Source organism: Lutra lutra, chromosome 4 (assembly GCF_902655055.1).
Source record: "Lutra lutra chromosome 4, mLutLut1.2, whole genome shotgun sequence".
NCBI classification, from domain to species: Eukaryota; Metazoa; Chordata; class Mammalia; order Carnivora; family Mustelidae; genus Lutra; species Lutra lutra.
The window spans coordinates 139,206,720-140,360,152 of NC_062281.1; the positions used below are offsets into that span (position 1 = coordinate 139,206,720).

General features: G+C 35.4%; 4 protein-coding genes, 1 non-coding gene and 1 pseudogene across 19 annotated transcripts; 2 read left to right on the forward strand and 4 right to left on the reverse strand.

The window, feature by feature from the left end:
* Positions 1-1,344: 1,344 nt before the first annotated feature.
* Positions 1,345-45,218, reverse strand: SRSF11 (serine and arginine rich splicing factor 11). 10 transcript variants are annotated; one of them, XM_047727438.1, is made up of 13 exons: positions 45,110-45,218; positions 31,530-31,754; positions 25,071-25,204; positions 21,201-21,310; positions 18,874-18,966; positions 18,129-18,178; positions 16,621-16,748; positions 14,534-14,615; positions 9,818-9,949; positions 6,697-6,786; positions 3,348-3,443; positions 2,815-2,953; positions 1,345-2,708 (listed from the first exon to the last, which is right to left on the reverse strand). In XM_047727438.1, the coding sequence occupies exons 2-13, from the start codon at positions 31,727-31,729 to the stop codon at positions 2,511-2,513; spliced, it is 1,452 nt and encodes a 483-aa protein (XP_047583394.1). In that variant the 5' UTR covers positions 31,730-31,754; positions 45,110-45,218; the 3' UTR covers positions 1,345-2,510. The 10 variants fall into 10 exon arrangements, with proteins under 10 accessions (XP_047583394.1, XP_047583387.1, XP_047583393.1 ...); XM_047727431.1 differs by having other exon boundaries at positions 3,348-3,464; XM_047727437.1 differs by having other exon boundaries at positions 3,348-3,464; positions 31,530-31,751; positions 45,110-45,208.
* On the forward strand, positions 28,022-28,127 carry LOC125099480 (U6 spliceosomal RNA). The gene has a single exon (XR_007127206.1). It is a non-coding gene; the product is annotated as a U6 spliceosomal RNA (small nuclear RNA).
* Positions 45,219-45,311: 93 nt separating the features above from the next.
* On the forward strand, positions 45,312-96,151 carry LRRC40 (leucine rich repeat containing 40). The gene is made up of 15 exons (XM_047725084.1): positions 45,312-45,497; positions 60,809-60,990; positions 62,070-62,143; positions 64,831-64,960; positions 68,571-68,694; positions 71,979-72,121; positions 73,360-73,532; positions 74,830-74,917; positions 75,025-75,070; positions 81,504-81,612; positions 84,935-85,042; positions 87,328-87,438; positions 89,825-89,902; positions 92,187-92,372; positions 94,612-96,151. The coding sequence occupies exons 1-15, from the start codon at positions 45,347-45,349 to the stop codon at positions 94,715-94,717; spliced, it is 1,809 nt and encodes a 602-aa protein (XP_047581040.1). The 5' UTR covers positions 45,312-45,346; the 3' UTR covers positions 94,718-96,151.
* Positions 96,152-106,454: 10,303 nt separating this feature from the next.
* Positions 106,455-681,731, reverse strand: LRRC7 (leucine rich repeat containing 7). 6 transcript variants are annotated; one of them, XM_047725083.1, is made up of 27 exons: positions 681,039-681,731; positions 547,176-547,273; positions 449,496-449,698; positions 407,790-407,907; positions 391,345-391,423; positions 379,548-379,637; positions 376,489-376,545; positions 307,752-307,815; positions 260,138-260,212; positions 253,647-253,791; positions 247,855-247,927; positions 230,890-231,019; positions 229,727-229,842; positions 224,612-224,681; positions 222,557-222,656; positions 219,968-220,092; positions 217,723-217,971; positions 212,747-212,947; positions 203,819-203,930; positions 203,426-203,606; positions 200,051-201,731; positions 196,004-196,144; positions 187,474-187,593; positions 163,580-163,801; positions 150,996-151,088; positions 131,037-131,111; positions 106,455-116,140 (listed from the first exon to the last, which is right to left on the reverse strand). In XM_047725083.1, coding segments are annotated over exons 1-27 (4,728 nt in total). In that variant the 5' UTR covers positions 681,041-681,731; the 3' UTR covers positions 106,455-116,032. The 6 variants fall into 6 exon arrangements, with proteins under 6 accessions (XP_047581039.1, XP_047581033.1, XP_047581034.1 ...); XM_047725077.1 differs by lacking the exon at positions 196,004-196,144; XM_047725078.1 differs by lacking the exons at positions 196,004-196,144; positions 681,039-681,731 and adding an exon at positions 506,643-506,718 and having other exon boundaries at positions 547,176-547,223.
* Positions 681,732-768,442: 86,711 nt separating this feature from the next.
* Positions 768,443-768,977, reverse strand: LOC125098990 (U3 small nucleolar ribonucleoprotein protein IMP4-like; annotated as a pseudogene).
* A 347,233-nt stretch (positions 768,978-1,116,210) lies between these two features.
* On the reverse strand, positions 1,116,211-1,116,725 carry LOC125098078 (40S ribosomal protein S27-like). The gene has a single exon (XM_047726500.1). It carries the CDS (start codon positions 1,116,702-1,116,704, stop codon positions 1,116,387-1,116,389), a length of 318 nt encoding a protein of 105 aa, XP_047582456.1. The 5' UTR covers positions 1,116,705-1,116,725; the 3' UTR covers positions 1,116,211-1,116,386.
* Positions 1,116,726-1,153,433: the final 36,708 nt, after the last annotated feature.

The window sequence follows — 1,153,433 nt, forward strand, 5'->3', positions numbered from 1 at the left end:
GCTAAAACATTTCCCCAAATTATTGTATACTTTTGAAAAGCTCCATGATCAAATGCCAAGTAGCATGTACTGACCCAGGCACGGGGCTACATTGTTAGTTTCTAACGACCAAAACACATGGTAAAGTAGATGCTACTCCCATTTTAGATTGGAAAATGAAGAAACAGGTATCCTACCTATAAATGAAGCCAAAACTCATGACCAGACTCTCATACAGCCTACTTCTCATTTATTGTTGAAGAATTTAAGTAAATAAATAGGACAAACATTTTTCTAATAAAACCACGTTTATTTTTTTATCATTTTTACTACCAAATACAGAACAAAACTCAAGCGTGGAGGCAGTATTCACTTGATTTTAACTGATTATGTGTTAAAAGGCTTATGTCCCAGTACAACCCTACCTTTGTGCATAAAATGTTCACTGAAAAATAACCTAAGTGTGGATTCCCTTCACTGTTAGCATCTTAAGTCCGTGACATTATTTTAAAGCCAAATATTTCTTGCTTTTTAAAGTTAGTATATATTTGTATTCAGAGATTAAGTGAGGGAATAGGCTTTAATATTAGGTTTAACCATGTGAAACTGCCAATTATTACTTATTTTTTCACTTACAAAAATGGCAGGGTCATATGGTTCAAACTTTATCTACTAAAAAAGTTTTGAAAGTTTAAACAAATGTCATTTGTGTTCAATTTTGTGTTTAAAAAAGTGCAATGATTAATAGAGGGCTGTTACTAGAACTTCTTAACTCACTATAGACAAAATTCCTTTTGATAAAATCTTTAAAAAGCTACTTACTACAAACTGTAAAAACAATGCTGCTTTTCTATATGGCATTTCAAAGTTAAAAAAAAATTATACTCAAACTTGCATAAAAGCTACAATTCCAAGTCTCATTTCCTCCCATAATGCCAGCCACTCAAACACTAAAGAGTATTTCATAAAATGAATAAATATACTATTTAGTACTGTACAGTAGATACATACCATTGACAATTTCTATACTATTCCAGAAAAGGCAAATATTTATATTTCACTGAAAATAGAAATTTACTTGATATAGGTGGGATCATTTGTCCTAAAGTTCACTGCTTTACTCAACCCCATTCCTACACCCAGAATATGAGAAATAAAATTACACTAAGACTGCTTTCGATAGAAATAAAGCCAACTTTAACAATTCTGATGGCAACTCATTGCTACAGTGATGGAGTTTATCTTACTATATTTAAATATGTGGATTGAAAGGGGAGAGCTCTTGATTTGTAAAATGAATGAGGTAAATGTCTTACATTCAACAGCGTAAATAAATACAAATACAGTTTTACAGGAACATGAACATAAGTTTAAGGGTTTTATTATCAAAGTCTTGTAAAACAATTTCAGAAACTGTACATCAACATGGCACAGACTGTAGCCTACTTTTGTTTATACTGCACAAAAGTGAAGCTTGAAATTCCTGTAACTAAGAAAACAGTTGCCTAACTACTTTGCATTTAACATGAATCACTGTGTGCATAAGATTACTACTGCAGTAACACAAATTTATTGGTTTTATACAACTTGAGATCAAATAAAAAGTACATTATCAAGTAGATTTGTCTTATTTTAAAAGCATATGAAGGTCAATTTAAAATGCACTACCCCCTTTTTCCAACACTGAAATTAAAACAAATTAATAAAAGAGTGGAAAATTGAAAATCAGGACAAGAGAAAACTTTCTTTTACAGATGGACTCAGGATAGGCAGCTTTCACTGATGTAGATGTGGAATAAATTATTTCAGGAAAAAAAATTCCCAAACACCTTATGAGAAAGTATACAACTCTACTTCAAAATATGCTATTTACTCACTGCCAAAGACAGTTTCATTTGAAATCTTGTTTCTGTAATTAAAGCCTAATTAGCCATCAAAAAAGGTTAGTGCATATATAACCTTTCAAAGTTAAACAAAAGCCACAAAAATTTAGCCACAAGGCTTAAAGGATTATCTTCAGATGTAACTATAAGAATGTTAATCTGTCATGTCAACAAACAAGACCATAAGTAGATCCATCATGTTGGAGGATTTTAATGACATTTAGGATATTCCTGCCACAATGAACATGCAATCAGTGCATTCCCTACATGGCTCTATTACGGCAATGAATCAAATTCTAGAAATACTATAAGTGAACTTACTTAATAAAGGAGATCATACAACATAAACAATCCATGCCTGCTGTAGATGCATGCAGCTTTTCATTTTTGTTCTGAAGCAGCACCAGAATAGTAAAACTGCTTGGTTACTCAATCAGATTTCACCATGTCAAGAATTGGTTACTCATGTATCATTTTCTAAAAGCTTTTGGATGTAAATAACTAATATCAGTATCAGGAGCTTTATAACCATTTATAACTCAGAGCTGTATACATCTAGGTTTGAGATGAACAAATATAGCATTAAGAAATCACACAAAGGAATGACACTGATGCATGTATACAGTTGGATTCCCACAGAGGCAATATTCAGTCACTCATATCCATGTCTTCTTCATGATGATCATCCCCATTCACTTTGGATTCTCTTAGTGAATCACCAGTTCCCTTTTCCACAGAGCATTCTTTTGTTTTAGGGGAACTTGGTTCTGTTGGCTTCTTCTCCTCTTTTTTCTCTTTCTCGCTGTCATACCCTTGTTCCTCTTCATCGTAGTCCCGTGTAACCTGCTTTGCCAAGGAGAATAAAAAAAGTAAACGTCTTCCCAGAAAAATCGCTTCTTAGAAATTACCAGCACTACCCCAAATACCAAAGTAAATTAGTTTGTAAACATACTTTTACATCTTTATCACTCTCTGATTTTCTTTCCCGATCCTTTTCCTTATCTTTACTTTTTTTCTTCTTGCTTGTTGATCGTTCTCTTTCATCTCGGCTTCTTTCTTTGTCTTTATCTTTTTTCTTCTCCTTTTTATGTCTAGAATGACAGTAAAGTATTCTCAAAAAAGATGCTTTAAAGGAACCACTCAAGAAGTTTCACCCTTAAGTGTAGCAGTAGGTTTAAACTTGTTCAGACGGTGACTCTGAGTTCACATGACATGAAGAACAACAAAGACCCGTTTCAAAACGCCAGATACAAGCTGTGCACTAGTGATACAGGCAAGATGACTGTAACTGGTTACAGGTCTAAAATGCCTGATCCTAAACACTTTTTATAATAACACAGTCTCAAGCAGAAAGGAAATGTATCAGCATACTCTTACGCACTTTAATTTTTGAAAAGGAAGAAAAAGCCAAAGAGAGTTTTTAAAACAAAAACTGACAGCTTCTGAAATGTAGAAAGTACAGACCCATAGCACCAACATTCTTACCTCCTAGGAGACGGTGAGCGAGACAATTTTCTTTTAGGTGACCTAGGCTTTTTAGGAGATCTTGTGCCACTCCTACTTCGTCGTCGTCGTCGCTCTCTAGAACCACAAATGTGCAAGCTACATTGTAAAATACAGTATTCTCTACAAAATGCAGACACCTCATGGCAGATGGTGTCTACTGAAGGAGATCCACTAGGAACTTCAACAACAGGAGCTGATAACTAAAAATCCATTTTCTTTTTTATTTTTTTTAGAGACTTCATTTTTAAGTAATCTCTACACCTAATGTGGGGCCTGAACAAAACACCGAGATCAAGAATCGCCTACTCTTCTAAGCCAGCCGGCACCCCTGAAAGACCCATTTTCAAATACTGTTTTGAGCTGAAGAATCAAATGAGTAATTCTTTCACAAACTGTATGATTTTCCTTTCATGCCTTCAAGAAACCCCTAACTTGTGGCAATTCTTAAAGACAGAACTTCTGGGATCCCTGGGTGGCTCAGTGAGTTAAGTGTTCGCCTTCAGCTCAGGTCATGATCCTAGGCTCCTGGCATCGAGCCTTGCATGAGGCTCACTTACCAGGGAGGTTCTCTTCTCCCTCTTCCTCTGCTGCTTCCCTGTCTGTGCTCTTGCACTCCCTCTCCCAAATGAATAAATAAAATCTTAAAAAAAAAAAAAAGATTAAAGTTCTAATTCAGGAAGGAAAAACAGTCTGAAGCAAACTATTTCAGATCTCAGTTTTAACAGTGGCCAGAACAGGTATAAGATAATATGCCATGATATAAAAGTCAATTGCTAATAAAATCCAAAAAAGTTATTAGGTAAAATTCAGGTAGAGTTAGTAGTAACAAAGATCAAACTGACTCCCTTCAAAAAATGATGCTCCCTCCAACCATGCTTTGAGCAATTAGTTTTAAAATGCATATAGCATTTCCCCTTTCCTTAAAACTGTGGCTTTTTCTTTTTTAATATTCTGCTTCTGTCACTATTCTCAAAAATTTTAAAACTTGCAAGATGACCATTATTATAATTTAGGCACAAGGAAATAATAAAACATGAAACCCCACACTTTTGGTTGGTTTTTTAAAGCTTTTTCTTTAACTTACCAGCCCTCTGTGACCTCCCCTGGCAGAAACATTACACACAATCTTGCATTCATCAAATATTAAGTCTGTCAAGTCTGTACACCTCCTATTTTTTGCTACTGCTCTGTGTAACCAAAACTCAAAATACCCTAGATGAAAGAGATGTTTTGTATTTCTGGGTCCCTGTATAGACTGTAGCACAACTGAAAACATATCAAGTACATAATTAACAGAATACACCTTAACTTAGAATAATCCAATTATTAAAGTAGGATAAGGTGCTTATAAAAGTACCTTAAGTAAAGCAACAGCAAAAAAAAAAAAAAAAAAAAAAAAGCCTCCAGTTTTCAAGGTAAGAACATGTATGTTGCCATCCCACCTTTTATGCCCCTTTCCTACCTATGTATTCTGTAGACCTGGTTTAGCATTTCCTTAAGCACTCACACCTAGTTTAATTTCTTGTTTGCATATTTACCTTTAAGAAACTATCACCCTGGTAAGAAACCCTTTAAGTATTCATGCCAACCACTGATCTATTTCGTCTTTATAGATTTAACTACTCTGGACATTTCATATAAATGGAATCATACAATATGTGGTCCTTTGTGACTTTCATCTGTCCTACGTTTTCAAGGCTCATCCCTATTAAAGCATCTATCAGTACACTTTGTTTTCACTGCTGAACAATATTCCACTGTATGAATACATACCATTTTGTTTACCCATGTTAATTAATGGACATTTGGGTCGACTTTTGGATTAACATGAACAATGCAGAAGTTTTTGTGCGGACACTGTTTTCACTTCTCCCGGGTATACCCCTGGGACTAAAACTGCTGTGTCAAGAAATTCTAACTTTAAAAAAAAATTTTATTTATTTATTTGACAGAGAGAGAGAGAGAGAGAGATCACAAGTAGGCAGAGAGGCAGGCAGAGAGAGGGGAGGAAGAAGGCTCCCCACTGAGCAGAGAGCCCGATGCGGGGCTTGATCCCAGGACCCTGGGATCATGACCTGAGCTGAAGGCAGGAGGCTTAACGTACTGAGCCACCCAGGTGCCCCAAGAAATTCTAACTTTTTAAAGAATTGCCAAACGGTTTTCCAAAGTGTCTGTCCCATTTTTCGTTCATACCAGCAATGTACAGAGTTCCAATTTCTCCACATCCTCACCAACCACTAATTGTATTTTTTAAAAAATATTACCATCCTAGTGGGTGTGAAGTGGTTCTGATTTGCAGCATTTCCTTCATGACTAATGCCAAACATCTTTTCAAAAGCTTAGTGGACATGTGCCTATCTCTGATGAAGCTATCTTTGCCCATTTTTATACTTGATTATCTATAATTTTTCAATGTTCTAGATAACAAGTTCCTTACTAGCTTATATATAATTTGCAAATATTTTCTAGCATTCTGGATTATCTTTACCCTCTAGATAGTGTTCTTTGAAACACATGCTTTTAGTATCAGTTTCCAATTTACTTATATTTTTCTGCTTATACTTTTGGTGTCATTTAGGAAACCACTGCCAAATTCAAGGCCATAAAGATTTAATTCTATGTTTTCTTCTAGCAGGTTTTAGTTTAGATTTTATATTTAGGTCTTTCATCCACTAAATTACTTTAACCCACTGAGCCACCCAGGCACCCCAACTAAATTACTTTATATATATACAGTGGGAACCTCCTAGTGAATTTGAACATCAAGATTAAAGAATACTGCAGCAAGTCATGTGTAAATGAGACTGGAAGAAAATGGAAGTAGCCAGCCTTACTACTAGCAAATGAATTCTATATTAAGAGTGAAAAATAGATTTTCTGTGGAGTAAAGTTGAATCACTGAATTTTCACTAGCAGATTAAAGACATAATTACTAGTCTAAGAATGATACAAATTGGAACTTACATGGCCTCTCATTTTATCAATAATGACTATATATGTGGATATTTTAAACATGACTGAGAATAATGAAATGAATTTACTGTAGTAATTCAGTATATATTATTAACCATTAAAACTTAATCAGGATGTGAAATGTATATGGCAAACATAAAACCTGACCTCTGTTGAATTCCATGTCATTTCAATTGTAACACCATAACATATTAAGTAAAAAGAACTTTCGATTATTCTTCACAAATTGCTTTTAAAAAATTTCAACAATGAAGTATGTACTATGTACTGGAAAACATTTAATGCTCATGGCCTACTGACATTCTTGCAAACAGGGTTGTAAAAGGTACCAAGAACTCAAAATGCCACTTCTTACCTGCTTGCACTTCTGGAACGTCTGGCTGTGCTGTAACTTTTTGGTGGTGTTTTGGAACGTTTCTTTTCTTTGTCTTCTTTCTTTTTGTCTCTAATAAATGAAAAAAATTTACAAATGCATTAGAAGATTCAGTGAATATAAATACAGCAACGACAAATAAAAACAGAAGCAGAATGAAATCTAATCCCATTCTTGAAACATGAATATTCTTATAGAAACGTAATAATAGCTTAAGGGCATATTTAGTAAATAAAAATCATTTCCTGCTATTCCACATAAAACTTCTCTCCAAAAGAGCAAAAGAGACTATGTGATGAAAAAAAATATACAAGATGTTGTCCAATTTCTTGGTATGTCTGGCAATAAACACCAACATTTATTTATTTATTTATTTATTTATTATGAAAAGATTTTATTTAATTGTCAGAGAGAGACAGAGGAGAGAACATATAAGCAGGGGGAGTGGCAAGTAGAGGGAGAAGCAGGCTCCCTGTCGAGCAAGGAATTGCGGATCATGACCTGAGCCAAATGCAGATGCTTAACTGAGTCACCCCCGGTGTCCCAACACCAATAGTTTCAATAATTGTCTCCAGGCTCTTCAACACCCCGTCTTCTCTCAGCAGATTACCAATTTCCCCACCTACTATGACTCTGTGTCCTCTACTGTCAGGCCAGAACCCACAAAGCACTACCAGATTTAACGACTACTATTACCAATATTCTTCCAAAGTACATACCCCATTATGTTGTTAACCTTTACCATGGACCAAGACAACTGTCTACTTTTTTCCCCTGCTATATATTCTATGCTATTCAGTACTATCAGAAAAATATCTCATCTCAATGGAATATTACTATACATACTTCAATTCTAAATCTTTTTAGAGATTCTTATAAATTTACTTTTATTTCCTACATCATTTTTTCCTCCTAGATTACCATTCTCCCCAAGACTCTGCACAAAAGGTAATCGATGTATTTGTTGAATGAGAAGTCCTTCACTCCCACAGACATACATACCTATAGTCAACTATAATGGTAGAGATTAAAGTATCCCTTTTGTTTTTCTAAGCTAATCCCTATAGCTCCTATTTCTGTCCTTTTCTTCTTTGGTCACCCTGCTGCCATCAGTTACCCCCTCCCCTTTGTTCCTGTCTTTATAATTTCTGATTACTGTTACTTTCCCTCAAGGATACTCAGTCATGTTTCCACAAACTGATCCTCTATCAGAAATCTTTTCTAAGTGCAAATCTGAAAAGAGTAGTAACTCCCTGTTCCGTAACTTTTCCATCTCTTCCCATTGCTTCCTGGATCAGGTACAAACTCCTTTGTGAGAACAACACAGCCTTCTGTGTGTCATCTGTCTTCCTACACTTTTCCGACCTTATTTCCTAGCCACCCCCCATACCAAAATACTTGCCATTCCAAGAATTGATGCTAATTTTAAAAAAAAAATTTTTTTTAAAAGATTTTATTTATTTATTTGACAGAGAGAGATCACAAGTAGACAGAGAGGCAGGCAGAGAGAGAGAGAGAGAGAGAGAGAGAGAAGCAGGCTCCCTGCTGAGCAGAGAGCCCGATGCGGAACTCGATCCCAGGACCCTGAGATCATGACCTGAGCCGAAGGCAGTGGCTTAACCCACTGAGCCACCTAGGCGCCCGAATTTATGCTAATTTTGAAAACAACATTCTCTACCTGAAACCATGCTCCTAAGTGTAGTTAAATCTATCAAAATTTAATACTCAGTCACTTCTCAATTAATTCTCTTCCAATACTACTAGCAGTGACCCTTCCTTGGCAATCACATTAACCCCCCTTGTATAAAAAAAGTTCCCTGGGGCCCCTGGGTGGCTCAGTTGTTGAGCATCTGTCTTCGGCTCAGGTCATGATCCCAGTGTCCTGGGATCAAGCCCCACACTGGGCTCCCTGTTCTGCAGGAAGCCTGTGTTTCTCCTCTCCCAGTCCCCCTGCTTGTGTTCCCTTCTCTTGCTGTGTCTCTTCCTGCTAAATAAAATCTTAAAAAAAAAAAAAAAAAAAAAAAAAAAAAAGTTCCTTGAGGGAAAGAACACCCAATTCCTCTTTGTATGATATTCATTTCATTATGCAAGCTTGTTTGATTGACTGGATTAAGATTACTCACCCTATAAAATACAGTAACTAAAAGCCTCCTTACAGGCTAAACACTCAGTACAGCTACCCCCCAAATCTTTGCTCCCAGTTGAGTTATATGGTCGTGGAGAATAAACTGTTTTGGACTTTAACTGTCCTTATTATTTTAATTACATAATTAAATATACAAATGGATAATGGATAGCATAAAGTAAAAGGTCTGCTTCTAAAAAATTAGGCAAATATTTAAGAAAGATAAGGACAGCTGCTCAAAAAATAAGCGTTATGAAATTGTATACATGTGACAACTATAAATGAGAAAAAGATAATAAAAATCTAGGTACTTTTTAAAAGTGATAGTTCTCTTGCCACTGTGAAGGTGGTTCAAGTGAAAAAAACAGTGACTTGTTAAATGCTACTCAAGACTACGTATTAATTTAAAAGGGTCTGGCCCTATATGAAAAAGACGGACTACTGTATGAATTCACATTTAAGTCAAAATACAGTGTTAAAATACAATGTTTCTTTAGTGACTCCTCAACTTTAACCTTCTACTCATTCCAAATCATGGGACAGGAGGCTCTCCAAAATATGGTTCAATGTTTGCCATATATTAATTCTTAATAAATGTTTATAAGGTGCTGATACTGGGATTTGGAAAGGTAAATTAAGGCATGCTTGTCTGCCATAAACCAACTCATCAGCATACTGTAAAGAATGGTGGTAGCACTGTATCCTTAGCAGCGTTAAGTGGAAAGAAGGAAAAGAAAGAATGTAGTAGGACAGACAAGAATTTTTACTACAAAGAAATCATCTCAGTTTTCAGCTCTAAGAAGAAACCTTAAGTTTACAAAGGAGCCCAGGAAAACAAATGTCAGCCTCTTCAAAAATTAAATAGTTCCTTCTCCAATCTAGCCCTCTCTCCTTCCACCACCCGTTAAGTAGCCCGTATCTGGGATTTTCGGAACTTTAAAATTTGTCTTCCCACCTAATGTCAATGGTCTACTGTACCTGGTTTTTGATGTGCTCCTTGACCTTCTACCTCTCTCTCTGGAATGAGATCTTCTCCGTCTTGGACTTTTGGATCGTCGCCTACTCCTTGACTTAGAATGTGATCTCCTTCTTGATCTGCTTCTTGACCGCCTAATAATGAAAAAGCCAATACACGCGTATAAAGGCAAACAGACTAGTTCTGTGACTGTTTCACTTAGCACCAAATGATTCCAACATATGGGTTAACAACCATCAACAAGTGGGGGTAATTTCCTTTCAGTTGCTGATATTATTTATTTAGTCCATAAAGCTTTTTCTTTTTTCTTTTTTTGAAGATTTTATTACCTTAGGGAGCAGAAGTGACCAGGGTAGGGGTGGGGAGAATCTTAAGCAGACCCTGTAGCCTGATACAGGGCTTAATCTCAGAATCCCGAGATAATGAGGTAAGTCAAAACCAAGAGTCAGATGCTCAACTGACTTGAACCCCCCCAGGCACCCCTAAAACATCTTTGATTCCCTAGAAACTGATACTTTCTAACACCTAGAATTTCTCACCTTTTAACCTCAATCTGTCAGAATAGTCCTATGCCCTGACACTATAACTCTGAACCTAAAAACTGTACTACAGAATGAAGGAAAACAAAAAATATCTGATTCACTTGCATCATCTTCCAACTATACAGAATTTTAGCAGGTGTCTTATATAATTCCTCACTACGGCAGGTTAACTCTATTGGTCGATTACCAAATACTTAATATTTGCTTACTACATGCTTTATAAGTACTTATTCTCACAATAAACCTTTCAAGTAGGTACTATTATAATTCATTTTATAAATGAAAACCACTTAAGGTGTGTTGTTGCTTTCTATGATTTCTAATTCTTCTCTGAAATATTATTTTACTTCTTTGATTTACAACCTCAGAGATATCCAATGTAGCCCTATATAGGTATATACAACTCAGCACAAACTGCCTCTTTAACTTTCATTTCCCCTCACTATTATCACTAGCTTTACATGATGATCATCTCTTTCCTGTCATGTAACAGAAGTGTTTCTTTCTGCACCGTCTCCCAGCCTTTTCCCCCAGTCCTATATACTTTCTCTTCTAGGACTTAAGAAGCACAATTAAGTTTTTGATGTTGTCACTGATCTTCTTCCTCTTGTATTTTATTCTCTTTTAAGAATAATTAAAAATAAACTGCATCCTCTGCTTAAGACTTTTATCATTTAACTTCTAAGGACCATTCATTCAACCTGTTTCTATTGAAAACTTCTAATACAGTCAAACTTTCTACATTCACTTAAGGTGCCCAGAGAAAGAAAGTTCAGAAATTAGGTAAAGATTTATGTCCAAATCTCAGTTCAATACCAGCAAATGGAGAGCATTCTTTGAGCCTATTACTTAATGAAAAATAATAGCATTTACATTGTGAATATTTGTTATTTAAAATTTAAAATGAAGTTAAAAAGTCAGCTCAGTGCTTAAATGTAGGTATATATATGAACTGATTCCTTTCTTTCCTCTTACTAATGTGCCAATATGGGTTCTGCTGTCTCCTTCTCTAAAACCACTATTTCAAAACCCATCACTAGTGTCTTATTGAATCAATAAACTTTCATTTTAATCATCTCCTATTTTTGACCATTATTTGGAAACTACTAAAACAATCCCTTTCAAAAACATGTCTATTTCCTAGAAAATGTTCATGTAATGCTTACCTACCTTTCTGTAAGCTTCATAAAAATGGAGACTAAATTTGTCTACCTTATTCAACACTACACTTTCGAGCAATCAGTACAGTGCCTGACTCTAGTAAAAGGTACTAATAGTATATTTTAGGTGATAGTGACTCTATGAAATATTTCAAAATCATCACTTTCTTCTTAAGAGTTAAAAATAATTCTGGAAAATAAAACTGATGTTATTAGAATTAAACACTACTCATCTTTTGAGTATATTGGCTTTAAGAAAATTACATCGACCATCATTTTTGCTAAACCGAGTTACTCATTTTTCCTGCCTTTAACGTATACACAAAAAATAGAAGTACAGAAACAATAAATCATAAACATTCTCACAGCTTTTTTCTAAATAAATGATTAATAAAAGATAGTTTCAAAAATCTAATAAGCAGAGGTATCACACCCATCTATTATTTACTATAAGGTCCTTAAAGTTATTTTTTTAAGATTAATGTGCTACAGAGCTACTTTAACACACTTACCAGTTTATATAAGCTCTTTAAAGAAAATCAGAAAAATATATGAAATTAGTATTTTAAGTTGTTGAAAGTAATGGTCATTTTACAAGCCAAGATGCTTAAGATACTATAACCCATAATAATCCATTATGATGTATTATTACAAGTGTCCAAAAACACTCTATTCAAGAAAATAAATGTTTCACTATTATTTCCCACAGGTTGTATTAAAATAATTCAAATTAAAACCTGAAAGAACACTAGTATGTACTTGGTATATACAGGAAAAAAGGACTTAGGTTCTCAAACATTTTAAGTGTTAAATTAAAATATAAGAGCACGGTCCTGGAAACTTAGAATTATAAGTAGTATCAATATTTCACATATTTAGCTGATCCTGAGCAAGCTAACAAAATGGAGTTCCTCAGGTGGAGATGAAGATGTGAGAAAGAGCATTAGGCAGAAAGGAACATTCTGAACAAAAGCATGGAAGCATACAGAAAATCTACATTCAGGCAAATGGTACCGTAATTAACTGTTTTGGAGTGGCAACTGACAAGTGTGGAAGACAAACAGGGTTAAATAGTAAAGAAAACTGAATGCCATTCTAAGGTTTTATTTACCATGTTGTTAAGGTGCTCCTCAAAGTTTAACAAGGCTGTGACACGATCCAGACTTGGTTTTTTGAAAGATATTTTTATTTTTTTTTTTTATTATTATTTTTTTAAGATTTTATTTATTTATTTGACAGAGAGAAATCACAAGTAAGCAGAGAGGCAGGCAGAGAGAGAGGAGGAAGCAGGATCCCTGCTGAGCAGAAAGCCCGATGTGGGGCTCGAACCCAGGACCTGGGATCATGACCTGAGCCGAAGGCAGCGGCTTAACCCACTGAGCCACCCAGGCGCCCCTGAAAGATATTTTTAGGAATGAGACAGGTTGGGGGAAGATGGGAGGCAGGGTGGTGGTGGCGGGGGGTGGGGGTAGGACAACCCTGTAACATTCTGCTACAAACTGAATTTTGTGCACCTTCCAAAATTCTTACGTGAAACCCAATTTCCAATGTGATGATACTGAGGTAGAGCCTTTGGGAGATAATTAGGTCATGACAGTACAGCTTTCATGGGATTAATAAATAACCTTATAAAAGAGATCTAAACCCCTCACCCATTCCATGTGAGGATATAGTTAAAAGACTTACAAACAAAAGTCCTCACTAAACACCTAATTTGCCAAGACCTCGACCTTGGACTTCCCAGTCTCCAGACCTTTGAGAAATTAATTTTCTGTTGTTTGTAAGCCACCGAGCCTATGGTATTCTATTACAGTAGCCAAGTGGACTAATGAAATGACTATGAAAAGACCTGACAATGTCATGGGCTCCAGAGGTCAAAATTATTTAAAAAAATGAAACAAAACAAAAAACCACCAAGATATTATTTGCCCTGCTCACTGTGTTGACATATGAACTAACAGCGCAAAAGCAATGGTGGTGTGAAAGGGTTTTATCATCTTCTTAGCACCAATCAAGGTAGCAGGTACTGGACTGCCCTAAGTTGGTCTCTGTATTCTTCACTGGCATTTACAGTATGCAAGTGCAGTAAAAGAAAAAAACAAAAAAAAAAAAAAGCCATTTTCACTAAAGAGATCATTGATGAAACAGTAAAAAGACTATTTTATTAAACCTGATTCTTTGAATGCTATTAACCTAGTATTATGAACAGTAAATATTAAATCTAGGCCCTTGAGCAACGTTCTGTGCAATGAATACATATATCACTTGTCATATTAAAGTTAAATGACTGTTGTTACCAAGAAACACAACTGTGTGACTGAGCTGTGAGCTTACCTAACTGCTTTTCCCATGAAATAACAACTCTACTTGAAAAAACAAGTATGACAAACTATGGTTGTTTAGACTACGGTATTGGCAGACAGTTTCTGGAAAAAAATGCATGAAGCCTATCATCTCAAAACAAAAACAAAAACAAAAACAAAAAACAACAAAAACTTGCTGCTGATAATAAGATCTGAGGTTTCAAGAGAAAATTAAATTTTAGAACACTTGAATCTACCACTGTGAACGTGACAGATTCCTAATACTTAAAAGGGTTTTCAGATGAGATGTGTGGTGATATTACTGAAAGTTGCCATTTATAAATATTCATGCATCAGATGGGTAAGTTGAAAGAGAAGTCTCAAAAAGTCTAGTGGAAAGTCCGAAGTAGAATTCAAGTCAAAAGTTTCAAGTCTAGTGTTCTTACACAGTCCTAACTTAATTTAGTGTTCCAGTCCCAGTGCCTTCCTCCCATCCCCAGATTTCGGAGTTTTCAAGTTCCAATCGATTGTCTATTTAGCCCATACCTTTTCTCCATGTGTCCACATGTGACCACAAACACTCTGCTAATGGTAACAGTTATTAAAACACCCAGAGCTAAGTAGGTTAACAGCTAGCAAATTAAGAAGGATTTGAGATACAGAAATTATCTTTTTCTAAGGTACAATTAACTACCAATAACCATCTATCAAACCTGTGCCTAGAAGATGAGGGAGTCCTCCTCCTCCTAGAACGTGATCTTGACCTTGAGTGCCTTCGTTTCTCTTCTTTCTTATCTGGATTAAAAAAAAAAAAAAAGGGAATCTGGATTTAGAAACCATAAAATAGAAAGATTATGCCCACTTAGAAGTCATTCTAAGAAATTCTTCATTATCTTAATTTTCATGTTTCATATAACATTCTTAAATGTCGGGGCGCCTGGGTGGCTCAGTGGGTTAAGCCGCTGCCTTCGGCTCGGGTCATGATCTCAGGGTCCTGGGATCGAGCCCCGCATCGGGCTCTCTGCTCGGCAGAGAGCCTGCTTCCTCCTCTCTCTCTACCTGCCTCTCTGCCTGCTTGTGATCTCTCTCTGCCAAATAAATAAATAAAATCTTTAAAAAAAAATTCTCAAATGTCATATGATCCTTTTTTCTAGGCTTTCAGTAGATCCAAATTACATATCTGATTTTCAACTAACCAGTTTCCTTTGACTATTTCATTTGTACCAGATTTGGAAGGCTGTGATGTACTGTCCATAAACAATCTATAAAAAGAATTATCCATCTCATTCTTCATAGGTTTCTAAATGAGGAGTCCCTATTTCCATTCCTGGGTTCTACTTTCCCAAATATAGCTCTAATTGACCCAGATTAAAACTTTATTTTCATGTGTCATATATTAACATCTCCCAACCAGTACTCAGCTATAAGATAAATATATTTAACAGATTTATATAATAAACAGAAATACAGACATTTTAAATCCTTGTTCCATTAAAATGTTCCTTCTTAATCACTTATGCCTATGTGCCTCTGCTAAATAAATTCCTATATATTTATGTTACAGTGGTTGATTAATAAACTCATTATTTGGCCTTCAATTCCAGAGAGTCATGATTCATTCACTGTTCTCACTACACTCTGGCAGAACTGGCTTTTAGTAAGCTAGCTCTCTTTTCTTAATCTGTTTGAACTTCCTCTTGCTCTCTAATTTTCAACTGTGTAAGTCAGGAGACAGATCTAGATGATCTGAGTCCCATTTCCTAGTTTTTTAAATAATACATAAGCAACTCCTTTAACTTAGGACTTAAGAGAAATAAAGCCACTGCATTCTTCACATGTGGTCTACAATTAAAGTGAGACTGAGTTCTTTCACATTTAGATCATTTCATTAACTGGACTCAATTTATTGCAAATGTCAGTAATAAATTCACAAAAATCTTGGGGAGAATTCATAAATAAACCACTTTCAGTATTTCCAGTTATCAGTTTTCAATGAAAACAAAAAGTTACAGCATGGTGTTCTGGCTCTGGAGTCACATACATCCAGTTGTGTATCTAAAACTCTTACTCAGATTGCTTTATGGCCTTGGACTAATTAAATCTGTTGATAAATAACAGACATAAAGCACTTGGTATTAATTTATCCAACATTATAATTATCTTCCTAATACTATACATATCTAAAACCTTCCTATATATTAAGAAATAGGAGTGAAAAATTAGTAAAACATTTATTTGATGTGGGAAAAAATCCAGAACCAAACATCCAATCAATATAGGCAGACAATAGGATAACCATTCACTTCACCTCGGAAAGACAATCTGCAGAGAATAAGGAAATACTTTTAGGTATTTGGTTTTCTTTAAACAAATGTCTTAACAGAAGCATCTTTAGTAGGTTCTCTAGGTCAAATAAAAGACTAAAATCAATTAGGTTATCCCAACATAAGCTAACATAAGTCTAGGCACTACTATTAAGGAATACATCCTTGAGGGATAGAGTAGGGTGTCCTGAAGGATGTTTAGCTATGTCCTGATCCTCTACCCGCTAGAGATGCAGTTGGTACCAACACGACAATTAAATATCTCCAGATATTTTCAAATTATGTCTAGGTGACAAGTCCCCTCCCCCAACCCAGGATCACTCTACTACATGACCTTTTATCAGAATTTGGAAAATTAAAAGATGATCATAATTAAATTTAAAAATGATGATAATATTCCCAAACTCATGCAATAATCATTGTTGTCAACAATCACATAGTTTAAGATTCAACACAACTGCCTAACATATTTTTACCTGGTTCTATAGCAGCAGAAATTAGGGACTGTGCTTCTCGTACTCTCTTCATGGCTTCCTCTATTTCTTTACTAGAGGTATCTGATTTCAGACTTGGTGAAACAAGACCAGCAGCTACATGATTCAACCTGAAACAGAACAAAGAACTGAGATCCAAGTATTTTTAAATGCACATTATTACAAATAAATGTAAATATTTCATGTATCATTTTAGTAAGATACTACTTGAAAAAGGGGTTATTTCATGTTAATTTTGGTAAAACCATGTACAGTATAGCATCCTTTTCAATGTTTACAATCTGCATTTTAAAGACTGAGAGACACCTAGAATAAGAAAAAATACCTATTTTATTTTGCGGAACATCCATTAACTTTCCATAAACTCACGTTGAAAAATGTTATTCCTGGGAATACAAAGATGCTGAAGATTTATGATTAACAGAACTTTCCTTCATATGATTTAAAAACTTTCTACAGCAGAATTTTCCTGGGGAAGAGTATTACTTCTAAGGTTGCAGAAGGGCAGAAAATGAAGCAGAGGCCCATGGCACACCAAAGTTACTCATGAAATTGTTGACTGGAAAGATGAACCTTTTAAAGGTTTATACAGGACAAAAAAAATTAAAGACAACAAATGTTAAAGACAGTTAAGTATTTGTGGAGAAAGGGCAATGTAAACAAGAATGGGTACTGAGGGAACTTCAACTGTACTGGTGTTACATGCTAAGGTTTTATCATATAAATTATCATATAATTTTTAAGAAAAAAGGCACTAACTATCATGGTCAAATAATTCTGTTCTCCCTCCCACCATGCTCTCCCACTTACATAGTGAATTTCACCAAGCAGGAAAAGCTTAAGTTCAAATTTAATATACCAAGAAATTATCAAGTAAAATATTTCATGATTTTGTTACATATCAACTAAAGAATGTAACAGTTACAGCACAAAGAGAACTTTTCAAAGCACCTAAAAAAAGATGTTGGTATTATGTGACATGTACTAGTCTTTTGCTCTGGGATAGTGTTTCCTTCACTTCTGTCTCCCTGACTCCTATTCATGCCCCAGGCTCAGCCTCTGATCTTAAGTTCTCCTTTACAGTTCCCATAGCCCCTGTGTACTCCTCTTGTTGGATGCACATACTTAACTATATTTAAATAATGTCTTCTTTTCTGACTAGAGTATAAATGCTGTGAAGGTACAAGCTTACAGTAGGTACTCTGTATATATATATTTTTAAAATGAATCAACTAATGATAGTATTTTGATCTTTTCCAGTTATCCTGGCAAAAGCTATTCATCAAACTGTTCAGAAAGACTCAATTTACACTGAAACAAAACCCTTTGTAGATGGGCTTACCTCTGAATTTTTCTCCTTGTTTCTAGAAAACAGAATTATGTATTGTGTAACTTGAAATAACTTTCTTTTTAACTATCAAAGGATAACTTCTCCAGACATGCATATACTATATCCGTATCACCAATGAAAACATGGAAAAAATCCTTACTTGGGATCAACAGTACTCATAAGCTTCAGCAACTGATCTGCAGCAAGCGACTGTAAAACAAAAATGCAACATCAGTGAGAATACATAAAATAAATGATTGCTATTTTACTTTTTTCAGTATGTTGAAATGCCTTAGGACAATCTGGCCAACATACAAGAGGTTACATTATTTTAGGCACACTGATGATCAACAGATATATAATGCCAGCAAAATACATCATATCAAGTTAAGCTGCTTTAGCAGTTAAATATGAATATGATTAGCTGCAAGTCTAGGTTTTATAGAACAGTTACCTCCTGCTTATTTTGAGACTGAGGAGCTAATACTTCAAGAAAATGTATAAAACAAAACTCCAAGTGGTTAGGCAGTACAATAAAAGATTTCCACAAAGTTAGGACTTCAGAAAAAAGTCTGGCCAAATAACAATGAGAGAAAACAAAACAAAACAACAAATTATGAACCCACGTTCCCATTCTTTCATGACTGTTTACTCTGACTCTAAAAATACTTATGTATTGGCTTCCTGTGACACTACTCTGAATGACACAAAATGAGAAATTCTTTAATGGTTAAGGGGCTAATAATGCAGTGACCTTTTAAGCTTCTAATGAAGTTTACATAAAAAAACACTATTACTATGCTATAGCAATCAGTTATCTCCCATTCTGGGAAATGCAAACTTAACAGTTAACGGAACAAATTCTTTAATTATAAAAAATGAGATCAAAAGGTATTCAGTTATACCTGAGAGTTCAAGTTTGCTCCAGGAAGCCCAAGTGCAGCAAGGGCAGGATCAAGAGTAGGAGCTCCCAAAGCAGCCAATGGAACAGCGCCAATCTGTGAAATTTCAAATTTTATTTATTTTACATTTAATTTCTAGTTATTTCTGGTATTATTTTTTTCCTGTTGAAAGGCCCATATAATAACCAATTTAAGTCTGAGCTATGTGGGCTCTGCTGCAACGACTCAGCTATGCCACTATAGCTTGTAAACAAAGATAATATAAATAAACAAATGGGCATGTTTGTCAAATCAAAATTAACAAAAATGGGGGTCTGGACCAAGAGCTATAGTTCCTTTACTATCCCTGCAATATACAATGTCCTCATTTTTCACTCATTACAGCACATTTATCCCTAAGCCCAGAAATTAGAAAAACAAAAAAATTTTATATATTCATGTGCCAACAATTTATATTTGTTGCTTCTCAGGTCCAAATCCACTATCCTTTGTCCTGTTTTGTGATAATGAAAATAGCACCCTTAAAAGCACTTCTTCCGTGACAGCTGGCATGCTGTTAAGCTTTATGTGTATGGGGAGCTAGAAGGACACTGTGGAAGGGGTTTCTGTTCCTGGTTCCTAGGTTCACTTTCTGATTGGTACTGCAGTGGGATGCCCAGCAGCCCTCATCTTTTTAGTGAGTTTCAGTACCATCCTCTTGGGCAGCTTCTTACATGTTCTTTGGGCACTCCAGAGAATTTCTGTACTACCCATCCTTTTGAAGGTCTGAAACTTAGCCTTAAGTGGGAAGAGGAATCCCCTTATCTACTGGGTTTCCTGTGTTCTTTCTTCCTCAGATCTAAACATACTAGTTGCTTCCTATACCTGCAATTACTGTATATTCATTGAAGTACCACTAAGTTATCTCCTGTTACCAGTTAGTAATTCTTTGTATTAAACTTTCTCTATTCAAATTACCAGTTTTGTTTTGTTTTTTTTTTGGGGTCTCCGGCCTGACAGAATTCTAACCAACAGATGTAAATTATGCAAAGTCCTATTGCAGGCAGTCTTTCTCCCTAAGAACTGTGCTAAAAGTTCTTCTAGCTTCTAATAATATTTAATAAATAAAAGGTACCAAACCTTCTCTATGTTAACAATTGTTTATGGAGTACAATTAAAACAATGTCCCTATAATATATAATGTCTACCTATAGTTATATATATACCAATATATAATGTCTACCTTAGTTATTACACAATTTTATATAAAGGAATCAATCTATAAATCACCCAGATCCTCATTTTATAGGTTAAAAAAATGAGGACTTAAATGACAAAGTCATACTCAAAATGATGGGAATTCCTGATTTCATCCTTTTTCTGACTTTACAGTTAATGGAACTATTCAGACAGGCGAAATGATGTAACAGAAAAAATGCTCTTACAAAATTCTAGTTGAGGCTTGCTGTTTGCTATTATCTGTGAAACCACTCAATGACCAGTTACAATCTCTTTGAATAAGAATAGACGAAATTTAAAGAGCTTTTTGGTTCTAAAACAATTATGCTTTTTATATCATCTTATGAAGTTAGAAACACTACCCAGCAAAATTTTTCTCCAACTTTATTTCACCTTCCCCATGTTAAAAATTTCCATTAAGAATTCACCTTTATTGCAATCCAAGTACTTAATTCAGACCTCAAGAGCAAAAGCTCAAACGGCATTAAGAAAGAAAGAAAAAAAAAACCACCAAAAAGTCTGAATTTCACTTTTATTTTCTTTCTGGATCCAAATGAACATACTATTTTTTTTTTTTTAAAGATTTTTTTTTTTTATTTGACAGAGAGAAATCACAAGTAAGCAGAGAGGCAGGCAGAGAGAGAGGAGGAAGCAGGCTCCCTGCTGAGCAGAGAGCCCGATGTGGGGCTCGAATCCAGGACCTGGGATCATGACCTGAGCTGAAGGCAGCGGCCTAACCCACTGAGCCACCCAGGCGCCCCTGAACATACTATTTTTAACAGCACATTCAAGAGAAAAAGTCTCATGCCTCATCAAATTCCAGTCCAAACACCCCCTCACCCACATGGTTCCTTATGGGTTATTTTGAGAGCTAGTGGCAAGCCAAATGTTAAGATTTATGATTTTCATCAGAATGCTCTTAAAATGCAAACTCGTAAGAGGTTTTCTTCAGTATTTATGATAACAATATAGCCTTTTACAATACTATGAACATGCAGTATCATTCCTCTGTGAACTCTAATCATTACAGCACTTAAAAAGCTCAAGTATGTTTAGGTTTATCCACAATTCTGTGTTTCTATCCTTTAAGAATTCAATAGAACTAGCAGTACCTGGGTAAGTGGGTTAGGGGTAGGCAGGAGTCCACCACCAGGCAGAAGACCTGCCACTGCATTAGCTGGTGCCAACAGAGACAAAGCCTTAGTCTCATCAGGAATAACTCCTGCAGAGAAACATCCTTGCATTAGAACACACTCTTTTGCAAGACAGAAAACACACAAAAACACCCAGAAAAAGTCTCCCTGATACACCACCTGAGTTTGTTGAAAGTACTTATGTTCGCTAAAATATAAAGCTTGACTTCTATGATTATTTATCATTAATTTTATGTCAGAATGAAACTTCAATGTGTGAAAATTTGTTTCCTTTTTCTCTACAAATGGTTAAGTTTCTAGAGTAAAAAAAAAATAGCACAATACACACTACTTTTTTGTTAACACTGCCAAGATTTCATCACCTGTACTCGATTTTTAAGTCATGAACCAAACGTAAGCAAGCACAGTCGGTTCTCCAGGGGTGTGCTCTCAACTTTCAAAAGCTGTTTTATGAACAACGACTCGTGTCGGCTGCTTCACTATAAAGCACACAGAAAAATCAAGATACACAAGACAAAAAAAGTTTGATTTAGGGGTTAATAATATGGTACAGTTACTATGATTTTCTTTTACACCTACCATACAAATTTTGTAAAAATTAAGAGAAGAAAAGTATGTAAAGGAAATATTCTGTTGGAATCAAGCGTAGGGCTTTTGCTGACTCATGAAAATGAATATGAATGTTTCTGAAGGTCTCTGAATACACACAGGATGTGTGTGTGAAAGTGGGTAAGAGAGAGAGAAAATAGGTAAAACAACATGGCACATTCCTTACCTGTACAGTAAAATGCTTTATGTTCCAACATGTGCCATGCTAACCATACCAAAAATGCTGCTACATAGTGTCAGTTCAAAAGCTAACTTAGCCAAACTCCTAAAGCCAAAAACAACATGTATGTCTGTTTTTAAAGCCTAATCTGTGTATTCAGATAAAATCTAAGGGCCCTAAAACAAATATTTATATGTAGACAATTTAAATTCTATCCAACAGCAAAAGCCCTATACAGATGGATTAATCTGTTAATGTGCCCAAGCCCCCAAAATGAGAGTTCAATAATACAATTAAACTACATATTTGCAAATACCAGTAGTATTTCTGTAATACATATTAAGAAACTGCATCTCATCATAAAACATACAATATGTACAGGGCACTTAAGAGAAACTGGATAAGCTGCAGAAGAAAACTGTTGGGTGGTATTTTCAGCAGGGCCTGGTATATAGTTCAGGCTGAACCAGGGAAAAGAACTGTAAAACACAACAACAAAAAAGAAAAACCACTGTTAAATAAAGGTAATGGTTCCTTCCACCTATACTGAGAAGTGCCGATAATATAAACAAATGTATACTACACAGCACTGTTATCTTGCTTGTGTCAGAGCTGTCATCAATTTAGATACCAAGAGTTATGGAGGGGTGGGGGGAGAAGATCATTTAGATATAGGGCATTAATGCATCAATATTAACAAACCTACAAAGATTATGGGATAATTTTGCATGCAAAATTATGTCTCAAGAGGATAATATTAAGTATCAACATCTTACTCAAATTAGTGCATTTGCAACATTTCTGGCAAACTAAAATCCTCTTGTATTGTGAGACACCTGATAGAAGATCTGCATCCATTAAAAAAAAAGTCATGCATCTGATCCTCTGATTTAAAAAAGACTATTTAAAAATAAAACTACAATTTAAAAATAGCAATGAGGCCCCTCACCAGTTAATTTTCATGCGTCAAGAGTATTTTTTTTACTGCTGCTTTGATAGAACCATGAAATACTGCATGAATGTGTAGAAATGAAAGAAAAAGAAACAGACAAAAGAAACAAACATTAACCAAGGAACCTAAATAACCCCCAAATCCATTACTATTAAGAGTTCCTTCCAAATCCAGCTATCTCAGTTTTACCAATTAAGACTATTCCTTACCATAGACTTTGTGTCTGTTGTTCTAAAACACTGACCAAGAGCCAACACCAAAGTGTAAGAGCTAAAACTAGGGTGAATGGTGATAAAGGGATTGAGTACATCAGTTATTTAGCAGTGGTAACATTAATACAGCATACCATACCCATTATTAAATAAACCAAAAATAGATTCTGGAACTAAATATTTCTGTAATTCTATATACATTCCTAAACATTTCATTTACAAAACAGATCTAGAAAAGTTACTATAGTCTAAAAATACTTATGAAAACCAGTTATATGATATACTGTATTATGTTCAGGACTTGGGAACTATGATACTTAGCCAATAAAAATTCTTTAAATTTAAAGCCTAACTAAAGTTCTGCACATTACTCACATGATTTGAATTTTCTTTCAAAACTGTACTTTACTTATCCTAAATTTGAATTCTTTAAATTTTCTCTTGGTGATAAGTCTTATCCTATAATAGGTACACTGATATAAAAGAAAACTGCTTAATCATAACATACTAACTCATACGTTTATCAGCATATATATTTTAAAACCTTAAAACAGGGCTCACACACTTTAATATCACGGAGACAGATGTATTATTATTATATAGCATGCCTTAATCCATCTATGAATGCAATTTAATTTCTTTAGAAAACCACAAAGGCAATTTTTCTAAGTTTTAAGGACTAGACATTTCAAAACTTTTACAAGGCATGGTGTAAAGGTTCACACTGGTATTCAAAGATCTGAAACAGCATCTAAAATTAACAATATCAAAATTCTGCGTCTACTGACCGGTTTGTTAAGGGGAAAGCATTTAAATTCTGGTCAGCATATATGTTAAATGATTAGCTTAAAATCCAGTAATTTTATCATACTTCAGTGATTTCTTTGATCAAAATTTATAGTTACCAAAAAGCAAATAAAGTAGCAGTACATTGGGAACAAACTAATTATAAAATGTTTCAGAAAATTTTACAAAATGGAATTAATATAGTGCTGTCTTGTCACAGTGGCTTTTTTAGATCCAAAAACCCTGCTCATTTTTTTTTTTCTGTCAAATTACTTTAACAGCCTAAAATGTAAAAAAGAGAGAAAATGTAGTTAACAAATGGTTACACCAGGAAAACACTTGGGGGACTTGAGTGCTTGCTGGCCTTTAGTTAATGTCTAGAATCCCCTGTAGCTGCAGAGGACCCACTGTTTTTCAGTCATCTGGAAGAGTTTTGCATTTGCCTTCTCCACTACAAAAATCACACACACAAATAACAGAGAGAAGAATTTATTATTTAGAGATATCTAGAAAATATAGCAAGAATGAACAAGAAAATCTGGCATAAAAACAAATCACCCAGTGCCCATCTGGCACCTAAGCTACAGGAAATCTTGAACTTTCATAAAAACCGAAATCATTGCAACCCTTGGTATACTGGAATTTAATATGGGATATTTTTAGAAGTTATCTGTGAGAGGAAGCACTACATAAATAAAACTAACCTATTATTTATTCAAAACAGAAATAACATCATGCATTTATTTGAAGGTTTCTACATAAATGTGCATGGAGTGAACTGTTCACCTTCAGGACTTTTTCATAAAACTCAACATTAAATTAACTAAGGTATATCTTAAGAAATTACAATTAGGGATATGGTTTTAACGAACTTAAAATGTTTTAAAAGAAGGCAAAAAAAAGTTAAGTATCTTATAAAAACAGGCCTGATTTCTAATTTTTAGAATTAAAAAAAATCTAAAAGTAAAAATATGGACTGCAGTATAACAAGGGTTTCAAAATGTTAATAGCTTAAACTTCTAACATGCCACTAACGCTCACTCTAAAACTATACTGAGGTAGATGGTCATCATAGGATGCCCTCACAGATAGTTAAACAAAGCACAAACCTTCTGCATATGGTACGACTATCAAAGCTCTGTCAACGAATACAGTGTTTGTCAGATGCTGTGCCACAACTGCTGAGTCCGGATCATGGAACTTAACAAAGCAGACACGGGATGAGACTGGCAAAGGTGAATCACTAAAAAGTAAACATAAAACATAAAAAAAGAGAAAAAAGAATTATCAGTTAAAACACAAACATATGACTCACAAACCAACACTTGCATTCCAAAAGTAAAATAGGTAGATAAAAATACATACCACATGTGTTAGTTACTTTAGTTAACCACTTAAAAAGAAAATGACATTTCAATAAGGTACTGCCCACTGAACTCACAAACTGCATACAGACAAAAACAATCACTGTTGGTAAACTTACAGTGTATCAATTAAAAACAGTTTGAAACTATAATCTCAGAGTTTGAGCAGACCACAAAAGTGTCAACATTTTTTCTACAATACCAATACCAGCTATTTTTAATTATAAGTAAAAATAATTAGTTTTGGTTTAGAAAACTTTTCACTATTGGTAACTTTTCAGAGTAAAAAACACAGAGAATTTCTACTTCAGGGACAAAAAAATATTGTGGGACAGTACATCTATTTGACAAACCATGAGTTTTCTTGACCCGCCTAAGTGTTGTCTTCTTCTACCTACAGCATAACACTTAGGCATTATAAAGAACTAAAGCTATCTTAGATCGCCTTCAGAAAAACAAAACAAAAAAAATGTGTACACATACTGAGATACATAGTACCCGCTAGTATTATTACATAAGGATTCCCTTAGCAAACTGCTTTCTTAAGTAAAAAAAGTGCTAAAATGGAAACTCTGGTAGGGTAAGATAGATTAGGTACCAAGCAGGATTTCTTTTTTTTTAAGATTCAGGGTGGTGCAAATTTCTGCCACAAAACTCCATGAAAGAGAAAGATTAAATAAAAGTCAGGGGTTGCTCCCATAACGCCAAACCAAAAGTTGTTTGAAAACCAACGGCTTAAAGCAGTAGTAATCACATCATCCCTGGCTATGCATCAGAATCACCAGAGGGTTAAAAACCCCCAGATCTCTACTCCACATCAATTAAATCAAGATATTTAACATACTCAGCACCTCCTCTTTTTTTATTTTAATACCCTGTGACCATCTTAATATGCACCTAAGGTAAAGAACAACTGCTGTACTGTAAGGAGCCAACTGCATCTTAAGATTCAATAATGAAAAAGTAAATCCTATAATAAATCTGAATGGCTTTAGAAGAGGGCTTACCACTAACTAACAAATTAGATTTTCATGTATACATAAAAATGTAATTACATCAGATTTTGTTACACTGGTTATTTCAGAGTTAAATACTTGTTGCAAAGAAAATATTCCTCATAATTTGAACACTAATATGAAGCTATTGCATAGCCTAAGACTCAAACCCATTAGAATTTTTAATATTTCCTGAAAGGCACTGCCTGTATACTAAGCACAGTTCCAAACCTAGATTCAAAGCAAAGTTGAAAATATTGTCTATCTAAATGGAATTTAAGCCACCTTGTTATTGGAAGCTTATTGCCAAAATGTTTTTGAGAAGATACAGTGTTTTTTTTTTAATGTGGATATAGTGTATTTTAATGAAGCACTACAGGTCTAAAATTTAACAATGCTGCACCCATATAGTGGAAAGAATGTCATTTCAGCAGGTTTAGAACTAAAGCTGTAGCACTTTGTATCCTTTTCTCACATACCCACACTTTTACCACAAAATTAAAAAAGCTCTTTGGAAATCATGCTATCCTTCATTTTAACACCTAACTTAATGGTGTTTGGTAAGTAACAGGCATTTAAATTTCTAAAAAAAGTGATCTCTACCATTTCTTTGACACTACTGTTAACTGACTCAAGAAAAAAATGACTCTATAATATTAAGTTCTTAAAGAATATCAATACAATGAACAGTTCTTTTTAAAATAAAACTAGGAAATACCGCCTACATATTCAGTGTATTTCCATGAATTTAGCAATTAATATTATTCATATTTTTTCTATCCATTCACATCAGAGCTATTACTGGCAGCTTATTACTTGGTTTTATCAAACCTGTACCATAGTAGGGAGATAAAAACATGCATTAAATACCATGGAAAAGAGAGTCATTGTAAGACAACTCAGAAGGGCAAATAATTCTCTCCACTTCAAACAACCTTGTTTAAAACAATTACTTTTTGGACCCAAAGTGACATTCTTTGATGTTCTCAGAATTTATTAATAGAAGACACATGCTAGTAAGATAGCATGTTAATTTCACTTTCAGACTGATGTCTGAAATTTTCACACCTTAGAATTTTCTACAAGTACCACTTCTAAAAATTTAACTGCTTTTATTCTTTAAGAAATAATATAGATAAAAAATAATATAGATAAGGCAGTTGATGAGAAGCTAAACAGAAAAGAGCAAGCCCTATATGATGTTTTTGCCCTTAGGTAAAGAGTGGCAGTATTTTTCCTTTTTTTAATTTTTTTTTATTTTTTAAAGTGTCCTCTAAGGGTTGTTTCCCAATCTTCTGGGATGCACATGGAAAAATCAGATTTGTTTTCCACCAAGCCCAATGAATGTGAGAATTCCTTTACAGGAGGGCTTTGATTCTGAAGATCAACACTTGGTATTTCTGCCAACTAAAGTTTGAGAACTAAAGTATAAGAACTTTTGGTTTAGACTGCTGATAACACTCTTTCAACTGCCACCTTAATACTGTGTTAGCTATTTCTGGGTGGAGAATTTTGAGCTTATAATACAAACAAAGGCAATACTGACCTGAAAATGTGACTCTGTTCATCTAATATGCCCTCTCTTTCATCGTGTTCTCAGTTATAAGAAATAGAGTAAAATGTGCATGTAATAAAAAATTTTTAAAGATAACCTTACCAATTAGTTACTTATACCTATCATCATTAAAGTATCTATTTTTGGTGCTCACTTCCATAGCACATATACTAAAACGGTTATGATACAGAAAAGATTAGCACGCCCCTGTGTAAGAATAACACTCAAATTTGTGATGCATACCATATTTTTAGTTTTCTTCTAATATATTTTTTGTTAGAATGTCTGCAAACTTGTCCTTAGAAATTTAAGGTAGTAGTTGTTTTGGTGGCTTTTTTTGTTTTTTGCTGTGAAAGAAATTTATACTTTTAGTTTTCCAGCTGGATGAGCAAAGAAGTTCAAAGTCAGTCTGTGAGTGAATTAACTTTCAAGGATTTAAAATATCAAGTATATACTACACTATAGTCTGCTATAGTCATGGGTTTATGGCTACTTGCCTATGCAAGTCTTTTGGTCACTATTAAAAATAATCTATTTTTGGTCACCGAAATAATTACCTAAATAAGTTATTTAATTGATGTAAACCTTCATTTAATGCATAACTTGGGCATATGCTTCACTGGGATCATTAACATTACCCAATAAACACTTTGTTATATTCTCCATTCTGAAATACACTAAAACCAAATATTTAAAGAATACTTGTTACTGTAAAAGAATGATTCCACTCATAAATAAAGGACAATCACAACACTGGGTTGAAATACTAATTCAGACCCTGGTAGAGTGATTTGGAAGTACAAAACTACCTATGTGAATTTCACTTCATCTGATCATTAAACAGGTTTAAGATAAAAAAGGAAAGCATCTAGCATATACCAAACATATATCAAACAATGTTGAATTTCCAAAACACATTTTAGAAACAAGCACAATTAAAATTTTCCTGTAGAAAGAGGCAATAAATAAGGGAACACCAACACCAACAGGCTTTCAAATAGCTCTAAGGGCTGTCATACAAAAGAGAGAATGAGAATATTATTTCTTGTGAAACAGTATGATCACTGGGTGAAATTAAAGGTCAGCAATTTTTGGCTTAAAAGAAACAAGAAAGAGGGATTCAATAATGAAACAAAGGGAGAAACCTTGAGGAGGCTGGCACTGAACTGTTTGGCATAATTCCAGATGCCAGGATCACCACTACACCACCTCCCCCATAGGCATTTATAACTGAAAGCAGCATTTCAGTAGGTGTGGGTTAAGGCTGTCATACATGTATTTTTAAAAATGCTCTGTAGGTAATGTTGCTGACCTAAGGAGCCACATATTCTAAAAGAGAGAGGAAGCTAACCTTAACCATCAGTTGGTGATTAGTGCTTTAGAGAAAAACGAAGTAGTTAAATTGAACAGGGAAAGGAGCAGGAGTGTTTTATTTTCACACAGAGTGATCAGGAAAGGTTTCTCTGAGTAGGTGACATCTGAGTAGCAAAAGGAAGCAAGCATGTCACAGGCATATTATCTAGATCAATGAGTACCTTTGGGGAAAAAAATACAAACACCCCATAAAAAATCAAGTGGCAAATATGTTTACAATAGTCAGAATTTTATATATTCTGAACCACTCAATCTTATTCTAGGAGTAAAAAAGTAGATATTTGGAATGATCAACCTTTTTGGAGTACTAGTTAGCGCTTCACAGCACATTATCCCTTGTAAGCTGCTCCTGAAAACAGTAGTAAGCTGTACAAAGTACAGAAACTGTACAAAGTAGTTCCAAATTATGCAGGCTGGATTAGCAATTGAAACATATTTTTAAAAAAATCGACATTAAATGAACAAAAGTAGGACTCTACAATCTAGAAGGCCATGAAGATAGTATTAGCATCTACTGAACTGTAACCTTGTACAGTTTCAGATGAGAAACTATCCGTAGTCGGAAACATTTACTGAACGTGTCAAAGATCAAAGATGTGACAATTTTTATTTCTTCTTCCCAACAGGGCGGGGAAGGAATCCTCTTAATGCGCAGCACCCCAAACCATGTTATCTGATGCACATCAGTTATCCTGGTTATTATGGAACTACTTCTTTGACAACAAAGCAAAAAAGGAAAAAGACGCTGGTCTATCATGACTCTAAGATAGTGATCATTCATTAGGTAAAGAGGAACCAGTAAAGAGCCTATACCTCTGTCAACTTTTTATAAATGCATCATAAAAAGAGCATCTTCAAAATAAAACATTTTAAAGTCAGGAACCCTAACAAAATTCTTAATAACTTCTTGGGCTGGAAAGAATTATTTCATCAATCAGTCCGGTAGGTCAGGTATTTTGAGTAATAACATTATTATAATAATCACATGTCACTCTCATTTTCTGCCCTTTTGCTGTTTATTAATTTCATGAGCAACTTAATAAAGGGCATGTTGTCAGAAAATGGAGTAACAGTAAAATATTTTTCTATGTTCATATTATGAAAGCTACTTGTCTCATTACTAAAAGCAGTCGTTTTAAAATAACAAAAATGTTTCCAGAATTCTACACTTAGTGAAAATCAGCAACTCTGAAACCTTTCTCTACACGTACATTCCCCTAAAAATTAAAAGCACACCCATTTGAGAACATTAATAGTCATGTAAAAGCAATTTAAGTAGAAAGTCATGAACTACGGGAAATGTTTAATATTGCAGCATGATTAACATCTATTAATTATTGAGTAAAAATATATTTAATGATTTATTACTGCCATCATAACAGTAGATTCCTTGAGAGTTCCAATTTCCTGTTTAGTACTTAAGTGACATCATAAAACTCTCAATGTACACTGGGTACTCGGTGTTTACTTGTAGTGTTACTATAAGTATTTTCACTCTTCACAGAGAGCACACCACTGTTTTATCATTTCAAATGTTTGTTCTAACATTTATCACATCTTACTTCAAAGCTTTATTTTTTTCTTTGCAATTAATCCACTCATTCAATATTTTTTCAGTAAGAATGTGAGACAAGAGAATAAAAACAGCCATACACTCTAAATTAAAAAATTTCACATTCTATAGAATTCCTTCGCAAGAACTGTGAAAATGCGTATGTTATTTAAACAAAAGAAAACCCATGTTTCAGCTCTAACCCATTTTTGTCAGCATAAAAATTAAGTATTCAGGCTCACTGAATTAATCTGTCAGAGTATTAACTCTGAATTATATTCACTGGGCCTGAATCAGCTAACGGCAATACCTACAATTAAGGGGACTGACAACCAACTTCGTTATCAAATTAACATAAGAATTAATAATTGTTACTTTTCAAATAACTGAAACATTTGATTTAAAAAAAAAAGCGATTAAAACTATATACGAAATACATGGAAGTGCGGTTAGCCCTGCTCTAACTGCTCAAAAAAAACGACCACGTTGTCACATTTTAAGAAGAAAACCACCAAATCCCGAGATTTTAAAGGCTGTGTCTCTTTAATATCTGAAACACAGGCCCTGCTTCTCCGCGTTAAGCCTAACTCGTAAGCAAAGGCAACAACAGCCAGCCTCAACTAAAGCAACCTGGTCCAGGGAAGCGTCGACCACGGCCTAGGAAATGGTGTAGGTTAGGCCCCGAATGGGGAGGAGTTAGTAAAACGGCGATGGTGGACGATACTCACTCTGGCGGGAAGAGGCGCAGTTCGTCGATCTTGCCTAGGAAACCGAAGAGGGTCCGCATCTGCTCAGAGCTAGCGCTCGGGGAGACATTAGTCACCTGGATTACCTCGGTGCCGCCGCCTCCGCCACCGCCACCGCCGCCACCGGGCCCGCCGCTGGGGCCCGGGCCCGCAGTACTGGGGACGACGGTAGTGTTGCTCATGGCGCTGCTCGCGTTCTCGCTCCTGCTTTAACACATCAAACACACAACAAACAGTGAGAGGGAGGGGGAAGAGGAACCAATTCGCCGGAGAGTAGACAGGAGGGTGTCCGATGCTACAGCCGCTGCTGCCACCGCCGCCGTTCCTCCACCCCGCCGCTTGTCGGGAGGGGGGGCGGGGGAAGATGAGAACGCGCGAGTTCGAGACCACGAGAAAACAAACGGCCGCCCCCACCTCGCTTCCAACCACCTCACTCGCGGGCCCGAGCTCCCCACAATGCCTTGCGGCGCATGGGCGCGTCACCGTCGGCTCCGCCCCGCGCAGGCCCAACCAGCCTCGCCTGCAGCCAGAGAAACGCGACAGGCACCGAGGTCTAATGGAAGTCGTCACCCCTTTCGCAACACCCCCCCACTTTTTTTTTGAAGAAATAAGTGGAAGGCATGAACTTTTTATGAAACAAACATTAACTCCTTTGCAAAAACACTGTACCCTTAGCAACTATTCTTACTAGAAATGCCCCCCAAATTTATTTCTTCACACATCATCTACAGATCTGTCCAGTTATTACTAAGGAAATTTTCACCCTAGCAACCAAAATTTTCCTCCCCATCACTATAAAATGTTATAGACCTTTACTATATACACATTTGGTAACATTAAAAAAGAGTGGAAGCAGCAGACAGAGGCAGAAGCAGGCTCCCTGCTGTGGGGGTTGCTCCCAGGACTCTGAGATCATTTCCTGAGGCAAAGGCTGACGCTTAACAGACTGGACCACCCAGGCGCCCCGGTAACATTAAATTTGTAACCAATCTGTTTTGTCACTAAAACCTTGAAAAAAGATTTAGCGTTATACTTACTAGTGCTTAATAAGCAAATCTCATTTCACAAACTGACTTCTTTTTTTAAAAAGCACGCTTTACGATACCTAAATATTTTCACGTATATGATCTGAAATTCCTACAGAAAAATTTAATTTACATGCATATTCTTGCTTAAAATAATTTTGAAGCTTTGACTATAAAAAGATTCTTAATTTTTCAACCTCACTTGAACTACTCTATTTTCATCCAATGTTATACAAAGACTTGCAGTTTTCCAAACATGACAAAATCTTTAATCTCACTGTGCCCTTATATAAATTATTAGTGACCAGGCTTCATTTTTTTCTAACTACCAAGCTCTGTTTGAGGCCTGCCTTCACTGCCACAACTTCTGCAAGCAGAGTTAGGGCTTCCTCTTTCTTCTCTGCTCAACAACTGAAAATATACATACTCTATTTTTTTTTTAAAGATTTTATTTATTTTACAGAGAGAGATCACAGTAGACAGGCAGGCAGAGACAGCCAAGAGCAGGCTCCCTCGCCAAGGAGCAGAAAGCCTGATGTGGGGCTCGATCCCAGGACCCTGAGATCGTGAGCTGAGCTGAAGGCATAGGATTAACCTACTGAGCTACCCAGGCACCTTACATACTATATACTTGTTATATTAACATTTATCCTCTCCCAAAGTGGTTGAATTTTCTGGGTCAGTTTAATAAGACTTAGTGCAATGTCTATCACATAGTAAATGTCCAATAAATGTGTTAAACACATGAATAAATATGCCTTAATGATAGAGCTATTTATTCTAAGACAATTGTTAAATATCTAACATGCCCCTGAATATTTTGGAGGCTAAAACCTGAGGCCTTACAAGAATATTTTTGTTAGTAAATACATCTGTGGAATAACGAAGAATGTGATTTGTGAGAGATTAGACACAAAGTTATCAAGACCTTGATGTAGAGGCAGTTAGCTAGGTTTACTTACTGGCTAAGTCACTTCTGCTAGTTGTTATAAAAACAAGGGATAGGTTTGTTGAATGCAAGCCTCAGGAAAATTACAAATAACAACAAATGGCATGTCATTCATCAATGTTTGTGAACATAAAAAATGTGAAATAATTTATCTTCTCATTTTGAATCAAACACATGTAACTGCCAAGTGTAGATTCTTAATTTGATAAAGTTAATTTGTATCAGGAGCCACAAAATGGGAGGGTGCCCTAATGGCCTGGCCCGTTTCACAAATCTAAGTCATTCTGCACTTAGGGGAAACACCTATCAAGAAACCCAACATAGATTAATCACAATCCTCTAACTCAGCTTTAGTTACCTTACCTAGAGAACAGGACCTACTAGCTTTACTTTTTTTTTTTTTTAAGATTATTTATTTATTTATTTGACAGAGAGAGAGAGAGAGAGAGAGAGAACATGACGGCAAGAGACAAGCAAAGTGGGGGTGGGGGTGGGGGCGGGGGTTTTAGGAAGGCCCATGCATGGCTGATCCTAGGATTCTGGGATCATGGCCTGAGCTGAAGGCAGACATATAACCAACTGAGCCACCCAGGAGCCCTGGACTGCTAGCTTCATAAAGAAATACCTCAATCTCCTGCCCAACCATACCCTCTCTCTGTGGTGTCTCTCCTAATGTTCTCTAAAACATGCTCTTGTCTGAAATCTTTTGGGAAGAGTGTTCATCAGCTTGTGAGGCACTGTAATCCCCCAATCCAAGGACTGTCTTCCCTGTAATAAAGGACATCAAATTCACTACTAATTTGTTTTCTCTTGTTTGTCATTTGACAAGTTCCATACCTACTAGAAATGCCTACCATGTGCCAAACATGCTACAGTGTTCTACAATAAAAAGACAACACAAAGGGGGGATTCATTCTGCCCTTTTTTTTTTTTAATGTTAGCATCTTTTTATTCTTTATTGGTGGATACAAAGAAATCTTTTATATTATTCTAAATATATTTGACATATTCATAGTTAAAATTACATTTTCAAAACAAGAAAGAGTTTTGTGATAAGATAAAATCTTTTACATCATCAGAAACTAGTTTATGTATAACTTACTGAATATGCCTATAGATGGTGCCTCCAAGTGGAGAAACAATCTGCAAAAAAGAGTCTTATCTAATAAGGACAATTTTTGAATATTTTATTTTCAACTCATCTGGCAGGGGGAAAAATTACTAGACTTGGAGCCAAGAGAGTGGCTTAGAATACTACCCTGTCATTTATTGTGATTTGAAGAACTTTCACTTCACTTCTGAGAATCTACTTCAGTCAGGAACTTAATCATAATTTCGAAAATCCTTCTAGGTCTAATAAATAGATTAAATAATTACTACTACCTTGAATTACTATTGTCTGTTGCCTATAGAAATAACTAAAGACAAATACATAAAAGCAAAAACAAATATATCCAAACTACAGTAGTTTTAAATCACTTCAGATTCGTTTAGGCTCCTGACTAAACATAACTGTAAGAAATACAGAATCTGGAGATGAGTATCATACTTGTACTTTAACCTCAGTGTCGTAAGAGGTTGTTAAAAAACTTGCAAATTCCTTCAAATGTTATGCACCTGGTAAGATCTGGGATTTTCCTAGACATTAGGAATACAGCAGAAAAAGATTGGCAATGTCCCCGATCTCCCGTAACTTCAGTACAGCAAACTTTCAACAAACATATGCAACATGTATAGGAGTAATGTTTTGTCATGAAAATGAACCAGGATAAAAGACAGGAGAGAATGTGTTATTGAGCTGAGACTTTAATAAAAGGAGGAAGCAAGCCATTTGAATTTCTAGGAGAAGAGCAATCCAAAACAGAGGAAACAGTAAATTATAAAAGGTCTTGAGGGTACAAATAAGTTTGAAATTTTCAAGAAAATTTGGAAGACCATTCTTTATTGAGTGAATGCTTTCCAGTTTATTTTTCAGAGGGAGACTTATACGGAGATTCTCTCAGTATCATATGGAAAGTGAAGTGAAAGAAATATGAAAAGGGAAGGGTCATAGCTTATCTTTGGAAGTGGACTGGGAAGGCCTCCAGCTATATTTGAATGATAAATATTACCAGTCTTACCAAGGGTTAATGCTATTTCTAATCCAAAGCAAAAAAGTAACCTGTCATAGAATATAGTATATGTGTATAGAATATAGTATTCTATATAGTAGAATAGAATTTAGTATATGTATATGCATAATCACTCTACCCACTAGATACCATGTTCCCAGTTGGATAAATCAAGTCACCTGTTATTGTTAGCCACCTTTGTGCACACTGATAGAAGAAATGAGTTCCCCTAATTGACACAATTTTGCAAATCTGAAAAGCAACAGGACTTCAATCAAATTAGTTGTTAAGCAGCAATTCTTCTCTTGCAAATACACTTTTTTGAGGATAGGGAAGACCAGTATATTAGCCTTGTGTTTCCTCACGCCCAACAACATACACGGTATTTGATAAAACTTACTATTATCAATATGCTAAAAACTTCACAAATGCATCACTCACATAGTATACTCAGCAAAGGCTTACTGAATGAAGACATGAATGCATTTATCAGATTTATAAGGAAATATGGTTGAGGTAAACTCTCAAAGTATTTGGCTATACCTTTTTTCCTCTACGGCCATAGAAAGCATACAAAAGACTGAGAAATAAACTGTGGCTTACAAATCTTCAACTTTAAAAAAATTTATCTGCAGATCTATCCTAATTTGAATTTCTAATTCTATAACTGTATTTCTATTTTATTTCTAATTCTATAAATTAGACACTTCTATAAACATTAATGTCTATTTTAATATTAAATTGTAAAGCTCATGCTCCCCTTTTTTTTCCTCTATCTAAATGAAGGGAAGAGGATAAAGGATGAGTTGGCATTAGGGAACTGATAGATGGGCAGATGGACACAGACACTAGAACAGAAATAAAAGTCTACTTAAATTTATTTCCAAATACTAGTTTTATATTGTCTGATTTATATTATCTACGAATAGCAGGAAAATCTGTATTTTTTAATTGACAGCACATGGTTTGTGAATACCTTGAAAATTAACAGAGGGAAAAAGTGGCAGCATGAACATTAAAATACTGTTGCCTACATACATATGTACAGTATTCTCAGCTATAATGCATATGCATTACTTGGAAAAATCGAAATTTGTACAGATTTGTTTGGTTTTTGGATTGAAAGGGGTCAAAATAAGTATCTGGATGGAGAAGCTCCAGTACTGACTACTCAATACTATCCTCTATGTTATATTAAGATTCTTTTGGAGCCTCAACTGAGAAAAGGCCATTCCTTTGAGGGACTGTTTCAGTCTTTTAAAAAATATATCTATATATTTATATTTATATATATTATATTTATATATATTTATTTATATTATATATATATTTATATTATATAGATTAGATATAGATATATATATCTCCAGTAGACTTGTATCTTTATTCTAAGTAAAGAGTTTCAAGCAGTCTAACATTAAATAGTTTTCCCTAATCAAGGAATTAGACATTTGTGTCATTTTAACCTTTTTTTCCTATGGTATAAAATTAATTTTCTCTTCATGAAGGAAAATTATTTCTAAAGTTTGATAAAACTGATAAAAAAGAAAGTGTACTCAACTCAGTAACGAGAAGATCTACACTAACTGAATGCTTTTAAAATGGCTTTTAATCCTCACAACACTTAAAAGGTATGATAGTGATTAAAAACGTAGGCCTAGAGTCAAATGAAAGGGGCTCTACCACCAATTAAAATAATTGTGAGCTCTGGCTCATTACTTTGTGCTTTGAATTTCTCATCTGTAAAATGAGGATGATAATAATGTTCACCTCACTAGGTTATTATGAGGATGAAAATACTAATACAAATGCTTAGAAAAGATGAATGTTAACTTCTATCATTATCCTTACTCTACAAATTGAGTCTTTCATTTTGAAAAATGAATGGGTACCTCAACTGGGTTCCATTTTACACCATCTCTCTATTCTAGGCTGGTACTGTGCCTTGGACATCATTCTTGTGAAAGAAGAATCAGAAGAGCTAATATTCATAGTGAGGAGAATTTCTTAAGATCTCACATTTTAATATAGGCTTTATGGTATATTTTAAAATTATAAAGTAATAAATGCAAAATGTTAAACATTCAAACTATAAGTGCAAAAAAGTACAAATCCCCCATTTCACTCCTCTGTACATGTTCTCAACCACTATAATAGGTGCTGCCCATAATTAGCCACATGAGCCCCAATTCCCTTGTGTGAAAAATGAGGACAAAGGTATGAGTTTTTAAGATCAGAAACATTATGGATATGAAGTACCGAGCACTGTGTCCAGCACAAAGATGCTCAAAAAATGGTATACACCATTACAGGAAAGTCTATGTTCAACTTCCTTATCTTTTCAATGTCTTACCCTAGAGCATTACTGTCAAACGTGAAAATACTTTGTAAATTGTTAAGTGGTAGTCAACAGGCAAAACACACTTATTATTAGACGCCCTTTAAGAGGCTGCTGCGACTGAAACATAACACCAACAGATTTCAAATTTTCATATTCATTTTTGATCCTAAAGCAGGCCTTTACCTATAGTATGCACAGATAGATGACGGCAAAACATTCCTTTTTATTTTTTTTTAAGTATTTTATTTATTCATTTGAGAGAGAGAGGATGAGCAGGGAAGGGGCAGAGGGAATGGGAGTAGTGAACTCTCTGCTGAACAGGGAGCCTGATGTGGGGCTCAATCCCAGGACTTAGAGATCATGACCTGAGCCAAAGGCAGGTGCTTAACCATCTGAGCCACCCAGGCACCCCCCAAACATTCTTTTTTTGATAAAATGTAACCACCCAGGGTTGCCTGGTTGGCTCAGTTGGTTAGGTGTCCAATTCTTGATTTTGGCTCCAGTCATGATCTCAGGGTAGTGAGATGGAGCCCCTGTCGGGCTGGGCTCTGCACTGGGATGGAGTCTGCTTAAGACACTCTCTCTCCCTCTCCCCGCTCCCTCATTTCTCATTCTCTCTCTCTCTAAAACAAACAAAACAAAACAAAAAATCCTCCCCCAAAACAATAAAAAACTACAAATGTTCCATGGAAAAATCTTCCTAGGAAGGTTTCAATTACTTTTCTACATTTTTAGAACAAGATTATTATTCTTATTTTCAAAAGTCATAAGCAATTGCATATATACTTGATTAATCTTAAAAGTACTATGACATGGGTCAGAGCAACAGACCATCAAATGACCAAGGGATGGGGGGAAAAAAAAAAAGGAAAATGTTACTAAGTACACTTGACGATCTAATTTCTGACAGATGATAAAGCTGAAGAAAATAATGCTTTTTCCCAGTCGCCACCCCAGTCACTTGAAGCTATGAACTATGAGCTGGAATTAGCTCACATTGAGGTCTAAAACATGTGGAGATGTTGATCAAATAATTATTTTGGAGGGAAGAGATGGTGGGAAGGTAACTTTCTAGGAAATGAATTAAAAGCAAAAAAGGCCAGAATCTCTAAAGTGGAAAATAATCAAAGTTGTATTAACAGTAAATAAATTCAGCGACCAGAGCAAAACATGTATCTCTAGAAAGATGAAGAACAAACTGGGTTCACAGATTTGCACTGTAAGGACCACATATTTAAATGTTCACTAGTATTTCACCATCCCAATGATGGTACCTTTCATGTTAAAAATATGCAACTGTGATATTTTAAGTGATGGGGAAGAAAACTAATGTGGAAAAAAACTCTGGGCAGTCTTGAAGTTATTCTGAAAGTTAAACTAGATTTAATTTGATTGCAATTGTAAGTATATTCTGCTTTCAAATTTGAGTATCAAATTTTTAAATAAAAATATATTGATTGTGATCAACTATCAAATCATTCTTATATTCTCTTATCAACCTAAGTTGACACTAAGAATAAAGTCTCAGTTGTCCTCATATTATCTTATTAAAACAGTTGGAGAGGGGCACTTGGATGGCTCAGTTGGTGAAGTGCTGGCCTTTGGCTCAGGTCATGATCCTAAGGTCCTGGGATGAGCCTGCACTGGGCTCCCTGCTAAGCCAGGAGTTTGCTTCTCCCTCTTCCACTCCCCTGCTTGTGTCTTCTCTCTCGCTGTGTCTCACTTTGTCAAATAAATAAATAAAATCTTTTAAAAAATGGAACAGTTGGGGGGCTTTGTTGGTATAGAACAATATTAGCGATGTATAATCATGTGATTTCTTTCTTTTTTAAGTATTGAGCAAATGAAGTTGTAAGCCGAATACAACAGAACAAAATTATCAGTAGGGAGTGATATAAAGTCAAATTTTAAAACAGTGAATTTTGGGGCACCTGGGTGGCTCAGTGGGTTAAAGCCTCTGCCTTCGGCTCAGGTCATGATCCCAGGGTCCTGGGATCGAGCCCCGCTCGGGCTCTCTGCTCAGCGGGGAGCCTGCTTCCTCCTCTCTCTCTCTGCCTGCCTCTCTGCCTACTTGTGATCTCTGTCTGTCAAATAAATAAATAAAATCCTAAAAAAAAAAAAATAAAACAGTGGATTTTAATTAAAATCAATTTTTAAACAGATTTGTTAGTTGTTTTGTATGTATTAACACAAAGACAATGATATGAAGTATACTCTAGGGTTTGGTGCCATAATTTTCTCTCATATTACTTTACTACTTTAAAGCAGGCAAATTCCAAAACCCTATAAAATTAATGTTTTCAGTCAGAGAAACTTTGCTCTTGGAAAAATGAGCAAGAAAATAGCTTTCAAAGGTTAGGAGTGGGAATCACTGGGAATAGTGGGAAACATTCTCAGATGATTTTAGAAAAGACAATAAACATTTATTTAAAGACAAAAAAGATGACTCTATAACCACCCATTTCAGCTTTTTATCCCTTCAATGGAAAGAAAATAAACCAAAAAATAAAACTAAATTATGATTTTAAAAATATGTTTTTAAACTAGTTCCTCCACTATTCTCCAGAGGATAAACACTAGCATGTAGAAGACTTTTTATTTTATTCTATTTTTATTTTAAAAAATACTTATCTATTTATTTTACGGGGGGGAAAGGGAAAGAGAGGTCTTTTTTTTTTTTAACATTTTATTTATTTGAGAGAGAGAGAAAGAGAGAAAGCGCTATGGGGAGGAGTAGAGGGAGAGGGAGAAGTAGTCTCCCCACTGAGCCTAGAGCCTGATGTGGGGCTCCATCTCAGGACCCCGGGATCATGACCTAAGCCCAACATAGACACTTACCTGACTGAGCCATCCAGGCAATCTTTTTTTTAAGATTTTATTTATTTATTTGACAGAGAGATGGAGAGGAAACAGAAGTTGGCGACAGGGAGAAGCAGGCTTCCTGCTGAGCAGAGAGCTGGATAAGGGGCTCAGTCCCAGGACCCTGAGATCATGACCTGCGCCAAAAGCAGATGCTTAACGACTGAGCCACCCCGGTGCCCCTGGAAAGAGTCTTAATCAGATTCTGTATGGAATCACATGCAGGGCTTGATCTCACAACCCTGAGATCACGATCTGAGCCAAAAACCAAGAGTCAGATGCTCAACTGACTGGCCACCCAGGTGCCTCATAGAAGCCTTTTCACAAGAGGAAAAATGAAAATGATTATTTTCCCAAAGCTGGTGGACTGAAATTCTTTTGTCTTAAAAGCACAGAGAAATATAAGACCCAACATTTGAACCAAATATTATACTACCTAGAGAAAGCTCACTGCTTTATGACAAAAGTAAAAACAAGGGGCACAATCGGTTAAGCTTACAACTCTTGGTTTCAGCTCAGGTCAAGATCTCAGGGTCATGAGAGATCCAGCGCAAGTTGGGTTCCCCACTCAGCGCAGACTCTGCCTGAGATTCTCTCTCCCTCTTCCTGCCTCTCCCAACTGTGCTTTCTCACTAATAAATAAATCTTAAAAAAAAAAAAAAAGTAAAAAAGAGAAGCACAGGGAACATGCAAAAAAATACAAATAATTATTCTAAAATAAAATGCACTCCATCAGAAAAAGTATCACATACTAACAACAAAATTCAAAGCTACATTTGAAACTATGAATAAAATGCAAAGTATGTACTGCCTTCAATGAAATAGTATAAGAATGTTTCCTACTGACTACTTTTAAAAGTTGGTAGTTAGAGCATGAATGGAAAACATGTGAAACTGCAAATGAAATTTTTAAAGGAAACTAAAAGACATGTAACAAATACCTGAAAAGTTGAATATTTAAAACATGAAGAGCCCCGTCCGACATAATTTTGCTCTCGATTTTAATCACTTAAAACAACTTATTGATATAAGGACAAACATAGAGAAAACTTTGAATAGTAAGTGTATGACAATGTAAAAAATTCAACTCAAAAAAACATTAATAAGCAAGGTTAGGTTCAACAATGCCAATCAATAATGACAGTGTTAAAAAATGAATGTTCTCTCAATAAATAACTACCATAAAATAGCAGTTCCCACTGATTAGGCAACATTCTGAAAAATAAACATAATACTAATTTAAAATAGGCTACATTTACATTTAAGTTACACAAAACGAAACTTCTACAAATGTCTGCAAAGCAAATTCACTTTGCTATTAGTTGATAACATTTTTAAAATAAATCTGCTTAAAAATTTTGCACAAGTTAATGCCTGTTTTCTTTTACTACAGTTTCTCAATTTGCCTATATAAATCTATCCTAACTGTACTTTTCAGTTTTGAAAAAAATGTAACATGTAGCAATGTTCTTTTTTTTTAAGATTTTATTGTTATTATTATTATTATTATTTTTTGACAGAGAGAGAGATCACAAGGAGGCAGAGAGGCAGGCAGGCAGAGAGGAAGGGAAGCAGGCTCCTTGCTGAGCAGAGAGCCAGATGCGGGGCTTGATCCCAGAACCCTGGGATCATGACCTGAGCTGAAGGCAGTGGCTTAACCCACTGAGCCACCCAGGTACCCCACATAGCAATGTTCTTAAGAGTAATATGGACATGTTTGAAAATGTCTTATTAAATTGTAATGGTAGAGGTAAGCCACTCTATCTTACTTTGACAATAGTTTTTCCGTTATGAAACCGAACAGCATTTTTTGGCTGATGTAATTCTTAGGCTCATATATTTTTTGCTTTTTTCGCTTTCTTTTTTTATTTGGCAAAGAAGATAGACCAGGGAAACCTTTCACTACTTTAACAAAATGAATATAATAAATTGTAGCTAGGCAAATTCTGTTACAAAAGGTAGTTACACAGTAGACTCCAGTCACTGCACAGAAGTCATCCATTTCATGTTATTTCAAAAATCCATTTTTTTAAAACATTTTATTTATTTGACAGACAGAGATCACAAGTAGGTAGAGAGGCAGGCAGAGAGAGAGAGAGTGAGGCGGGGGAAGCAGGCTTCCTGCTGAGCAGAGAGCCCTATGTGGGGTTCGATCCCAGGACCCTGAGATCATGACCTGAGCCGAAGGCAGAGGCTTAACCCATTGAGCCACCCAGGCGCCCCTCAAAAATCCATTTTTTAAAAAGCAAATATTTTTGCTATGCTCAACTGAAAAAAGGGTTGGGTTTTTTGTTTGCAATGCATTCTTCCTAAAGTAATAAAATTGATACAAAGTGTTAAGTCCCATAAATATAAATATATATAACTATACTCTCTCATTAAAGAAGCTCAATTCAAGTTGCTTAATCTGTATTTGCTACACAGGTATATACAATGTACTATGGAAATATACTAGTAAAATTTTTTATATATGTCAGTGTGTATCTATCGAAGTTTACCACAAGTATACAGTCACTTGGATTTTCAGAATTCCTTTGCCATTAAACAGAATTATGCTTCACTTACACAAAATGCAGCAATGTTTACTAAAATTACATGCCAATACGAAATATTTATCTTCAAGTAGAAGCACAATAAATGAAAATATTATACCTTGCACATTATTTTAAAAAATATTGAACTAAAAAAAGAATCTATGATGGGGGAGAGGTGGCTACTGTAAACTTTTATACTTGAGCAATTCCTCCTCCAAAGGTAGGCTGTTGCGTCCTACAAAAGAGGAAAGGTTTTTTCTCTAAAAAAAACAAAAAAGACCCTCTTTTTAAACATAGCTGAAGTGTACCTTAAAGTGGTTTTAGGAATAAGGCATTGAAAATGATGAAGTAAGAGCCACTAGGTAAGTCATGATTAACAAGACTTTGGAGACCTAGGTTCATATTCTTGCCTAAACCACTTACAGAAAATTGTGACCTTCATTCATCAAGTTCCTTAATCCCTTTCAGCCTCAATTTTTTCACCTGCAAAATTGGTTATTGTGCTGAATAAGAGATAGCTAAGGAGGTATTATCAGCACGGAGCTTGTCACTTACGGCTGTCACTTACAGCTCAGGAAGGTGGCAATAATCATTACTGTCAAGATAAACTTGGGGTGGGAAGGAGGCCTATTAGTGGCCTTGCAAAAACTAGGGTCCTTGCATTAAAACCCACTCTTCTTGCTTGGTAGTGTAACTACTGGTACCTTTCTGCTATTCGTTTTTAGTGTAAAGAACTCTAAAGAACCAAGAAGTAAAAACGAGAGGGGGTTAAAAACTGAATTTTACAGGTATAAAGAACCTGGATTCAGGCAAAACTCTGTGCTGAGTTTGTCAGTGGGCCATCATCCTATCCTATTGATCCCCAAGTTAATGGAAGATTAGGAGGATATTTCCCGGTATATGCCTTCTGAAACAGAATCACTTCAACACAGTACTGAAGATGATGAGTTCCTAATTATTTGTTGAATGAATCAATACAGGTGTACATTTCAGACAGAAACTAACTATCCCGGAAAACCGACATACTGAACAAAATTTTCATTTTCTATCCTGGAGCCCCTTTCCTCACGAAGCACTCAATATTTAAAGCTCTATTTTCACTTATTAAAACAAAACAAAACAAAACAAAAAAACCAAATGAGATAGGAATTACCCCAAATTCACGAAAAAGAAGTAAGCTTTAAAAACGGCCCAATAAACTCCTAAAGTTAGTCACATGGCTGGTCAGATACAGAAGCAGCTGGAATTCGAACTCAGATTTGGGCTTCAAAGTCCAAGCTGTTTTCGCTACACCAAAGTTTGCATCTCCACTTGTCTCTGTAAACTGTCTAGTGGAGAGAACATTCATCATTAAGCTTTCTTTCTCTGATGCCAGCCCTTCCATTTCACACTACCTCCTATGCTGGGCTATAAACTAAATACAACAGCAGGCAAGGCGAACTAATTCTAGGAGTCTGGGTGTACGCGCCAAGAACCGAAATCTGTTTTATTTGTTACGCCGGACGAAGGTCCCGGCGCCACCTCCAGAAGCGACAAATACACACTAGGGTCCAGAGAGGCTTCAGACCGCGCCCAGGTCTCAAGTTTTAGTCAAGGCCCACGTTCTGGCCAAGCGAGGAGAGAAGGTTACCCTTCCCTGACACCCTCGTCAAGGCGGGAGCGCAGAAGAGAAGGTTGGAGTTGCAATAACAGTACAAACAATAAACCCTCAGAGCCCCTCTTCAGCCCGTTAAACGCACTTACTTGAGCGAAGTAATTGCAAGACACAAGGCCGGCACCGGCAACTGGAAGGGCTCCTCTACCCTCCACCCCCGGCACTGGCGGTGACGACATCGGGGCCGCGCCGCCAAGAGCGAAGGCCCCGCTCAAGGCCACGAGCACAGCGCACAGCGCGCGCTCACGGCAGAGGCGGGGTAGCACGCCGGCGCCACCTTTAAACGTCACGTGCGGCGCTCTGCTTCTGGACTCAAAGGTTTGAACATGTCGCGCCTGAAGGGAGTGGCGGAGAGGAATACCCGAGCGGGTTTTAGAGCTGAGAGGAGAGAGGTCGATGCTTCAGTACCTCAGGGGCTGTTAAAGGCAGCGAGGAAGAGCGGCCAGTTAAACCTGTCGGGTCGGAATCTCAGTGAAGGTAAGATCCAGAGGTACGACCAGATTGCGCTATTAGAAAGCACTTGCCCCTGGCAGGCTTCCTTTCCTTGGCCTACTTCTGACATCTTTGCCACAGTCTCCTAGCAAGGACCCTCGGGCTCTAATTGAGGCACCCATCATATTCCCACTGGTTAGGTCAGGCCCGTTCAGTTCCTACTTTTCCTCGAGGAATAATGAGCATATTTCCTAGATTGAGGATCTAGATAGATGCCATACAAAATAAATTTGGGACCATCCTCAGAAACCTAGTAAAGATCAACAAGCACCTGTGTACCATGAATGAATAGTAGCCAGATGCACTTGTGATTGTGCCAGATGCACAATTGTGCCAGATGCACAATTGTCTCTTGTATAAGGGGAGGAGTGGGAAGAGAGAATATAGCATTCTTCCTGTAATGTTTTTCTCTACTTAAATTCAGGTTTGAGGGGCGGCTGGATGGTTCAGTGGTTAAAGCCTCTGCCTTCGGCTCAGGTCATGATCTCAGGGTCCTGGGATTGAGCCCCGCATCGGGGGGCCTGCTTCCCTCCCCTCCCCCCCCTCCACCCGCCTCTCTGCCTACTTGTGATCTCTGTGTGTTAAATAAATAAATAAAATCTTTTAAAAAAAATCAGGTTTTAGGCTATCTGGGATTGAGACCTTCCATTTTCTTTTTAATGATTGCTTTTTTATTGTGTCATGTATAGAGTGGACCAAGCAAATACTTTCAGAACAAATCAAAGGGTATATGACATTAAATCTCTGCTCTATTTGGAAAAGCTTTTAATCAATGGAAACATAACTATCTTAAAGCTACAGCTGTACATACACATTTGTTTTTCCCAGAGCCTGGAACATTTTCCTTGCTACCTGACTAGGGCTTTTTTGCTTCCTGTAGGACTCTGCTCGAAGGTCACACCTCAGACAGGTCCTTCCTAACTTGCCCTAATCAATAAATATCATTGCTAACACTATGGTTGGTTAGTTTTTGTTTTTACCTGTTTAATTTTTTAATAACATTTCACTATTAGAATTTATATTATGTATTTGTTTATTGTCTTACCTGCTCTCCCACTAGAATGTTGGTTTCATGAAATCAAGGAGCTTTCTGTTACCCATTTTTGTATCACTAACAATCAAAACAGTTCTTGGTTCATAATAGATTCTTATTCAATGTTTGTGGAAGGAATAAGTGAGTGAATGACTCTTTCCAAATACTAAGTGCTGTACTAGAATGTACTTTTTATTGGACCCAGATGATTTTGTCTATTAAAAGTTTAAGGGAGCAAATGAATTTTGACTCTTCACTCCATGTTGACATGACCAGGGCTATTTAGGTTATCATTGTATAAACAGAGCCTACCACAATACCTGGCACATATTAGGTACTCAAAAAATTATGTTGAATGAGTGGATGTATAGTATTTCATAGAGGAGAAAACTATAAATGGGAGAAGCACATGGAATTCGTAGCTTATAAATCAAAAAGAAGTCTTTGTTACCATAATGTAGAAGATGTTTATCTACCTATAGCTTTCAACAGCCCTTGTCATTCAACCTTTGACGCCCAAACCACTGTAATTCTGAACCATGTATAGCCCCTTATGGAGCCATGCTCCTTATCTCCATATCTTTGCTTATGTAACTTTGAGATGCTTAATCTCACTGTACCTTATTTTCTCATTTATAATATGGTAGTGATAATAGGGCCTATTAAGGTTTAATTACCAAGTGCACAAAGTACTTAGTACATAAAAAGTGCACAGTAAAAATTGTTACCATTTTTATTGCTATTACTGTAAACATTGTAATAGCTTCCTAAATACTTTCCTGGATTTCTTTAAGTCTCACACTCTAAATCAGTGTCATTACCAAGAGTTATCTTTCTAAAACCTGGATTCTATTATGTCACTCACATTTAATGACTCCCCATACATCACAAGATTCAGTATAAAATTCTTAGTGCAACATACAAAAACCTTTTGAAATCTTGCCCTTCTGTATTTACAAGGCCCTCCTATCTTTTCTCAGAATCCTATACTTTAACAGCAATAACAGTAATGAAAAATTCTTTTCCCCGAACAACTAACCATTTAAAACGATGTTTAGATTGTAGAACAACAGTCTTTTTAGAAAGTTTTAGGTTTCCAGAAAATTAAACAGATAGTATAGGGTTCCCATATACACCCTTTCTCCAGCTTATGGTTTCTCCTTTATTAACACCTTACATAATTGTAGTGTACTTGTTAAAGTTGATGAGCTAATACTGATACATTAGTATTAATTAAAGTCCAGAGTTCACATTACTGTTCACTCTTTGTATTGTACAGTTCTGTGAGTTTTGAGAAATGCATAATGTCCTGTATCCACCATTATGGTGTTATATAGAATAATTTTACTGCCCTAAAAATCCTCTGAACTCTACCTATTCATTGTGGCAAGACTGGCAGCCACCAATCTTTCTGCTCCTATAGTTTCGCCTTCCCCCAAATACCATATAATTGGAATCACACAATATGTAACTTTTTTGACTGGCTTTTTTCACTAAGTATGCATTTAAGCTTCCTCCATGTCTTTTTGTGGCTTGATAACTCATTTCTTTTTTATCACTGAATATTCTATGGTTTGGATGTACCATTTTATCCATTTACTTTTTGAAGGACATCTTTGTTTTTTCTAGTTATTGGCACTTATGAATAAAGCTGTTCTTGGTGCTCAGGTTTTTGTGTGGGTGTAATTTTCAATTTTCAACTAATTAGGAGTACCATTGCTAGATCAGGTGGTAAGACTACACTTAGCTTTATAGGAAATTGCCAGACTGTCTTCCAGAGTGAGTGTACCATTTTGCACTCTCAGTAGCAATGAATGAAAGTTCCTGTTGTTACACTTCCTTGCCGATATTTGGTATTATCAAGTTTTTAGAGTTTAGCCATTCCAATAAGTATGTAGTCTTAATCTTAATGTTGTTTTAGTTTCCTATTCCCTAATGACATATGATGTGGAACATCTTTTCATAAGCTTGTTTGCCATCTGTTTATTTTATTTGGTGTGGTGCCCGTTCAGATCTTTTGTCCATTTTTAAATTGGGTTATTTGTTTTCTTACTTTTTAGCATGGTCGTCCTTCATCTTTTTATGCTGCATATCTCTGTTCAGTAATTTAGGGTTCAATGAATAAGTGATACATAGACGACCAATGGCCTGTTAGTTAGGATTTTTTAAAGTTCGTGTTATGTGACGTATAGATGAAAGCTATGTAAGTGGTTATGTTTTTTGACATAAAGTAATTGTAGAAAAATGATCACTATTTTCTGATAGACTTTTACTAAGTTGTCCCTTTTACTGGTCTACACATTGTTATACTTCTAAAAATATACTCAGTTTTTAAAAAGTCTTCCTAGGGTGCCTGGGTGGTTCAGTTGGTTAAGCATCTGACTCTTAATTTCTGCTCAGGTCATGATCTCAGGGTCCTGAGATCAAACCCCACATTGGGCTCCACAATGGGCGTGGAGCTTGCTTAAGATTCTCTCTCTCCCTCTGCCCTTCCCCCCGACCCTCTCTCTCTCTCTAGCTCCAAATAAATAAATAAAAATAAAAACGTCTTCTTGTTATTTTTATTATCTTCAAATGTTATTACCTAAAATTATGAATTATGTGCAGAAGCAGTGATCAAACATGGCTTCTTTCTGATTGCTTACAATATGTATGAGAGATCATGAGATATTTTATATGAAAGTATGAGATAATAAATATGAAAGTGTTTGAATGCTGTGAGGAGTTACAGATACTTATTTAAATTGCATTTGTTATATACCTTCTATCTATGTTTCTTCCAGATATTGTGAAGAAGCAAATTAACACTTCAATTTATAGTCACATAGGCACTTTAATGTGTTTTATTCAGATTTATTTATCAAGAATTGCACGTAAAACAAATTTTTGTGTTGTACTCCAGGTCTTTCTTCCTGCCATATTTATGCAGCAATTTAAAATTGCTCATGTCCGTTATTTCTATATTGGAAAAATAAAACCTGGGTTTTAATTTTGATGTATATAACCCAAAGCAGTTAAAATTCTGTTTATTCTTTCTCTTAGATGGTGGCCTTCTTGAATTGATTCTTCTTAGTGGAAGCTCTAAGAGCAGTGAGACATTTTATTACCCTAATAGGGTGTTAACTGTACACATTAATTTTTACCTGTAACGGAAATGAATACTCTTGACAGCTTTTAGTACCCTTTCTTTTGATAGCCCATAGTTCTTTTATGAAAATATCCATTTATCGTTTTCTTCTCTATAAAAGCATTGTATCTATTATAGGAAAAGTATAATCTATAGAAAGCATAAAAAGGGAAAATAGTCATTCAGGGTTAGTCACTGTTGATATTTTGAAGGTTTTTCTTCTAAAGTTTTTTGTGTGAATATAATTTGCCTTTTTTTTTTTTAAACAAACTTAGAATTGTATTGAGTTCTGCTGGACTACTGTTGGGACATTTTTTGGTGTCACTTGAATAATCTGATTATTCTTAATGACTTTAGTATTTGGTCTTATGATTACTATAATTTACTAAAATGTTCAAATATTGTTGGCAGTTTTTTTAAGTTATCATTCTTAAGTGTCAGTTCTGTAACTTCCTGATAAAGGTGTGCTGAAACAAAATAACTGTTAATAACCAACTTCAAAGAAGAATATTAGAAACATTCTGGAAATTTTTGAATGACAGCTCCTTTTCTGAGCAAGTACACAGAAATATGTCATTGCTTGGTTTAGTATAGATACTGTAGCTTTTTCGTTGGACCAGGTAAAAGAAAGATGGAGTTGAAAAGGTGGTATTGATTGTTGCCTTGTGGTTACATGACATTGGTAGGATAGTAGTGTAGAAAATGTTTTTGGGTGATATATCAAAAATTCAATGAAAGTAAAAGGTGCCAGAGTTTGGAACAAAAGAAAGCTGTAAATTTTAAAGGAAACCACATGATTGAACTGACAAGAATATTGGTAAGAGGATACTTTTCTAAACCAATTAAATTTGTTTGGATATCATATTATTTGAAAGGGAAAAATGGGTATAAGGCTATCCTTATTTTGCAGAGAGCAGTTTGGTTAGTTTCCGTTTGTGGAATTAAGTAAATAGATCTAGAGCTTCTAGGCCTCAAGATGTCATGCCATCTGTTTTAAGGTACTGAGAATTTGCCTTTTTTAAAAAGGTGTGTAAAGTTTGTTATGACACAGTAAAAAGTGTAACATGAACCATATATTTCCCAAGTTTTAAATAACCATCCTTAAATGTGTATTAACTGCGTTCTGCTTTACTATTTAGCTTAATGCTATTTTGACTACTAGTTGTCTTAATTGAATTTAATTGTATGAGCAGCTAATAATAATTAACCAAAGTATCAGATTTTAATAATAATTCCAGAAAAAGGGGCACCTGGGTGGCTCAGTGGGTTAAAACCTCTGCCTTCGGCTCAGGTCATGATCCTGGGGTCCTGGGATCGAGCCCCGCATTGGGCTCTCTGCTCAGTGGGGAGCCTGCTTCCTCCTCTCTCTCTGCCTGCTTCTCTGCCTCTTGTGATCTCTCTCTGTCAAATGAATAAATAAAATCTTAAAAAAATAATAATTTCAGAAAGAAACTATTGAGTGGATCATCCAAACAAGCTATTCTGAAACATTCTTAGAAATGAAAACAAGAAGAAAGTGTTTTAATCTGTATACAATGACAGAATCTTGAGGTAAACATTTGGTTTTTAGTATACTGAAATCCAGGGAAATCTGCTTGTTTGGATTATGGAACAAGGAACTAGATGGTTAATTGAAAGTGCCATTCCTATTTCTTTGTCTGTCAAAATAGTTCTGAACTTCATTGTTTCAGTCTCTTGAGAAGTATATCTCAAGTTACTATCAGTGCCAAAATTTGTTTAATAAATTAGTGCAGAACTTAAATTTATGTTTATATTAATATGTTCACTCAGTTGCATTTTAATATGTTTTCTTAGGTAGGAAAGGATGGGAGCATTAGTTGAGTGAATGCCATCTGTCATGGATACTGTCAGAGAAAAAGTACAGATTGAGAAGAATGGAATTATAGTTTCAATGAGTTTTATCTTCACTATAAAACTGAATATACCCTCAAAGTATAAATTTAAACTTGTTTTTCTCTTAAAGTGATTGGTAAAAAAATGTTTTCCTTTTTTATATATTAAGCATTGTTTCGTATTGTTGTTTTTTTTTGTTTTTGTTTTTGTTTTTTTAACAGTATCCTGCTGGACTTCAAGAGAGAACAGTTCTCTTCATACATTCTAATATAACAATGACTCAGGTGTTCTAAAACACAAAGATATTCAAGCTGAAACTGAGTTAATGCTTTCTATATAACTATTCGATTTTACTCTGGTGGTATGTGTGTATATGTGTATGACTATATTTGTTTCTTATTGAACTTTAAAGATAGTCTGAAAGTGACACTGCAGTATTGTGAATAGTCAGTAGGGGATTCTTTCTTTAATGTAAAGGGGCCATTGGTTGCCACGAATAAACTACTGTGAGAAATTTGGAATGTTTATCAGTGAGCTTTCCCTGATCTTTTGCATAGTGCTAGTCTTAACTGGTTGATTCTTGTAAAATCCTCATAATTGGGTAGAGGGTTTAGTGAATGGCATTTGTAGGATAAGCTGATATTAAAATATTATTCTGCACCTAGCAAAAGACTTTTTGTATTACTATTGCTACATCCTAGCATTTAAGTTGCTGTGGGGCTCTCTCATTTAATCAACAAGGAAATTGGTAACCAGAGATGTTGGATTACTGGCCGGTTTGATTAGTTGCACAGTTTAAACCAAGGCTTAGTTCTCTCTTTGGTCAGTGATACATCCAGAATGTCATCATGTGTATCATAGTTTAACATATTCACAAGCTTTTAGAAGATGGAATCTACGTATTTGAGTATATAGACCTTTACAGGAATAATTAATGGTTTTCCACTTTAAGGAAATAGCATATACTATGGGTGATCATTATATATATGAAACTGTTCAAAACTGTCAAAAAAGATTTCTCGATTTCGTAATTTGTTGCTTCTGTAGTTTACTGGCTACACATTCTTTTATTCTTCCATGTAAAAACCATTTTAAACTTTTTAAAAAAATTTCTTCTCTGTTTCTAACCATACCCGCCTCTAAGTGTCTTCCCCAAATTAGACAAGTTCTCTGGCATCAATCCAACGGTAGTCCCTATTTCTATAATTAGCTATTATCAGTGAGTAATATGCCCAAAAAAATATGCAAAGAAATCTTTTTCCAGTCTTTGTTAATGGCCATTCTGTTCATTGCGGAAGCCTCTAGTCATGTATGGCTATTTAAATGTTAATTAACCAAAATTAAATAAAATTAAAAATTACGTTCTTCAGTCACCTTAGTCACATTTTTTTCTTTTTTAATTTTACTTTTTATAAACATATAATATATTTTTATCCCCAGGGGTACAGGTCTGTGAATCGCCAGGTTTACACACTTCACAGCACTCACCATAGCACATACCCTCCCCAATATCCATAACCCCACCTCCCCTCTCCCAACCCCCCTCCCCCCATCAACCCTCAGTTTGTTTTGTGAGATTAAGAGTCACTTATGGTTTGTCTCCCTCCCAATCCCATCTTGTTTCATTTACTCTTCTCCTACCCCCTTCACCCCCCATGTTGCATCTCCTCTCCCTCATATCAGGGAGATCATATGATAGTTGTCTTTCTCCGATTGACTTATTTCACTAAGCATGATACCCTCTAGTTCCATCCACGTCGTCACAAATGGCAAGATTTCATTTTTTTGATGGCTGCATAGTATTCCATTGTGTATATATACCACATCTTCTTTATCCATTTGTCTGTTGATGGACATCTAGGTTCTTTCCATAGTTTGGCTATTGTAGACATTGCTGCTATGAACATTCGGGTGCACGTGCCCCTTCGGATCACTACATTTGTATCTTAAGGGTAAATACCCAGCAGTGCAATTGCTGGGTCATAGGGTAGCTTTATTTTCAACATTTTGAGGAACCTCCATGCTGTTTTCCAGAGTGGTTGCACCAGCTTGCATTCCCACCAACAGTGTAGGAGGGTTCCCCTTTCTCCGCATCCTCGCCAGCATCTGTCATTTCCTGACTTGTTAATTTTAGCTATTCTGACTGGTGTGAGGTGATATTTGATTTGTATTTCCCTGATGCCGAGTGATGTGGAGCACTTTTTCATGTGTCTGTTGGCCATCTGGATGTCTTCTTTGCAGAAATGTCTGTTCATGTCTTCTGCCCATTTCTTGATTGGATTATTTGTTCTTTGGGTGTTGAGTTTGCTAACTTCTTTATAGATTTTGGACACTAGCCTTTTATCTGATATGTCATTTGCAAATATCTTCTCCCATTCTGTTAGTTGTTTTTGGTTTTGTTAACTGTTTCCTTTGCTGTGCAAAAGCTTTTGATCTTGATGAAATCCCAATAATTCATTTTTGCCCTTGCTTCCCTTGCCTTTGGCGATGTTCCTAGGAAGATGTTGCTGCGGCTGAGGTCGAAGAGGTTGCTGCCTGTGTTCTCCTCAAGGATTTTGATGGATTCCTTTCTCACATTGAGGTCCTTCATCCATTTTGAGTCTATTTTCGTGTGTGGTGTAAGGAAATGATCTAATTTCATTTTTCTACATGTAGCTGTCCAATTTTCCCAACACCATTTATTGAAGAGGCTGTCTTTTTTCCATTGGACATTCTTTCCTGCTTTGTCGAAGATGAGTTGACCATAGAGTTGAGGGTCTATTTCTGGGCTCTCTATTCTGTTCCATTGATGTATGTGTCTGTTTTTGTGCCAGTTCCATGCTGTCTTGATGATGACAGCTTTGTAATAGAGCTTGAAGTCCGGAATTGTGATGCCACAACTTTGGCTTTCTTTTTCAATATTCCTTGGGCTATTCGAGGTCTTTTCTGGTTCCATATAAATTTTAGGATTATTTGTTCCATTTCTTTGAAAAAAAAAATGGATGGTACTTTGATAGGAATTGCATTAAATGTGTAGATTGCTTTAGGTAGCATAGACATTTTCACAATATTTATTCTTCCAATCCAGGAGCATGGAACATTTTTCCATTTTTTTGTGTCTTCCTCAACTTCTTTCATACCTTAGCCACATTTTAAGTGTTCAATAGCTGTATGCAACTAGTGGCTACCATATTGAATAGTGCAGCATATAGGATATTTCCATCATTGCAGAAAGTTGTATCGAGTAGTACTATTTGAGACAATTATCATCTTGTGAGAAATATATGTATCTGTGTATGAAGGTGTATATATGTATGTGTATTTATGCATATATATACCTTGATATATATGTATATATACATACACATATGTGAATGAATATATGCACACATAAGATTGCCTTGATACATTACATCACGTTTATCTTATTTTGTGTTAACCTTATTGGGATATAATTTACAAACAATGTGTGCATCCATTTTAAAGTGTACCATTTAGTGAGTTTTGATGTATATATATGCGTACACACACACACACAAATTACACATACATGAAATTGTGTAATAACTACCACAATAAAAAGTATAGAATATTTCCAACACTCAAAAAGTTCCCTTAAGCCCCTTTTTTGTCTGTCAACCCTCATTGCTATTTCTACACAATCAGTGATCTGCTTTTGTCAATGCAGTTTAGCTGCTTCTAGAATTTTATTTAAACGGAATTATACATTTACAATTTTTGTTTTGTTTTAGGCTTCTCTTGCTTAGTATGTTTTCTGAGGTTCCTCCATGTTGTTTGTATCAGTATATTTTTTTTATTGTTGAGTAATAGTCCATTGTATGTATGTGTGTATGTGTTTGTGTGTATATATACATACACATGTATATATGTACATACACACACACACACACACACACACACACATATATATACACCTCAATTTTTTATCCATTCACCTGTTGATCAACATTTGATTTGCTTCTAGTTTTTGGCTGTTATGAGTAAAACTACCATGAGTTTTCAAGTACAGTCTTTGTGTAGACATATGTTCTCATTCCTGGTGAGTTACATACCTGAGAATAGAATTGCTTGACATATAGTAGTAAGTATATATTTAACTTTATAAGAATTTACCAAGCTTTTTGCTCCTAGTAAACAAGAAATTCAGTTGCTCTAGATTACCAACAGTTTGTATTGTCAGTCTTTTTGATATTAGCCATTCTTGTGTTGTAGTGCCTACCTCCTTATGGTTTTATTTACATTTCCTTAATGACTCATGATGTTGAGCATCTTTTTCAACTATTCATTGGCCATTTGTATATCTTCTACCAAGTGTTCAGATTTTTTGTCTGTTTTTAAGTTGGGCTATTTGTATATAAGTTGTAAGTCCTTTTATGTTTTGGGATAGAAGTATTCAGATATCTATCTCTATCGATATCTAATATATTTTCGTGGTCTGAGGATTAATGATTTCTTTAGAAAAACAGAAGTTTTCAATTTTGAAGAAGTCCAACTTATCAATTATTTTTTCTTTTGGGATTTGTACTTTTTTTGTACTAAGAAATTTTATCCATCCAGGAGCTGCGAAGATTTTCTCCTCTGCTTTCTTTTAGAATTTTTATAGTTTTGTCTTTCATATTTAAGACTATCATCTATTTTAAGTTAAGGTTAGAGTGTGTCATAAGGTAAAGGTTGAAGTTCTTTTTTTATCTATATGAATTTACAGTTCCAGTGCAATTTGTTGAAGGAGACTATTTCTTATTAAATTGGCATTTCTGTTGAAAATTGGTTGACAATATATTATTGCATGGAATTTTCCTGAACTCATCTTTTCTATTGATTTATATATCCTTATACTAATACACTGTCTTGACGAGTTTTATAGTTAAGACTTTAAATCAAGTATTGTTAAGTTCTGCGACTTTTTTCTACTGTTTCAAAAATTAATTTATTTTAGTTCTTTTGTGTTTTGATAATACATTTTAGAATCACCTTGTTAATTTCTGTAGCAACGCCATCTGAGATTTTGATTATGACTGTGCTGACTCTGTAAGTCATCTTGGGGAGAAGTGACAACTTAAATTAGTTTATAATTTGGTATATTTGTATGCTTATCTAGACCTTCTCTAAATTTTCACAGCAGTATTTTTTATTTTCATACCACAGGTTTTGCATTGATTTGTCAAGCTTAGCCCTGAGTATTTCATGGTTTTAGATGCTGTGTCTTATGAATCTTTAAGCATCTAAAAGAGTTTTTCATTTATTGATTGCTAATACGTAGAAGCACAGTTGATTTTTGTATATTAACCTTGAATTCTGTAGAATCTCTAAACCCATTCCATATAATTTTCTTATAGGTTCCTTAGGATTTTCTACATAGACGATCATGTTTTCTAATAATAGAGATGGTTTTGCTTTTTCCTTTCCAATCTGAATGCCATTTATTTACTTTCCTTATTGCATTGGTCAGGACCCAGAGTAGAATTCTGAAGTTGTGATAATGGGCATCCTTGTCTTAAGAAGACACTGAGTGAAAGCACCTAGTTTTTACCATTATGTATGATGTTAGTTGTAGCCTTTTCATAGAAACCTGCTATTAGGTCAAAAGAATTCCCTTCAATACTTAGTTTTTTGAGAGTTTTTAATCTTGTCAGATTTTTTTTTTTTGCATTTCTTGAGAATCATTGGTATCTTTTTTCTGTTAATATGACAGATCTCATTGATCTTTAGACGTTAAAACACTCCTGCATTCTTGATGTAATTACCACTTGGTTGTGATGTATTTTTTATATGTAGGTAATTTGTTAAGGAATTTTGGGTCTATAATCATTAGGGAGTTTGGCTTGTAGCTTTTTTCTTTTTCTTTCTTTTTTCTTTTTCTTTTAATGTCTTTGGTTTTGGTATCGTGGTAATGCTGGCTTTATAAAATGAGATAGAGATTGTTCTTTCCTCCATTTTCTGAAAGAGTCTATGTAGAATTAATATCATTTCTACTCCAAATGTCTGTTAGAATTCACCAGTGAAGCCATCTGGTCCTGGAGTTTTCTTTTAAGTATGTTTTAAATATTTAAATGGGAATATTTAAAATAGCAAATTCAATTTCTTTAATAGATGCAAGGCTACTCAGATTTCATATTGTTGTGGATTTTCCCCCCATTTCAGGGAATTTGTTCATTTTATTTAAGCTATTGAGTTTATAGATGTGAAGTTGTTTATAATAGTCTCTTCCTTTTAACATCTGTAGGATCTAAGGTGATATTTCAATTTTCAAAGAACCAGGTATTGGTTTAATTGCTTTTTATCTATTCTGTTTCATTGATTTCCCCTCTTTATTTCTTTGCTTTTGTTTGCTTTGTGTTTAATTTCTTCTTTTTCTAGTTTGTGATTGTAGCTTATATCATTATAAATGAGGTTATTTATGAAGCAAGACTGGAGTTGATAATTGTTATAGGTGGTTGGTGGATAATGGAGTGTACTTCATTATACTGTTCTTTAAATTTATGTATGTATTTGTCTTTTTACATAATACTTTAAATATTACATAAACTAAATGAAGAACACTTGGGTGGCTCAGTTGGTTAAGTGTCCAAATTTCGATCTCAGGTCTTAATCTCAGGATTGTAAGTTCAAGCCCTATGTTGGCCTCCACGCCGGATGTGGAGCCAAATAAATAAATAAATAAATAAATAAATAAACAACCTGACTATATCATAATTTTTGTCACATTTACATGCCTATTGACATTTATCTTTACCTGATAGTATCTGTTTTATGCATTGGTAAGCTATTTTAGGATAACTCTAAAGAATTCCTCTATAATTAGGACTTTTTGTAACTTTTAGTGGTTCTTTCTGTTTTTGGGTAGGAGAAGAAAAGTGACATAAATCTTGATGCTCTAAGCTCTTGAAGAAATTGGGATACCTCACAAACAGTAATGGGGAAAAGTATTTCTGGAAAAGCAAATTGATACATGTTCAGTAACACTGTAGTATCAACAGTTATCCATACCTTGATAGTTCCCACAAGGACAAATTTTGCTAACAGAAAAATCTGAAACAATGATAACATTGTAACATTTATTTAGTGTAGTTGACCGGTAACAGATATTTTCATTATGTTGTCTGTAAATTTCTTGTGCTCCTTGCCTTCATCCCCACCAAAATTTGTTATTACATTGCTTATTAATTATCATCTTAATGTACCTCTATATAAGTATCAGAGAAAAATAGATGCACAAATGCTCTATATATTTTCTTAGGAGTAGAGTGTACATATCATATAGTTTCTTCTGCCTTTTTGTGTGTGTTTTGTATTTTTTGTCTTGCCTCTTTTTTTATTCTGGAAATGTTTGTTGGTAACTAAACCTGGATGGCTCATTGGTAACTTATAAAAAAATTTTTTCTCAAGAGTAACACTGATATTTAGTCAAATACATGAACATCCCCATTTATATGGACTCTTTTGGTATCAATAAATTCACATTCTAATCTGAGTTGATTTGTAATTTCTTATTCTTACTCAACCATCTATATCTATATACCAAAATAATAATAATAATGGTAGCAGTAGTAATAGTAATATTAGTAACAGTGGCACATTTTATGGTGCTTTTGCTCTCGAAAAAGTTGGGGAGAGTGAATTCTTTTTATTTTACTTTGCTTTAAAAATAAACCACAATCCACAAACAGAAAAATAAATGGGCTTATATTCTATAATATTCATAGTAGCTGGATTCATTTGTAGAAGTATAAAGTGACTACCTAACCAGAGAGAAGGGGTAGGAGAGGGATCTTTTCAGTCATTCTAATATGAATATAGACACCCCATTTTTTTTGAAGGAGCATAAGTCTCCTGGATTTCAGAAACTCTGCTTTGCTTCTATAAAACCATTATATCAGATTAGTAATCCTGAATTATACTTCAGTGTCCTGAACTTGAAACTTTGACAACACCTTTCCATTTAGTCTCATTCTGAAATCTTCGTCAGTGACTGCAGGATATAATCAATTGTTGCCTTGATGAAAGTTCTAGTCATACTACTGTATAGTCCTACTTTTATGAAGGAATGAAGGACCCCCCCCTTTTTTTTTTAAGATTTTATTTATTTGAGAGAGTGAGAGAGAGAGCACAAGTGGGGCTGGGTAGGAGCAGGCAGAGGGAGAGGGGGAAGCAGGCTCCCCACTGAGCAGAGAGCCTGATGTGGGGCTCAGTCCCAGTACTCAGGGATCATGACCTGAGCTGAAGACAGAGGCGACTGAGCCCACCAGGTGCCCTGGAATGAAAGACTTTAAAATAGTTTTGGTGTAACACTATAGCAAGTTAATACCTTCTGGAGTTTCAAATTTTTTAGTGGTGAACTTGGACTCTCCCTGTTCAACATATATGGTCTTATTTGCTATGTTTAAGAAGTTACTGTGTTTGCTACAGTAGAATTCACACGATGTTGTGTGATGGAGTAAGAAATAAAATTGTATGTTAGGTAAAATAGCAGCTACCAGAATTAGTTATGCCTTCCAGATGTCTACTGAGAGTCAAGGCAATATAGCTATGCAGGTGTTTGAATCCCATTTCTGCTGCCTACTAGCTGTATAGCCCTGGGTAAATTCTGTGCCCCATTTTTCTTGTCTATAAAATGAGAATAGTAATAGCATCTATGTCACAGAAATATTATGAAGTTTAAATGAGTATGTTAGAAAATTACCTCTTACTTATTAGCTATTACTATTACCAGTGCTTTCTCAGACACTATATACTCCTGTTGTAAAACTTAACATCATCTTATAAATGTTGATTTTCATACTTTTATTGTGTTAGCATAATGGTACAGTCTCTTCCTTATTGTCTTATATATCTACTACAATGTACTATGAAGAGTATGTGTATAGTAAGTATAGCTGAATGAAAATAAAAGTAAGGGACACCTGGGTGGCTCAGATGGTTAAACATCTGCTTTTGACTCAGGTTGTGATCTCAGGGTCCTGGGATCAAGTCCCACATTGGGCTTCTTGCTCAGCAGGGATCCTGCTTTTCCTTCTCCCTCTGCCTGCCCCTTGCCCTTCTTGTGCTCTATCTCTCTGACAAATAAATAAAATCTTCCAAAAAAAGTAAGATTTAATATATAAAATACATACTCTGTTTTTGAATAAAATCAACTTCGGATATAAATTATTGCTTTTTGAATTTTTGAAAAGTTTTACTGTTTCAGAGAATGCTTTTCGATAGATAAACTAAACGGCTATTATAGAGGTATGTCACTTAGTATCTCATTTCTTTTCTTTCTTGGTGTGGTGGTGATGGAAATAGTACCTCAGTGTGTCTGGAGAATAAATGTGGATATTCCTGAGGAAGCTAATCAGAATCTTTCATTCAGTACTACTGAGCGATGGTGGGAGCAGACGGATTTGACCAAACTAATCATATCCAACAATAAACTTCAGTCACTTACAGATGACCTACGACTCCTGCCTGCACTCACTGTTCTTGATGTAAGTTGACGGATACAAATATGGGTCATTAGTTAAAGAGACTCTGAAGGTAAATTTAGGCTTTGATAAGCAGAAGATGTGTTTAATTGGTAGAATGCAAGGAAGAATAAATTACTGATAGACATAGCCTAATGGTTAAGAGTGCACTTATAGAACATCAGGTTTCCAATTCTGACTATCACTTGATAGCTGTGTGACCTTGGGAAAGTTACTTCATTCTACCTCAGTTTCCACATTTATAAACCGGGACTGACACTACTTATTTTTAAAAATTGTTATTAGAATTTAATGTATTATTACATGCAAACAGAATCCATATTTAACAAGTGGTTGCTGTTGCTCATCTCTTTTTTTTATTGCTATTATTTTTCTCTTCATTATTCTGGACATTAAAGCAGTACTTGAAATTACCTTTTTTTTTTAAACTTCAACACTGACTTAAATTATTGAACTTAACTTTTTGTGTGTTTATTCAAGGGCAGTTTTTTAGTCTCATTGCCATGTCATACGGTAAAGCATGAGTAGTTTATTTCACAGTCTCCAGAGTTTGGATGTACTTTACTTAGGAACATCAGAAATCTTCCAATTTATGTCAGAAAGTGTTAGATCTGGTCAAATTTCTAGAGAAGATTTTATTTTCCTCATTTACAAAATGCATGGATTGGCTTAGATGTTCTCTAAGGTTCCTTGTATCTTGAAAATAATATGAGAACATAATAGAGATTCCCCCTCCTCTTTCTTGTTTTTTTTTTTTTTTTTTTTGTATATGTTGACATGAATCATACCATCAAGTGCTAATTGTTTCTAACCCTCTCATCTCTCATGTGAGACTGAGATTCCGCTCAGTGATTTTAATTGTAATATCTAAAATTGATGACTTACCATTTCATGATTTTTGAACAGGAGCTTAGTCAACTTCAAATTTCTTTTCTTCTTCTGTACATAGAACAAATTAATACTCCAACTATGCTATTGAATTAGAATAACAGAATTATTGTTGAAAAACTTTGTACAATGGTAAACTCATATGTGGTTAATTATAAGACTAAGCTAATTTACTTTTTTTTAATACATTTTAGATACATGATAACCAGCTGACATCCCTTCCTTCTGCTATAAGAGAGTTAGAAAATCTTCAGAAACTTAATGTCAGGTAAAATTTAAGCTTATTTAATTTCAATATTGCTAATATAAGGGTGTAAATCTAATATCCTTTAACATTTTTTTCTAATACTAGAAAATATTTTTGTATTATCTCAGAAAGTGGTAAAAACAGTGTAAGAATTTTGTTTTTTTTTTTTTAAGATTTTATGTATTTATTTGAGAGAAAGAGTGAGATAGAGAGCAGGGGAGAGGGGTGGAGGGGGGAAACACACATCCCCATTGAGCCGGGACCTTGACGTGGGACATGATCCCAGGACCCTGGGATCATGACCTGAGCCAAAGGCAGATGCTTAACCAACTGAGCCACCCAGGCACGCCATTAAGAAATTTCAATTTTCTCAGATTATTTTGTTTATTTTTGTTTTAGAATTGCCTGCATGTTTTTCTGATTTTACAAATGTAAAGCCAGTTGATTTTTTTAAGTCCTTTTTGTCTTATTTATTTATTTAATTTTTAAAAAGATTTTATATATTTATTTGAGAGAAAGAGTGTGAGAGAGAAAGCATGAGTGGGCAGGGGCCAGAGAGAGAGGGACAGGCAGACCCCAGTTGAGCAGGGCTCCTCAGGACCTGGGGCTCAATACCAGGACCCCGGGATGAATCCTTGAGGCAAAGGCTGATGCTTAACTAACTGAACCACCCAGGTATCCTCTTTTTGTTTTATTTTTATGTAACAATTTTTACTGGTTATTTTAGTAACCTTTTATTGATACCTCAGGTTTTAAGTTACTTTGATATTTTAAAAAACATCTCGGTTAAGCAATAAGAAAAAATTGGAAATAATTCTTTCATTAATGATGAAAAATGTCATGGTTTTAGTATTAGTAGCTTTTAAACTTTTCTGAGGATTCCTGGAGTTCTACAGATATGCTTCCGGTACCTGTTGATAGGTGTTTTGGAAGCCAGGTGGCTAAGACTCTGGCTAACTTTGTTTGCCCTTCAATACACACCTAGACTTCCAAGAAATAATAAATACCTTAGATATATTTTATATATACAGATTAGGGGAAGGGGATTTGGGAAGATTTCATTTAGGAGATAAAAAGGTTTATTAAGTGTTCAAAACATGTTTTGAAAAACTGGTTTATAAAATTGGTATGGTTACAGATCTATCTCAGTGTTCTGTGATTAAGTCAATTGCTTTGAGGGAGAACATTTCCTTTAGTTAGAGTCTTCATCTGTTGAAAAAATTACCACAAATCAGCAAAAATATCTATACATCAAAGGTGCTAATCGTTTAGAGCTACATCAGAACCTTTTCCCCATACAAGTCCAAGGCATGGGTGAGACCTGCAAAGGCAAGAATGGGTAGGGTTGAGAGAATATGTGAGGAAGTATGGATTAGGTATGGCTTTAGCTTTAGCTTCTAGCACTTCAGACTATTAAGTGTTAGGGTGGAGGAAATAGTTGGGAAAGAAATGGAGGAAATATGTAGCTAGGATTACATCTCTGCCCAACTACATCCCTGTGAAATCTACAAAGATTTCAATTAAGTGACCAACAATAATAACCAATTTTTGACATTTTTTTTAGTGTTTTTTATTTATTTATTTGACAGAGAGAGAGAGATCACAAGCAGGCAGAGGCAGGCAGGGTGGGGGAGAAGCAGGCTCCCTGCTGAGCAGAGAGCCTGATGCAGGGCTTGATCCCAGGACCCTGAGATCATGACCTAAGCTGAAGGCAGAGGCTTAACCCATTGAGACACCCAGGTTCCCCTAGTGTTTTTTATTTATTTTAGATGACATCTTCTGGTATTTTTGTTTTAGTTAGTTTTATTTTTATGTAATTTAAGGTTATTTTTACCCCATTATATTTCTTATTCCACCCTGTTATTTGTTAAGTAATTGTAGATGGCATGAAAATAGAATGGAATTCCTAAGTGAATAGTTGAGATAAATCTGGGAACAAATTAAATCAGGTCATCTCTTAATTATTAGGGAATGTATCATCTTCAGTGACTTGGGACTTCTAAAACAATAAACTGAGTATCTCTACAGAAAGACTGAGCTGAAAAATTAAGACTAAGTACAAAGAAGAGTGGAGTTGCATATTATATTTAGCTGGACATACCAGGCCCTTTAACAGAAATAGCTATTTTTGTCTCGAGTGATAGCTTAAAAACATAATCCCATAGAAGCTGTTAACTCCACTGTAATGTAATGTAATGTGCCCATATCTGTGTCAGAATCCTAAAATTCAGATACAGGGGCGCTTGGGTAGCTCAGTTGGTTAAGTGTCTTAGGCTTACATGATGATCTCGGGGTCCTGGGATCGAGCCCTGCTTTGGGCTCCCTGCTCAGTGGTGAGCCTGCTTCTCCTTTCCCTCTGCCCCTTCCCCAACTTGTGCTCTCATGAGCACTCTGTCTCTCTCTCTTTCTCTCAAATAAATAAAATCTTTAAAGTAAAATAAAATAAAATTCAGATACAATATGAAAAATTAAAATTTATGATTTGGTTAAAAACCTTTGTTCTTTTATTTTCTTTGAAACTCTCAATTTGATTACTTTAGATGACTATAATCTTAATGAGTTGTATGTGAAGTTTGATAAGTTTTTAGAACTAGTAACCATATTTCATTTTTATAAATGAGCCCATGTAGTTGGTTAGCAAAAATACCTTTACATATATTTATTATGTTATTACCAAATTACTTAGCATTTATTTTATCAATCAATAGCCATAACAAACTGCAAATACTACCTGAAGAAATTACAAAGCTAAGAAACCTGAAAGGTCTATATCTCCAGCATAATGAACTAACTTGCATACCAGAGGGATTTGAACAACTTTTCAATTTAGAAGATTTGGTAAGTTGTGATTTTCCAATTTTTATATAATTTGGGGCTGGTGTGATTTCTCATCAGGCTGAGAAATTGGATGTATGATTGAAATCATGAAAAACATGGACAACTGGTTATATGACTAGATTCTCAGAAACTGCATTTCAATAAGATTGCTAAGTTAGTAATTGTTAAATTATTTTTTCCTATTTTTTCTTATAAAATCACGTTAGGTTTTAATAAAGAATAGAGTGTGGGAAGGGGGTGATAAGGAATGGCTGTTATTCAGAGGATTTTATGGCTTTGCAAAATAGGGGAAATGTGTCTTTAGCGTACGAATTCCCATTTCTTTTTTCTTTTTTTTTTTTTTAAAGATTTTATTTATTTATTTGACAGAGAGAAATCACAAGTAGGCAGAGAGGCAGGCAGAGAGAGAGGAGGAAGCAGGCTCCCTGCTGAGCAGAAAGCCCAATGTGGGGCTTGAACCCAGGACCTGGATCATGACCTGAGCCAAAGGCAGCGGCTTAACCCACTGAGCCACCCAGGCGCCCCCGAATTCCCATTTCTATACCCGTTCCTTTTTTTGTCTCTATAACTATCCTGTCCTTTGAATGTCCAAATAGTCCCTTTAAGGCCTGCCTTTTCTTCCCTATTTTTCAAAATGTCCACCTTACCTTGCAAATTTTCATTCCATCTATGTCACATACTGAATGGAGATAACCATAAAGCGAAACACATATTATTATTATTTTTAAAGATTTTATTTATTTATGTGACAGAGAGAGAGATCACAAGTAGACAGCACAACACGTAGAGGGAGAGGAGGAAGCAGGCTCCCCGCTGAGCAGAGAGCCAGATGCGGGCTTGATCCCAGGACCCTGAGTTCATGACCTGAGCCGAAGGCAGAGGCTCAACCCACTGAGCCACCCAGGCAGCCCAAAACAGATTTTATTTTAAGAGTAATGAAAATAATAAGCACTTTGCTTTGTACTTTATATATAGCAAGGTACATAGTTTTATCCCCTAATTCAGATATGGAACTACAGTTTATTTAAAAAAAAAAAAAAAAGTACCTTATCTGAAGCCATGTAACTAATAGGTAATGAATTCAGGATTTTAACATAAGTCAGTTTGACTCCAAAGTGTATCCCTTTTTTTCTCCTACTATACCCCTGAAGGAGTAAGATTCCACTAAAATACTCGATCTGAAAGACTAGCTAGATTAGATTAGTTGTTCTAATATATAATCTATACCGCACATAGTTATTTCCTCTTGCATTCTTATTGTTTTCCCTATTACATGTTTTCAGAAACTTATGTCACTTTAGTCCAAGTTTATTTCTCATTAAAGGGGAAATTAATTCTTTTACCTCTTTTTTTTCCCTATAAATACATCTTTCTTGATATTTCCTTCATCCGTTCTAGTGTTTGAAATCAACATATGTAACTTTCCTTAACTGTTCTTCAGTATCTGTCTTTGTCTTTCAATGTGATCAGATTGGAAATAAGGTTTGGAAAGTTAAAGACATACGTAGATAAGATGAGTGGCTAAGGAAAGGGCCATCAGATTTTCTTATAAAGTCTAATGGTAAAAGATAGCAATTGGTATATAAAAAAAAGAAGAGTGTTTAGATTAGAAAGAAGATCTAAGAAACTATAGCAGTTCTCAGTTGTTTCCTTTTCATGGGTTCCTAGATAGTCATTTGCATAATGAAAGGATAGTTCAGTTGAAAATTGTGTTCTTAGGGACTCAGTATTCAATCATAAATGTAAGCAAAAGTACATCACAACATTAGAAATATAAGCATGTTTAATAATTTAAGCTAGTAATTTTCTTAAAAGTTATATAAAAACTGCTTAGCAATGATACTAAATATTTATTGAAGAAATGACAGCATAAATACTGATTAATTTATGTATAATGTACTTATATTTAATTATTATATTTAATTTAATTATTAGCCACAATAATTAAATGTTTAACTTTATTAGTAATTTTGTTGATTTGGGTTCTCTAAAAGATCTTAAGAATTTGTGAATTAATATCTTTTCTGTATCAAAACTTTTTAAAGTTTTTTATTTTGAAATAATTCTAGATTTGCAAAAATGTTAAGAGATTACAGAGAGTTACTGTATACTCTTCACCTAGCTGTTCTTCACCTAGCTTTTCTTTGATATTTTACATACCGATGGGACATTTGAAAAACTAAGAAATTAACATTGGTACAGTATTACTAACTGCAGTATAGATTTTATTAAGATTTTCCCAGCTTTTCCACTAATGTCCTTTTTTTTTGTTCCAGGATCCAATCCAGAATACTACATTGCATTTAGTGTCAGTAACTTTTGATATTACAAAATATTTATTCAGTAGTAATCTGTTCATTCTTAGTGTTTAGAGTATTGGAGTTGTAGATTGTTGTTTCCTGTTGTTGATTATGATATGTTATTTTGTGTTATTTATAATTGTAGCCCTGTTTTATAAAGAATAGCTGATCTAGAGTTTTTATCTTTTTCTGTCTTCTTAACTGACTTAGAGGTAGAGAATGCAACTGTTTAATGTTAGGCTAAATGAGTCTTCAGAGAACAAGTTCCCTTAAGTCATTTTTTTAAAATTAATTATTACAACTGGCCCTACCTAACAGTTTGCTGATAGCTAGTGGAATACTTCCCCCTAATTCAGATGTCATAAGAGTTATTTGTCTTTTAAACAGAGTTTCAAAAAATGTTCTCTTCAAAACTGTGTTTATGTTTTAAAGAAAGAAACAGAAACAATGACTTAAAAAACAGGTATAGACACTGATTAGGCAAGCTTAAATGAAGGAAAAGCAGAGAGTAAACTTCTGGACTTAGTCAAAGCAGACTTGCCTCGGTCAGCAGAAGAACCAAGAGGGAATATTTTTTTCCTTAAAAATTAAAACATCTATTTTCTCAGGTTTATTTTTTTTTTCTTTCAAGATTTTTTTTTCTCTTGCAATGGCATTTTTCATTTCATACTACAGTTTACCTAATCAGTTTGCTTAATTTATCCTATGTACTCAATAAATATCAGATGGACAGATTTTTTTTTTTTAAGATTTTTTTTTTAATTTATTTGACAGATCACAAGTAGGCAGAGAGACAGGAGGAGGAGGCAGGCTCCCTGCTGAGCAGAGAGCCCGATGCGGGACTCGATCCCAGGACCCTAAGATCATGACCTGAGCCGAAGGCAGAGGCTTTAACCACTGAGCCACCCAGGCGCCCCAGATGGACAGATTTTTTTAATTAAAAACATGATACATGATATAGCATGACTTAGTAATAACAGAAACCTTTATATAAAGTATTTCTGAAGTTAGGATTCATTCTGATTCCTTTGTGCTCCATTACTGGGCACATGGTCTGAGGTAATGAATGACAGACAGCTTGTGAAATTGTGAGTGGATGAGGGTTATAAAAATTACCACCTCTAAAATAGTCTTCGTGTTGTAATCTCCTCAAATCCTCGAATCTCTTTGAGGGATCAATTATTTATTTATTTATTGATAAATTTATTTATTGATAATTTATTGGTAAATTGATTTATTGATAAATAATTTATTGATAAACTGATTAATTGATGGATGGATGGATTGATTGATTCATTGTCTTTCTAAAGGATATTTCCAACAATCGTCTTAAAACTGTTCCTGCTAGTTTTTCTTCTCTCTCCAGTCTGGTGCGACTTAATCTTTCCAGCAATCATCTGAAGAGTTTGCCAGCAGAAATAAGTGGAATGAAAAGTAAATCTTCTCTATTTTAAAACATACATGAATGTGAAGTTGGTGCAACTTATACTTAGAAAAATAAATTTTAATATTGTTAGTTACAGGGAAGTAAAATAATAGATTTTATGTGGGTAAAGCAAATAATAGCAAATAGTAAGATTTTCTCCAGACCATTGTTGTCTAGCTTAACTTCCTAAACAGTTATTACCAAAAGCATATTTTGGCATATCAAAAAGAGGAAAATAAAATATAATTATGAGTTATGGTAAAATTATATACTGGAGATATTGATTAGGATTTTGAGCTGTGTTATCTCTTCATTTATTCAACAATCACTAAGAGGTTATTCCCCTCTAATTGTTGATTCTACTTATGGTTTTGTTATAGTTGTAGCTTCCTCATGGTCCATAAGTAATGATGCCAGGAGATAGTCTAGTTTTGCCCAAATGGTCAATCATGTTTTAAAAAAGAAAAGGTTAAAATAGTGGTTCTATTGAAGTTTACCATTGAACTATCGTATTTAACATATTCTAGTACTAATATTAAGGGATAAAGAAATTGAAGGCACATTTTAGTACCTTTTAAATAATTATAATTCATTATCTCAGAATTCTTGATTTAGAGGGCAAGATCATTTTTTTGTTGTTGTTTAAAGGCAAACTATTATTATTTCTTGGTTGATGAGCATACTGTATATCAGCTATCCACTATTTACTTTATCTGGTCTTTTCTGCTAATCATGTATAAGCCCTCTTCATTTTTTTAAACCTCCCTCTTGTGGAGGTTATAGGAGTGATTTTGTATAGTTGATTACAGATCATTTTGAGATAAATTTGCAAAATTGTGCTGTTTTATTTTAGATTAGTAGTCGTTTGTCATTTGTAATAGGAGTGCAAACATTAAATCTTCCATAAATCGAGTTGATATTTTAGGGGAGCCTTTACTTAGGATCCTGGTAAATAAGACTTTGCTTATATTTGCCATTTTTCAATAAAGGTAGTAAAAACTAGAGCTAAACATAAAATATGTTATCTTAATATGTAAGAAGCTTGAAAATTTTTTTCATAATTTGTATGAACATATCTTGAGAGATGGGAAAAGAGGGAAATCAATAGGAAAATACTTTGAATTTATAGCAGTTTTTCCAATATACTATATAATTAATGATCAGATGCTTTCTTCCTTTAGCCATGACAGTGATAGCCATGACTTTTAAACTATCACCAGTAGGACATTTAGTTGTTACTTCGCTATTAATGACTGGACCCTAAGAACAATATCTAACGTTTGTATGGTTCTTGGGAACTCAAATGCTTTTATGTATATTGTTTTGCCATCACAAAGTTGTGATGTTAGGGGAATGTAAATTAGGGGAATGAGTATTTTTTACATTTCAAAGGTTCATAAACCTAGGCTTAGAAGTTATGTTATATATCATAGAGCCATGGCTGGAATCACAACAGTTCTGTAAGGGCTTGAATCCTTTTACTCCATCCCTGTTGTTCTATCCACTATGCACTGCTTATATTCTCATTCAGTACTCTTAAATGCAAACAATTGTAAAAATTTAGTGTCTAACTTTTAAAAACTTTCTTTATAGAATTTACTGGATTTGGGTGAATCACATTGTGACTTTTTAAATTTTTTAATTTTATTGTTATTTTTAAAAATTGTATTTATTTGAGAGAGAGAGAGCACAAGCAGGGGAAAAGTAGAGGCAGAGGGAGAAGCAGACTCCCCAGTGAGCAGGGAGCCCATATGGCGCTTGAACCCAGGATCACAACCCAAGGTGAAGGCAGACATTTAACCGACTAAACCACCCAGACTTCCAACTGTGACATTTTTAAAAATGCTGTAGCCAAATAAAACATAAATTATTATAGTATTTGTTGAAAGTAGTGCTATTATATTTGTTTTGAAAGCAGTTAGCTTCTTTAAATATTAAAAGCAGTCTAAGGCAATATCAACCCAGTCTTGCATTGTGTTAAAATAGGCTCAAAGTACAGCAAAAAAGTTGTAAAAAGTATATCACCTATTCAGACTAAAGGGTGGAGAATGAATTGTGGAAAATTTATGGTGGCTACTGTAAGTGGAAGAATCTGTGATATATATTAGGGAGAAAGCTGCTTACTGAATTTTTAAGGGAAAGAAGACCTTTACATCTTTCCATTTTTGTTTTCTTACATGCTTTTTTAAGAAAGAAAGATCCAGGAGGTAAGAGAGATTCTGCAAGTAAGAACATCCTTATTGAGCTATAGTATACATTCTTGTTCATAGTGTTAGCTAAGATGTTAGAGAAAGCCTGTAATTTAAACAAAAATAGGTAAAGAAAGAAAGAAGACCAGGGAGGGAGAAAGAGGCCATATGGATAGATGGGAGGAATAGGAAGACAAACATAGAAATCCAAGGCTTTTTTTTTTTTTTTATTCATTTGACAGAGAGAGAGAGATCACAAGTAGGCAGAGCAGCAGGCAGAGAGAGAGGGGGAAGCAGGCTCCCTGCTGAGCAGAGAGCCCAACGTGGGGCTTGATCCCAGGACCCTGAGATCACGACCGGAGCTGAAGGCAGAGGCTTAACCCACTGAGCCACCCAGGTGCCCCAGAAATCCAAGGCTTTTTGACAGAAAGTCAACTGGCCAAATTTAAATACATGTATCTAAGCTACTACTAGCAAATTACTTGACATCCATTCATACAGCTAGTATGCATCCATGTCTATCTTTAACTACCTTGAGCTTTTTCTTTTTAAAGATGTAGAATTACTGGTTGTTGGGTGGCTCAGTTGGTTGAGTGGCTGACTCTTGATTTTGGCTTAGGTCATGATCTCAGGGTTATGAGATTGAGCCCTGTGTCAGGCTCCCTGTGGAATCTGCTTGAGATTCTCTCTCTCCCTCTCCCTCTGTCCTTCCCCCTGCTCCTGCTCTCTCTCTAAGTAAAATATTTTTAAAAATGCATAATTACTGAGGGAAGTAATATCTCATAGTTTGTAGTTTGTATATTTTAGAATACCTTAACAGAGTATTGAAGTATTTTGTTTTTTACCATTACAAAGATGATTTGGACTATTATTAAACATCATTTTTAATGTCACATCTGTTTAGTTATAAATAAATATAAAAGCAATCTCAGTTTATGTGTATTTCATTCAGTGGTATTGAGGATTCTTGATTATTATAGTAGTATACAGTGGCATGGGTTTGTAATTCTTCATGATGATTTACACGTTCTTTGAATGTATATACAGTTATAGACCGATATTTTTATTAAAGAATTTTTGTTTTCACTTATTATGTATTATAGGATTAAAGCATTTGGATTGTAACTCAAATCTCTTAGAAACTGTACCTCCTGAATTGGCTAACATGGAGTCACTAGAATTGCTTTATTTGCGGAGGAATAAATTACGTTTTCTACCAGAATTTCCTTCTTGCAGATTATTAAAGGTAATATTTAGATGATTATTAAATAACTATATATTTTCCAAAAGTTAATTATGAAAATGAAATTTTTACATTGGGAATATGTATTAGTTATAGTGCTATGTTTTTTGTATATTTTTCAGAATTTTAGTATGACTAAATACATTAATGGTGTATTGTTAGCAATAGTTTTTTTTTTTAAAGAAATAATCAACTTAAATATAAGAATTTGTCCATTTCATCTGGGGAGTTGTATATAACTGGAGAAGTTGATGATGAGGCTAAAATGTATGGTGGAGTCATACTGTAGGACACCTGGAGTACTAGGAAGGAATTTATATCTAACTCTGTTTAAGTTGCCACCTTTTATGTTTACCTGATCATTATTGGGTCTGTTTAAAATTAATTACTTTCTTTTGGTTTTAAGTATATAGCATTGTCTTCTAAATTTAACATGTTTTGTTTTCCTTCATGTATACTTTATGTATTAGAGTTAAAAGGGCTTCTCAAACAGAATGGTGGCAATGATAAAAGGAACTGAAAAAGTGATTTAATTAAAGATTAGTTATACATCTAATAATTATAGATTCCATTACTGGGATATCACTATATTTAAATATCACTAATGAGGGGCACCTGTGTAGCTCAGTTTGTTAAGTGTCTGACCCTTGGTTTCTGCTCAGGTCATGATCTCAGATGGAGCCCTGTGTCAGGCTCCCTGCTGAGCATGGGAAGCTCCAGGAGAATGCTGGAGATTCTTTCTCCCTTTCCCTCTGCCTCTGACCTCACTTGCGCTGTCTCTCTCTCTCTCTCTCTCTCAAGTAAACAAAGAAATCTTTAAAAAAATAACCACTAATGAAAATGTTGAATAACAACAAACTGATTGTAACTTTTTATGCTCATTCCGACTTATTTTAAAACTTTAAATTTTTTATCAGCATGGTTCTTGGATTTGTGTTTTTATTATTCTGTAAATGTAACTACTAAATCATTTCTGTGCTTTGGTTTGTAAACTTGGAACTTTCTGCCAGAATAAATCTTTAATTATTTTTTAAATTATCAGAAAATCCTTGAAAATGTTCTGTTTTTACGATTTTTAACTTTGAATTAGCTTACTTGTAATTGAAAACTTAAGCATGTTAGTAATAGAAACTTAGTTTTTTTTCCATGTATTTTTCAGTGATTTGAAATTAAGACTTCAATTTTATTTTTATTATCTATTGAATACAGAAATACATAATGAGTCATCTTTGGTTTTGTAGGAATTACATGTAGGTGAAAACCAGATTGAAATATTAGGGCCAGAACATCTTAAGCATCTGAATTCTATCCTTGTGCTAGACCTACGGGATAATAAGTTAAAATCTGTTCCAGATGAGATTACACTGCTACAGTCTTTGGAGAGACTTGACCTAAGCAACAATGATATTAGTAGGTAAGTTTAAAGATCAAAGGAATAAAAAATCATACCTGCATTTGCTTATAATTCATAAGTTATTTAAGATTTGTAAAAAACACGTAGAGATCTTTTTTCTCAATTGAATTCACTAAACATTTATTGAACAAGTATCATATGCAGACTTAAAAAGAATGGTTAGAGTTGGTCCTTGGCAACAAGCTTAAAATACTAATAGAATCAGATCTATTTACAGGTTACTCTATCTACATCTACTCTATCTACTCTATCTACAGGTTACTTTAGAGCATAAACTAGGAAGTCAGGCTTTTTACCTGTTTCGTTCACTTGTCTACCTCTAACTTCTAGATCAGTGTCTGTGTTTATAAAGGGTACCTGATAAATATTTGTTGAATTAAATGAATGTAAAGCCATGGGAGAGATAGAAAATGTTTTGAGGGTGTAAAGGAAATATAGGCATCAGCAATTTATTGAGAGGATCAGGGCAAATTTTGTGGAAGAGAAAATGTTTTTAGATGATCATTAGGACTGGGACTAGGATGAGGCAAGTTAAGTGCCTAGAGCACAGAATTTAAGAGCACTTTCACCTTCAGGGTCATGCCTCACTCTAGTCCCACCATATTTAGAGGATGACCATGATTTTAAAGTGTGTATGTACGGTGGTGAGAATGATTTACTTGGTGGGACAAAACTGCACAAAGAAAACCTTGAAAGTTCAGAACTGAATTTAGGGCTTGAAAGGTAAATTGAGGCCGTATAGAAAAGGACCTTAAAATGCCTGTGAAGAGTAAGTTTTCATTCTTTAAGAGATGGGAAGCTCCTGAAAGATTAAGAACAGAAGCAATTTGATTATAATGTCATTAAAAAATAAATTGGTATTGTGCATTGATCACAATGTTTGTGGGATAGGAGTGCTTTTGTACATGGGAAATAATATTAGATTATTAGGGAAGAATTTCATTTGCTTACTTGAAGGATGAAATTAAAACATTTAGTATCCTTGAGTATATGGCTGTCTTGAATCACTGATTCATTCAAATTTACTTTTTACAATTTTTTAGCAAGTGTTTTTTGTAGCTCACCTTTTTTATTTTAAGCAATCACAATATGACAATTTCAGAACAAATCTGTTTTTTCTCTTACGTGTTCAGCATTTATTTCAAGGGGAGATATTTTAGACCTATGTTACTTGAGCTCTCTTTGACACTATTATAGGATATATAGTTTCTTATATGTTGTTGTTTTAGAGTCAACTATTGGTTGAATTATACTTACTCTTCATGTTTTCCCTGAAATTGATTTAATCTTTTTGTAGTCTACCCTGTTCATTGGGAAAACTTCATTTGAAATTTCTGGCACTAGAAGGAAATCCTTTGAGAACCATACGAAGAGAAATTATAAATGTAAGCATATTTGGAATTCAGTTCTGGTTTTTAAATTTGAAATTCAAATATGCCTGTTGGTCTCTGAAACTGCAAGGTGAGCATGTGTCTTCTCTCTACCGTTTCAGAAAGGAACCCAAGAAGTCTTAAAATATCTGCGAAGCAAGATTAAAGGTACTTTTCTATTTTTTCCTCTATTTTGAAGGATAATATGAAAGGCAGCGAAGTGCTAACAGTACATAAATTTACATGTATTTTGGGTGTAAATAATTAGAGGAAATGGTCCCTGGCAGGTGTGGTTCTAATTATGAATCCATATTGGTCATAAATACGCTGGAGTTATAAACATATCCTTTTTTTTTTTTTTTTAAAGATTTTATTTATTTGACAGAGAGAGAGAGAGATCACAAGTAGGCAGAGAGGCAGGCAGAGAGAGAGGGGAGGAAGCAGGCTCCCTGCTGAGCAGAGAGCCCGATGTGGGGCTCGATCCCAGGACCTGGGATCATGACCTGAGCTGAAGGCAGAAGCTTAACCCACTGAGCCACCGAGGCGCCCCTAAACATATCCTTAAATTCACAATAATAATGATTTATCCTTAATTTCTTTGATTTGTTACAGTGTGTCAATTGGAAAATAAAACAAAGATTCAATAAGCATCCTAGTGCTTTAACTTTGAAAAAAGAGCAAAAAACTTGACTTTTATAATACAGTATATGAATGCTATTGACTAGGAAGTATATTAATAGTTACTTGAGGGGTGTCTAGGTGGCTCAGTGGGTTAAGCCTCTGCCTTCGGCTCTGGTCATGATCTCAGGGTCCTGGGATTGAGCCCCGCATTGGGCTCTCTGCTCAGCAGGGAGCCTGCTTCCCTCTCTCTCTGCCTGCCTCTCTGCCTACTTGTGATCTCTGTCTGTCAAATAAATAAATAAAATCTTTAAAAAAAAAAAAAGTTACTTGAATATTTGCTTCATGCATAGTTTTGCTAAATTCTAACAAGTATAAAGATAAAACACATTTTCCAGGGTATATTAATTTAGCATGAATGTGTACCAAAAGAGAAAATGATACTATACATTTAATTTTTATTTATCTATCTATTTATTTATTTTTAAAGATTTTATTTTTATCTGAGACAGAGAGAGAGACAGAGCTCAAGCAGAGGGAGCAGAAAGCTCCTCTCTGAGCAAGGAGCCCTATGTAGGACTTGATCCCAAGACCCTGGGATCATGACCTGAGCTTAAGGCATATGCTTAACTGACTGAGCCACCCAGTCATCCCATATACATTTAATTTTTAATGCTTCACTACAATTGTACTATATCCCAATTTTTATTTTATGCATATTATTGTAGGATACACTAGAGTATTAAAGAAAAGTGAGCTATACTAGTGTATTGCTGCATAACAAACACTCTACAACTTAGTGGCTAAATACTGCAACTGTTAATTTAGCTCATGACTTTGTTGGTTATGCACAGCCTAACCTAGCACTGTATTGCCATTCAGTGTATGTTACATGAATAAGATAATTATATATTTCAGCAATTTTCATTTTCCACCTTGACCTTCAAATCAAGTAACATAATTTTCTAAGACTCTTATTTCCTGCCAATCAAGGAGTTCCCTTTCTTTTCTAGATATGCTTTCTCCTCCAGAAAAATTTAATTATTCTGATATGAATCAGTTAGAAGTCATATCAGAATAATCAAAAAAATTTTTAAAGACTTAATTTTTTCAGAGTAGTTTTAGGTTTACAATGAAATTGAGAGGAAGGTACAGATATTTCCCATATATCCTCTGCCCCGACACATGCATAGCCTCTCTCATTTATCAACATCATTTATCTGAATGGTACATTCTTTAACCAAAGATGAACCTACATCGACACATTGTAATCATAGTCCATAGTTAACCTTGGAGTTCACCCTTGTAGTATAGTCTATGGATTTAGACAGCTGATACGTATTCCCCATTGTAGTATCATACAGAGTATTTTTACTGCCCTAAAAATCTTCTGTGATCTGCCTATTTATCCTCTTATCTCCTCTATCACCACCTATCTGGCAACCATTAATCTTTTTCTTGTTTCTGTAGTTTTTCCTTTTCCAGAACATCATGTAATTGGAATCTTTCAGATTGACTTCTTTCCCTTTGTAGTATGCACTTAAGTGTCCTCCGTGCTTTTCATGGCTTGATAGTTCATTTTTCTTTAGCACTGAATAACCTATTGTCTGGATGTACTATAGTTTATTTATTCACCCTACCAAAGCAAATGTTGGTTGCTTCCAAGTTTTGGCAATTATGAATAAATCTATTCTTTTTTGCATGTGGATTTCCTGATGTTTCAGCACCATTTATGCAAGAGACCATCTTTACTCCATTGTATTATTGCCTTTGTTCCTTTGTTAAAAATGAGTTGACTGTATTTATGGAGGTCTATTTATGGGCTCTCTGTTCTGTTCTGTTGATCTGTTTGTTCTTTTGGCAATTTCACACTGTCTCAATTTCAGTAGCTTTATAGTAAGTCTTTAAGTTGGATAGTGTCAGTCTTCCAACTTTGTTCTCTAATCAATATTGTGTTGGCTATTTTGAGTCTTTTGCTGCTTTATGTAAATTTTAGAATCAGTTTGTCACCATCCACAAAATAATTTGCTGGGATTTTGACTGGGATTGCATTGAATTTATAGATTAAGTAGGAAAGAAGGGACATCTTCACAACATTGAGACCTCTTATCCACGAATACTGTCTCTCCATTTATGTAGTGCTTTGATTGATTCATCAGAGTTTTGTAACTTTCCTCATAGAGTTTTTATACATATTTTGTCATATTTATATGTAAGTATTTCATTTGGGGGGATACTAATGTAATTAGTATTGTGTTTTTAATTTCAGGTTCTACTTATTATTGATAGAAAGGAAAGCAATTTATTTATTTGTTTTTAAAAGATTTTATTTATTTATTTGACAGAGACACAGAGAGAGAGAGAGGGAACACAAGCAGAGGGAGTGGGAGAGGGAGAAGCAGGCTTTCTGCTGAGCAGGGAGCCCAATGCAGGGGTCGATCCCAGGACCCTGAGATCATGACCTGAGCCAAAGGTAGAAGACATTTAACCACTGAGCTACCCAGGTGCCCCGCCCGGAAAGCAATTTATTTTTATATATTGACCTTTTATCCTGCAACCTTACATAATCACTTACTAGTTTCAGGAGGTTTTTCTTGTCACATCTTTTCGATTTTCTACCTATGGTCATGTCATCTGTGAACAAAGACTATTTTTTGTCCTCCTTCCCAATTTATATACTTTTTATTTCATTTCCATACTGTATTGCATTAGCAAGGACATTTCAGTATGATGTTCAGAAAGAATGGTAAGAGGAGGCGTCCTTACTTTGTGCCTAATCTTAGGTGGAAAGCTTCAAGTTTCTTACTATTAAGTATGATATGAATTGTATGTTTTTTTGTAGGTACCTTTTATTAAGTTGAGAAAGAACTCCTCTATTCCTAGTTTGCTGAGCATTTTTAATCATAAAGGAATGTTGGTGTTTGTCAGATGTTTTTTATGCATCTATTGTTATGATAATATACTTTTCTTTTTTTATCCTGTTGTGAAGCATTACATGATTGATTTTTGAATGTTGAACTAGACTTATATACCTGGGTTAAATCCCACTTAGTCACCAGTGTATAATTTTTAAATACTTTTTAATATTCAACTTGCTAGTATTAAGGAATTTTGCATATATGTTCATGAGACATCCTTTGCCCAATATTTATTTTTTTAAATCATTTTATTATTGGGGCGCCTGGGTGGCTCAGTGGGTTAAGCCGCTGCCTTCGGCTCAGGTCATGATCTCAGGGTCCTGGGATCGGGTCCCGCATCGGGCTCTCTGCTCAGCAAGAAGCCTGCTTCCCTCTCTCTCTCTCTCTGCCTTCCTCTACATCTACTTGTGATCTCTCTCTGTCAAATAAATAAATAAAATCTTAAAAAAAAATAAATCTTTTTATTATTGAGTTATAGTAATTCTTTATGTATTCCGGATAGAAATGTCTTGTCAGAAGATGGGATCAGGAGGGAGACAAACCATAAGAAACTCCTAATCTCACAAAACAAACTGAAGGTTGCTGTGGCAGGGGTAGGGAGAGGGTGACAGGGTTATGGACATTGAGGAGGGTATGTGATATGGTGAGTGCTGTGAAATGTGTAAGTCTGACGATTCACAGACCTGTACCCCTGTGTTTTCCGTGTTGAGTTTTATATGTTAGTAAAAGTAATTAATAAAAGAATTATCTTGTCAGATGCATGATTTGTAAATATTTTCTAGTATTTTGTGGGTTTGATTTTTCCTTACTTGGTGGTGTCCTTTGAAATACAAAAGGTTTTTTTTTATCTTTTAATTTTGATGAGGTCAATTTATTTTTTTCCTTTTCTTTTTTGCTTATGCTTTTGGCTTCATGTCTAAAAATCCTTTGCAAAAACCTATTTTATGAAAATTGTTTTCTATATTTTCTTCTGAGTTTTATACTTTTGCTCTTATTTTTAAGTACTTGGTTAATTTTGAGTTGTTTTTTATATATGCTATGAGATAAAGATCCAATTTAATTCTGCATGTGGCTGTCCAGTTTCCTTGCACCATTTGTTGAAAATGCTATTCTTTTCTCACTGAATAGTTTTGTCATTTTTGTTGAAAATCAGTTGACCAGAAATACAAGGTTCATTCTGGACTCTCAATTTTATTCCATTGATCTGTATGTCTGTCCTGTGCCAGTACTACAGTCTCTTGATTACCATTGATTTATAGTAAGTTTTGAAACTGGGAAGGGTAAATCCTGTATTCTTTTTTCTCAGTCTTGTTTTAGCTATTTTGTGTTTCTTGCAATCCCACATGAATTTTAGAATCAGTTTGTTGATTTCTACAAAAAGTCAGCTAGGATTCTGATACAGCTTACATTGAATCTGTAGATCAATTTAGGGAATATTGCCAACTTGTATTTTTTAATTAAAAAGTCAGTAAATGTACATGGAAAAAAATTCAACCAATATACAAGGATATATAATGAAAAGAAAATCTGTCTCTTGCATAGTCCCCTCCCAATGGATAATGGACTTCTTGTTTATATTCTTGATGCTGATTATTAAAAGTGGCTCTTTGGGGGGCGCCTGGGTGGCTCAGTGGGTTAAGCCGCTGCCTTCGGCTCGGGTCATGATCTCAGGGTCCTGGGATCGAGTCCCGCGTCGGGCTCTCTGCTCAGCAGGGGGCCTGCTTCCCTTCCTCTCTCTCTCTGCCTGCCTCTCTGCCTACTTGTGATCTCTGACTGTCAAAAAAAAAAAAAAAAAATCTAAAAGTGGCTCTTTGGCAAGTGGTGCGAATACTCTATGTCAATATGTTGTCATGCTAGTCTACATGTATATTTAAAAACTAAAGCCGGGTTTTGTTGCTGGTTTAATGTTGCTATCTGCTGATGTAATTTGGCAATATATATTGCATCTCTTTAAAATGATGTAACCAAAATGCTAGTGTACTTCTAAATACTAAAGCATTTGCTTAATACTAATAAATATCTTGATGTCTTTTATTTCTATTTGATACTGTCTTTTATTCTCTGCTCTTTCTGTGAACAAAATATCCATATGATATTTGCATTAGAACTACTAATTAATGATTATTGATTATTGAATAATTGATGAGCTCCATGCAAGAGAAATATACTTCATAGTATTCAACAAATGTTCATTAAATGCCTACTGGGCTGAAGCAAGATCAGAGATATTACTAACTGTTTATGTTCTTTTGGTATGCCTTATACTCTTAACATATGATGAATGCTAGGACTATTTAATTTTCTTCACATTGTTGAAAATTAATAGTTTTTTTTTTTTTTTTTTTTACTTATGTCTAGATAGTTTGAAGTCTCTTTTGCCAAAAAGTCACAAAGCCATTTCTTTTTGATGTGTATGAGTTGCTTTGTTCTTTATACCATATAATGGCAGTGTTAAATAGTCTTTGGAAACTAGTAAGAGGGTTAATTGTGTGTGAGTAGGCATGTATGTTAGGAAATACCTATTGAAAATAAAGTCTTGCATTTGCTGAAAAAAACCCTCTTAACATAAATAATGTACCAAAAGCTTACCTGATTATGTAAATCCCTTAGTTTCAAGTGATCAAAGATAATCAGTTGCCATATGTCCTAACTTAGAAGATCAGTATGTACCTATTTTGTAGACATTTGTGGGAAGTAATATTTTTCCTTTGTTAATAAAATCCTTCTAATTGACCATAATATTTTTCTTAACAGGAAGGTTTAGTGTCATTGTTTCTTCTGAGAGATTGTAGTTGTTCTTTGAAGGTTCTTTTCTACTCCTAAATTTTCTTGGTAGGATTTATTAAAAGATTTTAAAGCCATATTGTAGTAATTTTATCTATTTTCTGTTAATTAAACATTAAATTCTAGACCTAGATTTGAGTTATTAGAAAAAAACTATATGACTAAAGGCATTCTTACCAGTAACATATAGAAATCATGTATTCTATTTTTATATATTTCCAAGAATTTGTAAATGACTTTATAATATGTATATTGGATTCACATAACTTTTCTCTTGCCAGATGATGGACCAAGCCAAAGTGATTCTGTTATTGAGACTGCCATGACACTACCAAGTGAATCCAGAGTCAATGTACACGCTATCGTCACATTAAAAATATTGGACTATAGGTATGTTATTTTCTTAAACACTGCAAAACATACAGAAAACTTTGAGAATCCTTCAGATAAAAGGAAAGTTGGTGAGGAAGAATTCATCAGAGTATATTTGTACTTAGATTAATAGCAAGTGATGCAAAAACAGTGATGAGATAAAAGCATATTAAAAGTCAGTGAACTTAAATACCATTCCTTCAGTGATTTATATTTATTATGCTTAAGAGATAGATGTTTATTAATATTGACATTTTTATAATAAAGAACATTTTGTTATAAAAAATAAGATGAAAGTATTGTTTGGTAGTAAAGTTTTTTGACTCAGTAAACAGTATCAAGAGGATTTTATATTGGGAAAGACTCTACTAGTAAATAGGAAATTAATATCAGTTAGTTAATGAAGACCTTAAGCAGGCAAAGCTTGAGAGGTTATACCCCATTAATACATCTAAGCCAAGTAATATGCCATAATAATATTATGCTCTAGTACATATATATTAAACTGGAACAGTTGCAATATTGGTGTATAAGTTGATATAAAAGTCTAAAAATGTTTATATTATGGAAATGTATTTGATTGGGGAAAGAAGATACCTATGCAAATATTGTTAAGTATTCTTTCAGTACTATCTAGGCAACAATGATAAAATTAACCAATGCTGTCAAAGCTTCTACAGTGATTAGTTCATGTCTGGATATTGTAATGAAAATACAAAAGGATACAGACTGAAGTTCAAGTCAGATGACCAGAGTTATTCAGTTATCTAACAGTAAGCATTGATGTCTGGCCTCTTTTCCTTAATATGTCAGTAGGACCCACTGACCTTCTCAAAAGTCAGGATACAGTTTCTAGTTCAGATCTATTGTTTCATTCACATTGTTTTTACCTCTAGTCTAACACTCTTTGATGTATGTAGAAATCCCTACTCTAAGCCAGCTTCCTTGTTTGACACTGTAACACAGGATGTACTCTTCCATATTTATATTTGTATCCCTCTTTTCTCATAGCATAGCATGGTAGCTTAGCATGCTTCTCTTCCACATAATGTACCATTTATTAATAGACATTATTGGAACCTACTAGGTTTCAAATCCTATGGTAGGTGTCATAATACACCAAATGATGATGAGACAGACTTGATTCCTGCCTTAGGATTTTTTTTTCTCTGCCTTCATTCCCTCATCCCTGAATGGAAATGATTTATTGTGTCCGTATTCTGTGCTGGGCAATGTACTAGGTATTTTACATATGCTGTTGCTTTTAATCTTCCAAACAATCTATATAGTAATATTGATACAATTTTATTTGAGATAACAGTTCCCACTTTTTAAAGTCACAGATATCAGGGCGCCTGGCTGGCTCAGTTGTTAAGCGTCTGCCTTCGGGTCAGGTCCTGGGCAGGCTCAAGTCATGATCCTAGGTCCTGGGATTGGGCCCTGCATCAGGCTCCCGGCTCTGCGGGAAGCCTGCTTCTCCCTTTCCCACTCCCACTGCTTGTGTTCCCTCTCTTGCTGTGTGTCTCTCTCTCAAATAAATAATGTCTTAAAAAAAATAAAAATAAAAACAAAGCCATAGATATCACAAAAGTGTTTTAAAGATAGCACTGAAGACCATACATCTTAGATTGTTTTGATTCTAAATTTATTATAATTTATTTTCCTCAGAGACTTTAATTGAAAAGGGTTATTCCATTTAAAATATAAATGATTCCTAATATCAAAGCATAAATGCCTTCAACTAAATTTTTTTGAAAGAGTGTAATCTTCAGTGTTCGATTACGATAAATCAGTTCCCCATGATTTGAGCATTTCCGATTAAAAAGATAAAAATCCTATTGACACATAGAAGATAAGGCCGTACAGCAGAAGTAGAAGGTATAAAAACTGAAATTTAGGCTGTCTTTTTACCTATGTGTATTACAGTGCCTTTCTTACAGGTTTCTCTATATTGGACTTTATATGTAATAATTGTTTTCTTGTTCATAAAGTCACTAATTTGGCATTCTAGCAACAATATTTCTAAGTGGATGATGTATTAGGTATTGAAAATTATAAAAAAAGAATGTGGGGACAAATGGCTAATTATAACATCAACAAATTGTTAAATCTGCAAATGTCAGAGTACTACTATACTTTCATTTAAGATTAATTGTATGCTTTATTGAAAATCTTATTGAAAAGGAAATTTATTTACATTTATTTTTGCAAAATAATTTTTTTTTTACAAAAAATTTTTTGCAAAAAAAAATAATAATTTTTGCAAAAGGTCTGGCCCACATAACAATCAATAGCTCTTCAGATTCTAATTTCACAGAACTGAGGTTAAGAGAAAGTAATTTTTTAAAAAGCTCCTTAATGGTAAAACCAGGAATGGTTTAGTCTAAGGCCACTACCCTGTCTACCATGTCACATGCTAAAAGATAAAGAAGTTGGCTCAGAAACTGTTTAGTATAATGTTGAACTTCTTTTTTTTAATTTTTTTGTATTTATTTATTTATTTATTTATTTTAAAGATTTTATTTATTTATTAGAGAGAGAGAGAGCAAGCACAAGCAGGGGGAGGGAGGGGCAGAGAGAGAGGGAGAAGCAGACTTCCCATTGAGTAGGGAGCCCTATGTGGGGCTCAATCCCAGGGTCCTGAGATCATGACCTGAGCCGAAGGTAGAGGCTTTAATCCACTGAGCCACCCAGGCGCCCCTGTATTTATTTTTTTAAAGGTTTTATTTATTTTACAGAGACAGAGAGAACACAAGCAGGGGGAACAGCAGAGGGAGAAGGAGAAGAGGCTCCCTGCCAGGCAGAGAGGCCAACGTGGGGCTCGATCCCAGGCCTGAGCCAAAGGCAGATACTTAAGTGACTGAGCCACCCAGGTGCCACAGTGTTGAACTTTTAGAAATGATTGTTACCTTGCAGTTAACTATATAGCTACATAAAGTTGGCAGATAGTCCCTGAGAAAAGGGATGGGAACAGCTTTAAAATTATAGATTAGTTCTATTCTGAGGTAGAGGAATCCATTTACTAATTACTGTCCATTACTATGTGTTTTCTAAACATCTTGGACTCTGAAGATATATCTAGTTTTATTCTCACTGAGTGTGTGAATGCTCAGAAGGTATGGTACAATGTATTGTGATACGATATGTTGTCTGAATTCTTAATGGTGAATATTTTGTGAGTTTGTAGGTTTTTGTGGCATTCTTCTTCACTGTTCTTCATAAGCAACTGCCTTCTGCGTTGAAAACACAAAATCTTTAAGGGACTTTAAAAGTGAAAAGTAATAATCATATCTTTCTGGACTACTAAGGATGATGCATTTTTAAATCATTTTTCATTTAGTGATAAACAAACAACTTTAATTCCTGATGAAGTATTTGATGCAGTGAAAAGCAACATTATCACTTCTGTTAACTTCAGTAAGAATCAGCTATGTGAAATTCCTAAAAGGTGAGAATTGTTCATGATGTCATTTCTGTTAAGTTGTGACTCATTTCAGTTTTGTTTGCATTTCAGTTGATACAAATAATGATTTTTCATGTTTTTTAATTTAAAACATATGAAGGGTTTTTTCATTATTGATATTTGAGGGATTTAACAAATTACAATTAAGTATTCTCTGAGACATATTAACATCAGTTCTGAGAGGTATATAACTTTTTAAAAATTTGATTTCTTTTCCTTTTATATTTTAAACATGGAAAATAGGTATTAGAATTATTAAAAGTATAAATTTTTCCATGTAATGAAATACTAGAGGAAAAGTTTTAAGATACCATCCAAAGCCAGGTCCATGTGGATTAATAGGAATTTTCATTTTGGGCTGTATGTTATTGAATTGCTAAGCCACTGAATTTTTCACTAATAGTAAAAGCAATAAAAAACAGATAATCCTGTTAATATTTTCCTCCCAGAAAAGGATTCTTTACTATCAAATACTAGAAGTCATGTCCATTGTACTTGTACTGTTCAGTATGGCTTTGTTGATATTAGTTATGGCAAATCTTTAGGTTATGAGAGAAAATTAGTTTAGTATGATATGGAACTTTTAAAATGATTGTTATCTTGCAGTAAACTATATATCCAAAGGAAGCTGACAAGTAAAACAACAGTAGGGAAGACGGAATAGGTAAAGAACTTGGACAATGGAGTCAATTGCTTGTATCTGTAACCCAGATCAGTGAGCTGTGTGGCTTTCAACAGGCTAACTAGCTGCTCTTAGTTTCCCTACCTATGAAGTAAAGATACTAAAGTACATATTTTATGAGAATTAAATTAAATGACATAATCCACACAGAGCATTTAACCAGTGCCTGCACTTAGTAAGCACTTAAGTATTTAAAAAAAAAAAAGTGATTGGGAATATAAAATTTGACTGTCAAAAACATTTTTTCGACATTTAAAATTTTTAAACAGTCAGACAAACTTTAAGTTGCTTTCTGTTTTGCAGGGCCTAGTTTGGAGAATATAGATCTTAAAAGTAAATTAACTTTGAGATTCCATAGCAAAAAGAGATCTATTTCATCTCCTCTCTTGTTTAAAGGGCTCTGAGAATACTTGATAGAAGAACTGAGCAGTTAGATTTGCTCTCAGGATAGGTTTGCCTGGGGGATCCTGGATCAAAACTGGGAATGAAGATGGAAGGAGTTAAAACACATCACCTTACTACTTACTTTCTCATTTTACCTCAACCTGGTAGTTCATATGCAAAACAGTATGGTATTCTGTTACCTCCATTATTTCATCATATTTTTGGCAATTTAGATGACCAAAGAAGAGATAGTAAGGACATAACTTGATCTAGAGAGATTCTGAGTAATTTTCCTTTAATTTTTTTTTTCACAAGTCATACATTTCCTTATATGATTTCCTGATTGTGGAAATAATACTTATAAAATTTTGGACGAAATCAAGGGACAGATCTTTTGTAGTCCTATTGCTATTCATGGCATGTTTTATTTCAAACTGTTTCCCCTTTAGAATTATATATACAATTTGTATCTTAACTGGTTTATTTGTTCTAAGTGTTTTCCTATGTTGTAAATAATACTTTTAAAATCTGTCTATATACTACAGGTTGATTATGGCAATAAATAAAACAAAACATACTGTTTTTTTCAACCAGATTTCCAGAAGAATTACCTAAAGGAGTATGGCTCTCAATACATATATCAAAAAACTTTCCAGTTTTATCAGTTACATATCCAAACTCATCTTTCTTTAACACAGCAGTTGATAGCCTTTCTTTCATATGGTTTCATTTCTTGGCAAATCATATCTAACATTTCTTGTTTTTTTAGTTAATAACATGCTTTAAAATCACTAAGGTTGAGTAGACTTACTTAGCAGTAGTTAAGTCTTTCTCTTTAAGTCTTTGACTTAAGTTGTGTAGTCATGACACTTACCAAACCTAGGAATTAACTTAGTATTCTCTTGAAGTCATGATTAATCTAATGATAATTTGGACAAAAAATACTATACTTTAATAATGTTGACATATCATAGTTAAAAAACTTTCTGAAGTACTCAGATACAGAGAATATTATACTGTGCAACCTAAAAAAAAAACCTGTTATAGAATACAAACTGATTGAAATTGTGAGAAAAGTAAAAGTTACAGAAAATCTTAACTAGCAAAAATAATACAGGATTTTTTCCTCCTATTGTCTGCTTGTAGTTTTGAAGTTCTGACAGTGAATTCAAGAGCTAACATTTTAAAATTATTTTTGTTTCAGAATTGTGGAACTGAAAGAAATGGTTTCTGATGTCAATCTCAGTTTTAATAAGCTTTCCTTTATATCCTTGGACTTATGTATGCTTCAAAAGTTGACTTTTTTAGATCTCAGGTATTTATTGATGTTATTGCTTCACTTTTTCATTATAACTTGTCTTTGAGTTTTGCCTAACATTTACTTGTTCCCTCATGTTTCCTAAGTAAGTGTGGAAATTGCTTTTTAGTTTATTAATTACATCTTAGGACAATTCTAAAATTTAGCATTTAGGAAATATTTTAATCAAATATCTATCATTTGTAGGCAGTTTGTAAGTTAAATAAGAATTCTTTAAAATAGTAGAGCATATTAACACATTCTTTAAATTCATGCTTAAGCAAAATTACAAATAACCCATGGAAAATGTTTGTTTCCTGTTTTTCCTTTTCTGAAAGTAAATAGCATAAAACTGTCAAAAATCCTGTGCTAGCATAGAGGATAGCATGGCTTCTCTTAAGAAGAACCTATTTGGTTTCAAAATATTACAGTAAACATTCAAGGCCAGAAAGAAAGAAAAAGACCCCGAAGACTGGCAACAAAAGGGAAGAAACTATTTAAGGCTCTGCAGAAGTAATAGGAAGTTTAATTTAAATATGTCCTAAGTTGAAGTGACAGGATCAGAATTGCCACAGTTCTTTGATGGTAATAATAAATGACACAGAGGTAGATAGTCAAATATTTATTTGTTTGGGCTTTAAGTCTTTATTCGTAAGCTATAGCTCTATTATCTTCACTTCTTACTCATGTATAATTACTGGGCGTGCTTTTAGTTTATTTCAGCGGTAGCTCTTTTTGCTCTGCTCAAGCAATAGGTAAATAAAAATAAGCTAAGTTATATCTGAGGATTTTTTCTACCTATAGAGGCTTTTTTTTTTTTTTTTTTTGCTTTTGGGATTAAAGCAAATCTACTAATACTCTGCTCCTTTTAAATGTAGAATTGCTTCTGTTTTGGGGTGGCAGTCACACTGGCAAAGCAGTGTAAAACCATATTGTAGGTCAGTATTAATGGAGAGGAGAGAATGGATTAATGCACTCATTACTGCTCTCTTTATTTTTGTCCCATTCTTTAGGGGGTGTGTGTATATGCCATTGTTTATAGTTTTAGGTTTCTAATTAAGTAACTAATGTACACTTTTATTTATTTTATTTTTATTTTATTTTTTAATTTATTTGACAGAGAGGGAGAGAGCACAAGTAAGGGAGTAGCAGAGGGGGAGGGAGAAGCAGGCTCCCCACTGAGCAGAGAGCCTGATGCACGGCTTGATCCCAGGACCCTGAGATCATGACCTGAGCCGAAGGGAGTCCCTTAACTGGCTGAGCCACCCAGGCGTCTCTAACGTACACTTTTTACCTGATACCAGTAGGTATATTAGACTCTAGGAAAAGGATAGAAACCAGCAGTAGGGTATTTGGTACAGCTTAATAAAGACATTAGCTGTACAGAGAAAAGAAAAAAACATAGGTGTAGAAAGTATGACTAACATATTAGTAGGCTTGACTTCTGAACACAAAAAAATTTAGAGAAAATTACCCAGTTGTAATAGGTAATAACCGTCTAGTTGAATATAATTTTCTCACAATATTTTCTGTTACAAGTTATTATATAGGCTCTAGAATCCTTCTGCCTTCTTTAACATTGTTCCCAGATTCTTCTAACAATAAGATTCTGTTTACACCCATGCTTCATTCTAAGAATCTTAAAAAATATATGCATTGGGCAAATTGAAATTTTAAACTTAGTGGAGAAATGGACTTGCTTAATATCTGCAGTAGAAAGCCCCAAATTTTTAAATATATAGAATCTTGTCACTTTCCTCTTTCATTTTTTTTTTTCATAAAATTTTACAGTTCTGCTTAGAGTAGAATTTCATGTCTGTATGCAAGATACATGTGTTAAACACCAATCAAATATTTGTGGAATCAAACAATGTGGCATGATTTCAAGGGCCCTATCTGTGAGACGTATTTCTGAGATCAGTTTGAAAGAAATAAATAATTAGTTTACAGGGTTTTGCCCTGTTAAATGTATTACTAAAGAGTTGGTTGCTTTATAGGTTGTGTATTGGTATTAGGATTTGGCACACTACTCAAATAACTGAGGCAGTTGACTGATTCAGAATTCTCAGGACTCAGCCTTAATGAGATCAGATCAAGGACTAACAGAGCTACGTAATTTTTTGTCTGATCAACACTTTATTTTTTTAAGATTTTATTTATTTACTTTGAGAGAGAGCATGGATCAGAGAGAGAGTACCACCAGAGGGAAGGGGCAGAGGGAGAGGGAGAAGCAGACTCCCAGATGAGCAGGGAGCCTGATGCGATGTGAGACTCGATCTCAGGACCCTGGGATCATGACCCGAGCCAAAGACAAATGTTTAACTAACTGATCAACACTTTAATTATAAATTAAAATTATACATATTTTCAAACTTTGTAAATCATCTTTTTCTTTTCAATTTAGGAACAATTTTTTAAATTCTTTGCCTGAAGAAATGGAATCACTGATAAGACTACAAACAATTAATCTATCCTTTAACAGGTGAGAGACAGAACAGACTAATCTATGACTAAGGATTTTTATGTAGATAATTTGAAGGACTTAGAGAATACACCTAAAAGAGCCAAATAAAAAGGCCCCATGTGTTTACTTTATTTAAATATCCAGGTTTATTTTCACAGCTGATATCCAGTAGACTTTTTGTTCCTTTTAACAATCTTAAGAAACTTGTAGCCAAATAGGAAGACAGATATGTAAATAAGTAATGAGGATTGCTATAGTGAAAATGCAGTGCATAGGTAAAAGTGTTTCCTGAGATTGCCTGAAGGCAGAGGAGATAGCATTGAAACTGAGACTTAAAAATGAGTTATCAGCCAGACACTCAGGAATAGGGCATCCCAGGCGGAGCAACTGGCATGTACTAAGCACAAACATAAGAGCATGGTGTGTTTGGGACAGCTCAAGAAGTTTGCTATGGCTTGGGCCATAAAGGGGGTGGGGAATAAAGGAACAGAAAGAACAAATGAATTTGGGCATGTGAGCAGTAGTGAGTCCTGTCAGAGCTTTGTATGCCAACTAAGATTTTATTCCTCAGTCTGAAGATGCTGCTAATAATTAGGAGTCACTAATATTTATTTAGGACTTACTATCTGCTGACACAGGACTAAGTGCATATATTCTCTCATTTAATTCTCACAAAAGGTGGTTTTCTGTCATTATGAGGATTAAAAGTTAAGGAAATCATCTTGAGTGTCTATAAAATTTCTCCATGTAGGTATTCTTCCTTAGTTCGCTTTTACTTCTTGTGAGACAGAATTACTGCCAGTATATTAAGTAAATATTAGATATTTATGTTTTGCTAAGGTTCATATAAATACAACATTATAGATCTGGGGTTTGAGCCCCAGTGGCTTGCCTCCAGTGGTTGGGCTTTTAACAACTATATCATTTGTTTTGTATAATGCACGTTGATTCTGGTAACAATCTAAATATTAATAGCTAACATTTGTTTACTGTATTCCAGCTGAAATATAATCATTTAGTCCTTATAACAAGTGTGTAAGTTTAGTACCATTATTATTCTTCATTTGCAGTTAAGGAAGCTAAGGCAGAGTGATGTGTCTAAAATATTGCCTATCTAAATTTCTATTCTGTCTGCTTCATTATTGCTCGTGGTTTTTCAAGTGTAGGTTATATCATTTTTGTCATTATTTAAAAATATATACACTTCTCAGATCTCTGCTAATTTTTATTTAAGAACTGATCTATCAGTTCTCTATTGTCTAGTGAGTGGTCAGCCACATTGTCAAGTAATGTCTTAGGGAAGATTGCAAAAGCTAACCCTAACTTCTATGTCAGCAGGTGAGCTACATCTTTGTAAATTACCTTATTCGTGCATTGGTGGGAAGAAGAGGAAGGATTGCTTTGGGGCAGTGTGGTCCCTCTGTACTCCTAGTTATTAACTCTCCAGTCACTCTGGAACTTCAGAGCCGTCTTGAATTTATGCTTGCTATTGATTTTATCTATTTATCTTTCCTCCCTTCCTTCCTTCTTCTCTTCTTCCCTCCCTCCTTTCTTCTTTCCTTCCTTCCTTCCTTCCTTCTATCAAGGCAGCAAAAGAAGGGCAGTATAGGAAAGTAAAAAGGCCACAGCTATAAATCTCTCCTTCAGCTCATCCCTTGTCTTTTCTAGTCCGTACCACAGTTTATCTCACACTGAAACCATGCCAGCCTCTGTCCCCCAAGAGATCCTCAATAATGTTGCATTAATTGCTGAGTATTGCTCTGAGGGCAGTCAGCTTTCCCTTCTTTTTTGTGACATCTTCAGTGTTGCTTTGGATGAGCAAGCAGCAGCCCATGTTAGTCATCTTTTCAAAAACCAAAAATGCACACATTTTGGAAGCTTCCGTCAACGTAAAATATAACTTTCTAATATTTACTTAATATATTGGTAGTAATTCTGTTTCATAAGAAGTAAAAGCAAACTAAGGAAGAATACCTGCATGGGGACATTTTATGTAGAATCTCAGGAGGATTTCCTTATCTATTAAATGTGAAAAGAAAAACATAGGAGAATTTACTCTAAACTTTTGTTGCATTTGCATAATTAATAGAAAATGTTACAAGTCTATGTAGTTAACATATATTTCAAGGTTTCTAAAGTCAGTTCATTTTCTTGAAATTTGAATACAGGACTTAAACCAAATATAAAATAAATTACCCTAAAGGAAACTATATCATGATATCAAACTTAAGATCATCTATTTGAAGGAATGATTTTTGCTTTGATCCCAATATAGTTGGGTGTTCTGTTCATATTTTAATAGGTTCAGAATACTACCTGAAGTTCTGTATCACATCCCCACACTTGAAACAATTTTGATTAGTAACAATCAGGTTGGATCTGTAGACCCTCAGAAAATGAAGGCAATGGAAAATCTGATGACATTGGACCTTCAAAATAATGACCTCCTACAAATTCCACCCGAGCTTGGTAATTGTGTGACCTTAAGGTAACTACACTATTCTACTAAGTGTTTCCATTTATTTGATCAATTTATAAGTTGTTTCTTTTCTCTTGTTGAGGTACTCTCACAGGAAAGTTGAATTAAAAAATTTAATGTTGTGTTAAAAATAACAGGTAACAAAATCCAGAATCCCAATTCCATTTTTCAAGTTTTACCAAATAATATATTTTTAAGCTTGGTTTGTATGGTATCATATATGTGTACATATAGTAACTGTCTTCGGATACTTTTGTCATCACTGTGTATGTGTATAACTTGAAACTCCACTGCAAAATAATGTCAGGGAAATATAAACTCCCCAGTTATGCGTACAAGGTTTTTTAAAATCTGATTAGAGATTATCACCATTTATTTCAAGGCCAGCATGGTCTTTCTTATTCTTTGCGTTGACTGTTACCTTAGCCTCAAATGCCTCTACCCCGCTTTTATTAGTTATCAACCTAAATATCATCTTTGAAAATCTTTCCTCTTCTCCAAGCGGAGTTAGTCCCTTCCTCTGATTTTCCATCCTGCTTTGTTTGGACTCATTTGTATCATTTCTTTTTCCTCCTTTAGAAGAGCATTGTCCCAGTGCCTAGAACACAGTAAGCACTCAATAAGTGCTTGTTAGATGAATATAAAGAGAGTTTAAGATGTCAATAGAAAGCCAAGTACTTAAGCAGAATGTGTCAAAAGGAATTTAGTTATTGAGAACTATATATGATGGGCATATTTTACTAGGGCAGCACTGACATCTGCTTTGGTGCCTCATATTAGTGAATTGTAAGAGCCAAATACAGTTTCTTCTTGTTATTTGCAGTAGTTATATTTTATAAAGTCTCTGTGAACACCAAATTAGTGAATACTGAACCATTATTGCTAGGGGAAGTATAAAGTTAGGCTCTTTCGAGCCTCTGATCACCTTTTCATGAACCAGTCAATATGGAACCTTGTATGTGTGTTTCCGTATTTAATATTATTTATTCATTAACATTAAACTGTGGCCAAACAACACTATAATTCATGCCTGAATGAAGCCTATCTGGTATATATGTTTTCTCAGGAAGGCAAACAACAGCCTTCTTGCGTTTAGGAAAAGTAAACACTTCAGCACTACACTTGCAGGCCATTTTAAACAGTGACATCACCAACACAAAGTACAAAAATGCAAAAACTGTTGCATGACTAAGTAGACCACAGAAAGGACACTTGATTACAGTGTGAGAACTGACACACGAAGGGAGAGTATCACCTTTCTGACCTCAGCTGAGAATGTGCCCGGTGATTGACTCAAATTTTTTGCTCTCTGTGCGTATCCAAAAATGACCTCGAAAGTGCCCTGTGTATTGATTTTGGGGTTACTAATAATTTTTAGTGGTAGGCAAATTAGCACATACGGAGTCTGTGAATAATGAGGATTGGCTATAATTCATTCCTTTTTATAAATTAAGAAAATCAACCTTCAAAAGAATCCCCACAGCCCATGGAAATATTGAAGATATCATTTAGATCTGTTGTATAATATGGTATGAATCCTTTGGCTTTTGTTGATACAAACACTTATAGTATTAAAAATTAAAATAAAAGTCTCTTTATCTTATAATTTATTTCATTAATTTTATAAAGAAACAAGTCAACCAGTCCTCAAATCTTAATTGAACCTCATTTTAGAACATGCAAATAGATTTTCTGTGTGTATCTGGTCAAGGGAGGTAGAGAGCAGGGATTTGTCAATGTTTACCATGGTGGAGGGGGCATATTTTGATTACATTATAGCCCTTGGTATACTGATAAGTATGCTCATTCTAATGTATAAATATAATTCAACCATGTAGTGTATGGTCATTATAAGATTGAGGAGAAGATGGGTAAAATGGTGGCTCACAGCTCCTCAGTTTAACAGTGGTATGATTTTGGGACACGTCTATCTGTCTTCTCTGAACTTATGTTTCCTTATCTACTAAATAGGAATATCCGTGGTGTCTACATCCATAGGATTGTTAAGATAATTGAGAGAGTCAGTGAATATAAATTACTCAGCACAATACCTTTCCTATAATAAGTATTCAATTAATGTTATTTGAATTATTATTGTAGTTCTAATTCCAACTATTGAAATGCTTTGATTTGAAAAGGGACAAATAGAGAAAAATACACAGATTTATTTATAAAATTGCAAATGAAATTAGAAGAAAAGCCTCCCTAATGGAAAATGTTATAATTCTTAATTCTCTCTTTTGTTTAGAACACTACTACTAGATGGAAATCCATTCCGTGTTCCTCGAGCAGCCATATTAATGAAAGGAACAGCTGCTATTCTGGAATATTTGAGAGACCGGATTCCTACTTAAATTGAGAGTTGGTTTTATATCTTGGTTATGTTAATTCTTAGATTTCTTACATTGATAAGTAACATTTTTCTAAGGTATTGTGCATTCGTAATGATGATAGCCACATACAGTGTTCATGCATTTATTCTGAAAGTTTTGCATAAGATTTATCCTACTTTCATTCCTTATAAGATAGGAAACAGTTTCTTCAGAAGTGGATTTTTATTTAAGTTAGTTTGATATTTTTATAATGATAAAGCATTTTTTTAGAAGTGGGATTTTTCCCACCATTTCTGTTTGTGTTACATTTAATGTGACCAGTTGATTTGAATATGATCATCTAATTTTTACCTTTTTGTTAGATATAAAATTGAATTGAATTTTATTTAAAACTGTTCTTTGGCATTTAAAAAGTAAGGCTTTTCCTTACCCATGGTAAGACTTCTGTGATTTGGTTGGTCTTGGTATAAGTTTTAAATTAACAGTCACTATCTTTTTGTTTTAATCTAGTTGCTTTTGTTTTAATCTAGTTGAAATGTTTCTTGTCTAGCCTTTTCCCCACATTTTATGAAACCATTTTGTCATAATTTCTAACGTAACAGAAATGTTACATGAGATGTAGTTATTGGTAGAGAAAACAGTAAAAGTATTGTTTAAGTTACTCTCACAGTTTTGAATTCAAGTTTTTATAAAATAATTTCTTACTATTAAGTTTCCATACAGTAACCTACTACTTGCAGATTCAAGAAATTTGAAGGGGTTGGATCTGCATATTTTTCCCTCAGAGTGCGTTTAAAAATACCATTTGTTCTTCTTTACAAAAGTACTGAAGAACTTATTTTAATTCTATAGATATCAGCAACAAAAAAATAACTAATAACATATACCACATAGAAATCTTTGAAATTTCTTAGTAACTTACTAAGCAGATATTTGTATATGTTATCTACTCTGTTGGTGTGTTCTAATCCAGACTTGTGCTTTTTTTTTTTTTTTTTTTTTCCCATTTCCAGGGCCTTACTTTTCAAATTTACTTCTAATCTTCATAAGACTAAACTTGTAGTCCTATGGAAACTTTCTAAAGGGGAATTTATTACAGGTTAACTTGATTTAGTAAAAAGAAAATAGAAATATTTCTGTTTACACCAAAAATGTCAGAGGTAGGCTGATCAGTCATTATAAAACTTACCATGTGATTCTGTTAAAGCTATAGCCCATCAATAGAGTGTATGTTAATTTATATAGATAGGTAGGTAGCTAGCTTTTGGGTGATTGAAGCATGCTCATATTATGAAAAAGTGCATTGCTAATAAAAATACAACATGTTCATAATATTTCCAGCATTGATTATAATGGTTGTTTTGACTTAAAAAAAAAAAAAAAAACCCTTTTCATACTACAGCTCTGTGGCTAAGAAATCTGCTTCGATATTAAACAAAAGACACTTTACAATAAGGTGACATTTTATTATTTATACAATAAAGAGACTTTTATGTTATTCAAAACACATTTTTAAATACTGAAAAAGTTGAGTACACCAAAGCCGAAAAATGGCTCTGCTATACACTGCACAGCATTATTTTAGTCCCTGTATTTTGTATCTGTACAGAAAGCATCTTCAAAATGCATCCTAATCACATTGTACACCTTTACCAATTAGTGTCAATACATAAAATAAACTGGAGAGTACAGCTTGCATTTGCAAATTAACTGACAAAGTAATTAATTTCACTGATTCAGTAAATTTAAAATATAGATTCATAGGACTCCTTTGCACATAAAATGAAGCAGCTTTCAAGGTCATTATGGTCTCATACTGCAAAAAAACCATTAAGTACATTCACAATCTATGTTAATAAAGTAGTAAATATGTCTTCATTCAGTTTTTATTTACATCAATATGTAGTTCAACTAAAAAGTACTGTTAATTGTGATACATTTTTAGCACATACAAAAATGACAACTTTTTATATATAATTGAAGCTCAAAATCACAATTATCTCAAAATATTAATTACAATACAGCCATTTCAATTAAACATGTCATGATTTAATTTTTTTATAAAATGGTAAAATTTTTTACTAAAGTAAGCAATTTATTTTGAATTGGCTAGAGTTCAACCATGTAGAAAACCTTAAATGTTAAGAGTTGTTTCTTGCCCCCTCCCACCCAAATTTGTATACAGCCACCTAGGCTAGCAAAGAGACAGAAAAGGCCCCAATTTATAAAGATTAAGCCTCTTTTGCTATACTGCTGTGGCTTGTTGTTTCTTCCATAAAAGCTTTACAAGGGGAGTGTCAATAAACTATGCAATGAAATGCATGCATTAATATACAGTATGTCTATGTAAAATGTTAAGTGTTTACCAGTGCACATTAAAATGTTCACAAAGACTGCAAAAGAAGTCATAAAGTAGCATTTATAAAGATATACCAGTTGCAAACTGTGAACTTGAAAACTACTTGATAACATAATGAAATTTCTTTGAGAACAGATCCCAATTCAAGTTCTTTCTCTGGCTAAAGGAGTTCTAGTTACTTGGCCTTAAGATGTCACTGTTGTCCTGCACATATGGTAGTGAAGTCAGATGTTGAAAAAGAATGAGTCTAGAAGACTGTCTTCATCTTACTAAAATAATGGCCCGATGTTGCATCACTACATAGGAATTTTTCTTGAAGAGTGAAATATTTCACTAACTGAATTATATGATCTCAAAGGAAAAATGTATAATTTGTATGTATGCACATGTGTTTAGCATATGAAAAATATTAATATAAATAGGTGGAATTAGAATGTCTTTACACAGGAATAAAAAGATTGAGTCGTGCCCCCCCCCAATAACTAAGATCCAAAGTAATTAATTGTCAGTTACTTTAGGAATGAAAGAACAATTTTCATGGATACTTAAAAGTCTAAAATCCTAGTACCTAATATCCTTATACTTATAATTCTTTATAGACCAATTAAAAATCTATCACTGTCTATTTATAATTGCTGCTGTTAATACTTCTTCTTTGAGTAGAAAGAGACCATATTTCATATTACAGTTTACTTATATACAGCTGGGTGGGGGGTGCTGTTGGATGGTTAAAAAGTGGGAAAAATGAAACTACAGCACTAACAACCTTACTTTTACACGGTTATTTGAGATGGTCTTTGAAATTTACAAACAATTTAGTAGATTCACCTCTGATTTTTTTAACTAGGAAAAAATTACTCCTTATATGAAGACAATGCCATTGTCCTTAAGCTTCCTTTAGTCCCTTCTACACACTGAGTCCAAAAAGAAACTTGACTGGCTTTGAGACAAAAATATCCAGCTTATCAGTTATCTTTCTCTTCATTCCAAACAGAAAACAGTAAGGCTAGCGTTTTCAAGGAGAAAAATGCAGTTGAGGATGTTATAGGGAAATACTTAAACATCAGAAAGCAGTATAAAACGTTTATTGCATTCCATTGACACTAGGTGTCATCAAAGCTAAAACCAAATTTCCTAGAGTAAAACTTAACATACAACATTACTCACTGCCCTGAACAGATGTCTTTTCCACATTCAAGACCAATGAGAGTCCTCTGAGTGGAAAGACTCTACAAGTATTGAATATAAAATTTATTTTGGCATTACATTCTGAAAATAAATTACTATTCTAACAAATATGGGAACCGCTTTATGTTGTATCTGCCTGAGACTTGCAACTTGTTTTTCCTATGGACTTTCCAAAAAATTACATAAGATTTCCTGACTAAATAGATGTTCTTTAGTAGAGCACTGGGGAAGGGGAAGAGAGACGGAAAGATACAAAGAAATATTATGTGATTTCTTTTGTCCATTCATCAAATGCTTTCCTTTATCTAACTACCATAAAAGTTGACCTGCATACCTGGGCATTATTTAATCTCATTATTTTACCTGTGCAAAACAAGTGTGCAAAGAAAAACACCTATATACCTGTGTCTATGTGAGACACAAAACCTGAGTCACAATAAAAAGTTTTTAATATAAGAAAACTTTTCTTAATGTAGGAAAATAATCTTTAAAGGGCCAAAAATACCTTTGTACAATATAATCAGCTGACTTTAAAACTTCACTGTGCTTAAGGATCACCTATTTTTTTAAGACCCAACGAAAAAAAGAATCATTTACATTTGATCATTCATTTTCTTAACTAGAGATACCCACATTTTTATTTCTAACATCTATTTTCATTCCCCTGAATTCATTAACTTTAAAAAAAAAATAAAAAGCACATTCAGCATGTGTTTAATTTCTGATGAACAGTTCCTGATTTTTTTTCTAAGTTCTGAGGACATAGGAGATTTGGGGTTGCTAGGCCTATAACTTACTGCCAAGCCACAGTGGAATTCTAGAATTCAAAATAAAATATATAATCTGTTACTAAGGGGAAGATTCCTTGGAAAAATATTTTGTAAATGGAGTTGGGCCAAAGTCTGCAGAAAGCTATTCACTCATTTGCAGGCTCCCGTTCTGCAGACAGTTAACTCAAAAACTCCTTTTTTCACTACGCTCCATTTCCTTCACGTTTGGTAGGGTTCTTACCTTTTCCTTACTTGAACCCTGAATTGTCCCAACTGTAGCCACATATGAGCCACCACTTCCAAGGTTTCCTTTGCTTCTCTACATCTTTGTTATCTCTTCCTCTTCCTCAAGAGCTCGATTCTCTAGGATGACTCCTTGCCTTCCCCTCATGTGCCACTTAATTACTCATTGGGAGAAAATCTGTTTGTCTCCCATTGTCCTAAAATTAGACACCGATTTAAGGCCCCATTTGGGACCTACTTATTCCCTGGGCTGTATACATCTCAGATGCATACTGAGGATATTTTATAGAAAAATGAGTGCAAGTTGCTTCTCCTGTGTTGCCTCCAAATAGCCATTGCCATTAGTTAAACATTTCTATCTGTAAGTCACTGACAGAAGAGGACGCCATCTGAATAAAAAAGGTTCAGTCTTGGCATCTGTAGTTGGGTAGGAGGGTGCTTCGAATACTTGAATCAAAAGGTGAAGGGATTCTGGGCAGTGGGCCTGGTTTGAGAACAGGGTGGGAAAGAACATCGGTGGTGTAGGGGATTAAAGGCATTAGTCTAGGGAACCATAGTCTCTCTCTCTGCCTTTTCATACAACACTTGCCTGAGGATCACTAGAAGGATTTTGTATTGTACAGAAGGCTAAAAGCAGAGTCACACTTTCTCTGCCAATAGACTCGTTACCATGGGAACCAATGCAGAAAAATGAACATATGACAAGAAGCTGAGGATTAAATGTGGAGAAAATTGATAGGGAGTTGGTTTCTACATGGCAATTTGATCTTCAGAGATTTAAAGAAATAGGATGTTCCTTGTGTGGTCTGACCAATGAAAATGGACAAAATGACTTGCTCGTAGCTGGTCCTGGAGGCTGAGATGTGGGGAATGTGGAGAGAAAGCAGTAAGCATGTTGTAGTTTGGATAAGGGGAGCTCAATAAAATCCAGTGCCATCCCTGGTGAGGTTAAATTCCTCAGCCCAAATGTCGGGTTAACCATATAATCAAAACTGCCCTTTGAAAGACAGTCTGCTGTGACAAATTCTCTTCTCACCCTTCCAAAGCCAGGACACTTTACCTGACAAAAGTATTGCACACCTAATATATTATTGCTCGAAACATTTTCCCAAACATTAAAAAAAAAAAATAACCACAACTTTAAATTTGTGCTTCCCTTCCCCCAACAAGCAGCTACTGTAAGTAGCCTAGAATTTAAATTAGTTTTTAATTAAGGAAATAATTATTTCACTTCACCTGAGACAAGTCCTCTCTGTATATACTCCTCTGTTATTCTGGAGTTGATAATAAACTGATTAAACCAGACTCTAGGATTCCAAGGCACTCTGTAACAAAGACTTGGAAGTTTCAGCAAGGACTTGAAGTTTCAGCCTAATCTGAGAAAGGCAGACCTACACATTGTACTTTTAGAGCTCTAGGGCAACTGCACCATCCTGTCCCAAGCTTCCCAAAAGGCTGTTCTCTGAAATCCTGTGAGTAAGCCTCATTTCTGTGACTTAAGCTTTTGGCCCATATTTAAATGTAATTGTCCTGAGGAGATGAGGGGAAGTCACACTGTAGATGATTTATTTGATCCTACCTGGAGAGCTAGTTTTCAAAAGTAGTAGTGACACCCTTTCCCTGACCCACCCTCCCAACACACACAAAAACTAGAAACAACACCAGCCAGGAAGTAGGAGACAAACTTATTGGTTAGTGGTCTTTAGGGTACATCTAATTGCAGATGATCTGGATAAAATAAGCTCTTTGTGCTTAGTACACTGGACATAGATTTCACTAGAAATGCTTATTGCTTTCTCACTAATGATTTCCTATTCTATTTGTTTGAGTTTCTTACTGAAGCCTTTGATAATCCCAACAATGAGTTCTTGAAATGCCAAAAGCCCGTTAATTTCTGTTTTTCCAAGAGTGGTTGGAGGATTCTGAAATCCCATAAAAATGCCTGAAGTTTCCTCCACTTGCAGTTTGGAGGCAAACTTGATAAACAGAGATTTGAGTACAGTGGTCTTGCTTATGCTAAAATAATTTCTTTGATAAATATTCCAGTGAATTTCAGGATTTGAGACTTGTATGGTTGGCTTTTGCAGGGAGGAAGCAATATAATAACCTGACATAGGACTAATCTTTAAAGCCACATGAAAGACTGCTTTATTCTAGGGACAGGTAAGTGCATCTCTTTCTGAGGGAAGTAAAGCACAGTAGGGTCTTCACAAGTTATGCCTTAGAATTTGACATATGATAAATAAGACACTGCTTCTTTTCATTTCTGATATGGTCTCTAAAATCAGGTAGCAGATGCCTGGAGGAAGACTAATTGGTGTGGATTAAGCTAAAGAATGATTAGTTTCTTTGTGACTTTGTACTGGTCTTGGACAGAGTTGAGTTCCTCCTGGCTGAGAGGCCCCCTGACACAATTGTATTTAATAGTTTTACCACATCCATTCATTCTTCACACAAGAATTTAAAACTGTTGTAACACATGTCATGATGTATTGAGAATTTAAATTTGATTCCTTCAATTTTTTTAGTCAATTTGGTTTCTCCTCTCAGTTTTCTTTGAGGTTGTGTAAGTGATTCCCTGCTTTATCATGTACCCTAAGGAGTTAGAGACATAACTTTCACAGAGTTTTCTCTAGTTTAGCAGATAGTTCAGCACATAGTTCACAAAAGAACCAATCTTGGCACTATTAGGAAGTTTATTGCTTTCAGCTCTCACAAGAATTTGGAAATACAAAAGCTGACTTAATGAGTGGAATGATGATGTCTGCATAGTAGGAATGTGGTAAGTCCAGAGTTCAGGTCCTGACTGTGGTTAATAAAATTGTATTAAATAGTGGAGATTCGCTAAAATGGTAGATTTCGGGTGCTCTCACCACACATGCACACACACACACACACAAACACAAAAGGTAACTGTGAGGAGAGGAGTTAATTATCTTGAGTAGTAATAATTGCACTGATGTATTTATATATCAAATCCTCATGTTGTACACCTTAAGTATACACAATTTTATTAAAAAAACAACTAAAAAACAAGGGCATCACACCCCATAGCTGTTAAATAAACATTTCCATTTAATAGTGCAAAAAAAAAAAAGATGGCTTTTTCATGTTGGCCATTGAATATATATAGAGATATTGGGCTTTTCCCAATAATTTTCTTTCTTTTTTTTTTTTTTTAAAGATTTTATTTATTTATTTGACAGAAATCACAAGTAGGCAGAAAGGCAGGCAGAGAGAGAGAGGGAGAAGCAGGCTTCCTGCTGAGGAGAGAGCCCGATGCGGGGCTCGATCCCAGGACCCTGGGATCATGACCTGAGCCGAAGGCAGAGGCTTTAACCCACTGAGCCACCCAGGCGCCCCTTCCCAATAGTTTTCAAACTTCATGTCCAGCAATATGCCCAAAGTGGTACTTGAGGGTCAGGAGCCCACTGGTTAAGTACTGAAGAAGCACAATCTCATTTTCAGCTGTAAACATGCTTTACAATTCACTGCAAATCGTTTTAATAAACTTACATTTTCTAATTTGATGCACAGAGACACTAAATGGCTCCAAGGGAAAAGCCAGTACTTCATCTGGCAACCTATTTTCCAGACCATGGTTGAACTGCTATACTTTCTGAACTCATCTTTATTATACAGTTGTTTCACCTCTAGGCTAATTCTAACCTGAGTTAAAAAAAAAACAAAAACCTTAATTATAACCTCAAAGAACAAACAAAAACTCTGGGATTTTGTTCGATGTAAAACATATCTGCTATTTCTATTGCAAGTGTCATTCCTGGCGATATTTTTCCCTCAGAATAATTTACGGGAATTTAAATGGCTACTGCTTCCTAGTGCTTAGAGGTGTTGCCCTGTGGAATTGCAGACAGTGAAGGATCTGGGATAGGCTCCAGGGGCACCTCCTCTCTCTCTCTGGACGGCATGCGTGAGACTCGGTCTGTATCTGCATACTTCCAGGCACTCTTTGATGTTTTACTTCCTAAAAATTTTTATTATAAGTGCTGCTCAGGTTGCTTTACTTATCGAACTCTAATGGGTCCTGTTCTGTTCATAAACACAAGCATCCTTCTAATAGTGGGGTGTTTGGTAACAGTAAAGAGTGATCTTTTCCTTGTCTGTAAGTGCATACGTATTTAGAATATCTAAGTTCACCAGAATTATGTGCATTTTTCTTGTGTTTAAAATACAAATGAATTATTTTAGAGCAAAGTTTCTTGAAACACCAAAGGTTCACTGTTCTATTCTCTCCTTTCCTCAGATTGATCTCTTTTAAGCGGCACAGTAGATCTTTGTTGCTAAGGTTCAGTGCTCTCCCTCCAGAAAGGAGGAGACGGGCTAGGAGACGCCCTTCAGCCCCTCTGACTGGCTAATCCCCTGGAAGGACAAAGCCAAGTGAAAGTGGAAGGTCAACTCAATTAGCCTAGTGACGATTCCTCCCTGCTATGGTACATTGTAGATGAGGACTACAGTTATTTCCATTCCCATTGTCACCTGAGACATTGTCCCTTTTTGGAAAAGAACATACATGCGGACAGGAGCCTGCCTTCCTAAGGGAATAGAAAACTTCCACACCCACATTATAAAAACAGTAAAACTTAATGGGTGTTTGGGTGGCTCAGTAGGTTAAGCATCCAACTCTTGATTTTGGCTTAGGTCATGATTTCAGGGTCTTGGGATCTAGCCCCACATCAGGCTCTGAGCTCAGTGGGGAGTCTGCTTGAGATTCTCTCCCTCTCCTCGTGCCCTTCCATCCCCAGTCCTCTTTTTCTCTTTTGCTCTCTAAAATAAATAAACTAAAAAAAAATAAAGCTGAAAGGAAACATTTGCCATCTTATTAGACTAGGAGAGAAAGTGATAATACATTGTTCTTTGTTCTCCCCTCATAATTTTATACCTACGCAGCATGTATTAGACTTTCTGTGTCTGTCTCCCCACTACACTGTTTCTTGAGAGGGGGGACTGTGGCTTGCTTCTGTCTCCTACTGTTCTCAAAATCCCTTGCTCATTAATAATTTTGATTAAATTGGATGGTATAGCAAAACAAAGATAAATTGTTTCAATTACTGATAACTTTTTTAAAAGGATAAGCACAGAGATTGGCTAGAGAGCAACTCTCAGGATGGTCCAGAGGAAGACCTGGGAGAGAATGCTTAAACAGCTCTCTAAGCTAGCTCTATTCTAGCCCACACATAGGCCTGGATGTATCCTCTCAATATGGGTACATATTGGGGGGGGGGTGGTAAACATGCTGGAAGTATTTATGGAAAGTTTTAAAAAAGAAAAGAGAAAGTATAATATTTTAACTTTGAGTAGTTTATGATGATCTAGGTCTCTAGATCACAGGGATAGTCACTATCATTTTTCAGAAATACGTGAAAACCTAAAAAAAAAAAAAGTGACTGACATGCGTGTGTGTGTGTGTGTGTGTTGTGTGTGTGTTTAAGAGACAGAGTCCCCCCCCCCAAAAAAAAAAAAAAAGAGACAGAGTCCCAAGTTTCAATTTCTCTGGGAAATGGTGACAAACCTGTATTTGTAATGTTTGCCAGCAACTTTCATGTTTTTAAAAAGAATATATTTATCATAGTAATGACCTTCTAGAGAAATCTGTCTTAATCATAACAACACTATGTGATTCTATCAAGTGCAAAATAATTATTGCTAAGTTGAATGACACCACAAGTATGGCTGAAGAATTGTGTTCAAAGGTCAATCCCCAAAGAAGGTTGAATTAATTTCCTAAGAAAGAGCACACTATATTTGTGGTTTCTGATCATGGGGCCAGAAGGAAATGGTTTCCTTTGGAGGAAAACACCAGAGGATTTAATAGTTTCACATAGACTTCAGAAAAGAAAAACATGTTTTCCTTCTATTTTTGCTTGGGGTTGGAAGAAGAAAAGATAAATGGCTGGAAGAGAAACACCATGAACCCACAAATAAATAGGGCTTTGATGGAATTAACAAAGGAGAGTCCCAAACAAGGGTGCTGGCTAAGCTGTGAGGGTGAGGATATAATTAGCTTAAAAGAAGTAAACAGTAACATCTGGCTTTTAAAACTATGATCCAACCATCAGAGGCCCTGCAGTTCCAAATATCTAAGAACCAAAATAGCTTGAGGACACATGTCACCCAAACTGCCAGAGGCTCTCCACTGCACAGGCTTTACCTCCAGTACCTAGACATTCTGACTGAAAGAAGGGAGGAGGGGAAGATTTTAAACCACCCTTTGAATCTGATTATCACTTTATGAGATATCTTTTGCAACACATTCCTTAATTTACTTTATAATTAGGTAAAATATGATTATGCTAATTACATAGTTAAAATGGAAAATTAGGAGTTGATATCAGATGCCTATCATTGCCAGATGTCATCTGGAAGTAAAGCCACACACAGACAGACACATATGCAGACTGGACTAGTTGTAGAATTATGTAAGGAAGCCTGTGCTGGGCACATTTAAATCCCAATGTTTAAGTTTTAAAGAGCTCATTTAAAAATATGTATTGTAAATAATTTATAGCAGCTTATCTTTCACATATTATAGAATGAGCATATCTGAAGGAAGCTTGGTTAAAATAATGGCAGATAGGCACAAAATATTTGGAAATCAAAAGCAAATTAGAGGACTATTAGAATGGCAGGTGTAATAACCTGAACAATTGGGAATATCAAAACTAAATCACACATTTCACCAAGGCTTAAAGAGCAGTCAGTCTCTCTCTCTCTTTCTCTCCCCTTATGATTGGGTCTCTCTATGACTGGGATACAACCAGAGAGGTTTAGTCAAAAAATACAGAAACTACTTAAAATAAGCTCAAAGCTCTTACTGTATTGTCTTATATTGTTTAAACCTAAAGGGTTGTTTCAAATTAATTATCTCAATAGAGTATAGAAATGGGTGTTAACAGTTTTATCAACAGTTGATTAACAGTTACTTATTCACAGTTACATCAGCAAAACAGGTATGAGAATGGACTGTCCAGTGTGTGTGGTCATCCAAGCTAGAGAATATTCAAGACAAGAAATAAAATATAAGGGCTCCATCTAGTGGCGGCTTTTCCTAAGTGCAGATATGTCCTAAAAAGTACGTGGCTCTGTCCACCTGTAGATGAGGATAGTATATATCAGATTTAAGCCCAGCAATTGAAATGGAGGGTCTTATTGGGATAAAACACATGTTTTGTTGCTTTACCGGGATGGGTTACTGAGTTAAGTAGCAGTCTCTTCTCTGGAGGAAATTAAAAATAACATTAGTTCTTTTCAGAAGGTAGACAGATGAGCAAGATCCTCTCAAGGTCATTTTTTGTCTTACGACAGAGCAATAATTTTCCTCATTTCCCCCCAGAATTTACCTGTGACTATCTTATTTGATATTAGCCTTTATTTCAGAAAACTACTTTTTTTTTTTTTAATGGGATAACTTTAGTGGGTGATTTTCCTTATACTGTGAAGTTGCATGTCTAAAAAATTATCCACTACATTATGAAAGTAGTTTCTGAAAATAAATAGCAGTGAAATGAAATGTGATTCTACTATATGTCTTATTTTTCATTTTGAATTCTTTCTACTTCTAGAACAGTGGGAGGGAGGCCCGAAACCAAGGAGAGCTGAAAGATCACTCTTCCAGTCAGGGGAGGAGAGGGAAAGATAGGGAGTTCTGGGGCTGTCTGAAGGACAGCTTATTAGAGGTTAATTTCTGTCTTCCAATTTCTCTCTGTACCTCCCTGTCAGCCCTTTATCTCCCTTCTTTTCCCCTTTTTGAGTTCTTCTCTAATAACTTACTAATTTCTCTTGAAGGAATTTCTCTAGAAATCCAGCCCTCAAGTCTACTCTCACTCTTATTTTTCTAAAATACCCTTACTTAAAGTACTCTTACTATTCTGAAACATTCTTACTACTCTAAAATGTTACTCTCTCAACTAATAATTTGTTTTTCATTTTTCACTTCAGTTGGTTTAACAGACCATGACATTCTGTCCATCTGTAAATATATAAACACTGGGCTATAAGACCCAAGTGTAGACCTCTGGAGAGTTTGAGGCACCATACTCTTAATTTGATGATGAAAGTTTCCTTCAAGGTATACTTATGTCTTCTAGAATTTTAAAAATCCTGAAAAGAAGCCATCATCAGCCAGCCTGCAAGTTCTCTTCATGTAAAGAGATAGCAAATTCCCCTCACAAAAAGAAATAATAAAAAAAAAAGAGGCAGATGGAGTAGTTAATATTATTTGTATAAGCATAATAGTAGATGAGAAATGGATTTAAGTTTGGGAATATTTCACTAAATTCTGTAGTCACTGTGCTTTGCAACTCAAATAGAAAAATATGGGAAATATTTCTGAGGAAAGCTAAAGAAATGCTTTTACTTGCAAGGAAATCAGAATCCTATCAGGTAGTAAAGGAGCTGGGGTTAAGAGCGTACCATTTCAGGGCTTTCCCCTCTTACACACTGTTTTTTTTTGTTTGTTTGTTTGTTTGTTTTTCGGGAGCTAGATTCCCCTCTTTCCCTCCTGTAATGGAAGTATCCAGTGAAGTTACTGCTAATGGCAGTATAAATAGTTTTGTCTCTACTTTGATATCAATAGACAAGATTCTGACCTCTATAAAAGTTTGGCAGGGGGCACGTGGTTTTATCAAGTAATCCAGATTTTCTGTGACCTAAGTACTTATCATGTTAATGCTATAGCTTTCTGCAGCTTTTCTTGATAATTTTGGCTGGAGTACATGACATTTTCACTTTAGGGATACAGGTAGTGGAATCTGTCCATGAAAAGATGCCAAAATGCAATGTATAAACATTGTCAGACTGAACTACAGCCAAAGGCCTGCAGACAGACTCTTCCTTATTCTAGAAGAGGCAGCATGAAGCAGAAATTTCAGTAAATTTTAGAGCTAAAATAGGATTGGGGACTCCGTCTTCCCAACTACCTTTCCCTAACCCCATGCCCAACCCAACTCTCTTTACCATTCCTCATGCCTCCAAATTTAAAAAAAAAATAGCTTGCACAAAGTAATCTACCAAGTCACAATGTACAGGTAGAAGAGCCTTAAAAAGGTCTAAAACCAGATATAACCATACACTTTTGTCTTCTCAGTTCACAGAGTCACATCACCTCTCTAGGCTTTGGGCCTCAGAGAAAATGAGGGAACTGGGCTTGATTATCTCTAAGATGCCTTTAAGGTCAAAACCATGGCTCTGTAAATTCAAACTCACGCATTCACTTCTCTGAAATATTTCTGGAACCTATATGCATGACTTCTACCAAGATGAGAAATAAAATCCAAACAAATCAAAAGTATAGATGTTATGTATTCCAATTCAATCAACAAAAGCCACTTGTTAAACTTTTTGGACAGTGTTCAGGTCCTTAGAACACATAAAAGAGAAATTAAACACGATTGCTGATGCACAGCAGAAGAGCCCAAAATGTCTTAGAAGAAATACTGAGGAGGGAAGGAGAATTAGATTAAAAGGGAAAATTTTTAAAAATTAATTAAAAAACAGGCATAGTGGGCGAACTGAGAAAGTGAAATGGCTTAAGATTGTGCAAACTGGACACCAACTTCCCATTTGATTCAATATTTATTGTGTTTATGTGCTAGGCCTGTCATCTGTTTCATCATTGTATAAACATTTATTGAGCACCTACCATGACAGGCACTAATGATACATGGTGAGCAAAACCAGATGTGCCCTCTGGAAGTTCTTGTATCTAGAATGCCTCTTTGAAGTATTGTCTGATCCTCTCAAGGAGTATATAGTTGATATAGTTGATAGGAGAGAAAGCACAAATACCAAATAGCTATGACCTTTGGTAGAATGTGGTTAAGTACTATGAAATTTACCAAAAAATAATATGACTGTATTATCATAAGAGAAATTTCTTCCAGGTAAGATTAGGGAAAGTTTTATGATGGTGGTGGTGATGCTTGGGCTGGACTCTGAAGGCTGCGTCTAATTTTGATACTTTAGAAAGGGGATGGGGAGAGGAAGACATTACAGTGGAGGGACCACTGTGGGCAAAAGCTGAGGTTGAAAAGCACAGGGAATACTCAGGGAAAGTTAAGGATTTCTAGGTGTCGAAAACACTGATTATGTATAGACAGAGTGAAGAAAAAATAAGCAATTCCCAGATTCAGAGGAATCAAGCTTTCCTTGGAAGAATGAAGGGATGTCTGCGGTTTGTAAATCTGTATGACCCAACATGCAAACAGTGTTTTCATGGGATGGGATAAACAGCACACAGTGAGAATGCCCTTCACCCCACTGAGGGAAGTGAAGTAAATAAACAGGAAATGCAGCTGGTGAATGAATATTCAGCTGATTGCATTTCTGAGTGCCTCATTCTAATACTGGATCTTGAGGACTCCAGTGCTCCCTGATAATCTATAAGGGACAATGGTCATAGGAACAACCCTTTGGGTTGGCAGCACAGAAGAACCTCTTTAATCCAGCAGTCCGTGCCTTTTAACGTTCTACCTTCACCTCTTCCCCCAGACATGTCAGGGGCCTATAGATAGAGACAGTGCTGGGCCAGGCAGAACACCACCATTTTTCATTATGTTCTCTCTCTTATTTAGAACAAACCAACTGGCAAAATTCTCTTCTACAGATTCAAGGGACTGTGGTTGCTACTTACTCTGTCCAGTAAGTCTCCACTCTCGCCACTTCTAGCCTATCAAATATTGCCCTACATCTTGGTGAACGTTGATAATGGCCTCCCAAAGGCCCTAAGACCCAGTATGGAGAACTTAGCTCCCAATGGAATAGCCACCCTCAAACCCAGAAGAGATTTGTCTAGATAACGCGGCTACTTCCTTTTGCAATACATGGGCCGAGAGCAGGGACAAAGGGACTCACCACATTGCCTTGTACTGCCTTTTTTTCTGGAAGCTCTCTCATCTTCCCACTTGATTGTGAGACTCTGTGTAGAGGAGATCATGTCATGCAGAGCCTGGTATATACTTGATGCTCAACAAATATTTATAAACATTGCACTTACTGTTTCCATCATATTCTTCAATAAAATGCCCCCCCCAATGTTTTGAATTTTGAGTGACATACCTTAATCCTCTGAGATTCAGCTATAGGAATTGTTTCCCTGTGGAGGAAATATGGAGTTTTCTGGTGAGAATAAGTCTCTGTACTAGGATATTTTACTCCAGGTATAGAGAGACCTGACTGTAGGCTGCTGACTCCTGTTATTTTAAAGATGGGGAAGAAAAAAATAGAAACAAACCTGGCACAACTAATACAACTGTGCAACACTGGTAGTTTTAAGAAGAAAATGTATCTACTCTTCAAACTAGAGAAAGATTGGATGATTTATTTAACTTTTTCCTCAGTAATCATCCCCACATAGGTTGTAAGTTATGCTGGGTTTGAAAATAATACTTGTAAAAGTTAGACCCATGGCTTTTTCTTTGGGCCTGGCCTACACTGGTTCCAACACCAGACTAAGAGGAGTCACAGGGTTTCATTGCTTTCTACATAAACACTGCCTGGATTTCATAATCTTCCACTCTTTGAGGTGCTGCTATTAACAAAATTAGGCCAAGAAAAGGTGTTTGGAGCATAGTCTGGGGAGATATCAGGACAGCTGCAGAGATACCCTTCTCTTTGTGCCTGTCTTACATCCAGCCTTATTTCTCATCCTGCTTCATGCTCAGTGGGTCGTTACAAAGTATGAGCTCACTGCCCTACCAACAAAATCCACTAGGGAAACCCTAGCAGATGGAGTAATGCTTCTAAACCTTCTAAAGCTGGAACCAGTGGATTATTTCCCTCCCCTCAGTTTTTCTCTCTTTACTTCCCCTAGAACTGCTCCCAGGAAAGATCATGATAATCACATAGTCAAGAATCCAGAGGAATTCAATATTCCTAGGTTTTTGTTTATTCTTTTTAATCAAAAGCCGAGTGTATCTTTCCCCTCCATAGATCAGAAATCTCTGAGTTCTCCAAAGTAGAAGTTGTGCAATTTATACCCTCATAGGGGCATGTTTCCAAACCATTCTCTTGTAGATAGTGTCAAAGGTGAGGAAGATTGGAACCTGTCCCAGTAACAATCAGCTGACAGGCTTAGAGAGAGTTGTCAGTACGGCAAAAGTCAACATTTTAAAAACAGAAGTGGAACCATGGTTCTATTAAGGCATTGCCCCCCCCTCGCACACAAGGTTGGTTTGTTGTCAGAGACATAAATGCGCCACCTTTGCACCTGGGTTAATGCTACTACTCCAAGTTCCTTGGTCACCTAAGGAAGTTCTTCCCAAACTGGAAGCTGGAACCATGCATAGATACTCAAGGGTCTCCAGACAATTAGAACTCTAAGGGGGCCTCTTATCCTTGTGTCAGCAGCCATCTGCTGCCTTTGGAACATCATAGCGAGTCCGAGGGACGGGCCTATAGCAGCTACGGCAGCAATGAAGAGAGGTCAGTTTTGCATACAAGAAATGGAAATGCCCCAGAAGGTTCAGAATGCAGCTGCACCAGTCGACTGAATCTGCTTTGAGTTCTGTACAGTGGGGGGTTTCAGAAAACACATTTTCTGGATAGTTTAGATCAAATGAAGCTGAAGGGATGCACAGGAGAGTGGACACCCGTGGTCTCCTATAATGGTGCTTTCTAGAGTGCACGTCTGTTTTCCCCCAGCCCATATTCTATTTTCTTGCTATCGTATGTACCTGGGCGACAGTCTAACTGAGTGATGGGGCCATATTCCGGGCTAAGGCAGGATGCTTTTCATAATGGGAAGCAGTTATATTGCTAAGGAACATAGTTCATGCAGGTGATCTAAAATCTGGAGATTCCCACCCCCCTCAACCCCCAATTCCCAGATGATCCGTTAACTACAACCATAAGACAGGGCGCATCATCAACCCAGTGTTTGAACATTTTATTGAGCCTCAGAAAGATATAGCATTTCTGTGAGAGGAACTTTCCTGGAAACTCAACCCTGCTTTTCTTGATACTAGATAAAGGACCCATCTTCTGAACTGACTGGATTTCCTTATTTACATAACCTTTTACTGACCCAATGTTTCAGCAAGCCCGCTGTTTGGTCAGTATTTCAAGAATCAGTCAAACACATTGCCTGATTGAATTTACCAAAGGCTTAGAGCGGTGGTCCTGTACCAGCATGCCTGTTTATCTGGTTATGGTGTATTGTTGCCTCTTGATTAACAGCAGATCCATCAGAATAGACATTCTTGATCTGGGTGCCGGTGAGGGGGCAGGAATTGACCGAGCACAGCATTAAAAGCCAATGAAAAGACAAGGTGACAAACACACTATATTTTCCAAATATTTAAATTTTGGTGGAGGTATTTGATTTGATGATTTATGGTAAAATGTTTTTCTTGCTCCCTTCATCTAATCATTCTGGCAAATTCAAATACTTTCACTTAATATTTGAAGGTATAAATCTAATTTCTTCATTTTTCTCTGTCTGGGTATACTATCTCTTTAGTTCACCCACTGAAAGATATTTCAGTCCTACTTTTTAAACAAGCAATTATATTAGTAATATGTGTGCAATCATCTTTCAGATTAAAAACAAATTAATGCTGATTTGTCATCCTCTCTGTAAAACTGCTTTTCATCTTGAAAGTGGTAATCCAATGTAAGACCCAGAAACAACTAGGATTGTTTGATGTTTTTATGCAATTAAGAGTTTTAATGAACCGAGACACACATATTTTATAGGTTTCAATGAGCAATAAATTAGCATGATGTAAATATCAGTATGTTATACTGATTTTGAGTATTCCTTGTCAAAGTACACTTATATTTTGAAATTATTCTCTTTGTTAAAGTGAGTTATATTGTCTGGAAGGTGGAAATTATTGTAAGAGATCTTTTGTGGCAATGTATTTTAAGCCATATAAAGTTTTAAAAATTGACCACGAATGTCTATTTGGCTTTGCAAAATCTGCAGGAATTCTACCAGTACTTTTCGCTCCTTGTTCTTTCCACCCTGATCTTTCCCATTCTCCTTCCTTGTGTCTTACTGATTCACCAGATTGAGATAGCTTCCTCAGCAGAAAGATCTCAGTAAAAATCAAAGACCAAGAGGCAAATCTATTGGAATCATCATGAATTTCACTCCTTTGTTGTCGTCGTTTTTCTTTTTTAAAAAGGCACACCTTTAACTTATTTTTCCCTTTCCTTCCTTCCTTCCTTCCTTCCTTCCTTCCTTTCTTTCTTTTGGTGGGAAGGGGTGGTTAACATAAACCAGATTCTAATTTCAGGGAGCAAAGCCAATTACTCCAAAAGTCAATACTCAGAAATTAATGTATTTTTGGTTTTGGTCGCCTATGGAATAAATTAGATTTTTTAACCCCTCGAGTAATTAGTGATTTTTTTTCAATCAATCTAAAAAAAATGTCTCTTTTCATTATTACCTGCCTTTTCTCAGTATGCAGCATGGCAGTACAATTGACAATGAGGTGCTTTGAAACATCATATTTCTTTTCCAGTGGGTCAGGAACCCCATTTCTTTTCCTCTTTTCCTGTAGAACAGGAAGGATGAGAGCCCTGGGCCAGGACAATGGTGTCACATCAGGAGTGGAAGAGGTGTTTACTATGATCCTTGTAGCTCTGTGCCTCAGAAGCCTCTCCTGGAGCCCTGGGTCTGATGGGGAGACCTGACATAAGAGACGAGACTTGGGTGGTCCTCTGTCTGACTCTTCTTCGACCTCTCCCAGAACAGATTAAACAGAACTGATGGGATGAGTTGAGATGCTTCATTGCCAACACTACACCCAGGAGTTTGTTTTTCTTTTAAGTGATCTTGTGAGGCCAGTGGGGGCCTCCATCTTGATTAATGATGATCATCCTATAATAGCAGCTGGAAACCGTGGTACCATGGTTTGGTGTCAGTTTTTGACAAAGGAAATTAGGCTCTGAAAGACATTTCTCATCAGAAACTGTCGATATATTAAAATGCATTTAAAACTTACTTCTGGGAAACGTATTAAATAGGCCAATCATTTAATCATTTGCTAAATGTCAAACCCTATAAAATCATGGTATAATGTCACCCTGACGTAAAGCAACATCAAAATTAGTGCATCATCTATAAAGTGAAGTATCATTTGCCTTCAAGTGACAAATTCTATTGCCAAAAAATACCACTGTACTTCTAATAAGTGACACTCATTTTAATAGACCCTACAAAAATACAGTATTTTCAATGTCCCCATAAAACAGTTAACTTACAAATATTACTCTCAGAGCTTTGGTGACACCAGTACATGATATTATTGTGAAAATCCCAATAGAATACTTGAAACACTACCATGTAAACTAAATCCATTATACATATATATATATGTGTATATATATACACATATATACATATGGCTATGTGGAAATATGAGAGAGCATGCATACAACCAACTCTGGGAAATTATTCTGGAATTTCAAATTAATATTTTAATCAAATTAATGGCTAATATATAAAAGAAATATTTTTAAAGAATTATAAAATGAATTTTGATTATTTATAGAGGAAACAATTCTAATGTAAAAATAACAAATTCTCTATTAACTATGCTTGTCTTTCTCTCAATAAGAGAACCCAGGATTATACTTTGAAACATTTTTGGAAAAAAAAAGTATTTTCTCTATTTTTGCCCACAAAAAACAGGCACTGAACTTAATAAAACAGGTAGACCACAGCTCTGAGAAATTATATTTGAAGTTTCATATTTAAATGCCAAAGTTTTTTAATCATCCACCATAACTTTCTAACAACGATCTTCCTTAATGATAAATTTTATCAATCTCCAAAACTCATTTTAAATTATTTAAAAGTAGCAAATTAGATAAAGCAACACACAAATAAATTCCACATTTACAAGTAAAGAAATCACATGGGCTACAGTTTATAATCAACATAAACTTGAAAGAAATTAAGCAATATCTTTCCTGCCACCCATCATTCACTGCTTAAATTTGTGGTGAAAAAGATTTATCTGTAATGAACTTTAGTCTGTTTCTTAACTCTTTGTGTGTATTGTAATTAGCTAAAGGCATTGAACAAATTAGTTTGTCCTATTTTTATTCCGGTCCCAGAGATAAATGGCTAATTTATGAAATATTTCACTCTGTATAATGAGAATTTAGCAAATGAATATGGAACCAAATATAAACACTTTATACCATATGTACAGTTACTTTCATAAGGCATTATCATGTAATTTTTATTGAAAAAGATTCAATATAGTAAAGTCTTATTTTAAGATATAGTTTCTTTCTCAATCCGAGATGTTTAGTTTATGAAAATATTGTTTTTCTCTATATTCTTTTTGTATATATGCCAACATATACCTGTGCTAGAAATATTTTATGGGAATTACAATTCTTTATATTTGTATTTTCTATATAAAGGCATATACAACTTTGAGGCAGTGTTTCTGATGGAGAGCAGAATTCGTAAAGAGCTTGTATGTGCTTCCGTGCTCCGAAATTATATGAAATCCACTTCGAGAAGAAACTTATTTGATTAAAAAACAAAAACAAAAACAAAAACAAAACTGCACCAATGCACAGCCAGAGGCTGACAAGTAAAACTAATACATAACCACATGAACATCATATTTATATAGTTAACATTTTTAAGGATGATCAGTGCTAACATATATTATTATACATTTGGCACTAATGTTTGCCATTGGTCCAGCAAATGGCAAAATTTGTTTCTATGTATAAATTTATTTTTGAACATTAGGTCTGGCTAGACGTATCTTCACTATTTATAAAAAATATTTAGACAGTAAGCTCACGTTGAATAACTAGGTCTACTGTGTTCTGGAAACTCTTCAGTAGTAATACAGCTTTTTCATGTTCCATATGTACAAAACTATGTCCATTTGCCTGTAAACACACAAACAAAACAGGGCAATCAATGCAAGATACTTGTTTGTAACCTCGTCATTTTTTCTAATCATAAGATTAAAGGGACTCTTGAGCAACCAAAAACTATTGGTTTTCAAAATTCATAATAGAATTGTAACTATGGAAACAGTTAATTAATTTCACCCAGCTATGATTCAGTTTATTAACTCAACAAATATTTAACAAGCTTCTAGGACTTCCTAACTAAGACTGTCTTAGCCACTGTACTAATCATAGAGATGCCCTGGTGAATAACAGATAGATACATTTGAAATAAGGCAGTTGTTCTGTGGTCATTCTTTTGATTTGTCTTGTTTTTACAGGTACTTAGTTGAGATGTTTTGGAAGTGTCCACTGGACCGGACCATTGCCTTCTTGCTATATAATTACTGAAAAGAATAATCCCATCAGCAAGGTGAAATATTTCACTCATGACACACATGGTTGCACACTTAGGGTCTTATTAGATCTTATTTTGGCTCATTGAAAAGTTCTTAGTTTATACATTTTTATATTTTTTTACATTCTTTTTTTTTTAAAGGTTTTATTTATTTGGGGGAGAGAGAGGGAGAGAGGGAAAGAGAGAGAAAGCACAATCAAGGAGAGGGACAGAGAGAGAAGCAAGCTCCCCGCTGAGCAAGGAGTGAGAGAGAGAGAGAGAGAGAGATAAGCAAGCTCCCCGCTGAGCAAGGAGTCCGACGCAAGGCGCCATCTCAGGACCCTGGGATCATGACTTGAGTGAAAGGCAGATGCTTAACCGACTGAGCCACCCAGGCACCCCTACATTTTTATATTAAAGAGATCATTTTTACTTCCCCCATTGCTAAATGCAAGTATACCGGTGGTTCTCAATGGCATCCAATATACCTAAGAGATCCATGCCTCAGAGGTGAAGCACACTGATATTATTAACAGTGAAAATGCCTGTCATCTTCTAGTTAAGAATCATCAGTCTAAGTATTCAAAATCCATTTTAAACACAGTTAGCCTAAGGTTAAAATTTTGGGATTCAACTGGTTAGTATTTGACTCTTCACATGCTTTTCTGTTGCGAGTGCTCTTTTTTTCCTGTATTAAATTACAGCTTCTCTTGATTGGAATGATTTCTACTATTAATGTATAAAGAAGTGGATCCCATAAAACTTCACTGTCATTAAGGCCCAAATAAAACACAACCTTACAGAAACTTGGTAGGAATAATTCTTGGAAATTCCATGACTAACAATTATGTAAGTTTTCCTTGCATTTGGGACTCAGTTGATTTGGAAGAGTCAGCCAAACTGACTAGGTGGCAAAGTATCGATAACAGAGCCGGTTAATTGGTTGACGTTTTCAGTTTTCAATTGACTGATACTAATTTGGGGAACCCATTGCCTTTGTTGTTTTACTTTTTTAATGCTTTCTTAAAATATGATTAATATTTCAAATAACCACTCTAGATATTTCACTGCCTTTGGCTTTTTAAAATTTAAAACAACAGATCACAGTACTGTATAGTCTTTATAACTTAGATGAAAGTCATCTGACACATTGTATTTTATCACTATTTGTTAAAATTGGTTGACTGATGATATGATGAAAAAAGGTCCTAAAATATTGCATTTCTTAAACCACAGTACATCTAACAAGGAAAATACGAGGACACAGAAATGTAAAACCATAAAAGCCCATAATTCTAGAAGTATAAATTTGTTTGTTTGTTTTAAAGATTTTATTTATTTATTTGACAGACACAGCTAGAGAGGGAGCAGAAGTAGTGGGTGTGGGAGAGAGAAGCAGGCTTCCCGTGGAGCAGGGAGACCAATGTGGGGCTTGATGTGGGGCTCAATCCCAGGACCCCAGGATCATGACCTGAGCTGAAGGTAGATGCTTAACAACTGAGCCACCCAGGCGCCCCCAAATTTGTTTTGAATAGAAGAATCTCCTTCTCTCTCCTAACCTCCCTCCTCTCTCTCCGTCTCTAAATATATATATATCTCCTTTAATGTATATAATAACATTTAATTAATGGAAATGCTTATCAAATTAGCATCAGCTGTTTTGGTGGCAGAAATTATAGTTGGGTAGAACTTTGGGTTTGTTCCACAGCCCACATTTCTTGCTTCAGTTGTAGTTAAAACCAGAGAATTGGATTCCATGTGATGTTATTTCTGGTCAGATGAAGATGTGGGATAGAGAACACAGCATATGGTGCATTCTTCTTTTTATTCTCAATCTGTATCTGACATCAGGAAAATAGCAAACTTGGGTGAAATGTATGCTTCTTCCACTGTATTTTTGAGGAACATACTAACTGCCTTAATGTCCCCAATTTGACCAAAAGACATACCTGAATTGTGAATTAAATTTATTTAATTATGTATTTACTTACTTATTTTAAGCAAGCTCAATGCCCAACGTGGGGCCGGAACTCACAACCCAGAGAGCAAGAGTTGCATGCTGTACTGACTGAGCCAGACAGGTGCTCCTAAATTTAACTTTAATAATGGAATTCTTAAATGTCCTTAATAATAATTTTGTGAATGTTCAGATTTCTCTATCGAAAGACTCAAAATCTCGAGTTGCAATGAACTCCAAACCCACCAAGAATTTTCAGGGAATTGTTTGAATTTTCAGTATCTTAGTGTTTCAGAGAAAAGGAATTCTCTAGGATTTGGAGGTCATGAATGGTATATTGTCCACCATTAGACCTCACCATTCTTGGTTTTAGGAACTACCAGTCCCAAAATAATATCAATTTTAAGAGCACAAATGGCAGAGAGCCCAGATAGCAAATGAATCACAGCTGTTAATTTTGAATGATACTTTTATCAAAAGGTCTTCAGAAAAGGGTGTTTCACTTCTATCATTTTTTTTCTTTCTTTTTTTTTCAATCAAAAACGTCAGTTATATTAACTGGGCTCAAGGCATTGTGCCTGGCACTGGGGATAGGAGTAAGAAAGAGATGAGACAGGGAAGGCTCCCCTCAAAGAAGTAACCCTCCAGAAGGGGAAATTAGCCATGGACATAATGTAAAATAATGTAGAAAACGCCTTACCTGTAGAAGGCACTCAACAACGGCTGAACTGAATTATCACCAGAAGAGATAAATAAAGTACTAGGGTAGCTCAGTGGAATGGAAAGGGAAGAGGGAAAATTTTCAGGGACCCATTTTCTCTGAGGTGAATTACAAGAGTTTTCCCCATACTCACACCTGGCAAGAGTGTGATTAGCGAAAGGGCCACAATCTTGTCTCACTCAAGCCTGGAGCCTCGTCCAGCTCTAGACATGTGAACAGTTGGCTATTTCAAGTAAATTCTTCAATAATCCATGTAAGGAAAAGAGTTTTAAGATGATCTCAGTACGTAATCATTTTTATGAGAATTTAAAAATAAAAATATCAGTGAACTTAGACCCTAGGCTTTAGCGTAGGAAACAACCATAAAAATAAACTAATGGGTGTGTGTGTGTGTGTGTGTGTGTGTGTGTGTGTGTGTGTGTGTGTGTGTGTGTTGGGGGGGCGACGTTGATGAAAGCTGGGGTTAGTTTGTAGATTCTTTTCTTCAAAATAAAGAGAGATAACCCAATATGTGAAATATTTAAACAAAACTCTGGAGAGATAGAAAGAGGCAGTAAGAGTGAGAGAATGAGAGAGTGAGAGCAAGCATGATCTAGGCTAATGCTCTTATTTTGTAAATGAAAGAGATAAACCTCAGAGAGGCCAAGCTACCTGACTAAGGCCACACATCCAGGGCTGAATAATCGGACACCGTAATATTTGTTCTTATTATTTCTTTCAATACTTCACTAAAATAATAAGACCACGGTTGCTTCCATTGATCTGAACTGACATTTCATTGATTATGATAAAATAATGACCATTTCCCCCTTAAAATTGTTGCTATATCATCTCTTGACATAATTTGTTCTTTACAGTGCTTGCAAAACCTTCATTCTCATTCAAATTCCTCTCAGGATTAACATAAGTCATTCCAAAAATACTGGTAGAAATAACATTTGGTCCTAAATTAGAATCTCCAGAAATGCTGAACCTCTCATTCTTATTATAGTGTTAACTCTGGCTTAATTGGGTTCTTGTAGCCATATGTGAGCTTTCTCTCTCAAAAGTGGAAAGACTAAGTCAAGCTATCTGCTAGGACAGTGCCAGGAAACTTGGGAGGAAATGGATTAAAAAAGGAGAAAACTTTTAGGGTAGAATCTATAAATCTGGCATTTAATTGAACAAGGGTAGAAGAAACAAAGAAGAATCAGATTGTGATATCATTAACGGAAGATGGAAACAAAGTAATAGCTTAGTTGGGAAGACAATGGGGTTTGTGGCCATGGCAATGCATGCAAAGGAAATGTTGATCATATATTTAGAAACAAGAGACTGGAGTTCAGGAAGGAGGTCAGGGTGGCAGCATTAGCGACAGAGGTTAGGCTTTACTGCCGTTGGTATTCACCACAGGGAATGCTGAGAGATTTATCAGAAGATAAATTTAAAAGGGAGCATTGTGAAAGAAGGGAAATCAAATCAGAGGAGTGGGATGGGGTTGCAGCTTGTGACATTTAGTGCAAAGCTGAAAGATAGCATTTGCTGTTGCCCTGGGCATCTAGGAAAATCTGCCTGAGGTAAGAGGGCCTAATCCTTCCTGCAGGAGGATGGCAGAAAGCTGGCTCCAGCTCAGTGGCCGAATTGAAGAACAAGGATCTCAGGGGACAGAGGCACGGAGGGGAGAGAGCAGGACAGAGGGGCTCCTGGGACATCCAGATGGAAGGATAACGGGGAAGAGTCGGCACGAAGGGGATCATGGTACTGTGCTCACAAAAGCTGCAGAAAATCCGAGAGAATCAAATCTTTTCCAGTGGCCCCAATGAACCCTAGCTTGCTGCAGCCAAGAGGGGAAAAAGCAGGGAAAAGACAAAGCTTGCAGAGGTCTGGCTTTGTATCTGGCTCTGTTTCCAGTAAAACTGGCTTCAAGATGTTCTGAACCACCATCCAGGCTCTGATTCAAGGCTAGAAAGATCCCGCGTATAAATTAGCTTTAATATCACTTTAAACCATCAGCTTTTAGTTTTCATGCTTTGTAGTGACAAATGAGAATTATACAGTTGGAGACTCAAGTGCAGAGCCGATTTCCCAGAAGGAAATAAGCACGTTGATAACTTACATCACTGAGTCAAATAAACATCAGGACTATACCTGTAATTTTAGTCCCCAGAAATATTTAGTATCTAAAAACCAGAGCTTTCGGAAACCTCAAGAGGCTTATTTAAAACGCCACAACGAGGGACTGTCTGGGAATGTCTTCATACCAGGAGAACTCTGAAAGATCAGAAAGTACGTTATCTTAGAAAGTTTATTAAAGATTAAATGGGTTAATGTATGCAAAGGCATACATCGGAACCTCCAGCTGGTCTGGCACACTTTGCCTGACACACTATGAACCAGTGAAATAAACCCACTACTAATTAATATTACTTCACTATTACTTTCTTGAGTTTTCATTAAGTCACAAGAATAGAAGGACAAAATGTCAGATGGGACATTCTTTTTCTTGTTTAGTTAACCCTATTTTTTTTTTTTTAAAGATGAAAATGTCAGGATCGGAGATAGTACATGAACTATCCAAGCTCACAGAGCTAGTGACTAGGTGGGCATTTATGTTACAGTAGTCAGCTCAGTAACTTGGCACAATCCGTTTCATTGGATGTGGTGAGATTGTTAATGAATGTTTTAGGTTCATTAAATGAATTGAATTTTTAATATGAATTGAGCCATTTCTTGACATAGAACATTGGGTTAGGCCTGTTGCGGGGGGAAACAATGACAGAAGGGGTTGGAAGAGGGGTTTGAATGAAAGGAGATAAAATCTTAGTTCAAGAGAACCTTCTTTTTCCATTGTTAGGACTGAAGAGCAAAGGGAATTTATATTGTTAAAATGAATTTGGCTATCTGGCTCACATCTTGGACAATTCAGACAGGAAATCAGAATATTACGTTACTACATTTGTGTAGGGCTTTTCCAGTTAAAATGAATATGAGAAGAATCATAATATTTCACCTAGTAGTATTTTGTGGTTGTCTTATGTGTGTGAATGGAAAAAGAGCTGAGGAAGTAGAGGTCACTACTAGGCAATATTTTTGAGGGCAGGTTATAAATCCAATGATGCTTTCAAAAGTAAATGTAGGGGTGCCTGGGTGGCTCAGTCGGTTAAGTGTCTGCCTTTGGCTCAGGTCATGATCTCAGGGTCCTGGGATCAAGCCCCATACTGGACTCCCTGCTCAGTGGAGAGTCTGCTTGTCCCTCTCCCTCAGCCCCTGCTCATGTGTGCTCTCTCTCTCGCTCACTCTTTCTGTCAAATAAATTAAAAAAAAAAATCTTTAAAACATTTTTAAAAAAGAAAAGAAAATGTGTATAATCTACATTTGTGCATTTGATATTTTGAATATATGAGTATTATAAGTGCAAAAGATAATTTGAAGAATCAATGCTAAATTAATGAAATTTTAAAATACTTGTCAAAGTTGGTCACATATATGTTTTATATAAACACAGTCTATTATAATAAATGTGTGCACTTTAGGGGAAATAGCAATTTAATGAAAAATGAGAAATAAATGAAATGGCTTATTAAGTTAAAATGAAGTTAATAAGAAAAAAATTCGGGTAGGAAAAGATATTCTGAAAATTTTATGCTTCAAGAATATATAACTAATGGGCTTGGCTTTAGCTGATTTGAAAGTATAAAGGAACATTTTATTGTATAATCTTGCCATTGTTTCTAGGAGATATCCTTGCCTTTTTAAAATTCCACTTGACATTGGTGCCATAAAATGTTTTTTAGTTGTCCCTTTGCATGATTTAGACATGGAAAGATGGAAAGTTAATGAAAATCATATTTACAATTACAACAAAAAGTAGAGCTTTGCAATTATGGCTCATCAGTTTACTGTAAAGCCTACTTGGCTTTTGGATTCCATCCTCTTGTTCCTTCCAAGATTTATCTTTGATTTCCTTCTGGTAACTGTTTTGTTAAATGGGTAAATTATGGATGTTTATACTACAGAAATTCTACAGAGGATGCTGTAATTCTCCCAGGAATTTTGTTGTATCCTTATTATTCAAAGTTTTAACTTTAAAAACTAATTGCTAAGAAGGCTTGGCCACAGGGTTGGTGGTATTTTCCAGTAAGAAGGACAGCATGACTCCTTTAGAATCCAAAAAAGAAATGGGATTAGGGACTAGGTGAGTGATTCTTGGTTGATTGAAACTCACCCTCAGGGACAAACATTTAAAGAGGCAGTAAACATGTATTTTGTACATAGATATACATTAGTACATTAACATCTCTAAAAGCCTATAGCTCTTGGAAAGAGGGAAAACTAGAAAATACAGCAATCATATTAGAGCTACAAGGGCAAGCCTTCTTGGTGTTTGATCCTGACAGCCAGACATTATGAGGAACAGTGGGAATCTTAAATAATCATAATTACGTTTCACATTAGCTACCTGGAATTCATTCTCATTTCAGAGTTTTAATCTGATAGAGTACTCTCATTAAATACTGGCATATATTTGGGGCTGAAAATACTGCATAATCAATACTACCTTGACTTTAAGCCAAGTCATTTGAAAAATTTTCCTTTCTATCAAAAACCTGAACTACAGACCTTAAATTCTTGGAGAGTTCCCATGAAAAATTTACATTGCGCTTCTTAAATGTGAGAAAGGTTGAAGTCTTAATGGCCTTTACTGAAGTATTAAAAAAAATCTTCATAGAATAAGCACAGATAAGAATTTTTCTTTTATCTTAAGTGCACACACGTACTGCAGTTTGAATGTTTCATGAATTCTGGCTCAAAAAAGACATGGCAAACTAGAATAGACTCAAGTACAGACTTTGTCAATTATTTGTTTAGGAATTTGGGCAAGGAACTGGTAATAAGTAGTAATTCTGAAGACATTTACTTATTATTTATCTGCTCTGATTTTAGAATGCCTGTTTTCTTCTTATCAAGTGTGTTGAATGAACATCTCTAACAAATGAATTCCCTACCTAGGTTTGCAAAGCAATTCCCTGACAAGCTATACTTTATTTCTTTTTAAAGAAATAGAAACTGCAAAATGAACAGAACTGCAAAATCAATCTCTCATTTTCAGGAGGCTTGTGTAGCCCTGTTGGTCTCTGTGGGGTAGATCACTTGCTCTTAAAAGAAGACAGACTGGAAGTTGCTTTTATTAATGTTGAAGTCATCTTCTTTCCTTTCTTCTTCATTCATTTTCTGCTCAGATAATTTTGGGCATGTCTAGTTCCTGGGCTAGGTTAGGTAAAGCCCGTGACTTAGCTATAGTCTATTACATTGTTCACATTGCTTGGCACAGTACTTCCTACACAGTGGGCATTTAATACATGTTTTCCAAATATGTAAATAGAAAATCTGATGTATATGATGCTATCAATCAAATTTGTTCCAGTAGAATCAGTACTGTATAATGGAAGAAGCTCAAAGAAGTCATTTAGCCTCTGTCAACAGTAGATACCTTGCAGAGTTGTTGCCTGATATAAATGGCACAATATAGGTGCTTAACTGTTATTTTTATTTCAGCCAAATTATGGAAGTTAGAGCCAGTCTAATGAACTTAACCTGTTCTTATTGGTTTTCTTGTTTTACTTACTCTGTATAATAATCCTGCTTTGATTTGCAATATATAAATTAAACTCAGTCTTTTATTAGTACACTGTACTGAATTTCACAAATTAAATGAGATATGTAGTGAAACTCTGGCATATAAAACCATACACATTTTTAAAAAATTATTTATTGTTGTCTTCTAATCAAATTGCATTAAAAATCTTATTCTTCAAATGTATTATATCATTAAAAGCAATAATTTTTCTGAACATTAAGAATTATGTGATTACTGACCCTTTCCCCCAACCTTTTCCCCAACCTCTCTGATGTTTTTGATTTTCAACCACCAAGTAAGATCACCTAAAGAAAAGCATTAACTCACTTGACTTTGTTGGAAAATGCTTTAATGAAATTTCCAAATAGCTTAAGTTCATTTTTTTAAGGGTCCCATACTTCATTTTAACCATAACGAAAATTTCTCACTTGAGTTTTTGTAGCTTTTTTGGGAGAAATTTTTAAAAATTCAGAGACATGAATATACTCTAACCCATTCCAGATGACTCATAATGATAATTATGAACATGAACACTGTGGGATAAAGCCGTGGGCCCAGTTAGAAGCTTCTGTAAGAAACATTTCCCAAAGTGTATTCTGTGGAGGTAGTTAGTTAATGTTGTTCGTAAAGAGGGCTGTATGATTAAATATTTTGGGACATGTAAGTTTGTAAGATTTCTCAGGTTCTGAAATTCTTAATACCTTGTGAAATCCTGAAACAAGGGATAGAATCTGAGATGGCTCTGAAACTTCTTTGAGTAAGGAACTCCTTTCAAAAAAGATATTGTAAGGGGTGCCATTGGGAAACACTCTATAGTCTATACTGAATGACTCTGCTATACTCTTTGAATTTTGGTTCTATCTTTTAAAGGAAGTTTCTCTCTATTCTTGGACAATGAAACTGTTAGCTATGACTTTTGCTTCTGGCTATGTGCCTGGATCCAGAGGCCTTCCCCTTGGTGGTCTGGAAAGCTAGGTAAGAGATTCCAAGTATGAAATAAAGTCTTTCTTATGAGTAAAAGTCATGAAATTTAGTGCATGGACTTTGTGACATTAATTAAGGCTTCTCGGAAACACTTTGCTTTGAGATTGTTGAAGAAATAAACTTTAGCTAAGTAAGATAATACTGTTAGCAGCTAACCACACCTACTGGTCATTCGAAGAAGCATAGAACTTCCATTCAGACAAGGAAGGCTTGATCCAGTGGCCAAATACAGACACAGTACTCTTTCTCTGTATATAGTAGATTCAGGCCTCTGCGGACGTTTTAGTTAGACTACAGGGAAGTCTACACTTTCTTCTCACATTCTCAGCCTTGAAAGCTGTGTCTTAGTACCTCCTCCCCACCTGCATCCCCATTCCAAGCCCCCTGCAGGTTTCAGTTCTTCACCTCAGGGCAAAACCTTTTCTTTTTTTATGCCTGAGGTCTCCAGTATTCTCTCTTTGAACTCCACACTGGCTCATTCTGACAGAAGTCTCTCCCGTCTGCTCCTGAACACTGCTGCCAGGCTAACCCAGTTAGTCCTTCTTCTGCTCATCCTCCTCTCTCCTCTCTGTTAACCGTGGAGTAACTCCTGCTCCATCAAGAGTAAACTCTCTTGATAAGGCACTCTGAGCCAACAACCTACCAACAGCTGACTAAAATTTCAGACAAGTATTCATTCAGAGTGGGTTCTTGATTTGTCTGAATTGTAGAACCAGGTTTTTTTAAGACTAGAAAAAAAGGGGAAATACCTGATTTGTTCAAATTACATCTTTTGATTATTCTATTTGGGTATCTTAGAGATATAGTCATCGATGAGGAATATATTTTGGAAAACACTGAAAATTATGGTACAGTAGAAGAGACTCTGAAATGATCTTCAATTAGGTATGATATTAGTATACCTTATATGAGAAAACTCTGTTTTGATAACTGGTAAAACCTGGATGTTATTACAAGTATCTATAAATCATTTACTTTTGTTTCTCCTGCCAAATTAGTCTCCTGTCCAGGGAAAAGGGTGGGCAGGTAAATGAAGAGGATAGAGTTTGACTACAATGATATAATAGAATATTATATGTATAAATATGATATGTAACATAATGTGTAATGTACTTACAAATGAGCGTTAGGCAATAACTATGAACCATGTTAACTATCAAGTACAATAAATTCCTTTTTTCCAGTCTATTCATCTTTTCAACAGAGTAACTATAATTAATAGATTTTCTGTATTTTAATATATTTTGAATTTAAAATGCATAATAAATTAGATTGAATTGTTTAACTGGAAAGAACATTAGAAAAAAGAAACTATAATGTTAAACCAACAAAATTACCACTTCAAAAATGGTCAAATATTGGCAAATTCACGTGGTTCAATCTAATAACATTTTTTTTTTATGATGCATGTGCTTACATTTGTTCTCTCTCACCCCTGTGTGCTTTGACTTTGTGGAGGAGGGTGGGGCTGGGAGGGATCAGTTTTCCCAGCCTGATGGCTAGCCTCTCCTCCAAAGGGTCTTAAAGCAACATGACTCACTAAACACAGTAGGTCCTATGAATATATTCATTAATTATAGTGTATTTATTCTGGGAAAATGAACAGTAAAAGGACGGAAACGTCATGTGAATATGTCTTAATTAAGATTATCTTTTTTTAAACTAACTCATAATTTTAATTTAAGGTTTCTGTTTGAAGTATATTTATAAAGTGATTTGTGAAAAATAAAAGTCCTTAAAGTGTATATGTGATTATTTGATTGTTTGAGAACAAAATATTTCTTTCCATTTTTATGTCTCTCTTTCTTTTTTCTTTTTTTTTTTTTTAAAGATTTTTATTTATTTATTTGACAGATCACAAGCAGGCAGAGAGACAGACAGAGAGAGAGAGGAGGAAGCAGGCTCCCCACTGAGCAGAGAGCCCGATGTGGGGCTCGATCCCAGGACCCTGGGATCATGACCTAAGCCGAAGGCAGAGGCTTTAACCCACTGAGCCACCCAGGTGCCCCTATGTCTCTCTTTCTTAATGATGCTCTACTGTTAGATTATTCAATTTATTCTTGAACTTGTAATTTTTCAGTGTTCCAAGATCCATTGTTTATGCACCACATCCAGTGCTCCATGCAATACCTGCCTTCCTTAATACCCACCACCAGGCTCACCCAACGCCCACTCCCTCCCCTCCAAAACCCTCAGTTTGTTTCTCAGAGGCCACAGTCTCTCATGGTTTGTCTCCCTTTCTGATTTTCCCCAACTCACTTTTCCTCTCCATCATTATCTCTTAAAAAAGAAACAAGATTATCTCTTAATGCACACCTCTTTATGTAATTCCAGTAACATGTTCATGATCCCATAACAGAATAAGAAGAGATAGTGGGTATAAAGAGTTATAGACAAAGAAAGAGAAAGCTCTTCTATAATAAATTTGGGGCTTGGGGGAGATATGGGAAACGTGTATCTTTTTTGCTGTTTGCTACTGGGTTAGATCAAACCTGGTAACTGCCATCACTTAGGAGGCTCATTCATTGTGGGGTTTTTTTGTTTGTTTGTTATTGTTGTAGTTGTTTATTTCTTTGTTCCTTTTACCTTGATTTTCTAGGCTGTTACATTGTCATCAAAGCTAGTAAACAAATTTGCTCCAGGGATCGCATATTTTAAGGATCTTCTAAATGAGAGGCAACTCATTTTTTCCAGTGTTCTTTAAACAAAGAGCCAATAGCTTTATAGACAAAAATATAATTTGCCCTCTTAACATCTGATGCTGACAATGATTTCAGTTTAGAATTAGCCATTCTCATCTCTTTCAGAAAGTATAATTAGCCACTTGTGCTTTTTAACTAGTATGAGTGAAACTGTAAATATAGTAATTTGTCTGATTATGGTCTATGTGCATTTTTCTTTTGCTGAAAATGGACTTTGATTTTATTGTACTAGATACAAATGAGTTCTAGAGCAAAAATAAAGTGCTACACCTTTTCTAGTCATTTGTGGAGTGAAGAGCCAACCCAGGTGCAGCTCTCCTGCAGTTTTGTGGTTTTTAACAGATTGAGTTTATAATTCCTTCCTACTTCTTGCATTAGGAATTGATTTCTTGGTGCGCTTTGCCATTGCTGTATACCTCTTAGGGACTAGAAATACTCAAACCTCATGTTCCCCCATGAAATCCTTCTAGAATTGTACAGTCAGGAAAGAGTATTCTAACCCTGCAACTAGACACTAACTGAATTCTCATTTCCCTTCTCCAGGATATCTATATTCATCTATACTGATTATCTATCTATCATCTATCACTTGTCTATAGATATATGGATATATAACATTTTAACATATAACATATACATTTAACATTCATATATATATACACATATTATTCACATAGATATACACATATGTGTATGTATGTGCATATGTGTGTGTATATATACACACACATATATATGTGTATGTGTATATATATATATAATATTTTCTGAATCCGAGAGAAAAACCTTTCTTTTGCCAACTCTGTCATGGATGAAGGCTACTCCCAAACTGTCTCAAGCTATGGAAGGCCTCTCTAACCAGTATGGCATTCAAATAGATCAGAGATCTGAGATTAACTGGCTACATTTTTTTTCAGACTCAGAGATTCAAAATAACTTCTTTGAAATTCAGTAGAGGAAAAGACTATCCACTTCCTTTGCTAAACAACAGCATTTACCAACTGTTAGGGAACTACATTGTGAATTTATTCTTGACCATTTTTCATGGAAATTTATAGAATTATTGAACAGTTGAATTTTTAAGCTGAGGGGATGTCAGTTAATATAATGTAATGTAATGTAATATAGTATAATATAATATAAACCACAGTTCATTTACACATAATAATTGTGAGTCCTATAGACATGATATAAAATGCTTAAGATCAGAGAGCTAGTTAGGAAATAAAAAATATAGAACTTCCATAACCAAATGGTAAAAATAAATTCAGAATATTTTATGTGTCTTTTATGTTTCAAGATTTTTAACTCTGAAGATCAACTGCTGGCTTGGTCTTCTGCCTGCATGGAATGGACTCAAATCTGCTGGATGCTATTTCTACTGTGACATTGTCACAGGTTCAAGCAACCTGTGGTCTTCAAAGAATTATTATTTTTGAAAACTTGAGTTTTCATGATATTGTTAGTTCATTTAAAATATTTCTGAGAATAAAATATTAAGGCTATATATATAATATATAAAAATATAAGTATATACGATTATATAGGATTTCTACTTCTCTAGGACTTTTTGAAAGTGTTCAGTAAATAAAAGATAGAATATCTCCGTAGAGCTGACTTGTGTGGGGTCCTTGCATTCTGTAACTGTTTGTATTCTAACAAGAATGTTCCTTTCCCACATGTCCTATCTTCTCAATGTCCCTATATCTTCAATATATTATGTGGAACCATTTCATAATTGCTTCAGTGGTTCAATATCTAAAATGTCAGATAGTTCCACCTAGTTATATAGTGGATAATTTCAGGGCAATAAGTCAAAATACTGAATCTTAAATAAACTGATGATACTTAAGGGCTTTTCTCTGGAATATAGGAAATGACTAAGCAGAAGTGAATTCAAAGAGAATAAAGACAGCAAAATGGTTACACCAAGAATTTTCTTAACTGTTTTCTGGAGTGACCCTTTTCTGTTACATAGAGCTTTAAGTTAGAGAGAAAGTCCTTTCCATCAGACAGTACATTTTAATAAGTCACCTTATATTTGGTAAACATCTGTTCAAGTATCTGAGAAGGGGGAGTAGGGGTGTAGGGGCATACAATCATGCATTTCACAGTATTCAAACTGTAATAAGCTTACTGTTGAGAAATTAAATACGGAGGAGTCCCTTCCTCATCCAAAGTCACACAGATACCCTGGTTTAGTACTCCAGTACTCTTACTTATACTTGATAGCTCTGCATAGATCTTGTGTGTTTCAGTTCTTGTATCACCAAAACCCCCAGTATTTATATAAACAAAAATACTCAGAACTTTCTACCATGTGCCAAATACTGGAATATACAGGATTATATCAGATTGACTTTGCTTCTGATTTGCTTCTTAATCCCCCAAAATAAAGGCAAATAAGAAATGTGAAAAGGACTTATTTCCAATCATTTAATTCAAGTTACTCCATAAGTGAGTACATATTTGTTTTAGTGCGGCATTTGAAAACAGTGCTTCTTGTCTCTCTTACCTGAAGGATCTTATCACCAGGCTGCAGCAGGTTGGATGCTGGTCCATCAGGCTGAACCCTAGTAACAAAGATACCCTATAAGTCAGAAGTAACAGAGGTTAGGATTGTATCATCAAGAACTAGGCCTAGTTAAAAAATTTTTCATTCACATAAAAAACAATGAAAACAGACTAAAAACAATTTCCACATATAAGCTTCAAAGATTTTTATAGTATTTTAAGCAGCGCACCACTCTTCAAGTCAAGTTTAAGAACAGTAACATCTTTACTTGCATAACAAAAGCTGATCTTGTTTTTAAAGTGCACTTATGATTTATAAAGTAATCTCATGGCATAGTCTTAATTTCTTTCTTAAATAATTTGAAACACGGTATTACACCATCTTTTATATAATTCTGAAACCATCCTAAGTTATTCTTCATTGAAAATGTCTTCTATTATGACAGGTTGTAAGTTCAGTGTACACTTTAAAAACCTTATCAGGATTACATACAGATGCTAGTTTATTTTAATCAGTATTACTTTGTATATTACTGGTAATTTTAATATAAAATATATATGAACAAATTAAACATAAGAAAATTCCAATATGCAATTTAAACATAATGTTTCTGCCAATTTAGTTACAGAATCCTGAAACTGATTAATTTAGTTAATAAAAAAGTCAAATTAATTTTGTTGCCCATGTATATAAAGCAAACATTTATTGAATGCCTACCATATGCTAGGGCTTGATTACTAGTGTTACAGAGATACACAGAATATAATTTTTGGCTTCAGTGAGCTCATAATATAGTAGAAGAAAAGTCAAGAAACCAACAGTTATGAAATATTAAAAATATAAATAATCTACATAACAGTATGTATTAAATAATAAAGATGATATCTCAATACAGTTGACATTATTTTTTTCGTTCCTAAATAAGTATTAATAGAATAGAAGATAATATTGTAATGTCATTGCCTCTTATTTAGGGAATCATCTTATTTGTTGATTTGTAAACTTAATAACTCTCACTTAAACCCATTAAACTTATGCATGTGTATTTGAATTGTTTAACAAGAAGGCCCTAGTTGAAATACTTCTATGTGTGTTTTCATTTAGCATTTCAGATCTTTATGAAAGTTACTAATTTAAAGATGTTGAATGATTTTTATCTTTCTGATTTTAATCTGTTTTCCTTCCCATTTAAAGATGAAACTATAGACACCCATTAAAATCCTTAGAAAACTGTGTAACTTTTAACCAGCAATTCAACTTCTAGAAATTAGCTTAAGGGCATAACTAAACAAGTTGCAACATTCATTTACTAATATGTTCATCATAGTATTATTTGTAATAATAAAAGTTACAAACCACACTTAAAAGTCTAATAGCAGAGAACTGATTAAATAAATTACAGTAAAGTCACACAATAATATGATATGTGATCATTAAAAATGAAGTTCTAGGTGGCAGCTACAAAAGTATACTAGTCCTTAGTGAAACAAGGAAGTTATAAAACATTATAGTCTATGATGCTATTACTATATTATCATACTATTTTTGCTGAAACATGTTTATATACATATTTGTGTAAAGGGTATATTCCTAAATATTAGCAGTGGTTGTACTGGGTAATGAGACTTCATTGTATATATACATATGTATATACATATATGCATGTATATGAAATAAAAAGGAAAAAAAACATATGTATATATATATACATGCATATATGTATGTATACATACATACACATATATACATACATATATATACACATATATATACATATGTTTTTTTTCCTTTTTGCTTTCTGTCTTTTCTAATTTTTCTACAACGATTATGTACTGCTTTTAGCCTTAAGAAAATAATAAAAACTAAAAAAATTTTAGATTAACAGTGTCACTATTCAGATCATGTTCAGCTTGTTAATTTTGTCTATTCAGTTGTACAAATGGTCAATTCAAAAGGAATAAGAAAACAGGTTATTTGGAAAGGACATTAACATAAGGAATGATGGTGAATCCACCAGACCAGGGAATGACACTGGTTATGAAAACAAAAATAATCCCTATGGCCCTTTACACACCGGGCACATAACACTCATTGCATCTGTCCAGGAGACTGTATGTGCTTGGTCCTCCTGGCAGTCCCCCTCTGCTATTGGGTCTCTGTACAACAGACAGAATGCCACTGTTGCTCAAAATAAGCCAATACATCTCTGGGTGGTAGAGATGAAGTTGTTCTGACTATTTATCCCAGCAGTCAACATCTGGGCTACCTAGTTAATATTGATTGCTTTTCTCCAGCTTATTCTGCGAGAACCATTTTAATAATGTTTGTATGAATCCAGACCATAGGAGCTAAATTACGATCGTGTCTACAATGCTTGGAGGAACAGGTAATGCTCCACAACCTGACTGCTGAAAGAATATGAGTGTAATGTATGTGGCAGGTTTAATTTCATCCATCACAAAGCTCTGTGGGATTCAATCTGTTCTGAAGACTTGTTTTCTTGTTGTTGTTTTTAAAGGTTTATTTATTCTAGAGAGAGAGAGAGAGGGAGCAAGCATGGGGTTGGGGAGAGGGAGAGAGAGAGTCTCAAGCAGACTTCCTGCCGAGCGTGGAGCCTGATGCGGGGCTGGATCCCATGACTCTGAGGTCATGACCTGAGCCAAAATCAAGAGTTGGGTGTTTAACCAACTGAGCCACCCAGGCGCCCCCTGAAGACTTGATTTGAAGCTATTCTTAGGATGGCCTGAGTCTTCCAAAGCATTTATTGCTGCTTTCTAAAGCTATAATATTTCTTTTCAATCAATACATTTCAGCAACTAAGAAACTGCTACTGCCCCTTGGTATAGTTTTTTTTTTCTATATTTATACAGATATACAGATATATCTTACCAGGCAGCAAACTGCCACTTTAGTCAAAGCAGATAGCAATGAGTGTTACATTTGATAAGGGTCTGTGGCATTCATAATTTGTGGAGGTGGAATGTTTCCCAAAAGACTGCCTGCAAAGGCCAGTGCCTGACTTTTCACTGTATTTGTGTATATAAATACAGCCATATGAGAAAAATAACTCAACCCATTTTGTGGTATCTGTTATGGTGACTATTGATGACTTTGGTACAGTTTTGGAAAAGCTCGTTGTAGTAATGTGTTAGTCTCCCTTTTAATAAATTCATTTTATTCTGAGACTTCAAAAAATACTTTGGCCCTGATGACAGAATTCGGTGAGGAATCAGATTATTTGTATTCCTGAATGTTAGAACAGTAACTTCCCACTGTTTGGTAAAAAGCCATCATGTATGTTATCAAAGATCCATATCATGGCATCTGGTCAGTTGTATATAGCTCTGCTGCAAGACTTAAAGTATGCTCAATTTCTGTAACATTTGGTTGAGTGTTAAATGTGGGACAAATAACCACATAATACGTTCAAAACAAGAGAAACAACACATAAACCTAAGCTTATAGTAAAACCATTTTGCCCAAGGAAGGAAAATGCCTCAGTAACTCTTTTTCAACAGGGTAGTATTTATTAGTACTTTTCTGCTGCTGTCAAGTTATCACAAATTTAGTTGCTTAAAACATCACAAATTTATTATTTTATACTTCTGTAGGTTAGAAGTCCAAAACCAGTTCTGCTGGGCTGAAACAAAGGTGCTGGCAGGGTTGCATTATTTTCTGGAATCTCTAGGGGAAAATCTGTTTCTTTGCTTTTCCCAGCTTCTAGTAAATGTCCCCATTCCTTGGCACATAGTCCCCCTTTTTCAACTTCACAGCCAGCAACTGTATATCTCTCTGACCATTCTTCTTTATTCACATTTCCTTCTGACCAGAGCCAAGATTCTCTATCTCTAAGGATCTATGTGATTAGATTTGGCCCACCTGGATCCAGGATAATCTCCTCATCTCAAGGTCCATAATTTAAACTCACCAGCAAAGTCCCTTTTGCCATGTAATGTAACATATTCACAGGTTCTAGGCATTAGGATGAGGCTATCTTTGGGGAGGGGGCATTTTTTTTCTGGGTGTATAAGAAGAAAGAGCATAGCTCTGGAATTAGTCTGTGTTCCTCACTTAAAAACTGGGCAAGTTAATTAACTTTTGTGCACTTAACTTTCCCTCATCAGTAAAATGGGTATAGTAAAGGCACATACCTCATAGTTATTACATTGAGTAAATACATACAAAAATACTTAGAACAGTAGATGGCATTCAGTGTAGCAACAATAAATGTTATCATAATTATTGAAAGTCTGAAGGTTGAGCTACAATCCAAGGTCTTTATATTCAGTAAAACCCATATTGAAGTTTTTGAGTCTCTAACAGTTCCATATTTATTGTCTGGAAACATTCAATCTGGAATATATTGAAAGGCCAACATTTGTTATCTTTCCCTCGAATGCCCAGCAGATAAAAGGATTTGCATCTCCTATTTAGGGAAGATGACCGGAAGAGGGCTGGGAAGTCTGCTATCTTATCTGTGGTTTTCTAGTGGTGGCTCTCAGTGATAATGGTTCTAATTATTGTTTGCTCTCAGCAGTGGACATGGGTCCCAACTAGAGGGCTTTCTGATAGTGCTTAGTAACTTTCAGGGGCTACTTCCTTTGGTAGCTCCAAGTCAGGAGCATTTGCTCTCTACAGTAATAGCTGCTACAATCTAGTTATGGCATCTCTGAGTATATTTTTCTAATGTCTGACATCTCAAAATTGGCACAATCATTTTCCCCTAGCACCATCTCTAGAGAGCATCCCACAACAGAGCAAAATATATGCTGCAACCTTTTCCAAAGAATATATGTTTGCTTTCCTCAGACACCAATACCTGGGTGTGCTTGAGTCAGACACAGACCTCCTGGACTCATGCATTACAGAGGGACCCACACAAGTTTGCACCAACGGTAATCTAGAGAGGGCTGGCCAGGTGTTGCTAAGAGGCAGGACCTGTTGCCATTTCATTTTTCTTCCCCATTTTTTTAAAAAAACAGTATTTTGTTAAAGATTTTATTTATTTATTTATTTGTCAGAGAGAGAGAGAGAGAACACAAGCAGGCAGAGCAGCAGGCAGAGGCAGAGAGAGAAGCAGGCTCCCCACTGAGCAAGGAGCCCGATGCGGGACTCAATCCCAGGACCCTGGGATCATGACCTGAGCCAAAGGCAGCGGCTTAACCAACTGAGCCACCCAAGTGTCCCTAAAAAACAGTTTTTATGCAAGTCCTCAATGGTTTTGTTTTTTTAAAAGTATCCAGAATAGGTTCTTTTTTTTTTTTTTTCACTTCTTTCTCTTAGTAATATGGCCAGAAGTGCCACAATTTTTTTTATAATCATTTTTTTACATTTATTTTCATTATAACAGTATTCATTGTTTTTGTACCATACCCAGTGCTCCATGCAATCCGTGCCCTCTCTAATACCCACCACCTGGTTCCCCCAACCTCCCACCCCCCCACCTCTTCAAACCCTTCAGATTGTTTTTCAGAGTCCATAGTCTCTCATGGTTCACCTCCCCTTCCAATTTCCCCCAACTCCCTTCTCCTAACTCCCCATGTCCTCCATGCTATTTGTTATGCTCCACAAATAAGTGAAACCATATGATAATTGACTCTCTCTGCTTGACTTATTTCACTCAGCATAATCTCTTCCAGTCCCGTCCATGTTGCCACAAAAGTTGGGTATTCATCCTTTCTGATGGAGGCATAATACTCCATAGTGTATATGGACCACATCTTCCTATCCATTCGTCCATTGAAGGGCATCTTGGTTCTTTCCACAGTTTGGTAACCGTGGCCATTGCTGCTATAAACATTGGGGTACAGATGGCCCTTCTTTTCACTACATCTGTATCTTTGGGGTAAATACCCAGTAGTGCAATTGCAGGGTCATAGGGAAGTTCTATTTTTAATTTCTTGAGGAATCTCCACAGTGTTCTCCAAAGAGGCTGCACCAACTTGCATTCCACCAACAGTGTAAGAGGGTTCCCCTTTCTCCACATCCCCTCCAACACATGTTGTTTCCTGTCTTGCTAATTTTTTCGTAAGAAAATTTTACTTTTCACAAGTAATTTTAAAAAGTAGTGAGTATGGGAGGTTTTTCATCGTGTTATGATCTGATTTTGTCTAACTGGTTACCCAGTCTATACACCTCTAGATGTAAACTTTAATGGACTCAGAAAGTTAGCCTACAAGGCCAATGTTTCTAACTTTAGAGGAGAAAGGAACTTTGTATGGCTTTTTAATGATGAAGGTGAATGAGTGTGACAGTCTCAGCTATTGTAAATGTAGACCCCAAAATAGAACTTGTCTTAAGGGAACTGCAACTTCAATTTATGAAATATGTTTTTCTTTAAAATTCTGAAAAATCCTGGCTCTAGCTGATGCTAAGAAATTGGTTTCTAGGAAGGCCATATCTCAAATAAAAATTGTACACTGTTATCATTACAATTCAGAACACATTGGTTAAATATTATAGAATAAAGTATTTTATGCTTTCATATAATTATGAAAGTTCAAAAGTGTTTCTGGAGGAAAAACTGACTCATAAAGAACAAACACAGTATAGATTGAATAGATTTTAAAGTTTTTTTTTGTTTGTTTCTTTTATTTTGTTTTGGGTTTTTACTTTCTGCCAAAATTGTGCAAATAATTTGTTTTTTCATGGGTCAGGAAGGTTAATATGAACCTATGTTGTGGCTTATGGAAGCAGAATTGGATCTACATAATAGACTGCATTTACTTAACTCTTGTGATTGTAGAAGACTTGACACATCAAGGATATAAAGGTATTATCGATAGTTCTCCTCTCTATGAATCAGAAATGTGATCACAAAATATTTTAAGATTAATTTCTGACACTTTGGAAAACAGTGTGGAGATTCCCTAAGAAATTAAAAATAGAGCTACCCTAAGACCCTGCAATTGCACTACTGGGTATTTACCCCAAAGATTCAGATGCAGTGAAAAGAAGGGCCATCTGTACCCCAGTGTTCGTAGCCGCAATGGCCACAATCACCAAACTGTGAAAAGAGCCAAGGTATCCTTCAACAGATGATGGATAGAGAAGATATGGTCCATATATACAATGGAGTATTATGGCTCCATCAGAAAGGGTGAATACCCAACTTTTGTATCTACATGGACAGGTCTGGAGGAGATTATGCTGAGTGAAATAAGTCAGGCAGAGAGAGTCAATTATCATATGGTTTCACTTACTTGTGGAACATAAGGAATAGCATGGAGACATTAGGAGAAGGAAAGGAAAAGTGAATTGGGGAAAATCAGAGGGAGAGATGAACCATAAGAAACCGTGAACTCTGAGAAACAAACTGAGGGTTTTGGAGGTGAGAGGGGTGGGGGGTTGGGTGAGCCTGGTGGTGGGTATTAAGGAGGGCACATATTGCATGGAGCACTGGATGTGGTGCATAAACAATGAATCTTGGAAAAATACAGAAAAAATAAAATTTTAAAAGATTAATTGCTAAGTGCCAAATCTTAGGCTTTGAACAGTTTGCTACCTTAACAACTGAGGAATCTATATGTAGCAAAAGAAGATATTTATCCATGGCCATTAGAACCCAAAGGAGAGTGGGGAGGGAGGGAGGAAGAAAAAGGGATATTAGCAGTGACTATGATGCTTCTGTGTATTAATGAATTTTAGTCACCAAAGCAATGAGATATAAAATCCATAAGCGATGAATAGAAATAATTGTTTAGAAGCCTAGGAAATTTGACCATCAAAAGACAGAGATATAAATATGCTACAACCGAGCAAAGTCCTCTAAAATTTCTCAAAAATCTTTTGCACAGATGTTCAAAGGAATAACATATAGTGTATATATTTATTTATTAAACTCTCTTTCACACATTTTTAAATAATGTAAACATTAAAAAAGAAATCACCTGGCTACATTTGTAAAAAAATTTATTAATAATTCACTGGAGCAACAAGGAGACTGGTAAAACTCATAGAAATTGACTTACATGATTGCAAATACCTTAATGGCAATATAATGGACATGATCTTTTTTTTTAAAATTAACATATAATGTATTATTTGCTTCAGGGGTACAGGTCTGTGAATCATTAGTCTTACACAATTCACAGTACTTGCCCATAGCACATACCCTCCCCAATGTCCATAAACCAGCTACCCTAACCTCCCCTCCAACCCTCCACAGCAACCCTCAGAGTTTGTTTCCTGAGATTAAGAGTCTCTTATTGTTTGTCTCCCTCCAGATCCCATCTTGTTTCATTTTTTTAACTGCCATGATCTTAATGGATGAACTATAAGTTGTTTAGGCTTGCATCTTTCTTTTAGGTCATTTTAAAGGTTTGTTTAGTAGCCAAATTAAAAAAAAAAATATATATATATACACACAAAATATATATATATATATATTTATATACATAAAAATATATAAATATATATATTTATATATTATATATATAAACACCAATGTAGATAATAAATAAGTATATATACTATACATATATATGTTTAGTAGTTAAATAACATAAATATATATAGTTTTCAAGATACTGCTTTCTGACTTGCTAAAAGTGTCCAAAAAGTAAGCTGTTTATTCCTCTTTATTTGAGATTCCTGTAAGAAATGACAAATTGACTACTAGAATAATTTTTATAGTTTCATGCTGACATAATGCACTATTCTTTTTTGGGGGAAATTTGAATGTAAGGGCTAAAATTATGTTTGGCTTTGGTTACATTATCATTATAATTTTTCTTTTATTAATTGCTCCAGTACTCCAAGTATTAACAAAAAATGAAACATCTCTGGGATGTCTGTCCATTATGACTGAAAGTACCTTTGCCTCCTATTCATTTCTTAATGAAATTCTTTTCTTTTTATTTTATTTATTTTTTTAAAAGATTTTATTTACTTATTTGACAGACAGAGATCACAAGTAGGCAGAGAGGCAGGCAGAGAGAGGAGGAAGCAGGCTCCCTGCTGAGCAGAGAGCCCCATGCAGGGACCCTAGGACCCTAGGATCATGACCTGAGCCGAAGGCAGAGGCTTTAACCCACTGATCCACCCAGGCGCCCCTCTTAATGAAATTCTTGAACTGAGTAAAATTTTCTTTCATTTGATTTTCATATTTTCTCTTAAAGGTAAATGCTCATACTCCTTTACATATTGTATTTTCAGATTTCTGCCTCTTTGGAAAAAAATTTTAAAAATTCCATTTCCTTTATTTCATGAATGCTTTAAAGCCTATATTTAATATGCCACCTCAAGCAGTAGTGAATTTTTAGATTGCTGGGCTTGAACCGTTTACTGATTCTGTTAGAGCCCTTCGAACAGAGGGTTTTCTTTTCAGCTTCATATAGCATAAAGAATGGAAACTATCAGAAACAGGAGTAGGGGACTATAGGTGGCTGTGGATTCTTCTTTGTAGCAATTCCCAAAATAGTACTGGTAATCAGCTTCCTGGTTATCATCACTGCAGGCTTCCTTAAAGCCTCTACAATGGTATAATTTTTTACTCTATTTCAAAATAATGAACTTCAAAGTGAAGGATTCAGTGAAAACTTTTTGTCACTTATGCTGAAATAAGGTTTTTGAAGTGAATTATTTTGTTGGAAGCTAAATTCAGTCAAACTATGATTCTTTTAGACTTAGGTTTTGGTTTTATTTAACGGCTAACACATTGTTGTGTAGTTAGACACTGCTAGAAGTATTGTTCAGAGGTGGCAGGGAACTCAGAGGTCAAAAGGGCCAGTGATAAATGCCCAGAAGGCACACGGTTGTGAATTCCTAATAGACTGACCTATGAAGTGGCTCTTAGGCCAAGGCTGTGCATTGGCTGTATACTGGGGAATGACAAAGATGGTTGTTTGGTTTGTTTTTTTTTCCCACTTTTGAGATGCTCTATTCATCCGTTATTTGAAATTTTATAGTGGCAATGTTTTCATTTGTTATCTGTGTAACTTTTTAACAAGTATAAGTTAAGGAAAAAGGACTTTGCTGTTGTAGACATTTGAGACTAAGAATGTGGTACAGTTTCACAGGATGATGACTGATGTCACCCCGAGTAAATGCACTGAGACAGCCACGTGGCTGATGAATGGAAAGGAAGCCGTTCACACTCAGTCAGAATGCACCTAAGAAAAAGTGGTTCTTGATTCTCTGTCTTTTTGACCACTAACATTTTAGAGTTCAGAGATGGAGTCCTTCAGAGGACTGAAGCCACCCCAGCTCGTGTGTCAGACAAAACCAAACATACTGTGGAGTCTTTCTTGCAGTAAAAGAACACGTCAGTCTTCCCACGTCTATATTATCTCACTAAATATGCCATTCAGAGTCACGGTAGAAACAATTTTTTTTTTTTTTGGGTCAAGGAGGAAATAGAGTAAACATATGATTTTCCTCAGTCAGAGACTTTGGTATACTTCAGTAAACAAAGAGACAAACAAAAGTAAGACACGATTCTTCTTTAATCAATTTAATGTTTAGTCCAACACTAAAAGAGGTTGCTTCCTACCTCCTATTAATGAGTGTCTTTGGGGGTTCAATGACAGTACCTTGTTATGGAAATGTCATTTGTATATGGTGATGTGGTTTGATCAATGAGGTTTCAAATATAGGAAGTAGTTTTTTACTCCATTATACTTAAGACAGTAGAATTAGTTACTAAGACCATGTATAGCTGTACTAATTATATTGTAAAGGTGACAGGCAATTAAACAAATGCATATTTGCAGAGACAATTATCATATGATCTCACTGATATGAGGAATTTGAGAAACAAGACAGAGGATCACAGGGGAAGGGAGAGAAAAATGAAACAAGATGAAACCAGAGAGGGAGACAAACCATAAGAGACTCAATCTCAGGAAACAAACTAAGGGTTGCTGGAGGGAAGGGAAGTCGGAGGGATAGGGTGACTGGGGGACGGACACTCGGGAGGGCATGTGCTATGGTGAGTACTGTGAATTATGTAAGACTGATGAATCACAGACCTGTACCCCTGAAACAAATAATACATTATATGTTAATAAAAACAAAACAAAACAAAACAAAAAAATGCATATTTGCAATTTTGTGTCTCATATAATAACCCTTAACTGTTATTATCTACTAACTGCTTAATCTAACTCTGGATTTATTTAAATAATAATTTAAGTAATAAAAATAAATAATTACTTAAGTAAAAATATATTTTAAATATATTATTTTTAGTTAATTTTTAATATAAAATATTTTAATATTTAAATTTAATACTAAATTTAAATATTTATTAATATATTTCATGTAAAATATGTAATATATATTATTACTTAAATAATAATAAAATATATTATTACTTCGATAATACTTAAAAGTAAAATAAATATTAAAATATTAAATATTAAAAAGTAAAATAAATATTACTTAAATACTTAAATAATATTACTTAAATAATATACTTAAATAATATTAATTTATGTAATAATAAATAATAAATAAATGGTTAAATAAAACTATTTTAAGTATATATATTTTAGTTAATTTTTTATTCTTAAAAAATAACACACTGTAAATTCTGATCTACAACTTAATTTTCTGGCATAGTTCTAAAACTTTCAGGTTAACTTGTCTTAGTTTCTCCTGGAAATCTATTCTCATCTGTCTGTGGCTTTCTCCTGATTTATTAGAAGGATCTTAGGGAGAATTTAAGTCAGAATTTGCAGAACTTAAGAATCAGCTCTTTGAGTTTACATGATTTCTTCACACACCCAAAGAGAAAACTAAGGGTGTTAACTCTGAACTTCCCTGCTCCTTTTGATCTAGTTTTGCAAACGTTTTCTTTAGTTATCGAAGAACACAGATTTGTTCCAATTGGTGATTACTATCTCTTAGGGAAACTGGGACTATATTTGTAGAATACAGCAGTGTCTTTTTTTTTGGTAAGAAAAAATATTAATCAGAAAAATGACAAGGATTTAAAAGCAGATTTAAATGGGTCTCACTGCAAAAAGCCTGACATAGTCAATTTCTGGGTGCATACTGAAATACCGGTTGCTTTGGCGATCTCCGTTAGATGCCGTGGTTGAAAGCATGCAGCTTCTAGGCAGTGCCTCTTCTAGATGCAAGCATGTTGGAATCTCTAGTACTAAGGGGCTTTCAGTTTGAAAGATGAAAAAAATCTACTGTTTTCATGATAGTATAATAGAGACTTTTGGGGACCTGCCCAGATTCTCTTTATCAAATTGGTGTTCTTATCCTACAGGTGTTCCTGATGGCTCACATCTGACACTTCTCTTGAAAATTACCATCAGCTGGAGCCTACTTACTGTGAAATGCTTGGCAGGTTATACCATCGCCTCTTCTCTGGGAATAACTATATCCAATCCCTGATACCGGGGCACACAAGGCTGTTTCCTTCTTCAAGGTGAGACATCTAGTGGAAACTACTCATCCCCCTGAGCACTGTGCCATCACAATTCCCAAGTCTTTGGCCAGTTTCTTCCCCACCCTATCCTGCCTCAGGCCTTTCTTTAAGATTTCACTGGAGAACATCTCTTTCATTAATTGCTTGTATAACAATCCCCACCTCGAGTTTTGCATCTAGGGAAACCGACTTTACACAAATGCAAACTACGAAAGTTAAAGCTCTGCAGTATCTTCTTGCTTGGTAGGGGTATGTAGAGTCTATTATTCTGCTTACCAGTGATTCTTTGGAGGTCAGAGTCAGCATAGAATAACTTTGGGGTTGGAATGGAAGAAAAGTGAATGATACTGTTTTTAAATACATATTTTTGAGATATATCTCAAGTATTATGTGGGTAAAAAACATTTAGATAGTATTGCTACAGGAAGAGACCTAGTAACTATTCCTTTTTATTTATTTTCTGTTTTATTTCTCATAATATTTCCAAGAATTCTAGTAGGTTTATAAGCTTTTCAAGCAAGAAAAGAGAAATACTATGAGACTCTGGAATACCACTTAAATCACATTGGAGTAACTTTATAAAGGGAAAAAGACTTCACACTTTCCAAAGATCTGTTTGACCCTTAGTAATTAACTTTCTTTCATTGATGGGTCTGTCAATTCTTGTTAGTTATCACAGGTATTATTTATGAATTAACTTTACATGCTTTCATATTTTGATGAGAAGTGTCTGGCACTTTTCCAGTAAATAGTAGCAAACTTGGACATGTCTAAATCTTTTCCCACACCATTTTCTGCCTGAATATTTTACTTACTTTACTCCTTACTAAATGACTAAAATGATGCAGCAGATGGAACATAAATAATGTACAACTCTAGCAACCAGTACAGCTACTAATGTAGTAGCTATGTACTTCGGCTTTAATTTTACTGATTGTTATAAAATACCATAAAGTGATAGCAATCTTAATTCCAGTGATTTTTCTAAATCTATTGTTGAATTAAAACATCCCAACCAGTGTTCTTATTTAAAGTGGTACTTTTTAATTGCCTTATATTTTTCACATGTATACCCCAGTGATATTTCTGGGAAGAACCAAGCCTGTGTTGAGTTTTATTATATTCTTTCAGAAGTGGAATCCATGTCTTGTCTCTCTATATTATAATGTCTCAAAGCTACATTGTTCTTTTGGCTAAAGCACAGTGCCATGCCTTTAGAAAGTTTCATTTAAGTGAAATACCTGTAGGAATCCTACTGATAGAAGACTGTGAAGACTACTTTTCTATCAATATTTCTGAATAGATTCAAGCTTTTTCCAACACAAAGAACAGAATATGCAAAAATACACTTTTTATTTAAAAAAAATTTCACTTTTAATGTCCTCAAAGTGGCATTCTGGACCTCAAATTACAATTTGACTAAGATACAGCCGAAATAATCAGTTATGTTGTAAAATAATTTATGCTTGGTATTTATTTTTTAAAATTTAGTTTTATATCTGGGCCACCTGAGTAGCTCAGCCAGTTAGGAGTCCAAAGTCTTGATTTTGGCTCAGGTCATGATCTCAGTGTTGTGATATCCAGCCCTGCATTGGGTTCCATGCTAGAGCCTGCTTAAGATTCTCTCTCTTCTTCTCCCTCTGCCCCTCCCCCCCCAAAGAAAATAAAAAAGATTAAAAAATAAAAATTTGGTTTTATATCTAAAAAAAAAGACGATTAATCCTTCCTTAGTCCAAAATTCGGTATGTAAACAGAATTATTTCTATCCCTTGCTCCTGACTGTTACTTTCACATAATTCATAGAGTCTTCAAATTACTTTGTGTTACATAATCACTATAAGTAGAATTAAGGATAGGACAGGTATATAAGTTATAGTATAAAGTTAATTTCTAAATATATAAAATCATATGTATCTGGTAGATGTACAAAATAAAGGAAATGTATTACATGCAGTTTAATAATTATGCAGTAAATATAAATCATATGCTGTGTGGAGTTCTAGACAAATATGTTTGCTATTCTTGATTTTTATATCTATGAAAAACACATGACAAGAAATAGACATGTAGCATGTACTTTTTCATACGTCAAAAACATATCTTCTGCCAATTACCCAATGGCACAAGGCTGAGCAAACCTGGAAGATTATTCCTGTGCTTTTCTAACTTAACACTGCCAAGCGTGCCTCTGGCTGTTATTATTCCTGGGTAAAGGTATCAAGTAAACGCTTTGATTCCCAACATCTAGTACTTCTTCTCTTGATATTAATCATATACAACATATAAACTTTTATTTGATGCAATACCCATCTCCACACAAAGAAAAAGTCCCATTGTTTTTCTAGGTGAGGAAGGAAGGGTGTAAAGATGTTTAAGTCCTGTCCGCAGGCTGTTCTGGCATCTGGAGTCAATCTTTTAGAAGTCATATAGGATAAAATAGAGTAAGGTATTCTAAATTCCAGGGCGTTTATTTAGGGTTTATTGGCAGTTATATTTTACATTTGCCATGACTCTAGTATTTTTCCTGTGCTTGGGATTTTACCTGTACTGTAGGCAAAGACACTTAAAAAATTTTAAGAACATGGATTTATTCTCCTATCATTTCTGTGTCTACATGCAGATTGGTCAAATCAGGAGAAATATGGCATCTGCTGAATGTAGTGATTATGTTCAAACTGTGGAGAATCGGTGATTGTTCAGTCCCAATGCCCCAGTATGTATGTTTCCTGATGTCCAGTGTTTTGAGGATATCCATAACATGGCTTTTATTTTGATACTATGACTAGATAATTGTTCATGGAACTGTTCAGTACTATACTTTTAGAGCATATAGGGAAAGGGGCTATGAGTTTTCTTTAATATCTTTTTTTTTTAAGACTTTACCCATCTTTTGACAGATAGAGAAAGAGAGAGAGAGAGCTCAAGAAGAGGGAGAGGCAGGCAGAGGGAGAGGGAGAAACAGGCTCCCTAGAGAGCAGAGGACCCAACGTGGGGCTTGATCCAGGATCATGACCTGAGCCAAAGGCAGGAGCTCAACCAACTGAGCCACCCAAGTGCCCCTCTTTTATATGTTTAAGCTTTAGGAGCTTAGTCTTTTCTCCTTAAATGAGGCAAGGAAGGCTATCAGTCCCTGAAAGATGAGCTATGTGAATGCATCATTAAAAATCCACTCATCTTCAGGGTCTTGGGCTGACTTGTGAAGTCACTACAATAACATGGTATCAGTCGTCCATTTAATCCAGTCTCTTCTTTCTAACAACACGGGGTGGAAATTGCATTGGTCAATTATTTGAATTTTGTAAACATGGATTATTATTCATGAACATTTAAAAATGGGCAAAGATTTTGTGGTTTATTCCATTGGCAAAATCACAACTATAATGATACTTTAGTCCAAAAGTTATGTAATTGCTTAGTAATCCACTGTGTACAGTGCTGTTCTAATTATCTAGATTCAATAGAGAATACATGCTGACTTCCAAGGACTTGTTGAAACAAATATCTAGACTATGACTAATTAGAGGATTTTGTAATACTTCCAATATTAGAATATCATATTAGTCTCAACTCTACAGGGTATAAATTTGTCATGTGGCTCTTCTGCTAAGTGGCATTTGCAGATAGAGGCATGCATCAGAGTGTTTATTAAGAGAAGAGGATTTAGAGTCAGATCAATTTGTGTTCAAATCTTGCCTGCCACAGATCACCTAAATGACCTTGGACAAGTTAATTAACCCCTCTGGGCCTCAGCAAAATGAGGGATAGTAATACTCAACTAACACAAGTTGTTATGAAGATCAGATAAGCATGTAAAGAACCTAATAGAGTGACCAGCACATTATAGACACTCAATAAAAGGCTACTATTTTTATTACTGTTATTATTATCATCAGATATGTTAGATTAAAATCTTTCCTCTCTCTCTAGCATATGGCTGTCCTGACAGCCAAGTTTCCTATGGTAATAGACCAGATCATGGCTTCCAACCACTTTACTGGAGGGCAGAAGCAAGCATAACGTAGGACCATATTCCTCTGGTTCTCTGAAATTTTCCCTTTCCAAGTATGTAAAAGCAGTTTTCACCTGGCAGTGAACCCAAAATAATGAACTCCATGGCAAGTGAATAGGTCTGTTCAATTATTAAACCTTGTTCTGTCAATGACATGAGCTGCAGGACTAACTGTGTTCCATCCATTTAGTCCCAGAAGACCATATTCAATTAGGACAACCTCCGAGTCTTTGAGAGTAGTTAAGATGTAAGACCAGATGCTGTTAGAAGCTCTCAAAGTCCAGTATAAAACAGTCTCCATGTCTGGCTTAATCCTGACTTCCCTCTAAAGTCTCAGTTAACTTTTGGACTGTCTTAAGTGTTTTCTGCATAATCTCATGCTACCCCAGAATTTAAATGGGAACTTCTGCCAGATGAATGACACAGCTCACTTTTGCCTCATTCCCAAACTCCCAGCCTTTTTTGAGATGACTACTTCGTACTTCATGTTTTCTCTGTCTGACGATATAGCAGGTGATCAGTTTGGATCCTATCTCACAATGGTCCTTGGCATTTGGTGAAATGGATCATAATCATAATGAATCAATCATAATGAAGAGGATGGGATAAATCTACTGGCTACTTTATATATAAAGTCCTGAATGCCTCAAAGGCATTCAGTTATCTTGCATACTTAGAATTTTACAAAGCATTCGAACATTCCTGAGCAGTACGTAAAATAATATAGTGTGCTTCTGAGAATATAGTAATCCATGAGTTGTTTATTGGAAGAGAATATATATCATATTAAAGTTTAAGCTTTTGCTTGACTAGGACTCCTTATAAAACATCCAACTCTGACTCAGGTAGTATCTGTTCAATTTAAAAATCTGTTTAGTTTTGTTTTCCTCACCCTCAGCTGTAAATTAGCCAACTCATGAAAAAAAACAAAAACAAAAACAAAAAACAGTCTCTTTTTCAGCAGTGGAAAGAGGAGTATTTTTTAAGTTCATTTTCTTCCTTTTTGGCATTTTTAGTTAGTTTAGGTACTGGATTCTACTCTAAATTTTATGCAATGGCTAAATGAATGGGACATGGGGCTAAAGAAATGCAACTGAATTTCCAAGAGATTAATCCCTTTCCTTGTGAGTGAATTAAGTTCTTGTAATAATTGTCAGACCCAAGGTCTTCAGATCCTCTGTACACTTTTAACTAAATATCCACCCTATGTTTGCCGTTACATCAAAAGTGGTCAATAAATTAAGAGCAATCTTTAGAGTCTTCTGCAGATTTGCAATTTTTAATTACTCTCATCGATTTTGCAATAATAGAGATTCACTTTTTAGATTGTGAAGTGTGTTTTAGAGAGTAATCAGGCGAAGAAAAGTGCTTTTGAGGGGAAATCTTTCAGTGGACACATTATCAATTCAAACTTTATATCTGTTGCATTTAACCAAAAGAGCAAATTATAATATCATAGAAACAGTTCAGTCTCACTAGAATCATTAAAATGTTACAAATGCGAAATTAAATTAATAGTTCTAAAATGTTCATATTTGTCATAGTGGAAGAATTACAGGCAATAATTTTAAAACCTTGTATTTATTCTCTCCTTGAGTTGAAAATAACAGCAGAAAAGCAGTAGCATTCAGGCTTCTTGACTATTTAGCGATCTGTTCATCCTTAGTTTAAACAGTTATTACCCTGTGCCTTCCAAAAATAAAATGAAAAGTTGTATGTGCTGGTGAGAAAGGAGAGAAAACATGTTTTTTGGATTTTAACTATCTTAAGAATGATATGATTAGTAACTTCTCATTGAAAGAACTTTGGTGGAGAAAATGTGAGACCGGAGAAAAAGAGAAGGGTCAAGATGAATAAAACATAATGATTTGAGGCTTTTAAAAATACCATCATATGTTTCTGATAATTTTGAATTTTCATGCTTTTTGTCTTAAACTATACTGATAATTTGTTTAAAATTAAATAAACACTTGATCCTACAAAACCATGAATATTTTAATTCTACTATATCAATGGTTATCTTCAACATCATTTCAAAATAGAAAGGCACTAGTCACTTATGAATAGACATTGCTAACTGGCATTCCCCTAATTATATAAGGCTGCCTCATGCACATTTCTTTGTAGAATAGCTTCTCCAACCAACCAGCTGACTAAGGTACTTCCATCTATAGCCACTGGGGATTTCTTTCTAGTCCCTACCCTCTAAATATGTGTGGTGTGAAAAATTCTACCTTCTAGTCCGCTCTTCTTCTTTTCCAGAAAGGAAAGGGTATAAAGAATGTGAGAAAACAAGAATATTGGGAAGAAGTAGAGGAAAATAGGGATTAAAGGCTCTGTTTCAGGTTATAGAAATCTCCAGGGTAGGGACACCCAAGTGTTTTCAGAATGAGGTTTCATGATCAGAAATTGATGTGTGGGTTATTTTTTATAATAGTGGTAAGTTGAAAGAATCTGTCCCAGGTTGTAACTCAAAAGTAAATCGAGAACCTGTGGAGGTTTTACTCATATCTAATTTCTGTCTTTTTTCATTATCCCAAAGTTTTGTGATGTCACTTAATGCAAATACATTTGATGAGGTCAAAAGTATATAGTTTCAGTTATTATCAAATTATAATTACTAATTGATTCAAAGCTGAGAGCATTAAACACTGATGGTAGCAGGGTAGGTAATATAACTCGGGGTAAATTGTTTTAAATAAAAAAGTCAGGGGGCACCTGGGTGGCTCAGTGGGTTAAAGCCTCTGCCTTCGGCTCAGGTCATGATCCCAGGGTCCTGGGATCGAGCCCCGCATCGGGCTCTCTGCTCAGCGGGGAGCCTGCTTCTCCCTCCCTCTCTGCCTGCCTCTCTGCCTACTTGTGATCTCTGTCTGTCAAATAAATAAATGAAATCTTTAAAAAAAAAAAAAAGTCAGGTAGTCCAGGTCCACAGTGGGATCAGACAGGCCAGATGTCAGTATGGGCACACGTAGGGTGTTCAGCATGGAGGTGGTGGTGACCTTTTACCCATGGTTTGAGAGACAGGTAAGCATGAGAGGATGCCTTTAATTTTCTGCCATGGCTAACTTTGATTTTCCCATAGAATGTTTGTTTTCTGTGGTCTTTCAGTTCTATACTTCTATTAGTGAAATATTTTATCAACATAATTACTTAAAGAGATTTCAGTCAGCTGGCCCTGGCAATAAAGCATTATTTAATCATTCTGTTACCATGAGAAAACATTTTCCCAGATAACTGATCTACAAGGAAACTTTTGGAAACAACTTGTTATAAATTGCATATATAGTTTTCTTAAAAATATATACAATTATGAGCAAAACAAAAAGCAAAAAAAACAAAAACAAACAACTTTCCTTTGAAAGAGAATGCTGATTTTCCCCCCCTATTCTTAGGATTTGTCAAGCACTGCAGTGAATTTTTTCCCCTGTGCTGAAAGTGTATCTAATTGGCTTCATAATTAACTATTTTATTAAAGCCCAGTACATTTTTTTCTGACCTTTTTTTATTTTCTGCAGTAAAAGACAGTGTTTTTCTAATTAAAACCATCAATAAGAAAGTCACTTCTTACCTTGTCAGAAGGTTTAAATGGATTTCCTTGTCCACTAATTCCACCACTGATGCTAAATCCAAGGCCAGGATTTTTTTCTATTCTCACACAAAACTATATAAAAAAGATACAAAAAAGTGATCAAATATATATGAACGCTAAATATTTTCAAATAACTGTATCACAGTAGAAAAGATCCACATTTCACTTAAAGTTCCCAGGGTTAGTCTATATTATCTCAGTACACAAAAGACAAAGTACTTAGTGCTTCTATAGGCATAAGTCATGACTGAAATAACCTGAAATTACCTGGGCAAGCAGATATTTACTTACTCATTATTGTGGGTAGAAATGCACTTTGATTAGCAATTTTTAAAAAATGAAAAGCTATAGTTATAACAATAATAAAATTATGCATTATTTCAGTTACCTACTTTAAATGCACATATATTCTGACCAAGTAGAAGAGACCGTATGAATAAGTGAAAGAATATTTGCAAATGTTCAGTGAGGGAAAATATGGCTGTTTAAATAAGTTGCTACTGCTTGCTAGGAGAGTAGCACAATTCATCTCCTTGGTAGGTGATTCTGTTGTTTAGAAATAGCAGGGTTTTTATTTTAAGAAAGGGGAGAACTTTTGATCAGAGCTCAAGTGAGGGTGGAACAGTGAGAAAATGAAATACTCAGTAATAGAATTTTTGAGTTTGTCACCAGCTCCTGCAGAGGCAGTTAGAAGCCTTGGAAGACAGAGGAGAACACTGAAAACAGAAAGAGGTCAAGACTACGGAGAAACTGACAAGGAATAGTTAAGTATTTAGAACCGTGAGGGCTAATATTCTATTATTCTGTGCTGTATTATCTCCCCAAACCCTAAACCATCAATGAAAATCTGTTAAACACAAGAGCCTTGTGTGTTAAGACCTACGGGGAAATGATGGCATGGGAGTAGGTCCATGTCACGCTAAGGCTGTAGTATAGAGGAGGCTATTATAAGAGTGAATGCAGATCAAGAATTCAGCAGAAGGGAAGTCATTGCCAGGAATGATCTAGAGAGATGATAACAAACCTAGGGATGCTTTTTTTTTTTTTCTAAGATTTTATTTATTTGTCAGAGAAAAAGAGAGAGAGAGAGTGTGTGTGTGCACGAATGCACAAGCAGGGGTTACTGGCAGGCAGAGGGAAAAGCAGTCTCCCCACTGAACAAGAAGCCTGATGTGGAATTCTATCCCAGGGCCCTGGAATCATGACCCGAGCCAAAGACAGACTCAACTGACTGAGTCACCCAGATGCCCCCAAACCTAGGAATTGTTGATGATCCTGAGCTGGGATATGTATGAAGGCCATGGTAAAAATGCTAGCTTTCCATGTAAAGTGGGATGGGGTGACCTGAGATGATTGAAAGACTTGCGACCCTAGTGGGTGCATACATTTTTGTTACAGAAAGAAAGAAAGAAAAAAGAAAAGAAGGGAAAAGAAAAGAAAAAAAAAAGAAGGAAGGAAGGAAGGAAGGAAGGAAGGAAGGAAGGAAGGAAGGAAGGAAGGAAGATTTTATAACTTTTAAGTACAGAACAAATACTGGAACTAGGTGAACCAAGTCTTACCAGAGATTAGCAGGCCAAAGATTAATAAGGAGTTAAGAAAAAAAAAATCTAAAGAAATACATTCACATATATTTTGTATTTATATAAACATATTCTGAGAAAGTTCTTAAAGGTGAGTGTAAATGTTTGCTTTCTTAGGTAGTGTAATGTCTTCCCCAGCAATCTTGCTTAGTTAGACTATTAATTTCCTTGTGGACAAATGTAAATGCCTAGATGCTCTCTATATTTTTATTTTCAAGATACCTTAATCCCTACCTCTTAGATAGTTCAAGGCAAATTTGAGTACTGTTCCTGGCTTAATTAGCATATATTAAGAGTCCATGGGAACTGGATTAATTAGGTTTGGCCACTTAATGAGACTATCTTTAATTTACTATCATATTTCTTAATAATAAATGTAATGTTTAACTATTACATAGTTCACTTGCAACACAAGGGCAAAATACTATCCACTAATGGGATTTTTATGGTAGAGTCTTTAATGAATAGTTTTTAAATTATGGGTAACTGCAATTACCATAAGTACTTTCCCATATTTTTATTTTAAAGATATGTTTAATTATAACTTTTCCTCTAATTGAGCTAGGTTTGTTAAAACCTGTTATCATAGGGTAATAGCAACAACAGTTTATAATATTTTTGTACTTACATGGCTCACCATCTGTGGATATGAACATAAAATAGCTTGATATAGCTCAAAGGAATATTTTAGTTTTATTCAATATACCAGTTTACCTTGTATCCTTTTTTGTTATCAGTGGTTAATTAGAAAATAGTAAGGGAGGAATTAATATGGTTTAAACATTTTACCTTTGTGCTTCCCCTACACGTTTCCAATTAAATTATTTGAAATTTGGGTTATATCTTTCTAATGTGAAAATTTTATATTGCAAATGAAATATGTGGAAAGTATATACACTTCTGGTTTTCCCCAGGCCTTTCTAAAACCTGAAAGGAAATGTATGCAACAGATTTTATTTACAAATTAAATTGCTGAGAGTACTTTTTAGTAGTTCTCTTTCAAGGCACTGACTATATCTATTTTATATTATTGTCAATCTGGAAGGCACTAAAAATCTAAGGGAAACAAATTTCGTATGTGCCAAGTGTGTGAAGAACTGCCTCAATATATTTTTTAATAATAGAAATAATAAAGATGACACTGTGGTTTTATAAATGTGACAAACAACCATAAATTCTGATCTGAAGCTAGACCACCCTTGGGCATGCTATGGTATGGCTAATAGGTTGCGTTGTGATCGCTGCGTCCCATAAAGCATGTCACAGAGCGTATTCATCCCACATAGAAGGAGTTCCACCTGCCTGGTAATGGGGCCATAAAATGTAAGAGGATTGAATAGCTCACAGCCGAGAAACAGTCAGAAACTAACGAGAATTATCAAAGAGGAAATGCAGTGTTCTAGCAAAAGGTCAGAACTAAGAGGCTAATAAATAGCTTATGTAATGAAAATCAGCATTTCAATTTTCTATTAAGATACTGATATCAAGGAATGAAGTTTCTGGCTGAAAATACAAATAACGGGCTGGAAGTCAAAGGTGTATTTGCTTCTTTGAGAGTCTGCTTCCATCATCTGACTTGACTTCATGCTTCTGGTCTATGTCAATCTTGCTCTATTAAAATACTGGGTCTTATTTTAGAGAGGTCTACGATAAAATGGGTTGTTATGTAGCAGCGAGGCCCTGTGAAGTCATAACCTATAATCTCTAGAAGGCAGTAATATGGTCTTGCAATGCTCTACAACCTAGTGGCAAGAATAAAGGAGATGGTAGCTCTTGTGTGTACATGTGCACATACGAACAACTTATGTGTTTGTGTGTGTGAGTGTGTGTGGGTTGGGAGGAATTAGGATTAGGATCAGGATTAGGGAATTGCATTGCAGAAAAATATTTGGTGGTGCTGTAATGAATTGATGTGCTATGATATGTCCTAATTATTATTATTATCTTTCCTAGGAGTGTGTGTAAAAGCTTTTAAGGGATACCTTTGTTTTTGCTGTCCAAGATCCACTCATCCTAATTCTGGTAGCTATAACCTTAATTTCTCTCTGAATAACTCACCAACTTCTTTATTCTCAGCCTATATACTTTAGGTGAATCATGTTATCTAGGCCTCAAACAAAGCACTGTATGCCATAGATATGTGAATGTTTATAAGATGGGCAGGTAATCCAATTAAAAAGGAGTAATGAGATGCCTACTATGATTTCCAGGAAAGAGAATCTTGCTCTCTCCTGCTAGTTTTAAAACTACCATGAGGAGAAAGCCTTTTTTGAGACAGGAACCAACCCATAGAGAGGTCATGAGCCCACTTTAAGCCTCATCTGAAGCTTGCCCATTCCTGTAGTTTTAGCTAAGTATGTATGAGTTAAACCCATGCCCCCTCTCCCTTTTTTTTTTTTTTTTTTTTTCTGCTTAAGTCTTATTAGGTTGAGTCACTTATAATCAAGAGGGCTACTTGGTAAAAATTCAAGGGGCATTTGCTTATTTGTTATAAAACAATTGACTTTTCTTGTCTTTTACTTTAAAAGAACCAAAATGTAGTTGCTTGTGGAAAATCTTTTTGGGAAGTGAAGTAGGCAGAACCTCAAAAATTCTGTACTGATTGAAATTCAAGGTGAGGTTTTGATCTACTAGAGGGTTGTTAATTGTTGAAGCATCAAGAAGGAACTTTGTAATCAAGTATATTAAGCTTCTGAGGCCATTTCTATGCCTGACTCCTGAGAGTATTACCAGAGAGTATTAGTGAAGACGTATCCACATCCACATGGATTTTTATGCAAGTAGGACACTTGGATCACCTGTATTAATCATATCTATTATGTTATCTCTTCATTGACTCTCTAGGACAATGGCTGGCACATGCTTAGCACTCCACTTTTATTTTTATAACTATGTGCATATATGACAAAAGATACTTTCAAATATACGTTGTCAAAGGTATATAACGACTCCTTTTGAAAATATGTCATGAGCTGTTAGAAGGTATGCCAGTTGTTCAATGGCATTCTCCAATTATGTAATTAACTGCTTGGAGAAACCACTATAGCTTTGAAAATGAAAATTGTTATAGAAATCATTATTCATGCCTTTATTCCCCAAATATTTACTGATTTCCTACTAAGAGCCAGGTACCTTGTTAGACAGATAAAATATCCTTGCCGTCATGGAACTTACATTCTGATGAGAAGACATATTAAACATGTAAATAAGAAATAATTTCAGATAGTGAGATGAGCTGTGAAAAAAATAAAGCAAGAAAGGTAGTAGAGAGTGATGGATCAGAAACGTGGAACTATTTTAGGAAGAATAGCCAAGAAATGATATTTCAAATACTCAAGTGACATTTTAGCAGAAATACAAATAATGTAAAAGATCATGCAACAGACAAAAAGAAACATGAGAAAACTGCCAGCCCATAAAGTCAATGATTTTAAATGCCCTGAAGGTAGATGGGTCTTTATAAAATCAAGAAACAACAAGATGGCATAAGGATAGATGTATAGATCAATGAAATAAAATTGAGAGTCTAGAAATAAACCCCAAAATTTATGGCCAGTAGATCTTCAACAAAAGGTCCAAGGTAATTCACTGAAGAAAGAACAGTTTTTTCAACAAATGGTACAGGGACAACTGGATATTCACATACAAAATAATGACTTTTATCCCTACCTCACACCATACACAAAAATGAACTCAAACTAAACCAGAGACTGAAATGTAAGAGTAAAAACTACAAAACTCTAAGAAGAAATACAAGAGTAAGTCTCTATGATCTTCAATTAGGTGATGATTTCTTAGATATGAAACCAAGTATGATTAAATGGTTGATTGATTTTATAAAAATTAAAAACTCTGATGCTTCAAAGGAGACTATCAAGAATTTGAAAAGACAACCCAAGGAATGGGAAAAAAATATTTGCAAATAATATATATGATTAGGGTCTTATATCCAGAATATATGAACAACCTTAAAGTTCAGAAATTGAAAACCCAAATAACTTAATTAAAGAATGGGCTGGGGCACCTGGGTGGCTCAGTCAGATGAGCATCTGACTCTTGGTTTCAGCTCAGGTCATGATCTCAGGGTTGTAAGATCGAGCCCTGCATCGGGCTCTGTGCTCAGTGTGGAGTCTGCTACAGATTCTCTTCCCCTCTCCCTCTTCCTCCTGCTTTTTTTCTCTCTCTCTCAAATAAATGAATAAGTACTTTTAAAACAATATAAAAAATGGGCAAAAATTTTTAACAGACATTTATCCAAAGAAGACATATGAATGGCTAATAAATGCATGAAAAGGCACCCAACATCATTACTTATTGAAAAAATGTACATTAAAATCATTATGACATACTACTTTTTTTTTTAATTTTATTTTTTTATAAACATATATTTTTATCCCCAGGGGTACAGGTCTGCGAATCGCCAGGTTTACACACTTCACAGCACTCACCATAGCACATACCCTCCCCAATATCCATAACCCCACCCCCCCTCTCCCAACCCCCCTCCCCCCATCAACCCTCAGTTTGTTTTGTGAGATTAAGAGTCACTTATGGTATGACATACTACTTTATAGGATGGCCATAATAAAAAAGACAGACAATAAATAATGGTGAGAATGTGAAGAAATTAGAATACTTCATTCTGGTGGGAACGTAATATGTGGTATCCACCATAGGCAGAGGTTTAGAAGCTTCTCAAAATTACAAATATAATCACCATTTTACCAAGCAATTTCATTCCTAAATAACTACCCCTCCAAAAAAAAACTACCCCCCCAATAAAACTACCCATTCATAGACTTGTATATGAATGTTCATAGCAATATTATTCATAATGGCCCTGAAGTGGAAATAATCCAAAAGTACATAAACTGATGGATAAACACTTTGTGGTATATCCATATGTTATTTGGCAATGCAAAGGAATGAATTAGTAATACATTCTACACTTAGCACATTATGTTAATTGAAATTAGTCCAAAAAAACCTCACATATTATATAATCTCATTTATATTAAATACCCAGGAGAGGCAAATGTATGGAGACACAAAGTAGATGAGCGATTGTCTAGGGCTGGGGGAAATGAAGGGAAGGGAGTATGGAAAGTTACGGTTATTGGATACAAAGTTTCTTTTTGGAATAATGAATCTGTTTAAATATTACATTATGGTTGCATAATATGGTGCATGGTTGCACAATTGTATAAATATATAAAACCCACTGAATTGTACACTTTAAAGAGGTGAACTTTAAGGTATGTAAAATATATCTATACTGTTGGCAACAATAACAACAGTAACAACAGCATCAACAAGTTCAGCATGACTAGAGAAAGAATAGGTGAAGGAAAGAGTAGAAAGCGAGGAGGCAGAGGCCAGATCTGTAGGGACTTTATGACATAATAAGGATGTATAGGATTTCAGAAATTTCAAAGCAGAAGAGTGACATGATCTGATTTATATAATGACATGATAATATATAATACATTATCTATAATATGTAAATTTTGTTATAATATGTAATGATATAATAGATTATTATATGAAATAACTATATAACAAAATATAATTATATAATATCTAATAATAGAATCAAATATATAAATGCTAATATTCAAGAATAATTTTTAAATTCTTCTATTTTCATACCTTCTTTTGTTGTGAATTAGAGCTGCAAGTCCAATTCAAAGTATTAATTAAATCTTTTGAAAAGACATACTAAAGACTAAAGAATAAAATCCTCCGATGTGCCATTTTCTAGATCTTTCAGAAAAAATTAGTCAACTCTGTATGTATCTAGGAAATAGAAACTCAAATGCTTTTTGTCTGTAAGTAAATTAAAAAGTTATTAATTTCACTGCCTTCATTTTCTACTTAAGGAAACCGAGAAGATGATACATTGATTTACTGGAGTACTGAGGGAGTCCTTCTGTTCCTACTGCAGTGCTTACTGAATTCTACTATTTGACTGTACAGAACTTAGAAAGTCAATTTGTAGAATTTGTGGTGTTGAGTTACACATTATTGTTTCAAACTGTAAATTATAACTTCAGAGTTGCAATATTATTTTAGTTACTGAAGAGTAAAATTTTAGGGGAAAATATTTATAAATAGTAATACTTTAAGTAGGTAGAATGAAGTATGGAGTGTCCCTGAAATCAGTTGAGTAAATAACATATATTAAAACTTTAATAACTATTTTCTAACCATCTTTATCAAATTACTGCTTATTAAATTAAAAATCCATAATTTAAATAAAACAAAATTTTCCACATTTTTATCATCACACACTCAGAATAATGTTTTCTTCACTTGGCCTCAACAGATGAAAGCCTCACCTCTGTGAGCCCTTCAGGCAGCTGACCAGAGCATCTAATCTAAAGAAATGTCTGAAATCTTGTCTCTTGGCCAGCTCTTTCATATACTCTACATATTCTTTTTTTTAAAATATTTTATTTATTTATTTGACAGAGATCACAAGTAGGCAGAGAGACAGGCAGAGAGAGAGAGGGAGAAGCAGGCTCCCCGCTGAGCAGAGAGCCCGATGCGGGGCTCGATCCCAGGACCCTGAGATCATGACCTGAGCTGAAGGCAGAGGCTTAACCCACTGAGCCACCCAGGTGCCCCTACTCTACATATTCTTAAATAGGAAAATAATTTCTTCCAAGGAAGAGTGGGAAGATTTTGGAGTTTTGTTTTGTTTTTTTCCCTTGAATATTTTGGATGCAGGTCACTATGTATAACTCACAGAGGCTAATTCCAATGTAATTCAAATCTAATAAATTCTCTGTCAGGAACAAACTTTAGTTCAGATGCATCACCTCACATCACCACAGGAAGGGTGAGTATAAGATATTTTGAGAGACAGAAACTCTATTAACATAACTTTTATAACAGTGTATTGTTATAATTGTTCTATTTTGTTGTTATTGTGGTTAATCTCTTACCATGCTTAATTTATAAATTAAACGTTATCATAGGTTTGTATGAATGGGAAAAATAGCATATAGAGAGTTCCATATTATCCATGGTTTTCAGGCATTCTCTGGGGGAATTGGAACACATCCCCTGTGAATCGGTGGGGGACGGCTACTGTGTATCCCATACATAGTGTAACAGACACTAACTGCCCTTTCTTTTCTTATTTTCATTCAGACTTCTTTTCCTTAAATTAAAAAATGTGTATTCTTTGTAACTGGATATTTTTTCAACTATAGCATTGCAATAAGTGATTACTTTTTTTAAATGTAAAATCTCCTAACTTTAATAGAAATTAGTGTGCTTCATCATGCTGTGTAATCTCTCCATACTATGTTTATAATGTCTCTTTGCACTTAAAAATTGTGAACAATTTAGGTTTTTTTCCATATTGTACAGATCTTCCTTGACTTACAATGAGATTATAGGCCAACAAACCCAACTTATCTTGAAAATATTATAAGTCAAAAATGTTTTGAATATACCTAACCTACTAAACACCGTAGCTTAGCCTAGCCCAATTTGTATGTGCTCAGAACACTTACATTAGCCTGCAGTTGGGCCAAATCATCTAATGCAAAACCCATTCTATAATAAAGTGTGGAATATCTCATGAAATTTATTGAATGCTGTACTAAAAGTGAGAAACGAAATGGTGGCAAGGGTACAGGACAGTTATAAGTGCATTGGTGTTTACCTCTGTGATCCTGGGGCTGACTGGGAGCTGCAGCTCGCTGCCACTGCCCAGCATCAGGAGAGAGTACTCAACTGTGTTTCACTAGCCCAGGAACAGATCAAAATTCAAAATTTGAAGTACAGTTTTTTACTGAATGTGTCTTGCCTTTGCACCATCGTTAAGTTTAAAAATCTTAGTAAAACCATTGTAAGCTGGGAAATGTATGTACTTGACCAAATTAACATTGTTGTGATCACTGAAGAAAACTTTGTTTTTCTCTTTATGGCTCTTTTGTTGCAGCACTAGAAATGCCTTATTAAAATAGAGTGTCTTGATTTAAATGACTGAAGCCCACATTAGAAATTTTCAGTGACTTCCTTGGTCTTTGCACTTCAGTCACTACTCTATAATTTTCATTTGAAACTGTGTAGCTTTAAAATATTTCTTTAGTGCTCCATATTGCGTGGAGCACTGGGTGTGGTGCCTAAAAAATGAATCTTGGAACACCGAAAAAATAAAATTAAATAAAAAGATAATAAAATATTTTAAATATTTTTCTCTATTTTTTCCTTGTTAAATGTGGGATAAAAGTCTTTAATGTGTGCATGCACACACATATTCAAAAGGTCTGTTTTTAAAAGAAATATAACTTAGGAAAGTAAAAAATACAGGCAATATTTTCATTATGAGAGTGATATTCATAAACTTTTTTTCAGGCTTTCTCTCTCTTTTGTTTTATTTTGCTTTACTTGCTTTTCTATTTGAAGATTAGGAAAGTTGGAACTGATAACCGTGAAGTTTCCTCTGATATTTAAATTCTTAAAATGTTGTATTTCTACTTCTTCTATTGCCTATGCCTATACTCACAGAGCCAGACTTAACTGTGTGTGTGTGTGTGTGTGTGTGTGTGTGTGTGTGTGTGTGGTGTTTAGAATTGTATCATTTGACTCTTAAAAAACTTTCTGAATTTTGTTTGTGGGTGGTAATGTTCTCATTTTATAAGGAGGAAAACCGAACCCCCGAAAGAGTTAAAGACTCGGCCAGGGTCACACAACTTAACATGAGAGTTAAAATCCAAATTCTGAGACCCACCCCCTAGGTATTCTCTTTCTTGAATGCTACAGAGCTAAATGGAAAAGTGGGGAAGTTATGGGGGAGTGGGGAAGAGAGATGAAAGAAAATAGAGTAGAAGTTGGTGATGATGTGCTGGGAGATATTTAGGAGCTGCCTGGGGGTAGGGAAGAGCTTGGTTTATAGTGTTTGTCAATTTCCCTGATGTAACTTTGCCCACAGTGTCATTCTACTGTGTGAGGTCACTAAAGGTGGAGTTGGGAGGAAAGACACACAGTAAAGGGCCATATGAGTCTAGCATGTCACGAGTGGCGGACAAATGTTACCCTGAACTGTGAAAAAATTTTGAGAATATGTCTTCAGATTCGTAACTCTGGAGAATGGGCGGCAGAGTTTGCAGACTAGTACTCATTGTTTAAAAGCTCCTTAGGCTTTCTCATGGTCTCTCCAAAGTGCTTTCTGCTTTGGTATCTGTTTGTTCCACAAATATAAATATACTTCGTCATGGATTATACATTGGCAAAAGAGAAAAACCAAGTTAATGTCAGTTATTTTTGAAAATAGCAAGTTATGAACAAGTTATGAATCAAATTAGTGATAATAACAATATATTCTTATTCACCTGGCAAATTTTTACCTCAGCATTCCAAAGCATTTCCGCCTGAAACCAAGGCAGGAAAAAAACTGGGAAGCCGAGAAGAATTTACTTAAGTCCCTTTCTTAACACAGCCATTGCATGTTTCAGTTTTTACCTCTCAGATTGAAAGGCACCTGATGTTGCAGCTGTGGATCAAAACACCTGTCAGTGATGACAAATACCTTCTCTGAAAGAATCATGATGTTTTAAGTTTAATAAGTATGTAAACTTTAGAATTTAGTAATCCTCTCATTAGTCAAACTATACAATTGATGTATTTTGAGAAATAATGTAAAAAAAGGCCCTTAAATTTAGAGTACTCAAACCTACTGTTCAAAGTAGGTGAAACATAGGGCACTGATCTCAGTTGATTTTTCAATGTAGCTTCTAATAGGAATCATGAAATCCAAGAGCTTCACTGAGGTTGTGATATTTTGCGGGGGGGAGGGAATATGAACAATCTTTAACCTTCTAGGTGCCTGTAGTAAAACATAATTTAAAACTTTACTAACTTTAAAGACTGTTTGGAGAGTTAAAAGCCTTATATCATTACCTGATTAAAGGCACCTGATTTCTTTATCTTAAATCCAATACTCAACCTAGATCAAGGTAGGACAGGAAAAAAGTCGTCTTCAAGCCTATGAGTCTGAGAATGATTAATACCTAATCTAAGCCTCAAGAAGGGTATTAAGAAGTAAAGGCAATGTCTAGAGCAGCTGGGATCCAAATAATAAATGGCTCTTAACAGTGTGAAAGAGAAAACTGGAGAATGGTAATGTCTGAGATGTTCAGAAAATAAGGCAGGGTGATATCTGAAGTAGGCAATACTAAGGTGAAATCTTTATTAACCATATTAAGATGTTAGTGAAGTCGGTAGGAGCTTCACCCAGTTATCTGAAGAATGAAATAAGAGAAATTAATTTTATGGGAGTATTAAGATCTTAATGCCTTATTTTCTAAGCATAATATAAACCAATAGATAAGACTCTATTTGGTATTCTGGTTCTAAGGAAGAAAACATTCTATAATGGAAAAGTAAATCCCAATTTTAGATAGGTCGGGAGAGCAGCATTTTTTTTTTTTGCTACAGGATACTTATCAGTGGTTTTGGATCATTTCAGAAGTGTTTCCCTTTTACCTGTTCTTTATCATTTTCTTCAAGCAAAGCTTTAACTTTGTCCTATTCAATAACCAGAAGATAGGATTTTTCAAAAAGGTTCCCACCAATAGTTTACTTTTTACACTGTCAGTTTCACCAGAGGCCTTGGTAAACATGCCTAATCCACTGAAGCTCCGTATCATTCAAAAGCCAAGCTATAGTGCTAAATTAGAGTTGAAAATGGATAGGAGAAGGGATAGGATATACTAGTAAAAAACTTTCAATTCATCAGTTTCTCCTTATGTGAAGTGGGCATTTTACCAACTATCAGTTTTTATATCTTGTAGTGTTTAACCACTGAAAATAATGGTAAGACCCCTAGAAAGAGTGCTCCACTCCATTCAACATGGTAGCAACATTAATTTGTCCCAGACTGCATTAGTGAGGGAAGGTAAACCACGGATCCACTGGATTTCCCTGAACATTTCCTGAAAATTCATCAACGATCACAACTCTTCTCACCTGCTCTGGATAGCCATCCATACTCCTTTGCCCTTTAGTTTGAATTAAGCACCGTCCAGGCTGAGGTCCCCGGGTGGCCTGTGAAGAGGGGATCTGAATAGGCAATGGTGACTGAAATTGCTGGATGGTCACTTTGTTTATATTTCCCTCATATGGCTGCTGCTCCCGGCTACGGTGCTGAAGGCTTTGGGACCCCATCAAAGTCTGGATGTGGCTGCCTGCCTGTGGAGAAGATAATTTGTCAGACAAAGATTCGTGGTGTTGAAAGGATGTGATTAAAGTCAAACACACGTACAGAATACCTATCTGGTAAAGTGGCATCACTTGGGCTCTCAGCCACTGCTGGAAAGGATAATGAAAAAACAGTAAGGGTTTGCCTACTGTGGTTTGTGAAAATGTTAATACTGGAGCAAGGTTGCATTAAATACATTCATAGTCATCTAGTGTCTTGCCAAAGATTATTTTATCCCCCATTTTAAGAGAGCAAAAATCTCTCCTAAAAATCTCAAGAACAAAAAGAAGTCACAGCTTAAAAATAAAGTGGAGTTCTACCTGGCGTTTTATTTTGACTAACAGCAGGGAGAGAGATATAATATAGGAAACATCAGAGGGAGAATGATAGAGGCTGGATCCTGATTCTGAAGCAAAAGAATCAAAGTGTGTATTTTCCTTTATGTCAAAAGTGCATAGTGAGGTTGTTCAGGTGAGGTTAACCAATATTCATTCATGTTCTGCATTATTAGATCAAGAGTATGGTTTTTGGAATCTTTAAGTCACATTGAAAATGAACCATGTGATAAACTCCTGTGAGAATCTGTAGCTCATGGAGGCACAGATGTGGAAGGGTCTTCCAAGTGAGCTCTGTATGTAGATCATCCCACCGTGAACTTTCAGAGACATTCATGAGTATCTCATTGAAAGCAATGATGACCATTTCTCAGTCCTTAAGGGTGGCCGTCGGAGGGAGAGGGCAGGCTCACTATGTCTTCCATCTTCAAATGCTATGGTGCGCACCACTGTTCCTTTACTCTGATTTTCTCAGCTTTGTCTTATCATTGGTTTTTTGAGTCATTCTACTTGATATCTTTTCCACCACGCAAGTGGTTCTGCTTGTGGGCTGGTAATCCACAACATGCCTTTTATAATTATGGATGGTTTAACATGGAGGTCTTACATGGGAAGTGAATGCTTATTAATACATTTAAACATATATTCCACTTCTGTGCCTGGTACTCTACCTATTACTACAGAAGTATCAGAGGGGTTACTTCCTGCATTCATTTTCTTTCTTGTTGATCTTTTAAGGGTAGATCATTTGGAATTCAAAACTGAATTTCACCTTTGAATTCATTCACTAGGAAAGCCTGTATTTTGCTATTTGTAACAAATTTGTAATTCATTAGCTAGGACAGTCTGACTAATCAAGATTTCTGATTAAAAATTCAGATTGGAGGAATAAAGGAAAAATTATTAAACATGCATTCAAGGAACAAATTCATTTGGATTTTTAAAAGCTCCTTAAAAAGAGCAACATTAAGAGAAATAAGGAAATGACAGTGATCATGGAAAATCATTTGGAGAAGATGGGAGGCATAATGGTTCCAAACAAGAGGTGATTTCAGTGAAGAAAATATTTAAAATTATTATTTGGCAATACATAAGGGAAAGTAAACAACCATTTGATTATATTTTTAGATGCCCAACTGGCTGTCTTGTTATCGTGTTACAATGTTTACATTCAGAAATAGTAAAGATATTTCAGTCATGAGAAATTGGAGGAAAAGATGCAAAAAAAAAAAAAAAAAAAAAAAAAAGAAGAGTCAGACTATCCCAGCACAATGTGAAAATAATGATCAATCCAACACTACCCAACACAATTAAGCAGCAATGGCAAGGCTATAATATCATAAACACAACTAAGATAACTTCATAAAGGACTAATGTGCATTTCTTTATTGCATCTATGCCCTTTTCAGAAATCTAAATGAAAGGAGGTGTTGCAACTTTGAGGACTGCTCTGGATGGTCAAGTTTTTCCCCTTAGTTTGATTCTCTTCAACCTCCGTGGAATCTCATGTTCTCTTGTTTGGCAGGAGAGAAACACCATGATAACTGTGTGACATTTTGAGCGGCTATACTCTGAATGAACTTACTAGCATGCTAAGGCATAGTTGGAGACAATGACTTCTTAGAGTCTGAAATGCTGACAGTGGAGGCTGACCAAAACTGACTAGCCTGGCTATGAAACAATAAGTTGATTTACATTTCAACCTGTTCGTTACCTTCGCTGGCATCATACTTATGGGTCTTCAGTCAGTGCTTGAGCCAGTGTACAAAAGGAAGACCAGCAGTTTAATTGAAAGTGATCATGTAGACAAGCAAAGAATTGTTAACATTCAGAAAAACTTAGAGGGATCCAGAACATGGATACATAATCTACATGAGAAAATTAATAAGGACCACTTAACAATCTCTTCATTGATTAGAATATTCAGGTAATGGTGTATCCAAGGGTGAAAAACTGTTTGCATATATTATGTAACTATTATAGCCTGTAGACTTATTTTTCTGGTTTAGTTTTCCCTTCTGATGAGACAGTTGGAGCCCAGAATTATGCTTTGATTTGGAACTCCTTGAAGGCAAGTAGCATAGCCTACTTAACATCTTTAATGATGAGTGCAGTAACTGGTATTTAATAAATAATGGCTACTATCGAAACACTGTGCCAAACAATGTGTTAAACAATGTGCTAATAAAACTTACCTTACATGTATTACCTCCTTTAGTCCTTACAACAGTATTAGAGGTTAACTATTATGAATTATTATTATCTGATTTTACTAATGAGGAAACAAAGGCTTCTAGAAGTTAAATAGCTTTCCCAAGTAGTTTTCACTACTGGTAAACTGACAGGATGAGGATTTGAACCAAGGCTGTCTGATGATGAAAGATCATGCTCTTCCCACCCCTTCCATTTTTTTTTTAAATTATGTACAGTTAGCCAACATAGAGTACATCATTAGTTTTGAAAGATCATACGCTTAAACCCAAAATGGTACTGCAATCCCCTAATCACCAAATTGACTCTCTCTCCCAATAGGTGAACTGTGAATTGAAAAGAAACCATGAAAAGAACAAAAGAATCAAATTGTACGATATATTACACTTCTTTAGCAGCTCTTTAATTTGCCAAAGGGCCATTCCTACTTATTGCATTAGATCTGTTATCTCTTTTAGATCCTATGGGTGTGACACAGAGCATTATAGCTAAACAAATAAGTGTATTTAGTAATCTTCCCACAATTATGAAGTGACAAAGCTCATGTTCTCAGTTTGATAAACCATCAAGTGGGCATGGAAGGAATGTGCTATAAAATGATTCTGTTTGCAGTACTGTTTTTTCACTCTTTATTGGGATTACAGGCTGTACTGAATGGGGATGGGGGGTGACAGCTGTAGAAAGCCAAGAATTAACACTAAATTTTGCATGAAGTTAAGCAAACATAAATGACACAAGACATCTAAAGGGACAATTATGGTGTTGGAGGGACTGTAAAGGGGAAGTGTTTTTTTGTTTTGTTTTGTTTTTGTTTTTGACTGGCACAAAGGCTTAAGAAAGGTAATAAGGATGCTCATGATGAAGTACAAAGGGCTAATGAAAATGTAGAAAATGTCAGAGGCTGGATTTGTTCAAGCAGAGGGTTAGCTTTGAGAACACTGACTCATACTGAAGGGGAATTTGAACGTAAAGGTTTCTGTAAAGACTGTGCTACACATTTTGAATGATAAAAAGAAATAGAGAAGATCTGACATTTGTTTTGAACTTTCAAGGGGAGGTTGGACAAAATAACATGTATTTGAGAGGAATAGTGATGAAATATAGTGTTTTCAAGTTGACCCAAAACCATACTGTCAAAATTTACAGAGAAAAACTCCAATATCCATAGGACCCAAGGAAACATCAATGTCAACATCACAGAAAAGAAATATTGATTTGATACCAAAGGGCACTATTCATGCAAAATTCAGCCCACAGCTAATCAGGCTTATTATGTAGAAGTTTAAAGTGTTTGGGAAGTTTTGTATAATAGAAAAGAAATGACTTTCTTACTATAAAATACTTTGGTTCACACTATTCTCTTAGAAAAGACTGTTAGACTGAGAAGTATATTACCCATTTTGGTCATCTGTTTTTACTAGCCATCTTGGGTCTTGAACCACTTGGGGTTGCTTCGAAAAATCAAACGCAGCTTCAAAGGATGACAGTTTATGCCAATGAGAATATTCAAAGGGACACAACTCATTCTCTCAAATTAGAGTTCCATAGAGTTCAAAAAATGTTTGGGAGCAGTGTCAACAACACAGAATTACCTACAAATGATAACTCAGTAACTAATTTCAAGGAACCAGTGACACTCATTTAAATGAATCAGTTTCAGTAATTTTGTAAAGAAACAACAATAACAACAAAACAGTCCCATTATATTCTCTTTATACCATGTGTTCTATAGTGACTTTTTTTTAGTAAGCAGGTTAAGTTTTAAAAATCTAGACAGTTGGATTTCTGATTTTAGGTAGATGGAGTAGACATACTAGTTCCCATTCCCTGCAAGAACAACTAAAACCTTGGATATTTTATGTAAACAAATATAAGGAAACTCTGGAAAGAAGACAGAAGAAAGTAGATCAACTCAGATATGGAGACCAAGTAACAGCATGGCAGCGAATCTCTTAGGTTTTATTTTTGGGTCATATATCCCAGACTTGGAGCTGAGGAAGTAGGCAACCCCAAAATGCCACCAGATGCAGAAGAGACAAGCTCCAACAGTATCTTTCTCTCTTTAGCCAAGGGACCAGAAAAAGGACAGCCTAGAAAAGCAAGACTTTTAGACAACGACTATTCTCCTATAACCAAACATCATGGAAAAAACTGTCGCCCCACCCTGACAATGCCAGCCAGAGTAAAGTGTGGACCCTAGACTTCTACTCTTATAAAGGTGTAACAAAGCACACTAACATTCCTGCCTGGGTAGTGTTCAAGAAGGCCAAGTTAGATACCACTGCATTCATTCCCATCTGCCTGTAGCAAGTCTTCCCTCACCTCAAAGATGCCAATAGAGATCACATAAGGAGCCTGGGCTTCCATACCCACCCAGCAGTAATGAGGCAACCCTCTACCTTAGCAATAGTATGATTAGAGAAGTCCTAGTAGAGAGTCAGGACCTTCTCTATCACCCAGTGAGGCTATCCCCACTGTATCACTGGAGACCATCTGGGGAGATGGAAATTCCATTCTCACCTAGCAAAAACAAGAAGATTTTGCCTTAAGTGTCAACGGAGACTGAATGGGAAAATTGGACTTCTCTCTACCTGGCCAGAATGAGGCAGTGACACATTCTCCTCCAACTGGAGTGGTATTAGAAGAAGCCAGCTAAAACAGAAGGTTTAAGTACAATCCAGATTTTATAACATTATATGAAAATGTCCAGGTTTCAGTCATACAAAGGACCAGGAAAATGTTAAACTGAATGGGAAAAGATAATCAGGAAATACAAACACTGAGAAGACAGAGATGTTAGCATTATCTGACAAAGATTTTAAAGTAGCCATTAAAAAAATGTTTTGATGAACAATTATGCATGTGTTAAAAACAAATAAAAAAAATAGAAACGCAACAAAAATAATAAATTCTCAACAAGTAAATAGAAGATATTAAAAAGAAACAAATGGCAATTTTAGAGCTGGAAAATACAGTAAATGAAAAGTCCAGTGGAAGGGGTTAACAGAAGAATGCAGAGAGGAAAGGAGACAAATGTGAACTAGAAGATGGGGCAATAGAAATTATCATGTCTGAATTACAGAGATCAAAACACACTTAAAAAAAAAATGAACAGAGTATTAGGGACATATGAGACCATACAAAACTTCTGACAATCATATTATCAAAAAGAGAGAAGAAAGAGAATGGGGGTGAAAATTAAATGAAGAAATAATTGCTGAAAAATTCTGAAATTTGTCAGAAGACAAAAACCTATAGATTTAAAAAGCAGAGAGACTAACATTACACAGATTAAACCCAAAGAAAACCATGCATAGACACATTGTAATTAAACTTCTGAAAACTAAAGAAAAAGAAAAATATCTTAAAGGTAGCCTGAAAAAAATGACATCTTACCAGAGAAGAACAATTCAAATGACAGTAGATGTCTCATCAAAAACCATGGAGAAAGGAAAGAAGTGGCACAATATTTCAAGTGCTGAAGGAAAAAGAACTGTCAACCTAAAATTCTATACCAATGAGAATGTTCTTCAGCAATGAAAGGGAAATTGAGACATTCTTAGATGAAGACAAATGAAGAAAATTTGTCACCACCAGACCTATCCTAAAATAATGGCTAAAGGAAGTTCTCTAAATAAATGGAAATAATAAAAGAAAGAAGATGGAGTAGAACTTCAGGAAGGAACTTTAGGAAGGAAGAAAGAACATGGCAAACAAACATATGGGTAAATATAATGCACTTTATCTTCTTGAGTTTTCAGAAATATGTGTGATAATTGAAGTAAAATGCATTATCTGAGGTGGCCCTAAATGTATGTAGAGGGAATGTCTGAGACAATTATAAACAAATCCACAATTATAGTTGGAGATTTCAACACTCTTCTCTCAACAATTGATAGAACTACACTAAAAATCAGTGAGAAAATAAAAGAATTCAATAATACCATCAACTAACCAGATCTAATTATCATTTATAGGACATTCTACCTGACAGCAGCAGAATACACAGTATCTTCACATTCCCATAGAATATTTACTAAGAATATGTCATGAACCAGAGAACAAATCTGAATAAATTTAAAAGAATTAAAATAACACAATGAATTCTCCAACCACAATAGGATCAAACTAAAAGCCAATGACAGAAAAATAAAACTATCTGAATACTTGGAAACTAAACAGTGCAGTTCTAAACAATCCATGGGTCAAAGAAGTCTCAAGAGAAATAATACATTGAACTGAACATAAATGAAAATAGAGCACATAAAAATTTGTGGAACACAGCTAAAGCAGTGCTGAGAGGGAAATTTATCACCCTAAATGCATGTATTAGAAAAGAAGAAGTTTCAAATCAATAATTAAGATCCTACATCAAGAGTCTAGGGAAAGAAAAGCTAAATGAATCCAAAGCAAGCAGAAGGAAGGATATAATAAAAAGAGTAGAAATTAATGAAATGGAAAGTGAGTAACAGATAAAATAGATGAGAAAAAGGTAGTGCTTTGAAAAAAATCTATAAAATTGACATGCTTCTAGTAAGATTGCAAAAGAAAAAAGAATACACAAATTACCAAAATTAAGAATTAAGAAGAGAATATGATTATAGATCCTGTAAACATCATGAGGCTAATATGGTAATACTACAAATAACTCTATACTTGTAAATTTGAAAATTCACATGAAATGGGTCACTTTCTTGAAAAACCCAAACTACCATAATTCGTCCAATATGAAATAGATAATTTCAACAGCCCTATAACTACCAAGATTGTAATCTATAATTTAAAAACTTAAGAAAGAAATCTCCAGGTCCAGATGATTACACTGGAGAATTCTACCAAACATTTAGATGAGAATTAACACCAGATCCCTGGGTTGCATAGTCTGCTAAGCTTCAGGCTCTGCTCAGTGGGGAGTCTGTTTGAGATTCTCTCTCTCCTTCTCCCTCTGCCCCTCTCACTTGTGCACACATGTTCTCTCTCTGCCTCCCTAAAATAAATAAACAAATCTTAAAAAAAGAATTAATACCAATTTTACACACTCTTTTCCAAAAAATGGAAGAGGAAGGGACACTTCCCAAGTTATTTTATGAAAATAGTGTTACCCCAATAACAAAACCAGACAAGGATAGTACCAAAGAGAGAGAGAGGGGGGAAAAAGAAGAAAACTACAGACAAACAAGGATAAATGCAAAAATCCTTAACAAAATACTGGTAAACAGAATTCAGCAATATAAAAAAGGAATTCTATACTGTGACCAAGTGGGGCTTATATCAGTGGTTGAAAGCTTGTTCTATATTTCAAAATCAATCAATGCAAAGCACCATATTAATGGGCTACAGAAGTAAAATCATGTGATGCTATCATTGGAAGCAGAATAAATTTGACAAAATTCAGCACCCATTTATAATAAAACCCACCAGAGACAGAGGGATGGAGGGGAACTTCCCCAGCTTGATAAAGAACATTTACAAAAAACATACAGCTAACATTATACTTAATGTTGTAAAACTGAATACTTCTGCCATAAGATGAAGGACACACAGATGTCCACACTCACCACTCTTTTTCAACATAGAGTTGGAGGTTCTAGTCAACAAGATAAGACAAGAAAAGGAAATAAAAGGCATACAGAATTGAAGAGGAAGAAATTAACTGTTCTGATTTGCAGATGACATGATTCTCTACATTTGAAAATCAGAAGAAGCAACAAAAATAAATTCCTAGAACAAACAAGTGAGTTGAGCAAGTTTGCAGGATACAAGAGCAAATTATACTTATGTATGTTAGCAACAAATATGTGCTCATCAAAATTTCAAGCAATACCATGTACAACCACTCAAAAAAAGTGAACTACTTAGGTGTAAATTGAATGAAGCCTGCACAGGACTTCTACGCTGAAAACTACACAATGCTGATGAACGATATCAAAGAAGATTTAAATAAATGAACACATACTTGTGGACTGGAAGACAACATAGTAAAGATGTCATTCTCTCCAAATCGATACACAGGTTAAACAAATTCTGGTAAAAATCCCAGCAAGATTTTTTATGTACCTGGATAAGATTATTCTAAAATTTATACTGAAAGGCAATGAAACTAAAATAACTCTAATGATTTTGGGAAAGAAGAAGAAAACAGGAAGAATAAGCCTATCTGATTTCAAGATTATTATAGTTATCATAATCAGAACTGTGTGGCATTGGCAGAGGGACAGACAGATTGATAAATGGAACAGTTCAGAGAGCCTATACATAGACTCACAAAAATCTGCCCAAATGATTTTTGGCAAAGGTGCAATAGAGGAAAGAGCCTTTTCAACAAATGGTGCTGGCTCAAGTGGACATCCATCAGCAAAATTAATGAAACTTGACCTATATCTCACACCTGATATATATAAAAATTAGCTCAAAATAGATCACAGACTTAAATGTAAAACACTGAGAATGAAACACAAACCACAGAGTTTAAGAAAAGATTGGCCAGTCACATAACTGACAAGAATAGTATTAGGAATAAAGAACACTCAGAAGGCAGAAGTTAAGAGACTAAATTATCCATTTGGAATAATGTCAAAAGATATGAAGAAACATTTCACCAAAGACAATAGAGACAGCAGCAAATAAGCACATGGGAAGATGTTCGATATCCTTAGCTGTTAGAAGACTTAAAATTAATACCACAATGAACTATCACTATCAGACAGCCTAAATAAAACATAGTGACAGCAATGAATGTTGACGATGATGAGGAGGGACTAGATCGCTCAGAGGCTGCTGCAGGAAATGGGAAATGGTAGAATCACTCTGGAAACATATTTGGCAGTCTCTTCAAAAACTAAATACACAAGTGCCATATGATTCAGCAGTTACATTTCTGGACATTTATCCTAGAGACGTAAGACTTACATTCAATCAAAAACCTGTCCATGAATGTTTAGACCACTTTTCTTCATAACAGCCCCAAACTGGAAACAACCCAGGTTTCCTTCAGTGTGTGAATGGTTAAACAAACGGATACATCCTTACCATAATACACTCATCAGCAATAAAAAAGAAGAAACTACTAACACACACACAATGACGTGAATGAATCTTCAGGGAATTATGCTGAGTAAGAAAGCTAATCCCCTAAAATTACATACTGTAGGATTCCATTTGTATGGCATTCTTAAAATGACAAAATTATAGAAATGGAGGGTTGTAGAAATGCCAGAAGTTAATTTAAAAAGTAATAGAGGCAGTGCAGATAACACACACAGTCTTTGGAGTCGGATAACTCTGGGCTTTATTTCTCGCTCTATCACTTTTTAGTTATGCAATCTTAACGCAAGTTACCTAAGCCCCCTCTGCTTATCATATGAAAGCGATAGATAATGACAAGTGTTTCACAGAATATTGTGAAGATTAAAGGTAACATAATAAATTGAGCATATTGCTTGGTACATAGTAAGTACTCAATAATTGCACTGAGAATAAAAAATTCTCTGCTAAGTAAAGGTCTGATTGCTCTTTGGACATAGCAATAAATAATCATCCACGAAAACTCTTCTTTAAACCTGTTACAATTAATGACAATTTGCGTTAGAAATTGCTCCTGAAAATTAGCCAATCAGCAATAGTCTCTTTCAAATAACTATGCTTCACCAGTTCAAGGTCAATGAACCCCTAAGTATTCCAACTTTTGAAAATCCATCAATCCTTGAACTCTAGGCTTCCCTAGACTCCAGTTTACTGAGATTGTGTCTTACAAGTTATTTGTTAGCAAGCTGTAAGTCATGCATTTTGCTTCAAATATTGAAAAATGACCTCTTTTATGGAGGGGTACAGCATACACAAATTTAAAAAACACAATTCTGCCATAAGTAGAGATGATACTACTCACTCTTCACTAATATTGCTAGTATTTTAAGTTGAGGTGATTCACCTTCATTTTTTCGCCTTAGACACCTCCATCCCCATTATTTATATGATTTCAAGAAACTGTCCAGGTGAAGAGTGCAGCCTGTGTTCATATATAGTAATTCAGAAGGGATACTAACTAACTTATGACCTTGGTCTCATTAACAGGCTATTGTTAGGAATAACATTAAGTGAAAATTTACCTTGCCATAATTAACTCTGTGTTAATTGTTGACAATGATGTCAGAGTTTTATCTAAAATAACAAATATCATAATATCTACCAATAATTAAACACATATGACAGGCACTGTGATAAGTATTTTATATCATGATCTTATTTTTTAGAACCACTCTAGAAGGTACGCATCACTGTCCTTTCTTCCCCAAGATGGAAACTCAACAGCAAAGCTTAAAAATCATGGGGTGCCTGGGTGGCTCAGTGGGTTAAAGCCTCTGCCTTTGGCTCAGGTAATGATCCCAGGGTCCTGGGATCGAGTCCCTCATCTGGCTCTCTGCTCAGCAGGGAGCCCGCTTCCTCCTCTCTCTCTGCCTGCTTCTCTGCCTACTTGTGATCTCTGTTTGTCAAATAAATAAATAAAATTTTTTAAAAAATAAAAGCTTAAAATTCCCAAGGGCCAATTAAAGATAAAGTTAGGCTCACAGTTTCTTTTGCACTCCTGCCAAAAAAAAAAAAGAGAGAGAGAGAGAGCACACAAGATCTTAAAAAGACTGAGTTTTTTTTTTTTTTCCCCTGCAGGTTAGTGCATAGCTTAGTTTTTATGTTTTAGTGTAATTGTCATTTTCCAGTGATTGATTCAATATTCAGTGCAGTTTTGTCACTTTTACCAGTCATTTTTGGTGACAGGATTTAGGTTATTTCTTGGAAGACAGAGACAATATTAAACAGGAGGTGGTGGTTGGAATCTTAGATGATATAATTAGGAAGTCTGACAGGCTAAATCATTGAAAAACAAAATTAACAAAATGAACTAAATTCAACATGATGGAAGAATCCCTAGGTAGTTTTCGGTCATGCTTAGGATTCCTGATCTGTTCCTTCTGAGATTCACAAAAGTAAAGAATTTGCAAATGTGTCAGATTAAAGAAAATGAAGATTTAGTAAACAAGTGCATTTGAGAATAACTAAAATACTGACAGGGTCAAAAAAAAAAACAAGTTGAAGAGGACTCAAAAATCATTTTTAAGCACAAAACTGGTGCCAGAGTTTCTTTCTTTCTTCTGAACATGGAACAGAAGAAACAGTACCAACTTGTGGCAAAAAGTCCTAGCTAACTATATACCAGATATATTCCTGATATTGAGGGTTATTTACTATTGCAACAGGGCTATGTTATAATGTTTTCTGAATTTTTTTGGTTGAGTGGAGTGGGAGGGATATATTAAGAGTATAACATAGTGATTAGACCAGGCTGTAGAAAAAGACATTACTGGGCTCCAGTTTTGCGTTCCTCAATTCTATGCCTCTAGCTCCTTGTCTAATAAGGTTGTTTTGAAGATGATGTGAGAATGTCTTGTTAAGAATGTCTATGTTAAGCATCATGATACAGTCCACCGTGTATTAGGCATAATTGTTCTATGATCATGATAACCAAACTATTAAGCATTATTTTTCCTTCTCTCTTTCTCTCTCCTTTTTAATATTCAGTTAGGGCAGTTCTGATGCCAAAAATCTATGTTCTCCCATTTGGGCATTAGCGGACAACTTGGAACGGAGCTCTGAAGCTTAAAAGAGAGGAGGCAGGAAGATGTTCTTTCCTCTGCCCTGAGGACTGTGTGACATTACATTCTGCTAGCACAGTGCAAAATTTTGGGAGGAGCATTACTCAAAATATTCGTTGACAAAATTTTTTAGAGTCAAAAACCGGTCATATACAACTATCATATGATCTCCCTGATATGAGGGAGAGGAGATGCAACATGGGGGGTTAAGGGGGTAGGAGAAGAGTAAATGAAACAAGATGGGATCGGGAGGGAGACAAACCATAAGTGACTCTTAATCTCACAAAACAAACTGAGGGTTGATGGGGGGAGGGGGGTTGGGAGAGGGGGGTGGGGTTATGGACACTGGGGAGGGTATGTGCTATGGTGAGTGCTGTGAAGTGTGTAAACCTGGCGATTCACAGACCTGTACCCCTGGGGATAAAAATATATTATATGTTTATAAAAAATAAAATAAAAAAAAAACCCGGTCATATACTTCAGTGCTCCAAATGACAGATAAAAATATAGGGCAGTAAGGCCTTTCCCTTCAGTGCATGGGCCTTAGGATGAGAGCTGGCTGATATGTGCAGACAATCTTTTCCTGCTTATTGAATCTCATAAGCATATTCTTTTATGATTAAATGTCAATTTACAAAACACAGCTATGGAACTGGAAATCATTAACCAAATGGGAAAAACAACAAAGGATCCATAATAGCAAAAATGATGACATTGGAGCTACCTGACATTTTCAGCCTACATTTTGTTTTGTGATGGTGCTAACTTACACATTCCTGAAATGAAATAAAAGATGTTAATAGTAACAACAAAAAATTGACAATTATTCCTTTCACCCTTAAGACTTCTAAGAAACTTTAGATAGTAGACTAAATCAGATAAAATCCAAGTGGCAAGAAATGGAATCTTAGTATTTTGACATCTTCTATTTGGCAATAATCCTTGATCATTTGCCAGGTGTCATGTTGTATAGGTCTTCAAATTACATGCTCAGTCATGGACATTTTTATCACATTGGGTTAATTTTGCATTTTTTTTGCTTTTATATTTCTTCTAAAATGAAGACAGTATAAATGTTATTGAGTTATTTCAATTTTTGGAAGTAGAACAGTCATTTGTCTGAAAGAATACCTATGTCAGGATTTTAAGAAATAAATAGTTTTAATCTGCTATTCTATTGTTTTAATTTGTGGCAAGGTTTTTTTTTTTTCCTCCTTTACTTCTGACTTAATAGTCATTTGAGACACTCTTTGGGTTTGCACTTTAATAGAGGAAATAATTTAGGGTCAGTCCGGATGAGAACAATCTCTTGATTTTATGACAGTGATGTTGTGATGTCTTTCACTACTGGAGACAGCTGTATTGTGGCACTGATATTAGGAGATAGAGGGATGTACTCTGGAAGTTAAAGAACTAATGCTGTTTGAGTAAAAAAATTTTAAAAAGCAACTGTGAAACTGAACAGTGTTTTATTCAACTGTCAATTTTACTTTAAGTTAGAGACTTTTTTCCATTCATATTTCCACAATCTCCTATCTGCATTATTTTTGAGAACAAACTTCATTCCATAATACTAATAGAGTAAGTTTAAAAAATCTGAGTTAAATAGTACTAAAATTAATTGATTAAAAATACATCATCCGGGGCACCTGGGTGGCTCAGTGGGTTAAGCCTCTGCCTTTGGCTCAGGTCATGATCTCAGGGTCCTGGAATGGAGCCCTGCATCGGCTCTCTGCTGGGGGGGGGGGGGGGGGAGCCTGTTTCCCTCTCTGTCTCTTTCTGCTTCTCTGCCTACTTGTGATCTCTCTCTGTCAAATAAATAAATAAAATCTTTTAAAAAAGTTAACCATGACAACTAGTTCAGAATTAATCTGAAAGCTCTTAAAATGTTTTTTGTTTAAATACATCATCCTGTTTGCATTAATAAAATAGATATTTTAAAAGGGTCATTAAATAGAGGAAATTATGTCAGTGATTTCTTCAAATCCTTCTTCCTGATTCAGGTGTTACCAAGGACATGGTACTGCGTCTGGTGCATGCCTTTTTCATGAAATTTTTGATTTCCTACAGGCCACATACTTTTGCTTTGACAATTAGTTATTGTTTAACAAGCAAATCTTTATATTTATTTGGGCTTCTTTCTCTTATATGAATAATTCGCAATTATGGGGGGCATTGAATCTCATAGGATATATTCATTCTTATTTCTCTAATTTAGGGAAAGACATGGCCACCTTGATTTACTGGAAAAGGTAACATGTTAGTCAATCAATAAGCTGGGTTTTAAAAGAGTCCATCTGAATAACAGGTCTGATTCTGGTGACATAAAACGAGTGCAAAGTGAAATTCTCAAGACTAGATTTGAGCCCTTAGCTTATAACTCCTATTATTGTTCTTTGGATTGTCGTACGTATTTTAACTCAAGCTCTAGTAGTGCATTTTTATCCTGTTCTGGAAAAATAACTAATAGCTATGTCATTAAGACCATGTTGAGACTATTCTAGTAGAGAAAGAAGCATATATGTGTTAAGCAGGGGAAGATAGTGAATGTTCTCAATATAGTCACTAAATATAAGCATCAGAAATTTCAAAGAGCCTCCAGTGAGTAACTGGTGGATGCCTAACAATATTATCAATAATTGCTATCTAGCCACAAAAGCCATATAAGAGAGAATTTTTACCTATCTACTTCTACTCCTCACCCCTTCTAACCTGGAAGGATATTTGTGTGAGGGTGGGTATGCGTGCCTCCCAGGCAACTGGTATGTTGCTTAAAACTCGTTTTACAATCAAAGGGTAAAATTAATGAGTGGCTACTTACTGTTTACGCAAATAATAAGTTTCAAATTATTTCTGGACACCAAAATTCTAAGAAAAGCAGGGTTGCATTACTGTAGATCTAGACAGTCATTTTCAGGGTCCTGCTAGGGATAAAGGTTCATACATTTGGTATCTTCCCACTGCCGCCCTCTCCTTTTAAAAGTTTAGTTCCCTGAAAAAAGTGGATTTTGGTCAAGAGAAAAAATGCATATATTAGCGTAAGAAATGTCTCTCTGAGGGCAACAGACTGTGCTAAGAGGTTTTTTTGTTTTTGTTTTTGTTTTCATTTTTATGATTTAAAAATCTGTAATTGTATGACTTCATCAATTTCCCCTTTCAATGACTCAATTCTTGTTTGGGCAGAGCTCACTGCCAGTGGATGGGTTTGGCTGCTACTTCTTCCTGAAGCTTAGCAGCCCTTGTGGAAGACTGCCATCACCGTGGATATCACTGCAGTCTTCACATTGCTCAATACAGAGCCCTAAGTGATGCCACCGCCCGTGAAGGAGACAGGAAGAGGATGAGGGAAGCAAGGAGAGTCTCAACCTACCAGGTGACTCAGAAAGACCTTTTCCTAATGTTCAGAAAAATGTCTGGAGTTCAAAATGACTATATAAAGGAGTTGAATCTGTTTTTGAGTTTCAGTGATGGCCCAGTCTACCAGAAAAATTGAAGAAAAATTTACTCTAACCAGTACAAAATTTGTTCCTAGCAGAGGAGAAAAATGAGGACTGGGAAAGAGAAGCAGAAAAGTGGGAGCCAGGATTGTGCTTGGCATTACTCACAGTGATTGGGAAAGTTGTTCTCATTTGCTTATGGACTGATGAAGCCAAGGTATTGCTCCTGGAGGTTCTTCACTGTCAATAATGTACATTGTTTTGGGAGGGAAAAATACAAAGTCTCAGGCAAAACCTACTCTACCTGATATATTTCTTTCTGTATAAAAGGAGAGTTTAGCTATAGAATTGACAATTACTAAGGTTTCAGAATTTTTTTTTCATTTCAGTTTTATTTTAGACTAGAACAGATATTTCTGACTCTGACGTAGTTGATGGAAATGAGAAACATTTCTATTTCTCTGTATCTTATTATCCCTTATATGCAAGGTTTACTGGGTTGATCTTCCTGTTTCTTCCACATCTTGACTGGCTCTCTCTCTCTTTTTAAAGATTTATTTATTTGGGAGAGAGAGAGAGGGAGAGCACACAAGTGGGAATGTAGAAGGAGAGGGAGAGAGAATCTCAAGCAGGCTCCATGCTGAGCACAGAGCCGGTGTGGCTCCATCCCAGGACCCTGAGATCTTGACCTGAGCCAAAACCAAAAGTCAGATGCTTAGCTAACTGTGCCACCCAAGCACACATTGACTCGCTCTCTTACAGTGTAGATCTTACTCTACTTTCTGCCATCTCTACTTTTTCCAGTATTTAAATATTCAACTTTCTTACCTATTCTAGACTTTCCACTATTTCCATGTAAGCGAGCTATATCCACCCTCTCCCTTGCATTTGATATAGGGGATTCCAACTGCACTATGACTGTGTCTTAGCAAAATTACAAAGCCAAGAATTGTTGTTATTTTTATTTTTGTTCCATATATATAGAGTGTGGGTAGCAATATTTGCTTTTAATACAAAAGTTCTGGCGCAAGTTACTTGTTAATGACTACAACTTAATGGCTATATGATTTAAATAAGATATTTGTGGCATAACACTAGGATGCTTTTATTTAAATTACTAAATGTATAGGTTAATTTTCGTATGTCACATTTTAAAATATCTACTTCTTATTTAAAAATGATCAATTTATTTTCACTTTTTTGAAAAGTTCTATAATAGATTGACTTTTGTTACCAAATGAAAAACCAATTCTAATAGAAATTTGATTCAGTTTTTTTTTGTTGTTGTTGTTCTTTGGGGGGCAGGGAAAGGGCAGTAGGAGAGGGAGAGAGAGAATCTTAAGCAGGCCCTGAGATCATGACCTGAGCCAAAATTGAGTTGCTTAACCAAATGAGCCACCCAGGTGCTCCTAATTTAGTTGTTTTAAAACAAAAATGATGTCTTGACCATATGGTCAACAGCAACACAACATGAGATTTTCAGAAGGTATTTTGAATCTTTTCTTTCTAAATATGTATAGAAAGAAATGGTAAAATATACTAAGATATAGGAGAAATGCCAAAATTAAAATAAGGAATGAATATTCCTTCCCAGAAACTTAATTAAATAACTTTTTAATAGTTCATATGATCTGAAAAAGCAAAAATTCCAGTTTGGGGTCCTGGGAAAGAAAGGATAAAAAGGACATGAAAATGATCAAAAAGCCCATATAATTTCTCTTACATTTATTTAAGTTTCTCCTAATGAGTTCCTGGGCATTCCTCAGAGATGACAAGCATCTGGCAATCATGAAGCCCTTAATGGCTGGGCTGGCATTGTAGAGGGGAGAAAATCACGGGCAGATTCAGCATGAGGGATAAGTTTGTGAGTCAAGACTAAATTAGCTGCGTTTTTATGCTTTTCTTTTCAACTGTGTCCATTCTGATGTTGACCCTTGATGCCTATCTTTATTATCCTAGCTGCCAAGTCATTATCTATTTAACCTAGGAAAACAGACACATGGGGAGCGAATAGTTGCTAATATTAAAAGAGAATTTTGAATGTCTATTCTTTATGTATAAAAATTTTTTTTTCAGATTTAATATCAGTAGGATTTTAAAGTTTCTTGGTTATCCTTTTCAGGAGGAAATGTTTTAAGTTTCATTTGTTTTAATACGCTGCTTTAGCCTTTTTGCTGCAATGCTTTTCTGCTCCAGCATTGTTTTATCCTTCGGTTTTATATCTCCCAGGGATATTCAACCTTAAGACTCTCCACATTTTTTTAAGACTCTCAGTATTCTCAAAAGAGTTTGTCATTTCAGAATTAAAGAAAAACAACCTTGTCATTCCTATGGAAGGATTCTGCCAAATCAGGGTATAATGTCTGAATTTATTTTTTATTTTTCTTTAAAGATTTTATTTATTTATTTGAGACACACAGAGAGAGAGAGAGAGAGAGAGAGAGAGAAACAGAGCAAGAGCAGGGGGAGGAGCAGAGGGAGAGGGAGAAACAGACTTCTGCCTGAGCAGGAGGTGGGGGCTCGATTCCAGGACCCTGAGATCATGACCTGAATGGAAGGCAGGAGCTTAACCGACTGAGCCTCCCAGGTACCCCTAATGTCTGACTTTAAAATGAAAAATTTTTCACTTATGTTTTACACTATGACCTTCCTACTGTTTTTTCTTATGTGTAGGAGAGTAATCTAAAATATTTAGTCACCTGTGAAATCTTGGCAAGTAATGTAACCTAAACTCCATGTCTCTGAGAAACTCAGTTTCTTCATACAGTGGATAAAAATAATAGTACTTATAGGATATGGTTGTCATAGGGATTAGATGAAGAAATACATGAAAACATCTATGCCTGACACAGAGTAATATTTAATATATGGTACATAATAGTTCTTACGTAGGATGACTTATGTAGTTCTTATGTAGGGTGACTGCAGCATAATCCCAGAGACTACAGCAGTTAATGCAGAGATGTGGTGGGAGTCTAACATACAAATGCTCCTGAAACCACTGTTGTTTTCAGCCACTGAAGAGTTTTTAATAACAATTCTTAAAGTGCTTGAGTAGTACGACTTGGAATTCAGAGGGAGATTTACATAGCTCTGACATGTTCTTCTAGTAAGGACTCCCAGACTTTCTGAATTAATGGACATTTAGAATTTGAGATTTTGGACACTGACAGGGCAAGAGAGAATTGAAAACTACCACCTACTATTACATCATCAAAAAAATAAGTCAATTAAATCCCACCTCTTGCCACTCAGAAAAAAAGAAAATGAATAAACCAAAAAACCAAGCCAGGATTTAACACACTCAACATTAGCCACGCTCGGGTACTCAGGACAGAAACAGCCAATAAAGAACAAAATTTTTCTGATTGACGATCTTTGTCTAATTATTTGATGTGTCTAAAAAATGTTATGTGTTGGAGGGTACCCAAATTTGTGCTCCTTTAGTGCCTGGAGTGCTTATAGGCATATCCATGAGTACTACCAATATTAGATCAACAAAAGAGGTATGATAACCAGAACAGAGAGCCACAGTTCAATCAAAATCTTTCTAAAACTGTGTTTCCCACCGAATCTCTAAAGCATCACGGTGGTTTCTGAGCACAGCAGTATCACAGCACTAATGTCACACTGTTGGAGTATCACAGTAGTAACAGAGGTGTATCTCTAGGCATAGCATGGCAATAACATGAAAAAAAGTCTAATACAGAGACTTTAAGAAATACACTCTAATAGAGTTGGCTAATACTTCACTACTTATTCTCTTTTGATTCCCCATTCTATTTGTAGTTCAATTTTTAATTTTCCATTCTCACTCTGTCTAGCTTAATGACTACTCACTTCAACTGCAAAATATTGATTTTTAAAAACATTCATTATAAAATGAAATATAAACCCAATAAATAAGAGTATAATTTTCATAGCTATTTCAGTAAATTCTGCAGCCCAGACTAATAATTCCATTACCATTTTCATTTTTTAAGGTTGTTTTTCACTGAATATTAACTTACTATATTCAATTATTATATAATAAAAAACTAAATTTGAAAATTTAGAGCATTCTTTATATTTTCTACTCTGTATGATAATAGGTAGACACATCTGTATGTTCTACAATCTCATATTTTAGGCCAAAGAGCTATAACGTGGAGGTAGTCTGAAAATGCACATTGTGATAGTAAGAAGAAGATACAAATGAGTTTATATATGAAAGACATGCTACATATTTCACATCTGACAAGACATATAAAAGTTATGAAGTTTTCAGATAGATTAAGCAATTATTTGGTCTTCAAATAATTGAACAACAATAATTCAATAATTGAACAACCTCACAAATGTTTAATCAATATAGGATTGCATGGGATTCTTAAAGTAAGTAGAGAAGCAAACAAATGATCATTATGATTTGTATTGATGATATGATTAAACATAATATTAGGGAGTTTGAAGATAGATTTCAGGTAAAATGGATATATGGAGGATAATGTAAACATCTGTTAATTCCATTTAGAGTAATAAGTGAATGAATCTTTTTCTTTTATGGGAATATTATACTAGAACTTTGCAACTAGACAAGTGGATATAGTTCCCGCCTTTGGTCAGGCAACCTGCCCTTGACTCTGATAGGTATCCCTTCAACTTTCTGCCGTCACATTCATCCTATTATCTTTCCTCATAAATAAGCAGATTCCCCTCCTTTCTTCTCTGAGATTTTCAACTTCCTCTTCATCAATAGCTTCTTATCGGCCTTCAAATATGATCAGGAGTCTGTCATCTTAAATATTCTTTCTGGCTTCCTTACATCCTTTTTTAGTTCTACTATAATTGTCTCATTCCTTTCAAGTGGAAGCTCCTTTCTTGAATTTTCTAGGTTTCTATGTTTATCTGCTCCTTAATGTAAGTTCCAATGGATTCCACTCCATCAGTTAAGTAAACTGCTTTTGCCAAAGCCACCAATGACCTCTCTGTTTCTAAATCCAAAGAGCCTTTAGTCATACTTACCTTGCTTGACTTTTTCACATCATGTGAACTGCTGACCACTCCTTCCTTAAAACATTTCCTAGTTTTTTAGTGGTCACTGGAGTTGAGAGCCCTATGTATTCTACTCCAACTGATTAGTCAAAGCCAATCATATAATACCATAGACTTGCTAGGGATAGGAAGTCCTTAGCTGTTTTGGATCAGTGAGATATAAGAAGAGGTTTGTTGAGAGATTTAGGGTTGAAATGTTCCACTTGTAAGAGACAGCTATTGGGAATTTGGTTCTCTCCCTTGATGGATTTGAAAACGGAAGCTTGTATCTCCAATTGTCATTGGTAGCCAACTTAAAATAATGAGAGAAACCAATTTTAGGATAAAACCAACAGTATGGATATGAGTGGAGAGGGAAAAAAGCCCTAAGTATTTAGATTATAAAACTGAAGACTAGATCTGAGGCTTATTCTAGATATTGATAATCAGCTAAGTATTTAACATTCAAGGCTATTTCCCTTGAATTTCCTATAACTTGTGTCAGAAAGGACCCTATTGATAAAATCTTTAGTTATTCCTTTCCTGTTCCTCCTAAGAACATCCCTTAAATGTTGGTGTTCCATGGAGTTCGGTTTCACCTATCTGTCTCACTCATAGCTAATTATGACATGTATCTGATGATTACTAAGTTTGTATCTTCAGCTAAGATTTCCCTTTGGAACTTTAGATAAATATATCCAAATAAGCAGTAAACATTATCTCTCAGATACTCTACATATACCTCAAATCAACATATTAAAACTTAAGTTAACCTCCCCTCCTCCACTTCTACCTATCACTCTTTTTGTACTTCCAATCTCAGTGCATGGCACAATATCAATCCCTTGTCCAAATTAGAAACCTGTGTATCAATCATGGAACTTATATCTATCTCCTATATCCTATGTCCAGTCAATCACAACATCATGTTGGCTCACCTTTGAAGAAGATATTGAATCTATGCATTTCTTGCCACCACCCATTGCTTCCATTTACTCTCCCCTGTATTAGAAAAGAACTTTCCTAACTGGTTCCATCGCCTTCAGTCTTTCTCCTCTACAATTCATTCTCTGTAAAGCTATCAAAGTGTTATTTAAATGAAAATTTAATCTTGGCTTTCCCCTGTTTAAAACACTTCACTGTTCTTCTTATTTCCTTCAGAATAAAATGCAGCATGATCAAACTTCTACTTACCCTCCAGCCTTATTTCACATCACTCCTCTCAACTTCCTTTAGTTTCTTTAGGAATAGGTGCTCTTTCCAGATTCTTTCATAGCCCTAGATCCCAACTTCATAGCACTAATCACACTACATTATGTTTATCTTCTATGCTTAATATTGCCCAATAGGCAGATTAATAACGTATAATACATGCAAATCAGGTCATTAACAAACATTTTAGGTAAAATAATGTGATAGGTAATATATATGTATATGTAAAAAAACATTGAAGGAGTCATCAAGAGGAAAATCATCACCTAGGTTACAAAGAAAGTATGTGATTATATATGCAAGTTATGAAACATAATTATAAAATAAATACTCATGTACTTAAGAACTAAGTGTAAGATCCACAATTCAATTTAAGAAATAAAACAGCAGCAAGAATAATACAAATTTCCTCCCTAATCCTACCTCCAACCTTCCCTTCAGAGATAACCATAATCATAAATTTTGTTAACCATTCCCTTATAAAAATAGTTTTCTGACTCATGTACTTATGCCTAAACAATATATTTTTAGTTTTGCTTGTTTTTGAGATTTATAAATATGATAGTTTTGATGTGTTCCATCTTCTGAAACTTGTTTTTTGTTCAAATTATGTTTCTAAAGTTTATACACATTATCATAATTATGATTAACTGATTTCATTGCTTTAAAGTACTTTTCTGTGTGAATAGCAGAGTTTATTTACATACTTTCCTGGTGGTAGGCATTTGGGTTTTTCCAGTTTTCTACTATTATAAATATTACAAGTGTCTTGAATAATATCTCGGGAGGGCAATTTTTGGATAGTAGGATATATTCATGTCCAGTTTTATAAGATAATTTGATACCAAAGTGATTGTGCTTTTTATTCCTGTGAGAACTATAAAAAGGTTTCCATTGCTCTTATAGTTGCAAACAACCTACTTTTTTCAGACTTCTTAATTTTTGTGACTACTAGCTATAAAATAGCATCTTTTTTTTTGTATATCTGATTGACAAAAGTATTTAGTTTTTAAAAATGTTTATTTACTCTCCTAGTTCCCCTTGTATTTTACCATTCTTTTGTAGTGTTGTATGTCTTTTGTTTTTGACTATATGAGTTTTAAAAAATATATTCTGGGATACCAATCCCTTGTCCTCATATATGTTACAATTATCTTCCCAAGGTTGTGGCTTTACAATTATCTTCCCAAGGTTGTGGCTTCTTTTCTTCCCTTCATGGTGATTTAATATGTGATATTATAATTACCTACCTATCACTTAGGCTACCTCACTAGACTAAAAGGTCTTCAAGGTAAGACACCATCTTACTCATTTTTGTTTCCCAGTATCTAGCAAGTGCTCAACACATAGCTGAACACATACAGTTGCTCAGTATTTATTGAATGAATGATTAGATGAGTGAACTGCTATGACTTTTAAAAATGGTAAATCGAACTTTTTTTAGTCAAATTGCATTTTACACAAGTTGACTGCACCAGACTGCTAAACTAAAGAGGATCAGAAGTATGCATTACCCACAATCCTGTGCTTACACTTCAAAGGTGGGGCACCCAGAAAGAGGTGACAGTATCTGCAGAGAGGTGGCAGGATGTTGCTTACAAAAATTTGTTACCACTTGTTAGCATTTGGTAGTGTTCATTTCTCATCCTTTTCAATGCACTTACAGTTAACTGAACTCCCTATAGTGGGATAATATTTAGCCTAAACTTATTACAAAATTAGAAATGATGTTAAGACACAAGATAAGGATTACATATTACAATGCATGTGCAAGGTTCATGGTTTGTGTCATTAATTTGAAATTGGTTACCTTTTTAGTAATGGTGTCCGGAGGTACATCCCGCCTCCCAAGAGGATAAGGATTCCATTGGCCACTAGGAGATACATCTTCTTGTCCATTGTCTAAAATGTTGCTTTGCTGGGACGGGGTCTATTGCGAAAATGGTATGGCATTTCTTTAGTGATGAAATAGACGTTTATCATAGTTTTCTGAAAAGAGTCCCTAGTGACTATGATAAAATTAATTTTGTTTAATTGCAGAAACACAATATATCCTGAACTGGAAGAATTATTATACACTATTTACTCAGTAAGTATTCTAAATTGACAGCTTTTTGGAAGCCGTGAGAAATTCAATTAAAATAACCACCTTAGAGTTATTTACTGAATTTTAGAGAAAAGTTTAGGTTATTTACAGTACCTGAATAAAAAAAATCAGAATAAAATTAACCAATTGTTAAAAAACACAACATATGAAACTTGCTTAATTCAATTTTTTAGTATGATCTTACCATTTAGAATATAAACAGAAACCATATAATACATAGGATGTAGCTTTCAATATTTCAAACCATAACCTAAAACAAATTTTATAAGGCTGTACTGATTCTCCTAGAACATGCCTTGCACTACCCAACATATTGTTAATACTAACATAGTGTAAGATTTATGGTACTATGACATTATCTACAGATTGCTTTTAGGGAAATATGAAGGAACATAAAAAATATTGTGCTATTAGAATCACAGTATAAATAAATGGCTGTTTTGATTTTAAATTTATTTGTATAGATCATTTATGATTTAAAGTTTAAACTCTTCATATAGTTTTAGCTGATTTACTGCTTATTATTTTTAACAAATAATAATACCTCTGTCATTATTATTATTAATATTAGATACCAGGGAGGGCTCCATTGTCTGATCTGAGTAATAGCAAGTAATTATACACCATCAGAAAGACAGCCTCCAGTGGAGGATATAGTACTGGTATATTTTTCCTGTGGAAACAGATCAACTTTCCTGAAAGACTTTCTCCTCCCCTAACCTACAGGATATCCAGGTACTCCTTGATTTCCTAGGAAATTTTATATAGGTGGGAAATTCTGCCCAGTTTTTCCTATGCCATTTTCTGTACATGTTTTGAAGTATCCCTATAGATAAATAAAGCCTAGTTAGAGGCTGTATGTACAGCTCTACTCTGTGTGAGGAATTGTCCAGCCCCAAGATGGAAGAACTGGGCCATTCTCTTCACAACATGGCACAGATGGGCTGCTTGGCAGCCCTCATCTGTTACACAGAGTGGTCCTAGTTGTTTTTTAAAAAACAATTATATAACCGTGCAATCTGCATTCTGACTGCATGCATTTTTTTAAAGAGATTTCTTAGAACTGTTTTAAAATAAGATTATGACACTAGATGAATTTTTCCCAAGGTTTAATGGATATAATGAAAGGTAAGGAGATAATTCAATTTTCTTCTTATGGTTTGGCCACAAGAATTCCTTTTTCATGAGTCTATCAGAAAGTATGAAAAAAGAGAAAACAGGTACTGAATTGAAGCATCTGGGTTAGAGGAATGAATTCACTTGCGTTTGTTTGAGAAATTACATGTAGGTAACACATTAAAACTACATACTACTTGAAATAAAACCAGATAACTATTTAATGTCTGTTTGTCTGTTGTTAGGCATTAATTTTCTGGTCTTTTCGTTTTTCAGATTAAAACATTTGCATATGCCCACACACAATTTTTCTACATATTAAAATAAGACAAGTCAAATTATTAAAATTAAGCACTTAAAATATAAATTTTCAGCGTAAGCACTACTCACCGGTGTTTTTTGTTTGTTTGGTTTGGTTTAAATTAATGATTTAAACTAATATCCATACCTTTCTGGCTTGATTTCTTTGCCAGGGAAGTAGGATAATGAATGTATTCATCTGGTTAGGTATGTGTGCAAAATCTATTTTTGAGAAGAGGACAGAATGTAACAGAAGTATTTTTTTTTTTTCCCTCCATATCATCCTCCTTGCCTTCCTATTTCCTCCACTAGCCTTGCTTCAGTTGCCTAGACAGGAGTCCTTAGTTGCTCACAGAGAGCAACTAAGAATTGCAGAATTCTTTCTGGTGTTTTTTTTAAAAAAATCCTTTAGTCAAAATCCTAATATCATGATGGTGTAGGCTCTCCTTAGTTTAAGAACCAATCTTTCTCTTTTTAAAATTAGAATTAACAACCACACCGCTTCTACAGTACAGGGGTCAGAGGAAACATAAACATGCAGACACATGAAAAAAATACTTTCACTAGACACCAAAATTAAAAGAATTTCCTGAACGCAATTTCCTTTCTTCATTTCAAGAATGCTCTGGACTTTTTGTTTTTCATAAGTGAGACTCCCTGGGGCTTAAGTTTGGAGAAAGAGAAAGACCACGAAAACCATTTATTAACATTGGGTGGGGAGGTGGTCCAAAAGAAAACTATATAGTGGGTTCACATTCTGTCTCAAAAGATGTATAGCTATTTACAAAAAAATTATACTTTAATAAAGTGTTACTGACTTGCATATAAATGCAGTTGCTTTGTTGTTAAAATTCTATAAAGGATTAAAAGGAACAACTGAAAAATATAAAAAAAGTAATGAAGCTATCACTGTTGAAATTTGTTATTGCAGAGATAATAAAATTGAGGTTCAGTTATTTACTCAAATATTTCTAGCACCACATGCTAGATATTTTCTTTAGATACTTTAAAATAGTAAGAATGTCTTCTTTTCCTTGGCATATATAACTAATTAAATATAAAAGACATGGAAAATCACCACAATGCATCATTTTCTCAGCTTCTAAACTCTGTAGGTCTTCAGATTTTTTTTAAAAGAATAGAGAAAATGGTCATTATAATTTAATGAACACCCACAAATTATGTTTGTTAAGAAATACACTAATGTTAAGAAGAAGTTTTGCTGAAGGGATACAGTCCCAGAAATGACTGTGGACGTTTATAAATTTAACATTTATGTTTTTGACTACCATAAAGGATCACAAGTGTCTACTGCAAGAAGTAATTTCTAATTTTGCTGAGGCATAAATGTGCACGAAAATCTGTGATATATATGTGCATGTGTGTGAGTGTGTGCTTATGATGTGAGTATGTGTGTATATACAGGATTCACAAATATGAATAAATGAGCTTAGCAGATCTAGTAGTTTTGCTTTGGTTAGCTAATTAATGGGTGCACTGAATGCTTGACAAATTATACTTACTGCATTTAGCTGGAGAAATTATATGAGGGTGGTATTAACATTTGGCACTTTGCAAAGCTCTTGGGATATATGCCTTAAGAACTCAAAGATCTATTTTGCTTATAATTGGCATATAGTTCATAAAAAGCATTACCATAGATTTAAAAATGTTTTAAAAATAATCTTCCCCAAAGTATTTCTCCTGAAAATTATTGTTAGATTATTCATTTTCTGCACATATTTTTTAAAAAATAGGTATTAAAAATATATGCCAAGTTTCAATATAAATGATTATAATGTCAAGGGGTTTATTCTGAAGGTCACAATATAATGTTCAGATGATTTTTTAAACCAGCATTTCATTGTCATCGTGAAAAAGCGTCTGAATGAATACTAACATTATTATTTTGGTAATTTTAGCCATTGTCCATAAGGATTCATGTGAATTTACAGGCTGGAGGGTTTTTTTTTTTTCATAATTAGGAGGATAAGTGAATTTTTCTTGAGTGATAGGTAGCCAGTAATAAGTGCAGCAGAATCAATAGAAGCTATAATGCCCCAAGGTGCTGCATTAATCTTGCTTTGCTTTCAGCGGAAAAAAAAATGGAATTAAGTAAGTAACCCTTGAGATTAGGGTGAATAAATGCATATCAAATATTGGTACTATTTGATCCTGAGTCATCTACATAGATGTGGTAAGATAAGACATTAGAAATTTAAAAATAATTTCGGTGCACACATTTCTGTCCAAATTTTTCTAATCCAAAAGATAGTGGGATGAGTATCAACTAATAAAACAGATAGCAAGGCCATCTTCTTCCAGGCAAAATTCTATGAAAAGATTATTTAATACATATATTTCCATAATTTCCTGAAGTTGTAATTTACATTAGTGTCTATTTCAATAAGCCAATAAGCAGTAGGTGCTATGGTATAATATTATGGTGGTAGAAGTTAAAAAGAAAGGAACAAGAAAAAAAGTGTCACTTTCTCCAGCATGTAAGAGATCACACTATACTGTCAGGCACACACCTGCAGAGGGGATCTAGCAGAGGCCAGTGATTTCTTCCCCAGCCCCACTTGTCTCTGGGGCTGCAGCAGCAGGAGTGATTAACTGGGGTTCACAATCTTTGACTTTTCACTGCCTTCAAGCGTATTTTTGATAATACCGAGTGCCCAGGAAATGCAAGTGAATCTTAAAAAGCGTGAGGTAACTGTGAGCATTTATTAGGTTCTGCTAACTGAGAGAGCCCTGTATCTGTAGCACATGGGGAATGATTTGGGTCATGATAGGTTTTAGATCAGTTAATATACTCTACTGTGTAGTCTTTTCTCCATCCCATAAGATCTGTTTTTCTGGATTATTATGAAGATGATGTAAGATAATAATGTACATGAAAGAGCTCTATCAAAAATGATGAGTTATGTTCTCTGAAAATGTCAGGTTTTATAAATAGGTGAGAAAGCTTCATTGTATGGTAAAAACAGCAGGAAACCTGGTGCCAAGCAGAGTCAGATTCAGATTCTACCTACTACTACTTTTAGGTGCAAGGGTAACAATAGGAAATTGGTAGAAGTAGGTAAATTCCTTTGTGTGACACATGAGCCTCAGTTTCCTGGTCTGTACAATGGAGATAAATACTTCCTTTGAGGGTCTGTGAAGCTTGTGTGAAAAAACATATTTAAGGTACCTAATGGTACCAGGGACAGTGTAGATTCTTAATAAATCCTTGTCTTAATTCTCCTGGTGATATATTTATTCTACCATTAATCTGCTTGACATTTTGACATTGAATTGACATTTTACAATATTATATTTCTCCCTAATAACATAAAATTTCAAGGCAATAACTAAGCTCAATTACAACAGAACACATCCGGAGAAGCACATGGAACCATTAATAATGTCATAGAAAGTTGCCTTAAATGCTTTTTGGAGAGGCAGGAAATAAATGATAAATGAATGAGTGAATGAATAAATAAATGGATAGATAGAAAATAGTAATAATTTTATAATTTAATAATGATTTATACATGTTAAGTGCCTGGTTATAAGTACTACTAATTTTCTTAGGAAATTAGAATAAACATCAGTAAATAAAAAAATTAAAGGAAATTAAACATTAAAATAATTTTGTTGTATATCTTGACATTTTGTTAATATGTTGCCTAAAATTACCATAGAACATGTAATTTACTGTTTATAGTATCGGGAGCCTATGTGGAGCTTGTAATTCATGAAAAATGTACAAAACTTGACCTGGCATGTAATAAATACGAACAAATTAGAAATATTCAAAAACACAGAAAAATCTGGGAGAGTCTTCTCTCTTCATCTACATCAATATTCACTTTGTAAATAGAAGAACAGATTCTTCAGTCTTCATTTACAAACAACTACCTTCTTTAATTAGTTTATTATAAATTTGTTTAAAACATTTGAAAAAAATAACTAGATACGTTTGGTAACCAAACAGAAACTCAAACCAGAAAACAATTAACACCCTGAGTTAGGACCTCAGCTAGTACAAATAGTGCCTTTCCGTCAGTTACCAATATGGAAATTGGGAAAGGTTAGAATCACAGAAAGCTGCCCTTTCTGGGTACACAAGCTGCAAAAATAGCATCTCTGTGTGACAGAGAAAATACGAAAAACCGCCTCTCTTAATTGCAAGAGGTACGGTTTGCCAAGCAGAGTATGGGGGAAGGAGATGTGGAGTTCAGCCCCTGAACGTTCCCTGAGGAGTCTTTGTAACTCCATTTCTAGCACTTAACTAGTAATACGTGAAAATGTTAATTTAGGTTCCTCAGGACATCCAGAGGTATTTGCCACAGCACCTACCTAAAGATGGCTAGTATTGTCATTCAGAAATTTTATAAATTAAAAGAGCTCCCATATTTCCATGGGAGAATGAACAGTTTTATCAGTTTTATCTACAGAAAATACTTCTTTATAAATTGATCTTACTTTACATTTTCACTGCAGTTCTCATGGCTAACAAGCATTTAGAGACCGCAAAGAAATCTTAAATTGCTGGTACAAATTTTTATTAACTTAAGTAGCAAGACAAAAATGTTGTAATAGGTTTTTATGCATTTGTAAGTCAAAGGAAAATAATTTTTGTCTCTCTCCTCTCCCAGTGAGGACTCAGGGAAATTGAACCTCGACCATAAGACCTGTTAGCGATGGTCAGTGGAGCCAAGAAAGGAAAATTTTAAGAGAGGGTGACTCTAAAGCTTGGCAGAAAAAAACAAAGACATTTTCAAATTAAAGCAGCTCTGCAGAAGAGCTGCCTGAGCACAAAGACGAGGGGGCGGAGAACTAGAGTGGAATCCATGGGAATAAGTAGAGTCTGGAGTATTCCTGAAACATCAAGCACCCAGTGCCCATACCTGACAAGGCTCCTACACTGGCAGCAGGATAGGAAAGTCGCCCCAGATGCCTAAAGCTGAAAGTTTATATGCTTTAAACTGGTAATTTGGGGTCATGTAATCTTTTAGGAGTGATGGAGCCAACTGTCCTGTCTATATTCCTTTTCCCTCCCTTGCTTTCTCTTCTCTCTCTCTCCACACTCCCTGCTTCGTGTGGATAACATATTGATGATAATTCATTTTAAGATGGAGTCTTTCAATACTCAAACTATTTTTGGCTTGCAATTTAATGTACCTTCCAAAGAGAATTCCTTTAGGTCATCTAACTGAGGAAGGTTGAAAAGTCTCTAAATATTAGAACTCTGTAATATTTCTGATATAGATTCTCTTAGGGCTATAGTAACAGTTAATGAATCTGTTCCCTTGGGTACCCCAAACAAGATTAGAGAGTTAACATAGCAACATAGAGGCACCAAATTGATATTTGGGGAACAATTTAAGCATTGAGAAACAGCCTTTCAAGTATATTACCATTTTCAGACACAGAATATATCCATATTGTTCTATAGATGGCTGAGTTTAATAGGGCTAAACATTAGCAAAATAAGGGCTTTCCATACAATTTCAAGGGGTGCAAACAACAACTCCTTCCTATCAAGATCTTGCTAATCTGCTCACTAAATTTTGAAATTCCATCCTATTAGTTTAAGGGCTTGATTCCTATCAGTTGCCAAGCCCATCAGGAGAGGGGCCTAGTTAAATGGTGTCTTATCTATTCCTCAGTGCAAATCCAACATTCAAAAGTTCTTAACTTAATTAGTTTTTTCCCCCTAAAACAACTGTGGGTGATGAAAAAACTGTGAATATAGATGTCTCTTTGGTTTTATTCCTCTATGACACTATGAAGAAAACTATACAGAGTTAGGGATTGTTATTAAGACTAATTTAACAATAAAACATGGATTTGAGGTCTTTGGCCTTCATTTTGCTGGGATGGGAATTTGTTCCTCATGTTCATTAATTTTATTATGAGAGAAGTATTTGGAGGCTACTGTCACTCTGGTTATCCCTACTTTGCATTGTTTTTCTTCATAAAACTTACTAGGCTAATGACTATATTAATAATATAGTCATAATGACGTATTGCATGAAAATGACTCATTAGCCTCTAACAGAATATAACTAAGATAGAGGCGTTACTCAATCTAAACAGGTAAAATGTGCATTCTCACTTTTGCCTGAATTAAACAGCGGAAATATTCCTTCGACAATGGAAATGTTTCATCTTCCACTATATTTTATTTCAAATGAGCCTACAATTATATTGAAAGCCCTGTTAACGTGTTCCTTTTCCATTAGTCTAGGATGAGTAACAATTTGCTAGCTAAGCCACGTGGTTGTTTCTCAGGTTTTATTTCCGTGTGATATTTTCCACAAAGACAATGGGCTGAAGAAGCATTTAGGAGTGCCAACCACTTCATTTCCATTGTAATTTAGGTCTCTATGTCTTTTCCAAAGGGATCAGCTGAAATCCAACAATAATTTCTAGCTCTGTTCTCAGAATGCATCAGCAAGGGAAGAGAGGGCTATCTCCAAAAACATTTAAAAAAATATACATTTATATATCTACACACACATGAAAGGAAAACAAAGAATAAAAGAAAAAGAAATGAGTAATAGGAAATGAGCCTTAAAGCAACTCAAAAAGCCATGTACCTGCTCAATCCAAAAAGCAAGCTGTTCAGCAGGAACCTGAGAATCATTCTAGCTCTCAATATTCGTTTAGCAGCTAAGAGTTTGGGCTCTACATTATTTGCCCTTGTGCTTTTTGGACTCAGGAGAGTCTATAAGCAGGGTCGTATGTACAGCCTAAACACATTAAGTGAACAAACAACATTAATTGGCTTTGGTATGCTGACACATGTAAGGCAGTCCATACTTACTTTCTGAAGAGGTAGTTCTTGTAGATCAAATTTAGACTTAGTCTGCAAGTTTAAAGTCATGCTTCTGCCTGCATGCATTGCTGAAATACCTCCATAGGGCAGCATGCCAAGGTTAACTGTGTTGTGTTTGTAAGCAGCATTCTGAGTAGAGGAAATAATCATGTGACAGGGTGTGAACACATGCTCAACAAACTGATTATTACATGAACATGTTTAAATTTATAACATTTAACTTTAAGCGGGCAAACAGTAACTTTCTTTTAAACATGCACTTGATCAGACAGAAGCATACAGTAAACAGTGTTAGTTATGCACATAATGAGTACCATCCAAAACTACAGAAAAGACAAAAAGCAAGGATACATTCTGTTTTACATTTGCTGCTAACTCAAGGGCATAGAACCTATCTCTCATATATCATGATTGTAGTGACTTTGGACAAATGTTCTCCTGTGGTAGTCTATTAGTTAAAAAAAAAAAAAAATTCAAACAGTGAGATCTTAATCAAATTTTGCCAGCTCCAGATCTCATGGTCTCTTTCACATTGTGAGATAAACACATACAAAAGACAGATACCAGCTTCTAATTCTGCCCTAAAACGAAGGCACTACAATGTTAAAGCCAAAATCAGTGTCCATTATTGCTCAGTCGATAGACATAAATACAGCAACTCAGAAAAAGAGCTGGTCAAAAAAAGTCATTCAACCTGACCATTGGCTCACTGAATTTACTGATTAATTAAACCAGTCAAAAAAATTGTATGTGGATCCAAAGTTTCTGACTTTTTTTGTTTGTTTCTTAAAAATTACATTTTAAACTGGAGAAATTTCACAGTGATACTAAAGGAAGTATGATTTGAGCTATTAAGGTTATTTATCTAATATACCTAAGTACCTATAGAGCACTGTGGTGATATCTGCATTGTGGCTATCTTTCAGCAGGTGCATCTCAGGTTACTCCAGGGATTTGAGAGCTAGTTAATTTTTCTTCTACAGAACTTCATTTAAATTAAAACACTTTGTATGTCCCGTCATCAAATAGTTTCCATTAGTACAATCTCCACTTTCTACCTTCCATAAAAAAAAGTAGGAATTGACAGTATTTGGTTCCTTTAAGTAATTCTCTTATTTTGGGAAAAAAAAATTTACACAAATTAACTTAATAAACTTTTTAAAACTGAGTGTTACTGAACAATAACCGTAGGCAGCTATTCTAGTCTAAAGGCAGTGTTTGCAAAGTAATGATTTTTAGCATCAGTTTCCCTAAACTCAACTGAACGACAGTTATACTCCTGACAGTGTGCTGTTCTACCAATCATACTTGTAATGGATCCTTGATTATTTCATCCAGTGATCTTTCATTGTCACCATGCCAAAGTTGAAAAGGACACCGGACATTTCAATCTAGCACTTGAATGATTCCTTAAAGTTTAAGATTATTCCAGGGTAGTGTCCTCTTAGCTCCTGTAGAAGGGTAGCAGTCTCGGACATACGCATTCATGTTTTAAATTCTCTCACAGTGGGGCTCTGTTGTGGAAGCATGAGCCTTGAGGTTAAACTACAGGAGAAAACAGCATCTTTTATCTATGGCAGTACTGGGAGCTGCCTCTCCAAGGTCAACAGCAGGCAAGATCTTTAACCAACATTATCTTGGGCGGTTAAGCTTATCCAATGTCCAGGCCTCTGGGCATTCTCTCTTATGAAGAACGGACAAAGGGCTTGTAATTTCTAGTGTAACTATTTGATTTCCAGGTTTACATCCTCAACTAAATTTCACTGGGAAGGAAACAGACCGTATCTCCGGTGCAGTGTGATTTTGAACACTATGTTAAGAAGCACAGCTATGTCAAAACTAGTCTTACATAAAAAGTCTTTGCTTCCGTACCCTGAATTAATCTTTTTTGAGTAGCTGGGAAGTTCTAAGTAAGCTACAGCCCGAATAGCTCAGTCATGCACTTGAGAGGGGGAAAGAAATGTTACTTGGAGAAAATAAGAGGACAAACTTTCAGGATCTACTGCCTTGAAGCAATACTGTCCGGTAACTTAATTTCTTGGAATTAAATAAGAAGCTATAGACTATACATTGAAATTGCTCTGGGAAATGAAAGACAGACTAAGGGAACTATAAACGAAGAGGGGAAGCATGGAAACTAACTGAAAAGGAAGGTGTTGTCACAGTAATAGAAAACACACATGAGTTTACTTTTAGTTTTCTGGATCTGGGCCGGGCAGGGCTCGCAGACTTCTGACAATCTAAATCCCCCTCCCCTGGTCCTATTTTCCTCTCTCCAAATTCCTGCTCCAGCTAGAGGAGTAGCTCCGATCAAAGGAGAGGAACCATTACTGAGAAACCAGTAAATACATGATGGTACCAAATGCTTAGCATTTTGTCTTCTTTTTCATGCTTTGTTTTCACTCACTCCTCTCTTACCTCAAATTACTAGTCATGTACATATGCTCTGAAAAGCTTCTCATAACCTTTCTTGACTAGTTCATCTTACCCTGTTACGTATGGTCGTGTCTACACGAGGCCAGAGTTCCCAAACTGTACTGTATTATTTGGCCCCAAATATTTCCGCCCTCCAAGTTATCTGTCTACATGGAGGGTATAAGTTGAGGTAAGGCATGGTGACAACTGACCAGGTGTCTCCCACTGACAGCCAGTCATGAGGCTTTGATGAGGCTCCCTTCAATGGGACTGAGCACACCTATTTGAAACAGACATTCTGATGAAATAGTTTGCAAGGCAGAACCAATCTCCACATTGAAAAACTAACACCCACACCCACATTTGTTAGTTCACTTGTTCCTAAAAATAATTGTTTTCTTGTCATGTAGACACGACCTACAAACAATGTAATTATTTAAAAAGACTATACCTGAAAACACAAAATTCAATATTAAGGAAATATATAATAAATGCCGTGGCCTGTGCTTTTAGCAGGACACCAAATAAAATAATAAAACTATTGAGCAAAACTTTCTAAAGGTATATTATTACCCAGATCCCTATTTCACACTAAGTCTTTAAGCCCTAGAAAATGAGAGCAAAAGGCCCTATTGACAAAAAGGACCTTAAGGTTCCAAGGTCAATGCAGAGTACACAAGGCCCTCTACACCAAAGCCATAAAGTACATTCAACGATAAGGGTCAATTGATCATAGTTCTAGAAAATGAAGTATCAGTCTCTTAAGGAGATATAAATAGGCAACAAAAAGTAATTCTAGGCTTTGAAACAAAATATATTTATATATATTTTTATCCTCCTCAATCACTATGATTCCATGCTGTATTGTGACTCAGTCTGTAACTGAATTGGGATTTTCTTTTTTTTTTTTGGTTGCAATATACACACTAATTTGTGCCTTTGTAGTCTTCATAAAGACATCATCTATTTTTGTTGCCTATAGCATGATTTGAATTTAAACATTTCTTTTTGTATAAAAATCAACATTCTAAGTGGCAGGATTTTTTTTTATTAAGTCAAATAATGTGTAGGAGGGCATTCAATCTCTGCTTATTTTATTTTTTGTTTCTTGCTGGGAAGATTATTGCTCATTAGAAGTAATAACTTTAGTAGTCCCATAGCAGTAACTGTATGCAAATTTTATAAACAAATTAGGCCTGACTTTATTATAAGTGAGTCTGTGCAGAAAGGGGCAAAATACTCACTTTTTATAGATTCAATAAAAATCATAATCTTTAGGTCGCTAGAGAACAGTTCTGTGTCCTAGGAGAGGCATTCCACCTTAATGGCTAGAAAGCAATTGAAGCACCATCCCACATAATAGAGTCAAATTCTTTCTTACTAACAATATTTAGGCTAGATTTGATAAATCATTCACCTACAGGTTATGGACTCTCGAAGAGCATTAAACAATATCCACGAGAAACTATTATGATCCATTTCCCCACAATAGAGAGAGAAATAAAATGCTGATCATCTATTCATTCATGTAGTTCATGCTTCACTACATGTGCTTAGAAATGCCAATAAAGGAAAACTAAAGGCAGGAGGGATATTCTTACAGAGAAATGCCAGACATACCCTGTCTAACCTTCTAGCTTCTATATGTCTAAGCAGCTGTTGTCTCCAGTCTGCAGGCATTTTACCACAGCTTTCCTCTCCCTTCACAGGAGTGGGCCTCGTCTTTATATCACTGTTATCTGATGGCTTGTCACCATAGTTACCCAAGTTATAGTCAGATGGTATTTTTTCCAAAAGAGCTGCCATAGTAGGCCTAGCTGAAACTGGCCTGGTTTGGGAGGCACCGTAACTCTCTGTACTGTAGCTTCTTGCAGACAATGGCCTCCTCTGGGTAAGGTTTTTAACTGGAAAACTTCCCGCCTGAGCTTTCACTTCTTGATATGAAGGGTGTTCATCTTCATACCTGCCATTCCTTTTCAGGAACTGGGACTCAGTCACTGAAACGCTGCTTTGGCGATCCAGACCGCCCCTATATGGAGGTCTGCCGTACCTATCGCTCGGAGGCAGCTCATGAGGTTCACTGACCCTTCTAAACATGGCCATTTCTGTGGAGCTCGCCAGGGAGTCGGCTCTTCTCAGGAAGCCTGCCCTGGCACCTTGGCTTGCAAACTGGGCATTCACCACAGCATCCTCATTCACAGATGGCTGAGAAAATGAAAACATTTGCTCCATGGGTGGGTATCCTCTGTAAGCTCTAGGACTAACCAAATCCTTGGTGATGTTTTTGCCGGGCTGTTGCACGTACTCGGAATTGTGTTGAAAGGGGGGCGGTATCCTCTTCTCGGCTTTAACTTCCACTGCTCCTTGGGGATTGAAGCTTTGGTCAAACTGATAGACTTTTTTGGTCATGGAAGCTTTTTGTTGCTGTGGCCCTTTACTACTTCCATAAGTGAGCATCTCGTCATCCAGCATCGGCACTGACTGGCTTCGAGACATACTGGACATACCATGCTCCGGTCCCAACATTTTATCTGGCCGTTCATGACTTCCTAAGTGATCACTCCCAGTAGCATAGTTTTCTAATGGTATATTATACACCTTGTATGTACCAATGTCAATCTCATCGATACTCTGTGACTTTTTGAACTTATTGGACTTGATATCTTTCATGAGTGGGGAAAGCCTCTCTGTGCTTTTACTAATGGAAATAACACCTTTAGATGATTCTGGGCGGCAGTGGATCTGAGAAAAGACATTGCTAAGACTCCTGTTGGGATTGGAATCGTGATACTCCCATGGTACTCCTGGAGAAAAAGGACTAGGTATTTCAGCAGATTCTTTTATATGCTCTTTCCTTTCAGGCAATGGGCTGGTGGTGGGGGTTGTCTCTAATTTGGAAGGGAAAGCGGTCCTGTCTTCAAAAGGACTAGGGGTTCTGGTCCAATTCTGCCAAGGATTGGAAGGAGGCACTTCTGTTTCTGGCGTGTGTCTGTGTGTAGACTGCTCAAGTTCCAGGGGAACACCAACAATCCTATCCTGCCTAATCAAAGGCCTGCGTCCGTGAGAAGATGTGCTTCTAGATTTCGAACTTAAGAGAGGATTGTTGTTGGCATTCTCGCCTGTGGTCTCCTCTGCAACAAACCCTGTGTTATCATAATGTGAACCGTCAGTCCAGTTGTCAGTGAAGGCGTCGCCCATTGGCAGCCGGTCAGGACGCTGTGGTAGATTCCCTGGGGGAACAGCCTCCCGCTGGGTGAGCAATGGCTTTGAATCAAGAGGCTGTGGGAAAGATTGTGCAATCCTGTGAAGACAGTGGGAAGAAGAAATATGAAAACGAGGAAGAGCTGAGTCTTTGCCAGAAAGAGAACAAGCAGCCCAGAGTGCCACAATCCTCTAACGGATGTTTAACGGGTCATTCATCCATACCTCATTTACAATTAAGGTGGCACTGTTATTTCATGTCCCGCCCCCCCCCCCCGCCAAATCCACCCCTTTACCTTGCTCTTTTATTTTCCCCTTGTAATCATTACCTTATAACATAGTATATCATTTACTTACCTATTTTATTTATTGTGTATTGTCGTGTGTCCTCTGCCCTCCTGAGGGCAGAGATTTTTTTTTTTTTTTTTTTCTCTTCAGGCCTAGCGTAGTGCCTGGCACATAGTAGCCATTAAAATACATATTTGTGGGATGATTAGATGAATGAAAGAAATAGATAGGTCTTCAGTAATGGTCCTAACACTTGTTTGATAATTAGAATCGCACGATTCTTGGTCCTCATTCCTGCAATTTCTGATTCAGTACTTTTCCAAACTATTACTGGTCAAGAGTACCTTTCCTATAAATATTTGATATAGCCACTGAACCCAAATTGTCTTCAAGTAACATTTATTTGAAGGCCAGGTATTGAAAACACTGAATTCATTGTTTAGGGAACATGTTTTCCTAGAATATAAATTATATATTATGACTTTTGGTCATTGGTTTGTTTACACCAGTGAGCACAGTATTTCTAGAAGATGCTCATTTTTCTAGGCTTATTCTAAACTGTTTGCACACTAATAACATTAAATTATATATATTTTTTATCAGTGAGAGAAAGACTTTTAAGTGCTCTTGCTAATTAAAAAATTGTACATTTAGAGAGAACCTTCCAAAGCACCTCATTAATCTCAGCTTCTATCACAAATAATGAACTTATAAAGTGAAAGAGTTAAGAATTTTATCATGGGCACTGACAGGGAGAAATAGTTATCCATTAGTTAACAAAGAACGTATTGCTAACAGTACTGATATTATCAATAAAACATGAGTGATAATCATTGACTACCTATATCATATGATGATTTGTATTTGTTGCCTGTACTGTAAAACATAGCCACAAGGTACAAAACAAGAGAATAAGAACTGGGTAATTACTACCTTATTGAGTCGCTTTATTATGCTCTTTGGCTTTTGATTTTTATCTGTAAAATGGAAGTAAAATAAGGTAGGAACCATTTTGGAAAGAGTAAATACTTTTGCTTACAACCTAACTTTTGCATGTGGTAATAAAATGATGATGATGATGACAATGATGATGATGATAACAATGAAAATTTTACTAAATATTTACTTCGTACTAGGCACACAACTGCTTTCCATGCATCTTAGTTTAATCCATAACCCCATTTGGGGTAGTGAGATGCCCACGTGTGTCATAAATAAGTATTGGACAAATAGGATTTTTGGTTTCTGATTTTTAAAATTCTGCTTCTATTATCTCAACCTGATAATCTCTTACCATCTCTCCCTTATACAAAGGTTTTGCTGTATAAAATGGATTCATCGTCTCCTGGAAATCCCGGGGGGACTGTGTTTGCTTACCTTCCCCATCCATCTGTCTTCTACACCATTCATGTGCTGAATATAATTCAAAAATTAAGATCCCATTTTTAAAAAAAAGTTGCTGAAAGTAAGCACTTGGGAACAGAAAAAAGGGAATTCTAAACACACCTGTTACCCCATAAAGAATTATGTACTGCATCTTTAGCTGTTGTCTGCAAGGACCCCACTTTAACCCGCGTGTTAGAGGATCCTGAGGAAGCCTGGGAAGGCGAGTAGTCTGAGTAAGTGCCTGAGGAAACACTGTTATTCAGACAGTGAGTTTTGTCAACTTCAGACTCATCAGTTGATTCTGAAATGTAAAGGGGAAAATGTTATAATGCTATGAACATTGACAATAATGAACACAGAATAGCAAGTATGAGAAACAGATAGTATAACAATGTTAGGAATATATATTTGTAAAATATTTCCATAGACTATGATGAATCATAAGTTACGACTGGAGATTAATCATGCACATGCATTTGTGGCATATTTTCCACATCAGGTTCGCAATGTTACCTTTTTTGTCCTTCCCTAGCAGAACAAGTTTGGGTGGGTACAGAGGGGTCTCAGCTAATGAAGGGTGAAGTTCCCCAATCCTCATTTCATTAGCTGGATGAACAAAAGAATCCTGAGAGATATAATAATATAGGACAAGGAAAGTAAACATTTAAACATTGGTTAACCAAGATGGCAATATCTTTATTTGGCTCAGATTTAAAGATGGGGCTCTAGACTATAGGTCACTGTGGAGCACTAGGAGAAGTGAATCACATGTTTCTCTGAGGTAAGTACTAAAATGTTTTGTTTTTCTAATTTAAATGAGTCCATTTGTTCATCAGACATATTTTGAATGCCTTTATATATGCCTGGCACTGTGCAAAGAACTGTAGAGTTTCCAAAGAAAGACAAAATGTCACCCCTGTCCCTCAGAGACTTACCATCTAGCTGGGGAGATGAGATACATCTTTATAACACAGGACCGAATTCTGATAAGCTGTATGTGAGTAGATGATACATACATGTATATATATGTTATACATATAAATTTAAGAATCTAAGGGGGGGAGCTCCATTAAGAGTTCTAAGAGGAAAGTCCATCACTGACAAACTAAATTTCTTTTCATCCTCAGCTGTCCTCACGCACAATTGGGTCCTTTAAATGCTACTTTTATTGCCAGTCCCCTCTTAACTTCTGTTTCCCAAGTGATTTTATCCTCAATTTCTTTAGTTCTATGATGACTTCTTCCTAAGGTTTCTAGTTTTCTCATTATTAATCTAGCTTGCTAAATCTTCATTCTAAATCCATTCATTGAGTGTAATGAGCAACATAGGTACAAGAATATAACTTTATAAAGACAAATGAACATGTTAAAAAAGCCCATGAATTTTAAACTTCTATAATTAAAATTATTATTTCCAGTTAACCAGATAGTGAGAGAGCACTGGGGGAGGTAAAATACCAAATTCTCACTTTCTTATGCATATAAAAATGTCTTGTCTATGCCCATGGGTAGATAGTGATAGAAATTTATGCATGGCAATTATCTTTATGTCTTTTTTTCTTAACCTTAGGTTAATTTGAATTAAAAAAACTAACTTTCAGTATTTTCTAGTTTTCTTATTAATTAGTACTTGTTAGTTTAAAACATTAATGCAACATATTTAGAAATATTTTATTAAATCAACGAAAGAATATACTTGAGCACAAAAATATAGTAATGAAATGTGTCCTACTTTCTAACTAATTAATTACAAACAGAAAATCTTATTATATATTTTAATGTCCCACATAGTGAGTGACAGGCTCACGTCTTTGGATATTACAAATAGCCATTTCTTTAATTCCTGGCTTAAGTTCAATTTTTTGGTTTGGTTTTGGTTAGGTTTGTATAAGAATATTTGCCTGTGAAAAGCCTGGTTATATATATCTGATACTTGTTAATTATTTTAAAAAAATATTTCTAGTCGAACCTTTCATTTCCTACAAGTGAATTTTGAAACTCAGCAAGGTCCATGCTTATAGAGATAATTAGACCAGATCCAGCATAGAGGCAGAATTCTCAGGTTCCTGTCCAATAACCTTCCCTTATATTGAGCTGTCTTCTAGTGAGCTCAACTGTGAGCACATTACAGACATTTAAAATCCCATTCCAGATTTGAAGAGAGGTAGGAAAGACAGCAGGATTGATGGAAATTCTGGAGATGAAGAGGGAAATCTGTTTTCATGGATTTTGAAAAGTATTTCAAGATATTATGATAAAGTTTTAAGGTGACAGAATAGAGGGTAAAAGCCTTTACACATCTTTGTAGAAATTTCTAAGTAGAAGCAGACACAAGTTTGAGAAAAGTCATAAAATATGTTAAGGTTTATAAAAAAGTATTCAATTACAAGGTGGCATATTTCTATTCCATTCCTGTCTTATCATTTATTAATCAGGTTATCTTGGGCAAGTCAATGTACCTCTTTGTACCTTATTCAATTAGTTAGTAAAATGAAGGTAATAGATGAAGGCAATAGATGGAATCAGTGCTATTTTCTGTCTAGTATTAACATTCTATGAATCCAAATGTAACTTATTTGTTGAAATAATACTTTAAAAAGGAAATATTTTTATGATACCTGATACTGAAGTACAAGAATTTTGTTTTAGTCAACAAAAGAACTAAAAGAGCTGTACAAGCGTAGAAATGTAAATTAAAGGTTTCATTACCTTGTTTTCCTCATGATTTATACATTTGGTATGCAAGTTAACTTGCATGTATGGATCAAATTTTCAAATTTGTTTCCCAAGACTGTGGCTGGAGCTTGTCATGGTAGCTGTGGTATGACTCGGATCCAAGTCTCTTGTTCTGCTCAAAAATTTCTACTTTGAATCAAAAAGAGCTCTAGTGACTAGGAAGAGACTCTGATATCAGCTAATCATGATTTTGCACCTTTTCTCCAGAGTTCTGTGGCCCTCCATGTAGGAGGAGTAACACTACTGAAGCAAGAACAGTGGGTTCCCACTTACCCAGTTAGACACTTATCTTCATGAGCAAAATGATAATAATGATGATGATGATGTTGAAGATGATGATGCCATTAGTTATGGAGAATCTATAACATATCTGCTACTGCACTACTATGCTCAACACTTAATCTGTATCATCTCTGTTAATTACTTAATTGCTAACCTAGTTCTTTACTGTTATTTATCATTTTTAAGTTATTCATTATCATCATCTTTGTTTTACAGTTAAGGAACTGAAGGCTCAGAGAGGTAAAGTCATAATTCCCAAACTCAGTGAGAGGTAGAGCCAGTATTTTAACTGAGATTTGTTCTACTGGAAGGCCTTCTGTGTGATACTACGTATGCTATATTGTCTACCCTAAGAAAAGCTCACCTCTCCTAATTGGACTTCACAGAACAGACAAGTTAACTGTCCAAAGAAGGAAATTAATTGTTGATTTCATCTCTATAAATTCTTTTATAGAGGCTGGAGGAATTAAGTTCATGTCGGAAAAGTGGGTGAAGCTTTTGGGGTTACTTCTATGGTGAAGGCAGTGGAAGTTATTGGTCATGAGTCAAATATAATGAGGGTCCCATTTTAAGCACATTGAACCATATTTGCTTCTGGTAAGGAGACAGAAGAGAGGGGGAAAGAAAAGGTATGATCTCTTTTTTCTTTAACCCACTGACCTTGTGTGGTTCAAACTAAATCACAGCTGTCACTGCTGTAGGGAAAGGGAGCCTAAGGTAGAAGTGAGAGAGGGAACAAAACTTGTGACTGAGCTTTCAAGAGTCCAGGTCTTTATTAATAAAAGCATTTAAGGACATTTACCCAATTAAAGGTAATTACTCTATTACCGGGAAATAGATGTGTTTCCTCTATAGAAAGAAATTGGGCAGAGTCTCCTAACAAAGGAAAAAGTCCAGAACCTTTATGAACATGGTGGACATAGTAAATAGGTATCTGGTGAGAAATTTTCTGTAATGCAGAGTAATGGCTCATAAAAGGACTAAAGGCAGATGGGCAGGATTAGCACATCATTCTCTTGTGGAAGGGAAGGGAATTATAGCTTTCCTCTTTGCCAAGAACTGTGCTTGCAGCTATGTAAAAATACTTGTTTTCATATCTACAAAACTCTAAATGTTATTGTTACCTGCATTTCTAAAGATACACAAAGCAAAGCTCAGACAGTTTTCAATGACTTGTCAAGGTCACAATATTGGTTAAAACGTAGATTCAGGATTTGAATTAACGTCTGCTAGACTTGAAAGCACTTCCTCTTGTTCCCAAACTGTGCTCCAAGGTACCTGTGATGCTGTTATAAATTCACAGGGGTATATGAGTTATTTTAAAAATTTGAGGGAAACAAAGCAATACTTGAAATCAGTCAGATACTATATGAATTGGTGGCTCTCAGTTTCAGTATTAGATTGCACTTTCCTTTTGATGACAGTCTTTGTGAAGTTGGGTTTTTGTGTTGCTGTGATCAAAAATCAAGTGCTATTTGAAAATCAATGTGAAACAGAATTGTAGTACCTGATATGATTCAAGGTTTGAGAAGATAAGTGGTGTCCCACAGGTGCACAAATTTCATTAATCAGTTTTGTTATTTAAACATGAAATAAAACTATTATTTTCCCTTTAAATTTATGTGCACTATTTTTCAAATGACCACTGGACAGGGCATAAATATGTATGAAGTTGCTCAGACCTAATACTTAATGAATGGAACTCTTTGGTACTTTGGTACTTTTTTGGTCCATGGTCCTTGCAACGAAATTACTCAGGCACTAAGTATTTGTATACCAAGATTTTTAGAACCCCTTGTCTTTACTTATTTTAAGTTATAACTTTATTTACCATTCCATTCTCCTTCCTTCCTTCCTTCCTCTTTCCTTGCTTTCCTCACTATCCTAATATTCTTCATCATGATATTTTGCCTTTACTCATAATATTGTATTAATATATTAATATGGTAAATTGTTGTTTTTAAAATACATGCTATTCAACATATAGGTGATAAAATATAACCAGGTATGGCAGCCAACACTCAATAATGATTAATTTGACAAAAACTTAAGAGAAATTGTTCTTCCCTCAATTAACTTCTAATTTGACAAAGAGACAGACACGTTATCAGTATTACAACACTAGACTCTATCAGTTGTTCATGTACTCAACAAATATTTATTGTGTCTGACTCTGTACTAGGCATTGTGCTAGACACCAGAAAGACAATGATAGACAAGACATACCTGGTTTCTGCCCTCATGAAACTCAGTCTGAAGTTAATAAACAACATAATCATAAATGTTTTCATTATCTTTAACATGAATTAACAGGATGATGTGATAGAGGAAATCAGAGGTTCTACTGACCATGGTGCTCAGGGAAGGCCTTCCTGTTGAGGTCATCTTTAAACTCAAATTTGGAAAGATGCAGAAGTGCTAGTCCTATAAAGAGCTGGGTGCTAAAGACTGAATGCTTGTGTCCCCTCAAAATTCATAAGTTGAAACCTATATGATGATATTTGGAGGTGAGACATTTGGGAGGTGATTAGGTCATGAGGATAGAACCCTCACAAATGAAATTAGTGCCATTGTCAGAGACCCTAGAAAGCTCCCTATCTCCTTTCAAAACTGTGTGAGGTCACAGAGAGAAGATGACCATCTATAAACCAGGAAGTAGGTCTTTACTAAATGCTGAATCTGTTAGGACTTTGATCTTGGACTTCTTAGCCTCCAGAACTATGATAAATAAATGTTTTTCTTTTTTTTTTTTTTTTTTAAGATTTTATTTATTTATTTGACAGACAGAGACCACAGGCAGACAGAGAGGCAGGCAGAGAGAGGGAAGCAGGCTCCCCGCTGAGCAGAGAGCCTGATGCGGGACTCGATCCCAGGACCCTGAGATCATGACCCGAGCCGAAGGCAGCGGCTTAACCCACTGAGCCACCCAGGCGCCCCATAAATGTTTTTCTTTATAAACCATGTAGTCTATGGTATTCTGTTATAGCAACCTGAATGGACTAAGACACTGGGAAAAAGGAAATGTAAGCTTCATAAAACTTATATAAAGGAATATGGAGGTAGAAGACAACCTTCATACCTCCCTGTCCTGCTTATTCATATGCCCCCTCCCCACTGTTTTCTTTGTCTAGCATAACATATGCTAAAACTCTTGGCATAGGGTTGGCAAATAGAAAGACATCAAGAAATGTTGATTTATTTTTCCTTTTCCTTTTCTCTGCTGCATTTATAATCTATTTACCTTGTTTATTCTTATCATTTTCTGCTTCTGTTCTACTTACCTTATTCTTTTTTCCTTGGTTTTCCATATTTAATCATATGGATAAATGTATCATGAAATATGTGATATTTTCTTCCACATTCTTGACAGTATGAACTAAATAATTACTTTAAAATGTCATACAAGTGCAAAACATACAATAAAATGCTTAATATACACTGATCAGCTGGACACTTGGCTATCTATGCTTATTTTATCTGGAAGTTGAAAATATGGAGTGTGGCCCCTTTATCTGGGTGAGCAATTCAAAAAGGGAGGGTGATAAAAAAGCAACAGCTTTGCTTTGTTCTAGGATGGGTAAAAGTTGGGGAAAGAAGATCTAGAATCTCAATTTTAGAAAAAGTATTGATATTACCAGTGAAATTTCTATTCAAGAGAAAAGGCCAGGAGAAGAAGAAAACTAAGAAAAGTTGGGGTAGGGGTGCCTGGGTGGCTCAGTGGGTTAAAGCCTCTGCCTTCGGCTCGGGTCATGATCCCAGGGTCCTGGGATGGAGTCCCACATCAGGCTCTCTGCTCAGCAGGGAGCCTGCTTCCCTCTCTCTCTCTCTGCCTGCCTCTCTGCCTACTTGTGATCTGTCAAATAAATAAATAAATAAATCTTTAAAAAAAAAAAAAAGAAAAGTTGGGGTAAATCACTGAAATAATTATAAAGCTTAAGACTGAGTTTCAATTAGATAGGAAACAAGTGTTTTTAAGAAGGGAAAATTAGATTTGGGCCTTAAAAAGATCATTATTAGGAGCACCTGCGTGGCTTAGTCAGTTAAATGTTAACTGAACTGGACTGAATTAAAAATTTGTATTCTCTGGGGTGCCTGGGTAGCTCAATCAGTTAAGCATCTGCCTTTGGCTCAGGTCATGATCTCAGGGTCCAGAAATTGAGTCCCTCATTGGGCTCTCTGCTCATCAGGGAGTCTGCTTGTCCCTGTCTCTTTGTTCTTCCCCCTGCTTGTGCTCTCTCTCACTCTTAAATAAATAATATCTTTTAAAAAAACAGTTTATTGGGGTGCCTGGGTGGCTCAGTGGGTTAAGGCCTCTGCCTTCAGTTCAGGTCATGATCCCAGGGTCCTGGGATCGAGCCCCGCATTGGGCTCTCTGCTCAGCAGGGAGCCTGCTTCCCCCTTCTCTCTCTGCCTACTTGTGATCTCTGTCTGTCAAATAAATAAATAAAATCTTTAAAAAAACCCCAGTTTATTGACAAAGTAATGAGGGGCTGGGGACAACGTGAGCCAAGAAGTTGACAGTTTTTATAATAATGCAGAACAGAATTGAAGGCCTGAGGAGGTTGAGGAGATACACTTAGATGAAAATACATAGAATTAGGTGACTGGAGAGGCAGTGAGTAGAGAGAAAGAACGAAAAAGAAATCAAGATACCTTCCAATTTCTAGTTTGAGTAAGCTAACAGATAATGGTGTTAGCAGAGATCAAGACTGGGCATATAGGAGCAGAAGCAAATTTGGGGAAGAAACATTAAATTTAATTTTGGATTTTTCTAGTTTTAAATGCTTTTGGAATAATTTTAAGATTTATTTTCTCTAGTAGGGTTATCACTAAATTTATGGCCCAAACCATCTTTTCCTTGCTTCACCTATCCTAACCCTGTATTAAGCAATTTTAGAATCTTCTTATTTAAAGTAAAATCACTCAGTTTATGGGTTAGCATGACCTCACAATTATTTTAATGTTAAACTGTGATTGCATGAGGTTTAAATATGAAGTGTAGTTGTATTTAGTGTGTACTCCTAAATGTCGGCTTTGTGCCTTTTTATATTATTGCAGTGTCTTAGAGATAAAAGAAAAGTCTGTTTCTCTTCTATCGCCTGTGATATTTTAAAAGGAAAAAGTACAATAATACAATAATATTGATTTCATTCATGTCATTTGCTTATTTTGCAAAAATCCCCCTAAAAGAAGGGAAATGAGTATTTACCTAAGTTTTCCTCCCTGGATACCAAGCTGTAATCTTCTTTTCTGGTGCAGGCTGATCCCTCCACTGGCAGGTATTCACACCGTGCTTACTTTTGCTCAATGTTTTTTCCCTTTGTCTGGAATGACTTCCTCTCTTTCGACTTTAAAAGAAGCACCCCATTTTCAATATGCACTGCAACCTTAAACTGTTTCACACAACTTTTTAATTGAGTGGCAGTGATCAGGTCTCTCTCCAATTTCTTAAAGTAATATTGTATTCTCCATCTCACAACTAATCAGGCGATCATAGTTCAGATACTGTGTTCTCTAATCACTGCATCTGTGGTAATTTTACCTGGCAAGGCTCTAAATTAGTTGGCGACTGTGTGCACATTTTATATTTCTTTTCTCTCTCTCACAGTGTTTAGCACAGTGCTAAATATACAGTTGGTGTTTAATCAGTGCAACAAATTGACGCTGTGAAATGCAGATTTGTAAAAGAGTTTCACGAACTTAGATTTTTGAGAAGTAGGTATAGTAACTTCTAGATGTACTCATACCAGGTATGTCTCTAATGAAAATAAAAAGGTGATAACCAAGTTAGCTGAAGAGTGGATGAGATAGTACAGAGGTGGCATAAATGTAGTTGAATTCTTTTCAGACCACACAAATGGGTAAGGATGAACATCTAGTTTATCCTAAAATATAGGAATTAAGTTTCACAAGGCTAGATCTAGAAAAGCTAAATTTCAAACTTATCTCCTCTTTGTCGTGTTTAGTGTTTCTTATAAAGGTTTTAATCTAAACACAGAAACAAACAAAAAATGGCTCTGAATCTGATCGAGAATTTTACTGAGATTTGCAGAGTTAAAAAAAAAAAATCTTCATTTAGTCTTTTCTAATGACTCATACAATAAAAGTTTGGGGTAGCCAAAAGAGTATAGTGAAAATGATATAACGCACTTACTGGCCAGGCCTAGGTGAGTGAGCAAGTTATTCCTTCTGTGTGTATTGGAACTTTTGGAGCTGTATTAATAATTTCAGACCATGAGGGTGTCATTTACCTATAATTGATTAAATGCAACCCCCATAGTTTGAAAAAGTAGAGAGACTCATTTGTATTTCAGGGGAAAAAATGCACTTATCAGAGAAGATCTAATCAGTTAAAAAAACCATATAATTTAGTAATTCCAAAAAATCCAAACCACACTGGCAATTACCAATAACCTTGAAATACCTCCACTGTTATCTCCTTTGGGGCTACAGGCCACTTGTGTTCATATTTTTCTTTCACAGTTTGCTCCGTGTTAGCAGTTGGATTTGAATTCTCAACACGCACTCCATGGCTTGGCTTACCCACCAGATTTTGTACAGATTTTACCATATTCTTTAAATCCTCTGGGTAAGGAGTTGGATATCGTTTTAGGTTTATTTCAACCTAGAAGTTTATAAAAAGAAATTTAACATAAAAATACCTTCGGCAAACATATTCATAAAACTACTCCATTTTATGTGCAGTAGTAAAACCAAATGCAATATAGTGAGTGTTGAGCTGGCTGAGAAAATGTAGAGTAGAGCACATAGTGTTCTTTGCACATTTTGCCCTCATGGGGCTTCTTCCCACCCTGACACCTTCTAGATTAAAAACAATTTTTGGGTTATATTCTATCGTTAGACCTACCCTGCAGATGGTTGCAATAGCGGTAGGTCAAATACATAAGCAACTGGTAATCCAAAGATTTTCAGCGTTCTATTAGGTGTTTTTACACTTTAGAAGCTATTCCTTTCCTATCTTAATTATTTATTAGTAGTTATTTTCATGTTAAAGCTGTCTTTGGAATATCAACATAGATGATAAGAGGAGACCCCAAAAGATTTACAAGAAGAGTTTATCATGGATTAAAAAATGGGGAACTGACAGTATCTGCTACCAAATATTCATTAGCTCTATGTTAATTAGCATCTTATATCAAAAGGTCAGGCAGCTACCTCTTGTGAATACCTAAAAAGAATAGGCTTCAGGGTGACTTTTACATTTAGCTTTTACCCTGATAAAGTGACATGCTTTGTGGGTAATGTCTTAAAATAAGAGGAAAGTTAAAAATTGAGGAGATTTTCTAAAATATTCTAGATAAACATGTAAATTTTCGTTTATATTACCCAGTTATTTATTTCCATTCTTGAATTCATTTTTGTTGTGTCAAGCTGACTTTAGGGAACATATATGTTAATGATTATTCTTCACATTTAATTCAGAGAGAGAAAATATGAGACATTTCCATATAGAAAATCCCATTATCAGAATATTTAAAATTTCCTTAAATTGGAATAAATACAAATTATCCATGGTGAGTAAAAAGGAGTGGGAAGGAAAACAAGGAGCAGATTTATTTGTCCCGGCTTATTCCAACTGTCATGTCTTTTTGCATCTGAGTAGAACCAACTTTACAAAATGGAATGGTTTATGTGATTGTGGTGACTATGTTTCTGTGGAAAGTGTGTGTGGGGGTAGGTTGGGAGGAAGGGAGAAGAAAGCAAATCTGAAGAAGGAAGGAGTGGGAATGAGAGGAAAGGAGAAATACCACCCACCCACACCCATGTAATTCATGGGATGTAAGAAACTATGGTGGTGGAATAGATCTGAGGATTATAAATATGAATTCAAACACTTTTGCTCATCTGCAGTTTTAACGAATCCACCAACTTTTTACATTTATTCTTCCTTGTGGCTCATTTTCCATATCAAATACTGGGATTGGACTCCACTTGATGACTTCTAACATTCCTTTCAGTATTAAACATACAAAATTCTTTTTCCAATAGCTTTTTGGAAAGTTGAGGAAAACCCAGATAATTTTACTAGTATAAGTACTTTTGTAGTCTTTTACACTCCCAAACAAGAATGAAATTAATAATATATAGAAATAAAGCTACCGTTTAAAAATATAACCCAAGAAAAAGAGTTCTCAGAAAAAAAGTGTAAGTTGTTAAAATGTAATATAAATATAGCTCAGGGTACTTAATTTATAATGCATTCTTAAATAAACATAAAAAGAATGATATCCATGCTAGACAAAGTCCATTGGGATGCATGCATTCTTGGATCTGCTGTTTAAGTTGGAATTAGAAATGTTAATCACAGATTAAGTCTAATTTTAAATTATATTGTTGAACTCATTTAAAAGTACTTGATAGCAAAGGCCTAAAAGTCAAAAAACTACATTTAAAAAAATATAGATTGTGGAGTGGTATGGCTATAATGCCAATTAAGAACATCTTTTAATTTTTAATGACCAATGGTATATGAATGAAAAATAATTTTCATGTAAGACAATAGATTAAAATTTTATGTACCTTAAAAAATCCTCATTGCTAAAATTACACTTCTAAATTGAATAATGTAATTTATTTTTTGTAGCTGCTATGTCTCATCTGACACAGTGAGATGACTATTTACTAATGGTCACAGTGCCAATATTTTCTGGTTATTTTATAAGCAAGTTAATATAATATTTTAGTCACATCATCAGAATATGTTTGGGTACTTTATCTTTGAAAAATATTTAAATATAGAAACAGAAGCAGATTTGTCAGGCTAATGAAGCTTAAGCTTTAGAGCCTATCACCTGCGTATGCTCTTTCCATAGTCTTGTGAGGGGCCCTACTTTTTTATTTACATGATTATTTCATATTCTTTTCCTTAAAGAAGCCCTTCTCTGAACTGTGGGGATTTCAGGTCTTATAAAACTTGGATTTGTTCCACCTAGACAACAAGCTCCTTGCTTCCCATTTACTAGTCTACCAACAGAACTTGCTGGACGTGGAGTCAGGAGACCTAAATCTAAGCCACAGATTTACCCCTGACAAGCTGTCAGCCACTAATTTTTCTGTCTAGTTTCTGTTCGTGTAAAATGGGAATGATAATATCTTTAGTTAATCTAGAACGAAAATGAGATAATAACTATGAAAATCTTTTGGAAATGTATAAATTCTATACAGAGATTAGATACTATTTTCTAAAGTCAGATTCTACTTAGGTATTTTTAAAATCTGAATTTTCTTGGCAGTTTAAATTTTACTATATTAACATATATATGTATATATATAAATATGTTTATATATATACATACATACACACACATATAAAACTCCATACTACCTGTAACAGTTTGGACTTTTTCCAGATTGCATATAGCAACAACTATCATTTATTCAGTATCTGCCATCTGCCAGGCACATGCAAAATGTTTTATAAAGATATTTAAATTATTAATAGTTATTTATATAATAAATAATTCTTATTTTATTGTTTATTGTTTACCATATATTTGAATATAAATAAACTATAAATAATTATAATTATTAACATTCATTAAATATTTATAATTAATTATAATTAAATATAGTTTAAATTTTATAACCCATTGTAGCAGCTGTTCCTTTTGCCCTGGGAAAATATGGGCTCAGGCACTGAATAGGGCTCAGGCACTATAAGTTCCTTGCCCAAAGTCATACAACTCAGGTCTTTGACTCCAAAGCTTATGTCGTTTTACTCGGCTCAAGGCTATTCTCTGATATAAGTAAAGCACATATTTGTACAATCTTGTAGAAAAGAGTGTGTGTACATCTAAAATATAAATTTTATTGAGTTAAATAAGATAATTTCAAATTTTTAAGCAGTTATTTTTTAATTTCTTCTTAAAAGAAACTATAATATTTTATAATTGCTATGTTTGTAAACTCTGTCAAAGCATATTTTATACCCTTTTACAGATTGTTTTGCCTATGCCTTCCTACTTTTTAACTCTTATGCAATGCTTCATAAATACAAAAACATGATCATAATACAATATTATTAATACTTCAGTCATGCCCAAATAAAAATAGTTTCTTTATATTTCTAAATACATAGGCTAGAAATATTCCCTCATTCTAATATGGGATGGAGAAATAATGTAAATTCATTTGTGGTATAAATAGGTGGGAAAAAACTGTCAATTGTTCTCATGAAAATGTTGCATATATCACTCACCATAAAGTATTTGTTCATTTTACATATACATTTTATTAAAATGCAAGATTTTCACTGCAATGTTACTTCATTTTAATTTTAGAAAAATAGAAATGTTTTGCAACATTCTATATATCTCAGATTAAAAAAAAAAAAGTGCAGTAAATGCAAATAGCAGCTGCAAGATGTTGGAGACTCCCCCAAAGGTTAGCAATAGAAGAAAGAATTTGTGTTCATAGCTAGGGCATTTAGAGATGGTATCTTGAATTCTCAAAGAACTGTGGTTTTCTTATATAATGATGAAATTCTTATTTGGTTTGATTATAAATTCCAGTAAGAGAAATAATAGTTAATGCTTTGATTACTGATCATTAGGGATCTTATTCTGGGAATTAATCAGAACATTTTACATAGAAAGGAAGCCTATAGGAGTTTTAGTTAGGATTCTTAACTGGCCTTATATTGCAGAAATAATATAAGACACAGAGTAAGAATCTAGTCCATTGCATGTGGATGGTAAAGCTTACCAAAAATGTAGTGTCCTTTCACATCCCATGAATTTTTTTTTTTCATTGAACTTTTAAACACCCAACCCACTGAGATAAGGAAGCCCTATTTGCCACAACTCCCAAACCAATCTTCTCTTACAGGAATTGTCATCATCTGTGCCTTCAAATTAGAGGGAAATTGATGCTTTTCAACAGATGTCCATCTTTGTGCTCAAAGTCCACTCTAAGCAAATCTCAATTCAAATCTCATGCTATTTTAAGAATCAGGTTTTAGTTACTTAATCTCCCTCTGAATTGATAATACAAAAATGTGTGTATGTATGGGGGCAATTTAGATTTTATCAATAGTGTCATCAACATTCTGCCCAACTATTGGTATTCCCACACTTTAAAGAAAAAAAATCTTTAAAAATAAAAACATAAATAAAAATGAAGCACCCAAATAAAAAATCATGCCATATCCCACCATTAGGCACCTCATTATTGATGTTCCCTCCCCTCTGACCTGGTCTTCCCATCCATTGCCAATGTCAGCGAACAAAAACTTAAATTGAGGTCAAACATTGGCAATTGGATGGTTCCTACAGGATCAACATTTCTTACCCCAAATCATGCAGAACATACCCCATAAAACCACTGTTCCAAGGTTGCCTCTACATGGGGGATTCTCCTACCCCAAACACCTAGGCCTACCTGTCTGCCACTTAGAGAGGGAAGAGTGGTGGATTGTGCTGCAACTGGCAATGGAGTACACATGCTCCTTTCCTGCTGGAGGCCACTTATACAACCCCATGCCAGCTGTGGGTCATTCTGGGGGACGGGCATATCTTGGATCTGCTGATCACACCTGGCCCATGGTGTGCAGCAATCGCCAGACAGTCTGGCAGGTTGGAGAGTAATCCCACGCTGGCCCCTTTCCCAGGGGGCTTGGCAGGGGTGATCCTGTGGGAGAAGGAATCTCCATTTTCTGGGAGAAAGAGGAGCACTGTAGCAATACTTTCACTTTATCATTTTTCTACTCTTGATTTTTTTTTCACTCTGGGTAATGCATTTAAAACAACCATCAAAAAATTAGTTCAAACTCTCTGTAATAAAACAGTACCAATATCATATGAAGCTAATGGGTCACAATTTTTTACACAATGCAGCATTCACACTACACTATACGCTCTATAAGTAGGGCATTATACTCTAGTCCGTTTGGAAGCTGATGGCATAGGTCAGTGGTTCCTTTCTTAATTTTATATAAATGAAAGGTAAAATGGTGCTAAATTTAATGTATATGTAATGAACCAGAAAAGTGTGATTGATTTGGTGTAAGATTTCTGTATATTCCATTCATCATGCTTCCATGATGATTTATTTAGAAGTTTGTTTGTGTTCTAATTTGTCCAATAGCCAATGGCATTGGAAATATTCAAATTAGTCAAAACCAAGTGTTTGAGTTTTCGAAACAAATATTGTTTCACCAAAATATAAATAAATCAAATATAAATAAGCACAAAGAAAATTCAATCTAAAGTATAATGAGCCTACTCTGATTATAAACAAACCTGACCACATAACACACAAACAGGGCTTCTAAATAAACTGTTTGCCTTTTATGTTTTCATTGACACATATACCAGAGTATATAAGTATATAAGAGTACTATTTTCTTGTTAGAGCCTTTGAATATGGATTTTTAGGAATAAGCATGTAGTTTTTGACATTCAGTGAGGTAAAAGAATGAATCAGAGGTCCAGTATAGAATGCATCATCCATTGGTTCTAGATTTAACGTATGAAATCTTAAAAGTGGAACTGAAATGCTGTAAGGGTCTTATTGTTTATTTTCAGTTTGGCAATGCTATTTCTAGAAATTCACAAATTAAAAAAAAATGTTTCTTTGGTTATTAGATAGCATTAACCAAGCATCCAGAAACATTTTTTTAAACCCAAATCATTAACAAAACTATCATTTTGATTTGGGAATCCATTTTGGATTTTCCACAATGATGTAGAGGTAAGCCTTGTCAATTACCTTACTGTTTAAATCTAGTAAGGTTCCAGGGTGTGTTGGTTTAAGAAAAAAGTTTAGAAAATGTGGGAATGAGGGGACAGAAAAAACACATTACACAATTTAGGTCTGTTAATAGGATGCACATACATTTACTTAGGCAATTAGTCACTCAGAATGAGAGCTGTTAGTATTCATGATAGAAAAGGTACACAAATATTGCTATAAAAGATTAGAGATTCAAGATGTTGCCATGATGACAATATGATGATCTGATGATAAAATCTCTTTAAATATCAAGTTTAAATAATGAAAAAATATGGATTTTAAAGTTCCACTTTGTTACTTGACTTAGATTACTTCCAATAAAGGATTTTTAAAAAGATGTTTGAGGTGAAAAAATTGAATATCACCTGCTATTAGGCACTTGTCTCCTTTAAAACTTGTTTTCTCATTAAGAAAACTCATAAATTCTTCTCAGATACCCCAGAGACCAAAAATCTTTTGGATATTTAAAGCCAATATAACATATTAATCCACTGGCTCTTCCATAAATGTATATTTTGGTCTCATATGGTCTGCCTGGTGCCTTGCTTAGTGATTAAAAGAAAACAATTTCAGTGTTTCAAAAATATAATAAGGTTCGTAGGTAAAGCCTATCACCCAGATTCATTTGTTTTGGTTTTCTCTCACCTTGAATCTCTTTCATGTTGTCACTCTGTAAGATGGGGTGGTATATCAAATTTGCTCAGTCAGAATTGGGACATTCTGAAGGACACAATGCTTTTCAAATTACCGTCATGCTCTAATGAAGGAGACACAAATATGTATCTGACCTTTAAGCAGAGGTCACTCAATTTGTCCCAAAGTCTATTTTAATAATAACAATGGACAAACAAAAATAATGAGAGGAAAGAAGAAACAAAATGAAAAGTTTCACCTTAACTTTCCCAGCATTTTCGTCATCTTCCTTTTTTTCTTCAAATTCAAAGGCAACAGTCATGCGTTGTTGTCTCTGCTCTTCCCACAGTGTAGGGTTAAAGCTGTCACTGTCTGACTGGAAATCTATAGTTAGATTCCAAAGTATTATTGCTTTTTTTTACATGAAGTGTTATTAATAGAGCTTAGTACACTATGCAAAAAATGGCAATAGGTACTACAAACAAGTACAAAAATTTTAAAAAAGGGGAAAATAAAGAGAAAGAAAGAAGGAAATAAAGGAAAAAAGAAGGAAAGAAAGAGAAGAGAGGGAATAAAATTCCCTTGATATTTGTTACGTGTTTTCTTACATCTTAATTCAAATTCAGCTTTCCTAAGTACATATAAATTATGTTCTGGGATTGGGAAGTTTTCTAGTGTGGAGAACGGGTTCTCCAAAGGATAATAATAATAATAATAATAATAACAACAATAAAAAGAGAGTTGGAATATACATTTTTAAAACATTATTTTTTAATCTTCACACTAGCACACCAGTGGTAGTACTAATATATCCTCAGTTTGTTAACGAGAAAACTCTCACTAAGTTTAAGAGATTTGCTCAAAGTTGTATAGCTTCTCTGGGTCAGTGCAGGATTCTGTTCCAAGTCTGTGTGATTACAGAGCCTTTACCCATATCTGAAGCCACTAACCTCTATCAGGATTTTATAAAAGATACTACATAACATTGGCTTTTCAGTAAAATGTGTGTGATTGCAAGCTTTTCTTTTTGGTGTGTGTATGTGGTTGTGGGGATAATGGAGGGGAGCTTGTTTGTAGGGTAACATTAAAATTACAGTCTCAAAATGAGTCTAAATATGTCTCAACAAGGAAAATAAGTGGCTTATAAATCTTTAATTTATATCAAAATATAGGCTGATAGTAATATCTTCCTTACCAACATTAATTGTGAAGATCACATGAAAATGCAATACAAGTACTTAGTTTAGCCTAAATTCTTTCCCCAAAGATGAACTTTATCATGTATTTCCTTTTTTGCTTGCAAGGGATTCTGAAAATTCATTTATTATACTTCTGTCTGAAAAGCCAAAGGGTAACTTACTTAAAGTTCAAGAAATTTTTCTATTACCACTCTTCTTTTCTCAGAGGAAAACAGAACAGAACATAAATCAGGCTAATTCCTTAACATCATGCCTTGCCTGACTAGATCTACCTCACTCCCTGCCATAAATGAGGAATTTAATCTACGAGACTGTATCTCAGAAATTACCAGGAAATCTGAGACTCTTTCCACTTTTCCCTACATTAAAAAAAAAAAAAACAACTTCCGTAATCTAAGGATACTAATATGAAAATATAAGTAAAGTTACATGAATAAAAACAATCCTTACTTAAGGTTTTTCTTAGAGCATAAGTAGACATGGTGACTTCTCTTGTATAAATTTAAAAGCTCAGTTTTACTGAAGACTGAAAAAAATATGAAAACAATCTATCCCTTTCCTACTTTTGTAAGTCAAAATTTGAATAAAATATTCTAATGTATCCCAAAATGATTCACTTATATTTACAAGTCAAAGACTAAAGATGTTTATCATAATTATCCCTGAAAATAGAACCATAAACAATGAATTCTGGACACTGAAAAGAAATAAATAAAATAAAATGAAAAAAAAAAGTTGCTCTCATTCAAGTGGATTGGGTGGATTTAATCCATGGGTGTATTAAAGTGGGTCTACTCTTCTAAGAATTACCATTACTGTAAGACTGTAGAAAACACGTGTGGCTGCCTGTTCTGGCTTGGGCTAAGGAGCCTATTTGGAGTTGTAAATGGTAAAGGACAAACTTCCTTTAAAAATTTTGTGAAATTTGTCATCAGAAAGTATAGAAGATTAATTTAAAAAAAGGTTTAGATTTGCGATAAGTATTCCTATCAGAGCTACTGATATCACTTAGAGAAATTCAACTTGAAAGAGAAAGAATGGTCATTATTTTCAAGTCATCTTTTTATGGTTGACTGTTAACGTGAAATGATTTGGGACCTGCAATTACTGGACAAAATGTTTAAATTGTGTTCGTGAAATTGGTGAACACAGAAAATAAAACGGTTTGTTGAACCTTCCTTAAGGTCTGACTCTTCTTAGCTCATTTCAGTTAGCTGGATACTCTAATGACCTAGTCTTGCAACCCACCAAGGGAAGTTGTTCCTAGAAATCAACATTTTCATGTAAGATATGAAGAGGGAGAGTTACATTTTTGGAATCTTATTTAAAATAATATAGTTGATGTTGATTTTGTATTGTGCAACTTTAGTGAATTCTTTATCATTTCTAGTAGTTTTTGGTGGAGTCTTTCAAGTTTTCTATGTAGGTATCGTGTCATCTACAAATAGTGAAAGTTTGACTTCTTCCTTGCCAATTATGTAAGATAAGATTCATGCTTAGGGTTAACCCCTGGATGATTTATATGTGCGATGTAATTATTTTTATAGCCTTGCCCATGGGCCAGGATTCCTGGCCAGAGATCAGAATAAAATTAATTCCTTTAATCCATAATTGTGAAAGCATAAAAGAAATTTTTCCTGACAATTTACCTTCATCACCACGAGGTTGCTGGGGAAACATGTAGTTAGTCAATACTCTTTGCTTTGTTTCTGGATGGGCTTCAGTTTGTAAAGGGATAAGGGCTTTGGACTAGAAGCAAAGAACACATAAATTAGATTAATAAAATAGCAAATATGAAGAATACTACTTTTATAGAAGATAATGGTCAATGGTCTGGCCTCAGTGAGCTGAATGAACAATTAAAAGAAAGGCAAGGAAAAAAGTAATGAAACAAGAAAGGATTTCATAAAATAAGACTATTGCTGAGGAATATCTAAAATTTTAAGGTCTTCATATTGAGAGTTTCTTTTTCTCTAGTATACTCTTTTACAAAACCTATTCATCTTCACTGGTAATGTCACTTTTAATCTTAAAGAGACCCAGATGTATTACATTGGTTCAACTAAGTAAGCTTTTGGCGTGGTTCTATACGCTCGTTCATTTTTACAAGCTGTTGCCCTAAAAAGATAAAAGGAAATTGCTATCAAATTGATGCTATTGCAAAATCATCTATGAGTTTAATTAGGTTAAAACATAAGCATTTTTTAAGAGAGATTTTTGTAACCAAAGCCAGAGTCTGTGTAAAAATAAACACCTGTAGTTTTGTATCTACTATATCAACAATATATTTCTTATGGATAGTAAGATTCCATTCTTTATTATTAATTTGATTTTAGAAATACTATCTGAAGGGTGTTTTAGAACTCTGATATTATACACTATACATATTAATATACTACACATATAAATATACTGGAAATGGGGATATCTAATGTTCAAAAAATCCACTTATTTCATGACATTTATCAATAGGAGTGAAGCACAAAGGGGATTTGGGATGACAATTTGCCTCATGAAATGGAGTCAGAAACACATTAAATCATTGTTCTAAATAAAAGTTAAACGATGCAGTCACTGTTCAGTTCATTCTCTCACAAGAATAATAAATCATGATATTAGTGGATATTTTTTCACAATGCAGGACTCTAGCATTGACTGTTCTATTAGCATAGCTCACATTGAATCCAGAAATGATTTATTTATAATGATACATTAATGCCTTGAAAAATCTATAGTTCATTGATAAGATTTGAATTTGAATGACAATCTAATGTTTTCACTGAGCAGATGGAAGCAAGTGCTATAATGACTATAGGAACACAAACATTCTAGCGCTTACATTTTGTAGAGATTTATTTTATTTTTTCACAAAAAAAGCCCAACACCTAGAAGTCTGAACAATTCATTTACCAATAATGCTGCTTTTATCCTCAGGAAATAATGATAAGAAACTAAATTCATGATGATTTGTTTTTATTTGGTCATTCATATTTGGGGATAGCTGTTTCAAAATTTAGGATTATAAGAAAAAAGTAAAAAAGACCAATAAACTATGTCAAAATTTTCTATTACCAGTTTTTTTTCTGGTGGCAAATCAGATGTCTTCAACTGTTACTTGTTATTTTCCTTATTAAAATCATTCATTAACACTCAATTATGGATTCAATTATAACCTACTTTCCTGAGTATAAAAATAATATAAAATCAATTTTACAGAAAGTACTCATAATATTTGCAAAAACTATCTGATAACTTCTTGTATAAAGTTTTAGAATTAAGTTGATTATAATTAAAAGTATAAAAAAAAGGAACATGCAGGATAATAATTCCCTCTGTGGGGACTGCGTTAATGATTTCTTATTCTTTACCTTCAGAGATATAATTAAAGAATGTCCCCTCAGGACACATATGTACTATCAAAAATAACAATGTATGAAAATGATCATTTTGTGTAATAGATCTCTCAGAATGAAATAGATGCTAAATCAAAGTATTTAAAGAGGGTGGAGATTATAGTACTGAATTTTCTGTAGCAATGAAATACATACTTCAATTGCTATCATTATAAAAATCTCTCTTCTAGAAGATAATCTATATTTTGTAGTAATTGTCAAGGGTATCTATGGGGAATAAGTTAGTAAGTCAAAGTTTCAATTATAATTTATCTTAATAAATAAAATAACTCAGGTAATAAAATTTTTTACCTGATTGTCAGAAAGCCACAAAGCTGCAAGCTCTTTCAGTTTGGTAAATGAGAATGGTAAATTCTTCAATCTGCAAAACCAAGAAAATTCTAATAGCATTGGTGAAGGTGGATATAGTTCATTTTTATGAAGAATTATTTTTAAAATAATGTAACTTATTCATTTCATTCTTCTGAACAATCTTTAAAAAGTGAAAATTTCCTGCTTATAACCTTTTAAACGCTTCCTATCATATCTAGGATAAAATCCAAAATTGTTGACATGCCTTGTCAAACCTTGTAAGATCTGACCCCTCAGGCCTCTTCAGAAACTTCTGCGACTTTTCCTGACTTAGTCTTCCCAGTGCCACTGATGGGCATTCTATCAGCCCACCATGAAGATTAGCCAAACTTCTGTCTGTCTGGAATAGTCTTTCTCCCCAAGTTCACTAAACTAAATCACACATATCCTTTAGCTCTCAGCTTAAATGTAATTTTCTCAAAGAGGCTTTTCCTGACTCTTCATTTAAATTACTTTCCCCAATGTAGTCTCAAAGCACCTTATATTTTCTTTAATGGAACATACCATAGTTTGTAATTATAAATTTATTTTTGTGATTATCTTTTTTACTGGCTGATAGCCCCACAAAATTGTTGCCTCCATGATAGGAAGGGGTCATGCCTGTCACACTACTAAAGGTATCTACAGCTCCCAATGTTATCTTGACTCCTGAAATTGTGTCCTTTTGTTCTCTCACCCTTTGTGTATTGTGTAGTAAATATTCCTAGAGGAAATCTTAAAAAATGCATTTTGAGGTACCTGAAGTTTGGCATAAGCTTTGGTATTAAATTGAAATGATCTAGTTTTGGCTTCAGCCTTTGGAGGACCAAATTGGCAAATGCCTACTTTCACATACTATCTGATATCCCTGAAAGTGTGCATGATGAATGAATTGTGATTACACAGGTTACCATAATAGCTACTCAGCAAAGTGCTAATACAACCAAAGCATGCTGATGGACATATTGTTAATTTCTGCATGTTCACTTTTGAATATAGATACACACTTTAGAGAGAACTTGGAATAAAAATTTTCTTAAATTTTTAATATGTTGGAACTCTTTCAGCCAACTGATGAGTACATATATTTTGATAACGGAAATGAAAAATGTTATAATAATTAATAGGATGAGGGAAGTAACTTATATGTAAAAGCTGCTAAACATTTTTAAATAATTTAATAAATATGAAAAGATATTGATAGCCAATATGAATATCAACAGTGTGTATTAGCCAGAAAACTTTGGGAAGAACACAATAACCTCTCTGATCTCATAAATATTTATAAGAATATAAAGAGTAACTAAGCTAACATATAATTCTCCTTTTATAGAATAATTTGTTATATTAGTATTTGTAGCATGAAAGCAAATTACAAAAAAACCATTTATAGTTTTTAGTTATTTAATTTCATTTAAGCCAGGAATTATGAAGTAAGGTCTTACAGGAAGAAATTTTCACATTGTATGGAGATGAATTATAGGCAGCATATAAATTCCACCACATCAAAATTACATGAGGGGGACCTCTACAGAATCATATGCAATAACATGTAAGATAAATCATCAATTCAGTTATAAACATAGAGCAAAAAGAAAAGAAAGAAACTATTAGAGAAGGATGAGTTATACTCATTTCTCCTTGCACTTCCAGTAACCTGCATTGAACATAAGCCTCTGTTTAATATCACAAATGTGCAATAAATCGACCATAGGAACAATCTTGCAGTTGACAGTGCTAAGGCATAATTGTTCTTAAAGTGTACAAACTTTTAAAATCTAGTCTATTCTAAGTATGAAATTGTGATAGTCAAGGCATTTGGATAGCATTTCATATTTAATCTTTTATTTAGGCAGTTCTTTCTCTAATAGTAGTGTTCAATTTTGGCCTCAGCTTCGGCTAAATATTGATTTTTAACTCAAGGCTAAGATTCATGGATTAATTCATTAACTTAAAATATTAATTTGGCTCTACACTATGTTCCAGTCACTGTACTAGGAAAAAAAAATTAGCTAATATAACTGGTCTGACAAAATATTTTAAGTTCCTGATATTGTGGGATTCTCAATGTCTTACTCATATCTTTTACCCTAGCATCTAGCAACATGTCTGTCCCATGGTAGTTACTGAAATATCTTTTATTTCTTAAATAAAGAACTTCATTAGTAGCCCTTCTATTTTCTTACACCATACCCCAAAATGAACTCAAAATGGATCAAAGACTTAAATGTGAGGCCTGAAACCATAAACCTCCTAGAAGAAAACAGACAGTAATTTCTTTGACGTCAGCCGTAGAAACATTGTTCTAAATAGTTTCCTCAGGCAAGGGAAACAAAAACAAAATTAAACTATTGGGACTACACCAAAATAAAAAACTTTTGCACAGTGAAGGAAACCATCAACAAAACAAAAAAGCAACCTGCTGAATGGAAGAAAATATTTGTAAATGATATACCTGATAAAGGGGTTAATATCCAAAATATATAAAGAATTTATACAACTCAACACCAAAAAACCAAATAGGCCAATTAAAAAATGGGCAGAGAACCTGAATAGTCATTTTTTTTTTTTTACAAAGAAGGCATACAAAATGCCAACAGACATATGAAAAGATGCTCAATATCATTCATCATCAGGGCTGCGCATCAAAACTACAATGAGATATTACCTTATACCTGTCAGAATGGCTAGAATCAGAAAGGCGAGAAATAACCAGTGTTGGTAAGGATGTGAAGAAAAAGCAACCCTGCTGCACTGTTGGTGGGAATGCAAACTGGTGCAGCTGCTGTGGAAAATGGTATGAGGTTTCCTTAAAAAATTAAAAATAGGGGTGCCTGGGTGGCTCAGTGGGTTAAAGACTCTGCCTTCAGCTCAGGGCATGATCCCAGGGTCCTGGGATCCAGCCCTGGGCATCGGGCTCTCTGCTCAGAGGGGAGCCTGCTTCCTCTTCTCTCTGTCTGCCTCTCTGCCTACTTGTGATCTCTGTCTGTCAAATAAATAAATAAAATCTTTAAAAAAGATTAAAAATAGATGTGCCATATGATCCAGTAATTCTACTACTGGGTATCTACTCAAAGAAAATTAAAACTCTAATTAAAAAGATATATGTACCTCTACGTTTATTGTAGCTTTATTTATAATACCAAGATATGGAAACAACCCTAGGGTCTATGCATAGATTAATGGATAAATATGATTATAATAAAGAAAATGTGTACATATGCTGGAATATTACTCAGCTACAAAAAAAAAAAAATGAGCTCTTGATGTTTGCCAGGTCCCACAAGGATGGACCTAGAGCGTATAATGTTAAGTGAAATAAGTTAGACAAATAAAGATAAATACCATATCATTCCACACATGTGTGGAATTTTAGAAACAAAGCAAGCAAAGGAAAGAAGAAACATTAAAAAAGAAGATCTTTACATACAGAGACCAACCTTGTGGCTACCAGAGGAGAGGCAGGTGAGGGGATGGGTGAAATACATAAAGGAGATTAAGAGTACACTTATAGTGATGAGCACCAAGTAGTGTATGGAATTATTGAATCAATATATTGTATACCTGATCTAATGTAACACTATATGTTAATTGTACTTGAGTAAAAGGAATAAAAAATAACTTCACTTGTAGTACTACTAATTTTGGGTCATTTTAAATATTTCATAAGCATATTTTCTATATCATCATGCAGATTATTAACAAATAAAAGTTGAGTGGACTAAGAATTTAAGAGACTTCGTAACTCATCATGAAAACCTCCCTCCAGGTTAACAGTAATGGAGCTCAGTCCTGTTGTTTATTGTAATGGAATCTACTGAGAATCCATCTCTTCTTATGATTTCTCCATGACCATATTTCCTAATTTTATTCATAAGAATATCAGTTAGCACATTTTAAAAATGTTTTGCTGAGAGTCAGCAACATTCAATGCATTTCCCTCATTTTCCCGTCTGGTAATCCAGTCAAAACAGGAGATAACTGTTGGTTTGATATGACTTACTCTTGTTTTACCAAGCTATGAAGCTTCCTTGTCATCTTGATTTTAAAAAGGAAAACCCAAACCTTTCAATAAAATGTTTTATTCCCTCACATGGGAATATTATTGAATTACTAAGTGAATAGTCTTTGAAAATCACATTATTATTAATATTTGTCTTAAACAAATGAGAACTCATACACTTATCTTGAAACTTATAGATTTGAATATTCTTAATGATTCCGTAAAAGTTATCTTTGACTGTTTTATTGCAGGCTCTCAGTTTCTCGTTCTATCATTTGTCTGACTGAAACTTACTGAAAACCGAGTTCATACATTCTATTCTGTAGAATCACTTTGTCTACTTAGCAGTTATCTTCAATCAATATTAACTTTTTTTACTTCCCTATTTGAGAACAATTGTGGAAACAAAGATGAATTCAGTTTTGCTCTTTCTTTTTTGCCTCTCCACCACTATAACACCTTTGTCACAAGAAGGGCACCTATCTTTTGGGGTTTTTTTTTTTGCTCTACTCTGAACATGACTAAATAACCATTTGGTTGACCTTAAAATTATGTACAAATTTTATGACTTTTGAGTATTACCTAATTGGCAATATTCTTACTGGCATTCTGGTGGTGCTGACAATATACTCATTGCCCCGTTAATTTACTGGAGACATAAATGTGTACATGAAAACACACACACACACACACACACACATATATGTGCATACATGCATTCATACCAACATACATGATTTTAATTAATATGATTTATAGCTTTTTATTACAACTTTTTCAGGTCTTCATAATATGCTTTCTTCATATAGGAGGGTTTTGGTATATAAATTTGGTGTATAGGTTTTATATAATTTAAACATACAACATAATATATGATCTGAATTTACTCAAAAAATAAAATTTAGAAATATCAGTTTGTAAATAATTTGGTTTCTGCCATTTTCTCAATAAAACATTGATTTGCATCCTATATACTTCATAAGACACAGAAAATGTTTCTAAAATCATTAATAATGAACAATGATTTGCTTTCAGTAAATAACTAATGTCATTTTGAAATGTTGCAGAAATACCTGTTGTCACTCAAATTTAAGACTCTTAGCTTCTGCATCTGTCCAATCTCTTCAGGAAGAAATTCCAGTTTATTGGAACGTAGAGACATAACTGTTACATTCTTACAGCTTCCAATCTGTGGGTAACAAAAGAAAGTAAATAAGGAAATACACAGTAAACTATTTTTGTATTAATTTTTAATATTAAAATAACTTAATTTACAGATTTCCTTATTACTTTTAAGACTCTCTTAATATGTCTACTGCTTTATATTTTATAATCACTCTTTAAAATATATGTATATATTATATATATTCCTTTAGATGTTAAGACACTATGTATCTCATCTTCTTTTGCATATTAGGAAGGAAGAATTTTCTTTATAATTTTATTGTTAGAATGCTCATTAGCTTCATTGTTTTCATTAATAACATTATTTAACATTAACATTAATAACATAATAACACAACCAAGTGAATATGAATATATCTATGTTTCTAATAGATCACTCATTCACAAAAGATGAAATATTGTTGACATTTCCATGGCCAAGTTAGTTTTATTTTGTGTTACAATGATACATTGTAATGTATGTCATGTCATGGTTATTTATAACTTTTTGCTCTAAAATAATGACATATTGACTACTGTTCCTTCTTTATGGAAGTGGTTAGTAGAAAATATTAAATTGAAAATATACTTTGCATTTTTTCTTGATATTAATAAATAAAAATCCCACTTAGAAATAAAAACTAACAGAATCTTTTGGTGAATTCTAAAATAAAAATAATATTATCATGCCACATGATAGTTTAAAAAAGTTATTTACATTAAAAGTCTTTCACTTCAGAAATGGAAATGTAATTATCTCAGAATGTCTTATTACTGTTCTTAAAAGTGAAACATTTAAATTAAATTATTTAAAATTGTATTTCTTAGCATTGATTAACTTACAATATTTTATTACTTTTCTTTGCTAGTAATGTTTAAGTCAAATGGGTTTTCTGGGTCAAATATAAGAACTTAGCACTTATCATTTAAAAAAACAATTAACACATACATATGTAGATAATTCCTATACACATTGACAGCTCAACTCATGAATCTACATTGCATTTATTAAGTCTTAATCCCAAAACATATTCGTTAAAAGTTAATTAACAGAAACAAGTTTATTCCTCACTTCTCGGGGTAATTCTGGAAGGAAATTCTCATCGACTGCTAACGTTCGAAGACTATGAAGGTAGCCAATAGTAGAAGGTAAAGACTCCAGTTCATTACAGCTACAGTCAAATTCTTCCAACAAAGATAAACTGAAAAGTTAAATACATTAGTTAGATATATTAAAAGGTGAAATGGTGAAAGAGCTTTGAAAAGACACATATCCAAGTTCACTGAACAAAAAATCCTTATTCATTTAGTGACAATAGTATCATATAAATTATTTTATCCGTTTAGCCAAGTCGTTCAATACCATTTAATGAGTGGTTCGATTTAGTAGAATAAATTTGGCTTATTTTTTCCCTTTCTAAATTCCCCTGCCATTTAACTGAGCCACTGAAAATGATTCAAGGTTTTGTTTGTTTGTGTTAATACAACGGAAGTGTCAGTTATAGCCTAATGTTCATAATGCGTGTCCTTGGAATGGATGCATATAACTGGAATAGCAGAATTTTGTAGAGAGCAGGTCCACAAAAGGGAGGATAAAGGGGGCAAAATATTAACAACAAATCATTGGTTAAATTTTAGGTATTTTACTAAGCATTTTAAAGATAAAAATAACTAATATTTATCTTATAACAACTCTATGACATAGTCGCTCTTTTTAAAAAATTATTTATTTATTTATTTGAGAGAATGAGAGAGAGAACATGAGAGAAGTCAGCGGGAGAAGTAGACTCCCTGCCGAGCAGGAAGCTCGATGTGGACTCCATCCTGGGACTTCAGGATCATGACCTGAGCCGAAGTCAGTTGCTTAACCAACTGAGCCACCCAGGCACTCAAGATAGTCACTATTTTTAAACCCATTTTTGCAGATAAGGAAATTGAAGCCTACTGAGGCTAAATAACTTGCCCAAGGGCACACCAAGTAGGAAAGCTCGGACCCAAAATGCACAAAGTGTGCCTCCACTGTATTTTCTTGCCTCTTAGCCAGTGCGTCTATAGCAGAGGCTATGGATAGGGCTCATTTCAGCCAGCAGATATGTTTAGTTTGATTTACATAGAGGAGCAGATGGAGAGAATCTCAAGCAGACTCTCCACTGAGTGCAGAGCCCGATGCGGGGCACAATATTATGACCCCGAGATCATGACCTGAGCAGAAACCAAGGGTCAGATGCTTAACCGTCTAAACCATCCAGGCATGCCTACATAATATTTTAAAAAGTGGTAAACTCTACATAATGACCCAGATGTTTGGTGCCTCTTGAAAGAGGGAAATCTGGTATTACCAGTCTGGTATTCTTCCATGACAAGCAACAGAAACAGAGTAATGGCTGCTGCCTTCACATCAACACAGTTCTTTAGCTGGTCACAATCCCTACTACTCCACATATGGCCAATTTTAACCCACATCTACAAACAGAAATTGTATAAATGCACATTCATGTTATCACCAGGAAACAAGACATTTCAATTATCTGGTTTGAGATAGCTGGGAAAGAAAGACGGCCCGTCACTGAGGGAGCACTATCTGTAGTTAAGTTGTCATTTATATTGTTGTTAATATTATCACACTGTTATTACCATTCATATTATCGTTATTACTGTAACAGGAAGTGTGAGGATATCGCTGTTGTAAAGGGAAGAATGAATTAGAGTTCGTAAGAGAGCTGTAGAATCAGCTTCCTTTTTTTACATCTTGGAACTAGCTGGCTGGAATGCAATTTATTCCCATCATTTAATTAATGAGTAAACATAGAAATTAAGCATGTGGGTTTTAAGTCAGTCGGAACGGATTTGTGCCCCAGCTCAGTCACTTACTAAGTGTGTTATCTTGGGTATCAAACAATAAAACAATGACCACAGCTCAAAAACTGAAGCTGATTTTATTTACCTGCCAGGCAAAGGAACATACTGGGGAAGAAATTCACTGAGTAGTGCTCTGATGGGGAAAAGTCAGTGCCAAAAGGAGGGTAATCACAGTGGAATAAGCCCATTAAAGATTAAACATTTGCATTATGGATTGGGTGAATGAGTTCACAAGTCTGTGTACAGTTAAGTAAATCAAGTCCTATGAACCACGGGTCAGGAAGGAATAATTTGGTAGGTCAAGTCTGACTCTGACTAAGGTAACTCGTGGTTCCTGGTTTTTACCATCTTCAGCTGGTTAGAACCAGTTGCAGTGAAACATGGCATTCAGCTTTGAATAGTATCTCATAAGCAAATACTGCTTTAGTGAACAATTGTCCTTTTACATAGACAAGGCATGTAGCTTTTTTCTCTGAGTCTTAGTTTCTTCACATTTGCAAAAATGATACTAATAATTCCTGCCTCATGTAGTTGCTCTGAGTATTTTATGAAATACTGTTTAAGAATTTAGTACAAGACCCGTCATAAAATACATGCTCAGGAAATATTTTCTCTTTGTATTAGTGAACCCTGATAAATTCATTTCTAAATCCTTTGAGGCCCCCTTACACAGGGATGAGTATATTGCTGGGTGCCAGGTATGTATGGCTGTGTGTGTGTGTGTGTGTGTGTGTGTGTGTGGGCAGAAATCAATGTATGTGCGAAACCCAGTAATAGTTTATTTCTTAGAAAAAAAGTCTAGCCCAGTGCTTCACATACATAATGCACCTAATACATTTGGTAGGATTGAATAAACCATTTGTCGGTGGTTTAAGATTATGTACTCAGCAAATGGTCATAAAACTACTGGAGACGTTTAAAAAGAAAAATTTCAAAAAATGCATGTTCAGAGGTAAAAGTCAAAGACTTAGTTCAAAAATGTAAGGAAGTTTTCTCATTTTTCCTTTCTTTTATAAAAACATTTTAAAAAATAAAAACATGTGTTTTTTTTTTTTAAAGATTTTATTTTTATTTATTTGACAGAGAGAGATCACAAGCAGGCAGAGAGGCAGGCAAAGAGAGAGGAGGAAGCAGGCTCCCTCCTGAGCAGAGAGCCCGATGCGGGGCTCGATCCCAGGACCCTGAGATCATGACCTGAGCCGAAGGCAGCGGCTTAATCCACTGGGCCACCCAGGCGCCCCTAAAAACATGTTTTGAGGTTAGTCTTGAGTCCCAGTTAAGCAGCCCTTACTTTGCATAGTTCTGATGTGAACGCATTTCAGTCATCACGGTTTCATTAGATAACATTATTCCCCCATCACCAAAGCTCAAACTTCAGTATATTAACTGTGAGTAACTGCATAAAACATAAACTTTGCTCTTAATTCTTGGGCCCACAAATCACTATGTAAATAACGGATGCACATCATGTGATTCATCACATTCCCTCTTTCTAAGGCTGTCAATGATTCATCCCTAAACATCTGTCATTGGGTTCACACCACAAATAGTACAACATGTGGTTGTTTTGCCTTCTTGTCAATCAGTAGAGAGATACTATAGGTGCACTAATTTAATATTTATAGCACTATTACTGTTGGAAAATGCTCTTGGTCTCCCTAATTCTCTTGGTGATTTAAACGAAAATGTGAAAACTTAACTTCATTAACCCTGCCAATGGACCAAGGAGTTATTTCAACTCTGAAGGCCTGTTAGCTTACACAGACTTTGGAATAGGCTGTCAGTGCTACAGCTGGAGATCATATAATTTTTTTAGCTGAGTTGTGGAAAAAATATGACGTAAAGTGTACAAATAAAAATATGCAAGCATCATGGCAGGAAGTCCTGGCAAGTACTATGTAAGCATTACAGCAGAAACTTTCACCACACCATGCAGACAACATTGCAGGACCTGCACAAACATAACTGGAGTTACAGAAGAGGCAGCTGACTGTGGGGATGCTGAATGCCACTCTTCAAAGGACCGTACACGTGCTGCTGGAGGAACTTAACAGCAAGCTTGTTGACGTAAATGAGGAAAGTGGTTGTAATGAAAAGGACGAAGATGTCTTAGAGGAAGTGACGCTGGTAATAAACTTCACATTAAAGGAAGTCTCAGGGATGTTTCATGACATGGAAAGCACAAAGGATAGAAGTCTGGATGCTTCTTTAAGCTTAAGACAATTCACCAATGTACAGGAACGATGTTCACTCTGAAATATGATTTACATGATGAAAAGAAGGCAAGTACGTTCAAAATAATCTTGATAACTTTTTTTTTTACAAAAAGCCCACTTTAATTCTTGATGTTCATATTGTCTACAAAGACAGCGAACTAGACGAATATTAGTTTTACTATTTTTCCATTTCCTTATACACTTATAACCAACCTTAATAGTGTTTAATGTTTTAAAAAAGGTTTTAAAGACCTTCAGACAGAACTATCATAGTTTTGCCTCTTTGATTTTTTTTTTAAAGACGGTATTTATTTATTTATTTATTTATTTATTTATTTGACAGAGAGAGAGAGAAAGCACAAGCAGGGGTAGTGGAAGAGGGAAGGGGAGAGGGAGGGGGGGGATGCAGGCTCCCCGCTGAGCAGAGAGTTGACCCATGGGGACTCTATGGCAGACGCTTAACTGACTGAGCCACCCAAGCGCCCCTCCCTCATTGATTATTAAGACTGTTGCTTGGTTTTAGCTTGAATGGTTGTTTTCACAGTCCTTCACCTCTGTGCAAAGTGAGAATTTCCTGCATTGAAAAAGACAACGTTTTGACTGCACTATGGGCTGTCCTCAAAGAATTTTACATCTGAAAGAATTGTACATCTTCGGGTTATAGAGAAAACTATTAGATGCAAAATACACATTCTTCAATGATATCAGAAATTCAAAAGATTTAAACTCATAACATTCCAGCTGATTTTGTTAATGGCAATCTTGTTAGGAATCACTTAAAGTATTTTAATACGGGATCCTTGGCAAAAACAGTTACATCACATTACTCAGATTATCACTGGCTTTCAAAAAATAGAGCAAAACAAGTGAAGTTAGTCACCACAGAAAGACAAGTACTGTATGATCTCACTTATATGTGGAACCTAAAACAAAATGAAACTGAGCTCATAGATACAGAGAACAGATTGGTGCTTGCCAGAAGTGGGGATAGGGAATGGGAGAAATGGGTGAAATGTGGTCAGAAGGTGCAGACTTCCATTTATAAAAAAAGTAAGTCATGTGGATATAACGTCCAGCATAGTGGCCATAGTTTGCAATACTGTATGTATTGCATATTTTAAAGTTGTTAAGAGAATGGGTCTTAGACATTCTCATTACAAGCAAAAAAATCAAACCTATGTATGGTGATGAATGCTACCAGACTTATTGTAGTCATCATGTCACAATATACACAAATATTGAATCATTATGCTGTATACCTGAAACTAATATGCTATGTCAGTGATATCTTAATAAAAATACATTCATTTACTTTTTGCAAAAATAAGATAGGCCTAAAGGTCCTCCTTTTTTTTTTTAAGAATTGTTCTCAGAAGTCTATAATTGTACACATTAAAAGGAAAAACACACTGCAAAGAAAGTGTAAAATACTTTAAAACAGCACTTCCCAAACTTCAGAATGCCTATGAATCAGCAAGAGAACTTATTAAAATTCAAATTCAGAGTCAGCCGTTGTGGTGGGCCTAGATCCTGCATTTATAACAAGTTCATAGGTGATTAAATTCTGCTGGTCCTAGGAACACACACTGAGTTAATTGTAAGGCTTTAAATAAAGTCCCTGAAAATATTTCAAGAGTAGCATTTAAACACACAGACATACACACAAAATAGACATGCTTATAAAATCTAAAATCTATATAAATATTATAAGAATTGTGTGCAGTAAAGCTTTGCCTTAGTTCACACATAAGTACAACTACTAAAGTAGGCTACTGAAGGTAGTAATGCTTGAAATTAAACAAAAATAATAGTATTGACTTAATTTTCTAAAAATACTCTCTACATTTTTCTCTAGTTTAGTCTTCATGAATTAGTTTTGGTTGGGAAGATATTATTATATCATTAACCCTCAATTACCTAGCTAGTAAGTAAGAAAGATTGTGAATATATTACATGGATAATCTGTAATTTCAGTTTAACATCATTCATGACTATGAAAAACCATTAGATACTATTAAATGTTCTATTAACATAGATGCTAATAAACGTAAAAACAAATGGATTTGGGCTTCACTTTCTTTGTTTAGTTTTAAGTCAATAGAAATAATGTAATTCAGTGGAAAATATTCAGACAGGCTTGGGTTCCAATTCTAGTGTGACCACTTAATAGCTGAGCAAATTTTGTTTATGATTAATTCTTGTTTTCGCATCTGTAAGATTGGTTGATAATGTCTAATACTGATAGTTTCAAAGAAGATTAAATGTATGCTAAGCCTATAGTATATATATATGACACTTCATAAAATGACCTGTTCTAAGGTGGAGGTACCCTGAAAAAAAATCTTTTTTTTTTTTTAAAGATTTTATTTATTTATTTGAAAGAGATCACAAGTAGAGAGGCAGGCAGAGAAGAGTGGGAAGCAGGCTCCCCAATAAGCAGAGAGTCTGATGCGGGGCTCCATCCCAGGACTCTGGGATCATGACCTGAGCTGAAGGCAGAGGCTTAACCCACTGAGCCACCCAGGTGCCCCTGAAAAAAAATCTTGAATGATATTTCTGAAATATGTGAAAGTTATCTTGTGATATTCCCTTTTTTTTTTTTTAAAGATTTTATTTATTTATTTGACAGAGAGAGATCACAAGTAGGCAGAGAGAGAGAGAGAGAGAGGAGGAAGCAGGCTCCCTGCCGAGCAGAGAGCCCAATGCGGGACTCGATCCCAACACCCTGGGATCATGACCTGAGGCAAAGGCAGAGGCTTAACCCACTGAGCCACCCAGGCATCCCGATATTCCCTCTTTAAAATACATTGTTTCATATAAATAAAACCTTCTAGTAGGTAAAATGTAAAACTACCTGCAATTGATTAGTAAGGCATTGGAGATGCCTTAATTTAAGATGATGTGTAGAATTTAATTGTATTTGCAAAGATTTAGTAGAAAGGGATATATAGGAATAACTTGGAGATACTGTGGGTTTGGTTCCAGACTACCAAAATAAAATTTATGTCACAATAAGGTGAGTAAATTGAAGATTTTGTTTTTTACATAATATTTTGGTACATGTAAGTTATGTTTATACTAAATTACAGTGTACTGTTAGGTGTACAATAGCACTATGTCAAAAAAATGTACATACCCTATTTATTTATTTATTATTTATTTATTTATTTTTGGCTATAAAATACTAACCAACATCCGAGCTTTCAGTTAGTCATAATCCTTTTGCTGAGGGTCTTGCTTTGATGTTGATGGCAGCTGATGTTGAACAGGGTGTGGTTGCTGAAAGTTTTGTAAAATTTCTTAAAAGAAGACTACAGTGAAGTGCTCCATATCAGTTTACTCTCCCTTTCATGAACCATTTTTCCGTAACATATGATGCTGTTTGATAGCAAAACTTCTTTCAAAATTGGGGTCAGTCCTCTCAAACCTTGCTGCTGCTGTATCAAATAAGTTTATGTAATATCCTTTGATGTCTTTTCAACAATCTTCACAGCATCTTCACCAGGAGTAGATTCCATCTCAAAAAGCCAACCTCTTTCCTCATCCATAAAAAGCAACCCCTCATTCACTGAATGTTTTATCATGAGAATGCAACAATTCAGTCATATCTTCAGGCTCCACTTCTAATTCTCTTGTGACCTCTACTACATTTGCAGTTACTTCTCCACTGAAGTCTTGAACTCCTCAATGTCATTCATGAGAGTTGCAATCAACTTCTTCCAAACTCCTGTTAATCTTAGTATTTTGACCTCTTCCCATGAATAACAAATGTTCTTAATGACATCTAGACTGATGAATCCTTTCCAGGAGGCTTTCAATTTACTTTTTGCAGATCTATCGAGGCATAACTATCTATAGCAACTGTAATCCTTACAAATTGTATTTCTTAAATAATAAGACTTAAAAGTGAAAAGGACTCTTGGATCCATGGGCTGCCGAATGGATGTTGTGTTAACAGGCATGAAATCATCCATCTATTGTACATCTCCATCAGGGCTCTTGGGTGAAAAGGTGCATTATCAATGAATGAGCAGTAATATTTTGAAAAGAATCTTTCTTTCTAAGCAATAGGTCTCAACAGTGCTCTTAAAAGATTCAGTCAATCATTTTGTGAATTGATGTGCTCTCAGCCATGTTTTGTTGTTCCATTTATAAGCACAAGCAGAGGAGATTTTAGCAAAACTCTTAAGGGTCCTAAGATTTTTGGAATGATAAATGAGCATTGGCTTCAACTTAAAATCACCAGCTGGGGGTGCCTGGGTGGTTCACTCAGTAAGCATCTAACTCTTCAGTTTGGATCAGGTCATGATCTTCTTGTTGTGGGATTGAGCCTTGCCTCAGTCTCCACACTGAGGGGGAGTCTGCTTCTCTCTCTCCTCTCTGTCTCTCCCCTCACCCTGTGTGCATGTATGTGCCTGTGCTCATGTGCTTGTGTTCTCTCTCTCAAGTACATTAATAAATCTTTAAAAAAATAAATAAAATCACAAGCTGAGTAGCCCCTAACAAGAAAGTCAGCCCATCTTTTGAAACTTTGAAGCCACACATTAACTTCTCTCTAGCTGTGAAAGTCCTAGGTGACATCTTCATCCAATAGAAGGCTGCTTCATCATTTTCACTGAAAATATGTTGTTTAGTGTAGCTGCCTTTATTAATTGTTATAGTTAGATCTTCTGGATAACTTATTGTAGCTTCTACATCAGCACTTGCTGCTTTACCTTGCATGTTTATGCTATGGAAACAGCTTCTTTCCTTAAACCTCATGTAATGACCCCGCTAGCTTCCAAGTCTTCTTCTGCACCTTCCTCACCTCTCTCAGTTTTCAAAGAATTGAAGAGATTCTTGCTCTGGATTGGCATTGTTGGGGCAGGGAATGTTGGGGTTGGTTTGATCTTCTAACCACACTATGAAAACTTTCTACATATCAGCTATAAGACCGTTTTGTCTTCTTATCATTCATGTGTTCACTGGAGTAACAGTTGTAATTCCCTTGAAGAACTTTTCTTTTGCATTCACAACTTGACTATTCAGCACGAGAGGCCTAGCTTTTGGCCTGTCTTGGATTTTGACTTGCCTTCTTTGCTAAGCTAAATCATTTCTAGCTTTTGATTTAAAGTGTGAAATGTGCAACATTTTCTTTCACTCGAATACTTAGAGACTGATGAAGGGTTAGTATTTGGCCTAACTTCAATATTGTTGTGTCTCAGCAAATAGAGAAAGCCGAGGAAAGGGAGGAATATGGGCAAACAACTGGTTGGTAGAGGAGTGGGAACAAATGACATTTATAGATAAATTTGCTGTCTTCCACAGAGGCAGTTCATGGTGCTCCTAAACAGTTACGGTCATAACATCAAAGATCGCTGATCACAGATCACCATAACAAATACACTAATGATGAAAAAAATTTGAATTATTGTGAGAATTACCAAAATGAGACATAGAGTCAAAAAGTGAGAAAATGTTGTTGGAAAAATGGCACTGATAACGCTGCGCAGTACAAGGTTACCACAAACCTTCAATTTGTAGAAAAACTCAGTATCTGTGAGGTACAATAAAATGAGGTATGTCTATAATAACTAAAGGAAGAGATATAAAATTTGTTTGGAAAAGGCAAGTTGCTCAAATAGCTACTGCCTGAAAGCATCAGGATACCCCGGGAGTTAAGAAACCAAACTGCAGCCAGTCAGCTGGGATTAGAGTTTGGACTCGAACAATTACTAGCGGCAATATCCTTGTCAAGTTACTTAATTACTCCGTACCTTAGTTTCATCACTAGGCACAAGAGGGTGATAACGGTAGTTAACCATGTGTTACGAGGACTAAATACAGGTAAAACACTTAGAATGGGCCCATAATGAATGCTAAGTAACTTTGCAATTATCCTTATTTTCAGAGATTGTAAAATCAATTTCATTTAATGTAAGCCAAGAATCAAGTTTTAGACTCTACAATTAATTTTGTCATTAATATTAGGTAAGTTGCTTGTGCTGCTTCTAAACAATGCAAGAAATTAACAAAATTGAAACAAATTCTTTTCTGTAATGTTTACTCAATGAAACCACTCAGTTTTTGTTCTAAATCCTACAGTCTAAGATGAATTCAGTCAAATCATGGTGGAAATTTGTTGGGAATAGTCAATCATTTAGAGGTTTTACCCATGAAACAACCATGTTGACTGATTTTGAACAGAGTTACCATCATTGTCAAGACAATATACTTTTCCTTTGACCTATTTTCCCATTCTTCCAAAGTAATTACTGATCTTCCCCTTCCTTTGGACGCTTTAGGAAGTTAATTAGGTCGATTGAAAAGAATATCTGTAATTTTTTTTATTATAGGAGAAAAATATTACCTAAATGTAAAATTCTATTCAGTATTTTTTTAAAGTGAACATTTCTAAAATCTATGAGTAGAAAAAGCTTTGTTCATTGCAAAAGAAAGCTAAAAAAGATTCTATATGCCTCAAGATAGGATACTGATTTTTTTAACCAACCAAAATATAGAGACATTTATGTTGCATGTATAATTTGGCCACAACACACAAATGGTCACAGTCCTAAAATACCGAGGCAGGGAGTGCAGGAGAAAATAGGCAATAAAAGACAATGGCTTTTAAATGGAAATCATTGCAGGTTTTATACCTTAACTTATACAATCCGTGAAATTCCATTTGATCATTTCTCTGTACCTTTCTCAATAACTTTACTTTTTCTATAAGGATAATTCTGTCACTTTGGGAAATACATGACAATCTTTTTCTTTTGTGTTTTAAATTCCTCTCTCTAGATCCTTAGACTTTACAGCCAAATACTATGATTCTAAAGGCTTATTCTTGAGGACTCTGCCAAAAAGCTCAGAAACAGTTTCAAACAGTGCTTTTCTTGAGAGTATAATTTTATAAGTTTAAATTATGTATATCATGGACTAAATCTTTGTGTCCTACCTCCCAATTCGTATGTTAAAGCCTTAACCTCCAGTGTGATAGTATTTGGATAGGTAGGGGCTTTTGGGAGGTATTAGGATTAGATGAAGTCATTGGGGATAGGGCCTTTGTAATGGGATCAGTCCCTTATAAGAAGAGACACTAGAGGACTAGTCTCTCACTCCCTCTCTCTCTGTCTCTCTCTTTATACATAAAGAAAAGGTTGAGTGAGCACACTGAAAGATGGTAGCTGCTTGTAAGCCAAAAGCAGAGTCCTCAGAATGAAATCTACTTTGTCACCATCTTGATCTTGGACTTCCTAGCCCCCAGAACTGTGATACATAAATTTGTGCTGTTAAAGCCACCTAGTCTGTGATATTTAATTATGGCAACCTGAGAAGACTAAGATAGTATATTATTACATTTGAAAATCCATATAAAACATTTTTCTTTTAAAACACTAGATGTTTATCCATATTATATTACTAATCCTCACTCAAATGAACATAAACAATAATAAATAAGTGTCTTTTTAATTGTTCCTATTAATGACTATTATAAGTCTCACAATAGCATCTGAAGTAAATTACTATTTCCATTTTTCAGATGAGAAAACTGCAGTTCTGAGATGTGAAGTAACATGTCCAAGGTCCATTAGTTAATGAGTGCAGAAGCCAGGATTGAAATCTGCCTAGTTCCAAAGCTTGCAAATATTCCCCTCTGCCATAGTGCTTAGTTACATACAATGAAGGAGATAAAATGTGTTCAAGACATGATTCCAGACTTTAATGAGTCTATATTCTAGCTGGTAAGACATGGCAAAATAATGGAGAAGTTAAATGATGACACAAAAGATAAATAAGAACCTGATATAAAAAATGGAAAAATAGGGGCGCCTGGGTGGCTCAGTGGGTTAAAGCCTCTGCCTTCAGCTCGGGTCATGATCCCAGTGTCCTGGGATCCAGCCCCGCATCCGGCTCTCTGCTCTGCGGGGAGCCTGCTTCCTCCTCTCTCTCTTTCTCTGCCTGCCTCTCTGCCTACTTGTGATCTCTGTCAAATAAATAAATAAAATCTTAAAAAAAAAATGGAAAAATATCACAAGTTAGAATGTTCTCTAACTTATATACAGAGTTCCCAAGACTTATTTGTCCATGAAACTTATCTTTATGTCACACCTATTAAAATCTCAAGTAATAACTGTTTTGAGAAATATAATTCAGAAAATGCTGATCTAGTTTGTAGGTATACTACAACTTCTCAGTTTAGGGGAGGAAACTGCAGTGGTCTGGGTGGGCAGAAGAAAGAAGAGAGAAGAACTGAGTTGTAAAAATAGTAAACATATTTCTTGAATCCAAATCCCAGAAATATCAATAACTTTTTACTTTATCAAACTATTTTTTGAAAACATTTAGTGACTATGTAGCACTCTCTATTTATTAATACATTTAATCCTCACAACATTCTTATGAGGTCAGTATTATTATTATTACTTCCATTTTATGAGGAAGGAGCTAAGGCTCTGTTACCCAATAGCAAATCAAAGAGCCAGATTTTGGGGACGCCTGGGTGGCTCAGTTGTTAAGTGTCTGCCTTCAGCTCAGGTCATGATCCCAGAGTGCTGGAATTGAGCCCCTCATCAGGATCCCTGCTCAGCGGGAAGCCTGCTTCTCCCTCCCCTGCTTCCCCTGCTTCCCCTGCTTGTTCTCCCTCTCTTGCTGTGTCTCTGTGTCAAAAAAATTAAAAAAAAAAAAAAAAAAGAAAGAAAGAAAAGAAAAAGAGCCAGACTTTGAACCCAGAAGGGCTGGCTCCAGAGCCAAAGCAACCAGCCACTATGGTAGACTTCCTCTCTACCGCAGCTTCATTTTGTTTTGTATTTTTGTATTATTTTGTTTTATTTTAGATTTAAAAAAAATTTTATTTGACAGGGAGAGGGAAAGCACAAGCAAAGGGAGAAGTGGGCAGAGGGAGAAGCAGGCTCCTTGCCAAGCAGGGAGCCCAATGCAGGGCTCTATCCCAGGACCCCAGGACCCCAGGACCACGACCAGAGCCGAAGGCAGTTGCTTAACTGACCGAGCCACCCAGGGGCCCCTAAAGCACCTTCATTTTAAACTAGCCTTTCAGGTAATTCTGACAACAGGTTCAGGTTTGAGAAGATAGCTAATAACTGAAAGCTGAATCTAGATAGTTCTCAATCTTTAGCATACATCAGAATCCCCTGAAGGGCTTGTTTACACAGAGCCTGCCGGCCCAATGTCTAAAGTTTCTTGATTCAGTAGATCTGGCTTTGTCTCAGAACGTGCACTGCTAACTAGTTCCCTGCTGAAGTTGATGTGACTGATCACACAACCACATGCTGAGAACCACTGGTTTAAATGAGACTACGGAAAAACTTGAATATTGTGTAGAGGAATTTGAGTTTTACCCAGTGAAGGGTGTGTATGTGTGTGTGTGTGTGTGTGTGTGTGTGTGTCTGTGTTTTGTCTTTAATTTCTTAACTAGTATAACATTTCATAATAAAAAATTCAAAAACTACAGAGAGTATATAATAAAAAGAAGTCTCTCTGTTTGTTCTGTTCACCAGCCCCCACATTCTCTTCCCTAAAGCTGTGTACATTTCTAGTTTCTTCTGTATCCTTCCACGATTAGGAAACAGAGGGAAAAATGTTTTTCAGCATCCAGGTATCTAGAATAAAGTTCACTTATTTTCTTGTTATAACAGTCTAGTACCTAGACTACTGGAATTTACTATCTAGGGTATTAACATCATACAGGCTAAAGATCTGAATCAAAGAACTGGAAAATTATAGATGTAGGTAGATATTGTAAATTAGGAAACTAAGCCAACAGAGAGGTTAAATAACTTGTCCAAGTTTACATAGTGAGTGGCATAGCCACGGTTCACACCTATGTTGTTTGGCTCCAAAGCCAGTGCTCCTTGCATTATCCCTCAGGAATTTGAGGCTCAAGAAGAAAAGGCTTACCCAGCTTTGCTTAGTTACTTAGATTTTCTGATTCCCAGTCCAACAGTCATTCTGTTTACTATACTCAATGAGGGAATGACTTTTTTAAATTTCCATTCAGATTTTTGAGTTTTTATTGCTTTGACCAAGGCTATGAAGCTAAGAAAGAGAAGGTTTAGTATGTATTTTGTCTTCCTGTGGAAAATCCTTTGCTTCTAGAGCAGTGGGACCCATTAAATTACCAAGTATTACAAAATGTGTGACTCAACTACCATGTATAGTAAGAGGCATCATAGGTCAACTAACAGCTTAGCTTTGAAATCTGTTAACTTTTCTCAGCCTCAGTTTCTAACTGTTGATAGTGAGAGAGAGATAATAATACACATAGAAGATGATTAATGGGGGCTTTAACTAAACAGGAATGTGTGTAAAGCATCAAACATGGTATTTGGCACAATGCGAAAAAAGGTTATTTATTATTTTTCATTATATATTCAATTCGTAGAGTGGCTGGAACTTCTGTGTACAAATTAAGGTTTGACAACAAAATAATTTTATGTCATTTCACACAAAAGTCATGGAATCTACTTCAACTGTGAAAAATGTTCAAAAATTAATCCTAGCAGTTTTTAATATTGGACTACTAAAAATGACCTAAGATAATTCAAACATTGAAACGTTCTAAGTGCAGAATGAGAATATAACTATAGCAGGTCATAACATATCTAGGATTTTGATGTCCAGAGTTCTAGGTAGAATGTTTCTATCTATACTATTCTACCCTTTATGAGTAGAATAAATGCAGACTATTCTACTCTTTGCGAGTAGAGTACTTTTTGCATGTGACTTGGGGTGCCATTAAATAAGATCATAATCAAATTTTACCTTTGGGACTTGCACTAAACCTCTGATCTATCAATTTTGAATTCTCTAAGAAAAACAAAGCTATCATGGCTATTGTTATTATTTTTACTTCATACAAATTGCTTATTAAGGTATTCTATAAAATTCTAGATATTTAGTTTATTTTATGCCATACGTGCAAATACAAAACACTTGTATTCAGGTGTTACCTTGAAGTAAGAATGTAAGTTAGACAATGCTCTCATAATTTTACTATATAAAACATGATGTGATATAGAACAGATATCTTCAAAATTGGTTGGTCTTAGGACCCACTTACTCTCTTAAAAATCATTGGTAACTCAAAGAACGTGTTTATTTTTTTTATATCTATTGGTATCACTATATTATAGATTAAAACAGGAATTTTAAAAAATAATTAGTATCTATTAAATAATAATAGTAAACCTTTAACATGTTAATTAACGTATTTTTATTCCAAGTAACTATATTTTTTCTAAAAAACATTTAGTGAAAAAGGTGACACTTTTATTTTTGTAAATCCCTTGAATATTTGGCTTAATGGATGGTACTGGATCTCTTCTCTGCTTATGTATTCGATCTGTTGTGACATATTGTTCTGACTGAACTATATATAACAAAATCCAGCCTCACACAGATTTGTAGTTGAAAAAAGAAGGAATTTTTCAACAGTCTTTTCGGATAATTGTGATTTTTTTCTTTGATACTACACCAAAACTCAACAATCACCAGTTTTTTAGGGGATAACTGCAATGTAGAATCTGAAATTATATCAATGAGTTTTCTTATTCTTCATACCAATACATTAAAATCAACCAGTCTATTTTGCATTTTGAATGGGTCATTTACTCATGTCTGATTTTGTAATTCATGCATTGGTCATTTGGAAATACTGCTTCACTGAGTTATACAGATTTTCAAGATGTTCACACATTTCATAGCACAATATCAACAAATTACATTAATTTATATCACACTAGTCTTATCAGAAAAGCTTGTAAGTATTGGGAAGCTGTCAGGTTATCAGTGGCAGATAGGAATTTTCCAAAATTCCAATTTTTGCTTGATAGCTCAAATTTTACTGTGAGTGACAAATACTGTCAAGTTGTTCTTGAAGAGACAAGCTCACTTAGTTCATTTTTGACAAAATGTCTGCCCAAACCCCAAGTTTAAATAACCAGTTTGTGGGGCGCCTGGGTGGCTCAGTGGGTTAAAGCCTCTGCCTTCAGCTCAGGTCATGATCCCGGGGTCCTGGGATCGAGCCCTGCATCAAGCTCTCTGCTCAGCGGAGAGCCTGCTTCCTCCTCTCTCTGCCTGCCTCTCTGCCTACTTGTAATCTCTGTCTGTCAAATAAATAAATAAAATCTTTAAAAAAATAAAAAAATAAATAACCAGTTTGTCAGTCATTCTTCTTAAAGACTATTTTTTTTTTTTTAGAGCTGTCTTAGGATCACAGTAAAATGAGAAGAAGGTACAGAGATTGCCCATACAATTCCCACTGGCTTCTTTCTTTCTTTCTGTTTGTTTGTTTATTTTTTTTCACCAGTTTTTGTTTTGTTTTGTTTTAGTTCATTCCTCTAACACTTCTCTTTCATTTTTCCTGAAACAATAATCAAAGGAAGGTAATGGCACTCAAAGAAATCTAAAAACATGAGCTTTATAATAAGATTCTTAACCTTTATCCCTGCAAGCCAGTAATCAACCTAATCAACCTTGAATTGAATAGGCCCATTTATCTTTGATGAATCATTTTCATACTTTTAAAGGCAAATAACCTTATTTTTTAGAAATAACATTTACAGTACTATTTTATAGTACTACTACTATAAATAACAATTACTAAATATAATATATAAATCACTTATGGTACAATGATAACATATTATAAACTATAGAGCTTTATACAAACTGATTTGACTTCACAAGACATGTTCAAGTGAATTTTGAGTTGCTACTCAGTCAAAAACATCAAATTAATAGTATCTGGAAAATTACAGGCAATAACATAATTAATGATCTGGGTAATCCCTTTGCTTATGAAAGAGTCATAACTATTTCTCATGATATTATATAGTGTCAATGCAATGTTCAGATACAAAACTAAATTAAGATAGGAAATGTTTTGAAGTAAAAAGATTCAGCATATCCTTTTGTTTCTGGCTAAGAGGGGCTGACTGGTATGAAACTTTGGCACTTACTTTCCAATTGTGTTGGGTAGTATCGTAAGTTGATTGTCATCTACTTTTAGAGTTGTTAATTTTTTCAACAGTCCTAAAACAGAGAAGAAGCTTTATTAATACACAAGAACAGATCTCTGACAGGAAATACAATAAGAAAGAAAAGAATCACTTGTGATGACCATTATTATGCCAACTGGCTACACTCTGTATAAACTTACAGCTATATTTGTGTGCAGTCTAATCTTGACTTTCCAGTTTTAAAAACTTCACTTGCATCAGTGGGAGTTCAGGTTCATCAATGCAGACAAATAAACACAACATAGGGCTCCACAGAAACCGAAGACAGCAACACTACCACATTTCCCATATCTAGTATACTACAAATGGACCAGATGAAAATTTTTGAGCCAGCTGTGATTTAATATTTAATTAACTCCTAAGATAATAACTAACATCCCTGTTGTGATACAAATTAAAAAGAAATCTGAAGTAAGCCTAATATCAACGAATGGGTACTGAAATATTGCGATGCAGCGGTTATAATTATGTACTTGGAAAATTACAACATATGATCTTATACTCTTTGCTACCATAAATCCTCAAGTTGGATCCGCAGAAATCACAAAAACTTGCAATTTTAATATACAGAACAGAACTGGCCAAGAATCGAAGTTTCAACTATTTATATTTCACTGTCAGATTTACGCTTCCCATACCCTTACTGACTGCTCTATTCCCAGGGTTTTAATGAGTAATAGCCACAGAGTAATTGAAGACAGCTTCCTTTACCCAGCCACCATGTAGCAGCAGTCTGGCTTAAATAGCCAAGGCCCAAGGGCAAAGCGTGGTTAATTTTTGTTTTGCATTGGAAATATGCATATATACTGTAGGTTACTTTTTTTGCAGAAAACTTGTGTTCATGGATAGAGTGGGTTCCATGGTCAAATGTGTTTGGGAAAAGCTAAATTAAACAACATTAAACATATTTCTTTAATGAAGTTTTTCTAGGACATTTTAATATATTAATGTAGCAATGTGACTTTCCGAAGTTACTGCGGAATGCCTGTGAGTGTGCGGCATACCTTGTACAGCTAGTGTTTTGTGAATATGCTTTGAGAAGCACTGCCATGGACCGCGCCCACCCACCTCATGTATTCTGCAGATTCCTTAAAGCCATAGAGTAAGTGAGAATAGATCTGAAATAAAAAGTGATTATTGCACTTTAAATTTCAGTGTGCTCAGTTACATATTCTGTAGAAGCACACAGAATCTCTGCTCTAGTGGGGAGAAAGGTTCTCACTGTCAGACTGCTGTGAGAAAATATCTACAAAATATTGGAGCTTAATACATCAGCTTGTGCCCTCAAGATACACTGCTGAAAACAGCAGCACCTGGGAAAGAGGACAATTCTCACCGGGGTCATTTATCTCTGAAGTTTGCTCCCCCACTGCCATATTCATCTATGTTTCAAGGGTGACTGAATCACTTCAGCTTCGCTGGTATGTATGTAAGAAATATGAACCTTGGAAATAGAAAAGAGCTTGTTTGTCAATTGTGGCAAGAAAACAGGGGGTGATGGATTAGAGCTAAATTTTTTATGACTTGGTAGCCCTTATCAAGCTACTGCACCTGCCCACCAGTGAAGCTAGAGGAGGTTTGGCAGTCTCAGTGTCACCTGACTGGGGCATAGCAGGTTTCAGGTGGGGTCACAGATCACTGTGCAAATACAATGAAACTGAGTTGCTAGGTAGACTTTAAGAGAATCACAGCACCAAAGTCTGAAAGTAGTGGTGAAAAATCTTGAGGCATGTTAGGGACAAAAACCAAAGGTTGATGCAACAGGGCTTTTTGAAGAATGGAGTGGTGGCTCTGTCACCCCCTGGAAGCTTCTGCAGCTTTACAGGTGGAAGCAAGTTGGTTCTCTCTGCTTAGCTCCATGTCCGTGGATTTAAAGGAAGCTTGCTCAGTTTTTTTCAGATTTGTGCAGCTTCTATAGGAATATGGTTGTTCTTGGTGCAGAAATAGGGCATCAACCTTATCTTCATTGCTCATGACTTCTTCCAGCAGATAATTCCTTTACTGCATTTCTATACCATATCTGTTTGGACTTTCTTCTTCTACCCCAACAGGAATCAAAGATATTCTATTCTCTTCCTTCCCTCTATTTGTGTCCTTCCCTAACTCCCTACTTCTTTATTCTATACTCCCAACTAAGGAGTATTGAAGGGAAAGAAAAATGAGGCCTTTTACTATGATCTTTAGCTACTTATATAAAAATATATAATAAGCAGCTATGTATTAAACACTAATATGATTTGTTATAGAAAATAGCTAGTATTTTCATGTTATTTACACACATGTAATAGAATTCTGAAAGCCAAATACCTGTGCAATCATGAAATTTAAGATTATAATAATCATTATATTATTATAATAGATGCCATGAGCACTTACTATGTGCCAGGTACTATTCTAAGCTGTTTTACATATATGAATTCATTTATTGCTGAAAATAACCCCATGATGCCTACTGCCTACTGCCCTACTTAATAGATGAAGAAACTGAGCACAGAGAAATTAAGTAGCTGGTCTAAGGTCTCAAAGCTAGCAAGGTAGAAAAGCCAGAATTTGAACATAGGTAACTTGACTACAAAAACCTGTGTTCTTAACCACAAAGGGGGTAAGGTAAAGTATTTTAGAAAGTTAAAAAAATATATATATATACACATATATATATACATATTATTAAAGCTTTATGTATATATGTGTGTATATATATATATATATACACACACACACACAAATTAAAGCTCTATCTAGAAAAGGAAAAGAGCCCCTGTCATATTTCTTGGAACCAGACAAGGAAAGGGACTCAGCACACAGGTTTTGTGGAGTGTATCACTCCATTCAAATACCTCGTAGCTGCAGAAGGACTAAAAGAGATGTAAAGGAAGTAAAGATTTTAATTTTAGTAGCTATTTTCCTTAATTGATACTATGAAATTTCCTATCTTTTGTTCTCTTAAATGTTGGTGGTCCAATAATGTCCAAATAAATAAAATAAGATGCAATTTCCCATCCAATCAGAATCAATGAATTATTTTAGGGCCTTAGAACACAGCTCTCAGTCTCTTATCCCAGATCTTTCTCTTGACCAAGAGGGGAATTTTTGGAGTAAAGTCAACCATTCTACATGTATAATCAGGGATTCTGGAAGCTCTGCAGTGCATAAATGTAATTTTCAATGAAAGGTCAACAGGGCCCAAAGGTAGAGTCTGAGGCTGAATAAGTTGTTATAACAAAGTTACTTTCCTCATTTGAGAGCCATTCAGATTCTTAGTGAAGGTGTTAAATATATAGTACCACCTATCTATCCTAGTCTGCTTTATGCCAGCCAAATACCTAATCTAATGTTTTCTATCACTCATCCATGCTGTCTTCCCCAGAGCAGAAGGCTAATTTCCTAGTCTGCTTCCTTAAAGGAAGATATTTTAAACAAATAATTATATCATCTTTTATTTTACTATGGGCCATTTTCATTTCCAGGATTTCTAATTGTTTTTTTTTTTTTTTAATAACCACCTATTCTTAGTCATAGTTCTTGTTTTTTGTTTTTTACTAACATATAATGTATTATTAGCCCCACTGGTACAGGTCTGTGAATCGTCAGGCTTACACACTTCACAGCACTCACCATAGCACATACCTTCCCCAAAGTCCATAACCCATAGTTCTTGTTTTTGTTTTATAAGTTATTATTTTTAGGACCCTTATTGTAACTTTTGTCTATTTGAGGATCTACATATACTTAAAAATCATTTTTTTTTATACTGTTTGATGACTTTGGTTTTTTTCCTGGGTAAATTTTCCTATTTGAGTTTTTTGTTGTTGTTGCAACATTAGTTTTCCTTTGAGATTTCTGTTTGCATGCTCATTTGTGAGTGTGACACTCCTTATCTGTGCTCATCCCTCCCTGTCTGGCAGTTGTGTGGTCACCTACGGCTGACACCAGGTTTCTGGAGTTCAGAACCAGGTCTCATATTAGCAACACAGCACTCTCATCCGATGTGGGTAGTGCAGATCCGATCCGGTCACAATAGCTGGGACTTGCCACAGTTTTCAGCAGTGAATCTGTATCTGTTCTCATCAGTGTCAGCTCCACATACTAGTTGTAGATTGTTTCAGGATCTCTTCACAGAAAAGGAGCTGCTGCCTCAGTTTCCTGTGCATTTGGATTCTGCTGCTATGCTTAAGTTACTCCCCACCCCCTGCATAAATGGAACTCACAACACCACTGCTGTTATGGTCTGGAGCCTGTCAGGTGTGGGGTCATTGCTCGATTTCCATTCTAGCTCAGGTTCGTGTAGATGTTTATTCGTCTTAAGCATGGCTAAATTATTTTATTTGCTGAATATTTAAGGAACCCTTATTATAAACTAGACACAGTTCTTGGTACTGAGGAGGCAGGAAGGAACAAAAATATGTTCTTCAAATATAAATCATTTTTCTATTCTCATTATGTCTTTGAAGATGTATGGAGTGGTGATTGAGTGGGAGTTCAAGGCCTGTAATTTGAGTGGTTATCTTGGCCAGAGAAGGTCATCTCTGTCTTCTTAATCCAAGGATACACTTTTAACCATTATACTTCCTCACCTTCTATGACATAAAAGAGTATTTTCTAAACTCATCTGATTATAAGTTTCATCAAAGATTTTAATAAAAACAAATCAGAGGGCCTATCACAAATGTACTGAATCAGAATTTTCAGAGAAAGAAACTGGAAATGTATAAGTGTTCAATAAAGCTCTCAGATAAGTGCTACAATGGAATGAGCTGGAAAAATACTGTTATAAACTATGTGGTTACATTAAAAAATTATCAATTAGAAAGAAAAAAAGCCTAGCCTGCTTTGTTAAAACTAGTATTTTCTATCAGCAATGAAAGAATGATGAAAGTAGAGACAATAAAATATTGAAAAAAATTTGAAATACTGCCTTGTTTTCTTGCTTCCTTTCAATCAGAGTACCTAGGTTGTAACTTAATTTTCAGTGGCTTTAATAAGTTCCAGAATATATGACACATTGAATTCAAAGAGTGTTAAAAACTAATTTCTGAAGTTAAATAATTGGCTGATTACCCTCCTGAGTCCTCTCATAAATAATAGTAAGATGTCCATACAAAAAGATTTGCTCATTATTAAATTAGAAGGAGTCTTTAGTTATTTTACTCATATAAAAATTTGTAACAAAAATGGATTGTGTGCTTGACATATATAACACACAAATTCTCTACTGTCATGAATCTTAACAGCGTATAAAAGACAATGTATCTGTTTTAATAATAGAATCACAAAGAGATTTTATATTTATTATACATCTTTATGTTATTTCTAGATTATAGCAGTATTATGATAGTATTGAAAATAGCATATGGCAACACTCTGTGGATAGAAGCTAATTCTATGGTGATAAAAGGAGACATACATGGTTATCAAATTACTCTAAATCTAAGAAATACACTTTTTACAATAACATTTTACAACTTAAAAGATCTGAATTTTAAAAATATGTTAATTTGGTAAGATCGTTTTAATGAGAGAGCCTTCTTGAATTTGACAACTAGTATTACCATTTCATTTCAAAATATTGGTAAAATACTATTATTACATCTTGAATCATGAACTTGATAATTTATTAATATCAGTCAGGCTAACAGTATATTCTCTATATCTACTAATAAACTAGGACTATGACAAAAAAAGCAAATGATATATTTTATATAAACATTCATCACATAATAGAATATTCTCACCTATAGAGTCAGGCAATTGTTGCAACATATTGGATGACAGTAAAAGGTCCTCAAGGGCTTCACATCCAGAAATGTCCATGTCAACAGTTTCTATTCTGTTTTTTGACATATCCAGGTATACCAACATCTTTAACTTCCCTATAGACTTAATAACATTGCATAAACTCAGGATTAGTTGAGAAACTTTCATAAGACATTTAAAAGTTATTAAAAACCACAACACTGTAAAATTAATTTTAAAAGCAACTACAACAAGCATTGGCAAGAACATGGAGAAATTGCAATCCTCATACACTGCTAGCAGGAATTCAAATTGTACAGCCACTTTGAAAAACAGTTTGCTAGTACCTCTAAACGTTAAGCGGAGAGTTACCATATGACTGAGAAATCCCTCAGCATATCCTCAAGAACACATTATATGTTCACCCAAAAATGTAAATGTTCGAAGTGGAATTATTCACAACAGCCAAAAATTGGAAATAACCAAAATGCCTATCGATTGGAATGGATAAACAGAATGTGGTAGATCTACGTATTGTAATATTATTTTGCAATAAATGCAAATACATGCTACAAAATGGATGAGCCTTGAAAACATAGTGGTGAAAGATGCCAATAGCAAAAACACCTGTTGTGTGATTCTATGTACATGAAATGTCCAGAAAAGGCAACTCTATAGAGTAAGAAAGTAGATCAGGGTTGCTGGACATTGTGGGGAAGGGGACATGGAAGTGACTGTCAATGGCTTCAGGGTTTCTTCTGGAGATAATGGAAATGTTCTATAATAAGACTGTGGTGATGGCTAGACAACCATGTTAGTACACTAAAAGCCACTGAACTGTATGTTTTAAATGGGTGAATTCTGTGGTATCTCAACACAACAATCTCAAAGCTGCAGAAGAATAAATAAATAAATAAAGATAGATTACTACCAAAACAACATATGTTGACATGTTGATTCTTACAACTTCAAATGCATAAGAAAGGTTTTAAATCATGATTTGGACTTTATCCTACTAAAGAGATTCAATATTTTGTTCATTCACCAGTTCTTTTTGAGAGTCTACTATGTGTCAGGGCTTGTGTTACACAGGGTTTGTGTTACACATGGAGAACAATCATGAATAAGTCAACTAAGTATGAGAAGAGACTTGTGATACAGACAAAGTCTTTATCCTACGGAGCTCTAGTAGTGAAGGAAACTGTCAAATAAACAAATAAGTATAATACCCTATAATATATAAAAGAAAACAAAGCATGTGGAGAATGCCATTGACACACGGGGCTGCAAAATGCCTGGAAGAAAAATCTTGTCAGGGGGTGCTTGGGTGGCTCAGTAGGTTAAAGCCTCTGCCTTTGGCTCAGGTCATGATCCCAGGGTCCTGGAATCCAGCCCCGCATCAGGCTCTCTGCTCAGTGGGGAGCCTGCTTCCTCCTCTCTCTCTGCCTGCCTCTCTGCCTACTTCTGATCTCTCTGTCAAATAAATAAATAAAATCTTAAAAAAAAAAAGAAAAAAGAAAAAAGAAAAATCTTGTCAAGAAAAGGAGAACCTGGGGTGCCTGGGTAGCTCAGTCAGTTAAGCTGCTGTCTTGGCTCAGTTCATGATCCCAGGGTCCTGGGATCTAGGCCCACATCGGGCTTCCTGCTCAGGGGAGAGCCTGCTTTTCCCTCTTCCTCTGCCTGCTGCTCTGCCTACTTGTGTGTGCTCTCTCTTTCTCTCTCTCTCTCTCTCCCTGCCCCCTTTCAAATAACTAATTAACTAAATATCTAAAAAAAAAAAAAAAAAAGAAAGAAAGAAAAAAAAAAGGGGGAACCTATACCTGGAAGAGAAAACAACATGTAAGTTCACAGCCAATGTGAAAAATCATGGCATGTTTGATGAAGAGTGGGAAATTCAATTTGTAGGACTATAAGAAGCCAGGCATTAAATGTCCTTACATGTTATGTAAGAAGATGTCAATTCTACCGTACAGGCAAGGAAAGCTGTTCAAGGTTTTTAAGATGGAGAATGACACAATCAGATTTGTGCTCTAAAATATCAACATCAGGAAACTGTGGAAGAAAGATTCTTTTTGGGAGTGGCAGAGATCCATCACAAGGATCCGGAAACCTGTAGCTACGGACATGAGAAGGACCTGAACTAAGGCAGCAGAAATGAAAATGAAAAGGCGGTGGGCTCAAGAAAAATTTAGAAGTGGGGGAAATCGATGAGCAACCAATTACTGAGGACAGGGAGGAACAAACTCATATGGTACGATAACAGGAGTAACAGGGGCTGCTTAGCTGGGACAGGAGTCAGAACAAGATGAAAGTCCTCATTTTCATTTTCTTTCAGGGCATGTTTTGCAAACAAATGCCCTACACATATCCGTGTTTACTGGGTTATCTGTTCATCTAATCTACCCATGTACGCTTTAATATATTGTCTCTAATTATTTGACAATATAAATAAATAAACTTACTACACACACAAGCACAACCTTTGCACTGTGCTAAGCACTTTATATATATTATTTGATTTAAGACTTCATATCCTTGCTACTCAGAATGTGTTTTGCAGACCAGCAGCGTTGGCACTACCTACAAGCCTGTCAGGAATGTAGAATCTCAGACCTGTTCCGGACCTACTGAATCAGTCTGCACTCCAACACACATTATAGCTTAGTAATTAAGTAATGGCACACGTTCCCTGGGAAACAGAGACAAAGAGAAGCTTATGAGAGAGTGTTCTTAGGATCAATGCCAGTGAAAGACAGAGGGGAGAAAGGAAGCACAACTGGCCAGATGAAGAAACTGAGATGATGTCTTGAGAAGTCTGCAGCTGGCCCTTTAAGACTCACGAAATTGGGATTGCCTTGCAATTGTCCTGAGGAAAGGAGAGGAGCCAGACCTTTATCACTGGTCATTGGGTGGAAGTCTTAGGGAATAGGAATGTGACCCTGGGTAGGGAAGTTCTCTTCAGCTGGAAGAACTCCTGAGGAGGCTGGAGAGCTGCAAGTAGCATTCCCAGAAGCTTCAGAAATAGTCAGTTCTTCATTCCAGGAGGATGATGCATGCCAGCATCTATTATAAGTAACTTTCCAAGGTTATCCCATCAATAAGGGGTGGAGCTAAAATTCAAGCTCACTTTTCCCAGATTACAGACTACAAAGTCTATTGATTATCTTGTCAGTTACTGAACTCTAACTCCCTAATAAACCCAGCACACATTGCTAGCCCTGCTCCCTCACTCAGTGTGGAGGCAGAGAATGTGAGCAGGGTCTCGGAGTAGATGAAAGGTTGCTAAGCTAGGAACTGAGTATTTTGGGTGACTAGGTCATAGCTCTGAATTCCCCCCATGCCTGGAAATAAGTCACTTGGAAAGATACTGTCACTTTACTTACAGATTTCCACCCTAAGGAGCTATTATGTTACCATGGCTCATTCTTCTCTTCTGGTGAGAAAAAAAAAAAAATGATGTATGTGTTTGTGTGTGTGTGTTTCTTTTTTGTTGCTTTATCGTGAGAAAATATCTTTACCCCTTGAAAGCTCCTTCATTGTTATCTGCAGTACAACTCAATATTTTGGTGTAAAATTTCTAAACATCCTTTTTAGAAGCAAAATAACACTTTGGTGTTTATTTTTGAGTCTTTCTAAACCCTCACTTTCAAACACCTTATAAGGGCAATAGTAACCTGGAGTGATAAAGGCTTTCGAAGTCCAATGTCTCAGAGTCCTTGGGGGATACTGAATCTTGCTCCAACACCCCTTGACAAAAAGGGGTCTATAAGTGAGCAGTAGACAGCAAACGAAAGGAATGCAAGCCGTCACAAACAAAAGAAGATACTGAAGTTTGTTTAAAAATAAACACAGGTTCAATGGGATGTTTAGTCACATGTTGACTGATCTTAGAGGGACAGTCAAAAGACAGCTATGTAGAAGACTAATTTTTTTTTTTAAAGATTTTATTTATTTATTTGACAGAGAGAGATCACAAGCAGGCAGAGAGGCAGGCAGAGAGAGAGGAAGAAGCAGGCTCCCTGCCGAGCAGAGAGCCCGATGATGCGGGGCTCAATCCCAGGACCCTGAGATCATGACCTGAGCCGAAGGCAGCGGCTTAACCCACTGAGCCACCCAGGCGCCCCTAGAAGACTAATTTTTCATCATCATCTACTTGCTTCTCTGATTTATGAAAAACAGAGTAGCAAAATGATAGATCAGGCTTCCAAAAGTATTTTACAAGTAATTTAATATATTATGATACATGAATAAGAAGATGAACTTGCTTTTTTCCCCTGTGTCTTGTGACACTAAATATTTAGGAATGATCATTCTGTGAAACTGATAGACACGGGATAGCTAAAGCTTGCATTCAAGATTAGCTTTTCAAGGACATGTGTTTCTAAGTACTTGCATAGCAACTATTTGCCAGCATAGACATTCAGAAAACTATGCCTCTTTATGGCAAGGAGGTGGGGATATTCCCACAAGGAACAGAGCAAAATATGAAACTTAAGTGTACTAACTAAAATGAGAAATCTACTTTTATGGGGCGCCTGGGTGGCTCAGTGGGTTAAAGCCTCTGCCTTCAGCTCTGGTCATGATCCCAGGATCCTGGGATCGAGTCCCGCATGGGGCTCTCTGCTCAGCAGGGAGCCTGCTCCCCCCCCCCACCTGCCTCTCTGCCTACTTGTGATCTCTGTCTGTCAAATAAATAGTCTTAAGAAAAAATAAAATGAGAAATCTACTTTTAAAGTAGTGTATAAGAAAAATCTACTCTTGAAACAGACAAGTTAGGCAGCACTATCTGTTTCATGGACAGTTTGATCACCACTTTTCCATTTAGATAATAAGCTTACTAAAGAATTTGAGGTCTGAGCTGACTTTCAAGGTTGGATTTTGGGAATGTCATGACTATGAAAAGTAAGATGAACGTAATTCCCATTTTGCCTTCTGTTGATTCTAGAGCAGTGGCATTCTGGAACATCATATTGAACAACAGCTTCTGTTTCTGGTTTGAATTATCATCAACTATCCATAACATGGAGATGGTAATAAACCCTACTTCATAAGCTCATTATGAGGATTTAGTGAATAAATATTTGTAAAACACCTAGCATTTATCATGAGCTAGGCATTATCTAGGTGTTTTTGAATTAATAAATATGTCAAAGAGGCAGGTATAGACTTTTCCAGCTAGACACACATTTTGATCCTCATCTCTGCATAGGGAATCGATAAGTGTCTTACCTGTATTGCCCCAGGATCTGTACATGCCTTGAATATGGCACAAATTAGACTCTACTATGTGTAGTAGAATCTGTATCTATCTTTCCTGTTATGTGTGAGCTCCTCAAATAAATATATTCAAAGTCATTGAATATATTAGCTTTGTAACCCTAATATTAGCTTAGTTTCTGGTTCATAGAGGTGTATTTATAAATAGTTTTTAAATAAGTCAATATATAAAGGATGTGCATGCTTTTTTGTTTTGTATCTATGATGATAGTATAAATGTATTCTTTTGATAAGAGAAGAAAGCATTTTCTTCCTTAATCTTTTGCCAGATTTTCTCCTTTATGTGGCTTCATGCTTGTTCAAAAAAGAAAAACCTCTTGTTCTAGTTGCTTTCGCAATCATTTTAAGGAATTTTTAATGTCGAGTCAAAAGAAGAATTAAACTGGCTTTGACAACACACATCTAAATCTCAGTGGCTGAAGAGTTATTAAAAATCCAGCTGCCCTGTCTGCTTAGCCCAATGCAAGGGATTTGGAATTGGCTATTACCAACAGGAACACTGTGGCTGATGTGCATATGTGTATGCTTATTTGAGTGCATATATTATGAGTGGCAAGAGGCAGTATTTCATGTGGCCATTCTTTCTCTGAATGGAAAAGGCAGGAACGTTCACACTCAATGAGTTGACTGGTAAACCTTCTCCTTGGGAGATATTACTGGATTGTCTATTAGTTGAAAAAAAAAAAGGACTCTAGTTTAATGGTCTATTTTTAACTTTTTGTAATTTGTCATATACCATTTTCAAAAATTTAAATGTATTCTATTGGAAATCATCCAAACTGAGAGAAAGATTTTTATTTTGTGGAAGAGCTCTAACAATATGAGCAGAAACAATTATCTAGTTACCTATAGGACTATGTTTGATTCTGTAAAAACAAGACTTGGATTTTATATGTAGCATTTTCTTTTTCCATATATAGCAATATAAATTTTTCAGCTTTTAAAACTCAGTATGTGGAGAGATGAAAAATGTAATCCTGTGAGAACAAGAAAAATCTTTCACACATTATATGTACCTACATCATTTACATAAAGTATGTGGGGGAAAAAAACAGAAACAAAAAAACACCAACTAATGAAAAACACTTGGTGACCAAATAAATGTTTTACATTGAAAGGCAAACACTGAGATTTATAAATGAAGATTATTATTAATTACAACTAATATATAACATAGATTCTAGACAACATGTCATAATAAAAACTTACATACCCCAGGTAGCACTTGTAATGCATTATTATCCATCCACAACTCTCTTAAATTTTGTATTTGATCCAGAACTTCAGGCTTGGAGAGAGATAGGGAGAAAGAGAACAAAATTAGCCTTTTCTTAGCACAATATAAGTGTAATTTCTTGAATCTGGAAACTTTATTTGGGAATCTAATATTAATCCTCCAAGCAGTCCTAAATTTAACAGACCTCCATCAAAACTGGTAGTCCCTGAGGCAGTCAACCTAGAGTTGATCTGGAAACAATCAGAACAACAATCTGGAGGGAGACAAACCATAAGAGACTCTTAATCTCACGAAACAAACAGGGTTGCTAGGGGGAGGCGGGGTATGGGTAGGGTGGTTGGGTTATGGACACTGGGGAGGGTATGTGCTATGGTGAGTGCTGTGAAGTGTGTAAACCTGGCAATTCACAGACCTGTACCCCTGGGGCTAATAATACATTATATGTTAATAAAAATAATGGATAAAAAATTTTTTAAAAATCGATTATTCTTTCTTAATACCCTATAATCATCATTTAGAGCATTTATTATACTCTAATTACTCAGTGTATTTGTCTTCACTAAAATATAAGCTTTTGAAGGGCAGAGCAATGCTTGTTTTTTAAATACTATTCCTCATCCCCATTGTTTGCCATGGTACTTAGCATACAGTTTTTATTATGTGTGTGTAGTAGAACCTTACACACATACTCCCAATAGGGATTACATTACATGAAATGATGATAGTATGAATTAGACCCACTCATTTCTTATCCCTTCATTTACTTGACAAATTATTATTGGTTGAATACTGGGGATGTCTCATATGTGAAAGGCACAAGGTAGGATCCACAATTTTCAAATCTGGGTCCTGCCTTGAGGTAGCTGATGATATAATCAAAGAGACAAATACATATAAATAACTGAAACAGAAGGTAGCATATGGGAGAAAAGAATAATGTAGTGAAGTTCAAAGAAAGGAGAGAGAGAATATGATCTAGGTATAACACACAAGGGATAATGAAAAATTCTAAGTCCCTAGATTGAAGTTGTCTCTAAATTCCAGCAAAATATATAGAGAGGATAAAGGAAGCCATCGCTACCAGCATCACCTCATGATTTGTGATGAACTTTTTATGATTTCTCTCCAAAAATTTTCCCATTAGGCTCCTTCAGGCCACCTGTGTCCCTTGAAGTTCATTCCTTTTTGTCACTTCAGGGAAGTGAGAATGCCTAAGCTAATTAGTGCGTTGTATTCACTTGGCCCCAGGGGTTGGCTCAAGGATGGGAACAGGATCCATTCAGAGCAGATGAGAATCAAAGTTTCTTTCACTGAGACTTCAGGGGCAGAGACTCCTGTTCTTTTCTGCTGGATTAGAAACTGGAAGGGTACAGCCCTGGGAGCTTTAGGCATGCAAAGCAGGGAAAAGCCTGTTTGATTTAAAAGATGGATCCTGATAACATATTAGGCTGAAATTAAGCCACACCTAAAGTCAGATGTTTTGTCTCTTTCAACTGAAAAAAAAAAAATCACTGAAAAAAGATACAACCATAGTTCAATAATATTTGAGACCTAGTTAGGAAAACCAGTGTATTTTATAGGATAATAGTGGAAAAGAATAGAATTATTCCTATGTTATGATGAGAATATTGGTAATTGCCGGTTAGCAGAAGTTATATGCACACATCTTTGACACTTTAGGAAGGCTTCAGAGACTGCCAGGACTACTTTGGAGAGAGTCTCTGATGCCCTTAGACTGCAATTGCAATGGAATATGTTACTATTCTTTGGAGAAATTTCAGCTATAACAAGGATGAAAGGATAAGGAAGGTGTAGTGTATATATATACAATTGACTATTACACAGACATCAAAAAATTGAGATCTTGCCATTTGCAATGATGTGGATGGAACTAGATGGTATTATGCTAAGCAAAATAAGTTAGCCAGAGAAAGACAATTTCCATATGATCTCACTGATATGTGGAGTTTAAGAAACAAGGTAGAGGATCATAGGGGAAGAGAGGAAAAAATGAAACAAGATGAAACCAGAAAGAGAGACAAACCATAAGAGACTCTTAATCATAGGAAACAAACTGAGGGTTGTTTGTGGGTGGGGTGTGTGGAGGGATTGGGTACCTGGGTGATGGACGTAGGGGAAGATAAGTATTGTAATGAGCACTGGGTATTATATAAGACTGATGAATCAGACCTGTACCCCTGAAACAAATAATACATCATATGTTAATTAACTGAATTTAAATTTTAAAAAGTTAAAAAAAAAACTCTCAATAAACAGAAAAAAAAAGCCCAAGGATCAAAATCTAAAGTTAGAGCATGGCATTCAGCTATAGACTCAGAGGCATGTGTGAATAAGTGTGGGAGATTTTTTTGTGTAGGAAAATATTCTTTTACTTAGATGAACTACTCTACCTGTATGTTAAGCTGGGCAAGAATGGAAAACAAATCAAGTGTGAAGCCCACTTTGATGTGCAGAGGCTTTGAGGCAGAGGGCTGGCTAGGAACAGTCAGGCTAGTTGAGAAGTATCAGTCACATGATGCAGATTTCCCTAAGCCTACATATCATGCAGACTTTAGAAAAAGAGTTTCATACTGGTAACTTCAATAGAACCTTATGCTTGTAATAAGATGGACATTAATTTATAAATGTTGAACAATGAGCATTATTTAAGATAACCTCGATTGTGCTGTGGTAACAAATTAATCCTGAAATCTCAGTGGCTTGACGCCACATGGCTTAATTCCCACTCCCATTACATGTCCATTGTCCTGGGTTTCTGCCCCCAGAGCATTGTGTTGCCACCATCTCGAGACTTCCAGAAGAGTCAAAGCAGAGAAGAGAGTATAGAAAACCAGCCACTGCTCTTAAAGATCTCAGACTGGAAGTGACCCATATCACCTCTGCTTAGAGCCCCATGTCTAGAACTGTTTATAAGGCTGCAAACTAAGTTCAAGAAAGGCTGTGAAGTATAAGAGAAATTCATGGAATATTTGGTGAACATTACTGTCCATGCTACACAGTAGTATTAAAAAAAAAAAAAGAATGACCAGAATGGATACAAAGTACTTTAATAATTTAGTTATCCCTTTATTCAGTAAATACTTACTAAATATCTCCTCAGTTCCAGGCATAACACTAGAGTCATAATGCCCTCTGCCCTCAAGAAACTCATGTTCTATTTCTAAGGCAAACACAGAAAAAGTAAATACATCTTATTATGGAAATATAAAGAAAGGGGCACCTACATACTGTAGTAATGAGGAAGGCACATAAGTATTCATGAAGCCACATACATATTCATGAGAAGGAGTTGGTCAGTAGAGAGGAGAGGACAGGAAGCACATTTTAACAGAGGTGAGAAACAGCATGATGAATGAATGGCAACAGGCAGTTTGTTAAGTTTGGAATAGAATGAATAGCAGAAAATGAGGCTAACAAAAGAGAGTGGGTCTATGAAGTCCTTATATTTTGTTAAGGAGCTAGAACTTTATTTTAGAGGTGAAAGAACATTACTATGCTATTTTTAATAGGAAGTGATTGTGGCAGATTGGTGTTTTATGTATATCTGTCCTGGTGGGAAAAAGAAAAGAAAAAAAAAACTGGGAAAGTTAATGGGGCTAGTAATGAAAGAGATAATGAGTAATAAAGAGAAGAAGTCGAATTAAGGAAACATTTAGAAGATGAAAACAGTAGGACTTGGTGCTTTGATATAGGGGTGAGAGTAGGGGTCATGGGTGTCCCCCAGTTTCCCAGCACCTGTGGTGCTGCCAATGGAGATTCAGGATATCGAGATAGAAACCGATATATGGGAGAGACTGAATTCAGCTTTGACCATGATTTAGCTTTAGGTCCCTATGGGACACTGGTGGAGATGTCCAGGAATTGGTTAACTATTAAAATCTGAAGCTTAGGGAATAGGTCCCAGCTGAGGATACAACTTAGGCATCTTTTGGGAGTCGAAACACATGAGGACAAGTTCCCTGTGGGGGAATGGGAAGGAATCAGAGGTGCTGAGGGAAGAACCCTGGGGGAACACTAACGTTTGAGAGCTAAAAACAGGAAGAGCAAACTCAGAAGGCAAGAAGGAATAGAGTCCAGGAGAGTATGGGGTTACTAAAGTCCAATGAATAGTGTTGTATTAAGAATAAGGAAGTGTTTAAGAGCATCATTTACAGCAGAGGTGTCCAGTGAAATAAAAGACTGAAGATGCCCATTCAATTTTGGAAACAGCAATATACTGATAATCTTAGCGATAGAAATCGAGGGACTAGGATGAAATCAAGGAAGTCAAGCTGATAAGAAGACACTAGCAAAGAGGTCCAGATGAAAGACAGATAAAACACTTTAAAATTAATGGAGTAAATTCTAAGAGGTGACCAATAAGATGAAATTGATAACACAGGAAAAGGAGCAGGCCTTGAACAGAAGTAGGACACCTCTTTCACGGAGACTCAAGGGAAGATGTTAAGGATGATTGTAAGTGAGCTTGATGGGGGGAAGAGAAGAAGTAGAGGGGGGCATGTCTGAAAGTCTCAATGTTTCTTGATGAAGAGAGAGGAAGGTAATCTGTTGAGGAGGAGAGGTCAAGACTTTTGTATATATAGAGCACTTGGGGAGAATGGTACATACTAGTATAGTTTGAGGGGACTCAAAGAGCAAGTTAAGGGCAATCAAAAGAGCTCTATCAATGGTAATTATTTTAAGTTTTTTTGGGACCAGGTGCGGGACTGATAGGCTAGGAAAAAGCAGAAGAAGCAAGAGATTTCAGGTTTGCATGAGGTCAGCGAGGAGTGTAGTACAAGGAGTGATTGAGAGAACTAGGAGTGTGAAAAATTCTGAGAGAAGAATTTAAGAGTTTAAGATTTCAAGATTTCTGGAGTGGTTCCAGGCAATGCCAGACTTGAAGCTCTGGGCAGTATGAAATGTTGGTGTGTGGGCAGGGGAGGATGCTGTGGAGACAAAAGGCCTTGTGTGGTCTCTAAAAATTTGGGTTGGCTCTCATGCACTGTATAATGTGCTCCCTTGGCTGTGTCAGAGAAGGTGGCAGATAAAGCTGACCAATTATACCTGTAAAATAGCTCTCACAGTGGGTTCTACAGGGAATCCTAGACATCTATGACTACTTGAAAGGGATAACTAATGCTAACCTCTATATCTACTTTATTTCAAAGGTTCTCATTTAATTTGTTTAATAACACCATAAGGTAATAATAGTCCTACTTTATGGGTGAAGAACCTGGTAATAATTTCCTGGGGGAAATGAGAATGATTTTATGAGGGTTGCATAACTGCAGCTGGGATAGTTCCTTAGGTCTTCTGGCTCCAAAGATGACATCATGTTACAGCTTAAAACTGAAATTCTGAAATAACGAAGAATGCTGGTGATCACAGATGCCCAATAAAGAAAGTAAAGCATATGCTAGATTAAAAAAAAAAAGATAATATTTTTATTACTGGATGTTATATTAAAATGTGCCACAGAAGAAATTTCAGCCAGTTCCTAATAATAGCAGAGAGAAAATAAATTTATTAGATCAATACATGACCTTGCTGAAACAAAATCCATAACATGAAGATGATGAAATGGCATTTCACGATCAATAAACAATCTTAAGTGGATCTTTGAACTAAACTAAATGACTTACCCCACCCAACCTAACACATAAATTGTCCTTTTTCATACTACAGATCTTCCTAGATTTATAATGGGGTTACATCCTTATAAACCCATCATAATTTGAAAATATATGTCAAAAGTGAATTTAAAGCACCTAATCTATTGAGAATCATAGTTTAGCCTAGCCTACCTTAAACATGCTCAGAACACTTACATTAGCCTACAGTTGGGCAAAGCCATCTAACACAAAGCCTATTTTATAATAAAGTGCTAAATGTCTCTATTGAATACCATATTGAAAGCAAGACAGGTTGTAAATGTATCCGGTTGTTTACCCCGGTGATCCCCTCAGTGACTGGGAGCTGCGGGTCACTGTCACTGCCCAGCATGGCAAGAGATCATCCCCCTGCATATTGCTAGTGGTATGATCAAAATTCAAAATCTCAAGTCCAGTTTCTACTGCATGTGTACCATTTTTGTACCGTTATGAAGTTGAAAAATTGTATGTTTAAACTTTGTAAGTCAGGGACCATCTGTAATTAATTTCATAGCAATGTCAATTGTTTCCATTAAAAATGAATGAATTTACTCAAAATGGCTTCAGGTATTCAAAGCTGGTGAAAGTGTGTGAGCTGGGCACTATATATCCTCAAAGCACTATAAAGTGCTTTGAGGATTACAGATTAGCATATTCTTCTAAGGTAAACATTTTCAAATATGCTTCTTATGTCTCAAAAATATTCATATTTGCTTTCAGGCAACTATCCTTATTGAGATACTCTGAAATATAGAAAAATATTATGGTAGAAAAATTTCATTGTAAGAAGTTGGTCACATTCTAAGTAAACAATAGCCTACGGGAACAGATAAGCAAATTATGATAAAATCATATGCTGGTATAGAACACAACAATAAAAGTGAATAATCTATATTTTTAAGTATGCTGATGGATAAATCTTGCAGACATATTGAATAAAATAGGTATAAAAATTCATATAGCACAAACTGATTTCTATAAATTACAAAATAGTGATATGTATATATATATATATATGTGTGTGTGTATATATACATGCAGTTAAAATAGGAATATATGGATTTTTAGAAGCACATCAAATTCAAAGTTGTGATTGTGCTGTGATGGGAACAAGATTAGGACAGACAGCATAAAAGACTTCCATTTGATCTACAGTGTTTTATTTATTTCAAAAAAAGATTAAACTCAAATATAAAAAGTAGTTAATGTATTCATTTTGTTTAGTAGGAGTTTGATATATTTCTTTAAAATTTTATATTTTATATCTTTATAAAATATGCATTTTAAAATATAAATACTTATAAATGGTACATTTTATAGAAATATTTATATATTTTACAAAAATATCCTTTAAAAAATGTTTTTTCCTCTCTTCCTCTCTGATCCTCTGTTTTGTTTCTTAAAATCCACATATCAGTGAGATCCTATGGAAATTATCTTTCTCTGATCAACTTATTTTGCTTAGCAGGTATACTTTTATATGTTTTCACTTTTTTTAAAAATTAGAAAAATATCAGAAGAAACTATATAAAAATGTTAATTTAAAAAATATCAATGGTGGGCTTATGAATAACTACACTTTCCTTCTTCACATTTTTTCCAAATTTTTTTTTATTTTTTCCAAATAATTTCCAAATTTTCTATAGCATGCAGGCATCACATTTAAATAATAAAATATATTAGAAAACATTTTAGTCTTCTACATTTATACCCACCTAAACCACTTTAGAATTCTTTTTGAAGTGACCTTAATTTGAGTTGTTAAAATGCACTAAGAAAATGATTATATCAGTATTAACATAAAAGGAACATATGTTTCGCACAACTGCGACAAATTGCAATAACTCCTGTCCTGTATACACAATTTTAGGCTGTTGCATGTGTTACTTTTATTCCACTAATTTGCATAATAGTTTGACTGTATTTAAACATCTATTAATTTTTTTTCTTCTGAGAGGTTAAGAGAAATATTAACTGAAAAGTATAATATTTGACACTTATCTAATTTTATCAAAATTTAATTAAGAAACCTTAAAATTTTAAATTTTAGAAAAAAGACTTTAGGGAGTCCCTGGGTGGCTGGGTCTGTTGGGCATCTGACTCTTGATCTCAACTCAGGTCTTGATCTCAGGGTCATGAGTTCAAGCCCCACCCTGGGCTCCACACTGAGCGTGGAGCCTACTTAAAAACAAATTTAAAAAAAATTAAATTTTAATTTTAAAAAGAACTTTAAATTTTAAGTGTCTTAATGTGATGAGATGATCTGGTGATATAATAATAACTTGTTATGCCAGACACTGTGCAGAACTCAAAGGCAGTAGGATAGAATCTGTTTCAAAATGCGGATAAATAAAAGGCTTTTTCTCAAATCAACCAATGTAAAATACCAAATGCAATTCTGAAAAATTATATTCTCTAACCATAGTGATGTAATTATCATATTTCATTGAGATATTTCAGTTACTACATTTTTTCTTAATTTTGAGATCAGTGCTTAAAATTATTATTTTTTTATGTTTGCCTTCTTTGATAATCTTTAGAGTTTGCAATTTGCCAAGGAACCAAGATGACATTCTGAGAAACTTTCTCCAATTTCTCTTTAAATTTTTTATTTAATAATAATCTTGGTGTACTACAGCCCTTTAGCTCTCATAACTAGGAAAATTTCCATTCATGCATTTCATAGTGCACAGCTGAAACCCTTTCTGATACACAAAATTGCATGATTAAAATTGTTCTGCTCTAATGACGAGCCTGCACGTTCATTCTCTCAATTGTTCTGTCCTACATGCCTTGAGACCGTTTAACTTCTTCAGTTAATTTCTTTGGAGACGAAGCTCCACAGGGTCAAAGCTTATTTCCACTTTATGTTAGTTTATGTTTCCCAATTTTATTTCAGATGTCATTCCCACTAAAATGTTCATGTTTTAAAGCTTTATTTTTTATTTTTTATTTTTTTTAGATTTTGTTTATTTATTTACTTGACAGACAGAGATTACAAGTAGGCAGAGAGGCAGGCTGAGAGAGAGGAGGAAGCAGGCTCCCTGCTGAGCAGAGAGCCCGATGCGGAGCTTGATCCCAGGACCCTGGGATCATGACCTGAGCTGAAGGCAGAGGCTTTAACCCACTGAGCCACCCAGGCACCCCTAAAGCTTTATTTTTAATTTAATTACTGCAATTAGTTAACATTTAAGAAAGTATATTTATATTCTAGGAATTATCAAATGAATAAACAGGTATTCTTAACAATTAATAATAAGATGCACTGCTGAGAAAATGTGATTAATTTATAATTAATTGAAACACTTTCAGCCATAAAGTTTAATGAATATTTTAATATGAATATGAATGTAATATATTCCATTTAAATACTCAGATGAGTATATTGATGGTACACAGGAAGAAAATCTACAGATGACATGAGGTTGAGAGGGAGAGACAATATATGAAATGATTGAATTAGTGTTCAAAATGATCTGAAAATGTTAGAAGACTGGATAGCTCTAATCATGTGAAGTTTAATAGGGACAAATATAAAATCCTGCCATATGTCTCCCAAAGCAATTACACACATATAAATTAGAAGCAGAAGTAAATGTGAAGAAAATTGTGGATTTAAGTCAAGAGTAAGCTCAGTGTTGACTAATTCATTTCTTTATAGGTACATTGATTTAGTCAAAAAATACTGCCTGCCCCATGCAAAGACACTACAATGATCTCTGGGAATATGACTCAGAATGTGGAGGGCTGTTCCAAGATTGTTTCTGTCAGTATCCTGCTACATATATAACCATTAGCCCACAGAAGGACTACAGTATTCTGTACCCCTCTAGGTGTCCAAGTGTAAAGGTGTCTTCAACAACGCAGAGCCTGTTTAGAATAAGCCATAGGAGAAATGGCAGAAATGATACAAACTGTTTAGACTGGAGAACAGAAGATGTAGGCATAAAAGATGCCTGTCTGAGTATCTGAGGGGTGTTGTACAGAGAGGAGCTGGATTTCTCTTATCTTTATCCCCAGTTCAGAATTAGAATCAGTGAGGAAAGTTGCAGGAAGGTAGATGTAAGTCAGCATCATAAAAGGAGTGAATTTTTCTCTCTAATTAGATCTAAAATGAAATAATCTAATTTCCTGAAGGAGAGAGAGACAGATGATCAAATAGCTCCCTAAGAAGATAAAATTAGTAAGAACAAAACAATAACAACAGCAAAAGTTAACCTTTTTTGGTCACTTATTACAACAAAGCACTTTTCAAGGTGCCTTTACTAAATTATTCTTACTGAATCTTGCCACCTATCCAATGAAGTAGGCATGATTATTGGACAAGTAGTAAGCAGGGTGATTAAGAGCACGGCTTCAGGAGCTAGACAGAGTTCAGCTCAGGGTTTTGTTGACTATGTGCTATAAAATCATCGTTTGGGTTCCTTGTCTGTAATAGGTGGATGACAGTGGCTCATTAATGAGGATTAACTGTATTAAAGTATTTAAATGCTTAGAACACTGACAGGTTTTAAGTGCTTGTGCTCAATGCTCAAGGAATATTAGCTATTATCCCTACCTTACAGACAAGGGGATTTAGGCATAAAGAAGCAAATCACTGTGCCCAAAATTTTATGACTAATATATACAGGGAAGGCAAGAGCCTCATCTTGAAGGTTTGTTAGATGATGAATAAAGATCAAAAGGTGTATCCCAGAGAAAAATACTAAGTGGTTCATACTTAGCATGGTGCTACTTGGGCAAGGCAGCTTTAAGATGAAAGTGCCAAAGGAAGAGATCAGATGTTCAAGAGAGACTTTAATTCATTCAACACATGTATTCCATCAGTATTTATTAAGCATCTATTTTGTACCAGGCGCTGGAGAAACAGCAGTGAACGAAACAAGCCCTACCAGAGATTACATTCTGGTGTTGCATATTCCCTGGGGTGAACCCCATAACACGTTAACAATTAGGTAAGGGAAGCAATTCTGATTACATGATTTCCGTTTTAATGTACTATCTGCTCCCGCACAGAGATTATAAGGTTGGATGATCTTGTCTGAATCTAAATTTGAGAGGGAAAATTGTGTAACACATACGCACTTATCTCATAATTCAAACCGGTCTTCTTTCTAGCCTTCTCCAAAAAACCACATCCCTTCCTTCCTCCACCCTGTCTCTACACTACAGACACTATGTCCACTCTTGCTTGAAACAAAGTTTTCCCGCTATCCAAAGGATACAAATTCCAGATGCCTTTACCATATGATACAAAACAACTTTCATGGGACCCTTTTCTTTCTCTACACCCTCATTCAAACTTGAGCCTCAAGGAAAACCTAACCCTGCAGTTCCTAAAGGTATCATGCTTTATCTTGCGATCAGGTCTTGGCAAATGTTGTTCTCTAAGCCTGCTGATCTGATCATTGATTGGGTTAGGTATCCTTCCTTCCGTGTAGGGATTCTTTCTAGAGCATGTTCTATATTTTACTGTGAGCTCTTTGAAGCAGGGACTGAATCTTGTTTACCTTTGTATCTCCAGCTCTTTCCAAAATAATATGCTAGTGCTTTACACATTCCATCTGAATTGAACATCACCAATCCACATGCAGAACCAATCTCTTCCTCTACTTCATTTCAGTAACTCACTCCCAAAACCCCGCTTAAACTGTCATCACAATTATCTGTACCAACTCTGAAATCTCAATTGCAACTATACCCCTGATGACCACCAGTGCCTAAACTTTCAGTCTCTTATGTCAGTACCCTAGAACTCCCTGGAGCAGCTCCTGGTATGACTGATATGCTGCATCTACCTTCATTCATCCATCTTTCCTTCCTTACTAAGCTGAGAGTCATGATTAACACTCCACCATTATAAATAGTTTCTTGCAAATATCACTTGGCAAATTTGTCCTCTTTCCTTTTGCCACATTCACCCAACCGAACTTAACCTGGGGTGAAGCCAACTTTCTGTCTTTTCTGCGACTGCACTGAGCTTTGTTTGGAAGAAATCATAAGCTGGCTGATTGTCTCACTTTAAATTCATGACAAATACCTGAAATGGGGACGGAATACTGCCAGACAACCATATTACTTTTCCTTGAGAAGTTGCTTTTCAACTGAGACTATTTCAGAGCTCTTCAATATTGTCAAAGACTGTATCCTCCTTTAACCCCAGTTCATAGCTTACCTTATTGTTCACTGAAACAAACAGGCAAGCAATCAGAGGAGGATTTGGTCCAAAGGTAATGAAGCTTAAACTTCAAGGCTCTCCCATGCATGTTGAGGCAAATTTGCAAAGGAATATATTGTAAAGACAATCGCTTAAGATTGCTCTGGTTTGCCACACAGACTTCCCCTCCATCATACTTCTTTGTGTATAATGGGGCACATTTGAGATCTGGCTTAGTTGAAATTGAGTTGGGGATACAATTTGGATTTAGCTCAATATGTTTATATGTTTTGTAGTCACCTCTGTGGTTCTCTGGCCCTTTCAAATGCATATTCCCTTCCTGCCCATTTGAGCTCTAGATCACATCTCTCCCATTTCTTCTTATCTTTGCAAGGATCCAAGCCTGGACTTATCCCCTTTCCCACACACATCAGTCTCTGTCTCCACTGGGCCATACAAACATGCTTCAGTTTCTTTGATCGTTAAAAAAAAATACTATTTTCATTGCCTTTCTAGCCTCTTCCAGTTACTTTCCAACTTGTTGCTCTTCTTCACAGAACAACTTTAATTTTTTTTAAAGATTTTATTTATTTAATTAGAGAGAGAGATAGCAAGAGAGAGCATGAGCAGCAGGGAGAGGGAGAATCAGGCTCCCTGCTGAACAGGGAGCTCAACATGGAATTCAGTGGGGGTCGATCTCAGATTTTGGGATCAGGACCTGAGCTAAAGGTGGGTGCTTAACCAACTGAGCCACTCAGGTGCCCTAACAGAGAGACTTTAGAAAAAGTTTGGTCTCTATTTGCCTTTGCTCCCTTATCTCCCATCACCCTTCAAGCCACTCTGAGGTAACTGAAAACTGCTCTTGCAAAAGTCATCATGACCTCTACTTCAGAGCTGGGGTCCCTAAAATATGGCTACATAAGTCAGACTTAGTACTTAGTTGTTAAAGTCAGATGATATAGGACAAATAGCAAACCAGGGAAGAAAAATAATATTAAATGTACAAATGGAGCTCAACTGACTAAAGGAAATTTTGTAGTTATAGTTATTTTCAAGGCAGAAAAAAAATTGCAACTGCTAAAGCAATTTCATATTCTAGAATCTTTAGGTGACATATAGGTGTCCTTAAATCAAAATTACAGTAAATTGTTATACCTATTTTCCATGTTATGCCTATTTTCTCTATGTCTTATTAATGTTTGAAGTGTTGACAATACATCCATACATTTTAGTTACAACATATTCTATAATTTACACATTTATATGAGCTAATCTCTGAAAATACCTAGAACTATTTTTATTTCTTTTGTATCAGATAAGTATCTTTCCAAAATAGATATTTCACTGAATGAAAAACAAATCTGAATTACTATATTTTATTTACCACTGTTGACCAATCCCCTGATATGAATTAACTTACAATAGTGAGAATTTTTTTAAAGATTTATTTATTTTGCAGAGAAAGTACATTTGAGTGGGGGGGGGAAGGCAGAGGGAGAGGGAGAGAGAATTTCAAGCAGACTCTGTGATGAGCACAGAGCCTAACGTGGGGCTCAATCTCATGACCCTGAGATTACTACCTCAGCCAAAACCAAAAGTGGGATGCCTAGCTGACTGCACCACCCAGGTGCCCCACAGTGAGAAATGTTTTTAATGAAGCTGCTAAACTGTACATAACAATCTATTACAGCATTACTCTTATTTTCTGTAGATACTGGAAAACTTCTTCTTGTCTTGGTTCTTCATGATATCATTATTGGATTTTACTTAAATATAGTAAATGTTAGTTTATCTAGCAAACCCCAAACCTGAAATTTCTTTAAACTTTTAGTTCTACACTTGCTACTGTAAGCTTCTGGAGCGGGTCTTGAATCTTTGAATCCCTAACACTTAGCAGGGTGCCTGTTGCAAAATAGTCCACCAATGACCCTTGAATGTCATAAGGATGTATTGCAAAACCAAAATACCTTCTGAATCTAAGACTACTTCTATTCAGAGTGTTTTCAGTGAAAATCGGTAATCAAAATCTGGTATAAATGGTAATTAGTTCTCCATAAACTGTAGAATGGCCAATTCCTTGAACAGAAAATAACAAATTGCTACTAATCTGCTGAACAGTAAGAGTTGTAGCAAATAAGAAATGGAACTGTCAAGTGTGTGTGCATTATCTTTTACTGCTTGGAAGTCCATAAATGATAAAGAAGATCATTATGTTTTATGCCAGTGTCTTAAATTTGTTCAGTGGAAGTGGAGACCTATATTAAAACCTGTAAATCTTTCCACAGGAAGACCATTTCGTTGTGTCTTGTAGCAAGAGTAGTGTGTTAGAGGCAGACAAGAAAGGAGTAAAGACAAGATCCATTCATATATGGGTTCCAAAACCATTCTGTCTTCAATTTATAACAGTTACAAAATTCTGAAACTGAGTAGTAACCATTGTATCCTTACCACTTAGCCTAGTGGATGTTTAATAAATATTTGTTAAATGAAGACTGAGAGTATTATTGGCGGAAACCTTTAATCTTGCTGTGCTTTAATTTTCCCATTAGAGAAGTGGAGACCCTTATATTTATCCTGCTTTACTTCACTACATAGTAATGTTATGCACATCAATCACTTCTTGCATGTTATGCCTCATGGGATTTTAAGCTACTTTTTCTTTTTTTTTTTTTTCTTAGAGAGAGAGGCTGGGGAGTGGAGGGAGAGAGAGAGAGGGAGAGAGATTGAGAGAGAGTGAGAGAATCCCAAGCAGGCTCCTTGCACGGTGCAGTGACTGCCATGGAGCTTGATCTCACAACCCTGAGATTGTGACTTGAGTCAAAATCAAGAGTCAGATACTTAACTAACTGAGCCACCCAGGCATCCCTAAACTACATTTTGAGAACACAAATATTTAAAAACATTATTAGAATTCTATGGGTTATTTTAAGTAGAATTTGAGTTATTAATTATGCATATTAGTCCTTCATATATTAGTGTTTAGTTATTACTCCTGCATATGTCATCTTCTACTTTTAGAATATATTCTGATATTTATTCTCTAAGTGTGCATTTAATATCAATTAAGAATCAGATCAGAAAACAAATGGTAGAAGGGTTGCTGGATATTTATTATATTTTTCCATATTCTACATAAATAATATAAACTGATAAAGAAAATATGATATTTTATAACATCTATCCCTAAACATGGTTACTGTAATACTTATTATCTAAGTAATAATACAAATAAACTAAACCTAGTAACTTATTCTACCTCTCATTATTAGTATTAAAACTTACACTATTTATTTATAAATATTCTAACTGGCCACCTCTGAAGGTTTAATAAATACTTATCAAGCACTCTCTTCATCTCCAGCACCATGGTATGGGATATAGGAGCAAGTGCATGTGGGGGAGGGAAAACTAAAGAGTATTACAATATAATCTCAGACAAAATATAGATATAGGTTCATGGAGAGAGATATAGGATCCCAAGATAAATACTGTGGTAAAAATAATAAGTAGTAAACAAAGCCAAAGAAAAAACAAAATGAACTGAGGAAAATATTGGTCTCCCTGACCAAACAATTTATAGGAACTAGTGAGAATATAAAGTCACTTATAGGGACGCCTGGGTGGCTCAGTTGGTTGGACGACTGCTTTCGGCTCAGGTCATGATCCTGGAGTCCCAGGATCGAGTCCCGCATCAGGCTCCCAGCTCCACGGGGAGTCTGCTTCTCTCTCTGACCTTCTCCTAGCTCATGCTCTCTCTCACTGTCTCTCTCTCTCAAATAAATAAATAAAATCTTAAAAAAAAAAGATATGCATTAAAGTCACTTATATCTTTAGTCAGAGTTTAACATTTTAATTGTTTCCACACTTGTTCTAAAGCTCTTTAAAAGTCTCAGCTTAATCTTTCTTGCACAAATTCTATCATGTGAACTACACCATTAAATTATATATTTTTTATTAGTTTTATACAACAATTGAATGAGCTGTTTGCCAGGGTATATTAAACTGTCAATACAGTTCTACATCAGTACACCCAAATTATTCTTATGGTACTGTGTTGATTCCTTTTATTAACCCCCATTTGAGGGCTAATTGCTACTATGTAATTTAGTAAAATTATAATATTTATTGGTGCAATCTACAGAGATCACAGCTATGTAATTTGAAATTACATGCTTGATTGCTTTGCTTGTCACTGTAAAAAATTAGTACGTTTTATTGGAGGATTTTTTTTATATTACAAATGAGCAACGAGTTTTGAGGTTGTAATTCGAAACAATTTATATTGTATCAACTTTAAATAAGATATTTCCCTATCTTTATAATCTTGCCTACTATTTATAATTTTGGAACTCCTTAAGAGTTGTCATAACATACTTTCACCTTACCTACCCAGCTTTCCACCCACAGTTTTGTGAGTCCCTGTCCAACTATATTGCAGTCACCATGCTCCTTCCTGTCCCCTCTTCTGCCTAAAGTGTTTTTTCTTCCTTCTCTTTGCCTGGTTAATTTCTAATCACCCTGTAGATTTCAATTCAAGATCACTTCTTCAGGAAAATCTTTGGCCAAGTTCCATTATAGACTCCTCAACACTTGTCATGGATGGAATTTTATATGTGTGAGTGTACTTGATTATTTGTTTTCCGTACTAGACTATAAACTCCAGGAGGGCTGGGATAATCTTTGTTTTTACTTTACTTTTGTATATGAGAGTTTGATAGAGTGATCCATTAATGTATTCATCCCAAAGATATTTATTGACCACTTAACATATATCCAGCACTGTGCTTAGTGTGGGGGAATATAACAGAGAAAAAAATAAACTCATAGAGCTGCCTTCATTCATCGAAGAGTTGTTCAATGAATGAAGGAATGAATGATAACTTGTTGAAATAAATGATTCCATATCAACCTTTCTTCCATGTAAGGATGAATCTTTTAATTTGTATCATATGCATGGTGCTTTACTATTAACATTTTGTGTACAGCACCTTGCAAGTAGTAGACTGCTAATGACAATTTGCCGGATTGGCGAATGAGTTAATTTCCAAGTGGGTTCATTTTAGATACATAGTTGCTGCTGGCTATGTTATAACACCAAAGGAATATATTTTAATTGCAAATTTATTATCCACTTAGTAACAAGTTAATCTTTTCTTCATGTGTGAACAGAATGCTTTTTTAAAAATCTTGCTTTATCGTTATTATGATTATTTAATATTCAAATTCACTTGAACAAGTCAATAAGGGATTTAGCTAAAAATGTGAATTCCAATTAACATAATATGAAAAAAAAGTTGTCCAGACTTCAACTTGTAACATATGCTTCGGTCTATTTTTTTCTTTTTCATATGGAGTTGTGAACAGATGCTTGGGCAGGTTAGTTCTGTATTAAATCTTGTACTTCTGCACGTGTTATGGAGGTGGATGCTTGCCAAGTCAGCACTGTATCTCCCTTGTTGGTCATTAATCACATCAGAACCACTTATTTTTGCTTTTATTAAATTAAAATGAAAATGAGAGTTCTGCTAACAAAGGTTTATTTTATAGAGTGGGGAGGCGGCCTCATCTTTCATTCCTCTGCCACAAGAACCTCTGCTCTTATTAAAATAATCTAATAACCAACCCTCAGCATGCTTGTGTTTCCTCATCTCCGTCCATTCCTATGATCTTGTCAATCCTCTGGCTGGGATGCTCTCTTCCCTCCCCACCTATCCAAATCCAACTCATTTTTCAAAGCCCAGCAAGTCTTCTGTCTGATGGAAACTTTTAAAAATTATACCAATCATCAGGAATCCCATTAACATACACCAATCCACAGAGTTTGAGAATCTACTATGTTCAAATAGGTAGGCCTCAGACAGGAGAAACACAAACATTAACTCTTTCCTTTATGATGCTATAGCTTAAGAGAGAAAATAAGTCATCATTCATTAAACAAATACTTATTAACCGCTAACCATTTTCAAATTTACTGTGAATAAGAATCATTTAGAAGTTTGATAAAATGTAGATTCCTGGGTGCCTGGCTCAGTGGTTTGAGCCTTTGCTTTCGGCTTGGGTCATGATCCCAGAGTCCTGGGATCAGGGTCCGCCTCCGGCTCTCTGCTCCTCGGGGAGCCTGCTTCCTGCTTTCTCTCTGCCTGCCTCTCTGCCTACCTGTGATCTCTCTCTCTGTCAAATAAATAAATAAAATCTTTAAAAAAATGTAGATTCCTGAGCTTCACATGAAACCCACTGAATCAGAATTTCTAACAGTGTGATCTAGAAGTTAAGTTTCTAAATTTGTAAGTGTTGATGGTAATTTGAGAGTGTTTCTTTAATATACACTGCTTATACATAGGGGTTACTAAGATGATTGTACATATTCTCTGCCCTCAAGGAGCTCACCTCCTAGTTAGGACAGATGGTGAGTCACAATAAAAATGAAAATTTTGTAACTATTACATTAAAAAAATAGAACAGGCTTGTGAAATGGTTTCAGGGACCAGAGAGGATAGAAAGAGACAATAGTGGATGCACTGCAACCACATGTTAGCCTCACTGGGTTCTGAGGGATTGAAAAGAAATCCTTTTTAGGGGCCATATTCACCAAGCACTGAGGGTGGGAGAAGGGAAGGTTTTGTGTTGTTATCACGTACCTACATAGACAGGGATGACTATAACATAAGAAAGCAGTGAGTGTAGTGGAGATCTCTTTATAGAGGAATTTACAGGAGGGGAAGATAATTTCTAGCCAGTAATATTGGAGAATTTTTGAGGAGGTGCTATATTTGAGCTGAGCTCGAGGAAGGGTAAGATTTATAAACTGTAATATAGAGATGGAGATGAGGGAAAGCAATGATTTTCCAGAAGGAAGGATTAGTACAAGCAAGGATAGAGAGGCAGGAAAGCAAGCTGCATGTAAGAAGAGCAAGCAGTTCATTTTGGCTTAGTGAAAGGTACAAGAAGGACAATTTTTATTTTTCTTGTAGTTTTAGATTAAAGAAAACATATTAGAAAGGAGAACTGGACCAGAGATCTTCCAAAACCCTGGATGCTAGAACTCAGAGTAACATTTATTAATTAGATAACTCATCTGACACTTAACATATACTACTTTTTATGCTTCGTCTCCAGGAAGCTTACTTTTCTTTCTTTCTTTTATTTTCCTTTTCTTTTTTTGAGAGAGAGAGAAAATGCCTGTGCACATGTGTGCATGCACACGAGCAGAGGGAAGGGCAGAGGGAGAGAAAGAGTTCCCAAGCAGGCTCAACGCTCAGCACGGAGCACAACATGGGGCTCAATCTCAGGACCCTGAGATCACGACCTGAACCAAAATCAACAGTCAGTTGCTTAACTGACAAAGCCACTCAGGTGTCCCAAGCTTACACTTTCCTTGAAGAAAGGAAAATGTTGCATACTCGTTTTAAGTCCTTCAGAAGGTAGTGCAATGCTTGGCACACAGGAGGAGTTCAAAAAACTTTCACTGACTGATTAAGAGCGATTGCTTTTGTCTCCACAAGAAGGCTTCCAGGGCACACAGGAGGACCATGCACCACTGGGATTGTCTCTATTCTGTTGGTACCACACAAGGCATATGAGGAGATTGTGACCGTCAACAGTCACAGAGGTCATGCTAGGAGGATGTTGGAGGTGTCTAAACATGAATAATGACATTCTAGCCTACTGGAAACTTTATACAGATGCATGCTCCTTTTTGTTTTTTCTGCATCAACTATAAATATTTTCTTGAATTTATATTTCTGTCTTATTAGCATAGTATAAAAATGTGTTCATGGAATGAAAAAAGGTACCTATTCTGTAAAAATGAATTGTTCTAATATTTTAAAAAGTAATTTCTGATTGATGTAGCTTTATTTGGACTACATATTTAAGGAAGAAATGTTTTGTTTTGTTTTGTTTGGAGTTTTTTTGTTTTTTCAAAGTTAAAGAACTGGTTTTCAAATACTTCATTGATTTTTGACTACTGAAGAGGGTTAAAGAGGCTTCATCCAGAAAAGCCATGATCCCTAATCCATCCTCTAACAAACACATATGTTTAACACTTTCAATAAATGCATCCAGACAAGGAGATAAACATGTACTAAAAACCTATCCCTTGTTTGAAAATGCTCTAGGTTCTGCAAAATGCTGGTAAACAAGGGAAAAAAATGCTCTGATTTTGTGAAACTTAAATTCTAATAAGATATAGTAGTTTGGTTCAATTGTCCCACTAACAACAATAATAATAGCAATAATAATTATTATTATATTGCATAATATCTTAAAGTTTGCAAGACTTTAATTGTTGTGCTATTTTTCATAGCACTCTTCCCTTCTGATTCTATACATTCTCCTCACTTTTGTTTTTTTTTAAAGATTTTATTTATTTATTTGACAGACAGAGATCACAAGTAGGCAGAGAGGCAGGCAGAGAGAGAGAGGGGGAAGCAGGCTCCTTGCTGAGCAGAGAACCTGATGCGGGGCTCCATCCCAGGACCCTGAGATCATGACCTGAGCCAAAGGCAGAGGCTTTAACCCACTGAGCCACCCAGGTGCCCCAATTCTCCTCTGTTTTTAAAAAAATCACTCATTTTGCCCCTCAACCCTCCTCCCTTCTGTCAACCGCAAATTTATCTCTGTATTGGTGAGTATGGGTTTTGTTTTGTTTTTCTTTTTAGATTCCACATATAGGTAAAATCACACATTATTTATTTTTCTTTTGGACTTATTATACCCACCATAATCCCTTCAAAGTCCAACCATGCTGTCACAAATGGCCAGATTGCATGCCTTTTTTTTTTTTTCCTATGGCTGAGTAGTATTCCAGGGTGTGTGTGTGCGTGTGTGTGCGTATACGTGTGTGTGTGTGTGTGTACCATATCTTCTTTATCCATTCATCTGCTGGACACTTAGGTTGTTTCCATATCTTGGCTATTGTAAATAATACTACAGTGAAGATAGGGGTGCTTATATCTCTTCAAATTAGCCTTTTCATTTTCTTCAGATAGATACCTACAAGTGGAATTGCTGGGTCATATGTAGTTTGAATTTTTAACTTTTTGAAGAATCTTCATATTGTTTTCCATAGTGGCTGCACCGATTTTCATTCCAACCAATGGTGGAATTTTTTTTTAATTTTTTTTTTTAAGATTTTATTTATTTGACAGAGAGAGAGAGATCACAAGTAGGTGGAGAGGCAGGCAGAGAGAGAGAGAGAGAGGAGGAAGCAGGCTCCCCACTGAGCAGAGAGCCCGATACGGGGCTCGATCCCAGGACCCTGGGATCACGACCTGAGCTGAAGGCAGAGGCTTTAACCCACTGAGCCACCCAGGTGCCCCCCAATGGTGGAATTTAACCTTTTAACCCCATCCTCATCAAGACTTGTTATTTCTTGTTTTTTTTGATAATAGTAATTTTGACAGGTATAAAGCGATATATATCTCATTGTGGTTCAACCCTCAGTGCTCAGCACAGATGCCATCCTTAATCTCTGTCACCTATTTCACCCACACCCCCACCAGTCTCCCCTCTGGTAAGCATCAGTTTGTTCTCTATAGGTAAGAGTATGTTTCTTGGTTCTTTTCTGTTTTATTTTCCCCTATGATCATTTATTTGTTTTGTTTCTTAAATTCCACTTGAGTGAAATCATATAGTATCTGTCTTTCTCTAACTGACTTATTTTTGCTTAGGAGAATTCTCTCTAGCTCCTCATCCCCCAAATAAAGGCAACATACTTGATTCTTTTCCCCTCTTAACCACCCCAACCCTTTTCTGTCAGTTCGTTTTTTCTTAAACTCAACCTTTTGTTGCCTTCATTTCTTCCATCTCCATTTCTTACTTCTGGTTATATAATCTGTTTCCTAAACTATTACAATAATTTTCATGTATCATTGTTTTTAATCTGTTCTTATTGAAGTTCTAGGTCTTATCAAAATTTCTGACACATAGTAGGCTATCGATAAAATATCGTTGATTGAATGATTAATTCAACCTTCATATCAGAGGTAAATTGTAAAATTTAGACTTGAGTATTGTAAATATTGTAAATTGCAGGCATGAATTATTTTCTTGATCCACAATTTTCAGGCTATCTCTCATTTATGAGCTGAATACCAGATTCTTAGCATGACATTCAAAGACTTCAGTGCTCTTGCTTCAGTTCATTTTTCTAATCTCACCTCCCTTTATCCTACAAAAGAATCTGTACTCCAGCCATATTTGACCACTTCAAGCTTTCCAAGTCTATTCTTCTAACTTCTACCCTTCTGTAACTTTCATGAGGTGTCCTCTTGCCCTTACTTACCTTTCAAGTCTTTCCTCACCTTAAACCTGTCTTTCCTCCCAAAGTCACTCTTCAGTTATATTTTATAATCCATTTCTCCATCTATCTTTTATTTGCTAATTGTGGGGCTATCATTTGCACTTTCAAAATTTCTGAAAGGTAAGTTTATGTTTTATTCATCTTTGTATTCTCAGTACCTGCAGTGCCTGCATAAATACAGAGTAAATGTATGATGAATGAATAAACACAGTAAGTTGATGCAGATGTGAAAATAGGTTTTTATCTCCCATCTCTCCCCAAGTTCCACTAAAATGACAAAATAGAAACAAAACTGAAAACAAATGAAAGGGAAAAAATGGTGCTGCAAGTAAACAGGAAAGGGTAAAAATAGGAAGACAGAAACCTAGAGAAATTTGTAGAAGATACAGAATAAGTTCAATTATATTTTAAAAAAATTCAACACCAATCACCTGTGACTTAGTACAAACCAAAAGGGATCACTCTGGGAAGTTAGAATATCTCGGTTTCTCTAATGAGTTCCAAGTTTCTGTAAATTAGTACTGCTTTTAAGAGAGAAAATTTGCAGTACCTATTAAAATGAAACATGTATAACCAAAGATCAAACAATTCTAAGAAGCTGTGTTTTGCAGATATTTGCATGCATATATAAAAAGTTGGTCATTGCATTATTAAAATAGCAAAATAGTGGAAAAAAGATAGATGTCCATCAATAGGTTATAGATTAAATAATGTGATGCCTACTATAGGAAACCTTTAAAAATATAAAACTTGTATAATGCTCATTTTATTTTCTTCAGTGAAAAAAATGTGTATGCTCATGCACTTTTGTGAATGAATAGAAAAAGAAGAGGCAGGACAGGCATTAAATTGTGTTTACCTCTGGGGAATGAGACTGTGAGGTTATTGAGGAGGAATTTTCTCTTTTTGCATTATATACCACTATATTAAGATCACTTTTGTAAATAAAGAGTAATATAAACAGTTTAACAATTTAAACAAAGAAAATTTCCAGATGTGAAATAGCAGGGGATGGGAGAGAAATAGGCCATTGTCAGTCCATAAGGAACAACTGAAGGACTTCAAGATACTTAGGGATTAGTACTTAGGGTTATTTCATCAGCTGGAACTGCTCATTAAAGATCTACCCACTGGCTCCTCCTAGCTAACTTCAGGCTGGCACAATCAAAACAACAGTGAAATTCCATATTGTGTCTATCCTTACCAATAATTCTTCCTCCACACCTTGCTGGCAAGTGCAGCTGTACACCCTAAGTATCCTCTGACAGTGGCTAGAAACGAAGGTGGGTTAAGGACTGCTCTGAAGACCTAGTAACTCAACTAAAGTATCTCATAACAGGTGGCTGACCACAACATTATCTCAGCATGGGCAACAGACTTTGAATTGGAGGTTTATTACCTGAAGAAGGACCTTCTGCTGCAATATATCTTTCTTGAAGGCCCCAAGTGATATCTGCTTATTTGTCTACCTACTTGCTCACTTACCATAGCCAATATGTAGTATCTTGCTTGGAGTGAAGAAGGAGAGTGAAAAAAAAAAAAAAAAAAAAAGAAGGAGAGTGAAGAAGGGAAAGAGAAATAAAATTCATGGGATAAATTATTTTACAGTGGAAGTGGTTCGGCTCTATGTCATCTCTTGGGGAAGCACTGACCTTTGGCTGAGATAAGGGCAGTGAACTAATTAATGATTTATAATGTACTTTTTAAAATTTGAAACTCCCCTGGTGGTACCCAGGGCTGATTTCTTTTTTTTTTTTTTTTAATTGGGGCTTATACCTGGCATCATCAGTTAGATAGCCTGGTTTGGCTACATGAAAAGAAGGGCACAAAAAGCATCACTGGAAACTTATAGGGAGTTTTCCTGAAACTAAGATTTATCATGTAAATCATGATGCTTTTATTTGGAGATGAAGCACATCCTTGCATGAATAAGAAGGATCTTGGGAAGCTGTGTTTGAAAGGTTCTTGGTCCCCTGATGTTTGTCTGCATTATCTTTCTACTGCTCTGCTGTATCATTTGCCTCTATTGAAAGTCTTAATTGCGTATGCTCTGTGGAGACTTGCAAATCCTTTCAATTATCCAACATGTTGTAATATTTGCAAAAACAATGAATACAACATAGCTGTATTAGTTTTTCAATGCTGCATAACAAGTTACTGAAAACTTCATAGCTTAAACCAGTATTCATTTATTAGTTCTCAGTTTTGTAGGTCACGAATCAGGGCATGGTGTGGTTGTGTGTTATGTTTAAGGTCTCAAAAGCTAAAGTCATGGTATTGACATGGCATTATCATCTGGAGCTTGGAGTCCTCTTTCAAGCTGATGTAGATGTGGCAAGATTCAGTTCCTTAGTGTTATAAGAGAAAGGTCCCAGTTTCCTTTCTTCCTGTCAACTATTTCCTTGCTGGGGTCACAGATCACAGAAGCTAGCTACATTCCTTGAAATATGGCTTCTTCCACTGGCCCTCTCGTACTTTTAATCTCTTTAATTAAAAAGAGTCCATTCCCTTTTAATAATAACTTCATTAGGTTAGATCCACCCAGAATAATCTCTATTTAAGGTCAGCTGACTTGGAACTTTCATTATATCAGCAAAATCATTTCCTGGCTGTACTTGTATAGTGTTTGATTGAATAACTGGGAGAAGACATCTATATTCCAGGAGGTGAAGATCTTGGGGATCATTTTGGAATTCTGCCTTTCATAATGGTCCCCAACTATTAATTGAATGTATTAATACAAACCACAAAAGAAAGTAGGAGACTGTTGGGAACTATATACACATATATATACACACTGACTATATACACATATACATACACACTGACATTTCTTAAATATATTTATCTGGCCTGAACTGCCTAGATTCATAGTTAACAGACTTCTTGACTTTCCCACTTGCATCTGTAATAGTATTAAACTTCAGATTTTCAGAATAGAACTTCTGATCTTTCCCTTTAAAACTATATCTCTTTTCCTCAAAATTTCTAGCTGGGCTGACTGGTGAAGGTCTTCCCCTTTACAAAACTAGTCTGCGAAAAATGGGAAAAGGAGGGGGTTTTCAAATGTTCAGACACCAAAACAAAGTGTCATGGAGCATTAAGAAATAAGGATTATAGCTCAAACAAAGGAACAAAATAAGTTTCCCCAAACCAATGCTAAATAAATGGGAATATATTAATTAACTGACAAAGAATTCAAAATAACCATCATAAAAATGCTCAGTGAGTTTAGGAGAATAAGATATGAATAAAATGGATATTTCAAAAGAGAAAATATAATTAACATAAATATATAAAATATTATATATATATTTAAAACCCAGAAATTTTTGGAGCTAGAGAATATAGTAATGGTACACAGTAACTGAAAATTCTCTATAGGGTTTCAACAGCAGACTTGATCAAGCAGAAAAAAGCAGACTTGTTCAAGGAGAAGAAAAGAAAAGTCATTTGAAATTATCCAGTCAGAGGAGAAAAAGAAAAAAAAAAGAGTGAAAAACTCTATAAAAGCTTAAGGGACTTTTGGGATACCACAAAATATATTAATATATTCATTATGGAAATACCAGAAGAAGAATAAGAAAGAGGGCAGAAAGCATATTTAAGGAAGTAATGGTTGAAAACTTCCTAACTCTGGGGAAGGAAATGGTCATCCAAATTAAAGAAGACATTAAAGAAGAAATAAATGTCCAAATAAGAAGAACCCAAAGGAATTAATACCCAGGCACCTTGTAATCAAAGTATCTAGTCAAAGACAAAGAGAGAATTTTGAAAATAGCAAGAATGAAGTGACTTGTCTCATATAAGAATACATCTATCCATATGACTGTAATGGATTTCTCAGAAGAACTCTTACAGACCAGAATAATGTGTGATGGTATATTCAAAGTGCCAAAAGAAAAGAACTGCCAACTAAGAATACTATATCTGGCAAAACTGCACCTCAAAAATGAAGGAGAAATAAAGACTTTACACAAAAAAAGTTGATAGAATTCAATACCTGCCTTACAGAAATCCCAAAAAGAGTCCTTTAAGTTGAAATGAAAAGATGCTAACCAACAACATTAAGCATACAAAATATATACATACAAAAGCATACAAAAATATAAGTCTTGCTGATATACAGAAATATATCGGTAAATGCAGAATACTGTAATTCTGTAACAGTAGTGCTTAAACCACTGTTAATTCTGGTATGGAAGTTAAATGGCAAAAGCATAAAAAGTAATTAACTATAAAATATATTAATAGATACACAATATAAGATGTAATTTGTGACATCAATAACAAAGTATAGGGAGGGAAAATAAAAATGTAGTTTTTTTGTGTACAATTGAAATTAAGAGGCTATTAATTTAACATAAATTCTCACAATTATAAGATGGTTTTGTAAGCTCCATAGTAAAAACAAGAAAACACCAATAGTATACACACACACACACACGCACACACACACAAGAAATGAATCAAAATATGTCACTACAAAAAAAATAAAAGACACAAAGGAAGACCACAAGAGGAAATAAGACAAAAGAACTACAAAGCAGACGCAAAAAAATTAACAAAGTGGTAATAGTAAGTCATTCCTGATCAATAATTACTTTAAATGTAAGTGGATTAAACTCCCCATTCAAAAGACACAGAATCATGGCTTTTGGGTTTATTTTGGTTTTGCTTTGTTTTTCGACTGAATGGATATAAAAACTAGGCCCAACTTTATGCTGTCTACATACGACTTATTTTGGATTTAAAGACACACATAGGCTAAAAGTGAACGAATGGGAGAAGATATTCCATACAAATGGTAACCAAAAGAAAATAGGGGCAATCATACATATATCAGACAAAATAGACTTTAAATTAAATACTGCCCAGAGACAAATAAATAAGTTATATAATGATAAAAGGGTCATTCCACCAAGAAGATACCATAACTATAAATATATATGCACTCAATAGCTGAAAATCCAAATGTATAAATAAAATATTGAATGAATTGAAGGCAGAAATAGAAGGCATTGTAATAATTGAGGATTTTAAAACCCTACTTTCACTAATGGATAGAACATCCAGACAGAAGATCAGTAAGGAAACACAGGACTTAGACAACACTATAGACCAAATAGATCTACCAGGCATATAGAAACATTTCACCCCAGCAGAACCCATATTCTTCTCAAGAGCACATGAAACATTCTCTGGGATAGACCACATATTAGGCAACAAAACAAGTCTTAATAAATTGAAGAAGATTAAAATAATATCAAGTATGTTTTATGACCATATGGAATGAAACTAGAAATTGACAGCAGGAGGAGCACTAGAAAATTCACAAATAGGTGCAAATTAAATAACACTCTGAACAACCTATGGGCCAGGGAGGAAATTAGAAAATATACGGAGACAAAAATGAAAACATAACATATCAAAACTCATGGGATGAAGCAAAAGTAGTAATATGAGGGAATTTTACAGTGCTAAATACTCATATTAAAGAAGAAGAAAGATCTCATATGAACAACCTACCTTCACACCACAAAGAACTATAAAAAAGAAAACAAAGCCCAAAGTTAGCAAAAAGAAAGAATAATAAAAATTAAAGCAAAATTAAATGAAATAGAGAACTGAAAATAATGGGAAAAATCAATGAAACTAAAAGTTGTTTTTCTGAAAGGATCAACAAATGGACATCTGTTTGATTAGACTAAAAAAAAAAGAGAACAAATAAATAAAAAATGAAATGAAAGAGGAGACATTACAACAGATGTCACAGAAATAAAAACAGTCATAAGAGACTACTATGAACAATTAAACCCCAACACTTTGGATATTTCCTAGAAGAAATGGATAAATTCCTAGAAACATAAAAACTACCAAGACTGAATTATGAAGAGATGGAAAGACTAAACAGACCAATAACAAATAAGGATATTGAATCAGTAATCAAAAACTTCCAAAAAAGAAAATGCAGGATCAGAGAGTTTCACTGTTTAATTCTACCAAACATGTATAGAAGAATTAAACCAATCATTTTCAATCTCTCCAAAAGACTGAAAAAAAAAAGGAACACTCCAAACTCATTTACGAAAGCAACATTACCCTGATGCCAAAACCAGGCAAAGTATACTGTAAGAAAAGAAAACTACAGGCCACTAGATGTGATGAACATAATTCAAAAAAATCCTCAACAAAATACTAGTTTAACTGAATTCACTAGCACATTAAAAGAATGACAAACCATGACCATGTGGGATTTATCCCAAAGATCCAAGAATGTTTTTGCATATGAAAATCAATCAGTATGATACACCACGTTAGCATAACAAAGAATCAAATAAAACTCATCTTAATAGATATAAAAAAGGCATTGACAGAATTCAACATCCTATTCTGATAAAAACAGTCAACAGACTAGGAATAAAAAGGAAGTATCTCAGCATAATAAAAGCCATATATGAAAAGCCCACACCTAACATTATATTCAATGGTGAAAAACTGAAACTTTTCTTCTAAGATCATGATCAAGACAAGGATGCCTGCTCTCACCACTTCTATTTAACATAGTACAGGAACTATTAGAGGATAGGCAAGAATAAGATTAAAAAGCATTCAAATCAGAAAGGAAGAAGTAAAATTATGTTTTCAGATGACATCATTTAGATGTAAGAAACCTGGACTCCATCAAAAAAGCTGTTGCAACAAAGAAACAAATTTGACAAAGTTGTAGATACATAATCAATATTCAAAAATAAGTCAAAGGGTGGCCTGGCTGGCTAAGTCATTATGGCATATGACTCTTGATCTTGGGGACTTGTGTTTAAGCCTAAGTTGGGCCTAGAGCTTACTGAAAAAAATAAAACCCTTAAAAAAAAGTTGCATTTATTTACACTATCAATGAAATATCTGAAAAGGAAATTAGGAAATTAACCCCACTTAAAATTGAATCAAAATAAATAAAATAATTAGAAATAAACTTAACCAACATAGTGAGATACTTCTATATTGAAAACTCCAAATAAAATCTTTAAAAAAAAAAAAAAAAAACCCTCTCCAAAACAATGATAAAGGAAATTGAAGACAAATAAATGGAAAGACATCCTGTATTATTCATGGATAGCAAGACACAGTATTTTTTAAGTGCCCATACTAACCAAATTGATCTGGAGATTCAATGCAGTCACTATCAAAATCACAATGACATTTTTTACAGAAATTAGAAAGCAATCCTAAAATTTCTATGCAACCACAAATGATCCCAAATAGCTAAGACAATCTTGAGAAAGAACAAAGTTGAAGGTCTTATACTTCCTGATTTCAAAACATTATGAAGCTATAGTAATTAAAACAGTAAGGTATTGGCATAAAGAGAGACATATAGACCAAGGGAACAGAATAGAGAGCCCAGAAATAAATCCACTCAAAAATTATTGTCAAAAAGTGCTTAACAATGTACAATGTAGAAAGGATAGTCTCTCCAACAGAGGGTTTTGGGAAAACTGGATATCTACATGTAAAGAGTGCAACTGGATGTTTATCTTACACTATACACAGAAACCAACTCAAAATGGATTAAAGACTTCAATGTTAGCCCTGAAACAATAAAATTCTTAAAAGAAAACATAGGATAAAAACTTCATGACATGGGTTTTGGCAATGATTTCTTGGATATAATATCAAAAGCACAGGCAACAAAAGCAGAAACAGAGAAAAGGGAGTACATCCAAGTAACTGTGCAGCTAAGAAAACAATCAAAAGCATAAAAAGGCAACCTAGGAAATGAAAATGAGTATTCACAAGTCACATATCTGTTAAAGAATTACTATTCAAAATATAGAAGGAATTCCTACAACGAAATTTGGAAAAACGACCCAATTAATATATGGGTAGAGAATTTGAATAGACATTTCTCCAAAGAAGACATATAAATGTCCAGCAAGTATATGAAAAGATGCTCAACATCACTAATTGTCAGGAAAATGCAAATAAAAATCATAAGGAGATCACCTCATATGTATTAAGATAGCCATTATCAACAAAACAAAAAAATTACAAATGTTGGTAAGGATATGGAGAAACTAGAACTCTCATGCACTGTTGGTGGCAATGTAAAATGGTGAAGGCACTATGGAATATGGAAAACAGCATGGAGGTGCCTTAAAAAATTAAAAATAGAAAAGCCGTATATATGATCCAGTAGTCCCACTTCTATATATATATATATATATATATATATATATCAAAAAGAACTGAAATCTCTCAAAGATTTATTTACAGACCCAAGTTCATCTCGGCTCTACTCCTAATGGCCTAAATGTGGATAACATAAATGTCTATGGACAGATAAATGAATAAGGAAAATGTGGTATATTTGGTATAAATATATATATCTATATGGATATATAGATAAATATATATTTATGTAAATATTAATCAGCCTTAGAAAAAGGAAATTCTGTAATATGTGACAACGTGGATGAACTTTGAGGACATTATGCCATGTGAAATGAGTCAGCCACAGAAGGACAAATACTACATGATTGTACTTCTATGAGGTATCTAAAATATTCAAGCCCGTAGAAGCGGGAAGTAGAATGGTGGTTTCCAGGGGGAAGAGTAATGGAGAGCTGCTGTGCACTGGATGCAAAGCTTCAGTTACAGATGAGAAAGTTCTAGAGATCTGCTGTACAACATTGTGCTTATACTTAATTATAAATATATAGTGAAATACAGTACTATATACTTAAAAATGTGTTAAGAGGGTAGGTAATGTTATGTGCTTTTCCCCATAATTAAAAGACAAAAAGATCTGAAAAAATAAATAACCTGGCATCTGGTATAGTAGTCTACTGCAGTAGAAATTTTGTCTTTTAGTTGCTTAGGTCTCAAGTCATAAAGTCATTATTAACTCCTATCCCTCTCATTCCTGACATCCAATCTATCAACAAATCATGTTGTTTCTGCCTAGAGGCAGATATACTTTAAAGTTAATGAGGTTCAAAGTTTCAGGCTCTTACTTGCATGAACTCCTTCCCAGATCCTGGAAGGAAGCCTGGCAGTGTGTTCACCTGGCTACATTTTGTAAAATTGGCAAAATTGAGATTGTTTTCTTTTTTAAGATTTCAAAAATGGAAACATAATTCACATACCATAAATTTCACCTTTTTAGAATATAAAGTGTAGTATACTTACAAAGTTGTGCAATCATAACAACTATCTAATTCTAGATCATTTTCTTCACCTCCCCCAAAAACCCCATACTCAATCTCTCCACTTTCCCTTTCCCTTATACCCTGGAAACTACAAATCTATTTTCTGTTACTGAGGATTTTTCTATTCTAGACATTCCGTATAGATGCAATCATATCATACATAGCCTTTTGTTTCTGGCTTCTTTCACATACCATATTGTTTTTAAGGTTCATCTAGATCAGTCCTTCCTTTTTTTTCTTTCATTGACAAATATTCTGTTGTATGGGTAAACTGCATCATGTTTATTCATTTATTAGTTAATGGAAATTGGATTTTTCCACATTTTAGCTATTATGAATATGCCGCTATGAATATTCACATATAAGGTTTTATGTGGACATGTGCTTTAAATTTTGGGGGGTAGTGTGGTCAAGTGAATAATGGCTCCCTATAGATGTGCACATCCGAATCCCCAGAAACTGAATATGCTATCTTACATGGAAAAGGAGAATAGAGGTATGATTAATTCAAAGATCTTGAGATGGAGAGGATGGGTTATGCAAGCGGCCCAATATAGTCCCAAGTGTCCTTATAAGAAGGGGACTGGAAGACCGGAGAAGGCAAAAATGGAGATATGATGACAGAAACAGAAACTGAAGTGGCAAAAGGAAGTGGTTATGGGCTCAGGAATACAGGTGGCTTCTAGAAGCTGGAAAAAGAGAGAATACTGATATTTCTCTAGCCCTTCCTGAAGGAACACAGCCTTAACAACACCTGCAGAACTTTAAAATAATAAATTTGTGTTGTATTAAGCAACTCAATTTTTCATAATTTGTTACAGTTGAATATTGGGAATCATATGTTGGAACTTGGAAGTGGGTGACTGTCATAATAAATAACCAAAAATGTAGAAGTGGCTTTGGAATTAGGCAGGCGATGGAAACTAGAAAAATTCTCACCATAAATTTGTGACAGAAAAACCTAGATTGCCTTGAACACAATGTTAGTAGAAGTATAGATGATAATAACTCTCTGCTAAGGAAGACTCTGAAGGAAGTGAAGGAAGAAAACATGGTTAAGAAAATCTGCATCATCTTAGAGAATACCTAAATCATCATGAAAAGACTGCTAGAGCAACATGGACAGTCAAAACAATACTAGATGAGAGCAAAGGAAATGAAAAAAATGTGTTAACATGAGAAATGGAGGAAAAGGGGTCTTTGTTATATAATGCTGAATTGTGTCATACAATTATGTGGAAAGCAGGGCTTGCAACAGGTAAACTTAATTTTTAGCTGAAGAAATTTCCAAGCAAAGTTTTGAAGGTGTGTCCTGGTTTCTACCGCTGATTACAGTAAAATGCAAGAAGAAAGAGATACACTTAAAGAATGGTTAAGCAAAAAGAAACCAGGATTTATGACAAATTCTCATCCTATCCAGATTACAAAAAAAAAAAAAAGCTAAAATTAGATCCACTGCCAGGAAATAAAGCCAAGGATGTGTCTGGGAAAACTTTTGCTAGTGCCTTATAAGTATTAAGAGGTCAGATCATTCATTCACACAGAGGTTCTGAAGAGATTAGGTAGATGTTTCATGGAACCTGTCAGACATCTTAGAAGAAGCCAGGAGTAGAGATAGGATTATCCAAGGAAGATTTGTAAAGGAACTTCTTGTACAGTGAAGAAATTGTCAAGATATATAAGAGAGACCCACAAGGTTCTTAAAACTATTGCATCAACAGAAATACTGCCAGCATAGGCTGGAAGGGATAGAGAGAGGACAAAATGAGAGAAGACAGCAAGATCCTAAAATTCTAGAGGTAGGAAACAGGTTGTTCAATCCACTTGACTGCAAAAACTTGTGCACCTTCCTGGAAAAGGAAGGATGACTCAAAGGGTGGAGTTGTAGGCACAGAGCAATAAATCTTGAACCCCAGATGTTATTCCCAGGCCTTGAAACCTAATGGAGTTTTCCTGGTTGGATTCTGAAATGGTTCTGAGGGTACACTCCTTTTGTACTCCTATACCCCACTCCTCTCCCTTTTTGTATGGGAATTCTATAACTGTTATCCCATGCCAATTCCACAATTGTATTTTGGAAGCAGATGAACTGTCTTCTAGTTTCACAGGTCTACAGATGGAGAGGAGATTTGCTCCAGGATGGATTATACCCGAAACTCACCCATGCCTAATTTAGATGCTTTAGATGATGAAATTTAGGACTTCTGAACACATGAGATTTAGATGAGATTTTGTACTTGAGTCAAGTTGTGATGGATGAGACTTCTGGGGAACTTGGGTTGGCTTGGGTGCAATTTCATGTGGGTCAGACATGAGTCTTTGCGAACAGAGGCCAGACTATAGTAACCTGAATAAAAGACTTTGAATGATGCCCGTGTCCTGATCCCCAGAATCTGTGAATGTGTTACCTTACATGGTAAAAGAGAATTTATTGTTATGATTAACTTAAGGCTCTTGGGACAAAGAGATTTTCCTAGATTATTTGGGTGATCCCAATGTAACTGCAAAGGTTCTTATAAAAGGGAGGTGGGAGAGTCAGAGAAGGCAGAGAAAGAAATGTAATAATGGAAGCAGTCAGAGTAGGAGGTGTACCGTCTGATACAGAGAATGAAGTGATGTGAGAAAGGGGTCACTAGTGAGGGAAAGTAGGCAGCCTCTAGAAGATGGAAAAGACAAGGCACAGATTCTCTCATAAATCCTGGAAGAAAAAAAGCCATGATGATATGCTGTTTTTAAGACATCTGACCTCCAGAAGTATAAGATAATAAATTTGTATTGTTTTAAGTCACTAAGGTTTGTGGTCATTTGTTACAATTCAACAGTAGGAAAGGGATACAGGTATATGCCTCACCCTGGAATAATGGGTTGAAAGTAAAACACTTTAACTACAATTTCTATCTTGACTTTCCCTATGTTGTGGTTTTCCTCATGTCATGTCATGATAGAATGGCCACAGGTATTTTGGGGAGCTGGATACAAGGAAGTTGCCTAGGAATATAGGTTTGGTGGAATATATTTATATGATTTTCAATCTTTGCATATAGTTACCTTGTTCCTAGCTATCTGGGGTAGAAAACACTTTCAGTAATTCTCCTGCCATTGTGCAAACTCCCTTGACCATCATGACATGAAAATGCAGGGCCAGAAGACATATTGAATGTGAACATTCCCTTTGGTTCCCAGCACCAGAAGTGTGTTGGTGGAGGAGGAAGAATGTGCTTGAAACGTATGGAGCCAGAGGTTTTCCTAAATTTGGCAACAATCCTAAAATTTTATAAGGCGTATCAGTGAAAAATTGTAAAGCTGAAATGAATGTTTCTGAACTATCAGTAGTAGAAATCATGCTAAGCATTGGATTATTTTTATTATCTTCATAGAAATGATATTATAAGATATATGTAATGTGAAGACTGTCAAGGAGTATAAAGTCAAAGCATATGGAGAAAAAGAGCATTATAGATGTTTTACTATGCTATTTTCCTGGACTTAATGATGTTTACAGCATTTGTTAGCCTTTTAAAATTTCATTAACTTCAATTTTGTCATTTAAAATTCATCATTTCTTTTTCCATCATAATAAGCATTTCACTTTTGTAATTAATTATGTATTCCTAATTTTTGTATTACTTATTGAATGGGAGCATCCCCAGTTTACAAATTCAGATCCTATTTCTGGCTATATCTTTCAGATTTACCCAGAAATCAACTCCTTGCCACCTCTGCTGCTACTACCTCAATCTAAGAGACTATTATTTCTTGCCTATATATTGCAATAGCTTTCTAATAGGTCTCTTGACTTCATCTTGCCCCATTTTCCATTTATTCTCAACACAGTGGTCAAAGTGATCCTGAGAATGGAACAGAATGGAATTCATGAAACATATAATGCAACATGTACTGTAATATAATGCAATGTAATGTAATATAACTTAATATGTCAGACCACAGATTTTACTTGTTCAGAACCTTCCAAAGGGCTTCCATTTTACTCAGAATAAAATGCAAAATCCTTAAAATTTCTTATAGGATTCTTTTTACCCTTCCTTCACCTTTCACCTTTCACCTTCACCTTTCACGTATTCTTTTTTTTTTTTTAAAGATTTTATTTATTTATTTGACAGACAGAGATCACAAGTAGGCAGAGAGGCAGGCAGAGAGAGAGAGGAAGGGAAGCAGGCTCCCTGCTGAGCAGAGAGCCCGATGCGGGGCTCGATCCCAGGACCCTGGGATCATGACCTGAGCCGAAGGCAGCGGCTTTAACCCACTGAGCCACCCAGGCGCCCCAACCTTTCATGTATTCTTCTAACTTACTCTATTCTACCCATTTTAATCTTCTTTGCTGTTCACATGTTAGTTTTGCTCTCATCTCTGGTGCTCATAATTTCTGTTTCCTCTGTCTAGAACTATCTTCCACCCAGATATTTGCATGGTTCACTCCCTCATCTACTTTAGGTTTTTACTAAAATGTCACCTTCTGAGTGAAGCTTCCCTAGCTAACCTAACTAGTTACACCTTCCATAAACACACAACTCTATCCATCCCCCTTTCCTTTATGTCTCCTTGATGTTTTCATTGTCTTTTAGTTTTAGTGAGACCTGAAATCAAATACATTTTTTCTATTAATTCAATTTCAGATCATATGTTCAAATATTACCCTTTCAGCACATAAAGGAGGAAGAAGTAAATTTTAGTTTAATTACTTCAAATACAGTTTTTTGTTATTTTTTGGGTGATTCACAATCCCTATTCAAAACTCAAGAATATACTCTTGGGTTTCACTTTTGTAATTAATTATATGCCATGTATAATTTGGGTATACGCCATGATTGCCTAATACTTGTGTTTTCTTTGTAAGCCTTGATTCTAAATGTATACTCTCATTTAATGTAGTTTGCCCTGGTTCAATTAGGGAATATTTCTTTTTTTCTTTAATTTTTCTGGTAGAAACTGTTGACAGAAACACCAGGATACTTGACTACATTGAGACGTATGCCATTCTTAGAAAAATCTATTTATGGAAAGGTAAAAAGAGCTAATTAATTTCAGTTATGGTACCTAGTCGTGATACTGCAGTAACGAGAAATGGCAATGAGGGAAAAACTGCTTCCTTTGAAAACAGGCAAAGATGAGTTATATTATTGCTAGGGAAGGGAAAGTTTGAAAGCAAGAAAAAGGGTTTTTTTAAATTTGCTTATATAACATTGGAGTTTGCTTATTAAAGCCCTAAGTCAACAGATGTTGTATTTATAAAAGGGGAGACCCCAATCTGATCGTCTTATGAAAAGAATCCTCCATAGTTATTTTCAGTCACAAAATACATTTTAATTGAATGATTCATAAAGGATTCCTTTCAAATTCCAGAATTAGTGGAAAGAGTATTATTTACTTATTGATCACAGTGTTAAATTGTGTCCTTTTGAGTTTCATAGAGAAACTCATTTGGAAGTTTGTCTCAGAGTGAATTGAAATGGATTTCTTAAAGGATATCTAATCGTAGAATGATTGCTTTACAGGTAAACTAAAATAGTTCTCCCACTTCTATTATTGTTTAGTTTGAATTAAAAACTTCCAGTTTATATAGGTATGATTCTGATGATGAGAACTGACTGAACTGTTCACTTTTTAAAATCAAATGACTCATTCATTCACTCAGAAACATTTATCAATTTCCAGCTGGAGACATAGTGCTCCACTAAGTGCAAGAAAAACTATCCAGAGGAAATGATGCCAAAGTGGAGTCTGCAAAAGTAAACACTTACTTTATTTTATTTATTTATTTTCAGTATTTCCTTACATTTGTTTTATTTTAAATGTGTAAACTCTTGCCTTTCAGCAGGTAACTCATTTTTCTATAATCTACTTCGCAACTCTGAGGTTAACATTTCTATTTCAACAGGAGACTCTGTGTTAGGAACTGACAACTGGGTGGTCTGGAGAGAGACTTGGAGGCTAGAAGAAAGAAGATGGGGCTGCTTCTTCTATTTAATTCCTGGTCATTTTAGCATTTCAGTAGCAACAATTCTCTGTGTGGTGACACTAAGTTTCAACAACAGCAACAGTCCTCAGTCTGTAGTTTTCCCACACACCTAGAACCAGCCTTACCATGGCCCCTCAGAGACACCAGTACCAGCCTCTTAACAGGTCTGAGTCCCGTTCACTACCTTCTTCCATTTGATCCTTACCCTACAGGTGCTAGCTGCTTCCTACAATTATCACCTCTGTGATCCCTCAGTGTCCCCTTTCTGTCCTTTCAGTTTTCTAATACATGAGTTAACTGTTCTTTATATTAAATTTCCTTTGCTAAACAATTGATGTAGTTTCCATCCCCTGACTGGGTCTTGACTGATGCAGAAATTGATGTGCCTCTAATAATTAAAAAAAAAAAAAAGTTTCACTTCTCAAGTTTCTTTTGATATATTAATAACCTCTGGCAATGCCTGTGATGAACATCTACAATCAACATCCTAAGTAATTTTACAAATGCAGGAGATGGAGGAGTTAATAATTAGGATGTATCAAATATTTTCCCTAAAACCTTTAGAAGATTGTAAATTGTATTGTGCTATTTTGTTCTTTTTAATATTTTATCTGAAAAAAATAATTGACAAAACTTGATTAGTAGGTATGGCAAACCTATGCTGTAATTACTTATGAAGGAAATTGCTGGATATGCAAATATAGTGCTTGCCTCAGGTAAACATGCATCCTAGCTAATTAAAAATGAGCACAGCTTGGGCAAACTATGGAGGTGAAGCCAATGGCAGCTATGCTTTTAGTAGGATGAGTTTAATTTAATTCTAGTCAATTTAAATTACAAGTTAAATCATTAGCTAAAGTACTCGATTATTTCAAATTTCTATGAAAACACATTTGTATTATTTATATTGTCCAAATAAATATTCCATTGTAGAAGACAAAGGGAGGTAGCTCAAAATGTTTACTTTGGCATATTTTGAACTAAAAGTTACTTAAGTGTGGGGCACCTGGGTGGCTCAGTGGGTTAAAGCCTCTGCCTTTGGCTCAGGTCATGATCCCGGTGTCCTGGGTTCAAGCCTCACATCGAGCCCCACATTGGGCTCCCCGTCTCACTCTGCCTGCCTCTCTGCCTACTTGTGATCTCTGTCTGTCAAATAAATAAATAAAATCTTTTTTTTTTTAAAGTTACTTAAGTGCTAGGGCGCCTGGGTGGCTCAGTGGGTTAAGCCTCTGCCTTCGGCTCAGGTCATGATCTCAGGGTCCTGGGATCGAGCCCCGCATTGGGCTCTCTGCTCAGCAGGGAGCCTGCTTCCTCCTCTCTCTCTGCCTGCCTCTCTGCCTGCTTGTCATCTCTCTCTGTCAAATAAATAAATAAAATCTTAAAAAAAAAAAAGTTACCTAAGTGTAAAAACACTCCAATTCCTATTTGTCTCTAGAAACCAGGAGATAAATCTCCCATGTGAAAGGTACTCCCCCTGTACCAAGAGGTAGAGACATTCTTATTATCAGAGATAGGGAATTCAGAGCCAAGAAAGCTGTATAAACTAAGCTTGTATTTTTGCTAATTTACTATTTCAGCCTAGCTCAAATTCTGTTTAGAATTCCTTACTTACTGAAACCCCCAAACATAAGTTTTCTTTGTCTTGCCAATTTTATACAGATTTATTATCTTTTCTGTCTAAAAAGCATAAAAACTGCTTGCCTTGGGTCTCTTTGGGTTTCAATTTCACTATTGGGACTCTGTACACAGTCAATTAAACTTTTTCTTTTTCTCCTCCCATTAATCTGTCTGATGTCAAATTAATTCTTAGACTAGCTGGAAGAATCTCAAAGGCTACAATAAAATCTTTCCACCCCAACAATATACAACTGTTGACATTTCTTCTCAGTGTCTCCATTCTTTATTTATCTATTTGAAATTTTTATTTAACCCTACAAATAAGGTGATAAAAATCAATAAAAATAAGTCATTTTTAATATTGATATTAGAAATTCTTGCTTATGGTGATCTGTAGCCTTAGTAAGCATTCAAAATGGTGATTTGCAGAGTACAGAATATTTTTCAAGCTTCTCTAAGAAGTTTTATGAGATATCAGTCCTCTAATATAGTTCATAGATAGCTGAATTTATGAAATGTTTTTATAAAGATGCTTGACACACTGTCTCAAATATTAGTTAGAATGATACTGCTCATTTCCTGATGAATTCCTTAGACTTTAAATGCAATCAGTCTTTGCATTATCTTTTAAAAATTAATTTTTTATCACATAAAATATATATATATATATATATATTACTCTTTAAATATTTTTTATTACAAAAATTTAGGTGTTTGTTTTTTAAAATTCATGTTGTGTTCTTTAATCCAGAATGAATGGCCCATAATTTAGAGATGTTTCTGTCAGTAACTGGCACATTAACTAGTTCAAAGAGTTGACAATACTCTTAAAAAGATCTAACTATCATACCTCAATTTTGGAAAATTAATACTGGATAATTTTAGGTAGAGAGGCAGAAAGATTTTCTTTAAGGAGATGACATAAATATCTCTTAAATTACCCCTTATCTTGTTACTTTTCCAAAAAAAGACCTTACTAAATAATTATTAAAATAGGACTTAATATGATATGTATATGATATGTATGTATATGTATATGATATCATACTCATATTCATATTTAGTCCAAATTCCAGATGAAGATACAGAACACATAAATAAAAGGAAACATTTGAAGAGATAAGAACTGATAATTTTCTAAAATTGATGAAAAAAATTAACCCACAGATAATGAAAGCACACAAGAATAATGTATAAAAATCAAATACATGAGCATAGATTTTTTTAAAAATCCCAGAAAAGATTAAACTGAATGCAGTTTATATAGAAGGTCAGGATCATCAACATATCTTTATTGTGTTGCATTTCTTTCAGAGATGCAAAAGCAGTTTTACATTAGAAAACCTCTATATAAATAAAATTAAAAAGCATGGGAGAAGATATTTGCAAATGATATATCCAGCAAAGTGTTAGTATCCAAACTATATAAAGAACTGATGCAACTCAACACCCAAAAAACAAATAACCCAATTGAAAAATGGGCAGAGGGCTTGAATAGACATTTTTCCAAAGAAGATACACAGATGGCCAAGAGACACATGAAAAGATGTCCAATGTCACTTATCATCAGGGAAATGTAAACGAAAACCACTATGAGTTATCACCTTACAGCTGCCAGAATGACTAAAATGAAAAACACAAGGAACAACAAATGTTGGTGAGGATGTGGAGAAAAAGGAGCCCTCTTGCACTATGGGTGGGAATGTAAGCTGGTGCAGCCACTGTGGAAAAGAGTATGGATGTTCATAAAAAGTTAAAAATAAACCTAAATTATGATCCTTCAATCACTACTGGATATTTACCTAAAAAACACAAAACCACTAATTCAGGTACACGCACCCCTATATCTATTTCAGCCCAATACAGCCAAATTATGGAAGCAGCCCAAGTGTCCATTGATAGAAGAATAGATAAAGATGTGGTATATATACATGGAATATTATTCAACCACAAAAAAAGAATGAAATCTCACCACTTGAAACTACATGGATAGCTCACAAGAGTATAATGCTAAGTGAAATAAGTCAGTCAGAGGAAGACAAATACTATATGATTTCACTCATATGTGGAATTTAAGAAACAAAACAAATGAGCAAAGGGGAAAAAAGAGGGACAAACCAAGAAACAGATCCTTAACAAACTGATGAACAAACTGATGGTTGCCAGGAGGGGGGCAAATTGGGAGATGAGGAAATAAGTGATGGGAATTAAAGAGCACACTTATGATGAGTGCTGACTAATATACAGAACTGCTGAATGACTGTATTGTATACTTGAAACTAGTAGAATATTGTATGTTAATTATACTGGAATTAAAATTAAAACTTAATAAAATAATAAAATGATACATATTAATATCTTAAAAATCCTCTATATAATTTACAGCATTAATAGATGAAGAAAAAACATTATCATTAGAAAAAATTGTTACAGAGTTTGGCATCTTCTCAGATAAATTTTCTCAGTACTGTAGAAATAGGAAGGTACAATCTGAACTCAAGAGTATCTATGCAAAACTTATAGTAGAGAATATTCTTAATAACAAAATATTTAATGCATTCATATTAATATCAAAAATCAGACAGTAACATTTGCTTCTCTAGTCATCTATTCTCAAATTATTTGATTACCTATACAGAAATCTCTAATCTATAGACCAATTATTTATATTAATAAGAGGGTTTAGATGGTAGTTAATATAAATTTAAAAAAATCAAGTGGGTTACTGTATACCTGCAATAAAACATTGGGACTATAAGTTTCGAAAATGTACATTTATAACTACAACAAAATGATGAAGTACTTAGAAATAAACTAAAAATGTATAAAGCCTTTTTTGAAGAAAATTTTAAAACTTCACTGAAAGATATTAAAATGGACAAATGGAGATATGTCATGCATAAAGAGACTCAATATCATAAAAATATCAATTCATCATAAATCAATGAAAATTAATTTATAAAATCAATGAATTTCTAATAAAATCCCAATGACATGTTTTCCCTTTTAAAGAACTTCATAAACTAATTCTAAAATTTATATAAAAACTAAGTGTCCAGATGCCCAAGTTGTAGAGATTTACTCTATCAAGTATCAAAAACATTGTGTTACTTAAGATGGTGTGATTTGGTACCCAGATCATAAACTAACCAATGAAGCACATAACCTTATGAAATATGGAAATCATATTTCGTTAAGAAGTTGCATTCATTCATGGGGAAAGGCAGGGCTGCTTATAAATGTGGCTTGGAAAACTATCTTTTCAGAAAAAAATAATACATTCAATTTAAAGTAATTAAGCCCAGATGGAACTACACCTGACTATACATAATGAAACCTTCAACCTTTTAGAAGAAAACATATGAAAAGATCTATTTGACTTTGGGGAGGCAAGATCTTCTCAAGCAAGACACAAAATATGCTAGGCATTAAAAAAAGTATGCATTTTATTACATTACAATTAAGAACCTCAGGTCATCATGAGACACCAAGAAGAAATTAAAAAGAAAACTGCAGAGACTGGGAAGTATCTGTAGCACATATAACCAACAGCAGATTGGCATCTAGAATCTATAATAGATCTCGGTACATCTACAGGAAAAAAACATCCAATAGATAAATGAGCAAAATACCTAAACGGGCATTTCACAGAAGTGGAAACACAAACTTCCACCAACATATGGAAAAAGCACCAGTCTCAAAAGGGATGAGGGATAGGCAGATTCTGGTCACAATGAGATGCTGCTGTCAGCCATTATACTGGAAAAAATATGAAGGCTGTCAGTATAGTGTGGACGAAGATGTGGAGCTTGGGGGCTCTTATAAAGAGCTGGTAAATGAGTACAACCATTTTGAAAAAAAAAATACATTATTTTTCAAGTTGAATATGTGTACAATTAATGACTGGGAAATTCTACTTCTAAACATATGCCTTAGAGAAATTCTTATAGGAATATTCATAGTAGCAATGTAATAAAAAACTGGACAAAAATGATCGTGAAGAAAAAAGTAAATAAGTTGTAGTATAGTCATATTTTTAGAAAGCCTGAGAACAAGCAAAATGAAACTGCAATATTTAGACATACATATAAATGTAGGGTATGTTAAATGTAATTCAGGATCGTACTTGTCTCTGGGAATGAGGCAGAATTAGGTAAGAGCCTACAGGTAGTGGCAGTACAGGACTGGTGAGACTCTAGTTCATAAAAATACGGCAGTGGGTTCACAGAGACGCATTTTATTATGTTTTGTAACTTAAACATATACTACATATATCATTTTATAAGTATCACATTTGATATAAATGAAATTTCAAACCTCTCTGCACTATTTTCTCTTAAGTTTGAATTTCAATTCACTACTTATTTTTTGGGTACCATTTGACGGTCTTCCTAATTCAGCTGCAGAGAAAGCTTCTAAAACATAATGTTTGTAAAGAATTTATTTGAATTTGATCATCATGCATTAATATAAAATAGAATGCATCCTATAATTCCAATTTGGTAAACAGAACTACCTCTATAAAAACACCCAGAACCAGTACGTATTATGCGGCAGTTACAATGCAATTTCAAATCTCACTTCCCTGACCTCCCTCCACTCCAGCAGCAGGAGATCAAGAAATCAGGCCTTTCCGGGGATCCTCCTCCCCAGTCATTCCTTTTAGGAGTGTTTTTGTGGCAGGGAGGTGTGTAGAGACCAGGAAACCTCCCACATAATGGGAGCTTCTGGTCCAGTGACAACCATTCTCTGTTTTCCTTCACCACTGCCAACAGTGTCACTCACCCTGCTGCTGTCAGCAGGCTGTAGGCCATGCCGGCCTGCATTACGTGGCTGCACCCTGAGCACACACAGACCACTTTGCAGTCCACTCTTTGCCTCCTCCTGGCTCAGCGCTTTTCTCTTTCTGGTTTGCAAAGAAGCTTTCTTGTTTTGTTTCTTAGAGCTGACACTTGATGAAGGTTCCCGTGGCAAATTTTGGGGGCTCTGAGTGACACTTTCCTTATTATCCTTCAATACTGGGAGGGGATAGGGAAGGGAATGAGAGGTTGGGAGCTGGAAGTTGGGGCTTGATTATGGGGATAGTCATGTGTCCTGACTGTTCTTGGATCCACTGATCCCTTCTTTCTCCAGGCTCTGCTGCTCAGTCGGCTTTGTTTTCCAGTATTCTCTCTCATGGTGATTTGCTCAGGGGGCCTTCGTATTTCCACTACCAGTGCTTAATTGAATACGACTCTTAGTTCATTGTATAGATCTATATATACGTAAAATACATACCTATCACAGGGCTCCTGGGGCCCATGGCAACCGCTGAATCTGTTTTAGTGTCCCTGACCATTCAATGACTTTGGAAAGCTCCTGATTATTCTGTGACAGTTAGAAGGCTGTCTACCCAGAGTTTACAGAGGAGTTTTAAGAACTGATGCTACCCAACGCATCAACCTAATATTTCCCATCTCCGACCTGGCCCTGAATAATACTCATTTGAGCTAACCAAAAAAGAAAATGGTGGTGGTAGGGGAAGAATATACCAACAGTATCGATAATGGTTATAGAAGGGGAGAGATCATGGATGACTTTTAGTATAATTTTTATAATTTTTTTAAACTTTTTAAATTAAAAAAAAAAGGACATGTGTTAATTTTATACTGACAAAAACAAGCCACAATAAAAAAAAAAAACAAAACTCTGAGAATCTATCATGTTCTCAGAACTTTGCCCAGTATTTTCTGGTGGTTACTGCTGTTAGAAATGTAAAATAATTCTCTCTGTTTAGAATCTTTCATTAAGACAGAGGCATCCTTAAGTAAATCATTCTACTTCAAACTTAATTTAGGATATTTACATTGAGTCTCAAGCAATGAAACTTCTGTTCTTTTTATTAGACTTTCACAGTGTAAAATTTTTTTTGGACTTATTATCATCTTCCCTCCATATCTGTCTCTTTAGAATGTCACACAAAATGAATTCTCTAACAGTAATCTCCTAGGTGTTAATACCTAGCTACAGAATGGAACTTATCCCCTTCCATACACATGACATTGTTTCTGGAGGCCTCTTATCAAAGCAAATTCTCTTATTTTCTTATTAAAAGTTGTTACTTTCAGAGAAACAATAGATAGTCCCACACATATGACTAATAAAAGCCAGACATCTGATTAAACTGAATGACAGAAATGTGAAATTCCATAATTATACTCCCCAACTCTCCTCCCTGCTGTCAATGCCAAGTAACTCAGTATTATTGAATAAGTGGTCCAGGAACAAATGAAAAACTTTTTTCTTTTTCTTTTTTTTTAAGAGACTTGCTTTGTGACTAGCATGGAATATTGGGAGTTCAAAAACAAACAAACAAAAGTTTCTCCTCAATGATGATTTCTTAGATACCATAAAGCACAAGTTATTATGTTTTTAAAGGTTATTTTTACTATGTCTGCTTTCAAAAACATATAAATATATCCTACTCATTTTTTGGTCCAAATATTTATAGATTTGATTTCCAAAGTCATATACCTGACAGAATCAAAATTCATAGAAACATATATTGAGTGTTTATTATAGATTCTATTGCATGGAATTTTCCCAAAAAGCCTATGAGCCAAATAGCTTTTATACCCTTATTTTAATGAAGAGGACATTGAGGATAGAGAATGAGCTACAGACCAAATGCACCTGGCTAGCTAGTGACAGAATTGAGAATCAAACCTCAGTTGTCTGAATCCACGGTCCATGTTCTTATAACCACTAGACCTAGCTCCTGGGCAGATTTTAGCTTTTTAACAACTGATTTCTAAACTCCCAGTACAAAACAGTTTTGCCATAGCTATTCCCTACCCTTACCAATCTATCTACCTATATTATTAATAAGTATCTACCTTAAAAAAGCCTGAGGTACATTGGATTGTGTACTGAATCATTTTGCCCTCATATCTGTGTTGAGGTCACCTTGCAAACTGCCCTGTAACAAAATTGAGTGCATCCAAAATAGGGCAAACCTGGTGGTATGATGTAACAGGAGGAAGGAGGCTCCAGAGTCCATTTTCCCTGGGCCTCTCTCAGTTTACACATCATGTGCACTCTCAGAGCCTGCATGTGGGCTACAGGGTCACTAATGTATTAAGGCTAGAGAGGAATCTTCACAACAGAAACTGGGGATGGATGACATGCCTGACGCTGGAGAGGAGACAAGATACAGACTAATAGATCTAACAGCCAATGACAGCTGAGTGGTGACACTGCAAGCAAGGGGGAGCTGGCCAGTACTCACGGGGAGTAGTACGTGAGCCCAAAGAACAGACTACGGTTTCAAAACTCCAGATTTAACATAAAGGGCAGGATCAGCTGTAGACATCAGGCCAGAGGCCAGCATGTCTGGCAGCACACTTCTGAAAGCCAGGCTGAGACCAGGGAGTCCCCTTTCTTCAGAAAGATGGATAGCCTCCTTTGTACATGCCTAAATTCCATGTTATGAACAGAGGCAGGGGAAGGTATGAAGATACACGACAGAATTGTTATGCGAGGAATATGAACACAACCCAAAGGGAACTTCTTAAATCAGAGTACACTTTTAATTTCAGAAGAATAATTGTCAGCTTTTACCCTCAAGAAACAGCTGATAGAGGCTCGGATAATAATGGCCAGATTAGTTATGGTCAAAGTCAAGCAAATTAATTCTTTGCACATTCAAGATGAAGGATGGATTATACCATGTACACTGGCGTTTACTGAGAATCCCTTTTTTCCAGGCCCTGCACATGCATTATCTCATTTAATTCTCACACAAACCCTCTAAAGGAGGAGCCATTATATTTCCATTTTAGAGAAATCGAAAAAGAGGCTTTGAGAGGTTAAGTAATTTGCCTAAGGTCATATTATTAGCAACACAGCTGGGAGAGAATAGTTGATTACTTAATTAAATGTTTTAATTTAAAAAGTTAAAATGCATTTTAGATGAATTGCATTTCTGAAATTTGAAGATGTTCAAGAGGAGACTTCTGAATTAGAAACAGTCTACTTATGAAGGACTCTTTGCTTTCTAATTTGCATTTGAGATTTTGGTCTGCAGGCATATTTTAAAGAAAACTTAAGCCTGAAAGGAGCAGTAAAAATTCTGTCAATTTTGGTGGCAACGAGATGGAAATATGTGTTCACTAGAAAGAAACTTTCAGTACAATTGTAAATAGAAGGTCTTTAACCCCTTCCCTTCACTAAGGAATTCTCAAAGGCAGAAGTCTTCGAGGTATGAACTTTGAGTTAATCAAGTCTTTAACTCTTGTCCAACAACATAAAAGCTGTGTAAATTGGTGACCACTTTGAGCTCATTTTCATAAAGTTAACATGGCAACATGTCAAATAAGGGTTAAATGAGATAACATATGTGACATACTGAACTTGGTGCCTGCTCATATCTGGTGCTCAAAACTGTCAATTTGCATCTGCTTACCTCGTCCGCTTCTCTCTCTTCCTCTCCTTTTTTGTGAATCTAATACTACCTAGTTCTCTATGGTTTATCATATAGTCAAACAATCACTTTATATCCCGGGTTTCATTTTATTTTTATATTTCAAAATGCAAACGTGCACTTGGATAATTCAATACCTGGGGTTATAGAGACAAAAGAAATAATCTCCTACAGCATATTTATAAAGTTTAGAAAATGCATTCGCTTACCAGCTCACTGAATTCATTATTGCCTAGGTCAAGTCTTTCCAACTGGGCCAGTTTGTGCATTGACCTATAACAGATGGAGAAAAATACTATTGTCAGGCAGTCCATGACACATTGCTCCAAAAGACATTCCACCCACCCTCTGTCAGATTTACCTGGCTTTATAGTGCACAGAAATGGGAGTATTTTATAGAGAGGCATAAACTGTAAATATATAACAATATATGCAAACTGCCACCTGCTTATCATATTTCCAAAAGCCATGGTAGGAATACAGAGCCGGCTGCTTAAAACAAATGCAGGAAGCTTGTAAATATCTGTACCAGTAGGAGGTATAGGGTGGGTCCACAACATCTACATTTTTAAGAATATGCACAGATTTGGGAACCAATGGGTGAAATCAATTCTGAGCAAAGCATTCTAAAACCCCACAATAGGGCTATCATTTTATCATCAATCTTGTCATTTTCTACTTCCCTAAATAAGCTTCTGTTATAGACAGATTCTTGGATTCGTTGTCTCCTAAAGATATTGGCTGGGATACATCTCTGTAAAACAGTAAAACCTTTAGCAAGAGTTGGTGCCAAAAGCAGAGGTACATTGGCCTGTGCCACATGTAATCAGCACTTCTTAAGCCATTCTCAAGTTGAGCATACCATGTAAGAAAAGAGAATGTTTTTCTGAGTTCCAAGTTTTTTTTTTTTCCTCCCACTAAGCAGAATGCTATCCTTAAGTCCTGACTATACAGAAATTCAGGAGGCATCACTGACTCAAACCTTGGAAATTTTAGTTCCTTTATCTTTAAAATGGCTACTGTAATTATCTCATAGTGGTTTTTTTTTTTTTAACATTAAAATACTACTATAATACAGACACTGTCAGGCACTCAGAAATGCAAACGTGTGTATACCCGTTGTTCATTCAGCAACTATTATTGAAAGATTATGCACCAGGCAATCTTTTGGAGTTTGGAGGACAGCAGTAAACAAAAGGAACAAAAACTCTTGCCCAAAGGGATTTCACGTGGCACTGGTGGGAGAATTACAATAAATAATTAAGTATAAGTATTAAAATAATTAAGTATAATAAAATAATATATTAGAAGGTTATAAGTGCTATGGTGAAAACTTCACAGAAGAGAGAGATATGAAGAATGGATATGGAGGGGGCGCCTGGGTGGCTCAGTGGGTTGAGCCGCTGCCTTCGGCTCAGGTCATGATCCCAGGTCCTGGGTTCAAGCCCCGCATCGGGCTTTCTGCTCAGAAGGGAGCCTGCTTCCTCCTCTCTCTCTGCCTGCCTCTCTGCCTGCTTGTGATTTCTCTCTGTCAAATAAATAAATAAAATCTTTGAAAAAAAAAAAAGAATGGATATGGAGGATTGTAATTTTTTATAGGCAAATCCAGATAAGGCCTTATTAAGAAAATAAAATTTGAACCAACTCTTACAGGAAATGAAAGAACATGCTAGTGCATGATCTTTAAAGCAGGAATTTGTTGCTTCTTTGAAGACATTCTAGAAGACTGTGTGGCTAAAGCAGAGTGAGAGATGGGGGGAGTAAAGAGAGGATAATGAAGAGTTAGATGATATTCGGTCTTACAACCCCATGTTGAGATGTAGGCTTTGATTTTGACTTAAGATGAAGGGTCACTAAAAGGTTTTGGTCAAGGTTGTGACTGAAGTGACTTATTGTAAAAGGATTTCTGTGATTGTGGTCTTGTAAATAGACTGAGAAGGACAAAAGTGGAAGGCAGGAGATCACATACAAGGCTAATGGAAGAAGCCAAATGAGAGGAAATAAATGGTAGCTTGGAGCAGGGTGGTGGTAGTGAGGTGGTGAGCAGTGGTTGGCTTCTGACCATATTTAAGTTTAGAGTTAAATGTTCTGTTGCTGAAATGTCTGTGGGGAGTAGGAGAAAGTAAAGTCAAATATAACTAAAAGTGTGTTTTGTTCTGAGCAACTACAAGGACGAATGAAGTTGTAATTGATGAATAAGGAAGACAGGGTAGAACAATGGGTGTTCTACTGGGGGAAGAGCGGGCTTCTTAATTTACAGCATCAAACAAAGATCAGAACTTTGTTTTAAATGTTTTCCACCCCACCGCCACACCTTGCCACAAACAAAAAAGATAAATATTCGAGGTGATGGATGTGTTAATTAACCAGATGGGAGGACTCCTTTCACAATATATGTATACATCAAATAATCCAAGTGTAGACTTGGAATACCTTACACTTATTTGTCCATTATACTTCAATAAAACTGAAGAAAAAAATGTTGAATTTGAGATTTCTATTATAAAGTCAACTAGAGATGTCAAGCACGCAGTTATATACACATGCCTAGAGTTCAGAGAAGTCCAGGGAAGAGAGAGAATTTGAGCGTGGTTGGCAAAGAGACAGCATCAAGTCTTGAGAGTCTGAGATAACTAAGGGACTAAGTGTAGATGAGATCAGAATAGGTCTAACATGACATGAGGATGAACCAACAAAGAACACTGAGAAGTGACAAAGGACAATCAGAGAAAAACCAGAGGAGTGTGAAATATGGGAGTCAAGTAAAGAAAGTGTTTCAAGGTGAAGCAAGTGACAAAAACTGCTGATAGATTTGAGAACTGACCACTTGACTTAACAAGATGAAGACTGATAGTCACTCTGGGAAGATCAGTTTTCTGTGTTAAGCCTTTGCTAATGACATAAATATATTGATTTCTTATTATCTCTCAAGTTTTAGGGTTATCAAGATGAAAAGTATTATTAATATTAACGAGTAGCTCATAATCTTGAGAGATATAGCTAAGACAATGGGTAATTTTTACCCAGTGGAATAAGTGTCATAGGAAGTGTATGTGTAGGTTTCTAAAGAGCACAGGGAGAGGTACTTTCTCAGTGTTGGGAGTAAAAGTTTCCACTGACACCTCATTTTGGAACACTAATCGGGTGATAAAATCAGAGGAGATGGTCTTTTTAGAAGGAAATATCAAAGGGGTGTGTTGAAAGAGATCATAGCCCATTTCAAGGAACTATAGGTTAGTAAAAACAATAAGAAAAATAGTAAGAAATAAGAAATAATATGTAGGCAGCAGTCATATCATAAGGTCATCCATGTCAAGCCAGGGAGTGTGGTTTTAGCTTGAAGGCAATGGAAGACTTTAGAATGTAGATTGGAAAGATTTGTCAGATTTGTACTTTAGAAAGCTCACTCCGGCAGCTTCAAATGGTGTGAGAAATGGAGGGAGGATGTGCTAGCAAAGGGGCCCAATAAGGCTGTCCTGAAATGGATGTGGGATATAACTGGGGCCAGAAAGAAGACAAAGGGAATATGGATGGCACTGTGGGCAATGAAAGGTGCTCTGCTGAAGACATAGCTTGGTAATGATGATGACTGACTGGTGTGGGAGGTAAAGGAGAGGAAGGAATTTAAAATAGTTTCGGATTGAATACTAGTGGGAAAGACTGGAATGGAATTAGAGCAAAGTGTGTGTGTGTGTGTGTGTGTGTGTGTGTGTGTGTGAGAGAGAGAGAGAGAGAGAGAGAGAGAGAAAGTTGGTGGTAGCGGGAGAGAGCCTAGAGCTCAGGTAAAGGTCTTGACTGGAAATAAAAATTAAAAAATAAACAAGGGATATTTTTTGTCTATTCCACCTGAAAATTATCCCTCTTTTTTAGTTCACATACCATTTGTTTTCTTTTTCATGATTTACTTGATATTTACCACTTGCTTCCTTGAACTGTCAGTTTTTTTCATATGTATATCCCTCCTTTCTCCACTCAGATCTTAAAATATGTTTCAAGGTGACCAGCAGGGCCTGTGTGGGACCACTAGTCCAAAGATGGTTTTGAAACTGTGGCCACCATTATAAGAAAAACATCTGCCTCACCTCTTGCCAGATCTATACCACTGAATAGGTGCTTCTAGGAAAGGGGGTGTTCGTGGCTGGGCCCCATGAAAAGAGAATTGGATTTTCTTCTGAGCCTGGGAAAATCGAGGAATGGCAGATTCTTGCAAATCTTGCTCCTAGACCACACAGCCCAGTAAGAAAATGATGAGCACCAAAGTCTTGAGAGCCAATGTGAAGGACCAAGTAGCCATGTGTGACAAATGAATGAGAATCAATCAGAGGAGTACCAGAGTCACTTGCATCAGACTTAACCATGTAGCCTTAGGCAACAAATATTCTAGTAAGAACCACCATGAGCTGAAGACCAAAGGCCTTTCCACAATTTCCTGGATTTATGAATTCTGTAGTTCTCACTGATCCCCAAGGAAAATATCACATAAGCCCAAGAATAATTTTTTCCCAGCTTTAGTGGTGGAAAACCAAGAAAAAATTAATTTTGTTAAATAAAGAGATGGGGATGTCTTACACCTGAGTGTCCTAAAACAAATTTTATTCATTCTAGAATGTATATTTTCTTTATGCTAAATAATAGTGACTTCTTAAATCATTCCTGGATTTCCAGGCCCCTAAACACTGTGATTATATTTATCAATATTTCTCATCTAAAACAGGGCCAGCTCAAATCTGGCACCTCTGTTTTTTGTATGTAAAGCTTTATTGGAACACAGCCATGCCCATTTGTTAACATATTACCTATAGCTGTTTTTTTGTTTTTTTTGTTTTTTTTGTTTTTTTTTTTTACCACAGCAGTGGAACTGAATAGTTGAGACAGAGATCATAAGGATCACAGAACCCAAAACATATCCTATTTCTGAGGGCCAACTGGCACCCAGAATTGAACACTACTCTCTAGATGTGGGCTGATTAAGACAATGTATTAAAAAAAAACTATTATTTCTTATCTGTATCTTATGTGTAGTATAAGTTTGGTTTCTGTTGTGAAATGATAGATAGCCGCTATGTCACTGCTAAGCATTTTATTCTTCCTGTGCTACTTAGGCTACTACTTCTGAAACCCTTGGTTCAGAAATTCATACCTAGAAACCGTATCTTAAATGTATAACACAGTTTCCTACAATTCCTTTGCCATTCTTCCTTTTTTTTTTTTTTTAAAGATTTTATTTATTTATTTGACAGAGAGAAATCACAAGTAGGCAGAGAGGCAAGCAGAGAGAGAGGAGGAAGCAGGCTCCCTGCCAAGCAGAGAGCCCGATACGGGGCTCGATCCCAGGACCCTGGGATCATGACCTGAGCCGAAGGCAGAGGCTTTAACCCACTGAGCCACCCAGGCGCCCCCCTTTGCCATTCTTCTAAATGGACAGTATTTTTCCTTTTTCCTTGTTGTGGAACAAAAGAAGACTTCCCCATGATGTTTTCTGAACTTTTCTTGAAGCTTAAGTTTTGTTATGTAAAATAGCATTTTTTAATCTTAATTTTATCTTGGTTTATTTTTCTGATCCTTGTTTCCATCAGTGTTTATTACTGTCACCAAAGTTTCCTTCCATTATTATATTCTTCTGTTTTCTAGTAGTCTTTCCAATACATGATTTCTTATATTTTATATCTTTAAAATGATTATACTCTTATTTCTGTTTTTTGACGTTATTATTGAATATTAGTTCTTACATTTTTATACCTTTAAAATTGACTGCCTCTACCCACAAGATTTTAAACAGTCCATAACACGGCCTACTGCTTTTCTTCTTCCTGTGGTAGTTGTTAAACTATAATTGTTCTGTCAAATTGTCCAACAAATGATTCTTTTAGCTGAATATATGTAATGGGGTTTAAATTTCATCAGGATATAAACAAGTAAGATGTTGTGAGAAAAAGAAAATAGAATCCATGGTATTTGGCATTAGTAGTTTCTTTGTTAGTCCTCATTCATTCACTTGTTTGTCCTTCTTATGGCAGGCACCATGTGGACATCGGTGCTACCAAGATTTCTGTGAAGTTACAAAGATTTCTGGGATAAAGAGTTTCTCAACTTGGCACTACTAACATTTTGGACAGGTAAATTCTTTGATGTAGGGGCCTACTGTGTGCACTATAGAATAGATTAGCACATCCTACACAGTCTCTACTCCAGAAAGACTTCTTTTCTAAATGGGGATAATCTCTTAAAGCATAATTAATTCAAAGTGTTGTAAGTGCTAAAGTAAAAATATGTATAGACTGCCATAGGAGCTCAGAGGAAGGAACATCTAACAGTTCAGTAATTAGGGAAATTTTAAGGAGAGGTGACCTTTCAGTTGGGTTTTAGAGAACTCTGCTATATGAATCATATATATTTACATATGTGAAAAAGAAACAGTGAAAATACTAAACAATTAAAATCTAAAGCTGAGGTTCTGAGATTGTAGCTTAAATCCACAATATTAACATGTATCCTTGAAGGATATAAAAAATTTTGGTCCAAAGTGAAGAAACTCTAAAAATTCCCTTTGCAGTTTGTTGCAGAAAACCCTATATCCTACCCTCATGGCTGGACACAGGGTCTTCTAGGATACAGCTATCTTGTGCATTGAGGGATGGTTAGCAGCATATCAGCAGCACCCTCTGCAGCTTTCACAACCAACATATTTCCACACATTGTCAAATGTTCCCTGGTTGGGAGGCAGGATGAGGCTGGAGGGTGGGAATCGTCTCTAGGTGAGATCCACCATGCTAGGGGAATATTTCAAGTCTTTTATGTTCTCTTCTTACTGATTAGTAGGACGGTGAGCATCTTATCTTCATTTGTTTACCTCCTTACTGTACCACTGGGTTCCCCTGTGGGCTGTCCCTATGTAGTTCACACCAGCCTGCTTGAGGGAGGCCCTCCTTCCTTACCATAAGCACCTGTGGGTCAAGGGGAGCCTATCTCTCCATCCATTCCCTCAGGGGAATCCAACTGGTGTGATTTCCCCTTACAAATGGCTGGCCTTGAAGACGTGATTGCTATCATAGGTGAGAGAACAATGTTAGGACTTGGTCACAAGTTTGGGCCACATTCTCTACCGGTAATGCTGGCAATTTGATCCTCATCTGCCTGAATCAGATATCTTGCTGATTATTTAGATTCATTTGTAAGTTCACCTAGGAATTTAAAGGTGCAAGTTCCAAAATAATTGGTTGTATTAAATAATGTTAACAAGCTATGGTCCTATTGAATAAACAAAAATTGTAGAAATGTTTAAATTTCTGTGATTGTTACTTTTATCATTGTTGTTTCTCTTGACTGTCATGTTCTTCGCCTAAATCTTCCAAAAGGTGGTTGCTTTTCCTCCACTCTGCTTATTTGTTTTTTCCTCACAATAGTCCATTCCCCATTACCCAAAATAAAATCTCCTTTGTACTTTCACCTTCTGTTATTTTTCTCTTAACACTTACCACTGAAAGTATTTAATTTATTATTTAATTAAATACTTTATTTTACTTAATTAAATGTTTAATACTAAAAATTAAAATCTTTTTTGTTTGCTTACTCATTATTTTTACCCTACTAGATTAAAACTCCATGAAAGCAAGTAACTTGTTGGTCTTATTCACAGCATAAATAGCTTTTCAATCAGGGCTGTTTAATGAAGACATTCACCCATGCATGAATGAAGGATTCTTTATCAGTGAGAGGTTTGAGTTCCAGAATATTTACCAAGACAAACCGCTCAATTTTTATCAGGTATCTACAATTAATTAACATTTGCGAAGGGAGCAGCTACAATTAATTAACAGTTGCCAAGGAGATATTCTGATAGGTCTGTTTCAACAAATACAGTAATGAACATACATTAGTACCTTTATTATGAAAATACAGATAAAGCTGAGGTTCGCTAGTCTCTGGATATGTAAATCTTGTGTTAAGTTGACCTAAGGACATTTCTAATAATAAGGGTTTTTTTGAAATTCAAATAATAAAAACTTATTCTGTGAAATGTTTAGGTAAGTTTTTTGCACTTTTGAACATCTGAAACTTAACAACAAAACTATGAATGTGGAGTACTTGAAGGCATGGAATCTGGATTTGGACTACCTGGGTCTGTATCCTGATGCTCACTCACTAGCTGTTTGATTTTGAACACATTAAAGCACACCTTTCCACTCAGTTCTCTTATTCTGTAATAATCCCTACTTCATAGAGTTGTGATGATTAAAATAGCTAATGTAGGAAAAGCACATAGATAGTGCCTGGTATGTGGTAAATGCTCTATAAGAGTTAGCTATTAAAATAGGGAAGGTTTTCAGAGTTGGAAATAAGAGATTTTCTAGGTCAGAGTTTTCGAAAGTTTTCTTAAGGATTTATAGATGTTGCATGATTTAAAAAAATTTTCAGATGTCCAGGACATTTTGGCAAAGCTTGCTAAAAATGTTAAATGGAATATATCTTAAAATCTGGGATGTGATACCCACAGGTTGTTTCATAATTCCAGTAAAATTAATGGACAGTGTTATATTAGTTTCAGGCATACAATTAGTGATTTAATAATTCTATACATTACTCTGTGCTCATCATAAGTCTACTCTTAATTCCCCTCTTCTATTTCACCCATCCCAACCCCCGCCTTTCCTCTGGTAACCTTGGTTTGTTTGGTACATTCAAGCGTCTGTTTTGTTTGCCTTTTTTTTTTCCTTTTATTTCTTGAATTCTACATGCTAGTGAAATCATATGGTATTTGTCTTTCTCTGACTGATTTATTTCACTGATACCTCCAGTTTTGTTCTTTCTTCTTATGATTATTTTGGCTATTTGAAGTCTTTTGTGGTTCCGTACAAATTTTAAGATCAATTATTCCACTTCTGTGAAAAATCCTATTGGTATGCTGATAGTGATTGCATTAAATCTGTAGGTTACTTTGCGAGTATGCATTTTAACATTTGTTCTCCCAAATGGAGAACAAATCCTTCCATTTGTTTATGCCATATTCAATTTCTTTTAATGTTTTTATAGTTTCACTGTACAGATCTTTCACTTCCTTGGTTAAGTTTATTCCCAGATATTTTATTATTCTGGTGCAATTGTAAATGACAAGGTTTCTTAATTTCTCTTTCTGCTACCTCTTATAGTGTATAGAAATGCAACAGATTTCTGTATATTGTTTTTGTATCCTGTGACATTCCTGAAATCATTTATCAATTCTAGTAGTTTTTTGGAAACTTTAGGGCTTCCTATATATTATGTCATGTCATCTGCAAATAGTGAAAGTTTTATCTTATTGGCAGCACTTCTCAGATGAAATGTACAAAGGTTCATTGTGATTCTCCAAGAGATGTAACTAATTTAGACTTTTTCCTGTCTATGTGACCAAGGGACATTTATTTTTTTCTTTCCTACAGACTAGGAGCGTACTTTGAAAAACTTCTTTTTTGCAGATGATGGAATTGAATTTTTGTCCATGAAAACACAGGGCTATTTATTTGAATATTTAAATGTGATCAGATCATCTTCATTTGTCTGCTTGAAATTCTGACCTGTTAGACTCTGTACCTCAGCTCCCAATATTCACTTTAGGCTCTCTTTCCATTTCTCTGGACTGACTTACATATTTTCCTTAAAGACCATGCTGTTTCTTGCCATTTGACCTTATGTTCCACAACTTCAGTAAAGGGATATGCTCACTTCTCACTAGAGGAGAACTGGTGACTTGTTCAAGGTCACATGGAAAGTTAGTAAAATGGCTGACTAAGAATAATAGAGTCATTCTTTTCCCAGCACTGGGCTGTCATCTATATCTGGCCTGAAATATTTAGATTAACCATTGTTTAAATATGAATGTTTTTATGAAAAGCATGTGCTCTACAGGTCCCCATAGTCTGTGCTAAGGGCCAGCAAACTTTTTATGTAAAGGGCCAGACTGGAAGTGTTTCAGACTATATGATCTCTGCTTCAACTACTCATTTCTGCAATTGTAGTGCAATTGTAGTGCAAAAGTAACCACAGATAATATGTTAACACATGGATATGGCTTTGTTTCAATAAAGCTTTGTTTATAAAGAACAGGGATGCCAAATTTGGACCTTAAGCCAGTTTCCCAACCCCTGATCTATATTGCTCTTCAAAAACTCACATATAGATGGTTTTATGGGTTTACAATTTAATTCTGGTCCCTAAAAACAGTGAAGTTTTCAAACCCTTAAACGTAAATATGATAAATTAAATTAAGAACTGAATATTAGGGAATTTCCAATAGGTAACTATTTATATTAATTAACTACTTGAAATTTTCATTTCTTAGTGTATATGCTATTGGAATCCAGGGACATTTGTTCTTAAGACTGTCATTTTGGTTGCATTTATGAAAATTAAATCCTTACTAGCATGTTATTACTTTATAGAATTTACCCAATTGCAAATCTGGAAAAAGATTCTAACTGAAGTGGAATTTTCCAATGATGGAAAATAATGCAATATCTTAGCGCATCTGCATACAGTGTATGATTTTCTTTTTATCAGATTCAGAGGTTTTATTTATTTAAATGTACAATTACCCCCGAAGCCACATAAAGTTGGCAGGACTATTGTTTCCCCATAAATTCCCAATGTAGTAACTTAGGTTTGCTGACTCTTGCAGAATTCTGCCAATTTTTGGCATGGGTTTATGCATCCCAGCTTTTAACTTGTCTTTCAAATGTGCTCAAACACTCTGTCTAATTAGTGGCTATTCATGGCACAAGGATAGGAAAAGTCCTCTCGGTTGTTAATGTCCAATGTCTCTCTCTTATTGAAATAGGGAAAGAAAATATTACCTTTCCATTTTGCTTAATCTGTGTCTTCTGTTTAGTGAACATTTGTATTTTACAATTTAGACCTGCCAAGTTAGCAACAACATCACATTCTTCCCTTGTTTATGATTTCTTTTTAAGTGACCCTCATATTAAAAATTTTTGAAAAAAATCATTCTTACAAGATAAATACTAAACACCGGAAGGCCTAGGAATTGCCATTCTTTAGAAAGGCAACTCTGTGGGTGCCTGGGTAGCTCAATGGGTTAAGCGCCTGCCTTTGGCTCAGTCATGATCTCAGGGTCCTGGGATCGAGCCCCACATTAGGCTCCCTGCTTGGCAGGAAGCCTGCTTCCCTCTCTCTGCCTGCCTCTCTGCCTCTTTGTGATCTCTCTCTCTGTCAAATAAGTAAATAAATCTTAAAAAAAAAAAAGAAATGCAACCATGGGCACAACTTATTTTGAAGAAAGATAAAGTTATTATCTTTACAAAACAGGAAAAATTAAAATATAGTGTCTGACGGCAGATAATACAATTTCTATGATCAAATGTATTATATAAAAATTCTGCCTTAATTATTACTATACCTTAAACCAATGTCATAGCTACAATTTTTATTGCTCCCCATCATTGCAATTCAACTTCCTCCTATGATTGAGAACAGCAAAATGCTAAACTGGCTTCCTGGAATTTTCCAGATGGATATGTAGCCAAACTAAACATCTAATACTTTGTCAAAGAATATTGGGAAGACCATTTTTTAGACACGTTTGTTAATAATTCTCATTTAGGATATTCTTCCCTGCAGTGTTTAAATTATTAGAATAAACATTTGAAATATGTAATTGATATAAAGCTGTCACACATTTTGAGCATTTCCTTTGGAAATATATTTTCCTTGTAAACATTCAACATTTAAAGGCTAATGTTGATTTTATGATGACTTATTGGAAAAATTCTTTCCTGTAATTACTTATCTCTATTTTAGTGCAGAACATGAAAGAAAGATTCTGTATGAAGAAATCGTCCCTTAAGTAGCATCTCAAGAGTACTTCTAGTTTATACAGTAAGGTATACTTGTCCAGTGAAATAGATTGAAGTGAAAAACAATTATAAGGACAGCAACTGGCTATATAGGACAAATTCTGCACTGTTCCTTTCAGTGAAAAGTTTGCTTGGGTAAAGGAGAGACCCACATTTCATTCTTCTTATTCTCTACAGTCTACTTGGATTTATAATCAGAACTAATCATTTATTCATTCTTTACATGAATTTTCCCACTGGCCCAAAATTATTGGGCATTCCTAACTCACGACAATGTAGATAGATGTAATGTACTTGTAAGGTTTTTTGAGCTCTTCGTGAGGGAAAGGCGCCATATAAGCAAGAACTATGACAATTATCTCTGTGGATGGCTACCTGTTGGAACTGACACTTCTAGTTTGCACTGCCACAGTCCAATCAAAATGTTATGGAGAACAGAATCAGCTATGAGGGTGCTCATCTTCACTACCATATAATTGCAGCCTACATTGTATGGTTATGAAGAGATTTTGAAGGCTACTGAAAAAATACTTAGGCAGGCATTAGCTATTTTAACACTCTTAGAGATAACTGAGCAGGGAACAACAATGACACGTTCCTTGCCTAAGAGATTTCTTTAACACATACACATGTGTGCGTGCATGTGCACACACGTGCACACACACAACACACACACGATTCAGGCTCATAGTTTCCTGGCTATACTTCATAGAAAAATTTATCACTAGTTACACTGGACTTTCTAAATATTAATTCATGTACTTTTAAAAAAAAATTCATGTACTTTTACATAAACTTGGCCTTAGTTTATTGATACCCTGATGTATAATATGGATGGATGTAACCCTGCCATGAAGGTGTCAGAGAATTTGAACTTCAGAGGATAAAAGCCTTTGAAAATAATATGCCAAGTTAGCCATGGCTGGCAATTAATCCCAAACAACTGTCATTATCCTCCTCTTTCTTCCTTGCCAGCGGTATCTGCTCTGCATCAGAGACTGGAAATGCCAGATAATCACTAGGCACACCTCCTATGAAGCTAGGAAGTGAACACATGACTCAGTTTTGGTCATTAGCTCAGAAAGAGAAGGAGGAGAGATTATGGGGTTGATTGCTGAGGGAGATTCTGAGAAAAATATTCCTCCTTGATTTAAAAAAGAGAGCTGAAGGAGTAAGATGGTGGAGAAGTAGGAGACCGAGTTATAATCAGATCCCAGGAGTTCAGCTAGATAGTTACCAAGCCATTCTGAACACCTACAAACTCAACAGGAGACTGAAAAGAAGAGCAGCAATTCTAGAAACAGAAAATCAACCACTTTCCAGAATGTAGGACGTGTGGAGAAGTGAATTCCAAGTGATGGGAAGATAGACTGTGGGGGGAGGGGCTGGCTCCCGGCAAGTGTTAGAGCAGCTGAGCACAAAATTGGAATTTTTAGAAGTTGGCTTCATTGAGGTACTTTGCTCCAGAGGCTAAGTGAGGGCTGGAGCCCTTGTGGGGACAGTATGGTCTCAGGACCCACGGGGACACAAAAAGACCAGGGGTGTCTGAGTGACAGAGCTCCCAGGTGTCGGACTGGGGAAGCTGGCTATAGATACAGAGCTGAGCAGTGGGCTCTCAGCTCAGGATTACCTTAATTCATACCCAAGGCACAGTTGGGCTACTGCTCTTTGAGCAGGGACCCCACAAGCTGCAGATCTGGGGAGACCCCCTCCTTCTTCCTCCAGGTGCAGGAGCACGCTGCAGGAATCTGTTGGGTTTGGAGACTCCAAATGGGGGCATGCGCCAGAGGTAGAAATGTTTGGTCATAGGCTGGGTGAGCTCAGAGTGCGGATGGAAACCAGGGAGCTGGGAGGGACTGACTGCTTTTCTCTGAGGGCACCCTGAGGAGTGGGGTCTGAGCTTTCGCTTCCTATGGGGTGAGAGATTGGGAGGTCACCATTTTCATTCCCATCCTTCAAAGCTGTACGGGAAGTGTTCAGGGAACAAAAGCTACAAGGGAACCCAAGTAGATTATTTAGCCTGGCCCCTGGCAAGGGCAGTACAATTCCACCTTGGGCAAAGACATTTGAAAATCACTGCAAAAGGCCCCTCAGCTAGAAGATCAACAAGAACTTCCAGCCAAGACCAAGTTCACTGATCAATGAGATCTCCAATAAGAGAACTCCAGGGCTAGGGTAAAGCAAAACACGGAATTCATAGCTTTTTCTCCCATGATTATTCATTCTTTCAAAGTTAAATTTTATAAATTTCATTTTTTTTCTTATATTTTTAAATTCTTTCCTATTCTAATGTTTTTTAACTATTTTATCTTACCAAAATACCTTTTTGAAAATCTTTTAAAATTTTCTTTGTTATAGTCATATTTTATGCTTTCATTGTATTTAACCTTATTTCTTGTATACATGTAGGTTTTTTTCTTTCAAATTCTGAGATAAGTGATACCATAAGATGAAACAATATTAGAATAATTGGGATCCCAGAAGAAAAAGGGGGGTATATTGGAGCAAATTATAGCAGAGAATTTCCCTAATTTGGTGAAGGGAAGAAGCATCAAAATCCAGGAGGCACAGGGAATCCCCCTCAAAATCAATAAAAATAGTTCCACACCCTGTGATCTAATGGTAAAACTTACAAGTCTCAGTGACAAAGAGAAAATCCTGAAAGCAGCTTGGGACAAGAGGTGTGTAACATACAATAGTAGAAATTTAGATTGGCAATAGACCTATCCACGAGAACCGGCAGGCCAGAAAGAACTGGCATGATATATTCAGAGCATTAAATGAGAAAAATATGCAGCCAATAGTATATACAGCTAGGCTGTCATTGAAAATAGAATGAGAGATAAAAAGTTTCCAGGACAAACAAAAATTAAAAGAACTTGCAAACACCAAGCCAGCCCTACAGGAAATATTGAAAGGGGTCCTCTAAGCAAAGAGAGCCTAAAAGCAACAGACCAGAAAGGAACAGAGACAAAATTATACAATAACAGTCACCTTAAGGGCAATAGAGACAATATACAATAACAGTCACCTTAAGGACAATACAATGGCATTAAATTCATATCTTTCAATAGCTACCATGAATGTAAATGGGCTAACTGTCCCAATCAAAAGACACAGGGTATCAGAATGAATTGAAAAACAAGACTCATTAATATGTTTTCTACAAGAAACTCATTTTAGACCCAAACACATCCAGATTTGAAGTGAGGGGGTAGAAAACAATTTACCATGCTAATAGACATCAAAAGAAAGCTGGGGTGACAATCCTTATAGCAGATAAATTAGATTTTAAGCCAAAGACTATAATAAGAGATGAGGAAGACACTATATACCATACGTAAAGGGTCTGTCCAACAAGATCTAATAATTTTTAATATCTACACCCCTAACATGGGAGTAGCCAATTATATAAGTGAATTAATAACAAAACCAAAGGAACACATCAACAAAAATACAATAATAGTAGGTGACTTTAACACCCCCCTCACTGAAATGGACAGCTTTGCAAAAGATCAACAAGGAAATAAAGGTCTTAAATGATACAGTGGAAAAGATGGATATCGTGGATACATTTGGAACATTCTATCCCAAAACAACAAAATACACATTCTTCTCTAGTGCACATGGAACATTCTCCAAAATAGATCACATTCTGGGTTACAAATCAGGTCTCAACCAGTACCAAAAGACTGGGATCTTTCCCTGCATATTTTCAGACCACATTGCTCCGAATCTAGAAGTCAGTCACAAGAGGAAGTTGGAAAGAACTCAAATACATGGAGGCTAAAGAGCATCCTACTAAACAATGAATGGGTCAACCAGGAAATTAAAAAATATTTTTAAAAAATCATGGAAACAAATGAAAATGAAAATACAACCATTTAAAATCTTTGGGTCACAGCAAAGACGGTCCTGAGAAGAAAGTATATAGTAATACAAAGCTTTCTCAAGAAAAAAGAAAGGTCTCAAGTACACAACCTATACCTATACCTAAAGGATCTGGAGAAAGAACAGCAAAGAAAGCCTAAACCCAGCAGGAGAAGAGAAATAATAAAGATGAGAGCAGTAATCAATGGACTAGAAACCAAAATAACAGTAGAACAAATCAACGAAACTAGGAGCTGGTTGTTTGAAAGAATTAATAAGATTGATAAACCCCTAGCCAGACATATCAAAAAGAAAAGAGAAAGGACCCCAATTAATAAAATCATGAATTGAAGAGGAGAGATCACAATCAACACCAAAGAAATACAATTATAAGAACATATTTAAGCAACTATACACCAGCAAATTGACAATCTGGAAGAAATGGATGCATTCCTAGAGACATACAAACTACCAAAACTGAACTAGGAAGAAATAGAAAACCTGAACATTCCCAGAACTATAAGGACATTGAAACAGTCCTCAAAAATCTCCCAACAAACAAGAGCCTAGGGCCAGATGGCTTCCAGGGGAATTCTACCAAACATTTAAAGAAGAATTAATACCTATTCTCCTGAAACTGTTCCAAAAAATGGAAATGGAAGGAAAACTTCCAAACTCATTTTATCAGGCCAGCATAACCTTGATCCCAAAACCAGACACAGACCCCATCAAAAAGAATTACAGTCCAATATCCTTGATGAACACGGATGCAGAAATTCTCAACAAAATACTAGCCAATAGGATCCAACAGTACATTAAAAGGATTATTCACCATGACCAAGTGGGATTTATTCCTGGGCTTCAAGGTTGATTCAACACTTGCAAATCAACCACTGTGATACAATACATTAATAAAAGAAAGTACAAGAACCATACGATACTCTCATTTGATGATGAAAAAGCATTTGACAAAGTACAGCATCCTTTCTGGATCAAACTCTTCACAGTGTAGGGATAGATGGTAAGTACCTCAATATCATCAAAGCCATCTATGAAAAACCCACAGCAAATATTATTCTCAATGGGGAAAAACTAAGAACTTTCCCCCTGAGGTCAGGAACATGGCAGGGATGTCCACTATCACCCCTGTTATTTAACATATTACTGGAAGTCCAAGCCTCAGCAACCAGAAAACAAAAAGAAATAAAAGGCATCCGAAATGGCAAAGAAGTCAAACTCTCACTCTTTGGAGATGATATGATACTTCATGTGGAAAACCCAAAAGGCTCTAGAACTGCTAGAACTCATACAGGAATTCAGTAATGTGTTAGGATATAAAATCAATGCACAGAAGTCAGTTGCATTTCTATACACCAACAGCAAGACAGAAGAAAGAGAAATTAAGGAGTTGATCCCATTTACAATTGCTCCCAAAACCATAAGATAACTAGGAATAAAGCTAACCAAAGAAGCAAAGAATCTATACTCAGAAAACTATATAGTACTCATGAAGAAATCAAGGAAGACACAAGGAAATGTAAAAATGTTCCATGCTCATGGACTGGAAGAAGAAATATTGTGAAAATGTCTATGCTACTTAAAGCAATCTACACATTTAACACAATCCCTATCAAAATATCATCTATTTTTTTTCAAAGAAATGGAACAAATAATCCTAACATTTATAACATTATATGGAACCAGAAAAGACCCTAAATAGCCAAAGGAATGTTGAAAAAGAAAACCAAAGCTGTGGCATCCCAATTCCAGACTTCAAGCTCTATTACAAAGCTGTAATCATCCAGACAGTATAGTATGGTTCTGGCACAAAAACAGACATATAGATCAATGGAACAGAATAGAGAACCCAGAAATGGACCCTCAGCTCTATAGTCAATGGATCTTTGACAAAGCAGGAAAGAATACCAATGGGGGGGAAAAAAACCAAAAACAGAAATTGTGTTGGGAAACAAATGGCCAACAGATGAAAAAAGTGCTCAACATCACTCGCCATGAGGGAAATATATATCAAAAACACAGTGAGGGGCGCCTGGGTGGCTCAGTGGGTTAATAAGCCTCTGCCTTCGGCTCAGGTCATGATCTCAGGGTCCTGGGATCGAGTCCCGCATCGGGCTCTCTGCTTGGCGGGGAGCCTGCTTTCTCCTCTCTCTCTCTCTGTCTGCCTCTCTGCCTACTTGTGATCTCTCTCTCTGTCAAATAAATAAATAAATAATAATAAAAAAACACACAGTGAGATACCACCTCACACCAGTCAGAATGGCTAAAATTAACAAGTCAGGAAATGCAGATATTGGCCAGGATGTGGAGAAAGGGGAACCCTCGTACACTCTTGGTGGGAATGCAAGCTGGTGCAGCCACTCTGGAAAACAGCTTGGAGTTTCTCAAAAAGTTGAAAATAGAGCTCCTCTACGACCCAGCAATCACACTACCGGATATTTACCCTAAAGATACAAATGTAGTGATCTGAAGGAGCACGTGCATCTGAATGTTTACAGCAGCAATGTCCACAATAGCCAAACTATGGAAAGAAACTAGATGTCCATCAACAAATGAATGGATAAAGAAGATATATATATATAAAATGGAATACTATGCAGCCATCAAAAGAAATGAAATCTTCCCATTTGTAACAATGTGGATGGAGCTAAAGGGTATCATGCTAAGTGAAATAAGTCAATCAGAGAAAGACAATTATCATATGATCTCTCTGATATGAGGAATTTGCGAGGCTGGTGGGGGTTTGTGTGGGGAGGGAGGGAAAAAAAAACACGATGGGATCGGGAGGGAGACAAACCATAAGAGACTCTTAATCTCACAAAACAAACTGAGGGTTGCTGGGGGTTGGGAGGTAGGGATAGGGTGGCTGGGTGTGGGCATGGGGGAGGGTATGTGCTATGGTGAGTGCTGTGAAATGTGTGAGCCTGATGATTCACAGACCTGTACCCCTGGGGCAAATAATACATTATATGTTAATAAAACATAAATAAAATAAAAGAGAGAGAGAGAGAGTCATGTGATTTTTTTTAAAAGATTTTATTTATTTATTTGATAGACAGAGATCACAGATAGGCAGAGAGAGAGGAAGGGAAGCAGGCTCCCTGCTGAGCAGAGAAGCTGATGTGGGGCTCGATCCCAGGACCCTGGGATCATGACCTGAGCCGAAGGCAGAGGCTTTAACCCACTGAGCCACCCAGGTGCCCCATTTTTTTTCCCTGTCCCTTTTATTCCTCTTTTTTCATGGCTAGATTAGAACATGATGTCTAGAGTTGCAGCAGACATTGTGCAACCTTATGATGTAACCAGTCCAAGGATGAAAGCCAGTGTGATGGGGAGAGCAGCACAGAAATATGCAAAAAGCCCAGGCGTTTGATAAAATCATTATTACTGAAACCAACTTTGGAACTATTTACCTTGAAACTTTTTAATGAGCAACAATGTACTTACTATTCAATGGGTCACTTTTACTCGGAATTTTGTTTCTTATAGTCAAAAGTGTACTTTCTACTACACTCATTCTATCATTTTAGTGTTTGGGGAATCAAGAGATAAATTACATTTTAAATAATTTTAAAAGAAATAGAAAATATAAAGGAAATAATGTGCATAGTTTTACATGTTGATCACTAAGCTTAAAAAAAAAAACACTTCTACAAGTTATTCAGGGTTTATGGCAGTTGATGTTTTTCTTCCTGCCTCTGACCTCAATACTCTAGTGTTTCATTTTTACAATTTCACTTTTATAAAGGATTCTGTGTATTTTTGTGTGATGTCTGATGTTTATAATTTCTGCCTTTCAGGAGCCATGACTGTGATTCTACATATATTCTTTTCTTTCACTTTTTATTACTTTAAAGTTTCAGGACTCAGGTAAAGATGTTAATATTTTTCTAATCTGTATTCCTTTTCTTTTTTATATTTATTATATCTTCAATGAAAATTACTCCATAAATAATTTTCTCTAAGTTCATTTGCTCTTTAAAATAATGTGTACCTCAGACTCAACTAGATATTTCTTCTTTGTAGTTATTGTTAGAGAGTCTTCCCTAAGCATGTGAATGCTAAAACCTGCATTAGTGCTGTATTTTTTGGTAGTGTCTGTCAATACAAAGAAGTAAAATCAAATTTTATTTAATAATTGGAATGATGCATGCTTTCAGCTGTATAGTAAACTTAAAATAGGAATTTGAGAACAAATTTCACTTAGGATGACTTTCTGGTTGGCCTTCACCAGGACTAATCCCGCCCCCCCCCGCGCGGGTATAACTTGACATACAGATTATCACGCTAAAATATGATTATAACAGTCAGCACTAAGAAGTTGTGAAAGAAAGTATAATAGAATAGCTATCAGAAATAATGGACTACACACTAGAAATAACAATGGGTAAGAAATCTCTTCTAAATGAGACCACTGTGAAATGTGCCTCATAATGGAAACTCATTTCAATCAAAGAACTGTAAAAGACACTGAAGTCTAACTGCATTACTTCTTTTGGTTAATTATACTTATCTAAAGTAAATCTAAATCTTGCTTTGAAATAGTCATAAGTTCAGCCATTGCTTCTCTACATACTCTCAATAACAATTATATTTCTGAACCTGAATTTTATTGAGGAAAGATTAACTTTTCGTTAACATGATAAAACACTTAGCTAATTGTCCAAAGAAGAAGAAAGGCCTAATTCTTCATATCCTTCTTGTCATTGTGGAGAAAGTAAGTTTATTATCTAAACTCTTTACTTTTTTTTTTTTTTTTAAAGATTTTATTTATTTATTTGACGGACAGAGATCACAAGTAGGCAGAGAGGCAGGCAGAGAGAGAGTGGGGAAGCAAGCTCCCGGCTGAGCAGAGAGCCCCATGTGGGGCTTGATCCCAGGACCCTGAGATCATGACCTGAGCCGAAGACAGAGGCTTTAACCCACTGAGCCACTAAGGCGCCCCAACTCTTTACTTTTGTACTACACTGATACTTCACTTTACAAATGTTCTGTAAATTAAGCTTTTAAATTCATTAAGCAAATAATTCTTTCTTTAATAACAAATATCTACTGAGCACATATCAGATATTAGGCTAAGGCCTAGGGCTAAGATGGGATTGTTGCCTTCATGTACCTCACAACCCAAAGGAATGATCATTAAAGGTTGTAATTATTTACATTAGTTATGTTATTATAAGCTACATTATTAGTTATACTATTAATTATAATTAGTTACATTATTATTAACAATAATAATACTGTGTTTTTATTATGTGTGTGAGTGTGATTCAAGGATTAACAAACACAATCACTGTCCTGATGGAGATTACATTCTCTCAGAAAATGCAGAAGTTAAATGATTATGAAGTTAATATACTAATTTATTAAGCCTTGGATTCATGCTACCCAGAAGATGTGAGAATGCTATGGGAACTTATGATTCAGAGCCCGATCTAGAGATAACCTCATGTCAGGTAATGCCAGAATTGGGGTTTAAGAGAAGAGTTTGCCAGATGAAGAAAGCAGAAAGGATATTCCAAGAAAAGAAGATAATGCTAGTATCAGTCAGTATAAACCTAGGTGTTTAAAGTATTAGATGTGTTCTGAAATAGCAAAGTATTTTCTCAATAAAATTCTTTGTAACATGGAGGGGATCAAAGGAGTTCTTTGTTTTCTTAACTAATGCCCAAAGAAGAGACAGAAAGTTCTTTCTCAAGAGCAATTCACTCATACAGGTGACCTTTGACCAACATGGGTTTGAACTGTGCTGTTGTACTTATGTGTGGACTTTTTTTCCTATAAATACAGTACAGCACTGTAAATGTATTTTCACTCATGATTTTCTTAATAACATTTTCTTCTAACTTACTTTATTGTAATGTATGCACAAAGTACATGTTAACTGACTATTTATGATATTGGTAAGGCTTCCAGTGAACGTAGGCTATTTATAGGTAAGTTTTTGGACAATCAAAAGCTATATGAAGATTTTCAACACCTGGGGTGTTGGTTACCAAACCTCTACCTTGTAATTTGACATCACCTTGCCTTTGTAATTTATACATATTATAATCTACAGCCAAAATAAGCCTTTTATGGCATTCTAAGAGTTAGGTTTTCTAATGGAGCCATTCTCTGTTAGATTTTGCTTTGTATGTCATAAGACTCAATTTGGTCCTTTTAATGCATCTCAGAGGACTCCTCAGATTACAAAAAATGCATTTGGGAATAATTGTATTATACAAAGAGAAATTTTTAAAGAAAGTGTTATGATTTCACTTCTTTAAAGATTATTGTTATTAAAGACTCTCATAATTTTTATAGACCACAAACAAGAAACCCAAAGCTTTTGGTTTGTATGTATCCCATATGAAGTAGCTCATGGGAAGCCGACCAATAGAAAATAATCTTTACAAGTTTATGTAAGGGATGTAATGCAATATGATGACTTTAGTTAATAGTGCTCTCTGGTATATATGTAAGTTGTTAAGGGAGTAAATCCTAAAAGTTCTCATTACCTGGGAAAAGAGTTTTCTTTTTTTTCTCCTTCTTTTTATTGCTTCCATATTAGATGATGCATGCTAAGCTCATTGTGATAATCATTTCATGATAGATTTAAATCAAACCATTATTTCAGATACCTTAAACTCACATGGTGAATGCCAATTATATCTCAATACGACTGGAATAAAACTGAAGAAAAAGAGCTTATTATAAACATGAATTGTATTATATTCAAATAAAAAAAGAAGAACTTGAAAAATTTATGTAAAGAAATTTGTCCTCGAACATCAGCAAAATAGTAGGTAGAGTCTGTCAGAGCTCTCCCTCTCTCTGCTGTGTGGGGACACAGCAAGAAGGAGGCACCTGCGAGTCTGGAGGAGGGCCCTCTCTGGGAAAAAAGAATCAGCCAGCACCTTGGTCTCAGATCTCCCAGCTTCCAGTACCATGAGAAATAAATTCCTGCTATGTAGGGCACCCTGTCTAAGGTATTTTGTTATGGCAATGCAAGCTGACTAATACAATACCTAATAGTTGGAAATTGTAGGCTTGAGTAATTTTTTAATTGGCAGACCAGCCTCTAGTGTTTTGGTAATTGCTGCTTGAAGAGTCCTGGTAGGAGGCAAACCTTACTTACTGAGAAAGGAGAAGGCAGCCCTGACAGCTGACAGCTGGTAGCTAGCTGGGTTACTACCCACAGGCCATGTTATTTCCCTACCGATCACAAAAAATTTCATGAAACATCAACTTCAGTGGAGGGCTCTTCATGGTCATGATGGAATAAAGCAAAAACAAGGCATCTACAAAATCATACCTGAATAAAGACAAAAGCAAAGACCTTCTACCTCCACTATTCTGAGGGGGACTACCACTTCCCCAAAAGCAGCTCCAGAACTCTTCATTCCCCTGGTCTCACAGGGTAAAATACTAAAATCTTCAATAACCAAATGTCCCAATTTTAGAGAATTCCTAAACCAGAAAAGAAAACCATGTTCTTGATCCTTCTCCAAAATCACCTACCCAGCTGTTTCTAACTCCCCCTCTCTGACATGATCCATGGTTCTCCATGGTGTGCAGCCACTCTTGCTGCAGCAATTAATAACCCTAAGGTTGGTGAGGAGGTTCATTTGGTGTTCTTCACCTGCTGGTTATTAAAATCCCTTCTGGAAGCCTCTAAGCTGGTTTTCAAACCTCTTTGGCATCAGTGAATTGGACGCCTGGGGTAGGCAAGTCAGACACATGGGCTACTCCACAGTAGCAGCCTGTGGATAACATTATGGTGGGGCAGCAGCAGCAGCAGCAGCAGCAAGAGAGGTGACAGCAACACCAATGGCAGGCCGCTAGTGCAGCAGCCCAGGACAGCACCTGGGCCGGCAGAGGACCAGCATGGGCAACTTCATGCATTTGAGGACTGAAATAGAACTCTCCTGTCACACAGATGCTCTTCTAAGTTCCAGGTCGACATTTTTTTTTTTTTTTTAATTTACTGAACAGCACCATTAAATACACAACATGAGTTTACAGTTTATCATACTGAACACAAAACTAGTCATATTCCAAGACCCCCTCTATTTTCTGTTTATGTAGTTGATACTATGGAAATCAGAAACCCTTGACTAATTATTCACTAAGGCTTATGGATTCTGTCTCTAAAATCTATTTCTTTTCATTTATAAAGTTACCGTTATAGCTCTGGTTCACAACTCTATTTACCCATGGGTTATTTCCATGGCTTCATTAACTGGTTATCATGTCTTCTATTGTGGTCTCCATAATCCACTCTCTACACAGAAATCAGAAATTTTTTTAAAAATGCAAATCATATGATGCGTCATATAAAAACTCTTTGGTTCCCCTTTGCCAGAACAAAGTTTCTTTGAGAATAAAAATTTACATGACACTAGAATGTCCAGAAATGCTCTTGAGTTAAGACTTCCAGGGCATGTCCCATTGAATATAGAACATAGAATGGAATGTGTATTGGTGTCCATACTTTTGTCTAATGGAGATCTTTTTTGGTCTCTATTCTAAGTAGAAAGTAACTTTGCTAAAAGGGATTTTAAAAACTCTTTGCCATTCCTGTACCATAGTGGCTCAGCATAGGCTGATTCTATGAAGCATTTATTCATCCATTGAACAAATATTTAGAGTAAGTATCTACTATGTATTAGACCTTATTTGAAGACAAAAGAATATAACAAAGTAAAACAGATAAAAACTTTGCCCTCACCGAGCTACCACTTTAGTGGGGAGAGATGTATAAAGAGGAAATAAATACAAATATATAAAATATCATGGGGTGGTAAGTGCTATGAGGAAAATACAGCACGACGAGAATGAGTGAGAATATTTGGAGGGCTGCTATTTTGTAATAAAGTGTTCAAAGAAAGCCAGTCTGAAGAGCTAACATTTTATCAAAGGTCAGTAAAAAATGAGGAAATGTAATGACATAAGGTAATATATATAAATACAGAAATCTATACTGAATAAAAGCATGAGTCTGGTTTAGGCTGGAATCAAACATAAGCTCTGTGATCTTGGGCAGGATATTTATCTTTTTGGTGCCTCAGTTTCCCTGTTTGTGAAATGGAAACCATGTGAATACCTGTATTGTTTGAGTTGTGCATCTTGAAAAAGTTAGTAGATATAAAGTGTTTAGAGCCCACAGTGAATAATAATAGGAGATATTATTATTTTGAAAAATGTATGCTAAAACAAAGAGTTGAATGAAGTTAGGAAGAAGGAAAAAATTTCAATATCACAGAATCAAATCAATAATTAGTAGACCATAAGGGAAGCAAAGCTTTTAGTAGAAGCCAAATAATGAAAACTCAGACGATAAGCTTTGAGCAGGCGCATAAACAACCATTTATCCCATCATCCCAGTATTCATTGGATATCTACCCACCATGTTCCAAGCATCTTGCCAGGAAATGAAAGTGAGAAAGGTAGATATTATCTTTTCCCCCCAGGAAGTTTATAGCATAACAAGAAAAATAATAAAACAAACAATTATAGTAAAAGGAATAAAGGTAATGTTATAGGATGTAATCCTAGAGTATATAACTGGAATAGTAGTAAGGGCTATGAAATTAAAAAAAAAAAAAGACAAAAACAGGCATGCCCAACAACATATAGAAAATCTTCTAGACTAAACCAAACTATTTCATTAACCTCACTTTTAACTTCTAATCCAAGTATAAGATACCTATAGAAAAATACATATCCAAAGGATAATGCTTACTGAATTTTTATACAGTGAAATTGTTGCCCATGTAATCAGTATCAGGATGAAGAAACAAAATATTCTAGAGTCCAAAAGCAGCCCCTCTCATGACCCCACTCTTTTAGTCACCACCTTACCTCCCCAAAGATAACCACTATCACAATTTCTGATAGCATAGCCTGGTTTTGTCTCATGTTGTATTCTACATAAATGAAAACATATATTCTATATTCCTTGTGCCCAGCTTCTTTTCCTAAACATTCCTACAGAGACTTGTACAGACTATTCATAGCAGCCTACTTGTGATAGTCAAAAGCTGCAGGAAAACAATTCATATATCCATAGAGAGGAGAAGAAATAAAGCATAGTATATTCATACAAAGGAATACTATCAGCAATAAAAATTGATAAACATTACAATATGGACAAATAAAATAACTATGCTCCCAAAAGAAGCCAGACTAAAAAAGAATATATTCTATGATTGCATTTATATAAAATATTTTGAAAAATTCAAACTGTAGTGAGAGAAAGCAGAATAGTATTTGTCCACGTGGGGCATCAGTGAAATCAAGGAAACTTTTGAGGGGACAGACATGTTCATTATTTTGATCATGGTGATGCTTCCATTGGTGTATATATTTCAAAACTTATCAAGGTGGGCATTTTAAGTATGCACAATTTATTGGATGCCAATTATATTTAAATGAAAAAATTTTTTAAAAGGAGATTTGGGCATTTTATTAACCAGTATTAGCAAAATCTTCCTGAATTCAATATGTATTCAAACCTCTAAAAAATACATCATCACATATCTTCAAAACTTTAGTCTACTTTGGATGGATTCTACTCAGCTGTGCCAAGGCTTCTGATTCAGGCTGCCAGGGTTCAAATCCTTCCCCCTCACCTTATCAGCATTGTGACATGGGGCAAGTTATTTCCTTATGTTTCTTTCAGTTTCGTTATTTATAATAGGGATAACAATAATACCTATTTTAAAGAGTTAATGTGAGGGCTGTATAAGTTAGCATATGTAAAGGATTTAAAATTCAATAATTATTAGCAATTATATTATGTATGAAAGTTAAGATTCTGGTAAAATTAAGTGGGTATAATTCCTTGCAAAGTTGACTGAATTGAGCATATTTCCTTTATGGATCTTACTCATCCACAGGCATACAAAGACTTCTTCGAATAAACTCTCTTCTACTTTTCAAATCTCATCTCAATCTCATCTCTTGAAATGCACAAGCTATGCATCCCACCCAAATGAATCTCCTTGTACTTTACATAATTCATCAGTTTCTCTCTCATCTTTCTGCTTTTGCACATGACTTTTGTTTGGCTTAGAATATCTCTTTCAGAGAATCAAGAACTCATTGAGAGGACCAAATATATTTCTGAAATTCTCAACACATGGTATAGCTCTCACCACATTGTAAGTTCTTAACAAATGTTGGACAAGTTTTCCCTGATTCCAATTTTCATTCTTTTATTGAGTTTTCTGTCACTAATGTTAAATACACTGATTTCCTATCCTGTCCCCTAAGCTTAGTGTTGACTGAATGTACAATTTTGCACTTCTGGTAGAATGACTAAGTGATTGAAATTACAATGACAGTTTACAGATCTGCATCTCACTGGGTCCACATTTACTACTCTTTTTTAATCCTCTTTTCCCTCCAGTCTTCCTTTACAATTATAGGTGCCCACATAAGGCTATTAATCACAGAAGGCTGATAAGAATGGTGTTCTTTTGCTTTTCCCTAAAATTTTATTGTTTCTCTTTATTTTTTCCCTAAATTGCAAATGCATACCGATTATCTGCATCACAGAAAATGAGGGTTTGATTTTCAAGTATGAGAAATTTTGTATTAAGAAGAAAATTTAAGGGGTGCCTAGGTGGCTCAGTGGGTTAAAGCCTCTGCTTTCTGATCCCAGCGTCCTGGGATTGAGCCCTGCATCAGACTCTCTGCTCAGCAGGGAGCCTGCTTCTTCCTCTCTCTCTGCCTGCCTCTCTGCCTACTTGTGATCTCTCTGTTAAATAAATAAATAAAATCTTTAAAAAAAACAAGAAGAAAATTTAAAAATTTTATAGAAAAACAAATGCCTTGACATGAGAAGCTACATAGATTTTGTATTTATCATATCAAGGAATACTGAAAGTACATTGTTCAGTCAATTACTATATAGAAACATCCTGGGCTGCTTAACTGTATTTTATGGTAATTACTGTATAAAACAATTTATATTTCAAAGTTTTACCAGTTTGTGTGAAATCCTTCTCAAAGCATAAACTTAAAATAAAAATTATAATTCTAAACATTTGTCCTCAAGGGGAAACACAGTATAAAATTAATATACATCAATAAATAGTATAAGCTGACACAAAAATTAGTCCCTTGCCTGTGGCACGAAGAATATTATTTATATGATAGTAAATAACATTAAAGTTCTTATTAGCTGAAAGGGAAATATTTTTTATGCCTTCCTTACAAGGCTAATGTGCAGGTCAGAAAAACGTATTGTTAAAAGCATTTTTTAATAGGCTTTGAAAAATGTAAAGCATGTTAGCTGTATGATGTATTGCTACCTTTGCAATCTTGTATCTTTGGAAATGACAAAAAAGAAACCACATTTATTTTAAAAGTTTGAAAAGATAAAATTGATAGCTATGGACACTGAGCCATAAAACAAAGGTAAGATTATACAATAATCTTACATTATTACAAATAATCTGGCACTCTTATAACCTTATGAAATTCACTGATCATCTCCTCAAGGTATCATTTTGAGGACTGAACACAAAATGTACCCTGACATACATTTCAAGAGAATAAACAATTCTTGTCAGTGTGACAAATATCTCTAATGTACTAGAAGTATTAATATAATTTGATTTCTAATCAAGTGTGAAGGTAAACCAATCAAATGAGCAACATCAGCATACATAATTTGAGGTTGCTAAAATATAATTTAGGCAGAACTATAATCTATAGGTAAATGGTGAAGATGGTATATTATGGAGTACTAGAAAGAGAAGTGGGTTTGAATGGAGGTTTATCAGAGTGACATCAGTTTTCCCATTGGTAAAAACGTGGGAACATCAACCTTTCACAGTTGTTACAAGGTTTAATGAAATCATGTTTGTGGGTAAAGGGTCTTGCATTTCCACTAAGTAAATATTAGTTTCTCTTCATTGTCAAGGAATACATGCCCACTTGTAAGCCAAATCAGTTTTGTGTAGGTTAATGTTTTATTAGAAGGGAAGACAAAGTTTGAGTTGTAACGCAGATGACTTCATGCATCTTCAGGTCTATCAAAGCGCCAGATGCTCAGAAGAGATTTAAAAATAAGTATTGTACCATGTTTAAATACACCAATTGCTTATTTATAGGATGTTGCATGACCATGTATTTTCTCGAGTTTTTAACTCCTGCCTTAAATACCAACTCTTCCTTGTTATATAGTCAAGAATCCTTTAATAGCAAGCAATTATTCAGATCCAAATACCTCAGGGTACCTTTACACTTCTATTTCACTGTTCCTTTTGACTTATTTCAACCATCCGCAAAATCACGGCTTTCCTTATTCCGTAAATTGGGCTTTTCGACATCTGTCATTTCCTCAGACTGGGAGCCTCTGCTTTCCCCCCCGACGTTGGAAATGTAACTTTCCTTTTTTTTTTTTTTTAAATTAAATAAACTTATTTATTTTGTTTGTTTGTTTGTTTTTGTTTTTTTTTAATTAATTTTATTTTTTATAAACATATATTTTTATCCCCAGGGTACAGGTCTGTGAATCACCAGGTTTACACACTTCACAGCACTCACCATTGTAACTTTCCTTTTAAAGCCTAGATCAAATGTTCTCAAATCCGCCCTCCTTTCCTCCCAACAGAAGTAATCTTATTCTCTCTCTCTTTCTTTTTGTAAGTGGTACTTCCTTTCTTTCCTTTCTTCCTTCTTTCTTAGCTTTAACCGTCATTTGCAAGTCACTATGCTAGGTACCCTTGAGGATGGACTAAAACGCCAACCCTGTCCTCAAGAAACAATTAGAAAATACAGAAGGAAAGGACATAAATAAATAACTAAAATCTAAGTGGGATACAGAGGATGGAAGGATAGATGTGTAGGCTAATATATGGGAAGAAGTGCTGGGTAAATCCCACAGTGTGCGCTACTACTGTGTCACGTTCCCTCACCTCCAGCTTCCACAGGAAGCCCACAGGGGATTACAGTTCTCCTCTGATAACTTTTCTTTGAAAGTACCTTCCAGTGACTATTATCTTTTTCTCCTCTCAGAAAACAGTGGTGGAGGAAGAGGCCAAGTGGGCAAAGTGGAAGAAAAATAGGGAAAATGTCCATCTTATCTCATTCCATTTTAATGAATCTCTTTCTCTCCCCAGCCCCAGAGTATGCAAGTATTTGTCCAACAGCTCTGGACCTTTCACAAAAGAATATCAACTTCTTATGATTTAAGTACGTGAATTAGTAGTTGATCTCTTCTCTTTTTAAGACCAGAGTTTGAGTTTTGCAGTTGGTAGATGCTCCTTATTACTCTAAAAGAAGCAAACCAACAACATTTAGGGTTCTGGATTTGTCTCATCCACTCTGGGCTAAGCCAGGAGACTAACTCTGTGACTTAGGGATTGAGTCCCATTCCTTAATCTGGGATGGGTCCACAGGGTCTCTGGCCAGAGCCAAGAAGTCACTCTTCACCTCCAGAGACCACAGTGTACCACAGAATCCCTCCAACAGTGGGGTATGGCAGGGGTACTTTTGGCTTCCAGGGACACAAAGATGAGGTCTCCAGGAAGGGATTTTTTTTTTTTTTTTTTTTTTTTTTTTTTTTTGGTAGGTCCTCTGGAAAACTGTTTGTGTTGCTTTGTTCTGAGATTCCAATCTTGCTTTGTTCACTTGCTTCTTGGCCTGAAGCCAACCATGACATTAAACCTGGATATTCTTGTCAGGCTCTCCTACCGAGTTATTTCTTTGTTTCTGAGCTTGTCCTTCCTGGTACACCCAAGTGGTGGGCATATTCCAGTCAGCACTCAGTCTTTTTATTTCATCAGCTGTACTATAATACTGCGTTTTTTTTTTTTTTTTTTTTTTTTTTTTTTATAATTAGTAGTCCATACAAGTAACTCCAAAACTTGCTTTATGTTCAATCCCATAGCATAGTCAGATCAGCATGGCAGCCCTTCTCAGCTAGTGAGGTAAAGCTGGAAAGTAGGCCCAGAGAACGGGCCAGAAGCCTTATCTTTCTACCCTTCCTTTTGCAGAAAGAACTTTTAATTTTCTCAATACTTGGGTGGCCTCATCATGCCACCTACGTGTTTCTCCAACTGAACAAGAATTCCGAAACCAATCTTGCCTTCTCTAAAAAATTGGAGTTCTAATCTCAATGTAACAATCGCATTTGTCCCAAGTGGTTTTCCAAGGAAAATACAGCTTGTTCTAGATTCACTTTTGAGCTTTTGTGCTTTAACTGCAGATGTCAGTCTGTCACGATTTCTTGGTTTTGTCTAAGGTATTGCATTCTTCAGGGAAGGGATTTTAACTCAGGAAACTAACAAAGCTTGTGCTATCTATAGATACTAACAAAAAAGTCCTATTTACAAGTGTTTACAGTGTTTACAAATACCTGTTACAAACCTTTAAGATAGGGAGGAAACAGAAGTTCAAGATTAAGTCTTCAACAAATTTTATTAAAATATCTTGACATGTTTTCTTCTACTTTCACATTACTGTGCATTTCTGATACTTCCACCCTGACTGAATTGTCTTTCCATGCCATCCTATCCTCATCATCTTGGTCCCTCTCTCCTTTGTATCCTCTACATAGTGGCCAGGCTCACAGGACCTCCTTCTTATACCTCTTGTATTCCCAGTATTCACAGGCTCTTTGGGAGTGACATACTGCTGTTCTGTTTGTCTCATAACAATCGGATAAAAATCACAAAAGCATTATGTTAAGTGAAAGATGCCAGACACAAGAGACTACATACATGATTCCACTTACATGAAACGTTCAGGGAAGGGAATTTATAAAGACAGTAAACAGGTTAGTGGTTGCTTGGGGCTGCTGTGGGAACTGATATCAAAATGAGGATAGGCTGTAAATGAGCACAAGGAATTTCTGGTGGGGGTGATGGAAATGTTCAAAACCGCATTGTGCTAATGATCACAAAACTGTATATTTACTAAAAAATTATTGAATTGTACACTTAAAATGGGTGAGTTTTATGTTATGAAATATATACCTCAATAAGCCTGTAAAAAAAAAAAAGCATCTACTGAGTGGCTTTTTTTCTTTGCTTCCTTATAGGGGCAGCTACCTGTGAATTCTTACTTACAGTTTATCCCATTATTCGCAAATCTAAATTACCATTTCTCTGCTTAAAACTTTTTCATTAAAATGTTATCACTGCCCACAAAATAAAGTCTAACTATGGCATACAAGCCTCTTTGTGATTATCTCCTCTAACCTACCTTATGGCTATTCCTTCCTCATGCATACTACTTGCACATTTGATCCCTTGATATATTCCTCTTCAAGTAAGACTCCCTTTCCTACTGCCCACTGTTTAAATTACAATTTATTGTCCAAAAAAATCCATTTCTAATCCATACATTTCTATAATCCCATGTAATACACTGTCTTGTATTAATTCATTGCTTGTCTAGACTGTAATCTGCCTAACAAGGGTGTCTGCTGTACTTGGTGTCTCTAATATTAGTCCCAAGTCTAATATGAGTCTAATATAAGGCACAGAGTAGGTCCTCTATAAACGTTAACTGAACTGGACTGAATTGAAAATTTGTATTCTCTGAGGTGCCTGGATGGCTTAGTTGGTTAAGCATCTGCCTTTGGCTCAGGTCATGATCCCCGGGTCCTGGGATAGAGTCCCGCATCAGGCTCCCTGCTCAGTGGGGAGCCTGCTTCTCCCTCTCCTGCTGCTGCTCCCGCTGCTTGTGCTCTCTATCTCTCAAATAAATAAATAAAATCTTTTTTAAAAAGTTTGTATTCTGTCCAAAATTTGCCCAAGCAGAGAGGTGACTAAGAATTTGGGTTTCAAATGTTAAATCCATATGTATCATACATCTGAAATCAAAGCAAGTTGTTTGTGGGAGGAGGAGGAGGCAATTATTGGTATGACAGATTTCTACTTCGGTGAGATTTTGAGCAACTGTGTAGTCTGTACATCCGCAGGCTGTTCTAAACCACTTCTGTTCTGAACGTGTTATTTTTTACTGTAATGACATCCATTTGCTGTACTTTTGCCCTACTAATATTTGCTTTTTGTGCCAGTAAATAAATATAAACTATCTGTCTTTATCCAGTTTATGTTAATTGCTAGTGGCAGAAGCAAGCAATATAAAATAACACAACATCTACAATGACTTCTTTACCTTTTGTTTTTGACTAAAAATTGATAGGAAAATCATATTTTTTGTGACACAATTGAGATCTGCCTGTTTTGCTCCAGAAAAAATTGACTTGATTAAAAAAAAAAAATAGAAAATGGCAGAAATCTTAGTAAAATTTGATACGAACAGAAAAACAGGGATGGGAGAGTATATGAAATTCTTAATGAACTTGCAGGAAAATAGGAAGATGTACCTTATTTTCTGAGGTATTCCTAAGAGCCACAAAAATTGACCTTCACTTCAGGAGATGTCAAGAGGTTGAAGGACAATTCAGACTGTTGCCTACATGGTAGTCCAGGTTTCTGGAAGTGTCACTTATCTCACGAGGTAGGAAAGAGCTGTATTGTACTCTGTATCCTGGAGAGTGGATAAGCATATATTGTGCTGCCTTCTTCTTAAAGGGTATGTTTTTGTTTTTATTATTAAGTACTTTTAAGTACTTAATAAAAATAATTAAGTACTTTTAGTCAAATTCTGGTTTAATATTAATATCCCACTACTCATGAATTTAAAATCAATATATTTTAAATGATTGCACAATAGGAAATTATTATTATTTCAAGAACTCCAAATGCTTATAAACACATGTTGTCCTTTTACCATTTTACCTCGTTTAAAGATAACTATCTTGAGGCTAAACATTATCTAACTACAAAATGAACATATTTAAGATTTTTGTTAAGGTGGTATGTGTGACTCCTCTTAGGAGAAGATTAGAGTGACATAAACATTATGAATGAATTTGTAATCATCTGTACTTGTTGGAACATTAACAGTGATGAAGAACAAGCACTAACAGTGGGCAAAAATGGACCAAGTGTTACATTCAGTGGTATTAGTTTAAATTTTTACTTTTGTAATCACTTTTGCTGATGCAGTTTTAAACCATTCCAGTTTTGACAAGTTATTCAAGTTACTTGTTAAATTTCTTCTCATTAAGAAAATTTCCTCCTGGGGAGCCTGGGTGGCTCAGTTGGTTAAAGCCTCTGCCTTCGGCTCGGATCATGATCCCAGGGTCCTGGGATCAAGCCCTGCATTGGGCTCTCTGCTCAGCAGGGAGCATGCTTCCTCCTCTCCCTCTCTCTGCCTGCCTCTCTGCCAACTTGTGATCTCTATCTGTCAAATAAATAAATAAATAAAATCTTAAAAAAAAAAAGAAAATTTCCTCTATCCTACAAATACAAGCTTTAAACTGTAATTATCATAAGACCAGAAACTCAGCATGGCTTACTGTAGTAAGATCATGCCAACAAAATCATTATCCAACAGAACTATTGCACATTGCTGCAGACTTTAATCGCAGCTTCATAAGACTTTACAGTTTTAACTATGGAAAGTCCAGTTTCTCCCTCAGAACATGGTAGAGGCAGAACAGCAGTATTTCTTTAATCATTAAAGCTACTTTCATGCAGAATGTTTTAAAAATCTCTAAAATGGCATTTGAAGGACATGGTGAGAACCTGTTATAAACCTATGCTAAAGTAGCACAATTTACTTTAAAGCAGAATCAGAGATTTACTTTTGTATTCTTAGAATAGCAGCATACCTTTCAAAATACAGTTTCTAGAGATAGAGGCAATATATGTAAGAATGACAAAAGTCAATTAACATATGGCACACACAGCTAAAAGTAATGTTGTACAATTAAGTAGATTTACGAATTTTTACATACAGATCTTCATAAGTACTCATGAAAAAAAATCAGCATTCCCATCATTTTAACTAAAAAAAAACCCAACATACTTTCATACGTATTTGTGCTTTTAACAAAGGGCTAGCATTTTAGGACATAATTTTATTATTTTATATATTTTGTGTAGTTAAAATACATTAAAACAGAAAACAAATATTCAGAGAAGTGCATTTCAACTCTGTAGGGTAGGTTTTATAAAAAAAAATGGGAGTTTGTAATTTACTAAATGACAAAATGGAATAAAAACAAAACAAAAAATGAAGAACTATTAAGCTGAATGTTTCCTGCTCATATGTAGTTAGAAAGAACTTTCTAATTATATTTAATCAAGCAATAGTTACAATAGAAAGAGTATAAATTCTTTGTTTCTTGCTTTGTTCCAAAAAACAAGTTAAGATGGGGTGAAGAATGAATATGTCGTACTGCACCAAGATGAAGCTCTCTGTAAGTTGAATTTCAAACTCTTCAAAATTTCAATAGGAAACCTAGCCCTACTTCTAAGTCATACATTTAAAGAGTTAAAAGTAAATGCACCCATTATGTCGATTATTATTTACTTTGCAAAACATCATTACAAAGACTCATTTTACATGCAAATTGAAATTCTATAAGTCATTGAACTGTACAGATAAAGCCAATGCGGTTAATTAACAAATGTGTTTTATAGTTACAAAATTAACTGTTTCACATTAAATTACATAAAATGAAAGGATACCAAAACCAATCAGTCACTGGCTTTTCATATTTTGACTTGGGGCTATCTGGGAATAATCTTTCACTTTGCAAAATAAGCTCACAATGGAACATTTTTAGGAAGTACGGCAGAAAAACTGGGCAACCATATTCAGCCTCTGGAGAAGATAACTGACTAGAAATGTTCTCCTTGTTAGTGCATTAGGATGGCTTCTAAAATGACCAATTATTCTGATCTATTAAAAAACACTTATACAAAAATTATATGTGACAGCAGCTTTAGATTACAGAAAATGAAATAAATTTGATAAAAATATGGTTAATAATGTTTTCTAAGACTGATAAAATTGTGTATTTACTGAAATTTAAGGCAACTGAACACACTTGTAAAAAAAATCAAGTTTCTTTGTATTAGTCAGAAATGTCATTGTTAAAGTTTAACAAAGACCAAACATTTTGCATAAATCTAGGGAGTAAGAAGGCAGCCCCCATCAGCAGGTAGCACACCAAAAATGTTTGGTTTCAATAGTACAGTTTGGGAGAACTACCTCTACAAAGTCTATTCGTGCTGATGCTCCTGATGCTGCCATTTCTGGTGCCCGAAAAGCTGCTGCCTCCACATCCTCTGTTGTAGGTGTCACTCACTGTATAGTCTCAGGCGATTGGGCAAGGGGCACACTCTGGATCTTCAGATGCTAAGATGAGAAAAATCAATTTCAATGCCCAAAAGATGGAACTCCTAAGGCAGAAGGTGACTAAAATAATTACCAACTGGTCTACAGTACAGGGAAGGGGAATGTCTGTTTGTTTTAATGCAATTCCACAGAAATAGGTTTTAAACAAGATTTTTGTAAGGAGGTACAGCTCTAGGATTAGGAAGAATATTATGTAAGATAGAAACAAAATTAAACTGAGTGGAATTGGACCAGATAACTCAAAACATGTAAACTTCCTGAAAGGAGAAAGCAAAACGTTCACATAAAGATAATTGAGGGATATTTTCTCAAAAAAATAATCTGCTTAAACTTTCATTTCCAAGGTTATTTCTGCACATTTAAATTAACTCTTTTCAATAACAAGCATTATTGATGCATGCCCTTAAAGGCAGGATATAAATGCTCCCATTGGTATTTTACATCAAATTTCAGCATCTTTTTTTTTCTCTCTGAATATAACAGACTTTATTATTATTACTTTTTAAAGATTTATCCATTCATCCGAGAGAAAGAGAGAGAGAGAGAGAAAGAAAATACATGGGAGTGAGAGCGGGGGTCAGAAGGGCAGAGGGAGAAGGGGAGAGAGAGTTCTCAAACACACTCCCTGCCTAATGGAAGCCCTATGTGGGGCTCTATCCCATGACCCCATGACCCAGAGATCACAATCACAAGATCAGGACCTGAGCCAAACCAAGAGTCAGATGCTCAACCAACTGAGCTACCGTAACATTAAATTTTTTTCTCAAATAGATCAGTTCCCATTACACATAGAATAATTCAGCTTAATTGTATAATTTTTGAAAAAAGCTCTTATATGAGAAAATATCACTGAAGAAAAACCAGTGAGAGATACATAAGGAGGACAACATGCGGTAGAAGACTACATTTTATAAAACAAATTTTGACTGGAAGAATGTTTTGGGTTATAAAAAACAATCATTCCTCCCAATTTATAAATTAAATATTTAAACAGCAGATTTTGCCCAGCATGTTTTAATAAAAATATGTGTAATTTGTATCTTGAAGCATATTTGAAAAAATCATTGACTTGAATGCAAAATGATAAGTGCACATATTAGAACAAAATAATTTACAAAATATTTAGCATCTCTGGAGACACAGCAGTAGCACAAATTAATATACCATGGCTATTTTGAATTAAATCAGTAAAGTAACCATCTTTTTTTATCTAAAAAATGGCATTTTTATGACAGTCATTTATACAGCTTATGCACCTGAATCCATTTTATATTTGATATACTATAAAGGGACAAATGATCACAAATTATAATGACAGATACTTATTGAACATAATTTTTCAGCAGGAGCCATCAGAATCAATTAATCATGCTATTACTCTGTTTCAATTTTGTTCTCCATTTTTTCCAGAAAAGCCACTAATCAGATTTCACTTAATGACTTATACATATTTTATTTACAATTTTTGATGTACTACATTTTTTCAAATTAATTAAATGCTTTACTAACACATAATGATTTAAAAATGGGATATGCTTAAAAAAAGCAAATTATAGCTTCTCAGACAAATGCAATTACGGTTATACATAATATTAAATGATAACTGAATACCGTAGCTACAATATAAATTTCTCTTTGCTCCATCTAAAGATATTTCTATATTTTCAATTAAGAAATAAAAATATAATTTTACATTATAATACTTTTACATACAACTGAATATAATGCACATTAATATTAAAACATTTTGACAGAAGGCAAGAAATAGAGTCCTCAAATCCATATAATTATTAAATATATTAGAGCAAAGGCTCTAAAAGTTGAATAATTCCAGGCTTACAATAGGTAGATTAGGAATGCACATGAACTATTTGAGTAAAAATTATCTATCTGCATGTTTAATTGACAGCCAATACATACACAGTTTCTTTGTGAAGATATTTTGTCTTACAGATTCTGTTAGAATTTTAGTTTCCTTTACTTATTTTTTGGTGTAAGATTAAGTAGTTACTTAAAAGAGGTGTTTATTTACAAACTGACATATCTATTTCACATCACTAACTCTCCCAATGTATATTTATTAAGTCCATATTCTTAACTTTAAAGATCTAAGGAAAATAACAGCATATGCAAATATTACAAAAATATTATATTTTATATTTTCTCCTGTATCTTATAAATTAGATGCAGATAATACTATGTAGCTCAAGTTCAAGCTCAAGTTAAAGATAATTGTGCACTTTATGTATTTTTCTTGGATAATTTGAAATATGCAACTGGATAGCTGTCAGACTCAAAACAATTAAATCTTAGTGTTTTGTCTCAGAGCTCTCTGCCTTATCATTTGACCTTCTCAAAGGGCATATAGATTGCTCAAGAATGAATTTGTGTAACAGAATAGTAATATAGCAGTCACTATTCTCATTCCACTATTAAACCAGCTAAAATTCAATACCACCTGAAAGCTTAAAGTATCACAGCATACGATTTGCCTTTAAAGATAGGGCACAAGTACAAATCATTTTTTAAACATCAGAGGTGATCAATAGAGACATCTTTAGAATGGCAAGTAACATTTTATTCTTTAAATACATTGGATAAATTTTTCCAATATATGTGTCATTTGCAGCATAAGCTTATTAAAACTTAAGGAATAAAGAATATACTTTTACTATAAAATGTAGTCATTTGACAAATAAGAAAATTTAAGTTGTATAGATATTATTTGTATATGAAAGGTTGAACTAAATAAAACGCAATTGTGTGCAAGCTAAAACAACTTTTTTGTTTTTGTTTTTGTTTTAATTTTTAAAATTTAAATTTGATTAATTAACATGTAATATATTATTAATTTCAGAGGTAGAGGTGAGTGATTCATCAGTCTCATACAACACACAGTGCTCATTCAACTTTTGAAACTCCTTTGCTCTAAAATATACCTTATAACATTTCAAAATATTTTATTGATATGCTAAGGTATTTCAAAGGAATTTAATAAATGAGTGGAAGAGTGTTTTATCTCTGGCCTCCATGTCACTACAGAAGGTGCGTATTAAGAGCTATAAATGGGAGGGAGTGACAAAATTCTGTTTGGGGAATTCAAGAAATACTATGAAGAGATAATCTATGATCTGAGTATTTTTCAATAGGAGACTAGCATACAGTTAAAAAGAAGGTATTCTAGGCAAAGGGAATTGCATGTATAAATATATAAAAACTTTAAAGCAGGGGCGCCTGGGTGGCTCAGTGGGTTAAAGCCTCTGCCTTCGGCTCAGGTCATGATCCCAGGGTCCTGGGATCAAGCCCCGCGTCGGGCTCTCTGCTCAGCGGGGAGCCCGCTTCCTCCTCTCTCTGCCTGCCTCTCTGCCTACCTGTGATCTCTGTCTGTCAAATAAATAAATAAAATCTTTAAAAAAAAAAACTTTAAAGCAAATAACTTAGAAATGGTGAGATACTCTTTTATAAGGGAGCTTAATATGGAGGGAGTTGTTGGAATATGAAGCAGTTTATCGTAAGTCTTTATATATTTATTTCTATACCCCATTCTTTTTGTTCAACCTAAAAATATATTTCTTTACCTATTCAGGTCAAATTCTTACTTCTGTACTTGATCCCAGACCCTCTCAACATTTTTTAGGAAGGATCTGGATTCTTTTTTTGTTTTGTTTTGGAAGGATCTGGATTCTTAAGTTTTCTTCTCTTTCTTCTTCAGTGTGGTTCTCTCTACTGGCACCTTACTTTTGGGCTGTGTGCAAACTATGGCTCTGCTACCTACTCTCCTACCCATAGCATATATACATTTGTGCCTAGCTCAAGTTAACATTTATTTCTTGTTCGCTGAACTAAAATTTACTGAGCAGCTACTTTGTGTCAAGCAATGTACTAAACAACAGAGAGCAAGATGAGCTGGTCTCTGTGTTCCTCTCTCCTCTTCTGAGAAAGGCAGTCTACCTGACTTCCTCATCAAACATTCAGTCATCAGCCCACTGCTCTAGATTTCTTGCCCCTCTGACTTAATGAACTTGCCTTGCTCTTAGGGAGCTCTTAGTTGTCCTAGTAGTTAGTCATGGCAGTTCTGAGGACATAGAAAGCAATCTAGAATTGACTCCCACATCTGCTGCTGTCTGCGGACCTGACACTAGTTATTTGACTTTTCGTTGAGTCATCATTTTCTTAATCTATAAAACAGATACAGTGACACTTATCTCAGTTTGCTGAGTGAAGCTCAAGATGAAATACAATGCATGCTTTACAGCTCTTTGCCCAGTGCCTGGCACATAAAAGTTCAAGGAACTCTTGTTAGGTTCACAGTCCAAAAATCTTTCTAATTCCAAATCCAACAAATATTTCTCAGTCTTTATCTTCTTTAGGATCTCTTCACTTTCTTAGCTTATTAATTATTCCCTTCATTAAAGCGTTTCCTTAAATTCTACAAAAGGCACTCTTCTGCTTCATTTCATGTGTTAATGCCTCCTTCATGAGCTCATTTTCTCTGTTCTATAAATAGTTTTTTCTGTTCTAAGTCCATTGCTCTTATCACTTAATACACAGGATCTGCTCCCATAACGTATTTACTAATGATGCCCAAATCTAGACTTCCAGTCCAATTTTCTTTGAGCTTCAGATTCCTACATTTAACTGTAATCTAGACAGAGAATTGAATCTTCCCAAATTGAATTCATTGTTTCTCCTTTAAACCAGCTGCCCTCTCTGGATTTTATTTTTTAAATGGTCATTTACCTTCACTGATTTACATTAATAATTCTGCAGAACATTGTGATTTCTTACCTGGATTATTACAACAGCCTGTTAATCCATTCCTTCTTCCTGAAATTCATATTCCACATGGTTGCCAAAGGAAATTTAATCATGTCACCCCCTTATGAATTGAATTGCCCTCCAGATTCAGATGTTGAAATCTTAATCCTCAGTACTTCAGAAAGTGACTATATTTGGAAATAAGGTCTTTAAAGATATAATTAAGTTAAAGCGAGGTCACTAGAGTGGAACTTAACCTAATATAACTTGTGTCTTTATAAGAAGAGGTGATTAGGATATAGATTCACAGAGGGAAAACCATGTGAAGACATAGGGAAAAGATAGCTATCCACAAATCAAGAAGTGAGACTGCGGAATAAACCAATTCTGCTGAAACTTTGATTTTGGATTGCTAGCTTTCAGAATTGTGAGAAAATAAACTTCTGATGTTCAATACACTCTATTTGTAATACTTTGTTATAGTAGCCCAGCAAATGAATATACTACCCTGTGTATATTTCTTCAGTAGTTGTTCAAAGTACATGGGATAGAATCTCAAAGTAACAAGCCTCCACAGAGCTACTATACCTTACTATTTAGTTTCCTCTCTGACCACCTTGTGTCATCACATTATGCTTCAATAACCCTCCACTGCTTATAGTTCCTTGCACACATTGTGTTCTTTACCTTTGTACCTCTGCTACAAATTCTTTGTACCTCTGTTACAAAGTGCTTTAAATTCACCTTAATCAGGAAGCCATCCTTTACCCTAAGTTGATTTTTAAGTAATAAATAAAGAAAAGTTGGAAAACATAGATACATAGAAAAAAGGGGGGAAATCACTATAACCTTTAACACTAATATGACCATTATAACTCTTTAATACTTGTCCTTCTAGCCAGTTACACATTGAGAATTTTACACAACTGAGATTTCACTGTACAAGCAATTTTGTGTTCTGCTTATTTGTTTGATATTTTCTTTTGAGCATTTTCTATTATTTAAAAAACATAATTTTAATGACTCTATAATATATTTTGCCATGTTGGTACACCTTGATTAATCTAATCATTCTTCCACAACTAGAAATTCAGAAGTTTTCATTGATTGCCCCAGGCTTGTTCATGAATTTTATGTTATGATTCCCAAAGTTTTAATTCTAGACTTCTCTCCTGGTCTTTGCATCTGTGTATCAGTTGGACCTCATTACCAGAGCATTTTACCAAAACTTAGTCCAAAATGAAGCTCAGTATTTTTACCTATTACCATTCCAACCCTTCCCATATCTCCCAAACCTCTTTATACCTATCTATTCACAATAATTTACCAAGTCTCCCAAACTAGCAGCCAGTGGGTCATCCTGACTTTTCTTTCCATCAGTCTTTCCTAATTCAAATTCAAAAACTAAAGTGTTTTGACTCTGTCTCCTAAGTGTATCTGCGGCTTTCCTCTCCACTCCACTGGCATTGATTGAAACTGGTTCACATGATCTCTAAGCAATTGAAATAGTCCCTAAATCTTCCCCTCAGTCCACAGACTCTTCAATTCTATCTTCCTCATATTTGCTTCATAACTTTCACTGTAACTGTTAAAGTTGCAAATCTAATCATGTCACTCCCTAGCTTAATTTTTCTTCAGTGGATCACTGAAAACCATGTTTTAACTGAGATGTTGAGTAAATAACTGAGTTATTTACTGAGATGTTGCCTTCTTGACTTTATAAATACTTTGGAACGCAAATGTGTTTTTTGCTTCCATGAGGATTAATTTTGAAAGGTTCTTAACTGCCCTATTGACTTCAGAGTGTGCTTGAGATTGATTTCAATAAATTGTTCTGTATTCTAAATTTAAAAACAGATAAACCCATGCTCCAACCATTTCTCATGGCACTGTAATAAGTGTTTTATACACAAATGCACACACACATATATATATATTAGATTATTATTTATTTATGTGTTATTCATTCCTTTTTGCAACCCTCTGAGGATATCAGCCTGACTTTTCCATATCAGTGTTTCTTAAAGAACTATATTGTGACTATTTACCTAAACGTGTGTGTGCCTGACTCCATCCTTAAACTGGGAACTTGGGAAAACATACTATAAAAAGTAAAAATTGTTAAAAGATTTAACTATCTGCACAGTAGGTTCAAGGTAGGAAGAATATCAAAAGAGTAAGAGGAGACTGAAAAATAAGGACCTCGTACAAAATCATAATCAGAACTGAAATAAAAATATTTTTTCATTTCTAAATTCTTTTGGCATGGGAACATAAGGTAATTCTGTGAAGTTCTCTATAATGTACATCTTACTAAAATCGGTTATTTAAACCAATGTCCCAGGGGTGCCCGGGTGGCTCAGTGGGTTAAGCCTCTGCCTTCGGCTCAAGTCATGATTTCCAGGGTCCTGGGATCGAGCCCCGTGTCGGACTCTCTGCTTAGCAGGGAGCTTGCTTCCCCCTCCTCTCTCTGCTTGCCCTTCTGCCTCCTTGTGATCTCTGTGTCAAATAAATAAATAAATAAATAAATAAATAAATAATATTTAAACCAGTGTCCCAAAGGGCCTTAGAAAAAATGTGACTTATTATTACTACTCTGAGTTTGTTTATATATATATATATATATATATATGTATGCATACACACACACACACATATATATATGCATATATATATATATATACCCCTCAAGGTTTAGTCAATTTGCAAATATTGGAAAAACAATGAACATATTGCTAAAAACATTATTATCTCAAGAATAACTCATTAAATCACAAGCAATAATCAATAAAAGTACACATTCATCATCTCAAACATGGAACTTAATGGAGCCTTGATGGTAAGCAATAATAACCAAAGAAGCACTAATGCAGAACTGATATTCAGCACTAACAAATTAATTTTAAAGGTAATTGAAAAGAAAATTTGCTTTGAATAATACTACTATTTTTTATAAAATTTTTATTATATTTTTTAAAGAATGTTCTGATGCATTCGTTATATGGGACACTTGGTTATATATATGTTCTTAAGGATTATAGTAAGAAGTTTTGTAAAGAAGAAATGGTGAGTAATCTTAAGAACCAATGAAGGTCCATGACTGAGAAGTGTGGATGCCATCTGAGCTTAATCTCTAAGACTTATTAAATATACTTTGGGAGAATAAGATATACCTTTCAGATATCTAGTCTGCTGCGGTGTGTGACACATTGCTGGTTCTCCACAATCTCTCCAGTTTTTGTTCTACTTTGTGAAAATTGATAAAGGGAAACTTCACTAAAATGGGATAGGAAGGAAAGAGGGGGAGACAAAGGGGGACACCACTTAACAACAATTATGGCAGGAACTGTCAATTACCAGACCTCAGCAGAAGAATCATCAACTGGAAGGAATCACCAATTGCAATGCCCTCCTCGCTGGAAGGGAGGATGTACACTGCATCTCCTATAAGAAACTGACTACCTAGGTGGCTCAGTTAGTTGAATGTCCAGCTCTTGGTTTCAGCTCAGGTCATGATCTCATGGGTCATGAGATGGAGTCAGAGCTCCATGTTGAGCTCCACACTCATCAGGGAGTCTGCTTGAGGATTCTCACCCTCTGCCTCTCCCCCTTGAGCATGCTCTCTCTTTCTCTCAAATAATAAATAAATAAATAATTCTTAAAAAAAAAAAAAAGAAAGAAATCGACTACCATAATCACCCCTGGACTTAGGCTTTTCTCCAGTGGACTCATGATCAAAACAGCCTCTTCCAAATTCCTCCTTCTTCTCCATTAAATAATGTACCTTGCTTTTGTTTGTTGGACTTGCCTATGGTTTTGCCATGGCTTATGTGTCCTGATTTGAAATTTCCTGTTAATCCCAAATAAACCTATCTTTACTGGTAAAATTTTTGTTTTGTTTTGTTGTTTTTTAAGGTTAAATAATGTCTAGACTCTAGACAACAACATTGTCCCAGGTCTGGCATAACAGCCCTGTCTCCCTTGAAAACCACATCTTCCATAAAGGACGTTTAGCTTTAATAGAGAGGAAGCAAGTAAAACATTCCATTTTCTCTCATTTTCTCCATCTGTTATTTTCTTTTTTTCAGATGCAGTGACTCAAAAAAATTTTTTTAAACACAGCAAATCTACTTTTTCCATTAGAATGCTCATCCACTTGGGCTCTTCATTCCCCAATTTGAGGGTTAAAAATAACAATAGAACTAAAGCAAAAGCATCTTGTTGAATTTAACTAGGATTTCATTCTTTTGCCATTTGAGAATTTGCTATCTTAACAACGACAGATATACTCATGACGAAAAGTTGGATGAGGTACATTTAGGACAAGTTTTCCTTTCCAAACATTCCATCTCTCACTAAATATTCTTTTCCACTTGATGGTAATACCAGAGAGTTATATCTTCACTCATTATTGCTGGTGAATCTAAAATTATCTTGGTCACAGGCTGGTTTTCAGGTCACTCTTGAAGCAACAGGTGCTTTGTTTAGTAGCTCGGTGTCTGACATTTATATAAAGGGAACTCTCTTTGGTGACTCACTTTTCTGATGCTCTTGAGGTCCTTAACTCCTTGGCTATTGGAATCCAGTGGCTATTAGTGTTGACTCCAAAAAGTTCACTATGTCTCCATCCCATCAGCTACTCTTAGTTCTTCCTTTTGACAGTTAGTGCCTGACACAGAACACGTATTTAATGAGTGTTTGCTGAATGTTGGACAGATGTTCTGCAGGTGCTCAAATGACATCTCAACTAGGATCATGGGAGGTATGAAAGTACTTACACTGGTGCTTAGGTAATCCGCTTCAGGCAAGGGAAGTTGTTTTCTGCAGGGTTCTTGGGGCTAAGGTGGAAGTAGTTCCTCTCTGCTAGGATGTTTTCCAGAGAATAACTAAAACCACCTCATTTTAATATTTTGGTCTCTACTCATTCTACCCCTAATGACTAACTAAGGCAAGTAACTCTGGTTACAAATAGATCCTGAAAGATTCTCAAAAACTATTTTATCTTTGTGTCCTCATACTCCTCTTCTCTAGAAAAAATAGTCAACTTCCCATGAACAGCAAAGATTGTCATATATTTATTAGTAAGTGTCAGCCTGCCTTGTATGTTATTTATTAGTCTAAATATTCAAGTTTCCCTAACATATAATATGGTATTGCTCAGGTATTCTATGTATCTAGTTTACAAAGAGATTGCAATCACACCTTTTCTTTGGTTATAAAGTTCCTCACTGAAGACCACAGGATGTTAATATCTTTTGTTTTAAGCAGTATTTCATTAGTAGTAGAAATCCAGCAAGCCGTCCTTCAGTCTGATGATGTAATTGCCATGCTACCTTCTCTCCCAGCACTTCAAATATATGGCTCTAGATAGGTGATGTTTTTTCTTAATATCAACAAACATGGAATAAAATTAGTGAATAAATTACTGAGTGCTACATGGAAGATCCAAAATGGATTTCACTAGCCTTCCGTCGTGAACAGTATATTTTTTACACACATTCTTAATAGTATATGTTTGAAGCTGTGTTGAATGTCATCCTAGGTTTTTATTTTTAATTTTGTCATGAACCCATTCATCCAACAATCATTCTATTTATTCTACACACACTGTACTGCTTTAAGTAGTGGAGAAGGAAATATGAAAGACATTCTGCCATAAAGGAAATCATAGACCTGTGAGGGAAATAAGCAAGTGAACCAAAAATATATATATTAAGAGATATAGACATATATATATATACATATATTAAGATATCTAAATCTTATATATATGATATACTTTCAAATTTTATTTCTTTTTATTGTGAGAACATAGAAAAGGGATAGGTAGGACAGTCAGAGTGGGTTCAGAAAAGGATTTCTGTAGGAGTTTATATCCATTGAATTATAAAGAATAAGCATATTAGTTAATCAAAGAGTAAGGAAAGCTATACTAGACTGATGAAATAATACACACAAAGGCCCAGAGATAAGAGTGTATAATTCAAAATGACAGGAGCATGGAGTGCTACCAGGGGAAAGAAATGGTGACGAGATAAAGGAGAGATAGTTGAGGGGCAGGTCATGAAGAGCCTTTATCTTAAAGAGGATAAATTTTTTTCTTGAAGGTCATTGAAGTTATTAAGAATTTCAAGGTAGAAAATGACTTAAGATTTGCGCTTCAATTTTGGAAAAACAGAGTGGAGTGAGGCAAGAGTGGAGACAGGAAAATGGATGATTTTAATAGATGAGGCATGAGATTAACAATAACCTGAATTAAAGCAATAGTAATGGAGATAAAGAGAAGGAAGAACTTACTTGAAAGTCACTACTCATAGTTGTAAATTTACATTGACTTATGTGGTTATTTGATCAGTGATTGTCTCTTTTATTAAATATAACCTCCATGAGTACAAAGATAGGATTTGGTTTTGCCCACCCTCATGTCTTCTATGCATAACACAGTGCTTGACGAACAAGGGCTTAATAAGTATTTGTTGAATGAATTCTATAATGAGTAAATTCAAAAAGTACATTCATATTAAATGTATACAATGAATTGGACAGTAAACTAGGCAGTGAGAATACAGTGATAAACAAACTAGGCAAGATTCCTATTCTCGTGGAGAAATTTTAGAAAGGTAAGAATAAGGAATATATAAGAGAATTTGCGATAGTAATCAGTGTTACCAAGAAATTAAAATAAGGTTTTAGGAAGTGCTACAGTGGGAGTGGCTACTTAAAATTAAAGGGTCATCAAAGACTTTTGGAGAAGGGACATTTGATTTAATATTTAAATGATAAAAAAGGAGCCAGCCACGGATGGATCTGGGAGCAGAGAGTTCCAGACAGAAGGAAATGAATAAGCGAATTAGACAGATTTGACAGAACTTGTTGACTGATTGAATGTGGGAGTAAGAAATAGGCCTAGGATGATGATTCACAGGATCTAGAAAATGTTATTTCTATTATTTCTAAATGAACTTGGGGATACTGGAAAAAGCACAGATAGTGATGTAAATGATGAGTTCATCACTCATCTGTTGACTGTTGACTTTATGGTACCTGTGATGCACTGAAATACATAGATAATTCATATCTAAGATTCATTCTACGAAGAGGAAGAATACACACCATAACTCTCTAGAGTTATGCAATAGTATGCAATAGTGTATGCAATAGTGTTCTCTAGGTTGAATTCCTTATTTGACAGTATCTTCAGTTGATGACATTCATTGACAATCTTCCCAATACCTCCTGCTGCTATTCAGAACCAGGAGATGCACTTCTGTTTCAAAATTTTCTGTTAATGGTGTCATCCAAATACAGCAACACTGTTAATTATTGGTAAGCTTTAGACAGGACTAATTATTTCCAGGCAGATCCAAACTCTGCCACTACACTCTTCACTAGAATATTCAATAATGTTTTAAAGTCTGCTTTCTTATAAAAATAGATTCCCTTCTGTTAAAAAAGGCCCAGATCTCTTGGTATTTCATCCAATACTTTTGCCTAGCAAAATAACCTGTATGTCTTATTTAAGGATCTACTACCACTTTTCATGTCCAACATAGACTACATGGTTGAGTTCAGACCCGTGTTTCAAATACTGTCTTGCGCTATAGGTAGTTCCCATTGTGTGAGAGATGAGAAGGAGGAAAATTAGACTTTTTTTACTGAGGATACTTTGTGGTTAATTTTTGAAGGTGTTGTACTGACTAATGTCTATTCAAGATGCAAAATGCCCTTTGTATCAAACATGCCAGAGACTGCCATTCTATATAAATACATAGACACTGGAACTTCACAATGAAACATTATCTCAAAAGAGAAGGTTCAAACTCAAAGAATTTGATCTGATAAACCTGTCCTACTTGTCAGATAACTAAAAATGCCAGAAAACTAGACTATCTCATATAAATTCCAAGATTATTTTGTCCAATTGAAAGTCTTTGGAATTACAAGGAAAGATAGGTTAAACAAATATTGAACTTCATTAAGGAGTAATTTTTGGAGAAATAACATTTTTATGATATTAATCTTCACATGAAAGAAATGACATATCTTTCCATTCATTTAGATCTTCTTTTATGACCTTTGATTAGAATTTTATAGTCTTCCTTCATAAGCATTATGCCTTTGTTGTTAAATTTATTCCTAAATATTACTTAATCTTACTTTCTATTGAAAATGGAATATTTATTTCGGTTTCTTTCATCTTTTTTTTCTAGAATGGAAAAATATTGATATTCATATATTTATTTTGTTTCCAACCATGTTGAAAACTTTAGTAGTATATTAGGGTTTAGATTCGCCAAGTGTACATAAGTATGAATGTATGGTTAGCAAGTATTATAACTGTTACTATCAATTCTTTTAATTGATTTATGGGCAAGACAGCTCTATCTTTGAAACCTTATCTACCTTTAAGAGTTATACAATATTGGACAAATTGTTCAACCTCCTTTAGTTTTATTTTCCTCATCTATAAAATGCAAACTGATAATGGTATCTATATTACTGTTCATACTATTTGGATTAAATGTATCAATAATATAAAACACTTTTGTACAGTGCCTGACAGGTATAAAACCCTGAGAAATGTTGGCCGTGATTATTACTACTGCTCCTGAGGAATTCATAGGCAGAAAATCAGTTTTTTTTAAATTTTTTTTTAAAGATTTTATTTATTCATTTGACAGACAGAGATTACAAGTAGGCAGAGAGGCAGGCAGAGAGAGAGGAGGAAGCAGGCTCCCTGCTGTGCAGAGAACCCTATGTGGGGCTAGATCCCAGGACTCTGAGATCATGACCTGAGCCGAAGGCAGAGGCTTTAACCCAGTGAGCCACCCAGGCACCCCCAGAAAATCAGTTTTAAGTAACAACTATAAATTGTCCAGCAGTATTGCTTCTTAATAATATTTAGAGGGAGAATAGCTATAAGATTTTAAATAGGTCAGCTAGAAGGCCATGGATTCTTTGGATAGCAAGAGGTTCTCTGGGTAATATGGAAAAAATGATCCAAACCAAAAAAATACAATGACAGCCAACCATTTAGCAAAACAGAATCTAACAAAGAATATATATTTCGTTCAATGAACCTTCTCAAATTAAAAACAACAGCAGCAACGAAACAATCTAAAAAACCTCTTATCAGAGAATCAATGTCTGCATGAAGAAAGAAAAATAACAGAGAAATAGAATGGTGAATTAAATTTTGTGAACTGTGGGAAACATTGGAAAAAAGAGAATTGAGCTTGTAAATTGACTATAGCTTATGACTATGAAATAAACACATTCAGTATAAATGTTTACTCACATCATTTAGCTCAATTTAATTTATTAATAAAAGAAGATGAATAGTTTCTTCAAATATTAACACATCTTATTAAAATCTAATTCTCTAGGAAAGTTTTTTGTTGATTTAAAAATGGGTCAAAATTAATGCATTGTATTTGTCAGTTTAAAAAATCTTTCTGTGCTGTTTTGGAGCCCTCATTCCTTTCCCAACTTTGCTAGCTCTTAACAAAATCATTACATTTAGAGAAACACTGACAACATTTAAGTTTTTATAATTTAACTAAGAAATGCTTCTCCAAAAGTGATTAATTTACCTTGTCAAAAGAAAGAGACTTAATATAAGAATTCGTTAACCTTAACTACCACCACAGAAAAATAAAAAGGAAGAAAAATTCCTGGCTCAACTTATAAAAAAAACTTGTACTAAATGAAAAGAGAAGACAGAATATTCAGATTAGCTGTCACTTAATAGAATATTGGATTTGGGGATTGTAATTAATATAATAATGATAGTTTTATAACATATATATAGTAAATCTACTATATAGGTATGTAATATTAGTATAATATGTTAGAAAAGCTAAAGGATAAACTGTAATCTGGATAATGCAAGAATCACAATGGATTTGTTGTCTGCAAATTAAAAAGTACTTAAATTTGTCTGTATCTAATTGTTGGAAATGATCAAAAATCAATTCTGATACATTTACTCATGTAATTCTCATATACATAGATGTTACAAACTGAGCCACTCTCAGCAGAAACATGCAATATTATGGGTTGTATATGAAGCAGTGGATTTGGGTTTGGGTTGACCCAGCAAATCTTTTTGGGGAGGGGGAAACAGTGGAACTTATTTTTCTTGTGAATAGTGACTTTTATTTCCTGATCAGTTTCCTAGGGTTTAAAGTCACTTTATAGCTGCAAAAAACCACTTCCTTAAACTTCATCCTTTCCAGATCTTTATAAAGTTAGCCCTTGATTGTTAGTGCCATTTTCTATTGAGCACTTGATTGGAATACAGATACAATCTAAGTTTAACTTTTCTCATTTCTGTGTAAAGGGGTTCTTTGTTGGATGTCAACATAGAAATTCAACTAAACTGAGTTTTGTGGGTACACTAAAAAAATTATAGTCTCCCTATAAAAAATAATAGTAAGTTATCTTCAAAGCTATAGTGGAGCAGGATTATCATTTTAATAACTATTTTTTTCTGTGTCACACAATCAGGAAAAGGGATTTTTGTTAAATGTCTTCCTTACTACCAGTGATCATTTATTGAAATTGCCTAATAGGAAGACTCACCAAGCAATAGTTGCAGTAGAAAAGAATTGGATTCTTTTTTTTTTTTTTTAAGAATTGGATTCTTAAGTCAAACATACAGAACCACTTCTTAAATTTTCATAAATTTAAATGGATTATGTTATGCAGAAGTTTGTGTTTTCTCTTTGTATTCTCTATAGGTTTTCTCACACTATAAGCTATGGTGGCATGCTCTGAACATATTAAAAGATTCATGGAAACATTAAACAAGTCAGGAATAATTCAAAGCAATAACTATAAGAGTGTAACAATATCACACTATGTTTATGAAAGCATCCATAATATTATTCCTTATTCATCCTTATGCATTTTTCTCTTTTTGAATAAGATTTTATTGCTTTTACTTGAATTAGAATATATTCAGAAGAAAAATTATCACTTGTTTCAGCAGGCGTACCATCTTCTTTTGGTACTGGCTTGACTGACTATATGTCTGTCCTCTTATTGACAGAACTTATACCCCATTCCACCCACTGTCAGAGTCCCCAGTCAGGACAATATTCTGCCTGACATTCACTGCCATAATTATAAGAACATTTGACCAAGGCAAAAATAACATTTATATGTTAACTGCATTTGGCATGCTTGTGAAATGTTGATGGGGTTTTCATGTGCCACAGCATTCTAAGAACAACTTTTCTAAATTAGCCAAATATAATTCTAAATGAAGATTTTGAATTTATTTCTATATGATTTTCATGAGTATTCAAGTAATTACATTGTATTTTTAGGACAAAAAAAGTTTGAAAACATGATAGATCTTAAACCTGACATAAAACATGCTATTATATTTACTATCACTTAAGCACAGAAATCACAAAGAGAGCTGAATATTTAACCTTAAAAATATCACAACATGTACCAATATTAGCAGTACGTAAGTCCACAGATCCTCATTATCCACCAAGTGAAACAAAAACAATAATTTGAAAAATTTCAAACATTATTTCTACAAATAAACACATCTTTCCTCAGTCACATTATTGACCCATAGATCTACTCAAGGAGTTGGTTGATTACTTTTTGATCTGGGTGAGTTTGCAGGTGTCAGTATGAGACTATGAGACACATGCTGTCTGATTTGGAGTGTGGAGTATAGGGGAACACTGACAGATAGTCTCTGGTTGTATTATGTTGTAGGTGTATCACTAGGACTTCTGGTTCCAGGTTAAAATATGTGTTCTGTGAAAACAAATGACATTTGTTTCCTCGTTTATTTAACAATTACTGATCAGTTGTTCAACTCCATACCAGGAAGTGAACCATACTGAAGAGGTTACTACAATAAATATAAGGATTCAGAGAAGAGTTCCCAAAGAACAAGAGGTCAGATAACTCAGGAAATGCAAAATGGACACTTGTGCCATAGCAATTTAGCAGAAATACCTTATGACTTGAGGTTAGTGGGCCAGAGGGGGTGATTCTATTATCAGTGCTTTGGCTTCCTGAGCAGTCATTACCTGGCTCCTGCTATGTGGCTACCACTGGGAGGTACAACAGACCAAGCAGGAGCTGAATAGGTAAACTTAGAATCCAGAAGCCCTGTCAGAGGATGAAAGGGAAAAGAGAAAAGAGAACACCAGGAATGATCCGGCATGGTAATACTGGTGTAGCTTACATGGGTATGGCTCCCTTCGCTCTGAATTTCTTTTTATCTTGAGCAAAGAATACTGTGATATTTGATTCCCTGTGAGAAGTTTCTCTTGGCTTCATTTCCGTTCCTTTCTTCTGAAGCCTAAGAAGCACTTTCATTTAGTGTGCATCAACTATGTGCAAACACTATTGGTTATAGTATACATATTACATTATCTATAATGTCTAAGTACATGATACATAAAGTAAACTGAAGTTTAAGGAGGGTAAATCATTCGCTCTAATGGACACACATACTAAGTCATGAAAGAGATTTGAATTCATGTTTGCCCACTTTGAAGTCCAAGTCTCCTCCACTTGGCCATGGTGTTTTTCCTGCGCCTGAGGGTGAGTTAAGGAAAAGAACCCAGATTTGATTTTGTAAACCTAAAAAAATATATCATCAAGAGAACTTCTGGTTTTTTTAAATACGGGTATATTTTGGAAATTTACATTTGATTTTAAAAGATTTTTGATTTTACTATTATAACTGTTGGAATAGCTCATCTAACAGCTATTTGTTTTTCAAAACAGTAATTTTTTAAAAAATATTTTATTTTTATTAAAGAGAAAAAGCCTGAGTGGGGAGGAGGGGCAAAGGGAGAGGGAAAAGCAGATTCCCCACTGAGCAGGGAGCCTGATACGGGCTTGATCCGAGGACCCCAGGATCATGACCTGAGCCAAAAGCTGATGCTTAACCAACTGAGCCACCCAGACACCCTGTATTAATTATTTTTTAATGCATACTTGCAAAGAAATAACTTTATTCTTTGTGAATTTACCAAAGATTTCTGGATTCCCACTGTATCAGGTCATCCCAAAAATGATGGTTAAAAAATAGTTTATGATATATCAAAAAATTCATATTCCTATTTCATCTTCCTTGTCTGGTAATTACAGATTAAAAAGTCAGTATGTATTTCTATTTTAAAATACAGATGGAAAAAAGAAACAAACCAGTTGAAGAAACTTAGGGAAGTTGATTATCCTTGTTACAATTATATCCAAGGTCTCAACTTATAAACAGGCTAGAGTTAAAACAAAACTATGTTGATTTACTCATTTAAAATTTATTTTGCTGGTGGAATAGGGATAGCAAACATAATCAATTTATTTATTGGGATTTTGTATCATCTTTCCAAGGAAAGATAAATGGAATGTCTGCTAGGTTTTATAAAGAAGTAAACTTGACTTATGAACCAATATGGAATGTTAATCATTATATTTAATAAAGAATATACAAAATATTATGTAAATTACTGAATTACAACTGAAGCAAGAATTCCAGGTTTTTCATTGTTACTGTAAATAGTAATAGCTATCCACTGCTCAAATCAACTGAGTTTATATTTCTTATCTACTTTATCCCAGTTTGCCAAGTTTTAGTTCTGCCTTCATCTTAGATTTCAGCGTACTTCTTATGACAATTCAAATACTTATTTTAAATGCAAAATTTTCTATCAGGAATTATATCTAAAAGAAAAAAAAAGTTGGTAGTTCCATGCTCATGGATCAGAAGAATAAACATTGTTAAAATGTCTATACTGCCTAGAGCAATCTATACTTTCAATGCCATTCTGATCAAAATTCCATCGGCATTTTTCAAAGAGCTGGAGCAAACAATCCTAAAATTTGTATGGAATCAGAAGAGACCCCGAATTGATAAGGAAATGTTGAAAAAGAAAAACAAAACTGGGGGCATCATGTTGCCTGATTTCAAGCTTTACTCCAAAGTTGTGATCACCAAGACAGCATGGTACTGGCACAAAAAGAGACACATAGACCAATGGAACAGAGTAGAGAGTCCAGATATGGACCCACAACTCTATGTTCAAATAATCTTCAACAAAGCAGGAAAAAAATATATATAGTGGAAAAAGGACAGTCTCTTCAATAAATAGTGCTGGGAAAATTGGACAGCTATGTGTAGAAGAATGAAACTTGACCATTCTCTTACATCATACACAAAGATAAACTCGAAATGGATAAAAGACCTCAACGTGAGGCAGGAATCCATCAGAATCCTAGAGGAGAACATAGGCAGTAACTTCTTAATAATTCAAGTAGAAGACAATTCCATAAAAACATGGCTTATTTTACAATTTCAGATAGATCACGAACCACCAAATAATGGTTCCTTCAACACAGCAATGGAACACACTGTGTTTCATCTATTAGTGGTCTTTTTGTTTTGTTTTTATTTTTCATGATATCAGCTCTCTTCAAGGGGATGTGCAGTAGTTGCATTTGGGTAATGTGCATGATTTAAAGATTTTGTAAACAATGCATTTAGTAGGTCACAGAAACTTTGGTAAAATGTGTCTATCGCAAATTATCATTGCATTTAGATATTCAGATACGAAGTGTTTTAAATGGTTTGCTTCCCTGGCAATAACATTTGGCAATCTACAAGAGGCCATATTGCCTCACAATACTCTGTGCCTTCATTATTTCTTTCTTTAGAATACATTTTCATTTTACATAATGCTATGGAAATTCATTCCATAAAAAAGTGTTATAATAAATTTTCTTATAAGGAAATATAATCAAAGAACATACTCAGAGTTGATATTTCTTTTTCTTCCTTTTTTTTAAAAGTTTATTTATTTGGGAGAGAGAGTGAGAGAGAGAAAGAGCACAAGAAGAAGGAGGGTCAGAGGGAGCAGCAGGCTCTTCTGAGTGGGAAACCTGATGTGGGACTGGATCCTGGGCCTCTGGGATCATGACCTGAGCTGATGGCAGTCCCTTAATGTACTGAGCCTCCCAGGTGCCCCCCAGAGTTGATATTTATTTTTTCAGTAGAAATAAATAATGTATTACACTAACTCAAGAAAATAAAGTCCTTGTATAACCAATAGTGTCAGTTTAAGCCATGTCTTTAAATTGCCATCATTTTTTAAAGAAACAAAAAAATAGCAATACCAATTTGACATCTGTAACGCACTCTTTTCAAGGCTAAGGATGAGTGGAATGATGAAAGGGTACGTAAGCAGAATGAGAAAAAAGAAAAATAGTGCGCATTATGTGTGAATTGTTTTCAATAATCAAGAGCCAGCCACAATGTGCAGATTACTTAATAAAAAAACACTGCAGACGTTAAGTTTCTATTCATTTCTGGTCCTTATAACCAATCAGGTATTTGCCAGGTGCCCACCAAGTGCTTGGAACCATTCTAGGCACTGAAGCACTCCTTTCTTAGACAAGTGCAATATAATGTGATAAAGGCTATTATAGAGGAATGTACACAATGCTATGGTAGCAAAGAGAAAGGAATAACTACTTGTGCTCTAAGTGTTCAAAGATACTTGCTAGAAAAAGTGGCAGAGGATTTTTATTACTTTTTAAAAGATTTTATTGATTTCTTTGACAGAGAGACACAGCAAGAGAGGGAACACAGCAGAGAAAGTGGGAGAGGGAGAAGCAGTTTCCTGCAGAGCAGGGAGCTGGATGTAAGGCTCAATCCCAGGACCCTGGGATCATGACCAGAGCCTAAGGCACACATTAATGACTAAGCCACACAGGTGCTCCTCGGATTGTATTTTAAAGATTAATTTTGATTGTATTTGAAAAAAGAGAAGAACAAATAAACATTCCTTTCTGTTTCACATCCTCGTCCACCTCTATTCTTTCTCTGAGATTCTATAGTCCCTGATCCTCGACACTCTCCTATCATCAGCCGTGAGTTCCCTTGCTCCTCTCCTCCTCCACTGGGAGTACCTGGCAAAACCCAGTCAGCTGTTTCCTGCTGTGCCTGCAGCAAAGTATCTGACTTTCTGAAGAAGACTGCTCAACTTTGCTGAATGGATTTCCTTCAAATATATAACTTTAAATTTCAAATGGACAGTCAACACTGCCAGATGATTCTATGACATCACCCTTGTATATTTGCTTTCCCATTCTATAAGCCAACTACCTTTTCACACTTTCTCGCATCCCCTCAAATCTCCAACATTTCCTATTCACTCTCAGGTGATAGCTTTTCTTCATATTTCATAGAGAAAATCAAAGCAGTTAGTTGAGAATGTTCTTTTTTTCTTTTCCCAAGCCAGCAATCTATGTTTATATCCATTTTCTTTAGGACCTTTATGTTTCCACAATAGAAGGATTTTTGCTTCTGTAGCTACATCACTCACTTGTGCTCTCCATCCCATTCCCTCACCTCCTCAAGCATTTGGTCTTACAATCGTTTCTCTTCTCTCCTGCACCTTTGTTTTCTCTTTTTACTAGATCCTTCCCATCAGCTTGCAAATCTGCTTTGACATTACCCATCTTAAAAATCCTTTCCATGACACCATATCTCAATCCAGTTACTGCTGGCTTTTTACTGTTCCATTCTGCAACTAAACTCCTTGAAGGAATTGTCTGTACTTGTCATCTCTTTTTGTTAATCCCTATTCTCTCCTAAACTACTCCAATGAGGCTTCACATAATGCATTACTGAAATAGCTCTTATCAATGATCTATATCTCGCTAATGCCAATGCTTAGTTTTCTATTCCAATTTTACTTGACTTCTAAGTGGTGATGCAATTGACTCCTCTCTTCCTCTTTTAGACATCTGTGTACTTCTCGCATTTGTTTCCTTCTTAACTCTCTGGTTGTTCATTCTGAGGTTCTTTTGTAGGGTCATTTTCCATGCTTAAACTATAAATGTTAAAGTGTTCTAGATCAGTTCTGTGTTCTCCTCTCTTTTCTATATTCTCTCCCTTGATTACTTCAACCAGTGTCTGAATTTTAAATATTCTCATGCAATGAAAACTCTTATAATTGCATCTCTGTCTTCCCGAGCATATGATTTATGTACCCAAATGCCTACACTTGATTGTCTAATAGGCATCTCAAACTTCCCACTACCAATATCCAATTTCTGATTCCCTTTATCTGCTCCTTTTTGAATTTTCTCTGTATGAGAAAATTTTGCCACTATCCATCCTGTTAGTCAAACCCAATCTTTGGGAATTTTTCTTCATTCCTATTTTTTGCTCTGACCACAAATTCTTTCCATCAGTAAGGCTCTTTTCTCCAAATGGCTCTCAAATTTGACCATTCACCATTTTTTACAGATATAATTCTAGACAAAGCCATCATTATTTTTTATCTTTCCTATTGTAATCATTTCTTAATTGGTGTCCTTCTTTCATTTTGTCCACCTAAAACCCCTTCTCTGCAGAACTGCCATACTTTGTAAAGTATAATCTTTGTAAAGCTTCAATCAAATCACACTTCTCTCTTGCTCAAATCCTCAAATGGCTTTCTATTTCAATTAGAATATAATCATAATTTTCTTTTTTTTTTTAAAGATTTTATTTATTTATTTGACAGACAGAGATCACAAATAGGCAGAGAGGCAGGCAGAGAGAGAGCGGGGGGGGGGAAGCAGGCTCCCTGCTGAGCAGAGAGCCTGTTGTGGGACTCTATCCCAGGACCCTGGGATCATGACCTGAGCCAAAGGCAGAGGCTTTAACCCATTGAGCCACCCAGGTGCCTCTATAATCCTAATGTTCAAACATGACCCATAAGGCACTTTATAATTTTGCTCCACCTGACTCTAATCTCATCTCATACCCTTCACTCCATGCTCACTATGTTCCAGCTACATTGGCGTTTTTATACTCAAGATACATTGGGCTTACTCCCATCACTAGTGCTTTTATGCCTACTGGTTTGGTTTGTTTTTACTTTTCCTTTAGAACTTGAATCATTTTCATTATTCAAATTTAAGAAAAAAAAGGCACCTTTTTTTTACAAAGGTCTTTCCCGACCAGCCTAACCAATAAACAAACAAAACAAAAACCCAAAAGCAACAATCCACCAATTAAATATAAACCCCCTAAGCCCAAACACTTTCTATAAAAACATCCCATTTTCTTTAAAGCAGTTACTTATCTTATTTCTTACTTGTGTTTATTGTCTCCCTCCATCAGACTTGAAAGTATTGAAGAATAGAGAATCTATTGTTCATTTTCTCTATTACTCATTGTCATATCCTCTAGCACCTACAATAGTGTCTGACACATATTAGATACATGCATATTTAATTAAGAAGATTTTTAAACTGACTGTTCATTATATAAAGTGAGAACATACCAGTAAATGTGCAGAAGCACAAATCTGCAAGTCGTATTTAGAGACTTAAGCAGGGAGTGTTTGGAGGGAAGGTAGGGGTCAGACTGCAAAGGGTCTTGAATGCTATATTGAGTGGTTTGCATGTTACTGTGCAAATAATGGAAAGCCAAGGGTTTTAAATTTTATGTTCTCCTCTAAATAGAGCCTTCAGGTATGAGATCTTTCTTTCATAAAAATAAAGTATATATTTTAAAATGCATATCCACTTAGTTGGATATAATAATTAAAGAGATGTTTTTTATGATTCTATTTAGGGTAAGAAATGCCTTTTCTTTTGCTTCTGAAAATTTCAGGATACATTCAATCAAAGTTTTCCCTTTTAGAAATTTGTTTAATTTAGAAATGTTTCATTGTAAACAGAAGAATCAATACCCTTCATACCATTTTAACATAATTAAAACACATAAATTCATTCATTTATCTAAACTGCTACTGAACATTTCTTAGTGGAAAATGTATTCTTTTTTAAAAATTTATTTATTTATTTTAAAAAGATTTTTATTTATTTATTCAACAGATAGAGATCACAAGTAGGCAGAGAGGCAAGCAGAGAGAAAGGAAGGGAAGCAGGCTCCCCGCTGAGCAGAGAGCCCCATGTGGGGCTCAATCCCAGCACTCTGGGATCACGACCGGAGCTGAAGGCAGAGGCTTTAACCCACTGAGCCACCCAGGTGCCCCTAAAAATTTATTTTAAGAGAAAGCACATGCACATGAGTGGGGAGAGGGACAGAGGGAGAGAACTTTCAAGCAGACTCTCCATTAAGCTCAAAGCTCCATGCAATGCTTGATCTCAGGACCCAAGAGATCATGAACTGATCAGAAACCAAGAGTCAGACCTCAGCCAACTCAGCCACCTAGGTGCCCCCCAAATGTATTATTCTTACCTTTTAACTCATATAGCATAATATTTTCTATCCTATTTTTTTAGAACAAATATAAATCTGAATACTAATGCTTGGTAAGTAAGAGTTTTATCATTTTAATCTGATTTATTTTATTTCTAATCTTCCTTATAAAATTATAGGGCATTTATTTTATACCTTTTAAGTTTATTAATTGTGTGGTAAATGTTAACAGAAGTCTTTTTAACATATTGAATAAAGTTTAAATATAAAGAAAAAATGAATATAAATACAATTCTGTTAGGTAAAGTTTTGGGATTTTTTTGAGGATAAGTAATATAAAACTAAATACAATGGAATACTAAGTTTGGGAAAGAAGAAATAATAATTATTAAAAGCCATAAAAGGACAACTAAAATCTTATATTACTAAAGAAAATATAAAACACACATTCAAGGAAGTTAATGTCATGAAGTTAATATCTTATGTGAATTTTTATTTTATTTTATTTTATTTTTTAAAGATTTTATTTATTTATTTGACAGACAGAGATCACAAGTAGGTAGAGAGGCAGGCAGAGAGAGAGAGAGAGAGAGACGAAAGCAGGCTCCCCGCTGAGCAGAGAGCCTGATGTGGGACTCGATCCCAGGACCCTGAGATCATGACCTGAGCCGAAGGCAGCGGCTTAAACCACTGAGCCACCCAGGCGCCCCTGAATTTTTATTTTTAATATTGCTCAGGCACTGAACTTAAATGTCATAGAAACTGTGGAAGACATACCAACTCAGAAATATTTCTCTTGTGTCTGTTCAGCAGAAAATCAAGCTTTTTAAGGATCTATTTTGCATACTGAAAGACCTGAATTAACCCTGACTTGAGTAGGAGAGTGGAAACATAAAGAAAGCAAAAAAATCTATAAAGAGTTAGATACATTTCATCTGTCTTATTGGTCTTACTGAGCCAACTATGGTTTGTTATTTACTCGTCAAGGATCCACGTTAGATGAAAAAATCAAAACGCGGGGGGCAAGGAAATCTTTTCAAAGGCTGGAGTAAAATCTATTTCCCAAAGTTCAGTTTTGTTCTGAACTTACTAGAATACTGTAAAAGGGCCATAGCGAAGATCAATTCACTGGTACCATTTGAATGTCCCTTGTTGCTGAGACTGTATGCTATTACAAAATTTGTAATTGGGAAAGAAAAGCATATTGCTTAGCATTGCTTACTTGATAGCTGGGCTATGGAATTGAAGCATATTTTTTTTTTTTTAAAGCATTTTATTTGTTTATTTAACAGAGGGAGAGAGATCCCAAGAAGGCAGGCAGAGAGAGAGGGAGAAGCAGGCTCCCTGCTGAGCAGACAGCCCGATGTGCATCTTAATCCCAGGACCCTGAGATCATGACCTGAGCAGAAGGCAGAGGCTTCACCCACTGAGCCACCCAGGGGCCCCAGAATTGAAGCTTATTATAAGGTTTTTGAGTCAAACTATAATCAGATCAAAATTTCTGTGAAAACTTTGCCTTGGAAAATCTCTAGCAGATTTTCTAAGCAGAAATGCAGAATCTATGGCTAATTTCATGGTGAAAGTAATGGGAATATTAGGGATGATTTGATTTGGAATTTTTCAGACAGAAAAGGGGAAGATTCCAAGAAATGCCTGGAAATACAAAGGTGCATTGTATACTGTATGTAGCAAAGAGATCCCGTGGGACGGTAATGTTGAGAGTTAACAACATTAGAAATGTTGACTCCAAACCAAGAAAAGTCTTGACATATTTGTCTTCTGTGACCTGTGAGCAATCATGTGAGCTTTTAAACTGACATGTATCATGGTGTGTTTTAGTAAGGAAGCACTAACAACAGGAGATGAATTCCAGTGGGGGAGATAAGAGGAAGAAGGAGTTATTGGAGGCTAAGGCAAGAAATACTAAGGACCTCAAGTTAGGCAGTGACAGAACGAAGGAAAGAGTTCTTGTGATGAAATAAGTTGATGGCCAGTGGATCTGGGGACAGTAAAACAAGAAAAAAAGGACTGAATTTTCTAATTTCTGTAATTAGGTGGATGGTATTGTTATTAGGCAGCATCTAATTAAAAACCTGGGATTTCTGTTTTGTTTTGGTTGGTTTGGTTTGGCTCTGCTATCAAGTGATGGGTGGAAGAGAAAGATAAAGATAATTTGGATTTTGATATTGGTGAAAATTCCACTTGAGATCTGGCTATTAGAATATGGAGTTGGAATTCATGTAAATATTTACAATTCACCACCACAGAGGTAATATCTGAGACCATAAGGATAGATCTGTTAGCTAGGTCTTTTGTGTCTTTGTGTATTTTTTTGGCCCAAGATTCTGAAACCAAGATCAATACTTGGCCTATGATGTTCAGAACATATCTTTAGGAAAGACACTACATTTATCCATAAATCAAGAAGCAATCATCCATATTAAATGGCTTGAATTTGCAAATATGGATTTATAAGTACAGGAAGTCATAAATAGTGGATTTTTTCCTCATGGTGCTTTTTGAGAGTTTTTATTAATTTTTTTCTTGTGTATTTTACCATTTGAGTTCAATTTACCCACTTTTAAAATTTTAGAAATCTTAAAAAGAAAAAAGTCTTTAAGAATTAATAACTAAATATTTAAAGTTTTTATATACTTTATTAAAGTATATATACTTTATTTATATATTTATATATATTTATATATTTATATACTTTATTAAATCATTTATATGAGATCCATTATAGTACTGCTTGAAAAATAAGAAAGACATACTAGCATCCCACGTAATTTTTAAGAATTTGTTTAAAGTAAATTAAAAAAAACACCATTCCCTTTCTAATAAAGAGATTGTTATGATACAAAATAAAAAGTATACAATTTATGTATTTTTTAAATACACTCAAGTTTTCTAACTGCCATGATATAGCTACTTTTGTTTAAATATGTCTCTAGTATTAAATGATCACAAGACTCATTTCATCAACTGTTACCCAAAACATATTTTCCAGTTTAATGGAGGTAATGACCACTGAGTATTCTTTAAAAATGATGACACTGAAGTTCTTAGAAGTTAGATAATCCATAAACAACAAGCAGCAAGGGCTTGAACAGAAACCCAGGTTTGTCTGACTATAAAGTATATACCTATTGCAGTACATATGGCTCTTCTCAGGTGAAATAGAACCACATATAGGCTAATTGTTCTGTGAGAGACTAAGCCTCAAGCTCTTATGAAACTGAAGCCATACCACTTTCAACCTCACTATTATACCAGGCAGTTTTCATCTTTTGGTAAAGTTACTCATTAAGGATTGGAGTGGCTGTTAATGGAAATACTCTGAAACACAAAAAATGATTTGGTTCCATGGTTTTATTTGCCCTTTGTGCCCTCTCCCTAACTCTTGACTGGACTTGACATAACCTTAGCTAACCATAATATTCTAAATCTTAAATTTACATCAAGAGTATAAGGCTAAATAGAAGTACAGATTAGTTCAGAAAACAGAGAGCTCACAGCCTTTCCTTTGGTAAATCTTGGAAAGTGTATTTGATATTTTAGAAGGGACTCTCATAATTGCATTGCTATAATGTATCATAATTTATAGAATGCTTCTAAGCATAGAATGTCATAATTATTACTCATTTCATTTTATTTTAAAATACAAGAACAGGGGAGAAGAATAAAGAAAATACCTTGTTCTAAATGCAACTCTCTAAAGCCAGAGGTCACTAATATGGTTACCCTTGGTTCGTTAGCTTGTCATAATGTCACTTTTGATAAAGATCACCTGGAATGGGATGGTACCATGTGTTTAACAAAACAGCATGCCTTATAAATTGATACACTTTCCTAATAGCATAAGGTAATATAATGATAAAAATACATTTTATTCAGTTATGTATTATAGTCACAAAAATAGAGTTAATAGAAACATCAAAAAGCTATTCTGTAAGCTGTGCCTGACAATGGAATTTTTTGTTACAATAGTGCTAAGGAACTTATTGATGTATTTCATTGAAACAACTTGTACAGTAATGCCAATTGAGATAATTCATTAAAAGGATACTGAAATGAAAATAGAAAATGATTTAGTCACACCTGTCCAGTTGGAAAGCATATTATTTTATGACTTTTTCTTCATTATTCTGACAGTGATAACTGGCAGTAAAATAGATAACAAAGGAAGAGACCTTTTAAAAGAGAAAATGTGACAAGTACATTATATTTTTCTAATCTGACTATAATCTAAATTAAAAAGAAAAATGAACATACATGACAACTGAAAACATGTATTTGCAAATGAATACAAATTTGACTGGTAATTATAGAGTATTTATTACCATTCAGGTTGGAAAATACCATATACGGAGAAGCTTTATCCCTAAAATGTTCATTTTTATAGAGTCATTTTAGTACATAAATAAAACTCTCCCCTTGTCCTCAATATATACATGTAGTTCAAGAATGACGCTGATCATTTTCTCCAAGGCAATAGTGTTTCTTTTTATTTGAAAAGGTTTCTATCTTAAAACAGCTTTTTAAAATAAAGTTTTATGTTAAAACAATCATAAAATTTTAAGTTCCAAAGTATCATACCAAAAATTTTTCTGAACTACTTGAGAATAAATTGCAATCCTGGTACCCCATCATTTCCAGATATTTCAGTGTTTGTTTCCTACAGACAAGAACATTCTCCAACCAAATCAAAACACAACTATCCAAATTAGGAAATTTGCATTGCTACTTGGCTACCATCTAATCCTTGGATTCCATGCAAGTGGATTGATTGTCCCGATAATTTTTTTAATAGCAAAAGAAACAATTCAGAATTACTGCTTTTAGTTATATAATGTCTCCTCAGTTTGAAATAACCCCTTAGTCTTTTCTTGACTTTCCTAATCTAATGTCTCTCATTTAATAATGCTTTAATGTAGCTCTGGTTTTAATTTAGATTTATAACTCAAGGGATCTTTTGTCTTAGAGAATTTCAGAGAAGGTATATATTTCAATGCCATTTATGAATAGTTATATGTATGTTGTATGTGGGTCCTTAAGGCATTCTCACAAATATGGGGCATTTTTATTTAAGAATAAAACTTACCATTATCACTATTTATATGCTGTTAGATTACTTCCTAAATAATTCCTAAATTTCATTTCATTTTTTTCTTGAGATTTATTTATTTATAGAGAGAGAGAGGGAGATTGCATGGTAGGGAGGGGCAGAAGGAGATGGAGAGAAAGAGACTCTCTAGCAGATTCTGTGCTGAGATGGAATCCCACGCAGGACTCAGTCTCACACCCTGAGATGATGACCTGAGCCAAAACCAGGAGTTGGACGTCTAACTGACGGAGCTACCCAGGCACCTCCTGAATTTCATTTAAATATATTGTTCTATCCTTTCATTTTTATCTTTACGAATATTATGTTTCTTGACTAAATGTATAACATTTTAATAGCAAAAGCAAAGAAATAAGTTACACTACTTTTGGAGTTTCTTTAGTTGTTATAAATATTAATTTCCTTAATTTGAAATTATTTTCCTCCCTTGATGTGCCTTAGATATTATGTGTAACTTAAAACCACCAGAGGGAGCATGTGTGTGTGCGTGTGTATGTGTGTGTGTTTATTATGTGTAGGTTTAAAGACCTAAGCTCAGCTATCAGCTATTGATAGACTCATCTGATTAAAATATTAGATATTTCTTATAATTTTCAATGGAGAAAAGTAATCAAGTGACACAAAATGTCCAGGTCATATAACAGATATTTCTAATTGTGAATCAATATATTGGCATTCTTATTTATTTATTATTAACTATTTACCAGATACTGATTTAGGCACTGGAAATCCAGCAGTAGCAAAACAGAGAAAAAAAAGTCTTCATAACAGAACTTATGTTCTCCTGAGGAGATCATCTCCAAGTAAACAAAGAGTCAAAACAATTCAGAGAACCATAAATAATATGAACGAAATCAAAAGGAATAGTGGAATGGCATAAAGGCTAAGAAGGGACAAACTTATGCAATGTACTCTGAAGAGGTAAGATCTGAAGAAAGATATAAATCATAAGTAAAGTCTAGCCACGCAAAAATTTTTGGTGAGAGAGTTCCAGATAGACAAATAGGTTGTGTAAAAACTCCAAAATGGGAAAAACTCATTTTTTTTTGCTTCTCCTCAAAAAATGTAATTTAGGAGATAATTCTGCTATGAGGACAATTATACCGTGAAATCTAGAAGTTTTCTTTTTGCTTATTTGTATTTTTCAGATGTTCAATATCCTCAATTATTACACATAAGCAAGACCTACTGTTTCAGGGATTTTTAGGCAAATGTGTATCTGAGAAATTTAATTTTCTCACTCATTCATATACCTAGAAGAATGATCATAAAGAAACAGTTTATAATAGTAACTTGTATGTAGTAACAAAAAGAATTTGTCCTAGAATCTACATATATCAAAATATGTTGTTATGTCAAAATATTAGTTTATTTAAAGGATACATATTTTAATGTAGGTTATATTATAATTCTGACACATTTTCACATTTGCACAGATTGACTTTTAAGACAAAATGAAAAGAAGAGAAAATCACTGAGGATGCAATATAAAGACTTAGCATCTTGTTTGTATCTCTAAGGAAAGCATGAGCTATCTCTTGTTGGAGTAATCATTACAAAACTAAAACTGTGAAATGTGTAAACCTGGCGATTCACAGACCTGTACTCCTGGGGATAAAAATATATGTTTATATAAAAAATAAAATTAAAAAAAAAACAACTAAAATTGTTGTTCCTAAAACGACATTTTTCCTTTATTTTCTTTGGGAGTAAAAAAATAAAGGATAGTAGAAAGCTCTCACATTTCTCCTAGTTACAGGTTTAGATTGGTGATTAGAAGGTGTTATATTTAATATATTGAAAAGTTTATTTTTATTCAAGACAAAACTTTATGCAATTCTCATTTTATAGACAGCAAAGCTAAAATATATTCTCTGTATTTTATTCATGGCCTTGGTTATTTAGATTATTGTCTATAAGTTAAAAAATAGCATACTAGTTCAGATATAACTTTGAAAATGATTCTTTTAAATGCAAAACTAAAATAACTATACAACTTATGCATGCATAACGGTCTGCCAAGGAGACCCAATGTCATTTCTACACATCTCTACAATGTTTTTTAATGCCAGACATAATTAATATAATTATTATATTATATTAACTATATATATTATAGTATATAGCTATATATTATATATAATATATCACCATATATTATATAACAATATATATTATATTAACTATATTATTATATTAACTATAAATATAATAGTTAATAGTCTAGTATTTTTATTCTGTTTGATAGTGTGCCACAATTTAAAATCCTACAGAATGCCCTTGCACCAACTATGAGCATCATTACTCATCACTATGAACTGTTAACAGAACTACCTCATATTAAGTGCTTATTATCAATATATGGTCAGATTTTAATTTGTATTTAAAATTTCCATTTAGAAATATATATATTTAAAAACCCGACAATCTGTGTCAGATTTATTTTATACTTACATCAAAACTATTATTTGAAAGCAGACGGGAAAGGATTTTCCTCCACATACTCATATTTTCTCTTTGATCTACACGTATACATTTAGATGAAGGGGACAACTGTTCTTTTACTGTCTGTGATTTGGTTTTTACTTAGCCATATATCCATTCTATTTTAAATGTAGACATTTAAAGCATTACGGATGGCAATGTTGCCAACTAGCTGCATTTGCAGAAGATTACTGCCAAACAAGTAACACTCTCAACCATATTCCCGTCATTGTTTATGCCCCCAACCTGGGAGAGGTGCCCTCCATTAGACCTATATTGTATAATGGCTTGGCTTAGAGAAAAGCTACTCAAAATTGCAGGGTGTCCAGGTTTGGAGACATCTCCTCCTTTTCATGTTCTCTCTTTGTCTTCCACTTATGGGAGAATTAAGATGTTTTATCATATCATTATTGAAACTTTAATATTGCATTGACAGAATTTTCATATATAATATCATATATGAATGTATTTTAAGGTTTGTATTGATATTTTGGTTAAAAAAATCAATGAAATTCAGTCTAGTTAGCTTAGGGAAAGAATTTAAAAAACTGAGTTTTGGTCCTGCAGTAGAAAGGTCTCTAAGTCCTGCTTATATGTTGGAAAATTAATCACTGTACATCACTTTCTGCAATACTGTAGGAGGGTAATAATAGCAGTATAGTACTTTCAATAATTTAACTGTAACATATACAAGTCCTTTTGATTTATTTGGGTAAAAAATTCCCCATTTTAAATAATTTTTGACTTTCAAAAATGTTTTTTTCTGTACAAGACAAAATTCTATTATTAGACATGAATAAGGCAAGGCAGGATGAAACAAAGTATTTTGTTAAACTAAACATTGCATACAATTTGGAGGATTACTTTTCCCATAAAAATATCCTGTGCTTTTATATAAACCAAATTTTAAATAGACTAGTAAAGAGGGACAGTTTGAAAGAATGTATAAAATTTCTGACAAACCATTTTGGATCTTTAGAAAAATTTTAATCACTTTTATGAAATGTTTTTTCATATTCTTGATTTAAAAATTGAAACCTATCACAGTCCATAAATTAACTTGAAGAATTAGCAAATGATTAGATTGAACCTTTTGAAACTGCTGATTGTTTTCAGCTATAAAAATGTCAGTTTCATAAGTTTCCATGCGGTAACTTCCTGGTGTGCATGTTCTGCTATGAGAAGAACTCTAAACGGATTCTGCCCGCATTGACTTGTAATTACACAGTTTTATAAAGCACAATATATTCTTACTTAATATTAATCTTATAGTGTACTGTGCTTTTTAGGCTCTAGGAAAAAACTGTAGAAAGATTAACTCAATCAAAATGGCTAAGCACAGCCAAAATAAAAATAGTCCTTTTTTTCCTACTACTTAAAGTCACAATTCGAAATTTACAAAATACACAGTCACTTACTTTGGTAGAGTTTTCAAATGATTTTCTCTTAACTCCAAGATGCGCAATTTGACAAGTCTGTAAAAGTGAATAAAAAAATTGCTCCTTAATATTTCTGTATAAAACAATATTCCTACGAGAAAGTCAGTTATCATTGCATTATCCAAACAACTATGTCTGAACTTTACATATCATGGTTACAGACTTTAAAGAATTATACAGATCAATTATAAGTAGGGTTGTATCAACATTGGACAATGACAAATACTGGTTTACTAAAAATAAAGATCATGCAAAGAGATCATTAGGTCCAAGTAAATTTCATGTTTTATAAAAATATATACTCTGATGTTTAATTGTAGGTAACAAATTCTTTAATATCTACTTAATAGTAGGTCCTGTGTTCACTGGAATATGGCAATACTCTCCCTCAAGAGACTCTAAGTGAACTTGTAAAGCAAATAATACAGCACACTAGTTAAAAGCTTGAGCTTTGTGGTCAGATGAAATCTGGGTGAAATCCAGACTGTCATATTCTATCACTGTGACTCTGGTACATTAATCAAACCCTCCTATTTAGGTTCCTACGTCTCACACTTACCTACCTGTTAAGTTCTACAGTGTGAGACACACTATTGTTAAAATGTCTATAACTGAGCTTTAAAATGTACTCCGTTGAGGCGATGTTAGAACAACTGTTAGGGGTGCCTGGGTGGCTCAGTTGGTTAAGTGTCTGCCTTCAGCTCAGGTCATGATCCCAGGGTACTGTGATAGAGCCCCGCATTTGGCTCCCTGCTCAGGGGGACTGCTTCTCCCTCTCCCCCGGCTTCTGCTCTCTCTTACTATCTCTTTCTCTCTCAAATAAATACAAAAAAATCTTTAAAAAAAGAACAAATATTAATTGGATTCTGTGAATTCTTGGTGTTTGGGAATATTTCAGCATTTGAACTATTTCTCCCACATTTACTTGGCTTTTAGATATTCATCTAGGTCTCTTCCTCTTTTCTTTGTGTTTTGACTGTGACCAAGTTTCTAATTTAATTTTAATTTTAAAACTTTTAATTTCTATATTAAATAAAATGATTCAGTTATTCAGAGCATGGGTATATTGCTAGTAAAATAGGTTTCTTAAACATCAGTATGTCTCACCTCTTCTCAATATCTGTACTAGTATGAAGTTATTTTGTGACTTACTTTGGCTTTTAGGGGCACCAAATCTCACATTTTGGAAGGAAATTTAATAATTCTCCAGCTGAAGGTTAAAAATCGTTTTAGACTATAATAGGGCGTGGTAGACTAAAGTAGACTTTAGTCTTTAAAGTAGACTTAAGTCTTAAAGTAGACTTTAGTAGACTAAAGTAGAGCATATCTTGGTAGACAATTTACACAAAATTAAATTCTAATTCCAAGTGGTTTTGGTACTATGTTTTCTGTTTGGCCAAATATCTTCCTTGACATTAGGACCACTAAAAGAGAACTGAGAAAAATTTAAGACAAAGAAATATGGTCTAGGGTGATAAATATTCTCCGATTTGATAATTCAAAAGATTTTGTATTGTTACAGTCAGTACTAGAAAAAAATGACAGTTTATATGAACAGATGTTGAAGTGTCAATTCATTTAGAAACTTGGCAAATGCTCTTTTGAAGATCTGTGAATTTTAAAAACCGTCTAACTATATGGTGTTCCTATGTGGTATGATATCATGATCTGCAAAAGTAATGGAACTTGGGAAATGTTGATATACTCTCTGCATATAAAATGAGGCTACTACATGTTAAGAGACTTAATTATTCTACTGAGCTCTTCTTAACACCAACAGATAGGTATTGAGTTATACCCAATTTATCATTTGAACAATTTCAAAAGTGATCACTTAGAAAAATACAGTTGATGATAAATGTAAAATGTCTTAATTTTTAAGATGTATCTTTTAAATATAAAAAATAGTTCATTGTAAAATACCTGGAAAATATTGAAAAATTTGAAGTTGAAAAATAACAAGGAACCAGTCTTTTATCTCACTCATATATTATATTCAAATTGGTGAAATATAATTTATATATTTTATTAAAATATGCTCCTAAATATAACTTATCAGAATTAAAAAAATATTTCCCTAAACCGGATTATAAATTGACATACTATTATCATGGAGGTACCATAATATACTCAACTAATCTCCAGGACAGATTCGTGTTTCCACTTTTTTTCATATTATAAATAATGACAAATATCCTTGTTTATAAATCTTAGCGTAGTATCTAATAAGGATATCATACATTTCTAGAAATAAATTACAAAGGCAATAGTTATAAATATTTTCAAATCTTTTAAAACATACTGTTATGCATGAAAGTCATAACATTCTGAAATTCCATCAGCTGTGTGAGACTACCTTTTTTCCTTGTACTGTATAAAGAATTTTTGTAATATGATAGAACATAAAGCTCTTTATCATTTTAATTCATATTATTTTTATTGTTTGTGAGGATAAACACTTCATGTATTCACTACCAGTTTGTACATTTAATCATGAATTCCTTGTGGATGTCATTTACTCACTTCTTTTCTAATGAGAACCTTGTCTTACTCATTTGTAAGAGTTCTTTATATCTTAAGGATATAATTTGCTTCCATATATAGTGGAAATGTTTTCCCAGTTTATTGTTTTACCTTAATTTAAAAATATTTTCTGATATTATTTTATTTTAAATGTATTTATGTAGTCAAGTCTATCTACCCACTTATTGTAATTTTCTTTGTTTCTAAACTATAGAGGTATTTCCCAACCCAAGAGCCAGAAATATTCATGTGCATTTTTTCCAGATTATCTCTGACGTTATTTTTTGTATATTTAATTCTTCAATTCACCTGGAATTCATTTGATTATTAGTGACATGTAAAAACCAAATTTTACTTCATTTTGGAAAATGTTTCATTAAGTAACATCGTCTCACTTAATGAATAATAATGACTCTTTAATCATAATTGTTACCTTTGAAGCCTCAACTACTGGCGCTGGTAACTACTCATCTAAAGTAAAATAAAATTTCATCATTTAAATTTTGTATTCTTACCTTCCAAAATTAGCTGGAAGAAATTCAAGAAAGGCGTCATTCAGGTAGAGCTGGGTCAGATTTAGAAGCTGCGTGAAGCCATCGGGGAGTCTAGAAAGGAGTTAAAGGTTTAGTCACTGCATTGATGTTGCCATAGAAACAGAACAAAAATATTTATCTCTAAGGAGAGAAAATAGAAGTGTAATACATTTTTCAATTCTCCTTTGGTATCATAGTAATGGAAGAATTTATTGAGCATGTTGTTACAGCTTGAAAATTTTGCCTGTTATTAAAATAAATGGCATTCACCCACCTCCACACTGTTCTCCTAGGTGGAGATTTATGTCACAGCGACATCATCTCCTACAGTTGCCCTAACCTTATGCACACCAGTGAGAAATTTTTTCTAGAAATTTCAAGTTGTATGCCATGTTTTGTAATTTTAAATTTAATATTCTTTCTCAACAGAAAATTCATATTTATGGTCAGGCAAGGATATCTACTTACTCTTTCATGAAATCATTAACATGTGTCTATACTTTTTGCAATGATGACTAAAACTGCCCAAGAGGAAGGGATAAGTATTCTGACCCCCTAAGTGATAATGCATGTACACTGCAATTCAAATTTGTTCAATTAGTTTTCCACAAAAATGACCAAGAACATTGAAACTCTGACTACACAGAACCCTAAATGCTTTGAGTCATTAAAAGAGTTGAAAGAAATATCCTTTGCAAAAATTTACCAGCTGGATGAAATAATTATTTGAAATATTTAAATATTTTTCACCAAAAAGATTTAACTGAATTTTCCTGGAGACTTATTAGAATATTTAAATTTTTCCTATAATTTAAACATTTTTAAATGCCTTTATCAATGGTCTAGACACTACTATGTTCTTTTACAAAATACCCCTAAATAATGTTCAAATTTGTCTTCATCTCAAATTACAGCCTACCTCCCTCCTTGAGTTTACTGACAAAATTATTTAAAGACTTGCCTATACTCACTGCTCTTTATTACTCCTCAAGCCATTGTTTTCTGGCATCTATCCCAACTCTATTACTGAAACTGCACTCACCAAAGCCTCCAATGACCTCTTAAGTCCCAATTCCATTAACTCCATTTCATTTTGTATCCAGCACTGCCTAGCAACAGTTGTCACCAATGTTCTCTCTGTCTTGGCTTCTGGTACACATTTTTCCTATTTCCCCTCCTCCTCCTCCTGCGATACTGTGAGTTTCTCTTCCTATGCCCAATCTTCTGTTGTGAAAAGTTATATATCTAAAAGAGTACATGTGTATCTCACAAGCAGTACCGGGAAAGAACCTCTGAATGCCCTTCCCTAACTACCTCATCCTATTTGTTCCTCAAATTCCTGAATGATGTTAATTATTCTGTTTTTTAGTTTTACTATACTCCACCTACTTCAATCCCTAAAGGAAAGTGTGGTTTTTGCATGTTTTTAAATATTATATAAATCAAGTCACACAATGAATATTTTCCTGAAACTTTTAAAAGTTAGTATTATTGTGAAATTCACCCATTTTGATGTCAATGATTGATCATCATAGTATTCCACTGTATGACTATACCACAATTTATTATTCTCCTTTTAATGAACATTTCAGCTGTTTTTATTTTATTATAAACGTTGTTTCTGTAAATATTTTTTAACATATGTCCTGGTATATAAAGTTTACTTAAATTATATCCCTCATCATAAGAAATTAATGTCCCTCAGGAACAGCCCTAATGACTAACAAAACTATAAATACTTCAGCTCCTTCACCCATTATGTGTGCCACCACTTTGATACATGTTTTATACTGTTTCCCAGAGTTCCCCAGAGAGCTTAAGGTCCAGTTGTCCATACTAGTAAATAGTCGGATAACACACCCTCGACAAGGATTTCTTGAGACCATATCCTAAATCTAGTGCTTAGATTCTTTCTAAACACCCACTTCTGAGGAATCCAAACTAAACGCAATTAATATTTTTACCTTACTTTGTACGAATTCTTTACACACTGTTAGGGTACTCTTCTATTGATTATTTTTGTTGCAAATATCTTGTTCCAGTTTGTATTTTGAAGTTAGATTGTTTTTTATGGCTTCATAGAAGTTGTTTCCACAAATTTCCTTTAAACAGAGGTAGGATTCATGAAAATAGAAAAAGAGAAAGAAGGCAGAGGAATAATGTAGAGGTGAGAATTCACCTTAAGAGAGTAAGAGAAGATGAGTTCTAGAGAAAAATACTTTCTGTACAACAGTGTTGGGCATTAAGATTTGAGAGTATCAATAGGGGACAGGGTTTAGAGGACAGGGTTTAGAGGGTACTAAAAGCTTAACTCCAAGGTTTGAATTTTATCCTACAGGATTAAAAAAAAATCTATGAGAGATTGTTGTTTTTCTCTAAGTTATCCTTTGTTGAAATATATTAGTTCATATCCTCAGAATATAACAGTTTTTATGATAATGATCCAGATGTCCAACAGATTTCAATATACATTTAATTACTGTCTTACCCTAATGTCCTTATGGTTCTCATACTCATTGGAAAGAAGGTATCATTTATGAATCTTTAAAAAAGAAGACTAATACATGTAAAATGACAAGAATGCTAAAACCTTTGATCTAATAATTTAATGTGGTAGCTATTAATACATAAAAAAAGCTTTAAAATGCCAATTTCCTAGTTTTAAGGACAGTTTGAACTAGTCCAGCTTCCCTTAGTCTACTATTCTGCATATGTATGTACAGTAAATGGTATTATATTATACTACTTCTTTGATCAAAAATATATTTGTTTATTGCTGCTTCTCAGACAAAAGCTTTTTCTTATGCTACAAGGAAATCTGGTTTCTTGTATAGAACACTTTAAGGATTTAAGAATTGGCCACACTGTACAGGTTCCAATGTAAAACTGGACTGCTAAAAATAAGTTATATGAAAAACCAGAATACAAAGTAAGATAGTTTTTTCAGTCTGGTAATAAACAAAGATGTGTTGACATTTTATATCAAACCTTTCTTATTTAAAAAAAAGATGTAGAATTAAAGTGCTTATTTATACAGTATATTTTATTTAATACTATGTATATTTTTATTTCAATTCACTTCAACAGAAATTTATTGAATAGTTACTCTGTACTTACATTCAAAATTAGTATCTTCTTTCTCACTTTCTCTACAGAATTCTACTCACAGATTTAGCAAAATTTTAGCCAATTATTTTATACCAAACACTGAAACCAATTGCTTTATAGAAGTGTTAGGTATTTTCTATTCCAGGGATAAATTATAAATTGTTTGAAGACAATGAGTTTTAAGAATGTCCTCAATGAGCTAGCACATATTATTTGAAAAATAAATTCAGTAAGTATGCAAAAGAAAATAATTTCATTTATTTTTAACTTTATGGTACAATTTTGTAGCTTCTAATAGAGAAAATGGCCCCACTTATCAATATTACCATTTCCAGAGGAGTTTACAAGGAGTGGTGAGGAAGATACTAGTAAGCTATCTAACTATCCAACTATCTAGTAGCTATCTAAATATCTAGTAAGCTAGATAAACTTGATGAAGATGACAATCACGGGTTATCCTCCTTCAAGTTCTCCAGTGAAATCCAATATTTTAAACTAAGTTAGGGAGTTCTCAATAAGGAAATGATTTTACTATCCAAAAGTAATTGGTAAGGCTCCTGGGTGGCTCAGATGGTTGGGCATCTGCCTTGGGCGCCAGTCAGTCGTGATCCCAGGGTTTTGGGAATGAGCCCTACATCACCACACTCCCTGCTCAGTGGGGAACCTATTTCTCCCTCTCCCTCTACTCTTCCCCCTCTTGTGCTCTCTCGTTCTCTCTCTGTCAAATAAATACATAAAATCTTAAAAAAAAAGGAAAAGTAACTGATTACTTTCCACATTTGACTGATCTAATAAAGAATTCAAACAAGTTCTTTATGTATATTGGCAAATAATTCTCTCACCACTAAAGAAACACATTCATTTTATTAATCACTTAAATTCAAATGGTATATTCAAACTACACAAAGAAAGTATAATACAACAGACACCCATATATTTTAGTGGTTGAGCATACGGGCATTGATGTTAGAAGACCTGGGTTTGAATTATAGTTCTTTCAATAGTTATCTCTGTGACCTTTATAAATCTTTGCAAGACTCAATTTCCTTATTTGTAAAATGATGATACTATTATCCACTTCCAGAGTTTCTTTAGTGATTAAATGATTATTTCTTCCATAGTAATTACAAACTCTACATATTTTAAATGTATAAATTATAAAATTAATAATATTATAGAATATTTGGAATAAAAAGAGAAAAGAAAAATATTGCTCATAATTCTACTTTCTTAACACAACTCTCATTACCATTTCATGTATTTTAAATCTGGTTTCCAATTAAATGTTTTAACATCACTGCAAAATTGTATCATGTTTTCTCCCTTTACATTGTAATTATCTTTCAATTTTTCTGTATAATCAGAATGACTACATTATCTATCATTCAAACTAGGACATTTTTGAGAATTAAAAATGAGCTATTACTGGGGCGCCTGGGTGGCTCAGTGGGTTAAGCCGCTGCCTTCGGCTCAGGTCATGATCCCAGGTCCTGGGTTCGAGCCCCACATCGGGCTTTCTGCTCAGCAGGGAGCTTGCTTCCTCCTCTCTCTCTGCCTGCCTCTCTGCCTACTTGTGATTTCTCTCTGTCAAATAAATAAATAAAATCTTTAAAAAAAAATGAGCTATTATTAATCATGTCACATCAAGATGTATAAACTGGGATGACTTGAGCAAATGGAGACATATGGTTACCCTATATATAATCTTTGTGTCCATCCAGTGGATGTGCCATAATTTATTAGCAATGTCATTATTATTATGCATTAAAATGTGTCATATTTTCAAAATGTATCTTTTAATTTAAACCAAAATCAAATGTTTTTTCAGAATTGGTGAAAGGATCTCAGGAATTTAAATGCTATCTTCATGTGTTTCTATCTGTAAAAGGGTATGTAGATAATGTTTACCTACTTTATGAGGTTGTCCTAAAGATGAAAATGAGATAATGCATCTCAAAGTCTGAGACACGATGGGCTTTCAGTAAATGCTGGTTCATGCTTTTCTCATTAAGTAGTTGTTTTCAATTTTATTATGATAATTTTCACTAATGACTTAGTTAAGGCATTCAGACTATACTATAAAGTTCACATCTAAAACTAAAGCTAAGATGAATAATACTCAGCACTATATCTATTATATTCCAGGGTCTTCATGACTTACTACTTTGTAGACTTCTTAAAGTCAAAAAAATGAAGAGAAAAGCAAAAAAAAAAAAAAAAAAAAACCCCAATGAAACACAAATATGGTTTTTTGAAAAGGGCAATTAAATTGACAAATCTCTAGTCAGACTGATCAAGCAAAAAAAAGAAAGAAGACACAAATTGTGGATGCTAGGAATGAAAGAGAGAGCACCATTAGAGAACCCATAGATGTTAAAGGGTTGATAAAAGAACACTATAAAAAAATTTGATCCCAGAACATTTGAAAACTTATGTAAGTGTACAAATTCTTGAAAATCACAGCTATCAAAGATCACTCAAGAAAAAAGTTAATTCGAATAACCCTTCTGTTATTATGGAAATGGAATTAAAAACTTTCCCTTCAAGAGAAGTCCAGGCTTGAGGGTTGCACTGGCAAATTCTATCCATACTTAAGGAGGAAATAATTCCAATTCTATACAAACTCTTATAGAAAATAGAAGAGAATGTCTCCCAACTATTTTTATGAGACTAGTTTTATTTTGTTACAAAACCAGGCAAAGAAATTACAAGAAAAGAAATTTCAGACTAATAAGCTTCATGAATATAGACAGGAAAATCCTTTACAAAATATTAGCATATCACTAATTAATTTATTAAAAAATAATAGCCATTAATTTATTTTAAAAAGTAATACATCTTGATCAAGTAGTGTTTATTCCTGGAATACAAATTTGGATTAACATTAAAAAAAATTCAGTGTAATTCACCATATCATTACACTGAAAAAGAAAAAAAAAACAGCATATCATCATGTCAATAGATGTTTGGGGAAAAAAAGAGCTTTGACAAAATTCAATATGTCAAATTGATAGTAAAAGTCTCAGCAAACCAGGTATCAAAGACATGGTGGATAAGATTACAAGGTGGCCTCCATGACCCTCACTTCCTGATGTTCACGACCTTGTATGATTTTCCTTTAAGTGTGATAAGACTTGTGATTTGCTTCTAATCAATGGAGTATGGAAAATATGAGATGTCACTCTCATAACTATATTACACAATACTGTCTTACTAGAATATTAACTCTACTCAGCTGCTGACATTAAAGAAGCAAGCTGCCACTAGTGAACTGTTTATGGAGAAGTCAACATGGCTGGGAACTCTACCAACCTCTAGGATCCAAGTATGGCCTTGAGCTGAGAGCCACCAAAGAGCTGGGCTCTCAACTGTATAATAGCAACTAAATGAATTCTGCCAATAACCTGAATGAAATTGAAAGTACATTCTTTTTCCATTGAGCTTCCAGATGAGAATACAGCTTGACTGATACCTTGATTGCAGCTTGGTGAAACTATGAGGCAGGAAATCATGTTACAATATGCCCAGATTCCTAACCCACAGAAACTGAGGGATAATAATGTGCTGCTGAGCCACTAAACTAAAGGTAATTTCTTAGATAGCATGAGAAAACTAACACAAATTATGGTATCTGGACCTGGGATTCTGCTGTAAGAAGTTCCTAAAAATGTGGACTGGTGTGGGAACCAGCTGGTGGTCAAGAGACTCAACAATTGTTAAAGGACCTCACAGAGAAAGCTTAGATTTCCTTGTAAAGATTGAAAGTAAAAACCTAAAAACTTAGAGTAACCTGCTGGGGAGAGCTCAAAAGGAGATGAGGAATGGATTATTGAAAATTTCCCCAACCTGATAAAGGCATGACTGAAAAAACAACAAGTAACAATCATACTTAATGGTGAAAGTCTTAGTGCTTTCTCCCTAAGTTGGGAAAAAGGCAATGTCTCTTTTAACCTCTTCTATTCAGCATTGTACAGGAGGTCCTGTCCAAGACAATAAAGAAAGAAAAGGAAATAAATAAAAGACACACAGATTGAAATGATGAAAAAAAACAACAACACCCCAAACCTGTCGACATTCACAGGTGACATGATAGTCTACATAGGAAATCACCCCAAATCTAAAAAAAATCTACGAAAATTAGTGAATTTAGTGAGATTGCAGAATATAGGGTCCATAAAGAAAAACTCTTTATATTTCTATATATATTTAGTATATATATACTATAGTATATATTTCTATATACTAACAATAAACAATTGAATAATGGAACAATCTTTTGCAATTGCACAAAAAACATGAAATATTTGGAATAGTTTGAATCATATAAAAGATTCATATGTTGAAATCTACAAGGCATTGATAAAAGAAATTTTATTTTTAAATTTTTATTATTATTATTTTTTAAAGATTTCTACTTATTTAGTTGACAGAGAGAGAGCATAAGTAAGCAGAGCAGTAGGCAGAGAAAGAGGAAGAAGCAGGCTCCCCACCAAGCAGAGAGCTGGAACAGAGAGCCTGACCTGAGGCTCAAACACAGGACCCCGGGATCACGACCCAAGCTGAAGGCAAATTCCTAACCTACAGAGCCATGCAGACACCCTGATAAAAGAAATTTTAAAATATCCAAGTAACTATAGAGATATACTATTCTCAGGAATAGGACTATTCAATATTTTTGAGATGTTAATTCTGCTCAAATTGATTTATAGATTCAATATAATTTCTACTAAAATTCCAGAAGGATTTGTTATTTTTGTAGATATTAGAAAGCTGATTAAAAAATTTATATGAAAAAGCAAAAGGTATAGATAGCCCAGGTAATTTTGATAAAGAAGAATAAAGTGCAAGGACTCACACTCCTTGATTGTATGAATTACCATAAAGCTATAGTAATATAGTAATAGTAGACAGTATGGAACTGATATAAGAACAGGCATATTGATTAATGTACAAAATGGGCAATTGAGAAATGGATCCAAACACATGTGATCAATTGATTAACAAAAAACAGTACTCGGTGGGGTGCCTGGGTGGCTCAGTGGGTTAAAGCCTCTGCCTTCAGCTCAGGTCATGATCCCAGGGTCCTGGAATCAAGCCCTGCATCGGGCTCTCTGCTTGGCAGGGAGCCTGCTTCCCTTCTCTCTCTGCCTGCTTCTCTGCCTAGTTGTGATCTCTGTCTGTCAAATAAATAAATAAAATCTTTAAAAAAAAAAACAATAGTACTCGGGTCATTTTATGAAGAAAGGATAATTTTTTCAACAAAAGGTAGTGGAATAAATGGTTAACCATATGCAAATAAACAAGCTAGCAAACAAGTCGGGGGAGAGGCGGAGAAGAGAAGAACCTGTTTATTCTGGGCCGAGGACTGAGCCTGATGCAGGGCTTGATCCCAGCACCCTGAGATCATTACCTGAGCCGAAATCAAGAACCTGATGCTCAACAGACTGAGCCACCGAGGCACCTCTAAAAATTAGCTTTAAATAGATCATAGACCTAAGTGTAAAGCCTAAGTTCCAGAGGAAAGCATAGAGAAAAATCTTTAAGACTATGATAGCAAAGATCACTTATATAGGAAGAAGAAGCATAAACCAATATAATAATTTATGAATAGCTCTTCATCAGAATTAAAATCTTCCTTTTGGAAGTCACTGTTTTAAAAATGAGAAGATAAGTCAGAGAATAGGAGTAATTATTTGCATACAAATAAAGGACATTTAGCCAGAATATATAAAGAATTTTTTTTAAGATTATTTATTTGTGAGAGACAGAACACAAACAGAGAGGAGGGACAGAGGGGAAGGGAGAAGCAGATTCCCCCACTGATCAGGGAGCCCAGTTGGGGGCTCAATTCGCTTGATCCCAGGACCCCGGGATCATGATCTGAGCTGAAGGCAGAGGCTTAACCAACTGAGCCACCCAGGCACCCCTAAAACTCTTATAATTCAATAATAATAAGATAAAATAATAAAAATGAACAAGAGATGCGGGCACCTGGGTGGTGCAGCTGGTTAGGCATCTGAGTCTTGTTCCCTTTCAGGTCATGATCTTGGAGACATGAGATGAGCCCTGTGTCAGGCTCCTTGTTGAGCATGGAGTCTGCTTGAGACCCTCCCTCTTCTTTTGCCCCTCCCTCTGGGTGTACACACTCTCTAAAATAAATTAATTAATTAAAAAAAAATGAAAACAAGACTTGAACTTTTACTGAAGAAGCAATAAAAATTGTAAATAAATACATGAAAATGAAAACATGTTACCTGGATATTAAAGATATAAATTAAAACCACAGTGAAATGCCACAGTGAGGTACAACATCTGCTAGTATGGGTAAAAATAGAAAACAACAACAACAGCAACAGAAACCTGATAACACCAAATTCTTTTTTTCTTTTTTAAGATTTTATTTATTCGTTTGACAGCACAAGCTTGGGGAACAACAGAGGGAGTAGGAGAAGCAGACTTCCCAATGAACAGGGAGCCAGACTTGGGGCTCAATCTCAGGACCCTGGGATCACAACCTGAGTCGAAGGCAGACCCTGAACCAACTGAACCACCCAGGTCCCCTGATAGTACCAAATTCTGACAAAGATGAGGAACAACAGAAACTCTAATAAATTGCTGATGGGAAAGACAATGGGACAGCTGTTTTTGAATAGGGTTTGAAAATTTCTTATAAGGTTAGACATATACACACCGTACTACCCAGTATACCACTCCTAGGGGTCTACCCAATAGAAAACATATGCTGACACAAACATCCTAAATGTCTATCAATTGATGAATAGATAAATAACTTATGGTATTTCCATACAATGGAATATTACCTAGCAATAAAAAGGAATGTAATACCACTTCTTGAACCAATGTGGATAAATCTCAAAATCACTGTGTTAAGTAAAAGAAGTCAGACACAACAGTATGATATTATTTATATGACATTTGGAAAAGAGAAAATCATAGAAATCAGAGAAATGGATGATTGAGCTGAGGGAACTTTTCGGGGAGATGGAAATAGTCTCTATCTTATTATAGTTGTGGTGCACAACTGTATACATTTGTCAAAATTCACTAAGCCATATAGGTAAAAGGTAAATTTTACTATATATGAATTATATCTTAAAAAACTTTTAAAATTAGTATACAACTTAAATTGACTTTTATGTAATTTTTTATGAATTCCCAAACTACTTAATCCTTTTAGTGTCAGACATTTTTTAATGAAACAAGTCATATTCATCTTTTAAAAAACCAAATGTACGGAAGGAATTCAGAGATACAGCCAATAAAACTATAGTTTTGAAAAACAATTCATTATCTGTCCTGGACTATGACTTAAGTCAAGCATATAGCTGTGGTCTTTATGTGAAAAGCTAGCGATGTCTATTTGTTGAGAGGACTGCATTCTAGATTAAGAGTTTTGGAAAATTCTTTTCATAATTTTTTTTTCTCTTCAATAATCTACTTTTGAGGTAGAAAATTTGTTCTCTTTCAAACACATTTTATTTCTTGATGTTCCACACTTTCTACCAAAGGCCATAAGTTATTTTACAAACAATTCACTGTAAAGATCTCCATCTAAACTTTTATCTCCTTTTATAATCTGTTCCTAGTCTCATCTACAGCCTCTTCTCATGACCCTTAGAGAAACCATCCTCATTACTCCCTCTTCTCAACTATACTGATGAAAAAATTTCCCTTCAAACTCCCTTTGATAAACTTCCTTTGTTCTTCTAAAAGACACTACTTATTAGATGCCTTTCCAGTGGGCTTCAGTTTCTCCCAGTCTCCCCAATTTAATATAAACCAATGACCTAAGTTTTTTCTCAAATCCTACTGTCAGTTTTTGTATAATTATAATGTCAGTCTTACTGAGACTCATTATCTGCATCCCAATACCACTGATTTGTTTCAGCCTTTCCCAGATATTGCTGCTGTCCTTCCAGGTTTTATGTTCACTGCTATTGTTAAGTGAATTTAACTTTCAAATTCATGACTTTGCCATTCACTCTGTTTTTTCTTGACCCATTTGATTGCACAGCGCACACTATGCCTATGACATAACCATAATTTACCAACATTGATTGATACATGTTGGGTCTCATCTTCCCATGCCATTTCTCTACTAATAGATCGTAAGCCACAAATGCCCCATTTCTGATCATAGTATCTTTACCATCCAAGTCGCCATTCTGTTATCCTCATAGAACTGTGTTTTTGCTCTTCCCTAAACACAAATAGTCCCTTTTTCTGGTCATAATTCATTTTTCAGCTAGAATTACATGATCAGCTATTTTCATGTACTTATCAATATCTCAAACTCTTGTACTCTCTTGAACTTTCATTAGATCCTTGATGTTAATTTTCCACCATGATCATAACTATTAACAGTTTCTTTCAGTGCTCTTTCATGGAATATTGCCTGAGAGCCAAAGAATGATGACATAGTTTACTTCAAAGTAATGCAATCCTGTGCCAATTAGGCCTTCATCACTATTCAGCAGTGCTTTTAATCATCTTTTGTTAAACTATTTTGATTATTTTCCTCATCATTCTATTAAATTGAATTTTAAATGAACCATTTAAAATTCATTTATTAGGTGAAGTTCCTTTATCTGTGTACATTATTATCCAATGGAAACATAAATACAAGTAAAATATAAACACTCATACTCACTTAGAAATGGGATTGACACTGGCTTCAATAATTGTTAAACACTTACAACACTTAATGTTTTCTGGAAATTCTTGTACACCTAAAATGTAAAGAAAAAAAAAAGCACATGAAAATGTCCCAGCAAAAATTCTTTAAGCTATAGTTCTAATATTAAGAACAATTAATCAAAGCTATGAACACAGTATAGATATAATATCAATACACCTTTAGGATAATCATTTAAATAAGCATAATAATGTAATAATATACTAGTGTTATGTAAAATATACACTTTAAATATACACTTTAAAATAAATTTTAATTTATTTATTTTAATTTAATTTAATTTAATTTAATTTTAATTTAAATAGTATTTTATCACAGTAATAAGTAATATAATAATAAGTAATAATAAGAAATTGGATATAAAATTGAAGACATATATATATTTGGCATGAGATGGATCTTGGCTCTCTACAAATTTAAAGCAATAAAAATAAGTATTTGGTCAGTAAGTGCTGCTTCTAGGGGAAGGGGATATCAGATATAAAGAAAACGGAAGATAAATTTTTTCTTTTATTTTATAAGATGGGAAGATTGAACACATATGTGTGAAAAATATCTAAGGATATATCACAAAACCAATAGATTCCCAAATTACTGTGGGTCTCTAACAAATTTTATGCAAGTCTTCCTTGTTAGCTGCACATGGTGTGCCTGAAAGAGCAAAGAGGTGAGCAGCTCGTCCTTGGGTCCTCTCTGGAGTGTCTGAGATAACCAGCCTGGCTCAGCGCCCTTAGAGAACTGCTCATCTGCTGTCAAAGTTGTGCTGTAGGCTATGTGATAGAAAAACATAGGTCTTTCTACAAAACTGAAAATCAGCAAGCCACACACCTAGCCCATAAATGTGAGGGTCAGAGAAATTAAAGATATGGAGGATATTCCAATTGATATAAGTGAATCAAATACAGTAGGCCCTATAAAAGAAAAGAAGGCAGAAATATGAAGCTATTCTTATACGCCTGCAGTACTACGTGCTCTAAATTTTCGAAATGATTATTAAGGGTGTAAAAAATTTCCATAAAGTACTAGTCCTATTCACTGCTTCATATTTGACAAAAAGATAAGGAACATTTTGCAGTAGGTTTTTGTGGAACGTTTTAATGATAGATACACAAGAAAGAAAACCCTCCCATTGACCTAGACAACATGTCCACAAAACCTTGAAGTGCAGTAAAGCAGTAAGGCTAGTAAAGCAGCAGGAGGATAGTCAAACCAAGGCGGGTCACTTACCCACTGCAAATGACAGATATAAAAGATTACATGGGGATGTTTCTTTTTTTTTTTTTTTTAAAGATTTATTTATTTATTTATTTGACAGAGAGATCACAAGTAGGCAGAGAGGCAGGCAGAGAGAGAGGAGGAAGCAGGCTCCCTACCGAGCAGAGAGCCCGATGCGGGGTTCGATCCCAGGACTCTGAGATCATGACCTGAGCCGAAGGCAGCGGCTTAACCCACTGAGCCACCCAGGCGCCCCACATGGGGATGTTTCTCATGCTTTTTCTCCCTACGTGAAATTTCATCAGAAGCTATGCTGTCCTAAAGTTATTGCTGAAGTATTTCAGCTTCTTAATAAAAACTGAAGGACGTGTAAAAGTTGCATTATGTACAAATTGAATGGGAAAAGCCAATTTTCTTTTTTAGAAAGACCATAATACCTAGAGATGCCCTCACTAACTAGACTTTAACAAAACGGCAAAGAAGTCAATAATTCAATCCTTGAGATGTCCTCAACATTTTCCTTTAGTATTTATATTTACTTTGGATATCAGCAACTAAGAGGGGAATAAGACTTCATTTACCCTTTAGCTTTTCCTGTTTGGTCACCAATTTGTGCTCATTGCATACTGGAGAACCTGGTGCCTTATCTCTACAGGTGCTTTCCTTGGGATGAATTTTCCTTAAATTACGTGTAAACCAAGACATGAAAATAGAAGCAAATTTAAAAATGATTTTAAGAAAACACTGTAATTCTTTATCTTCTACTGAAAATGGAATTCCCTGCTGTGGTGAAAATACTACTAAATTACTTATTTAAAAACTTTTATTAGTTGTTTGCAGTTCCAACTTAAAGTTTTTCAAAGAAGATTCTATTGAATTAAGGTGGAATCCCAACTTCACACTTACTGGCTCGGTAATCTAATACAAGTCATTTAAATGTTCAATGTCTTAGGGGACGCCTGGGTGGCTCAGTTGGTTAAGCGGCTGCCTTCGGCTCAGGTCATGATCCCAGCGTCTTGGGATCGAGTCCCGCATCGGGCTCCTTGCTCTGCAAGGATCCTGCTTCTCCCTCTGACACTCTGTCTGCCTGTGCTCTCTCTCTCTCTGACAAATAAATAAATAAAATCTTTAAAAAAAATAAAAAAAAATAAATGTTCAATGTCTTAGTTTCCTACTTTGAAAGTTGGTGATTATACAAATGGTTTCAAAGAGAGTTGTGATGAGAACAGAGAGAGAAAGCAGATTAAGTAATTGGCACAAAGTGCCTTATGAATGTTATCTATAATTATTAGAAATACAGTTGACCCTTGAACAGCACGGATTTGAACTGCAAAAGTCCACTTATCCATGGATTTTTTTCAATAGATACATGCAGTATTGTAAATGTATTTTCTTTCTTAACATTTCTTTTCTCTCACCTATGTGGTTGTAAGAATACAGTATTAATATATTTAATACACAAAATATGTGTTAATCAGCTGTGTGTTTTTGATAAGACTTCTAGTCAACAGTAGGCCATTAGTTAAGTTTTGGGAGAGTATAAAGTTATATGTGGCTTTTTGACTGTGCAGGGGAATGGCCCCCCTTAACCCCAGTGCTATTCAAGGGCTGCAGTAAATAGAAGCAGATTGTCTCAGTCAAGAAAGGAACAGAATATCAAAATGACCTGGCTTGAGGTACTACATCTATAAAATTTATCCACCTAAGAGAACAAAGCAAATAAGTAGGAATTAGTATGCTGAATGACTATTCTAATATCTAATTAACATATATCTGAGATAAATGCTCTAAAACTTTTTCAGGGGAACTTTACTATATGTACTAATATATGGGCCCTAAGGTTTAGGAAAAGTTCTAGAGCATATCTTTAACTCATAGTTCAAGCTAAACATGAAGAGGTAGTTTAGCAAAGAGTTAAATGCACAGATTGGAAGCATGACTGTATCTCAGTGTTGTTACTTAACTAGCCCTATAATCTCATGTGACATAATATTTGAGCATCACGTATTCATTTCTTGTCTAATTCACAGGGTTGATCTGAGTATTAGATGGTAGAAAGGTAAAGCAATTAGTATCATGTCTGGCACTTAAAAGTACCTAATATATACTAGATAAAATTCATGTATTAATATGCCACAGTATAAAATAATTTAATTCTCTTAATAATCTTATGAGGAAGATATATTAGGCAATATTGTTTTCATTTTATGGATGAAAAACCATACATTAACAAAGATTAGGTAACATATAAATAACTAAAGGGTGTTTATAGATGAGAACGGACATAGGTAGGAATTAATTCAATTTTTTAACACTACATCTTTTATTCCTTTTTATTTCATTATGTTCCTTCCTATTAAGATTATGATAGATTTGGTTATAAAATCCACACCTTTATTAACAAGTCTTTGTGGCTGATCTGTCTGGTCCTCTGAAACACAGTGTTTTCAATTTAAAAAAAAAAGTTTATGTTTGTAACACACACACACACACACGCACACGCACACACACACATTTTCTACCATGAACTTTGTTTTGATTTTCAAATGCATTCATCCAGAAATAGAGGGATACAGACCCTCCACTTTAACAATATACCTATTTCAACCATTTTTACTTGTGATAACTCTAGGAAATGAGGAGGTCAAGCATTTGTAGACCATTACAATTCAAGTTCTATTCCCTGGTTTTCAGTTGAGACAACACATAAACATTCTAACACAAGCCTGTGAGGAACTCTCTTCGAAGGGTATTAAGAGTTCACTTTCCTGACTCCCCGAAGGTTCAAGCTCATTATATTTAGACTAGATTCAAACCTTGGCTGAAAAACCAAAGAGAACTGTGCTATATAATTACATAATTACATGGCAAAGTACAGTCAAAATGGTGTATTTAGATTTTAAAATAGACTAAGATCTATTCACAAAAAGTTGGTGATACCAATAAATGTTTATCTGCTCAATGAAGACACTATGGTAATATTTTCCCAATATGTTCACTTCAGTAACCATATCACAAGACCATCTTGAATATGTTCACAGAAATACCTTCAAATGAGAAATGACATTTCTGTATCCTGAACTTAAAACAGAAACAAAACTTTTAGTGTAATGGAATCAATCAAAGTTGCATTAACAGAATATTAATAACTTGAAGTAAAAAAGATATGATTGACTACTTTATCTGATTAATTGTTTTCTTTGCCCTTCCATTTTTAAAAGAAGTTAGATTGAATAAGTTCCTGCTCAACTTTCAATTATTCAAGAACTTATCCACTTTGTGGATTATTCATTCTTGTTCTCTTTCCCGCTTCCTCCATTTGATCATTATACATCTCTGTCATTCTTGCAGAGGATGTGCAGAAGAAGGGAAAGAGGAGAATTCCCAAATCAGTCAAATATGGATCTTTCCTGCTTAGCATGGGAGAAATTGAAAAATCACAGCTAAGTTTAGATTTTAGTATACCTGGTTGTTTTTATTTGGACTATCTCATCTATTACTAATGCAGATGACTACCTCTTGACAGAATGATCTTAAACCTATAAATATAATATAGATTTCAACCTTATTTAGTTCTAAAAAAGATTATTGGTGTCAAAATAAAACAAAACTAAATTGTCATTAAATTTTTGGGTTAGACTTTAAGTTGGTTTTAAGTTGATATTAAAGAATGAAAGCAAATCTTTTTCCCATGCAATAGATAAATACAGAGTCCAAGCAAAGCAAACAATTGTAATTATCAAACATAGAGCCTAACAATAACAATAGCAACATTGATCCTTATGATCATAAATGAAAGCCAAGCTGGAATGTGACATTTTTATAACATATAAACCATTTTTAACTTTTATTTTCTGAATATATTTATTTAATGTTATAATTTTTACCTGTCCTCATTCACTCCCTCACCTAAATCCTCAATATAAATATAAATAAAAACACATTTAAATTCTATCATCTGCATGAAAATTTATTCAACTATTTTAGTCCATGTCACTCTCTCCTCTTAATACCTAGTATTTTAGATTATACTATGTCTGAAATTAAATATCACTGAGAAGTGAGACATAGTACTTCTTTACAAGTTGAGGAGTCACTGCTTTACCATTTTATTATATATAGTTTTCTGATATTTGACTCACTAACTGTGATTATAATGTCCCCGAGAGAAAAGGGCCACTCATATATTCGACAAATATTTGAGTATCTGTTAGGAACTATACTAAACATTGGGGACATAGCATGATAAAAATGGATACATTCTCTTCATTTGCAGCGCTTTTATTCTAGCAAAAGAATTTGTACAATAAAACATAGAGAAAATTAATGTAAATATATAAAATTATATAGTATCTTAGCAATAAGGAATGCTATGGGAAAAGATTAAGAGCAGAATGAAGAAGGATCAGAAACACCTGGGAATTTTGAAGTTAACTAGGGTGATTAGGGTAAGCCTCATTATTGATTAGGAAGATGGCATTTGAACAAGGACTTAAACAAGGTGAAAGAGATAAGATACAGATGTCTGGATTTCTGAGAGTGGAAAGTCAGAATATTCCAGGCACAGGGAATAGATAGTGAAGATGCTACGAGGCCTGAGTATGCCTAGTGTATTCTAGAAATAAGTAAGGAATCCAGAATGGTTAAAATACAGCAAAGAAGAGAAAAGTAGCAAAAAGTTAAGTCATAGAGATAACAGGGGTGTGGATATGGGGGGTAAGATGAGAGTAGCTACACATATAGGGCTTCTCAAGCCATTGCAAGGACTTTGGTTCTTACTCTAAATGAAATAAAGAAACACTGAAGGACATAAGGGTAATTTGGTCTGATTTGTAGTTTAAGAGGATCATTCTGGTCCCTGAGTAGGGTGGCGTTTCTAGGAGGAAAGCCAACTGGAGGTTTCTGTAAGTAAAATATGAAAAGAGTTGATGGTGGCTTACTCTGGGTGAGAGCAGTGGAAGGAGTGATAAGTGAAATGGAGCTGGATATATTTTGAATGTAAGACCAATAGGATTTCCTGATAGATTAGATCTGGAGTATGAAAGAAAAAGGGAATCAAGGATGACTCAGCTTTTTGGCCCAAGCAACTTGAATGAAGGGGTTCCCCTTAATTTAGACGGAAAAAGCAGTGTGTGAAATAGGTATTGAAGAGAAGATAAAGAGTTCACTTTTGGACTTATATAATTTGAGATGTCTGTTAGACTTCTAAGAGCGCATGTCAGGTAGGTATTTGTTTAAGAACCTAGAGTTTAGGAGATAGGTCTGGACTGCAGGTCAAAATTTTGGGGAGTCATTAGTATATAGATAGTATTTAAACCATGGGACAAAATGTGAACACCAATGATGTAAGATAGTGAAGAAAAGAGGACCAAGAACTGAAGCACGGAGGACTCCAAAATGAGGATAGGAAGAATCAGCATACAAGACTGAACAAAGTCAGTCAGACAGATGGGTCAAAAAATAATTAAAAATAGAACTTCCCTATGACCCTGCCATTGCACTACTGGGTATTTACCCCAAAGATACAGATGTAGTGAAAAGAAGGGACAGCTGTACCCCAATGTTTATAGCAGCAATGGCCACGGTTGCCAAACTGTGGAAAGAACCAAGATGCCCTTCAACGGACGAATAGATAAGGAAGATGTGGTCCATATACACTATGGAGTATTATGCCTCCATCAGAAAGGATGAATACCCAACTTTTGTAGCAACATGGATGGGACTGGAGGAGATTATGCTGAGTGAAATAAGTCAAGCAGAGAGAGTCAATTATCATATGGTTTCACTTATTTGTGGAGCATAACAAATAGCATGGAGGACATGGGGAGTTAGGAGAAGGGAGTTGGAGGAAATTGGAAGGGGAGGTGAACTATGAGAGACTATGGACTCTGAAAAACAATCTGAAGGGTTTGAAGAGGTGGTGGGGGTGGGAGGTTGGGGGAACCAGGTGGTGGGTATTAGAGAGGGCACGGATTGCATGGAGCACTGGGTGTGGTACAAAAACAATGAATACTGTTATGCTGAAAATAAATAAATTAAAAGAATGAAAAAAAAAAAGAAATCTACAAGAAAAAAAAAATAAATAAGCGAGTATTGACTCCTAAAAGCCAAATGAAGTAAATGTGTCAAGTAGGAAGAAGTGATCAGTTGTTTGAAATTATGCTGATAGGCCAAATAAAATGATGGCCAAAACCTGACTGGATTTAATAATGAGGAGATCAGGGTGTCCCTGACTGGAATGATTTTGGAGGAGTAGTGGGCTTGAAGACTGGAATGGTCTAAGAGAAGATGAGGGGAAAGAAACTGTAGATAGAGAATACAGACATTCCCACCTAGACTTTGGCTACAAGGGGGAGGGGGACATTCAGGGAAGAGGAGACAAGAAGCTTTCTTTAGAATGGAAAAAATAACAGCATGTGTGTATACTAATTAAGGTCAACAAGCAGAAAAGAAAATCTTAATGATGTAACAGAAAATAAGGAGAATTGCTGAAATGGCATCTATGGGTAGGAAGGAGAGGGCGATTATTCAGTGGAGAGACTGGCTTCAGAGAGGAACAGGAATATTTCATCTGTGCTAACAGGCAGGAGTCAGAGACTGTGGGTACAGATGCTTATAGATGGGTAGCTATGACGGTTAGTGTCTGGGGAAGTTATCATCTGAGAGCTTTAATTTTTTTAGTAGAGTAGAATCAGTACCCACAAAGATGGGAGAGAAGGCATGGTAGGAGTTTGAAGGCAGAGGAGAACAAACGAAATAATCACCAGAAGAGGAGACTCAATGGACTAAGGAAATGTAACGTGACATTGGGGAAGTGTGTTAAGGCTTCACTTCAGATTTTTGATCATAAATTTAAGTGACATCAGTCAATGTGGTTGAGTGGTTTTTCCAGATCCTTTTAGCAATAGGTGGAGAGTTGGATTCAGCCAGGTTTGTCATTTCACTGAGCAAACAGATGGATATGAAAAGGGAAAGGGTATCAAGGGTATCATGTGATGAGTTACCACAGAATTCAAGCCATGCAAAGAAGGCAAAAGCAAAAAAACAAGCAAACAAGGCAAGGTTGGAAAGATATGTCAGAATATTCATTGATTGGTGGTTCTGATAGGTTAAATGATGATTGGAGTTGTATAAGAAAGTGATCTGCAAAGAGGATGGAGTCGGAGAATTAGATTCATCAGCTGATATTCAATTTCTTGATACTCCTGACAGTATCTTGATCAGACTAAGGAAAACAATGAAAACTCAGCAAGTGTTTATTAAATTGGATCTAATTATATTTTCACATCAATATTTGAGACAATGAACTAAAATATTTTAGAAATATGGAAAGAAATATTTGAGTTTAGTACAGAGGCTTAAGATTCAAAAGTATCTCTTTCTAATCAAACATAATATAAAAAACTTCCTACAAATATCAAATTTTGAATGAGTTAGTGCTCTCTCTAAAATGCATTAAAATTTATGTTTATTACTTATAACTTTTGTATGAATCAGTACACATGATAATAGTTGTGGATTGTTGACAAGCTTATTTTCTGAATTTCACAGATATCATCTGTCCAAATGGTTCATTCTGTGATATAAGTGCCATATGCTGATAAAAGACAAAAACAAAATGTTATTTCTTGTCTAAAATAAAGGAGGAAATACATTTAAGAGATTTCGATATTTTCATCTAATATTTATTTTCACTGTGACACTGATTTTTATAATTTTTTTCAATTTTGAGAAAGCAGGCAGGCTATTTGTATATATCTAGTAAACTAGATTAGATTTAGGAACAGAAAAAAATGGAATTTACTGAGAAAATGTTATAAGCACTTTGCTTTATTTCATCTTCACAACAGTTTTTTAAAGTGGTTTATTACTCCCATTTAACTAATGGAAAAACTGAACCTCAGAAGCTAGCCAGGATTTGAAACCAGTCCAACCTAATCCCAAATACTATCAAATCTTACCTACGTTAAGCTGCCTCCATCAAAACTAGGATTTAAACTACTTTGGGGCATAAGTCCTAGCTACCCAAGATTGGCAATGTAGGATTTATAACAAAGCAATCTATGTTGCATTTGTTCCATACATACTCTCTAGGTCAAATACAAACAACCCCACCTTTCTGGAATTCTGAGTTTAGTGCACACTCAGGATTGACTATGCAGCATTTTTACATGGAGCATATGTAAATTGCATTTGTTCTTTAATTACCTTCAGTCAAGTTTCAGATGGTATCAACTTCCTGAAACTAAATTGTAGTGGTCAGGAATAAAGTTCCTTATTTCTGATTTTAATATATCTGCAATATGTGCTATAAGCCTAATTCAGAATATTTGTGTTCTTTATGTACTGCTCAACTGATATTTATTACAGGGAAAAAACAGGGGCTACTCAAAATAGGCAAAGTTTAAGTATGAATAAATTATAATAATGTCTGACAATAGAAGGGTGATGGGGAAAACTACAAAATTAATAAAAGAATTCTTCATGTCTATCATTCTTATCATGTGTAGAGGTAAGCAGCTACACCTAATGAAAAATTTCAGTTAGACAGCCAATGAGGAACTCAAGTCAACCTGGAAAGGTTAAGTTGCATTAATTATACCCATTTAAAGAAGATAATGCAATATGAAACATTCTTGGTACAATTTCTAACCAGCATGATTAAAATAAAATACTTTGATATATAAAAGGATAAATTATGATATTATTTTGGAAAAATAGTTTGTGTATAAACCTACATTCCCCAAAGATATTTGATCAATGGGGCAATACTCTACTGAGTAGGAAGTAGTGGTTACAGGGAGATTTCAGAGGGAGCAATCTATTGCATATGAGAAAGCCAAAAGCATTCAGCAAGTAGGTTAGTTGGGAGAAAATGTACAGGTATTTACACCTTAAAAGAAAGAGAGAGAAAAAGCAAGAAAAATAAACAGACTGGAATGGTTTGCTTTAGCTCTAATCGCTCTAGTGAAGAGAATCAAGAACTCAGTAGGAATGCATGCAAGGAGAATCTAAAGGTCTCCTGCAAGACTCTGCCTACTTTACTGGCATTATAAAGAGAAAAACCAAAGGCAGGTAAGGTGATCAATAATCTGAGACAGTCATACGATTGATTCTGCCTTAGGGATATGTCTGGCAAAAATTTTGAGAAGTCTTTGTGACCTTGACCAACAATGAGTTGATTCACAGAGGAATCAATCTGACTTAGACAAAGTGAATTAAAAAGTGATACCTGATTGCCTCTCCCTTTTCTCTCTACTTCAGAAACAAACATTAAGAAAAACACAACATTCATAATAGCAAAATAAACTATTTAATAATCTTGCTTCATATTTGACCAATGAATTTTTCCTTCATTATCAATCAAGCACTTTATTGAGCACTTACTACACCTGCATATTGATAGTGGCTATTGAGAATCTAGAAACAGTGTATAGTGCAGCAGTTCTTGTTCTCAAGGAGTTTATACTGATGCTGGCAGGGAGTACAGAGTAATAGAGAGAGGGCTCACATGCATCATTACCAGTTCAATTTTGTTCTCTTACAATTTTCCAGGATTTACAGAGACACAGAAGACAGGTTAATCACTCAGCTCAGAAAAGGCTCTGTTGCAACTCAAGGAAAAGTTATCAGTTCATGTGACAGAGCTCAGAACAGACCTCAGAAGAATGAGGGTGTGAGGGAAGGTCCTTTTTTAAAATTTATATTTAGCTATATAATCAGATTGTAAACCCCATCCCCTGACGAGTCAAGTGTTAGTTATACCTGTAAGCATTGCTTATTGCTTTTATTTCTTGATGAAGACATCAAAAAACAAGTGAGAAGTCCTGGCATGATGCTGAGAAGGTGGCAAGAGAACAGACCTGGTACTCGTTGCCATCATATCCTCTAATGGAAATACAGGGAGTCAATTCTCATTTCAACACTATAACCTTGGGTAAAAGTAGATTCTATAGAAAGGAAAGGTAGTCTTACAGTAAGGAAAGAGCTAGTGATTTTCAGATAAATAACACATTAAGAGTGTTGTAAGAGAGCCATTTAATAGGGCAAAATACTAAGCTTTACTCTAAATAAAAGGTCTCATGATTTGTCAGACACAAAAAAGAGTATTTACTGTTAATTGATAACAACTGCATGGTAACATTTTCTCCCCAGCTCACATAAGGTGACCCAAAATAGATTTCCCCAGGAATTTATATACATACTACTAGAGTTTCTGTTTCTCTCATGCTCAAATTTTAAAGATTTTATCATTTAATTGGTTACTCATATCTTCTTTTTCTAGTGTGTTTGAGAGAAACTCCCTTTCCTCACTGAATGTTGAGGATATTATTTGTTGTCACTGTTTTGCATGCATTTGGGGAAAGGGCGGAATAATTGGCAAGTTAGTAAAACACATAATAATGCCTTCAACTCTGATTGCCTTTCATTTTAACTAACAATAGTGATTTTGCCCACTATGATGCTACTCAGATCTGTTCTTGTACAGAAATAAGTTTTAGATGATGAGAGAAAAATCACTTAATTGCTGCAGAATTAAGAAGGGCTTTCATGTTAATTCATTTTCATTAAAGTTCTTAAATTACAGTATCAGTCTCTCTGAAGCAGTGACAAGTCAACAATCAGACTTAAAATTGAACCACTGCCTAATTAAACCTTATCATTCATTGTCTTGCTTTATCATATAAAACAACTTATTATGACTATGTATCAGCTCTACAAACAGGCATAGGCTATTATTCAGAGATCACAATATCATAAAATGCATTGATCTCTGATACATGGGATTTTTATTTTACTTTGAATTAAGATCTGAGGAATAAATGATAAAAGATCCATTGGCATGGAAGGTGACACATTTATCCATGGATTGCTGCATGTAAATTTGGTAACGGAAAGACTTAAGAGAGGAAGGGTGATCTACATGCAGCATGAATGTTTCTTTACTTGTCTCTCTCCTCTCTCTGTCTCTTTCTCTCTTTGTATATGTATACATGTATCTTATGTAATTCTTTATTGTAGTATTAGTAGATCCTTAGTGTATACTCAATAACCAGAGAATATGTAGTTTTAGTTTTTATTATAAACAAAAGGTAATATTTTAAAAACTGACAATATACTTGGCCGCAATGTGAAAGCCAATAAGTAAAGAGATCAGTATCATCCAGACCATGTAGTCTACAATATAGTTCAATAAAAATCATGTGATGACTGAAAAAACCCCTAATATATTAGAATACAAAAAGCAACTGAGTAAATCTTAAGAAAGTAGAATAAGCATAATAAACATTGCTGCAGTAGGAAGTGGAAAAGTAAAAATAACAATGGAAAATAAACCAACCAATACAGAGGCAAACAAGGTTTATTCGAAAGACTAGTAGAGTAGAAAAACTTCTGATTGGATGGATGGTAAAAAAAAAAAAGAAAAAAAATGGCATGAGCAAACAATACTAGAAATAGAAAGGGAGAAATAGGCACACATACGGTAGAGATTTATAAAATGTGAGAGAAGCCTATGGGCAATGCATGACAATACAATTGAATATCTAAATGATGGAATAGGTAATTTCCTAGGGAAGTATAACTTTTGAAAAAGTAACACAAAAGATATGAAGGTATAAGGATGGGTTAGAAAAAACCATCATATGCGGAAAATATAATTTATACATAAAAATTCAAAAGAATCTAGTGGTCATGTATTTAGCACCATGATTGAATGTAAGGTCAAGATATTAAAGTTAGTAATGTTTCCAAGCGCCTGGGTGACTCAGTAGGCTAAGCACCTGCCTTTGGCTCAGGTCATGATCTCAGGGTCCTGGGATCAAGCCCAGCATCAGCTCCCTTCTCCGTGGGGAGTCTGCTTCTCCCTCTGCCTCTGCTCCGACCCCTGCTGTGCATTCTCTCTCTCTCTCACACACACAATAAATAAAATTTTTTTTAAAAGTTAGTAATGTTTCCATATAACATCAACTAAAATTTTAAAAAGTACTTAAAAATGAACACAATGTAAAACTAATAAACTACTTAGAAATAACTCTAACAAAATGTGTGCAAGTCTCTCTTGAAAGAAATCACAAAACCTTCTTGAAAGACACAAAATAAGACCTAAGTAAAGGTGAATAGCATGCTCATAGATTACAACTAGTTCTCTCTGTGTAAAAAGGGTCAGGAAATATTTCTCAGAATAAGTGACATCTTAAATGTCTTTTAAAGGTGCTGAAGACTCTAGCTGAGGAGGACAGCAATGGGGAGGAAGGAATATTTGGGGCAGAGAAAACAGTATTTTTGCTGTGCCACAAGTAATCAGGCTGATGCATTTGGGAACAACAATTTGGTATTACCTGAGAATGAAATGGAAGGGACATGAGTCGGTTAGAGTTGTGGTTAGAGAGATAGATGAAAGTCATTCACACAAATTATGTAGATAACTTTTCTGTACATAATAGTTCACTTAAATAAAACTTTTAATATAAAAGAGTATTTTTGAATTATGGAGGGAAAATGGTGAATCAAGATGTCAGGTGGCAGAAATGGATATGAAAAGTAAAGATTTGGGGCCACATGGACAATCAAGATCAGACTTAACCCCAGCCTCCAAGTGAGTTAGTTTCATCATAAAAGGTCACTTATCAAATTCAAGCACATTTCAAGCAAATTTTTGCCTCGACTGACTAGTACTTGAGTGAGTCACTGCCTCAAAATTAAACATTCTACTGTCAGTACCTAAATGCCAATACAGATTACATTCTCGCATACCTTGACTTGTCCACCAGGACTATTCCAACCTTGTCAACTGTGATGCTGACACTGCACTTATTTTTTCCTATCTACTGTTTCTTCCCTTGACAGATTCCTAAAGGATGTATTATGTTCTTTAAGTGACAGTCTAGGTCTCTGCCACAGAATTCAGGGACAGCTTTTTAAGGTATAACTTTGTGAAAGGACTAATGTCTCAAAATCTTTTGCTGTTTGTGTAACTTCTATCAATGGCTGATATATCATCATGTTCATCAAACCTTTTGTACTATACTAACTTTGCTTCAACATGTCTAGCACATCATTTTGCATAGATATTTCCAGAATATAGAGATCATAAGCACAGCAAAAACTCCCTAAATAATATTCACAAGGACTTCTAAGGATGCTCATGGACTTCTTTCTGAATCAAAGAAGTATAACTTGCAATTCACTTTCTGGCAACAAATTTCTTGGTGTAAGAGGCCCACTAGGAGACTATTATAAAATAAGGTGTTTCTTAGGAGTTTTGTGCTTATTATTTGGGGATGATTTTTTTTTCTAATCCTCTTGAAAAAAAAAAACAGATATTTATTTATTCAGAATACTCAGTTAAACCTGTCTGAAGACCAAGGGATGTGTTATTTTTGGCAACGTGATATCACTCAGAATTGTAATTTGAAAATAGAATTTGATATGTGAATGTATTTAAATAGGTAAGCAGCGTAAGTACAGAAATATCTATCCACACAAATATGTGGCCTCTAAATCTATTCTTAAAATAAAGGTAGATAATGTCTTCTTTCAATGGGTCTAAATCTAGCTGCCATTTTCTCTAAGTCAGCACAGGTACCTCTTAGAATTGTCTTTCAGAAAACCCTCTATGTGGTAAGTTAGACTGGTGTAAAAATATGTGTGTTCCTGTTTGTACTCTATTGTTTTCTTCAAATGAAATGTTCTCCTTTATTCAAATGCTACTGTGCCTCATTGAATTCCTCAAGCCATAGCATTTATTGAACTATTCCCTAACAATAAAATAATATTGAAGTATCAATGATACATAAAGAACTACATGTATTTAATGTATACAACTTGATGACTTTGGACACATGTAAATACCAATGATACCATCATCACAAACAAGATAATAGACATGTCTCAAACCTCCTAGGATTTCCTTCTGTCCCCTTACTCTTTGTTTTTTTGTGATAAGAACAGTTAACATGAAAATTTGCCCTCTTAACAAATTTAGAGTTGCACAATATTGTATTGTTAACTATAGACACTATGTTGTAAAATGGATCTCTATAACTTACTCATCTAGCATAAATGAAATTTTAAACCCATTGAAAAACAACTTCCGTTTGTCCTGTCTAGGCTTAGGTATCATTTCTTAGGGTAATTTTCCCTAACCACACCAAATGGATTTATTTCACTAGTATACATGACCTTCACTCTAATTGTTTATTTAATCATCCATAATTCCTTATTTAATATTTAATGCATCTACTAGAATGTAAGTTTCATGAGGGCAGAGGTCTGTTTTCATGCCTATTCCTTTGGCACCAAACACATTACCTGAAAAGTAACACACACATGCACACACACACACACACACACACACAAAGTTTAACCAACTTGCTTAAGAAGGGTCATGTTTTATATCCTAATAGTGCCTAGACATAATCCCTTTTGATTAATCATTATTCTAATAAAATGAGGAGACACATTCATTTGGAAGGAAATCAAGATTAATGAATATCTGAGGACATAGGAGACTCCCACAAACATTAAAAAGAAAATGTCATCCACAAGAATATCAACATCAGCATCAGCATTTAACAACATCACCACACATGTAAGTTTGGGCCAGAAATATAACAAATATTACTGAGCACTTATTATTTTCCAGCCACTGCTCAAGACATTTGAGATAGATATATCCATGACCAAAACAGAAAATTCCTCCTATACAATAACAGAATTTACATCCTGAGGCAGGAGAAGATAGGCAATAACCATAATAAATAAGTAATTTCTGCAATACTGAGAAGATGGTCAGTACTATGGGGAAAATAGAGCAGAATAAGGGGAATTGGGAGTTCAGTTCCAAGTAGGGTGAAAAGGTAGGTCTCATTGAACACGTGGAAAAAAATTTTACTCTGATTATGAGGAAAATAAAAAGTGTAAAGGTAATAAAATGTTCTAACAAAAGATTAAATCAAATATCTGAATACAGAGAGGAAAAAAGACCTGAGTGAGTCAGGGACTTTAGTGGAAGGGAGAGAGATTTTCACTTTGGTTTATAGTTTAAGATTTAACTTTTCAACAAAATTAACTTTGAGTTACAATAAAATTGAATAAAAAGTATTATATCATTTGCTAAGAGAAAACAAAGCATATTTTTAGTTAAAAATTCAAGTTATTTGGAGATAAGATGAGAATCTTACCATTTTTACTGATGTCGAGTTCTTTAAGATTAACTAAACTAGCAATAGTGGTTGGCAGATTTGAAAGATCATTATCAGGAATACTTAGTTTTCTTAGAGCTTGACAGTTGAACAATTGCTGTAAGAGAAAATAATGATTAATTAGATCTCAATTTGGTTAAATCCATTCATACATAAACTCAGTAACAAAATCCACTGTCTTTTTAAATGTCGTAATAAAATGGCCACCTCCCATTTCCATATTCTCAATTCTTTTCAGAATGCTTCACATACCATCTCCATGTTCATGCCTCACTATTCTGTGCCATCCAAATTCAAAACACAAGGTATTCTATCTTCCCCTTCTGTTTACTATTAATGTAAAATTTGCCCAATCCTACTGATTTTTTTTCTTTCAAATACTTTCTGGAGTTGTCACTTCCTTTCTATTCCCACAGCTACCACAATAACCCCAGTTCTCCTTCATGTATCACTTCCATTTAATCAAGTTCAACAATTGTTTATACAACATTCAAGAACTGCAATACAGCTGAATATGTGGGCTTACATTTCTTTTGTGTCCCTCCACACTGCTTCAAGACTCTAGCAAATGAAACACTTAACTTTTGATATTGTTTTTTAAAAATTTTTTTTTTTTTTAGATTATTCATTTATTTATTTATTTATTTGACAGAGAGAGATCACAAGTAGATGGAGAGGCAGGCAGAGAGAGAGAGAGAGGGAAGCAGGCTTCTTGCTGAGCAGAGAGCCCGACGCGGGACTCGATCCCAGGATGCTGAGATCATGACCTGAGCCGAAGGCAGCAGCTTAACCCACTGAGCCACCCAGGCGTCCCTTGATATTGTTTTTTAAAAAAAAAATCACTAGCGATTGGTTCACTTCTACCATCAGTCCAAAGTGTTAAAATGGGGAAGAGTCAAGTGTTAAACCAATGGTTCTCAAATCCAGCACGGTTTTAATCATTGCTAAGTGGAGGTGTTTATTTAAAATGTGAATTCTTGGACTTGACCCAAAGAAGTATTGACAAGGCGGGTCTGGGATGGGAGTCAAAATCTGCATTTTTAATCAAGCAGTTCAGTGATCTAATTATTTTGAATTATTTGTTTCCAGTATTTTGGGGGAATACTTTTTGGGGAACAATATTAGATTTTTTAGCTATGTCAATCTTATTTTAAATGCCCAAGATATAAACAGTTGGGACAGAATTTCTTATTCATTTCTGGAAAAATTATCTTAATGGGATCTCTTCTATTTGACATTTCTAATTCTATTTTGCTGATTTCCCATAGATAAAGTGTCTGGATCTATGACTATGCAATTGGCTCACAGTACATTTAACCACTTGTTCTTTCATGTAATTCACTATTTATAGGCAAAAACAATGTAGTACATAGTTGTTATTTCTTAAATCGTTAGTTTTCTAAAAAGTAGATTGTGCTTACTGTTTATTAAGATAAAAATATACAATTTCTTGCTTTTGATAAGCCATTTTGGCTCCTTACAAAGATTACTTCCAATACTTCACGTAATGCTAGAATTTCAACATGCTATACAGAAGTGTTTCTACCTTTTTTTTTAAAAATAAAACCTAGAAAAGAGGACTTTGATGCATTTTTTTCACTAACTACTAACTTTCCCTTTAAAAAAATAGAAAAATAGATGTCTATATTCATTGTAGACATTAATTTAAAAGTTTTCTCAGTCTCTATAATTCTCTGAGAACCATTAGATCCACATGCAATGTGGTTAGTTATAGATTTATAGATTTTAAAAATTCAGTCGACTCGTGACTGATGTTGGTAAGACACACTAACAACTCTTTGATCTGATTACTATAGCAATTTTATACAAAATTCAGACAAATAATTTTCAAAACAGTTTTTTTTAAATCCAAGTTTAATCATCTCAGCTAAATTCTCAATTTTATTCAAGAATTAATTATAGGTCCTGGTTTTGTCAAAGATTAATTGACCCTATAGTTGTGGGTTCACTTTGGGGTGTTTTATTCTGTTCCATTGATTTATGTGTCTGCTTTTGTGCCAGTACTATACTGTCTTGAAGACTAAAACTTCGTAATATAACTGGAAGACCAGAATGGTGATGCTTCCACCTTTGCTCTTCTTTTTCAAGATTGCTTTGGCTTTTTAGGGTCTTTTGTGCCTCTATACAAATTTTAGGATTGTTTGTTCTAGCTCTGTGAAAAACGCTCTTGGTATTTTGACAGGGATTGCATTAAATGTGTAGATTGCTTTCAATAGTATAGACGTTTTAAAAATATTTGTTCTTCCAATTCCTTAACAGTGAATGTTTTTCTATTTCATTGTGTCATTTTCAATTTCTTTCATCAATGTTTTACAGTCTTCAGAGTAGAGATCTTTTACCTTTTGGGGTTAGGTTTTTTCTGAGATAGCTTATGGTTTTTGTTGCAATTGTAAATGGGATCAATTCCTTGATTTCTCTTTCTGCTTCTTCATGATTAATGTATAGAAATATAACTGACTTTTGTATATTGATTTTGTATCCTACGACTTTTCTGAATTTGTGTATCAGTTCTACCAATTTTTTGGTGGTGTCCTTTGGGTTTTCTTTAATGGAAAAAGTTTCTTCAACAAATGGTGTTGGGAAAACCGGACAGCAGCATGGAAAAAAATGAAACAGGACAACTTTCTTACACCATACACAAAAGTAAATAAATTCAAAATGGATTAAAGATCTAAATGTAAGACAGGGAACCATTAAAATCCTAAAGGAGAACAGAGGCAATAACCTCTTTTACATTGGCCATAGCAACTTCTTATTATATATGTCTCCTGAGGCAAGGGAAACAAAAGCAATAATATGCTATTGAGACTCTATCAAAATAAAAAGTTTCTGCACAGCAAAGGAAGCAATCAACAAAACTAAAAGGCAACCTTCAGAATGGGAGAAGATATTTGCAAATGACATTATGTGATAAAGGGTTTGTATCTAAAATATATTAAAAAAACTTAGTAAACTCACAACCCAAAACTAAATGATCCAGTTAAAAATGGGCAGGAAAAAAAAATGGGCAGAAGACATAGATAAACACTTTTCCCCCCAAAAAAATTCAGATGGCTAACAGACACATGAAAAGATGACCAACATCACTCATCATCAGGGAAATATAAATCAAAACTACAATGTGATATAGCCTCACAGCAGTCAGAATGGCTAACAGCACAAGAAACACAGGTTTTGCAAGGATGTGGCAAAAGGGGAATCCTCTTGCACAATTGCTGGGAATGCAAACTGTACAGCCACTCTGGAAAACAGTAGGAGGTTCCTCAAAAAGTTAAAAATATAACTACCCTAGGATCCAGCAATTGCACTACTAAGCATTTACCCAAATGATACAAAAATATTAATTTGAAGGGATACATGCAACCTGATGTTTGTAGTAGCATTATCAACAATAGCCAAATTATAAAAAGAGCCCAAATGTCCTTCGATTGAAGAATGGATAAAGAAGATGCAATGTCTACACACACACACACACACACACACACTATAATATTACCAGCCATCAAAAAGAATGAAATGAAATCTCGCCATTTGTAAATGATGTGGATGGAGCTGGAGACTATTATGCTAAGCAAAAAGTAAGTCAGTCAGAGAGAGACAAATACCATACGATTTCAGTCATGTGTGGAATTTAAGAAACAAAATAAATGAACATAGCATGGGGGAGGGGGAAGAGAGAGAGGGAAACCAAGAAACACACTCTTAATTATAGAGAACAAACTGATGGTTACTAGAAGGTGGGAGGATGGGTTAAATGGGTGGGTATTAAAGAAGGCACTTGTGATGAGCACTGGGTGTTGTACGTAAGTGATGAATCACTGAATTCTATATCTGAAACTAATTTACACTGTATGTTAACTAGCTGGAACTTAAATAAAAACTTGGAAAAAATAAAATTAAGGAAAAAGAACTAATAGAGATCTCTATATTCTCCTCCAATATTATTTTATTTTATTTTTTTTAAAGATTTTATTTATTTATTTGGGAGAGTAAGAGTGTGAGCATAAGTTGAGGGGAGGGCAAGGGAGAGAGACAAATAGAATCCCCACTGAGTGGGGACCCTGATACGGCCTTGATCCCAGGATCCTGAGATCATGACCTTAGCCAAAGGCAGACACTTAACTGACTGAACCATCCAGGCACCCCAGTTCTTCTCCAATTTTAAATTAAGTTATTCAGCAACAAAAGGTATAGAAACTCCTGAACACCCTATTACATGGACAATCTAAGACTCCTGTGGTATGGAGGCTAAGAGCATGGCATTTGGAATCAGCTTGATGTGGATTCAATTCCCATGCATCTAGTTATTAGCTGCGTGATCTTGGGCAAGTTACCTAATGTCTCTGGACTTGTGAATTTCCTCACTTGTATAACTAGGAAAAATAACATTCTCTAACTTGAAGGGTGTTGAGATGATTAAATGAGTTATTTATTCATATTCAAATATTCACATTCAAATATCTCATCAGTTTTAAGTACTGCATTTTTTCACATATTAACATCTTTGATATTTGGAATGACTCTTATAATCAAGAGCAAGTTATAATTTGGGGGGTTCCTGGGTGGCTCAGTCAGTTAAGTGTTCAACTTTTGGTTTCATCTCAGGTCATGATCTCAGGATTGTGAGATCAAGCCCCAAGTCCAGCTTTGTGCTCACCACAGAATTTGCTTGAGATTCTCTCTCTCCTCTTCCTCTCTCCTTCCTTGCACCCTCTCTCTAAATAAACAAATAAAATCTTCAAAAAAAAAAAAGAGCCATCAAAGATGGCTTTTAAGGAGTGTATCTTTTAAGGAATGTACACTTTTAAGGAGTGTATCTTCCTTAGTGGTACAATAATGACATATCTTATAATTATTAACCTTGGATTAATGAAATGAATTACTTGTAAAAGTTTGGCACATAGTGAGAGCTAATAACTGTTGGCTATTCTGAATATTTATATACACAAATACAGAGGCACACCTATGCAGTAATCTATTTCTTATTTTTCTTTTTAAAAAATATTTTTTAAATTTATTTGACAGAGATAAAGACCGAGAACACAAGCAGGAAGAGTGGCAGGCAGAGGCTGAGGGAGAATCAGGCTCCCCACTGAGCAGAAAGCCCAATGCAGGTCTTGGTCCCAGGACCCCTGGGATCATGACCTGAGCTGAAGTCAGGCACTCAAGAGCCCCTATATCTTATTTTTCTAGATGATGAGGACTTCGAAGCCTGGAGTCAAGTCTAATTCATCTTGGCATTAATTTGTTTCATCTCTGCACATGCCAAAGTGGCTAGCACCATATCTTGAACATGGTGTATGCTGCATAAATATCTTTGGAAGTATACTTAGATAAGTCAAGGGAAAATGAGGACAGTGATAGATTCCAGCTGAGAGTGGTACTTCACTGAACTGGAAGTTTCAGATAGGTAAACAATCTCAGTGGAATTTAAATTTCCTAAACAAAGCAGTGAACTTTGAATATGAGTCATGATGTCTAAAAATTGGCAAAGAAATTAAGAAAGCATTTTAATGATTCTTTCAAGATTCAAGCTTTGAATGAAAATGAAATAAAGAAAGATTATGAACTAGCTGTGATTCTTTCATATAGTACAAAACAGCAAATATAATTAATAGCTAATTAGAGTAAGACTGTTAATGCTAATGGTTATCCTGTCTTTCATTTGCTAATGATATTTCACATTTCAAAAACATTAAAACTATTTTGAGTCTTAAAATATTTTTGTACTGAAGTATTCTCTTTCTTGGGAGAAAGGAAGCAATTTAACTCTGACAGAAATTGGTTTTAGAAGAGTATGCAATTTAAACTATTGACTCCAGAAAGCAATGGTTAGATATTTTCTAAGGAGCTGCCACAGAAGATAAAGGCTTGAGTGAGGAAAATAAAACATATTCAGACCCCAAAATGTATATTCTAAGAGGTATATTATTCATTTATTCATGGAAAACCATGAGTTGATATTTGATATTATGCTAAGTGCAAGGGACAAAAAGTGAGTAAGACACAGCCACTGAGTTCAGATTGCTTATAATTTAATATTTACACACTCAATTAATTGCAATGTGAAAAAAGATTCCATGAAGATAAATAACAGGTGTTATGTAAACACAAAAGTAGGATATCGGCACCAAAGGATGTGGAGGATAGTGGTGGGGTGGATTCATGAAAGTATACCTAGAAGGGGGGATTAAAAAATGAATCACCCAAGAGCAGGCAAAGTTAGACAGATGAAGGCTAAAGGGGGATAACTTTGTAACTTTCTGTAGCATCTGAAGATACTCCCAACTCAAAAAATGTGTAACTTAATCTAGTTTCAGATGATTTGTTTTAAAGCATGAGGAGACTTGGATCTTGGAGTAAATACTCTGAGTCTACAATTACACGCATTTAAAACGTATTTAATGAATACCTATTGTATGCTATGGTCCATGGTCCATGTTGAAATTAAAGACATCAAAGGAGGGACACCTAGGTGGCTCAGTTCGTTAAGCATCTGACTCTTGTTTTGAGCTCATGCCATGATCTCAGGGTTGAGGGATTGAGCCCTGCATGGGGCTCTGCTCTCAGCAGGAAGTATGCTTGAGATTTTCTCTCTTCCCCTTCTTCTGCCCCCTTTCCACCCATACATACTGTCTCTCTTTAAAATAAATAAATCTTTAAAAAAGAAACATAAAATGATCCTGTCAATTTCTGGTTTTTAGCAGTATGGTGGACTAAATATTGAAAGAAAAACATTTTAGAGCAGCAAAGCTACACACACACACATGCACACACACTCCTTGAATGCATAACTAAGCTCTGTCTGTAAAGTACAAAAATCCTCAAATCCCAGAATACCAAGAAAAGAAAATAATACATAGAGTTAAGTAGGTCTACATTTAACTTTTGCTCTGGTGATATTTGTTGGTCTATGGTGCCTGAAGGCTTAGATACTTTTGTAAAAAGAGGGATGGAAAATTCCTTGGGGTCTGAACAGAGTGGGAAATTGGCTTATAGACCACTACAGTTAGATTTGGGATTTCCTAAGGGTGACATCCTCTGTGAGTGAAGTAGAAAAAACAGTCCTTAAAAGAAGGTCATTGCAGAATGCATGCCTTTCTCAGTTTTGACTCTGTGTGAAATAAGGAGAAATAAAGAAAAGAAAAAAAAAGAGGGAAGGGGAGAGTAAGAAAGAAAGAAAGGTAAAAAGTAAGAAAGAAAGGAAGGAAGGAAGGAAGGAAGGAAGGAAGGAAGGAAGGAAAGAAGAAAGGAAGGAAAGAAAGAGAAGACAGGGAGAGAGAAAGAGGAGGGAAAGAAAAAATATAGGAAAGATAAAGAAGAAACAAATAAGGAAAGGAAAGGAAAGCAGGAAGGCCAGGAAGAAGAAAGGAATGAAGGGAGGGAGGAAAGGAAAGGAAAGGAAAAGTGTACCAAAAAAGAATAGGAAGAAATAAAAACAAAAACAGAAAGAAAGATGAAAATTAACCTTCTAGGGCTTACCAGCCACAGCCTATCTTCTTCCCCTGAGTTAGAGTCTGGAATTCACAATATCTATAAGGCTCCCTAAAACCCAGTTCAGAGTTACATGTGGTCCTGGATTACTATTGCCCCAAATGCCTGGTAAAAGTAAATACAGATCTCCTCCGAAGGAACACTTAAATTAAGACTTCAATGAATTCCCACAGACAAAGTTCTAAGAAATATGGGATCATTTAAAAAAAAAAATCACTAAATATATAATTAAATAATCAACTGAATGAGATGATGCAGAAAAACAAATAATCCTGCCTCTAAATAAAGCAGATGTTAGAATTATAAAATGTAAACTACAATTTATATGTATTTAATATGTTTAAAGAAATAAAAGTGTGATTTGAAAGCATGATGATAAAAGAGGAGATTATCACAGAGAGGTCACAGATCAGAATAAACATTGCTGGAGAAGGCAATAGTGAACTAGGTGTTAAGAAGAAATTAACTGAATTTAAAAACAAGGGGATGGAAAATAGAAAAGACTGGTTATATAACATGAAGAACACAATAAGAGCTTTTAAAATTTAAGTAAAACTTATTAGGGAAAAAGAGGATGAGGTGCCTGAGGAATTCCAAATTTGTTCAGAAACCCTTATCTTGATTGATGAAGCTCAAAAAAATTAGAAATAAGTTAAATGAAAGATAACCGACATTTAGACTTATATGAATTTACGGAGTATCAAAGTCAATAGATCTTAAAAATTACCAAAGGAGAGATTACCTTCTAAAGATTGAGAATGAGAAAGACAGAAGATTTAATAATTAAAGCAAAAACTCATTAGATGTTATTACTAAAGTACTAAGAGTAAATAATGTAATATTTGCAACACTTTTTTAGGAAAAGAGCAAAATGATAGCATTTTTAGATAAAGACAAACTGAGTTTACTACCAAGATACTTTCATTAAAACAACCACCAAAAGATATATAATTTTTTAAAGATCTATTTATTTACTTGAGAGAGAGAGTGGGCAGGGGCAGGGGACAGAGGGAGAGAGAAAGGGAGAAAATCTCAAGCAAACTCACCACTGAGCGTACAGCCTGACTTGGGGCTCAACCTCAAGACCCTGAGATCATGACCTGAGCCAAAACCAAAAGTGGGATGCTCAACTGACTAAGCCACCCAGGTACCCCTCAAAAAATATCTTTTAGGAAGAAGGCAAAGGACTCTAGCAGACACATTTGAGCTGTAGGAGTAATAGCATTAAAATTTTTTTTAATTAAACAGGACATGTGGTTTAAAACCAAACAAACATTAGCTATATAAAATAATGAAAAGATTTCTAATTATAGTATTAAAAATCAATGTAGGTCAAAACAGTTTGATAGTGGCATAAAACAGACATTTAGATCAATGGAACAGAATTGAAAACACAGAAATAAACCCACTCATATACATTCAATGGATATTTTACAATGGAGAGAAAAAAAAGCAAAAAAGGGTAGTCTTGTCAATAAATAGTGATGGGAAAACTGGATAACCACATATAGAAGAATGAAATTAGACCCCTATCTTATACCATTTATAAAACTTAATTCAAAGTGGATTAAATACTTAAATGTAAGATACAAAACTGTAGGACTACTAAGAAAAAACTGAACATAGGTTAAAAAGCTCTTGACATTGTTTTTGGCAAAGATTTTTGGGACATGACATCAAAAGCACAACCCATAAAAACAAAAATAAACAAGTGAGACTATATCACACTAAAAAGTTTGTGCACAGAAAAAGAAATGATCTGTAAAATACAAAATTAACCTTTGGAATGAGAAAAATATTTGCATACCATTTGTCTAATTTCAACAGTAAATAAAAACAAAGCAAAACAAGAAGCAACCTGATTAAAAAATGGGCAAAGGACTTAAACAGACACTTTTTTCCAAAGAGGACATACAGATGGTCAACAGGTACACGAAAATATGCTTGACATCACTAATCATCAGAAAATGCAAAACAAAACCAAACGACACATCATCTCACACCTGTCTGAATGGTTATTACCAGAAAAACAAAGAACAAGTGTTGGCAAGGCTATGGAAAAAAGGGAACCCTGGCACTTTTGGTGGAATTGTAAACTGGTACAGTCACTATGAAAAACAGTATGTAGATTTCTTAAGAAATTAAAAATAGAACAACCATAGGATTCAGCAATCCCACTTCTGGATATATATACAAAGGAAATGAAAACACCTGTTTCAAAGAGGTGCATGTTCATTGTAGCATTATTCACAATAGCCAAGGCATAGGAAACAACCCAAGTGTCCATCAACAGATGAATGAATACAGGTATGGTGTATATGAATATTTAGATATAATGGAACGTTATTCAGTCATAAAAAGAAGGAAATCTTGCTTTTTATTACAATATGGATGGACCTTAGGGCATTATACTAGGTGAAATAAGTCAGAGAGAGAAAGACAAATATTGGATGATCTCAATTATATGTGACATCTAAAGAAGTTGAACTCAGAGAAAGAGAGAGTAGAATGGTGGTTGTCACGGACTGTGGGATGGAAGAGATGGGAAGATGTTGGCTAAAGGGTACAAATTCCCAACTATGAGATAAATAAGATCTGGAGATCTAATGCACAGCATGGTGACTATAATTATGAAAACTATATCATATACTTGAAAGTTTTAAAGAAGGTAGGTCTTAAATGTTATTACCATGCATACACACACACACTCACATACTCACAACTCCTAATTATGTGAAGGGATGGAGATGTGGTACCTTACTGATACTTAATTACTTTATTGTGATAACTATTTTGCAATATATGCATATATTTAGTCATCACACAATTTGCATATGTTATATGTCAGTAATAGCTCAATAAAGCTGGGTAGAACTAAAAAATCTGAACAACAAATGCATATGTATCAGGAAAAAGCTACATTAAGACAGCCATATGTTAAAAAACACTAGCTCACCAGGAATATATAAATCTGAACTTGTATGTACCTACTATCATTATCTTTAGAACATTTAAAGAAAAATTTCATTTATCTACATGGAGGTAACATCATAACAAGGTATTTCAACAAATTTGCCTCAGAAATTGATTAAAAACAGACAAAAAGAAAAGCTATAGAAGAATTTATGGCAAGTAGATTGTCCTGCTGGACACAGAATACTGAACTCAAGCATACATAGTACATTTTTAAAAAAGTACATATGAAAAATTTGCAATTAACCACATACTAGACATAAAGTCTCAACAAATGTCGAATAATTTGTAACAAAAAGACCAAATTCTTGGATCATAATGCAAGTTATAAATTATTCACCAAAAGATAACTTTAAAAGCTTTGTAAAAATTTAAATTTGATAACTCATGGGTTGGAGGAGAAATCATACTGGAAATTATAAAATACAAGTAAGCAGGAATAAATTATTGCGCATTAAAAATGGCAGGATATAGCTAGAGAAATTGGGAGTGATTTGTCACCTTAAGGGCTTACATTAAGAAAAAAATAGAAGGCCGAAATGAATGAGTTAAGCATGCAGTTTAAGACGAGAGAAAAATGGTAACAGAATGTAGAAAGGAAACAAAGATAAAGGAAAGAGTTCTTCACAACACATTCGTCTATGAAGGAAGGACAGAGATTCTGAAACAACCAGACTGGGAACTCCTTAAGCTAAGGAAGCATGTATTTTGTGGGTCATTATATGCATCTTATGATTGTTTTGTCTTTTTAAATTTTTTTTATTGTGGAATGTGAATATATAAGCGTATATATAATATGTATGTCCTTTTAAAATTATGATGATAAAACAAAGACCCTTATCCCTCAATCTAGCTAAACAAAGCTACTTTATGCCCCTCCCAGTCATGCTTTTGGTTCCTACCTGACCCATTTTGAGGCAACCAATTTCTTGAATTTTATTTTGCTCATTCCCTCACTTTTATTTATATTTTTGCCACAGTGCCTACCAATCCTAAATATATATATTGTTAAGATTTGTCTGTTTATATGAATGGAATAATACCGTATGCTTTGTTCTGCAACTTGTTTTCTCATACAATATTGTGTTATCAACATTATTCCATGTTGAAGTATATCATCTATTTATTCACTTTTACAACTTCGTGCTTCATAAAACACAATTGTCTTATATATTCTACTCTTGATAGACTTTTGGGCTTTTTCCACTTTTTTTCTAATATAAGCAATGCTGCTAAAAACATTCTTATATATGTCAGCTAGTGCACATGTACAGAAGTTTCTCTAAGGAGGTAGGCATATGCTCAAATTTACTAAGTAAGAGAATTTTTTTCCCAATGTACCTCTAACAATTAAATTCCCACTAACAAAGATAAGAATTCTTATTTCTTCATACAAATTTCTAAACTTTGGTACTGTCAGACTATTTCATTTTTCCCCAATCTGTGGTATGTACCATGGTACCATATTTTACCTAATAATTAATAAAATTGAACATATTTCCTTGTTTTATTCATTTAAAAGAGCTCATCACATATTCTGGATACTGATTCTTTGCCAGTTCTCTCAATATATGGCTCATCTTTCCATTCTTTTTATGGTATCTCTTGATAAAAAGGCATTTATAGTAGTCAAATTTATCTCTCAGTTTTAATATGTACAGATGGCCTCCTACTTTTTTTCTTCCAAAAGTTTTAATGCTTTGACTTGACTCATTTGGAATTTATTTTTGAGAAGGATATGAAGCAAGGATCCATTCTTTTCCTTTTATAGATGACCAGTTATTCTAGCATCATTTTTAAAATAGTCCATTATTTCTCCACTGATTTACAAGACAAGTTCTGTTTGTATATCTGATTTCCACATAAAGGTTTCAGCCAGAATGTGAAAGGGTCTGAGTCAAGGCTTTATCCTACAGGAAGTGCTCTAGTTGTAATCTTTAATCAATTGAGTCAACTTTACAGTTGCTGTCTCCAGAAGCACACACGTGCGTGCGTGCGCACGCGCGCGCACACACACACACACACACACACACACACACACTCATTTGCATCCAATTTCGACAACTTGCAAATCACTAGAAGCCCATGCTTGGATTTGTGGAGCAGGTTAAGGACCTTGTAATAGGTCATAATGTGTTATTTCCAAAAAAGCAGATGGGATTGGGTCCATCTGCTTTTCGTTTTCATCATCTTTCTGCTCTCTTCAGGACAAAGCCCAAACTGTATTGTGGCTTTCAATGCCCTTTACCTCTCCAGTTTCTCCTCTGGTCATTCTCTGGTTCCTTGTCTCTTCCTCACACCCTCCTCTCTACTGGCCTGCATCACATCTCCTGCCACACTCAGCAACTCCAGTTTCTGCACCCACCATACTCTGCCTTGCTTTTGCCAAGCCAGGTCTTTAGCTGAAGCTTTTCTCCATCCCACCTCATCCTGCTTCCCCTCTACCCCATCTCCAAGATGAGGCCCTCCCATCTTTCAGGTCACAGCTTAAGACACGTTGACTTGCTCCCCTTGTGTACTTTCATAACATTGTGTTACTTATTCCTATCGAAGCCTGGATGTCAGTGTTTTGGGACTGTTAGACTGTAAGCTTCTCTAGTTCTAACAGCATCTATAGGGTATCATGCAGTGCCTGACACATTGTCACCTTGTCTCCCTCTGTAAATCCCTTGTTCTTTCATGAATATTCTTTTTTTTTTAAAGATTTTTATTTTATTTGACAGACAGATCACAAGTAGGCAGAGAGGCAGGCAGAGAGAGAGAGAGAGGAGGAGGAGGCATGCTCCCTGCCGAGCAGAGAGCCCGATGTGAGGCTTGATCCCAGGACCCTGGGATCATGACCTGAGCCGAAGGCAGAGGCTTTAACCACTGAGCCACCCAGGCGCCCCCTTTCATGAATATTCTAATGCAGGGGAATTGCAAATAACAAGATAGTTCAGGTACCATTTCCTGTGCCTGTTATATAGATTTTAAAATACATCATCTTTACTTCTAGATTTTAAACTAGATTTTAAAAATATATTTTAAAATATGTCATCTAGATTTTAAATTAGATTTTTAGATTTTAAATTTTATTTATTTATTTTTTAAAGATTTTATCTGTGTACTTGAGAGAGAGAGAGTGAGAGAGCGAGCATGAGAGGGGAGAGGGTCAGAAGGAGAAGCAGACTACCTGCTGAGCAGGGAGCCCAATTCAGGATTCCATCCCAGGACTCCAGGATCATGACCTGAGCTGAAGGCAGTCGCGCAACCAACTGAGCCACCCAGGCTCCCCTAGATTTTAGATTTTAAGCTATATTTTAAATTATATCATCTCTACTTCTTACAACAATGTTGCATGTAAGGTATTATTATTCCTACTTTGCACATGGGAAAACTCAAGAGGCTAAATTTTATAATATCATAAACCTATGAAGTGTTGAAGCCAGCACTCAAATTCAGTTCTGCCTGGTATAAAACCATTCCTACTGCAGTGCCCTGCTTACTCTTCACCATCAGATCTGTGTTTTGGAAAGATAACAGTGACAACTGACAACCTGGTTGGCAGCTGCCTAGTAGGGGAGAGTAAATGAGACAGTGGGAACCTTGAGCTGATCAAAATGGTCCTAGGAGGATTTAGGGAAGAAAACTCAGATTCAATGACTATCTTTGACAGCAAGGACCTAAATTAAAGTAAATATGAGTATATGCTATAGCACTTTGCTATCCCTGGAATGCTATATAAATGCAAACTACTATAATTTGGATTAGCATTTTATTACCACCTTTGTACTCAGGCTTGGAAAATTAAGGACACAATAAAAATATCGTGAATGTAAATGACTATATCTGCAAACATAGTTCCTTAGGAAAAATAAGATATAAGATGTTTATTTTTCCACCACAAACAAAAAATATTAGTTGCTTGTGAGTTAAAAAAAAAAAACAAACACTTTTCCTGAAAAGTTTCATATAAGATCATAAATATTCAAGGAGAGGGTTATTGATGCCATATGTTGGCACAAGTGGATTCCAACAGGTAAAAGGACTATCTAATGAGCTGGCGTTGCTGAATTGCTGATTTCTTAGTTCTTCCTTTGAATCCCTTTAAAAGTGTTCAGGCTATGTAATGTTTCCAAGTTCTTTTGAAAGCTCTTTCAAAAAATAATTATTTTATGCACATGATAATAAAACGTTTTAAAATTCTTCAGTTTAATACAAATGTTAATTATCTTTAGAAAAGAGCCAACTTAAAAATAATAGAGTAAAAAATGGTTTTATATAGGTAATTGGTGAAATGGTAAGCTTCTAATTATGACATTCATTTGCTTCTTTTTTTTTTCCTTCCTCTCTCTCTTCCCTCCTCTTTTCCGTTCCTCCTCCCCTTTCTCTCCTACTTCTTCCCTTCTCTCCTTCTCATTTCCCTCCTTCCTGACTGCTGGCATTCAGAGAGCATCTCTTGAACATCTACTCAGTAGACAGGCACAGTGCCAGGACCCAAAGATAAATAACAAAAGTATCTGCTTCCTCAAGTATACAGTCAGCTAGTGGTTATAAATTCAGAAAAAAAGTGCAATGTAATAAATACTAAAATGAAGAGGGGGCTTTGCGAAGTGCATTTTACTCCAAAAGAAACATTTCTAGACCTTGCCTTTAACCTAGAGAATTTGGATGTGTGGATTCGCATGCCTTTCAAACTAGTCTACACTGTTCCCACACATTTACATCCACTCCATAAATGTTCATGAGCAGGGGAAGTGACTGACTCAGGTTGTTATTTTTGAGAGACAACTGGCACCTGTGACCAGAAGCAGGCGTGGGTGATCAGAAAACAGGTGAAAAATAATGAGAGTCTTAGTTAAGGCAGTGTCAGGAGGGGTGAGGAGGGAGATGCATCAGGAGGGGAAATCTTTCAGATATGGTGTGAGTAGTACACAAGCAGTCAAAAAAGGGAGGGTTTTGTGCAGTAGTGGAGCTATAGGTTGATGTGAATGGTGTGGGGCTAGGTGGTGCTGATAGCATCAGATAAGACTGCAGCTATAGCTAAAGGGAACACTTAAAATCCCTTCTAGGGCATTTGGCAGTATTGAATGTGCATCAGAGAAGAGCTCTTTTCTTCCTCACATAAAGATGGCAACAACAATAAATACCTAAACATTATCCCAGAAAACAGTAAATGTCACTGCTGTTGTTTTTGAAATATGGATCTTTTCAGCAACAATTTGTACAAGGGTGTTGTTGAATCATTTCTTCCTTTAGAACAGCAAGTTTATTTTAGCATTTGTCATTGCCTTAGAAGGAAGGAAATATAGATAAGTTTTATTGGAATAACAGCTGTCAGTTTGAATATACAAGGCATAGCAATCTTGCCAAACCCATTCTACTTGAGAAAAATATGCATTTAAAAGTTTTTAAATGAAAATGGTTTCTAACTTATAAGCCCCTAATTACTTCACTTGATGGTAGCAAGCTAATAACACCAAAAAAAGAAATAGGAAAAAAGTGAAAGCTGAATTTAAAAGTAACTCTTCAAATGTTTTTACCTTTAACTCATCTTAATTGCTGCTAGACATTTGGGGCAAATTCCTGATATCTTTATAATACTTATGACAAGTGATGTTTGTGTGTACGTGTGTGTGTATGTTTGTGTGTGGACATGTGCCCACAGATGTACCTTTTGTTACCTTTTTAGTAACTACTCGTTAGTAAAAAAAAAAAAAACAAAAAAACTGGCTAATTGACATTTATAAAAGTATTGGATTTGTCTATAGAGAGAATGATCAATATGGTATGCGAGCAATTGGGTTAAATGGTATTCATTTAGACATTCATATATATACACAATGTTCTTGTCTATCTATGCTTTGATCAGTTGTACGTTACTGATCCAACCTGGGCTAGCTAACCGTGCCCAGGTCAGCAAACCAGACAGAAGATGGTATAGCTGGAGTCTCTTTTCCATTTGTACTGATAGTGGAAAAGTTAATAAGCTTTGGAATCAAACAAACTTAGATTTGAATTCTGACTTCACCCTAACTGGCCACATGCTACTTAGCAAGTTCCATACATATTCTCTAAGACTCAATTTAACATTTAAAAAGCTCAGCTGGACTGTGTTAATAATGCACTTCTGCCAAGCAGAATTTGCTGACACACACAATCCCCAGCAAAATATGATTAGTTGACTAATCTACACAGTAGATTGTCTACTGTGGTTTTAAATAATCGGTGTAATGGTTCTACAATCCACTTTTACAAAATCATATTATAATTATTTATGCAACAAATATTTAGTGAGACCTGAACTTTGAACCAATGTGTTTCCTATTGAAACAAAGATTAAATAGACATAGTCCCATATCCTAGAGTCTTTCTTCCTCAATTCCATTTCCTTAGAATCCAGTAGGTATTCAGTAAATAAATAGGTATTGGATGAATAATGGCCTTAGGTTTGGGAAGTGTCACTTAGAACTGTACACGGGGTAACATGGAGGCAAAGTGGAGAGTGAAATAGCTGTGTATGAGTGAAGGATGAGGGTTGTGGGAAGACCTGACAACTGGGAAGACTCTGAAGGGAGCATATGAGGCAGAAGAAACAGCATGAGCTTAGAGGCAGGAAAGAGTTTTGTGTGTGAGGGGCACTTCAGAAGACAGCAAAAGTAAGAGACTGGAGAGGTGAGCTGTAGGGAAACAATGCCTCACATTAGCATGATATACTCAGCAGTGCGCTTTTATTCTGTAAGTTAAAGAGAAGACATGGAATAGTCTTAGCCTACATTGCGGCCCAGTCATAGTAACATTTGGATATATTACTGTTGACTGTGTGAAGAATAAATTTAAAAAAAAAAAAAAAAAAAAAGCTGGCTTAAGACCCATCAATAGGAGACTGTTCCATTACTCTGCTAAGAGATGCTGAGGGACCACCGACAAAGGCTCTGTTGATAAAGTGAAGAAGTAAGACTAGATTTAAGAAATATATAGGTGGCAAAATTGACAGGACTGGCTGTTGGTCTGGTGCAGAAGGTAAATAAATAGGGAGGGAATGACTGGGTCCTGCTAATGCTACCAAATAGACAGTCACCAACTGAAACAGAATATAGAACAGAAGATGGGTTTCAAGGGGGAAAACTAGACTTACTGAGGGGCACCTGGGTGGCTCAGTCAGTTCAACATCTGCCTTGGGCTCAGGTCATGATACCAGGATCCTGGGATCAAGCCCCACATCGAGCTCCCTGCTCAGCAGGAAGACTGAGTCTCCCTCTCCCTCGGCCCACCCTCCATGGGTGCTCTCGCTCTCTCAAATAAATAAAATCTTAAAAATAAAAACACTAGACTTGTTGAGTATGAATATTTAAGTAAATCCAGAAAACACATATAAATCTGAAAACAGGGCTGAGCTGGCAGAGGGCACTTGAAGTAATAAGCACTTGGTGATGAATGCAGCTGAAGAATCACTAAATTCTGCCTCTGAAACTAATAATACAGTAGATGTAAATAAAAATTTTTTTGGGGAAAAAAAAGCTTTATTGCCAGCCCAATGAATTACCTAGTTTTTGCTTTCCTTGGCTTCTCTATTCCTCAACAATTTCATTATCCCCTCATTAGAACTCCTCACTCCCTTGTTCTTATGACTCTGTTCTAAATAGAGTTCAGACTTCAGTTAATATCTTCCATGCCCTGCCCTGTTGGTCTCTGCCCTGCTCCATTGCTACAGAAAACTAGAACTTACTGGGCAGGCTGGTGACAGTGCTTCCCAGGCAATGACAGAAGGAGACATCATTGATGCTAATGAGTAAGTTCATATGGGGAATGTATATTACAAGCTTTTATGTAGTTAATTCTTAATCATTTAGAACAAAGAAAGAGAAACTTCAATCTTATTTAAGGCCACTGACATAGATAAGAGACAACTGAGAGCTCTGGGAGTTAAATTTAACACAATTAACCTTTATTACCACCTCAAAATGAGAGAACAAATGTTTCATTAATTTGCTTAAAATTTAAAGACAACAGAGGTAACTCTCTAGGCAATAAATACCACACACACACACACACACACGCACACACACACACACACACACACATTCACTCATGCCAAAATGAAAAATCAAGCAAGGCTAGCTGTCACTAGGAAATCAAGCAAAAAGATTCTAAAGAGATATATAGAGGGAGGAGGAGCAAGATGGTGGAGGAATAGGAGACCTAAATATCATCGGGTTCAAGGAGGTCAGCTAGAGAGCTATCAAACCATTCTGAACAGATACAACCTCAACAGGAGAGAGAAGAGAAGAAGAGCACCAATTCTAGGAACAGAAAATCAACCACTTTCTCGAAGGTAGGATGTGCAGAGAAGTGAATCATAGGCAACATGCAGAAAGATAGACCTCTGGGGGAGGGACCAGCTCCTGGTAAGTGGTAGAAGAGTGGAGCACAAAATCAAAACTTTTAGAAGTCTGCTCCACTGAGGGATATTGCTTCAGAGGCTAAGCAGGAGGTGGAAACATCATGGGGACAGTGTGGTCTCAGGACCTGCATGGTCACAAAAAGACCAGAGGTGTCTGAGTGTGGGCAGAGCACCCAGGTATTGGAGGAGCGGGGAAACCAGCTGTAGAGATGGAGCCGAGAGGGGCCTCTCAGCTCGGGATTACCTTAAATCATGACCTGGGACACAGTCAGGCCACTGCTCTTCAGGCAGGGACCCAACAAGCAGCAGATCTGGGGAGACTCACCTTCTTCCTCTGGGAGGAGCGGTGTGGGAGCATGATGCAGGAATTAGCTGGGTTTGGAGGCTCCTAATGGGCCATGCACCAGAGACAGAAATGCTTGGTCATAGACTGGGTGAGCTCAGAGTGCAGCTAAAGACCAGGGATATGGGAGGGACTGACTGTTTTTCTCTGAGGGTGCACTGAGGAGTGGGGCTCTGAGTTCTCGGCTCCTACAGGGCAAGAGATTAGGAGGCCACCATTTTCATTCCTGTCCTCCAAAGCTGTACGGAAAGTGTTAGGGAACAAAAGCTCCTGAAACCAAGAACAAGATTACTTAGCCTGGCCCCTGACAAGGGCAGTGCAAACGTCTTAGGCAAAGACATTTGAGAATCACTGCAACAGGACCCTCCCCCAGAAGATCAGCAAGAACATCCAGCCAAGACCAAGTTCACTAATCAATGAGAACTGCAGAACTCCAGAGCTAGGGGAAGGCAACACACACAATTCATGGCATTTTCCCCATGATCCTTTGGTCTTTCAAACTTAAATTTTTTTTATTTTATTTTTTTCTGATTCTATTCTTTCAATTTTTCTACTTTCCAATTTTAACATTTTAAACTATTTTATCTTATCAATACCTCTTTAAAAATCCTTTTAGATTTTCATTGTTATAGTCATATTTTATCCCTTTATTGTATTTAACCATATTTTTTGTATATCTAGAGATGTTTTTTTCCTTTAAAAATTTGGGATACAATTTCTTCTAATAAATCAAAGCACACCCTAAATTTAGCACATGGCTTTGTTCTAGTCTTCAGCCCGATCACATTCTTTCCTCTTTTTCTTTTCTTTTTTCAATGAACTTCTTATCTTATCAATTCCTTTTACAGAATCTTTTTAAGTTTTCAACCTTACAGTCATATTTCATCCCTTCATGCCCTTATTTTTGTGTATATATAAGTTTTTCTTTCTTTAAAATTTTGGGTGGCAGCTTCTTCTAAGATATATATATTTTTTAAAATTTCTTTTTCCTTTTTCCCCATTCTTCTCCCCATGGTTTCAGATCTCTTCTGATTTGGTTAGTGTATGTTTTTCTGGGGTCATTGCTACCCTTTCAGTATTTTGTTCTCTAATTCATCTATTCTTATCTGGATAAAATGATAAGGCAGAAAAAGTCACCACAAAAAAAAAGAACAAGAGGCATTACCAACGGCTAGGGACCTAATCAATATGTACATTAGTACGATGTCAGAACTACAGTTCAGAATGACGATTATGAAGGGGCTAGCTGAACTTGAAAAAACCATGGAAGATATTAGAGAATCCTTTGCTGGAGAAATAAAATCCCTTTCCAGAGAAATAAAAGAACTAAAATCTAACAAAATTGAAATTAAAAAAAGCTATTAATGAGGTGCAATTAAAAAATTGGAAGCTCTTACTGTTAGGATAAATGAGGCAGAAGAGAGAATTAGTGATATAGATGACCACATGATGGGGCACCTGGGTGACTCACTTGATTAAGCAACTGCCTTTGGCTCAAGTCATGATCCTGGAGTCCCAGGATTGAGTCCTGCATCAGGCTCCCTGCTTGACAGGAAGTCTGCTTCTCCCTCCGACCCTCCCCTTCTCATGCTCTCTCTCTCTCTCAAGTAAATAAATAAAACCTTAAAAAAAAAGACCAAATTATGGAGAATAAAGAAGCTGAGAAAAAGAGAGACAAATAACTACTGGACCATGAGGGGATAATGCGAGTGATAAGTGATACTATTAGACAAAACAATATTAGAATAATTGGGATCCCAGAAGAAGAAGATAGAGAGAAGGGGGACAGAAGGTATATTGGAGCAAATTATAGCAGATAATTTCTCTAATTTGGCAAAGGGAACAACCATCAAAATCCAGGAGACACAGAGAACCCCCTTCAAAATCAATAAAAATGGATCAACACCCAGTCATCGAATAGTAAAACAAGTCCTAGAGACAAAGAGAAAATCTTGAAAGTAGCTTGGGACAATAGGTCTGTAATATACAACAGTAGAAATATTAGACTGGCAGCAGACCTATCCACAGAGACCTGGCAGGCCAGAAAGGACTGGCATGATATATTCAGAGCACTAAAGGAGAAAAATATGCAGCCAAGAATACTGTATCCAGCTAGGCTGTCAATGAAAATAGAGGGAGAGACAAAAAGCTTCCAGGACAAACAAAACTAAAAGAATTTGCAAAGACCAAACCAGAACTAAAGGAAATAATTGAAGAGGGTCCTCTAAGCAAAGAGAGAGCTAAGACAGACAGAAAGGAACAGAGACAACATAGAGTAACAGTCACCTAACAGGCAATACAATGGCACTAAATTCATATCTTTCAATAGTTTGTAGTCTAAATGTAGTCTAAATTCCCCAATGTAGTCTAAATTCCCCAATCAAAAGACACAGGGCATCAGAATGGATAAAAAAAAAAAAGACCCATCAATACGCTGTCTACAAGAAACTCATTTTAGAAACAAAGACACCTCCAGATTTAAAGTGAGGGGATAGAAAACAATTTGCCATGCTAACAGACCTCAAAAGAAAGCTCGGGTGGCAATCCTTAGAGCAGATAAGTTAGATTTTAAGCAAAGACTGTAATAAGAGATGAGGAAGGACACCATCATACTTAAAAGGTCTGTTCAACAAGAATATCTAACAATTTTAACAATCTATGCCCCTAACATGGGAGCCGCCAATAATATAAACCAAATAATAACAGAATCAAAAAACACATCAACAATAATACAATAAATAGTAACACCCATTTCACTGAAATGGACAGAGCATCTAAGCAAAGATCAACAAGGAAATAAAGGCTTTAAATAACACACTGGACCAGATGGACATCACAGATATATTTAGAACATTCCATTCCAAAACAACAAAATACACATTCTTCTCTCGTGCACATGGAACATTCTCCAGAATAGAAATCCTGGGTCACAAATTGGGTCTCAACTGGTACCAAAAGATTGGGATCATTCCCTGTATATTTTCAGACCACAATGCTTTGAAACTAGAACTCAACCACAAGAGGAAAGTTGGAAAGAACTCAAACACATGGAGGCTAAAGAGCATCCTACTAAAGAATGAATGGGTCAACCAGGAAATTAAAGAAGAATTTAAAAAGTTCATGGAAACAAATGAAAAAGAAAACACAACTGTTCAAAATCTTTGGAACACAGCAAAGGTGGTCCTGAGAGGAAAGTATATAGCAATACAAGACTTTCTCATGAAACAAGGTCTCAAGTATACAACCTAACCCTACACCTAAAGGAGCTAGAGAAACAACTGCAAAGAAAGCCTAAACCCAGCAGGAGAAGAGAAATAATAAAGATCAGAGTAGGAATCAATGACATTGAAACCAAAAGAATAGTAGAACAAATCAATGAAACAAGGAGCTGGTTCTTTGAAAGAAGTAATAAGATTTATAAACCCCTGGTCAGACTTATCAAAAAGAAAAGAGAAAGGACCCAAGTAAATAAAATCATGAATGAAAGAGAGAGATCACAACCAACACCAAAGAAATACAAACAATTATAAGAACATATTATAAGCAACTACATGCCAGCAAAGTTTACAATCTGGAAGAAATGGATGCATTCCTAGAGACATATAAACTACCAAAACTGAACCAGGAAGAAACAGAAAACCTGAACAGACCCATATCCAGGAAGGAGATTGAAGCAGTCTTCAAAAATCTCCCAATAAACAAGAGCCCAGGGCCAGACAGCTTCCCAGGGGAATTCTACCTAATATTTAAAGAAGAATTAATACCAATTCTCCTGAAACAGTTAAAAAAAAAAAAAAAGGAAGGAAAACTTCCAAATTCACTTTATAAGGCCAGTACTACCTTAATCCAAAAACCAGACAAAAACCGCAGCAGAAAGGAGAATTAGAGTCCAATATCCTTATAAACATGGATGCAAAAATTCTTACCAAAATACTAGCCAATAGGATACAACAGTATGTTAAAAGGATTATTTACCACAACCAAGGCGAATTTATTTCTGGATTGCAAGGTTGGTTCAACATCTGCAAATCAAGCAATGTGGTACAATACATTAATAAAAGAAAGAACACAAACCATACGATACTCTGAATAAATGCTGAAAAAACATTTGACAAAGTCTTTTCTTGATCAAATATCTTCACAGTGTAGGGATAGAGGATACATACCTCAATATCATCAAAGCCATCTATGAGAAACCTACAGCAAATATTCTCAATGGGGAAAACTGAGAGCTTTTCCCATAAGGTCAGGAATATGGCAGGACTGTCCATTATCACCACTGCTATTCAACATAGTACTAGAAGCCCTAGCCAGGGCAATCAGACAACAAAAAGAAATAAAAGACATCAGAACTGGCAAAGAAGAAGTCAAACTCTCAGTGTTTGTAGATAATATGATACTTTATGTGGAAAACCCATAAGACTCCACTCCAAAACTGCTAGAACTCATACAGGGATTCAGTAATGTCTCAGGATATAAAATCAATGTACAAAAATCAGTTGTGTTTCTATACACCAACAGCAAGACAGAAGAAAGAGAAATTAAGGAGTCAATCCTGTTTACAATTGTCCCTAAAACCATAAGATACCTAAGACTAAACCTAACCAAAGAAGCAAAGAATCTGTACTCAGAAAACTATAAAGTACTCAAGAAAGAAATTGAGGAAGACACAAAGAAATGGAAAAACTTTCCATGCTCATGGATTGGAAGAACAAATATTGTGAAAATGTCCATGCTTTTCTAAAGCTATCTACACACATAAAGCAATGCCTATCAAAATACCATCAATTTTTTTCAAAGAAATGGAACAAATAATCCTACAATTTACATGGAGCCAGAAAAGACCCTGAATTGTTAGAGGAATGTTGAAAAAGAAAACCAATGTTGGCAGCATCACAATTCCAGACTTCAGTGTCTATTACAAAGCTGTCATCATCAAGAGTGTATGGTACTGGCACAAAAACAGACACATAAGTCAATGGAACAGAATAGAGAGCAAGGAAATGGACCCTCAGCTCTATGGTCAACTAATCTTTGACAAAGCAGGAAAGAAAGTCCAATGGAAAACAGACCGTCTCTTCAACAAATGGTGTTGGGGAAATTGGACAGCCAAATGCAGAAGAATGAAACTGGACTATTTCCTTACATTTCCTTCACACACACTGCTTTTTAATGTATAACAATGAAGAAGAATTACAAGGTTAATAAATGACAAAAATAAAATGCTGACCAAACAGTCCAGCAAGGCAGGTGTTTGATCTTTAAATAGGGGAGAAAACAAAAAGGGAGAACCTTCCCCTGTCTGTGATTCAAATTCAAATGTGCCTGATTCTAAAGGCCTAGCACATTCTATACCAGACATTTTACTTCTAACTTTTCTTCTCAAAAACTAGAGGCTTTTAGTGGAATTTTGGATCTGACCTTCAAAGTTAAGTAATACCAGCTAGCAGGCGATAAGTGTGAATTTACATTATCCGTGTCCTTTTTTCTCTTGTTTCCATTATTTCTCAGCAGTTGGGGAACAGTTCATTATCTCTGAAGTCTAGTGGAGGCTCTATTCAACTCTTCCCCTACAGTACCTCTAACAACAAAACACAGAGAACATGACTTGTTATCTTTGCAATGTAGATGAATTTTGCACTTGATTCCATAACATATTCATGTTTCTGTCTTTAAAAATCTTTCTTATTACTTGTCTTTCTAGAAAAGTGTAGCACATGCATTTTTTTATTATGTTATATTAGTCACCATACAGAGTACATCATTAGTTTTTGATGAAGTGTTCCAAGATTCATTGTTTATATGTAATACCCAGTGCTCCATGCAATACATGCCCTCCTTAGTATCCACCACCAGGCTCACACATCCCCTCACCCCCCTCCCCTCTAAAACCCTCCATTTGTTTCTTGGAGTCCATAGTCTCTCATGGTTTGTCTTCTTCTCCGATTTCCCTTTTTACTTTTCCCTTCCTTCTCTTAATGTCCTTCATATTATTTCTTATGTTGCACAAGTAAGTGAAACCATGTTATAATTGGCTTTCTCTGCTTGACTTATTTTGCTCAGTATAATCTCCTCCAGTCCCATCCATGTTGATGCAAAAAGTTCACATGGTCATTTTTTATATATAACTAGAATCTAGTTCTATGGAAATTCAGCTGCGTAATCACACTGAAGTAATCCCATGTCTCCACAGCAAGCTGAGAATGGCCTGACTTCCCAGGATTCCCTGGTCAACAATTGGATCTTGAAGTGCTTCTAAATCAGAAAGGGCATTCTACTAATACAAGCAATTTGAACTCACTTTTGGAACAAAATCGGCCTTTGGGGAACTGACAGAGGATTATTTCTCTAGAGTGTAATAAAACAGTTTATAGAAAATTTATGCTTTCTCTAGAAATTTGGGATAAATATATTTTAAAAAAACAAGAAAATAAGAGAAGAAGCAACTTCATTTATGCTCTAGAGACAAAATCTTCCATCAGTTCCCTAAATGCTGATTCCGCTCCAGAAGTGAAGCCACTTTGCTGCATTAGTAAAATACCTTCTCTGATTTAGAACTACTTTACACACTACCACAGACTGAACCAGGAAACGAATAACATTAAAACATGTAATAATCAGTTAACAACTGTTATTAAGAACTAGTGGAAACAACAGATAGCAGATATTGACCCGCCTTTTTACATTTATATTTTTAATTTTTCATCATTTAATTTTCTCAAGTGATACTTTATAATTTACTTGAACACTGGACATTTACATTCATCACTGCATCTTATAGATAATTTTCAAAAGAAAGGACCACAATATGGTCAGATCCAGCAAAAGGCTAACCCCTGGCTTTCTCTTCCACTTCAATTCTCTTTCTTCTAATTTTTTTAAAATTAATTTTTTTATAAAGCAAAAATCTTTTTTTTTGTTGTTTTTTTTGTTTTTTTTTGTCTTCTCCTTTGCCTCCTTCTAGAGGTAGTTGCTGTCATCTTTTTAAGTTATTATTTCTTTTATTTTCTTCTATATTTCTAGAGAATACACATGTATTTCTACTTATTGTCTTATCAATTTTAGACATTGCTTATTTACAGTTAACCTTGAGCAACATGGTTAAACTGCACACGTCCACATATCTGTGGGTGTTTGTCAATACAGTTCAGTACTTGTATTTTCTCTTCTTTATAATTTTCTCAATAACATTTTCTTTTCTCTTATCCTGTTATAAGAATTCAATATGTAACACATATAGTATAAAATATGTTGACCAACCATTGTATTATTGGCAAGGCTTCAGGTCAACAGCAGACTATCGGTAGTTAAGTTTTGGGGGAGTCAAAAGTTATATGAGGATTTTTGACTTTGCAGGGGTCGGTGACCCTAACCTCTCTGTTGTTCAAGTGTCAAGTATATTTCATATTATGGCAGTTGAAAAACCATTATCATTTCTCAGTATCCCATCATTACTCACTTTCTTTTTCCTCATCTCCCCAGTATACCCACATCCAAAGTTCTTGTTAAATCAGTAGTTAATGCTGATATTAATAATGTTTATTTGTACACTGTTGTTTACTCATAAGCAATTTTTTTTTTGCTGAAATTGCTTCATGTTTTATTTGCTTGGTTTTCAATGCATTTATCCTTAATTTTTTCCAGATGCTCAAACAGCTCTGTCAAATGCTCTGTAATTATAGTTCCAAATGCTAAAGCACATCAGATAAATTTTATCTTATTTTGATTCTGGAGGAACTCACTCCTGCACCCTGTGTAGCGGGCTCCAGTCTGGACAGCTTGCTCTCTCAGTGTGATATGCATATGGCTTCCATAGATATTCATTTGCTAGTCCTCTGAACTGGTTCTTATTTCCCAAATTCCATACCTTCTGTCTTTTGGCTTACTCCCACATCCTCTGGTAGAAACCTGAGAGTCACCTGTGACTCACTTTGCCTCTTCCCTCAAAATATAAATATGAAACAGATGACCAAATCCAGTAAATTTTGCCTCCAAAAAGCATTTCCAACCCATGTCCTTTGTTCCATCCTCAGCATTTGTAACTGTCCCTCAGAACAATGTACTGTTTAAAATATAACCTATGAGAAACTATACTAGTTATCAAGCATGCTTAGATATAGCCTGAAGAAAAACATGTACTGGCAACAGGCCTCTGGGGGAGAGGACGATATATGTCCTTACAGCTGGGATCACTGGGCTTGCTCAGGATGGAATGTTGCCCACTTCATTTTTCCAGCGTCTCCCCTTCCCCAGAGAGCATCAGCAGTTAGTCTGACAATCCTTTCATTTGAGCTTGTTCACTATAGATAATGTACTGTGTAACCAGACATATTTTGCCTTTCTTCTTACATATCTACAAGACTCATGGTCAATGTGTAATCTACACTGGCTTCTTTGTTGGTTGTTACTCACTTTCTAATAAATGCGAGACTGAGGAGTTGTTCGGGGCGACAGTCTTTTCTACTGTCATCCCTTGCTCCCATTCTCTTGCAGCTGACTTACTTGTGCTTCATTCTTCTCCTGTGCGCTGTCAGGAGGCTGCAAGTGTTACTATGGGAGGCCAGGTCATCATCACCTCTCACAGATTTCTTTAAGTTCTGCCTAAATGGTCTCTCTGCCTCTGGGCCTATTCTTTTATTCTTGGTGCAGCTAAAACTTTCCAAACTATATTTCTGATCTTGCTATTGCCAAACAGACCCTTAAATGAATTTCCACATATTTCAGGATAAAGTTCAAACTGCCTATCTTAGTGTGAAAAGCCTTCATAACTCTCCAGCCTTGTTTCTCATTGTCTCTCTTGCACTGTGTTTAAGAAATACTTAACTTTTTTCAGTTCCTTAAATATGCCTCATTTGCACTGTCTCTGGAAACACAGCTCTCTCCTCTTCTGGTGAACCTTTACTTAAGGTAAAGTCTTAATTGCAATGGCATTCCTCAGGAAAGATGCTCCAGTGAATGTTTCCAAAACACCCACTGCTCCTCCACCCATCATAATAAACAGCATACCTGATACAATTACTTGTTCAATGTCTGCCTTTCATGCTACAGAGCACATACATCTGTTCAACAGCTGTTTTCCTAGTGACTAGGGAAGTATCGGGTACAAAGTAAATGTTTTTTCATGAAAAAATTAATAAATATCTATAGTAGGTTGCAAACTCCAATTTTCTGTAGGAGCTAGATAGATAATTTTAGTGTTAGGGGGCAGCTTGGGTGGAATCTGTGCCAAACTAGATCTGTTTCATCAAAAGAGCCGAACAATCCTCAGTTCTACTTAATTGTTACCAATTAGGAATATGGACTCCCTTCTTCTTTCAAAAAAAAAAAAAAAAAAAAAAGAGATAAACCCGGAATCTGGACTTTTTGATAAAATCTGGTATTTTATAAATCGACCACTAATTCATTAAGGAAAAAAGAAAAAAAGAAAGGAAAAAAGAAAAAAAGAAAAAAAAAAAGAATAGGCAGGCCAAGCAAAACATGGCTGCTTGTTTCAGATCTCTGGGTAAATAATAAATATGTATTTCTAGTCTTGATCTGATGAGGCTGTTTCAGATCTATCACTCTCTTGTATCTTTTTGAGAACCTTAGCTGATAGCACATAGTATGCCTCTTAAACACAATTTGTCATGTTTTTCTACATAGTAACCACTTCCAATATATTTTTTAATAGTGTTACTTTCCCAAGTCTCCAGGATGAAAATCTTACCATCTTTAATCTCTCTTTGTTCATCCCTGAATCGAGTAAAATGCCAAATTCTGAAAGGTCTTCCTTCGGATTAGTGAACAGAAAAGGATTTGGAGTGATATAGGCCAAATTTGTATTTTTTAGTTGTACAACCTTTGGTAAATTCTTCAACCTTACATTTAAAATGTAGAAAACAAAACATGTTTGTCAAGATTGTGCTGAGGACAAAATAGCTATTATTGCATATGAAGCAGGTGCTCAATAAATGTCCATTATACTTCCTGCTTTCTCTTTATTTGCTCTGTCACTTGTTTTCTTCTTTTCTGTTTCCACAGCTAGCACAGTGGTCCAGGCACATAAGCTAATGTAATTTTATCCTGCCTCTTACATCTGCTTTTGAACTATTCACCATGTCAAGAAAAAAACTTTACAAAATATAGCTACTTTATACATTTAAGGCCCTCAATTCCCTTTGTAAATTATATTCCTCTGTAATTTGAAATATGCACCCCCATTCTTCCACCCTTTCAGCTCAACAAAGGATTGACACTTCCGATGCTATTAATTCAATGGTTCAAGCATTTCTTTAACACATTGAGACCTCTACCATTTGGATCAAATTTCAATATCGTTCCTGTCCCTCAAGTCCTACAAACTATCATCTGTACCTATATTTCCTTCTTTCTTTCTCATTAAAATGGAGGAAGCATGCCTGTGCCTCTCAAAGCAACCCCTTCATGCATTTTGTAAATCCTATATGTCCTTTCGCTTTCAGGACTTGGAATTATTTTTTTCTAATTTATTCTCATTAGTGTACAAATGTGACTTAATGTCATTGACCTTGGAAACAAACAAACAAACAAAATATTTATTTTTTTTAAACATTTTATTTATTTATTTGACAGACAGAGATCACAAGTAGGCAGAGAGGCAGGCAGAGAGGGGTTGGGGGTGGGGGAAGCAGACTCCCTGCTGAGCAGAGAGCCAGATGCCAGGCTAGATCCCATCATGACCTGAGCAGAAGGCAGAGGCTTTAACCCACTGAGCCACCCAGGTACCCCCAAAATATTTATCTTAACCTCAAATTTCTCTCTAGCTGGTCTCATTTCTCTGCTCTCCCTCACAGTATAACCTTTTAAGAAAGAAGTTTATCTCCACCATTTTCTTTTCAATTCACTTCATTGGGTTTTTGCCCTACAACTCTTATCAGAGTCACGAATTACTTCCACACTAACAGATACATTGGTCTCTCCTCTGTCATTTTAGCCAATCTCTTAGTTTACCACTCCCTCTTCTTAAAACACTTTCTGTTCTCTTCTGGCTTCACACGGTTTCCTTCTATATCCACAGCTGCCTTTTCTCTCCCTGTTCTTTTCCTTTAGCAAGAGCAACTCTTTCTAAATCTCTATGCAAGTCCTTCTCTCCAATCTCTCAAATCCATGCAATTAGCAAATCCTATTAACTTTACTGATAAAGCTTAGTCTAAAATGCTGCTTTTTCTCCACTACTCTCAACCTAGTTGAAGCCACCAACTTCTCACCCAAATGATTACTGCAGCCTCTAATCTCACCTTCACTCTCCACTAGCCACAGTGTATTCCCACATTGCAGCCAGAGTGGTATTTTACAAACATAAGTTATTTCACATCACCCTTTTCCTTAAAATCCTTCAGTGGCCCCTGATCTTACTTACTATGAAATCTTAAGTTCTTCCCTATCTCACCTGAATTTGCATGATTTAGCCCCACTACCTACCTCCCTCTCCTCCTGCATCTGCATCTTGCACTGTCCTTCCTCTCACTCCTTATACCCCTACCTTCTTTCTGTTCCTTGAACATGCCACTCTCATTCCTGCCCTAGAGCATTACTTCTCCCGGGAATGGTCTTTCTCATATGTGCATAGTTGACTCCTCTCTGTCATCTAAAACTCGACATAACTGTCCTCGTTATTTTCACCATGGCACTTCCTATTATCTAACATTTTCTTCCAAAAATTACTTCCATTCTCTCTTCGCAGCAATGTAGATTTTGTGAAAATAGGAACTTGCAGGTTTTGCTCAATAATGTATCTCTGGTACCTAGAACAGTTGTCTCAACATAACTGGTACTCAAGAGATGTTTGCTGGATGAATGAACAAATTAATGAATATATTTTACCTAATATTTGTTTTTTTATACCATTTCAAAAAAGTTGGCAGTAAAAATCAGCAAATGGGTTGGGTTATCAGATCTCAACAAGATTTTATACTGGGTAAAAGATAGAAATAAATGATTAGATGAAAAAAATGATATGATGAGTAAGACTTCAGTTGGAAGACTATAAAAGAGTTCAAAAAATGACTGGGGTACTCTGGATGTCCTAGTTTTTCACTGACACATGAATAAGAGATGTTGATACTATAAACCTTTGAAACAGTAAAACATTAAACAAAAATAGAACTCAGAGTAAGACAAAAATGATCTAAAATTTTCCACATATAAATTTTTTTTTTTTTACAAAATTTGTTCTTCATCTCACTTTTTTCTTGAACCCCTATGGAGTCCACCTACACTATTTATTTATTGGAAAAAAAAAACTATGCATTTGAATACCAAAATAATTGCAATAGAAGAACACATTTGGAGAAAGATACTTCAGGCAAGAGATTAAACAGAGTCAAATTTTGATTATGTATGCATCACTCACATGAGTTTCATTCTGGAGGTGGTTTTCTATACTCAGATAAATTCTATACCTTTGGCACCAGAGAAGAGTGATGTACCATGAATATCTGAGGGAGCAACAGAGTGGAAAAGGTCTTTTTCCCCCCCATCCTTATTTAAGCCCAGGGTCTTAGGAGAACCTTCCATAGATATATGTGGTGCTCCTTATGTAAAATGCCAAGGTTCTGGATAATTCTGAGTTTCTGAAAGACAGACACTTAAGGAATATTTATTAATATGCAATTTTAAAATTGCAGTTTTCATGTTTTCCACTCGTAAATTTAGGCCATGTTTAATCTAGAGCCAGGTTTTTCATATTTCTCAATCATGACAATTATTTAATCAGCAACTATAGTGATGTAAGTAGTGCCTTTCACTTTGAAAGATTCTTTTTGAGAAGAAAAAAAATCAATTATCATTCAAGTTTTGATAAACTAAAATCAGAATTAGGAACTAATATCTCAAAATTTGTCACCCTAAAATATTTTTTCTGCGGCTCCTTTGATCTCATGACATTTCTCACAAAACTAGCAAGTGATCTTGATTTCAAGTAATTTTATTTAAAGGCCTGAGAGAAACATGCCCTCAGACTCCTAAATTAGAGACAGCAAATATCAGTGAATAAAAAGAAAAAAGAAACAATTAAATTGAAGATATATGATATGTATAACATTGGAGGACACTGTTTTTTGCTTGTTGAGCATCCATTCCTCTCCTTCCATTAGAACCTTGACCTTTCTTTTGAGGACATCTCTCATAGTGTATTAATTGGGAGGCAACATGTTTACATGGGGTTGTCTGGAGATTGCATTCCTCACAAGAGCAGCAGCATGTGGCCCATATTTCTACTGTGCTGAAGATTTTGTGCAGCAATCCAGAGCTCTCTTATTTCTTAACGTTTTCCCATGTAAAGTTCTCTAGTATCCTATTAAATTAATGAGCCCATGATATATTTCAATAAATATTCATCTTTACCAAAATAAGCCATTTCTCTTAACTCAAGAGTTATTTTTCATTCTACTGTTTTCATAGAGTTTTCAGATACTTTGTATTATTTGATCCTTACCACAATCTTTAGAAATGAACAGAAGCAAATTTGTTAGCCTCTATTGCACATGAAGAAGCTAAAGTTCAAAGAGGTTAAATAATATGTCTGAAGTTTCATGGTTAATTAGTATCAGAACTTGTGTTAAACCTAGGACCTCTTTCTCCAGACCTCTCTACATTGTATTGTAGTACTTACATGATACTAACCAGTGATAGCAGTCACTACTCTGTCATAATGCTTCCTTCAGTGGCTTATCATTTTTATCTATTTTTTTCTTCCCTTCTTTTTTTTAAAGGTTTTATTTATTTGACAGAGAGAGAGATCACAAGTAGGCAGAGAGAGGCGGGGAAGCAGGCTCCCCGCCAAGCAGAGAGCCCAACACAGGGCTGGATCCCAGGACCCCGAGACCATGACCTGAGCTGAAGGCAGAGGCTTAACCAACTGAGCCACCCAGATGCCCCTCATTTTTATCTATTTAAAAGGAATCTTGGGGCCGCTGGGTGGCTCAGTCGGTAAAGCACCTGCCTTGGGCTCAGTCATGATCCCAGGGTTTTGGGATCAAGCCCAGCATAGGGCTCCTTGCTCAGCAGGAAGCTTACTTCTCTCTCTCTCTCTGCCTGAAGCTTCCCTTGTGTGTACTCTCTCTCTCTTTCTCTGTGTCAAATAATAAATAAATAAATAATGTTCTTAGATAGAATTAAATTATATTATAAAATAAATAAAAGGAATCTCAAATGAGTGAATCACAAGACACTAAGTTTGAAAGAGCTATTAAAGGATTTATTCCTTCTCCATCCCCATACATGTAAAAGTATGCCCCATGACATCCTTCCTTTGTTCCCTTTGTTTTAAAGTCAGAGTGTACATTCCTTAACTTGAGAAAATATCATGTAGCAGATCTAATCTATATGGACAAAGTACTCAGAGTTTGATAGGTTAAAAAAATGCAGAATGCATGGTATTAGGTCATGGATTGCAGAGGAGGCACAAAAATTATCCTGCCTCACTTCAACCCCACCAGAATTGCATCAAAAATTAAACAAACCACCATTAAATGAGAGAGTTTTATTTTCTGTGTCCTGTACTGATAAGCTCTAACTTTTCCTGTCCTTCCTTACCTTTGGCCACTGTCAAAAGTCTTATTCTTTGTAAAATAACAGATATCATATTGGAGAAAGCTATCTATGCTGTTTTATAACAATGATAAAGTATTAAGGCAGTATTTGAATCCTGGTTAACACAACTGAATTGTATAAGAAATCCAGAGATACACCTAAGTCTTAAATTTTGTTGGGAGGGACAGTGGTGGTGGTGGTGGGTGTTATTATTTCATATAAGATAATGGGAAAAACTCTGGTAAGGTGATGTTTGAGTAGAGAACTGAAGGAAATGAAGAAGGCACAGGCCATGTAGAATGGTGGCAGAGGGAAAAGCCAGGGCCAAGTCTCTGTGCACAGAGTTTGCTTGGCTTTTCTGTATAGGCTCAGGATAAACAGCTACAATACAGTTGTCATAGCCCATTTGCCGGTCATTAACTTTGAGCTCTATTTTACCTGCTGGCTGCTGGCACAATTCAGGTGCATTTTTGCTGCTCATTTATTTTCTGAAGAGTCAATGAGGATTTCTGCTATTCATGGCTCAGTGACTGGAGCCACGCCATGGCAAAATTTTCATCAGTCTAAAATATCCTTCCTTTGATAAATTCCTGACTGCTTCATATTGGATGACCAATGCTTCAGTTACACAACCTTGTATGAGTGGAAACCATGGAGCAGTGGCCACCAAGCAATGGTTTTTAATGCAGCCTTTGCTTGGCTCCTAGCTCCCCAGTGTCTGTCTGTTTCCCCAGAGAAGCAACTGTAGATATGGGAGGCATTTTTTTCTGGCATCCCTTACTGTTAGTTTACTGACTATATCTTACATTGCATGTATATTGTTAAGAGTTTACTTTCATTTTTTTCTATATACCTCTATGAGCTTGAATTTAAACAACTGCTTAATTAAAAACAAAATACTGAAAGAGATTGGATTCTGGAGCTCAATGTCATGTGTACTATGGATTATAAAGCTCCAAACTGATGCATTTGTATTGAGAAAATAATTACACACATGCATTACAGAAAAATATTTTTAGCAATTTGGCTGCATTTCAAAAGGTGTTATATCTTATTTTTTAAATGTGGCATATGATATATCCATACAAAGTTATACTATTTGGCAATAAAAAGGGATGAAGAACTGATGCATGCTACAAGGTTGATAAAACTGGAAAACCTTATGCTAAGTGGAAAAAGCCAGTCACAAAAGACCCTATGTTGTATGATCCCACTTATATGAAATGTCTAAAGTAAGCAAATCCATAAAGAAAGAGATTTTCAGGGACTAGGGGAAGCAGAGAACGTGGAGTGACTGCTAATAGGTATAGTATGTTTTGGGGCAGGGGGGTAATTAAAATTTTCTATGATTAGACAGTGGTGATGGCATTATAGTTCTGCAAATATAATAAAACCACTAAACCGTACATACTTTGTAAGGGTGAATTTGGTAGGTATGTAAATTTTATCTCAATAAAACTGCTTTATTTTTTAAAAAGAGTATAAGTTTACTATCTTTCTTGTGAAGGAATACCATTTATTCTGTGTTTATGAATGTTTTTCACATTTGGCTATGAAAGTATTCTTTTACAGTAAATTAATAAGTTTTGCATGAGACTTTTTAAAATGCTTACTTAGGGGTGCCTGGGTGGCTCAGTCGGTTAAGTGTCATGATCCCAGGGTCCAGGGACCGAGTCCCGCATGGGGCTCCCTGCTCAGCAGAGAGCCTGTTTCTCCCTCTCCCTCTGTCTGCCACTCTGCCTACTTGTGCTCACTCTTTTTCTGTCAAATAAATAAATAAAATCTTTAAAAAATTATAAATAAATAAAATGCTTATTTAGCAAAAGAAAGGGAATGTCAGTTCCCACACTTCGCTGGATTTTGAAATCCAGAAGTGTGGGATCTACTGATCCGTATCAGGCTGAGGCAACAGAGGCCAGATGAAGACATTATCAATATGCCCTAGAAAATAAGCAAGTTTTGAGAATGTATAGTTAAATATTCAAATGAATACTTGCTTCTTTGGTATTCTTCCTAATTATTTAAAAATAGTTGTATGACTTCCCTGTATCTCACCTGTATTGAGTCCCTCTGAGTGTCATATGGCATTCTGATAGGAAGCTAGAACCTCTCCTTTCTCATATATAAAACTCATATTTTACAAGTAAAATGACCTTAAATTTTAAATGACTTGGAAGATTGGAAATTTCTATAATTAGCTTTGATAGCACCACTTAGTTGAGGCTATAACCTTCTATTTATTATGAGCCAATAGGTTTTTGTAAGCTATAGGCATCCAGATCAAAATTAATTAGGATTCCAATTATGATATGAGGAACTTGAGAGGCAGAGTGCGGGGTTTGGGGGGTAGGGAAGGAGAAAAATGAAACAAGACGGGATCAGGAGGGAGATAAACTATAAGAGACTCTTAATCTCACAAAACAAACTGAGGGTTGCTGGGGGAAGGGGTGTTATGGAGAGGTGGTTGAGTTATGGACATTGGGGAGGGTATGTCATATGGTGAGTGCTATGAAGTGTGTGAGCCTGATGATTCACAGACCTATATCCCTGGGGCAAATAATACATTGTATGTCAATAAAAATAATTAATAAAAAACATAATAAAAAATTAATTGAGATTCCATATTTCTCTTACTCATGGAGTTTTTACCTACATGAGCATTATAAAATTTCCCAATTTTATCCCAGTCACACAAGTAACTCCTAGGCAAGTTCCTATGGTGGGTTTGTACTAAGCTCCTTAGATTATCAAGGCATGCCCTCTCTGCACAAGGAACTATGCTTCTGGCATTACTACCCTGATCCTTCAAATGTGTTAAAGGAATTCATATACTTTGCCTTAAAGTTCTGTTTTTCTAAGACAAGTTTCCAAATTTTTTTGACCATTTTTCAAAGACATGCTTTCTATCACCATCTTAGTTACACTTCTCTGAACACATTCTAATTATTAGCTTGGTTTTAGACATTTATATATCAAATAAAAATGTCTGTCCACATGGAGGTATTCAACAGATGAATAAGCAAAATGTGATGGAACTCAAGAGAGAGGTCAGAGTTGGAGATGGATTTAAGGGTTATCTACTTAGAGGTGAGAATTAAAACCAGGAGACAAGATAATGTCCCTCAGAAAGAAAGGAAAAAGAAAATTGTTGAGAAACAAATAATTAAACTATAAAAAGCAAAATGATAGTACAAACCCACCATAGGAACTTGCCTAGAAGTTACTTGTGTTTTCCCCAGTAGTCATGGCCACTGTGTGTACAGGGATAAAATTGGGAAATTTTTTTGTTCAGTTACACACTGAGCTTTTGACTTGTTACTGTAGCATAGCCTATTCTATCCTAATGAATGCACAGTCTTTGGTAATAATTTTGGATAGGAACCTAACATCCCATGTGTCCTAAAAGAAGTTAATTAACTTTTCTGGCCTGGGTTTGCTTATTAGTAATAATTGAGGGGTATATTAAACAATCTCCAAGGTTGCATCTATTCAAATATAATACAACATTGTGATATCTTTGAGCCAGGGAAATTTTCTGTGTAAACCATGGTGTTATCACAAATGTGTTGGTGCAGCTGGTAGAGTCAAAAACCTACACCCATTACAGACAGGGAATTGATTTCTTAGAAGTTGTCTTTGGAGATTTTAGAGATAAAGTCATGCCACACGATTTTTTTTTTTTTTTTTAGAGATCCAATGCCCAGAACTATCTTGGGATATTACCAAAATCTTACTTTTGTTTTACTCAGGATAATTAACATGGGGATTATCCTTCTTCGGTGATGGGAGAATGATGACTACTGATCATTGCGTATTTCTTTATTCCAGGTATTCCATATGCATCATCTCACCCAGTACGCACTTATCTATTTATCTGCCCATCATCTATCTAATCACTAGCAACCTCTATTATTTTCCCATTTTTTCTAATGAAGAAACTGAGACTCCCAGAAAATAAAATATCTTACCAACCAAATAGCAGTGCTAAAATCTAATCCCACGTTTGTCTGGGTCCAAAGGTCAGGTTCTTAGTCTCTAAAATGTCTCAAGGGTAGATTGTAAAGTTTAGTATGGAGAAAGTTTTCTAAGGTTGCTACCTTCAGATTTTGTTCCATCCCCTTTTACATGTGGTTAAATTGACCTCATCTGTCAAATTCACTCTATATGTCTCTCAATTTTGGTCACATATTAGCTTTTCCAAATTACTTCTATTCTTTTTTTTTTTTAAGGTTTCTCTTCTGTTTCAAGAAGTTTCTCAGCAATTTTTCTCTTTATTGCCTTTTTTTTTTTTTAACTTTTGTCTGCCCACATTACTTTACATATAATATGTTATGGTCTATTATTCTGTCTATAATTTTAAGTTCCTGGTTTAAAATAACAAGCAAAACAGTACTAAATTATAAGCTGTGCGGGTTTTCTATTATTGCATGAAAGGCATGTCATTTTGTATTTTTACCTTTTACTATAGCAAATTAAGTAACACAGATTGAACCATTCCTAATCAAAAACCTTCCTGTTCTTTCATTTCTATTTTTGCATCTTTTCTGACACAGTCTCGACATATCTTTTTCTAATGTCATTAACCTTCACTCTATTCTATACCTGTTGTATAACATTTTAGAGTAGTAATTCTTGGTCACCTAGAATAGGCTCTGAATAAAATATCAGAAAGAAAAATTTTTTTAAAAAATTACAAAGGTAATTCTTTCCGTAATATAATGTCAAAAATACAAATAACTATCTCATTTACTCAACAAATTTGGAATTACCATGGTAACAATGCCAAGGAAACATAAAGAAAATAGTGAAATAAAATGGCAGACAAAAAAAAATTATTTAATTTAAATTTAAAGATTAAACTCCCTAGAGACTCAATACTTCATCTACTTTTCCTCAGGAAACAATGACTATATAACATTTTGTTTGTAGTGTACACTGTGGTAATCTCCGTACAGTCCTTGTACGCCTTCCCTTTATGTTGTGACCAGCAATCACAAATCCACAGAGGTGGCCTACTAGTGTTTAATTCAATCAAAGTAATCTCATATTCCTTGTCATTGTGGATTCTATAGCAAAGGGATTGGATCAGCAATGAACATATAACACAATTAAGGCCAATGAAACCTAAGAACAAGTTGAAACTTTCTTATCCTTCTCAGAAAAACAGAGAGCTTTTGTTTGACTTCCTGTTTTTCTAATATGCACAAATATATCCAGGTACTGTTATAATCATGTCTCAATTTCAGATAACTTAGATCATATCTCAATATCAAATACATTAGAAGAAAGTAACACAGGGCTGTTTTATGAAAGCAACACCTTGAATTTGGGAACTCAAAGAAACCTTGAGAGATTATGTGAAAGATCTTTGAAATATATAAAGCATAACAATAATAAAAGATAACAATTTCTCCTCAATTCAACACACTGGGAAATTAAATTGTCTCTGGTTCACTTGTATTATTTTTATGTACCGTTAATCCAAGCTTACATAGGCTACTGGTGACATACATGACATATAAGACTCTCCAATAACACTATCTGCCTAATTCATTGAGTCAAACAATGCTGTGTGACTCTCAATACCTTTCATAATCTGTGTCCTCTACGCTCTCCCTCCTCTACTTACATGTTGTTGGTACTCCCTCATGTGTACCTGCATTTCCAGACTCTTCACAGCTCTACTGTGTCTCTCCTCACCCTCTCCATATTGTACCATCTTAATTTTTGCATTTTTACCTTTTGGTCAAATCCTCCCCCACCCCTGCAACAATGAAACCCTTCTCTACAGCAGTATTTGACTCTTTGGCTCTAATTACACATTATCATGCTTCTGCCTCTAATGCTTTAGTTTTCTCTGTGATTAGGTGGTTAGATCCTTGAGAATAAGGATTGAGGCTGATTTCTCTTTAACCTGCCTAAACCTTCAAACACTGTGTAGTAATATAGATATTAAATAAATACTTGATTGATAAACCATTTTTTACTATTTGTCTTACAGAATTTGTTGCATAGCTCTAGAAAAAGATGTTAAATAACTAGATTGGTTTAGGGCTCCCAAGATTCAGCAGATAAAAATACAGCATGCCAAGTTAAATAACTATTTTTTTTAATATATCAAATGCAATATTTGGGGCATAATTATGCCAAAAATTCTGGGTTTTAGTTTAAAATTTAAATTTCAGTGGATGTCCTTTATTTATCTGGCAACATTAGATGAGGCTGCTCTAAAAAAATATTTATTTTTCTAAATTAGAGCTAAATGTCACATTTGTGAGTCACTTAAACTTTACACCATTTTGCTAATCAAGTCCTATAGTATATGAAGTTCTCTTCATTGTTCTACCTGGCAGGACAAGAAAGAGATTGAATATCCATTATGTGAAAGTTGTAACGTGTACAAGGAGGCAAAGATGAGTAAGATGACATCTCTGCCCTCAAGAAGTTCATAGTCTTTGGGAGAAACAGCCCATTTCATGCCAGCCTCTTCTTGATATGCATCTACATGGCAATCAATACAGTTAAAATTTTTTTAGGCCTGACCCAGATCTCCTGACCCCAAATCTAAGACAACATTACATAGTTGAGTTGTCAAAAATGAAGTATATTTGTTTTGGAGTACAAATTAAATAGTTCCTGTCTCTGAAGTATTATATTAATAATAATTAACATAATTATATATTATATATAATTCTATATGATATAATTATAATTCATAATTTATAATCCTAAGTGAAAACAATTATTCATAATTTGGTTTGATCAGCACATTATTCTCAGAATTTGATAATGAGGTGAGTTTTTATTATGGAAGTTTCTTTTTCTGGTTTCTGGGTATTTAAATATGCATTTTTTAGCATATTCAATGGAAATGTATAGTAAGACATTTTTTCCCTCTGAGCCACTGTGTAAATCCTTCACAAGTAAATGCTATGCCTACTATTTAACGTGAGTCATTTATTTCAATGGTCATTAATATATAGTGGTTTAGATTTTGAACCTCTCTGCTGTGTGGCTTGGTCTGTGTTAGCTAATCTTTTATCATCCAGTCTTTTCTGCAGTGGAGAACAGGAGACAGGAGAGATTTTCTTTGCCTAGCACGATGTCATAATGGCAGTGTGTGTGCAAAATTTGATATTAGTTAAATTTTTAGCTCTACTCTGTTTATACTTACATGCCATATATTCAGTAATGACTGTAATAATAAAAAATTCCAAATTCCAGAAATAATAGCATGTTTTTCATAATAGTATTAAACATGTAACAGTGCATGTGTGTATGCATTTCTCAGACTTAGAACATAACAATTCAAGGTTTTAAAACAATGTCTCCTTAATGATAAAAATTTCACTTCTGGAATACAGTGTCATATCTTTCCGTCATTTTCCAAATATAAGCTATTGAACTCAACTCACTGATATTGATCTCAGTCTATATTTTCATGGAAGCCATTTTCAATTAAAATAAGGTGTAATTCAGGGGCACCTGGGTGGCCCAGTCAATTAAGCCTCTGCCTTAGGCTCAGGTCATGATCCCAGTGTCCTTAGATAGATCCCTGTACTGGGTTCTGCACTCAGCAGGGAGTCTGCTTCTCCCTCTCCCTCTGCTTTACCCCCCATTTGTGCTCTCTCTCTCTCTCTCATATAAGTGAAAAATAAAATCTTTTAAAAATAAATAAAATAAGATATAATTCATAAAATGATGATTTTTATGGAGTTCAATTGGTCATTAACACATCACATGAAGTTACAAATGAAGTGGTATTAAAAGGTACCAACAAGAATACTGGGGAAAGTTATATCAGTTTGAACAACCTGCCAATTACTCAGAAGAAAGCTGTAATTAACATTATCATTATGCCAAGTTTTGGATATCATAAAATACTCATTTATGGTGTATATTTTTGGTTGTCAAAGATTACCTTGGGTAGCTCTTCAATTTGATTGGCATCTAGATAAAGCTCCTCTAATGTCCTCTCAAAGTTAAAGACCTCCTTTGGCACCTGCTGAAGACTGCAGTGGGAGTAGTCTAAAACTGAGATGATTTCTTCTTCACCTCGGAAACATCGGCACGGCACCAGTCGGCCGATGATTTTCCGTTTGGTGGTCATCTCCAGGCACTGCACTAGAGAAAAAACAGAAAAAAAAAAACCAACAAACCATGCTTAATTGACTGAATTTGGAGGGCATTCCTGTAATATTAAAACCTTAGAAATTTAATTTTAGTATACGTTTTATAATTATATAATGTTTTCAAGTTTATATAGAACATGTACATGCATTACATCATTTAATACTTGAACAGCCCTGCAAGGTATGTGAGATTGGTTTTATTTCCATTTAACAAATAAAGAAATGGAATTCAGAGAGGTTAAGATATTTCCCATCATCACACAGTTTTGGAATGGCAGAATCTCCCCAGAATACAATCCTGACTCAGTGCAATGCAATTACCATGCTTACTTGATACACAGAACTATAATTTTTTTTTAAATTTTACACAAATTACATGGCAGAACAGAAATATCTGGAATTTGTTGGAAAAATTATATTTTTTCCATTTCTGTAAAAATATTCAAGTTTCACTTCTAAGGTTTATGATGACCTCTTTTTGGCCTACAAATTCAATCCACTAATGAACATATATTTATTAAATAACCCCTATGTTCCAAGCACTGATCTAGTTACTGGGATAGAGTGATGAATTAAACAAAGTCCCTGTTTTCATGAAGCTTCTATTCTATTGGAGATACAGATTAGAGATGGATTGGTTTTTTGCTTCAGAATGAGAACATATCTTTATGAATCGTTTGATTTTAATGGTAGAAAGCAACTTATGATCATGGTAGAAATTCCAATATCTTTCTCTAGGTTAAACTGACCAAATGACATGAAATCTTGCACAGGCTTGTACCATGTCACTTACAACACTTCATTAAATCTATTGATTTTCATGTTATTCTTCTAGACGCTAAGTCTTTTGAGAGTAGGAACTATGTTTTATTTATTTTGCATTTGTCTTAAAGCTTGACATACAGTAAATATTTAATAACAAATGTAGAGTGAAATAAACAAATTTGTATGGAAGCATAAAAGACCCCAAAATTCAAAGCAATCTTGAAGAAGAAAAGAAGAGCTGGAGGCATCACAATTCCAGACTTTAAGTTATATTACAGAGCTGTAAGGATCTGGTGGATCAAGATCCTTGATCAAGGATCAAGACAGTATGGTACTGACACAAAAACAGATCTATAGACCAATGGAACAGAAAGGAAAACCCAGAAATAGACTCACATGATATGGTCAATTAATCTTCAACAAAGCAGGAAGAAAAATAGTCCCTTCAACAAATGGTATTGGGAAATTGTATGTCTTCATGCAAAAGAATGAAACTGGACCACTTTGTGAAACCATACATAAAAATATATTCAAAGTGGATGAAAGGCCTATGCCAGAGATAGGAAACCATTAAAATCCTAGAGGCGAACACAAAGAGGCGGTAACCTCTTTGATGTTGGCAGTAGAAATTTCTTACTAGACACATCTCTAGAGGCAAGGGAAACAAAAGCAAAAATAAACTATTGGGTCTTCATCAAAATAAAAAGCTTCTGCAAAAGAAACAATCAACAAAACTACAAGGCAGCCTACAGAATGGAGAAGATATTTGCAAATGACATATATGAAAAAGGGCTAGTATCCAAAATCTATAAAGAACTTATAAAACTCAACACTCAAAAAACAAATATTACAGTTAAAAAATGGGCAGAAGACATGAATAGATATTTTTCCAAAGATATCCAGATACCTAATGGAAACATGAAAAGAAGATAAACATTACTCATCATCAGGGAAATAAAAATCAAAACTACAATGAGATATCACCTCATACCAGTAAAATGCCTAAAATTAACAACACAGAAAACAACAGGTATTGGAGAGGATGAGGAGAAAAGGGAACCCTCTTACACTATTGCTGGGAATGCAAACTGGTGGAGCCATTCCAGAAAACAGTATGGAGTTTCCTCAAAAAAGTTAGAAATAGAACTACCCTACAACCCAACAATTATACTAATATGTATTTACCCAAAGGGTACAAAATATTAATTTGAAGGGATAAGTACACACCAATATTTATAGCAGCAGCATCAACAATAGCCAAATTATGGAATGAGCTCAAATGACTGATGAATCAATAAAGAAAATGTGGTGTGTATCTACAAAGTGCAATATTACTCAGCCATCTAAAAGAATGAAACTTTGCCATTTGCAATGACATGGATGGAGCTACAGACTATTGTGTTAAGTGGAATAAGTCAGTCAGAGAAAGACAAATACCATATGACTTCACTCATATGTGGAAATTAAGAAATAAAACAAATGAACATGGCAGAGTGGGGTGGGGAGGAGAGAGCTAACCAAGAAATAAACTCTTAACTATAGAGAACAAACCAAGGGTTGTTAGAAGAGAGGTGGGTGGGAAGATGAGTTAAATGGGTGATAGGTGTTAAGGAGGGCATGAGCTGTGATGAGCACTGGGTGTAATATATAAGTATTGAATCACTAAATTCTATACCTGAAACTAATATTACACTGTATGTTATCTAACTGGAATTTAAATAAAAACTTGAAACTAAAAAGAAACAAACATACAAACAAAAAAATGAATTCATGAATGAATAAATGAATATATTTAGGGCTCTCCTCCCTCCCTCCCAACCACCATCAGCTATTGACAATTTATTTGAAAAACTTGTCATTCTAACTAAAAGGTCACTACTTCTGTGAATGTCTTTCCAAGAAGAATGATTGGAGTCTTCCTCTGAGTTCCCAGAACACTAATCACATTGCTTCCCAATTACATGTTCTATTTTCCTCCGAGGTAAGTTCTTTGAAGAAAATATCTTGGTCTTATTCATTTTTGAATTTGTAGACATGGCATAGTTTGCTGGCTACAGAGTAGTACTAAATGAGCATTAATTTGAAACATGAGCTTTTTTGGTTAATTTATTTGACTTACCAACATAAGTTTATTACTAGAAAGTAGTGTTAATTTATAAAAACAACATAGCATTTTGTTTTTTAAATTGCTTAGGTTAAGTCAAATTTGGAAGGAAGGGAGTAGAAAATGTTTAAGAATTGTTGGAAATTCAGCCCAAACCTCCTTATCCTTTCTTTAACTTCCAAAATTAATAAAATGATATTTTGAGGACAGGTTCATGAGTCAGCACTTTCAGATGGTTATTTGCACTTGGCATTCTGTAGAAAGCCAACCAAAATCATTAAAAGAATAACCTTTCTTCATTACTTTCTATCTCTTGAACTCCTACACTTCACATTTCTAGGAGCCTGAATCTCAAGGTTTTTTAATGCTTATTTTAGTTGATCTTACTTGAAATCCCTGATTATGGGTTGGTGGTTTCTCAGTCTCTACCTGGGACCTGGCATATATTAGGTAGCAAGTAAATGCATCTAGTAAATATCTGACATACTTAGGCACCTAGTAAATGTCTGTGGTAGTTATTACAGTTGTAAAGCTAAGTGATGATGTCTTAGCCATCATCATAGTGATGATGAGCCACCCTATTCCTCCCCCTACCACCCAGCAACCCTCAGTTTGTTTCCTGAGATTAAGAATCTCTTATGGTTTGTCTTCCTTCCCAGGTCCCATCTTGTTTCATTTTTTCCCTCCCTAACCCCCATGACCCCCCACCCTGCCTTTCAAATTCCTCATATCAGGGAGAGCATATGATAATTGTCTTTCTCTGATTGACTTATTTCACTTATCACAATACTCTCTAGTTCCCAGGTTTTTAATTTTAGTCACTGGTAGTCACATCAACCACACAGCTATAATGTCACGTCCTGTCTGCCTCCCTGACCCACAGATGAATACACAATCAATTTCTGATGCCTATGTTGCCCAGTGCCTATCACTCACCCTATTGTGTCGAACCATATAACTATTTCTTTATACCTGTCTGTTGCCGCCACTGTAAATTTTTAAATATAAATTAAGAGGAAAAAGACTATCCAGGCTTGTACCTAAACCATTTGGCCAGAGGGTCCACTGTCCACTGAGACTTTTGGAGCTCCGTTCACTTAAGACTGTTTTCCATTTCATTGTCCCAAAACTTAGGCTCTTCTGGTCATCTTTTCTGTCCCTTCTCTCATCCCCACAATGTACTGAAGTTTTCCCCTGGCCCAATTTCTCTCTTCTCTACTCCGTTTGAACTCAGAATATGTCTTATATCATGATCGACAATTCCACTGAATTTGTTGTCTTCACCAAATGCTCCCTCATAGTCTCAACTGAAACTTGATTCACTTGTAGCCTTTAAAAGTGAAGCATGCTGGGGCGCCTGGGTGGCTCAGTGGGTTAAGCCGCTGCCTTCGGCTCAGGTCATGATCCCAGGTCCTGGGTTCAAGCCCCACATCGGGTTTTCTGCTCAGCAGGGAGTCTGCTTCCTCTTCTCTCTCTGCCTGCCTCTCTGCCTACTTGTGATTTCTCTCTGTCAAATAAATAAATAAAATCTTTTAAAAAAATAAATAAATAAATAAAAGTGGAGCATGCTGACATTCTCATCCCATAAATACTTCAGGATTGAAAAGTGGAATCGTTATCCCCTTTGCTCTCTAAAAACTATTATTCTTCTCTCCTGTAAAACCTCTCTTCCTTTGATGGTCTCTTTATATAATAACATCTTCCTCTCTCAGGCCATTCATTTACCATCTCTTTAACACTCTTCTGCACCCATTGATAATTTTGGTATCTCATTTCTGAACTATCTCAATCATAACTCCTTCTAATCTTGATTTATTCTCCCTACATTAATAACTTCCAATTTTAAAGCTTTTCTTTAATCTAAATTTCTAAATAAATTGATTATAATGCTACTCCTTAATTTTTCAATTACAGGTTTGTAGCATGTAATGTGGTGGTTTAACTTCCTGCTAACAAATTTCAACACACTTCTAATCAAGCAAAATATATAGAAAGCAATATTGCTTTAAATTAGTAGTATGTAGTTTATAAATAAGGAAATTCTTATTTCCTTATTTATAAAAATAAGAAAAAATAAGGAAATTCTTAAAGAAACAAAAAAATGCACAAGAAATAAAATGTGATTATAGTACTACTATAGTCATATATATATATGACTACTACTACTACTACATATATACTACTATAGTCATATATATAGTCATATATAGTAGTATATAGTCATATGTGATAATTTGATCACATTTTATTTCTTGTGCATTTTTTTGTTTCTTTAAGAATTTCCTTACTTTTTCTTTGCTTTATTTTTCTATGTACCTTTCATTAATTCAATTCTCTATTTTCTCTTGATATAGTCAAGTGAATATAATATCTCATTTTACCCCTGGAATAATCCTTAAGGAACACTTGTATTTTCTTGTTCTTGTCTGTAATGTTTGTTTTTCTAGATCTGATATGTATCTGCTATCCTAAAATATCTCTTCACTATTATTCTGTGAATTTTCCATTTCTTTCTTGTGTTACATCTCCTATTTTCTGAGTCACATGTCTTTTTCTTTCTGGGCTTACTGGAATAAAACATCCAAGGTGAAATACAAGATCTAGTAATTTATTGAGGAAGGATTTCTGATATGTGAATCTCTGAACATGATTTCATTTCACCCAAAACAAGTGAAAGTTTGACTGGCTATATATTTCCAGGTCAGAAATAATTTTCTTTCATAAATTTGAAGACCTTTTTTTTTGTTGTTGTTATTTTCTAGCTTTTAAAATTGTTGCCAGGAAATCCAATTCCATTACTATTCAAAATCCTGTGATTTTCCCTTCCACCTAAACATCTTAGAATTTTTATGTTGTCTTCAGTCTTTTGAAATTTCGGGTAATGTGTTCTGATGTTTTTTTTTTAATCTATTATACTCGGTACTTGAAAGACTCTTCCACTTTGGAACCTCTTATCTTTTAATCTTGTTAAATTTTCTGTCATTATTTAATTGGTAATTTTCTCCTCTTTGTTTTTATTTTCTCTTTCTCTGCAATCTCAATTAGTTGGATGTAGGAGCTATCACCTACTTTTATCCTGTAGTTCAATTATTTTTTTCTTTTGTAATTTCTGTGTCTTTGCCTTGTTATTCTATTTGCTGGGAGATTTTTCTCAGCTTGATCTTCTAAATCCATCTTCTGTATCATCTTTTATCAGAGGCATATTTTTACTGCAAAAGTTACTTGTTGCTTCCTGAATATTACTTTTACATAGTATCTTGTTTGTATTTAAGGGTACCATGTCATTTTCATTTCTCTCAGAAGATATTAACTATAGGCTTTTTGTCTTTGTCTCCCTGCTCCTTGCATTATTTCTGAGTTCTATTTTCTGTGTTTCTTTTGATCTTTATCTTTCATAATAGTGGTTTTCCGCAAATATCTGGTGATCCCTGACTGTCCTTCGGAATTGAAGAGTGAAGCTCTCAAATGCTAATTGGAAGTTTTATATGTATGATAGGTTTCACCACAGGATGATCTGGCAGCAAGCCAAAGAATATTCTGGACTTATGCCTGGGGCATAGCTATGTAGCCATATATAGTGAGTATTTTGGTCAGTTTTCCTGTTTTTAGTACTAAGTATCTTCTGTTTCTTGCCTGGTACCTGTTGTCTCCCAGACTGTAAGGAGGTCTGTGCATTAACTCAGTTTTCATACCCCTTTCATACCCCATCTCAAAATTTGTTGAAATTTCTTATTTCCTGATGCTTTCTCTTCTGTTTTCTCTGTCCATATGATTATGCATATTTTATTTTATTTATTTATTTTTAAAGACTTAATTGTTTGAGAGAGAGAGGGAAACAGTATGGCAGGAGAGACAGAGGGAGATGAAGAGAAGCAGATTCTATTAAGTGTGGAGCCAGACACAGGGCTGGATCTCATGACTTGGAGATCATGACTTGAGCCAAAATCAAGAGCTGGATGCTTTATCGACTGAGCTACCCAGGTGCCCTGAGTATATCTACTTTAAAGTTCTTTTTAGTTTCATAGAATAATCTGGGTTGTAAGAATAAATTTATAAGGAAGGCAAGAGATTAACTTCCATGTTTAAAATAAAGTTCTCTTTTAATCCTTTTCCTTTCTTCCTACCCAATCTATTAGGAATATTGGGCAGAGAACTACATCTTTCTTTTGGAACTGCTCTTTCTCTGGCTCTCCTGACATCATACTCTTCTGACATTTATTCTTCCACTTTGGCTCTTCCATTTCAGTCTTTTGAGAAGGTTCCATCTTCTCTAACTGAACACTGAGATTTATAATATTAGGTACACTCCTACATCCCACCCCTCTGCCCTGTCCCAGGCATGTTGCCTTTCTAACTCTACACTCTCTCTCTTTACAATCTTCATTCACCCGACTTCATTTAACTTTGATAATAAGTGGTTGTAAAATTTCTTTTAACTCTACTCAGATTTATTTCCCTCATCATTTCCACTTTATGTTTTAAGGGCATCTCAAACATAACATGACAAAATTGATGTGATGCTCTTCAAAGGTACAGAGCACATCATCATGGTCAAGAGCTTGGACTCTGGCTGTGTGTTTTATCCTTATGTTTAGTCATCCGCCAAATAACAGAGTACATACAAAGCACTTAGAATTGTGTCTTCAGGTTTTAAGCATTCACTAAGGGTTAGCAATTACTGCTTTGTCCAAACCTCCTCCTCTTCCTGTGTTCTCAATCTCAGAGAACAGCAATCCCATTCACCCAGCTTCTCAAGATAGAAACCTTGGTATTGTTCTTGACTCCTCTAGTTCCCACACTCCACATCCCTAACAATCACCAAGTAACAACGATTAAATAGCCTGAATATTTCCTCAATCAAGCCTATTTTTCTTCATTTCAAGTGCCCAGCAACCTAGCTCAAAATATTATCTCTTGCATTCATACTTGTCTATTATTCTACCACAAGACAGCCGAAGTGACCTTATGTAACACAAATATTATGTCACCCTCTTGCTGCAAATACTTCAATGACTCGTTTCTGCCACTTAGGCAAAGCCCAAAGTTTTTACTGTGGCGTGCCAAGTATAATATATTCTTGTGGCCTGACTCCTACCGTCCACACTCACACTCAGCCCCCTTTGCAACCAGCCCAGGTAGGTACCACTTCTGATTGCTTTCTGTGTTCTTCACATTCATAATTTCCTTTGCATTTCTAAGACTAAATTTTCTTTTTTTACACAGGCCCTCAGAAACAAGACTGCCTCTATAGAGGACAATTTCCCTTGCCTTATAAAAAAAATTACATTACAGGAAAATAGCCTCTCCCTATTCAATAAAGCAGGCTGAATATGTTCCAACTATACACTGCAATTCTCTTTGATTACATTTCAGTAATGTACTCAGTATCAATCTTGTTCACTAGATTGAAAGCTCTGTGAAGACAGGGACCATGTCTAGCCTATACAACAATGTATATTTCCAGTCACTTGTCTAGTATCTGGCTTAGAGTACTTTAAAAATATTAACAAGTAATGAATATAGGAGCTAAAGATAATTATAATGACTTCTGTTTGTACATATTTTTGAAAATTTCAAACCAATTTATAATCTATTACCTTATTTTTCATAAGACATAAGTATCATGTATCGTTTTCCGTATTTTAATAGTGAACTAAAGTTTAGTGAGTCTGTGATATATGTACAGTCACACACAATAATTAGTAAACCTGAAATTGGATCTCATATCTCCTTACTCCAAAGCCATTGATTGTTTTTCTCCTTTAGCAGACTGTGTATTACATTAACAGTCATGTATATAGATTAGCATATGAGAACTTACAGAGCCATGAATTTGCCAGCAGTTCTATCACACACATACATACACACACTCACACATGCAGGCATGCACACTTGCACGTACTTGACAGTGATTTACCCAAAAAATATTCCATAGGTGCAAAATGGAACAAAGAGTAGCAGTGAGGGAAATATCTAGCAATCAATTTTAAAGACTTTCTTGAACATCAAAGGGATAAAAATATAGTAAGATAGAATGGAAAAAGTGTTTCAGGAATTGAGTAGAGCACAAAACACAAGAAAGCACGTGTATGTTACATACATGATATACAGAAGCACACATAGGCTTTTCTCTGAAACCTGACCAGTGCCCAGTGTACCACAGAGGGTGTGTAGCTTCACATCCAGTGTTTAAACTTTGACTCAGAAGCGATCTGACTTCTTGTGTTAACATAGATCCTTAGTACACATCCAAAAAGTAATTCTTAGATTTTCAGTTTATCAAAGAGATTTAAAGGGCGAGAGGAAAATAGGTAAACAGGTATTCATCTCTTTCTGTTAAAGCTCTACCAGTAAATTCATTGAAATATAAAAGCTTCTCAGGGCACTGAATAGATTCTCCTCTCTCCCGAATCACATATGTATGTATGTGTCTGTGTGTGTGTGTGTATATATATATCTATATAGATATATATATATCCTAAATTGATCATTGAATTGATCTAAATCAATCTAAATTGAATTGCTATTTTTTCTGTACCACAGTATGCAGTCAATAACCTCCCTTTCAACACTCTCCCAGAGCCAAATCCATTTATACATTAGGGCTTGCTAACCTTGACTAGGTGAAGTAACAAAAAGATTCGTCTTGCTACATTCTTCAAATCCTTTTCTATTGATTAAATCAAAGATAATTTTTACCACTTGAGAATTATGCCTGCGGTAGTTGACTCAAACAATATGTGTATCAAAATACATGAATTTCAATACCTTTGTGTTCCCTAGGATTTTAGACCTATGTTTGTCCATGTTATCCTTACCTAATATTACCTAATATCCCATACCTAGAAAGATAAAAGGACAAAAGGAAGTCCAATCTTTCCAAGATTTGTGATAAATACTCTGGCTGTTCTCATTCATTGGCACAGCCTTAGATTTTTGAAATGACAAATGTTTCTAATTTATTTGCTGAGAAACCTTTTGCTTCACCAAGTGTGCCACCAGGGATATGGAAACCTGCCAAGCTCTCTCCATGTCCTACTTCAAGAAACATCTTTAAAGCCATTACATAACCTCAAGTGTGCCTCTGAAACCCCCTTATCCAGACAACACACATGGCGATTCTAGGACTCTAAGTGGAATATCTGAGGCTTCTTTCTTTGTTTTTTGACTGTTGAAATAATTATATTCCAAAAATACTCAGATTTCATGGGTTTGTTTTCATTTTATCATTATAATATCTGAAAGCCTGCAACTGTTACACATGGTTTGATTTGCTATCAGTACAAGGAAACCAGTTTATCCTCATGACGATCAATGGACTGCTATTTGGAAAAACCCCCTTCTGGTCTTTAATGCTGCTATTATCATACCAGCAATCAAAACACACAGAAATCAAGAAGGAAAGCATGATGCCTGGTACCAAGAAGAAGCTTATTAAATATTTCTAAGTTCTGCTTTTAGACAAGTTATTTATTTTAAGAACAAATGCTCAAATGCTTAAAATGTTCCCTTCTCTCTCTGCACATTGTTTCCAAGAATTTTCATCTACTGACTTCAAAGAGACTTCAAAGGGTTTCTATGAATGATTTCTAATATAAACCTTTATCCTGGATGTAGTTCCTAACTGCTTAATGATCTACCAATCTTTAACTAACACTCAACTTGTCTAAGGCAGAATTTGGAAATACTTATTAAACTCCTACTCTGTACCAGACAGTGCTCTCTTTCTTGATTTCTTGTTTTGATTAATTGTGTTTTCATTCTCTCAGTTTTGTACCTTCGAATCATCCTTAATTTCTCCTTTCTTTTCTTCTGTATTAAACATTTCACATCTTCACCTTCCTTCTTTTACCATGCACTCAATCTAGTTCAGATCCTTGCCATCTCCTAGGAGTATTACTGAAAGTAATACTACATGAAAGTACAGTATTTCCAGATATCTTTCTTCTACAATCATTTATTCAACAAATACTTATTAAATGTCGGCAATGTGCTAGGTACTGGCCTATATGCTAGGAAATAACAGTGAGTAAAAGAATTCTGGTCACTGATCTAATGAATTCACTGGATTATGAGGGAGATGAATATTAAATAAAAAGTTTTTCAAATAAATCTGTAATTGCACATTATGATAATTGCTATATAAGAAAATATTAGTGCTTTATCACTTTATGTATTGACACTTACATTAAATATCCTGATTAATTTTCTAAAAGGTATGTCCATTCCCCTGTTCTAGAAGCCTCACTGCATCTACATTTTCAACAGCAATATTTCCAGCCCATGTTCCTGGGCTGTATTTTCCTCCAGGAAATAAGCAGTGTGCATTAGCATATTAAGGGCTCAGAGGGATCTTGTGATAAAGAATTATGTTTATCTTTGTTCAAACCAGTGTTTCCTAAAGCACTTTTTTAAAAAATTAAAAAGTTAAAAATTTTATCACTATAATTAGAATTTAGTATTCTGAATCAAACATTTTAGGAAAGGCTAGTCTACAAGATTATTTAGCTTGACATTCAAGCTGTTTTCAACCTAACTTTTCAGCTCTTTTACTTCGACAAGTGTGTTTTTCCAATTCTATGTTCTAGCTTACACCACTCCCAATACTGAATGTTCCTTATCCATTTTCTTCATCTAAACTCATCCAACCAATCTATGGTAACACCTTTATTTCTTTATAAATCATGTTGAATGATTTTATTTGTTGGCTATCATAATTTGTTTGCAGATCTTAAAACGTCATAGTACCAGATATAACAAAAATCTGTGAATTGGAACTTCTTGGAATAATAAATGGAATATTTTATTTTACTCTTTATTTCCTTGCCTACTAGTCACAGTGTGTGCTGTTAGAAAAACATTCACAGAATATGAGTTCGGATCACATGGGAAATCAAATTTTTCTTTATAAAGTCTTCTCTAGCTGTTACACACTATAAATAAGGCTGCTTTCCTTGGCTTCCTTCTCCTTACCATTTATATTGTCATCTTAACACTAACTACCCTAAAAAACATGACCTAAGGATTAGAGAAGCGATCTGGAAAAAAAATCTATTGAGAGAAGTTTTGTAGTAAGTGATGGCCTATAGAAGCTTACTCAAAATTTCTCCTTATTGTCTCACATAGATGAATAAAAATATTTTACTACTTCTATCCTTTTCTGTCCACACATCCTGTATTGGAATTTTTATCTATTGATTTACTTAAATATGTAAATATAACTATAGAAGACAGTAAAAAGCAAACTTCAGCATTAGATTAAAAATAGCTCAAGTTCAGGGAAAAGTTCTAATTCTTTAAAAAACTGCTTAGTTATATTTCTTAAAGAAAGTTGCTTTCAGGCCAAGTTGTGAACCTCAGCCAAGATTAGTATGAAGAAACAAATTTCTTAGCATTAGGACACTCTCAAAGATTTAACTTTCTTAAGGTGATAAACTAAAATAATCAGTTTCTAGGAATAGCATCTGAAGACTTGTTTATATAGAGATACAGAGTAAGAGAATAGAATGGAAATAGTCATACATAAGCTATTGATTACTAGAAAGTTAGGTTCAGTTGGAACCTTAGTCTAATCATTTATCTCACCCTTGAAGAAATTATTCAGATGATGGTTTTATACCTTAATATCTCCTGAATTATTTTTATACTGTGGTATAAGAGAATGGTTTATGTTCTTAATGATGACTGAGTTATTAAGAAAAGATCTGTTATTCAGCATGATTTACTGGACAGCCAGAGATATGTATAATGCATTTAGATGTAGTTTAATTAAATATTTTACTTAATGAAAATCTGGGTATATGATCAGCAATATTTATTTTTGTAAAGTATCAACTTATGTGAAACCCTTCACATCCTCTTGAGTAAAAGCTTTAGTAGGAGTTAGTAAGAAAGTATTTTGCATGCAGTTGTCTTGTTTCAGGGATTCCTTGTCTTTTGTGATGGTTACACAATGTCAATATGGTGCCCTTCGCAAGACATGATAAAAGACCTAGAATTTTGATCTGATATAGACAGATGGAAGACAGCATTTTTAAATAGTATTTCATGCTGCTTTATACTCATTCTTCAATCATAACTATAGATAACTTCTAATATTATCTATCTTTATTGATATTTTAATTAATGCTAATGATGGTTGCACTTGTGCCTTCAGGACAGAGAAAATGCTGCAATTCTGAAACTCAGCTAAATAAACAGGGCTTGTAATGATAATCTTTTAATCAATTAAGTTGCTTTGGGTATAAATCTAGGCAGTTACTTTATAATTAGAAAGATTTTAAGAGAGTCATGAAACATATAAACCTACTTGATGTCACCCTAAGGCTGAAAAAAGAGTTAATATAAAAGGAAAATTAATTTAAGAAGCTTTCTGCAAGGAAGTTAAAGACATGTGATAATGCACTCAGAGATTTAATAATTGTTAAATGAAATGTTCATGAAAGTTAACATGGCAGAATCAGACTCATTTTAAAATGGAACTACTTTGTTATGATTGAGATTTTTTTCATTGTTAGCCTGTGATACGAGATTAAAAGTGCAATTTCACACAACAAATTAAAACATCTTGAGTATTTAAATACTTACCTTTATTCATGTAAGTAATAAATACTATATATGTGATTTTTGCTGTTTGTTTATATTCTTACTGAATTAAGTTATTTAAGAAATGGTGAAAGGCAACAGGATTTGAGAAAATTAAGAAAATAAAATCAGGAGCAAAGTTCTGCAAAGAGAATTAGGGAAGGTTTTCAAAAGTTAAGAGAGCTCTTGGAATGAAAGAGCCTACCTAAATGATGGGGTCCTTTTGGTAGACAGAGTATATTTCACAAAGATCACAGTGCTATCAGAGTAAACATTTTAAAAATTCAAATCTAAACACATGTAAAATTCTTCATAGTCCCTCTGCTACATTCACTATCAATCTTGTATGGCTGAGTCCAGAATATACAAGCCTCTGCCAAAATACACAGTCTCCTTCCAAACCACACTCACGCCTTACGTTCCATGCTTCTGTGCCTTTGTATTTCCTGTTCTCCTGACCTCTCTTTTTAGGTAATTTCTTCCTTATCATTTTCAACTATACTCAGGGATTATCCTTGTAGAAGAATTTTCCTCTGCTATCCCTGTTATAAATGAATTGTATCCTCCTAAAATTCACATGTTGAAGTTCTAACCTTAAGCACCTCAGAATTTGAAAATAAGGTTGGTGCAGGTATAATTAGTTCAGATGAATTCACACCAGAGTAGGTTAGGACCATACTCTAATATGACTGGTATTCTTATAAAAAGAAGACCATGTGAAGAGAGAGATGCACACAGAGAAAAGAGGTGAAGGTACATGGAGAAGACAACCATCTATAGGCCAAGGAGACAGTTCTGGAACAGATCCATCCCTAACAGGCTTCCAAAGGAATCAACACTGACAAGACTTGATTTAGTATTTCTAACCTCCAGAATTATGAGACAAATTTCTTTTGTTTGGGCCATCTAGTTTGGGGTCTTTGTTAAAGGAGCCCTAGCAAACTAATACAACCCCCTTCTTTGCTTTCTGTTCAAAAGTTAGGTGGTTTTTCTCCAATGTCTATAAAACTCAGGGCCCAATAAGGCAAACACTTATTACAATTGTTCTCTTGCCAATCTCTTGAGTTAGTGAGAGTTCTTAATTAGACCATAAACTCTGTCTTTTGTTGCTGTTGTCCTCCTAATCCAAGACAAATATGCAATATGAAATTCTCTTTGTACAGTTTAATGAATAGAGGCAAAAATGGAACTTTTGCTTGGTCTTAAATTCACCAACTGTCTGAAGAGTTAAAACTGCAATTTCAGGTGCAGCTAAAATTGTCCAACAAAAGTATAAAGTTAGACACTCTGAAGAAAAACATCTGTGACATCACAAAAAGAACAAAATGGATAGGTTACCCCCTCATCTCAGAAATAAATATCCTGGAAAAGAAATGACAATGTCTTTCATCAATACACATTGTAAGTATAATAAGTATAATAAACTACTTGAACCTAAAAATTTAAACCGAAGACTTAAATAAGAATTTCAGATGTGTCTTGAAAAATTGATATGGTGGTTATCATTGAAAATTGATGGGCATATCTTGTTTAGAAGGAGCAGTTCTAATAGAAAAAAGAGAGCACTATATGTCAGTATAGACATCCTAAACTGATAATGGAAATAGATTGAAGAACATTTGAAAGAGAATAGAAATACAAATTATATTAACTTGAAAATACACTATTAACCACCAGATCATGTGAAATATATCTGAGTGATATTTTTCTAATGAGCATTATTATACTGGCAGAGAGAAAAAACAAGAATGAGAAAAGAACTGTTTAAACATTGTAGGCACATAATGCTGCTCAATCAAAATATTGTTACTTAAAATCTCCCTTGTTATTTTCTTCAGAATTTAAAAGTAATGCATATTTATTATTAAGAATTTGGAAGACATAAAAGAGTGGAATAAAATTCACTACATTCATATCTTTAGGTCCCACTACATTCCCATCATCCAGAAATCTATCTATCTATAGTCTAATCTATCTATACACAATCTATAGTGTATCTGTCTAATCTATCTATAGTATAATCTAAACTAAACAAATTGGAGTATTTTCTATCACTCATTTAAGGTTACACTCTAAATACATGCATACATACATGTACACACATTCACAAACATACAACAAACATGTATAGTATTAAAATTAAACATGTAAGGGAATGAGTCAAGATGGCGGAGAAGTAGCAGGCTGAGACTACTTCAGGTAGCAGGAGATCAGCTAGATAGCTTATCTAAAGATTGCAAACACCTACAAATCCAACAGGAGATCAAAGAGAAGAAGAACAGCAATTCTAGAAACAGAAAATCAACCACTTTCTGAAAGAACTCTACGGAAAGCTCTCAGGGAACAAAAGCTCCTGAAAGCAAACCCTAGCGGATTACTCAGCCCGGCCCCTGGTAAGGGCGGTGCAATTCCGCCTGGGGCAAAGACATTTGAGAATCACTACAACAGGCCCCTACCCCAGAAGATCAACAAGAAATCCAGCCAGGACCAAGTTTACCTACCAAGGAGTGCAGTTTCAATACCAAGGAGAGTGGCGGAATTCCAGAGGAAGAGAAAGCAAAGCACAGAACTCATGGCTTTCTCCCCATGATTCTTTAGTCTTGCAGTTAATTTAATCTTTTTTTCTTTTTCAATTTTTTCTCTTCTTCTGCTAAATTTTTTTAACTTTTACCCTTTTCTTTTTTAAAATTTTTTAACTAGTTTATCTAATATATATATATATATATTTTTTTTTTTTTTACTTTTTATATTTTTCTTTATTCGTTTTCTTTTTTTAATTGTTTCTTTTTTTTTTCTTCTTTTCTTTCTGAACCTCTTTTTATCCCCTTTCTCCCCCATCACGATTTGGGATCTCTTCTGATTTGGTTAAAGCATATTTTCCTGGGGTTGTTGCCATCCTTTTAGTATTTTACTTGCTCCTTCATATACTCTTATCTGGACAAAACGACAAGGTGGAAAAATTCACCACAAAAAAAGAACAAGAGGCAGTACCAAAGGCTAGGGACCTAATCAATACAGACATTGGTACTATGTCAGATCTAGAGTTCAGAATGACGATTCTCAAGGTTCTAGCCAGGGTTGAAAAGGGCATGGAAGATATTAGAGAAACCCTCTCAGGAGATATAAAAGCCCTTTATGGAGAAATAAAAGAACTAAAATCTAACCAAGTTGAAATCAAAAAAGCTATTAATGAGGTGCAATCAAAAATGGAGGCTCTCACTGCTAGGATAAAGGAGGCAGAAGAAAGAATTAGCGATATAGAAGACCAAATGACAGAGAATAAAGAAGCTGAGCAAAAGAGGGACAAACAGCTACTGGACCACGAGGGGAGAATTCGAGAGATAAGTGACACCATAAGACGAAACAACATTAGAATAATTGGGATTCCAGGAGAAGAGGAAACAGAGAGGGGAGCAGAAGGTATGTTGGAGAGAATTATTGGAGAAAATTTCCCCAATATGGCAAAGGGAACAAGCATCAAAATCCAGGTGGTTCAGAGAACCCCCCTCAAAATCATTAAGAATAGGACCACACCCCATCACCTAATAGTAAAATTTACAAGTCTTAGTGACAAAGAGAAAATCCTGAAAGCAGCCTGGGAAAAGAAGTCTGTAACATACAATGGTAAAAATATAGATTGGCAGCAGACTTATCCACAGAGACCTGGCAGGCCAGAAAGAGCTGGCATGATATATTCAGAGCACTAAATGAGAAAAACATGCAGCCAAGAATACTATATCCAGCTAGGTTATCACTGAAAATAGAAGGAGAGATTAAAAGCTTCCAGGACAAACAAAAACTGAAAGATTTGCAAACACCAAACCAGCTCTACAGGAAATATTGAGAGGGGCCCTCTAAGCAAAGAGAGGGCCTAAAAGTAGTAGATCAGAAAGGAACAGAGACAGTATACAATAACATTCACCTTACAGGCAATACAATGGCACTAAATTCAGATCTCTCAATAGTTACCCTGAATGTTAATGGGCTAAATGACCCAATCAAAAGACACAGGGTATCAGAATGGAAAAAAAAAAAACAAAACCCATCTATATGTTGCCTACAAGAAACTCATTTTAAACCCGAAGACACCTCCAGATTTAAAGTGAGGGGGTAGAAAACAATTTACCATGCTAATGGACATCAGAAGAAAGCAGGAGTGGCAATCCTTATATCAGATCAATTAGATTTTAAGCCAAAGACTATAATAAGAGATGAGGAAGGACATTATATCATACTCAAAGGATCTGTCCAACAAGAAGATCTAACAATTTTAAATATCTATGCCCCTAACGTGGGAGCAGCCAACTATATAAACCAATTAATAACAAAATCAAAGAAACACATCGACAATAATGCAATAATAGTAGGGGACTTTAACACTCCCCTCACTGAAATGGACAGATCATCCAAGCAAAAGATCAACAAGGAAATAAAGGCCTTAAATGACACACTGGACCAGATGGACATCACAGATATATTCAGAACATTCCATCCCAAAGCAACAGAATATACATTCTTCTCTAGTGCACATGGAACATTCTCCAGAATAGATCACATCCTCAGTCCTAAATCAGGTCTTAACTGGTATCAAAAGATTGAGATCATTCCCTGCATATTTTCAGACCACAATGCTCTGAAGCTAGAACTCAATCACAAGAGGAAATTTGGAAAGAACCCAAATACATGGAGACTAAACAGCATCCTTCTAAAGAATGAATGGGTCAACCAGGAAATTAAAGAAGAATTGAAAAAATTCATGGAAACAAATGATAATGAAAACACAACAGTTCAAAATCTGTGGGACACAGTAAAGGCAGTCCTCAGAGGAAAATATATAGCAGTACAAGCCTTTCTCAAGAAACAAGAAAGGTCTCAAGTATAAAACCTAAACCTACACCTAAAGGAGCTGGAGAAAGAACAAGAAAGAAACCCTAAACCCAACAGGAGAAGAGAAATCATAAAGATCAGAGCAGAAATCAATGAATTAGAAACAAACAAACAAACAAAAAAAAAAACAATAGAACAAATCAATGAATCTAGGAGCTGGTTCTTTGAAAGAATTAAATAAGATCGATAAACCCCTGGCCAGACTTATCAAAAAGAAAAGATAAAGGACCCAAATAAATAAAATCATGAATGAAAGAGGAGAGATCACAACTAACACCAAAGAAATACAGGCTATTATAAGAACATACTATCAGCAACTCTAGGCCAACTCTATTTTATTTTTTACATCAGAATGTTGGTGTAATGCAAGACTGTCCCCAAAGCCAAAATAACTTAGACTCAAAGTAACTGAGTTCTATCAAACAGCAAAATTCCTCTTAACCATGCATAGGTAAGTGATTTTGCTTTAGATAGTTGGCCCTGAACAAAAATCACACAACTATACAAGCAAAGTGGAACCAGGAAAGACAAAGTTTAAAAATAACAGAACCACCAGCAAAAGAACCCTAATGTATTCCTTACTTATATCTGCTAAGGATGTAGAGATGCTTTCATTTGCATTATCTCAATTAAGCCTCAGGACAAGGCCTTTAATATCACTGTAAGGCCTGACAAAAGCAAGAAAAGAATTTAGCACGGAGTAAAGAAGCAACTGAGTACTAGGGTAAAAATTCACGTAAGAAATAATTAGGTAAACTCTACGCCAACAAATTTGACAATCTGGAAGAAATGGATGCATTCCTAGAAACATATAAACTACCACAACTGAACCAGGAAGAAATAGAAAGCCTGAACAGACCCATAACCAGTAAGGAGATTGAAACAGTCATCAAAAATCTCCAAACAAACGAAAGCCCAGGGCCAGACGGCTTCCCGGGGGAATTCTACCAAACATTTAAAGAAGAACTAATTCCTATTCTCCTGAAACTGTTCCAAAAAATAGAAATGGAAGGAAAACTTCCAAACTCATTTTATGAGGCGAGCATCACCTTGATCCCAAAACCAGACAAGGATCCCATCGAAAAAGACAACTACAGACCAATATCCTTGATGAACACAGATGCACAAATTCTCACCAAAATACTAGCCAATAGGATTCAACAGTACATTAAAAGGATTATTCACCGTGACCAAGTGGGATTTATTCCAGGGCTGCAAGGTTGGTTCAACATCCGCAAATCAATCAATGTGATACAACACATTAATAAAAGAAAGAACAAGAACCATATGATACTCTCCATAGATGCTGAAAAAGCATTTGACAAAGTACAGCATCCCTTCCTGATCAAAACTCCTCAAAGTATAGGGATAGAGGGCACATACCTCAATATTATCAAAGCCATCTATGAAAAACCCACTGCAAATATCATTCTCAATGGAGAAAAACTGAAAGCTTTTCCGCTAAGGTCAGGAACACGGCAGGGATGTCCGTTATCACCACTGCTATTCAACATAGTACTAGAAGTCCTAGCCTCAGCAATCAGACAACAAAAGGAAATTAAAGGCATCCAAATCAGCAAAGAAGAAGTCAAACTATCCCTCTTCACATATGATATGATACTATATGTGGAAAACCCAAAAGACTCCACTCCAAAACTGCTACGACTTGTACAGGAATTCAGTAAAGTGTCAGGATATAAAATCAATGCACAGAAATCAGTTGCATTTCTCTACACCAACAACAAGACAGAAGAAAGAGAAATTAAGGAGTCAATCCCATTTACAATTGCACCCAAAACTATAAGATACCTAGGAATAAACCTAACCAAAGAGGCTAAGAATCTATAGAAAACTATACAGAAAACTATAAAGTACTCATGAAAGAAATTGAGGAAGACAAAAAAAAATGGAAAAATGTTCCATGCTCCTGGATTGGAAGAATGAATATTGTGAAAATGTCTATGCTACCTAAAGCAATCTACACATTTAATGCAATTCCTATCAAAGTACTATCCCATTTTTTTCAAAGAAATGGAACAAATAATCTTAAAATTTATATCACTTTGTGAAGATAATGAAATATTCTATTGTGAATATACCTACCAATTTATTTGACCAGTCTATATTATCTTATAAATTTATAAATTTGTAGCCTAAATTTATATTAAATATATGAATTTATAAATTTATAAAATCTTATACATTTCCTATCATAAATTTTCCAGTCTTTTTCTTATCTTACAAATGTATACGTTTGCCATTTTCCCCAATTATAACTAATGCCTTGGTAAACAATTTCAAATACAAGTTCTTATGCATTTACTAGGTGAAAAGGATTTAAATATTTTTACACTTCTTCATAAATATTGCAAATTTGCTCAATTATTGTACTAATTAATACTACACAGAGTATCACATATGAATACTTATTTCCTTGCATAGCAGATGTTATCAGTTTATTTTCAATCATTGTCAGTTGGATAGATAAAAGTATAATTTGAAGTATTTATAATCTTTTCCTTTATTTCCTCCTTCTTTAATTTATGCTTATAAAATCAGTTCTTTGAATGAACTTAACTCAATGGCTTACAAATAGGAAACAATTTATTTTTCACCAATCACTGTCTTTAAATATCATCTTTGGGAACTCCCTTTTCCCCTCTTGGATAAGGGATTCTGCCAATTCTATAGCTTTCTCATTTTTTAGTCACAGAAACAGTCTCCTTTAGATAATTAGTCTCATTCTCAGGTATAGTTGCAGAACAATGTGTGAATAAATTTCCAGATATTTTTGCTAAGTCTCTGATTGGCCATGGTTTTTGAACATGTGGGTCCACCTCAACAGAATGATATAAATGACTATAAAGGATACATCTTTATACATGAAGGGTTAATAGAATTTAATGTCCCACTTGATTGTGTTTTCATGAAAGGATTTTTATAATAACAGGAATAAATGGGGAAGAAAAAATTCCAAGATTTTGTTCTCCATTGTCATTAATATATCCCTTCAAATGGAAATGCCTCTTGATAACACTTCTGTTAACTGACCTGGAATTTTGCACCAACCTTAAATCAAGAATATTTACTTTTCTTATGAATATAGAATGCCACAGAGCAAATAATTCTTACAGTAATATAAATTCAATGTTTTACTTTGTTTCATGAACCCAGTTAGAGTTCAATTCACCTCTAGCAATTATAGTGATATAAACATATGAATGTGGTCAGAACAAATCTTTCTTCTATTTCACATTTTCTCGATGTATGTAGAACAAAACAAGGTATGGCAATGAGCATCAATGGAGACAAAATGCACCTAGTTGCTCAGTGAGTAGCAACAACTGTCTTCATAGACTGGCTCTGAATCAAGGGCCAAATCTAATCTGAAGCAGAAAAGGAACATAATTTCATTATTCTTCTGGGCCATCTGCTTAGTTTTTTAAAGACTATTAGAAAGGAATTCATTAAATGAATTTATATGCATCATGTTTGTGTGTTTGTATGTATATGCTGAGGTTAAGAGCATGCACAATTCAGAGCAGGGACTAAGATGAACACTGAGATAAATGAATATAACAGATAATTAGAGTAATCTTTTTACCTTCTTAGTATAAGCATTTCATTTATATTTTTAAAATATTTTCCCCATAGTAAAGAGAAAATGTTTAGAATAATTATTTTTTTTCTGCTTCTTGCAGAGTTATCATGAGAACTATGGTCTGTTTTATAAAGATTATAATAGATATAATTGAGGAGAGTATAGAAATTAAAAATAATGCAGTCATATATTTTAGACATTTTCTACTTTTAATTCGAAACAGAATAAACATATACAACTTTACTACCTCAATATAAGAGTAAAATGAAAAGACTATTTTTCTTCTTAAAAATACCATTGACATTTTTTACAGAGCTGGAACAAATAATCCTACAATTTGTATGGAACCAGCAAAGACCCCAAATAGCCAGAGGAATGTTGAAAAAGAAAACCAAAGCAGGTGGCATCACAATTCTGAACGTCAAGCTGTATTACAAAGCTGTGATCATCAAGACAATATGGTACTGGCACAAAAACGGACACATATACAGAATAGAGAACCCAGAAATGCACCCTCAACTCTACAGTCAACTAATCTTCAACAAAGCAGTAAAGAATATTCAATAGAAAAAGAACAGTCTCTTCAACAAATGGTGTTGGGACAATTGAACAGCCACATGTAGAAAAATGAAACTGGACCATTTTCTTACACCAAACACAAAGATACACTCAAAACAGATGAGAAAGGACTCCATTGAAATCCTAGAGAAGAACACAAGCAACAATCTCTGCAACCCAGCCACAGCAACTTCTTGCTAGACATGTCTACAAAGGCAATGGAAATAAGCATAAAAATGAGGTAGGAGGAAGCAAGATGGCAACAGAGTAGAAGGCTGACATATTATTACGTCCCATGAGTTCAGCTAGATAGTTATCAAACCATTCTGAAAACCTACAAACTCAACAGGAGATAGAAGAGAAGAAGAGCAGCAATTCTAGGAACAGAAAATCAACCACTTCCTGGAAGGTAGGATGTGTGGAGAAGTGAATCCAAAGCAACAGGAAGATAGACCATGGCAGGAAAGGCCAACTCCTGGCAAGTGAGAGGGCAGCCAAGTACAAAATCAAAAGTTTTAGAAGTCTGCTCCACTGACGGATGTCACTCCAGAGGCTAAGTGGGCGTGAAAGCATTGCAGAGACAATGTAGTCTCAGGAACCACGGGGTCACAGAAAGACTGTTGGTGTCTGAGTGTGGCAAAGCTGCCAGGTATCAGAGCAGGGAAGCCGCCTACAGAGATGGAGCTGAGGAGTGAGCTCTCAGTTCGGGGTTACCTTAAACTGTGATCTGAAGCACAGCGGGGCTACTTCTCTTCAAGCAGGGACTCCACAAGTGGCAAATCCGGGGAGACTCCCTCCTTCCTTCTCTAAGAGTAGTGGCATGGGAGCACATGCAGGAATCTGATGGTTTTGGAGACTCCAAATGGGTCTGTGCACCAGACATAGAAACACTCGGTCACAGGCCAGGTGAGCAGAGCATGCACCGGAGACCAGGGAGACAGGAGGGATTGACAGCTTTTCTCTGAGGGCGCATTGAGGAGAGGAGCCCAAGCTCTTTCCTCCTCTGCTCGGAGATTGGGAGGCTGCCACTTTCATTCCCATAATCCAAAGCTGTACAGAAAGTATTCAGGGAATAAAACTACCAAGAGCAAACCCAAGCAGATTACTTAGCCTGGACCCTGGCAAGGATGGTGCAATTCCACCTTGGGCAAAGACATTTGAGAATCCCTGTAACAGGCCCCTCCACCAGAAAATCAGCAGGAACATCCAGCCAAGACCAAGTTCATGGATCAACAAGAACTGCTGAACTCCACAGTGAGGGGAAAGCAACACATAGAATTCATGGCTTTTTCCCCATGATTCTTTAATCTTGCAAAGTTAAATTTTTTTAAATTTTATTTTATTCTTATTCTATTTTTTTAACTTTTCCTCTTTTAACATTTTTAAACTATTTTATCTTATCAATACCCCTTAAAAATCTTTTAAAATTTTCATTGAAATAATCACATTTTATCCTTTCATTGTATTTAATCACATTTTTTGTATACATATAGGGTTTTTTTCCTTTAAAATTTTGGGATACAATTTCCTCTAATAGATCAAAATATACCCTAAATCTAGCACATGGCTTTGTTCTATTCTCCAGGCTGATCACATTCTCTCTCTCTCTTTTTTACAATTTCCAACCAACTTATCTTATCAATTCCTTTTTTGGAATCTTTATTAATTTTCATCCTTACAGTCATATTCCATCCCTTCATTGTGTTTACCCTTATTTGTGTGTGTGTGTGTGTGTGTGTGTGTGTGTGTATACACACATACATATATGTTTTACTTCCTTTCAAATTTTGGGAGGCAGTTTCTTCTAACAGACCAAAATATACCCAAAATCAAGTGTGTGGCTCTGTTCTATTCACCAATCCTATATATATTCCCCCCCCCACCTTTCTTCTCCCCTGGATTCAGGTCTCTTTTGATTTCATTAGTGTATATGTTTCTGGGGTTATTGTTACCATTTTAGTATTTTGTTCTCTCATTCATCTATTCTGATCTGGATAAAATGAGAAGGCAGAAAAACTCACCATAGAACAAGAGGCAGTATCAATGACTAGGGACCTAATCAATACAGACATTGGCAATATGTCAGAACTACAGTTCAGAATGATGATTATCAAGGTGCTAGCTGGGCTTGAAAAAGACGTGGAAGATATTAAAGAATCCCTTTCTGGAGAAATAAAAGAACTAAAATCTAACCAAGTTGAAATCAAAAAAGCTATTAATGAAGTGCAATAAAAAATGGAAGCGTTTACAGCTATGATAAAGGAGGCAGAAGAGAGAATTAGTGATATAAAAGACCAAATGATGGAGAATAAAGAAGCTGAGAAAAAGAGAGATAAACAACTTCTGGACCATGAGGGGAGAATGCAAGAGATAAGTGATACCATAAGATGAAACAATATTAGAATAATTGGGATCCCAGAAGAAGAAGAAAGAGAGGGGCAGAAGGTTTATTGGAGCAAATTATATTAGAAAATTTCCCTAATATGGCAAAGGGAACAAGCATCAAAATCCAGGAGGCACAGAGCCCTTCAAAAACAATAAAACTAGGTCCACACCCCTATTACTATTATCTAACAGTAAAACTTAAAAGTCTTAGTGTCTATATGCTGTCAACAAAAATTCATTTTAGACCCAAAGACACCTCTGGATTTAAAGCAAGAGGGGAGGAAAACCATTTACCATGTTAATGGACATCAAAAGAAAGCTGGCATGGCAATTCTTATAGGAGATAAATTAGATTTTAAACTGAAGACCATAATAAGAGATTGGAAGGACACTATATCATACTTCTTGTCTGTCCAACAGGAAGATCTAACAATTTTAAATATCTATGCCCCTAACATGGGAGCAGCCAATTACATAAATGAATTAATAACAAAATCAAAGAAACACATCAACAATAATACAGTATTAGGGGATGTTAACACCCTTTTCACAAAAAATGGGCAGATCATCTAAGCAAAAGATAAAGGAAATAAAAGCTTTAAATGACACACTGGACCAGATGGACATCACAGATATATTTAGAATATTCCACCCCAAAACAACAGAATACACATTCTTCTCTAGTGCACATGGAACATTCTCCAGAATAGATCACATCCTTGGTCACAAATCACGTCTCAACTGGTACCAAAAGATTGGGCTCATCCCTGCATATTTTCAGACCACAGTGCTTTGAAACTAGAACCAACCACAAGAGGAAAGTTGGAAAGAACTCAAATACCTGGAGGCTAAATAGCATCCTACTAAAGAATGAATGGGTCAATGAGGAAATTAAATAAGAATTTTAAAAATTCATGGAAACATATGAAAATGAAAACACAATTATTCAAAATCTTTGGGACACAGCAAAGGCAGTTCTGAGAGCAAAGTCATAGCAATACAAGCCTTTCTCAAGAAACAAAAAAAGTCTCAAGTACCCAACCTAGCCCTACACCTAAAGGAGCTGGAAAAAGAATAGCAAAGAAAGCCTAAACACAGCGGGAGGAGAGAAATCATAAAGATCAGAGCAGAAATGAATGAAATAGAAACCAAAAAACAGTAGAACAAATCAAAGAAACTATGAGTTTATTATTTGAAAGAATTAATAGGATTGAAAAACCCCTGGCCAGACTTACCCAAAAGAAAAGAGAAAGGACCCCCATTAATAAAAATAATTAGTGAAAGAGGAAAGATAACAACCAACAGCAATGAAATACAAACAATTATAAGAACATATTTAAGCAACAATACACCAGCAAATTTGAAAATCTGGAAGAAATGGATGCATTCCTAGAGATATATAAACTATCAAAACTGAACCAGGAAGAAACAGAAAACCTGAACAGACCCATACCCAAGAAGGAGATTGAAGCAGTCATCAAAAATCTCCAAACAAACAAGAGCCCAGAGCCAGACAGCTTCCCAGGGGAATTCTAGCTAATATTTAAAGAAGAATTAATACCTATTCTCCTGAAACAGTTAAAAAAAAATGGAAGGGAAACTTACAAACTCATTTTATAAGGCCAGTACTACCTTGATCCAAAAACCAGACAAAGACACCAGCAGAAAGGAGAATTACAGTTCAATATCCTTAATAAACATGGATGCAAAAATTCTTACCAAAATACTAGCCAATAGGATCCAACAGTAGATTAAAAGGAACATTCACCACAACCAAGCGAATTTATTCCTGGGTTGCAAGGCTGGTTCAATATCCACAAAGCAATCAATGTGACACAATACATTAATAAAAGAAAGAACAAGAACATGATACTCTGAATAAATGCTGAAAAAGCATTTGACAAAGTCTTTTCTTGATCAAATCTCTTCACAATGTAGGGATGATATATACCTCAATATCATCAAAGCCGTCTATGAGAAACCCACAGCAAATATTCTCAATGGGGAAAACTGAGAGCTTTTCCCATAAGGTCAGGAACATGGCAGGATTGTCCACTATCACCACTGCTATTCAACATAGTACTAGAAACCCTAGCCTCGGCGATCAGACAATAAAAAGAAATAAAAGACATCAGAACTGGCAAAGAAGAAGTCAAACTCTCAGTGTTTGCAGATGATATGATCCTTTATGTGGAAAACCCAAAATACTCCACTCCAAAACTGCTAGAACTCATACAAGAATTCAGTAAAGTGTCAGGATATAACATCAGTGCACAGAAATCAGTTGCACTTCTATATATAAACAGCAAGACAGAAGAAAGAGAAATTAATGAGTCAATCCCATTTACAATTGTCCCTAAAACCCTAAGATACCTAAGACTAAACCTAACCAAAGAGGCAAAGAATCTGTACTCAGAAAACTATAAAGTACTTAAGAAAGAAATTGAGGAAGACACAAAGAAATATAAAAACAGTCCACACTCATGGACTGGAAGAACAAATATTGTGAAAATGTCTATGCTACCTTAAGCAATATACACATTTAATGCAATGCTTATCAAAATACCATCAATTTTCTTTCAAAGAAATGGAACAAATAATCCTACAATTTATATGGAACCAGAAAAGACCCCGAATAGCCAGAGAAATGCTGAAAAAGAAAACCAAAGTTGGTGGCATCACAATTCCAGACTTCAATGTCTATTACAAACCTGTAATCATCAAGACAATATGGTACTGGCACAAAAACAGACACATAAGTCAATGGAACAGAATAGAGAGCCCAGAAATGGACCCTCAGCTCTATGGTTAACAAATCTTTGACAAAGCAGGAAAGAATGTCCAATGGAAAAAAGTCTCTTCAACAAATGGTGTTGGGAATATTGGACAGCCGCATGCAGAAGAATGAAACTGGACCATCTCCTTACACCACACACAAAATAGACTCCAAATGGATGAAAGACTTCAATGTGAGACAGGAATCCATCAAAATCCTTGAGGAGAACACAGGCAGGCACCTCTTTGACCTCAGCCGCAGCAACTTCTTCCTAGAAACATTGCCAAAAGCAAGGGAAACAAGGACAAAAATGAACTATTGGGACTTCATCAAGATCAAAAGCTTTTGCACAGCAAAGGAAACAGACAACAAAACCAAAAGATGACTGACAGAATGGGAGAAGATATTCACAAGTGACATGTCAGATAAAGGGCTACTATCCAATATTTATAAAGAAAATATCAAACTCAACATGCATAGAAGAAATAATCCAATTCGAGAAATGGTCAGAAGACATGAACAGACATTTCTGCAAAGAAGGCATCCAGATGGCCAAGAGACACATGAAAAAGTGCTCCACATCACTAGGCATCAGGAAAATACAAATCAAAACCACCTGTGAAATACCACCCCAGACCAGTCAGAATGGCTAAAATTAACAAATCGGAAATGACAGATTTTGGAAGGATGTGGAGAAAGGGGAAATACTCTTAAACACTGTTGGTGGGAATGCAAGCTGGTGCTGCCACTCTGGAAAACAGCTTGGAGGCTCCTCAAAAAGTTGAAAATAGAGCTACCCTACCACCTAGCATTTGCACTACTGGGTATTTACCCTAAAGATACAAATGTAGTGACCCGAAGGGGCATATGCACCCAAATGTTTATAGCAGCAATGTCCACAATAGCCAAACTATGGAAAGAACCTAGATCATCCATCAACAGATGTTGATCCATCAACAGATGAATGGATAAAGAAGATGTGGTATTATATATATACAATGGAATACTATGCGGTCATCAAAAGAAATGAAATCTTGCCGTTTGCAATGACATGGATGGAACTAGAGGGTATTATGCTGAGTGAAATAAGTCAATCAGAGAAAGACAATTATCATATGATCTCTTTGATATGAGGAATTTGAGAGGCAGGGCAGGGAGTTGTGGGGGTATGGAAGGAAAAATGAAACAAGATGGTATTGGGAGAGAGACAAACCATAGGAGACTCTTAATCTCATATAACAAACTGAGGGCTGCTGGGGGGTGAGGAAGTACAAATAAGGTGGTTGGGTTATAGGCATTGGGGAGGGTATGTACTATGGTGAGTGCTATGAAATGTGTAAGCCTGATGATTGACAGACCTATATCTCTGGGGAAAATAATACATTATATGTTAATAAAAACAATTTAAAGAAACATAAAAATGAACTATGGAGGCTTCATCAAGATAAAAGTCTTTTGCACAGCAAAGAAAACAGTCAACAAAACTAAAAGGCACTTCTGGAATGGGAGAAAATATCTGCCAATGTCTTATTAGATAAAAGGCTAGTACCCAAAATCTATAAAGAATTTATCAAACTCAACACCCAAAAAACAAATAATTCAGTCAAGAAATGGACAAAAGTCACGAACAGATATTTCTCCAAATAAGACAAACAAATGGCCAACAGACAGAAGAAAAAATGCTCCACGTTACTCAGCATCAGGGAAATAAAAATCAAAAGCATAATGAGATACCACCTCACACTAGTCAGAAGGGTTAGAATTAGTAAGTCAGGAAATAACAAATGTTGGCAAGGATTTGGAGAAAGGGAAACACTCTTACACATTGTGGGAATGACAGCTGAAACAGCCACTCTGGAAAACAGTACAGAGGTTCCTCAAGAGGTTCCTCAAGAAGTTGAAAATAGAGCTTTCCTATGACCCAGAAATCACACTATTGGGCATACGATCCAGTAATACGAGGTATTTACCCCAAAGGATACAAACGTGATCCGAAGGGGCACCTGCACCCCAGTGTTTATAGCAGCAATGTGTACAATACCCAAATGATGGAAAGAATTAAGATGTCCATCAACAGATGAATTGATAAAGAAGATATGAATCACACACACACACACACACACACACACACACACACACATATTACTCAATCAGAAAAGATGAAATCTTACTATTTACATTAATGTGAATTGAACTGGAGAGTATTAGGCTGACTGAAATAAGTCAACCAGAGAAAGACAATTATCATATGGTTTCACTTGTATGAGGAATATAAGAAAGAGGATCATAGGGGAAGGGAGGGAAAACAGAATGGGAAGAAATAGAGAGGGAGACAAATCATGAGAGACTCTTAATTATGGGGAAAAACTGAGGGTTGCTGGTGGGGAGTTGGATAGATGAATGGGGTAATTGGGTGATGGGCATTAAGGAGAGCACATGATGTAATGAGAACCAGGTGTTATATGTGACTGATAAATTACTGAGTTCTACATCTGAAACTAATGATATACTATATGTTGGCTAATTGAATTAAAAAAAAATAAAAAATGTTAACATTTCAATCTATTCTAAAACAGCAGAACACATTCTTTTCAAGTGCACATGAAACATTCTCTAGTGTAGAAAGACCACATATTAGGCTACAAAATAAGTTTCAACAAATTCAAAAAGGGTGAAGTAATTCCTGTATCCTTTCTAACCACAACACTATGAAACTAGAAATCAACCACAAGAAAAAAAATCTGGAAAGAGCACAAATGAATGGAGGTTAAATAACAGGCTACTAAACAATAAATGGATCAGCCAAGAAATCAAAGAGGAAATTAAAAAAAAAATACGTGGAGACAAATGAAAATGAAAACACAGTGGTCCAAATCATTAGGATGCAGCAAAAGCTGTCCTAAGAGGCAATTTTATAGGTCATACAGGCCTATCTCAAGAAGCAAGAAAAATATCAAATAAACAACTTAACCTTATATCTTAAGAATCTAGAAAAGTAAAAACAAACAAAAAACAAAATCAGCAGGAGGAAAGAAATAATAAAGATTAGAGCAGAAAAAAATGAAATAGAATTTAAAATGGTAATAGAGTAGATGAATTAAACAAGAAGCTTGTTTCTAGAAGAAATGGGCAAATTCCTAGAACATATAACCTCCCCAAACTAAATCAGGAAGAAATAGAAAACTTGAATAGACTGATTACCAGCAATGAAATTGAATCAATAATCAAAAAACTCCCAAAAAACCAAAGTCCAGAGTGAGATGGTTTCATAAGGGAATTCTATTAAACTTTAAAGGAAAGTTAATACCTATTCTTCTCAAATTATTCCAAAAAATATAAGAGGAAGGAAAGCTTCCAAAACTCATTCTTTGAGGCCAGCATTACCCTGATCCAAAACCAGATAAAAGACTGCAAACAATAAAGAACTATAGGCTAATATCTCTGATGAACACAGATGCAAAAATCTTCAACAAAATATTATTAGTAAAGCAAATTCAATACATTTTAAAAAGATTTTATTTATTTATTTGACAGAGATCACAAGTAGGCAGAGAGGCAGGCAGAGAGGGGTGGGGGTGGGGGAAGCAGACTCCCTGCTGAGCAGAGAGCCAGATGCGGGGTTCAATCCCAGGACCCTGGGATCATTACCAGAGCTGAAGGCAGAGGCTTAACCCACTGAGCCACCCAGGTGCCCCAAATCCAATACATTTAAAAAATTATTCACCACAATTAAGTAGAATTTATTCCTGGAATGCAAGGGTGGTTCAATATTCACAAATCATTCAACATGTTACACTGCATCAATAAAAGAAAGGATATGAGCCATATGATCATTTCAATAGAGGCAGAAAAAACATTTGACAAAGTAGAACAACCTTTCATGAAAAACCCTCAACAAAGTAGGTTTGGAAGGAACATAACTCAACATAATAAAGGCCATGTATGAAAAACCCACAGCTAACATCATACTCAATGGTGAAAAACTGAAAGCTTTCCCTCCAAGATCAGGATCAAGATAAGGATATTCACTCTCATCACTCCTATTCAACAGAATCCTGGAAGTTCTGGCCACAGCAATTCAACAATGAGAAGAACTGACAATAATAAAACACATCCAAATTGGTAAGGAAGAAGTAATACTTTCACTATTTGCAGATGACATACCAGTCCATACAGAAAATCCTAGGGGCACCTGGATGGCTCAGTAGACACTCCATTAAGTGTCTACCTTTAGCTTGGGTCATGATCTCAGGGTCCTGGGATTGAGCCCACTATGGTCTCCCGGCTCAGTGGGGAGTCTGTTTCTCCCTCTGCCTCTCCATCCCCCCGGCTTGTGTTCACTCTCTCTCTTTCTCTCAAACAAATAAATAAAATCTTAAAAAAAGAAAAGAAAAGAAAAGAAAAGAAAATCCGAAAGAGTCCACCAAAAAACTATTAGAACTGATAAATGAATTCAGTAAGTCCACAGGATACAAAATCAATGTACAGAAATCCATTGCATTTCTATACATTAACAATAAACAACACAAAGAGAAATTAAGAAAGCAATCCCATTTACAATTACACATAAAAGAATAAAATATCTAGCAATAAACTTAACCAAAGACATGAAAGACCTGTACTCTGAAAACCATAAAGTACTGATGAAAGAAATTAAAGACAACACAAACAAATGGAAAGATATTCCATGCTCATGGATTGGAAGAACAAATGCTATTAAATGTCCATACTACCCAGAGCAGTCTACAATGAAAGCCCTAACAAAATACCAAAAGCATTTTTTATGTACCTAGTATTAATAACCCTAAAATTTGGATGGAATCACAGAAGAACCCAAGTAACAAAAACAATCTTAAAAAAGAAAAAACAAAGTTGGAGGTATCACAATTAAGATTTCAAGTTATATTATAAAGCTGTAGTAATGAAAACAGTATGGTACTAGCACAAAAATAGGCCAATAGAACAGGATAGAAAGCTCAGAAACAAACCTATGATTATAAGGTCAGTTAATTTTCAATAAAAGAGTCAGGAATATGAAATAGGAAAAAGACAGTGTCCTCAATAAATGGTGTTGGAAAACTGACTGGCTTTACGCAAAAGAAGAAAACTGGGCCACTTTTTATACCCATTGGTATAAGATAAATTCAAATTGGATGAAAGGCCAAAATGTGAGAACTGAAACCATCAAAATCCTAGAAAACAGGCAGCAACCTCTTTGACGTTGGCAGTAACAGCTTTTTTCTATATATGTCGCTTGAGGCAAGGGAAACAAAAGCAAAAATAAGCTATTGGGATTTCATCAAAATAAAAGGTTTCTGCACAGGGAAGGAAATAAACAACAAAACTAAAAGACAACCTACCGAATGGGAGAAGATATTTGCAAATGACATATCCAAATAAGGAGGATTAGTATTCAAAATACATAAAAAATTTATTGGGGCACTTTGGTGGCTCAGTTATTTAGGGTCTGCCTTTGGCTCATGTCATGATCCCAGGGTTCTGAGATCTAGCCCCACATCAGGCTGCCTGCTCAGCAGGAGGCCTGGTACTCCCACTCCCCCACTCCCACTCCCTCTGCTTATGTTCCCTCTCTCACTGTATCTCTGTCAAATAAATAAATGAAATCTTTTAAAAAAAGAATTTATTCATCACCCAAAAAGCAAATAATCCAGTTTAAAAATGGGCAGAAGACAAGAAAAGACATTTTTCCAAAGAAGACATACTGATGGTTAATAGAAATATGAGAAGATGCTCAACATCACTCATCATTAGGGTAATGCAAATCAAAACTACAATGAGATAATACTTCACACCTGTCAGAATGGCTAAAATTAAAAATACAAGAAGCAAAAGGAGTTGGCAAGGCTGTGGAGAAAAGGAACCCTTATGCACTGCTGGTGGGAATGTAAACTGCTGCAGGCACTCTGGAAAGCAGCATGGAGGCTCCTTAAATATTAAAAATAGAATATCTTATGATTAAGATTTTCATTCATTTCAATTCTTTGAGTAAAATGAAAACACTAATTCAAAGGATATGTGTACCCTTATGCTTAGAGCATAGCATATTTACAATGGCCAAATTATGGAAGCAGTGTCCACTGATAGATGAATATATACATATATATATATATATATAAAATGTATGATATATATTATAGGATATATAGTATATATGATATATATCATCGATGATATATATATTACGATATATATAGTATATATAATGGAATAATTACTCCAGCCACAAAAAATGAATAAATCTTGCCATTTGCAATATGGATGCAACTAGAAAGCATAATGCTATGTGAAATAAGTCAGAGAAAAACAAATAGCATATGATTTCAGTCATATGTGCGAGTCAAGAACCAAACAAATGAGCAAATGGCAAAGGAAAAAGAGAGACAAACCAAGAAACACTTTTAACTATAGAAAACAAACTGATAGTTACCAGAGGTGAGACGGGTGGGGAAATGGGGAAAACAGGTGATGGGAATGAAAGAGTGCACTTATCATGATGAGCGCTGAGTAATATATACAGTTGTTCACTATATTGTATACCTGAAACTAATATAACACTGTATGTTAACTACACTGGAATTAAATTAAAAACTTAATAAAGTTTTTTTTAATTTTTTCCATTTTATTTTATTTCTTTTCAATGTTCCAGCATTCATTGTTTATGCATCACACCCAGTGCTCCATGCAATACGTGCCCTCCTTAATACCCACCACCAGGCTCACCCAACCCCCTACCCCTCTCTCCCCTCCAAAACCCTGTTTGTTTCTCAGAGTCTACAGTCTCTCATGGTTTGCCTCCCCCTCCAATTTCCCCCAATTCATTTCTCCACTCCATCTCCCAATGTCCTCCGTGTTATTCCTTATGTTCCACAAGTAAGTGAAACCATAAAGTTTTTAGAAAACTTTACATTTCAGGTAAGTATCTCAGATTGTTTTCCCCTGTGAATTTCTGCTCCTGTACAGATTTTCTGACAACTACCCTCACTGTCCTTTAAACTTATGCTCTTGTTATTCTTCCCCCAAATCTGATCTTTTTAATGTACTGCCATCTTTCAGTTACTGAATTAATATTCATCCAGTTTCCTAAACTAAATATTCAGAACCATCCTCCACTCTGTATTTTCTGCCACTTTTCTCTTTCAATGTCACAAATGAAACAGATTTTCAAATGCGGCTCCTCCTTCTCTGTAATCATTGCTGGTACGTTGGATCATGTTGTCTTCCCCTCTTCCTTTGACTTCTTAAGTAGCTTTCGAGTAGGTTTCCGCATAGCCTACCATGTAAATGTTGTTCACTTCAACCCAACACATCCACGATGCCTCTGCATTCTCCATGCTTTTGCAAGTTCTTTTCTCTGCCAGGAATGATATTCACTCTTTTGTTTTTTTAACTTGGAGAAATCTTAATCATTCATCCTCAAGGCAGCTCAAATGTCACTCTCTCTGCAAATCTTTTCCAACTTCCTTATGATGTAAGTTACTTTTTTCTTTTGCCCTTAGAGCTCTTTCTAGCATTGATTGTGGTAAGTTGTCAAAGTTCATTGTAAAGATTTATCATCACCCAAACCTGCTCAGCCCTTACAAAGACAAGCAATTCCAATTTTTTTTTAAATATCCATCCCTAAGCAGCTAACAAGTCAAATTTCTTTTTAAATTTCATCAGAAAGGCAAGTCACAGCACTTTCATGTGGGTTTTACTAGACTTACATATGGATGACATCTAAGTGATGAATCATGTTTCTTATGAAATGTCTTCTCTAATAACATTTATGTTCTAAAGAACACCCTGGCAGGTTATAATAAATAAGACCAACTATGCTTTCTTTAAGAGTAGAATATCTTGTATACTTATTTGTGGCTCAGAAATGCTATTCTGCTTTACGCACAAAATAATGCATATGTTTTAAAAAATTCTTTGTCATTTATACATTATAATTATGTCCTGTAAACAATAACAAAATGACAAAATTGAGAGCATTAGTATAATCATATTTTCTATCAAGAAGATATAAAATAATTAAGGACTATGTCATAGCTTGTGAAAGAATGGTCACCTTATTTTTCCGCTTTAATCTGAGAACGGTTGGCCATGCTAGGGCAGAATCTGGCTAGTGAACATTATTAAATAAACAGGTCTTATATCCCAAATTATTCATTATATATTCAGCTATTACTGAGCTAGCTCACAAAATCACACACACACATACAAATATACACACATATACACATACATAAATATCTTTTAATGACCATATATAATCTAAAGACACTAAACACATCCAAAATTAATACATAAAAATATAAAATATTTTACTCATAAAAATACTTTTGCCTTTTTTTTTAAAGATTTTATTTATTTGACACAGAGAGAGAGAGAGACAGTGAGAGAGGGAACACAAACGGGGGAGTGGGAGAAGGAGAAGCAGGCTTCCCGCTGAGCAGAGAGCCCAATGCGCGGCTCTATCCTAGGGCGCTGGGATCACGACCTGAGGGGAAGGCAGATGCTTAATGACTGAGCCACCCAGGTGCCCTCCAAAATACTTTGCCTTTAAATCACATTGGTTTGGAAATCTTTCCATGGGAAATATTCTCTGTTAGTTGGTTACACATGAATTATTCAAAGTGGAATAAGTATACTGCATTAAAATATCAAGAAATACGCATTCTAATTCTAATTCTGAGGCAACAAATAAGTTTAAATTATTTCATGTTTAGTTCTACACAGGCAAAATAATAATTTTTGACTGGAATTTCTCAGTTCTTTAACAAAACTAATAGCTTATGATTCTTATTATGTCATATACCTGCTCTGTTTTACTCAATTTAGAATCTGTAAGAATACTTGGCAATTTTCCCTTTGAGATTTTGGTCACATAATTTGTATTAACACATACATACACACATATATTTTTATATTCCTGTTCTTGCTCTTTTAAAATTATGTTCAAATCCCTATTAGCTTTTTAAATCTTAACATCACTTTCTGAATAATTTGTATGGCTTAATGAGATCAAAATCATCTTGAAATTGTCCTGAAGGTTCTAAATGGAAAGGATCTACTCAGATCTTTTTTTCTATCTTGCTATTCAGTAAAGAATAGTTTGAAGAAGACTGAGAAACCAATCAGGAGGTTCTGTGGTCAAAAAAGAGGTAGAGAAGAGTGAAGTAAATATAGTAAACATAAAGTAAATAAATAATTTAGAGATACAATCAGCAAGACTTGGTGATTGGTCACAGTTGGTAAATCTCCTTTAGTTTGCTCCTGTATTAAAATACCTCTGGGGGCTAGGAGAACTTGGTTATTATTTTTTCTATCTCCTCCTCTGTTCGTTATTCTCAAATGCCTGCTTCCCACCACTGGTTCTCTCTACTTTGTATCTTGGTGATTTCTCCCTTCACTGCTGGTCTTTAGCATCTTTATTTTGCCAGGATTCTTTTCTTCTTGGCTTTTCTTTTGGTTTCTCATTCTCCTAGTCTTACTTATTCCCTCAGGTCTCAGGTTACATGTTACTTCTGTGGAGCTTTTCTGGTCCTCCTGGCCTGTAGAGTTGCCAGATTTAGAGAACAAAATAATAATAATAACAAAGCAAACAACAAACACAACCAAAAATAGGATGCCCAAATAAATGTAAAATTCAGATAAACAATGGATAGTCTAAGTATGTCCCGTGCAATCTCTGGTATAGGTTTATCCTAAAAAAATTATTTGAAATTCAAATTTAACTGGGCATTCTGTATTTTATCTGGCAAGACTGAGAACTGCTGTTAAATGCTACATAGTTCAGTGAATTTGGCACTTTCTACCCAATGTTTAAATGGTTCCCTTCACCACTAATCTACAGAATAAGATCTTAGTCATATTTTCCTTACTATAGTTCCTCTAGTGCCCAGTGTAGGATCAAGCACATAGTGGATATTTAATAGATATTTGTTGTATAAATTTATGGAAAGATATTTGCTTGCTCTGTTTTGGGGGCTGGCAATGCTATGAAGTGAACTGTGTTCCCCTAAAATTCATAGGTTAAAGCCCTAATCTCAAATGTCGCTGTTTTCAAAGAGAGGGACTTCATAGAAGTAATTAAAGATAAGTGAAATCTTCTGAGTGGGTCCCAATCCAACAGGACTGGTGACTTTATAAGAAGAGGAACAGACACCAGGGACCTGCACACACAGAGAAATGGTCATGTAAGGACATAGCAAGAAGGTGTTGTCTGCAAGTCCAGGAGGGAAGACTCAAGAGAAAGCAAGTCAGCTAGCACCTTCATCTTGGACTTCCAGCCTCCAGAACTGTGCAGAAATAAATTGTGGCTGATTAAGTAACATATACATGATATTTTGTTATAGCAGCCCTAGCAGATGAGTGAATATAGATGAACAGAGCAATCCCTGGTATGTGTAGCCATCATCAATCAATATACTTTTTCCCTTCTGTTTAGAAAATTGACCAATCATACAATAGAGTTGATAATCTCTCATTTATTTTCTCCATTTGGTTGCTCTTTGTCTTAGAGGTCTTTTCTGATATTACTCATATCATGAATGCTGGATAATTATGAAACTAGATTCTGACTAACAGCTGACAAAGGCTTTTTTTTTTTAAATGAATTTAGTTTACCTAGCGATTGTTCTTTGTTTAATGGCATAAACCAGTAGCCAGGTTCTCCTCTGGTGATTGACATCTTGAAAATTAATACTTATAGCCTGAATAATTTATTGTATACAAATTAAACTTTGTTTTTTGGCAAAATATGATTTTATATCTTCATTAACTTGTTCTTCATTAGATTAAACTGAGGTCTAAATTATCTAGTACAGCTAACCAGTAAACTATCTAGTTAACCAGTAAATACCCTGCTTCTCCTTTGATAATAAAAATACAAGTATTCAGAGCATTGGGGAAAAAAATGAATGCACAGGCCTATAGTCAAATTAATTAACTTTCCAAAAGTGTACTCCCAATCTTATTTCAGTCTTGTGTTCTCTCATGTTGTATCCCTTCTGAGACTGTACAGTTTAAATCATCCTATGTTTGCTAAGCAGCCTTGGCTGTAAAATGATAGCCTCAAACCATCCTGATCCTTGTGAGTTGGAAGCATTCCTTCTACTATATTCCTAGGCTTACAGTGGACTTGCTGAAAGCCCACAGCTGTCCCCCTCTATGACTAACACCTTTAATTATCACGCTTACCCTTATCTTGGTCTGCCTTCTGCTAGCCTGTGAGGGCAAGGGAAAATATATAATTTAAATTATGATATTTCCTAGCTAATGTCTATCCCTTTATCTTTTCTTTTCCAAGTCAGAAAAAAATAGATGGAAAAAACCAACCTGATCTGCTTTCTTTATGGCCCTTCTACATAAGCTCAACGTAATCTCAGCAGTGTACTTTGCCATCATCATTATTTCACCTCTGCTTGCTATAGTGACCAGCTATGGCTATCTCGAGTCAAGTCTCAAACACTCTTTATTGTTCAGTATGGGAATTTTACATTATACCCAGTAACCCAAAAACTGCAGTTCGGGGCATAATTATAGTTTGTTTTTCCTCTCTTAGGAATTTCTCACTTGGCAACTTTTTTTTTTTTTTAAGTCCTGTTTTTTTCCAAGCTATTAGGAGTCCCCCAAGAACTTACTCCTGCCTATCTACTTTTTACTGCATCTCTGGGGTCCACTTAAGTCTTTTTTTTTTCTTTTCAAGCTGCCAAGAATCATATTTGTAATTTTTGATAGTTTATTAAGTAAAGCAGTCTAGCTCTTTCTGTGTCTTATTTCTCTCACATAAACTACCCTGGGGGGGGGGGGTCTTGCCTTTTACAACTAACAGATCCATCAATGTGTTGTTTTTGAATAAAAATAGCATTTTTCCCTCTCTCTCAAAGGGGTACTATTCAATATTTCTCAGCAATTGGCTCACACAGCAGCCTACTATTAAACTAACACTTTGTAAAACAAGAAAAACACATTAAGACAATTTTTAAAAGGTAGGTCTTTGTTTTAGAGTTCCAGGTTTCAATTTTATTTTATTTTATTTTATTTTTAAAGATTTTATTTATTTATTTGACAGACAGAGATCACAAGTAGGCAGAGAGGCAGGCAGAGAGAGAGAGGAAGGGAAGCAGGCTCCCTGCTGAGCAGAGAGCCCGATGCGGGGCTAGATCCCAGGACCCTGGGATCATGACCCGAGCCGAAGGCAGCAAGGCAGCGGCTTTAACCCACTGAGCCACCCAGGCGCCCCCAGGTTTCAATTTTAAAAGATACTTAATGAAGTGAAAGTAGAAAAAAAGAAAAGAAGTAAAAACTGGCAGAAGAAAATTTAAAAAATAGGTTTATATCACTATCAAAGGTCCCATAAAACACTCAATTACAGATTAGTGCTAGCTCAGGAGTAGGTAAAGCAGAATGATGAGAAGTCAAGAACATGGACCATGAAATTATGAGACCAAGGTTCAAATTCACAGCTTTACCAATTACTACCTCTATCATTACAGTTACCTTCACAATAAAATAGAGATATACTCTTCGAAATAGGACTGAGTAAATAGTGCAAAATTTCTCATCAGATCTCAATATGTTTTCCATTTTCTATCATCTCAGTGAGACAAAGATGGCTTTCCTCAAGTAATTCAGCCCTCATTGGGCACCCAAAAAAGTTCTCAGTAAGCCCAGACAAGATATTTTTCCCTCTGGAATAAAATAAGGCAGTTTCTGCCAAACACAGTCATACTCCTTGTTGGACAAATGAAATGTGAATCTACAAATTCCCTGGGGTGAGGGTGTGAAATAAAGGCAACCAAAAGCTCCTTCTTTTCCTTCCCTCCTGTCCTAAAAAAAGGAAGAGTAAATTCCAGACCTAATATTAAAAGATTCAGCTTCTTAGTCTTTGATCCAAAACTCTAATATAAGACTGTGGTAAGTTTAAATATATCAGGGTTGATCAAGGGAAAGGCACAACCAGAATAAAGCAGTATTTTATAAGCTTTACTGGGTAGCACATGGATAGGTTTGCAAGAATGTTCCGGGAAAACCCTCTGGAAAGGAAAGCTTCCAGATGCCAGAGACAGTTGTGTGGAATCACCACCCAGAAGGGGAAGAGGGCAAGGCATCTCCAGTGGAGAGGGGAATTGAAGAGGGCATTTAAGTCTAGAGTATGTTGCTCAGCAGCAAAATAGGGAATCTCTGAGTTGAAAAGATGCAAAGAGTAGCAGCCATCTGAGGTCTTTGTAACCATAAGGTTTGTCATTTTCTATAGGTGGCATATATTGGGTGCAGTTTTATGGGGCATGCAAAGCAGGCAGACTTGAAATGGCTAAAAATACACTTATTTGGGCTCTATTTAAAGCAATTGGATATGTAAGAATTTGAATTTGGCTCTGGCAGGCTTTGAGCTAGCAGTCCTAGCCTGCTGTGAAGAAATAAATATAGACGCCAATACACAAAGGTCATCTTTAACTCATTTATATAACAAAGATTCATACTTTCAGAACCTTTGTTTACAACTTTGTTGTCTCCAATCAATTCAAGTGCTGATAATATCAAAGGCAAGGTAAAGATAATGATGATGATAATAATAATCATAATGGCTACGTTAATCATGTGAGGGCCTACCATGAATCTCATAAGAAGAAAGAGCTGGAAGATTTTTCCTTCCATACTGCAGATAGGGAGACTATATCCCAAAGCAGTGAATGTGTTGAAATTCAAGCACATGAAATATGTTTAACTACAAAATCTGTATTTGCGCTCTACATACACTCTCTACTTATCATGAAAATGAACTTTTTTTTTTTAAAGATTTTATTTATTTGACAGAGAGAGATCACAAGTAGGCAGAGAGGCAGGCAGAGGGAGAGAGAGAGAGAGAGAGGGAAGCAGGCTCCCCGCCGAGCAGAGAGCCCGATGCGGGACTCGATCCCAGGACCCTGAGATCATGACCCGAGCTGAAGGCAGCGGCTTAACCCACTGAACCACCCAGGCGCCCCAAGAATGAACTTTTGTATGAAAATTAACCGGTAGAAATTGTTTTAGAAGATGTTCTACTCTTCTGAAAGAGGTTCATTACTTAACTTATTCACACACATTAATGAACTATTTTTGAAAATAAGCTTCTGGTGACCAAAATGTTTCATCGTCATTGAAATACTGGATTATGTTAAAACATGATAAAAACATAAAAAACATGAAATAATTTTTATTTGTGTAAAAAACTAAAAATAGAGAAATAGTAACTATAAATATTTTCTTATTTTCTAAGAGGTGAGGATCCAGCAAAGTGACTTAACACATGTTCCAATATTAAACATCGTAGAGCTATTGAATAAATTAATAATTGTCTACTTTTAGTGAATCAGTCAGAAAAAGTAGTCAGAAAAAGAAAATCTTATGGGAAATAAAAAAGAAGCTATGTAACACTTTTCTGTACTGTTTAATCTCAAAAATTCCAAATGTCATTTTTCAAAATAGAAAATTGTGGAAATAATTAATTGCAATGTATGTCGTGGTGAGACTTGCGGAAAAGCAGCAAAAATTTTGTTTTAAAAATAACAGAACAATGCTACTGTTAATAAATGTATATATCTTCCAAGCACCAATTCTGAACATTTTACCAGCAAAAAAGTGAGCAAGTCTTAGAATTGAATTTCTATTATTTTTATCGAACTTAAAAAATACATTGAGTTAAAAATAAACTCGTGTAAGTCCCTAGTGAAGAAAGAGAGAGAGATCAAAAAGGGAACTTCTTAAAAGAATGCTAATACAATGTAGAAAAATGACAGGATATGCCCATTTTGCAATCCCTAATGAGAATTCAGTTAAGGATCATCAGTGGATGCTGCAGCTACTGGATAAAAAGTTGCTGGAGTTAGGATATTCATATGCTTTCAGATCCTACACAGTAATCACCAGATGCAAGGAGAAAATGTATAATGGAGGGATCTGACACCACTAAATTAAATGGCCAAATTTAGTATCATCAGTGGTGGAACAAAATGACATTATATGCATCCTGATGTGACAAAAAGCATACACTACCAACAATCGGGTAGTCTTGCCCAAATGGATTACCTAAATATAATAATGAAGAAAAGATTAGCAAATCCAGTATTTGGATATTTTAAAAGATGACTGGCTAAGGCTTTCTTAAAAGTCTAGGTGGTCATAAATAGAGTAAAGCTAAATGACTTTGAACAAAATGACAATTTAGCAAAGACAGTATTTCTCTGCATAAAGAAAAAACAGGTCTGGTGTTGAGAAATCTGTGGATGAGGTTTTTTGGGCTAGCAAAGAATGGTTTGATATCTTAAAGAAGAGAACGCTGGTCATGACATATATGACAAAAGTTCAGAGGAAACCTGTAAGAATGGATGTGGGAAGCACCATTTACAACAATTTTTCCACTATTGTTCAGAAATAAAATTAAAAATAAATTGGGAGTCACTTGTGCCTAAGATAGATGAATCAGGGTACTTAGTTAATGCAAATAAAGAAACATGAACAGAAAATAAATAATCAAATCATGTTAGTATTCTTGTTTTCTGAACACCTTAAATAAAATTACCTTGCGGGCGTTAATTTTTACACTCTCATTCTCTGTCCCTGGGTGAATAATGTGCCATCTTATGGAATCTGAAGAAGACATATCCACAGAGAAGTGGAACAAGGACCAATTATAAGCTTAATTGCGTGTCTAACAGGGAACTCAAGTATCATCAGGAATCCTTGCCAGCATTCCATTTAAAAAAGCTTCAGATAAGAGTCAGGAGACCTGAATTCTAGTCCCAGTTCTGCCATTAAGTAGCCACATGAGCTGAATCAAATCACCTTTTATTTTTTAAGTGTCTTTACTTATAAATACATTGGTCTCCATTGCTACAATTCTCTAAATTTACCATGTCTTTAACAGTTAAGAAAGTACATGTTCCATATTTTTTCTTTATTTCTACTAAAACCCATCTAGATCTTGTCCCACACTGAAATCTCCTTTAGGAATTAGATATACCTTTAACATCTAGCTGGAACCAAGTCCCTAGATCATTTCCTCAGCCACCAACAAATTCCCTTCTCAGGAATGTATGGAGCCCCATTAACCATAAAAAATGCTTTATTTCAGTTCATCAGAGAAAGACAACTATCATATGATCTCTCTGATATGAGGATTTGAGAGGCGGGGCAGGGGGGTTGTCTGGGGTAGGTAAGGAAAAAAATGAAACAAGATGGGACTGGGAAGGGAGACAAATCTCCCTTAAAATGAAGGAAATGCAATTAATTTTCACAGTTTCCTTGGCTAATGATCACGGAAGGAGCTGGAATTTGCAGTCTGGTGTTCTGTCTCCAATTCCCTTATTCTCCTACATCCTTATTTGATGTAGCAACAACTATCCACTCTGTCTTGTTCACAAGGAGAGCCCTACAAAGTAGATAAAGCCAGTGGACTGCAGGATTGTTTTACCCTTCTTTCTCTTGCTGCATATTTTATGGTCTTTAACATGCAGCTCCATCCCTTGTTAAATGCATTCTCCAGGCAAGAGGACAGATGGGATGGGTTTTGTGTGTGTGTGTTTATATGGTATTTTCAAAGCAAGAACAAATCCACCTTTTCAAACAGTCTCTTGGATTTTTTGTTTGTTTGTTTGTTTTTGGTGGGGAAGGGTGTTTTTAATTAAATGGGAATTTAATATATCAGAACTTCACAGTTCCACCTCCCCCTCAAAAGAAAGCCAAGCCAATACATCATAAATATTAAACTAAAAATATGGCCCTATATATTCTGAAAAAAGTAATAAAGCTGTCAGTAAATACACATCTCAGGTGACTGCCAGGGGCAGCTGATATCGCATTAAGCACCTACAAGAACACAAGGATGCAGGATGATTAAAAAGGGGTTGACATAATGATATAATTGCATGCTGATTCAAATTCCTCCTGGGAACTATTTTTATACTATACTTACATCAGAGCTGCCATATATAAATAATCATCAAAATGATTAACAGCTTTTATTTAACCTTTTCTATATTCATGAGTATGAAATGATAGTAAGAATTCATATTTATAATTGTATAGTCTGTTTATTTAGTGTCTTCTAAGGAAATGCAAACCCCTACACGGTATGTGTAAAATCAAACTCTTCAATACAGTCAGAGCCCTGCAGTAATACATCAATTCTTGGTATATAATTTCTAAATTCCTTAACTTAGAGCTTCCATGGAAAAGCTTCTTTGTAATGGTAACCGATCTAGGCAAAGCAACTTTGTAAAATACGGTTATTTTTCACATACCATGTATTAATGGAGGTGGCTATAGAAATCCACTTAGCTTACTTCTGCCCCTATGGTAGAGGAGAGGCTAAGAGTAACCATGAAGAATAGTGAAAGAAAGAGAGCTATTTAATTGCAGACCATATGAGTAATGAAGCGTCTAAGAAGAAAACCTGTCAGTAAAGGAGTCAGCTGGCAGGACAATGGTGGTGGAGAAGAATTTGGAAGAGAGAATTAGTGCTGCAATCATAAAAATATCTTACCGCAAAATATTAAAACAGAAGCTTACCCTTCCTATTTCTTTCTTCGACTCTCTCTGGGTGAGGGAGCGGCCCAACCCAGATCCTGTTGTGGATGGAACCATTCATTCTCCCAGCTGCTGGAAGGTTGCCTGTAATGGTTCACAGGTGCAGCTCTCTCTCTGTACTGCCTTTTATCAAAATGACCTATCTTATCCAGGTTATAATTCTGTGATAACTGGTTTATGCTGGTTAAAAACCCAGCCACCTTATCTTACTTATCTTACCCAGCCTAATTAATTCTGAAGGCTTCTCCAGTTCCAGTGATACACATGGGCTTTCTGGAAGTCTCTGCTACAACTCACTGTAGTTTAATTTCTCTCTCTACCCAGCACTCCCAATAATCCTTATCTTTATCTCAGAGCCTATTTCCAAGGAGTCCAATCTACAACACATTTGAAACTTACTCTACAGTGTTACGAGGTTCTTCCACAGGTTCCCAACAATGTCTTAACTACCAGATTCCAGGGAACCCTTAGACTTCTTGGCAGTTTATAGCTAACCCTGTTGATTTTTTTCCCTCTTAGCATTTTTTACTCTCTTGCTTCCATGAATCTGCTTACCTTACTCCTCTTTCTACCTTTCTAAGGTTTTTCATTTTTGGTTTTGGTTTTGTTTTCAGTTATACTCTTACCTCTTGCTTAGTACTTTTTCTTGGGAAATCTCATTTACACCCTTGGCTTTAGTTCCCATCTTCATGGTAAAACCTCCTGAATCCAAATATTTACCTTAGATCTCTGTCCTATATTTTAAAAATCCAGTAGGTATTGTTCCCCAGATACTGCATGGCTACTCCTGATAGACATTCTTCTTACCTCCCAGCATGATCCCCTTACACTATAACCAGAGGTAACATATTCAATGCATCAGTACTTACTGGCACACCATTGCCCCCTATTGTTGCTTTAAGAAGATGTTATTCATTTAATAAAACTAGGACTCTACAGAGTTTTATAATGGTAATAAAATTTTCCGATGTTCCCTCCATCCAACTGGTCTCATGTAAACTCTTTCTTCCTGGCAGTATAGTAGAAAAAGAATGGTTCTTTGAGTCATATAGAAATAGATTGTGATACTGATTATCCCTTTAGTAACTGTGCTAACTGTAGAAGTTACTTAACTTCTCTGCAGCTCAGTTCCTCATCTCTCTTACAGAGGTACAATGAGGGCTAAGTGAGAAAATGTGGTGTATAAATACACTTGGACTGCATAAAAGTTACTCAGTAAATGTCATCTTCCCTCCCTTCCGCCCTTTCTTTCCTCTCCAGGTTATTGTTCCAGCCATGCTTTAAACAACTAAACCCAGTTTCTAAATTCCACCTAAAAGTGCTTAACCAGACCATAGGTAGGAAGAGGAATTTTTGTTTAGCTTAGGTAATTTAGGAACAAGTCAGACAGACATGGCAGCTTTGCGAACTCATTCACCTGGCATCAGAACACCTCAGAACACAGAAGCCAGGTTGCTGGGCCGTGCAGAGATCCCCAGGGCAGCACACGTCTGGCCAGGAGCTTGGGGTATACAGCTGGTCTTAGTCTCTCTCTGCTTATCTTGGCCTCGACAGTCAATTACGATTTATGTCAACTTCACTGCTTTCCTTTAGCTTCCCTCTCCCAGGATCGCTATTTTGTGGCTCACCCCCAGCATTTAGTGACTTCTTTCCTGTCATAATATTCGTAACCTTTAGACATCTAAGTTACATACAGGAATTATAGGATTTGGAGAATCATGGCATCAATTTCATCCTTCAAATTTTAAATTTCTGTCCCTATAGTTGCCACCTGTAATCTGTAATGGTTGGTTATCAATTTCAGGTTCTCAATGGATAATGTTAGATTATTTTTAATTTCTCTCTGATTATCTAGCAAAAACTACTGATAGACTTTCAGGAGGATACTCATTTGGAGGTGGTTTGGGGTTAGAATTATTTTTTTTAAAGTAGAATAGGCTTATTACATTTTAAGGAAACCAAATCTATAAATCAAATAAAGGTATAAAAGGACTTATTTAAAAATAGCAAATCCCCATAGTACATTGATATGATTTATTTACAGAAATTCATTGTATAATTTTTGTGCATATCTCTGCTATTCAAAAGTATAGGCCTTTGACTTCTCACCTAAAAAAAGAAACAACCCCTTGAGTGATTTCTACATCTCCTGTTTCTCTCTATTCCAATCCATATTTCACACAGTTGTCAGGATTTATCTTTCAAATTCATAGGCCTAAACCATTGCTCCCTTGTGCAAAACACACACATTCATGAGGATGTGGATTTCATCTGTTTTGTTTACTGCTACAACCCCAGGGTTAAACATGCAGTAGATGCTCAATAAATATTGGTTCAATAAATAAATCTTACTGTAAAATAACATAAATTGTCCTTTTTTGGTATAATTTTCCAGTGTTATATTCTCCTTTACAAACTCTAAATGAAAACTCTTTTTATAAAATAATTTAGAACATGTTAACAAGTTCTGAATATAAATTCTGCTTTAAATATACTTTCTTTAAAAGAAATTTGTTTAGGGGCGCCTGGGTGGCTCAGTGGGTTAAGCCGCTGCCTTCGGCTCAGGTCATGATCCCAGGTCCTAGGTTCGAGCCCCGAGTCGGGCTTTCTGCTCAGCAGGGAGCCTGCTTCCTCCTCTCTCTCTGCCTGCCTCTCTGCCTGCTTGTGATTTCTCTCTGTCAAATAAATAAATAAAATCTTTAAAAAAAAAAAAAAGAAATTTGTTTAAATGTTTAGTTTGATTTCTATTTATTGACCCTAAAATAATTAATTTATTGATTGATTTTAATTGATTTAAAAAAAAATTTTTTTAATCTATTTACAGATCACAAGTAGGCATAGAGGCAGGCAGAGAGAGAGAGAGGAGGAGAAGGAGGCAGGCTCCCTGCTGAGCAGAGAGTCCGATGTGAGGCTCGATCCCAGGATCCTGGGATCATGAACCAAGCCGAAGGCAAAGGCCTTAACCACTGAGCCACCCAGGCGCCCCTTAAAAAAAATTTTATTTTTTTTAAATTTTTTTAATTTTTTTTTTTTAAAGATTTATTTATTTGTCAGAGAGAGAGGAGAGCAAGCGAGCACAGGCAGACAGAATGGCAGGCAGAGGCAGAGGGAGAAGCAGGCTCCCCGCCAAGCAAGGAGCCCGATGTGGGACTCGATCCCAGGACACTGGGATCATGACCTGAGCCGAAGGCAGCTGCTTAACCAACTGAGCCACCCAGGCGTCCCTAAAAAAAATTTTAATTCAAGTATAATTAATATACAATGTTATCCTAATTTCAGGTGTACAACATAAATACTCAATAATTCTATATGGTACTCAGTGCTTATCACAGTAAGTATATGCAATCTTCTTCACCTATTTTACCCATCCTCTCACCCACCTCCCCTATGGAAAACATGTTTGTTCTCTATATTTATTTATTTATTTATTTATTTATTTTTTAAAGATTTTATTTATTTATTTGACAGACAGAGATCACAAGCAGGCAGAGAGGCAGGCAGAGAGAGAGGAGGAAGCAGGCTCCCTGCCGAGCAGAGAGCCAGATGCGGGGCTCGATCCCAGGACCCTGAGATCACGACCTGAGCGGAAGGCAGCGGCTTAACCCACTGAGCCACCCAGGCGCCCCTATTCTCTATATTTAAGTCGGTTTCTTTTGTCTCTTTTTTCATTATCAGGATCTGATGTGCTTACTATGTGCCATGTGTCCTGTTGCTTCTTAAGCCAATCCGTTTCTCGTACTGTTCTCAAATTTGTATTTTATTTGAAGAGATCAATCACTTCACTTATATGGCATGAGTTTTGTCATTTTCATTTGTTGCTTCATTCACAACACCGAGACAATCTTATGAGGCAAGTACAGTTATCATCCATTTTACAGATGAGCAAACGGAGGCAATAAGAAGTTAAGGAATATGCTCTACTTCATACAGCCTTAAACGGTAGTTCTGGGCTTTAAACTAGAAGATTTAACTCCAGAACATGCACTTCAACCACTAGACTCTGCAGCCTTTATTACATATACATGTTTGCTACCCTTCGTGCCTATCTAACACTGTAACTTTAAATAGGGGACTCTAAATAACGCATAAAATAAATAGGGACAAAAGGAAAAGCTTTAATTTCCCAGTAATCTCCCTAATAATTTATGGGAACTAGCTGATAAAACATGGAGATAAGCAAGTGATAGCCCAAGAAGACTTTTAGCAACTTATTTAGCATCAGAAAAATTGAAAAACACCAATATTCTTCCCCCCTTCTTGGCATTTTGTGATATTTTTTTCTCTTAACCCACTAAATCTCAAGTGAGGTTTACCAGCTTTCATTTATTGACAAATCTTATCTAGAAAATAACATTTTCAGACAGCTACAAAAAAGTATGAAATGATCTTTGTATTCCACATTAGATAAAAAATGTTCCATAATTGTAAAAACTCTTTCATAATCACAAGTAAATTAAGATTAAAATAAAAAAATAATTCCAGAAGATGGACTTCCTGTCATAACCTATAAAAACTACCCACTGCTTCTAGAGAACTAAATACCAATATAAATTATATGTGGAAGAGTTCCAGCAAAAATGAGTTAATTCCACTACAAAAGAAAATGTGTATTTTGCCTCACACTAAAAAAAATGACAAAAATTCACATAAACAAAATCAGATTTTAAGAGAGGAAAATATTTGCAATATATTTAAGAGAAAAAAGGCTGGTTTTCGCGCTATAGAAATATCAGTTACAAAGTTTTAAGAAAAATCCAACACAATAAAAAGGTAGGCAAAAAAAAAATCACTATGTAAACTACAGAAGAGTATGTGACTAATATCCATATGAAACAATGCTTAATCTCTCTAGTAGCCAGTAAAATGCAACCTGAATTTATATCCAGCAGAATGAGAAAAATAAGGAAAGAGTGACTGAAACTTATTTCTGGTGGCAATGTGGGGAATGGATATTTACATACCTATGGCAATCTCAATCATCATAGCTTTCCAGTACAATATTCACCTATTAATTTTAGAAAGTCATATGCATCACATTATGGATAATGGTAAAAATTGGAACAAGCTCTATGCAGGGCAATTTTACAAATTCTACCAAAATTACAAAAGGCATAACAGTGTATATAGCATTTCCACTTGGCTTATGATATGCTTGCATAGATGCAAACCAATCTATACTTATCGTCATTTAGAGTAGCATTGTTTGTGATAGCAAAAGACTAGAAGTGATATAAATCCATACAATAGGCTATTAAGGAGTTTACAGAAAATGAAAATAAAATAGGAAAGTTCCTCACAAACAGATATAAAATTATATCCAATATTTTCTACCAGGCGAGAAAAAAGGTATTAAACTGTTCCCAAATATGTTATTATGTAAAAAATAAAAAGAAAAGAAAAGAAAAGAAAAAAATGTATGGGTGTGTACATATATATACTGGGAAAATATCTCTGAGAATTTATGTAATTGATAATACCAGTTACCTCCTTCTAGAGAGGGAAACTGATTGGTTGGCGGTAGAGTTGGAAGAAAATTTTTCAATTTATATCATTTAGAGGCTTATGACTTTTTAACTATATAATGTCATATATTAATATTGATTATTTTTTGTGTACGACAATGCTAATGTACTTAATGTCAGTGAGCTGTATACTTAAACATGGTACATTTTATATTATGTATATTTATCACAATAAAATGATTTTAAAATTACATGCTATATGAAAATAACATGATTTAAAAATTATATATATAATATATATTATATATAAATTTACATATATGAAGTGTATTTATATCCCAGCAAGCTTATATCTGTTATGTATCCTTTTGGAAATTTTTTTAATTTATTTTTTTAAAGATTTGTTTATTTATTTTATAGAGAGAGCATGTGAGCAGGGAGAGGGATAGACGGAGAGGGAGAGAGAGAATCTCAAGCAGACTACTTGCTGAGCATGGAGCCCAACACGGGGCTCAATCCCACTACCCTGAAATCATGACCTGAGCTAAAATCAAGAGTCAGATGCTTAACTGACTGAGTCACCCAGAGGTACCCTTGAGTATGTATCCTTTTGGAAATACAAGTAAATAAATGAGGATATTCAAGTTAACTCATACACCATTATATTAAGAGGTGAAAATTGTAAATAGAGTAAATCATCTCTAAGTGGGGATTGTTTAATAATCAGATATTATAGAATCTAATACAACCGTTAAAAAGAACACAGTGTAGGGACATCTGGGTGGATCAGTCAGTTAAGAGTCAGCTCAAGTCATGAACTCAAGGTCTTGGGATCAACCCCCACATCGGGATCCCTGCTCAGCAGGGAGTCTGCTTCTCCTTCATACTCTCCCTCTGTGCTCTCTCAATCTCTCTCAAATAAATAAATAAAATCTTTTTAAAAAAGAATACATTATAAATGGATAAACTATAATATGTCTGTACAAGGAAATATTACTCAATGTTAGAAGAAAATAAGCTATCAAACCATAAAAAGACAGGGAGGAAATTTAAATGTATATTATTAAGTGAAAGAAACCAGTCTGAAAAGGCTACATACTGTTTGATTTCAACTACATGACATTCTAGAAAAGACAAAACTACAGAGATAGTAAAAAGGTCAGCAGTTGTCAGGGATTAGGAGGCATGGAAGACAAAGGAGTTTTAGGATAGTGAAACTATTCTGTATGATACTATAATAACGAATGTCATTATACATTTATCTAGACCCATAGAATGTACATCAAGAGTAAAGCCAAATGTAAACTATGAACTTGGATGATAATAATATGTCAACACTGCTTGTAACAAATGTACCACTCTGGTGAGGGATATTGATGGTGTGGGAGACTATGCTTGTGTGGGGTCAGGTGATATATGGGAATTTTCTTTACTTTCCGCTTAATTTTGTTACAAATCTAAAACTGCTGTAAAAAATAAAGTCTATTTTAGGAAGAATTCTAAGAGAAAAAAGTGGAAGAAATGAAAAGAAAAAAATACATTATTCTATGATAGTTGACATGTAGAAGTTTCCATTGTACACAAAAACAATACACAAAAAGTGTTTTTTGGCAGCACCAATATTTCAACAGACAGAAGCTGGAAAAGCCATATAAATTTAACACCTGCTTTAAAGCATTAGAGCTGAAGAACCTATAAAACTAGTTGGGCTAAGTTTTCAGAGTGAGGAGAACCAAAGAGAAGTGAGCTGAGCATCAAAAGATCCTTTCTCTAGAAGCATTTGTCAATTTTATGACAGAAAATAAGAGTCTGAAAATCTGGGTTAAGTTTGATCAGAGGGCCACAATTGGAGAAAAACAAATAACAGGATTGGGTGGTCTGGAGATCCTACAGTAAACACTGGAGAATTGAGAAACCTTAAATGTACAGCTGATCCTTCCTTTGAATCATTTGGTGTATTGTAGTGCATCATGGCACAGAAAACTAGAATTTTAGATAAAAACCTCTGAAACACAGAGTAAAATGTCCTGCCTTATCAATAAATTCATGAGGGGGAAGAATCATAGTAAACACACCAAGATTTCAGTTGAAAATCTTAGTGAGCTACATATTAGAAACAGAAAACAACCAGAGATAGACTGAAAACCCAAACTCTACTCATCTTAATCCCTGAAAAAATTAGGTGGAATATTTTTTCTACTTTCCTTGCCAAGATATTATCACCTCAAGACTCTAAAATTACTTAAAGAAACAGATTCAAAATGACCAAAATATAAGAGAATAAACAGACAGTAAGAATAGATGTGTAGGTAATCAATGTACTAAAGACAAGAACTTTAGAATAACTATGATTGATATGTTAAAGAAAATAGTGGAAAAGGTGGACAAGATAGGTTGGATGAAAATAAATAGAATTTCAGCATAAATTAGAATTTATAAAAAAGGACCAAATAGATATTCTATAATCAAAAATGTAGTATCTGAAATTCAGAATTCAATAAATAAATTTAAAATCATATTAGAAATTGGATAGTGAACTGGAAGACAGGTCAATAGGAAATATCCAATTAAAGTAGAAAGAAAAAGAATATAAAGAATAGAGTATAAGAGAAATGTGTGCACAGTGAAAAGATCTACGTAGCTGAAGTTCCAGAAAGAAGGGAGAAAGAATGGGATTGAAACAGTATTTGCAAAGATGATGGCTAAGAATATACCAAAACTGATGAAAGCTCTAACTCAGAAATTCAGGAAAATTTGCAAACTATGGGAAAACAACTGGAAAGAAAACCACACTTAGATGTATCATAAAGTGGTGAAAATAAAAAATGAAGAGATAATCTTAAAAGGCTATAAACAACAACCAAAAACAGCTCAATTAAAAATTAGGGAAAGGATTTGAATAAACATTTATCTAAAGAAGATATATGCAGGGGAATAAGCACATGAAAAGATGTTCAAGCACTCATCACTAGATAAATGGAAATCAAAACCACAATGAGATACTATTTCATATCCATTAAGATGGGGACCATGAAATGGGATATTATTCCACCTTAAAAGGAAGAGAATTCTGACACTAGCTACAACATGGACAAAGCTGAAAGACATTATAAGCCTTTCACAAAAGTACAAATACTATATTATTTGATTCCATTTAGTCTACTCCAGAGTAGTCAGATTCAGAAAGACAGAAAGTAGAATGGTGGTTTCCAGGGGCTAGAAGAAGGGAAGGAGAATGGGAAGTTAACTGCTTAATGGACACAGAGGTTCAGTTTTGTAATATGTAAAGAGTTATGGCCATGGTTGGTGGTGATGATTGCAAAACAAAGTGAATGTACTGAATAACACTAAACTGTCCCCTTAAAAATGGTTAGGATGGTAAATTTTATGTTACGTGCATTTTACCATCATTTAAAATCAACTTTTAAAATATTTTTAAAATCCTTTAAACAATAAAACAGTCATCAAAGGAGCACCCATAAGACTGATGACTTTCCTCCCAAAGTAAAGAATGGAGCTACAACATAATGGAATGATAACCTCTGAACCACTGAATAAAATTCTATGACCAGTAAAAAATAATGTTCAGAAACAAAGATGAAATAAAAAGTTTCAGAGAAATAAAAACTGAGAAAATTTATTTCTAGCACATTGGCACTAAATGAAATGCAAAAGAGAGTCCTTCAGGCATGAGATAATGTATTCCCTAAGGGAAACACAGACACATAGGAAGAAATGAAAAGACAGACTGGTGTCAGAATTGTTCAAGTATGATAGCCATGTGAAAGCAAAGAAGGAACACAGGAGAAGGACTGCGTTTCTCCCAACAGAGGCAAATAAAGTATTTGTCAACCTACTATGAGAAATCATTTATGAGATTACTACATGAAATAGTAATAGGCCATATATATTTGATAGGATTACCCAGTAATAAAAATTTCCTTAACCAAGATACATTAAATTGAATTAGTTATTCAAATTAGGGGAAGTTTCGGGGAGTTATAATGATATTCTGAGAATAAGTAAAGCTGAGTTAAAAATATGGAACTATGCAAATTAATCTGAAAAACAATTCTATTATTGGATTGATATATGAGAAGATAAGGTAAAGAAAAAAGGAACTATATGAAAAAGGATTCACAAATTCATTTGGCCTCTAAAGTTGAGTTATCTCCATCAGGGCTCCCAATGACTGACTGACAGAGATATCTAAAAGCTTTTTCTCCCTCAGTCATCCTCCTCCCAGGCTTTTCAGCAGCATTTCACATAGCCAATCTTTATGAATCTTCCTACTCTTTAGTTTCTTTAGAAAACAAGAAAAAACAGAAATACTGGAAGCCATTTTTCCTTTTACTGCTGACTATTGCTTAGTTTTTGTGGTTGATTTCTCATTCTCTAAACAGAATTTTGATGACTGAATATTGGTCCTAGAAATTGTACCTATGGCAATATTCCCCTTCCATTCTGTACATGTTTTCTGCCTGGTGTAATCCTGGTGGCTTCAACCACTATGTCTATTCAGAGAAATCTTCTAGTCCTACCTCCAGTTCTGTATTTCCACCAATCCTGCTATCCTCAACCTTTTGCTATCCTCAAGGCACCTAAACTACATATTCCAAACTAAAGTTACCATTTTCACATCATCGACTTAAAGTTAACTGCTCTTCTCTTAATGTTCCAGATCTCAAATAATGGGGCCACTACTTATCCAAAGTTCCTGTAGAATCCAGCAAAGAGGGTGTTGGTTTCAAATCACAGTCCTATCCTTACTGCCATCATTTTAGTTTGAGTCCTCAATTCCCCAGTTGCATGACTGCAACCATCAGTCTCCTGGGCTCTCACCCCCAGACTTTCTCAACAGCCTTCCAGATGTTTTTCCTTTTTAAAATAATTCTTCTTTTAACTTTTTCAATACCTTTCAAATTATGGTCTTCTTCATTTCCTTCTGAGCTAAAATTGATGCTGATGCTGATTCTTGCCAAGGTGTTTCTAAAGACATTTTTAGATTTTTCTCTCCTTTAATACAGGACAGGCCAACTAAACTATTTTAAAAGTCTGAACTTGGAATTCCAAAATTCTTTCACCTTAAAGTATAAGCTTGTGTATCACTGTATGACATCCCAAGATAAAAAGTCTAAATTTATAAACCAGATTCATTAGGCTTTCATTCATACTTTTTATCTGAGTGTTTTTGAGTTATTGTTTGGCATTCTTATTAAAGTGTGTGATTCCAAATGTATAAACATTTGATACAGTTTGCATGTGAGGTGTTTTTCATCCATGACTTGTCATTTATAAAGCCTTAAAAAAAAGGGAAGAAACTACATTTGGCTTATAAAGTTCTTTAGGAATCTTTACTGTTAAGCAGCTGAAACACAATTTTAAACAATATGTATAATTATAGAAATTTCTACTATAATAAGATTTTAAATATGAAGATATGTATAATTTCTAAAATATTTTTGTGGATACTGCCATCATTCCATATAGATTTTTCTTTGCAGAACATTTTCTGACTCTGTTACAATCTCCAAGATACATTTGAGGACAAAGAATCAACTCCAAACACTTTAATACTGAACAATGAGATTTTCAAAGATTCTTCTTGCCATTCAAATAATCTTATTTACCCTTTTCACATTCTTAAGTCTTTTTAAAAATCCATTCACCCAAACATTACATGTTCTTATCATTGACCCTTCTGTTTCATTTCTTGAAAATGTCAGTGAGTACAGATGAATGGAAAGTTCCTGCTTAATGTCTGGATTTCATTTGATATCGCCTTGAAATTTTGAAATGTAACCTTCAAAAGTGAATGTAATTTCATTCTATTTCTTAAAAGCATGATTATAATATAATTCCTATTAATGGTTTATGAGAGGAATTAACACATTTTTTCAGTGGTTTAATGTGTTACCAGGTATAGGGAGATTCTTACTCTTTTTAGAAAGGAATATATTGTTGAGTTAGGTCTCTAAGTATAAGTCCTAGAAAAGATACAATATTTAAACTCATCTTTCTGACCAAAATCATTTCACTATTATTGACAGAAAATTTGTTTCCTGAAATCCATAGTCACCATTTTTCTTCCTAACTACTTTTGTGATGTGATATAGTTAACACAAATAGTACTAAATATGAATTTTAAATTACCAGACTATTTTGTAATTATATAGTAAAATTCCCAGAACACTACTGAATTCTATATACTTAAGCATAGTAAAATAACATAGTATCTACTTGCTAGTTATTCCTGTCTCTGCAGACTTCTAGGTTGTGACCACTTTGACTTGCATTTTTTTCATGTAGCGGGCTCCTTTAAAAAAAAAAAAAAGAAAATTTAAAAAATTTTAATTAACTGTACTTATAAATTGACAAATGCATCTAAATGAACATAATAAGCAAGAATGGAATGTGAAGAGCTTAATCAAATGTAGTTCTGATTGTCAGGTTATACATCCTAATCAGAATAATTCCACAAACACTACCATTTTAAATATTTGAGCTGTGAATATATAAACTCAATGTGGAAAAGAAGGGTGATATTATTGTCCAATATTCCTTCTAAAAACAATTAAGTATCTGCAAGGAAAATTTTTTGCATAGTGATCTTCCTCCTTGCCTCTTTTATTCCTAATAACTGAATAATAAATGTGAAATGTTATTTTCACTTGTTCTTAAAAATTATAAAACAGAATTTCTTTTAAAATATTTCATAATTTAGATTCTTACAGGTCTGATTTGCCTTTCCTCTAATTATTCTGAATGAATAAAATTTATGCTCTCACTATTACACCTTAAACCCTGATTTGGTAATCCCCAGTGATCATTAAAACAAAGTGCTTTGACACTGGCATTTATTATGTGCGTGTGTATTCATAGCTAAATGTGTTCAATATATTACAATTAAAATAACTGAGCCTAAAATATCCATTCGCATTTGTAATAATCAAATTCATTTTTAAAAAGTGACTATAGTGAGATTAATGCAGATATGCACATTTATTTAGTATTGTAGTTTGTACTCTGTAACATTACAACCCATGATTGACATGGGGGATAAAGAAGAAAATGACACTTTGAAGTTATTTGTTTGAATACTTAATGTAAAGTCTTTATATTTATAAAACCGAAGAATCTCAGTATAATTATTAAATATATGTTAGGACAATAGAAAACATCCATTTATCAATGGAAGAGAGAGAAGTATCTAGATGATACATAGAGTCAGGCTGAGCCTGGTGTGTTTTAGGAATCATACAGGAAAGCTTTATCAATATTATTTAGTGCTATTTCCTAAAAAGAAATTTTAAAAAGGGAATGAAAGGACCAAGAAAATATTCAGAATCTGCTTAATAAAGCCAAATGTACATAGTAACACACACACACACACACACACACACAAAAAATCTTTTTCTTGAAATTAGGACTCTAAAGGGTACTTTGGAAAATAAAAACTGAATTGAAAATACATAAATCACAGTTAATATGCTGGAGATTATGTTTATTTAATTGATGCAATTATTTACTTGTATAAAATGCACAATCTTAAGAAAAGCTTAGCAAACCACGTGTTTAGGCAGAAGTAATTTTCTGATTACAAATGCATTATTAAAATGAAATAGGAATTAATAATTTTTATAGTTAGTCTTAATACCTTTGTCTTTTAACTTTTATACTAAAACTAAAAATGATTTACCTATCACAATTACAGGTTACATAATGAAATGCTTACAGCCTTATACATTATCCTGAATTTCATAGAAATACAAAGATACAGTCTGGTTAAATACCATTTAATATAGTCTAGAGTCTAGATTAGAAAACTGGAATCATCTATTGTAACTTCTTAATCTGTAAAGTGGCAATAATAATTAACCTTAAGTGTCTCATAAATAGTCTTAAAAAATAATATAAAATAAGTTCTTTTTTGTAAGATTTTATTTATTTATTTGACAGAGAGAGCAAGAGAGCACAAGCAGGGAGACAATGGGGAGAGAGAGGGAGAAGCAGACTCCCTGCTGAGCAGGAAGCCGGATGTGGGCTCAATCCCAGGACCCTGGGATCATGACCTCAGCCAAAGGCAGGCGCCCATAAAATAAGTTCTTAACAGCTAAGTACACTTTTTAGGAGAACATCTTCGCTCTTATTTTGTTCTACTGTAACAAGTAAAATTACAAGCCTAACATATATTATTCCACTGCCCAAAAAAGTGATATACACTTAAAAGTAAATTATTATATTCTTGTTTTCTGTTCTCGTTGTTACTTTGTTAAATGAAAGCAATATGTCTGAAGTATTAATATTATTATTGTAGTTATATTATTACACTATATGATATTATACTATGTATAGTATACTGTATTATACTATTTTAATAGTTATATTAGTATATTATAATTATATTATTATAGTATGATATATAGTTACACTATTTTAAGAATGAATAGACTTGCTTTTATTATTTGCAAATCACTGGAATTGGGCCTTGTCTTGGCAAGTGGACAAACACTCATCAGGGAAGGGAAATAATGTTAGGAGGACACACACTCTTTTAAACACAGTTTATTTATCTTTTACAAGAGACCCAATGTATATATTTACAGGTAAGACCACATTTTTAAGGCCAGTGTTGAAGAGGAAAAAAAACTTTTGGCTGCAACAGAGATCAGCATAGCAGCCTTGAAGATAACCTTTTACTTAATAACTTAAGATGCTTAAAAGAAAAATAATTTTCAAGAGCTTTTTTTTCAGCATTATCACTGTTACTTTTGGTCCAGGGTAAGCCTGGCTAAGCGCCTAAGGCCCCAGGTTAAAGTCCATTTTAAAAGCTTTAGTGGGAGAACTTATATATAGAAGCATTGTGTGCAAGTCTTTTGAAAGTTTTCTTGCTTTGGGCTACACTTATTTTATGGTATTTCTGGTTTCCAGTTTTTTAGTCAACAGTCTTGAAATATTACCTCCTCACTTGGTACCTAAATTGTATGTAAATGATGACAAAAAAAAATCATGTTATAAATTAAATAGATGTTAATTCTCACTAGCTAGATCTCCTATTACAACACTTTTCTTCCCAAACTTTCCATATCTTTTGATGGCCTGCGCTGCATTTAATCCTAGCTTGACCTGCCTCTTCCATCTGCTACTCAAAAGTAGAAAGTGCACATCAACAGTCCTTAAAGTATAAATTACTACTTAAAACATGGACTCCCGCGGGGCAAGTCCTTGTTCCATCAGGCTTCTAACCAGTGTCTGTCACTCTGTAGATGCTCTAATATTTAACAAGTGTTGATACAGCACTTGGGCTATGACAACATAATAAATAAGCCAGATTCGGATGCCAAGCACCACAACTCCAAGCTTTAAATTTCAATTATATTTAAATGAGATTGCCTAATGTGTTTAAATGTTCATTAAAATTAACCTTTCATATCCAAAGGGCACAGTGTGTGTTCCTGATAACACTAAAATTTTAGACTTAAGTTTCCAACTACGACTGAATAAATGAAACACTTAAAGGACTTGAAATGTCAAGAAAGCTCTGAAATAGTGTTTCTGTGATGTGATTACTAATAGTCATGGACTATTTAATGCCAATAATGTTCTCAGAGCTAATGATGTATAGGTGCTGCATATCAAAGAAACTTGATAATATTAATCCAGGCAAGAATTACGGCAGGGAACGTATTTAGGTTAAATTACAAGGTTGAAAGAAATTTTAAATAGCCATAGTCTCTTCATTATCTTAGGGGGAATTTCACCAGAGCCGTCCTTAGCAAGTGAGGATATTTTGAAGGTCACCAGTATCTTCAGAAAATTCATTAGAATTTGTTGTCACATCCTACAGGTATTGATCTATAAGAATTAGAGAGGGAGGGCTTTCCAGAAAATGTGAAACTAAACACCCAACACTGGATTTGTGAGATCTGAGTAGAGCAAAGGATGTCTTAGTAGTGGCAATGTAAGTCATTTGGTTTTAAAGACAGAGCTTGAAAGTCCAGATATGAAGACATTTCAGAAACTAGAGAGTAAAACAGAATTCCCAATATGAGGCTAAGGCTTTCCAGGTGCTGCCTGTATAGCCTCTCAAATAAATTATGAATAAACTCCAAAAGAGCTTATCACTGAAGGCCAGAGATCGAAAGCAGATTTAAGCATAATCTGAGACAGGATATGACAGAAGTGTGCACATTTTACTACAGGAACCAGGGTGGGGGAGCAGTCAGCACACTGTGTAAATTTGGGAAGCCTTCTGAATCAGCGATCAGTCAGTGCCTTAGATGCCCTAAGGACTTTATACATTTTATTCAATTTTAATTGAATTTCAGTAAACAAAATCAGGATTCTTTAAGTTTCTTCCATGCACATATTTTACTTTAAAGTCTGGTAAAAAGACAGAAAAAATGGCAGAGCTTCATATCACTATAAGCCTTTTGTATTCTTTTTATATTTACTCCCCTCTCCAAATCCCTTAAACTTTCCAGGGAGGGGAAGGAATAGACAAGTATGGAACTGCTTACATTTGAGGTTTAATTTGTTATGCCATCTAGTCCATTCTTTCTTTCTTGTCTAATATAAAATTTCATCGGTGAGACAGACACAAGGATAATTGAAGACAAAAAACAAAATTGCTTGGAAAGCAATAAACTGAGTATTTTGAATCAGAATAACAAAGGAGACCTTTTGCAGTATATTGGATCATAAATATTCAGAAGTGTCCCCCCCCTCCCCGCCCCAGTATTTCCATGGGAGGTATATACCACTGATATTGCGTTTGACTCTGTGACTTGCTCTGGCCAACAGAACAGGGGCCAAGTAATGGTGGACCAGTTCTGATCCTAGACCTTAAAAGGCCTGTGTGTTTCTGACCATACCATTATAGCCCTGCCATGTTTAAGAACTATGCATTGAACATGTCCAGATTAGCCCACTGGTTCTAGGAGTAAAATGAGAGATTAGAGCAGAGTTATTACAGCAGAGGCATCATAGATCAGCTGACTTCCATCTGACCTCCAGACATGAACAAAACCAAATGAAATCAGCAGAGCCACCCAGGGAAGCCCAGCCTGACTTGACAGATTCCCAACCAAGCCCCAGACACTTGGGTTACATAAATGCTTATTACTGTAAGCCAGTGAGATTTTTGTTGCTGTCTGTTTTGCAGCATTATTATAGTAATAGCTAAGTGATACATCTCAGATAAGGGGGTCAAGAAAGGCCTCACAGAAAAGGTAACATGTAAGCAGACACCTAAGGAATAAGAAAGACCTGTGTATGTAAACAGCTGATAAATTTGAGGAACAAAGATTGACATTCAAAACGGCACTAAGCCATATAGTGTACCAGAGGAACTAAATAATGTCCAGTATGGCTGAGCCTAATCAGCATGGAAAAGAGTAACCCAACGATAGATTAAGACAGAAGGACGTGACAGATCAGACCTTGTATGCTCTGGAAGGAAATAATTTTTTTAAATTTTCAAGAGCCAACAGAATCTTCAGATTACCTGTTTAAGCCTAACTTAAAAGTGGAAAATGAGTTAGAAGAGAGGACAAGGAATACTTTACTTGAAAATGTACTTATATGGCAAGCATATTGGTTTTACTTTAATTTTATGCATTATATGCGCTGTTGAACAACATAGATTGAAACTGTGTGGGTCCATTTATATGAGGCTTTTTAACAGTACAGTACTGTAAATGTGTTTTCTTTCTTATGATTTTTCTAGTAATATTTTCCTTTCTTTATTGTGAGAATAAAATACATAATACATATAGAAATATGTATTAATCAAATATTTACATTATTGGTGAGGCTTCCATTCACTAGGAGGCTACAGTAGTTATGTTTTGGAAAAGTCAAAAGTTACATGCAGATCTTTTTTAATCTTATTTATTTATTTGAGAGAGAGAGAGAGAGAGAGAGAGAGAATGAGCCGTGCGGAGGGGCTCAGGGAGAGAGAGAAGCAGACTCCCTGCTGAGCAGGAAGCCCAATGTGGGGCTTGATCCCAGGACCTGGAGATCATGACCTGAGCTGAAGTCAGATGCTTAACCGACTGAGTCACCCAGGTGCCCCAAATGTAGATTTTTAACTCTATGGGTATAAGGTGGTTGGTGCCCCTGATACCCACATTGTTCAAGGGTCAACTATCTATTAGCAGCTTTGAAAGTTCTGCTGCAGATCAGAGACCCTTTCATATTTCCCCAGTACTACTACCTGTGGGTCTGGTGTGACAGATAGGAGGAGGAGCCCTTGCAGTCTAACCAGTTTTATAGAACATTTTGCTGATCTCTTAGTCTACTTTTATTGGTGTAATAGTGTATATAATTTTCCTTCCCCGGTGGTATCTTTATGGCACTTCTACTCTCTTTTAATATTCCATTGAGTGACATAGTCCAACAGAGTATATAATGTGCAGTGAAGGATACAAAAGAATATAAACAGGCCACTGTAACTAAATTTCACTGGCATTTCACATCAGCTTGTCCAGGTTTTATTGCTTTTTGTCAGTACTAAAGTGGTTGTCTGCTTCCTCACTAGTCTCTAGGACTCCGATTTTAGTTACTTCCAAAGCTGTAGTATAGTCTAGAGATAACTTTCTAAAACAATTCATCATGCATGCTTGACTTGGGGGAGCAAGGGTGCAGAAGAGGAGAACTAACATTTACTGAGTGCCTATTATATTGTAGATATCATCGTAGGTGGTTAGAGATGATACTTCTCGCAGGTTGGTTTCCCCTGCGGTAGATTCTGCCTAAGACATAGATTTGAGAATAACTGCTTTATTTGGGAGGCAATCCAATGGGACACCAGTATAAGAGTAAAGAATTGAAACAGGAAGTAATGAAGCCACTGCCACTCTGGGCAACTGAGACTTTATCTACATGGAATATAACTCAGGGGGATGAGAGAGGGGTGAGGAAGGTGAGTTATTTATTCTCCCACTCCCACCTATCAGTGACTGCAGCTGCACCTGGAAGAGTTAACATTCAGGCTGCACTGAACATCAGCTGAAAAAATGTTCTCAAGAGGATTCAGCAATGCTTGTGCTTAGATGCCATGGGCACACAGTAGAATGTGAAAGGTCAAGAGGACATGGATGGGCCCCCAACAGCCACAGAATCATCTTCTTATTTATTCCTTATTCATGTCACCATTTCAAAGAGACTTTTTCTGATCAATTAATTTGAGAACATAAACCCCAATTCTGTGTCACTTGTTCCTTTGCTCTTGAGCCTATATCACAATTCTTTACTATTAATTTGCTTCTTTCCTTACATATTTCCACATTTGTTCCTAGACTGAGCACAATGAGGTCAATAACTGAGTTGGTTTTGTTCAACATCTACTACAAAGGAGGAACCCAGTATTTTTTTGAATCAATTATTTAATGACAGCCCTATGGAGTAGGTGGTGTGCCTTTCATTACTGAAAGGGAACCCAAAGGCCATATTGGTGGTGACAGTATTCTAATCCAAGATGGTCTGACATAAAATCCCATACTCCTAACCACACTGCGATAATGACATCATGCCGTTTTCCTATTTGCTGCCTCAGAAAACTCAATTAATTCCTATTTGCTACATCATTAAATTTAAATTCCTCTGCCTAAATTTCAATTTCTTCAATAACCTGGCTAGTTAGACTATTCTTGTGTCTTAAAAACTTGTGCACAAATATAATATGGGATGAATGAAATGTTGCTTAAAACCGTATGTTAAAAGGACTTCCAGATTGTTTATTGTCAATAACTATTTTAATATGAGAAAACAGTGTCATCTGGTCTCCAAAATGTCCAACGTAAAGGCTAAATGAATGAAATAGATCAATCTGAGGAGGGTGTGACTTGTCCAGGTTTTTATTTTATTTTTTACATCAGAATGATGGTGTAATGCAAGACTGTCCCCAAAGCCAAAATAACTTAGACTCAAAGTAACTGAGTTCTATCAAACAGCAAAATTCCTCTTAACCATGCATAGGTAAGTGATTTTGCTTTAGATAGTTGGCCCTGAACAAAAATCACACAACTATACAAGCAAAGTGGAACCAGGAAAGACAAAGTTTAAAAATAACAGAACCACCAGCAAAAGAACCCTAATGTATTCCTTACTTATATCTGCTAAGGATGTAGAGATGCTTTCATTTGCATTATCTCAATTAAGCCTCAGGACAAGGCCTTTAATATCACTGTAAGGCCTGACAAAAGCAAGAAAAGAATTTAGCACGGAGTAAAGAAGCAACTGAGTACTAGGGTAAAAATTCACGTAAGAAATAATTAGGTAAACTCTACGCCAACAAATTTGACAATCTGGAAGAAATGGATGCATTCCTAGAAACATATAAACTACCACAACTGAACCAGGAAGAAATAGAAAGCCTGACCAGACCCATAACCAGTAAGGAGATTGAAACAGTCATCAAAAATCCCCAAACAAACGAAAGCCCAGGGCCAGACGGCTTCCCGGGGGAATTCTACCAAACATTTAAAGAAGAACTAATTCCTATTCTCCTGAAACTGTTCCAAAAAATAGAAATGGAAGGAAAACTTCCAAACTCATTTTATGAGGCCAGCATCACCTTGATCCCAAAACCAGACAAGGATCCCATCGAAAAAGAGAACTACAGACCAACATCCTTGATGAACACAGATGCACAAATTCTCACCAAAATACTAGCCAATAGGATTCAACAGTACATTAAAAGGATTATTCACTGTGACCAAGTGGGATTTATTCCAGGGCTGCAAGTTTGGTTCAACATCCACAAATCAATCAATGTGATACAACACATTAATAAAAGAAAGAATAAGAACCATATGATACTCTCCATAGATGCTGAAAAAGCATTTGACAAAGTACAGCATCCCTTCCTGATCAAAACTCCTCAAAGTATAGGGATAGAGGACACATACCTCAATATTATCAAAGCCATCTATGAAAAACCCACCGCAAATATCATTCTCAATGGAGAAAAACTGAAAGCTTTTCCGCTAAGGTCAGGAACACGGCAGGGATGTCCGTTATCACCACTGCTATTCAACATAGTACTAGAAGTCCTAGCCTCAGCAATCAGACAACAAAAGGAAATTAAAGGCATCCAAATCAGCAAAGAAGAAGTCAAACTACCCCTCTTCACATATGATATGATACTATATGTGGAAAACCCAAAAGACTCCACTCCAAAACTGCTAGGACTTGTACAGGAATTCAGTAAAGTGTCAGGATATAAAATCAATGCACAGAAATCAGTTGCATTTCTCTACACCAACAACAAGACAGAAGAAAGAGAAATTAAGGAGTCAATCCCATTTATAATTGCACCCAAAACTATGAGATACCTAGGAATAAACCTAACCAAAGAGACTAAGAATCTATACTCAGAAAACTATAAAGTACTCATGAAAGAAATTAAGGAAGACACAAAGAAATGGAAAAATGTTCCATGCTCCTGGATTGGAAGAATAAATATTGTGAAAATGTCTATGCTACCTAAAGCAATCTACACATTTAATGCAATTCCTATCAAAATACCAGCCATTTTTTTCAAAGAAATGGAACAAATAATCCTAAAATTTATATGGAACCAGAAAAGACCTCGAATAGCCAAAGGAATATTGAAAAAGAAAGCCAGAGTTGTGGCATCACAATTCCAGACTTCAAGCTCTATTACAAAGCTGTCATCATCAAGACAGCATGGTACTGGCACAAAAACAGACACATAGATCAATGGAACAGAATAGAGAGCCCAGAAATAGACCCTCAACTCTATGGTCAACTAATCTTCGCCAAAGCAGGAAAGAATGTCCAATGGAAAAAAGACAGCCTCTTCAATTTTCCTCTGGGAAAATTGGACAGCCACATGCAGAAAAATGAGATTGGATCATTTCCTTACACCACACACGAAAATAGACTCAAAATGGATGAAGGACCTCAATGTGAGAAAGGAATCCATCAAAATCCTTGAGGAGAACACAGGCAGCAACCTCTTCGACCTCAGCCACAGTAACATCTTCCTAGGAACATCGCCAAAGGCAAGGGAAGCAAAGGCAAAAATGAACTATTGGGATTTCATCAAGATCAAAAGCTTTTGCACAGCAAAGGAAACAGTTAACAAAACCAAAAGACAACTGACAGAATGGGAGAAGATATTTGCAACTGACATATCAGATAAAGAGCTAGTGTCCAAAATCTATAAAGAACTTAGCAAACTCAACACCCAAAGAATAAATAATCCAATCAAGAAATGGGCAGAAGACATGAACAGACATTTCTGCAAAGAAGACATCCAGATGGCCAACAGACACATGAAAAAGTGCTCCACATCACTCGGCATCAGGGAAATACAAATCAAAACCACCATGAGATATCACCTCACACCAGTCAGAATGGCTAAAATTAACAAGTCAGGAAATGACAGATGCTGGCGAGGATGCGGAGAAAGGGGAACCCTCCTACACTGTTGGTGGGAATGCAAGCTGGTGCAACCACTCTGGAAAACAGCATGGAGGTTCCTCAAAATGTTGAAAATAGAACTACCCTATGACCCTGCAATTGCACTGCTGGGTATTTACCCTAAAGATACAAACGTAGTGATCCGAAGGGGCACGTGGACCCGAATGTTTATAGCAGCAATGTCTACAATAGCCAAACTATGGAAAGAACCTAGATGTCCATCAACAGACGAATGGATAAAGAAGATGTGGTATATATACATAATGGAATACTATGCAGCCATCAAAAGAAATGAAATCTTGCCATTTGCGACGACGTGGATGGAACTAGAGGGTATCATGCTTAGCGAAATAAGTCAATCAGAGAAAGACAACTATCATATGATCTCCCTGATATGAGGGAGAGGAGATGCAACATGGGGGGTTAAGGGGGTAGGAGAAGAGTAAATGAAACAAGATGGGATTGGGAGGGAGACAAATCATACGTGACTCTTAATCTCACAAAACAAACTGAGGGTTGATGCGGGGAGGGGGGTTGGGAGGGGGGGTGGGGTTATGGACATTGGGGAAGGTATGTGCTATGGTGAGTGCTGTGAAGTGTGTAAACCTGGCGATTCACAGACCTGTATCCCTGGGGATAAAAATATATTATATGTTTATAAAAAATAAAATTTTTTAAAAAAAGAAATAATTAGGTAATAAAATGACTTTTTTTTTTTTTGAGAAAAGGGGTTGTAGAATGCATTGTTTGATCAAAATATTTGAAGCATTTTCCCATGCTATCAGGATCCTATAGGTGTCTTTTCTTTGGGACGATCATAGCTCTTGTCCCAATGTTAGCTGAGGCCATGTGACTTACTTTGGCTAATGGAATATAAGCCAAGGGAAAGTTTTACATCAGCCTCTGCTGCTACTAGTACTATTTGTTGTCTGTGGCAAACCCTAGCTTTAAGCTCCATTTTCTTTCTAGATTCTGGAACAGAGAGAATTCAGAGCAGAACCCCAGCCAATATGTAGCCAACATGTAATAATAGTGAAAAATAAATTTTGCTATTGAAAATGCTAAGGTTTGGGGTTACTACTATAATGGTAAAGCTGTCTAAGAAGTAGGTATAAGTGTCTTTCTAATTCTGGGAAAATTTACAAATTAAAAATTAAGATCATGCATGGACGTTGGGGAGGATATGTGCTATGGTGAGTAATGTGAAGTGTGTAAACTGGCGATTCACAGACCCGTACCCCTGGGGCTAATAATACATTGAATGTTAATAAAAAATTAAAACATTTTTAAAATTTTTAAAAATTAATCATAATTTTGAGTTTAACTTAAGAGAAATTTATAAATGATATTATATGTTTATAATATTCAAAAAAATTGACATATGAGGGCATAAGAATGTGTGATTCCGAATGAAATGAGAAATGAATTGTAATATGAAGGGGAGCAGAATAACAACCCCAAAATATGACACTTTGGCATATTGATTATTTCGAAATAAAATTACTTCAGAAACAGCTGATACAAAAATGGCCTTTGTCCCCTAAAGCAGGAAACAAATCTCCCATGTGAAAAGTACCTTCCCTGTACCAGGAGAGTAGAAGGCATCTTTATCACCAGAGACAGGGAATTATGGGCCTGAGAAGGCAGTGCAGACAAATATTACTACCTTTTCAATAATTTACTACTCTACGCCCAAACCTCTTTGTCAATTCTTCACAAATTTATTCTTTCTTTGTTTATTCTTTCGTCTACAAAATTAATTGTTTTTTGTTAATCTGTGTCAGTTTAATTATTAGGCCAAACAAAGCACATGGAAGGGAAGATAGGGAAAGTTTTCTGCCCCTACAGATGTTTATCTGAAATTGGTAAGGGAATTTTATTTAGTTGGTTAACAATAGTATTGTGATGCCTAAAAGAACTTGAAATATACCATATTTATACATTTAATCGATTAGATCTGCAAGAGTGGTTTAAGGGAGGTTTTGCTTGTTATATCAGGGCTTGAAGACCTGATAAAGAAGATAAAATGTATTAGATTTATGAAGAAAATAAAAATATTTTTAAAATTTAACAGATTTTAGGGGCGCCTGGGTGGCTCGGTGGGTTAAAGCCTCTGCCTTTGGCTCAGGTCATGATCCCAGGGTCCTGGGATGGAGCCCCACATCAGGCTCCCTGCTCAGCAGGAGCCTGCTTTCCCCTCTTTCTCTCTCTACCTGCCTCTCTGACTACTTGTGATCTCTGTCTAATAAATAAATAAAATCTTTAAAAAAAATTTAACAGATTTTAAATAATTAAGTTTTAAAAAAAAGATTTATTTATTTACTTGAGGAGGGGGCATGTATGGGTATGCACAGGGGAAGAGGCAGAAGGAGAGGCAGAGAGAGAATCTCAAACAGACTCCTTGCTGAGTGGGAGCCCGACTTGGGGCTCAATCTCACCACCCTGAGATCATGACAGGAGCCGAAATCAAGGGATGCTTAACTGACCAAGCCACCCAGGCACCCACTAAATAGTAAAGTTTTAAAGTGATTGTTGGAATGTACCAGATTTATATATAGAATAAGATTTGGATATTTAGTTTTAAAAAAAATTACTGAGAAACTAGACTTAAATGTAAAAAATTTAACTCATAAAATAAAAATTAATTTAAAATTACATATAGCTATGAATAGTCCCAACTGTGCAGAAAAGTCTTCTTATAACATTAAAACTCACAATAACAGAAGCATTATGAAGCAGTACTATATTTCCTATTCTATGGATGAGGAAATAGAGACATAGAGAAATTAAAGTTGTCCAAAGCCAAAATTATGGTAATTTATTTGATATAGTAATTCTACAATTTCCAAAATAGCTTTCAAATGCTTCCTAAAATGTATTTTATTCTCTTTTTTGCCTTTAAAATATTAATGTATGTTTACTTATAAGTTTCCTAAATTTTTAAGTATAAATAAAGTTCTAGCTATTATAGATATTTGTTTATTGGAAGAAAATTATTCCTTGATTGATTTTTCTTTTGAAAAAAGAGTAAAAAAAATAGAAATCATAAAAAGGAAAAGAAAAGACTTATTAAGAGACTAGAATTAATGTAACTTTTTGCTTCCTGGAAAAGAGGCAACAAAGGAAAAGCATAGGCTACAAATTTTTTTAGCCTGTTTTAAGGAAGCTCGCTAATTCTGATATAAGATTCTCAAAGGGGGTTAATTAATTTATTTATGTATCTTTTAACCAAGAATACCTTTAAATAAGACCACTGACCAAACACTACTTTTTCAAGTTTAAGAAGAATTGGAAGACATTTTGGTAAACATAAGTGATTAAGTCAGGTGCATGATAACCTCTATTTATACTTTTATGTTCATAGCCTTTTATGATAAATCATTGTTGTTAAGTGAAAAACAAGGCTCACAATTAAGTTAATGTATGTTAACATATGCATTATATATATAGTACATATGTTTACATACACTTACACACATTTACACAATTTTGAGAATTTGAAGCAACAATTATATAATCTGTTGAATAGTTTCCATATATCAGATTTCAAGTTATTCTTACATAGATATGTAAATATGTAACTTGTGTGCTATCATAAAAGACTATAAAAGTATGGCATCCTTGGATAAATAAGGTAACAAGTGCAATTTAAGATTAAAAAGTAACTTCAATTCTCATAGTCCCCTTTAAAATTTTTAAATGTCTAAATGTTTAAATGTCTAAATGTTTAAAGTCTAAAACATCTAGACTTGAAATTGGAAATCTAAAAATAGAGTACCAATTTTATAAAACAAAGGGAAATAAGATTTATTTGTTTTTGTCTTGAAGCATTAAACAATTGGAAATAGTAAATTATCAGCTTTTAACCATGTGTAATCTTTAAAAATGATGTCATGAGAGAATGTTTTTGTGAGATTTTCCAAAAAATAAAATCTTTTTTTCCAAGAAAAAAATAAATCAGGACAAGGTAAAAATAAACTGTGGTTTGTGAATATAAAGCCTTCTGTATTTAAAAGTTTTGGTGTTTTTCTCTCCAGAATCTTCTAGGGTTTCACAAGAGCTAAAAAGCATTAAGTAATTAAAGACTGTATTCTATGAAGGAGGATCAGTAAGCCAGGGAATAGGTCATCTAGTGAACTTTATTCAGTGGTGGTATACATAATATGTAACACCAGAAATATAAATTACATCTATGTAATAAACATTGCAATTGATCCTAGAAGGGAAAAAAAAATTGTCTGGATAATGCTAGTCATAAAACTGCTCGTCCTTTCCTGACTGTTACTGATTTTTTTTTTAACATAAAGGTCATTATGGCTATTAAGCAAGTATTATACTATGCCTGGAATACTGTCTATATTTCACATATCATCAAAATATTCATCTCAGTAATAAGTGTCCCAAGTGCTATAATTATATACCCAAAAATCATTTTTGCATTATTTATAATTTTTAAGTTCACCTTTCTATCATACTGAGTCTTAATACCCTTCAGTATGCACCATGTTCCTTAAAAATTGGTAAATATAGCCTTTGAGTCAAGAATTTAAAAGTGAGCTTTTAATAGTCACTTTTCCCTTCTTCCCCTTCCCAATTACTTTGTAACCAGTTTAGTTAATTGCTTGCCTGAAGGGGGAAAAAAAAACCCTTGAAAAACAAAAAGCCTTTTCTGAGGCTTAAAAATCATTTTGTGACCAATGATGCAGGAGCTATCATTCCAACATGGATTATCCTTGGTAATACAGTCTAGCCAGAGTATTATTAATAACAGGATGCCAGCAAAAATGTTGCTGATCACAAAAGATGTCATATTTACTGTCATCTGCAGTGTTTGGCTCCATAAGAGAGCAAAAAGAACTGACACCCTTTATGATGTGTTCTATCTTGCCTGACAATAAACTGATAGGCATGTGACATGTCAAATACCAGAGGTGAAAATATGTTCTTGATTAAACATGGTGTGTGATGACCCATGAACACATAGGTAACATTAGTCACTCTCCAGGCATGCAGTCGAATGACACAAGTCACATATATTTTTACATTTAAAATTAAGAAGAATATTTAGATTTAGTCTTGATGGCGGGATGTTTAAACTCACATGAACTAAAGCAACACAATGCCTGGTTTTAGGGCATTTGTTATAAAAAAACGTAAATTAATTTAAAAACAGAAATTAGGGGGCACCTGGGTGGCTCAGTGGGTTGAAGCCTCTGCCTTTGGCTCAGCTCATGATCCCAGGGTCCAGGGATCGAGCCCCGCATCGGGCTCTCTGCTCAGCAGGGAGCGGGCTTTCTCCTCTCTCTCTCTCTGCCTGTCTCTCTGCCTACTTGTGATCTCTGTCAAATAAATAAATAAAATCTTTAAAAAAAAAATCAAAAAACCAGAAATTAGAGCAAGACTTTCTGCACTTTGTACCATATGGACACACCATTATTTGAAACAGTTAAAACATATAAAATGTACTTTCTTTTGGCCTGTACAACACTGACTTTTGTAGACAAAAGAAAGAATAAACAAATGTCATTTTAGAACCTTTTAGAACATTTTCTTCTTTTTTGAGAGAGGTAGGGGGGTCAGACAGAGAAGGAGAGAGAGGGAAAATCAAGCAGCCTCCATACGCATGGAGCCCCACGCTAAGCCCATTGCTGGGCTTGATCTCATGACCCTGAAATTATGATCTGAGCCAAAGTTGAGTTGGACACTTAACAGACTGACTCACCCTGGTGCACCCATTTTAGAATCTTTAAATATGGATACCCTCTGTGTATCAATTTGAAAACAAATTAAGCCAACTTTTTCAAAAAGTATGCTCTGATTAAATATTTTTCTTTAATAAAACTGGAGAATCTTCCAAAGGGACTAGAATACATTCCTTGCTTTTGGAACTTTTACTTCATAGAAACAATTAGTCATTCTAAATATAAAAACAACCTCATGTTTTCAGATGTTTTAGATATTAATCAGAGTTTTAGATGTTAATGAGTCCATCAGTAAACTCCAAGGAACATGAATCCGTAAATATACCACTGGCTTTAACATGCTATCAATTTAATGATTTTCTTTTTCATTTTAGCATCAGTGATAGATTAAAAAAACAAACAAACTGAAGTGTCTGTATTTTTTTTAATGCAGATGTCTTCTGCTGCTCATTAATTAATTCATTTAATAAGTAAGCATTTACCAAACATCTCCATGTGTCAGGCACTGGGCTCAGCATTGGTGATGCAGACAGAACAGACACACCATCCCTGTCTCCACAGAACTGAGAGTCTAGTGAAGCAAATTTCACAAATCAACATTCTACAAATACTATTTTTGCTTTTGGGGGGTATTTTATGCTAACTTCATTCCAATAAACCTGAAACATTTAAGCTGCATTGATTTTCTAACTGATATGTTATTCTCTTAATACTCTTCTTGGTTCCTTTCTTATTAAGTCTGATTTGATGATTCAGAGAGGAAGTTTCTTAAAGGTTGGTCTGTATCTTTTATCCATAATTTTAAAACCACAGGTACAATTTTATCTGGTACAATTAAAAAAATTAATTTGATGCTGTATTTTATCAAACACTTTTTCTGAATCTATTGAGAGGATCATACGGTTCTTATCCTTTCTTTTATTAATGTGGCAAAAAACCCTCAACAAAGTAGGGATAGAGCGAACATACCTCAACATCATAAAGGCCATAAATGAAAGACTCACAGCTAATATCAGCCTCAGTGGTGAGAAACTGAGAGCTTCTTCTTTATGGTCAGGTACAAGACAGGGATGTCCACTCTCATCACTGTTATTTAACATAGTACTGGAGGTTCTAGCCTCAGCAATCAGACAACAAAAAGAAATAAAAGCCATCCAAATCAGCAATAAAGAAGTCAAACATTTACTATTCACAGACAACATGACATTCTATGTAGAAAACCCAAAGACTTCACCAAAAAAATGATAAATCTGATACATGAATTCAGAAAAGTTGCAGAATATAAAAATCAATGTACAGAAATGTGTTGCATTTCTATACAACAATAATGAAGCAGCAAAAAGAGAATTCAAGGGATCAATCACATTTACAATTACACCAAAACCCATAAGATACCTAGGAACAAGCCTAACCAAAGAGATAAAAGATCTGTACTCTGGAAACTATAGAACACTTATGAAAGAAATTGAAGAGGACACAAAGAAGTGGAAAAACATTCCATGATCATGGATTGGAAGAACAAATATTGTTAAGTATCTACATTATCCAAAACAATATACCCATTTGATACAATCTGTATCAAAATACCACTAGCATTTTTCACAGAACTAGAACAAACAATCCTAAAATATTTATGGAACAACAAAAGACCCTGAATAGCCAAAGCAATCTTGAAAAAGAAAAAAACTGGAGGCATTACAATGCCAGACTTCAAGTTATATTATAAAACTGTCATCATCAAGACTGTATGGTTGGCACAAAAAGAGACATAAGTCAATGGAACAGAATAGAAAACCCAGAAAAGGACCCACAACTATGTGGTCAACTAATCTTCAACAAAACAGAAAAGAATATCCAATGAGAAAAAGACAGTCTCCTCAACAAATGGTGTTGGGAAAACAGGACAGCAACGTTCAGAAGAGTGAAACTAGACCACTTTCTTGGACCATACAAAAAATAAACTCAAAATGGATGAAATACCTAAATGTGAGATCTAAAACCATCAGAATCCTAGAGCAGAACACAGGCAGCAAACACTTTGACTTTGACTGTAGCAATTTCTTACTAAACATGTCTCCAGAGGCAAAGGAAACAAAAGCAAAAATATACTATTGGGACTTCATCAAAATAACAAGTTTTTGCACAATGAAGGAAACAATCAACAAAACTAAAAGACAGCCTACAGAATGGGAGAAGATATTTGCAAATGACATAGTTGATAAAGAATTAGTATCCAAAAAACTTATAAAGAAGTTCCATAGAACTTCTACAGAAGAACTATAAAGAACTTCTAAAACTCAACACCCAAAACAACAAATAATCCAATTAAAAAATGGGCAGAAGACATGGATGGACATTTTTCCAAAGAAGATATCCAGAAGGGTATAAGACACATGAAAAGATGCTCAGCATCACTCATCATCAGGGAAGTGCAAGTCAAAATCACCATGTGCTATCACCTCACACCTGGCAGAATGGCTAAAATTAACAACACAGGAAACAACAGGTATTTTATTGAGAATGTGGAAAAAGGGGAACCTTCTCCCACTATTGGTGGGAACGCAAACTGGTACAGCCACGCTAGAAAACAGTAAGGAAGTTCTTCAAAAAGTTAAAAATAGAACTACCTTATAATGCCAGCAATTGCACCTGGATGTAATTACTCAAAGGATACAAAAATACTGATTCAAAGGGATATATGCACCCCAATGTTGATAGCAGCATTATCAACAATAGCCAAGTTAGGGAAAGAGCCCAAATGTCCACTGACTGATGAATCGATAAAGAAGATATGGTATAGGGTGCCTGGGTGGCTCAGTCCATTAACATCCAACTCTTGGTTTCGGCTCAGGTCACAATCAGGGTAGTGAGATCGAGCCCCACCTCTGGCTATACCTTGGTTGTAGAGCCTGCTTACAATTTTCTCTCCCTAAAAAAAAAAAATAAAAATAAAAATAAAAGATGTGGTATACATATATACATATACAATGGAATATTACTCAGTTATCAAAAAAATGAAACCTTGCCATTTGCAATGACCTGGATAGAGCTAGAGTGTATTACACTATGTGAAACAAGTCAGTGAGAGAAAGACAAACACAGTATGATTTCATTCATATGCAGAATTTAAGAAATTAAGCAAATGAACATAGAGGATGACTATCCCTTTTTAAAGGGATAGAGGGAGACAAAAATACAGTGGCATCTCAATGATGTCATGAAATATGGTTGCTCAAAATCTTAATTATAGGGTTGTCTAAAACAGAAATAGAATGCAACATACTTGGTTTTGGGGATAAGAAAGGATTCTAGAAATTTTCTGCAATTTTCTATATGTTCCTGGAGAGCAGATATAATAATAGGAGAATCAGATGGGATTATCAAATTATGGGAGACTTCTTGTTGATTTAGATAATGGCAGCTTTGCATAGAACCTTTGCTTTCTGAGGCATGGTTTGGAAGTCATTCTGGATCAAGTATTTTGATAGGGGATCAATTTTGTTAGGTACCAGGGAGGTAGCATCAACATTAGAAAATATGGGGGTTGAAAACTAAATTTAACTAATACAGGACAATCTGCATGTAGTTATGGTACCACATGGATGTGTAAATTCTATCAGGAGAAGCTTTCTGTGTTGCCTTTCATTCTGAAACAGATGTTCTAGGTATTGATGTATAGTCACATCATGGCAGACTGAGCCCACAAAAACTTTTGTCAGAGATGTTAAGGGTTATGTGTGACACAGAATTGTGGTAGGAGGAGACAGACTTATAGCTTACTTCTCAGGATTCCATGAGGAGGCATTTTCCCTAAACTTCCTAGGCTCTTGCCTGTGCTCTCTTTTCCATGGATATAGAAAAAAGTTTGCTAGGTTCTGAAGAACTGAGCATAAATGCAGAGCTCAGGCCCTTACTCTCTCTTCCTCCTGGAGTCTGCCTGTGAACATTTGGTTTTACTCTCCAAGGCCTCAGAGACTAGGTGGGCTAATTTTCAGACTGTAGCCATATATTTGATTCACATCCTCCAATGTTGGTTTTATCAGCAATAAGCATAAGTAGACAAAAAGTAGATTTGGTGATTCAAATTATACCTGGAGAAGTTTTTGATGGGACCAGGACATATGGCTATGGGCTTTCAGCTTTAGCAAGTGCGCCACGCAGGATTTGACTCAGGTGTTTCTTATAGTTCACAGCAGTTTTATTCTCAAGCAAGTGGTTGTTTTCTGGAGCATGGTTTGGAAATGGGACTGTATTGGCCTTGTTGACTTTAGTGAATAATAGCCAGTGTCAGAGTTACTGCTGTATGACTGTGAGCTTGGGCTGAATAACCCCAAGAGAATTGTCCTTGCCTTATAATTCAGAAAACACTCATTGTGGAAGCACCCATAGAAGGATAGTGAATATGACTAGTAAACAAATGAAAAATTAAAGTGAGCCCTTACAATGATGAAAATATGCCCTCTCCTAGGTGGAACTGAAAAAGATAATAAACAAGTCATTTAAATTACTGTATACCTAAAGGATATACAAGGAAATAGTAAAGCCTGTGTGTGGAGCACTTAGCCTTTAGAAGTTGAATTTGTGTAGGGTGTTCAGAAAGAATTAGGGCTGTGTGAAAAGAGGGTTCAGTTTTATTATCAGAACAGAAGCAATAGAAAAATAAAAACAAAATAAAGGAAAACTGGCTGATTATTTTGGAGAAAAAAAGGGATTTATTTAGGAGAAATACTGAGCGTATGAAATAGATTAGGCAGCTATGAAGCAGAAAATAGGATCTTGAAGACTGAAAGAAACAAATACTAAAAGGAAACGGCTAGACCCAACTCTGACTAAATTGAAAGAGATAAGTAGAAAAGTAGATGTTTCAGCTATACTAAGTCAAACAGTTGTGACTGGAACCTAAAGAAATCTAAACAAAGCGGAGTGAGGGAATTTCAGCAAGCAATCTAGAATGAACCCCTGAGAGAAGGCAGAATCAGAGAAATGGAGGATGTGGCCTTTTACAGCTGTGGATAAAAAGCCCAGAGTAACAGCACTTAGGAATCACAACTTGAAGAATAGAGGACTACACCAACGGTCCAGCGAATCTGACAAATTTAAGAGTAGAAGGCAGAAAATCAACACAAAATATTTAAAGCATTCTTAGGTGAGTTTCAAAGTGATGAAATCATTAGAGGTGGTGGTACAGTATTGCTTTGCCTTCAGGTAACATTCCAGAAATTTATAGAATCAGCATTTCAAAGAAAGATCCAGTGAAGATAAGACATATTAAAGGGGACATATTACAGGAAAAGGCATGCGGAATAAGAAGAGATCAAGTCCAGGTTTGAGCCTGTGTAACTTCACGGGAATCTTCCTGGGGCGGCGGGGGGGGGGGGGGGGGGGGGGATTAGCCAACCCAGGAAGGAGAAGATGGATATAATTCGTTTAAATAGTAAAGACTTTGAAAGACTGATTTCCTATCTCATATGGGAGATCTCACAGGACAGCAGTTAAGAAAATATATTAGAAAAATATATGTTTGCTTCCAAAGCAATGAAAAAAACAAAGCAAAAAAACCATACTAGTAAATAGTACTAGTTTTACATTGTTAAAGAAATAGATCAGTTAAGGAGGCAACTTAAACTCTTAGAAACTCAGTTGAGACCCCTGAAATAGGGTTGCCAAATTCAGCAAATAAAAAATAAAGGATACTCTGATGGTTAATTTTCTGTCAACCTGACTCTCAACCTAGTCACAGTACCTACATATGTGGTCACACATTATTCTCGATGTTTCCATGAGGGTGTTTTTAGATGAGATTGACATTTAAACTAGTGGGCATTGAGTAAAGCAGATTACTGTCCATAATATGAGAGGGTCTCATCCAATCAATTGAAGGCTTTTATAGAAAAAGATTGATCTCCTGGGGCGCCTGGGTGGCTCAGTGGGTTAAGCCTCTGCCTTCGGCTCAAGTCATGGTCTTAGGGTCCTGGGATCGAGTCCCACATGAGAGCCTGCTTCCCTTCCTCTCTCTCTCTGCCTGCCTCTCTGCCTACTTGTGATCTCTGTCTGTCAAATAACTAAATAAAATCTAAAAAAAAAAAAAAAAGAAAAGAAAAAAGGAAAAGATTGATCTCGTCTAAGTAAAAACAAATCTGTTAACAGATGGATTTTGGACTTGTTTTGCAATACTGTCTCCTCTCTGGATCGCCAGCCTACCAAACTACCCTGCAGATTTTGGACTAGTAGACCTCCATAAGCATGAGAGCCAATTCTTTTTTTCTTTTTCTTTTTCCTTTTCCTTTCTTTACTTTCTTTCTTTCTTTTTTTTTTTTTTTAATTTAGAAAGATGGGGAACACACAGGCAAGGAAGATGGTAAGGGTGGGAAGAGGAGCAGAAGGAGAGAGAGAGAGAGAACCTTAAGCAGGCTTCAGGTCCAACATGTAGTCTTATACGAGGCTCGATCTCAGAATCCTGAGATCACAACCTCAGCAGAAATCAAGTGTTGGATGCTTAACCTACTGAACCACACAGGCACCCCAAAATGTTAGTCAATTCTTTAATATATACACATACATACAAAGAGAGATAGGCCTATATTTAGTGAGAGATCTCTCTATTTCAATTTATAGGTACAGATATCTATGCCTGTATTTATAATGAAATATAGTGGGGTTTTTAATGGTTTATTTACTTACTTGAGAGAGAGAGAGAGCACAGTGGGAGGGACAGAGGGAGAAAGAATCTCAGACTTCACACTGAGTGGGGACGTGGAGGCAAGGGGGGAATCTTATAACTTGAGCCAAAACCAAGAGTCAGATGCTTAACCAGCTGAGCCACCCAGGTGCCCCAAGATGTAGTGTTAAAAAAAGAAATAGCAAGCCCAAAGTGGAGTCTTTGCCCCCCACAATAGCAAACTAACACTTTAAATATAAAGTTTCAACCTCTTCCAGGAATGTGAGCTTTTACCAATCAGTCTAAAATTTCCTGAGCAGCACTAATGAGGTAATCTGCACGATAAAAACCCTGCCATTCTCTCCCCCCCCACCCCCCCACACCCCCCACACCCCCGACCCGGCAAAAAAAACTTGTGACAATGAGGTAATCTGCATGATAAAAACCCTGCCATTCTCTACCACCCCCCCACCCCCCCGCCCCGGGCAAAAAAACTTGTGACAATCCTTTCTTGTCTTTTGCTAACAACTTCTTGCCCGACCCTCCTTCTTATAAAAACCTTCTGTTTTGTACAGTTCCTCAGAATACCTCTTTACTTGCTAGAGGAGAAGATGCCCAATTCAGGATTCACTTAGCAAACCAATTAAACCTTCAAATTTATTTGGTTGAATTTTGTTTTTTAACAATAGATAGATGGATATCCGCTATTTCTGGCTTTTCTGGAAAATCATAATACAGACACTCAGTTACATGTGAGTTTCAGATAAGAAATGAGTAACTTTTTTTAAGATTTTATTTATTCATTTGACAGACAGAGATCACAAGTAGGCTGAGAGGCAGGCAAGAGAGAGAGAGAGGGAAGCAGGCTCCCTGCTGAGCAGAGAGCCTGATTCGGGACTCGATCCCAAGACCATGAGATCATGACCAGAGCAGAAGGCAGAGGCTTAACCCACTGAGCCACCCAGGTGCCCTGGAATGAGTAATTTTTAATATAAATGTATCCTAAATATTATCTGAGACATATTTACACTAAAAAAATTATTTGTTAAATATCCGAATTCAAATTTAACCAGGTGTCTTGTACTTTATCTGTCAAACTTCCTCTAAAAATTATAGAACAATAGGAGATAAAACACACCATGAGACTATTTCACTTCTATAAAAAAGATACAGTAGAAAGAAATTCTACTAAACACCCATCTGGAACATTCTAATGTGGAGGAAAGCAAGTTTTTTTGTAAGAGTAGATATTTCCCTTCCTTAGGTCCTTACAGGCACATAATCCTCCATTAACAATAGATGCTTTTGGTCAGGAACATGCTGAGGTTAATTCTCCAGATGAGACAGACAAGAATGACATGACTAAGCAATTCCACAGAAATGCATGTGGCAATAGTCACTAGGGTTCTAGGACCAAACACACCCTCTCATCAGACTGTAAAAATCAGGCCATTAGACAGACTCCCATTCAGTACACTGCTGGCACTCAAAAGTCTGGAAATAGTTTATGGGAAAGAAAGGCACTCTGATGATTAAGATGTTCATTAATACAAATTTCTAAATTTTGCAAAAAGGCAACACTATCTTCATAGCCTCTCTCTGAGAGGAGACTGTATATATAGGTGACATATCATAAATGGATCAGGCCAAAATAACATCTGAATCTTCAAGTTCTCCCAGTTGAATTTAAATACAGAAGTCCTGGATTCTAGATTGCTTGTAGAGCCCTGTGGCTAACTCCTCCTCCTTGCTCATCTGTCATCGTTTGTATGAGGTCTAGTCTATTCTCTCCACTTAAAATTGTACCGAAATCTCTCTCTAGTCCTAACCCCCATAATTTTTCTTGTATTTTTCCACAAAATGAATCACCTTCTAATAAATTATTACTTATTTATTTTGTTTAATGTCTACTTTTCCCAACTAGAACATAACTCTGTTGAATGGGAAAGTTTCCCTTTTTTGGTTTTTAAATATTTGCTCACTATGGATCACAAGCACCCAGAACAGGGAGAGAGGCACACAGGGCAGGTACTCAATCAGTATTTGTTGAATAAATGGGTGAATTTAATCATACTGCAAAAGCTTTGATACTCATGTAGGACATTACTTGGGATGAGTAGAACATGAAATGAAGCGTCAAGACTGGTTTCAAGTAATCTTAGAGTGAAATCTATATTGCTTCTCCTCTCTGCCCCCAATGATCCCAGAAGGATCCACAAAAGAGTAGCAGTTGATATCTAGGTTGAAACTGCCCTAATAAATTTCCACCTAGTTGTCTAACGGCTTAAAATTTAAGCCCAGTAGTTTAAGAGATAAAAATTCTTGGGGACACAGTAAATGGAGATTCTTTCCATGCACTCATCTAATTTCTGTGTGGAGACATTTCCCCAACCTTCCTGACTTCTTTTTCCTTTCTAACTCTTGTTGGGAAAAGCAACAATTTACTTAATTCATAAATTTTGAAGAAGAACTAGGTATGTGCGGCTCAGTTCGTTCCTCCATCTTTCTTTGTGATGAAGCTGCTTCAGGAGATACATTACATTGATCTGTTCCTCAGTGCTATAAATTTTGTAAGCAAAATTCCCCATATGAAGAAGCCTGCGGTTTTTCCTTATTGCTGTGGCTAAGTAAGTAAGTATGCATACACCTGGAGTGTAGTATGAAGTAGAACATTGTTGCCAGACGTCTTAGCTATGACCCCCAATCTAGCATCTAAAAGTAATGAAAAACTGATTCTTGATCTCGGTCTGACATCTTGTCAATATCTGAATTGGTTCCAAAATTATTCTAGAATACAGAAGTTATTTATCGGATGCCTTTAAACTCTAGTAAGTTTCATGACATGAATCGAATTGTTTATTTTACAATTCCTTGCTTTCTTTGTAAATTTTTATTGGAGTAATGACTACATATCAAATATTGTGCTTAATGCTAATAATAGATGAATAAGGCATGCCTGCTTACCCTTAAGCTACTTATAACCCAACAGGGAGGAAACAGACATGGAAGCAATAGGATAAAATACCACACTCTAAGCACTGCATTAACAATCTGTACAAAGTGTTCCAGGGACACATAGAAGGGAGGTCCTGCCCTCTGCCAAGGATAAGAAGAGAAGCTTTTGTAAGGAGGAATGAATTAGGGGGGTTACCACAGAAATGAGAGGAAGGATGTAGAAAGGGCTGAAACGTTATGTGAAAAAGCCTTTCACCAGATAACAGAACCAACTTTAAGCAAAAATACATAACAGGTCAAATTTGTTTTTCAAACTCCTCATCTACATATTTGTTTTCTGACTTTTCCTTTTCTTCCTGGGCATCCAAACATCTCTTGATGTTTGATTCCTTCTAATTCTTGAGGTCAGTGATCTAAAATCACTTTTATATTAAAGAGTTTTATGATCTGACTGGAGTTTTCCCTCAGAAGAATTTGCATTTTAAAAGAAGTTCAGTGGAGGTTCAAGCCCTTACACAAATGAGGAATATGTTAAGCCAGAGGTACTACAAAAATAAGTGCTGAGAATCTTTTCTTTTTCTTTCTTTCTTTCTTTTTTAAAATATTTTATTTATTTATTTGACACACAGAGAGAGAACAAGCAGGGGGAACAGCAGGAAGAGACAGAGGGAGAAGAAGGCTCCCCGCCAAGCAGGGAGTCCTATGCGGGGCTAGATCCCAGGACCCAGGGATCATGACCTGAGCTGAAGACAGATGCTTAATGACTGAGCCACCCTGGCACCCCGCTGAGAATCTTTTCTAAAATTGTATCCTGAGTAGAATCTTGGAGGAAGCTGTTTGCAGAGATAACTAAGCAAGCTGGCTTAAACCTATGGATTTTCCAGAGAAGAGCTTAAGACATTTTTTTTTAAGTTATTTGCCTGGATTTTTATTACAACTTTGAAAACTGTCTAAAATATATCAGCACTATACTACATTTACATGAACCTGATTTCAATTTTCTAGTGTCTAATAATGTTCTGGTTGTGAATCAAATTTAATCTAATCTCCCTTTAACCTTATTTTTTATCATGCCAAAATAATTAGTCAGTAACATGTATTGATTTCAGCTGTGATGATAAAATTCAACAGAGTGCAACTTCAGTTTTTGTTATGGCACAATCTAAGATATTAATACAAAGTGTAATATTTAGTAAGTTTTCCTAGCCAATGAGAAATCACTGACCACTTGTTTCTCTTGAGTGATCTTTCACTACAATTGTATACATTATTGGCTTTGTTATAGGACTTAAATGTTCACCTTAAAGATGGACCTAAGCAATAAGGAGTAGGGAAAACTGGTCTTCTGGAATGGAGTTACTGAACTAAAAGAGATGATCACTGTTGGGTAGGAATGTGCAATTCAACAACTCTGATATTTTAGGTACATGAATGCTAATTTATAATTCTTTAAACATGCAAATATGTTAAGTGCATTTCTTTGTATGTATGATATTTTATGCTTAAAAAACTTTTAAGGATTAAGGAGAAGATGAATCCTAAAGAACTAAAATGAGGACGTAGCACAGTAGAGTTATATAGAATGGAACAGAAGAAATGAGGTGGTTTGGGGAGCCAAATTTAGGTTTGTATTCCAGCACTGGCACTTACTAGATGTGTGACATTGTATACATTACTGAACATGTCTGAGGTTCTATAGCCTAATCTATAAAATGTGACTAATAATTATTTAAGCTTGAAAGAGAGATGCAGGAGAAATGGGTCTCATTCCGAATCAGAAGAAAATGGAAATGTTTAAATTAAAGGAAAAGCTGAAGATAATTCTAATACATACTGCCCACAAACTACAAGGCATAGATAGGGAAAAAAGGCACTGAATTACATATGCAGGCCCTTTACTATCAATGCCCAGATTCCTGACCTCTCAGGTAACAACATCTCTTCTATCCCTTATTCCTATTCCCCACCTTAAAATATTTTAGGATAGCTGAATATATATAGACAAATAGATACTACAAGCAATAGTGTGGGATATATTGCTGAATAATTGTATGATAGGACAAGTGGCAAATACATTATCTAAGATTGTTTTTAATACTAAATCAACTCTTTAAAATGATTGGTGCAGTATAATAGTCCTAAGCTAATGAGTGCATAACTTTTTCCTGGAATATAGTCATGGTACACGAATAAAGATATAACACAGTTTAGAACAGTGAAATGATAGGGAACATTTTCCAAGAGCTTCTTGGAAGTTTTCTAGCATAAAAAGAAGTCCAGGAAAAGATAATATTTCTTCCTTTGTACGTTGACATTGCTATGCATATGTACCAGGTCTGTAAGTGTATAGACTGAGGATTTCATTAGATTTCTTTATTGGATATGATTTTCATTAGATTTCCTCTCCATCCCCAATGTGTAAATCCCTAATCAAATGAGTGAAATGACAGTAGCTCCAGGTCACCAACATCATAGTTGAGTCACTACAACAACCTAGTAAAAGGATCCAGTACAGACCTAAAGTGAGGTCAGGTAGAGAAAGGGATCTTTTAAAATAGAGCATCCCACTTCTGCACTGATGTCCCATAGTTCTTTATCTTGTTTATCATACATCATCCAAGGCTTGATTAGTTTTCAATCCCCGATTCATTAGCACTTATTTATTTTATAATTCTTAACAAGGGTGGTTTCTCACCTTTCTGAAGAAGGAAAGGAAAACAGGAAACAATATGTCAAAAGAAGGGGTAGCTTAAAAGCAAGAATAATCACAGCAAAAGTGACAGCTGACAACTTGATAGGAAGGAAAGCACAGATAGAATTCTATTACCACACTTTACAGTAATGCATGTTTACAAAACTGTCCTTGAATCACCAGGAGAAGGTTAAATCATGTTGAGAAACTTCTAACATGAAGGCAAGAACATGACTACTCATCATGATTTTCACCAAACTGGTTAGTAGAAGAATTTTTTGACATTTGGAAAGGTAGCATTCAGTTATTTGAAGACAATATAATTTTAATATTTATTATTTGAAGTTATTTAAAGACAGTATAATTTTATATTTAATAAAATAATTTGATAATATCAAATTATTGTTTGCAATGGGAAGTATAGTATGATTGCCATAAGGATAGAATTATGTTATAAAAAGTCAAATAGAAAAAGAATCTCTTCAAAGAATTTTTCTTATTATTCTAAAACTCAATGGATAGGCTTTGTGGAATTTTAGTTTCCATAATATTGACTCAGTATAATTCTAAGGGAAGATTACACCTTCATAAAAATTTCTCTATACAAATGCAAGTGATTTTTTTAAAAGATTTTATTTATTTATTTGAGAGAGAGAAAGATAGTGAGAGAGAGCACAAACAGGGAGGAGAGGGAGAAGCTGGGAGCCTCAGACATGGGGCTGGATCCCACCGCCCTGAGATCAGGACCTACGCCAGAGGCAGATGCTTAATCTACTGAGACACTTAGGCAACAAAAAACAGTGTCTTTTTTAAGCAGGTCACAATCATAACTATGCTACCAAGAATTTCTTAGCTATTAGAACTAAATTGTTAAAAAAAAATATAACAAAGCTAAACTAAAGGGGAAGTATATATAGCTTGAAGTTACAGGGAAAGTCTAAGAAAATATAAATTTGTAAAAATAATTTGAGGATTGCTGTATTCTCCTGATGAACTGACCCCTTTATCATCATGGAATGCCTTTATTATGTTTTACTTTGAGCTTAATTTTCCTGATATAAATATAGTCACTCTAGCTTTCATTTACATAGTGTGACATATCTACTTTTTAAACTTTTTATATTTAATCTTTCTACATCTTTACATTTTAAAAAATTTCCTATGGGCTGCAAATGGTGTCTTGCTTTTTTATCCTTTATCCTTGCCTTTAATCTGAAAAGTTCTGCGTTTTTAACTGAAGCATTTACATTCTTTATAATTAATGCAATTATTAATATCCTAAGGGTTAAGTTTACCATTTTATATTTTGTTCATTCCCTTGGTTTCTCATTCTTCTGTTTCTTCTTTCTTGCCTTCCTGTAGGTTATTTGGATGTATTTTTAGCTCAATTTTTACTTATTTATAATTTATTTTTATTTATTTATAATTTTAAACCTGTCATTTTAGTGGTTGCTCTGAATATTAAAACATACTTATATAACTCCACGCAATCTACTGGGTTCAATGTTATTACCACTTAAAGTGAAGTAGAGAAATCTTATTTACATTTAGGTCCCTTTATTCTCCACACTTTATATATGTACTTATCTTAATTATTTCTTCTATATACATTGTGCACCTTATCAAGTTTTGTGACAATTTTTGCTACAACTATAAAATATGAAATAAAAAATTCCTATGATGTTTAGTTCTATTTTTATCCATTCTGTTGTTCTTTCACCATTATTTGAATTTTTCGGCTCGTCTTTATTTCTCTCTGGCTGTTTATAAGGGTTTCTTCTTTAGTTTTCAGAAGTTTGATTGTGACACACCTTGGTGGAGATATTTTAGGGTTTGTCTTATTTGGAGTTCATCTAGCCCCCTGAACATCTAAATTTATGTCTTTAATCAATTTGGGGAAGTTTACAACCAATATTTCTTCAAATACTTTTTATCAAATGCTCTTTCTCTTTTCTTTCTGAGACTCTAATGATAAAATACTAGATCTTTTGTTATTTTTACACAAATCCTTGAAATTCTGTTCATTTTTGTTAAGAATATTGTTCTTTTTGTTGTTCAGATTGAGTAAATTTGAATAATCTGCCTTCCTGCTCACTCTATTCTCTGCCATTTTCACTCTACTATTAATTCTATTCAGCAAGATTTTTATCCTGGTCATTAAATTCTTCAGTTGTATAATTTCTATTTTTTAATAACTTTTATTTTGTTGTTGAGATTTTCTATTTTTTTGTTTCAGGAGATTATGTAATTGCTTATTGAAGCATTTTTGTAGTGCCTGTTTCAATTCCTTGTTAGATTATGTCAACATCTGATTCATTTTATTATTGGTGTCAGTTAATTGTCATTTCTCATTCAGATTGTGGTTTTTCCTGGTTCCTAATAGAATGGTATAATATCATTTTTATTGTCTTTCTTTTTTTAAGATTTTATTTATTTCTTTGAAGGAGAGAGCAGGAGTGGGGGGAGGAGCATAGACACAGGGCTGAATCCCAGGACCCAGAGATCATGACCTGAGCTAAAGGCAGGCAGACACTTAACCATTGTGCCACCTAGACACACCAATACCATTTTTGTCTTGCAAATGCATAATAATACTATTGGTATAATACAATTTTCAATTGTATTTTGGACATTTTGGTTATTACATTAGGAGACTCTTTAATGTATAAGAATCTTCTACTTTTACTAGACCATAGGCTCTGGCCTACTTTTGTGGGCTTCAGTTACAATGACAGTTTTCTAACTCCTTATAATGATAATGCTAATCTGATCTACTTTATTCTTCCGGCATTGTTGGGCTATCGCTCAAACCCTACTGGTGACATCTGCCACAGTGAAAGTAACTTTCTGGGCTCCCTAAGGTCACTGAGTTATTTTCTGGGAAGACAGAGAAACTGTTGTGTCTAGGTCTCCTTATGCCACTGGGTGCAAGGTAGGGAGACACAGGGTTTCACTGAGACCAGATAGGTCTGTGTGCCAGGGATAGTAGGGTTGGATGGCTGGGCCCTTACTGATCTGCTACTGCAGATGGATTAAACTGCCTGTCAGCTAGGATTTTAAAATAAAGATTAGGGCTCTCTACAAGGTATCTATTGTGCCTCTCCTATCCTATTCCTTTGGACTGGAAGAGCAGACTTTTCTTGATAGTGATGATGATGACTAATGTCTTTTGATAGTGCCAGTCTGCAGTTATCTCTGGTGCCCAGGGTATATGGATAAAAAGAAATACTCAAAGATATACAATGTAGTCTTTCCTTAATTACTGAAGTCCCAATTTCCATTCTTCTTTTAAGCTTTTAGAGCCCTTTCATCATGGTCCATTGAAAATTTTCAAGGTATTCAGTTGCATTTAGAAGGAAAGAACAAGAAAAATGAGTTCATAACATCTGCTTTAAAATAAAAAAATTTGTTCTTCCATTTTTCTTTCCTCCCTCCCTTTCTTTCCTCCTTCCGCACATCCTTCATTTCTCTCTCTCTCTGTGTTTCTTGGTTTCTAATTCTTTCTCTTTTCTTCCCCTCTCTTTCTTTCAGACAGATTCCTTTGGTGTACTTTTATTTTAAAAGTTAAGCAATGAATTTCTTCACTCTTCTGAAATATTTGTTAAATATCTCCCAAGTTCCAGCCACTACACTATGTGCTATTGATATAATGGTAAATAAGACAGATATCTTCTTGTCAAAGAGGTGATAGTGTAATTTGAAAATGTTTGTCTCGACGTGTTTGGATGCAGATCTCATTTAAGTGATTGTATAGTACAGAGAAAGACATTTTAATATGTAGTCACCTGTTTTTACTGCCTTGAAAAGTACATTCAATTAAGTCTGTGATGACTTTTTCCTTTGAATCAGTTTGACTTCTTTCTTGGAACAATTTGTAATTCTTAGGTTGGTTCTCATTTTTTAATTTCTCCACATTTGTCATTATTTCCTTTCATCTTTTGTTGTTGTTTTTGTTGTTTTGGTCATATTTCCTTTGTATTCATGGGTTTTCTATATTTGTTCTTCAAATATCTTACATTTTTACAATGTTAATTCTTCTTTGACTGACTCCAGTGAAGATTTTGTCTGGTTTTCATGTTTAAGTTTTCTGTAATATCTTTCCTCATCAATGTTGATTTTTATTTCTCTTCTTTGCATTTTGAAAAAGAATGATGTTTTTCCTTATTGTTACTTTGCAGTTATTTCAGAGTATTCATCTTCTTGTGATTATTAAAATTTTCATTCAACTTAAAAAAAATTTTTTTCTACATTCAATGTTGTCCAAAAGTATACTCTTCCTTTAAGGTAATTTTTGTCATTCCTGTCATTCTGTCATTTCATGTCATTTAAAGATATGTATATTCTGTTCCCCTATTGCTGAATATGTTCAGGAATCAAAAGAAAGTCCAGGTAGTTGGAATACATAGAGTGAGAGAATAGACTATGAGATGAAGCTGAAGGGATAGATTGCAAGTTAGACTCTGCAAGGTCCTATCAACTGTAGTAAAGCTTTTGTCTTTCTTGAATGAACAATGGAAAGCCATAGGATCATTTTAAAATGAAGGGTTTTCAGAACACTATGTAGGAAAACTACTTATAGGAGTATCTGGCAGAATCTTAAAATCTTTGCAGAAATGATTTGTGAATAGATTCACATCATTTTCAGAAGGTAAAATTAAGAAGCTTTGATATTATGGTGGATATAAAAGGAAAAGGAGAAGATATGAAAAAATCACTCCAAGATTTGTGCCTTTCAAACTTGGATGATTAAGAATATATAACATTCAGACAAAAATAGGAAAAAAGAAACAGTGGAAGAAGTTCAGGTTTTGAGGGAAAGATAGTGGATTTGGAGACTTTGAGGTACTTTTAAGACAACCAAGATGTATCAAGTAGACATTTGGATATATGGGGAGAGGTCTGAGTTAGAGTTAACAATTTGTGAGACATCTGATTATAGGATTAACTGATGCTGTGGATGGGTGTAATGAGATTGTTCATGGAATGAGTATACTTGGAAGAAGAAGACTTCAAACAGTATGTGGAAATTTTAATATGTAATGGCTAGAAAGAGCAAGTTGAATATGCAAAAGAATAACCAGAGAGATGGAGGAAAATGAGAAGATTATTATATTATGATAGCCAAAAAATTAGAAGATTTTCTAAAACAAAGAAATAATCAACAGTATTGATTCTTGCTAAGAACTTAAATGAAAAGAGCATTATAAAAATTGCCTGGTGGATTTAGTAAGTGTTATGCAGAATTCCAAGATGGACCCATGATCATCATACCTCCAAGTGCTCAAGTCCTATAAAATCCCCTTCCCTTGGATGGGGGTAGGATCTAAGACTTGCTTTTAGCCAACAGAAAATGGAAAAGTTGATGGTGCAGGTAAGGCCCCAAATCAGTTGACAGTGAATTAAACAAAAATAGATTTTTTTGGTTTAATTACTGAAAGCCCTTAAAAGAAGGGCAGGGACTTTCCTGAGGACAGGGTCTTCTTGTTGGCTCAATGAAGTGAGCAGCCTTATTGAGAACCTACATATAGTAATAACACCTCCAACACCTAAAGGTGGCCTTCAGCTATAAGTCAGCAAAAAGCAGGGCTTTGGGTCATATAACCATAAGGAAACAGAGTCCAGAGTGCTCACCATTACACTATGGAACTGCCAACCATGAGGAAACAAATCCTTCAAAACAGCCTGGGTAAGCTCAGAAATAGATGCTTCCTCAACTGAGCTCAGGATGAGACTTCACCTGGTAAGACCCTGAAGGAGAGAACTAGGCTAAGCCCAGCCAGGACTACAGAAACTGCAAGATAATAAATGAGTGTTGTCTTAGTCACTAAGTTTGTATAATTTGTTACAGGACAATAGAACACAAATAACAACACAAAGTGATTATTGGTGGTCTGAATGAAAGCTGTTTCAGCTGAGTGGCTGGGTAGGATCCAGATGGTATGGCTTTGGAGGAATGAGTGGGAGATAAGTAGGTAAACTCTTTACAGAGGCTTACACAGGAATAAAACAAGAATGTAGTGCTGTAGCTGAATGGGGCTGTGGTTTGGAGAACAAAATTTATATATTTGTTTTTTTAATGGGATGTAACTTGAGCATGTTTCAAAGTCAGTCTTTTATAGGAAGCAATTTATTTGTACTGAAAGTCTGCTTGACTATGCTAGATGTAGAAGAGCGAGATATAATTCACATGAAATAACTGTTAAGAGCTATGTCTGGTGACCTAATGTTGATCTTCACATTGAAAATACTGCAGAAAAGTATAAAAGATTATAAAAGTGGGGTGCCTGGGCAGCTCAGTCGTTGTCTGCCTTCGGCTCAGGTCATGATCTCAGGGTCCTGGGATCGAGCCCCACATCGGGCTCCCTACTCGGCAGGAAGCCTGCTTCTCCCTCTCCCACTCCCCTGCTTGTGTCCTCTCTCACTGTGTCTCTCTCTGTTAAATAAACATTTAAAAAAAAAAAGATTATAAAAGAGAGCAGTATGAATTTTGCTAATGAAAGCGGGCTCTCCTTGCATCTGAAGGAGTCAAGTTTTACAATTCCAACTCTCAGTAAAGGGAAGACACTATCATTTGGCTTTCTATGATGGTTTTCTAAGATGGCAGCTTTCCATGGGAGTTGACCAAGCAAGTCTTGGTCAAGATCCCATATGGAATTTGTAGAATAACAGAGAAAGAACTATGTCATTGTGTGAGAAAATTACTACCTAACATGAATTACTATCTAACACTATTGCAAGAATTTCAGATTTATGTCATTTGTGTACAACCTTTGCTTGCTATGCCTTACTGTTTTTAAAAATAGTGGTGGTAATTTCTATTAATTTCCATTTCTGATTTATTATCTTCACACAAATACTTACTTTAGAATAAGAAGAACAATAATAACAAGTGAAAGGAAGGAAGGAGAAAGAAAAGAAAACTTGCTATGTCCCAGGTTTTATACCAAGTACTTGTTACAGGCATACCTCATTTTTTTCCCATTTTATTATTTTTTTTCAGTGTTCCACAATTCATTGTTTCTGCACCACACCCAGTGCTCCGTGCGATACGTGTCCTCCATAATACCCACCACCAGGCTCACCCACCCCCTACCACCCTCCACTCCAAAACCCTCAGTTTGTATTTTTTGCACTTCCCTTTATTATGCTTCACAGATAAGTAAAGGTTTGTGTCGAGCAAGTTTCTCTGCATCATCTATAAAACAATATTTGCTAATTTCACATCTCTCAGTCACATTTTGGTTATTCTCACAATATTTCAAACTTTTCCATTACTACTATATCTGTTATGGTTATCTGAGATCAGTGCTGTTTGCTGTTGCTATTATAATTGTTTTGGGGAGCCACAAACTGTGTCCATATAGGATAACAAGTTCACTCTGTAAGTATATGTGCTATGACTGCTTCACCAACCACCATCTTTCTCTCTCTCCCCAGGTTTCCCTATTCCCTGAGACACAACAATATCAAAATTAGGTTAGTTAATAACCCTATCATAGCCTCTAAGTGTTCAAGCAAAATGAAGAATCTTATGTCTCTCACTTTAAACCAAAAGCTAGAAATAATTAAGCTCAATAAAGAAAGTATGCCAAAAGCCAAGATAGGCTAAAATTTAGGCCTCTGGTGCCAAATAGTTAGCTAGGTTGTAAATGCAAAGTTAAAGTTCTTGAAGGAAATTCAAAGTGATATTCCAGTGAACACATGAAAATGGTAAGAAAGTGGAATAACTTATTGCTAATATGGATAAAGTCTTCATGGTTTGGATAGATCAAACCAGCCTCAACAATCCCTTAAGCCAAAGCCTAATCCAAAGCAAGGCCCTAACTCTCTTCAAATCTATGCAGACTGAGAGAGGTGAGGAAGCTGCAGAAGAAAAGTCTGAAGCCAGCAGAGGTTGTTGGCACATGAGGCTTAAGGAAAGTAGCTGTTTTCCTAACATAAAAAGTGCAAGGGGAAGCAACAAGTGCTGCTGTAGAATTGTAGCAAGTTACCCAGAAGATCTAGCTTCGATAATTAATGAAGGTGGCTACACTAAACAACAGATTTTTAATGTAGATGAAACAGCCTTTTTTTTTTTTTTTGAAGATTTTTTTCATTTATTTGAGAGAATGAGAGAGAGCAGAGCGAGGAGCAGAGGGAGAGGGACAAGCAAACTCCCTGCTAAGTGCAGAGTTCAACGAGCAGCTCGATCTCAGGACCCTGAGATCATAATCTGAGCAGAAATCAAGAGTCAAAGCTTAACCAAATAAGCCATGCAGGCAGCGCTGAAAGAGCCTTCTATTGGAAGAAGATGCCAGGTAAGACTTTCCTTGCTAGAGAGGAGTAATCAATGCCTGGCTTCAAAGTTTCAAAGGACAAGTTGATTCTCCTGTTAGGAGCTAATTCAGCTGGTGACTTTTAAGTTGAAATCAATGCTTACTGACCATTCCAAAAGTCCTAGGGTCCTTAAGAATTATGCCACATCTACTCTGCCTATGCTCTATATATGGAACAAAGCTTGGATGACAGCACATCCATTTATAGCACAGTTTACTGGATATTTTAAGCCCACTGTTGAGAACTACTGCTTAGAAAAAAAAATTCTTTCAAAGTATCACTGCTCACTGACAATACACCTGGTCACTGAAGAGCTCTGATGAAGATGTACAATAAGATTCATTTGTCTTGATGCCTGCTAACACAACATTCATGCTGCAGTACATGGATGGAGGAATCATTTAGACTTTTAAGTTTTATTACTTAAAAAATACATTTTATAAGATTATAGCTGCCATAGATAGTGATTTCTCTGATGTATCTGGGCAAAGTCAATTGAAAACCTCTGGAGAGAATTCAACATTCTAGATGCCATTAAGAAAATTTGTGATTCAAGGAAAGAAGTCAAAATTGTCAATTTTAACAGGAGTTTGGAAGAAGTTCATTCTAGCCCTCATGGATGACTTTGAGGGATTCCAGACTTCACTGGAGGAATTAACTGCAGATGTGATGGAAATAGCAGGACCATTAGAATTAGAAATGGTGCTTAAAGATGTGACTGAATTGCTGCAATCTCATGATCTCATCTTAGAAGAGAAGAAATTGCTTCTTGGGATGCCTGGGTGGCTCAGTGTGTGAAGTGTCTGCCTTTCGTCAGGTTGTGATCACAGCGTCCTGGGATCGAGTCCTGCATCAGGCTCCTTGTTCAGTGGGGAGCCTGCTTCTCCCTCTACCTGTTGCTCCCCCTGCTTGTGCTCTCTCTCTCTCTCTCTCTCACAAATAAATAAATAAATAAAATCTTTTTTTTTTTTTTAAGTGTTTCTTATTGATGAACTAAGAGAGTGGATTTTTGAGATGGAATCTACTCCTGGTGAAGATGCTGTGGATATTGTTGAAATGACAACAAAGGATTTAGAATATGACATAAAGTTAGTTGATAAAGCAGCAGTAGGGTTTGAGAGGACTAACTGCAATTTTGAAAGAAGTTCTACTGTCAGTAAAGTGCTATCAAACAGCATTGCAGGCTGCAGAGAAATGGTCCATGAAAAGAAAAGTCAATCAGTGTGGCAAAATTTTTTGTCGTCTTCTTATAAGAAATTGCCATGGCCACCTCACCCTTCAGCAACCAGCACCCTGACCAATCAGCAATCATCAACACTGAGACAAGATCTTCCACCAGCAAAAAGATTACAACTCACTGAAAGCTCAGATGACAGTTTGTAATTTTTAATGATAAAGTATTTTTTATTAGGGTATATACATCACTTTGTTAAACATAATGTTATTGCACACTTGACAGACTACAGTATAGTATAAACATCACTTTTAATATGCACTAGAAAACCAAAAAAAATCATTTGACTCATTTTATGGCAATATTTGTTTTACGGTATTTCCATTGTCTGAAACCGAACCTGCCTATCTCCATATAAGTATCTTCCTTTAATTCTCAAAGCAACCCCACAAGGTAGATTCTATCATTATCCTCATTTTTCAGATAAGTAAATGGAGTCTTAGATTAAAAAAATAATACCCAGTTTCCTGCAGCTGGTCGCATTAAGTGTCACATTGGAGAATAAACCCTTCTGTGTGACTTTAAAGTTAATGTCTTAATTAGCTAATGTGATATGCTGCTTCTGTTCTGAAAAAGAGCCTTCTTACTTAGGGAATTAACACTGGTCTGTAACAAGGCAAGAGGAACTACTCATTATACTAACAAGGGATAATGAAGACCTCTCTGAAAGAGAATAGCATTTTATAAGTTTCTTATTTCTCATTATGTCTTTCCATGTTCAATAACTCAGTCAACCCAACTGAGTTCCTGTAATGATACTTGAAAAATTGCCCTGACTGCCACAGTCCAATTGATGAGGACTTGTTTTGTTTTAATCCCAGCATCAGTTATGTTATGTACCTTAATTAAACAGCAATAAGACTTAACTCTAAAATATGCCTACCTTTATTAGTCGTTTGCATCCATGATGATTTACTATTGTTTGCAGCCAGTTATTTGACTTAGGCTAGAGAGTTTCAAGTTTGAGCTTACATCAGAGTGTCCTGCAGGGTTTACATAGATTTCTGCGCCCCACTCTCAGAGGTCTTGATTCAGTAGATATGGATTAAAGCTCTTAAAATTTGCATTTCTAACAAGTTCCTAAATGCGGCTACTGTGGCTGATCTGAAGAGCACACTTTGAGAAGCAATGGCCCAGAGCTGGGTTTAAACCCCTTCCTGTAAAGAGCCAGGTAAATACTTTTGGCCTTGTGGGCCATATAGTCTCTGTCCTAACTACTCAACTTTTTCTCTGTAATATGAAAGCAAACATACACAATACCTAAATAAATAAGAGATAGCTATGTTTCAATAAAATTTTATTTACAGAAACAGGTGTCAGACTGGATTTGGTCAATGGACCCAGTGGTCAACCTTCAGTCTAGACTAACTCAGAGTTTTAAGAAATCACTTTATCTATATTAAATAGCAGTTCTGAGAGAATCAATGATAGATTTATTCACAAAAATCCCTTACAAATTTTAAAATTAAATCTGAAGACATATACCAGAGACTAAGCTAATTGTGTTAAAACAGTATAAAGGAAAACCCCACAGCTTCCCTATGAACCCAATAAAAAAGCAGTACTTTTGGGCAAGAGTCTGCATCTTATAGTTTTAGTTTTATGATGCCCAGAACTCAATCTTCATTTTCAAATTTTAGTTTTAATTGGGTATTTTATTTATAGTGTTAAAAGTTGTAATTCTATTGATTAATAGAAAACCAGCATTAAGAAAAAGGAAAGAAAACTAACACTATACTGAATGACATAGATTATAACCCAATCAAGTTGCCTATTAACTCTATTATCAAACAAAATATAATGAAAAGACTCTACTTGCCATGAGTGTGCCCAGCTTTAATGTACTTCATCTGTACTCAGAATGGTGTACTTCAAACTAACTTAAAATGTCAATATAATCTTAAAGGTGTATTAAACTATATATGCCAATAAAATCATGGCATTAACTCTATCCTTATAAAATGTAAGTTTCTGTAAAAGGACAAAATTCACATACATTTTTGCCATAACAGAATGTGCTTTAGTTCCCTGAAAATAATTATTTGCAAACAGCATGAGGAAAGTTAGTATTATTGGTCATCTCATAAACTTAAAATGAAAATATTTTGTCAAATGTCTCCAAACAATGCTACAGACTAGAAATATTAAAATAAAGTCCTGAGAGACAATTACATATTTGAATATTTACTAACTTGCAGATGGAGTAAAATGATTTTATGGTAAGATATATAACTTCCATCTTTCAAAATCTTTTCCTAAATTTGATTAATCAAATGTTTCCTTTTGACCCATGGCTTATGTTTACCATTAGATATTTATTCTTTAGTCTAATGCAGTGGTTTTCAAAGAGTCCTCAGGTTAAAAAAAATGTTGAAAGAGTGTTGTGGTCAAATGAAAGTGGAATCTATTGAATTTAAACACATTTCAAAAGTTTTCTTTTACTTCAGGACTCCTCAGAATTATTAATATTCATGGTAGGAAGATACAGTAGATTATTTAGCAGTTTCCAATTTTATTTGAACATGGAACTCAATTATTAGTAGAAGATCTTGAAGTACAAGAGAAACACTTAAGAAAACAATGTTCCTAGTGTCTGAATCTAGGTATCATTTATCATATGTTTTGAAAAAATAAATTAAATTTAACAAATATTTATTAAGTACTTCTATCATTTGATTAATCACTTAAAAGTTAATCCTTTATTTTAAATGTTACTCACCAAAATCTACCTAGAACTTATTTTAATCCTATTAAACATACTTACACTCTTCTTCAGGTCTCTTCCGAAGTGCTGCACGAACTTCTTTACAAGGACTTCTCTGATATTGTGGGGGATTCCTTCCCCTTATTAGGTTCTCCATCCTATAAGAGCAAACCAAAACTAAGTCTTAATACCAAAATTTTGATAAAATTTGACTTTTTAAATTGTCTAAATCAAGAATCAATAGTTCAGGAATCTATTGAGGTTCAGTACACAACACTATTTAGTACCTAGCAAAGAATAAGACAGTAGGGAGTGGCAGGGAATCTGGTAAACTGGAGAGTGACTTTTCCAAGGAGTTCTAAATTTAAAAAAAATAAAAAAATTAAAAACACCACATAGACAAAATTCAAATGCCCATTCTCCAAGTAGATTGCTATGAATGGAAAGTTTGTGTCTGTGTCCCCTATCCCCAAATTTGTATGTTGAAGCCGTAATCCCTAGTGTGATAGAACTCAGTTACTAGCAACATTAGCGATGCTGAAAACATAGCAATGATGACAACTAGAAAGTAACAGTAAATGGATCAAATTCAACTGAGTTAACATATTTTATAGTACATTCTTTGTGATTTTTTTTGGTTTCAGTAAACCTTACAGTTTTGTGTCACCAATACATAATCTACTCATTTTGATAGCCCTAAGAAACTACTGAGGATAGACAAAAGGAAGCTTTTTTATGTATTATTTTTCCTTTTGTGTTTCTGACTACCGATGATGTGACATTGATTCCATATAACCTTGTTTGCTTTCATATAACAAGTTAGAAAGCACTACTAAGACTCCAAGAGAATTTTACTATTATGGTTTCTATTGGAATCAAGTATCTGCAGGTCAACTCCCACATGAATTGTGGGGCCCAAAGCTTGCATTCTGAGAACACTCACAAGCAGATCTGTAGGATCAGATGCAAAGAAGTGTGGCTTAAATGTGATAAGCCTAGGTTCTAGAAGCAGACTGCCTATGTTCAAACTCCCATTTAGTCTCTTAAAGGATGATTTTAGAGAATGTTATCTGCTTTGGGGCCTTAATTTTTCCATAAGTAAATGGGGAAAACATAAGCCATCTCATAAGACTGTTATGAGGATCAAATATGTTAAAACCTGTAAAATGCTTTACATAATTGTCCATCACAATTTGAGAGTTCAACAAATGTAACTATTGTTTATCAAAATTATCTCAAATAAAAATGAAATCATATACTAAATTTAAATATCCAGTATGTTAGGAAAACTATGAAAGCTGGACTTTTTTTCAATAAAGAAAAAGAACAGATAGCAGTGTTGAGGAAAAAAAAATTCTGATTAAATTAATGTCCTGATTATTAGAAAAACACAAAACATCCATGCACATGAATTGCCAGTTTTCAGAAATAAATAATAAAATATACTTCATTTTATTTAATAAGATTTAAGATTTACTATATGTTAATCTTTCAAGGATGGTGAGATGGATAAAAGTGAGTTGTTGTCTTCATGAACTAAGTCAAGTGTTACATGCTATAATCTTTCTTAGAGAATTTAGAAGATATTTCAGAATTATATAGTGCCCTGTGGCCTTAGCAACAACAATAAATATTTTTTAGAATGTATTACCATTTATCATTTATTACATTTTTTCTTTACAAAAACCTCCTGAAAGATCAAATTGAAGATGAGGAAACTAAGGCTCAGAAATATTCGGTGACCTGGTCATGGTTACACATGAAATAAAAAGCTCAAGTGATATTTAATCAGGATTCTTGGACTTTTCATATTTTTCTTATTGTTTCTTAATCTATTATCATGAGTTTTTGATTATTATAATTCTACTAGGAGACTGATATTTGAGATTCTACTGTGTAATGAATAATAAATGATGAAATTCTTCCTTTTTAAATATTTATTTATTTGAGAAAGTGTGAGCGGTGGGGAGTGACAATGGGAGAGGGAGAGAGACAATCTCAAGCAGGCTCCCTGCTGAGCATAAAGCTGGTTGCCGTGCTCAATTTCACAGCCCTGAGATCATAACCTAAGCTGAAATCAAGAGTCACTTAACTGACTGAGTCACCCAGGCGCCCTTAATGAGGAAATTCTTCTTAAATTCAATAATATATTAATCTATACCTATATATAAATGGTATACATGTTAGATATTTATATAAATATAATACTATACAAATCTATAAGTTTGTCTATAAGGTTATTTGCTAATTACATGTTGATTTTTGACCATTTAGCTATTTTCACTGAAATGTTTGTTCTGTCAGTGACACTTTAGAAGGCAGATATGCTCAACACTATATCACCAATGCTGTACTTGCCAGTGACATTTTAAGATTTTGAGAACCACCAAAAAGGTAACTGGGACCAAAGAAACTCACTATAAATTTTATATACAACACACTAATAGACAAAAAAAATTTAAAGCAGCTTTAAAAGTTCTCTTTTCCCTGGAATGCCAAACATTATGCCCACTAGAAAACACACTTTGAATTCATGTCCAAACTATTACTTTCATCTTCCTGAGATTACACTCCTGGCTGCTTGAACTCTTCCACCAGTGTCATCTATGATCTACAGTTTGCATTAAATGGTTAGACAAAGAGGCCAAAAATGAAGTTTTGGAGCAAAGCCAGGACACAGCAAAGGAGCTATTCTTGCTACTTTCAAACTTGGCAAGCCACCAGTGGGAATGTGTTAACAGTGCCAGCAAGGAGAGATTAAGTGTGATGACCACAGGCAAGACAGATGTTCTGACAACTCATTGAAGAGCTCTGAAAAGTGCAGCCTACATGTCAACTGCTGGGAAGAAACAGAGGCAGCCACATTAATAATAAAGAGCATTAAAAAGCAATCAGAGATTATGAGTAAAGATATCTACAACTCTCTTGTGGTATCTCCAAAACTTAGGTCATAATAATAATCTGAGGAGTCTTAAACAAGTACAAATTCTGCCACTCCCAGTACTAAAGATTTTCATTCAGTAGGCAACAGTCAGGTCCCAATAGATGTACTTTTTAACAATCAAATACTTCTGAAGTAGCCTTACATTGATCCCAATACTGAAATTTGGCAACCCCTACAAATAAAAAAATACATCTAGATATACAGGAGAGGTTAGTTCAGTGAATTCATTCCAGGATATAGTCATTTAGAGATACAAAGGTGAAGAGAATGCAGTTAGGACAGATACTACAAAAATGGAAAGATTAGTCAAAGAAGCATTGTCAAAGTCTTGCTAAGTACACTGGTAGTCTACCAGATGAACTGGGAGGCTGCCAACCGATAAGGCTGATAATCTCAATAGTGAAGTGATTTTTTTTCCAACAAGATTTGGCAGATTCAGCTGGATAAGAGAACAAGTTTAGATTAATCTAGAATTGTGGATTGGGTTAGGAGTATGACTAGTTAAGAAAGGAAGTGAAGTTGGGTGTAAATATGGTTGAATGAATTTATACTGGATGGAGGAGGAAGAGGAAGAACAACTGAGTCACTGGTAGACAAAGGTGTTGAGTTAAGAGAATAAAGGTATCAGGGATAAGTATTTCTAAAATACCTATTATGTGCCAGGTGCTATGTTAACTTCTTTATATGCGCATTATCTATACATTATCTATGTCATTCTTATTTTATTTGGACTCAAGAGCCCAGGCTATTGGCTACACTGTGAACTATGCAAATAGAACTTTCTGTGGTGATGGAAAAGTTCAGCATCTGTATTGTCTCACACAGCAGCTGCTAGCCTTATTCAATTGTTGAACATTTAAAATGTGACTAGAGTGACTGAGGAACTGAATTTTTGATTTTTAAAATTTTATTGAGTTTAATTTATTTAAATTTAAATATAAATAGCCACATGTGATTACTATAGTAGGCAACACAGCATGCCTAGAAGTCTCCATATAGCACATGACTGGTAAAGATATGATTCTCCACTGAAGAATTCTGAATTAGCCAACAAGAGCAGAGAAGTAAAGTTTTGGGGAAGTGTTCCATATGAGGGTCTTTAGAGACAAATGAACAACTTACTCCTCAGTGGAATTGGTTCACAGTAACCTCCTAAGAGCTCCTTTGCAGAAACAGTTTTTCATGCAACTACAGTTTTCAACTATGGAGATCTGCCTCTAGTACTTCTAAGTGCCTTGAATATACACTTAAAACTCATTACTCTCTCAGCCTCTATGTATAATGCTCCTTTTGACTCAAATGAGTCCTCTTCCTACTCTATCTGAATTATACTTAGTCATCTTCCAGGCTTCATTATAATATCACTTTTTGAGATAATACAGGATCACTCTGACATCTTAATCTAATGAGGTCCCAAATTATGGCTCCACTTTACAGCCTAGAGTTTTCCATTCTAACAGCTATCACAAATAGCAATTATATATTTACTTCCAGAATTTCTATTTAATGTCTGCCTTCCTCCTGTACGGTGAAGTTCCATGAAGGCAGGATTGATACTGATTTTATTCTCCACTTTATCAGTGGAATGAAAAAGTTGTCATAGTGTTTGGCATTCATGAATTATATGTTGTTTGAATGAATGAATGAACCTATCTCTTCTAAATCTGCCATGAAGGAAACTATATTCTGGGATCACTGGGTGTGAACCAGGTAGTTGAACTGGTGAGTGACCTTCTACATTTTGTTGTTATTGCCTTACCTGCAACCTATGTCCTGGCACTTCCTGATACTTTCCTAGTAAGCCATTGTCTTGCACTCAACAGTAGCCTCTCACAACTGCACTTTCCACATGCTACCAGACACCAGAGAGAGAGGCAGATGATCCCTGATTTCCTTTGCTGCAGGGCCTAGGGATGGGAGGAGAGGAAGAGGGAGCTGCTCTCCTTAGTGTGATGCTGCTCTGTGAGGACTTTCCTCAGCAGAACTAGGTGTCCTGATTAGTATGTGTGGAGGAGGGGAGTGATTTAATTGTGACATAAAAGAACTGGATTAAAAAGTAAAATCAACTTGTTTTGCTCACAAGATACCAAACATACTGAGGCTATTTTTTCCCTTCTCATTGAGCTTTTACTGTATTTACTGCTTTGTAAGCACAACCCAAACTGGAAAAATGTAGTGCTTTACGGGTTTACTTGATGACCAGACAACTTAGATAAGCCCCTAAATGAAGTTCAGTGCATAAGCAATGAGTTGACTATTAGCAAGCCCCATTGTTTGTGCTCTATAGTCTCTCTAAGACTCCTAAAGGAATTTTTTAAAAAGATTTTATTTATTTATTTGACACACAGAGAGAGAGATCTCAAGTAGGGAGGTCAGCAGGCAGAGAGAGTGGGAAGCAGGCTCCCTGCTGAGAAGAGAGACTAATGCAGGGCTCCATCCCAGGACCCTGAGGTCATGACCCAAATTGAAGGCAGAGGTTTAACCCACTAAGCCACCCAGGTGTCCCTTGAAGGATTTTTTTAAAGTCAGCTAAGTAGATAGAAAATAAATTATAAAAAATATATATCCTTGACTTAGTATCTAAAAAAGTAAACATTTCAGGTATGTTTTTAATGACTATTGTTAATTAAGCCATCTTGAACAAATGCAAACTTTTAAAAAAATCAGACTAGGTAAAAGAAGAAAGATGGCAGAGGAGAAGGAGACCTAAATATCGCTGGGTCCCAGGAGTTCAACTAGACAGTTATCAAACAGTTCTGAACACCAACAAACTCAACAGAAGATCAAAGAAAAGAGTATCAATTCTAGGAACAGAAAATTGACCACTTTCCAGAAGGTAGGATTTGCAGAGAAGTGAATCTGAGGCAATTTATGGAAAGATAGACTGTGGGGGAGAGGCCAGCTCCCAGCAAGTGGTAGAGCAGTGGCACACAAAATCTTAACTTCTAGAAGTCAGCTCTACTGAGGGACATCACTCAAGAGGCTAAGCAAGGGGTCGAGCCCTTGCGGACACGGTGTGGTCTCAGGACTTGCGGGGTCACAAAAAGACCAAGGGTTTGTGGGAGAGCTCCCATGGAAGTGGGCTGGAGAGGTGGAGCCAAGGAGAGGGCTCTTAGCTCAGGGTTGCCTTAAACTGTGATCCGAAGCACATTCAGTCCACTGCTCCCCACAAGTGGTAGATTCAGGAAGACTCCCTCCTTCCTCTTTCAGAAGGAGTGATGCCAGAATGCACTGCAGGAATCTGCTGAGTTTGGAGACTCCAAACAGGGCCGTGTGCCAGAGATAGAAACACTCGGTCACAGGCTAGATGAGCACAGAGTGCCACCAGAGACCCGGGAGATGGGAGGGATTGACTGCTTTTCACTGGAGGCACATTGAGGAGTGGAGCCCCAAACTCTTAGTTCCTATGCAGCCGAAAATTGGGAGGCAGCCATCTTCATTCCCATCCTCCAAAGCTATATGGAAGTGTTCAGGGAACCAAAGCTACCAAGAGCAAACCTGGCAGATTACTTAGCCTGGTCCCTGACAAGGGCCTGAAATTCCACCTTGGACAAAGACAGTTGAGAAGCATAGCAACAGGCCCCTCCCCCAGAAGATCAAAAAGAACATCCAGCCAGACCAAGCTCACTGATCAATGAGAACTGCAAATGTCAAGCTATGGGAATACAACACATAGAATTCATAGCTTTTTACCATGATTCTTATGTCTTCCAAAGTTAAATTTTTTTATTTTATTTTTTCTTATTCTATATTTTTAATTTTTCCTCTTTCCTATTTTAACGTATTTTAAATATTTTTCCAATACCTTTTAAAAAATCTTTTTAAACTTCCATTGTTACAATCATATTCTGTCACGTAATTGTATTTAACCTTATTTTTTTGTATACATATAGGTTTCTTTTTCTTAAAAATTTTGGGATACAGTTTCTTCTAACAGATCAAAATATACCCTAAATCTAACACATGGCTTTGTTCTAGTCTCCAGTCTGATCACATTTTTTCCTCTATTTGTTTTCTTTCTTCAACCAACTTATCAATTCCTTTTTTAGAATCTTTTAATTTTCATCTTTACAGGCATATTCCATACCCTCATTGTGTTTACCCTTATTTTTGTGTATATATATGTTTTTCTTTCTTTCAAATTTTGGGAGGCAGTTTCTTCTAACAAACCAAAATATGCCAAAAATCAAGTGTGGGGCTCTGTTCTATACACCTGTGTGTGTGTGTGTGTGTGTGTGTGTGTATAAATAGTATATATAAATATACTGTATATGTTTATATATTCATATATTTTTACATTTATATATATATTTTTTCCTCCTTTCTCTTCCTCCTGATTTTGGGTCTCTTCTGATTTGGTTAGTGTATATCTTTCTGGCGTCACTGCTACCGTTTTAGTATTTTCCTCTCTCATTCATCTATTCTTATCTGGATAAAATGACAAGGTGGAAAAACTCACCACAAAAAAAAAAAAAAAAAAAAAAGAACAAGAGGCAGTACCAATGGCTAGGGACCTTATCAATATGGACAGTAGCAATATGTCAGAACTAGAGTTCAGAATGACAATCATCAAGGTGCTACCTGGACTCAAAAACGCATGGAATATATATTAGAGAATCCCTTTCTGGAGAAATAAAAGAACTAAAACCTAACCAAGTTGAAATAAAAAAAGCTATTAATGAGGTACAATAAAAAATGAAGGTTCTTACTGTTAGGATAAATGAGGCAGAACAAAGAATTAGTGATCTAGAAGACCAAATGAAGAAGAATAAAGAACCTGAGCAAAGGAGAGACAACCAACTACTGGAAAACAAGGGGAGAATTTGAAAGATAAGTGATACCAAAAGATGAAACAATATTAGAATAATTGGGATCCCAAAAGAAGAAGAAAGAGAGAGGGACAGAAGGTATATTGGAGAAAATTATAGCAGAGAATTTCCCTAATTTGACGAAGGGAACAAGTATTAAAATCCAGGAGGCACAGAGAACCCACCCTTCAAAATCAATAAAAATAGGTCCACACCCCACCATCTAATAGTAAAACTTACAAGTCTCAGTGACAAAGAGAAAATCCTGAAACAGCTCAGGGCAAGAAGTCTGTAACATATGATGGTAGAAATATTAGATCAGCAGCAGACCTATCCACAGAGACATGACAGGCCAGAAAGGACTGGTGTGATATATTCAGAGCACAGACGAGAAAAATATGCAGCCAAGAATACTATATCCAGCTAGACTGTCATTTAAAACAGAAGGAGAGATAAAAAAGACTTCCAGGATAAACAAAAACTAGAAGAATCTGTAAACACCAAACCAGGTGTTTACAAACAGGAAATATTGAAAGGGGTCCTCTAAGCAAAGAAAGAGCCTAAAAGTAACAGACCAGAAAGGAACAGAGACAAAATATAGTAACAGTCACCTTATAGGCAATACAATGGCACTAAATTCATATCATTCAATAGTCACCCTAAATGTAAATGGGCTAAATGCCCCAATCAAAAGACACGAGGTATCAGAATGGATAGGAAAACAAGACCCATCGATAGGTTGTCTACAAGAAACTCATTTTAGACCCAAACACCTCCAGATTTAAAGTGAGGGGGTGGAGGGGTGCCTGGGTGGCTCAGTGGGTTAAGCTGCTGCCTTTGGCTCAGGTCATGACCTCAGGGTCCTGGGATTGAGCCCCACGTCGGCCTCTCTGCTCAGCGGGAAGACTGCTTCCCTCTCTCTCTCTCTCTCTGCCTGCCTCTCTGTCTACTTGTGATCTCTGTCAAAAAAATAAATAAAATCTTTAAAGTGAGGGGGTGGAAAACAATTTACCATGCTAATAGACATCAAAAGAAAGCTAGCATGGCAATCTTTATAGCAGATAAATTAGATTATAAGCCAAAGATTATGATAAGAGATGAGGAAGGGCATCCAAAATGAAAATCTAACAATTTTAAATATCTATGCCCCTAATATGGGAGCAGCCAACTATATATACCAATTAATAACAAAATCAAAGAAACACATTGACAATAATACAATAATAGTAGGGGGCTTAACAGCCCCCTCACTGAAATGGACAGATCACATAAGCAAAAAATCAATAATGAAATAAAGGCTTTAAATGACACATTGGACGAGATGGACATCACAGATATATTTAGAACATTTCATCCCAAAGGAACAGATTACATATTTCTTTTCTAGTGCACATGGAACACTCTCCAGAATAGATCACATCCTGGGTCACAAATCAGGTCTCAACTGGTACCAAAGACTGGGATCATTCCATGCATATTTTCAGACCAGAGTGATTTGAAACTAGAACTCAATCACAAGAAGAAAGTTGGAAAGAACTCAAATACATGGAAGTTAAAGAGCGTCCTACTGAAAAATGAATAGGTCAACCAGGAAGTTAAAGAAGAATTTTTTAAAAATTATGGAAACAAATGAAAATGAAAACACAACTGTTCAAAATCTTTGGGACACAGCAAAGGCAGTCCTGAGAGGAAACTATATAGCAATACAAACCTTTCTCAAGAAACAAGAAAGGTATCAAGCACACAACCTAACCCTACACCTAAAGGAGCTGGAGAAAGAAAAACAAAGAAAGCCCATACCCAGCAGGAGAAGAGAAATAATAAAGATCAGAGCAGATATCAATGAATTAAAAAACAAAAGAACAGTAGAACAAATCAATGAAACTAAGAGCTGGTTCTTTCAAAAAGATTAATAACATTGATAAACCCCTGGCCAAATTTATCAAAAAGAAAAGAGAAAGGACCCAAATTAATAAAATCATCAATGAAGGAGGAGAGAAACACCAAAGAAATACAAACAATTATAAGAACATATTATGAGCAACTATGCACCAGCAAATTTGACAATGTGGAAGAAATGGATGCATTCCTAGTGACATATAAACTACCAAAACTGAACCAGGAAGAAATAGAAAACCTGAACAGACACATAACCAGTAAGGAGATCAAAGCAGTCATCAAAAATCTCCCAACAAACAAGAGTACAAGGACAGACAGCTTCCCCGGGGAATTCTACCAAATATTTGAAGAATTAGTACCTATTCTCCTGAAACTGTTCCAATTATAGAAATGGAAGGAAAACTTCCAAACTCATTTTATGAGGCCAGCATTACTTTGATCCCCAAATTAGACAAAGATCCCATCAAAAAGGAGGATTACAAACCAATATCCTTGATGAACATGGATGCAAAAATTCTCACCAAAATACTAGCCAATAGGACCCAAAAGTACATTAAAAGGATTATTCACCACAACCAAATGGGATTTATTGCTGGGCTGCAAGTTTGGTTCAACATCTGCAAATCAGTGTGATACAATACATTAATAAAAGAAGGAACAAGAACCATATGATACTCTCCATAGATGCTGAAAAAGCATTTGACAAAGTACAGCATCCTTTCTGGATCAAAACTCTTCAAAGTGTAGGGATAAGGGGTACTTACCTCAATATCATCAAAGCCATCTATGAAAAAGCCACAGTACATACCATTCTCAATGGGGAAAAACTGAGAGCTTTTCCCCAAAGGTCAGGAACATGGCAGGCTGTACACTATCATCACTGCTATTCAACATAGTACTAGAAGTCCTAGCCTCAGCAATCAGACAACAAAAAAAAATTAAAGGCATCTGAATTGGCAAAGAAGTCAAACTCCCACTCTTTGCAGATGATATACTTTACGTGGAAAACCCAAAGACTCTACTCTAAAACTGCTAGAACTCATACAGGAATTCAGTTATGTGTCAGGATATAAAATCAATGCACAGCAGGGCGTCTGGGTGGCTCAGTGGGTTAAAGCCTCTGCCTTCGGCTCTGGTCATGATCTCAGAGTCCTGGGATCGAGCCCCACATCGGGCTCTCTGCTCAGCAGGGAGCCTACTTCCTCCTCTCTCTCTGCCTGCCTCTCTGCCTACTTGTAATCTCTGTCAAATAAATAAAATAAATAAAATCTTAAAAAAAATTAAAATCAATGCACAGAAATCAGTTGCATTTCTATATACCAACAGCAAGACAGAAGAAAGAGCAATTAAGGAGTCGATCCCATTTACAAGTGCACTCAAAACCGTAAGATACCTAGGAGTAAACCTAACCAAGGAGGCAAAGAATCTGTACTCAGAATATTATAATGTACTCATGAACAAAAATGAAGAAGACACAAATAAATGGAAAAACATTCCATGCTCATGGACTGGAAGAACAAATATTGTGAAAATGTCTATGCTATCTAAAGCAATCTAAACACATAAAGCAATGCCTATCAAAATACCATCAATTTTTTTCAAAGAAATGGAACAAATAATCCTACAATTTACTTGGAGCCAGAAAAGACCCTGAATAGTTAGAGGAATGTTGAAAAAGAAAACTAATGTTGGCAGCATCATAATTCCAGACTTCAGTGTCTATTACAAAGCTGTCATCATCAAGACAGTATGGTACTGGCACAAAAACAGACACATAGATCAATGGAACAGAATAGAGAGCCCAGAAATGGACCCTCAACTCTATGGTCAACTAATCTTTGACAAAGCAAAAAAGAATGTCCAATGGAAAAAAAGACAGTCTCTTCAACAAATGGTGTTGGGAAAACTGGACAGCCACATGCAGAAGAATGAAACTGGACCATTTCCTTATACCACACACAAAAATTGACTCCAAATGGATGAAAGACCTCAATGTGAGACAGGAATCCATCAAAATCCTTGAGAACACAGACAGGAACCTCTTCGAACTCAGCCGCATCAACTTCTTCCTAGAAACATTGCCAAAGGCAAGGAGAGCATGGGTAAAAATGAACTATTGGGACTACATCAAAGCTTAAAAAAAGCTTTTGCACAGCGAAGGAAACAGTCAACAAAACCAAAAGACAACTGACAGAATGGGAGAAGATATTTGCAAATGACGTATCAGATAAAGGGCTACTATCCAAAATCTATAAAGAACTTTCAAACTCAACACCCAAAGTACAAATAATCCAATCAAGAAATGGGAAGAAGGGGGCGCCTGGGTGGCTCAGCAGGTTAAAGCCTCTGCCTTCGGCTCAGGTCGTGATCTCAGGGTCCTGGGATTGAGCCCCACATCAGGCTCTCTGCTCAGCGGGGAGCCTGCTTCCCTTCCTCTCTCTGCCTGCCTCTCTGCCTGCCTGTGATCTCTGTCTGTCAAATAAATAAATAAAATCTTAAAAAAAAAAAACGTATTAAAGAAATGGGAAGAAAACATGAACAGACATTTCTGCAAAAAAGACATCCAAATGGCCAACAGACACATGAAAAAGTGCTCAATATCACTTATTAAGGATTAGGGAAACACAAATCAAAACCACAGTGAGATACTACCCAACAGCAGTCAGAATAGCTAAAATTAACAAGTCAGGAAAGGACAGATGTTTGCAAGGAAGTGAAGAAAGGGGATTCCCCCCTACACTACTGTTGGTGGGAATGCACGCTGGTTGCAGCCACTCTGGAAAACAGCATGGAGGTTCTGCAAAAAGTAGAAAATAGAGCTACCCTATGACCCAGCAATTGCACTCCTGGGTATTTACCTAAAGATACAAACGTAGTGATCTGAAGGGGCATGTGCACCCGAATGTTTATAGCAGCAATGTCCACAATAGCCAAACTATGGAAAGAACCTAGATGTCCATCATCTAATAAATGGATAAACAAGATGTGGTATATATATACAATGGAATACTATGCAGCCATCAAAAGAAAACCACAAAATCATGTCATTTGCAATGATATGGGTGGAACTAGGGTATTATGCTAAGTGAAATAAGTCAATCAGAGAAAAACAATTATAATATGATCTCTCTGATATGAGGAATTTGAGAGGCAGGGCAGAAGGTTTTGGGGGGTAGGGAAGAAAAAATGAAACAAGATGGGACCAGAGAGGGAGACATACCATGAGACTCTCAATCTCAGGAAACAAACTGAGGGTTGCTAGGGGGTGAGGAGGGAAGGACAGGGTGACTGGGTTATGGACACTGGGCAGTGTATGTGTTTTGGTGAGTGCTGTGAATTGTGAAAGTCTGCTAATTCATAGAATTGTACCCCTGAAGCAAATAATATGTTATATGTTAATTTAAAAAATAAAAATAAATAAAAATAAATTTAAAAAATTAATCAGATTTATCTTCCACTGACCTTTTATTTAACTTGATCATAAACAGAATTAGACACAATAAATTACATACCTATAAATAAACACAACCCCTTATATTTAAAATAATAATCAGTAGGATTAGGAAGCTTAGTAAAATACATTGTAAAATGGTAGCTTTTGTTGCCTTTGAATCTAACCTGAACACACAAGGAGCATTTCTGTTAGAGTACAAAGCCATACGATATTGACTATGATCTGAAAACTCATCCAAAAATTTTGTGATAAAGAGGTTAATACCTTTTAATTCATCAGAATCCAAGGATTAAAATGTGTATCATGTGACAAAAGTTAAGCATCTTTTTCATTCCATAGCCACTTATCTTCCATGGTATCCCTTAGCACCATGCCTAGACTATAGTAAACAATCCATAAATACTTAACAAATAATATAATAAATGATGAATGAAGTCTGCTCTTCTTAGCAGGAATGTTTAGAAGATTGTTCTTTCTCATTGCAAGTTTTACCCATTCTTGCAAGGCTATTTTTAAGAACCAGTTCCACTCAGAAATAAATCCAACCATTTCAAATATACTCAGTGCATCCTGCTGAATTTTCCATATTATATCTATTAAGCTTCGGAAGAATAACCGGCAATTTTCAAGCTAGTATTAGTCTCCATGTCAGTTTTTGTGCCCTTTACTGACATAGATTCTAAACCATTTGAGGGCTTTGACACAGTGCACTGCAGTTGTCAAAATACTTTCTCATAATTTATTTCATTTCATTTTCATGACAATTCTGAAATATGTATTAGCACCTCACTGTTTTATAGATGGGACAAGTGGAAACCTGAGCAATTAAGTGACATATGCAAAGTAACAGAAAGGCCAGAGTAAGGATTTGAACTCTCTTCCTTTAACTCCCAAATCCCAGTCTTCATTTCAAATGCCCCCATGCATAGAAAATATTTATTCTTTTCTTTCTTCTAGTGTCGCATGTGGTAGGATTCATAAGAAGTGATTCATAGATGTAAAAAAAAAAAAATCTTAAAATATTGAATATTTACAAGTAATTATCGCTTTGATTTATGCTTCTGTATGGCTAAGAACTTAGCAGAAGGAATTCATGGCAAACTAAAATAAATACAAATAATGAGGATTAAAAAATAAAACTGGGCTTAAGCATACATATGGAAAAAGGAAGAATAAGATTGTCATTATTTTTGGAAATAATGACTAGCAGTCAGTCCTGCAAGGGGGAATGAAAAGAATAAGGGAGTAGCGTTCTGTGACCATCCATCCTCACAAATTTTAAAACCAAGTAACCCCAAGTGAAGCCAAGCTTCGGAATTCCTTATTTGGCTTAGAATTCAAGAAAAAAAAGGAATGAGTTGAAGAAGCAGTGGAAGTGCTCTTGCTTTATCACCGAATGGCTATTTTCTTTTAAGTGAAGTGGAGCCTGAATTCAGCACAGTGAACCAAACCCCAGACTGAAACTATGCATGTTGAGCAAACAACTGCCATTAAAAAGTCTCAAATGTTTATAAAGATCCAATTTGAACTGCAAATGACATTGCAAAAATAATCAATACCCAATTATCTCAGCCAAATGTGTTGAGATGATAGTTAATAAGGACAAACTGAAGTTGAGCAAGATTACTGTGAAAAGAAATCACTTCTAAACTACACTTGAAGTGCTTGAAAAGAGAGCAAAATGCTTAACAGAACAGAAAGATAGACACTGTATGGTTGAGTCAGAAAAGTAGACACACCAGATTTAAGGGCCAGTGATAATTTACCAAAACTGCAGGGATCATCAATAGTTTCGGAGAAGAGAAACTTATTTTTACATTGCCTTGTCATACATTTAAGGGATGACAAATGCTGTAGTATATTGTTTTCACCTTTTTCCAAAGAAACAGAATTCAAAGTAGATGGGTATTATTATGGATTTCTTGAAAATCTAGAGTTCACCTTTTGTAAACAACAAATCAGGAATGGGAATGACATATATAATTTACTCTATAGAGGTTGTCGCAGACAACTCTTCCATGAAAAATCTCTGAAATTAATGGAAAGAGCACGTGTAGCAATGGGAAAAAAAAGTCAAGCTCCTCATAAATTCAGGAACCACACTGACAAAATTCTAGTTTAAACTGATTCACTTCTCATTTTTGTGTTTTTTACCCATACACAAAATAATATTGCAAAGTCTGTTACCTATACAATGGTATTTTATTGACAAATTGACAAATTTTATTTGTTATTTATTGACAAAATTTATCTGTTAAAATATTGACAAATTTTGCTGACAGTTGGTATATGGAGTAGCAAGCTTCCCCTAGTGAAAGTCCTTCCAGAAATTAATAATTACATGCAAGATTTAGGAATATGTTCATTAATGAAATTACAAAGGGATAATCAACAATGTTCACTACACTCAGTTATTTTTAAAAAGTCCCTTAAAACTACATAAATTAAGTGACTAATAGAAACATTTGCATACAAAAATGAATGACATTCACAGGATGACAAATATGCAGAGAAGGCATAAAAAGAAATAAATCAATACATCCAAAATGCTCAAAAAATGTATATTTTACTCTCAAGGGCAAAAACAGAGAGCTGGCAATGAGGAAGAAATATATCAATTAAAAATGGTAAGAATTCTTAAAGAAGTCTTAATGTTCAATCAACATAATTATGCAAAGATGAAGTTGATACTAAAAAATACCCTAAAAATGATAAGTTCTTGAATATTACCACTTAGATTATGATAATATTACAAATTATATCTGAATCACCCATCATTCTTAAAATTTCATAGCATATGGAAATAATTTCTTAAAAAATTTGTATTTTAGTTATGGTAAAATCCAGATATACAATATAATTATCTGTCATCTAGAAATTATTACCATTTAACACATTTATAATCCTAGTATGATTCCTTTTCTACATTCTCTTTTCTTCTCCTCATACTTTGACTTTAAAGGAAGAGAAAAATACCCAAGTTAACATTTATGAAATGAGAAGACTAATCCCACCGCAATACAGAATTACCTCTCTTCTGGAACACCTTCTGATTTTGCCCGCTTCCCCAACTATCCTGTCTCTGTCCTATTAAGGGTCCTACACATACATCTTGTCACCCCAGCCTCCAACAAAAACCCTTGAAGACAGAAGTTATCTCATCTGTGAGGATCTACTATAATTCACAGAATACAACAGAAATTAAATATTCCTTTTTAAATGATTAAATGAATAAATCTGTCAGAAATAAATGTATGCCTTATACAGCTCTAATGTGATCTATGGTTATACTACATCTTCATATATATTATTTATTCCTGAGGCTCTTTTGTAGGAATTAGCCTAGGAATACTAAGCTCACAGGCTTAGTATCTTATAGATGAAGAAATTGAGACTCATTTAGCCAAGGTCAGCACAAAGCCAGACTCATGTCCGGATTTTCTGATTCCTGCTGATCTTCCCACCTCCGCACAGCTGCCTAAATGAAGGAACTGCTCTGCTCATTTTCAGATTATTCCACTTTGACATGGAGCCCTCTTAAGTCTCAGAAAAGGGCCTCCTATCATATATGGTAGTTGTTCAGATGCAGAAAAAAATGTGTGTGAAAGCGCTGTAATTATTTTGTAAGAAAAGCATGTATTCCTTTCTCAAAGTAAAATGGGGAGAGTTGGCAAACATGAATACATATTATTCTTTTCAAAATGAGCATAAATATCTAAACATGTATTATAATACATAAATTAAGACATCATAGTCTTTATAATGGAGGGATGTAAAGACCCAAGTTCTTCCCTGTTGCTCTCTGCCTTCAGTCTGTTCTTCTGCATCCTATTCCTGATGAATCTCTTTTAATTGCAGTTATCTCCCACAGGCCGATGGTTCACAGCGACTAACCTGAGATTTCTGAATATGAGGACAATGTTGTCCTAGTAACTTCTCTAGATTGTTGCCTATGAGTCACAGAAGATACTCAAAACTTTCAATAAATGAACTGCTATGATAAATCAAGTGAATCCTGTTTGATGGTCATGCTCTTATCAATGACAAAAGCAGGTAACATCATAACCAGAACCACATTTATAATTTCTAGACTATTTTGAAGTACTAACACTTTGAATCTCCTAGTATCTTATACTAAAATGAAAAAAAAAGGAACATGTGGTATGTTTTACTAAGAAAGAGGAGTCAAGATGATTCATCTAGGAAGATAGATTTCTGGGAAAAACCCAATTATGTTCCTATTTGAGGCTGAATGAGTACCCGAACAGCCTGAACTACTCAGATGGACATCACATAATTATGTGCTAATTCTAGGAGCATTTAAAAAATCTTTCTGCTTTTTCTAAAAATTTATGGGATCACAGGAAAGGATCACATCACATGGTGTTATGGCTATTTCACCTCAGAACTCCTCACTGGGCATTTCATTCAGTGTCTTTGCCCTACAAGTCCAGAGGGGTTTTTTTTTTTTTTTTTTCTTGGTTTCCTTTTGCTTTTCTTCTATTGGCTTCATTTGTGGGTATGTAAATATATCATCCATTAAAAGAATAGGACAGCTCACATTCACAGTCTCTGTGGCACAACCCTCCTTCCCTATGGTCTATTTCCAAATCAGCAGCCAGGGAGTCTTTTCGAATCAGGAGTCAGATCTTGCACTGCACTGTTCCTAGCACTCTGAAGACTTCCATTTTACTCAAAGCAAAAGCTCAAGTCTTTACAATGGCCCATGTGGCCCTTTGTGTTATGCTGCTTCATTAACATTTTCTTCCCCTTTTAGTCAATCCACTTCACTATATACAGTATGCTCCTGCCTTGGGCCTTTACTCTGGCAGAGTCCTCTGGAAACTCTTCGCTTTGGTCAAACCTCTATTTAGAGGTTACTATTTCAATAATGTCTAGCCTAGCAACCACATTTAACACCATACTTTGAGTAGCTCTCCCAATATTTCCCTCCTGTACCAATACTTCTTGCTCTATTGTACTTTACCATTACCTTAGTGCTTATCAACTTCTAATATAACCTCTTAATCTACTTATTTATAGAATTCACTGTTTATTAACTATAAAGCTCACATGTGCTCAGAAAAGAATGTATATTATCCAAATGTTGATGATTTTTATTTTTGTTTATATATTAATTGGTGAGAAATATATGAATACTTTCCTAACATGCTGTGAATTTGTCTGTCTTTGTACTTCTGTCATTTTTTTGTTTTATATAATTTCAGTCTATAGTACTGAATATATAGAAGCTATAACATCCTGATGAATAGGACCTTCTACCATTTTGTGGTGATCGTAAGATCTAATAAGGCTGTTTGCTTCAAACTCTGTTTATCTGATAATATAGTTGCAAGAGCACTCATGGATACCAATCACCTAGAATATAATTTTCCATAATTTAGATTAAAATTTTGGGTCCTTATACGTGAATTATGTTTCTTGGAAAGAAAATACTATTGTATGTTTTAAATCTCGCTTTTTACAAACTCATTTTTAAGTCAGAACATTGTATTTGCATTTATCTGATTTTATTGATAATAATTTGGATTTATTTTTTTTAATAACTTGGATTTATTTCTGTAATTTTATTTTGTGTTTTCTATTTATACGGAGTTTCTATTTTCCATTCTTCTTTCAAATTAAGGGTTTTTTTTTCCTGTTTTCATTTTATTTTTGTCTTCTATTTTGGAAATTATGATTTCTATGTTTACATATATCCACATATTTAATGTTTGCTTTATTATTCTTTATTCTATCTCAAACATTCTACCTTTGATAAGTATCCTTCTTCCTAAAGTTCATCCTTTAAAATTATCTATGAAGTGAATCAGGACATCTTAAACTACTTACTTGTTCATGTGCATTTTGTACCTCATTTTCAGAGACAGCTCTATAAGATGAAGAATTAAATGTGGAAAGATGACTTGTAGGTCTTTAGAGGTGTAATTTCTAACTTGTAGCCCCGCTGTTGCTGTTGAGAAATCAGTTATGACTTTAGCTACTTGTCTTTGGGAAGTAATCTTTCTTTCCTATCTAGCTGATTTTAACTTTTTTTTAATTGTTCTAGTTTTCAGTTTTACTATGATATGTATATTTGTAAATTTCTTTTTATATTGGGCCTGCTTTTTGATTCAAAATGTATTGTCTTTTAACAATTCTAAAAATTATTCATTGTACTTTTGATTATTGCTTTTTCTTGTTTTTCTCTTTTTATAACTGTTTAAATGTAACTTAGGCCTTTGCACTTTAACCTCAATGTCTCTTAACTTCTTGTGTTGGGAATTCTCTCTTTGCCCTGCTAAACCTCCTTCTTCCACTCTATTCTGTGTCCTGGCACACCAGGATGTGTAACCTCTATGTTCTGCATCAACATAGTTCCCTTGCCTTTGAATCCTGGTATGTTTGAGCAGTGAAAGGTATTAGGAGGAAAAATGAGTGGGAGAGGACAGAGGTAGAGGTGTTTATTTTCCCCACTGCATTCTTCTACCAAAGTTTGCAGTCCTCTCAGATGATACATTGCTATAGCTACAATGACAGCTCTTAAGTTTCTCAAAACCTGTCCTTTTCCATGCTACTTTAGAAACACAGTGGTGAAAATGGTTCTTTGCTGTTGTTAGCCCCAGGATGCTTCATCATACCTTGTTGGTTTCTTTAATTCTGCCAAATGTTTTTAATAATGTTAATAATTTATATATGTTTTATATTATATATATATGGATTTATTTATAAATTTACACAATATATAATATTGTACAAATTTATACAATATTGTATAAATTTATACATATATAATTTATGTTCTCATAAATCCACTGATTATTTTTATAGACTGCTGTTCTTTTCTCACATTTTCATGTCTTGTTTCTTAAAACACGTAAATTTAAGGTAATTCTAATACCTGAAAACTTTGTGATCTGATTCTTTTGGTTCTTCTTTCTGCCGATTCTGACTCATAGTGCCATGCTTTTTATGGTTTTGTTTCTTTATGCATATTGTGATTTTATAAGATAAGCTCATTTTTCTTGGAAATGTTATCTTTAAGGTCTTTGAGGTCCTGATTAAATATCTAAGCTTTACTTTCTGACTGCGTGGCCATTTCCAGCCACCAAAACAAGAGCTCAAGTTTCCTATAGTTTAGCAGATGGTCCCAGGGCAAATCTAGCTTCAAATCTTACCTACCTTCCTTGGTTTTCTCCTTCGTTTAGTTTTTGGCTACTTCTTTATTATCTAGACAGCTCAGCAATTCATTTAAAGAAATGTAATTTGTATTTCAGCCAGATTTTTTAGTTGTTTTCATGGGAAGGTACTTTCAGGGTATGCAGTGCTTCTCGCTAACAATAATATAAGTTACATTTCTTTTTAAACAAACACCTGGGTGGCTCAGTGGGTTAAAGCCTCTGCCTTTGGCTCAGGTCATGATCCCAGGGTCCTAGGATGGAGCCCCGCCTGGTGCTCTCTGCTCGCAGGGAGCCTGCTTCCTCCTCCTCTTTGTCTCTCTCTGCCTGCCTCTCTGCCTGCTTATGATCTCTATTAAATAAATAAATAAATAAAATCTTTTAAAAATATAAATAAATAAAATAAATAAATAAACAATCGTTCACTTGTTATGATATATTTTGGAAGGGTAAAAGCAAACCAATAGAAATTACTTAAAATATTACCATTGTATTCAAAATGTGAGGAAATTGAGCCTTAGAAATGCTAAGTATGTGAGCTTCAGGAGATGACACAGAGGAAGAAGTAAAGATAGGATTCAAATTCACATTTCTTTAATTCCAAGATCTCTATGCTATAAGACTTCTGTTGACGCTGGCTTCTTTGCATTATATCAAAATAATACTGTTAATAATGTGTACATTCTTAGCAATATTATTTTGATATAATATAGTTATATATATAACTATATATATAGTTACTTTAAGTAAGAGCCATTAAATGCTCATGCTAGTAGTATAAAAGTGATGAATTAAAAAAAGTTACTAAAAAGTATACTAGAGAACATTAGTAAAATAGTATACAGAAATTTTTAAGCAACAGATTTCCATAATTTTCAATATTAACAAATCAAGGAATTTATTTCACTTGATAGAATTGATAGAAATGTTCTATAAACAAGCTTGGAAGATAAATAAATCTTTTTATTTGGTGAAGAACGTGAAATAAATGAACAACCTGCAAGGTAACATGATAAAAATCCAAGATTATTCCTAGAGAAAAAAATCCATGTGCATGAACCCCCAAATAACTTTTTGTTTATTTTCCTCATTTCCCATGCTTTCTCTGCCTTTATTCTATCTATATTTTCTGTGGATCTAAAGGTGAATTATCTTATGAAGAATTCATTTAATATTACTCCTTATAATATTTTATAGAGAAAAAACCTATTAGGGAAAAGATATTATCTATGCATTTTACTTATGGTTGTTCAGAAACAGCATCTGGATGAAGAGGATCCTTGGGAATCTTTACTTTTTAAATTGGACAACAAAGATATCCTTCTAATCTGGTTCCACATGTAGTTCTGTTGTCATTCTGAAGTAATTCTACCTATAAGAATTTTATTGAAGCACTGATATTTTTTTTAAAGGTTTTATTTATTTATTTGAGAGAAAGAGAGTGAGTGAGAGAGAAAGCACAATCCAGGTGGGAGAGGCAGAGGGAGAAGAAGATTTCTCCTGAGCACAATCTGATGCAGAACTTGATCCCAGGACCCTAAGATCATGACCTGAGCCAAAGGCAGACACCCAACTGACTGAGTCATCCAGGCGCCCCACATTGATAATTCTTTACATAAAATCATCTGGGCAAAAGACAGTGCCATTAAGAATCAAAGAAATTATTGTTTTAAACAAATAATTATAATGTTATTGACTAGTCCTTTTATTTTAAAAATATTAAGTTTTGGTCTTCCAGATTAATCATATAGTAATAATATCTCAGGAATATTTATCACTAAGAAACATACAAGTGCTGGTGAAAAATTAGGTCATGTGAATTTGGGTCATTAACCAGTAACTCTCACATGCACACAGACTCACAATGCAAGTATCTAATTTGGGGTCTATAATTGAGTGTAGATTTTTATACCTTTACAAATAACTATGATTTTTTCATTTTTTGTTTCTAATTGAAAATTTATGTCTTCTTTTTTCCTTTCCTTTCCTTCTTTTTTTTCATAATTATGATGTAGGAAAGGATTATAGTAGTTATTTCTTGATGTTTTCCATTATATTGTCACTCTAATTTATCTCTACTATCATTAACATCATAGACATTTATCAGTATTTAATCAACCTTTAGGATCTAAAAGTTCTGTTTAGCTAAAAAGTTATATTGAAAATCTACTTTTTATGACAGAAATGTTTGTATTATAAAATATCTTCAATAACCTGAAAGATCTTTTTAGGAAACTAAAGTCAGAACTAGACGACTTCACAGTTTGTTTTTTTTTTAATCTTTTCCTATTTACCTATTACTATATACCAAATAAGCTAAAAGTTATTCTTTCAAATGTTACACAGTAATAATTTTTTTGATGTTTTAATTCAAAAATCACTATGTTGAGAAGGGGTGCACTATTCTATACATAGGCCTTTAAATAGTTCTCTTGATATTTACTGCTTCTCTTTCCTTCTGTTCTGTTTTCCCAAATTTTGGACAATGGATGACAAAGATTTCACTGGGGAAATGAGAATAATAAAGTTTTGAGGTTTGCATTGAGCAATCTTTTTGGTGTTGAAATGTTCTTTCTCATAAAAAGGCATTGATAATAAGTGATAAATTTATCATTATTCTAATAAAATGTTCCAACTTTTTAAAAAAAATACCAGTGCTCTGTGAAATTCCAGTATCTGGAGACCACTGAATTGCATGATCTTGGAAAGGATCTTTTGGGGAAACATGGTATTCTTGACCAACATGATAAATTAGACATTGGTAATACTCTTACGTAGGGAAATAATACTAAAAAGCAAGAGGAAGAGCTTAGCACTGTGCTTGGCACATGGTAGGTATTCAAAAAATAGGACCTGACTGCATGTCTAATGAATGAAAGTACAATTGGAATTATAGGTGGATATATTTGAATATGTGTTACCAATCAGAAGTTTTGCACACTGAATTGATTTGGAGGACTATGTGCCTGGCAGCACTATAATGATAAGCACATAGTAGGCACAAGTGAATCCTGAAGCAAACAAATACCAATAACCAATAGACAGCAAAATACTCTTAACCAAAATTTATCTGAAGATGTAGGAGAGAAAAAAGGTAACTTCCTTTGTAAATCCAGATCAATTTCAGAACAAAATTTAGAAGTTAATAATCACAACAAATAAAATATTCTTTCTTCCTTTTTTAAAGGTTTATTTGTTTGTTATTTGACAGAGAGAGAGTGGGGGGAAGGGGCAGAGAGAGAGGAGAGAATGAGAGAATCTTAAACTGGATCTCACTACCCTGAGATTATGACATGAGCTGAAATCAAGAGTAGGCTGCTTAACTGACTGTCACCCAGGCACCACAAAACAATCTTTCTTGAATGTACTATCATACATATAAAAATATTTTCTCATTTTTAAGCAGTATTATTTTACATAGGAGTCTTTAAAATAATGAATCAGAACTATTTTGCTAATATAGAATAAAAGTTATGTTTGCTAGCAGTGAATGATACAAGTCCTAAATTTTTTTTTAATTTTTTTTTTCTACTAAACATTTATACTTCTTTTTTTTTAATTTTTTTATTTTTTCAGCATAACAGTATTCATTATTTTTACACCACACCCAGTGCTCCATGCAATCTGTGCCCTCTACAATACCCACCACCTGGTGCCCCCAACCTCCCACCCCCCACCCCTTCAAAATTCTCAGATCGTTTTTCAGAGTCCATAGTCTCTCATGGTTCACCTCCCCTTCCAATTTCCCTCAACTCCCTTCTCCTCTCCATCTCCCCTTGTCCTCCATGCTATTTGTTATGCTCCAAAAATAAGTGAAACCATATGATAATTGACTCTCTCTGCTTGACTTATTTCACTCAGCATAATCTCTTCCAGTCCCGTCCATGTTGCTACAAAACTTGGGTATTCATCCTTTCTTTCTTTCTTTCTTTTTTTTTTTTTTTTTTTTTTACAGCTTTATAAACATATATTTTTATCCCCAGGGGAACAGGTCTGCGAATCACCAGGTTTACACACTTCACAACACTCACCATAGCACATACCCTCCCCAATATCCATAAACCCACCCCCTCTCCCAACCCCCTCCCCCCATCAACCCTCAGCTTGTTTTGTGAGATTAAGAGTGACTTATGGTTTGTCTCCCTCCCAATCCCATCTTGTTTCATTTACTCTTCTCCTACCCCCTCAACCCCCCATGTTGCATCTCCTCTCCCTCATATCAGGGAGATCATATGATAGTTGTCTTTCTCCAATTGACTTATTTCACTAAGCATGATACCCTCTAGTTCCATCCACGTCGTCGCAAATGGCAAGATTTCATTTCTTTTGATGGCTGCATAGTATTCCATTGTGTATATATACCACATCTTCTTTATCCATTCGTCTGTAGATGGACATCTAGGTTCTTTCCATAGTTTGGCTATTGTAGACATTGCTGCTATAAACATTCGGGTGCATGTGCCCCTTCGGATCACTACGTTTGTATCTTTAGGGTAAATACCCAGCAGTGCAATTGCAGGGTCATAGGGTAGTTCTATTTTCAACATTTTGAGGAACCTCCATGCTGTTTTCCAGAGTGGTTGCACCAGCTTGCATTCCCACCAACAGTGTAGGAGGGTTCCCCTTTCTCCGCATCCTCGCCAGCATCTGTCATTTCCTGACTTGTTAATTTTAGCCATTCTGACTGGTGTGAGGTGATATCTCATGGTGGTTTTGATTTGTATTTCCCTGATGCCGAGTGATATGGAGCACTTTTTCATGTGTCTGTTGGCCATCTGGATGTCTTCTTTGCAGAAATGTCTGTTCATGTCCTCTGCCCATTTCTTGATTGGATTATTTATTCTTTGGGTGTTGAGTTTGCTAAGTTCTTTATAGATTTTGGACACTAGCCCTTTATCTGATATGTCATTTGCAAATATCTTCTCCCATTCTGTCAGTTGTCTTTTGGTTTTGTTCACTGTTTCCTTTGCTGTGCAAAAGCTTTTGATCTTGATGAAATCCCAAAAGTTCATTTTTGCCCTTGCTTCCCTTGCCTTTGGTGATGTTCCTAGGAAGATGTTGCTGCGGCTGAGGTCGAAGAGGTTGCTGCCTGTGTTCTCCTCGAGGATTTTGATGGATTCCTTTCTCACATTGAGATCCTTCATCCATTTTGAGTCTATTTTCGTGTGTGGTGTAAGGAAATGATCCAATTTCATTTTTCTGCATGTGGCTGTCCAATTTTCCCAACACCATTTATTGAAGAGTCTGTCTTTGTTCCATTGGACATTCTTTCCTGCTTTATCGAAGATGAGTTGACCATAGAGTTGGGGGTCCATTTCTGGGCTCTCTATTCTGTTCCATTGATCTATGTGTCTGTTTTTGTGCCAGTACCATGCTGTCTTGATGATGACAGCTTTGTAATAGAGCTTGAAGTCCGGAATTGTGATGCCACCAACTTTGGCTTTCTTTTTCAATATTCCTTTGGCTATTCGAGGTCTTTTCTGGTTCCATATAAATTTTAGGATTATTTGTTCCGTTTCTTTGAAAAAAATGGATGTTACTTTGATAGGAATTGCATGAAATGTGTAGATTGCTTTAGGTAGCATAGACATTTTCACAATATTTATTCTTCCAATCCAGGAGCATGGAACATTTTTCCATTTCTTTGTGTCTTCCTCAATTTCTTTCATGAGTACTTTATAGTTTTCTGAGTATAGATTCTTAGTCTCTTTGGTTAGGTTTATTCCTAGGTATCTTATAGTTTTGGGTGCAATTGTAAATGGGATGGACTCCTTAATTTCTCTTTCTTCTGTCTTGTTGTTGGTGTAGAGAAATGCAACTGATTTCTGTGCATTGATTTTATATCCTGACACTTTACTGAATTCCTGTACAAGTTCTAGCAGTTTTGGAGTGGAGTCTTTTGGGTTTTCCACATAGAGTATCATATCATCTGCAAAGAGTGATAGGTTGACTTCTTCTTTGCCGATTTGGATGCCTTTAATTTCCTTTTGTTGTCTGATTGCTGAGGCTAGGACTTCTAGTACTATGTTGAATAGCAGTGGTGATAACGGACATCCCTGCCGTGTTCCTGACCTTAGCGGAAAAGCTTTCAGTTTTTCTCCATTGAGAATGATATTTGTAGTGGGTTTTTCATAGATGGCTTTGATAATATTGAGGTATGTGCCCTCTATCCCTACACTTTGAAGAGTTTTGATCAGGAAGGGATGCTGTACTTTGTCAAATGCTTTTTCAGCATCTATGGAGAGTATCATATGGTTCTTGTTCTTTCTTTTATTAATGTGTTGTATCACATTGATTGATTTGCGGATGTTGAACCAACCTTGCAGCCCTGGAATAAATCCCACTTGGTCACGGTGAATAATCCTTTTAATGTACTGTTGAATCCTATTGGCTAGTATTTTGGTGAGAATTTTTGCATCTGTGTTCATCAAGGATATTGGTCTGTAGTTCTCTTTTTTGTTGGGATCCTTGTCTGGTTTTGGGATGAAGGTGATGCTGGCCTCATAAAATGAGTTTGGAAGTTTTCCTTCTATTTCTATTTTTTGGAACAGTTTCAGGAGAATAGGAATTAGTTCTTCTTTAAATGTTTGGTAGAATTCCCCCGGGAAGCCGTCTGGCCCTGGGCTTTTGTTTGTTTGGAGATTTTTGATGACTGTTTCAATCTCCTTACTGGTTATGGGTCTGTTCAGGCTTTCTATTTCTTCCTGGTTCAGTTGTGGTAGTTATATGTCTCTAGGAATGCATCCATTTCTTCCCGATTGTCAAATTTGTTGGCGTAGAGTTGCTCATAGTATGTTCTTATAATTGTCTGTATTTCTTTGGTGTTCGTTGTGATCTCTCCTCTTTCATTCATGATTTTATTTATTTGGGTCCTTTCTCTTTTCTTTTTGATAAGTCTGGCCAGGGGTTTATCAATCTTATTAATTCTTTCAAAGAACCAGCTCCTAGTTTCGTTGATTTGTTCTATTGTTTTTTTGGTTTCTATTTCATTGATTTCTGCTCTGATCTTTATGATTTCTCTTCTCCTGCTGGGTTTAGGGTTTCTTTCTTGTTCTTTCTCCAGCTCCTTTAGGTGTAGGGTTAGGTTGTGTACCTGAGATCTTTCTTGTTTCTTGAGAAAGGCTTGTACCGCTATATATTTTCCTCTTAGGACTGCCTTTGTTGTGTCCCACAAATTCTGAACCGTTGTGTTTTCATTATCATTTGTTTCCATAAATTTTTTCAGTTCTTCTTTAATTTCCTGGTTGACCCATTCATTCTTTAGAAGGATGCTCTGTAGTCTCCATGTATTTGGGTTCTTTCCAAATTTCCTCTTGTGATTGAGTTCTAGCTTTAGAGCATTGTGGTCTGAAAATATGCAGGGAATGATCCCAATCTTTTGATACCGGTTGAGACTTGATTTAGGACCAAGAATGTGATCTATTCTGGAGAATGTTCCATGTGCACTAGAGAAGAATGTATATTCTGTTGCTTTGGGATGGAATGTTCTGAATATATCTGTGATGTCCATCTGGTCCAGTGTGTCATTTAAGGCCTTGATTTCCTTGTTGATCTTTTGCTTGGATGATCTGTCCATTTCAGTGAGGGGAGTGTTAAAATCCCCTACTATTATTGTATTCTTGTCGATGTGTTTCTTTGATTTTGTTATTAATTGGTTTATATAGTTGGCTGCTCCCACGTTAGGGGCATAGATATTTAAAATTGTTAGATCTTCTTGCTGGACAGTTCCTTTGAGTATGATATAGTGTCCTTCCTCATCTCTTATTATAGTCTTTGGCTTAAAATCTAATTGATCTGATATAAGGATTGCCACTCCTGCTTTCTTCTGATGTCCATTAGCATGGTAAATTCTTTTCCACCCCCTCACTTTCAACCTGGAGGTGTCTTCGGGTTTAAGATGAGTTTCTTGTAGGCAACATATAGATGGGTTTTGTTTTTTGATCCATTCTGATACCCTTTGTCTTTTGATTGGGGCATTTAGCCCATTAACATTCAGGGTAAGTATTGAGAGATATGAATTTAGTGCCATTGTATTGCCTGTAAGGTGACTGTTATTGTATATTGTCTCTGTTTCTTTCTGATCTACTACTTTTAGGGTCTCTCTTTGCTTAGAGGACCCCTTTCAATATTTCCTGTAGAGCTGGTTTGGTATTTGCAAATTCTTTCAGTTTTTGTTTGTCCTGGAAGCTTTTAATCTCTCCTTCTATTTTCAATGATAGCCTAGCTGGATATAGTATTCTTGGCTGCATGTTTTTCTCATTTAGTACTCTGAATATATCATGCCAGCTCTTTCTGGCCTGCCAGGTCTCTGTAGATAAGTCTGCTGCCAATCTAATATTTTTACCATTGTACGTTACAGACTTCTTTTCCCGGGCTGCTTTCAGAATCTTTTCTTTGTCACTAAGACTTGTCAATTTTACTATTAGGTGACGGGGTGTGGACCTATTCTTATTGATTTTGAGGGGGGTTCTCTGAACCTCCTGGATTTTGATGCTTGTTCCCTTTGCCATAATGGGGAAATTCTCTCCAATAATTCTCTCCAATATACCTTCTGCTCCCCTCTCTGTTTCCTCTTCTTCTGGAATCCCAATTATTCTAATGTTGTTTCGTCTTATGGTGTCACTTATCTCTCGAATTCTCCCCTCGTGGTCCAGTAGCTGTTTGTCCCTCTTTTGCTCAGCTTCTTTATTCTCTGTCATTTGGTCTTCTATATCGCTAATTCTTTCTTCTGCCTCATTTATCCTAGCAGTGAGAGCCTCCATTTTTGATTGCACCTCATTAATAGCTTTTTTGATTTCAACTTGGTTCGATTTTAGTTCTTTTATTTCTCCAGAAAGGGCTTTTATATCTCCCAAGAGGGTTGCTTTAATATCTTCCATGCCTTTTTCAAGCCCGGCTAGAACCTTGAGAATCATCATTCTGAGCTCTATATCTGACATATTACCAATGTCTGTATTGATTAGGTCCCTAGCCTTTGGTACTGCCTCTTGTTCTTTTTTTTGTTGTGAATTTTTCCGCCTTGTCATTTTGTCCAGATAAGAGTTTATGAAGGAGCAAGTAAAATACTAAAAGGGTGGCAACAACCCCAGGAAAATATGCTTTAGCCAAATCAGAAGAGATCCCGAATTGTGAGGGGGGAGAAAGGGGATAAAAAGGGGTTCAGAAAGAAAGAAAAAAAAAAAAGAAACTATTAAAAAAAAGGAAGCCTATAAAGAAAAAATATAAAAAGAGGAAAAAAATATATATAGGAGATAAACTATTTAAAAAACTATTTTAAAAACTATTTTAAAAACTATTTAAAAAACTATTTAAAAAAAACTATTTAAAAAACTATTTAAATAAAACTATTTAAAAAAAGAAAACGGTAAAAGTTAAAAAAAATTCAGCAGAAGAAGAGAAAAAGAAAAAAAAATTGAAAAAGAAAAAAAAATTAAATTAACTGCAAGGCTAAAAAATCATGGGGAGAAAGCCATGAGTTCCGTGCTTTGCTTTCTTCTCCTCTGGAATTCCGCCGCTCTCCTTGGTAGGTGAACTTGGTCCTGGCTGGGTTTCCCGTTGATCTTCTGGGGGAGGGGCCTGTTGTAGTGATTCTCAAGTGTCTTTGCCCCAGGCGGAGTTGCACCGCCCTTACCCGGGGCCGCGCTGAGTAATCTGCTCGGGTTTGCTTTCGGGAGCTTTTGTTCCCTGAGCGCTTTCCGTTGAGTTCCGGAGGATGGGAATGAAGATGGCGGCCTCCCGGTCTCCGACCCGGAGGAGCCGAGAGCCCGGGGCCCCACTCCTCAGTGCACCCTCAGAGAACAGCGCCCAATGACTCCCGCCACCCTGGCCTCCGGCCACGCTCCGAGCTGACCAAGCCTGCGACCGGTTCAAGGCAACCCCGAGCTGAGAGTCACTCCTCGGCTCTGTCTCTGCAGCCGGCTTCCCTGTTCTAATACCGGTAAGCTCTGCGACACTCAGACACCCCCGATCCTTCTGCGACCCTGCGGGACCTGAGGCCGCGCTGACCCCGCCTGGGCTTCCAGTTAAGCCTCTGGAGCGATGTCCCTCAGCGGAACAGACTTTTAAAAGTCCTGATTTTGCTCCGTTGCTCCGCCGCTCGCCGGGAGCCGGCCCCTCCCCCCCGCGGTCTATCTTCCCTTCGCTTTGGATTCACTTCTCCGCCAGTCCTACCTTGCAGAAAGTGGTTGATTTTCTGTTTCTGGAATTGCTGTTCTTCTTCTCTTCAATCTCCCGTTGGATTTGTAGGTGTTTGCAATATTTAGATAAGCTATTTAGCTGATCTCCCGCTACCCGAAGTAGTCTCAGCCTGCTACTTCTCCGCCATCTTGACTCCTTGGTCAGTCCTAAATTTTTTATCTAGGATGACATTCTTTTCCTACACTGGCTAGCATTATTAAATTATTAAATGTATTAAATTTATTAAATTATTAGATATTGATAAAAATATAGTTAGATTAATAGATGCATTAATAACACATTATATGTCAATACAATGATCTTATCTGAAATAGATTTTATCACAAAAACCAAGATGTTATTAGACCTTGTATTTAAATAAGTTGCCCTCTGTATTTATTAAAATAATAGCATATTCTTGATCAGAAAAACATGGTGTATTACTAAAATATGAAAAGATATTTCATGTTATTACTTGTTTTATACATTTTAGCTGAAGTCTAATGTCCAATAAATAAGAAGGTTTGGAAGAAAAGTGCTGTTTAAATAGATTGTGTTATGGTCTGAATTGTGCCCTTTGTCTTTAAAATTCATATTGGGGCACCTGGGTGGTTCAGTTGGTTAAGTGTCTGACTCTTGATTTCCACGCAGGTCATGATCTCAGAGTCTTGAGATTGAGCCCCACTTCTGGCTCCACTCAGTGAGGGGTTTGCTTGAGATTCTCTCTGTCCTTCTGCCCCTCGCCCCCTTCGGTCTCTTCTCGAATAAATAAATATGTATTTTTTAAAAATAAAATTCATATGCTAAAGCAGTTATCCCAAATATGCCAGAATATGACTGTATTTGGAAATAAGGTCTTTAAAGAGTTGCTTAAATTAAAATCAGGCATTAAGATGGGCCTTAGTCCAATATGAATTATGTCCTTATAAGAAGAGGTAGTCTGTACATTACAAAGATATACCAGGAGCATGCACATGAGGAAAGACCATTTAAACATTTAAGAACATGGTAAAAAGTTAGCAATGTGCAAGCCAAGGAGAGAAGTCTCAGAAGAAATCAAACCTACTGTCAATTTGATGTTGGGCTTATAGCTTCTAGAGCTGTGAAACAACAATTTTCTGTTGTCTAAGGCATCTAGTTTGGGATAGTTTGTCATGACATCTTCAGCAAAATAACACAAATTCCATCTTTATTGGTCTTTTGTGTTAAAGGTTAATTGATTATTTTATTAACTCAGATTTTGTGGTCTGACTACTGACAAATAAGAACTGTTTACTGTACTTGCCTCTGTCACTCTGGATTGAGATCAAGACAGAATGACTTTATGGTGTGGGTGTAGGACAGGATTTTTAAATATTAGAATCCTGTGTTAATGCAAAAGCTTAACTCTTAAACAATCTCCTCCATAATTTTGGAATTTTATATAGATATTAAATAATTTTCCATGGATGGGAATTTTTTTAATGAAGTACTGCACTGGTCAATCATAATTTTTCCAAACACCATGAGCAGTAATTTTCATTAGGGAGCAAATCAAATAGCTACAGTCGGGGTGGGTGTGGGTAGAGTTAATTTTTTAGATCAGAATCATAGCTTCTCTTTCTACGGGGAGATATCTATCCTGGAAAAAACACAGAGAAACATTATGCTAGAATGTTTCTGTGGGTTTAGTTAGCAGTGTTCATTGCAAAATACTTAAAATATTCATTTTTACTTATCTTGTTTTCATTTATTTAGAAGTCTCAACTACATGAATTATAGCAGAGACTATGCAAAGAAGCCAATAACAAAACAAAATAAAACCTCTAAATTCATAATAGCAAACTTAGTTCTGAGACTTAAGTGATATTATACATGTGATATTACAAGTGATATTATACATGTGAGATGTTTACATGAGTCCTTGCGCTCAGTAAGCAATCAATAGGGGCACCTGGGTGGCTCAGTCGGTTAAGCGTCTGCCTTTGGCTCTTGTCATGATCTCAGGATCCTGGGATCAAGTCCTGCATCAAACTCTGCTCAGCAGGGAGTCTGCTTCTCCCACTCACTCTCCCTCTGTTCACTGTCTCTCACAAACAAAATCTTTTTTTAAAAAGTAAGCAATGAGGGGCGCCTGGGTGGCTCAGTGGGTTAAGCCGCTGCCTTCAGCTCAGGTCATGATCCCAGGTCCTGGGTTCGAGCCCCGCATCGGGCTTTCTGCTCAGCAGGGAGCCTGCTTCCTCCTCTCTCTCTGCCTGCCTCTCTGCTTACTTGTGATTTCTCTCTGTCAAATAAATAAATAAAATCTTTTAAAAAAAAAGTAAGCAATGAATAAGTGTGAGCTAATTTTATTGTGGTTAATCAATATTTGTAGTCATGGTATTTAAATATGAGGAAAAGTTTAAAAGATATTTATTTTATTAACAAAAGCAAAATGCATAAAACACCTATGAAAATGACTATCAAATACTGCTGAATAAAATGGATGCTGAGTCTTAATAATAATTCAGCTTCAATTAATAGGCTAATAACCAAAAATATTGAAAATGTATGATTACAGGAATTACATAGCTCATTTATCCTCACAAGAACCCTAGAAGGTCAGCAATTCATAGAGGACATTTCTCAAAGTCATTCACAGCTAGAAAATGATCGAGCGAGGATTGGAATTCAGGCCATATGGCTCTTGAGTTCACATTGTTAATGAAGAGAACTAAACTTTTCTTATAAAACTAAAATTTACTGGGCCTATATAATCTTCATATGTTATTTTATTTAATCCTTCAAACAACATTATAACATTTTTCCCCTCCAGAAAAATCCCATTTCCCAATTATGGTAGAAAACTGTGAAGTTATTGTAACATGCATGTGGTTAACCTGGAGCCTTCTCCTAACAACATGGGGGAGGCAACATTCACTTAGAGTACAATGAATGGTGGCCTGTGGAATTGTGGATCTTGGCAACCATGAGTTACCACTGGCATCCACTAGATCAGACTATCAGCTCCTGAGAACAGAAAGTAAGCTACGTTCACTACTATAGACTCAATACCAATCAAAGTGGTTGGGATAAATCAGCATTCAATTTAATGAATATTAAATAAACAAATGCTGTTATAAGTTTTTGATAACATAATACCTGCAGTTTTTTTAAATTATAAAGCATTATTTATAATAATATAATAATATAATAATAATAATAATAATAATAATAATATAAGGGAGCGGTTACCTAAAAATACATGAGTCATTGAACAAGAAAGTCATTATTCCACATAAAGTGAATTAAACCAACTACCACATTGTTGCAAAAAAGCATTAGTTAGCCCTAGTGTTATAGAAGCTCATTTAACAAATGTTACATAATACTTTTTATTTTCAGGACAATTCATCAGGCTTTGTTAACATTATTGAAACACTTGTAGTTTTGTTCATGTTATTACATGGTATATTGTTATTACAAAAGACATTATGTCAATGTACAGCTTATATACCATCTCATTAATATGAGAACTCAAATTTGTAGCAATTCTTAGAGTAATATTTGTAGGTAACATTTCAAAATTTGACAAATAAGAATGTTTCCATTTTGGTGATTACTGTACCTGGGATGCTTCAAATATTTCTTTTAAAAAATTTTTATCATTTAAAAAACAATTCTAATATAATCAACACACAGCATTAGTTTCAGGTGTACAATATAGTAATTCAACAATTTTGCACATTAGTCAATGCTCATCATAAGTGCACTCTTAATTCCCTTCACCTATTTCACCTATCCCCCCACCTCCCCTCTGGTAACCATTGTTTGTTCTCTATAGTTAAGAGTCTGTTTCTTGGTTTGTCTCTCTGTCTCTTGTCTTTTTCTTTCTGCTAGTTTGTTTGTTTCTTAAATTCCCCATATGAGTGAAATTATATGGTATTTGTCTTTTCTCTGACTGACTTATTTCAGTTAGCATTATATTCTCTGCTCCATCCATATTGTTGCAAATGGCAAGATTTCATTTTTTATGGCTGAATAACATACATACATGTATCTCACACACACCACATCCTCTTTATATACCTATACATACACCACATCATTATCCATTCATATACTGATGGACACTTAGGTTGATTCCAAAATTTGACTTTTGAAAATAAAGGTGCAATAAATATAAGGGTGCATATGCCTTTTAAAATTCATGTTTTCATATTCTTTGGGTATATATCCAGTAGTGGAATTATGGATCATGTGGTAATTCCATTTTTAATTTTCTGAGGAACTTCCATACTGTTTTCCACAGCTGCTGCACCAATTTACATTCCCACCCTCAGTGCATGAGGGTTCCTTTTTCCCCATATCCTTGCCAACACTTGCTGTTTCTTGTGTTTTTAATTTTAGCCATTCTAACAGGTATAAGATGATATCTCATTGTGTTTTTTTAACTTTTACTTATTTATTTATTTGACACAGAGAGAGAAAGAGAGAGAGAGTACAAGCAGCAGGAGCAGCAGAGGGAGAAGGAGAAGTAGACTCTCCACTGAGCAGGGAGCACGATTCAGGGATTGATCCCAGTACCCCAGGATCATGACCTGAAATGAAGGCAGAGGCTTGACCAACTGAGACACTCAGGTGCCCCTCTCATTGTGGATTTAACTTTCATTTCCCTGATGATGAGTGATGTTGAGCATCTTTTCATGTGTCTGTTGGTCATCTGTATGTCTTCTTTGGAGAAATGTGTGTTTTGTTTTCTGCCATTTTTTAATTGAATTATTTTTTGGTGTTGAATTGTATTTATTTTTTTTACTATAAACCCTTCATTAGATATGTCATTTGCAAATATCTACTCCCCATCAGCAGCCTCTTTTTTAGTTATATTGATTGTTCCCTTCTCTGTGCAGAAGGGTTTTTTTGTTTTGTTTTGTTTTGTTTTGATGTAGTCCCAATAGTGTGTTTTTGTATTTGTTTCCCTTGCCTTAGGAGACATACCTAGAAAAATGTCCTTACGGCCCATATCAGAGAAATTACTGCCTGTGCTCTCTTCTAAGATTTTTTATGTTTTCAGGTCTCACATTTATGTCTTTAATCCATTTTGAATTTATTTTTGTGTATAGTATAAGAAAGTAGTCCAGTTTCATTGTTTTCCATGTAGCTGTCCAATTTTTCCAATATCAATTGCTGAAGAGATTGTCTTTTTCCTATTGCATATTCTTGCTTCCTTTGTTGAAGATTAATTGACCATATAATTGTGAGTTTATCTCTAAGTTTTCTTTTCTTTTCCATTGATCTAGGTGTCTATTTTTGTGTCAGTATCTATACTGTCTTGATTACTATAGGTTTACAGTTTGTCTTGAACTCTGAGATTATGATACCTCCAGTTTTGTTCTTCTTTTTTAAGATTGTTTTAGTTATTCAGGGTCTTTTGTGATCCCATACAAATTTTAGGATTGTTTGTTCTAATTCTGTGAAAAATGCTGTTGGTATTTTAATAGGAATTGCATTAAATCTGTAGATTCCTTTGGGTAGTACGGACATTTTAACACTATTTGTTCTCCCTATCCATGAGCATGGAACATCTTTACATTTGTTTTGTCATCTTTAATTCCCTTCAACAATGTTTTATGGTTTTCAGTGTATAGTCTTTTACCTCCTTGGTTAAACTTATTCCTAAGTATTTTAATATTTGTGAAGCAAATGTAAGTGGAACTGTTTTCTTAACTTCTCTTTCCATTGCTTTATTATTAGTCTACAGAAATGCAAAGGATTTCTATATATTGATTTTGTATCCTGTGACCATACTGAATTCATTTTTCAGCTCTAGTAGTTTTTTGGTGTATCTTTAGAGCTTCCTATATATAGTATCATGTCGTCTACAAAAAGTGAAAGTTTTACTTCTTCCTTGCCAATTAGGATGCTTTTATTTCTTTTTCTTCCTGTCTGATTGTTGTCACAAGGACTTCCAGTACTATGTTAAGTAAGTGTGGTGAGAGTGGGCATTTGCCTTGTTCCTGATCTTAGGGGAAAAGTTTTTAGTTGTTCTTCATTAAGAATATATATTCTTTATTTTGAGGTATGTTCCCACTAAACCTACTTTGTTGAGGGTTTTTATCATGAATGGATGTACTTTTGTCACATGTGTTTTCTGTCTCTATTGAAATGATCTTATTTTTTAATAGGATGTTGTAGATATCCTATTTTTTGTTGTTATTATGTATCATTTTAATTAACTTGCAAATATTGAACCACCCTTGCATCCCAGGAATAAATTCCACTTAATTGTGGTGAATAATTTTTAAAATATATTATTGGATTTGGTTTGTTAATATTTTATTGAGGATTTTTGCTTTTATGATTATCAGATATATCATCCTGTAGTTCTCTTTTGTTTAGAGTCTTTCACCTGGTTTTAGCATCAGGGTAATTCTGGCCTCATAGAATGAATTTGTAAATTTCCTTCCTATTTGTGGAATAGTTAAAAAAGAATAGTTATTAACTTTTCTTTTAATGTTTGGTAGAATTCATCTGTGAAACCATCTCATCCTGGACTTTCGTTTGTTAGGAGTTTTTTATTATTTCTTCAATTACATTGCTGGTAATCCATCTGTTTAAGGTTTCTGTTTCTTCCTGATTCAGTTTTAAGAGGTTATATGTTTCTAGGAATTTATCCATTTCTTCTAGGTTGTCCATCTTCTTGGCATATAATTTTTCATAATATTTTCTTTCAATTCTTTGTGTATCTGTGGAGTTGGCTGTTATTCCTCCTCTTTTGTTTCTGATTTTGTTTGAGTCCTCTCTCTCTCTCTGTTTTTTTGTTTGTTTGATGAATCTGGCTAATTGTTTATCAATTTCTTTGATCTTTTCAAAGAAACAGCTCTTGGTTTCATTCACCTGTTCTATTGTTTTAGTTTCTATTTCATTTATTTCTTCTCTAATCTTTATTATTTCCTTTCTTCTGTTGATTTGGGGTTTTGTTTGTTGTTCTTTTTCTAGCTCATTTAGGTGTAAGGTTAGGTTATTTATTTGATATTTTTCTGCTTTTGAGGTAGACTTGTATTTCCATAAACTTCCCTCTTAGAACAACTTTTACTTCATCTCAAAGATTTTAGACCATGTGTTTTCATTTTCATTTGTTTCCACATTTTTTTTTTTATTTCCTCTTTGACCTCTTGGTTGTCCAGTGATTGTTTAGTTACATGTTATTTAACCTCCATGTGTTCTTTCCAGATTTTTTCTTGTGGTTGATTTCTAGTTTCATAGTGTTGTGATTGGAAAAAAAAAATAAATGGTATGGAACTATTCTCTTTTTGAACTAGTTGAGACTTGTTCGTGGTCTAACATGATCTGTTCTGGAGAATATTCTATGTGCACTTGAAAAAAGTGTGTGTTATGCTGTTTTAGGATGGAATGTTCTGAATATATCTTTTAGATCCATCTGGTCCAGTGTGTCATTCAAAGCCACTAATTCCTTATTATATTTCTGTTTGCATGATCTGTCCATTGATGTAAGTGGGGTGGTAAAGTCCTCTACTATAATTGTATTACTACTGAGTACTTTCTTTATGTTTGTTATTAGCTCCTTTATATGCTCGTGTACTCCCATGTTGGTGCATAAAAATTTATAATTGTTATTTTTTTATTATTACCTGTATGATTATATAGTGTCATACTCTTTGTTGTAAGGTGTATTTTGTCTAGTAAAAGTATTGTTGCCCCTAGCTTTCTTTTCACTACCATTTGTGTGATGAATGCTTTTCCATCTCTTTACTTTTAATCTGCATTTGTCTTTGGGTCTGAAAGGAGTCTCTTATAGGTGAATGCTTCAAATTCTCAGAAGCATTCTAGTACCCATATCCCCCCTTCTTTACTAATAGAGTTCCAATTTTGTTCAGGGTAGTAGTTCAATAAATATTAAAATCCTCCATCTCCCAAACTCCTTTGAATACAAGGTTGGCAACGTGAGCCAAACCAGGCTAAAGTTCTGTAAGTCAATGTCACTAGGGGCTTAACTGTTTAAAAGAGATGGGTACTGTTGCCCTCTTCTCCATGCCTTGTCCTTCCGCCCTTTCTCATCGTTCTGATTATAATATTAATATGATGTTAAAGATGGCACATGCAACATGCTGGCAATAACAGGACAAAATCCATATGGCTGAGTAGACAGTTGGAATAAGCTGGTATTTCTGGTGACATCTCTGAGCTACTTCACCAGCCTGATATTAGCACTTATAGTGGAGATAAGAATAGGAAAATAAAACACCTATTCATTTAAGTCAGAGTCAATTTTGGAGGACTTGTATTATAAAAGTTGAGTGCATTCCATAACTTACACAAATATCTTTTAGTAATAAATGTATTCAAGTAAGTATATATCTCTGTGAATTCTTTTATTTAACTTCCTTAAATATTTATCAAATAGAATTTTATTATAGAAATCTGAGCAAGTCCATAGCTTTCTCAACCTGCCTAATTGCTCTAGGGATTCATCTGCTAACTGGCTTGAAGAGACAAATTAGTTGTGAGATATGGAATATTTTTTCCATTTTATTTTTTTTTATTTATTTTTTTTTAAAGATTTTATTTATTTATTTGTCAGAAAGAGAGAGAGAGAAAGCACACAAGCAGGCAGAGGCGGAGAGAGAGGCAGGCTCCCCGCCGAGCAAGGAGCCTGATACGGGACTCGATCCCAGGACCCTAGGATCATGACCTGAGCCGAAGGCAGTGGCTTAACCCACTGAGCCACCCAGGCGTCCCAATATTATTCCATTTTAGAAGAAAACCTTGATCATGATGAATGGCAACAGGGTACACAAATTGAAACCAATCTGTTTAAATACTGGCCAACATATCATATGGTAATTCTGACCATTTTTTCACAAAAAATGTATACTTTTTGTTAATTACACTTATGAGAAGTGCAACCCATTTATGTTATTAAAATAATTTATCACTTATTAATGGTGAATAAAATGGCAGGCAAATGGCCATATTCACTATTAACTCGCCTTAACATTTCTCTCACTTGTTTGCAGAAGGATAACATGTAAAGCTTTTCTTGTAGGCTAAATAGCAGCTATCATCTTTCTAAAATGAACCTGTAATACATAAAATAAGTACATTCAGCAAGGGTTCAGAAATGACTTATTAAATTTGAAAAGTTAGATGTTCTGTTTTAAGAATCGTAGCTTGTTGTTTCATTATACAAGTGCACCAACAGGGAGTCATCTGGAGGTCTATTTGGCACATACTCTGTGTGATAAGACTGACTGCTTCAAGAAAGGTTATTGTTTCTTCAAGTATCTATTAGGAATTTAAAATGGAATAACCACCATTAAAATATATATTTTCTCATGTGGATGTTGTTGAATAAAATGTAAAGATAATAGAGGTTTACATTTTCATATTTCATTTAAAAATGTTCTTTGAATCATATATATACAGTTTTCTTTTCTTTTTTTTTTAGATTATTTATTTATTTGAGAGAGAGAAAGAGACAGGACACAAGCAGTTGGGAGGAGAAGAGGGAGAGGGAGAAGCAAGCTCCCCATTGAGCAGGGAGCCGGACACAGTGCTGGACCCCAGGACCCTGAGATCATGACCTGAGCCGAAGACAGTTGCTTAACCGACTGAGCCACCCAGGTGTCCCTACATACAGTTTTCTTTAGCAAGATGAAGAAGATATACTAAAAACAAACAAACAAACAAAAAAAAAAAGAAAGTGAAGTAACAACCTAACTAAACCAGTAACATAAATTTAAAACTTCCACATTCTGGGAATTTTTCTCAAGTTTTTAATGCTGCTATGTTTTGATAATTTATCCTGTTTCTAAGATAAACATGTGGTTCTTAGTATCATATTTGTGCTTTTCCTCCTGTGCTTCTGACTTTTAAGTAAATCACCCAGTTAATTTCAACTGCAACTGCCTTTTAAAATAACTCTGATAGATGTTGTGAAACAAAATAAATAATCTTTGAATTGACAGATGTTATCGGATTTTCAAAATTTCATTATGACCAAAAAGGACTCTTAATTTTGGTCTCAACTACAAAGAATGTTAGTTACTTTTCTTGCAAACTTTAATTTTTTTAAATCAATATCATAACAATGTATAAACTAGGTCAAACTTACCTCAGCAAACAACTTTTGTAAGTATACTTATTTCTTTAAATAGACTTACATATTTAAAACTACATACAACAATGTGAATAAAATATTTTTAAAGTTACCATTATTTATGTTCTCTTAAGTTTATTCCAGAACTTAGCTATACTCAGGGGGTACCTCTGGCTTGTCACCTAATTAGAAAGAGTTGACATTCATCACTTATTTTTACGAATCTAGATGTGCCAAACTGTCTTGGGGATGATTTAGCTGGAGGCCTCAGTCCATAATTCTGGAATTAACATCTATACTTGTCATCACTGCTGTAACTTTCACATAAGGATACCATTCCTATCTGTGGCAGCTATAATCGAATGAAAAATGTGCTAAAATATACCCATTAAATTAGGTAAGCTATTGACAGTGCCAAAGTAATGATGCTTGCAATCTGCTCCCAAATTCTGCCAAAATGTTCCTGCAAATTTGAAGCATTCAGAATACATTTAAAAAGAAAGAATAAAAATTTTCTGATTATAAGAAACTACACATTGCATCTTATTCAGAGAGAATGGTTAGAATACAGAGCTTACAGACATGCATGTATAAATCAGTCAAATACTTCATAGACAACCCACAAAAGGTGGTTGATAAATATCTGCTTTGTGTATGAAACAATGTATTCCTGTATAACAAAGGAGATATATGTTTGGCTTTCTATCAGAAAGTTTTTTGACGGTACTCCAAAGCATTTTTTTTAGAAGTAAATTTGCTCTTTTTTTTAAGAGGAAGAAACAGAATTAGCAGTAAGGTGACAGGGAAAGAATTTGCCTTGAAGAAGAAAAACACAAAATAAATAATAAAGTAATATTTTTACTGTTGTGCTATGTCCTTGAGTTTCACTAGCAGTGAGTCACACTGACTTTAACATTTGTATGCGAAAAACTGATAGATTTTTTTACTATATATATGTAAAATCAATGGTATGCTTGCCTGTCATCATTCCTAAAGGATTCATTTTTTGTTCTGAGATTAAACCTCCTTGAGGAATGAGTCCCATCCCCATGTGACTATCACTGAAAGGCAAGAGTTAGCCTACAGGGGACTCGTTTTGAAATCCAACTTATGGGGCTCCTGGTTGGCTCAGTCAATTAAGCGTCTGCCTTCAGCTCAGGTCATCATCCCAGGGAACTGGGACTGAGCCTGGCTTTGCACTCCATGCTCAGCAAGCAAGGAATCTACTTTTCCTTCTGCCCCTCCCTCTGCTCATGCTCTCTCTCTCTCTCTCATTTCTCTCTCCCTCTCTCTTAAATAAAATCTTTGGGGGGAAAAATTGTTTTAAAAAAATGAAATCCAACTTATTCTTTATTCATTCTTAACCACTTCTGCCAGGTGCTAGGTAAAGTCTGGGGTGCTTACAGTGTAAACTGGGGCAGTTTGTTAACTGCATAAGGATTCTTGGCTTGGAAAGTCTGTTCACCAAACCATATGCTCCTGCATGACACTCCATCTGCATGGAGAAAGGGGAGTGTCCTTTCAGTTAGCACAAAGACACCATATGGGTTAACAGCGCCTTTCCTGATATCTGTACTGAAGGGTTTCTAGAGCTTTCTTACACTCCTCTCAATTTCCACTCTCACCTCCTTCCAATTCCATTACCCAAAGGCTTCAGATTATTCTCTTAAAAAATAATAATTATAAAAAGATGAATGTAATTATTTCCCTTAACCATTGATAGTTCCAAACCTCAAGATATTTAATGAAATTTTATGTCATACAAGATTCTTCAAAACCTTTGCAGCATTCACTTCCATTTATTTTTCCACAGCCCTAAAAGACTGCTTAAGGTCTAGATTAGGCAAAGCAAAAAAAAATCCTCACTTACCAGAACAAAAAGTAGTTTCCCTGCCTTTAAAATTGGCAAGTAACAACAATAATAATTATTATTCATAATTTTAGTGCACTCATATGCTAGGCACATCGTTTTAAGCTCTTTATGAGGTAAAGTAAATAGTTACTATTATTATTTCCATTTTACAATTGAGTAAACTAAGGCACAGAGAGGTAAAGTAACTTAACACAACATCAGGTAACCGGTAAGTAGTGGAATCAGGATTTGAAGAGTACAGAGTCATGGTGAGACAGAGAATCCAAGAATATCTGTGTGCTCACATTCCAGTAAAAGTAACCTCTTAAAAAACGAAAATTTTGAAAAACTGCAACTTAAGATTCTTAATAAGTATTTACATCTGCGTCAGTACATTATCTTTTTCTCAAAATAATAATAATATATGCTCAACATTTTCCGGTGGCTTTCTATAATACATAGAAACAGTATTATATACTCTGTTCTACCTAGAACATATCTCTTTGTGCTATCTAGAACATGTCTCATTGCCTACTTTTTACCTGGTGTTTCATGGTAAACAAATAAGCAAACAAACACCCAAACCAAAAAAATCCCACTTTGAATGTTTATGACAAAGAAAACAGAGCAAAGAGAAATTGGTTGAACAGAAGGTGGAGAAGCTGAGAAGCCCTACAGGGGAGGGAGATTAGCAACAGGAGATAGCCACTGTCAACACTAGTGTGTAGTAAAAGAGGAAGAAGGCATGTTTGTGAAGCCCATGATATCAATTCATCTGGCAGAAGCTGGAACTACAGTAGGCCTATTTAGCACAACCAGATGAAGGAAATGTAGCTGCCACCAGGTAAGTTCTTTTGGCAGAGGAGTGGAAAAGAACTACATTGGCTTCTTCATTTCCCCCTTCTCTCTTCTCCAAACAGAATCTCCCACTGGTTAACTCCTTTCAGAAATCAGCCAACAGGGTGCCTGGGTGGCTCACTCGGTTAAACGTCTGCCTTAAACTCAGGTCATAATCCCAGGGTCCTGGGATCAAGAAGTCCCACACAGGGCTCCCTGCTCAGCAGTAAGCCTGCTCTTCACTTTCCCTCTGCCTGCCGCTTCCCACTGCTTCTGCTCCCTCTGTCTCTGTCAAATAAATAAATAAAATCTTTAAAAAAAAAGAAAAAAGAAAAAAGAAGAAGAAGAAGAAGGAAAAAAGAAACCAGCCAACAGGTCATTCCATGGAGCATGGAACAATGAATAGGAAGAGCAAAGACTGACTCTAAGCGCACATAAGCCCAGGCCCTGAACATTCAATGATGCCTCATTCTTAGACTTTCCTCAGAGAGATCTCTCTGTTCCTTGTATATTCTTCTACGAAACCATACAATTCACTTCTCATAACACTTTGTGAGTATTATTTTTTAAATTAATAATAGTTAACAATTTGTGAGTAATGGACATGGACAGACACTAAATCCTATACACATTCTCCTCTAAACCTACCAACAATCACGACAAACAAATCTGTATTTTCTTCTAATGGGTAAGTTCCACGAGGGCCAGTACATGTCCACCTTGCTTTCTATTACTAGCTGAGCATTTAGAATAGATCCTAACATGTAGTAGGGAACCCACAAGTTTTTATCGAATCATTAAAGTTCCTTGAAATAATCTGGGGAAAAAAAGGATTATAGGTTAAGCTTAAAATATTTTTCATATTAGCTGAAGATATTTTCATTTATATTCAGACAAACTTACTCAAAGAATCACTGAATTTTATAACTTAACCTGTAACAAATTAGTGTGCAGGATACTTAATTCAATTCCAGATGATAAAGCTATGTATTAATATTTGAGAAAAAAAATTGTCAAAATGTGTATCTTGATGTATGTAATTTGACTGTTTCAGAGTCTTTCTGAAGCAAATTTTTGTATAAAGTTTGTGACTATTGGTTTTTATTCCTCTTTAAAATTGATGGAATTTCTTCAAGTGCTTAACTCATTTTTATTATTAACACCTATAAGTATGTAAAGGATAGCAAAATCATTTCACAAATAAAGTTTTCTAAGTCTTAAACAGTTTTTCTTTAGTAGATTTTTATCTAACATATTAAAAGAAAGCCACAGCTCTTTTGATAATCAAGAAGCCAAAAAAATGTGAGTCATTAAGTACAGGAAACCTTATCACTTGCCAATTTAGCAGCTATTCTCATTTCTTTAAAAACAAAATTCCAAATTGGTTTGGGAAAGTGACATGCTTAGTCTCAGGATATAAACAATGTTTTTTTAAAGCAAATATGGAAATCCAATTCTTTCCCAGGTGTACATTTTCCAAGCCTCTTTAGGTATTTGCATGTGGACTGATTCTGACCTATGGGTGGTAAAACTATTGAGGGGTTTCTGGGAATGATATCCCAACTCAAAGAAAGAAAAATCCTTTTTCTTGTAGTGATACTCAGACTAAGGAACCTGTATGAGACTTAGATTCAGAAAGGCAGAGAGAATCATAGAGTTTTGAACATCACTAAGCCCCTAAAAACTGACAAACTGCAGATTCTCTCACCTTCAGACCTCTTGCTAAGTTAGTTTAAGCTCTTGTTTGGTTTGTCTTGTTTTGGCTGAATAAGAATAAACAAAAGTTGCATATATTCTAACAACCAAGTTCAGAATAATCCTTAGCCAGAAATGTACTTTATATGAAAAAAATAAAGGAACTAAGTATATGATATACAGAGAATAAATGTTGGGAGTAGATATAACTATTCAATGTAAATTCAAACAGAAATCATGTTTGATACATTTTTATTATAAAATATTGCGAACTAATAAATGCTGCCTGATCAACAAAAATATGTGAATTACAGTGACTGTAACCTTTCATTCTTTCATTATTTCATCAGTATTTATTGATAATATATCAGGCGCAGTTCTATATGCTGAGAATACAGAGGTAAACAAAGCAGACAAGATTCCTATTCTCTTGCGCTATTTCCAGGAAAGGTGGAATTAAGCATCTAATGACTAGAGGGTAGAATTCAGCGCAATGCATATAGTTGGAAACTATAAAAGCTTTCTATTTACGAGACATGGAATGGCTTTTTGCTTTGGCCTGGGGATGTGACAAGCTCTCCATCCAGGGTAGTAGTGGGAAAAAAGTACAGTGAAAAATTAATAGCCTAAGCCTTGAATCGAGAGGAAATGGGATCACTCTGTTTTAACTTAAACCTGGGCCAATATATTTATGAGACATGAAATATGAAAATAATGACTCCTGGCTTAAATAAATGCAGAACTGCATACCATATAGAGTGGTCTGTCATCCAGAACACATGAAACAAGTGAGATTCCTGTGGACAGTAACTCCAACTGAAAATAAACTCAAAGTCTAAAATTCCTCATTTCAAGAAGAAACAAACTACCATATGAAAGGTCTGCAAACCAACAAATGGCACAATTTACTCCACAAGAATTGTAGATAATAGAAGCCGCAGAGTAAGAATATTTTAGTGTTCAAGAAGATAAAGATATAAAGGAAAAATATTATTTCAGAAAGCAAGAATGTGTGTGTATCTAAACTATATCTAGCCAACTATTTAGCTATCTTGGATGATTTGGAAAAGTCAACAGAAATTAAATATATATAATCACTGAAATACACAAACACCAATGGAAAGTTAAGCAGCAAAAGAAAACTAGCAGAAGAGAAAAACTAGTACTTTATAAGTACATTGTTCTAAAAAATCACTCTATATGCAGCATGCAGACTAAAGTACCTGATAAATATTAAGGAGCATGGATGATTGCTTGGATATAGTTAATAGACATATAATGGGATTTTAAAAAGAAGAGAATGAGAGAGAAACAGTACTTGAAGAATAGACAGAGAGTTTTCCAAAAGTAAATGCATGCAATAAGTTTCATGTTAAAGAAGTCCACAATCTCTAAGTAAAATAAATTTTTTAAAATCTACACCTAAATAAATTGTAGTGTGAATACAAAACATTAAAGAGATAAGTTCTTAAAAGATACCAAGGAGAAATCAATACCAATCAGAAAATCAGTAATTAGAATGGTAGCAGACTTCTCATAAGCAAAAATGATAGCTAGAGTTAAATAGTTTCAATGTCAAAAAAATTAATGTGAAAACTTAGAATTTTGCTTTACATCCACTGTTAAAACATTCAAGCCTAAGAGAAAAGTAAAGTCACTTTCATTTAAAAGTTGTGATTCTTCTTCAAAAACATCTAAAGAATAAACTGCAAGAGAAAAACTAAATTTAGTAGGGGAAGTCAGATGTAAAGAAATTTCAGTCAGCAGAAAAAAAAAAAGATAAAATATATTGGTAAATCTAAAATGTATTGACCTTAAAAATTAAGCAAGACAAAATTGGTAGCCTTTCAGACAAATAATGGAACTAAAATGCTGAGGAAACATTAACATGCAAAATTAGGTAACAATTATTCTAAAGAGGTTTTTTTTTTTTTTTTTAATTTCAACCAAATCTTACCCTGAAATTTTCTCCTTCCTTCCTTCCTTCCTTTCTTTTTCTTTCTCCTGCTTTGAGAGAGAGTGAGAGCACAAGTGGGGGAGTGGCAGAGGGAGGGGGAGAATCTCCCTGCTGAGCAGGGAGTCAGATGCAGGACAAGAAACCAAGACTCTGGGATTGTGACCTAAGCAGAAGACAGATGCTTAACCCACTGAGCCCCCCAGACACCCCTCTTCTTCTATTCCTATAGGCCATAACTCTTCAATCAATATTTGACAATAAATTTTTTTTATTGTTTTCACAACTAATCATTTTCTGAGTTCTTCTCCTCTACTGAATATTCAAAATGATATTTTCTCTCATATTTTCTAATTTATCCTTCCCATCCCCATCCCATGGGCCTCATCCAGACCTAGTGTTGATCAATCAATAAATAAAATGTGTAGATGACTTTTGGCCCATTTTTTACTCTTGGATACAAACCCATTCCCCACCAAAGACCCCACCAAAGGCCCATTTTCTGCTGTTTGATACAAACCCATTCCTCACCAAAGATGTCTGCCACAATGAGGTAAAATTTCTCTTACCCTCAGCTTCTGTTCCTTCAATTAATGGAAGAGGTGAAGGACCTGAAAATTTGCTATTTTACATTTTAGCATTAATAACAGAGGTGTTTTTGTCTCTGCCTCCAATGCCTTATATGAAAAGACATACATTCTAGGATTCTGTTCCCTACTATGACTGTTCTTTATTTCTCCCCAGATTTTTCTCTGGGAATTGAGGTCTTTTAAATTGATGTGAAGAGGCTCTAAAATGTGGCTGGTGGACTGGACTCCTGGCTGCCTCAAAAAGGAGCACTCATGTTATGTAGTTCTCAATGTGAATGACCAGCACGACTTCTGAAGAACAGAAATACTTAAGCCCCATTTCAAACACACCAGAAAAGACTGGTGGCATCAAATCCTTTCAGGAGCATCCGCAATATTTTAGAGTACCCAGGATTGAAAACCACTACTCTAGAGGTTCAGCTGCACTGATTTTAGATGGATACAGATTTTTCAGAACCAAAGATAACATGGGGGAACCATGAATGTGCACTGCATCAGGGAGCACTATGCAGAAAACCACAAAGATGAACATTCCTGCTTTTCAATAGAGTGGTTTCTCTGTAGCAGCATAGCATAGCAGCCCATGAGAACGACTTCCTTTATAGAATATGAGCACTAATTTTTTCGTATTTCAAATTTCCTTGTCTTCATAGCTAATTTGTGGTATGTTTAAGGAGACTGCATGAAGGACTACTAGCTAGATTAGAAAACATTGACATTCAAATTGGAAGTCAACATTTAACTTTCATTATGCCAAGAAATTGCAAAGCCAAATGTCTCGTTTCTGTATCACTGCTATTCTAAATGTTAAATATGTGCCACTTGTTATTACAACTGCTTGAAAAATAATAAATGTTTATTTACACTATTTTATTACTTTAGACCAAAAAGATGAAGAAAAATAGAAAATAATGGCTTAGGTGGAAATTTATACAAAAATACTCATCAGACTTTCAGATCTTTTTAAAAACACTCCTAAGGGGCACCTGGGTGGCTCAGTGGGTTAAAGCCTCTGCCTTCGGCTCAGGTCATGATCCCAGGGTCCTCAGTGGGGAGCCTGCTTCCCCTTCTCTCTCTTTGCCTGCCTCTCTGCCTACTTGTGATCTCTGTCAAATAAATAAAATCTTTAAAAAAATAAAAAATAAAAATAAATAAAAATAAAAACACTCCCTAATGGGTAGAAAAAAGAATAAAATCAACAAATATATAAGGCTTTAGTACTTAAACATAAATTCTAAGTTATTGTTATAGATACAGAATAAAAACATACGGCATATATTATCCATACTTCTGTTTTTAAAAAAAGGGGAGTAGAGTTAAAGCATAATTCCAAGTATGCTAATTGGCTACTGTGTATACTTTTTAAATCATTAACATAAGTACTATAATTTCCAAAATCTCAGAATATCAATGATGCAATATTCATAGGGAACGATAATAGGGTATCCACTACGAGTTATGAAACATTTTGTAACATGGCTTCTGAGCTTGAAGATTTTGCAATCTGGGTTAAGAAAAAAATTTCCCACTAGATTTTATTTTAAATGTTTACTAGGGGGGCACCTGGCTGGCTCACTCAGTTGAGTGCCCAACTCTTAGTTTCTATTTGGGTCATGATCTCATGACCCTGAGATTGTTTCTCCCACTACCCCTCCTCCCGCTCCCACTATCTTTCTCTCTCAAGTAAATAAATAAATCTTTTTTAAAAAAATATTCACTAGAAAAATCTTTTGGGCACCAAGATTTATCATAGTTCTAAATCAAAATGAGCTGGGACCTTTAATATATGATTTCTAGAAAATATGCTTTTTAATATAGCATTACAAATGCATAGTAATATCTCTTTGTGGGTTCTCTTCTTGATAAGACATATTTCTTAATTAAACATCAAGTTATGTATTACAAAATATTTTCTCTAAAAGACACTAGAATGTTTTTAGTTAAGATTGCGTGCTCCCGAGTCAACACAGCCGGATTTCACATAGCAGTTCAAACACTAGCCGAATGATCTGAACAATTACTTATGTTTCTGTGCCTCACTTTCTTGATCTATAAACAGTAAAGAATAATGAAAATCATGAAGAAATTGTCCTAAAATCAGGTTGAGCAAGTACAGAAAAGAAAATCAGATATACCAATTTTGAGGGATAGGTATCCTGATTTACTGAAATTCCATACAGAACACACAAAATAGAGAACAATTAGAGGAAGACAAGGCAATTTTCCAGAACTGAAGACTTGAGCTTCTGTGTTGTGAAGGCTTGCCATATGACTAAGTATTTTATGATGTCTGGTGCTATAGTAAATTTAATTTTAAAGCTTTTCATTTTGAAAAGCTTTGTGGGTAGTACATAGAAATGTAATTTAGTTTCATATGTTGAACTTATATATTTTGAACTTGCTAACTTTTATTAATCTAGTAGTTGTTTTTATAGATTCCTTCAGGTTTTTTTTTTTTAAGCTTTTGATTCTTTTTTTTTTTTTTAAGATTTTATTTATTTATTTGACAGAGAGATCACAAGCAGGCAGAGAGGCAGGCAGAAAGAGAGGGGGAAGCAGGCTCCCTGCTGAGCAGAGAGCCCCATGCGGGGCTCGATCCCAGGACTCTGAGATCATGACCTGAGCCGAAGGCAGCGGCTCAACCCACTGAGCCACCCAGGCGCCCCTCCTTCAGGTTTTTTATAAAGTCAATCATGTCATCTGTGAATTAAGAAAAGAGGAAGTGAGTTTCACTTTTTTCCAAACTTTATGTCTGCCTTTACTGCAGTGACTAGAATATCCAGTACAATGCTGAATACAAGTTATGGAGAGGGTATTCTTGCCCTGTTCCCTATTTTAGGGGGTTGCATTTAATTTATTAAGTATAATGTTTGCTGTGGAGTTTTATGGGTACCCTTATTTAATGGAAGAAAATTTTCTTTCTATTTTTTTTCTATTTCTTTTCTTTTCTACTCCAGATTTCCTAAGGATTTTTACGATTAAAGGGCATTGAATATTATCAAACACATTTTATGCACCTGTTATGATGGCCATATGATTTTGCTCCTTTATTCTATAATATAATGTGTTATATTGATTTTTTAATGTTAAGTCTCAGATAAGCCTCACTCATTCATGATATATTCTCATTTTTATATATTGCTAGATTCAATTTGCTAACACTTTGTTAAGGATTTTTTGTGGTCTATTCCCTAGGGAGGTATCAGTCTCTTATAATATCAGATTTTGGTATCAGGATTAGTTTGAGAAGTATTTCCTCCTCTAGTACTTTTTGAGAGTCTGCTTAATACTGACATTATTTCTTCTTTTAATACTTCATAGAATTTGCCAGTCAAACCATCTGGTTAAAAAAGCAAAATCCAATTTTATCTGTTTATAACACACCTTTGAAAGATAAAAACACAGTACACTGAAAGTAAAAGGATAGAAAATGATAATCATGCAAGTTGTAAAAATAAGAAAGCTTGTGGAACTAGAGTTACATCAAAAAAAGTAAAATATGAGACAAGAAATAAAACCAGAGACAAAGAGAGACTTTTGATAATGATAAGGAGGATGATTTATCAAGAAAATATACAAATCCTAAACGTGCATGCACCGAGAGACCTTCAAAAGCATGAAGCAAAACCGACAGAATAAAAGAGAAAAATAAAGCAATCCACAATCATAACTGAAATTTTAATACCCCTATTTCAGTAACTGAATAAGTGGAGAGAAAATCAAGAATACAGAAGATCCAAGGGTGCCTGGGTGGCTCAGCTGGGGTTAACCATCTGAATTTTGGTTTCCACTCGGGTCATGATCTTATGGATCGTAAATAAATATTTTTTAAAATGTACTGAATTTGTTTTAAAATTAAAAAAAGAATACAAAAGATCTGATCATCACTCCTAATCAACTTAATCTTATTGACATTTATGGAATATTATACTCCAAAACTTCAGAATACATCTTCTTTCCAAGTGCACATGGAACATAATTCAATATAAACCAAATACAGGGCAATGAAATAAAATCTTTCAAAGCTTAAAGTTTTGCTCTAAGCACTGTTTTTGCTACATCTCACAAAATTTGGTATTTCTTTATTTTCATCCACAAAATAATGAAATATTTTCTAATTTTTGTTTGTAATTTCCTTTTCATCATTTAAAATATTTGGGGATTTTCTGGTTTTAATAAATTGATTTCTAAATTAATTCTGCTATAATCAGAGAACATATCCCATAGACCAAAAAAGGGTTATGAATTATGACAGTTTATAAGTAGAATTAATTATAAAACAAAATTTAATATAAAAGCTGTAAAATGGTATAAGAAAATGGTGTAAGAAAAGATCAATTTTACTCTTATACGGGGGAAAACTGTGCATATGATTATAAACACATAATCACATCACCAATTAAAGGGAGAAAGAGCTAGGGGCGCCTGATGGCTCAGTGGGTTAAGCCTCTGCCTTTGGCTCACATCATGGTCTCAGGGTCCTGGCATCAAGTCCTGCATCATGCTCTATGCACAGCAGGAAGCCTGTTTCCACCCCCTACCCCACACCCCCTCCTGCCTCTCTACCTACTTGTGATCTCTATCTCCCTCTGTGTCAAATAAATAAATAAAATCTTAAAAAAAAAAAAAGAAGAAGAAGAAAGAGCTAAATCATCTTTGCTTTTACAAGGCATTTCAGTAGAATTTTGTAAATGCTATCCCATGCAATTTTCAGTAACCTTGTTTTATCCATTAAACAGATGAAGAAATAAAGCCTCAGAAAACTTAAGTAATGAAGTAATTAAACCTTAAATTGGAAATGGCAGGACTGGATTTGAATGTTCACGTGACAGATTTTAATCTGTGCCCCTTGACACTGTATATTATTTCTATATGTAATTTGGAAAGACATGTTCCAAATTGTTTAATGTGTCATTAACTACTCTGTTAGTTACTTAGTTTGTGGATCTTTTTAGTATATATAATAAGCCAAGTTAGATCTTTTGTCCCTTAGATAAAAGATTTAATTTTTTCTTCTTATAGGAATTAAATATATCACTCTGTACATTGACAGTTGATTTAACAATTTGTCACCCTCAGTCCACTAATTGAATTAGAAGCTTACTATTTAAGGACTATCCTAGAACTACCACTCAAACATCAGTTTAAAGTGAAGCTTCTCCTACCACTCATTCTGGAGTGGTATTAAGAAACACATTACTAATTTAGGATAAGTGGTGGGATTGTTGGTACAGCATATCAATTAGTGGCAGATTGCTAAACCAATAAGCATGTCAAACTGCCCAGTGAGTAGTTATTACAACTATTAATAAAATAAACCCAATGTGATCTACTATAAGAAGCACCACATTGTTTACATTCCAATATATCAGGGTTTTGGGTTATAGGTTGATTTACAATGTAAAATCTGCATTTTAAATAATTAAAAAACATTTTCAGTATTACTTTCACATTATGTTGAACTTAAAGAATATATTTTTCTGTTAAAAGAATGAAATTCATGTGATAGTGAATAATTTTCCTTGTTAATAAAAGAAAGAAATAACAGGCAATTCAAAAGTCATTGAGATTTAAATTAAGATTACATTAAATTATTATTATTATTATTTTTTTTTTTTTTTTGGTCAGAGAGAGAGAGAGGGAGAAAGCAAGCACAGGTAGACAGAGTGGTAGGCAGAGGGAGAAGCAGGCTTCCTGCCGAGCAAGGAGCCTGATGTGGGACTCGATCCCAGGACCCCGGGATCATGACCTGAGCCGAAGGCAGCCACTTAACCAACTGAGCCACCCAGGCGTCCCAACATTAAATTATTTTTAACAGATTGGTCTTCTAACATAGATATACTTCCACTAATGTTCAGAATGGAAACCAACATAATTTTCTATCTCTATGTTTAACAATTCTGGGTGCAGACATATCTTCCTGTCCCTATGTTAAACAACAACAAACAACTTGTTACAGGAAATAGTTGCCATTATAAAATGAGACTGTGAATAGTAAATGACGGGGTGCCTGGGTGGCACAGTGGGTTAAGTGACTGACTCTTGGTTTCGGCTCAGGTCACAATCTCATGGGTTCTGGGGTAGAACACTCAGTAGGGAGTCTCCTTAAAGATTCTCTCCCTCTTCCCTTCCCCGCACTTGTGTACATACACTCTCTCTCTCAAATAAATGAATAAATCTTTAAACATGAAATAGTAAATGAAAGTAGCTTATATATCAAGCCTATCAGCTTACTCATCAAGACTGATTCAAAACACTTGCTGTACCCAATAATTTAAAGCTATTGTCATAAACTGACAAACTCTAATCAATTCTCCACCTTGTAATTCACTCTAAAATTAGAGTAATGATTACTCTAGTTAGATTACTCTAGTAATCATTAATCACTAGTAATGACTAATCCAGACCTGTACTTCTGTTTGATGGCTTATATTGCAGTGTAGGGTTAGAAATGACCAAAAGAATGTGACTAAAAACTGCAATAAGTGTAACATCTTGACATTGTGTTAATAATAGGAGTAGGAGTACTTTCGTGTATCTAAATTAAGCAACGTTGAGATACTGTGTAGTTTCCTGTCCCTGTGTTAATATTAAGAACAAGCAATAAAAACCTTGGTTGTAGTTCTAGGAAATACTTAGTTTTAAAACATAATTCTGTGGATTAACCAAAAATTTTGTTTTTCAAGGTTACTATATTGTTTACCAACACTCACTTCATTTTGTGCTCCAATCCCAACATTTTTCTCTGCTTGCAGAACCTACCTGAAAATCTCAGACTAGTATCTTAAAACCTGAAAGATCCCACCCTGACCTCCCTATTCTGAGACACTACTAAGATTCTCTCAAAGTGGTATTTTATTATTTATTGTACTTAAGCTTAAGAAAGTTAGCTTTGTTTGATCAAGACATACTTTTGCTTATCTTTTAAGAATGTCTTTTAGAAAATCAACCACTGGGGTACCGGGGTAGATCAGTTGGTTAAGCATCTGCCTTTGGTGCCAGTCATGATCCCACAGTCCTGCAATGGAGCCCTGTATAGGGCTCCTTGCTCGGTGGGGAACCTGCTTCTCCCTCTTCCTCTGCCTGCCTCTCCCCTTACCTGTGCCCTCACTCTTGTGCTCTCTCTCTCTCTCTCTGTCAAATAAATAAAATCTTAAAAAAAAGAAAAGAAAAGAAAATCAACCACTCGCATATTAAAACTATTCTATGTATCCAATTATAAATACATAAGATGAAAGAAATAGACCTGGAAGTATGGTGGCTATAGGGAGTGGGATTTTATAAAGTAAAGAAATCAGTAAAGGTAATTCACAGAATAGATATCTGCAAATATCCATAAAAGGGAAGAAAAAGGGAGAAAAAGAAAATTAACATGATTGTTGATCACTCTCTTAGAGTCTGATACTTTAAATGAATTATCTTATTTAATTTTCAGAACTAGATCAATTTTCCAAAATTTTAGATAAGGAAATAGAATTGATGAGATTAAATATCTTGCCTAAGGCACCATGTATAGTTAGTGACAGAGCAGGTCATATAAGAAATCAGGTCATATAACTACCAGTCCCATGTTAGTATTTTCCTGCCTAATTCTGCAATACTGAATTGTTTATTGAGAAATAACCCCAAGATTACAAACAATATTGTTCTTTTAAATTTAAAATGTAAAGGAAATGACCATTTTTATGGAAGATGCAAAAAATTCCAGGAAGAATTAGAAAATCTAAATTTATTTAGACCTATAAAAACATCCATACAGTAGTTTAAAATCAAACACAAAATCAAACAGACACCAGGACAAAACCCCCACTAAGCCTAGCTGGTTTGAATGACCTACTTTACCCAGAATATTCCAGGGAAAGGAAAGAGAGGAAGAGAAAGTAAGAGAAAAGGGAGAGAGAGAAAGAAGGGAAAGAACAATGAGGAAGAAAGAGAAGAGAAAATATTCCCCAATTAATATGAATTCCCCATAAACTTTATGTCAAGGAACAAGACAAAGACAATATGAGAAAAGAAAATTAAAGTCTTATTTAATTCAGAAGCATAGTTGAAATATGAATAAAAATTAGCAAGACAAATCCATTAAGATATAGATATTTGAAACTTTATGATTACTCTGTTTATTCCAAGAATGCATTGTTGACTCCATTTTATACTGTCTATTATTACAGTTTCTCCCAATGAACATATTAGAGGAGAAAACCACATGACTACTTCAATAGTTGCAAAAAATTCTAGATAAATTTCAACTCTGAGTTTTTCATATGTCAACAAACTAGGAATACCAAATTTATTCAACTTGAAACAGGTATATATCTAATACCTTCAGCAAACATCATGCTTAATGGTAAACATAGGAAAATTTCCTTTGTACTTAGAAACAAAACAATATATATCCACCATCAATATTTATATTTAACATTGTACTAGAGCTCCTCAATATCCCATAATAAGAAAACAAATGATCAAAAGATTCAAGAAGTTCTTTAGATAACCACAACTTTCTTCCTCCTACAAAATTTATTTCTGATTAAAAAAAAAAAAATTATGTGTGTATGTGTGAGAGAGAGAGGGAGAAATCCATTGGATCTATAGTGATGTTATATTTCATATAGTTAGTTAGGAGAAGATATTCTGAAGTTTAACATAGATTTACATTCTCTTTTTGCCTAAGAAGAATGCAAGCTTCCTAACAGAAGAAACTGTCATATGCCAGGAAAAGAAAAAGCATTCAATAGATTTGGAGTAGCATAGAATTAAATAAAATCATATACATGGTTGCATGAATCTGGCCACTCTTTTTTCAAGAAATGCGTAACTCTACACCTTTCCTAGGTAGTACTAAATTGGTGCATGGTGAATTCTTTAAAACCAGGAAGTAGGCTCAGCATTCATTCATTTATTCAAGCACTAATAAATATGTTCCCCAAAAAAACCTACCACTAAAATGAGAAATTAATCCTACATATTAAGGGAACTTTTTAAAATCCAGTTCTAGTATCTGCATGGTTTGTGGTTAAAAACTGATATGTATTGTGCTCATTTTCATAATACCCTCATTGGATTCTTTAATATGATTCATGTTGTCGATATTGATTTGTATTGATATATTGTTGACCTATAACAGTGTATAAATTTAAAGTAAACAATGTATTGATTTGATACAGTTGTACATGGAAATATGATTATCACCCACAGCATTAGCTAACACCTTTATCATGTCACATAATTAGTATTTTTTTTTATAATGAGAACACTTAATATCTAGTTGCTTAGCAATGTTGACAGATATACAGGCATACATTGGGGATATTGTGGGTTTGGATCCAGACAAAGGAAATGTCACAATAAAGTGAGTCAAATGAACTTTTTGGTTTTCTGGTTTGTATAAAATTTATGTTTACACTATGCTTTGGTCTGTTAAGTGTGCAGTAGCACTGTGTCTGAAAAAACATGCACATCCCTTTGTAAAAAAAAATACTTTATTGCTAAAAAATGCAAAATATCATCTGTTTTCAGTGTATTGTAATCTTTTTGCTGGTGGAGGGTCTTGCCTCAGTGTTGATGGTTGATGACTGATTAAGGTGGTTGTTGCTGAAGACTGGGGTGGTCATGACAACTTTTTAAAATAAGACAACAGTGAAGTTTGCTGCATCAGCTGACTTCCTTCCATGAACCATTTCTCTATAATAGGCAATGCTGTTTTGATAGTGTTTTACCCATAGTAGAACTTCTTTTAAAATTAGAGTCAATCCTCTCAAACCCTGACACTGCTTTCTAAGTAACATTATGTAATGTTCTAAATTCTTTGTTGTCATTTCAACAGTCATCATAGTATCTTCACCAGGAGTAGATTCCATCTCAAGAAACCGCTCTCTTTGCTCATCCATAGAGGCAACTCTTTATCTGTTAGGGTTTTATCATAAGATTGAAGCATTTCAGTCCCATCTTCAGGCTCTGCTTCTAGTTCCCTTGCTATTTCTATCACATCTGCAGTTACTTCCTCCACTGAAGTCTTGAACCCCTCAAAGTCACCCATGAGGTTGGAATCAATCAACTTCCTCCAGACTCCTGTTGAGTCAAGCATGTTCTTAATGACATCAAGAATGGTGAATCCTTCTCAGAAGATTTTCAATTGACTTTGCCCAGATCCATCAGAGATATCACTGTCTAGAGCAGCTACAACCTCATGAAAGGTATTTCCTAAATAATAAAACTTGAAAGCGGAAATTACTCCTTGACCACAAGGAGACCATTCTGGGCTGCAGAATGGATGTTGTGTTAGGAGGCATGAAAACAAGATGAATCTTGTTGTATGTCTCCACTGGAGCTCTTCAGTGATCAGATGCAATAAGCGGTAATATTTTGAAAGGAATCTTCTTCTCTTTTTCTGATCAGTAGCTCTTGACAGTGGGCTTAAAATATCCAGTAAACCGTGATGTAAACAGACGTGCTGTCATCCAGGCTTTGTTGTTCCACTTAGAAAGCAGAGGCAGAGGAGATTTAGCATAATTCTTAAGGGCCACAGGATTTCCAGAACAGTTAATGAATGGTGGCTTCAACTTAAAAGTCACCAGCTGCAATTGTCCTTAACAAGAGAGTCAAACTGTCCTTTTAAGCTTTAATGCCAGGCATTGACTTCTCTCTAGCTGTTCAAGTCCTAGATGGCATCTTCTTCCAACAGAAGGCTGTTTCATCTATGTTGAAAATCTGTTGTTTGGTATAGTTGCTTTCAGTAATCATCTCAGCTAGATCTTCCAGGTAACTAACTGGCTGCAGCTGCTACATCACCATTTGCTGCTTCACCTTGCACTTTTATGTAATGAAGATGGCTTCTTTCCTCAAACCTCATGTTACCAACTTCTGCTAGCTTGAGACATTCCTTCTGCAGCTTCCTCACCTCTCAGACTTCATAGAATTGAAGAGAGATGGAGCACCTGGGTGGCTCAGTTGGTTAAGCATCTGCCTCTGGCTCAGGTCATGATCCAAGGGTCCTGGGATTGAGCCCCATGTTAGGCTCCCTGCTCAGCGTAGAGTCTGCTTTTCCCTCTGCCCCTCCCCGCTGCTTGTACACACAAACACAAACAAACACACACACACACACACACACACACACACACACACACACACACGTGCGCGCATGCGCGCGCACGCGCGCGCTCTCTCTCAAATAAATTTAAAAAAATCTTTTTTTTTTTTTTAAGATTTTATTTATTTATTTGTCAGAGAGAGAGAGGGAGAGAGAGCAAGCACAGGCAGACAGAATGGCAGGCAGAGGCAGAGGGAGAAGCAGGCTCCCCAATGAGTAAGGAGCCCGATGCGGGACTCGATCCCAGGACGCTGGGATCATGACCTGAGCAGAAGGCAGCTGCCTAACCAACTGAGCCACCCAGGAGTCCCTAAAAAAATCTTTTAAAAAAGAAAAGAATTGAAGAAAGTTAGGGCTCTAATCTGGGTAAGGCTTTAGCTTGAGGGAAAATTGGGGCTGCTTTGATCTATTTAGACCACTAAATCTTCTAAATCTTTTCTATATCAGCAATAAAGCTATTTTGCTTTCTTATCATTCATATTTCCCTGGAGTAGCACTTTTAATTTCCTTCAAGAACTTTTATTCTGCATTCATAACCTGGCTGACTGTTTGGTGCAGGAGGCCTAGATTTGAACCACTTGACTTTTGACATGCCTTCCTCAATAAGCTTAATCATTTCTAGCTTTTGATTTAACGTGAGAGACATTTGACACTTCCTTTCACTTGAACACTTAAGAGTCCATGGTAGGGTTATTCACTGATCTAATTTCAATACTGTGTCTCAGAGAAGGATGTCTAAGAAAAGGGAGAGAGATGGGGAAATGATCAGTGGAGCAGTCAGAATACACAGATACTTATTCATTAAGGTCACTATATGGTGTCCCCAGGAACAACTACAATAGTAACGTCAAACATGACTAATCACAGATTAGCATAACAAGTATAACAATAATGAAATATTGCAAGAATTACCAAATGTAACACAGAAACAAGAAGTGAGCCATTGAAAAATGGTACTGATAGACCTGCTCAACACAAGGTTGTTACAAACCTCCAATGTGTAAAAAATGCATTCTCTGTAAAGTGCAATAAAATCAAGTATGCCTGTAATATAGTATTGTTGACTATAATCTCTATGTCATACATTAAATCACCAGAACTTCTTCTTCTTCTAATTGCAAGTTTGTACTCTTTGATCAACATCTCCCCAGTCCCCCCAGCTCCCAGTCACTGGTAACTACCATTCTACTTTCCATTTCTACAAGTTTGCCTCTATTGAATTATACATATATGTGACATCATACAGTATTTGTCTTTCTTTGTCTGACTTATCTTACTTAGCATACTGCCCTCAAGGTCCACCTATATTGTTGCAAATGACAGAATTTCTTTATTTTCATGATTGAGTACTATTTCATTGTTACTGTGTGTGTGTGCACATGTGTGTGTTTGTGTGTACACACATATCTTCTTTATCAATGCATCCACTGATGGATCCTTAGGTTGTTTCCTTACGTTGGCTGCTGTAAATAACCTGCTAGACTGGCTATCATGAAAAGACAAGAAGTAAGTATTGGTGAGGATGTGGAGAAAAGGTAATCTTTGTGCACTGTGGTGGGAATGGAAATTGGTGCAGTCACTATGGAAAACAATACGGAGATTCCTCAAAAAATAAAAAATAGAACCGTCCTATTATACAGCAATGCCACTTCTGGTATATATCCAAAAGAAGTGAAAGCAGTATTTCTAAATGATTATATCAAAGATCTTTGCATACCACATAGTAATTATGTAAGGTACTGTCTAAAGTTTTCAAAATCAACATACAAATACATGATAATAGAGCCCAGTGGTTAAAGCAGGCTCTTCTACCAAACTGCATAGATATACTTCTTGACTCTTCTATTTTTTAACCCCTGTAACCTTAGCAAGTCACTCAGAATCTTTTTGTCTCCCAGTAAAATGTACATATTAATTAATGTGTATATTAATATATCAATCTGATTGGGTTATTATAAGAATTAATGTGTTATTAAATAAAAGTATTTAGAACAGTACAAGATATCTTAAGTGCCTTTAAATTATTGATTATCATTAGACATTAGCTCCTATGTCATTAATTATAAATGAGTTAAACCCTATTATACTGCAAAGACTCTAAGATTGGCTCACAAGACAAAGTCTAACTGAAAGCTATTTAAGTATCCCACTCAAAGAGAAATAACAGAAAGGATTCAAAATAAAGTATTTGAAAAGTGAAATCCAATAAATAAAGTATTAGACAAAAATATTCCAGAAAACATGAACAAAATAAATATTAAAATAATATAAAAATATTTTATTAAAGAAAGTAGCTTTAAATTGGACAGATGTGGTGAGTTAACTTTGATAAAACATATAGTCCATAATCACAAATCTTAATGTAACAAATAACAGGATATTAATATATAATCTGCAGAAATGTTGGAAATGCAAGAAAATTAAAATAAATGGGATAAAAGAAGGTAAAACTCCTTTTTTTAAATTTCTTTTCAGCATAACAGAATTCATTGTAAAACTCCTTTTTGAGAATTTTTTTCCAGAACAACAAAGCAAAAACTGAGTAAGTAATGAGATCTGAATTCTGTATTAATGATTTCATAGTTGCAAGTTAAACATGGTAACTTATGGAGACTTTATATTTAAGTAATGATGTTAAGCTTTAAAAAATAATACTTACCAGATGGGTGCCTGGGTGGCTCAGTGGGTTAAGTCGCTGCCTTCGGCTCTGGTTGTGATCCCAGGGCCCTGGGATCGAGTTCCACATCGGGCTCTCTGCTTCAGCGGGGAGCCTGCTTCCCCCTCCCTCTCTCTGCCTGCCTCTCTGCCTATTTATGCTTTCTGTCAAATAAATAAATAAAATCTTAAGAAAAATACTTATCAGATACTATCCCACAAAGAAAGCCCCAACAAATTTTCAAAAGCACAAATTGTAAATGCTTTATTTTTGTGATTTCATTGCAGCAAAATGATAAGGTAATAATACAAAATAAAAAAGAAAGAAAGAATTCTCCACTATTTGGAAATTATATAAATATCTCACTTAATTCTAGGAGTGTCTGCGTGGCTCAGTTAAGCATCTGACTCTTCCTCTTGGGATCCAGCACCCATTTGGACTCTGTGCTCAACGGGGAATCTGCTTGAGAATCTTTCTGCCTCTCCCTCTGCCTCTCGCCCCCTACTCATGTGTGCTCTCTCTCTCTCTCTCTCTCAAAAAATAAATAAAATCTTTAAAAGAATACTTAGCTCTTAAGGTAGAGAGAAAATTAAAATAGAAACTTCAAACTAGTTAGTAAAATTACAGCCTTAAAATTATGTATTTATTCATTAATTCCATATATATTCACTATTCTAGTCACTGAGGTTCCAGTGATGAACAAGACAAACACAGTTCTTATGTCAAAGAGGGAAAAAAAAAAAAAAAAAACCTTGTGAAAAGCAATACCAAAATACAGTGACTAATAAAACAGTGATTTGGAGTACCAAAAGATGTAAAAGTGAAAAATAAATATAAACGGCTTTTTGAAAAATAAAAATCAGGGGCACATGTGTGGCTCAGTCAGTTAAGTGTCTGCCTTCAGCTCAGGTCCTGATCTCAGGGTCCTGGGATCGAGCCCCACTTTGGCCTCCCTGCTTAGCAAGGACTGTGCTTCTCCCTCTCCCTCCCCCACTCAGGCTCTCTCTCATGTTCTCTGTCTCTCTCTCTTTCAAATAAATAAACAAAAATCTTAGAAAAATCAGTAAAATGGGATTTTACAGAGGAATTATGTAAAAAGATTCATCAAAAGCATGCAAAATTAAGAGTAAATGATATAGAAAATTTTAAATACTGTAAAGGGATACTTGGCACTCAGTTATTTTTAATTCTACAGATATTTATGGACGACATAATAGTCTCCAGATACTATGTTAGGTGTTGGGGATGCAATGATGAAAAAAACTGATTTCCTCATATAGCTCAAAATCTAGTGTGGGGGCTACAAAATGTGTTCAAGGAAGAAAAATAAAATGTACTAAGTGTTAGAGGATGGAAAGAAGCAACAGATGCTATGCACACACCTAAGGGTGGCCATTCACCCTGTCTTTGAGATCCAAGAAAGGGTTACAGAAAGAAATGCATGGGGTCCAGGCTGGAAGGAGCAGCTTGTGAAAAGTCCTAAGGTTAGAGAGAACACATTTTCTATTAAAAATTTTAAACAAGATTCAGACTGCCTGCTACACAGAGAAGAAAATATTAAGGAAGAAAAAAAGGAAACAGAGGTCAATCAGAAAGTCTTGTAAGGCATGATAAAGGTTTCAGATTTTAACCTTAGGTCAACAGGAAGTCTTGGAGTGACCTGAAAAGGAGACAGACACGATCAGATTTAAGATTAAGATGAACAGGGGCGCCTGGGTGGCTCAGTGGGTTAAGCCGCTGCCTTTGGCTCAGGTCATGATCTCAGGGTCCTGGGATCGAGTCCCGCATCGGGCTCTCTGCTCAGCGGGGAGCCTGCTTCCCTCTCTCTCTCTGCCTGCCTCTCTGTCTACTTGTGATCTCTCTCTGTCAAATAAATAAATAAAATCTTTAAAAAAAAAAAAAAAAGATTAAGATGAACACACTGGCTAGCTACAGAACTGAAAATAGGTTGTGAACACACTGAGAGAAGGTTGATCTTCAGGTTGAGTTTCTTTCCCAAGCAGCCAGCTAGAGCACAGTAAGATACAAAGGTAGGGATTAAGGTTTTGGGGAAATGTGGTGGCAGAAACCTAAACAACCCACTGTTACCTAACTTAACAGAACTCTTTACTGAGGAGTATCTGACATCTTTGATTACAAAATGGCATCTTCTCTCCCCTTTTTTGGTTCTTGTTCTTTGTCAAAAGCTCTCTCAGAGCATTATAGGGAAAGGAAAGAAGGGAAACTGGCAGGGTAGGACCTTGGCGTTCCTGAATCTCTGGCCACTATGATATCAAACAGAATAAGGACATCAACTTGATTGCAAATCATCAAAATAACATCAAACTCAAGGATGATTATTACTGTCATAGGAAAGAGTGTGTGAAATGAGGACAGATGAGGTCCTGTGGCAAAACTCTGAGGAATATCAACAATTCAGAATTTTGAGTTAAATTAGTGTATAGACAAGTAGTCAGAAAGCAAGGAGCAAAATAAGTAAAATATGGTATCATGTGAAAACAGCAGAAAATGGGATTTCATGAAAGCTGTAGTTACTGTGGCCATTAGTCATTTGACATGAGCAAGTTCAGTAGAGTGAGATGGAAATCCACACTGCTATAGGTTAAGCTATAATGAGGTTTCAAAAAAATGCAGGCAATCATTGTAGACAATTCTCTCAAAGAAAGTGATTTTTGAAACATGTCACCCAGGAGCCAAAAGAAAAGAGAATCACAGATTTTGCTACATAACTATCAAGCAATTTATAAGCCAAATAGATAAGTATTTATAGTTCCTATTTATGCATTTACTAATATATCCTAGAAACATAAAAATAAAAGGCTAAAGGATATACACAACTGATAGAAAAAGAAATAGCCAATGAATATTTCAGAAAGTACCAACATCATTACTGGGAAAAAAAAGTACAACATTCAGCTTTCAGTTTAACCAAAATTAGTTATTAATAACAATGTTAAGTGTGGCAAGTATAGGTAAATAGAACTGTTTATGGGTTGGTAGTTGTTACAGTTATTTTTCTAAGTCAATTTGGCAGCAGCTATAAAACCTTTAAACACTAAAATCTCACGGCTTATTGGTAGCAATCCTGTACATCTACCCTACACAAATATGTACTAATTTCACTATTGTCTGGATCACACAATATTGAAAATAGTCCTCAGTGTGGAACTAATTTACCCTTTGAAGAAGGTTTGTTGTAGGGATGCCTGGGTGTCTTAGTTGGTTGAATGGCTAATTCTTGGTTTTGGCCCAGGTCAGGATCTCACAGTCATGGGATCAGCCCAGCACTGGGCTCTCTACTCAGCACAGAGTCTGCTTCAGATTCTCTTGTCCTCTCCATCCAGCTCACTCTCTCTTTCAAATAAATAAATAAAATCTTAAGAAGAAGAAGAAGAAAAAGGAGGAGAAGGAGGAGGAGGAAGAGAAGGAGGGGGAGGAGGAAGAGAAGGAGGGGGAGAATGAGAAGAAGAATGTGATTTGCTGTAAGAGTGTTTGGGTGGCCCAGTCAATTAAGTGTCTGACTCTTGATTTGTGGCTCACATCAGGACTGAGAGTCAAAAAATCAAGTCCCACATCAAGCTCTCCACTAAGTTGAGTCTGCTTGAGATTCTCTCCTTCTCACTCTGCCCCTATACCTTGCTCACTCTCTTTCAAAAGTTAATCAGTAAAACTTAAAATAAAAAGTCTTGCTGTAAACAGGAGAGAAATAGATGGTAAACAGTAGGGACAGAAACCAAAGTACTGAAGGACAGTTTGTCTTTTTTTTTTTTTTTAAATATTTTATTTATTTGACAGAGAGAGATCACAAGTATGCAGAGAGGCAAGCAGAGGTGGGGAGGGGGGAGGAAGCAGGCTCCCTGCCTAGCAGCAAGCCTGATGCGGGACTCAATCCCAGGACCCTGAGATCATGACCTGAGCTGAAGGCAGAGGCTTAACCCACTGAGCCACCCAGGCAGCCCCTTGTTTGTCTTTAATGAAAAATCCTCGTGGAAGTTAAAAGAGGAAGGGAATAAACAAGAGAGAGATGTTAAAATGCAAAGACCACAGGTAATGGATGATGGAGGTAGAAGATAATATAATCTCAGACATGAGGAGAAAAGTCACTTTATAAGAACTGTGATGTAAGAAGGAAGAGAAGAGAATGAGTACACATGCCAGTGTGATTATAGATTTAGTAACAAGGGTTTGAAAAGCTTCAATCTGATGATGTCTATATTCTCTCTGATTTAAGAAGAAAAGTTGCTGAGAGTTAGAAGATAGATAGTCAAGTTACATTTTGGGGAGGTAAAAATGATAATAAAGAACCAGTATATACATAATGATAACAAGACCATAATAGTAAAATACAGAAATGTTAATTCTTATGGCACCATGGGGTTATTTACTTTTGACAGTAGTTAATAAAGGCAGAGAGACTGCCTGCCTCTCTGCCTATTTGTGATCTCTGTCTGTCAAATAAATAAATAAAATATTAAAAAAATAAATAAATAAAGGCAGAGAGAGAACTTGTCACTGACTAAGAAGAACAAAGAAAAGGGAACTGAAGATAATATTGGAGAGACAGTGATTAAAGGTTACAAAGAGATGGCATTTCCAACTCATAATGCTAGTAAAGGTATGAATAACATACTCTTTGAAAGAAATTACTCTACCAAATATGTAAAACTGTCAATCAATCTTAATGTACAGTTTTATTTAAAGTTTAAACAAAATTCTTATGCAACTAAAAATATTTTCAAAGTAGTTATTATAAAGGCTTTTTGAGAAGAAAAAATAGATTTTTATTTCAATAGATTTTATCTTTTAGAGGAGTTTTAGGTTTACAGCAAAATGAGCAGACAGTGGAGAGTTTTCATACTCTTGCTGCCCTGATGTAACTACAGTCTTCCCTACTGTCCTCATGCCACACCAGAATGGTACATTTTTTACAACTGATGAACCTATGTTGATACATTGTGATCATTACCACCCAAAGTCTATGATACACATCAAGGTTCACTCTTGTTACTGGATAATGTGTAGGCTTTGACCAACAGATAATACATATATTATTATGTAGGCATTTTGTATTTTTATATAAGTGTATAACACAAATGTATAACACATGTATGTACCTACCATTATAGTATCACACTGAATAGTTTTGCTGTTCTAAAAATCCTCTGCGTATGCCTATCCATCAGTTCCTACACCCCCAATAGCCTGGCAATCATTGATCTTTCACTATAACCACAGTTTTGCCTTTTTCAAAAGGCAAATACAGCCGTACTCATACAGTATGTAGCTTTTTCAGACTTGTTTCTTTGAATCAGTAATACTCATTTATGTTTTCTCTGTATCTTTTCATGATTTGATAGCTCATTTATTTTTAGCACTGAAAAATATTTCATCATCTGGGTGCACCACAGCTTACCTATTCACCTCCCAAGAGACATCTTGGTTTGTTTGAAATTGTGGCAATTATGAATAAAGCTGTCATAAACATCCACATGCCGGTTTATGCAGATATACTATTTTCTGAAGTGGCTATAACATTTTGCGTCCTCACTAGCAATAAATGATAGTTCCTGCTGCTCCACAACCTCAGTTGTCAGTGTTTTGGAATTTTGCCTTTCTAGCTAATGTACAGTGCTATCTTACTGTTGTTTTATTTTGCAATTCCCTAATGATATATGAGGTTGATCATCTTTTATATACTTATTTGATATCTGTATACTTTTTTCAGTAAGGTGTTTTTTCAGGTCTTTCGGCCAATTTGAAATCTGGCCATTCACTTTCCTACTGTTGGATTTTAAGAGTTCTTCATATATTTGGATAAAAGTCTTTTATCAGGGGAGGTGAACCATGAGAGACTATGGACTCTGAAAAATGATCTGAGAATTTTGAAGGGGTGGGGGGTGGGAGGTTGGGGGCACCAGGTGGTGGGTATTGTAGAGGGCACGGATTGCATGGAGCACTGGGTGTGGTGCAAAAATAATGAATACTGTTATGCTGAAAAAATAAAAAAATTTAAAAAAAAAAATAAAGTCTTGGCCAAAAGGAAAAAAAAAAAAAAGTCTTTTATCAGATATGTCTTTTGCAAATATTTTCTTCCATCCTATGGTCTGTCTTCTCATTCTCTTGACAGTGTCTTTTGCACAACCAATAGAAGATTTTAATTTTAATGAACTCCAGCCTATCAATTATTGCTTTCATGAATCATGCCTTTGGTGATGCACCTAAAAGGTCATCATCAACTGCAATGTCATTCAGATTTTAATCTATATTGTCAACTAAGAGTTCCATACTTTTGCAGTTTACGTGTAGGTGTATGACCCTACATTTTGAGTTAATTTTTGTGAAGGGTGTAATATCTATGTCTACCTTTCTCTCTCTCTGGTTTTTTTTTGTTTGTTTGTTTTGTTTGTTTGTTTTTTGCATATGGGCTTCCAGTTGTTTCAGAATTATTTAACAAGAATATTTGAGTATTCTTTCACCAATACCACATTGTCATGATTATGGTAGCTTAATACTAAGTTAGAAGTTTATGGTGCCACTCCTCTAATTTTGTTCTTCAAAATGGCATTGGCTAGGTAATGAACTTTAGAATCGATTTGTCAATATCCACAAAATAACTTGCTGAGATTTTTATTGAGATTGTGTTGAATCTGTAGATTAAGTTGAGAAGAGCTGACATCTTGACAATATTGAGTCTTCTTATCAATAAACAAGGAATATATTTCCATTTATTTAGTTCTTTAATTTCTTCAGAATTGTAGTTTTCCTTGTATAGAACTTACACATACTTTGTTATAGTTATACCTAAGTATTTCATATTTTGGATGCTAATGTAAATTGTAAATTGTGCTTTTAATTTCAGATTCCAATTCTTCATTGCTGTTATATAGGAAAACAATTGACTTATGTGTATTATCTTGTATCCCACAACCTTCCAATTATTGCTTCTTAGTTCCAGGAATGTTTTTGTTGATTCATTTGAATTTTGTATATAAATAATTATGACGTCTATGAAAAAGGTTAATTCTTCCTTTTCATTCATTCTGTATACCTTAATTTAATTTTCTTGCCTTATTGCATTAGCTAGGGTAACACTGAAAATGAGTGGTAAGAAGGGACAACTTTCCCTTGTTCACAGTTTTAGCAGTTTCTCACTATTGAGTATGATGTTAAAGAATCAATTGTTTGTTTGGTTTTTTAAAGTAGGCTTCACTCATGTCCCTGAGATCAAGAGTCACATACTCGGGGCGCCTGGGTGGCTCAGTGGGTTAAGCCTTCAGCTCAGGTCATGATCCCAGGGTCCTGGGATCAAGCCCCGCATCGGGCTCTCTGCTCAGCAGGGAGCCTGCCTCCACCTCTCTCTCTGCCTACCTCTCTGCCTACTTGTGATCTCTGTCTGTCAAATAAATAAATAAAATCTTTAATAAAAAAAAAAAAAAAGAGTCACATACTCTACTGACTGACCCAACCAGGTGCCCCCAGTAGTTTTTGAAAAAGAAAAAATCCCAATGAGAAAAGTCAAACACCAAATATATTAACTGTAACAAAGCTAACATATTAAACTGTGGTTTTTGTACAAAAATATAATAATGAACAAATATATAAAGCCAGAAATAATCTGAAAATATTAGTATATATTAATATGGGTTATAATTATGAATTAGTATATTTATACTAATATAAATTTAGTATATACTAAATAGGGGTTTCAAGTCAATGAGAAAACAAAATATCATTTAATAAAGATATTGGCAAAATTACTTTCCTTGGAGAAAAATTTAGATATTTACTTGTTAGAAAAACCATAGAGTAACATGCAGAAGAATGAAACCGGACTACCTCCTTACACCATATACACACAAAAAAAATTCAAAATGGATGAAAGACCTAAATGTGAGACAGGAAACCATAAAAATCCTAGAGAAGAACACAGGCAGCAATCTCTTTGACCTTGGCTGCAGCAACTTTTTACTAGACACATTGCCAGAAGTAAGAGAAACAAAAGTAAAAATGAACTCTCAGGACTTCAGCAAAGGAAACAATCAACAAAACTAAAAGACAGTCTACAGAATGGGAGAAGATATTTACAAATGACATATTTGATAAAGAATTAATATCTAAAATCTAAAAAGAACTTAAAAATCAACACCTAAATATATATATACTCCAGTTAAAAAAATTGTCAGAAGACAAGAATAGACAGATGGCTAACAGACACATGAAAAGGAGCTCTTCACTCATTATCAGGGAAATGCAAATCAAAACCATGATAAGATACCACCACATGCCTGTCAGAATGGTTAAAATTAACAGATCAAAAAACAACAGGTATTGGTGAGGATGCAGAGGAAGGGGAACTCTCTTGCACTATTGGTCGGAATGCAAACTATGAAGCCACTTTGGAAAATAGTATGAAGGTTCTCAAAAAAGCTAAGAATAAAACTACCCTAGGATCCAGCAAGTGCAATACTAGGTATTTAGCCAAAGGATACAAAAATACAGATTCAAGGGGTACATGTACCCCTTTATAGTAGCATTATCAACAATAGCTGAATTATGGAGAGAGCCCAAATGTCCTTGGACTGATGAATGCATAAAGAAGATGTACTGTATATATATTTAATGGAATATTACTCAGTCATCAGAAAGAATAAAATATTGCCATTTGCAATGATATGGACCGAGCTAGGTTGTATTACACTAGGCAAAATAAGTCAGAAAGAAACAAATCCCATACGATTTCTCTCATATGTGGAATTTAAAAAACAAAACAGATGACCATATGGGAGGGAAGAAAGAGGGAAACAAGTCGTAAGACACTCTTAATGATAGAAAACAAACTGAGAGTCAATGAAGGGAGGTAGGTGGGAGATAGGCTAGATGGATGATAGGTATTAAGAAGGGTACTGTTATGATGAGCACTAGGTGTTACAAGTAAGTGATGAACCACTGAATTCTACTCATGAAACCAACATTGCACACTATTTTAAACTAGAATTTAAAGAAAATTTTGAAGAAAAAAATCTTTGAATGATAAAGGTGATGAGGATTGAGAAGTGCACTTGCTATGATGAGCACCCAGCAAGTGTTGTATGGAAGTGTAGAATCACTATACTGTACACCTAAAACTAATATTACACTGTATGTTAACTAACTGGAATTTAAATAAAAAAACTTTTTTAAAAAAGGTAAGCATTTTTACAATATTTATTCTTCCAAAAAAAAAAAAAAAGGTAAGGCAGGACTAGAAAGCATGACAACAAAAAAATGAAAATTCTGGAGAAAAAGACGGTATCACCATAATAACATGGTAACATAATAATATGGTAACATAATATAAAAACAAATCTTTCAATATTAATAGTAATAATCCATACCAACCCTTCTAACTGAAAACAGCCAAAAAATCTGCCCAAAATATTTTTAAACACCTAATTGAAGTACCATAGAACTAACAAGGCAGTAAAGAAATAAGGGGTCAAGATCTAGAATAATAATGATGCAGACAGATGAGTCTAGCCTTTGAAACAACTTTTCATTAGGGGCAACTCTAAAAAGGGTCAGAAAATTGAATAGAGTATTTTTGGTAGTCCCTTGAGGCTAAGAGGAAAAATAAGATCATGGTCCTCAAACAAGGTGTTCTTGGGGGTTAAATCCTAGGAATTAAGGGCAAATCAAATATAGACAGGCCTCAGCAGAGACTGAAACCCATCCTCGAATCATTTCATACTTTACGGAATTAATAATACAGCGCCAAATAAGTTATGAAAAAGTTGGAAGTTCTAGAGGCAAGAAGAGTTAATCTGCAATCACAGTGAGAATTTTTCATTCAACTCTCTCAGAAATTGATTGAATAGGAAATCAGAAATCACTCTTAACTATAGAGAAGAAACTGATGACCACCAAAGGAAAGGAGGGTGGCTGGATGGGTGAAATAGGTGATGGGGATTAAATCATCCATTTACCAACAACAGAATTTGTTGAATCACTATATTATACACCTGAAACTAATATAACACTGTATGTTAACTATACTGGAATTAAAAACCATAATAAAATTTTAAAAATAATTGAAATACACACCAGAAAAATAAAAAATCAGTAAGTATAGAGAAGTTTTGAAGAATATTATTTTTAGATCTTATTTACATTTACAGGACACTGTATCAATAATTGTACAATATACATTATTTTCAAATATACATGGAATATTTACAAATTTCTTCACATTTCAAAGGATTGAAATCTACTATTCCCAGCAGAATTTAGCAAATCATTAGCAGGAATAAATAACTGAAATAAATTATTGGAATAAACAACTAGTGCTACCCCATCTCCACTTTTTCTTTCTTTGAAAAATACCTAAACTATAGACTTTTACATTTTAGTGCCTGTGACAGGTGTAAAATGTCATATCACTAATTTTTTAACAAATTGATTCAATAATTCTATACTTTTGCAATGCTCATCACAGTAATTATAGTTACCACACAACATTATTACAATATTATTGACTATATTCCCTATGCTGTGCTTTTCATCTCTGCCACTTATTTATTTTATAACTGGAAGTTTGTACCACTTAATCCCTTTATCTATTTTACCCATCCCTCCCACCCACCTTTCCTCTGGCAACCAACAATTTGTTCTCTATTTAAGAGTCTATTTGTTTGTTTTGTTTTGTTTTTAAAATTACACATATAAGTGAAATCATATTTTAAAAAAATTCTAGATGCTTGCAAATTCAGAGTAAGTATTCTAAAAAAAACCCATGGGTCAAAAAGAAATCAAAAATGGAAATTAGAAATATTTTAATAGACTAATAAGAAAAATGTTACATGCCAAAACTTATGAAAAGTTTGTAGATATACTTGCTTATAGCTAAACTTATGTATAGCCAAGCTTGTGAGGAATTTATACCCATGAATTAATGTATTAATTAAAAAGAAAGACTAAAAACCAATACTCAAGCATCCATTTACAGAAATTAGAAAAAGAACAAGAAATTAAACTTCTGCAAGTAAAATTTTAGAAATATTAAAGGGACTAGAAGAAATTATTGAAATATCAAGTAAACACACAGTTAGGAAAATTAACAAAGCTGAAAGGTGGTGCTTTGAAAAGACTGACAAAATTGATATAGCTAACTGAGACTGATTCAGAAAAAACAGAGAAGACATATATAATACCAGGAATGAAAATGAAGGCATCACTAAACATTCTATAAACATTAAAATGTGAAGGCTATTATGAACATAATATATTATGCTAATATATTTGTACTTAGAAAAAAATGATAATAATTGTAAGAGATGGTATAAATGTAGATGATATAAATCCCCCCAAACCTAGAAATAAATCTAGAAATAAATGATTTTAATTAATAAGAGAGCTTATCGAGGTTGCTGGATATAAGATTAATATTCAAAACTCAATTTTATTTCCAAATACTAGAAAAAAATTTTTTCTTACCTTGTGACAGTATAAGTGCAACTAAAATATAAATAGTTACAGTGAACACTTTTGTCTGGTTTTTAAGAATCAGAATAAAATTTCCATATTCCACCATTAACTACGATATCTGAAATATGTCTTTTGTAGACATGCTTAATCAGATTAAGGAAATTCTTTGCTATTCCTACAAATAGCAATCAAATCATCATATTGTATATTTTAAATACACAAATGTTTTGTCAATTATACCTCAGAAAAATGTTTTAAAGTACCATTCACAATAGCATACAAATACATGAGATTAGAATGAATTATGCATGTAATATCTTACAAAATACCATAGAACATTATTGGGGAAAAGTAAAGAAGATCTATAGAGCTAGAGGATATATGGATTGGAAGATACAATATTATTAAAGATGTCAATTCTTCCCAGATTTATTCACAGACTCCATAAATCTTAATCAAAATCAAAGCAGGTTTGCTTTTTTAAAGGATTTGGCAAATTGTTTTTAAGATGTATATGAAAATGGATCTAGTATAGTTTACTCTCATGTAATAGAGATAGGGGCCTCTGCAAGTATAGGCAATTATAGTCTACTATATAAAGTATACAGCCAAGCCAATATAGAAGAACAAGAAAGGAGGGCTATTCTCACAAACAGTATGATTATAAAGCCACAGTATTAAATATGTAGTAATGGCTGAAGGATATAGAAATAGATTAATGGAAAAGAATAGAGTTTAGGAACAAATGATGCCTATGTGGACACTTGATTAGTAATAACTGCTAGATTAACTAGGTAGTCATATAACAAAAAATTAAATAAAACTTGATATCTACTTTATAGTACATATACAAATAAAATCTAGATGAGTATAGATTGTAATATAAAAAGCAAAGAAATAAAACTTCTAGATTGTAATATAAGAGAATATCTTCATGAATCTGATAGCCACATATTTCTTAAAGAGAATATAAAATGCATATTCTACCCAAAAAAGACTGGTAGAAATTAGATTTTAAAATTGTAAAAACATTCTGCTTACTAAAAGATTAGTGGAAAAACAAACCATAGAGTAGGAGAAGATATTTAAATAACATATAATCAACATAAAATATTTATACAGAATATTTAAAGAAATCTTACTAAGAAATAAGAAAAGGATGACCTATAAAAAAATACATGAATCCTGAGCAGGTACTTCATAAATAAATATATCCAAATGGCTAATAAGCATACAAAAAGGTACTCAACATCATTAGTCATCAGGAAAATGTTAATTTAAATCACAATGAGATTCTATTACATGTCCACTGGAATGGCTAAAATTAAAAATGACTGACAGTACCAGGCATAAGGGCCAATAAATAACCACAGGAATTCTCTGCTGGAGTGACTGTAAATAGTTCAGCAAATTTTTTTTTTTTTAAAGATTTTATTTATTTGACAGAGAGAGATCACAAGTGGGCAGAGAGGCAAGCAGAGAGAGAGAGAGGAGGAAGCAGGCTCCCTGCAGAGCAGAGAGCCCGATGTGGGACTCGATCCCAGGACCCTGAGATCATGACCTGAGCTGAAGGCAGAAGCTTAACCACTGAGCCACCCAGGTGCCCCAATAGTTCAGCAATTTTGAGAAACAATTTGGCATCATCTACTGAAGTTGAATACACATACTTCTTATTACCAAGCTATTTAACTACAAGGTGTCTATACCCAAAAGAAATGTGTGCACATATCCCACTATTTTTCCTTTCTCAAAGGTCCAAAGAGCAGCAAACCTGGACTTTGACTTAAAGAGACTGAGCACTCTCAGAGATGGCAGACAAATTGGTTTCTGCCCTGAGGTAGGCAGACCAAGAACCAAAGACTTAAGATATAGCCTTGAGTTTTCATTTGCTAAATTGAATAATGGTATGGTCTCTGATATGTTATGGGGAGTTTTTTTTTTTTTTAAGATTTTATTTATTTATTTGATAGAGAGAGAGATCACAAGTAGGCAGAGAGGCAGGCAGAGAGAGATGGAGAAGCAGGCTCCCCGCTGAGCAGAGAGCCTGATGCGGGGCTCGATCCCAAGAGCCTGGGACCATGACCTGAGCTGAAGGCAGAGGCTTAACCCACTGAGCCACCCAGGCGCCCCTGTTATGGGGAGTTTTGAAAAGATCTTTCCTTTACTTGGAAAAGCAATGCATATGATTAACATATTGTTCTTTTCCCTGAGACACTGGGCCTTTTCAAAATCCATTATGGCCCATTTTACCACCACTTCAAGGTGGATTTCTGTACAGTTCTCCAGAATTTCTTCATTGTGAACATTATATCAGGTCTTGGGTTTCATTGAGAGCCAGTGTTTCCTAGGAGTCCACACCTGTGGATACTGATGTATAAAGTACATCATATCTTCTTCCAGTTCCAGAATGATAATAGGTTGTCCTAAAGTCCATATCAGAGATGTAAAGTCCAAACAGAATTATACATTATCATCAAGTTATAAGAAGAAAGACAGATTTATGACTTTTTTGAATAGACTAGCATGTAGGAAATGGTCCTGAACTAATGAAAAGCCACATGCAAAGAAAAGTCATTTATAGAATAACTATGGTGAAAGTGTGGTCCACATGTGAACAACAGTTTCTGTCCCAAAACCAGTACCAAGAAAAGAATTTTAAAATTTAAAAATAATTTTTAAAAATAAAATTGGAATTAAAGATTTTAAAATTTAAATTTAAAAATAATTTTTAAAATCATCTACTTTCTATATGATGTTCATTCTCATGGAATTTTCCACCTATATTAGATAATTAGTAAACTTAGAAGAGTAGAAAATATATTTACCTACAGCTACACAGAATGAGGAACTCATACATAAGGCATTATTAAGATAGAAGATGAGTAAGGCAGGATTTCTTTGTTCAAGGAAGTTACAAGTGTAATTTCAGAGTAAGCCAAGTACACAAACAGATGAAGTAAAATAAAACATAATAGAGGCTCTCAGAAAGATACAAATAGAAAACTGGGAGTTCAGAGAAGGAAAATATTAAATATAATAGTCTGATAAAGCTTTGGGTAAAGGTCAGGATTCAGAGAGACATTGAAGAATCAAAAGAATTTAATTGGGTCTGAATAGGTTGGAGAGGACATCCTATTCTCCTGATGAAAGAAAAGACATAGGCAGTTAAAGGGCTGAGAGAGGACAACAGAAGTTAGAAAAAGAGTGGTCTATGATAAGGGCTTAGAAAAAGTCAATGGCAGTAAGGGAAGAAGTGCCAAGGCATGCCACGAGGCTTCAAATACATTCCAAGTTGGAATTTGTACTTAATTCAGTAGACATCTGAGGGGCACTGAATGTTTGAACCATGGAAGTGGTTCCATCAGTCACTAACGAGTAGGAAGAGTTGGAGTGAGAAAAATAGAAAAAAAAACGAGGAAAAGCAGGTGAATTGTATAGTATACTTACTGCAACAGTTCTAGAGGATAGTGATGAGATTCTTAACAGGCAGGATGGCAGCAAATAAGGAGAGAGGTGGTAAATTTACCTCTTCCAGAGATGGAACTTGCCAGGGTGGCTGCTACTATACTAGTTAGAAAGTCTGGTACAAACATCTTTAGAAATAAAAATGATAGAAACTGACAAGGCAATTTGCAAGTTCAGACTTTGAAAGTAGAAAAATAAATGTCAAAGTCTAGTGAAGAGACTGAGTATAATTATTGAACAACTATGATATTTCAGCCAAGATATTTTCTAGAGAGAGAAAAATCTCTTGTATGTATCTGAGATAAGAACATGTTATGAATTAAGTTCTAAAGATGTCCTAAAATCCCAAGATTCCAGACAATGTGTGTTAAAGTTGAAAATCTATCAAGACAAAAAAATTTGACTTGCAATAGTCATTTTTCTATAACGGAATATAAGAAAGTGGAAAGTACAGAGAAATGGAATTGAAATAAATCTAGATTTGAATTCTGGTTCCAGAGGATGTTAGGTAAGTTTCCTCACCATCTTGCACCTAGATTTTCTCACCTGTAAAATGGAGATAATCCTTCCCCATGGGAATTTTGTTCAAGTATTTAAATATAAATGTAAATCACCATGTCAAGGCCCATTTATAGTGAAGGTTCAATAAATGGTAATTACAGAAAAAGAGGACACATATTTATAAAACAAGCAAATAACTAGTAGAAATGAATAGAAAAAGATGAGAACAATCCTTGTAATAGGAGGAATATTGTCAAGAACCTTCTAATTGCAGCCACATTAAAAATAACCATAATTGCAAACACACAAAAAAAATGTTGAGAAGAGTGTCATTACTTGCAATTTTATGAATTTATTTAATGTTGGCCTAATATAACTATATTTTCATATCTGATTCTGCATATGAAAAAATTTGACCTCATGTAGACAAGTGTTTGGAAAAGGAAGTATTTTAAGATGACTGAATATTCTTCTTTGATACTTCACAAATCTCCTGGTTTCTTAGGGCCTCACTGCAGACTTACAGCCTCAAAATACAGAATTTGAAACTATACCAACAGACTTGATATTCACTACATTAAAACCCATGGCTCTATGTTGCACTCTGAATGGACAGTTTACTGCTATATGATTTTGCAATATCAAGCGTTAGTCCTTTGGAAAACAATGGATTATTGAGTTGTACAGTATCTTCACAACATTGATACATCTCATTATACAGTATGAATATCACCACCAATCTCATCAGAAAAGTCTTTAAACATTGGGAAGCCTTCAAGCTCACCATGGCACAAATTTCTAAATTCTGAATTTCTAAAATTCTAATTTTTACTTGAAACCTTGAATTTTACCATTTGTGACAAATACTGATCATTATTGTCTTTGAAATAATTGGCTCATTTTGTTCATTTTTGAGGAAATTTCCACCAAATACCAAAGTCTGAATTGTCTGTTCTTTCAGGCAGAAATCATATTCTAGAAAAAAAGACAAGTCTATCTTGAAACTCAAATAGAAAAAGAGCTTTTCCTTGAGACTGCCATTGTGCTTTGGTGCACAGCAAAACTTGCTTTATACACACACCCACTCCCTCATGAAGAATATGAAAAAGATTTGCACTCAAAAGTCAAGATTTATTAAAATAATTATTCTTCCATCATCAAGGATGTTCTTAAGAAACTGATGATGTTTTGCCTGTAAATGAGTGGTGGTGAAGAAGACAGTGACTACAATTCAATTTTGATGCCATTGCTTTGATTCATGTGAAGTCACCAGCAGTCCTTTCACCATTACTTTTTTACATCAGTACAAATGCCAACATATTGAAAAAGGAATTTAATGTCCACTAATAACTTAAAAAAAAAAGTTTGGCCTTCTAGGCCATCACCTTCCTACAAAGGTCCATGGACCATAATTTGAGAACTGCTAGTCCAGGAGTAAGAAAATAACTGGGATAGGAATCTCTGAGGCACTAAAGCAGAGCTTGCACACGTGTCAACCCCTCCACCAAATAAAAAGATACATTGAATTGTGACAGGAGTGAGAAATAAACTTTTGTTGTTGAAGCCATTCAATGTTGAGGTTGTTTATTACAGCAGTAAGCCTCTGAATGTAGAGATTGAGAGTTGGGTGCTACCATGACAAAAACTAAAATATGGGGCATTAAGCTAATGTTAGGTATGTGGGCCACAGATGTCAAGGAGTCAGAAGCTACAAGGCTTGAAAGCCTTATTCTGCTTTTCAAACATTTGGTAAATCTATCTCCAGGATAACTTGGAAAGCAGGCACATGTTCACACAGCACACAGCTCTAAGAAAGTAATGAGAAAGAATCAACATGACCATTGTTGATTGTTATTGCTTTTTAGCAGAATCTTGAGAGAAAGAGATGAGCTTAAAAATGGGCAGGTTTGTTAGCAGAAGTGATATTTAGGAGAAAGTCCCCAAATTTGAGGCCTTGAAGGAATGCTAAATTTAACAACCACTTCTAGGTTCCAGAAAATAGGAAATAATTTATCTCTGGGAGCCAAAGGCCAACTAAGTCTTAATCCTTATGGCAAAGATCAGATTCAGGATATAAGCTCCCAAGCCTTGTCTGATCACCTAATGTAGCTACCATCTCGTGGAGAGAGACCAACATGCACAATAAAGAACTTTGGGTGTAGTTACTGACATAGAATTGACTAGAATCAAATAGATCAAAGCCTAATAAGTTTTCAAGAAAATTTTACAGCTAAGGAAACCAGAAGCCTAAATTTAGTTGATATTTAAAATAACTGTTTGGGACACCTGGGTGGCTCAGTGGGTTAAAGCCTCTGCCGTCAGCTCAGGTCATGATCTCAGGGTCCTGGGATCAAGCCCCAAATCAGGCTCTCTGCTCAGTGGGGAGCCTGCTTCCTCCTCCTCTCTCTCTCTGCCTGCCTCTCTGCCTAGTTGTGATCTCTGTCTGTCAAATAAATAAATAAAATCTTAAAAAAAAAATAACTGTTTGGCCCCAATACTTGCAAGTGCCAGATAATGCTGTGAACATGGGGCAACTATCAAAATAGGCTTACTCTGATCTGGCAATGGAAGCTAATGCAAGAGGAAGAACTTCCTAAAGCCTGAAGCCAAGAGTCAGGAAAAAGTGGATGAGTATGTTCTTCTTAATAGAAATGGAGTCTAATTAAGGAACATCTCTCCCACCCACACCACAGTAGGGGTCTTCACCTCCTGCCTACTCATACTTCATAATTGTTATGGACAAGAGTCTTCTATTCTGTCTCTCACTAAAAACAAGTTTCTGGTCTGTTTTCCTGATTATGTTCAAGCACTGCATATTATCGTGTATGAAAGTGTGGATTACTTTTCCTTTTAGTTTTTAGGCTGCTGGCCCACAGGGAAGCACATCCAGATCTACGGAGAGCATTGCCTACCACCCAAGTACTGCTCCTGGCAGTTGACCTGGATCCAGTGACTAAATGAGATCCTTTCTTGGAGAGAAATTAGTATATTCTATGCATGGGAAAACAAACAGATATGTGATGTTCAGAAGAGAGGACTATATAGCAGATGCCGCTGAGGCTGACCAATTTGCATGTTCTATTCTTGTTCCTGAGCAAAGTGAGAGTACATTTTCCCTACCCTTTAAATGTGGCCTTGTGACTTGTTTTTAAACAATGGAATGTGAGTGAAGTGATGTGCACTAATTTCTTAGTACATGAATACCTCATTCTCTTTCTTCACCTGCTGGCTAATGGAGAAATATCTAAAGATTTAGAGGAAACAGAAGCAGAACAATAGAAGGAGCCTAACTCTGGATGACTGCTTGCACTGAGTGCATCCTATGGGCCCACATGGAACATTCAAAAGAATGTGAAATAAACCTTTTATTACAATTATCTGCTGAGATTTGAGGAGTCTTTTGTTACAGCATTCAGCTACCCTGACCATAAGGGCTGAGGCGCTGAGTTCTGCAGACAAAATAATTTTCTTCATTTGTAAACTTAAGCTCCAGCAGCTCTCAGAGTATTTTTGATTTTTGACTCAAAGAATATAAAACATCTTTTCGCTTAAAAAGATTTTTGCACCACATTCTATCCTTGTTGCTGAGGTGTTCTTCTAATAAATCATACTCCCTCCCACGATATTTCTGACCTTGGTTTTTTTGTTTGTTTGTTTGTTTGTTTGTTTTCTAAACTGGAGTTTCAATAGCTATTGATTGGGAACCTACTATGTGCCAGGCATTGTAGTTGGTGCTGTGATACAATGATAAGCAAGTCAGATGTGATCTATTCTCTCATAATAAATGGTATGCTTGCTCTGCTGATTTATTTGCATTTGACTTATAGTTTCTTGATTTATGTTAGAGGCCGTCCTAGTCCTTCCTGGAGCTGAACTCTAATTTCTAGCTGCTGCCACCCATATTCCAATGTAACTGGGACATCCATTCAATCGCCACAGCTGTGAGTAAAATGCATTTTAAAAGGGGCACTGACAATGACACTGGACACCAGACAACTGCTGGTTGTGTTACTGATTGGAAATTGAATTCTTTTGTCGTGTAGCTTGAAATAGATGGAGGATCAAAAATGCAAAAACAATATGGAAATTAAACTCTTCTCAAAGAACAATGAATAACTTTGACCTCCAACATTTAAATATTATCAAGTGGCTTAAAGTTAAACACAAGTTCTGACAGAATTTCTTCAGGAACACATGTTCCTCTCAATTTCCTGCAGTACATTACATTATGAACATGGAAGTTTCATTGAGTATAAAGTAGTTCATTGAGGAAAAATGCTTCAATTACTCTCTGGCCCATCTCTTCCCAGTCTAAATGTGTCCCTTCCACTTTGAAATACAGGTCATGTCAATTCTCTGAAAACTTGGCAAGGCTAACATTTTTGACTACGTATCTTTAAGGTTGAAGTCAGACCAACATTGGTTATTCATTAGCAATATGGAGTATTTTAAGTGAAATTTCTTTTCAGATGGTCTTTCTAGGCTTTAGATTATTTCCCCTTATCATAAAGTCCATGAATGTATAAAGTCATCAAGCCTTTGGAAAAATTCTTTCCCACTGAATTTTCTATAATAATAACTCTAAATAAAAGATTACTAAATTAATCAAGAAAGCAAACACAAAGGACTTGAAGGCTTCAGTATAGTACAGAGTATTTTTATTTTATTAAAAATTTGCTTATGAAGGTGCTCTGGATTTATATGTGCTATGGTATTACTAAAGATTTTTTATTTTAATAGAGAATAATTGACCTATTTTTTAAAAAAGATTTATTTATTTATTTGACAGACAGAGATCACAGGTAGGCAGAGAGGTAGGCAGAGAGAGAGACGGAAGCAGGCTCTCTGCTGAGCAGAGAGCCCGATGTAGGGCTCGATCCCAGGACCCTGGGATCATGACCTGAGCCAAAGGCGAGGCTTTAAACCCATTGAGCCACCTAGGTGCCCCTTGACCTATTATTTTATTTTATTCATTTATTTTTTAAGATTTTATTTTAGAGAGAGCACATGCAGGAGCGGGGATAGGGGTAGAGGGAGAGGGAGAGAGAAAATTCCACGCAGATTCCACGTTGAGCACAGAACATGATGTAGGGCTTTATTTCATGACCCTGAGATCGTGACCTGATCTGAAATCAAGAATCAGATGCTTGACTGACTGAGCCACCCAGACACCCCTCTATAAATTATTTTAGAATGTAAGCACAAAAGGTAGGCATACTTTTTTCTTTTTTGACAAAAACAAAAAGGATCTTTTTTTAACTAATAAAAAACTAATACTTTTACTGATTTAATCTTTTTACTAATATACATTTTACTAATAAAAATCCACTTTCTAAGTAGCTGTAATAGACATTCAATTTTATTTACTGCACCATAATTACACTAAAGGTTATTTTAAATAGATTTGATGTTTACCATAAGCTTCTTCAAGGCAAGTATTAAGAATTATACTTTGGTAAACATTGCCCTGTGAGCACAGCACTCCTTTCAAAGATGGCACTTGAGAAACATTTATTGAATGTTTTTGATAATCACATTTAAATTTTGCTTTGTCTTTTAAACATAGTACATTAACAGTTTCATTAATAGGAATCTTGGTAATACATAATCAGTGATTAAGTCCCATCCTCTGATCAACCCAAGGGAGTAAAAATTCTTACCTTTTGTGTGGTTAGGGTGTGAAGAAGGGGTGCCATGAGATGTTAGGAGGTGATAGCTGCTTGATCAGTGGGATTTTCTCAATGCAGTGTGTAGTTGACAGTATTTATGCTATTTTTGCTAAAATAGTGATTTTCATTAACTTCATAGTAACCTGCATTTCATACAATTAATTTTTTTGCACCCTCCTCAAATGTTTTGCTTCATTAACGTATATATATTCATATATATAATATTGCATGCACATTTATACTCTTTCCTTGTTTCAGGAATGTGTACTGTTTAAAACAAATCTACTTAACAATGGTTTAAATAAATAACGGTTTTTCTTCACGTTGTTAAAATTCTTAAAGTAAGTAGCTCATGACATTGATTTAATAGCTCAGCAAAGTCAGCTCCTTGTTCTTTGTTATTATTTTGGTCTTTTCCTCAAGATGGTTAATGGAGATTTCTTTCAACATGATAAAAAGGCTATCAGTAGCCTCTGCTTCTTTTACTAGAAAATTCCCAAATCATTTCAAGAACCACCCCTAGTAATCTGCTGTTTTATTGATCAGAATTATTGTTACAAGCCTCCCTAGATGCAAGGGAGGCTGGGGAAATGAGAAATTACATTTTTAACCCCTATAGATATAAGTGGCAAGAGAGAAGGGAAGTAAGAGTTTTTTTCTACAAAAGTGTTTATAAATTCTTTACAAAAGGATTACATTGTTGGTAAAACCTAAAAGGATACTAAAGCAGGAAGAGTAATTACATAGATCTATAGTCCAGCATATTTATATTTAATCTGAATATTTGATGACAAATATTTGGCTAAAAGAATGTGCTTAGTTTAAAACAAAATATTTGGCTATTAAGTAAAAGTAGGGGAAACTACTCCAGGCTCTTGCCAAAAGACAAATACAGTATATCTGAGCTAGTTTTTAACCTACCCAGTGGGGTACATTGTGGAAATATCTGTATGTTACATATAGAGACTTTTTATATAACCCACGTCTAGTCTCCAAATTTTTGGCAAATTGTTTCCAGTAATTTAAGTAATTAGAGTTGCCTGGTATTATTAGGTATTCTGCTCATTCCACAGTAAGTAAATTAGTTGCATTTTACAAATGAGAAAGATCAAGCAAGTTGTTAAATTTCTGTATCCCTCAAGTCACACAGAAGTGAATAGGAGAGCCAAGATAAGTAATCAGTGCCAAGAAAGGGAACATGAATGAAGACAATGAAAGTTGCCTAAGGGTGATTTAAATTGCTCCAGTTCCTTCCTGCACAAAAGGACACAGCCCAAATTGGTGTTTGGCCAGTGATCTCAACAAGCCACAGAGGCCAGGACAAATGAGTTTTATCTGCCTACAGCATTGATAGGTAAAAATAAACATATTCCCTAGCTAGTTTGCCTTCAGTTTTAGTGGCATTAGAAAAGAGTGATATACTGTTATCACATACTCCAGTGTTGTATTCCAATTGCATTTAATATTGCTTGAAATATGTTGACAGTGGAATTGGGTTTGGAAATTGTTATAAGGAACAGTTTCTTATTGTGCTCCTGGGTGTTTGTCTTAACAATAAAGTTCTCTGAGAAGAGGATCTGCCTCTATCACACTTACTTCATGTTGGTGTCCCTCCCGTTGCCATTTCAAGCACAAAAGTGATTAACAAATACTCATAATAAGTGTAAATAAGCCAGTAAAATTTTACAAAAAAGAGCTTATGTGTATATATATATATATGATATATTCATGGATCTATCTTAATTAATATAAAATAAAAAGTAAACTAACTGGTTTGTCAAGAAAAGAGCTATTACTAAAAGATAAAAAAAAAAAGAAAGAAAAGAGCTATTAGGTATCTTGTTGATGAGATGAATTTTTTTCTTATTGCTAAAGTTTTATAAATGATATATTGTGTTCTCACAATCATATGTCAGATAAATATTTTTGCACATTAGTTTTTACTGTTTTCCAGGCTTCTAATGAAAAGCCATATTTTTTATTATCCTTTCCTCTTGGATTATGTGTAATTATATATATATATATATATGTATATATATATATATAATGTTTTCTGTCATTTAACTGTAAATATAACTTAACGACACTAGAAAGACATCTTTCCAAAATAATTCCTGTCCTTTAGCTTTCTCTCATAAGTCAATTATAATAGTTTTGGGATATCCACCATCACAATACTTACAGAAATGCTTACATTTGCTGAATCTAGAAACATGTTGCTTTGCTCAATATTTAGAAATATATGTTTATTTAAGCAGAAAATATTTCAAATCAAATGGGCTCACTATATGCTAGTCAATGTGCAAGGGATTGAGAATACAACAATGAACAAAACCTACTACCTGACCTCACTAATTGTACATACAAGCATGAAAAGCCCAAACTTAATACAATGTGGTCAATATCAACATGAATGTGCTAAGTGTTTAATGTCTATGCTTGAGAGATATCTCACACAGACTGGAAGATGATGCTTGGGCTGAAAACTGAAGGACAAGGAAAAGAAAACTGAAGGATGAGTAAAAGTTCAGTAAGGGAAGTTAGTGGGGGAAGGTAACATTGTTTGAGAAGAGGAACTAGCATATGCAAAGGCCAAAAAGTGAGAAAGAATATGCCAAATTAGAGAACATAAAATTGTTTAATATGACTAGACCTGATAGTATGTAGGATGAAAAAACGTCTTGGTTTTAGCACTTGCTATGTGATCTTGGGCACTTAATTGACTTGGGTAAGTTCTTTAAGCTCCTGAACCTTACTTTCCCCATTCATATGGTAGAAATAATGGGTTTCTTCAATACAGAGTTGTAAAAATGACTATGTGTGTGTATACATATATTTATTTTACATAATCAAGTTAAAAACATTAGGAATGCTTTACATAAATTACATACCTGTTATAAAATACACAAATCAATTTAAGAAAAGAGTTCCTCATAACAACATTCTAAAATTCCTGATGTGTTCCTTCGTCATTATAGGAATGCACGTAAGGCAAAAAGAAGCTCAAGTAATAAGAGTTTCAGAATAAACATAAATTTCTCATTATAAATTTTTCACTAAGGCTTATTTTCAAGCCAGGATGAGACCTTTTCTAATAATTAAATTCTGTATATTAAAACATAAAATAGAACATCCAAAAACCAAATTCTTAAAATTCTCATAAATTTAATTTACATGTAATCAAATGTTTTCCAAGTATTGGAATATTAATTCCAACAAAAGACTACAAAAAATTATATAAAACATAAGTGTTTCTGATTAGAAAAAAGCATGAGTGATAAATTTTTAAATCTCATATCAGATCAAGATTTGATGTAGTCACTTAAATTTTTAAATTCTTTTTTTTAAAGATTTTATTTATTTATTTGACAGACAGAGATCACAAGTAGGCAGAGAGGGAATCAGAGAGAGAGGGGGAAGCAGGTTCCCCGCCAAGCAGAGAGCCTGATGCCGGGCTCGATCCCAGGACCCTGAGATCATGACCTGAGCCGAAGGCAGAGACTTTAACCCACTGAGCCACCCAGATGCCCAAATTTTTAAATTCTTAAGAATCTATAATACACTATTTTATTGCAGAAAATACTGATTTGACCTTACACCAGTTAGAATGGTCAAAATTAACAAGACCGTATACAACAAGTGTTAGAGAGGATGTGGAGAAAGGGGAACCCTCTCAAACTGTTGGTGGGAATGCAAGTTTGTGCAGCCACTTTGGAAAACAGTGTGGAGATTCCTTACAAAATTAAAAATAGAGTTACCCTATGAGCCTGCAATTGCATTACTGGGTATTTACCCCAAAGATACAGATGTAGTGAAAAGGGCCACCTGTATCTCAATGTTCATAGCATCAGTGGCCACAGTTGCCAAACTGTGGAAAGAACCAAGGTGCCCTTCAACAGACGAATGGATAAAGATATGGTCCATATATACAATAAAGAAGATATGGTCCAAATATACAATATATACAATACCTCCATCAGAAAGGATGAATATCCAACTTTTATATCAACATGGACAGGACTGGAAGAGATTATGCTGAGTGAAATAAATCAAGCAGAGAGAGTCAAGTATCATATGATTTCACTTACTTGTGGAGCATAAGGAATAACACGGAGGACATTGGGAAAAGGAGAGGAGAAGTGAGTTGGGGGAAATCGGAGGAGGAAACAAACCATGAAAGACTGTGGACTCAGAAACAAACTGAGGGTTTTGGAGGGGAGGGGATGGGAGACGGGGTGAGCCTGGTGGTGGGTATTATGGAGGGCACGTATTGCATGGAGCACTGGGTGTGGTGTATAAACAATGAATATTGGAACACTGAAAAGGAATAAAATAAAATAAAATAAAATAAAATGAAAAAAAACAACAAAAAAGAAAATACTGGTTTGGTATATTATTTAAATTGCAGTTCACTGAAATACAATTATTTACTTTTTTTTTTAAAGATTTTATTTATTCATTTGACAGTCAGAGATCACAAGTAGGCAGAGAGGCAGGCAGAGACAGAAAGAGGGGAAAGCAGGCTCCCTGCTGAGCAGAGAGCCCGATGTGGGGTTTGATCCCAGGGCGCTGGAACCATGACCTGAGCCGAAGGCAGAGGCTTTAACCCACTGAGCCACCCAGGTGCCCAATTATTTACTTTTAATACAAGATAAGTCAATAACAATAGACCATGTTAGGATTATTCAAAGACATCATTTAAATGTGGGTGACTCAGAAAAGCAAAGGAAGAATCAAAAAGGAAAATATAGTCCATCCTCACTATTTGGATATTGTGATTTTATGAAGTTGCCTTTTCACACACACACAAAAAAAATCGTAATACCTAAGCCTTTATGTTTTTACCATTCATGATCATGTGGATACAGAGTAACAAAAATTTTGAGTTGCTCACTGTGGACCATTTCCACCTGAGGTAGAACAAGGCAATGCTTTGCCTTCTTGTTTCTCTTTTCATATTTCAAACAAATATCCTTTCTGTGTTGTTTTTTTTTTTTAATTTTTTATTTTTTCAGCATAACAGTATTCATTATTTTTGCACCACACCCAGTGCTCCATGCAATCCGTGCCCTCTACAATACCCACCACCTGGTGCCCCCAACCTCCCACCCCCCCCCACCCCTTCAAAATTCTCAGATCGTTTTTCAGAGTCCATAGTCTCTCATGGTTCACCTCCCCTTCCAATTTCCCTCAACTCCCTTCTCCTCTCCATCTCCCCTTGTCCTCCATGCTATTTGTTATGCTCCACAAATAAGTGAAACCATATGATAATTGACTCTCTCTGCTTGACTTATTTCACTCAGCATAATCTCTTCCAGTCCCGTCCATGTTGCTACAAAACTTGGGTATTCATCCTTTCTTTTATAAAAGAAAGAACAAGAACCATATGATACTCTCCATAGATGCTGAAAAAGCATTTGACAAAGTACAGCATCCCTTCCTGATCAAAACTCTTCAAAGTGTAGGGATAGACGGCACATACCTCAATATTATCAAAGCCATCTATGAAAAACCCACCGCAAATATCATTCTCAATGGAGAAAAACTGAAAGCTTTTCCGCTAAGGTCAGGAACACGGCAGGGATGTCCGCTATCACCACTGCTATTCAACATAGTACTAGAAGTCCTAGCCTCAGCAATCAGACAACAAAAGGAAATTAAAGGCATCCAAATCGGCAAAGAAGAAGTCAAACTATCACTCTTTGCAGATGATATGATACTATATGTGGAAAACCCAAAAGACTCCACTCCAAAACTGCTAGAACTTGCACAGGAATTCAGTAAAGTGTCAGGATATAAAATCAATGCACAGAAATCAGTTGCATTTCTCTACACCAACAACAAGACAGAAGAAAGAGAAATTAAGGAGTCCATCCCATTTACAATTGCACCCAAAACTATAAGATACCTAGGAATAAACCTAACCAAAGAGACTAAGAATCTATACTCAGAAAACTATAAAGTACTCATGAAAGAAATTGAGGAAGACACAAAGAAATGGAAAAATGTTCCATGCTCCTGGATTGGAAGAATAAATATTGTGAAAATGTCTATGCTACCTAAAGCAATCTACACATTTCATGCAATTCCTATCAAAGTAACATCCATTTTTTTCAAAGAAACGGAACAAATAATCCTAAAATTTATATGGAACCAGAAAAGACCTCGAATAGCCAAAGGAATATTGAAAAAGAAAGCCAAAGTTGGTGGCATCACAATTCCGGACTTCAAGCTCTATTACAAAGCTGTCATCATCAAGACAGCATGGTACTGGCACAAAAACAGACACATAGATCAATGGAACAGAATAGAGAGCCTTTCTGTGGTCTTTAGTGCAATTGTTTTTCATTTTTGTACTTTTTATCAGTAATTTTTATCTTTAAAATGTTCTACCAGCATAGTGCTGAACTGCTGTCAGCGTTCCTAAACAGAAGACTGTCATGAATCTTAGAGAGGAAATGCATTGGATAAGTTTTGTTCAAGCATGAGTTAGAATGCTACTGGCTACAAATTCAATGTTAATGAATCAACAATATATATCAACTAAGGTTGTATAGTGATTGGTGAATAAAACTGTGACCAGAGGTTCACAGAAACCTAAACTGGTATTTCCACTAGGAGCAATGATTTAATATTCATTTATTCTGTGTTTGCAGCAATTTAATAAGAACATACCTACTTGAAATAAAGAAAATCAACTGTCCTGACATATTTTACTTCCTATATTTTAAAAAGTATTACAACTCGAAAGGATGGTAAATAAGGTGAAAGGCCAATGACAACCTAGGAAAATAGTCACAGTACTTAAAGCAGCAAAGGTTTATTATCAATAATGTATAAAAAAAAAATTAGAAGTGTGAAAATGAAATATATTAGCTAAATGACTATAATCTCAGTTTTGTTAAAATTATACAATAACATTGGTCACAAATTTTGAGAAATATGAAGTTAAAAAAAACCTGTTGACACTGTGTTTTGAGAATAAAAGCACAAGGTTACTCATTACCTTCTTTTGGGAAAAAAATAGCAAATAGCTATGTATATTTTCCATAATATTTTAATTAAATTTATGCTTATTTTAAACATTTCTATCATAAGTTGAATTTCTTGCTGAAGTATATTAAATAAGACAAAGATATTTTCTGTAGTCAGATTTAAAAATTCAAGAAGTATTGATGCATAACTGTGAGTCTGAAGATGTTTGTTATAGAAAATTATACTTTTGGGCGCCTGGGTGGCTCAGTGGGTTAAGCCGCTGCCTTCGGCTCAGGTCATGATCTCAGGGTCCTGGGATCGAGGCCCGCATCGGGCTCTCTGCTCAGCAGGGAGCCTGCTTCCCAATCTCTCTCTCTCTCTCTCTGCCTGCCTCTCTGCCTACTTGTGATCTCTGTCTGTCAAATAAATAAATAAATAAATCTAAAAAAAAAAAAAAAAAAAAGAAAATTATATTTTTAAAAATATTTCTGTATAGGGGCATCTGGCCAGCTCAGTACGTAGGTAGCTGCCTTCAGCTCAGGTCATGATCCCAGAGTCCTGGGATCAAAACCCGAGTCGGGCTTCCTGCTCAGCTGGAAGCCTGCTTCTCCCTCTCCCTCTGCCTGCTGGTTCCCCTACTTGTGCTTTCTCTCTGTGTTAAATAAATAAATAAAACCTTTAAAAATATATTTCTGTATAGAAAACTATATTTTCCCTTAAATTTGTGAAATATTTTTGTCTTGAAGATTGAATAAATTTACCAGTGTTGTACTAGCTTAACCACTATGTGTTATAATAAATTAAGCCATATAAGAAAGGTTTCTTGTTAGATTAGAAGCAGTTTTAAAGCACTCTTAAAAATGTCATATGTAAAGGGGTGCCTGGGTGGCTCAGTGGGTTGAGCCACTGCCTTTGGCTCGGGTCATGATCCCAGGTCCTGGGTTCGAGCCCCACATCGGGCTTTCTGCTCGGCAAGGAGCCTGCTTCCTCCTCTCTCTCTGCCTGCCTCTCTGCTTACTTGTGATTTCTCTCTGTCAAATAAATTTAAAAAAAAAATCTAAAAAAAAAAATGTTATATGTAAAAAAATTAAATATGTCTCTAGTCTAGTTACATTAAAATTTAACAAAAAACTTGTTCATTCTTCCACAATGGCAAATAGCACAATGAACAGAAGACAAAGAAGCAATTTATTAAGGCAGTTCAAAAGGCCAATCAATAAATGTGAAAAAAAATCATTATAACTAGTAATCCTGGAAATGGAAAACAAGTTACTAATCTCAAGCTATCAGATTGCAGTATACTAAAAAATAAGAAAGGGATGGGCAAGAAAGGAAGGAAATAAGGAAGAGAGACTAAAAGACATGTGCCTGAAACCAATGACCAATCTTGTCATTGCTAAAAATGGGGCAACCTGAAATTTTATACTTCCTAATATGGTACACAGTACCATATTCTTGCCAAAAAAAGTATTCTTGCCAAAACAAAACAGAACAAAACAAAAAACCTATACTGAATTTCAATTTCATAAAGCCTTTAAATCTAACCACCAGTTCACAAGGGACATAAGGTGGGGAAAAAAAAAAAAGATGGAAAATGAACAGGCTAAACAATACCATAATAGATTAGTAAAATCTAGGTCATAGAATTTTCTTGAAGAAAAATGATTTTATTTCTTCAACACATGAATTGCAAGAGGAAAGAGAAAATCATTACGAAGTTCAATTTTTTTTTTTTTTTACAAAGTTCCATTCTTATCTGTTGGGGATACACACTGAAGTCTTCATATGTAAAGTGATATATTATTTGAATTTTCTTTAAAACCTATGTAAACAAAATAAACAGTATAAATGAAACAAGAGTAGTAAAAATGATGACCACTGTTGAAAGCTAGCTGATGGGGATACATTGGGGTTCATAATATTCTTTTTATTTTTTCTCTATATATAAACAGGTTGTGGGAAATTATTTACAAAATGTCTTTGTAAAAATTCTCTCATTTTTAGGCATTTTTCTGTATAAAACTGTGGCAAGATGTCCAGTGTTTACTGTTCCATTGTATAAGAAAAAAAAAAGTAACAAACTAAATATCCAAAAATGGAGTACTGGTTAAATAAAATACACACACACACACACACACACACACACACACACACCCCATAAGAAACCATAATATATCTTTAAAAAAAAAAAGAAAGAAAGAAAAAGGGAGCTCCTGGGTGGCTCAGTGGGTCAAGCCTCTGCCTTCGGCTCAGGTCATGATCTCAGCGTCCTGGGATCGAGCCCCGCATCGCGTTTTCTGCTCAGCAGAGAGGCTGCTTCCTCCTTTCTCTCTGCCTGCCGCTCTGCCTGATCTCTCTCTTGGTCAAATAAATAAAATAAAATCTTTAAAAAAAAATAAAAAGAAACCATAATATAGGAACAATTATTCACCTTGGCTTGAAACAGGGCTTTGAAGTAGACAGGTTCAAATCTACACCACTTACTATCTCGCCCCACTGTATAAGTGGCTTAACACATCTCAGCCTCAATTTCTTCATCCATACAATAGAAATTATAATAGTACTCAGATTAGTGAGGTATTTTTAGTATTAAGTGTTATTAGTGTTTATTTCCCGGTGGTAGGATCAGTGTTGATTTTTTTTCTTTTTCTTCAGTTTTAGTTTTATCTATTATCTATGTATATGCACAAAAAATTAAGAGTCTCATAAATTTATCTAATCTTTTTATTTACACAGTAAAATTTTTCAGCTAAGATTAGAATAATGTAAAGATTAACATATTTAATAATTTTCTATCATTGTTCTGTATAACTAATCATTTCTATGAATATGTAGAAGTGGATTAGATTTGAATAATGAGAGGGTAAAATATACTATCTGGCTGAATTGCAGAATAGAAGCAATATTCTAACAATTGTAATGAAGCAAGGTTGATTCAAGGTCAAATTGTGAAGTCCAAAGTCTCCTTCCATTCTCCTTTGTCTTTTCAGCCTGATTATTTCTCATTACAACTAAAAAGCCCAATGTTTTCATGCTGCCTCTGTTTATCATCAGATATCCCATTTATCTGGAAATATGGAAATATGGAAGAATATCAATTTCATAATATTTATGTTATGTTAGACTATCTGAACATGTTTTCTGATAAATTCTATTTTTTTTTCAAGTATGTAAAGTTGAAGATATACATGGCAGCTTAGATAAAATCCCACTTTTTATTTTAAAGCTATTTAGGTAAAACATTTGGTAGAATATACATCTCTGAGGACAGGGTCTTACATATCTTGTTCATTTCCGTACTCCATCACCCAGCAATGTCCAGTACATTCTCTAGTACATTGAAAATATCTAACGAGTTTGTCAAAGAAGCTGAAAAGAAATTAAATTACGGACTACATATGGCAAGGTAACTGGTGTGTGAAATTTTTATTAAATTATTTTAAGGTGTGATGGGATGCTGCCTGGCAGTAAAGGACTCCCCCTGAGTGACTGGCAGCACCTTCCCATCATGTGATGTGACATGATATCCAGACAACCAATGGGTGAGTGAAACAGAATATCAAATGTGATTGCAGAAGTCCCAGGAGACAGGAGATGGTGTCACAGTCTTTGGGGGTGAGGGCCATGCCAGCAGCCTCACAGAGACTTTGGATGTGAGGAGGATGGCTACAGCAGACATGATGACCAAATACAAATTGGATAAAGAAAGGTGCCTTAAAAAGTCTTTTCAGGTTAGTCTTGAAGACATAAATGAAAAGAGAAAGGAATAATAACTTAGCAGAGATCAGGAAATTCCAATTCATAGGTAGCTGTGCTATACCAAATAATCACTAACATTTCTATAATGTTTAAAAATGATCTGAACTATAGGGATGCCTAGGTTGCTCAGCCATTTGAGTGTCTACCTTTGACTCAGGTCACAGTCTCAGGGTCCTGGGATCCAGCCTGAGCCAGCATCCAGCCCCACGTTGTACTGGGCTCCCTGCTCAGTGGGGAGTCTGCTTCTGCCTATTCCTCTGCCCTCTCCCTTGCTGATGCTTGCATGCTCACTCTCCATCTCTCTCTCTCAAATAAATAAATAAAATCTTTTTAAAAAGTGATCTGAACTACAATAAAATGTTTTAAGATTTGGAAAATGAAAAATCTAAAATGAGAGAAGCCCAAGATATCATCTTACAGCTGAGAAAAGAATGTTACATCTTGAATTTCAACTATTTACTTTGAAAGAAAAACATATTTCAGAACAAAGAGAACCTGCTCAGGACCAGTCAATATGTCCTTTTGGAATGGGCTCCAATAGAAATGATGACTCCGAGACCTTATTTATGAAGGTGTTTGCATCAAGTTCACCCTAAGAAAGCTGACCTTCCAGAACAAGGAGAACCATTACAAATAGAAGAGCTAATACCAGCTATTGCTCAAAACAGTCATTTTTGTTTTTAATATTCCAGCTCAACTGAACATAATCTACTAACAATTTCTCTCACAGAACTGGATCTGTCCATCCTTCATTTGAAAGCAAAGTTTTCATGATCTTAATAATTTTGATAACTTGGATAACTATGAAATTACTTACTTGTCAAGGGAATCTTTTGAACTGAAAAGAATTATATTTGCAGACCCTCTAGTAAACATACACATACCTGAAAGTGTAGAACAAAATATTTGTTAATGTAATAAGGATGAAATTATCTAATTACCAAGGCTTATTCACCTAGAAAAAATTACCAATGCAAAAGAAGCTATCTCTAAGACTATATTTGGGCAAACTAAAATGAAACTTAGAAATTCAAAAGGAAGAAAAATAGAAAAGAAAAGCTAACAGAAGTAGAAAATCAACGCATATATCAAGGTTTAGAGGGAGCCAAAATGAAAATTTAAAAAAAAAAGAACTATTTCTAAAAAATATTTGGGGGTACCTGGGTGGCTCAGTGGGTTAAAGCCCCTGCCTTTGGCTCAGGTCATGACTCCAGGGTTCTGGGATGGAGTCCCGTGTCGGGCTCTCTGCTCGGTAGAGAGCCTGCTTCCCCCTCTCTCTTTCTGCCTGCCTCTCTGCCTACTTGTAATCTCTGTCTGTCAAATAAATAAATAAAATATTTAAAAAAAAAAAAGATATTTGGATGGCTCTTTCAGTTCCAGTAATGCTTACAATTTTAATTTAGTTTTATGTTACTACTTTCTGACAAAACAAAACAAGAAATGATTCTAAAGAAAGGCAGTAACAATGAGTCTGAAATGAGCATTAGTGAATTAAGTCCAGGAGATGATTATGATGACTTCTATTCGTCCTCCACAATGCTTGCTAATACTTCAAAACCTTGCCAATAAATCATAGAGCAGCCTGATCATCAGGTCTCTATCAAAAGAGAATAAAACATACCAAGGAAAAATAAACTAAAAATTCCAAAACAACACAAATTCTTACCACACACCACCTGAAACTCTTCAGTAACCTGGTCTTGTTCTGAGAGATATCATCAACGTCTATTTGTCTCCTTTAGTAAAAATCAGAAAATTAAATCTTTTTCTAAAAAAAGAACAAAGAATAAAAAAGCACAATATTGACCTTGCTGAAGTGTAGGTACACATCCAGCATGAACTATAAGGCTCTAACTGACTTGGAAATAAAAAAGAAAGGTAACTTATTTAGGTGTGTGTTTCTTGAAATCTATTTCTCGATACAAAAAACCCACCACTCTTAAAAAAATATAAATCAAATAAAATGACACTTTTGTTGGATGATTGTTGTTGAAATATGTACTATATCTCTCCCCTTCCTTTGCTCAAGAGATAATCTGTAAGATGGTATGTAAGTGGGTAAAACTGCCATGGACTCTATAGATTATGAAAATCTCCCAAAACTGCACTGAAAATATGATGTTTTATTTTAAGCCTTCAATAAAGTTAGGCTTATTTTTTTTTTAAGATTTTATTTATTTATTTGACAGAGAGAGATCACAAGTAGATGGAGAGGCAGGCAGAGAGAGAGAGAGGGAAGCAGGATCTCCGCTGAGCAGAGAACCCGATGTGGGACTCGATCCCAGGACCCTGAGATCATGACCTGAGCCGAAGGCAGCGGCTTAACCCACTGAGTCACCCAGGCGCCCAGGCTTATTTTTAAAATATACATAACTGGACTTGAGTACTGTTGTAGTACTATAAATAGATTTCTTATAGTCCCTAAAACTTTATTATAGTCAAAATGTATATTACACTTCATTGGAAATCATAAGAAGTTTTATTTATTTTTTATTTACTTTTTAATTTAATTTAACTTAATTTTTAAATAGACAAGTTTATACATTATGTTATGTTCACCACAAGTGTAACTACCATCCGTTACCATACAATGTTGTTACAACATCATTGACTATATTCTTTATTTTGTGCCTTTTATTTCTATGACTTATTCATTCCATAACTAGAAGCTTATATCTCCCATATCCCTTTATACATTTTGCCCATCATCTGTTTGTACTTTGTTATCTCTATATGTTTTAATTGTTAGGGTTTGATATCTTCATTTTTTCCTTAAGTGAGAAATATGAGAGTGAATGACTTTTTTAAGAAAGATGGAGGATCTTTTGGAATTCCTTACTTTAATATTTGAATAAAGTAATTACTGGATGTTCAGAGTACGGTACACTGTAAGTTTCATGTAAATCCCTTATATCACTGTTGTACTTAATTTTTTAAATAATACATGTTTGAGATCATGGTAAGAGAATTGATTTCTCAGGCTCAGGAACTAGGCAAATGACTACCTTTGAATTAGCTCCAAATATAGGTTAAATTATGCCTCAGCAAAACCACAATTTAAAAAGTGCTGCAGACTTTCAGGATACCACTTATCAAGTCAAAAATCTAAAATGTCAAATGTATGAATGTCAAGGACACTTTGTTCTTGCTTTATATGATTTTTTTCCATCAACCAATGAGAGGGAATTAGTTTAGTTCGGAAAGTTTGAGACCTACACAGACACACACACACACACAAACACACACATACACACACACATACATACTTCTCTAAGATTTAAAGCAACTATTGCTTGTCCCTTTACAATAAAATTTTTATAAGATAAAAAATAATTTTGAGTTTGATTTAAATTTAGTTTTTAGATAATTTTACTCTAGATCTTTGCCTAGCATTAAGATAATTTCCTACACCTGGCACACTTATTTTTTCAGCTGTAATCCTCAGTGAGCCTTACATTCTAGGCAAAACAGATTTTCTTTCTAAATAAACAAATAAGTAAATAAATAATAAAAACCCTTGCCCTCCTACTTGTGTGTGTGTTTTCATACCATGTCTTTATCTCATCTTAAACTACTGAAAAACTTTCCATCTTTCAGGACCTACATCAAAATTCCCTTTTCCAAGGACTATCCTTGAGTACTTGAGTTGGTAGTTGTCTCTGTTTAATCAGAATTACAGTCACATAGCACTTAACTATATACTTCAGTTAAGACTATCAGTACACAAATTGCACACCCCTAATAGACCTAACCATTTCTAAAGAAGATATTTTGTCTTATTAATTTTGCCATCCTCTACAGTATATAACAAGGGCCTTACACAAAGCTGGTTGTCAGTAGTTTTGTTGAATGCAACATATACATTTAACAAAACAGTCCAGTTCTATCAGGACAATCATCCTCACTAAGGTGAGAACACACCTGCCTAGCTATCCAATCAGGCAGATACCCAATGAGGTGCCCTATGTTAAAACCAGATTGTTTTCACACATTTCCTGAATGATTGATTTTTAATATTTTGTTATTAAGATATTTTGTTATCATATACATTAGGTATCTTTTCTACCTTCTCTGTGTAGTACCACTAGCAGTATAAAGGGTTTTGTTTTTTGTTTTTTGGGGGGTTTTTTGGTTGTTGTTGTTGTTTTTTTTTTTTTTTTAGATTTATTTATTTCACAGAGAAAGAGAGAGAGAGATAGAGCACAAGCAGGGGGTTGGGGGATAGAAGGAGAGAGAGACAAGCAGACTCCCTGTTGAGAAGGGAGACCCATGCTGGGCTTGTATCCAGGACCCTGAGATCATGACCTGAGCCAAAATCTAGAGTTGGAGGCTCAACCAACTGAGACACCTAAGTGCCCCAGTAGTAAATTTTTGGCTTTCCTTTACAGAGTACACATCACTAATTTGTATTATCTCTCAAATCCTGAAGTGGCAGGAAGTTTCTTAGCACTACCCTATACTGGCTGTGATAAAAATGTTGGCAGATTTAAAACTAATTATAGCGAAACTCATGAAACAATAAAAAGTGACGCCAAAGACATCATAGTCCTTCATCAAAGCCTAATCCATCATGCATGTAATTCTCTAGGGGTTCTGTTCTCTACTAGAGCTAGTCCAACAAACCAAACCACTAAATCAAGTTAAGGTGTTACTGACTTAATTTTTTTCTATTTCCACACAGCACCTGAATCTTAACAGAAGACTTCTGTAACACATCTGTCTCTCACTAACCAAGAGGATTATTGGGGGATTTTACAAATTTTAAATTATTTTAAGTTATATTTTAAATTTTTAAAGTAATTTTTAAAATTATTTTAAAATAAAACATATTATTTTTAATTGACACCTAATTAAAATTAAAAATGATTTTGTTTCAAAGACCACAAATAAAGTTATGGTATTTAGCTCTGTGGGCTAGGATCAAATCCAGAATGATTCAGCCAAATAAAATAAAATCAGAAATTATATAATTTTTTAGACGTTTTAGATCTTGAATTGAAAGCAGCATCCCACCTATGTAAAGTCCTAGAAAGAACAATAGAAAAGTCATAATTTTCCTTCCAAAAAAGTCCTGGATAAAATTGGCTTCTCCAGGTAAAAAGAAAAGAAAAAAAAGATCTTAAAATATTGAAGAACTTGATACAGGTAAAAAAAAATTACAAGGCTGCTATAAATTGAATTTTTTACACTACTAATATGTTTGAAAAATAATGCATTTATTTTGTAACCAAATTTGGGGGAATAAGAAAAGGCATAAGTAAAGTAACTACAAAGGACAATGGTTACTATATTTCCTAACTTGTCATCTACAATCTGATATTCCAGAGCATATACAGTAAATTTAAATTTAAAAACATATTTAAATTTAAAAACAAATCAGACAGTTGAATATTATTAAAGAGATATAACATAAACATAAAAAAATTAGAGCTCTTATAACAAATATCTAGCCCCTAGGATCTAAAAAGCAACAAAGGAAACAAAAATTTCTGCTTATTTTTTTGCTTAATTTTTACTTATTTTCACTTTTAACTTGCTTCCATTAGTCTTTTGGGTTAAGATATTAGTCCAAAAGAAAAAAAAAAAGATGTTAGTTCAACAGAAGTTATAATGTGTAGTAGATTGGCGTTTCAACAATGAAATATATTTAATATGAGTTACAGTAAATGTAGGAGTTACATTTTTATGAAATGAAGGGTTATAAAATATAATTATTACTACATATCAAATTATTTTCAACATACGTAAGCTCTTTTCCTAACAAGCAAGGGAGCTCTTTCATTTATCACATCCATCATCAGCATTACCAAATTTCACCAGGCTGGCATAACTTACAAAGTTTACTGATGTTATTCTAAGTCATCCAAATTCTACTATCTCAGCCAGGTACTTATAGTAGACTGAATACTAGCTTCAAAAAGATATGTGTAAGTCCTAAACATTGATAATCATGAATGTGACCTTATGTCACATTCAGGCAGGAAGGATAATAGGGTCTTTGGCTTTCAACATGATGCAAATTGTGGGTAGGCTTTGCAACCAACCATGAGCGTCCATGGAACAGAAACAGAAAAAGAGAAAAGAGACAATGAAAAAAGCCATGTGAAGATGGAGTTAGGTACTGGAGTGATACATTGTATAAACCAAAGATTGCTAAAGGCTGCCTGGGTGTCTGATTTTTCTTTTTTGCCTCCAGGAAGGAGCCAATCCTGCTAACACCTTGATTTCAGACTTTATTGTCTCCAACTATGAGAGAATAAATTCTGTTGTTTTAAGCCACCCAGTGTGTGGTAACTTGTTTATGGTAGTGCTAGGAAACTAATATAATACATAGGATATGTGTATGGTCTAAAAATGATAATGAATATCAATAATTTTTAAGTCAATTTAAATTTATTTTAGCAAACTCCTTCTTATTTGAAATTTTCCATTTTAAGTCTTTTTGAAAGTCAGAATATATATCATAACATCTAGGTATATAACATTTGTAAGAATCATGGTTTATTTCAAAGTATATTTACTCTTGTATCTTAGTTTGTTTATAATATTCTAATTATTAAGCATTATAATGATCAGTCTTAGACTGTTGACTAGGAATACTGCCTATGTCATTTATTTTTTTTAATTTTTTTATAAGCAAGATTTTTTTTTTAAGATTTTATTATTTTAAGTAATCTTTACACCCAAGCTGGGGCTCGAACTTACAACCTCAAGATCAAGAGTCACATGCTCTACAGACTGAGCCAGCAAGGCATACTTGCATATGTCATCTAATACCATCAATTAATTATGAAAATGTAAAAAAAAATGTATGTATTAGAATGAATCCATTTGGAGATGACAAGAAGATACTGTCAAAATTTTAACTGAACCAGGAGACAGAAGATCTGGGTTTTGTTTCTGGCTTTTGCATTTTAAAGTTTTAAGGTAACATAAACATGGAATTAACTAAATCTCAGTTTCTTTATTTGTGAAGTAAAGCTGAGAAAACTTGCCTATCTAACCCCTTAAGATTCTCTCTGAAATAAACTTAAATGTATATGAGCATGTTTTACATATTATTGAGGTTGTACACTTCAGTGTTTTCTTATTTAGGTCATGTTTCTGATCATAAACTGCAAAGAAACTAGGAGTGTGAACTAGTGGAACTAGTGGAAGTAAACTTACAAAACTGAATCTAGCTGTTAAAACCAGCATCCTCTTCTAATGGTGTAAAAGTAATACATTGGACCAACAAATTTTAAGTTGAAAATCATTTGGGCCTCAAGACATGCATACTCACATCATTCTTATAAATAAATGAAAAAGAAGACAATATGAAAGAAGTTGGTAACATAACCTAACATCTGTATTTTGATCTGGGAAAAGTTTGATAAATAGATACGTGTTTTAAAGTATCAATCACAAACAATTTGAAGATTATATCATTATGTTAAAAATGACTATATTGGCAGGGAAAAGGTGCTAACCTAAGTAACTTTGTAAATAAAAGGAGTCTATTAACACTAAAGACAAAAGCAGTTTCACAGAAATACTGTCCTCTAGCTGATAAAACTGTTTTCCATATAGAAATGCTTTAGCAGTTCTGAAGCCACTATGTCTATGTGCATATGTGCACCTATAGTGCGACTGAACCATTAAGTAAATGGATAGTGAATGGAGGAAATCAATTTTCTTACTATTGCAATGGGAGATCTCAGAAATACAAGAGGAGGAGGTTAGAATGATCCATGTGGTAATGGGTTAGAGTTGGGATATAGCAAGAATTCATGTTTAACTTAATATAGATACAGAGAGTAACACACAGATATATTTCTGGAGGTTATATATATATATGTATATATATATAGTATATGTATATACATATACATATATATGTATATACACATACATACATACATACAAGTTGTATATATTTGTTAGTATTACGCATACATTTCCTTGCTCTGTCAGCTGAGAGAGCCCAGAGGCAGTAATACCCCCAGTAACAATAAGGCAAGTGCCTTATTTTAGTGCTCTGATTTTGCTGATACCATTCTTTTTCTTTTTCTTTTTCTTTTTTTTTTTTTTTTGGTAGATTTTATTTATTATTTGAGAGAGAAAAAACACAAGCATTGGGGGAGGGCAGAGGCAGTGGGAGAGGGAAAAGCAGACTCCCTGCTGAGCAGGGAGACCCATGACTCTGACTCAGGGCTTGATCCCAGAACGCTGAGATAATGACCTGAGCTGAAGGCAGATACGTTTGACCTGCTGAGCCACCCAGGTGCCCTTTTGATACCATTCTTTACAAAATGTACCAGAGCTCCTTAGAAAAATTGCTGTTTCTATGACTGGGACAGAAAATATAAAAGATAAGCCTGGAGTATCTGGTAGGGATACAAAGTCAAGAAATGTTTAAACGCATGTCAAAGGAACATAGGAGTCCAGTGAGAGTACCTAATGGTTAAAGCTGAAACAATGTGAACAATAAAATAAATAAATAAATAATAAATAAATAAATAAATAAATAAAAATGTATTCTATAACCCAAAGTATAAAAGAAAGAGCTATGAGTTCATACTGGTACTTACAACTGTATTCTTCCCCCCAAAATCCTATAGACCTAGGCCAATCATAAAAAAAAAAAAAAAAAACCACACAAGTCTCAATGGAGGGATTTCTAGAAAATACCTGACCAGTGTACCTCAAAACTGTCAAGATCATCAAAAGTAAGGAAAATCTGTAAAAATGTCACAGCCAACAGTAACCTAGGGAGATATGATGATTGAATACATTGTGGTATCCAGAATGATACTCTGGAAGAGAAAAAAACATGAGGTAAAAACTAAGGAAATAAGAATAAAGTATGGGATTTAATTAATAATAATATATCGATATTGATTAACTAATGGTAAGACATGTACCATTCTATAAGGAAAGGAAAAGTGGCCAAGGGAATATCTTGGAATATCTAGCCTTCTGTAATATCTCTGCAATTTTTCTTTAGAGGTTAATATACTTACTGTTAAAAGAATTTTAAAAAATTATATTTATGACATTCTAGAGAAAGAGGCCTATTCAATAAATCCCCCATTCCAAAGACCTCTCCTTATGTGGGAAACTAAGGCATACATTGGCTCATGGTCACAAAAATCATTAAATGAAATAAACTGAGAATTTATACTTTGTTCAATATATTGTCCTCTATACTACAGTATAAATTTATTTCTCTAGACAAATATAAAATCTATGGGTTTAGTTTTCTATTACTTGGTGATCCCATTTCATAGACTCTGAACATAATTCAACAAATTTATCTACAAGGCAGCATTTCAATGGAGCTCACAGTGATTCGTTACTACTATATATATGTATATTTTTAAAGACTTTTTATTTATTTATTTGACAGAGATCACAAGTAGGCAGAGAGGCAGGCAGAGAGAGAGGAAGGGAAACAGGCTCCCCACTGAGCAGAGAGCCCCATGGGCTCAATCCCAGGACCCTGGGACCATGACCTGAGCTGAAGGCAGAGGCTTTGACCCATTGAGCAACCCAGGCTCCCCTCGTTACTAGTATATTTAACTGGAAAATACTAAATAGCATTTAGAAAATATCATATTTATATGTTACTTTTTTAGTTAACAGAATACACTAAACACGATCTTTTCTAAACATCATATATGTGACTTTTCTCTAACTCAGTGATTCCTTAAGGAGAGTTGTGTGTGTTTTTTCTTGCAGTTCTAAACCTGGTTCTTGCAATCACTTTGTGGTGATCATCTATCTGTTCCTCCACGACATTTCTAGTTTTCATTTTGTCATATACTTTGCCTCCCTTCAGCAGTCAGTTCCCTTCTTCAATCCTGTTACTCTGGGAACTCTGTTATATTGTATGAAGAGCACAAACAGAGTTAGAGGTCTTGGGTTCTGCCACTTTTTCACAATTTGAAACAAATCTGTAACTTTTTTGAGCTTCTAAGGACTGTATAAAGGTACAGTCAGATACATGCTAAAGTCTGTATACAGATACTTTGCTTTCTATAGGAAATGAAAGATAACTAAGCTTTATAAGAAAAATTTTTGAAACAAAAAGTACAGTAGAAATTAGGAGTACAGGCAGCCAATAAACATTTATTGAGAATTAGACTTTATGTAGAGTTTAGGATGCATAAAATGGGCTTAGAGCATAAGATGTCCAGCACTATATTAAAGTGTTTTATATCCATTATTATATTAAATCCTTACATAGTAGATTTATTACCATTTCCTTTGACAGCTAAAGAAATTGAGCCCTAGAGAGGTTAAATGTCTTGCCCATATGAGCTTTGGTGCTGGAATTACGGGGGAATTATCTTTTCAATTTGGAGTAGTATTTTATTTTATTTTATTTCATTATTTTTTGCTAAATTTTAATTTTCCTAATATATCTGGAAAACAACAACAAAAGAGAGAGAAATAAAAATGATATAAGACTCATATAATCACTCCAAAGAAGTGGTTGTTTCTTCTTCATTAAAGTCAATTGTATCACTTATAATGTATTTGGCTGAAAGCGATAGAAAAGTTGGCTTCTTTGGCTCAAACAATAAAGAATACTGTTTTAAGCTGACATATAAGGTAAATCTACTAGACTTGGTCTGAGCAATGTCTTGGAAGTGTCACCAAAGAACTGGGGATCTTCTATCTCCCTATTCTGTCAACTCCTAAATCAAATTAATTCTAAGATTGGCTCATTTTCTGGTTAGATATGGATGCATCAATTTCAGATATAATATCTAAATAGGAAAATATGCATAAGAATAAAAGGGGCAGTTTTTCTTTTGTGTATCTTCTTAGGAGTGAGGAATTTTTTTTGCAGACCTCCTTTCAATGTCTTATTGTCCACAACTGGGCCACTGATAATAATCACTGATAATGAGATTGAAATGGCCACATAATTGGGCTAGACCAATCATGACTGACCCTTACGCTGGAAAGAGCTACATCTCTCCTAAGATTTGTGTGGGAGGGCAGACACCTAAATAAAATACTCAAATAAAATCAGGGCTCTGCCAGAAAGAAAGAAAAAAGGGACTGGATGTCAAGTATATAAATAGTCATGTGTGCTGCCATCCCAAAATCATGTAAATGGAAGAACCAAGACTAAAAAACCCCAGGCTCCAACTATCATTACTTTTCATTTGTAGCTTGTTGCTTCAGTTTATCATATGTGACTTGATGAATGAAATATTATTTTCTGAAGCTTAAATAATCAAAAGTCTTATCATAGTTTTACTGTATTAAATTTTTAAAAAATGATGAATAACTTACAACATGGCTTAGGACGCAGACTGGAGTTCTTTCTATATTCGGTCTAGTCTTCTGCTATAATTTACATAAATTATTTCATGAAAATAGAAGGTCCAAAGCAACGCAGTGAAGCTCTTGGTGAAAATTTAGCCTGTGTATATGCTCACAGATTAAAGAAGCACTGTAGCAAGATAAATGATCAAGAAAGCTGCCTATGCACTTCCTCAAGTGTGTACAATTCTTGGTAATTGTAACAAATTCTTGGTATTTGTTTGGTACCAGTTCTTGGCAATGGTAACAAAATTAACAGGACATGTATGCCAAAAAGGAATTGGTATGAACCACATCCTCACTCCAACCATTTGTGTAATCCTCTCTGGTCCCTTGATCTTCCTTTGTAAACTGAAATCATTTCTACCTCACACTTGTGAGGTTCACATTAACTAAATGTAGGAAATGAGCAAGACTTCTTTCTTTCTACTTTCACTATAGAGACTCTTCCTAAAGTTTCAGACACATTTGTGGCAATTATTAGGCTTCACTTGCCATGCCAGTTCAGATTTTAAAAAGTGTGTGAACAAAGTATATGAAATCCATGGTGATTCTGAAATTGTTGGAAATATGGGACTATGAGAGAGAAAGAGGGAGGGAGAGAAAGAGAAAGCACTTTTCAGTGGAACCAAAGTTAATAATGTTCAGTAGACCCCTAAAAAAAAATGTTCAGTAGAATACTGAAGAATGTGAAATTTGTAGGATATTGGATCATTGACTTTGATAATGGCATCCTTGACTTAACCAGTTGTATCCAATATCCTTTTGTGCATTTTGGCTGAAAACACCACGGTATTTGGGATGGTTAATTTTATGTGTGAACTTGGCTGAGCTACAGTGCCCAGATATTTAGTCAAACATTATTCTAGATGGTTCTGTGAAAGTGTTTTTTGAATAAGGTTAACATTCATTTAAATTGGCAGACTTTGGGTAAATAGATTACCCTCCATAATGTGGGCAGACCTCATCTAATCAGTTGAAGACCTTAATAGAAAAACACTGACCTACTCTCCAAGCAAGAGGAAATTCTGTCAGAAATTGGCTTTGGGCTCAAATTGAAACTCTTCTCTGAGTCTCTAGACTGCTGGCCTATGCCATGAGATTTTGGACTCACTAAACCTCCACAATATTCATGTGAGTAATTCTTTAAAATCAGTCCTTTCTCTCTCAATGTGTGTGTACACACACACACACACTTATGTGTATGTATACATATATATACATATGTATACATATATATACATATATATACAACTATCTATCTATACATACGTACATATATCCTGTTTGTTTGCTTTCTCTGGAGAACCCTAACAATGTATGAATCCTGAGACTGTCTTAAACATTTCTTGATATGGGTGGAAAGGCACATATAATAGGAACAGAAGACTTGGTTTCAGTTGGAGCTCTGCCATTTCTTAATTCTTGGTAAGTCTCTTTGATTGCTTCTTGGTTGCTTTACTCCCCTGGGCTTCTATTTTCTATATTTAGTGCATGGTGGTAATCCCCTCTACCTTACAAGATAGCTATAGATATCAATGAACATGAAATTCCATTTGCTGGCTGGGAAGAGTCCCTCAAAGAACATTGTCTACTCATTGTTTTTTCTGTCACGTATTCCTTGCTTTCTTTCTCCCTGTTTTCGAACATTATGATTAAAGTAAGTTCACTGAGTCACAAAACTATTTGCAAAAATGGGAATATAAAAGTGATCACATTGCTACATGTTTTTATATGATATTGTTTTATTCAATATGCTAGTAGTCTACACTGAAGCAAAAAGCAAATGGACATCACCTGAGATCGTTAATCCAGTCTAGTGGATTGCTTCTCACATATTTCTTCTTAGTATCTTTTCCACACTCACTTACTTTGGGGTTTCAAGTCGATAACCTCTTTCCAGTACACAGTAATTTACTGAACATTTATTATGGATCTGGTATTTTCTTAGGTGCTAGAGACACTGTGCTTGATGCTGGAGTTCGAATTAAATCTGGAAGATTTATTACTTAAATTTTAGCTAGTGGGACCAGTCTCATTTAATGGAAATTTTATTTATATTCTATGGTAGAAGGGGACAGAAACTAGAAAATGTGGGAAAGACAGTAAGTTTTCCTACCTTATAAAGGCCCTAGGAACCCAAACCATTTAAAGGATGATGGATTCAAATCATTAAGAAAATCAAAGATAATCTTAGTAGTCTCTGAACTTTTATACACACTTTTTTCCCCTAATATATGAGTGTTTCTCCAGCTTCCTCCTCTTCTCTTCCCAAAATGTAAATGTCACTTCCTCCCCAGACAATTTCCTCTCTTTTTGAGTCTTGGTTACTTGACTATGTTTCCTCTCTCACGTCACCATGTACTTTTCCCTTAAAATTATAATGCTTGCTTTGGTTTTATTTGTCTTTCCCTCAAAACTGTTAACATTCTGACAGCAGGGGCCATGTACATCTTGATTGATGTTTATGTCCAGGGCACACAGTAAGTACTCAATAATTATTTGTCAGATAAATACATGAATGGATCAGTTAAGCCACAATTGATGTAGAAATTACAGATGCTTTCCCTAATTCTAATGATTTTCATGTCTCTACTTCATTCATTCTTTCCTGTCATTCAGCAATTATGTAATAAGCTTCAAGTCTGTATATCAAAATCAGAATTAAATACTCAACATGTTCTGCTTATGAAAGCATATCTGGATATGAATTAAGTTACTAGTTATTGATGTTGAAATACTTATTCCCAATATCCTCTATAAATTACTTGTGTTTTTTTTTTATACTCATCACAATAACACTATGTTCTTACTATGAAAAAAGGATTAGACTCAAAACAGAAAACAAGAAAGTTTTTGCTTTAAAGTACCTGGACAGTCCTTCACCTACAAATGCAGACCCACAGGTATGATTGATTGTCCGTGTGTATGGTTGATGATAAATTCTTACTTAGAAAAATAAAGTAAAAGGTAATTAAAGCAATTGTCAAATAACACAAGCTACTCTATATGAGACTGTTTGGTAGCCTAAGGGGAAGCAATCACTTACTGAATATTATTACTAAATACATTTTTAGAATAACAATATGTGTTATATTAGAAAAGCTAAGCAAGTTAAAGAAAATTTGCTGAGAATGTTTTTTAAAAGATCTTATTTATTAGACAGAGATGGCACATGCATGAGAGAGAGAGAGAGAGAAAAGCAGGAGCAAGGGAAGAGAGAGAAACAGACTCCCTACTGAGCAGGGAGCTGGACTTGGGCTAGATCCCAGGGTCTTGGGATTATGACCTGAGGTGAAGGCAGATGCTTAACCAACTGAGCCACCCAGGAGCCCCTAAAACTTAAATAGTATATCATAGCTAAATATTGTTAAGAAGAGGCAAATGATGGAATACCTATATAGATTTCATAATATGCCATCATATATTATTGAAGTGCCATCTGGCAGAGTTAATTGTTGTTGGAATGAGTAATGTGATACACAATTTCGTCATATCTGACATGCAGTGAAGCCAGAATAGGTTGAACTTTACTAAATGACTACACTTAGTCTTTTGCACTTGTCTATTGCACCATTAGAGCAAGGAAACCTAGTTAAGGGAAACAATGTTGTAAACTTACCAGCTGCAATAATAATTACTGAAAGAAACGAGTTACCAGGCAGCTATCTACCCTATAGTGGTTAAAAGCCAAACTTCCTAGGATTGAAACTCAGCCCTATCCATTACTAGCTGTAAACCCTGGGCAAGTTACTTAACCTTTCTATACCTTACTTTATTCATTTGAAAAATGGACACAATGATAGTACCCACTTCATGAAGCAGTTGTGAGGTTTGAATGAATAAATCCATGTGAAATGTTTAACATAGTGTCTAATACATGATGAATACTAAAAAAAAAAAATGACAATGATCATTTTTTATAAAATTCTCTTTAGGTTCAGTGACATCATCTTCTATGTATGTTGATATTAAAAGGGAATGATGTAAGACTCCTTCTCATCTTCCAAGATAGTTTAAGTAACACCTCCTCCAGGTTGAGTAGGAGTTAGCCAGGCAAGCTGGTAGCAAAGTCACTGAGGAGAGAAGCAACATAATGAATGAAAAGGAAATGCAGGATTTGACGAGATCTAGGTTTTGGAAAGATACCTGTTAGCACCAGAGACTATGACTTGGGGGAGGGAGGAGATATGGGTGGCAGAGAGCCCATGTAACATGCTAGTAGAATATGTCAGGCCAGAAATTATGAGGATCTATACTAGGACACTGGCAACAAAAAGAGAAAAACAGTGGTGAGCATGAAAATTTGCAAGGAGGGTATGGACAGGACATAGCAATGAATAAGATATAGGATGCTAAGGGGAGGGAAAATTCAATAGCAAGTTCTGAGAAGCAGGTAGCAAGAGTAATTCTGAAGGCATTTCAGGACCTTTAGGAGCCATAACAGAATTGTTAGCATCAGAATAGGGCCTTCCTAGGGGTTCTTTTCAAGAAGAGAGTATAATCGCATTTATTGTTAGTGTTTGTATTCTAGAATGCTTGCCAAATAAAACTGGTCACAGTAAGCGCCCGACATTAGTATAATCCATTTGGAAAATAATTTGATGGTATGCATAAAGAGGCATAAAACTATTCATAATCAATCATATAAGACTTTTACTTCTAATAATCTATTTCAATGAGTTTAGTCAATAATGGAATAAAAGTGTATATACAAAGATGTACTTTGGACGTAATTGATACTAGGGAAAATGTCTGTATAGCCCGAATGATCTTCAGGAGACTAGTCATATTGCATATCAACTTCAAAGAATGTCATACAGACAATAACAATTATAGATTGTAATAACTCCTACTGCTTTCTGAGCTTATTGTACTTTTATAGGTTATCTCATTTAACTGTCATAATTCGCAACAGTAAGTACTATCATCCTCATTTTACAAATTAAAAAATTAGGCTTCAGAGAATTTAAGAAAATTTCCCAAGGTCGCCCAGCTAATGAGTGGCAAAGAGACTGGAGATGTTGCCTGTGGATAATTGCATTAAAGGATAGGGCCAGTTGTGGTGTTCCCGGATGTAAGAAGCTCCCAGTCTCTCCTTCCACCAATGAAAAATAGCACAACAAGGATTTAAGTTCAGATCGGTTTTATCTGACTACAAAGCACTCTGCTCTGAACACCATGCCTACCAAATAGTGTTTAAATAAGAAGAGATAAATGTCATGCACAGTCTGTGGTTTCAACTGTAAAATGTGCATGCCCAAAAGGTAAATAGAAGAAGGATAAAGAGAAGAGAACTACTGTGTTTTATAAGTTTTAACAATTTCCTTAGGTTGCAATTTGGTTTTACAAAGAAAGGATATTAAAAATAAGTGGCTATTAGGGAAACCTGGGTGGCTCAGTTGGTCGAGCAACTGCCTTCGGCTCAGGTCATAATCCTGAAGTACCCGGATCAAGTCCTGCGTCAGGCTCCCAGCTCCACGGGGAGTCTGCTTCTTCCTCTGACCTTCTCCTTTCTCATGCTCTCTCTCATGTCTCTCTCCAAATAAATAGATAAAATCTTAAAAAAATAGGTGGATATTAGAGTTAGGAAAAAAATCTTTATATTCCAATTTACGCACCCAAGTCTCTTGATGACATCTCAAATTGTCAGTACATTTTTTTTAAAAATCAAAGGATAGAAGCCCCCAGGTGGCTCAGTCAGTTAAGCCTTTGGCTCAGGTCATGATCCTGGCCTACTGGGATAGACCCCTACATCAGGCTCTCTGCTCGGTGGGGGCGGGGGGGAGACTGCTTCTCCCTCTCCCTCTGCCTGCCTCTCTGCCTACTTGTGTGCACTCTCTCACTGTCTCTCGCTCTCTTTAATAAATAAATAAAATCTTTTTTAAAAATTAAAAATCAAAGAACAGTTATTCAATATCTACTATTTGCTTAAGAATAAAAAAGAAACATTCTTTTAAATACCTGTGAATCATTTCTAAAAGCAGAACAATACAAAGCATGTGTTAGATGTCCAAGTATAGTTTTATTATTAAAACCACTGGATTCTATTGTGGGTTTTTCATGAACTTAATTATTTTTCACTAATTTGCTTATACTAGAGTATGCTTCTTTATTTCTCAATTAACTAAAATTCCAAGAATCAAATTTCTAAATGATCCAAATTAAAAAATTCTCATTTTCTATGCTGCATTACTCAGCCTTTCTTCCATGCTACATACTATACACCTAAAATAAACTTAATTCTCCAAAAACCTGATTCTTTGAAAAACCAGTATATAGAATAAAACAGATATTAGTTAGAAATATTACTAAAAATTTTAGAAAAAGAAACTAAAGGCTTTATGAGCATTAAAAGGTAGCTTTTAAATGTCAGGATTCCTAGGTTGGATCATAGCTTTACCTCATAAGACCCTGAGAAAATCACTCATCCTCTCCAATCACACATCTACACTTTCTTCATTTATAAAACTGGGAAGATAAATTCCCTTTCTCCTAGAGATGCTATAAAACTTAAATACATGTTGGTCAGTAAAGTATGCCTGATAACTGAAATATATTAGCTGCTATTTTTAAGTCTAGAATGCCTACATTTATATTTCCAATATAAGTTCTTCTATTTCTACAGTGTTCCCTAATGCTCACTGCCATAAATTCAGTCCTGACTCAAATCAGGCAATCTTTGCCCTGTAGATAGAAAATTTACAGTGGTGTTTGGCTAGCATCAGTGCTTACAGTGGAATGACTCAAAACTCAAAAGTTATGAAAATGAAAAAGTGTTGCCAAAAAGTCAGCTTTTCTGAGGAAAAAATATTACTTTTTCTGTCTTCTTTTTCCTTTTTATTCATTAGAAATAAAATATAATCCCTCTAAATTTTTTATTCTTAATCCCTTTCAAGTAATGTTCTTATGTTCTTTTGAATCAGCGATTTTATATAATGATTTAATTTCATTTAAAACTTTCATTAAATTGGAACATCTCCATTTTAAAGACTGAAGAGCTATGGTATTTGTGGTTTGGGATGTGTGTGTGTGTGTGTGGTGTGTGTGTGTGTGTGTGTGAGGGAAGAGGGAGGGGAGCTGGAAGAGTTTAAGGAGGGAGAAGAGAGGAGACTATAAAGCAAGATAACCTATGCCACCCTATTGTATCATGTGGCACAAAGTAACCTCAATTGTCTTTATTCCTCTAGACAATAAGGTGTTTACGATAAGATATTAAGTCCATCCCCAGCCCTTGACATAGTGTCTTATACACAGGGAACATAGATCAATGTATTTTTAAATAAGTGTTTACAGGATAAGAAAGGGAAAAAAATAAAAGAAGAACTGATAACACAAAGATATGAGGAAATTTTTGTGTATTATTGAGGTAAAATGGTAGATCAACTTTAAGAGATACTGTATAAATAGATGGGATAAATTTGCTAATGTCTTTTAATGAAAATAAAAGTGTCCACTCCGTGCTTATCTAGTTTTTTTTTTTTTCCTAATGGATGAAGAAATGGGTAGTTAGGATCATCAATCTTGAATCACAGATTTCTGGTGAATTTCCAGAAATATAGAAAAATAAAGAATATTTATCCTCTGTGATACTGGGTTATGAAATCAGAGGGAGTTGTCAAAATACTAAGGATCAGATATATAAACGTCCATAGAGTAAATCCATCATAGAAGCTACTGTTTTTTATGCTTTTCTATAAGGAGATTATTTGAGAATCATATGGTTTTACTTCAAAGCATGTATGATTTATGTTTGCAGGTAGAGTGATTTTTCCTCTTGACATCTATGAGACAACCGCGTTCAGCCCAATAGTTCTTACCCCAAACCTTTCTATGTGGCAGCAATATAAAATGTTCCCAACATTAGATATTAGTGTTAACAAACAGAACTAAAACTTATGTAAAGTGGCCCTCCCGTGTTAATTGGACACCCTACATTTTTTTTCTCTTTGTCATTGATTATCACTGTTTTTGGTTTTTGCCCTGTTTTGAGGAAATCCTCAGAAAATTGCAAAGACTAAAGTAAAGGAAGACCTATAACTGCTGAGCACAGCATCTCCCTCTGGTATGCTATCCCGAATCAAAGGTCAAAGATTATATCTGCTGTTTTCATGGGATTTTTTAGAGTTTATTTTCCATTTCAATTAATCATTATCATCCTCATCAAATGGAAATTAAACTTTAATTTATGTATGACTAAGGTTTTCTACATTTAAACAACAATACCTATAGTTTCTAAACACCACTTTCTTATATAATAATTATAAATGATTATCTATGATATTTTGTGCATCTTATATTTTTAAATGTTTTCATATTTATTTTCTCTCCATCTTTACATCTCTGCAGGAGTAACAGAATGTAAAAAGATTAAATTTCTATAAATATCATATATTTATGGTTTTTTATATCTGCAGCTCATATTTGATATTAGCTTGGACTAATCAGCTGTCTAGATACACATGCTCAGAGATAAACAGCACATCTGTGGCAGATGCAACTAGGTCATTGGTTGGCATTGTCAGGATTAACTGGACACACCAATCAATTAGAAACCTAGAACATGATGTCCACTACTTCCTAATACTCCAAAGACATATCTTCACATGACATTCCAGTCAATTTAATATTAGTTTACAGCTTCTCGTGGTAGTGAATTCTAGAAGCTTTTCAGTTCCCACTGTTGCCGACAATTTGGGGGGTGAAGTATGCTTCTTTTGTGCAAAATGTCATATTTCTTAAGCTTCTGCAAAGTTTGCAAAAGTCCACCACAGCTGGCTGATAAAGCTATAATTGTTAGTGGACCATCATTGTTAATATTATTAGACTTTGCTAATTCGATCAGTAGTTAGCTCTGTTAAGAGCTATAGAAGGAAACAAGATGAAAGAAAGATTAGAGACTAATTTATTGGGAACACTGACCACATGCTAGGAATTAACTGGGTGTTCCATGTATATTATCACATTTAATACTCAGAGTAACTTGATTAAAATAGACATTATTAGCCCCAGCTTGTTGACAAAGAAAGTTAAGTATAGCTTTTGTCTCAGTTTCTACTCTAGTTGGGGATACAGAACAAATAGAACAAACAAATTTGTTACCTATTTTGGGGGGAAATTTTAGGATATAACTGGTAGTTTATTTTAAGAAACAGTAGAAAGTCTAAATTGCACAGACTAATAATATTATGGCTATATAATATTGGAATATTTTATGGATATAATCTTTCCTACATTTTCTTTCTATACCTCCTATGTCCCTTGAAACTGTGGAGCCACTCACCTGGCCTTCATTATAGGGGAAGAAGATGAATATGGCTGAAAACAAAGAAGTTATTGTTCACCCTTAATTTCAAAATAGAGTGTTTAAAGCCCTTGTCTGGCACAATAGTGAGAAAGCCACATACTTGTTGAGATAAAGGTTCTTTTGGAATTTCAGAAGCTGGACATTAAGTATCAAGGATAAGCTAGGAGAAATGGCAAAGTTGTAACTGTCAGCCACAGAATACAAACAAATATTTGACTACTTAATATTTGACTTCCTACCCCAAAGGAAACAGGCACTTTACCATATAAGAAGCAAGAAGACTCAAAGTGAACAAAACCAGTGTGGTGCACACCACAGGTGGCTAATGATCATCCCCTTACTAGGATTAAAATCTCAGGTGATATGAAAGAAGTATCCAAATACCTATAATAGCATCTTTTCAGGGCTTGTGCTTCTCTTCCTAAAAATATAACCCATAAAGTCTAAAAGCTTCTTAAAACATCCCAAATCTACAATTGGTTTCTGAGCAAAAGACTGAAGGGATCTCTACAGACATTGGGCCAAGGACCACCTCATAGAGTTCTTCATACCCCCCAGTTCTTGTGAAAGTTTCTGAACTTAAATTCTCTGAGGTGAGCATGAAGTGCTGAAAGGATGGTATGTCTGTAGAGATGGAGAGCTGAGATTCAGAGAACATAAAATGTAGATACCTGAGCTATTAGTAGTGCAGGAGGAGACACAGAATGTTAAAGGCAACCATAATGAGGGCAATTACCCAGTGGTTGGAAACCTCAGCTCAGCGGAGACCAGAGAGACACAAACACACTTACACACTCACATGCACACACACCAGCAGTAGCAGGCATAAAAAGAAAAGAAGATATACTATTTAAGACAAAACTGACTTGGTAAATTTGTCAAGGAAATATAAAATTCAACAAACACAAAATGAGACCTGTGAGATGTTTGACATAAGGTGTGAGTCGATTTTAAGAGTTATATTTTGGCACATCAGAGTTTGTGAACTGTAATTACAAATTTAAATTCATCAAAATATTAAATTAAAATACCTAGTTTTAATAGTTTCTAAAACACTTTAATATATTAATCTTATTTGAGACTTATGCCAAATGGTGAGATAGATATTAATATCTTCTTCTTACACAGATGAAAAGACCAACACTTGGAAAAATTATGCAGCCTGTTCCAGACTAGTAAGTCCTAGTTATAACTTAGTAAGCTAGAACCCAATCCCAGGTTTGCAATGAAAAGCTCATACTTTTTCTCCACGATTCTATACTGGCTTTATTTTACTTAATGTTGATATATTACATGTAGAAAACTAATTGTTTAGTATATTCTTTATCTGCATCTAATAACAAGAAGAAAAAGGCAATTTAGAACATAGACCTGATCACATTATGCCTGAAATGATTATTAATATGGTAGACAGGTTTTAGTTGTCAATTTTTATCAAGTTCATTTATTTTTTTACTATCTATTACTCTTCAAATATTTATTGATAGGTACTGTGGTCCCAGAGCTGAGTGTACAAAAAAGAATAAGAAGCTAGTTTTGATACCATAACCCTTCCTACTGGAAAAAGACACTTAAACAATTAAAATATAACAGAATTACTTTCTGATAGGAGATATGTGCAAATTACTTTCACAAACACAGGGAAAAAGTCACTAATTTTCTCTGGAATGGTAGAAGGAGAAAAGTATAGAAAGCCTTCATGGAGAAAGTGACATTTGGAACTAGAATATAAAAAATAGGTATGAAGAAGTTATTCCAGTGTTTCTGGCAGATACCTGGCTAGGCAAGCACGGTAAACGTTTTTTGCAGCTTCTAGTAGCTCAAAATGGTTCAGAGATATTAAAGGCATATGGGAGAAGAGTTAGGGCAGAAGAAGTCACTGGGTGTATCTGCAATCCATGTCAAGGAGTCTGAGCACAGGGAGTCAGGGATGGTTTTTAACCAGAACTCTCCTAAGTTCGACCCAGGTATTTCACAAAATCTCAAGGCCAGGGAGCCCCGCTGAGGTTGGAATGGAAGAAGAACATATAGTCGAAAGTCAGGGCCACTGCAGTAGGGCATGGGAGACCTAAAGAGGCCCTGAACTAGAGAGCAGTATTGGGACAACGAGGGGAAAGGAACTTGAAAAACTATTTAGGGATTAGAAATCATAAAATTGAAAGATAAAGCAGATGTGATAAGGGAGAGAAGAATTAACGGGAGGAAAGAGTAAGGGATGTCAGGTTTGGATAACTGAGGAAGCAATAGAAACAATAATTAAAGAGAAAGTGATTTAAGACAGAAACATTATCTATTAGTAAAGTAGTCTAGGATATTATACCATATTTTAACACATGCAAACTTAAAAACATTCCAGACAATAGACATCAAGGTATACAAATATGTACAATGCATTCCTTCAGGTAAACAGACTAAAGGCAAGAAAAATAATACCTCCTACAAATTACATTATTTAGATACAATTGTGAAGAGGGCATGACTGTGTTAGGAATATTAGAATCACTCACTTTACATTTGTTTCTCAGAATTCAGAAAATGATAAATCCAATGTTTAACAATGAATGGGATTTTTAGGATCTTAATTTTACTGCTTAATAATGGACAATGGACTATATTTTAGAGAATATGTAATATACATGAAAGCTTTAAGTAACACTTGAAATGCCAAGAATGGCATTTGTTAAAAAAGATCTTTTTTACACTAATAGGTTTGACTAAAAAAAAATCAACCTTGGCATCTACTAAACTGAGAAGACTATTTTTCAAGTACAATGAAAAATATATAACATATATCCAGACTTATTGGAATTAGTTTAAGTAAGTGGCATGCATTATGTCATCTAATCCTCCCCTAATACACTATCAGAACAGGATTACTTTGCATATTTTACAGATCAGAAATGGTGTCTCAGAGAGACTAATCTGTCCATTGTCTCACAGCTGGGGAGAAGCAGCACTAGAGCCTGTTCCAGACCAGCCAAAGCTGAAAGCCTTGCTCCTAACCACAAAATCTACACAATCTCTCTTCTCATGTTGTCTTCATAATCAATAGAATATGCATCTCACTATGACCTTGAGCAACTCACTGGTACTTTTAGGGAAAGCATGTACTCAATAAAGCAAGAGGTATGAGAAGAAGCATCAATTAAGACTTGACTAGCAGTGCTGGGCTCTTCACTTGTTACTCTGTATCTATTATACTATATAACTTTAAAAACATTCCCATGAGGGAAGTTATTATTGTAGTTGTTCTCATTTGAAAGAGAGGGAAACAAAATCAGAGGGGAATGGAGAAAGCTTTGGACCTACAAAACTCACACTGTAACTGGTAGAGTAGAATGGAGAACCAAACGCAACTGCACAGCCTTTGTCCCACCCACGCCTCAAAATGTCTCCTTGGGGGAACATAAGCAAGGTCTCTTGGGAGAACTCAGCTCAGTTTAAACAGAGAGCAATATTTGTATAAAGAAGGAGCAGAGGGGCGCCTGGGTGGCTCAGTGGGTTAAAGCCTCTGCCTTCAGCTCAGGTCATGGTCCCAGTGTCCTGGGATCGAGCCCCACATCAGGCTCTCTGCTCAGCAGGGAACCTGCCTCCTCCTCTCTCTCTCTGCCTGCCTCTCTGCCTACTTGTGATCTCTATCTGTCAATAATAAAATAAATCTTGAAAAAAAAAAAAAAAAGAAGGAGCAGAGATAAGTTTGAGAACTTGTAAGTGGAATCTGAAGGTTTGTGAGCTTCACTTAAGATATTAAGACTTTTTAATAAACAGTGGGAATTACTGGAGCTCTCCCAGAAGGAAAATTAATTTTGCAAAGGAGGCGCTCACAAAGATGACCTTGACGATGGGTGAGGGAGACTAAAGTCAGAAAGACCAAGTACAATAATACACTAAATTGCTTACACACTAGGAAGTAGGCAGGCAGAACAAGGACAACAGAAAACAACTTCTGGGGCACCTGGGTGGCTCAGTGGGTTAAAGCCTCTGCCTTCAGCTTGGGTCATGATCCCAGGGTCCTGGGATCTCTAGCCCCCACATCAGGCTCTCTGCTCAGCGGGGAGCCTGCTTCCTCCTCTCTCTCGCTCTCTCATTTCTCTCTGCTGCCTCTCTGCCACTTGTGATCTCTGTCCTGTCAATAAATAGAAATGAAATCTTTAAAAAAATAAATAAAATAAAACACTTCTGAGTAGGGCAGTATTTTAAACTGACAAAAACTTACATTTATTTTGGGTTTGTTTATCATCTAATAGAAGGGAGACAGTAAGCCTGGCTGAATGGCAGATCAGCTCTTAGCACCTCCGCTAAACAATAGGAGATTGAGTCCACAATCACCCTCCATTCTCTACAAAGTCATATAAGAATCCACAGTCCTTCATTTTAATAATCATTTTTGTAAGCAAAGATTTCCTCTAGTTTACATTACCATATTTGTGGTATAAAGAAACCAAAGCCATTATCTCATAAATATATAAGATAAACAATGGAACAGTTTGCTAATTAAAAATTTTAGAGGGATGTATTTCCTGGTAATAGTTCATATAGCTCTTTCTGAATTCCCCGGTGGCTGGCTATGTCATTCTGACAAGGTACATGCCCTCATTTAACAGCTGCAAGTGCTTTATCACATATTGTACTTCTAAAGAAATGTTTATTACTGTGATGGGCCCACAACTTATTTATGACCTCCGTAGCTTCTTTCAAGCTTCTCTTTTATCTTTATGTGCAAATGAATGTCTTATCATAGATACTTCCATATGTGATGGGAATTATTTTTATAATAGCTGCGTTATTTACAAATATATAGTATATATACTATGCACAAGGAATAGACTATCATCTTTGCAAAAGCTTTATATTCATCTAGTCTGAACTAGTGGTAAATATATCCCTGGGAAAAAAAGAAGATTAAAATATTCTACAATATGAAATTTTCCTTATGTATAAAACTTTCCTGTAACTCTCTAGCTTTTCAACAAGAAACAAAGTACTTTTTTATTTTATCCCAAAAGAAATGGAAATCAATAAATTATTGTCATGGGAGGAGATAAGGAAATGTGACTTACATGTCCAAAATATCACTGAAACAGTGGTGTGCTAGATACTTTCTATTACATAAATTATTAATCACTACAACTATAACTACATTGGGCAGTTTACATTCGTTTTCAGGATTAATGAATTATGATGTAAGAGTTAAAATAATTTCCTAAGGTTGCCTAGAAAGGAAGTACAGAAGAAACTTTAAAACCGATATATTTGTTCTGCCTGCAATTCAACTATGCATGGTCACGAAAACCACAGATGCCAGCAAAATTAAATTTTGACAGGTATCTAAAATAGAAGACCCCAGGGGCGCCTGGGTGGCTCAGTGGGTTAAGCACCGCTGCCTTCGGCTCAGGTCATGATCTCAGGGTCCTGGGATCGAGCCCCGCATCTGGCTCTCTGCTCAGCAGGAGCCTGCTTCCTCCTCTCTCTGCCTGCCTCTCTGCCTGCTTGTGATCTCTCTGTCAAATAAATAAATAAAATCTTTAAAAAAAAAAATAAAATAAAAATAGAAGACCCCAGAAAACTATTAAATATTTTTGGCATATGTGATAGTAGAGAAAGGAAATAATCATTCTGTTTACCTTTGCCTCTGAAGCTCTTTTTGCTGCTCAGCCTGGATCCACTTTCACAAAAACGGAAAACTGCCTCAATAGGACATTTAGGATGAGAGAAGTCATCTCAAGGCCCAACAAGTACAAAACCAAAACCATCCTAATGAGCTGGAGTCAACAAAAATGAAGTCTTGTTCATCTGCTTCAGATTATCCTGGAGTTGTGTTTTCTCTACAGTTTGCTTATTTAGCTGGGCACAGAAGATATTCATTAAGAGGCAGAATTGGGCAGTCCCAAATACTTTCTGTCCTTGAAGCCTCAAATACACACTGATAATTGGTGTGATAAAGTGAAACCCTCTTGAGAGTTTTTGTGTGGATATTATCACCCTTTGACAATCGAAGAAAAAAAATGAAGAGGTAATGCAACACAGCCCTAACTTATACTCACTGAACAGTTCAAATGACTTTGGCTTGACTCTAAATTTGTTGGGAATCTGCAGCTGAAATTAATAATGTCTAACATTTTCTTGTAATTTCCTCAATTGGGGGTAAAGTATTTTTTTTCTGTTAAAAAAGGAAGTGAGGAATTATAATTATACTTTGGCATGATAATTCTTGAATATAAAACATAATTTTCAAGCACAGCAGTCTTACTTGTCTTTTATGCATTGGGGGTTGTTTATGCTATTTCATTTGCTAGAAGAGTGCCACAATTATAAAAGTGGTTTGAAAACCACTCATCTAGTGGAGATTGTGTTTACCATCCAAAGTAGGAGTCCAAGTGATTTCAAAAAAACACCCAAGGAAGTTAAACGTGAATGATTTAATCTGTTTATATTTTGAGAATTTATTTTAATTAGAAATACTCTCAATTTAAATGATCCACCTGTCAATACAACAAAACAAAAACTAAATTTTCTTGTGAAAAAGATGGTTTCATGAAATAATGGTATTAATTCAAGGTGCTAGGTAAAGTGGACATGAACAAAATAAATATATAAGGTTTGAACATTAAAGAGAATTTCAGATTATAGCTTTATTCAACTGCGTGTTATCTCAAAAACTCCAAAGTAATCCATTCTTAAAATCTAAATCATTCCACAGATCCTCCAGGTTTTTCATTAAAAAATAAAACTTTAGGGGCACCTGGGTGGCTCAGTGGGGTTAAAGCCTCTGCCTTGGCTCAGGTCATGATCCCAGGGTCCTTGGATTAAGCCCCGCATCGGCTCTCTGCTCAGCGGGGAGCCTGCTTCCTCCTCTCTCTCTGCCTGCCTCTCTGCCTCCTTGTGATCTCTGTCTGTCAAATAAATAAATAAATATTTTAAAAAAATAAATACATAAAAAAATAAAACTTTATTTCATAACTAAACTTCAGGTACTTTGAAAGAAATTCTGTTTCCCAAGTTAAAACCAAATTAGTATTAATCTAAATTTCAAGATGAATGCTATTTTTTTCCCAAGGGCCACATGCTAGGAAAATAGCCCATGCTAGGGAAATAGCAGGACAGAGTAAAAGTAATCCATATCAGAAATTTATAAAATACATTTCAACTCAATCAAAGAACTAAAAACCCAAAACATATTTGCAAGTACTACTGTATTAAATAGATCTTCATGCTGGCCAGATAAACACAAAAAACAAAAAAAAGGGCGCCTGGGTGGCTCAGTGGGTTAAAGCCTCTGCCTTCGGCTCAGGTCATGATCCCAGAGTCCTGGGATCTCCTGCCCCGCATCGAGCTCTCTGCTTGATGGGGAGACTTGTGTCCTCCTCTCATCTCTCTCTCTGCCTGCCTCTCCGCCTACTTGTGATCTCCTCTCCATGTCAAATAAATAAAATCTTAAAAAAAAAAAAAAAAGAAGAGAGAGACTAGAGAACTCACAGTTGATACCATTGTCGCTATCATCTTTGGTGCCAGTCCACCTGAAGGCCATTATGTTAAGGTAGGAAAAACTCAAGAGTGTAGTGCTGAGAACAATATGAAGGTAGGCAATAATTGGAGAAGACTCAGAGTTCCTAAAGGCATTACTGAGCCTTAATCCTAGTGTGGATGTTTAGGACCGTCTATTCTCTTTCCACACCACTCTTGATTGTGTAACTTGCTGTGGCCAACGGAAGTGAATGAACACAAAATTGCTGTGTGAGAGTAGAAGATTTCATTGAACTTGATGGGTTGGTATGGCCTCCTGTTCCAGCCCTCTTCCAGAGGAACAACACATCCCAGATAAGGGCTACTCCTTCAGGCTAGATGCTGGAGGTTGGAAGACTGGGTGAACACAGCCAAGCAGGATTGTGGCTACCCACACATCTCCAAGTGAGAAATAAATCTCTGTGGTTGTAAGCCACTGAAAGTTTTGGCTTGTTGGTTACCGCTGCAAATGCTACTGGAAGAAGGAGTAAAATCACTATCCTCACTCAATTAAGCCACTAAGTGTTGGTTACCTGCAGCTGAACACATTCCTAAAGAATGTATCCATAATTATACCATGAATGAATGATTAGCACCATACATGCACTCTCCGGGCAGCAACTTACAGTGTGTCTTAACTGACAAAACTTCATGCCAGGAAATCATAAAGGTAAAGGCCTCTAGGAAAGGGACGGCACACAGAGGATAACTTGCAAATGAATGGGGCCTTGCCCGGAGAAGTCCACAGTATGGATACCTGGGTAGTTAGAGAGCTGCAAGGTGCTACAAAGTACTTGAGATGAGTTGTTTAAACAAATGCTACCAATGGGTCACAACCTTTTGTTCATTTTAGGAAACCAAATATAGAAGGATCAGAGTAAGATGGTTCTTTCAAAACTTTAAAGCATAAGGGAGAAAGATGGAGAAACTGGAATTCAGAAGGAAAGGATATGCACTGATGTTTCTTTTCATGCCAAAGAATAATTAGAAGAAAACTATGGTAGCAATATAAGGTGAGTCACTCTAATGCATACTCAATGATTATTTATTTGAAAATATTAGCTTTCTTAAAAAGAAGCTTTAATTGTTTCCACCACAAAAGTATTCACTGCATTTCCAGTAATTTTTATATAGGGATTTTCATTTTATAAATTGATGCACTGATTCGTGTGCATCATGGCTGACTCTCAATATGTCAGCCACTTATTCAGTTTCCTTTATATTAGTGTCAATATTCTGGTTGTACTTGAATAGATTAGCTCCCTCTCAAGTTTCCCCAGACAAGAAATTGTTCCTGTGTGTATCCAGTGGTTCCTGTCAGAAATCTTACACTAAGTCTAATACTACACTTTTACTTACTAGCCGTCTCCCAATATCAACTCAGCAACGAATCTAATAGGTTGTACAAAGCACATCTCAGCTCTAGCCCCCTTTTTTCCTTTCCACTACCATAATCCTAGCTTGAGACACCTTAAAGTCTTGCCCCAACCTACTGTAAACATCTCCTAATTTACAAAGCCCTACTTCTACTCTGTAAACATAGCTTCTACATTGTAACATAGCTGCCCAAATGATCACTTAAATATAATCAATCAGTTCATAACCACTCTTCCACTTAAACATGCTTCATGACTTTGCATAGGATGTATGATAAAAAAAATCTTACACTTTTAACCTGGTCATAAATCCTGAGATCATCTGGCTCACCCTGGCTCATTTTATACCAGTCTTCATCTGATCCCTAATATCCCAGCCACACCAGCTTCTTTCCAATCACTTGCCCTCCAGCACCATCTCCTCCTGACGTACAGTCCTTGCATATGCCATTTGCTTGGCCTAAAATTTTCCTGATTCCTCCCTTTGCCTGGCTACCTTCTATCATCTTCGAGTCTTATGTTAATAACAGCTCCTCAGAGATGGAACTTCTCCTGCTCGACTTTATTATATTCATTCGCAGTACCTTGGTCTTATCCTTCTTAGTTCTTTGCATACTTGAAATTCTTATATCCCTAGAATGATTATTTAATGTCTGCATACTCTAATAGTGCCATGGAAACAGGGGTCACATTTTAATCAGCCTTGACTAGAACAGGCTCTGGCACAGAATAAGAGCACAATAAATATCTAGAATGAATTAGTTAATTAGACATAAACAAATAAAAGTTATCAAATGGAGAAAATTTTGCAGATTCCAATGGATATGGTATATTTTTACTATAAATATTGTTCCAACCATCTGCAGAATGGGAAAATATATATCAAATATTAAAAAAAAAAATTCATTTGTTTACAAACCGGAGGAAGGGTGACTGCACTGTACAAGAATAGTAGCAAAGTTCTTGGACTTCGGTGTACCAAAATATGAGTGTATACTAAATTAAAAATGAGAAAGTCAAAGTGCTTGAAACCTTAAAATTTCTCAAGTAGACTGCCCTTTGTTTTTTCAAAAATAACTTTGCTAATTGTTATAATTTTAATCAATCATTAAATAGAATGCATTTTAGTATTAAATTCTAAATAGAGGCATGTTCGAATAATGTCCCTATAATTGTAATTCCATAAATTGGACATCAGGATTTCACCTGCCCTAGAATTTCATTCAGTAAATGAGTGAAAGGTTAACAATACCCCCATTTCCCAAATCTTAACACTACTTTATTTCTTGTTCATGCTATGTATTGAATACATGGTGCAGGATGACTTTATTTGGTGGTGTTGTTCAGGGACCATGCTGATAGAGGGTACATCATGACACATGCCTCTATAACTGCTATATCAGGGAAAAACAAAGAGCATACAAGGTCATAAATTCTTCTATTCAAGAGACTCCTCACTTTTTGTTCCTATTGCACTGGCCAAATTAAGACATATACCATGCCTCACATCAAAGATGAACTGGGAAGTATAATCCTATGATACTGGGTGACTTGGTGGCTCAGTTGGTTAAGTGTCTCCTTTGGCTCAGGTCATGATCCCAGAGTCCTGGGATCAAACCCCAGGTGGGGTCCTTGCTCAGTGGGGAGCCTGCTTCTCCCTCTGCCTGTTGCTCCCCCTGTTCGTGTGCTCTATCTCTCTGAAAAATAAATAAATAAGAACTTTTTAAAAATCCCATGATGGTCTTAGAAAGGAAAGAGAAAAAGAAATCGAAGGGAATACCAATGGCTACAAGAGTCATTTAGAAGCATTCAGAAGCATAAGTGAAACCATTCATTTGCACAACATGCACTTTTTCTGTGCTATGCTGTGAGCTAATTTACCAGGGATGAAAAAAAAATCAAGTAAGCTACTATATAGGTGGTGGTTTTGGAGACAGTCATTCAAGAAAACAATTACTTAACAATGCTAAGAATGACACATATTCACATATTGAATTATCCTGAAAAGACCAACTACACACAAAACATACAATTTTTAAAAAGAGGAACCATTTTAGAAAGCTTCATCAAGGAACTCTGTAGTTTCATTAACTACATTACATCCTATATATTTCTCATTCAGACAAGCACTCTAAAAGAACTGATCAACTTTACAATGATCTTTTCTCAGCTAAAGGGTAAATTTCTAATTTGATTCAGATCCAGAGAGACCACAAAATGCTTCAAGCAGTTCTTCAAGTAGCAGCATAGTTTTTTATCTTCCTTTTCAGTGCAAATACCAGGAGCTATCATATTAGTTTTTATAATGAGAGCATCAGACTATAATTCTTGACTCCCGATAAAATATTCTATCTTCTATACCAACTAATACACTATTCTGCCCATTTTAAGCAATAATATGAAAAATATTAGGTGACATTTAAGAAAGAATGTTCATCCATATTCCCCGAATCCACCACGTTCAACTGTCTTTTTCTGCATTCCTATTTTTCACACATGATCATATAAAAAGAAATTCTATCAGGAAAAAGGGGAAGAAGATTAAGAACACATCACATTCTTAACATTATGGACAATTTTATACATGCAAAGAAGACAAGCACCCTCAAGGCTTGTGGCTATCCTGGCCCCATGCAGAGCCAAAAAGAGTGCTAAGGGCATCCTCAAGACTGATCGCAGAGAGTTATTCTGTTAGCAGTCACTGTTCTACCATGTCTTCAGGGCTGAATTTATGTTAATTTTTAAATATTAGAGAAAGTATACCTTATAACTGCTCCAGAAAACAAGTGCCCTTGACCCACTCAGAAGACAAGTGCCCTTGTAGATTACGGAGGGATCTACAAAAGTGTACCTGGAACTAAGAGCTTGACATATATACCATTATATTTAGGAAAACAGACATTAAACACTGTTTATACAAAGATTGTTCTAACTTTTTAGACCACCAGCACATTTTAGACTTCAAGAGAAATGATCCTCAATTACCATCTCCCTAGTTTTTCCAACATATTTTCATAAATTAGCATGTACCCTATGCCAGGACAGAATGTGATCCTGTTAATCCATAATAACTATTAATAAATACTGTTTTCGTTACGATTTTTACATAGAAAATGGATGTGCATTGCAGTTCTGGTAGTTTCTTCCTGTTGCAAAGTACAAAAACACCTCACCTCTGCACCTCTTCTCCTCTGTTCATATCCTACTTAGTGTCTAGTGTTTTTTAGTTTGGGCAGCGATGTGGAAGTCGAAAAAGCAAGAAAGCAGGTTAAGTAAGCAGGTAAGGAAGCAAACTCAATCACCCATACTCCTTGTATTACACGTCTAAATAACATCTCTTTAAATAAAGTTAGATACTTGGAAAGATAAAACAGTATTATTATGGAGGCAATTCACATCCTCTACTGGAGAAGGTTGACATCTTGTCTTATCTTTAACACCAAGTTTTAGGACATTCAGATTTTGTCATGTAAAATGGTGTGTGGGATTATATTCACAGATACAGAAATATGTTCCGTTCTATCACACCCACGAGTCCCAGAACAGTACACTGAAAGCTAGCATGAATAAGAACCATTCTACAAATGAAAAGCATAGCTATGTGCTGATATGTAATGCACTAATTTAGTCATCATGGTTTTCTTCAATTTTAAACATCATTGCGGCACTAAAAAGTTCTAATTTGTCTTTAAAGAGGGTTCTTAGATGTGAAGTATGTAGGTATAATCTTGTTAAATCAATACTTTTGTTTGTAAATATTTCTGTACGTCATTGCTTATGAACCAAAGGCATATTTTAAGAGATGTAGATCATAATTTCCAAGGTGTTTTATTATTTTTGCAAATACGTTTTGGCAGTAAGTTAAAAAAAAAAAAACTGCCCTAAATTTCCCAGTAACCAAACTTCCTGATAAAGTAGACTCAGAATTTAGCATTAGAAAAAAATTGAGAAGTATTTATTTCAAAATTTGTTTCATGAAAGAGAATTAAGCCATAAGAGTTATATAAACAGCTATTTAACAGTAATAGAACTTGTTATTTCAAAGGACACTTCAAAATGTAATTTTGTAATGCAAAAATATTCACAGAAATGAATATGCATCACAAATTCCAATTGTATCACATTTTGTTTTCTTGACTAAAATGTTTTCCTAATCAAAATCTAAGGGTATATTATATAGAAAGTCCTAACCTCCATTCAATCATTCTTGTTTTTTGGTAAGAAACCTCAGTGATTGATCCTTAATGAAATTAGCAAATTTAGGAAATAATTCATTTTTGTAAAATGAATTAAACCTTTCTCCATCATCCAACACTAATTTAGTGGGTATTATATTTAAAAGATCAATAATTTAAAAGAACACTTTAATTTTCATTAAAAAGGACATAGCATCCAAATTTAGAATGGTTTAATATGAGTGAAATTAATTCCATATTTCTTAAATAAAGGTATCTTTAAAAAGTAAAATAGCTAATAGACATTAAATTTATAGTATTAAACTGCCTAGACAGTCAAATCAAAATGGTAAGATAAGATGATCATCCAAAACACGTAGCCCAAAATTCAGGCCAAAAATAACATGGGAAAGAGATGCATTTTGGACAGGGTCATCATATTGGCTGGTTTCATTAACTGGATTTATTTGGACTAAGCTTCTTTTCCCTATTTCCTTTTTCTCAAATGTAAAGGACTCCGATTGTTCCAAGAGTGTGGTTTTACTGGCAGAGGTTGGGAGCCAAGAGATTGGTTCTATTTCTATTTCTCTAACTAACAGCTATGTGCCCTTGAGCAAGACAACAAACTTAGCAGGGCTCAGTTTCCTCTTTTGTAAAATAGGACCAACTAGCGACCTTGCTATCTCTCAAGTGTTATGAACTCATGAAATAAGAAGATTATAGCTCTGTGAGTGTGTCTGCGTGTGTGCATGTGTCTGTGTGTGTTGCAAAATGGAGCAATTATAGCTGTATGTGTATGTGTGCGGTATGCCAATGTTCAATATGGTATTACCCTAAGGACATTGCTAATATTTAACAATCACTCAAAGTTTAAATAGGTATTTGATTTAATTACAATAGCTTTTATAATTGTCTTAAGAAATTAATCACACTTGAAGTAAGGAAGAAAATTTTTCATGTCTTGAATTACACTGACTCAGAATAACACCAGAGTAAATATCCAATGTGGTATCAGTGCTCAGAATATGTATTCTGAGGGGTATCTTCATCCCACATGACTCTGTAAGATGCCCGTTTGTGAAAAGAGCTACAATGTTGAATATATTCACTGCAGAATACTCAAGAAGTCTAATTATTTGCACTTTTAAATAATTTTAGTTTCACTGTCACCTTAATTTTTTTTAAATTCACCGGACACATTTTAGGTTTGTGTCCACTACTCTCCTTTTTGGTGCAACACAGTCTTCATAACACTTAAGCACTATCTCAGGAAAGTTTATTTCTTGCCTTGCTATTACCAAAAAATTTGATAATGCAGCCAGACATCTATAAGACATTTTGCCACTACACAAAATTATCTTTATCTTTCAATATGATAATAGTATTTTAAAAACTGTAATTTTTCTTGGTGAGTTAAGCCAAACAGCTCATTTTCAACTGTTTTTCTCACCATTTCCTCTGCGAGGACTGTGTTTCACCATACTACCTGTGAAAATTTCCTCTTGCCCTGTGAAAATTTCCCAATGATACTGATAGTACTTATACTACCAGTACTTTTCTTTTCAGGTCAGCTACCTCTTTTCGATAATTGAATTGAAACTTATAATGTCTCACGTGTTTACCTCTTGGATAACACAAAATTCAATTATCTCTAACTGAACTCTCTGTCTCTCACACACACACACACACACACACACACACGTGTTCTACAATTCCCTTGTTCTTTAACAAATTTGTTATCCTACTACTTTGGGCATGGTATCACTATCTTCTGATGTTAAATATGCTCTCCATCTTACTGAACTTCAGATAGGGCAAAAATACCCTGGCACAACTGAAGAAACCACATCTTTAAGAAGACAGTAAATGAGTTCCTTTTAACAATGTAAGCATTTACTCCATCGTTAAAATATTTAAACAGATCATGTCAATGCTAACATAAATTCCAATACTTCATCTGTGGTAACTGCAATTGCCTTCATGTGTATTAAAGTAAAATAATAATTTTGTATAGATTTTAAGTAATTTATCAAGCAGTGAACAATGTAATGAAAATAAGTATATGCAGGAAATCCTTTGGGTTATTAAATTTATTTAATATTTTTTCCATGTGTCATTGAATAACAAATGATAATTTTCTATTATGGTTAATAATTTAAATAGCACATACCTCTTCAGGGGATTATATATCAAATATATCATCACGGTTTCAAAGTAGAGATGATAGCTCTTGACTTAAAACTTGCTTTATTGAAAACCTCCTTAATATACATTTATATGACAGATTCTAATAGCTTATTAAATGTTTCTGTCATGAATTAATTACCAGGAAGATAAGCAGCAGATCTTCTGTACCGTATTAAATTGTGGTCACAAAAGTAATATAGTGCTTTATCACCAAATATGTAAATATCTTTGAAAAGCTTTTTCAAAATATTAATTTTTCTTTATTTACTAGGAATAACTCTATGATCTATAGATTTCAGTCATTTAACAAGTGTTAATTTATGTTTATGAGGGAGAGAGCATAGTATAAAGAAAAAGGTATAGAGGCCAAATCTAGATATAAAGCTCTATCACTTTCTAGCTGTGTGATGTGGACTTGTCATTTCTGTTACTGAACCTTAATTCTGTACTCTTTCAAATGGTGATAATAATGCATCTTATGACTATGTTGAAGTAAAGCATCTGAATTATGATAGGTGTTTAATAATTGGTAGATGCTATTATAATTATGATTACAGTTCATGCACTATGTTAAGGGAAGCAAGATGACAAAGAATGGCTTCTGATGACCAAAGCTCATGGATTTCTGAGCATAATCACTTAATTCCAAGATAGGAAATAGATATGTTTAACTTTTTCAATGGCACACCTTAAATATATACTATGCCATCACAGTATACAACACCCCCCACACAAACATTACTATAGAAAGAACTGATTTGTATCAAAAAGTTTATGTCCCACTCCTCTAAAGTATTTCCAAATCACTCCTCATGCACCACTTTGCCTTATTATTGGCTATGCACTAGAATTATAAATCAGCGATTATTACTACCCTCAATTTTATAGCATTAAAGAGACTAATTATATTACCAAAGATCACATGTTAATTCTGGAAGTAAGAAAACTAGTTTTCTAAGGTTTTCTTACTCCTCTTTCACTACTTCAGGATAACTCACTAGAGCATTTTCTATAAAATATGACTATTTGTAATGATTCTAACCTGATTAACAAAACATGCCTAAAAACTTCATAAAGGAAAAATATTATTGATTTGGGGTCATCCTCTTCCAAACACTGTTGATTTACAGTGCCACTTTTGAGTCTTCCTTGACAATTCACAATTCAGTATTTTAACAAACATGCAGAATCTACCATCTTTGCCTCCCCTGTCTGCTTTTGTGTGTGCTCAGAATAGAATTTAATTGTTATACTATATGGTCAAATTGACATTTTAATATTAAAATTCAATTTTTTTAAATCCTGAGGTACTAAAATCTCTCCATTAAATAGTGATGTGGCCCCTAGATTTAAGAGATGAAACATTTAAAAAAAAAAGAAGAAGAAGACTTCAGGGTTCTCAGAAGATCCTAGAGTCATCTCCAAGTCCTTTGCTTGGAAATATGAACTACTTAATGGCCATTTGGCTTGGCACAAACTAAAGGTCTGTTCTGTGTCACAGATTTGAATTAATGATCTTCCTGGAGACATTGCAAATTCACATGACTGACTAGAGTGGCCCAAAAAAGAATATGGGTAGTACTCTACAAAGCAGTCATTGTTACTGGAGAGAACAAATGTTTCAAATAATGTCTTTTATTGATGGTGTGATTGCTACAACTGTTATACTCAATGAAAAGCATATATTTTTTAAATGAAGAATTTTCTGAAAATTATAAAATAATTTATCAAAAGAAGAAAATGTAAGAAGAATCCAGAAATAATTCAAGTGGTAATTCACCAATAGTTAGTCTTTGTGTATTCTATTAATTTGGACATGGAATGAAGTTATAATATCATGGAATGTGTGATCCATTCTTTTGTTAAGACCACAGTCATCCTACGATGTAATTTTGATACATCAATTATCAAGTTATCAATTAGTCAAGTTAAAATGTAGCTTATCTTCAAATTTTTAAAGGTTGTAAAGGACAGACATTTTAAGTCATGATTAAAGAGACCAAGTTTTTATATCAATATTACCATGCACTATGAACTGCAAATAAGAGAGAATTAAGAAACACCCCTGGGAATTAACACCATATGGGTAAGATAGTTTTTTAATGATGTTCATAAATATAAAAATTCATAGTATATTTACATGTATCTTCACAATTTTTTTTAATTCCAAAGCAAACAAAAATTTAGACACACAAAAACTTCAAGCTATGTTCTGTATTTTATAAAGGAAGCAGAAAAATTAAAAGAACAAAAGGAATACTTCCTACAAAAGGAAGTATTATAAGATTTTAATTAAGAAAATTTTAATGCCAGCCTAAAGCAGTGCTGAAATTCTGAATAAAACATGGCTACTGTAACTGGACCAGGTTTCTTTCTTTAAGAAGTTGTTTCTAATTCTGAAGCTGCATATGTGCAGGCACACGTGATGGAGAATAGAAGGGTTGCCATGGTAAGTACACATCTTTTCTTGGACAGTGAAGTATAAAAAAATATGTATAAAGAACTCTCACTTCATAATATGTCATGGAAATTGACTCTGCTTTCCCTACCACCACATATTATATGATGCAATGCAGTATAGTACAGAAATAGCCCACATTTTAAAAACTTCATCCCATTAAGATGGCTTATAAAACACGGAGCGAAAAAGGAAATAAGAACTCTCCAGGTCAGGTAACTATTTAAATGGTGGGTCTAGAACAAGTTCTACTTCCATTAAATTAATAAATAATCACACCTCGGGAATATTTCACAGGCCTTCAGACATCACCGCGGGAGTCCAAGTGCAAATATTGCTACCCACTCATTTCAATATACTTTAGCCCTACGACTCTTATTTTCAAGGGAAAATAAAAGCATTCTAACATCCCTACTTTCTCATTCTTGCCCAGGTGCGATTAATGATTTTCAGGAAGCAGAGATTTGACCCTCGTCTACTGTCTTTTGCAAAAAGATCTTGGGGTGATTCTCCTGGAGTCGGTGAAGTCACCTCGACGACGCCTGGATGGAGGCGTGACACGGGCTGGGGAGGTAGCAGAATCTGTTGCGAATAGCAGCAGGTTCTGAGGCGCTGGAGAACCCACGTGTGCCGGGGCTGAAGAACTTTTCTGCCACGTCTCCCGGAAGGAATGCCTCACTTTTAAATAGGGGACTAGCTGGGGCGAGGGGTGGGACGGGAAGTGGGCGGTAAAAACGGAGAAGTGGGCGGCAGAGAAGGTCCAAGCCCTTCATAGGTATGTGTTTACCTGTGCTCTTCTATCTTATATTCTCGCCCCTGCTCAACTTTATTATTTTTCCCTCTAATTGGAGGACTTAAGAGACCGGATGCTGAGCATCACATAGGCTCAGCCTGGAACAAAGAAAATCGAGTTCCTAATACTGTATCTCTCCCATCGGAGAGATCACGTGTCCTGCTTTCGCTGGAATGCACTCTTCTCGCCCACGCTATAAAATCTCTATTGTGCTTAGAAATTTTGCCAAGGTTAAAATGCGATCACATACGAATTGTTTTTCATTTATCAAGACAGCCACATTTCATCGTAGACAGGTACACATATTTACGTACTGACCCAGTTACCACTGCAGGTAAACTCAATGTGTTTAAAGTGTGGTGGGAAACTTAATCAAAAAGAGCAGGTGGAGGACCTTTATGCCTCCCTGACCATCCCCCCCACACACCCCCTGCATCATTTCTAATCCCTTTTGAAGGAGAACTTCTAAAGGAACGTGGGAGTCGCAGATGGTTCCATTCTGAAGCCGATTCCCGGGAGTTGTGAAAGTGACCCCTTCCCTTTTCTGCCTGGCGCTGCGCCCTTTCGCCCAGCCCGCTAGCTTTGTGACTTGGTGGGGAGGAGACAGTGAGGGAGAGGGCGGAGGCGGGTCCTTTATTCAGCTCTGATGGCCAAGAAGTAGTATAATGAAGCAGTTTTGCAGCCATCGCCGTTATGAAGTCACACTATTTTTAAAGGCATTTTGTTCAACCCTTATCCCCTCACCCGCATTCTTGACTCGGCAAACAGTAAGACTAGAGACCTTCGGGAACCAATCTAATTGTCTGTGAGCCAGAATGACATGATTACCGTAATGTTAATGTGCTCCCCTCTCTCTTTCATCTTAGGATCCGAAACTAGTCCTGCATCCTTAATGAGTCTTAGAGAAGGATGCAAGATGCTGAAGGGGGCCCAGCTCTGGGACTGGGCACCAGCTTCTCCTTGCAACACAAAGGAGATGTGTGAGCAGGAGTTGTCTGGCTTAGGGGGAGAGAGGTATCGTTCTCCCTGACTCTCTGGAAAAGCTTTCACTCCATTGCTCCCCCACTTCTTTCTGTCCTCCAATCTGTCATACTCCTCTTTTCCTCCATCCTCCAAACCCCACCCTTTCCCTTCAATCCCCAAGGCATAAAATCTTCTAATTGCATTTTCCAAACAAACGGACATCAAACAGTAATGCTACACCGTCCAAGATAAAGGAACAAATGCGACCTGCCACAAGTGTGTGTGTGTGTGTGTGTGTGTGCGGTGTGTGTGTGTGTGTGTGTGTGTGTGTGAAAGAGAGAAAGATAGCGAGAGACGATCAAATGGGAGCTTCATCCTCCAGACACCTCCGAGAAAAAGCTCACTGAAGATACCCAAGATAATAAAGAGGAGCTAAGACTACCTCAGCTAGATCAATGGTCCCAGTACCGGCGCCCAACACTCGCTCTTTACCTTTCCTTTTCGCAGTATGTAACCCTTTAGGGTCTCCCACCAGCCCAGGCCACTCGGTGCTCCCATGCACCCACACAGCTAGCACCCATTTCCAAATGCTCCGCAACCTACCACATCCCCGCCGCCTCCGCGGGCCACCTCGCGAGCAGCTCCCTTGAGAGCGCTGAAGGCTCTTGTCCTCTCACCCCCGCCCCCCTCCCCGCGGACGCTTGTGTCCCACACCTCGGGCGCTCACTGTCACCGAGGCCACAAACGGCGACCCCCCCCCCGCAACCCCCCTCCCCGACACGAAACAAGAGTGTGCTACTCACATCGCCGGGAGAAACTGCCCATGAGGTTTCGGAGAGAGTGATTCGTGCAGCTGCCAACGCTTATTCCTTAAAGTGTTTGGGGGTCCGCAGTGGAGTGGGCACGAGGGTCCTCACAGGAAGAGAGGAGGGGTGGAGTAGGTGGAAGAAGACCAGGAGAAAGGGGATTCCAGGCAGGTGCCGCGTTAGACCATGATGCTGGTGCCCTTCAGGTGGACCGCTGGAGAGGTTCCGGCGGGAAGCGGCCGAGGGGAAGCCCAAAGCGCTGCCCGGGAAGGCAGGAGCGCATTCACTCCCTTGCCTCCGCCTGCCCTGCGCGCCGCGCTAGCGACCGCAGCGGCGGCGGCGGCGGCGGTGGCGGAGGCGAAGCTCCCTCCCCACCCCCAGAAGGCTCCACAGACAATAAATTCCAGGCGGAGAAAAGACGAGCTGTAAAGGCGAATCTTGCACCCAACTCTAACACACCCTGCCTGCTGCTGGGCGAGAATCCCCGGGGACCCGGCGCAGCCGCGGCTCTGAGGAGCCAAGCGCTCCCGGGTCTGCAGGCGACCGCGGCGGTCTTTGTAGGTGGCTGCAGGTCCCTTCGGCGAGAACCCGCTGCCCAGAGACTGGGTGTCGGTGGCTTCAAGCCCGGGGTTCGCCCGGAGTGGGGGTCCTCCTGCATGCAGTGGCTCGGCGCACAGGTGCCAGGCTTGGCAGGCGAGGAGACGCTGCTCGTGGCTCTTGGCTGTCTCCCCGCTCTCCCCGCCCCCTCTTTTTTCCCACCCCCTTTTCCGACGACACCAGCTGCAGCTGCTTCAAAGTGTGAAAAATGTCAAGGAGATTTTCCAGCGATAAGAGGGGGTGCCCACTTTCACAGCCCTCGGCCCCTTTTTGAGATCCTCCCCTGCCCCTCTGACCTCTACTTGGGCTCCCCCAAATTGTGAGAAGAAAAATCCCAGTCCCGCGGAGAACTGAAATGCTCGCCTCCTCAGGGCTTGGTCACAAGCTGCTTTTAGAGAACGGGACAAAAGGCCGAGCTCTCTGGGTTCCTTTCGTCGCCCACTGCGCTCCAGGCAGGTGCTCGAGGCACCGTGCCTGGCAGCGCTCCGCCACCGGCTCCTCCTGCTGCCGGACCGGCCCGTGGCGCTGGAGTGGCGCGGCGCGGCGTCCTGCAGCGCGGGCGACTCCGCGGCTGTAGCGGCTCCGGGCCTCTGCGCCTTCCTGAGCGCCCCTGCACCCGCACCAGCTCAGTGACGCTGCGCTCGTGGCTCCGCAGGCTGCTGCTCCTGCTATCTCAGCAAAGAGGCGGCCGGGAGCGCCTCCTCGGGGTTTCCTCCCCCGCCCGCCTTTCCTGCTGCAGGTTGTTGGCTGCCAAGGAGAAAAGTCTCTGCTTGCGGGTCGGTCACTTCATATCAGTCAAGCCAGCGACCTTTGTGCCTGCTCTGACATTCCCTTCTCCTTCTGGGGCCGCGGATGCTAGCCTGAGAGTGCGCAAAAAGAGAAGGGGTTTTCCAACTACCCTTCATGGTTTCACTGCCACTCCTCTTGCTGTGAACACACACACTCTCACTCACACACATTCATATGCTCCTTTACATAAAGGCACACAGAGACACTTCATTCTCACATACTTCTCTTCAAACTCTTATAAGCAGCAATATGTTAAGAAACATAGAGATGAAGCTAGTACTGCATTTAGACTTTTCTTTTATTCTCAACACCCATCTGATGAATTCTTTCTTTGACCCTGGATTTATTGTGTTGGAATCATTCTTTTGTGAAATATAGGCGATAGGATTTGTTTGTTTGTTTCCTCCTTATGGAAGAGAAAATCTCCCTTTCCTAATACAGTCAGACCACATGGCATTCAATTGCCACTCTGGGTGGATATAAGCTCACAGCCTGTTAAAAAGAAAATGCACTTGCTTATATTCTTAGATTTGCAATGCTAAAATCTTCAAGGTCAAAAACCTTTCTGGCTGCTAGGGATTATCTAGGGAGAGATTTTGCAGATTATAGATTTAATTTGCATAGCATCAAGAATGAGGATTATTTCCCACATTACCTGAGGCATGAAGATGGGCTGACTTATAAGGACAACTTCCCAGTATTTCGTATCATTTGCATGTGGAAGGGAAAATATATTTTTAAAAGTCTTATCGTTTTTTACAATGTATTATAAAACACCACGGGGGGGGGGGGGGGGGGGGAAACAGTCCTGAAATGGCAAGGAGATTAAAAAGAAATTGTTATAGTGATATATTTTTGAGCTGACCTCTGTGGAGCTCTGGGGTTTTTTGTTTTGTTTTGTTTTGTTTTGTCTTTTTTTACCAATAGTTTTGTCCTTGCAAATATATTATCACATCTCAGTGTCTCAGCTGGATGGAGTGAGATGAAAAATTTTAGGTACTGATTGAAAATATAAAAAACTAACCTCACACAACAATTATACAATTGTAGCAATCTTTTATAAACTTCCAGTTCTTTTAAATATAGTTTACATAGAATTTTCACTTTTCTAAAACTACCTGGTGGATAATGTTATCTACACTTATAGGAAGGGAACAAAGGTTCAACCAGAAAGGTACCCAGCTGCCTTGTATTTGAACTCAGAATTTCTTATTTTAACTCCAGGATTCATTTCCTCATATCAAAATATTTGAGAAAAGGTCTTCTACTTAAAATCATAATTAATTATAAGTAACTGCAGATCCTTACAAACAGGCAACATACCTACCAATGAAGTCACCTCCCATGTGTTAAATGGAACTGTTTTCCTAACTTGTGAGGAAATGCCTTTCCAATGGGGAGAAATATTTTTTGCAACTCCAAATTAAAAATTGATGATGTCTTTATAATTATTTCAAACTATATGTCCTCCTTTTCCCTTTATTTTATGTTAGAACCTTGATTTCAGGTCATAAAAACTCAAATGGATAAAAGATTTAAACTATGCACAGATGTGATGTAGTGCCTATGGTTTTTAACAACATGATTTTAGCATTAAAAAAAAGGAAAAGAAGGAAGTAAAATATTTTCTGTAGAATAGGCTTTGGATACAATGGTCCAATTTTTTTTTTTTCTCCCTAAGATTCATGAATCTGGAACAAAATGTGGCTACCTTCACTATTTAAACAATGAGGCATACTGAAGAGATTTCAGTGCTTTCATAGAATTATGGAACTATTGAAATGCAAATGCAGATGCTGTCTTTAAACTCCAAGTTGCCCTGTCATCAACCCTCTGGAAATGCAGATGACTGTCTGAAAGTTGGAGAAAGAGGAATGAATATCCTCAGGCTGTCATTCAAGCAGAGGTCTAACACTAAAAATAGCAACAACTTCAAAAGTTAGACCAAGGAAGTTTTAACAGATTAGCTGTTCAGATTACATCTATGAATGGCTAGACATTACCCTCCATAAAATTTTGTAAATTGTTCATCAATGCCTTTGACCCACACTACTACAATTATTGAAATGATCATCTATTCCCAAGTCTAAAATACCTGAAAATAATAGACATGTGGTGATATTAAACAATCAGGTGCCAACTATCTTCCTAATGTTTCTCTTTGGAGGCCTGAAATGTCACCCTGTCTTAAATATTTCCTCTCTGGCAATTCCTGAGTAAAGTAAAACTACTTAGGGAAAGCACAGCACTTTTTGCTTTACCAACTGTTAATATCTCAGATACTGGTTAGAGACTGGTCCTTGGGGAAATAGAAAAACATTGTTAAAAATTGATGTATGGAAATACAGATCTGAAAAGCTCATTGCTGGTAGAGTTTGGTAGGACAGGATCTTTATCAGTGGGGTACTAGAAGGGTGGGGAATGCTGCATTGTTGTGGTCAATCTTTGAAAAGCCTGGAGAAGCTATGGATAGGAAGTAGGCATCATTAAGTTTCTTTCTCTTAGAAAGAATTTGTTAGATGGCCTTTACTGTGAAACTAACTTCCCAGATTAACAACCTGTCTAGCTAAAGAGAATGCGTCTTTATTGTGTTTTTAATTTATCTGGATTTTTTAAAATTTTTAAACCTTAATTTGCACACTTAAGATATACAAAATACAACGAACACCGATGTACTCACCACACACCTTAAGAAGGAAAGATTGAAGTTTCCTCTCCCACTCTTCTATTTCTGCTCCCCTCATCCCACAGAGGTAATCTCATTCTTAAATTATGTGTTAATTAATATGTCATTATTTAACTAATTTCATGCACTTTTACTGCCAACAACATTTTTGCATTGCTTTGGAAATTTAACCCTTACACAAATGACATAATGGAATATGTATTCTTTTGCAACTTGCTTTTGATTTTTAAAAACACATTATGTATCTAAGACTAATTGATATTCATGTGTGTCACTCTGGTTCACTAATTTTTACTGTTGCATGATAGTAGATTGTATGAATTTATCATGTTCACATTCTGATGACAAGTTTTGCTTTTATAATAATGCTGTTGTGAAAGTGTTTGTATCTTTTTATGTATGAGTATAAAAGTTTTTCCAGTTCATATAGCACTTGGGAGTAGATTTCTTGGGTTGTAGAATATATTCAATATTAAATTCTTTTCAGTTTACATTTCTATTATGATTTATGAGAGTTTCACTTGAACCATATCTTGGCAGTTCTTGGAATTATCAGACATTTTCATGTTGCGCAATCTTAGAAATATGAAATGGTATTTCATTATGGTTTAAATGCATAATTCCCTGATTACTTATGAGATTATTTTTAATAGGTTTATTGATAATTCACATTTCCAATATGAATTTCTTGGTTCATATATATTTCACTCATTTTTCAGTTTGGGTTTTCTTAGGTGTGTGTGTCCTGTATTATAATCCTTTGTCAATTATTTTTTAATCTTTAGTTTTCACTGTTAATATGGTGTTTTTATGAAAAGAAGTTTTAATTTAAGATAATCAACTTTATCAGTACTTTCCTTTATGATATGTGCTTTGCTTTTATTTAAAAAGAAAAAAAAAAAACACCTTTGCTCTCCCAACATTAAAAATATATTTTCCTCTATTTATTCTAAAAGCTTTATAATTTTAATTTTTTACATTTCAGACTTCAAAGATTCTGAAATTATGCATATGGTGTGAGGTAAGGGATCAATTTTTGTTTGTTTCCATTTTTTTTCCCTCATAAAAATCTGATGCTTTCTCTGTCATAGGCCAGCTCATTGGTCAATTTTTGGTCTATGCATTTGGTTCCCCCTGTCTTGTTATACTGTCTCAACTGGAAACTGCTCTAAATTCCTTCAATGCTTATCTATAGGAAGAACATGGCATTTCATCTTGTTCTTCAAAATGTCTTTGAGTTTTCTTCATCCCTTCTCTTTGGGCTATTGATTTGTAAGCATGGTGTGGATCCATGATAGCTTCTTTAATTTTTTTCACACCACAGATCTCTTGAAAACAGACTGTGAAAACATAAGACCTTGCTCTGTCTAGTACTACATCCAATTGGCAATTCTCTCTCACAAGCAGTTCCAACTAAATTTATCATGCCAGTACTCTAACAGGAAGGTTATCTTAGATAAAATATGAGTAAAAAGACAAGCTAACAGGAATGAAATATCTTTTTTAAAAAGTAATGCATATGAGTTCACTAACACATTATAGTGTAAAAATTTCCTAAGAACTTTGCTTTCTCTAAGTAGGTTCATATCTATATAAAAATTTTAAAATACAGTATTCATTCTAACATTAATACGTGTTGTTAAAGTATCCTACAGGTCTTCCTGATTCTAAAATTGCAGTATCCTATGTTCTTAAATTTTAATATAGTACATTATTATTAACTTGAAGAGATAAGAATTCTAAAAAAATAACAGGTAGGAAATTGATGTTTTTTTCTAGCAAAGTTTTTTTTAATCTTTTTAAAGCTTTTATTTATTTATTTATTTGACAGATAGAGAGTATAGCCAAGGGGAGCAGCAGAGGGAGACAGAGAAGCAGATTCCCCGCTAAGCAGGAAGCCCTGCAGGGGACTGGATCCCAAGATGCTGGGATCATGATCTGAGCTGAAGGCAGATGCTTAACCAACAGAGCCACCCATGTGCCCCACAAAGTTTTTTTTTTCTTTAATACAACTATAAACTACCAAAGAACTTCCAGTGATTTGCAAATATATTAATTCAAACTGCATAATTAACTGGAGTTCAGAAGATTGCATAAACACACAATCCAGAGCATATGCGACACTCAACTTCCCTTAGATAACATAACTCTTTAATCTAACAATCTGTTCATTGTTAATATTAATTTTTTTCTATACTAAATCAATCAGTATAGAAACACCAATTATCTTTCCTTAGAAGTTAGGACAATGGGGCACCTGGGTGGCTCAGTGGGTTAAAGCCTCTGCCTTCGGCTCAGGTCATGATCCCAGTATCCTGGGATCGAGACCCACAATAGTCTCTCTGCTTGGTGGGGAGCCTGCTTCCCCCTCTCTCTCTGCCTGACTCTCTGACTACTTGTGATCTCTGTCTGTCAAAAAAAAAAAAGTTAGGGCAAAATAATATTTATTGCTTTTTTTTCTGCTTTGTTCTTTGTCCTAGCTTCAGATGGATAACTGAAAAATTAGCTACCATTACAGTCTTCCAAGTTTTACTTTTTCAAATAACTGCTAGAAGGGTGCCTTGTTAAGGTTGTTATTATGCAGTCATATTGGTCCATCTATAATTGCTTTCTTTTTTTTTTTAACATTTTATTTATTTATTTGAGAGAGAGACAGTGGGAGAGAGCATGAGCGAGGAGAAGGTCAGAGGGAGAAGCAGACTCCCCACGGAGCTGGGAGCCCGATGCAGGACTCGATCCCGGGACTCTGGGATCATGACCTGAGCTGAAGGCAGTCATCCAACCAACTGAGCCACCCAGGCGTCCCTATAATTGCTTTCTTCTTTAACACAAGTCTTGGACTTCAACTATAGTATCATGAATTTGCTTTGGTCCAGAAAAATAATTCCTAGGAAAGAATATCTTTCCATTCAATGATGAGAGAATAGACAAATCCATAAAAATATTATGAGTACATTTTTTTCAATATTTAAGATAACCCTTAAATATAGATGGAAATGATGAAGGTAAATACAAATAGGATTAAATCCTAATTTAATTATGGCAAGATATACTGAACTGTGATAACTCTGATAGTTTTGTTTAACAAGTTTTTTCCTTTTCCATTCTGCACAATCTTGTCAATCTCTTTGCCTGAGAGAATAGTCAAATGATGATGCCAAACAATTTAATGAGTTTATTAAATTACTTATTTTTAGTAAAAGCAGCATGATGGTTTAGATATCTTATGTAGTCAGGAGCCCAGGACTTTTTGGTTAGATTTCACTATTTTGCTTACTTCAAAGCCAAAGAAATGTCTTCCAATCATCCTGGAACATGGTATGCTTAAGAATGGTGATATTTGGGGCGCCTCGGTGGCTCAGTGGGTTAAAGCCTCTGCCTTCGGCCCAGGTCATGATCCCAGGGTCCTGGGATCAAGCCCCACATCGGGCTGTCTGCTCCGCAGGGAGCCTGCTTCATCTTCTCTCTCTCTCTCTCTCTGCTTGCCTCTCTGTCTACTTGTGATCTCTGTCTGTCAAATAAATAAATAAAATCTTTAAAAAAAAAAAAAGAATGGTGATATTTAGCATGGAATCTAATCAAAGTTCAAGGTAGAGACTTGATACTATTGATTAAGATTAACTTCCTATTACCAGATTTTCTTTCTTTCTTTTCCTTTCTTTCTTTCTTCCTTTCTTTCTTTCTTTCTTCCTTTCTTTCTTTCTTTCTTTTAATATTTCATTTATTTATTTGACAGAGAGAACAAGAAAGCACAGGCAGGGGGAACAGCAGAGGGAGAGGGAGAAGCTGTCTCCCCGCTGAACAGGAAGCCTGATGCCTATGACCAAGGTCAGTCCCAGGTCCCTGGGATGATGATCTGAGCCAAAGGCAGACGCATAAATGACTAAGCCGCCCAGGTGCCTCTAATTTTATTTCTTTAAAACATCTCTACTTTATCATCAGAAAAGAATAGTGTTTGTTGAACATGAAACAAGTAGAGATTTATTGAGATTCAGAATAACATTTTATTTTAGTGAATTTTTCTCTCCAACAGTTTTCAGCTGATATCTTATAACCTATAGCTATGAAAAACCCAAATTCCAATATTTTATGTTAAATGAAAATATTTTTCACACCTTACTCTTCGATAATAACTTAGCTAGTATACAATTCAAAGTTGTTATTATTTCTCAGTATTTTTAAGATACTGTTCCATGGGTTTTGGCATTCATTGTTGCTGTTGAAATATTTGCCCTCGGTTTAATTGCCGTTTCTTTGTAGCCAATCATTTCTTTCATTGTTGTTATTGTTAGATATTTCCTGTCTGTGAGTACTAATGTTTTTAGGAATGATTTGATTCCTTTTATTTCCTAATTTTTATCTGATTTTAGTTCCTTTATTTCTTTTTATGCTGCTAGGAATTAAAAATTCATTTTGGGGAAAAATAATTAAGCCTTTATCTCTTTATATATTATCTCTCCCTCATTCACTGTATTGTCCCCTTATTTTACCTTCCAAGTCTCTTAACCACTTTTTAACATTTTTCTCCTTTTGTGTCTCTGTGCTACATTTTATGTAAACTTGTGTGCTTTATCTTCCAGTTGACTAATTCTCCAACTATCTAATGTAATGTTTTTAATCTCATTAACTATATTTATATTTCAAATTCTATTTTATGTATCAAAATTTTCTGATCTTTTCTGAAAATGTCATGTTTCTCGCTAACGCTTTTGATTCTCTCTTTTATATTACATGCTATGTCTAATAATTTTAATATCTAAAGTTCAAGGCATCTAATTTGGGGTGCTGACTTTTTTTTCTCCTGATGCTTGCTAATGGTGTTATATTACCTTGGATTCTGAGCTCATTTTCAGTTGGATATTCTGTATGGAAATAATGTAAATCCTGGGTTGAAGATGTTTTCCTCCAAATGGATCTGTATTTGTGTTTTTTGGCTGCCTTGGAGAGTGAGCTTTCCAAATAACTTCAATTTTTAGCTGTGGGTTTCCCAGGCTACCCGAGTGATAAAAAAGACATGCCTATGATTATAAATTCTCAGAGAAAAACTTTCTTCTCCACTCCTAGCCAAGGGTAAAGCTGATAATGTACCTTGTAATTTCTATACCTGGGTATTTACCAGGGGTAGATAATTTTAAATTAGCCTTTTAGTGAAAATGTAGGTCTTCATGTTTCCCACCTTTAAGTAGAGGTCTCAGTTAACTCCCATCTTTCTTGGGTGAAAAGTCTAATATTCTATTCAGCTGCCTGTTAATAGACATATTCTAGAATATTCAGTGTCATGCCTTCAGAGAAATTACATATTTAATTTTGTTTTGTTTTGTTTTGTATTATCTACATCCAACATGGGGCTTGAACTGACAACCACAAATCAAGAGTCACGTGTTCTGTGACTGAGCCAGCCAGGCAGCCAGGCAGCCAGGCAGCCCCAGCTCTTGAATTTGATGCTTCTTATCACTGTGATTTTCTGTTTTCTTTTAATTTTTTGGCCTCCAGGAATCTTCTTTTTGGAATTTCAGTGTCCATAAAATAATAAATAAAAGCAGTTTGTTATTTTTATCCAGCATTTCTACATATTTTTTTTCTAAAGCTATTTCCATGATATTTAGGCTGCCATAGTTTGGAAGTAGAACTAATTTATCTGTTTACATCACAATTTTTGAGGTGATATTTTTCACTGTCAAAATGTTGAAGCTAGCTGAAATAGCATTTGTGTATTTCCTTTTTGTAGAGCATGCTATTATTCTAAATGGTGGCGGTGAGAATGAGCCTTGCCATCATGAAGTTGTTACAAATGGCTCTGCTGACTTTACTGATTGGTAGCTTTTAAGTAAAACAAACAAAAACATGTTTGGTTATCATTTTTTGATGTCCCTAATATATTTTCAGGGTCAGTGTAGGCAAAAATTTCAATACCCGTTATCATCAGTTAGATAATGAATACATTCATCTAAATGAGTTATTATTATTGTTGTTGTTATTATTATAAGACCCACTATTAGATAGCATTCATTGTTATTATTTGATAGCAGTAACACAAACAACTCAAATTACAAATATTGTTCATCTACCAATTAAAAATTCAAATATGAGACATAAGAAAAAAAAAAGAAAATTTACCTCCTTTTGGAATAGATGGACTCTTTGATAAAGAGCAGTGAATTAACTAAATATCTTATATAGTAATATAAATATAATAATATAGGAAATAATTATGTCATGATTATTATATTGTTACTGAAAACTATAATGTGTGAAAATTGATAGTACCAAAATCCCTCCAAAAAAATGTTAAACTATTTCTTGTTATCATAAATCGTGTATCAAAATTCTTGTTTTTCCACACAACTACTGACCTTGGGTACTAGCCATCTTTTAAAACTTCCCAATCTAATAGAAAAGCATGTTTCATTCCCTCACTTGTTTATCTGCAATAATTATTAAGTTGAGGTTAAGCATGTCTTTTTATGAAATTTGAAATACAGACGGTTTACCTTATTACTTGTAAATGGATAAGATGATCTTGTTTCATCATATCTTCTACCTGTGGCAAGAAAATAACCAGAAATAAGGTAACAGAATAGAAATCAAAGTCTTTCTTACAAAAAAATCAGTTTTTAGTTAAGTCCCATGAGACTTTAGTGGTAAAAGGAAAAGGTGTTGAAGTTTTCTCAATTCATTACATATCCCCACAATCCCAACCCCCAGTTCCTTCTCATTTCTCTACCAAGAAAAAGGTCACGGATCTGAGAATGTCTGATATCCTCCTGGATTTAAACCACATCAATAAACTAACCTTCACCTAGTTGACTGAAAGGAATGTTTTAGTGTTCAGACAGGAATTTGGACATTACATAGATGTAGCCAAAGTGTTTTTGATAACCTTATTCTTCTTGCAAGACACTGACAGTTCACATTGTGTAATCTTCAAACTCAATAGCATTTCCCCAGTTTCATTGCAAATGCCATAGACCGGTATCTCTGAGCATGGGTTACTTAGTGTATTTGTTCCTGCATAGGAAAAGAAAATGAAATACAGTTCACTGTCAGGCATTTTATCTTAAACTTGATTATTTCAAATAAAAAAGAATAATATTTGTTTCTATACAGTTTCTTTATGCAATATAAGGCATTTAAAAAATAAGTAAGAATCTGGGAAGGTTTGAAATAAATAGATAATATGAAAATCATTATGAATGTAATTTATTTATGTTATGCCCAAATTTTCGTGTCCGAGAGACCACCAAGGAGCCAAGCACTGATGCAATCACATGAGGGTTTATTTGACAAGCTTAATCTTGGGCCCAAGTATATCTGACACAGCAGAGTAGGGACTTGGACCCCGAACCAGATTACAGTCAGAGTTTTTAAAGGCAGAGTAGGGGTGGACTCGGCAGTGGGTGAGGACAAAGGGGATTATGGATGATGTAAATCTCCAAGGATTTTTGGAAGTAAGTTCTCCAGGACCTTGAGGGGCTAGCTATTGTTGGGAGAAAGGTTATTTATTACCAATAATAAAAATCTTCTCGTGAGACCCTTTAGATGTATATCAGTGGGCCATATACTTGGGAATGATTCTTGACACTATCTTGGAGGTTTAGAGATAAAGGAATTGTTAAAGTAGACTTACAGGATCCTGGTCGGACCTGTTGGGGTAGAAGGTTGGTCAGGCTAGGATTGTCCTCAGCAAAATCTCGAGGTGAAGGCAGTTAAGTCCCCAGGGGAGAGCCACTCTGTCTGTTTCAAGGGCTTGTCAGTAAGTAAGGAATTTTAATGATTTTCTTCTGCCCCTGTTTCCCACATCAGCTAAACTTAAGGTGGGATGGCCTTAATTTTCTCGGCCTCCACAATTTATAGTATTAAAAGAGTGAAGATATGTTTTGTTTTGTTTACTTTCATTATATAAATAGATAATGGATCGCTATGGAGACACTATCTTCTTAAAGCCCAACAAGGTTTTACAATGTTAAACCCATATCTAAAATGACCGGGAAGATTTTACCATTGTTATTTAAACTTTCTGTATTGTATACCTTTAAATATGTCAAGATAATATTCCTGTTTCTCTAAAGTACATACCTGGATAATTTAAGATTTCTATGCTTATGATAACATCAAATTTAAAGAGATTATTTTACTTCCCTGGAAATAACTCAACATTTTATACAGGTAGCAGAGTTGTTACATTAAAAACTCCTTAATTTAAAATTGAACTTGATGGCTTATATTACCCACAATGTGTGTTTAAATATCTTTGTAACTGTAATCTGTACCAAAATTATTTAACCAAAAAAAATTCCTTTTTATACTTCTACGATTGTTTTTTCTATGCCTTCTAATATGCCTATTTTTTAGAAAATATATTCTGTTAGTTGATTTTCATAAAAATGACTACAAAATTAAAACTTTCAGGTCTGTTTTCAAATTCTACTTCATACTGGATGTACAGTGAATTATGTAAAATGATATTCAACACATTTAAAGAATAGCTATTATATCCAAACACTTTAAGTGCAAAGGAGAATATAAATCACAATATCAATGCTCCCTGATGGGCAATGACTACTGTGGGCATTTGACTCTTTTAAAGAATAGGAAGAAGGTCAAAAACTCCATTCAACTGATGAGGTTTATTCAACAATCTAAACAGTTGATACCAATATCTGTTACCTTGCCCCATTATAATGTGGAGAATTTGAAACTAGAAGGTAGACTCCATTTTAAATTTGTTGTTTTCCAAGAAGGAGTCCATTATTTCCACCTCCAGCCAGCTGCTCTTGGATGCACCACCTCCTGACACCTGTTCTCTGATGATGGCACCACAAGAGCTTAAAGATTTTTTGCCTTAAATTGAATACCTTCTCTCACAGGCAAGGTAAATCAAAGTGCAACACAGATACGCTTTTAAACATGGGCAGAACATGTGCACGTACCCTTACTCTTCTTGTTTCCCATCTTGGTTTTACTTTCCTCATGACACAGCACAGCAGTCATGTAAGATTTATCTTTCATAAACCACATCCATTATGGATGTGTCTATCAATTCTTGCGTCTAAATTCCCATGACCTTTCACAGTGAAGATGAAATAGACCAAGACTCTGACTTCCAGGAGCTTAAAGTCTAGTAACTTCACATAGATATTGTTTGAAAAACTCCTAACAAAAGGGACTACTGGATTCTCTCCCTTTCAGTACATCAAACTCAATAATTCACCCCTTCCCAGAAGTGTTGGAGATAAGGAAATCTTTCCTTTACTAATTTACCTCACCTGGTGGTCTATTCTATTTAAGCAAACTAAATAATATATAATACAGTGTTTACCCAGTGCAAGGAATTATGGATAAGATAGAAAAGTAGAGTGAAATCTTTTGAAGTATATTCAGTCTCTCTTTCCTCCTTCTCTTTCTCTCTCTCCATATGTGTGTGTGTGTATACACATACATATATTTGATATTTGAAAAATATTTATAATTCTCATTGTTTTCCCAGATCTGATGATTCATAATAGCTAAATAAGTTTATTATTATTGTCATTTTTCTGAGGACTGGAATGGGCATGGGTATAAGAGCTAAGGATAGAAGCTAATATGAGATACACTGTTCTGTGAAGTAAAGCAGGTATTGGCAGTGCTGACAACTGATATAAACAGGAAATCAAAGAAGAAGGTAGAAGAAGCTAGGATATTGGCCACTATTTGGAATAGAATTATAGAAGAGATTCCAGGGAATGAGATACTGTGGGGAAGAAAGAAAATCAGATGGTGAAATTATGGGAGTCAAATACCAAAACATGATTCAGCTACATGACTCCATCAAGTCTTCACAAAAGAAGCTGAACTGAGGAAATGCTGACTGTGTTTAGATTTCTCATAGCAAGCAATGAAGGGACCAATGACCACATACTGACTTCTGGAGGGAGGAGACAAAATCAGCCTCTGAGCATGATCCACTTATCTGTGAACATGTAAAGTAATAATTGATGAGGGAACACAGCCACTTCTGAAAGAATATATCAACAGGAAGTATTTTATGAGTTCATAACAAGGGTGGTCAGGAAATTTTTCAGACAGGAGGGAAGGTTTCTAAGTCCTTGCCAATTTATATTGAAAATCTCCCACTGCTAAATAGTAACTCAAGCGGCACTTTCCTATATGGCTTACAAAGCTCAAGAACTCTTAAAGCTCTTTAGGAGAGCATGCTTGTGTACACCTATAGAAAATATGCATAACAGAATTTATATTCTAGAGAGAGAGAGAACATGAGAATATGTTCCAGCCTTGTTCATAAACTAGGCATCAGAGACTAATTATGATTGCTGTGCATGAGACAAGTGTCTATCCCAGAAATCATTATTAGCCTCTTAAACTCTGACATCAAAGCATTTCCTTTAAGGTGTTTGGCAGTTCCTTGTCTACATCATGGGGTAGAGAAGCAGACTGAGTTGTTTTATTTTTCTTTTGGAGTTCTCAGAAGCATATGTTATCAACTTAAGAGGTGGTCTCTTAAATTACATTCCAATTATTTAATTTAATTTAATTGATCCAAGCAACCACAAAACGTTTATAAAGGAATATGAAAAGAGCCTCAAAACAACAGCTAAGCTTATTATCCTCACTAAAGTATTACCTAAAGTACTAGGTATTATATTTGGTATCCTCACCAAAACTTAATATGCTTGGACTATCTTTGCATTGTCCTAGGTCCTTCTTATACTCTTTTCTGCCCTCTTGAACTATGATCATTCACATAGTCATTTTCAATATCTTGGTAACTTCGATGCTGTAAGGACATTTGTAGTCCTAGTCATTATGGAAAATTGAAATATGACAAATCCCAAACTTTTCCCTGCCATATAAAATTAATTAATAAATAAAAAATTCCAGAGGATACACTAAAGAGGATACCAGTTGGAAGTACTCTGGTTAGGAGGTTAAAAACAAGACACTAAAGTCAGGCAGATCTTAGTTTTGCTCCTGGTTCTACTATATATTGCCCATATTTTGGCATTTTTAAAAGATCCGTCAGTGCCTCAGTGTCTTCTATAAAATGGAAATGATATCTGATTATCTATGGTCTATGAATAGTGAATAAAATAACACCTAAAAAGTGCTGAACAACTACTTGGCACATAAGGATTCATAAATGGTAGTTATTACTTATCATTAACTGACATATTTCAATGTTAATTCAGTTAGAATAAAAAATAATCACTTTTGTACAAGAAGCACTATAACTACAAATAACAAGTGCCTTTCCCACTAGAGTATAAGTGTTATGCAGACAGGGAGGTTTATCAGATTTACCATTCTATCCCCATAAGCCTTAGCACATAGATGTCATTGAATTGTACATGTTGACTTACTGGAGATACACACACACACACACACACACACACCTACCTGCAGAACTTTTATGGTACATTAATGGTCCCAAACCAAATTTGGAAAACTGTATATCTGCAGAGAGTCAATCAGGTATTCAGACTATGACTGAATACAATCTGTCAAATTTCACCAAATACTGCTTTGGCTCATGTGAAGGTGGAGCCAGGTTTGTGGCCATCTGTTCATGATAAAAATACTAACAAAAGTCAATTCAGTCATTTGGATTTATTCTCATATATTTATGAGCAGCTACTGCGCAATGTAATATTATAAGGTACAAAATAATAAATAAGATTTATTTTTAAAATATTTGGTTTATTTATTTGAGATAGGGAGCAACAGGTGGGGGGGGCTGGGGAAGGAGAAGCAGACTTCCTTCTGAGTAGGAAGACAGATACGGAGCTCAATCCCAGGACCCAGGGCTCAATCCTAGGTGCCAGGGCTCAATCCCAGGACAGAAGGATCACAACCTGACCCAGAGTCAGATGCTTAACGAACTGAGCCACCCAGGGGTCCCAATAAATAAGATTTAGTCTTATAATCTAATAAAGAAGAGAAGCACTGGTAGAGGAAAAGAATGATAAAGACAATTTAAAAAGTACTATTAAGGAAGTACCGTCAAAATGTACTGTGAGTGCTCAAGTATGGAAATATTTCATTATTAATTATAAAAAGTAATTACTAATAACTGATTAACACATTTGGTAAATAAATCTTATATGATCTATATATCTGTTCTCCTGTGACTTCTTGATTTCATTCTCTACTTACTACCCTTTCTGACAATTCTGTGTAGTAGATAGAATTATTTTGAGATAGAAAAATCACTGAAAACTTCTTATGAGAGCTAGCTCATGAATAAGATGTTGAGGCATGAGAAAGTTAGCTGGAGAATAATATAGAAAAGACTACCTTTCAAAATTAAAAATATTATTTAAGAATTTTTATGGATTCCACCATTTGATTAGAAAGAAGTGTTATCTATGTAATTGTGATTATTGTTTTGATAGTTCAGGTATATTTTTCATTCATTTGTGCTTGTAAATCAACTTCTGCTCCATGAGCATGTGACATCACAAAAGGTCCTGATTGTACTCTGCATGGCTTTTTACTCTTCCAAGCATTTCCTCCAGTTTCTCTATTCCCTGAATGACTTTTTAACAGTAAAGTATTATATACTTTTTATTTTGTTTTATTTTCTTACTTTTTAAAAAGATTTTATTTATATATTTGACAGAGAGAGACAGCAAGAGGGAGAACATAAGTGGGGGAGTGGGAGAGGGAGAAGCAGGCTTCCCTCCTCCCACAGAACAAGGAGCCCAATGCTGGGCTCAATGCTGGGCTCAATGCTGGGCTCGATGCTGCACTCAATCCCAGGACCCTAGGATCATGACCTGAGCTGAAGGCAGATGCTTAACAACTGAGCCACCCAGGTGCCCCAGCTTTGATTTTAAAATAAATCAGTTTCATTATGTTTAAACTGTATTTAAAATAATCAAAGAAAGATGATATCCAGAGAGTGGTATGTATGAGAGATCAGTCCTGTTAGACACCAGTGTGGCCTGTTTTAAAAATCAGAATCAATTTTTTTTTTTTTTTTTAAAGATTTTATTTATTTATTTGACAGACAGAGATCACAAGTAGGCAGAAAGGCAGGCAGAGAGAGAGGAAGGGAAGCAGGCTCCCTGCTGAGCAGAGCCCGATGCGGGACTCGATCCCAGGACCCTGAGATCATGACCTGAGCCGAAGGCAGCGGCTTAACCCACTGAGCCACCCAGGCGCCCCCAGAATCAAGTTTTTAAATGTGATAAAATAAGTTTCATTGTACTGTGAGCTCCTTGAGATCACAAGCTTTATCTTTCCATTGCCTGGCATGTAGCACATGCTCACGCAATCTTTGCTTAATGAATATTTATAGTGTTAATATACATTATCACTGATTAGTGGGGAATGGAGAAGTTAATGTTGAATAAGATTAAAATTCATTCACTATTCCTTCAACAAAAACTAGCTCAGTTCTGGGACACCTGCGTGGCTCAGTTGGTTAAGCAACTGAATCTTGGTTTTGACTCAGGAAAGGATTTCATGGGTCATAAGATGGCAGGCCATGCTGAACACAGATTCTGCTTGAGGTTCTCTTTCTCTTTCCCTCCCGTCCCATCATGTGCACACGCGTGTGTTCTCTCTCTCACACACAAATAAATAGATAAATAAATAAATAAATAAATAAATTCTTAGACGATGACAACAACAACAAACTAGGTCAGTTCTAACAATTTTTAAAGAACTGTTCCTGGTACTGAAGATATGATAATGAATAGCAGGTTTCAGTTGTGCCCTCAAGGACATTCCAGGCTAGAAGGAAAAACAGACGTCAAGCCACACTTTAAGTCTTCTTGTGGCAAGTCCTATGAAGGAGAAAGCACCCAGAGCAAATGACAAGAGTCTGTTTCTGATTGTAATGCTGACATTAAAGTTAATTTTTTAAAAATGTTCTTCTAAATATAGCAAAGAACATGCTTATTGTTAGAACTGAGAGCAGATTTGGAGTAAGTAACATAAAAAAAAAATGAAACAGGAAAAACTAAGATGAAAAGTACCTCCTTTTCTATGATAAGTTTTAGGGAAGATTTTTTTTAAGATTTCATTTTTTTTTTTTTTAATTTGAGAGAGAGAGTAAAAGTGGAGGGGCTGAGGGGCAGATGGAGAGGTAGAAGTGAGAAGCAGACTCCCTGCTGAGCAGGAGCCCAATGCGGGGCTCATTCCCAGGACCTGAGCTGAAGATCTGACATCATGACCTGAGCTGAAGGCAGATGTCAAACCAACTAAGCCACCCAGGCACCCCTAGGCAAGATTTATAATACCTGGAGGAACCTGCTGTAAACCTGAAGGGACCTGAAGAATTGAGGAATAAGATAATGGGGAAGGTAATTAAATGGACTGATTCTAAACATTATATTGCTAAAGCACTTGTCGCTATGCTTTACATGCAATATGTGTTCAAATATGTGTTAAGAGACTAAATAAATTAATCTATGAATAAAACAAGATGATGGATTAAATGACACTTGGAGGAGACTACCAAAGTTAGATTATTTTAATTAGGAACCAGGAGTGAATTTAAAAAGAAATGACATGACAGGGGCGCCTGGGTGGCTCAGTGGGTTAAGCCGCTGCCTTCGGCCCAGGTCATGATCTCAGGGTCCTGGGATCGAGTCCCGCATCGGGCTCTCTGCTCAGCAGGGAGCCTGCTTCCCTCTCTCTCTCTCTGCCTGCCTCTCTGTCTACTTGTGATCTCTCTCTGTCAAATAAATAAATAAAATCTTTAAAAAAAAAAAAAAGAAATGACATGACAATGACTTGGACAAAGGAATTTGTATTTCTTTTAAATCTTGCTCTTCGGTGTTTCAATTTGTTCAGATAATACTTCTAATGTTCCACAGCTTACTTATACTTCTAGGCTGAGGGTCAGTGCTGGTCCAGAAGGATTTTTTTTTTTAAAGGTTATCTATCCATCTACCTAGTATCAATGTAGATTACAACTGCACTACTCTTCATTAAAACTCACATTTTGAGATTATACTGTTTCTAAATTTTAAGTGAATATGTCATTTTTAAAAGAAATATGCATTATTTATTAAATCACAAAGTGTTGACTACACTGGATTAGGTCACGGTGACTGATTTGTAGAGACACTTTTTTTTTCTTTAAGATTTTATTTATTTACTTGAGAGGGAGAGTGAGAGAGTACAAGCAGGGTGAAGGCCGGGGTGGGGAAAGCAGGTTATTTGCTGAGTAGGGAGCCCAACGCAGGGCTTGATGTCGGGACTCCAGAATCATGACCTAAGCTGAAGGCAGATTCCCAATCCACTGTGCCACCCAGGCACCTCCAGACACTGATTTTCATACAACTCTTCTCCCCTTCCCTGCTTTGTACTAACAACCTGCTTGCCTTCAGAAGTAAATTAAAACAACTCTGATTTTCCCAAGTTAAGTGGTAGGTTGTGGGGGGAGCAGAGCTGTTCAGAAGAAAAAGGGTTAAATTACATCTCATACAGGAGATGGAAAGGGATATATATTGTTGGTTTCCTTATGCTCAGCCATTATCTTCTTCTACTTATTAATGCAATGATTTTAAGTCACTTTTAGTAGCACATTCTCTAACCTGAAATCATAGTCATTCTGATTAATGGGAAGTTTGTGTGGATCTGGTGTAAAATAAATTACGCCGTTAGTTTATATTTTAGTCTATTGATACAATATTCTGATCACACAGCAAATATTATATAGAAAACATAGATGGTATACTTTTTTTTTTAATAGTAACATCCTTGGATAGTCATCAATGTAATACTTGGTTTGGTATAATAGTACTCTCAAAGTTCTCAACAGTGCTGAAAAGATAAGGTATTTGTTAAAGCTATAGCAATTGTAGTTAAACAGCTCATCTGTTAGTGCAGCATCATAAATTTTTATTGCTATGAAAAATATAGAGCCAAAGTTTTAAAAGACCTTACCTGAGGCCTGAATCAATCAGCCAAATGGGTGGGGAGGGTGTTCTAGACAAATGGAAGAATATGAACATCAGTTGCCCTGCAAATTATTCCCTTTGGCCAGAAAGCAACAGATGAAGGTGAAAAATCTATAGCATTCTATTTAATGGGAAGTTTGAGAATAAAAAACAGCTATCTTATTGAACTTAGGATGCTTTTGGCTACAGAGAACAGAAAATATGACTCAGATTAGTTTAACTGATAAGGAAAGTCATTTGGAGCTCAAATATGAGCTCCAGATGGAGAGAAGTTCTCAGGGGTGGTTGACCTAAAATGTCAACAGTGTTATCAAAAACACAGGTTCTTCCTGTATCCTTCCTCACAGCACTCTAGATGACTAGGTGGTTGCTAATGGTTACTGAGGCTGTATTCTTTCTTCTTCATATGCAGACATGGAATGAGAGGAAGAAGGGCTTTTCATGACTCTGTTTTAAATGTTAGGAATCATTTTTCAAGAAACTTCTATCAAACTTCTCTGGTTCTTACCAACTTGAATCAAATCACATGTCTATTATATGATTAATTCCAGAGAAGGGGGAACAGGTCTTTTAAAACAATCAGGATTATCATAGAACTAAGAGATAGGGACATTTTTTCCTGAAGCATGTGAGCTGCATGGAAAGGATTACTATACCTGAATAAAAGTGAGGTTCTGAGAGGAAGAAACAAGAGATAGTTGACTTAGAATAAGCAACAAAGGAAGCCAATTGCTTTTTATTAATCAAGAGCATACTATATTCAGATAAGCTAGTAGGAATTTTTATTTAGTAAATTATTTAATTAGCATATTATCTACAAATAAAAATGGTATTCTGTGGGGGAAGAAGATTTTTTTTTAAAAGATTTTATTTATTTATTTGACACACAGAGAGAGAGATCACAAGTAGGCAGAGAGGCAGGCAGAGAGAGAGGAGGAAGCAGGCTCCCCACTGAGTAGAGAGCCCGATGCGGGGCTCGATCCCAGGACCCTGGGACCATGACCTGAGCTGAAGGCAGAGGCTTTAACCCACTGGCAACTTAAAAAATTATGTAAGTCCTTTTCATAATAGAAATATATTTTGTTGGGGTGCCTGGGTGGGTCAGTCATTAAGCACCTGCCTTCAACTCAGGTCCTGATCTCAGGGTCCTGGGATCAAGCCCCACATTGGGATCCCTGTTCCATGGGAAGTCTGCTTCTTCCTCTCCCACTCCCCCTGCTTATGTTCCCTCTCTTGCTGTGTCTCTCTCTGTCAAACAAATAAATAAAATCTTAAGAAAAATACACTTTGTTGTTATGCAGAAGTGTTTTGGCACACTTCATGTTTTTGTTACACAGAATATATTTTTAAAAGTATATTCAAAGGTTGAGATTTAATTTAATAATTTTTATTTCTGCATCAAGAACAGTATTAAGTAAAACTGGAATTCTTTTTATGTTTTATTTTTAAAGATTCATTTATTTGTTTTAGAGAGGTAGAGTGGGGGTGAGAGACAGAAGAAACTTAAGAAGAGAGAAACTTAAGCAGACTCCCTGCTGAGCACAGAGACTGATGTGGGACTCTTGATCTCACAACCATGAGATCACAATTGGAGCTGAAACCAAGATTTGGACACTTTAACTGACTGTTCTACCCTGGTGCCCCTGGAATTCTTTTTTTTTTTTAAATTTTTTTATTTTTAAGAGTGTGAGTTCTATATTTAGTTATTATTTAATGAGAGTAGTGAAATACAACTGACAGTACAGTTTAGTGCCACTGCCCTGATTCCTGCTACAAGGATGGCAATTTTACCCACCGTTCAGTGTGATATTCAACAGTCTGAATAAAACAAATAATGTCTTCATATTACTACAAAAATATTTTTGTCCTTATGGAATCCTTATAAAAGCTTTAAGACGCTTGGATTCAAGGGTCTACAAATAAGTCTAAGAACTACTATTTTAGGGATGCCTGGGTGGCTCAGTCAGTTAAGCATCTGCCTTTGGCTCACGTCATAATCCCAGAGTCCTGGGATCAAGTTCTGCATCAGGTTTCCTGCTTCTCCCTCTGCCTGCTTCACCCCTGCTTGTGCTTTTCTGCTTGTGCTCTCTTTCTCTCTCTCTCTCACAAATAAATAAATGAAATCTTAAAAAAAAAACAAACCTACCTCTCTATAGAGACCTTATAAAGTCGGCCAATTAAACTTACAAATTAAGGTTAGTTAAAAAAAAAAACAAAACTGTAACCTTGTTCTTCTCTTGGCACTGTGGTAGGTGTTAGTGCAAAAAAGATGTAGAATATAATGTTCCAGCTCTTAAGAAGCAGGGGTATTCAAGAATGATTCCAGGCCTGGGAGTTGAATTATGAACACATAACTACCTCTCAGTGTTCTAAGTATTCTGATCTTTCTCGCTCATCTTCACTCTTCTGGGTGTCAGGGGGTTGCTTTTTGTTAAAAACAAAACAAAACAACAACAACAACAAACCCTACTTTAAATTTTTAAAGATTAGCTAGTTGTAATAATTTTCAATTTAAGTTAGTCTCTTACTCATAGAAACTGTTTTCTAAACTTTTACATCCTTCCTCTGCTCTTCCCCAAAATGGCATTTGGAATTCTTAGGGAGATTACTGTGTCCTTGTGGTGCTAACAGTGGTAGAAAAGTCGCCTTGTATCCATAGGGCAATCAGGAGTCTTTTTGAACTCTGTATTGACTATTTCCTTGTTCATTTGGTCATTGCTTTTGTAGCTGACATTCAGTGACCAAGTTGGAATTATGTTTTGCCTGATTAAGGGACTGTCATCCTCCCAGATAACTTGGCCCCACCTTAGTCCTCACTGGCACTTGAGCTTTGGATACAACCTAATTAAACCCTAATCTATAGCTTTAGAGTTATTTTATTCTATCTCAGGAATGTTTGTAGTAAAGGCACCAGCATGTTACTTTCTGTGCCCCTGCAGGGGATGTCTAGAAGCTTGTGAAACCCCAGAGCATTTCTGGACACTGACATTCTGGGCAAGTAACCAGTTAGCATCTGTCCAAACACACCTAACATTGCCTTTATTTTGTTTGACAGGGTTGCCTCTGGTTGTGCAATATCATTCTGTGAAAGGTTCACCTCACCAATACTAGGGAAGGAATACCTTTCAGACCCAGAACTGACACTCATCTATATAGCAAACAGCCTGGAGATGAAAGATCAGGACACACAGGTCCTATTGCCTAATTCCTTTACTTTAGGATTTCTGCACTTTTCCAACATTCATCTGAGGTCAGAAGAGGTAAAATTTCCACTTACCCCAGACTTCACCAGGATTTCTGCTAAGTCACTGTACAGTTCCTGAAAAGCCATTTAACCTCTACTCCCTCTCCAAGGCTATACCAGTGGAAAGACTGCATTGAGCACAATTTATATGACAGAAGAGTAAAGACATTCCCTCTTACATTTTGATATGATAATGTATTAGAAACCCCAAGAAAGAAGTCAGTCATGTGGAGTTTTTTTTTCTTTCTTTCTTAAACTTGGCCACAAACCTTTAATGAAAAGAATATTTCAAGAGATAAATTTTCTTGAAATTTTGGGAAACACTGGAGACTTTAAAAAATGAATAAATTAACCATAAGATCAGATCCCGGAGAAAAGTCCAGAAAGATGAACACTTAGAATGCATCACCTACTGATCAATGGGGAGTTTCCTGGAGATGTTAAGAAGTTTTTGTTTACCTTTTTAAAGAGATTGTAGAGAGCTGAGGAATAAGCAGGAGATAAGAAAATGGCAGTAAGTGACACTATACTTTCCAAGGAGATGGGTTAAGAAGCGAGTGAATTAGAGCATTGGCTAGAGGAAAGACCCATTCATAGAACTTATTTTGGTGGCTGAGGCATGAGCTTGTCCACACTAAGGTCAATGAACTACTCAGAAGAAGTTATTGAAGATTGAGGAGAAAGGAGAATGAAGCAAGGCCCCAAAAGCCATAAAGATGAATCAGATAAGGATTACAGTTAGAGGGTTACTGTGGAAACAGGATGAGGGCCACCTGAGCCCTTGAAGCAGGAAGGATGGAATTGTGAATGTGTGTAAATATCCAAATGTTTCTACATAGAGAGAAGAGATGATGGTGGTTTAGGCCAGATTGCCTTAAGTTTTGTGAAAGTAAGAACCAAAGATATTTGCTGAGAGTAACTATCATAGAGGGTTTGAAGAAAACTGGAAGGAAAATATTGAGGATCTGGAAAGTTCTGTAAAGGAAGTGACTGACGTACTAGTTGAATATAAAAAGTGATTAGGTGCTGAGACTCGAACCCATGAATTTGGTGGCACCAAGGTGCATAGACATAGAATTTTTATCAAGTAGCACTCAGCAGCCTGGATCAGAGAAAGTCAACTGTGGAAGTAACCAAGAGTTAGGATTTTCCTATACGGATGACACAAAAGAACATGAATTTGAAGAATCTGAGCATTTTGGCAAGAGAACAGTTGAAGTAATCAATTGAGAAATCCAGGAAAGAAATTGAGGTCAGAAAGGGACAGATAAAATAGGTAATATAAATAGAAGGATCAAGTATCTCATTGTATTCAGAAAGAGGTATAGTGTAGGCCAATAGTAATAATAAAATTAAAAAAAAAAATCCAAGTTGAAGGGACACTGGGTGATAAAAAATACCTAGAATGAAAACAACTGAAGTGTGTTCTAGGTGAGTTTTTCTGGCAATTAGAAGTAACAATAGTTCATTATTGTCCCAAACATATAGCTGGTTTTCCCAGGGCTATGCATTGACCACTTGATCTTTACCCTACTGATTTCCAAAAGTTTTTATAAATCAAGTTCCCCTGCACATGTGAGTCCACTTCTGTTCTACTCTCATGATTGAATCCATGTCAAATGAGTCTATAATAAAACAAATATAGTGGGTTTCATTATCTGATAGGATAAGTTCCCTTCCAATATACTTCAAAATATTCTTGGCTCTTCTGGTCTAATCATATATATATATATATACATATATATATATATATATATGTATATACATATATATATATACATTTTTTTTAAGTTAAGCTTTTCAAAATCATTGAAAACCATGATGCAATTTTGATTGGAATATTATTGAATGTGCAGATTAAGTTGGGAGAATTTATCTTTTAGCAAAAGTGAATGTACCCATTCATGAATAGTTTGCTAGATTTATATTCTTATAAGTTCTTCATGACCTTGCTTATCACTGGGATTTATTGTTTTTTTTTTTACAGATTATTTTTCATATTGTGAATACAACTATTTCTTTAAAACTTATTCTCCAACTGATGCTGATATTGAATGGAAATTATGGAATTTTTAATGTTGATCTTATATTTAGAAGCTTATTGATTAATAATTAGAAGCTATTAAGTTTTATTTATTAATTCTCAGAGTTTGTAGAATCTACTAGTTTTATATCCAGTTATACTGAAGCAGAATAATATGAAATTACTTTTTTCCACCCAAATACCTATATCAGTCAGTTGGGAGGAACATTTGGGTAGAGAATAAATATAGTCAAGAAGCAAATGGTGTAGGTATTTGGGGGAAGAACATTCTAGAAAAGTGGGTTTTATTTTACAGTATTATTTTTATAGTCATTTTCTTTCCAAATATTAATATTCTCTCTCTCTCTCTCTTCTTTCTCTCTTTCTAACCATAGCTCTTTGTCAACTTTCTCATTTTTTTTGTTGTTTAAATATCTAGTTTTTGCTTTCATTAATTTTATGTTCCCTACTCAATAATTTCTCTCTATATTTTCATTATCATCTTTCTCTTATTTCCATTTGCTTTGTTCTTTTTATAATTTCTTGAATTAACCTCTTACCTCATTAATTTTCGATCTTTTTACTTTTTTAATGCCATTGATTTCCCAAGGTATCTCATAAATTTTGATTTTTAGTGTCTTTTTATTTTCTTTTTTTTTTTTTAGATTTTATTTATTTATTTAACAGACAGAGATCACAAGTAGGCAGAGAAGCAGACAGATAGAGAGAGAGGGGGAAGCAGGCTCCCTGCAGAGCACAGAGCCTGATGTGGGGCTCGATCCCAGGACACTGGGACCATGACCTGAGCCGAAGGCAGAGGCTTTAACCCACTGAGCCACCCAGGTGCCCCGATTTTTAGTGTCTTTATTGTCAAATTCTTAACATTATGCAACTTATATTGTGATTTCTTCTTTGAGATATTTTGAAAAGATATTTGAAAATATGTTTTTTGATTTAAATCATGTGAATGTTAGGGTGTGCTTTCTTATTGACTATAAGAATGTTTTATGGTCAGAAATCATTGAATTTTTATTTGATTTTTTTGGAGATTTTCTTTCTAGTAGATGACCACATTTTAAGGAAATTTTAGATGAGCTTGAGAATAGAAATTCTCTAATTGATGAATTCTATGTTCAATTTAATAATTATGTACCTTAAATCTTCTATTTTTTCACTAATTTTTTATGCTCAATGCATGTTACTAAATAAGTCTATTGAAATTTATTATGATTATAGATTAACCATTACCTTTTTTGTAATTTTCTAATATTACCGTATGTATTTTGAAATGTTATTCCATGTGTTTACATTTAGAATTATAGTATCTTCATGGTGAATGTTATCATTTTTCCAGATGCTTCTTTTCCCAAATAATATTTTTGCCATTATTTCAGTTTGTTCAGTTTTAGTATGGCAAACAATATTTTTGCCATTATTTCAGTAATGGAACCATACCATCTTTCTATCACTATTTGTCAGCATACTATTTTTCCATCTCTTCATTTCCAATTTTTGTCAACCTTTATGTGTTCAGTGTATGTCTGAAACAGCAGATGTCCTGCTAAGAATCATGTATTGGATTTTAGCACTTTTAATACATCCTGAGACTGTCTTTTAATAAGTTTATTACATATATACTTATTGTCATTACTGATAAACTTTGACTTACATTTAACATCTTACTTGTGTTTTCTTTTTACCATGCTTTTAGCTTTTTTACTCCTTTCTTGCTTTGTATTAGATTGCTCCAGTTGTGTTCATAACCATTTTTATTTTCCTCTCCTCTACTGATTGGAAGTTTACACATTACAGATTTTTTCTTTAGGTGAATACTTGACTTAATAAGTTTCTTCTTAATTCATATTTCTGGCTTACTCCAGAAGACTACTGAAACCTTACAGTATTTAAACTCTCCTCTTCATATTCCATGCTGATATCTAGTATTTTAGTTCTAATTGATCTTATACCTTCAGAATTAGACATCATCATTATTGTGTTTTATATAATCAATGCTTATTCAGATTTGCTAATGCCAATTACTATGTTTATCATATTTCTCATATCACGTTCTTTCTTTCTGAATTTGAATTCCTCCATAGTAAAGGATAGACTTTGGTGGCTATTTCAAACAGGGTCTATAAGAGGCTAAGTCTTTAGGCTTTGTCTGACATGTACTTGTTTTCATTCTTTTTTTTTTTTAAGATTTTATTTATTTATTTGACAGACGGAGATCACAAGTAGGCAGAGAGGCAGGCACAGAGAGGAGGAAGCAGTCTCCCTGCTGAGCAGAGAGCCTTATGTAGGGCTTGAACCCTGGGATCATGACCTGAGCCAAAGCAAAGGCAGAGGCTTTAACCAACTGAGCCACCCAGGCGCCCCCTTGTTTTCATTCTTGATTAACAATTTATATGGAAATGGGATTTTCAATTAAGTTATTTTTCAGCAGCATTTCAAAGAAGATACTTCAGTATTTTTCTGTCTCTATGACCATTGTTATTATTGCTTTCTGCCTAAATATCATTCCTTAAAGGTAATCTGCCTTTTGTTTAAAGTTATTTTTAAGTTGTACATGCAATTATAAAAATTAAAGAACTTAATGCATATAAAACAAGTAGAATGGAATACAGCACATAGTTCAAAATAAGCCTTAATCACTGTTGTTATTATTTAAAGAGAAGTATTTTTTTTGCTTGAAGTTTTCTTTCTCTTAAGTTCTTAAGTTGCAGATTCTTTTGTTTATATTTTCTGCTAACTCTCCCTTATGATGAATTGTTTCCTTACATGATAATGTTTTATCAGTTATGTTTTGTTTTCTTGGGGGGAGGGGTACAGAAAATGACTGGAGCCATTTCCCAGTAGGAACTTCCAGAACCGGTTGGTCTTTGTTTTGTTTTGTTTTGTTTCTATTGAGTTATATTTGACATACAATATTTTGTAAGTTTAGGATGTACAACATATTGACTTGATGCATTTATACTGCAATATGATTGGCATGATAGCCTTAGCTAACACCTCCATCAAGTCACATACTTATCATTCTTTTTAATGTTGGGAACAATTAAAATCTAGTCTCTTAACCAGTTCAACATTTATAATACAGTTTTGTTGTCTATAGTCACTATACTGTGTATTAGGTCTCTAGGATTTATTTATCTATGAGTTGCAAGTATGTATCCTTAAACAATTCTCTTGTCCCCCATGCCCCAATCCTGGTAACCACCATTTTACTCTTTGCTTTTTTTAGATTGCACACATAAGAGGCATCATACAGTATTTGCCTTTCCACATGTAGGAAGTGTCATATAGTATTTGCCTTTCTCTGATTTACCTCACTCAGCATAATATCCTCAGGGTTGGCCCATATTGTTGTAAATAGCAGGATTTCCTTCTGTCTCATGCCTGAATAATATTCCAGTGTGTATGTGTGTGTATGTGTATATTGTATATTTGTGTATGTGTGTGTATATATATATACACACACACATAGGTGTATATATATATATATATATATATATATCTTTTCATTCATTGATAGTCAACTAGGCTGTTTCCATATTTTGACTACTGTGAATAATGCTGCAATAAACATGGCAGTGAATAAGTCTCTTTGGTAATCTGTTTTCATTTCCTTTGAGCATATACACGGAAGTAGGATTGCTGAATCTTATGGTAGTTTTATTTTTACATTTATTATTTATTTAAGATTTTATTTATTTGAAAGAGAGAGAGAGACCACAAGTAGGCAGAATGGTAGGCAGAGGGAGAGGGAGAAGCAGGCTCTCGCTGAGCAGAGAGCCCCATGTGAGGCTTGATCCCTAGACTCTGAGATCATGACTTTAGTCAAAGTCAGATGTTTAATGGACTGAACCACCCAGGGACCCCAATTTTTAACTTTCTAAAGAACCTCCATACTGTTCTCCATAGTAGCTGAACCACATTACAATTCAACCAACAGTGCACAACGGTTCCTTTTTCTCCACATCCTCACCAACACTTATCTCTTGTCTTCCTAATGATTGCCATTCTTAAAGATGTGAGGTGACATCTCATCTTGGTTTTGATTCGCATTTCCCTGATTATTAGTTATGTTGAGCACCTTTTCATGTACCTGTTGGCCATTCGGAGGTCTTTGGAAAAATGTTTAGTTCCTCTGTCCATTTTCTTCCTTTATCTATTTTTTTTTCAGATTTTATTTATTTATTTGACACAGAGAGAAATCACAAGTAGGCAGAGAGACAGGCAGGCTCCCTGCTGAGCAGAGATCCCAGTGTGGGGCTCAATCCCAGGACCCTGAGATTGTGACCTGAGCCGAAGGCAGAGACTTAACCCTCTGAGCCTCCCAGGAGCTCCTTCCTTTGTCTATTTTTAAATCATATTTGTGTTGTTGTTATTTAGTTGTAATGAGTTCTTGGTAAATTTTGTATATTAACCCCTTTCAGATATATGGTTTGCAAAACTTGCCTCCCATTCTGTAGGTTGCCCTTTTCATTTTGTTGATTCTTTTCCTTTGCTGTGCAGAACCTTTTAAGTTTGATGTAGTCCCATTTGTCAATTTTTAACTTTCTTTTTTTTGTGTGTGCTTTTAGTGTTATATTTTAAAAAAATCATTGACAAGACTATGTCAAGGAACTTCTTCCCTATTTTTTTTCCTATGAGTTTTAGGATTTCAAGTTTTCTGTCAAAGTCTTTGATCCATTTAGAGGTAATTTTTGTGAGTGGTATAAGATAAGCGTTTAATTTCATGCTTTATCATTTTTTTTTCTGTACTCACCTTCTGTGGAGGTTTTGTTTGTTGTTTTGTTATATTGTTTGTTTTTTCTTTCCTGTGGGGAACCCATGAGTACTAGGTTTTCAAACTTTCCGTAATGTAAAGCCTTGCTTTTTTTGGACTCCCTAGAGTCTTCCTAGTATTGGGCCAACTTTTATACTTAAAATCTTAGAATTCCTATTCCATAAAAGTAGTGTCAATATGAACCCCACACCATGTAAGACTCAGCATAGGATAGGAGCTTTTCTTTTTCTTAGTTTTGAACAAAGACAAACTCTAATGGGATATCAGCTCTTTTTAAGTACCTAGGTTTCAAATCCTCACCTTACTCTGGTCCAAGTCTCATCTGCTTCCTGTTGTTTGTTAAAATCACACAGCCTGACGCCTAGGGATTATAACTGATGAATACCTGTCTAAATTCCCACAGCATCAACTGATGTCCATGTTGAAATGGCATTTGGTTACTTCTTTTCTGTCATCTGGGATTTTTTTCATCTCTTCCATTAGAGGTTGTTTATGTATTTAAAAATTGTTATATTTCATCAAATATTGCTACATATTTGGGCAGGAGTCTTTTCCATGCCAACTCAGTCTGCCATAATGTTGGAAATCTGTTTTTCCTGTTTTTTTCTGACACATAATATATGTGATAAAAACAGATTAAAAAAACAGGTTTTTGTCTTATTATTGAGCAGCTGGGTGGATGTAGAAATCTAGTGCTTAAGAGAGAGAGATCTGTATTCATTTATTATATTCATTTACGAAGAAGATCATACATTTTTAGCTAATCAGGGACTTCATAACAACAACCATGCTTGACAAAGATCATCCTTATCTTCTTTTTATAGATGAGGAAACCAAAGATGAGTAAATGAATAACTCAGAGGCAACAGATACAACCAGGTTAATTATTCAAGACACTACTTCCAAATACAGAGTTTTTTTTCTTCATAAGGCTGCTTATAAGTTTAGTTGAAACTTCTCAGATAACACAACTATTATTCTGTGTAGTGACAGTTTGAGTCATCACCTCAATGAGTATTATAAAATATCAAAGCCATATCAGAAAGAAACCAAATTTCTCTCAATATTTTGTGTGTTGTCTATTTAACCTGTTCTGAGATCTAAAATGTGGTCAAAGCCTTTAGGTCAAGGTCAGTTCATGATAAGCAACTACGTGCATTAGAACTCTATAAGAGAAAATAAAAACTTAATGTGTGATGATTTTGTCCTCCAAGTCAAGAAGTTAAATTAACTTTTTCTTATAAATTGACTGGAATCAAAAAAGGGAACCATAATCGAGATTCAAAATCATATAGCTGTCTCATATTTTTTTTTGAATATTAGTAAAACTCTTTGTTTATAAGACATTTACTCCAACTTTGGGTATAAGATAGAGAAAGCAATTTGTTGAAATAATACATCAATACATTATCAGAAACAATATGTGTGTGTGCATATACACAGACATGCATACATGTACATTAGATATATAAACATATATAAATGTATGTTTTAGATGTCTAAAACATAATCATGTTTTAATTTTATTCAAAACTAAATGGTAGGAACTAAACTGTACATTTTAAGATATTTTATCAATTTTCTATTTATGAATGAATGTAAGAGCTAGAAGCAAAATTAGAGATAATTTAATTCTCCTTCTTATTTCAAAGATGAAATAATATCAAAACAGAGCCAAGGCTGAGATGTTAGTTTTAGCACCTTTCAAATATATTATCAGTCTTCTTAATATATTGAAATATGAAGGGTTAAGTAATTTAACAAAATAAAATGTTTATTTTATTCATTCTAAACCTGGGTGTTTAAAATAACCATTACTACTGAGTTCATTTATTCCATATCTTATTAGATCAAGTTGTATCTATTTAGACAACAGAATTGATTGTTTGAAAATTCCTTATTTTTCATGGGGCTGCTTGACATGGTGAAATCAATAGAGCTAATGATACAAAGCTCACATTAAAATATTTTTAAAATGTGAGACCTAGCATTTTTGCTTCAGTGTTTGTCACTAGATTTGAAAATAGAAACAACACAAATATTGACTTATTCTCAAAATAATTCTTTTGAGATTAAAAAAAATAATGAAATGCGTAACAGTTTCCCACTAGCAAAGCAATAAGGATTATGGACTCTGGAGTGAAGCCATCTTGCTTCAGTTCTGGGTGAGTTATTTAACCTTTTTGTCCCTCAGTTCCATCTGTAGAATGGACATCCTAACTAACACCATTGTGAATATGTATTGAATATGTATAGTGCTTAGAAGAAGAGTACCTGGCACAGAGTTAATAGTGAATGAGTTAACTATTATTGTTATTGTTGGTGATGGTTTTTATTTTTAATTAATAAATTTTATTTTGGTAAGAACACTTAACATGAGATCTACCCCCATAACAAATTTCTAAGTGTACAATAATACATTATTGTTGACTGTAGCTACGATGTTGTACAGCAGATCTCTAGAGCTTATTCATCTTGCTTAAGTGAAAATTTAACCCCATTGATAAACAATTCTCTATGTCCTCCTCCATTTCCTCCTCTCCCCAACCCCCAGGAGGCACCATTCTATGCTTGGAAACTATGATTTTGACTATTATTTTTACTACCAGTATAATAACTCTGACAGTAACGAGTCTTCAAGATAGGTTAGACCATCTGATAAGTTGGAGAAGAAAATGTATATTGAATTGTTTAGACCACTAAGGTTTATAGGGATTTATAGGAATTTAAGCTAATGTAGAATTTATTAACCAAATCAAATATGCTGTTTTAAAATAGAAATTTAATTCCTGGTCAAGAACAGAATTGAAAAATTGTGATTCCAGATGATCAAAGTCTCTTTTCATGTTCTCTATATTAAGAAAGAGGTTAACCTAATCAAAGATGATATCAATACTATAGATCACTCTCAAGCCTGAGTATTTGGTAAAGCCCAAAGTGAAAATAATCAAAACTTACTAATTCGAAGATGGTATAACCGTGATGGACTGAGACTTACTAAGACAGCCTTCTCTGCAGTATTGCCTAATTGACTTGTAAAGTATGAATAATAAACTCTTTACTTAAATTATTATATACGATTAGATCCTTCTTATTTTCTTTTCTCATACTATATGTGACTTTGTGTGCCAACCAAAAAAAGCATTCATAAATGGCAATTGGAGGATTAGCAATTTTCATGGACTATATTGTGACAATTTAGCTTATATCTGACTATATTTACTAAGGAAGACATAGGTCTGTGGTTGAAAATAATTTTTAGAACACAGAATTATATTTGTAATAGAATTTGTGTTTTCCTTGCTAGTATCTATTTTACCCCTTTTGTGGCCACCATGCTAGTCAAGTGATTCTGACCACACCATGAGCAGTAGTTGGGTTGAACAATCAGAGAAATTCTGTTTCCTGCCACAGTTAAATGGTTTGGGAATGGGCACATAACTCATGCCTACACCATCTTGTGTAAGATATTCTCCTGATTACAGTAGATGTAACCAAAGTTATTTCATTCAGAAAGGGAGCTTAGCACATTATTGGCAATGAGTTAATGAAAGAAGCCCACTTTTTCTCCTGGATGTTATCAAGGAAGCATTAATCTGTTGTTTTTCTACCATGGGGAAAGCACTCTGAAGAAGCAGCTAGTCCATAATCATGGCTAAGTTGAGAGAATTAAAAAGAAATGTAGCTGCAAAGAAATGTAGATGCATTTTAAAGATATTTGTTCTTTAAAAAAAAGTTCCCAGGACATCTTTTGACTCTATCTTTAAAATGTACTTGGGATCTGACCAACTTGTACGTTTATTACCATGGCTCAGTCTATGCTACCTCCATCTCTTCTTGCTTGGCTTATTGCAAGAGCCTTCTAACTTGTCTCCCTGCTTCTACCCTTGTCCCCATTTAGTCTATTCTCAGCACAGGACCCAAGTTAAAGTGTATGATCTGGCCAGTTCTCTACTGAATGTTAGCTAATAGCTTTACATCTCCTACAGAGTGAAATCTAAGCTTCTTACAATAGCCTCTAATGTTCTATGTGCTGTGAACACTCTTCGTGACCAATGCTCTCCACCTTAACACTCCCTCACTCTGCTCAGACCAAAGTGGCCTTCTTCCTGCTTCTTAGCATCCCAGGCAAATTCCTACCTTTTATTACTTATTCCCTATGCCTGGAATGCCTTCCTCCCAGATATTCTTGTACATATTCTCATGGATCACCTTGTCATTTTGTTCAGGTCTTTACTCAGACGTTACTTTTTAAATGAGAACTTTCAAGACCAAACTATTATTACAAGCACCAGTGCTTGCCACATGCGTACACTCACCACAACTCTACGTGATTATTTTTCCCCATTATCTTCATTATCATGTATTGCTATTCATTTACTTATTGATTTTACTTTTTTGCCTTCTCTTAATTGAATATAAGTTCTAGGAATGTTTCTGTTTGGTTTGCTGCTTTATCACCAAAACAGAGTACATTTCCTGGCACAGAGTTGGCACTTAATAAAAACTTTGTTGTTGAGTGACTCATGAATCTCTGAATGAAATTTTGCCTAAAGTCTGATCTTTTTTTGAATTTTTTGTTTATATAAAGCAATGCTTTCCTTTTGTTATGCAAGTAAATTTAAGTTGAACTATCTTTTCTTTGCAACTGACAGCATTGTAACTGAAACAGTAATTAAATATTTGATGGACAGAATGAGCCTGCCAGAAGCAAACCTCGAGACAGATAAGAATTCATGTGAAAGTGATTTATTAAGAAAAACTTTGTTGTGGGTTGAATTGTGTCCCCTCTACCCCCACCAAAGATGTTGAAATCCTAACCTCTGGTACATGTGATGTGAATTTGACCTTTTGGGGAGTAAGTCATTACTCATGTAATTAGTTAAGGTGAGATCATACTGGAATAGGGTGTGTTTTTAATCGAATATGCCTCGTGTGCTTGCTTGTAAGAAGGGAAAATTTGGACATAGCCATGAATGCAGGGAGAATGCCATGTGAACACAAAGGCTGAGATCAAGTGATGCTAACACAAGTCAAGGAACAACAAAGATTGTCAAGAAACCATCAGAAGCTAAGCCAGAGGCATAAAACAGATACCTTCATAGTCCTCAGAAGGAAGTAACCCTACCAAAACCCTGATGTTGAACTTCTAGCTTCCAGAACTGTGAGATAATAAATTTCCACCCAGTTAGTGGTAGTTTGTTAGAGCAGCCCCAGGAAACAAATATGAACTGCTGGGGGATTTAGGAAGTAAAACTGAGATGGGAAGGAAGGCAAGCAACGAGACAAAGGTCCACAAAGGGTGACTTTGGTTCAATCTCACAGAACTGTGTAAACACTGCAAGTGCCACTTCTGAGTTATCTGGGGCAGAGGCAGGAGAGCAGGAGTTTTGAATTCCTGTACACATCTGTTATTGATTAGGTTTACCTGAAGGCATTGGGTAGGCGGAAGGGGCACTTCTGGTTTTCCTTGTGCTCAAGGAAGAGCTGGTTCCAGCAGTTAAGCAGGCAGCCTGTGAATAAAGATCCATGGATGTTAACTGCTAGCTTTTGGAGGAAAAGAACAACAGCAAGTTCTATGTGGAAATTTGGTAAAGGGCCCTGAGGATGGGACACCTCAGTGGAGCATCAGTTAAGCATCTGCCTTTGGCTCAAGGCCTGATGCTAGGGTCCTGGAATAAAGCCCTGAGTCAGGCTCCCAGCTCAGCAGGAGAGTCTGCTTCTCCCCTTCCTTCTGTCACTTACCCTGCTCATGCTGTCTCTCTTGCTCACTCTCTCTTGCAAATAATTAAATAAAATATTTTTTAAAAATAACATAAAGGGCCTGAGGATGTAGGCAAAACCTGAAATCATCTGGCACAGTGGGTTAATGACAATCAATGAACATTGAATAGTTGAAGAAAAGGGGGGAAGTAAACCAGACATTGTTTTTCTGTATAGTAAGGTTTGGGTGGTTATTTTTATTTACATTATTTGAGGTAATAAACTTTAAAATGACTATTATAAACACGTGTATTGAGTTGATAAATAACTTCCTGATGTTTAAAATAATATTTGATTTGCACATCATGGAATAATAAAAATAAACAAATAGGAAAGCAAATATTAAGATACAACAATGAAAATTGTATGAAGGGCACAACAGTCCTTTAAATGATATGTGTGTGTGGTGGTGCCTGGCTGCCTCAGTATGTTAAGCGACCAACTCTTGATTTCAGTTTAGGTCATGATTTCAGGGTCCTGTGCTTGAGTCCTGCACTGGGCTCCACCGCAGGTATAGAGCCTGCTTAAGATTCTCTCTCTCCCTCTGCCCCTCCCCCTCACACACATAGGCATGCACTCTCTCTCAATAAAATAAAATGAAAAATATATGTGGTGTGGATGTGTGCGTGTGTGTGAATCTGTGTGCAATTTGAAAGGATTCACATTTAATTTGTCTGCAAAGCCTTAGAAACCAGAGTAAGCAAAAAGAACCCAATAGATGGTATGCTGATTTAATAAAGTATGTATGTTGTTGGTACTCAGGTACAGAGCAGTTTCATTTTGAGATATTTTCTTGCCTGCCTACAACTGAGAGACCAAGAGGGATAGGTCTCTAAAAGTTACACAAGAAGCTCTTGATTCTGCTGCTTATTAAAAGATAATCTGTTTCTATGTGTATCTAAATCCAATAAAGTTAAAGAATTATAGTAGCAAAAGATATTGTTACCTACTGTAAGGTGATCTCCTTTATGCAAGAATCCACTGTCTTTTCTACTGCACTCGGGTCAAGATTGCATTTTAGTTTTCATTGTGACTTTCCTTTAGAACTTTTTATTTCATGGAGGTCATTATTTTTTTTAATATTTTATTTATTTATTTGATAGAGATTACAAGTAGTCAGAGAGGGAGGCAGGGAGAAAGGAGGAAGCAGGCTCCCCGCTGAGCAGAGAGCCTGATGTGGGGCTCGATCTCAGGACCCTGAGACCATGACCCTAGCCGAAGGCAGAGGCTTTAACCCACTGAGCCACCCAGGTGCCCCGAGGTCATTATTTTTGATACATTTGATCAAACCCATGAACTGACTCAGAATTCTGACCCTAATATTTATACAAATAAAAGTTTTTGTAGTTATCCATCATTGCACTGTTTTATTTCTTTGTATTATAAGGTATCTATGTATAAAGAGCATAAGAAATATTTGTTTTTCTATTATTTTGGAAGATTTTATTAGTGGCTTAACCAACAACCATTTATCCTTTCCTCCTTTCTAGTAAAACCATAATTTTGTTCAATGTGTCTGGCTACATAAATGAATCAACATTTGTCCAAGCCTATCACAATTTGAACAATCCCATTCCTCTTGGTTACTATTTTGACCAATGAAATGCAAATATCTATGAAGGGACTTCTGGGAAATATTTTTCACCCTGGTAAAAACTTACAAAAGGGAGAAAGAAGAACCCTTCCCTCTCTTCCTCATTTAGACACTTGTGACCTTGAGAAAACAAAGACAAGAAGCTAGCAAGGCATATATACATAAGAGGAAGAATTGGAAACAAACAAACTCTGGGATCTTAACAATGTTGTTGAGCTGCTATAAACAAATGTGGGACCATCCACTTTTAGCTTTATTAATAAATACAAAATGTCCAGTATAAGCTACTATCATTCATATTCTCTTTTACATTGGTCTAGGTGAGACAATTATCTTTTTACGTATTTGTCTAAAAAGTTTCTTTTCCTCTGATATGTAAACATGAGGTTTGTGCACCTGTGTTTATTTTTCAATATTCTGGCTATGAGTTATTCCTTGAAGCATACATTTGGGGTGCATGTGTGTGTGTGGTTGTGTATGTGTATGTGATCATCGTATCATTTTTTTACATAGTCTCTCTGTTTTAGCTCACCTTCTAAACCTACTAAATGTAGGTTGGGCTCTTGAGATAGACAAAGTTGAGGTCAAGCCCTTATTGTGCCATTTAAGAGCTGTGTTAAGTTAATCAAGGGACTCAATCTCTCTTAGGCTTCAATTTTCTTACCTGTAAAATGAGGAAAACAATGGCATCTTCACTATCTTTTATTATGATGATTAAAAAAATGCTCAGTCCATAACCAGCAATGCTGCTTACAAAGATAATACTTCTGTCCTAAACATATGCATTAACCATAATCTTGTTAGTGTTTGCTTGTTTGCCAATGGACTCGGTTCCATGAGCACAGAGATTTTGTTTACTTTCACTACTGTATCTCTAGTACCTTGAATAGTGCCTGAAACATGGTAGGCACTCAATAAATGTGTTAAAAGCTTGAATGGACTTAGTTAATGACCTTGGTTTTGGTAGTTCTGTAATCTAGGGCTAACAGTCTTAGAGAAAATTGCACAGTTTCATGGGAAATAATTTACCTATATAACAGCATTGATATACAACAGGCACTGTGAAAAGAAATCTGAAGATCAGGGGTTGCCTAGCTGCTGGATGGGGCTGGCAGAGAAGTTTTGTCTGTCTTAAAAATGTTTCAACATTTTTTGCAATTAATTGTCTTTTTTTTTTTAAGAGAGAGAAAATCTACATAAAATAAGTTTCTCTTTGAAATGAGAAGATTTTAAATCACTGAGTGGCAATGAGCTAAAACATAGTAGCTGTTTGTTTTAGATTGAATTCTGCTCCTCAGTCCCATTTTTCTGACACTGGTGGCCATCCCTCAGTTCTCTTGCACGGCAGTTTTTTTTTGTTTGTTTTTTGTTTGTTTTTTGTTTTTTCTTTGTTGTTTAAGCTTTGCTGAGGCATAACTGACAAAGAAATTTTCAGGCCCTTTTAAGTGTACTTCTGTGGTACTATAATGATTTGCTATATGTATACATTGTAAAAGAACATCTCTTATCTAGTTAATTACACATCCATTAACTCACCTATTTATCTTTGGGGTGGGGGTTTTTGTTTAGGTTACCTTCCTTCATTAACCTCCTATTATCTGGTCTGGTAGGTACCTGAGTTTGCAACTTTTGCAGATCAGACTCTTGAAACTTACCTGGGGCTTGATGCTTCATGAAATGTATCATTTCCAAGTCTTCCTTTGTCAGGAAACTTGACTAAAAAGACTCAGGATCAAGAACTATTATTTAATTTTTACTGTGGAGTCTCATTAGTTTTCCTTTTTAAACAAAAATTAACTTTCATTTTTGATCTAAATTTTAAAAAGTGCACATAATTTAAAAAATGGAACTAAAAAGTTGGGCATAAATGACAAAATTAAACTTCTTTTTCAGTTTTATTCAATGTCCAAATAGCCTTGTATTCTAAATCTGCGTATTGACTTATGTTCTATAGGCTAACCAATTGTGGAACTGATTCTCCCAGCTTTGATGATCCCTTCACAGCCTGCAAGAGAGGGCAGGTTAAAGAGTTAGGAGAGAGAATTCCTGGAGAATGCTTTTATGTGCTGTGTAGTTTTTACCTTTAGAAGGTGGAGGGTGAGAAATGCCTCCCTCTCAACTCAAGATGAATGAGAGGGGCTTTGAGAGGGATCACTTGGACAACTTGCATATTATCTTTTAGATTTTACAGGGATGTACGTCCTGGTAACTGACTCACGTCTAGGTTGAAATAGAAAGTGGTGTGTGGAGTTGCCTGCCAGGCTGCAGAGCAAACAGAAGAGGTTTTTCCCATTTTTTCTTTCCTTGGGAGGAAGCCGCATTTCCATTCTGCTTGGTAGGAATGTGAGACTTTCCCAGGAGCCCAGTGGAACCGTAAGATGGACATGCTCAGCAGCCAAGTTAAAACAGTATATCTTAAAGGCTGAAGGTGTTACCGGATTCCTAAACAGAGGGTATCAACCTAAGAGGGCAATAGTGGAGAACCACTATTGTCCACAGCAAAAAAGGGAGCTTTTATTGAGCAAGCCCCAGGAAAAGCATCCTTGAGAAACTCACAAAAGTGCCATCACCCACAAGAGAAAAAAAAAAAAAAAAAAAACATCAGAGGGTAAGGAAAAAGGAAAAGTAAGAAATTGAGAAGCTTTCCTTTGTCTCCTGTTACTGTTTCCCAGCCTTCCCTGTAGGCTTCCCAGCCTAAAACATTCCTGAAGATGAGAGAAAGATTTTTTTTTTAAAAGATTTTATTTATTTGACAGAGAGAGATCACAAGTAGAGAGAGAGAGAAAGAGAGAGAGGAGGAAGCAGTCTCCCTGCCTAGCAGAGAGCCTGATGTGGGACTCGATCCCAGGACCCTGAGATCATGAGCTGGGCTGAAGGAAGAGGCTTAACCCACTGAGCCACCCAGGCAGCCCCTGAAAGAAAGATTTTAAAATGGGCTAGACGCTGGAGATCTGCAATAATCACTTGAGTCTGGACAATGTAAATTCTATGCTTAGATCTAAAAATGACCAGAGAGGGGCGCCTGGGTGGCTCAGTGGGTTAAGGCCTCTGCCTTCGGCTCAGGTCATGATCCCAGGGTCCTGGGATCGAGCCCCACATCGGGCTCTCTGCTTAGTGGGGAGCCTGCTTCCTCCTCTCTCTCTCTCTCTGCCTGCCTCTCTGCCTACTTGTGATCTCTGTCAAATAAATAAATAAAATCTTAAAAAAAAAATAAAATAAAACTATTTAAAAAAATGACCAGAGAACATGTTATTGTTAGAGAATAACCTAAAATAGTTATTGTATCTACCAGAAATTTTACCTGAAGGAAGAGAGAAAAAGAGACAATAGATAGTATTTGAAATAGGAGGGGAGACATCAATTTGTTTTCCATTTGCACCTTATTGAATCTTGCCCATATATCCAAAATCAAATAGTCACCCTTATATCCAAAAGTATCTGTGCCCAGAATGTCTTCTCTGTTGTCTATATTCCTCTAGTCCCAAAGGCAGCCACTTGTCAAGCATCTTAGCTGCTTCTTATTTACATCCATAGCTGCTGCTGCTTTTTTTTTTCTTTTTAAGATTTTATTTATTTATTTGGCAGACAGAGATCACAAGTAGGCAGAGAGAGAGGCAGAGAGAGAGGAAGGGAAGCAGGTTCCCCATCGAGCAGAGAGCCTGAAGCGGGACTCGATCCCAGGACTCTGGGATCATGACCTGAGGCTTCAACCCACTGAGCCACCCAGGCACCCCACATCCATAGCTTCTAAATACAACTCTGATTTCTCTTGATTGATTAATTTGGATAGAAGCTATTGAACTTTTCATTATAACAGGTAAGAGTTTGGATGAGCTAACCTTCCTTCTCTTATATTCTCAATACAACTACATCATAATTTTTAGTGAAATTGTTAGTATTTACATTACTAGAATTAAGCAAATTGCTGAGCCAGGTAGCAGACTCTGAATATGTTTCCTTTTGGCAAAAACACATTTAAGTTGACCTAGAGCTAATTATTGTCTTATTTTTATTCATTTTCTCAGTGTTACATGTACCAATTTTTTTTTTCCTAAATTCTCTAACAGGTCTGCCAAATACCCGTCAGTAATGTTCATAAATACTGCTAAACATCAGATGATTTATCTTTTCTATGCTTTTATTTTCATCTGTTTTCTCTCTGTTTCTCTTCCCTCCTCCAGTTTTCCTCATGCAATTCTTAGTTTGCTGTTTTTTATTTGTTTGTTTTTTCCTGCTCCTATTTAGACAAATTTCTTTCTCAGCTGTCACCCAGGAACTTCCTTCACTTTTCTTTTGGAAATGCCCTTTGCTTAACTTCTTTGTTGCTTAGGGTTTTTTAAATCTCTCTTTATTTCCTTGTTCTGCTGAGATTCAACAATCATTGGTCTCCTAAGAAAATGCATTAGATATATATTTTTTTTTACTCTTCACACATATAAAACTTTTATCCTCACAATTCAGAGCTTGGTTAGGTATATTATTTTAGGTTGGGACTAATTTTCTATAAATACATTGAAAATACTGCTGGTTGTTTCTGGTGTCTGGAGCTGCTGTTGAAAGTTTAACGCCACGTTTTCTTGCTTATTCCTTTGTATCTGACCTGTTTCTCTCATCTGAAGATTTTTAGGCTCTTCTTAGTATCCAGTATTCTGATATTTTATAATGCTGTTTTGTTACAGATCATTTTTATCTGATGTGTTAGATCCTTGCTGAGTCTTATTAATGGAAAGACTCAAGTCTTTTGGTTTTGCAAATCTAGTTTTATTATATTTTTGATAGTATCTCCTGTTTTGTCTATTCCATCAAGAGTTTCTATTATTTACATGTATAACCCGTTATACTGACTCTAATTTTCTATCTCTTTCTTCCTGTTTTTGAAATCTTTATCTTTTTATTTTCCTCCTACATAATGTTCTTTGTCAATACTTTGAACTATTATTTTTTGATACTTTTATTTTGGTCATCATATTTCTCATTTTCAAAAACTCATTCTTCTTTGCTCCATTTTTATAGAATTCTCTTTTATCAATGCAATGTGTTATCTTTCTCAAATTAATTATAGTTTTTCATTGCTTTTTTTTAAAACAAATGGGCCATAAGATATAAATTAAGAATGATTTCCTCAGTGATCATTTCTTGATTGCTATGCTTTAATTTGAAGGTTTTCATTTTAAAAAATAAATAAAACTTACCTGAAAGCTAAAATGTCTACTCACTTCATTCTATTATTTTTATCTAACTATAGGACTGTTTATCATACAGACAATGTAAGTAATACAAGATAGCATTTACTTACATCGTTTAATAACATGAATTATTTCTTCCCTTTGCATGTATTATGTTTTGTGGATGAGACCTTCGGTGTTCTGGTCACAAAAACCACTATTTTCACAAATTGAGATTAACATCTAAGTTTCATTCAGAATCTATATTTAGGTCATGGATAATATAGGATAATGAAATTTTCTTGCAGATTAGCATATGTGGAGAATTATTGAAATCTTCCATTTATAGACTATCACAACTGTTACAATCGTACTTGTGTTTATGTTTTGTTGCTGATTTGGGGACCATCCTTTCCCAAAAAAACATGCAACATTTCCCCTTTGGATAAAAGAGCAACATATATTTGCCATTTGCTGAAGGTGAGAGATGTGAAAGTCTGCAGCAGTTGTTGCCAATACACTGCCGATGCCACAGCGGCAGCAATGTATTCATGATGTAAGCAACTACATTTCAATAGCAGCAGTTTCTAGATGTTTAGTCAACTTTTGGCCTTTGCAAGGAACATAAATATAGATTGCTTCATACACAATGCACATCCATCAAATTGGAAATAGAATGGACTCTTACAAATGGTAATATAAAAATCCATGATGTGATGGGGAACAAAGTAATAAAAGTTTTATTCATTATAATTTGAAATCTGGCGGGTAACCTATGAAGTATTTATTGTTTGGATGTAGAGTGTCTACTTAATTCATGCTACAATCTATTAGCCAAGGAATCCAACAAGTCAAAAGTGTTCCATATAATATCTAATGCTAAATATACTGTAAGGTGAGGTTAGCCCTGCCCCCAAATCAATGTGATTCTTTAGATGGTTAATGGAACTAAAGTTTATATAGCTTTAAAGCTTTTAACTGTGATATAATTGATAGATTTTAATGACTATAATTATGAGTATTTTCTTTTATTTATTTTTAAAGATTTTATTTATTTGAGAGAGAGAAAGTGAGCGAGCGAGAGAGAGCACATCAGGGGGAGGAGCAGGGGAGAGGGAGAAACAGACTCCCTGAAGAGCAGGGAGCCCACTGCGGGGCTTAATGTCAGGACTCTGGGATCACAACCTGTGCTGAAGGCAGATATTTAACTGACTGAGCCACCCAGACACCCCAGATATTTTCTTTATAAAAAGTGTAGTATAGACTTCCAATTTCCGCTTGTATTTTTTTCTCCCCTCTTCCAAAGTAATAGAGACTTTAGCTAGGTAGAATGAAACACAATAAAGATGATACTTCCGAACCTCCATTTCAGCTAAGTTGTCCACATGACTAAATTTTTGACAAATGGAGTGTTCATAAAAGTGATATTTGTGATTTTTCAAGCCTTGCCCAGGAAGAGATGATCCACATTACCCTCCCTTTACCTTTTCAGTAGCTGCAATGTTAGCATAATGGTGAGACATCTACTACTCAGGCAAGAATAATACTTTACAAACCATGGAGCCCTTGATGAAGTCATGCAATAGAGTCAACAAACAAATTCACACTTTTGAATAAACAAGAAATAAAATACTTCTGTTAAGGTCTTTCACACACAATCTTGCTTGGTCCACCATACCAGAATTAATTTCTCCCATTCTTACCGTCCCTTATCATATAAGCAGAGACCTTCTTTTATTTTATCTTGTTCTGTTTGGCGTTCATTTTTTTCACCTGTGTGTATTTGTTACCCTTTAATATAATGACATGGCTTTTCCTCTATCGATTCCATTAAGAAACAACTAGCAGATTATACTCAGTCCCACTGCACTCCTTGAAAAAGCTAAGAATATTTTTCTTCTAGCATCTTTGCATTTGTTATCCCCACTCTTTGGAATACTATTCTCACAGATATGTTATAAATACCATATAAGATGTTATGACCCATTTTAGGTCTCTGTTGAAATGTTACCTCTCCCAGATGTCTTCCCTCGTCCTTTTTCATTTTAACCCCTTACTTGCCTTACATGCAATCAGCAAGGACACTAGACCAAAAACCTTGAGGAACGGCTGAGCTAGAGAGAGGACATTATCAGGGAAAGATTCCTGGGGTGATTTTGGGAAACCGAGCTCAGAGCACATGGACAGAACTGGAGAAAACAGAAGTTAGGGTGATCTCTGAATAAGCTGCATTTGAAGCAGTCAAGGGATTGTCTCATGGTTGGCTGAGTAGTTGGTGACTAGATTATTTGCCCACAAGTTTAAGGGAATAAAAGTTGAAACCTGGGGAACGGAGAGTACCCACAGTAGCTAATAACCCAAACTGGAGTTTGGCACCCAAACTCTAAAGACAAGCTTCTAGTCTACCTAACCCAGTATTCCATCACAAGTACCACCGGCAGGCAGGCAAAAAGAAAACCTCAACACAAATATGAGAAAATAACCAAGAATCATTGACAATTCAAGAAAACTGACACCATGAAACAGACACCAAACTCAACATCAGTATTAATAAAACAGAAAAATAAATGTGTATATTATATATTTTGTATGTACATATATTTATGAAGATACAATATAATGGACAGTATTTCTGAGCCTACTATGTATAATTAGAAAAAAAGTTGATGGGTACCTGAGTGGCTCAGTGGGTTAAAGCCTCTGCCTTCAGCGCAGGTCATGATCTTGGAGTTCTGGGATCTAGTCCCGCATCAGGTTCTCTGCTCAGCAGGGAGCCTGCTTCCTCCTCACTCTGCCTGCCTCTCTGCCTGTTTGTGATCTCTCTCTCTGTCAAATAAATAAATAAAATCTTTAGAAAAAAAAAAACGTTTCCTGTTTGAATAAAATATTTTTTAAAAAAATTGAAATGCTGCATATCAGAGAGAAGGCAGATAGATACAGACTAGAACAAAGAGGGCTTTCATTGTTCATTTTAAGATAGAGATTTAAATTCCAAATCTGGGACAATGGTTTTAAGGCCAAACATTTGATTTTAGTTGAAAGGGAAGATTGTCCTTGTTTTCATAAGCTGAGTTTTAATTATACGGAACAAAGTGTAGAGGACTGAAAAAAAAAATTGCCATAGAGCAAAACCATAGAAAGAGGAAACTCAGAAGGGAGAAGCTTATCAATTATTAGCTGGTAAATGTAGTAGCAATCTCTGTACTACCTCCTGCAGTTCAAATCTCAGTGTGCATGCGTGTGTATGGGTGCATATGTATTTGATAAAGATGCTCTGAGACCTCCCAAAATGTTCTTATACAGAGTAGCAGGGATTTGGATTCACATTTCCAAATGCAGAGAGGATGCAAACTTCTTAGAGATGCCCAAGAAGATTAAGGAACAATGGAGGGGGGATATGTAGCTAGACGATAATCTGAAAAGAAATGTCACTTGGTGAAATCAAGTAGGCAAGTAGCTAGGAAATTCCGATACCCCCTTTCCTTCCAATCTTTCTACCATCAGCAGTGGTAGAAGGACAAGGATATTGAAAGGGCAAAGGAAGGGGATATAGAGTCTGTAGAATATGGAACAAAAGCTCAAGTGACACCAGACAACAGCAGCTGATGTCAGTGCAAAGAGAGATCCAAGTTTAGGTGTGACGTATGTGTAGCAATGAAGGTCAGTAAAGACAGGGTGACATTCATAGCAGATTGCACTTCCTTGATACATTTATATGACTCTGTAACAGTTTTCAGTTGTATAACAGAAACTCCCCTAGCTAGTTTAAGCAGATTAAATTATATTCACATTCTGTTTTATAGCTACAATTGTCATAATGTTAAAATTTAATTCTTAAATAGAATTAAGAATAAATATTTTATGAGTAAAATAAATATAACATTCCATCAATAAATATTTTATTTTTTCAGTATTTTACTTTACAATTTTACTACATAAATTCTTTATTTTGATTTATCTCTCATTCAACTGGATTACTTCAAATATTTTTAAAAAATATTTATTTATTTATTTATTTATTTGAGAGAGAGAGCGAGAGCAAATAGTGGAAGGGGCAGAAGGAGAGGGGAAAAGAGAAACTCAAGCAGACATCATGCTGAGTGTATTTTAAAATGTCTTTTTATTGCCAACACATGTGAGTGACAATCTAAATGGCTAAAGCTCTTGATTTGCAGTTATCCTTATCCTTATCCTTCAGCTTTGGACACTGCTCTATTGTCAACATCTAAAGTTGCCGAAGAGAAGTATGAGTAAATCTATTGTTTTCCTTTGTAAGAGACCTACTTATTTTAGCTTTAGATAAGATAATATAAAATTAATGACAAATAGAATTTGCAACTGCCAATTTTTACAATTTCTTTCTGACAAGTAGACTTCAATGAATCCTTTCAAGGTGCAGATTTATGTCATTTTTTTTTTTAATTTCAGGGACATTTTCTTTCATTAATACTTTGACTTTTTTTTCTTGTTTACTAGATCAGTTCTTTTCTCTAAGCATAACCATAATTTTTGTGTTGGATATCTGCTGTCTTTTTCACCAGTTACCCTTCTTCCAGAGTATTGTGTGTGATTTTCTAAAATCTCTATTGCATGCCATTGATTTGATCTGAAATGTGACTGTTCTTTGGCTTGTCTATAAGTTCTGGTCTATCTTTCTTGTTCTCTTTAATTTTTTTGTCTTTATTCTGCTTTAATCTATTTCATTTAATTTATTACCATAACTTCTATTATATAAAATCTGTCTTCCTCAATGCCCTTAATTGCAACATAAATATTGCTTTTTAAATATATGTTGTCAGTTTTTTTGCTGAAGTCCTACTTTTTTTCTGTTTATTTTTGTTTAAGTAGGGTAAATTCTATTTAAATCCATGTCACAAAGTCACAAGTAGAAACTCCTTGACTATCTTTATGTTTCATCTGTTCATTTATTTTAGAGATTCATTTATTCCAGAAAGTGAGAAAGCAGGCGTGCGCATGTGCACACGCGTACACACACACACACACACACACCTAAGTAGGGGGGAGGGGTAAGGGAAAGGGAGAATGAGAATCACAAGCAGACTCTTCATGGAGCACAGAACCGAGAAAGGGGCTTGATCTGGTGACTTGAGATCACGATCCCAGTGGAAACTAAAAATCAGAAGCTCAATGGACTGAGCCACCCAGGCACCCTTGTTTATCTGTTCATTCAATGCACACACATTTATTGAGTGTCAATGCTGTACTAGGAATTCTTTTTCACCTTGGAGACATAAAAGTTAACAAGATGGGCAACAGACCAGCTCTCTAGGAGGTTATATTCCAGTGTGAAAACTTAGGCAATTAGATAAATACACAGGATAATTTTTAACATCAGTAAATACTATGGAGAAAATGACATGTGGGAATGTAGTAGAGCATGACTGTAGGACTGATTCATATTTAGGTAATATTAGATAAAGCTTTCCTGAAGATTCTAGAAACTAAATTATGAATTCAGTGTTTAGTATTTTGGCTGCTGATTGAAGTCTCAAGGAGCTGGGACCCTGGGCAATGCAGTCCAGCTTCTCTCAGTTTTTTTAATTATCAGATTTGTTTTACTAAACCAGGAATATATTTTTCCCATTGATGGTGAGTTACCTTGAAATTCAGTTTTGTCTTTCTATTGTGACTGGCCCAGTTATTTCACTCAAAATTTAAGTGAGGGAGATACCTCGTAATTAGTAAAACTTTTTAGTATCATAGTCCAAATATTATTTATCTCTGTACAGTTATTTCTAGAAGGTGTACCTCTAGTTCTCATTTTTTTTTCATGAAAAGGGCAGATTAGATAATAAATGGTCTTCTAGTCCTGTCTGATTTGATGACTTAAAGAAGTATGGATCTTCTACATTCTACCACAAAGCCCACTTTTATTTTTAGCCTTCATCTATTGGAACCTAAAAGTAGAAATTTCTAACCTATCCTTTATAACACTGCCCCACACTCATGAAGAAATGAGATGTACATTGGTTCTCAGCATCCTTCCTTAAGTTGGTTCACAATTGTTTTGTATCAGGTGGGTTTTCAACAAAATTCGTGGCAGGAGGTTGAGCTCTTTACTGATTTTAGAATAGATAATATTTTTATCTAGTACTTGGACATTTTCGTTGTTGTTAAATTCCTTGGTTTTTAAGGAGGGTTATCTGTTAACATGCACTTATTCCAAAAATTTTACCATGTTTGTTGAAAGTCCTCCCTTTCAGTGCTCTTCCCTGTACATTTAGAATATTTGCTATTATTTTGTATTTTACATACATGTTACTTATATATGTCATAATATATATAATATATGTTTTGTACATATGGTATTCTAAGATTTAATTACCAAAATATACCTATTGGTCATATAGGAAGAAATAAAGCACAATATTGTCTTCCCTTTATGAAAAAAAAAACAGTTTATTTGTTCTATCTGCTTCAATATGCTACAAGAAATATATATTAAAAAAACATCAGAAGACAAACACTTTATAGTAATATATTTAGTTCAGTAAACTCTCATCATCTTTCAGCCCTACTGAATATTAAAGTATGCATACATGTATGCATACTGTGAACAAACTATAACTCTCAATCACTATATATTCTGCAGGGAGATATAATGAAGAAAGTGTGAGGGGAGACTGATTAGGAAAAAATGTATGTTTTGCTTTTCTGTGCTCTTAACACTACAACACTCGTCACACATATTTTAAATATAATGAGCAAACTCAAGATTCCTCACATTTCTTTTGCCTCCAGAAACTGGTTAAAGTTTCCACTACTAATAATACAGAAAATATTCTCTAGAGAATTCTAGTAGATTCTAATACTGTGAGAATATCATTTATATTATGTAATCCTTTGTAATATTTGAGGGCAGTGATTTCAGGGAACAAAATAAAACCAAAAGTGCTACTAAAACAAAACAAAAGAATCCTTTAAAAACTGCTTTTTGTTTACAATTGGCCATCATCAGATGGTGGTTCTTGCATCACAAGATGATTCACTGCAGTATAGAAATAATTCTTTAAAATCCTTAATTATATATATTTTTATCTTATACTTTAAAAATTTGTATAGTTGGCTTGTGTTCTTCATAAAAAGTTAATGTAGTAGAACACACATTTAATTTATAAATAATTAAATGGGTCCACAAGTCTTAGAGGTACATGGTCAGACATTTTTACTAACAGAGTGCATAATGAGGAAAAAAATGGATATCCCTGGAAGCAGATCAGACTGCTCCTCCATCCTCCACTGAACTGAAAGGTGTTTGTACCTTTGCCAAAAACAATTTACTGTACTTGTGTGGGCTTCTTCCTAGATTTTCTATTATGTTCCATTGACACTGGAGTCTATCCTGATATCAGTATCATACCATCCTCATCAATGGAGCCATGTAACATGCCTTAATGTCAGATTTTTTCCACTTTATTTATTATTTCAGCTATTCTAGAGATCATATCTCCTGATATCCATTTTAGAATAAGCTTGTCTATGTCTACGAAAGAACACTGAAGGATTTTGATAAAAATTGCTTTAAACCTATGGATCAACTAGGGGAGAATTGACATCCTTAATATGAATATTCCAATCCTGAACACGGTATTAATCTTTTTCCCTCAATTATTTTTTCTGTAAATATTATTGAAATAAAATACTAAATTAATATGCATATTATTCACATAATATGGTAACAAACAGAAACTTGGTCTTATTAATTTAGATTTCTATTTGTCTTTTCCCCACTACTTTTCCCATCATTTTCTCTATAAAGTTACATTCAGATTAGTTTTTTGTTTTTTTCTGTAATTGACATACAAAGTGCTATATATATTTCATGTATACAGTTTAATGAGTTTGGAGATAGGTATACACCCATGAAACAATCACCACAATCTATGAGTCTCTGTATACTTTGGCTATTACTCCTTATTCTCCCCTAACCCCAGCCTCTAGCAACCACCATTATACTCTACTTTTTAGAGTCTATTTTACATTCTTTATATAGTGGTATCACATGTGTTTGCCTTTTTGTGTCTGGCTTATTTCACTCAGCAAAATATCCTCAAGTTTCCTCCACATTGCCATAAATGGCAGGATTTTCTTCTTTCTTAAGTATGCATAATATTTAACACTGTATGCGTATACCACATTTTCTTTATCCATCATCTACCAGTGGACATTTAGGTTGCTTCCATGTCTTGGTTATTGTAAATAATGCTGCAATGAAATGGGAATGCAGACATCTCTTTGAGATTCTGACTTCAGTTCTATTGGATATATACTCAGAAGTGAAATTGTTGGATCATAGAGTAGTTCTATTTTTAATTTTTTGAATAATCTCCATACTGTTTTCCATAGTGGCGGTACCAATTTACATTTTCACCAACGGTATACAAGGGTTCCTTTTCCTCCATATCCTTCTTAGCAATTATCTTTATATATATATATTCTACATGTGTATGAATTTATAAATATTTAATTTATATATGCTGTATATATAAATTTATATGTACTATACATAATTAAATTACTATATATAACCATTCTAACACGTGTAAAGTGCTATCTCATTGTAGCCTTTTTTTTTTTAAGATTTTAAAAGATTTATTTATTTGATAGAGATCACAAGTAGGCAGAGAGGCAGGTAGAGAGAGAGAGGAAGGGAAGCAGGCTCCCTGCCGAGCAGAGAGCTTGATCCCAAGACCCTGAGATCATGACTTGAGTGGAAGGCAGAGGCTTTAAGCCACTGAGCCACCCAGGCGCCCCTCTCATTGTAGTTTTGATTTGCATTTGCCTGATGATAAGTGATGTTGAGCACATTTTCATATACTTTTTGGCTGTTTGTATACCTTCTTTGGAGAAATGTCAAGTTCCTCCATATGTTTTTAAATCAGATTTTTTTTAAACTATTCAGTTGTAGGAGTTCTTTGTATTTTTTGCATAGTAATTTTCGATTTTTTGGATAGTAACCCTTTATTGGATATATCTTGTAAATATTTTCTTTCTTTCTGTGGGTTGCCTTTTATTTTGTTGATGGTTTACTTTGCTGTGTAGAAGCTTTTCAATTTCATATAATCTTGTTAGTCTAATTTTGCTTTTGTTACCTGTATCTTTGGTGTTCTATCCAAAAAATCATTGCCAAGCTAGTGTTAAGAAGATTTTTCCTTATGTTTTCTTCAAGAAAGTTTAATGATTTTAGGTCTTACATTTAAAGTTTTAATCCATTTTGAGTTTATTTTTGTGTATGGTGTAATAAAGGTCAATTCTTTTGCATGTGGACATCTGGGTTTTCTTAGCATCACTTATTGAAGAGATTGCCTTTCCCCATTGTGTATTCTTAGCACTCTTGTTGAAGATCAATTGACCATACCTGCATGACTTTACTTCTAGGCTCTCTATTTTGTTAAATTGGTCTATATACCTCTTTCTATACCTGTACCTGTTCTGATTACTATAGCTTTGTAACGTATTTCAAATTAGAAAGTGTCTCGCCTCCAGATTAGTTTTTCTTGATCAGATTACTTTGGTTATGAGAGAGTTTGGGGTTACAAAATAATTTTAGGATTTCTTTTTTCCTGTAAAAAATCCCATTGTGGTTCTGATAGAGATTGTATTACATCTCTAGATTGTTTGGGGTTGAGTGGACATTTTAACAAATAATTCATCTAATCCATTAACACAGCAAGTTTTTCATTATTTGTCTTTTAAAATTTCTTTCACCAATGTTTTATAATTTTTGATGTATATATCTTTCACCTCCTTTGTTAAGTTTGTTCCTAAGTACTTTATTATTTTTTATGTGTAAATAAGGTTGCTGTCTTGATTTCCTTTTCTAGTTTGTTGTTGCTAGTGTGTATAAATGCTACTGACTTTTTAAGATATTGGTTTTCTACACTGTAGCTTTTCTAAATTTATTTTTTTATGTGAAGTCTTTAGGGTTTTCTACATAAAAGACCCTGTCATCTGTAAACAGAGATAATTTTACTGCTTCCTTTCTGATTTGGATGACTTTTATTTATTTGTTTTGCCTAATTGCTCTGGCAAGGATTTCTAATACTGTGGGCATCCTTCCCCTTGTTCCAGATGTTAAGAAAAACAAGTTTTTTGCCACTAAGATGTTAACTGTGCCCTTTATTGTTGACATAAGTTTTTTTTTTTTTTGAAAATTTTTATCATGAAAGGGTGTTGAATTTTGTCAAATATTTTTCTGTATTTGTTGATATGACAATGCTATTTTATCCTTTGTTCTATTAATGTGGTATTATCACATTGATTAATTTTTCCATGTTGAGTCATACTAGTATCCCAGGATAAATCTCCCTGGATCATGGTATATGATTCTTTTAACATGCCGTTGAATTTTATTTGCTAGCATTTTGTTGAATTTTTTGCTTCTATGCTTATCAGGAATTTCAGCCTGTAGTTTTCTTTTCTTTGTCTAGCTTTGGTATGAGGGTATGCTGGCTTCATAAAATGAGTTTAGCCCTCAGGTTCCATGGTGTAGTGATTAGCACATCTGCCTTACATAAAATGAGTTTAGAGTTTAGACGTGTTTCCTCTTCTATTTTTTGGAAGAGTTTAAGAAGGATTGGAAATAATTATTTAAATGTTTGGGAGAACTCACCTGTGAAACTGCCTGAGCTTTTCTTCGTTGAGAGGTTTTTGATTACTAGTCAATCTTTTTATTGCTTCCTGATCTCTTCAATTTTTTTATTTCCTCTTGATTCAGTCTTAGTACATTACATATTTCTAGGAACTATGCATTTTTCCTATGTTGTCTAGTTTGCTGGCATATGATTATGCATAATGATCTCATGATTTTTAAAAATTTCTGTGGCATCAGTTACAATGTTTTCTCTTTCATTTCTGATTTTATTTATTTGAGTCTTTCTCCTTTTATTTTTTCAAAGGCTTTTTTTATTTATTTGTCAAAGAGAGCAAGCACTAGGGGAGCAGCAGGCAGAGGGAACAAGAAGCGAGGAGCAGAGCAAGGAGTTGAGCAAGGAGTCTGATGCAGGATTCTATCCCAAGACCCTGGGATCATGACAGGAGCCAAAGGCAGATGCTAAACTGATTAAGCCAACCAGGCATCCCCAGTCTCTCTATTTTTTCTTATTCTTGCTAAGGTTTTGTTGATTTTATCTTTCAAAATAATCAACTCAGTTTCATTAATTTTTTGTATTGTTTTCTAATTTTCTATTTCATTATTTCTACTCTAATCTTTATTATTGCCGCTCTTCTGCTAACTTTGGACTTAGCTAGTTCTTCTTTTTCTCGTTTCTTGTGGTGTAAGTTTGGGTTGTTTATTTGAGGTCTTCTTCTTTTTTAATGGAGGTGTTTATTGCTGTGAACTTGCTTCTTAGTATGGTTTTTGCTATTATCACATATATTTTGGTATGTTGTGTTTTCATTTTCATTTGTTTTGATATTTTTGAATTTCCATTTTGATTTCTTCTTAGATCCAAAGGTTGTTTAAGAATGTGTTGTTTAATTATCATATGATTTCTTTGATATAAGGAATTTGAGAGGCAGGGTGGGGGGTCACAGAGGGAAGGGATAGAAAATTAAAACAAGATGAAACCAGAGAGGGATACAAACCATAAGAACTCTTAATCTCAGGAAACAAATGGAGCGTTGCTGGAGGGGAGGTGGAAGAGGGATAGGGTGGCTGGGTGATGGACATGGGGGAGGTTATGTGCTGTAGTGAGTGCTGTGAATTGTGTAAGCCTGATGGTTCACAGACCTATATCCCTGGGACAAATAATACATTATATATTAATAATAAAAAAACAATGTGTTGTTTAATATTCATTTATTTTTAATTTCCCAGTTTTTCTTCTGTTGATTCCTAGCTTCATTCCATTGTGGTTAGAAAAGATTCTTGGTATAATATTAATATTCTTAAATTTATTGAGATTTGTTTTTTAACCTAGCATATGATCTATCCTGGAGAATGTTCCATTATTGCTTGAGAAGTATGTGTATTCTGCTGCTGTGGGATAGAATGTTTTCTGTTTTTCTTAGGTACTTCTGGTCTACAGCGTCGTTCAATTTATTGTCTCCTTATGATTTTCTACCTGGATGTTCTATCCATTATTGAAAATGGGATATTAAAATCTCCAACTATCGTTATCTATGTCTCCCTTTAGATCTGTCAGTGTTGTTTTATATATTTAGTTGCTCCAATGAGAGAGACCATCTTTGTCTCTTATGACTGTTAACTACTTTTTTTTTTTTAAAGATTCATTTTTTTCTTTGAGAGAAAGAGAGAGAGTGAGCAAGGTGGGGGAAGGGGCACAGGGAGAGAATCCCCAAACAGACTCCCTGTTGAGTGTGGAGCCCAATCCTGGGCTTGATATGACTCATGAGATCACAACTTGGGCTAAAACCAAGAGCTGTATGTTCAACCGATTGAGCCACCCAGGCACCCTTCTTATGACTATTTTTTACTTAAATTCTATTTTGTCTCATTTAAGTATAGCCACCCCTGCTTTCTGTCAGTTATCATTTGCATGAGATATCTTTTCCCATTTTTTTCACTTTTAGACTATATCTATATACTTAATTAAAGTGAGTCTCTTATTAGCATACTGCTGCATCCTGCTTTTTTTTTTTTTTTTAATCTATTCAGTCACTCAATGTCTTTTGATTGTAGAGTTTAATCCATTTACACTAAGAGCAGTTATTGGAGTGCCTGGGTGGCTCAGTCAGTCAAGTGTCCAACTTGATTTTGGCTCAGGTCATGATCTCATGGTCCTGAGACTGAATTCTGAGATGAGGTCCAGGCTCAGCATGGAGTCTGCTTATCCCTCTCCCTCATCCTGCTGCTTGTACTCTCTCTCTTTCTCTAATAAATAAATAAGTAAATAAGTAATTTTTTAAAAGCAGTTATTGATGGGTAAGGACTTACTAGTCCCATTTTGTTCATTGTTTTATGTTTTTGCAGTTATTTTGTTCTTCCTTTCCTCTCTTGCTGTCTTCCTTTGTGATTTGCTGATTGATTTGTATTGATATGATTTGATTCTTTCCTATTTTTCTTTTGTGTATCTTCTTTAGGTGTTTTCTTTTTGGTTACCATGATGCTTACATAAAACATTGTATAGTTAGAATGTTCTATTTTAAGCTTTTAACAGATTTAGATATGTAATTCTCTAAGTATTCTCAAAGCCACATGCACACCTTATTGTGCTTCCTATCATATTGTATTGCCAGTGTTTGTTTCCTTTATCATATCTTCATTTAGGCTGAAAGAGTCTTAAAAGAAGGGCTTCTGTCTAACTTTCTTCATCTCTTGAATGGTTGGCATATAATGTGTGTTTGGTGTTTGTTGATGGCAATTAAGGGGGTTTTACAGTTTTCTAAAATCCTTTATACTTATTATCTTACTTGTTATCTCAATTACTATCCACTCCTGCCCTAATTCTAAGAAGTAGATTGTTTTAATCTCATTTTCTAAGTAAGGGAAATGAAATTTAGAGAGTTTCAGTGCCTTATTCTTTGTTATAAAACTTACAATGATGTACTGTTTTCCTAATCTGAGACGATGTGTTCTGTGTTCATATTTATTTTGAGACTAGAAAGATAGATATTTTACAATTTTTGTTTTTTCAACAAGAGAAAGGAAAAAGGAGATGTAAATCAATTAGAAAATTCATATTACTGAAATGTTTCCATCACACTAGTTAAGGGTCTCTATATGGAAAATAGGAACAATGGTAAAGAAAGTTATAATCACCATTGCTAAATTATTTTCTATTTCCAATCCACTATATTTAAGATGGAAAATCTCCTTGTGGCAGAAAGAAAAAAAATGAGGTATTGATTTATATTGTGCTGCCTTGGTTAAAGTTGTGTCAATAAAATGCCACAGATAAAAGTAAAACACATATTTCATTTATATTCATAATGGAAATCTCTCATCTGAGTTTTGATAAAAAGCTGGATGCTCTAGAACAACTGAATGGTTGGTATCCTTCAATATAAAAACTCATAGGGAAATTCACTTTCTTTGATGAAAAATCTGCTAACATTGAATTGTTGATTTGAGGTAGTATTTGCAATGTCCCTGGCTCATCCAAATTAACTGAACGTTTGACCTCAATATGGGTGCTGACACAGTCTAAGTGGAATGAATGCTGCTTGATTTTGATGAAATCAAAGCAATGAGCTGAAGGTTTTTTTAAATTCTTTTGAGACAACATTTTAACTAAAACAAATATAAACCATTATATAATATATGAAACTTGTGGTCTGCAAGTGTTCCAGCAATAAGCAAACTAAAATATCTTTCTATTGGGTCAGAGAACCTTACATTGAAACCAAACAAATCTTTGAATAAGCTTTAAACAAATATAAAATCTATAACCAGGTTTAAAAGATATAAGCTTTAAAGAGATATAAAATATTATGGATCTAATATTTTCAGTTAATAGCTTTCAAATACAATATTTTATCTCTGTAAAATTTCAACCTAATAATAATAAAATCTTTAAATGAGGCATAAATAGAGCTACTATGAAGCACAGAGTATTTGTTTGCTATAATTTTTTAATGATTAAATAATTACCTTCATAAAATTTCTTAGAACTTTTGGTTACTGTGTATACTTAACTTTCATCTGAATGGCTTTTATGATCTTATAACCCTAATTATTCTTAATTTTTTAAAAGACTTATTTATTTATTTGAGAGAGAAGGAGTGCGTGCCCCAGCTAGGGGCTGAGGTAGTTTGGGGGTTGGCAAAGACAGAGGGAGAGTGAGAGAAAGAACCCCAAGCAGACTCCACACTGAGCACAGAGCCCGACTTGGGGCTAGATCCCACAACTCTGATATCATGACCTGAGCTGAAACCAAAAGTCATATACTCAGTTGACTGAGCCACCCAGCACCCCTGTTCTTGATTTTTTTTTAACCTTTCTTTTAAATCTGTTCACCTGTCACCACAGTCCAAATCCAAGCTTCATTCCAAGTGCCTTCCCTTTTCTCTGTATTACTTATTAACTTCCAAGTACTAATCTAGCCTGATACTTCCAGGTATTTTAACGTATCTTTTCTCTATCACCACATCTCCTCTTAATTCAGTTCTTATCGCTTGTCGGCTAAAACGTCCCAATTGTCCATTTCCTTGTTGCTAGTCCTGCTCCTACCAAAACAACTTCCATTTATTGCTTCTGAAATTAGGATCTGTTCATCAGAGCATTGGACTCATATAGGATTTTTTTCACCTGGCTTCACAAAAAGATAAGTGTAGAAGTAGAACATGCCTGCCAAAACACACTGACGTGTCTTCAGATGAATAAATTTCTTGTGAATTAACAAAGTGCCAAGTCTTAGAAATATATTTAATTATATATAATTATATATTAATGTATATAATTTATAATATGCAATATTTTATATATATAACCTATATTATATATCACAAAGCATATATTTATAAATGTGATTTTATGTATTCAATATACATACATTATAATCTATATGTTACTCATATAAATATCATAATTGTCACTGCATTGCAAATTACCCCCAAGGGACAGGATGGACAATTCACTGCAGCTTGGTGACTCAAAATTCTGATCCTTAAACCTGGTATTTATGTTTTCTCTTTGCTGTCTGAATTTGATTTTTTCTTTGAACACTGCTTGACTTAGTATTTACAGCTCTTAAGTTCTTATTCAATTTCTAAGAAAATAATAAATATTACTTCTTTCAAAGGAAAGTAACAAAGCATAGTATAGTAAAAATTTTGGTTTATAAGTCAGACAAAAGTAATCCAAACTTTTCAGAACTGAGTGCAGAACTCCTTCACTGTCCACTGTCTGCACATTTAGTTTTCGGTCTAACAGATTAGGTTCCTTTTCCCACCTCTCACAAGAGAAGGGAGGAAGCTGGAATGCTATAACAAAAGTCACTCAATAAAAAAAAAAAAAAAAAAAACCCACACACACAAAAAAACCACTGGTCTCTTTAACAATACCATATGAAAAGCAACCAAAGCCAAAATGTATGAGAAAGCAATTACTACCTTCTTTTCCCAATCCACCCAGGATACAGAATATCCAACCAGCCTCTTCCTAGAAGCGAGGTACTGTTTCAATAATCATTCTATAACAATAATTTTGCTTAGGTGTTGTGGGAAAGCAAGAGACAAACAAAAGAAGACAAGAATAAGAACAAGAAATGATAGGAAAGCATGACACATTTGGATTTCTAGACCGGGTTTGAAATTCTGAATCTTCAATTCCACTTAGATTTTTTTAAGTTACCTAAAATCTTTGAACTCTGTTTTGTTACTGATATGAATGGACTTAAAATACCTACAGCTTCAGAACTAATTAGTCATAACAACAATAATAGCTAATATTTATTTACTGATTCCTCCATATCAGCATAATCTAAGTGCTTACATACCTTATTTTATTTCATCATTCATTAACATTGAATAGGTTCTGTAATTATGAAAATGGAGAAATTTAGTATTATTTTGCCTATAGTAAATTATACAAAAATTGGTAAGCAGGCAATTCAAATCTAGGACTGTCTGAATCTGGAACATAAGCGTCTACCATCATACAACACTGCACTGGATTAAATGAAAATATGTGTGTGAATGTAACTGACACATACATGTGCTAATTATATGTCAGTTTATCTTTCTATTTTATATTTATAGTATTCACTACTCAGCAATGAAATCATAATGGTATTAATTTTGCAGACCCCAGTATCAACAAGTCTAAAAAGTTTTAAAATATTTTCAAAGCATAAAAAGTAGAACACAAGGTTACAGTAAATAATCAAGGAAGGCCTCTTAAAGAAGATAAAAATGTAAGATGACTTTAAAAGAGATGGTACATATAGACCAAAAGGAAGGACGTGAGAAGGTAATTTGCCCTCCACATAGATCCATATGTAAAAAGTTATTATTTTAGGCAGAACTAGTTTTATTATTGTTTTCATTGATTTTGCAGTCTCTGTTAAGTTCTTCATTTGCCATTAGAAGTTAAGTGCTTTATTTCCCCAATAAAATTGGCTTTGAGTTGTAATAACCTATTTGAGTTCTATGAGCCATATTCCTGTGAACTCTTTAAATTTGAGTGTTCAGTTCTTCATTAACATCCTGATTTACATGTCCCTAGCGCTGCAACGGCAGCTTGACTCAGCATAGGCCCGTTAGTGGAAATGCTTTGATGGAATCAGAGGCAAATATTCTTTTGCTTCACTGGGCATATGTTGAACAACCAGGGGTATTCATAAGCAAAAATGCTTAGTAAGTAAAACGCAGGGAACAGAACTAGACATTCACAATTTTTTTTTTGGCAGAAATGATATATTGCTGTGAGACCATTTACCAGACTATAGAACTTGATTTATTGTCATTTTATTAACTTACTTATGAGTAGTTTGCTGTCTGAATTGGGCTGGATCGATGTACATAAATTTATCACACTTAGTCAAATAATAGTTTCCTCTCTATCCATATCCAGACATAATAAGTGTTTGAGTGTAGACTCCATATTAAAATTCTATATATAATTAAATCATGAAGTGTACCACCATTTTGTTATGGCAATAAATTCAGCAAAACACCAGGTTAAACGTTTGTACTTATAAAATGTTCCTGAAACTTTGATATAGATATGTTGATAATCACCAAGGAATCCAATTTTACTATATACTTATGAATGAAAACCCAATATGTTTGCACTTTTTTTTTTTAAGAGTTTATTTATTTATTTGACAGAGAGAAATCACAAGTAAGCAGAGAGGCAGGCAGAGAGAGAGGAGGAAGCAGGCTCCCTGCTGAGCAGAGAGCCCGATGAGGGGCTCGATCCCAGGATCCTGGGATCATGACCTGAGCCGAAGGCAGAGGCTTTAACGCACTGAGCCACCCAGGCACCCCTGTGTTTGCACTTTTAAGTCAATAAAGTCTATAAAGGATGAATAAAAGGAATTCCTGAAAAGCGTAATTAATGGAACTGATGATTAGCATTAATATGGACCACGTACTGTGGTAGATGCTGTGATGGAGACTGAAACTCTCTTGAGGCTCATTTTTTTTCTCTTATTTCTTTTGGCATTAAAAGAATGCCAAAACTCCAAATAAGACTGAAAACCAGGCTGCTGCTAGAGACTATAATAGCCATGTGACTAAATTTGGATCAGCGGGATGGAAGTTGAAATAACGTGTACAACCTGTCCTAACTTCCTGAAGACAAGCATTCTGACCTGGACTTCTACTCTCTCTTGTCCCCCAAAACATGAATGAAGACGCAGAGGTCAGCCAGCTTGAACCAGGAGCATGACCTTGCCATATTATATGAGAAAACATCAACATGGAGAGAACTGAAGTCCCTGAACGACCTTGCAAAGCAGGCCTCACCTACCCATCTTGGCCTCTCAGATGGCAGAGAAATACATGTCTTTTTTGGAAGTAACTATAATTTTAGGAGTTTTGTTATAACACCTCAGGCTGTACTGTGAATGATAAATGGGCTTTACGTATTAGTCCCTTGATTTGATCTTTAAAACAACCGGTTGGCATGGGCATTATTATTTTTATTATTATTATTATCTCTGTATTAATGATCCAGTCTTCAGCTTATACATAATTTTAAAAAAATTTGAGTACACAACTTATGCCTTTTAAACAATCATTTGTTTATTTGTTTTTTTTTTTCTGGATTCATATCCCCCTTCAATGCCCATGTAATTCGCAACTGAATGCCTTTCTCTCCTCTACTCCTAGGTGTCTGGCTCCTCCGTGACTTCACTGGTGCTGTCTTGCTACTCAGCAGCTATTCTCAGCCATTTCTGGATTCAGCATTTCCCAGAACTGTGGTTGTGAGGTGTTTTGGTTTGCAATGTGTAAATTTTCAGTATACATAATTGAAAAACTATATTGAAAAAGTTCCATTTTTCATGAGTTCATGTTAACCAAAGAAAAATAAATCGGATTACATTAAAAAGATCAATTCAATGAAAGAAATGTGCTCTGCATCTTGTAGGTGTAGTGACAGAAATCTGCTTTACTGCACACATCTGAAAACTTCCATTCCTGGCTCACAGTCTTCTTCTTCCTCTCCTTTATCCTCAGTGACCTACGTATCAATGATCTCTATGGAAACTGGAATCTCAGTTGGTTTTGTTTTGTTTTGTTTTTCCCTCACCACCTCCCAATGACATTTCTTCCACTCCACCTCAGCCATCTAGTCTTCTGGGTGCACCTGGGTGCTGTCATCAGAAACCCAGTCTTCTCTTACATCTGGGTTTCAGATACTCCAATATTTCATCATAACTTTCTATACTTCTAAGACATTTGTTGTAGAACCACAACTTCTCTAATTCAACTTCCATGAGACCTAAAACAGGATTTCACATTTTCTCACTACCTCTTTGCCTTTTCCCTCTTGTCTTTACTACATTCCTTGTTCAGGTTAAATTCCCTGGTCTATAATTATAATCACACCTTGGCAAACATTCTCGGCTCACTTGCTCTTTTCTCCCTCTTTTGTTATCACATGATATATCCTCAACCCTAGAGAAACCAAATTATTTTCTCCTCTTTGCCTGTACTCAAGGAAGTGAATGTTGCCAGAGAAAACCACAGAGCACTGGTTTCAGTTTAAATTCATAACCACAAACCTCAAACATGTCCCTGATTCTGCACATCAGTTCTGCTTTGTTTTTCTATAAAATTCATTTCTCACTCTCTGAAATAATTACTTCACACACTGTCCCATCTGTTCCTGCTTTCCCCGGTTATGGTAGATAAAGTCTCCCTCCTCTTTGTTTTCTATATCCCACCCTTTCCGTCTTGAGCAACTGACTCCTTCCTTTCACCTTTAACTTTTCATTCATCACCTTGTTCCTTCTTTATATCTCTACTTCAGCCAGGTAGAAGGATGCTCTGACAGTAACCCCACTTTTCTGAATCATCATTTCTCTCTTTCTTTTGTATATCATTCTAATCAGTATATATAAAGCTTCCAGAGCCCTTTTCATCTTACAAAACAAAACAAAACAAAAACTTCCCTTGATCCCACTGTGCTGCCTAGTTTCTCCACATTTCTTTGTTTCTGTTCATAATAAAATATTTTGAAAGTGTCTACAGTCTTCCTTTCTTCACACCCTTTTTGTTAACCTTTCTAATCAGTATTCTATACCCACCAAGCCACTGAAATTGCCATTTCCTAAGCTTATCATAACACACCTTGAAGAATCTTTCAACATAATCAGACCACCCTTTTTTCGAACAGAACTTTTTCTCAGTTTTTATAACACTATGCTCCATTGGTTTTCTTACAAAGGTTTTAGTTGCTCTTTCTATATACAACTATTGAAATTCTGCGTGGAGCTCGGATCTTGGTTCTTGTCTTTACATTTCCTTGCTATATGAGGTCATCCATTCCTATGACTTAGAAAATTATCTTCCATACATATATCTATAGTCCTGACATTTTCTTTTGATATCTTGACTTCTTTAACTGAAGAATATTTGCTTTGCCACTTACGTATTTAACAAGCCCCTTAGAGTTAACATAGCCTCCACTAAAACTATTACATTTTCCCCAAAACCTATTTCATCCCCAGGCCTTCCCCATCATACTAAAAGGCACTAAAATTGAATTAGTTGCTCAATTCAGAAACCTGATAGTTCTTCCTGATATCCCCATCTCTTGTAGAGTGCATAACCAATTCAACCCTGTTCCACTGGTTCTCTATAATGTATTTAAAATACGTTTGTTCCATTCTATCATCATTGCTTCTCCCCTAGTTTATATCATCATCTCCAATTGGAATGATCTCTTAACTTGTCTCCACAGTTTCACATTGTACCCTTGCAATCTACTCAGTAAACCTTCATACGAGCAGGGTATTTTCTTATTTTTTTTTTTTAAAGATTTTATTTATTTATTTGTCAGAGAGAGAGAGAGGGAGAGAGAGCAAGCACAGGCAGACAGAATGGCAGGCAGAGGCAGAGGGAGAAGCAGGCTCCCCAATGAGTAAGGAGCCCGATGCGGGACTCGATCCCAGGACGCCGGGATCATGACCTGAGCCGAAGGCAGCTGCTTAACCAACTGAGCCACCCAGGCGTCCCGAGCAGGGTATTTTCTAACTTAATACTCTTCTATATCTTCCCATTGTCCTTGGCAATAAGGTTTTTTTTTTCCTTTCATCATGGCACACGTTGCCGGCCTGTAGGTATGCCCTGTTGCTTGCCTACCCACCAAACCCATGTTGTATCACCCTTCCTCTTGCTTCACTTCTGCACTTCAGCCACATTCAGGTTTTGATAGTCTCTGTATACGCGAAGCTCTTTCCTAGCTCAGACTCTACACTCCTCTTTTCCTATAACTAGAATCATCTTCCTTGGGTTCCATGAAATCTCGTTGCTCATAATTTAGGTTTAGGTTTAAATATCTCTGAAAGATACTACTTTTTCTATGTATTGATTTATGTAAAAAAAATAGAAGATTTTGTGGTTGCTGCTGTTGCTAATGCACATCAGCCTGCCCAATTACTTTCAAGGTATATAGCATTTAATATAGGGGAAGTATTATAGAATTTGCCCTGTGTTCAAAATAATACTAGGAGAGTGCTAATGAAGAGAAGACTTTATGGGCAATTTTTTTTTTTTTTGATAAATAAAACTTCTCCATAGTTATTCAAGGTGAAAATTAATGCAAGTTTATTTTTTTTGATTATTCAGGTCACAGTCAAGTTGCTGCAGCTTGTGCTTAGCTGTGAAATAGCAACAAAACTCAGTCTGTGCTATGGTTTGCATACTACTATGAGACAGTGTACTGTGTTGTTTATCTACTCTTACATGTTCTCACTCCAGATTCAATGCTGGAAAGAACCCTAGGGAACAGAGCTAAAGCCAATATGGATTAAAGTCCTTAGAAAACTATCCATGACACAGAGTACATAATCGAGTGTGTATTCTCTACAAAACACTCTTAAAAATTCAATTTGATTTATAATATGTGTTACTGAAGGTTATTTTGGAATGGTGCTGCTCTTGTGATAATAATTAAATATCTGCCTTGGTTTTACAAAACCTTTATAATTTGGTTGGAAAGAATTGTCTAAAGGTAAAGCTGGGCTCAGCAGGACAGTAATTTTATTTTACTACCTTTCAAAAAATATAGTTAGCTTTCTGTTTAAAGTATAAACAACATAGACAGTGATGCTTCAAATGCGGTCTTTAACTAAAGGAGTTTTGCTTAAACCGGTTTGGATGTATCTTTGCATAACAATGCCCTCCTGCCCCATGCCTGAATATTTGGAATCATATACTCCTACTAAAATTGGTTATGAAGAAGCCATATGTTAAAAGGTATCTAGATATTTCATGAACCTTTCTCCTCGTTTTCCTATGATTCTACCTTATAAGGATTTCATCTCTTTGAAAGAAATTCTATGAATTCCATTCCTTAATGGCTGTGATATTTACTATCTACTAATTCAACATTAAATAATAATGATGTTATGTCATCACAGCCTTTAATAGCCACAGGTTCTACTCAAGACCTGTTTTTATAAAGCTGTTTTGAAAAAAAACAGTTTCTATAATTTGATTTCTATTTATGAAAGAGCAATGCTAAATGGGTAATCTTAAATAATATAATGTGTGTTTTAACTAGAACAGAAAAGCTTTTATTCCTTTTATTCCTTCTATTTGTGAATGTACTAATATATGCAAAAATCTCAATTCTAAAATGATTGTAGCACATACTTGTACCAATCATTTCTTAACAAAATAAACACAAAGTTAATTTGCTCTTTGAACCCATATTTAGTCAATGCCCACTGAACATTGTGCTAAGCGTAGAATCACACACATGATGTTATTACATGATGTCAAACACAAAAACAATTATGCAAAAAATTATAGGTGACCACAAAACCTTTGACATTCCTCCTATTGCATATTCTGTGTAGGATAGATAATTGCTTTTATCAGTAGAATAAAACGGAAATACGTTGTACCAACTTCTGAGTATACACCCCAAAACTGCCCAACCATTGGGCCATTTCCTGCCTCCTGGTTTTCTTGCCTCTTATTTCTTTGGAGACTTAGTCATCATGCTGTGTGGAAGCCCAAACAGGGTTATCAAAACACACAGGTACCAATACGTCATCTGTGGTAGCCAGCTTCTAAAGTGACCCACAATGATCCTTGCTTTCCTGGTATTCATCGCCTTATGTAACATCCTCCCACACTGAATAAAGTTGAACTGTGTTTGACTAATCAAATATTACAGGAAAAACAGTGTGTGACTTCTTAAGCTAAACATTAAAAGCCATTGCAACTTCTGTTTTGTTCTTTCTCAGAACCACACTGGGGAAAGCCAGCTGCCATGTCATAAGATCATTCAAGCAACCCTATGGAGAGGTCCACAGAGTGAGGAACTAAGGTTTTCTGCCAATAGCCAGTACCAACTCGCAATAGATGCGAGTAAGCCACTTAAAAAAAGATTTTCCGGCTTCAATCAAGCCATCAGATGACTGCAGCCCTCGTCGATGTCTGACTGTAACATCATAAGAGACCAGAAGAAAAACTCAACTAATTGTCTCTCAAATACCTGACCCACAAAAACTATGTGGAACAAACAAAAAGATCCACAAATATTTTTGTTTTTCTAAGCTGCCAAATTTGAGTTAAGTTGTTATGCTCTAATAAATAACAAATATATCAGACATTCATAAGACCATCTTGGAAATTTATTTTCCTGCCTTTGTTCAGCCACTCCACTGCCACTTTGTGAACAAAAACAAACCATCCTTGCTGAGTTCTGTCCAAATAGCAGATTTGTGGGCAAAATAAAAGATGATTGTTTTAAGTTTTAGAGTCATTTGTGCAGCAATCAATAACTGGAACATATAAGGATGGAGTAATATATATTCCTACCATCTTACTTAATCTTACAGACTTAATCTTACAGATGCAGGTAAATAAATTCACAAGTCTTATAATGGGGTAATAAATTGTGCCACTGGAGCATACAGCACAGACCTAACCTAAGCATAAGAGTAGGGATTTTGAGAAGGCTTCCCAGAGTAAATAAGTTTTGCAAGTTTGTCTGGTAAGATAAGAAACTTTTATTCTGATATTTGGAAATGTGGCACACCCAGATGGATATTATTTACTTCTTCATTCCTCATTATCCTTGGAAATCCAAGTTTATGGTCTTCTATAAATATCAATAAATAATAACTACAACTACTTTAACAGAATACAACTCTATAAAATTGGTCAGTATTATTGTCATACAAAAAATAAAGCCAATATTTGATAGGAACAAACACATTTAATATCTTTGATTAAATGATGATTTGTGTTCTAGCTGTAATTAATCATTACCATGTTTATAGAGAGGACAGTCCAGTCCCTTATCAAAACAAAACCTTTTTATGCTGATAACAGATCTGGATTCAGACTGTTTGGTTTTGGAATCTGTATTAAATCCTTACAATTTCCACAGAGTGTTGTCTCTTTGTCTTATTCCCACTGTCCTTCTGGGCCATTCTCATCCCCCTGGTTGATAGCGATCTGTTTGAGGAAAGCAATATAAACAGCAAGATTCTACAATCAGTTTGCACAGGTTATCAAGAGAAAGAATTTATACCATTTCTCAGTTTTAAAGGATTTTTAAGGCAATGAGACCAATATATAGAATTGAGACTACATGAATATGCAACTACATATCTATTATATACCTTAACTTTTAGCAAAGTCATAAGGAAAAGTAGGTATGCCATTCAAAAGATTTTTTCAAGCACAGACTCAAATTAGCATTCTGTATACAGTTAAAGTTCTTTTACTCATGACCTTAGTTTTTGTTGACTATTCTGACATGGTGATGATTAGACAATGTGTGGCTAGTTCTATCTCTAATTTACTTTGTTTGCATATAATATTATTCACCAGAATGGCATTAGTCTAGACAAGTCCTACTTTTAGGGCAATCAGGAGGGGTACAAGGGCAGCACAGCTTTAACTCATATTTTAAGATACTTCGTGAAACATCCACTGTATTATTTATTTACTTCATTGTTGTGGTATTAAGAGCACATAAAATTTGTGCAATTTTCCCCTTCCTGTCTTCTTTTCTTTTCCCAAACAGACTTTATTCCACTGAACTAGATAGACAATTAATCCAAATGTAGTATTTTTTTTTTAGGATAAAAAGATACAGCTTTTATTATTTTAGTACAAGCCATAGGAGCATAATATAACTCGAAGAAGTAATCATTTACAATTTCAACATAGTTTAGTTGATTTCCTATATATCCAGAGGTATAATTTTTTGCCCATTGCTTTCAACATTTTGCTGAAGTATGCACTTGGTACTAAATTCCAAAACTAACTAATCTTATTTAACCTAATTACCTTTAATAGTTTTCCTTCCTCCTTTTAACAGACTCCCCTTCTCATCAAAACTGTCTGTTTGTTAAGATAGCTCTTTGGTTGTTATAAAAAAGGTAAAGTAACATGGCTTAGATAACATAGAAATTTCATGCAAGAATTCAAGTATAAAGAGTCCAGATCTTAAATTGAAGATCCATAATACCAGAAACTGTCATTATCATAGTGAAATTACCATGTAGCCCAAGATGATTGCTAATATGAAGGATACCTTCCAGCCAATGGAAAAGGGATAAGGAGGAATTGGGAGCATGTTCCCTTCTGTTAGAGAATCAGACTGGAATTTGCACAGATCACTTTAATTTACAATCCTAGCTTCACCTAGTTGCAAGGGAGATTGAGAGATATAGAACTTGCCTGGAACATGTGACATAGCAAGATGTGGGAGTTCTATTTCTAAATAGAAAGAAGTGATGATGGATGCCATCCAATTTTGTGAAGAAATACAAAATGGGAATATTCTACTTCTATTTATGATTTATGGGGAGATTTTTGTTTATAATAGACACTGAATAAATATTATTTTGACTAGTTATGTAGAATATATGTTAAGGTGTAATACAAAAAAATGTAAATATTCTTCCTTCTGAAGCAGAGACTTAAACTCATAAGACTTTTCTTGTATTAAGGAGCAGAAAACCACTCCAGAATCTAATGCATCTTAGAGGTGAGAGTGGAACTACGAATTTCAAACTAGAAAATTAGGAGCTTCCTCTGCGTCTCTCAAGCACTGTATCATCTGTCTATATTCAGCTATGCCCAGAGCTGGCTGCATTGTCTCCACACCAGTCCCCACCACATTCCGATTTGATCAATTTATACACATGCATATATTCAGGTAATGGCTACAAACTTCAGCTTTATGTCATGGCATCCTAGCTATAGTGTATTTTATTAGCAAAGCCTTTCAGGTTCCAAATTCCTAAAACTGGAATCAGAATGAACCAAGTTCAATTTTCCAACAATTCCGCAAGTCACTGTCCAACCTATATGTGTTTTCTCTGAGTCAGGTATTCAACCATGGCTTCATCAACAATATCAGATGTCATTCTGTTTGTTTGTCCATGTTAGAATAAAAAGCAAAGCTCTGAAGCCCATGTTTTTCAAAGGGAGCTATTATATCAAGATGAGAGAGGATAGGGTAGGTAGTGATAACTGCCAGTAGTTCACTCCGCAAGTCATTTGCCATTATTATCATCATGACATCAACATTATCATCATCGACAACCATCATCATCTTTATGTACCTGAGATTAACTTTACACTTGGTCAATAGACATTTACACTTCCTGAATAGACATTTAGATAGAACTCTAGAACTTTAGATAGAACTTTGAGACAAACACAAATGCAATTAGCAAGACAAATGAGTTTAAAATCACTGAAAAGCTTGAGAACTTCTTAATTTCAAGTGCTTGTAAGAAGACTAAATAATACAACAGGGGATAGGAAAGGGTGATGTCAAGCTTAAACATGGCAAAGTTAAAAAACAGAAATGAGAACTATAAATAAGAAAGAATAGTAAGGAAAAAGAAGAAGATGAGTTAGAAGAAAGGAATACATTATAAAGAAAACAGAAATGCATAAAGTTGTGTTGAGAATCAGGTGAGTTCAGGCATGTACTAAGAGATGAATTTCAAAAATTAAAAAAAAATGTTCAATATATCAAAAAAACAAAATCCAGACTGATTGATTGATTTATGTAAGGTATTCATACCAGTAACATCAAATTTTCAGTAGGTTTGGCTTATGCTGTTTCAAGAAGCAAGGAAGAACGTATGCTATTCATAGCCATCTTCCGTTCATGTATTCCTTGTGCATTGATTGCATGCATAGTATCTGCCAAGTACTACTAGCCTTCAAGTTGGACTCCTCACTCAGCAATTCTTTCGATAAACTGGCATAGCATGTATGTCAAATATTAGCAAATGCTCAAGGTGCTTTGAACATAAAGTTATATGGAGAAAGATGAATTTTTCAGGAAATAATCATCTCTCATACTCACTTTCTATATTTGTTAAGCAGAGACATAATTCTGTAGCAAATTTTTGACCTAACTTACTGACCATTCAGAAAATGCCAGAGGTATGTATATCTGAAGTACTGAAACTAATGGGGCTGTGACAAACTTATATTTATTTAATAATTATAGGCAGTCAGTGAAATATTTTGTATTTAGGAGGTCTTTTCTCACAATATGTTTATGATTTTGGAAAGAAAACCTGAATTTCAAAAATCAAAGGATTATCTTTCTCTGATTGACTTATGATATGTGGTGAGTGCTGTGAAATGTGTAAGCCTAGCGATTCACAGACCTGTACCCCTGGGGCAAATAATACATTGTATGTTAATAAAAATAATTAATAAAAAATTTTTAAAAATCAAAGGATTGTATCGATACTGTGATGGCTAATTTTATGTGTCAACTTGGCTGGACCATGGTATTCAGCTATGTGGTCAAACATTATTCCAAATGGTTCTGTGAGAGTGTTTTTGGAGGATATTAATATTTAAGTCATTAGACATTCAATATTTAAATTAGTAGACATTCAGTAAAGTAAATTGTCCTCCTTAATTTGGATAGGCTTCATCTAATCAGTTGAAGATGTTAATATCTCCGAAGCAAGACAGAATTCTCCCAGAGATTGCAGCATTGGCTCTTTCTTGGTTCTCCTGTCTGATGCCCTTTCGACTTGAACTGCAACATCAGTTCTTCCTGAGTCTCAAGCCTGTATACACACCCTGCAGATTTTAGACTTGCCAGCCTCCATACCATGTGAGCCAATCCTTCAAATAAATCTCTCTATAAATGTGTGTGTGTGTATGTGTGTGTGTGTGTGTGTGTATCCTACTGGTTTGTTTCTCTGCAGGATCCTGATTAATATAGAATACAAATACACTTTCTATTGATATTTTTACTTCATTTACATGATATATATTTTAAAAAATAAGCATTTTAAGCTTGAAATCTGCATTTCATAAGTCTTCAGTTCTGAGGCATTTTTCAGTTTGTCTAAAGAATTTTTTTCTGACACCATCTCCAAAAGAAGATATTTTGTCTTCCCATTGAATATTACACAAAAACTTGCAGGATAACAAATGATGACTTATATATTCCCTAGGAGAAAACACTGAAGTATTTTTATAGTCCTTTCTGAAGAAGATAGTCTTGGAAAATTTCCTGTGAAACTGAACTGATATCGACCAAAGATAGATCCACATGTTAGATCTAGTACTTAAACCTCAGTTTGGCTGATCTTTCTTTATCTTTTGCTGAATTAAGAAAATTAAGCATTAATTACTTAAAATTTTATTTAGAGTTAAGTAAAACAATGTGATGTTTATAAATTCATGAATCCTCACTGAAGAGATCTATGTATTTTCACATTCTTTTGCTTTTAGCCTTATGACTGTTGATTTCTTTCTTTAAGAAACATTACCCACCCACCCCCCCAACATATCCATTTGATTGTTTTTAGGTGTATTTATTTTGTGTCTCTTGCATCTTTGGAGCATACCATTTATGAAGTATGTGAATAACAGGAATGGTTTGAAAAAGCACATTTGGCTCCAAGTTCAACACAGTGAGAAAAATGAGACTCAGGTCTCTTTATCATCCACCATTGTCTCTGGTAAAGTCTCCTTGTCCCCCATTTTTGCCACATTTATCATTCATATTGTTATCCACTCTATCCTAATGACCTAGAAGTGTCACTGTTATTCTTCTAGTTTCTACTGGTGACCTGAAGTGTTTAATGTCTTTTGTGAGGGTAATTTTCTCAAAATTCTACCTGGGGTCCCTTTCCTCCATATTAGGATCTTCAAAAGATGGCCTTGTTAATTCAATATTTTTGTCATATCATCATGTATTCTACTAAAGTTTCAGAAAGACTCACTTGAAGCTTCCAGTTTCTTCTAAGACCCCTCACTCTAGGTACTTGGGGCAACTCCCAAGGAAGCTAAAACAAAAGTATATTTGTGTGATACTCATTTCCTGTCAATAAATGTCCTTTGCCACAAGCACACAAACTCTCAAGATGTGTTAGGATGTGCTTAAACGTCCTGAGCTTTAAATAAATATTTACCTATTTTGGGCCCTTTATGCCCCACTTTATTAGAAAGTTTTAATCCAGGCATCCTGGAGCCCATTGTCTATATTCTGGAGCCCCTTTTCCCAACAGTATGTCCCTTTTGGCAAGTAGATTCCTGTTGAGATGGAAAATTTCTCTTAAGCAGCTTTATTTTTTAGGTACAGGTGTTGGTTTCACAAGATCTTTGTTCACTTCAAACCACTGAGCTTCTACAGGACCTCTAAAACTCTCGAAACACTCATTAAGAGAAAACCAAACACCAGTTTTGTCAGTTTGCCTCCTATCCCTCTACATTAATACTATGATCCAGTAAGATTTTGATTGTATAATAGCCCCTCATTATACTTGAGTTATATTTGTCCATACGTTCTTCTCCTTTAATATGCTTGGTTGTCAGAAAAAATGTTGGACAAATAATAAACTGAGGCACAAAGAGGCTAAGTAGCTAGGCCTTACACAACATTAAGTATTAGAATTGGGAAATTATTTTCCCCTACAAAGGTACAAGGCACTATTGTTGAATAGAGTGAAACTATAATAACACACACACACGCACACATACTCTCTTCTCTCTCTCTCTTTCTCAAAAACAATATGCTCCTTCACTTCTATGGATTATTTTAAGACTTCTAAAGCCCTACTGAGAGATTATCTCTAATCAGATAAATAGCAATGAACTGTCCATAACCAAAGAAAAATAAACTGGCATATAAAGAATATTCTTTGGGGCACCTGAGTGGCTCAGTGGGTTAAGCCTCTGTCTTCTGCTCAGGTCATGACCTCAGGGTCCTGGGATTGAGCCCTGAATTGGGCTCTCTGCTCAATGGGGAGCCTGCTTCCCCCCTCTCTCTGCCTCCCTCTCTGCCTACTTGTGATCTCTCTCTCTGTCAAATAAATAAAATAAAATCTTAAAAAAAAAGAATATTCTTCAATTTTATCAGTTCTGGTAAAAGTGGTGGATCATTCACTGAGAGTATGACCTGCCAATTTAATGAGAAAAGTATAAACTGCTGAATTGTGGTTTATGAAAATAGTTGCCAATTGCCTGTCCTTTTTGGGAAGTAAAATTATAAATGCTTCCCTAGTCAAAGTTATCATCAAGTGAAATAAGCAAACAACAGAGTAAGGTGGCTTAAAATCACTTTGGCCAGGTAAGACACAGATCTAAACAAATTCACAGTCAATATATCAATGTGTTCCAAATTTTGAAAATTATGGGTATTTCTACATATTATTTTCACATTTACAGAATAATTTTGGCAATTTGACATAACAGTACACATGGTCTGTGCTTATTTTTTTAAAGTTTTTTAAACTTTACTTTTTTTTAGAATAGTCTTAGTTCCACAGGAAAAGTGAGTGAAAAGTATGGAGTGTTCCCATATACTCCTTTGCACATGTGCACAACCTCTCACACTACTGACATCCTGCATTAGATTAGCACATTTGTTATACTTGCTGAGCCTACACTGATGGATCATTATCATCTAAATTCCATAGCTTATATTAGGGGTCACTTACAGTGTTAGATGTTCTATGTGTTTCGACCAATGTTTAAAGACATGTATCTAGCATTTACAGAAGAGTTTCACTGTTTTAAAAATCTGCACCCTGACTGTTTATCTTCTCTCCATTCCCTATTCCATGACAACCACTGATCCTTTTACAGTCTTCACAGTTTTGTTTTTACCACAGTGATAGATAGAATTATATAGAATGTAGCCCTTTTGATATGTATGTCTTTTTAAGAGCAGTGAGATCATGACCAGATACCTCTGGCACACCTTTGCTCATATGTCATTGGGTAGAACCAAGTCACTAGGCGGACCCTAAACAAACCCACGGGAGGTTATCCTGCTCAGTGTTGACATGCACTACATGAAGATGAAATCACAAGTGAGGTGTCTTGTGTATAATATGACACAACGAAATGAATAGGGGCTTTCAAGTTACTTTGACCTGGATTTTGCCCTGGGTTGGCTATTTACTTGAGCCACATTTTTCTCCTTTGTAAAAAGCAGATATAGATACCTATAGGATACTTGTAATGATTGGATAATCATGTAATGAAACTGACGCAATGTTTGGCAAAGAGTTAGTGCTAAGTAAACATTTCTTTCGCAGGATACTCTGCCTCTGTACATGCTACATTCACAATACAATACATGTGATTGAATACAACTTAGAATGATGGAACCGATTCAACTAGTCATATCTATAGCAACAGATTTGCATAGACTTACAAAGGAAAATTATTTGGATTATTTTAATTAAAATGGGTGGTCTCTATAGATTGTTACTAATAGGTTATTTTTTTTTCTTTTTTTTTTTTAAGATTTTATTTATTTATTTGACAGAGAGAGATCACAACTAGGCAGAGAGGCAGGCAGAGAGCGAGAGAGAGAGGAGGAAGCAGGCTTCCTGCTGAGCAGAGAGCCCCATGAAGGGCTTGATCCCAGGACCCTGATATCATGACCTGAGCCGAAGGCAGAGGCTCAACCCATTGAGCCACTCAGGTGCCCCACTAATAGGTTATTTCTAAGTAAAACAAACAAACGAACAAAAAACCCATGCGTTGTTTTTACAATTCTCATTGGCAGCATTTTTTAATTTTGCTGCGTGAAAAAGAAATAATGCATGTGATTGTGGGTATAAAGTTGGGATGATCCTATGCAGAGAAATATCTTCTCTTTTTTCTCCTTAATCTAAGTGGCATACGCCCTGGTGGAGACACTAATTTCTTTCATCCATGTTTTTTTTTTTTTTTTTCTGAACTTCATTAGATTTTGAACCAGATTTGTGAAGCTTTGCTGAATTTTCCTTGTGAGAAAATTATTTTGAGCTTGTCAATCCATCAGCATGATGACTGGGAAATATTTTTAAAGAAAATATGAACTGTACTCACCAAGAGGCTGAAAATATAAAACAGTGGTTTTGACTTGTCACTGTAAAAGAGCATGACAAATTCATTGTTATCCTGACTTCACAGTCATCAACTGTTCTACATACAGTGGTCACATAGGTGCTATGGTTGTCACTAGAAGTAGAGCTCGATGTATCTTTACAAAAACATCAAACATTGCTACACTAACACAAAGGGGAATACCCAGTACTCCTGGTCAGACAGGGGATAGCAACAGATCTCTGCCTAGTTGTGATCTCTCTCTGTCAAATAAATAAATAAAATAAATAAAAGTCTGTGATTTAGTCACTACGTGATCAGACAATTTTAGCAATGAGGTTAACTGTGTTGTTTTGATAGGTATAGGGGGTGGGTAGGTTTGTTTCTCTCAAATGCCATGTCAGTTTCTTGTCAGTTTTCCTACAAAGGTGTGCAGCTGTTTGAAAAAAGGGATCCTATGAAAGACCATTTATCAATTATCGAAGTAGAGGAGAAGAAAAATACATTTTCCAGGGAGACTACCATATGCTAGGCACTGTGCAAAATGCTGAGGATACACAGGTGGATACAATAAGATCCTCATTCTTAAAAACAATCTATGGGTGGGCAAAACTGAAGCTCTGATACAAGTGTGGTTTTTGCTGTCACCGAACTGCACACAGAGCACTGTGGTAGCGCAGAGAGGAGCAGCAGTTAGGGGAAGCTTGTTTGATAATTACTGGTGTACATAATGCAGGAGAAGTATGGTAGGAAAGGGCATTTTAGGCCAGCACAAGGCCACAGAGGTAAGAATGAGAGGGGGACTTTGGGGAGCTGGTGGTTCAGTGCAGTTGCAGTTTTCAGTTGCAGGGGTGGGGGTCATGGAGAAAGATCAGAGATCTTGAAGATAGGGCAGGGAGGAATCAGGTCAGGAAGTTTCTCTAGGCCCCAAAGATCTTGTATTTTACCCTGAAAATTACAAGATGCCAGTAAAAAAAGCAATGGGCATATTTGTAGAGAAGTTTTGTAGCAGCATGGAAAATAAATACGCTGGGAATAATATTAGAACTAAATCCCTTGGTTAAGTACTCTAATACTGTTACTCAGCTCTTACTCCCCCAGAGTGATTCTTACAAATGTTGCAGAAGGAGGATGTTAAATTACACAGGAAAAGATCATCACTATTTCTGTAACCAAGGACAAATAATACAACTCACAAAAGCAAGCAAGATTCATGTCTGCCTCCAGGGACACTTCTCATTAGATAAGGGCTACGCTATTATGGTCCTCAACAGGAGAGAAAACCAGGCTGCACAGGAGAACTCATGGTGGAAAGGTATTTTCAGCAGTTAGAGAACAGAGTACACTGTTAGCTCTTTGATCTGGGAATTCAGTCTCAGATACTGCCAAGAAAAGCCTTCTGGCACTCTGTGGGTAAGGCCTCTGATTATTGCCTCTTGCTTCAAAGATGTTGGCCATCATCTTAAGCTCACCTATCTGCTTGAATCCAGACAAAATCAAGAAATGAAGGGGCCATTAAATTAAAGAAAGTTGCTTTCAATATATTCAAGCTTTGGGTTTCAGAGTCCCTGAAAATGATAAAATGTGGCAGAAAGACATCTGGAAAATACTAATCTGATTTTAACCTTTTAACTTCAATAATAATAATACGTTTTCTGTGGCTGGAGGTATTTAGATTAGGTATATGTTAGTCTGGAATTGACTCTAGCCTATGAAGTTCTTTTTCTTTTAAAGATAATTTTTGTATTCTGAGGCAAAGTGAACCCACCCTATAACCAATGCTTAGTTCTAGAAATAAACTATTATATGATAAAGCTAAAATTGAAAAAAATAAAATCTAAAAGCTATAATTACTTTTCTACAAAGTGAAACATATTCAATAAAAAGCCTTTACTGAGATTGCATCTTTTTCTTTCTTTCTTTCTTTTTAATATAAAATATTCTTTTTATTGAGAAATTATATTTGTAGATCTTAGGTTTTCTTACTTGATGTTTTTATTGTCCTCAGTTTGACAAAATGATAAGGTAGCAAAGTAACACTGACTTCCCTAGATACCTCTTGAAATGTATGTCTTTCACCAGCCATGAAATCTCAGAGTATAGATAACTACATAAAAGAAATGATGCAAAGAGTATATATTCATTGAATAGTGGAGGAATAAAACATTTAAATTTTTTTCTAGTCTGAAAATAAAACCAAATAAATGCAATTTTATTTTAAGAGTTAAAGGACTTTTTTACTGTTTTTTTTTTTTTTTGGCTCATTAAAAAAAGTTATTTTTTACCCATCTGTTTCTCTGGAAAAGTACATATTCTTTTTTCAAAATGTTTATTTTTATTTAAAAATATGTTTTCTTTTTTTCACAAATTTTAGCTTCCTTCTCAATACCTCAAGAGATTTTGAAATCTTAAATGTTAAGCAACTTATGTTTTCAGATCTTAAAAAAACCAACAAGACTGCAAGAAAATTTAATTAGGACATTTGTAGTTATTGCTTAAATAAACTATACTTCTAAATTTAATATAGCAAATATAATGGTTTTATGAGAAAATTGAGATGCATGTATTTTATGCTTCCAAGTAACTTTAAACATATTAAGAATTTTTAAAGGGTATTGTATATTGTACATTTTAAAGTATTTTGTGAAAATGTTTTTTCCTGAAAATATCATTAATAACAATAAACTACTTTGCCATGATTTCAGCTTGCCGAGAAATTTCACAGTATAAGAAAAGATCATGGCAAATTGATTACTACTTCCAAAAAGGCAACTCAAAACCATATTACTGGGCGCCTGCGTGGCTTAGTGGGTTAAGCCGCTGCCTTCGGCTCAGGTCATGATCTCAGGGTCCTGGGATCGAGTCCCGCATCGGGCTCTCTGCTCAGCAAGAAGCCTGCTTCCCTCTCTCTCTCTCTCTGCCTGCCTCTCCGTCTACTTGTGATCTCTCTCTCTGTCAAATAAAAAAATAAATAAATAAAAAATAAAAAATAAAATATTAAAACCATATTACTGATGACAAGTTGGCTACATTAGTTTTGCTTACAAAAAGATAGGAGTTTAGAGAATGATGGCCGAGCAGAACTGGCTGTTTTTCCAATCAAAAACTCAGGCTGACATGCTTTATCTAGCAGCTATGAATAATGTCCTCATTTTTCAAAACTGTTATTATGTGCCTGCTCAAGTCCAGGAATATAGTTGTGTCCCCTTTGCAGTTTGTTACAGATAAAAGAAAAACCTACCAATATAATTCTAGATAACAGATATATTCTAGATAACAGATATACAACTAATGAATATTATTTCTCATGATGATAAAATAGATCAGAATGAGGCATCCAGGAAAGAAAGATATTAGACATATGGTAAATGGTTTAAACCGATAAGCCACAATTTTATACAATGTACAACTAAAGCTTCTGAAATGTTACTCAAAGGCTGTCTAAAATTATTAAAAAAGAAAAATAAAGATGTATTCAGGTTAATAAATGTTGACTGGGTACATCTTATGTCTTAGATGTTGTACAAAATTCTGAGAAGAATACAATGGAAAACATACCACAAACAACTGGAGAAATAGATTGATCCATTGATATAATTAAGGATATTAACCTAACAGCTCTATTGACATGCAGTCCTTGAAATTACTCCTCATGCCCAAATATAACACAATTTTTAACTTTATAAGTGATCAAAGAGAATTCAAATTTATTTATATTTTTAAGTAGGCTCCACACCCAATGTGGGGCTTGAACTTATGACCCTGAGATCAAGAGACTCAGGCTCAAGAACTGAGCCAGCCAAGGGCGCCTGGGTGGCTCAGTGGGTTAAGCCGCTGCCTTCGGCTCAGGTCATGATCTCAGGGTCCTGGGATCGAGTCCCGCATCGGGCTCTCTGCTCAGCAGGGAGCCTGCTTCCCTTCCTCTCTCTCTGCCTGCCTCTCTGCCTACTTGTGATCTCTCTCTGTCAAATAAATAAATAAAATCTTTAAAAAAAAAAAAAAAGAACTGAGCCAGCCAAGCACTTCCAGTGATAAAAGAGAATTCATATTGAAATAAGATGTTATTTATAATTATTAAGTCATACAAAATTAATTATTATAAAAGTCTTTAATGCTGGAGAACTAGAAATAAAAATGCAACAATTACACTTGTAAGTGGTATTGCAGATGGCACAATATTTTTGAGTTAATTCTGAAAAAATAATTCTTCAGAAAAAGCTATATAAATTTAGATGTCAACTGCAGAAAATTTTAAGGGACATCATCATACATATCATAGAAGGATATTGAGAAAGTTATAGAACATCAGTTCAATGAAATATGATGTGACCATAAACATCTGTTATAAAATTAAAGATATACCTTGGAGATATTGCGGGTTCAGTTCCAGACCACTACAATAAAGCAAGTATCGCAATAATGTAAGTGAAATGAATTATTTGGTTTCCCAGTGCATGTAAAAGTTATATTTTCACTGTGCTGTAGTGTATTAAGTGTGTAAAAGCATTATGTCTAAAATCCAATGTGCATACCTTAATTAAAAAATACTTTATTGCGAGGAGGAGTCAAGATGGCGGAGAAGTAGCAGGCTGAGACTACTTCAGGTAGCGGGAGATCAGCTAAATAGCTTATCTAAAGATTGCAAACACCTACAAATCCAACGGGAGATTGAAGAGAAGAAGAACAGCAATTCCAGAAACAGAAAATCAACCACTTTCTGCAAGGTAGGACTGGCGGAGAAGTGAATCCAAAGCGACGTGAAGATAGACCTCGGGGGGAGGGGCCGGCTCCCGGCGAGCGGCGGAGCAACGGAGCACAAAATCAGGACTTTTAAAAGTCTGTTCCGCTGAGGGACATCGCTCCAGAGGCTTAACTGGGGTGAAGCCCAGGCGGGGTCAGCGCGGCCTCAGCTCCCGCAGGGTCTCAGAAGGATCGGGGGTGTCTGAGTGTCGCAGAACTTACCGGTATTAGAACGGGGAAGCCGGCTGCAGAGACAGAGCCGAGGAGTGACTCTCAGCTTGGGGTTGCCTTGGACCGGTCGCAGGCTCGGTCAGCTCGGAGCGCGGCCGGAGGCCAGGGTGGCGGGAGTCATTGGGCGTGTTCTCTGAGGGCGCACTGAGGAGTGGGGCCACGGGCTCTCGGCTCCTCCGGGCCGGAGACCAGGAGGCCGCCATCTTTATTCCCGTCCTCCGGACTCTACGGAAAGCGCTCAGGGAACAAAAGCTCCCGAAAGCAAACCCAGCAAACCCGAGCGGATTACTCAGCGCGGCCCCGGGTAAGGGCGGTGCAACTCCACCTGGGGCAAAGACGCTTGAGAATCACTACAACAGGCCCCTCCCCCAGAAGATCAACGGGAAACCCAGCCAGGACCAAGTTCACCTACCAAGGAGAGCGGCGGAATTCCAGAGGAGAAGAAAGCAAAGCACGACGGAACTCATGGCTTTCTCCCCATGATTTTTTAGCCTTGCAGTTAATTTAATTTTTTTTTTCTTTTTCAATTTTTTTTTCTTTTTCTCTTCTTCTGCTAAATTTTTTTTAACTTTTACCGTTTCTTTTTTTAACGTTTTTTAAATAGTTTATCTAATATATATTTTATTTTTCCTCTTTTTATATTTTTTCTTTATCGGCTTTCTTTTTTTTAATAGATTAATAGTTTAATAGTTTAATAGTTTTAATAGTTTTTTAATAGTTTTTAATAGTTTTTTAATAGTTTTTTTAATAGTTTAATAGTCTTTAATAGTTTTAATAGTTTAATAGTTTAATAGTTTTTTTTTTTCTTTCTTTCTGAACCCCTTTTTATCCCCTTTCTCCCCCCTCACAATTCGGGATCTCTTCTGATTTGGCTAAAGCATATTTTCCTGGGGTTGTTGCCACCCTTTTAGTATTTTACTTGCTCCTTCATAAACTCTTATCTGGACAAAATGACAAGGCGGAAAAATTCACAACAAAAAAAAGAACAAGAGGCAGTACCAAAGGCTAGGGACCTAATCAATACAGACATTGGTAATATGTCAGATATAGAGTTCAGAATGATGATTCTCAAGGTTCTAGCCGGGCTTGAAAAAGGCATGGAAGATATTAAAGCAACCCTCTCAGGAGATATAAAAGCCCTTTCTGGAGAAATAAAAGAACTAAAATCTAACCAAGTTGAAATCAAAAAAGCTATTAATGAGGTGCAATCAAAAATGGAGGCTCTCACTGCTAGGATAAATGAGGCAGAAGAAAGAATTAGCGATATGGAAGACCAAATGACCGAGAATAAAGAAGCTGAACAAAAGAGGGACAAACAGCTACTGGACCACGAGGGGAGAATTCGAGAGATAAGTGACACCATAAGACGAAACAACATTAGAATAATTGGGATTCCAGAAGAAGAGGAAACAGAGAGGGGAGCAGAAGGTATATTGGAGAGAATTATTGGAGAGAATTTCCCCAATATGGCAAAGGGAACAAGCATCAAAATCCAGGAGGTTCAGAGAACCCCCCTCAAAATCAATAAGAATAGGTCCACACCCCGTCACCTAATAGTAAAATTTACAAGTCTTAGTGACAAAGAAAAGATCCTGAAAGCAGCCCGGGAAAAGAAGTCTGTAACGTACAATGGTAAAAATATTAGATTGGCAGCAGACTTATCCACAGAGACCTGGCAGGCCAGAAAGAGCTGGCATGATATATTCAGAGTACTAAATGAGAAAAACATGCAGCCAAGAATACTATATCCAGCTAGGCTATCATTGAAAATAGAAGGAGAGATTAAAAGCTTCCAGGACAAACAAAAACTGAAAGAATTTGCAAATACCAAACCAGCTCTACAGGAAATATTGAAAGGGGTCCTCTAAGCAAAGAGAGACCCTAAAAGTAGTAGATCAGAAAGAAACAGAGACAATATACAATAAGAGTCACCTTACAGGCAATACAATGGCACTAAATTCATATCTCTCAATACTTACCCTGAATGTTAATGGGCTAAATGCCCCAATCAAAAGACACAGGGTATCAGAATGGATCAAAAAACAAAACCCATCTATATGTTGCCTACAAGAAACTCATCTTAAACCCGAAGACACCTCCAGGTTTAAAGTGAGGGGGTGGAAAAGAATTTACCATGCTAATGGACATCAGAAGAAAGCAGGAGTGGCAATCCTTATATCAGATCAATTAGATTTTAAGCCAAAGACTATAATAAGAGATGAGGAAGGACACTATATCATACTCAAAGGAACTGTCCAACAAGAAGATCTAACAATTTTAAATATCTATGCCCCTAACGTGGGAGCAGCCAACTATATAAACCAATTAATAACAAAATCAAAGAAACACATCGACAAGAATACAATAATAGTAGGGGATTTTAACACTCCCCTCACTGAAATGGACAGATCATCCAAGCAAAAGATCAACAAGGAAATCAAGGCCTTAAATGACACACTGGACCAGATGGACATCACAGATATATTCAGAACATTTCATCCCAAAGCAACAGAATACACATTCTTCTCTAGGGCACATGGAACATTCTCCAGAATAGATCACATTCTTGGTCCTAAATCAAGTCTCAACCGGTATCAAAAGATTGGGATCATCCCCTGCATATTTTCAGACCACAATGCTCTAAAGCTAGAACTCAATAACAAGAGGAAATTTGGAAAGAACCCAAATACATGGAGACTAAACAGCATCCTTCTAAAGAATGAATGGGTCAACCAGGAAATTAAAGAAGAATTGAAAAAATTTATGGAAACAAATGATAATGAAAACACAACAGTTCAGAATCTGTGGGACACAACAAAGGCAGTCCTGAGAGGAAAATATATAGCGGTACAAGCCTTTCTCAAGAAACAAGAAAGATCTCAGGTACACAACCTAACCCTACACCTAAAGGAGCTGGAGAAAGAACAAGAAAGAAACCCTAAACCCAGCAGGAGAAGAGAAATCATAAAGATCAGAGCAGAAATCAATGAAATAGAAACTAAAAAAACAATAGAACAAATCAACGAAACTAGGAGCTGGTTCTTTGAAAGAATTAATAAGATTGATAAACCCCTGGCCAGACTTATCAAAAAGAAAAGAGAAAGGACCCAAATCAATAAAATCATGAATGAAAGAGGAGAGATCACAACGAACACCAAAGAAATACAGACAATTATAAGAACATACTATGAGCAACTCTACGCCAACAAATTTGACAATCTGGAAGAAATGGATGCATTCCTAGAGACATATAAACTACCACAACTGAACCAGGAAGAAATAGAAAACCTGAACAGACCCATAACCAGTAAGGAGATTGAAACAGTCATCAAAAATCTCCAAACAAACAAAAGCCCAGGGCCAGACGGCTTCCCGGGGGAATTCTACCAAACATTTAAAGAAGAACTAATTCCTATTCTCCTGAAACTGTTCCAAAAAATAGCAATAGAAGGAAAACTTCCAAACTCATTTTATGAGGCCAGCATCACTTTGATCCCCAAACCAGACAAGGATCCCAACAAAAAAGAGAACTACAGACCAATATCCTTGATGAACACAGATGCAAAAATTCTCGCCAAAATACTAGCCAATAGGATTCAACAGTACATTAAAAGTATTATTCACCATGACCAAGTGGGATTTATTCCAGGGCTGCAAGGCTGGTTCAACATCCGCAAATCAATCAATGTGATACAACACATTAATAAAAGAAAGAACAAGAACCATATGATACTCTCCATAGATGCTGAAAAAGCATTTGACAAAGTACAGCATCCCTTCCTGATCAAAACTCTTCAAAGTGTAGGGATACACGGCACATACCTCAATATTATCAAAGCCATCTATGAAAAACCCACCGCAAATATCATTCTCAATGGAGAAAAACTGAAAGCTTTTCCGCTAAGGTCAGGAACATGGCAGGGATGTCTGTTATCACCACTGCTATTCAACATAGTACTAGAAGTCCTAGCCTCAGCAATCAGACAACAAAAGGAAATTAAAGGCATCCAAATTGGCAAACAAGAAGTCAAACTATCACTCTTCGCAGATGATATGATACTCTATGTGGAAAACCCAAAAGACTCCACTCCAAAACTGCTAGAACTTGTACAGGAATTCAGTAAAGTGTCAGGATATAAAATCAATGCACAGAAATCAGTTGCATTTCTCTACACCAACAACAAGACAGAAGAAAGAGAAATTAAGGAGTCCATCCCATTTACAATTGCACCCAAAACTATAAGATACCTAGGAATAAACCTAACCAAATAGACTAAGAATCTATACTCAGAAAACTATAAAGTACTCATGAAAGAAATTGAGGAAGACACAAAGAAATGGAAAAATGTTCCATGCTCCTGGATTGGAAGAATAAATATTGTGAAAATGTCTATGCTACCTAAAGCAATCTACACATTTAATGCAATTCCTATCAAAGTACCATCCATTTTTTTCAAAGAAATGGAACAAATAATCCTAAAATTTATATGGAACCAGAAAAGACCTCGAATAGCCAAAGGAATATTGAAAAAGAAAGCCAAAGTTGGTGGCATCACAATTCCGGACTTCAAGCTCTATTACAAAGCTGTCATCATCAAGACAGCATGGTACTGGCACAAAAACAGACACATAGATCAATGGAACAGAATAGAGAGCCCAGAAATAGACCCTCAACTCTATGGTCAACTCATCTTCGACAAAGCAGGAAAGAATGTCCAATGGAACAAAGACAGCCTCTTCAATAAATGGTGTTGGGAAAATTGGACAGCCACATGCAGAAAAATGAAATTGGATCATTTCCTTACACCACACACGAAAATAGACTCAAAATGGATGAAGGATCTCAATGTGAGAAAGGAATCCATCAAAATCCTCGAGGAGAACACAGGCAGCAACCTCTTCGACCTCAGCCGCAGCAACATCTTCCTAGGAACATCACCAAAGGCAAGGGAAGCAAGGGCAAAAATGAACTTTTGGGATTTTATCAAGATCAAAAGCTTTTGCACAGCAAAGGAAACAGTGAACAAAACCAAAAGACAACTGACAGAATGGGAGAAGATATTTGCAAATGACATATCGGATAAAGGGCTAGTGTCCAAAATCTATAAAGAACTTAGCAAACTCAACACCCAAAGAACAAATAATCCAATCAAGAAATGGGCAGAGGACATGAACAGACATTTCTGCAAAGAAGACATCCAGATGGCCAACAGACACATGAAAAAGTGCTCCATATCACTCGGCATCAGGGAAATACAAATCAAAACCACCATGAGATATCACCTCACACCAGTCAGAATGGCTAAAATTAACAAGTCAGGAAATGACAGATGCTGGCGAGGATGCGGAGAAAGGGGAACCCTCCTACACTGTTGGTGGGAATGCAAGCTGGTGCAACCACTCTGGAAAACAGCATGGAGGTTCCTCAAAATGTTGAAAATAGAACTACCCTATGACCCTGCAATTGCACTGCTGGGTATTTACCCTAAAGATACAAACGTAGTGATCCGAAGGGGCACATGCACCCGAATGTTTATAGCAGCAATGTGTACAATAGCCAAACTATGGAAAGAACCTAGATGTCCATCAACAGACGAATGGATAAAGAAGATGTGGTATATATACATAATGGAATACTATGCAGCCATCAAAAGAAATGAAATCTTGCCATTTGCGACGACGTGGATGGAACTAGAGGGTATCATGCTTAGCGAAATAAGTCAATCGGAGAAAGACAACTATCATATGATCTCCCTGATATGAGGGAGAGGAGATGCAACATGGGGGGTTGAGGGGGTAGGAGAAGAGTAAATGAAACAAGATGGGATTGGGAGGGAGACAAACCATAAGTGACTCTTAATCTCACAAAACAAACTGAGGGTTGATGGGGGGAGGGGGTTGGGAGAGGGGGTGGGGTTATGGATATTGGGGAGGGTATGTGCTATGGTGAGTGTTGTGAAGTGTGTAAACCTGGCGATTCGAAGACCTGTACCCCTGGGGATAAAAATATATGTTTATAAAGCTGTAAAAAAAAAAAAAAAAAAAAGAAAGAAAGAAAGGATGAATACCCAAGTTTTGTAGCAACATGGACGGGACTGGAAGAGATTATGCTGAGTGAAATAAGTCAAGCAGAAAGAGTCAATTATCATATGGTTTCACTTATTTGAGGGAAATTGGAAGGGGAGGTGAACCATGAGAGACTATGGACTCTGAAAAACGATCTGAGAATTTTGTTAAGGGGTGGGGGGTGGGAGGTTGGGGGCACCAGGTGGTGGGTATTGTAGAGGGCACGGATTGCATGGAGCACTGGGTGTGGTGCAAAAATAATGAATACTGTTATGCTGAAAAAATTAAAAATTAAAAAAAAAATACTTTATTGCTAAAAGATGCTAAACATCATGAGCTTTCAGTGAGTTGTAATCATTGATCACAGACTACCATAACAAAAAAAAATTAGAAAAAGTTTGAAATATTGCAAGAATTACTAAAATGTGACACAGAGACACATATGAAAAAATGCTATTGAAAATTTGTGCTGATAGACTTGCTTGACATTGGGTTTCTGCAAACCTTCAGTTTGTAAAAAATACAATGTCTGTGAAACACAATAAAGAGAAGCTCAATAAAAAAAAAGTATGCCTGTAATTAAGCGATTTCTTAGAAATATTCATTCTGAGCCTCCTGGCTATGATGGTTAATGTGTAGCAGACCAATACTTTCACCTATAATAATTAAAAAACAAAACAACATCGACAGAGCTTCTAATGTACCAGTGTGTGAGGGGCCATATGAAACAGAGAAGGGAAATTTATTAAAGTGTGCCTAATTTTCTGCAGGAACATTTGTTCATATTCTGCATAGATCCAGAGACCAAAACACCAAGAAGCTTGCCAGAGTAGATACTAGCAGAGAAGCCAGTGGAATTTCAAATGATCTCTTCAGTCTTGGAAGATAAAAGTTGAGTTTGGGGCAGCCAAAGCAGCCTGAATTTGAAAGTTTAAGATCTCAGTGAGAAGAAAGGTGCAAATAAGTCATCTTGACACCAGGTACATGTTTATTACCCAAAATATTTGCTATTTCAGCCCACATGACAAGAAGCTAAGAAATCAAGCAAAAAGTGATTGTGAAGCAGAGTAGAATTTTGGTAAAACAAGAAAATATGACCCAATTGCAAGAGAAAAGACAAAATGGAGTCTATCTGCAAAAAAGACCTAGATGTTGGAGTTACCCTTCAAGGATTTTATAACGAGTATAAAGCTATCCTCATTGATGAAAAAGAAATGCCACTGACACGTGTGTGTGTGTGTGTGTGTGTGTGAGAGAGAGAGAGAGAGAGAGAGAGAAAGAGACAGACAGACACAGAGTTTATCTTGATTCCTCCTTATCTCCTGGGTCCGGGTCCAAGTACTGACTGGTAAGTGGGCTCACTCAGTGCTCAGGAAGACGCTTTTGTGTGTGGTGTTAGTATAGGAGTACAAGATAATTCCATGTTTGCTGTGGTCTCTTGCTCCACTGTACCCAGGTGGATCATATGCATGAAAGGAGATGTAATTATATTGGTTTAAAATGGTGATGACCAGGTGTCTGTCATCTTTGGGCACAGGGAACAGGTACCAGAATATGTCAGGTATTCTCTTGCCCAGGTGGAGAGAGAAGCCACATGTGATGAGATAAGGCTTGGCCTGACATGGTGTCCAGGTTGGGGACATCATGACACATGATCACATTCACAGTATGGAATAAGCAGTGAGGCTGAAAGGCAAATAGCTGACAATGAACCCCACAGGTGTGTCTCTAAGTTCATGAACAACCAGCATGTTGGTGACCTTGCTGGTTTTTCAGGCTTATGCCAGTGCCTCCGTCTCGTGCCAACCACAGTTCATGCACTGGGCATCCCAGAACACAACTTCAGCTCCTTTGCAAACATCTTGAGGTGGGACCTGGGGAGATAGTAATCATGGTCTCAGAATTCTTGACCCCTCACTATCATTAAAAACTATGGAGTCAAGAAGATAAAGGGTAAAATTTTCAAAGCATTAAAAGAAAAATAAAATTCACCAAAGAATTCTACAGGCAATGAAAATATTCTTCAACATAAAAGGCAAAATGAAGATATTTCAAAATAAAAGATAACTAAGAGAGTTTATCACTGACAGATCTATATTATAAGAATTTTTAAAAGAAGTCTTTCCAGTTGAAGGGAAATTATACCAGATGGGAATTTGGCTCTGTAAGAGAAAATAAAAGCATCACAATTTGTTAACTATTTGGGAGATTGTAAATATCTTATAATTCCTTTAAAATAACACTTACCATATAAAACAAAATTATGACATTTTCTAGTGGAGGTTATAATATATGTTAGAAATATTACTATAGCATAAAGGATGAAGGTTGATAAGTGAATATGGTTACAGTGTTTCTACATTTTTTTTTTGTATGAAATAGTACAATATTAATTCTAAGTACACTACATAACATTATGGATGTATATTGAAATACCTTGAGAAGCAACCAAAAATAACAACACAAAAAGTATAACTAAAATACCAACAGAGATTAAAGTGGAATTCTAAATAAATTCAACTAATTTAAACAAAGGCAAGAAAGGAGTAACAGAGATAAAAATGCAGAGTGGGAAGCAGTGTCAAACAGCAAATGAAAAATAAAACATAAGGCCTAAATTCAATCACATTAATAATTGCATTAAAGTTTAATGTAGTAAACACTCTAATTAAAAGTCAGAGATTATCAGAATGGATTTAAAAAAGCAAGACCAAACAATTTTTGTCACAAGAGAAGTACTTTAAATATATAGACAGAAAAAAGTTGAAAATAAATAGAAAATATATAGCATGTAAAGATATATTATGTAAAAAGATATATGTAAAATTATGTTATATAAAAGATATGTAAGCATAAAAAGTCTAGAATCACTGTATTAATATCAGATAAAATGGACTTCACAATAAAGCGTGTTATCCAAGATAAGGAAGAACACTTCACAATGATAAGAGTCAAGTCATAAGGATAAGCTAACCATCATATGTGTCTCTGCAGCTAATACCAAATCTCGAAATACTTGAAATAAAAATTGACAAAATTAAAGGGAGAAACAGACAATTCTGCATAATGCCTTTTACTTTTTTCTTCTGTCGATTCATATAATATTTAGACAGAAAACGCAGTAAAGACATAGATGTTCTGAACAGCACCATCAGCAATCTTGACTTAATTGATATTTATAAAACCCTGTATCCAGCAATTGTACAATATACTTTCAAGTACATATAGTGTGTTCATCAATATAGATTATATGTTAAAATAAGTCTCGATAAATTAAAACATAATTAAAATTATAGAGTGTATACTGTCTGACCACAATGGAATTAAAGAACTTAAGAGGTATTAGATAACAGTGAGATATCTAGGAAAAACTCATATACTCAAAAATTAAATTACATATTACTAAATAATCCATGGGTCAAAGAATAAATCCAAAGGAAATTATAAAATATGTCCAACTAAGTGATAAGGAAAATCTAGTATATCAGAATATATGGGATGAAGCTAAAGCAGTGCTTAAAGAGAAATGTATAGCTTTAAAAAGAAATATTAGAAAAGAAAGATATTTAAAATTAAGCACCTAAGTTTCCAACTTAAGAAGGTAGAAAAAAAAAAATTAAAGCCAAGGAAAGTAACAGGGAAGAAAACAAAGAAAAGGGTAGCAATAAAGAAAAGTAACCAAACTAGACTTAGCACAAAAGAGATAGTACAGACTCTCAGTATCAAAAATTGGAAAAAAAAGATCATCATCATAAATTCTATAGATACTAAAAGTATAATAAGTGTACTTTACGCCAAGTTTGTAGGAAGAAATTTGCTAAATTAGATGAAAAAAATGAGTATCTGAAAAATTTAACTAGCCTAACTGACGCAAAATAACACACACTCACACACACACACACACACACACACACACACACACACACATCTTTACATACTTTATACTACATATTTTCTAAAGGTATAAAGGTATCAAAGATGTTTAATTTCTTTTTTTTAAGATTTTATTTATTTATTTGGCAGAGAGAGCACAAGCAGGCAGAGAGGCAGGCACAGAGAGAGGGGGAAGCAGGCTCCCTGCCAAGCAGAAAGCCCAATGCAGGGCTGGATCCCAGGACCCTGAGACCATGACCGAGCCAAAGGCAAAGGCCCAACCCACTGAACCACGAAGGTGCCCCGATATTTAATTTCTTATCCAAAATCTTCCACAGGCACTCCAGGATCACAGGTTCTCACTGGAAAATTTTCTCGAGTATTTAATAAAGAAATATCAGTCTAAACATTTTTCAGGAAATAAAATAGTAGGGATCAACTACCAACTTATTTTATAATATTAAAATCTTATAAGGAGAACTCAAAAAAGAAAATTCACCCCTAAATCTTTATTAATATTGGTAAAAGTACTACCAAAGTACTAGCAAATCAAATATAACAATATATTAAAATCATGACTAAGTAGGCTTATCCCAGGAATGCAAGATTGATTTAAAATTTGAAACCAACCATTTTAATTTTCCATTTTAATATTTTAATAAAAAAGAAAAATATATGGTATATTCAATGCTGTAGAAAAAACACTGACAGGGGCGCCTGGGTGGCTCAGTGGGTTAAGCCTCTGCCTTCAGCTCAGGTCATGATCTCAGGGTCCTGAGATGGAGCCCCGCATCGGACTCTCTGCTAGGCGGGGAGCCTGCTTCCCGCTCTCTCTCTGCTTAACTCTCTGCCTACTTGTGATCTCTCTCTGTAAAATAAATAAATAAAATCTTTAAAAAAAAAAAAACACTGACAAAATTCAACACTAATTTAAAAAAATAACTGTCAACAAGCTAAAAATAGAAAAGAATGCCCTCACTCTATAAAAATATCTTTGAAAAATTATTTGAAAAATATTATTTTCAATAATACAATATTTAACACTTCCAAAATTGAGAACAAAGATTTACATTCTCATGACTTCTATTTAACATTGTAGTAGAGAAACTAGCCATAAGACAAAAAAGAAAAGTAACAGGCACAGACCAGCAAGGAAGAAAAAGGGTGTTCTTACACATAACATGATTACTTATGTGGAAAATCCTATGAAATCTACAAAACAAATATAGAACTGAATATTGAATTTAGCAGTGTTGTAGGGACACAGGATAAATACAGAAAAATCAATTTTATTTTTATATGCCAGTAGCAAACAATCAGAAAATAATATTTAAGAAACAATTCCCTTTACCATAGCAACAAGAAACTCAGTAGTTTATGCATTAAAAGATGTACAAGATTTCTACTCTGAACTAAAAAAGAAAAAAAAACAACTTTTGAGCAAATTTTAAGAAGACCCAACCTAACAGACAACATGTCTGTCATTCATTGATTGGAAATGTGTAATTTTATGTGGGAATACAAAAGAAGGAATATCCAAGGTATATTGAAAAAGTACAAAGGTAGAGATCTTATAGTACTTTCAAGTGTGGTGCTCGTATAAGGATTGATAAATACATCAGTGAAATAGGATAAGGAGCTAAGAAACAAATCCCCACTTTCAACAAAGGTATCAATTCCAATGGAGAAAGGAAAACATTTCAGCAAACAGTTACCTAGATATATATGGCAAAAAAAAAAACCCAAAAAACAAAAAACACCACCTTTAAGTCCTACCTTATATCATAAACACAAATTAGTTTGGGATGTATTGTAGACCTAATCATTAAAACTAAAATTTCAAAGGGGAAAAATATTTCAAAGAGAATATAAGAGGATATATTCTTTTTTTTTTTTTTTAGGTTTTATTTATTTGTCAGAGAGAGAGGGAGAGAGAGCGAGCACAGGCAGACAGAATGGCAGGCAGAGGCAGAGGGAGAAGCAGGCTCCCTGCTGAGCGAGGAGCCCGATGCGGGACTCGATCCCAGGACACTGGGATCATGACCTGAGCCGAAGGCAGCTGCTTAACCAACTGAGCCACCCAGGCGTCCCAGAGGATATATTCTTAAACAATAAGTGGGTAGAAGTTCCTTAGGCAATCACAAAAACTTAATGACCACAAAAGAAATTTTAATAAATTAGACTTTATTATCACTAAACATTCCTGCTCATTGAAAGATACTATTAAGAAAATAAATAGACAAACTAAAGACTAAGAGAAAAATTTTTTTAAAGATTTTATTTATTTATTTGACAGAGAGAGAGAGAGAGATCACAAGTAAGCAGAGAGTCAGGCAGAGAGAAAGGGGAAGCAGGCTCCCCGCTGAGCAGAGAGCCCCCTGCGGGGCTCTACAGGACCCTGGGATCATGACCCACGCCGAGCAGAGGCTTAACCCACTGAGCCACCAAGGTGCCCCTAAGAGAAAATATTTCTAAAGCCATATCTAACAAATAAGTGGTATTCAAGATACAGAAAGAACTTCTACAACCCAATAATAGAAAGGCCAACAATCCCTTTAAAAATTTTGGTAAAGAGGGGCACCTGAGTGGCTCAGTGGGTTAAGCCTCTGCCTTCAGCTCAGGTCATGATCTCAGGGTCCTGGGATAGAGCTCCGAATTGCGCTCTCTGCTCCACGGGGAGCCTGCTTCCCCCCTCTCTCTGCCTGCCTCTCTGTCTACTTGTGATCTCTGTGTGTCAAATGAATAAATAAAATCTTATAAAAAAATTTTGTGTAAAGAATTGAACACTTTGCAAAAGATATACAAATGGCCAGTAATTCTTATTTTCAGTATTTACTCAAGACAGATATTTAAAAACATGTCTATGAAAATATCTGTACTAGAATATTTACAGAAACTTTATTCATAATACCCAACAAATGGAAATAAATCAAATGTCCTTCACTAGGAAAATGGATAAACAAACTGTGGTACAGGGCTCCTGGGTGGCTCAGGTCATGATCCCAGGGTCCAGGGATTGAGCCCCATGTCCTGGGACTGAGCTCCCCGTCAGGCTCCCTATTCAGCAGGGAGCCTGCTTCTCCCTTTCTTCCCTACTCATGTTCTCTCTCACTCTCTTTCTCTCTCTCTCTTTCATATAAATAAATAAAATAAAATAAAAAACTGCAGTTCATTCAACAACTGAATGTTACTCAGTCATAAAAAGAAATAAATTGATGATATCAACAGTGATATGAATGAATCTCCAAACAACATACAATTTCATGGGTTATGTTTCAATAATATAAAAATATCAATTGTCTCTAAATTATTCATAGGTTTACTGAAATCTCAATCAAAGTCACACTAGGATTTTATTTTTGTGGAAACATCAGGTTACTCTAAAATACAATGAAAATGCAAAGATTAAATAATAGACAACACAATCTTCTTCTTCTTCTTTTTTTTCTTTTCAGAGAGAGAGAAAGAGCAACAGAGGGAAAGAATCTTAAGCAGGTTCCATGCTCAGTGCTGAGCCTGAGGCAGGGCTCAATCTCATGATCCTGAGATCATGACCTGAGCCAATATCAAGAGTCGGTTGCTTAACTGACCAAACTCAGGTACTCCTAGCCAAAACAATCTTAGGACAAAGCTTCAGGTCTACCACGAGTCGAGGTTTAATATAAAGGCACAGTCATAAACAGAGTACCAAAAAGGTATTCTTGTATCTTGGACAAACAGACCCCGTGGAATAGAGTCCAAAAGCTGATTGATATATACATGCTTATACAGATGACACTAGCAGCATGGAGAAAGAATTTTTTTTTTTTTTAATAAATGGTGCTAGGCCATTTGTATAGAAAACAATGCAACTTGAACTCATCCTCAAATCATACACAAAAATTCATTCAGAATGTACTGTTGAGGGACACCTGGGTGGCTCAGTCAGTTAAAGCAGCTGCCTTCATCTCAAGTCACAATTCTGAAATCCTAGGATGGAGCCCCATGTGGGGCTCCCTGCTCAATGGAAAGCCTGCTTCTCCCTCTCCCTACACCTTCCACTCTGCCTACTATACTCTCTCTCTGTCAGATACATAAATAAAATAAAATAAAATAAAATAAAATAAAAGAATTACTGTTTATATAAAGCAAACTTTAAAACTTCAAGTTCTAGTCATGATATATTTTAGGAATATCTTTATGTCTTTAAGATAAGCAAAAATTTCTTAAATAGAATTCAGATTCTTATCATCAAAGGAAATGCCAGATAAATTAGATGAGATTAAAATTAAGGCATTTTTTTCTCCAAAGGACATCATTGAGAGAGAGAAAGCAAACTGTAGAGTGGGAAAAAAAAAACTAGTGGTGCATATATCTGGAAAAGATTTGGACCCAGAATTAAAACAAGAATAAAATAAAAAATAAAAATATTTTTACAAGTGATTAATTAAAAGGGGCAAGAAGCCAGACAGAAAAATGAAAAGTATTACACATACACCAGCACAATTAAAATGAAAGTGATCAGTAACACCAAGTGTTGGCAAGAATGTGAAGAAACACGAATTTATGTTCACTCACATACATTGCTTATGGAAATGTAAATATGTAAAACCACTTGGGAAAACTGTTTGATAAGATCAGGAGGTGAGAATTGAGTCAGATGGTGGAGAAGTAGCATGCTGAGGCTACATCAGATAGCAGGAAATCAGCTAGATAGCTTATCTAAACATTGCAAACACCTACAAATCCAACGGGAGATTGAGGAGAGGAAGAGCAGCAATTCTGGAGGCAGAGGGTCGACCACTTTCTGAGGGGTGGGACTGGTGGAGAGGTGAGTCCAAGGCCACGGGAGGATGGACCTCGGGGGAAGGGGCCAGCTCCCGGCGGGAGGTGGAGCAACGGAGCACAAAATAGGGACTTTTGAAGGTCTGTTCTGCTGAGGGACATCACTCCGGAGGATGGACCGGGGTGAAGCCCACATGGGGTCAGCGTGGCCCCGGGTCCCACGGGGTCACGGAGGGATGGGGGTGTCTGAGTGTTGCAGAGCTTGAAGGTATTGGAGCAGGGAAGCCGGCTGCAGAGACAGAGCTGAGGAGTGAGCTCTCAGCTCGGGGTTACCTTGAAACGGTCGCAGCCTGGGTGGGCTCAGAGCGCGGCCGGAGGCCAGGGAGACGGGAATTATTGGGCACTGTTCTCTGAGGGTGCACTGAGGAGTGGGGCCCCAAGCTCTCGGCTCCTCTGGGCCAGAGATTGGGAGGCCGCCATTTTCATTCTCGTCCGCCGGAACTCTACGGAAAGCGTTCAGGGAACAAAAGCTCCCAAAAGCTGAACCCGAGCGGATTACTCAGCCCGGCCTCTGGTAAAAGTGGTGCAATTCCACTGGGGCAAAGACACTTGAGAATCACTACAACAGGCCCCTCCCCCAGAAGATCAAGAAGAAATCCATCCAGGACCAAGTTCACCTACCAAAGAGTGCAGGTTCAATACCAAGGAGAGCAGCGGAATTCCAGAGGAGGAGAGAGCAAAGCACTGAACTCATGGCTTTGTCCCCATGATTCATTAGTCTTGCAGTTAATTTAATTTGTGGTTTTTTTTCAATTTTTTTCTTCTGCTAAATTTTTTTAAACTTTTACCCTTTTCTTTTTTAACGTTTTTTAACTAGTTTATCTAATATATATATATATATATATATATATATATATATATATATATATTTCTTTTTTATATTTTTTCTTTATTTGTTTTCTTTTTTTAGACAAGATCGGGCGCGTTCAGGGTAGTATGGCCGTAGACTGTAATACAATGGTAAAAATATTAGATTGGCAGCAGACTTATCCACAGACACCTGGGAGGCCAGAAAGAGCTGGCATGATATATTCAGAGCACTAAACGAGAAAAACATGCAGCCAAGAATACTATATCCAGCTAGGCTATCATTGAAAATTGAAGAGATCAAAAATTTCCAGGACAAACAAAAACTGAAAGAATTTGCAAACACCAAACCAGCTCTACAGGAAATATTGAAAGGGGTCCTCTAAGCAAAGAGAGGGCCTAAAAGTAGTAGATCAGAAAGGAACAGAGACAATATGCAGTAACAGTCACCTTACAGGCAATACAATGGCACTAAATTCATATCTCTCAATAGTTGCCCTGAATGTTAATGGGCTAAATGCCCCAATCAAAAGACACAGGGTATCAGAATGGATAAAAAAACAAAACCCATCCATATGTTGCCTACAAGAAACTCATTTTAAACCCGAAGACACCTCCAGATTTAAAGTGAGGGGGTGGAAAACAATTTACCATGCTAATGGACATCAGAAGAAAGCAGGAGTGGCAATCCTTATATCAGATCAATTAGATTTTAAGTCAAAGTCTATAATAAGAGATGAGGAAGGACATTATATCATACTCAAAGGATCTGTCCAACAAGAAGATCTAACAATTTTAAATATCTATGCCCCTAACGTGGGAGCAGCCAACTATATAAACCAATTAATAACAAAATCAAAGAAACACATCGACAATAATACAATAATAGTAGGGGACTTTAACACTCCCCTCACTGAAATGGACAGATCATCCAAGCAAAAGATCAACAAGGAAATCAAGGCCTTAAAGGACACACTGGACCAGATGGACATCACAGATATATTCAGAACTTTTCATCCCAAAGCAACAGAATACACATTCTTCTCTAGTGGACATGGAACATTCTCCAGAATAGATCACATCCTGGGTCCTAAATCAGGTCTCAACCAGTATCAAAAGATTGGGATCATTCCCTGCATATTTTCAGACCACAATGCTCTGAAGCTAGAACTCAATCACAAGAGGAAATTTGGAAAGAACCCAAATACATGGAGACTAAACAGCATCCTTCTAAAGAATGAATGGGTCAACCAGGAAATTAAAGAAGAATTGGAAAAATTCATGGAAACAAATGATAATGAAAACACAATGGTTCAAAATCTGTGGGACACAGCAAAGGCAGTCCTCAGAGGAAAATATATAGCGGTATAAGCCTTTCTCAAGAAACAAGAAAGGTCTCAAGTATACAACCTAACCCTACACCTAAAGGAGCTGGAGAAAGAACAAGAAAGAAACCCTAAACCCAGCAGGAGAAGAGAAATCATAAAGATCAGAGCAGAAATCAATGAAATAGAAACCAAAAAAAAACAACAGAAAAAATCAATGAAACTAGGAGCTGGTTCTTTGAAAGAATTAATAAGATTGATAAACCCCTGGCCAGACTTATGAAAAAGAAAAGAGAAAAGACCCAAATAAATAAAATCATGAATGAAAGAGGAGAGATCACAACGAACACCAAAGAAATACAGACAATTATAAGAACATACTATGAGCAACTCTACGCCAACAAATTTGACAATCTAGAAGAAATGGATGCATTCCTAGAGACATATAAACTACCACAACTGAACCAGGAAGAAATAGAAAACCTGAACAGACCGATAACCAATAAGGAGATTGAAACAGTCATCAAAAATCTCCAAACAAACAAAAGCCCAGGGCCAGACGGCTTCCTAGGGGAATTCTACCAAACATTTAAAGAAGAACTAATTCCTATTCTCCTGAAACTGTTCCAAAAAATAGAAATAGAAGGAAAACTTCCAAACTCATTTTATGAGGCCAGCATCACCTTGATCCCAAAACCAGATAAGGATCCCAACAAAAAAGAGGACTACAGACCAATATCCTTGATGAGCACAGATGCAAAATTTCTCACCAAAATACTAGCCAATAGGATTCAATAGTACATTAAAAGGATTATTCACCACGACCAAGTGGGATTTATTCCAGGGCTACAAGGTTGGTTCAACATCTGCAAATCAATCAATGTGATACAATACATTAATAAAAGAAAGAACAAGAACCATATGATACTCTCCATAGATGCTGAAAAAGCATTTGACAAAGTACAGCATCCCTTCCTGATCAAAACTCTTCAGTGTAGGGATAGAGGGCATCTACCTCAATATTATCAAAGCCATCTATGAAAAACCCACCGCAAATATCATTCTCAATGGAGAAAAACTGAAAGCTTTTCCGCTAAGGTCAGGAACACGGCAGGGATGTCCGTTATCACCACTGCTATTCAACATAGTACTAGAAGTGCTAGCCTCAGCAATCAGACAACAAAAGGAAATTAAAGGCATCCAAATTGGCAAAGAAGAAGTCAAACTATCACTCTTCGCAGATGATATGATACTATATGTGGAAAACCCAAAAGACTCCACTCCAAAACTGCTAGAACTTGTACAGGAATTCAGTAAAGTGTCAGGATATAAAATCAATGCACAGAAATCAGTTGCATTTCTCTACACCAACAACAAGACAGAAAAAAGAGAAATTAAGGAGTCAATCCCATTTACAATTGCACCCAAAACTATAAAATACCTAGGAATAAACCTAACCAAAGAGGCTAAGAATCTATACTCAGAAAACTATAAAGTACTCATGAAAGAAATTGAGGAAGAAACAAAGAAATGGAAAAATGTTCCATGCTCCTGGATTGGAAGAACAAATATTGTGAAAAAGTCTATGCTACCTAAAGCAATCTACATATTTAATGCAATTCCTATCAAAATACCAGCCATTTTTTTTTCAAAGAAATGGAACAAATAACCCTAAAATTTATATGGAACCAGAAAAGACCTCGAATAGCCAAAGGAATATTGAAAAAGAAAGCCAAATTTGGTGGCATCACAATTCCGGACTTCAAGCTCTATTACAAAGCTGTCATCATCAAGACAGCATGGTACTGGCACAAAAACAGACACATAGATCAATGGAACAGAATAGAGAGCCCAGAAATAGACCCTCAACTCTATGGTCAACTCATCTTCGACAAAGCAGGAAAGCATGTCCAATGGAAAAAAGACAGCCTCTTCAATAAATGGTGTTGGGAAAATTGGACAGCCACATGCAGAAAAATGAAATTGGACCATTTCCTTACACCACACATGAAAATAGACTCAAAATGGATGAAGGACCTCAATGTGAGAAAGGAATCCATCAAAATCCTTGAGGAGAACACAGGCAGCAACCTCTTTGACCTCAATCGCAGCAACATCTTCCTAGGAACATTGCCAAAGGCAAGGGAAGCAAGGGCAAAAATGAACTATTGGGATTTCATTAGGATCAAAAGCTTTTGCACAGCAAAGGAAACAGTGAACAAAACCAAAAGACAACTGACAGAATGGGAGAAGATATTTGCAAACGACATATCAGATAAAGGGCTAGTGTCCAAAATCTAGAAAGAACTTAGCAAACTCAACACCCAAAGAACAAATAATCCAATCAAGAAATGGGCAGAAGACATGAACAGACATTTCTGCAAAGAAGACATCCAGATGGCCAACAGACACATGAAAAAGTGCTCCATATCACTCGGCATCAGGGAAATATAAATCAAAAGCACAATGAGATATCACCTCACACCAGTCAGAATGGCTAAAATGAACAAGTCAGGAAATGACAGATGCTGGCAAGGATGTGGGGAAAGGGGAACCCTCCTACACTGTTGGTGGGAATGCAAGCTGGTGCAACCACTCTGGAAAACAGCTTGGAGGTTCCTCAAAATGTTGAAAATAGAACTACCCTACGACCCAGCATTGCACTACTGGGTATTTACCCTAAAGATCCAAATGTAGTGATCCAAAGGGGCACGTGCACCCGAATGTTTATCGCAGCAATGTCTACAATAACCAAACTATGGAAAGAACCTAGATGTCCATCAATAGATGAATGGATAAAGAAGATGTGGTATATATACACAATGGAATACTATGCAGCCATCAAAAGAAATGAAATCTTGCCATTTGCGATGACTTGGATGGAACTAGAAGGTATCATGCTTAGCAAAATAAGTCAATCAGAGAAAGACAACTATCATATGATATCCCTGATATGAGGAAGTGGAGATGCAACATGGGGGGTTAAGGGGGTAGGAGAAGAATGAATGAAACAAGATGGGATTGGGAGGGAGACAAACCATAAGTGTCTCTTAATCTCACAAAACAAACTGAGGGCTCCTGGGGGGAGGGGGGTTGGGGGGGTGGGGTTATGGACATGGGGAGGGTATGTGCTAAGATGAGTGCTGTGAAGTGTGTAAACCTGGAGATTCACAGACCTGTACCCCTGGGGATAAAAATGTATTATATGTTTATAAAAAATAAAAATTAAAAAATTAAAAGAAAAAAGATCAGCAGGTGAAAGCATGCAGGCCTAGTAACCTGGCAATTCCTTTCCTAGATATATTGACAGAAACTCGTTCATATTTGCTGCAGAGTCATGTACAAGAATATTCATAGAAGCTTTATTTTTAATAGCCTCAAGCTTGACACAGCTAAAATATCCACCTATATTTAATGAAATAAATTTTATGTTCATGTAATATAATATTATTCAGTAATGTTAATGAACAAACTGCTCATATATGCAAGACATGTATGCATTTAATGTGCATAATGTTGAACAAAATAAGCCCAACACAAAATAATATATTTACTCTATGATTCTGCTTACATATATTTAAAAAATAGAAGAATAGAAAAAGCTAATCAATGGTGATTATATATTGATTACCTTAGCGTTAAGGACTGAGTATAAGGAAACTTTGATGTGTTTGATAATTAAATCTATGGAATAGAAAGATGATGTGTGTATATTACTCAATGAACAGTTTAGTGGCTAACAGCTCTCTGATGCTTTTAAACACTCTACTCATTCCCCCATCACCTATCTTACCACATCTTCTTCAGTGCAGATGATGTTGCTTCTGATTTTATAGAGATGACTTAAAATATTGACAATAATCTTCTTTAGCTTCTTATCCCACATGTAAGAGCACCTACATATGTACAAATACCAGTTTTCCTATTCAAACTAATCACACCATTTATGTTCTCTATCTGATACCCTTTATATTCACCAGGATATGGAATTTGCACCAATCATTTTTTCCTGTTCTTTTTTTTTTTTTTTAATTTTTTTTTTATTTATTTGACAGACAGATCACAAGTAGGCAGAGAGGCAGGCAGAGAGAGACAGGAGGAGGCAGGCTCCCTGCAGAGCAGAGAGCCCGATGTGGGACTCGATCCCAAGACCCTGAGATCATGACCTGAGCCGAAGGCAGAGGCTTTAACCACTGAGCCACCCAGGCGCCCCCATTTTTTCCTGTTCTTAACATGCATCATATTACATCCTATATGGCTCCTGGTGATCTTATTTTAATAAGCAAAGGAAAAACTGAAACATTCTTGACCCTCTATCCTCATCTGGTTTTAATTTCTTTTTCTCATGTAATTCTTTGATATTAACTACTTCCAAAGAATAATTTAAATTTATGGTTTCTTTCCCTTTATGTCTACACAATTTACTATGGCTGTGTAAAATATTATCCAAAACTTAGTAGCCTAAAACCTCTAGAACATTTAATCTACAATTTGAGAAGGGCTCAATGGGGATAGCCCATCTCTGCTTCAAATGTATCAGCTGGAACAGCACAAAGCCCAGGGGCTAAAATCATTGAAAAGATTGCTTACTCAAGCAGTTGGTGCTAGGGTTAGCATAGTGCTGTTAGGTAGGTCTGTTGGCCAGAATACCTATCAGGAGAATCTTCATGTGACCTATGCTTCCTCACAACATGGTTGGTGGGTTATAAGAACTAAGGATGAGAGAGATAGAGAGAGGGAGAGAAAGACTGGGGGTGGGGTATGGGGGTCTTTATTTCCTTTATGATCTAAACTTGGAAATCATGCCCAACCCCTCGAGTTCATCCTGTTTATTGAAACAGTCACAAAGTCCTACTCTGATTCAAGGGAATAAGAAATAGGCTCCACAATTGATGGGGTATATCAAGATTCTGGGAGAAGACTTGGAATCAAAACTATGTCTGTGTCCAATTTTGGAAAAAAACATCTACCAGAGTGTTTCATTCATACTTCAACCTTCTACAGTCTGGTTACAATGCCCATTATTGCAATAAAACTCCTCTGCAAATATCACGAGCAACCCAATAATTGTCCAGTCACATGGTATTTCTTCTGTTCTTATCTTACTTTACTTGCCCACAACATTTAGCAGGGTTGACAACTTCCTTCTTCTTGATAGACTTCCATCTTTGTTCTGTTGGTGTCACTATCTCCTGATCTCTTGGTACTATATGGATGTGCCTTCTCAGTCTCCATTTTAAGTCCCCTTTCTTCTGCCTTTTATATTTTGAGGTTTCCTAAAGTTCAACTCTTAGCTCTCTTCTCATCATTCTATCTAATCTCAATAAGCAAAGTTATTTATGGTCTTATAACTTCATTTACCTAGTATATGTCCTGAACTCCAAGCTGAAACTAGTGTAACAAATTATGTGATAGATTTCTGTGCTTTTATGTCCTACAGGCAGCTTGAACTCTACTTCTTCAAAACCAGCTTTACCTTATGCATCTAGTTCTACTCTTTCCCCCTTGCACCTTCCAACCTGGACTTTCTTTTGCATTTGCCATCCTGACCATCTTTTGGGAGGCTAGGTGTCATTCTTGGCTCCTCCCTTTTCCATGTGGCAAAGTTATGTTAGTAACAGTGCTCCATTATTTCCAGATCCTTATAATCTCATACAGATTCTATTCTCTCCATTGTTTTTGTGGTTGACTTGTTTCAAGCCTTTATTATTTTCTCAAGGACTATTGAAAAGGTCTTGTAACTGCTTTCCTTCCAATTCACCCTCTGTACTGTAAGCAAAATGATTTTTTAAAATGCAAAGTGTATCACAGTGCTCTTCCGGGTAAAATTCTTCCATAGCTTTCTTTTGTCTATCACAGTATGAAATCTAAAGTCCTTACATGGCATAACACATTTTGGAACCGGTGGCTCTGACTCCTCTGGTTTAAATCTGATTTTTAATCTAACCAAAGTAATAATAGTATCTACCACTTACAACGCAGAATGTGGAGATAGAATTCATTATTTCATATTAGTTTTTAACATTCCTTTATATTGGAAACTAAGTAATATTTATAGATAGTAATATATAATTTTAATGTATATTTCATAATTACTATTTATAATCACTATGATTTAACATAAATTTACATAAATTGAGATTAAGAAAAGTGAAATTATTAGCCCATTGTCCCATAATGTGTTAGTGACATAGCTGAGTACAATTCAGATACAAGTTAGCCTACTGTTAGAGCCCAGGATCATATGTTCCACAGAGTGGCCACAACAAACTACTTGAAGTGCTCTGAATGTGCTGTTTTTAATTCAGGTATTATTTACACTGCGTTGCTGTTTCCTTGCATTTATATAAATAAGAGAGAGCTGAATTGCTTTATTTTTAGTTTGCAGAGTTTGTATTCAAAGGAAATTTAACTGACATGCAAGAATTTATTAAATTTTAGGCAGTAGATCTAAATCCTAGAACAACTGAGAAGTGAACTAGAAGGTTTTCTTTGTATTCATGATAATTAATGCTGGATACTTTGAATATAAACTTGGATTTTTCTTGACAATTAGTTGATGGGTTGTCAACCTTTACAATGAAATAAACAGTACCTGATGCATTATAAAGATTTTTTTCTCAAATAGATAAACTAAGATGTGGAAGATTTCAAGATGATAATTACAAATTCATGACATTTATTTATTTTGTTCTGTGGAGACAGACTCTTTGCAAGCTTCTTACACAGAAACTGAAAAATAATGTATTTTCTGTTAAAACTTGAAGGTGTTGGAGTGATTTCAAAATATGCACATAGGTAGGAGGTATATATTTATGCTGTTTGGAGGTTGCTCCATGTCATTTTGATAGGGAGACCAGATGTAAGTAGATACAATAAGAAATCACTATAAATTTTCCTCTGACAGTTCCTATAATTGCAGCAGTGGCTCAAAGGCCTATGCTTAGTTTAGAGATGTTCACATACCTGCATGGGAAATACCAAATTATATAAATGTTCATTTCATAATTGTTTGTCCTATTTAGTACATACTAAAGCAACTTCCCCATGTTTTGTACTTGAGATAAACGAATACATAATTAGCCTTTGCACAGTTAAATGAACATTAAGAAAAAATTCCCATTAAAGTTTGTTCTGAATTATGTTTTGTTTTTCTAGATCAGCACTAGAGACCTTCCTGCATTTGATAACTTCATATGTGTCTACCATTACTGCTAACATTTCTTTCTCTAGCCTCAGTGGAAAAGGTATGGGTATTTCATGTTCAGATTATATTTTGGCCCATTTTTAAAGAGATAAGTGGACTATTTTCATTGTGGACATGAATAAGTAAATTAACCTCACTGACCTTCAATTTGCTTCTGTAACACAGAATAATAAAAGCAACTTCATGGGGTTGGTGAGTATCAAAAGAGATACCACTTTTGATGTATAAACTGACAAGTTGTGACTATTCTTTATCTGTAATCTATGAATTATTCTTTCCAGCTGTCCCATCTTAGAAAGACTCCTGTTAAAGGACTATTTTCTATGTTGAAAGAACTGAAATATTTCCAATATTTTTAAAATATTTTAAAACTCTAAATTTGCTTAGCAGTAAGAAGACATTTTTCATTATTTTTCCTTCTATAAAAAAGGTATAACAATACCCAACTTGAGGATTCTTATAAGAATTCAGTGAAAAAATTACACTAAAATCAATAAGAAGAGCACAGGGCATATGGTAAGCACTCAGTAAATATGCTGTTATTATTAATATTGAATAACCAAGTCCACAAGCAAACATTTGGAGGCAAAAGGGACCAATATAGAAAATAATCTGTTATTCTCATTACATAAGGGTAGTTGGTTTTCTCCAGTAAACATGCCCCAAGATATCGGATATGAACACAAGTTGAAGATTGTGTTAAGAAACATTTTCTCTTCTCCTTTTATTTATTCACTCCACAAACACATTTTGTTAATTTCCCAAACATGATATTTAATAGGTGTCAGCCCAGTGAGCTTGAATTTGTAAAAAAAATTAAAAATGGATTTCTTAATTGGAAGAAGGTAATCCATCAACTATGAGACCCAACAAAGACAAAGAATTGTGAGAATTATTTATTCATACACTTAAGTACTTTTTTCTTAGGTGCTACCCATTGTTCCAAGTACTTTAACAATACTAATTTAGTGATTATGATATGTGATTATGGGTGCTTCTATTACTATTTCCACCTACATATAGCAAAATTTAGGCACATAGAGATTAAGCAAAATTTTCAAGGTCACACTTGTAGTAACTGGAGTTGATTGAAACACAGGTAGTCTAGGTTCACAGCTTTTGTTGTTAACTACTACATAGGGTTTTTCTAGAAAAATTTGTTGCCCTTTTTATGACAGCTTCTTTCTTTGACTTACACAAAAAAGGTCAATATGCCACCTTTTGGTCTGTTGCCTTACTGGGCCATGGACCTAATCTTCATGGGAGAATAACTTTACATTCTTTTCATTACTTGGCCAGGCAAGTACAGTTAGTCAAGAGCACTCGGATTTCAGAATAAAAACTTGGGTGTTATTTTCTTTGCTGTGTGAACTCTAACTTAGTCCACTGTTTTCCATAGTATATTATTTGTGTGTGTGTGTGTGTGTGTGTCTGTGTATTTCACAAGGGAGGATCTATGGTTAAATAAGTGGGAAATGTTAGACTAAACAAACTTAAATAGAGTTTTTAAATCAAAGGCTCCTCAAAAGTTTTGATATTTCATGCATATTGGGATTATCCACAGAGGGAATTAAGGAATAAGAAAAAAGTATTCACAAACTCATTTTGATTTAAACTTTTTTACAAAAAATTTAAAAATCTCACACACATAATGCTTTGAAGAAAAATTTTTGGAAATGTTTTGTTACTTTGTCGTGAGACATAGTTTTTAAATTTTTATTAAGAAGAATTTATTTGGGGGGGCGCCTGGATGGCTCAGTGGGTTAAAGCCTCTGCTTTTGGCTCAGGTCATGATCCCAGAGTCCTGGGATCAAGCCCCTGCATTGGGCTCTCTGCTTTGCAGGGAGCCTGCTTCCCATTCCCCTTTCTCTGCCTACTTGTGATCTCTGTCTGTCAAATAAATAAAATCTTTAAAAAAAAGAAGAATTTATTTTTTATATTTAAACTGGGCAAAAATCCTATAATTCTGAAGAAGAAGAAAAAAATTGTATATAGATTACTTTGATTCACTGTTATGATCTGATGTAAAATCTGTTAAAATATATAGAAAACTTCTTCCTTGGGAACCTGGAGATAAGTTAGAATACCAGGATGAAATTCATATTTAAACTAATACAGTGCATCCTCTTGCAAATTTATGTTTCATTTCTTAATGGCAGGAAATCTATATTACTCATCTTTGTATCCCTTGTGCCTAACAGAGTTCCTTGCACAGAACAGCTCTGGATGGAATGAAAATAACAAGGCAAATTTTAAAAGAAATTCCAAGTAGAAATGCCCATTGAGAGTGCCATAAGATTATTTTTTTTCCAAAAACATTGTAATCCTTTTGTAATACAAAAACACATACCTCTTAAATCCAACAAAAACTTGACTATTGACCAAATACAAAAGTAATTATCCTTACTGATAAATAGAAAAGAACTTTTGAAGACATGAATATAAGTAGTCAATATGAAGTATTTATGAAGTATTTTTAATTTATCATTTTCTTATCTTTTCCTAGTCTTATAAAATAATTCTTATTCTAAAAATTAATTTTTTAAAAAATAGGTTAATTTTCTCATGATAGTGTGATGATTTTTATACCTGAAATGCCTCTTGAAATGTAGGAACTTCAGTCTATAATGCTCAATGCTTTATATGTAATTTCTAAAAGCAACATCAAAGATTTACTTAAGATTTATTGGGTGTCTATCTTGTAATCATTCACTCTCTTTTTTTCTTACCAAAGTTCAATATTTTTTAGAAATCCTAAAGTTAACAATCAACACCTTGACACATAATCATGTTAATTTAGACCATCAGAAACATAACTTTGGGTTTTGGAAAAAAAAAACTGCTTAGCTATTTTGTAGGACTTAGGATGACACAGAACATTAATTTTATTCACCTAAGTTATGTCATTGTGTAATTAACAGTATTGCTACTAAAAACATTAAGATCCTGCAATATCCTAGTCCACTGTCCCTAAAGCCATATAGGTCAATGTCCACTGCCTAACCATTGAAACATTTGAGATACTCCAAAGGAGAGAGTAGTTGTTAAGATTATATTGCAGTAGTTCCAAGGTGAATCAACTCGGGCTGACAGTGCTGCTTATGAAAAGTGCTGCTTATCTACACCCACAGAAAGAATAGATATAGAACTAGAACATAGGAAGAAAATACCTTCTTCCTGACTCAAATCTGAAGACTGCCTCTGTTAACATTCAGGCCCAAACACTTCTACTTTAATACCCTGTTTTCAGCATACTGAATTGTTCTATTATATTTAGATATGACTGGTACAAATATAACTCTTTCCCAATGGTGTTCATTGAAATATTTATCTTTTGTTATATACCCTTTTCTTCTCCCTCTTTCCCCATCTGTATTTCTCTTTCTCTCCACAGATGTTTAAAGATTTTTTTTCTCCACAAGTATTTTTTCAAAATATAATGCTCTGACTTTAAAACAGTAAGTGATGATGACAAATACCCCAGCTTTAAATATCTATCAGTGACCTATGTGTTACTGACTTAATAAAGACTATAAAAATTTTAAATCCTTGGTAGATTTATATTCATTTTAATAGCAATTGTTAGACTTAAAACATAATTATCTGCTCTATATTTATATCATGAATGCCTCAGGACAAAAACATATCTCTTCCAAATGTAACCTACTTCCTTAATAAAGATGATATTTATTTGAGATTCCTTTGGTCGAGCCTTTCAAAAAATGCATTTCATGCAGTCTTAGATAGAAAGGCATTATAAGATGTCAAAATAAAATAATAAAGCCAATAATGAATATATTGTGGTCAAATACTAACTCTAATTATACACTTTAATTCTAGAATTATACCCTATAATGAAGTACACATACCAAAACCAAATGTATACAAGTAAACTTTCCTTTCCTTTAGATATAGAATTTTTACTTTATTTTGAAGGCAATGCAAAAATAAAAAAATAAAATAACAAGAAGCAGAACAAAGTGGGCACTATAATTATTTTATAAAATTTCTGATATTTAATTTAAGAATTAATAGACATTTCAGAAAGAAGTACTAAATGTCCAAGAAAGTTTGAAACAGAAATAGACCCACACATGACCCAGATATTGAGGTAATGGGACACAGACATAAAATAATTATTATTGATATATTTGTGGAAATAAAAGAAAATGTTGAGAGAGAGCTGGTTTGTGTAAAAAAAGAGATTCTTATGGAAATGTTTCATGTGAAAAATATAAGAATTGAAATAAAGAACTTGACAGCTTTGTTTTTTTTTTTTTAAAGATTTTATTTATTTACTTGTCAGAGAGAGAGAGAGAGAGATCACAAGTAGGCAGAGAGGCAGGCAGAGACAGAGGGAGAAGCAGGTTCCCTGCCGAGCAAGGAGCCCGATGTGGGACTCGATCCCAGGATGCTGGGATCATGACCTGAGCTGAAGGCAGCCGCTTAACCAACTGAGCCACCCAGGCGTCCCGACAGATTTGTTTTAACGACAAATTAGATCAACAGAAGAAAGCAATAGTAAATTAGCAGAGTAATGAAAGTTTCCAATTGATACACAGAGACAAAAAGAAAGGATGAAAATACACAAAAGAGTGAAAGGATCAGAGTGAAAAGATTTAATGTAAATATAATTGGATTCATAAGTAGGAAAAGGGGGATTTGAGAAAAGTAATATTTGAAAAAAATAGTGGTTAAGAATTTTCTAAAACCAATTAAAGATATCAGGCAGTGCGATTCAGGGATTTCCATGAACCTAAGAAAAATGTCAAGCAGACCATTGTTAGGCACATAGTAGTAGAATCCACTTCACACACACACACACACACACACACACACAATTTAAAACCTTAAGAATAACCAGAGAAAAGGGACATTGCTTTCAAAGAAACATGAATGAGATGAACAGCTTACTCATAAATAGAAATGATAAAGCCAAAGATAACAAATTCCATTGTTAAAGTGCTGAAAGGAAGGTAGGTTCAACCTCAGATTCTACACAAAGCAAAATTATTCATTACTAAGTAATATATAAAATAAAGCATTTTTAGACAAAGATTGAGATAATTTATTTTCAGCAGACTTGCAGTTTGAAAAATACTGAAGGGTGCTCTTCAGACAAAGAAAATTATCTCAGATGAAATCACAGAAAGGAATAAAGAACATCAGAAATGATAAACAATGGGAAGCACTACTGGGAATTAGAGCATATTAATCAAGATCAAGCCAGAAGACAGAAACCAAACCAGTTATTAGAATTGAGAAAGTTTAATGTAAAAATTTGTTCACTAGTCAAAGATAGCTAACTATTAAAAGAAGCAAAATAGGTCCATAAGTAGAATGTGCAAACAAAACAAAACAAACAAAACAGCTGCTGTTTCTAGGCTGAGGGAGAATGAAAACTAAAAGAACAGAGGACTTGAGTCTCTCCCTACCAGCCCCTGTTTCAGCCCAAAGCTGAAATTCAGGCTTTTAAAAAAAGACCATGGCTCCCATAGGAACAGGTTACATCACAGTGGTGAAGAAAATTTCCAGAGGGCACAGACCAGAACTGGTCTTTACAAATGATCAACCATGGTTAGAAAACATAAGCAGGTTAGAGTTCTTCTATGGAGCTTAGATCTCTATGATGGAAAAAGTTCCTTGAGGATGTAACCATTGCTGCTATGCAAGCAGCCCACAGGAACTTCTCAGGAGCAGCCATTGGGTGGGGCGAAATGGATACAGAGAGGGTTACCAAAAAAGCACAATGGGAGCTCTGAGAAATAACCAGTAGGTGGGGAGAACAAGAAGGTGTGGTTGAAACTGGTCTGTGAGGTCTATAGGAAATCTATGCTAAATATAAACATGAAGATCCTGACCCAGAAGGAAAGTGTCTTCTTTTTGCTTATTGCCTTCCGTTGTCACTAGGGCTTATGTCCTTGAAAATGATAAACAGAACTTAAAACCATTTCCCAAAATTGATATGAGGTAACCACTAACCAATTCCTTACCATTTAAGAAAATTCTGATATTATAATCAAACACTGTGAAGAATAACAGTAAAAAAAAAAAAAAAAGAATAAACAGTCACTGCCTCCACACTATAAGTTGTATTATAACAACGTTTTATAATATACTTTATACTCCTGAGCTTCATTCTGTGTTTTGGTATGAGTGCTCCTGGTTTGCCAAGTGCCTTTTTGGTGGGTGCACAGGACACTTTTATGAATTACTACTTTGGTGATTCATATTTTTACTTCTGTTATTTCTGAACTTTTGATAGAACTTACTAAAAGGGTAACAAAAGTCATTATGGCTGATAAGCTCAATAAGGGAACAAATAGAATAATGAAACATGATTGATCCTACAAATATTAGAAAATGAATAGAAAAAAAGAGATTGGACAAGAGCAAGAAAGTAATATGGTAGATCAAAACCCAAATAGAGTATTATTTATACATGGGTAGAAGCCAAATGCCCAGTTTTAAAAAAGATTTTAGAACTGGAATGAAAAATACAAAGACAGGCCAAGATTGAAAGTGAAATGAAGAAAAAAGCATTACTGTAAAAACTGTGAGTAAAAGAAAGCCAGGGATACTATAAAACAGAAAACTTGCACTTGGAGGCATAAAGTATTATGAGGGCCAAATGGGACTTTTTACAATAACTAAGGGTTTATTCAACAGAAACATAACATTCCATAATTTATATTATAATGCAATTAATAACATGGATCCAAAATACCACTAGCAAAAAGCCTCAGAATTATATGAGATATAGGAAAACATTTAATTACAGCTGGAGATTTTATCATACCTCTGCCACTAACTAAAAGAAAAAACAGACCAAAATTCAGTAAGGAATAAAAGATTTAGATATTTTGATTAACAAAATATCCTAATTTACATGCTGGTAGTGCAGCATCAACAAATGCAGAATACATTTTATATTCAACTACACATAGAACATTTACTAAAACTGACCAATTATTGTGCTGTAAGGCAAGTCTCATCATAATTCAGAGCATCTGCTGACCACAGAGAACTTAAGCAAGTATTCAATAATAAAAAGATAACTAGAAAATCCCCAAATACTTTGAAGTTAAGCTATATACTTGTAAATAACTTATGGGGTATTTTAAAATGAATATTAGAATGTATCTGAATAAATTATATTAAGATTCCATATATCAAAACATGTGGGACCAGCTAAAGGGATATGTTTATATATAAACCCATAAACTAGAAAATAAGAAAAGGTGAAAATTAATTATTATAATCCTCTACCTCAAAAAGTTACAAAAAAGAACAGCAGCAAATTATCCTCAAAATATGGGGAAAGGGAAAAATAACAATATGAGAAAAATTCAATGAAATAAAAACAGACATACAATAATAGAAGTAAAAAAAAAAACAACATACAAGTTGATTCTTTTTAAAAACAAATACGGATGCCTGGGTGGCTCAGTCAGTTAAGTGTCTGCCTTTTGCTCAGGTCATGATCATAGGGTCCTGGGACTGAGTCCTGTATAAGACTCCTTGCTCAGCGGAGTGCCCACTTCTCCCTCTGCCTGCTGCTCCCCTTCATTGTGCTCTCTTTCCCTCTTTTAAATAACTAAAATCTTAAAAAAAAAAAGCAAATCAAATTATTTATCTTTTAGCAAGACTGACCAAGAGAAAAAGGAGAGAATGAATGAAAAACCAATTACAGGAATAAAAAGGAGGATATTAAAAAAAAGAAAGAAAAAAGGAGGTTATAATCACATATTCTACAGATATTACAAAGTTTACATGAGGATAGTATGGAGACTTTATGCCAACAAAAGTGAAACTTAAATAAATGGAAATTTTGTCCAAAATATTAAATCAAATTAAAATAAGAAATCTTAACAATTTCATATTCATTAAAGAAATTCAATCTATAACTAATTGCCTAACAATGAAATCAATTCTTTCACTTATGATGTAACAACAATCTTACATAACCTCTTTCAGAGGATAGAAAAAGAGGTAAAACTTCCCAAGATTTTTTTATGAGATCAATATTATGTTTATAAAATTCCAAACTCATTCATAATAAATACTGTTAGCAAACTAAGAATAGATGAGCATGTCCTTAACCTAATAATCTGTAAAAAAAATTTGGCAAAAATTATCAAAAGATGAGCACTTTCAGTGTATTTCATCAACATAGTACTGGAAGTCCTATCTACAGCAATCAGACAACAAAAAGAAATAAATGACATCCAATTTGGTAAGGAAGACGTAAAACTTTTACCATTTGCAGATGACATGAAACAATATAGAGAAAACACAAAAGACTCCACTAAAAGCTGCCAGAACTGATAAATGAACTTAGACATAGGGTACAAAGACAGGGTAAAGACACAGGGTACAAAGCAGATCTCCAGAAATCTATTTCATTTCTATACAACAATAATGACACAGCAGAAAGAGAAATTAAGAGTATTAATAGTATTTATAATTGCAACAAAAATAACAAGATACCTAGGAAGAAACCTAAACAAACAGGTAAAAGACCTATACTCTGAAAATTAGAAAACACTGATGAAAGAAATTGAATATAATGAAAAGAAATGGAAAGATATTCCATACTCATGGATTGGAAGATCAAATATTGTTATAATGTCTATACTACCCAAAGCAATCTACACATTTTTTTAAAAGATTTTATTTATTTATTTGACAGAGAAAGAGAGAGCAGGAGAGGAAACACAAGCAGGGGAGTGGGACAGGGAGGAGCAGGATTCCTGCTGAGCAGGGAGCCAGATATGGGGCTTAATCCCAGAACCCTGGGATCAGGACCAGAGCCCAAGGCAAATGCTTAAAGACTGAACCACCCAGGTGCCTCACAGTCTACACATTTAATGCAATCCTTATCAAAATATTAACAGCATCTTTTACAGATCAAGAATAAGCAATCCTCAGGCACCTGGGTGGCTCAGTGGGTTAAAGCCTCTGCCTTTGGCTCCGGGCATGATCTTGGGGTCTTGGGATCGAGCCCCACATCAGGCTCTCTGCTCAGCAAGGAGCCTGCTTCCTCCTCTCTCTCTGCCTGCCTCTCTGCCTACTTGTGATCTCTGTCAAATAAATAAATAAAATCTTAAAAAAAAATAGAATAAGCAATCCTAAAATTTGTATGGAAACACAAAAGACTTCAAATAGCCAAAGCAAACTTGAAAAAGAAAAGCAAAGCTGGAGGCATCACAATTCTGGACTTCAAGTTATAAAGATGTAGTAATCAAAACAGTTTGGTACTAGCACAAGGACAGACACATAAGTCAATGGAACAGAATAAAAAAATCGAGAAATAAACTCACAACTATATGAACAATTAATCTTTGATAGTAGGAAAGAATATCCAATGGAAAAAAGACAGTCTTTTGAAAGAATGGTGTTGGGAAAACTAGACAGCAACATTCAGAAAAATTAAATTGGACCACTTTCTTACACCATACACACACAAAAAAATCAAAATGGACTAAAGACCTAAAAGCAAGATCTGAAACCATAAAAATCCTAGACAAGAACATAGGCATTAACTTCTTTGACATCAGCCATATCAACTTTTTCTACATGTGTCTCCAGGCAAGGGAAACAAAGCAAAAATAAACCTTAGAGAAACATCAAAATTAAAAGTTTCTGCACAGTGAAGGAAACAATCAACAAAACTAAAAGGCAATATCTGGAAGGGGAGAGGATATTTGCAAATGACATTTCTAATAGAGGGTTAGTACCCAAAGTATATAAAGGATGTAGCAAACTTAATACCCCAAAAACCAAATAATCCATTTAAAAATGGGCAGAAGATATGAACAGAACAGACATTTTTCCAAAGAAGACATACAGATGGCCAACAGACATATGATGATGGTCATCATCACTTATCATAAGGGAAATGCAGATCAAAACTACAATTAGATATCACTCCACACTTGTTAGAATGGCTAAAATCAACAACACAAGAAACAACAGGTGTTAATGAGCATGTGGAGAAAAAGGAAACTTCTGAGCTGTTGGTGGGAATCAAATTGGTGCTGCCACTCTGGAAAACAGTACAGAGCTTCCTCAAAATGTTAAAAATAGAACTACCTTATGATCTAGCAATCACATTACTGGGTACTTAACCAACAAATACCAAAACAAAACACTAATTCAAAGGGATATATGTACCCCTATGTTTATAGCAGCATTATTTACAATAGACATGATATGGAAGCAGCCCAAGTGTCCATCTATTGAAGAATGGATAGAGATGTGGTATGCATCTACAATGGAATATTTTTTTTTAAAGATTTTATTTATTTATTTGACAGAGAGAAATCACAAGTAAGCAGAGAGGCAGGCAGAGAGAGGGGAGGAAGCAGGCTCCCTGCTGAGCAGAAAGCCCGATGCGGGGCTCGAACCCAGGACCTGGGATCATGACCTGAGCCGAAGGCAGCGGCTTAACCCACTGAGCCACCCAGGCGCCCCTCTACAATGGAATATTATTCAGCCATAAATGAAATGAAATCTTGCCATTTGCAATGACATGGATGAAGCTAGAGAGTATAATGATAAGCGAAATATCATATGATTTCACTCATATGTGGAATCCAAGAAACAAAACAAATGAGCAAAGGGGAAAAAAATAGACAAATCAAGAAACAGACTCCTAATTATAGAGAACAAACCAGGGGAGATGGATGGGGGATGGGTGAAATAGATGATGGGGATTAAATAGTGCACTTGTGATGAGCACTGGGTGTTGATGAATTACTATTTTGTACACCCGAGAGAAATATAACCCTGTATGTTACCTAACTGGAATTAAAATTAAAAACTTAAAATATTGGATACCTAGAAATAAACCTAATGGAAGACCTCTATAGATAAAACTACTAAATACTGAGAAAACCAAAGATCTAGATAAATGAAGAGGTACTGCGTATCCACGTATTGGTAAACTCAATGTTCTAAAGATGATATTCCTTCCACAAATAATCTACAGAATCGATACAATCCCTATTAAAATTCCAAGAGGTGTTTTTTGTTCATTTGGGAGGGAGGAGGGATAGAAACTGATAAGGCAGTTAAAATTGTTTATGGAAATCAAAAAAGCCAAGGATAACAAGAAAATATTTTAAAAAATATTTTATTTATTTATTTGACAGAGAGAGAAAGAGAGAGAGAGAACACAAGAAGGGAGAGCAGCAGAGGGAGAAGGAGAAGCAGACTCAGTGCTGAGCAGGGAGCCCAACATGGGGCCTGATCCTAGGACCCCAAGATCATAACCTGAGTGAAAGGACAGACACTTAACTGACTGAGCCACCCAGGCATCCCTAACAAAAACAATATTAAAAAGAAAAAGGCAAAGTTGGGAAAGAACTTAGACTACCAGGTATAAAAACTTACTACAGACGTACTGTAATAAAAAGAGTATGGGTACTTGTGCAAGGAGAAACAAATAGTCGGATGAAAGCAAACACTGCAAACACTGAGGTGCAATGGAGGAGGATGGTCTTTTAAGTAATTAATACTGTGTTGACTGATGTCATTATAGGAAGAACATGAACCTTAACCTCTAATTCGCACATACAAATACAATTTTACATGGTTTGTAGACCTTACATGTGAAATTTAAAACAATAAACCTTCTAGAAGATAACATTAAAGAACATCTTTGTGGCCTTGAGATAGGCAATTTTTTTTTAAATGGGAAACCAAAAACATTCATCATAAAGGAAATGACTGACATTGAACTATACTAAAATTTTAAAAAGTTCATCAAAAATTCCATTAATAGAGTGAAAATTCTAGGCACAGACCAGATAACAATATTTGGAGTACATGTATTTTACAAAAAACTCATATCTAGAGTATATACAAAATTTGTATTAAGCCATTAAAAGGGGATAAGTGGCACAATATTAGAAAAGACCAACGAATATAGTGGCTTGACTGTAAACATACTAAAATGTGTTCAGTATTAAAAAATGCATTCCATGTCATTAATCATAAGGAAAATATAAATTACACTTTCAATCAGATGCCATTCCAGTTAAAATAGTTGAAAAAGTCACAATCCCACTGTTGGTGCAGATGTGGATCAACTACAGCTCCCATATATGGCTAGTGGGGAATTATAAATTGGATCAATGATTTTGAAAATGGTTTAACAACATCTACTAAAGCTGAAACTGTGCACCTTATGGTCCTGCAATCCTAGACTATATATAGGTATAAACACAACAAAATGGAGAATAAGACATGTATAAGAATGTTCAAAGCAGCATTATTCAAAATAGTCCCAAACTAGAAATAAATGTTCCAACATTTAACAGAAAAATGCTATCAACAAAAGAATGGATACAAAAATTTTATACTGATGTAACTCAGAAATAAGAATGAACAAATTGCTGCTTCAGGCACTGACACAAAGAAATCACAAATATAACCTTGGGAAAAGAAAGCGAGACGCAGAAGAGGACATATACTGCTATTCTATTCATGTAAATTACCCAAACAGATAAAAACTAACTGATGGTGATAGAAGTAAAAATATTATTTCCTTAAGACAGTTAAGACTTGGATGAAAGCATGAGCAAGGATTTGGGGTACAGATATCCTATATTTGAGTGGCATCTACATGGTTGTGGTCATTCACTTTATCAAGCTGTATACCAAAGATTTTTGAAGTTTTCATTTTATATTTAATTAAAAACTTTACAACAACAATAGTAATAGCAACAACAATAAATGTGACTATCATTTGTGAACACTTATTCTAAGTTAAGGACACAGGGTTTTAGGTAACGGTTTCACTTAATTCTCCCAACAGTCATATAAGATCGTGCACTAATTTTAGTGATAAGAAATTGACCGTAGAAAGGTTAGACAACTTCCTTGTCAGTGGCAGAGCTGGTATTAAAACCCAGGTCTGCTGACTTCAGAGAGTAAACTCTAAATCACTCCAAAGTACCATTCTCAAGTGCTATATTAGATTCTGCACATTGAAGGGTACAGCTGCATGCTGAAGATCTGTCTATCTTAGAGAAGATACAAATAAGGAGAGTGATTAAAAAAACATTTAGGTTAGAATGACTGAGTACCACTTAGGACACAATTGCTGCAATCAAGTTATGAAAGAAACCATATAACACTGGCAGGATTATTTCCATTGACTCGGATGAAATGAGGTCTGAAAGAGTGTGTCATTGGTTATTTTCTAATGTCATCTGGGCATGAAAACCATCCAAAGGGTTTACTGAGTCACAGCAAGCAAGGTAATCCAAGAGGTAGGAAAAATGGCAAGAGTCAGTGAATGTTAATGAAACATTTGCCGGCAGCACAAGGGTGTAAGTCGATGGTTTGTTTTCATCTCCTTCAAGCACTTTTTCATCTATTTGGTCCAGGGAATACCCAGAGTTTTGAGTCGTTTTACAGGTGGAGAGTGAGAAAGGCAAGAAATAGAGAATGTGACTTGAAAATTTTTAAATACTTATCCCACTACCATAAAAATCACCCTGATCCACTTAGTAAAATTAATAGTTTATATAACTCATAGGCTTCAAAGGAAATAATACATATCAGTGCATTTCAATCTTTCTCCCTAAATGCCCTCAGTGGCTGAAGATAGTGAAGGCAAAACCCCCGTGGGATCTGGCTAAGCAGCACAAATTAGCTGAAGCAAGTATAATATTTCTTTAAAACTGGATGTTTCATTTAATTTTTTTTTTTACATTTAATAAATAGTAGCTACTTATATTACTTTCTGGCTTTATTTTTCCAAATTTTCTGAATCAGCATGTTTATTAATGGAATGTGACCAGCAAACATATTTATTCTGTTATTGATTAAATCTAATCATTACCAAATCATAATATACATGTGTCTATTATCACTTAGCTGTGTGCAAGCATGTGGACAAGAATGCCATTTTACTGTCAGTGCAGTAGCTAATACTGTGTAATTATTGAGGGAAAGTCTCAATGAAAAGTGCCTTGGGGAGTAAGTATGGGAAATGAAGAGGTAGATAGGCATCTGTCCCCATGGAACTAAGGATGTTTTGTGTGGAAAAAAAAATGTACATTGCATGAAATAAACCATAGCTATACATAAATAAAAGAAAAGCTGAATATGGAGAGTGGTCTCATGAAAGATAAAAAGGTAAATTTGATCTGATTTAGGGAAGAAGAGACAGTTTAATAAGGGATGGCATTTAAGTGGGGCAGCAGAATTTCAAAGAACAGTGAAAATTGTATACATGCATTTTAGGTGGAGAAGACGTGTCTAAAGGCATAAACACAAGAAAACTATAACATTTGCATGTAGAATGATAAATTTTGGCCAAGATACTGTAGAATTTGGCTCAATTATCTTTGTATACTGAAAAAACTAAACTAGTAGGAACAGAGTAGGATGGTGCTTATCATGGTGCTTCCAGGCTTAGTAGGCCTGGAAGGTGGAATATTTGGGGACATGTTAAAAGGCATAAACCCGAAACTGGAGGATAAGTTCTGGACAGCAAAGTGATTATAATCAATAATATTGTATTATAAACTTCAAAGCTGCTAGGAGACTAGATCTTTTTTTTTTTTTAAAGATTTTATTTATTTATTTGACAGAGATCTCAAGTAGGCAGAGAGGCAGGCAGAGAGAGAGTGGGAAGCAGGCTCCCTGCAGAGCAGAAAGCCCGATGCGGGGCTCGATCCCAGGACCCTGGGACTCATGACCTGAGCGGAAGGCAGAGGCTTTAACCCACTGAGTCACCCAGGCGCCCCAGGAGACTAGATCTTAATCGTTCTTACTACAAAAAAAGAAATGATAATTATGCAACATGATAGAAGTTTTAAATAACACTACGTGAACGTGGAGAACATATTACAATATATGTGTATCAAAACAACACCATGCACACCTTAAACTTACACAATGTTGTATGTCAATTACATTTCAATAAAAAAAAGAAATTGTCTTCCACAGTGTTCAAGTGGTCCCAGTTTAGTTTTACTAGAGCCCAAAATGTGTGTTTTTTGTTTAGGTGAAAACTGAACCTAGAAAAGTAAATTAGCGGCAAAAGAAAAGGAGGGCTAAAACAATAATAATAATGAGGCCTTACTTCAATGTTAAGGGATTTTATCTTTTTAGTTTTTTTTTTTTTTATAGGCAGTAGGAAGGTTTGAAGGTCGTTTTTAAGCAAGGGAATGACAAAAATGGGTTTGAATTAAACACGACAATATTTATAATATATATAATTTATATATATTTATATACATTTTAATATACATTTATATACATTTGTGTACATTGTATACATATAATATACAATTTATATACATTTATAATATATATAATGTACCAGGAACTGCACTAGACACTAGAGGTATAAAGATAAATGAGATCTGAATCTCGCCTTCATTACACTTAGAATATAACCACAGAGACAAGCATACAGTAATTGCAAACAGTAATTGCAAAATAAAAGTTTAGATAAGTGTCAGAGACTTCATTGATTAAAAAAGGCAAAGCATTCTATTGGGAGTATGAATGTATGGGGCAAGGTGGTGTTTAAAAGATGAAAGTGCTCTCTGGGCTGATATGGTAAAGTAAAGCCTACTAAGGAGGAGGATGCAAATGCAAAAAAACATAAGTAGGTATCAGTGAGTTGTGTTATGAGAACTACCAGCAGTTTTATATTTCTGAAGCCTGAAGAGTGTGTATGTGTGTGTGAGCATATGTGTATACTCACATACATTGGGGAAGCTCAGTAAAAATGAGAGAAGAGACTGGAGAGTAGTTATGAATCCAAAGTATGAAACTGAATTATAAACTATCCACTAAAGTGGATTAGAAAATTATAAAATATTAGCTTCATAGGCAGCATAGCATCTTGGTTAGTAGCCTGGCCTCTGGAGTCAGTGATTTGACTGTAGCTTAATCAGTGACCTTGGGAAAGGAGAGGAGAGGAAAGGAGAGGAGAGGAGAGGAGAGGAGAGGAGAGGAGAGGAGAGGAGACAGGACGGGAGGGGACAGGAGGGGAAGGTAAGGGAGGGGACGGGAGGGGAGTGGAGAGGAGGGGGAGGGGGAGAGGAGAGAAGAGGGGAAGAAGGAGGGGAGGGGAGGGAAGGAAAAGGGGAGGGAAGGGAAGGGAAAAGGGAAAGAAAAAGGGAAGGAGAAGGTAAGGGAAGGAAGGAATAATTTGTGGACAGAAGAGGAATGGTCAGCAAAGACATATTGAGTCCAGAGAAGCCGTGAGGATTAGCCTTTATTGGTTGTGCTAAATTAGCAGAATCACAGCAAGAGGAAGCTCTGTGTAGACCACTCTAAAACAAATATCTGTAACTGGATATATTGGAAACCTCTCTAGACTCTTACTTCTTTAAACATATCGCTAAATTTGAAAAATACTCTAAGAAAAAACCAAAAAATAAATGCTGTGGAAAAGCATTTCTAGAGACTGTGGGAGGTACTTCATTGAGATTAGAAGATGGGAAGATGTAGAAGCCATCCTTCTTCTGTAGGTGGCAGCAGCAGGAGTTCCAGCAATGCCCATTTTAAGTAGTGGTTCCAGAAGTAGCAAAGGTGAGTGAGAGACAGCTGCCGCTAAGTGCCAGAGAGCGCAGCTTAAGGAGTATCAGCTGTGTGTGAGCTCTTGGGTTTCTGTGGAGTGATGATGACTTCTTACAGTTCTTAATCTAAGGGTAATTACACAAACCTTTCTGTTCCTCCAGATCTTTCAACATTTTCATTATCTAATGGCCCGAATTAAATTCCTGTGTACTTTAGAAACCTTTAGTTATTTCTGCTTTTCTCATCTGGTGCTTTGCTTAGGACCAATATTCTTATACCTTGGGTAGCCAGGCTTTTTGTGTTTTATCCCACTCTGTTAAGCAGTAGTTATGATGAAGGACATCTTGAAAGACTCAATAGCTACAACACTGAGGATATCACGGACCTTAACATGTTATCAAATTACAACATAATTTAAATTCGGCTTTTCTATATTGCTGATATTTTTTACAGTGTAATATTAGTTTCAGGTGTAGACTTTAGTAATTCAATACTTACATACAACACTAGGTGCTCATCTTTATCCCCATCAACCATGTCTCTGATATTAAGAAAATGACTGAAGAAGTGGGACCCCGAGGAAAGAATAATTTCATTTGGGTGGATTTGGATGACTTTGAGAACTTTGAATGCCCATAATATCACAAGCCTTACCTTTTAGGAGCAGCCCTTTATTTTCTATTTGAGGATACTAGACTTTGCTTGAAGAACATAAGTGACCTTATTTATCTATGTCTATTCACCTCAAACTCCATTCTGTAACCTGCATTTCCACTTGTCTCTCAAATGCCCAAGATATGTCCCAGTGGAGTAAGTATGGAGGAGAAATGTACCCACTAATTAGTTTTGCAAAATTCTGGTTTATATCAGTAGAGACTGGGAATCAAGAAACCATAAAAGACTCTCAATCTCAGGAAACAAACTGACAGTTTCTGGAAGGCAGGGGGTGGGAGGGATAGGGCAACTGGGTGATGGACATTGGGGAGGGTATGTGCTATGGTGAGTGCTGTGAATTATGTAAGACTGATGATTCACAGACCTTACTTCTGAAACAAATAATATATTATATGTTAATAAAAAATAAAATAAATTCCTAAAAAAAAAAAAGAATGCATGCTATGCTAGATCAGGGAGAATGAAACCACATTACACTAGGATGATTTGGCTGCACTTACTTAGCTGTTATGGATTGAATTATGCTCCCTCTACATACATATGTTGAAGTCACAACCTCTAGTACCTTAAAATATAATCATATAGACCCTTTACAGAAGTAATTAAAATTAAATAAGATCATTTGGATAGGCCCTAATCCATGTGAAGGTAGCTGAGGATACAGCCTTCAAAGGGACAACTGAGTTAAAATGAGGTTATTAGGGTTGGAATCTAATCCAATATGATTTGTATTCTTATAAGAAGAGGTACAGACACTAGACATGGATGTGCAAAGGCCATATGAGGACACAGTGAGAAGGTAGCCATCTGTAAGGCAAGTAGAGAGTTCTCAGGAGAAATCAAATTTTTAACAGCTTGATCATGGATTTCTGGCTCCAGAACTGTGAGAAAATACATTTCTGTTGTTTAAGACACCTAGTCTGGGGTATTTTGTTGTGACAGCCCTAGAGAACTAATACACTGACATTCAGTATTTAATGGGTTCATCTAAGCAGCCATGAGTGGATGGAGGAGTTCATTTGATTGATTTGAAACCTTTGAGCTCATTTGATACCTCAACCTAATCATGACCTAAATTCCATACCAAAACTTTTCTGGTATAACATAGAATGATGGTCCTTGGGGTGCATATAAGAATCACCTGGAAGACTTGCTAAAACACAAATTCCTGGGACTCACTCCCAAAGTTTCTGATTTAGTGAGTGTGGGTTGAAGGAAGAGAATATGCATTTTTTTTTTTTCTTATTTGACAGAGATCACAAGTAGGCAGAAAGGCAGGCAGAGAGAAAAAGTGGGGATGCAGGCTCCCCGCCAAGCAGAGAGCCCAATGCGGGGCTCAATCCCAGGACCCTGAGATCATGACCTGAGCCCAAGGTGGAGGCTTAACCCGCTGAGCCACCCAGGTGTCCCGAGAATATGCATTTTTAACAATCTCAAATGGTGCTGCGACTTTTGGTACAAGGACTTAAGTGAGAATCACTTAGGCAAGTACACAGGTATTTCTTTCATCAAGGAACTTCTCAATTCTTTGGTGAAGGGAGCGTCGGCATTCATTAAAATCTTTAGAGTGAATTTCCTCTGCATATCAGGAATGATTTTGGAGACCATGGAGATAATAGGATGCCAGAGGAGTGAAGCCCTGGTGCCAGTATTTAAAACACCAGGTATGAGATGGGATATAGTTAATATAATAGGCAGCAAAGTTAGAGAACTATCAAAATGTTTTACCCACAGAGAGTTTTAGAAGTGGCTAAGTAACCACTTTGTTCCTAGGAATGTAAGAGAGGGACAACCTATCAAAATATTACTTGATCTAAATAACATAAAAATAAAACTCTTGATCTGATGGCCAGAACTCCAACTTGAGTTGTCACAAAGGGTTATCCCCCACCTACCCCAAGTTGCCATATCTAAGCCAATTCAGAGATCAGGAGTCACTTTATTGAAGGAGAGGTTAAGTTCCCTTGTACCAACACAAGTAATACTGTAAATCTTTAAACATTTACTAAAACAATCAAGGAAATGGAGGGAGATAGACTTGGAGAGGGTCACAAACAATGGCTCAGGTTTGACACTAATCCCCAGACCTAAAATGACACTGTGGTCTAATAGTCTAACGAGGTACTTAAAGAGGTCAGGTATTAAATAAAATTTTGGTTTAAGACTTTCTCAAAATAAGCCCCAGTGATGAAACAGACATAATCAGTTCCTGGAAGTATAGTTGAAATAGACTTTTTTTTTGGCAGATAGTAAGACCCTGTATTGGCTTCCTGACTTGAACAGTAAGGTCTATCATATGAAACAACTAAATAGAGGCCACTGAAATGTCAATAACAACCAAAACAGAAAGTCAAATGTAATCCTGCATCCCTGAAGGCATTTCAGAAAGCAGTATCATTATCAAATATTTGAAAGATGCAAGGTAGTGATTCCTGTAACATCTTCATTTAATTTACTTTTAGAATTATGAAAAAGATCAATGATTCCTGGAGAATGACTATGCATTATCATAAACCTAACCAGGTGGTTACTTCAATTGCAACTTCTGTTCCAGATTGATCTCCTAACTGGAATAATTCAACATACTCCCTGATATTTGGTACAGAGTTATTGAACTGAAAAATGCTTTTCTTATACTGTTTAGTAAGAACAATGATAAGTAGTTTGGTTTCATCTGAAGTGACATTTGTACACCTTTCCTGTCTCATGTCAGGGTTATGTCAGATCTGTAGCTTTCTTGTAAAATCTAAACTACAGGAATGTTGACCGGTTTGCCTTTACAAAAAAATCACACTGGTCACCCACTTTGATGACATCATGCTATTTGGACATCAGAGCAAGAAGTATTCTAAATGACTTCGTAAGACATAAAAATCCTAGTGTGGAAGATACATTTATGAAAACTAAGGGACATTACATAAATTTTCTTCCAGTTTAATAATCTGGGACATGAACACGTTGAAAGACAAATTTTACTTCCTACATAACCTAAGGAAGAGGCACAATGCTTGGTGGAACTATACAAATTTTAGAAACAACATATAATTGCATTTATGGCTTCTTCTTTGATTCAGTTACTAATTAACCCATATACTTAACAGTTTTGAGAAGAACCTAGAGAAAGAGAAAATTTGCAACAAATCCAGTATGCAACGAAAGTCTTCCTCAACTTGGTCCATATGACCCAGTAGATTAGATGATGTTGAAAATATATATGACAGAGATTATATTGTTATAAGCCTAAATGGGGTGAATCACAATGTTTAAGGAACAAGTCCTTTTTATCAACTATTCCTTTTTAGAACAAAAGCACCTCACTCATTATTGGCCACAAGTAATGTATAAATGTTAGACCATGGGACAAGTGACAAGAATTGGGCTTATCTAACCCATCAACCCAGTGAGTGAAGCAACATATCATCATCAAGTGGATGTAACTAATACAAGGCTGGGTTTGAACAGGTATTGAAGGCACAAGTAAACTGCATGATTTTAAACCATTATTGTGGCTATATTGTTTACTCTCTTCCAATAATTTCTATGATCCCATGGAATAGAGGTTGGCAAATTTTTCTCTGTAAAGGGCTAGATACTAAATAGTCTAGGCTTTGTGGGCCTTAATGGCCGTAATCATACCTATTCAACACTGCCAATGTAGTGTGTAAGCAGTCAGAGATAATATGTAAACAAATGAATGTGACTATGTTTATATAAAACTTTATTTATTTATTTGACAGATGGAGATCACAAGTAGGCAGAGAAGCAGGCAGAGAGAGAGGAGGAAGCAGGCTCCCTGCTGAGCAGAGAGCCCAATGTGGGGCTCGATCCCAGGACCCTGGGATCATGACCGGAGCTGAAGGCAGAGGCTTTAACCCACTGAGCCACCCAGGTGCCCTAAAACTATATTTATAAAAGATGGCTGGATTTGGCCCCTGGGCCATAATTTTCCAATCTCTGTTATAGACAGTTCCTTACAACTAGTTGACTAAAGGAGAAAAATTTTAGGCCTGGGCTTTCTAATCACTCTGCACAATATGCTAGAATTAGCCAGAAGAGAACTATTGCAACATGATAGGCTTACTCAAGGAAATTCCTCAAACATAGAAAGTAGAGAATTCCCCCAAAGAGCAGAAATTCAAGCAGTTTATCTAATTGACATTTTATTTTAATAGAGAAATGATAGATATACATTGTATGTATCTTTACTGATTCATGGAGCATAGCTAACAATTTGGCCAGATGGTCAGGATGGTCAGGACTTGGAGATAAAAGGTTGGCAAATTGTTAACAAAAAGATGTACAGACAAGGTATTTGGTAGACATTTTAGGACAGGCATGGACTGTGATGATATTTGAGTCTCACGTGAATAACCAACAGGGAAATTCAGAGCAGAGGAATATCTCAATAGGGAGGTAACATGTATCTTGTTGTGGCCAGTCAAGTTCAGTCAAACTGTTTCTTTAAGCCACTGTGTAGTGTATTGAATTGTGTCCTGAAAAATATATGTCCAAATTCTAGCTTCTCAGTACCTATAAATATATCCTTATTTGGAAATAAGGTTTTTGCAAATATAATTAAGCTAAAGATCTTGAGGTAAGATCATCCTGTATTTAGGGTGGTCTCTAAGAGAAAGTGTGTCCTTATAAGAGAAAGAAGAGGAAGATCTGAGACACAGAGACAAACAGGGAAGAAGCCCACATGAAGATAGAAGCAGAGATTGGAGTTTTTGCCAAGGAACACCAAGGGTTGCTGGCAAAGTTCAAAAATAGAAAAGAGACATGGAACAGGTTTTTCCTCAAGGCCTCCAATAGGAATCAACCCTGAAAATAACCTGATTTCAGCCTTCTGGCCTCCAGTACTGAAAGAGAATAATTTTCTGTTGTTTTAAGCCACCCAGTTTGTGATGTTTTGGTGGTCCCAGGAAACTAATATATGGTGTTTGCTTAATGGAAAAGTGGACTTGGCATCAGGATTGAAGACTTTGCTCAACCATCAAGGCTGATATGGTGACTGCTCATGCAGAGTTTCCAGCTTGCCAACAAATGAGACCAATATTGAGTCTAGAACACAGCCCAACATTGGAGAGAGATCAAGCCAGCCATGCAGTGACAGACTGATTACATTGGATACTTACCCTTATGGAATGGGCAGTGATTTATCTCAACTGGTTAGACTTTTTCTTGGTGTGAACATGTCTTCCACACTTGCAATGCTTCCACATGTGAACTCATTGATTACCTTATTTATGGTCAAGAAACATTGCTTCTGATCAAACAGCTATTTTTACATCAAAAGAAGTATAGTAATAGTTTTACATTATGTAATTCATTGTTTCTATATTATCCTGTTGAACCTGGCCTTATAAGATGTAGGAATGGCCCAGTAACTAATCAATTACGGTGTAATGTGGGAGGCAAAACCTTGTAAAGTCAGAGTGTTGTCCTGTAAAATCTGGAATATGTTTTGAAACATGCTGCTGTTGTTTCCATGGCCATAATTGGACTTCCAAAAAAAAGTTGAGGAAGGGGGTAGAAGAATTAAAGTTCACTAAGATTCTATAAGGAGGGATAGCATATGTTGTAAATGGTAAAATTTCATTTCAGCACATTTGCTCTCAGAAAATTTCACAGGGACTCTTGTCTTTAAAAGAAAAAAACAATCTTCCTATTTTTAAAGAGGTGGAAGCTAAGGTAATTAAAAAGAAAAGAAACACTTTCAAAATTAAATTAGCATAATGAAGCAGAATAGGAGTAATATTCTATCCAGCAGATGTCAATCCCTGTTAATGTAAATTTCAAGCTATTCCAATATCAACAGTTGTGTGAAGTAAAAGGGTGTTGTACTTTGGTTAAGTAATGAGGGCTTGGTAAAATATTACATTAGAAATCATATTGCCAATGATGGCTTTTCAGTATTCTTACTCTACTTCTAGTACCATTATTTTTTTATAGTTAAACTCAAATTGTATATAGTTTTCTATCTCTTTCCCTTGATTTTTTTTATAAGCTGCTACATTCTTGTAATATTGAAACTTGGGAAATTTTATTTTCTGGTTTTCTTTTTAATTTTTATTGTGTACTCTATCCTCATTGTTATAAGCATAGCTACCTCTATTCTTTAAGACAATGACAGCTCAGATAGAGAATGATGAAGCACACATATTACCAACTGTAAATATCACTTTCGAAAAGTTATTGCGTTACATTGAATATCAAAGTGTTTCTAATCACATCTATAAATCTTAGGGGTATGATTAGAATATACAAGCCCAAAATAATGATTTCCATAATATGCCTAGAATTGGAACATAATGAAACATCCAATTTATAAACTTACAGAACCTAAACATTCTGGTATTATATAGTAGAATATCAAGCCAAAGAACAATACCATTTTTTAAATTATGCTTTAAAAATGAATGTATTGTATGCTGCCTTGTACAGCAATACCTCAATTAAGAAATACTCTGGAAAGAGAACTGCTTTAACGAGAATCATACAATTGAAAAAAAAATGTCATTAATCATGCTAAATAGAGCTGCCTATGATTCTACCCACCACACAAAAATCACCCAGTGCTCACATCTGTATGTCAGGGCCCAATTGAAGGTAAGTAAAACAATTTTTTAAAAGCCAGTATAACATTTGTATTAGAAAAATTTTTATAATTTTTTGTATTTTTCTCTGCAAATCCTGAGGGACTATTCCCGAAATTCAAGTGCTAATACCTTATATCGCTACCTATTAAAATTAAGAAAGTTATGATGATTGGTGACTTACTCTTGTTGTATTGACTGGATCCTGTGACTAAATCTCAATCATCATGCATATTATCTTATTATCACCTTTTATGCATATGCAATAATGCATATTATCACATGCATATTATCACCTTTTAACTCAATTTCCTCCAATTTTGTTAAAGTAGAATGACTAGCACATTCCTTGGTCCATAGCAGAAACCCTACTCAGTGAATGATAGGTACTTTGTTACTCCCCTCATCTCTCTGCACTTAATAGATTTTCATGAAGACAAAGGTTCTGATAGTTCTGAAAGTAGTAACTACTGTAAAGTATCAGTGTATTTGGAAAAGAAGAAAACTATGATTTTCTTTTTATCTTCTTTTTTGCTTTGGTGAATGGGGAGTAGGATAAGCAGGTGAGCATGACTGAAGAGTTGAACAGAAAATGCCTTTCTTGCAATTAGCCGTATTTTGGGAGAAGTTGTTAACTGATGGGGGGCGGGGGTGGGGAGAATTCTCCAGGTTCCAATGAAGAAGTTTAAGCTCCCAGTGCTTACTTAAGCTCAATGGTAAGCCAAATTCAGGGTCCTGGGGGGAAGAAGAGAAGCCTGGCTACAGTTTGGTCAAATTAAATTAGTGGGCATTTTGTCCAGATTGGTCAGTAGAGATGAACAGATTAACTAATCATTTATGTGACAGATAATGGGAATTTGGAGGTTGTGTCTGGCCTTGTTGTAGATAAACAAGGTGGTCATCTGGGAGCTTTATCTAGGTCAAATGGAGAAGAGTGTCTTTTTGCAGTAAACCATTTCCTGGAATTAAAAAAAAAGAAAGAAAGAAAGAAAAAGGTAAGGGAATTTCTTAACCATTGCTGCTTTCTAGGAATGCAGGGCTCAGGTAAAGCTGAACAATGTCAGTCCTTACTATTTCCTCTAGGTGAAATAGTAAAATATTGGGGAGGAATCCAGGCCTTCTTTGAATGGTCACTCTGTTATGCAAACAAAGTTTGGCTGCAAATCCCAGGTAAATCCACAAATCATCCACTCCCATAGACATGTGAATTGTACCAGCTGTAGCACACAGGAACTGTCTGGGATAGAGAATTCTACCTTCAGGCAAAGTTACCAACAGTTCAGGTGATACCTGGGTTATTCTGGACAGTGTATTTAAAAGGGAGTAAGTGAAAATGAAGCCCCTTTTCACCTTTGACCTCTTCAATATCTTGTAATTTCTGTTTAATTGAAATAAAATAAACAGAAAACAGGTCAATTTTGTCAGTTTAACATTTTCAAAATAACATTAATAATATTGATCTATTAGCCTTACTATGAAGATTTGAGATAATATCCAATGATAGTATGTCAGATAAGAGCAGAAAGCTTGTGGAGGAAATATTTTGTCACATAGAGGTGACCTAAATCCTTAAATAATCCCAAGTAAGTGACTTTCTAACATTCACTAGTTTCTTCTTCTGGCCAGTGAATACTTACTGAGTACCTAACGTGTGTCAGGACATGGATAATGGTAATACAGAAATGATAGGGATACTTTTCCTGCTTGCCATGACTTTATAGTCTAGTAGAGAGATATAATATTTAAAATTTGTTTATAACTTAATGCTGCAAGTACATGTACAAGTCAGTACAGAATCTTACTAAAATACAGAAAATATAAGAAACTGCTGTCTGGGAAAACACAGGAATCTCCTCACATAAGAATGATATTTGGATGAAATGCTGAAAGATGAATGAAATTAGCAAGACAGAAAGTGTGGAAGGACCTTCTGGGAAGTAGAAATTAGTGGTTGTAGAGGCAAAAAGGCCTCTACAAAAGGAAAAAGGGAAATATGTCATATTTGAAGACCCACCTGTTATGTAGATAGGGTGGACAGAGAGTGAGATAGTGGAGAAATGGCTATGGGCCATAGTACAGGATGTGTCTCAAAAGGAGATCTCAGAAAACTTGCATCAGAATTTCCTGGATTGACTGCTGAAAATTCAAATTTGTGGTATATATGTATGTATGTATGTATTTAATTTCGATTTATGGTCTTTAGTTGAGACCTACTATACAAGACTGTTCATGGAGCAAGGATTTAAAATGTGCATTTTTAATGAACAATCCAGGGGACTCTGATGCATTCTGAAGTTTGATATTCACTGCTATAGAGGTTTGCAAATTTGAATGACAAGGTTCATATTTACTAAACTGTAAGGTTACATTTTACCCTATATGTATTTAAAGGTTTTAAGTATTTTAAAATGAAGGTTTTAATATTGAAGTTACACTGATTACATTTTCCATAAAGGAAGATCATTGGTTGCAGTGTCAGTGAAAAATGGGGAAAGGTACGTGTGGACAACACAACGATAAAAATGAATTAAGATGTGATTACCCCTCCAGGCAGGAGATACTATTGAAGATTTAAACTAAAGTAGAGTGGAAGAAGATTTGAAAGACATTTAAAATGCATAATTGTCCAAGTTTTGTGAGCAACTGGACATGAAGGATGAAGTGGAGGAAAGAGCCTGGAATGAAAGAAAACACATTCTTGTTTTGGTGACTGATATTTCATAAAAATGTATTAATGCACACATTTGTGTGTGTTTAAGTGCTTTACACACTTCACCTTAATAATGCTTTTAATAACTCAAAGGGAAGCAAGATATCTGTCTTTATTTTATCTCTTACAGTTCATGAGACAGAACCTTAGAAATGTTGTGTAAAGATGTCCTAGATCTCAGATTACCGCAAGTGTCAGTGACAGGATACAAATGCAGGTAGGCTGAGTCTAGACTACACTTTTACCCACTACACCCACCATTTCTCCATTGAATTAACCAAAACATTGTTTAGGAATGGAAGCTTGCTATTGTTCTACTCATACATTTCACTGAACACTTCTCTAAGGAAGTCTGTAGTGTCCTGGCCAGATTATTAAACTAGAGACAACAATAATTTGTTTCTCTGTACACTTTACTTTTCAGCTTGCTTCTGTATTAATTACACAGTTCTCTCTTTTATGAGGTTAAGATCTGAGAATTAAGGAATTGTTCTTTCTTTGAATAGCATAGTACCAAACAAATTGGTCTAAAATCACAATATTGGCCACCCCTTCTGTCCCTATGGGAATGGCATCATTTTTTTTTTTTTCATAGCAGATGATCTTTTATTTAACTAAATGTCTCTGTTCCACAGTGGCTGAGTATTTAGGAGTCACATTCTCCAGTTTTCTTGATTCCAGGGTTTAGAATACAATTTATGTTCTACCAATGAGAGACATTTGAGCATGATTTGAAGGGTGGAAGAGAGACAGAGCCATATTCTCCTCTCCACCCCCCCCTCCCCGTTTGGCAGTGGCAGGCAAGTGCATGGGCTTTAGCAGATGTAAGATGCCATAGAGGTTTTGTTGTGATTATCAAGAATAGCTTCCTATAGTTTTCTGTCCTCCTTGGCAGAACCCAGTTGCCACCTGGTTCTCCACACTACACCTGTGGTGTGGTAAAGCTAAGAGCTAGTTAAGTTTCCTTTGGTGTTTCTATCATCAGCCCTTTCAATGGTTTTGTAAGCAATTAAGTCCCTGTGTTAAGTCCCCTTTTTGCTAAAAATACTTAAAGTGATTTCTATGTCTTGACTGAAACTTGGATTTGGAATTGATGATATTGAACTTCATCTAAGCCCTATTTGCCTAGAAGGGAGAGGGGGTGGGGGGATGGTTGTGCCTGGTGATAGATATTAAGGAGGGCACATATTACACGGAGCACTGGGTGTTATATGCAAACAATGAATCATGGAACACTACATCAAAAACTAATGATGTACTGTATGGTGACTAACATAACATAATTTTTAAAAAAAGAAAAGGAAGAAATTTCCTGACACCCAGATGTAACTGTGGGTTCAAATGACATCATGATTAAGAATTTATTACAACTTATTCTAGGATAGGAAACTTACTCCAATCTTTAGTAATAATAATAATGATAATAATGATAGAAATATTAATAATAATGGTCTACTATACTAAAATTGACTTTTGCATATCAGGAAGCAGATTATTAAAATAAAAGCCATTGAGATCTTGCTATTTTTGACAACATGGATGGATCTTGAGAATATTTTGCTAAGTGAAATAAGTCAGCCAGAGAAGAACAGTATATATGATTTTACTTAGATTTGAAATCTAAAAAACAAAACAAATGAGCAAACAAATAAAAACAGAAACAGACTCATACGGAAAGCAAACTGGCAGTTGCTGAGAGGAAGGGGTTGGGGGGATGGGTGAAATAGGTGGAGGAGATTAAGAGGTACAAACATTCAGTTATAAAATAATTAAGTCATAGGAATGGAAAGTACAGCATAGGGAATATAGTCAATGAGATTGTAATAATGTATGTGACAAATGGTACTTATACCTGTTGTGGTGAACATTGAATAATGTAGAGAATTACAAAGTCACTATGTTGTACATCTGAAATTAATACAACACTGTAGGTCAACTATACATCAATAATAAAAGATTAAATAATCTAAACACATCAGTTAAAGATCAGTGATTTTCAGAATGTATTAAAAATAAATATGCTAACTATAAAAAGGAAAAAAAAGAATTCAGAGCTTCTATCTTTAAAAAAATAACATAGAAAATAAAATAAAAGCCATTCTGAGACAGTCATATTATTTTTAAAACTTCTGTTACTTGCACTTGGGTCCTAGAGCAGGTCACTTACCTCTAAAGTTCAGGTCCTTTATAAAAGAAAAATAATTTCTTAAAAATTTGTGATAATATATGACAAAGGAGCAGTCTTCTTTAGAAAGGTATGTTTCTATATATTGTATATTAATATAAATTTCCTCTGTGGGAATGCTTATCTAATAAAAGTACAGATTTTAACATAGAAAAGTTTACCTTTATAATCATAGCCTGAAACCCAAACTTTTTTATTAGTTGCATTCATCATCTTGTCTTTATTTTATAAATAATTCTTGAAATAAACAACACATGTCTATAGGAATTTGAGACTGTAGTATAACATTCATGGCATTTTACACTTAAAATAAGGTTAAATCCTTTATTCTTTTCCCAAGAAATGTATTCTGTTATACCTCTATGTTTTCACTGAATAAGCCTACCTCCATATTCAATTCATAATAGCTAATTTTCCCCATCAATGATTTTTGTCTTCTTTTTGCATGTGCATAAATTATGGCTGATGTTCTAAGTATGAGGTACAGGAAGTGTGATGCAAAGAATAGTGAGAAGTGAATTACTGTAGAGATTTTTTATTAAACATATTAGGCTGGCTATATTGAAAAGAAAACAAAGGTACTATCAGAATAGACTGGTTTATGCTGTGATAACAAATGACCCCAGTTCTCAGTGGTTTAAATACCCATGGTTTTATTTCTCATTAATATAAGTCATCAGGGAACTATCTTCACCATTATGTCTGAGGGACCCAGAGGATAAAGCAGCAGCATCTCAAATTCAGTAAATCCTCATACTAGAGTAAAACAAAAGACTCCCAAAGTCTTACTTACATAGTCAACTAAATGCTCTGGCTCTGAACTGGCCGTTGTCACTTTCACTCAAACTCATTGGTCAAAATTTGTCACTTGGCCCTACTCAATCTCAAATTGTGCCTAGAAGGTAGATGGAAGAAAGCCAAAAATATTTGGTACACAGCACCAGTAATGACTACCACAGAAACTGAAGGAGGTGATCAATTCTGTAAGATTTTTGTGAATGGTATTATATGGGTTGGCCAATTTGGTTTATACTCATAGGTGGTATTTGGGTTATATCTACATGAAGCAATTTAGAAAATTTGACACCTTTTATTTGAGAGAAGATTGATATACACAGGTAGTATTTAATAAGATTGCTTTTGCTTTTATAACTATTATATCCCAGGATTTTCTCATTGTAAGATCATCCACATATTAATTAAATATATACTATATATAAGGTACTCAGAGAATATGAAGATGAATCAATGTATCATATACTTGTGGAACTTATAGTGTACAAAAAGAGATGACACATACATATATATTACAGATGTTATAAAACAATAAATGTGATGTTTGAAGGATAAAAAGATTACTTTGGCATAGGCAGGAAAATGACAGTAGAAAAAATCATGTTTTTGTTGGATCTTGAAGATCCCACCTACACCTCTCCTGCCTTCCCTTAGTATAGATAATAGAGACAAAATTATAATCCTAAATTGGATATAAACAACATTAGAAGGATGTAAATTATGTTTATTTTTCCCTAGAAAGTCCTCCTTTGACTCTTAGATCAGGTCAGGTACCCAAGCTATATGTTTCTATAGCATGTCCCTTTCATAAGTTACCAAGAAGCTAATAGTGAGTAGTATTTGAATACTTGTAGGAGGAGGAAATAAGTATTCTATGGAAAGGAATGGTATGACTAAAGGTATGAGTGAAGGTAAGGTGGTTGAACATGGTGGTCTGTATGAGAAACAGAGTAGATTAGCAAAGAACATGTGGAGGCAAGGAGAGAGAATATTGGAATGCAGTAAAAACATGGCAATAAGATAGCACTTAATTGTAAACATCATCTAGGAATTTCATCTGATAGTATATCAAATGTTGTAAAGTTTGGAAAATGATCTAGGGTATCTCAGGTAGGCCCAAAGATGAAACAATATCTATAAGGCAACAGAAACAAAAGCAAAAACAAACTTTTGGCATTAAATCAAAATAAAAAGCTTTTGCACAGCAAAGGAAACCAACAACAAAACAAAAGACAACCTTCTGAGTGGGAGAAGATATTTGTAAATGACATATCCAGTAAGGGAATAAAAACCAAAATAAATAAAGAACTCAGAAAAATCAACACCAAAAAACCAGCCAAACAAAAAACAAACAAAAAAACACAAACCCACAAAAAAACAAAACAAAACAAAAAAACCAATACTATTAAGAAGGCAGAGGACCTGAATAGACATTTTTTTTTTCCAAAGAAGATATACAGATGGCCAAGAGACATGGAAAAATGCTCAATGTCACTAATCATCAGGGAAATGCAAACCAAAACTGCAATGAGATATCACCTCACATCAACTGGAATGGCTAAAATCAAGAAGAAAAGAAACAAGTGTTGGTGAAGATGTTGAGAAAAAGGAACCCTTGTACACTGTTGATGAGAATGTAATTGGTATAGCTACTGTAGAAAAGAGTATGGAGGCTCCTCAAAAATTGAAAACAGAAATACTACATGATCAATAATTTCACTATTGGGTATGTACCCAGGGAAAATGAAAACACTAACTCAAAAAGATATATGCACCCTTAGGTGTACTGCAGCATTACCTACAATAGCCAAGACATGGAATAAATCTGTGCCCATCAATAGACATATGGATAAGGAAAATGTGGTATATATACACAATGGAATATTACACAGCTGTAATAAAGGATGAGATCATGACATTTGAGACAACATAGATGGACCTAGAGGGTATTATGCTAAAGGAAATAAATCAGACTAAGAAATAAATACCATGTGATTCCATTCATAAACAGAATCTAAAAAATGAATAAATAAGTAAAAGCAGAATCATAACTATAAATACAGAGAATAGATTGATGATTGCCAGAGGGGAGGGTGGAGTGGGGTTCGCAAAATGTGTGAAGGGGAGAAGGAGATACAGGGCTCCAGTTATAGAATGAATAAATCATGGGAATAAAAAGCACAGCATAAGGAATACAAAATATTGTAATAGCAATGTAATGTGATAGATGGTAGCTATACTTGTGGTGAACACAGCATAATGTGTAAACTTGTCAAATCACCAAGTTGACATTACATGTCAACCATACTCAAATACAAAAAAAGATGAAATAATAACTCTATTTTTATATGACTTTGAGGAAATTAGGAAATTAAGGTGTGAATGAATATTGAAATAGCATTCTAGGAGAAAACCTTCAAAATAATCTAAGAAAACGTTAACTCTAGCACATTTAACATGTGTAGCTTCCCAAAGGTGGTCACAATTAATTACTATGTGGGACCAGAACTATGAAAAAAGTAATAATATAAATCTATTCATCCATTCACTCACACATTCATTATTTCAGCAAGCACTTAAGAAACTCCATTGATGTACCAGGTAACTAATTTAAATGCTGATGATATCTGTAGACAAAAAAGACTTTGAGTCTAGTAGGAAGGGACATGCTATAGAAACATGTTGCTTGGGTACTTAATATAAGAATCAGAGGTAGCCTTTCTAGAGAGAAATAAACATATTTTACATCTCTTCTAATGTTGTTTACATCCAGGTTTAATGATCATTATTTTGTCTCTATTGTCTAAGGTAAGGGAAGGCAGGAGAGGTGTAGGTGGGCTGGAATCTTAGAAAACAATTTTAACTGTACTGTGTGTATCAGTCAGGGTTCTTGATTACACACAATAGAAAGCAAGTCTGGTTAATTAAAGCATTAAATGAATTCATTGGAAAGTATTCAGATAACTAAAAAATCACCAGGTAGACCAAAGAAACAGGCAAATAAAATAAGCAGAAAAAATGGAGATTTTATAGCCCAAGTTATAAACAAAATCATGCTATAGAACTAGTGTGATGACAACACCACTTGCCCTGCTGATAACCACAATTCTCAGTAGCATATCTACCAAAAACTGGTAACACTGGATCCTGCAGACTGCCTCTGATGGCTGTCACTAGAACCCGATGCTGCTACTACCACTACAACTTACTCCAGAATAGATTTTGCACTCTCTCTGATTCTTCATGTCACCATTCCCCAATTTAAAGAATAGGTGTGTCTGATTGCCTATGCAGACAGACTCTAAGGTGGCTCCAACAATCCCTGCTTTCTGGCATTAATGCCTTTGTGTAATGCTGTCATCTTCAGCATGGACAGGACCTGATACTTGCTTGTAAGCAACAGACTAGACAAAAATCACAGATATATTGATTGCATGTACATGATTATGTTATATAAGATTGAAATACCCATTTTCTATAGAAATACTCTTCTTTCCTGGCTTTGAGGATATAGGGCCATATTGGAAAGGCCCACATGGTGAAGACTGAGGGTTACCTCCAGCTAATAGCCAGCAAGAAACTGAAGCTCTCAGCCCAACAATTCACAAGAAATGGAATCCTTCCAATAACCTCATAAGCATGGAAGCAGAACCTACCTCAGTCAAGCCTTAGATGAGATTGCAGGATATGGAACAAAAAAGGGACCTTCATATACTGTTGATGGGAAAAAATTAGCAATTTATTTTGTAAATTTTGGAGGCTAAAAGTCCCAGCACAAAACTCTCTCCAAAGACTGTAGGGGAGAATTCTTTGGTTCTTTGAGCTTTTGGTGGCCTCTGACACCCATTGGATTTTTACAGTATAACTCAATCCCTGTCTCTCTCTTCAAATCACCTTCTCTGTGTCTCTGTCATTTTCTGTGATGTATAAGACAACTCTTACTAAATTTAAGGCCCACCAAATCCAGTATGATATTATTTCAATTCTTACCTTAATTATCTTCACATTAAATTCCCATAAATGTGCATTCTGACTATGAAGTAGTACTCCAAAAGCCTCGCCATGAAATTAGTTAACTGTATCTTGATTTATCTGGCAAAAGGTGACCTGGCCACTTTCTTCAGTGTGATTTGAACTACTTGTCTATAATTCAGTCAAACCACATTTTGAGAGGACTTAGGTGAGATTCATCCCTGCAGAATAAAATGTCTTAGAATCTAATACCAAACCCATGACTTTTCTGTTTTACAGTTCCCACCTTTGCTTTACCTATACTTATAAGTGAAGAAAGAATTCACATTGAAGTCCACTGAAATAAAGAATGGAGTAAAACTCTACACCGACAGGAAGACTGAAAAAAATGCTCTGAATGAAAAAAGGGAATGGAAGATTTTTTTTGTGAGTAAGTTGTTTGTATTCTGAGGTTCAAAATTTTGCAAGAGCTTTTTGAAGTCAAGTGATTCTTTTGCTTGTGAATTATGGCCAGTAAGGTCATGTTTATTGTTTTAAACTTCAATCTAGATTCTTTTTTTTTCTTTCTTATTTTATTTATTTGAGAGAGATAAAGAGAGAAAGCTTGAGCAGGGGGAGGGGGTAGAAGGAGGAGAAGCAGACTCCCCACTGAGCAGGGAGCCCAACATGGAGGTTTGATCATAGGACCCCAAGATCATCACCTGAGCCAAAGACAGATGTTGAACCAACTGAACCACTCAGGTGCCTCTAATCTAGACTCTGATAGCAAGCCCTGGTAAAGAACTCTCCATAAATTTTCTTCTGAATTTCTACATGCTCAGCAGGATTGAGTTCTGCAGGGGAGGAGGAGTTTATAAAGGAAAAAAAAATAATTTGGGACATGGTTTACTATAAGACACAATAGAAAATTTTTGTTATATGAAAGAAAATCAATTTCAGAAATTCTACACAAAGTTTTATATGAATTTGGATATGAATTCAATAGTCATAGGTTGACCTTACAAGAAGATGTTGAAGATGGATATGACCAATCCCCAAACTGCCACCTATATACCCAACCATTTCTTAATGGCTGTCTTTTCTACATTCCTCTTTATCTGATGTTGGGTATTATCTTCTGTTTATGTAACAAACTCTTGAAAGTAATATTGATTTGCAGTGACTAAATGTCAATCTTCCTTCCACATAAAATGATCCTCTGCTTTATTTTTTTTAATTATTTTATTTATTTATTTGAAAGAGAAAGCAGGAACAGGGGGAGGGGGAAGAGGGAGAGGGAGAAGCAGACTCCCTGCTGACCAGGGAGCCCAAACTGGGGCTCAATCCCAGAACACTAGGTTATGACCTGAGCCAAAGGCAGGTGTTTACCTAACTGAACCATATAAAGTGTTCCTGATCCTTTGTTTATTTAAGTATTAAATTAAGAAATATTTCTAGTATCAATCAACATCATCCTATAGTTTAATGATTAACAAACAGAATCATGATATAGCAGGGAGCCTTTACATACACAATTTTGAATTTCCTGTATAATGTTGCAAGTTGTTAATATATCCTACTATCTATATATTAAGCTCTTAATGCAAATATTCAGAAGAAATATAATCTTGGATCACAGAAGACAAAATGGTCATTGGCAAATAAGCATTATAGAATCATATCAGCATCAAATTTGATGTTCATCACCAGTTCATCACCAAGTTTGATTTAGTACAAAATTACAATTTTGTAGTAAATCACAATACCTTAATTCTAGTTCAAGGGAGAGAAGCCAAATCCAAGATGCGGTTTCAGTCATTTGGTTTAGACATAGACATAATACTGACTTCTAAATTGATATTTGGACTGGTACCAAATGTTCTGATCACCAATAGGATTGTTCAGAGATAATCAGTCAACCCAACAAAAACTTAGTATCATTCAGATAAGCTTCTTAGAAATATGTTTTATTCACTCATTCAAAAAAATATTTATTAAATTACCTCTATGGATCAGACCCTGTGATAGGTGTTTTTATCCTGTATTAGGTGTTTTATTGCTCTTTGTCCTCATAATTCTTCAGAGTAGGCCATAGAGATAAGATACGGAATTCAGCAAGTAAATTATTTGACTTTCACCAAACATTCTAAGAACTTTTAAATTTTTTGGTAGCAAGAAAATAAAAGGGAAGTAAGCAACTTGAGATTTACTTTTGTCATATAATTGGTTATCTGGAGATACATAAAATATCTGCTGATATTGATTCAGTAGCTCAAATACATCAAAACCAGTATTCTGAAATTCTCTTGATCTATCCCTACCCCACACCCCTACCCCAGCTAAAGCGTCAACATAACCAGGTTCAAGGAAGAAGAAAATAGAAAGAAAGTAGTGTGGGTGATGCTAATCCAATGGCTTTAACCTAGAAAACAAAATCTTTCCTAGGAAACATTCTACCAGATTTCAGCTTATATACCAAGATCTGTAGCACATGGTACTTTCTATTGCAAGAGAATCTGAAAAAGTGATTATTTATTCCTTTCAGTCTCTGTGATAGAAATAGCAGAGAAAAGAGGTGTAGGAAATTGGTGTTGGATTTCCCATACAACGCAACCAGAAATCATCACAATACTTTATTTTTTTTTAAAGACTTTATTTATTTATTTGACAGAGAGAGAGAGATCACAAGTAGGCAGAAAAGCAGGCAGAGAGATGGGGAAGCAGGCTCCCTGCTGAGCAGAGATCCCGATGCAGGGCTTGATCCTAAGACCTTGAGATCAGGACCTGAGCCGAAGGCAGAGACTTAACCCACTGAGCCACCCAGGCAACCCAAAACTATTGCCCATATTCTCATGACAGGAGAAAACACACACACACACACACACACACACACACACACACACACACACACACACACACCCCTGAAGTAAGCCAGTCTGGAAAAGAGCTTGCCAGAGTGTATGTACACGTGTTCACTATATATGTGCACATGTTTATATGTATGTAGGAAGGGTAAGTGAAATACGGAGATCAACATCTGGAACTAGATAAAAGATACAGACATGGGAAACAAGACCAATAAAGAATAGTAAGACTTAGTTTTTATATGTAGCCGCTTATTTGTAATCCAGAAAAAGCTGTGGAAAACACATTCCACATGGTATCATTCCCTCAGTGGCTTCTCATTGCTTAAAAATTTTGGTAGATCCTCTTAACTTGATTTTTAAAGTCCTTCACTATCTGGCTTCAGACCCATTGTTTAACTTCTGATCTTAATAACTGCATTCTAGCCACACAAGTCAAACCTATTCCTTAGTTATGCCCCATATTTCTCTAACTTATTCATGCTATCTCCTATCTTAATGATCTTTGTTTATATTTTCTTTTTACTCACAATTTCCATTGTTCAAAGTCATTTTTTTCTTTTTCTTCCTTTCCATTCTTTCTTTTCTTTCTTTCCTCCTTCCTTCCTTCTTCCCTCCCTCTCTCCCTCGCTCTCTCTTTCTCTCTTTTCTTTTAAGAGGAAGAGAGCATGAGTTGGGTGGGGGAAAGAGAAAGGATCTTAAGCAGGCTCTATGCCCAGTGCGGAGCCCCACATAGGGCTCAGTCTCACTATCCTGAGATCATGACCTGAGCTGAAATCAAGAGTCAGAGGCTTAACCAACTGAGCCACCCAGGAACACCTGCTATTCAAAATCTTAGGCATCTTCTAAAAAACATCTTAGATGACAACTTCCCCATAAAGACTTTTGATTTCTTTACCTAAGTATAAACATTCAAACAACTGAACCTTCATAACACTTAAAAAAAATACTCCTTATATGATGTCTGACTTGCATTTTTAAAATTTAAATCTGTACTTGTTTTCTTTTCATAAGAATGCTTTTCTTGACCTTTTGTTACCTTTAGCACCAGTGCAATATCCTAGATAGAAAAAGGAAATGAATGAAATAAATGTGTTTGAGGAAAAACACAGAATTTTCTCCTGATTACTTCTATTGATACTTAGTTATATCTCATCACACCTTAAAGATTATCAAGAATCTTTAATAAAGGTAAGCAGCATTCAGAGTGGCTGGGTAACCTTAAACAAAATATTTAAGTGGAATAATAGATTTTGAGGATAAGAATTGTACAATGGACCTATTGAAAACATAAATACCCATTTATAAGCATGAACTTGTAGGAACAGTATTTGCAGCATCCTAGCTCCTTTCTCTCCCAAATATCCTATGTTTGATATAAATTTAAAATGCATATAATGTTTCAGGGGCCCCTGTGTGGCTCAGTTGGTTAAGCATCTGCCTTCAGTTCAGGCCATGACCTCAGGGTCCTGGGAATGACACCTGGGTTGCTTGGGATCCTGCTCAGTGGGGAATCTACTTCTCCCTCTCCCTCTCCCTCTGCTTCCGCTTGGACCACCCCCCACTAGTGCCACCTTGTGCTCTCTTTAATAAATAAAGTCTTAAATAAATAAATAAAATGACTGTAATGTCTGAAGTCTATGGAATAAGATCAATTGTTTAACATAAAAGAAACAGAGATTTTATTTTAACAGTGTTTTTCCAATTAAAAGGTTTTTATTAGGTTTTAGGAGGAATTTGTTTTAGGCGAAAAAATCTTTCAGCTTAATTAATTCCTACCTGAAGGGCAATTTCATATAAAATTTATGTATCATCACAATGGATTCCATAGTCTTTCTGTTACATGTTGGAGGGGCTACCAGTTACTTATTAAGTATGTTTCTCTGTTGCAATTAATGTTAACATCTGCACTATGCTCACTAGAAGAGTCAATTACTGTAACGCTCTTGATTTTGAATGACTACACGTGAACCTTCCTCAACAATAGCAGTTCAAATTGGATTTCATCCTATTAAACTAGCTCATTCTTTGATCCATAGTGATTGTTTGGCATTAAGCATATTGATAGCATTTCAGAGTTTATTATATGCTCCTGAAGCTCATATGATATTGAGTGTAATATGATTACATGATAATTCTGCTGGGCTACCAAAGCCAATAGGATGAGAGTGTGTCAGAATGGAGAATGTTTAATGACAGTTTAGTCAGTATCACAGTGTAATATTTATTCCCAATGTTTGTGTCTGTGTGGGGGCAATAATGTCATTAATAGAAAACTGAAAATCAGTTCTTTCATAGGAAAAGTACGTTACCTCCTCTTGCCTTTTATGTAGGAAACAGAGGCAACTGGAGGAGATATACACACATATGAAACAGTGCTGGAAGGCACAGCAGGATGTATGCAAAGCATTTTAAAGGAAAGTAAATATCAGGGTTAGTATTGAGATACTTACCAAGGAGTTTTCTTAAAATTGTTTTGTATCCTTTAAATTTCCTCCTTTTGGAGGTATGATACAACACAAGAGCATGGAAAATAAATCATTTAAGTTTATAAAAATCAAATCCTTAGCTTTTCAAAAGCCTAGACTTTAAAGAACTCAGATATATCATGCCATGGATGATAACTTTGAAAGGAAAAGTGAAGAAAGAGATTATCACCTCATCTCTCTCTAGATTAGATGGATGTTCTCTGGAAAAAAAAATGAAAACACAACAGAGAAAACAATAACTTAGTCTAAGGTGTCTCTCCAAGATGTAGATTTGTACCTTGCCCTTGTCTCACCACATACAGAATTCTTGAGGAAGAATATGGGAGAATATTATGGATATATTTAGAGATCTAAGAGAAGAGAGGAATTATAATTTCTTCCTCAGAGTAAAGCCTTGAGCAACTACACAGCAAGCACACAGCGAGAGCAAAAGGCAAAAAAGTACTAAGCTAACATCTTTCAAACTGGAAGTACGAAAAGTACCCATAGCCTGATGAGTTTATAGTTAGCAGACTCTATCTTTTGTACATAGTAAGGCATAGGTGTTAGTGCCCTAAATTTGGAACAAGGAGAGAGAACAACAGACTGTATTAATCTATAACTATACATCAGATGGGCACACATGTGTGTCAATGGTTGCCAGAATAAATAAATAATAATGTAGACTTATTGTGCTAGCCTACTCCTAATATGGCCAGACCACAGTGCTACAGAATCCCCTCCTCCCATAGAATTTGAGAATAACCACTGTGGAAGGATGGTAAGACTCCAAATTATCTGCATATTTCTGGAGGAATATGGATTTAAAATAAAGTTCAAAAAATAAAATGAAGTCCATTCATACAAAACCTAAACAGTCCACTTTTACACACTTCCATTTATGGCCTGTTCATAAATATAATATACCACTGATAGGGACTACTTGGTACTCAACCTGAGTTTTAATGATAGATAATATGCCTTCTCTACTTAGAAAGTAGAGCCACATATAAGGTATTAACATTCTAACGCAAGCAGGTTTAAACAAGAGTATCCCATGATTCAGAATATAGACCATGTAGGCAGGAGAAGAATGGGAAGATCACTAAGTAGTCCTTAGGGTATTTGTTATCATTTTCTTAAAAAAGAGAAATTTAAAAATATTTATTGTAACCCAAATTCATGTTATTTAGAGTAAACCATATGTAATTACATACAGTAAAATACACTGACTTCTATTTCCACATTATGAATTTCTTAACAAATCAGTTTCTCTTCAGATGTCCTGAGATTAAGAACAATTTCAAGTATTGTTGCAGATAGGTAATTGACCAATGCCCTCTCCCAGGCTTTTATAATTAGGAAATCCCTGGGTGGGCAAAATAAGTTAATAATACACTTTACTACATGTATTTTATCAAGATGTCCTTCTTTCTACATTTTATGAATACTAAATATCTATTCTGGAGTCCTTGGATTTTACTTGTCTGACATAGATGTTGGGCCATCCTGACCTTCTAATTATATATGAATGGATATAATTTCCCTTAACTCTTTATGAAGTACATATCTGAAAACAAGCAGAGTTCATAGGTCATTAAAAATGGCATAAATGTTCCATCTCCCATCAACCCTTCTTTAACCTTAATCTGTTGAACAAAATATTTTGATACTTAACCTACATCCCTCATGTAGAAACCTATATTTCCTCAAGTATATTCAGTGTGCAGCAAAGATTAGAAGAAAAAAATATATGTTTACTGAATATACTCTTCCACTTAGGAAATGAGGTGGAGGGGAAATACAATTTCAAAATGTAAAAGAAATTAGAAGAATAGACTGAACCGTCCACGTGTTTACTCCCAAATAAAAGGATCCCAGTATAAACAAAATGATGTCCAACACAACACATGGCACACTTGTTTAAACCAGGAATATATTAACATAGGACTGAGGGGTGATTGGAGGCATTAGCTGGAGTATGCATAACCAGATAAAAGAGATTATCTTTTTTATTCCGTATCTTAAAGTACAATTTTGAGATTGAGAAAAACGGTTTTGAATTAGTCTTGTATTCAAGGTTTAAGTAAGTTATCCTTGGAGAAATTTTTCAAAAAATTCTAAAACCTACTAAATAAAGGAGAACAGCATCTTTACATTTGTTTTTGTCATCCCTAGGGTAAGTACATGATTTCAAAATTTTCCACAAGCTAGAAACCCATAGAAAATGTATTTTGCTATGAAAGTTTGGTATCAGAATCCGTTGACAGCTTCTATATTCTAAGGCAAGCAAATAGGCTTCTGTTATGGACTAACTGTTATGGACTATATGCTTCTGTTATGGTTTGTATCCCTCCCCCATCCCCCAATTCATATGTTAAAGGATTAACCCTGAATATGATGGTATTTGGAGATATGTTCCCTTGGGGGATAATTAGGATTAGATGAAGTCAGAAAGATTGAAAGCGCATAATGGGATTAGTGCATGTATAAGAAGAGACATCAGAGATCTTACTCTCTGTCAACAAGCATGAAGAAGAGATCATATGAACACATAGTGAGATAGCTACTATCAGTAAGCCAGGAGGAGACCTTCTACCAGAACCTCACATGCTGGCACCCTGATCTCAGACTTCTAGCCTCAGAACTGTAAGAAAATAAATTTCTATTGTTTGAACCACCCAGGCTATGGTATTTTGTTATGGCAGGCCCAGCTGACTATTATAGGTTCTAAAGTAATGAGTGGGATCAGAGCTACAAGAGTTCAGAGGAGGGATGGAAGTATTTTCAGTCGTAATTTCCTGTGTTGTCCAGGCCTAAATCTTCTCAGTCCTTAGAGTCCTACACAATCACCTCTTCTATTTCTACCTAAAAGTCTCCTTCCCTTTTCATTTTATGACTTTTGGCTTCTGATCTTTGATGATAGTAACCAACAGGTGTTCCCTTTTAATATTGCTACTTATGTCTCCAAGACCTAAGGTCTACTCTACTTTAGATCATGCAGCCATCTGTCCATTGTTATTTCACTGAAGAAGCAGAAAGGGACTTTGCGTATTTAATGGGATTTGAGATTGGAAGTGAGGGTGAGGAGAAAGAAAAAACTGGAAATTAATATTATTAACTGTGTATGACATGAGAGAGGGAATTTGAGGAGGGACACACTGTTCTTTAAGGATGATTTAATAGGAGATAAATAAACAAAAGAGCTGCAATTGTAACATAGTTCAGACTAAAATCATTTGGGTTCTCAGAGATTGGGTTGAGTTCCCTGCCCACATTTTAGGGGTATGACCTTGATATGATCTGCATAAGATCACATCAACTCTCTGGGCCTCAGTTTCCTCATTGGTAAGATTATAAGTTTGAACTAGATGAATTCTAGGATTGCTTTCAAATCTCTTTGGAATAAGATGCTTTTATTTTTGCTTTGAATTCTGTCAGAGAAAGTTTCTATTTCAAAAATAATATAGGTCACCTTTATTCATTTTTTTTCCTGGCACCAGCTGGGTTTCTTTACATCAGAAACCCAGAATCCTAGACTCTGAGTTCAAAGGAAGTTTAAGTCATGTAGCCCATTTCACCCAATGCAGCCACACAAACATTGCAGTCTCAATATCTAATGGAGACTTGATAGGTTCTTAATAAGGTCGCTTAGAAAATGTTCACAAATCATTTAGGAGAAATAAATTTATTTTGTTGAACAAATCAAGGTCTTAGAAATGCCTTGCAAATAGTGATTTGTATTTAATGTCTACCTATTGGTACCAGTCCATTAGTGAACACTAAATATGCTTCATTTCCACCTAATTAAATGTCCTTCATTTCTTTAGTCATTCCTCATATAACATGGTCTCGAGATCCCTCAGGTCTATGTCAAAATTGCTATAAAAATGTACTGTTCTTGAAACTGATTTCTAATTAATTGGATGGTCTATGGTTGAGTGCTTATGCCAGAATTCAAGAAACTATATAGTCGATGGAGCCTAGGAAATTCATCACATTGTAAGTGCAAGACATGCTGTCATCAGTTATGATGCAAGAGGCCATCATTTGCTAAAGAAACCATGACAAGGTTTTGGGGATTATAAAGCATGTAACTCTGGAGTTTGTTAAACAAAGAAAAAAATGACCTTATTATAACTGAATATACGGTACACTAAAATTCTGTGATAAATGACATCCTTTGCAGTTAAAATAAGGGATAATTCATGGAAAAAAAGGTTTTCCTAATTTGTACTTTAAAAGTTGTCATAGGGGCACCTGGGTGGCTCAGTGGGTTAAAGCCTCTGCCTTCTGCTCAGGTCATGATCCCAGGGTCCTGGGATCGAGCCCCACATTGGGCTCTCTGCTCTGCAGGGAGCCTGCTTCCTCCCCTCTTTCTCTCTGCCTGCCTCTCTGCCTACTTGCGATTTCTCTCTCTCTGTCAAATGAATAAAATCTTTAAAAAAAAAAATAAAAAAATAAAAGTTGTCATAGATGCAGTATTGATGAGACACTTGCCTTATATCTGCAAGGCATAAATAAATAAAAATATACCTTCATTTAGACATCCTTCCTTGACATAATGGGGACAAAGCTAGTAATTTATAAAACATCAAAGAGTTCCTCACAAATATTTCCAACCAAAAAGGCAAATTCCAAAATGATTAACGAAGAAGGATCTTTCTATTCCTCTTCAGAGGATCTTTACATCTGTAGGATCAGCCCTGACAAGAAACTAAATCTCTTTGATATCGAGACCATTTTATAGTAATTTTTTTCATTTTCTGAAGGATGTTTTATTTCACACACAAAAGTCCTGAATTACTGTGTCACAGGCTCTTCCATTAGGCATTTCTTGAACTTTGTCATTTTTAAAAAATGTATAAATTCTCTGTGATTCCCCATTGCCTATGGAATACCCACTTCTTATCCTAACCTTAAGATGCTGCACATTTTCAGTCTACCCTATTCCTTCCCCTTCTACTTCCCAAGGTGACTAGAGGTCTCATCCCATAACAGCATCAGTTTAAAATCCAAAATTGCATCATCTAACTTATCTAAATAATGTACCAGTGAATAATCAATTAAGATGAAAGTTATGGCAACAATTCCTCTCCATCTCTGGACTTTTGAAATGAATGAAACAAATTATCTTCCCTCAACACTCCTAAAGTATAATCAGCATGCAGGGATATAATAATTATCGGCATTACTGTTTAAAAACAACACAAAACAAAAGACTTCCACCTTTAGAACAGAGGCACTAGCCTAATGTAATTTTGAATCCAGGTGGGCAAAGTCTAGCTAGACTTCCTTGATTAGGCTTCATGGCCTAGATATAATCCTCTGTCGCTCTCAGTTCTGCCTTCTGGGCACTTGGTAATATCCTTGGGCTCTTGCTTCTGCCCTCTAAGTCATCCTTTCTTTTTCATAAATAATAGAAAGTGTTTACAGCTGAGAATTTCTATCAGTCTGCCAGTAGAAACTATGGGGTTCAAGAGTCTCTTTTAATTTCACACTCTTTCTGTTTTTTTGTAGTCCAAGCTGGAAGTGTTTCTGATGACAGAATTTCTCAAGAATCTTGTGGGTACATATGTGTCCTATGTAGATTTCACAGGGATTCATTTCGTTAGACAAAAGCCACATCCACAGATTTTTAAGACAATACCATTTCTACCTTGGCCTCCTGTTGAAGTGGCTTAATGACAACACTCTAGCTTCCTAGGGGCTTTCTGGTTTGAATGAGAAGATCTGCAAGGTATATCCTTAAGTTCTTGTGAATGAGTCTTCTGATCTTTCTGAGCTTCACCAGAGGACTGGAGAGTCACTACCTTAGCCTTTTTTTCCCCAGAGTATGCTTTCTAGACAGTGAATCTTTCAGCTATATAGTTCTTCCCTTAATCTGTCTCCTCTTCCATTTTATTATAAGTAGCAAGAATAAGTAAATAAAGAATAAAGAATAAAGTAAAAAAAGAATAAATAAACCTTTACATCTTGCTTGGAAATCTCCTTAGCTAAATACGCAGGTTCATCACTTAGAAGTTCTGCCTTCCACATCACTATAGGACACAATTTCTACCACTACATAACAAGGGTCCATCCTTCTTGCTTTAATTTCTAAAATACATACCCTCACTTCTTTCTGAGCCTTCAGCAGCAGCATTTTCAATGTTCATGTTTTCCCTAACTTCTGTTCAAGGTAATTTAGGCTTTGTCTTGTATGACCCTCAACATTCTCCTCAAACTTCTTCCAGCTTCTGGTCATTGCTCAGTTCCAAAACGAATTTTAGATATTTGTTATAGTAGTACCTCCATTCCAGGTACCAAAATTTGTATTCGTTTGCTTTGGTGCTGTAACAAATCACCACAATTTAGCAGCTTAAGACAATACCCATTTGCTAATTCACAATAATGTAGGTCAGATGTCTGGATATAGTATGGCTGAATTCCCTGTTTAGAGTATCACAAAGCTAAACATCAGGTTTTTACTGGGGTTGCAGTTCATATCTGTGGCTTGAGGTTCTCTTCCAAGTGATCACTGGGAGAACTCATTTCCTATTTATTGTAGGTCTGAAATCCCCCTCTCCTTGTTGGTGGTCAGAGGGGGCCACCCTCAGCATCTTGAGGTCAATCCTCTCCATAAGCCATTTGGAACGTGAATATCTGCTTTCTTCCAGGTCAGCATGGGCACATGTCTCTTAACATTTTCTGCTACCAGTCAGAGAAAACAGTGTACTTTTAAATGGATTATATAATTATGTAAATCCACCTGAATGATCTCCCTTTCTTAAAGTCAACTGTGTTATATGATATAACCTGATCACTGGAATAAAATATATTATCCTCATTATAGAAATATAATTTAAAATCCCTAGGATTATACAGGACATATACACAAGAAGGGTGAGAAATTGTGCAGTTCTTCCTACCATTATGGTAATACTTAAATAACCTTAACAGTATCATCTAAGCCAAAGTCTGTTTCTAAAAGCCCAATATAAATCAGTTTTAATTATTTTTTTCCATCCGAATGTGTATCAAGGAGACAATAATAGTTACAATATTCCTAGAATTATTGTATTCCCAACTTTATTATTTTAAGTAATACTTGAGATATCCCAGGAACTCTATAATATTATAAGACCAAATTTACAAAATATAATATAATAAAACCTAAATTTTATATATAAACCTTTTATTAAGGAAAAATATTTAAGCACAGGTAAATCAATTGTACTCAAAGATCAATTATCTTTTCCTGTAAAAATTGAGCTTACAGAATTCTTTATGGAAAGAATTATGGATGTTCTCATACTATACATACTTGTATATTAATCAATATAAATACAACTATTGAGTACCAAATGGGAAAATAGCTTTGGTATATAGATGCAACTGAGAAAGACTTGGAAGGCTTTATGCAGTAGTTCTCAATCTTGGCTGCCAAAATGCACCCAAGGAATTGAAGAAAATAAACTCCTGGGTCCTATCCCTAAAGATTTGAATTCAATTGCTGGTCATGGCTATAATAAATTTTATAAATGGCCCTAACTGTGATCCTCAGGGCTTTGACATCTAAAGTGACGAAAAGGTACTTCAAAAATCAGCTGCTTTCACCAAGGATATAATGTTAACTTTAAAAACTGAAGTTTCCTATAGAGAAAAGTACAAAGTCACAAATAAATAGCTTAATGAATGATCAAAAAGGAGGACACCTGTATAATGCCCACTCATGTCAAGAAATTGAAATAACACAGAATTGGAGCCCCCTCGTGACATTTCTAAAGTATTAAACACTTTCTTCCCCAGGGTAACACTTTTTTTTTTTTTTTTGTATTTTAATACCAAAGATTTATTTTGCATATTTTGGATATCATACATACAAAATAATAGAATATTTTTAAGAATTTGTATTCTTTATCTTAATATTGTTTTTGAGGTTCATCCATACTATTACATATAGCAGAGATTTTACTTCCCCCCACACTCTATATTTTCTGAATTGCACAAATATATTCTAATTTGTTTATTCCTCAATTTGTAACAATTATAAATAATGCTGCTGCTATAAATATTCTTGAATTATTCATACATGTCTTGGTGTACCTATGTACACATTTCTAGGTCTGGGATTTCTGGGCCATTAAATATGCAGATGTTCACTTTAATAGCTATTTCTATGTAGTTTTCTTAGTGTAATTGTACCAATTTATATTTCTGCCAGCAGCATGTGATAATTCTCATTGTTTCACATTTACCAACGCTATAGTCAATTTTTTAAGTGTTTAGCTAGTATTGTAGCTGTGTAGTGATGCAATGAAGCATCATTTCCTTAATGATAGCAATTTGGATATCCTCCCATGTAAAGTGCCTGTTCAGGTCTTTTGCCCACTTTTCTGCTGGTTGTCTGAATTTTTCTTATTTATTTGCAGAAATTCTTTACATAATCTGGCCACAAGTACCTATTTGGGCATATATTTTTCAAGTTTTAAAAACAACATAGATTGTTTTTGCCCTCTTTTAAAAGTTTCTTTCATTTAAGAAAATTTTAATTTTAGTGTAGTCAAAGATGTTCTCTTTGATAGTTATCTATAGCTATGTTATATTCTATACACTTTATTTGCTTGCCTTTACTTTTAGGTTTATTAAACATTATTTTTATATGTAGATCATGAAATATCTTGCAATTGTTTTTCTGTATGGACATCCAATTATCCCAGCACCACTGGTTGGAAACATTAGATGATATTTTCTAGAGATCATTTCACATTCTAAATAATGTTATCTTATTCTAGTAGATTTGCTTCTGTCATATCCTAGGTTAAGGGCATTTAATGTTAAAGGAAAAAGGCATTGAGATTTGAAGCCCTAAGAGAGCTAGTATATTTCAGATTGACTATTAATCCTGAAGCATAAATTTTTGTTGTCCAATTTGGGACCCCTCACTCTTGGTGGGCTCTGACCTTTAATTTTTACTCTCCTAGTCTGTGAGCCTTTTCTGACCACTTTCTTAGCTTCTCAGCTACTACTTTCAAATTAGCAAATGCTGTGAAGGGAAAAATTGCTCTCAGTGTCAGATCTATATTTCTGTGTTTTCTTCATCTTTGGGATCTTAGTCTGATGAGCCTATTTGTTTGGTAGCTTATAAATAATACTTGTATACAGACCTTACTTGATTATAAGGAGAATTGGCTTAAAATAGTCAACATTGTCTGAAACAAAACTTTAAAAATGTAATTTAAAGTCTCTAATGGCTATCTAACTTCCTAAAACAAATAGGAAACCAGTAAATGTCTGCTTACTTGACTCCTTTTGATATGGATGAAATACCTATTTAATTTAATTCATTATAAGTACTGAGTGACTTCTAAATTCTATTTTTAAAAAGGCTATGTAGAATCAGCTGGTGGCAGATTTGTGTCACCATTTTTAGCCAGAGCACCAAGTCTTTTTAGGCATCTTTCAAATGATAACCCAGAGATAGATACTGACTTTGTCTCTGAAAAGTCTCTCTTGGTAATGGGGATGGTAGAAATTATCTGTGTTTGTAATAGTGGTATCTGGAAACTAATGACAACAGCTTTTTCTGGAGTATAATCTGTACAATGACAACTATGGTTCAGAATTTGACTTGGGGAAAAGAAAAACACCATGATATCCTTACACATTTTGGTTTTCCCCCATTTATTGTTTTGTCTCATGTCTTTGATATTGGTTAAAAGAAACAGGTTGGGGACGCCTGGGTGGCTCAGTTGGTTGGACGACTGTCTTCGGCTCAGGTCATGATCCTGGAGTCCCGGGATCGAGTCCCGCATCAGGCTCCCAGCTCCATGGGGAGTCTGCTTCTCCCTCTGACCTTCTCGCTCATGCTCTCTCTCACTGTCTCTCCCTCAAATAAATAAAATAAAATCTTAAAAAAAAAAAAACCTTTAAAAAAATTTAAAAAAATAAAAGAAACAGGTTGTTTTGGGGGATATAGCTATATGGTTAAGTGGAAGTTACAGATCTGTGGCACTAGCTAGCTTACTCAGGCCAAAACAAAGATCAATTTTGTATGTATTGCTCTATGTTCTTTCTCTCCATCATTCTATTCACATCCAAGCCTTAAGTATGTTTAACCACATGACGTTATGGTGGTTAGGGCATTAGAATGGGTCTTTACTTATTGGCATGTTCATGTTTTCATCCCTTGTTTCACTCTAGATAACATTAATTATGCTGAAAATAGTTGTGGCGGGGAGGACATTATGAATCCATACATTTCTCTCAGGGGTTTTCACATTTGGTATTTTCAAAGATTACAGAAAATAATTTGTGACTCTTCCTTCTTTTATGATCATCAGTGGGACTAAACAACTTAAACGTATGTGGTCTACAAAAATTAAAACATTTCTAAAAGTGTGGTCTATAGCTGACCTGAAGAGGGTCTGAGGATCTTTAGAATGTATGTTCAATATTTAGGTTTTTAGGTCTTACCCCAGATCCAAGTCCAAATCTCTAGAGAAGGGCCTAGTAATTGGCATCTAACAAGTTTTCTATGCAAACACAATTCTTATACCCATTAACTGATGTTTACAGTAAGAAAATCTGTCACATACATACCTCACAAAGCCTTCTACAATAGGTATGATTATCTCCAATTTCCCAAAGAGGAAACTAAGACACAGAGAAGTAAACCACTGGAACATATTCACATGAAAATGGAGCTGGCATGCCACCCAGTTCTCCTGACACTAACTTCAATGCTTGTCTCACTGCATTAGCTTTATGCTCTAGAAAGAATCTCTGTCTCAGAAAAGAGGTTTTCCCCCCCACATATAGCCTCCTAAGCTGCACAAGCCCAAACAACCTAATATTTGCTCTGTGACAGCAATTATTGAAATAGTGTATGGTTAACGACTTTCAATACATACCCTGGGCTTTTAATTTTCAGAGTGCTTAATTTTGGCAATGCACTTCAGTGCTCACTTGAATATTCTGAGTATAAAAGCTCTGCCTTGGAGAGAGCACATTTAACACCCATGAGTGATAGTGCAACGTGAGGTTACCAGGAGCAGGGATGGTGCCACTGTTAGAGCAGATTTAGATGATTTCTAACAGCCTCTGATGAATGATTCAGCCTCAACTCCAAGGAGGTGAAGCTCATCAAATCCACTTACAACTACCTTCTATAATGGACAAGAAAAAGGGACATTTTTCCTATCCAAGGTCTTGAGCATTTTTTTGGCCAGCAAATTACTGATGAAGACTTACGTTCTATAATTTATCGGACTGACTGGAATTGGGGGTATTTTTTTTGTTTGTTTTTCTCCCAAGCAAATGCATGAAGAAAATAAGCATGGCCACTATTGACATCTCCTGATATTAAACACTTACTATATGCTACAGAACTCAGCCTAGAGCCTCATATAAACTGCCTAACTTTGCTTATCACAACAAACTTATTCTTTGATTTCATAAGAGAAAACTAAAGTCTAAAGAAGTTAAGGAACTTGCCCATTCATCTTGGCTGGTAAACCCTTGTCCATCTGAATTTTAACCACTGTATTACATTTTCTTCCTTGATGTAGTAAAGATCTACTTTTAAGAGATATACATGTGTCATAATTTAAAACAAGCAAAGAGAAAGACCATGGAAGCATCTCTTATTTTTTTCCCATTGCATGAGAATTGTTCCAGTAGTATAGTAACAAACAAATATTCTCATTGAATCACAAGGAAGATGGGGGGAAGAGAAGTCATTCTTTAGTAATTCTGCCCCTTTTGCATTCCTGAAAATCAGAGTAGTTTGACATTGGATTAACTGCTCCCTCAGACTAAAGAAATATACTGGCCAGTAATGGGCTTGTATCTCTATCAGGCCACTAGAACAAGTAGAGTTTTAATATGGTAGACAAGGCAAGGGAACTTAGAGGTTAAAGGAGAAGGATAAAGACCCTTACAAGCCCAAAGAAAAAAGCACAGTTTTGAGAGTATGTGCCACTAAACTCAGGACAAAAAAGAATGCAGGGAAACTGAGTCCTGCATCGCTGAATCTAACCCTCAGATGTGCAGAGCACAAAGGAATTAGAAATGCAATGAATGTAGCCCAGGTAACAGTGTCAATAAAAGTATTTTGGGGGGAGTTTCCCAAATCTGTATTAGGAGGCAGAACCATATCTTCAGAGGGAATTAGTTATAATTTAGGAGCTATATCTCCTGAATGGCTCTGATTGAAGCGTGCAAAACAACTTTGCAATCCTGCTGGGCAGCAGGAGGTTTTATTCTTTTATAGTATTATTCTCTGAACTTATATAAAACTGTCTATTTGATAATGTTATTCATATCTGTTATTTATATCCACACTTCACTTTTTCCTAAGTTCACAATGACCACTGTATCACTTAGTCTCAGTTAATAGTTTTATATAATTATATTCATGCATATTATTTTTTCAGGTAAGAAATTAAATTAGCTTATATTCTTATCATTATAAAATAGTTGAGCAAACAGGAGAATAAAATGTCTTAAAATGAATGTGGATAAAATATTACCTACTGGCACTCTACTAATAATATTGGGGATTGTGCTCTTAAGATATAGCATTACCAAAGACTACCCATGTGTCAGTTAGCTGTACTAACCACTCCAGAATTTAGCAGATTAAAAAACTACCTTTTATTTGTTAGTGGTTTGTTAGGTTCCCTGGGTGGTTTTTCTGGCATGCATTCACTGACACAACTATATCCAGCTGGTAGGTTTGCTGGGGACTGGGCATTGTAGGGATGGCTGGAAAGCTGGGCCTCTCTTTGCTTGTAGTGATTCATCAATGGAGACTAGACCGACTTCTCTCTTTTTTAAAGCTTTAATTCATATTCTGGTTAGTCAACATACAGTGTAATAATAGTTTCAGGTGTACAATATTCAACACTTCCATCAACACCTGGTGCTCATCACAAGTGCACTCTCCTTAGTCCCCATCACCTATTTAATCCATCCACCAACGACCTCTCCTCTGGTGACCATCAGTTTGTTCTTTATAGTTAAGAGTCTGGTTCTTGGTTTCCCCCATCTCTCTCTCTCTCTCCCTCTCTCTTTCTCTAGGCTGGGCTTCTTAAAATGCAGTTTCAAACAGCATTGCTAGAGTGTAATCCAAAATTCCTTTTCAGGAACTACTACGTCCAGTGTGTCCTACTGGACAAAGCAAATGACGAGGCCAAGACCTGTGCCAGTAGTGACACAGAGTATGAATACAAGGTGTAATTCATTGGGGGCCTTTAACATAGCAATCTACCATAATCACTCTCCTTTCTGTCTTCATAGGAGAGTTTTAACCTAGCATTTCCACTTCAAACTCCAGAGTAAGTCATGATTAAAGACTGACTACTGTCCAAATAGAAAAGATAAAAGTCCCATGGCTGAGGCAAAAGTTACTTCATTTGTCAAAGTTTCACCTGATTATTCTTGCCTCTAATCCAGTCCTTGGTTCCTTTATCTAACACTTCCCTCCCACTGACTTATTTCTTGCTATGAACATCCTTTTCCCTGTCTTCTCTCTTTTTTTTAAATTTTAATTTAATTTTTTTCAGTGTTCCAAAATTCACTGTATATGCACCATACCCAGTGCTCCATGCAATACATGCCCTCCTTAATACCCACCACCAGGCTCACCTTACCCCAACCCTGGTTCCATACAAATTTTAGGATTGTTTGTTTCAGCTCTTTGAAAAATGCCGGTGGAATTTTGATCGGGATGGCATTGAAAGTATAGATGGTTCTAAGCAGTATAGACATTTCAACAATGTTTATTCTTCCGATCCATGAGCATGGAATGGTCTTCCACCTTTTTGTGTCTTCTTCAATTTCTTTCATGAGCATTCTATAGTTCTTTGAGTACAGATCCTTTACCTTTTTGGTTAAGTTTATTCCCAGGTATTTTATGGTTCTTGGTGCTATGGTAAATGGAATAGATTCTCTAATTTCCCTTTATATTTTTTCATTGTTAGTGTATAAGAAAGCAACTGGTTTCTGTACATTGATTTTGTATCCTGCCACATTACTGAATTGCTGTATGGGTTCTAGTAGTTTGGGGGTGGAGTCTTTGGGTTTTCCACATAAAGTATCATGCCATCTGTGAAGAGAGAGAGTTTGACTTCTTCTTTGCCAATTTGAATACCTTTTATTTCTTTTTGTTGTCTGATTGCTGTTGCTAGGACTGCTAGTACTATGTTGAATAACCGTGGTGAGAGTAGACATCCTTGTTGTGTTCCTGATCTCAAAGGGAAGGCTGTCCGCTTTTCCCCATTGAGGATGATATTCACTGTGGGTTTTTCATAGATAGATTTTATGAAGTTGAGGAATGTTCCCTCTATCCCTATACTTTGAATCATTTTTTTTAAAGATTTTATTTATTTATTTGACAGAGAGATCACAAGTAGGCAGAGAGGCAGGCAGAGAGAGAGGAGGAAGCAGGCTCCCTGCCGAGCAGAGATCCCGATGCGGGGCTCGATCCCAGGACTCTGAGATCATGACCTGAGCCGAAAGCAGTGGCTTAACCCACTGAGCCACCCAGGCACCCTACTTTGAATCATTTTAATCAGGAAGGGATGCTGTTATCTTGTCAAATTCTTTTTCTGCATGAATTGAGAGGACCATGTGGTTCTTCTCTCTTCTTTTATTGATTTGTTCTATCACATTGATTGATTTGAGAATGTTTAACCACCCTTGCATCCCATGGATAAATCTCACCTGGTCATGGTGTCTTCTCTTTTAGTACTTGTATTAGTTAGAGATCAGGCAGAGAGGCAGAACCAGTAGGAGACACATATATTAAAAGATTTACTGCAAGACTCATGCTGATTGTGGGGGCTGGCTAGAAAAGTCAAATCCATAGAACAGGCCATCAAGAAAGGCAAGCTGGCTCTCTGCGACATGAGATGAATCTACAGTTCACAGATGGAATTACTTCTTTAGGGAAAATTCAGCTCTTATTGAATCAAGCCCACCCAGATTATTTAGGATAATCTCCTTTACATCATATCAACTAATTAAAGACTTTAATCACATCTATAAAATACCTTCAGAGCAATATCCAGATTTGTGTTTGACAGAATCACTAGAGACTGCAATCTAGCCAAGCTGACACATTCAAAGACCACCACATTACTTTTCAATACTTACTTTATAACAGCAAATTTGAAACTTTGTAGGCCTTAGTCACTTCTTGCCCCCTCCCCCGCAAAGAAACGTGTGTTTTCTCTAAGTTCTACCCTGGTTGCCTGTGACTCACAGTATCTACCTAACCTTATATTCCTGCAACATTTTATTCTCACAGATTTAGTGGCAGAATCTGATCATATAAATTTCTAATTTTTAGGTTACTTTACTGTTTTTTTTTCTTTTCCAGTTTTCCAACACCTATAAGTGATTATAATTGCGTAACTGATTCCCTACATAAAACACCCTCTCTTTAAATACTTGATATGTTTGTTCTTTTCATGACAGGACCCTGACTAAGACAGTATAGTATAACATCAAATTCAAATATAAATATAAAGTATATAGTGTGTGTATAAATATATATATATATATATATAGTATAACATCAAATTCAAATATAAAGCAAAGTATAACATCAAACTCATTATAGCAACTCAGTACATAGTAGTTAATATATATGTATATGTATGTATATATTATCTGAGTGCAGCCTTGGTAATGCATATGTACATGCTTTCATTTTTTTTCCTCCATAGATATCTTTCTACTGATGCATCAATCCATCTGCCTTTCATTCTGTTTTTTCCCACAGAACCTAATCTACTACAGTCTGCCATCTCTGTTAACAACTACTCCATTTTTATAGTTACTTTGGTGCAAACACTGGGATTAATCTTGACTTCCCTTTTCCTCCAATGCCATACCCAATATGTCAGTAAATTCCATTTCTCTCCTTTCAAAATATTTGCACCTCTCAACACCTGTCCTGTCCTGTCACTACCTTGGTCTTAGCCACCTTCATTTTAATTCTTTAGAGGACATTGCTTGCAAAGGTCATGGTACTCTTTTAGAAATTAGTAAAAAAAATCATGTAAAACCTACATGAAAATCTGGCTTTTTTTTTTTCCTGTGTCTTCTGGCATTTGCTTTTCCTTCTGCCTAGAATGTTCTCTCCTAGAACTCACCTGGCTTATTCTCACAATTCCTTGAGTTCATTACTCAAAAATCTGCTTTTTCAGTTTAGCTTTCCTTAGGGTCCACATCTTGCATTTCAACTACCAATCATTTCCTGCTTCCTTTTTTTTCCTTTAGCATTTTTCTTGTTTATTATCTGTATTCCCCTCATATAGCAAGTTAGCTTCATGAGGGAATAATTTTGATGACTTTGTTCCTTGCTAAATTCCCCAATCCCAGAAAAGTGCCCATTATGGAAAAGATGATTTTCAGTATTGGTGTAGTAGTTAAGATCCTCTCTCTTCATAGAGCAGAGAGGCTTGAAAGATCTAAGGCTAAGAAACAAATTAGGATTTTGCATGAAATTTGAGGGTATTTTAAAATTCCTGAAATTCAACCAGGGACTATCCTCTGCACCACAAGTTAAAATTTGAGGAATGGAAAAAAAAAAAAATGCAAAACCCTATGTCTGTTCTTATCTAATTATGGAAACCAGTCTTAAAGCCATGAAAAATTAAGTAGCAAGGGGAAAACAAATGAATGGATTAATGAATGAAAGAATAATTGCACACATATATACATGCATATGTACAAAATTTCTAGAAGGGACTATACAGTTAATAGCTGTTAATAGCTAAATGAGAAGAACTATATTAAGTGCTAGCAAATTAGGTAACAAATACACAAAAAAGCAAAGTTATGTGTCAGTTAGTTGACCTATAAAATAAATTAATCCAGCATATCAATATTAAGCTTTAAAAAGAAAATATACCCCAAACAGTACTTGAAGTCCATCCAAACTTCCTGGATATGATAATTCTACTCTGTTGTCCTTGTTGATATTGCTGTATGTAGAATATACAGGGTGACATAATAATAAATGAGCTTCCCAGTCAAGCCAGTATTTGGTTTTGAAGTAGTATGACACAGTGGCAAGAATTTGAAGTAAAAACAAAAAACAAAAAACAAAAACTAAATTTTAAATATTTTCTATCATTTGTTAAATGTTTTCTTGGAAAAATATTGACCTTTCTGAGCCTTGTTTCTTTCTCTATAAAATGGGGATATTCTAGCTATTTATCGCTGTGTAGCAAATTAATTTACTCAGTGGCTTAAGACAAAAACCATTAACTATTTTATTTTATCTTATGCTTTTATGTGTCATTAATTTGGACAGGCTCAGCTGGATAATTTTTCTGTTGACTCCCTCAGTGTTGACTGAGATCACCCACTGGTATTGATTTGGGAAATGGTTTTGACTGTAGGGTCCTGGATGGCATCATTCCCTTGTCTGATACCACGTGGTAAGTTTGGACTCAGCTGGTATTAGTTGATTGGAACGCCTACATGGTAGTCTCTCTAACATGATACCCTCAGAGTAGCTGGATTTCATTGTGGTTTAAAACTGGAGTGAAAATTTCCTAAGAGAAAGGAAATGGAAGGTGTTAGTGTTTAATGAGTCAGCCTAGAAACTGGTACAACATCACTTCTGTGTTTTCTTTCCATTATGGCAATCACAGAGATGACCTACATTCAAGGCAAGGACACACAAGCTCCATCTCTTGATGAATGGAATGTCAAAGGGTTTATGGTCATCTTTTATCTGTTTCAGGGAATAATATTTCCTACCTCATTAAAGTTATTGTGAGTTAAATAAAATTTAATATATATGAATCAAGTTTATTGAAATACTAGAAAAAGTTAGAAAGTAAGCATACTGCATGATTATCTCCCAACAACTGCTTCTACAAACTGCCATCTTTTCTAAGGTTCATTTTTCCTCTAATTCTGCAAAAAATATTCAGCAGATATCATAGAATGGTCCCTCTTAGGTATTCCAAGAATACCTTCTGTTCCCAAGTTTTAATAACAAGTCAATCCACAGGCATTTGAAACATTGAATTTTCATTCAATTAAAATCTTTTCTTTTCCCTTATCCTCTAGTTGGGATGAAGGGAAGACTTCCATTCTTATTTTTAGCTGACACTTTCTCTTACCAGATTGCTGTTTTGGGAGACAATAGAAGATAGCAAAAGTATGAAGCAAAGAAGGTCTTACTTGTACTTGTAATTACTGTTAGTGATATTTACCAGATGTTGTAAATATTCATAGTCATTTCCTATGTCACTTCTGTGGATCTCTGACTTCAGTTCCTTGATGCATGTGATAATTTTCAGTGGGCCACATCCATCTCCATTTAGCTTTTTCCTCTAACACCTCTGGCTTCCTTATCCCAAAGTGTCCTTAATCTTTGAACAAAGGAGATTGGCCTAGAGTTATTTTCAAGACAACTTATAGCTATCTCTTTTCTGGTACATGGAGATCACATAGGAATCCTTGCCATGGTGAACTCTGGAACTCTGGAGGTATATCTTACTTACAGTGAAGACTTTTTAATTCTTCTGCTCTGGGCTACTTTAGTTAGTCAAAGCTCTCAACCTTTAGACTTTTTAGACGTGAGTCAGATGCCAGTCACTGCATCCTTCAAATTTCAGGACGTGCATTCAGACTCTCCAAACTCATATAACATCTCTTCTTCTCATGTGAGACCAAAGTAATCTCCTCCCATTCCCCGTTTTTCACAGTGATTGACATGGAACAGTGGAATACAGGACATACTGACAATTTCTTTAAAGCAATCCCAAGATCTGCTTTCTCTAATTCCTCACATCTCTTTTTTTATCCTTGACTTCAGTAATGAGCTAAAAATTTCAATGCAATTTTTACAGTTTCTTAAAGCATGTTCTGCCTATGTAATCTGATATTTTTGAAAACATAGCACCACAAATTTGACTCCCATTAAAAGGAGGGTCTATGTTATCTCCTTTAAATGTGAGAAGTTTTAATTAATAAAATATGGTGGAAATAACATCATGTGGCTTTTGATGCTGGGTCATAAAAGATGATGAAGCTTCAGCCTTGTTTGCTGAAATATTTGCATTGGAATTCCTGAGTTTCCATGTAAGTGGTCCAAATACCTAGAGGCAGCCAAACTTTGAGGAAGCCAGACTCACCTAGAGTGAATACATGTAGGAATTCCAGTCTGCAATTCTAGTTTTTGAGTTCTCTCAGCTCAAGTGCCAGACATATGTGTAAGTAAGACTTTAGATGATTTTGGTTCCTAGTTTTTGAGTCATCCCCAGCCTTGGAATCAGCTGAGATATCATATATTGGATATAAATTCCTGACCCACAGAACATGTGAGCATAAGGAAATGGTGTCTTTTTGCTTCTGAATTTTGGATTATTTTGTCAAAACTGTACTAACTGGCACAATCACTTGACGTATGTGTGTGTATGTGTTTTCCCCAGTGCTGAGATCTCATCCAAACCTGAGGAAGAAAGAGTTAATGTACTGTTTCATAAAGCATTTGGAATACAAAATGTACTTAATAAAGATAGTTGTTATTCTTCTTGAATAGCACAAAAAATAAAAGCTCTACGGGACTCCTTTACTCTCAGTATGACAGGATCCAAAAATCTTTAAAATAATTTTTCTAATACATGCCAGTAGGACTAAAAAGGGGCTACCCAGCCAGTCTGTATTGTTCCGTGTTTTGCCAAAACATTTGCTTGTTGGTATGTCAGAATACTGCACCATTCATATGTAATCTGACCCATGACTAAGGATTATATGTATTTCTCCTATCTACAGCCTGTCAAATGCAGATGATGGCATCTGGGAGAAAGCTGCAGAGCTCCATCCAAAATTAAATATTAGAAAATCTCATTAAATCAGAAATCAAAATGCTAAAAATAAATAAAATGCTTAAACAGTATCTGCTCCCACCCATCACTTCTCCTAACTCAGAATCATGAAATCATGGAGAGCTCTGTGGGACCAGTATGGTATGAGAATCGGTCAAGTCTTCAGACTTGGTGGCAGAGTCACACAGAATAAAAGGACTTGACTCATCTGTTTAAGAAATTCATCTTGCTTTCACAGTGATTTTGCTCCTGAGAAGTTGTAAGCAAATGGATATATTGCAAATATTGAACACACTAGAAGAGCACACTAGTTCAAGAAGTATTTTTTTCTTTAGCCAAATGAAGGTTTTTGACAGTTTGATAAAGCCCGTATTTTTATGTACTGGAGGCCAAATTCCTCAACGCTGTTTACTATATTGTAGTGGATTATCTACAGAGTTGTTTGCATAGCCCCTCACCTTATCCTAAAAGAACTTCCTCTATAGTATTCATGGTGATATGCTGGTCCTATATCAATCAAGCTTAAATTATTTCCGTTCAAAAGACCAGCCAGGGAAAGCATTCTCATTATCTTATCTTGCACCAACTGCCTATTTGCAACAATTAAGTACAAAATGAATACTGGGGCTTACCATGCCAACTGTGTAAGAAGTTTTTTTTCACTATAATGACAGGGACTGAGCAAGCAACTTGAGTATCTACTCTGTGAAGCAAAGAAAGCAAAATTATAGCCTATCTAGTAGAGAAAGCATTAGCAGTGAGCATGGAGTATGAATGAAGCCAACAAAGAGAACAAAGATGAATGATAAAGAGGAATCCTAGTATCATTTAAGTTCTGAACTCCCTCCTTTCTTGAGGGCAAAGAGATCCCTGATCCTTGGTTCATGGGAGATCACATTAGGTGTATAATATATCCTTCCTTTACTTTCTTAAACTACTTACTTAAGCTAAGAACAATATGTCTCTGCATGTTGTTCCAACAAAATCCTAGAACATTACAGCTTCATCTTTTAACATTGTTTTCATACTCTGAACTTTAGCTATACAAATGTCTCATAGATCTCTGAATTTCAGTCTTTCCTCTTGCTAGTTATTTTTTGCACATATTATCCTTTCTGCCTTCTCCCTTCCTGCCTCTACTGGTCTGACCCAGCCTATTCCTGTATATACTCTAGCTCTCAGCTTAAAAAGCATTTATTTTAGAAGCCCTTCTTCACCCCTCACATCAGGCTTAAATTCTCCTCAATAATCCTAAATTCCCAGTATACCTCCTATCACATGAGGTACTTCACTAAATTTGTCTGTGTCTTCCAACAGACTGTTTAGTCTTTAAGACACAGGGACCTGAGCCATTCTTGCTCACCATCTTATCTCTAGATCCTATAGTATTGTCTATCACATGGAGGTTTTCAATGGCAATCCCTCAAATAAATGTATAGGTTTACATAAAGCAAGCAATACACACACACACTAAAGATATATAAATCACATTGGTTATAAGGGCAAAATACATAATAAAAATTGTGAAGCAAACAAAATGATGTGTTCTTTTTTTTTTTTTTAGATTTTATTTGTTTATTTGACAGACAGAGATCAACAAGTAGGCAGAGAGGCAGGCAGAGAGACAGAGAGGGAAGCAGGCTTCCTGCTGAGCAGAGAGCCCGATGTGGGGCTGGATCCCAGGACCCTGGGATCATGACCTGAGCTGAAGGCAGAGGCTTTAACCCATTGAGCCACCCAGGCGCCCGCAAAATGTGTTCTTTTTAATCTGAATAGTTTGTGGTTATCTCTTCTTCCAAGTGTGGTTTCCTTACTTTCTTCCAAATGTGGTACTTCATTTTTTTGTTTGATTTCTTGGATCTGCCTTTAAGAATTTTTTCATACTCGAGACTCTTTCTTTTCCCTTTTTTAAGCAAAATGTAACAATTTTTTGTCCTATTTCTTCATATCCTACTTTGGGCTGGGCACCCACTGACACATTAGCACAATAGCCATTGTTAACATGCAAATGAGCTTTCCTTTTCCAGTACGTGCATAGTAAGAATGACTTCTGAAGAAAATGTCTTAACCAAAAAATATGGCTTTCATCATAAGAAATTCAGGCAAAGGCAGTCCAGAAAGAAGGTAATATTTTTTAGTAAGACTATATTCCTCAAGTCAAATTAATAGCTGCCTATCTCCCTCTTTCATAGAGTCAATCCTACACACACATAATTATCAGTATATCTCATATATGAAAAGAGAATTAATCAATTATCCCTTTTAAGCTCATAAGAATAAGCCCCTTGTAGATGATTAAACAAAATAATATATAACATAAATATATATGATGGCAATAATAGGACCTAAATAATCCTTCCACTGCTTCTACTCTATTTAGTGAATTGTCCTTTCTTTCCAATATCTCTTAGTATATAGCTTAGTCAAAGAAATATGGGGGATAAGGAAGAGACAGCCAATAAAACTTGCTACTTCTAGCTGAAGAGAGATGAATAGTGGCTAAAACTCTTTCAGAATGGGTCATATTCTCCAATCTCTTTACTAAGCTCTTTGAGAATTTTTTCTGGTGAATTTTAAGGTTATCTCTGCTTCACTTTATTCATATCCTTTTACATAATTTTACCATATCATGTTATAATTTATTTCTGTGTTCATGTCCCTTGTGGAATTGCTCTGTATTCAAAGACAGGGTTATTGTTTTGATCTGGTATACCCAGAGTTTGTTACTGTCTATGAAGTCACTAATGCTGTGTGGTACAATAAAGAGAATACATTCTCATATTACTATTTACATGGGTGCTTTAGTGACTTAAGTCTAGACCTCAAATGATCTTTATTGCTTCCCCTTAATAATTGTTTCCTTCTGAAGATGCAATGGAATGTTAACCAGGATTCTGTTACATACTATCCAGAAAGGAATTAGCATGCACACCTCACTTAATGTTAAAAAGCAAAGGCCAATGGTGAGGCTTTCTCACTTTCTTCCTACCTATGAATAAGTTTACTTTCATAATTTCTACTTACTCTCTTAGGGCTTCCTTGAAATGGCTATTTGCAATTGTACACATATGAAAACTGTTTAATTAAGAAAGGTGCCTCTGTAAGATTTAAAATTGTCAGACCCTTATGGCAGTTTGAAATTATGAAATTTTGAAACTTGTTCTCCAATTTAACCTTTATCTACCCACTTGTTTGTACCTTTATTTTGTAATATTTATGTTAAATCCCAACAGTTTTTCTATATTTTTATGTATGGTTGTTTTAAATTTGCAATTAATTTTAAATTAGCTCCCATACCTTCTTCTTTATTATGTTCCACAGGCACATTTGTTCACCCACCTTTCTGTTCATTCACTCCTTTTAAAAAAATTAATTTTTAATTTATTCATTTGAGAGAGAGAGAGAGAGAGCAAGAAAAAACACGGGCAGTGGGGAGAGGGAGTGGGGAGAGGCAAGGGGCAGAAGCAACGGGGAGAGAAGCAGATTTCCTGCTGAGCACAGAGCCTGATGTGCAGCTTCATCCCAGGACACGGGGATCACAACCTGAGCCAAAGGCAGAGGCCTAACTGACTCAGTCACCGAGGTGCCCATGTTCATTTACTCCTTAAACATTTATTAAATACCTGTTTTTCAAACCATAAGAGACTCTTAATCTCAGGAAACAAACTGAGGGTTGCTGGGGGGTGGGGAGGAGGAATTTGGTGGCTGGGTTATGGACACTGGGGAGGGTATGTGCTGTGGGGAGTGCTGTGAATTCTATAAGACTGATGATTCACAGACCTGTACCCCTGAAGCGAATAATACATTATATGTTAATTTAAAAAAAATATCTGTTTTGCAGCTGGCATTTGGGCTACTTGTTCAGGATATAAAGAACACGATAGCAGTCAAGGAAATTGCAGATTTGAAAAAAACAAATAAATGCACTTCAGTGTTTATATATTTTAGAAGAGTTTTTTGTGGTTTTTTTGGTCATGAAAACTCAGCTTGAACTAGTGTAAGCAAAAATGGGAACTAAAGTATGAGTGGCCCATTCTGGATTGTGTGCCCATCCTGAAAAGATGAACTATATCCCAGTGGCAGCAAGTGCATGAGAGCTTCTGAGTCATGAATCACTCCTCATCAATGAACTGTGACCATTGATTCATGTCAGTGTTGTGTAGAATAGCTATTTCCAAGGTAATCATATAAATGGGTAAGGAATAATTACTAGAAATGAGCATGTGTAAATAAAACTACTTTCCCAGCACAGTGCTTCAGTGATATTTTAGGAAACTGGTGTCACAGTAGCTTAAATATTAGGAGAAGGAGTCAAAAGAACTTCATAAATATGGTATATCTAGAGTTTAAAATCTTTTTTTTTTTTTTTAAAGATTTTATTTATTTTTTTGACAGACGGAGATCACAAGTAGACAGAGAGGCAGGCAGAGAGAGAGGAAGGGAAACAGGCTCTGCACTGAGCAGAGAGCCCGATGCGGGGCTCAGTCCCAGGACCTTGGGATCATGACCTGAGCTGAAGGCAGAGGCTTTAACCCACTGAGCCACCCAGGTGCCCCTAGAGTTTAAAATCTTAAGTGATGAGGAAGTATTTGTTAGTTGGGTAAAGACTGAGAGTAGAAAACTACTCCAGGCAAAGTAGCAGCTGGGAAAAAGCCTTGAAAGTAAAAGAGCCTGAGGAGTTAAGAGCACAATGTGTGGTCAGAACATAGTTTATAATCTGTGAATGGGAGAAGGGTAATTGCAGAGGGGGATTCAAGAAAAGACACAGGTTGGATAGGCAGGGGTGGATTAGCTACTTTCAAAATTTTAAGCAAGTAACTTTTCTTTCTGAAATTAAAAGTTTACATGGAATTCTAATACATACAATAGATAAAACACTGGTTTGTTTTGATTGAAAGCAGAGAGGTGAGTACAGAAGCAAAACTGGTTCAACTTACTCTTGCAATCCCTTTAGATTCTATTATAATACCTTGAGAACTACTGAGGTGGGCAATTTGGTGGTCGGCCTGGGGCTGACAAAATTCTATTTTCGAATGAGCACTTTTAAACCACATGGTTAGTATGGCTGAGACTCAAAATGAGGGTATTAGTTAGGAGACAATTTTAAAAGCCCAGTCTTAGTTTTTGAATAAAAAATTAAAACTGTTTAAAGTTGGATAAAGGGGAAGAAGCACTATAAAACTGTTCCTTAGAAATAATAATTACCTAGGATTCAAACATCTCAGTTCATAATGATAAATACAGCAACATGAATGAATCTCGAAAACATGCTTAGTAAAAGAAACTGCACACAAAAATGTAAATATTGCAAATATTCATTTGTATGAAATTTTAGAAAAAGCAAAACCAATCTCTAGGAACAGAATTCACATCAGGAATTGCCTAGAGCCCTGTCTGCTTGTGATTGTGGGGAAGGCGGGGAGGCAGTGGATTGACTGCAAAGGGGCACAAAGGAACTTATTGGATTGATGTAAATGTTGCATATTTTGATTGTGGGGGGGTAGTTTCATGGAGGTATAAAAATTTAAAAAACCTTCAAATGGTATACTTCAGATTATACCTCAATAAAGTTGATTAAAGAAAGAAGAAACTCTTAATTCAGATTTGGGTCTATTACTAAATAACTGGGTGACTTTAATATATCCAGTATATCCTCTGAACTTCATTATCTACAAGTGCATGAGAGGAATAATGAATAACTGTCCAGTCTACCTAACAAGTTTGCTTATAAGCTAAAGTCAAATAGATAAAGAATGCAAAAGCAATTTTTTAAATGTAAAGCACTATAACATAAGTTATGAGATATTATTATGAGATAAGAATTTTTTAAAATGGGATTATTCTTATAATAATTGTTCTTATAAAGGGTCTAGAATTAAGTATATTTTAGAGAGCAGGTAAAGTGTTTGCCTACAAATCCTGTCACAAACCCCCGCTATTGGTTCAAAACTGCATCAAAATTATTCTGATCTTTAAAAGAACTAAAAAGATTAAGTGGTGAAAAATATGATTCATTTTCCTCAAATTCAGCTACAGAGTAAAATAATGAAAAGTACAATTCATATATTATTATTGTTAGAAAAATTTTGTTTCACCTTTATCAAGAAGCATTTATAAATCATTTACTACTCAGAAAGCACTGTGTGCTTAAAAAGCAATATGAACTGTTTTAAGTTTAAATTAAATTTCATCTTAGCATATTCATGATTTAATGTTCAAACTATCAGGAAGCATTCAGGACCCTATATCTAGAATAATGGAATCGATGTCAAATATTTACTGTCATTTTCAACTACCTATAATATACCTTGGAATAGCATGGATAATTAGAACCAGATTTCAATATACTTGTACAAGAAAAGGAGTTTGGACATAGCTTTAAAACTTCAGAAATTCAGGGGTGCCTGGGTGCTCAGATGGTTAAGCCTCCAACTCTTTGTTTCAGCTCAGGTTATGATCCTATGATGTTGAGATCCAGCCTTCCATCGGTCTCCGTGCTCAGCTCAGAGTCTGCCTCAGATTCTCTGCCCCGCTCCCTCTCCCCCTGCCCCGCTCCCTCTCCCCCTGCTTTTTCTCAATCTCTCTTCCCTCTCTCAAATAAATAAATTAATTAAAATCTTAAAAAAACACACCAAACTTCAGAAGTTTGGATGAAATGGGTAAATAGAATAGGAGTTCTAGGAGTTGTTCTCTTATGTTCCTGGAAAAGTAAAACTATTGTAAGAAACAAAGACAAACAAATCTTTAATTCTACTTGTGGTCATATATAATGTCTGGTTTGTTTCTGTTTCCTATGGAAAGGTGCATTTGTTATCTGAGAAGAGGTATTGCAAGCTGGCATTGGTAAATTTCCCATTATCCAGGCAGTAACCTTCAGTGTTTACAGTCTCAAAACTTGGTCTCATAAAGAAATTAAGAAGTAATGTATTTTGTAACAATAGATCCCTATAAAGTGAGTTCAAGAGTAATGAATGGAGCAGGAATACCCATATCAAAGTTTATTATAAGAAGTAGAACTACTGCAACAAAACAGATAATAGGTGAACATTATCAGTCCATTTCATCCAAAACATAATTAGAATCTCAGTTGGTGGGCATGGAAATAGAATAAGAGGCATGGGGAAAAATGGAAGTGTAATAGTATCAGGCTAAAATAATTTGACATGACTGTGTGATAATGAGAATGGTCTTGTCAATGGGATAGAAACCAGAAGTACTACAAGGCCCCTCTATTTAGGCCCGTGCTTTAATGAGATGGACACTCTTGTCCTTGCGAGCCTTCTTTTGTCATCTGCTGTGGCAGACCAATCTCTCACCACTTCTAATTGATGGACTTTTTAAATATAATTAATATATTCAGTTAGATAACTTAGAATATGAATATTCTGAATCATGATATATTGGACCTTACAGATCTTTGTGGAGGGCGAACATTTCTGTCATTTTTATTTATTTTCTTTAAAATGACAACAATTACAGGTTTTTAGGGAAGAAGTTTCGCTTTTGTTTACCACAAAGCAGCTACCCCACAAATAAATGAAAATTTAAACCTTTTCTCCATTTTAAATAAAAGACAATTGTTATCACCTATAGATACCCAAAAGAAAAACAAATACTCTGACACCATAACATTCAGTAATCTGCTTATTTTCTCTTTGTTCAAGAATGCAAGTAGCCATAGAAACATGGTTACTAATCAATCTAATTCATGTTATCACTTCTAGTTACTCTATTTATCATAACTAAGAAAGGAACTATATTCTCCTGTAATTGAGAGAGGCATTTCTCATAAATGAAATGTCAAAAACAAACAAACAAATAAGCAAACAATCATGATTCAGTCTTTGTGCCCAGCCAGAGAAAACATAATCAGAAGAAATTGCTATAGTTTCAAAAATAGATATTGCCAGATATTTGGATACCACTGAAAGTTTATTGAAGTGTTTTTCCCTTTTGACAGAGAACACTCAGAGAGTTCACCTAGGATAATAATAAACACAAAGAGAAGACAGAATCAGGTCTATTTGCTTCTAAAGTAATATCTCAGTTGATCTATAGGCAGAGATCCATACTCAAGGGAAAATTCTCCTTAATAAGGCATTAAGAAGAAAAATATGCATATTACATATTAATAATTCTTTTTAAAAAGATTTTGTTTATTTAAGAGAGAGCAAAAGCGAGAGAGATCACAGAGGGAGAGGAAGAGGGAGAAGCAGACTTGCCATTGAGCATGGAGCCTGATGATCATGACCTGAGCTGAAGGCAGACACTTAATAGACTGAACCAGGTAGGTGCCTCAATTGCCAATACATTCTTGTGGCAATAAATAAATAAATAAATAAATAAATAAATAAATGGAGGAAGGAAAGGTAGGAAGGAAGGAAGGAGAATGAGGAAGGAATACAGGAAGTATCAAAGTGAGGGTGAGAATTGAAATTTTAGGTGAGGTATCCTGACAAGGTATTACTGAGAAGGTGACTTTCTATTAATAACCTAAAGACTGAAGGAAGAAGAGGTAATCTATGCTGATATCTTATGAAAAGGGGGGAGAATTCAACAGAACTAAATTACTGAAGCAGAAGCATGTCTGGAGTGTTGCAGGAGTAAAAAAAAATTGGTGTGCCTGGAGTTGTGAGTGTAAGTTGTGTAGTAAATGAGATAACAGAGCCAAAGCCTGGGAGTCTTTGGCTTTGACCATTTGTAAGAACTAGTCCTAAAGGAAAAAAAAAAAAAAAATCTACTCAGGACTTAAATAAATAGATCAAAAAAGATTGGAACTTCTTTAAGTTGGAAGATTGGAACCCTCAAAAATATCTAGAGCATGTATCACATTTAAAGATGAAATGTTAAAATCATTCTCGTAAACAACAGGGATGAGTCAAGGATGTGCATTCTCACATTCTCACCACTTTTCCTTACACATTGCACTGGAGGTCCTAGTCAGAACAGTTAAAAGAACAAAACAATCACAAAAGAAACAAAGGTATAGTGATTAAGAAGAAAAAAAGAAAACTATCAATATTGTGAATGATATGATTGCTATTAAAAATCACCAATGAGAGCCTATGGACTCTGAAAAACAATCTGAGGGGTTTGAAGCAGCGGGGGGTGGGAGGTTGGGGGAACCAGGTGGTGGGTATTGGAGAGGGCACGGATTGCATGGAGCACTGGGTGTGGTGCAAAAACAAGGAATACTGTTATGCTGAAAATAAATAAAAAAAGTTTAAAAAAATCACCAATGAATCCACAGGTAAAATACTAGAATTAAAAAATGAATTTAGGAAGTATAATGGATATCAAATCAATATACAAAATAAAGCAATGATTGGTTTAAAAATATAATTTAAAATAAGTCACTTACTACATAAGGAAGAAAAAAACATATGTCTAAAGATAAAAAAGTGTAATACTTTTATGAAAAAGATTATGACATTTATTTGAAAATGACACAGATTTACATATGATGATATATCCATGTCTCTAGTGAGGAAGATTCACAGTAATAAAAATGTCACTTCTTCCTAGACTATTTCAAATCAATATTCCCACAGGTGGGGATGGGTGAAGGGAGTCAAAAATTAAAAAAAGAAAAATCTTCACAGAATCTTTGTAAAATTTTATCTAGTTTTAAAAATTACTTGGAGTAAAGGGCTCTCTTCTTCAGTGCTGCCTGTGGAGGTGGCACCCATCTCCTACTCAGCATCATGGCCTCCCTCAGACCCCTGGTGAAGCCCAATATCATTCAAAAAAGGAGCAAGAAGTTCACCTGGCACCATTCAAATGATAATTCTGCAACTGGGGGAAACCCAGAGACATCGACAGTAGGGTGCACAGAAGATTCAAGGGCCAGATCTTGATGCCCAACATTGGTTATCGGAGTAGCAAGATAACAAAGCATGTTGCCCAGTGGCATCCAGAAGTTCCTAGTCCACAATGTCAAGGATCTTCAAGTACTGCTGATGTGCAACAAATCTAACTGTGCAGAGATCGCTCACAATGTCTCCTCCAAGAACCACAGAGCCACTGTGGAAAGAGCAGCCAGCTGGCTATCAGAGTCACCAATCCTAATGCCAGGCTGTGCAGTGAAGAAAATGAATAGATAGACAGCTTGTGTGCATATTTATTTGTGTCAATAAAACCATAAAACTACAAAAATTATTTGGAGTAAAGGATCAAAAATAGTCCTGAAGAAGATTTTCTTTCCCATAACAAAAATTACTATGAAACTATGATTATTTTAATAGTATAGTATTGGCTCAAGGATAGAATTCTAGATAAATGTAAGCAAATAGAAAAGTCCATAACTGATTCTATCTACATATGAAAATTTAATTTAATTTATGACATAGTTGTCAGCGCAGATCAGTTAAAACAAATGGTTTTGGATCATTATTTATCCATTTGGGGGAAAATGTCCAGTTAGCTCTCTACATCAATTCCAGATAGATTTAAATGGGAATGGAAACCTCTATAATTATTATAGAACATTTGTGACCTCAGGACAGAAACGAGTTTATTAAACAAAATTCAGAAAATCCAAATCATAAAACAAAAGATTAATAAAATCTATTATTAGATTAAAAGAACAACTTCTGATCATCACAAGACTTCATAAAGACCAAAACATACAAGCTAAGAATTGAGAAAATTCTCACCATATACAGCTTACAAAGTATTATTACCATACCAATCAATCAATAAGAGTAAAGGAAATACCCAATTAAAGTTGAACAAAAACCACAGAAAGACATTTCATAGAAGAGGTACACGAATGACCTTTGAATACATGAAAAGATGTGCAAACTCATTAGCAAACCCAGAAGTGCACTGATTTCTCAATAACTCTTCATTTTAAAACACAGTGTTGGCAAGAATGTGGAGCAATGAGAATATTCGTCCATTACTCACGAAGTGAAAATTTTTGCAAACACTTTGGAAGAGAGCTTGCCAGGGTGCTGTAAAATGGAACAGGTACATTTCCACTTTCTTGGTATACATACTAGGGAAAATTCTGCACAAGTGCAGAAGAAGGTAATTATAAGGCTTCTAGCAATGTTCACAAAAGAAAATAAATGTTAATATTTTAAATGCTGATCAGTTGTAGAATAGATTAACAATTGTATTATATTAATACAGCATTACTCAGTAGTGAAAATAAATTAACTACAGCTATAAACTGGGTCAATCCAATTGCCCAAATATAATGGCTGTAGAAATACACCACAGAACCACACACAGCATGATTCTATCATTAAAAAACTTTAAAATAGGAAACTCTAATTATATATTCTTTAGAGTCATTTATATATGTGACAAAAACTATAAAAAAATTTAAGGGGCTGATTAGCACAAAAATTAAAACGATGTTTCTTCTTGAGGTGAATGAGGTTGGTGTGATTGAGGCGGGACACACAAGGAGCATCAGTGAAGTTTTTAAAATACTAGTCATCTCTTACCTTGGGCTGTGGGTTCTAGTTATGTCTTTACTTTTCTTTAAATTTGAATGTATGTTTAAGAACTCTCTAAACCTCTAAACTGTCCACGCTATAATAATAAATGACATTTTTATTCATTGATCCTTGTATCATAAAAACTTTGAGGTTTCTAAATTACCTAAGCACACTTTTATGATACAGACTCACACATCTCCAGCTTTATTTGATTAATTTACATAACAAAATTTTTCATATTTCCTCAAAAATCTCCACCCATGTATACAGCTGTACTCTTTGATCACCTAAGAAACTCATCTGTTAGAGGAAAAGTCAAATGAAATAAATTTTAGGCATATAATTATCCTCAGTTTTGCCTGACTCAGCAGAGTCTAAGAACTGTTGAATTTTGGATCAGATGCTCTGCCAGCTGTTTACGGATTGTATCTCAATTAATTCTCATGAACTCATGAAACATCTGTTATCACTTCTATTTTGCAGGTGAGAAACAGTCTCAGCAATGATTAAGCTATTTATGTATCACTACCCAGCTAATAAAGTTTAGAAGAGAGAATTAATCCCTGGTCGTCAGATTCTGAGACCAAGACTCTTCCCATTACACCCCATAAGGAGAGTGGGATCGCCAGGTACCAGAGACATCAAGCACAGTACCTTCAGTGGAAATAGAGCTTAATAAGTATTTGAGGAATGAGGGATAAATAAATGAATTTCCTGCAAATATGGTTCTTACTTGAACATTGATTATTTTGTTTCTACTCTCTGAATAATTATTTTTCCACCTTCAGTTATGTCTCTGTATAACTCTGGACTACAAAAATTCATTTAATAATTGCAAATCACTTTCTCATAAGTGGAACATTTTAGACAACATGCTAAGTAAACAATCTTACCATAATCCAATTATTTTAACTCTGTTTTCTTCTTTCCTTTTTTTATGATATTGTATTTTGCCTAAGAAAACAGGGCGATAGCAACACACTTTACTAGTAGTTACTACTAATGATAAACTCTGCTATGAAAATTTCACAGGATAAAAATTTAAAGTTATAAAAAATGAATTAGGTCTTTGGGTTATGAATTCTGTAATTCCAAAATGCTGCAAAGTCATTTTATAAAAGTCACATTGTGCTACATGAAGGAAACTTAGTTTTTAGCAAAATTCTCAATCCCCAACTATTCTTAGTTTAAGAGTCTAGAGACTATAACTCCCTCTCCACTGAAGTATCTATGCATGTTAAATAATCACTGTGTGTCAACAGCTCCTTAATTTCTAAGCAAGATTAATTTGATAAGCAAGCCTCTATACTATTCCTCAAGATCTCTATCCATCAGCTTGGGAATATTTTGCTAATAGAATCACAGAGTTTTTATTGTAGAATTCGTGAAGTGGAGAAGAACATTTATTTGCATGTCATACATGTAGTATTTTTATACCTTACAAATAATGAAATAAAGTACTTAGGTTTTATCTAAAAATAATTTTTGGATGATATAAGGGAATTGGTGCTGAGAAACAGCCTGCTCTAGGATTTGCTGATAGTTTTCATGTATCATAAAACAACTACAGATTTGGTGTCTTCTGTGTTAAACAGTGAAGAAAGACAGACTTTTCATTTCCTGGGTAATTTATACTTAATGTTGATGGAATAATAAATCTCAACAATTTCACAATTCCTTCCTTTCTCCCTCATCCCCTCTCTTTTCTACCTTACTTCTTTCCCTCCTCATCTCCCTGTCTTCTTTCATCCTCTTGCCTTTACTCACTCTTTCCTTTCATTCTATTCTAAGGCAACAAAAGCAGAATTTTTAAACCCTATTATTGCAATAGGAAAAATCTCGAGGTTTTGAATAGTGATGTAGCTTTAATAAAAATTTAATACTTAAACTATTGTCTTAATTTGCCATAAAATTTAAATTTTGCCATAACATACTCTGAAAATAATAGGGAAAATTCAATGTACAGAATACCTCTAGAGTAGGAAGTGGAGCTGACATCTAATGCTGGCCATAGACTCATCCTATCTCTATGAAATAGAGTGTTTATTAAAGGAAACTCAAATGAGATTGCTCATGTCAAACCAAGTTAAAAAATGGCAAAGCTTCATATCAATTGAGAGCAAGAGAATGTTTCTTTCCTACCCTTCAGTGTTTGGCGTTACAATGTCTGTTACATTTCCTGGATTTACTATAAATTCTATTTGGTTATTTGGAGAAGAGGAGTAATTTGTAAATGGAAGTCTTCCAAACTGGTCTCCTGATAACAAGTTGATATATTTGATGTTGGCAGGGGTGGGGGGAAACTCATGAGAATGTCATTTTACTTAAGACAAGCCCGCAGAATGCTTTGCCTTATAGCGGTAACCATATTCAGTATTCAACTTGTCAGCGATATCACCACAGGGAATATTTTAAACTGATTTTATATTAAATTCAAATGCATAATGCAGAGTACAAAATATTTACCCAAGCTATCAAATGAACCAAATTCTTAGAGTGACAGTAAATATATACGTGTATATCTTAAAAGATTAAGCCTATTCTGGCTTCATTTTTACTGTGTTTCCATAATTCCCTCTCATGTAACTTGCTTTGTTGGTCTGTATTTATAAGTAAGTGTAAGCTTCCAGACTGCATGGGCTCAAGGACACCAAAATGTTCTGTTTGCAAATTTTACTTGCTAATGGAAGCAGACTGGTGGGGTGGGAATGGTTGTGGAAACAAGTCAGAGATGAGGTGTCAAAAAAGGATTATGGAGATATTTAAGGCTTTACTAAGTATGTCAAAAATAATTAATTATTTGTAAAATATTACCCAGATATTCACCCATGATGGTATTTACATTGATTAACATGTTGGAATACCATTTTCTCCCCTCGCTACTGATGAATTCTTGTGTAGATTCTTATTTTGAATTTTAGTTTTATTACTTATTCCCATAAGATTAGGTGAATCCTATAGGCTCTCTGAACTTCAGCTTCTTCTGTAAAATTATAATAACACTAAGCACAGGAATGCTGAGATTTCCATTATTATTCTTTTTTTTTAGATTCCACATATAAGAGATATTATACAGTATTGATATTTCTCTAACATTTCTATTAGCATATGCCTTTAAGTTCTATCCATACTGTTGCAAATGGCAAGAGTTCATTCTTTTTCATGGCTGAATAGTATTCCAATATATATTTCTTTATCCATTCGTCCATCCATAGACAATTAGATTGTTTCCATATCTTGGCTATTGTAAATAATGCTACAGTGAAACAGGGGTTCAGATATCTTTATAAATTAGTGTTTTTGTTTTTCTTCAGATAGATACCCAGAAGTGAAATTGCTGGAACATATGGTAGTTCTATTTTTAATTTTTTTGAGGAGCCTCCCCACTGTTTTTCATAGTACCATTCTAACAATTTACATTCTCACCAGCAGCTGACAGGGGTTCCCCTTCTCCACATCTTCACCAATACTTGTTATTTCTTGTCTTTTTGATTATGAGCATTTTAACAAGTGTGAGGTGATATCTTATTGTGGTTTTGATTTGCATTTCCCTGATGATTAATGATTCCGAACACCCTTTCATGTACCTGTTGGCCATCTGTATGTTTTCTTTGGAAAAATGTCTATTCAGATATTCTGCCCATTATTTAATTGGAATGTTTGTTTTTTGCTATTGAGTAGTATGAATTCTTTATATATTTTGGGTATTACCTCCTTATCAAATATATGATTTGCAAATGTTTTCTCCCATTTAGGTTGCTGTTTTATTTTGTGGATAGTTTCCTTTGCTAGAAGATTTTTAGTTTGATATGGTATCACCAGTTTATTTTTGCCTTTGTTGCTTTTGCCTTTTGTGTCAGATTCAAAAACTCATTTCCAAGACCTATGCCAAAAAGCTTACCATCTACGTTTTTTTTTTTTCCCCTAGATTTATGGTTTTAGGTCTTATGTACAAGTCTTTAAACCATTCTGAGCTAGTTTCTGTGCATGAGGTAGGATAGTCGTCAAATTTCATTCTTTTACTTGTGGCTATCCAGTATTCCCAACACAATTTACCAAAGAGACTGTCTTTTCTCATCGTATATTCTTGACTTCTTTGGTATAAATTAATTGACTGTATGTGCATGAGTTTATTTCTGGGTTCTCGATTTTGTTCCATTGATCTATATGTCTATTTTTACACCAATGCCATGCTGTTTTAATCACTATAACTTTGTAATATAGCTTGAGATCAGGTACCATTGTGTCTCCCGCTTTCATCTTACCTATAAACACTTGAGGTTTTAATAGATGAATAATTTTTGCTTAATATATTTTATTTTATTCTTATAAATAAGTTTTAGTCCTCAGGAATCATCAAAACAGCATGCTTCATTTATATGAACAACCATGCAACTTTTAAGATACTTTATAACTTGAACCAAGTGTGTAGTTCCTGTTTGATTTATCCATGAAACAAAAGAGTGGCAATGCAATGATCTTGCTAGTACAAAAGAATACACAAATCAAGATTACAACACTTCTGGGTATTTAAAAAAGAATCTGTTGTTATGACTGCCCTTTCTGCCTTGGTGTGGTAGCAAGACTCCAGTTTGTCACCACCTCTCTCCCAAAGCAGTTTTTAGTGAGTGAGTGAGCCATGACTCCTTCGTGGGTTAGTTCAAATTGATCAGTTGAGGGTTGTGAGTGGGACCTAAGTTAGATAAAACAGCCTTCTAATAAGATAGGAAATTAAATATAACCTGAAGACATTCTAATACACCATATTCATGTCTTTAGAAATTTCGCACTAGCCTCCGTATCCTAGAGAAAATAGAAGATTGAAAGAGAGATATCTGATAACACTGGCATCAAGAATGAAAAATCATGGTTAAAAGACATTGTTAGTAACTGTTGTATTCCATTTATAGCATTTTGAAGTTTCATTTCTATGTCACATATATTTCATTACATTAATTTCTTTGAATGAACAAAACTAATTTATTAAACAGAGAATGTCTAAGGTGCTTGCCTTAAGATTTCCCAGGTTAAGGAAGTAGCCCTTGGCCTTGAAGTCATATGGGAAGAATAAAAAGCATCTACCACAAGTGAGAAAGAGAGGTAACTAATTCTTGTTCTGAAAGATTATATCCTTATTTAGAACTCAGTGTGCCCAGGTGGAAGAAGAAGAAGAACAATAGTCCATATCCAAGTTAGCTAGAATTCTACGTGCTTTCCAATCTCCATCCCAGAAACTAATGTCCTCAAACTTAAGTAATATCTTAATTCATGCAGAGGAATTGTCTTGTTTAGCTATAAATTCTTTCCTGGATTATGATAAGCAAGAGAAGGAAAAGGCTTGATCTTCTCTAACAGCAAATTAGTTTCCCCCAAACAACCATCTTTTACATATTCCCAGCTTAAGTACTGGGAGATATCTCTACCTACACTTTTTTTCCTTGTGATCTCATTAGTTGTTGCTTTTAAATCTTACCTATATACTGACGAAATTATACTGCATAATTCATAATTATGAATTATACTGCATAATTCTTTTTTTTTTAAATTTTTTTTTTTTTAAGATTTTATTTATTTGTCAGAGAGAGAGGGAGAGAGAGCAAGCACAGGCAGACAGAATGGCAGGCAGAGGCAGAGGGAGAAGCAGGCTCCTGCTGAGCAAGGAGCCCGATGCGGGACTCGATCCCAGGACACTGGAATCATGAGCTGAGCCGAAGGCAGCTGCTTAACCAACTGAGCCACCCAGGCGTATAATTCTTAATTCAAGATTTGAGTGTCCAACTTTCTATATTTCCACTTGGATGTTTAATATTATGTCTAAAGAAGAACTTCATTCTCCCAAGTTTTCCTTTGCAAAGTAACTACCTTCATGTTCATGCTTATTTTGGGAAAAATCTTTTATTTACCCATTGAAGTCCATTAGTCCTATAGATTCTGTGAGATAAAATTTTCTTTTATGTCACCATCTCTTTTCCTCCCTCTGCCTCTGTCTCTCACCCTGTGCCTCTTTCCCTCAAACACTTTCCCAATAAAGGGAACATCATTCTTATTATCTAGATTTTGTAAGCTTTCTAATTGCTTCCATTCAATCTAATTTCCTCACACATTCACCAGAGGATTTTTTTTGTATATGATATGATAAAGTATATGATATATGATATGATATAAAGTATATGATAAAATCCAAATTCCTTAAATTGGAATGCAGTGCCCCTAATGATTTACTTTACCTTCTCTTTAACAAATATTTTTCCACAAATACTTTTCCACATGACCCATAGTGTTACATTGATTGACTCTTCCTTTCACAGACAATTTCTCTGGAGTATGCTATGCTCTTTGATAGCATATGGCCCATAGTAGAACTTCTTTCAAAATAGGAGTCAAGCCACTCAAACCCTGCTATTTCTTTACAACTAGTTTTATGTAGTATCCCAAATTATTTGTTGTCATTTCAGTAATTTTCACAGCATCTTCACCAGGAGTAGATTCCAGCTCTTTGAAACCACTTTCTTTGCTCATCCATAAGAAACAATTTTTCATAGTTAAAATTTCATCAATAGGTTGCGGCAATTTGGTCACATTTTCAGGCTCCAGTGCTAACTCTAGTTCTCTTGCTTTTTCTACCACAACTGTAGTTACCTTCTCTACTGAAGTCTTGAACCCCTCAAAATCAGCCCTGAGGATTGGAATCAACTTCTTCCAAATTTCTATTAATGTAGATATTTTCACTGCTTCCTACAAGTCATTAATTTACTTAACAACATCTAGAATGGTGATCCAAACTGTTGTTAATGTTGACATTCTGACTTCTTTCCATGAATCGTAGATATTCATAATGACATCTAGAATGGTGAATCTTTTCCAGAAAGTTTGCAGTCTACTTTCTCAGACCCATCAGCAGAATCTCTAACCATGGCACCTAGAGCCTTATGAAATGTATTTCTTCACATTATGAAATGTATTTCTTCAATAATAAGACCTGAAAGGTGAAAGTACTCCTTGATCCATAGGCTGCGCAAAGGATGTTGTGTTAGCATGCATGAAAACGTTAATCTCACTGTACATCTACATCAGAGCTCTTGGGTAAAAGGTGCATTATCAATGAGCATTAATATTTTGAAATGTATTTTTTTTTCTGAGCAGTAGGTCTCAACAGCAGCCTTAAAATGTTCAGTAAACCACATTGTAAACATATGTGCCATCATCCAGGCTTTATTGCTCCATTCATAGAGCATTGGCAGAGAAGATTTACTATAATTCCCAAGGGCCATAGGATTTTCAGAATGGTTAATGAAATGATGACTTCATCTTAAAGTAACCAGTTGCATCAGCCCCTAACAAGAGAGGCACCCTGCCCTTTGAAGCTGGGCATTGATTTTTCCCCTCTAGCTGTGAAAGTCTTAGATGGCCACTTCTTCCAAAAGAAGGCTCTTTCAACTCCATTGAAAATCTTGTTGTTGTTGTTCAGTGTAGCCACTTTCATTAATTATCTTAGCTAGGTCTTCTCAATAACTTGCTATAGTTCTACATCAGCATTTGTTGCTTCATCTTGTACTTTTATGTTATGAAAAAAGCCTCTTTCCTTAAACCTCATATATCAATCTTTGCTGGCTTCAGACTTTTCTTCTGCAGCTTCCTCACCTCTCTGAGCCTTCACAGAATTGAAGAGAATTAGGTCTTTGTTTTGGATTGTGTTTTGGCTTAAGGAAATGCTGTGGCTGCTTTGATCTTACATCCATACCACCAAAACTTACTCTATTTCTGCAATAAGGCTATTTCACTTTCTTATCATTCACGTGTTCACTGGAGTAGCACTTTTAATTTCCTTCAAGAACTTTTCCTTTGCATTCACAACTTAGTTAACTTGATGCAAGAGACCTAGCTTTCAGCCTATCTTGGCTTTTGACATGCCCTCCTCACTAAGCTTAATCACTTCTAGCTTTTGATTTAAAGAGAGAAATGTGTGATTTTTTTTTTTCACTTGAACACTTAAAGGACACTGTAGGGTTATTAATTGGCCTAATTTCAATATTGTTGTGTTTAAGGGAATAGGGAGGTGTGAGAAGAAGAGACATGGGAGAATGGTGGTCAGTAAGGCAGTCAGAACACACAGACCATTTATCAGTTAGGTTTGCTTTCTTATATGGGTGTAGTTTGTGACACCCCAAAACAATTACAATAGTAACATTAAAGATCATTGATCTCAAATCACCATAACAAATATAATAATGAGAAAGTTTGAGATTTACAAGAATTACTAAAATGTGACACAGAGACACAAGGTAAGCAAATGCTATTGGAAAAATGGTGTTACTAGATTTGCTCAGCAAACAGATACCACAAATCTTAAATTTGTGAGAAACAAAATGTTTTTGAAGCATGATAAAATAAAGTACGATAAAGTGATATAGGTCTGTAGTGATCATCCTAGGCAAAATAAAAGGTTAGAAATCTAAATCTGGAAGAGGTCCATATGCTAAGAAAAATATTTTAAAATATTAATGAGAAAATAGAAAAAGCAATTTGAAAAAGGAACATAAGGGTAGAATTCAGTAAGACCCTGAATCAGCACTTTGCCTTCTGGGGGAACTTGTGCCAAATCTCCATTTGCCCAAAGGACCTGGATACAGTAGATAGATCTGACATCACTTTCTACTTCACAATGGGCAAAGGATAGGTGGGAAAATAAGTGAGGAGACAGTTTTTAAAAAGGGAAGCCCTCTTTTACCTCATGCAGTTATTATTTTATTAATAGCATTAATAATGGAAGTAAATAGATTAAAAAGAAAAGCAATATTAATAAAATAAAATAACCAGTGATGGTGCTCAGGTTTAGGGTGAGCCTGCCAATGGATACCAACTTTAAAGGGCAAGTTGCTCCCCAGATACCTGAAACTGTATTTCTTACCTTTTCCATCCATTTGTATTCTGTTATACATTCAAATTCAGATCAAGTTAGAGTTATTGGGCATTTTAGAAGTCATTATCTAATGCTCCTTTACTTAATAGCAAAGGAAGTATATAAAGACCAGAAAGATTACATAATTTGCTCTAAATTACCCTGCTGGAGAGGAGTAGCACCACCAGATCATATATTTGCCAACTACCAATTTGATACCATTTTTGCCCCATGAATTTTCCAGTCTATTTCCAGCATGAAGTCTGACCACTTGAGTGCACACAGCAGAAGACTACAAGTAAGAATTAAATCCCATCTCTGTTACTGACTACTTGACATAGGCAAATCATGTCTGTGAGCATCTACTTCTCATTTGTAAAGCAAGAATAATAATAAATGGAAAAAATTAAAGATATTTATAGAATGCCAGATTCTGTGCGTGGTTCTAGAGATATAGAATTGATTGGAACATAGACCATACTCCCAATGACCTCACAACTTTTCAGTACCGCACTTTCTAAACGTGTTCTGTAGCATTCTCATCTCATAGGAGGTTAATGATGTTTTGATGAAATGGTATGGGAAATGATTAATTTTATGTCATCGTTTGGAGATTTGCAATGCCTATTAGCATATTGAAGGCTTTCAAAAATTCTGCTTAAAATCGGTTTAGTATTAACAAATACATATCTGGGGCACCTGGGTGGCTCAGTGGGTTAAGCCGCTGCCTTCGGCTCAGGTCATGATCTCAGGGTCCTGGGATCGAGCCCCGCATCGGGCTCTCTGCTCAGCAGGGAGCCTGCTTCCTCCTCTCTCTCTGCCTGCTTGTGATCTCTGTCTGTCAAATAAATAAATAAAATCTTTAAAAAAAAAAAACAAATACAGATCTGAGATAATGGTTATGAAAGTGCCTTGTTAAGTGTACAATAGAAGACAGATATAATGTTCATCATACCTTTTTCCAAATTCTTACTAGTCTATTCCACTTGACTTTTTTACTTCACTATTTTTTTTCCTATCATTACTTAATTTCTCCTAAGTAGTTAGTCAGTTATAGGTTCTAGAGGCAAATTCAGATTCAGCTAACATCATTTGCCAGGCACTGAGATAAGCACATTCTCTATGCTTTCTGGCTCAGCATATAATAACCAGTGTAAAAATATTGGCTGCTGTGAGGATGATATTGAACTGCAGATTCTTCTGGTCACCCATGAGCTGGTGATCACTATCCATGGTATCACGAATGAATCAGAGCAGTTACCTTAAATACCTCTCAGAATTAAATTGTTATTCATTTTCTGGGGTACCTGGGTGGCTCAGTTGGTTAAGCGACTGCCTTCGGCTCAGGTCATGATCCTGGAGTCCCGGGATCGAGTCCCACATCAAGCTCCCTGCTCGGCAGGGAGTCTGCTTCTCCTGCTGACCTCTCTCCTCTCATGCTCTCTCTCTCTCTCTCTCAAATAATTAAATAAAATCTTTTTAAAAAATTACAGGGACACCTGAGTGGCTCAGTGGGTTAAAGCCTCTGCCTTTGGCTCAGGTCATGATCCCAGGGTTCTGAGATTGAGCCCTGCATTGGGCTCTCTGCTCAGCAGGGAGCCTGCTTCCCTCTCTCTCTCTGCCTGCCTCTCTGCCTACTTGTGATCTCTGTCTGTCAAATAAATAAATAAAATCTTTAAAAAAATTACAAAAAAAATTTAAAAAATAAATAAATTGCTACTCATTTTCTCATCAAAGTTTATGAAACTTGGTCCTTAATGAAATATAAGATTTTGTTCTGAAAGTCATAATAAAATAAGAACAATAATAAGGTGAAATAAAGGGGATTAAGAGTACACCTATGGTGATGAGCACTGAGTAATGTATAGAATTGTTGAATCGTTGTACACCTGAAATGAAAATAACACTGTATGTTAATTATACTTTAATTTAAAAAAAAAGAAAAAGAAACTGCTTCAGAATGTTTAGTAACAAATGCTGACATTAAATAAGCACTTCTATGTTCAGACTCTGTATTATACAAGAGACATTATAAATGTATATATGAGCATTTATTCCTTTCTATAATCCTATTAAGTTACTGTTGGGTTTTCCCATTTTTCAGGCAACTATTGAGATTACCTTTTGGGGGGGTATATCTCATTAACATGGTAAAATAGATTTATTGATATTTAAATGTTAAGCCAAAGTTATATAACTGTAATGAAACCAGTTTGTCCATGATGTATTTTTCATTTATTTCTGGATTTGGATGGCTACTATGTGCTAAGAAAGTTTATAGCAGTGTTCATGAAGGATACTGGTTTGTATTTTTCTTTCCTTAGGATGTTTTGCTAGGTTTTAGTATTGAAGATAGGCTGGCCTTATAAGTAAACTGGGAAATATTCCCTGGTCTTCTATTTTCTCAAATAGATTATGAAGATTGTTATTTTTTCTTCCTTAAACATTAAATAGAATTTCATAAGAAAATCTTTTTGGACTGAAGTATTATTTAGGGAAGGCTTGGAGAATGAATTCTTTTCACATATATTTGTTATTTGTATTTTCTATTTCAACATCTTGTTATCAGTTTTTTTTTTTAATTCTGTGCTTCAAGAAATTTGCTCATTTCATCAAATCAAATTAATTGGCTTTATGTTGTTCATAATATTTTCTTATTATTCTTTTAGTATCTGCAGGATCTGTAGAGATGATCCATTTTTTTATTCTAGACATTTGTAATTTATATTTTCTTCTATTTTGTTATTTATTGATCTAACTAGGGTTTTATATATTGTGTTGATTTTTACCAAAGGATCAACTTTTGCCTTTGTTATTTTCCTTAATTATGTCTGTTCTATATATCACTGATTTTTTTTGTTTTTAGTTTCCTTTTCAATTTCCACTTACTTTGACTTAAATTTTCATGGATTTTTCTAGCCTCTTATGCTGGAAAATTGTAATACTGAATTTAAACCTTCTTCCTCGCTAATATAAGCAATCAGAGCTATAAATTTCCCTCTAACCACCGCCTTAGTTGTCTACCACCAATTTTGATATGTTGTATTTTCATTATCATTCATTTTGATACATATTCTAATTTCTTTTGTCATTTCTTTTTTGACCCTTGGCTCATGAAGAAGTGTATTGTTTACTTTTCAAATAAATGAAGATTTTGCAGATATTCCAGATACATTTATTGATTAATTACCAAATTAATTTAATTCTCCTATGGTCAAAAAAACTCCTCTGTAAGAATTAGTGTTTTTATATTAATGAGAGATATTTTATGGCCTAGCAGGTAATTTATCTTGGTAAATGTTTCATGTGCACTTAAAAAGAATGTGTATCCTATAGTTGTTGGGTGAGGTATTCTATACTAATTAGATTTAGTTGCTTAATTTTAGTATAATTGTTCTGTCAATTACTGAGAGAATGGCATTAAAATATCCAACCATGATTGTAGATTTTTTTCTCTATTTCTGTCTTTTATTTTGCTTCATGTATTTTGAAGTATGTTATTACATATAACATTATTATATACATATGTATTTGTATAGATATATAATATGAGAGAGACAGGAAGTTGTGTGTGTGTTTGTGTGTGTGTGTGTGTGTACCTGTTTTCTTGGCATGGTGTATATTTTCTATTCATTTACCTATCTGTGACCATGTTTAAAGTACATCTCTTACAGACAGCATATAGTTGGGTTACAAAATTTTATTCAGTTTGATAATCTCTGGTTTTTAATTAAAAGGCTTAATTCATAAATTAAATGAAGATATATTTAATATAATTTTTATATTGTTTAATTTTAACATCTAGCCAAATGCATTTTTTGTTCTGTGTTTTTTCCTCCTTTGTTTCTCCTTTTTTATATTCTGTTCAATGAATGAATAATTTTGAGTATTCTATTTTAATTCTCTTAATGAATTTTTGATTTTCATTACTGTTCTCTAATATGTTTACATATTGTACTCCAGTATGCATCTTTGACTTATCAAGTATTCCTAGAGTTAATATTTTATCTTTCACAGTAAGTTATAAAAAAACCCTAAAACATTGAGATCCTTCATCCATTTTGAGTCTATTTTTGTGTGTGGTGTAAGGAAATGATCCAATTTCATTTTTCTGCATGTGGCTGTCCAATTTTCCCAACACCATTTATTGAAGAGGCTGTCTTTTTTCCATTGGACATTCTTTCCTGCTTTGTCGAAGATGAGTTGGCCATAGAGTTGAGGGTCTATTTCTGGGCTCTCTATTCTGTTCCATTGATCTATGTGTCTGTTTTTGTGCCAGTACCATGCTATCTTGATGATGACAGCTTTGTAATAGAGCTTGAAGTCTGGAATTGTGATGCCACCAACTTTGGCTTTCTTTTTCAATATTCCTTTGGCTATTCGAGGTCTTTTCTGGTTCTATATAAATTTTAGGATTATTTGTTCCATTTCTTTGAAAAAAATGGATGGTACTTTGATAGGAATTGCATTAAATGTGTAGATTGCTTTAGGTAGCATAGACATTTTCACAATATTTATTCTTCCAATCCAGGAGCATGGAACATTTTTCCATTTCTTTGTGTCTTCCTCAATTTCTTTCATGAGTACTTTATCAAAATCCTTGAGGAGAACACAGGCAACAACCTCTTTGACCTCAGCCGCAGCAACATCTTCCTAGGAACATCGCCAAAAGCAAGGGAAGCAAGGGCAAAAATGAACTATTGGGATTTTATCAAGATCAAAAGCTTTTGCACAGCAAAGGAAACAGTTAACAAAACCAAAAGACAACTGACAGAATGGGAGAAGATATTTGCAAATGACATATCAGATAAAGGGCTAGTGTCCAAAATCTATAAAGAACTTAGCAAACTCAACACCCAAAGAACAAATAATCCTATCAAGAAATGGGCAGAGGACATGAACAGACACTTCTGCAAAGAAGACATCCAGATGGCAAACAGACACATGAAAAAGTGCTCCACATCACTCGGCATCAGGGAAATACAAATCAAAACCACAATGAGATATCACCTCACACCAGTCAGAATGGCTAAAATTAACAAGTCAGGAAATGACAGATGCTGGCGAGGATGCGGAGAAAGGGGAACCCTCCTACACTGTTGGTGGGAATGCAAGCTGGTGCAACCACTCTGGAAAACAGCATGGAGGTTCCTCAAAATGTTGAAAATAGAACTACCCTATGACCCAGCAATTGCACTGCTGGGTATTTACCCTAAAGAGACAAACGTAGTGATCCGAAGGGGCACGTGCACCCAAATGTTTATAGCAGCAATGTCTACAATAGCCAAACTATGGAAAGAACCTAGATGTCCATCAACAGACGAATGGATAAAGAAGATGTGGTATATATACACAATGGAATACTACGCAGCCATCAAAAGAAATGAAATCTTGCCATTTGCGACGACGTGGATGGAACTAGAGGGTATCATGCTTAGCGAAATAAGTCAATCGGAGAAAGACAACTATCATATGATCTCCCTGATATGAGGGATAGGAGATGCAACATGGGGGGTTAAGGGGGTAGGAGGAGAGTAAATGAAACAAGGTGGAATTGGGAGGGAGACAAACCATAAGTGACTCTTAATCTCACAGAACAAACTGAGGGTTGATGGGGGGAGGGGGTTGGGAGAGGGGGGGTGGGGTTATGGACACTGGGGAGGGTATGTGCTATGGTGAGTGCTGTGAAGTGTGTAAACCTGGTGATTCACAGACCTGTACCCCTGGGGATAAAAATATATTATATGTTTATAAAAAATAAAATTAATAAAAATTAAAAAAACCCTAAAACTATAACAATAAAACTCCATTTTCCATCCCATTCATTGCTTTGTTGTCATCATATATCTTACATTTGTAAATACTAACTTCACAAGGCAATGTTGTTTTTTAAACAGTCATTTATTCCAAAGAAATGAAAAAAATGTGGTAGTCCATTATATTTACCCAGATGTTTATATCTCTCAGTGTTCTTTAATCCTGCTGGTTATAATTTGAATTGTGACTCATCAAATTTCATATGTTGGATTCCTAACTCCCAGTACTTCAGAATATGACCTTATTTAGAAATAGGGTTGTTGCAGATGTAATTAGTTAAGATGAATTATTAGAATGGGCCCTATTTCAACATGATTGGTGTCCTATGAAAAGGGGAAATTTGGACACACACATACAAGGAAACTACCATGGGAAGATGCAATCAGAGATCAGGATGATAGTCTGCACATCAGGAAATGCCACCGATTGCCAGAAAACCACCAGAAGCTAGGAGAAGTCATGAAACAGATCTTCCCTCAGAGTCTTCAGAAGGACTCAATGGGCTGACAGCTTGGTCTTGGATTTCTAGGTACAGATCCATGAAGCAATTAATTTCTCTTTCTTAAGCCACTCAGTTTGTGGTACTTTGTTACAGTAGCCCTAGCAACTAATACTCTGCTCTTAGGTCCAAGTTTCCATCTAGAGATTTTCCTCAACTTATGATGGGGAATACCCTAATAAACCCTTAAGTCATAATACATTTAATACAACTAACCTACCAAACATCATAGCTTAGCCTAGCCTACCAAAACATGCTCAGAACACTTACATTAGCCCACAGTTGACAAAATCATCTAACACAAAGCCTATTTCATAATAAAATGTTGAATATCTCACGTTATTTATTGAATACTGTACTGAACATGAAAAACAGAATGCGTGCAAGTATATCTGTTGTTTATCCTTGTGATTATGTCATGGACTGTTAGCTGCATCTCACTGCTACTGCCCAGCATCATAAGAGTGTATCATACTGCATATTGCTTGACTGGGAAAAGATCAAACTTCAAAATTCAAAGTACAGTTTATTTTCAATGTGTTATTACTTTTGCATCATCACAAATGAAACCATCATAAGTTGGGAACTGTCTATAGTATCATTTTCGTTAGCCTGAGAAAAATGTCATTTGGTATTTCATGCAGTGTTAATTTGCTGAGTCCAACACTGCAAACTGGGTCCCTCGGCTTTTGTTTATCTGAAAATGTCTTTATATTACTCTTATTTTAGGAATATTTTCACTACATACAGAATTCTTCTGGGGGATGATTTGGTAGATAATATGTTGTAGAGAGTCTAAATTATGATGTCTTCCTATAATGGATAGGGAGTTTTGTTCTGGCAGATAATTAAATTGTTGGCAGATACTTAGTTGAGCTTAGTTTTACTGTTTTTTTTAGGGGGATAACTTATTTCAGTTCTGTATTTTAGTCCTATGACATCGGCCATTATGTTAGGGTTGGGTTCTTACTCCTCCCTACTTACTGAATATCTGAGGTGCCTGCCCTCGCTGTCTAGTCTCGAACTGCAGTGTCTCCCAGCAATGTACTACTTCAGGTATCTCATTCAACCCTCAATTCTTGGACTCACAGCACTTACTCTCTGACAGGCATTGGAAATCTTGCAGTACGATCCTTGTCAATAAATGGCATGGCATTCTCTTCCGACTTCTGGGGCTTCTTCTCTCCACAGCTACCTTTGTTTGGTTCTCTGCCATGCATGTTAGAAGTGTTTCAGAAGCCTCAAGGCCAGGTCTCTGCCTCCCCCTGTGCTTTACTTTGGGCCCATCTCCAGGGCCCACTCTCTGGAGAATGCCCCCAGGTAGAGAGCTTTGGTGAACAGAGGGCTCCCTTACCTCAAGTTTTATCTTACTTTAAGAACCCAGTCCTGTACTGCCTGTTTTACACTGCCTGAAATCAATTGCCTCACATATTTTGTTCAGTGTTATAGTTGTTTACATCAAGATGGCAATTTCAGTCTACTTACTCAAAAATTTCCTGTTATAGCTAGAAGCAAAAGTTCCATGATCATTTATATTTTACTTACCTAAACATTGGCATTTTATTTTATTTTATTTTTTTAAAGATTTTATATTTATTTATTTGACAGAGAGAGATCACAAGTAGATGGAGAGGCAGGCAGAGAGAGAGACAGAGGGAAGCAGGCTCCCTGCTGAGTAGAGAGCCCAACGCGGGACTCGATCCCAGGACCCTGAGATCATGACCCGAGCCAAAGGCAGCGGCTTAACCCACTGAGCCACCCAGGCGCCCAACATTGGCATTTTAAATTGATTCACTGAAAGTCAAGGGTAACAGTACACTCAAAGAATGATATCCTAGCTTCTAAAATAACAGATAATTGGAAAATCCAAATGATTTCAAATTTGATTACTTTTTGTTATTAACAATAGAAGAAAAACAATTTAATTGCTGAACATGTGACCATGTATTCATATTTTATAAAAACAGATGGCTCAAACATGAAGTTATACATAGACTACAAGTGCTGTTTGGTAATTACACTAAAGAAGCCAGTCAGTTTTCTTAAATTTGGCATATCCATCCTGGGTTTTGATTATGTCTTATCTTACAGTGTTTCCATCAAAACATCTATACTTTGATTCATTTATTCTTCACTAAAACTGCCTTCCTTTCTTCTTTTTATTTTTCAAAATCTATCTCAACCTAATATTGTCCCTTTTTATATCTGCATGCTCCTATCCTCTTCCCATATCTTGCTTTTAAATCCACCCAATAATTTTATTTCTATTTTCCAGAATTGTATGTAGAATCTTTTTCTCTAGAATGATATTTCCCGGTCTGATTACAAATTGTACCCCGCCACCTCACACATTTATAGCTCAAAATGCTGTGGGCTTGCTGTCTGTATTTTCTGTAGGTACATCCAGTTCTTTAAAATTAGTGGAAAGCAAGTTTTCCCACAGTCCTTAATGCCCCCAAATCTAGCCACTCCCTTTTTCCTGTAATTCTTTCTGATCTCTTTTTGGGAATATTCCTGACATAAAAAAATTAATCCCAGAACGTTTAAGAACGTCATCTCAGAAAACTGGCCAGAGCTGCAGTTTTAAATTAACCTTCTGAAACTTATTTTACAGATGAATATTTAAATAAATAAGTCCAAACTGGAGGAAATGAGCAATCTTTTGAAATGAGCTTTACAAATAATGATAATAATAAAAATGACTTTCGTCCCCTATTCCTTTGTGTACCATCCATGCAGGCATTGAAATTACTGCTGTTAACTTAGGTACACACTAATTTTCAGAAATATTTCCTTTATAAAGAAGCAAGAAAAGTCCTACTTCCTGATAAGTACTTCAAATTTCCAGTTCAAGTGAACAGAAATTGAATGGAAATACAGTTCATAAAAAATGTAAGCTGAAAATAAGTAAGTTCCTGACATTCAGTAGAAATGGCAGTTTAGATGAAAGAAAAAAATTTTGTTCATACCCAGCATCAAATGTATCTGTAATATGTTTGAGGAAGTAATGAGAATTTATCTCCTGAGGTCATATAATACCCGTTACTAAAGAAGTTTCAATTACTTGTTCTGTGGGCGCACACACACTAGGGCCTTTAGTACATATACCAAAAGAAACGTAATTGTGTGAATCATCTTTTCTAAGCTTAACATCATGTCACATGGTCTGATAACAATATTCAATACTGCAATCAAGATTATTTTATAGAATAATGTTATGACCATAACTACATATATGTTTGTGTGTGTTTGTTTATAATATATAATCAAACTGAAAGTGTAAACTAACATAAGTGGATACTATTATGCATTAGACATATTGTATATTGATTTCTAACAATAGTGTTATTCCTAGGTAAGAATTATTAGTCTTTCTTAAATATAAAACTTTAAGATACAACAAATAGGGATGCCTGGGTGGCTCAGTCAGCTGAGTGTCTGCCTTTGGCTCAGATCATGATCTCAGAGTCCTGGGATTGAGCCCCACATCAGGCTCCTTCTTCCATGGGAAGCCTGCTTCTCCCTCTCTCTCCCTGCCTGTTGCTCCCCTGCTTGTGCACTCTCTCTCTCTCTGTCAAATATATAAATATAATCTTTTAGGAAAAAGATAGAACAAATAAGTAAAAAGATAGAATATGAATCTAAGTCAATATAATTCCAATGCCTGTATTTTTTCATTTTATTTTATTTTATTTCTTTTCAGTGTTTCAGAATTCATTGTTTATGCACCACACCCAGTGCTCCATGCAATACGTGTCTTCCATAATACCAATGTCTGTATTTTTAAGAACCTCACCTTTCAAGGCAAGATTAATAAGGAAGTCATTGAGCATTCAGATCAAGAACATGGAAATTGAGATACAGGCAGTAGTAATTAAAAAACATGATAGAATAATCATGAAAGTAAAATTTATAGAATTTGGCGAATATTTGCATGTTGCTAGATGAAGAAGAGGAAGAATTTAGAGATTTTATGTCAACAGTTCTCAATTCTCAGACCCCAAACTCCCCATATATAAAAATATTACTAGTAATTCCCCCTTGTTTATGATGAAACAAAATTTCTAGATACTTAAAAACTATGTGCACCCATTCATTAAACAAAACCAGTGTAATGATTTAGTTATAACATATAAAAGAGAGATTAAAGAAAAATAATTTTAACAAATGTACTTCAATATGTAAACCACAGCACAATTACCTTGGGAAGGTATAATGAAGCTGTAATGTCTTGAATGAATGAATGAATGAATAAATGCAGTGACTCTTCAGATGTTCATAGCCATATGAATAATCACTTCAACTGCTATGCTATAAATGAAGATATATGGGATGGTTGTGTATTGGTGACTCAAACACTATGAGCTGTGTTGCTAACAGTGACATAATTTTCCATAATGGTGAAAAACTTTTGGCAGTGTTTAGGAAAAAGGACTCTTTACATAGTGTATGAATTTCTGGAAATTCAATATATATTAAACCTGCCAAAAATTCTTCCTGTTTAATGTAAAACAGAGTTGAATTCTAAGCTGTAAAGAATTTTTTAAAACATTTTTTTACTTATCTGAATTTCTGGTAGGACATTAAGAATTCACTCAAGATGTCGGACAATTTTGAGAACATGATAGCCTAATCTGCAGGCTATCTAGCATCTCTAGCCCCTACACACTAAGTAGTACTAGCAAACTTCAATCCTTATATCAACCACAAATCAAAAGGCTCCACAAATATCCCAAATGCCCCCTCCAGAGAGTTCCTCTCTTTTGAGAACTGCTACACTAATATTTTGAGTCTAGGTATTGGGGATTATGTAGATGCCATTAATGAAGACAGGAAACATGTAAGAAAGAACAAGTTTTGGAGGGGCAGGTAATAGGACCAGTTTTAGATATATTGAGATGGAATTAATATAGTATATTCATGTAGGGCTATCTATGACAAGGTGAAAATGTAGAACAAAAATTTAAAAGAGATTAGACAATAGTTTGAAACTATAGGAATGGTAGCTGGTCAAAGGGGGAAGATGTAGAAACTAGAAGGAGAGAAATATGAAGACAGATCCATCATAAATTACATTTAATGGAAAGATAGTTGAATGGCAAACAGCAAATGAGACAAAGAAGATACAGAGGGATAACAGAAGTTGGACATATACATGTTAAGGAAGAAAAACAAAATGATTTAGAAAAAATAGTGATTGGAGTTCTCAAATACTCGGAAGAAGTGAGGGAGAATGAGCTGAGCAACTTAGACAGTTGGGCAGAATTTGGTAGTGTGATACAGCTAAAAGCATATTTGCAAAGGACTGAGGAACAAAAAGTGAAGACTTGCAAACAAAAAGATGCATTGCTTTCTTCATCAGTTCTACTTGGCATCAGAATCTGGTAACATTCGAGCTTAGTTTAGGGCAGGCAAATGTTAAGAAAATCTAGACCATTTAGAAATAAAAAATCTGGTAATATTATAGAGCCCACATTTCCTTTGGCATATGCATTTGGAATTCATCATATTATCTTTGCAGTCTTCAATGGATCACAGATGTGCAACTGGTCTCCACATCATGTAGAGACAGAAACTCTTCCTTGCCATGCTTACCTAAGCTCCTGTGAGTGCTCAGCTTCCAAAATCAAACCATTTCCAAAAACTCCAGTGCCTGATTCGAATACTGGTTCTCACTGAAAGGACCTTGTGGTATTCTATGGGCCTGGGTCCAAATATCACTACTACCTAAAGGCATCTCTGAAACTCTGACAAGGCCACATCATCAGGTAACATTAGCATTTTTTCAGCTCCAGTAGCAAATGCCCTTGTGGACGTTTATATTTGAATGTCAGCATTATACCCAGAATTTTTGCATCTTGTTTTTCTCTAATAGCCCTTGTGCTCTAGCAAAAATTGGGACCATTCATTGATGAATGAAATCAGCTAAAGAAAAAGAACTAATGATAGAGAATAGCCATTCAAGAAATTTGGAGGTAAAAAGGGATAAGGGGGAATGCCTGGGTGGCTCAGTCAGTTAAGCATCTGACTCAATTTCAGCTCAGATCATGATCTCAGAATTGAGCCCTGCCTTGCTCAGTACTGGTGGTGGAGACTGTTTAAGATTCTTTCTCTACGGGGGGCCTGGGTGGCTCAGTGGGTTAAAGCCTCTGCCTTTAGCTCAGGTCATGATCTCAGGGTCATGGGATCGAGCCCCACATCAGGCTCTCTGCTCAGCAGGGAGCCTTCTTCCTCCTCTCTCTCTCTGCCTGCCTCTCTGCCTACTTGTGATCGCCATCTGTCAAATAAATAAATAAAATCTTTAAAAAAAAAAAAAAAAGATTCTCTCTCTTCCTCTCCCTCTGTCCTGAGCCCCCCCAACAGACCCCTGCTCCTGCACTCTCTATCTCTTGCTCTCTCTCTCTCTCAAAAAAAAAAAAAAAAAGCCCCAAAAGGGATCCATACAAATTTTAGGATTGTTTGTCCCAGCCCTATGAAAAATGCTGATGGTATTCAGAGTACAGACGCTTTATCACTTTGGTAGGCTTATTCTTAGGTATCTTATGGTTTTTGGTGCAATTGTAAATGAGACTGATTCCTTGACTTTTCTTTCTTTTGCCTCATTGTTAGTATATCGATATGCCACTGACTTCTGTGCATTGATTTCATATCGTGCACTTTTGCTGAATTCCTGTTAGTTCTAGAAATTTTTGTGTGGAGTCTTTTGGATTTTCTATGTGGAGTATCATGTTGTATGGAATCAGAAAAGACCCTGAATAGCCAAAGGAATGTTGAAAAAGAAAATCAAAGCTGGAGGCATCACAATTCCAGACTTTAAACTGTACTACAAAGTTGTAATCATCAAGAGAGTATGGTACTGGCACCAAAACAGACACACAAAAGCAGACAGAATAGAACCCGGAAATGGACCCTCAGTTCTATTGTCAATTAACTTTTGACAAAGCAGGAAAGAATATCCAATGGAAAAAGGACAGAACCTCAACAAATCATTTTGGGAAAATTGGATAGCCACATGTAGAAGAATGAAACTGGATCACTTTGTTAAACCATACACAAAAATAAACTCAAAATGGGTGAAAGACCTAGATGTGAGATAGGAATCCATCAAAATGCTAAAGGAGAACACAGGCAGTAACCTCCTTGACCTAGGCCACAGAAATTTCCTACTAGATATATTTCCAAAGGCAAGAGAAATTAAAGCAAAAATGAACTATTGGGATTTCATCAAGATAAAGAGCTTTTGCCCAGCAAGGGAAATAGTCAACAAAACTAAAAGACAACCTACAAATGGCAGAAGATATTTGCAAATATCTTATCAGATAAAGAGCTAATGTCCAAAACCTCTAAAGAACTTACCCAACTCAACACCTAAAAAGCAAAAAATCCAATTAAGAAGTGGTCAGAAGACACAAACAGGCATTTCTCAAAAAAGACATACAAATGGTCAACAGACCCATGACAAAATGTTCCAAATCACTTGGCATCAGGGAAATACAAATCAACACCACAATGAGATACCACTTCATACCTGTCAGAATGACTAAAATTTAGAACTCAGGAAACAGCAGATGTTGGCAAGGATGCGGAGAAAAAGGAACCACTTTACACTATTGATGAGAATAAAAACTGGTGCAGCCACTCTGAAAAACAGTATGGAGGTTCCTCAAAAAATTAAAAATAGAGCTACCCTATAACCCAGCAATTGCACTACTAGGTATTTACCCCAAAAGTTACAAATGTTGTGATCTGAAGGGGTACATGTACCCCAATGTTTACAGTAGCAATGTCCACAATAGCCAAATTATGGAAAGAGACCAGATGTTTATTGACAGATGTATGGATAAAGAAGATGTGGTATACATATACAATGGAATATTACTCAGCCATCCAAAAGAATGAAATCTTGCCATTTGCAATGACATGGATGAATCTAGAGAGTATTAAGCTAAGTGAAATAAGACAGTGGAATTTAACTTAAAAAAACAGATGAACATAGTAGAAGGGAAGGAAAAATAAAACAAAAAAAGAAAGGGAGGCAAACCATAAGAGACTCTTAACGTTAGGAAACAAACTAAGGATGGCTGGAGGAGAGGTGGGTGAGTGGATGGGGTAATTGGGTGATGGGCATTAAGGAGGACATTTCAGGTAATGAGCACTGGGTGTAGTATGCAACTGATGAATCACTAAATTCTAGCTCTGAAATTCATAATAGAGTATATGTTAATTAAATTGAATTTAAATACAAAAATTTTAAAAAAGAGAATAAGAGAGTTTTTATTCACAAATCATTACTATTAATAACTGAGAGGATATTCTGTGACAAAAACTCAGATACTGAATAAACGAAAACATTTTTTCAAATGCAACAAGAGAAAAAGAAGGAGAGAGAGACAGAGAGAGAGAGAAATAAACCAGAAATTCAGAGTAAGATAATTCTTGGCCAGTAGCAGTGGAGAGGGACATAATTGTGTAGTGTTGTCAAAGGCAGTGGTCATGTTTTATTTCTTAAAATAGGTGGTAGGCAGGTGTTTATTTTGATATGTAAAATACATATATTACTTAAATATATTTAATATTTCACACGAATAGAAGATATATTTTTAATGGGTTGATAACAACTATAACATCATCAACAAAGCAGTCATTTGTTAATTGTACATCATGTTCCTGACATTGTGCTACTTTCTATTAATTTTTACAGGAACTCTGTACAGATAGTGATTATTACCTGCAAGCTATATAATCAGGTAATAGTGATTATAAGCAAGGGCTCTGGAATCAAGTTTATAATTTGCCCCCTACCAAGTGTGTGTTCTGAAGTAGTTTACATACTATCTCCATGCCCTCATTTCCTTTTCTGTAAAATGGGGATAATAAAGCCATCTACCTCAAAGACTGACTATGAAATAATCAATGTGCAATAGTGTTATTATTCTTATTTCTTGGATTGTTCTTAACTAATGGTGTCAAGACTTACAATTCCAAAGTCCTTGATACTGCACTGTTTAATTTATGGGCTGAGACTTCTAGATAGCAAAAAATAGATTATTTAAAAGAATAAAGATAATAAGTCAAAGTCTTAGGTAGTAGGAAAGAATAGAGCAATCTCACTACTTTTTCAGTTTAGGCTAATATGTAAAATAGTACAGAACAGCTAATTTACTTTCCAGAAATAATTTTTAAGCTTTCTCTGCCCTTTGTAAACCCAGAGATTTCATATGAGATACCTCTAACAGGCTCTGCTTGGCACCAGGAATTAGCATATTTAATCAGTTTTAACAGGAAGAATAGCAATTCCTTTGCTGAGCTCTCAGTCAGACCATATTTTTCCATTCTTCAAATATCATATTTAACACTTCATCCTACCAGAAAAGAGATGTGCAGTTTTCCATATCTTAAACACTGTGTATGAAACCAGTCTATGTTCCTAGTATGGGCCACAGGTGGCCATTACTTCCACCTGAAAATATTTTATTTAACCTAAAAAAATTCTGCAAGAACTTTACAAAAATTGGAGAAAGGTTCTTGATATAATTTGAAGAATGCTGAAGAATACCAAGTGTCTATAACAATCAACAGATAAACTAGGTATTCATACCATGATGGGTGTTTTAGAGGCAGTGTAACATAGTGGTTATTGATATGGGCTCAGGAGAAAATGCATTTAGCTTTGTGAACCATTTCTGTCTCTTACTGGCTGTGTGACCATGGACATGCTACTTAAACTCCTATTTATGAAAAAAAAAGAGACAAAATGTACAACATAGAGAATATAGTCAATAATATTGTAACATCATTATATGGTGACAGATGGCATATATACTTATCATGGTGAGCTCTGCATAACGTCCTGAATTGTCACATCACTATATCATATTCCTAAAAATTCTAATATGTTGATTATCCTTCAATAATATACTTTAAAACCAATAAGGGTATTAATTTTGAAAATGTAATATCCAAAATGAAAATAAAAGTAAATATAAATATGTTTTCCCCTTGACAATTCAACAAACATAATCCAGATGGCTTAACAGTTCCAAAGATGACAGAAATTTTAAAGTAAATAATTCATTTGAAAAGCATCATATGCCTAAACTTTGAAATGGATGAATATCACTGGACATTAGCCACTTTATGAATTTAACTGTGATTTTATTATTCATAATAAAGGATAACACAGTTTTATGCAAATTATTATGTGGATTATTTGTGTGCTGAAAATACTGATGTTCATTTCATTACCTGAAACTTCATCTATTAAAAATGTGAATATTGTAGAAGTCCTTTATACTTATTGATTCATGTTTTCTCAAAATCATTTACCAAATACTTTCTAAATTATTAAGCTCCTAGACCAGGCAATTGAAAGAGCAAAATGAATTGCATGGTCCCTGCTATAGAGACAAGTGTATATAATGTGCTGCAGTACACATTGCATTGTGTGTGTATTATAAATAACAGGTGGTATGTAGTTGTATGTAGTTATAACACAATATGTTGTGTCTGTGTCAACACTTAAAATGAAATGATTTTTGCTATATTGCATTCACTTGTTTTAGAAGCCCGCATCATTAGTACTGAGAAATTTGATTCAACTCACTCAATAACCACATCCAAATAGATATATTTATGAAATGTATGATACAGTGATTTTTAATATTTGAGAGTCAAATATTCTTTCCTTTATCATTGCAATTCACCAAAATCAGCATTAACCTACTTCAGTAGTTATTAGTCACTTATGGATATGGAAAAGTACTTCTAAATTGATTAAGAGAATGATACCTGAAATTCTAAACTGAAATGAAGGAATAATTCTTGTCTATAACCCACTGGTTTTACATTTTCTCTAGCTCTTCACTTCGCATGTAGATGTCTAGGAGCTTGACATAATCAGGATTAAATGTTGTAAAGTATAAAAGGATGAGAGTATATTTGGATTTTTATGTCATTGACATTCCATGGGATAAGAGTACACAATCAATCAGTCATCATTTTGAGTTGGAAAGAGATTTTGTGATTCAAATCAGGAAAAAAAAATTCACTGAATCATCACAAATATAGAAGTGGTTTTGACTTTAATGACACTCAAAATTAGTGAGTTAAAAAAAAATCTCAAAATCATGTGGTAACATCAAAATATTAGCATTGCATCAGCCAGCATAGCTGTCTACCTATTTCAGAATTGTGTTAGCTTCATATTTCAGAAGAATTCATAAGCTGTTATCTGCTGAGTACACTATTTAAACCTTTCTGGGTCTCTGCCAGTCCGTTGGATGGACCTGAGCTGATTAATGTCCCTGAAAGTTGTAGCCAGAACAGCTCACAGCTCAGAAGCAGTTCTGCTACCTTGAATACAGTTATGACAAACTCCAAGTGTTGTGGAAGTAGAAAAAAGAGAATCAAGAATTCTTGATTGCTAATGGACAAAATACCTCAATGAAAAATAACACACAGTAATTTTGATAGACAAATCTTTCACTATGTTCTGCTTCTCACATCCTAATCAATTTTCCATGTCTACTATCTAAAGGGACTATGGCCAGAACTAATTGGCAAGCATATTAAAAAACACACCAAAGAAGCTCCTGGGAAAGGAATTTATAAGAGCATGAAATAAAGTGGCTAACCTCAAATAAAAAAAAAAAAAATCTGTTTTCTGGCTTCTTCAAAGAAGGCCCTACATTTGAGGAGAAGATGATGATGATGAAGGTGAAAATAAGCATTTATGTAGTTCTCACCAGCTGATAAGTGCTGTTCTTAACATTAAGTAAAGGGGATCCCACCATGGTATTTGCTCTATATCTTACTCTTAACCCCTTTGTTTTACTATCAGGAAATACAGAATGGAACAAATGGAAATTTTTGCAAATATTTCAAATATTATGTAGCAAAATCTTTTAAGAACCATGTATACACACACACACACACATTCGTAATACACACTAAAATTGCTGCAGTTCTTAGCCCTGTCTTTTAGAGACCTCAACAATGATAAGCAATTTATAATCCACAAAATCTAATTTCAAAAACAAGAGAGAAGAAACTTAAAGCCAATACAATGTAAGTGTTGCAAATGAAAAAGAAAATCATTGCAAAATGATGTCAATAGTTTTGCAGCACGTTTAATTACTAAAGGCAATTTTAAGGATCCATCCTTCAAGTTTCTTAATTCTCTAGGAAACAAAAGTTCTCATCAGTGTCTCTTCCTCCAGCTGACAAGGAATCAGCCATTGTCTGGTGGGGAAAAGCATATCAGACTGTTGGGATCACCCTCTGGACTTTCTTTTCCTCTGAGATCTCAGTCTCACAAGACTTGTGTCTTGGTGGCCCTCTGATAACTAAAAATAAAGAATTTAAAATTCTTTTAAAATATTTTTTCAGGGGCACCTGGGTGGCTCAGTGGGTTAAAGCCTCTGCCTTCGGCTCAGGTCATGGTCCTAGGGTCCTGGGATCGAGCCCTGCATCGGGCTCCCTGCTCGGCGGGGAGCCTGCTTCCTCCTCTCTCTCAATCTCTGCCTGCCTCTCTGCCTACTTGTGATCTCTGTCTGTCAAATAAATAAATAAAATCTTTAAAAATATATATATTTTTTCAGTGACCCCCAACTCTTCTAAATGGGAAGATCATTTCAGTGCAAGGCGAATTAGTTCACCATTGTGGACTGAAGACCTGCTCTTCCACCTAACTTCAAAGGGAGATTTTTCCTCCTCCAACACAGAAAATATAGACCATCAATGGAATACTATTGAGCCACTAAAAAAAAAAAAAGAAAAAGAAATCTTGCCATTCACAATGACATGGATAGAGCTAGAGAGTGTGATAATGCTAAGTAAAATAAACCAGTCAAAGAAAGATGAATACCACATGATTTCACTCATCTGTGGAATTCAAGAAACAAAACAAATGAACAAAGGTGGGGAGGGACAAACCCAAAACCAGACTCTTAACAAAGAGAATACATAGATGGTTACCAGTGAGGAGGTGGGTAGAGGATGGGTGAAATAGGGAGAGTGGATTAAAAATACACTTATCTTGATGAGCACTGAGCAGTGTATACAATTGTTGAATTACTATGTTTTACACATGAAACTAACACTGTACGTTAACTATACTGTAATTAAGAGAAAAAAAAAAACTGGAGACCTTCAATCATTTGACTGGTAGGATAAGTCTCTGACTCTCAAATGCTCACAAACCAGTCCTGGGCAGCTAAAGGGGTACATCATTGAATACCACTCTAAACTTTTTTTCCTTCTTTTCAAATAGGCATCTTTTATGGCAGATATTCTTTGGAGTTTATAGATTATGTTAATGGTTGCTTAACTTTATTTATCTATTAGTCATGGAGTTCTGGAATATGAGACCCAGCACGAGAACCTTATAGGAGTAAGGTACATCATTCAAGGGTGGTAAATTGGCAATCAGATCCAACAACTGCATGGGACTTTGGTTATCTCCTTATGGAGAGAGGGAGGCCATTTTTAGTTAAAGAAGGAGATACATTATACTACTTAGAGCATTATTTAAATTGTAGGTTTGAGACAAGATTTTTGTGTATGTGTACATGTGCATGTGTCACCCACAAGCTTGATTTAATGTTTCATGTTTGTTCCTTTTGCAGCCAGTCTTCTTGTGCTTCCTTCTTTAACTGAATACAAAATTTTGTTTGAACACACCTTTCCCCCATTCTCCCAGTTCAAGTGATAATGGTATAGCTAGTTCTAACACTACTTACCAGCTCTAAGGTGGACATAGGTCCAAGCAAAGCAGAAAACTTTCCAACCACGGTGATTGATACAATAGCTGGACCCAGAATCCACACTTTGACCCTGACAGTCAGATGCAGGACCCTTGCTAGATTTGTTTAAATTAAAAAAAAAAAAAAAGCAGCACTCTGTCACTGCCATTGCTACGTTGGGATGATATAAGTTTGAAAGTATTGTGGGCTACCACAAAAACAGAGCCTACCTGTGAAAGAAGCAGAGTTAGGAACCATCATCTCAATGATCTGTGCAGTTTCTGATATCCACTTTTACCTAAAGGAAAAAGGAAATATTATTATATAAGGATCCCAGGGACTAAAAAGAGTAGACTGCATATCATCAGGATTGATACATTTCCTTTCCTTTTTCTTTTTGCTCAAATTACTTTGAATTGGATTTCTATTATTTGTATCGGAAAGAATCTTGTATAATACAGCTCAACACTTAATGAGTAAGAATTAAGATGTGTAAAGTCACGCTAAAGCTAGAATTTGGACTTCATACTGGTGTATATTTTATAAATTTAAAAAAAAAAGAAGTCTATGGATTCCTCTTTGTCGGGTTTGACATTGTATAGGGTTAATAAGAATGCCACACAAAACACTTTCACTGGTGTTCTCTTTTTCAATCTGAGGAATCAGTCTCAGGCCATTTGATGTAAACATCATACCAGTAGTCACATCCTTTTCACTTTCGTGCTTGTAAAGTGAGGCATTCTATTCGTAAAACTCTGGGAAGAATGCAGAAGCTCAATGAAAAAAGAGAGAGATACATTCCTATAACATTTTGCAAATCCACCAGGGTTCCGGGACCCACGTGAGGAGAAAAGAGGTTGAATAAGGTTATTTTCAGTGAGCTGAAAACATTGTACTTTAATTATAAAATTGCAGGTTAAATAAGCTAGCAAAAAGGAGGACAGGAAATTAAGACAGAGGCAGTTTGGGAACCAAGGGATTTCTCTAGTCGCTGTAGCAGATGCGGGATTTCCCGCTGAGTTCCCTCAGAGATGTCTGCATGCATAAAGTCAGATTTCTTGAATAAGCTCAGGAATTCCATCACATTTTTTAGATATATACTACACATAAAATGATTCTATTCCATTCTGGAAAAACAAAGTTCAACGGAGCCAAACAATTCTTTGGTCTATAAAACATTGGTTTGATTGCTTAAAAATGAAACAACAATTTCAATTTGTTGTTTTGGTATCACATACAGTTAATATCTTTGGTCCCTAAGTCACAGTGATTCTATATTTCTTTTAAACAGACAAAAAGTAAAAATGTCTCACAATCTTCCTTCCAAACCTCAGCCTGCTTGCTTCAGCAGATTTGCAGATGATTTTATGGAATTAACTAGCCCAGTAAGTCAAAGGTTTTACTCAGGCATTTTGTGTAAAGCTGGCCACGTGTTAAGGTAAATGATTATAGCACAGTATTGGAATAAAAAAACAAGAATAATACAAATTTTTCCTGGAAAAGAAAAATTCCAAGAAATGTCTACAATTAAAACAAAAATAATACAAATTTTTCCTGGAAAAGAAAAATTCCAAGAAATGTCTACAATTAACTGCTTCTATTTTGTGATGCAAAGATAAAAACAATCTGGATCACACAGGAAAGGATGTATTTCTATTCCGTTTATATTATTCCTCTGGGCTTTGCAAAGTTTGTCACAGCTTTTAATATGCAGGTTGAGAAACAATTTTTAGAACTTGCAAACAGAACAACTTTAGCTTCCATCAGACCCTCTACTCTTTGAAGTCCACATAGTGGCCATATCAAGTGCCCACAGCATTATGTTTGCAGTCTGTTTTCTCTGACCCATGGAAACCGTTGCAATGATGATGTTGGCCCTTTGATGTCTACTCTCAAACTTTTTTATCTTGAAAATAGAAAATAAAGGCAACTGCTTATTTCTAAAACCATTTTCACACAAGAAGCCTGTATTCACCTGCTGTTTATTTACTTGAATGGTTTTGTTTCTATTGAATATTTTCTATTTATAAAATGCAATAGAATCTAACAACTGTGTTATGATCTTTTGGGTTTCTTTTAGCACCCCAGTTAATTGGCTAGCAGCAACAGCAAGGTATTTGTGGAGTCAGAGCTAAGGGCCCAGAAAGAAAATCAAAGGACTGCTTAAACAAGAAGTGTTAACAAAACAGTATTCCAAACAGTGTTTAGGATCAGTCCGGCAGGAAGAGGACAGAGACAGCCTAGAAACCACATTATCATCCAGTTTGAACCTGTGAGGGTTGTGTCAGCTACTTACCCTAAAGGGGCCAAGGGTAGGCCACCACAAGAATGTTACTTTGGAAATATTGATTATTTTGAATCAAAAGATACTTAAGAAACAGCCAGTGCAAGAGAAACACTCTGACCCCCTCCACCCCCACTTTGTCTTCAGGAAGCAGGAAATAAATCTACCATATGAAATGTACCTTCTATATACCAGGAAGTAATGAGACATCCTTATCACCAGAGAAGGGAATTCATAGCCAAGAAGGCTATATAAACAAACCTTGTTACTTTTTACAAATTTATTACCCTAACCCAAATTCTACTTAAAATTCCTTACTAATTGAAGCTCCTAAAATCAAGTTTTCTTTGTTCTATCAACTCCTCATAGATTTATTGTGTCCTTGTCTAAAAAGTATAAAAACTGTCTGCCTTGATTATTACTTTAGGTCTCAATTGCAATACTGAGCATTTGTGCACACATACTTTTTTTTTCCTCCTGTTAATTCATTTCATGTCAATTTATTTCTTAGACCACATGGAAGAATCTTGAAGGATAGAATATTGAGTACCTCCATCCTACTCTGAGTTGATGGTCGCTCTACTGAGAAACCCAGAAAATTAGACAAATTAGTGTCTAACTAAACTAAAACAAAGTACACCCACATAAAGGGAATCCTTTCCATTGCACCAACTATAGAGAATTAATGAGTTCAATTTTTAGAAGCACCTGACATGGAGGCTTAAGATTATTTGCAAAACAGATCTAGAATCCAGGAAGATTTGAGATATACTAACAAATAATAATTTCCAGATGGTACAATCATGACCTTCATACACATATAGAATGAAGTTGTTTCCAAAATTTATTTCACTCAGTAATTGATTAAGGACCAGTATGGCAGTCATAGTAGCTCAAAGGATATTTTAAGAATTGGATATTTATAGGGCATTTTGATAAAGAAACTTTAGAAAAGATTACTAGGTTAGATTTTTTAAAACCTGGTGAATATTATATAATTCACCTCTAGGGTTGACGTTTTTACAAAAGAAATTATTCATGTGTCTACAATATAAAAACCTCCAAGTTCACATGTATCTTCACAGTCTAAACTCTTAATAAATAATAAATAACAATGGCAAATAATCATATAGTCTCCTAAAAAATTAACTGTTAGATTACTATGTTAAGCAATGTTTCTTTAAGATATTGAAAAGATATGTATTCTTTTGCCTTACTTACAGGTTTTGGGTGCCTTTTCCCAACAATACGAAGCAGATAGGCAAGAAATAATCATGTTTATAACCAAGAAGTGCCGTTATAACCTCAATGTGTAATAACCATAAATGATTAGTCACCTCATTTTTCCTGTTGTGTTAATTAATAGTTTTAAAAGACTGCTCCTAGAAAGACAACTATCATATGATCTCCCTGATATGAGGGAGAGGAGATGCAACACAGGGGGTTAAGGGGATAGGAGAAGAGTAAATGAAACAAGATGGGATTGGGAGGGAGACAAACCATAAGTGACTCTTAATCTCACAAAACAAACTGAGGGTTGATGGGGGGAGGGGAGTTGGGCGAGGTGGGGTAGGGTTATGGACATTGGGGAGGGTATGTGCTATGGTGAGTGCTGTGAAGTGTGTAAACCTTGTGATTCACAGACCTGTACCCCTGGGGATAAAAATATATTATATGTTTATAAAAAATAAAATAAAAAAAAAAAAGACTGCTCCTATTTATCACATGTTTCTGGCCTAAAATATTTTATAACTCTTTGAGGACAAAGTTTTCTCATTTTGTAATATTTGAAATCTTCAAAGGCTTATAGATGAACTTGGTGCTAGGATATAAAAAGTGGACCATGTAATTTCAGATAAAAGATAAAGAATATAAACATTATTTTTTTTTCCTCCTGTTCTAGTGAATGTAATAGGAGAAACAAAAATTTGAGAGACACTGGAGAAGAATGTAACTTTGAAACCCAAAAACTTAGTGAAATATCTTTCTCTAAGCTAGATTTGGATTGAATATTATGACTTCTAATAGCAAACAAAATTTCCCATGTTCCTTTAGATTGAACAGTCTCTACATTCTCTAATTGTACTTTTTAGGTCCTACGTGGCCATAGCTAGTGCAAAGAAGAATCCAGGGACAAATTATATCCAGACACTGACTGACAATGATGTCTTGTGTGGCTGATTAATTTAAAGATCTTCTCAAAGGGAGCCTGGGTGGCTCAGTTGGTTTAAGCAGGTGCCTTAGGCCCAAGTCATGATCTCAGGGTCCTGAGATGGAGCCCTGCATTAGGCTTCCTGCTCAGTGGGGAACCTGCTTCTCTCTTTCAGTCTGCATGCCACTTTCCCTGCTTGTGCTCTCTCTGTCAAATAAATAAATAAAATCTTTAAAAAAAAATTATAGATTTTTTCAAGAAGATGTCAATTTCATCTTTGAATCTCCCTGGGATTAAACATGAGAATAAGCATAATGATTTAAATCTTACTGGAAAAACAAAAATAAACAAAATCATCCAGTAAACCTTGTTCTTATGTTATTGAAAACAAATAAATAGACATGATTTTTGTCTTTATAAAGTTGACATTCAGCAGCCAATTGATAAGGCAGAAAATTTCAAGTCCTGCGTTTAACAAATATGTAAATCAAGACAATACTTCTTGTGTCTCTAAAGATAATCAGTGAATTAGAATTTTACATATTGTTATGTAAAAATGAATTTTCAATTTTAAAAATGTATTAGTCAATCACACCAACAAGAAAAAGTATAAAATACATGTAATCATTTCAAAGGATACAAAAAATGCATTTGACAAAGTACAATACCCTTCATGATAAAAATCCTCAACAAAGTAGGTTTAAGGAGGGACCATACATCAACATAATAAAGGCCATATATGAAAAACCCATAGCTAACATTATTCTCAATGGTGGAAAACTGTAAGCTTTCACCTAAGGTGAGAAACAACACAAGTATGTCTACTCTTACTACTTTTATTCAATATAGTACTGGAAGTCCTAGCCACAGCAATCAGAAAACACAAAGAAATAAATAGCATCCAAATTAGTAAGGAAGAAGTAAAACTTTGACTTTTTGCAGATGACATGATATTACATATAGAAAGCCCAAAAGACTCAAACAAAAAACTACTTGAACAGATAAATGAATTCAGTAAGTTTGCAGGATACAAGTTGATATACAGAAATCCACTGCATTTCTATGCACTAACAATTAAGTAGCAGAAAGAAAAATTTTAAAGCAACCTCATATACAACTGCATGAAAAAGAATAAAATACCTAGGAACAAACTTAACCAAGGAGGTGAAAGACCAGTACTCTGAAAACTAAAATACTGATGAAAGAAATTGAAGCAACACAATTGGAAAGATATTTCATGCTCATGGATTTGAAGAACAAATATTGTTAAAATGTCCACATTACCCAAACTAATCTTTTTACCCAAACTGATTTTGTGAAATCCCTATTAAAATACCAACAGCATTTTTCACAGAATTAGACCAAATAATCCTAAAATTTGTATGGAACCTCAAAAGACCCAAATAGCCAAAGCGATCTTGAAAAAAAACAAAACTGGAGGTATCACAAGCCCAGATTTCAAGATATAGTACAAAGCTGTAGTAACCAAAACAGCATGGTACTGGCACAAAAACAGACACATAGATCAATGGAAGAGAATAGAGAGCCCAGAAATAACCCATGATTATATGATCAATTAATCTTCTACAAAAGTGGCAAGGGAGAAAAAAAAAAAAAAAGGAAGCAAGAATATGCAGTGGGGAAAAAAACAGTCTCCTGAACAAGTGGTGCTGGGAATGCTGGACAGGTACATGGAAAGGAATGAAACTGGATCACTTTCTTACACTATATGAAAATAAACTGAAAATGGATTAAGGACCTAAATATGAAATCTAAAACATGAAAATCCTCAAAAAGAGCACAGGCAGTAATTTCTCTGACATTGGCCACAGCTATACTTTTCTAGATATGTGTCCTGAGGCAAGAAAAACAAAACCAAAAATAAACTATTAGGACTACATCAAAAGAAGGAGCTTCTGCACAGTGGAGGAAGCAATCAACAAAACTAAAAGACAGCATACTGGATGGGGGAAGATATTTGCAAATGACATATCTGGGTTATATCCAAAATATATAAAGAACTTATACAACTCAATATAAAGAACTTGTACAACTCTACTCCCCCAAAACAAATAATCAAATAAAAAAAAATGGGGAGAAGACATGAACAGATATTTCTCCAAAGAAGACATACATATGGCCACAGACACATGAAATGGTATTCAATGTCATTCATCATTAGGGAAATGCAAATTGAAACCAAGTGAAATATCACCTCACACCTATCAGAATGGCTACAATCAACAACACAAGAACAAGTGTTGGTGAGGACGCAGAGAAGATATTACCCTAAGGCACTGTTGGTGGGAATGCAAAATGGTGCAGCCACTGTGGAAAACAGTATGTACATTCTTCAGAAATTAAAAATATAGACTTACTATATGATTCAGTAATTCCTCTACTGGGTATTTACCCAAAGAATATAAAAACACTAATTTGAAAAGATTTATGCATCCTTGTGTTTACCATGGCATTATTTATAATAGACAAATTATGGAAGCAGTCCTAGTCTCTATTGATAGTTGAATAGATAAAGAAGAAGTGGAGTATGTATCTAATGGACTATCACTCAACCATAAAAAAAGAATGAAATCTTGCCCTTTGCAACAATATGGATGGATCTAGAGAGTATAATTTGAAGTGAAATAACTCAGCTAGAGAAAGACAAATATCATATTATTTCACTCATCTGTGGAATTTAAGAAACAAAATAAATAAATGAGGAAAAAAGAGACAAACCAAAAACAGACCTTTAACTGTAGAGAAGAAACTGATGGTTCCTACAGGGGAGGTGGGTGGGTGGGGAATAGGGAAAGTGGTACAGAGGATAGAGAGTACATTTATCATAATGAGTACTGACTAATGTATGGAATTGTTGGATCACTATATTGTACATATAAAGTCACTATAATACTGTATGTTAGGGCGCCTAGGTGGCTCAGTGGGTTAAAGCCTCTGCCGTCGGCTCAGGTCATGATCTCAGGGTCCTGGGATGGAGCCCCCCATCAGTCTCTCTGCTCGGCAGGGAGCCTGCTTCCCTTCCTCTCTCTCTCTGCCTCCTCTCTGCCTACTTGCGATCTCTGTCTGTCAAATAAATAAATAAGATCTTTAAAAAAATACTGTATGTTAATTATACTGGAATTAAAAAAAAAACACTTTTGTTATTAGAACAATAAAAATAAACAAAAAACATTAAACATTCACTTATTTGAAGCAGTATTTACTGTCTTAAAAGTAGTTTATTAATCCTTAGTCTTTTCTAAGAAATAGTTCCTGTGTGCAATTGTGTTTTTTAAGTCTATGTGTGAGAAAAAAACAAAACTTTATGTTTTTCTTTTAGAAGGTAAAAGTCAGTCTGGGTAAGGTCAGAACTAGGAAAGCCAATTCAACTTAAAAGAATATCTGAGCCCTGACATCCCTGACCTGTGACCTATGATCTAGAGGAGATCGCCTCAAAGGACTATATGGCCTAATAATTCTCCAGTGGGAATGTAGAGCCTTGAGAAGCAGATGTGAAGAACATCAAGAAAGAAGCAATGTTTATTGCAGTTGGATTGCTACCATGCAGGGAAACTGAGTTCAGCAGGATATTCAGAGTACCAAGTGTAAATGCTAAAAAAATGAAAGAAAATGTTCAAAAAGTAACATAGAATAGTATGTGTGAAACCAGAATTTTTGCATAACAAACAGCAGACTTTGAAAAATCCTGAGGAAGCCTGATTAACTACTATAACCAGGATCACTCTAGATTCTTTTCAGCCAAGCCCATGAGGATAATCAGAATTCACAGAGAAAAAAAAAAAAATCCAAATATCTGTTCATCAAGCCTGGAATGTACCTAGACGGGGAAGAAGCCAAGTAGGTGACAGGAATGGGTCAGTAATAGAGATAGGTTGGGTGACATGATGTTGAAAGGACAGGAGAAGAAATACAAACAGGGGGCGAAATCAATTGGTAGGATCTGTGTAGACTTACAAATGAGCCACTTGAAAGATAAGACAAATGATGATGTCACCAAAATGGGGATGGCATCAAAATACTTAAAGACAAACCTTCAAGTACACGGATAGATAAATAATAACTGATACTACAGGAGTTCTAGGAAAAGAGAGACCATCTGGGCTAAAATATTTGAGAAGGCTCATCACAGTGGATGCATCTTCAGGTTTTGAAAATTGTTAGGACTTTACTAGGCTGAATAGGAAAATTGCTACAAAACAACTAACATTGAAACCTCTCTAAAACAAATAGCAACTATAAAAAGCAATAAACTTGCCAAATTTAAAATAAAATATACAAGAGACGATAGAAAACCAGAAAAGTGTAAAATAGGAATTTTTTTTTTTTTTTAGTTTTGTACATCTCTTTGCTTCTATTAAGTGTATCTATTATGCTTGCAGTGGGATGCCTCAGAGATAGGAACTTTTTTCAAATGCCAAAAAAATCCTCTAATTGCTAAGTATGTCATAATTAATGTAAAAGAAGATTAAGTCCAATAAAATATTTCAAAAAAGGATATTCTGAGATTTGATCTAAATGATAGCTACATGCATTGCAGTTAAACAAGCCCAATCACACCTCTCATTTAAGATTGTGAATACCTGCCCTTCAAGGTATTTTCACTTCACAGTGGTTACTTAAGACCTTTAAAAACTGTTAAGTCAATGTTGATGGAGAATGGTATTAGATTTTTAAAATTTCCATTGAGATTGAGGAAAAAATTCAGTAAAGCTATGACAAGTCTGTTTTTTGGATCTTAAGTGTGTTAAAAAATAACAATTTTACTGCATAAAAGCCCTAATAAAGTGCTTGAATCTATTATGTTAACTAAGTGGACTAAGTTAACTAAGGATAATGACTTAATGAAATTTTAGGTAGGGTTCTGAAGGAATTAAATATTGAGAATTAAAGTACACTTAGTGAAATTTAATTCCCAAAATTATACCATATAAATGACAAAAATATATAAACTAATAAAAATAATTTATGACCCCTACATGCTCTTACCACATTCCTACCTAGAAACCTCAGATTAAACAGAATTACCAGGAAAAATAAGGAAGAATGACACTATTTTGGGGGTGACAGGTTCTTTTTTTAATGAATTTCAGTTTTTTTCCTAGTCCTTGTTATTTTTTAGTGTACTTTATGAAGGATGAAAAGTTAAGTTCATTTTCTCATTAGATTCATTCTTTTCCATTGGCAGACATCAACTCTCCCCATTACTGAGCCCTCACTTCAGATTTAAGTGTGTGGGGGGGGTTCTCTTGTCCATCAACTATCTGTTAAAGTTCATGATTCTTCAATCAGAGAAACTGAGTATCTACTTAAAGCTTTAAAAAATTTGTGTGAGACAAAAGTGAATTCAAAGCAAACTGAATGATACAGAAAGTACTGCTTTATAATTCACAAGTCCACAATGAGAACATAGTTGTCATAAATATTTAAATATCATAGCATCAAAATACTTATAGACAAATCTTCAAGTGCATGAACAGATAAATAATAATAGATACAGAAATGGGGATGTATCTCTTTTTACCTCATGTTAGATTGTCTAACCAAAAATAAAAGTAAGAATAGAAGGGATTTTAACAAAGGTATTGATAAGTTAAATGGATATGATCTATAAACATAGGTAGTACAAAAAAGAACTCATCTATGGAATAGTTGCAAAGATGGACTACATATTGAAGTCAAAGAAAAAGTCATTTAATTTCAAATTTGAAATAGCATAGACTACATTATCAGATGATAATATAATTCAACTGAGGCTGCCCTTCTGGGACACTGTACAAAATCCACATCCATACCTTGCTCCTGTTGGTAGGATTCAGGAGTCCAGGGATTTCTTTAGGTGGAATAGTGAGAGGCTGTTACTGACCAAGTTTTGGCAACACAGTTTGCTTAAGATCCTAAAAGGCATCAAGATTTTTTACTCTGGTCAATTCCATAAGAATGAGGAAACTGTATACAGAGACAAAGATCTTAGCCTAAGAAATTTTATCTTCTGGCTACTCATCTTTTTCTCAACCCATTTGTCAGTTTGGAAAATTGCCACTGATGTTGCACTCCTTTTGTTTGGCAGGGAAAGCTTAAAAAAAGTAGTGCTGGGGAAATTTTTGGAACATCAGTGTTATCAGTCTCATGTTTGCTAATTTTACTGCTTCAATAATATATATAATAGATTAGGGTTCATAAAACAGAAATCACTCCTGCTAAGTTAAATAGAAAGGGATTTAACAGAGGGAATTTGGTGCTTACGTAAGCAGTGGGAGAGCGAAAGTTGAGTCTGGGAGGCTTTAGGCTGAATTTCTAGGAACGACTCACAGAATAGCACTGCAGAACTGGCCCACAAATAGCTGCTACCTTTGCTGCAGCCAGGAAGCTGAGGGACCGGAAGCCATCATTACAGTAGGAAGCTGCAGGATCTTGCCATTCTGACACAAACTGGCCTGGCCCAGGTAGTTACTTACCTCTCAACACTTACAAAACAAAACAAAACAAAACAAAACAAAACAACCCTAACTAATTAAAGTCACTTTATACTGTGTTTTTGGCAAGTAGTGGTTGTATTCGAAATTAAATATCCCCTCTCCTGCAACCATGAAGATTTCCTTCTAAATAGTAGTCATGTAAACCTTAACAAAAGGGAACAAAATATTTCAATCACCAAAGAAAAAAATTAAAAAGCACCATGGCTTTGATTCATGATTTTATTTATTTATTTATTTATGTGAGATGCATTGCTGTTGTGTGGTTAAGCAAAAGGCTTTGAGGTCATACAACTTGAGTTCAAACTCCATTATTAACTGTGAAAGCCATGGGCAGTTTAATCATGCTAAGCTTTAATTTCATTATCTATAAAATAGCATGATAATAACAGTGACACCTCATGGAGTCATTATATAAATTAAATAAAATGGTGTCCTGAAGTGCTTAAAAATGTTACCTGGCACATCATAAACCATCAATGATGGTGAGACAGGTTTTATTATCACCACCTTACTACTTGCTGTTCCTTCTTTTTTCAAGTACACCATCTCTTTAAGTCAAAATCTCACATCTGCCATGATGATTCCAGAGGCAGTTGACTTCCTAAATAACAAAATCCATTGATCTTTTCTCAGTCCACGTGATTTTGTTGTCTCTCCCGACTTTGACATTGTTCATCATTTTCATCAATTCTCATCACCATTGACAGTGATGGCATTTATCAGCTTTCATTCTTACCCCTGATTCCACACTTCATACTCAATCTGTCCGAGTAACTACAGTAATGTATGTCGTTATATTTTCCTTTTCCATCTATCATCCTGGTGCCAACCCTCATTATCTTATGCCTGTGCATTTTTTTTAATTCACTTATTGACAGCTTACTCTTTTTCATTATCTCTGCTTCAGTTAATTTTGCATACCGACTGACAGATGAATATCTTTAAAATAGTGACTATGTCATTCTCATACTCAGATCAGTGACTTTCTATTGCCTTAAGTTCAAATACATTGGTCTGCTTTTCAAAACATTTCTCAATCTGATGCTTCTCATCTTTGTATCCAATCGTTTTATGAAACATGGTGCTCATTAAATATTATGCTTTTTTTGAGGCCTTTCTTCATACAGAAAGTTGCCTAGAATGCACTCTCTCTAGCAATTTCCACCTCCTAAATTCTTACTTATCATTCAAGGTCTAGTTAAAATGCTTTCTCCCCTTGGAAGATTTCTCTGCTAACTCCAATTAGGAGCGATCCCTCCCTTTACACAACACTAAAGATTTATATCCATCATCGAGTGTGTCATATGTGTATCCAATTTTTGGTAAACATGACCTAACTACCATACTATGCCAGAGTCAGAAAACTTCCTGAACGGCCAGATAGTAAACATTTAAGTAAATATGGTTTAGGGACCATATAATCTTTCTCACAACTACTCAACTCTGTCTTCTTAGTGAGAAAGCAGGTATAAAAAATATGTTAAAATGAGCATGAGACTTTCAAATAATACTTTATTTACACACCAAAAAAAAAAAAAAAACCAAACAACCCCACAAAAAAAAACAAAAAACCAAACAATTGACCAGCCCAAGCATTGTAGTTTGCCGACCACTGCATTAGACGATCAGCTTCTGAAATACTCAAACCATGCTATTGTTGTTTGAACACTGCTAAAACTGCTACTAAAAATTCATTCAGTACCTCTCTACGGTCTACACCAGGCACTATGCAAGTGCTTTTATGCATATGTTTATAAATCACTGCTGAGCCTTTAAAAGAAAGTGTTGTTATATTCCATTTGCAGATAAGGGGATTGAGGTGCTTATCACAATTGAAATTGTTATATATTTTTTTTAAGATTTTATTTATTTATTTGTCAGAGAGAGAGAGGGAGAGAGAGCGGGCACAGGCAGACAGAATGGCAGGCAGGGGCAGAGGAAGAAGCAGGCTCCCTGACGAGCAAGGAGCCCGATGCGGGACTCGATCCCAGGATGCTGGGATCATGACCTGAGCCGAAGGCAGCTGCTTAACCAACTGAGCCACCCAGGCGTCCCTGAAATTGTTATTTTTATGTATATGTTTACTTGTTTATTTGTCTTTCCCTCTAAAAGGAAATTCTGCAAAAACAAATAACAAGTTTGTCTCATTTGCTTTTGTGTCTGGCAGAGTAAGATATTCAACAAGTGTTTATCTAGTAAATGTCGAGGGTCACACAAAAAGTAAATAATGGAACAGGAATTAAAGTTCACATTTTTCTTTTTTCAACATTACTTCATTTTGTTCCTTTAAATATTCCTTGAGAACTTACCACATGCTGTGGGTTTATGACCTCTCAACTATGCAAAACTGCCTATTATATTGTATACCATACAACCAATGCCTCTAGATCTCTGTTCTGAGTACTTAAAATATAGGTATTGTTATGATCTCTACAGATAAAATTTAGACGCAGAAAACTTAAGCACCTCACCCAAGGTCGAATATCTAGTATGTGGTAATGTGGTATAATCCAGTGCCTTTAAAATAAAACACATTTTATTTCTTTTAACAACTAGTTTCTATATACTAATAAATATTTGCTTTATTCTTACCTTTTCTTTTGTCTGTGTTAAGACCTTATGTTTTATAATAAGCTGCCTAACATAACAATAAGATCCATGTTTCCTGAGAATATTCCTCCCTAAAATTCACTTTTAATTCTGGTCATACAAACCATCTCATTTTCACCTTTTCATTTGCTCAAATTGCTTCCACAATCTAGAATACCTTTCATTTCTTGTATGTCACTCCAAACTCTAAAGGTAGGAAAATTTTAATAAATATCTTTTAAGTTTAATAACACCATCTCCTAAAAGGTAGAAAATATTCACTTAGGTTCTAAACTATACCTGAATTTAGTCTGTACCTAGTCTTCCTAAAATGAATTAGCTTGTGGGTCAAACCCTAATATTTGACATCTTACACCAATGTCCCAATTAACATAATAATGAGCTAGTAAGGAGGAGGAAGCAAGATGGTGGAGGAGTAGGAGACTGAAATATCATTAGGTCCCAGGAGTTCAGCTAGATAATTATCAAACCATTCTGAACAGGAAGAGAAGAACAGCAACATCAAAAAGAAGAAAAGCAGCAATTCTAGGAATAGAAAATTGACCACTTTCTGGAAGGAACAGGAAGAGAAGAGAAGAAGGAACAGGAAGAAAAGAAGAACAGGATCATCAAAGAGAAGAAGAGCAGCAATTCTAGGAATAGAAAATTGATCACTTTCTGGAAGGTAGGACTTGTGGACAAGAGATTCTGAAGTGATGGGAAGATAGATGGTGGAGGGGAGGGGCTGGCTCCCAGCAAGCGGTAGAGCAGTGGAGTACAAAATCAGAACTTTTAGAAGTCTGCTCCATGGAGGGATGTCACTGCAGAGGCTAAGCAGAGTGGAGCCATCCCAGGGACAGTGTGATCTCAGGACCTGTGGGGTCACAGAAAGACCAGGGGTGTCTGAGTGTGGCAGAGCTGCCAGGTATTGGAGTGGGGAAGCCAACTATAGAGGCGGAGTGAGGAGTGCACTATCAGCTCAGGGTTACCATAAACAGTGATCCGAGACACAGTGAGACCACTTCTCTTTGAGCAGGGACCCCACAAGAGGCCCATCCAGCCACTTCCTCTTCCAGGAGGAGTGGCATAGGAGCATGCAGCAGGACTCTGCTGGGTTTGGAGACTCCAAATGGGCTGTGTGCCAGAGATAGAAATACTCAGTTATAGGCCAGGGTGAGCATGGAGTGAGGCCGGAGACCAGGGAGACAGAAGGGATTGACTGCTTTTCTCTGAGGGTGCACTGAGGAGTAGGGCCCTGAGCTCTCGTCTCCTCTGGCCAGAGATTGGGAGGCCGCCATTTTCATTTCCATTCTCCAAAGCTCCATGGAAAGTGTTCAGGGAACAAAAGCTACCAAGAGCGAATCCAAGCAGATTACTTAGCCTGGCCCCTGGCATGGGCAATGCAATTCCACCTCCAGCAAAGACATTTGAGAATCACTGCAATAGGCCCCTCCCCTAGAAGATCAGCAAGAACCATCCAGCCAAGAACAAGTTTACGGATCATTTTGAACTCTGGAACTCGAGAGCCAAGGGAAAGCAATGCATAGAGCTTTTTTTCTGATGATTCTCTAGTCTTTCAAAGTTAAATAATTTTTATTTTTTCTTATTCTATGTTTCTTAACTTTTCCTTTCCTCTTTTAATGGTTTTTAACTCTTTTATCAATACTTTTAAAAAAAACTCTTTTAAAATTTTCATTGTTATAGTCATATTTTATACCTTCATAGTATTTAACCTTATTTTTTGTATACATATAGAGTTTGTTGTTGTTGTTGTTGTTGTTTGTTTAAAATTTCGGTATATAATTTCTTCTAATAGATCAAAATATACCCTATATCTAGTGCATGGTTTTGTTTGAGTCTCCAGCCTTATCACATTCTCCACTCTTTTTTTTTTCTTTTTAAAACCAAATTATCAATTCCTTTTTTAGAACCTTTTTAAATTTTTACTTTTACAGTCATATTCCATCCCTTCATCATGTTTACCCTTATTTTGTATATATATAAATTTGTCCTTCTTTAAAATTTTGGGAGGTAGTTTCTTCTAAAAGACCAGAATACACCCAAAGTGAAGTGGGTGGCTCTGTTCTATTTGCCAGTCATATATGTATATGTATATGTATATCTATATCTATCTGTATCTATGTCTATATCCCCCCCTCACTTCTCTCCCCCCAGTTTTGGGTCTCCTCTGATTTGGTTAGTGTATATTTTTCTGGGGTCTGTGCCACCCTTTTAGTATTTTCTTCTCTCATTCATCTATTCTTATCTAGATAAAATGACAAGGCAGGAAAACTCACCACAAAAAAAGAACGAGGCAGTACCAACAACTAGAGACCTATTCAATACAGACATTAGTATTATGTCAGAACTAGAGTACAGAATGATGATTACCAAGGTGATAGCTGGGCTCAAAAAAAGAATAGAAGATATGAGAGAATCCCTTTCTGGAGAAATAAAATCCCTTTCTTCCTGGAGAAATAAAAGAACTAAAATCTAACCAAGTTGAAATTTAAAAAACTATTAATGAGATGCAATAAAAATGGAATCTCTTACTGCTAGGATAAATGAAGCAAAAGAGAGAATTAGTGAAATAGAAGCCCAAATGATGGAGAATAAAAAAACTGATCAAAAGAGAGACAAACAAATACTGGATCACAAGGAGACAATTTGAGAGATGACTGATACTATAAGACAAAACAATATTAATGTAATTGGGATCCCAGAAGAAGAAGAAAGAGAGAGGGGGGCAGAAGGTATATTGGAGTGAATTATAGTAGAGAATTCCCCAAATATGACAAAGGAAACAAGCAACAAAATCCAGGAGGCAAGGAGAACCCCCCCTCAAAATGAATAAAAATAGGTTCATAACTCATCATCTAATAGTAAAATTTACAAGTCTTACTGACAAAGAGAAAATCCCAAAAGCAGCTCAGGACAAGATGTATGTAACATACAATGGTAGAAAGAGTAGATTGGCAGCAAACTTAACCACAGAGACCTGGCAGGCCAGAAAGGACTGGCATGATCTAGTCAGAGCACTAAACAAAAAAATATGCAGCCAAGAATACTATATCCGGCTAGGCTATCACTGAAAAAAGAAGGAGAGAAAAAGCTTCGAGGACAAACAAAAATTAAAAGAATTTGAAAATATCAAACCAGCCCTACAGGAAATATGGAAATGGGTCCTCTAAGCAAAGACAGAGCCTAAAAGTAATAGACCAGAAAGAAACAGAGAAAATATAAAGTAACAGTCACCTTACGGGCAATACAATGGCAAGAAATTCATATCTTTCAATAGTTACCCTGAATGTAAATGGGCTAAATGCCCCAATCAATAGACACAGGATATCAAAATGGATAAAAACAATAAGACCTATCAATATGCTCTCAACAAGAAACTCATTTTAGACCCAAAGACACCCCCAGCCATAATGTGAGGGGGTGGAAAACAATTTACCATGCTAATGGACATCAAAAGAAAGCTGGTGTGGCAATCCTTATATCAGATAAATTAGATTTTAAGCCAAAGACTACAATAAGAGATGAGGAAGGACATTATATCATACTCAAAGGGTCTGTCCAACAAGAAGATCTAACAATTTTAAATATCTATGACCCTAACATGGGAGCAGCCAATTATATAAACCAATTAATAACAAAATCAAAGAAATACATTGACAATGTGTTTGACACATTGACGATAATACAATAATCATAGGGGACTTTAACACCTCCCACACTGTTATGGACAGATCATCTAAGCAAAAGATCAACAAGGAAATAAAGGCTTTAAATGACACACTGGACCAGATGGACCTCATAGATATATTAAGAATATTCCATCTCAAAGCAACAGAATACACCTTCCTCTCTAGTGCACATGGAACATTCTCCAGAATGGATCACATCCTGGGTCACAAATCAGATCTCAGCTGGTACCAACAAATTGGGATCATTCCCTGCATATTTTCAGACCACAATGCTCTGAAGCTAGAACTCAATCACAAGAGGAAAGTTGGAAAGAACTCAAATACATGGAGGCTAAAGAGCTTGAATCAACCATGGAATGGGTCAACCAGGAAATTAAAGAAAAATTTAAAAACTCATGGAAACAAATGACAATGAAAACACAACTGTTCAAAATCTTGAAGACATAGCAAAGGCAGTCCTGAGAGGGAATTACATAGCAATACAAGCATTTCTCAAGAAATAAGAAAGGTCTCAAGTACACAACCTAACCCTACACCAAAAGGAGTGGGAGAAACAACAGCAAAGAAAGCCTAAACCCAGCAGGAGAAGAGAAATAATAAAGATCAGAGCAGAAATCAATAAAATAGAAGCAAAACAAAACAAAACAAAATAAAAGCAGTAGAGCAAATCAACGAAACTAGGAGCTGGTTCTTTGAAAAAATAATAAGATTGATAAACTCCTGGCCAGACTAATTAAAAGGAAAGAGAAAGGACCCAAGTAAAAAAAAAAAAATAAAATAAAAAAAAAATAAAAAAAAAATCATGAATGAAAGAGGAGAGATCACAACCAACCCCATAGAAATACAAACAATTAGAAGAACATATTATGAGCAACTATATGCCAGAAAATTTGCCAATCTGGATGAAATAGATGCATTCCTAGAGACATATAAACTATCACAACTGAACCAGGAAGAAATAGAAAGCCTGAACAGACCCATAACCAGTAAGGAGATTGAAGCAGTCCTCAAAAATCTCCCAACATACAAGAGCCCAGGGCCAGATGGCTTCCCAGGGGAATTCTACCAAACATTTAAAGAAGAATTAATACCTATTCTCCTGAAACTGTTCCAAAAAGTAGAAATGGAAGGAAAACTTCCAAACTCATTTTATGAGGCCACTGTTACCTTGATCCCCAAACCAGACAAAGACTCCAGGAAAAAGGAGAGTTACACACCAATAGCCTTGATGCACACAGGTGCAAAAATTCTCACCGAAATACTAGCCAATAGGATCCAACAGTACATTAAAAGGATTATTCACCACGACCAAGTGGGATTTATTCCAGGACTGCAAGGCTGGTTCCACATCCACAAATCAATCATTGTGATACAATACATTAATAAAAGAAAGAAAAAGAACCATATGATACTCTTAAGAGATGCTGAAAATGCATTTAACAAAGTATAGCATCCTTTCTTGATCAAAACTCTTTAAAGTGTAGGGATAGAGCATACATGCCTCAATATCATCAAAGCCATCTATGAAAAACCCACAGTGAATATCATTCTCAGTGGGAAAAGCTGAGAGCTTTTCCGCTAAGGTCAGGAACAAGGCAGGGATGTCGAGTATTACCACTGTTATTCAACATAGGACTAGAATTCCTAGCCTCAGCAATCAGAAAACAAAAAGAAATTTAAGACATCCAAATCAGCAAAGAGGAAGTCAAACTCTCACTCTTTGCAGATGATATGTTCCTTTATGCGGAAAACCCAAAAGACTCCACTCCATAACTCTAGAACTCATACAGGCTTTCAGTAAAGTGTCAGGATATAAAATCAATGCACAGAAATCAGTTGTATTTCTATATACCAACAGCAATACAGAAGAAATAGAAATTAAGGAGTTGATCCCACTTACAATTGTACCCAAAACCATAACATACCTAGGAATAAACCTAACCAAGGAGGCAAGGAATCTACTCAGAAAACTATAAAGTACTCATGAAAGAAATTGAGGAAGACACAAAGAAATGGAAAAATGTTCCATGCTCATGGATTGGAAGAACAAATATTGTGAAAATGTCTATGCTACCTAAAGCAATCTACACATTTAATGTAATCCCTATCAAAATACCATCAATTTTTTTCAAAGAAATGGAACAAATATTCCTAAAATTTATATGGACCCAGAAAAGACCTTGAATAGCAAGAGGAATGTTGCAAAAGAAAGCCAAAGTTGGTGGCATCACAATTCCAGACTTCAGTAGTTACTACAAAGCTGTTATCATCAAGACAGTATGGTACTGGTACAAAAACAGACACATAGATCAATGGAATATAATAGAAAGCCCAGATATAGACCCTCAACTCTATGGATAACTAATCTTTGACAAAGCAGGAAAGAATGTCCAATGGAAAAAAAGACAGTCTCTTCAACAAATGGTGTTGGGAAAATTGGACAGCCACATACAGAAGAATGAAACTGGACCATTTCCTTACACCACACACAAAAATAGACTTTAAATGGATGAAAGACCTCAATGTGAAACAGGAATCCATCAAAATCCTTGAGGAGAACGCAGGTAGCAACCTCTTCCACCTCATTAACTTCCTCTTAGAAATATCACCAAAGGCAAGTAAGGTAAGAGCAAAAATGGACTATTGGGACTTCATCAAGATCAAAAACTTTTGCACAGCAAAGGAAACAGTCAATAAAACCAAAAGACAACTGACAGAATGAGAGAAGATATTCACAAATGACATATCAGATAAAGGGCTAGTATCTAAAATCTATAAAGAGCTTAGCAAACTCAACACCCAAAGAACAAATAATCCAATCAAGAAATGGGTAGAGGATATGAACAGACAGTTCTGCAAAGAAGACATCCAGATGGCCAACAGACACATAAAAAAGTGTTTCACATCACTTGGCATCAGGGAAATACAAATCAAAACCACAATGAGATACCACCTCACACCAGTCCAAATGGGTAAAATTAACAAGTCAGGAAATGACAGATGTTGACAAGGATGCAGAGAAAGGGGAACCCTCCTACACTGTTGGTAGGAATGCAAGCTGGTGCAGCCACTCTGGAAAACAGCATGGAGACTCCTCGAAAAGTAGAAAATAGAGCTACCCTATGACCCAGCAATTCCACTACTGGGTATTTACCTTAAAGATACAAATGTAGTGATCCGAAGGGGCATGTGCACCCGAATGTTTATAGCAGCAATGTCCACAATAGCCAAACTATGGAAAGAACCTGGAAGTACAACCACAGATGAATAGATAAAGAAGTGTTGTATATATACAATGGAATATTATGCAGCCATCAAAAGAAATGAAATCTTGCCATTTGCAATGACATGGCTGGAACTAGAGGGTATTATGCTGAGCGAAATAAGTCAATCAGAGTCATATGATCTCTCTGATATGAGGAATTTGAGAGACAGAGTGGGGGAGGTTGGGGGGTAGGAAAGGAAAAAATGGAACAAGATGGGATCGGGCGGGAGATAAACCATAAGAGACTCTTAATCTCACAAAACAAACTGAGGGTTGCTGGGGGTGTGGGGTAGGGATAAGGTGGCTGAGTTATGGTCACTGGGGAGGGTATGTGCTATGGTGAGTGTTGTGAAATGTGTAAGCATGATGATTCACAGACGTGTATCCCGGGGCAAATAATATATTATATGTTAATAAAAAATAATATCAATGAGCTAGTAATAGATACAATAGTTTGCATCCAAGTTTTATTTTTTGTACACTATTTATCAAGTTTCTCATTAGTGAGACATTAGCCATCATTTATCTTTCATTCCACATATTTAAATATGCCATTCTTCCATTTCTAGGCTGTGATTTGGCTAAGACTAGGAGCTGTGACTGATTCCTCATGGTATTTTTAATAAAGAGTTATCAGTAGACAATTGTGAAGTGACTGAATGAAGGTGTATGTACACATGAATATGTGAACATCTACTTTATCTAATTCTAATTAGAACTCATCTTAAATTTACCTCTTAAATACTTCTCAAACCTTTACTCCTATCCTTATTCACCACAACTGCTTTAGTTCAGGTCCCCAGAACCTTCCACCAACATTCTCATAATAGCAGTGTCCCTGGCCTCCTACATTGCATTTCCTCAAACTTTTCAGTCTGTCCTCCTCTTTGCTACCAAACTAGGAAATGTAGTTTCCTTCATAGATTATATACTTTTCAGTGTCTTCCCATCCTATACTACAGATGTGAGCTAAAACTCTTTAGAACTGCATATAAGTCCCTCTTGCCCAGTTCTCCTGGCTCATTTCTCTGTTCACATGCATTCTGTACCCTAGTCACACTGAGGACAGGACTTGGAAGTTTCTGAAACATATCATACTCTTCCACCTAAGCCTAACTGCAGACATGTATTTCCTTCTGGGCAGAATCCACCCCCTCCCCACTCCTTCTGTGAAACACACTTTTCTCCTAGTGTGGGATTCTTTCTTGACTTTCAAGGTTGAATATAAATATCACTTACATTATGAAGGCTTTATCCATGCCCAAAATGGAAATTAATGCTCTTTCCACTATTTCCGTAGCCCCCACCCATTTTTTTTCTGAATACCTTTACACTGATTATAATTAGATTATATAGCTTTTTTTTTTCCATTGAACTAAAAAAATCTTTGAGGGTAGCAGCCTTCAGACATCTGTACCCTTATCATAATGCCTGCCATATAGCTGTCCCCAAAATATATTTTTTTAAAGATTTTTAAAATTTATTTGACAGACAGAGATCACAAGTAGGCAGAGAGGCAGGCAGAGAGAGAGGAGGAAGCAGACTCCCCGCTCAGCAGAGAGCACAATGTGGGGCTCAACCCCAGGACGCTGGGATCATGACCAGAGCTGAAGGCAGAGGCTTTAACCCACTGAGCCACCCAGGCGCTCCTTAGCAAATATCTTTTAATGAATGACTTAAACAATCAATCAATACATTTATCTTGACATTAAAGAAGTTGTGCTATGGAGATAATGACCATTCAAAACAAAATTTTGGTATTATAACATATATAAAAAGATTGAGTACAGCATTTTTAAAAATCATGATATGTTATATATTCATATACTTTATTTGGAAAGAAATTTCACATGTAGGCATTAAATTGCTTAAGCAAATAATGTCTGGTATTTAAAAATGGACAACCTGCCAATTGCATTATAAGACGTTCCTAATTATAAAAGGATATATAAAGGAAATTGGATTGATTTTTGATGGCTATAGTATAAAATTAATTATATAGTTATACTAAATGTACCATGAATATATTAATTTTCCTAAATGATATTTAATTTTTGGTCTCTAGTTTTCCTATTTAATTACTGCTAATTACAAATTTGGTAACTATTTTAGGTTTTGAGGACAATACAAGAAAACCTTTCAAAAAAAAAAGCTAATTTAAAAATTGAAAGAATTCTTATTTTTTTACTTATAATTTTTTATTTTTTATTAACATATAATGTATTATTAGCCTCAGGGGTACAGGTCTGTGAATCACCAGGTTTACACACTTCACAGCACTTACCGTAGCACATACCTTCCCCAGTGTCCATAACCACACCACCCTCTCCCTACCTGCCTCCCTTCAGCAACCCTCAGTTTGTTTTGTGAGATTAAGAGTCTCTTATGGTTTGTCCAAAAGAATTCTTATTTTACTGATGGGGCCAGTAGAACAACATTTTAGTAGACCCCCCACATCGCCATTATGTGCTCTAGAATGTTTTTGTGAGAGAAATTGCAAGCCAATATATTATCTGCTTTTACCATCCAAAGCAAAGAAATTCTCTGGTTTAACTCACTGCCCGAGTCACTGGAATTTGAGGCACCTCTAGTTGTTCAGTGGGACATTTGACCAGAAACAATCTCAGGAGACTATCATATTATCAATCTTCCCAGAAGGAAAAATTTGACATGAGGGGTAAATAAAAAATATCATTATACTAATCTTGGCAAAAACATTTTTCCTTGTGGCTCCAGGACCTGTTATGAGCCCAAAATGTCTCTGCCTTAGACAGTGGGGTTGGGGTTCATGTTGATGCAGAATCAGTTTTCTGGGGAAAAAAACTGATGTTTAATTTAAGCAAGATGAAGAAAACCCAGTCATATCAATAAAAAGTAGAAAGGAATGGTCAAGTGAGGTACATTTTCCTAGCAACTGGTAAGTGTTTTCTGGCAAAAATAACGTTTAGAGCTAGGACTGAATTCAGTAGACACTGGTTGAATGAATGAATATTGCAATTCAAGGTGTAAACATCCTATGAAATAAAGCACTACTTTAAAAAAAAAAGAAGGGATGACTCCTAGTTAGAGAATATACAATTTTGGATACATTTTGCCATACTAAAATTGGATATTTTAGGATGGCAGAGTATATCAAATAAATGCCAATTCATCTATACAGTAATCCCCAGAGAAGCTTCCCACAATTTTTCAATTAAATGTTCATTTGGGATGCCTGGGTGAATCAGTCATTAAGTGTCTGCCCTCCACTCAAGTCATGACCCCAGGATCCTAGGATCAAGCCCTGCATCAGGCTCCCTGCTCAGCAGGAAGTTGGCTTCTCCCTCTCCCACTCCCCCTGTTTGTGTTCCTGCTCTAGCTGTGTCTCTATCAAATAAATAAATAAAATCTTTTTTAAAAATTAACTAATTAAATGCTCATAAAGAACAAGAAGAGGAAGAAAAAGACAATGATGAAGAGATGAAGACAAAAAAGATGACAATGACAAGAAGAAAAGAAGCATTATAAGAAATAATAAGGGCTCTGATTTCAGCAACCAGCTGATGGTAAAAAGATACTTTATCTCATGAAAGAAAACCATTCTCTTTGCTTAAAATAAGAGTAGAAACTACTGCATCACTCTGCTAAAATATATCCCTTTCATAAGAGAACTAAGGTATTTGTAAACCACTAATATTTTCCAGCTCCCTTTCCACTTTGGAATGCCATTAGCTCCATGAAAACAAAGTGTGTTTATTTCAGTTCACCACCGCATTAAGTAGAACAGTACCTGGAACCCAGTTTTGTATTCAATAACTACATTTGAAATGAATGTGTGTTGAATGTTTTTTTTTTTTTTTAGTATTATTTCTCCAATTCCAACTTCTTCCCTTTTCTATCTTTTGCTCACCCATCTATCTATCTATCTATCTATCTATTTATTTATTTATTATTTTTATTGACATATAATGTATATATTATTTGCCCCAGGAGAACAAGTCCGTGAATTGTCAGGCTTACACATTTCATAGCACACATTCTTTCCCAGTCATTTGGATACTGCCCCTATGGAACAACACATTATGTTCTGACACATGTGGACTCCATAAAGAAATTATGAGGAACCTTATTAGTACAAATTAGATAATGTAATTTTCTTTATAAACCACTGATTCAGTGACACAGAGCCAGGCAAAATGGCTGGGAGTATATCCAATTTTAGGATGGCAGTTATGTTCAGTGAATGTTAGCTAGACTACAAATTTTGTTCAAGGAAATGCATTTTTACCTAGCCCCTACAGAGTGGATGCTGTATTAAACTCTACTCTGCTATGTTAAACAAGTTTAACAACTGGTTCTGGAGGAAGGGAATAATTCTGATTTGTGGGCTTTGCTTGATTTCTATGATGTATTTTAAGACCATATGAATTAATGCACAGTTATGGAGCTGGCTCCAAGATAACACTATCTCTAGGTACTTATACCTCAAAAACAAACAAAAAATAAAATAAAACTAATAGAATAAGTGGAATAAAATAAAATAATAATAAAAAATTCATTCCTTATTATTTGCAAAGTACCATATAACTTCTTTATTGTCCGTATATTAATGTGTCATGTATTCTTTCTGTGTTTTATTAATTATGAAAATGTTGTGTCCATGGTGATTTATGAGTTCCTTACAAGCAGAAAAATTAATTCAGTTATTTATTCAGCAAATGTTTATTATTTGCAACTATGTGAATTCTCTGTAATAAAACACATAATGGACTCACAATAAAGTGGAATTCAGAACAAGTTGCTTAATAAACTAGATTTTCTCAGGATTCTGTGTAATTCTGTCAGCTTTCCAACTTCCTTCTGGACTGATAGGCTGTTATGTCTCAAGCTTTCTCATGCAATATTTGTTGTCTGCACAACCTAGACATAATTTCTTTTTTGTATGTATCTTTGAATATATTTACATATAACTATCCAAGGGGTGCCTGGGTGGCTCAGTGGGTTAGGCCTCTGCCTTCGGCTCGGGTCATGATCTCAGGGTCCTGGGATGGAGCCCCACATCGGGCTTTCTGCTCTGTGGGGAGCCTGCTTCTCCTCTCTCTCTGCCTGCCTTTCTGCCTACCTGTGATCTCTGTCTGTCAAATAAATAAATAAAAACTTTGGTACATATAAATAACCAAAATAAAAGAAGCCTCTTCTAGGTAGAGATTGTATCTGATTGTTCTGCATCTTTAGAAACCACTCAAAGAATTTTTATGACTCTGTAGTTCTTCTCTATATCCTGTATTTTCTAGCAGACAGATTACATTCTCAATAAATATTGGTGGCATTTATTTTTTATTTATTTATTTATTTTATTTATTTATTTGACAGAGAGAGATCACAAGTAGGCAGAGAAGCAGGCAGAGAGAGGAGGAAGCAGGCCTCCCGCTGAGCAGAGAGCCTGATGCGGGGCTCGATCTCAGGACCCTGAGATCATGACCTGAGCCGAAGGCAGAGGCTTTAACCCACTGAGCCACCCAAGCGCCCCTATTGGTGGCATTTAGTGGAATGATTTTGTCAAACTCATATAATTCTTCATTCAGTTTCTTGGCGTAGTTACACAATTTATGTAAAGACTAAATATGTCACTATTTTAAAATACTGAATAAAAGCTATATTTACCTCTCTATTTAAAAAATACATTAAAAATACATTAATTTTTGGCATACTATGACAAAATAAAATTTTCCTGACTAACCATTTGAATCTGGATATAAATCATACCATATTGCCAAACTATGACAGAGAAAAAAATCACATTAATAAATGTGATTCAATTTCAATGATTCAATTAAATCATTGAAATAAAGTTCCTAGCCTTTCTATTATTATAGTTAGGAATAAAACAACTGATTCTCATAAAATCTTTAAGGTTGCAAAGATATTAGTACTATCTATATTTTTCTGAAAACATAAAAGACTGTTAACCCTAAGAATATAAACAAAGAGTTAGAACTAAAGCATTTTTGACTTTTCATCCAGATATAAAATACTTTATAAACATAGCTACTCTTAAAGAACATGTCTCTGTAGTATTTCTTTTAAATTATGAAAAAACTGGAAAACACAAAGGGAAGTATAAATTGACTGTTTGATAGATAATCTATTTTCTTCTCAATTCAATGAATAAAGAAGTAGACATGATCTTAAATTGACAATGACATGGTCCAATAAATAAGCTCACAAGAGTATTCTATATCCTATTAGGCAGGAACTATAAAACTGCCTTTTTCTGAATGTCTTCAATGATTTATTAAATCTCACACTTAATGATATAAGGTGTGACTTTAGAATACCACATGGGTGAAGAATCCAGGTAAGAAAATTCACTTCCCTCTGTATTTATAATTATTCTGTGGTAGCATATGCATATTTCCCTTCCTTATGAATTGATTTCCATTTCCATGTATGTTGTATTTTTTTGAAAAAGTAATATATTTACCTATTCAAAAAGACCACAAGGGTATACTGTAGAAAGTCTTTCTACTAGTTGTTCATTATTGACTCTCCTTCCTAGAAGCATTAAATATTATAAATTTCTTATTCATCCTTTCTTATGTGTACACAAGCACTTATTCTTTTAAAATAAATGGGAACAGGCCATTCAGGCCTCCTATACTTCACTATTTTTTTTTTTGGAAATTTAAAATATATATCTTGGGATTTGCTCCGTATCAGTGAATAAAGCCTTGTGCATTTTTTTTAACTCCATAATTTTCTATTGAATCACTGTTGCCATAACTTATTTAAAGAGGTGTTTATTGATGGCCTTTGAAGTTGTTTCAATTTCTTACAAATACAAACAATGCTGAAATGAATAACTTTGAACACACATCATTTTGTTCATGCATTAGAGTATCTGAAAGAATGTATTCTTTGGAGCAGATTTGCTGGGAAAAAGAATATGTGCATTTTTAGTTTTGATATTTGATATGATAAAAATTGCCTTCCATAGATGCTGCACTAATTTACATTCATACCATCACTATAAGAGAATATTTTTCTTTTTATTCCCCAGCCAAAATACTTCCTAATATTTCTGCCACTCTCATAGGTGAAAAGCACCATCTTCACTTTTTAAAGTGAAGCATAGCATATGTACAGAAAAATGTACAAATGTACAAAATCACAAATTGTGTTTCACAAACTGAACAATTCCATGTAACCTGCGCCTAGATCAAGAAAAACAGAGCATTACCAGAATCTCAGAATCCCTCCTCCAGTCCCTGGGAACAACCACCAATGCCCACCCAATGGTACCCTCCATCTGACTTCTAACACTACAGATTAGCTTTACTTGTTTTTGACCTTTCTGTAAACTGAATCAATAAGTTTTATACCAAAGTCTTTGATTCAACGTTCTGTGTGTATGTGGAATTTATTCATACTTTATTATGTTGATGTAGCTTTCTCACTTTCATTGCTATATTGTATTCTGTTTTATGATTATTCCATAGTTTATATTCTATCTTAGGTATAATCTGAGAAGTTTCCAGTTTGGGGCTTTTAGAAATAGCGATTCAATGAACATTTATTTCATATATGTCTTTTAGTGGGCCTATAGCTGGATCTCTTTTACAAATTTAGGAGTAAAATCTCTGGGTCATAAAGTGTATATATATTCAGCTTTTTTATAATTTCTGCTGCAGTTTTCCAAAGTAATCTTACCAGTTTACACTCCTACCACCAGTATACCTGAATTTGAGTAGTTCCATATCCTCACTAACACTTCAGATTATTTCTTCAATTTTTGGTATTCTGGTGGGTGCATTGTAGTGATGTTTTAATTTGAATTTCCCTTAATATGAATGGGATGGGTTTCTAATGTATTAGCACTATTTATATTTATTTTTCTTAATTCTGTTGCTCCACCTTCAATACATGGAAATAATATAACCACTTCTTACCACTTCTGCTACTACTACTCTGAACAGAGTCACTGATATTTCTTACTTGGATAATAGGAAAGCCCTCCTGACTCAACCTGCTTCCTTTCCTGCTCTCCTATAGTCTAATCTACATAACAGAGTGCTCTTGTTAAAGAGTGAGTCGTGGGGCGCCTCGGTGGCTCAGTGGGTTAAGCCTCTGCCTTCGGCTCAGGTCATGATCTCAGGGTCCTGGGATCGAGTCCAACATCGGGCTCTCTGCTCAGCAAGAAGCCTGCTTCCCTCTCTCTCTCTCTCTGCCTGCCTCTCCGTCTACTTGTGATCTCTCTCTGTCAAATAAATAAATAAAATCTTTAAAAAAAAAAAAGAGTGAGTCGTATCATGTCACTTATTTGCATAAACTCTTCAATGCTCATTTTACTCAGACCTAAAATTTTATACATGATCTGGCTCCCTTTCCTTCTTAGACTTGATAACCAGCTACTCTCTTTCTCACCTATTTTCTCTAACTCAACTGATCTCCTTGTGTTTTTCAAATATTATAAGCATCTTCTTGTCTTCAGATATTTATACTAGCTCTTCCTTATAATATTCTTACAATATCCTTAAGATATTCTTATGGCTAACTTCCTCAATATCTTGAAATTTTGTTTAAATGGCATCTTCTCCATGAAGCTCATCTGACCATGCTTATTGCTATCTCTAGCACTCCACATAGAGATTATTCTGCTCTTCTGCTTACATAAAATTATCATCTTCCAATATACTACATCATTTACAGATTTATTATATTTATTGTTTTCTGCTGCCAGAATGTAATCTGAGAGCAGTGTCTTCAGTTTGTTAACCTTCTCAATTATCCCATTCAAGTATATCATCTATGTCTTGCTGAGACCCTGACTGATACATCATTTTTACTTCTATTTATTATCAACTTCACATAGTATTCCTTTACCTTTTGCTAGTAAACATGAGGAAGTCAGCAGGTTTATATTCTTCCCATCATCTTTCTTCCTTCCACTCTCCGTTTCCCATTTCAAATGATCTAATTTCTGTATTGTCTCAATTTATATTCCACTTTATAAGCATATACTTTCATTTACTTAATATTAGACCCAATCCCAAATAGATGCAGCATTCATTACCAGTTTATCTGCTATAATATTCTAGCCATCCTTGGCTATGAAAATATATCCTATACTGCCCTTTTTTTATTAACATATAATAAATTATTTGTTTCAGGGGTATGGGTCTGTGATTCTTCAGTATTATATAATACCCAGTGCTCATTAGAACACATAACCTCTCCAATGTCTAACACTCAGGTACCCCATCTCCCCACCCTCCTTCCCTCCAGCAACCCTCAATTTGTTTCCTAAGATTCTCTTTCTTAAAAAAGAGTTATGAGAGCATTATCTCTGACTTTGTCTTGCATGTTGAAAATATCTGTGCCTTCACAAATATTGAATGATTATAGTTGAGTACAAAATTCTTAGGTCACACTTTCATTCCTTGAAAACTGTAGAACCCTGCCCTCCAACCTTGTACCTCCCTTCTTTATGCCCACATCTATATTTCTCCATTTAATTCAATTCTTTTGTGAGGGAGACTAAGATCTCCCTCAGAGAGAGGGAGGAAAATTTTAAGTCAGGAGGAAAATCTTAAATATGACTTAAGATTTTAAATCATCAGCTGTGCCTAACTGCCAAGGATCCACCATAGGGCTTGGCAATGCAGAGGTCACTGGTGACATTGACAAGAGCAGTCTGACCTTGGAGGAGCAGTAGAGAAGAAGCCTCATTAGAGTGCATTTAAAAGAAAATGAGAAGTGAGCAATTGCGGAGGTAGAGTATTGAATGTTTTCCTCCATTTTTGCATCTTACACGTCTTTTAAGAGGCTTATTTCTTTAGACTTGATATTTAACAGTATTCACAGTTTGGTACCAAATATTGCTAGGTAGGTCCTTTCAAGCCTTTTTTATTTCTTGAATATTTCCTCTGTTCTATTATTTTGCTTTTCTTTTTTGTGGACTCCTATAATTTATATCTCCTATATCTATCATTTTCTCTATAATTTTGATCAAATATTTATTACACCTGTGTTGTTGTGTTTTTTTTTTTCAGTTTTATCAGTCCTGTCTTCTATGTTCTTTACTGTGTTTTCAGCTCATTTCTCCTACTATCTTTACCATTTCTTCCCTGAACTCTTGCATCTCTGCCTTGTATTCTTTTTTTCATAAAAATTATTGAATCACTGATTTAAAAAATATATATAACCATATTTGAGTACAATTTTGATTTGCTCCATAAAAACATTTTTCAGGTAGGTGATATTTATCTGTGACTCGTTATTCTTGTTTCTTCCTTCACTTTTTCTTGTAACAATAATGTGCCCATTCCTTTTGGATTCTTTTTATTTGAACAAAAAGACATTGGGTATTTCCCCCACTCAACTAATTATTTGCAGAAAATTCAAGTTGGCCAGATGCCATAGCTATATTTTGTACTTGAAGGAATTATTCTTGAGATTTTGTGAATTCTTTTAGTTTTAACTTCTTCTTGCTGATAGATGAAGGTAGGTGTAAGCTTGCTCATAATGCAGACTTTTCTTCCCACTCCGGTACTTAGAACCAAACCATACAGAGAATCCATTGTTAAGACTATGCATCCTATTCCCTTCATTGTGAATGTGAGACTTTGGTTTTGTACTGAGAGTGTTTCCTTCTTGGGCACCTGGGTGGCTCAGTTATATAAGCAACTTCCTTTCTGCTCAGGTCATGATCCTGGAGTCCCTGAATTGAGTCTCACATCGGGCTTCTTGCTCAGTGGGAAGTCTTCTTTTCCGTCTGACCCCTCCCCTCTCATGCTCTCTCTCTGTCTCTCAAATAAATAAATAGAATCTTTAAAAAAAAGAATGTCTCCTTCCTTGTGATGCGTTTACTGTGAAGTTTTTCTGAGATCTATAATAACTGTATTTTCTCTCTTTCTCTTTCTCACTGTGATAAACTATGCAAAACATTAAATTTACCATTTTAATCATTTTTAAGTGTACAATCAATGGCATGAAGTATATTCATGATTCTGTGAAACCATCACCACTATCCATTTTTTTGAACTTTTTTACTATTCCAAACATTCTGTACTCATAAAATAACTCCATAATCTCTCCTCCTCACAGCTCCTGGTAATATCTATTCTTTTTCTTTTTCTATAAATTTGCCTATTTTAGATACCTAATATAAGTGGAATCATACATATCTTTATTTTTATGTCTGGTTTATTTCACTTGGCATAATGTTCTCAAGGTTCATCCATGTCACAGCATCTATCAGAATTTCATTCCTTCTTATGGTTCAATGTTCCATTGTATGTATACAACACATTGTCATTACTCATTCAAGCATTGATAGACACTTGGATTGTTTCCACCTTTGGGCAATTATGAATATGCTTCTATGAATATTGGTATACAAGTATCTGAGTCTCTAATTTCAATTCTTTTAGACTAGGAGTGGAATTATTGGATTGAATTATCTTTTTAATCTTCCTTCACCTTTGTTGATGTTCATTGCTTGTGGCAATGCTTCCACATATTTTATGGATTATAAGACACCTCATCGTTTTATAACAAAGCATGTTTATGTTTCCAGTTTTTATTTTTCTTGCTGATTTTATATGGTATCTGAGAAGAAAATGAGATGATGCTAGTTTTACTCTTATCACTTTGAACTAGACATATTTAAACAACTTACACTGTCAACAAATTTGCCTAGAGATTTTTATAATATTAGTACTAAACTGAAGTTTATTTCTCTTTCTCATATATAAAAACTTATACTAATAGAGGAAAAAAGCACAACTGAGCACCTACTATACTCTGGGCTTGGGGCTATTGCTTTAAAATCATATATAATTACTTAATTTATTTAATTTAATCATTGGAGAAAGCCTGATAAGGTGATTTTTACTCCATTTTATAGATTAAAATTTGTGCCATAAAGCTTGAGTCATTTTTCAAAGCTATAGATTTAGCAAGCTACCCAGTTGAGAGTGTACTGAGCTCTCTCTAACTCTATATCTCACATTCTTTTCTCTTTACCAAATTTCTAATGACTGAACTTAGGTTTGATAAAACCAAATAGCTCAACTTATAGCACCAAAAAATTGTAAATGTAGACATTAGATAATTGAAACATTTAAATGTAAGTGTTTAATCCATTTGGTTCAATTCAGGTATATCTAAAAACTACAGATTGGGAAGAAGCAGAATTTTTGGCTTAGCCATTGTGTGCTTATGTGTCCTCTCAAGAACCCAAAGTCCCACTCCAAATAAGACAGACAAAAGTTCCACAATTACCTGGTAACTACAATGAAAAGATTGCCTCCATCTGCCATTCTTTTATTTCTTTTCTTTTTGTGTTTCTCTATTTTTTTATGTACATCACAGCAAAATGCTGAATACTGACATGTCTATAGTAAGGGGTAGCAATGCACACATTTGTGAATACCAACTTTGCTAAGAAGATTATGCTTTTTTTGGCTTAAGTAAAATTTTGTTACTCTCTTGATGAAGGTCATTAATTAATGTCTAAGTGAAAATATGTTTTCAACTTCAAAATTTCATTTACACATTATATACCTTGCATGTACAATATGAACACTTAACTCAGTGAAACTTATGATTCTAACACTAAACTACTGTTAATATAGACATAGAATTATAAAGAAAATTCTAATTTCAAATATCATTTGATATTTGATATATATTATATATATTATATTATATTGATATATTCTAATTTCAAATATCATCAAATTACATTTACACATTATATACCTTGCATGTACAATATGAACACTTAACTCAGTGAAACTTATGATTCTAACACTAAACTACTAAGTTAATATAGACATAGAATTATAAAGAAAATTCTAATTTATTATTCTAATAATAATTCTAATTATAAAGAAAATTCTAATTTCAAATATCCTCATTGGTCTTCCTTATTATATGTTAGTTGGTGTTCATATTTTGTTGTTTATTTGGATAAGAAATATATTATGCTTTTATATACTGTCTTGTTTCAGAAGTGATTTAAAGCAATGTATAAGGGAAATGTAAAATAAAGTAAGAGAAAATAAATTAAGAGCAGGGAAGATCAAAACAAAAAGAACGGGTGTGTGTGTGTGTGTGTGTGTGTGTGTGTGTGTTTTATAGAACTTGGTGTGATGAATTACTTCCCCAGGAAGATAACCAAGGGTATAAACACAAAGGAAAAATTCTTACGAGTTTAAATATATTATAGAAACAATTTAAACATCTTCATATATGAAATTAAATAAAATAGGTTGAAAATATATATCATAGATAAAGCTATCAAATGCCTATAAGAGATAAACCCAACAGGAGATCAAAGAGAAGAGCAGCAGCAATTCTAGAAACAAAAAATTGACCACTTTCTGAAAGGTAGGACGTGCGAAGTAAAATCCAAAACAACAGGAAGATAGACTGCAGCGGGAGGGGTCAGCTCCCAGCAAGCAGTGGAGCAACAGAGCACAAAATCCAAACTTTTAGAAGTCTGCTCCACTGAGGGACTTTGCTCCAGAGGCTAAGCGGGGGTGGAACCCTCACAGGGATAGTGTGGTCTCAGGTCCCACGGGGTCACAGAAGGATCTGGGGTGTCTGAGTGTAGCAGAGCTCATAGGTGTCAGAGCGGGGAAGCCAACTACAGAGACAGAGCTGAGGAGTGAGCTCTCAGCTTGGGGTTACCTTAAACTGTGATCCACGGCATTGTCAGGCCTCTGCTCTTTGAGCAGGGACACCACAAGTGGCACATCTGGGGAGACCCAACTTCCTCCACCGGAAGAGCAGCACAGCAGGAATCTGCTGGGTTTGGAGACTCCAAATGGGGTCATGCGCCAGAGACAGAAATGCTCAGTCACACTCTTGGTGAGCTCGGAGCACAGCCAAGAACCAAGGAGATGGCAGTGATTGACTGCTTTTCTCCAAGGGTGCACTGAGGAGTGGGGCCCTGAGCTCTCGGCTCCTCCAGGCCAGATATTGGGAGGCCAGATATTGGGAGGCCACCATTTTCATTCCTGTCCTCCAGAGCTCTACCAAAAGCATTTAGGAAACAAAAGCTCCCGAGAGTAAACCCGACAGATTACTTAGCCTGGCCCCTGGCAAGGGCAATTCAATTCTGCCTGGGCAAACACATTTGAGAATCACTACAACAGGCCCTTCCCTGAGAAGATCAGCAAGAACATCCAGCCAAGACCAAGCTTGCTGATCAAGAACAGCGGAATTCCAGAGCTAGGGGAAAGCAAAGCATAGAATCCATGGCTTTCTTCCCATGATTCTTTAGTCTTGCAAAGTTAATTAATTTTTTTATTTTATTTTTTTCTTATTCTAATTTTTTTAACTTTTCCTTCTTTCCGCTTTTAATGTTTTTTAACTAGTTTATCTTAACATTTCTTTAAAAAAATCTTTTTAAACCTTCATTATTATAATAATATTTTATCCTTCATAGCATCTAACTTTATTTTCTGTATACATATAGGCTTTTTTTTTTTTAAATTTTTGGGATACAATGTCTTCTAATAGGTCAAAATATACTCTAAATGTAGCACAGGGCTTTGTTCTAGTCTCCAGCCTAAGCAAATGCTCTCCAGTTTGTTCGTTGTTTTTTTTTTCTTTCTTTTTCCAACCAACTTATCTTATCAAATCCTTTTTTAGGATTTTTAAAAAATTTTCATCTTTACAGTCATATTTCATCCCTTCATCCTGTTTACCCTAATTTTTGTATATATATATAAGTTTTTTCTTTCTCTAAAAGTTTGGGAGGTAGTTTCTTCTAAGAGACCAAAATACACCCAAAATCAAGTGGGTGGCTCTGTTGTACTCACCAGTCATATATATATATATACATATATATATATACATACATACATATATATAACACATATTTTATATACATATACATATATATATATATAAATTTAAATTTTTAAAAATTTCTTTTTATGCCCTTTCTTCTTCCCCCAATTTAGGGACTTCTGATTTGGTTAGTGTACATTTTTCTGGGGTCTTTGTCACCCTTTTAATATTTTATTCTCTCCTTCATATATTCTTCTCTGGATAAAATGACAGGGTGTAAAACTCAACACAAAAAAAAGAACAAGAGGCAGTACCGCAGGCTAGGACATAATCAATACGGAGGTTGGTGATATGTCAGATCTAGAGTTCAGAATGACCATTCTCAAGGCACTAGCTGGGCTCAAAAAAGGCATGAAAGATATTAGAGAAACCCTGTCTGGAGAAATAAAAGACGTTTCTGAAGAAATAGGAGACCTAAAATCTAACCAAGTGAAATCAAAAAAGCTATTAGAGAGGTACAATAAAAAATGGAGGCTCTTACTACTAGGATAAATGAGACAAAAGAGAGAATTAGTGATATAGAGGACCAAACGATGGAGAGAAAAGAAGCTGAGCAAAAGAGAGACAAACAACTACTGGACCACGAGGGGAGAATTTGAGAGAAAACTGATACCATAAGACAAAACAATATTAGAATAATTGGGATTCCAGAAGAAGAAGAAAAATAGAGGGGGGCAGAAGGTATTTTGGAGCAAATTATTATAGAGAATTTCCCTAATATGGCAAAGGGAACAAGCATCAAAATCCAGGAGGCAAGATCAATAAGAATAGGTCCACACCCTGTCATCTAATAGTAAAATGTACAAGTCTTAGTGACAAAGAGAAAATTCTGAAAGCAGTCCAGGATAAGAAGTCTGTAACATACATTGGTAAAAATATTAGATTGGCAGCAGACTTATTCACAGAGACCTGGCAGGCCAGAAAGAGCTGGGATGATATATTCAGAGCACTAAATGAGAAAAACATGCAGCCAAGAATACTATATCCAGCTAGGCTATCATTGAAAATAGAAGGAGAGAGAAAAAGCTTCAAGGGCAAACAAAAATTACAAGAATTTGTAAACGCCAAAGCAGCTCTACAGGAAATATTGAAAGGGGTCCTCTAAGCAAAGAGAGAGCCTAAAAGTAGTAGACCAGAAAGGAACAGAGACAATATACAGTAACAGTCACCCTACAGGCAATACAATGTCACTAAATTCATATCTCTCAATACTTACCCTGAATGTTAATGGGCTAAATGCTCCAATCAAAAGACACAGGATATCAGAATGGATAAAAAAAAAAAAACCAAAACCCATCAATATGCTCTCTACAAGAAACTCATTTTAGACCCAAAGACACCCCCAGCCATAATGTGAGGGGGTGGAAAACAATTTACCTTGTTAATGGACATCAAAAGAAAGCTGGTGTGGCAATCCTTATATCAGATAAATTAGATTTTAAGCCAAAGACTACAATAAGAGATGAGGAAGGACATTATATCATACTCAAAGGGTCTGTCCAACAAGAAGATCTAACAATTTTAAATATCTATGACCCTAACATGGGAGCAGCCAATTATATAAACCAGTTAATAACAAAATCAAAGAAATACATCGACAATAATACAATAGTAGGGGACTTTAACACCCCTCTCACTGAAATGGACAGATCATCCAAACAAAAGATCAACAAGGAAATAAAGCCTTCTAATGACACACTGAAGGAGATGGACATCACAGATATATTCAGAACATTCCATCACACAGCAACAGAATACACATTCTTTTCTAGTGCACACTGAACATCCTGGTATATATATACAATGGAATACTATGCGACCATCAAAAAAAATGAAATCTTGCCAATGCAATGACATGGATGGAGCTAGAGGGTATTATGCTGAGCGAAATAAGTCAATCAGAGAAAGACAATTATCATATGATCTCCCTGATATGAGGAATTTGAGAGACAGAGTGGGGGGTTTGAGGGGTAGGGAAGGAAAAAAATGAAACAAGATGGGATTGGGAGAGAGATAAACCTTAAAAGACTCTTAATCTCAGAAAACAAACTGAGGATTGTGAGTTGGGGGTGGTATGGAGAGGGTGGTTGGGTTATGGACATTGTGGAGGGTATGTGCTATGGTGAATGCTTTGAAGTGTGTAAGCCTAACGATTCACAAACCTGTACCCCTGGGGCAAATGATACATTAGATGTTAAAAAAAAAAAAAGCCTATGAGAAAAAGACAAATACTTAATAAGGGAGTTTCAAAAATTCCTAAGTATCTAGTCCAATTGCTAGCTCTTAGTATTCTATTCTCATCTCAATTTATAATATGATTTTTTGTATCACAGCTTGGCAAAGATTCCAAATTTTGAAAATTTCATGTGAAGGTGTGATATTTTAGACAGTAACCAAAGAAAACAATACAAAAGTAGAAGTATGGATTGATAAAATATTCCTCAAAAGAAATTTTAAATTGTGTATGAGGGTAAAATTTAGAAGAAATATATAGATGTCTGAAAAAGAAAATACTATTAGATGAATAAATTATAGTATAACTGGAGAGTAAGTTGTTATATAACTACTAAAATGTGCCAATAACATGTAAAGATAGGAAGATACTTATGACATATTGAGAAGGGACTATCTAGTTAAAAGGTAGTATTTAATTTAAAAACCTATATCATTGCCTTTTAGAATAAGATACAGCCTTTATGATCATTTTTTTAAAGTAATCTCTACACCCAATATGGGTCTCAAACTCATAACCCTGAGATTAAGAGTCACATGCTCTACCAACTGAGCCAGCCAAGTGCCCCTAGATGTATCCTTTATAATATGATCTATATATTTACCATGTCACTGATCTGGCTTGCTATTTTCAAATATATGGGAGGGTGAATGGTCTGTTTACCTTGCACATAATTCTTCCTATGTATTACATACCACAAATGAACACTGGGAAAACTACTAAGTTACAGTGAGCTCAAATTTGTTTTGTTACTGACAAGGTCCTAGCACACAAATATTTTATGCTACCAGTTCTATAAAGACTGACTCACCTTAAAGATCACAGGAGATATTGATAAACATCTGTTTTGAGAGTTGTCTGAAAATTTGTTCATAAGACCCATTCTTTTCTTTAAAATATTTTTATTTCATCATTGCACATAAGTAAGAACATAAAATGAAATGCAAATTATGCTTATTTCATGCCACAATAATTATATGCTTCAAATAAAAGTTAAGCAGTGCAAATTCACACTTATCTCTGACATCATTAGAAAAGTGCTCCAGAGTTTAAAAAAGGAAAAAAAAAATCATTTTATTTATGGCCTCATAAGGCAGTTAAACTTTGAAGTTATTTACAAAAATACTAATTGTACCTATAAAATAATTGATTTTTATCTCTGCTTTTTTTACTATAATTATGCACCAGAGTCCATCAAATACACTGATCTGAACTTCATCATGGCTACTACAATTGTCAGACCTAAATCAAGGTCAATATTATCTTAACTTTAACATTAACTAGGTGATAAATGTTCCCAAAAATAAGAATGTCTTGATAACTAGTTAACAAAAAAATGTTTATACACATTTGAACTGCTAGTAAAATTGAGAGTATCAACTCAGGTGATAGCAGTGTAGATATTCCAGATTTCTATCAAAATTAGCCAGGATATTAATTAAAAATAGAACTCATACCTATCATGAATGCACATTAAAATGCATTTGCTAGTTCATCAAATTCTGTGACTTTAATCTGTGTATAAACCCATAATATATCTTTCATTTAACTAAAATGGGGTTACTGCAACTGTACATGTTGACTGTAGTATAACAATAATCACAAGCCACTCAGTATATTTAATTATTTTCCAAAGTGTTATTGGCTTTAAACATTATCACTCAGTCCACAACAGTTGATTATATAATTCTCAATTTTACCAATTCAAATTATATCAAATAATTCTTTTCAGTAATGTTGCCATAGAAGTCAATTTAGTTAATATGCTTAAATGACATTTAACACAAACTCTTCACTCTAAGTACTGAGACCAAAGTGGCTAAATGACTTGTCCATAATGGCAAACTTGGGACAACTTCTTAGTTCTTTTAACTCCCAGTTTAGCACATATATTTCCCATGAAAGAAAATAAAAGATCTAAATGCAAATTATTTCCTTACACATAAATGAACATTTATATAGATTTTTAAAATATTTACTGAGTCCATGGGATACAAATATTCCATAGACTCGTTTTTGAATAATTAAATTTGCTTTTTTTAAAATAGACAGATGGAAGAGAGGTGTAGCTCTTCATGAAAAGTGAATTTTAATAATGTGGTTTCAAAAGGAGGCAATTACTTGAAAGAAAGATAGCAGTCCTGAGAGACATCAGTGCAAGTCCATCAGATGGTCTCGCCTTAAAAAAAACTGTAGCTCTTGTATGTATTATGATTCTTAGAATTAATTTGTTTTCCACATTGACCAAATGTTTAAACAATGGCCATCTCATGCCATCTCATGATATCTCTGTATCTGTCAAGTGACAGGGGGTGTATATACACACCAGGAGAGGTTTTCTTTTAAATTAAGGCTGAACATGAATTTCATCAAATTCATTGATTTCAACAAATCAATCATTTTGAGGAACATGTAATATTATTCAACTTTTTTTTCACTGTTAAAACTCTCACCTTCTTAAATTGTAGGAAGCATTTTCTGGTAACAGATAAACTATTCAAATCCATCTTTATATGAAAGAGTGAGATATTTAAGAAAAGTACATATAAAATTTCCTGAATTTTCCCTTAGAATTTCAAATGGTTGGATAGAATTTGTAGAAAATATGGTGAGATAAATTTTATATAACCTGTCTCAAGAAGCATTGGTTAAATCATTTTTAAGTAAAGGCCAAATATAATGTGTTAGTCTTCAAGATGTAAACACTAAATTCCATGCACAGCAGCTGCTGGATTATCTCCAACAATCTGAATTTACTTACTTAGCTTAAAAAACAGTTCTCTATATTCTTAACCACAGCTTTTCACAATCAAAACTGCCATATTCCTCACATAATTACATCTAAACACATCACTAACCCTCCAACAATTGTCTCCATGCTGTTTCTTTTAAATTCTTACAGTTGAAACCCATAACTTAACTCTAAATTTTTCTTTGTGCTCTGACATTTAAAAAGCAATATGCTGTATTTACCACTCTCCATTAACTTCTTTGACTACATGAATTCCCTCCATTCCTTTTTGTTCTCTACTTGTTTCAGCGTTACCTTCAGTATTCTGTGCCAATTAATTTATACCCAGAACATCCCATTAATTTTCTCATCTTCCCCATACTTTTTCTCTCTATAATAATTTCTGTCTTATTCCACTGATCAGTTCTTGCTGGCCTTATCCTGGAAACAACTGTTTGCATTAGGCATCTTGTCTTCTCTTCATACATAATGCTTAAGGCCCAGAGGAAAAAGCAATACCTGGCAGCAACTTCTTGTACAGCAACCTTCTAACAACCACTCGTTCACTGAATAAGGACCTCCCAAGATAGAAGATAAGTAGAGATGGATATGATAGAGGGTTAGTTTAAATATATGAAAACAATTGTAAATAAATAAGTGTAAAAATATAGGTCTCAATTAAATAGTCCAACCTTTTACATGCACTGATTACAGGCCTACATGATGGAGGCAGGCACTGTGCTAAGCTCTGAGAGATAGTAGAAACAAAATAAACATGGTCCTCCCCCTTGTAGAATTAATATTTCAATGGGGAGTTAAAAATTGAATGTAGTCATTTAAATAGCACTTTGGAGGCTACTAATTTATCACCTCTGTTTCTTTAGTGCTAGAATAACATTCTCATGCTTCATATTCTGAAGATAAATATGGCATTAAACAGAATGCTTTGACCTACATTTTATGTATATCAGGCTTCTGGTAATAATGGACTGAAATCACAATGATGATCACTCTCTGGCTATTATTTGCCACAGCTGCATCTGTGAGCCGAGCTGGGTCACTAGGAGGCCTTCAACGGTAAGGCCATTTGGAACTGTCATTTATCTTCATTGTGCATGATAATATTTCACCTCACCAATATCCTCATGTTTACAAAGCTTAGAGGGACCATTTTTTTTCTTTGCTTACATATCTCTGAGCATGGGGCATATTGAAAAGAATTTTTATAATCAATAGATAAAATTCACCAAAGAAAATCAAGGATAACGACAAAGTCTAATTTCCTACAGGAAAGAAATCCCAATAGCTTCAAGCAGTGTTGTTTCATGTGTAGAACTCTCAAGTTAAATCAGTTCATCAATTATAAACAAAACAATTTCATATGTATTATGTTTTTGTTTTTGTTTTTTTTATTTTAAGACCTTCATGTTTTGGGGAGGAATCTGAATGGCTACAGATCACTGCTAATAAGAGTCCTTTGGATCCCAAAGTGAGGGCTCTTCTACTTCAAACGAAACAAGAATAGAGAAGGAGGAATATCTGCTTTGTTCCAGGAATGTGCTGGTGATTTATACATTTATCCCAATTAATTTCATCAGAGAAATAAGAGAGCTACAAGAATGACTAAGAAGCTGATGTCTAAAGGGGCCTTACAGAGTAGGAATATAAGAATTCCGGGTGTGCCTGGGTGGCTCAGTCAGTTAAGCATCTGCCTTTGACTCATAGAGTCCTGGGAAAAAGCCCCGCTCTGGGGTCCCTGCTCAAAGGGGAGCCTGCTTCTCCCTCTCCCTCTAACCACCCCCTCCTTCGTGCTATCTCTCTCTCTCTAAAATAAATAAAATCTTAAAAAAAAAATTTCCAAAGTAGGTCCAAGTAGTAGGTCCATCTGGTCCTGTGCCTTCATGTCTGTTCATGACACTTAGAGGCTTGCTATAACTGAACCTTAAAATTTTGGTATGTCTCTTACTGTAGTGATGACAATGAACAAGAGTTACATGTAAAAGACACTAGTCTGGCAAGAAGACCCAAGTTCTAGTTCTAGTTCCCCTACACACTCACATGCAATGCATCAAAATATACGCATACTACTAGTCTTGTAACTCTGAATAAATTGGACTTCTCTGAACTTTAGTTTGCATGATCTTATAATCTCAGAAACATTGTTACTTTTACTACTAATATTGTATGACCTTACGATAATCATAAGAAGTCTAAAGTCACACTGACTTATTGGGTTCACTGACTCCTAAAAATAGTTTTAAGTGTCAATTGCCAGAGAGTGGTTTGCTTAGGGGTGAAGAAACCATCTATAGCAAAAAGTGAACACATTTACATTGTTTCCAGTCCTGCATTTCTTTGAAGACATACAGGCAACTTCTGATCCTCATGAAGTAATGGTCGCAGGAAAATATTCCCTGGTGCCAACTCTTGTTGCTGGCTTTGCACTCCGTATAATTATATGCACGATTTTCCTCTTTGTTAGCAATAAAGCTAATGACTAGGCTGGCTTATCCATGGGCAATTCAGCAGCATTCTAGGATTGCTGCCCCACTTTACTACTGCAGAATTTTGTTTAAACATCAGACCAGTTACTTTATAGCAGGATGCACTAATCAAATACTCATTGGAGCTGGTGGAAAGCCTTTCAAATAAATGCCATACCAAAACAATTCTACTAATTCAGCAAAAAACTTGTAAGATGTTTTGATTTTATGTTCATTGTTGGTCAGAATCTCACTATTGTTTTCCATGAAGAATTTAAAAATTGACATTGATCTTGCTGTCAATGACATTGCACAAAAAGTTTTCCTTTGAGATAAAAAAGAGTACTTCGAGTGGTGAGCAGCCACACTGTGGGTCCTTTATGTAGCAGAGCCCTATTGATATTTGAGCCTCAGTGCATATACAACATTCTTCATTATTCTTTAACTTTGGACATGTTCTCCTTTCCCTTCTCAATATCTTGCTTTCCTAGGTATCCTTGATTGGAGAATTAGAGGATTTTTTTAAAGGATAAAGTATACAGGAGTTGTAACATCCTTTACTCAGCAGGGAAACTAAATAAATAAACGTTTTCTCCCCCCCCCCCCCGCCCCCCCCAGTATTGTGCATAACTGTGCTCCCAGGAATGTTAATTAATTGAGAAACACTGCCAGAAATAGAGTTGCAGGCATCAGACTTTGAAAACGAATCTGGAGTCACATATGTATTTGTTAGTGGATAAAAGAAGAAAAATGTTTTCAGGAAGGATTGCTGAGTTTTTACAAGGTGTTTTCAAGATGGTTTGAATGTAAAAGGTTTATATCTACTGGGTACATTTTTCTCAGTTCTTGTTCAAAACAGCAGTTTTTGGAATGAATGACACCAGCCTAAGATATTACATAATATGATATCCTAAAAATAAAGTTTCTGAACATCAAATTTCCTCAGTGTCCTGAGGTTCCCAAGATGAGTAGAAAAAAGGCTTTGAAATAGGGCACAGGATTGAGAGCTGTGGGAAGAAAGTTAAAGCATACAAAACAAGGAAGGGTTTGGGAGCATAGAAAGCACTTTTATCTGCTTATCTCATCTGTTTTTCTGCTGGAAGTAGAGTTTCAATTAACTAATCAATCCTCTTTCACTTTAATCTCCAATGCAGTTGTCTTTTTAAATTATTTTATTTAAAATATTGGTTTTCCTGCGTTTTGTATTTCATATTTTGGCGTAGTGCTTGTAAACTCGCAGGGGGTTTGTAGTTTCACATCCTACGGAGGAAAGATTCTAAGCCCCAGACATTTGTGTCTGCCAGTTTCTCTTCTGTTCCATGAACTGAGCTCTCCAGATTTAAGCTAGGAGGTAAAGTCAGCCTAACGCCATCCTTTTAACACTTCTCATTCCAAATGGCTCTTTCACTGCTAACTCCAGCCTATTGCCTGCCCCTGCCCCTGCCCCCATCTACTTGCCTTGATTACTTTCCTCATTTATATACTCCAACTCTATCAGTCTGAGATCCTGTGATGCTGCATTTCATAATTCCTGTCTTGTACAGCAACTCTGCTTAATAAATACGAAAAGAGGAAGTAAAGAGATTTTTTAAATTAAATTAAATTTTATTTTATTTTTTTTCAGTGTTCCAAAATTCATTGTTTATGCACCACACCCAGTGCTCCATGCAGTACGTGCCCTCCTTAATGCCCACCACCAGGATCACCCAACCCCCAACCCCCACCCCATCCAAAAGAGATGTAATCTCTCAAACAATATCTCAGGTAGCAAAATCAACTTGTGATCTTTTTCTTTTCTTTTGCTCAAGTTAGTTACTTCTTCAAGAACTCCTTCAAGATACTCTGTATTTTTAATAGTAGCCATCAAGTAGTACAAGAATTCTGTTCATGTCCCAGGTAGAGTTTTGCAGGTTTTTTACGTTGTCATTTTTTTTTTTTTCTGATGCTTTGTCATGCTTTTTTTTTCTGATGCTGTCTCCCAGCACCACTAATCCTGAGTATCTATATGTAATATCTGCTTTGAAAGGTGGGGCAGGTAAGAAAACAAGTAATGGTACATTTTCTACTGTCCTTTGCTGTTTTGGTTCTCCTGCATCTTTTGGGGCATCAGTGTAGGAGACCTGAGGTTGATGTCTTGTTTATAGAACTTTCTCAATAGATCTCTCCTGTTATCTCTCCATGTCTCCCTTTTATTTTCCTATATGGTACTTATAATAAATTTTAAAACTATTTATTGGAAATTGGTTGAGGAGACAGCTCTTTCTTAGAGAAAAATTCCAAATAACAAATGTAGACACTGTCCCTCTAGAAGGTAAAACTTAATTCTCTTCCCCTTGAGTGTAAGCTGGGCTCAGTGACTCTTCTACTGAAGAGCATGGGAAGGTAAAAATAGTCACTTTACAGTAGAGAAACATGGCTCTACTTCTTGGCCAGGTGATTAAAGTTAACATACCAATGATTTGTTGATCACATACATTCACTAATACAATGTGGTGAAAGTGCACTTTACTTCTGCAATACTCCTTTCCAAAACTCATGGCCCCAGTCTAATCATGAGAAAAATACACAAATTCACATTGAGGGATATGCTACAAAACTCCTTAATAGTACCTTCCAAAAGTATCAAGGTCATGAAAAGTAAGAAAAAATTGACACTGTTGCAGATTAAAGGAGACTAAGGAGACATGATGATTAAATGCAATGTTATCCTAGATTGGATTTGGAAACAGAGAAAGGACGTTAGTGGGAAAACTGTCAAAATCCAAACAAAGTCTCTAGCTAGTTAATAATATTTACTAATGTTAATTTCTTTCTTTTGACAAATGTACCATGGTTATATAAAATGTAACTTAGGGAGAACTGGGTGGAGAGTGTATAGGAACTTGTACTCTCTCTTCATCTTTGGTGTAAATCTAAAATTCTTCCTCAATAAAAACTTTAAAGAGAGTGAACCTATGTATTGGATATAGATCTATTTTAATGCCTGTCTCTCCCATGATGCTGGAAGCTTCAAGAAGCCAATGAACATGACTACATATCTCTTTATTCCTGAGGCCTAGAATTATAAGAATTCCTGGTAAGACCCCAGGAAGTATTTGTTGACTTAAATACAACTGCATGCAGAGGACTTGTGTAGTATCTGCTGTTTGCTAACTCTAGCAGGGTTTATACCCACACTGGAGTGAGTTCAAGATACTAGGGGCCTAATGTAAGACCCAACTACACATTTTCTCGAAGGAAAAAAGTGTGTACCTACTCTTGTAGTTTGATTTGTGACATCCCTTTATTTCTGCCTCTCAGACAAATTCTCCTGACATTTGGGGTTCAGGATGGGGTTCAGGATATGCTACCCCAAAAGACGGCAACTTGGCCTACTGAATAAGTCAGCCTGGAGGAATTTGAGAAATGGCATGCACAGAAAGGACTTTCTGACTTTCACCTGAAGCAGGTCATAAAACCCTCATGTGAGAGTTTGCTCTCCCTATACCAAAGAATAAGGAATGTTCTTATCTTTGAAGATGAAGAGACATCCGAACAGACCATGAGAAAAGCAAGGTAAGCTGGGGTGTTTACTACATCTACCCCTAGTTTACTACACTTAGTTCACTTTGTCCTATTGTGTCTTTCTACAACTTTCCACTTTTCATCAAACCTAGCATAAAAACACTCAAATTTAATCATTTTAAAGCCTTCATTTATTTATGAAGTCTCCTGTGTTTCTCTTAAACCTTATATTAAGTAAATTTGTATGTTTTTCTCTTGTTAATCTCTTTTGTTATAAGGATCCCAGCTGAAAAGTTAGAAGGGTAGAGAAAAAATTATTTTCCTACTCTATCTTGTCTTGATCCAATTACTAAAAGCTAGATCTGACAATTAAGTGAGCTATTTGAAATCTTAGAATTTCAGATCAAGCAATGAGCTCAAATAATCAAAGCTCACTTTTTTTTTTTTTTTTTTTTTTTTTTTTTTTTTTAAGTAGTGAACACTTATCTTTAAGCAACACCACTGGTGAAACTCTTGAAAGAGACAAAAGATCTTTTCTGGAAATGCCACATATGTAGCTCCTTCTTGTACTCAGATCTTCAGTCAGAGGTCTGGGACTCTATAGAATCCAGTTTTGAAAACAAGAGCCATGTTTTCATTTCACTGACAACACTAAAGCCCTGAGTGATGAAATGATTATGGCAGATATCACTAAACAGAATTTTTGAATAGATCACAAGAACCAAACTTTCTTGAGAATCTTTCCTAATAAGTTTGGTATAGGTTGCTTAGATGCAAATAATTCACACTCTCCATCACATTGAAGTTCTTATTGATTCTCCCTAAAAACAAAGGCATTTTTCTGACCGGATAAGAAAAATACTACTCTCCATCTTTCCACCTTCTTCATAGTTTTATTTCATGAGAATTTTTTCTTCTCAGAGCTTACCAATAGGTCTATGAGCTGAGTGGAGTTAAGACCTCTCATTTGAACTTGTAAATTGTATTTCTCAAATCCTAGTCTCCACAGTGACTATCATATTCCTATGAAGATTTATGAATTTCTCTAAAACTTGATTTACCTTTTGTACAATAAAGTGAAATGTTGAGAATGACATTTATATGAAGATTTATGAATCTCTCTGAAACTAGACCTACCCAGTATATAATGAAAATGTAATGTTAAGAATAAAACAATTAATTTAGAGTGTATACTCGGCCTTACTAGATAACTCATTAAGAAACAAATCACTTCAGGCCATATGTTATATGAATTGGAAGTAAGAGCACCATATGATAGAAAACTTCCTTGAGCGGGACAGCAGATAATCTGGGCTCTCCTTCTAATTGTGTCATAATTTCTATATATTCATTTTGTAATTTCTAAGGTTTGAAGGGGTGAACAGAAAGAGATGGGTTGCATTTTGGAATTGTATCTACATCTGAATTTATAACAACATCTTTGCTGGGGGAACCAGGATGCAAAAGGAAAGCAGCTTTAGGAAGGCATTTCCTCTGTTCTTTCAGAAGCCAGGGAATACTTCATACATGTCTAAAGAGTTCTGATACCTGATTTTACCTTCATACATTTCTCATGCCAGCCCACCTTCCCTACACTAATGAGGCTTTTCAGTTAAGTTCTTTCCTGCTAATGATGTCTAAAAACTGAAGGCCAAGTAATGAGCAGATCAATAGCTCCCATTAAAGCCTCTTTGTAGAGCCTCTTCTAATTTTATCTCCTATGATGTGACCTCCAATTTGCATAAGAGAGATACTGCTTAAACTTACAGGCAGGATTGATTGACTGAACCTGACAAAGGTGGGAGAGCAATTGCTTAATTTAAAGCACATCCAAAAGATGGGGAAAATGATTAAGAACTATGCTATAAATACTCTCATAATCCTGATTTTTACTGGTTCTTAAAATTAACCCCCTCATTTCTTCTGGTTCTTAAAATGAACTCTCTCATGCATTTTCCTTAGGTCAGAAATTAAATACCAGTAAAATAATTCTAGGTCAAGGGTCAATGAACAAGGCAGTAGGCATTTCAGGTTACTAGAAGCAGAAGAAAAAATACCTTCCCCTAAGATGTCTGGCAGTCTAGGGTCAAAAGTTTTACTTTGGGTTTGTAGTCCTGGTGATGAGGGAGCAGGAGGCTGGCTGAAGACAAAGCAAAAGCTGGCACCTTGCACCCCTTCTCTATCCTCTCCCCCTCCACAATATGTGTAGCATTCCTCAAGCACCCCTGAATGTCATAAATGATAAACAAATAGCTAACTTGCAGAGATCACAATCCTGCAAGACAGGAGTCTCCCTTGCTTTACAAATGTCCTAGAGATCTACAAACAAAGAAGTTACCTTATCAATAGCACAAATTTCCAGAGGCAAATAACTCAGTTCCTCAAGCCCTAAAGTCTCCCTCCCCACCATAAACAAAAGTGAAGGAGGCTGAGATAGAAGGGAATGTAAATATAGTTAAATCTCTTCTGAACCTGAATCTCACTAACAAAGACGATTGGTAGCAGGATTGTGACACCCCACCAAGAATCTCCCAACCATCTGGATGTTAATGGCTGGCCTAAAGATAACATTGATCAAGCCGCTAGGGCAAGGCCTCCAGTATCCCCGCACCTTGTAGGCCCTCTTTAGCATATGAAAGCTCCATTGAAACCTCCTTTCCCCTCACCTTCCCCCAACCGCAGGGTACATAACCCGCCATCCCTCACAACCCGGGGGCAGCAGCTCTTTCTGCCCACGGGTCCTGTCCCCATGCTTTAATAAACCACCATTTTGCACCAAAGATGTCTCAAGAATTCTTTCTTGGTCTTCGGCTCCGGACCTCAGCCCACCCAACCTCACCTAGGTTCTAGAACTTCATCACTGGTACTTGGGGCATTTTTATTAAATTTCCACAGTTAATTGTTTCAATGTGATAGTGTTGGCCTAAAAAATCCCTTTACTTCATTCTTTTGCAGTTGCTCCCTGTTCTTATATCTTTTTAATGTTTTCTTTTGTGGCCAGGTACACATTTCCTCTTTTTCCTGGGGCTTCTTTTTCCAGATAATTATTCCACCCATATCTCTCTTTATGGAATATGCCTGTTTTACAGCCTTCTTCTTAATATGATCAGGAGATCCTAGAAATGTTTTCTCTTATCTCAAGTGTTCTATTCAATTTCTTTCTTGGTTGTTCCTATTACCATTATTGAATGAATGCCTGAGGTTTAGAAAGAGTACATTAGTGGGCAGAGTAGCATTAAAGTAATACTTAAATAATAAGGTCTAATATACAGTGGGTGCTTACTGTGTGTCTGGAATTGGGTTAAAGGTTTAATTAAGTCCTCTTACTTTATTCTTAAAACACTCTTATTAAGTAAACACCTAATCTGCCCCAATTTATAGGTGAGTTAAACTCTTAAGAGAGTTTAAGTAGAAATACATTTAATACATGGATTTAGGTGCTTATAAAAATAACTGAGAAGTGGGAAGAGTGGGCTTTGGGTGAGGTCTCTGGGAACAATGTTCAACAAACAGAACAGGACAGGGCTAATCTCCCAGGGGAAATGTGGGGGATCAGGAGATTTCTCCTGAGCTATTGATTATAAGAACATATAGCTTTAGCTGGAAGTGGAAAAAAGGACCAGGAAGGTTTTGAAGCCATCATGATCCCTTCTTTAAACTTACAAAGCTAGATACTAGTGTGTGCTGTTGTCATTTAGAATTTTTTTTTTAAGATTTTATTTATTTATTTGACAGAGATCACAAGTACACAGAAAGGCAGGCAGAGAGAGGGGGGGGGGGGGAAGCAGGCTCCCTGCTGAGCAGAGAGCCCGGGCTGGGCTCGATCGGAGGACCTTGAGATCATGACCTGAGCCCAAGGCAGAGGCTCTAACCCACTGAGCCACCCAGGCGCCCCTCATTTCTATATTTTTAACCAGCAACAAAACAAAACAAAACAAATAACAAATAAAACAAATAACAAATAAAACAAAACAAATAAGTGCAATAAAAATATGGTCTACAGGATCTCTCTCCTTTACCTTTCAAAACTTCTGTGAGTGCAATCTAATGTGTAATCTTAATTTGTCGCCAGATCCTATCGCAAGGGAATCTGGGAAATGTAGTTTTAAGCCTTCAAACCTCTACTGCAAAGGGAGGCATTCTAGAAGAGGTGGGAATAGATGTGGAGTGTAAATTGAATACACAGAAAATAAATGAGTGTGACATAATATGGAGTTAGTATTCATGCAGCTTAAAGTACAAATCAAGCTGACTTGTCTGCAAGGTCTAACACTCAATCACTATACTTCACTGCCTGCACATCAAGATGTTCCATATTTCCAAATGCATCTTTTTTGGAAACTTGTGTATTTTAACAGGAAAAATCTTCCTGATAAGAAAGGACTAGAAAATGAAAAAAAAAACAAACAAACTCATAGACATTGTCTTTTTTAAGTTATTAACTTTTTATAGTAATTAATACGATACACACAATTTTTGGTCTGGATAAAAATATAGGTTGCTTACACTTACTTCATGTAAATTAAGGCAAACCAGAGACTGTTTCTACTTTGAAATATTCTTTGTTCAAATCCCACCATGCTGTGATCTGAAGGGAGGCTAATTCTTTTGATATTATCGCCATAATTTTACAGCCTTTGCAGCCTATAATTTAAAAGCCTAAATATTTATTCCAGAAACTTATGCTAGATTTTCTAGGTATCTTTAAGGTTGTGGGATAGTCATCCACAATTGCCAAAATGTATCTGACTTCAGGACGAATGATATCCAGAGATAAAGGCTGATAGCATTCTTCTGCCAGAGGAAGTGTAGGGAGCATAAACATGCCAACAATGGGAAGCCCCTCTTCTCTGCCCTATGAATTTTAAGTGAAATCACAGATACAGCAAATACTATCCCATCTGCCTTGTTTTTTTTTTAAAGATATTTATATACCTTGTGTTCTTATGTACCTTTACGATTTACAAAACAATTTTCTGAGACTGAGAACTTTTCTTTAGGCCCTAATAAAAATGTTGCTATTGTTATTACCAGCTTCAGTGACTTTTCTCCTTTAATCCACTTCTTTCAATCTCATTCATCCTCAAAAAATCGAAAGGACATCACTGAATACTCTTTGAATGGAATCAACATTTTTTTTTAAAGATTTTATTTATTTATTTGACAGACAGAGATCACAAGTAGGCAGAGAGGCAGGCGGAGAGAGAACGGGAAGCAGGCTCCCTGCTGAGCAGAGAGCCCGATGCGGGGCTCCATCCCAGGACCCTGGGATCATGACCCGAGCCGAAGGCAGAGGCTTTAACCCACTGAGCCACCCAGGTGCCCCTGGAATCAACATTTAAAAGAATCTCAGGATTTCTATTTCAGGTATCTGCTTGACTTCTTACTTTATTAAAAAAAAAGATTCAAAAGTCTTTTTACATAGCATTCTATCATAAGGATAAGAAAAGAAGGTTAATGAAGCATTTGTCATACCCATTAATTTTTTTTTTTTATTTCTAGGGTTGCTTTCGGCAAAATGTTTTATATTATGTTGCAAGAAAAATACTGCTTCCATTAAGACAGGTAGTTTGAGTTTTCTGAGGAAACGAGAACAGTCATTTGAGTGGCAGAAACTAGTATATTTGCTTGTAGAAAATGCAATTTATGTGTATGTGTGAAAGCTGTAGTGTTAAAAAAAAATGCACAGAAAAATTCCCATTCCTAGCTGCCACTTCTTTTTGGTTTTCACAATTGCAGTGACAGTATTTTAAACAAGCTACCAGAAAGTGTATAAACACATTCTTTGGACAATTAGTCTCATAAAATAGGGTCAATTTTTCAATAGTGTCCTTTAAGCCCCGACCATGTGTAAGAAAAATGGACAATTTCTGGGGCCCTATGGTCTCTTTTAGTCTTGTTATGCATTTATTGAAGTAATGTAAACAAAATATTTGACTCTTTCTTAATAGGAAAAGGACTTACTATTTTACTTTTGGTCTGGTTGGCTAAAGACCTTTATTCTTTTAGTGGGTAAATATCTAAGGGAAAAATAACAGAGAGGGGTAATTAACAGTAGAAAACCTCTCTCATAAGATTTACTTGGCAATTATGAAAGTTCATTCAGTTGTGTCTATACTTGTCAAGTAACTTGGAGTACTTCACAAATTATTTACAATGGATATGAAGTTCTGAAACGTGAACTCCCCCCCAATTCAGAGGGTAGCATGCATTTCTTTTTTTCATTTCCTTTTGAGACAAAGCCAACACTTGTGCCTCCTTGATTCAGTTGTGGCATTCTGCCTTGTTCCTGTGGCCACTGGGTAGGATGTGGTTCTGATAAAATAATATCCTCTTTGGTTGACAAATCTGACTAGGCTGATCTGCTGGCAAGGCAGGTTTTCTCTTTCTCCCTCGCATCTGTTTGTCTTTGTTCTTTCTTCTAGAGGCTGTGTAAAAGGGTGATCTTTTCAGATAGAGGAGCTCTGTTTTTTGGTCCAAGGATATTTCTTCCTTTCTATCTCCCTCGAGATTTTAGATTCATCGAAGCATGGAGCAGACACTCTGTCTTAGTAATCTTCTTATTTTCCCATTGCTATAGTTCCCTTACCAGTTTATACTATGAAACTGCAATAATCAATTGCCTTTATCAAATCAATTTTTTAAGTATGGCATTTTTGTTATGTTCTCTTTGAATTTATTTCAAAAACAGGCAATGCAACAGAAAAAAGAAATAGTCCATCGCATTCTTCACAGTATTTTTATTACTATTTCATAATTTTTATGTTATTTTATTTCTCATGATATTTTGCCCAATTGTCATCATATTGATGTGTAGGTTTTTCTTTCCAACTAGGTTAAATTTCATGAGAGAGTGACCACATCTTTTCCACTTACTCTTCTATCACCAACATTGTGCTAGTTGGTTTTGTATTTATTATATCACTTAGACATCAAAAGCAACCTGTGATTAGGAACTACAGTTTTCCTTATACAGATAAGGAAAACTAAGTCTTCAAGATGTTAAGTATCTATGTTCTTAAAAGTTACACAGCTAGTAAGTGGCAAGGAATGATTGTTGCTCAGAGATCTGTGTCTCTCAAACAAATGCACACTGTTCATCTTGCTACAGCCAGAGCTCTAAAAGGTTAGAAAATCATGTTCTGTATAAAATACAAGACTCTAGCTAACCTTTAATTCTGATTCCATCTTGTAGTATTATAACTGACAAAGCTTATTTTGATCAAACTCCAACAGAGATTAATAGTTTGTTCTACCCAGATATGATCCAAGCATGCAAAGGTGTTGAGATAAAAGGTGTTATATAAACAAGCAGCAGTATTTTCAATCTAATATGATAATGAGTGGTAATAGAACTGTAATAGGTGATGATATAGCTTTTGATTTTTTAGTTTTTTTCCTTACTATTTTGTAATGTTCTACTTAGTTTCTTAATTATTTTCAACAGTGATGCCACCTGCCTCCATCCTCTCTAGAGAACATTTATTATTTGTGTTATATTAAATATATTCAAACTTATCATCATTGCAATGCCTAACAATATTAGTAAACATTATCATTGAGTATAATGTGCCATCATTCAACTGGTTAGTATTTTTAGTGCAAGACATTAAAACTTTAAACAAACTTATGGAATGTGTACTATCATTATCCTCATTTTTCAGATAAGGAGACTGAGGCTGATGGGATTTTCTTCATATTCAAGGCTCAGCTCAAATATTTAGACAGTTTTCCTAATCACTTTGTATTAAGTTAAATCCTGGTTTCCCATACCTTCATACCTCACATTCTATCTCTTTGCAGTACTATCTTAAAAAATGTGTAACTAGGCATCATGTGAAATTATATATATGTATGTTTACTGTTTTTATTGTCCTGTCTTGTCCAAATGCAACTAAGATCCACAATGTTGTGTGCTCTTTTTGTCATCTCTTTATCTCTAATGTCTGAAATAGCACACAGCACAGAATTAACACTATAAATAATTGGTTAATAAATAAATTAATGAAACAATTAACTTGAAAATAATGTTTGGAGCTGAGAAGAGAACTCAGGTCTTCTGAATTCTAGTCCATTTCTCTTTGAACTATACTATGTAAGATTATGTAAGTAAACTGAATCATGTGCATTTTTCAAGTTTGAAATTCTGAGATTTTCTTTGGTTTCATTTCTAGCTACATAGTTTACCTTAAGTTATATCGAATTAACATGATTAAAAGGGGAAATTTTTAATCTGCTGAAAGAGTAATTTACAAAGACAGTATGCAGATTGCTGATCCTGTCTTTAAATCAAACTTGTTTGTGAGAACAGGAATCTTCCTCGGAAAATAAACCAACAATATAAAGTTCAAATTACTGTACTCTTCAGAATATATTTAATTTAAAAATGCCTAAAAGTCACACTTTTGCTCTCCTTTCTTTGATTAGTTGAGAGTAGTAAAGTCTTACTCTGCGTCTATACAGATCTCTTTGATATTGCTCACCCACTCTGAGTCTGAAAATTGACCTTTGATGAAAACTCTCTTGGCTCATTTTGCTACAAATTAGGAGAATTTAAGGAATGCGAACTCCGGAACTGAATCTGAATTAGGATGACTTTTAAAGGTACAAGTCAATTAGCCAAGAAAGCTTCGGAGGTGAAATCATCTCATTTGTGATCCTGCCCATTGGGGGTCCTAATGCCTCCATCTGATTAGCTTGACTGCTTTACTTTTCCAACATCTACACCCAGATCACTGAGACTGAGGATTGAGTTGCAGCTTAAATTTGTGCAGCAACCTGCAGATATTATTAGTGAAGTATATTAGCAATTTATGTCAAAGGGGGTAATGGTCTTTATAAAATCCAGATTGGAAACACTGTATTTCAGAAGCACCTGCCATATGCACTGCTCTGGCTTCGACTAGTTCTTATTTTATTTTAAAATTCTTGTTGGGTAGAAACAAGAGTCATGAAGGATATCTCAGTTAGGGAATTTTATTGTATCATCTGAAGGTTCTCATGTGAGTACATGACTTTTCCTAAATGAGAATACATACGTAGAGAATACCACATGTATGACCAAGCTTGGCATTTAACTTTCTCTTACTGGCAATAATGAAGCTTGTACACTTAAAATTACAATTCTAGGGAGAGTGAAATGTGTTGGTGCCTAGTCTGGAGGCTGACATAAGCCTAAAGGATCGAAGAGCTGACTTGGCACCTAGCTAGAAGTGAGCATTTCTTCAAGGATGGAATGAGGTAGCATAACCATGACTGTGAAACAGAATTACTATTCAAAAGAGTTGATTCAGGGGGAGTGTGGGTGGTTCAGTCAGTTAAGCATATGCCTTTAGTTCAGGTCATGATCCCAGAGTCCTGTGATCAGTCCTGGGATTGAGCCTTACATTGGACTACCTGCTCAGCAGGGAGTCTGCTTCTCTCTCTCCTTCTCCATCTGTCCCTCCCCCTGCTTGTGCTCTCTCTTTCAAATAAATAAATAAAATATTTTTTAAAAAAGAGCTGATTCAGGGGATCAAATTCAAAGTGTTAAATAAAAAAAAAATCTGTACTTGTTAAAGACTAAAGGTTTAGTTTAGTTTAGTTTAGAAGATTTCATTCAAGTGGCTACTAAAATGGGATTCTGCAGTAGAGGAGAGAGATTGGCCTCAACTCCAAATACAAGGAAAAATAGTAATTTATAGTTAAGGGGCATGGTAGGGGGTTAGCAAATGGAAAATTACTAAAAAAGAATTTCAGAAGTAAGGGGGGATTGTGGTTAAAACAGGTTGGAGGGGGTGCCTGGGTGGCTCAGTGGGTTAAATCCTCTGCCTTCAGCTCAGGTCATGATCTCAGGGTCCTGGGATCAAGCCCCACATCGGGCTCTCTGCTCAGTGGGGAGCCTGCTTCCTCCTCTCTCTCTGCCTGCCTCTCTGCCAACTTGTGATCTCTGTCAAATAAATAAATAAAATCTTAAAAAAAAAAACAGGTTGGACAGGATTCTTGCTAAAGACAGGCGGGGAGTGGGGGTGGTCAGATATCACCTGGGGGAGAGTGGAAAATGAAGAATATGAAAATGTATCGTGGATGATCAGATATATTGGGTGGGAGATTTCTTGCTAAACTGGCTTAGCGGGATTCTTGGTCTTATGGAGAAGGGCCAGGACTGGGCCTCATCAAAAAGGGATCAGATGAGCCTGACTAAAGTGCAATTAAGGAAAGTCTTTGTTAAGAGCAGTTTATAAGCATGCAAAGACAACAACAAAACATTTTGTAAAACCTAAGTCTGCATTCAAGAACATCATAGACTCAGAGGTGAAGAGTGGTTGAGGACAAGACTGCATGGATGTAGACTCATTGGTGGAGTGTCCTTTATACGTGATGCCCACTGTCTATCATGAAGGTAGAAGTGAGGGCAACTTGGAGGAGGAATACATGACCGAGTATACAGATGAGTCACTCCTAACATGGGGCTCCATAAACCAAAAATCTTGATAAAGATGAAAAGGTTGAGTGAAAACTGCAACTGTGCTCTCAAGTATGAGACTTTAAGCATTCTGTCAGGTACCATTAGTCCTGTTTAGTTGATTTTTGGTCCATTTTTAAAAGATTGTATTTATTTATTTGATAAAGAGAGAGAGTACAAGCAGGGCGGGTGGCAGGCAGAGGGAGAAGCCGGCTCCCTGCTGAGCAAAGAGCCTTAGCGGGGTTTGATCCCAGAACCCTGGGATCATGACCTAAGCCTAAAGTAGCTGCTTAACCAACTGAGCAGATGCTTAACCACCCAGGTTCCCCATTTTGGTCCATTTTTAAAGCTACTATTTTATGTTACCACTTCTGAATTACTCCTTTTAAAAAAATTTTTAAAAGATTTTATTTATCTATTTGACAGAGAGAGAGCACAAGCAGGGGGAGCAGCAGGCAGTGGGAGAGGGAGAAGCAGTCTCCCCACTAAACAGGGAGCCTGACTCTGGGCTTTATCTCAGAACCCTAGGATCACGACCTGAGTCAAAGGCAGATGCTTAACTGACCAAGCCACCCAGGTGCCCCCTGAATCATTCTTTTAACTTCTTTCTTTCTGAGGATTCACAAAAATGGTCATGATTTCTCTAATATTAACTAAATTCACAGGGTTTTTAAATTAAAGTTTTCTAGGTTTTTTTCATATACTTTATCTTATTTGATCCTTGAAATAGTCATGAATGGGGTGTGTGTGTGTGTGTGTGTGTGTGTATGTGTGTGTGTGTTTATGCATTAATGTCCTTTCTCTCAGATTGAAGAGACAGAAACACAGAAAGATTAATTGCCAAGGCTATGGTCACACAGTTTGGAAGTAACAGAGCTAGGGCTTAAACCTAAGGCTTCTAAATCCAGATTCTGGACCTTAAGAACAATGTTTATATTGGAACATTATACATATAAGAAGAAAGTTCAACTTATTTAATGTGTTAGGGTTGTGTCACAAAATAATAACAGATGGAAAGGCTTCAGTAATTGTCCTACCTATTTACTCAAAAGATAATATAAATGTTTATCTTTGATGCTGAAGAACCAAAATATGTTCCTGTTAGTGTCTGCTTCATTGCCAAATGATGGAAATACAAGCGCATCTATTTTGGCAAAAGCATTTTCCTCAAGCCACATGGAGAGCCCCTGGGAGGATCAGTACACATGAAATCGTTTAGGGTTAGTTTTGATTAGTTTGGATAGTTGGAGCTCACATTGTGGAAGCAATGGTGAAGGACAACGACAAAGCCCCTTGATAGACCGTGGGTTTAATCTGCTTTAGGCCCAAGGACTGTCCTTCTGATCCTATACTGGTGACTAGAAGAAAAACCATACCAAGAACTCTAGCTGATTGGTTCATTTATTCACATACTGTCTAGTTCATGTTAAGCACTGTGCTACTTATAGGGGATTCCAAGAGAAAAGACAAGATACTCCTGTCTTTTTAAAAAGCTTTTGTTTCTTGTTCAGTGGTTTGGAAATGCTGAAATATCATGAAACAAAACAGAAGTCTGACATGACTGGTATGTAGGACAACAGGGTATAGAAGAACAGTTCAACAGAGTAGTTAGAACACAGATTGTGGAGTCAGACTGCCAGTGGTCAAATGTTACATCGGCAACTTACAAATTATGTTATTTTAGCCAAGATAGTCAAACTTTCTTTGTTTCCTCATCTGTAAAATGGGCTTGAATTTAAGGTAAGTTCAGGGGCCAGTTTGAAGATTAAAATTTTTCAAGTGTTTGACACATAGGAAGCACTAAAGAAAGTTTTGTTAAATAAATAAAAATCAGGAATCAGGAAAAGCAAGACATAAGATTGGACAGGAAATAAAAATGAACATTTGTTGAGTGCTTACAAATGCCAAGTACTTCATGGCACTTAATTTTAACTATTACAATCACATGAGTCAGAAGGTTTATGATCTCCATAATGCAGAACTTCTCAACCTTGAAACTTTTGACATTTGAGAATGAATAATTTTTTATAGTGGGGGCTGTCCTGTGTATCGTAGGATGCTTAACAGGATCCCTGGCCTTTATCCACTAGATGTCAATAGCACTACTCCCCACCAGCTGTAAAAATAAAAAAAAAGTCTCTAGACATTGACATATGTCCCTGGGATGCATGATCACCCCAGATTGAGAATCACTGCCAGAATCAGGAAAATGAGTCTGAGTGAGGTCAAGCAAATTTTCCAAGTTTACACAGCAAATGATGGTAAAACAGCAATGGCAAATTAGCCTGGATGAATCCTATAAAGACAAGGGTATAATGAATAGTGTCCTATAAAGACGAGGACATAATGTGTAAGGTTTATTGAAGTTTCTAGTCTCAGGTTGTGAAATTCATATTACAGTGATAGACTTGATTTTTCATTGGGCAATAGGATTGCTTTGGTCAGATCTGTGTTTGGTGTTATCCTGGCACATAGATTGAAGGAAGGAAGAATTGAAAAGTGAGAAGTTATGCAAGCATTCAGATGAGGCATGATGAGGACTTGAACTCACGTTACATAGAATAAAAGAAACAATGAATAAAAACAACTAAAGAGTACAATCTCTTGAAACTCTTTGTTATTATATTCAGCCTATGTGAAAGCCTCCAAATGCCTTTCTGAGTTGACTTTAGTAGTCTCACCACAAGATAAATACAAGAAACCATTATTCCAGTCTACATTGGGAGAAAGTGGCTCTGGCCCTGGCATATTATTTATAAACACACAGGGTCATACAAATCGTCAGTGGTTCCTAATCCTTCAGTTTAATCCCTGGAACACCTTATCTTCTCACATTACTTCTAATCTAATAAAATCTCCCATTACTGACTGCAAAAGAATGGATGTTTACAAAGCTAATCAATACCAGCTTAATGTATCTGCTTCAATCTACTTTACTTAATGACATGGCACTACCCCAAATAGCCTTTTCAAATAAGCAAGGTTTAGATCCTCTCAACTGTAAGTCTGATATTAATCCCTTCTTCTTTTCATTCAGCTCCCTGCCTCTCTCGCTCTTCCTCCCTCTCTCATCTCTCTTTTTTTGTCCCTCTTCTCTCAGCATGATACAGATTTTACAAAGCACAATGAACTTAATAACCATAATCATAGGATCAAAAAAATAGCTAATACTTATTGAATATTTGCTGTGTGCCCAGCACAATTTTAAGCTCCCTGCATTTATTAAATCATTTAATCCTCACCACAACCTTATGAGGAGGATAGGATTTGTATCCCCATTATACAGATGAAGAGCCAGACATACTTCCTCCCAGCAATATCATAAACCAATGAGCTAATGGATGAACTAGCAAACTGTAAAATGGGACAGATTTGAACTCTTGTTTTTAATTCATTTTCTGACTTCATTATCCAACAAAGTGAAATCTGACAACTCTACTTAACCTAGACCCTTAAAACCTACAAACAATAATTGAAATGGAAAGCAGATGCTTGCTATTTAACAAGGCTTGTTCTAACAGATAACAAAAGCTCTATGGTTCCTGTTTACTTAGTTGGAAATGAATTTCTGTTCACTTTAAATCAGGTCAAGCATAATTAGGATTAAGAACTAACTGGAATTGAAAAATGATAGAACATAAGTGTCATCTATCTGGCCAATATAGCTGTATTAAAAGAATTAAGCTGAATGACTGAAATGCACTGAATTTGTGTATTTGATTTTGTTCTCTACTCAAAATACTGAGGGATGGGCTAAATGAGAAATAGACTCTTTATAAGAGGCTAATATTGTCATCCCACCAGAACTTATAACAACAATTGATGCTAAGTATAGAAATGGAGCTAAGAGGAATCTGCTGTGATGTAAGTCAGATTTCCTCTTAAAAGTCTAAAATATTTCACATATACCCATGTCTCATCACATAGTTGTCACTACTCCCATAGGTATCATCTCTAAAGTTAGTGTTTTTTTTTCCCATTGCATCCAAGTTGGAATGTGTGTATAAGTGGTTCACTCAGAATTACCAAAGAGCTCCTGATGGTCAGATACAGGGTTTCACCTCTGTCTTCACTCTTTTCACCATTCCTCATCACCTTCCCTTGAATTTCTTTCACTTTTCTCTTTTTCACTCCTAAAATTTTTGTTTCTTTGGAATATTCAGTTCCGTTTGTTCATCTCAGCCTTTCCCTCTTCCTTCTCCTCTATCTGCCTTCTCTTCTCTCTTCTTCCTTCCTTTGCTCTTGCCTTCTCTCCCCACTTTCCCTCTCTCTGCCTCTGTCTCTCTTCTTCTATTCTTTCCCATGGACTCACATGCTATATTTGCCTAGGGGATGCTCTGACTCAAATGCCATATCTGTCTTTATGAAAGTCTAATGGACTTAAAATAAAGGGTGGCTCTCTCTTTGGGCTAAACTGTACTTTGATTTCTCTGGCTGCAATCAGGACAGCATTTCAGGGCATCAACAGACAAAATCCAGCGAAATGTTCTTATTTTCTCTCAATACCTCAAAAAAACAAATGTCAAGAAATACTGCATTCAGGTCTTTGTCAAAGGTGAGATGTGTCAATGTTCTAAGAGGTCCTGGCAGGGCTAGCATAGTGAAAAGAGTGGGTATGAAAGGATCATTCTAGTAGACTAAAGACAAGTCCCTATGGGCAACACTTTCATCAAGAAGGGGTTATTCGGATTCCTTTAATTATCCTCTTTCTGCAGAAATTAAGAAACATCCAAGAATAATTTTGTTTTCCTTTATTCAATATTCAAAGGGACATATTTTCCTTCAAGTTATTTATTTAGACAAACATAAAAAGATAAACAAGCATGATTTCTAAGTAAAATGGCTTTAAATAGGAGATTTGCAGATGTTGTGTAATCACTTAATGTAGAGAAGCGGTCTACCTTTTTGGAAAGGGCAAGCACATATTGGCAATCTCTTAAGAAAAACAGAAAATAGCCACTATTTGTTAATTTCATTCACTTTCCATGAAAAAGAAAAAACTGCTACCTGGTGGTAAAATGGAGAAGATTCTCCTAAGGGTTGCTCTTTAACCATGATGCTTGAGTTCCAGATGTATTTCTACTCTGCTAGGGAATGCCAATAAAATGGTAGGCAGATTTCTTAAACAAGTTATGTCCAAAACTAAATAGACTAATTTAACCTCAAAATCTGGTCATCAACTATATTTCCTATCTCAAATTATATATAGTCAACATCAATTTAATCACTCAAACTAGAAACCTCAGAGTCAATTTTCTCTTCTCCGTCTTTGCCCCACATAAGCAATCAGTTCCCAAATCCTGCTGTAGTTATTGAACACGGAGTATGTGGAAGTCGGAAAGACATTCTCCTTTTCCATTGTCACTGTCATGGCCTTAGTTGCCTTTCCTGTGAGCTATTGCTGTAGTCACCCTACTGTTATGCTGGCATTCAGGTTCTCACTTTTCCAATTTTATCTTTCATCACTTTCCTTTCTACTTCTGTAGCCTTAGCTCTTCCTCTTGCCTCCTTTGAATATTTTTAGTTAACCTTTCTATCCTCTAGACCTCTGTACACTTTGTTCTTACTTCTCCCCAACTCTTGCATGATTTCATGCCTTAATGTAGATGTCACTTTTTTCCTGTTAATTGTCCTTCACTAACCACTCTCTCCTGAAAAATCCAAAATAAAATAAATCTGAAGATCCATAGAAGCTGGATTAGGAAATCTTCCTGATGTGCTCCAAAGGGCTTTCTTTCTCCTGCTCATACTCATCTCACGTAGCACTGACACTGTTCACTGACACGTGTGTATGTATATACCACATTAGCTGAGGAAGTGAATGAGGACAGAAATCATTGCTCTTGTTTCACAGTACTTAGAACTGTGCTCAATAAATGTTTATTGAATAAACTAATAGATGTCACTCCTTCCCTCATTTATTATTTCACATTTTTATTTATTCATTCAGCAAACTTATACAGTATACTACTGTTTAAGACACTGCACTACTCTCTCTCTCTCTCTCAAATAAATAAATAAAATCTTAAAAAAAAAAAAATGGGGCACCTGGGTGGCTCAGTCAGTTAAGCGTCTGCCTTTGGCTTAGGTCATTATCTCGGGGTGGTGGATTGAGTCCCACATCAGGCTCTGTTTGCTCAGCAGGGAGCCTGCTTCTCCCTCTGCCTGCTCTCCTTCTCTCTCTCTCCCTCCCTCACTCTCTCTCTCTCAAATAAATAAATAAATTCTTTTTTTTTTTTTAAGACACTCTAATAGGTGCTAGGTCCTAAAAGTTGCTGGCTTGTCATTTGCTATTAGTTCACTTCAAACTTCATCTAAATAATAAGGCTTTCCACAGTTTGATTCCTACTTGTCTTTCAAGCATCAGTCCCTCTTTCTTCCATAAACGGTGTCTATAAACTTTGTCATATCACTTACCATTCATGTTTATCAGCCTGCCCACTACCCACATGTTCCATAGATATTCATAACAATGTAATTTTGCTCAATATTAAACACACACCAGTAAATAAATGCTTATGTTAATAAGTTTAAGAAATACTTATTGCTAATTAACTGGACATATGCTAGTTACTATGCTATGTGCTGTGGATATATGGCTTGATACATCATAGTATTTCTTCTTTTAGAATTTATTCTCATAATTTTAAACTTTTATCTCCTTGTCATGTTTCTCAGTTTACCTTCTCCATAAAACCTTTCTTGATAGCCTAGTCACATTTAACTCTCCCTCTCTTTCTGCTCTCCCATTTCATATTTCCAAATTTACTTACTACTTATTTCATTCTGTTTTGTACTTATAGTCAGTTGTTTATATAGTTCTCTTTTATACCTCTCAAAAGACAAGGGGCATACTTCCTGATATAATAGTGCCAGATTCATTTAGGCTTGAAATAAAGGCTGAATCAACATGGTTCATGCAAATCAGAATTATCCCAAATAACAATTGTTTGCCAAAAAGAAAAGTTGTCTGAGTGTTTTGAACAGAATAAAGCAAAAAAGTTTACTCTATCCTGGCTAACTCGTTGCAGTATAAACCCTACTCTGTCTTGCTCATATTTGCGTTCTTAGCACATAGCACAGCACCTGAACATACTAGGTACTCAATAAATAGTTACTTCATGAGTAAAGAAACCAATTAACTAATCTTCTGTTATGTGACTAAAAAAGTCAACTCTGAGCTTCAGTTTCTTCATCTATAAAATGAAATATCAAGCTTAACTCACAAGTTCTTTGCAGAGCTTAAACAACTAAATTAGATTCATTTGTTGAATAAAGAGCTATTATTACCATGTGCTAACATTTTTAAAATTAAATTTATTTATTTTTTTAAATAAACATATAATGTATTTTTATCCCCAGGGGTACAGGTCTGTGAATCGCTAGGTTCACACATTTCACAGCACTCATCATAGCACATACCCTCCCCAAGGTCCATATCCCCACCACCCTCTCCCGTCCCCCCTCCCCCCAGCAACCCTCAGTCTGTTTTTTGAGATTGAGTCTTTTATGGTTTGTCTCCCTCCCAATCCCACCTTCTTTCATTTTTCCTTTTCCTACCCCCCAACCCCCCCACATTGCATCTCCACTTCTTCATATCAGGAAGATCATATGATTGTTGTCTTTCTCTGATTGACTTAGTGCTAACTTTAAAGCCATGTCTTGGGACTCATAACTACAACTAAGGTCAGCATGATTTGTGTGCTTATTAATGAGACAATCTAAGTGAGCATACTATCAGTCTTCTCTACTTTCTTTTCATTTTCCCTGCTTCAAGTAAAAGATAATTGAAAGATTGTTTCTTGTTCTCTTCACTTCCTAGAATTCTGAAATATGAGTCATTTTGACAAGAAAGTTTCAGTGTATTTCATAAATATGAAATCCTAGGATTGGTTTGGACCATTGTAGTCCTCTCATTCTTTTATTAATGAATGGAAATACTTGTTTTTAACAATCATGATTTGATGGCCACCAAGCCTCAGATTTAATACCTAATACTGGGGAGTTTACATGTAATGATGTCTTGCCTTCCGTTATAGTAAAATTCTGCCTTTTCTCAGTTTTCCTATAACTCCCAAGAATTCTTCTTCCCTCTTCCAGAACTGAACTGCAAAATTCTACTTCTCCTTTGACCCATCTGAACTTTCAATTATAAGGCAACTATTAATTCATCTTAAAGATATTTTTTATCAGAGTAAGTATTTCCAGGTCCTTCAACTAGTCTCAGACTATATGGTTCATGAATCCTCTGGCATTTTGATTGTCATTCTGCTAAATCAGATTATGTGTTTTCTGTATAGTATTGTATACATAATTTGCTGGGCCCAGTACAAAGTGAATATGTGAGGCCTCTTGTTTAGAAAATATCCTTAATTTCAGGAAAGCAACAGTAGAGACTTAAACCAGATGGGGAGACCATCTAGGTATAGGGACCTGGACAACTGCTCAGGTTGCATCCTAATAAAACCTGTCCTGATTCTATGGAGATACTTCATTTACACAGCCTTCTATGACACATTAAAAAGGGTTAGGAAACCTATTGTGTAGTCACACTGTACACTGATATTTTCCTTTGTATATGGTGACAAATTCTAGTTAGCTCAGGGCAATCCTGATTTATGTCTGTTGCCACACTGTAATTATTAATAGTATTTCTTTGCAATATGAATGTATACTCTAAGTTAAATTATGTTGATCCCTACCTCTGAAAGCAGTAATCAAATCTATATTGTCTGTACCTGCATTCCCAAGGGCCTCATAGTGTCTAGGGAAAATAACTGCTTAACAAATATTAAGCAATATTGATCACAGTGTGAGATCTTGGGAAGAAAAGTTTGACACATCACCAATTAACACAAAATTTCAACATTCTTTAATAAAATTTTGTATTATAATGTTCTCTATCAACATTTATATCTATGCACAAATACTTGTTTCCCTTCCTGTACTTTGAATTCAGCTATATACTCCCACTCTTGAGGGCTTCCTGGACTCTACCAGGTAGAGTGATCATTTCTCATCCTTTTTTTTACTACTTTTCTATAACTTTCAAAAGAAAGATAGAGTTTCTATCTTCCTAGTTCTTGTATAATATACATATACATATAATTCAGGGGTTTGCCAAAATGCTCTCTTCTGCATGTTGGAGAAAATTGCACTACAGCAAGGCAGGAATCAAGTTTGAATAGTACCTTCTTATCATACTACAAGTATTCTCACAGTTATCAACCATAGTACAGAGGCAGAGAAAAGAGCACACAAACTGGAACTCATGGACCAAAGTTCAAAGGCAACTTACTCTGGTTTTAGGGGACTATTAGCATAGTGTCCAACACATGGTAGGCACTGAGCGAGTCACATTTCCCCCATGTGATTTAATTTGATGCTGTCATTTGATTCAAACAGTAAATCAAGCTACTATGTACTGAGCACTTGTTCTGTGAACAATGCACAGCAGTAGATATGGAGTAAACATATTTCTAGAACAGGCTTTAACATTAAACAGGTTGAATCACCCTAGGCAACTCATTTAGCTTCTTTGAGTTTGTGTTTTTCTTATCTATAAAATTATATATCAGATTATTTAAGACATATATTACTTTCAAGCTCTAGGATTTTCTGGTAATGTGGGTTTAGTGCTTTTGTTGTCTTTAGGGTATACATTTGAGGTCTATATGATTTGATTATATAGGGTTTTGAAAGTCAGGAAAAAGAGTTAATCATAATACAGAAGGCAAAATAGATTCACGCCTATATGGGACTTTGTAAATATAATAGGTAGCATTAGAAATCAGTGAGAATTGGTTAAATGGTAAAATATAGCTAAACTGTACTAGAACAATTGGCTTGTATATAGAAAAAATATCATTGGTATCTAATCCCACACTATATACAAACATTCCAGATCTATTAAAGAAAAAGACGTGATAAGCAAAACTTTTGAAAGAGAATGCAGGAGACCGTAATTATATACTAATGTGAAAGGGCTTTTTCGTTTCTTTTCCCTTCTTTTCTTTTTTAAGATTTTACTTATTTATGAGAGAGAGAGAGCATGTGAGAGAGAGCAGGAGAATGAGAGGAAGAAGCAAACTCCCTGCTGAGCAGGGAGTCCCAACTCAGGGCTTGATGTCAGGACCTCAGGGTCAATCCTAAGGCAGATACTTAACTCAGCCACCCAGGCACCCTGAAAAGGATTTCTTAGAGGAGGTCAAAAGAAAAGTGACAAACTGCAAATGAAAGTATTGGTTAATTGATCCTATAAACAAAGTTAAGAAAAACCATATACTGGGAGAAGATTATTTGCAATGCATATAACAATAAAAGATTAGTATTCAGTACCTATAAAGAAAATCTACAAATCAGTAAGTAAAAGACAACCCATTAGATAAATAAAGGATATGAATAGAAGGTAAAAGCTGAAAGACTGTAGAAAAGCTGTAAAATCGAAAGTCTACTGATTGCATTCCAATGTAAGAAGTCCAGATAGTCTCATCAGTGATTTGTGAGGAAGCCGTTAAAGTGTTTAGTTGTTTTAGACAAAAATTGCTGAGATATGGATAGGAATTTAACAGATCAAAATTTTAACAGTAGAGCATCTAAGACAGAGTCATAGAGGTACTCAATGGTTTCTGGAATTGATCACTATAACAAAGAAACCTTATAGTAGCAAAAAAAAAAAAAGCAGTATGCAAATGACTTAAAAAACTTGGTTAACTTTATGCATCATTTGCCATTTTTCTGACATGAATCTCTTTATTTCATGACTGTTATAATTTTGTATTTTAGGACCTTATCTCACTAACAATTTTGCTTATTCCCTGGGCACAATATTTCCAATACACTCTTCCCCTGTGGCTCGAATTGTATTACTTGGTACTTCCTTCCCTGACTGACTGCTAGAATTTATTACACACACACACACACACACACACACACACACACACACATCTATATACATACATTTATCTGTTCAGAATTCCCCCTATCTTGTGACTTACTATTTTTCCTATCTTCTTCATCTCCCACCCAACATCTAATACCAGTTTTAGTCGATTCCTGGCCTCTTCAGCCACAACTTCAGACTTGGGCCATGAGTTCTTAAGCCTAGGACCCAAAATACATAGTGCATTTTGAGAAAACATAGGACTCACAGGCTGGCTGAAATAGCTTAGATCCATACAAGGACATCTTCTTGAAAGGTATATTGGGGTTACCTGATGAATGACGTGATAGTAGACTGATGGTTTTATAAATACTCCTTCTACTACATGAAATAGTTGCTTTGGTTGAATCTTTTGTTTTTCACAACAGATTGTTTCACTCTTGCGTTTCAAATTCAGCCTTACTTCTGGTTGATTTTTTTTTTTTTTCCATTTCTCTACTTAACTAAGAAAACACGATTTCTTTCTATCCTTCAGAAATTATCTTATTCTTTGTGACCCGTCTACTTTCTTTTGATAAATCAGATAGTTATATCACTTGTTTTTGTCTCTACTACCAAGATGCTTTCTGTATACTCGCTGACAAGATCTTTTTTTTTGTTTGTTTGTTTTTTAGTTTGATGAGCTGTTGCTATGGGAAAATGTTTTGCTTTTGTGACATGAACATGTATTCCTGGGTATGCAAATGAAATTAAGCTTGCAAGGCTGAATAAGGGCTGTTTCTCAAACAGTGGGAAAATAAACTAGAATTTACATGAGGTATTAGAGGTTTGGAGTCCTAGAGACACAGATTTTGAATCCTTGGCTCAGTTATCAATGGAAAATTAGGGAAGTTAATTAATCTTTCTGAATTTTAGTTTCACCTCTTATATAAAGACAGCATTGTCACATTTAATTTTAAGATAATATCAAACATAAGACATGATGCAATTTTTTTTTTAAAGATTTTATTTATTTGACAGAGAGAGATCACAAGTAGGCGAGAGGCAGGCAGAGAGAGAGGAGAAAGCAGTTTTCCTGCTGAGCAGAGAGCCCGATGTGGGGCTGGATCCCAGGACCCTGGGATCATGACCTGAGCCGAAGGCAGAGGCTTCAACCCACTGAGCCACCCAGGCGCCCCGACGTGGCACAATTTAATAACTATCATATAATTGATAGATAATATCAAATGCATCACACACATCAACTATGAAAAGTACAGATGTTTTGTATTATAAAATTTAATAATACATTTCTTCTCATTTTATTCACAGTAGGCACATCTGTAGGTATGTATGGCACATAGTAGTCATTCAAAAAATGGTAACTATTATCACTATTTAACTGAAATATCAGTTGATATATTGCTATTGTTTAAAATTTAATTTAAAAAATTGATCTGAACTCACAAATTCTATGTCATGTCTAATGTCCTTCTAATTTTCTGTACATTCCTGTGGGTTTAGGTCTTCTTTAATAGTTTTTACCTCAAGTTCTTGCTTCTCTTGAGTTCTGCCTCTGGCCTCACTTTGTCTTCTCTGATGCCTGATTTTCTCCACATTCACTCAGATTTTGTGTGCATGGCAGTCTCTATTGAGTGTTTAGAGTGACTGGATTTTATTATCCTAACATACTGAAAATAAGTTATAATTAAAAACTAGTCACTTTTGTCCATAAAGCTCTTGGCCATCAGAAATTTCTTCTTAGTGATGTGCTTCCTCAGACTTTGGATTCCTGCCATGTTGCTGATCTGTTCTTTTAACAGCACCCTCTTCGTTCCCTGCTTTATCCGTTAGGAAAACTTTGTAAATTTTTTTACACAGAGTACTTTTTTCTATGTGTATTTAATTATGTCCGTTTGACCTATACACTTGGACTAGCCAGGTACATCCAAAAGACTAACCAATATTCCTGACACATACAGACTTCTCTCCTTAAATAAAGTCTGATGTTATCAGTATATTTTCCCAAATAGCTATAGTTCATGCAGGGTATATTTAATGTTGTCTAAAATGTTAAACCCAACTTTCCATTTGTACTTTACCTGTCTCCATATAACTGAACATGGCTGGAGGGAAACATAAACCATACTGACTGGTCTTACTTTACATTTATGATCATGAACTTCAGAGGTGCCCTTAATGCTTCTTGGAAATCATACTGTATTTCCTTTCTCTATTCACTGTCCTCATTCTCCTAAATAATTATTTCACACTTTCTTCTCTTCCAACACAAAACTTTCTTCTTCATTCCCTCTTTTATTTCCAGCTTGGATTGTGCCCCTTGGTAATCTCATCTAGTCTCGTGGCTTTTAATGTTACCGGCATGTTGATACTACACATACACATGCATATGCACACACATACACACACACACAAACACAAACAATTAGGATCATCTCTCCCTTACCACTCTTTCCATCAAGTTTTTCCCTCTATATCCAATTGCCTACATGATATCTCCACTTGGATGCCATCAGTATCTCAGTCTCATGTCTAAAATTGCTGCTTCCTCATCCTCTTGCAATATCTGCTCCATTGATCATATTCCAAATTGTGGTTGGAAGCAGCTGGCAACCCTATTCTTTCAGTTATCTAGGCCCCAAATCCTAAAATCACTCTTGATGTCTATCACATGCCCTCCCATATAGCATACACTATTGACTTTGCCTTCAATGTATCACAAATTCAAGCACTTCATAGGGCCTTCTCTACTATCTCACACCAGCCTTTTTTTTGTACCAGATTATTACAACAGCCTCTTAATTGGTCTCTTTTCCATCTCCCTATGCCATCCTTCAGACTGTTCTCAATAGAATATCCAGAAAAAAACTGTTAAACTCTAAGTCAAAGCCTATCATGCCCCTCTCAAAATGCTTCTATGGCTCCCCAGTTTCTCAGAGTAAGAGCTGATATCCTTATAATTATCACGAAGCTCTGGTAATCTCCATGTTCCCACTTACCCTTCTGCCTTTATCTTCTACCACTACTCCAGTCATACTGAGAGCCTCACTGCTCCTGGAACTCACTAGGCACAGTCTTTCCTGAGGATCTTTGCAGTGGTTGCTCCCTCTGCTAGAAAGTTATTCCCTAAGTATCTACATGGCTCATATCCTCATCTCCCTCAAGTCCTTCCTCAAATGTCATTTTTCCACTGAGACATGCTTGACTGCATTTCATTAAAATTAAAATTGCCTTCTTTATCCCAACATTCCCGAAAACCTTTATTGATTTTTTTTTGCATGGAATTTATGACTTTCCCATTTAAAGTTTAATTTACTTACTAAATTTATTGTTCACTGTCTCATTTTCAGTACCAGAATATAAGCTTTGTGTCTTTTTTTGCTACTGATCTCCAGAAGCTAGTATAATGACTGGCAAATAATAGATACTTAATAGATATTTACAAAATGAATATGAAGAAAATAATATTCAGTAATTCACTAATTCATTCAATTAAAACACCCATAAAGATATGAAATTCTCAACATGAATGAATTGTGGTATCTGAGGACTTCATAGTCTACTGAAAAAGATAATTTTTGTAAATAGATATAGCATAAAACATACAATATTAAAATTATTTAAAAAAAACAATCCTGGGGGCTTATAGGAGACTTTTTTGAAAAATATGGATGACCTTAAACAATGTTTTGGTAGCTAGTAGAATGTAGCTGAAGAATAAAGAAAAAGAGTGTAATCTAAAGGGGATAACATACATAGTATAGGGTAATGGAAGTCTTCTTTCATTTCTCTTCAATATTGTATGACTTTGAGAAACTCAATTTGAAAGGAGTGTACTCCATATGTTAGGGATTCATTGTTATATCCCCAATATCAGAAACAATATCAGGCACATGGTCAATATTTTTTTGTAGAGTGAATCAATGAACTTATTATAGAAAGAGAGTTTCTGCCACATGGATTTTAAAGTCTTTTTCAGTTCCATTACTCTAAATTATAATGGGCATATTTTTAATTAGCATAAAGAACTACATAGTGATTAGACCAAACTCAAAACAAAATGGCTGTTAGAGAAACTGGTTATCTCCCCATCCAACAAGGCTTTCATTATTTAAAAAGGTACATGACCATTTTCCAAGACACTGTACAAAATATTTCTAAATTTGGTCAAAGGCTCTACTAATGCCTGATGCTATTAAGATCACACACACACACACACACACACACACACACACACACACACACACAGCAATCCTCTTAGAAGCCATTCATCAAATAAAAGAAATCCAAACTTTTGCCAGCACTATGTCTCCTTTGGATAAATCCCTGGTGATTTAGAGTCTTTTTTTTTAATTTAAAGATTTTATTTATTTATTTGACAGACAGAGAGTGCACATACAGGGGGAGTGGCAGACAGAGAGGGAGACAAGCAGATTTCCTGCTGAGCAAGAAGCCCAAAGTGAGGCTCTATCCCAGGACCCTGAGATCATGACCTGAGTCAAAGATAGACACTTGACCACCTGAGCCACCCAGGTGCCCCTCTGGTTGGTTTATGGTCTTATGTAATGTCATTATCAAAGGCATTTATCTGAATTCAATCTGCCTTTTACAACTATGTAAGTAACTAAATTGTAACTCAGGCTTAAAAGAGAAACTCAGCAAAAGTATTTAAAAACCACAGGCGTGGTTTTGTGTGCTTCAGACTTCCCCAAGGGCTAAGAAATATCAAAAAAGCAAAAAAAAAAAAAAATAAGTAAAAAAGGAAAGCTTTTATTCTGTGGAAATTAGATGTGCTGTTTTTAGGTACTGTGTATATGACACCATTAGCAGAAGACTTATGGTGGGACCTCAAAGACATTGTTTATATTTTAAACTCAACAGCTTCTCAAATCAGCTGACCCTGTTCAACACTCCCTGGTGTAAGAGAGCCATTTGATCACCAAGGAAGGCACACAGGATCAGGCTGTGCCTCTAAGCAGGAGCCCCCAGAACAGCCCATCTGCTATGAGGTGGAGAGTTTCATTGGGATTATTTCCACCTAGAACTTTTGGCTCTCGTTTCATCCACCCCTGACAAGTCCCTTTAGTATTAGACTCTACTTCACATATTTGCATAGCTTTCTGTCTCTATGCTTGTTCCTTTGGCAGAGAAAACTTTAAGCTGCTGCATACTCATTATTTCTGGTGGAAATTACCCCTCCCAGGTGAGCTGGCCAGCATAACATACAAACTTTTGGGGACACTTCTTTTGACTGTTTACCTAAACCCTAAACTAGAGCCAGCTCACATGGTCTGTACTTTTTTTCCCCTTTGGTGCACATTGAATAAGTATCACTGCTTATTGGTAATAAACATGGCCTCCAGAAGTAGACAGACCTGTATTCTAATCCTGATACATAATACCAGCTTTGTAACCTTGGGCACATTAAACCTCAGTTTCCTCATCTGGACAATGTGAATAATAGTACCTGCTTCGCAGGTTATATGCATTATTAAAATCATGTGTGGTATACGTAAAGCATAATGTCTGGTATACCTGGTAATTCTTTTATAAGTGACAGTAATTTTATCCAGGACAGTCCATTCCTCACTTAACATATCATATGTTATCATATCACTTAACATATCATACCAGCTGCTAGACAGGATAAAGTGAATGGTCTCCATCTAATTTTATGTTTTCTCTATTTAATTTTTCTGCTAAAGAGTTCACTTCCAGTCCTTTCAAAGGATATGAGGAGTTCTATATTATTGCAGCCTCATTATTCAATTTTCTTCTCATATGTCTTTGATGCCAACACATACACATGAAACCTGAACAGAGTTAGGCTTTGTGGTCAATACTATTTCTCTTAAAAATGTTTATGCTTATTGGAAAACTTGTTTTTATCTCATGTGGTCACTATTGTGAAAGCTTTTGAGTTACAAGTTTACATTAAAAATAGGGCTTAGGGAAAAATAAAATGAAATAAATGTTTTGCACAAAGTCCTTAATGGAGGATACCTAGTTAACCTTGCATTCTATGAGGAGATGATGTTTCTGGAAACAACTCAGTACTCTCAGGGGACAGATACCTAGAATATTATCCTACTGCCACTGCATTGGAAGAGAAGGAAAAAAAAATGACTGATGGTTCCCTGGGGCTATTCAATGATAACTCTGCACTGCCAGAAATAGGACACACAAGGGACAGTGACATAGTGAATATCTGAAACATGCTATTTATTCCTGTGCTATGGAAAGAGAGCAGAAGGAATGCCTCTATTTGGATCGCCAGGTCATACCATTGCCAGTTGCTGCAATCAGGGTTATCAAGCAATGTGCTGCCTCAGAATTCCACACTAGTGAGCCCAAACAAACATTTATTTATTCAGCAAATATCTACTGATTGCCACCTTTGTGCCAGCTACCAAGGATATATTGACAAGCAAGGCAAACAGAACCCCTGCCCTCAAGGATCTTATCTATTAGAAGACAAAAATGAAAAGGAAAGTTGCTATAAACTCATTAAGGGAAGCACTGACTTAGAGAGGAGAGTTGAGATTGGGACATTAATTCATCACCCCTCTCATTTTCATTTTTCTGCACCCTCACTCACTCCTCTCCCAATGATGGAATGCCTGAGTGAATGTTGAGTTGCAAGAAGGAAACAGGATGTTCAATCTCTCTGGTTTCTCTTTAAAATGAAGAGCCTCAAGGGATTGTGCACAATAATCTGCAGTTCCCCCAAGAAGGTAGTTGAGTAGAGGGGCTCTGCCTTGCATCAGCAAATCAAGAAATGGTGAAGAGTTGGTTTAACTCAGGCTTCAGCATCAGAGCTAAACCACATTCTCCAGTCACCTTTATGGAACTAAAACTGAGCTAGTATTTTGACATTCATCCATCTGTCAAGAGCTTAATTACTTAATAGATTCTAAACTCAGAAGAAAAAATAAATATGTTATTTATCAGTGTACCTTATACTCCATTATCTTGGTGCCTTTGCCAACTATCTTAGAAGTGGATACAAAAAACTGACATTTAAGACACATGAAAAAATGTTCATCATCACTAGCCCTCAGGGAGATTCAAATTAAAACCACATTGAGATACCACCTTACACCACTAGAATGGCCAAAATTAGCAAGACAGGAAACAACATGTGTTGGAGAGGATGTGGAGAAAGGGGAACCCTCTTACACTGTTGGTGGGAATGCAAGTTGGTGCAGCCACTTTGGAGAACACTGTGGAGATTCCTCAAGAAATTAAAAATAGAGCTTCCCTATGACCCTGCAATTGCACTACTGGGTATTTACCCTAAAGATACAGATGTAGTGAAAAGAAGGGCCATCTGTACCCCAATGTTTATAGCAGCAATGGCCATGGTCACCAAACTGTGGAAAGAACCAAGATGCCCGTCAACGGACGAATGGATAAGGGAGATGTGGTCCATATACACCATGGAGTATTATGCCTCCATCAGAAAGGATGAATACCCAACTTCTGTAGCAACATGGACGGGACTGGAAGAGATTATGCTGAGTGAAATAAGTCAAGCAGAGAGAGTCAATTACCATATGGTTTCACTTATTTGTGGAGCATAACAAATAACATGGAGGACAAGGGGAGATGGAGAGGAGAAGGGAGTTGAGAGAAATTGGAAGAGGAGATGAACCAAGAGAGACTATGGACTCTGAAAAACAAGGTTTTTTGAGGGCTTTGAAGGGGTGGGGGGTGGGAGGTTGGGGGAACCAGGTAGTGGGTATTGGAGAGGGCACAGATTGCATGGAGCACTGGGTGTGGTGCAAAAACAATGAATACTGTTACACTGAAAATAAATTTAAAAAATTAAAAACAAAACAAAACAAAACAAAAAAACTGGCATTTAAGAACCAAATTATTCCATTGGTTAGAAAGAGGAAGGATTTTGACTTAAATTGAAGAAGCACTGAAAATTAGCAGTGCTTTAGTAAGCTTAGATATTTGGAGTCTTTGTCTTTGATTACTGAGGATGGTGACATGAACTATTATAATAACCAGGGACTATGCATAATAATTACAATGGAAAATTAAAATTTGAAAAGATCAAAATGAATTAAAGAACATGATAGTTGTATTATTCCTGAGTCGACAAGGAGGATAAAATACAAAGAATGGAAAAAGAAAGCTGCATTTTTACTTCTGGGGTTACTTCTCTAAGAGAGCCAGGAAAATGCAGGTTATTAAGGAGCAGATGGCAGGTATCTCGGTGCTCACTAGACCCACAAGGTTCAGGCTTTGGGAACATTGATAGCATTTACAATGTAGGAGACAGCATCGTGATTTTCCAGCATAAATAAATAGGGAGAATATGGAGGTTTCAAGTGTCAAAAAACTTTTATCAAAAGAAGCAGTGGAAGTAACCACTATTACATAAGACTAAAGTGCTTACTCACAAGAGAAGGGTGGAGTGTATGTCCCTAAACAAAACACACAACACAGCCCTGGACACCAGGAATTATGAAGGGAAAAGCAGAAGTAAGAGGTGTTGCACATGCCAGTTGGGGAAGAAAGGTATGTCTAATAAAATCTGGTGACTGAAACTGCTACTTGTGCTTAGCTCTAATGTCTTTGAAATGGGGCAGGGATGTCTCAAATACTGTTCTTGAAGAGCTGAGATAGTACATAAGTGGATCCTTCCTCCCTGCAAATGGCAAACATGATGCTACAAATAAGTTTATGGGAGTTTTTCTCATAAAAATTTAATTGCACAGGCTGTAGCCTTCAGATAACTGATACAAATTAACAGGCATGTTATTCTGTTTTCTATATAATAGAAAACCCAGAAATGAACCCACAACTATATGGTCAGTTAATCTTTGACAAAGCATAAAAGAATATCCAATGGAAAAAAGATAGTCTCTTCAACAAATGGTGTTCAGAAAACTGGACAGCAACATGTAAATGCCTGAAACTGGATCACTTTCTTACACCATACACTAAATTAAACTAAAAATTGATTAAAGACCTAAATGTGAAACCTGAAACCATAAAAATCCTAGAGGAGAACATAGGCAGTAACCTCTTTGACATAGCCATAGCAACTTCTTACTAGATATGTCTCCTGAGGCAAGAGAAACAAAAGCAAAAAATAAACCATTGGGACTTTATCAAAATGAAAAGCGAAGAAAACAATCAACAAAACTAAAAGGCGACCTATAGAACCAGAGAATGTATTTGTAAATGGCATATCTGATAAATGTTTATATCCAAAATGTATAAAGAACTTCTATAACTCAACACCCAAAAAATGAATAATCAATTAAAAAATGGACAGAAGACATGAATAGACATTTTTCCAAAGAAGACATACTGATGGCCAATAGACACATGAAAAGATGCTCAACATCAATGATCATTAGGGAAATATAAATCAAAACTACAACGAGACACTACCTCACACCTACCAGAATGGCTAAAATCAACAGCACAAGAAAGAATATGTATTGGTAAGGATGTGGAGAAAGGAAAACCCTCTTGTCCTGTTGGCAGGAATGCAAACCAGGATTTTCCTCAAAAAGTTAAAAATAGGACTACCCTATAATCCAGCAATTGCATTGCTAGGTATTTACCCAAAGAACACAAAAATACAAATTCAAAGGGAAACATGCAGGCTGATGTTTATTACTGCATTACCTTCAGTAGCCAAATTATGAAAAGAGTCCAAATGTTCATTGACTGATGAACAGATAAAGAAGATGCGGTATATACAGACAATAGAATATTACTCAGCCATAAAAAAGAATGAAATCTTGCCATTTGCGATGATATGGATGGAGCTAGAGAATATTATGCTAAGAGAACTAAGTTGTCAGAGAAAGACAAATACCATATAATTTCTCTCATATGTGGAATTTAAAAAACAAAACAAGCAAAGGGAAATAGTGAGAGAGAGAGAGGGGCAAAACAAGAAACAGACTATTAACTACACAGAACAAACAGGGTCACTGGAGGGGAGGTGGGAGAAGGGGTTAGGTTAAATAGGTGATGGGTATTAAGGAGGGCACTTGTTGCAATGAGCACTGGGTGTTATATGTACGTGATGAATCACTAAAGTCTACTCCTGAAACTAATATTACACTGTATGTTAACTAACCAGAATTTAAGTAAAAATTTGAAACATAAAAAAAAAAATTAAAAAGATTTTAAAAAAGGAGTATACTTGTGATGAGCATCAGGTGTGGTATGGAAGTGTTGAATCACTATATTGTACAACTGAAACTAATATTACACTGTATGTTAATTAACTGGAATATAAATAAAAAGTTAAAAAAAAAATAGTCATCCTCTAAAAAAATAGGAAAACTCTAAAATCCAGATTTCCCAAAACTTTCCTCTTTCCCGCAGCCACTAGTTTGACTCATCAGTTTTGGAGAAGGAACTCAGCTCATTCCTGTTTCTCTCTCCTTTGGGAGTGACATGCTAGCCTGCTCTTCATAATGCCTACAACTTGGAGGACTAAGTCCAATTCAGGGAGAGTTGTAGAAGTCCATCTGGCTGTAAATGTATAATCATATTCTTAAGTCAATTTTTCTTTCTCTCAATTTTTTTTTTCCTACATCTTATTTCTCATTGGCTACGAACTTAAGAGACCAAGGCATGGTTTTTATTTATTGCCTCCACCATAACCCTAGGAAGAGTAAGACTGTGCATATTGGCTTTCCAGGTGAACCTTTCAAAGATTTGAACAAATATAAGTTGCTGGGATAGGCAAAGAAATAATATTGATGGTGATGGGAACACGGGTTTTCTAGGCCAAAGGGAATAGCTGTGCAAAGGCATGGCACTGAGAGAGCAAATCATATATTTAATGATTTAACAAATCATATATTTAAACCCAATATGACTGGAGAAAAAAAAAGTAAAAGATGAACAGATCTGTATACAGGAGAGCTTGTTTAGAGCTTGAATATGCAGTTGAGATATTTGTCCTAAAATAGGTTTGCCAGATTAAGCAAATAAAAATATAAGACTCCAGTTTAATTTAAATTTCAGATTTAAAAAAGCAAATAATTTTTAGTACAAATATGTTCCACGTTACATTTGCAATATATGGGGTATACTTTGACTAAAAATTATTCATTATTTATCTGAAATTCAAATTTCACTAAATGTTCTGTATTTTATCTTACAACTCTATTCTAAGGGAAATAACAAACCACTATAGCCTTGAAAACATTGAATTGATATGATCAGAAATCAGACAGAAAGAAAACCAGTCATGCAGCAAAAGGCAAAAATCTCTTTCCAAATAAATGTTCTCAACCTTCTTTAGGGCCCCTTTCAACATGGTCTCACCATAAAACCAATAATTATGAGAATCTGCTATATCCTGTGACTGGTAATAATTGTAAATATAGCCTGATGAAGATAAATTACAGTCTCAGTAATATGGCAAATGAGGATGACTTCTGCCAAAATAAGAAATTTGGCTTCTACTCTTAGCATTCGTGCTCTGAGAAGAAAAAGCAGAACACAAAAGTGACCAATAAACACAGCAATTTCACTTGCAAAACTAAGCTCACTCATTTTGCTTCCATATAAATCTAGATTTCACAACTCCCTAATCCTCTACAAAGCATGTGATTATTGTGCCTGACATTTTCAGAATGCAATAACTTCTGCCGAGTTCATGGCCACCTCAGTCTGATTCATAGTGAGGTGTTTTAAATGGACTGACACTGCAATTACTAAAGCATGATCCATTGGAGAAATAATAACATTCCATACTACCTGCAGAAGAAATGGGCATATTGCCAGTTAGCAGAAACTATTCTCCCAATTTAATATCCATTTTCTAAAGCACAAATTCTCATTTTTAATTATGACTTCATGTGTTTCCTAAATATCTCTGTGCCCCTGCTTTGTAACCTCTTCCCTAGGAGTTCTCTCATATAGCCATTGTTAGAGTTCTAATTGCAACTCCCTGGAACAGAGTAATGGTCAGATTGGAATGAGTTGTTCTCACCTACCGATCGGTCAATTTATGAGCTTGGAACTGTGTGAGTACACGCATCACCAGGAAACCAGAATCTCCATAGGAGGTCAATAACCATAAGCAGTAGGAGTAGTGTTAAAACGGAAGGGAAAAGAAAAGGCCGAAGATAAAGTTTGAGAAAGTATTTGACATTTTTTTTTTTTTACAAGGCAAGGAATGCAGATGTAATACACGGTAGGTATTTTGAAACATCATCCTAACAAAAAATTTAACACATGCTATTGCTGATATTCAGTATGTCCATACAGTCCTAATCTCAGTATTATAAAAATGAAACTAAAGTATGAGAAATTCAAGCCTGAATAAGTGGCTGGAATTAATAACTTTTTGGCCAAGCCAAGACCGTCCTAAGTGACATAGAGTTCAGTAAATAAATATAAACTCTGGTTAACGTTTGATGAATGCTTACCATGTGCCAGGACTCATTATCAACACTTTAATGATATCTATTTAATATTAACTACAATCTGACAAGGTAGGTATTATTATCTTTCCCATTAAATTAATGATAGAATTGAAACAGAAATCACAAGTTATAAGCCAAGGACACAAACCTCAGACTGACAGACCAAAGATTCAATCTAGGCTATCAGACTCTAAAGCTGTACTTTTAACCACTATAATACTCTTATTGTAGGGACAGAGCACCTTTAATAATGGAGAACACTTATATGGCCTACAAAATACAAATGTAGTTACATTGGGTTGTTTTCCCTTGGGAAGATGTTAAAATCTAACAGTTTTCTTGGTTTCCCTTTGCTGTTCCTTGATTCTAGGTAACTTTACAAGAATTTTGATACAGAAAGAAAAATATGTGGTTGTGAATTAAACTTGTGAATTAAATCAAAGCAACAATTAGATGTGTTCTTTGATTTAATTTATATCCATTCATTTTTTTCATTAAGACAATGAACATTGCATGTTGGGTGAGGTGCATTCAATTTGATTACTGAGACATCATTCCTAATCAGAAGCACAGCCTACAGGATTATATAGGCTTCCAAAGAAACAATTAGAATGGCAATTGTATTGACAGTAAAAGCTACCCAGTTGCATTCTAGGTCTTTTAATGCTCTGGAGAATATGTAATTCAGTGTCCCAAAGACTCTCAGTCTTACTCTTTCTCCTACCTGTTTACTCAGGACCATCCTGACTCTTGCAAAATATCCCCAAGGATTTCTAGAAGTACCTAGTAGGTGCTTCCTCTGGTATATGAACTGACCCATCAGCTCAGAGACTTTATATTAGACACACTGATTAGAAGAGCCCCAGGAGGGGAGGGAAGACAATGTCCTGTTCTCATAAAATGGCTTATGGCAACTTCAGTATGGTCATTGTTGATGGTGGCCCAAGCCACCCTTCTCCCCTACATCACAGTGTAAGGATACTTCCCTTGATCTAATTTTGAGTTACATTTAGTTAATAGTGTGTTCTGTAGTAGAGCCCAGGGGACACAAGTTCTCACAGAGTCTCAGGTGTAATTCTCCTCTTTCTAAAAAAGCCAACAACTTGTTCGAAGGATTAGGCAGGGACATATGTTCTGTTGTTTTCCTATTTTTATTTCTATCTCTCAAGATTTTGAAGCAAACAGATAAAACACAAACAAAGCAAAATCTTCCCTGTCCTTTAACCAAAAATTATAAAAAATTTTATGCAAAATAACTGTGCAAACTGTTGCCACCAGCCCACTAATAATGTGGACAGCCTGACTTCATTTGGACTCACAGGAAATCCTGCTACACATAGGACATGGAAAATGCCATAATAGAGACAGGAACAAAGTAATTGAGGAGCACAGGGCATCACTGTGCCTAGGAGTTTTGGAAATCTTTGTTTAAGCAGGGACACTTGGGCTCGATATTGAAAAATGAGCATACATTTGTTGTTCAACAAAGAAACATTACATCCTCCTAGGCAGTGGAAATTAGAAATACAAAAGTTTGGATGCAAAAAAGAGCTTGGAGTTCTTGCATGAGTAGGAAGTGTAATGTGTTTGGGGCATAAATTGTGTGTTAGTGTGTGCATGTGGGAAAGCAGTTTGAGGCAGTGAGACTATAAAGAAAGGATGGAACCAATTTCAGAGTGGCCACAGTTCTGGGATATTTTCAGTCAAAAATTTCTAAGTGGTTCTCAGTGTAGAGAAGGGAAAAAATATTTTCCCCTTATACTCATCTTAGGTTCATTGATTGGGGTCCTATAAATTAGAATAACAAAAGACATATTGTAAAGAGAAAAAGGAAACCTGGAAATTTGTTAGCATGTGTATCACATACATACATACGGAAGCACTGAGATGAGTAACTCACAGGGGTGGTTAGAACTTAAGCTTTATATAACATCTTAACAAAATGATAATACATTTTAGAGAAGTAACAAGACAAAGGAGGACTTGTAGCTTCCGGGGCAGCAAAGATGGAAAGACAAATATATGGGCAGACCAGTGGTAGATAAAAGCTAGTTTTACCAAAATTAATTATGCTAATTCCTTTGGTGCCTTCTCTGGGCTGATAAGGGTTTAGAGTTGTTTCCAATGATTAACTTTTGTCCTTTTTGGTGGTGGGGGGGACATCTCTACAATTTTTGCCCTACCTTTAGGCAAATAGGAGGGGGGCAGAGAACTTTCCTTGCATCTGCTTCTTTCAATTGATTTTATCTCAAAATAATCCTTATGCTGAAGTGGCTTATTTTGAGGTAGCATGTTCTGCTATCCTTCATCAACAAAGTTAGGTTTCCATTTTTTCTAATTTGTCACATACTCTTTAATTTCATTTATGGAGAAGGAAAAAATATTAAAAGGAATGTACACTAAAGATACACAATAAAGTCCAACATTTGTAGTTGATAAAGACATTAGGGGAAACTGAACAATGTAATATAGCCTGAACATTTTGTGTTAAGCAGAATATTTTTACAGTTCTAAACATAACGATCTCATAATTTGCTTTAGTCAGACTTAGTGTATATTGCTTATTTTTATTTAGCTTGAAATAGTGGTCTATGATCCCGCAATTGTAGCAATTAGCATTTAAGTCACTATTTGAAGACAGTTCTCACCTACGTCCCTGATTTGCATTAGTAGAGAATATCACTAAATCTTGCAGGTTTTAGCCCTCTCCCTTATTTTTCCCAGCAGAAGTTGGTAGGAAAGAGCATTTATCTGGTGGAGCTTACCTAATCAAACCAAGAAGTTGGTAGGAAAGAGCATATACCTAATAGAGCTCACCTAATCAAAAATCCTAAACTTGGTGGATCTCCTCTCTTTCCAGGCCAGGAAGTTGCTGGTGAAGAGTAAGGGAATTTTCCGCAAACTCTAGTTTCTCTGTTTGTCTATTCAAAGGTCTAGAGTAGGATGTAGAAAGATTAGAAATTCCATTGTTACCACATGTCTATGCCGTATCCTCCAAGCCATGCTCCTATTTTTATTTCTATCTGCCTAGCTGTTTAGTTGTTCTCTGGATTGGGTCAAATCAAAAGTAAGAGAAAATAAATATTATTATTTTTAAAGATTTATTTATTTTAGACAGAGAGCGAGTGTGAGGGGGAGGGGCAGAACAAGAGGTAGAGAGAGAATCTCAAGTAGACTCACCACTGGGCGCAGAGTCCCCACACAGGGCTTGATTTCATGACCCTGAGATCATGACCTGAGCCCAGATCAAGAGTCGGACACTTAATCAACTGAGCCACACAAGTGCTCCAGAAAATAAATGTTATTGATTGCCCTGTAAAAAATAAATATTCCTACAGTTAATTGACTGGATTCACCAATGGTATCATATTAACATTACTTTATATTTTACAGCAGTCACTATTGCTCAAATTATTTTCACATACATTTCCTTATTTCCTCTTCACAATAATCCCATGGAGTTGATAGTGCAAAGGCACTATTCTTATTTTACAAATATCCCAAGTGGCTTGCTCAGCTTAGTCAGCTCTCTGCATTTTGTCACCCAGAGAAATTCACTTGTGTCCTGGATTCACAGTACCATTAATAGTAGTGAAACAGCAGCATTATAGCATCAGAGTTGTGAGGGCATTAGTATAAAAAAAGAGGCTTTCATATCTTTGCTCTGGTCTTTACCAGTTATGATTAGATGAGTTACTTAACCTCTTTGGTTCAATCTCCTACTCTGTAAAATAAAGATAACAGCCCCTATCTCAGAGTTGTGGTATGCATTAAATGAGAAATATATTTAAACAACATCATGCCCGGTATATAGTAAAAACTAAGCATATTATTGCCTAATAACAGCATCATTATTGAGAAATAGTGGATAATGGGAAATACAGTGTGAAATTGAAGGAAAATGGAAATTTAAGTATTTGCTCTGATTCCCTGCCTGGCCTAAAATTCAGATTCCAAAAAAACAAATTTTTACTTCCATCCATATGCACTTCCATTTCAAAATTCATTAGATCGGATTGGCTGCTGTTAATGCCAGAATGCTGGTTGAGCTTGATTGCTTTATTGTTCTCACAGCTTTGTAAAATGAGAAAAAAAAATTCCTGAAATATCACTGTAGGGGCCATATTCATAAATTATTACGTGTGTTGCTGGACCACTGTGAGCACTCACATTTATTTTTATGATCACGCTCACTTTCATGTAACTTTGGGTCTTTTATTTGGTTAGTTAATGACTATGGTAAATTATGAGGAAATGGTCTAATATCACTATTCCAACAAAATGATTTATTGATACTTAATGTGATATTAACACTGCCTGAGAAAAATCACTAGGACATTTTGAGCAAACATATCCAAATTTTATTGTTCCTTTAATGAGACAGTTAAGCTGAAATAAAGAGATTCTTTTTTGCTGTATATAAAAATGTAGTTCTATATATAATCATGTAATTTGACCTTCTGTCATCAAAAGAAAGTGTATTAAGACAATCAATATCAAACATTTTCCAGTGTAACCTTCATTCTTGCTGTCTGAAAGGGTCCATTGCCGTGGGAGGTGTATGTCTTAAAGATTTCTTTATTCTTGATACCTTGGGTGACTACAATAGCAGGAGCTTTCAAAATCTAAATTACTCATTTCTGTTGGGTGTTTATTACCATCATTCAAATGAATGAAATTAAACTTGTCACTTTGTATCATCACACAGAAGAAAATTATATGTTTTTTTAAATGCTATTTTACTGAATTAAGGAGTAAATAAAATTCTGTTCTACTTCAGTATAAAAAATACAACATTAAGGAAAAAAACGAAAGCATTACATTTTTATAAGAAGTTCAGTATGTAAAATTAAAATCAGAACTGGGCATTATGTTCAAATGCTATTTATACAACGGTTCTTTTCACTTTATTTATCAGAAATCCTACCACTCACATCTGACCCAAAATTCTACCACTCCTATTCCTTTGTTATATTTTGTCCTCGGTATTGCTTTTGGAGGGAGATGGGGTTCTTTTTTGAAATTATTTCAGTTTTTGGAGAAAAGAATGATTAATTCCTAAAAAAAGAGAAGCAAAATAAGAAAGCCTCGGGCAGATCTTTGTTTCTTGGTTCTCACACTTCTTTTTGTACCCACATTTAAAAATGCATAGACTTCACATGAAAATTGGAATTAGTAGGTTGTTTTGAAAAGTAAGAAAGTCTGGTCACACGAAGCCTATATTTCCATGGGACAAACACTAGCGGGAGCTGAGCAACAGTTGCCTCTGTTAGAGGTACCTAAGCTCCCAATAGGTTACAATCCCCACCAATTCTCTCCACTCCAACCAGTTTGCTTTACTCAGTTATATTGTTGGCATAACTATTGCAGACATTAGTATTGATGTATTTACTGGTCTATCAATCTAGATCTAGATCAGGATAGATAAATATTCTATTATTATTATTATTATTATTATTATATTTTTAATAGTAGAATACTGCTTAAAAGGGAGGTAGACAGCCTCAAAGTCTACCTCAATTACATTAAAATTTTTCCTAGGATAAGTGTGACCTTAGGTAATTTACTAGGTAATTTTCTCATTTATAAAACTGAGGATAATATTCATAGTTCCTGCCTTTAGAACTTTTATGACAATCAATAAGATGATGTATGAAAGCATAATGCTTAGAACACAGTTGGTGTGCAATAAATGTTAGCTACAAATGTTCTATGATATATCAAAAGAAATGTGATTTTAAAAATTAACTGTATGTTCCTATCATACCATTTCATATAAAAGATGCCCTGTATGAGGATCTTTGATTTTCAGTTACATTTTTCCCCTTGAATGATCTGGGATACTTGCCAATGGACATGCTGTCTCTGTCATTCAAGACAAATCTTTTGGTTTTGAGCTTAGAGTAGGACAATGAATGAATTAGGAAAGCTGAAGCAAATATGTAGATAGACATCCCTTGTCAGAGTTTTGATTTAGATTCCTTACAGAACAACAGAAATATTCATTATATTTTCATTCTTTTCAAAATACAAAGAATGCCAGAGCTTCAAAACCAGGACAGAAATGCACTACCCTAGAGGAAATTGTTTTAACAAAATTAAAACCAGCCTCTAGAAATCAGGGTATGGATGCTTTCCTCATTATTTTCGCTGTTTATTATTTCGCACCATTATCTGTTTTGATCCCTTCCTACAGATTTTCCAGGGCTAATGTGCTGCAAATGTGATTCTTGGATCCAGTAAAGGGTCTGTAGCTCATCTAGAACACAGTAGATCATTAAATAGATTGCTGATTTACTGTCTTTAATTTCTTCTTGAGGAGCAAAAAACAGAAGCTTGTGGGTGGAGGTAGAGGATGTCTGATTACACCATGGATAAAGAAATGGTTTCTTCTGACATTTTTCTTTCAGAGAGACTAAGCAAAATTGCAGTACAGTTTAACAGTACTCTTCTTAACTCACTGCAGGTTGCCATGGAAACAGGAATCTCGCATCAACAAGAAAGGCATTTAGGGAATCTGTTAGGCTTTAACATTAGCATGATCTAGGCATTCTTGCTCACCACTAACAAGTCTAGCATCTCTTTCAGAATATCATTAATACTCATTAAATTTCTGTGCATGTGCTTTTGGGGATCTTCATGTTTCATTTGAGGTCATTTTTGGTGTGTGTGTGATCAACTCAGCAGAGAAATATATTTTGTAGAACTATATTTAGCTCATCCAGCACACGAAATAAGATTCGCTTTACTTACACTGTTATTTTCATATAATCCAGATTTAGATTTTAATAGAGTAGAACATGCTTTCAGTGGCAATTAAAGAAATCTGCTAATATTTAGGGAGTTTATTTATAATAAAGAAGAACCAAATGGGAAATTTTATTCTATAAACAAAGATTAATAAAAACAGACCCTTTGATAATTTACTTGTGCTAGGCAAGTTTTAGGTTAGCTCTTATATGTAGGTATACTTTTGCTAAATAGTATACTTGTAGAGTTTATTTTTGAGGTTAATTTACTTAAGAATCTTGAAACACTAAAAGATTACATTGTGGCAAAATTAGTTAGACTTCTTTTTCCCCCAAAACTATAAAAAATGTGATAAAGAAATCACCAATTTGTTTAAAGCAATTATACCAATGGCTGAACTGCAATTTTATTTCACCAAAAAGGATTTTGGTGGACTTGTTGGGGAGAAAGATGAGAGAAGTTCTGTTTGAATTATGTGTCAAACTCTTCCAATTATTTTCTATGTAAATTGAAATAAGTCACTGGTTCAACAATTAATCTTCTCCAATTGAACAATGACCTCCCAAACTGGTTCTGCGTCTTCCCATTATTGAAAGGTTCTGTGTGGCTCTCAATGCCAAGAGAATAGGGCAAGTAGCAAGTTGTTGTGGTGAACACATTAGCTTTGGAATCAGAAAGCCAAAGTTGGATTCTCAGTTCCACTTCCTGCCAGATGGGTGACCCTGAGCAAGGTACTATTAACCACATTACACTTTCTTTTCATCTTAAAGATGGCATAAGGATTAAAAGAGTTAATGCATGTGCAGTACTGAGATTTTTGCTGTAACATGTACATGGTATGAATATATACCCAATAAATTTTAATTATAAGTATCAGTTTTATAACTTGGATCACTTGAAAACACTGCTAAACCAGGACTTCCCTTTTTACTAAAATCAAACATTGTGTAATTTAGCTCCTCTTTTTTTTTCCCTCTGAGCTTGTTGTTCATCTTCTTGAAAAATGGATTATAATTAAGAAAATGTCCAAAAGCCTGAGGATAGTAGGAAATGAAAATACTAAGATTATGCACAAACTAGAAGTGTGATTTGTAGGTGGCAAGTTAAACAAAACCTATCAACCAACAAGTAATCTGCAATTATAGAGTCAAAATGTGTCTATCAGTAGTCTAGTCACTGGTTTACCTAGCTTTTGGACCATAATCAATTATTCATAATCAATTATTAAGAAAATATTTATCATGCACAGATCCAGAATCTGTGATTACTCTAACTTGATGTTTAACTTCTTATACATTGAGTTTTAAAGATGTAAATGAATTATATCCCTTTCCAATTCACCTGAAATAGAATCAAAGTGAATAAACAAAGCAATAAATCGGTTGGAAACCAAAAGTCAGGGGTGGCTGGGTGGCTCAGTTGGCTGGGCGTCTGCCTTTGGCTCAGGTCAGACCACCATGTCCCGAGATCGAGCCCCACATTGGGCTCCCTGCTCCCTGGGGAGTTTGCTTCTCCCTCCCCCTGCTCCTGTGCTCTCTCTCTCTGTCTTTCTCTCAAATAAATAAATTAATAAAATGTTTTAAAAAAAAAGAAACCAAAAGTCAGCTTAATTAGCTGGCTTGTGTTGGGGTTGACTGAGATTTTTAAAGCTGCACCCCAGAATTAGACAAATGTAAACATCCAGCCATGGGGAGCTCTAGAAAAAAGGAGCCCTCCCTCATCTTGTTTATCTGGTGTCTCCTTGTGTGTCCAAAATCCTTCTATCAGTCAGATTGAATCATTTTAATTTAAACACCTCTTAAAAGACCCTATCTTCAAATTCAGTCACACACTGAGATGGTGGGAGCTAGGACTTCAACATGAATGATTTGGGGAGGACACAATTTAGCCTGCGACAATCAATGTTCTCCATAGTAATAACTGGAGATTTTGCATCGTAATTAATTCTTCTGTAATTTTCTTCTTCCTTTTTTCACTGAACAAAAATATTCTTCTTAGACAGCTTTTTTAGGAGCTAAGCTGCCTTCACAATAATGGGTAAACCTGTAGCCAGTAGTTTATGATGTCAATGATATACAGAAACAGAATGAAAAATTGCCAAGTCTGTCTTAAAAACACCATCTACTGTCTAGTTTCTTGATGAATATGTTAAATTCCAGCAAGTTCAAATGTTCCAAAGTGGGGGCGCCTGGGTGGCTCAGTGGGTTAAGCCTCTGCCTTCGGCTCAGGTCATGGTCCCAGGGTTCTGGGATCAAGCCCCGCATCGGGCTCTCTGCTCGGTGGAGAGCCTGCTTCCTCCTCTATCTCTGCCTGCCTCTCTGCCTACTTGTGATCTCTGTCTGTCAAATAAATAAATAAAATATTTGAAAAAAAAAATGTTCCAAAGTGGTTAATCATTCCAGAAATACCAATAAAAATGAAAAGACTGATAATTTATTTTTGGAAAAACTAAAGATTTTATTTTACCAAGGATTTATTTTGTTATATTTCTATGTGACATGGGGTTCTAAAATCTAAAATAATTTCTTCCTGGAGAATAGCTTGTTTTTTTTTTTTTTGTTTTTTTTTTTAAAGATTTTATTTATTTATTTGAGAGAGAGACAGTGAGAGAGAGCATGAGCGAGGAGAAGGTCAGAGAGAGAAGCAGACTCCCCGCGTAGCCGGGAGCCCGATGCTGGACTCCATCCCGGGACTCCAGGATCATGACCTGAGCCGAAGGCAGTCGTCCAACCAACTGAGCCACCCAGGCGACCCTAGCTTGTTTTAATAAAGCTGAACACAGAGAGTAACAATAAAGATAAAGCCTGTTAACTTTGAAATGAATAACTATAAATTAAATGAAATTAAGTGAAGCCATAAAAAAAAATCATCTGTTCTTTCATAGCATCTTTCCACAGAATTCCATCAAGAACTTTATAAATGGTCATTAGTTAGGTTATCTGGTGCACTGCACCTTGAAAATTACCCCATATTCAAACCTGAAACTTTCAGATCTTGCAACCTGACAGCAGAACAAAGAGAAAGAAATAGAAGCTTCCTTAAAAATTCCCAGGACCATAGCTACATACCTATACTCTCCTCATTGTTTAGTATGCTACATAATGGGAAAGACCTATGATTAAGCCTTATCCCAAAATTCTGGATTCTACTTCAATCCATAGGTAGATAAATGGAAAAAATTGGAATTAAGAAAAAAAAAAAACAGCTCCTATGGTTTTTAATTATGTTAAAATTACTAATATTAATATCAAGAACTAAGATTAATTAAATCCTCTCAGGCACTGGTAAAACATTTTAAAATTCGTGATTTCAAATCTGTCTTGAAGATAGTGACCATGGCACTTGCTAAAGGCTGAAGAAATACCAACATAAGGAATGAAACATGGTGTTTGGCCTCATGGTGTTCACAGTCTCACTGGAAAATTAACAACTTTATAACAACTGTGGTATTATGCTCGTGAAGTCAAGCTTAACTAAAGAAAAGAAACAGAGGAAGCAAAACCTCCCTATGCTTAGATGATCAAGGAAAGCTTCTCAGAAGAGCAGGTTTTTAACCTGGATCTTAAAGGATGAGAAAAATTCTATAGGAAAATGTTTTTCAAAGGTTAAAGCAGAACATGAGAGAATGACAAGAGAGAAAAATACACAATGAGATACAGTGAGTGGAATGCGTGGTGTGAAAACCAGTTTGATATCAGATAATGGAGAATCTTAACTAAGTTTTTGAGAAATAAGAGAAATAAAATATGAGTTATGCTCCTGGAAGATAGTTCTGGAAGCATGTGAAGCATGGCATATAAATAGGAAAGCAAGCAGGTGGACAACTTTTCCTATGAGTGGTTACCAGTCAAGTTTTCAAGGGCAGCCTGAACATGATGTTCCTTCCCAAGTTCATTTATTGTTCTACATACAATAGATTCTAAGTCCTTCCCAGAACTTTAACATTTTCCATATTTTTTAAAAAGATTTTATTTATTTGAGAGACAGAGATCACAAGTAGGCAGAAAGGCAAGCAGAGAGAGAGGGGGGGGAGGCAGGCTCCCTGCTGAACAGAAAGCCCCATTCGGGGCTCAATCCCAGAACCCTGGGATCATGACCTGAGCTAAAGGCAGAGGTTTTAACCTACTGAGCAACCCAGGCACCCCAATACTTTTCATATTTTAACTGAAGTTTATGGCTCTCTGTTTAGCTTTATCTCCTTGTCTTTTCATTTTCCAAACTCTAAACTAGTTTCTATTGAAAAAAGCATTTAGTCTAGAAGTATGGCTTGTTGCCTCCACTTTATAAAATCTCTCTGTTTTGTTTAAATAGCATTATTAACGTCTCTTGTTTTATCTCATGCTGGTCATTATACCTTCAGCCCATATGCCATTAAAAGTGCAGCCAAAGGTTGGCTGGAAGCCATGCTCAGATGTTTTCGAGGACTCAACAGGGATCTCAGACAGGTTTGGCAGCATCACAAAGGGCTTCCCCCACTTCTTGGCTAGTGGACCTGAACAGAGATTTTACCTTCACCCTAAGGATTTTTTTCTTTTGAACAAATTCATGATGTTTGTTGACTAATGTTGCTAAAATAAATTATACTGAATTACTGGACTTTTTACATGTGTTACCAAATCATCATTATTTTTTGATTGGTCTTCATTTAATAATAATTTTGAAGCGTGTGAGCCTTTTCTTAGTGTACTGCCTCTAGTACATCCAAATGCCTAGTTGATATTTCCACTTAGATGTCTCACCAGTATCTGAAATTTAATATGTCCCAACAAAACTCCATATGCTGCCTCCACAGTTGTCTTATCCATTTCATTAAGTGGAACCACTATTTAACCAGGTAACCAGCCCTTAACACTTAGGAATCTTCTTACACTCCTCTCTTTTTCTCACACTTTAAATGCAATCTGTCCCTATATACTGTTGGTTGTACTGTCAAAATATATCCCAAATCAAATCTGTTCCTACCAGCTTCACTGCTACTTATCAAGTAAAAATGACCTGCATTGCTACTTAATCCTTCATACTAATCCCCTTCTATTGCTCTTGTTTCCTACACTCCATTCTCAATAGAGAAGCAAAGGAATCAATCTTTCAAACATGTAAATCATGTGATTGCATTTAAAGCATGTAATTCCCTTGCGCAGAATCCTTCAAAACCTTCCTATTATGTCAGAAAAAAATCTTACCTACCTTTCATGGCTCACATCTAGGGCCCTTCACCCTCCACCCCACATCTGGGCACTTATTGGAAGGCCTGGCTACACCCTCCTTTGGTGTAGGTGGAAGATTCAAACTACACAATATCTTGCTTAAGTGAGAATTTTGCCTCCCCCCCCACCCCAATCCACAATAAAAATTTTGAACCAATCTCTTTTCCTCACTCTGTCAAGTGATTTTTGGAATACCTTGTGAAGTCTGTTCTTCCAAAAAGCCTCATTATAGTAGGAATAAACTTTTTCATACTCATCTGGAATGTGTGTGTGTGTGTGTCTTGACACCCAAATCAAATTGTGAGTGGGGAAGTCTCCTGCTTCTGCAGGATGACCATAGGAATGAGTGAGTGAGTGATTTCACCTGTGTGCTTCATCTTATTCCTGAAACAATTCCAAAATGAACTGTTCTCTCTCTCTCTTTTTTTTTCTTTTTTTAAGATTTTATTTATTTGTTTGACAGGCAGAGATTACAAGTAGGCAGAGAGGCAGGCAGAGAGAGAGGGGGAAGCAGGCTCCCTGCTCAGCAGAGAGCCCGATGGTGGGCTCGATCCCAGGACCCTGAGATCATGACCTGAGTCAAAGGCAGAGGCTTAACCCACTGAGCCACCCAGGGGCCCCATGAACTGTTCTCTTATCCATCCTTTCTCTTTTAATGTGTTCTCCATATGTTTTTTCTCCTGCATGGCCTAAAAAGGCTATGTTACCATCTGTATACCTCTGTATCTATCTACCTACCCACCTACATATCTCCTTCTCTCTTTCCTATCAACTTCGAATTGTCATACTTAACTCCTTACTATTGGTGGTGTGTATACCTTTCCCTCCAATTTCTTTAGCTTTAGAAATAAATCCTATGCAAGCACCCCCCCCCCAACCATAATTTCTATAAGCAAGCTTAGAGTTTGGGGCTTTATTCCTTCTTCTGAGAGGGTTTTTTTTTTTTTTTGTCTTTATTTTAATTCCAGTTAGTTAATAAGGAGTGTTACATTATATTCAGTTGTACAATGTACTGATTCAACAATTCCACACATCACCTAGCGTTCATCACAAGTACACTCCTTAACCCCCTTCAGCTATTTCACCCATCCTCCACTCAGCTCCTCTCTGGTAACCATCAGTTTGTTCTTTATAGTTAAGAGTCTGTTTCTTGGTTAGTCTCTCTCTTTTTCCCTTTTCTTGTTTGTTTCGTTTCTTAAAATTCACATATGAGTGAAATCATATTGTATTTGTCTTTCTCTGACTGGTTTATGTCACTTAGCATTATACACTCTAGCTTCATTTTTCCCTCTCCTGAGAGTTTTCTTTGTAGCATTTATTACCGAGTGTTAATTAGACAAAGACTCTCTCCTTGACCAGGTTCCTCACGCAGGTTCCTCTCAGCCTGACTAGGCCCCATCCTTGGGCGTGTCTTCAAGAACTCAATGTCAGGAAGAATCTTGTTAAGTCAGTTTAGGTAGAATCTCCCACCCTCAATATCTGATCAAATTCCTCATCTTCTACTACTCTCCCAGATGCTACCTGATCACCCTGATCTGCCTTTACGAGGAATCCTGCCTAGCCAGTTTGGCCAAAGTCCCTCCTTATCCCTGATGTTTCTTCTTAGTAATTTTCCATTCACAGACCCCCTACTCTGCAACTGGGCTATAAATCCTCACTTCTCCTTGTTGTATTTGAAGGTGAGCGCAGTCTCTCTCCCATATTGCAAAACCCCACTGCAATAGTCTCTATACCTACTGAGATAGTCCTGAATATTCTGCTTTTCCATTTTAACAAGCGTCAGAATAATTTTTCTTTAACACTACTCTTGGATATTTTGATTAGAGAGAGCTCCTTTTCTCCTATTTATCAACCTGCTTGCCATTAAGAACAATTCATCTGCTCTAATGGGAATTTGACCTTCTTCTATTTATCTATGTCAAATTTTCTAGCTTTTGAGAAATTAATTTCAACTACTATTATATTATGGTCAGAAAACACAATGTTTCACTTTATTACAATCTCTATTTATATAAACTCTATCAATTCTCTTGGTGATTACCTCACACTTTTGATAGTACTGATCAACCTATGAGTACAGATACTCAAATCTGTAATTACATACACATACAAATAATACAAATAATACCTAAATGTGTGGTTTTGCCAATCATTTTTATTTCTAAACCTAGACACCAGAAGTAGAATTTATTACACTTTTCATGCTATAAATTGTACACAGAACAAGTGCTAAACTCCCTAGGAAACCTCTCTTTTGCATTTATAAGAATCAAATATTCCCAAGCCTGGTCCACATCCTTTCTTTCTTTATTTTATTTTATTTTATTTTATTTATTTATTTATTTATTTGACAGACAGAGATCACAAGTAGGCAGAGAGGCAGGCAGAGAGACAGAGTGGGAAGCAGGCTCCCTGCTGAGCAGAGAGTGAGATGTGGGGCTCCATCCCAGGACCCTGGGACCCTGGGATCATGACCTGAGCCAAAGGCAGAGGCTTTAACCCACTGAGCAACCCAGGCAGCCCTACATCCTTTCTTAAAATAAGTGTAGTTTTTGTTTTGACACTCTATGTCTTTAAAATACACACACACACACACACACACACACACACACGCACACACATAAAATACCACTCCCCTCTTTGGTTTGATGATCAGTACTTGTCTATTAATTCATAGCACACTTGCTATCATATGTCTTCCTTTTCTCCATGCTTAGCTTCTTATACTCTGTGGACAATACTTCAGATTTTAACTCAAAACAGTATACCAGGTGGCCATTCCAGTGTATTTAAATGATTTCAAGAGATAACATGTATTTGCTACTCAGTAACATTGTCAAGAACCCTCATCAAGGGCACCTGGGTGGCTCAGTTGGTTAAGCAACTGCCTTCCACTCAGGTCATGATCCCAGAGTCCTGGGATCGAGCTCTACATTGGGCTCCCAGCTTCATGGGGAATCTGGTCTCCCTCTGACTTTCTCCCTTCTCATGCTCTGTCAAACTTTCTCTCTCTCTCTATTGCAAATAAATAAATAAAATCTTAAAAAAAAAAGAAGAATCCTAATCAAAACAGTCTCTTATCAAAACATTTTTCAATTTTTTCTTTAATCTTTTTTAGTTAGGGACCGACCAGAGAATGGGTCTGCTGGGCTGTTCAGTCCAGGCTCTGTTGCTGAGGCTGGATCATGATCCAGGAACCAGTCTTCTGCTTCACTGATCTAGAAACACAATTTTATCGATGCTCTCTGAATTTGGAAGGCTAAAACTTCCACTAAATAAACTCAGAAGAGATTGAGACAAAAATAAGATAAAGACCATATTCTCTATATTCACATATTCTTTCCCTAGATGATAGCTTAAAAATAATATCTACCGGGGCACCTGGGTGGCTCAGTGGGTTAAGCCTCAGCCTTCGGCTCGGGTCATGATCTCAGGGTCCTGGGATCAAGTCCCACATCGGGCTCTCTGCTCTGTAGGGAGCCTGCTTCCTCCGCTCTCTCTCTCTCTGCTTGCCTCTCTGCCCACTTGTGATCTCTCTCTGTCAAATAAATAAAATCTTTAAAAAAAAAAAAATCTACCTTTTGTTAACTGCCTACAATGTTTCTAATGTTTTAAGATAATAATAATAAATACTTGTTAAGTACTTACTATATATTTCAAGCACTGTTCTAAATAACTTGTTTCTCTGCATAGCAACCTTATGAAGTAAGTACATATTGCAATCTCCATTTTTAAAAACATATTGAGAAATACATATTACTTTAAAAAGTGTATAAAATGTGAATAACGATAAAATGAATACCTAAGTATCTATCACTGAGCTTCCCACTCCAACTCAATGAACCAGAATTTTGAGTGTACTGTTAATAATACCCTTTCTTCTCTTTTGGTTTATTGGGGCTCTTTTATCTTACTGATTTGTAAGGTTTCCATTGTTGTTACTATATCCTGAATATTGATATTTAACGTTTTGTGTGAGTTCCTGGTATCTTCTCTTAGTTTATGGTTTTTCTTTTGCTCTCTTTACTGTCTTTTAATTTTAATGTATACAAGTTTATCAATCTCTCTCTTTATAATTATTGTGTCTGGTTGAAAAAAAGCCTTCCTAATCCTGAGATAATAATAAAATCATTTTATATTGCTTTTAAAAGTTTTGAGGGGTGCCTGGGTGGCTCAATGGGTTAAGCCTCTGCCTTTGGCTTGGGTCATGATCTCAGGGTCTTGGGATCTAGCCCCGGGGGCTTTCTGCTCAGCAGGGAGCCTGCTTTCCCCTCTTTCCGCCTGCTTCTCTGCCTACTTGTGATATCTCTCTCTGTCAAATAAATAAATAAAACCTTTAAAAAATTAAAATTTTGATAGTTTTGCCTTTCACCTCCTAGAAGTAATTTTTTATAAATGTTGTAACATAGATATCATTAACATCTTACAGATGAAAAAAAATGAGGCAAGAAAATTGTCTTACTCTATGTTCACAGATGGTAAGTTGTAGAGCTAAGATTTGAACCCAGACAGTCTGATTGTGCAGTCCCGCTCCTATACTGCCTCCAAGGGTATAATAGAGAAATTATACAGATGTGGAAACTGAGGATCAATGAAGGTAAGTGACTTGTCCAAGGTCAGGCAATCAGTAAGAACTATAGACAGTATGGAAACTTCAATACATTTTTTGCCAAGAGTTTCTACATTTTCCTTCATATGCCCTGTCTTCCTAGGACCACATGCTGGTCTGTGGATTCTATTTTCACAAACTCTCTGCTCTCTGCTTTATTTTGGGAGTCATTTTATCCTCTAATTACTTCTGCAGAGAGCTGGTTTTATCTGTACTCTTTGTATTTAACTGGTTTAACCCACAAAGTGAAAATTTATCCCTAGTTTTGGACTCATCTCATCTTTTTCTGAATTTATCACATAGCTTTATTTCTTAGGCTGAATTTATATGTAATTTTCACCTCTTAGAGCCCCATCTGCTGACCTTCTAATATTCTGCATTCAAATTCTATTTATAGCAGATCGTCTTACTTTCAGCTTCATATTACCTCTTTTTCAGTGATTGCAATTAACACTTCAAGGATTTCTTTGATCTTACTCCTTTCCTTCTCCTTGGGCTCATTTTTTTACTGCTCCTACCATTTAATTCACATTCAGCTACTTCTATACCAGTAAAAGATAATAGCTGACTTTTCCCTGTCATGCGTTGCAAGGGCAGAGATAAAGGTAAACTTTTTGATAAAAGTTGGTCATTGTTTCTCACTCCTGAAGATGAAGTATAAACGCTCAGTTTCCGTGGTTACTTCGAGTTCAAATTAAATAAGCATATCACTTCCGGAATTGTAGAAGGTCCTCGATTCTATCTAGATTATCTTTAATACAACATTTATGCAAGCTACTTTTTAACAAACTACATTTTTTATTTTCTTAATATTTCTCCCTCTGCTCAAAATGTCAGTTTCTCTGTTGTCACAAATTGAAATTTTGCTCATCTTTCAAAGTTCAAGTCAGTTATCACCATCCCACGCCTTGCGTTGACACTTTTCTGACCACCAGAAGCAGAATCCAAGTGTATACCCACACACATTGCATCACTCTTAGCTCATTACTCTGAGTCTTGTGAGATATTAGCATTACATATATGGAGTACCCTATTACACTGGAAGTTCCCTAGGCAATAAAACCCAGACTGATTTTAGGAAACTGCAACTACAACAATAGTTCTTATTTAGGATTGTGATTTTCCTACAACCAGAATTTTATGGGCCTACTGGGTAAACCTTTAGAGCTATTTATTGAGCTGAACTGGATCACATTAGTTGTGCTCAAGAGTCCTTTCTTCTTTCATGAAATTACTTAGGATCTACCCTATGCCTTGAACTGTACCATGCAGTAAAGATAACAGCATGAATGTAACAAAAGCCATGTCTCATAGGCTGTTAAGGTAAATACATGAGAAAACAAAAGGGCGTTCATGCCACATGGGGGAAATGCAGAAGCTGGAGAGCCAGCACAATGACTGAGCTACCAGCTTTGGCACTTGCCAGCTGTTGAACCTTAGGTATGTCTCCTAATCTAATGGTGCCTGGACTTTTTTCATTTGTAAAATGAGGGGGGTAAATTTTCACTTTTCAGAGATTTTAGGTGTAGGAATAATGCACAGAGCATAATTATCAATAAATGGGAACCATCATTATCATTGTAGTATGATATTGCATATTAGCTCATGTGAAAGCAGACAGGATTGTTTTAAACCAATTCACAATGGAAGATTAATCCAAATGACTAAATTGATATACTGATATGTCCACCCAAGGTAGATTTGTTCTTGGAGCACAACACTAGCTGAGATAACTACTGTCAAGATCTCCTCAAATTTCATGAATGAAAATGGGGAAGTAGATAGCATTTATTAAAATGATTATTATTTGTCACATTCTTATTAGGTGTTTCATAAACATTATCTCATTCAATCTGCACAATAGTCATGTGTGTAAGTGGAAACTATTATCCTATTATAGAAACTGAGATTCAGAGAAGTTAAACGTCTGTATCTCTAATATTATAGCCTAAAAACAGACAATTACACTTGAAGAAAAGTGTGTATGTGTAGAATATACAAAGAAATTATAATCATTTTGTTAGGGAGCGTGTTATTAAGTAGTGACTTTGACATATGCCCTGTTAATGGCAACTCAGGTATGTTTATAGAACAATGTCATCTCTTTGCCAAATCGAATGACACATAATATACTATCTAGCATAACAACTGCAACCCAAGGTATACTTTGAAAATTTCCAATCTGATTTTTCAGAATGTACTGGGCATATATATGATTACTGGCAAATGGAAGAGTCATCTTTGCCTTCCTATATAAGCAGATAGCTATTGTACCTCACAGGTAGTAGAACAGTAGAATAGAATATTATTTCTGGATGAAATAGTCTGTTGGGATCATCAACATAATTATGCAATCTAGGCTGAGTTGATGCAAAGAGCATAATTAAGCATTGTTAGAAATTTCATCTGTGTCTCTGATGGCCAAGCAGAGGTTGGTCCTTTTGCTTCTTTTTTCTTTGAGTTACTGAAACATTGTTGGCTATAGTTAACATTTCATATATACTGTGATATAGTCAGGCTCTTAATACTGTAGTCCTTCAATTGAAAAAATATTTAAAATTGCTTTTATAAAAGAATATTGCTATATTTTTCAAGAGTGAAGTATTAATGCTCTTCTGCTCTGCCTCTATAAACTTTTTAAATGAAGATTCATAGATACGTGTATATACATATACAAATATATTATATTTATATGCTGCTTATATAAACTAATATATATATTTACCATATGTGTTTGGTTTGTGAGTGTATCCACTTACAGTATTCTTTTCAACAAAAAGCAACATTATGATAAATAATGAATAGAACTGAAAATGTATAAATATAAGTTATAAATATGCCCAAGTCTGCAAATTCGAAGATCATTCAGTTTGCATTTTTTTTTAAGATTTTATTTATTTATTTGACAGAGAGAGATCACAAGCAGGCAGAGAGGCAGGTAGAGAGAGAGGAGGAAGCAGGCTCCCTGCTGAGCAGAGAGCCCGATGCGGGGCTCGATCCCAGGACCCTGAGATCATGACCCGAGCCGAAGGCAGCGGCTTAACCCACTGAGCCACCCAGGCGCCCCTCAGTTTGCATTTTTAATGTCAAAGATAAAAATGACTTTTTTTCCCCATGAAGATGCATAGATGACAATTCTAAGTTGGGACTTGTCAAAACTGGAGTGGCCACACTATATGGCATACTTAGCTCTTGGAAACAAGAACAGTGAGGAGAGGGAAGAAAATGGAATTAAAGAAGACAGAATCTGGCTCTGTGAGACTGAGTCTGGTCAGCATTTATGCCCTGGCACAGTTCGGGCAGAACTTACTATTCTGTGCCTGGGGAATGAGGAAGAAGGAAAATGTCAAACCTGGCCTATGGTACAGGACAGGGGTTGTGAGGCAGGTGTTGGGCAGGTGTTGGAAGACAAATATCATCCAGCAGGGGGTGCTCGCAGGATGATGCAATGAATCTCAAAGCCTTGGACAGGAAATTGAAGGAAAACTAGAGAGGAAACAATCAGCTACTATGATTTCAGAGCAGTTCAGGTTATCAGGCCAATGCAAGAGGCAAAGAAAACAGGGATCTGCCTTGACCAGAAATAAAAGTATCAACATGGTGTAGAGGTTGAGAAGCAGAGAAAGCTGTGACTTAGAAGCTAGTGGGACTCAACCAAGAACTTATCTATGTTACACTAAATACTGGGCCCATTGATTGTAAAATCAAAGCCAAATTCCCTCACATGAGAGCAGCAGAGCTTCTTATATGGCCTCTGACTTTGCGTAATTGGTTCAGGGAAAGAAGTAGACAGAAAAGAAAGGCAGAGTTGGCTAGAAATCAGGTTGACCCAAAACAATAGCTTGTTAGTGACCTACCAGATAATGCTGAGAGACAAGAGAAGGAATAACCATCATTCTGCTGATAAAATTAAAGGTGTGTCCTTCACAGCTAATATTTCAAAATTATTTGAGAGTTTCTGATATGTAAAATAAAATCTTCCTATGCAAATGTCTAATTCAGACATTATGGGGACCAATAAGTACCTGAAGAAAGAATAACTGAATGAATGTGAGAAACAAGACACCTTAAAGAACAAAGGCAAAGTGAACCTTCATTTCTGTGATGTTTTTCACATAACTGAATGTCCCCAAATGCTTCACAAAGCATTTAATTACATGCTAGCAGCAGAGGAAATGCTGGCATTGCTGTGTGCCAGCTCCAGCCCACGTACGTTGGGGAATGTCAAGCTAACTCACTAAGTGTAAGGAATTTGCAGACAGCTCACTCACAGTCTTTTCTCTTGGAAAGCACAGTTTCTCATTTCTGAGCACTTACATATTTCATGGGGAATGAGGTGGCCTCTTTGCACTGCTTCCACCAGGCAGTCATAAAGTTATGAAGATAGGATGGTAGTCAAGATGAGTGATAAACGTGGAAGTTATTTGCAACTTAACATTCCACAAAAAAGACCTGAACACTTAGGAGTATATAAGAGTGATGGGCAGGGAAGCTTTTGGGAATGTCAGCTGGAGAGAGACAGAATTGGCAAGGTTTAGATATATAAAAGGGGTTGGGAACATTTTTTAGCTTTTGCTTAAAGGTTGGCCTACATTTTAGCACACCCACTCTCCTTAGATCCAAAGGTAACAAAGAGCTCCCACAAGCCCTTTCTCATCTGGTCCTTAGTGCAGGAATGGCCTGATTGACTAGACCCTTAAATAGTTCAACTGTGAATGTGGATGAGTCATGGCCTTGAAGCCTGCAACCCTAACACTCATTAGAAAAAATGCTTGTATTTTACTATAATGGGATCATAAATAAATGTAAGGACAAAGCAAAAGACTCTAGATTAAGCAAAGGCCTTATGAGGAGCCATTGCTTAGTGGTATACCCTTGAAATGAGTTCACACTTTATTTTGCAGATAAAGGGTATCTGTTAAAGATTTTAAGCAATGATAAATATTTACTCAGTTTCTTTGTAAATAGATACCAAATGCCTGCTTTGTGCCAGGCACTGGGCATGAATAAAACTGCCCTTGATCATAAGGTGGGTACAGTTTAGTAGAGGAAGACTTTTATGTAAGTAAATAAGTGCAGCTAGGTATTGCTAGTGCTATAGATTTTACGTTTATTTAGGATAACAAAGAGGTCTGAGGGACTTGCAAATTTAATGTAGATGTTTAAGGTAAAAGGTTTAAGAAATAGAAGCTAAAAGAAAAGACTTATGAGATGATTTTTGAAAGATCAGTGAAAGCTCATTAGGTGAAGAAGCAGAGAAAAACATTCTGAGTACAGGTGCAAACATGATCAGGGGCATGGAAACTTCAACTGGCCTGGCTTGTTTGGGAAACTATAAGTAGTTTAGTGTATCTGGTATGCAGGGGTGAGGAAGTGAGGTGTGAAGCAGCTAGAGGTGCAAATAGTCATCTTAGAGTCTACACTATGGGGTTCTGAGTCTAATAGCAGTGGTGTGGAGTACAGGTTAAGGTTGGGAATCAATGAGGTAGTTAAGAGAGAATCCTAACTGCCTGTTCAGCATGGATCAAGGAGAAAATAATTACAAAAACACATTTGATAAAGGACTGTTATACAAAATACAATTTAAAAAACTCTTAAAATTCAACAATAAGAAAACAAACAGCCCAATTAAAAAAAAAAAATGGTCCAAAGAGTTCAACAGAAACCTCACAAAAGAAGATCAATGGATGACAAAAAAGCATATGAAAAGATGTTCCACATCTTATGGCATCAGGAAAATGCAGATTAAAACAAGAAGCCACCACACACATAACAGAATGGACAAAATCCAAAACACTGACGACACCAAATGCTCACAAGGATGGCGAGCAAAAGTAACTCTCATTCATTGATGGTGGGGATGCAAAATGGTATAACCACTTTGGAAGATTGTTTGGCAGTTTCTTACGAAACTAAACACACTCTTAACATACAGTCCAACAATCACACTGCTTGGTAAGTTGAAAGCATGTCAGTATAAAAATCTGTATATGGATGTTTATAGCAGCTTTACTCATAATTGCCAAAACTTGGAAGAAACCAAAATTCCCTTTAATAGGTGAATGGATAATAAACTGTAGTATATCCAAATAATGGAATATGATTCAGCACTAAAAAGAAAGGAGCTATCCAGACATGAAAAGACATGCAAGAAACTTATATACATATTACTATGTGAAAGGAGCCAATCTGAAAAAGCTATATATTGTATAACCCTACTATGTGACATTAGGGGTTGGGGGATAAATAGGAAGAGCAAAGAGGATTTTTAGGACAATGAAGCTACTCTGTATGGTACTACAATGGTGGGTTCACATCATTATATCTTTGTCCAAACTCATAGAATGTACAACACCATGAGTGAACCATAATGTAAACTATGGACTTCAGTTGATAATGTGCCAATGTAGGTTCTTCAGTTGTAATAAATACATCACTCTGGTGGGGAATGTTGATAATGGGGGAGGCTATGTATATGTAGGGCAGAAGGTATATGGGAAGTTTCTGTATCTTCTACTAACCTCTATGAACTAAAGACTGCTCTAAAAATAAAGTTTAATTCTTTTTTTTTTAAAGATTTTATTTATTTATTTGACAGAGACAGATCACAAGTAGGCAGAGAGGCAGGCAGAGAGAGAGAGAGAGGGAAGCAGGCTCCCTGCTGAGCAGAGAGCCTGATGCGGGACTCAATCCCAGGACCCTGAGATCATGACCCGAGCTGAAGACAGCGGCTTAACCCACCGCGCCACCCACGCGCCCCAATAAAGTTTAATTCTTAATCTCACAAAACAAACTGAGGGTTGCCGGGGGGCGGGGGTAGGGAAAGGGTAGTTGGGTTATGGACATTGGGGAGGGTATGTGCTATGGTGAGTGCTGTGAAGTGTGTAAGCTTGACGATTCACAGACCTATACCCCTGGGGCTAATAATACATTATATGTTAATTAAAAAATTTTTTTAAATAAAAAAAATAAAGTTTATTGAAAGAAAAAATAAAGATGATGCCTAAACTAAACAATAGCAATGGAGATGGAGAGGCATGGTCAGACATCCAAAAGTTAAGGCTGTAAATATAACACGGAAATGAGGAGAGGGGAATTTCTTATGTTGATACTGTGAATTCTGGCCTGGATAACCAAGTAGATGATGAAGGTGTCTATTACTTCCATCTTTGTAGCTGGGTATAGGGATCAGTATTTCTATACATCACCACAGGCTATTGTATCATTACTAATTTAAACATAGAAAATACTTTAGACATTTGTTGTTTTATAGATGTATCTTATTAATCTTCACAACAACCCAGCATTTAACACAGGGCTTGGCAATCAGCATTACTTGTTGAATGAATGAATCAATGAATGAACAATGATGTTGGGTAAAGATTGAATATTGTGTCTGTAATTCAAATCTTGAACATTATGAATATTTTTAAATCTCAAGTATTATGTAATCTTTTTTTTTTTTTTAAGATTTTATTTATTTATTTGACAGACAGAGATCACAAGCAGGCAGAGAGGCAGGCAGAGAGAGAGAGAGAGGAGGAAGCAGGCTCCCTGCGGAGCAGAGAGCCCGATGTGGGGCTCGATCCCAGGACCCTGGGATCATGACCTGAGCTGAAGGCAGAGGCTTTAACCCACTGAGCCACCCAGGCGCCCCAAGTATTATGTAATCTTAAGTGTTATTCTTGCAATTTGGATCCAGTTCTGATCTGAAGCCTAGTGTTTATTGCATTGAACTACAATTGCCACTTTTTATACAAAAGGAAAATTAAAGAGATCAAGTTATAGCCATAGACTCAGGATTGAATCCAATTTACCACGTGAATTGTGGGCCTCTACTTATAAAATGGTAATGGTATCTTTCTCATGAGGTTATTTTATATTTAAATGAAATTATATAATGAAAGTTCCCCACACACAGAAGGTACTAGACAAAAATTAAAGGAATCTGTTTTGATCATGTTACCTTGCTTTATACAATTCTTCTCCTTTTCATTCTTATCGGTTTATGAGTGACTGCTATAGAATCTGGTCCTTAAATTATTGATTGAGATGATATAGAAAGGCTCTCAAGGAAACTATTCCCCCTTAAAGCCCCTCTCAAGCAAGTCCACACATTAATAAATCATATAAACTCAAACTAAATTCTTTAACACAGACAGTCATTCTACCAGCAGACAGGCATTCTGCTGGTTATGCAATGTGTGGTAAGCTGAAAGAAGACTCAGGTCTCTCACCATTTTGGGTGCTCTAATAGTACCTGAGTTAAGGATTCACTCCAAAGGGTTACGAAAAATTCCAGTGGCAGGATTGTAACATTACTATTGTAGTCTTGTGGGGGGAAAAAAATCATCAGAAAAATGGTCTAACAATGAAAAAACAATCCTAATCCTTGGTTACTCTTCTGCATGATGTAAGTACTAAGCCCCAGACTTCATAAATGTATGTAACTATGATTAATATGCTACTACAATTAAAATGATGTATTTTAGAAGAAATCACAGACAACACAACAAAAATAAGTTCATTGAAGTGGGTGGAAAAGGCTTTTTGGAATCAGGACACATGGGTTCTGATCTCAGCCCTCCCAATAATAGACAAAATAACTCTGAGTAAGTTATTTGCTTCTTGAAGCTTTCATGCATTTTATAGCACGTTGCAGTGATTTATAGAGTTTAACATAATATTCTAGGTAAGAATGTTTTGTAAACTCTAAAATTCCATGTCAGTAATAAGATTAAGATATTATCTTTGTTGTTATAGCCATCATTGTCATCACGACCTGAAATGGACTACAATTTAGCTTTAAATTCAGAGTATTAATTAAAATTGGAGCATAACTGGTCATCATTGGGGATTGTTTTGAGCAACATAGTCCAATAGAAATTTAATGTAAGACACATAATGTAATTTTTCTAGCAGTCAATATTTAAGAATGCAAAAAAAAAAAAGGAACAGGGGATATTTATTTCAATAATGTATTTTGGTTAATCTAATGTGTCCCAGTTATTATCATTTCAACATGTGATCATAAGCAAAATCATTAATAACACTGATACATCCTTTAAAAAATAGGTCTTCAAAATCTGGTATGTATTTTAAACATTAACACATCTCAATTTGGAAACTGAATTTTCATCAGAAATAGTTGATCTATATTTAATTTTCATAAAGTTTGAAGAAAAGATAGATTCACAATCTAAGTTGTCCTATATATACTTAAAGTTTTCCCATAACTGAATTTAGTGTCCATTTTTAAACTTAAGTTAACCGAAATAAAAATTCTACTTCCCAGTTGCATTAGCCACATTTCAAGTGCTCTTTGGGTATAATAGCTAATGACTACCATATTGCACAGCACCAAGATGTATGCAGGGGTTCAGGTTAGCTTGTTGCAGATCAAATATAATAGTACAGGAGGTATCAGTTACCAGCAGGGCGTTTAAGAGCACAAAACCAATCCATAGAAAAAAAATAATAGTAATAATAATTCCTCACATTTCGTTTTAAGAAGTCCTTATTTGATACTAAAAACTTGCCAGGTGCTGGGGTTCAGTGTTAAAGTCCTTGAGTAACTTAGCGGCCAACCTGGAGTTCAAGCAGGAGAGCTAGGTTCTTGTCTCAGAGGGTCGAAGAAGGAATCTCGCGGACAAAGGAGAGTGAGTAAAGCCAAAGAGTTTTATTAAGCAAGAATACAGAAAAAGCTCTCAGGAGTGAGGGGGTCTTGACCAGATTGCCAATGCAGGCCTCCACTGACAATCTTTTATTTAGAGCCTGTGTCCTTAACATTCTTGTGATATCTTGGGTTGAGTAAGGACTGGTGATAACATCTCTAGTGGCTTACTTCTTTTTAGGGTCTAGTTATTCTTTCTTGGTCACAGGTGACTGTCATTAAAAAGACACACACACCACCACCACCACCACCCCACCACACCTAGGGCAGGGTGGTCTGGTTTGTTCCCATGTTCCCTTATCTCTGGTTTCCTCACACCTCTGCATTTTTGGGATTTTTGTGAGTCTGACCACATAGCCCCCTACCAACCTCTTCCTTCCTAGCCCCCACTTGTCCCTTACTCAGATTAATAAAATCTAAAGCAAGTTACAGTTTAACTATAGTCAAGCAGGTGTTATTTAGTCTAGTCAACAAACTGTAAACTAAATCGCATTATCAGAGTTTTTTAGATGAGAACAACAGAGCTCAGAAACACGTTACCACAATTCCAAGATGAACATGGGGCTCAAGGATATCATCACCTGGCAGAATCATGCCAGACAGGAGGGTTTTTCCTGGCCTCCTAACAGAGCCCTGTGTACCACAGAACACCTTCTTTTCTTTCCAAGCTATTAGCATTCCAGTCCTTCAGTTAGCATATCCACATTATTGGGTTGCAATCCACAGGGAAAAGTAAAAGAACTCTAGATCTATTTAGTGGGTCTCACCCATCAGTACTAGTCTTAGGATCCGTCAACGAAGCCCGGCTACTCCCTCTTTAATTCAGAAATAGGTTCAGGGATTGAAACTATCTTTCTTTGTTTATCATAAACACTGGAAACTTCTTGTTCAAGATAAGAGTGGAAGCTTAACCTATTTCAGAATGAGAAATCAATTTCAAGACTCAAATCTGCCTGGGTAGGGTAAAAGTCCTCATGGCTCTAGCAAAGAATTCCCCTAGGAAGATCCACATCCTATAAGAAGCAACCCACATAATGAACCTTCTTGGCTCTATTGATTGTAGCAACTTATTTCCCTTAAGAATTTGAAACTATCTTGCTCTGTGTTCTCCCTATCAAGTTTATCTATTTAATATCTCTAGGCACATCTGTTGCACTGCTCCAACTGTCTCAAGTGTCTCACAGAGGCAGGTATGAGTATCAGGATCTTCTTTCTCTGGTAGGGAAAGTTTATTTGGGTAGTAGCCATGTACCTCTCTACCGGATAGCCTGACTTCTTTCTGCTTCATTGGCTGTAATTCTGAACCCCTGCACATAAGCCCAAACCATTATCTTCCTTGTTCTGCTGAAGTAGCCAAGAGTTTAAAAAAAAAAAAAAAGGAACCATTTTTCTCATGTTCTATCTTGTATTTACTGTGCTTATGCACCTTACTGTGCTTGTATAATGCAATGTTTTCTGTCCATTGAGAAAGTGTCAAGAATGTCACTTCAGGAAAATATATGTTTCCTCTGAAGAAAGCAGTTATAGAACTTAGAAGTGGAGTTAAATTTAAAAAGATGGCTCAATTTTATTAAAGCTCAATTGTGTGCTTTAAAAAAGAAAGGCTTTATTTTGAACTTCATCATCATGGTTTGTATCAGTTTTTTCTTTATGCTGTGTAAGAGAAAAAAAAGAAAGGGAAGAAAAATAGGAAAAGAGAAAATAAAAAAATGAAAAACTGAGCACCTTAAGATCTTCATTACTTTTTAAAACTTTTTTATAGATTTCATTTATTTATCTGAGAGAGAAAGAGAGCACGCACGAGCATGGGGAGCAACAGGCAGAGATAGAGGGAGAAGCAGGATCCCCCTAAGCAGGGATCCCCACCTAGGACTCAATCCCACGACCCTGGGATCATGACCTGACTCAAAGGCAGATGCTTAACAAACTGAGCCACCCATGTGCCCCAAGATCTTCATTACTTTTATTATGTTTTATTCTGGTACCATACATCTCCTTTTACTATCAACACTGCCCCTGTTCCATAAGTCTTCATAATGTAAAGTAGACTTCCAGCTCCTCTCATAAGGACTTCATCCGACACTGCTTTTCTCAGGTTATACACCATACCTAACTTTCTCCAAATGCTCACTTTTGGATCTGATGCTAGGCATAATATTTATAGCTTTAATGTAAGGTTCACCCTGAGATTATGATTAAAATAGTCTTCTGGGGGCACCTACATGGCTTAGTCATTAAGTGTCTGCCTTTGGCTCAGGTCATGATCCCAGGGTCCTGGGATCAAGCCCCTGCATTGGGCTCCTTGCTCGGCGGGAAGCCTCTTCTACCTCTCCCACTGTCCCTATTTGTGTTCCCTCTCTTGCTGTGTCTCTCTCTGTTAAATAAATCAATAAAATCTTTTAAAAAATAAATAAACAAAATAGTCTTCCAGCTGTAATGCTTCAGCATCTCTTTATATCTTTTCCCTTCTTTTCTAACTTTGGACGTGCTTTTCTCTTGGACCTCCTCAGTTTAATCTGTACCAGTATATTCTCCTATGGGTCAGGAGATACTCCATAGTTGTCTCCCCAGATAAAGAAGAGAGAATGCTCAGTTTCAATATTTGATGAATAAGTGAAGGGTAGATGTGTGGATAGATGGATGGATGTGTCAATGATAAGATATGCAGAACAGAAAGAAGAATGAAACAAAAAGACGAGATGACTATAAATGCAAGAAGTTTTCTGTTACCCAGCAGTCTATTACCTGACACTTCACAAGTTCTATAGTGCAGTGATAACTGATGCAGAGAAAAGTGGCCCTGAGGCTCTGAAAAAGCAAAAGTGCCTTCTGAACTCTCAAAGGAAAAATAAAGTGCATTCAAAGTAATTTGATACTCAGGATACTGGGCTGAACTAAAATGTTCTGCATTGGCAACCCAAGAAAGTACTGAGGTATATAACATGGACATGATTTTTAAAAGAAATTAGAGAGGAAAAGGTAATTTAAAAATTACCTAGTACAACAGTCTTATTTTTAAATTGTTTATATTCCCAATATATACTTATTTTTTAACCATTCAGGTACTTGCTTCTATCAAGTTTGTTCCTACCATTGCCCCACACTGCACTTGTCAGAGATATAGTAACCTGCACATTACTAGATTCTAGGGTAAATTCACAGTTTTCATTGCATTTAACCTATTAGCAGCTTTTGAAACTCTTTCCTTGAAACTGTTTTGCTTGGTTTCCAAAGCAACATTTTCTCTTGGTTTTATTCTTATTCCATGGGTCTTTCTTTCTCAGTCTCTTCTGATGGTTTTTCCCTGCCTTCTAAAGCTGTGCTCATGCCCCTTATCTTCTCTGCCTCCATTCACTCTCTTGGTGACAGTTTCAAATCCTATGGTCAGAAATCTATCCATATTAGGTAATTCTCAGAGTTTAATCTTACCTCTTCTCCAGACTCATTTATCTTAGTTGACTGTTCAGTATATATCTTTAGCTACACCAACATGTAACTATACCTATACCTATATATATTTATATCTCCTGACATCTAATTGATCCTTTCAGTCTTCTCCACTCAACAAGAATCTGTTTTTCTCAGTCTTCTTAACCTTAGAAACTGGCCTGAAGTTTTAAAGTCATCACTGATTGTTCTGTTTCTTACCCATTTCACATGCAATTCATCAGCATAAATTCCATGCTATGAAATCTATCTTCAAAATCTATCCGGAACCTATTTCTCACTGCTTTCCCTGCTATCATCTTAGCCCAAGTCATCAGCCATGGTTCCTAACTGATCTCCTTGCTTCTCCAACTTTCCCCTCCAACTGTATCTACTCCATAGAAGAGTCAGACTGCTACCTTGAAAGTGCAGTCAGATCATGCCACAAATCTGCTCAATATCTTGTAGTGGATTCCCCTCTAACTCAGAGTGAAAAGGATGCACTTCACTTTGAGCTACAGACCCTGTGTGACTTGGTCATGTTAACTCTTGATCCTGGTCTTTTACCACTTCTCCCTCCTTTATTGTGCTCAAACAATGGTAGCCTCACTAAGCACAAACTCTCAGGCTTCTTGACCTTGCTGTTCCCTCTACTCAGAATCCTCTCTCTCCAAAAATGTGCATGCTTTTTCCTTTATTTCCTTTCATTCTCTGCTCAAATATCACCTTATCATAAGTGCTTCCTCTGCCCATTCTATTTAAAATTGTACACCCTTGATTCTTTAACCTGCTTACCCTGTTTCATTTTTTTTATAACTCTTGCAAAAGCTTGATACATACTATATGTCTATCTATTTGCTTTTGTCTGCTCAAACACACCATATTCCATGAGAAAAGGACTCTCCCTATCTTGTACACCACTGCATCCTCAGCACCTAGAACTGTGTTGGCCCCTTCCAGAGAGTCAGTAAATATATATTTTAAAATAGATGAATGAAATAGGGGGTTCAGACAATAGCATGGAGAGTTAATAGGAACCAGACCTGAACCTCTTGACTTCCAGTTTGGGAGTCATGAACACAAGTAGGCCAAAACACAAGTAGTCATGAACACAAGTAGACCAAAAAATCCAATCTCCGACCAGGTGAGATTATAGAAAGGGTATTGTGGTGCTCAATACACTGAGCATAGAACAGAAATAATTCATTTATTAATCATCACTGAGTGCTCACTTTGTGCCAGGCATTGAGGCACATAGATAAATAATATAGAGTCCTTGCCTCCAAACTACAAAGAAGTCTCAGGTAAACATGGTGTTGCTAGAGCGCAAGTAAGGAAAGACCCATGGTGTTTGTGTGGTCAAGGATTATGCTGCCGGGTAAGTCTTGCAGAATAATAAAACAGTGAGTAGGCAGTAGGCAGAAAAAAGAGGGTGTCCTAAACTGTGAGATGACATGTGCAAACTCCAAAAATACAGAAAGAGAGGCTAGCATATTGAGAAAATTGCAAGTATAATGAAAGAAAGATGGCTAGGAGAGCAACACTGAAGAGGTCAATGAAGACCACATACATGGCAGAAGGCTTGAGAGAGGAGTCTGCAGCATGTGGACTCTGGTCCTAAGAGCTGTTGGGAGACTCAGAAAGGTTATAAACCAGAGAAGAGCATGAAAAGATTTGCATTTCAAAAAGATAATTCGATTTGTCAACATTGAGAAACACACTTTGAAAAGAGGCAGGAAGCCCAGTTAGGGGGCAATTGTCATAATACAGGTACAAGGTAAGGGAGTGAGGTCTAAATTGAGGTCAGTGAAATTCATTCTCTTATGCAAATCTTGTTGGGATTACAGCATATATAGTAAACAACAAAATGCTGCCTCTATGTTCCTAAAAGAAAGCAAAGATGGAAAAAAGGGATCATAATAAACATCCTTCAAGGCCAGCATACAAACTTGCTTTCATTCAGAGAGCAGAAGGGTATATATAAAAAAGATTACAATCTTGATAACCAACCCTGACAGCAGGGGTTGATATCAGTGACAAATGTAGAAAAGACGAGGAGTTTGTAATGGTATATCTGAGATAAGCACCTAGGTTTTTTGAAAAGGCAGAGACAAGCAGAGGCAATGCAGATACAAGGTTGCAAGATTAGAGAGGCCTGGGATGTAGAGAAAGAGGTGAGAACTTTCCAGGGAAATTGGAAGCATGACACTGAAACTGATACCCTTCTTGGGGTTGGAAACAGGCCAAGACCCAGCAGGAATATTTTCATCCTTTACACACCCCGGTTTCTGAAGCTTTGTATCTTTTTTACAAAGAAGGGTGATTGCAATTGTGAACAAAAGTTTAAGAAGAGAGAAGGATGGAAGAGAATTAGCAAAATAAATCTGACTAAAAGAGACTGATTTTTCACAATTGTAAGTCTCGTTGGCAAGGGCATTTTTTTTTCCTAATAAAGACCAGATTTTTGAGGTTCAAGTTCTGATGTCTAATGATATATGAGAGAGCACAGACAGACATGTGAGAATGTCAAAAAAATTAGAAGATGACAAGTTTTGAAAAGTTCAGTGTTCTAAATCATTCAACCTTCCTGTCCCCTTTTTCCCCCCACTTTTAAAGTAATGGTTATCAAAACTGCCCTGTCAGCCACAGGCTGTGAGAGAATTAAAAGAGAGGTGGAAACACTTTGAAAATTGTAAAACAATTATATATTCTTAAATATCCCCTCCAGGAAATTTTTCTAGATGATAAATAAATCATTCAATATATTAAATTTTAAAAGCTCATATTAAAAGATACTTTTACATTTTGCATTTATGGCTCATTCCCCCCCCCCCCCCCATGAAATGCTAAAGTCATTCTTAATTTTAAATGTTCAAACACACATACACACAATGAGGATCTGGAAATAAGCCTCGAGTGTTATCATTCCCCACATTCTCTGGCTGTAGTATCTTCAATACTGACTTGACAGATGCGTATCTGAGGTTATATAGTCAGGACGCAGATGCTAGATAACAGTCTGGTGCTAAACCTTGTGATCTGCAGAAGGAGCCTGATTCTTAGTTTAGTGCTTTTAAATTTAGGAATTCTAATATATGTGCATGCATCAATCACTTCCTGCTCTTACTGCCTTAATACATGTACTATTTCAAAATGATGTGGGAAATATTGGGAAATGCCATTGAGAGGAAGTACATCTCTAATGTCAGGATCAAACATTAAAGCTTGGTTATGGGAGAAAATCACTGGTCTATATGCCGGCCACTAGTATATGGGTACAGGGCACAGGGTAAGTGAATACCTGGGGAGAACACCTGGGTGCTGATGAGAGAAAACTGTGGGGAGTGTGTTCTGGCCAGTGCAAAGGACTGTGCAGAATCCTGAGAGGAGTGAAGGCAGGCTGATTTTGGAAAATTAAAGCAATTTAGTGTGATTGGAGCTTAGAGTGGGAGAAAAGGTGTAAGGGGCTTGTGGAGAGAGATGGGACCAGAAAGTAAAATGGGAACAAGATTGTGAAGGGCTTTCCGTCGATTTTAAAAGTGGTAGAGGGTTGTCCTCACTATTTGGGGCTGGGACAATGATGCCTAGACTGTAATGAGTAAAGTAGCTTTGGCTTTATGACACATTTGTTCAGGGCTTGAATAATAGTTGTCTGCAGGACTTGGTGGTGCTTTATGGACTGTTTCTTACAAAGAAGAGGTGCTATATTTTGGAGGTTAAAAATTTACTTTCTGGAGCCAGATAGCCTGAATCAAAATCTCCGTGAGCTGTGAGACATTGAGCAGTTATTTCATTTAAGTCCCAGTTCTGCATCTGTAAAAGTGAGGGCAATAATAGTACCCATTTCATTTGGTAATTGTGGAGATTATAAGAGTGTTTAGCCAAGAGCCTGGAACAAATATGGAAAAGCAAGTGTATGCTTGCTTTTATCACTGTAGTTATTACTTTTATAAGTGACTTCCACAGTTTCTCCAGTATACAACATATACCTATTGAATATCTACAAGGTTAAGGGCTCCAAAGGTGACAGATTCCTGGCTCTAGGTATTGTAGAGCCTCCATGCACTAGAGGCTTTGGGTCTGGCTCAAGCTCAGTTCCCCATTGACACTGTGTTCCCCCCACAGTGTGTCAGCAGGCATCCTAGATTCTCATTACCCTTTCACAGTCAGTTGGCAGGATCTGCCTGAGAAGAGAAATTAAGCTTTGTGTTCATGGTAACTTGAGAATCTAGGGTGGAGGGTGTGTTTATGCAGGGTCAGATGGCCTTTAGCTCAGTCCCCATTGGGATCATCTTTAGACCTTGGCACTGAGTGTCTCCTTCACAGTGGTCTGAGATTAAGCACTGACTTTCATTGTGCCTGATAAAAGTATGAGTCCACATTCAAACATTCTCCTGATGGTTAAAAAATTTAGAATTTTGTTGATAGAACCAAATATGCCTTATAGCAATTAAAAACATATATATGTAATTTTAAAAATATTATACACATATCATTGGAACATCTAAGAGATTTTCTGTTTTTCTCCTTGGCTGTCAAATGGATATAATTAACATTTACTATGTGCCAAGTACTGTGATAAATGCTTTCTATACATTACTTCATTTTATCTTCACAACTATTTTTCTTCCTATTTTATTGATGTTATAACTAAGGTTTCATGGCTTGTAAGAGGTAGATCCGAGATTACAATCCAGGTTTATTCTATGTAAAGCTTATAGCTCTTAATCACTGTACTAGAATGCCTGTTCTGAGTGAGTGATGAATTGTTTCTTTTAAAGATTATAATCCTACTAGAGTCCTACTAAGACCCTCATTGGCCTTCCTCTTTTTGAGGACGTATACTATATACGCACATACAAATCTGTATTTGTTGCCTTTCATGAATGAAGATATCACTACTGAAGACAATTACCACATAAAGATATAGTTTTAAAGACCAATAGATGATAAGTTATATGTGCATACAGAAGTCTTAATTTATACCACATTATTGCTAGTAGAGTCTGCTGTCTATAGAAAGCTAATTCACACAGCTGTTCTTTCCATGTGCTCATTAAAAGCCTTTTTTTTTTTTTAACTTTATAGGTCTCAATGATTTCCCACAATTTCACATCTAGTCTGTAGGATAAACCATATCAACAAGAACAACAATAAAAACTATTACTACCATTGCCGCTGATCTCATTTATTAAAGTAAGATATGTCAGACACTGTATTTTATATATATTATAATATTTAGTAAGCAAAATTTATCTCCATTTTACAGATGAGGAAACTTAGATTCAAAGAGGTCAAGCAATGTACACAGGTTATACAGGAAGTAAATGGTGAAGTCAGATATCAAATACAAAGAGAACTGAAGCACAAACTTACACATTTTTTTTTCTACTGTATTCTACCAGAAATATATTCTTTTTCATTCAGCACCATTTCTTCTGCTACTAGTCACACATACTTTCCTCTTCAACATTCTGGAAGTAATTAGAACTGTAATTTTCTTTAACCTCCCTCCTCTAAAAGAACTGAAGACTGGCATAGCCTATAGGGTTTTAGGTGACTAGAGATGGAAAAAAACATAGGGAAAGGGCAAAAGAGGAGGAATGGGTGCTGAAATCAAATTGTAAAACATAAGACATCCCAAAGAGAAAACCAAAATTCAATAACCAAAACAGAAATTTTTAAAAAGTTGTGAGGATTTTTTTCAAAAAGCTGAGAGGGCCAAATGAAGGTTTTGACAACTATTATATGTATACAATTTGCTTTATAAATTTGCAGGCAATATGGTATAAGTACACACACACGAGTGTGGTGAGTGTGTGTGTGTTTGAATTAATTATCTAGAGGTAGCTATTTCAGGAATTCATTGTTCATAGAATTCTGGACCAGAAAGACCCTGCTCCAGGGGTGGTTGTTATACAGGTGAGGTATATTTCCAGTCAATACTAGAGGTGTTGCTAATTAATGTAACATATATTAAGAATGGGTTTCCAGTGATGACAAAATACTAGTGTTAAAGATCTATGATATTCTGGAAACACTCCTCACTTTATATCATGAATAGAAAATCCAATGAGACCTCCCCCACCCATTCTTCAAGATTATGTTGAGGCTAGATTTTGGAATGGATCTGTATCCAGCTAGAAGTCAGAGGATTGGCTAGCAGACACATGAAAAAATGTTCATCATCATTGGCCATCAGGGAAATTCAAATCAAAACCACATTGAGATACCACCTTACACTAGGTAGAATGGCAAAGATTAACAAAACAGGAAACAACAAATGTTGGAGAGGATTTGGAGAAAGGGGAACCCTCTTACATTGTTGGTGGGAATGCAAGTTGGTGCAGCCACTTTGAAAAAAACAGTGTCAAGATTCCTCAAAAAAAAAAAAAAAATTAAAAACGACCTGACAATTGCACTACTGGGTATTTACCCCAAAGACACAGATGTGGTGAAAAGAAGGGCCACCTGTACCCCAATGTTCATAGCAGCAATGGCCACAATTATCAAACTGTGCAAAGAGCCAAGATGCCCTTCAACAGACAAACAGATAAAGAAGATGTGGTCATATATACAATGGAATATTACTCAGCCATCAGAAAGGATGAATACCCAACTTTTGTTATCAACATGGATGGGACTAGAAGAGATTATGCTGAGTAAAATAAGTCAAGCAGAGAAAGTCAATTATCATATGGTTTCACTTACTTGTGGAGCATAAGGAATATCTTAGAGGACATTAGAAGGAAAGGAAAAGTGAATTGGGGGAATCAGAGGGGGAGATGAACGAGGAGAGACTGTGGACTCTGAGAAACAAACTGAGGGTTTTAGAGGGGAGGGGGGTGGGGGTATGGGTGAACCTGGTAGTGGGTAATAAGGAGGGTATGTATTGCATGGAGCACTGGGTGTGGTACATAAACAATGAATCTCAGAACACTGAAAAAATAAAATAAAAAAAAATTTTTAAAATAAAGTAATGGATTGAGCAAAAGAAGAAGAAGAAGAAGAAGAAGAAGAAGAAGAAGTCGTCAGAGGATTTTCTTTGCCTGATGATGATTGTAAAGTTAATTGAATCCTTCTCCCATATTTTACATCACTTCTAATAAAACTAGAGATGGCATATTATATTCAGAGCACCTAATGAACAGAGAACTAATAAATATTTGAATGTATAGAATAGGCTATTGAGCTCTTATTGTTATGGCTTTTAAAATAAATATCATTTCCAAGAAATATTTCCAAATGTGACTGAATTTGCTATGACACTTGCTTTTATTATAAACTGATATCCAAGTATTGACATTATTAGGGAATAGCTAGGGCTCATCTCCATCTAACTATAGCAACTACCATAATCTACCACAAATAATCCAATAATTATACATGGGCAATTTGGCAGATACCAGTCCTGAGCAATAGCAAAATTCTGATCCTGGGATATGAGAGCTATGAAGATGAGTGCAGGGATGGAGGATTGAATAAAAATAGAGAATGGTCTTAGGCAATTTGTCAGACTAGAAATCGATGTCTACTTCTCACATTTAAAAATGAATTCATTTCGCATCAGCTGCCTGCACACAACTCAGATGTAAGAGTTGGGGTAGAAGTTGACACATTCCTTATAGCAAAGATCTCCTTATTGAGGATTTTATCTTGCCAAAATAATCACAGGGAAGATGAACTATCAGTGGCTTTTCTACCTATCATATGTCAAATACCTAGATATTTCCGATAACTCAACTATTTATCACTATGTAGTCCTAGCATGCGAGGGACCAATTATTTGCTTTAGTATCTGCCTAGCCTAGATTCACTTCATTTCAGTAAGTACATACTGAGCATCCTGTAATGTTAAACACATGACATAGATTTCCTTGATAAAAATCTTCAATAAACTCAATGTGATTCTACAAACTGTTCAGACCATATGATCATCAATAACAGAGTTTAGTTCAGTGTGAAATTTCCATCTTCACATTGCTTTTCCATTCCCTAAATACAAGCAACATTTTAGATTCACTTTTTTATGTCCTTTTCTGTTATTGTCACCTAAGGTTACAAACTTGCTAAAAAATAAATAAATAAATAAACAATAACAACAACACAACAAAGTCTGTGTGAAGAGTTTCACTAATTAATGTAGATGAAATGTGGTCTAAATTCTTTTAAGGACTGCTGTAAATTCATCAACATATAGAAGAACCATTTATCTTTCCCAGGTTTTTTTCTCTTTCTCTTCTAAAGGAAATGAAGAAATAGAACACACATCCATACACACACAAACACACACACACACTACACAAACAAAAAAACAGAACTTCCTCCTTAATGATTTTCTCTAGAGTGCTAGAGATCTTCTGCCAGTAATGTTGAAAGCAGGCCAGAAACCTACCAGTTTCCTGGCCCTTTAATACACTATTCAGCAGGCATAAGTCAGAACACATAAATCTGTTCCCCTTTCTCCAGTATGTCTAAAAAAGATACAGTAAAACCCATCAAAGCATGTTCTAAAGGAGGAGAAAAGGCTTTCTGTTATGATTCTACCTGTTTTTGCCTATTTGTGCCTGTGCTTACCTTTGCATTCAGTACAGAAAGGTCAATATTTGGAATAGAACAAGAAGGATATTTATGAAACTGTGGGAACACACATTTCATTTGGAAATGCTAGCTGTGCCTTCCACACTTTTTCTGAGCCATCTCCATAGGAAGCCAGTATAAATGCTACCTATTATTTTTGTGAATTGAGCTCTTAATTTGCATCTGTTTTCTATTGGATAACTCCAGGAAATTGAGATCAAGAAGTTTAAAAAGGAGAATACCTGTTTAATGTTCCATGGCAGTCAGATTTTGTGCTTGATGCTTGCTCACAGCAAAAACCTTACGGGCAAGAGGCAGAATGAGCAATTTAACCAATCATTGACTGCTTGAGTCCATTACGTAAATGGAAAACAAGGCCATTGTATTAATGGGGGGAAAATGGAAAAATAAAGTCTTAACTTGAGCAGTTCATTGTTTAAAGAGAGACTTATTTTCATGACTGTCATATAAAATCAGCCTTTCAAATGCAATACATACAAATTCAGAAAGGAAGTCTATTTTGTTCTAAACATACAGAAATCTAGTATCAAAGATTCTAATGTAACATTTATATTTTCTTTCTTTGTTGAGTCTAATAAATAGTAATCACAAACTAAAATATTTTGCATTGTAAAAAGTTTAGAGACATTTACTGGGAGTTGAATTTTTCATTCTCAGAAACCAACCCTTATTAAATGCCTCTTTAATGGTAGATGGTTTGTGTACCCTGTGTGTTTTAATCCTTACAACAACCTTGTAAGGATTTTTCTTTCTTTTTTATGTGATGAAGCTTGATGTTTTATCTGTCTCATTGTCTGATGATGTATCGGTTAGCTAATGTTGAGTAAGAAACAACCATCGACCTCCATGATATACAACAGAAAGTTGACAGTTTATGCATCTGGAATCAGCTCTCCTGATCTTGGCTAGGTTTTCTCACAGGTCTGGAAGTTGCCTGACTGTCAGCCGAGGTGACTGGAGCAATTTGGCTCTGCTCCATGTGTCTCTCAAACTGCCAGAGGCTGCCTCAGAAATGCCCTTCTAATGACAATAGCAAAGGTGTTTCAGAAGTCTAGTGTAAGTGTGCTGTTGCTTTTATAAGCCTCTGCTAGCTCATTTCTATTAATACTTCACTGGTCATAGCAATATATATAGAAAATATACTCTGCTTCTTGATAGGAAAGTTCCAAAGTCCCATGAAAAAGGGTGAAGAAAAGGATACATTAAAATAATCAATCTTCCACAGATGAGAAAGACTTAATACTGTCTATTTCACCAAACTGCTGTTTATGGTATGTGTTTAACTTAGGACACAACTACTTTTCTGCAGAAACTAAGAAACTAGAAACCAAACCAGACACTCAACAGCATTTCATAGATTATTTAATTATTCCAAAACCTTCTTAATCCATTTTTATTTTATTAATAATGAAGATAATGGTGGTGACACCATTTATTGACATTTTACTATATACCAGACATTGACTAAACATTTTTAAATCTTACAGCAATCCCACTGAGTGGGTATTATGATCCTAGTTTTATAGATGAAAAAGAAAATGAGGCATAGGGAGATTAAGAAACTGGTCCAACTCTGTCCTACTAGTTAAGTATCAAAGCTTAGATTGAAATGAAAGTCTATTGGATGTCAATACCATCCCCGGGAAATATGCACTAGCTATCACATTTCCTCTGTTGTTGCCCACTCAAGAAAGTGTATGGAAATAAAAGTAGGAGAACATTATAATCTAGGGCAGACTTTCACAAAGAGGTGTTCCATAAAATATTTACTTTACTAATAGGAGTGCTGTTAAACAAAAGTCGAGGGAAGCTATATAAGTTTAGAAAATACTGATATTATGATAAAACAGTATTCTGCTGAAGCTGGTTCATACCAGTTCCCAAGAGCTAATTCCTCTTGTCTCCGTCTCTTCATTTAGTGATGTGACATGATGTTCTGAAATAGGCCATAGTGAAACTATTGACATAATGGAAATCTACAAACACTTCTAATCAGAGAACTTTTTTTCCAGTGAGTAGTTTATTAGCATACCTTTAAATGATAATTTCATTATCACAGAGGTTCCAAGAGATTTTAAAATGATAATACCCATGATATCATTAAGATATCTGATCATGAAATACTTCTGGCAGCAATGCTATGTAAGGATAAAATTGGACCCCTTATAAGCTCCAAGAAAAAGTGAATTCATTAAAAAATTACATTATCAACTATTTTACTGGCCAATTACATGTACCTTACTACCCTACTGATCATTCTTCACTTACTGATATACTTATCCAGTAATTGTTCAAGAGCCTACTAAGCAGCAGATACTAATGAACGATGATACAACAGTTGAATACTGTCTCCTGATACCACTTCTAGATATTAGTATATTCTAAATTTTACTGACTGTTCTCAGTGTCAAGATACTCAACCACATGTCCTGAAAGCAGCTCCTTTTTAGTCACTGGAAAAGAGTGGAGTTTCCATGCCTCTATATAGTACCTAACACTCTCAATATCCTAAGTGCCATGCTAAGTTTCTTAAAGACATTATCATAGCTAATCCTCATTCTTTAAAAGTACTATAGTAATTTATTATACCAATTATTATAGGTGAGGAAGCTTAGTCACATAAAGCTTAAAATGACCTGCCCTAGGTCACATGCTAGCAAATGCTAGAGTCAAAATTTCACACCTAAATAAACCTCAATACACAACTCATAGGTATAACTAACACTATGCTTTGCCACCTTTCAATAAGACCTTTAAGTTTATGCTGTGAAATCCCCATGTGCTCAGAGGAGAGGAACAAACTGAGTAAGTTCACTTATCTGTTTATTAAGCATTTATTCAGTGTCTACCATGAGCTATGTTAATCATGTTTCTCAGAAAATGGTGTATACACACCAGGTATGCTACGATGTGCTCCATGGAGGTTCCACGCAGAGTCTCAGAAAAAATATGGCTCATCCTCCCAGAAATTCAAATCTTTAAGGGCATGAGAGTATATTCTCATGATAAAACAAAGAGAGATATATTTGGAATAGAATGTGAAATTTATGCAAGTTTTAGAACACCTGAAAGATCCCAAAACATTTCACACTTCACAGTAGCAACTACCTTACTCTAAGTCTTAGAACTCTTGTGGTCCACTCCTGAGCTAGGAAAACTCTAAGTCTGTAAAGGATCCTAAATGTTAGCTATTACATAAGAATGCAGGTTCTAGAGTCAGGAAACCTGGGTTTACCTCATCAATTCATTTTTTGTTATCTTTTGTGTACATACCCAAGTACACTGAACTTCTTTCTCTTACTACGTACTCCACCCTGGTGAAACTCCCCTTCTGTAGATCTTCTTATGCCTGTTCTTCTCAACACTGACCTTAAGCTCAACTTCTACTTTTTCAAACCTTCTTTGGCTCTTCTTCTCTCTAAAGTCATGCTCTGTGACCATAACCACTATATTTGGCATTATTAAATTTTTTCATAACATATATTCTATATATTTTTTTCATACAAAAATTATCTTATTTGGGGCACCTGGGTGGCTCAGTGGGTTAAAGCCTCTGCCTTTGGCTCAGGTCATGATCTCAGGATCCTGGGATCGAGCCCCACATCAGGCTCTCTACTCAGTAGGGAGCCTGCTTCCTCCTCTCTCTCTCTCTGCCTATCTGTGATCTCTATCTGTCAAATAAATAAAATCTTTAAAAAAAATTATCTTATTTATCACATTTGTTTTTATTTATTTCCTATTTCTCTTACAGGAATTTAAACATTCCAAAGCAAGAAACGTGTCTGCTTATTCACAGCTTTACTCCTAATCCCCAGAATAATGCTTATTATAAAAGGACATTTAATAACATCTGTTAAGTGACTAAATAAATGATGAAGTGTGCAAATCATTTGCAACTTAATTAACATTTCTTCTTCAGTTTCTATATCTATATCTATATACAAGGGGAAAAAACAATCAAATTTAAAAATGGGTAGAGGATCTGAATAGACATTTTTCTAAAGAAGACATACAGATGACTGAAAGGTGCATGAAGACATGCTCAAGATCACTAATTATCAGGTAAATGCAAATCAAAATCACAATGAGATTTCATTCCACACCAGTGAGAATGTCTAGTATCAAAAAAGACAAGAAATAAAAAAGTGTTGGCTAGGATGTATAGAAAAGGGAGCTATTGTGCACTCTTGGTAGGAATGTAAATTGCTGCAACCACTGTGGGGAAAATGTATAAAGATTCCTCAAAAAATAAAAAATAGAAATAATATATCATCCAGTAATTCCACTACTGGGTATTTATCCAAAGAAAATGAAAACACTAATTTAAAAGGGTGGGATGGGGATAGAGGAAAGAAATTGGAAGAAAGTGGTCAAAAGGTACAAATTTCTAGTTATAAGTACTAGGGGTACAACAACATACAACATGACTGAGGGTCAGCACTGCCATATGAGACATGGGAAAAGTGCTAAGAAGATAAATCAAAGAGTTCTCATCACAAGGAAAAATCTCTTTCTGTCTTCTTCTTCTTCTTTTTTTTTTTTTGCTTTCTTTTTATTGTATCTATGTGAGATGATGAATGCTAACTAAAATTATAGTGGTAATCATTTCACTATAGATGTAAATTGAACCTACTATGCTGTATATCTTAAACTTATACAATGATGTATGTCCATTATTTCTCAATAAAACTGGAAGAGAAATTGCATCCGAAAAAAATAAAAAAATTTAAAAATAAAAGGCTATCTGCACCCATAGGTTCATTTCAACATTATTTACAACAGCCAAGATAAGGAAGCAACCCAAATATCCATCAACAGATATATGGATGAAGAAGATGTAGTGCATACACATATACACAAAGGAATATTAAAAAATAATGAGATCATCCCATTTGCGACAACAGGGACCTACAAGATATTACATTAAATAAGTCAAAAAGATGTATACCATTTGATTTCACTTATACATGGAATTTAAACAAAACAAATAAAAAAAAAAACAAACAAACTCTTAATTAAGTGAACTGATGGTTGCCAGTAGGGAGATGAATGAAATAGATAAAGAGGATTAAGAATTAAGAGGTACAGATTTCCAGTTATAAAATAAATGTTACAGAGATGAAGAGTATAGTAAAGGGAATACAGTCAATAATACTAATAACATTGTATGGTAACAGATGGTGACTACACTTGTCATGGTCAGTGTTGAGTAATGTATAGCATTGCTGAATCAATATATTGTATAACTGAAACTAATATAGCATTGCTTATTAATCATACCTCAATAAAAAATCATAAAAATGTGGAAAGTATCATGACATTTTTCCATAGTGTCATCACAAAGATTTAATATAAATAAAATATATAAAACATGCTCATAAGAGTTCTCAGCATATAGTAAGGAGTTAATGTGGGCTGTTATTATTATAACAGAAAGACATGTAAGAATCTATGCGTACAACAGAAATCACTTTTCTATATCATCTATATTTCACAGAGACTGTATTGAAGAAGAATGCTAAGTTAAAAATGTACAGATTCTTTAAACTTACATCTTCAAACTATACTAAGCATCAGGTAGATGTATGTTGGTCTTGTCACTGTGAACAACAGCTGAATGCCCAAAGAGCAGTGCAAATCATAAAATTCTTCCCTTATAAGAAGGCTATAAAATTTAAGCCACAAAGTAAAAGACAATGGCCATTATGATTAATGGCAAGGACATTGGCAGAAGGCTGTTTCATCTGGTTAATATGTTATAAATGCTGTAGTTGTGGATATTTGTTTATACACCCTATGTATTTGGTGCTGATTATCACATAGAAAAATGACAATGATGTTTGCCCTTTTTTATTCAAAATCATAAATCTTCAAATGAACTTGCTTCATTGCTATAGAAAAGTCTATGTGTTCCTTATCAAAAACTTCCATTTCTAGGCTATCTTTTATGTTAATAAAAACATTTTGATTTAAAATGGGCATTTTACCCTAAAATCCTTTTTTTTTGCGAAGTCTTTCTAAAAATAGGAGTTTATTTAATTATTATAATTTTAAGGTTACAGATTAAGTTTGGATTCTTTGTCACAAGTTGGTAAACAGTCACATCCAGCTCACTTCCAATCGTTTAAAAACTATTGTCTGATGGTCTATTATAAATTCTGTCAAAAGAGTTGGGGAAATAGCACCGTATATAGCAAATCAAGTCCTATCAATGATGTTTACATTGTAGGGTGGGGAGAAATAAAATAATTAGGTGTCCAGAGCATTTTTAATCTCAACTCTGTCTCAACTCTAATGGATTCAAGGACCATTTTTGAAGTTTTGTCATTAAACTTCAAGGCAGCCAGCCATGCTAGGAAGCACTCTGCTCTCAAAGGGTAAGTTTAAAAAGCTAAATTTTTTTTTAAGATTTTATTTATTTGAGAAAGCAAGAACATGGGGAGGAGGAGGGGCAGAGTGAGAAGAACAAACAGGCTCCCTGCTGAGCAAAGAGCCTGACGTGGGGCTGCATCCCTGGACCCTAGGATCATGATCTGAGCTGAAGGCAGACACTTAACCAGCTAAGCCATCCAGGTGCCCCTAAAGAAGTTAATTTTCTAACATAACCCACTAATTGTTGTAGCTGGTATGGATGGGTTCTGCATATCTCTCTTCCATTCTGTAGTAACAAGTGTCCTACCCACTCTCTTTTCAACTCATCTCTCAACCATCCTCATCTGCTATTCTTGTTGTCCTATTATTTCTTCTTTTCCCCATTTATTTAGTTCATAGTCTCCCACCTCACTATCCCTGTGCTCTGCATACAACCTATTTTATTATGAATAAAGTGGCTTTAATTGTTTTTGACAATATTCCTTTTAGATCATGAAAGCAAAACATCAATATACTTGTAAAAATCTCTCCCCCCTCAAAAAAATTTTTAAAAAGCATCAGTATTGCCCCAATAGCACAACCCAGATATAACATGATATGTTTGCCTATACTCTTTTTTCCCACATACCATTATTAAATAAATGCTATTTCTGAATTGTTGATATTTTCTACATTGTGGAGGAAGCCACTTAGTGTAGAGTAAGTCAATCACTCTGGTCCATTTTCTCTCTATCCACCTTCATTCTTTCTCAAAGGAGGAGAAATCAGATTGGTGAGTTTGGAAGTGGAAACTGGTGAGTTGTCAAGCACCTTCTTCTTTTCATTCTCTTGGGACCAGTTACCTACAAAAGAGCACACTTTCAGTTCTGCTCCTCCGTGTGGTAAGTCTTACTAAAATGGGCACCCAGTAGGAAATCTGTCCCAGCCCAACAATCCTGAAGACTAATGGGGAACTCTAATTTTGGTGTATTAGAAAGCCCACCTGCCATTTTCTTCAATAGCAGCGTTTTCTCATTTTATTTATTTATTTTTGTAATCAAGATGGTATGCTTAGCCTTCATTCTGAAGAGCTTTTCATCCTATTTTTCAATTTGTTCAGAACTTGGACACCAAAGAAGGATGTTGCTTTATTCCTCCCACAGAGACCAAAACACACACACTGTGAGATGAATGCTGTAGTGCACCACCTGGGTAGCCCTTCCATAAAGACTTGTCTCAGCTACTAGAACTATCACATTCATGGACCATACATCAAATGAGAAGAACATCTTTATCCAAGGTCATGTACCTCCCTGTGGAAGTTCACATCCAATAAGTGATTGATGCAGGGATATAAAATCTTGGCCCATCTTTTGGGACATTCAATGGCTATTCTAGCTCTAGAGCTCTGAGGATCGAAAAAAAATCATCACTGGGCATAAGTCACAGCTTGACTTCTTTTCCTTACAACTACTTCCTTTCTCTCTGTTCTATAGGTCTTGTTCCCAAGGATTATCTTTAAGAAATATCCAGCATACCAACTTTTGTGTCTGAGTCTACTGAATCTGCTTCCTGAGAAATTTAACCTCTTAATTGCATGCATACAAATACACACATATCATCATTATTAAAGATATTTGTTATAATAACTACATATAATTGAACAGTATGATAATAGAGGAATAATATTATATTCTATTATAATATTATATACAATATTATATTATATTCAATATGTTGATTCTGTAATTATTCCATCTAACTCCTTTTCTTGGACATTAATAGTATTTCCAATTCTTGCTTGTTTAAAAACATTTCAATATTACTGCCATGTTACCTGTTGAAAAAGGTTACATTAATACACACTCTCATCAGCAGGGAAAGTGGAAATCTATGTCAAAACACTTCTACTAACATTGGTGATTAAAACAATCTAGTTATTTTTCTAGTTATCCAATTATGTTTTTATTGCCTTTATTATTAGTGAATTAGAAATTTTATTTATATATATTTTAGTCAATATTATATCGTTTTTTTTTCCTTTAAGATTTATTTATTTATTTGACAGAAAGAGAGAGATCACAAGTAGTCAGAGAGGCAGGTAGAGAGATATGGGAAAGCAGGCTCCCCACTGAGCAGAGAGCCTGATGCAGGGCAAGATCCCAGGACCTTGAGACCATGACCTGAGCTGAAGGCAGAGGCATAACCTGCTGAGCCACCCAGGCACCCCTATATCTTTCCTTGTGATTTATGTGTCTACATATCTTTATTCTTCTAGGTTGTTATTTTTCTTAACTTTTTAAATGTAAAGCTCTTTAAAACTGAAAATAACTGACATTTTTATAGTACTTAGGTTAGAATGAAAGAAACTGATCATTCTTTCCACTTAAGACAGAGTTCTTTCATAATATAGGCTATCTCAGAGGTTCCCATCTGGGGGCAATTTTGCTTCTCAGGGGTTTTGGCAATATCTGGAGACAGTTTTGATTATCATGGCTTTGGGGTGGAGGACAGAGGGGGGTTTTGGAATCTATGGGGATGCTGTTAAACATCCTGCAATGAACAGGAAAGTCTCCTGCAATGAAGAATTATCAGTCCTAAATGTCAGTTGTACCAAGGCAGAGAAACCCTGGTTTGCACAGAGTTCTGCAAACTTGTTGACTCAGTTTATTCATTGGAGATGCGTGTGTGTGTGTAAAAACTTTCCAATTATATTTTCTGAATTAAGTTCAGAAAATATAGTTTTCTGAATAATGTAGGATGAAAGGAATGACTTTTTACATGTGTATTTTATAACACTAAACCTTATTTTTTTAGTATTTATATATTTGATTTTTATTCTCCTAGGCTTTCTATTTAATAATTTTGTTCTTGATAATAATGTGTTATAATTTTGAAATTATTTTGTGTATATTGTAGGAAAGAAAAATAAATAAGTGTATTGATATTATTAGAAATCTGGGTTTCCAGTTCCTCCAGGACTCCACATGTTGAACATAACTCTTACCTTATTTATAGTATACAGCTGTTACATGCTACAGTATTTCCTTATATAATAGTATCATAATAGCTGCTATTTACTGAGTCTGGCGTGTGTCACTCTACTCACTGTGTATGTATAATACTCCATTTTTTCCCCCATATTAATTCTATAATGTGGGTATTATTTCCTCCACTTTACAAATGAAGTTTACAGATAATTAAAAATGTATCAAATGCCATCCAACTAAAATATGACAAAGATTCAAACTTTTCCATGTCTAATTCCAAAGCCTATGCTCCTCTATTTAAAATATCAATAATAGAGCTAAAACACCCTAGTGAATTCAAATCTTTAGCTTATAGTTGATACCATTTCCTCTTGCAGATAACTTTTGGGGATTATTTTATGTGGTACCATCTACCATTGAGACTTTGATTGGAATTAAGCATAGAAGAATTTAACTGATTTTCAATTAGCCACTGATTAAACCAATAAATATTTCCAGCTAACTCAGCAATAAGAGACACTGATATTTGTTTCTCAACAGCTTCATATTAAAGAGTCAACAGCTGGTATGGATCATCAGTGTATTACTCCAATGTCACAAATTTTTCAATAGCTTTTTAAATTATTGGCATTAACTTGTTGTTTACATATGTCATTCTTACACAAGATGTGAATGCCTGGCATATTTTTTTTTCCTTAATCTTCTTCAACATACATAAAATATGAATCTGGAATAATTACAATACAGCAGACAACAAGTCACTGTAAGTGACAGACAACGAATAATTGCTGGGACTGGGTCAGGTCATAAGCCTTCTCTGCTGAAGTGCTTTTCTGCTCCCAGAGAACCATCTTCCAGGCTGAAGCTGCTTTTCCCTCCCCAGCTGAGAGACAGTAAGGAGAGGGTTAACTAGTAACCACCCATAATTTGAAGAAAGCAAATGCCATGCTTTCTGTAACCTTATAGGACAGAGAGGAGAGATTCTTATTAACCAGTAGAACAGAAGGAAGATGAGTTTCCTTGTTACTTTTCTTTCAAGCAAGCTTCAAACACTGCACTAAGGGAAAACAAAGGTGTTAGGCTGCCAGAAAAACAATTGCAGTGTGAAGCTTGCTTTGGAGAAAGATATATTTCCTTTTTTGAGAATTAAGGCTCCACATCTGGGAGGGAGGCAAAATGTATACTTGCCCTAAGATGAAGAAGTCCCGCTTCTCTGGGAAATCTGATTACTTCTAGGACTATTTTGCCAACCAGTATGCTAGCAACTAGCACCTACAAGCCCTTTTTGTGGGATAGGTTGCATTTTCACAACAGGTCATTTAGGCAATAAAAAAAATCACTTCTCAAAACTGATTCAACATTCTGGCCTTGTGAAGGTTTCAGCAAAACCTCTAACATATATAACCATGTGCCTTGAATAAGGCAGCTTCTCGGTAATTTGTCTCTAGCTTCTAGTTACTCCTCAGTTCAATCCATTTAAATGTGATTGAAATGCGTTGGGATCTGGTGAAGGAACCAAAGACAGGTAGCTTTCCCCGGGGAAATTTGTATTTTTTGAGTTTACATTCCTATCCTGAAATAAATCATTTCATACTTTAATTGTTACTTTACTTCTTTATCTTTGTTAAATAAATCATATTTGGGGGCCTCAGCCCTTGAATTTCAGGTAATGCTACCTCGGCAAGTAAAGGTCATGGGGCTATTTCAGTAATTCAGAGAGAACAATTTTATCTCTAAACGGAGAGATTGTAAAACAAAACAAAAAATACATGACTGTAAATGAACCAGACTTTTAAAGCTGTTTTCATCTCTAACAACTCTGATTCTATGATCCCAAATGCTAAAGTATGCATATAGAAAGAAAACCTTCACCTGAATGAAGAAAACCATCCACCACAGATGACTGATTCATGGATTATTTTTTTCTATTGCTGCCTTAAAAAACTTATCTGCCATAAAAATCTTCTGAAAGAGAAATCAGAGTTAGGAGATTTTCTTCATGTATGCTAAAGTCTTCCTTTTTTCCTCTTTTGGTTCTTTGCAAATGAGTCTAATCCAGGTAACTTCTCCAAAAGATAGCTTAAATAACCATAAAATGATGGATGTATCAGCAATGCAACTAGTGAGTAGTCATTAAGAATTGGGCTTTAAATAAAGAAAACAGATGGACATACAGGGAGGAAAAAAAAAAGAGACAAACCATAAAACAGATTCTTAACTATAGAGGACAAACGGAAGGTTGATGGAGGGGAGGCTGAGTGGGGGGGTGGATTAAATGGGTGGGTTAAATGGGTGATGGGTATTAAGGAGGGCACTTATGATGACCATCAGGTGCTGTATGCAAGTGATGAATCACTAAATTCTACACCTGGAGCTAATATTACACTGTATGTTAGCTAACTGGAATTTGAAAAAAACTGGAAGCTACGACGAAAAAAAAAAAAGTATTGGGCTTTAGCATTGGCTTGGTGTCATTTCCAAAAGCTGTGTACTATTAGGCAAATAACTAGAAAATTCAGCTTTCTTATCTCATAGGGATGCTATAAGAATTTAAGGAAATAACTCATGTAAAAATGTTAAAAATTCTAACAATTTTTAATGAATATAAGTTCACTCATTCAGTAAGTATTTTCCAGAGTGAGCCTAATGTGCCAGGCACTGTTCTAGGCTTTGGGGATGTAGCAGTGAGAGCAAGTGATAAGATCTATTTCCTCAGAGAGCTTACTTACTTAGTAAGAGAAACAAATGTAAAAAAAATGAGTAAATATATGCTATGATGCAGACAGATATATAATATAATACAAAATGGTTCAACTTGTGATTTTTGGACTTCACTATTGTATAAAAGTGATATGCATTCAGCAGAAACCATACTTCGAATTTTGAATTTTTATCTTTTCCCAAAATAGGGAGATGCAGTACAATATTCTTTCATGATGCTGGACAGCAGCAAAAAGCTGCAGCTCCCAATGAACCATGTGACTACAAGGGTAAACAATGGATACACTTACAACCATTCTGTTTAACACTTTTAGTAGAGTATTCAATAAATTACATAAGATATTCAATACTCAGTTATAAAACAGGTTTTGTGCTGTGGAGGCCAAGAAAAACAAGGCTGTACCCACCTTGAGTCTAGCCCTGACATAAGTGCAGCCATCTTGATGTTCCAGATTATCACAAAATATTTCTTGGGTTCTGACCTACTCAGTTTAGCACTTTAAACAGTCCCTCTCTCTTTTAATGATTGATTTAAACCCCTGGACTGGAGAAGGGGTTTTTGTCAAATAGCAAAAAAACTTATTTGAGCTTCATTTTCTTTTTGTAATACTAATCATGTTTTGCTATTTTCTCCTATGTCTCCTCACCTAACTTCACCTCCTTCACTGTCATAACTTCCACAGATGATCCTTTCCACTTGGGAAGATCACCTGAGCAGTCTCCACTGGACTCAGCTGCCTCTGTCTTTCCTAACTCCCCTACACATTCCCCAACTGACCAGTGTTGACCCGAGTAGGTAGGGACAACTCTATGCCCCTATTCAGCAGTAAGAAGTTACAGAAGATGAGACCTTCCACCTTCAACAACCTTAAAGATTTTAGGGTCAAAATTGTTCAGGGGGGAATGATGTGGGAAACAGAGGCAGGAGAAAATCATTAAAATTCCTTACCTACTTGACAAGCCCTTGAAACAGACAGAGTGGCTCTCCCCTGGGGACTCAATTGCCCTCACCTCGAGGTTTTGCTAAGGACAATCCTAGCCTGACCGACCCCCTACTCCAACAGGTCCAACCAGGATCCTGTAAGTCTACTCTAATAATTCCTTTAGGAAACTTTATCTCTAAACCTCCAAGATAGTGTCAGCAATCATTCCCAAGCATATGACCCACTGATATACATCTAAAGGGTCTCATGAGAAGATTTTTATTACTGGTAATAAATAACCTTTCTCCCAACAATAGCTAGCCTCTCAAGGTCCTGGAGACCTTGCTTCCAAAATTCCTTAGAGACTTACATTATCCCTAATCCCCTTTGTACTCACCTACCGCCGAGTTCACCTCTACTCTGCCTTTAAAAACTCTGACTGTAATCTGGTTCGGGGTCCAAGTCCCTACTCCCTGTGTTGGGTATACTTGGGCCCAAGCTTAAGCTTGTTAAATAAACCCTCATGTGATTGCATCGGTGTTGGCTCCTTGGTGGTCTCTCAGACGCAAAAACTTGGGCATAACAGTGTTAGAAGATTTTGCCCAACTATAGGCTAATGTAAGTGTTCTGAGCATGTTTAACATAGGCTAGGTTAGATGTATTAAATGTAGTTTCAACTTAATGGTATTTTCAATTTACAATGAGTTTATCAGTATGTAACTGCATCATAAATCTAGGAAGATCTGTCACAAAAGGACACTATGTTGTCTGTCACATAATTAAAAACAAAACAATAAATTATTAATTTAATAAATTATGATCAGAAACTGCCCATATTGAGTATAAATTCATTGTTGCAACATAAGAGAAAACTAACACTTAAGAACAGTAAAAATAAAAGTAAATGTGGCAGAATGGAACAAGTGGGTCAAATGTATGCCAAAAATCATTATTTATAAATAGGCAACTGGTATTTTTGCTATTTTGTTGTCTTGTGTAGCACTCTACATTCTCTTACTTTTTTCTTCCTTTGTCTTCCTTTCTTTCCTCCTTTTTTCTCTTCTTTTTTGGAAGTAGACAGTGGAAAGAGGACACTAGCTCTTTTTTTTGGCTATAATGTTTTCACAACCACTGGTCTTGGCTCATGTTAAGATCCTGAGACCAATTTCTAATTCAGACATTCTCAACTATCTCTCATGTCAAGAGCCAATTGAGATGACATCAATCAATGCCCAGCATAAACACTGTCATCACAGTGAGTTTCAGCCTGTCTGAACAGATGGGGCTTGAATATCTGGACTCATTATTTACCTTCCAAGCCCTTCCTCTCCTTTGGCAAAGCACTAGGACACAGTTACAGTTAAAGCCAAATGGCCTGCATTTTTTTTTTCACAGATTGCACGTTGTCCTTTTCTTCCCTTCTGGCACCACAGTTTTAGCCATTTATCATCTTTACAGAACTGATTCAAGAAGATTTGTGGGACTAATCCACAATCCTAAATAACCGGCAATGGTGCAATTCATGGCAATTCTGATTTTTATCTTAAATTCATAAGGAAGATGTTGCTGTCTTGAAAGCCAGGTAAAGTAAACCTTCACTCCATCCTACCTGGCTGAAATAAACCAGAACACTAATTTCTGGTTTTATCTGATGACTTTTGGTTGAAGAGGGAAAAGATAGTTGAATCAAACTATTGAACATCTCATGATAGGTACAGAGTAGATGAAGGCTTGCAAACCCCACAAAGTGGTTGAAAAGTATAATTAGGGTACCAAGTAGAATTGTCCTTGTTCTTCACTTTCATGATTATGTTACCACAATCTTTTTAAGGAATAATTTTGTTTTCATATCTCTCACTTTTGAATTCAACACATGTCATTCTCCAAGAAGTTAAAAAAAAAAAAAAAGGAATACTGGGCTCCAACTAATATTAATGGAATTATCTTAGAAAACATACAAGGCTCAGAGAGACTGATTATTTTTTTTTTAAAGATTTTATTTATTTATTTGACAGAGAGAGATCACAAGCAGGCAGAGAGGCAGGTAGAGAGAGAGGAGGAAGCAGGCTCCCTGCTGAGCAGAGAGCCCGATGCGGGGCTCGATCCCAGGACCCTGAGATCATGACCTGAGCCGAAGGCAGCGGCTTAACCCACTGAGCCACCCAGGCGCCCCGAGACTGATTATTTTTATATGACAATGTTCTGTACATTTTACCTAACATACTTGACAGATTGGCAGACAGCATGCTAAAAATAGGGACTGCCACATCAAGGAATACTATACAACAAAATGTGCTAGTTGGTGACATATAGCCTGAATGCAGCTTTTTGTTGGCTTTTATCTATCACAATGTTCACCTACATTGTTAATTTAAAAAGAACGTAGAGAATTTCAAATAAAATTGAAAACATTCTGCCATAGAAATAATCAACTGTTTCTGAACCATATTAGTCTAAGATTTATTCTACTGTAAAGTTTCCAAACTCATCTAATACTTACAAATTAAAGAATTCAGAGTACCAGCTTTTCAATTTAAGAAAATCCTTTCTTTTTTTCCATTATATTAATGTCAATTTTTTAGGTTAGTTTTACCCTTACAGCTCATTTTTTGTTTACTGTTAATGATTCCTTATAAATGTCAAATTCCTTCTTTATCATCATACCTTAAAAATTAAGGCATTCAAAAAAATTTAAGGCATTCAAAGCTATGCATTTTTCCATGTGTATTGTTTTTTCTATATCCTATATACATTTTGACATAAATATTCTCCAAATTCTCTTTTTTCTATGATAATTCTCAATTTCACTTTGGACTTTTTCTAAATCTAAGTGTCTTTCAAATTGCTAAGATTTTTAACACCCTTAAATTACTTATTTCTAATTTGATTGGATCATAATTAGAGAGAATGCCCTGAAAAAATCTTGAATTTAAAAAATCTTATGACACATTAAATAAAATTCTAGATTTTTTTTACATAACTGTTCTAATATCTTAAATGTGTTTATTAAATCAAGCATATTGATTACATCATTAAAGTATGATCTGTATTTTTAAAATTTTGTCTGCTAAATCTTTTTAGTTCTGGAGAAGTGTTTTTAAAGTTTTCTGCTATAAGTTAACAATTCCATTTTTGTTTTCATTATCTTCTTATATTTTTAACAGTTATGCCCATGAGTTAGGTGCCAGATTGTTTGGAGTATAGAAGCTTATGACTATTATGCCATCATATTGAATTCTGCCTCCTATTACACAATGACCTATTTTAGCCATTTTTTGTGCTTTTAACATTAAATGCTATCTTGTCTATTATTATGGTTATCTACTTATAGCAAGTTCTTAGTATCTCTTTGCCAAGTTGTACTAGTTAGGATATGGGTCAGGCTCTTCTAAAAATATATATAGTTATTCTCATTTCACAAATATCAAGGTAAGTGACCCACAGCTGAATTTGTGACTCAATGGTGTTAAGTCCAGACCTTCTATCTTCTCAGTTCACAGATTCCATCTTGTACTCTAAAATAAATATATTTTCTTCTATAATATCCACATTCCAGCTAACTGGATGGAGGAAGGAACAAATGGGTGGGCAGGACCTTCCCTTTCAAGGGAATTATTTGAAAGTTGTAAAAGTCACTTCTGTTTTTATCCATTGACCAATATTTCATCTCTTAACTTTTCTTTATTTGTGTTGATTTAGTTCAACAATTCATTCATTTTCCCCCTGGATAATTAATAGGTTGTACTATATATTTCCATTCTTTCTTGGATACATAACCTCCATAATATAAACTGAAAAATTTACCAAATAATTACTCTGCAAAGATAATTTTGTATAATAAAGAATTTGGCTTTAGCCGAAAGAGAGCTGTGAACTTTGTCTCCAGTTCCTTTGGGATAACCTCTAAACTCTAGAAATTTCTCAAGTAATTAGAGTTAGTATTCATGGTTGATCCCTCCAACACTTGACCACTTATGTTAATGAGATGATGCAGAATAGGGTCTGGCCACATTAGAAAGACTAACCATGTGATTAGAGAGCTGGGATTTTAAGCAATATAATATCAGCCTGACTTTCAGGGAAGGGTGATAGTAATGGAGATTGATTTCAATTATGTAGGCAATTGCTCAATCAATCATGCCTATATGATGAAGACTCCATTAAAACTCTGGACACCAAGCTAAGATGAGCTTCCTAGGTTGCCAATACTGTGTGTATGCATTGCTACATGTCAATGCAAGAATAGTAACACATCCCTGAGGATATGAAATCTTTGTGTTTGGAACCTTTCCAATTCCCCAATTTGCCCTCTGTATCTCCTCCTCGGCTGTTTCAGATTTGTATACTTTGCTATAATAAAACTGCATTCATAATTATGTATAGTGCTTTCCTGAGTTCTATGAGTTATTCTAGCAAATTATTAAATCTGAGGAAGTCTGTGAGATTCCCAAATCTATAAAAAACTGTTTTAAAGTGATGATAACCCTTGCTATCCTTGAACTTGTGGCTTGTATCAGAAGTCCTGGAAGTCCTGTGATTTAAGGACTGTATCTTCAAATTGAATTTGGCTATTTCTGGGTATTCTATTGTACTCCTCCCCTACTCAACACACTAAGAATATAAGAATTCTTCTACTACTCTTTCTGTAATAGTCTCTCTTCCCTCCAGATGAATGATAAAAATGCTTTACATTCTCTTTTTCCTATTCTTACCCCAACTATTGTTGACATAATTCATTACTTTTATTTCTGGGCTATTATTGGAATTTATCTTGAATATGTTTCCTTTATTTCAGGAAGCCCTACGTAACATTGTATTTCTATTAGCAAATGATCAGTCACCATTTATTTGAATTTAAGTTTTACTGCTCACCACTTATTTCCACCCAATTCATGTTTTCCCCTCCTGAGTGGTTAGATCTTTCTCCTAAATCTTTTATTCATTTTTTTAATTGTTTAAGCACTTTAGAATTTTCCTCAAATGTGGTATATAAATCATAACGATTCATCCTCACTTTCCTACGAAGTCCTACTTGTTTTGGTAAGTATTCAGAGTGTTGATGAGGGAGCAGCAAAAAGCTGGCTGAGGACGAAGCAGAAGCTGGCAACCTTTTTCCCCCCTTCCATGTGATAATGTGTGACATTCCTTGGGCACTCCTGGCAGCCCAGAAGGAAAACAAATGGTTAACTGATAGAGATCACAGTCCTGTAGGACAGGAGTCTCCCTCAGTTTACAAATGTCCTAGTGATTTACAAGGAATTTACAAGGAAGAAGCTTTCTTGTAAATAGCCTAACTTCTAGACCCATCATTCAGGTCCTGAAGCCCTAACATCAACCTCCCCTCCATAAAATTGAAGAAGGCTGATCAAAGGAAATGCAAATAAAATTGAATTTCTTCTAACCCTAAAGCTCATTGACAAGGACCTGTGATAGGAAGAGTGTGACATTCCTCTAGGAAACTCCCAACTGTCTTCTTGTTGGTTATCTCCTTAAAACAGCTTGGCTTGACAATGACTAGGTTTCCATTATCTTGAGAGTCTTCTTTACTATATGACAACCCTTCTGAATGCCCTCTTTATCCTCACCTCCCCAATTCCCCAGTATATAATCAGCCACTCTTCAAGACCCCAGGGCAGCAGCTCTGTCTGCCCATGGGTCTTTTCACCACACTTTAATATTATACCAAATTTAAAAATACCAAATTTAAAAATATACCAAAGATGTCTCAAGAATTATTTCCTGGTCGTCAGCTCCAGACTCCACCCCACTGAACCTCATCTATATTCCATCTCTGACTTTCATAATGATAAATTTTATGCCAGTGCAGTTTTCCTAGCAAGTCCTAGTTTATACCTGTTGTTGTAGAATAATTATTAATAGTGGCACCTTTCACTCTCAATCGTAATAATGATGAATTATATATCATGCTACATAAGAGGACCTACACTCTGCATTCTTGAGTATCTGTATCTATCTATCTATCTATCTATCTTGCTTTTACATGTTAATACCTTGGCCAAATATAGGTTTCTGGGGTTTTAACTTTTAGATCTCACTCACTTAAATGTCCTATTCCACCATCTTCTAGCTTATTTTACTTTTGTAGGGACTTTGATCTTTCTGTCTGAAACTTTAAGAGATGTTTCTCTTTATCATTGAATTTAGAAATTTTTACGCTTAGGTATATGTCCTTTTTTAATCATTCAAAACAGGAACTCAATGCATCCTTTAAAATGATATAAATCTGATCTTTATTTAGCCCACAGATACTTGGGTTGAATAGTGGTTAAATTAATATAACCCCTACCTACATCTGTTCCTTTCTCTTTCTCTGGAAATTCTATTATTGGCATATTGAATCCTGGATATCCTCAGAATCTCTTCTCCATCAATATGTCCATTTAAAAATATTTGCTCTGAGCTTCTCTTTATTTCTTCTATTTAATCTTCTAGGTTACTAATTCAGGTCTCAACAATGGCCACACTTTCTTTCTATTTACTTATCAAATTGTTTAGTTGGAAATCATGTTTTATTGGTGAAATTTTTATTTCCAAAAAGTTGTTGCTCTGTTTAATTTTGAATGCTAATTGCTCATATTACTTTTCTATTCAAGTTGACATTTTTCTTCTCCAGCAGCTATATTTTGTCAGCCATCTGATCTTTGGTTTGTCTTCTCTCTGCAAATATAGAATCCCCTTTAATATGTTATGGTTTTTCCTTGTCAGCTTATTAGAGACAAATTTTGGCTTCTGAAATTCCCTAACTAGTGATAGGCCCATAAATTATGAGACGCAAGACATTTTCTAGCCCTATGAGCTGGCAGTGTGCAAAAGATAGCCTGGACTGATGGTACTCTGAATGGTCAACAAAATGAGCTCTTTCAGACCCTTCTAAAATGTAAGATTAATAAATCTCTTATCTTTACCTAAAGCCACATTTCATTGTCCTCCATTTAACTGAAACTGTGGAAAAGATGATCAGAAAGAGAGAAAAGTAAACAAGCTTATCTGGAAAGGAAGAACTCTGGCTCACATTCTGTTTCAGCTACATGACAGAAAGAAGCAGAAAAGAGAACATACATGACCATGCTTACCAGCTAATGAGGCCAATCATTAAGCCGTATCTGACCAATCAGATTAATGATACTCTCCCTTCAAGATTAATGAGAAAGGAGTCAGGACAATGAAGAAACCACCCTTGGAACTGGGGGAAAGGCCAGATTCCTTCTTTTCCTCTAAAGACCTATGACAGTTGCTAGAAATAATGAGGGAAGCAAAAATAAATAGATAAAAGGTAGCCTTTGTTGTCAAGGAATTCAATGACAAGTAGAGAAATCAGACAGGTAATCCAGACAAATAGAAGTATAATGGAAGTTTATTCAAGATGATAGGGGACCCAGAGGAGAGAATCATGAACTCTACCTGGGAGGTTTCATAGACATCTGTCAGGGGAGATAATTTAAAGGAGATCCTTAAAATCACCTTAAAAGATCAGGAATTTATTAGGTATAAGAAAACTCACCTTAGGCAGAAACAACTATACAAAAGAATACAGATATGAAATAGCATAAAAATTCCTTGTAGGGGCACCTGGGTGGTTCAGTGGGTTAAAGCCTCTGCCTTTGGCTCAGGTCATGATTTCAGGGTCCTGCAATCGAGCCCCCATCCGGCTTTTCTCTGCTCAGCAGGGAGCCTGCTTCCCCCTCTCTCTCTGCCTGCCTCTCTGCCTACTTGTGATCTCTGTCAAATAAATAAATAAAATCTTTCAAAAAAAATTCCTTATATAACTAGAGTTCCAGATCCAAGAGGTACTGTATTAAGAGATTTTGCTGAAAAGTAAAAAAATCAGTAAATGAAGATTATAGAAGTCTTCTTTATCATGCTAAGTAGTTTGAATTTTGTCCTATAGGTGATGAGGTATCAGTGGTAAATTTGCCTCTTCTAATATACGTGGGCAAGTCAGCTCCAACATGCTTTTAAAAAGGATAATGATTGGGACGCCTGGGTGGCTCAGTTGGTTAAGCAGCTGCCTTCGGCTCAGGTCATGATCCCAGCGTCCTGGGATCGAGTCCCACATCGGGCTCCTTGTTTGGCGGGGAGCCTGCTTCTCCCTCTGCCTCTGCCTGCTATTCTGTCTGCCTGTGCTCGCTTGCTCTCCTCTCTCTCTGACAAATAAATAAAATCTTTAAAAAAAAAAAAAGGATAATGATTTTAGGAAATCATAAAGCCTACAAAAAGGGAAAATCAATTAAAACTTTATTTTAATACATCATAAAATGCCAAAAATATAACAGAGCCACCTACTCCCTTCCATACAATTACAGGGAATTTCTTTGTTTGTTTTTTTTTTTTTTTTTGGTTTTTGTTGTTTTTTTTAAGATATTATTTATTTATATGTGGGAGAGAGACAGTGAGAGTACATGATCACACCAGCAAGCAAGGGGACGGGCAGCAGAGGAAGAGGGAGAATCTCAAGCAAACTCTGTACTGAGCACGGAACCCAACATGGGACTCAATCTCACTACCCTGTGATCATGATCTGAGCTGAAACCAAGAGTGGGAGGCTCAACCAACTGAGCCACCCAGTCACCCCCAATTCTGGGGACTTTCTGATGCAGAAATAGCAATTAGGTTTATAAGACCAAATCAGTTTCTAGGTCCCTTCTTACAGACTTGATTTCAAACAAACAAAGCTATATAAAAATTTTAAAAACTGATGGGGACTACAAAATTGAGTGTTTTGTACTATCAAAAAAGGCTCATGATCAAAATAATAGTTCCAGTTTGGAAAGCAGAACAAGAAAGACAAAAATTGGTAATCGAATCATCAAAGTATCTAAGGTGGGAAACCAAAGGAAAATTACTTTTTTATGACTGATTTCAATAACAATGCAACTTAATTTTTTATTCAAAATGGATTTTCCTGTAACAGTTAAAGAATTCTTTTCCCTTGAGATGATGGCTATGATAATTAAAGGTAATCTCAAAGACCTGGTAGAAGTGTGATATTCAAAATAAATTTATGTATCTTTCTTGAGACAATAATAAAAAATATTGAAGAGAGTAAGCTCATGTACCTTATAAGGAGGAAAAATAATTTCAATCAATTTACATTCAATTTGGGTATTATTTTCTATGTCTAGCCTTTGTTTTTCTTATTTCCACCATATGTTTATACTATAAATTAATTATCTTTAGTAAAATTTAATTAGCTGATATTTGTAAAGCTATCTAAAGATGGGTTTTTTTATAGTTGCTAAGCACTTTTTTATTACCAAGTATCGTTGTTTTCTCTGAGTGTTTGTTGTATATAAAGAGCATTCATTTTTAAAATTGCAGTAGAATCTCTCATTCTACATAGCTCTAGAGAAAGAATCAGGGGCTCCAGAGCACCTAAAGGAAGGTTCTTAAGGAGTTGATTTCTAACTTATGCAACAATTCGAAGAGGTCAGATACATATCCAAACCATTTCAAGATCCTGAGAATATCATGTTTCAGTCACTAAGTCACTATCCTCAGCAGTAGCACACAGATGATCTCAGGTTGCAAAGATCACCATTCAAGAAGGAATGTTGAACAGTGTTCATAAGAAAATACACAGTGTGATTGAAAACTGACTTAAACCAATTTGGTCATAGATAAAAGCAGCTGCTGGTAACTTCAGAGGTGGCTGGTGTTTGTTACTTTCCATAACCTAGTTGTCAGGTTACAAAGAAAGCAAGTCACAGATTATTCCTCAATTTTATCTCCTACATGGACATTTATTAGATTCCTATTTATTAGGAAAGCTGGTACAAAATGAGTTCATACAACCTGTTTTCTAAACTTGAAGAATCCTCAGCTCTATGTCCTTTAGGTGTCCCAAGCACTTAAAGTGGTTTTGATGAGGACATGGCAAAATTCCTGAGACAAGGAATCCATCTAAATGGCATCATGCAATCCAGATATACTCTCAAAACCAATAAATGGACACTGGACTAATTAGGGAATCGAGATCACAGAAGCTCTGAAAATTGCAGAGTATAAACCAAGGATAGAAATAAATAAAAATCTTTAAAAAAAAAAATAAACCAAGGATAGTTTAGTCCAACTATATCTTGAATATTTTCAATTTCTCAAACAAGTTCCTTTTAAAAAATTAGTGATGATAATAACATTAACTTTACAATAAAATCCCATTTTGGGTTTTTTTTTTTAATTTTTAAGGATTTTATTTATATATTTGACAGATAGAAATCACAAGTAGGCAGAGAGACAGACAGAGAGGCAGGGAGAGAGAGAGGAAGGGAAGCAGGTTCCCCGCCAAGCAGAGCACCCAATGCGTGACTTGATCCCAGGACCCCAGATCATGACCTGAGCCGAAGGCAGAGGCTTAAACCATGCGCCACCCAGGTGACCCTAAAATCCCATTTTTAAAACCTATTGTCCACTTAGTAAAATATCAGTTGTTGATTAGGTATAAAAAGCAGAAGGATGTGTTTTTCTATGGTAAACAAGACTTCAACATCAAGCAAGCTGGCCTAGCTAAGAGAATCTCTTTTAAAATAGGGTCAGAAGGATAAAAGGGATGAGGAATTTATACATATCCTCATTGGAGGAACCATGAACTTTTTGAACTTTTAAGCTAGCCACAAGCCCTTAGCCCTGACTTAACTTCCTCTTCACCATGGCAACTAGATCATCCCCATTCTGCTCTTCTAAAATAGCCAGTCCAGTTTAACAAGCTTCAGTCTCTCATTTGGATACTGACCCAGACAATCCTAGTTAACCAAATTTCAATCCCTCTTTTGCAGAGAGGACCTAAAGGAGAACTGTATTTGTGGCCTTTTGTCTTTATAACTCTGACCCCTCTTTGTCTTCCTCAGAACACAATAAAAGTTTCTACCTGAGTCTGTGTCTCCCAAACTGAAATTCTTTTTTTTTTTTTTTAAGATGTATTTATTTATTTGAGAGACAGAAAGAGAGCATGCACCTGCGCAGGAGTCCGGGGTGGGGGTCAGGGAGTAGAGGGTTGGAGAGCAGGAGAGAATCCTCAGGTAGACTCCCCACTAATTGCAGGGTTCCATGCCACAACCCATGAGATTGTGACTGAGCCGAAAGGAAGAGCCGAACCTCAACCGACTGGGCCACCCAGGCACATCACCCAAACTGCAATTCTTAATTGCCTAAGTAATTGCCTGTTTTCTTTGATTTTCAGTGAATTCTTTCTTGGCCAACATCTGCTATCACTGAAATGTAGTCCTGTATCATATTGCTAGATAACTGCCTCTAAACTCTAAAGTTCTGTTAGCATGGTGCTGTTTAATCACCCTTAGAACTAAAATTCAAGTAACTGGCCCACACATGGTATCACATTAACTATTTTGGAGTGTTTTAAATTATGGACATTATAACAAGTGTGCTGGAAAAAGTATAGGACGTTGAGCGAAGGTCCCTTTAGCAAATACTTGCAAAGTATTTGATATTTTCCCAAAAGTTATTTAGCTTCCTGTAGTCTCAATATATTCATCCATAAAGAAGGAAATGTAGTAATACATATTTCATAGGATTGTAATGAGAATTAATTGCATTTTTGAAAAGAGCTTTATATATGGTAAAGCATTACTTTTAGGTTTTATAAAGGTTAAACGATCCTTAAAGGCAGCTGGAAGTGTATTTGTAGGAAGAGGAGGAGGATTTTCTATGCCAGAGAATTTGCTAGTTGTTTTACCAAGAAGAAAGAAAAATATAAGTCCCATAATCTTTAATGTCAAAATAGAAAACCTATAAGCTTCAAATTCTTTAATTTAGTCCCATCTAATAAAAATCATGCTTATACCAGAGACTCTAATGTTAGTAAAAAATTGGGGGAGGATAAAAGTTTATAGACTCCAGTACACTCCAGGAAGCAAAAATTCTGAACTCTAAAGTCGTTTATTGCTCACTGATAAAGATAAAATTTTTGAATGTTTGCAAGATATTTGACCTAGAGTTATTACAAATACACATTCTATTTCTTGTTAGAGTAAGATTTGTGCTGATTTATACCTGTGTTGTATCTCCTTATCATAAAATGCTTGGGCTATTTTTGAAAAATTTCCCTTAAGGCTATGGACTTCACAAGTTTAAAGTTCTCTCCTATAAGATATAAGTAATTCTGTAGTTTACATTCTAGATATTGGCATGTAAAAACTACCTAATGATTCACAATTGTTTGCTGCCCCTCCCTGGATGAAGATTATAATTTCATGACCCATTGATGACAGAATCAGCCAATTTAATGAAAATAGAAATGACTGAATTCTATTTCAAGCAGAAATTTTAGGAGCTAGAACATACTTCTCCTTTGTTATGAGTTCAACAATGTTTTATACATTGGGTATTCCAGAGTCCTAGAGAGGAGACAACATAAAGAAGAGTCACCTGATGATCAATACCTAGTATTAGTGATCAATAAATCTTTGCTGCTGCGACCACTAAGAGCTTAGAGTCATTTGTTACTGCAGTCTATCCTGACCTGCTTTTATTCAGTGTTCCATCCACCATCTGTAACTTCATTTGTAAATAAGGTGCTTAAAATTCTATCATTACTCTGTTAATCAGAAATTATCATATTCAGGGGCGCCTGGGTGGCTCAGTGGGTTAAGCCGCTGCCTTCGGCTCAGGTCATGATCTCAGGGTCCTGGGATCAAGCCCCGCATCGGGCTCTCTGCTCAGCAGGGAGCCTGCTTCCTCCTCTCTCTCTGCCTGCCTCTCTGCCTGCTTGTGATCTCTCTCTCTGTCAAGTAAATAAATAAAATCTTAAAAAAAAAAAAAAAAAGAAATTATCATATTCAGTGTCTGACTTTTTTCCGTCAGGCTGCATAGTGACTGATGCTGATTGTTTTGTAAAAATAATACAAAGGTTTATTTTATTTATTTATAGCCCCAAGTCAGGCTCCCTACTCAATGGAGAGTCTGCTTCTCCCTCTCCCTCTGTCCTGTACCGCTGCTTGTGATTTCCCTCTCTCTCTCTCTCTCAAATAGTTAAGTAAAATGAAAGAAAGAAAGGAAGAAAGAAAGAAGGAGGAAGGAAGAAAGAAAAGAGAAAAAGAAAGAGAGAGAGAGAAAAAAGAAACAACCCCCAAAACTTCAGTGGCTTAGGAAATATATTTCCTCACTCAGATCTGTGGGACAATTGCTATGGCTCTACTTCTAACTGCATGTCCAGTTTAGGTCTGCTCCACATGTTTCTCAGTCTGAGACAGTGAATTCTTTCCTTATGTCAAACAGTAGAAGCACAGGAGTGTAAACCAAGCCACGCACCTATAGCTTCTGTTTGCTATCTATGCACATTTTATTACTCAAAACAAGGCAGAGACAAACTCAATGTCAATGAGGACATATATTCTTGACCTACCTTCTTAAAAGGCACATGACAGTGTGTGAACACCAAGTCCTATTTTAAGGAGGATATAAAAGCTTTGAGACAAAAATACGATCGAACTTATTCCCCAAGGATAACTTGTTTTTGAATAGAAATTTAAAAGCAATAACAATAAACAGCAGCAAACTCCTCTACAGTACTAATTACCTCTGTTGGGAATTTTACATCAATCTTGAGACTGGTCCATCAAGGATTGCTTAAACTCAGTCGTAATCAGTTGAAATTCTGAAATTGACTAATGGGTGACATGGGACTTTCTGCTAAGAATTAATAATCTTTTTTAAAAAGCCAGTTTTATTTTTTTAAAAAAGCTAATTTTAAATACACGTATTTGTGAACTTTTAAAATATATTTTGAGGGGCACTTGGGTGACTTAGTTACTTAAATGTCCAGCTCTTGGTTTTGGTGCAGGTCATGATCTCAGGTCATGAGATCAAGCCTGACCTGGGGCTGGGTGCTCAGTGGGGAGTATGCTAGAGATTTTCTCTCTCCCCCTTCCTCTGCCCCTCCCCTGCTTGCTCATGCTTCCTCTATCAAATAAATAAATAAATAAAATATTTAATATACATGTTATACACATATATTACATATATACTATATATACATATATGTATAGTATATATATATTTAATATATATATATTTGAAAAAGGCTTTGTAATGATACACATATAAGCATAATTTATATATTAGTGAATATGTATGACAGTGATGATTAATTGTATGTGCAAACCTGATTAAACCACAGAACTCAGAAATTATGTCGAACACCAGTCTGGAGGTTTCGCTGAAGGTTTTTTTTTTTAGATGAGACCAACATTTAAATTAGTATACTTTAAGTAGAGCAAATTACCCTCCATAATGTGGGTGAGCCTCATTCAATCAAAGGTCTTAAGAGAAAAAGGCTGAAGTTCTCCCAAGAAGAAGGGAATTCTACCTCTAGGCTGCTGTTGGACTTGAGCGGCAAAATTAACTCTTCCCTGGGTCTCTAGCCTACTAGCTTGGCCTGCAGATTTTAGACTTGTCAACTCCTAAAACAGTATGAGCCAATTCCTTAAAATAAATCTGTGTGTGTGTGTGTGTGTGTGTGTGTGTGTGTGTGTGTGTGTGTGTGTGTGTTTATGTCTCTATCTCTATTTCTATCTCTATCTTTCATATGCTATTGGTTTTGTTTCTCTGGAGAACCTGACCAATACAATGACTAACATTATCTATAAATGACAGAAAGGTATGAAGTGGAAGATAGTTACAAATGTTATTAAATTATGAAATGATTAATAGATATTAAAATCCTATTTTAAACATGAAGTAAAAGTATCCATTTGTTTTTAATTGACAATCTAGATGAAGAATGAAGATACAGCACAATCATCAATTCTACTGTCTTTTGCACCAAATCTTTAAAAAGTTATAGAAAAATATGCTTAAAATATGTGTTGAATATAATGGAAAACAAGATAGGGTGTCACCAGCCAAATAGAAATTTTGCAGACTACGAAAGGTGAATTGCAGACGTAATCGATTGACCAGAAACAAAAGTAATGAAAGGCATAGCCCCCAAAATATGAGGAAAATCAGGAATGTAAGTTCAAACACTTTTAATGATTCTCAAGATTCCAAATGTACAAAATCAAAGAAGACCCTGAAGAAATTATCTAAAGAGTACTACATATTTTGAAGAACTGAACCCTTTCTCTTCCTTTGATCAGACTGAAATGAAAACATCAGGGATACTTATGAGTCTACCAGTAGAGCATGGGAGTTGAAGAGAAGAGGAGAGTAAAGTTTGAGCCATTCTCAGTTTGCAACATAAGCTGAAGGTAGTGGAGGAACAGTCAGGGAAGATTGGAAAACAAAGATAAATGGGTCCTAAGAGAAAGAAAATGATCCACAGTGCTTCAGAAATAAGGCCGACTTCTTTATTCTGAAAATTGGTAGACGCATAGGGCAGGATCTTCAGTTCTTCTGTTGGTATTTTCCTCAATACACCCTAAAGTAAAGCTTACATCTTGCATTCCCCACACAAATACAAACCTCACAGCCAGTCCAGCCAGTCAGAAGATGGCAACTGGTGATACAGATCTATGTATCCTGAAAGAAGTTGTTCCTTAATAGTCTTACGAATCTACCTAGTCTTTCATCTATACCTCATTTGGCAAACCAAGTGTCAGCACCCTTTCGGAGAAAGGTAGTAAACTGAAAAAGAATGAACAAGATAAACAAGATAATATTCTTTTATTATATTTTATTTCTTTATTTTTTATTTTTAATTTTTTAATTTTTTCAGCATAACAGTATTCATTATTTTTGCACCACACCCAGTGCTCCATACAATCCGTGCCCTCTACAATACCCACCACCTGGTGCCCCCAACCTCCCACCCCCCACCCCTTCAAAATTCTCAGATTGTTTTTCAGAGTCCATAGTCTCTCATGGTTCACCTCCCCTTCCAATTTCCCTCAACTCCCTTCTCCTCTCCATCTCCCCTTGTCCTCCATGCTATTTGTTATGCTCCACAAATAAGTGAAACCATATGATAATTGACTTTCTCTGCTTGACTTATTTCACTCAGCATAATCTCTTCCAGTCCCGTCCATGTTGCTACAAAACTTGGGGATTCATCCTTTCTTTCTTTCTTTTTTTTTTTTTTTTTTACAGCTTTATAAACATATATTTTTATCCCCAGGGGTACAGGTCTGCGAATCGCCAGGTTTACACACTTCACAGCACTCACCATAGCACATACCCTCCCCAATATCCATAACCCCACCTCTCTCTCCCAACCCCCTCCCCCCATCAACCCTCAGTTTGTTTTGTGAGATTAAGAGTCACTTATGGTTTGTCTCCCTCCCAATCCCATCTTGTTTCATTTACTCTTCTCCTACCTCCTCAACCCCCCATGTTGCATCTCCTCTCCCTCATATCAGGGAGATCATATGATAGTTGTCTTTCTCCGATTGACTTATTTTGCTAAGCATGATACCCTCTAGTTCCATCCACGTCGTCGCAAATGGCAAGATTTCATTTCTTTTGATGGCTGCATAGTATTCCATTGTGTATATATACTACATCTTCTTTATCCATTCGTCTGTAGATGGACATCTAGGTTCTTTCCATAGTTTGGCTATTGTAGACATTGCTGCTATAAACATTCGGGTGCACGTGCCCCTTTGGATCACTACATTTGTATCTTTAGGGTAAATACCCAGCAGTGCAATTGCTGGGTCATAGGGTAGTTCTATTTTCAACATTTTGAGGAACCTCCATGCTGTTTTCCAGAGTGGTTGCACCAGCTTGCATTCCCACCAACAGTGTAGGAGGGTTCCCCTTTCTCCGCATCCTCGCCAGCATCTGTCATTTCCTGACTTGTTAATTTTAGCCATTCTGACTGGTGTGAGGTGATATCTCATGGTGGTTTTGATTTGTATTTCCCTGATGCCGAGTGATATGGAGCACTTTTTCATGTGTCTGTTGGCCATCTGGATGTCTTCTTTGCAGAAAGGTCTGTTCATGTCCTCTGCCCATTTCTTGATTGGATAATTTGTTCTTTGGGTGTTGAGTTTGATAAGCTCTTTATAGATTTTGGATACTAGCCCTTTATCTGATATGTTGTTTGCAAATATCTTCTCCCAATCTGTCAGTTGTGTTTTGGTTTTGTTAACTGTTTCCTTTGCTGTGCAAAAGCTTTTGATCCTAATGAAATCCCAATAGTTCATTTTTGCCCTTGCTTCCCTTGCCTTTGGTGATGTTCCTAGGAAGAGGCTGCTGTGGCTGAGGTCGAAGAGGTTGCTGCCTGTGTTCTCCTCAAGGATTTTGATGGATTCCTGCCTCACATTGAGGTCCTTCATCCATTTTGAGTCTATTTTCGTGTGTAATGTAAGGAAATGGTCCAATTTCATTTTTCTGCATGTGGCGGTCCAATTTTCCCAACACCATTTATTGAAGAGGCTGTCTTTTTTCTATTGGACATTCTTTCCTGCTTTGTCAAAGATTAGTTGACCATAGAGTTGAGGGTCTATTTCTGGGCTCTCTATTCTGGTCCACTGATCTATGTGTCTGTTTTTGTGTCAGTACCATATTGTCTTGATGATGACAGGTTTGTAATAGAGCTTGAAGTCTGGAATTGTGATGCCACCAACTTTGACTTTCTTTTTCAATATTCCTTTGGCTATTCAAGGTCTTTTCTGGTTCCATATAGATTTTAGGATTATTTGTTCCATTTCTTTGAGAAAAAAATGGATGGGATTTTGATAGGGATTGCATTAAATGTGTAGATTGCTTTAGGTAGCATAGACATTTTCACAATATTTGTTCTTCCAATCCATGAGCATGGAACGTTCTTTCATTTCTTTGTATCTTCCTCAATTTCTTTCATGAGTGTTCTATAGTTTTCTAAGTAGTACAGATTCTTTGCCTATTTGGTTAGGTTTATTCCTAGGTATCTTATAGTTTTGAGTGCAATTGTAAATGGGATTGACTCCTTAATTTCTCTTTCCTCTGTCTTGTTGGTGTAAAGAAATGCAACTGATTTCTGTGCATTGATTTTATATCCTGACACTTTACTGAATTCCTGTACAAATTCTAGCAGTTTTGGAGTGGAGTCTTTTGGGTTTTCCACATTAAGTATCATATCATTTGCAAAGAGTGAGAGTTTGACTTCTTCTTTGCCAATTCTGATGTCTTTTATTTCTCTTTGTTATCTGATTGCCAAAACTAGGACTTCTAGTACCCTGTTGAATAGCAGTGACACTGGACATCCCATGTTCCTGACCTTAGGGGAAGAACTCTCAGTTTTTCCCCATTGAGAATGATAATCACTGTGGGTTTTTCATAGATGGCTTTGATGATATTGAGGGTATGTACCCTCTATCCCTACACTTTGAAGAGTTTTTATCAAGACAGACTTCTTTTTGAGTAAGGTTAATTCTTCACTATGCAATATGAAAATTTAATTTATAGCTTTGAATTCAAATATAGAAAATGATCATCACATATTCATGTAAAAGCACAGAAGTATGTCTGGAAAATACATATTAAACTATAATCTATAACATACACCAAATTATGAAATAGCAGAGGACTATTAGGGGTCAAGAATGTAAGGAGAGATTCATTTTTTTGCTCTTTGCGCTTCTAAAGTATTTGAATGATTTTTAACAAGAATCATTTAATAGATATGTGATTTAAATAACTGTTTAATGAAATGAGATTACCTCCACTTCCACTAAATAAATATGAACATAATTCTACACAATATTACACGTAAGAGGAGCCACATTTTTAGCCTACTGGAGGTACTAACATGCATAGTGTGGGTTTACTGCCTTTCCTATTGACATTTGAAAAAGTAGGGGTTGAATGGAGCTGACTGCAATGCTATGAATCTATGAACGTTGTTATTATATTTTTTTTCTTATTTTTTTCTTCTTTCTCTTAATCAGTATTCATAGTCAAATGGCTCAGGTTCGAGAAGGACAGAGGTAAGCAGAGATTGCACACGGCTCACCTTCGAGGTCCCTTTAATGAACTCCCCTTCTTAAATCTACCCTTTAATGTCAAGTATTTTGCACACTTCCACCCTTGTTCTGCTTCTCTTACCAGGCTGCAAAGCCTCAGAGGGTGAACTAATCTATCTTAAAGTTGTCTCTGACCATTCATGGTGATTTACAAATTATATTCTCTGTCTGCAATTCCATGGACTTCAATTTCTGCATTCTGTTTCTTTAATCTATCTGTAATCCCTTTAGTTTACATTAATCCTGAAGTCATTCTTAGTTTAGGTTCATCATTTCATTTCTTACTATTATGAATGTTCATTAAGGAATCAGGATGGTAACATAAATAAGTGAAGCAGACAGTTATAAGAATATCTGGAATTGGGGTGCCTAGATGGTTCAGCTGGTGAAGTGTCCATCTCTTGATTTCAGCTCAGGTCATGACTCCAGGATCCTGAGAATGAGCCCTATGTTATCGGTCTCTGTGCCCAGCATGGAGTCTTCTTGAGGCTCTCTTTCTCCCTCTAACCCTCCCCTGTTTGTATGTTTTCTCTCTATATAATAAATAAGTAAATCTTTTAAAAAACTATATCAGGAATAGTGAAAACTATAAGGAACTGGAGAATTTTTACCCCTTTTTAAAGCACTCACATTCAAGGGTTTTTTTTTTTGTTGTTGTTGTTGTTGTTTGAACATTTTGTTTTGCATCACTGGGGCTAACTGCTTCTGTGGCTAAATTCTTACCTATTTTGTAAACTGTGTGCATGGTCTCCACACCATGCACTTTACAATTCTTCTAGTTGGCTGCTGAATTATCTGCCTAGAAATGAAAAACTAATGATTTCAGTCCTCTACTTAAAAGTTTTCCAATGATTTAACTCTAGACTAAACTCAAAACCCCTTACCTTGACATTCAATCCTTTAATTATCTGACTTCTGATTATTTTTAGTTGTATTCCTCAGCATTCCCACATCACACTATGATGTAATCATCCTGGAATTCTGTTGGATCATTCAGTGTCTTATTCTCCGTATTGCCTTCATGACTTCTATTACTTTTTAGAAGCCTTCTATGACTTCGTTTTGTTGTAAGCCTCTTGTATATTTTTTTCCTCAGTGCCACCAGCTTACTCCCCTCAAAGCGATTTTCATGGGCTGTCTGCAATAGTTCATTTGCTTTTCTGCCTCTTGCACTAAGGTGTGTGCTTTTCAAGGTGGGCTTAATGTTGTGCTTATCTCTGTAGAAATGGCATTTGAAACTTAACAGAGACTCTACCATCTCTCTCTCTCTCTCTTTTTCTCTTTTTTTCTGAATGGATTATTCTTCTAGCTACAGAGTTAGCTATTGTTTTGATGTAACACCCTAGTTAGGAACACAAGGTTTTTAGTAAGACAGGATTCAAGTCCTTTCTCCACTACAAACTATGTGACCTTAGGTAAGTTATATAACTTCACTAAGCTTCATTTTTCTCATAGTGCTTACCCTGCAAGATGGCTATAAATATTTGAATAATATAACTCATTAGTACACAGGCTGACACTTTGAAGCTCTTCAATAATTGGAAGTTATGGTCATAGTAACAGTAGTAGTAGAAATAGAAGTTACAGTAATGTTGGTAACATTTTAAAAAGGAAACACTTAAAACTTTTAAATCTTTTTTTTAAAAAAGCTAACTATAATTCAAAAGAAACAATAAAGCATACTGTACTTTCACTACAGTGGTTCTCAGTAAACATAATAAACCTCTTTTCACCCAAACTAAATTCATTACATCACCCCTTCTTTAATCCGTGCAAAGATTCGTTCTTCCTCCTAGATTTCCAACCACCATCCATAACCCTGGCCCATTCAATGATTTAAGAGGACTTCTTGATTCATTCTCATCCTCAGCTCCTACGGCCAATTGTCAAAACCTGTTGATTCTCTAATGGAGTCACTACGACAGTCATCTCATTACATCTTGTCTTGCTAACTCTAATTGATTTTCTAAACAATAGCCAGAAGTAATCTGACCATTTCTCTTACCCTCAATGCTTCTCATCATGCAAACTCTTTTCTACTGCCTGAACAAGGCTCAGAAGACTCACAAAACTGCTCTGGCCCAATAATCTCCCATTACTTCTAGTCACTTCCACCTTTATACTCTGGTCTCCATCAGGTTATAATTCATTCTGTTCCTCCTTTCTCACTATTAAGTCTTGACACAAACCATTTTCTTTTCTTAAACAAGCTTCCCAAGACTTCTTAACTGGGCCAACTACCACTCTTTATTCAGGTTTATCATGTGTGATTTCCTTCAGGAACACCTCCCTGATAACCTTTCCCTTAACTCTTAAGTTTCAAATGCCAAACACTTCCCTGAACTAATCCCCTCCCCCATGGCTCATATAACACATTTGATCTGTTTCACTGTTATCACAAATGCTTGTTCACTTGTCCTCCTTTTCTGCTTTCTATGTTCCATGAAAGCAGAAACCAGGCATGTCTCACTCACCATTGTATCCCAGTGTTTATCTCAGTACACGCTATAGAGAGTAGGAATGACTGTATGTAGGCATGATAAAAATGAATGAATGAATGAGCAAGTGAAGTGGATTTTTAAGCCTATTTTGAAGCTGTATCTGAGCCAAACTGGTGAGCATAAAATCCTGTCTATTTCAGGCTCTGTGATGACCCTAGGAGAACCACTGCATTCCTGAGTTTTTCATAGTTTTCTACAGCTAGTCTCTTTGAAGTTCAGCAGTTCTATGAAGTTCTATAGTGTGAAGTATATCAACTTGCCCCTCCTCAGCAGTAAGAGATTTTTTCACACTTTATCTATTGGACTAGAAATGCTGATTCTTTCACTGCAAATTTCTTCTTCAACTGATTGATTTTATTCTTCATAAACTCAGAATTACTTTCCTCAAACTCTATTTATTTAATTCTTTTCAGTCCTCTGTGTTCAGAATGCCACTAGTTTTTATTATTACTATGACTGGTAAAGCCAGCCAGCTATGATGACTGGGTCAAAGTCTTCTTATTTAGTTTAGAATTTCAAACTTTTCTTTTTTATTTAAAAAGAAAAGAAAAAGAACATTTCTACACATCAGTGATTTGATGCATATGGAATGACACTATTGCTGCCATCTATAATCCCTTTGAAGAAAACTCTGGAAAATCTATTCCCCATCTCTTACTAGTTTTCAATGAGAGGAATGCTTAGGTTTCAGTGATGAAAATAAAATCCTTCCCAAAAGTTTGACATTACCCACTTTTGAGGATAAATAAACAGACATAAATAAAGAGACAGTTCATCATAGCAAAAAAAGCATATGGACTTTGGAGTCTGATGGAAATGAATGAAGCTGGAATCCTGGCTTGGTGACTTCACCACTGTGTAAACTTTGGCATTTTAATAAACTCCCTAAGACTCATTTTCATTATTTATTTCTTTCAATGGTTGTACCATACTAACTGCAATAGAGCTGTTTTGAGTGTTAATATGTATAAAGTGTCTTCTACACAATTTGTTATTGCACATAGTATGAATATATATATTACAGAAACTATTTGCAATGAAGCAGCATCTGCTGTAGAATTTATAGCAATAATATGCTGTTATATAATTTGAACCTGAATGATGCATGTTGATCCTGGTACTCTTTGTAAAGAGCAGATTTGAATATTAGTATCTTTCCCAGATTTACTTAGGGTGGTTCAAGTATTAGTGCAAAAGTTATAACTAGCATTCAACATCTCTTGCTATGAAACACATTACAACCCTTGGCTTTCAGCTTTTAAGATCATCTGTTGTCAGGTGATGTGATTATTATAACTTTTTCTGAATTTCATTCTTGTGAGCTGAAATGACATGTTCTGCCAATATGGCCCTGTTTCATTCATTTGTGTATATATGTATGTATGTATGTATGTATGTATGTATGTTACCTTAGTCACCATACAGTACATCGTTAGTTTTTGATGTAGTGTTCCATGATTCATTGTTTGAGTATAACACCCAGTGCTCCATGCAATATGTGCCCTCCTTAATACCCATAACCGGGCTCACCCAGCCCCAACCCCCCTCCCCTCTGAAACCCTGAGTTTGTTTCCCATAATGCATAGTCTCTCATGGTTCCTCTCCCACTCTGATTTCCCCCCTTCATTTTTCCCTTCCTTCTCCTAATGCCCTCCATGCTATTTCTTCTGTTCTACATAGAAGTGAAACCATGTAATTGTCTTTTTCTGCCTGACTAATTTCACTCAGCATAATCCCCTCCAGTTCTATCCATATCAGTGTAAATGGTGGGTATTCATCCTTTCTGATGGTGAGTAATATTCCATTTTACATATGAACCACATCTTCTTTATCCATTCATCTGTTGAAGGGTATCTCGCCTCCTTCCACAGTTTGGCTATTGTGGACATTGCTGCTATGAACATTGGGGTACCGGTGGCCCTTCTTTTCACTATATCTAAATCTTTGGGGTAAATACCCAGTAGTGTAATTGCTGGGCCATAAGGTAGTTCTATTTTTAATTTTTTTTGAGGAACCTCCACACTGTTTTCCAAAGTGGCTCTACCAACTTGCATTCTTACCAACAGTGTAAGAGGGTTCCCCTTTCTTCACATCCTCTCCAACATTTGTTGTTTCCTGCCCTGTTGGTTTTTGCCATTCTAACTGGTATAAGGTAGTATCTCAATGTGGTTTTGATTTGAATTTCCCCGATGGCTAATGATGCTGAACATTTTTTCATGTGTCTGTTAACCATTCATATGTCTTCTTTGAGGAAGTGTCTGTTCATGTCTTCTGGCCATTTTTTAACTTATTTGATTTTTGGGTATTGAGTTTGAGAAGTACTTTATAGATCTTGGATACCAGCCCTTTGTCTGTAGTGCTATTTGCAAATATCTTCTCCCACTCCATGGGTTGCCTCTTAGTTTTGTTGACTGTTTCTTTTGCTATCCAGAAGCTTTTTATCTTGATGAAGTCCCAAAAGCTCATTTTTGCTTTTGTTTCCCTTGCCTTTGGACACATGTCTTGAAAGAAATTGCTGTGGCTAATGTTGAAGAAGTTACTGCCTATGTTCTCCTCTAGGATTTTGAAGATTCCTGTCTCACATTGAAATTTTTCATCCATTTAGAGTTTATCTTTGTATATGGTACAAGAGAACGGTCAAGTTTCATTCTTCTGTATATAGCTGTCCAATTTTCTCCAGCACCATTTATTGAAGAGACTATCTTCTTTCCATTGGGTATTTTTCCCTACTTTGTCGAAGATTAGTTGACCACGGAGTTGAGGGTCCATATCTTGGCTATCTATTCAGCATGCTTTCCTCATTAAAATTCTTCAGAGTATAGGGATAAAAGGAACATTCCTCAACATCATAAAAACCATCATGAAAAGCCCACAGCAAATATCATTCTCAATGGGGAAAAGCTAAGAGCTTTTCCCTTATGATCAGGAGGATGACAAGGATGCCTACTCCTGCCACTATTGTTCAACGTAGTATTAGAAGTCCTAGCAACAGCAATCAGACAACAAAAAGAAATAAAAGTATTCAAAGTGGCAAAGAAGAAGTCAAACTCTCTTAGCAGATGACATGATATTCTATGTGGAAAATGCAAAAGTCTCCACCCCCAAATTACTGGAACTCATATAGCAATTCAGTACTGTGACAGGATATAAAATCAATGCACAGAAATCAGTTGCTTTCTTATACACTAATAATGTAACTTAGAGAAATTAGAGAATCGATTCCATTTATAATAGCACCAAAAACCTTAAGATAACTTGGAATAAACCTAACCAAAGTGGTAAAGGATCTATACTCTAGAAACTACAGAACACTTATGAAGGAAATTAAAGAAGACACAAAAAGATGGAGAAACATTCCATGCTCATGGATCAGAAGAATAAACATTTAAAATGTCTATACTGCCCAGAGCAATCTATACTTTCAACACCATCCCGATCAAAATACTAATGGCATTTTTCAAAGTGCTGGAACAAAAAAATCCCAAAATTTGTATGGAACCAGAAAAGACCTGGAATCACCAAGGAAATGTTGAAAAAGCAAAACAAAGCTGGGGACATCATGTTGCCTGATTTCAAGCTATATTACAAAGCTGTGATCACCAAGACAGCATGGTACTGGCACAAAAAAGGGACACATAGATCAATATGGGCCTGTTAATAAAGGAATTTTCTTAAACCTTGAATCTGAAAGCAGAATGCTACTAGAATACTATTCAGCTTGAGCTCAGCATCTGCAAAGACCTAAAGATTTTCTAGTGTTGGCACTTCTCACTTGCTGACTCAGATGGGAAACCTCTCTTCCTAAGTATTTTGGCCAAAATTTCTACTGAAAAGATGGTTCTTTAATTTTGTAAACATGTAAGAAATGGTTCTCTGACTAGGTTCTTTATCTGAATGACTAAAAATGACAAATTTTACTCAAGAAGTTGCTGCTCAAAGGAAGGCATTTTAATTATTAATAGCTATTTGAAAAGCCAACTAAAATAATAGCTGTGACAGATCCACTCTAAGGTGAGCAAAATGACTCTTTATACAATCCCTTTCCGTTAAGTGCAGGTGGAATCTATGACTTCTCTCTAACCAACAGTACAAGGCAAAAGCAATGAAATATCACTTTCTTGATTAGGTTTATTGTATAGCAAAAGTGACAGGTCAACTTTGATTATATTAAATTATAGCAGACTTAGCAGACTAGAGCCAGAAATAAACAGCCATATTTTGAACTGCCTATGGAGACGGCCATGTAGCAAGGAACCATAAGTGGCCTGCAAAACCTGAGAGAAGTTTTAAGCCAACAACCAATAAGAAGCTGAGTCCCAGATATAGAGCTGCAAAGAAATAAATTCTGCCAAAAACCTGAATGAGCTCGGAAGTGTGTACTTTGCTAGTCAAGATTCAGATAAAAATGAAGCTTGTCCAACGCCTTCATTGTTGCGTTGTGAGACCCTCTACAGAGAACCCAATAGACTGTTGCAGAAAATAAAAATCAGACTGGGGAGAAACCAAGCAACATTTGGTGAAGCAGGAGAACTTGGGTTTAGTTTATGCCAGAGGACCCAGAGGAGCTCACGCTTGATATTCTGGGCCTTAGTTAATGTGGTTACAGAGCTTTTATAGGGGAGTGCAGGGTGTCATGTTCCAAGGGCTATGCTGACTGCTGGTAGATGGGTTTAAACTAGGGGAGCAGGGGGTTATGTGGTTATGTGCTAATGATGTGCTTTATGTGGGAACAGTGGTTAGGGTAGTGCAGGGGCCCTGTGGTGGGAAGCCTGTTTACAGAAGCAGAAACGGCTTGTTATCTCTTGCTTCCAGGGGGGCTTCTGGTTATCTCTTGCTCTTTCTAGTAACTTTCCATCTACTGGGGCCTGCCAACCTGGGCCTGCTCTGGGTAATTTTCCTTTTCAAGATCATTACCTGACTCCTGACCAAGGGAAGCTGTGAGAAAATAAATGTGTGTTGTTTCCAGCTGCTAACTTTGTGTTGATTTGTTATATATCAATAAAAAGTAATACAGTGTCTTGAAATAAAAATGATTTATTATTTGTCATTTTCAGGGGTTGACTTGGGTTCATGTAAGGTCAGCTGGAGAATCATGTGGTTGCTTTTAGCTGGGAGGTCAGATAAAATGTATGGGATGGTCTCACACATCCCCTCTATCTACTCCTCTCTACATATCTCTCCAATGGAAGAATTGGACTTCTAACATGGTGCTTAGAGGTCTAATAGAAAGTGTAACTTGTAACTTGTGGGAGCATCATTAACATCTTGGAATGGTAGAAATTATTAATGGTAATATTTGTAGGCAATCTGCCAAAACCCGCCCTCTGACCATGACAATTTACATCTGTCCTACATGCAAAAGTCTCTCACACCCACTAAAGAGCAGAAATCTTATCCAATTAGGGGATTAGGTTAAAAGTTCAGTATTTTATGACTCACATTCAAGTCCAGATAAGGCTCTTCTCCTATGAACCCTGTAAATCTGTATACTTGTAATGTAAAAAGACAAATTCAGCATACAATGGCATGATATCAACTCTCAGAGCACTCTACTCTTGGGCAAGAAAAATTGGGATTCAGTTCTGTTCCCTGACAGCAATTTCAATGTCTCCTAATCCCATCTTTAGACTCTTTTCTGAACGATCCTTCCTTTACTACAAGAAATATCCTATATAGCTAAGTGGCATTCTCAGTCTTCATCCTGCCCATAGAAAGTTAGAGGCCTGTAAGTCTCTTTTCATTTTAAACTTTGTCACTTTTCATCCAATCTAATTCAACTACCTTAAAAAGCCCTGTGTTACCATTGTATGAAATTATAATCCACTACATTAGAAAAATGCCACAACCATAAATCTCTTCAAGGTGGGTCTTTCTCTACTTTGGGTTGATACTCAGGATACCCTGGGATAATACCTTTACAATTCTTTGAAGGCTTTGTCTGGTTGAAAGGCTCTATGAGGCACTGCCTTAAACCTTTCAGAATTCTTAACAAGCAGTAGTATAGCTGTGCTAATGATTTGATCTTAACCCTGAGGCCACATTTTATTGTAAGAACCTCAACTTGATCTTTGTCTTGAAACTCTTTCTTGCTTTGAGAAACTTCTGTCAGTTTGAGAAACTAGGACTGACAAACATTGTTATTTTCTAACCCAGCAAGACTTGGGTTGAAAATATTTCTTCTCAATTTTGCTTGAAAACTGAGAAGTTCCTTCTTCAGTTTATCTGTCTCTTGCAGTGTCTTTGCAGAGGTAGCTAAAATGAGACATTTTCAAAATTGTGCCTAGAAATCTTCCCAACCAGATACAGGGTTCATGAGGTACTTTCTCTATCATCCAAGTAACTTCAGGAAACAAACTCAATTTTTATGCCAAAACTTAATTGACATGACCTATCCTTTCTCCAGTCTTCCATAGCAACTTCCTTATTCTTCCTCCATTAACAATTTACTCACCATTCATATCCCTCTCTTCCAGCTACTCACTCAAAAATGCCAATGTCATATACTTTATACTGAGAACTGCACCTGAATTTCTACAACTGCCCCCAAGGAGTTTTTCACACCTATCCTTGCTCTAGGTGAAAGGATCCTGAACTTGGAGCTGGTTTGATTCCAAGTCAAATGGAGATATGACTTTGGGGAGAGAGGGGAATATATTTGCAGGTGCTGGGATGTGAATAGTTGTGGCAGAGTACAGAGATGGATGGCTTCTAAATATGGTTATCAACACTTGCTTACACCCCTGTACATATATCCCACTCTTGCCATGAAGAGGTAGAATCTATTTTCTTACTCCTTGAAACTGGCCTGGTCTTATGACTAGCTGGAATGCAGCTGAAATGACATTCTGGGCCCAAGTATTAATAAGACTGGCATCTGCTTTTACCTCATGGAAGATAGTCATTGGACTAGAATATGTCAAGAAACCACACTATACAGGATAAGATGCCTTTTTGGTCATTTTAGTCCCAGCTCTTGTCAGGTGAATGTGGCCTCGGTTAGCTTATACAACATACAAGAAAACCCACCCAATTTAGCCTGGTCAATGCATAGAACTATGAGAAATAATATAATATTTTTTTGTCATCAAATTTTATATATTTTTTAAAGCAGCAATAGTTAACTGAAACAAATTTTGTTCATGGAACTATATACAACAATTACATTACATGTCAGTTAAAAATGTGGTTCCTTTCTCTATAGCTTCAACTTATATATAATCATGCCACTTAGGTTGCTTATATTCATCAAAATAAAGTATCTGAATAATGTACAATTGAGAATAGCTTTTTTTTCAAGATTTATATATTTGATATTTGAGAGAGAGAGAGAGAATGAACGGTAGAGGGGCAGAGGGAGAAACAGGCTCCCCACTAAGCAGGGAGCCTGACATAGGATCTCCATCCTAGTACGCAGACTGAGCCAAAGCAGATTCTTAACTGACTGAGCCACCCAGGTGCTCTGAGAATAGTTTTTTATTTATTTAATGATTTCATTAAATGTATTTGATTAGGATAAGTCAGAAAGACCAAGGATTAAATATGAAATAAAGCTGGACTTGGAGTACCTGGGTGGCTCAGTCTGGCCGTGATCCCAAGGTTCTGGGATCCAGCCCCATATTGGGCTTCCTGCTCAGTGGGGAGTCTATATCTTCCTCTGTCCCTTTCCCCCCACTTGTGTTCTCTCTGTCTCTCTCAAATAAAATATATAAAATTTAAAATATATATATATATATGTGCCTTCAGGGCACATATTACATGGAGCACTGGGTATGGTGCATAAACAATGAATTTTGGAACACTGAAAAAAATAAAATTAAATTAAATTAAAAAATATATATATATAGCCAGACTCCACAAATGTGTAGGAATTATTACTTGAGATCCTGTTTGTTATATGATAGCTATAAATTTCTCAACAAATGCATGACAAAAGGTAGGGTGACTGATATTAAACTAATACATCCCTATAAGTTACGCTTTTATTCATACAATTTATTCACATATTAAGATGGAGGCTGGATTAATATACTTATGAGAAGTTCAAATTAAATTGTCCTCTTCAGTTTTCTTTTTCTCATTATCATTCTTTCCTCATTAGATGAAGCTACAGTGTCTTGTAGTTAGCAATAACCAAGCAAAAGTTATGTCTTAGATCTAAAACTTATATAACTAACCAAACTCTACAAAATGTAGGTTAGGAAAATATAAACTCTATGCCACAATGAAATATAAACACACTCAAATAATATATCCTTTTTTCTATAAGGAAACTGAATTTCAGGGAGAGTAAGTATCTTGCCCAAGATTGCATCTAATTCTGTCTGTATCATAAGACTATGCCTTTCTCTTTTTCTTTCCCTCTGTGTACCAGAGTGCCCTCTAGAAACCAAGGTGTTCTGTAAGGTGTAAAGCTTATGACTATAACACTGAGCAGATGTTAGCAAGAGGTCTGTAGTCTTCTTGGTAGTTGAATGCAACTCGAGAAGGTACTACTAGTCTCTTACGGAACAGATCGTTTTTAATTATTCATCACTTGCTATGGCTGCCCTTATTTTCTGTACCATTAATTCCGTCACAATATAACAGTTCTTAATTATTCTATGCCAACTTCCTCATCTCTCAAGAAAAACATCAAAAACAAAGAAAAATAAATTCCATTAACTAAAATATATTGCTATCTTTTATTGGGTGTTTACTATGTGTTCCCAACAATTCTATATCTAAATTTATATGTAATAACTTCATTCTAAGGACTAGTATCACATATCATAGCTACTCAGGGTGGCATGGGAAGAAAGATTTTTCCCTAAAAATCAAGACGGACAGCAAGATAAATCATGTTTTTGCCAAAGGCTAGTATAAAGAAATTATTGTGCCCATAGTTAATTTATCTGGATACACCACCAGTAAACAAAGCAGGAGAAAGAACCATGGATCTTTACCAAATTTACCAAATTTAGGAAGCTTTTAAAAAATTTAGCTTCCTGGTTAATGCTTTCAGAGATTCTAATTAATTACTTGTATCATGGGTCCAGCAAGGGTCAGAAGAAGTGATTCAAAGAGTTTAAGAAGGGACTATTTTGAACACCAAATTAATAAAAAAAAAAATTCTAACACCACAATTTTAAAGATTTTTTTTTTTTTTTAAGATAATGAGAGAGAGAACAAGCTGGGGAGAGGGACAGAGAGAAAGGAAGAAGCAGACTTCCCATTGACTCAACATGGAGTCCAACACAGACTCGATTCCAGGACCCTAAGATCATGACCTAAGTTGAAGGCAGATGTTTTACCAACTGAGCCACCTAGGTGCCCCACAACATCGCAGTTTTAAATAAAGTGCTGTAATAACTACATTGGCACCTCAGGCAAAAGGTAAAACAGGCACTAGTGATCCTGTTTTTATTTAAAATTTTGATACTGTATTCACCATGGATTTTTTCCATTATTTTTTATTTTTTACAAAACTGTACATTAAGATATTATCTATCTTGATTAATGAGCTTTTATGGCACATTCCTCTCCCTTAAATTTTATACTCAAGGCATGTGGCTGAGTCTGCTCACACCACTTATGTCCTTGCCACAGAGTATATGAAGTCACCAGACAAGCACAGCACTACTTCTGACTGCTTAGATTCACATCACAGATATACTACTTATCAACCCTATGGCTTCAGATTACTTACTTCACTTCTTTAAGAACTTATTTCATTGACATCTTGTGAGAATGAAATAAAATAATCCTTATGAAACACTTACTACAATGTCTGGCACAAAGTAAGTTCTTAATAAATATGAGCTAGTGCTGTTATGTGTGGAGTTCTAATTTAATTTGACTAATTGAGGAAGGACAATTATACCTTTTATGGTCTTATAGACTAAAAATATTTGCTTAGAATTTTAGATAGTACCAATGGCAACAGAGAAAATCTCTGCTTGTGCCTCATTCCAGACAGACTAGATCTATCTAATACCACTTTCTGAAATGATGGAAATATTCCATAATCTACACTGTCCATATGGTTGCCACTAGTCATGTGATCTGACATGTGGCTAGAGCAGCTAAAAAACCCCCAATTTTTTTTCGTGTTAATTGATTTAAATTTATATAGTCATATGTGGCTAGCAGCTACTTTATTGAACAAAATGGGTACAGACCCCTGATTATTAGTCTACTTTTTTTATACCATAAGGAAAAAAAAAGAATCAATGTAAAAGTGTATACCAAAAGACTTGTCACAAAGGAGATGTCCACTAAAGGTTGTTTCCCCTTATCCAAACCCAAAGGACTAACATTTTATTTTACCACTCCAAGTTTTGCTTATTCTCTCACACAGATTATATCAAGTTTTCAGTCTTTGCAGAGGACACAAAAGTGGGAGCCACAAACCTAGGAATGTACAAGATGACCCACTGGGGTGCTGGAAGAAAATACAGTTAGAGTATATGGTATTTATTTTTAATAAAAATATGAGGAAGGGGCACCTGGGTGCCACAGTTGGTTGAGTGTCTGGCTCTTGGTTTTGGCTCAGGTCATGATGTCAGGGGTGTAGGACCAAGCCCTGAACTGGGCTCCATGCTAGCATGGAGTTTGCTTGAGATTCTCTCTCCCTCTGCCTCTCCCATTCATGTGTGCTCTCTCTCTAATTAAAAATAAATCTTTAGGGACGCCTGGGTGGCTCGGTTGGTTAAACAGCTGCCTTCGGCTCAGGTCATGATCCCAGCGTCCTGGGATCGAGTCCCACATCGGGCTCCTTGCTCATCAGGGAGCCTGCTTCTCCCTCTGCCTCTGCCTGCCATTCTGTCTGCCCGTGCTTGCTCTCTCTCCCTCTCTCTCTCTGACAAATAAACAAATAAAATCTTAAAAAAAAATAAATAATTCTTTAAAAAATTTTTTTAAATTTTATTTATTTCTCAGAGAGAGAAATAAAGCAGAATCAGGAGAGTGGCAGGTAGAGAGAGAAGCAGTTTCCCCACTGAGAACATAATCTTAAGCAGGGCTCAATCCCAGGACCCTAGAATCTCAGGACCTGAGCAGAGGGCAGACACCTGACCAACTGAGCCACCCAGGCTTCATATGTAATAGGGATGCCTGGGTACCCCTGGTTAATTGTATTTTTAAAATAAAGATTTTAAAATAATAAAATCTTCACAGTACTATATGATAAAATGGGGGAATTGACTATAAAAATTTTTGCCATTATACTAAAAAGAGTTGTTGACCCTAAAGATGAATTATTTGTTTTTATTTTACAGAAGACAGATGTTCCAAATTTGCTGATTTTTTTTCTGGTATGACAGGTAACTGTTAGTTTGTTGCTACCTATCAGATCTTTAAGTAAATTAATAAATTCTTCGAATTCATCTCTTTGAAGTAAAAGTAATATTTCAACAATAAGCAAGAAAATAATTACTTTTTGAAAGACTTTCTTGCTATGGAGAGAGTATTTGGAAAATAGATGCTTAGAATTATTTCCAACCTTCTTTGGTGTTGCTGCCAAAAATGCTACATATCACCCATAAAAAAACGCATTTCTGCAGACTCTAAAACCTCAGCAACATAATTTATTAACTTTATCCTAAAGTTCTCACAAATGACATTTAAGGGATTTGAAACTCCTTTTTAAAAAATTTAAAAGTACAGGGGTGCCTGGGTGGCTCAGTGGGTTAAAGCCTCTGCCTTTGGCTCTGGTTGTGATCTCAGGGTCCTGGAATCGAGCCCCGCATCGGGCTCTCTGCTCGGCGGGGAGCCTGCTTACCTTCCTCTCTCTCTCTGCCTGCCTCTCTGCCTACTTGGTGATCTCTGTCAAATAAATAAAATCTTAAAAAAAAAAAATTTTAAAGTACAACATTGTATAGTTAGGTTAAAAAGAAAAAAAATTGAGTCAGGGAAGAAAAACATTAACAAGATGAAATTCAACATAAACTTTCCACAATTGGTGCATAAATATAAAAATCTTGTGTAATATTTTTATTATGATACTTCATGGTGGTTTTGTGCTACTTAAACTTATGTCTTTTTCAACAGAGACAGTCATAAAAATCAGGAATTAAAAAAAAATGAAACCTGACTTAGATCTTTACATTGCTATGTCACAAAATGTTAAAGCAAGTTTAAAACTCAGTGAGGCATAGTCAATCACATCGCTTTCCCCAAAATTTAATGTATTTATAGATTAGTATTAATATTTTAATAAGAGTAAAAGTGATTTTATATCTTTAATATTTACCTTATTCTAAAATGTCTACTTGTATATACTATATAATATTTATAATATACTAGTACCATAATGTGTTTTTTTTTTAAAGAAATATATAAATAATCATATATTGAGAAGGTCTAACTTCTTTACTGAAATGCAAGTTATCAGAAATGTTTGAGTGCTGGGGCGCCTGGGTGACTCAGTGGGTTAAAACCTCTGCCTTCGGCTCAGGTCATGATCCCAGGGTCCTGGGATGGAGCACCGCATCAGGTTCTCTGCTCAGCAGGGAGCCTGCTTCCTCCTCTCTCTGCCTGCTTCTCTGCCTACTTGTGATCTCTGTCAAATAAATAAATAATATCTTAAAAAAAAAAGAAATGTTTGAGCATTTAGATAGTTTATTTCTTAGTTCATTCTGTATGTTTTGACTTTCCAATTAGGTTGAGAAAGCTTTGGCACATATAGTTTTTGAACTTCTGACAGTTTTTAGGACATTGGTTAGCATATAAGAATAGGCAATAATAAAAATATGTACCAGTTATCAAATGCTATGCCCAGAAATTATATTGACGCTTTACAGGATAGTACAAGCTGCCAAGGAATATCTTGTTTAAACCTCAGAGCACATGTATGAGGTAGGCAATATGATCCTCTTATGATACACTAAGAAATTGAAAGTCAGAGTACATGAACAACTTCCTCAAGTCTGTGAAATTTTAGTTAAGGGACAAAATTGTAATGTAATTACATTTTTTCTGGATCTGAATATTAACACTACTAATAAAGTAACTATAGTAATAATGTCTAAACTTTATTGAGTTATTACATGCCAATCTTCTAAGTGCATTATATCATATAATCCTTATAAGAATTCTATTAAGTAGGTACTATTCTAATTATTCTAGAGTTTAAGATAGAATTTAAGTAGCTAACTTAAGCTAATAATTGGCAGAGGTAATATTCAAGCCCTAGAGACTATCTCTTAAGTATACCCTGTGGCCCCTCAAGACTGTGCTCTTTCCAATATGGCACCCTTCTTACAGATTGATTGATACTCATCAACAATAATATAATAATTATTAAACTCATCATCCTAAGATCATTTCTAGGTTTTCATACTTTAAATAAATTCTTTAAAAAGTTAAGATTATTGAAGATTAAAATGTTGGAAGCCAAAGGCAGAGAGATGAATTAAAATTTTTTTTAAAAATTGCCCACATAAATTAATTTCTGGACTCTTTAGGTTATTTAGGAATAACTGCTTACTTGTTCAATTTAGCTTTAGAATTGACTCACTTCTCCACTTCACTGAGCATGCTGCTGGTAAGGACAATGTGAAAGAGAGTTCTTTTCATAATTAGACAATAATACTAATATATTCCCTATAAAATAATTGGCAAGTTGGTGGGCCATTATTTTAATGAGTTTGTTTGTTTTTTTGTTTTGTTTTGTTTTAATACCACTTATGAATATTGCATCCTAGGCTTTCTACCTTTGGCATCTCAGAATTCAAGTCACTTGCAAAAAATTTAGATTGGAACATTGTACATTGTCTATTTACAAGTGCATTAACAATCTACCCTTTGTGGTTATTTTTTACTATCAATTGAAACATCTTCAAGGGAAATGAGATAAAAGATGCAACTAAACATTTTGCTTATCCCGACGAAAACTGTTCTGCTAAATATTGAGGAATCCTAAGTTTAAAACAGTTTGTGCATCTCCCCAGAGTCTATGGAACACTTACTGTGACTGTGTAGTTTCAATTCTGTTGAAAGAAAATTTAGTCTCAATTCAGTGATTATAATGCTATGTTGTATTAATAAGCCTCCTATTATGCTAAACCAGCTGGACACACTTGACTAACTCTGGAAAGCAGGAGATGAATATGTTAGCTGCCTGGCCCAAGTTCTAACTTTCCATCTGTGAGTTGGCCCCATTTGCTTATACTGCTACTTGGGAAATTGTTAATAAAGAAAATTAGAAAAGTGTTTATAAGAGTGGTTGAAAGGTGGGCACAGAAGGGAAAGATAGAGAAGGCATTTGGAAATACAACCATTTCTATTCATTAGGCTTTTCAAACTTAGACCTCTTAGATCTGAGAAAAAGCTTGAGCTCTGGATAAAATTGTTAAAGGAGGATTTTCAACTCAGTTCAGTTTAATTCAACAAATACTGTTTTATACCCCTACTAGGAGTGAATCCAAATGAGAATTTTTCTTCAGTAACAGTATATTGTTGGGTAAAACCACAGACTGAGTAACCCTGGATGTGACCTTTCAAACAAATTTCTGAAAAGAACCAAATATGAGTCAACTCCAAGACTTTTCATTTCTTTTCAGATTCTCATTCATTCTCATTCTCTCTCACTTTCTCTCATACCCTCTTACCAATTTAGCTATCAATCTAAATTACAAAGAATAATTAAACATAGATCATGAGAGTAAATATTCAAGTGACTTGATGTTTTCTTCAAAGGCAAAGATGTCTTTTGAGAAGAATTATATCACTGAACAAGAGTAAAAATAACAACTTTAATCATATACTAATACACTTCATGTACTTTACAAATAATATTTCTTACTAGTAGTCTGACATACTGACAATGCTCTGTCATAGATTATAGAAATACACGGATTAATTAGATTGTGGAGAACACTATGTGAACTTCTAGGACAGTCAAAAAAGAATAAAGATGTTCCTATTTTCAGAAGGTATTTACAATGTGAGCAAAACTTTTGCTCACAAGGCCCTTCCTTAAGATGAGATTTCATGATATTTTCAATAAATACCTATGAGGATCCACTATATATCAAGCAGAACTCTGAACATTTAGCAAGAGAAAAAAATGAAAAAGCATATGTTCACAAGATTGTGTGATGAGTGTGATAATAGAGGTAAGACCAAGGGAATATGTTACCATGGATTGCTATAGATACTGTGTAAGAAAAGTTGTGAGACAAGATTTCCAAGAAGAGCAGAGTTAATCTACTCCTTTAAGATAAAGGAGTTCATTGGCATGGGGGAAAAAAACAGAGAAAAAGTATTCTATGTAGGCCCAGCAAATCTGAGAGATAATGACATATAATATTCATGGAGCAATAACTGGACATTATACTAAAATTCTAAGAATGAGCTGGCTCATTAAATCCTGATTTAGAAAAAAATCTTACACACTAGGTAATCTGATTTCAACTGTAAAAATAATATTCTAAACCTCAGACAGGTTAAGCAACTTACCAAAGTTCTGAGAACTAACAAATGGTAGTGCCATTATTTAAACCAAGAGAGTACAACACCATGACACAGGCTTTTATTTGTTTGTTACAAGTTTTTAATCCAAATTCTAGTTAGTTAACATTGGTGTAATACTAATTTCAGGAGAATTTAGTGATTCATCACTTACATATAACACCCAGTACTCATCACCAACAAATGTCCCCCTTAATGTCCATCACCCATTTAGCCCATCTCTCTCCCATCTCTCATGCTTTTAAATAAAACATTATTCTAATTCCCAAGGGTCCTGAGATATATAATAGCATGATGTTTCCAGGGAGTATCAAGAAGATCAAGGAGGTACTTGCTTAAAGTAAAAGAAAAAATTCTATCTATTATCTATCTATATCTATGATATTGTTTAGTCTTGGTTTCTGAGAAAGTGTTACTTGAGACACATTATATCTTCATTGTTTTGCACCCAACATGAGACTCTAAATTCCTTGAAACACAAAGACTGATTTTTTTTTTAATCTCTTCTTCTCACTGGTACTGAATAAATTACAAATTCCTTTTTTTCTTTTTTTTTTTCTTTTTCACCTATTCAGGACCTACTCATCTTCGTTCCAATAAGTTTCTAATTTTTGTTAAGAAATCACTCTTCTCCTCTTCATATATGATTCTGTTGAAGCTAATTTCACCCTAAGGGGGACATAGGAGCCAGCTAGGAAAATAAGACCATTACATACCTCTAAACACAAAGATTGGTTTCACAGATAACATATGACCAATCACAGCCAATGAGAAATGCTCTTGGGGTTTATGGGGGTCTATTGAGAAGAAAGAATTACTCTTTATGCTTAGGTTTATGACAGAATAGTATGCAAGTAATGAGTTACTACTGTTAATTATCTTATCACATTTTGGCAACAATTCTTATTCTGCTTAAGTATAACAGTAATAATGAAGAAGGATACATGACATTATTTGAGTCCCAACTGGAGATAGTAATTGAAACTAACTCAATTTGGGAGTTTCAGTTATGTAAATTAATACACATCTTTCTTGTTTAGGCAGTTTAAGTATGAATTTGTGTGTCTTAAAACAAAAGAAATTTATTATTTCATAGTCTGGAGGCCAGAAGTCCAGAATCAGTATCAGTGGGCCAAAATCAAAGTGCCAGCAATGTTGTACTTCTCTTGAGGCTCTAGGGGAGAATGCATTCCTTGCCCCTTCACCTTCTTATTGGTTGTTGACATTTCTTGGCTTGTGGTCACATCACCCCAATCTTCAAGGCCAACATCTTCAAATCTCCCTCTGTCCCACCTTCATCTCTCCTTTTCCTATCTGTATGTAAAATATCTTTGGCTCCCTTTTATAAGGATGTATGTATTGTTTTTAGGGTTTACCCCAGGTTATCCACCCAGAGATGGACAATCTCTCCCTCTCAAAATCTGTAACTTAATCACAACCGCAGACTCTAATTTTGCCCTATTAGGTAACATTTACAGGTTCTAGGGGTTAGGATATGGATATCTTTCAGGGAGGATTTTCCAGCCTACCACATCTCCCAATGTGCACTACTTCCCACTAGTCACACACTTCTGTAATACCCTCTCCTTGGGTGGTGACTGGACCTAGCCACTTGCTTCTAATGAATAGAATATGGCAAAAGTGATATAATGGTACTTCTGTGGTCAGGGTATAAAACACTTTGATTTCCATCTTGCCAGTCCTCTCTTTCCTCACTGCTTTCTTGGTTTACATATCTTGAAAAAGCAAACTGTCACGCTGGATACTCCTATGTAGCAAGGAACTCAGGTAGGCTTCTGTCAAATAGCCACTGAGAATGTGAGGCTCTCAGTTCAACAGCGCATGAGGAACTGCATCCTGCCATCAGCTATGTGAATAACCTTAGAAGCAGAATCCTTCCCTAGCTGAATATTTTCATAAAAATACTTTAGTCAACACTTTGATTATAGACCATGAGAGATCCTAAAGCAAAGGAGTCTGTTAAGCCATTCCCAGATGACTGACGCACGGAACTGTGAGATAAAAGATGCTGTTTTAAGCCACTACATTTTCAAATAATTTGTTAGGCAGTAACAAATAACTAACAAGCACTAAGTGAATATTCACTGAATAAAGTGATAAATGAATGAATGTATGGTAGAAAACAAGTAAAAACAAGAAAAACCTATGATGTGGAAAAAGATTCAGGTGCAGTAATCAATCAGTGATAATTTGTAATGGTCACAGAGATTGTACACTGTTCTGTGTTACTGAATGAACAAATTTTATCTGGGTATAAATTAAAAGTAAAATATCTACTATCAGGTATATCTATGAAAGCTTTGATCAATGTAAAAAAAGCCACCAATGAAACTGATTTTGTGTGTTTTGATAATGATGTCAATGTGCTCTTTACTCCCTTTATTTTCTGAAAACCTATGCATCTGTCTGCTATTCTTATGTACCCAGCAAACACAAAAATTTCAGTGATGAACAAAAATAAGCATTTTTTTTTTCTAACATCTGTAGTTTGAATGAGTGAGTAGAAAATTAGTTGATGTAGATGAGTTTCATCTGAGCAGTTCTAATTTACAGGTCAACTCTCAGTCAGATCTATAAACTCCCCATCTCCTGGAACCAGTTGGCTCCCAGGACATATTCTTCTCAAGCACTGGCAAAAAGACAAGCAAAAATATTCAATGGCCCTTAAGTAGAGTTGCCAGATAAAATATAGGGTATCTAGTTAAGTTTGAAATTCAGATAAACAACAAATAGTTTTTAGCAAGAGAAACTATTTGGAACATTTTATGTAAGTATCATAATGTATTTGGGACATACTTATATGAAGATACAGTTTATCTGAATTTCAAATTTAACTGAATATCTATCTTATAGTTTTATTTGCTACATCTGGTAATCCTAGTCTTAATCCATAGGTGTAAAACTGATATATCATTGCTTCTGTCCAAATTTTATTGGCCAAAGAAAACCAAATGACAGAGCCCAAAATAAAAGATCAGTACACATATAGAGAGGAGAAAGTGAATATTTTGCACCAAAATCTAATCTGCTATTGTTTGTCAAACTTTGGAAAAAGATCAATAAAATGTAAATTAGGTATTTCAAACTTTTTTTTTGGTTGAAAAACCCATGAATAATATGTCAATATTATAAAATAACGCTATAAGTTCCATAGGCTATCAAGTAAAATTAGTCTCACTTTATTCTTATGTTTTGTAGAAAAGGTAATATACAAATATTTTGTCTACTGACAAGTATGTTAGTAGAATTTCAATACCCAATTCCTAAAATAATAGCATTTTTCAATTTCAATTTCTCCATGCATAATTTTATGCCTACTTGTATTAAAAATAATTCTGTGTTTATCTGAATACTTCTTTTTTTTATCATACCTGGCTACACTGCAAATTCCTGTTTTATGTTTGGGCTAGATAAAATATTCTAGGAACAGTTTCAAGCATTTTTATATGTTGGAATTTTTTTTAATTAAAAAAAAAGAAAATTAACACTACTTTTTAAAACAGTTTTAGTTTAGCAGTTTAAAGCAGCAATATTGAGGGGTAAACACAGAGATTCCTTATATAACCCCTGCCCTCACATATGCATAGCTTCCCCCAATTACCAACATCCCTCACCAGAGTGGTAAATTTGCACAAATGATGAAATTTTAATGAGATTCATCAAACCTTATTGTTCATTAAACCTTATTGTTTATTGATACATTATAATCCCAAAGTCTGTAGTTTATCTTTCCTTTCTCTCTTGCTGTTATATACTCTATGGCTTTGGACAAATGTATAATGACATGTATTTCATTATGATGTATGATACAGAGTATTTTTCACTGCCCTAAAAAATCCTCTGTGATATACCTATTCATTTTCCCCCTTCCTCCTCAACTTCTGGCAACCACTGATCTTTTTACTATCTCCATAATTTTGTCTTTTCCAGAATGTCACATAGTTGGATCATATAGTGTGTAGTCTTCTCAGATTGGCTTCTTTAACTTAGTAATATGCACTTATGTTTCCTCCATGTGTTTTCATGAATTGATAGCTCATTTCTTTTAGTGCTAAATAATATTCTATTGCCTGAATGTAGCATAGAGTATTTGTCTATTCTACAGAAGAGCATCTTGGTTGCTTCCAAGTTCTGGCAATTGTAAATTAAGCTGTTACAAACATTCATGTGTAGGTTTTTGTGTGAAGGTAAGTTTTCAGCTTACCTTTGGGTAAGGTAAATATCATGGAGTATGATTGCTGCATCCTATGGAAAGAATATATTTGGTTTTATAAGAAGCTGCCAAACTGTCTTCCAAATTGGCTATATCATTTTGTATGCCTACCAGCAATCAATGAGTTCCTGTTGCTCCACATCTTCCTGTGGAAGTTGTTCCTGTTGCTCCACATCTTCATCAGCATTTGGTGTTATCAGTGTTCCAGATTTTGCCCATTTCAATAGGGTCTGTAGTGGTATCTCCTTGTTCTAATTTGCATTTCCCTGATGACACATGAATGTGGAGCATATTTTCATATGCTAATTTGCCATCTGTATATTTTCTTTGGTGAGGAGTCTCTAAGATCTTCAGCCCATTTTTTAATCAGGTTGCTTGTTTTCTCATTGTTGAATTTTAAGAATGCCTTGTATATTTTAGATAACAGTCCTATATTGGGTATGTCTTACATAAATATTTTCTCCCACTCTGTGGCTTGTCTTCTCATTCCCTTGACAGTGTCTTTCATAGCACAAAAGTTTTTAAGTTTCACAGCCCAGGAGTTTTTGAGCACAGCTTATCAATTATTTCTTTCACATATCATATCCTTGGTGTTGCATCTAAAAAGGCATCATCACACCCAAGGTCATTTAGGTTTTCCTTTCTGTTATCTTCTAGGTGTTCTATAGTTCAACAGTTTATATTTAGGTCTGTGATCCATTTTGAGTTTATCTTTTTGAAAGATGTAAGGTCTGTGTCTAGGTTCATTTTTTTTGCATGCAAAGTCCTGTCGTTCTGGCACCATTTGTTGAAAAGACTATTTTTGTTCCATTCTATTGCTTTTGCTCCTTTGTCAAAGATCAGTTGACTATATTTAATAAGTCTATTTCTAGGCTCTCTATTCAGTTCCATTGATCTATTTGTCTCTTCTTTCATCAATACCATGCTGACTTGATTACTGCTGCTTTATAAGTCTTAGAGTAGTGTCAATCCTCTGACTTTATTCTTCTGCTTCACTACTGACATGACTATTCTGGATTTGTCTCTTCATATAAACTTCAGAATCAATTTGTTGACATCCACAAAATATGAGCTAAGATTTTGTTTGGATTTACATTCAATCTATAAATCAGGTTGGGAAGAACTAAAAAAAATTTAATTATGTTTTTGTATGGATTATTTTATAAAATCAGAGCCTGTTTTTTTAAGTTATTATTTTGATTCCACTTAGTTAACATGCAGTGTTATATTAGGTCAGGTGTACAGTATAGTGATTCAGCACTTCCATACAACATCCTGTGATCATCACAAGTGTCCTCCTTAATCCCATCACCTATTTCACCCATCCTTTCACCCACCTCCCTTCTGGTAATTATCAGATTGTTCTCCATAGATAAGGGTCTGTTTCTTGGTTGGCCTTTTTCTTTTTCTTCCCTGTGATCATTTGTTTTGTTTCTTAAATTCCACATATGAGTGAAATCATATGATATTTATCTTTCTCTGACTTATTTCACTTAGCATAATACTCTCTAGCTTCATTTGTATCATTGTAAATGGCAAGATTTCAATCTTTTTAATGGAAGAGTAATATTCCGATGTGTGTGTGTACACACTACATGTTCTTTACCCATTCATCAGTTGATGGATACTTGGATTGTTTCCATAGTTTTGCTATTATACATAATGCTGCTATAAACATTGGGATGTGTATATCCCTAAGAATTAGTATTTTTGTATGTAAATATGTATCTTATATGTAAATACCTAGTGGGGCAATTGCTGGATTGTAGGGTTGTTCTATTTTTGACTTTTTGTGAAACCTCCATACTGTTTTCCAGAGTGGCTACATCATTTTGCCATTTGCCACTTTCCCACCCACAGGGCAAAAGGGTTGATTTTAGCCATTCCAACAGGTCTGAGTTGATACCTCATTGTAATTTTGATTTGTACTCCCTCATAATCAGCAATGATGAACATCTTTTCATGTGTCTGTTGGCCATCAATATGCCTTCCTTGAAAAAATTTATGTCTATTCATGTGTATTATTCATTTTTGGGGTGTTGTCTTAGAAGTTTTTAAAATATTTTGGATACTAACCCTTGATCAGATATGTCATTTGCAGATACTTCTCCCATTCTGTAGGTTGCCTTTTACTTTTATTGATTGTTTCCTTCACTGTGTAGAAGCTTTTTATTTTGATGTAGTCCCAATAGTTTAATTTTGCTTTTGTTTCCCTTGCCTCAGGAGACATGTCTAGAAAAAAATTGCTACAGCTGATGTCAAAGAAATTACTGCCTATATTCTCTTCTAGGATTTTCATGGTCTCAAGTCTCACATTTAGGGTTTTAATCCATTTTGAATTCATTTTAGTGTATGGTATAAAAAAGTGATCCAGTTTCATTCTTTTGCATGTTGCTATCCAGTTTTCCCAACACAATTTGTTGAAGAGATTGTCTTTCCCATTGTATATTCTTTCCTTCTTTGTTGAAGATTAATTGACCATGGGTTCATTTCTGAGTTTTCTATTCTGTTCCATAGACCTATATGTCTATTTTTGTGCCAGTATCATACTGTTTTGATCACTACCGCTTTGTAATATAACTTGAAGTCTGGAATTGTGATGTCTCTAGGTTTGCTTTTCTTTTTCATGACTGCTTTGACTTTTTGGGGTCTTCCATACAAATTTTAAGATTATTTGTTCTAGTTAAGGTCAGAGCCCATTTAAACATCTTTGATAATTTTGACTCAGTAATAAAACTATTTTACTCTAGATTAATGGATCATTCTCTCTTGTACTAGTTTACATGTGATTTGTACTTACTCAGCTCCTACTATATGCTCTGGCATGGCATACTTTTAAAAAATACAAGGTGAAGCAATATTAATATTATCTCACAGCAGGGATCATTCAGAAACAGACAAGCAAGAACATTGACAATGTGGAAGCATATCTTGACTATTTGAATGAGAAAACTATTGTGAGAGGTACATGGCCTTTTGGATGCCTTATATTTATCCTTTCATTTATTCATTATTTAGTCTACAAGCATTTCTTCTGTCTATAGCATAAAAGACATTGTGCTAGATGCTGAGAAAAGAGCAGAGAAAGCACAAATCATCTAAAATAATATAACAAATTCCTTTTTCCTTTGGTACAAGATGATATACCACACCCTTTACATTGTCACATATAATCATCACTGTAAGCCAGATAAGTTGAGAGTTTTATTCTCATTATACAAGTCAAGAAACAGGGCTATGAGGCTGTACTTGCCAAAGATTACAAAGTTAATATTCATATAACCAGAATTTAAACACAAATCTTTTTTTTCTTTCCCTCCTAGAAACTATACTCTTTACCCTAATTTCACTGTCTGATAAGGAAAACTTCTATGAATGTAGAAAACAGCACTGTGCAGGGTTTGAGAACATGTGCTTTGGAATCAAATAATCTCAGGTCCAATTTTTGAAAACCCAGGGCTGTACAATCCTGCATAAGTTACTTAAAGCTTCAGTGTTCAGTTTATTTGCAAGAGAGAAAAATGGACAAAACATCATTGTTATCACAGGCTTCTTAACCAGCATTGTGCCCATTGTGCCAGAACATAATGTGTATAGCCTTGTAGGCACTCAGTAAACCCTTATGGGATAAATGTAATAAAGCATATTATGTGTATTGCACACTCTACCCAGCATATTGTAGTATTTAATAAATGTCAGATTCCCAAAACTCCCCTATTAGATCTCTGATTTCCAATAAGTTCTAGACTCTTTTTCAAATGTATTTTTTTCTTTATTTCACAAATTCCTTCAATTTAATATAATGGCTAGTTTCAATCCAGTAGGAGTTAAAACTTTTATGTTAACTTATCTAAATCAATAAAAAATTAATTAGTGAACCTCTACTTTCCTGAAATATGTGATTAATTGTGATATATAGGAAACATTGTTATCAGTGATTTTGTCACATCACATTTAATCCACATAGCAATATCAGGAGGAAACTGGGTTTAATAATGTTAATAAGAAACAAATATTGGGGGGCGCCTGGGTGGCTCAGTGGGTTAAAGCCTCCGCCTTCGGCTCAGGTCATGATCCCGTGGTCCTGGAATCGAGGCCGCGTTGGGCTCTCTGCTCAGCAGGGAGCCTGCTTCCCTTCCTCTCTCTCTGCCTGCTTCTCTGCCTACTTGTAATCTCTGTCTGTCAAATAAATAAATAAAATCTTAAAAAAAAAAAAGAAACAAATATTGGGGCATCTGGGTGGCTCAGTGGTTAAGTGTCTGCCTTCGGCTCGGGGCATGATTTCAGGGTCCTGGGTTTGGGCCCCACATCAGGCTCCCTGCTTAGCAGGAAGGCTGTTTCTCCCTATCCCACTCCCCCTGCTTGTGTTCTTTCTCTTGCTATGTCTCTCTCTGTCAAATAAATAAAAAGCTTTAAAAAAAATTCTCTTTAAAAATAAAAACAAATATTAACTTGGCTTTATCCTCTGAGTCCATGTCATAATAATCAAATGCAGTGATATTTCATGGACACGAGTTTTATAAAATGCATAAATTTAACAAATACATAAATTTTGCTGTATATACACAAGACAGATCAAGATACAAATGAATAATTGGTCTGAATCAATTTTTCATTCCTGTATAATCATTCTGACTCACCACAGTTGTAATGTAGGGGTCTGTGCTAATTATTAAGTACACTCCAGGCCTGAGAGAATGATCAGTTTTATTTTGTTTTTATTTTTTTTAGAGTGATTGGTTTTAGATTAATTTTGCTTAGTAATCTGCTTCACAAGACCACTTTATTCCCCTAAGCAATGAAGCTACATAAGAATGTTCAGTTCATCTGAAGATACCGTTCAGGCGAAAGCTCCATTGCTAGTTGTAATCTTAACACTGAATATAGTTTCTTGAGTTTTGAGTTCCAGGCTCTGTAAGCAGAAAGCAAACTAGACATTTAGAAACTCAGAATGACAAGCCAGTGTTTCTGCTTGTCTGTTCAATGGTGTGTCCATGCTGATTTCAAACCAAATAATCATCCCTCGATTGGTGAGTCCGATGATGCTTTTATCACAGCAGGATACATTCTCCTTGTCAAAATTGGAACCAATTATGCAAATGAAATGTGAAGAGTTCATTAGCTAAATGATAATTGGAGCAACTTGCTCTAAAGAAATGATATACAAAACTTTTATCAAGAAAAATTACTTCATCTTTACAATAACCTTTAAAAGGCTTCTCAGTAAATGATAAGTAAATAAAGATCTTAGAATTATTTTATAGGTATTTAATGGATTCATAGCTGACATTCTGTTCACAAGGCATTTTAATATTTGTCCCTTTGCTGACATTTTCTTGGTTAAAATATATTGCTTATACATTAGGCATTATTTGAAGGTGTTTTATTGTCAATTGAAACAAATGTAAATTCAATAAGCTTTTACTGGAAGAAAATTTAAGCTTTCCAAATCATTCTAGATAGATTTGATAAACCTCACATATATATGACAATGATAATATCTATCAGTGGTACTGGCCTTATTTATTCAATGAATCTGAAAGTATTTCCTCCTTTTAAAATTCCCAGAAGTTTGTGTTAAATTGATATTATTTTTTTCCTTAAATATTTGTTAAAATTTACCAGTGAGATCATCTGTCCTAGAACTTTATTTGTGGCATGTTTTAATTTTAAGCGAGTTTCTATGAGATAGCATAAACTTGTATCTGGCATTTTCTTTCTTTCTTTTTTTTTAACCAAATACAACAGTCTCTATCTTCAAACTGGGGTATTTAGATCATTAATATGCAATGTAATTATTGATATAATTAAATTCATCATCTTGCTATTTGTTTTCTATTTGTCTCATCTTCCTTGTTCCCTTTTTCTCTTTTTTTTATTAACTTCTGAAGTCACTAAGTATTTTTTATTATTCCTTTTTATTTCTCTTATCATCTTATTAACTATAACATTTTTAAATTTCAGTGGTTGAATTAAAGTTTATAGTATACATCTTTAACTTTTTATAATGCATCTCCAAATGATATTATACTACTTACTGCATAATATAAGAATCTAAGAGTAGTATAATTTTGTTTCTCTCTTTCTGGCCTTAATGATATCATTGCCATACATTTTAGTTACATATATATTATATAATACACAATGCATTGTTTCAGTGGTTAATATCTATAAAAAGACTAATAAGAAAACAGTTATACATTTATGCACATGGCTATTATTCCCAATGCTCTTCATTCATTTATGGAGAACTAGATTTCAATTGTATCATTTTTGTTCTACCCAAAGAACTTCTTTTAATATTTCTTGTAGTGTGAATCACCTGGTAATGAATTCTTTCACCTTTTGCTTTTTGATTACTTTTTAATGTATTTTAGCAAGGTATTGAATTCTAGATTGACTAGTATTATTCTTTCTATGCTTTGGAACTGTTGCTATATTTCCTTCTTGTTTGCATTATTTTCAAGGAGAATTCTGCTGTCATCTTTAAGTTTGTTTCTTTCTATAACATGTGTCTTTTTTTCCCTCTGGCTGATTTTACAATTTTCTCTTTATTGTAAGTTTTGAGGAATTTGATCCTGATGTGTTTTAGTTTACTTTTTCACTTGTATGGTGTGCTTTAGTTTACTTCTCCATGGTTCTTGTTTTTAGAATTCATTGAGCTTAGACCTATAGGCTCACTTCCCTATCCCTCACTTTAGGGACTCTGGTTTTATAATATTTAAATACGGGCTTCTTGAAGTTGTCCTAGCACTCAATGATGTTCTTTTCATTTATTTTGCCATGCTTTTGACTTTGTTCTTTTTTATATCTTCCATGTTTCTACCTAATTTTTGAACACATAGACTAATAATTATTTTAATGTCATTGTCTACTAATTCTAACATCTGTGTCTATTCTGGCTCCATTTCAATTTCGATTATTCTCACTGTGGGCCATGTTCCCTGCTTTCTTGCATACTAGATAGTATTTAATTGGGTGCCATACATGTGAATTTTACCTTTTTGGATGCAGGATATCTCGATACTCTTATAAACATCCTTGAGCTTTATTATGAGATGTAATTTCTTTTCAGTATTACTTTTATATTCCATATGTGAGTCCTGAACAGTATTCAAACTAGAGTTAATTATTCTCCCACATTTGAAGGAAGATCTTTGTGATTCTTCTATGCAATGCTCTATAAATGAATTTTCCATTTAGGCTGGTGGGAGAAAGCACTGTTCCCAGCCTGTATGAGTAGAGGCAGTATTTCCTATTTGCTCCAGCCTCAAGTAGCTTATTCAGAGGAGTACACTGATTACTACATAGCTGAGTACCTGGCAGAAGTTTTTTGATAAATCTCAGGGTGGTTATTTTTTGTGTGTTTTTGTTTGTTTGTTTGTTTTGTTTTGTTTTATGCAGCTTTCTGGTACTCTGTCAAGCCATATTAGTTTTTTTGAACTTCTTACTAATTTTCTCAACTCAGAGAGTTAGGTGATTTTCACCTGAATTCCTCCTCCCTGAGCTGTAACCTGGAATCTATCAAGGCACTAGGCTCAGAAAATTGTAGGGCTTATCATATTTGTTTCTTGTTTTTCTTTTGTAACCTAATTCCAGTGTCTCGAAAACAATTGTACCGTGTATTTGTCTCTCTCCTTTTTCCTTTTTTTCTGGACTGTTTCAGATTTGAGTGTAAATACAGATCCTGTTATTACATCATATTAGATCTTAATCTAGACATGAATATAGTAACTGAATTCCTATTTTTTTCCTCTAAAAAACCCATGCTCTTTACTGTTATGCTATAGTACATTATCACAGACACTGTCGTGTTACTTTTAAAGAAAAAAAAAGACATCACTTTTTCTCTTACAGGGAAAAGATACACAAGAGTACTAAGAAGGTAGCTGGAGAGCTCACATCTCATGAAGGAGATAGAGAACATTGCCAGCTATAAGGAGAGGTGGGAAAAGATAAGTAATGGAAGGCTAAAGCCTGGGTCTTCTACTGAAGCCAGAAATCCATGAAGAATGAATAAGAGGGTTGCCAAGTAAATATCCACATCCAAGTTATGGTTGGACAGCACAAACTTATAGTAAGCCAAGCTTGATAGTTCCAGCAAAGACTGTAGCCCAGAAGCAGGAATGGAGGACAGAAAACTAAACGTGAGGATAATGTAGGGCTTGATACTGGAATGCCATGAAATGGGTGGGTCAGAGAAGACAGGATGTCAGCAACTGAAGTAATAGAATTCAGATAACTGAGTTGGCAAGAAAAAAAGAGCACCAGTTAGCCTAACGGGACTATTTAATAATTTAAGAGAATAATATTCTAAAATATCAGTATCAATATCTTGTTCATGAGAGGAAGAAAGGCAAGAAATGACAAGTGAGGATATTTTCATTTTAAACAGTACTGTCTAAACTCAGGCACAATACTTTATTCTTTTATTTATGGCACATGACTGATTAGACATGGAAATTAAAGTTAACAGAGGCACAGGGTAATTGACCATGAGATCAAGTGTCTAAAAGATAGTAAGTGCATTGAAAGGAATGATACTTTTGAGCCAAATGTTGTAGAGTTCAAGGCAGACAGACACTCACAGAAGGGAGTGACTGCAGTTGCCCAGCATAATCCCCATGCTGAAAAGCTGAGGGAAGATAGTGAGTCAGTGAGGTATCTGGCCCTGGGACAAAATCCTATGTGTGATAACAAAGCTTTGTCTCTCAAGTCTCATTGAGGAAATCTGCCCTCTCCACATCAGAGGTGGTGCCCAGCCAGTACACTGCAGTTTTCTGGAAGGAACGGCAGCCAAGGACTCAATCCCCTATCCTTGGGAAAGCCAGACATACTCATACTCATATTTGCATTCCTAACCTAGTCACTTTCATTCAAAAACCTCCTTACTGAATCCTTTGGCTAAGGTACTTCTCTCCATTTTCACTTAGCACATTTCTACTCCTATTCATCAGAGACACATGTGTACACACAGAGGCCTATAAAAAGTCAGAGACCTTTTGTTCAGGACTTCTTGACAGTGAGATGATTTCTTCTATTTGTCCTAATCCAACTGACTCTTGTCTGCTGCTGATCCATGGAAAGAAATGGAATACTAAAGAGCCATTGCTACTTTTTGCCTCTTGCTTGCTCTGTCACAGCAAGTGAATAAAGCCCTGAATGTTACTTTCAATTTCTCTCATTGTCCTAATTAGCCACCTTGACCTCTGGTTCCTTAACACTCAGAGCCTAAAAAATTAACCATTTTCAAACTAAAATGAAATTATTTCAAGCTCCATATGCTAGTATCAGTGAGGGATATTATATTGTCCTGATACAAAGTTTTACCCATGGGGCACCTGGGTGGCTCAGTCCCTTAAACTACCAGGTTATGATTTCAGGGTCCTGGGATGAGCCCAGCATAGGTCTCCACGCTCAGTGGGGAATCTGCCTGAGGATTCTCTCTCCCTCTCCCACTACCTTCCCTTTCTCAAAATCAAGCAAATAAATCTTTAAAAACAACAACAAAGTTTTACATATGAAGATTTTTTTCCTCTATGAGTCCCTGCAAACTGGACAAAAAGTCAGAAAACCAGTTACTGAGGTTAATTGCAGCATTCTTATTAATTCATACATAATATTACAATAATATCAATTAAGCAAAACTAATGTTGATTACTTAAAAACACCAAGATAGAATATGTGGCTGACATTAAAAATGTTCTTGAAGACCAGAAAGTGACTAATTTTACAAAATGTATAGTATTGGATTCAGTGTGTAAATCACGGCAGGCACAAGGTAAACATTTATGATTTTTTTAGATTTATGATTTTCAACTAAATTAAATATTTAACACTGATGTTTTATTTTAAATTTGATCTTTCTTGTTCATAGAACATTCAATCATTATACAGTTTTCACTGGATACTTTATTATGTGTCTACTACCTTACTAAGTCCTAAATAAAAAGATGAAAAATACATGGTTCTTGACCCTAATGAAATATCAGTGTTTGTACAAGACAAGCTCTCTTATGAAGACCATCATTTGGTGTTGATAAAGCAGCTTTAATGAGATTGTATTAAAATCTTAAGAGGAAAATAAGCAACTTTTAAACATCAAATGCAATGGATAGAGAAGATGGTGAATATTGTACAATAAGAAAAAAAATGAATAGGGCCACTCCTTAAAGGTTCTTAGAGCATAGCAGAAAAACAAATATTCTGCTTAGATTTATATGTTTGATCAAGGTTTCTCCATTTTGATTATTCTCCCAGAGTTGGAGTCTTATTTCTAAAACATTTCCTGTTTTCTGCTGTGAAACATATTTTCTTCCTCTCTCCCTGCCTCTCTTTTTCTTCTTTCTTTTTTTCTTTCATAATCGTATTCAGTTTAAAAACCACCCACCTGAGGAGAGAGGGCAAATGCTAAGTTTTTCTCTCAGTAGAAACTCTAGCAAGAAATTTGGTAGGGAAATACTTGACCTGGAAATGCCTTTTTATGTGTGGTACAGTGGCTTAAAATTGGGAAAAGTGAAATAAAAATATAAGCTATTTAAATTCACATAGGATTTCCTCTTAGAGCTGCTTAATGATTTGCTTGATTCCAACTGCAGTTTGAGAATAAGATGAGTGCCCAGATTTCAAATCAAAAGGCAAATTGTCTAGAGTTTTTCAAAATGCACTAGTTTTTTTTTCTTTCCCTCCTTTGGCATTTTGGAGCAAGAAAACAAAAATAATCCCACAGGCAAAGAAAAACTGATTAAAACACTTTCAGATTACCATTTATATATGTTTAGCATATCACAAGCATAGCACTTACTTCAGAACAAAAATTATTTTTAAAACCAAAGGAAAACCTGTAGTCAAAATGGATTCTAATGCAGGAGCATTTTATATCTTTTGACCAACAGTTATAACAGTTATCTTGCCACCTAGAAAAGTAATATATCCTTGTTACATATTCTTAGGCTAGAATCTAGCCTAAATTAAGTTAAAATTAATTTGTTTAAATTACAAATCTGTACTCAGCGAGGATAAAAACAAAATCATCCACTCCAAAGGATAAAAAAATCCACTCTTCCTTTTCCCCATTCTCTATCCCTCTCTTTTTCATCTATTCTTCCTTCTTTTCCAAACTTTTATTCATCCCCAATATGTGAGGGTTTATTATGTAGCAGACAATAAGTTGGGTGCTGAGGTAATAGAAATAAATAAAATAGATTTCTTTTCTCCAGGAGATCAATTGCAAAAAATCAGATACAAAAGCCAAAACAAAATTGGTACAATGTAGTATGTGCCACAATAGATGTTTAATCAAAATGTAATGAAAACCCAAGTTCTAGGGACCTATTAATCTGTCCAGGAGGATCAGAAAAGGCTTCAAAGGAAACATGATATTTGAGTTGGATCATGAAATTTGAAAGAGATATTTCTAAATGACACCTACTCCCAAATTTCATTCATATGCCACCAGTGTCCAGGACAAGGGAAAAGTGTTTTCCATATACCTCTGAGATCTTGACTCTTCTTTTCAAACTTTCATTTCCCTTATTTCATGAGAATAGAAGAGCTAATGTTGACAAGGCCAAGCCCAAGGCAGTATATCCAGGACAGGGTCCTTAAGGGGAAGATAGAGCAAATGAGGCGCTGGGACAGGGCTCTCTGTCAAACACCAATGTCCTCCTGGCAACTTGTCAAGCTCCTGCATCCACCAGGAGACAGAAAGCATAAATGTAGGAGAATAAATATGAGAAATTATGGGCTAAGGAGCAGGGGAAAGAACAGTGATCAACATCACAAAAGGAAAGCTGGTAATACATAGTTATAATAATGTCTTATATTTGCATAGCAGGTCATTCATTCTCTTAATAATAAAAACAAAAAGCCATTGTTCTCTTACCTTATAGAGAGCAAAAAAAACAATCAGTTAAGTATTTATGGAGGCCTGATTTGTTAAGTGCTTGATTTTTTTTTTGGCCAGTTTCTGATTCAGAACTACATTCATAACCTGAAATAATATATATCTGTACATATAACTTGTATCATCCAAAGTTGCCTTATCTATCCTCTGAAAGTACCTAAAGTAACTTAGTGATTTTTAACCAAAAAAGGAGCAAAACCCACAGTTTTAAGATGTACAACCATAGTGTAGTGTATCATAGAACAAGGCCATGGGGTATATTCAGCTCACATTTGGTTTTTAAAAAAATGCATTAGAGTAAAAGCCCAGTTCTCAATTTTCTTCCTCCTAATTTTGTCTTTTCATATAAACCTTAAAATAATGCATGCTCCCAGGAGAGTGATAATCTCTGTCCCTATATAACTAGTAGTGTAGTGCAGCACTTAATTAGAGGTATAAGGAAAGGAATATTCAGAAAATGCGTCCCATGCAAAATAACTCAAATCGTTATCTTCCAGGGCAAAGAATACAAATGTCCAATACTTGCCGACTTTACCCATTTGTGTGACAATCCACAAATTTTACCACATTGGTGCATCACCTGTATTGGTAATGTTTCTTTAACTTAGAGTTTTTGCTTTTTAGCTTTAATCAATTTATCTTAAAGAAAAATCTATCTCTTATTCAAATTAGAAAGTCCAAAATAAAAATGACAAAAATAAAAATCATATTATTAAATTGTAGTGATATTGTTGTCTGCTTCAAGCTCCAGACTAATGGTGCCTCCATTCATTAAAAAAGTATACACATGTATACATATATACTATATATAAAAGTATATACATATATATGGAAGTATATATATACAGAGAGAGAGAGAGAAAGTAAGAGATTTGTCAGTACTATAGAGGAAGTGAAGATAGAAGGGAACCAAACTGAAACATTCTCTTTGATAATAACCAAAAGACATAAGAAAGAGAAGGGAAAAGAACTTGCCCATTGTATGATGCATTGTCACTTAATACCATTTCAACATACAACCTAAAACCATCTCTAACTTACAGCTAATGCTTTGGGATACCCTAACTTTGTAATTTTCTTCTTTCATATACATCGTACTTAAGAAATGTTTAATATATAGGTATTAGATATATGTCAAATCAAAGCAAATATGTCTTACTATATACTATATCTTACTATATACTATATCTTGGCTATAGTATCAATACTGTGGAAGAAAATAGTGCTTCTTTATTAATTCATTTGCTTAGGAAAGCAGACCTCTATCTAACTAGAATTTTTAATTTAGACTTGTCCCTAAAATGGCAATAGCACATGTTTAGTGTCAAACCCTCAGCTGTTATTCTTGTTGACATTTTTCATACATTCTATCCTAATTGCATCCAGGAAATATAAGGTGGTACTGCATATTAAAAATAAATATGGTTTCTGTACGGCAAGCAAAAGAATGTGTTTTACATGTTAATACTGGGTTTCCACAAAACACAGAGGAAATATACCTTTAGAGAATGATAAACATCATTCTAATTCAGAAGCATTATAGTGGCATTGCAAATTTAATAAAGAAAAAAAACATGATTTGTAAATATCTTTTCCCATTCAGTAGGCTGCCTTTTTGTTTTGTTGATGGCTTCCTTTGCTGTGCAGAAGCTTTTTATTTTTGTGTAGCGTCAATCATTTAATCTTGCTTTTGTTTCACTTACTGAGGAGATGAATCTAAAAAATTTTCTCTGATTGTTGTCAAACAGATTACGGTCTATCTTTTCTTCTAGGAGTTTTATAGTTTCAGGTCTTACATTTTAGATCTTTGATCCATTTTGAGTTTATTTTTGCCTATGTTGTAAGAAAATGGACCAGTTTCATTCTTTTGCTTACAGCTGTCCATTTTTCTCAGCACCACTGTTGGCAGAGATTGTCTTTTCCCCATTGTATATTCTTGTCTCCTCTGTCATAGATTAATTGACCATATAAGCAGGAGTTTGTTTTTGGACTCTTTATTTTGTTCTAGTGATCTGTGTATCTATTTTTGTACCATACCGTTTTGATTACTATAGTTTTCATACAAATTTTAGGATTATTTATTCTAGTTCTATGAAAAAATATTGGTATTTTGGTGGTGATTGCATCAAATCTGTAGATTGCTTTGGGTAGTTAGGACATTTTAACAATATTGGTTGGAATATCTTTCCATTTGTTTGTGTCATCTTCAATTTCTTCCATCAATATTTTATAGTTATCAGAGTACAGATCTTTTACCTCCTTGGTTAAGTTTATTCCTAGGTATTTTATATTTTTGGTACAATTATAAATGAGATTCTTTTCTCAACTTTTCTTTCTGCTACTTTATTATAAGTGTATAGAAATGCAATACATTTCTATAGATCAATTTTGTATCTTGAGACTTAACTGAATTCATTTATTGAAACTAGTAGTCCTTTGGTGGAATCTTTGGCTGGAATTTTAGGGTTTTCTATATATAGTATCAGGTCAAAATGGGAAAAGATATTTTCAAATGATACATTTGATAAGGTGTTAATATGTAAAATATATAAAGAACTTAGACAACCCAACACCAAAAAACAATCTGATTTGATTATCTGAATAGATCTTTGTTCAAAGAAGACATACAAATGGCCAACAGACACATGAAAAGGTGTTCAACATCATTAATTATCAGGGAAATGCAAATCAAAACTACAATGAGATATCACCTTATACCTGCCAGAATGACTTAAATAAAAAACACAAGAAATAACAAGTATTGTCCAAAATGTGGAGAAAAAGAAAACTTTGTGCACTACTGAGAGGAATGCAAATTGATGCAGCCACTGTGAAAAACAGTATGAAAAACTAAAAATATTAAAAAATAAATACTGAATCAAAAATTTAAAAAATTAAACACAGAATTACCACATAACCAATCTGAGAAGGCTATCTACTGTACAATTCCAACTATATTACATTCTGGAAAAGACAAAGCTATGATGACAATAAAACGATCAGTGGTTTCCAGGGGTGAGGAGTGGGGGAAAGATACATAATCAGGGCACACAGGATTTTCAGGCAGTGAAAACACTTTCAATGATAGTATAATGATAAATATATGTCATTATACATTTGACCAAAACCATTGAATGTACAATACCAAGAGTAGACCCTAAGATAAACTACAGATTCTGGATGATTATAATGTGTCAATGTAGGTTCATCCTTGGTAATAAATGTACTGTTCTGGTAAGTGGTGCTAGCAATAGAGAAGGCTATGCATGTGGTGGTCGGGGAGGGTATGCATGAGAAAGCTCTGAACTTTCCTCTAAACTCTTCTGTAAATGTAAAATTGCTCTAAAAATATTTAGGAAACCAATCATGTTCAAAGTAAAGATACTGGTAAAGTGGTAAGTTAATGTAAATGTCTAATTAGATTTGCACATTATATTTGACAAAGTAGGCTCAAACACATTTACATGCACTATTTTCTCAGAAAAGGGGGATAAACTAATTTTATGAAGCTATATCTACAGTGAAATTTTATGGATTTATGGACCATTTTTTTAAATTTTAAATTTTAAAATTTATGGACCAAATAACTACTCAATGTTAAATCTTAGGGTCATAAGACTGACAAAATCAATTTCAGAGGGCATTTTAAGGAGCTCTTCATTCAGTATTTCATCATCATTTACAACTCTCAGCAAAGCGATCATTCTTATTCATTTAACAAATGCTTACTGTGTGTTCCTTATATGTCAAACATAGCTTGAGTGTCTGGAAATTTGTTTCTGCCTAACTAAAACTATTTTGTCACAGTTCAGTCTATTAAAAAGTTATTCCTTATTCATTGTTCTGAATTATGCTTTTGAGGCCATATAGATTAAGTCTAGTTCCTCTTTTAGGAGACATCCTCTAAAATTAAGGAAAACCTTCTAATTTACCAAAATAGAGCACATAAAAATTATTTCCCTCTCTATATTCCAAAGTGTTTTACATATGCCCATTTTTTGTGCTAGATTTAGTTCTTAGAACACTAATCACAAAGATATGATTAATTTATTACATGTGGAATTTCCAAGGTCCAATCTGTGCATCTCTTCCTACTTGGAACAGTCACTATAGGTTATCTTATATCTCAAAACCTTCAGGATTAAGAGTATTTCTCTCCAGACCTCCTGACTGAGGTCCAGGCATAATTTTCCTATCAACTGCTGGTCATCTTAAATTAAGTGTCCTTCAACCATGTCAAAGCAACATTTCTTTTTTTTTTTTTTTAAAGATTTTATTTATTTATTTGACACAGAGAGAGAGAGATCACAAGTAGGCAGAGAGGCAGGCAGAGAGGGAGGGAGGCAGGCTCCCTGCTGGGCAGAGAGCCAGATTAGGGACTCAATCCCAGGACTCTGAGATCAATACCTGAGCCTAAGGCAGAGGCTTAACCCACTGAGCCACCCAGGCACCCCAAGAAAACTCCTTAATAGACAAAGATGTCTACATTACTGGAGTGGACCACTTTGCACAATTTGAATTTCATTTTATTTGCTTACGTAGGACAAAATAAATTTTCCCAGGGAGAAAGTCATATAAGAGTAGTAGTAAAAAACATGTAAAAAAAAAAAAACCCTCAGGATATGCGAAGGTCAAAACTTTCAAAGTCTTAAATTATCTTTTCATTCCTTATTACCATCTATATGTTGTTTCCTATATTTCTCTCATCATTTTGTATTAAAAAAAAGAAAGACCTAGGATGGAGCATACTTCTGCTATCGGAAGAGATTATAGGACTTCATTCATAAACCCCCTGCACAATTTTTTAAACAGGGAATAAAACTATACTACATCAAATTAGTGGTAGAAGGCATATTAACTTTAAAAATCCTCAGCTAGGTTTAATCTTAGCTAGAAAAACAGTAGGTGCCTTGAAATATAATCTTACTAAGACATATATATTTAAAGTCTTTCAAAAACAATCTTATGAAAGAAATCAGAACTCCCTTACTTAAAACTCAGGGATTAAAACAAACAAACAATAAAAAAAAAGCAAAACAAACAAAAAAGTAAACAAAACTCTGACTATTTTCACGTTTCAAATGATAGAATTTAATTGGCTGCATCTAAAATAAATGGTATGGATTCCTAGCACCGTTAGAAATAAGTATGTTAATTATAACATTCTTAAAAATTAGAAATAAATGTTATGCCCAACATATAATGGAGTTTGGTGTAGTTACTTATTTTAAGCAATAAGTAAATAGATGAATAAATAAATACAATGTATATTGAGTACCTAGCATATGCTGGGCAATGTTCTAGGTACTTTTTTTTTTTTAATTTTTTAATTTTTTTTTCAGCATAACAGTATTCATTATTTTTGCACCACACCCAGTGCTCCATGCAATCCGTGCCCTCTACAATACCCACCACCTGGTGCCCCCAACCTCCCACCCCCCACCCCTTCAAAATTCTCAGATTGTTTTTCAGAGTCCATAGTCTCTCATGGTTCACCTCCCCTTCCAATTTCCCTCAACTCCCTTCTCCTCTCCATCTCCCCTTGTCCTCCATGTCAAAGCAACATTTCTGAAATTAATTGTATTCTGAACAGATTCACACATTCTCTGTCCTGGTAACTGAAATCACATCCACCCATTGTTCTAGAGCAGACTCCTTGATGTTTCACATTTCTAATTAATTCTTCCCCCTCATTATCTTTCATATACGGTCTTTCCCTTGGCCATGTCACTGAATTAGTTTAGACATGTATTATCTCTTACTGGAAAACCTCCAAATTGGTTTCTGACTCCTGTTTTCTACTCTCTAATAACATGCCATGAGGTTCTAAGAATATGCAAATTACTTGTGTCATTCTCCTGCTTAAATTTCTGAAAATATTGTAATTTCTTGCATAGGATAATACTCATGTAAAAGATTTTCCCCATCTTCTACATTTTGTAGAAATCCTATCCCTTTATTGCTCTATTCTAATTGAGAGTTCCATTTACCAAGTCTTTGTGAAATCTAGTCTTATTTATCTTTTTGTATTAAATTCTGAGCTTTACCTTATTCCTTACTTATTCTTGTCTTTGGTACAGAAATTTCTGAATGTATTGATGCTAGTTTAATTTCCCTAGCCACATGCTAATATTCTGAGTTACTGGGTAATTTCACATGCTCATGTTTTCTTATTAGTCCTATCCAGTGTCTTCCACTTGGACTAGTGATCTCACATGCACTCAGGAATTGAGTATATTGATGTCAATAGTTAGCACATATATACCAAGACAATATGTAAGCTCAAATCTGTATGACTGTTTCTAAAGCTCTTTGACACATTATAGTCATTATTTGCATGTGAAACTATTGCTGGGGGTTATATAGGGTTTGAAAAACATAGGAATTAGGTAAAGACAATTAACTATTCAAGGCATTAAGTTAAAGAGTAGGCAAATGGATATTTGTTTTTTCTTTTCACTTTGTCATTTTTTTAGTGTCATTTTAAATACTTAACTATGAACATTTCCATACACAAAAGCAGAGGGAATTATATCCTATGAATTTTTATCTACACTGGCAATAGCAATCTTTGTGTGACTTGTATTCAGTCCTTTAACCCTTGCACTACCTTTTCACCTGTGCTCTCAACTCAGAATTCTAATAACCTCTCCTCAGAGTTCTTAGAAATAATTTAAAAATTAAAGCTTTCTGTTAGAGATGCTAAATATAATTTAGATTTAAATACAAATACAATTTAGATTTAATGGGAGAATTGGGGCATGTAAATACAGCAATCAGAGCAAGAGAGCAGCGTGTTGACTGTGTTTATTGATGAGAACAGGGAACTGGGAATCAAGGTTACAGAGTTGTATTCCCAACTCTGTTCTTTTTGTTGTTACGAAGAGAAAAACATTTAACTTCTTTAAATTTACCCATCTAGAAAGAAAACTGCTTTCCTTTTCTGATGTGAGCCTTAGCAAGATTATTAAAGGTGCCTGTAAAAAGTATTACTTTTCTTATGTAAAAAAAAAAAAAAAAGAATATACCATTAAAAAATAAATATCACATCATTCATAAGGGTGTTTGGTATTAGCATGCTCAGCTTCCAAGGCTGAAATAAATGAAGCAAAGCCACCTGTATGGGTTGACAGACAGAGCATCATGTGATAATGGTTCAAGAATTTAGCAATAAGAGTGTTTACAGTCCATGGGTCAAAGTTAAGAAACATGGGTCATTTCAGGAGTAAGATGATATATGATCAAGGAAAATCCCCCTCCGCCCTGCCAACTCTTATACAAAGCAATGAACTCCAGCATCCCAGGGAAAACAAGTGCACAGAAAATCCATATGCTGGAAAACCTTTAGTAAGTTGAATAAACAGTAAAGTGTGGTCAATTAGATATAGGGAGAATAACAGAGTAACAATTCTCCCAGGCCACTGGGCTGTGTCATGGTCAGTTCACAATTCTCTGTCCCAGAACTTTTTGAGCCCTGTTTACTCAAAACAAAGAAACAGAAGAGGAGATTTCTGGATGTCTCACCATTGTCATTAGTCTTTCTTTTTTCCTGACAAGATTGGATTCCCCTGATGGGCTGTTTTGCACCAGAGAGTTCTGTCCTACCACTATCAGCCCTATCACTCTTGTGTCTGGTAGGGGGGTGCTGTGTTAGACTTGGACAGGGAGTCAAAACCAAATAGCAGAGGGTTCTGATATGCTCTATGGGACCCAGCTGCTTCTGAACTCAACACTGTGTTCCCATTCAACTCCAGCCCACTAGCAGTTTCCTCTTTCCCCATAAAAGACCTCAGGTCAGATTAGCCCATTTCTGCCGGTCAACTAGGATAGAGTTTGTCATCCACAAACGGCTTCACCAGACCCTGCTCTTGCCTAAACTGAGAATCTCCCTCTGGCTTTCCTCTGCTTTTCTCTCATCCCTGCTTTTCTTTCATCCACTGCTTTGCTTTCATGCTTCTTTTAATAAAAGCCCAGACCTCCCCCCTTTCTTTTAGCAGAGTCACATTGTTGTTTGTTTGGTTTGGAGTTTAGCTGGGTGATTACTGACCAAAAAAGGATTGGAAAAGGATTTTAGAGATTATCTGGCTCATAACCTCCATCTTGTATTTCATTGCCCCCATATACCTGCCAGTCTCTAGTTCCAAACCTCTATTCACCTGAAATTCATCCCTTCCTGGGTAGCTTTTTTTTCATTTACAGGCAATTAGAATGTCCTTGTTATCAATTACACCTCAATAAGGAAAAAAAATTCTTTGCATGAGGAGCTAACAAAAGGATACTTTGATCTTAGACAAATACCAAAAAAGGTCTGGGTTAAAATAAACAAAAAGGCATCTGAATGTCTAATTTAATCTGATAATTATAATTATTTTTTTATAATTTAAAAAATGAATCAACTTTGTTGTACTTTAGTTTCTCATATATGAAATGGGACCAATACTACCTTATACTGACTATCTCATAGAACTGTCACGGAAACCTAATGAAGTAATATATAGCAGACTCCCGTTTGAACCTAAATTGAGCTCAGTACTGGCATTAATCTAAGCATTCCTTGTGAGTGAATGGAAGGTCTGCTCAAATAATCTACGTACTTGGCATAAGAGTCCCAGTAGGTGGAAGCAGAAGAGAGGAAGATGTAGCATAAAATAGGTTACCACAAAAATATTCACTTCCTCACAACACTCTTCTTCTAGCACAAGTGTCAGCAAGGGTATCAGCATTGTCATGATAAAAAGAAGCACTAACAGACATTCTGAAAGTAATTCGGAGAACAGAGAACATTAACAAAATAATCCAGTACAGAAAATAAAGAAAACAATGGACTTCCAGCAATAATTTACACGATATTGTGACATAAAGTCAAATATCTCCTTGGGACTTTCAGAAACACCAAGGTGGGAGGGGCTGCCAGTTTATGTTTAAATGGGGACAAGAGGCCACCACAGGAGGTTTTTAACATTAATAACACCTACCCAAAGAAGAAAAGTTGGATTATTGATATTAAAGTGCTTTGCAAATTATAAAATTCTATGCAAAAGTAATGTAATACTATGCTTTTAAAATGTATTTTTTAGGGGCACCTGGGTGGCTCAGTTGGTTGGGCGACTGCCTTCTGCTCAGGTCATGATCCGGGAGTACCAGGATCGGGTCCTGCATTGGGCTCCCAGCTCCACAGGGAGTCTGCTTCTCCTCTCTCATGCTTTCTTTCACGGTCTCTCTCTCAAATAAATAAATAAAATCTTTAAAAAAATGTATTTTTTACTATAGACACATAATTCTAAAAGAAAAAAATATAAAAATCTGTCTCATGAAACTAAAGTGCAAATCTGAACCACTGTTAAAAATACAGAGAAAACAGGGTGCCATACTTTTCTCCTGACCAAGCTTTGGCCTATTTTTAGTCATGTACAGGATTGCTCCTCTTGAATAGCTAATTAAACAGCTAAGGGAGAAAGTCAATGTGGGAGAAATTTTTGATTAACTTATACACCACGTTTATTTCCTCTGCATCATCCATAAAGCACCCACTTAGCCAATGTTCTCTATCAAGCATCATTTTTGGGAAACAAAAAGAGGGGTAAGTGTAAGAAACACTAAAGAATCCTTCCTCTCTCTTAAGCAAATCCCTTTTGTCACCTGTGCTCAATTTTATAATCTTTGAAACCACCTGTCTGAAAGATGAATTTCCCTCAAAATCCAGTATGCTGAACTTTGCCCAAAGTTAAAGCAAACATGTTTTATGCATGATCTTGAAGTCTAGATGAATACAGGGAGCAAAATGACATAGACAGTGCCTTTCTCACTTCTGCAGACTAATTATGGTCTGCTTTGGCTGCCTGACAGAATCCCAATTCTGCTCTTAACCTAAATCTGGAGTAGAATGTCCCTAATATATAAGCGTTTACTTCTAGGATGGACATGTTACTGGGCCTTGTTCCCGTAAATGCGTCATTTTGTCAACACTCTCAAACAACAAATAAACAGATTATTTAAGAAAACTTGATACACAGGATGCACTGAACAAACATTGTTCATTAGTTAATTTGTTCAACACTGAGTGATTGATTACTCATTACCAATCCTGTGCTAAGTGATGGGAATAAAGTAGTGAAAAGACAAAGTCCTCCCTCTCATGGAAATCACATGCATAATAAATGCATAAATAAATACAGTATTTTCAGATAGTGTCAGATTGTATTAAAAAGTAATGCAGATTAATTATGGTAGTCAGTGAGTACAAGAAGGTATGAATGATGTAAAAATCTCAGAGTAGCCCAGGAAGAAACAATAGCCAATGTTAATGTCTAGAAGGAGAAATGAGTTTGGCAGATGGAGTAACAAAAAGACAGGACAGTGAGAGCAAAAAGGAGCAAGAAAGAGCAAAATCCTGGAGGGGGTTGGGGGAAACTTTGTAAAGCTTTGTAGGCCCAGATCAAAAGCCCAGGTTGCACTGTATCAGAATGAGAGTAGAAGCCATTAGAAAGAAGGATTTTAGTAGGAAAATGATACATACTGGTTTGTGTTTGAAGAGGACTCTGACTGCAGTGGAGAATGGACAGCATGGGCAAGAACAGAAGCTCCTCAACAGGTTTGAGAGTTATTGAATGAACCAACAGGAGGGAAGCCAGTGTAAGCTGCCATGAGAGTTTTTGTTTCACATTTTTTCCTGATTTTTAGTATAATCGTAAAGAATATGGTCCTGTGCAACTTTTTTGAGATTCCTTTTTAAAGAAGTCTGTTGCTAGGGAGGTTACTAAGGAGACTGAGCAAAGCCTGGAAGATAAGTGACTTCAGTATCTTATGCAGATTTATTTAAATACCAGAGAGTTTAATGTAGTTAAAGTAGTTTAATCCCCCTAAGGAGAAAAACGTATGACTTAGGAAAGGTCAGAGAAGGGGCTTCTGTGTGTGTGTGCATGAGTAGGATGTGTCTGTTGTGGATGTATGCATTTTGACCACTCCCAGTTAAAAGGTGATTTGTGGCATGCCTCAGTGGAACTAAGAAAAAAAAGAATTTTTCTAGAAAGGAGATGTAACTCTTTATTCAAGAAACTAGAACTAGCTAGGATTTCACTGGCTGATCAAAAAAAAAAAAGCCAGTAGATATTGGAAGATTAAATTCATTTGAGGAAGAGAGGAATGTGCAATAATAGGAAGGATCATCTCTTACTAGAGATGGTTTAGTATGGTGTAAGAACATAAACGGACTTTGAAATTAGACAAAAATTCAGCAATCATATAAAAGCTGTGAGACCTTGGGAAAGTTTCTTGAATCTATGAGTTTTGGTGTCCTCAACTATAAAATGAGGGAAACAAAATTCATCTTGCTCGTTGTGGCTGAAAAGGTTAGTCACCTATCAACAAATTCATTCTCTCTTTTTCATAGCCAGGAATCTTTGGAAGACAACTGCCCGATAGAGGCCTATATATTTCAGCTTCCTCCTGACACCTTGCTCCCCCTTCCCCAACCATCTCCCTTGTTTCCAGGTTTGGTCATGTGAGTTCTTCTGGATAGTGGAATATGTTCATGTCATTTCCCAAGTAATTTTTAAGAAGCAGCTGTGCTACCATACACATATATAGTATACACTATACTATATAGACTCTTTTTTCCGTTAGCTGGATAAATGTGGAAGATGCTAAGGCCGTAAAGGATAGAGGAACTATAAGAAGGAGGAAACCTTAGTTCTAGAGTCACCACATGGAAGAAAGCACGTGACCTAAGAGGATCAAAAATTGGACAGTTAGATGTGTGGAAATACAATAATTTTCAGTCATCAAAGTAACAAGCTACTAGAATTTGGAGGTTGTTTATATGGTGGTTTGTATTGCCATAGTCAATACATACGCTTATTATGAACACTGTAAATGATGTAGTCCATCATTTGGCAATGCATGTTTAATAAATTAACCTACAAACAGTACTAATTTTATTACCTTGGACAAATTACTTAATCTCTCTGAGTCTTAATTCACTCATATGTAAACTATGTCTTCCCTAAAGATTTTCTTCTCTACTCTGAACATCCCCAATTTTTGTCCATCATTCTTTAAATGGAGGAGTTTTCAGATTTTTCATTATCTGTCTTTTCTAAAAGCTCTCAGGTTGGTTAATGTTTCTCATAAAGACCACCACTCAGAATTAAATACATTTCCATAAACAAATGTAATCCAGTGGGTTAAACTTGCTTGTTTTGAATACTAAACATCTATTGTACTTAAAGTTACATGGAAACAGGTGAAACCAGTATCACTCTACTTCTGTGTGCATAAGTGAGCCTATACTTTCATTCAATACTGATGCAATCATATTCTGAAAACTGAGTTGGAATTTTATTTTGTTTTAATTAATTTTTTTAAATGATGGGTGTTAACCATCACATTAACCATCTCTCCCAACTTTGTGTTATCTCCAAATCTGATAAGCATGGCTCCTATATATTCCAAGCTCTTATGCTGAACTAAAAAGGCCAAGTCTATTATATTTTCTTCTGGAGGATAGTTTTAAATATCCCAACAAATATTTAGATGATTAAACATATATTTCCAAATCATCCATTAATCATCTTTATAGTCAGGAAGTGATTTTAATACATTGGTGGATTTCCACTTCATATATTCCCAGGTAGTTTCAACCTTCTGCTCACCTATCCATAGCTATTCCAATATTCAGGTCCCAGGTATTATCTGAAAAGCAGATGCATTCAACAAACATTTAACAAAGTTCTCCAGAAACTCTCTTTTTCAATAGGGTGTTTTAGAAGTTAAAGAGTATTTTTTTAGTTCTCACAATGGTTATGGGGTCTTCTTGGAATTTAGTGTGTAGGGATGACCAGGGATGCTACATATACTGCAATACACAGGACTGTCCTGCACATTTAGAGAACTGTCTCACATCTGGTAACTATCAAATATCCTGTGGGAGACTCATGTAGATAAATAATCTCTATACCATGTCTGAGCCCAGATTTTAATTCTATTTTTCATATAAATACACATATGCATGTTTGTTGTTTTGATTACATAGAATTTTTCAGAAATGTAATTATGTTAATCAACAAAAAATACTTTCTTAGTAAATCTATGAAGATTTGTTCACTCCTTTGGAAAAGCATGTTATAAGTTAAAATAATGTTATGAAATTTAAGTTGCCAATACAATGTTTCTGTGTCATCCTGCATTTTTAATTGCTTCATTTTTACTAAGTCTGTGCATATATATACACTGAGTCTATGTATTAGTCTATATTTTAATTAATAAATATTTTTAAAAATAAATGATATTCAGATGATTGTTTTCTTTTTTTAAAAGTTAAATGTATTTTTTCATAAGTACAAGTATCTAAGCATTTACTATGCCTTCTAAGGATATTCGTGTCTTATCTTTACATAAAGATATGCATAGTATTTTATTATAAATTTGTTCCTTATTATTGCTTTTTATCAGTAAGACATAATATAGATTTTGTTTTTTTAAATTTGTGTAGACAGGTTATATTATTTAAATTCCAGGACAATAAATGAGGTATTTCAAATTATTTGTGATTAAAAAGGGAAGAGTTTGGTCTGATTGGGTTAATAAATAACAATTTAATTCATATATATTAAGGACTTCTGTGGCTGAATGGTGAGGACTAGATGAAGAATAAGAAGTAGCTTCTGGTTTAATGAGCAAAAGCTGAAATTAGAAAAAGAAATGTAATAAACAAAATGACAGACATATGAAGAAAGTACAAAAAATACATAGAAGAGAAGCACCTAATTCAGTCTTGAGAATAAGGGGAGGTGCTGTCATTGCCCCTTGGCACTTACTATTCCTTAACTTGCTGACAAGTTCTTAATGCAAGCGCCTATGATTCTCTGCCGGTGGACTTTCTTTGATCAACTTTATCTAAGCATGTTCAGCCTTTATCAAGACAGGCTGGAAGTGGCATCAAGATAATGGCCCATCCCCTCCCTGGAGCAGTTCTCAACCAATAAGAGAAGAGAGTTGTTACTTACATACCCTAGCTTCCTCATTACCATGCAGTTTCTCAGAAGTTCCCAACATGATTGAGCCTCAGCTGCCCACAATGATAACATGCTTCATAATGCTCCTTTCATCAACTCCCTTACTTTCTATCTGTCATTTTCCCACTTCTGTTCCTGTGTATCCTGGATTCAATTTTAAAATAAACTACTTACACACTTCACAGCACTCACCATAGCACATACCCTCCCCAATATCCATAACCCCACCCCCCTCTCCCAACCCCCTCCCCCCATCAACCCTCAGTTTGTTTTGTGAGATTAAGAGTCACTTATGGTTTGTCTCCCTCCCAATCCCATCTTGTTTCATTTATTCTTCTCCAACCCCCTTAACCCCCCATGATTCGCAGACCTGTAACCCTGGGGATAAAAATATATGTTTATAAAGCTGTAAAAAAAAAAAAAAGAAAAAGAAAAAAGAAAGGATGAATACCCAAGTTTTGTAGCAACATGGACGGGACTGGAAGAGATTATGCTGAGTGAAATAAGTCAAGCAGAGAGAGTCAATTATCATATGGTTTCACTTATTTGTGGAGCATAACAAATAGCATGGAGGACAAGGGGAGATGGAGAGGAGAAGGGAGTTGAGGGAAATTGGAAGGGGAGGTGAACCATGAGAGACTATGGACTCTGAAAAACGATCTGAGAATTTTGAAGGGGTGGGGGGTGGGAGGTTGGGGGCACCAGGTGGTGGGTATTGTAGAGGGCACGGATTGCATGGAGCACTGGGTGTGGTGCAAAAATAATGAATACTGTTATGCTGAAAAAATAAAAAATTAATTAAAAAAATAAAATAAAATAAAATAAACTACTTAAATTCAAGTCCTTGTTTTAGAGTACCTCTGGGTAGCTTCAACTTAAAACAAGTTGTAAAATTCACATGCATGTTTGCTCTAAGATCCATTCCCTATACCCTCTCTGTTCAGCCTTGTATCTCAGGCAACTGTATTTCCTGGGCTCCCTTGCCAGTTGACATCTAATTAGTTTGGGCATTAGGAGCCAGTAGGTAGGAGAACGAGGGCAGGAAGAGAGAAAAAGCTAGGATATTTACATTTCTCACACTGAGTGTTGTCATTTCCAGCAGCAGCTATGCTTTCTCTGGTTCAGCTCTGAAGGAACAGCATCCTTGTGGCCTCAGTTCCCACCTGGCAACCTATATCATGGTTACATGACAATCCCAACTCCTAGTTTCTAGTAAATCACCTGTCTCTTATTTCTTTCCAGCATAGTGGGTCTAGAAAATTTAAACAGTTTAGTGTTGTTGAAATATTTAGTGTATGATGATGAGTGACAGGAATGAACTAGAAAAGTAGGAAGCAGTTTGATGAAGGAGGACCTCAGGTACATGTTCTGGAATTTTTCCTGTTAAATAAAATTTCCTGAATTTAAATTCTCTCTCTCTCTCTCTCTCTTTTCCTTTCAGAAAATCCATCATAGTGAGTTGTCCAACACCATGTGAATCCTTACTTCCAAATTACAAGATGTCTTTATGTCTTTTAATAACATAGTCTGTTCATTTCTTTTAGGCAACAAAATTATTTCCCACCCTGGGGAATTAATGTATTTTAAGAGATGTAATTGTGGTTAATATCTATGAAATCTAAATGGAAAACAGTAAGGAAATATGCAAGAGGTTGACGACCATACAATGCAATGTAATGAGATGGACATTAGACTGGGGATTAGGAGAATCCTAGACTTGTTCTCCCACCTTGGGATTATTATGACATAAACTAGCAAATCAAAAGGATAAGAACAAAAAATACTGGAGATAACTTCAACATCTAGATAAAGCAGTTTCCCTCAAAATGCTTCTGGACTCTTTCTACATTAGAGAAAATTGTAGGCCACTCTGTCCTAAATGAATTACTATTTCTTACCTTTTTGATGAAAATAGAGTCTAAAAACTATACAAAAACTAATTGTATTAAAACAATTAAATTAAAAGGCAATTGTTTTTCTTCTTGATCCCTTCTTCCTAACACTAAAGAAGGAAGGCATTCCACAGAATGGTTGCCAAAAACCTCAACAGATAAGCTACAGAATACTAAAAACCAGAAGCTTCACACATGCGTGTAGAAGCAATTTTGTTTTCCTGTCTTTAGAGGTCTGATGACTTTATTGCAAGGGTTGTTAAATTAGCTGACACTTAATTCATTTTAATTAGGACATATTTAAAAAATACTAAAGAAGAAAACCTCTAGAACCACTGTCATTATTTTATTTCCAAGGCCTGTCCATATGGCCAAATCTCAGCAGAAGTCATGATTAGTTAGGAACTAAATTAAAGCAACTTTGGCAAAACTGCATTTGATTGATGTAGACATAGAGGGAGTAAGCACAGCTCCAGCATTTCTACCAAAAGATCCAAGTACTTTCAAGTCTTCATATCTGAATGCACACTAAAAATCCTTAGTTACAAAAACAAAAACAAAAGCAGAAACAAAACCACTTTGCTTTCCTTTGTAGGAGACTGGCAACCCCTAGCATTGCAGTACGACATTTTCCTAGATAGGCTGTCAAAAATTAGGACATTGAATTACATGCTTTGCCAAGTAGTTTTTCTTCTGACTTCTAAAAACAAGTGATATCTTATCCTTCTTTACTGGATTCACTCAAATGCAATATAAACTCAACTCTATGGACTTTCATCAAAGTGACACAAATTGAGGAATTCAAAGAACACCTATTATTTTGCCTCTACCCTAAATAGAACCTATACTAAGTAAGTCGGATTTTCTAAGGAGACACCAAAAATTTAAATATTCATGCTGAAGTGGGTTTAAAGTGAGCTTGTTTCTCTTCAAGACCTTGGCATACCTGAAATTCCACAGTGGACTTAAGGAAGGATAAGAAAAGAGAAGAGTCAGTCAAATCTAAGTGTATAACAAAGTCAATTAACTTAAGAAACAAGTATAGATTCAGTTCACAAGTTAAAAGACATTATGCTTAAAGAAATCAGCACAATCAATTCTCAAAGGAAACACCTTCAGGTCTGTGCCTTATTCTCAGATCTGTTTTCAATATATCTCTAGTCTGAAATGTCTCTGGAAATCATTCTTAAATATCAGGGCACAGAAGAATCACTTGCAAAATTTGTTAAATACAGATTCCTGGAGACCCCAAAACAAGGACTGTAATCTGGGTCAGGCCTAGGTAGTCGCACTTACCAGAACACCAAGTATTACTGATGCAGATAATTTAAAGACTACTTTTTAAAGAAAAAAGCTACGGGGATTAAGAAGGGTTTAGCATATTCACCTTTTAGGAATGCAACCTTCCCATCTGTCTCCAAGAGTGGTCTACTTTGCCATTCTATAGCATGTGGCCCAAACTGTAATAATTCACAACCTGTCATGAGCAGCAGAATTTTCCATAGAGCTTATAAATGGTGCACTTTACTAGGCTTCTCCCCTGACCTCTAAGCCTCCTTACTAAACCGCACCAACCTCTGGTGGTGTGTGCAGGGCATCAACAAGGTTTACTTCAAGCAGTTCTGCAGAATTTGTTAGAAGTCTTATAACACTTACCAAGTGGAGGATATCACCTGTCAAAGTTGTAAACAGACTAGATGCCCCTGTGCCATGAAACTCCACCATGTTGACCCTAAAAGGTGACATCATCAAGATTTGTGTGGGAAATGCAAAGGCAAATGCCTGTCCTGTGACAGCACTTTCAGCTTCAAATATATCATTTAAATAAACATTAAAAAAAAAAAAAGAAATGGTTCTACTTGAAGTGAGCTAATGGAGCAGACAAGTTAGCTTTTTTTCATGCTCCTTTCTACCTCGCTTCTCAAAATACTTCATGAAAGGCTGTATTTTTGAAAAAGCCTTCAAATAAAAGTATTTTGGTTAGAGTTGAACTTATATATGTGGGTTTTTAAAACTCCATCAACTATTCTGATACATAGTCAAGATGGAGAATCACTAGAAACTGAAACCAACACGGTGTTGAAAGCATTAAGGGACAACAGAATACTGAATACACTACACTGGGATGGTGATCCAGGATAAAGTATATCTGCTGGAACATATTGGATAATCAGAGCATTTGTCTAATATTCACTTGATTCCTACTTTTTTATGCCACATAAGGAGGATGGGTGGAGGATTGAAATAAAGCTATGTAAGGTGATTTACATATACAGTTTAATTCTTAACAATCTTATATAAGGTCATTGTCTCCATTTTATAGTTCAGACAAAAAGGAAGATTCACAGTGGTTGGGTCACCTTCCAAGATACCACAATGTGAAGTAAAAAGACCCAGTGAAGAGACCCACGTCTGCCTGACACTACATAACCTCAGAATGCTCTTTTTTCCCCTCCTTCTTCAATGCATATTGCCATGCAATGTTAGGCTATAGAGTATATGCAAAATCAGGGAATAAAAAGGATAAAGTCCCAGTTTAGCAAAGAAATTCAAAGGAAAGCACAGAGAACTAATATCTCTAATTAAAAAACAAACAAACTGAAAACTTCTCTGATCATCAAGATTTAGATTTGGAAAAAGCTTTAGACATCTGTGTGAGGACCACTTCTGATAACTGGGAGACTTTCAGACCCATGTGGTCTAGTAGATTCTGCTCTGAATTTGAGAATTTGAGGACTTAACTTTTCTAATATGTCATATTAATTTTGGAAAAACTCTCAAAATTTCCAAATTTTTGTCTGTTTCTAAAATGAAAGTCTATCTCAAAGAGATCTTGAAGTGATTAATTTAAATAATGTCACCAACTAAAAGAGACTGGTACAGTATAGGCCTTCAATAAATGCTAGTTCCTTCTTTTCATTCTGCCAATAAGGAAAGTATGAAAAGAAACTCTACTTAGGGTAAGTCTCTAAGAGATAGGATCAGAATCTGGCTCTTCTCTCGCTATTATATTCTCACACCCAAAAGAAAATGCACAGTCTTGAAGATAAAAACATTTGGTCTCAAAAGTCTGAAATATATTCTTCTGCTCAGATCATCTATAGCATTTCTGGATGGAGCAAAAGACCACCATGATTTTCCTTATGTTAATGACAAAATGCCTTCCCTTTCTAGTCCTTTTTTTACCTCTTAGTAATTATAATATTCTTTCCTAATTCCAGTAACTATTTCCTGACACATATTTTGTGACTTCCTTGCTTCATAAGAAATGATCAGGCTTTAGCCAAACAAATCTACTTGAGGGGCATGCCATTACATGTTCCCTATGTACTCTGTAATTTAGTGATAGCCAAGGTTCTAAAACTATAGTGGGAAAAAACTCAATCAAGGAGATAGGCAAAGACATCTAAATATCACATTATTAAATAGGCTCATTGATTCCTGAGTGGTAGCAATATGCTACCATATTTATAGCTTTCATTAAATTGAAGCCCCATAAGATTTTCAAGCAATCAAAAAAGAATTTATTGATCTCCTGTGTCATGTAGTTTGTGTCTGATAGGCCTGGTTATAAATCCTGGCTTTTGTTACTATCTTTATAAAGCTGAAAGAAAGCCCTAAAATTTCCTTGAGTCTCAATGTCCTCATATATAGAATACTGAAATACTGACTCTTTCCTTAAAGTGATGCTGTGAAGATAAGGTTAGATAATTCCATGGAGTCATAATGTAGATATATTTATTTTTCATATGCAATTTCAAATACACATGCTTGGCAAATTAAGGGGAGAAGTAATTTGAAACAGTGCAGATAATTTCTATGATTAGAATGTTTGTCTCCCCACCCCTCCCCAACCACGCTAAATTCATATGTTGAAGTCTTTTTTTTTTTCTTTTCATATGCTGAAGTCTTAATCTCCAATATGTTTGTATTTAAAGGCAAGGTCTTTGGAGAGGTAATTAGGTTTAGATGAAGTCAAGGAGATGAAGCCCCCATAGTGAGATTCGAGCCCTTATAAGGGGATAAAGAGACCTGAGCTCTCTCTGTCCACCATGTGAGGAAACCTAGAAGAGGGTCCTCACCAGGACCTGACCACAGTGGCACCCTGGATCTCAGACATTTCCATTTTCAGAACTGTAAGAAATGTGTATTTTTCCTAGCATGGCCTTTAAATGAAAGTCACCTTATCACCTATACAAATCAAAATATAGCAATTTTCTCCATGATAATGAACAATAACAAAAACTAGTTGTAGTAGTAGTCTTAGTATGAGAAATTAGTGTTTTATTTTGTTTTCTTTAACCTTTCCTGGAGAATTAGATGGGCTCATGTTATAAGGAATAGAAAAGTCAATTAAAAATCCTTATGCAATAAGAAAATCTATTGGTTCCTAGTCTGACTCAGGACTGACTGACTCAGGACTAAACAATATTCCTGAGACATAAGTCTTTCTCACCATTTCAGAGCTCTGCATTTTCAGAGTTGGCTGGTTTCATATAAAGATCCTTCTTTCTTGGTCCTCAAAGGCTCTACGGCTACAGAAAAAATAATTTGCCTTTTCTTAAAGTTCAGATTAAAGTCCCAGGAACTGCATGTTGGTTGTTTTTGCTTGGGTCATATGACATCTCTGAACCAATAACTATAGCCAAGGAGATGGAATTCATTGATTAATTCAGTCAGGACCCACTCTGGAGCTGTGATGAGACCAATCCCATTCAAATTCTACATGGCTGAGAATTGAGGGGCTCTGTAGAAAGGCAACTTAATGTTGGGAAAAATGAACAAATAATCACGTGTGCTGACTTTAAGAATCTAATCTTCACATAAAATGTGATTCCACAGGAACCGTATGGAAATATGTCACCCTGTGTTGGGCACACACATGTTAATGTCTTGTCTGTTCCCTTGTCCTTGCTGTAATTGGATTTCTTATCTTATGTTAGACCCAGAGGAGAACTCAGAAAAAAAAAAAAAAAGTATTAAAAAACAATCTGGGGGTGCCTGGGTGGCTCAGTGGGTTAAGCCTCTGCCTTCGGCTCAGGTCATGATCTCAGGGTCCTGGGATCGAGTCCCGCATCGGGCTCTCTGCTTGGCAGGGAGCCTGCTTCCTCCTCTCTCTCTCTCTGCCTGCGTCTCTGCCTACTTGTGATCTCACTCTGTCAAATAAATAAATAAAATCTTTAAAAAAAAAAAAAAACAGTCTGTCCTCAAGGACTGGTCTTCGTAAAATAACAACCAAAGGAAGAAAGAAAGAGAAAGAAAGAAAACACAGAACAAATTGTGAAAATATAAAATTATATGCTAAAGTGAGTAGTATAGATATTGAAGCATTTTAAATTTCTGGCTTTGTCATACACTATAAATAAAATATTCTTACATTTTATAGGAATGTTTTTAAAAGACAGTGGGTTTCACAGTACAATTCTAAAATAAGAGCAGGGAAGCTGTAAAATAGCACAAATTTTAGAAATAAGCAGATCTGAGGTTGAGTTTACTCATTTAACCTCCCTGAGATTATTATAGTAGAAGTTATAAATATCTACTCATGGAATATTTGGAAGATTAAATGAGGAGATGCACCTAGCACACTGCCAAGCACAAAACAAATAATAAATAACCATTATTGTTATTACCATAATTTGTGCCCGGCAGTATGATTTGGTATTCAAACAGTCTCTTCCAAAGAGGCAATAAGGATCACATAAATATAACAGTTTGACATTTTGTGAAGACAGAGATTTGGCATGAGCACGCACACACACACACACACACACACACACACACACACACAGCACAAACGCATGGACATGTCATTTCTCTGCAATGTTAACTGCAGACCCAAAAGCTCAGGGATTGAGATGCCAAAACTGTAATCTGCAAAGGAAAACTCAAGATTCAAGGAAAGTTACATTGCCCACCCTATGGCATACTGCCGCATCCTGCCCCCATCTGCACACACAATTTGCATGAGTAGGTGGTATCAACCCCTTAATCAAGTATGACTCATTTCCTCCCCAAGACATGAATTTTTAAAAAATGAAACATGACCAGACCCCCCAGGTATTAACTGTGTAAGGCCATTCTTGGAAGTTAAAGAAATACACACTAAACATTCAAGTGCATTGTAGAAAAGGAATTCTGTTTGATGGAACCACTCTGTTGTGCTTTCTGAAACTCTCATGTGAGGTGCTAATAACAGAAATTCAAAAGAGTTTTAACCATTGAAATAAAACAAATCAGTCAAATGGGAAGACTAAATGTTATCTACGGGTCTCTTCCTTCTGAAGGGTCCTTAGCTATACAAAAATGTGGGCTGCTCTGGCAGCAGTATCCTCTCCTAGCTTTTTTGTATCTGGGTGTGATTTCTCTCTTTGCTAGCACACCAGAAACAGCCTCTTTCCTCCAACTTGTGCATGTGTTTGGCGGGGTGGGGAGTGAGGGGTAGGGGTGAAGGGGTGGAGGGGTTGAAAGGAGATAGAGGAGAAGAGAAGCGAAAAGCAAATGGAGGCAGTTGGGGGGAGATAACTTCCCCCCACTCCCTGGGCTTACAAGGGCACACAAGGCCCACTCAAGCCTAAGATGACTATGCTGGTCTTCCCCCTCCTTCTTCAGGCCTCCCCTTGTGAGTCATAACGAGAATCTCTGCCCTTCTCTGCAGGTGAGTAGGAGCTTCTCTGGGCTACCCTCAAATAGACACAATCACTGCTGCAGTGTACATCTGCTGGAAGATCTCGTGGGCTTATTATCTCCAGAACAGCTCTTGATATTTTATCAATTTATTCACTGAGGGAGGAGAAGTATCATCGAGAAAACACATGGGAGCTTGACAAATTTCTTTCTCCATTGCTAGTCAGTGCCAGAAGTGCCATCTTTTACAAGTATTTACATTTTTAAAAAATAAATGAAAATGCTCATCTGCACCTTCCCCTGGGCCTTTTCCTCCTCATCCTCCTTCAGTTTTAAATGTGATGTCTTCTTCTTAAGTTAGGTATTATTCATGGAAACATTTACAAAGTAAATTTCAGTCAAGTTCCAGGGCCAGCTTAAGTATGGGTGAGGGAGTGTCTGGGTGTTCCTAGGAGAGGAGGCAAGAACTTACCCCATCACTTAAGAAGAGATGTCCCTGAGATAATTTACTTCCCATCACTGATGTCTGTATCAGCTGCTGCTTTAGAATTAGATTCCACTCCAAGCGTTCACCCTTACGGGGGTGGAGAAAGAAATCGGGCAAGTGAGAGTTACTTGAATGATTCAGCTACAGCTACCAAACTGAGCTAGGTGGTTACCAGGCAACAGTCTCAAAAGCTTCCTGGCAGTTCTTTAGGATCTCTCTCCCCTTTCCAGTCAGCTCCTCTTTGCTTAATCTGTGCTTTCTGCCTATAATGCAGTTCCCCTTCTGCTCTTGCTGAATATCTCTTTACTTTTCATAACTTTCCAGTGTCCTCTCTTGTCCATGGAACTTCACTGCTCTGCCATTCTCCATGGCAGAGTGAAGGGGGATGGAAATTAGTCTAATCGGCCCAGATCACTGAGCCACAGAAGTACACGACTCAGAGCTTTCTAGCCAAATCCGACTCTGGTTTGTATGTCTACCACCTTCTCCACTCAGATGAGGTCAAGATTGTGATACCAAAATAGAATAAAACTTGGGCACTTAGGGCAGTAAGGTCTGTTTCATAAAGGATGAAACACATCTAGTAGAAAAAGGCAATATAAAAATCTCCTCTCCCTAACAGTTCTAAAGTCTGTGTTCTATTCTCAGGGACAAGTTGTCTCCTGACTAGCATATAAAGAAAATACACCTCAAATTAGGGAATTATATAGAGAAATATATGACTAAAAACCAATCAGTCAGAGTAATGGAAAGTTAGGGTCTATATCCTACCACTTCTAATGAAAAATATTACCATTTGAATTTTACTTTGTTCCTTTCCAGAAAGTTTTAACACATATTTGTTCATTTTTAGTGGATACTATGATCTCTGGTATCCCAAGAACTAGGTTTCAATCCCACATCTGCTGTTATTCACTAAAAAGCTTTGGCAGAACTATTTGATCATTTTAAACTTCCTTTTTTGATAAAATGAAAATATGAATGCTAGTTAACATTTATTAAGCATTACTCTCTACAAAGCATTATGCTTTAAGCTTTACACATGCTACATCATTTAATACTTATAAGTACCACGAAGTTAGTCACAGTTTATAGGTAAGAACAGGGAAGATAATAATAATTTACCATGAGCATCTATTGAAGGATCCTTTATATTGAGGTAGATATTATTATTATGCTCTATTAACAAACTAGGTGACTGGGGCACTTTGAGGAAAACAGTCTGCCCAAGTTCCTATAGCTTATAAGTATTGAGCTATATCCTCACATTGCTTTTTCTCCAAAGCCTCTGCTCTTAGCCAGAATACACCACTATTCTAAAAATACATGCTGCTGAGCTGCCTCATGTTTGTTGGGAAGAAACAATGAGACTATAAAAGTAAAAAGGCTTGGACGCTGTAACTCTTAATATGAGGTATGGAAATATATGGCATCTGTGTCACCAATCTCCCTCTGTCCACCAAAGACATTGTTAATTGCAGGGGTCAGCAAACTGTGGCCTTGAATTGGGCCATATCCTGCCACCTGTTTATGTAAAAGAAGTTTCATTAGAACATAGCTATAGCCAGGGCACCTGGGTGGCTCAGTTGGTTAGGCAACTGCCTTTGGCTCAGGTCATGATCCTAGGGTCCTGGGACCAAGTCCCATATCAGGATTCCTGTTTTACAGGGAGTCTGCTTCTCCTGATGACCTCTCTCCTCTCATGCTCTCTCTCTCTCTCAAATAATAGATAAATAAAATCTTAAAAAAAAAAAAAAAGAACATAGCTACAGCCATTAGTTTATATATTCTCTTGGCTGCTTTAGGGCTGCAATAGCAGGGTTAGGAAGTAGCAATAGAGATCATATAGCCTGAAAAGCCTAAAATATTTACTACCTGACCCTACGCAAGGGAAAAAACCCCAAACAAACAAAAACAAAGACTAACAAACAAAAAACAACTAACCCCTGGATTAAAGCATAATTTTCTATGAATCAACACTCAGTTTCAGAGTCATTATTGACAACTCGCTCCTGGTACCCATTACCAGTTAACTGAAATTTGACAAAGAAATAAACCTATTAAGTATTTCTGTGAACTGAAAGTATCAATCAATCTTACTTCTAAATCAGATGAAGAAACTGAATAACTAATAAATCAATGGACTCAAGTAAGGTCACAGGAATACCTAGAAGTTTGGGAACTTGGGTCTGTTGTCTGGCCTTCTTAAGTGTTAGGCAGAAAACTCTCTTCTCTAATCACAAGAATCACCCAGTTAAAGAGTGTCTGACTCAGAAGTGGGAAGGGAACAGAATAGGTGGGATACTGAGTAAACTACATCTTCATCCCATTATTCTGAGATCCTTCTGTATGTGGCCCCTGCAGACTTCAACAGCGCATTATGACTAACTCTGCCACCTAAATGAACTAAATCTGATTCACCATATACCTAAATACAGGGAAAGTGCAGATGCAGAAGAACTATCTAAAAACACTCAGGAGAAAGCAATATACAGAGAATGAAGGGATGGGGTGGGCTATGTTATCCATTGTGGTACATTCAGAAATTCTATTTCAAGTCAACTTTAAATCCTATCTTGTTCTTAAATGCAAACCATGAAATAGCCACAACTGTTTTAACCTTGGGAGGGGCAATTCCTAAAGTATATGACTTTAGTCATCTACAAAGTGAGCTAAAGAGCAGCTATGCGGCATATGTAGAACAATGCCCAGTAGCTTATCTGAAAAGAATATTGTGCATGCAGATTTCCAAGACACCCACACCTCAGAGATAATGCCAGTGAGTTAATCAAATACTTTTCTGCCTGCACAACTGTGATACCTAAAGCTGCTAGGAACATCATTTTTAGACATCCGTGGGAGGGATTCTTTTTTGTAATTCTGCATTTCTTTAACTCCCACCACAAGTCTAGGTTTGCCTTCCAGAGACACACACTGCCACCTTTTCAGAGCCCCCCCCCCCTTCTTTTTTTGGCCATGGACTAAGTAGCCATGGGCTGACTGCATAAATGCTAAATTAGAGAACATGATTTCACTGGAGCTACATGAACTGATCTGCATGCAAGTCATGACAGGTATTCTAGAACTGAGCCCATCATCCCTCCCTTTCCCCAAATCTGCTTTTGTTCCTGCCTACACAGACACTATCACTCCTTGCAAGCATTGAACTAAAACAAAGGATCAATCAACTCTGACACCTTTTACTGAATGTCTACTATAAGCCAAATTCTAGAAAAATGGTGATGAACAAGGCATAGAGCCAGCATTTAGCAAGACAACAGTCTGATGGGTTAACAGGATAAATAAATAGAACATGCATAAGAGTGGACTAAGTGCTATGATAGAAGTAACAAAAAAATAGAATCACACACAGGAAGGGAGTTAGATATGCTTTCTCTAAGCTCACTTTATCTTATATCTTACCCTTGTCTATCCTCAGTTAGAGCTGCTGTTCTGAAATAACCACATGCTAGCTCTCAACTCTCCTACCCACAATTCTTTGTCAGAGCCCATGTGCCCACCAGCTCTGGGCAACTTTGGTTACAAGCTAGAAGATATGAAATTCTAGCCATGGGTTTTTGTACTGTTGGTGTGATTGATCACAGGGATTAGCTGGACACTTCTCCCACTGTGACTAATCAGACCAGTACAGCAGCCTGATGTATCTAAAGAAGTCATAGCCTTCACAGTCTGCTTGAAAGAAAGCAGAGTGCTTTCCGATGTCATTAGTGTTCTGCATTATCTACAAACTCTGACTGGAGCCCCTAAGTCTGGTGCAGTGGGGCTGAATAGTACAACATGAAACTGTTTGAGAAGATGCAAGGAGAACTAAAATTTTTACTGCCAAGCAGAATGCTTTTTGACTTTTGTTTTAAACAGTCAGCCTTAGCTATTTGAATTACAGACTACACATTTTCTCTATGGTGATCTCAGCTTCCACTTACTTCAATACAATTTGATATGGGTTTGTCTGAATTTTCCTTGTTAGAGGTTACATCTACATTCCAACCTCCTTTGACAGCAGCTGTTGCACAAAACAAGGATGTAAAATTGGTGCATTTATTCCATTAGGATTAAAAGCCCACAGCTGGGATTCAGGAAAGACATTTTTTATTTTTTAAAGTAGGGTCCACACCTAGTGTGGAGCCCAACATGGGACTCAAACTGACAACACTGAGATCAAGACTTGAGCTGAGATCAAGAGTCAGATGCTCAACCAACTGAGTCACTCAGGCACCCAAGCAAAGACATTTTAAACACAAAGCATTTAACCCAATCACACTTACCTGGCCATTGCAACATAAAGAAGAGGTGAGGGTAGAAAGGAGAAAGAGTTCCATTTCTGTAAGAAGAACAGTATATTCATATAGGAAGTTGCAATTCTGAAGCACAGTGGGGATTAGGAAGCATCTTTGAAAGGAAAACCAATTTTATTTGTTTTACATAATAATAGATTCAGAGAAGTTTTCAAAACAAGAAAATTGGTTGATTAATCAAGGCTTATTTCTGAATCTTTTGATAGGCTATCTACAGACTGCAAGCCAATTCTAAATGTCCTATATGCTTTCCAAATAATGTCTCAATGTGTCAAATTTCTTCCATTTTGGAAGAAAAGAAAGCAAAATAGCTGAAGCTTTCTCAGCACAAGTGTAAAGTATTATCTCTTTTCTTCAAGTAATAGGCCAGCATTATGCATTTTCCTTTAAAAAAAAAACAAAAATAAATAAATACATAACAACTTCCTTTCTCTGCATTGAAAGGAGAATTGTGGATTTTTTTTTCCACAATTGGGCAGCACTCAACAACAACAATAACAAAAGCCATCTACTGAGATTAAAGATTGTTCCAGACATCTAATTTCTCAAGGCATGATTTCCTACAGCCAAAAATGAGATGAACTTTGGGATCAGGAAGAAAGCTTTCCAAAGCCCCAGTAAAGAGTTGAACTGAATTGCCCAGCATGACATAGTTGGGTGACCCAATCACTTCAAAATAACAAATGCTCTCTTAAAGAGAAGGTAACCTCTAGTATCATTAGAGACCCCAGTGTTGTTCTGATTGTTACACTCTTTTCTTTTCTTCTTAACTATAATCTGATAACCAGTGGGAAGCCAGGAGAACAAAGACATTTCAGACACTCTACATCAATCAAGGAATCAGTTGTACTACACTGACAACTCAGCTGGCAGGTTTGAAAGTTTATGCCATGAGCCAGCATAAAATGTAATCATCTCAGGAGTCAGGGCATATTATGGAATAGCAAGCTTTGCTTTAGAGCTTGAGAGGATCAGTAGAAAAATATTTTATTGATGTGGATTATGGTAACATAGATAAAAATCTTCACCATTTCATAAATGGTTTTGATATACAATTCAGGAAAAAGGAGAGACTTACATAAGATTTCCATGGCAAGCATAGTCCTGAAGGACAGCACAGGGAAACTTAGAAGGGCAGCAACCATGTTCCTTGGATATCACTGTCATATCCTTTCTAGTATAAGATCTGGCTAGCCCCCCACTGAACTGTGAAACACCACTACAAGAGGAATAACCATCTTAAAGCCCAACAGGACTTTTTAATGCATATATTTTTTTCTATCACTGATAATCCAATAAAATATTTTTTCTGTTATTGCACTCACTCCAGTAAAAGAATATTGTGGCATTCTAAAGTTCCAGAACCCAAATGGATAAAGAAGATGTGGCCCATATATACTATGGAGTATTATGCCTCCACAAAGGATTAATACCCAACTTTTGTATCATCATGGATGGGATTGGAAGAGATTAAGCTGAGTGAAATAAGTCAAGCAGAGAGAGTCCATTATCATATGGTTTTACTTATAAAGTTCCAGAATCAAACTTGTCAGAGTTTATTGAGTTTATTGCTGATCTCGTGACATCAGCTGACCACTGATGAGAGCAAAGCATGCTCGAGTGACCCAGGTCCATGCTGATTACATTTCCTTACTCTTAAGTTCCAGGTATACAAGAAGGTCACACATATCCCTACACATCCTCTCTTGTGAAGCTGTGATATTCTCCTTTTCTTCCAATACAATATAGGAAATGAGATGTATTTGTTTCTTTTTTCTTTTTTTTTTATTATTGTTATTGTTGTTATGTTAGTTGCTGTTGTTGTTGTTATGTTAGTCACTGTACAGCACGTCATTAGTTTTTGATGTAGTGCTCCAAGATTCATTGTCTGCATATAATACCCAGTGCTCCATTCAATATGTACCCTCCTTAATATCCATCACCAGACCAACCCATCTCCCCACCCCATCTCCTCTAAAACCCTCAGTTTGTTTTTTGGAGTCTACAGTCTCTCATAGTTCGTCTCCCCCTGTGACTCTCCCCCTTCATTTTTCCTTCTCCTAATGTCTTCCATGCTATTCCTTATGTTCCACAAGTAAGTGAAACCATATGATAATTGACTCTCTCTGCTTAGATTTTGAGCTGAAGACTGTAGTCAGAGAAACAGAGGGACTTTTTTTTCACTATATCACTCTTAAAGGGTCTATCCAACAAGAAAATCTAAAAATTAGAAATATCTATCCCCCCAGCATGGCAGCAGGCAACTACAGAAACAAACTGTTAATCAAAATAAAGAGACATATTGATAAAAATATATTAATTGTAGGGGACCTTAACACTCCACTCTCAGCAATAGCCAGATCATCTAAGCAGAAAATCAACAAAGAAATTAGAGCTTTGAAAGACACAGGGATCAGATGGACCTCATAGATATATACAGTATATTCCACCCTAAAACAACAGAAAATGCATTCTTCTCGAATGCCCATAGAACTTTTTCCAGAATAGACCACATACTGGGTCACAAGTCAGGTCTCAACTGTTACCAGAAGACTGAGAGTGTTCCCTGCATATTCTCAGACCAGAAGGCTTTGGAACTGGAACTCAATTACAAGAAACAAGTTGGGAGAAATTCAAACACTTGAAAGCTAAAGACCATCCTACTCAAGAATGTTTGAGTCAACCAGGAAATCAAAGAAGAACTTAAACAATTCATGGAAACCAATAAGAATGAAGACACATCAGTCCAAGACCAATGGGATATGGCAAAGGTAGTCTTAAGGGGGAAATACATAGCCATCCAAGCCTCACTCAAAAATAACCAAAAAATCCCAAATATACAAACTATCTTTGCACCTTAGAGAACTGGAGGATCAACAACAAATTAAGCCTAAACCATGCATGAGAAGGGATTAGAACAGAGATCAAGGACTTAGAAACAGAAACACAGTAGGACTCATCAATAAAACTAGAACTGGTTCATTGAAAGAATTAATAAGATCAATAAACCACTGGCCACATTTATCCAAAAGAAAAGAGAAAGGAACCAAATTAATAAAATTAGGAATGAAAGATAAGAGATCATGATTAACACCAAGGAAGTGGAAACAATCATCAAAAATTATTATCAACAGCTATACACCAATAAGTGAAGCAACATTGAAGAAATGGATGCATTCCTGGAAACCTATAAACTTCCAAGACTGAAACAGGAAGAAATTGACAACCTGAATAGACCAGCAACTACTAACAAGACCGAACCAGAGATCAAAAACCTCCCAAAAAACAAGAGTCCAAGACCTGATGGATTCAGGGAATCCTGGGGAATTCTACCAAACATTCTACCAAACATTCAAAGAAATAATACCTATTCTCCTGAAGCTGTTTCAAAAAAATAGAAACATAAGGAAAACTTCCAGACTCTCTCTATGAGGACAGCATTACCTTGATCCCAAAACCAGGCAAAGACCCCATCAAAATGGAGAATTTCAGATCAATATTCCTGATGAGTTTTTTTTAATCTGAATTTGAGTTTGTTTTGTCCATTTTCTGATATTAAAAACTTCCTTCCCAAGACTCTCTCCTAAGCCCTTTCAGTGATTGCTCTTTTCAACAATCATCACCTATCCTCACCAAACACTAATGATAAGGCATACACAATGTTGTATGCTTTCTATAACTTCATTTAATCCTTACAACCAACTTGTGAGGAAGATACTATTATCCCTACATTCTGTAAAATAGAATTTGGGCTCAAAGACATTAATTAACCTGCCCAAGGTCATCCATTTAACAAGTCACAGAGATGGAATTTGAACTTGTCTGTCAGAACTCAAAGCCCATTTTTAGATATTATACTATACCACTTACTATACTGAACTTTAACCACTCCTTGTTAGAGTTTCACATTGTAGTGACCAAAGTCCCTCCTGTAATATTCAGCAGAGAAAAACTCTAATTTACTCTTAGTTTAAACAATTAGGGAAGGTCAGTTAACTGCAATAATGTAAAAATCACATTCTCAATAAAAATGTTTTGAAAACCTGACTCAACATTATGTTTCTATCATACTAAACCATTTCTCATTTTAACTATGCCCTGCTTTACATTTGATTTTCTTTTTGTCCACAATTTCCTTCTTAAAATTTATAAAATGTCCAGTCTTTCCTTATTCCAAACACTTAATCTGCATTTTCAACAGCATATTATTGGTGTTGCTAAAGAAATTTGCTCCCTTCAAAGACCTCTGCCAAATGTTAGGCTTCCTGTATGTGTTAACACCTTGTGTTTGGATTCTCTCATCTGTATGTTGAATGCTGAAGCCTCTTTCCAACAGATATTCCAAGCTCCCTGGCCCATGTTTGTGAACTAACCTTTTGTTTTCTACAGCAAACAAGGAGTACAACAAATGAAGTATTCTTTAAAGTCCTTTTTTGTGTTCTGAGCTTAACACAGCCCCATTTCTACCTCCACCACTCCTCTTCAACCAAACAGAGATAGACGTTATTACAATTCTTATGCTATATGCCTGATTAGTTGTTTTATGTTGCATTTCCATAACAAAAAAGTATTTCATTAACTCATAACTCTTAAATTTGAAGAGGATCCCAGATTGTCTTTTTGCATAGAATTGTTAAGAGGTACTTTGGACATCATGTGAGGTCTTGAACAGGAGTTACTGTTAACACTCTTCTATCCAGAATGTTCCATTAACCCTTAGGACTGATGTTTCCTAATGCCTATGTAGCTGATTAGAGTGTTGATTTTGATTAGTGTGTGTGTGAGGTAGACGGGAGCACAGTTACACAGATTTCTGCACTAGTAGCTGGTAAAGATAAAAGAATAGAAGCCAAAGTTCCAGCACTGCAGCTCTTCTATAGAAATTCTGATTGAATTTATGATAGAATTTAATATTGTTTAAGAATGACAAAATTTAACAGCCAAGCACTTTTTTAAGTACCCTGCATGTGTTCTTTCCCTTAATCTCCATGATCACCCTGTAGGGCAAACCAATCATTAGTTTTTGCTCAAATTTGAGGCAAAAGGCACAAAAGTTTAAAGAATATATCTGTGTTATTACAACCACTTAAAGTATAGAGTCCAAGTCTAGAGCCAATACTCTTTACCTCCAGACTATTTACTAAAGTGCTATAGAAATAAACCTTTTACCACTTTCTCCAAATAGCATGGAACACAAGAAAAGTTCATCAATGACATAATGAGTAAAGGAAGGCTCTAGACCAGATAAAGGGCCATTTCCCTAATTACATCGATTGGTTTTACCCAATTTATTCAAAGAAGCCTTTGTTGAACGTACTTAGTATGTGCCAGGTACTCTTCTAGCTATTGATGAAATATCAGTGGGTAAAAGAGAAAAAAATCTCTCACATTTCAGTGGAGGGAATCAGAGGATAACAATAAATACATGCTAGGTGTTAGACAATGACAGGAGGAAGGAAAGAGGAATAAAGGACCAGGGTGGGAGCATTGTTCACGATCAGGGAGATAAGGAAAACCCAGAATGAAAACTGAGAAAGCACAGTCACTGAAGTCTCCAGGAGAGTTCGATGTCCTAGAAGCCAACTGGAAAAGGATTTCCAAGGAGGAATGAGTAATCAACTGTGCCACATGGTATCATATCCTAACATGTCCCCTGTTCTGGAAGAGTGAGGGCAAAAATCTGAATAGAGAAGGCTCAAGAGAAAATGGGGGAGACAAATGTTTGCTAGTGCTGCCCTAACCAAATACCACTGACTGGGTTAGCTTAAACACATAAATTTATTTTCTGAGTTCTGGAAGCTGGGAGCCCAAGATCAAGGTGTCAGCAGGTTTGGGTTCTTCTGAGACCTTCCTTCTTGGTTTACAAAGGGACAATTTTTCACTGTGTCCTTACATCATCTTTTCTCTATGTGTGTACCCCAAGTGTCTGTGTATCCAAGCTTCCTCTTCATATAAGGGCATCAGTCAGATAGATTAGGGCCTACCCTTATGTCTTACCTCATTTTAACTTAATCACTTCCTTAAAGGTCCTATCTCCAAATACACTTATTCTGAGATACTGGGGATTAGAGCTTAAACATATGAATTTTGACTGGACATTTTATAAAACATATGAATTCATCATCATAGATGATTCAGTCTATAACACAGGACATAAAGGCAACTCATCTGAGGAGATATGATGTACAAGGGGACAGAAAATGAGGATGGTAATTAGGTTAAGTCAAAAAAGAAGCTCTCTATTGTCTTTTTTAAGGCAGATAATGACATGACATTGCACAGTGCTGCGAATGATCTGGTATGAAGAACAGTTAATGTTGCAAAATAGAAAATTACATAGAACACAATTAGATATTATGTATAGTTTGTGTTATGTATTTCTGCTTAAATTAAACCTTTATAAACTATATTCAGAATATATTCTTCTAAATTCTACTTTCAAAGAATGTCAATGGATATTCAGAAATAAAGTCCTAGATACACAAAAATTTTGGAAATAGATTTATTTACTAGAGGAGTTCTCAACTTCTATAAACAAATGTGTGTTTTATTTTTTTGAAGAAGGGGATAGATCATACAGCATTTCCCACACATATGTAATCATAACATGCATTTTCATAGTTCATTTAATGCTTCTGGAGTTCATAGTACATCATTTGGATAATTCAACAGTTATACATATTGATTGCCTACTTTGGGTTAAGCTTATGGGTCTCAATCCCAGTGGAAAATCATTCTCATCTTGTCAGTTACTATTGTTGTTGGTATTGTTGTTTCTGCGTAGTTGTAATCACATCAGACACATTGAATCAAAACCTCAGTAAGGAACAGTGAGTCTGATGAACAGCTAGAATTGAGGACCATGCTAAGTACGTAAGCTTTATTTTATTGAAGTCTCACCTGCTTTAAAGGATGGGTTATCTTAACTTGAATTAGCTTAATAAAATGAATTTATTTGTTATTTCTCTTACACATAAATTATTTTATTGGGGAAACCCTATCTAATCACAGGAGTCAAGATTTTGTTGCTCAGAGTAGGCAAAACCAGTAAAGTAGCTATCATACCACTTATAAAATGTTGCTTTTCTAAGATTTAATTTCTCCTATGTACACAAATACTCTGGTAAAAGGGAGTTGATTCCAATTATTTTTCTCTTAACACCTAAGTGAATCACCTTACAAAGAAAGGAATTTTGAAGGGTATGGGGAAAGAGAGGGCATAAGGACTGTTAAATTGCCAGCTGAGGTTTGAACAGTTAAAATATAGGTGAAGTGGAGGCAGCACCAAAATGAAAAAATGGAAAGAGAGAAGGAAACAAAAACAAATTTGCAAGTTGTAAATTTTTTCTGAGGATTCAAATCACTCTAATCCTGTAACTGGGTTTGGACTGCTTTAAAATATGTCTTGAAAATATTACCACTTACATGTTAAAATTTACCATTAGCTGGCCGCAGGGTAAATTTCTCCTATTTTCTACATTAACTTCCCTATTTGCATGGGAGAAAAAAATGTTCAGGATTAATTCTCTTGTGGTGTATACTCTCTTTTGAACCCATTTTTAAAAAGCAAATTACATGAGACTTTAGAAGTCATTTCATGAGTTTACCAGTTTTTCTAACTTTTATAAACCTTCTCACCTTGAATTGGAGAGTTAACCCCCTGGGATAAAACTGAAATGTCTTAGACTCCAAAGTACTTTGAGTCTTTTTTCTGAACTCCTCACTTCAACTGGCATTTTAAGCTGACCAACACCCCCAAAAAACCAGATGTAAATTATCTATAAACAAATGAAAGAACTGATCTTAGATCGAGAAATAGATGAAAGAGCCAAACTATAAACCTAGAATGGGCTACAAAGAGAAGACAAGAATTTAAGATTAGATTACATTGTGATACTGTGGGGCACCTGGGTGGCTCAGTGGGTTGAGCCTCTGCCTTTGGTTCAGGTCATGATCCCAGGGTCCTGGGATCGAGTCCCACATTGGGATCTCTGCTTGGCAGGGAGCCTGCTTCCTCCTCTCTCTCTGTCTGCCTCTCTGCCTACTTGTGATTTCTGTCTGTCAAATAAATAAATAATCTTAAAAAAAAAGAGTGAAAAAAGAGATTACATTGTGATACTGTAAGAAGTCAATGAGAAATGCCCATAGAATATAAAAATAACAGTCCCAAGCAAACCTAGGAAGATAAAGATGCTAAGATAATGGTAAAAATTCCTTATTAATAATTAATGCTCTACTATGTATTATGTTAAGGAGAGGGTTTAGCCACATGTACAGCAGTATCAGGGTATTAAAGGAATACACCAGTTAATAAGAAAATCAAAAACTGTGCTCCAGCTTACACTGTAAAAATCAAACCCCATGAGATGCATTCTTTTAAAAAAAGGTGGGCCAATCAACCTGTTACAGGAATGAATGGCTGGCCACCTTTATCCTGTATTTTAGTATTTTATCTTATCTTTTTTTTTTTTTTTTTTTTGTAATGTAACAGTAGAATGGGCAGATGAACTTAAGGGCAAGAAAGCATATTTCTAGCAAGAGAAGTTCCCTCTTCTTTCTAAATTTAAAACAAGAGATAGGAATAATTGTTATTTAATCAGATTGCTGGTTTCATGGAGAAGAACAATGTTTCTCAGTAAGTGGTATCTAACATCTGGTCAGGGCAGAGAAAACAATGCATGTAGGACTGAGCTACATTCAGGCTGAGATGCTCAGGTCCTGCTTTTGGTACTTTTTTCCTCTTGTAAAGCTGTTTGTGTACAGTGCTGACAGTGTACAAATCATGATAAATCTCTCTCTATTAAATGCACTTAAGGTTTGGGGACTTTGTGTTTTCCCACCTGGAAATAAATTCCCTGTTCCCTTTCTCCCCCTCACCCTCCATATTTAATGCCGCATCTTGCTACCCTAGCATATAACACTTCTGAAAGATGAATTATATCAGTTATCTCCCTTACTCAGCAAAAATACTTGGGCTATGGAACCAGAGAAAGGCATAGCTTTTTCAAAAGCCTGTCACCATATTTAGCTCAAAGAGGGGACAGTTTTCTTAATACCTCCACATTTCTCATTCGCTGACATATGGACATTTGGTGTGAGTGGTTTGCAGCTAAAGACTTAATTATCATTCTTGGTGATCATTTGCATTTATATAGCACCTTTTATAGGAGCAAATCAAATCATTAAAGCTATTATACTAATGAATGCAAGGCAGCAAGTGTCATTACCTCCGTTTATATATTGAGACAGCTAGGGTCTCAGAGGATCCAAAAAAGGAGCCAATTAAGTTCAAGCCTCCTATGTGTCTCCCCCAAACTGAAATGATTCCCATGGAGCTTTTGGGACTTGAGAGAAGTCCTACAACACTTTGATGAGGTCATTTCTGAGCATGATATGATAAAACCACTTTTTTTTCCAAAATTATTTGGAGGCTCTGAATTTAAACTTGTGTCAGACAAACGCTGTGTCTCAACTCGATTCTGACGGGGTAGAGAAGTCCTTCTAAATGTTTATCTTCATCAACAAATCCTCAAATTCTATCAGAGGGGTGGTGTTCTTGAGACTGAGGGACTAGACTTTCTGATCCACCATTCCCATCAAATAGCCAGTCTTTAAAAGGTCTTAAAGTCATCTCAAGATTGAAAATGACAGTAAGGTCATCTGCTTTGACTCTCTGTTAAATTTCCTCTATGGCAGCATACAAAGAGGTCCAAATGCCTGTAGCTGTGTAGCCAAACCACTACTGATGAAAAAAACTTCTCAGCAATGGAAATCTCTCATTTATTTGTCATCATTTGCATACTTCCCTGCCAGTGCCAACCCCTGAAGATACAGTGACAAACCAGAGGAACACAGTCTCTGCCTCAGTCAACTTACCACATCCCTCCTATCAAGCTGTTAGGATACCAAAGTAGGTTGAAAAAAAAAAAATGAAATCTACCTTCCCTGAGCACCACCTCTGAGATGCTCTAAGTCTATTGGGTCATTTTTTTACTCTAGGTAAATATATTTCAAATATTTCAATAAAACATTTTGTAGAAAGAAAGAGCCATTTTCTCTGCAATTTTAACTTTGAACTCCTAAGACTCTAGTCGTTCAACCTTGTGCTTACCTACATAAACTGTCGGGATTTGGTAATAAGGGTTGTTTATAAATACTGTGCGTTAACACTGCTCTTTTCCTGGCTTATGAAGAATACTTGTTTATTTCTTTTCATTCCTCCAACCTTGGTACCACAGCACATAAACATAAACAGATACGTAAGTGCCCCCTTACTTAAGTGCTTTGTGAGATAATTTCATGGGCCTTCTCCATGTTTCCATTAAAAGATAAACCAAACCATATTAAAAATTGTGAGTTTGAGTTAAGATCAATTCAAATTAGGCAGTCCTAAACCAGAGACAGTTAAGAGCACTGCATCAACATGACCTAGGGAAAAAACTTTTATAGAGGAGACGAAGAAGCAATGCAAGAGAATTATTTGATTGGCCATAGTTTAAGCAGTTGCCTTATTTGAAAAAGCCCAGCTAGCTGTTTGTGATTGGTTGATCTTAAGTTTCCATTTCTTAACTTTGAGGCATTTATAGGCTTAGCTTTTGTTTTCCTCACTAGACTGTAAAGGCATTAAAACCACCTCAGTCTAATGGCCCCCTTGTTTAATTGATTTAACACTTCTGTTACAATGATGAGTCCTAAATTTTATAAATGAACAATTAATAGGTACTTAAAGGTCAAATCTGTCCTAAATGGACAGATTTCTAATTGGAGTCTCAAAGTCAATAATAGAAAGAAACATAAAACCTCTGCATCCTCAGGCTATTGATTTATAAATTTTTTTTTGTCAGAATATTGTGTCTGCAACTAGATTTGGGATTTGGAATCAGATAATGCATACTCTGACACCAGCATTTTTAAAAAAGATTTTATTTATTTATTTGTCAGAGAGAGAGGGGCAGAGCACAAGCAGGGGAAGAGGCAGGTAAGGAGTAAACTCCCTGCTGTGCAGGGAGCCTGATGTGGCACTTGACCCCAGGACCTTGGGATCATGACCTGAGCCAAAGGCAGACACTTAACTGATTGAGCCACCCAGGTACCCCTGACACCAACATTTTTATCACATACTCCCCCAGGTACTTCTTTGAAACTCAGCAGCATCTCCCACTTGGGGATTAAATGATTATTGTTCTGGTCCTGTGCTACTTTTCTATCTGTCACATTAAAATGATGGCACTTTCTTATTTATTCCAAGGTATTGTTTTCCTAAATGATTATATAAAATTATCTTAAAAAATGAGATGGAGAGGTCCAAAAGAAAAGAGGAGAGATTGACTATTCAGGTAGGGTCTGAAGGAATTCCCTAGGGTTCAAGATTTGGTCTTCAACTTCAGATATGTATATTTTTTCATACCTAGAGCTGTTCATTGACCATTTCATAAGACATAAACCTGTAGGTTAAATTCCTAAGTATTAATTTTCAAAAGAGAATTTAACTTTTAGTGACTAGAATGTTTATATCTAAGATTTAGGGTAATTACTTGCTCTGTCAGTGTGCATAAGAAATCAGATTATTAGTCCAAAGGCTGTTATATGAGAGTGTTAGGATAGTAAGAATAAAATAGAACAGAGCTAATGTACATGGACATTGGAATTAAAAGTCAAAAGTTTAAATTCCAGCTCCACCAGTTGCTAGATATGAGAACAATTACTTTCATCTCAGTTTTTTATCTTCGTGTAACTATAGTACTTAATTCATATGTTGTAAGGAACAAGTGGATACAGAACACAGTTTGAGTAAGCACTCAATATATATCAGACATTTTTCTAAAACCAGAGTAAAAATCTCAGATTCTCAAAGCATATTTCTTTCAGGCTTCCAAAGTCTGATTAAATCCCTCTGATCACAGTGGAATTTACCATTCTGGTGATAACCAGATAACCGCAGTTCACCAGATTCAGTATTCTTTTCCTCTAGGCAGTTTAGTTAAGTTTTCCCAGATTTGCATCCTTTATCACTATGCCCACTAGCAAATTTTTCATCATGGGGCCTCACTCAGCTTTTCTATCAAGCCTCCTCCTGGTGTCTATGCCCTTGTCTTCATGATAGGTTTCAAATGTTGTCAAGTCCTCTCTTCTATGTATTTGCAGACTATCACTTAGAATGAGACTTTTGATTGAGTAATTTCTACCAGGTTCATTTTAGAGCTAGCTTTAAACAACTGCTCACAGAGTAGTCTCTGAAAACACCTCTGTGTGTAAAATCACCATGTGCTTACTAGAACTAGAATAGAGCAGTGCTCTCCCATAATGTAATCACTAATTGCACATCCACAGAGCACTAGTCCTAATTGAGATGTACAGTGAGTGTAAAATTCATGCTTCACTTCAAACTTTAGCATGAGAAAAAAATATAGAATATCCTCATGAGTAAATTTTTATATTAATTACATTTTGACATGATACTATTGTTGCCATATTAGGTTGAATAGAATACATTTTAAAAGTTAATTTCACTTACTTCTTTCTTACTTTTTTTTAAAGATATTATTCATTTATTTGACAGACAGATCACAAGTAGGCAGAGAGACAGGCAGAGAGAGAGAGAGGAGGAAGCAGGATCCCTGCCAAGCAGAGAGCCCGATGCAGGACTCGATCCCAGGACCCTGAGATCATGACCTGAGCCGAAGGCAGAGGCTTAACCCACTGAGCCACGCAGGTGCCCCTCTTTCTTACTTTTTTTTAACATAGCTATTAGAAAATTTACAATTATATATGTGGCTCACATTATACTTCTGTTGGACACGACTATTCTAACAAGGGGAATGAAGTTTCACAAGAAAACCTATTCTCATTCAGTGGAACTTCCCTAAATCATTTAATATGTATAAGATCCAGCAATTTCACTTCAAGGTATTATCCTAATATGATCAAATGCACATACAATGATGTTCATCACATCATTATTTTATAAACAACCTAAAATGTCCATCCAGAGTGAAATGGTTGATAAATCAAGATATGTCCACACTAAAGAATGCCTTGCTACCCTGCAAAGTAACCATGTTATTTCCATTTTTTGTATGGGCAGCCACTGTTTTTACTTCTTAGACTCCATTTATATGTTTTTCAGGAAAAGTGCCCCAATTATCTTTGAAAAAAAAAATATTTGTTCATATTCCTGAATCACTATCTGGGCTTGTCCTACCCTTTACATACAGGTAGCATATAATCCCAGTTTTATTAATTTATGTTCTTCCCCCTTGGTTTCAATATTTGGTTCCACTGTGTTCACTTGATCCAAGCAGGCCCAATCAGAGCTAGTCACAGTACTTTCAAAGGACTAGACTTGAAGGTGAGAGTATCATATATAAGCCTGATGATATTTGCAGCAAAGTGTCCCTTTTGTCCATGATCAAACAGATGAAGCTCATGCCCTCACCGAGTCAACAGACTAAGGTAATTTCAGAGTGCTTTAGAGTAAATAAAATACAATAATGGAATATATATAGGGTGGGCAAGGACCTATTTTATCTACAATGGTCAGAGATGGACTTCTTTCTAAGAAGATGGCATTTGAGCTGAGATCAAATGAAAACAAAGCAGGTACATGAAAATCAGAAAAAAATATGGACCTTTATCATATGCAAGGACTTAGACATGACTGAGTATCAAAAGGAAGTCTACCAGAGCTAGGAAACCAGGTAAAACTGCTAATAGAAGTTATAAAATTAGAGTAGGTCCCAATCACATAAGGTCGTACAGACCCTGACAACATTTAAAGTTTATCCTACTTGCACTGCAAAGCCATTGGAAGATTTTAAGCGAGGAGTGATGTCTACAAATCTTAAAGAAAATTTTTCTGTTTTTCCCTTTTATGATGTTTTCCACAGTTAATTATCTTTGACTCACTATAAGAAAAAAATGTATATTTTCAATTATAACTCAGAATATATTTATAAAATCTCTAGACAGTTATAATTCCCATCATTAATTTTTAAAATGATCATGCCAATGACTATTTAAGTGCACTATTGCAAAAGGCAGAGCTACATTGTTCCTCAAGTCTGTTCTCATTCACTCTGAACAGAGTCCTGGAGACAGAGACCATAGTACTAAGAGGAGTTGAGAATATTCTCAAAAGGTCATTGGGTGTCCCAGAGGAGAAACAATGAAGAAAGCCATGCAAACTGGTAGAGTCCCAGAAGGTCTGTTATTGAAAGAAATCAAGCCAGCTCTAAAAGAAAAATTGGCAATGAGATAAACCTTTAAATGCCACTTCACATTTGGTATTGACTTATTTGCTCCTGGATTTAACTAACATGTCATTCTTGAGGTCACATCTGTAGGAAATCAAGAAAACATTTTTCTATTCAAGCAGATGTGTGAATGCCATTTGCCTTTACTAATGGCTGAAAAACAAAACAAAACAAAAACATAGTTTACCAAACCAAGCCACTTAGGCTGAGATAACATACTGAAATTAAAATAAGCCTATCCCAGAGCCAGCTTTAGAAAAATTATGAGTTTTCTTTGAGTAAGAAACTTCGTTTCAGGGTTCCAATTCTGAACACTTTCTATGATCTCAGAGGTGGGCTTTTTTTTTTTTTTAAGATTTTTTATTTATTTGACAGAGAGAGAGGGCACACAGGCAGGGGGAGCAGGAGAGGGGGAAGCAGGCATCCCATCCAGCAGGGAGCCCAAAGTGGGCCTTGATCCCAGGACTCTGGGATCATGAAGTAGCCAAATGCAGACACATAATGACTGAGCCATCCAGGCACCAGAGGTGGGCTTTTTTCTAAACCTTGTTCAGTAGCAGTGCCCCCCGATCAATAGCCCCTAGACTACTTCCTACTCCATTTCAAAACCAAACTTCTTTTAATCACTTTTAAGTGAAAATGTCTAAGTAAAAGTGCTAAACATACCTGTACTAAAAAGGTGTTAAACACATGCTCTCTGCTCAAGAAGCTCAAACAATCATGATAGTACAGTAGGACAAGTTATTTGATGGATGTACATAAGGCATATTACAGAAGCATAGAAAGGGTATGTAAGGGTGATCCCTGGACTGATCCCTGAAAGGTATGTGAGATAAGCAGAGAAGAAAGATTGCAGGGCACTCCAGGGACCGGCAAAATAAAACATGATGTGTAAGAGACTATACCACTAATCTGATTGTGTAATTTCAGGCATGAGACAATAGATGGAAAGAGAAGGAAATACATTTGGACCTTTCTCAATGCATGAAATCATGTGAAAATAGAATTAAGACAATAAGATACTCTGAAAATATAAGACATGGATAGAAACAGGGGAGGAGTCAAGATGGTGGAGGAATAACAGGCTGAGATGACATCAGGTAGCAGGAGATCAGCCAGATAGGTTATCAAACCATTCCAAACACCTACAAGTCCAGCAGGAGATCAAAGAAAAGAAGAGCAGCAATCCTAGAAACAGAAAATCAACCAGTTTCTGAAAGGTAGGACGTGCGGAGAAGTGAATCTGAAGTGACAGAAAGATAGATGCAGGGGGAGGGGCTGGCTCCCATCAAATGGTGGAACAATGGAGCACAAAATCAGAACTTTTAAGAGTCTGCTCCACTGAGGGACATCACTCCAGAGGCTAAGCGGGGGTGGAGCTGTCACGGGGACAGTGCGGTCTCAGGTCCTGCAGGATCACAGAAGGATCGGGAGTGTCTGAGTGTCACAGAGCCCACAGGTATTAGAGCGGGGAAACCACCTACAGAGATGAAGCCTAGGAGTGAGCGCTCAACTCAGGGTTTCTTAAACTGTGATCTGTGGCACAGTCAGGTCACTGCTTTTTGAGCAGGGACCCCACAAGTGGCAGATCTGGAGGAGTGGCAGGGATCTGCTGAGTTTAGAGACTCCAGGTGGGGCTGTGTGGTGGAGACCAAAACACTCGGTTACAGGCCGGGTGGGCTTGGAGCACAGCTGGAGGCCAGGGAGACAGGAGTGATTGAGCACTTTTCTCCAAGGGTGCACTGTGGAGTGAGGCCCCGATCTCTCAACTCCTCCCACTGGGAGTTTGGGAGGCCCCCATTTTTATTCCCGCCCTCCAGAGCTCTATAGAAAGCATTCAGGGAACAAAAGCTCCCAAAAAACGAGCCAAGCAGATTATTTAGCCAGGCCCTTGGCAAGGGTGGAGCAATTCTGCCTTGGGCAAAGACACTTGAGAAGCACTACAACAGGCCCCTCCCACAGAAGATCAGCAAAAACATCCAGCCAAGACAAAGCTCACTGATCAAGGAGAACAGCAGAATTCCGGAGGAGGGGGAAAGCAAAATATGGAATTCATGGCTTTCTCCCCATGATTCTTCAGTCTTGCAAAGTTAATTAAATTTTTTAATATTATTTTTTTCTTATTCTAATTTTTTTTAACTTTTATTCATTTCTCTTTTAAGGTTTTTTTAAACTAGTTTATCTTAACAATATCTTTTATAAAAAAACTCTTTGAAACTTCATTATTATAGTCAAATTTTATCCTTCATTGTATCTAACTTTATTTACTGTATACACATAGGGTTTTTTCTTCTAAAAACTTTTGGGATGCAACGTCTTCTAATAGATCAAAATATGCCTTAAATCTAGCACAGGACTTTGTTCTAGTTTCCAGCCTGAGCAAATTCTCTCCACTTTCATTTTCTTTCTTTTCCAAACCAACTTATATTATCAACTCCTTTTTTAGAATTTTTTAAAAATTTTTCATCCTTACAGTCATATTCTGTGCCTTCATCATGTTTACCTTTGTGTGTGTGTGTGTCTTCGTGTGTGTGTATAAAGCTTTTTCTTTCATTAAAATTTTGGGAGGTAATTTCTTCTAAGAGACCAAAATACTCCCAAAATTAACTGGGTGGTTCTGTTCTATTCACCAGTGTAATATATATATTTTATATTTTTCTTTTTTCTTTTTTTTTTTAACTTCTTTTTACCTCCTTTCTTCTCCCCACAATTTGGGTCTCTTCTGATTTGGTTAATGCACATATTTCCGGGGTCTTTGCAACCCTTTTAGTATTTTTTTAAAGATTTTTTTAAAATTTATTTATTTGTCAGATAGAGTGAGCACGGGTAGACAGAGTGGCAGGCGGAGGCAGAGGGAGAAGCAAGCTCCCTGCTGAGCAGGGAGCCCGATGTGGGACTCGATCCCAGGATGCTGGGATCATGACCTGAGCCGAAGGCAGCTGCTTAACCAACTAAGCCACCCAGGCGTCCCGCAACCCTTTTAGTATTTTATTGTCTCATTCATATATTCTTCTCAGGATAAAATGACAAGGCAGAAAAACTCACCACAGAAAAAAGAACAAGAGGCACTATAGATGGCTAGAGACCTAATCCAAATGGAGATTGGTAATATGTCAGATCTAGAGTTCAGAATGATGATTCTGAAGGTGTTAGCTGGGCACAAAAAAGGCATGGAAGATATTAGAGAAAGCTGCCTGGAGAAATAAAAGCCCTTTCTGAAGAAATAAAAGAACTAAAATCTAACCAAGCTGAAATTAAAAAAGCTATTAATGAGGTGCAATAAAAAATGCAGGCTCTTACTGCTAGGATAAATGATGCAGAAGAGAGAATTAGTGATATAGAAGACCAAATGATGGAGAATAAAGAAGCTGAACAAAGAGAGACAAACAACTACTGGACCACGAGGGAAGAATTAGAGAGATAAGAGATAAGACGAAACAACATTAAAATAATTGGGATCCCAGAATAAGAAGAAAGAGAGAGGGATGCAGAGGGTATATTAGAGTGAATTATTGTAGACAATTTCCCTAATACAGCAAAGGGAACAAGCATCAAAATCTAGGAGGTGAAGAGAATCCCCCTCATAATCAATAAGAATAGATCCACACCCTGTCATCTAATAGTAAAACTTACAAGTCTTAGTGACAAAGAGAAAATCCTAAAAGTAGCTTGGGACAAGAAGACTGTATCATACAATGGTATAATAATTAGATTCACAGTAACTTACACAAAGTCCTGGCCAGCCAGAGACAACTGGCATGATCTATTCAGAGCACTAAATGAGAAAAATATGCAACCAAGAATACTATATCCAGCTAGGCTGTCACTGAAAAGAGAAGGAAAGATAAAAAGCTTCCAGGAAAAACAAAAATTGAAAGAATTTGCAAACACCAAACCAGCTCTACAGGAAATATTGAAAGGGGTCCTCTAAGCAAAGAGAGAGCCTAAAAGTAGACCAGAAAGGAACAGAGATAATATACAGCAACAGTCACCTTACAGGCAATACAATGGCACTAAATTCATATCTCTCAATAGTTACCCTGATGTAAATGGGCTAAATGCCCCAATCAAAAGACACAGGGTATCAGAATGGATTAAAAAAATAAGGCCCATTGATATGCTGAAACTCATTTTAGACTCAAAGACACCTCCAGATTTAAAGTGAGGAGGCAGGAAGCAATTTACCATGATAATGGACATCAAAAGAAAGCTGGGGGGCAGATTTATAAATCTAATTTATATCAGATAAATTAGATTTTAAGCCAAAGACTATAAGAGATGAGGAAGGACACTATATCACACTCAAAAGGTCTGTCTAACAAGAAGATCTAACAATTTAAAATATCTAAGCTGAACTATATAGCCAACCATATAAACCAATTAATAATGAAATCAAAGAAACACATTGACAATAATACAATAATAGTAGGGGAATTTAATACCCCCCTCACTGAAATGGACAGATCATCCAAACAAAAGGTCAACAAGGAAATAAAGGCCTTAAATGACACACTGGAGCAAATGGACATCACAGATATATTCAGAACATTCCATCCCAAAGCAACAGAATACACGTTCTTCTCTAGTGCACATGGAACATTCTCCAGAATAAATTACATCCTGGGTTACAAATCAGGTGTCAACTGGCACAAAAAGATGGGGATCATTCAGACCACAATGCTCTGAAACTAGAACTCAATCACAAGAGGAAATTTGGAAAGAACCCAAAAACATGGAGGCTAAAGAATATTCTTCTAAAGCATGAATGGGTGAAGCAGGAAATTAAAGAAGAATTGGAAAAAAAATTCATGGAAACAAATGAAAATGAAAATACAACAGCTCAAAATTTGTGGGCCACAATAAAGGCAGTCCTGAGAGGAAAATATATAGTGATACAAGCCTTTCTCAAGAAACAAGGTCTCAAGTACACAGCCTAACCCTACAACTAAAGGAGCTGGAGAAAGACAATCAAAGAAAGCCTAACCCCAGCAGGAGAAGAGAAATCATAAATATCAGAGCAGAAATCAATGAAATAGAAACCAAAAAAACAATAGAACATATCAACAAAACTAGGAGCTGGTTCTTTGAAAGAATTAATAAGATTGATAAACCCATCGCCAGACTTATCAAAAAGAAAAGAGAAAGGACCCAAATAAATAAAATCATGAATGAAAGAGGAGAGATCACAACCAACCCCAAAGAAATACAAACAATTATAAGAACATATTATGAGCAACTATGTGCCAGCAAATTTACAATCTGGAAGAAATGGATGCATTCCTAAAGACATATAAACTACCACAACTGAACCAGGAAGGAATCAAAAACCTGAACAGACCCATAACCAGTAAGGAGATTGAAGCATTCATCAAAAATCCCCAAACAAACAAGAACCCTGAGCCAGGTGGCTTCCCAGGGGAATTCTACCAAATATTTAAAGAATAATTAATTCCTATTTTCCTGAAACTGTTCCAAAAAAATAGAAATGGAAGGAAAACTTCCAAACTCATTTTATGAGGTGACTATTACCTTGATCTCAAAACCAGACAAAGACCCCAGCAAAATGGAGAATTACAGACCAATATCATTGATGAACACAGATGCAAAAATTCTCACCGAAATATTAGCCAATAGGATCCAACAGCATTAAAAGGATTATTTGCCATGACCAAGTGGGATTTATTGGAGGGCTGCAGTTGATTCAACATCCATGAATTAACCAATTTAATACAATACATTAATTAAAGAAAGAACAAGAACTGTATGATACTCTCAATAGATGCTGAAAAAGTATTTGACAAAATACAGCATCATTTCTTGATAAGAAATGGAAAAATGTTCCATGCTCATGGATTGGAAGAACAAATATTGTGAAAATGTCTATGCTACCTAAAGCAATCTATACTTTTAATGCAATCCCCATCAAATACCATCAATTTTTTTCAAAGAAATGGAACAAATAATCCTAAAATTTATAGGGAACCAAAAAAATATATAGTGATATGTTGTATCACTATATATTTTCCTCTCAGGACTGACTTTATTGTGGCCCACCCACAAATTTTGAGCCATTGTATTTTCATTTTCCTTTGTTTCCATGAATTTTTTTTCAATTCTTCTTTAATTTCCTGCTTCACCCATTCATGCTTTAGAAGAATTTTTTTTTTGCCCATAATCAAAACTTTATTGAAAAACTGACACCAAAATAGGACATCACTGTTATAAACCTTAGAAAATTAAACATAATTACATTATCTTGGTAGATTAACTGGAATTACTGAACTGATAAGGCTTTCTGTGATAGAACACAAATTCAAGAGGTTGTGTGGATCATTAGTGTTGCTTTCTTCTAAATGAACACCCCTCTGTGAGTCTGGCCTTTCCTTCCATTGGCTGGCACAGCACTGTTGAACAGCCTACACAAAGAACCACCGTCTGAGCATGGCTGAAAACCATGGTAATCTTGTAGCAACCCGGGCATTTTACATCCATAAAATAGGAATTTGGGCTTTGAACTAGCCGTTTCTTTTTATGTTTTTTCTTCTCCTCTTCCAAGGATGGGTGTAGTAAATCTCTAGCCAAAGGCATGTTGAACCTTTCGCAATCCCGGCCAGTCCAGATCTCTAAGGCGACACCCCTAGTGAGCAGCATGCGATCTGGAGAGCGGCATCAACTTCCAGGATAGAGGAGGCGGAACCAAAAAAGACCCCGAATAGCCAGAGGAATGTCACAAAAGAAAGCCGAAGTTGTTGACATCACAATTCCAGACTTCAAGCCCTATTACAAAGCTGTCATCATCAAGACAGTATGGTACTGGCACAAAAACAGTCACATAGATCAGTGGAACAGAATAGAGAGCCCAGAAATAGACCCTCAACTCCATGGTCAACTCGTCTTTGACAAAGCAGGAAAGAATGTCCAATGGAAAAAAGATAGCCTCTTCAACAAATGGTGCTGGGAAATTTGGTCAGCCACATGCAGAAAAATGAAACTGGACCATTTCCTTACACCACACACGAAATTAGACTCCACATGGATGAAAGACCTCAATGTGAGACAGGAATCCATCAAAATCCTTGAGGAGAACATAGGCAGCAACCTCTTCGACCTCAGCCATAGCAACTTCTTCCTAGAAACAATGTCAAAGGCAAGGGAAGCAAGGGAAAAAATGAACTATTGGGACTTCAACAAGATCAAAAGCTTTTGCACAGCAAAGGAAATAGTTAACAAAACCAAAAGACAGCTGACAGAATGGGAGAAGATATTTGCAAGTGACACATCAGATAAAGGGCTAGTATCCAAAATCTATAAAGAACTTATCAAACCCAATAGCCAAAGAACAAATTATCCAATCAAGAAATGGGCAGAGGACATGAGCAGACATTTCTGCAAAGACGACATCCAGATGGCCAATAGACACATGAAAAAGTGCTCCACATCACTCGGCATGAAGGAAACACAAATCAAAACCACAATGAGATACCACCTCACACAGTCAGAATGGCTAAAATTCACAAGTCAGGAAATGACAGATGATGGTGAGGACGTGGAGAAAGGGGAACCCTCCTATAGTATTGGTGGGAATACAAGCTGGTGGAACCACTCTAGAAAACAGCATGGAGGTTCCTCAAAAAGTTGAAAATAGAACTCCCCTACAACCCAGCAATCACACTACTGGGTATTTACCCTAAAGATAAAAATGTAGTGATCCGAAGGGGCACGTGCACCTGAATGTTTATAGCAGCAATGTCCACAATAGCTAAACTATGGAAAGAACCTAGATGTTCTTATTATACACACATACATACCTACATACAATGGGATACTATCCAGCCATCCAAAGAAATGAAATCTTGCCATTTGCAATGATGTGGATGGAAATAGAGGGTATTATGCTGAGGGAAATAAGTCAATCAGAGAAAGACAATTATCATATGATCTCCCTGATGTGAGGAAGTTGAGAGGCAATGTGGGGGTTTGGGGGCATAATAAAGGAAAAAATGAAACAAGATGGGGTCAGGAGGGAGACAAACCATATGAGACTTAATCTCTCAAAACAAACTGAGGGTTGCTGGGGGGAGAGGGGTAGGGAGAAGCTGGTTGGGTTATGGACATTGGGGAGGGTATGTGCTATCTTGAGTGCTGTGAAGTGTGTAAACCTGGCCATTCACAGACCTGTACCCCTGTGACTAATAATACATAATATGTTAATAAAAAAAAATAAAAAAAAAATTCAAAAGACATGGATAGAAACAAGTATAATCAAATGTTTAGGGGAGTTAATGAACTATCCAATAAAGCAGAACAATATCCATTCTATTTCTAATAGATCCTAACATTTATTTTTATGATCTTACCTTTAGTCTTCTGGTTAAAAGTAAATTCCAATGTATTCATTCCAGTGATATTTTGAAGCACCCATATAAAAATACATACCAACAAAATAATAAGATAAAATAAAACAAAGGGGTTGGGGAATAATTCATGCTATATTATTTGTGGTGGCCCTGGGTGTATGTTGCTCAGATACCGCTTTAAGAAAATCTTCTGGGAAAAGCAGAGGTCAGAAGACTGCTTCTAGCTACCACATCTTTGAGTCCATGATAGTGTTATCTCCAAGCCCAAACTCACCCTGAGTTGCTCAAAGCTAATGACTAAACTTGCTTGGGGCATGATAGCTGGCCATTTCTGCCAACATGACATTCCTCTTATAGGTAAGTAATTTTTACTCTGTACCTCCCCTTTGCAGATTTTCTCAGAACTTCATTGACGTCTGAGGCTCCTACTACTCAATCCTTCCTTTTCTCTCTCATTTCTCAGGACTCAACCCTAAATGATCTGATCTGAGGAATCTCCCTATCTATTCCTTCTCTTCCCTTTATTTTTACAGGAATTGCTCCCAATAAATCTCTTGCATGGCTCTTTCTATTTAGTTAAATTTACTTAATTCTTTATTTTATTAATTTTTAATACTACTTTAAAACCATTTTCTCTGTTTCTTCAACTGCTCTAACTAGTCTTCATAAAATAACCTCTTCAAAATTTAGGTTTAAAATGCCACTCAACTATGGGACGCCTGGGTGGCTCAGTTGGTTGGACGACTGCCTTCGGCTCAGGTCATGATCCCGGAATTCTGGGATTGAGTCCCACATCAGGTTCTCAGCTCCATGGGGAGTCTGCTTCTCCCTCTGACCTTCTCCTAGCTCATGCTCTCTCTCACTGTCTCTCTCTCAAATAAATAAATAAAATCTTTAAAAAAAATAAAAAAAAATAAAATGCCACTCAACTAGAAGTCCTTGATGCACTTTCTCATAAGTATGACTGTTATGGGGTAACTAAAGGCAAAATAAAGCATATAGAGTATTTGAATAACTTGAATAATTATGCTTATTTAATCTTGTATACTACACAACAAATACATATATTACCTGTCATGGAATATTTAAAACAGATTTTAAAAATGAGCTCTATTTTCAGAGGTAAAACTTGTAAGAATGTTATTCTCTGACTACAGTGCAATAAAACTATAAAATTAACACTCATTATTAACAAATTGACCATTGTTAGAAAAATTACCAAAGTATTAGAAAATAATCAGCTTCTGTTATTAGTTTCCACCACAGATCACAGTAAATTTTTGATGGTATAAGGAGAAACTGTAAATTATAAAATTATAAAAGTTAAAATAAGCAGCAAAATATCTGGGTGGATTTAGTTTATGAAATGATACTCAGGATAAAAGCAATGAGAAAAACTACTGAGAAGATTTTTTAACACATAATTTAAATCTTTTGAATATCAAAATTAAAAGGAAAACCTATACACTTTAAGAACACATTGGCAACAAATTTCAAAGGATAATAGGTTAATGCTATTTTGTATATATTTCTAGACAATGATTAAGAGATGCTACTATTTTCATTTCTCTACATAAATCATTCCTACTTCTTGCACCACTGTCTTTATTTCCTTTAATTATAGTCAAGATCATTTGTTGAACTATGAAGTCCTGCTTTCCCAAAAGTTAAGAAGCACAGAATTAGGTATGTCCCTCTAATAAAATAACTCTATTGCAAGATGACTCAGATGGCAAAATAAACTGGCTTCTAAACTATATGTAAATTATCTTTAACATAGATAGTATTATTTTGATTCAGTCTACATAATATGTATCACATGAAAGGCCTTATTCTATGTGTGCACATCATTTTCTTATATAAATATATTTTCTATCTCTGTGAGAAGTAACTTTTCATCTTGAAAATGAATTTTGATACAGCCTAATATAATTATGAAATAACTCAGGTATAAGTATGAATGTACTTAGAAATTTATATGAATTTATATGTATAAAGAATCAAAAGAACACAGTTGTTAAAGGTGAGACTCCAGCAGTGATCACCTGAATTCATATGCTGGTTCTGCCACTTAACCTTTGTATGATCATGGGCAAATTACTTTCTGTATCCTTCTGTCTAATTGGTAAAATTAGAAGAGTCAATTAATTGAATGTATACAGACACACACACACACACACACACATTCAGTATCTACTCAAAGGTATTATCGCTTGGGTAAAATTAACCTTCTTCTGAAAAATTTAAAAATATATTTTTTTCTCTACAGATAAATAATAACCATATGAAGGTATAACTCATAATTATCAGTAATTAAAGAAACCAAAGAAAAAAATGTAATACATTATTTTAATCATAAATTATTGAATTTAAAAATAACACGAGTTTTAGAAAGGGCATAAAGGGGCAAAGGTATATTAGGACATAGACTCTAATCTATTACTAATGTTAGTATAAGGAGACACAACTTTTCCAGAAGTCTTAAAAATATTCATACCCTTTGAACTACATATTCTACTTCTCAGAATGTACACTATAGAAATAATTAGAAATTCTAATAAAAATGTATGTACAAATATTTCCATCACATCATCATATATAGTGTCAAGAATTGAAATCAACCTGTTTCTAACAGTGTTACAGAAAAATAAATTAAAGGTTATCCCTGTGTAGCATTAAAAATTGTGTTCTTGGTGAGAGGCAAGATGGAGGAGGAGTAGCAGACTGAAATGAAATCAGACCCAAGGAGTTCACCTAGATAGGTATCAAACCATTCTGAACACCTACAAACTCAACAGCAGATCAAAGAAAAGAAGAGCAGCAATTCTAGGAACAGAAAATCAACCACTTTCTGAAAGGTAGCACATGCAGAGAAGTGAATCTGAAGTGATGGGAAGATAGACCGTGGGGGAAGGGGCCAGCTCCTGGCAGGCGGTGGAGCAGTGGAGAACAAAATCAGAACATTTAGAAGTCTGCTCCACTGAGGTACATCGCTCTAGAGGCTAAGTGGGGGTGGAGCCCTCACAGGGACAGTGTGGTCTCAGGTCCTGTGGGGTCACAGAAAGATTGGGGGTGTCTGAGTGTGGTAGAGCTGCCAGGTATCAGGGCAGGGAAGTTGACTACAGAGACAGAGCTGAAGACTGAGATTTCAGATTGGGCTTACGTTAAACCATGATCCAAGGCACAGTCGGGCCACTGCTCTTTGAGCAGGGTCCTCACAAGTGGCACATCTGGGGAGATTCACCTTCCCGCTCTGGGAGGAGCAGCACAGCAGGAATCTGCTGGGTTTGGAGACTCCAAATGGGGCTGTGTGCCAGGGATGGAAACACTCGGTCACAGGCCAGGTGAGCTTGGAGTGCGCCTGGAGACCAGGGAGACAGGAGTGATTGACTGCTTATCTCTGAGGGCACACTGAAGAGTGGGGACCCTAGCTTTCAGCTCCTCAGGGCTGGAGATCGGGAGGCCACTATTTTCATTCCCAACCTCTTAAGCAGTATGGAAAGTGTTCAGGAAACAAAAGCTCTGAGAGTGAACCTGAGCAGATTACTTAGCCCCATGCCTGGCAATTCTGCCTTGGGCAAAGACATTTGAGAATCACTGCAACAGGCCCCTCCCACAGAAGACCAGCAAGAACATCAAGCTAAGACCGAGCTCATGGATCAAGGAGAACAGCAGAACTCCACAGTTGGGTAAAGCAACACATAGAATTCATGGCTTTTTTCCCACAGTCCTTTAATCTTGCAAAGTTGTAACCATCCCTCAGAATAATAAACTATGTTAGTTAATTTAACTGTATTAGTTAAACTATAACTTTAACTAATGAGAAGTTCTACTGGTCATGGAAACATGCTTAAAGATGACCTTGAGAAAAACATGTACCAGCAGCAGGCCTCTGGTGGAGGGGATGATACACATCCTTGAAGCCAAGCAGCTGAGGATGCCTGGCTCACTCATTGCTTCATGGAAGCCAAGCAGCTGGGAACACCCCACCTGCTCAGGGTGGAACACCACCTGCTTCCCTTTTTTGTTTTCTCACATACCTCGGAGAAAGCCTCCTGTTACAGTAATCCCTGTAAGTGCATTTGCACAACTACAAATCCCCTGCTGCTGGACTGGACACACCTTACTCCTCCTCTGGTTTACCTCTAAAACTTGTGACCAACATATGACTCACATTCCTTCTTGTTTACCTACTAGATATATGACTAACGAATAACATTTTCTTCTCCTTTGTTATCTTGTATCTAATAAATATGGGATTGAGGAGTTCTTCAAGACGACAGTCCTTCAAGCTATCATCCCCTGCTCCCCTTCTCTTACAGCTGACTTGTTTGTGCCTCATTCTTCTCCTGTGCGCCATTAGGAAAGCGGCACAAAGTTAAATATTTTTAATTTATTTTATTATTCTATTTTTTCCTTTTTCCTCCTTTAACTTTTTTAACTAGTTTATCTTGACATACATTTCTTTAAAAAAAATCTTTTTAAACCTTCCTTGTTATACTCATATTGTATCCCTTCATTGTATTTAACCTTATTTTTTGTAAACATAGAGGTTTTGTTTTCCAAAAAACTTTTGTGATTCAATTTCTTCTAATAAATCAAAATACACCCTAATCTAGCATATGGCTTTGTTCTAGTCTCCAGCCTGAGCACATTCCCTCCCCCATTTTGTTTCTTTTTCCAATGAACTTCTCTTATCAATTCCTTTCTTAGGATTTTTTAAAAATTTTCATCTCTACAGTGATATACCATCCTTTCATCATGTTTACCCTTATTTTTGGATATATATATATATATAAGTTTTTCACTCATTAAAATTTTGGGAGGTAGTTTCTTCTAAAAGACCAAAATACACCCAAAATCAAGTGCATGGCTCTGTTATATTACATATGTGTGTGTGTGTGTGTGTGTGTGTGTGTGTGTGTGTGTGTGTGTGTGTGTGTGTATTTTCCCCCTTTCTTCTATCCCCAGTTTTGGAACTCTTCTGATTTGGTTAGTGTACATTTTTCTGGGGTCTTTGCCACCCTTTTAGTAGCTTATTCTCTCATTCATATATAATTAACTGGATGAAATGACAAGACAGAAAACTCACCATAAAAAAAAGAAGAGGCAGTACTGATGGCTATGGACCGAATCAATACAGATATTGGTAATATGTCAGAATGAGAGTTCAGAATGATGATTCTCAAGGTGCAAGCTGGGCGGCAAAAAGGCATGGAAGATATTAGAGAATACCTTTCTGGATAAATAAAATCCCTTTCTGGAGAAATAAAAGAATTAAAATCTGACTCAGTTGAAATTTAAAAAGCTATGAATGGGTTACAATAAAAAATGGAGGCTCTTACTGATAGGATAAATGATGCAGAAGAGAGAATTAGTGATATAGAAGATGAAATAATGGAGAATAAAGAAGCTGAGAAAAAGAGAGACAAACAACTACTAGACCACGAGTGGAGAATTCAAGAGGCAAGTGATACCGTAAGATGAAACAATATTAGAATAATTGGGATCCCAGAAGAAGAAGAGAGAGAGAGAGGCAGAAGGTATATTGGAGCAAATTATAATAAAGAATTTCCTGAATATGGCAAAGGGAACAAGCACCAAATTCCAGGAGGCACAAAGAATCCCCCCTCAAAATCAATACAAATAGGTCCACACGCGGTCATCTGATAGTAAAACTTACAAGTCTTAGCAACAAAGAGAAAATCCTAAAAGCAGCTTGGGACAAGAAGACTGTAACATACAATGGTAGAAATATTAGATTGACCGCAGACTTATCCACAGAGACCTGGCAGGTCAGAGAGGACTGGCATGATCTATTCAGAGCACTAAATGGGAAAAATATGCAGCCAAGAATATTATATCCAGCTAGGCTGTCACTGAAAATAGAAGGAAAGATAAAAAGCTTCCAGGACAAACAAAAACTAAAAGAATTTGCAAACACCAAACCAGCCCTACAGGAAATATTGAAAGGGATCCTTGAAGCAAAGAGAGAGCCTAACAGTAGTAGACAAGAAAGGAACAGAGACAATATGCAGCAATAGTCATCTTACAGGCAATACAATGGCACTAAATGTATATCTCTCAATAGTTACCCTGAATGTATATGGGCTAAATGACCCAATCAAGAGACACAGCGTATCAGAATGGATTAAAAATGAATAAAAAAAAAACAAGACACATCAATATGCTGTCTACAAGAAACTCATTTTAGACCCAAAGACACCCCCAGATATAAAGTGAGGGGTAGAAAACAATTTACCATGCTAACCGACATCAAAAGAGCTGGTATGGCAATCCTAATATCAGATAAATTAGATTTTAAGCCAAAGACTATAATTAGAGATGAGGAAGGACACTGTATCATACTTAAAGGGTCCATCCAAAAAGAAAATCTAACAGTTTTAAATATCTATGCCCCTAACATGGGAGCAGCCACCTATATAAACCAATTAATAACAAAATCAAAGAAACACATTGGCAATGATACAATATCAGTAGGGGACTTTAGCAACCCCTCACTGAAATGGACAGATCATTTAAGCAAAGGATTAACAAGGAAATAAAGGGTTTAAATGACACACTGGAGCAGAGGGACATCACAGATAGATTCAGAACATTTCATCCCAAAACAACAGAATACACATTCTTCTCTAGTGCACATGGAACATTCTCTAGAATAGATCACATCCTGGCTCACAAATCAGGTCTCAACCAGTACCAAAAGATTGGGATGATTCCATGCATATTTTCAGACCACAGTGCTCTGAGGCTAGAGCTCAATTACAAGAAGAAAGTTGGAAAGAACAGAAATACATGGAGGCTAAAGAACATCCTACTAAAGAATGGATGGGTCAACAAGGAAATTAAAGAACAGTTGAAAAAAATTCATGGAAACAAATTAAAATGAAAAACACATTTGTTCAAAATCTTGGGACACAGCAAAGGTGGTCCTGAGAGGAAAGTACAGAGCAATATAAGCCTTTCCCAAGAAACAAAAAAGGTCTCAAATATACGACCTAACCCTACACCTAAAGGAGCTGGAGAAGGAACAACAAAGAAAGTCCAAACCCAGCAGGAGGAGAAAAATCATAAAGATCAGAGCAGAAATCAATGAAATAGAAACCAAAAGAATAGTAGAACAGATCAACGAAACTAGGAGATGGTTCTTTGAAAGAATTAATAAGATTGATAAACCCCTGGCCAGACTTATCAAAAAGAAAAGAGAAAGGACACAAATAAATAACATCATAAATGAAAGAGGAGAGATCACAACCAACACCAAAGAAATACAATCAATTATAAGAACATATCACGAGCAACTATATGCCAGCAAATTTGACAATCTGGAAGAAATGGATGCATTCCTGGTGACATATAAACTACCACCACTGAACCAGAAAGAAATAGAAAACCTGAACAGAACCATAACCAGTAAGGAGATTGAAGCAGTCATCAAAAATCTGCAAAAAAAAAAAAAAAAAAAAAAGCCCAGGGCCAGACGGCTTCCCAGGGGAATTCTACCAAACATTTAAGGAAGAATACCTATTCTCCTGAAACTGTTCCAAAAACTAGTAAAGAAAGGAAAACTTCCAAACTCATTTTATGAGGCCAGCATTACCTTGATCCCAAAACCAGACAAAGACCCCAGCAAAAAGGAGAATTATAGACCAGTATCCTTGATGAACACAGATGCAAAAATTCTCATGAAAATACTAGCCAATAGGCTCCAACAATACATTAAAAGGATTATTCACCACAACAAAGTAGGAGTTATTCCTGGGCTACAAGGGTGATTCAACATCCACAAATCAATGTGATACAATATTCTAATAAAAGAAAGAACTAGAACCATATGATAGTCTCAATAGATGCTGAAAAAGCATTTGACAAAGTACAGCACCTTTTCTTGAACAAAACTCTCCAAAGTGTAAGGATAGAGGGTATACACCTCAATATCATCAAAGCCATCTGTGAAAAACCCACAGCGAATATCATTCTCAATGGGGCAAAACTGGGAGATTTCCCCCTAAGGTCAGGAACATGGCAGGGATGTCCACTATCACCACTGCTATTCAACATAATACTAGAAGTCCTAGCCTCAGCAATCAGACAACAAAAATGAAATAAAAGGCAGCTGAATTGGCAAAGAAGAAGTCAAACTCTCACTCTTTGCAAATGATATGATACTTTATGTGGAAAACCCAAAAGACTCCGCTCCAAAACTGCTAGAACTCATACAGGAATTCAGTAAGTGTCAGGATATAAAAGGAATGCACAGAAATCAGTTGTGTTTCTATACACCAACAGCAAGACAGGAGAAAGAGAAATTAAGGAGTCAACCCCATGTACAATTGCTGCCAAAACCATAATACCTAGGAATAAACCTAGACAAACAGGTAAAGAATCTGTACTCAGAAAACTATAGAACGCTCATGAAAGAAATTGAGGAAGACACAAAGAAATAGAAAAATGTTCCATGCTCATGGAATGGAAGAACAAATATTGTGAAAATGTCTATGTGACCTAAAGCAATGTACACATTTAATGCAATCCCCATCAAAATACCATCAATTTTTTTCAAAGAAATGGAACATATAATCCTAAAATTTATAGGGAACCAAAAAAGACCCCGAATAGCCAGAGGAATGTCACAAAAGAAAGCCAAGGTTGGTAGCGACACAATTCCAGACTTCAAGCCCCATTACAAAGCTGTCATCATCAAGACAGTATGGTACTGGCACAAAAACAGTCACATAGATCAGTGGAACAGAATAGAGAGCCCAGAAATAGACCCTCAACTCCATGGTCAACTCGTCTTTGACAAAGCAGGAAAGAATGTCCAATGGAAAAAAGATAGCCTCTTCAACAAATGGTGCAGGAAAGAATGTCCAATGGAAAAAAGATAGCCTCTTCAACAAATGGTGCTGGGAAATTTGGTCAGCCACATGCAGAAAAATGAAACTGGACCATTTCCTTACACCACACACGAAATTAGACTCCACATGGATGAAAGACCTCAATGTGAGACAGGAATCCATCAAAATCCTTGAGGAGAACATAGGCAGCAACCTCTTCGACCTCAGCCATAGCAACTTCTTCCTAGAAACATTGCCAAAGGTAAGGGAAACAAGGGCAAAAATGAACTATTGGGACTTCATCAAGATCAAAAGCTTTTGCACAAAAAATGAAACAGTCAACAAAACCAAAAGACAACCGACAGAATGGGAGAAGATATTTGCAAGTGACACATCAGATAAAGGGCTAGTACCCAAAATCTATAAAGAACTTATCAAACCCAATAGCCAAAGAACAAATTATCCAATCAAGAAATGGGCAGAGGACATGAGCAGACATTTCTGCAAAGATGACATCCAGATGGCCCACAGACACATGAAAAACTGCTCCACATCACTCGGCATCAGGGAAATACAAATCAAAACCACAATGAGATACCACCTCACACCAGTCAGAATGGCTAAAATTCACAAGTCAGGAAATGACAGATGATGGTGAGGACGTGGAGAAAGGGGAACCCTCCTATAGTATTGGTGGGAATGCAAGCTGGTGGAACCACTCTAGAAAACAGCATGGAGGTTCCTCAAAAAGTTGAAAATAGAACTCCCCTACAACCCAGCCATCACACCACTGGGTATTTACCCTAAAGATAAAAATGTAGTGATCTGAAGGGGCATGCGCACCTGAATGTTTATAGCAGCAATGTCCACAATAGCTAAACTATGGAAAGAACCTAGATGTCCATCAACAGATGAATGGATAAAGATGTGTTATATATATATAATGGGATACTACACAGCCATCAAAAGAAATGAAATCTTGCCATTTGCCACAACGTGGATGGAATTAGAGGGTATTATGCTGAGCGAAATAAGTCAATCAGAGAATGACAATTATCATATGATCTCTCTGATCTGAGGAATTTGAGAGGCAGATTGGGGGGTTTGCTATGGAAGGAAAAAAATGAAACAAGATGGGACCAGGAGGGAGAAAATCCACAAGAGACTCTTAATATTACAAAACAAACTGAGGGTTGCTGGGGGGAGTGGGTTGGGGAGAGGATGGTTGGGTTTTGGACACTGGTGATGTTATGTGATATGGTGAATGCTGTGAAGAGTTTAAGCCTGACGATTCACAAACATGTACCCCGGGCGCCTGGGTGGCTCAGTGGGTTAAGCCGCTGCCTTTGGCTCAGGTCATGATCTCAGGGTCCTGAGATCAAGTCCTGCATCGGGTTCTCTGCTCAGCAGAGATACTGCTTCCCTCTCTCTCTCTGCCTGCCTCTCCATCTACTTGTGATCTCTCTCTGTCAAATAAATAAATAAAATATTTAAAAAACCAAACCAAAACAAAACAAAAACCTGTACCCCTGGGGCAAATAATACACTATATGTTAATAAAAATAATTAATAAAAAATAAAAAATAATATGAGAAAAATTGTGTTCTCAAAAAAAAAAAAACACAACTGCATAGGAAACTAAAAGTATTAAGTTATAAATGATAACATTAAATATTTGGATAATTTTGACAAATACTGCATCAGTATATACAATACATTCAATGTATTACTTTATAAAAATCTAAAAATGAATTAACAAACAAAAAGCAAATCAGATCTATAACTACAGAGAATAAAGTGATGATTCCCAGTGGGATGGGAAAATGGTCAAAATGGGTGAAGGATAATGGGAGGTACAGGCTTCCAGTTATGGAGTGAATAAATTATAGTAATAGAAGTCATAGCATAGGGAATATAGGCAATGATATTATAATATTGTTGCATGGTGACTGATGGTAGCTACAACTCGTGGTAAGTATAGTACAACATATAGAGAAGTTAAATCACTATGCTATACACCTGAAACTAATGTAACATTGTGTCTACAAAAAAAAAAAAAGAAAGGAAAAGAAAATAAGAAACAATTTTGACTTTTCTAAATTTCTCTTTCAGGACAGCATATCTTTCTTTCCCTTTCTTTCCTTTCCTTTCCTTTCTTTCTCCTCTTTCTTTCCTTCCCCACTTCTTTTTTTCCTTCCATCCTTTTCTATCTTCCTTATTTCCTTCCTTCCACTTTCTTCCTTTTCTCTTTCTTTTTTCCCCCTCCTGTGTATTTTAGGATCAGAGATTTGAGGGGGGCCTGGGTGGCTCAGTCAGTTAAGTATCCAACTCTTGCTTTTGGTTCAGGTCATGATCTCAGAGTCATAGGATTGAGCCAGGCATTGGGCCCTGCACTCAATTTGGAATCTTCTTGTCCTACTTCCTCCACCTCTCTCTCTCTCTCTCAAATAAATAAAGAAATAAGCAAACAAAATCTTTTTTAAAAATCAGAGATTTAAATTATTCTTATTTCTAAGTTCATTTTACATTATCACAATCATTTTTTTTATTTTCCCCTCAACGCTTTTTCCATATGTACAAGTATACATGCAGACACATATACATGAGGGTGTAAAATCTCTTTAGGAATGCATGTATCATATTCTGCTTTTAAAATGCAACAAGATACAAGTTTTTAAAAGAAAGCATAATCTCTTTTTCCTTCTTTTAACCTACAGTGGATTGATAATAAAAGGTAAATTGGGAAAAATAAATGATTCAGAGTCAAAGGATCAAGGTTCATGTAATTACTCGTCCTCTTATCTGTTGTATTACTTTGGGTACATCATTTAACTTCCCTTAAGTTTCCATATTTATAAAGAAAAAGGAAACAGAAATGATAACATCAGTATCACAGAATGTTTTTAATGATTAAATGATGTACACATGTTAAGCATTTAATGCAATGATTGTTACATCACAGGTACTCTTTAGGATTTTTAAGAATGTAATTTAATGCTAAATTTATAAGGCAGGATTTGAAAATATAACCAAGAGTTCTTTAATTGCTCTGTAGAGAACAAAGATTCATTTCCAGACAAGGAAATAAAAGATTGAAGCAGTTTGCCTCAAACAACTAAATTTTATATTTCTTTGAGTCAAGAGTATCCATATATAATTTTGGATTTTTTTTTGTGAGCTGGAATCAAAGAACTACACTCTCCTGAATTAGTCCTCAGTTTGGTGCACACATGATATTGAAGAATACCCCCATTAATTTTATGCCTATTTTTATATAAATCTACTCTATCCCATTTTATTCTTCTGCCTTTGTTATTATAGATTTTGATTACTTGAAGAACCATACATTCCTAAAGAAAGCACACACACACATTTATGTATTCTATTCTGTGCACATAAAAATTTTGCATGGTTTAAAAGCTTTTTTGAAGGCAAGGTATTGATTACTAATATCAATTGGTCAGCTCTATGTACATGGGTAGACTAGGTTCTTTACCCACATATTGTAAAGGAAAGAGAAGAAAGACCTGTCTCTACCTCAAGTTATTATATATTTCTGACATATGCTATTACTATTATCTTTTTAAAAGCAAATATTTCTGAAAAGAGTGTCACAGTGAATTCTTCACACACAATTGTGTTTGAAGTATTTGGAAAGCTACCCAAAATTCATGAGTAGCCAGAGATTTTTTAAAAAGTGGGGAGGGGGGGGGCTTTGTAGACAGAGAAACAGATAAGTGTAAGTTAGAGAAAGGTCAAAGGACAATGAAGAGAAAAAATAAGTATAAGATGCTTTACCTTCTAGTTTTAGGGGCCAGCCAAGATCTTCACCCTTGGCATACCTAATCTTATGACCTAGTGTATAGAATGTTTATCAAGACATATCTTTTTAAAATAGAAGCATGGTTTATGGAGAGTTGTAGTAATCATCAATTTTACTCTTGCAGTATAGTTTTAGGATTTTCCAATCACCAATAATATTCTCTTCATTTTCTATCCTTCTGATCTATCAAAGACCCAGCTCTGGTCCACTTTGCTTATAAAAAAAGCATTATGTTGTCATGGAATATACAGGAATTCTCTGATACATTGAAGCATTAATTTGACAGTTATGTGTCAGACAATACAAAAAGTATAATAATCATATTATTGAAGGTCCAGAAGGAACAGGGATATTTGAAAAAAATATCTGAAGAAATAATAGCTGAAATAATCTAATAGATTAAAGACAATTTAAAAAATATATATACCTTTAAGGAGTAAACTCAAAGAAGTTCAAACTCAAATACAAGGATTATTACACTGGTGAAAACCAAAGACAAAGAAAAAATGCTCAAACCAGCCAAAGAAAAATATTACATATTACATATAGGGGAATACCAATTCAAATGACAGTTCATTTCTCATCTGAAACCATAGAGACCAAAAGACAGTAAAACATCTGTCAAGTGCTGAAAGAAAATAAATGTCAACCCTAAATTATGTATCAAAAGAAAATATCCTTCAGAATTGAATGTGAAATAAAAACATTTTCAGATGCAGAAAAACAAAGAAAGTTTATTATTGGAAGATGCTTCTGAAAGAAATACTAAAGGAGGCTTATCAAGCAGAAGAAAACTTCAGATAGAAGAATTTCAGAAATAAATAGCAGAAATGGTATATATTTGGTTAAGTGTATCAAAATATTTTCTCTTAAATTCTAAAAATATCCCTAACCAAAGTTTGAAAATTAAAACATGATCTGTTGAGTTTTGCAATGTATATAGATGTAATATATGTGATATCTACACAAAATAGGGAAGAGTTACATGGTTTTTAAATTCCACTTAAAGTGATAAAACATTAATTATAATTAAACTGCAAAGTTAATATGAATATTATAAACCTTAGAGAAACCTCTAAAAATACTGAAGACAAAATATAGTTTAAAAAATAGAGAAATAGGGGCACCTAGGTGGCTCAGTCAGTGAAGTGCCTGCTTTCAGCTCAGGTCATGATCCCAGGGTCCTGGGATCGAGCTGGCATTGGGCTCCCTGCTCAGCAGGGAGTCTGCTTGTCTCTTTCCCTCTGCCCCTTGCTCACTGCTCCTGCTCACTCTCTCTCTCAAATAAATAAATAAATAAATAAATAAATAAATAAATAAATCTTTTAAAAAATAAGAGTAAATAAAAATAAATGAGAAATAAAAATGCACTACTAAAAAGGATTCAAATAATTTGAAGCAGACAGAGAATAAAAACAAAGATGGTAAAATAAAAACAAATAACAAAATTCTAGATATAAATTCAAGCACATCAATAACTACATTAAATGTAAATGATCTAAACACACCAAGTAAAAGACAGAGTTTATCAGATAGGATTAAGGAAAATACAAACCAATTATAAATTGCATACAAGAAAGCCACTTTAAATAAAAAGATGTAGGTAGGCTAAAATGAAAAAAATGAAAACAAATCTCACACTTAAAAAGAAAATCATCAAAACGTAGGGCACCTGGGTAGCTCAGTCCATTAAGCATCTAACCTCTGATTTTGGCTCAGATCATAAGATCATGCCCCTTCACAAGTTCTGCACTCAGCAGGGAATCTGCCTGAGATTCTCTCTCTCCCTCTCTCCCTCTGTCTTACTCCCTGCTCTCTGTCTTGCTCTCTCTCTCCCAAAAAATAAATAAATCTTAAAAAGCACACACAGGACAATCATCAAGATAGATGATATCCTGGGTCATAAAAAAAATCTTGATAAATTTAAAGAATCAAAATTATACAAAGTTTGTCCTTTGGCCATAATGGAATTAAACTACTAATAAATCACAGAAAAATATGAACAAAATCCTCAAATACTTGGAAATTAAATTAAGGCCAAGAGGAATTTTCAAGAGAAATAAGAATATACTTTGGACTAAAGGAAAATGAGCATAAAACATATCAAAATTAATGGGATACAAAGCAATTCTTAGAGGGAAATGAATAACTTTAACTAACAGTGATATAAAAGAAGAAAGGTTTAAAATCAAGAGTTGACTTTTTCACCTATAGAAACCAGAAAAATGAAATCTGTAACAAGAAGGAACAAGTAATAAGGAAAAGAACAGAAATCAACGAAGATGAAATCAGGAAAAAAATAGAGAAAATTAATGAAATCCAACCTAGTTGTGATAGTTAATTTTAGGTCAACTTGGCTAGGCCATCTTGCCCAGATATTTGGTCAAACATCATCCTGGATGTTTCTGTGAAAGTGTTTTCAATAATATTTGCAATTAAACTGGTAAAATTTAAGTAAAACAGATTGCCCTCCATAATGTGGTTGGAGTTCATCTAATCAGTCAATGGTCTGGATAGAACAAAAGGCTGACATCCCCTGACCAAGAAAAAATTCTCCAGCAGGCTACTTTTAGACTTCCTCTTTAGTACCAGCTTCTCCTGGTTTTCCAGCAGACTATGGACACAAATTGCAACTCTTTCCTGAGCTAACCACCATATTAATGGAATATGTACCTTTGAATCATAATATCTCTGTTTAGATAATACCTAAATGCTAATTTGCCCAAATATCCAAAAGAAGAGAGAGAGGACCCAAATTAATAAAATTATGAATGAAAGGGGAGAGATCATGACTAACACCAAGGAAATGCAATCATCAGAAATTATTATCAATAGTTATATGCCAGTAAGTTAAGCAACCTAGATGAAATGGATGGATTAGTGGGAATCTATAAATTTATAATCTATAAATTAATAAATAAATATAATCTATAAATTTCCAAAACTGAAACAGGAAGAAATTTACAACCTGAACAGACCAATATCTAGTAACAAGATTGAAACAGTGATCAAAACCTCCCAAAAAACAAGAGCCCAGGACCTGATGGATTCCCTGGAGAATTCCACCAAACATTCAAAGAAGAAATAATACATATTCTCCTAAAGCTGCTTCAAAAAATAAAAACAGAAAGAAAATTTCCAGACTCTTTTTATGAAGCCAGCCATTACCCTGGGCCCCAAACTAGGCAAAGACCCCACCAAAAAGGAGAATTTCAGACCAATATCCCTGATGAATATGGATGCCAAGATTCTCAACAAGTTCCTAGCTAATAGGATCCAACAGTACATTAAAAAGATTATCCACCATGACCAGGTGGGATTTATCCATGGGATGCAAGGGTGGTTCAACATTCACAAATCAATAAATGTGATAGAATAAATCAGTAAGAGAAGAAAGTAGAACCACATGATCCTCTCAATTGATGCAGAGAAAGCATTTGACAAGATACAGCATCTGTTCCTGATTAAAATGATTCAAAGTATAGGGATAGGGGTAACATTCCTCACTTCATAAAATCTATCTATGAAAAACCCACACTGATTATCATCCTCAATGGGGAAATGGTGACAGTCTTTCCTTTGAGATCAAGAACATGACAAGGATGTCCACTATCACCACTGTTGTTCAACATAGTACAAGAAGTCCTAGCAACAGCAATCAGACAACAGAAAGAAATAAAATGCATTCAAATTGGCAAAGAAGAAGTCAAACTCTCTCTCTTCACAGATGACATAATTCTTTATATGGAAAACCCAAAAGACTCCACCCCCAAACTCTTAGAATTCATACAACAATTCAGTAATGTGGCAGGATACAAAATCAATGTACAGAAATCAGTTGCTTTCTTAAACACTAACAATGAAAATATAGAAAGGGAAATTAGAGAATTGATTCCATTTACTATAGCATCAAGAACCATAAGATACCTAGGAATAAACCTAACCAAAGAAGTAAAGAACCTGTACTCGAGAAACTACAGAACACTCATGAAAGAAATTGAAGAAGATACCAAAAGATGGAAGAGCATTCCATGCTCATGGATCAGAATAAACATTGTTAAAATGTCTATACTGCCTAGAGCCATCTATACTTTCAATGCCATCCCAATCAAAATTCCACCAGCATTTTTCAGAGAGCTGGAACAAACAATCCTAAAATTTGTATGGAACTAGAAGAAACACCAAATTGCTAAGGAAATGTTGAAAAAGAAAAACAAAGCTGGGGGAAACATGTTGCCTGATTTCAAGCTTTACTACAAAGCTATGATCACCAAGACAGCATGGTACTGGAACAAAAACAGACACAGAGACCAGTGGAACAGAATAGAGAGCCCAGATATGGACCCTCAACTCTATGGTCAAATAATCTTTGACAAAGCAGGAAAAAATATACAGTGGAAAAAAGACAGTCTCTTCAACAAATGGTGCTGGGAAAATTGGGCAGCTATGTGTAGAAGAATGAAACTCGACCATTCTCTTACACCCTACACAAAGATAAATTCTAAATGGATAAAAGACCTCAACGTGAGGCAGGAATCTATCAAAATCATAGAGGAGAACATAGGCAGTAACCTCTTTGACATCAGCCACAGCAACTTCTTTCAGGATATGTCTCCAAAGGAAGCAAAAGCAAAAATGAACTTTTGCGACTACATCAAGATCAAAAGCTTCTGCACAGCAAAGGAAACAGTCAACAAAACAAAGAGGCAACCCACAAAATGGGAGAAGATATTTGCAAATGACAGTAAAAACAAAGGGGTGATATCCAAGATCTATAAAGAACTCCTCAAACTCAACACACACAAAACAGATAATCACGTCAAAAAATGTGCACAAGACAAGAATAGACACTTCTCCAAAGAAGACATAGAAATGGCTAACAGACACATGAAAAAATGTTCATCATCATTAGCCATCAGGGAGATTCAAATCAAAACCACATTGAGATATCACCTTATACCAGTTAGAATGGCCAAAATCAAACATCTCTTATACATAAGAATTTTACATAGCATCTTCCCTATTGGGTCATCAAACTTGCACTTAAGCAAGTTTTGTATAATGGAAGCACTCTGCACTTTAGAAACTGACCTGTTTGATTCATGGCTTTGTCAGTAAGTAGGCATGTATTCATGAGCATATCACTTCAATAGATCTAAACTCCCTCATTTTTGAAATGAGGATACCTTAAAGAGATTTTGTAAAAATTAGAAATTATATAAATATAAAGTACCTGACATATTGCAGGAACACAGAAAATTTTATTTATTAACATATATAGTTCACATTGGTGGTACAAGAATAAGGTCAGATGTTTTTAAAAATATTTTCTCTACTAGATGTTAAATGTATGTTCTGCTTTTTTTTTTGTCATACACTGATCCCTAGAACAATTCCTAACACAGAAACAGTACCTAATAATTTTATTATCTGATGAAAAACAACTTGTTAGCTCCTCTCAATTTTTTGTTCTTATTATCCCTTTACATTATAAAAATTAGTATAACAGAACCCAAAAGTGCTTCTGTTATTTTGGTCATATCTATCTACATTTACTATACTGAAGGTTAACAGAAATATTAATTCAATTAAAATAATAAAAATAAAACTAATACTTGTTCACATAAATAAAATTTCCAAAATAAAACAAAACAAGATGTTAGTGAGAAGAATGTATTGTATAAATTTTTGCAAAATTCTTTGTTTGACTTAATAAAAGTTAACGAGATTCTTACATTGGCTTTTGTATGTAATCAATTATAATGTGTGGTTTTATTTGAAGCATATGTAGAAAATCCAACTTCACAAAGATCTGTGATGGAAATAGGAATATTTCAACAGCACTTTTAGATAATTATAAATATTCGTATTTGCTACAATATCAAAATGCAAAATGTGGTAGTTTTTTTTCAGTTGTTTACAATGTAAAATCTGAAACTATGTCAATAGTCAATGAGGGGCACCTGGGTGGCTCAGTCGTTAAGCGTCTGCCTTCGGCTCGGGTCATGATCCCGGGGTTCTGGGATCGAGCCCCGCATCAGGCTCCTGGCTTGGTGGGAAGCCTGCTTCTCCCTCTCTGACTCCCCCTGCTTGTGTTCCCTCTCTCGCTGTGTCTCTCTGTCAAATAAATAAATTAAAAAAAATAAAAATTAAAAATTAAAAAAAAAATAAAAAAATAGTCAATGAATTCTGTTCCATTAAATGCCATTAACCTATCTGTAGTCTGAACCAAACTTTCACTCATATATAATTTTGCAGCATCATGCACGGATCATTCAGGAAATACTGGTTCAATGATTTAGGTGGATCTTCTATATGTGAACACATTTCATTTCATAATATCATCAATAGATCACAGTTGTTAATATCATCACTAAGCTCAGCAGTAAAGTTTAAGTATTCATAGAGCTGTCAAACTCACCCTGATGAATGAATACAAGTTTGCCAAAACTCCCTTTTTTGGTAGAAAGCTCAAATTTTTATCATTGGCCACAAATACTGGAAGTCAATCTCCTGAAAGTAATGGACGAATACTGTTCATTTTTGAGAAAATGCCTGCCAAATACTTAAGTCTGAATAACCATAATTGGTCAATTTCCTGTTTCATTTAAAAAAAAAAAAAAGCAGTTAGCTCATTACTCAAACAAGTGCCCAAGTGCCTTTCCTTGAGATGACCATTGTACTTCACAATATAGAATTGCTTTATGTGTATTTCCTATTTAGTAAAACAAAACATTGAAAGTAAGTATTCCAGGGTCAATATTTAATAAAGTTGGTAATTTTTTTACTGGTTCATTAAAAACATTTTTAAGTGAAATTGTAAGTGTGTGATGGTGAAAAATTACTAAGACAGCTTGTTGCCTCTCCTGTAAGAGCAATTTTATTTCCCAGTGTAATCATCTAACAAATCATTATTTGAAATTCTAAAATTTGCCTTTTGAATTCTTACAAAATGTTATATAGTTTATCCTAGAATTTCAAAATAATGATATTTTAGATGACAATAAAGTTAGTGAGATTATTAAAGGTATAACTGTAGATAGTGATAACAGAGTGAAATCACTGGGAATAAACTGAGTTAATCACTAAAAAACTATGTATTTGGGATGCTTGGGTGGTGAGGTCATTAGGCATCTGCCTTCTGCTCAGGTCATGATCCAAGGGTCCTGGGATCCAGCCCCACATCGGGCTCCCTGCTCTGTAGGAGGTCTGTTTCTCCCTCTCCCACACCCCTTGCTTGTGTTCCTTCTCTTGTGTGCCTCTCTGTGTCAAATAAATAGATAAAATCTTTAAAAAATAAATAAATATGTATTTATACCCTAAATTTACTATGTCAGAAATTCCAAAATACATAAGTACACATCCCATTAGCTAACAAAGTAAGGATGTCATCACATTTCAGATCACCTCTAGAAAATTCCACTGTATGCTCTCAAGAGAGTAAGAGTGAAGAAAAGCAAATAACATTTTAGAATTGTTATTAATACAGTTTTAACTGCACTTAAGTGCTTCCTTAAAGGGTCACAAGAACTTCCAGAAACTCCCAGATCAAATTTTAAGAAATGCTGGCTAATATCCTTTCTGGAAAATTCTGTGGGTTAAAAAATGCTACCTTATGAAGCTAAAATAGGTTTCCTGGTCCTAGTTTTTCACTTTTTTCATGGTTAGAAATCTAGAGCTCTTCAAAACCACATTTAAACTGAAAGATCCTTTTTAATCTACCAAAAAGAACTTACATTACAACATTCATTCAATGCAAAAGCTAACTGAGGTGAAGTCACCAGAGGCCAACAACAGAGGCCAGGAGTGAAGCACTACCCAGGCTTCAACCACAATAGTTTCCAAATTCTTTGATCAGGTTACCTCTTAGGGTTCCTTCATCTATCATTTTATGCCTCTCTTTTCTGAGATTTTGTTTTTGTGAAATGTTACTGGGTATTCTGTCCTCAATTTCCTTGTCACACAAGTGAAGGAAGTGTTCTTATATGAAGCCACATGTCAGCACCTGTTCTCTGGGTTGATTTGTTCATTATTTCCATTTCTCTTTTCCAATGCTTTAGAGTGTTTTTCTGTCAACAGCAACATCAACACACCTATGCTCTCTATGCCTGCTATTCTTTTTTGTGGATGTCAAAATCCAGGGTCTGATGTGTGCCCTTGAGTCTCAGCCTATCATTTAAGGAGTGCTCAGCCTATCACTTAAGGATGTTCAATTTTTTGGTTAGCTGAACTTCTGGTTAAGACTTGCAGAAATATAAAATTTGACTTTTTCTATGTAGGTGGATAATCTACTTGAAAAATGGAGGTAAATTTTTACCACATTGGAATAATTATGCTTTTTTTTAAAGATCCCATTTATTTATTTGACAGACAGAGATCACAGAGAAGCAGGCAGAGAGAGAGGAGGAAGCAGGCCCCCTGCTGAGCAGAGAGCCCGATATGGGGCTCAATCCCAGGACCCTGGGATCATGACCCGAGCCGAAGGCAGAGGCTTTAACCACTGAGCCACCCAAAAGCCCCTAATTATGCTCTTACTATGCAAAAGAACATCTTATTTGGGCCCAACCACTCAAACATCAATCTAACCCAGTGCAATTCAATTAAGTGTAACAACCACATATTGAGGCCCCACCAGATAGGTATGGTCCATTCATGTGCTGGGATCCTTGAGAAATAAGTAAATGATTAAACTTGGAAACATAGGTAACACAGATAGGAGCTCTTAACCTGGTGACGTTAGACTTTTGTGGCACATTAGGAAGCATAATGCATCTAGGTTTGTTTGTTGTTGTTTTTTTAATTGTGCCTATTTGTGGACGTTTATACTGTATTAAGGAGATGATTATCTACAATTATGCATATATAACTGTAAAAATTTAAGTACGGACTGTGTATTAGATAAGAGTATTAGATGCTAAATTTGTGCCACCATAGTGGAAAACAGCATGAAGATTTCTCAAAGAATTAAAAATAGAACTACCTCACAATATAGAAATCACATTACTGGGTATTTACCTAAAACATACAAACACACTAATTCAAAGGGATATATCACTTCTATGATTATTACAGCATTATTTACAATAGCCAAAGAAGAAGCCTAAGTGTCCGTCAACTGATGAATGGATAAAGAAGGTGTGAGATAGATAAATAGATCTATCTATCTGTCTATCTATCTATCTATAGATATCTATATATCTGTCTATATAGCTCCATGGATATATAGATATATCTCTATATATAGATATATCTCTATATATAGATATAGGTATATATCTATCTATCTATAGATATCTATACATAGATCTATATAGAGACCTATATAGATCTGAGTAATTAATATATAGAATTGTTGTATCACTATATTGTACACCTGAAACTAATATAGCAATATATGTTTACTAGAATTAAATTTAAAAAAATAACAAAAATATTTTAAAAATCCAGTTAAATAATGGGCAAATGACCTAGATAGACATTTTTCTTTTTTCTTTTTTTTTTAAAGATTTTATTTATTTATTTGACAGACAGAGATCATAAGCAGGCAGAGAGGCAGTCAGAGAGAGAGGAGGAAGCAGGCTCCCTGCTGAGCAGAGAACCCGAGCCGGGGCTCGATCCCAGGACTCTGAGATCATGACCTGAGCCGAAGGCAGCGGCTTAACCCACTGAGCCACCCAGGCACCCCAAGACATTTTTCCAAATAAGATATACAGATGGCCAACAGACACATGAAAGTATGCTCAATATCACTAGTCATCAAGAAAGTACAAATCAAAACCACAATGAGATACCACTTTACACCTATCAGAATGACAAAAATCAAAAGAAATACCAAGTGTTGTAATCAATATGGAGAAAAATGAACATGCCTACACTGTTGGTGGGAAATTGGTACAGTCACTTTAGCAAATAGTATGAAAGTTCCTGAAAAATTAAAAATAGAAATATCATATGATCCAATACTTCTTCTACTGGGCATTTACCCAAAGAAAACAAAAACACTATTTAAAAAAAATATGCATCCCTATGTTTATTATAGCATTATTTATAATGGTCAAGATACAGAAGCAACTTATGTGTCCATTGATAGATGAATGGATAAGGAAGAGGTGAGATATGTATATAATGAAATATGACATAGCTACAAAAGATGACATTGTGCCTTTTGCAAACAGATGGTCCCAGAAGATGAAATAAGTAAGAGAGAAAGACATACACCATATGATTTCACTCATATGTGAAATCTAAAATAAATAAATAAATAAATAAATAAATAAACAAACACACGAACAAACAAACAAGAAGCAGAATTAGGCCTATAAATACAGAGAACTAACTGAGGGTTGCCAAGGGGAAGGTGTAGTGGGATGGGAAAAATGGATGAAGGGATTGGGAGATACAGGCTTCCAGATGTGGAATGAATGACTTACAGGATTGAAAGTCACAGCAAAAGTAATATCATCAGTGATATGATGACAGATTTTAGCTACCCTTCTTGTGAGCATAGAATAACATATAAACTTGTTGAATCACTGAGTTGAACACCTGGAACAAATGTAGCATTGTGTGCCAACTGCACTCAAATTTAAAAATTAAATAAAATAAAAATATATATACTTATAAGACTGAAACTATGATCTGTGAGGATCTTGAGGACCCAGGTTTCTCAAATGTTACTGATGTAAATATAAAGTAGTACAATCATTTTGGGAAAAATTACATACCCTACACTATGACTCAGAAATTCTATTCCTATGTATTTATCCAAGAGAAAAGAATATAGATATCAACAAAATCACTTGTGTAAGAATGCTCATAGGAGGTTCATTCATAATAACAAAAGTTGTAAAAAATCCATACATCCATCTACAGGTGAATGAATAAACAAACTTATAATATATTTGATAGTTATATGATGACATACTAACCACTATTTAACAATGTCAACTACTTCAAATATGCGACAATGTAGCTGAATCTCCAAGACTTTTGAGAAGAGAGCCTTACACAAAAGTATGCACCCTGCTTTATTCTTTTTATGTGAAGTTTTGGAACAGACAAAACTAAATCATGGTGAAATAAATCAGAATATTGGTTGCTTTTGAAGAGGGAAGAATATGACTGGGATAGAATATAAAGGAATATTTTTGGGTGATGATAATGTCTATATTCTGATAGGAGTATAAGTTACCTGGATGGTTGCATTTGTCCAAACTTGTTCAGTAGTAACACCTAAGACCTGTGTATTTCAATGGAGGTCAATCATATTTCAATAAACATTTTTAAAGTATTAACTTCAGCAACATATTTGATAGTATTTTCTGAACAAAATTGAGATATGTATACTATGTTGCTCTTGTCAGGTAGGTTTGTAGCTTATTAAACTTTAAAATATTGAATAGTTGATTGGAGTCCAGATGAAGAAAGGACTGTAATGTTTTACCCAATAGTCTTGCTCTAAATATGTTTTCTTCATATTCTAACACTGCTTTCAATTAATACATAGAATGCTACTCACAGCTGAAAATTTGGCTTCTGTGTTGGATGACACAGTTGAGAACAGGACAGATAAGATTATTCTGTAACTGAAATAAACACAGTGAAGTTTTAGAGAGATTAAGCCTTGCATTTATAGGGAAAACAAATAATTACCTGAGCAAAGGTTCATAGTATCATGACTTCATATTATGCATTTGATAAAGAATATTTAATTTGCTATGTATTACACAGAAACAAATTCTGTATATGGAACAATTAAATATTTGATCTGTGGACCAAAAAAAATAATAATAAGGAAAGGACTACTTTACCATAAAATAAGATCCTGATAGCTAGAAGTGTTTGGAAGCATTATGAAAGAGTTTTGTATATTGAATGAGAGACTGGGCAAAGTGATATTTGGGTTCCTTCAAAGAGTGTTTTTACTCTTCTATGATTCTAAGACCTGGTTTGATTTTTAATGAGTACACTTTGTGAATAACATATTCCAAACCAGTGAAGCAGTCATACCTTTTCCCTTTCTGTGGCAATAGCACTGATTCAGAATCCACCAGAAGATATCAATGAAATGGAAGGAAATTAATCTATCAGTATATTATATATTTATTTTGAACAAAAGCAGATGAAAATATGTGTACTTGTGAAGCACTGAGAGGAGAAAAGGAAAATGGCCCATAAATTTTGCATGTTGTAGGCATGAAAGAAGGCAGAAAGAGTAGTACGGACGTAGCCTTTCATCTTTGAAAAAGCCTGAGGATAAAGCACATAACTTACCTGCTAAATATCATTTGATGATAATGTCACACCTACCTTTCAAGTTATTCCTTTTTATATAATGGCTAAAAACCTAGAAAACACATTTCTTAGATAACCTTGAAGAATTTATTAGATATTTGGAAGGTACAAGCAAAGGAGAAGCTATTTCTTTCAGGAGCAACAATGGGCAGACACAGGAGATATGACAAATGTGGAATTTTGCTAGCAGGTTCCAACTGTCCTTAAAATACCCCACTTAGACTTTGCAGAGAGTTAAGAGTATTAACATTTCTGCAATTCTTTCTCTTCTGAATTTCCTGAGAAAATAGCAATGATTCTAATGCATCCATTCCTCCAGAACTTCCAAAAGTTATATAACCTTCAATTCTCTGTATTAAATCCCTTCTTACTTGAAATAATTAGTGTAATTTTTGTTTTCTTTGGCAAACCCTAATCAATTCACTGTAAGATGAGTATTATGGGCTTCACAGTCCTCGAAAATTCAGGAATTTGATTTATTTTTTTAAACATCTGTTACACAACAACCACTACACCATTATGAGTAATTGTACTTAGAGATAGTTTGATCCTTGTCCTCCTGATGTTTACATTTTGTGGGGAACTGGGCAATTAAAACTGATTTTAAGAGCATCTCAGGTAATTCTAAAGTACAATTTTAAGAATCACGATAGAAATGTTTATCTTTTCACCAAATCTGCTTTTCATCCCCAACCGCTCATTTTAATACTCATTACAATAATTCATCCAGGCAGTCAAGCCATAAAACTAAGAAACATTCTGGATTCTTGTCTCCTTTACTCCAGATTCCAATCCAAATAAATGTTGGGTTTTGTTTCCTAAAAAGGACTTGTATATGTTTCTTCCTCTCCATCCCATTGCACTATTATATTGATGAATTATATTAATAAAAATATCAAGAGATTTGGAATCATATGAACCCTAATTTAAATCCTGGTTATGCCATTTGTTGGTTGTGAGAAATGAAACATATTATATAATTTCTTTAGGGCATAAAAATAGTAGTGCACAATAGGGCTTTCTTAAGGATTAGAGATAGTATTTGCAAAGCATCTAGTACAGTATCTGGCTGATTAGTAGATGAGGTGCCTCTTTCTCTACTCATGTCCCACCAATTCATTTCATTTGTAATTGCAAGTTTTGTGGACCACTTCAATAGAAGTACCTCCTAACTAACCTCTCTACTTAGTCTTCTGTTACTTAAATCTCTTTTCCTTAATAATTCCAGAGTCACCACTGAAAAATGTAAATTTAGTATATTCCTTTTCTGCCTAATAGTTTTCAATGTTTCTTCAAAATTTGTAGGATGGAGTTCAAACTATTTAAAAGACTAAAAAATTTACTTTTTTATCATCTGATACCTAAATACTTTTCAGGTCTTTCTGTGGACTTCCTTGTACATATCACCACCTCAGCCAAACCAAAATCTTACTTTTCATAAAGGAGGAAGTAAACTGATGTAACAGAAATCTCAGCAAATGTGTATTAAATTCTAGCCTCTCTACTTGTGTGATCTTGGGCAAAATAACTTGTATTCTCTGTTTCACTTTTCTCATGTATACAAAGAAGATAGTAATATTCATTTCAGTTGTTCTGCAGTTTAAATTAAGATGAGCAATATTGTAGTTCTATTTAGGCTGAAAGATTCAGTGGAAATGCAAGATTAATACTACATGATGGTCTCATTATGTTATAATAGTTATTTTTACTTATCAATGTGAAATAACGTACTGGGGGTTGAACACTACATGATTTCCATCTAAAGTAAAAAAAAAATTATGATCCTTTTGCTCAATGGCTGGACAATTTGAAGAGTGGGAAAGATTTAGAAGGGACATTTGGATATTAGCAAATATGGTGAGTTCAGAAGAAAACTTAATGGCTTGTTATGTTTGTCTGTTATTCAACACCAGACATATTTGTCTTAATATATTCAATAAGTACTGAATATAAATACCATGGTTAAGTGAGCTTCTCTTTGGCTAAAATCTCTTTTAAGATTTTTCTGCATTGGGGGATCACATCTATGAACCATAAATATCTAAAACCTGGTCTTGAATCTGTGATTTACCATTGTGAAAAAAAGCTAAACTTTATTTTGATGAGTGTTCAAAAGATCAAGCTTAATAAAAGTTCATCAGTGATACAGAGAAATCATTTTGGATATCAATCAAAGGGTTTTGCTAAGTCTTTTAGAGGAGCAAGAGTTCCATAGATAGACTTGATAAGCTAACAAAGTTAAATCTTTGAGAGGATTTAGAAAGGGATTTAGTGAGTCAATCTCATCTCTGTTGTGCTCTACCTGTGGTTGTCAAGGCAACAAGAAATGGGACTCCCAGAGTGCTATTCACCACCCTTATTCCTAAACTAGTATCAGAAAGAACACAATTATTGGACAACTGATTGTCATCTAGTGTGTCCACATAAATTTCTAGATGCTACTCATAATAAACAAACAAACAAATAAATAAATAAACAAACTTCTACTGTGTTTTCCCCCAGTACATGTTTGTACTCTTTAAATAAATTACCTTCTGCTTTCTCATTTAAAAGTCTCTATTTGGGGCCCCTGGGTGGCTCAGTAGGTTAAAGCCTCTGCCTTCGGCTCAGGTCATGATCTCAGGGTTCTGGGATTGGGCCCCACATCAGACTCTCTGCTCAGAGGGGAGCCTGCTTCCTCCTCTCTCTCTCTCTCTGCCTGCCTCTCTGCCTACTTGTGATCTCTGTCTGTCAAATAAATAAATAAAAAATAAAATAAAATAAAATAAAATAAAATAAAATAAAAGTCTCTATTTGTCTCTAAATTATACCAGGGATTTTATTTGTAATTTACGTTATCACTGGCTATTGCTTGTGACCTGACTCACATAAATGTTGAAATATACTCTAGTTTCTTCAGAGAACAAAATCTATCCCTACAGAGTATGAACAAATACATCAATATAACATATTCCCCTAATATAAAACACTTATTTATTCACTTGTTCAATCAATATTTAATAAGAAGCAACCTTGTGCTAAGCCTGTAGTAGTGTCAATTAAAACAAACAAACAAGAATAAAATATAGACATAAAACATGATCTTGGCCCTATGAGCTTCAGTCTAGTGAAGGAGATCAACATTTAGAAGTATTTGTCAAAAGTGGCTATTTTCAAAAATCCTCCTTTCCTTCCCCCCCCCACCTCCATGTTAAAACTACCAATGCCCTTTCTCCTTGAAAAGCACTTCTAGCTCTGAAAAGAGGCCAATGTGGGATCCAGGAGAAAGGGAGGGTGAAGTTGTTTGCTAAAGAGTAAGTGACTTTAGGATATAAGGGTAAGGTGTAGAGTTAATTTTGGTATTTCTTTCTAAGGTGCTTGTTTCAAGCTCACTCAGAAATAAATACCACCAGGAAATTGGTAGAGGAGACATTATCAGAAACAATAAAAATATCCTAGGCTATATTATCTCTATAATATAGAGATAGGAAAACCCCCCCAACTCTGCCCAAACAGGGTTGCCTGAGTAACAGTACAGCAGGTCCTCCCCCAGAAGACAGGATGGAAGAATAAAAAGCCAAGAAATGGGGTCTTTATAAAACAGGTGCATCATGTTTGGGTTGTGGTCAATAATTTGGACTCTGTACATTTCCTCAACCACCCCCTCAATAGAATGACTAAGAGAAGGAGCCCCCAACAAAGGAAAGAACAAGAGAATGTGGCCTTTGCCACAGAACCTCTGGATATGGATATAACCAATATGTCAGAAATTGACATCAGTGTAACAATTATCAAGGTGATATCTAGACTTGAGAAAAATATTAATGACAATATAGAATCTCTAAGGGCAGAAATTAGATCTAATCAGGCTGAAATTAAAAATGTGATGAATGAAATGCAGTATGAGCTGGATACGCTGACTGCCAGGGTAAACGAGGCAGAAGAAGGAATTAGTGAGATAGAGGATAAGATGATAGCAAAGATGGGAATCAGGTGGCATGGGAAAAACAAATTTAACCCAAGGAATCAAACTGAGAGAGATTAGTGACAGAATGAAATGTTATAATATCAGAATTACTGGGAACCCTGATGGGGGAGAAAGAGAGGAGATGATGAGATGATGAGAGAAAAAGAGAGGTCTAGAAGATATCTTAAATCAAATCACAGCTGAAAACATCCCTAACTGGGGAAAGAAACAAGTATTTGTGTCCAAGAGGCAGAGAGATTTATCCCAAGATAGATGAAAACACTGAATGCCAGGACATATAATAGTACAATTTGTAAATCTTAGATCCAGGAAACAATCTTAAACGTGGCAAGAGAGAAGAGATTTCTTACTGACAGAGGGAAGAACATCAGAATAATGTCATACCTGTCCAAGGAGACCTGGGAAGCCAGAAAGGACTGGCAAGACATATTCAGGGCACTAAATGAGAACATGCAGCCAAGGATGTGTTATCCAGCAAGGCTGTCATGAAAGGATGGGGAGACAAGGAGTTTCTAAGACCAACAGAAATTGGAAGAATATATGTGGACACATATTCTTCCAATTTCTGCTGGTCTTGGAAACTTCTTGACATGACAAAGATGCCCACTCTAACCACTATTGTTCAACATAGTATTGGAAGTCCTAGCAACAGTAATCAGACAACAAAAAGAAATAGAAGTATTCAAATTGGCAAAGAAGAAGTCAAACTCTCTCTCTTCACAGATGACAAGATACTTTACATGGAAAACCCAAAACACTCCACGCATAAATTATCAGAACTCATATAGCAACTCAGTAATGTGGCAGGATACAAACTCAATACACAAAAATCAGTTGCTTTCTTATATACTAACAATGTAACTGTAAAAAGAAAAATTAGAGAATCAATTCCATTTACAATAGCACCAAAAATCTTAAGATACCTTGGAATAAGCCTAATGAAAGAGGTAAAGATCTATACTCTAGAAAATACAGAACACTTATGAAGGAAATTAAAGAAAACACAAAAAGATGGAGAAACATTCCATGCTCATGGATGAGAAGAATAAACATTATTAAAATGTTTGCTGCCCAGAGCAATCTATACTTTCAACACCATCCCGATCAAAATACCAATGGCATTTTTCAAAGTACTGGAACAAACAATCCTAAAATTTGTATGTAATCAGAAAAGACCCCAAACTGCCAAGGAAATGCTGAAAAAGAAAAACAAAACTGGGGCATCACGTTGCCTGATTTCAAGCTTGTTATCAAGCTGTGTGCACCAAGACAGCACTGTACTGGCACAAAAACAGACACACTGACCAATGGAACAGAATAGAGAGCCGAGATATGGACCCTCAACTCTATGGTTAAATAATCTTTGACAAAGCAGGAAAAAATATCCAATGGGGGGAAAAAAAAAACCACAACAGTCTCTTTATTAAATGATGCTGGGAAAATTGGACAGCTATATACAGAAGAATGAAACTAGACCATTCTCTTACACCGTACACAAAGATAAATTCTAAATGGATGAAAGACCTCAATGTGAGACAGGAATCCATCAAAATCTTAGAGGAGGATATAAACATACCATTTTCAACATTGGCCATGGCAACTTCTTTCAAGACATATCTCCAAAGGCAAGGGAAACAAAAGCAAAAATGAACTTCTGGGACTTCATTAAGATAAAAAGCCTCTGCACAGCAAAGGAAACAGTCAACAAAACAAAGAGACAACTCACAGAATGGGAGAAAATATTTGCAAATGGCACTACAGACAAAGGGCTGATATCCAAGATCTATAAAAAGCTTCTCAAACACCCAAAAAGAAAACTAATAATCAAGTCAAAAAATGGGCAGAAGAAATGAACAGAAACTCCTCCAAGGAAGACACAAAAATGGATAACAGATAGATGAAAAAATGTTCAGCATCATTAACCATCTGGGAAATTCAAATCAAAATCACACTGAGGTACCACCTTACACTAGTTAGAATGGCAAAAATTGACAAGAAGAAACAAAAAATATTGGGGAGGTTGTGGAGAAAGGGGGAACCCTTTTACACTGTTGGTGGGAATGCATGTTGGTATAGCCACTTTGGAAAAGGTTGTGGAGGTTCCTCAAAAACTTAAAAATAGAGCTACCCTATGACCCAGCCATTACACTACTGGGTATTTACATCAAAGATACAGATGTAGTGAAAAAAGGGGCACATGCACCCCAATGTTCATAGCAACAATGTCCACAATAGTCAAACTGTGGAAGGAGCCAAGATGCCCTTCAACAGATGAATGGCTAAGGATTTGTTTCATATATACAATGGAATATTACTCAGACATCAGAAAGGATGAATACCCAATATTTGCATCAACATGGTGGGAACTGGAGAAGATTATGCTAGGTGAAATAAGTCAGAGAAAGACAATATGGTTTCACTTATTTGTGGAACATATGGAATAGCATGGAGGACATCAGGAGAAGGAAGGGGGAAATGAAGAGTGGGAAATTAGAGGGGGAGATGAGCCATGAGAGACTATGGACTTTGGGAATCAAACTGAGGATTTTAGAGTGGGGGATTGGTGAGCCACTGGGGTATTAAGGAGGGCACGTATTGCTTGGAGCACTGGGTATTTTTTGAAAACAACGAATCATGGACACCACATCAAAAACTACTGATGTCCTGTATGGTGACTAACGTAACATATTTTTTTCTTAAAAAGGCAATTTACTATATCTATTTCTTTTTGAGTGACCTTTGGTAGTTTGGCTTTCAAATAATTTGTCCATTTTATCTACTTTGTAAAATGTGTTCACATAAAGTTATTCAAAATATTTCCATATTATCATTCAATGTTTGTAGGATCTGTGGTAATGCCCCTCTTTTTACTTGTGACATTTGTCATTTGGATCTCTCCTCTCTTTCTTTCTCTCTTCTCTCCCTAATTTTATTATTTCTTTTTTTTAAGATTTTATTTATTTATTTGACACAGAGAGGGAAAGAGACAGCAAGAGAGGGAATACAAGCAGGGAGAGTAGAAGAGGGAGAAGCAGGCTTCCCACTGAGCAGGGAGCTGGAAGCAAGTTTCAATTCCAGGACCTGGGATCACGACCTGAGCTGAAGGCAGATGCTTAACAACTGAGCCACACACACCTCTAATTTTATTATTTCTTCATCATTCTGACTAAATGTTCATGAAAGGGACTCAAAAAGAGTTCAATCACTACAACCTGTGACTAACACTAGGATACTTTGGACACCTTGTGTCCAAAGACTAGCAAGCAAGAAGACTCACCACACTGACAAGGAACCTGACTGATTAGTAGGAGGAAGTAAACTCATGTGGGTTTTTTTTTCTTTTTTTAAAAAAATAAGTTTAGACTTACAGCAAAGTGGCAAAAACAGAACAGACAATTCCTGTGTATCATTCACCCATCTTCCCCAGGGATAATCATGTAATTATGGTAATATAACTACTATGCTCTATTTCTTATCCACAGACACTTGTGACACAAAATGTGTAGATTTTCCACACTAAGCAGTTCTCCAGTTCTCTGAAGAAATCAACTAGATGCCCTGTAATCACTTCAGTTCTGACACTAACTACCTGAAGTTAGCACAGACCCCAAAGGTTAAGCACTCAGTCCACAGACTACCACCAACTTCAAATGCCAATCACAAGTATCTGAATTGAAAAATTGGGAGTTCCCATGACCCCTCCACAGTTTTGATAATTTTCTGTAATGGTTCACAGAAATCAGGGAAATGCTCTACTTATTATTACTTATTACAAAGGAAATTATAAAGGATACAAACGAATAGCCAGATTAAAAAAAGTACATAGGTAAAATCCAGAAGGGTTCCGAGATCAGGAATTTCTGTCCTTGTGGCATTTGCGGTATACCACCCTCTCAGCACAAGGTTGTGTTCACCAACCCAGAAGCTCTTCAAATCCCATTGTTTTTCATGGAGGTTCTGTTATGTAGGTGTGACTGATTAAATCATTGGACACTGGTGAGTAAAGATCTTTAGCACCTCTCCCCTCTCTGGAAGTCAGGGGGCAGAGCTGAAAATTTCAACCATCTAATCACATGGTTGGTTCCTCAAGAAATTAGCTCTGATCCTGATGCTATTTAGACATCTACTAAGAGACACCTAATTAGCATGAATCAGGTCTGGTTGGAAGGGGTTGTATATGAGTGTGTACAAATATATACATAAGATAAATAATGCTGCTCTCATACCTATCACTTAGGATATAAGAAAGGTTATAGGTGCTTAGCACCAGGAAAAAAATAAAACACGAAAATATATTTCTTATATTACATGTCACAGGTACATTTAGCAAAACTAAAAATTCAACATAGTAACAATATTAATGATTAAATTATGAACTTTATTTGGATTTCTCAGCACCAGTGGCTATAATTCATCTCACTAGTCATCCTTTTCTGTTTGTCTTTAGAAAGAGGTCCATAGGAACCATGGAGGATCTGTTCCTCAAAGCTGTGTGAAGGAAATCTGTGCAGCATAAGGCATGTACTTGGCATCCATGAAGATGTGCCACTCAGCTCTTCTAATGTGGAAGCATAATTGTTGGATGGCCCCAGCTGCTGTTCACTGAATTCATCACTGCATTATTCATGCTAGGTCTTACTACCTGTGAGATTCTCTCATATTAAGACTGAACATGGCAGGAATACAAAGGCGAGTCCATTGCTGTGAGATGTGGAACTCTCCTGACAGGTTTGGCTTGAAGACTTCCTTGTTTGCCTTCCTGAAATCTTCAAAGTGTTCTGCAGCCTGAAACTGCCCGTCCAATTCTTTTTCTTCATTCTCTCACATTAAGTCATATTTTTATAATAGTTTAATACCTGTCCTAACCCTTTTGGATTCTTTCTATTTTTCCCCCCATAGATGTGGTCTCACCAATAAATTTCTTGAATGCCTAATATTATCTTGGGATCAGCCTATAGGAGGCACAGAAATAATGGAAATGTATATTCCTCTCTTTGGAATGAAGTGTGTTTTGTTGTTTTGGTTTTTTTTAAGATTTATTTTTATTTATCTATTTATTTATTTGACAGAGAGAGACAGCAAGAAAAGGAACACAAGCAGGGGGAGTGGGAGAGGGAGAATCAGGCTTCCCACTAGCAGGGATCCAGAAGTGGGGCTCCATCCCAGGACCCTGGAATCATGCCCTGATCCGAAGTCAGGCCCTCAAGGACTGAGCCACCCAGATGCCCCAGAAATGTGTTTTTAAAATGTTAATTAAGACAAGTTCGTTTATTAAATTGTAAAGGTCTTCTATATCTTCACTGATTTTACTTTTTCTGTAGATTACTGAGGGAGGAATATTAAAGTCTCTCAATTAAGATTGTGAATTTGACTGTTTATTCTTTTGGCTCCATTCAGTTTCTATATTTTAAAGCTCAATTGTTAGTTTCATTCATAATTAGTATTGCTATGTCTTTCGGGGTGTATTAAACCATTTATCATTAGGTAATATCCCATTTTTCCTTCTGATACTGTTTCCTGTACTGAAATCTGTATTTTCTGATAATAATATAACTATTTTATTTTTCTTTTAGTGTTTGCATATCCTTTTTACTCTATTACTTTTAACTTATGAATATCTTTATATTTGCAGTGAATTTTTATGTAGACACAATAAAAAAACATGACCACACTCTCTGCTCTGATAATCTCTATCTTTTAATTGGAATGATTAGACCTTTTACGGTTACTGTAAATATTTGAAGTGTTAGATTTAAATCCAATATCTTATTGAGTATTGCTTATTTGTTCCATCTATTTTTATATTTTTTTACTGCTTTTACTGCTTATTTTTAAATTTGATTATTTTCTAAAATTATACTTATCTTCACTTCTGTTCTATCAGGTATGTTTTTTTTAAATTTTTAGAGGTTGTTTTAAATTTTACAATATGCATCTTTAATTTACTGTGTCTAACTGAATTCTGATATTATACAGGCTTTCATCAGGATTGGCTCAGTCTGGATGGGACTGAGTATGCAGATTTAGGTTCTGTATTTTATGGAGCAGAGGGAAAGGCTATTCAGAGCAGGTACTGATCAC

Coding starts and splice junctions, on each gene's coding strand:
- LRRC7 (XM_047725083.1), bottom strand. Junction 449,699..547,175: donor GAAGAGACCTGAAGAAGAGT/GTAAGTATGTTT, acceptor TTTTTTCTCTAG/TGCAGTGCCTGGAGATGACC. Junction 196,145..200,050: donor AAGCTAGAAGGTTAGACAGG/GTATGTCTGGCA, acceptor TCCTCTACTCAG/AATGCTGCTTACAAACACAA.
- SRSF11 (XM_047727431.1), bottom strand. CDS start 31,729: ATGAGCAACACTACCGTCGTCCCCAGTACTGCGGGCCCGGGCCCCAGC. Junction 18,967..21,200: donor CCCCTAACCCACTTACCCAG/GTACTGCTAGTT, acceptor GAAATTTCACAG/ATTGGCGCTGTTCCATTGGC. Junction 16,749..18,128: donor ATGAGTACTGTTGATCCCAA/GTAAGGATTTTT, acceptor GTTCTGTTTCAG/GTTGAATCATGTAGCTGCTG.
- LRRC40 (XM_047725084.1), top strand. CDS start 45,347: ATGTCGCGCCTGAAGGGAGTGGCGGAGAGGAATACCCGAGCGGGTTTT. Junction 45,498..60,808: donor GGGTCGGAATCTCAGTGAAG/GTAAGATCCAGA, acceptor TGATGGAAATAG/TACCTCAGTGTGTCTGGAGA. Junction 64,961..68,570: donor TTTTCAATTTAGAAGATTTG/GTAAGTTGTGAT, acceptor GTCTTTCTAAAG/GATATTTCCAACAATCGTCT.
- LOC125098078 (XM_047726500.1), bottom strand. CDS start 1,116,704: ATGCTGCTCACTAGGGGTGTCGCCTTAGAGATCTGGACTGGCCGGGAT.